Here is a 1,140,000-nt window from a genome sequence, read left to right as displayed (position 1 = left end):
GTAATTGTAGTCCAGAGGAACACCGCATTATTTTACCTTTAGTAGGTTCCTACTCACATTGTGTTGATAAAAGCTTGTGTTTCCTTAGTAGGATTCGGAGTGTTTTGGCCAGTAATTTTATGTCAGACTCGCTGCGCTGGTCAGGTTTGAACATGGTTTCAACTGCAGCCTCTTAAGGTCTCAAGATGGTGCGTCTTGCCACGACGAGGGCCGCCGTGTAATTTATGTCATTCCAAATGCCCAAAAGCTTTGCAGGACGCACTCAGCAGCCAGCCTTCCTTTCGGCGTACCTGTGACAGCTGGTCCCACACCCGGATTGTTTTTCATATGCCTTACGCGTTTCGAGACTTCGTGTCTCTCATCAGAGGCAGCTTCCACAATTGAGTTTGTAAGATGTTCCTTTTAATTGTTCACATTCATGCGTCACAAAAATGTTCACGCCCACTCAGGTTGCGTATATCATGAAATTTGCATGCTGGTAATTGTAGTCCAGAGGAACACCGCATTATTTTACCTTTAGTAGGTTCCTACTCACATTGTGTTGATAAAAGCTTGTGTTTCCTTAGTAGGATTCGGAGTGTTTTGGCCAGTAATTTTATGTCAGACTCGCTGCGCTGGTCAGGTTTGAACATGGTTTCAACTGCAGCCTCTTAAGGTCTCAAGATGGTGCGTCTTGCCACGACGAGGGCCGCCGTGTAATTTATGTCATTCCAAATGCCCAAAAGCTTTGCAGGACGCACTCAGCAGCCAGCCTTCCTTTCGGCGTACCTGTGACAGCTGGTCCCACACCCGGATTGTTTTTCATATGCCTTACGCGTTTCGAGACTTCGTGTCTCTCATCAGAGGCAGCTTCCACAATTGAGTTTGTAAGATGTTCCTTTTAATTGTTCACATTCATGCGTCACAAAAATGTTCACGCCCACTCAGGTTGCGTATATCATGAAATTTGCATGCTGGTAATTGTAGTCCAGAGGAACACCGCATTATTTTACCTTTAGTAGGTTCCTACTCACATTGTGTTGATAAAAGCTTGTGTTTCCTTAGTAGGATTCGGAGTGTTTTGGCCAGTAATTTTATGTCAGACTCGCTGCGCTGGTCAGGTTTGAACATGGTTTCAACTGCAGCCTCTTAAGGTCTCAAGATGGTGCGTCTTGCCACGACGAGGGCCGCCGTGTAATTTATGTCATTCCAAATGCCCAAAAGCTTTGCAGGACGCACTCAGCAGCCAGCCTTCCTTTCGGCGTACCTGTGACAGCTGGTCCCACACCCGGATTGTTTTTCATATGCCTTACGCGTTTCGAGACTTCGTGTCTCTCATCAGAGGCAGCTTCCACAATTGAGTTTGTAAGATGTTCCTTTTAATTGTTCACATTCATGCGTCACAAAAATGTTCACGCCCACTCAGGTTGCGTATATCATGAAATTTGCATGCTGGTAATTGTAGTCCAGAGGAACACCGCATTATTTTACCTTTAGTAGGTTCCTACTCACATTGTGTTGATAAAAGCTTGTGTTTCCTTAGTAGGATTCGGAGTGTTTTGGCCAGTAATTTTATGTCAGACTCGCTGCGCTGGTCAGGTTTGAACATGGTTTCAACTGCAGCCTCTTAAGGTCTCAAGATGGTGCGTCTTGCCACGACGAGGGCCGCCGTGTAATTTATGTCATTCCAAATGCCCAAAAGCTTTGCAGGACGCACTCAGCAGCCAGCCTTCCTTTCGGCGTACCTGTGACAGCTGGTCCCACACCCGGATTGTTTTTCATATGCCTTACGCGTTTCGAGACTTCGTGTCTCTCATCAGAGGCAGCTTCCACAATTGAGTTTGTAAGATGTTCCTTTTAATTGTTCACATTCATGCGTCACAAAAATGTTCACGCCCACTCAGGTTGCGTATATCATGAAATTTGCATGCTGGTAATTGTAGTCCAGAGGAACACCGCATTATTTTACCTTTAGTAGGTTCCTACTCACATTGTGTTGATAAAAGCTTGTGTTTCCTTAGTAGGATTCGGAGTGTTTTGGCCAGTAATTTTATGTCAGACTCGCTGCGCTGGTCAGGTTTGAACATGGTTTCAACTGCAGCCTCTTAAGGTCTCAAGATGGTGCGTCTTGCCACGACGAGGGCCGCCGTGTAATTTATGTCATTCCAAATGCCCAAAAGCTTTGCAGGACGCACTCAGCAGCCAGCCTTCCTTTCGGCGTACCTGTGACAGCTGGTCCCACACCCGGATTGTTTTTCATATGCCTTACGCGTTTCGAGACTTCGTGTCTCTCATTATTTTAATTACTTTTGTAAAGGCCGGTGACGGCACATAGCTAGAGGGCTGCTCGCATCCTTCTTTAAGTAGTCCTGCATGTGTGTTTTATATATTACTGGTCTAAAAAGGCCACATGTTGGGGAGTTATTAGGATTCTTAGAAGAATCGCTCACTACCTGTCCCCCCAGGCTCGGAAACAGACCGTGGTCGCGCTGGTCTCTTCCCGGCTAGATTATTGCAACGCTTTGTATGCAAATATCAACAAGGCCCTTATCCAACGCCTGCAGAGTGTGCAGAGCGCGGCTGCCAGATTTGTTCTGGACATCCCCATTTCTTCTTCTGCCACGCTAGCCAAGAAGGACCTTCAATGGCTTACGATCCAGTTTAGAATTTCGTTCAAAATCCTATGTCTGGTTTTCGGAGCCCTATTGGCGGGCCCCTCGGTAGCCTTAGGCTCCTTGCTAACGTGTTATATTCCCGAGCAGGACCCTTCGCTCCTCCAACATGAATCTTCTGTGCATTCCTCGTATCAGGAAGGTCAGATGGGGAGGAAGGGCATTTGCTACTGTGGCTCCTCGATTGTGGAATTCCTTGCCTGCGGAGATTAACGTGCAACAGTCGCTGTCCCTCTTTAAAAAGGCTTTAAAAACTTGGTATTTTAAAGAGGCCTACTAGTAAGCTTTCACCGGGCATAAGACCGGTATTTGGATTAGGCGCCTTGACGCCCATTGGGCTAAGTAGCGCACTATAAAACGCTTTTCATTCATTCATTCATTCACAGCCTATGAACAGGGCATTAAACTTTAAATAAAAATTACATAATGGCCAACCATCCATCAACATGCGTGCTTGTGCATGTGCACACATGTATGCTCATCTTGAAATGCGTTTGGATGCTGTGCTGGAATTGGAAAATATTTACCCTAGGAACCCATACATTGGCAGATAAAAGTGGTGGAATCAGGTGGGGCAGAGCTTGAAAAATAGAGTCCAACAGTCAACTTATACATTTATTTCTAAAAACATCTGCTGCAAATAAATTACCAACAGAGGACATATGTGGCATTATATATGTTCTAGATTGCTTAAGTGATCACAAAGAGGCTGCATTTTTAAATATCTTACAGGGTTAAGATACCTGCTGCAGAGATCATTATGTGCCCAGCAAATTTGAGGGGATTATATTAACTGTAAAATACCTCTAGTGGTTCACACAGTACCAGCAGAGTTTTGTGTTTTGTCCAGTCACAGTTTTGACCCATAAATGAGCATAGAGGGTAAATGTGCCTGCTGCAAAGCACATTGTGTAACATGCAGATCACCGATTTATATTTATTTAGATAGGTAAGTGGGATACTACTTTTGACACTGAGATCATTTTGTTACTTCCAGTTCAAAAGTTATATAGGACAGTGAGTTACTTACCGGCATCAAGGAGCTGCATGCAAACTGTAAGTCATGGGTTTAGATCCTTATTGTTATTTTCTCAATCTGTTTTTATTCTAAGATTGGGTTCCTTTGGGAAGTAATAAAATCTTGTTAGTACGAACAACCACAATCACTATTTTACATGTTATACCTCTATTTTTTTGCTTCTCCCGACCATTCCCTCTTATCACATAATGTCTACAAGTATGAATTGTATGTGATTCCTACACTATATAACCCTCAGTGTCTTACGTAACATTTCCTGAACATTGATTTACACATATGTATGATTTATTGTGCTTGTGTGTAATGTAAAGTGTTGACATTCTACACTGTGTTGAGCAGTGCTACAAAAGCGAATAAATAGAAAAAATGGTAGATGCCATTTAAATCTATATTTGTATAATTTCTCTTACAGGCAGATACATCTTGTATTCTACAGTGCAAGCACATCTCTTAACTAGGGAGTTGAATAAAGTCCTAAACCTGCCTCCAATAGATTCTGTTCAGCACTTGTGAAGTGGTAACACGCTGTGTGACTTTGTTTCCTTCCATTGCATTGGCGTCTTGGGTGTTAGGCTTCAGATGGCCTCCGGCCAAGATGATACTTGAACTGTAGGAGGGCTAATGGCCCTTTAATTTTAGGTCTGTCTTTTTCTCCCAGCAAAAGAGCGAAAATAATAGAGTTTTTTCTGTAAGATTGCAGTTTGTCTTTCACTGGAGCACAGGAAGGGGCTGTTTTACTTGCTATAAATTGCACATATGTATTATTTGTCTGACGGACATTATCTCCTATCTACTAATAGTAATAATCTCTCAGATTATTTATTGAAAATCAAAGTAATGTTCTTTTTTCAAACGAGTGACTATCTGGAAAGAAAAACAAGTTAACGGGGAGGTTTACAGACATGCTGGTGCCTATGAAAGGCTGAAGCAGGCAGTCAAATGTCAGTCTAACATGGCGTGCACTGCCCCAGGCCTACAGAGTCACCTCAGACCCACGTTAGGTTGTGCCGAGCATTCGATTGACACCGCCTTCGCCCAACCGGAGTTTTAGCGCCCTGGCTCGACTTCTTTCCATTAAAGAGAGGATGTAGCCAGGGCTTTAAGTGGGCCGGGTCTTGCCGGTGTTCAGCAGCAGTTCTTAACAGCAGGTGCCAAAACCGGTTCCTACCGGGCTCTCAATTTTTACCCTTGGGGTGGTAGGAAAAAAAACAACGCTGCAATAGTAGCACCCGTCTCTGCTTTTAATGTAACTTCGAAGTGACCCGTTTTTCAGTTTTATATAAGGCAAACATGAGCACCACATAACTTTTTTAACTGGATGTCAGGCTCGAAAGCCGGTAGCTCTAGCCTTTTGCCACAACCTCGCCTACAAGAACTGGACCATTTGTAATATTATATACAACAAAGTCATAGGTGTTGCTAATTTGTGTGTGTAATGTTACTTGTTTTATTATATATATATATATATATATATGGATGAATGGACAGTAGCAGCAAAATACCAGTTGGGCAGCACACCATGCTCAACACAGATTTTTAGAGTAAGTGCTTTAAGCTACGCGCCTATTGGTGACGCCCCAGTTTTTTCATCCCACTTAAAGTCCTTAATGTAGCCTTATGTCTAGAGCAGCTGACTTTGGAGCTGTGGGACCAGGTTTCAGCCTTGGCATCTGCTCAACATCCTGAGATGCTGGGCAAACCACTTAATTTCCCCGCGCCTACCAAATATTGAATGTGTCCTTGTGTAACATAACTGGTACTCATGTGAAGCACTCTAATACTTTCGGGCCGAGTTCGCTCTATATAAATCTGCAAAAAAAGTCCATAAAATCTAACAGATGCCTGAAAACAACAGATTATAATTCTGATGCTTCGGGTGTACATATTACGCGGAGGGAGCCTTGGGGAGCCCCCCACTTGAAGGGGAAACAGTAGGCAAATTGGCAAAAGAGGGCATGTGGAGGAGATGGCAAATAGTGAGAGGCCAAGAACAGCTTCCTGGTGAGCCGGGCAGATCAAAGCCACCAGTCTGTTACTCCTTGACTTTGTACCTCGTCCTTCAACACTTACCTCCCATCAAAACTTGCATTGAGGTCAAGGAGAGGGAATGTATGGGTGTTACTCGATCACAAACCCACTTTCTCTTTTACAGCTATTCAGGAAAAAGTTAACACTGCTCAATTCGTTTTGTGAAACACACACCACTAACGCCTCATCTGGAGCCAGACCGGAATGTTTGATGGTTCTCTGCTGCCATCTACTGGACGCAATGCACTAAGGCGCAATAGCCTCTGGTTTCCATCAATCCAGCAGGACTTTCTGAAGACGAAGAAGCACAAAACGACAACAATGACCGAGAGTCGAAAGTGTTGTAAATAAGATAAGACGCAGGTCCAGGTTACAGGATTTATTTCCAGAAAGAAGAACAGCTTAACATCCACAGGGAGACCAGCAAAAGCCAACCGGTCTCCTCGTCAACCGCTACCACGAATCTCTCACATTCTCATGACATATGACTATTCTAACATCAACCTTCTATAATCTAGAATACCACACACCTCCCCTCTTTTAAAAATATCCAAAAACAAAACAAAAACAAAAACAACAAAAAAAATGCGTAAAAAGCTAAACAAATAAACCCAAAATAACCCCTAAAAACGAACAAAGTCTTTCATCGCATCGATGCTGATGACGGAACCGCTCCGTCATCAGCCGCGGTGGCGCTGTAATGATAACGGAGCGGTTCCGTCATGGCCCGCCCAACGCGCCTGCGCGGCGCTGATTTCGCACCTGCGCGTCGCGTTCTATTGAGCGGGCGGGGCCATGACGGAACCACTCCGTCAACAGCACAGCTCACGGAGCGGTTCCGTCACCAGCGTGTGAGCGCCGCGCGGCCCCCCGCCCCTTAGCGCTGCAGCGGAATAGCCGCCGCAGCGAAGGGGTTAAGCTTAATAGGAGCATGCCTGACACGTGCTCTTTTCCTAGAGACATCAGTCTCTTGATTGATATTGGAGTCACCAATATTATCAAGACTAGAATTATGACCAGCAGGAACACTTATAAAATCAAAATTCTTTTGAGGTTCCAAATAATCAAAAGCTTCATGAAAACCTGGTAGACCACTTGAGCAAAGATGCAGGACGTGACCTACTCAGTCAAACCAATCTGCCGAAGCTGGACGAGGCGGAAAGGGAATCGCTCGAAGCTGATATCTCGGAGGAAGAGATTGGAATTGCCATAAGCCAACTGAAACGGAACAAGGCGCCAGGACCAGATGGTTACTCGGCGACATTCTATAAAACCTTCAGCGAACACATCAAGACACTGATGGCACAAACATACTCCACATGCATCCAGAAAGGGAGGATGACGGAGTCCATGTGCGAGGCCAACATCACCATAATTCCCAAGGAGGGGAAAGACCCACAATATCCCCAGAACTACAGACCAATATCGCTAATAAACGTCGACTGCAAGATCTACGCAAAAGTCTTAGCCAACAGACTAAACAGGATCCTGCCGAACATCATCCACCCCTCACAAGTGGGATATATAAAGAACAGACTGTCGCAGGACAACACAAGGTTACTGTGCCACCTGATCAACCACACAGCAAGCAGCAACGAGCAGGCAGTCATGATAGCGCTGGATGCGGAGAAGGCGTTTGACAGAGTCTCGTGGCCCTTCCTGGGTAACTGTCTGGGAGCGTTTGGCCTAGGCAGGAAGTACACGGCGATGGTCATGGCCCTCTACAACAAACCGAAGGCGAAAATAGTGGTAAACGGGAGCGCATCCGAAACGCTCACGCTGGGCAGAGGAACCAGACAAGGATGCCCCCTCTCCCCCGGACTATTCCTGCTCGCACTAGAGCCCCTGCTAGCCAGAATCAGGGACAACACCGAGATAACAGGCGTAAAGCTCAAGAGAAAGACCGTCAAACTAGCAGCATACGCCGACGACATCCTAATCACAACAGCGAACCCCTCCACGTCGATAAAAGCTCTGATGGCCACAATAGGTGAATACGCAGAAGCCTCAGGCTACAAACTCAATAAGGAGAAATCGGAGTGTAAGCCAATGAATGTCCATACCACAAGAGAAGTCCTAGGCGACTCCGGCCTAGCATGGCAAACGAAACCTCTGAAATACCTAGGGCTCCACTTTGGGAGAGACCTCACGTCAACCCTGCAACACAACGAGGACCTCACGCTGAAGAAGATAAAGGAGAGACTGGAGTTATGGTCACCAAAGTTCATCAGCTGGTGGGGACGCATTGAAACGATCAAAATGATGATAACACCGGTAATGAACTACACGCTATCAATGCTACCACTTCCAATGACAGAGACATTTCACAAAAAATTGGACCAGCTCATAAACATCTTCCTGTGGAAAAACAAGAAGCCAAGGATAAGCCTACAAAAACTAAGACTGTCAAGAGACCTCGGAGGCCTCAACCTGGCGAACTTCAAGACATACCAGACGGCTTGTCTGGCGAGACAGGGTATCGCCTGGGTAGATGCCACACAAACGTACAGGCCAGTATGGCTGGAGGTCGAACAAGACATCCTAGGAGGACTCAAGCCAATAGCACTCCTAACAGCGAACCGGCACCCACTGAAAACGAGCGCCATACTAAAACACACCAGAGATGCCCTGCTGAAAGTGGACAGGCACATGGCGCAGAAACTGAAGGGCACTGCTTGGGAATCCATCTGGTTCAACACTAAAGTGACCTACCAAGGGGCGACACTGCACAATGATACGTGGATTGGAGAAGGTATCAGCACGCCCAGTCAATTGGAAACAAAGAAAAAACCGCTGACGTTCCAGAACGTGCAGCAGCTACATGACCTCCCGAACCAAGAGTTCTATAACTTCCTAAAAATTAAGACAGCAATAACAAAGGCTAACCTATGCGGAGGAGAGCCGGGGATCATCAAGTATCTGCAACTCATCGACTCAGCAGGTCATCAAACGGCAAAAATCTATAAACTACTCAGCCCATCCAAGATGGCGCAGAACAAAAAAGCAACCAACACATGGGAAATGCGCCTGGGCAGGCAATTAAATGAAAAGGAGCGAGCGATAATGTGGAGTTCAGCGACAACAAACAAAATCACCCCACAACTAGCGCAAACAAAATACTGGCTGCTCCACAACGCATACTGGACGCCATCCAAACTCCACAAGGTCGGCATAGCAGACTCAGACAAATGCTGGAACTGTCTGAAAGAGGAAGGGACCCTCGAACACCTTATCTTCACCTGCGTGAAAGTCAGGAAGTTCTGGGCACAAATCAACACTTTCCTGAACGATATGCTCAAAACACATCTGGAGATCAGCTTCGTCAGCCTGGCGACTGAGCACCTAACAGCGAACCTAAAAAGTAAAGAAGAAAGAGAACTCCTAGACCTACTTCTCACAGCAGCCCTCAAAATGATCCTAACGAACTGGAAAAACACAGCCAAAGCAAGCTTTAAAACATGGATCAACTGGATTACCTTCCTGAGGGGAGCCGACAACATCACAGGCACCTTCTCGAAAGAACACAAAGCCAAGCTGCACATGTGGGACCCGCTTGATGAGCTCCTGAGGACGACCCAATAAAGGACAATCAAAGACAACTACGTGCGCACCCCCCCCCCCCCTCTCTTCTCTTTTCTTCTCCAGTGGAGGGAGAACAGTAGATATATATGACCGTCGTCTGTGTACCTATATCTGTATATATATATTTTTGTACGACCTTCTTTTGTACACCAATAAAAAATTTCTAATAAAAAAAAAAACCTGGTAGACCATTCATATTGTCAAAGGAATAATCAGAAGCAGATTTCGAAAGATTGACTTGAACAGCTTGTAAATTGGAATTAGCAAATGAAGAAATACTTGATGCACGTGAATTACACACCGAGATACGTCTAAAATTCCAAATTTTTCCCCCTTCAACTCTGACTGCCTTGCTAAATAACTGTAATTTTCACAGGATCAGACCATTTAGCCTGCCTTCTATTGACCTGTCCACCAAACTTCACACGAACCAGATCACCCACTCTTAATCTAGAAACATTGGGCTCTTTCTTTTTTTTGCTTTGTATCATTTTCTCATGATACTTTTTAACACGATCCCTAACCTCATCGAAATCAATCTTAGAATCGTAAGAATTCTTGGATTTCAACCACCACGGCATAAACGTAGACCCAGGTTTCCTACCACGCAACATTTCAAAAGGTGAAAGACCAGTAACAGAATTAGGAGAGGTGCGTTATGTTAATAAAGTGGCTTGTAACGCTTTTCTCCATTTCAACCCACTTTTAATAGCCAATTGACAGGATTCTTTCACTACTCTGTTAAACCTTAAAGTTTGGCCATTGGCTTGTGGAAAATAATCAGAAACTCTTTTATGTACAAACTAGCAGCCCGTCCCGACGTATTCCGGGTATGAATTGCTGCCGGCCAGTAGTATATTGTTTTGTAAGATTTCGTTTAGATAGCCTTTCTTATCTGTGACAGGCCTGTGAAACGCTCCGATTCACAGTGCACTGCTGATGCACTTAAGAGTGCGCGTTCAGTAGTGTGTGAACTCGAGTTTCCCTACTTTATTTTTCACTACAATATTATATGGCACGAACTCGACAACATGGCATGAGCACAATTTACATTATAGAAGAACACATTCATTTGTGGTAGGCACGGGGAGACAAAGCGATTTGCCTGGAATCACAGGATGTTGAGCTGATGCCGAGATTCAAACGTAGCTCCCCAGCTCTAAAGTTCGCAATTCTAGAACTTGTGGCGGGAGGTGTGTCTAAAAGTATATGTCGGCGCTGGCCATCAATGAGAGAGACCTGTGCATTTTTCAAATGGGTGGTGAAAAATATGAGTATGTTGCTGGAGTTGTGGGCCGCCGTGCTACCAATGTACTTACCGGGGGAGGGTAAACACCCATTATTCCGCGACTTTCTTTCAGCATACCATCACTCCGCATACTTTCATTACGAAAGTACCATGACTCCGCAATGCCATTATAACGCATGGCATAACATTTTATATGCTTTTACCACGCATACATTTACAACGAAATTCGTTGTAAATGCATGAATGGTAAAGCATGTTTATTTTTAATGTTTGGATAAGGTAAGTATGGGTATAGGGGTATATGTTTTGGGGTACTGAGGTATATGTTTTGGGATGTTTGGGTATTTTAAGGGTTCAGGTATAGTTTTGGGTTATGGGGTACAGGGGTAGTTTTAGGGTTTAGGGATGGTATGGGTTTTGGGGTACAGGGGTATTTTTAGGGTTCAGGGCTAGGTTTGGGTTTTGGGGTATAGTGGAATTTTTAGGGTTCAGGGGTAGGTTTGGGGTGCAGGGGTATTTTAAGGGTTCAGGGCAAGGTTTGGGTTTTGGGGTACAGGGGTATTTTTAGGGTTCAGGGATAGGTTTGGGTTTTGGGGCACAGGGGTATTTTAGGGTTCAGGGGTAGGTTTGGGTTTTGCTGTACAGGGTTATTTTTAGGGTTCAGGGCTAGGTTTGGGTTTTGGGGTACAGGGGTATTTTTAGGGTTCAGGGGTAGGTTTGGGTTTTGGGGTACAGGGGTATTTTAAGGGTTCAGGGCTAGGTTTGGTTGTGGAGTACAGGGGTATTTTAGGGTTCAGGGGTAGGTTTGGGTTTTGGGGTACAGTGGTATTTTTAGGGTTCAGGGCTAGGTTTGGGTTTTGGGGTACAGGAGTATTTTTAGGGTTCAGGGGTAGGTTTGGGTTTTGAGGTACAGGGGTATTTATAGGGTTCAGGGCTAGGTTTGGGTTTTGGGGTACAGGGGTATTTTTAGGGTTTAGGGATAGGTTTGGGTTTTGGGGTACAGGGTATATTTATAGGGTTAAGATGGGTTAGTGTTTAAGGGTGTTGGGGTATTTTAAGGAGTAAGGGTGGGTTATGATTATGGGGTGCAGGGGTATTTAAAGGGAGCAGGGTGGGATTAGCACACGATATGAGACATGGCATGAAGGGCGGAACGTACCACACGCCCCCAGCGTTTGTCACGCCCCATTACACGCCCACAGCACAACGCAGACACGCCCACAAGGGACTACTTTGCTTGCACGGTTCTTTTACCTTTTAAATGTATATGGTGGGCGTCTGCATAGCCTATGTCCTTCTGCTGCAACTGCCCTTTCCAATGCTGTATTGGGTGTTGTGATTGGTGCTGTGGTTCCTGAGATTACCCACCTCAAAGGTTTGGGCACTCTCTTTATTATATTAGTATGGATATTACAACTAGAAATAAAAGATTAAAATTCCTTTCTTATGAATTGTGACCCATTGTCAGAAATAATTTCTTCAGGTAAACCCTCTCTACAGAATACTTCCTCCAAAAATTCAACCACATTCTCTGCACAAACTTTTTCCACGATCTTTAATTCGGGCCATTTAGAAAAATAATCAATCAAAACCAACGCAAATAATTCTTTGCCTTATTGATTATTAAAAGGTCCAATGATATCAATGCCCAACTTCCTCCAAGGCCCTTGGGCAAATTCAATGGGAGTAACTCCAACAGATAGTGCTTTGGCAGATTTATCACTTAAAGAACATAGGGGTATATTATCAACAACTAGCGATAATTTTTGTCTCTAACTTGTTTAGAGACAAAAATTATCGCCGCACATCGGCGATTTTTATCGCAGATAAACCTTGCTATTAGCAAGGTTTATCGCAAATGCGATAAAAAACGCCCGCAATGCATGAATATCGCTGAAAAGTCAGCGATATTCATGCATTATCGAGCAAATGCTCTTAGCCATGTTATCCACCTCCCATTGGATAACATGGCTCAGAACTGCTCAGGGCAGGTGTTAGCTTTTGGAGATATTCGCCCTTAGCGCAAATATCTCCAAAAGTTGGTAATAGGAGATAGCGATGTTAGCGACTGTTTCCAGTCGCTAACATCTTGGCACGCCCACTTTGCATATCATTAGTGATAAATATCACTGACATGCAAAGTGGGGCCCATGATGGTCGCTATCTCCTATTAGCTGTCGCTAACTGGTGTTAGCGACAGCTTGGTAATAGGGAGATAATTTTATCTCCGCTTTCTTGGCTTTTAAAGCCAAAAAAGCGGAGATAAAACCCCTTGATAATATACCCCATAGAGAACCATTCCTGACCCACCTATCCACCATGCCATCTAACCCTGGCCACCAATAGAACTCCCTAATTCTTCTCTTCGTAGTAGACATACTCATATGACCTTCATGGGCAAACTTGCAAATAAGTTCTCTAGGACCTTTAGGAGTAATCATTTTGTCAGATCTCATTAACATACCATGGTTAAGCATAAGCTCATCCTTCACTTTCCAAAATGAAGCCAAATCACCACTCAATTTCCTTTCCTCGGGCCACCCTTTATTTGAAAACACCTGAACTTCTTTTAAAATGCTATCCTGTTCCATCGCTTCGAACCATTTAGATTCAGAAATGTGATTAGAAATCTCCTCTCCAAAAATCAAATTGACATCATCCGTAGTAAATGCTACATCACATTCTTCACTAACAGAAGAACCAACATCTTTCATAATGGGAAAATGTGACATACAGTCTGCATGAACATTGGACCAACCAGGAACATACATCACCTCGCAACGAAACTCTTGCAATTTTGCCGCTAACCTTGCTAAACGTGCTGTGAGTATCCTGCCTCCACCAGCTGACAACATATTGACCAGAGGTTTGTGGTCTGTCCTTAATGAAAATTTGGTATCCCATAGGAATTGGCGAAAATGCTGAGCTGCCCATGTGCATGCAAGTAATTCTTTTTCGATAGTGGAATAATTAAATTCAGAGTCTCGAAGAGATCTAGATGCATAAGACACCACATATTCACCCTCTTTATCTTTTTGCATCAACACAGCCCCAAGCCCAACATTGCTGGCATCCACACAAACTATGCATTCTTTACCCACTTTAAATGGTTTGTAATTTTGTTCTTTAAAATATCAAAAGAAGTGTGTTGGTCTTTACCCCACACAATTTTCAAATTTGTCTTTAACAAACTACGTAGCGGATGCACAATAGTAGAATAATTTTGAACAAATTTACCGTAAAATTCAGTTAGACCTAAGAATGACAAAAGTTGTTCCTTAGAAATAGGAGTAGGTGCCATAGTAATACTTTTTACATGATTGACTTTCGGTTTAATTCCCTCTGAGGATATTTCATGGCCTAAATACTCTACTTTATCTTGTCTAAATTTGCATTTGGTAAGTTTCAGAGTTAAACCTTTCATCTGAATTCTCTGTAAGACCGAATCCAAGTTCTTATCATGTTCCACACAGTCACTACCAAATATCAAGATGTCGTCTTGAAAGGCGATCGCTACTTTGCAATCTTTTAACAACTCTTTCATCAGGCGTTGAAATACTGAGGCTGCACTAGCTAATCCAAATGGCATCCGTGAAAACTGAAACATGCCCTCAGGGGTAGATTTTATATGAACTATGGTTTATAGATCAAATGGTCTAAATTAACTTTGTTTTTGACTTTGACCTCAGGGGTAACAAAAGCAGTGAGTTTTTTAGACTCTTCATGCAATTCCACTTGATGATAAGCACTAGCTAAATCAACAGTAGAGAAAACGTAGCATTGGCCAGAGTGGAAATTAATTCATGGATATTTGGAAGGCGGTGCTTATCTACCCAGATTTCAGTATTCGTGCTGCGGAGGTCCACACACAAGCGAAGCTCTCCAGAGCTTTTGAGAGATAAAACAATGGGGGAAACACCATGGGGGGGATTTAATAGGTTGAATGATTTCTTTGGAAACCAAATCATTTAGCATTTCTTTGAGTTTAGGCCTATAGGTCAACTGAACATTCCTTACTCTGTGTCTAACTGGAATGGCACCATCATTTAGAATAATTTTATGTTGAAAGCCAACATATTTACCTAAAGTATCTGCAAACACTTTGGGGTATTTAGACTTTATGTTAGTGATAAAATAATTCTGGTCACTTTGAGGAAAAACAGTACTTATAGCACCATCCTTTCTGGAAGAACTACAAATGGGACCTACACTGACAGGAACAGATGCGTTTGGGTCAAGTTTTATACCCAGTTCTTGTTGGTGTGGCCAACCAAGAATTGATACGCCTTTAGATGCTACATACACTTTACCATTGACTTTTCTACCCATGAATTCAATGTCCGCCCAAAAATATCCTTCAAGATCTATTCTATGGCCTGAGTACCCTCGCGGATGAACATCAGGAAGATACAACTCACATCCACCCCAAGTCTCTTTAAAAATGTTGTCCCCATTGATGGTGTACCATGAACATGAATCTACCATCAATAGAACTGGTTTACCATTGACGTTAATAACACATGAGGGCAATTTCTTACATTCTGATTCGTTCACAGAAAAAATACAATTTAACCCATGCAACACCTCTTCTTCTTCTTGTGAAATATAATTAACCCTCTGAAAAGAACGGCATACATAACTGGTGATCCTTTTTTTTTACACTTCATGCAAACTTTGACCCATGCAGGACATCCTTTAAAATTACCCACATGGTTGGAACTACCACACCTATAACAAACAATGAAATTCCTTTTGAAAAAGGTCTTATTATCAACATATTTTTTTCCACTTCCTTTTTGAAATAACTCTTCTTGGGATCATTTGTTTGGTTCTTTACCAATAAAACTTCTTGTTCCGTGCTTAATACTTTAGCAGATTGATCCCTTATTCAGACACAAATAATTCAGACTGTTGGATTCCTTTAGCAATATTAATAACTGCACTGAGAGTAGATTCTGTACCCAACCAAAGTCTTTTTACTTTTAGTTTTCATCATTATCTAGTCTCTAATTACTTGTTCATAAGAAATAGTTTCAAAAGCACATGAACAAGCTAGAGAGAGTAATGCCGATACATAGGGGCCCATTAGGATTTCAGGCGGTGGCACCACCGCGGTGGTGGCGGGGCAAAAAAACAGCTTTTTCCGCACACGAGTAGCGGTACTCACGTCCGCCACATTAGGATAGCAAAACATTGGTCATTTCCCGTCTGCCGCGGAGCGCCCCGCACCGCCATCAAAGTGCGCCCGCCACCGCGGCGGCAGCAGCCAATCTAGACTCACCACCGTGCCTAATGACGTCCGCCCCGCTCGACAAATTAGGATGGCCCAAACAAGCAGACGCACCGCAGCGGAGACACCGCCCAGCCTGAGCAGGCGGAAAGTCGACAGCAGAGCACGATCGCCGAGACCCGGTCATGAACGCCATGGACCCAGCCCTCCATATGCATCCAGTGATGTACCTGCTGCAACACTATCGTCAGTTGGGCCACCGCGGACGACGCCTCAGGTACGCAACTACCCAAATGCAACACACGGGCCGACACAGGGTTCAATCAGCACACAGACACCCTGCTGGGGGTCACAACACATCCACAAGGGCACCCACACATGACCCACCTGACAACAAGACACCTCTCTGCATCCAGAACACACATCGTCCACCAACCAGCAGCAACGTCCCGGTCCCGGTCACGTCACCTCTGCGGTCAACACATGCACACTATGCAGAAGGCAGGGCCACTCCAAGTCATGGGCAGGGCACAAACACCATAGGGACACACCACCCCCAACCACACATCAACACACCCCAACAAGTCACAGGCCAGGTGCACATCCCGTGCACCCCCATGCACACCAACAAGCACCATACACACTCTCTGCACCACACAATAGACAACTAGGGAGACTGCCACTGCAGGAGTGGCTGACAAGGAACACACAACACCAGTGCCACACACACTGAAGGCTCACAATCCCTCCCATCACATACACACACAAACAAACACACACCCTGGGTGTAGCCACAAACACAACATACACACAGGGATGCCACAACAGATGCCTGCACAAGAACAACACACAAACACTACAGGAACACATACTGAACTCCAACAGAAACAGACAAACCCTGTCATCCAAACTGGGGAAAAGCAACGGGAGCACAGACACAACAGGAGTACACAACATCATCACTCAGGAACAAAACACACACACCATAACACAAATCACACAAGAAGTGAATCTGGACAAACACACACTGCCACATCAACCCGACCACAGATGCACATGAAACCCTAATCAACAAACACCACAAGGCATCAGGGGATGCACATCAGGCAATGCCAAGGCCACATACACACAGCACTGCATGCTCAACAAGCAGTGTGTGCATAACAAGCACAACAGCCACACACACACATGATTGACACAACCTCATCACACACAACACAAATCAGCAATGCACAAATACAACAGCACACCCAGGAACTGAAGCAATACCACAGCCAACACCCACACATCCAACACAACAACTACACATGCACCACTCTGGGATAGAAGAGCCCAGCCACCTCCACCAGAGCACTGGCCAGCACACACAGCTGAAGTGCACATGACCACCACAGATTGACCAATAGCACAAGGACAGCACACATAAACCATTGGGGCAATGTCCAGAGTGGAATAGCACGTATGGCCCAAGAACTGCACCACAAAGCACAAGCCCACAAATGAAGTGATGTGGAGGCACACACACATGGAAACCAAGGGGACAGCGCACATCAAAGTGAAACAGCCTGCATGTCAGTAGCAGACATGTAAGGGGTGTGCCACACACAAATAGAGGGACGGAACACCCACAATGGCCAGGCACAAGTGGCACACATAGGGAATGGCCTAAAACCACACACACCATTCCATACAGGAGTCGAAAAAGCACCATGTACCTGCAATGCATGACAAAAACAAACACAATGCCAGTGTGGAGCAGCAGGGCCACACAGACTACACAAAAACACCCAGGACACATTGAGGATCAATCAAACACAACACTGATGTGCAACTCACACACTTTGCACACTTCAAAATTACAAAGACAACAAGGAGGAGTCACACACAACACCATGGACATACCAACACACAGCACAGTGCACTATAAACAGCTCACATAGGTGCATACAATCCCCTACACAGGGCAAGACAAAACAAACAACAGGAATGCAACTCCTGGGTGACACATGTGTGTCCCTCACAATACAGGGGCACACATACATCCACTACAAACTGACACCCTTCACACTGCACACCTCTGCTACACCCAAGACCACGCATCTCATGTAGGCCATGGTACAAGGACCAAGGGCCAACACAAGATGACCATGCACATACAAGGCTGGGCACACAGAAAGGAATCCACACACATACTTCATGACATATCCCAGCCAGCTTATAAACATTTGCACAGCATCACACCCTGTGCTGGCAGTGTCTCCCAACCTGACATGTGAACAGTGTAGGCAACAATAGCAAATCACTAACAAGATAACTGCATGGCAGGTAAAATAGCCATCACAGATTACACTATTTGCAGGGTCAGAATGGACTGAAGACCCTGTGACCCCTGTCTAAAAATCTGATGCCTGCAAAGAGCCTTTCAATGTTGACGTGATACATAGAGCATGGTGCACAGGCAATCAAATGCGAACAGAAACAGAACTTTAATCAGCAAGGACACTGACAAAACACACTACAGAAGTAACTGTATTTATTCACATATTGCACAGATGTAGGGGTACAACAATAGTAGACAACATCAAGGCACAAAATGATGTACAAATGCCAGATACCATGCACAGGTGAAACACAAACAGGAAGGCCAGTGTCCATAGCACAGGGGGGAGGCCAACACAGCAGAGCAACAGGGCGAGTGTTCATAGCACAGGGGAGAGGCCAACACAGTAGAGCAACAGGGCCAGTGTCCATAGCACAGGGGAGAGGCCAACACAGCAGAGCAACAGGGCCAGTGTCCATGGCAGGGTGCACAGCAAGTAGACGAGAGGCTGCACAGGGGAGAGTACAGCACAGCAGAGCAACCGGGCCCGTGTCCATAGCACAGGGGAGAGGCCAACACAGCAGAGCAACAGGGCCAGCATCCATAGTACAGGGGAGAGGCCAACACAGCAGAGCAACAGGGCCAGTGTCCATAGCACAGGGGAGAGGCCAACACAGCAGAGCAACAGGGCCAGTGTCCATAGCGCAGGGGAGAGGCCAACACAGCAGAGCAACAGGGCCAGTGTCCATGGCAGGGTGCACAGTAAGTAGACGAGAGGCTGCACAGGGGAGAGTACAGCACAGCAGAGCAACCGGGCCAGTGTCTATAGCACAGGGGAGAGGCCGACACAGCAGAGCAACAGGGCCAGTGTCCATGGCAGGGTGCACAGAGTAGAGGAGAGGCTGCACAGGGGAGAGTACAGCACAGCAGAGCAACCGGGCCAGTGTCCATAGCACAGGGGAGAGGCCAACACAGCAGAGCAACAGTGCCAGTGTCCATAGCACAGGGGAGAGGACAACACAGCAGAACAACAGGGCCAGTGTCCATAGCACAGGGGAGAGGCCAACACAGCAGAGCAACAGGGCCAGTATCCATAGCACAGGGGAGAGGCCAACACAGCAGAGCGGATGTATGACGTTACAACGCATACTTTTACCACGCCTACCATTACCACGCATTTTTTACAACGCAGGATCCATTACAACGCATACCATTACCACGCATGTATTTACAACGCATATACCTTTACAACGCATACAATTACAACGTAAGTATTGGTAAGTATATAATATTTTTTAATATTTAATTTAATTAAAATTAATATAATGTAATTTAATTTAATTTAATTTAATTTAATTTAATTTAATTAATTTAATTTAATTTAATCAATTTAATTTAATGTAATTTAAATTTAATTATATTTAATTTTTACCCTGTACCCTTTTACCCAAAAACCCAAAACTGACCCTGAACCCAAAAAATACCCCTTTTACCCAAAAACCCAAAACTGACCCTGAACCCTAAAAATACCCCTTTACCCAAAAACCCAAAACTGACCCTGAACCCTAAAAATACCCCTTTACCCAAAAACTAAAAACTGACCCTGAACCCCAAAAATACCCCTTTACCCAAAAACTGAAAACTGACCCTGAACCCTAAAAATACCCCTTTACCCAAAAACTGAAAACTGACCCTAAACCCTAAAAATACCCCTTTACCCAAAAACTGAAAACTGACCCTGAACCCTAAAAATACCCCTTTACCCAAAAACTGAAAACTGACCCTGAACCCTAAAAATACCCCTTTACCCAAAAACTGAAAACTGACCCTAAACCCTAAAAATACCCCTTTACCCAAAAACTGAAAACTGACCCTAAACCCTAAAAATACCCCTTTACCCAAAAACTGAAAACTGACCCTAAACCCTAAAAATACCCCTTTACCCAAAAACTGAAAACTGACCCTGAACCCTAAAAATACCCCTTTACCCAAAAACCCAAAACTGACCCTGAACCCTAAAAATACCCCTTTACCAAAAAACCCAAATAATATTTTTAATAAAATAATATACTTACCAATACTTACGTTGTAATGGTATGCGTTGTAAAAGTACCTGCGTTGTAAATACATGCGTGGTAATGGTATGCGTTGTAATGGATCCTGCGTTGTAAAAAATGCGTGGTAATGGTAGGTCGTGGTAAAAGTTGCGTTGTAAAGGTTGTATACCCAGCAGAGCAACAGGGCCAGTGTCCATGGCAGGGTGCACAGAAAGTAGACGAGAGGCTGCACAGGGGAGAGTACAGCACAGCAGAGCAACAGGGCCAGCAACACACCCATGTTCGAAACAATGTTGAGGACTAGCACACCTGTATGAGGCACAGGCGTATGAGGGTGATGTCAACTCACTCCTGGCTGTCATGCGGACTTGTACCTGGTTGTGTGTCGGGGACAGCAGGCCCACTTGACTGTGGTGCCAGAGGCTCAGGTGCTGTGGGGCTAACAGTGGCTTGGCAAGCTGGAGGGCTGTGTGGACCAGGTGGCATAGTGGCACGTGGAGGTGGAGTCATGCGGACCTCTGACACAGTGTGGGTGGGAGAGGTTGGAGGGGTGTCCTTCCACTTTTTGGGAATATGAAATGGCTTCCCTGTTTTGGGGGTGATGGAGAGTGGTGATGACACAACAGGCACACACCCCAACTGTCCCACATCAGGTGCAGACACTGGCACAACCTCTGGAGATGTGCTGGATCCCGCAGAACGCTTGGTCTGGCTACGTCTCTGGACCACCTACCCCTCTTTGCTAGGTGTACCCCCTACCATGCCCTCCTTTGCCTTCTTGACAGGGGTAGTTTCTACAGTGCCCTCCTTTGCCTTCGTGCCAGCGGTGGTCTCTACAGTGCCCTCCTTGCCTTCTTGCCAGGGGTGGTCTCTACAGTGCCCTCCTTTGCCTTCTTGCCAGGGGTGGTCTCTGCAGTGCCCTCCTTTGCCTTCCTGCCAGGGGTGGTCTCTACAGTGCCCTCCTTTGCCTTCATGCCAGGGGTGGTCTCTACAGTGCCCTCCTCCACCTGCATCAATGGACGTGGAATTGGGGTAGATGTTTTGGGTGGATGTGTCCCAGTGCTCTTCCTAGGTGTACCCCTGACATGCAACACCTCCTCAGTGGGCACAGACAATGCATGTGTAGGTTTGTGTGATGTTTTAGTGACAGGAGAGTCTTTTGCTGGTGATTCCTCTGCGGCATGGGAGCCTGATGTCTGTCTGATTGCTCTTCTGGCCTTGCTCTTTCCTGACTGGCTCTTGTCTGTGCATTCTGGGGTGGCCATGCTCTTCAGTGGGGATGGTGTCTGTGGGCGGGAGTGTTTGGCTTGTGTCTGTTGTGTGCTCCTTGTGCTGTACCTTTTCGTTGAGGCAGGTGAACCTTGCACACTGTCATCTGATGTGGTCACTGACTGGGGGGTGGACAAAGGCACCTGAGCTGCAATGGGAGCATGTGCCTGTTGAAGGGCTGACGTGACTGTGGATGACAATGCCTGGACTGTACGGTGTAGCCCACCCCCGTCAGAGTGTATGCCCTCCATGTATGCAACCACCTGGCCTACTATCTTGTCATGGTCGCTGAAGGCATTGAGCAGGGCAGTCTGGCCCACACAAAGCTGGCACAGGAGCTCAACACACGCTGCACTGAGGGCAGCAAGGGGGACAGGTGCAGGGGCAGCGGTGCCAGTTGTGAATGTGACTCGTCCCCTCTTAGTGACACGGATACGGGCAGCACCAGAGGAAGTGGATGGGAGGCTGGGCACTGGCCACTGGGTGGTAGATGATGATGCAGACTCCCCATCCCCTGTGCCTGCCAACATGGATGCATCCCCGCTGGCATCAGATGATGTGGTACTCTGTGTCTCAGCCACGGATTCCTCCTGCATACTTCCGTCCCCCTCAGATGTACTGGTGGGCTCTGTGTCACTGGCGTCCGGTGCTGCTGTAGTGCCACTCTCGCCACCACTGGTTTCTGGATCATGTTCCTCCGTGGTCTCTTGCGAATCTGCATGAGCTAGAGATACAGGGTAGTGTAAGTGTCATCATCTGGTCACACAAATTACAAGCAATGCAGTACAGCAGAGGCCCAAATGTACATGGTAACCACAACACCCTGCAATCACTGTGCAGCAACACACAGCATAGACCACAACAGTGCATGTAACGTAGAAGAAATGCCATGATTGAGCCATGTTGATGCCACACAGCACTACACCCTGCCCGTAGATAGAGTGCCCCCCTCCCCAACTTGCCCTGCCCTAGGGACATGATGTGGGTACAACTCTTATTATCAATGACAGACCTTCAGGGAACAGGAGGGGACAACACACACACCTATTAGGTCATTTCAGTCCAAATGCCAAGTAGTCCATAGCAAGCACCATGTGGTAACCTGGGGCACATTGTTGTCAGATGTGTGTGCCTCAACGATCATGGTGCATGCAAAGTAGGCATACATGAAGTCACACTCAGAAAGTTGACACTGCAGTTCACCCCATTATGCATTCCCCACACTTTCCCAATGAAGAATGACCATGTGGAGCCTAACCCATTTGGCAATGTGAAAGTACAGCAGGGAGTTTCAGTTCAGTAAGGCCAGGGTGGGCCAATGCCTGATACAACCACACATCACAGCAGCCACTCACATTAGACAGCACATCACAGCAACGCACGCACATCACATGGGTCACCAGTGTCACAGGCCCTGTACACATGCATCCACTCCCAGCAAAAGTCACCCTCCCCAGATACTCACCACCCCTGCCTTGCTGCCGATGCTCCCTCAGACCTGCATCCAGGTCTGGATGAGTCACTGCCAAGATGCGGACCATCAGTGGAGTTATGCTGCGCCGTGCCAAACGCCCTGTGCGTGGTCAAATGTCAAATGTCAAAAGCTTTTGTATAGCGCAACAAATCACCAAAAGAGGTCTCAGGGTGCTTGGCAAAAAGAGAGGCAACAACCTTAAGGGATGAGAAAAATGGTCAAGAAACGGGAGAATTAATTAGGAAAGAGCCAAGTTTTCAGACTCCTGCGGAACGCTTGGTAGTTGGAAAGAGACAACAAATGAGAGGTAGCATCCCCAAGGTCATCTCTGCCACTTGCTTTGCCAGCCAGCCGATGTCATTCCACCTCTTGTGACAGTGGGTGCGTCATCTGTTGGAAACCCCCAGGGCTCGCACCTTTTCTGCAATGGCCTTCCACAGGGCCTTACGCTGGTGTACCTTGAGCTGCAGGTATGAGAGTAAAGAAGGGTAAATGTCCAGTTACACAATGTCAGATAACAACATTTATCAGTACCGTAGCATGACACAGACTCAGGACTACTTGTAACCTCCCTCCCTCCAAAACTGGGGGACCCCTCACAAGGGCACTCTGCATGGCCCAAACATATGTGATTGCATGCACACATTGGGGCGTATAGGCTCCATGATATTCTCACGAATGCATGATGCCTCAACACAATATGCATCGACAGAAGTGTGTAAGTCTGAAGTAATCCAGGGCACAGATGGGCATATCTACTATTCAGTGTGAATGAACAGGAGCAAGGAGCATGTAAGTCTGGTGATGTATAATCGTTTGGGTGGGCAGGCACTGAACATACTCTCTGGGTCACACTGACTCAGACTACAGGTGCACACAGAAATATTCACGCATGCAAATACTGTCCTGGCACCTACATGGCTATCAACTGTTGGCTCTGTATGTCTGACAATGTAATACACACCTCTCACACATACAAGACCAGGCATGGAAAAGAGTGACATTGGGAAACACACACACTCCCTTGCCCTGGCGACAGCTTGCCTGTCAGTGTTTCACACAACCCCACACCCTCAGGCATATACTACAGCTGCACAACTACACGTCTGACACCCCCCCTGCCCCACAGCTACCTTCATGGTGACTTACCACTACATTGGGACCACCAAACAGCCTTGGGTACTGTCCCAGCACCTCGTCCACAAGGACATCCAACTCCTGACTTGTGAATGGACTGGCACGGATCTTCTCTGTCCTTGCCATCCCTGTGGACATGGAACACCTGTGGTGATAGTGAGTGGTGAGTGGTCGAAGGCAGCAGGGTCTTCAGGAAGCAGCAGGAGAGGGTCCCAGGCAGCAGCAGGAGAGGGTCCCAGGCAGCAGTAGGAGAGGGTCCCAGGCAGCAGCAGGAGAGGGTCCCAGGCAGCAGCAGGAGAGGGTCCCAGGCAGCAGCAGGAGAGGGTGCCAGGCAGCAGCAGGAGAGGGTCCCAGGCAGCAGCAGGAGAGGGTCCCAGGCAGCAGGTTCTTCAGGCAGCAGCAGGAGAGGGTCCCAGGCAGCAGCAGAAGAGGATCCCAGGCAGCAGGCTCTTCAGGCAGCAGCAGGAGAGGGTCCCAGGTAGCAGCAGGAGAGGGTCCCAGGCAGCAGGCTCTGTGAGCAGTGGAAATGTGAGGCTCATTCCCACAGATTTATAGGCCCCTGGGGTCGTCTGGAAGCTGCAAAGCAGCAACAATTGGTTGTCCAGGTCTGCCTCTTTCAAAACTATCCAGTGACCGCCTCCGCGTTGGCGGAGCACACCTTCCGCGATTTGCAAATCTGCATCATGCCACCGCGATCATCGCTCCCATTGGCTGAAAGCAATGCTCCATGGTGGTGATGCACCGCGGGTGCCCGGGGTGCGCTACCGCGATGGTGCATCATTCAAAAGTATCCAGTGACCACCTCCGCGGTGGAGGAGCATGCCCACTGCCATCTACACATGTCCACATGCCAATGGCTACCGCACTTGTGAAGGGGGTGGTGCTGGTGTCACACTGCCGGGGACAGACGGTAGGTACCGCGATTCATGCGGCGGAGCATGCCCAACGCCGTCTACACATGTCTATATGCCAATGGCTACCGCACTTGTGAAGGGGGTGGTGCTGGTGTCACACCGCCGGGGACAGGTGGTAGGTACCGCCATTTTCGTATCCTGTAATGGCGATGGCAATCGTGAACACTGTATCAGTACCCAGCAGCAACATGGTGAAGGGCACATCATTGTACACACAATGCCATTCTTCCATGTCATCTACAGGTGGACGAACGTTCTGTGTGACACACTTTTGTCTGTGGTCCCTGCCATGTTAGTTATGCATTTGATGGTTGATGAGGCTTGACACTCTAGAGCTGGTGTTAATCATGTTGTAGAAATCAATGTGTTGTGGGCCAGTGCTGACCTTGACAAGGCTTGTGTCACTGTTTGGTGTCGTACCAGACTGGTGCTTTCACAACAGCTCATGCACACAACTGAAAGTTTTCCTGCTACTGTGATCATTGTGTTGATGGATGTGTGCAGACTTTACATGATGCATTGAGGTATGACAGGTACAGCAGATGGGCATGATACAGTCATGGTAATTTCTAAAACATTGGCGGGTGTTGCAGCACCTTGTGTGCACATGTGAATTGTGTGGTTCAGTATGTGTGCATTCACATTCACAGATGTGTTTGTGACACTTGTGTATTGTCAGTGGAGAGGTGTGCCCTCTGTGTGGAGCAAAAGGCCACCCATGTAACCTGTTGTGCCATGCATCTCTCAGGCAGTCTTTGTTTTTCCATGATATCATTGATGGTATGTGCTGTGGCCATCTCATGATAGTTGTCACTGACATTTTCAAATTAACATCTCAATTAGGAGGGGGCCAAATCTCCTACGTCACCTGACAGTGCTGGAGGACATGGAGAATGTTACAATAATTCGGAAATTCCGCCTGGACAGACCAACATTGAAGATCCTGTGTGATCTTTTGGAGCCCCACCTGCAGCCTCGCCTTCACTATCCAACTGCATTCACACCCACATACAAGGTGATGGCAGCACTCCACTTTTTTGCAACAGGCTCCTTCCAGGAGACCGTGGCTAGCGCTGGAGGGATGTCGCAGCCCATGTTCAGCCAGGTGCTGAGGGATGTTCATACAGCCATGATGCTATATAGGAATCGCTATATTCATTTCCCTAGGGGAGCAGAATTGGCCGGTGTGAAGGGTGACTTCTATCCCCTTGGGCGCATCCCACATGTTGTTGGCGCCATCGATTGCACACATGTAGGTCTGGTGCCACCACAGGCAACAGAGCACATTTATAGAAACCGTAAACATTATCATTCTATCAATGTGCAGGTGGTGTGCCTTGCGGACATAACCATTTCCCATGTGTGTGCGAGATATCCTGGCTCTGCACATGATTCGTACATCATGAGGAACAGCATGGTGCCACGGATGATGGAAAATCTGCATCCCAAGCGTGCTTGGATTATGGGTGAGTATGCCTACTGATATGGCGTGCTGTGTGCTACCTGCTGCACTCTGGCTGTGCAACATTGCAATGTGTGTTTGTCATTCACAGGTGACTCTGCATATCCCAGTAGGCCATGGCTGTTGAGCCCGCTAAGGAATCCCAGGACCCCGGCTGACAGCCAGTACAATGAGGCCCATGGCAGGACCCGACGTGTAATCGAGCGGACTTTTGGCGTGCTGAAGTCAAGATTCCGCTGCCTTGACAGGACAGGAGGTGCACTGGCATACTCACCTGGGAAGGTGTGCAAGATAGTTGTGGCATGCTGTATGTTGTATGTTGTTGATCCCCCTGCTCCTGGACGATGGTGAGGAACCAAGGCCACCACCTGCTCAAGGTCCTGAGTCCAGTGATGAGGACAGTGGAGAGGAGGAAGGAGTAGATCTGCACCAGCAGCTCATCAACAGCTACTTCACTTGAAGGTGGGTGATGAGGTACGACGTGTACATTGTCTGGTGTCTGGTGTGGTTGCTGTCGTTGTGCAGGGCTATGCGCGGATGTAACAGACAGGCACACGTTCAGTCACCTGTGTGTGGTAAATGTGACATTGACGTTCCATATGGGGACGTTTGGTGGACCCTATTTGTTCACACCTGCAGCCCATTGTCTTGTATGCCAGTAGTGAATTGTGTATGTTTTGTGTTGTGTTCTGTCTGTGATGCCACAATGACACCAGTGACTGTTGTTCTGTTGTGTCTCCCTAGGTGCTACAGAAGAATCCAGCCCTACATACTTTACATCATTTGGACACATCATGGACATCTTCAACACTGTAAATATTGCACTAAAAACGATTCTGCACAAAATCTGGTGCGTCAGGTATTTTATTTGAAAAGTGGACATGTGATTTGTGCAGGAATATTTACATGAAGGTGGGGAATGAGCAGTGAGTTGACAATCATGGTCGATGAGATGCAAGAGTAGACACCACATGGATGTGGTGACCCAGTCCTACAGACAAGTGCCATTGCCAAGGAAATGTGGGGAAAGACAGTCCAAACAGTCAATGCAGTAGGGAAGAGGGTTGCCATCAGGGATGGCTCCGTGACTGGCGTGTGGCAGGTGCTTTGTCTCCTGAGACTCCCAGGCTCTTCTTTGGATGCCCCCTAGATCTTTTTGGCAGTGGGGGGCCAGCTGAATGGCCAGCGGCGTCAGGGGACTTGCCCCTCTCTGTTGGCGCAGGGGAGGATGGTACACTGTCATCCTGCGGCACAACAGGAGGGGACAGAGGTGGTGGTTGGGACACAGGCCTGTCCCTCGGCAACGCCACTTGCTGACCCATGAGGTCCACCATCTGTCCAAGGCGGTTGTCGATGGACCTCATCAACAGGATGAGCTCCCTTAATAGTTCATCAGACCGGCCACTTTGTCCCTGGACCTCTTGGTATGCCTCCACAACTCTGGTGAAGTGATCCAGGGATGGTGTCCACTTCTCCCGAGGTCTGATGGTGACCCTGGACCTCCCACCTGCCCTGCTGCCACGGACCTGTTGCCTCGCCACTATGGGCCCACGCACACTCTCCCTGCCCTCCACAGTTGTTGCTGTGGGCTGGTAATCCCCTGGGACAGGGAGGGTGCTGCAGGTGGTACTGGTGGTACTGGTGGTACTGGTGATACTGGTGGTACTGGTGGTGGCCGTGGTGGCTGCGGTGGAGGCAGAGGCTGTGACAGCAGAGGTCTGCTGCGCTGTTGTTGCAACAGACGTGGTGGTGGAGAGGATGGGGGCCTGGGACCTCTGGGTCTGTGGCACACCAGATGGGCCGGCATGGAGCTCATCGTCCAAACTGTCCTGGGAGTCCACATCTGTGAATCCATATGCCAGGGGTGAAGACTGGCTCTGCTGGTCGTTGGTGTGGTCCTCAGCAGTGAGTTCTTCATCACCTGTGGAGTAGATGGGGAATGGTCAGTGTTGGGCAGCGTGCAAGTATTGTATCATCTGTGTATCATCGACTGTCTGTATACTACACAATTAATAAGTCTCCAGTAGTACAATTCATGGCAACACTGTGTGTAATTTCATATAGCAGAGGAACAGCATTTACTCATACATGTCAGGTGTCAATGCATTGCATGCAATTGTTGCTGTGTTTAGGGATGTAGGTCTCCCACACACACATCATGAATAGTTAAGATGGCTACCTACCTGTTAGGTGAGGGTGAACAGTGCAATGGCTGACACATGCTCCTGGGTGGAGGGGGCTCTATCCTGCTGGAGTGTGGGACAGGGGGCATGGTGGGAGTGGTAGTGCAAGCCTCCCTACAACAGACAGACATCACAAGCAAGATAGCTACCTACCTGTTAGGTGAGAGTGAACAGTGCAATGGTTGACACATGCTTCTGGGTCGGGAAGGCCTCCATCCTGCTGGAGTGTGGGACAGGGGGCATGGTGGGAGTGGTAGTGCAGGCCTCCCTCCAACAGACAGATATCACAAGCAAGATAGCTACCTACCTTTTAGGTGCGGGTGAACAGTGCAATGGCTGACACATGCTCCTTGGGGGGGGAGGCCTCTATCCTGCTGGAGTGTGGGACAAGGGGCATGGTGGGAGTGGTAGTGCAGGCCTCCCTCCAACAGACAGACATCACAAGCAAGATAGCTACCTACCTGTTAGGTAAGGGTGAACAGTGCAATGGCTGACACATGCTCCTGGGTGGGGGAGGCCTCTATCCTGTTGAACTGTGGGACAGGGGGCATGGTGGGGGTGGTAGTGCAGGCCTCCCTCCAACAGACAGCCATCATAAGCAAGATAGCTACCTACCTGTTAGGTGAGGGTGAACAGTGCAATGGCTGACACATGCTTCTGGGTGGGGGAGGCCTCTATCCTGCTGAGCTGTGGGCCAGGGGCATGCTGGGAGTATTGGTACAGGCCTCCCACCCACAAACAGTGCTCAAATACAAGATGGCTACCTACCTGTTAGGTAAGGGTGAAGAGTGCAATGGCTGACACATGCTTCTGGGTGGTGTTAGGGGGGATCCATCTTGGTAGGCTGTGGTACAGGGGGTATGGTGTGAGTTGTTGTACAGACCTCCCTCCCCCATACAGGCCTCCTAAGCAAGATGGCTAGCTACCTGTTGGGTGAGGGTGGACAGTGTAATGGTGTTTGGGTTGTGCAAAGAAGTACTTCTCTGTGTGTTGTTTGGCATTTGTTTGTACATACCAGCCTCCGCTCCCCGGCTACTCCTGTGAGACTCTCAGGAAGCAGTATGGCAAGCACCTTCTCCTCCCATGGTGTGAATGTTTTTGGTGGGATGGGAGGGCCACTGCCAGTCACGTTCACCAGAGTCTAGTTCTTGCTCCTCCTCTCCTTGACAACCCTCTTGAGATCATGCCACCGCTTCATGATCTCCTTCTTGGACCTTGGGGTGGTCCCTACTGCATTTACCCTTTGGACTATCCTTTCCCACATTTGTGTCCTTGTGGCTAATGGTGTCTGTTGGACCAGGCTACCAAACAGTTGTGACTCTACTCTCACTATCTCATTGACCATGACTGTCAACTCACATGGTGAATTTGGGCATTTTCTGTGATGTCTTGGTGTGTGGTGGGTAAAGTGTTTGTGGGTGCAGGTGTGTGGGTGGCGGTTGTGGTGTTGGTGTGTGAGGTGTGTTGTGTGCTGGGGGATTGTTGGTGCTGGTGTAATGGTGGTAGTGAAGGTGGTGGTGGAAGTGTGTGTGCTGTGCTCTTATGCCTCTCTTGTCAGACGTGGTGTATGGCCTTCTCTTCTGGAGTGTTGCAAAGGATTGTGGTCAGTGAAGGGGGTGGCTTTATACTCAGCTGTGTGGATGTGTCCAAGTGGAATTTGGGTGTCAGGTGTGTTGTGGGAGTTGTCCTGTGCTTTTTTATTTTTATTTGCATTTATTTCCTTTATTTGTATGTGTGTTATGTATTTGGGGGGGCATGGCTAATTTTCTTTGTGCAATGTTTGGCATCACTGCAGAGTTTTGGCTATCGTCCGCCATGTTTTTCATGTCCCGTCCGCTGCGGTGGCTATGCTGCTGCTCTTCCGCTATTTCTCCCATTCACTCCTGTGTGCGACCGCGGTGGTCGGTACCAGCGGTTCCGACCGCGACACCCTCGGGGATATCCTAATTTCCCGTGCGGTGTGTCTGCTTACCTTGCGGCGGGTTGGTGCTTTTGCGCTGCTTTTCTGACTGCCGCGGTCGGTTTTTAGCCATCACCGCCCGCGTCGGACAGTTTTGCTTGGCCCGCTACCGCCGCGGTCGGTCTTTTGTGGTGGTTAATCCTAATGTGGCCGCCGGTGTATCCGCGGTGCAGGCGGGCGGTTGATTTCCGCCTCCATGGCGGTCGGGGTAGTTTTCCGCCCGCTATCCTAATGACCCTCATAGTCTTCAATAGATTCGTCCACTTTTTGGGCACGTGAGTAAAACTTAAACCTTTCCATTACGGTGTTGATTTTTCTTCCAAAACAAATTTTAATTTGTTTTGTGACCTTCTCAAACACATCCATGTCTCCAGCTTCTTCAATTGGAGGTAAGTTATCAAATTCCTTTATGCCTGCACCACCTAAACAATGTCTTAATAAAGCAAATTTCCTTTTGGCTGAACAACCATCTTTTTCTAAAACATCCACATAAGCCAAAAACAAAGGAAACCATAAATCCCATTCTATATTTGGCTCTCCAGCAACTTGTAAAAAATGTGGTGGTGCAGCAATGTTGGACATGGTAAGAATTGTAAGTATTGTAAGCTTGTAAATAAGTCAAGAATATAAACTGAAAATGTAATAATAATAAAACAATACCTTGTATTTTGAATCGCAGAAATGAGTAAAAGAACAGTAATGCTTATAAAGAATGTTCCGGTATGAAAAATATGGAAGAAATAACTAATTTGACAGGTTCTAACACTTTTAGTTATTTTCCAAAACAGAATCGGCAAACCGGTTGAAATTGACTCCAAAGCTGAGAAATCAAAAATGGCCGCACGTAATGCGTGTTGCGTGAGCGACGTAAGGTCAGAGCTACAATCCCAGAAGACACCGCTGCAAAGATTCGCGAGGAGAGAGCTTCAGAAGAACTGGATGGCGCACGCACTAACAATCCAAATAGTGGCGCACGCACAAGAAATTCAAACGATGCCTGCAACGTTTCAACATCGCCCGATAATGCGGTCGAGAGAAACGGTAAAAGTAAGTCTATCTACATGACATGACATTATGTTCCACAGTTATCCAATGTCGAATTAACTCCACACGACGTAAAATAAGTCAGTTTTCTACTTTTAACCGTCAGCGCAAGTGAACGCTGTATTCGAGAAAAATAAATAAATAACTAAATAAATAAATCTGTATCCCAATCGTCGCCAGTATTAGTGTTGTAAATAAGATGAGAAGCAGGTCCAGGTTACAGGATTTATTTCCAGAAATAAGAACAGCTTAACATCCACAGGGAGACCAGCAAAAGTCAACCGGTCTCCTCGTCAACCGCTACCACGAATCCCCCACATTTGACTATTCTAACATCAACCTTCTATAATCTAGAATACCACAGAAAGGAGAGCAGGAGAGCAGGGAATAGCGGAAGAGGTGGTGCTATAATTTAGAAAATCAAAACAAATAAAAGAGCGTGAGAAAAGAATGGCAGGAGAAAATCACGAACCCTGCTATGCACCACGGAATCAAGTGCCTACGGTTATAATACTCATTGAATATCTTAGCACCACCTAAATAACACTTGTACATTTTCCATGCGAAGTGATATTTGTTATTGTCCTGGGGCGATGAAAATTCAAGTCAATCCTGTCTGAGTTTGAAAACCGCGGCCTGCAGGCTGGGCACTGGTCGCAGCAGGAGGCACTAAACCTAGTGAGTTATGGTGTCTAGGATGCTTTCAGTATAGGCACGCAAGCTTAGTAGGCCTCGACTCTATAAAAAAAAGTCCGAATTTTACCCCTTTGAGTGAATTTGCTACAAATGTTTTCTCAATGGGGAAAGTACTTTTACTCATGAAGTAACGCCTCTACATAATCACCAATTTTGTGTTTTCCCCTCACCACTGCCACAGGGTGGAATTGTATTTTTCAAGAGATTGTGGATACTCCCTACAAACCTGCATCTCTGCCCTGGAAAGCCCACATCACGCCCCTTGGATATTTGCCTATCTGCAACATTAGTGCAAGTTCAAGTTTTATGAATAGAAAATGTGAAATGCCACTGCTTAATGAGGGTGCTTGAAGACCTAGAAACTTAAGCTAAACAAAACCTAGAAGAATCTGGCGAGCTAAAGGGTAAAAAGTGAAAATGGCAGGGGATGAAGACTGATCACACTATTTTAAATATTTTCTGCTGATTACATGAATCAGCAGAAAAGATGTTAAATAGTGTGACATGCTCAAACTATGAGGGTGACACGGTGCAGGCATAGCTGCCAAGGTTTCAGATTGGCATGTGTGACATTTTTAAAATGTCAGTGTAATTATGAGTGACATTTCAAAACTATGAGTGACACTTTCTTGTGAACAAAATTCGCCTGGCTCTACCCTGTACACCAGAACGCTATTCCCAATATGAAACAACCTTCCTCAATAAGTGCATTTAAACACTACAAAGTCACTAGAACTAACTCCATTTATATCTACCAGAACCAACCTGTCCCTTCTCAGCCCATCTTAACCCCATTTACATCCGCAGTGTTCAGCTCACCTTTGCCAGGCAAGACTCATGCCAGGTTGAGATGGGGCTAGGGGCCAACTGCGTTTCTTTGCTGATTATTGCAGGACTGGCCTCATATAGTATGGACAGGTGCTCCATTATGGCTACTATATTCAGCCTTTGTATCAGCAGAGATGGGCTGCTGCCTGTGTGTCATGGGGGCTGCACTGCTCTGAGTCCTCAGGTAAGCAGCACTGGGTAGCACTTTGAGTATCCGCTCGCTGTCACCTGGGCCTCATGGTGACCCTGGGGCCAGTGCAGTGTAACTGCCACGTGACTGATGTTGAGTCAAAAACTGAACAAAATTCGGCTAAATAAACCTTGATTGGGGAGCTGCAGAGGAAGTAAAAGGAAGAGAGTCACAAAAGACTGAATTTGAGAGATGGAAAATTAGGGACATTCAAAGAAAAGAGAAAGCAGCAGTAAATGAAAGAGAAGAGGAAACACTAAGAAGAGGAATTAGGCTTGTTCCCAGGCCCAGGAGAGCCCTATGCAGCCCCAAAGGTAGGATCGCACTGCCTCGTCCTCACATGGATGTTGGTTACATGGTCTGCGAAGAATGCCCTGGCTTCTGAAGTCTCCGAAGCAGCCATGGTTGACAACCAAGCTTGTATCTCGTACCCTTCCTGCAATTCTTCCAAATAGTATGATTGCAACCCATATTTTGTGAAGTTTTTAAAGTCAAGACTTTTGTGCCCCTTTTCAAGTGGCTTGAAGAAAATATTCACCATTTTCCATCGGGTTTAAAAGTTGAGGTGTTTACAATGTTAAAGTTAACTGACGAGAAAAGGACACATTCCTTTCCGACACCATGTAGCTCTTGCGAGGTCATATTATTTAGTTTAGGGGAAGAAACTACACTAGTGCATACATTATGTAAGAAAAACTAGAAACACCAAACTGTAAAGTAGCATTAGCTCACAAATGACTATGCTCATTGTAGAGTAGGTTCTGTGTAACACGTTTTACGTTCTGAGGGTGGTTTCTTCATAGCTGTTAACTGTTCCTCTGCTATGTTAGTTGTTGGAACAACCTTATAGGAGAACAAGGCTTTTCTGGAGTTATTGAATAATACAAATGTTGCCACGCACACTATTTAAAACGAGTTGAGAAGAAGGCAAACGAAAGAAATGAGAAGCACTCAGCACTGAAATAATAAAAGGAGAAATGGCGAAAGGGGAACAAACAGTCAAGGTTAGTTAAAGACTTGATGGTCAAACACACCCTGGGGTGCGCCGCACAGCACTTTCTCAGCGACTAGCAGTAAACACAGTCTAGAAAGGCTCTGCAAGTGACTGGGCTGGCTGCACAGGAAAAAGCATTACAGGCGTGATTTGTTTATTTAACCCACACTGGTGTGCCCGGGCTGCTTTACGGCCGGGCCGCCGCCCTCAGACTTAGCAAGCTAAGCTCAGGCCTCTTCAACAGCATGCCATAGTTTTCTGCCAGCATGACCAACTGAAGGCTAGTTGCACTCTGGAGCTCACCTGTTACTTTCACAATACAAGCTGCAGTCCCCCGTGATGACTCACTCCTCTGCACGGACCAGGCTGCTGGGCAGCGGGTGAGGTCCAGGACAAAACAAGGACGATGCCTCAGCCTCTCTGACTCTGTGTGGCGCCGGCCATGCTGAGGACTCACTGGTCGATGCTGCAGCTGGCCTCCCGCCGAGAAACGGGGTATAAATGTATGCGCAGACAGCAGCGCACCTGGACTCTCGACTCTCAGATTCAAGTCCCCCGCTGATTTTTGTTCTAACTAACCTCACTTCCTTCTCCTGTGTTCCAGGACGTGATGGAGGCAGAGGTCACATCCCGAGAATCCCCCCCCATGGTGACAGCCAGTAGTAACCACTGCTGAGGGCAGAGCCCGCCCGGGTTTTGGTAATTCAGCAGTGCCAGTAGTCGGAAGTCAGTGACTGACAGCCGCCGCGGGCGGGAATACGGCCGCATATTTGTAACATTGTACCAGAGCTGAGCTGCACTTGCAGACAAGCTCTTTAACTGTTTATTGACTGAGCCACTACCTGCTGGCAAGTATGAGGGGAGCAGCAGAGCCAGCGCCCACTGGTGTCACAGGTGCCGGTGTGCGCGTTAGCACCCTGGGGAGCTAGGTTCACAGTGGCATAAAAAATGCGTGACAATGCATTTCAGTGCGGTGATGCGGAACACCGCACTGAAATGCGTTAGTGTCACACCTAATGTGTGATACGTGACAGGCCTGTGCAGGGAAAAACACCATGATATAATATCGCAAAGCAACTGGATGTGACAGATGAAAGCTCAGAAAGGGCAACGAGGCTGCATGTTGGTTCTCAAAATTGCATTGTAAACAGGCCTGCTACCCTTTGAATAAATTCCACTTTGTGAGCCGATGAGAAGGCGAAGGAAGGTCTACAAGGGAGCGAGACACGGGGCAAGGGAGTGCCTGAGCAGCTGTGAACTCACACTCCTTACCCAAATATTCATACAAAAGCATCTGTTGCTGCCTCTCACATTCCAGTGAATTTGGAAACCATCTACAAGTCCACGCAGAGAGCACACACCCAAGGTGGAGACCTACTCTGTGTAAAGGCTTCCAGCTCACCTTAGTATTAACCTTGTGCTAAATACTCTTCGGCAATCAGCGTTGTGAATATTGTTAATACCATGTGATGCACAGCACCACCATGAGAGGTCGAAAGCAGGGGCGGATTCTCCATAAGGGCTCAGGGGCTCCGCCCCTCTGAAATTCCTACGAACTTACATGAAAACATATTATATGGATCTATTTATTTAGAGATATGATCGTATTTCTAAATAAATGGATGTATTTAAGTCTGGGCTGTCTGTTTTAGGCTGCCTGCCCCGCCTCGCTCTGAAACAGGAGGTGGAAGTCAGGCAGTAAATCAACTTTCTGTAATGCAAAACGCAGGGCTTTCTGTTTTAAAGCCCTTCATTGCCCTTGTGGTCTATGGTTGTATGCACTCTGTAGGCCAGTGATGTCATCAGTGTCGGATGTCAGAGACTTCATCCCTGCATGACTTCAGATGTCCGTTATTCAAAGGCCAGGATTCCACCCTTTCGTCATACATGAGAGTGGGTGTAAGTACGTCTGATCTGGTGTCTTGTTCTCGGTAATAGTGTTTGCATGCTAATGTTGTGTTGTGTATATTGTGCTGAGACCTCTCATCACGCTGACCTCCTCCATTGTTACACCCCAGGACCCCGCTGTAGATTGCTAGCTCCGTTAGAAGTGGAGCTGCTGTATTTGCTCCCCTGCTAAATGGATCCAAATAACAGCAGGTTTCCTGTTTCAATGCGAAGTTGATCCAAATATCCCAGTCAAGCAAGGCGATTAATATGAGCTTACAGTTCATAGTTATCTGATGTATGACATTAAAACTGGCCTTATCTTCATGCCCCTAAGTTAACACTGATGCCAAAAACATGGATTGACTTGCAAACAATGAACGTTAAAAATGTTACGGGAATTCCTTTCAGCGATTTAGTGCCTCTCTTCTTTCACATGCTTTACTCAATCTTGCATTCCCCAAGAGTTAGCTATTTTATAATGTTGTTTATCTGTATTTTTCTCAGTGCATACTTTAAGGCTTGAGCAGTTGCAGGTGTTTATGAGGGGCTTTGAGTGCTCAGGCACTAAAGCTGGAGCCAAACAAAGTGCCTGTCAGAGGGTTGGCCTCTCTACGGAGCACACAGAACAATAATTATGTTTTCCATTTACAACTGGAATTCTGTGGATATGTATGTGAAGGGGTTACACAGATGTCAAAATATTTGCAAGGCAAAAGTAAGAGAAATTAAAGTGCTTACATTTGAGGGAGTGTAGGGCATGTTTGTGGCTAGTGAACTGACAGAAATGTGAGGAAGGACATTCGGGGAAGAGTGAAAAGAAGGTGCTGTCGAGGAAAGAGAGGTGGTTGAAGATGTGCAGATGGATGAGATGTTCTGAGAAAAAGAGGATACATATCTAACATAAAGAACACATAGCTGAGGGCCAAAACTCCTTCCACAGGCCTCAATGCTATTTAATTCACAGACTCATAGTTTCAAAATTGAAACATTTCCAATGTTAATTATTTATAAGAAATCATTGTTGTTACTCATTTATCTTAAACAACTAACACCAATTGACAAAGCCAATCATACTGACAGGCTTTAGGTGTATGTCAGTTGTTGTGTCATTTATCTTGATCAAACAGGAAATTGGATATAATGTTCAGACCAATGAGCAAGCATGCATTTATGACTAGGACAAACCATAGTGTAAGCACAGGGGCAATGGTGCTAGGAGAAGGAAGGTGTCTCTTTATTTTATTCGCACACAGCTCCAGCTCAGGGCTTGATTAGAGCACACTGCACACAGGAAGGGACAACATTTGAATTGGGGTCACAGGGGAAGTGGGGGCTGCTCTGCCCATCCTTGCCGTTGAACGGCATCCTGCGGCAGGCATGCACGCGCAAGGAGCAGCATTCAGCAAGGGATGCTGGCTGCTCAGAAGGGCACATACAGGGCGCAGTCCAAGGGTATCCAGCGGCAATTCATTACTTGTGCACAAAGAGAAGGCACTATTCCGGGACCGAGGGTCAGCATCTTATGTTGGGGACATGGAGGGCACACTGTGAGTTAAACACTCGCCTCTGGTATGAGTGCGCATGACACACCCTCACACACGGCATGCATTGGCATGTGCTTCGAACACGCATCACACAGACAGCGAGCAGTGAGTAGCATCCTGAGCTGGGCAACACAAGGCACAACCTCCTGTAACTGTATCACAGTGGCCTGTACCAATGAGCCAGCTACCCAAACAGCACTTTAGGTAAATCGAAATCTCCCCCTGTGAGCTTATTTTCAACATACACGTGTGAGTGCAGCGGGCATAGGTGAACACAATGTGCTATGGGTATGTATGTATATTTTTTAAAAACACAGAGTAAAATGAAAAGTGCTTTCCTATACTGTTGGAAGAGAGGTGTGTGCATACCCAGGTCAAACAGGATTACTTTAGAAGGAATAAATGATACCATCCCGCAGTCTTTCACTCCGCAGGTAATCACAACGCGGTCGTTACAACAACTGCGTTGTGATTCCGCATACCATTACTCCGCAAGTCGGAACAACAACTTGCTGAGGGGGGGGCGCTGGATGTTGGAATAGTATAATTTACTATTCCAACTCCAGTCTGTGCGGACAATAGGGAGGGTGTTGGATTTTAAATCCAACACCTCCCTCCGCAAGTCGTCGTTCCGACTTGCGGAGTAATGGTATGCGGAATCACAACGCGGTCGTTGTGACAACCGCGTTGTGATTCCCTGCGGGGAGAAAGATTCGTTGTCAACGGCATTTACCCTTTAGAAGCCATCCCAGTATCATTGGATGATCATCGAACTACTATAGAAGTCATTTCCACGTCATCAGACATCATCAAGCTCTTGAAGTCATCAGCAAAGTTTAGAAACTTGAGCCTGATGATTTCAGGATGACTTTAAAATGACCATTTGATTACTTCACAAGATAAGAATCTTCCTGATGACCGAGAATGATTTGAAACTTAGTTTAGGATTACTTCTTAGGCTTAAGTTCCTGATAACTTTGATGATTTAAAGATGACTATCTGATTACTTCAGAGGGATTAACAAAATTGCATTTTCTGTTTTCTCTTTTGGTTGAATTTTCATCAGCAATGCTGAGCCTTTTGGCTGATTACAGAACACTGAAAACTATTTAGCTCCTACACGAATTGCCTGTAACATCCAAATAAGCAAACAATGTGCCTCAGAAAAATGTGTGATTTTTTATGTTTTTATTAGATTTAGGTAGACCAGGGCGGGAAATAAAATGGATGACTGCAGGCATACTTAACAGTAATAAAAGTTAGTAAATCTTGGTTATTTAGCTGTGTGTATTTCTTGAAATTCTTATTTTCCTTACATTATACAGTAGATTTCACTTGCTGTGGACTAATTAAAGCAGAAAATGCCTTGCAGCATCATCTACCAGCTGCTGCATTCCAAGACCTGGCATCTTTTGGCATGTTTCCAGTCTTTTGCTTTCTGATCTCCTGTTTTGATGGAATGCTGGACTTCGTTTTTTTCTGGTTTGGTGTCTCTGCGAACCTTTTCACTGCTATTCAGTGCTAAAGTACAAGTGTTCCTACTGTAAAATTGTGTTATGATTGATTTTCCATGATTAGCATATTTGTTTTACTAGTAAGTCCCTAGTAAAGTGCACTGTGTGTGGCCAGGGCCTTGATATCAATTGCTACTAGTGGGATTGCAGCACTGGTTGTGCCACCCACACAAGTAGCCTTTCAAAGGTGTCTCAGACCTGCCACTTCAGTGACTGTGCGTAGTTTTTACTGCCATGTCGTCCTGGCAAGTGCACCCTGTTGCCAGGCCTTAACCCTTCCTCTTACTACATGTAAGGTACCCCTACGGTGGGCCCAAGGTACCCCCATGGGCAGGGTGCAGTGTATGTGAAAGGTAGGACATGTGCTGGTGTGTTTTACATGGCCTGATAGTGAAATTCTGCCAATTTAATTTTCACTATTGCACGAACTAGCTCTCTTATAGGCTAACATGGGAGCTGCCTTTCAACATTTATACAAGTGTAACTTTCCTTTAGAACAGCTAGAGATGTGGAGTTTAGGCTCTCTGAACTCAGAATTTAATAACACACCTTTTAGTGTAGGTGTTTTTTTAATTGTGGTTGAAAATTACACATTTAGAAAGTGGATGCCTTCTTGTTTAACCATCCTGTCTGCCTCTGCCTGTTTGTGTATTCACCATCTGGTTTTGGAGTGACAGGAGCTGGGGATGTGCCTTTACTCTAGACAGACACCAATAGAGGTGTGTCCTGCCTTTCCTGGGTGACTCATAGACAGGCTGAATAGACCTTTCTGCATTTAGATTGATGGGAGGAGTTTTCACTAGTACCTGAATAGGCTGTAACTGCTCTGCACAATACTGTCTCCACTTCCTGTAGTGAAGATGGACCAGGGAGGACAGATCTGGTTTTTACTGAGCCAAGAAACTTTCTGCCAAAAAATCTAAGGGAAAAGTGCTATACATTTTGGGGCCCTGACCCCAGAACTTTAGAACACTTTTGGATTAAGGACCTTGCCAAGAAGAAGAGCTGGAAGAACTGTCAGGAGGAGAACTGCCCCTTTGCTGTTTATTGCTTTGTTGGGTTGGCCTGCAGTTGCTGCTTCTGTTTGGGCAGTGAAAGGACTGGCTGGACTTTCTTTGAATCCTGATGTTAAACATTTCTCCAAGGGATTGAAGTAGAGCTTGCCTCCTATTGGAAGTCTCAGGCACACAAAACACTTCACCATCCTTTGGGTACCTGCATCTGGAACTGAATGTTTCCGCTGCCACAGAGGAAATTATCAACCTGATGCCGTCAACAATGCTGCTTTTGGCCCCGTGACCTGTTGGAACCACCTAGAGCACCGCTCCGCTTTGCACCGTAACTCTAGTATCACTGATGACGCCGTCTCCGCCGTTACTGAGCTGCTGCTTGCATTGTGACCTGAGGGCACCGCCCCGCATCACCATCATAGTATCCCTGACATCGATTCCGCTGTCTTCACTGTGGCCTGGGGGCAGCACTCTTAAGTTACACAATGCACTGCACCATCCCACACTGCAGCCTTGGCCCACTGATGTCGGCGCCATCAACTCCAACTACTGAAGACAGCACTTCAGCAACAACACCGCTGCTTGCAGCATGATCTGCCAGTAGCACAACGAGCACCGCCCGCATCACAGCCCTAGTCTCAGTGATGCTGCTGGTTGCTATCCCCAGCCGCTGCCTGCACAGCAACCGGAGGGCACCGCAAGCCTCACCGCTCCACTACACACCACAGCCAGACGCCTGCCAACGCCGGCGCTCCTGACTACAACCTCATGGAGTTTGATTTGCAACACAAGTGATTTCAAGGGCCTGACGACTCCTGCACAGACCTCTGGAACCGACGCCTGCCAACACCGGCTCTTTGGTGCTCATCACAAGGGCCACGATTCCCTGCATTTTTAAGGTATGGTTTGTGGGTCTTCCTGACACCGTAGCTGGCCTGTGACCTCATGGTGGGCCTAAACTCTTAGATTTCTTTGTTCACATGGTAGTCCCTGATGGAGCTATCGACTTCAAGGAACTGTATTTAAAGTCTTTGTTTGCATTTATCATATCTTGATAACTGTATCGTTTTGGTCTTGTTTTACACAGATAAATATTGACTATTTTTATAAAACTGGTGTGGTGCCCTTTTATAGTGTTTTCACTGTATTTCTGTGTGTTATGTGCAAATGCTTCACATACTGCATCTGATATAAGCCTGACTGCTTGTGTCAAGCTACCAAGGGGGTGAGTAGCGGTTATTTTAGAAGTGTAATCCCCTTACCCTAACTAGAAGGAAGAGTCCCTACTTGGACACGGTGGATACCTCTGCCAAATAGAGACCTGCATTTCTAACATGCATGAATTGAGATTGCAATAAAAATAATGTTTCTTGCTCAAAGGGAACCTACAAACATACAGCAGACTTGGTGCATGGAATACCATGGCAAGCAGGCTGGAAAAGCTAGCTAGTCAAGCTTAAAATGCTCATTGCTGTATGCAGATATTAAACAGGTAATAAAGAGGTACAAATATTTTTACAAAATATTAATGACCTCAACGGAATGTCTGGGGAAGGAGTTTCACACTTGCCAACGTTTTATAGCTGGAAAGTGGAATATTTCAGAAGAAGTCGGGAGAATGCGTTTTCCCCATTGACATACATTGAAACAGAGGCAATTTGTAAGTGAGAGGCAGGTGAAATAAAGACATTTTTGCTTCAAAAGTCCGGGGTCTCCCGCCTGAATCTGGTCTGTTGGCTTGTATGGCCCTTGCATGCAATATTACAAAATCTTTTCCTATTTAAAATTTATCAGACCGTTTTCTCTGCCCTCTTGTAATATCAGAGCAGCCACATCCTTGGTGGCATCTTTGTGGCATCTTAAGTGACTGGTGTTAATATACGACTCAATTCTCTGCAACTCGGTTCATTGACATCAGAAGGGTGAAACGCCAAGCTGGCCCTGCTGGGCTTTCCTGCAGTTGGCATAGATATCTCTGCAGCAGATGCAGAAACCCATTGTATCTCATCCTTTTCAAACACCAAAATGTGTATGACAAACGAGCGTGTGTGCTACACATGATAACATACACTGCAAACTCGTCAACCCAGCAACAGCAGCTACATTGCATCTACCAGTAACCAGCTGGGCTGGTAGAGACTTTTTTTTTTCTTTATACTTGCCCTGACATTGCTTTTTGCCCTGGTGCTCCTGCCCCCTCCCACATTGTGTTCCCCAGCAGCCATACACCCCAACCTCTTCTATGTTGCATTTATAAAGTGCAAAATAGGACCAATCGCTTTGGAGCATTTTACATGCGCACCGGATTACAGAAGTTCATATTATTTAATGTATTGCTGATATGGTGCTGCCTGCCCCTCCCACCACCCTCACGTCTCTGTTTTCACCCTGTGTTGCTGCCAGTCCTTCCAACAGAAAAATCATGTTTGTAGTAATATGCAGTTCTTCAGTGGTGAACATAATTAGCCTTGCCGTCCACCTTGGAAATGTTTCTCTTGAAACTGAGCTTCAAGCGAGGCTCAGAATCCTCAGCTTTAGGTGTCTATTATTTGCAATAAGGTCAAATCAGTTCATCATTTTTTGCTTTTTTTCTAAAGGGCTGGAAAATTGGCAGCTATTACCTGACTGGCGGCATATATTATTCTGATGTAAAGCATCTTATATGAAACCGTCTTTGAGCGCGAATCCCCTGCACCGCCACGGGGTAACTAACAGAAAAGGCAATGTGCGAGCGTTGGCCCGGGTCAAACACCTTTTGATAGGAGGTGGCAGTCCTCTCTGGTCAAGCCTCCTCAGCTGTATCACATCCTGCTCTTCCGCCATTACAGTAACAACGCCGACCCCAGGGGGACACTTTTAAAAGAATGATTTTCCCTAACTTGATGAAAGACTAAAACAAGCATAGGCAATGCAAGTAAATCTCACCTATAAGAGAGCTATTAGCTTTGTAAATATTTGTAGCCATGTCAGACAGCAGCATGGCTGAATGAACAAAGAAAAGCCCCATGACACGTCTGTCATTGTGCTTTTTTTTTTTTTTTTTACTTCTATCCTCGTTGCTATACCAGATGGCTTAAAATAATGCCAATAGTTCTCTTGAAGTCGAAACCTGTTAGTTTTGCCAATGCTTGTTCTTTTCTGGCAGCACGATTTGTCATAATTTTAGTGGCTCTGACACTATTTTTAGAACAACATTTAATAAAAGTTAAGAGTTAAACAAGTTTACAAGCAAAAAAAAAGAGATTGTTTAATTCTGGACAGAATTTTTTTTGTGGAAGGGAGATGGATTGCTGAGCATTGTCATATTTGATTATGTTTTTTTTAAAGAGGGAGTTGTGGCTTGCCACCTCCACACTCTGGGTTGTCTCATCTGTGGTTTTGAAGGCGGGAAACTCTCCAGACATGTCGGCCATTGAAAGAGGCGCCTTATTTAAAAGAGGTGATGCAGTACCTCTCATCCTGCATCACATCGCTCCAGTGAAACTGAGAGTGGGCAATTATACATCCAAGTCAAAATCCACACGTCAGGGTAGTACTGGGGAAATGTACTGCTAACCTGACTTTGCACCCTCTCTGTGTCACTGCGGCGGATGTACAAGAATACAAGATATCTGTGGCCTCATTTATGAAAGCCTCACCGCTGCGTCACTTTTTCCCATGTTAAAAGTGACGCAACAGCGGCGCAAGGCCTTCATAAATAAGGCCCCAGGTAAGGAAGGAAATGGGCTGTGAAAGGCGGGCACACAGAAAACGAAGTCTCTTCTGCCATTAAAAACACACATCCCCTTGGAGTTCTGGACTTTTTGGTTCCGTCCAGAGGTGTCAGGGATAACACCCGAAGACCCCGGAGTTCCACCTGTCTCGGTGCACAAATAAACAGAAACACGGGCTTCTCGATGGTGGCGTCAAAGACCAAAGGTTTATTACTGCAGGGACACAGAAGTCACAGAAACTACACATGGGCAGTATCTAGGAGCCTGTTCAATTTGTACAAAGAGGGTTGTTCCTTATATACTAAATATTGGGCTTCAGGCAAATTCTTTACATGTTACCACAGTTCTAAACATTCGTGTCTTAAACAATAAATATTTGGCGTTGCACAGGAATCGTCAACAGTATCTGATGTCAAAACATTACGAATGAGGGGTTCCCACTAGTCCATCATAATCCCATGTCAATTTTTCATTCAAGACCCGGACCGCCTCATCGTAAATTTCGTTACCTCCCCCTAATAAAGGCCCAGAAGGAAAGGAGCAGAGCCAGGTGCAGAAGATAGAAAGACAGGATAAGAAATGTTTGTGGGTCGTAAATGGGCACGGTTACCAGCTTCGGCCGCCTAATCATGATCAGGCCAACGAACGCAAGAACCAGTATAGCAGGACTGGCCTCAGGCTAGGGAGGCAGTTCTTGCCGAGTCATGCTGCTACAGCGTTGCTGGCCTAAGGTGCACGTGTCACTCGCAAGGTGAATCGCCGGTTAAGGCCTACGTGTCCTTAAATAAAAAGAGGTCATTGCGTGTCCATTGACTATGTGAGGGCAAGGAATACAAAATGGCTTCCGTGTTCTAAGATGGATGTCATGGGTAAATCACAAATGTGTTGGTAACAGGAGTGCTCTTGTTCGTAGCATAGCGAAAACACCAGGATATACTAAATGGATCATTTGCGGTCTACTGATACCAAAATTACGTATTTACGACAATGTTATAAACACGAGTAAAATCGTCACGGAACCTCAGACCCTCCTTTTGCCCTTACATAGGCAATTACTTAGTCTATATCAGAGTCAGAGTCTAATTCTATGCCCATTAGGTCAGTGACATGTTGTTGTATCATCATCCTGTCTCGTGCCTTTTCTCCTAATGCAGGTGGTTTTCTGAAACAGGTTGCAGCACAGAGGCTACACAGAGCGGGACCGCATTGGATAATAAGACAGCACGAGAACAGAAATACTAGGATGACACCAATGACCATCAGAACCTTCCATCCCCACGCTGATATCAGAGTCCAAAACCACTCCATGAAGGACCAGTTTCCCTTATCTACGTGTATAGAGTCGGAAATCTTGTGTAACTTAGAGATTGCTTCATAGACTGTTGGAGCATTATTTGGAATAAAGACACAGCAGCTCGATTGGATCATTCTGCATACCCCACCTCGATCTGCAAGTATTACGTCTAGAACCATACGGTTCTGTAACGTCATGAGACGATCCGCCCGAAGCTCAGCTGTTAAGTTACTAAGGGCACCAGCAGTTTCTGTAATAGTAGATTCAACTACCCGTGTTAGTTGACGTAGATTTCTACTATTGGCCATAGGCCCCCAAAACGGAAGGAAACCTTTGAAAAAGTCTCCAGCTTCTTGACCAGCGGTATCTTCCTTGCTGAAGACACCTCTTGCTACTCTGGTTTTGTGATAATCTGAAGAAGCAGTGTATGTCGGGGGTAACAATCGAGCAATATAACATGAACCTGAAAAGTCAGCAGGCAGCCATGTATATGCTCTGTCCTGACAGATGAAGTAGGTACCCCTAGCAGTCAGAAAGGCAGGGGAGGAGTTAGACGGAAATACGTAAGTCTCAACGCACTCACTCCTCCCTAGCTGAGCTCTCAGATTTCTCCCATTTCCTTGCAAACAGACCTGACCTCGGTGAGGCACGACCCAAACTGCAGTGGAGCTTTTACGCTTGTTTTCTCCCAAACTAAGGCGATACTCTGTAGAGTTCCAACTCAAATACACCCGTAATTCATCTCTAGGATAAGATGGAGTATTATCGACGTCTTTAATCATGTCAATAATTCCCTGGACTAAAGCTTTGTTGGCTGAGTTGTATTCAGTGGACCGTGGTGGACGCGGAGGATAGGTCTCAAGGGCATATGAAAAAATGGTCTGAAAGGCCTGAAATGATCCATTGTAGCTAAAAGGCAAGACTAGATAGGGAATGCCTTTATCCATAGTGTGAGGTATCAAGCCACACACCCAGCAGTCTGTAGTATTAACTATCAGTTGGTGTTGATGCAAGAGCTGTACAAATGTATTGTTAATAAATTCTGAGCGTCGAGCTTGTTCGTGTTCAGGAAATGAGTGAAAAGAATGCATAGAAGAAACCGTAGAAGTAGTAGGATCAAGGGGAGGTACTGTAGCTACTGGCATAAAAATCAAATGTACACCAAAGATGATTCCACCCATCAACGTTATCAAAACAATTAAAAATGTAACTGCACATTGCATTAGAAAGCATTTGCTGTGAAGTATCCTGTACAGTCTATTTCTGCGAACATAAATTACATTTTCTCGTTGTAGCTCAGGAAGCTCCATCTTCTACGACCGTTCGCGACCACTGATGATGTGTACGTAGATGAAAATGCCTCTATCAGCCCTGGGAGTTCCCAGAACTAACAGAAAGATCGACCTTGTGTCTGACCCCCGCAGATTCAACTAGGCACACAGCCACGACCCTACGGCTACCCAGACGGCAAGGCAATTTTAAAATAAAAAGAAACAATACAAAGTATTAGCAAACTTCCTGGCTGGAGGCAATGTATAGCAAATTCAAATCTGAAAATAGGCAGTTTCCTGCTTTATTTGTCCATATTGCGAGAACGTAAGTTGTATCTCAGTTTTGCAGGAGCTGTCTGATCTGGAAACAATGTATTTTCAGCTGACGTTGCAATGTTCACGTTCGCAGATGGCAAATGTTCTTTTGGTGCAGATGGCAAATGTTCATTGGGTGTGGATGACAAATGTTCAGGGTTCAAAAGAGCAGTTTCAGGAGGAGAGTCAGAATTTGGTGAATCCGCGATCAGTTCTGCATCGCTGAAAGGTATGAACCTGAGGATTTGTTCCGTTTCAGAGGTACCGATTCCTTTCTTTACCCAGTTGTCGTAAGGAAGTGGCAGAGGCACACGTTTAGCATGTGTCGTATGGATCCAATTTTTCCTTCCGGCCACACGAATAGCAGTTCTCGTTGCTAGCAGGACTTGGAAAGGGCCAATGAATCTGGGCTGAAGATTTTTTGTTCTTGCAAAATTTTTGATGACCACCTGATCACCCGGTTTCAGCTGATGGCCTGGACTCTCCGGTGGCTTTGGCAATGCATCGAAAACCTGTTGGTGAATAAGACTCAATTTAGCAGTCAAGTCGAAAAGGTAATCAATTAACATTGGGTATTCCAGCTGCTTAAATTCTTTCGGTCTAGGTACCCCCCAAACATTTGCAGGACGGCCAAAAACTATTTCGTAAGGACTAAGCCCCACTCTAGAATGTACAGTTGCTCTTGTTGATAGCAAGGCCAAAGGCAATGCGTCTGGCCAGGACAAACCCGTGGATGCTTGTATCTTAGCAAGTTTCAGTTTGAGGGTGCCATTGTAACCCTCGACTAAACCCGCGGACTGAGGATGATTCGCACTATGAAATTTCTGTCTAATCCCCAGGCCGGCACACACACTCTGCATAACTTTCCCTACGAACTCACTTCCGTTGTCTGACCATACAATCCGTGGCATTCCGTATCTGGGGAAGTATTCTTTAAGAAGAATTTTGGCAGTGGATAAGGCAGTATTGTCCTTTAGCGGGTATGCTTCGATCCATCTGGAGAAAGCACAAACTACCACTAGGACGTATTTCAGATTATTGCAACGATCCATGTGAATGAAGTCTAGCTGGATCACCTCAAAGGGGCAGGAAGGAGGAGCGAAGTGACCTGCAGGTGTGGGGATTCCCTTGCCAGGATTATGCATCAAGCATACCATACAATTTCTCACCACTCTCTCTGCACACTTACTAATCCCGTCATTCTTCCAGACCGGAGCCAACATCTTACAAATCCCTTTTGAACTGATGTGCGCTGTTCCATGTGCCATCGTTACTACTGCAAGCACATACGTATCAGGCAACATCCAACGCTGTTGTTCCGACAAGTCAATCCAACACCCACTCGAGTCCAATTTACCCGTGCTCTCTCTCCATGCAAGTTTTTCCTCCTCAGTCGCCTCTTTCTGAATTTCCTTCACGCTTTCCACTGTGTCCTCACACATTCCAGACTCAGAAATCCATCTTGCAGACGTTGCAACATACATTCTACTCATCATATTTCTAGCTGTCTGTTTTGCAATCTCATCAGCAAAAGCATTCCCACGACCAACATCATCCGTGATTGCTTTATGAGCACTGCATTTCACAATCGCAACTTCAGTCGGCCAGGTTAGAGATTCCAACAAGTCATTAACTAGCTGACCATGTTGAATCTTAGTCCCATGGGACGTAATGAAACCTCTTTCTTTCCACAAACGGCCAAAACTATGGGCCACGCCGAACGCGTACTGACTATCTGTGAACACATTCACTCTCTTTCCCTTAGCTAAAACGCACGCTCTTGTTAGCGCGATCAATTCTGCAGCCTGGGCAGAATTCTGACTCACTCTTGCAGTCTCCACAATCGTACTCAAGGTCGTTACTGCATAAGCAGCAGTCACATCACCATTCTCCAATTTGAAGCAAGACCCATCAACATACAACGTGTCATCTGGATCTGACAACGGAGTGTTTTTTAGATCAATTCGTCCTTTTGTTTCTTCCTCAGTTCTGAAACAACAGTCGTGTGGTTCGGAATCACTCGACTCTTGGCTAGTCGGCAACAATGTTGCTGGATTCAATACATTGCATCTTTTGATCTGAATATGACTAGCTAACAGTGTCAGTTCATAACCTGATAATCTAGCACTGCTAAGGTGTTGCGTCTTGGTTCGGTTCATGAGTGTATCCACAGCATGAGGAACCATAACTACTAGCATGTTGTTCATTACTAAACCAGCAGATTGTCGAATGGAAGCTGCAGCTGCGGCTGTAGCTCTCAAGCAACTAGGCAACGCTCTAGCTACTGGATCTAATGTTGATGAAAAATACGCACAAGGGCGTTGTTTATCACCAAATTTCTGCGTCAAAACACTCAATGCACAACCTTCTCTCTCGTGGACATAGAGCGTGAATGGCTTACTGTAGTCGGGTGTACCCAATACAGGTGCTGAACACAGTGCATTTCGTAACTCAGAAAAACTCTGCTGACATTCAGCAGACCATGGTACCGGACTCGGAACACCTTTCCCAGTCAAGGCTACCAATGGTTTTGCTAAAAGAGAAAAATTTGGGATCCATTGCCTACAATATGAGGTAATACCTAAAAAGGCACGTACTTCTCTCTGCGTGCTAGGAACATTCATCTGTGTAATTGCTTTTATTCTCTCTGGGGTCAACTTTCTTCCCTCCTTTGACAAGAGATGACCTAGGTAGGTCACTTCTTGGCAGCAGTATTGCATTTTTGAAGGTGTCACCTTGTGATTCAAATCCGACAAGTGATGCAATAAAGAAATCGTAGCTGTTTTGCAAGTTTCCTTGTCATCGGCAGCCACTAGAAGATCATCGACATACTGTACTAAAGCAGAACCACGAGGAAGTACGAAGGAATCTAACTGGCTTTTTAATGCTTGACTGTAAATGGATGGGCTTTCACAATAGCCTTGTGGAGCGCGTTTAAACCTAAAGCTTCGTCCTCCTAGAGAGAAACCGAAGATATCTCTGCTTTCCTCGGCTATCGGAATGCTGAAAAAGGCATTTTTCAAGTCGACAACCGAAAACCATGCTGCTGTAGCAGGAATCAACGTTAACAATGCAGTAATGTCTGGTACCACAGGAAACTGTGGGATCACAATTTTATTAACCTCTCTAAGATCAATTACGAACCTATATACTGGAGGCTTTGTAGGGTCAGTTCGTTTCAAAATAGGCAGTACAGGACTATTACAGACATTACCTCTAGTTTCTTCTATAACGTCTTTCTTGATCAGGTCTTGTACTATCAGTAGGAGCGCACGCTCACCTTCACTAGAGATTCTGTATTGTGGAATTCGTGGAAGTTTGACATTTGCTTTCAAAGTTACTACATAGGGTGGAATTTCCAATAGACCTACATCATTAGGACCAGTCGCCCAAAGAGTATCAGGGAGTGAACGCAGCTCTGGTGGGAGCGCATCCATCGACAAGTACATCGGAGAGATTATTCTTTTACCCAACGTAAGTTGTACTCCTGCTGGAGAACAGTACAATGTCGCGTACAGGCGTTTTAACAAGTCTAAACCAAGCAGATTTTCGTTACAACCTGTCGTCAAAATCAGGGGTGCTTTCAATTGACGGGGTCCAACAGAAATAGACAAAGGACCAGAAACAGGGTTGTGAACAGGGGCGCCCGAAAAACCTACTGAAACGTTTGTTGAGCCAGACAAAGGTGCGCCAGGGAGTTTCGCATGTATGATAGAACTTTTTGCTGCACCAGTATCCAACAGAAACGGTTCGACTATACCTGATGTTGCTACTGCGACATAAGGCCCACTCTGATCTACTGGAACTGATACTACTCCCTCTCTTTGTCCATGGCTGTCCTAGTACTCGCTTTGCTGACCTTCCTCACTAGCTTCATAATAGTCTTCCACATGATATTGTGGAGACCTATTCTGTTGGGCAGATTGTCCATTTCGCTGGTCGAAATAATTAGAGGGGCGATCACTCGTCTGCGGAGGCATAGCACCTCGTCCTCGACCTCTAGAGTTTTGCATAGAACTACCACGACCTCTCTGAGCTGCCGCAGCATTATTTTGCGTTCGAACTGGACACTCACTTTTGTAATGACCTTCCTTTTTGCAATAAGCACATTGATTCCATTGGTATTGTGGTCTTTGAAAATTATATTCCGTTCTTTGATATGACCCTTGCTGCATATTTGTCTGATTCGTGCGAGGCGGATAAGCTTGCTGTAAAAGTACTTTAGTTTTTAAATCTTTCGTCTTTTTATCTGATTTTTCCTTTTCTTCTTTATCCCTATTTTCATAGTACTGAGCAGTCGCAAGTATTTGCGCAGTCGTAGAGACAGCCCACGCACTTTCAGAATTCTTTAATTTACTACTAAGTTCTGGCAACAGATTGTGCACAAATTTATCAACAAATAATCTCTGACCTCCTTCTGTGCTCATATCCTGACCACTATGATCCACGAAAGTCTCTTCGAATCTTGTGAAAAAGTCGGAGACGCTTTCGTCTTTCTTTTGTTTGCACGCGGACAATTTGTCCCAGTTAACGCGCAATGCTGGCATCAAGGTTTTCATTAAATCGATTATTCTACCAGGCAAATTAGCAATTAGGGGTTCTGGTTTGGAACCACCTATTTGTTGACCATCCGCTGCAATTATAGCTGCCCAGTCATCACCTAGGGCAACCGGATGATTCTCTTTACGAATTTTAGCCCAAATTGGTTGCGGTACTACATTACCAAATAGCAGATCTATGTCAGCAAGATTCAATACACAAGCGTCAACTGTTTGAGCCAACTCTTTGTAGTACCCTGCAGGATTTTTACGCGGGTCTGGCAAGGCCTGTTTTACTGCTAACACTTCAGCTCGCTTCCATGGAATATGTATCCAGACTCTCTGGAATTGGGCCGGAGCGGCTGCAATACCAAGGTTTGCGTTAGCCTGCACAGCTTCACGCCAAATTGGTGGAACCTCTCTCATTGGATATTGACGATTTTGTTTCGTACTACGTTTCTCTAATTCTCTTGGTGAACGAAGGGATGAGTCATTCCTATAACTTAAAATCAGTTCCATCGCTTCTTTTATATTTTGTCCAACTATCATACCTGCAGCAAACTCTTTCTGAACATTAATTAATTCTCCTAGATTTGATTCAGGGTCATCCTCTTCCAATTCCTCACGTAGAAGGAAACACATCTCATCGAACACATATCGTTGTGTCGGTTCGTTCCATTGCATAAATGTATCTAATACATCTTGTACATTATATCTTCCAACTTTCGAAACCCATCTAAGAGCAGTGGAATCTAATATTCCTCTTTCTTCAGTACTGGGAAGCTGACTACGCCTCTGCACAGAGTCAGAGGTAGGAGTCTTAATCAGAGTTTTATAGAAGGGAGATAGAATATTAGAGACAGAATCAGTGATTCTTCGACGAACAGAAAGCGGAGTCATAATATTAGCAGAGGCAGTAAATAGAGTAGCAGTTGGAACAGATAGATTAGGAACAATAGGAGTAGCAGGAAAAATAGCTTGTGAAGTAGCAGGTGTGAGCGACACAGGCATAGGTAAAGAAGCCGGCAACCCTAGAAGAGGGGTTGTCGAAGGAACATTAATATTGACCACAGGAGGTACAGGAACTTGATTCAGGGGAGCGGGAACAGGGACACCAGGTTGTCCAGCAACCGGTAATTGAACATTCGGTATAGGTGGAGCCGTAGCACCCTGTGCATACGGTGGGGGTGATCGTAACAAGTAAGACAACAGGGGATCCTTTTCAGGGTCCTCTACTATCTTAGCCGTACTCGATGGCAAAGCAGGATAGCACTTGTCTATCGCTAAATTACGCTCTCTATCGGCCACCTCCATCGCTTTCTCAGACTCGTTGAGTTGCAGCTGCCTAGCAGACTGTTCTAAAGTCAACTCTTGCTCTTTCTGTTCTTTCTTCAACTTTTTAATTTCTCTCTGTTTAGATTCTTTTCGCCAATAACGGAAAGAATCAAACATTGCCGGCCGGGCTTTCTTCTTAAACAACCTTCTTTCTAGATTATCGAGAACTTCAGGTTCAAAACTACCATGTAGTGGCCAACTAAGGACACCATCTTTCTCTGTGTAATGGATCCATATCTCGTTATAAGAGATAGGGCCCACACCAAACTTGCAATAAAGATCATAAAGGGGAGTTCCAATCGGAGGAACCAAACACGAGTCCTCCAACTGGGAATCACTGTTGCAACTAAAACAAGACAACATACAATTTTTCCGACTTACCATTTTATAATCCGGAACACAAAACAAACAAGACACAAACAGAAAAGATGCGCACTCGAACCAAGAACTTAGGCCTACCAGAACTGACAAATGTATCGATACCTGAACTGAACAGAATGATTATCGTAACCAGAATAACCAGTGATAACCTTACAGAACTGAACTGAACTGAGAACTAAAAGGATTATCCAAATAGGAGCAACCCTCACAAAATACTTAACTGAGGTACTGAAGACGTCACCAAGGAGAAACCCGTCACGTTTCGCCGTACTGAGGACTGCACCTCGGGTCCAAGACAGGGCGACGGTCAAGGCAACGGACCACTGCAGCCGTCTGAACGGGAACCCTCGTGGAAGAGAACGTCGGGGCCACTTTTGCGATATGCCGGGATCGATGAAGTGGGGCGCCTCCCTCTGAAATCTTCACACGAAGCTCCTCGAACTCTTCAGGCTTTTGGACCGGTACCGAATGACGTCGCCCCACGTTGGGCGCCAATTGGAGTTCTGGACTTTTTGGTTCCGTCCAGAGGTGTCAGGGATAACACCCGAAGACCCCGGAGTTCCACCTGTCTCGGTGCACAAATAAACAGAAACACGGGCTTCTCGATGGTGGCGTCAAAGACCAAAGGTTTATTACTGCAGGGACACAGAAGTCACAGAAACTACACATGGGCAGTATCTAGGAGCCTGTTCAATTTGTACAAAGAGGGTTGTTCCTTATATACTAAATATTGGGCTTCAGGCAAATTCTTTACATGTTACCACAGTTCTAAACATTCGTGTCTTAAACAATAAATATTTGGCGTTGCACAGGAATCGTCAACAGTATCTGATGTCAAAACATTACGAATGAGGGGTTCCCACTAGTCCATCATAATCCCATGTCAATTCTTCATTCAAGACCCGGACCGCCTCATCGTAAATTTCGTTACCTCCCCCTAATAAAGGCCCAGAAGGAAAGGAGCAGAGCCAGGTGCAGAAGATAGAAAGACAGGATAAGAAATGTTTGTGGGTCGTAAATGGGCACGGTTACCAGCTTCGGCCGCCTAATCATGATCAGGCCAACGAACGCAAGAACCAGTATAGCAGGACTGGCCTCAGGCTAGGGAGGCAGTTCTTGCCGAGTCATGCTGCTACAGCGTTGCTGGCCTAAGGTGCACGTGTCACTCGCAAGGTGAATCGCCGGTTAAGGCCTACGTGTCCTTAAATAAAAAGAGGTCATTGCGTGTCCATTGACTATGTGAGGGCAAGGAATACAAAATGGCTTCCGTGTTCTAAGATGGATGTCATGGGTAAATCACAAATGTGTTGGTAACAGGAGTGCTCTTGTTCGTAGCATAGCGAAAACACCAGGATATACTAAATGGATCATTTGCGGTCTACTGATACCAAAATTACGTATTTACGACAATGTTATAAACACGAGTAAAATCGTCACGGAACCTCAGCAGGTGCTAACTCGGTAGGGGTAATAGTTCAAGGCCAGTTCTGCTGTAGCAATGTAACAATGGAACCAGTGCAGCGCAGCGCTTGAGTCATTCCTGAGTGAAAACATGAAGTTTACTTCAGAGACATTCACCTTTCCCTTGCTTTTATGGACGAGCTCGCATTTGGGGCCAAAGAGAAAACGGTCATACTTTGAACACATGGAAGGCGCTTACAACAAATGCCGCCTGGTAAGCTTATGCGTGTTTGATGTAAATGATAACATTTTGTAAAAGAACGCCTTTTTCCTGGGTTTAAAGAAAAATAGTTAAATCTGAATAAAATAATAGGCCGCATAAAACACGCCAGGCAGAAAGCTAGTATCATTTTAATGCACGTCATGCTGTAGGCTGCGTATTTCACACTAGTCACCGGCATGTGGGCCGCTCCTGGCGTCTGAAACTTTGTAATGTCCACAGACATTTTTGCCTCTTAGAAGGTCTCCCTTCTGAATACCCTGCGCCACAGTCTTGCCTTTTCCGTATGCCAATATCAATCCCCGCTCTGTCCACATCTTCTCTATTAACCGGTGCCCACACTTTCAATTCCAATCGTGCCACTGTATTAGAACCATGTCGATTTTGTACGCTTAATCCTGTCAAAAAACGGACCAGGACCATTGCCATTAGGAGGCAGAGGAGAAACACATTTGGTGACAGGGTTAACTAAATTATGCGGAAAGAAAAGGCAAATTATGCAGCGGAATGCTGCACATTTTGTGATCATATTACTTCATTGTTTTATAATTAGTTACACATGTTAATACTGTCTGGGCAAACATTTTTCCTGGATGTACGGCTTTACAACGCGTGCTTTTACACCGCGTGCCGTTACAACGTGGTTTTTTCAACGCAAGTCGTTACCACGACTTGCGTTGGAGGGGTGCGGACTTCGGAATTTTTTAATTTACTATTCTAACACCAGCCTACATACAGTAGGGAAGGTGTTGGATAGTAAATTAAAAAATTCCTTGTCCTGCAGCGCCCTCCAGCGGATGTCGTGGTAACGACTTGCGTTGGAAAACCGTGTTGTAACGGCATGGCGGTGTAACAGCCGCGTCGTAAAGGCTGTTCCCCATTTTTCCTCTTTAGTACCAGTTTAAATACTAAATACAGCAACAAGCAATAGAAAAATTACTAGCCAACCTTTGCCAAGTACTTTCCACTGCACAACAACCATGTTGCCACGTTTTTAGTAGTTTGATCTGTTTGAGCAGAGAATACTTTTTTGTTAAACTTTGCAGATTGTGCAGCAGATGATGTACTCCAATCCAAAACATCCTACCCAATCCAGCCCAAAGCAATCTACCCCACTCCAATGCAATGTGCCCCAATCCAAAGCAATCTGCTCCCCATCAATCCAAAGCAATCTTCCCCATCCAAATCAATCTGCCCCACACAATCCAAAACAATCTGCCCCACACCAATCCAAAACAATCTGCCCCACACTGATCCAAAGCAACCTGCCCCACGACGATCCAAAACAATCTGCCCCACACTGATCCAAAGCAACCTGCCCCACGACGATCCAAAGCAATCTGCCCCAAGCCAATCCAAAGCAATCTGCCCCACACTAAGCCAAAGCAATCTGCCCCACACCAGTCCAAAGCAGTCTGCCCCACTCCAGTCCAAAGCATTCTGCCCCACTGAAGTCCAAAACAATCTGCCAGCTCCAATCCTAAACAATCTGCCAGCTCCAATCATAAACAATCTGCCAGCTCCAGTCCTAAGCAATCTGCCCGCTCCAGTCCTAAGCAATCTGGCCCGCTCCAATCTGAAGAAATCTGCCCCAGTCCAGTCCAATCAGCTCCAATCCAGCCCAATCCGCCCCAATTCAATCATCCCCACTCAATCCCAACTCACCCCACTCTAATCCGCCTCACTCCAACCCACCCACACAAATCCATGCCACCACACTCCAACCCGAACCACCCACCCTACTCCAATCCATCACACTCCAATATAATCTACCTTAATCCATCCCCGTCCCATCCAGTCCACCATAATCCACCCCAACCTATCTACCCTGCTCCAAACCTCCTTAATCCACCCCACTCTAATCCAATCATATCCAGTCCAACCCATCCTATTCCAGTCCAAACCAATCCACTCCAATCTAACCCACTCCAGTCATTTCAGTCTAGTCCACTCAAATCCAGTCAACCCCACCTCAATCCAATCTACCCCAATCAATCCAATCTACCCCACTCAATACAATCCCCCTCACTCCAGCCCACCCCACAACAATCTACCCAGTAAAACCCACCCATGCAATCCAGTTCACCCCACTCAATCCAGTGCACCCCATTCACTCCAATCCACTCCATCCCAATCCAATCCACCCCTGTTTAGCCCTCCCCAGTCGGGTCTATCCAACTCCAGTCCACTCTGCCATAGTCCAGTCCAATCGAAACCAGCCCATTTCACTCCAACCCACTCCCAATTCATCCCAATCCACCACACCCTAGTCCAATCACATCAATCCAATGCACCCACTTCAATCTAAACCACTGCGCTCCAATCCACCTCACCACATTTCAGTTCACCCCTCTCCAATCCAGTGCACCCCATTCACTCCAATCCAATCCACTCCACCCCAATCCAATCTCCCCCTGTTCAGCCCACCCCAGTCCAGTCTACCCCAATCCAGTCCATTCCACTATAGTCCAGTCCAAGACACTGACACTCTCACTCACACTGACTCTCTCACTCTCACTGACAGACTTTCCCACTTGACAGACTCTCCCACTCTCTCTCACTGACTGACTCTCCCACTCACTCACTCTCTCTCACTGACATACTCACTCTCTCACTGATAGACTCACTGACACTCTCACTGACAGACTCTCAGTGACAGACTGACTCATTTACTCTCACTGACAGACTCTAACTGACTGACTCTCCCATTCTCTCTCACTGACTGACTCACTCTCACTGACAGACTCTCACTCACTCTCACTGACTGACTCTCCCACTCTCTCTCTGACTGACTCTCATTCACAGACTCTCACTCACAGACTCTCACTGACTCACTCACTCTCAATGACTGACTGACTCTCCCACTTTCTCTCACTGACTGACTCTCTCACTCTCTCTCACTGACTGACTCTCTCACTCTCTCTCACTGACTGACTCCCTCACTCTTTCTCACTGACTGACGCATTCACTTTCACTGACTGACTCTCTCTCACTCTCTCTCACTGACTCACTCACCCACTCTCACTGACTCAATCACTCTCACTGACGGACTCACTCACTCTCACTGACAGACTCTCTCACTAACTGACACTCCCATTCTCTCTCACTGGCTTGCTCTCACTGACAGACTCTCCCACTCTCTCTCACTGACTGACTCTCCCACTCTCTCTCACTGACTGACTCTCCCACTCTCTCTCACTGACAGACTCTCACTGACTCACTCTCACTGACTGACTGACTCTCCCACTCTCTCTCACTGAGTGACTCATTCACTTTCACTGACTGACTCTTCCACTCTCTCTCACTGACTGACTCACTCTCTCTCACTGACTGACTCACTCACTCTCACTGACTGACTCACTCTCACTGACAGACTCTCTCACTGACTGACACTCCCATTCTCTTCTCTCTCACTGACAGACTCTCCCACTCTCTCTCATTGACTGACTCTCCCACTCTCTCTCTCTCACTGACAGACTCTCCCACTCTCTCTCACTCACAGACTCTCACTCACAGACTCTAACTCACTGACTCTCACTCACTGACTCACTCTCACTGACTGACTGACTCTCCCACTCTCTCTCTCTCTGACTGACTCACTCACTCTCTCTCTCTCTCACTGACTGACTCTCTTACTCTTTCTCACTGACTGACTCTCACTCATTCTCAATGACTGACTCATTCACTTCCACTGACTGACTCTCCTACTCTCTCTCACTGACTGACTCTCCAAATCTCTCTCACTGACTGACTGACTCACTCTCACTGACTGACTGACTCTCCCACTCTCTCTCACTGACAGACTCTCACTGACAGACTCTCAATCACAGACTCTCACTGACTGACTTGACTCTCCCACTCTCTCTCACTGACTGACTCTCTCACCCTCTTTCACTGACTGACTGACTCTTACTGACAGACTCACTCTCACTGACTGACTCACTCACTCTCCCTCACTGACTGACTGCCTCTCCCACTCTCTCTCACTGACTGACTACCTCTCTCACTCTCTCACTGACTGACTGACTCTCCCACTCTCTCTCACTGACTGACTGACTCTCCCACCCTCACAGACAGACTCTCACTGACTCACTCTTACTGACTCACTCTCTCTCACTGACTCACTCTCTCTCACTGACTGACTGACTCTCCCACTCTCTCTCACTGACTGACTGACTGACTCTCCCACTCTCACTGACAGACTCTTACTGACAGACTCACTGACTCACTCTCACTGGCTCACTCTCTCTCACTGACTGACTGACTCACTCACTCTCACTGACTGACTCACTCACTCTCACTCACTGACTGACCCTCTCACTCTTTCTCACTGACTGACTCATTCACTTTCACTGACTGACTCTCCCATTCTCTCTCACTGACTGACTCTCCCACTCTCTCTCACTGACTGACTGACTCACTCACTCACTCTCACTGACTGACTCACTCACTCTCACTCACTGACTGACCCTCTCACTCTTTCTCACTGACTGACTCATTCACTTTCACTGACTGACTCTCCCATTCTCTCTCACTGACTGACTCTCCCACCCTCTCTCACTGACTGACTCTCTCTCTCTGTCACTGACTGACTCACTCACTCTCACTGACTGACTGAGTCTACCACTCTCTCACTGACAGACTCTCAATCACAGACTCTCACTGACTCACTCTCACTAACCGACTTGACTCGCCCACTCACTCTCACTGACTGACTCACTCACTCACTCTCACCGACTCACTCTCACTGACAGATTCTCTCACTCTCTCTCACTGACGGACTCTCCCACTCTCTCTCCCTGACTGACTGACTCTCACTGATTGACTCTCTCTCACTGATTGAATCTCTCTCACTGACTGACTCTCTCTCACTGACTCTCACTCTCTCACAGACTGACCCTCACTCTCACTGACTGACTCTCTCACTCTCACTGACTGACTCTCTCACAGGCACCAGGGCCAAAAGTTGTCATAACTCCACTAAACACCAAATATTGCTATATTTTATTACTAAACAGGCAGTCACACGTGCAGTTATCTAGCAAGCACTAGAGCCATGATTTCAATAGTGCAGCAGGTGAAATGGCATCAGGACCAAAAGCTCCAGGCACCCTACTAAACACCAAGTATTGCTATATGTTATTCCTAAAAAGACAACCACAAGTGCAGTTAGCTTGCAGGCAATAGGGTCATCATTTCAATGGTGCAGCAGGTGCAGTGACACCGGGTTCCAAAGCTCTAGGAACCCCTCTACACACCAAATATTGCAATATTTTACTACTAAACAGGCAGTCACAAGTGCAGCTACCTTACCAGCAATAGGGTCATGATTTGAATGGTGCAGCAGGTTCAGTGGCACCGGGGCTAAAAGTTGTCAGAACTCCTCTAACATCAAATATTACTATGCTTAACTACTAAATAAGCAGTCACAAGTGCTGTTACCTTGCAGGCAATCGAGGCATGATTTCAATGTGCAGCAGGTGCAGTGACACTGGGCCCAAAAGTTGTCAGAACTCTACTAAACACATAATATTGCTATTACATCAATTAAATCTATAATTTCCCTCTTCCATTTTGCAAAATTTTGATTTGCTTACCAACACTAAACCACCAGTAACAGCACAATATTTTTCCTTTTTGTACATATCAGAGTCATAACACTTTACCAGACTTTCAGAAACTTATATTGTACAACTACTTGGCAACCTACAACTCACAACAAAAGCAGCCTAATATTGATCACATAGGTGAAACCTAATGCTTTTACCAATGCTTGTTTTTGTTGGAGTAATCCGCTCTGAAAACAAACTAAAAAAAACTGCTGATTTCCTAACTTCCTGTGCATGGCAAAGGTTTACACATTACTATTCCAGATATATGAATAATACATCTGCATATTGAAATATTCATGCTGTAAGTAATACTGCCAGAACCCATCCTAAGGTAATACATCCCCATCATCAAGTCATAAACGATCAGTAGTCCCATTCTAAATATATTTTGGGATCATCCTTGAGTAATACTGCCTCATTCTGAAGTCATCACAAGATCATTCTGTAATAATACAGCCCCATCCTGAAATATTCATAAGGTCATCCTGGAGTAATCCAGCCTAATCCTGAAATCATCATGGTATCATCCTGCAGTAGTACAAGATAATCAAATGTTTTCCACTGAAGTAATCAGGAAGCAATCCTGCAGTAGTTTCTCTGATTACTCCAGGAGTCATCTCATTTGAACATTCCACCCCATAGGCATACTTCAGGATGGCTTGGGATGAGTTCCCCAGATAATTGCAGGAATAGCCTGGGTGAAGTCACCGGATGACTTCAGAAGGACTCCAGGAGGAGCTTCCTCTTTTACTTGGGTAGGCCGCCATCCTGGGTATGTGTTTACCTCACCACTACCGGTATGCAAAGGACAACGTGGCTTGGGCGGGGCCCAGAGAAGCACATCACACGCACATGAGTTCACCGTAACATGCCAAGTGCAACTTCCATTCAGCAAAACTCTGATTCCAATTATCAAGAAAAAGGGTTTTGTGACACAAGAAAAACAAGCGTTTCCTACAGAAAACAGAGTGTTCTTGTAAATATTGCACACCATAAATGCAAGGCAAGTATACACACAATAAAGGCCAGGTGCCATTAGCAGAAAATGTACATGAACGTCCACATGAAATATACCAAAATAAGAAAAACATGAAGAGAGTCCTGGAACGCTTGAGGTGCCCAGGGATCACTAATGGCACATGCAGATAAAAATACACAATCATGTATTATCAGTACGATATTGTATAGACTAGGCACATCGCCCATGTAGCTTCAGAGTGCTATAAAGATGGCAAAGGGCAAGTAGTAAGAAAACAATAATTGTATGGGGGTTAGAGTCCAGCCAAATGTGAGAGAAAGCCGACACCAGGACAGTCTTCAGTTCCTGCCTGCACCGTAAGAGTTTCTAAGTGAATTGCTGCTTGGAAAAGTGACGTTTTCAGGTGTTTTGTGAATTGGAGGATGTTAACCTCAGCTTGGAGCCATGGACTGAGGTAGGTCCAGGGTTTTGCGCTATGGAGTCCTAAGTCTCTTCCTTAGTGTTTCACTCTGTTGAAAGAGCGTTGTTGGATCAGCTGCGACGAGGCCGGCCAGTAGTAAGTTCCCAGCTGGTACATAGCGGCAAGCCAGTCTTTGGACTTAGCCTGGGCCTTTGCCCCATTACGCTTTGTAAATGATTCAAAATGTTTGACATTCTATTCTGGTTCTCATCGGATACCATGGAGTTTTTTGTTTGAAATGATCATTTTCTCCGTAGGCTAAGGCTCTTTCTGGCTTTGCAGACTTTTGGGGAGTCTGGAAGTAACACAATGACACAATTCAGGCATACCGCCACCAGAGCATGAGGCTCGCTCTTTCAGTACTTAGTTAGAAAGAGAATGTAGATTTTCTGGAGGACTGAAGCAATGAAAATGACCCCCCATGTTTCTAGCTTGTTGAGTCAGAAACTTGCTAGTCGGATGGACCTGGCGCATCAATTTTATGAAACAATCGGATGGGCTTGAATGAAGGGCAGACCCTCCCACATATATGTCAATGTTCCAATCAGAGAGGCGAAACTCTCATTCACCCAGGGATTGATTTGATCCTGGCAATTCGTAACATGCACAAGGTACTCTGTGCTGTTCTCAGTCAGAAGTGAACCCGGTTATCATCAGCATACATTTGGAATTGAACCTGCTGTAGATCCATTGATTGTGTCTTGGGGAGCATGCATGTTGGACTTGGGGCTGTCTGCAGGGTCACCCCCAAATGTTTTGCCGTCACCCTTCCTGTTTTCTGAACCTATTTTTGTTGGCTTTTAGGACTATGTGCACTTCACTGCTACTAACCAGAGTGAAAGTGCTTGTTCTCTCTACTTTAAACACGGTGAAATTGGCTTACACCCAATTGGCACATTTCATTTACTTGTCGGTCCCTAGTAAAATGGTACTACAGGTACCCAGGGCTGGTAATTTAAATGCTACTAGTGGGCTTGCAGCACTGATTGTGACACACACTTACGTAGCCCTGTGAAACATGCCTCAGGACTGCCATTGCATGCAGTTTTAAACTGCCATTTTGACCTGGCAAAATACACCGTTAGCCAGACCTAAACTTTTCTTTTTAATACATATAAACCACCAGTATGGCAGGGCCTATACAGCTCACGGGCAGCATGCATTGTATTAAAAAAATGTAACATGTATGTTTAAGTTTTACATATCCTGGTAGTAAATAACTTACTACTGCAAGGTATAACTCTCCCATAGGATAACATTGGATTACCTTATTACTTTTAATAAGTGATAACTTTTGATCGCCAGCAGGTAGGACAGTTATGCTTGGTGTCTGAGAAATTGTAATTTAAAACCTTTTTTATGTTAAAGCCGGATTTAAGTAACAATTCTAAAAATGTCAATTTTAGAAATATGGCATTTTCTTGTTTTAACAATTTGGTGCCTACAGCTTGTTCCTGGGTCATATGATTAGGTGGAATTGCCAGGTTGCCTTATGTATTCCCCCCAGACAGCATCACAATAGAGGGCCTGGGTATTGGCAGGATAGGCCATCCTTACTTAATGGGTGGTGGCGGGGGCGAAGCTGTCACCTACTACACTTGCACTTCACAGACACTGGCCTGCTCACACACAAAGGACTTCACATTAGCCTGCTGCGCCCCCAGGCAGACTGGTAACAGGGCAGATTAGCAGGAAATTCCAGACAACTCTGTAGGGAAAAACTTCATAAGTTTCTCTCACTTTAAAGTGGGCATCAGGTATAAAAAGGGGACCCTCCGACCCACTCTTCTGTACACTCCTGGGCCTGTGGATACTGCAGAAGAAGGCCGCCCTGCTGATCTGCTGCTTGAGGCCTGCCCCGCTTGCTGAGAAGGAAGACTGGACTTTCTCCTTTCATCCCAGGCTAAGTGAGTCAGCTGAGTGACATGTTCTGAGCTACAGGGAAACAACAAGCTCCAGAGGCCTCCCTGCAACTGCCAAGCTGACATGCTGCACTGGACCAACCTGGACCTGCAAGTGGACCTGTGTGAGCTTGGGCCCTGCTGACCTCTACTGCAGGCCTCAGAGTAAGTTCCTGATCCTCAAGTGGTGTTTTCCCAGGTCGTGGACACTTGGCTGGCATCAGAGAGAGCTCCTCCTGGCCTAACGTAAGGTTCCACAAAAACCAGCAAGAAGTGATGCAAAGCCCTGCACAACGTTGCCACACAGCTGCAAGATTCATTGGAACCAACGCCATGTGAAGCAAAGTCCTGCAAAGCTTCGCAGCACAGCTCATAAGAACCAATGCAAGCCACACAAAGCCTCATTGCATAGCTTCATCAGAACCAATGCTGGATGACACAAGCCTCACAAAGCAACAAGGACATACGCTAAAATCCTCAGCTGACCAAACTTGGTCCTATACCCAGCCTGCATGCCATAGTGGTCAGCCTGAACTTGTGACTGTGTCCATATCCAGCATGACCAGATAACCTCAGTTGCCGTTTTGTGCCTTTTAGCACTACTTTTACCTAAATCTTTATAATTGCATATCTCTTGTTCTACTGATGGGACATTAGTCATTTTGGTCTCAATGTATTTCATTTTAATCTATTTTTCTTACTTGCTGTGAGATTTTAACTTGTGTCATGTTTTCACTTTATTATTGTTTGAGTGCTGCTGGGATACCAATTGAGACTTTTCTACTTGCTGCTATTTACAAGGATTTGAGATAACGCCTCGCGGAACCCGCTTCGCGGGTCCCGCTTCGTCGGGATAGTGCTCCTGAGGTTTTGGCCACTGCTGGGTGAGAGACAGGGCTGCGAGCGCGGACCGGGACTCACTTTCCCAAGAGTCCCGGCTTGTCCAAGGCCGAGTCAGCTGGCCCGCTCTCCCTGACCGCCCCGCCCCGCCTAACCTCCTCAAAAGGACCTTTCCTGCTGCTGCTACGTGGGATACCAATTGAGACTTTTCTACTCTCTGCTATTTACAAGGATTTGAGACAACGCCTCGCGGAACCCGCTTCGCGGGTCCCGCTTCGTCGGGATAGTGCTGCTGAGGTTTTGGCCACTGCTGGGTGAGAGACAGGGCTGCGAGCGCGGACCGGGACTCACTTTCCCAAGAGTCCCGGCTTGTCCAAGGCCGAGTCAGCTGGCCCGCGCTCCCTGACCGCCAAGCCCCGCCTAACCTCCTCAAAAGGACCTTCCCTGCTGCTGCTACGTGGGATACCAATTGAGACTTTTCTACTTGCTGCTATTTACAAGGATTTGAGACAACGCCTCGCGGAACCCGCTTCGCGGGTCCCGCTTCGTCGGGATAGTGCTCCTGAGGTTTTGGCCACTGCTGGGTGAGAGACAGGGCTGCGAGCGCGGACCGGGACTCACTTTCCCAGGAGTCCCGGCTTGTCCATGGCTGAGTCAGCTGGCCCGCTCTCCCTGACCGCCCCGCCCCGCCTAACCTCCTCTCCACGCCTATAAGATCCAGCAAAATACGCTGCGCGGGAGCGCCCGGGGCTAAGCCCGGGCAAAGGGCGGGCCCTCTACGGCCCTCCAAGGCCATACAAGACTTGGCTTGGCATACCCTCTAACTCCTACACTCTGATCCCGGTTGTAAATAACTCTTTACTCACGAGCTCATTCAACCAGAAATGTCTACATCGGTAGGTGAGGATCTTTCTTCCAGGGTAGGAGTGTCTATCCTTGGCCCCCTGGATAAATTCTTTTCTAGAGCTATTGCAGATGTCGATAGAGATATTGCATTGGCTGAGCGACGCGCGGCACGCCGCCTCTCTATCGAACTAATAAAAAATACTGCTATCTCAAAGGATACAAATATTTCACATCTAGATAATGCCTCCATGGAAAATACAGATGCTGATTTATTTAATACTGAGAGCATTCCCTTAATTTTTCAAGTTAGCTCGTCTCCAAAAAATACCAACATGTCGATATCCATTTCCACTCAGTCAGACCCACCTCCCCCTGCCAATTTAATTATTGACCTTATTGATCTTAATACTCCTATAGCTCCAAAGGCTTCTGAACATCCTAGACTAAGTCTTTCTGGGGCTCAAATAGGCACGGGGGCTGATCAGCAAGTGCAAATACGAACTTCCCCTTCTGGGGACCCTAAATCATTAACTGATAATAATCCTCCTAAAAATAAACATGGAATCATCCGCCCGCCTCCCAAAAAATGAAGGAAAAGAAGCATGAGTAAAACAGCGAGTCCTGCTTGTAAATTATTGCCTCCTAAAGCCGCTCTGAGAAAAGAACTAGTCGAAATTGTTCAAGGGGTCTCGACTAGTTCATCAAACATAAACTCTTCTCATGTCCCACCATCTTTGAAAGACTTTATTGGTGCGATGGAACACCTTTTAAAAGCTTTGCTACTACCCATAGCAGAGAGAGTTAAGAGACTAGGTGCTCAACTGGATACACTTGTCGAAGGAACCAAACCAAAATCTTTAATAAGAAATGATGTAGTAAAACCAACAAAGGAGGCTGAAAAAGTAACAATTAAGGTTAAAACAACACCCGCAGTAAATATACCTATTGTACATTTGCCTTCTCCCAAAGCTAAATCAACGACTACTAAAGTCCCCACTGTTACTGAAAAGATGCCTCATAAATTACAGTCACAGTCCTCTCAAATAAATGCACTCGTGGAATCAGCAAGATTAGGGAACGAAAAGACCCATTCCCAGCTGAACAAGGATAAAATTAAACCAACCCAATTTCGACGTGAAAGAAACGTGGATTTACCTCCAGATGCATCTAATAATGTCATCGTCTTAACAGGGGTCTCGCCCTTATCACCAGGAACCCTTGAAAATCACACTAGCCTAAAAAATAAAGTCATCTATTGGCTATGTAACAACAGGCCACTGCCACCTCACATAAATGGTATCATAATCACTGTGCGGCGAACAAATTGGGTTGGAGTGCGCCCTAAGGACATTGAGGGCGATGTTGTAATTGTTACCTTTAAAGATAGCAGAGTTATCCCGCATATTAGGGACTGGTTCTCAGATTCAAACAGGGGGTCGATTACTCCAAAAATTCTGAGCTACTTTTATCCTGAATCCTTGATGCCCCGTAAAAACTATCGTACTATGATAACTACTCTTCTCCCCAGCGCCATGGATAATTATACAACCCCCACCCTCCAAGGCCAAGAGTCATGGAAAAACAAATTTCTTCGTTCTTTCCCACATGGTTTCGCCGGTTATGGACAATGTCTCCCACCTATAACTCCCCAGTGGAACATTCCTTGCTACAATCAATATGTGCCTCTTTCCGGCTTGGACGATATTGAATGACTTTCCATCTTAGATACAGATCTGACAAATTGCTGTGAATATCGTTTTAATTATCAACAGCCGAACATTGTGCCCACAAAACACTCAATTAAAAAAACATCTTGGGGAAGCTTAAATGGCGATGAGGGTGTATGGTCCCCTTCTCGTAAAATCAGTACCCGGAACAAAGGAATCTCCCTTGAGTTTTTGGACCCTCAAAAAAATCTTCAACTTTCTATAGTTGGTTCCCAGCTCGATACTAAAGCTCCAGGTAATACTAGGGCCCTATCTAGATTGGAAAGCCATGAGATAGGGAATATCACTTGTACCACTTCTGATGTAGCACCCTTAACTAGTACTTCCCTGGGTATCAACTTAGATGTTAGTGGGACAGTCAGTCGGGTAGATTTATCGGACCCCATAACTATACCATCCATGGCAAATCAGATAAATAATATAGAGGTATCCTACAACCATCCTGAGAATCGAGCCACATTTCCCCAAATTCAGATTCTTAGCTGGAATGTGGCTGGTATTTCCACTAAAATAGGTCTACCATCCTGGCTTGATGTGGTTAATTCTTACTCAGTCTTATGTTTTCAGGAGACGTGGGTGGAAACCCCGGTACATCTTTTGGGTTTCCAGACCTTCCACTCACCGGCGCTACAGTGTAAACAAGGAAGAAATAGCGGGGGGTTGTGTATCTATGTAAATGTGGTTGGAGGTTTGAGTGTTCGTAAACATTTTCTTAGGGAGTCTTATCAAATTATTTCCATCCAAATGGGTAAATCTCTAAACTTGTTAATAATTAATCTTTATAACAACATGCCATCACATGAATTAGAGAAAGTGCTTAATGAATTGACCCATGCTGTGGTGTCCGTCAAAGAGCTGTTTGGGGGTGAATGGGCTATTGCCCTTATGGGTGATTTTAATTGTCACACTTGCCAATTTGCTCTAAGGGGATTATGTGAGTTTATTTCCACCCCTAAAAATGAAATTGATGACATCTCAAACCACTTTAGGCACTCAAAAACAGGGGAGGCATTAAATAACTTCTTAGCACGTTTTAACTTAGCCTTTGCAAATGAGCTATGTTTACCACCGAGATCTTTTGAACCGACTTTTCATGGAAGAGGCTCAAAATCTACTATTGATTTTGTAATCTTTTCTAAGATGCATGCTCCTCTGATATCCTCATGGGATACACTAGACCAGATATATGGTGATCATTACCCCCTAGCCATAACTATTTTATTACCATCTTCTACCATCTGTCCCCATTTCCATCCTATAACCTACGATCAACCAATTACTATAGGGGCGACAAATGGCTATAACCTTAAATGGGAAAAAATGGACCCTCCTAGTCTCTTAAAGAATCTATTAGAGACGAGGCGGGAAGAGGTCTATACCTGTCTGTCCACGACTAAACACCCTCAAAAAATCCTAAAATCTTTTTAAAAAATACAAGAAACTTTAAAAAAGTTAATTACCCGCCAGTTCAAGCCAGGTCCTTTCATACCTAAAGGATGGTTCGATAATAACTGTACAAGAGCTTTAAAGATTTTGAAGAAGGCCTTACATACCATCCCGAAGTCATTACCCGAGATATGCCGGGCTAGATCCAGTTACCGACATGCTATAAAGACTAGGATAAAATCTTTGAAAGCTGAGGCCTGGCAGACACTTTTGTTAACTTGTGAAAGCCGTGATTCATCAGCTTTTTGGAAATTTGTTAATGCCCCACTTTCGTGGATCAAAATGCCTGAGAGGAGGTTAGACCTGGCAATTGATGGAGACACTTGGGCTGCATATTTCCAACAACTGTATAGCAAACCAAGTTCTCCCGGCAAACCAAGTTCTCCTGGCATACCTCCATCGGACCTTACTCCTTTCTCTCATAGTACCACAATGTGCCAGAGAGAGGGCACCCCTAATATTGTTTTTTCCTGTGATGAGGTTATTCTTGCCATTAGGGAGAGCCCAAGTGGTAAGGCCCCCGGTCCAGATGCCATCCCAGTGGATGTCTTCAAGGCCGAAATAGATTTCTGGGCCCCGCTATTAACATCTGTCATGAATTGTGCAAATGTATATGGTCAAATTCCAACTTGGTCAGAGGCAATTGTGGTACCTATATATAAAAAAGGAGATAGGCATTTACCCTCTTGTTACCGTCCCATCTCCTTGCTTGACGCCTTAATGAAGTTTGCGGGACGTATCATTTTAAAACGCATTCATAATTGGACGGAGGAGGCAGATGTTCTATCTAGACTCCAATATGGCTTTAGAACGGGTAGGGGCACAGTCGAACAGAGTTTGAATCTATATTTTTTAATTTCGAAATATGTTGAGGCTAAAAACGGAAATCTATTTGTCACATTTATAGATCTGAGCTCAGCGTTCGACTGTGTCGACCACAACCAGTTATGGTGTGTCCTTGAGCATATGGGATTAAATTTATCTATTTTAAACTTCATTATTGCTTTGTATAGAGACGCGGGGGCTAGGGTGCGGTTTGGTCAGAGAGGGGAATGCTCCCCAAGATTCACCATTGCTAGAGGTGTGAGGCAGGGGTGCATCTTAGCCCCCCTGCTTTTCTCACTATACATAAATGCTGTTGGTGACTATATGCGGAGTTTTGAATGTGACTACCCTAAGGTGGAGGGTCATGCTGTCCCAATCCTGCTGTACGCAGACGATGCGGCCATATTGTCTCAAACAAGGTTGGGGCTGCAAAGGGCTGTCACTAAATTCACTCTCTTCATGCAAGAAAAGGGTTTGAAAGTAAATATTGGTAAGACCTTTTCCTTGGCCTGTAATAAGAGAATTAAGAAAACCCCATGCCCGATATTCATTGAAGGAAAAAGAATAAACACTGTGGAACAATTTCCATACTTGGGCATTTGCTTCCATAGAAAGGTGACCTGGCAGTCCACTGTAAAAGCCAGGAAGCTTGCTTTTATTAGAGCGATTGGTGCACTCCGAGACTTTGCTACCAAAATAGGGGGGAGACCAGTCAAGCAGCTTATTACCATCTATAAAGCAAAGTGTGTGTCAACTGCAATTTATGGGGCTGGTCTCTGGGGGATCGACATCATAACATCCATCCAATAGGATGAAAATCAGTTCCTAAGGTACCTCTTAGGGACGTCGAAGTCAACGTCCACTTATCTGATTCACATAGAGTTGGGGCTACCTTTCATTTCCGACATAATAAAATCTGAGCCCATTCTTCTATGGCATAAGATTTGGACTACTACAGAGACGGCCTTTAATCGAGAAGTAATTGCTGATTCCCAAAAATTGGAGGGGGCTAAACATATAAAATGGATGTCTTTTGTTAAAAGGTTCTGTTTTGAAATTGGTCGCCCGGAGTTTTTTACCGACCCATTAAGTTTGGAGCAAATTTCCAGGAAAGCTTTGAGAAAGCTCTTAATGGATCATTTAGAAGCCAAAAGATGGTCTATTCAAAAGGACAATAAAACTGTGTTGGCTTTTCAAAGAATTACAATGATCCAGGGTTTACAATTATATCTCGCTACTGTTATTTCTTGTTTCTCAAGAATGCTCCTCTCTAGATTCAGATTGGGCTCCTTTTTTCGGTTAATTACTTTTCCTTCCTGTAATGACTGGTCCCGTAACCTGTCCCCTTGCCCTTGTGATGACATTGCATCCCAATCCAATATTCATTCTATACTTTTCTGTAAGTATTATCTAGTACCTAGAAAACTTTTATTGAAACCTCTATTGAAGCCCTGGGGTTTGCGGTCTTGTAAAGACGCTTTTGACCGCTTACAACAACTGGAGAATAGGCACGTGATTCTTATTATGGAAAAGTTTTTGAAATTGCTGCTAAAATTTAGGAACTCTTTATGATGTGACATATGAATTTGTATATTTAGTGATTCCTTTTAGAACCTATTTTAATACGGTTTTTTATGGAAAATGTTAACTCATCTGTCCCTTGTGAAGCTATGTTTTTCTTTTGGTATTTTCTTTTATGACCTATATCTGGATTTTAAATTATAAAATTGATTAATGTAATGTATGCTTTTATGATATCCTTGTGATAATCGAATAAAGCTTATTTGATTTGATTTGAGTGCTGCATAAATACTTTACACATTGCCTCTAAGTTAAGCCTGATTGCATATGTGTCAAGCTACCAGAGGGTTAAGCACAGGTTAATTTAGTGACTGCTTGTGGTTTATCCTGACAAGGATTCTGGCTGTTGCTTGAAAAGGGCTCACACCCCTCTCAACCAAAAGCCTAATTCTTCATTTGAAAGAAATCCAATGCTGTTCACAAAGTTGCTGGGAAATACTCAGTTAATATTCCAATAGTTAATGTTGTAGAACAAACACAGAATGTTTGTAGAAAATACAAAAAATAAAGAATGCAATTGACAAAATCTTTTGTTATTCTTTTCACTGCCTTGAGGTATCCCCTCTTCTGATCGATACAGTTGGTTTTGTCTGCTTCTGACATACAGCATTGCATTTTCCGGTCCAGGTTTCATAATTTTTAGGTCTCGCCTAACGTTGCAGCGCCCATGCGCTGCTCGCTCTGCGAGGCTTCTTGTAATCAAACCAATTTCAGAAGTGGAGTCTAAGCTCCGCCCCTTCTTTCCATTGGCTTGCGTTATCGTGCATGCTAAACCCTGGCTTTCCATTGTGAGTGAGGCTTTTTAGTCCCTCCTTGTTACCGCCCTGTCTCCTTTTGGCCCCGCCCACCAGGACTGGATCTTTTACTCGCAGCGTGACACGGTGTCTTTTAATTAGCCGCTGAGCACTTTTTTCTTGTTTAAATAAACCCTACAGAGCAAACGGTGCATTTGGTGAGCAGATGTTTGAAGGAGAACGGGGCTTTCTCACCCCTAACGTTCCCTTCGGCGCGCAGAGAGCGCAGGCATTTAGCTCTAGGGCATTATTGGCTGTCGGTTGGACGGGGTAGGTGTGAGGAGTAAGGCACCTGACATTTATCGTTTTGATCAGGAGCTGCACAATGGCCCGCCCTGACATATATTATGGGTTTTGATCAAGAGCTGCACAATGGCCCACCCTGACATATATTATGGGTATTTATCTTCACTTTATCTTCACGTGCACTTAATCACATTTTTAATCCCGGTCCTGAAGAAACGCCAATGACCCGTGTGGCTAAAAAAAAGGCGTGAAACATGGTGACCGTCTTATGCTATTCAGGCACAATGTGCCTTTTGGGATTATACCCTATTTTATGGATTTATATTTAGTAAACGGTGTTACCTCTTTGACACTTTTTTGAGGTCACCCCTTACTAGTTTTTATACACTTTGCATGCACTTGGTTACCCTTATTAGGACAAACGAGGAGCAACGCCCGATGATGAAGCATGACACCTTTCGGGGTGTGTGAAGGCAACAGGAGGCAAGACATGTTCTTCCCCCTGACTTATGTGTCTGCTAACCTAGGACCCCTTTTACCCTTAGCTTTTCTTCTTTTTAAACATATGGGTGATGTCATGCACCCTGCTTGTGGAACAGTGTCTTATTTTTTATTTATTTTTATTGAGCGCCTGACCCCAGCTGCATTGTTTTGAAGTGGTGTCAGCGCAAGAGATGTGGGTGACACATTTCCTGTTTGTCCTCACCGAGAAAATCATTGTTGATCGGTTGGAATAAAATATTGTACCCTCTGGAAACACCTTCTGTTAGAGGTTGTTGTGAAGCGCCAGTGCCCTCCCTCTTTTACATGGTGTTTGCTCATGTTTTACGGCTCAGGTGTCACAGAATGCATGCTGCTGGATCAATAGGGCTGGGCTCGGTGTTCACTTCTGGTAAAATGTGCTCTCCGGCATCCTCTGCAGGCTCTGGGCTTTGCAGGGAGTACCGACCAGTGTCAGAGGCGAGGCTACCCGCTCCACCACTGCCCCGGGATGCTGTTGTTTGCAAAGGTTAGCCACGGCTCTTAAATCCCCTGTGTCGAACAGTAAAGTCTGGACACACATAAACCAATGCACTTACTAATAATCAATATTCAGCCAGAGGTTTTGTTTGTAGATAGAACTCAACTTAAAAAAAAAACAGTTTAATAGAACTTTAAACTGAACAACAGAAGTGAAAATCGAAGTGCCTGGAATACTGCAGTGCCATGACTGGGGGGGGGTACTCTCAGCCTGGCCTGCTGTCAATCTCTGCAGCCAACACCCACCGCAAACCAAAACCAAAACCAATAAACCCATAATCCAACGTGAGGGTGTCACCCGCTTACTGTGGTGCCTATGGAGATTGAGACATGACTTTGGCGAGGCCCCCCCCCCCAGCAGTTAAAGTGATTAAAAAAAAGCATTTGCAATGCAAAAGTTCTCACATTTGCGAGAGTATAAGCTATTACAATTGAAAATGACAATGCCTTTTATTTGTTTTAAAAACCAAGACATAAATAAGACATTGTAATTTACAATTCAAATAGCTCAACCTTGCTTAAATGCAAGACCTTTTGCATTGCAAATGCTTGTTTATTCGTATCAGTCATCTTGCTGTACAATTTGATAGCGGATATATTTCTGGGTTAATTTGCCCTTGGGTGGTAGAGGGTCAACTTATCAAGTGTGTTGGCTATTTTGTGGTAAAGGGTGTTAAACAGGATGTGCAGGTCAGATCGATTTGAAGTCATTATGTGTGAGGCATCTTGAACTATGCCGAATTCCTCTTTATTCAAGATGCCCAGTTTCCTGGTTGTGTTTTCTGTTGGATTTAGCTTAGCGTGGAGACAAGGCTAGCACCTAAACAGGAGGATGCTTGTGAGACCATGCTTGGTAAAGCCTAAAATTCACTCTTATGAGTGAATATTAAGTCTGAAGTGTGTCCTGCTTCCTAAGCAAAGTCAGCCCACCACTTGCTTGAATGGCCAAATGTTTTTGATCAACTTTTCAGGAGGTGTTTTGTCAGGCCTGTCAACCATAATATGCCCCATAATAATAATATTTTTCTGGTTGGCGGCGTGAGTTAAGTTCAAGCACATTATCCAGAAAAGCATTGTTGCTGAATAGAGGTTGATAGACAACTGTAATGTTGAACTATTAACACTGCTGATGACAGAATGGATCTATGGACTCAAATGAAGGGAAATATTGGCTTATATTTGCATGTAGGTGAGCTCATTCGCATGTATCAATATGTCTCTCCACTACTCTTAATATCTTAATTCTTGTGGATGATACTGGATCTTCATCGGCACATCAAAAATGGCGTATAAATGGTCCTTCAAACAAGTCTTAATGAGCTCAAGAATAGAGAAATCTCTTTCGACTGAGAGTTATCATCCTTCCAATGCATGCTTGTTTGAACATTGTGTATTTATGAGTCCTAATTTTTACGATGGATTTGGTATCAAGTACGAGATTATGTGGCGTGTGGGATTGACTAAGCAATGGTGTTTCAATGAGGGTTGTTCGGCTGTGCTGTGGATGGACTACATCCTAGAAGGCTCCAATGGCAACGTCTTGGGGCTGCTACATGGGATTCAGGAGACCTCAGGATATGTCTGGAGGGCTGACTGGAAACGGTTGCTGGTGGGTACTTGGGAGGAGGTGTTGTAAGGGCAGCTGTTGGCTAATTCCAATTATTGTTGTAATGTGGTTGTGTTTTTGATGAGCAAGAAGAAGTCAAAGTTAAGCTTATGCAGGCTACTGTGGCATTACGGGACTCTTTAGCTTTGGTCACTGGGTGGAAGATTCCCCCCAAGGGGCTCAGATTCTGTAGTTGGCTTGAGTGAATGTACTCTTCCTGGGTGAGGGGAAATTATCTGAAGCATCACATTTAAGCACCCTATGATTTCCAGATTTTTTGAGATATTGAAGTAGATATGAATGTCTTTTACCAAAATTTAACGAAAGGGTCGAAAAATATGATCTGTTATGATGAAACCAGTTTTCCTATTTATGTAGTGGTGTGTTATGGAGTTCTTTGGGAATTTTTTCAACAAGGCATATTTGAACCAGTGAAAGAGGAGACCAAAGTAAGGTGCAAACAGAAATAAAGTGAAAAAGCCATAATATTAAGGATTTGAAGGAGTAATGTAAGCTAAAGAACTTACTTCAAATATCATAAAAAGTAATCATTTTCACAAGAGGCAAATAACAAAATTGAAGGTGGCCATGAAGAGGTAATGTTCGCTAGGCCATGGTTGAAGCTTGATGAATGAGACACTTTCACCAGACCAAGAAAGATAAGGCCTCAGGGCATTTACCTAGCACCAGATACCAACACATAAGGATCCATTCCACTAGCAGCTCTTCAATAGTGACTAGCAAGCTTTTTCAAGCCAAAGACAGAGGCTGATGGCACCAGCTGCCAGAGTACAGTAGCTGTTGCAACGGTTTGCAAGAGTATCCAAACCTAATATGGCACTGGAGAGGTCAGTGCGTAATTTGTAAAAGGAAGCGTGGCAGTGCCCGAAGCTCTGCTCAGATGCCCACAGCTGGAACAATTAAACGTCATCTCACTGAGTACTAAGGCTGGTAGTCTTAAATCCACCTCATGCCTCTTTAAACCACTACCAGACACTCCCTGCCTCTTTATCTCCCTTTTGCAGGTTCCTGGGGGCATATTATCAAGGGGGTTTATCTCCGCTTCTTTGGCTTTAAAAGCCAAGAAAGCGGAGATAAAATTATCTCCCTATTACCTAGCTGTCGCTAACACCAGTTAGCGACAGCTAGTAGGAGATAGCGACCATCTTGGGCCCCACTTTGCATGTCAGTGATATTTATCACTAATGACATGCAAAGTGGGCGTGCCAAGATATTAGCGACTGGAAACAGTCGCTAACATCGCTATCTCCTATTACCAACTTTTGGAGATATTCGCGCTAAGCGCGAATATCTCCAAAAGCTAACACCTGCCCTCAGCAGTTCTTAGGGTATACACCCGTTACAACGCATCTTTTACTCCGCACTACCATTACAACGCGACTTTTACTCCGCATACCATTACAACGCATAGCGCTGGGGGGCGCTCTAGGATAGGGAATAAGTATAATTTACTATCCAACACCTTCCCTAGGGTCCACGGGGACTGGAGTTAGAATAGTAAATTATACTTACCACTATCCAGCACCCCAAAGCGCTATGCGTTGTTATGGTATGCGTTGTAAAAGTCGCGTTGTAACGGTATGCGGAGTAAAAGTATGCGGAGTAACATGGTACATCCGTTCTTAGCCATGTTATCCAATGAAGGTGGATAACATGGCTAAGAGCATTAGCTCGGTAATGCATGAATATCGCTGACTTTTCAGCGATATTCATGCATTGCGGCCGTTTTTTATCGCATTTGCGATAAACCTTGGTAATACCAAGGTTTATCTGCGATAAAAATTGCCGCAGCTCAGCGGTAGAATTTTGTCTCTAACCAAGCAATAGCGATAATTATCGCTATTGCTTGGTAATATGCCCCTTGGTTTCTCCCGTTGGGATGTTTTTGCTGCCTTTCTCTTCCGTTGTCTTTCGGATCTGCATTTTCCCTCTGTTGTGCTTGGTAAATATCTGATGTCGGAACACAATTGCCGGTCCCAAAAATTAAGTGCCATGGCCCCCACCAGCAATCACCGGCTCAAATTAGGCACTGGGGGAGATTCACATGACCATGTAGCTGCGGTTAGAAGTATCCCTCACAAAATGTGTTTTTGCTGCGCACTCTTGTAGGTTTACAAGCCTGCCTTGGGCATCCTTGAGTGTACAGGGGCCTTGGTGAGGAGAGGAGTTTCATGGGGTTATGGGGGCATAACTGCAATGGAACCCTCCTCAGACGGAATTCCTGGAGCTCGCTGGCTTCACACTCAGGCAACATGAATATGGGACCCCCTCTATACATATATTTTAGGTCAGGGAAAGAGAGGAACACAAATATGACATGCAAGAATATTCCCTCACGACCTAAGCAAATTTGGAAATAACAATTTTTATACTTTGACAATTATTTTGACACAGGGTGACAGCATTAACTCATTTCATATAAAAAAAAAATATTATTTTTTATATACGAAATATTTTCATCTTTTTTACTTTTTTCTTTTTTTACTTTCTAATTATCACAATCATTTGATAAAACATGCAGTACTTCATTAGAACAATAAAAACCATATCCGTACCATGCAGAGAAAGAGACAAGAACCTATTCAAATTTTGTCAAGAAAAACCTAATACCAACTATCTCACACACCCTACATTTACTCCTTATTCTGCGCCTGAGGGATCGCAAATTATAACGCGAAGTTGTTACGCAAGGTCGACGCGTTTCGGTGGTGTAAAAACCACCTTCCTCAGGACCTTCTAGCAGAACACTCAGATGTTCACAAACGAATCATAACCACTGCATGGATGGATATCTGTAATAATAGATAACATACATATGTATCATTAATCTAATTTTTCTATCTGATATTTAAATCGTACATAACATAATCGCTCTTTCTTAAATTACCCTGTGTAAATCAACAACAGATACTTAATCACATTTCTTATTTCATTATTTATGTATTTCATCTGTAATCCAGAAACTAGCAAAACAGCACATGTCATACACTGCTAAAATTGAGAGAAACAGCGTGACGTAAATTTAAATAAAGAATAGGTATAGTGAGAAAGATTGGAAAAAGTTACCAAGAAACTTTATAGAGTTTGTTAACAAGACTAGTTGTCATGTAGCTTGATTTGGAGGGCAAATATTTTGATAGATATCCTATTGATAGTTACTAAAGATGCCACTATTCCTATTTTTAATTATCATAATTGTGGTATGTATTCTTACCCTGGTGTATCTGGTGGCGTAGAATACCGCTTCAATTATAGGTTCATCTCAGAGAATTTGTTGCCTAGGAATGTTCCTAAGTTAGATTAAATCAGGAGTATGCATAAATCAGACACATTTGTGGGCATATTGGTAACATGATTATAATTATATATTCTTGCTGGTCCTGTCGCTTACCAAGAAAATGGTCAACCCGATCATGAAATGATTTGGAGTACGGGGATTGTCCGGAGATGGTAGCCCTTTGTAACAGGTACACTTTACCTAAAAACGATAGCTATCCTTAGTAAATAGGTGAGGGTTCTATACTTTTGTTGATGTAACTTGAATATAAAGTATTCCTACTAACCTTTTTGTTCACTGTGGTAACCATAAGATGCTTTGTGCACTAACGTCGGCTGGGTTCTGTTACACAGTCCATTTGATTTAGATCCCTTATTCAGTGGCAATTGACTGTGACAAAGAAAAAGGGAAAAGAATCATGATGAGGGTCGGGCATCAGATTCCAATCTTAATGTCACTCACAGGTCGCTCCTAAGCCACATGTACATGTGACTTTTAACTAATTCATAATTGCAGGCTTCTGTGCGTTAAAGTTATCTCAGTTGTAACCTATCCAGCTCAGCCCCGCATACGACTGACTATTAAAAGTTGCTTACTCGCTACCTTCGGATTTTCAAAGGTGCTCGAGAGCTGGGCCTATACGGGTGGCTTCACTTACTTTTGTTTAATCTGACGCGCGTCGTAAATCGCTCCATCCGGCACTTCCTCGTACGACCCCGTAGGCTTGAAAGAGTTCTCGTGATATCTTCCCTTAAATACAAACCCTATGGCGCCAAAAAGATTTTGTTCACGTGACTCAAATATACACGGGCGCCATTTCTAAGTGGTGTCGTTTGCGTGTTGTATATGTTAGTGTCTTATCGCATTTTATAATGCAACCGAAACATCTGTGCTATTTCTTACTTGTGGCACCACCCGACTCTCATCGAGTATAGAAAATATTGTGCACTCGTCGATGCAATGGCGATGCAACAGTCACGTCCCTTACAGATCCACGAAAACATTTTTCATATGTAGGGAGCAGTCTCCACCTATTAAAGATAGCATACGTATGTGGAGCGCCAAACAATATCCCGGGGATTTTTGAAAAAACGCAACAGTTTTCAATTCTCATATAGTTTCATGTAAAAAACAGCCTAGAAAAGACTAGTTCTATGAGCGCCATTACTAAGTGGTGTTAATAACTCTGTGCTAACTACACTTAGATGGCCATTGGAATTAACAATTAAGCTGACCGAGGCAAAATTAAAAGAAGTGACAATTAAGCCATAATAGGACCTCCTCTGGCTGGATCTGCGAACTATTTTGAGGCATGTCCCAAGTATGGATTTAAAAAAAGATGGTATGTATTATCCCAACATGACAAAAGATCATATGTAGATAATATCAATATGTACTCTGATTCATATATTTCAATTCAGAGTGTTAAACCCGGAGACTCACTCTCAACCTAATAAGGTTGGGGTAATTAACCTGATATTGTCTACAAAAGTCCGAGTTGAGTAATTAGTATAAGACCAATTATTTTTTGAATAATGTATGTAGGAAAAGTTTATTCTGTCACATACCAAGAAATGTTTTCATTAAGACCTGTCCTAACGCTATCGAAGCGGAAAATCCAATAGCATTCCCGTTTTTTCCTGGTTCTTTCAAGTTGTTCTCCATTTCTGTATTGGACCTTTTCCAGAATGCACCATTTAAGTTCTGATTCTTTATGGTTAAGATCAACACAGTGTTGGGTCAAAGGTGCTGTCATCTTATTGGTCCTTACCGACGATTTATGTTCGCTGAATCTCAGTCTAAACTCTCGTCCCGTTTCGCCTATATATGCTAGTCCGCATGGGCATACAATATAATAGACGACATTTTTACTTCTACAATTCACTCATGCAATCATTACAGTATCCCAGGGGGAATAACAGGGCAACTACAAGTTTCCAGACTCGATAATTAAGAGCCCAGAGACGTAGAACCCGGAATGCGGCACTGCAGGCCGCTGTCCTGCCTGACTCCTGAAGACATCCTTCAGCATGGTGGCAACAGAAGAAGCTCCCCCCAGCTGAAGTAAAAAGAAACGTGTCCTCCCGTGCCCCCTACACTCCTTTCACTTTGCCTGGGTCAAAAGAAAAACCTCTGCTTCTGAACAATACAACAGCTTTCTTTAACAAAACTAACATTAACGATGACACTGTAGTACACTTGTATGAAAAGAGCTATCTTACGTGTATTCCCCATTTAAGAGATCTGCTTCCTCTTCCAGCAGCTACACAAGATTTTATTTTTATTTTATTTTGAAAGTTTTATATAGCGCGAACAAGATCTTTGCAGATATCAGAGCGCTTTACAAAGCAGGGCATACCAACAAGAGAGTGAAACTCAAATCATTAGGGAGTAAAGTAAAACAGGTACATCAATATGCAGATATTACAGATAGATGTGTGCCTATATAGTCAGGTAAGTCAATAATACAGGTAAAACACATTGTCGTAGTGATCAGGCAGAATAATACAGAATGGTGCAGAGTCTATATGGATAACGTTAATAGGTCAAGTGTCAAGTGTATTTGGCCATGAGAATAGCTTTTACTTCTTTCTTAAAAAGTGTGATGGAGGAGATAAGCCTGGTTTCAGGAGGGAGTGAGTTCCAGATCCTGGGTGCCATTCCTGAGAAGGAGCGTTTATAAGTTTTTTCCTTACGGAATCTTCGAGGTTTTAGCAGAAGATTGTTAGTGCCTCTGGTGTTTCTAGAGCCGCCAGAGATTGACAGCTTCTGAGCAAGGTAACCGGGAGAGCTCAGATGTACAGCCTTGTGTGTCATGCAGGCGATTTTCAGGTGAATTCTGGCTTCCAAAGGCAGCCAGTTCAAGGATTTCAAGTCAGGGGAGATATGCAAGTGTTTTTTTGACCCCGTGATGAGTCTCGCTGCAGCGTTTAGAGAAGCTCTTAGGGGTGCAGTAGTGGTTAACGGAAGACCGCAGAGGGCGATGCTACCGTAGTCAATTCGCGGGATTACTAGTACTTGTACTGCAGTTTGGAAGTCTTTGGCTGGCAGGAAGGGTTTAAGTTTCCTCAGGATATTGATTTGGAAGTTTGCTCCCTTAGTAGCCTTGCTGATATGATGCTGCATGTTGAGATTGGAGTCGATAGTTATGCCTAGAGATTTTGCTGAGTCTACTATGGTGGGTTGGACATTGAGTGCAGTTAGCTGTTTCAGCCAGGATTGAGTAGTAGAGATCTTCGCGGGAGGTGAGATCAGAAGGAACTCTGTTTTCAGAGCATTGAGTTTGAGATGATTATCGGCAAGCCAGGACTGGGTGCTTCTGATCGTTGAGTTCAGGAGTAGAATGTCTTTGGGGGATTGTAGTTTGAGATATAGTTGGGTGTCATCTGCGTACATGTGAAAAAGTACATTGGATGCTTGTAGCAAGATAGTGAGAGGTTCCATAACTAGGTTGAACAAAGTTGGTGATAGGGAGGATCCTTGAGGGACGCCTAACGAAACAGGTATTGGCGAGGACATCAGGTTGTTACTCTTGAATTTCTGCGATCTGTTGTGTAAAAAGGAGGTGAACCACTTGAGAACAGTCCCAGATATACCCATCCTTGTGTTCAAAAGTTCGAGTAAATTCCCATGTTTAACAGTGTCGAATGCTGAAGAGAGATCAAGAAGGATGAGGAGGCAGGTATCATTTTGATCTAGGATTTGAAGGGCATCGTCAATTATGTGAGTCATAGCAGTTTCAGTACTGTGTCCTGCTCGGAAGCCTGATTGATGAGCGTTGAGGAGATCAAACTGATTAATGTGTTTAGTCAGTTGTAGTTGCGCGCATTTTTCCAATAGTTTGGCGAGAGTGGGAATATTGGTAATGGGGCGATAGTTGTTTAGGTTGGTTGGGTCGACCGTAGGTTTCTTTAGTAAAGGAGTGACTTGTCCAACTTTGAGGGAGTCAGGGATGGTTCCTTGTTGGAGCGAGCTGTTGATAATTTTGGTCCAGAGTGGAAGTAGCAATGTAGTGAAATCTTTGACAGCATTAGCGGGGAGGGGATCCGTGAGGTGATTGGAGGGTTTCAAGGTACTGAGCAGTTTGCCTATTTCTTCTTCGGTGTAGGTGTCAAAGGAAGACCATGTAGCGTTGTTTTTTGGTTCGGTGTGTGTTATGCAGTTGGGCGTGGCGAAGAGGCTTGCGTCAGTGCGGAGATCACTCTTAATGTTGTCAGTTTTTTGGGTAAAGAAAGCGGCGAAGTCTTCACAGGAGGGTGCTTCGCACGCATTGCTAAGAGGTTGGGGTTGTTCCTTGGCTTGTGTTCTGATTAGCTCAAACAGTTTTCTTGGGCGGTTTTTTGCTTGGTCGAGCTGGAGGCTGAAGAAGTTTGCTTTTGAGCGCTTTATTTTCCTGAAGTAGGCGTTTCTCTTTTTCTTCAGCGTTTTCAGATGCAGTGCAGAGGGAGCAGTTCTCCAGGTGCGCTCTGCCATTCGCATGTCTTGTCTATCTTCATTGAGACTCCCGTCGTACCATGGATTGGAGATTTTAGCGGAGACTCTTTTTAGTTGCAGGGGAGCAGCCTCATTAATTATTGAGGTCATGGCGTTGAGCTAGTGGTCAGTCAAGGATTGGACATCTGTGGCGCCCGTAGGAGGGAGCAGGAGATCGCGGCTGTTCGGGGGTAGGGAGTATGGGTTGAGTTTTTTCAGGTCTCTTTTCCAGACTTTAGGTCTGGAGGATTGCCCAGTGTTGAGTTTGACTTTTCCATTGATGATGAATGTGACAATATGATGGTCTAACCAGTCACCTGGTTGGATAGACTCAAGTTGGATGGCGTCCTCTTTGGCGATGATCAGGTCGAGGGTAGAGCCTTTCTCGTGGGTCGGGCTGTTGCATATTTGAGTGAGGTCTAGGGCGTCGAGGAAGTTTTTAAGACTATTTACCACCGCATCATTGTGATCGTTCCAGTGGAGGTTGAAGTCACCAAGGTATATTTGGGTGAGCTGTCGTCCAGCGTTGGTTGAAATCATGTCCATGATTTGTTAGACGAAGGGGAGGTTGTCTCTGGGTGGGTGGTACATGCCGTGAAGGGAGCATATCGGTTTGCCCTCACTGATAATGTCAAGGCAGATGTATTCGTAAGAGGTTGGGGAGGGTAGGGACGATGCTGAGACTTTCAGCACAGAAAGGTTGTTCCTGTGTATGCATGCGATTCCTCCACCTATCTTGCCGGACCTGTCAAGCCTAATGATGTGGTAGTTGGGGGGAACCAGAATGTCCATTATAGGTGTAGAAGATTCGGTTAGCCAGGTTTCAGTCAAGATGATTAGGTCCAGGTCCAATGTTAGGATTAGATCGGCGATGGCGGAGAAGTGTCTAGAAGCCGATCTGCAGTTTAGGAGAGTGCATTTGAGACGGGGTGTGTCAAGGGAGGTAGAGGGTATTAGAGAGATGGGGACTTTTCTAAGGTTATTCGGGACGGAGATTCTGTTGTTTAGTGAAGAGGGTCTACTGGGATTTGAGTGTATCGTAGGAATGGGGAGGTGCGAGGTTGTTGGGTTGTTTAGGGCAGCTGGGTCGTAGGAGCGGTGCAGGGTGAGAGTGTCGAGATCCGTAAGAGGGTTGCATGTGCGACGGGGGCGGTTGTTGCGATTGTGGGCAGGGATCGCTGTCCAGTGTGGGCGACGGGTGCGGTTGTTGCGATTGTGGGCGTGGATCGCGGTCCTGTGTGATGGATGTAGCCTGGGAGCGTCATCCGGACGGGTGGAGAGCAGGTTGCGAGGGGGGGTGGTGGTGAGTGAGGTGTGTCTGGGGGGTGTGATGAGAAGCTCTTTGATGGTGTGAATGTCTTCTTTGATGGTGTGGATGTCTTCCTTGAGCTGAAGGAGGGAGGACATAATGTTGTCCAGTGTGGGATAGGTGTGAGTGCTGGGGGTGTCAATCGTGGGTGAGTGGTTAACCTGGGGATTATCGTGCGGGAGGGAGGGTGGGTTGGTGTTCACGCAGGGTTCCGTGCTGTCGGCGTATGGGATGGTGTTAGGGAGGAGAGAGGGCATGAGGGCGATGGGAGTGGATGAGGTGCGGGGGGTTTTGGTGGCGTAGAGGGGGGCATTGGTAGCAGGCAGAGAGAGCGGGGTGGAAGTGGGGTGTATGTTGGTGGTGATGGGGGAGCCTGAGGGGTAGTGAGGGCTGAGAGTGGGGGGGAGATGGGGTCGGGGATGGTCCTGTCGTGGGGAGGGGGAGTTATGATAATGGGTGTGGTGTGCCTTGCATGGTTGATTAGCGGATGGTAGTGGGTACTGAGGGTGGGGGGGGACAAAGGGTGGGATTTGTCGTTTTGCGTTTCGTTCTGGTGCTGATCTAGGTTAGAGGAGTTGTGGGTAGGAGTTGATCTGTCAGGGGAGAGAGGAATGGGAGTGGTATGTGTGGGAGTCCAAGGGTTAGTGTTAGTGGGGCGGCTAGTGTATGAGGGGGAGCGATTTGTGACTGTGATTAAGGAGTGTGGGGTGATAACAGCATGTAGGTTATTGTCTAGGGTGCTGGGGGTAGAGGTGAGGTGCGTGTCGTTCTGATGCTGAACTAGGATAGAAGGGTTGTGGGTGGGGGCTGTGACGTCAGGAGTGATAGTGCTGGAGGAGTTATAGGTGGAGGTCCGCAGCTTGGAAAGGTGCTCTTTGAACTTGGGGAACAGGTTGTCTAGTAGTTCCAGGTTCTTGTCTGTGGCTTGAATTAGGACAATCCCGTTATTGTAGATAGTAATGGTGGTTCTGCCAGGGAAGAGTTGGGATGGTGTGATGGAGAGAGTTATGCCATGAGCGGTTTTCCTGGTGGTGGAGACGGTGAGTAGGGTGAGGAACGCTTTTCTCCATTGAGCTCTGCGTGAGGTGTGGAAGATGATATCAATGTTCAGGGCTCCATTGACCGGTGAGAAGTAGGAGTCGGCAAAGGGGGTTTCAGGGTGGGACCTCAGGAAGTTGTGTTTGAAGCGTTTAGCGGCTTTTTTGGTGAGAGTGGATGGGTAGTTGATTCTATAAGTGTGCTTGCCGACGAGATCCATGTTGGGGTGGCTGTATAGCAGGGTATGGGAGGAGGCACGATAGTAATACACATGTGCAAAAACAACTGTCAACCGTAGGTTACATAGCGTAAAAGAGACATTAGTGAGTGGCCAAATAGCCAATATGAGAGGTAGCAATCGGTGCAGTCCGGGAGTAAACAGTGAGTAGATGCAACTTACAGAAATGTGCAGGATATATGAGGTAGCAATCAGTTAAATGGAACCAAAGTGACGCTAGTGAGTGGCCAAAAGTAACCAAAATGTAAGAGGTAGCATCGGTGTAATCCAGTAGTAGAAAGTGAATGGGTGCAGCTTACAACTTAATAAAGTATATGAGGTAGCAATCAGTGCATAATAGGGATAAAAGTGAGATAGGATCAGCTTACAAAATATACAATATGCAAATAGGGATAAAATACTAAATACATACTGGAATAAATACTAAAGATATACTGGAACCAATATAGGTGCAAACATAGGCTACAATAGACAAATATGACTCTAGTGCTCAACCGGTAAAATATGAGAGCAGGTTACACAAAATGTATAAAATACCATTAAATATATAATACTGCAATAAAAGTCAGACACTTAGTCACACGAAGAATTAGATGCAGCGCTATGTAAAGTCTGTGATGGGTGGGATTGGTATAAATGGACAGTTCTTAGGTTATGTTCAAATGGTGGGAATGACTAGTCCATGATGGCCGCCAAAGCGAGAGAGAGACTAGACCAAGATGGCCACCAAATAGGGGAGATCGAGACGGTAGTCCTCTTTTGTTGTTGTTGCTTTTAGAGCAGGGGAGGGCAGTTTCAGTTCCTGTATGAGCAAGCCCAATTCCTAGCTTACTGGGAGGGAGTCTTATCTCTGTTTTTGCAGATTCCTGACCGCGTTGGTAAGAGGCCTCATGGTCAATTGTTAGGCAGGAGGGCGATGTATGGCTCCAGTTTATGGCCCCCAGCCATATTGGCCAATGGTGAGTGAGGAGACCGCAAAGCCCGCGAAAATGCAAAGCCTACAGTGCATTCCGGGCATAAAATGAAAGACCAGCATGAATGTTTGAATTAGTAGTTTTGCTTGTAGAATTCCGGGCAGAAAGTGAGAAACCTGTGTGCATATATGTTAAGATCGTTTTGAGATAGCTTAGCGTTCAATTACCTTCTGGTCTTCAGGCTGCACAAAGCTGCTACAAGTCCGCTACAAGTCAGGCCCCTCCAAAGCAGAGCTGCGCGGTGGCCGCCCAGACACGTAAACAGAGCACACCGGAGACGCTCTAGAAGTCGATTGCTCCGTTTTCAATGATGATCTACTGGGAGGGGGGGGAAGGGCGGCATCCAGCTATCATCCGTGCTGGGTCGGACCGCTTCAACTCCCTTCCGCTAGCCCCCGCTCCGTCGGTTTCAGTGGTGGTGATTGTGGTGGGGTGGTGGGGGCATGAGCTCTCCGTTGCAGCAGGGCGTCACCTCTCCGTGAGCCCCCCCGGGGTGCGATGGATCCAGCCCCCGGACCGAGGATACAACCACCCCAGATCGCCGGGACCCGCAGATCCAGGCACGCCAAGACAGGCACACCGACCGCCGGCACAGCCACCCCGACCTTCCGGAAGACAGACCTCTCTGCCGCGAATCAGCACGGGTCCCCGGGTAGGGCGGGGGTCAGATGCATGCGGCGAACGAAGGCTGGCGGGCAGGCAGGCAGGACACCTCCCCACCCGCGCTGGCAGTGGGCTCCGCAGTCCGTCAGGAGCCTCCCGGGCGTCTCAGGCGTCCACAGCAGTGATCCGGGTCTAGGTTCAGGACCCCCCAGTCGGCGCATGTGACGGTGACCCCAGGCTGGTCGGACACCTCCGGTGGCAGGGAGCAGCCCAATCCCATATACAGGCGGGGAATGCAGGCGGCCAGATGCAGGCGGAGGCGAACGCAGGCAGGCAGATCCTCTCCCCACCCACGCGGGTCTTGGGCTCAGTCGACAGGAGCTTCCCGGGCGTCAGCAGCAGTGATCCGGGCTCAGGTACCTGCCCCCCTAATCAGGTGCAAGCGATGATCACTTCAGGCTGGTTGGAGACTCCGGTGGCAAGGATCAGTTTCCGTACTACTGTGGCAGAGGGGTTTCCATAGTACTTCAGGCGCCAGCAGTGATCCTGGTCCGATTCCACTTCACGGATGTCCCGTAGGCAACCACTGATTCTGCTCGGTCCATCACCTCCACAGCGGGCTCTAGGCAGCAGGCATCCTTATCGTCAGCGGGGAGCCCAGGGTCCGAGGAGGAAGGCGGGAACGGCTCCGTCCTCTCCCGCGAGTCTCTGCCTCCAGGCAAGTCGGGGATCCTCAGCAGTTTTCAGGTGCAGATGCCTCAGCAAGCAGGTAAGCAAATCCAGTTACTTGTTCCAGTTACTTTTGTGTAGCTTTGCACGGTGCCGCTCGGCGCTATCGGGGATAAGACCAAAGAATGGGATCCCCAGCACTGGAGCTCTTACCGAGAGCTCCTACTCGGCGGCCATCTTGATTTATACATTTAACAATAATATATTTAACAAGATGACGATGACATTCCAATGAGCAGTTCCAATATAGCCTGTAGAGCTTATGCACTATTCAAGCTTCAAAGTTTGGGAAGAAGTATTTCTTCAGTACAATCCTCGGGGTCTAACACTGTCCTCATTTACGCCAGCCTGTTTAAGTGAGGTTTGCAGACACCACACACCCATACCTCAAATCACAGCTTAAAGGATGGTGGCCCGCTTATGGTATATTGATGACAATATGTTTGTTCAGAGCCAATCAAAGAATGGTTTATATTTCTCCAAATATCATAGCAATTTAGACTCTCCAGTTGAGCTCAGTACAAGATTCACTGTGAGTAATCTTGATGCCCTTATCCACAAGAAAGAAACAGGATGCCCATTTCAGTTCAGAAGTATAAGTGGATTGGAAGTCCATTTTGCACTGCGGCAAATCCGGTTGCCTCCATGGGCACAAACACTTCAAGACTGAAATGGTGGAAAACAAGGTCAAGAGTTCAAAGGTGAAATCATCATCTTCGCTGGTAGAGTGCTTTTCCATTAAGGGATGTGAAATGACCACCTTCAGCTATCCAGCAGTGAAACATGGTCCAAGGGTCCCCTACAAGGGAGACAAGGAATGATGTCTACTTCAAGAAGAGCACTTAGGATCTGCATCTTGGGTTCCTTAAGGGGGCTTAGTGCTGGCTTTATTAGCAACTTATCGCCCTCTACAAAGAACATCTAAATACCATGAGCACTTATCTAAATATTTCAAAACAATTTCATGTTCTTCCCTTTCCTCCTTTGATTTTATCGCTCAGCGTGTGCTTATGTTGGCTGAGACGTCCCAAGTCTGATGTCGCTGGCACCAATTGGAATGTGACCTTACAGAGCAGCATAAAGGGCGGAGCTTGAAGGTTCTTGAGCTCCACTTTTGTATTATTCAAAAAGAGCAGGTGAAACCTACAGCGCTGGGGTTATTGTACTCTCCGTGGACTTCAAAGGAACAGCAACAGGGAGAGCCATGTCAGAGGGTGACAAGGAGCAGTAGGTCCATAGAGGCACATACGCGAGTAAACACCAGGTAGGCTTCCGGCTGTGGTTCTTAACAGCAGCGACAAATCCTATACTTCAGGGTTATGAGGACAAGAGCCAGACTCAGGAAGCAGAGTTTTATTTCATGTACACTTGGATGACATCTGCCTCTGTACACGTATAGCTCCAGCCCCTTTGGACACACGAATGCTGATTCACTCGTTATTCATTTTCTTCTTTGCTTCAGTTCTGAATCTTTATAAAAGATGCTCTGTTCTTTACTGCCTTCCTTGGAGAGGCGTTTCCAGGAATGAGTTTTTTTTGGAAATATATCTTTCCACTTATCCAGGTTATTCCTCTACCCTGAGTAGGAGCCAAGACATGGCTTCCACGTCCAGCATGCCCCTGGCCATTTTTATGGATTTATCAGTATTGTTGTGATGCTGTGTGATGTTTATAAGAACACTATGTTTCCTGAAAGAATAATTTGCTTTACTGCATCATAAGCAGAACAACCTTTTCTTGTTAATTGGAAACATGGTGTATTTGAAAGAGACATGGGGCTTTTTGTGGTCACAGACCATCTGATTCACCAAAGCACAGACTTTGTGACAGCAAAAGGGCTTTTTACTTGTAACTAACCCCCTTTTGTGATTTGGAGAAGCAATTCTGAATTGCAAATGGGTTTTTTACGACTCATTCAATTGGCAAACAGGAGGTGTGTGAAACGGCCGTTCCCTTGTGTTTGTGATTTACAATGATATATCAATGAGTTGTGACCTCAGTTGGAAAGGCAGACCATTGAAACTCTACCAACACCTCAAAGGAGGTGGTAACTCATTCTCAAAGGGGAAGATAGTCCCTCCAGACAATTTCTCATATTTTATTCTGTCAAGCAGCCTTAGAAGGAGCAGAGAGTAGTCCTTTGGTCGAGATGACCACTGCCTGCTCTCTGGGTGCCTTTCCAAATGGGAACATTTTAGTTCTCAACTAGACAGGGCATGTACTGTCTCTTCGAGACATGTTGTTTACAATCAGTGGACTTACAGGCTGCCCATTGGATACGATTTGTTCGCTTCAACGTCACTCTCATATCCTTCATTCCTGTTCGTCAGGGCATGCGTCATGCCTCCTCTTGTGTTTATTCCTCCCCTTGACCATGGACCAAGTACTTGTGTCCATCCACAGTTCCCATTTTTTATAGCTACTTTTTTATTTGTGTTTAAGCAATCCATGTGAGTGCTCGTGGTTTCAGGCGCTCCCTTCCCCAAAATGTGTGTTGTAAATTATGACCTTAAGCTCTGTAGTACAAAGGGTTGCCCTTTCCATTACACTTACCAGCCACACCTTCCCCTTGCGCTTACTACTGCCCTTCCCCCTCTCTCTTTGTCTTTATTCCCACATCCCAGATACTATTAGACAGTGAAATGCAGGGATGAGATCCCAGATGCCCCTCCCATCTCCCCTCTTCTGCTGAGAACAGCACTGATACCGCTTTCTTTTTGCAATTTTCTATAGCGGAAACTCAACCCAAAGGTATTGGAGCACTTTAAAACCTGACTTGGCTACTTATTATGGTATCCATTATGGGTCTTGATGATGCTTGTCGGAATTTGCAGTAGCTCATATAATAGCTGGAACATCAGATTGTGGGAACTTTTCATCCAACAACTATGGATGGAATACCAAGTCATTGAATCATTAAAATACATTGTTATATACAGTTTGGAGCCCTGAAGAAGTTCCAGGAGTGTATGGAACGAAATGTGTTGGCTTGATTTTAATGTTTATACTGAAGAATAATAATAAAGGAGATAATTTGAAATCTATACTGGAATTGGACTCTTTCCCTGGTGCACCTCGATATATGTTACATCCAAGATACTATTAGACCGTGAAATGCAGGGATAAGATCCAAGATGCCCCTCCCATCTCACCTCTTTCTGCTGAAAGCGGCACTAATACCGCTTTCTTTTTGCAATTTTCAATAGCAGAAACTCAACCCTAAGGTTTTGGAGCACTTTACATGAGCAACAGTTAAATTATGCCAGGATGCATTCATTGTGGGTTTCGGCTACATAGCATATGCACTGTCTCTTCGTCCCTGTGTTGTGTTCCTTTTGCCGGCCCCTTTCTAGATAAAAAGCACTATGACGTGGCCAGCAACGGCCACGCCATAGTCCTTTTTAATGTGTCTTTCAGCCATGCTGAACAGCAGATGTTCTGCTATAGAACATGGCTAAAAGACATTTACATTGACAACACCAATAGCTCTTGCATTGCACAGACCTGTTTGCTTTGCCAATGCTTGTTCATTATAGCAGCAGCTTAAAAAGAAAAGTATTTAGTTTGAGAATCAATGGTAGCTGGCTGTTTGTTGCAGCCCAACATTCATGATTTCATAGCAAATCACAAAGGGATCACAAATAGCGGCATGCCTAATTAACATTCATCAATGATCCAATACGACTGGATATTTTGAGACACACCCTATTAATTTATCGGTCGCAATGCAAAAAGAAATGCAGACGACAAAAAGTAGGTATGCAATATGTACCCACTACTAGTGTCCTACCTGTTACTACATCAGGGTCCTAGTCTATATAAATTAGTAACGAAGGACAGGCCAGAATGAAAGAATTTGTACTTCGAGGAAGGGTGCTACATATTAACAACCTTATGCAGATACTATAAATTTCTCGTAGTATAATACCTTATTTGATTATCATTACCTAGTTGTTATCCTTCATTGTTGCTACGTAGAAAAGTGAAACTTGATTTTTTTTTGTGATTTCACTTCGCAACACTTCCAAATATCATAATTAAGAACGTGAATGCATAAAACAAAAAGAACTCAAGTTGATGAGAAAAAACTGCAAAAACAAAAAAAATACAGAAAGGGCAATTCCAGCCAAGCATTCTATACCACAACATATGTTCATAATCACATACATAGCTCACCACCACATACTATATATATCCTCGTGAAACTCAACTAAAGGCACACATGACCGGTCTCTGAATCGAAAATATTACACTAAAAGCCACCTGTAAAAAAAATTGTGCTGAATAACGGCACATTACTTAGAACGTGTTTGAATACGTTTAGAATGTTCTCTTGTCTCTCAGCAGCTCCATTTAACCTTCCTTTCCATGTTCTTCCTTGGCCCAGATTTTATTCCTCCAAGAACTCTACTTTGAAATTGACCAAAGCAGTCAGGGGTGAGAATGGAATTTTTCATTATATAAACAACTTTTATGGGCCTACTGAAGTTAGAGAAATCTATTCTTAATGACCCAACATGGCAGTATGTTTTTAATATAACAACTTCCCAGTCTTATAAATCTTCCAAGTTAGCTCTTATCAAATCTAATTTTTACAACCCGTTGCTTTCTCGTAAAGCCGCATGGTTCCCAACTGCTCTCTTCAACCTTGCGAAATCTCTCTGGCACCTACATTTGTTGGATGTTCTATCGCGGAGCATGCTGGGAAGTGTGGCGTCAGTGGTCAGCAGCCCCTTTCTAGTTCTCCTTTTCACACATTCCCGACTGCTCCACCGGTCTGAGGGCGGTGAAGGCAACATTTCATATGCCCATATGCCCAATTGCCCACTCCCTTCGCTCTGCAAGTACTGCTCTCTTTCTTCTATGAAGGCCTCGAAGTTATTAGCAGTGGTTTGTACCCACTAAGTAAATCTTGCTTTGGGGAAATTAATAGCTCAAGAGTGGGGCGGTATTCAATATGACAGAAAATAGAGTCACCTCTAAAGAAACCAGGATTCTCCCATGTTTACAGTTTTCATTCTTTAAAAATGTTTATGTAAAAAAATTAATGCTGCATTCTTGTGTGTCATTGGTCAACTAGACAAAATGTGAATACCGGCAACTCAAAACACATTGACTATATTCTCCTCTCAATTATTTTCCAGAAAATTGTGTCAACCCCTCCTTGGCACAAGCCGAACACCTTTGCAGGAACAGTTTTGTTGTTATTTAAGGCAAAGAGGCAATAATGATATGTTTCACAGAGGAGTGATTTACCCCATGCCCCTCAATGGAGGGAAAAAGGTACACACTCTGTAGGAAACTGTGGGGCCAGAAGCGATTTCTAAAGGGTGGATTCTCTACAGATCACTTGATGAACTCATTGGTGCCTTATTATATATATGTATAGGGCTCTAATGCCAAACGTATGGCCTTACAGGGCTCTCTGTCTGAGTTGAGACTTTAATGCTGGAACAGTCATAGCGATAAGGTTTGAGGATTGTCATAGTGGGAATAACAATGATTCAAGGTGCTGTGTGTGTAAGGTGATTACATTTGAGTGGAGTTTTATTAGAGAATATTATGAGACAGAAGTGAAAATTAGTAGAAATGCGAATGAAGCTAGAGAGTTTGAGTTACAATAGGAAACCACAGAGAAGTTCCAAGCTGCATCATAGGCTTACAATTGAACAAGAGAAAGCAGTTGTGTGTAAGATATGTGAGAACGTTGATAATATGGAGTCTTATGAAATGATTGGAAAGAGTGTTTGCAGTTGTAGTTTTATAGTAAGCAATGTTTTCTCGAATGGTGAAGAATCTATCTTCAGAGGATTTATTTTGTGTGTGGTAAAACTGATTATTTTAACCTACCACAAATCTGGGCGAGTAGCTGCTATTTTGCTTTACTGTTCCTAAGAAAGTACCACGTGAATGATATGAATGAAAGCAGTTTCAATAGAGTGCCCTTTTCTTGATATTTTTGGTGAGTTAATTCCTCCTATTGGTTATTGCATTGAATAATGTGAAGATTAGGAAGATGTCGACTTTAGTGGATCGACTTGCGACTAATACTACAGGAGCTCTAACCAAGTGTAAAGGAGGAAATGTTTGCTTCACGCACTGTGGTATTTCAGAATCGTGGGATTTGGATATTTTACTTGCAAAAGAGGGTTGCATCTCGGAATGTGAGCGTAAGACAGTCCTGTGTGTGTAATTATGAAGAGGTTTTATAATGTGGATTTGTATTGATGACTTATTATCAGAGGGGTGGACTGTGGATGTTGAGCTGCTCCAGTTAATAATTCTACATAATTATTCACACTGAAGAGTTGCTAATACATTGTTTGAATGCTACTTTACACAATGACAATGTGTAAATTAGCATGGAATGAGGCTTTAGGACTTGTGTATTTTCAGTTAGTACATTTTTGATGAATGTAGTTTTTCTCACATTGACAAAGCTGTCAACAGCTCTTCTACCCTCTCCGTGTCAGTGCACTGTGGAACTTAAACTCCGACCTTTACTGTTTCTTGAATATACTAGATTCAGCTTGTTGAATGGTCCGCCTAGCACTGTAACATTTATAAAATCTGATGCTTTTCTTCCTGTTGTTCCTGGGCAGGATGGTTTAATAAATGTAAAAAAATTGAAAATAATGTACTTACTTCTTCAGCCGAACGGTGATGTTGTATAATATTTTGAATGTGATATTGCTTTCTGTCTGAAGCATAGTATGGTGTATTCATTGAATAAATATAAATCTAAAATTGACCACATGATGTGTTTTCTATTTACATATAGATTGTGTCAGGTATCTTTCTTTGTCGGACCAAAGTGTCTTCAGCTTAAAAAGGTATACGATCCATCAATTTAGGACCAAGTCAGGTCTTTCTCTGACCCTCTTAGAAAGCAGACTCCATGCCGTACCTAAATAACACTCTGTATTTATAATAAATTCCAGGTCCTCTCCAGCTTTACCGAGGGGTCCTGATGACATATGCTTCTCGATATCTGTTTTAAAATGGTGCTATACCACGATGGAGACTTTTATCACACCATCTGGGCATGCGACAAGTTACAAACTTACTGGACGCTCATATTCACGGAACTGGGGGAGGTCTTGGGGGTCCCGCTCCAACGAGAACCCAAGCTGGCACTACTGGGTATGACTAACGAGGTGGACCTGCCACGCCCACTCCTCACCTTCCTAGTTCTCGCACTAGTAGTAGCGAAAAGGGATATTGCAAAGTACTGGGGGTCACCGGAGCCGCCAGGCCTAGAGGAATGGAGGAGAGGGTTGGACCTTTACATGGCAGCCGAGAGAGTGACGTATAAAGCAAGGGGGTGCCCGAAAAAATTTCGAAGGGTCTGGACCAAATGGCGGCACTACCATGGGTTGGATGGGGGGTTGTGAGGGATGGGAACTTTAAAACTTGGCTATTCCTTCGCTAGAGCACTGACAAGAGGACTTCGGGTGGGAAACTATATGATAATTACACCTTGTATCAGTGGGCGCTGAATTGAGATGTTTCTCACTATGACAGAACTTTGTGGCTTTGAGGTGGGTGGGTGGGTGTGGGAGTAGAGGTATATGTACTGCTGACTTCACAACTGTATTGTTGAGTTTTGATAAAATGCAAATACAAATATTTTAAAATGGTGCTATACCATATTTGGTGCTGTCATTGATTTAGACTAGGGCTCTAATTCTGCTGCCAATGATATTTTGCATTTCGAGTATTTTAATATAAATTAACAAAAGCGTTTTGCCTTCTGTATTGATTAACATACTTAAAAATCCTCCGTGGTTTGTACTTTGAATCCTGTGTTGTGTGGATATTCTTGAGTGGATTAGCTTTGTCCTCTGCGTAAATGTTGTAAACCTATATGGCTCTCATTTGGGAAAGACTCACCACACAGCCCCAATCCATCAATCAGCCCTTTTAAATGCTATAAAGTGCTGACATATTAAAATGTACATATCTATTTTTACCATTTTCTCAATCCTTGACATAATTTCTTCCTTAACTTCATTGCTGATCATTTCTTGATGGCTCTCACCTCTGTACATGAAGGGGGCCCCACAAAAAAGGCCTATTCTCACCAAGGACTGGAGGTATGCAGAACTGACCTTCATCCTGTTTTCACATAGAGCGCCTGCTGTTTGAGTCAATCTATCAGATCAGTCACTCCTGTCCCAGGAGTGGCTACCTCCTGCAAACCTATAGACATCTTGCATGAATGTACAGAGTATTGGGAGGGGAGTGGGGAACGGGAGACATAAAAAATACCAAGGACCAAATAAAAAGCTGTAAAGTCTGGCTCTGTTGGCGCAAGCAAGGAAAGTATGTCTACAGAAACAAAAGGTTGAACTAGGCTTGTGTTCCCTACCTTCCATGGAGTTTCAGACACTTCTAGAGTGAATGTGTTAAATCTAGCCAAGGCGCTCTTTCTTATACAGTCTTGCAACACTTGTGTAACTCAAGAACAATGGGTTCTGGCAAGTCTGGATATTACTAGTGAGGCGTTATTTGCTCTGCCAAGGGGCCTCCCAGCTGTTTTAGAAATTCAGTGTTGCTAGCCACAGCTCTATATTATCTGGTAGGGTAAGGGTTCTGCCATAGAGAGTCAAAGTACATGATTCTCAAAGAGGCTGCAGTCGATGTGTGGGCCCCTGATCTTTAACTGAATTAGAACTTCTAAAGCAAGCTTGTACATATCTGTAGTATTTAGTCCTTAAAGGTACCGCTGTAGGAACAAGGTGTCTTCACAAGCTGATGCTGCAGGGCCGAGCTTTGTCTGAGACATGTTGTATGGTTGAGAATCAATTTTGCAGAATACTGTGTTTCCCAAAAGTATGCCTTAAATCTCCTTGCTACCCGATGCCACTCGAAATGTCTGTGTTGCGAGTTGCAAAATGGCACCCAATGGCACCTAATGTCTGGCTCTCATGGGGCTTTGGATTTTGGCTGCAATCATGGTTTTAAGAATGATCATGTGTCTGGAGGGAAGTTGGCTAAGGAGCCAAAGCATGGTTGCTGACACTCACCTATCTCAAGAAAAGAAGAATAAGAAAAAGAAATTGTTAAGCGCAAGTTCACCTTGGCACTAAGTGCTTCAACAAACCAGGTTCTGAGAAAAGGAGAGAAAACACATTTCATTATTAAAAAGGAGGATTTTAAGAACCTTCCTAAAATGAGATGAAGTAGATTTCTGGCTCACAGATCATGTGTTCCATAGCCGCTGGTCACATACCGAAAGGGACTTTTATCCGAACCTTTATTCTTTAAATTGGGAACTCGAGAAGAGCAATGTGTCTATAAGAGTACTAACAGACCCCTAACTTAAAAGGAAAAAAAGAGGTTCTGTTATTTAACAGAATCCCTTTAGTTTCACCTAAATGCTTTTGTCAATATTTGTATCAGAAACGTCTTGTGTTATATTGCCTTGGTGAAAATTCCAGTTGGTTTCTAATGGAAGCAGTTACCGGCATATAGCTTTTATGGACCTCTAACAAACCACAGCTACACATTCTGGTTGTTTCTAGGTGTGTACTTGAGTTACTTATTGCACTCAGATAATCTCTGCTGGTGTCAGTAACCAGTTCAATATCCTTATTTTTTCCTCGAAACATTTATAGTCCAATATCCAAAAACTCATGCAGTGTAAATCATTTGTAAAGAGGCAACACCATTGTCTACCCAGGTGAAACTTATTTTCACCTTCGAGCTTTCTAGGACATCATTTGGTCAGGTGGCCCATGCCACCAACAAATTTGAGAGCCCTGTAATAAGATAAAGTGTCTGTGAGAGGACATATTTGGTGCGAAACTAAACCCATGAATAAATAATGAAAATAAATAATTAAATAAATAAATGACTTTGGATACTGATTTACCCCAAAGCATAATATGATTTTATAACTTTTAGAGCACAGTAGAGGGTCTGAGATTGCTTTAAGACTGGCCCAGAATTTCAGCTCAGTATAGGCTATGTAGTGTAATATAAGTCACTAAGCACAGTGCTGTTGAATGGTGCCCTAGACCCCCTGACTCATGATCCCAGGTTTTTAATTAACCTGGGTCCAAATCAGATGGGCTTTACCAACTACTTCCTTAATAGTGAGGTCCCATTTTGCCTCCCACACTCCCAGTGGTACTCCCCACTTGGAGAGCATGCCCAACATTACATTCCTCCTAACATATACACATTTTACAACAACTAAAACCAACACAGTTCCACATATCACCATCTCCCACCCTACTGTCCAAAATCTCGGTATCTGGTGGAAGGTGCATGGTCACAAGGAAGCCACCCCACTCTAGTGGGATAATTCTGATCCATCTCTATCTACATTTTGAAGAACGCACCACTTGCCACAGGCAGGGCTCAAATAGAAGTTGAAATTTGCTGCTGGGGTGGCGATCTCACACCAACACTAAATCCCCTTCTTTTGTGTCAGCATTCTTGGCATGCCGATACTGGCTGGCAGCATAATTTTGTTTCTTCTCTTCTGCAGCACTTGCATTGTATCCAGCTGGGTAGTAGTCTAATGGCGAAAGGCACTGTGGATTATTTGACCTATGCGGTCATGGCTCGGGGATCAGCCGGTGGTCACATGGGTGACAAAGGAGTAGATTGCCCACTCTAGGGGTTCAGGGTTGGCATGGGCAAGTTGAATGACTAAAGACAGTGTTCGCATAAACATTCTACCCTTTCTTTGGCTTGCAGCCATCGGGGAGTTATCTTCTCACTTGTGATGCACAGTGACCAGAGATAATCAGTCACTTCTATACATTTGCAGTTAATACGACAGACCACGTGTGGCAATTTTTTTTCTTTTTGTTTAGCAGCAATGCTGTTTACGATCTCTACTTCAGAATATTTTGAGTTGTCATCCACAACGACTAGCATGTACCTGCCATCTGGAAATCTGCCAAAATCGGCACTAGACTACACCCACAGAACACACAGGATATATTTTGTTCCTTCTGACCAACGCTGGAGGACTAGGGTAGCCTGACAAACTTTATACATTTTGACCATTCTCCCCACCTGCTCATCTTGGGAAACCACACGTTGCTCCTAATTCAGCTCCTTGTTTTGCAATTCGCTGGTGTACCTTGTTGGTGAGTTGGATCGCTTGCATGGTGATACATCTCGGGTTTACCAGCCAGTGTCTCAGGAGCAGACAACCTTCTGTGGAATCTGGCAGCTTATGCCTCACATTTTAGAGGGAAGCTAACATTAGCTGTGCCCCCGGCGTTTGGTGTGAGGCTTGTGTCAGGACTGCATCAATTTCAGTACAAACAGCCTGACAGCCGTCTGTAGACAGCCATCTTCCTCTGCTGCTTTTTAGAATCTCTTTTACTGGCTGTGGCTGAGAATTCTCAACCACATATCTGAGCTACTCCTCTGTCTCTCGTGCAGTGTTCTCTTCCGCCTGCATAGCTGTTCTCAATTGCGAAGTCTGGGAATACCTCCTTCGCTGAAAAACGATATCTGAAGAAGATAATAATTTACTGAAAGAATTCACATTCCCTCTGCATTGTGAGGCTGCAGTTTGGAGTAGCACTTTGTATAGACTTGTGTGGTGTCTCATGAATCTCTTTGGCCATTACTTTGATAGAAGCACCAATCTCAATGATGGTAGTCACTGGCTTGTTGCAGACCAGAATTTGGTAGTTTTTGGAAGAGAGTGCCTTGGAACGGAATTGGCTGGCTAAATACACGGAGTGTGCGCCACTTCACGGTCATCACTGTCCAAGTTGTCCTCCACTGGATCACTCATGGGATTTGCCACAGTGTTCACCGTCTTCTTTGGGGCATCTATTGTAGGCGAGCTGACATGCACACCTTTGTGAATTGATTCATTATTCTGCACACAGCACATTTCTTGTTGCTGGCTGGACATTCTCCTGAATAATGAAATGATCATCCACAGTATCTAGATGGGCTTCATGTCTTTTGGCCCCTTCAGCTTTCGGGTTAGTTCTGGATTTAATGATTTGATTTATAGGCTCGCTTTTAATTGGCTTGTTCAATATTCAAGGCTCCTAGTTTTAAAAGTTCTTTTGAGTGCCCTAGGGTCAGTATGTTCTTCAGAGACCTGAAGTATTTGTTACCTCAGCTTTGCCAGACACAGCCTTGAATGAACTGGCACCTAATCTCTTCTGTTTCGTCTCGTACGGTGCACGTGCTGGTAAGCTCTTTGAGCAGGGTGTAAAAAGCATAGATGGACTCCTCGAGGCTTTCTGAGCACGGCAAAATGGAATCCCTCATATTCTGGGGGTGGACATTGGTTCACAATTGCTGTTGAGTGCAGCAGCTATGGCAGCATACGTGAATGGGGGATCTGCTTCAGGGAGGTTACATGACAGCTTCTGGATGTCTTCTCTTACCAGAAGCAGCTGTAAGGGTTGCTTCTGGTTGTCTTCTACAGTGGTGGTGGTGAAATACATCTTCACCCTATCCACCCTAGTTTCTACTTAACTGCATGTACCAATGGTGGCACTGCGTTGATGAAGGAGACAATGGTTGGAATAGTCACTGTTATAATCTAACTAGCAGCCCGTCCCGACGTTGTCCGGGTATGAATTGCTGCCGGCCAGTAGTATATTGTTTTGTAGGATTTCGTTTAGATAGCATTTCTTATCTGTGACAGGCCTGTGAAACGCTCCGATTCACAGTGCACTGCTGATACACTTAAGAGTGCGCGTTCAGTAGTGTGTGAACTCGAGTTTCCCTACTTTGTTTTTCCTTGCAATATTATATAGCGCCAACTCGACAACATGGCATGAGCACAATTTACATTACAGAAGAATACATTCATTTGTGGTAGGCATGGGGAGACAAAGCGATTTGCCTGGAATCACAGGATGTTGAGCTGATGCAGAGATTCGAACGTAGCTCCCCAGCTCTAAAGTTCGCAATTCTAGAACTTGTGGCGGGAGGTGTGTCTAAAAGTGTATGTCGGTGCTGGCCATCAATGAGAGAGAGACCTGTGCATTTTTCAAATGGGTGGTGAAAAAATATGAGTATGTTGCTGGAGATGTGGGCCGCCGTGCCACCAATGTACTTACCGGGGGAGGGTAAACACCCATTATTCCGCAACTTTCTTTCCGCATACCATCACTCCGCATACTTTCATTACGAAAGTACCATGACTCCGCATTGCCATCATAACGCAAGGCATTACATTTTATATGCTTTTACCACGCATACATTTACAACGAAATTCGTTGTAAATGCATGAATGGTAAAAGCATGTTTTTTTTTTTAAATGTTTGGATAAGGTAAGTATGGGTATAGGGGTATATGTTTAGGGGGTACTGAGGTATATGTTTTGGGGTGTTTGGGTATTTTAAGGGTTCAGATATAGCTTTGGGCAATGGGGTACAGGGGTAGTTTTAGGGTTTAGGGATAGGTATGGGTTTTGGGGTACAGGGGTATTTTTAGGGTTCAGGGGTAGGTTTGGGTTTTAGGGTACAGGGGTATTTTAAGGGTTGAGGGCTAGTTTTGGGGTACAGGGGTATTTTTAGGGTTCAGGGCTAGGTTTGGGTTTTGGGGTACAGGGGTATTTTTAGGATTCAGGGGTAGGGTTGGGTTTTGGGGTACAGGGGTATTTTAAGGGTTCAGGGCTAGGTTTGGGTTTTGGGGTACAGGAGTATTTTAGGGTTCAGGGGTAGGTTTGGGTTTTGGGGTACAGTGGTATTTTTAGGGTTCAGGGCTAGGTTTGGGGGACAGGGGTATTTTTAGGGTTCAGGGGTAGGTTTGGGTTTTGAGGTACAGGGGTATTTATAGGGTTCAGGGCTGGGTTTGGGTTTTGGAGTACAGGGGTATTTTTAGGGTTTAGGGATAGGTTTGGATTTTGGGGTACAGGGTATATTTATAGGGTTAAGATGGGTTAGTGTTTAAGGGTGTTGGGATATTTTAAGAAGTAAGGGTGGGTTATGATTATGGGGTGCAGGGGGATTTAAAGGGAGCAGGGTGGGATTAGCACACGATATGAGACATGGCATGAAGGGCGGAACGTACCACATGGCCCCAGCGTTTGTCACGCCCACAGCACAACGCAGACATGCCCACAAGGGACTACTTTCCGGGCATGGTTCTTTTACCTTTTAAATGTATATGGTGGGCGTCTGCATAGCTTATGTCCTTCTGCTCCAACTGCCCTTTCCAACGCTGTATTGGGTGTTGTGATTGGTGCTGTGGTCCCTGAGATTACCCGCCTCAAAGGTTTGAGCTCTCTCTTTATTATATTAGTATGGATAAGTGATTGATGCATCCTCTCTGTTCATACCCTTTGCCTTGCTGCTCAGTCTATGTAATGTCATCAGAATGTTGAGAGTGTTTGGAAGAAGTAATCAGTTGGTGTGGAAGGGCTGAGCGGCAAGGAGGCTGCTCCTGGTGGGGCATTGTATGAGGCCTAGCATGAGACTTAATATGGATCCTACTTGAAGAATAAAGCTGTGATCCTGAACTACACCTCTTTCCTATGTATCATTCTTTTAATTGTAACACTGGAGACGATTTTAAAGAACCTCCGTGCTACTTCAATGGAGATTGGACTTTTCAAACTGAAGAAACTACAACCTGTAGGTTTGAACAAACCTGGCACCCCTAATGCCCCACCAGTGACCATTTCATCGGTCGCCCCCAACCAGTAAGTGTCAGTTTATCTTAGACTTTCCTTTGTTGTTTTAACGCCTTCCTGTCTTTTCTGAACTGTTCCTGTCCTGTAACATGTTGACAGAGAACATCATCTGTGACCTGGACATTTTTTGCCTGTACTAGTGAGTACCGTACATTGGATTTGGGTTGGTTCTTGCTGCACGTTAGATTTTGGGAACATTTTACCAGTGATCTAAGTGCCAGTTCCTACCTGCCTACCTGTCTTGGAGGTAGTGTGCCCTCCTGCTCATTGGGACAGTCCCTGAGTAGCGACCTGCTCTTACCTACTTGTTTGCTGCCTGCCTCTTCTATTGTCCTTGGAGGACTGTTTCTTGTCTACATATCCTGCTACCTGTCAAGAACCCAGTACTGCTACACTAGGAGAGTGTTATCTTGTCCTGTTGCCTGCCTTCAATTTTTAAATGACTTTTGTCATCCTGATGTACTACTACGTTGCAGCAACATGCCAACCAGTGAGCACTACTTCTTGCTGTGTGCTCTCAGCAATATATATATATTTTTTATGGTGCTGCCTGTTGCCTGCCTCTTGTGTTACTGGTTTGTTGACTTTCTGCCTTGAACTAGCACTCGGACTGTTGCAGGGTGTGTATACCTTATGTTTTTGCCCCTGTTTTGCCACTAATTTTACTGCATTTTGCCCGTCTTGGCAGTTGCACCACCACACACTTTTCAAAACCTGTCTCGAGCGCTGCACTGTGCGCTCACTGTCGCGTACCTTACCTTATTTCAGCCATCTGTGACGTGTTTTCAGCTTCAAGACTCTCACTGTATTGACGTCTTGATGCACAGTGACGCCGGGAGCCACCTGGCGTGGCGTCACCGTGCGTGCCGCCATCTTGTGGTTGGCAGCTGCATTGGTATTTATTGGACTTTGCCTAATTTTCTCCATAAGCCAACGAGTGCTCACTGCCAATCACGTTTTTTTCTTTTCACTTCGGTGAACAATAAAGTTCATTACAGCCTCGTCGTTCACCAGTCCTTTCTGCGTCTGCCTCTGTGGTAGTCTCTTTTAGTCGTCTGGTTCCTGTGCCTCCGCCAAGTTATTTCTGCACCACATTCTGGACATATTGAAGAAGTTTACTATGCTAATGTAAGGTACTGCTTCACTCCTTTTTTGACTGTATCCTCAGGCTAAGGGATGACCAGCGGTCCGTGCAGACAATCGGGCTCAGAGGAAGGGGTCATCAAAGGAGAGATATTCATGAAAGGAAGGATCGGTGTGGACAATCGAGCGTAGAGGAAGGGTTTATCAAAAGAGGGTATTCATGGAAGGAAAGGAGGTGTTGGTCAGGCGCGGGGTGTGATTCCCAGAGACAGAGTCATGCGGAAGGGGAGGGTTCATGACTTGTGCATGTGAGAGCGGGGGCAGCCAGGGTGCATGGGGGATGCTTGCAGGCTCAGGGAAGTGCGCTGATGATCGATCGTGAACAGGGAGACCATGGTACCTAAAATGGCTGTCGTGTATGTTCATACGTGAGTCTGAGGAATGGGCAAGATGGCGCAGATGATGTTCAGTTCACGAACTAAAATTCCACAGTCCTCCCTTTTAACATGTCTCGCCAGCTTGTCAATTCGGATCTATCCCCATAAGATCACGTATTTCTATCTCATTATCAGGCTCGGTTCCAAACTTCCTCGGGGCTGTGATGAGAGTCCAAATCCCGGCCCTACCGAACGACCTCAGAGTTCAATAGTTAAAAACCGAACAACTAAGATAGTGCAGCGGGGCGCGGGAAAGGAAGGGAACAGCAGGGAGGGAGATCTGCAACACAAAGAACAAGATATTAGAGCACCCTATCTCCCTAAACTATAACAGTGTACTCTACAGTCCATTAACCCAAAACCTCCCCACGTTTCACCATTCAATACCTGTAAAGAAAAATACACAATGATCAAATCCAATGGAGACAGGGGATTGTTGAGGTTTGAAGAACTGGGCCCAACCAAATACTGCGTTATTTTCTATAAATGGGCGACTTCACAGTTCCCTTTTTTCCAATACCCCTCCTGTCTCCTGTTAGAACGAGATAAGTAAGCAAAAATGAGCACTGCACTCTTCAGAATCACCTCCGTAAGAAACAGTGTGGGGAACCACTTCCCAATGGGTTCTCAGAGTTAAGGCTCACTCTGAAATGGGTTCTTCATATAGCATGCGCCCTATGAAGTTCTGCAAGATAGAACCCTGAGAGGGCTTGAGTAGGCGAGGTTCAATAAATGCTCCAGGTGAGTCCTATCGCCACTGTGCAATCTGACATGTATTTACAATATGTACATTGTTTGTATACCATGGAAGGCTCAGTTTGGTTATGTACAATAAACAGGTCTTTTTCCCTATGACCAAACGTACAGCCACCAGTATCTGTGACTGAACACGAAGTAAAGGAACTTCCGAGTAATACTCCTCCGAGTGCAACTCTACACAAAAGACCAGGTTGTGGGTGAGTTGTTGGGATCGAAACTACCAACGCCACACACCCCAACGAATTTGGGTTACTCACGATTCTGGAGGACTAGGAATCACCAGACACCTCTTACCGCCTCCAAACAAGGACTCTGGAAACGCCACCGCAAAACGGAATTATCGGCGTCTCACCGCCGTTTGAATCTGACCTTTATTTCCTGGCATACGCGCGCAGCTCACGTTTGGTACACGACGTCAGCGCGGCATGCCGGGAACTGTAGTTTCTGATCCCGTTGGCGTCCCATGATCGTTCGGTAGCTTGGAACCTGACAGTACACCCCCCTTCACAAAGGGGCCCCACCACCCCCCGGCTTTCCAGGAAACAAACGGTGAAACCGGGCCACCAACCGGGGTGTCAGAACCCCAAGTTTTCAGATTGGGTTGTTAGCGTGGTCTGGCAGAAAAAGCAAACAGAAGTGTTTTCAGAGAAGTTTGTGGACTCAGTTAGTTCACCAATGGAGTCTACGATTGGCCACTGACGCCCAGCTGGGTCAGCGGTCTAGTTTTTCTCCACAGTAATTATCGAATGCTGGTGAGGCGCGCGAGGACGGGGAACTGCGCACTTCACCAGAGTCCTAGCCCGAGGTAGAGCGTTCTTAGTCTAGAGCCTGAGAGACCCAGAGTTTCCCTGATAAGTTTCCCTATCCTTGTATTTATTTTCCCCTAGCGTTAGTTAGATAGAGTTTCCCTCCTTCCGTTCCATTTTCTTCCCGTTCCGCTTCCCCTTTCCCGACCCTTTAAGAACTCGCCGTTTCTGTCAGTTGGCATTACCAAACTTAGTATTCATTTCCCCTTCCCTTCCCTTACTAACCATTCGTGCCGTGATAGAAGTCGGCAATTCCTTTCCCTGAGCTCCGTCCCGTTTTGTTTTATCGGTGTTTTCGGAACGGTGCCGTTTCAGTCAGTCGGCACAGCTGAGACCTCTAGTGGCGTTGAGGCGACGTCACGTGGGGCTATCTTCACACAGAGATTTCTTGAGCCCAGCAGAAACGAAAAAAAATACGGAAGAAGAAGAGCTAAGTGATTTAACTAAGCTATTGTTGTGGCGAAGCTTTTAGGATTGGTTTAATTAATTCAGTGACAGCCCTAGCACCAGAGACTCTTCGTTTTGATTGAAAAGCTAAAGAGAATTATACAGAGGACAACACAGACCCCAGAAATAAGACTATTTGAGGACAACATTAAGTGAGTTAAATATAAATAAGCTATTAGCTAGTACAGGAGTAGAAGACAGTTAAGGTAAATAATAATAGCAGGATATCTCATTTTAGCATACCAGAAGACATCATTAGAACACAGACAAACAAGCAACACAGTGCACAGAAGAGGAAAGAACACAGAAGGTTCACTAAGTAAGTCGAGGAAAAGACTGGATAGGAAAAGGTCAGAGAAAAACAGGTTCACAATATTAAACGAATTCGTATTTTGCAGAAAGAATCACTAGTGAGCCAGAGGCATACAATTCCTTCTGAAAAAAGGAGTAAACCAGAAGAGAGGCAGAGTTCTGGAATAGACATGGTAGGAAGAACACAAGAGTAAACCAGAGAGATAGAATACACGGTAGAGTGCAGGAGTATATTTTAACGTTGTACATTCTTGCAGGTAACCTTCCAACTGAAATCTGCTGGACAGACTACAAGAGGAATTGCCAGAACTCTCTCTTCTCTCTTTTATTATTTTATCCACTACCCCCTTCCCTTGGGGTAGCATACCAGGAGACTTGTTGGTCCAAGCTCCGGGCTGCTGCTCGAGGGGATTTGGGAACTAGCATCTCTGTTCCTGTGTACTAATACAGTAGTACTTGGAGTTCTGACAGAGTGAAGTGCCCAAGTTGCATTTTACACCCGAACAGAGATGGCAGAGGGGATAGATTTACAGAGTCTTGGAACTATCTTAGATACCATCCAGAAGGAGTTGAGCGCAGTCAGGGAGGAGAACCAAAATCTTAGGTTAGAGGTTGTAAATTCAAGAAAAGAGACTGCAGAGCTAGCTCACCGACTAAGACAACCATTGGGTTCAGGACCGGGTGGGCAAACCTCCAATTTAGAAGGTGCCAATAGAATAACCTCTCAAGTGATTCACTCTTTATCGCCAGTTATTCCTTTAGCTGCACCAGAACGTTTTAGTGGAGACCCCCAGAAGGCGCAAATATTTATCACACAATGCTCACTCCACTTTATGTGCCGCCCTTCGATTTTTCCAGATGCGCAATCTAGGGTTGCTTTTGTATTGTCGTATCTGAGTGGGGATGCAGCGTCTTGGTCTTTACCGTTAATTACTAAGGATGACCGATATTGAAAAATTATGAAAACTTCAAGGAGGAGTTCCTTCGGATTTTTGACAGACGCCGAATTTCTCAAGCAGTGGATAATGAATTACTCGACCTGAAACAAGGAAACCGAGATGTGGTCTCTTATTTAGCCCAATTTAATAAGTTAGTGGTAGAAACAAACTGGCCGGAGAGCAAGAGGGCAGCGGTATTTTATCGTGGACTGAAGGATGAGCTAAAAGATGCGTTGGCTGGAATCCCTAACAGACCTACAGAAGTATCTGCGTTAGTGGATCTGATTTTGGAAATAGACTTTCGGCAAGGTGAAAGGAAGGGTGAAAAAAGAAAAGACTATAGACCAGCGGTTCCTCGATTTGATAAAGTCAGATCGGAAGGAGGCAGAAGTTATGACGGTCAACAGGGAGCCGAACCGATGCAAATAGGAACAATACGTGGTCCGCTCACTAAAGAAGAAAAGGAGAAGAGAAGAACCAATAACTTGTGCATGTATTGTGGATCAGGCGGTCATTTTGTTAGAAACTGTCCAAAAAAGTCCAAAACCATGTACAAGCCGAAGGAAAACTAGAAGCACCACCCGTTGTCGGAGTTGAACGGGTGGATGCAATTCACAAGAAAACTGCCGAAGAACATCGAGTAGCAAACACATTGCAATCGGCAGCCCCTCATTTAATCTTACAGATGGAGGTGAGGTTTCGAGACGTCACCTTGGTTGGAGTATCGGTGATGATAGACTCTGGAGCAACTGGAAATTTTTGCGATATAAGATTTGCAAGTGAAATGGGAATTCAATCAATTAAAAAATCAAAAAGCGAACCAGTTAGAGCTGTGGATGGGACTAATTTGTCATCAGGTCCTATAGTAAGCCACACAGAATTGATCCATTTAATTTCGAATGAGGGACATGGGGAGAGTATCCAGTTTAATTTGATCGATGCTCCCCAATCCCAGTTGATATTAGGACTACCCTGGCTCACAGAGCACAACCCCACGATAAACTGGAGTACCCGGACCATTCGAATGGAGTCCAGTTATTGTCAGGAAAATTGTTTTGGAATACCGGAAAAGAAGTAAGAAACAAATCCTGCCCACTCGTTGTGTCTAGCCGGAGGGTCAATCTGTGTGATCCATGTCCAAGAGATTCCGGAAGAATATCAGGATTATAAGGAGGTCTTCAATGAAGTTGAGGCGGAACAACTCCCTCCACATCGGACCTACGATTGTAAGATCGAGTTCGAACCAGGTTCAAATTTACCCTGCAGTCGAGTGTATGCCCTTACTGAAAAGGAACACCATCATCTTCGGGAATATCTTGACAAGTATTTGGCCAATGGGTTCATCCGACCCTCTCAATCCCCAGTATCTTCCCCTTTGTTCTTTGTACCGAAGAAGGAAGGAGATTTGAGAACTTGTATTGACTATAGAGCCATTAATAAGATCACAAAAAAGAATCGATATCCATTACCACTCATATCAGTATTATTGGATCAACTAAAAGGAGCTAAGATCTACACCAAATTGGACCTGAGAGGGGCGTACCATCTGGTGAGAATGAAGGAGGGCGATGAGTGGAAGACGGCGTTTCGAACTAAATTCGGACTATTTGAATATCAAGTCATGCCCTATGGTCTCTGCAACGCCCAGGCTGCTTTCCAGTATTTCATAAATGATGTTCTAAAAGAGTTTATTGATCAGTGCGCCATCGTGTACATCGATGACATACTTATTTACTCTGAAAACGAAGAGAAGCATCAAGACCAAGTCAGAGGAGTATTACGGAGATTGAAAGAAAACCGATTGTTCGTGAAATTAGAGAAATGCGCGTTTAATGTCAACCAGGTCGAATTCCTGGGTTTTGTCATTTCACCTACAGGAATCCACATGGACCAGAAGAAAATCGAAGCAGTAATGGATTGGAAACCCCCGGAGAGTGTAAAAGAGGTCCAAAGTTTTATTGGATTCGCCAATTTTTACCGAAGGTTCATCAGTGAGTTCTCACATAAAATTCTACCTCTCACCCGATTGTTAAAAAAAGGCCTCAAGTTCGAGTGGACAAGAGACGCAAAACTTGCCTTCCAGTCACTAAAGAAAATCTTTACAACCGCCCCAATCCTACAACATGCAGATCCAGCTGAGCCTTTTTATGTGGAAACGGACGCATCGGATCAGGCTGTGGGAGGAGTCTTGTCTCAGCGAAATAAGTTAACTGGCCAGTTGCACCCGGTAGCCTATAGATCGAGAAAATTAACTTCGGCTGAGGTTAACTACACAATAACAGAGATGGAACTATTGGCTATAAAAGATGCTTTCAAGGAGTGGCGGCACCACCTAATGGGAGCGCAACACCAAGTAACAGTCTTCACCGACCACCGGAATCTGAAGTTCCTGAAAATGGCCAGAACACTCACCCCGAGACAATTACGTTGGTCACTGTACTTTTCTGAATATGATTTTGTGATTACTTATCGACCGGGAGCACAAAACGGAAAGGCAGATGCTTTGTCCAGGTTAGACACCGAAAATCAGAAGACTCCCTTAGAGAAGCAATTAATCATTCCCAGTGAGAGAATAATTGGAGCGGTCACTTCCATCCACCTTGAACAAGGAATACTAGAAGCAATGGATTCAGAGGAAGTACAGAATTGGGTACAAGAAGGAGAAGGCAGGAAGATCCATCATCAGTTGCCCTATTTTCAAGAAAGACTGTATGTGCCCACCAAAGAATTGCAACAACAGGTTATTGAAGAGTGCCATGACACAAAATTGGCAGGTCATAAGGGTGAGGTAAAGACCAAGGAACTGATTAAACGACATTATTGGTGGCCGAATATGTCCAAGGAAATTGAGGAGTACGTAAAAACTTGTGAGATTTGCGCTCAGGGAAAATCAGAACGGCAGGCACCAAAAGGTTTACTCATGCCCTTACCAACACCACCATACCCATGGCATACAGTTACCTTAGACCTTATCACTGATCTACCACTTAGTCAGGGACACAACACAATACTGGTAATGGTTGATTCCTTTAGTAAAATGGCACACTTCTTGGCGCTGAAGGGAGTACCAACGGCTAAGCAGTTGGCTGCTCATTTTAGTAGTCAGGTAGTGAAGATTCACGGAATCCCAAAGGTAGTGATAACCGACAGAGGTCCACAGTTCATTTCTCACTTCTGGAAATCTTTTATGGAAGGGTTAGGGAGTGAAGCTCGGTTTTCCACTAGTTACCACCCAGAGACTGATGGTCAAACCGAGAGGGTGAACCAGGAGCTAGAGCAATATTTGAGGTTGTTCCTTCTCAAGCAGGAAGGGAATTGGTCAGATTACTTATGGGCAGCAGAGTTTGCACACAATAATGCTAAGAATGTCTCCACAGGTTATTCACCTTTCTACATGAACTATGGGAGACATCCGAACTCCACCATTAGACAAACTGATCTTTCAGTCCCAGCTGTTGAGGAGATAGTTACCCATTTAGATCAGGTACACCAAAGTGCTAAAGAAAATTTAGAGTTAGCAAAACAAAAATACTAGAGTTATGCAGATGAGAAAAGGAGAATGGGCCCCCTGTTGGAGATAGGGGATCATGTTTGGTTAAGCACTAAGAATTTGAGATTAAAAGGCAACCGAAAGTTTCAACCAAGGTTCATAGGTCCATACCCAGTGGCAGAAAAAATTAACCCAGTAACTTTTCGAATCACCTTACCACCCAAAATAAAGGTTCACCCAGTTTTTCATATTTCCCTGTTGAAAAAGGCCCCTAAGGAATTACGAGTTAAATTACCTCCTAAACCACTTCAACTAGAAACGGGGGCAGAATTTGAAGTTAAGGAGATATTAGACTCAAAGGTGCAAAAAGGAGAGCTATACTACCTGGTAGACTGGAAGGGTTATGGACCTGAAGAGAGATCATGGGAACACGAGACAGACGTTCACGCCCCAAGATTAGTTAGGGTTTTCCACCAACGTTACCCAGCCAAGCCAGGGGGGAAGAAATCTGCCTTGTTGGGGGGTACTGTCAGAACCCCAAGTTTTCAGATTGGGTTGTTAGCGTGGTCTGGCAGAAAAAGCAAACAGAAGTGTTTTCAGAGACGTTTGTGGACTCAGTTAGTTCACCAATGGAGTCTACGATTGGCCACTGACGCCCAGCTGGGTCAGCGGTCTAGTTTTTCTCCACAGTAATTATCGAATGCTGGTGAGGCGCACGAGGACGGGGAACTGCGCACTTCACCAGAGTCCTAGCCCGAGGTAGAGCGTTCTTAGTCTAGAGCCTGAGAGACCCAGAGTTTCCCTGATAAGTTTCCCTATCCTTGTATTTATTTTCCCCTAGCGTTAGTTAGATAGAGTTTCCCTCCTTCCGTTCCATTTTCTTCCCGTTCCGCTTCCCCTTTCCCGACCCTTTAAGAACTCGCCGTTTCTGTCAGTTGGCATTACCAAACTTAGTATTCATTTCCCCTTCCCTTCCCTTACTAACCATTCGTGCCGTGATAGAAGTCGGCAATTCCTTTCCCTGAGCTCCGTCCCGTTTTGTTTTATCGGTGTTTTCGGAACGGTGCCGTTTCAGTCAGTCGGCACAGCTGAGACCTCTAGTGGCGTTGAGGCGACGTCACGTGGGGCTATCTTCACACAGAGATTTCTTGAGCCCAGCAGAAACGAAAAAAAATACGGAAGAAGAAGAGCTAAGTGATTTAACTAAGCTATTGTTGTGGCGAAGCTTTTAGGATTGGTTTAATTAATTGAGTGACAGCCCTAGCACCAGAGACTCTTCGTTTTGATTGAAAAGCTAAAGAGAATTATACAGAGGACAACACAGACCCTAGAAATAAGACTATTTGAGGACAACATTAAGTGAGTTAAATATAAATAAGCTATTAGCTAGTACAGGAGTAGAAGACAGTTAAGGTAAATAATAATAGCAGGATATCTCATTTTAGCATACCAGAAGACATCATTAGAACACAGACAAACAAGCAACACAGTGCACAGAAGAGGAAAGAACACAGAAGGTTCACTAAGTAAGTCGAGGAAAAGACTGGATAGGAAAAGGTCAGAGAAAAACAGGTTCACAATATTAAACGAATTCGTATTTTGCAGAAAGAATCACTAGTGAGCCAGAGGCATACAATTCCTTCTGAAAAAAGGAGTAAACCAGAAGAGAGGCAGAGTTCTGGAATAGACATGGTAGGAAGAACACAAGAGTAAACCAGAGAGATAGAATACACGGTAGAGTGCAGGAGTATATTTTAACGTTGTACATTCTTGCAGGTAACCTTCCAACTGAAATCTGCTGGACAGACTACAAGAGGAATTGCCAGAACTCTCTCTTCTCTCTTTTATTATTTTATCCACTACCCCCTTCCCTTGGGGTAGCATACCAGGAGACTTGTTGGTCCAAGCTCCGGGCTGCTGCTCGAGGGGATTTGGGAACTAGCATCTCTGTTCCTGTGTACTAATACAGTAGTACTTGGAGTTCTGACACGGGGAGCCCGAACAGCTGTCGCCGGTTCCCAGGAATCCTCCTCCGGACCAAACCCCTTCCAAGAGAGTAGGTATTGCAAGCGACCCCTCACCCATCTAGAGTCCCGGATGCACCGCACCTCATATTCCTTATCCTGCATCACCCAGATAGGCAACGGGGACCTACGAATTGGACATCTGGAGGGTTTCAAGAGGGAAACGTGGAACACAGGATGTATGCGAAGCTGCGCAGGCAAACGCAGACGTACAGCTACTGGATTCACATGCCCCACCACACGGTAAGGACCTATGAACCGAGGGTTAAACACGCTATGCTTCTTGAACTTGACGTGCTTGGTGAATAACCATACTAAATCACCCTTCCGATACACCGGAGTGGGTCTCCGGTGCTTGTCGGCCTGGTGTTTATAACTGGCTTTGGCCTTCACAAGGTTCTTGCGTGTGCTCAAAAGAATTTTGCGCATCCTCAATAACCTTTCCCTCACCTCTGGCAGCTTCACATTATCAGAAGGCAACAGCATGGGGGTGAACCTGGGATGGTGCCCATAGGAGCAAAAGAAAGGCGTGTGTTGAGTGGAGGCATGTTGAGTGCTGTTATAGGCTATTTCCGCCACCCACAACCAATCAACCCATGAATCGCTGCTTGCTTGCACATAGCATCGGAGGTACTGTTTTAAGGATTGGTTCAGTCTCTCCGTCTGTCCGTCCGTCTGCGGATGGAAACTTGTGGACACAGATGAAGTGATGTGTAATGCCTTACACCAAGTTTTCCAAAATCTAGCAGTGAACTGTGCCCCTCGATCGGACACGATGTCACGGGGAATGCCATGCAGTCTAACTATGTTCACTAGGAGTAGCTTGGCCAATTGTCCTGCTGTGGGTACCTGGGCACAAGAAATGAAGTGGCCCATTTTTGTCAAAAAGTCCACTACCACGATTATGGCGCTTTTGCATTGGTCTTTCGGAAGCCCCACGATGAAGTCTACTGAGAACCTCTCCCACGGATACTCCGGAGTGGGCAGAGGCAGTAACAATCCTTGAGGTCTTTGTCTGTCCGTCTTCATTTGACTGCATGTGACACACTCCGCCACCCAACTGCGCACATCAGGTCTGATGGAAGGCCACCAGAATTGCCTCTGGATTTTCTCCAACGTCTTGACAAAACCCATGTGACCAGCACACGGAACCTCGTGGCACCAAGAGAACGCTGTTCTGCGTAAAACTTCTGTGGGCACCAGGACCTGTTTTCCTCTCATTGGAACGCCGTGTTTTGGTTTCCATTCCGGATGATGTCTGAGCCATGTGCGCCACACACAGGTTAGTACTCCCCTCCTGACACGAGACACAAAGTCGTCGGTATGGGTTACTCCTATGACTTTTGCGGGTTCAATGATGGACCGAACTGGTTTCTCCGCTGGCATTAAGAGATTGTCTCTCCTGTAAGCGCATCCGCCTTCCTGTTGTTGGTACCAGGCCGGAAAGTAACCACAAAACGGAACTCTTCGAAGAACATCATCCACCTTAATTGCCTGGGGGACAGGTGTCTCGCGGCCCGTAGGAATTGTAGGTTTCGATGATCTGTATAAACCGTGATCTGGTGTCGAGCCCCCATTAGCCAGTGTCGCCATTCCATAAAGGCATCTCGAATGGCAAGTAGCTCCTTCTCTGCGATGGTGTAGTTGATTTCTGCAGAACTGAGTTTCCTAGACATGTAGGCGATCGGGTGAAGGGTGCCTGTTGATTCTTCTTTTTGAGACAACACTGCCCCTATGGCTATTTCTGAGGCGTCCGCCTCAGCTATGAACGGGAAGTCCAGATTGGCATGTGTCAACACCGGCGTGGAGGAGAACGCTGCCTTGAGCTCATCAAATGCGAGTTGGGCTTCGTCAGTCCACACAAACGGGGTGTTCTTCTTTGTAAGCCGCGTGAGGGGTGACACCATTCCTGAGGAGCCGGCGATGAATCGCCTGTAGAAGTTGGCGAACCCCAACAGGCTCTGGATGTCTTTGACGTTGTTGGGACGCGGCCAATCCACAATCGCTTGGACTTTTCTTTCGGCCATCACTTGCCCTGATGGAGTAAGCATTACACCCAGAAACTCCACCGTCGTGACGTGGAATTCACATTTGGTGATTTTGCAGAAGAGGTGATGTTCCTGGAGTGCTCGCAGCACTGATTTTACGTGTGCGATGTGTTCTTCTGTTGAGTTTGAATATATAAGAATATCGTCTATATAAACGACCACATGACAATCCAGGTATTCGCGAAGGACTTCGTTTAGAAAAAATTGAAAAGCGGCCGGGGCATTGCAGAGCCCAAAGGGCATCACCAAATACTCATAGAGTCCGTACCGCGTCTTAAAGGCCGTTTTCCACTCGTCACCCCGTCTTATGCGAACAAGGTGATAGGCCCCGCGCAGATCCAGTTTTGTATAGATGTGTGCCGCCCGAACCTGTTCCAGCAGCACCGGGATCAAAGGCAGCGGGTATTGATTCTTCACGGTGATGGCGTTTAATGCTCTATAGTCTATGCAGCATCTTTTTTCGCCATTAGCCTTGGGTATAAAGAACAAAGGGGATGCTGCAGGAGATCTAGATGGTCGGATATATCCTAAAGCCAGGTATTTATCCAGATATTCGCGCAGCGTCTCTGTTTCAGGTAGAGTAAGAGCGTAAATCCTTCCGTTGGGGATCTCTGAGCCAGGGATGAGGTCAATGCGGCAGTCATACGTGCGGTGAGGTGGAAGCACCTCGGCCTCTTTATCGCTGAAAACTGTTCCAAACTCAGCGTAACACGAAGGCAGGGTTACGTCTTTTTCCGCTGCTGTGGCTATGGACTGCATAGGCTCTATGATTTGTGCCGGCTTCCTTTTCGTTGGGAAACAGTGTTCGCGGCAATAAGGGGAAAGGTACTGAATCGTTTTGGTAGTCCACCGTATATCAGGATCGTGTTTTTGTAGCCATGGGAGCCCCAGTATGATCCCATATTGCGGGGCTTCAATAATGTTGAAGATCAGGATTTCATGGTGGGAGTCAGAACAAACGACTTCGTACTCCCTCGTATGATAGGTAATCGGACCTGCTTGTAGTTCATGTCCATCAACAGCGTACACTGTTTCGGGTCTTTCTTTGGGGACTAGTGTCACTCCCAATCGACGAGCCATTGAACAGTCCATAAAACACCCTGTAGCCCCAGAATCGATCATCACTGGCACCTCGTGTTTTTTGTTGTTGATGGTTATGGTCATGTTCACAAAGAGGTGGTTCCTCACGTCCACGGGATTCGGGGTGAGTGAAGGGATGATGTGTATGCTTGAGGGGTTCCCTTCGTTCACCATCAAGCCGTGTAGTTTTCCGACTCCTTTGCGGCAACTCCTGCTACGCTCTGTCCTCCCCGCACCCGGTTGCCTTTTGGCTTAACTGGGCACTCACGTAGGAAATGTCCCTTCTTCCCACAATAGAGACACAATCCTTGTTTGCGTCTGTGTTCTCTTTCGCTGGCGGTCAAGGAGGCTCGCACCGCCCCTATCTCCTCAGAAGAAGGAGCCGGCTTGTCACTGCTACCGGCTTGTTCATAAGGCATCACGGCTCTATCCTTCTTCTTATGCTCTCCTTTCCTTTCCTTCATGCGATGGTCTAAGCGCAAGGTAAGGTCTATTAAAGCAGAACAAGTACGGGGCTGGGGGTCTATCTGGGCTAGGACATCCTTCATGTCTTCGTTGAGGCCTTGATAGAACAAGGCTGTTCTTTTTGCTTCAGGCCAATCTGTTTCGGCCACGAGTCTCCTGAAGTTGTTGAGATAAGTGACAAGATCAGCCTCCCCCTGTTTCAATTTCAACAACTCTCTGTCCGCCGTAAGGGTCTCTGCCCTTCTATCAAATGTTTTTTCGAATTCTTCCCTGAAATTGTCCCAGTGGTATAGGAGTGGGTCATCCCTTTTGACTATTGGAACCGCCCACTGTGCAGCTTCCCCCCCTAAGTATGAAATTAGGAAAGCTACCCTTGCTTGGTGTGTGGAAAACATCTTGGGTTTGCACATAAAGTGCATCTGTACCTGTGTCATAAACACTTGAATCTTTTTTATGTCTCCATAGTATCGTTCTGGTGGTGCTAGAGGGATTTGCGCCGGCATTTCCACCACCACGGAAGTGGTAGGAGAAGAGCTACTGGCCCCGGTTGTTGTGGTAGTGGTGGGCAATCTATCCAATCTGGCTCGCAACTGTGCGTTCTCCACCCTTGAAGCCTCTACCTCCCTATTGGATGCCGCCAGCTCTACCTGAACTAAGGCCAAAGCAGCCATGACGTCCTCTAAGGTGGTCATGGCGAACTCTCAACACAGCCGAGAGGAGGAAAAATCCTTGGGCCGATAATTCTATCAGGCTCGGTTCCAAACTTTCTCGGGGCTGTGATGAGAGTCCAAATCCCGGCCCTACCGAACGACCTCAGAGTTCAATAGTTAAAAACCGAACAACTAAGATAGTGCAGCGGGGCGCGGGAAAGGAAGGGAACAGCAGGGAGGGAGATCTGCAACACAAAGAACAAGATATTAGAGCACCCTATCTCCCTAAACTATAACAGTGTACTCTACAGTCCATTAACCCAAAACCTCCCCACGTTTCACCATTCAATACCTGTAAAGAAAAATACACAATGATCAAATCCAATGGAGACAGGGGATTGTTGAGGTTTGAAGAACTGGGCCCAACCAAATACTGCGTTATTTTCTATAAATGGGCGACTTCACAGTTCCCTTTTTTCCAATACCCCTCCTGTCTCCTGTTAGAACGAGATAAGTAAGCAAAAATGAGCACTGCACTCTTCAGAATCACCTCCGTAAGAAACAGTGTGGGGAACCACTTCCCAATGGGTTCTCAGAGTTAAGGCTCACTCTGAAATGGGTTCTTCATATAGCATGCGCCCTATGAAGTTCTGCAAGATAGAACCCTGAGAGGGCTTGAGTAGGCGAGGTTCAATAAATGCTCCAGGTGAGTCCTATCGCCACTGTGCAAGCTGACATGTATTTACAATATGTACATTGTTTGTATACCATGGAAGGCTCAGTTTGGTTATGTACAATAAACAGGTCTTTTTCCCTATGACCAAACGTACAGCCACCAGTATCTGTGACTGAACACGAAGTAAAGGAACTTCCGAGTAATACTCCTCCGAGTGCAACTCTACACAAAAGACCAGGTTGTGGGTGAGTTGTTGGGATCGAAACTACCAACGCCACACACCCCAACGAATTCGGGTTACTCACGATTCTGGAGGACTAGGAATCACCAGACACCTCTTACCGCCTCCAAACAAGGACTCTGGAAACGCCACCGCAAAACGGAATTATCGGCGTCTCACCGCCGTTTGAATCTGACCTTTATTTCCTGGCATGCGCGCGCAGCTCACGTTTGGTACGCGACGTCAGCGCGGCATGCCGGGAACTGTAGTTTCTGATCCCGTTGGCGTCCCATGATCGTTCGGTAGCTTGGAACCTGACACTCATAGAGGGGACTCATGTGCTTAGTTCTAAAGTCCAAAGTCTTAGGGCACATACAGTTAGAAATGAGTGAACACAAAGGTGGCAAACATTGAATACCTAAGCAACACCCACACAGTACCACGACTGGTATCAGTATAAATGTAAACAACCTCCATCCCCAGTCCTTCAAAGTGTCCCAAAACCAGCTTCCAAGCAACCATCCTTCTTGCTCCTGGTGAACCTCTGAGGATAGTCTGTGGAGGTGTTCGATCGCTTTGTAGACTGAAGACGAGTTATCGGGCACGTAGGTGCAACAGCTGGAGCCGATGATGCGGCATGCTCCTCCACGGTCGGCCAGAACCACATCTAGAACAAGGCGGTTTTGAAGAGCCACCAGGCGGACTGCCTGAAGCTCAGCCGTGTTGTTAGCGAGGATGCCAGCCGTGATGTTAATGGTTGTTTCTACTGCCTGAGTCAGGTGTCGGATAGCGCGGCTATTTGCCATTGGGCCCCACAGAGGAACAAGTCCCTTCACCGCATCCAGGAACTGTGCTCCGGTGGAGTCGGCTTGTCCAATGTCTCCGGCGCGCTTTTGCCGGTGATGGTAGGCTGGGGCCACATACGTGGGGGGAAGAATGAAGGCGATGTAGCACGTACCCCTCCAACCTTTCGGGAGCCAAGTGTAAGCTTTGATGCCACAAACAAAGTACATATTCGGCGAAGCAACAAAGGAGGGGGGATCAACTGAGACCAATGTTCTGGTGATGTGGCAGGAACTGTGACCCACCAGCTGCGTTCCCTGGCCTTCGAGGCACACGAGACCTGTGACATTGATGACAGACAGGGCCACAGTCAGAGTGGCAGCCGTTCGCTTCCGCAGGTAGGAGAAGGTGGGTCTAGCTGGATTGTGGAGCACTTGCATTTCAACTCGTTCTTTGGCAGGGATGTTCATATGGAAGGCGGAACCTGAGGTCACAGGACAAAAGGGGGCAGACGTCCTTCCTGTTTTGTTCAGCCAGAACCCATAGTAGAAGTGTGACACTGTTTGACCAGAAGCGGCGTTGTCCTTGTGGCTTTCCTGCAAGAGGATCAACCAGGCGAGGCAGGAGCCGTGAACTGAGAAAGGAGAAGGGATGAAGGGGATGGAGTGTCCAGTGGCATGCGGGAGCAACCCGCAGACCCAGCAGTTCGTGGCATTTGCAGCAAGGTTGTGCTGGTGCAATAGTTGCACGAAGGAATTGTTCCAGAACTCCTTACGCCTTTCTCGGAGCTGAGGCGAAAGGGAGATCAGGTGATGCTCTTTCATGGTGGTTGGCTGTGTAGTGGTCGGCAATATCTGATGAGCGGGTGTGCTTTCCTCCAAGATCCAGAAGGAAGTCATGAGGAGGAGGCAAAGGAGGAAGAGAATGAAGAAGGCGATTGTCTTTGATTTGTGCAAATTGTCAGCCTTTGGGTTCCTGTAGTGGGTATTTCCGGTTGCTTCCATCATCTTTTTATCTGGCGCTTCCATCATCTTCTTATCTGGCGCTTCCATCATCTTCAAGGTGCTCGGTAATGGGCAGAACCACAGACTTTGTTTAGCTTCTCTCCGGGTAACCCTTGGTTGTTTTAGGCCACCGTTCTGAGATTTTAACTTAGTCCGTGGTCTACTTAGCCGAAGCTCCCTCCTTTTTGACGCAGGAAATACCCTTCCCGGGATGGCACAGTGGGATCAGAGAATTTTGCAAGTTCAAGTGCCTCGGTATCAGGATAGCAGTTCAGTGATGGCCGGTCTTTGTTCAGGAGCTCTTCTTGGGTGTCGACGTTTTCTGTCGTGGCCAGGGTCGAGGAGACCTTCTTGCAGTGGTGTGCGTGCAGCCAGTGCCTTTTCCCCTCTACTCGAAGAGCCGTCCGAGTGGTGATCAGTACTTGCCAGGGGCCCGTCCACCGGGGTTCCAGACTCTTTGCCCGTTGAAAATTCCGGACTAAAACATAATCTCCCGGTTGGATATCGTGACCGGGACCCCTGGAAGCATCGGGGATGGCCTGCTGCACCTGTTGATGAATGACAGACAACGTTTTAGTTAATTTGTATAAATAATCTGACAGCAGGACGTCGGGGACGTCGTGAATGGAGGTCGGTTTGGGGGCAGTCCAGAGGTTCATTGGTCGCCCAAACACAACCTCGTAGGGGGTCAAGTGGTGCTTAGTGGGAGTGGAGCGCATCGATAGCAACGCCAGTGGGAGGGCATCTGGCCACTTAAGTCCTGTGGTGGCCACTATTTTTGACAGTTTCAGTTTCAGTGTAGCATTGTGTCGCTCAACTAGGCCAGCGGATTGAGGGTGGAAGACCGCATGAAACCTCTGCTTTACCCCCAGCCCCTTCAAGATTAGTTGGATAACTTCAGCTATGAAGTGGGGGCCATTGTCGCTCCATAAAATTTGACAAAGGCCGTAGCGAGGGAAAAACTCTTTCAGTAGTACTTTGGCAGTAGTCATGGCAGTGTTATCACGGGTTGGATAGGCTTCCACCCATTTGCTGAAGGCGCATACAATGACTAATACGTACTTCTGTGGTTCTGAAAATCTGGACCCTGTTGTTATCCCGATATCGAGGTCCAATACCCGTGTCACAAAATATCAACGTACCATGACGAATTTGGTGTCCACGAACCGATAATGATTAGGACATCATTCCTATACATTTGCGTCATAATCGAGGGTCGCCAACGCCCCTAAATCGTAGTTTCCGTCCCGACCCCTTAGACTCCATTTTGTGAACGACATCCATCTTACGTCTTGCCCTCATGATAAGTCAATTAAAGGTCGAGCTTGATCTAAAAGGACACGTCCACCTTCCCTGACTTCCCCCTGACCTGTCCCAACTGACTCCATTGCCTTTAGCCAAACCTGTTTGGGCAGCCCCTCGCCCAGTGGCCAAATACGATAGCATCAATACATAACATTCCTCAAACCATTCACTACATACAGACCATGCTTTCTACAAACATGCACCTGTCCATACTCCTTGTTTATGGCCAGTTTTATGACTGGGTGGTACCTTCCTTTATTGATGTTTCATCGATAACTGATGGGAGTTCCGGGTCTGGCTGGGTAATCTATCACGAACTGGACATCTATAATGTGGGCTTGCTTACATGACTTCGCTCTTTGTATTATTATAGAAATATGTTTACAGCCGTATCATAAACTCAAGAATTCTTGCTTGCAGCTATTATTTTTGTATATAAGGAGAAGGCTGGTTCTGTAAAAACGAACAGTCTCCTGAGAACACATGACCCGTGCTTGTCGTGCTTCTAGGACACCTGTTACTTGGTAGCTATCAATAAAACTTGATCTCTGACTGCGACTAGAAGACTCCGTGTTTCTGTGGTCTGAAACAAGGGGGAACTCAGAGGTCTTCGGGTGTTATTCCCTGGCACCACCGGGTTCCTAAAAACCCGGCACCTCAGTTGGCGCCCAAGTCGGGGCGGTATCAAGCGGCTACTGTCCAAGCCAGATGTTCGTGAGGAGCTTCGTCTGAAAATTCCGGAGGACGGCCAGCCACTTCAGCGACCCCTGTATGTCGACGTGGTTCCGAAGGTCTTTGCTGCGAGGTTCCCCGCGTCCCGACGGCTACCAAGGACTGCTGCCCTGACTATCCCCTTGTTTTGGACCCAGTGATCCTTGGTAGAGCGAAACGATAGACGAGTCTTCTAGCGACGTCACAGATCTTCAAATACTTCAGTTAAGTATAAGTGGAGCGTCTCCCAGTCCTTAGTTTGTCCTTAGTTTTTGGTATCCTTGAGATACGACTTGATTTGGTACTTGCAAGCCCCAAAGCCGAAGGACTCGTGTTTTCACGAGAAATATCATAATAGATAATCTTTTGAAGTTTGAAGCTAGACTAGTGAGCGAAGATGCCTGTTTTTAGCAGACTTGGAAACTTGTTTTGTCTTGGTTATAGTAAGGACTCCCGATTAGAGGATTCCTGTCCGGTTCCTCCGATTGGAACTCCAACGTATGAGCTCTATGTGAAGCATGGCGTAGGTCCTATCGCATATAATGAAGTGTGGATAAAATACACCCGTAAGGATGGTGTTCTAAAATGGCCCCAATATGGTAGTTTCGACTCAGAAATTTTAGATAATCTAGAGGTCAAATTGTTCAAGAAGAAAGCCCGGCCGGCGATGTTTGACTCTTTCCGTTTGTGGCGTAAAGAGGCCAAACAAAAGGAAATTAAATTAGAAAAGAAAAATAAGAGAGAAAGAGGTATTTCAGTAATGCAAGCTGCGATAAAATTTAAAGACAATGAAGAAGAACAAATAAGTGAGCAGTTGCACAGGCAACGTAAAATGGCAATAGATAAATGCTATCCTGTTTTACAACCTCCTCAGCAAGAAACAATAAAAGAGCGTGAAAAAGATCCATTAATGGCACATCTGCTAAGTTCGCCACCGCCCTATGCACAAAATGCCACAGCACCTCCGCAACCTTTAGTTGCACCTCTGGTAGCTGTTATGCCGGCTCCTTTACAGCACTCACCAGCTGCTCTTCAACTGGCTTCTATTTCTCTGGTGCAGCCTCCTCAAGGCTCACCGATTACATCTATTTCTCCTACTGTTCCTCCTACAACTTCGCCTAGCACACCTTCTATTTCTTCTGATACTCGCTCTACGAATGCTTCTGTTCCTACTTTGCGTGACTCTGTTCTGCCACCAGTTATTCCTCCGCTTTCACCTTTCGTCTGGCATAAAATGGCCAGCATTGCTACTAACATTCCTTCACCACTTTTTCGGTCGCCTAAAACGACCCCTAATACGGGACCAAGACAATTACGAAGCCAAATGCCTGATTATCAAGAGAGGGAATCACTGAATAAGTTAGCACGGAATTGGGCTATGGATACAGCGAGATATGATGTAGAGTCTGTCGTGAACGTCTTCCGTCAATGGGATGAACCGACGCAAAGATATGTTTTTGAACAGATGTGTGTTTTTCTGTGTGAGGATTTGGAAGATAATGGTCAAGAGAGCAACGCTCGAGAGTTGTGCAATGTACGATTTAAATTTGGGGAAGGCATGATCATAGGTCCCGATGTCGAAAAAGCAGTTGGGATATTATTATCATATCGAAGTACGGGTGGTAATTCTGGGTCATCATCTGAATGTGGTACGTCTAGTAGGAAGAGAGCGAGACAGTACCCCATGAGAGAGGTTCCTCCGGTTTGGAGGGAAGGTGATGCGAATGCAGTACCGCCAATTCTGCCCCATTTCCAGCGTGTATGGGTACATGTCCCCTGGAAAAGATCGGAAGTGTTGGCACTCAAGCAGTCACTACCTGACCCTCGTAAAAACCCGACTGGGTATTATAAGGAGTTATCGCAAACTGCAAGCTCATGTATAATGAATTTAGCGGATGTAGACATGTTGTTTGGGAACGTTGTTCCACATCCTTTATGGAGCAAAATCCATCATACGGATCACGATCAGGAACTAGGTGACTCGTGGGCGAACATTGCGACTACAGATGCTAGACAAGTCGGTGGTTTTAAACCTGAGCCGTTAATAGCTGAACTTCCCGGTAGAATTATCGCGTACATGAAAACAATAATGCCTGAAGTGCGCGTAAACTGGGACAAGCTATCCGCATGTAAGCAAAAGAAAGATGAGAATGTGTCTGACTTCTTCACGAGATTTGAGGAAACTTTCACCGATCATAGTGGTCAAGATATGGCTACCGAGGGTGGCCAAAGATTGTTTGTAGACAAGTTCGTACATAATTTGCTTCCTGAACTATGTAACAAACTGAAAGATTCGGAGAGTGCTTGGGCTGTCTCTACGTCGGCGCAGATTTTAGCTACCGCCCAGTACTATGAAAATAGGCGTAAAGACGAGCTAGATAAAGCAGATAAGAAGACGAAAGATTTGAAAACTAAGGTTCTTCTCCAGCAGGCCTATCCGCCTCGCATGGCTAGTCAGCCCAATTATCAACAACAACAGCAGTATTCGAGAAACGCGCAAGGAAACGAGTTTTCTCATCAGCGTCCTACATATGGCCCGAATCAATGTGCGTATTGCAAGGAAGAGGGTCATTTTAAAGGTAATTGTCCGGCCCTTGCGCGACATTTAAATGGTTCTCCAGGTGTAAGGGGAAGAGGTGTTCAGCATGCCCCTAGAGGTAGGGGCCGTGGAAATTTCACCCAGAATACAACTTCCTTTCCGCCTCAGAATTCCATGAACAGCTTTGACCAACAGAATAATGCATCGTCCAAGTCAGCCCAGTACTATGCTGACGACTATTACACCGAACACGAAAATGAGGGTAATGATTGCTAGGACAGCCATGGACAAAGAGAGGGAGTTGTTTCAGTTCCAGTAGATCAGAATGGACCTTATGTCGAGGTGATTACCTCAGGAGTGTCAGAGCCATTTCTGCTGGATACTGGTGCTACAAAAAGTTCTATTATGCACTCAAAACTTCCTGGCGCACCTTTGTCTGGCTAAATGAATGTCTCAGTAGGTTTCTCTGGCGCCCCTGTTAGAAACCCGATCTCTAGTCCTATATCCCTTTCTGTTGGCCCATGCGAATTAGAAGCACCCCTCATTTTGACGACAGGTTGCGGTGAAAACTTGTTAGGTTTGGATTTACTAAAAAGGTTGTATGCGACTTTGTACTGTTTCCCCTTGGGAGTACAACTCACTTTAGGCAAGAAGGTCGTTTCTCAAATGTATTTGTCAAAGGAAAATACTCCAACTGAATTGTTATCACTTCCTGATATACTTTGGGCTAATGGTTCTAATGATGTAGGTCGTTTGGAGATAGCACCGTATGTCATAACTTTGAAAGCCAACGTTAGGTTGCCACGTATTCCCCAATATAAGATATCTGGTGAATGTGAAAGAGCGTTATTGACGATTGTTTATGACCTGATTGATAAAGACGTCATCGAAGAAACAACAGGAAATGTTTGTAACAGTCCATTTTTGAAAAGTAAAACAAAAGATTTCCCAGTGGGATATACTATTTCCTGCTCATAGATCAGGGCTCAACTTCTCAAACACCATTCACACCATTCATTTTTATGGAACGGGAAAGCACTCACCAGAAGGAAAACCACCTAATATAATACAGTAAAAAATATAGTAAAAAATGTACACTTTATTCTAAAATATACAACACTAATCGATAAATCAAAAGATAAAAGAACACTTAAAAAACACAATTGAATACACAGTTAAAAAGCCACCTAATGTGGACGTGGAGAAAATTAATCTAAAGAGACACTTGAATCTGTCATTAGTCCGTCATTTCAGGCCCTCTTTTGTCAACACTACGAGGAAAAATATTCCTTTCGTTCAGTTAGAATGTTGGCAAGCCGAATATGACTTCGGAGTTGGCGTCGACGCGTTTCGGAAGCTTAAGAATTGATAAGGGCTTCCTTCCTCAGGACGATTTGTATACGTTTTCTCCACAAATTGATAGACAACCGGAATGATTGTTATTTTCGTAAAGAGGTCACCCAATGTTTGATGATCCTCAATTTTGCTCCCGTCACAGTCACCTGGCTTTTCTTTCCTGCCCCACCTTCATATTTTGAACGATGTTTTTTATCATGACACTCGTCTTTTTCAAAAAAAGGGGATATTTTTCATCAGGAGGAGGCTTTAAACAATCCTTAACAGTCGCTCAATGCGATCTTTATTTGGAGTTATAGGTCTTATAGAATTTTCAGGTGCTGTTCATTGCCGAATTATGTTGGGTTTCTATCCATAAATGGGACTGTTATCTTGCTGCTGGTTAAAATAATGCACGGGGCCGGAATACGGCACTCCCGTTCTTTAATTGGAGTTCTTGTTCAGCAACCGGGTACTTTAATACGCGTGGCTAGTGGATGCACACGGCTCGCGTTCCCGGTGCTCTGTCTTGTGGCGTTTTTTCAATCACCGCTGTCGTCCTTTTCCTACGACAGCGGTGATTGAAAAAACGCCACAAGACAGAGCACCGGGAACGCGAGCCGTGTGCATCCACTAGCCACGCGTATTAAAGTACCCGGTTGCTGAACAAGAACTCCAATTAAAGAACGGGAGTGCCGTATTCCGGCCCCGTGCATTATTTTAACCAGCAGCAAGATAACAGTCCCATTTATGGATAGAAACCCAACATAATTCGGCAATGAACAGCACCTGAAAATTCTATAAGACCTATAACTCCAAATAAAGATCGCATTGAGCGACTGTTAAGGATTGTTTAAAGCCTCCTCCTGATGAAAAATATCCCCTTTTTTTGAAAAAGACGAGTGTCATGATAAAAAACATCGTTCAAAATATGAAGGTGGGGCAGGAAAGAAAAGCCAGGTGACTGTGACGGGAGCAAAATTGAGGATCATCAAACATTGGGTGACCTCTTTACGAAAATAACAATCATTCCGGTTGTCTATCAATTTGTGGAGAAAACGTATACAAATCGTCCTGAGGAAGGAAGCCCTTATCAATTCTTAAGCTTCCGAAACGCGTCGACGCCAACTCCGAAGTCATATTCGGCTTGCCAACATTCTAACTGAACGAAAGGAATATTTTTCCTCGTAGTGTTGACAAAAGAGGGCCTGAAATGACGGACTAATGACAGATTCAAGTGTCTCTTTAGATTAATTTTCTCCACGTCCACATTAGGTGGCTTTTTAACTGTGTATTCAATTGTGTTTTTTAAGTGTTCTTTTATCTTTTGATTTATCGATTAGTGTTGTATATTTTAGAATAAAGTGTACATTTTTTACTATATTTTTTACTGTATTATATTAGGTGGTTTTCCTTCTGGTGAGTGCTTTCCCGTTCCATAAAAATGAATGGTGTGAATGGTGTTTGAGAAGTTGAGCCCTGATCTATGAGCAGGAAATAGTATATCCCACTGGGAAATCTTTTGTTTTACTTTTCAAGTATATTGGCGCTCCATTTCCCTTTGGGTAATTAAAGCCCCTCTCTTTTTTTCTTACCTAAACAGTCCATTTTTGCCCGTCTTAAAACGTACTGATCCTTCACAACCACCTGTATACAGGTTCGTGATCGACCTCAGAGAAGTGAATAAGGTAGTTATCCCACAGTTTCCAGTTGGCCCCGACATTACTGCTTTATTGACAATGGTTCCAGCTTCAGCAAATTGGTTCTCGGTGATCGACTTGAAGAACGCTTTCTTCAGCATCCCGATTGCCGAGGAGAGTAGAGATCTTTTCGGTTTCAATTTAGGAGGACGAAGCTTCTGCTTCAAGTGCGCTCCTCAAGGCTACTGCGAAAGCCCATCCATATTCAGTCAGGCCCTGAAAACACAACTAGACACCATTGTTCTACCAGGTGGGTCAACTCTGATTCAGTATGTCGACGATCTGCTGATCGCCGCAGACACTGAAGAAATTTGCAAACAAGCTATACTGTCATTGTTGCATCACTTATGTGACATGAAGCACAAAGTCTCTCTTTCCAAACTACAATTTTGCCGACAAGAAGTAACCTACCTAGGTCACATCTTATCGAAGGAGGGAAGGAGACTGACGCCAGAAAGAATACAGGCAATAGCAGAACTGAGTGCCCCAAAGACACAGAGAGAGGTTCGAGCCTTCTTGGGCATTACATCGTACTGTAGACAATGGATACCGAATTTCTCACTACTAGCTAAACCCTTGCTGGCGCTACTCTGTAAAGACACGCCCAATCCTATGCCCTGGTCTGAAGATTGTCAGACGAGTTTCCACGAGTTGCGTGATGTATTGTGTTCGGCTCCTGTGTTGGGAAACCCCAACTACAGTAAGCCTTTTACATTATACGTCCATGAGAAGGAAGGTTGTGCATTATCAGTCTTAACACAACACTTTGGGGACAAACAGCGCCCATGCGCGTATTTTTCGGCAACTCTAGACCCTGTGGCTAAAGCCCTACCAAGTTGTCTGAGGGCTACCGCAGCAGCAGCTGTCTGCATTCGACAGTCTGCTGGATTAGTCATGAATAATACTCTGATCGTTATGGTTCCACATGCAGTAGACATTTTGCTAAACAGGACGAAGACACAACATCTTACTAGCGCTCGACTATCGAGTTACGAACTTACACTGTTAGCAAGTCACATCCACATAAAGAGGTGTGATACACTGAACCCTGCAATGCTATTACCCATCCCGATAGAAACAGACGAGATGGATAAACATGACTGCTGCTTTAGGACAGAAGAAGAGACAAAAGGGAGAGTAGACTTACAGGACACTCCCCTTCTTGAATGCAATGACACTTTATGGGTTGATGGTTCATGTTTCAAGCTGCCGAATGGTAATACGACTGCCGCATATGCCGTAACGACATTACACACAATTATAGAGACCGCGCGCATTTCCCATAATTCTGCACAAGCTGCAGAACTTATTGCACTTACCAGAGCATGTGTGTTAGCAAAAGGAAAGCGAGTGAATGTCTACGCTGACAGCCAGTACGCCTTTGGTGTGGCTCACAGTTTTGGGAGATTGTGGCGAGAACGTGGTTTCCTTACATCACATGGTGCAAAGATACAACATGGTCAGCTAGTTAATGAACTCCTTGAGTCACTGACCTTGCCCCTACAAGTTGCCGTTATGAAATGTAGTGCACACAAAAAGATTCAGGACGATGTTGGCCGCGGGAATGCATTTGCAGACGAGGTTGCGAAAGAGACTGCAAGGAACACAATGAGTCGGATGTATGTTGCGGGTCCCGCTAGATGGATTGCTGATGTGGGAATGTGCGAAGACACCATTGAAAGCGTGAAATCTATACAAGCCGAGGCAACTGAGAAAGAGTTGAATGAGTGGAGAGAAAGTAAGGGTAGACTAGATGCGAACGGTTGTTGGGTCGAATTGTCAGAACACCAGCGATGGCTATTACCTAACGCATATGTACTTGCAGTAGTAACAATGGCTCACGGCATTGCGCACATCAGTTCGAAAGGAATATGTAAACTATTGGCCCCAGTATGGCAGAATAGCAATATTCCGAAATATGCAGAGAATGTGGTCAGAAACTGTATGGTATGTTTAAAGTACAATCCCGGTAGGGGAACCCCAACTCCAGCTGGTCATTTTGCACCTCCAACGTATCCGTTCGAGGTTTTGCAGCTCGATTTCATCCACATGGAGAGGTGCAACAATCTAAAGTATGTGCTCGTTGTTGTTTGCGCCTTTTCCAGGTGGGTGGAAGCGTACCCCCTTAAGGACAATACCGCCTTGACAACTGCCAAAGCCCTTGTCAAAGAGTTCTTCCCTAGATTTGGTATGCCTAGAATTGTCTGGGGTGATAATGGAAGTGAATTCATAGGACGCGTGATGAAGAGAGTGTGTGAGTGTCTAGGCATACACCAGAAGTTCCACGCTGCAAATCACCCCCAATCAGCTGGATTAGTAGAGTGCTACAATGGCACGTTGAAACTCAAGCAAGCCAGTACAGGTCTTAAATGGCCTGACGCCTTGCCCCTAGCACTCTTGTCAACGAGAATGACTGTCCATTCCAGATTAGGACTTAGCCCTCACGAGATAGTGTTTGGCCGCCCAGCCAACGTCTGGGGCGTGCCAAGACCAAAGAAACTCAGCGAAATAGAACATCCCGTACTGCTTGACTATTTGTGCGAATTGCCAGCTAAATTGCGTGTTTTACACCAACAGGTTCACAGTTCCTCTCCGCCAGCCTCTGACGATCCAGGTCATACCATCGAACCCGGCACGTGGGTCCTGGTGCGGAACTTCCAGCGCACAAACAACGGACAGCCGAGGTGGACCGGACCATACCTGGTACTTCTTTCCACGAGGTCCGCTGTTCGGGTGGAAGGCAAAAAGAACTGGGTGCACGGAACCCATTGTAAACGGGTCCCTCTGCCCCTTCCATACGACCGGTGGGTCAATAAAGGACTTGCCGACTCTGAAACAGAATCCATACCTCGTTTCATCCCTTTCAGCGATGCACGTTTAAAAGAGACTGGCGCCGAAAATGAGAGTGATCGTATTTTGCAAGGACTTGTGCCACCGTCTATGCAGTTGGACACTACCGAAACTGAGACATTGTTTGAAGACACTTCCGTACCTGGGAAACGACGGTACAACTTGAGATCTAACCCCAGAGACTAATAAAAGAGCAAACTAATGTGATTTCTTTTCCCCTAAGAACTATTTTTTTGATTTTTCAGCTCTCTCGTCCAAGGGAACTAGCTCATTTTTGATTTTCGAACCGCCATCCGGTTCTGCTGCTAGGGTCGCGGTTGAAGTCTGGGGAGTGCAACTGGGGACGTTTAGGTCAACGGTTCTGGTTGGTCCAAGGGAGTTACCCCGGACTGAACAGAGCGCACTCCCTGGGAGAACCAACCTACCACCGCGGGCAGCAAGTAGAGGATGGAGTTTCCAAGGGTAGAGAGACCTGCCAGATTCACGAACTTTGAAAGACAATTGTGTACAATACTGTCCAGAAGAAGATTTTTAATAATATGTGTTTTAATGCTGTGTAGCATAGTAATGTTCTTGACTGGTTATGCTCTATTCGTATTTCAAGTTTCCTTATTCCAAAATGACACCCGGCCAACGCCTCCTCCCACTCTCTCTCCACACTCCTTTCACCATCTACCTGAACACGAGTCTGCCAGAAGACTCGAATTTGTAAATAACTCATTTATTCAACTCCTACACCAACACCAGTCCATAATGAACACATCAAACTGTTGGATATGCGGACTCATGCCGCACACGACCGATAAGGGTATCCCATACTTCATCCTGCCATTCAGTTATTATGGTTCTCTGTGGGCTTTCCAGACCATGTTCCTGTTCGCCCTAGAACCATACCCAACCGGTTCCATTGAAAGCGATTCTAGCAACAAGGCACTAGTGGCAGGGATAAGAAACATGAGTAGAGAGTTCGACACATATCTAACGATCCCCAAAGATGAACTCACTCCATACACTCGTTGGAACGTAACTAAATATGGGGTTTACCTGAGTAAGAGCCAGACAGCAAAGAAATCCCGCCCAGTTTGGATAGTACCCCACCGAGGTCACTTATGTTTACAAGGTATTGGTAGGGATCCCAAAGCACAATTAGGAAAGAGCATATGCACGGAAACATATGTGTTCGTTTCTCGAACTTCCCCTATACTCTTAGCAGCCAAAGGCACGTATTTAGTCTGCCACGACCAAGCATATACATGGTTGCCCCCTGACTTCTCAGGCACGTGTTTCATCTCATTTCTGCTGCCTCCCACCTACACGGCCCGAGCAGATTACCATCGGACAAGGACAGCTAGAGGTGTCGTGAGTAACGACGACACCGCGGGTCAGGAATTCGCTGACTTCGCAAAGGGTTTTCTGCCATTTTGGGGGCCTATGGTGAAAAGCAGGAATATTCGCCAGTTATCAAGGATAGTCGAATCCGCCGTGATCACAACGGCCGGAGCACTTGGCAATTTGACGACCGAGCTTCAGTCGGATCGACTTATGACCCTTCAGAACCGAGTTGCCCTAGATATCATACTCGCCGATCGTGGTGGTGTGTGTAGAGTGATCCAATCTAGTTGTTGCATTTTCATCCCTGATAACGCACCGACAGTGTACCAAGCCATCTCTAAACTACACGAAATATCTGGTTCCCTTCACGTGTAAAAAGGAGATTGGTCCTTGCTAGGGTGGTTCTGGGGACTGATCACTGCCTGGGGATGGAAAACACTGATCTTCATCGGGATGATCTTAGCACTTCTGTTTATGTTCTGCCTGTGTGTACAGTGCGCTCCTGCACTCTGTGGCCTCTGTGCTACTTCATGTGTACGGAAGCCTGTGTCAAGGGACGAACTGAGCAACAGAATGATGTTACAGCAGCATCTCCACGAATTCCTTCATACAGATTTGGACTCAGATTAACATGAATTATTGCCTTACATAAGGGCAAAAGGAGGGTCTGTGGTTCTGAAAATCTGGACCCTGTTGTTATCCCGATATCGAGGTCCAATACCCGTGTCACAAAATATCAACGTACCATGACGAATTTGGTGTCCACGAACCGATAATGATTAGGACATCATTCCTATACATTTGCGTCATAATCGAGGGTCGCCAACGCCCCTAAATCGTAGTTTCCGTCCCGACCCCTTAGACTCCATTTTGTGAACGACATCCATCTTACGTCTTGCCCTCATGATAAGTCAATTAAAGGTCGAGCTTGATCTAAAAGGACACGTCCACCTTCCCTGACTTCCCCCTGACCTGTCCCAACTGACTCCATTGCCTTTAGCCAAACCTGTTTGGGCAGCCCCTCGCCCAGTGGCCAAATACGATAGCATCAATACATAACATTCCTCAAACCATTCACTACATACAGACCATGCTTTCTACAAACATGCACCTGTCCATACTCCTTGTTTATGGCCAGTTTTATGACTGGGTGGTACCTTCCTTTATTGATGTTTCATCGATATCTGATGGGAGTTCCGGGTCTGGCTGGGTAATCTATCACGAACTGGACATCTATAATGTGGGCTTGCTTACATGACTTCGCTCTTTGTATTATTATAGAAATATGTTTACAGCCGTATCATAAACTCAAGAATTCTTGCTTGCAGCTATTATTTTTGTATATAAGGAGAAGGCTGGTTCTGTAAAAACGAACAGTCTCCTGAGAACACATGACCCGTGCTTGTCGTGCTTCTAGGACACCTGTTACTTGGTAGCTATCAATAAAACTTGATCTCTGACTGCGACTAGAAGACTCCGTGTTTCTGTGGTCCGAAACAAGGGGGAACTCAGAGGTCTTCGGGTGTTATTCCCTGGCACCACCGGGTTCCTAAAAACCCGGCACCTCACTTCAAGCCTTGGCATCTCTCCAGCTGGATGTAATCCATCTGGAGGACCTCAAAGGGGTGGTCGGGGATCCCAAACCCTCCCCGGGGTACCACAGTTCCTTTCCCGGGGTTGTGTTGTAGGCAGATAAGGCACTGCTGGACCAGGCGTTTGGCTGAGTCGGGGATTTTGTTGTTGTGCCGGACTTTGGAAATGAGTTCAATCATGGGGGCAGAACCTATGTGTGCAGAGGAGTGTGCCATAGTCAGTAGGGGAATCAAGTATGAGTCAGGCAGCAACCATTTGTTTGTGTCTTTTGTCCGCCAGCAGCCTTCATCGTCCTTTAGACCCACCCGTGCCCACTCAGTCAGTTCGTGAGGTGTGCTGGCCGACTGGATGTCCCTAATCGTTTCCCTAGCGTCAGTCCATTTTTCTGCTTGTGACCTGGTCACATATATGCGTGTCGTCGTCCTATTCTCAGCTGTGGTTCGGGCAGTGATGTCGGCCAGTGCGTTTCCCTGTCCAACTAAGTCCGTCACCTTCTTGTGTGCCTGGCATTTGATCACTGCTAATCGTTTGGGGAGGAGAACTGCTTCAATCAGGGCGGAGACTAGATCTCCGTGAAGGATGGGCGTGCCGTGGGACGTCAGGAATCCCCTTTCCCTCCACAAGAGCCCAAAATGATGAACCACCCCGAAAGCATACTGGCTGTCCGTGTAAATGTTCGCCGTGGTTCCTGCTGCTATGATACATGCTCGTGTGAGGGCAATTAGCTCTGCCACCTGTGCGGATCGTTGCGTGATGCGGGCTGTTTCAACTACTGTTCGGGCTGTCGTCACCGCATAGGCAGCTGAGGTGGTGCCGTCTGGGAGTTTGATACAAGAGCCGTCTACCCATAATTCTCCATCAGGGTCTGTAAAAGCAATGTCTCGGAGGTCAATTCTACTCCTGGTCTGTTCGTCCGTGAGGGTCACACAGTCGTGTATAGGGGGCACATCGGGGTCATTTTCAGGCAAGGGCAACAGTGTAGCAGGATTCAAAGTTGTGCATCTCTTCAGAGTGATGTGGGGTGCAAGTAGAGTCAATTCGTACCCCGTCAGTCGTGCACTAGTCAGGTGTTGGGTCTTGGTCTGGTTCAAAAGGGTGTCAACTGCGTGGGGTACTAACACCGTGAGAGAGTTCGAAAGTACAATTCCCTCACTCTGATGGATAGAGACAGCAGCGGCGGCTACTGCTCGAAGGCAGGCAGGTAAAGCTCTGGCGACTGGGTCAAGAGTGGCAGAGAAGTAGGCACAAGGGCGTTGTTTGGAGCCGATGGGCTGAGTTAGAACAGACAATGCGCATCCCTCCCTTTCGTGAGTGAAGAGGGAGAAGGGCTTGGAGTAATCTGGTGTTCCTAGGACGGGTGCCGAGCAAAGGGCATCCCGCAACTCCTTAAAGGACGCTTGGCATTCGGGGGTCCAAGGGAGTGGGAAGGGAACATCTTTGGCCAACAGGGAAAGTAGGGGCTTTATAATGAGACTGAAATTTGGTAACCATTGTCGGCAAAAAGAGGTAAGGCCCACCAATGAACGGACTTGCTTCTGTGTTTTTGGGATGGGGGTGTCTAGGATGGTTTGGATTCGGTCGGGCGTAAGTTTCCTCCCTTCTTTGGACAGGAGATGGCCTAGGTATGTCACTTGAGGCTGGCAGAATTGCAGTTTCTTTTTGGAGACTTTGTGGCCATTCTCCGCAAGAAAGTGCAAGAGTTGGATAGTGGCCGTGATTGCAAGTGGAGTGGTGTCGGCCGCCAAAAGGATATCATCGACATATTGGATCAACACCACTCCATCTGGTAGCTGGACGGCGTCCAGCTGTCTTTTGAGGGCCTGGCTGTAAATGCTGGGACTTTCAGTGTAGCCCTGGGGAGCTCTACAAAATCGGTACGAACGGTTTTTTAAGGTGAAGCCGAAGAGATAACGGCTGTCTGGATGGATGGGGATAGAGAAAAATGCATTCTTGAGATCAATAACGGTGAAGGTGGTGGCAGTGGATGGGATGAGGGTCAGAATGGTGGTGATGTCTGAGACTACGGGGTACTGTGGCACCACCACTTTGTTGACTTCTCGCAGGTCGATGATGAAGCGGTACGCTTTCTCATCTCCCTCACCTTGCTTCTTAACAATGGGTAGGATAGGGCTGTTGCAGACATTACTAACCACTTCCTCTACCACTCCTGCATCTACCAGGGACTGAATAATCGCTACCAATGCCTTCTCGCCTTCGGGCGATATCCGGTACTGTGGGAGTTTCGGGAGTATTGCGTCTGGTCGAACAGTTATGTGCACAGGGTCGATCATCATTTGTCCTACATCCGAGTCGTTTCTGGCCCATAGGTACAGGGGTAGGGTGTCGAGCAAGGATGGGTCAGCATCAGTTATAGAGTACATATGTCGTGCGGGGCGGGATCTGGACATGCTCGGGTTGTCGTACAGGATGACTCGGACTCCATCTGGGGAACACCTAATAGTAGCTCGGAAATGTTTTAGTAAATCAATACCCATAATGGCGTCAGGGGAGTTGGAGGAGAGCAGAAATGTTGTGTCAGTGGGGTTGTTTCCTAGGTCAAAGGAGATAGGTACAGACAGGGGATTAGTGGAGGGCGTTCCATCGAAACCTATCGATGTAATGTGTGAGCCAGACAAGGGTGCCCTTGGAATCAGTCGCTTTGATAATACACTACGTGTCGCTCTAGTGTCTACCAAGAATGGAGACTTTGTACCCAGGACCTTAGCGGTGACGTAAGGACCTTGCTGGTCAACACAGAGCTCGACTGGATCCCTCCCTTGCCCCTGGCAGTCCTATGCGAAGTCGGGAGTGTTCTCACTGTCAGATAGTTGGTACTGGTTCTGTCGGGGACGGTCAAATGTGTTCGATCTTCCTGGTCTGTCGCTGTTGGTGTCGTTTGTGTACCCCCGCCCCTGCCCTCTAGTCCTGGGGCCATTCGTCATGTCCCTCATTTCTTTATTTTTAATTAGTTCCAGAAGAACCGGACATTGAGACTTCCAATGCCCGAATCCTTTGCAAAATGCACACTGATTATCTTCTATGTCCCTACGTCCAGAGTAGGGAGTGGGTGTGCGGTCCTTTGGGGGTGGATTTCTAGGGGCGATTGATTGGTAGCTCCCCCTGTGTAGTCCTTTCCCGACTGCCACCCCTTGTATCTGGGCTATCATCACCCTTTCTTTCAAATCTTTCTTCTTTCTCTCGATTGCCCTATCATTCTCATTCTTTTGGTGTTCGTAGTACTGAGCCATTTGGAGGATAGCGGCGGGTTTGGAGGCCCCCCAACTACTCTCGCTCGTTTGTAACTTTTGGGAAACCTCTCGTGACAGACCCTTTACGTAGTTTTGCACAAATAGGTGTTGTCCGGTTGCGGTGGTCATATCTTGGCCACTGTAGTCGGAGAACACCGTTTCAAATCGGGAGAAGTATTCTGATACGTCTTCCTGGGGTTTCTGACGGCAAGCCGTGACTATTGACCAATCTACCTTTTTCTCTGGGATCAAGGTTTTTAGCTTCTGAACTATTTTGTCCGGAAGTTCCAGTATGTCTTTTATCGGTTTCCTTCCGGGCTCTCGTCGTCTATCTAGCTCACTGAGTTGATTCCAGGTATGTCCGAACAGATCTGTGTGATCGGCTTTCCGGATTTGCTTCCACACGTCAGCCGGCAGACATAACCCAAAAAACAAATCAATGTCTGCTAGAGTCATTATCGTTGAGCCCAAGGCTGTGCCTAATTCGGTGTAAAATGCTGTCGGGTTCTTCCTTAAATCAGGCAGGGTTTGCCTAAAGGTTAAAATATCTTGTCGATCCCATGGTTGGTAAACCCAATTGTACACAACCCTCCCTTTTGCATCTGCGTGGTTGATATCGTCGTTTGTTCCCTGACCTCTTGGGGGAACCCAGTAGGGGGCGGCTTCTCTGATAGGCATCATAGTGTTGGCTACTTCTAATGGGGACTCAGCTGTTTCAGGGACTGTAATCTTAACCTCTGGTTTCTGTTCCGTGAGGTGGCGGAAGACTTCAAGCGTTTGCATGAAGAGGTCCGTCACATCGCGCTCAGTCCCTTCTCCAACATCGACCTTTCTATATAGAGCCGTCAGCTTAGCAGGACCCTTATTTTGATACCTATCCTCATATGCGTTCAGGGTGTGGTAGCTGAACCGTAAAATGAAATGCCGTCTGTGGCTACCGGCATGTGAATTGAGCATATCCATCGTATATTCTTCGCTCTCCTTCCGTTCTACCAGTGTCTTTGCTATCTTGTCAATCCCATCCCGCTCGTCTTTGCTCAACCTAGTTGGTCTGGCTGTTGGCTGCTTGCTAGTCTCGAGTTCATCTGATGCTGTTACCAATGTGGCCGGTGCGAAGGCCGTAAGAGCCGGGGCACTAGCGCTAGGGTCACCCTCGCCCGCACTCAGAACTGGTAGGTGCTGTGCTAGAGGCTGGCAGGGGGCATAAGGAGGGGGCATGTAGATAATCGGAGGACCTAGCAGTAACTCACCGTTTGCCCGTTGTTTGGAGGGCATCTCCGGGTAGAGCGTAGAGGGGGTCCTAACAGGGCATTGGCCTGCCGACCCTGATTCTTGCGTTTGTCTAACTTCCTCTCTCCTTCTTATTTCTTCATCTAGTTCCTTAGCGGCCAGGTGGGCTGCCTTTCGTAACTCTTTCCCTATTTTTGCTTCTTCTCTTTTCCTTCGTTGCTCTGCTTCTTTGCGCCACATGCCGATACTATCGAGCATGGTGGGCGTCGCCTTATTTGTTCTAACAGCTGCTTCTAACGTTTTTATTTTATGATCATCAAAGGAACCTATCAGTGGCCACTGACTTTCGGGGTCCTTTTTTGTATATTTATGCCATAACTTACTATAAGCTATAGCGACTAGTCCTTGTTTAGTGAACATGTCCTTATTAGTGGTGCCTTCCAATGGAGCTGGATGGTTCATCTCTAATAAGCGGTCCGGGTTGTACCAACTACCAATCAGTGGGGAGAAGACAGACATGACAGATTACAACGGGGGACAAAGGTCCGCACTACTATCTTTCACTATTTGCAAAGACTAGACAGAATATTGCTATTCTACGTTATTTGCAAGCAGAGAACCTCAAAAGAACTATACTCCAAAACAATCTATGTTCGGACAATCAATCAGTGGGGAGAAAAATAGGTACGTCAGATTACAATGGGGGACAAAAGTCCGCGTTACCTACCCTTCACTATCCGCAAAGGGAGATAGAATATTCCTATTCCTCCCCGTTTGCAGGCAGCGAATATCTCAAAGAGCGACAAAGCAAATACTAGTATTTCAATCAATCAAACAATTAATCAATTCGCAATTCGTCGTGTGTCACGACCTTACCCGGACCGCATGGACAGTTTCTCGTCTTCCGCTTCCAGCGCCCGATCGTCCTCTACTCTCTGTTGCTACCGCGGCCCTCCTGATGGTTCCCAGTCAGGACCGTAGATCACTCGGGAGAGGTCTGCTCGGAACCAGTGAAGTTCGGATGATCGGCTGTCAGACGAGGGTCTATCGGACAGGAGCTCTCCCGATCGTTGCAGTCGTTCACTCTGTCGTCGGGACCTCTCCCACTGGATCCACGTGTCGCTGATGGGCCCCACGCTTGGGACGCCAATTGAGGAAAATCAGAAAAATGGTCAGGCGATTTAGTCGATGTTTCTTAAGTAATTTTGCCCGGCGTTAAACGCCTCTAATACCATACGAAGTTTATCAAATAAAGAGGCAGGCGCTGGAGACAGGAAGACAGGAAACAAGTTTTATTCCGACGGAGCAGAACACATCAGATCGGACAACAAGGTATCGTCTCGAGGTGTTCTCTAACAGCCTCTCTGAGGCCTGGCCTTATATACACTGGTTTACGACATGTGACCGCTCTTCATTACAATAAAGACATTGTGAAGTAATGAAAAAAAAAGACATTCCCGGTACCCCCCAGTTCCGGCTCATTCCAATCACGTGGCTACAGTAGAGGTCCTCACCCCCCCATACAATAGGAGGGGCTATCACGCAGCTGAGTGTTCCGCTGATTCCTTTGGAATGTGTGCGCCTGATCGAATCTCAGGGGGTGGGGAGGTCATGATCAATAGTAGCTCCTTTGAAGAGGGGCGAGTGCATACAGTAGTGGGCAATAAACTGTATCCTCAGGCTAAGGGATGACCAGCGGTCCGTGCAGACAATCGGGCTCAGAGGAAGGGGTCATCAAAGGAGAGATATTCATGAAAGGAAGGATCGGTGTGGACAATCGAGCGTAGAGGAAGGGTTTATCAAAAGAGGGTATTCATGGAAGGAAAGGAGGTGTTGGTCAGGCGCGGGGTGTGATTCCCAGAGACAGAGTCATGCGGAAGGGGAGGGTTCATGACTTGTGCATGTGAGAGCGGGGGCAGCCAGGGTGCATGGGGGATGCTTGCAGGGTCAGGGAAGTGCGCTGATGATCGATCGTGAACAGGGAGACCATGGTACCTAAAATGGCTGTCGTGTATGTTCATACGTGAGTCTGAGGAATGGGCAAGATGGCGCAGATGATGTTCAGTTCACGAACTAAAATTCCACACAGTGACTACCTTCTTTATTTTAGCTTATTGTTTTTTTGGGACACTGCATTTTCCATAATGTTGTCATTTGTGAGTTCAATTTCTGGTGTATTTGAATTTAATGTTTGTATTATATGCTGGAACCTGATACTTAATTTGTATGAAAGAGGGAGAGTGGGTAGTGTTTGTTTGTCTTGCATCTGTATGATTAGAGGGAGATAGAGTATAGTGTCCCTGGTCATATTTGTGTATGCTTTTCTGAATTGATTGTTACCTCGTATGAGGTGCTGGACTGTGCGTTACAGGTGCGCACATGAGAAGACTCCGTCTATTAAAGCTTCTTGGATTTGCCTGTTTGGTTTTACCCTTTGAATTGGTTATTACCTCGTATGAGGTGTTGGACTGTGCGTTACGGGTACGCACATGAGAGGTCTATCTTTCGAGTAGCTTCTCTGACTTGCCTGTTCGGTTTTACCCTTTGAATTTGTATTTATTTTGGGTGAGGTGTTGGACTGTGCGTTACGGGTATGCACATGTGCGTTACGGGTATGCACATGTGTGTTACGGGTATGCACATGAGAGGTCTACCTTTCTAGTAGCTTCTCTGACTTGACTGTTTGGTTTTACCCTTTGAATTGGTTTTTTACCTCATGTAAGGTGTTGGACTGTGCTTCTCTGGATTTACCCTTGTTTTGGAATGATGAGAATGCTCTTTAGCTTCTCTGGATTTACCCTTGTTTGGGAAGAAGATAATGCTTTTTAGTTTCTCTGAATTTACTCTTGTTTTTAGTTGAAGTATTTGTATCATCCTGTGGTTAGGGGTTGCAAAATTACCCTTTAGTGTTACGTCTTTAAAAATTGTGTTATTCTTGAAGCTTGTTGACTTTTTGTATGTGTGTATGTCCACCAACGCACATTTTATTTATATTTGTCAAATTGCATGTATCTACAATGATCTTGCATGCATGTATTTTTAGAATTCTGATGAGGGGGGATGTGTTATAATCTAATAAGTGATTGATGCATCCTCTCTGTTCATGCCCTGTGCCTTGCTGCTCAGTCTATGTGATGTCATCAGAATGTTGAGAGTGTTTGAGTAGAAGAAGTAATCAGTTGGCGTGGAAGGGCTGAGCGGCAAGGAGGCTGCTCCTGGTGGGGCATTGTATGAGGCCTAGCATGAGACTTAATATGGATCCTACTTGAAGAATAAAGCTGTGATCCTGAACTACACCTCTGGCCTACGTATCATTCTTTTAATTGTAACAGTCACCATCACTGTGGCCTGCCCAAATTCTCAAACAACTCTTGCTGTGGCTGTGGAGACCCCTTAATCTTTTGGCGGCTGTGGGGTCAGTGCGATCATTTGGGTTCAGGTCATAACTTACTGCACTGTCTTTGGTAGCAGTGGAGTTTGTTCTGGTAGCTCTTGCCCTCAGAGCAATTGGTCCTGCCACCGTGCCTCTGTTCCATTGTGATTATTCCCTTTTGTGTGTGCCCATAGGGGCCTGCTACCCTCTCAATAATATTCACTGTTTTGTAGGATCTCCTTACTCTCTGCAAGGAAATTCTATGGTGTCTTTGATTTCCTTCGTCTTGTCGCTGTTTTTAATCTCTCTTTCTTTTTTTTCTTTTAGGCCATCATAGGTCTACTACTCACTCGACTGCTAAGCAACAGGAGTCACAGGCATCGAGGCACCAAGGGGAGGTGCAGGCCATACATCCTCATCACCAATTATGGAGTGCTGCAGAGTCAAACCCACACAAACAAATGCCACCACACATAATCCAGTTGCATATGCATTGAACTCCAGGCCCCAGACCTTTATTTGTTTTTGCCAAGTAGTTATTTATAGAGTTTCATCATTTTCATCAAACAACAGTTCACACTGAAAACTTATCAACGATATCTATCCACATTAGTTCGGAATCACCGCTGCGTATAAATGTGCATTCAAAGAACAGTTATCATTTTAGCCCTCATAACTCCCCAGGGATATTAAATAAATCCAATTTGTACACAATAAACACTTCCGAACTTGGGTGTCCAGAACAATCTGATTTACACAAAAAATGTCCCATAACAAGTGGGGTATCACAACTTAAATGTTCGGAGAGAAACGTCTATTATATAAAATGTCATCCATTTGAAGTCATCTCCCGCAAATTCTTCTTACATTATCAAGAGTGAAGAGCACCCAGCGATATCACAGATGGCATCAATGTGGTAAAACAGCACAACAGTTACTCTCCATTTACACTATGGCAGTCTTTCATTTGAATTAACTTCCAGTTTTTTCGGATAGCCATCTCATTTCACATAATGTATACTCCCTCCATTCACATTCTGGAATGTAAACAACATGCCTGTATTTTTTCAAAAATCTCAGACAGTCTTTCACCAATGGTGCAAAAGGAGAAGTCATTGCGATGGTGATACACCTCTTAGGAAGCACCAGGGCTAGGTCAGCAAATCATTAGACATATTTTTTCTTCTTCGTGTGTGTGTTATTAGGTCTCATATACACTGTGATATGCAATCTGCCAGTCATATCGGACAACTGTCAAAACACATTGTTGGCATATCACCAGGCACTGCTCCTGCTCCATATGATAAAAAGTCACAATAGTCGCATAGCTAGAGCTTGTGCTGCCCGGGGCGATCCCTGAGTTTGCCGCCCAGTGACCGCAGATGCAGGTAAGAGTGTGGGGGGGCTGGGGGGTGGAGGCTGCAGACAACGGCAATGTAGAATATTTATTTATGTAGAAAGTTTTCTATAGCGCAAACATGACCATCGAGGGTATCAGAGCGCTCTACAGATTATGCAGCAGGACAGGTACAGTGAAAAAAATACAATCCCATGGGGACACAAACTCTCATATCACATAAATTCAGCCCATATATTAGAAATGGAATTTCGATACTAAATAATGAATTATATAATTCTTCTTTATTTTCTTATTAAAAACATTTCATAAAGTTAAAACCAGTACATTATAAATGCAACAACATACATATTATCACCACATAACATAAAAAAACTGTTTTTTATATTAAAAACCCACAGTTCTTTTCTGGAAGAAATTCCTGGTGCATGGAGAATCATACAGAGGAAAGAAAAAGGAGAGAACAAAAAAGACAATCCTATCTGTCATATGGATACATATCAGGGAACTTTAAATGTAAGAAGGTACTCCAGGACACAAATTAATTTTGGTATCTACGGAGTAAGCTCTGTCCCTTGATTATGTGAAAATAGGCATCGACGCGTTTCGATGGGCTAATTACATTTCACCATCTTTTTCAAGACCGAATAGATATGTCTCTCCTATATCAGGCACTGGATGGTTGCCAATTTTGAGGAATCCCTTATATCATATTCATCTTATTTGTTTCGTTCACTTTTCTATTTTGCATTCCTTTTGTTTTAGGTCATTCACCTAGGATTTATGGAGAGATATTTCCTGTATTAATACCTTCTATTATTCTGAGATTCTTTCACATAGTCATCTCTTTTTTTGCCGCTATTACCTTTTTATTTGTAATTTTCCCTCTAGGATCCTCCTAGATGTTGGTTTCTTTGTCCACTTTTAAAAAAGTCCGGTTTCATGTGCTCTGCACCTTTCTATTTCTCAATTAAAAATTGGAGGTAGGAAAACTCCTCCCTTGTAGTTATAGTCGCCAGTTAATCTGGACCGTTGTTAGTCCGTCTTAGGATGGTCTCTAGTACATGTCAGGCGTTGGCTCCCAAAACCGGTCTCAGTCCTCCCTCGAGGCAAATCTTTCGGCAACGAAACTGGCTGTCAGGACAGGTACATGCAAACAAATATTCAACATAGCGAAAAAGTACATAGTCTTAAAATGTCCAACATTGTCGTGAGCTAGCCTCTGGGCCCCAAAACAGCATCTATAGCCTCAAAGTCAAGTGGGGAAGTCAAACTAAGACAGATATATTTTCATCAAGAGCCCTTTAACTTCCATTTTGAAGAGGACAGTGGAAGGGATCACCCTGACTTTGGGGGGAAGAGAGTTCCAGATCCTTGGCGCTATGTCTGAGAATACTCGATTATAGGTCTTTTTTTTCTTGAATTTTTGTGAGTTGAGTAAGAGGGTGCTGGCACTTCTGGAGGCTCTTGAACTACATGAGAGCTCCAGTTTCTGAGCAAGGTACCTCAGGGTCTTGAAGTGGGCGGCTTTGTGTGCCTGCATGCAATTTTCAGCTGTATACGCGGTATCAAATATTTTTCTCTGTATCCGAGAATAAAATTTAATATAAAGAAAATGTGCCTTGTGCTCGCCGCTCCCCTAGCTACTCCACTGATCCACAACTTTTCAGTCCATCTATGGCTCCAGGATAAATTTTCCCTATTAATTTGGAAGTCAAGTAGGTGTGGTGCAGATATATAAACTGGGTCTAATTCAGTCTAGCATTTCTTGAGCTCTCTTTTACACTGCTCAGGCACTGTACCCAATTTTCATCTGAACACTGCTTCATACTAATCTCCCACCATTCTTTGAGTTGAGCCCAATCCTGCCCAGTGCTTAATTTGTAATAGAATGAGTAGTGGTACCCAAAGCTCTGTTTAGAAGCTTGCAGCCAGTGCTATTTAATGTCAGAGCCCGGAATGTGTGCAGTCTTGATTCCATCTCATGCCTCTAATCCACTTCCAGACACCGCATGTCCCTTTATCCCTCTCTTACATGTTCCTGGTTTCTCCAGATTTGTGATTATTTTTCCTTCTTTCTCTTCCTCCTTCTTTGCCAAGTTTTTCCGTTTTGCACTCTTATGGTCATTGTCTGATGAGAACAAATAAGTGCTGTCCCCAAAAATGAGTGCTGATGGGCTACACTGGCAATCACCAGCTCAAATTAAGCACTGCCTGTCCCCCTGTGTTGTGAAGCAAAACACGCATCTGCCTTCCAATTATTCCTGTGCATCAAAAGGACCAGTAGCAAAAGAGACACCTAAGGCGAATCGTGTTCCTAGGACCAAGCAGTATCCGCCCGTCTTCTGCCAACACTGGTGGGGAAGTGTTCACCACTCTCTCACCAGTAGTGTCATCCCCTGGATCCGTCCCCAAGAGTCGTCAGAGTCCTCGGGGCAGGTCCAGGAGATTAAAATAAAACGATAATAAAACAGAATTAAAACCCATCTTATTATTGTTTTATCTGCTGGTGGCGGCAGAGGGAGGGGCACTCCTCCACTGTAATGGAGAGGCCACTGCGGGTACCAAGTAAGGGTCAATCGGCGTATCAAAGGTCCCAGACCTTATATTAACTATGGTCCAGTAATGTGGAACCGAACTACTCTCACAAAGCGGATTCCCACTCCCATAGTACTCTTCACATGTTACTCAAGCACAATACTTCAGACTCTTCACAGGGTCGCAGCAGATGATATCGGACGAGGCTTAAGGTCACAGCTGCCGACTTCGTAGCTGGGTGTCGTGTTCTGCCAATGACCACGCATAGATCGGTAGGTGATCTTCTTGTTTCTTTATTTCTTGTCCCTAGCCCTGTGCCCACACGCACATCTAATCCCTTGCCCCTAGTCCCCTGGAAGTGCCCGACACACTCCCTGACCGGAAGTGATGTCCGATCCCTGTCCCCTTCCTAAGGTCGTCAGAGTGCAAGGTCCTAGTGCCCCTGGCCCCAGGTCACTACATCTCCCCCTTTGTCACGAAAGAATGCAGGGAGATGGTGATAGATCCCATTGTGTGTCCAGAAAGAACTAGTGATAGAGGGAGAGAAAGAGAAAGAGGGAAAGAGCGAGAGAGCGAGAGAGAGAGAGAGAGAGAGAGAGAGAGAGAGAGAGAGAGAAAATGGAAAAGGGAAGAGGCATGCAATTCTCATCATTGCATTTTTTCAATCAGTCTTTTTGTCTATTTTCTCACTCTTTTCCCTTCTTGTGACTCCTCGTCTTGTCCTTCGCAGTGGTCTGTGCTTTTTCCTCTATTGCCTACTGTTTTGCTTCTCTACTGGGTGCCGATGTTCTCAGTGTCCTCTCCTTTTTCATCAATTGTCTTCTCTCCTTTGAAGTGAGAACTGTTCCGTGTTATTTGATAGAGGCCCAATTCCGCCGTGACCATTGGCCCCTTGACTTCTGTTGTTGTCATTTAGTCTTTTGAGAATGGGCTGTCAGACATTCTCCTCTTCCGCTGACACACCACTACTTGGTCTCCTTGCTCCAGGTGACTCAGAGTGGCATGTCGCCTGGTGTCCGCGTATGCTTTTATCTTCTCCTTGGCCTCATGGTCCTTGAAAGCAATACTGCTGTGTTCTGGTGATTTCTCTTTTTTTTTTTACATTTTTTTTTTATTGTTAGCAAGCTGACAAAAAAAAGACATAAATAAATTCATACATGTATTAAAGGACATCAAAGTAAGTATGTTATATAACAAATAAATTAATATATAGAGACAATGAGAAAATTCCACATTCATAATCCGTCAATAAAAATAGATTTATTTACACGTTCGTAAAAAAAAAGAAAAAAGGAGAAAGTTAACAATTGTACAACATTGAGCAGATTTTTACTCTAGGAAGGTTCCCCAGTTTCTATTAAATTTAATCCGTGAGCGTGTTCCCCTAAGATTTGCTAGGGCTAATTCCATAGCATGTATCTCTGTTGCTAATGCCCACCAGTCCCAAACCGTCGGTGGTTCCGTACAGGTCCAGGCTCTGGCCAGGGTTAATTTGGCACAAGTCATGAGTATAGTAACTAGAGCAGATTGTGGAGATGACAGGGGATTAGAGTCTAATAAGACCGAAGCAGCCGTAAAGGTAGGTAGCGAAATATTCTTTATTCTCATAACATTCTGTATGTCCCCCCAAAAGGTCTTAAGTTTGGGGCATGAGAACAACATGTGTACTAAATTGGCTGCATTGGCTAAACATTTAGGGCATTTAGTGCGATGGCTATAAACGGCGTTAGGGGACCATCTAGAAATTCTTTCAGGGGTATAGTAGAGCATGCAGGTTGTTCTAAATTGTTGGAGCCTAAGGCTGGATGACCGTACAAGTTTATTGATATTAGACAGAGAATGCTCGATTTGTTTCGGGGTAATATTTAAGCCCAATTGAGTGCCCCACTTCGCAGCTAGTTTAGCACCATCATTCACTTTAAGGTTACTGAGTGATTTGTATGCCTCACTTATAACTGATTTGTTCTTGTTTGAGTATAGGCAGGTCCATACATCGCATTCAGTAACATTTTGGATCTTTTTTTTATTAATCAACTAATCGTGTATCTGTAGATGTTTGTATCTTGTGGCTTCCGGTAAGTCATATATCCGTTTGAGCGTATTAAATTCCAAGAGCCCTTGCATGCCATACAAATCCGCCAAAACCCTGATCCCAAGCGCCGCCCAATTGTGAGTGATATTATCCGTAAAGATAGCCGGGAGACTTGGGTTACCCCATAACGGAAGCTTTGGATGAAAAAAAGATGTTTTGCTGAATGTTAGTACATTGCCCCAGATCCTAACAATGTCTCTAGCGGTCTTGAATCTCACCCTCTTGTAGTAATTCGGGTCATTTGCTCTAAGCAAAAACAAAAGTGAATCTTGTTTCAACATGAAAAAGTGAAAAAATAGAGCGTTCTGGTGATTTCTTCGCTTCTAGCTGAGGTAGCCTTGTTTTGCTTGACCTTCTCAGAACTAATTCAGCAGGGCATCGTCCTGTGGAGTTTTTTTTTTTTTTTTTTTTATATACATTTATTAAGCGCTCATACGCCCGGGGGCTTCATGGCGCTATAGAAAGGAACACAGTGCGCCAATTAAAAATAGAAATAAGGTGGCTCAACAAAACGCCTGGGAAAAGAGCCAGGTTTTAAGGGAGTGTCTAAAACTGAGGATATTATCGCTCAGTTTTAATTGTAGGGGAAGAGAATTCCAGAAGGTGGCTGCAAGATGGTCAAAGCAGCAACCTCCGAGACGCTTCCTCTTGTAAGAAGGGACGATCAGAAGGGATTTGTGAATGGACCGGAGATTACGGGAAGGATTGTATCTATTGAATAGATCTCTAATGAATAGAGGGCCAGAGTCATGTAGGGACTTGAATAGAATACACCCTGTTTTAAAAGCTACCCGTTGCTCGACAGGCAGCCAGTGAAGCTGTTTTAACCCTGATCTAACAGATTGCCTTTTTGATATATTCAGAATAAGTCTGGCTGCCTGGTTCTGAACCAGCTGGAGGCGCTTTAGCTCTCCAGCCTGGAGCCCAAGATAGAGGCTGTTGGAAAAGTCTAATCTAGACAGAACCAGGGAGATGACAATCTGTGTGAGGGCCGCCAGGGAGAAAAAACAGGCAATTTTCTTAATTTTCTTCAGTTGGAAAAAGCTAGATGACACGACTGCACCAACCTGCCTTTTCAGGGAGAGATCCTCACTGATAAAGATTCCTAAGCTCTTAACTGAAGATGACTTAGACGGAGGGGCTCCCATGCTGGATGGCCAGAAGCTATGATTCCAGCTAAGTACACTCTGCCCAGGCAAGACCAATTCAGTCTTGCCTGGATTGAGTTTCAAATGACTGCAGCTCATCCAACTCAGGATATGAGACATGGTGTTTTGAAACTCTTCCACTGAGTCCTTGGTGTTTAAAGGGAAGATGAGCTGCAAGTCATCTGCATAGTTGAAGATGGTGACTCTAGCTTTCCTGAGAGAATACAGAAGGGGGCGTAGGTATAAATTAAATAGCAGCGGTGACAAAGATGAGCCCTGAGGCACTCCACAGATGGTAGGTATAGTGGGAGCTGTGAAAGAACCCAGTCTAACAGATTGAGTGCGGCCAGTGATAAATGAGCGAATCCAGCTCAGTGCAGGGCCCCTGAGACCGGCCTGCTCGACACGGTTGACCAGGATGGTATAGTCAACCATGTCGAACGCAGCCGATTGTGGGGAGTATTTCTGTAGTCCCGTAGCACTTGACAGAGCACCTGTCCTATGGAGATCTGCGTTAGCTTTGCTTGTTGTACTGCCTTTTTTTGTTTCCCATGAACCGTTCCACCATACCATTTGCCTGTGGCCATAGAGGCGTCATCTTTCTGTGATGAATGCCTAGATACGCCATTATCTTTTTTAACTCCTCCCATGAGAACGGAGGACCATTGTCTGTCTTTAGTGTCTCTGGTGATCGCCAGGCTGCAAATACCTTGTCCAATATTGGTAGCATCACAGTTGCTGATGTGGAGGAGATGTGGCGCATGATGGGAAACCTCGAATATTCATCTATGATCACAAGCAGATAGTTGCCTGTGTCTAGCGGCCCATAGAAGTCTGCCCCTAATGTTGTCCATACTGTGTTTGGGAGTTCTGACATTTGTAGTGGTTCTGGTCTTGCTGGTTTGCCTGATATATGACAGATGGCAGCTCATAATGGTGTCTTCCAGACCAGGAAACCACACCTTTTCCCGCAGCATCTTCTTTGTTGCAACCATGCCTCGGTGTGACACATGTGCTAAGCTAACAGTCTGTCGACGCAGCCCTTTTGGTATCACTATCCGTGTTTCTTGCATCAGTGTGCCATTCTCAGTCTCTGATATTTCATCTTGTATCTTTTTGAATGCTATCATTTCCTCCTTGTTTACACCGTCTCCCATTGTGCAGTTGTTGTTAATGTGTCTCCATCTCTCCTGTCTTGTTGTTACTTTCGCCGCTTGCATCATGTTGTCCTTTGTTGTCTCTTGCTACATTACCGCCAGTGTTATTTGTGCTGGTGTGTTCTGTCTTAGTACAAAGATAAGGTATTCTTCTGCCATGGAGGTCTTTTCTGGTACTAGTAGTAAGGAGTGCCGAGACATGTAGTAAGCCGGGTTGTGGTCTTTGCCTGGCTTGTGCACTATTTTGAAGTCGTAGTCCATCAGTCTTATGCCCCAGCGTTCAATGCAGGGTGGCATCTTAGTATTTGGATTGCCAAATATTGTCACCAGGGCCTGATGATCAGTTAAGATGGTGAAGGGTTTGCCATAAATAAACATGTGATAGTGCTCACACGCCCATACTACCGCTAAGCTCTCCTTTTCAGGTTGGGAGTATGCTCTTTCATGGTCAGGCAGACTTTTGCTTGCGTACGCAACAATTTTTCTTGGGGAGTCTTTGCCTGGCAGGTGCTGTGCTATGATTGCCCCTAGTCTGACCGGGCTGGCGTCTACGGTCAGCTTGGTGCATAGCAATAGATCAAAGCATGCAAGGTGATCTACAGCCATCACTGCTTGTCTGACGCCTTCAAATGCCCAGCTTCACTCTTGTGACCAGATTAACTACCGACCCTGTTTAGTTAATTCCCACAGTGGTGTGCTCACCGTGGTGAAGTCCTTTATGTAGCGGGCGCAGTAGTTGCAAGACCAAAGAACGACCTCACTTCTGCAACATCTATTGGAGGATTCGCCTTCTGCAGTGTCTCGACCTTGCTGGGGTCCGGCCTCATTCCCTTCTTCGAGAAAATGTGTCAAAAAAACACCAGTTCACTCCTTCCTAGCTCGCATTTTTCGGCATTCAGTGTTAGTCCTGCTTGCGCCAGCTGTCGGCATACCTCATGTAGGGCACGGTCATGCGCTTCATCAGACCGACCAAATACCAGGATATCATCGCTGTAGTTTAGACTGTTTTTTACCGGCCTTATCACTTGTCTTATCATTTCCTGAAATACGCTTGTAGCGGAAGAGGCCCATGTGCATGGAGAACGTGGTAATGTACCTTGACTGCTCTTCGATCTCCAGTTGGTGGTACCCTTTGCACAGGTCTAACTTCGAAAATCGGCATGCCCCAGTGAGACAGCTTATCATGTCATTCAGGTGTGGCCCAGGGTGTCGTTCTCTCTCAATGGCTGTGTTCGGTACCCGCATGTCCAGGCATATGCAGATCTTTGACGTGTTCTTTTTCGGAACTGCCACTATCGGAGACACCCAGGGTGTCGGTCCTTCTGCAGGCTCAATGATGTCTTGTGCCAAAAGACTCTGTATCTCTTCTTCGATCTGAGGCTGCAGATGTATAGGCACTCGTCGGTGATGCTGCGCCACCGGTTTGACTGCCTTGTTAATGTGTAATGTTATTTGTTTCCTTTTAGTTTCCCTGAGCCTTGCAGTATGGCTGGATGCTCTTGTAGAATGTTCCGTTTCTCTGACATGTGGCATGTCATTGCCTGTAGGCCCATTATCTGCACCGTGACATTGCTCAGCAGGTATGGTGCTGGGATGCCTCTCGTAGCACATGTAGCTCTTCTCTGTAAGATCTGTCCTTGTACGTCAGTGTTTCCGTGAATTTCCTCCTGTTTTCCACCGGCTTCTTCGATCCCCAGGTGACAACATCGACAGTAGATGGTGACAGTGGCGGTGTTATCTTCATCTTCTCATACTCCAACGTGCACATGATGTTGCACGTGCCCCACTATCAAGCACGAACCGTGTACTGTGGCCTCCTACCTCAATCTCCACTGTCACTGTTTTTTTGATCTGATGCTTCTCCACACAGTTAATGTGCTCTGTCCTGTGTTCTTCTGTCGGTGCATCTGACATCTGTGGTTCTGAAAATTCTGGACTCGTGTAATAATTCTGGACTCGAGAATAAAACTTCATCGTAACATGACGAATTTAGTATCAAAAGACCGAGAATGACGAGTACACCATGTACAAGCATTTTCATCATATTCGAGTGACGATTTCACCTCAAAATCGTCATTATCGTTCTGAACCCTCGGCTTCCATTTTATGTACGGCAGCCATTTTGTGAGTTGCCCTTTACATAGGCTTATAATCCAGCCAAATTCGATTCCAAAAGGACACGTACACCTTAATTGACTTTCCTCTGACCTGTGCAAGTTGGAACCATTGCCCCAGGCGGAACCTGTTTTGTCAGTTCCTCTCCCAGTGGCCAAACAAGATAGCATCAAGGCTCAACAGGCCATAAACCCTTTTCATCGCACGCACACCCTGCCGAATCTTGCTCACACCTGTCCCTGCTCTTTTCTCTCTCACTTGCTTTATGATGGGGAGGTGCCCGTTTTTAGGTTTCGCCTGGGGCCGGAGCTCCTAGCTCCGCCCAGGAGAAATCTTATGTCCCTACAGTGTACTGCTTAGTCCCGCCTCTGCTTCCATTGGCTAGCTCCATACCTATGACCTATGGCTAGCTCCATACCTATGACCTATTCTAGGACACCCCCGCGCCGCACGGCCACCAGCTGCTGCGTGTGCCTTCCGCCTACCTGCCTCCCTGCTCCGACTGCCGCCGCGTGACCACGCCCCCTGCCATCGAGCGGCGTGGTCTGTGCTCTTTTTCCTGCATTGTACCCCTGTGTTTGTAATAATTGTATTCTGTTGCTAATTGTACTTTTCCCCCGTTTGCCAGTCTGCCTGTAACTTTGTTGGTTGCCCCCGTCTCATCCCTCCCACCTCCCCGCTTCCCGCCACCGCCGCGAAACCCCGCCCCTTTCTTCATTCTGTACCCTCCCCGCTCTCGCCTCCCAGCTGCTCCGCCCCCCCTCGCACTTCGCCATATATGGCGACCGTGCGAACGCGCAGCGGTCACGCGCAGCGGCCGCGCCGACTGTGCGCCAAAGGTAAGCCCGTCTGCGCCCATCCGTGCCTGGACCGCGCCCAGTGCCAGGACCCCTGGCCCCCGCCGACGGAAGACGACCCGACGAACCTACAACGCCGCCGAACTCATCGCACTCAACACCGGCGGCATCCCGGGATGCCACCGAGCCACCCCGAAGAACACCCACGGACCCTTCAGCTGCCACGCCTGCAAGTTCACCTGCATCCGGACCTACCCTGCACCAGCACCCGCCAAGCCGAACACCAGCAGCAACCACCTCAAGTGCATCCTGCTCAACACCCGCTCCGTCCACAGACACGCCATCGAACTCTGGAACCTTCTCGACACCACAGCCCCTGACATCGCCTTCCTCACGGAGACCTGGATGAACGCCTCCTCCGCGCCCGACATCGCCATCGCCATCCCAGAGGGCTACAAGATCACCCGGAGGGACCGCACCGCCAACCAGACGGGAGGAGGCATCGCCATCATCCACAGAGACACCATCCGCATCACGACCAACACCGACGACACCCTGACCACCGCCGAACACCTGCACTTCCAAATCCGCACCGACCCGAAGACCACCCTCAGAGGCACCCTCATCTACCGACCCCCGGGACCACGCACACGATTCAGCGAGGACATCGCCGACTTCATCAGCCCGCATGCCCTCCCCTCCGCCGACTACATCGTCCTGGGGGACCTCAACTTCCACCTGGAGAACAACAGCGACCGTAACACCACCACCCTGCTTGACAACCTCGCCAACCTCGGACTCAAGCAGCTGGTGTCCACCCCCACCCACCTCGCCGGACACACACTCGACGCCGTCTTCTCATCCAGCAAAGACATCGCCTTCAGCCACGCAACAGAACTCCACTGGACGGACCACAGCTGTGTCCACTTCACCTTCAAAAGAACGACGATCCACCACCACCAGCAACAGGTGGCCCGAAGAAGCTGGAACAAGATCACAGCCGACCAGCTCACCCCTCCCTGAGCCAGCACCCTCCTGCCGGCTCAGCGAACCCCAGCCAGGCCGCCGACAACCTCACAAAGTGGATCAGCAACTGCGCGGACGAACTCGCCCCGCTGAGGACCCCGCCCAGCAGACCCGGCAGCAGAAAAGCCCCATGGTTCACCGACGAACTCAAGAGCTCCAGGAAGAATTGCCGAGCCCTCGAGAAAGTATGGAGAAGGGAACCAACAATGGACAACACGAAAACCCTCAAGCTCGCCACCCGGAAACACCACCAACTGATCCGCGCCACCAAGAAAAATGCATACAAGGACCGGCTGGACAACAACGCACACAACTGCAAGGAACTCTTCAACATCGTGAAAGAGCTCTCCAACCCCAACGCCGGAAACAACGACATCACCCCGTCGCAAGACCTCTGCAACTCCCTCGCCTCCTACTTCCACAACAAGATCGCGGACATACACAACAGCTTCAGCATCCAACCGACGCACGCCACAACCGCAGCAACGCCACCCACCACCACCCTCCGCGCCTGGACTCCGATCAGCACCGAAGACACCGTCCGCACAATGAACTCCGTCCACTCCGGATCTCCGACCGACCCCTGCCCTCACCACGTCTTCAACAAGGCCGACGTTGTCATCGCACCCCACCTGCGGGACATTATCAACACCTCCTTCGACACCGCCACCTTCCCGGAGAGCTGGAAACACGCAGAACTCAGCGCTCTACTCAAGAAACCTACAGCGGACCCCACCGAACTCAAGAATTACCGTCCCATCTCGCTCCTCCCGTTCCCGGCCAAAGTCATTGAAAAGACCGTCAACAAACAGCTGCCCGCCTTCCTCGAGACGAATGGATCCCTCGACCCCTCACAGTCTGGCTTCCGAGCCAACCACAGCACCGAGACCGCCCTCATCGCTGCCACCGATGACATCCGAGCCATGATGGACAACGGAGAAACAGCGGCCCTCATCCTCCTGGACCTCTCCGCGGCATTCGATACTGTCTGCCACCGCACCCTAGTGCAGCGCCTCCGCAACATCGGAATCCAGGAGAAGGCACTGGAATGGATCACCTCCTTCCTCGACGGAAGAACACAGAGAGTCCGCCTACCACCGTACAAGTCAGAGGCCACCGAAGTCATCTGCGGCGTCCCTCAAGGATCCTCGTTGAGTCCCACCCTCTTCAACGTCTACATGAGCCCCCTCGCGGCCATCGCACGCCAACACAACCTCAACATAATCTCCTACGCCGACGACACCCAGCTGATCCTCTCCCTGACCAACGACCCCGCCGCCGCCAGAGCCAACCTACACGAAGGGATGAGAGATGTAGCCGAGTGGATGACGACCAGCCGCCTGAAACTGAACTCAGACAAGACGGAGGTCCTCATCCTGGGCTCCGCGCCCTCCGCCTGGGACGACTCCTGGTGGCCCCCCGCCCTGGGCACCGCACCCAAACCGACGGACCACGCACGCAACCTGGGCTTCATCCTGGACTCCTCCCTCTCCATGACCAGACAAGTCAACGCCGTCTCCTCGTCGTGCTTCAACATCCTGCGCATGCTACGGAAGATCTTCTGGTGGATCCCCACCGAGACCAGGAAGACTGTCACCCAGGCCCTCGTCACCAGCCGACTGGACTACGACAACGCCCTCTACGCCGGAACCACCGCCAAGCTCCAGAAGAGACTCCAGCGGATCCAGAACGCCTCAGCCAGACTCATCCTCGACATCCCACGAAACAGCCACATCTCCGGACATCTGAGAGACCTGCACTGGCTCCCCGTCAACAAAAGAATCACCTTCCGTCTCCTCACCCACGCACACAAAGCCCTACACGACCAAGGCCCGAACTACCTCAACAACCGAATCAACTTCTACGCTCCCAAGCGCCACCTCAGATCAACCAGCCACGCCCTCGCCGCCGTCCCCCGCATCCGAAGAGCGACAACAGGAGGTAGGTCCTTCTCCTACCTGGCCGCCAAGACCTGGAACTCCATCCCGACCGACCTGCGCCTGACCCAAGACCACCTCTCCTTCAGGAAGAAGCTCAAGACCTGGCTGTTCGAGCAGTTACGGCACCCCCCCCTCCTAGCGCCTTGAGACCCTACGGGTGAGTAGTGCGCTATACAAATGTCTTGATTGATTGATTGAAATGGAGGCTAGCCATTGGAAGCCGGATCTGTCCTTCAAGGCCGGACCAGATTCGTGGGCGTTCCAGAGATTTTTTCCCTCTCCACCCTTTTCGCATCGTCATCGCGGCCGTGGGCGGGGTTTATTTTTGTTTTTGTCGAGGTTGCTTTTCGTCATTCCGCCGCCGGAGGAGTCCAGGTGAGTGCTTTCTGTGTGTTCCCTGCACCGGCCCCCTCCCGCAGTCCGTCTTCCCGTTCCCGCCCCCCTCCCGCTGTCCGTGTCTCCGGCCTCGGCCCTACAACTTCACAGGTTTTATATATAGATTCTACTACACTTGTGAATGTAAAAGTTAAATGTTGCTGCGCTCTGTATTTACTGATCTACTATGTATAACCTGGCACTGTGCCACCTTGTAACTTCGAAAAGCAAAACCGTTAACGTAAAGAGAAATGTCAGGTATCGTATCCTGCAGTGTTTTTGAAATCTTACCTCCCCGATGCCAGCCTGTTCCAAGAGTGACCGCATAAAGGAGGGCCTTCTTCTGGCCCAGCAGACTGGGTGTGGGCATAACCCTGGAGTGGCAGGAAACTGCAGACATGAACACACGGATTCCCTCCCACTGGAAACCTGGAAAGCAAGTAACGGGTGCCCCAGAGGGCAACTTTGGAGGAAACACCTTTTATTTAGCTTTAGTCGTACTTCTTCATTTCAACCAATGTTGACATGTACTTATACCTCCAAGTTTGTTACCGTGCTCCGCGGTGCGAACAAACCTGGCCTACTTGCAGGTCGGATTGGAAAGGCGGCCACTCGGGCATCTGAGTTGCAGCTGCGGGCAGCTATTTTGGCCAGCGCGGCGGCCGATTTGGGCTGTCTGTTCACATAACGCCAGCGGCCCAGTGGGGGCATGAACGGCCTTTGTGGAGGCAGATGGGCCACTATTACCTCCCTTTAACCCACAGGGCGGAGGTGTCTCTCTCTGGGCGGCCCTTTAATGTATGCAGGTTGAGCGGAGCCAGGGGGTCTGAGCAGCCTTGGCCTCACTTATATTCAGGTGTGGTTCACCATTGTGAACTAAACTTTACACAAAGATTCCTGGCACATTTGCAATTTTTTTATCTCAGTAAAGTTGAGAAAACATGCCTCTTTTAGCGCTTCTCTCCCGCCCCCCCCCCCCCCTTATTTTCATAATACTTAAAACGCTGAAGAAGGTCTTGGGAAAACGGGCAATCCTTAAATATGGGCTACTGTTTTTTTCTGGGGGGGATGATGCCCGAGCCTATTTTTCATCCCATCCAACCCTGCTTACTTGTGAGATCTCTGCTTTGGGTAGTGCTTGTTGCAGCTTCGTCATGTACCCTGCTCGATCGTGTGTGTTGCTTGTCTGGCATCCCTTATATATAGTTTGCTGCTGAGTGAGTTGAAGGAGTTCTGCTGGCGTTATGTTTGTTAGGTAGAGCTCCTGCCTTCCGTCTTTTGTGCGCACAACTCACACAGTAAGCAATCCTAGAGATAGCAGCAGATCGGGTTCTCTTATTAAAACGATGGCATTGTTTGCTGTATTGTAAAAGAGCTGTACCCATTCAAGGGGCTCTATAATAATCGACAACATTAGAAAGGACAGATACAAGAAATCGGTCTTGCGAAGTCTCAGATTAGGGAAGCAGGTCTGGTTCTCGAAACCAGGGCTGGCGGTGGTGCAACCGGTGCCACTGCACCGGGGGCTGACTTCAGGGGGTGTGGTTACTGCTTTTCTAGGAGATATCCTTTTGTTACTTGCAGTTTAGAAGTTTAAATCCTAATACAGAACAGTGAATTATTAACTGTCATCAAAGAACTGCATGTGCACAACAAAGTATAGATTAGAGCATAGACTAATGCTGCCAAATGGGTTTGTTTGGGTAGAAATCGATTCTTATTATTAAATATAACCCCCAACTATGGTGGCCCCTTTTCAATTCTGAGTTTGTGCTTCTCCAGACCAAGCACTCTTAAACTATACTGCCTACCAGTATGGATGCCATGTCACTCCTACACCTTGTAGTCCTCTGGCTTGTGTAACATTTCCTATACTTTGATTTACACACGTGTGATTGTCTCAGTGTAATGTGTGTTTGATGCAAAGTACGCTGACAACCTACACTGGTATGAGTGGCGCTCTATAAATAAATGCATCTGAAAGTGAGTGTTTATGGAGACTTGAGGGGCACTGTTAAAACATAGTGGTGAGGGAATCTGTGGTGGAAGTGGTCACCACCTCGACCATGGATGGGGGAGACCTACAAACATTGTCACACCGGGCGCCACCAGTGCTAAAGCCAGCACCGGAAAGCAATTTTAAAGAATTATATTTTAGGCCACAATTAAAATAAAATTGAACATCTGTAGTTTTGCATGGATAAAAAAACAATATGATTGGAAAATAAATGGGTACTAGTTGCCTTTTGTGATAGAGTTGCTGTAGATTTGAGGTCCGGTGTTTTTTGAATATCCACCATCAAGTGATTTTGATACTGTGTTGACATGTCCTGCTTGGCCACCAGTGTGTCTTCAAGTCAAAGTTCAACATTCCACCCATGTGTGGAATGCTCTTCTGGGAAGCACCTCAATCAGCAGAGGTATGATGTGCGTTTCATACCAGCAGTCCTTCTTGTTACCACGACCAGGTGTAACCCATGTGTCATTTGTTCGTTTACATTGAGTGAAGGGCTTTCTGGCGCCTTATCCTCCACACAATAATGTCATACCAATTGCAGCTTACTCCTGTCAGACCTCGTGTTAACACTGGTATTCGAACAGGATTCTTCTTTTCGCAGTATTCCTGCTTTTCAAACTTTTTAAATTTTACTTTTAAACGGTGCTCAAAGGTATAAACGTACATTGTTTAACTAAGCCATTTGAATGCTTTATAGACAGATATAACATTGAACACTGGCACGTTCAGGTAGACTTGGTTTTCTAGTTTTTTTACCATCAACTGTGTACTAGTGTTCAGTGTTATATTTGTCTGCAATGCATAGAAATGGCTCATTATATTAAATTACTTTTTATAGCGTGGTCCCACAGATGCAGTTATTCCTCCACTGCTGCTGGCTTTATGGGTCCATTGGCCGTTATTCAGAACAGCCCAGCAACCTAGCCGTACCATAATGCTGCAACATAGACTACACAGGCAGTCGTCACTGGAGTTTCACCTTCCTTCATAGCAGGCTCGCATCCATTGGTGTGCTTAACTGAGTGTCGGGGAGTGGTTTTGGAAGTGGTGAGCTGCCAACTGGGAGTGTCTTGTGCAACTGCTTCCTCTACCAGTCTTTAATTGTTAGCCAATACCACTTTGGATTCAGGGAAATAGGTGGGTGGAGCCAGTGGAAGAAATGGGTGGAGCCCGCAGAGGAAGTGGGCGGAGCCAGAGGAGTGGGTGTGGCCTCCTACAAAAATTTGAGCACCTGGACTTAATATTTTACAAATTAAGCACTGGGAGGGAGCTCTGCAGACGGCAAAACAAGCCTTGCTTCTTTGAGCCGAGAGAACGTGTTTTACCAGAAATGCAGGGCAGCCTCGTACTGCCCTGCAGTGAGCACAGAACTTCCGTGCCCTTCTTGAAACAACACAGAGCGCTGGCCTAAAGCTCCCCGTATGAATGCAGTTCAGAATGCCATATGTCTCCACCACTGCACCCCTTTCCTAACTGTGGTTTCCACGCCAACTCTTGTGCTAATATGTAAAGCGCTGGATAGCACAACACCTTTATATTCTGTACTGCTGCTTGTTTACATTTCTTGTCACCTTTGTAATAAACGTTTGTAAAGCGCTTGCATTGCATCTAATACTGCTGCGCTTTCACAGTGCTTTGTTCTGCAGTAGGTTTACCTTTTTGAGGCGCAGAGACAAGCGTATATTTTTCAGATTGTGTAGGTGCCACTGGACACTGCTTAGCTTTTACAGCGCTTTGTTTTCCGGTTGGCAGCTGCAGCATATACAATTGGGGCTCTATGTTCAAGCATGTAATAAATGTTGTGTGCGACAATATATTCACCGAACAGTACAAAAGCTAATGGCAATGTAAATGACAATGCCATTTATTTATCTGTTTTCAAAACCAACACATAAATACAAATTTTGTCATTTACAATGCCAATAGCTCTAACTTTTCCAAAGACGAAACCATTGCATTGTAAATGCTTGTTATTAGGGGTCCACCGATATCTGATGGAAATACTGGGCCTTGCCGGGTAATTTATTGTGGGCTGGACGAAGTGATATATGGGCTTGTCACCATGACTCTGCTTTTTCTTTGTAAACTAAGATATGTGAATATTATACTGTAAATCCAAGAATGTTTGCCTGAAGCTGAATATTTTGTATAAAAAGAGAAGCCTGGCTTTGTGAATTCGAGCAGTCTCCTGAGAATATACTTCCCGTGTGTTGTACTTCTAGGACCTGTTACTTGGTTGCAGCCAATAAAATCGATCCTTGACTTCACCTAGAAGACTCTGAGTTTCTGTGGTCTGAATCAGGAAAGGACTCGAGGTCTTTGGGTGTGTTCCCTGACACCACTGGGTTACCGGTTCGGTACCGGTTCTGAAAAACCCCAGTACCTCACATCAGAAACAGTAGTTCCACTTTGTGACTGTTCCATCAGATTCATCTGGTGAACTGCGATCTGCTGTCGCCATGTGCCTCGCATACCTGCTTGTTACTGCTTGTGTTCTTGTCGGTCTTCCTCGCTCACTCTTGAACTGTCTATTCATGCAAGTGCTCGCAAAATGATTGTCCCTGTTACACTTCCTGCACCTCTGGCCCATTGCATGGCATGCACAGACGTGTGGGAAATCAAGGCCGCATCAGTAGCACGATTTTTCCTGTCTTTTCGTTGGCGGAGACGATATGCTGTCTTTCTTTTTGTTGCATCCCATTACGCGGTTCGCCTGTTCCGCCCTTCTGTCTTTGCCCAGCTCCATCTCTATGGCATGTGCCGTTGCTCTTGCTTCTGCTTGGGCCAGTGCCAGTATCTTCTCCAGCGCCGTTGGTTTCTTTAGGATGCACGCGCGGAACTCCACGGACTGGCTGCCTTCAATGATGCGCATTCGTATCGCTTGTTCATTGTCAAACTTTTCAAATTCGCAATACGTTACTAGCTTACACAGACTTGTCATGAAATTGTCAAGGGACTCCTCCGTTCGTTGACACACGGTGTTCAATGTATACCTCCCGAAGTCGTGGTTTCTTTGCGGGTCGAACTTCTCCGCGAGGCACTGTATCAGTCCCTTGTACGTCGCAGTTTTTTCGCTGGGGAATGTGGCGAGCAGATCTTCCACTTCATCACCTACAAGATTTTAGAAGAGGTCAATGTGTTTTGCTGCTACGATGTCTATGGCACGCATGTATCGTTCGAATTTCCGAATCCAGTGTTCCCACCTGATGCCTGTCTGTGGTTCCGATAGGCTAAATGGTAGTGGTCTGCGAAATATCGCCTATCCGCCATTTTTGTCACTTTTGATGCTCATCTTCCTTGTGTCTTTGTTCTTTTGTATCTTCTTTTGTTATTTCTCTCCTCCGGTTTCCTTTCTCTGTTGTAAAGTCCCTTTAGACCTCTATTTTGCCCTTATCCTATTACGTTTAGTTGATGGATGACTCCAAAATGGCCTCCTGGCCTTCTCCAGCCTCTTCATTGGCTGTCCCGCCTGACTCTAAGATGGCCACCGGGTCTCGCGAGATTTCGGATCCAATCTTAATACGGGCGGCTCGGACTCTCTTCTAGTCATTGGGCAGTTTCTCCACGATCGGTTGCCTTTATTGCTGTTTCCCTCACCTCGCTTTCATGGATGCGTCCGAGGTGGGCTCCCGATGTCGCTGCAGACACTGCACACGGACCAGGGTGGGCTCCTGGCTCCGTTTCCTTTATCGATCGTGGTGGGCTCCCGATTTCACATCCTTTTCCTTTTGGGGATGACGGACCAGGGTAGGCTCCTGGTTTCGTCTTCGCTTCGTTGGGCGTACTCCCAACGTCGTCTCCTTTGCTCAGCAGACCAGGGTGTACTCCTGGCTCCGCATGGCTGTGATGGATGGACAAAAAACGCTTCGATGTTGGCTCCTGATCCCACCTGCCCGTCGCCAGTTGTCGTGTTCTGCAAATGATCACGCATAGACCGGTAGGTGATCTCTTTGTTTCTTTATTTCTTGTCCCTAACCCGTGCCCACACGCACGTCAAATCGCTTGCCCCTAATCCCCTGGAAGTGCCCGCCCCACTCCCTGACCGGAAATGGTGTCCGGTCTCTGTCCCCTCCCTTAGGTCGTCTGAGTGCAAGGTCCTAATGCCCCTGACCCCAGGTCACTACATCGGGGAACCAGGTTTGAGTATGGCATCAGCTCAATATCTTGTGATTTTGGGCAAATCACTTCATCTCCACCGTGCCTACCAAAAATGAATGTGTCCGTCTATAATGTAACTGGTGCACATCAGGGCCGGCTCTAGGGCGGTGCAATCAGTGCCACCGCACCAGGTGCTGACTTGGGGTGGGGCGCCCCGTTTGAAAGCATGTTTTTGTTTTGAAAGCATCTGCTGCCCCATTCCTTGCTTCCAGCAATTGTCAACCATCAATAAAAACGTAAAGATCACTCCAGTGATTAATATTTCTGCTGGAGAGAGATTGTAGGTTTGTCTAGTTGAAGTTTTAACTCATCGTAAGGCAGTGCAGTGGGTTAATGTGCCTATTGCAAAGAATGTGTACCATGCAGATCACAAAGTACATATAATGTAAACAGGTCAGTTGGTTACTGCTTGTGTCCCAAGGATCCTTTGTTACTTTTGTTACATTTTATAAGTTAAAATTCTAATATAGCTTAGTGAGATATTAACTGTCATCAAAGAGCTGCATGTAAACTACAAGATATGTATTAGCTCAATATGCTTTTTTGCCCTGCCTTTCATTATCCTAAACTTGCAAAAAGTGTTCATTTGGGTAGAAGAAATCAATTTTTATTATTAAAGAAACCCCTAACAATGATGTAATTTTTCTAAATTCTGAATAATTGCTTTTCCAGACCAAGCACTCCTAAACTATACTGCCTACCAGTGTAGATGACATGTGACTCCTACACCTTGTAGTCCTCTGTCTTATGTAACCTTTTCTATACACTGATCAACACATGTATGATTGTCTCTGTGCCAATGTGTGTGTGATTTAAAGTGCTCTGACACCCTACACTGGTATGAGTGGCGCTATAAAACTAAATCAGTCTGAGAGAGAGTGGCTATAGAGACTTGAGGAGCACTGTTAAATGGTGGTAGAGAGGGAATCCATTGTAGATGTGGTCATTGGGGGGCGCCAAAAACATTGTAACACAGGGCGCCATCAGTGCTAAAGCCGGCCCTGGTGGGCATGTAAAGCGATCTAATACCTTCGGGTCGAGTTCGCGCCATACAAACAGCAAAAAAAAATTCTCTTCAGTAAATTTCTCTCCAAAACTCTGGCTCCCCTGCAAGAGCCCTTAGAGTAAAAAAAAAAAAAAACAACAAGAAAAATGACCTTTAAAAAGGAATTTACAAACCTTTTCTAAAACGCGTACCTGAGATTCAGAGAGCTCAATTCCCCGTGTGAACTGTTGTCACACCACCCCAGGGGTTCCCACGGCTCCCTAGACGGTTGGTGAGCGCGTGAACCAGTCTGGCAGCAGTGACGCACTCAGCCTCTGTGAGCGCTGACGTGGGCGACCCTGTACTCTCTCCTGTTTACGTTACACGTGACAATCCTCTTACCGACCTTTCTGGGGCACACCTTTCACCCCCCCTAGAAGAGAACAAATCCGATTATGCAGCCAATACCAAAGCGCACCCTCATAATACTAGCTCTTTATATCAATCATATAAACAACGTCATGTGTAGGTGGGGGTTCTTTTTTTTCTGGATACGCTGAACTGTCATCATCATCACACCTACTATTTTTGCGTCCAACACTTCTCCTGGTACCCTGTTCTGAGAGTGATATTTCTCATCCTATAATAATCAAAAATACTATTCCCGGCTTTGAATTTTTCTGAAATTTTCTCGACATTATGGTACATTATTTTAAAAGATAATATTATTTTAGTGACCCCCAGTTAAAGTATGTAATTCTCTGGGGCCCGTGTAGGATAAGACAGGTGCAGAAGTGAACTGGCACAATCTAACACTGAGGGATAAAAAAAACTCACACCAGGTTGTGTCGCGCCTTACTTGTAAGAAGCGACTCAAAGAAACTTATTTTTGGACGTAGCTGAATGTAGACATACAAATGTCAGGCCAGTCCCTGCTAAACTGGAGATTCTTACATATATGGGGCAGTCATTCAGGTGCCTGGCTTGCAACATACTCCCGTGCAGCCCTACTGACCACGGCTAAATGCATACTACACTTTCATTGGCAGGTAACTGAATGCCTGGGTGCCATGCAAGCTTGCCCAAGTGGGTAGGTCACAAGAGGCCTGGAGTAAGAAACGCGGTGAGGCAGATGAGGATGAAGGGCATATGTTCGTAAATTGCCTAGCTCGAGGTCTTTTTGGGATGATGTAAGTAAAATGGCATCAACACTTCTCACCCAAGAAATTGTCCATCCCTCATATCGTTTGGTATTGATTTAGGACAAGTTGGAAATATATACTGTGCTATAGAGAAGCGAAAACTGGTCTTCTATTTAATGCTGATTGCTAGATATGTAGTAACTAAGAGATTGATATTTGCAAATCCACCCCTGGAATCAGAATGGGTAAGGGAAGTGATAAAATGTTGCAGAAGGGATATGCAATGTACATCAAAGATAACGGCATGGATTTGGTTTCTTGAATGCCCATGGTTCAGTAATGAGCGATCCTATCTGCCTCGTGAATAAAAATCCCAAAATGTTTTTTGTCAGACGTGTTGACACGGAAAAGTCCCTTGCCTGTTATTAGACTTATACCCCTGTCCCGAGTGCTCCAGCTACGGTGACATCTGGATCCCGTTTAACAAATTGTGGACATAGGCGAACACGGATCATGCATTTGTGCCATGACCTAAGCCTGTCTCACGGATTGCGGTCTGGTTAGACTGGGAGGGGTGCACAATACACTACCCTCATAGTGGTGAAGGGCTAAAGCCCTTCCCAAGAGCTAAGCAGCTTGCGCATGTTGGTGGCAGCATAACGTTTTGTAATGAGTAATCAGTACCATGGCCAGGGCGGTTTACCCACGACATGGAGGGGGGACTACTGGCTCACTCATTTGAAGCCCCATTGCTGTATGTCTAGCTCACCCTTGGCCTCCCTCAGGATGGATGGCAGGCCAGAAAAGAGTCTGCGTTACAGGGCACAAGGTTATGTAAGTATGCACTTGCCAGACGTGCATGGAGGCCTACATGTGTCTGTGCACGGCGTGCCGTCATGTATTTATGCCCATGGCAGTAGTGCATGGGGGACTACAGGCATGTGTTTTCATGGTGCGCTGTTATGTAGGTGTGTCAGTGGTAGCAGTACATGGAAAGCCTCACGCGGATGCACCAGTGCCTGGGAGTGGCACAGTGCATGAGGCAAAAAGTGAGGAACCTGGGCGTCATCTTTTTTTTTTTCAGAACAATTTTATTATTTATTAGACAATATGATCGCAGATAGACCACAGTACTCCGAACACCGGAGGGGCTGTGAGAAGAAAAGGTGTAATGCAAGAAAATGCAATCAATACAGCAATCAGAATCATCAATTTAGTAAAAAGAAAGGAACCCCCCCACCTCTAGAAAAACCACCCCACCCCGTACCCACCCTAACCCCATGCACGACGACTACTTAGGTCCACAGAACAAGGAGTCCTTTTGATTTGGCAATATACTGCACCCCTGTCCCAGGTATCATAACACAAGTTGATCTTCAACATCCCGCTGTGGCGGCGGCTCAAGCCACAGCCCTCTGTACTCCGCCCACCTTTTCCAAATTTTATAATGTTTTCGGGGGCAGCCCCGGGCTTCGTACACTGGGCGCTCTAGACCCATGCAATAATCCAGTCCTCGTTTCCACATTTCTATCGGGGGGGCCCTGGGGTTCTTCCAGGCACGGGCCACATCTCATTTGGCAACCGTGAGACCTAGGAGCAGCAGATGTCTCTTGTATATGTTCCCACCCACCTGTTCCATGACATGGAGGAGGCCCAGTTGTGATGTGCGCGGAAGTTCCCAGCCTAGGACCTCGTCTAGGCAGTCCCACACTCGCATCCAGAATCTCTCCAGCGCCCCACAGGACCACACAGTGTGCAGGAACGTGCCAACCTCTCGGCCACACCTCAGGCAATCAGGGGAAGCAATCAGTCCGGCCCGCCACAGTCTCTCCCTCGTGAAATAGGCTCTGTGTAAGTATTTAAATTGAATGAAACGCAAGCGCACAGCAATGGCCGCTTCCCTAGGAGCGGCAAGGGCCTCCCTCCAACCCTCCTCATCAATATCTCCTACATCACTCTCCCAGGCGCGCCGAAGCCTGTCCAGAGGGGGGGAACAGTGAGTAACTAGTGACTGGTAGATGCGAGATATTTTCTTATCCTCTAGGTCGCCCATGAATAACTTGGCTTCCAGCGGGCTGAACTCCGGGAGGGAGTCCAGACCCTCCAGAGCAGGGGAAATGGCATGCCTAAACTGCAGGTACTTGAAAAATTGAGTGTGGGGCATTTTATAGTCGTCCTTCAGCTCTTGAAATGACTTAAGGGTCGTGCCTCGCATGACATCGCCCAGCACTGAAATCCCTATCGCGTCCCATCCACTGAATCCCTGCAAGGCCACCAATGCCGGCAGCCGCCCATTCCGCCACAGCGGGGTCTCCCCCGTTCGCTTGTTCCACCATCCCATACGACGGAGCGCTCCGCGCCAGATCATGAAAATTGTCTGAGTAACCTCCGGGAGCCTCTTCCTTTTCCCCGCGGAGTATAGGAGTGTATGGATAGTGTCTGGGTCCATCAGATGTCTCTCTAGGGCGTACGCCGGGTCACTCCGATCCCCATACCACCACTCATTCAGCACCAGCAAGTGGGAAGCTTGGTAGTAGGACTGGATATCTGACGACGCCAGACCGCCACAGTAAGTAGAGAGGAAGCAGGTGCGAAGCGCCACCCGGGCGGTGCCCCCGGCCCAGAGGAAGCGTCCCAGTGCTGAGTTCACCTGGCGGAACCACTGCGGCGAGACAGGGTATGGATGGTTCTGCAGCTGATAGAGCAGGCGGGGGAGGGCCACCATCTTGAAAATGGCCGAGCGGCCGTAAAGATTGAGGGGCATACGGGACCACGTTTTCATGTCTGACTTAACTTGGTCCCATACTGGAACCACATTGCGCTCCCACGAAACTCCCGGTATATCAGTCAAGAAGACTCCAAGGTATTTGATACCCCCGGTAGCCCTCTGCAGGGCCGTGGCCCAGTCTCCCAGGTCCACACCACCTCCCACGGTCCACAAAGTGGATTTTCATACATTAAGTCGGAGCCCCGATACCTCCCCGAAGATGCACATGATGTCAAGTACCCTCGGTCCCGACCTGTTAAGATTAGTAAGAAAAAAGAGCACATCATCCACGTATAGCGCGATCCTATCCGACGGCCCAGCTTCCCATTCAAAGCCTGTCATCTGCGCATCGATGCGTACCCATGCCGCTAGCGGTTCCATGGCGAGGGCGAACAGGTATGGCGACAGGGGGCACCCTTGCCGGGTGCCACGACCGATGCGAAAGGCGCTCGAAACCACGCCGCCACCCTCACGGAAGCCGTTAAATCCGTATAAAGTAGCTGTATGTAGGAAAGGAAGGAAGGGCCCAGGTTTAAACGAGGGAGGAGCGCGCGTAGGTACACCCAGCTCAATTAGTCGAATGCCCTATCTATGTCAGCTAATAATAACGCCGCTGGGGTTCCGGTGGCACGCATCATTTCCAATATCACCTGGGCCCGCCTGATGTTGTGGCGCGTGGCTCGGTGCGGCATAAAGCCAGCCTGGTCCGGGTGTACCAGGTCTGTAATCAACGGGAGAAGACGATTAGCAATGGCCTTAGCCAGTATCTTTGCCTCTATATTCAGCAGCGAAATAGGCCGATAAGATTCAGGGCGGTCGGGTGGCCTCCCCGGCTTGCAGAAGACCACAATCTCCGCGTGGCGCCAGTCCCCTGGTAGGCGACCCAGTCCCCTTGCTGCATCGAGCGCCTTCTGATAGCGCCGCCCTAGTTGGAGGTGGTATTTCCGAAAGAACTCGCACGGGAATCCATTGGGTCCCGGGGCTTTGCCTGTATTCAGTTCGCCGAGAGCCTTATCTAGCTCCTCCGCGGTCAGTGAAAGCTCGAGGCGAGCACGATCATCATCCGAGATCCCTCTTGGCGGGAGATCCGCAAGGAATTTATCAATGTCCTCCGCCGGGAGGAGTTCCTTGGGGGCATACAGTGTCTCATAGTAGTTCGCAAAGCTGGCGGCAATCGCCATCGGGTCCGACATGGATGCACCCGCCGCATCTCGTAGCCCCGGAAGCTGCTGCGCCTGAAATGTACTCTGGCTATACAGCATCGTGCTGGATTTGTCTCCCCACTGGTAAATCCGGCTCTGTGTAGCGAGCCAAACTTGGAGTGACTCCTCCAGGTGCAGAGACGCAGAGTCCTGCTGGGCCTGTAGTAGCCGCCTGACGTCTCCCTCATCTCCCGCCTCGGTACATCGCTCCTCCAGGTCGCGGACCCGAGCCGCCGCACTTTCTAGGCCCTCTCTACGCTTCCTACACGCTGACGCACACCAGGCAATGTCTATTCCATGGAGAGTGGGCTTCATGGCCTCCCAGAGGGTCACATCATCTAATCCCGACGCCTCGTTGTCGGTCCAGTAGTGGGCAATGGCCCTCCGCATATGGGACTGATAGTCGTCCCGTTGGAGGTGCCAAGTCGAGAGGCGCCATCGAAACTGCTGTCGCCTACTATCTAACAGGTAGGTAAGGGCAACGGGGGAGTGGTCAGAGAGCCCGCGCGGCAGTATGGCCGTCGATTCTACCCTCCCTATCCGAGTACCAGGCACAAATATGTAATCCAGTCTGGAGAATGATTTATGGACCGCCGAGACAAATGTGTATTCCCAGCTATATGTGTGTTGGTAGCGCCACGCATCCGTCCAGCCCATGCCTCTCACCATGTCATTCAATCTAGTGGGGGCGGAAATCTGCTGCCCGCCACCCGGTTTGAAATGGTCGATAGTACCATCCATAACATCATTCCAGTCGCCACCGATCACAGCCATCACATCCGGTATCTCCGCCCAAATATTGAACAGTTTCTCCACCAGAGCCCCTTGCAGCGGAGGGGGAGCATACACACTGCCAAATACCACTTGCTCGCCCCCAATCATCCCCTTGATCAACACATACCTACCCTGGACATCCACCCACTGTGTGACGTGCTCATAGGGAACCCTACGGTGAATCAGTATCGCCACCCCCCGGGACCCCCTAGCAAAGCCAGCATGGAACACCTGCTGGTATCCGAATCTCTGCAAACTAAGGGTTTTGGTACCTAGGAGGTGCGTTTCCTGCAGCAGTAGGACATCAGCCTTCTCTCTTTTCCCTTGTCTTAGTACAGCGCCCCGCTTGATCTTGTCCAACATTCCCCTCACATTCCAGCTCACCACGCGCAATACTGCCCTGGGGGGTTGCAAAGTGTGACTCTTAGCCGCCATCAACTGGGTAATTGACTAAATGCCCGGGTGCAGGGGGCTGCATCTGTGTCCATGACTCCAACAGAACCTGGTGTATCGTTGTGCAATAAACAGCCCCCCCCCCCAACAATCCCCAACTTACACGTCCCCCCTCCCTCCAACCCCAACCCCAACTCAGAGCCCCCACAGCCAACCTCCCCCCACCCCTATACCTCAGAAACGTTGAAGTATCTGTCGCGGTGCGGGAGCACCCCGGCCCCCAACGGGGGGTCTGGTGCCACCCACTCCAATGGATCCCCATCAATCACACCCACAACTCCCAGTTAGCCCCTTAAGGGGGCACTAAACACCTATGGAGGACCCCAAGGCAATGTCCACCGTATTGTACATCCCCCCACCCTCCCCCATCCCGCATCCCATATGTAGTCTCAGTGGACGATCGTCCAGTAAGACAGTGTGTCACCATAGTAGCCATCGGCAACAACCGGGCTGGCAATATCACGTACTGGACTCGGACGTAGCATAACAACAAATTAGTAGCAAAAGGGGTTCACCACCATTCACGAGTCCGCCGTCTGAGTGTCCGGAGGATCCGCCGTCTCCACATCACCATTCTCGGCAGGGGACCTCCTGGTTGAGCGAGATCTCCAGTTGCTCCTGCTACGGGAGCATTGGTTGTTCCACCGCGACGCCGTCGAGGAGGACGAGTCTGAGTCCCGGGCCGGCGAGGGCCTCCGCCGAGCCACGGCCGTTTCATCAGTCCATGCGAAGACTTCCTCCGGCGTGTTGAAGAACAAAGTACGCGACTGGTATACCACCCGCAGGCGGGCCGGGTACAGCAGCGCATATTGAATCTTTAGGCCTCTCAGGCGAGCCTTGGCCGCTGTGAAGGACTGTCGCTGCCGCTGCACTAGCCGTGTATAGTCCGGAAAGATCATGATTCGTTGATTCTCATACATGAGGGGTTCTTTCAGGCGGGCTTGCCTCAGGATAACGTCCCGATCATGATAGTTAAGCAGTTTGGCGATCACTGGTCGCGGGCGCTCCCCCACCGGAGGTTTCGGGGCGAGCGCTCTGTGGGCCCGCTCGACAACAAAGCAGCGAGAGAGAGTGTCCGGCGGTAGCCAGCTTTCCAGCCATTGGGTGAGGAAGGATTCCATATTCCCTCGTTCACAATCCTCCGGAAAGCCAACAAAACGTAGATTATTTCGCCGAGCTCGCCCCTCGGCATCCTCCACCCTAAGCGCCAGACCTTTCTGGATACCTTCCATGGCGGCCATCTTCTTCTTCAGGGTTGCCACGTCGTCCTCCACCCCGGTGATCCTGGTCTCTGCTTCTGTGATGCGGGCTACTGCGTTTCGTAGATCTTGGCGTAAAAGGGTTACGTCCGCACCAACCGCCCCAATCTTGGCATCCAGGGTGTCTCTAGATTGGGTGATCGCTGCCAGAAGCGCCGCATTGTCCAGCCCCTGGTGCGGGAGGCCACCAGAGGCCCTGGCCGACCCAGACGGGCCGGTGAATTAGTCAAGGGTACCTTGCTTCGAGGTGGTGCCTCCGCTCCCGCCTCTGGTCATGGTCCGTGATCTATGGTCGGCGAGGCAGAGTATCGGAGAGATCCGCTCGGATACTTCGAGGCTCCACTGCCTCACACGCCCGGCCGGGCTCCGGATCCAGGCGGCCAACTGCTACGGCCGCGCCACGTGGCCTCCCAAACTCCAATCTCCAATGGCGGAACCCCCGAGATCACCGGTTTAGGCTGCTCACGGCCAGCTAGGCAGACGAGAAGAGGGGGTCCCCACGCCACTCGGCTCCGATAGTTAGTGGGCTTATGGATCTGCTTGGTGCCCCAGTGGCCCACCCCCGACCGTCCGCCGCCGGGCCTCGGGTGGAGACTGACCAAAATGGACGTCGTCCTCTGCACTCCTCTCCAAGGCCGGGCGCGGCCCGATGTGGCCGCCGGGCCCTTGGCGGTGTTGTCTCCGCTCTGCCGCTGCCCAGGGTTCCAACCCCGCACCCCCGTGTCGACTCACCGCAGGGTCGCGTCTCCAGAAGCGGGGGCCAGCCGGGTCACTTCTGCCGCCGTCGTTATGTCGGGTCACTGTCCCCGGTCTCGGCGACGACCCGGTCAGCCAGGCCCCTAGGGCGTCGCGCCGGGGCCAACTCTCCATTTCAGTGGGAAACACTCGCCAGTGTTACTCTCCTCCGAGGGGTGGGCGACTCCCGTCACCTCGTCGGACCGCCCGCCGGCGGTTGGCGCGCACCTCCGGATGCTTCCAAACTCGAGGCCCCGGCTCTGTTCTGCTGTGTAGGCCTCACCGCCACCGGGAGCCGCAGCACGGGAACAACCTCTCCGACGCGGCTCAAATTTCTCCAGCGTCCTCTCGGCACCCCCGGCTACCTTCCTCCGTCGCGGAACAGGCTCAGATGGGGGGGGAACAAGGATAATCTGGCGGATAGTCGATCGGCGGGACGGAGCTCACCTAAGCTGCGTCCGCCATGCTGGCTGCCTTGGCCACGCCCCCCTGGGCGTCATCTTTGATGACAAATTGTCCTTTCAACACCAGGTCAACAAAGTTGTATCAATGACATTCCTGACGTTAAAATCCATACGAAAAATACGCACCTTCATTCCTCCAGAAGCAGTGAAAACGCTAGTCACAGTTCTAGCACTGGATAAACTGGACTACGGAAATGCCCTATATTTAGGCATCCAAAAACAGCATCTGGCCAAGCTCCAGCGGGCTCAAAATGCAGCTGCCAGAGTAATACTGAACATCGCTAAATTTCAGCCCATCTCAGAAGGCCTAAAAAAACTCCATTGGGTCACCATGAAAAAGAGAATAGATTTTAAGGCTCTCTGTCTGGCATATAAGGCACTACATGGTCTGGGACCAGCCTTCCTGAAAGAACACCTTACCTGCTACCACCCCTCAAGACATTTTCACTTAGCACAGAGCAACCTTCTTCAGATTTCAAAATACAGGAAAGCCAACTGGGGCGGAAGAAGCTTTGTCTTCGGCACAGCAAAACTATGGAATTCACTTCCAATAAATATCAAGAGCTGTCCAACGTTACTTGGTTTCAGAATGCTGTTAAAGACATGGCTTTTCTCGAACTAACTCACTCAACCTAATTGACCTCCTCCAGGAACTCAGGCCTTTCTCTGCCGCTATGAGCGCCTAGACGCCCTTGGGCATTCGTGCGCTACATAAATCTTTCTCACATCACACATCATATGTGGGGCTAGATTGAAAACCCCAGGGCTGGAAGGAAAAAGTTATGGAGAGAGATCACTCCCCTCAGACAGATTTGTGGATTGCTGCTTTCCTTAAAGCTGGGTGGGACACAGCCAGGCTCATCACTATACTTCAAACGGGAGCTTTTTGATTCTAAAACAGGTCACCGGTCAAAGGGGACCTGGGAACATTTCAGGAAGAAGATGGGGGTGATAAGAAGATTGTAAAGAGTAGAGCCTGAGACCTTTGGTAACCTTTTCATGCACATATCACAGAGGCTGACATCCAAGTGTGGGCCTCTAGTCACTCCCATCACTTTGTGGCTATCAAGATTGAAGACTGTCTTGCTGTGATAGACTGCTCTCTGGAGGAAGAGGACTTCAAAGTGGTTGACCCCCCAGACACAAACTTCAAGGACAGGGAACTAAATCACATTTGTGTCTGGAAATAGATTATAAAAAGAGTAGCTTGAGCTCGCAGCTTGTCAAACTGAAGATGTACATCAGTATGGAGAAGCTCGGCATGAGGAGATCGCCTAAAGAGAAAGTGGTCCAATGTAATCCTGATGAGTGGATCCTGGGAGTGGAGTATGAGATTCAGATCCATCTGGACCTCTGGACCGAATGGGCCATCTGCCATGTGTGCTGTTGTGACTCTTGTATGCCGGGTGGGGGCCACAAAGAAGCATAAGGGTCATCATTCTTGGTGCTATTATGTGACAAGAGAAGGGCCGTTGCACTGTACAGTGCTGTGACCTGAGGAGGCCTGTCACCCTATTGGTACTGCTTGTGGCGCCACTGAGCTAGATGGGTGCTGTGGAGAACATTGAGGGCCAATGCTTTGGTGCACGCTGTGCTTAGAAGAGGGCCATTGCCCTGTCTAGTGCTGTGACCTGAAAGGGACATCGCCATGTGTGCTGCTGTTCGCTCCCAAAGGGTATGTCACGAGAGGGGCTGTGGTAAAGACAAAGGGCTGTCACCCTGAGACAGTGTACAGCAGTGAAAAATGGATTTGGCTGTGACTTGCCGAAGAGCAACAATTCTATTACCCAAATCCAGGGGCACCCAAGAGCTGCCACTAGATTCTGGAAAATGTACTTTGTACATTTGAGGAGCATCGTGGAAGCAGTCACTCCGACTGTTGGACCCAGATTTCTGCTTATCACTGGGCTGCAGCCAAGAACTCGGACACTCCACCCTGGCACTTCTGCGAGAGCCTTGCTTGACTTGTGCGCTGTGGTGGGGGGAACTCCGACTTTTACCAAGCCATTGTGGAACTTCTAAAACTTTAACTCACCAATGCAGCCTAACTTGGATGCCACCTCATTTAACTGAGGAATAGCAATGGGCCTTAAATGGGGAAGTTGGACTTGAGAAGCTGACCCGAGGAACAATAGTGGGTCTGCCTTGACAAGATTGTGTGTATTATTTGTGGTGCGCCGTGTTTACTTTCTGTCCATATATAAACACTACCTTTTATATAAAGCAAGTATTTGACTGGACACTCTTTTGTTGGGGGGATTGCTGGATATTTGTGAGCCTGTGTTCGCCCCTTGAATTTAAACATCCCACCTACCCCCCACAGACGCCTTGGACTGCTCGGCCTACGCTACCACTGAGAGGCGAGTGCTGAAGGAGTACTTGACCCAGTTGTTCAGAGCTCATAGAAATTCGGGCCCCCTTAGCTCCTGCTTGACCCGTGGCCCTCTGGAAGGGATTCTGGCAAGATGTATCTAAGTGACCGGTCCAGGCACACAGAGATACACAAGGAAATTACTTCTGAAGCAGATGAGGACACACAAACAAAAACAGTATGCCTCCCACTCTGTGGCGGACGTTCCAAGATGCCGTGCATACGTGCCGACCCTGCTCTGGGCCTTGCAGTGTGGTCTGCTCTCGGGGCCTAGTTAATCCTGAAAGCCCCCAGCGAGGACTCCACTGCAGGTCCGCGCGCCCGCCCTCCCGGCTGTACACAGCAGTCCCTTCTGCTGTCTGCAACATGTGTCAGGAAGAGCTGGTGGATGTGGGACTTCAAACATTGGATTTCCTGTTTATACAGGCCTACCATATGATGTTTATGTTGTACGAGGCGATGTGGCTGGGGGAGGCGTCCTCGAAAGCATCACTCTGCACACCGTCTGGGATCTGGCTTCACTTTCAGAGAACTTGCAAGGGGGCTGGGGGGTGGGAGTATGATGGCCTTAACAGGCTCCTCTCGGCCCAGGGCAAGTGGGGGTCGCCCGATAGGTGCTGATTCCGGGCAAGATGACTGGCATCAGCATCCAATGAGGCGAGCCCTGTCATTCAAAGTGCCTCTTCCGGACTCCTAGGGTCCGAGGGTCCTAGGCCACGTGACCCGCACTGGTTTCATTATACAGTCTGCGCACAAATCAGTGTATACAACCTCGGCTTTCGCATTGTGCTTTTTACCGTCAAAGGCCCAGGGAGCCGCATGTAGACTAACCTCGGCGTGATACTGACATTTTCTGGGCTTGTTAAATTTGCGACATTTTGGCTCCTTAATCCCTCAGTGACACTTTTGTAATGCAAGCTGAACTTTGGAGCAAAACCGGCGGGGGAAAAAGAATACTCCAGTGTTTTTTGCCATGGAAGTAAAATTGTTTTATATTTTTTTTAAATAAAAGTTATTCACGACCCACAGTCAATTCCTTGCGTCATGTTTCACCCCCTCCTAGAATTTAGACATACTAAAATGTTGTTCAATACTCAGCGGCAATTTTTGGCCTACTTTACCTAGAAAGGGAGGCCGATACCTCGTGATAGTCCATACTAGCAGTTTCTGTGTTACTTTTTGGTGCCCAGTGCAATGGTCGCTACATGATGACTCCAAGTGTCAAACTGTGCAAGCACTTTGGGTTCAGCTCTGATGACGAGGCTGAAGAAGCAACCAGGGCTCCACCTCAGAGTGATTTAACATCAAGTGGGAGGTCTGGACTCAAAGCCGGATTTGTTGGGTTGGAGCAGAGCTCATGCACACTTGGATGTGGTGCTGTTTCTGAGAGACTGCGTGGGTCACTAGGCGCAGGCTATTGGGGACCTAGACCAGGATAGTGTGAAGAGATTTAGAGCTCCACCTAGTAATAGAGAGGTCAAGATGTGGTAGAATCCTCATACTCAAGAGCTGCCTGGAGACCAGTTTATCTTCAACTCGGGTGGGTCAAAATGATTATTTTTTAAACATTTTTTTGCAGATTCATATAGCGCAAACTTGACCCGAAGGTATTGGAGCGCTTTACATGAGCACCAGTTACGTTACACAATGACACATTCATTTTTTTGGGTAGGCCCGGGGGGCGGGGGGGGGTCAAGTGGCTTGCCCAGAATCACAGGATGTGGAGTGGACCCAGAGGTTCGAACCTGGGTTTCCCAGCTCCAAAGTCGGCAGTCTAGCCGTAAAATCACATCCTTTCCCCAAAATAATGGGAATAATGAGTTTAACTGGTTCACCATTCTAAAGTTCTATGGGCTGAACCTTCAGATGGCTGAGATTGCACGTAAGGGCTCACTCACACATGACCATGGCCAGTAGGCAGCGTGTGAAGTCTCACAATAGGTTAGGGGAGAGCAAGGCAGTGGTGTTGTTGATATGCATAGAAAGCTATGTAATGGACAGTGACAATGATTTCCTTGGATACTTCAATGCTTACATAATATTTATCTTTGTCAAGGGTCTCAGATGCCAAGCGGGGTAAAGAGATGCTTTGAGGACCTCGACATGTCACCAGTTGGATCTCAGATGCTTGGCGATGCCAGCCAAGCTACCAGTCAATTGTTCTTGCAGGGACAATGCCGTAAGAGTGGAATTATCTCATTATCTGCAAGTCCAGTAATGTCAGACATAGAAGTGAAAACAGTTTGGCACACAGAATGCCTCGATGGATGCCGCAGCTAAACACAAACATTTCTTGCTGGGTCCTATGCACAAAATCCTCAGAGAAGACCAGATGACACTTCCACTTGGAGGATGTTAGAAATGTACTCCAGGGGAGCCATAAGACCACAAGAAAAGGCATCTTGTCACAGCCTTGCCCGGCTCCCATTCCTAAAAACTGAATCAGCAGTGACTTCAGATATGTACAGAGGTCTCACCCCCTACAGCGTTCACAAGAAAGCCTCCTCAACAATGGAGGTGCGATGGAGAAGAGTGAAGGGATTTAAAAGGTTTCAGTTCCAGCGGGGCTCAAAAATAGTAAAGTGACAAAAATGGCAGGTATAAAGTAAAAATGCTTGGCTGACGTTCCACTCTAAAATCACCAGTGAAGGGAACATGAATTCTCAGGTAACCCAAAGATATCCGCCAGTTTCTAAGACATCTGAATTTTAAGGGTAACAAACAAATCCTGGGCACCTTCTGCTTTAAGGAGGAAATACAACACAAAGGAATATCATTTTTCTATAGTGTACACCAAATCAAATTAAGTGCTGTTCATTGAGAATTGTACCATGTATGCAGACCCTGGATCAAATTAAGGATCCCTTGAACCACCTCATCCCTCACATTGACATTCTACCGCTTCCTGCGCATGATTTGTATCTCACACAGAGAACAGGGGATCCCAAGGCATCTAGCATAACCTAGGTGGTCCTTAAGGCCCCTCTAAGTTTCTTCTGCTCTCCATTCCTACACTCCTTCTCCTTAACATAATTCTTGGAACTACAAGGGGCAGCAGTAATGAAACTATGCATCGACAAAGCAAAAAGGAATCCATGTGAGCTTTTGGCTTTGCCAATTGTTTTTAGCCATGCTGTAAAGCATCTGTGCTGCTGTGCAGTGTGCCTAAAGTTAAAGAAAAAACAAAGGCCTTTGATGCGGCTGACCGCATAATTCTGTGGGCACATGCACCATGCATGCGCACACCTACAAAATGACACTGGCGTGTTTTTTTCTTTTTAGTTACTGGTCCTAGTTAGATCAGAAAATAAAAGCATGTGAAGGTGTTTTTTTAAAGCTGGCAGGTGGGGAGGAGTGGAAGCAACAGGGGAACGGTGGAGGCAAATGGGGAAGCAATACAGGGGATGTTGGGGCAGAAGCAACGCAGTGAGGGGGGGGGACGAAGAGCAAAGCAACACAGGAGGGGATGCTAAAGCAACAGAGGAGGGTGGGAGCAAAAGTAACATTGGGGTTAGGCGAAAGAAACATGAAGGTTGAGATAGAAAATGGGGGAAGAGCACTGGTAAGTGAAAGAGGGAGGATGGCAGGGTAGGAAGGAGGGCAGGGAGAGGAAGGAGGGCGTGGAAGAAGCAGTCGGGCAACAGAGAGCAACAAGTAGTGCAGGGGAAGAGATATATACAAGGGAGATGGCTCTAAAACACACACACACACTCTAATAGAGTGCCTCACACAAAAGAAAGAATTTGTGCTTGAAAAGCAAGCAGTGGAAGAAGCTATGCCAACCAATCAAAGAAATTGTAAAGAGGCAAAGAGAGACAAAGACAAGATTAACAAGCTGGGACATAAACAAGAAGCAGGCAAATGAGTATAACAAGGAAAGCTGTAGTGAGGATACGGTTTTGCCTGCACACATTGCTATGTTAGCATTAGTGAGTTAATTGCTCAAATGCCATTTTGCTGATTTTTCACACAACACTATGTGTCGGTTTTTAAGAAGACAAACTGCTTGCTTTCCATTCACATGAGAAAGGCCTGTTTTTCACATCTCTAGACTCAAACTGCGACCTCAAGTCTGCACAAAGTGTTCAAGGTTAAAATAACAATGTATGCTGTTGATGCAGGTTGATCGGCCCATGCTCTAGACACAACACTAACATAGCTGCTCATTTATGATGATATGATAGGAGATGTTGATACATAAAATGATCCAGCAGGAGCTCGTCAGCTTCTAAATCGCATTGCCTTTTTCGGAGCAAGTCTATCCCAGCAAAAGTTGTCTACATAGTTACTTGCATCTGTTGATGGGATGAGGTAGAATATTGCCCAAATCACTGTTGAAATCATTAGCATTGTGGACTATGTTCGGCATTTCAATGTGGTCAGAATCAGAGCCATAGAGCTCCTCAGGACGACCAAAGTACTAATCACAAAGCAAGGGTCGTAGGGCATTCTAACACCACAACCTGCTGCTCTTATTAATAAGAAAAGACAAAAATGGCCTTTGCCTTTAGAAAATGTGTCGCTTTCTATGAAGGATCCGAAGTTGGTGATGGCATTATTAGGAACTGCATCAGAAGGAAGCAGAGTGGCGTTGCCCAGTTGCCGGTAATGGAACCATTGGCTGAAGCCCGATCAGAGGACCTAAAGGTTCCTTAGGGTCAGAATAGAGCAGAAGATGGCTAGCAGGAACTGTGTGAAAGCCACAATCAAGTGTCAGACATTTCAGAAAAGGATTAGGGGGTTCCAGGCCTGGCTCTGGAGGCAATACAGCATCTCCACAAATACAGGGCCCGACGATAAAGTTGAGATCAGAGTCATGGTACAATGATGCCAAGTTGAAGAACTTCCCCTTCAAGTGGAAGCAATGTTAAGGAGGCAGAATCCCTGTTGTAGTGCTTCTTGTGGGGTGATTTGTTCTCGCCCTTGGAAGCACCCATTTCGAAGACCTATCTTCCAAATGAAGCTAGAGCGAGATCTAGAGCAGACCCCAGGAATAGCAATGGGTCCTGAATTGGTCACAGACCTGTACTATGAAGCGCTTTACCTTCAGCTCTTTGATGTCTTTGGTGTGAATGCAGCTGCATGTTTCACATAACATGGAGTTGAGTTTGAGCATTAGGTACCAGAGACAGACATCCCAAGGGTCCGAGTGTGACAAATGTTTGTAGCAGGCATGACCCCATTTATAGCAAGCAATCTTTGGGGATGAAATACTGCAAACACTCTGCAAAACCACAAATTCTGTTATGAGAGCAATCTGATGAGAGAAACTCCAGAACTACATTGAAGGGCAAGAGCAAAAAGAAATGCCATCAGCGTGCTATGTACAGCTCTGTGAGGTCATGTCCAGCGTGGTTCCTGGGCTCGAGTTGGAGTGCCACTTGGTGAGGAGACCTGTTTCAGCCTGGGCCTGGAAGAGATCCAAAAGCAGAGGAGTCTGCAGCTAGAAGCATCCATCAGAAATATTAAAGTCAGAATTTGATCTCACTCTCCCTATGTTGAGCTCTGGCCAGGGGGACCAGTGCCAGCCTGTGTAGGAACTCTGTACCACTCAGCAGTGTATCAGGAATGTCTCCCAGTTCATGACAAAAGCTATCTGCCAGCTCTAGATGTTGGAGCAGGATTAAGGTGTGCACTTTGGCAATAGATGACGCGAACCAAGATTTGTGGGCATGCTGTAAGATCTCTCTTGGCCACAGATACAAGGGAAAAGTCTGTTAACCTGCAGATTGGAGAGAATGGACTTACCTGCAGGCTATTGCACAGGAAGAGCCCAGTTTTGGGAAAGCACAGAGCTGCCAGAGAATCATGTGGGGTTATTTTAAGGCTACTCCCCCACTTGTGTCTGAAAAATTAAGGAACATAACAATACGGTATCTGTCAACCTTTCATATAGATTACACTACTGTAGTCTAAATTGCAGTATTTATTGCAATGATAAAGAATTGTCAAAGGTGAATAATAAAACAGATATTATAGATACAATTATTAACATCTTATAACACAGTCCAACAGAATCCTGTCTTATTCTCTTCCTTGGTGTAAGAAACACAGCCGACAGAAACACACCACTTGCAGTGCTGACTTCTGTAAGCAGAAGCCTCCACTTTGTTTAACATCGTTGGGCAAAGGATTCTCATGCTTGTTTTTCAAAATGCCCCAATATACATTTAAACTGCACTAATCACAAAAAAGCACCCTTAGCAGTAAGCAAGCATAGCAGCACAGCCTCAGCAGAAGTCTTAATGCTTAGTTACAGCTTGAAGGAGAGGCAAGATGCAGTCGCAGTCCCGGCTCATATTGGTACAGGAGGAACTTTCAGACTTTAGATGCTCAGCCAATCATGTTGGCCGGCAGAACACTGTCTGGGAAATGAACAGGATAAGATTCCTAGCCCACTGTAAAAATGAGAAAAAAACTATTCTTAGTTTGTTCCTTCCACCTGCAAGACATCTTTGCAAGCCTCTGTACAACCTGGAAGATTGACGAGGTAGGACATTTAGTCCATGCTCCTGTAGCTGCTGCCTGCGACTACGTGGAACTAACTTTGTTTGCAGCAATCAAGCACACACCTGGCTACCTAAGAAGTGATCTGGATCCTGTTATCCTGCCTATATCATACCAGTTATAAGGCATGGTTCTACAAAATCCCCATCTTCGAAAAGACTTTCCAGGAGAATATCGTTGGTGCCCTGGTCCCTATGTACTGGATGGCACTGACAATCCATGAAGTTCCAATTGTAGCAAATATTTTAGAGGAAGTTGCCAATTCCACACACATAAAAGAAATGTATAATATGTATAATAGCGTTCTAGCGCTTAAAAGTATCTTTTCTCTCTCTACCCCTCTTTCTTTCCTCTATCCCTTGTTTTATCTTTGAAATATAGGAATATTTGAACAATTTCTCAAAGCAAGAAGTTGCCTTACTACCACGGAAATCAATCCAACAATATATCACACGGTAATACCCGAAAGCGGCTGCATGTATAAGTATAGGAACCCAAAACCACGTAAAGTAATTTAACAGACCGTAATATTGCTTTTTAGAGAGTGAAGTAACATAAGAAACAGAACATGATATGCAGTTCCGGTTTCTCACAGAACGAGTTGTAGTGAATGAATACACGAAGGAACACAGAACTATCCACGAGTGGTATGTTATATAAAGATAGATGGAATACATATTAGAGGATGTGTTACTTTTGTAAAAAAACGCCTTGTGGTAAGAACGCAAGAAATAGGGGGTCCTCTTCTCGATTCTCTATCCTTAATTCTAGGAAAATTTAAAAGAAAAAGAAAAAAACTCCTTAGAAATGTATAGACCCTCTAACAAAATAGTGGTCCTTATGGGTGGGCAGAAACCTTTATCGACAGGGATTACGGTTTAGAATGGGAGAATCATACCATAGTTATCATTCCTTTTGGAATGACTAATAAATTGGCTAGCAGGGAAAGAATTGGCATCAATGATCTCTGTGTTCTATTTTTAGGCTGCACTACAAAATGTATAATGTTAAATGTCTTAGTATACATCTATGGGGCCTAAGTATGGGCCACCGTCTAGGTGACCGACAAGGGAATGTTTGAAAAATTGCACGGCAGAAGTATTGAATAGCTGCTCATATTTTTGCTTCTCAAGCTATCTCTGTTTCTATCTTAATTTGTTTATGCTCTTATGTGTTCGTTTTTATTGTGGTAATTTTTTGTTCAAGTAGTAAGACATAACTGGCTTTATGTAAGAAGAAAAAAAGAAATGAACTATATTTGTACATACACAAGTAAATATGTATTGTAATCATGATTCTTTGAATTATAGATACATGCTGATATTGTCCTGACGAAGACACTCTGGTGTCGAAACGCGTTGGCAGACGGACATCAATTTTTCCAATCAGCTGGGGAACTTATTTCAGCTTATTTCCCCTCACTAACCTCTAGAGAACATAATAATTGAATATGATATTCTCTTTTTATTATCTTGTATATCTTTTATCATTATGAGTGTGTATTTGAATATGCCCATAATTTTTATTAGTATCATTAAATTTTATGATATCATGATTATGTGTTAGTATTTTTTACTTGTGTTTTATGTGATCTATTCTTGCCAGTTGTCTACTTTGTCAATGCCTGGATATATTTAGTTGCTAAAAATTGCTTTGCCCTGATCCAGGATTTTGATCTCACTCAGGGGGTCCTTGTTTTATGCCATAGCCAATTCCACAGCCATAGTCATAGCATCGGGGTCAATCTCTGATCAGTTAGAAGCCCAAAGGAATCTCCTTTTATAAAACAGAGAGGCTCTTGATTTTGATCTGGCTTCCAGGGGTGGATGATGTCCCGTTGTGGGAACCAAATGTGTACCTCATACCAAAATGTCTCAGTGAGTTCACAAGAGCAGATTTATCCCATATGCAATGGCATTAAGGAAAAACACAAAACTATTAATGGCTCTAGTCTTGAAGGATGGAGTATATGGGCTTGTTTGAAAGGCATATTTGGTGGCCTTGGAATGAAGATACTAGATATGGTTTTACCAGTTTTTAATTTTCCTTATCTTGCTCTATATAGTGGGCAGAGTTTGCGTAGGCTGCGTCAACTACTGGACTGAAAGTAAAGTCTTCTGCTTCTTTCATCTCTTGTTGCACAACATTGATTATGATGTAGATGACAAATCTAACTAAGGGTCTCTCAAATATGTTAAATATGCTAATGACGAGGGCATGTCTCATGAAGTAAACATTTTACAATTGTAAAATGACAATTCATTTGGTTTGATTTGACGATTGAATGTGATTAGTGCCAAAGGAAGAGATTGTGAAATGTAGAAGCATTGCCTTAGCATAACTGTAGTAGCGGCAGCCATATTCCTGCTCAATGTTAAATCAATGTTATCAAATTAAGTCAATCTCTAGCGCATAATGCCTCACTCTCATGTCTGGCATTGGAGGCGAGAAATTCTGGAATAACTTGCTCAGCTCTGAAAGTTTACATTTTTATATCTATTCTGGTGTGTACTAGGGGTGGGCGTAATCCACATAATTCCGTTTAGCGTAATCATGCAGAATTACCCCACAATTCGGCAAGATTACAGAGAATTATGAGAGAAGAGTAATTCTGCATACAGAGCTATTTTCTTAGCACAGAAATGTTCCCTTGTGTCTAAAATGGATGCAAGAATGCATTTTGCACTAAAATAGCTCTAAATACAACTGACCATGAATAGCAGCGTGAGCAGCCACTCTCGCTTGCTAAATGTGCCTTTGGGGTAGGGCATGCCCCAAAATACTACCAGCAGATAGGATTCGTTTCTTAACAAAAAAACGCACGTGTACAAAATGCAGATGAATGCATTTTGCGCTGAGAAAATAGCTCTAAATGAAACAGAACATAAACAGGCGAGCGAGCAGCCACTCGCTAAATGTTATGTTATGTTATGTTAATATGTGTCTTGTATAGCGCTCAGCTACTCCGAAGAGTGTTCCGGCGCTTTAGACCCCAAAGAGGACACAGAAGTGGGGGGAGATGGCAAACCTACTGTACAAAAAGCCAAGTCTTAAGGTAAATGTTCTCTTGCTTTAGGTTTTTTCCCTACAAATTACTCTTAATTATACATGCGGTAGTAATTGTGCCATTATCAGTAAATCCGCATCATAGAGTAAAGCAAAATTACAGAATGTACTCCTATTACTCAAGCTTAATTGAATTTTTGCCCAGGCCTAGTGTGTACTAACCCATAGTACAGTTTCTGCACCTGCGTTGCCTTCTGTTTCAGTTTTGTCATATAATCTCAACTAAAGCCCAGTTTATGGAAACATACATTTGTGTTCTATCCACTGCATTCACAGGGTCACTGGGATCCGCTTCTTGCACGATCCTCTGATTCAAAGGCTATTTTTCTTTTGTTGATAAACATTTTCAGACTTCCAAATTCAGCATGAGCGTCTATTACTTTGACAAATGATTGTTCCAAAAAAAAAAAAACCTCTCAGTGTATACGTAAAGGTTCGATCCAAAGTTTTACAAGTGCTGCAAAATCTGGAACTCCACCAAACTAAAAATCACTAATATATGTTAATCTGTGAACTGGTGTCAGTCTAGTTCAGCACAAAGACACATAACAGAAGTGTGTGGTTATGTATGTTTAGTAGCACTTACCCTTAACCTAGCAATAGATTTAGCTCAATGTTGCGGAGTTTCTTATGCGAACAATTTACAAACACTCGATGTGCAGTATATAGCAGACAGGTCTACAAACTGGTCCTGCTCCCTTTTCAAGTGTGGTTATATTTGGTGTAGAGACTTGTTCTGAAAAACTGAAACATGTGAGGACCAGGAGAAAATTCACAGATTCCAACCATCACCGTTACACCAAAAAAAGAGTGCAAGCAGACAAGACTTGTGTTGATACAGGAAAGGATGGATCACCAACACTTCAAAATTATGACATCCTGGTATTGCCATATGAGCCTGAAGTTCATTCCCTGAATTGTAACGAACTGAGGTTTAAGATACTTCTCCTCTTCACTATGAACTGCATATTTTTCTGTTGTAAAGCTCATAGGTGACCAGTGGCTTGGTCTTTATTCTATCAACACTATAAGTAAATAAACAACCAACTGATAAGTTATAGTTCAGGGGACAACACGTTCAGAGATTAGGCGTGATCAGAAAGACTTCATTATTTACCAAATCAGTAAATAACAATGTATTGCTACACAGTTACATGCGATGGGACTGGGGGTAAATAAATAAGAGGAAATCAGAGGGAGGTGATGTGTGGCACTGTACAGTGATGCTAAAGACAGTCCTGACACACACCATATGAGTGATGTGGAGTGTGGTGATCTGGAGTCTGAACTTCCTGAAGGCAGAGGTCACTCTTGAATGGTGTTTTAAAAAAGTAAAGCGAAAACTCCCTTTTCACAGGTCCTGGGGTGGTGATGTTCTAGCCAATCTGCACAAGTCTAGGAAAGAAAATGGAGATATAGGTGGTACAGGGGATTTTTGGAGTTGCCAGGCAGTGTTGGGTTTGTGAACAGGATACGTTGAAACACAGAGGGAGGTTTCAGGCCATGGATAAAATGAAGAATAGAATGAAGAATGCATAGAGGGCCCTGTTTTGCTTGCAAAAAGGCAGGTTTATTAGTTTCTGAAGAAGTAGGTAGGACAGGATCCCAAAAGAATTAAACAGGATGTGGGTGGCGAAGCAATGGTAAGAAGGAACAATTATTGGAGATCAATGACGGAGCTATTACAGTAATCCAACTTGTTGAATACAAATATTTGTATCTGGGACCCTGCCATTAGAATGTGAATTAACATAGAGCCTGCACAATTTGAGCAGATACAGGGGGAAGGGAAAGTTATGAAATTGAAAGAATCTCTCAAGAATCTATCAATGTTCATGCCAAGCGGAAGATATTTTAAGGCAGAAATGAGATTGAAATTAGAAGTTTTTGAGTGCCAAGACTGATGAGTATAAAACATTTCTCTTTAAGACGTGTTTAGTATAAGACACGGTGTGACGAACAGAAGCAAGATAGGAAAGGAAAATAAAGTTCTAGCTGTCGTTAGCCAACAGGAGGGGATAAATAATTTATCACAGAGTGGGGATGTTGAGAAAAATGGATGGATGGGTCCATGACAAAGACCTGTAAGCATGTGATCAGACAGGGCTGGCATTGAGGAGACGGGCAGTACCAGTGATCTGTCGAATATTAAGGGGACCAAGAAAGTGCCCTGTCCCTCAGTAGAAATAGGTTTTAGTAGACAGTTTTGGCAGACGTTATCAAGGCTTGTGGAAGTCGAGGAAGAACACATTAGAGAAAAGAAGATTGTATTGGTGAGTGGTGAGGACATTCAAGGCACAGGTCAGGACTAAGCCAAAATCTGACTGCAAACAGACACAGCAAATGACAGAGAAGAGTGTGGTTCTGAAAATCTGGACCCTATTGTTATCCCAATATCGAGGTCCAATACCCGTGTCACAAAATATCAACGTACCATGACGAATTTAGTGTCCAAGAACCGATAATGATTAGGACATCATTCCTATGTATTTGCGTGACAATCGAGGGTAGCCAACACCCCTAAATCGTAGTTTCCGTCCCAATCCCTTAGACTCCATTTTGTGAACGGCATCCATCTTACGTCTTGCCCTCATGTTAAGTCAATTAAAGGTCGAGCTTGATCCAAAAGGACACGTCCACCTTCCCTGACTTCCCCCTGACCTGTCCAAACTGACTCCATTGCCTTAAGCCAAACCTGTTTGGGCGGCTCCCTGCCCAGTGGCCGAATACGATACTATCGACACATAACATTCCATAAACCATTCACCCCATACAGAACATGCTTTCTACAAACATGCACCTGTCCATACTTCTTCTTTATGGCCAGTTTTATGACTGGGTGGTACCTGCCTTTATTGGTGCTTCATCGATATCTGATGGGAGTCCCGGATCTTGCTGGGTAATCTGTCACGAACTGGACATCTAAAATGTGGGTTTGCTTTCGTGACGCCGCACTTTGTATTATTACAGAAATATGTTTACAGCCATATCATAAACTCAAGAATTCTTGCTTGAAGCCATTATTTCTGTATAAAAGGAGAAGACTGGTTCTGTAAAAACGAACACGTACAGTCTCCTGAGAATACATGACCCGTGTTTGTCATGCTTCTAGGACACGTGTTACTTGGTAGCTACCAATAAAACTTGATCTCTGACTGCGACTGGAAGACTCATTGTTTCTGTGGTCCGGAACAAGGGAGAACTCAGAGGTCATCGGGTGTTATCCCCTGGCACCACCGGGTTCCTAAAAACCCGGCACCTCAATTGGCGCCCAACTCGGGGCGATATCAAGCGGCGACGGTCCAAGCCAGATGTTCGGGAGGAGCTTCGTGTGAAAATTCCGGAGGACGGCCAGCCACTTCAGCGACCCCTGTATGTCGACGTGGTTCCGAAGGTCTTTGCTGCGAGGTTCCCCGCGTCCCGACGGCTACGAAGGACTGCTGCCCTGACTATCGCCTTGTTTTGGACCCAGTGATCCTTGGTAGAGCGAAACGATAGACGAGTCTTCTAGCGACGTCACCGATCTTCAAATACTTCAGTTAAGTATAAGTGGAGCGTCTCCCAGTCCTTAGTTTGTCCTTAGTTTTTGGTATCCTGGAGATACGACTTGATTTGGCACTTGCAAGCCCCAAAGCCGAAGGACTCGTGTTTTCACGAGAAATATCATAATAGATAAACCTTTGAAGTTTGAAGCTAGACTAGTGAGCGAAGATGCCTGGTTTTAGCAGACTTGGAAACTTGTTTTGTCTTGGTTATAATAGGGACTCCCGATTAGAGGATTCGTGTCCGGTTCCTCCAATTGGAACTCCAACGTATGAGCTCTATGTAAAACATGGCGTAGGTCCTATCACATATAATGAAGTGTGGATAAAATACACCCGTAAAGATGGTGTTTTAAAATGGCCCCAATATGGTAGTTTCGACTCAGAAATTCTAGATAACCTAGAGGTCAAACTGTTCAAAAAGAAAGCCCGACCGGCGATGTTTGACTCTTTCCGCTTATGGCGTAAAGAGGCCAAACAAAAGGCAATTAAACTAGAAAAGAAGAATAAGAGGGAAAGGGGTATTTCAGTAATACAAGCCGCGATAAAATTTAAAGACAACGAAGAGGATCGAATAAGTGAGCAGTTGCACAGGCAACGTAAAATGGCAATAGATAAATGCTATCCTGTTCTACCATCTCTTCAGCAAGAGACAGTAAAAGAGCGTGAGAAAGATCCAATAATGGCGCATTTGCTGAGTTCGCCACCACCCTATGCACAAAATGCCACAGCACCTCCGCAACCTTTAGTTGCACCTCTGGTAGCTGTTATACCAGCTCCTCTACAGCACTCACCAGCTACTCTTCAGCTGGCTTCTATTTCTCTAGTGCAGCCTCCTCAAGGCTCACCAGTCACATCTACTTCTCCTACTGTTCCTTCTACAACTTCGCCTAGCGCACCTTCTATTTCTTCCGATACTAGTTCTGCGAACGCTTCTGTTTCTGCTTTGCGTGACTCTGTTCTGACACCAGTTATTCCTCCACTTTCACCTTCCGTCTGGCATAAAACGGGCAGCATTATTACTAACATTCCTTCACCACTTTTTCGGTCGCCTAAAACGACCCCTAATACAGGGACTAAGACAGTTACGAAGCCAAATGCCTGATTATCGAGAGAGGGAATGCCTGAATAAGTTAGCACGGAATTGGGCTCTGGATACAGCCAGATATGATGTAGAGTCCGTCATGAACGTTTTCCGTCAATGGGATGAACCGACGCAAAGATATGTTTTTGAACAGATGTGTGTTTTTCTGTGTGAGGATTTGGAAGATGATGGTCAAGAGAGCAACTCTCGAGATTTGTGTAGTATACGATTTAAATTCGGGGAAGGCATGATTGTAGGTCCCGATGTCGACAAAGCAGTTGAGGTATTATTATCATATCGAAGCACAGGTGGTAACTCTGGGTCATCGTCTGAATGTGGTACGTCTAGTAGGAAAAGAGCGAGACAGTACCCCGTGAGAGAGGTTCCTCCTGTTTGGAGGGAAGGTGATGCGAATGCTAACCCACCAATTCTGCCCCATTTCCAGCGTGTATGGGTACATGTACCATGGAAAAGATCGGAAGTATTAGCACTCAAACAGTCACTACCTGACCCTCGTAAGAACCCAACTGGGTATTATAAGGAGTTATCGCAAACTGCAAGCTGATGTATAATGAATTTAGCAGATGTAGACATGTTATTTGGGAACATTGTTCCACATCCTTTATGGAGCAAGATACGTCATACGGATCACGATCAGGAACTAGGTGACTCATGGGCGAACATTGCGACTACAGATGCTAGACAAGTCGGTGGTTTTAAACCTGAGCCGTTAATAGCTGAACTTCCCGGTAGAATTATAGCGTACATGAAGACAATAATGCCTGAAGTACGCGTAAATTGGGACAAGCTATCAGCATGTAAACAAAAGAAAGATGAGAATGTGTCTGACTTTTTCACAAGATTTGAGGAAACATTCACCGACCACAGTGGTCAAGATATGGCTACCGAGGGTGGCCAAAGATTGTTTGTGGACAAGTTCGTACATAATTTGCTCCCTGAACTATGTAATAAACTAAAAGACTCTGAGAGTGCTTGGGCTGTCTCTACGTCAGCACAGATTTTAGCTACAGCCCAGTACTATGAGAATAGGCGTAAAGACGAGCTAGACAAGGCAGATAAAAAGACGAAAGATTTGAAAACTAAGGTTCTCCTCCAGCAGGCCTATCCGCCTCGCACGGCTAGTCAGCCCGACTATCAACCGCGACAGCAGTATTCGAGGAACGCGCAAGGTAACGAGTTTTCCCACCAGCGTCCTACATATGGCCCGAATCAATGTGCGTATTGCAAAGAAGAGGGTCATTTTAGGGATAATTGCCCGGCTCTTGCGCGACGTTTAAACGGTGGTCAAGGTGTAAGGGGGAGAGGTGTTCAACATGCCCCTAGAGGTAGAGGCCGTGGAAATTTCACTCAAAATACAACTTCTTTTCCGCCTCAGAAGTCCATGAATAGCTTTGACCAACAGAATAATTCATCGTCTAAATCAGCTCAGTACTATGCTGACGACTATTACGCTGAACACGAAAATGAGGGTAACGATTGCTAGAACAGCCATGGACAAAGAGAGGGAGTTGTCTCAGTTCCGGTAGATCAGAATGGACCTTATGTCGAGGTAATAGCCTCAGGAGTGTCAGAGCCATTTCTGCTGGATACTGGTGCCACAAAAAGTTCTATCATGCACTCGAAACTTCCTGGCGCACCTTTGTCTGGCGAAATGAATGTCTCAGTAGGTTTCTCTGGCGCCCCTGTTAGAAACCCGATCTCTAGTCCTATGTCTCTTTCTGTTGGCCCATGCGAATTAGAAGCACCCCTCATTTTGACAACAGGTTGTGGTGAAAATTTGCTAGGTTTGGACTTACTAAAAAGGTTATATGCAACCTTGTACTGTTCTCCCTCGGGAGTACAACTTACTTTAGGCAAGAAGGTCATTTCTTCGATGTATTTATCAAAGGACAATATTCCAACTGATTATTGTCACTTCCTGATATACTCTGGGCTAATGGTTCTAATGATGTAGGTCGTTTGGAGATAACACCATATGTCATAACGTTGAAAGCCGACGTTAGGTTGCCACGTATTCCCCAATACAAAATATCTAGCAAATGCGAAAAAGCGTTGTTGAACATTGTTCACGATTTAATTGATAAAGACGTCATCGAAGAAACGACAGGAAATGTCTGTAACAGTCCGGTTTTGCCCGTCTTAAAACGTACTGATCGTTCATAAACCCCTGTGTATAGGTTCGTGATCGACCTCAGAGAAGTAAACAAGATAGTTATCCCACAGTTTCCAGTCGTCCCCAACATTACTGCTTTATTGACAATGGTTCCAGCTTCAGCAAATTGGTTCTCGGTGATTGACCTGAAGAACGCTTTCTTCAGTATCCCGATTGCCGAGGAGAGTAGAGATATTTTCGGATTTAATTTAGGAGGACGAAGCTTCCGCTTCAAGTGCGCTCCTCAAGGCTACTGCGAAAGCCCATCCATATTCAGTCAGGCCCTGAAAACACAACTAGACACGATTGTTCTACAAAGTGGTTCAACTCTGATTCAGTACGTAGACGATCTGCTGATCGCTGAGGACACTGAAGAAATTTGCAAGAAAGCTACGTTATCATTATTGCATCACTTATGTGACATGAAGCACAAAGTCTCCCTTTCCAAACTACAATTTTGCCGACAAGAAGTAACCTACTTAGGTCACGTCTTGTCGAAGGAGGGAAGGAGACTGACACCAGAAAGAATACAGGCAATTGCAGAACTAAGTGCCCCAAGGACACAGAGAGAAGTTCGAGCTTTTTTGGGCATTACATCGTACTGTGGACAATGGATACCGAATTTCTCACTGCTAGCTAAACCCTTGCTGGCACTACTCCGTAAAGATACGCCCAATCCTATACCCTGGTCTGAAGATTGTCAGACGAGTTTTCACAAGTTGCGTGATGCATTGTGTTCAGCCCCTGTGTTGGGAAACCCCAACTACAGTAAGCCTTTCACATTATATGTCCATGAGAAGGAAGGCTGTGCATTATCAGTCTTAACACAACATTTTGGGAACAGACAGCGCCCATGCGCGTATTTTTCGGCAACTCTGGATCCTGTGGCTAAGGCACTACCAAGTTGTCTGAGGGCTACCGCCGCAGCAGCTGTCTGCATTCGACAATCCGCTGGATTAGTCATGAATAATACTCTGATCGTTATGGTTCCGCACGCAGTAGACATTTTACTAAACAGGACGAAGACACAACACCTTACTAGCGCTCGACTATCCAGTTACGAACTGACGTTGCTAGCAAGCCACATCCACATAAAGAGGTGTGATACACTGAATCCCGCAACGTTATTACCCATTCCGACAGGAACAGACAAGAGTGATAAACATGACTTCTGCTTTAGGACAGAAGATGAGACAAAAGGGAGAGTAGACTTACAGGACACTCCCCTTCCTGAATGCAATGATACTTTATGGGTTGACGGTTCATGTTTCAAGTTACCGAATGGTGATACGACTGCCGCATATGCTGTAACAACATTACACACCATTATAGAGACCGCACGTATTTCCCACAACTCTGCACAAGCTGCGGAAATTATTGCACTTACCAGAGCATACGTGTTAGCAAAAGGAAAGCGAGTGAATGTGTACACGGACAGCCAATACGCCTTTGGCGTGGCTCACAGTTTTGGGAGATTATGGCGTGAACGTGGTTTCCTTACCTCACATGGTGCAAAGATACAACATGGTCAGCTAGTTAATGAGCTCCTTGAGTCACTGACCATGCCACTACAAGTTGCCATTATGAAATGCAGTGCACACAAGAAAATTCAAGACGATATTGGCCGCGGGAATGCATTTGCAGACGAGGTTGCGAAAGAGACCGCAAGGGACACGATGAGTCGAATGTATGTTGCGAGTCCCGCTAGATGTACTGCTGATGTGGGAATGTGTGAGGACACCATTGAAAGCATAAAATGCATACAAGCTGAGGCAACTGAGAATGAGTTGAATGAATGGAGAGAAAGTAAGGGTAGATTGGATGCGAATGGTTGTTGGGTCGAAGTATCGGAACACCAGCGATGGCTACTACCTAATGCATACGTACTTGCAGTAGTAACAATGGCTCACGGCATGGCACACATCAGTTCGAAAGGAATATGTAAGCTATTGGCCCCAGTATGGCAGAATAGCAATATCCCAAAATATGCAGAAAATGTGGTCAGAAACTGTATGATATGCCTAAAACACAATCCCGGTAAAGGAACTCCAACTCCAGATGGTCACTTTGCGCCTCCTACGTATCCATTCGAGGTTTTGCAGCTCGATTTCATTCACATGGAAAGGTGCAACAAACTAAAGTATGTGCTCGTTGTTGTTTGCGCTTTTTCAAGGTGGGTGGAAGCGTACCCCCTTAAAGACAATACTGCTATGACAACTGCCAAAGCCCTTGTCAAAGAGTTCTTCCCGAGATTCGGTATGCCTAGAATTGTCTGGAGTGATAATGGAAGTGAATTCATAGGACGAGTGATGAAGAGAGTGTGTGAGTGTCTAGGCATACACCAGAAATTCCACGCTGAAAATCACCCCCAATCAGCTGGATTAGTAGAGTGCTACAATGGCACTTTGAAACTCAAGCTAGCCAAGATCCAAGCCAGTACAGGTCTTAAATGGCCTGACGCCTTGCCCCTAGCACTCTTGTCAACTAGGATGACCGTCCATTCCAGATTAGGTCTTAGCCCCCACGAGATCGTGTTTGGCCGCCCAGCCAACGTCTGGGGCGTGCCAAGACCGAAGAAACTCCGCGAAATAGAAGACCCCGTACTGCTTGATTATTTGTGCGAATTGACAGCTAAATTGCGTGTTTTACACCAACAGGTTCACAGTTCCTCTCCGCCAGCCTCTGACGATCCAGGTCATACCATCGAACCCGGCTCGTGGGTCCTGGTGCGGAATTTCCAGCGCACCAGCAACGGACAGCCGAGGTGGACCGGACCATACCTGGTACTTCTTTCCACGAGATCAGCGGTTCGGGTGGACGGCAAAAAGAACTGGGTGCATGGGACCCATTGCAAACGGGTCCCTCTGCCCCTTCCATACGACCGGTGGGTCGACAAAGGACTTGCCGACTCTAAGACTGAATCCGTACCTCGTTTCATCCCTTTCAGCGATGCACGTTTAAAAGAGACTGGTACCGAAAAGGAGAGTGATCGTATTTTGCAAGGACGTGTGTCACCATCTATGCAATTGGACACTACTGAACCTGAGACATTGTTTAAAGACCACACCGTACCTGAGAAGCGACGATATGACCTGAGATCCAGCCCCAGAGACTAATAAAACCTTGATCTAATGTGATTTCCCTTTTCCCCCAAGAACTATTTTTTTTATCTTCCAGCTCTCTCGTCCCAGGGAACTAGCTCATTTTTGATTTTCGAACCGCCATCCGGTTCCGCTGCTAGGGTCGCGGTTGAAGTGTAGGGAGTGCAACCAAGGAAGTTTTAGGTCCACGGTTCTGGTTGGTCCGAGGGAGTCACCCCGGACCGAACGGAGCGCGCTCCCTAGCAGAATCAACCTACCACCGCGGGCAGCAAGTAGAGGATGGAGTTTCCAAGGGTAGAGAGGCCTGTCAAGCTTACGAACTTTGAAAAACAATTGTGTACTATACTGTCCAAGAAAAGATTTTTAATAATATGTGTTCTAATGCTGTTTAGCGCTGTGATGCTTTTGATTGGTTATGCTCTATTCGTATTTCGAGTTTCCCTATTCTCAAATGACACTCTGCCAACGTCTTCTCCCACTCTCTCCCCACATCCTTTTCACCCTCTACCTGAACACGAGTCTGCCAGAAGGCTCGAATTTGTAAATAACTCTTTCATCCAACTCCTACACCAACACCAGTCTATAATGAACACATCAAACTGTTGGATATGCGGACTCATGCCGCACACGACGGATAAGGGTATCCCATACTTCATCCTGCCATTTAGTTATTATGGTTCTCTGTGGGCTTTTCAGACCATGTTCCTATTCGCCCTAGAACCATACCCGACCCGTTCCACTGAAAGCGATTCCAGTAACAAGACACTAATAGCAGGGATAAGAAATATGAGTAGAGAGTTCAACACATATCTGACTATCCCCAAAGATGAACTGACTCCACACACTCGTTGGAACGTAACCAAACATGGCGTTTACCTGATCAAGAGCCAGGCAGCAAAGAAATCCCGCCCAGTTTGGATAGTGCCCCACCGAGGTCACCTATGTTTACAAGGTATTGGTAGAGATCCCACTGCACAGTTAGGAAAGAGCATTTGCACAGAAACATATGTGCTCGCCTCCCGAACTTCCCCTATACTCTTAGCAGCCAAAGGCACGTATTTCGTCTGCCACGACCAAGCCTATACATGGTTACCCCCTGACTTCTCAGGCACGTGTTTCAGCTCATTTCTGCTGCCTCCTACCTACACGGCCCGAGCAGATTACCATCGGACAAGGACAGCTAGAGGTGTCATGAGTAAAGACGACACCGCGGGTCAGGAATTCGCTGACTTCGCAAAAGGTTTTCTGCTATTTTGGGGGCCTATGGTGAACAGCAGGAATATTCGCCAGTTAGCAAGGATAGTTGAATCCGCCGTGACTACAACGGCCGGAGTACTTGGCAATTTGACAACCGAGCTTCAGTCGGATCGACTTATGACCCTTCAGAACCGAATTGCCCTTGATATCATACTCGCCGATCGTGGTGGTGTGTGTAGAGTCATCCAATCCAGTTGTTGCATATTCATCCCTGATAATGCACCGACAGTATACCAGGCCATCTCTAAACTACATGAAATATCTGGTTCCCTTCACGTTGACAAAGGGGATTGGTCCTTGCTAGGGTGGTTCTGGGGACTGATCGCTGCCTGGGGATGGAAAACGCTAATCTTCATTGGGATGATCTTAACACTTCTGTTTATGTTCTGCCTATGTGTCCAGTGCGCTCCTGCACTCAGTGGCCTCTGTGCTACTTCATGTGTACGGAAGCCTGCGTCAAGGGACGAACTAAGCAACAGGATGATGTTACAGCAGCATCTCCACGAATTCCTTCATACAGAGTTGGACTCGGATTAACATGAGTTATTGCCTTACATAAGGGCAAAAGGAGGGTCTGTGGTTCTGAAAATCTGGACCCTATTGTTATCCCAATATCGAGGTCCAATACCCGTGTCACAAAATATCAACGTACCATGACGAATTAAGTGTCCAAGAACCGATAATGATTAGGACATCATTCCTATGTATTTGCGTGACAATCGAGGGTAGCCAACACCCCTAAATCGTAGTTTCCGTCCCAATCCCTTAGACTCCATTTTGTGAACGGCATCCATCTTACGTCTTGCCCTCATGTTAAGTCAATTAAAGGTCAAGCTTGATCCAAAAGGACACGTCCACCTTCCCTGACTTCCCCCTGACCTGTCCAAACTGACTCCATTGCCTTAAGCCAAACCTGTTTGGGCGGCTCCCCGCCCAGTGGCCGAATACGATACTAGAGACACGTAACATTCCACAAACCATTCACCCCATACAGAACATGCTTTCTACAAACATGCACCTGTCCATACTTCTTCTTTATGGCCAGTTTTATGACTGGGTGGTACCTGCCTTTATTGGTGCTTCATCGATATCTGATGGGAGTCCCGGATCTTGCTGGGTAATCTGTCACGAACTGGACATCTAAAATGTGGGTTTGCTTTTGTGACACCGCACTTTGTATTATTACAGAAATATGTTTACAGCCATATCATAAACTCAAGAATTCTTGCTTGAAGCCATTATTTCTGTATAAAAGGAGAAGACTGGTTCTGTAAAAACGAACACGTACAGTCTCCTGAGAATACATGACCCGTGTTTGTCATGCTTCTAGGACACATGTTACTTGGTAGCTACCAATAAAACTTGATCTCTGACTGCGACTGGAAGACTCATTGTTTCTGTGGTCCGGAACAAGGGAGAACTCAGAGGTCATCGGGTGTTATCCCCTGGCACCACCGGGTTCCTAAAAACCCGGCACCTCAAGAGCCAGCGGAAGAGCCCGTTGGATATATTTTATGACTGGGACACAAAAGTAATTAGTGCTTGTTCTTTTACCCCCCCCCCCCCCCCCCCATCCAAATACTTACTCAGAGATTGGCTTTCAGTTTCTGTTCTGTACTCTTGTGGCTTCAGCACTCCTTTGAAGATACTGTCAGAGGGCGGCTAGAGCCAATGCACGAGGGAGACACCTATCTGCCCCTATTCACAGCTAAATTAAAGCCAAGTTGACATTTTCTGGTGCTTTTGGTATGGGGCTGCTAGCCTCTGTGCGATGTTTAATTGCTGTAATGTGAGGCAGGGGGTTCCAAAGAAAAGCTCTGGAATGTTGAGTGACTGTGTGTGTTCTCTCCATCACTGGGCCCTGAGGTTGCTAGGCGGTCTTCTCCTCTTTGTTTGCACAAGAGACCATCAAGGTGACCATGAAGTAATTAAGAGGAAGGGTGACTGTGACTGAGCTGTACATTGGCAAGACTAGTGCAGCAACATTTTTCCACCTTTGGGGACCCTCATTGGAACACGGCAATACACGCTATTTGTACGGATCGAGGGAAGGGACAGAGTACCTCGAATTCCACTGAAATGAAGGATGCAAGATGGCCACAGTCTGATACAGCTCCTGATTCCTTATCCTTCTTCTCGAATTCATGTTTTTATTCTTCACACACATTGTCAAGTTCAGCTGGGGGAAGCGGACGGTGATCAGGACCGATATTTTTAGCTAGTACAAGACTTTGGGTCTCAATGTAATTTTTTTTTTAAATGAACCTGTTTTTGAGGTGGGAGGGCACCCAGTGCTGGTTCTTGAGGCTGGGACTCTGCAGTTCTCTCCTGGGTCCTTTGCCTTCCATTTCCTTTGCTGCCTGGGAGCACAGCCTGCATCATTTATTTTAAAGTCGTCTCCGGAGTTAATAAGCATTGGCACTGTGTGATGCTGTCCTTTGTATCTCTTAGTATACGCATGTCACTTAGGATTGCAGGCCAGGATTCCAAACAGTTGAGATTTTCAAAGGAGGCTGCTTGCAAACAGCGGACTGTGCTGTCCTGGACTGGACAAAGGGTTGGAATTATCTTTGTGCCGTTTGGAGTTATTGACACAACGCACTGGCAATAGGGTTGGCATATAATTGACGCCGCCGTCAGTGACAGGTCAAGGCACTCAAAACTCATTATACGAGCAATCTGCAATTCCTTCAACCCACTCATTATGATGCCAAGTGGCCAACAAATAAGTGTCACACCTTCAGCCAACCCAGCCTTTGGATGCAAAGCAGTCTGCATTGCAACACCTGTAGTTGTTCTTTTCCTATTACAAGTATAGGCCAACAACAAATACTCCTTGCTCTAAAGGAAAAAAATGAGTTAACCGAGGGATTAAGTATCCAGGTACTGTTATTCTCAGGTTGAAAATCCTCTCAATGGGTGGCATGCATCATCAATGGGCCACTCCTGGTTGGCACCGGCTTTGGGATCCTGGTGCGAGCTACTAGCTGCATAAGGGAGCTCGTGAAGTGTTTTATGTCACAAGAGATTGTGTCATAATGAGTGCTGTTTGAATTTTGCATTGGTCTCGGAAGAACGTGCTCAGATGTGGAGGGGGTGCGAATTAACATTATCGGTGAGCGGTATGAAATGTTGTTGGGGTCCCATTAGTAGGAATAAAAGAAGAGTGGATTAGATCGACCCATGGAAATAGGTCATTTTGTTCCTGCCCAAATAGCACCCAAAATCGAGGTGCACGGGCATTCTTCAGGCCTTTTTGCCCTCTCTGCTAGCTCAATGTAAATCGAATATAGTCAGAAAATGATTTAAAATAAATTTGAGAAAATGTCAACCTGTGATCTGGAGTTTCAGAGGGTTAAAACAGTCTGTTATGAGAGAGAAAATGAGAATATCAAAGTTGGTCTTTGGAATAGCAAAGCTCATGCAAAAAAGTAGTGCCCAGGCATGTCTCAGGCACTGCATTAGTGAATCCCTAAGCACTGCAAACTCATTACACACTTCACAGTCATTCGTACCCCATATTTATGGTTTTATTATCTCATCCCATTTGAGGATCTGGGTTGCTAAGCAAATACATCCATGAGGTGTAATAAAGAAATTAGAAACCATGTAATAAAGTTATCGGCTAGATAATATTATATAAAAAAGGTTGTAAATTATAGCTGTATTTAAGGTGAATAGTTCATAAGTGAGATAAAAAGGACGAGATGAGCCCTATAAATAGTGGTAGCTTAATAGATGGAAAATAAACTTTTTAGGCATTTAAAATGTTCAATGGAATATGCGTACTGAATCCTGTTTGTGACCCCTGGTGGAGAGAACAATAGGCCATGCAGAATGTAAGGGTCACAAAGAAAGCCACCCCACAGATGTGGGATGAGTGCCACACACTGCAGCTTAATTTCAAGCTCCACTCTATGTTCCGGCCAGTTTCTCCTCAATTGGAGGGGAGCATGCCTGGCTGGGACCCTGGTAGTGAAGTTATTGTGGTTTCCTTTACCGGCTATAAATACAATTATTAAAACTATTTAACACCCTTATCCCTAACCCCTTAGCATTACACTATTAAAAACGTATTTTTAATCCTTTTTCCTTTACCCCTTAACCTTACTTATGTAAATGTAAATGTAGTGTATTTTGTAAAGCGCACAGCTGCCCCAACGGGGCATCCCGGCGCTGTATAACGCTGTGGAACCCTTCCTGGCTCTCCCTGTGAGCCTCTTAACTTAAAACATTTACCTATTAGCCAATGCCTGCTTATCTTAGACCCCTTACTCTTAACGTTAAATCCCAACTCCCTTACCCTGTTAGTTTTACACCTGTAACCCTTTACATGTACCCCTTTCCCCATCCCTTTAACCCATGCCACCTTATCCTTAAATTTAATCTTTTACTCTTAAACCATTATACTTACTCCCTTACCTTAACACCCATAACCGCTTTCCTCTTTGGTCATTACTTTTTAATCCCTTAAACCATTACCCCTAAACCCTTACATGCACTTCTTTACAATTAACCCTTATTCTTATCCCTAAAACCATAACATCATATCTCCTTACCCTTAACCCCATACCCTATCTTTACCACATAGACCTTTTCCCTCAATCCCTACCCTTACATCCTTATCTTTTTACCCATATCTCAATTCTAACCTAAAACATATTACCCATATAATATTGCCTGTATATTTTGTCATGATTTTATTTACAACTAGCTTACCCGTCGCGGCGATCTCCGAAGAAAGGAAAGTCAAGGAAACTCGTTATGATAACATTCAATTTACATTGTGTCATTTTTATTGAAACGTATTCATTTTAATATGGAAAACATTTCAAAGTGTCGTTTTAATTCTTTTTATTTGTTCGAGTGCTTGTGGATACACAATTTTTTGTTTTCCATCTGGTGCGTACATCAATATTCGAAAGATTATGAGGGCCCTGGGGGGCCGATATTTAAAAAAATGTTATGCCAGAAACCTTCGCGGGTGTGTACTCAATAACTTCCCAACGTTTCCTGGCAATCGGATGAATGTTGTTTTAGTTCTATTTATTTATTCGAGTGTTTGTGGATACACGATTTTTTGTTTTTCCGTCTTGTGCGTACATCAGTATTCGAAAGATTATGAGTGCCCTGGGGGGCCGATATTTTAAAAAAATTATGCCAGAAACCTTCGCAGGAGTGTACTCAACAACTTCCCAAAGTTTCATGGCGATCAGATGAATGGTGTTTTAATTCTATTTATTTATTCGAGTGCTTGTGGATACACAATTTGTTGTTTTTCCATCTGGTGCGTACATCAGTATTCGAAAGATTATGAGGGCCCTGGGGGGCCGATATTTAAAAAGAATTCATGCCAGAAACCTTCGCGGGAGTGTACTCAACAACTTCCCAAAGTTTCATGGCGATCGGATGAATGGAGTTTTAATTCTATTTATTTATTCGAGTGCTTGTGGACACACGATTTGTTTTTTTTCCGTCTGGTTAAAAAAAATGTATGCCAGAAACCTTCGCGGGAGTGTACTCAAAAACTTCCCAAAGTGTCATGGCGATCGGATGAACGGTGTTTTAATCCTATTTATTTATTCGAGTGTTGTGGACACACAATTTGTTTTTTTCCGTCTGGTGTGTACATCAGTATTCGAAATATTATGAGGGCCCTGGGGGGGGGGCGATATTTAAAAAAAAATTATGCCAAAAACCTTCGCGGGAGTGTACTCAACAATTCCCAAAGTTTCATGGCGATCGGATGAATGGTGTAGTAATGCATAAAGGACAAACAGACAGACAGACATTCGTTTATATATATATATATAGATATAGATGAAATATTAAGCGATGAGATGGTCTATGATGAAATTATAGTCCACGAGCAAATGGCAGGACAATGAAAAGGTATGCTCCCTCAAGTCCTCCATATTAGTGTTACTTAAACTGTTGGCCACATTTTTAATTGGCATCCATTCTGTCTCTATTAATTCTATTGCTTCTGTTGGGATTGCATATTTTATTTTAAAGGTTTTATATAGTGCTGGCTAGACCCAGAGGTATCAGAGCGCTTTACATGAGTATCAGATCATAGATACAGGTTACATTGTTACAAAGGTTACACAGTTATTAGAGCATGGCAACATAGTTACTTGTAAGGTTGAGATAAACAATAGGCACAAATACATAAGGGGAAAAGCAGGCAAGGGGAGAGATTCAGGGGAGGGGGTGGAAGCAGGGGAAGTAGACAGCTAATGAAGGCGGGAAAGAGGAGGTAAGGGTGAGAGACACAGCATGGAAAGAGGAGGGGAAGAGCGACAGGGACACAAACCAGTAGACGAGTCAAAGCAACGTCCAAATTCCAGTAAGCTGTGATCCCAGGGGAAGTGGTATCACTTCCCTATCTCTGTTGCGAGAGACTCCCTTTACACAGTGGACTCTCTCAGAGGGGTCTCTGAGACTCCAAGGCCTACATACTGGATCCTTCCCCATAAAGGGGAGAGGCAGTGCTTTGGCAAGGGGTGCCATACCATACCTCAGCTGCGAGTGGCTCCCTTGGCGCAGTGGACTCTCTCAGCGGGTTCGCTGAGACTCCAGAGTATAAATATTGGATCTTTCCCCAGCAAGGGGAGAAGGAGTGCTTAGTCGAAGGGCACAAAGGACAGGGGGGCTAGGCAGAGTAGCAGGCAAGGGGAGAGATTCAGGGGAGAGGTGATAGGAGCTAGGGAAGTAGACAAAGAGAGAAAGAGCCCTAAATGGGAACATGATGAAAGAAAGCAGGCTGTGGTCAGTCAAACAGACAACCGCAAAACAGACCAAGAAACACAGTCTTTATGATCCTCACATTGCTTGCATCTAGGACGCTCAGCAGTATTCTCGCGACCCCCTTTCCCTGCTTTGCATAGTTTCATCGGAATAACGATCAGCGCATGATAACAAGCGCAGCCATCACAGTGTCAGGCATCAACCAAGTCTGGGTCAACCCATACATAAAGGGCGCAGTAACGACACCCCTATAATAGCTGGAATCCAGATGGGGTTCTGAGAAGCTAACATAAAAAAAGAAGAAAAGACACGCTATGCAGTTGCAGGCGTAAATGAGGATTGATTTTCACAGAGCGCCTGAGCCGCCACTTTTAAAGTCAGGCAGCATTTGTGAGAAAAAGCTCTGCTTCCGCAAAAGATTTGACTTCACGATGTAAATACCTTGCTGCAGGCAGAACAAGGACCATAGGTATCCATACAGTCTTAATCCCAGAACCTTAGCAGCATACCAGCGCGCTCGGAGGCCTGGTGCGGGGGCACTCGCGATCCGCCATTTTGTGTATTCCTTTACGTTCCGAAACAGGAATGCTTTAAAGATCAAAGCCGAACACGCATTCCAAATTCCCCATCATTTGCGTTCACGGAAAACAGCTGACCCTCATCTTATGATTACTTGCGCTCTGTGTTGGTTTAAAGCGCCATAGCCCTGGAACCACCTCATTTAGGCTCCGTTCGAGTTAGAGAGATGGGATCAACCAGCCATCGGCTCTGCCGCACATCATACCTCAGGGATCCCCCACGGCCGTCAGCAGTTTAGTCGTGGCCAGTCCCAGCATCAGCAGGAGAATGCAGCGTCCCTGCTGCGAGCTGCGCCATTGTCCGAGGTCTTATGTTGGTACAGCACGGCTTGCGCGATTTTTCGGCAATGCAGTTCAATTATTAATGTCCAGTGGCCATGTGATGTATCTATGTACTCTACACCCAATGCCGCGCAGGACAGCCCTGCAGTGTCATACAGCACCATGCACCCTGGGGTACACGGGCATTACCGGTGGCCTGTGAGCGCAAGGATCCGTTCCGCTTGTGCTTTTATTTGTAGGCTGTCTGGCTCTGTACTTTCGTGCTTGCTTAGTGTGTTGTTCTTGTTGCGCTGTGCGCAACACAGCCTTCATTGCCTTGCTGGCTTTAGCATTGAGTCCCTAGTGCTGGGTTGGCACACGCTTATTAATCTGCATATAGGAGTCCTGTTGTTCCTATTTCATGCGCCCTTTCCACAGTTAAGGTCCAAAATGCCGCTGTCAATGTTGTTTTTAATTAGTACAGTTTATTCTTTGTCACATGCCTTTTTTCTCGCGTTTTTACGTGCACCACTTGCCTTCATTTCGTCTATAGAATCCCCCAGTGCGGTCCTATTCAGCAGTGCTGCGGAGTCTTGTCCGGGGTAGGCTCACTCCGTGAGCCGCTCTGGCACCGGAGCTCCTCCGTCACATCTCACCGCCATTTGCCGCCACTATTCGTATGGTGTCTCTTATTTCATGGCTTCGCTCAGCAGCAGAGCAAAAGTCTGCTTCAAAAAGTAACGCTCGGGTGACCTGGACCACGTGGAGCATAAATTTGCCCTTAATGAGAGCAATGTGACCGCTCCAACATTAAATGTTGGAAGCGGTACATCGACGATATCTTCCTAGTTTGGACAGGCAGTGAAACTGATTTTAATAACTTTGTCACATATCTTAACACCGTCCAAATTCATCTCTCATTCACATCTACGGTACATGAATCCAGTATAGCATTTCTAGACTTAAAAATCAACCATGACAGTGGCACACTCTACACCTCCCTCCACAGGAAGACTACTGAAAGAAACACCCTTCTACCATATCAAGATCAACATCCTCATGCCTTAAGAGATGGCTTGCCATTTGGCCAATTTCTGAGGGTGCGTCTTAACTGCACATACAAAGCAGACTATATGCGAGAGGCTGAAATACTAAGAATGAAACTAGTCAAGAGAGGTTATCCAAATAGACTAGTAAATATGTTACTGAAACGGGCCTGGCATTGTCCCAGAGAGGAACTGCTTAAAACAAAAGAGAAACCAAAACTGGAGAAGATTGTATGCGTTACCACCGTTGACACTCACACCAACCAAGTGCATAACCTGATCACAAAAAGTTGGAACATAATCCAAAGTGTTGACCCCACAATAGAAACATCCTTATTTGCATACAAGAGAGGGAAAAATATCAAAGACCATCTTGTCATATCAGCCACGAATATCAAGATTAACAAGACTAATACACTTATCAACGCCTGGGGTCTTCCAAAAATAAAAGGGCATCACAAATGTGGTAATTGTGTCTCTTGAGATCTCACATTTAACACCACCACATTTGAACATGGCAATGTGAAGCATGATCTATTGACCTTCGCCAATTGTAACACAAGAAATGTAGTGTACTGTATTTGGTGTCCTTGTGGACTCCCATACATTGGACAAACGCAACAACCGGTCAAATCACGCATTAGCCAACACCGTAGTTGCATACGCAGATCGGTTTCCAATGCCCCTCTAGTGTCACACTACAATGAGAAAAATCACACTGCAGACGAACTAAGGTGGCAAGTAATTGATATCGCTACTCTGTCAGAGAGGGGGTGTGACATTACACACATACTACCATGCAATGGGTGCCGCTGGATTGACAGGGTCAACTCAATTGATGGTGAACTTAACTCTGCTGAGGAATGGAGGGGGTATGTTACCACCCTCCAATAAGAATGAAATGTTGTTTACTCGTGCACTAACCAAGAACCAAAGGTTAAAAGCCACTTGGGATGAAATAATGAGTCAGTTTCTGCCCAGTGTTTATTGTTTATTATTTTTATCTCTCTTTTATCTCTCACGTTATTCCACATTTGCTAACGATAAGAATCATCTGTATAAAATCACATGTAATGTATTATGAAGCTCTTCTGTTAATTTGACCTTTGGAAATGATGACCAATGAGAAATATTATTGAAACTATGCTTTTGAATATGTTCATGTACCATTCTTGTATCTGCTCCCTTCGCCATAAAGAATGCCTCACAACATTTTATGCTTTACAAATATCACTTGCTTTTAACAGCAGCACAGTAATTCCATGTGTGCCACAAGAACACAGAGGTCTTTTTTTACTGTCTATCCTTCACAGATACCGAACATCGGATTGAACGGTGTTCTCCTCTATCCCCAGTATGGCCTGCCGGTTTGGCATGCTGAAGGCGGGAAATACTGCATATAGTTGCAGTCCTTTGAAGCGATCACTGTCATTGTACCGCCGTTGAAGCTGACTCATGCAGCTTTATGGAAACCCATGCTGTGATTCTTCGCGCACTGAACAGTTATCCGGGTAAGAATAATTATAGCGTATGAGCGTACTACCTCACGCTCTGTCGTGTCTATGAATAATGACAGACAATACTATATATATAATCATATAGGAGCTTTATTGAATACTTCCTTCCCTGTCCCGGTCCCTACTCTAACTGCCCACGAGCCGGTCCCGGCTCCTCCCGTTCCTCTTCCTAGCTCCGCCCTCCCAAGCACTAGACTGCATAGAACAATGTTACATCTCCCCCTTTCTTAACAAAATGAAATAAACTTCTACCAAGTTCGCAATTGTCCACTCAGCCCCATGAGTCGGCAGACAGACTGTTTGGGCCACAGGAAGGTGTCCCCATGCATAAGTTCAGACTCAGTCCGGTCTTCGAGCATCAGTAAGGTCGAATCAGTGATGGGTCCGTCTTTGGTCGATCTTTCTGTTGTCTCACCACAAACATCTTTGACCACGGGAGCGCATTCTTGAAAACGGGAGACATCGTGCGTGAACGGCTTGTTCTCAGATTCCACAGTTGTTACGGTTTCGTTTTGCTGTGTGACTACTGATATCTCGGCGTGGCAGTGGCGGTCTGTTCTCCATTGTGGCACATGTTTTCCTAAGCATCCGCTTGTGAGTTCACTTCCTTTACCCATTCGGTCAGGGGCATCAATGCTCTCGTGCTCACGACCCTGCATGTTGGACAATAGAGCACTGAGTGTCTTGGTTCGGTTTTGGGACTCATATGCAGGTTCTATTGATCCGATCTGCTCCCACTCGCGTTTGTAAATGTTGAACTCTTTGAGGGTGGGGGTATGAGCATGTTCCGTTCTCGTCCCCTCTTGTCTCCACGATGCGGATCCATCTTTGCCAACACACCTTGTCTCCTTGACGGAGTGATGAGACAGTCCTTTCCCACGCCAATGTGTAGTGTCCCATATGGTTGCCCCTTTTCTGAAAACCCTTGGAGTCAGCCTCGCAAACCCCGTCAGGGGTGACGGTACCCTCCTCAAGTCCGGATATGACTGCGACAGACAGGACAAGTTACTTGATGGGGTAATCAAATGTTCCGAGACATCTGCGTGCGATATGTTGTTTTGGATGAGTGGAGTAGTTTCTGAGGTTAAGGTCTGTTCAGGTGATCGGTGCCATGGATGTTGTCGTGAACTTGATTCTGTTGACCTCAGCGATCGTACCGACATGTCTTCCGAATCAGAGAGGTCTCTTGCTGCTTTTCTACGGGACCCTTCTTACACATGTGTTTGGACTGATACACTTCTTGAACTGGTAGGCTGTGACAAACGGCTCTTAGATTTAGAGCTCTCTGTGGGACACTTCTTGGGGTATGTGTCTCGCCATGTCTTCCATGCTGTTTCAGTGAAATGATTATCTGAAAGCCAAGCGTGTATTTCTTTTGTTCGATCCCGAGGCCTTTCGCTGCTGCCCTTCTCGTATGATGTTACTGGTCTCCTCTCAGTTCCCTCATTTTCACGTGTGTCCTGAGTGTACTTGCCTATCACTTTCTGGTGTCGGAGTGAATCACCCAGTTTTGTGAGGTCTCTTTCGTCTTCTGGCTCGCTGGGGGCCCTGGTGCCTGTGTCCTGGGAGTGGTGTTTTCTACGGCTGCATGTTTCTTCTGGCTTGTCTGTGAAGATTGGTGACCCGCGGATTTCTCGGGTGTGTTTGTGTACCGGCTCCCAGAGTTGACATGACTGGTCCGGTATTCTGTAGCTCGCCTTTCCTTCATACTCGTTGAGTAAGCTGACATCGGTTCCATCTCTGTGATATATCCCACTTGACTCTTCTTCAGAATGGTTTGTACCATTTGCTAAGGGACTCCTTGAAGTTGAGTAATTCCCTGAGGTTATGTCTGTGAGGCTGTCATAATCCTGGATCATCCCAGTCTTTTGTCTTCGCGTTGTTGACTCAGCGTCTTTTATGTCACTTTGTCTCTCCCGCTGTCTTGTCTCTAGTCTACCTTCGCCCTTCCTCTTTCTGGTTCCAGTTGCCTCTTGAATGTTATGCTCTGACCTGAAGGAGGTCTCCTTTCGCTTGTCTTCTCTTCTTGCATTGATGTGCAACTCTCTTGACAACTCTCTTGTTTCTGCTCGCTCTCCAGCTTTAGCCCTCCTGATGATTTCCTTTAACGAGAATTGCCTTTGAAGTATCTTGCGCTGTGTATCAGGTTTTGAACTGCTCTCAATCACCCGAAGGCGGATGGCTTCCTCATTTGTGAATGTATTGAATTGACAGTATCGTACCAACTTTTGTAACCGCGTTACGAAGTTTGATAAGGATTCCCCTGGTTCTCGCCGTGCTGCATTGAAAGCGATGTGTTCATGATCGACATCTTCCTTTGTGGTGAAATGAGCATATAACGTCTGTTTGAGTTTTCTATATGTCCCTGTATCCTTTGCTGAAAAGGTTCTGATTAGGTGTAGGCCTTCGTGACCCACCAATTGAAGTAGTAGTAGTAGACGTTTGCTGTCTCTTCGCTCTCCGGTAGCGTCAAGAAATGCATCCAGTGATTCCAGCCACCGGTTCCATTCTGGACCCAGACTCTGGTTGCCGGTCTGTGTCACTGGGGGTGGCACTCCAATGCAGGGGCTAGATGTATGCGTTTCTTCTCTCGCCGACATGATGGTGGAATGTGCTGGCATGACAATGTCACAGGACTGTTCCCTTCTTCCTGTCTTCTTTTATTGACCCTTCCCGGCCGCTCGTCTTTGTTTGGTCGTTTTCTTTGAATTCTGGTAAGGTTCGCCGCTCCCAGGTGACTATTGTATGTTGTCCGCTCCTGGCGCGACTGTCTCTGTACGCTTCAGTGGGTTAAGCTTGGATCTCCTGACGTCAAATGGTCACCATTCAGCTGCACCATGTGTGACTCGTTACTCTGCGATTTTCCACTCTCTTTGGTGTTGCGTGCTAACTGCAGGTGGTCGGTGGAACTGTTGCAACGATATGTGGCAACGTTAACATCTTCTTCTCGCGCTTCCACTTCGTTGATGAGAGAAGGCTTTTTTGATATTTATCTACTCACGCTTCTGTAACATTTGTCTTATTAATCTCTGTTGCTCTTGAATTGTTTGTCTTCACATAGTGCTGAACATGTACTTTGGCACTTGCCTTTGCTCGTGTATGTCGCCTTCTCAGTGCACGCGTTTTCAGTACATTTCTTCAGTGCATCCTTTGCACTTGCCAGTGTTTGCTGTGTTCATTTACATTCAGTTTTACATTCAGTGCGATCTTCACTTCATTCCGGCACTGCCTTCTGCCCTCTTCAGCTTGTGCCACTGTTGTCTTTTGCATTTGCTTATGCTTGTTTCACCACACTTCTTATATTGCTTGTACTTGTTCACTTGTTTGATTCACTTCTTGCATTTGCTTAGGCTTGTTTGTCACCTTGCTCTTGCACTTGCTGGTGCTTGTTTCACATTCCACTTTTGCTTTGGCTCGTGCTTGTTTTCTGTCTTATTCTTGCCTTGACTCGGGTTTGTTTGCCAACTCACACTTGCACTGACTTGTGCTTGTTTGTCCTTGTTCACTCTTGTTTTTACTTGTGCTTGGTGCTTTTCCTTGCACTGCCTGACTTTAAGATGGCCGCTCTCACACTGCACAGGGGTCTGTCCTTATGGCCGCCTGACTTCAAAATGGCCACCGTCTCTGACATCCCAGTTTACACAAGACTTTCTCTCTCTCCATTCAGACCCTGTCTGATTCAAAACAGGACTCACCGGCCGCCGGTCCCAGGGACACCAGCACCTCTCCAGTGCTCCACACCTGTCCACAGCCAGCACGTTCAGGTAAGGTTGGGGTGGGCTCCCACCTTGCTTCTTTATGTTCCGCGCTCACTCGGCGACAGCTTGCCGAGTCTCACACATCGGGGGTGAGATCCTGATGTCGCGCGCCGCTCGAGCTCCGTCTTCTACTACGCTCGACGGCAATGAACAGCAGTCTTTCTTGGGGCAGTACCCTCTGGCAGAGGCAATTCTTTGCTGCTTTGGGTGTCAGGCAGAGTCGGAGTGGGCTCCCGACTTCTGCCTCTTCAGTGCGTGCCAACTTGCACGCATCCGGCGTGAGTCGCGTTTTTGGTGCGAACGAGCTCTTCCTTTCTCGAGCGTCTCGGCGCTTACTCCTCCGGTCCCTCTTGGCCTCCTCACAGTCGCCTGACTGGGGAATAGGGTCACCTGCTGCTGGCCTCTCTCATCAGGTGGCAGCTTCACTTTCCACAGCAGCACTTCTCTTTCTTGACGCTGCTCAGGACGGGACGCTCCAGCAGGGTTCTGTGGGTGGTAGACATACCCATCCCACCCTCGTCGCCAGTTGTCGAGTCTATGAATAATGACAGACAATACTATATATATAATCATATAGGAGCTTTATTGAATACTTCCTTCCCTGTCCCGGTCCCTACTCTAACTGCCCACGAGCCGTTCCCGGCTCCTTCCGTTCCTCTTCCTAGCTCCGCCCTCCCAAGCACTAGACTGCATAGAACAATGTTACACGCTCACCGCTTTTTCTGGAAACCAACCTGCCCCATTATTTCCGCAGATTCATGCAGTGCATTGTCACTGTTTCCAGAACTTACCAGGGATTCACCATATCGCTACGGCTGTAGCGAGTGGATATAAAGAGCCTGCCGACCAAACCACATTCCCATGGGCCAGCCTTTCCTCACATTGAGGTAAGAGCACCATTTTATACAATTTGCATCACATAATGGGCCTACAGTTTACGCCTTCCGTTAACCCCGCTCTACGTCTCTCCCCATTCCACACGACAGAACCCAGACGGGTGCTCACGTGAGTACCACCCCTTCACATCTCATTTGTGGCACTTCACTATTTCACAAGGCTGTGCCTTTAGCAAACCAGGTATCTCTATAATGCCCCTTTTTGGACATTTCTCGTAATAAGTGCCGCTATATGGGCCTTATGCTGTTATTATTTTATTATAGATGTCCCTGCACCTTTAGTCCTGAGGCGACCCCGCATTGAAAGAGGGTCGAAACGTCGTCGACAAGCTGAAAGAGCGAACCACTGCCCAGCGCGTATTATTATAAACAGTTGCTGCCTCATAAGGAAATTATACGAGAATGGTCACCTTCCAAGATTTGTGGAAACCTTGTATATAGATACACACTTTGTCGCTTAAAATTAGGTTCCATTTTTCACTCTGGGACACAATGCACAAATATTTGTTTTTTGTAAATTGAGACAATGTATATAATTTGTTTATTTTTGAGTAATTTATCAAATAAGTTAGAAATGTACCAATGTGTAAGTGGTTCCTTGCCCTCTGACATTACTCCACCCTCTTTTTTTATTGCGATTGCACAAATTGTATTGCTTGTATCAGTTATATTAGTCCACCGGAACCGTTGTTTCCTTTTACATAACTTATTACCTTGGTTCCGGTTGTGAGTAGGGTTCCCCTGTCCGTCTCTTTTGTCTGTTGGGATTGCGGGCATGGTCCATGCTGCGCTTTCATTTTACCTATCAAAATCTTTGTTCTTTTGGTACTCATCGCAATCCTCATCCACAGCTCTCGAGGTGGGTGTCCTCATAGTTCAGTCCTGGATCTGCTACTCTATTCACTGAACTCTTCCTCGCCCGGTGCCATCACATCATTAATCATCTTTTCTTATATGCTCTCTGCCAATGATACCGAAACCTCCTTAAATGCCTTGACAATCACATAGTCTCATTCAATTCTCAAGCTGCATTTTTTCCATGGAACAAAGAATGGCTTTATATTCTACTGTGTTCAACTTTTATTGAAATCATTTAAATTCTCACTTCGAGTCACCCAATATGCTGTCATTGATTGCATCTCAGAAATTCAAGAACAGGATGTTAGTAAAGTCGCTGTCTTAATGGAACAAACATGGAGCTTCTGTTATTAGCTCCCAGAGCTCCTTTGATGCTTCATTTTGAGTAGCTCCCCACCTGTGGTAGTCCATAATACGATGCAGCGCCGTTTGAAATCCTGAGGCCTTCTTAGACTATGAAGAGTTGTTCACCTGGCGAAGAATAATATTACAAAAATGTGCCACACCACCCTTGTCTTGTCAGAGGGACCCTTATATTATTGATTATTTAATACACACCATCAAATTAATTTCATATTTGTTGTGGCTTTATTATACAATGATTAATGCAATGTATTCTAGAAAGCTCACAAAATTATAAAGTCAGATTGGTAGCTAATGATTTGCTTTAAACGATCTAACCATTTCTCTGGTGCATTTATGTTAGTTTACCTGTTGAAAATTAAGTAGAGCTATGAATTGAAAACACTTTGTCTTAAGCACTTTGAAGCACTAATTTAAATTGTTGCTTCCTTATCATCCGACCCCATGTTCACCGTGGCCTCTCAGAACTGTCTCTGCTCCGTTGAGCGACAAAATGGCTAGTGGTGGTACCTGCGTTCACAAAGCTTTACCCTTTCTAACGCCTTATGTTTACCTCTAAGTCTTGTGGAACAAAAGAATATCCAACAGCATCGCAAGACCCTGAAGTCTAGCTAAGCATATGGAACCTTGACCCAATAGAGGTCTCATGCCTTGCCTATTCAATATTGCCATTCCTCTCCACCCACGTCCGGGAGTGCATTGAGGAAGCAGGTTAGCTGCTCTCACTAAAAAGAAAAACAATAAAAAATATATAGTAGACCTCATTTGTCAACTCTTTTACACCTCCACCCTATACAGTCGCTCCTTCTCCTTCCCACGCAAGCAACTGGACTCTAGTTGATGTACTAGCTGTGAAATATCAGAAAGATATGCCAAAACTCCCTTTCAGCAGTGCCAAGTTCCTCATTACCTCTCCAGTGACAAGATTAAATAACTGATAGGAGGGCTTCCATAGCAAACATGCTCATCCATCGATAGTGATTCACTTTGCCTCCCACATACTTCTCTCTCTTCCTCATTTACCTTCCACTTCTCTTCACTGTATAAAGACCGGTTGGTCTCTGCAAGCATCAAAGCTCATTGCAAGTCTGACACGGTGTGCAAGGCTATTCGTGGTTTATCAGCTCACTATGCTAGATCCCCTGTCTCCTACACTCTGACACCTTCATCTTCTAACTCTGCCCAAACTCTTAATATGCAACCCAAATGAAGCATTTTTCTATTTAATTGCAGTTAACACTGCTCCAAGGAACTGGAGCTGTTGTCATCATAGCATGCATGCGCTTGACTTGGCCTCCTCCCCTCTCCCCCACTCAACCACCTTTGTTTATTTTAGATGTACACAGCACCTATAATGCTGGGTGCGGTTTTGTCTGTTCACGCTAATGAATCTGAAGAAAAAGGAACTAGCATCAGCACCCACATACCAATGGGTGTCACTTTAGGGAACAACTGAATGTCCCTACACCACCAATGATAGAAGTGCCTGAGGACTTTTGGACTCGTGCTTCAAGACCTCTACGGAAGACGACCCCTACCTGGACAAACCCGTCCAATGTTGCCTCAACAGCTAGAGGCCCCACAAGCACCGCTGCCACTTCCCATCCAACCGGACCTGGGTACTGTACTTGCTCAGCCTGATGCGTCTTATCCCCAGTCCTCATTGCCTTGGTCTTGACTACATCCGTCCTATGGGTCAAACGATTCATTATCTCAGTCCCCAGAACGTTAATAACAGGGACAGGCTGAGGATATGGGCAGAAATGAGATAATAGAGATTAAAGGGCACTGAGCTGGTAAGATGTGTAAGCAATTCGTCTACTGGCCAAGAAAAGGAAACAAAGCTTTAATAAAGTTTTCACCCAATGTGTGGTTATTACTAGCCCAATACAGGCGGGTCTGCATAGAGGAACCTGGAGTTAGTCTGACACCAATGCTCCCGGCTTCTTCTATTAACAAATGTTCCTTTAATGTTGATGAACTGTTTGCTTTATCGGACTAGGTTAATTATTTGACGCAAGAGGAATCTGGGGCAAACAACTAACGAAGTGCATATCATTTCTACTTATCAGTTTCCTCTAGTGTTTCTGCTACATGCAGTCCAATGAACTTCCTTAAACTGTGGGGTCAAGGCAAGGGACAGAACCATGACGGAAATGGTCACACAGGGGTCCAGCTCTAGTGTTGACACTGACACTTCAGACAGTGGCTCCAACATAAATAAACTGAGACATCAGGAGTCCTAACAATGTTAATTGGAGAATTAGTCATCTAAGATTGCGAGTAAGCAGCTAATTGTTGAATCGAAGTGCATTCTGGGAATTAGCTTAACATTATGTAAACCAAACAGTTCGTTCAGCACATTCCGGCCATCATAATGGGGTCTTCAGTGTTAAACTACCAGGGTATTTTACACTGCACTTCAGGATATTTAAAAACAAAGGGCTGATTCTGGCCTCACACTATCGTACATATTTAAAGGCACAAGCATTAAACTGACAGGATATTGTAATCTGTGTTTATGTTAGTGTTAAATACCATTGTAAGGCCTGAATAGCCCGTGAGAAGCACTTATTCAAGGGAAGCCCGTTTGATGTTGGGCAGCAGAGGTATGAATGGAAAAGGGCTGCCTGGGTTCCATTCGGAGCTATTGCAAAGTGTGAGATAAACCGCCATTAGTTTTCTCTGACTTTGGTAACCTGGCAGTGCCCACAGGGAGAGGGTGGCTCAGTCCTGTGATTTTAAGGGTGGTCAAAACTAAAGTGATGACAACATATCAGTTTATGGCTTGACCGAAAAGCTACAAATGATGCAATAACCATTGAATTTGGTGCAATGCCCTACTGGGAGTCACCAGCCTCTGTGTCTGCTTAATGCGATAGTTGATGCCTTAATAAAAAGTACTAGCAAAGCCGACAGGACTGAGTTGCATTGGGAGCCCTCACAGTCACAGAACCGTTTAAACCCCTGCTGCAGTGAAAAACAAACACAGACGATTGCTTACTGAATGCAATGCATCTACAACAGAAAGCAATGTGTGATATTTCAGTGTACATGCTGAGGCATAGTCCTTCACAGAAAGAAATGCGAGCCCTTCCTATCAGGCACAATGATACACCATACAGCAAACAGCATGATGTGAGAGGGAATCACTCACCTGAGTGGAGCCACAGCCCACTCAATGTACATTTTAAAGCAGAAATAATAACAGGTCAAAGCCAGGTGTCCTGTCAAGCCATAACTAAACACATAAGCCAAGCGGGAAACGTAGGAGCAGTCATTGGAAGCACTTCCTTCGAATGGACAAAGAACAGAAAACATTTCCCAAGAATACTGGTGTGAGGATAGATGACATGTTTAAGGTTAAAAACACACCACGCCAGCTAACTTTGCTCTCACTGCATAAAGCGGGTGATATGCGAAGGATGAGTAGGTTAGTTATACATGAGGTTGCTTGGCAGCTCATATTGATTCCGGTCTGTCCGCCATTTAGCGGTCATCTGCTCTTATGCTGAATTCCTTTTGATTGCTTACAAGTATCGAAAACACGAGTCCTACTACAGCGACACAACTCAAAGCGATGTGCACAGTTATTCTGCTATGTACTAACTCGTCCTGCCCCAACTCCATTTCACAGCAGCTTGCACAATTTCCCATCTTTTTTCCAGAATGTACTTTCATCATATCAGCTCATAATGCTTGTTCAGTGGGCAGACAAGGGATTTGAGCAAAAAATGCTACCTGGAGATGAGGGCAAAAATATCTGCTTTGGGCTAGTAGATCAGGGAATCTCCTGTGAGGGCTTCTTAGCGCTTGACCAACGTATCACGCTGGAGCATTTGGCACTACGTGCAAGAAGGAAGAACAAGGGTTGATCTGCTGCTTCGTGGACTTCAGGTCCGATTTTGATGGAGTCAGTAGGCCCATCCCTGCGGAGCACACCGGTAAGGATAGGCCGGTGGAGTCACACCACGGAGCATGATGGTCGCCTCTCCTTGAGTCTCCGACTAGCCGGGGAGAAAACATGGCCTGTATTTCGCGGTTACTGTTGGCTGGAGATGGTGGGTATCTGTTCCTCAACTGTTGGGGCACATGTGCGAGACCACCTTTGTGCCTTACCGTTGCCCTTTAGTGTCTCTGAAGCTGCCAAACTGAAACGCCGGTGAGCGCCCTTCTCCTTTCCCTCACCCTACCTTGCCTGGAGATGGTGAAGCGACAAAACTGGATCTTCACTGCACTGAAGGTTCAGGGAAGACCTGTAGCGTTACTTTGGGAGGAGAAGTCTACGGTTGCTGGGACCGCCATTTTGCAACTGGACTTCTACTGCATTACCCGCCTATAGGCCACCTCGCCACCTCCTAGTGGCACAGCACCACTTCGCTCCTCAAAGCACGCTCCGTCAGAGAATGCGTACCCACAGCGACACACCAGAAGCCATGGCCGGGACACAGATGCCACACTGGTGAGAGGGGGGCCTGCTGAAGTGTTGGCGTGACCCCCGAGACATTCCAGGGGCCAGGACATGCTCATAACATCATCAGCCCGCTCCTGGCATGTGACCTGCCAGGGTCACCTGCACCGTGGCCTTGCCTCTTCATGAAGTCGCCTGATACTACTTGCGTTACAACAGCCACTACTCAGACTTACCACCTTGGTCGGGAAACCCACTGAACATTGGCCTACGTGCAGTTCTGTCACCTCTGAGGAGTAGGGAGGACTCCAGACTGCCACTGCACGGTGGGAGGTCCCTAATCACAAATCTGACTGAACTTTCTTCACAACCCGTCCCCCACTTCCCCCCGTTGGTCGAGTCTGTTGCAGGTCTGTTTCATGTTTGCCAGCAATTTCTCCTATACCAATCACCGCATATGAGGTACAACTGATGAGGTGACCTCTCCTGTAAGTATACCTACACTTATGTGGCTGCATCTCTCCCCTACTCCGAGCTATCTCACTTCTACCTTGTGTCTGACCACCACCTCACAATGGCATCGGGCACGCCCCCCCCCCCCGACAATTGCTCTTCATGGAGGTAGTTGGATGTGGCAAGTTGGCCTCCGCAGGATGCGACCTATGAATACTATTGCCAGTGAACTCACTCCCATAGAAGGCCAGCTGCTTGCCATTAACTCGAAAATTACCAGCCTCGCCCAGTAAGTGAAAACCATAAAAAAGGACATGGGGTTCTTACACTCCATGGTACAAGCAATAGACCAACGGTTAATTGTGATGGAACAGAAGCTGGAACTACCAGAGACTAAACCTGGAACTCTAGCACATCAAACAAAAATGTATTGACCTGAAAGATTGGCGATGTTGTGAGAACGTTCGATTCCACAGGGTCCCAGAGAAAATGAAAAAATAAAAAAATGAAGAGTACTTTCGCTTAGAGCTTTTACCGCACATCAATGGCCTGTCTTTTACACCTCCCCTTGAAATCCAAAGGATGCATAGAATCCAAACCCAACTCCCATCTAACAAGAAGGTTACCACTCCTCAGTCTCAAATAGCCTGGTTCCTGCTCCATGTTCACACTCATCAAATTCTGCTGTATGAATGTAAGCGTGCTTCATATGAGATTGATGGCAGTCGGATCCACTTTATTGTGGACTTCTCTTTGGAAATCAATGCCAAACAAATTACCTTTCTGGATCTGAGTCCACAACTGACCAAGTGGGATATCAAACATGGGCTCCTAGAACCGGCCACTATGAGGATCACAATGGATGGGCGGTCCAGGGACTCTCACGATCCACTGGACCTGGCCCATTTTCTAGACTTATTGAGCGATTCAAGCATGGATGCCACACTCCCGCCATCCAAGGGGCAGTGCAGGCCCATGACCAATAGAAGGACCCTAATGGACGAGGTTGGCTGCAGGATCACTCTCTTGGAAACAGTTTGAAAGTGAGAGGGAGATAAGATCGGTGGAGGAACTAACTCAAGTAGTCATCAGGGACAAATCACCATCGCCGCTAAAACCTTCCTCTCTTTCCAACAGCGGCTCCGAGTTACCTCCTCGAGCCAACACCTGAACATTGCTGAGCTGTGCCTCCAGCCTTCTAGCCAGATGAGTACCTGGACAGTGGTTGATTTTGAGTCCCCTTCTCCCTGTGCCCCCCCCCCTTAAGTCATCCACATCACCTACCTTGGGGACGCATGCTCTCGGATGAGCTGTAACTATGCCGTATCCTTTAAATGGATGTCGATATTAGTATTTACCACACATGACAATTCGTACTTGTCCTCTCTCTTGCATGTGATCCCCCTCTTTGGATGTCACTGATGTTTACATCAACACTGTCTTCCTATTGCTCCTGCAGACTAAGCACTGATCTTTGTTCCCCATATCCGTCTCTCCATCTGTCGGGATGGGATGGATGGTGCCTCTATAAGAATACTCTTCATTATGCTTGATTATCCCCCGGGAGAGTGCCTCCCTACTGTCATTCCTGACCGCTAGACAATGGGTTCTCGCTACACCTCTCCGGCTAGAAAGCACCCTATAATGTCTCTTGTTGGATCCCTGTTAACCAACACCGACCAGTACTACTTGGGGACTGTCTGGGACATTCACATCCACTCCCAGCACTACAATCTTCTAGTTTTCTCCAGTTCCCCATACAGCTCCCTGCAAACTTGTCTGAGCACTTTGGATGGCGACCCGCCTACCCTCCCACTGACTGTCCCTCTTTTGTCCCCTCCCCCTCTTATTTCCCCAGTTATACAGTCCCTCCCTGCACCAATGGCAACAGTTTTGTATACCCCGCCGATTCCTCCTCTCCTTGTTTCCATTGGACCTCTCTCGTGCTCATTGGCGATTGCTGAACCTTATCTTCTGGCCATTAAGTGTCTTCGAGCAGTCTAGATCTGCCATTGTCAGTCTCGATTGCAGTGCACAACTCACTACTGCCTACAGCTTCAACTTCCCTTTCTTTATCTAGCACCTCCAGCATTTCACTGTACCTGTTAGACACCGACTTACTGCCACTGGGATTGCACATACGATGACCCCAGAGGCCCCCCACCGCCCCAACCTGCACTCCCAATTTTATAATGTTCCCATCCTTGTCCTTGTGGCCTTAGAGTCTTGCGCTATACTACATCTCTGCCACCTTCTCCCACCTCGTTTTGAGAGTTTTACAAGAGGTGCTCCTCCCTCCATCATGGCGCTCCACCCCCCAATAGAATTGTGCTCAATGTGAAGGGACCAACTATGTTAAGCGCAAAAAGATACTGAAATACCTATACTCTAAAAAAGCAGATATTTCCCTCATACAGGAGGCACATCTCTCAGCGAAAGAGAAACTCAAAAGGGGCTGTAAGGCGTAGCCATTTTTATTCACATGGCTGTCCCTTGCTCAGTCCTTTATACCTGGAATGATGTAAAGACCATTATGTGTTCGCTAAACCCCAGTTGGTCCCAGGGTGGTCAGTTTAGGATCCATATATACCCCTTATGGTTCCAAGTCCACTATTTTCTCCCATCTGAAAAGACCCATCACTGAATTACACACATCCCACAAAATAATAGGAGGAGAATGGAACCTGACACCGGATATCATCATGGACTCTCCTGTGGGGTTCCTGCGACGACCAAAGGTTAGTGAATGTTTGATGCCAACTTCACCTCACAAAGAATTTGTTCTTCTTGGCGGTTCATGGTACTCAGTCCTATTTAGACTATTTCCTGGTTTTGCACACAGTCTCCCCAACGATGTTGTACTGTGTGCTTCTTGAGGGCTCCCTGTCAGACTATGACCCAGTCCGATTGGAAATGGGCTGGAATATGCAGAAATCAATACACAAACCCTGGCCTCTTAATATGGTGTGTTATAAAACATCCCATGAGAAGGCACAGCTGAAGTGCCACACGACTACCTACCTAAAAGACAACCAGGGCTCCATACAGTCGACTCAAAACATATGGGTGGCAGCCAAAGCCACCCTCCAAGGCAAACTGATAAGAGATATGGCATTGGCCAATAAGCAATGGGCACACAGACAGGCAGTCTTAAAATCATTAAGCCTTTCATACACGCATACGTTAAGAGGCCCTCTACTGGGAACAGATAAGCCCTGGAGAAGACCAAAATGGACCTCAAATCTCTCTACACCTCCAAGGCTGAGTGCATGGAGAGAAAGTGGGTAGACACTTGGCTGCCCAACTTCGACAACAGGAGGCCCCAATGGCTATCTCAGCCAGTAGAGACAACTACTCAGAGCCATGCAGGGCACAGCGAATGCTTTTGGGCGTATAGCAATAAACTCTATAGCTCCGAAGTATAAGAGGGCGGAGACAGAGAGGAGGCCTTCTTTGCCAATTTGACTCTGCCAAGTCTTAATGACAGCAGAGCACTCCTGGAGGCAGAGGTCCCTAAAGAGGGGGTGGCACAAGCCAATTCGAACATTCCATAAAACAAAACCCTCGGAGAAGATGAATTCCCAGGGGATTTTACCAATGGGTCAAGGGTAGCTTGGTAGACCATCTTCATGCCATTTCTCAGGAGGTAGATCATACAGTGCGCTTATCACTTCTGTCCAATAAGGCTGTGACCACCATCTTACTGAAAATGTGCAAGGAGCCCCTACTCTGTAGCAGCTAACACCCAATCTCTTCTTGAACACGGATTTTAAGATCTTAGCCAGCATTCTTGCTGCACTCCTCAAATTAGTTATACTGAGTCTGCCCCAAACGCTCCTCCTGCAAACATTTACAATCCCTGGCCCACCTCTAGTGGTTATCGAAAGACACACTGGCCAGGCCTCTAGACATCGAAAAGGCATTTGGCTGTATAGAATAGAGCTATATGTTCCAGGTCCGCTACTGAATGGGGCTGGGGGATGACTCCATTGCGAACGCCCGTTGGCTATACACTGCGCCTAGTGCTCAGGTCAACTGTGAAGGCTTTCTGACCGACCCCTTCACAGTGCATACGGGTATAGGACAAGAATACCCCCCTCTGACCACAGCTGTTCCTCTTGATGATGGAGCCTGTGATGGCAGTCATCCAACAATTCCCCAGATAGTAGGCATATCCACCCCCGCTGGTATGGCAAAAACGCTGTTGTATTCAAATAATCAAGATACTTAAACGTATACACTGTAAGGCATTCTGCTACATTAACAAAATCAACTCTCTCTGGACCATGACACCTACAAAACTTGGTATATCCATACCACTCTGCACAAGCAATCGGTCATTGTACATAGTCCCCAGAAACACACAATCGCAGTTGGGAGGACATTCCTTTTCTTTGCTTGGCCCTAAGATAGAGAATACTCTTACGGAATTTCCGATAAATTGCACTTCTCAACATTTTCTGCAAGGATTTAAAACCTAACTACCCTTCCTCATACATAGCGCTGTGAAACCCTTAGGGGTAGCTATGCACTTTATAAAACCTCAATAATAATAATGATGTTCTGCTCACACCCAAAGACCTTGACAAATCGCTCCCAGCATTAATGACTCTTTTATCAGTCTTTTCTGACAACTCGGCCTGTAAAATTAACTGAGGTAAGAGTGAGGCTCTACCCATGTCACACATTACGATGAAGACAACCACTGCAGAGTGCCGTTCTAGTGGAAACAACAGACGTTCAAGTACCTAGGCATTCTTAATAATAGTGGCCTCGAAGGGATGGTCTCAGAAAACCTAGACCCACTAAATGCCAAGATCAATGACGAGTATTTAAAGTAGAAACATAATAATTCATCATTAAGAGGTCTTTCAAAAAGTTTAAAATGATGGTGGCCCCTCGTTTTATCTACCTTCTGGGTGGGAATGTTGACTATCCCAGTCAGGATCCCTACACTGCGCGGTATGGACAAAGGCATTACATCTTTCATCTGAGGTGACACAAAACCCTGAGTGAATTTCTCCAAATTGATCGCCCACAGTAGAAGCAAGCACTAGGGGTCCCTTGGATTGAACACTACTACTACACAGCATTACACCTAGCACAATTGTCCTACAAGTGGCCTAGGGCAGCCAACCTCCCCTTATAGATACTTTTAGAGCACAACATAACTTGCAATGACCCTGGAGTAAGTCTCCTTTATCACTACAATTCACCTTCTGCGTCAACGCTTGATCGAAGCATAGGGAACATGGTGAGAGTTTGGAAGGATTCCCACAAGCTCTTACAGTATCATGCCAGATTGCATCCACAGGCAACTCTTTGGAACAATGCAGCCACCCAGGTGGGAGGGCGACTGATATTCTGGAGGGAGTGGAAAACAGCAGCAATAAAGACCGAAGATAATTTCCTCCTGGTAGGGGACTTAAAAACATCAGACACCCTAAAAGAGGAGTCCTGCTTACCCCAGTCCCAGACCCGTACATATATGCTTGTACGACGTCCTTGGTGATAGACCTGGTCAGGGAACGATTGGACATGCCATGATCTAGCGTCTACATCCCATGCCCAGCATTTATATTCCCGCCCCCTACTGGCCTTATTACGTACAGAGAGAGTAAACGACAAGTGCGGCACACAGACTAGGATTGGAAAGCAGTGATATAAGAACTGGACGCGGGGAAGTCCGAAGGAAATTCTGTCTTTTTAAAATTATCCAGAACTGGTACTGGATGCAAAAGAAACGGGAAGCCTTGGGTCTCCTTCAGGATTTACAATAGTAGAGATATCCCCAGCCTGACTGCGACATGATCCATATCATCTGTGATTGTCCTGCCATCTCACGACTGTGGTCCCAAGCTGGGTCTACACACTGTCTCCTCATGGAGCTGCCCCTGAGAACCCTCATCATGCTACATGACAGGCAAGACCTCCCTGACCTCCCAAATCACGAATGCAGACTACAGACAACAGCTATGAAATAGCCATGACTAAACTATGCATATTGCAACACTTGAAGTCACTGCAATTGCCCACCCATGATGAATGGTTGGCTGAAAAGTACAAGGTGGAATCTTACGAGCAGATCATATAGCGGCTCCAGGATAAATAGACTTCTTTAACATTATATATTCTCCCTTCCTCAGAGCAGATGGAGACGCTTCCTGAAAACTTCTACGCCATGGTACGCTCACCTCATCACACAATATGAAGATTATTGCAATAACTACACCCTTCCCCCTTTACTGGCTTACCTCCCCTTTTCTCCCTCCCACCAATTCATTACCCTTGTTATTTACAAGTAGTACCTCTTTTGCTCGCTGCACACAATGGCATTATGCTGTGCAGTGCTGTGGGGGTAGAAACTGTATAGCATGCATTAGCAACTGGGATCTTAATTTGTTGTTTTCGTTGTTTCTTTCAATGGCTGGACCTACATATTCCTATTTGGCTTCATACTGCTACAAGATTGAACTCGACTTTTACTGATGTCTGATTACTTGCCCGCCTGTGTTGCAGTAAACACAGAGATCTGACCCACTGTAAGGATGTACTGCTGGTTCCATTAACCAATAAAATCACCCCTCACCCCCAAGAAAGTTGCAAATAATTGTGGAGTGGTACCAAGACAAAATTAAACAGGATTCCACACCATCAGTATTAACACTAAAAGCGACAATCTAATGCATGTGGCCTCCTGCTGTTTTCAGTTGGGATTCTGGAGTAAATAAATACCTGTTTTGAAGAACCTCTCTCTACAAACTTATTTCCTTTAATCTTAAGTAAATGGCACTGCAATGATGTTGAGTCCATTCTGATGAATGCCCTTCATGTACAAGAATTCTAGTCACTTTTCTCCAGGATTGCACAGCTTTTTATTAACTTTTATGGGGAACTCTATACCCTCCATCTTTTTCTTCGCTCACTACTCTCTTTGTCAGTTGTTTGTTGAAAGAACTCACACCCCTTCATCATCACATCTTCTACTCTCAAATTGGTTCCTCCTGCTGCTTCCTGGACTATAGTTTCACCCTCATTCTCTAGCTCTACAAATACCCATTACATATAACCTGCCTATACCATAGTACCTCTAACCCCACTCACAGCCTAGTACATCTACCCTAACTTGACCCCAGTAAAGCTACACCCCTAAATGTAACTCAACCTATACCTTAGCCACGCTACACCTTCCAAAGCTTTAATATCTGTAACCTACCTATATTCTAGTACCTCTCTACACCAGTGATACCCATCCACTTCTATGGCCTAATACTACTATCACTAACTTATACCCTAAAATATGTGCCTCTACCTTAGTAACTCTAGCCCTACCTACTCCGGCTTATAGTACTCCTAATTCCGCTTATACTGTAGTATCTCTAACCCCCTCTATACTCTATACACGTTATTTAAATGTAGTAAGTCTACCCCTTCCTACAGCATAGCATGTCTATCTGCTGCCTAAACGTTTCCTTACCCAAGTACCTCTATTCTTGTCTGCACTTGCATAACTCTTCTAATTATCCCAGATTGGATCTACCACTAACCCCACTGTTTTTCTTATGTATATTGACAACTTTCCTTCATGCATTTATTCATTCTGAACATTCTCCAAAGCGGTCTTTTAGCAACCTGCAGTCCGTCTCCCAATCTGGATTTCTCACAAATGGGGTAGAGCACTAGTTTCTTTTTAACAAACTGATTATCTATCCGTTTGCCTGAGAAATCGCCACTTTGAAAGAGTTGTTGGGTGTCTACTGTTCTTGCTCTTGTATCAAGACCATCTGGTCGTCACTCATCAGGGTCTGTCGAGCAGCACAAGTTACTACTTGTGTAACGATATATCTGTAAGAGACATTAGTTAGTGATAGATTCCTTACCTTAGAATATCCCCAGGCGTCAGACTGGATCCGGAAATTTTTGCGTAGCAGTACCCTTGCGCGTCGGTAGGCGTCGTCTGCGGCTCCGCGTCCGTCGTCGGCGTCGTGGGCGCCGTGATGACGTCGTCGGAGTACTTAGACGCCGCCTTCGCGTGCTGACGTCAGTTCTTAGACACAGCTTTTCCGCGCCAGAAGCGCTGAGCCATGCCAAAAACCAACACTGGTGCCATTGAAACTAGGGCCCTGAAAGGGAGTAACCCTAACCCTAGATATCGGTTCGCAGAACGGGGAGGATGGGCGGGTCGGTAAGGAATCTATCACTAACTAATGTCTCTTACAGATATATCGTTACAAATGTAGTAACTTGTGCATCTGAAAGAGACACGTTAGTGATAGATTCCTTACCTTAGAATAGATACCCCAGCAATACCAACCCCGGTGGTGGGTCTGCGAACCAATAATCACACCAGAAAGTCCTGGAGGACAGAACGGCCAAAGAAGCCATCCCCTCCGGACTTGGCTGTCCAGGCAGTAGTGTATTGCAAACGTGTGCAGCGATGCCCACGTAGCTGCCTGACAGATGTCTTGTAAGGGCACTCCCCGGCCCAGGGCAGTTGTAGTCGCCGTGACTCGGGTGGAGTGAGCCCGCAATCCAACAGGGGGCTCCTTTCTAGCCAAGGAGTAGCATGCCTGGATACACAAGATGATCCACCGGGAGATGGTCCTCTTGTGTACCGCTTTCCCCTTCTTAGCGCCCACGTAGCCAACAAAGAGTTGGTCATCCACCCGGAACTGGCGTGTGCGATCCAAGTAGAATGAGAACGCACGTTTTGGGTCCAGATGGTGGAGCCGCTCTTCCTCTTTAGAGGGGTGCGGTGGCAGAAAGAAGGTTGGCAAAGTGATGGACTGCCCGATGTGGAAGGCTGTGACAACCTAGGGCAGGAAAGATGGCTTAGTACGCAACACCACTTTGTCCGGATGGACAGAAAGGAAAGGTGGAGTACAAGAAAGGGCCTGGAGCTCACTCACTCTCCTGGCAGAGGTGATGGCAACCAGGAAAGCAGTCTACAGAGTAAGAAGGCGGAGAGGACAGTTGTGAAGTGGCTCAAAGGGAGCGCACATAAGAAACGTAAGAACAAGGTTCAAGTCCCACTGAGGCATCACAAACGGAACAGGAGGGAATGTGTGTGTGATGCCCTTTAGAAATCTAATTACAATAGGGGACTTGAACAAAGAAGGTTGATCAGGCAGCCTCAGAAAGGCTGAAAGGGCAGAAAGGTAGCCATTGATAGTGCCCAGAGCAGAGCCCTGCTGGGCAAGAGAAAGAAGGAAGAGGAGAACCTCAGAAAGAGGGGCAGAGAGAGGGTCCACAGCCTTTGCTGTGCACCATGCCACAAATCTGTTCCACCTGCAGGCGTATACCGACTTTGTGGAGGGACGCCTGGCTGCCAGAATGCCATTACAGACTTCAGGAGGCAAGTCAAATGGCCTCAACTGTCGCCGCCCAAGCTCCAAGCATGGAGATGGAGGCTGGACAGGTTCGGGTGGAGGACCATCCCCTGCTGCTGCGACAGAAGGTCCTCCCGAAGAGGCAGACGAACCGGGGGATCGACTGACATACTGAGTAGCTCTGGATACCAGTACCTTCGTGCCCAGTCCGGAGCCACAAGGATGACTTGGGCCCGGTCGCGCTTGATCTTCTTCAGCACTCTGGGCAGAAGTGGTATAGGCAGAAAGGTGTACAATAGACCGCAACTCCACTCGCGACGAAAAGCGTCTCCGAGCGAGTGCCGCCTTGGAAATTCCAACGCGCAGAACTGATGACATTGCGCGTTCTCTTCGGTGGCGAATAGATCTAACCAAGGCTCTCCCCATTGCTGAAAGAGTCCTTGCGCCACGTCCGAGCTCAGACGCCATTCGTGATCCATCATGCACCGTCGGCTGAGCTCGTCCGCCCCGGCGTTCAGAGAACCTGCCAGGTGTTGAGCCACCAGGGTCACGCCCTGGCTTTCCAGCCACTGCCAAAGGCACAGAGCCTCCTGGCAAAGGGTCCACAACCCCACCCCACACTGTTTGTTGCAGTACCACATGGCGGTGGTGTTGTCTGTGAACACCTGCACTACACTCCCCCGGACAGAGTGTAGGAATGCCTTCAGTGCTAGACGAATCGCCCGTAACTCCAACAGGTTGATGTGGAGCCAGGCCTCCGCCGGAGACCAGAGGCCTCTGATCTCCGCCTCTCCCATGTGGCCTCCCCAGCCCTGGAGGGACGCGTCCGTCACAACTACGTGCTCCGGTTGGGGAAGGGAGAGGGATCTGCCGCTGACCCAATCGCGGTCCGTGAGCCACCACTGCAGCTGTCTCGCAGTGCTCTCCGAGATCAGGACGTGGTCGGATAGGTTGCCCTGATGCTGGGCCCACTGAAACTTCAGGTCCCACTGCAGAGCCCGCATCCGCCACCTGGCGTGATGCACCAGTAGGATGCAGGAGGCCATCAGCCCCAGAAGCCGCAGCGTCAACCTGACCGAGACCCGGGATAACGGCCGAAAGATGGGAATCAGAGCCTGAATATCCCGGACCCGCTGTTCGGGTGGATAAACCCGGAACCTAGCTGAGTCGAGAACCGCTCCGATGAAGAGGAGCTTTTGAGAGGGGCACAGGTGTGACTTCAGCACATTGATGGAGAACCCCAGCTGGTGCAGGAGATCTGCCGTAGTCTGGAGGTGGCTGGCGACTGTCTGGGGCGAGCCCGCCTTCAACAACCAGTCGTCGAGGTAGGGGAAGACTGAAACCCCTAACCTGCGCAGATGAGCTGCGACCACCGCCATCACCTTTGTGAACACCCGTGGGGCGCTGGTAAGGCCGAAGGGGAGCACGGTATACTGAAAGTGCCCGTGGCCAACCGTGAACCGCAGGTAGCGCCGGTGGGCCGGCAGGACGGGGATGTGGAAATAAGCGTCCAGCAAGTCCAACGCTACCATCCAGTCTCCTGGGTCCAGGGCAGCTAAGACCTGAGCCAGTGTCAGCATTTTGAACTTCTCCATCCGGAGGAAGCCGTTGACGTTCCGTAGGTCCAAGATAGGGCGCAGGCCCCCTTTGCCCTTCTTGGGTACCAGAAATTAGTGGGAGTAGCATCCACACCCTACTTCTACCCAGGAACGCGCTCGATGGCCCCCTTGGCCAAGAGGGCCGTAACTTCCTCCTGCAGAAGTCGCAAATGATCCCCCGATACACGGTGGTTTTGCGGTGGCATGGCTGGAGGAGTCGCCTCGAAGGGGAGGGAGTAGCCCCTTCGGACGATCTGCAGCACCCACCTGTCCGACGTGACAGTGCGCCAATGGAGGTGGTGATGGCGAACCCTGCCCCCCACTGGCGTCACATGGGCCTGAAAGCACGGACTAGGAGGGTTTTGAGGCGGATGCTGCGGGGGAAGGTGTGGACTGACCCCGCCGTTGACCCCGACCGCCACCACGGCAGTTTCCAGGGCCGCCACCGCGTTGGGTATTACCCTGCGGAGCGTGGCTGGAAGCATGTGTGGGTACATCCCATCCGTGGCCACGAAAGGAGTGAAAGGCAGCCAATTGCTGGCGCGGGGCCGAGAGCCCCAAGGACTTGGCCGTAGCCCTGGAGTCCTTAAAGCGCTCAAGCGCATGGTCTGCCTTGTCGCCAAAAAGGCGACGGCCATCAAACGGCATGTCCATCAGCGTGTTTTGGACATCGGCCGAAATGTTGGCGGACCTCAACCAGGCGTGGCGTCTGACCGCCACTGTCGTTGCCATCGCTCTACCTAGTGAGTCGGTGGTATCCAGCCCACACCGGATAGAATATCTGGCTGCATCCCGGCCCTCCACAAGGGCTTGGCCGAGTTTGGCCCGTACCTCCAACGGACACTCTGGCAGCACTTCCGCAACCGTATCCCACAGAGAGTGGGTGTAGCGGCCCAAGAGGCATGCGGTGTTGGAAGACCGCAGTCCCAGACTAAGGGAAGATAAGATCCTTTTACCGTACTGCTCGTACCTCTTGGATTCCCTGTCTGGCGGAGCCGACGGGAATGCGGTCTGGGAATTGGAGGCCTGGATGACCAGGCTCTCGGGGGTGGGGTGGGTGGACAGGAAACATGGGTCGCCCGGAGCCGGGCGGTGGCATCTGGTCATGTTCCTATCTACGGTCGAACCCGTAGCGGGCTTGGACCAAGTGCCCAAAAGAACGTCGGTTAAGACCTTGTTAAACGGCAGCAGAGGCTCGGCTGAGCATGACTGTGGCATAAGGACCTCAGTGAGGAGGTTAGTCCTCACGGCCGCGACGGGGAGCTCAAGGCCCAAGGCCTTGGCCGCCCTCATCAACACTACACTATAGGTTGCCCCCTCCTCCGTAGCCACGGTAGGAGGTGAGACAAAGTCAGTGTCCGGTGAGGTGTCCAGACCACTGGCTTCCCCCAAGTCACCTGTCCAGTCCTCCTGGGACTGACACTCCCGTGTCAGAGGGTCCTCAGACCCCTCCCAATACTCCTCATCACCCATCTCCTGGTACTCAGGGTTAGAAAATGATGGGTCCGGTTCATGGAAAGTAAACTCTCCGAACGGCGTCTGAAGTGGCGGCGCCGGAACCGGGGTCGAGGGAGGCATCGGGGACGGCGCCGGGGGTGACACCTGGGGGGTCGGCACCGGGGAGGTCGTTAAGCCCACCGGCGGCGACCTGGATCCGGAACCGGATCCAGCGGGGTCCTGCGGCGCCGGGCCCGAAGGTGCCGGCGGCGTCGGAGCCGAAGCACCCGACGGTGTCGAAGCCCCCGACCCGCTAGGACCCCCAGATGGGTCCGCTGGGCACAAAGGCGCCGCGGAGCCCGTCGGAGGAGAGAGGGACCTCATGGCCATGAGGAACCGCTCGATCTCCCCCGGCGTCGCGTTGGGCCCAGAGACCGGAGGGTATGAGGCCGGACACGGCGCCTGCGACTCCGACGGAGCCGCGTGGGCGGTGCCACCTGAACCCCAGCCGCGTCGCGCGAGCGTCAGGGGGAGTCGGAAGAGCGATGACGTCTCTTCGACTTCTTGTGCTTACCTGACGACTTCGACCCTGAGGAGTGATGTGGACTCCCGGAGCTATGATGGCTCCGCTCCCGCGACCGGTCCCTCGACCTCCTTCCGGACCGGGACCTCTCTTGGCGCGGGGCCGACTGCCGGTGTTCGAGTCGCTTACCGGACCGCTCCCATCTAGCCTTCGAAGTCAGGGCCCGGACGTCGGAACAGGTCTTGTCGTCGTGGTCGACGCCGAGACACCGACGGTGAGGGTCCGTGACCGACATCAGCCGGTCGCAATCCTCACAGGGCTTAAAACCAGGCATCCCTACCGGCACCGTTTCAGAGTCGAAGACACGAAAAAGGAAGATCAAAAAGTATTAATCAAAAAGAGACTAAGGTACCACCTTTTCCAGATCTGCGTTAGCACGCGGAGGCGGCGTCTAAGTACTCCGACGACGTCATCACGGCACCCACGACGCCGACGACGGACGCGGAGCCGCACACGGCGCCTACCGACGCGCAAGGGTACTGCTACGCAAACATTTCCGGATCCAGTCTGACGCCTGGGGATATTCTAAGGTAAGGCATCTATCACTAATGTGTCTCTTTCAGATACCTAGATACTAGCATAAAAGAAAAAAAAGACTTAACATTAATGAGACAATGTATATGCCAGGGAAAAAAGCAAAGAGTTTGAAACATCATTTTTCAAAATATGGAAATATAATTGAAAAACGTAGACTCTTATTGTTACAGAGTCACATTTAATTAGGTTTTAAAATGGGGTACCTATTGAAACCACGTAAGTGATGGGCATGGACAAAGGACAATTACGACTGCCTGGATTTATACGCAGCAGGGAGGATGCATATGGTCTATTCTATGTATCTATTGACCAATAGTTACCCACCAATTCCTCAAAATACACAAGTAGCCATTTGTGCTGCCCAAGAGGAGTATTCGTTTCTCAACACATGCTGTTGGTTGGTGAATGATTCTTTCTCCTATGGAATGCGTTGCAAGGCACACACGAGGAATTACTTTACATCTCAAAAGTACAATAAATACTCACCCATCTTTTTCTATTAGATGCATTCTACGTGGGAATTTATTTTCCTTTTTTCACTGCAATATGCTTTTAAAAAGGTATTCAGGACTCAACATGATAATCGGACCTATTTGCGTGGCAAATGCTTGTTATTAAAGGGACGCATATCAGAGGCCATCCTGTGCCAGCTCTTACTGAGGATCTCCATTACTTTTAAGCATAATACAGACGAACAAGTTACTTAATTTCGGTAATACTCTAACTGGTAAAGTCTTAAAACGCAGATTCCCCACCTTTTACTATTCCCCAAACATAAGACTGGGTCTAGAAACTTTTCAGTAGTACCTCTGCACACCGGAAGGTGGAGCCTGGTGGCTTCGCAAAGATGCCATTTTGGCCTGGAAAGGACATTCTGCGCACCTTTTTTTAATTTTAGCTTGTCCGGAAGCGGCCACGCACAATCTAGTAATCACCTTCAAGACGGGGAGTACCTTACTAATATGGTGATTAGGAGTTATACATGCTTCATCCCACCTTGATTTTTGCTCATTTGCAGTGCTCACCCCCGGTCTTATTGTCCTAAATTGTTCATGTTTGATATGGTCGCAGTCGATGCCGAGTATCTACGTTACAATACAGTTGTGCCTCCAATATATGGCCCACTGATCAACCTACCTGCAGACTTGATCATATGACTAACTGCTCTGGAATATTATTTCTCTTCGCCCACTTGGACTGTTACCACTTTTATCCATATTGGATGCAATTGTGATTTTCTGCCACCCGACTGACCACGTCTCTTCCAATAGTTAGAAGATTTAGAGGTTTATCTGCCCACAACGTTGATGATTTTTGTGATCTGCGTTTCCTTGGTTACTCCATGGGAGACTGCTAAATAATATAGCCCTGACGAAGTTCCTATGGGAACGAAACGCGTTGGCTGAGGCCTTTTAAAGATTTACAATAATAAAGGAACTTGTTCTAACTACTATACTTGCTGCGAACTTCTTATTTTGGTGCACCATCCATTTGACATACCATTCTGCGCACTGAAGTCAGTTGCTTTTAAGACTGTTCTGGCCCTCAAACACAGAGCCCAATCTGTCCCTAAGACAAGCATATACCGTTTTTGTTGAGGAATGCCTGGCTACCAAGATGACATTGACTACCTCCGGAGGAAGATCAAAGGTGATCAGCTGTCGCTGCTCAATCTCCATGCAAGAAGGTGGCGATTGTGAAGGCTCAGATGCAAAACCTGCCCTGTTGCTGTCACAGCAGGTCCTCCCGGAGGGGAAGCTTGATTGGAGGAAAGATGTTTAAGCCCGGCAGATCTGGATGCCATACTCTCTCATCCGAATTCGGAGCCATTAGGATAACTTGGGCCAGGTCGGCCCTGATCTTCTTGAGGACTCGGGGCACAAGTGGTATCAGGGAAATGCATACAGTGCATACAGAAGTCCTGATTTTCACTTGAGGAGGAATACATCTCCGAGCAAGAGATGCCTTGAAAACTTCAAAGCGCAGAACTGCCGATATTGCGTGCTCTCAGCAGTGGCGAACAGATCCATCCAAGTTTCTCCCCATTCACAGAAGAGGCCTTGCGCCACCATGGACATAGCTACCATTTGTGAACTGTTAGGTGTCGATGGCTGAGCTCATCTACATTGGCATTCAGTGATCCCACCAGGTAGTTCACCACCAGGAAAGTTCGTAGGTGGTCCAGCCATTTCCAGAGGTGCATAGTCCCCTGACACAGGGTCGCGATCCAGTATCCACCACTGCAGATCTTTTGTAGTCTTTTATGAAATCTGAACGTGGTCTATTGATGTAACAAAAGCTTCCGTGGTGTGCCCCCCGAGCTCCAGGTACCCCTCCAGGACTGTGCACAAGAGTTCCTGGCTGGATCCACTGCGTGGGGAGACTCCATGTACTCTGCAGGGGGGGGCACCACAAGTTTTGTTACGCCACTGCCGTGGTTGGAGAGGCCCCCTTGATGCTGGGCCCACTGGGACTTCATATACCACTGCAGAGCCAGCATATGCTACCAGGTGTGCTCGAACCTGCAAGATGCAGGAGACCATCAGTCCCTGCAACCTAAGAGTTGACCAAAAACCTGGATGAGGCTGAAAGATGGGGATCATAGCCTAAATGTGCTGGACTCCCTTTCCCGGGGGATAGGCATGAAACCAAAATGTGTCTAGAATGGCTCCTATCAAGGGGAGCATATGAGAAGGTGTCAGGTGTGACTTCTACAGTTTGATAGTGAACCCCAAAAATGACAGGAAATTTGATGTAGTCTGGATGTGGTTGGAGACTGCCTCGGACAAGCTTGCCTTCAACAGCCAGTCATCGAAGTAGGGGAAGACTAGCACATCTGAATTCAGAAGGTGTGCTGCCACTACTGCCATCACTTTCATGAATACCCAGGGGGCGCTGGTAGGTCCAAAGAGGAGCAGAGCACATTGATAATCCTCCTCTCTCCCCATGAACCATAGGTAACGCTGGTAGGCCAGCAGGAAATCGGCATCCTGAAGGTCCAATGCTACCATCTAGTCTCCTGGGTCGAGGGAAGACAAAACCTGGGCCAGAGACAGGGTGAGCATTTTGCACTTCTTTTCTGGAGGGAGGCATTGAGAGTGCACAAATCTAGAATAGGCCAAAGACCATTGTCCTTCTTGGGCACCTGAAAGTAGCAGGTATAACAACCACGTCCTTTGGCATTGGCACTCTGTCAACCACCCCTTTGGCCAAAAGGGCTTGCCCTTCCTGCCGCAAAATGGAGAGAGGGTCCTCTGTCAGTTGATGTGGGGGAGGTGGAAGGCGTGGCGGATAAGAAAGAATGTATAAGGGGTACCCCTTGCGAACCATATGTAGAACCAACCTGTCCAATGTGATCGCTAGCCAACCTCTTAGGAATCTTTGTATTCTGTCTCCAACTGGGTGGCTGGGTCACACTGACCTTGGCCACCACGGCCTGTAGCACAAAACTGCTGGGGTTCCCTGTGGTAGGGGAGGGGGGAGTTGACTGTAAGGGACAACTAAGCCAAAACCACAAAAGGAACGGTGGAACTGTTGCAGTTGGTAAAGTAAGGAGGAAAGACTCAGAGAGCGAGCATCAGCCTTGCTCTCCTTACGTACAACAGTGGAGTCCGCTTTCTCCCAAGTTCCATCAAAGGGCATCAAGTAGGGCTGGAAGGTGCCCGAGAACCTAGTTGATCGCAGGCACGTATGGCAGCGAATGCCAATGCAAGTGTCTATGGCACCCACCCAAAGAAATTGCTAATGTCCAACCCACAACGAATCGTGAACTTGGCCATGATAACCATCTTGAGTCGCCTAATAGAGTACAGGGCAAAGGTCTTTGGACACACCAGGTAGGATTTGCGCCACTGAATCCCAAAGGGTGTGTGAATAGCATCCCAGCAAACAGCTGGCTTTAATATATCAGAGAGCCAAGTTGGTAGAAAACAAAACATGTTTGCTGAATGTTTTCATTCGCTTAGATTCCCTGTCTGGCAGAGTGGAGGGAAATGTGCTGAGATTAGAGCAGCTGATGGAAGCTTGCACCACTAGGCAAGGGGTGCTGCTAAAGAAATGCCAGGTCACCCGAGGAAGGGCGATTGCACACAGAAAATTGACTGGGTGGTCAGAGCAAGGTTTGACTCAAGCCCCCACGTGGATATTTATCAGTGGTTCGTTAAAGGGAAAAAGGGGCTCGGTAGACATTAGCCCCGGTTGAAGGAATCCTATCCAGACATTAGTTTTCACCTCCAAGGTATGGAGCCGGAGCTCGAGTGCTTCGGCTACATTAATCATCAGCATGGTGAAGGAGGCAGATTCTATTGTGGCTGAAGTGGGGAGGAAGACCATTCTTTGGGGAGGTTTCTTGGTCACAAACCTCCTGTAACTCCTTGTACCTTCTTGGGAGGGCTGAGCAAACTCAAAACTCATCATCCGGGTCATAATCATTATCGGAGTCTGTCCCAAAGAGGGAATGGAGAGAATGATGTCTTGGTTGCTGTAAATCAAAGGTGGTAGCGGCCTCAAGTGGATTCGGACACGACATCGGCCAGGGTCCGATTGTTGTTGAGTCAGAGTTAGAAAGGACAGTCGGGTCGTGTCCTCAGGTGGCGGTGATGTGCGTGGGGTCAGTGCAGGTAGGGGCCCCAGCAGTGGAGTTGAAACAAGAGCTGGAAGCAAGGTAAGAGTGGTGGTTGCAGCTGGTGCGGAGGGTGGATGCACCTGTAGTAGCCCAGGTGGAAGGTCTCTCAGATCAATGGGGCCCCAACATGCACCAGAGGAAGTCAGTAGATATCCAAAGTGCTGGGGCATTCCTGCGCAGAATTTTTTTATCTGGTGTGGTGTGGTTGAAGGCGCCAGAAATTTGTGTTGTGCTGGTACCAGCTGCGAAAAGGGCTCCGTAGTTGTCAAACTTCGGCAACGAGATCGAGAAGGGTGGAGGCGAAGCAGAATTTGGAATGGTTCCGTCACTGAGTCTTATGCTTGGTGATGTAGAGTTTCGCTTCGCGTTCCCTGATTGACTTCTGATTAACTGACGCGCAGTCTGTGCAGACCTTGGAGTCATGACTCGACACCAGGCACCCACTGGCTCACCTGATGGGGATGCCATAGACATTAGTTTCTGACAGTCCCTACAGGGCATAAAGCCTGTTTATTTTGGGGCGACATCTCTTCCACACTGTAGAATTTTAGTTTGATAATTGAGGTTTTAAAAGTCTCTTAGACATGACAGAGTTCCAGATTCGCACCAAGAGGCACTGAAAGAAAGGAACTAATATCAGTGCATCGGAGTGGCACCTATATAGGCCTCCAAGTCATTTTCAGAGCTGAACAGCATCAGTGCAGAGTCACAAGGTGGCACCTTCCGGTGCGCAGAGGTACTACTGAAATGTTTCCGGATCCAGTGTGACATCAGGGGTATATTCAAAAGGTAAGAAAACTGCAGCTAGAACTCTCTATCAGAAATAAGGGTTTTCGAGGGCTCTGACATTCAGCCCTTACTTTATCTATGCTGCTATGTGAGTGGGTTACACCCTATACTCCCATTCTACTTTACTGCCACATGGAAAATGTAAGCCTAACAGAATATTACAAATCCTGCTACACAGAATTATTTTAGGTGATCAGCACACTTCAGCACTATTTCAATGGCTGTGCTCCAAAGGAGCACCACATACAAAATGTAGAAACTGAAGGCACATCTTTCGAAAGAGAATTCTCACTCTATTCAATAAGAGTCTACTATTGCATGACCTCAATGTAAACTATGCTGAATTGTAGCTTTGGGCTCACTCCCTTTATTTAGCACACGCTTGCTTCCCACCTAGGTTAATATTAAATTTAAAAAAGGTGCATACATACATAAAGGAATTAATGTAAGACTTATATTCTTGAAAGTCGACACCCTAACAATAAACAGGGAGCCTGAGCTTGTTTATGGGTGTGTTGCTCTTTCTCTTTGTATGAAATAAGTGAATAATGCAAAATCTCAGAATTTTTTATGGGGATTTAAATGTTTCCTTTGCCTTGCTGTTGCCATTAATGTTTTATTGTAATTATAATTTAAACTGGAGCTTCAATTCTTAAAAGTAGTGCTTTTTATTTGGGGTGTTTGCACACTAAAATGCAAACACTTGATTTACGGGGTTTCTGGTGTTTCCTGGCGCATTTAAAGTTTATTTTATCTTTTTGGATGCGTAATATTTAAAATAGCGTGCGAGTTGATTATTTCTACATGGCCCAATGAAAGTAATAGACCACTCTAGTTCTTTAAGTGCTGCAACTTTGTTAAGTGGAGCAAATTGTACAAAAGGTAGTAGTTACCTTTCCCTTGCACTCCAGTGGCAACTACATAACAGATCGGGTAGTGCACTGTTTGTTTTTACCGCTTCTCCCATAACCTTCATAGAAACATAAACAAACATTTAAAAATGCTCTCGAACATATCTAATGGCTGATGATGCAAAATCAACAACAAGGCAGCTGTTAGGGCTTCTTTGTAAAATCTTCATTTCCAAATTACAAGGAATGTGGGAATGAATGAATGAATAGGAGGCAGAATAATGCTGCTGGTATCTGACGAAGAAAGAAACGTTCCGCTGTATGTAAACAGACAACTTATCTTGTGACTTTTATTAATGGATGTTGTGCAATTTGTACAAATTGTAAGTGTGCCTTATGTGTACCTTTTTAACACCTTAAGGAAAGAGCTTTTTGATGGATTTATAATGATGATTACAGCTTAAGATCGTTATAAATAAGGTTTGCATAACTGTATTTAACAAGCAGTGGCTAAGTCAATAGGTCTAGGTTTAATGTGCAAACTTGCAGAGTGAGCACATTAAAGCGAGACACTCGAGGGGTAGGCTGCAAGAGGACAGAGAGTAGTAAAGTGGTGCCGTATACAGTACAATTCAAGCACTGGAATGGAGGCGTAAGGATACACCAAACGTCAGTACTATTAGGTGAGAGAGGAATACTCCACTAAACTGAGGTACAACATGATAGACAAAGTGTCAAGTCAATGGCTAAAGAGGCGAGTTGAAGAAGCCAATGATTGAAAAGAGCGGCCCTAAGCACACACTCTGTGTAGGTTAGCAACAGGTCTATTTGTCAGAGGAGCTCTCAAAACCTTTTACTTTAAAAGTAAATTGGCTCAAGAGCTAATGTAGTGGTAGGAACATCGTTTAGCACTCAGAACATACTAAAGAACCCTTACCCCCACTTACAGGCGATGAGCCCCTAATGAAACTAGAACTGGTTGCCTGTCCCTGGACAAATCAATGCATGTGTAAATGAAAGAGGACACAGAGAGCTATAAAAGTCTGATAATTGCCACGCCTCGATCATCATTCTCAGTTGACTATGCAAGTTCTTGAAGTGGCAATACCTCATGCGTGACCTCCCCCTTCTCATTTTAAGAGATGTAGCAACACAAAGATGAAATGTTGAAATCCCAAAGACAAATCTAAGAGCAGTAAAGTCTTGTAGGACGAATCAACCTCAAAAACATTTAATTAAATCAAACATAACTCTGTAGTCATTGACAATTCCACACTAACATAGCCTAAGGATGAAACCATAAAACACTAACGTAAACACTGGAAAATACAGTTTTGTTATTTTGTCCTGGACATGTTTGTTCCCCTGGATTTGGTCATACGTTTGCGGAGAACCGCAGATACAGAACAGTACCTCCTAGCACTGCGATTTCTTGTCAAGCGTTCTGAGGGCCTCCACCGATGCCGCGGGTACACCAGATGCTTCTAATCAAGCACAGCACAGCGTTCAAGAGCACGATACCCATCAGTTTGTTGTTTTTTACATTTCTAAAAATATGAGACAACTGACATCCTGAACATTGAAGTCAAACAACCATGACATTGAGAAGTAAACAAGGAAAGAACAAAGAGTGCTCTCCACCCCACTCACTACCCCCACCCACAGTGGACAGTGAGCACCTCCCAGCAGGAAGGATATCACTCCTGGGGGTGGGGAGGGACCCAGAGGACGGTGGCTGTGTTTGGAGCTGGTGAAGGAGGCAGGAAATCACGGCATTGTGCTTTAATGCTGCCGCCAATGGTTGCCATGTGCTTGAAATGAAAGTGAGCAATGGCATGTTTGTTTCTCTTCCTTGCATGTGAGGACAGCAGAGCGGAGATACTCCCACACACATCCATACTGTGCGCACATGTAGCTCTTGCACAGATGCGGCCTCGGGCTCAGTCCATTCTTGTCTGTAGACTCAGTCCCCTGCGTCAAGGAACAACCAACCACCGGCACTTCTGTCCGACCTCAGTGCTGGGCAGGGAGAGGGCGTCACTCTTCAGCCTTCTCTCCTTCCTGAAGCTCATCCAGCAAATCCTTCCCGGAAGGACCGGCTTTGGAGGCAAACCGCAGGACTCCCTGCCGGAAGTTGAGTGCTTTCAGCGTCCTGGCGTAATCGGCATAGACCGCCCGGATCAGTTTATGTAATGCTACGTTAAGGAAAATGGTACATGTACATGATAGGGTTAGTTTACATTTTTCATTTGCTATTTTACTACAATGCTTATGCTGCTGCCCACTTTAAAAAGCTTCACTCTGAGTTCTTGAGGGTAGTGGAGGCATGTGGCTGTGGTTTTAACCAGGGAGGCTCTCCTCAAAGGGTGGAACATGCCACCATCTCCTGGCTCAGGGTAGGGAGGTGATTTATAGGGCGAGGGGACGGCTGCAGATGAACCAAAGATAGAAGAAGACAATACTCTCAAAGCAGGTCGCTTCCCTGACTATTGTAGGTGATTTCACGGCACTGGTGTGGTTTTCCGCTAGCCTGTTGTCACAACCACCCCTGTGAAGATCAAGGACGAATTGCCCCTCAGGAGCTACATTGTGGAAGGCAGAACGTACGTGAACAGGGCTTGGAAAGAAAACAAACGAGCAGGGTAATGGAAAGCATTTACAGTAAAGACATGATCCAGGTAGGGAGCCTCAAGGTCAATCAAAAGAAAAATAAATATGTTTATCAACGAGAAACAAGAACGCATACATTTGAAATGTGCTAGACCAATACATAAACCGAAAGCTTACCTGGAACTTGTTACCTTGAAGTGAATAGGAACAGAACATACTCCGGGTTCAGCTGCAATACTGGACCAGAGAGCTGATATCTAGAAGTGTCCCTAAGCATTGCACACTGTGATGAAGGACACCAACCTACCCTGAAAGGGGCAGCAATGAGCAGCTGAATACTGGTAAAACGCTTCATGAATGAATCGGTCAAGAGTGAGAAGCCATTCAAAAGGACGAAGGAAGGTACATTTGTGTAACAGCCAGTTGACGAGTAGATCTAGTTTTTCCGATTTCTTTTTGGTAGCGCTAAAACAGCAGGGAAGGCTCCAGAGTTCTGCACGTCACAGAGGTGCAGAGGAAGGTCAAGCAAGTTTCAGAGGCTAGGATGCATATACTGAGTGGCAGATGGAGGTATTTGGCATTTTTCTGAACGTCATGCAGTCAGGTTCAAGGCAGGTGATTCTCCAGAAGTACCTGCAGGACGAGCCTTGGTAGAGCAAGGATCCACGCAGAAAACAGGTGTCCTTCGGCCAGCAGAATGCCATCTGGTTCTGGGAAGCTGCCCTTGGGAGTCTATTTGGCTGTTAACGTGGTGTTCTGATGAGGTAGGATGGTATCACGCCATGGAAAATTCAGAGGCGGACATGGGGTCCTGCAATCAGTATGGTTATTGGTAAGGCACCAGAGGAGTTTTTATGGCCTGGGAAAAATGATCAGCTATTTTAAGCCATTAGTGAGGCATGTAGTGTACTTCGGTGACTGATACAGTGTATTCTACATTTTAGCAGAGAGCACGTCATTATTACCATGCCTGCAAGTACCAACACAGTGCTTTAGGGTGCACCGGAAGAGGTGGATCCTGGCAGGAATCTTAGGTTGTCAAGTACAGACTTAGGGCCTCGCTACGAGTGGCAAGCAATCCTATTCATACTTTCTCCACACTGAATTATTGTTAAAGGGGGTGGCAGGTAATTCAGCAAAGAAATTTTGGCATTTATACATTTTTGGAAAATAATATGTGAAAATCAGACTTACCTCTAGTGCTGTAGATCACATGATTAGCATACTCCTGCTATCTAGAATGTGTCTTGAACATTTGCTTGTATCTATTTTTCTTCAAAACAGTCTCTCAAGTTAAGCAGATATGGTGTGACTCCACCTTTCAGGGTATATTGCGCATGGGCACTGACTTCATCTTAGACTGTTTTTCGCACAGCTGGTGAGAGTATGTGTGGAATCATACAATTGAGGTTCCCAGGATGCAGGGGCCTGACCTGATCTAACTCTGTGTGAGAAGGTCCAGAATGAGGGGAAGCCTCTCATGGAGGCTGAATGAAAACTTTAGGGCAGTGGAGTACCAGGGCTCTCTGGACCAGGTTGGAGGCACTAGGCTGAGGGTTATGATGTCTGCCGCCTGAGCTTCCTCATCACAAAGGGAATCCGTAGAAGAGGAAGAAAAATGTAGGCAAATATCGTTGAGCCATTCATCTATAGTGCATTGCCCATGGACTGTAAATAACAGGTGGTGAAGTTTGGGCATCTTGCGTCCTACAGTTGTGGACTTGTTGGCACATCCTGCTAAGCAGGTCCGCAAAGTCATTGTCCACCCACAGGAGATGCTCCACCATGAGGTGATTGTTGTATCGGACTGCCCAGTGCCAGATAATCTGCATTAGGTCAGACAGCTGAGGGGAGTATGTGCTGCCCTGTTTTTGGTTGTGATGCATGGGATTCATATCTTTCCTGATCAGAGCTACATTACCCCTGAATGACCTGTAGGAATGCTTATAGGGATAGAAGAATTACAATTACAATCCATTCCAAGTAATCGATGAAGTGATCTTGGTGCTGAGAGAGCCACATTCCTTGAACTGTGTAGTGGTTGATATGCACACCCCACTCCATGAAGAAGGAGTCTGTGGTAATGATCATCTGCAGGACTGGGTGTGCAGAAGGCCTGCCTTCCACTAGGTTGGCATTACTGCAGAGATCAATCTACTTTGGCTTGTACCAACACTAAATCTTCCTATGGACAATCCACTTGAGAACACTCAGCTGCCAGCCACTCTTGAAAGGGGCGCATGTGCAACCATGCCTGAGGAACAATGGTGATGTCGGAGACCATCCTCCCTAAAAGACGTGAGTGGATGATCAAGCTGGCATAGAGTGCTGAAAGGCTGAGTCTTTTTGCTCTCTAGGCTAAGCTTTGCCTGTGGTCGCATATAAAATGGACCCCTGCAAGAGGTGTATTTGAAGCAGCTGCACACGTGGCTTGGTGGAATTTATGGTGAAGCCCAAGCCCTAGAGCAAGTGACTCTTGCTTCAATGTGCTAGACACAGTAGCTTGCTGCTGCTTTTTATCAGTCAATCGTCGAGGTATATGATTTTTCAGGTGGATAGTCTACCTACATGCAAATTCCTCATGATCCCTTCTTCCTTCCTATCATGAAGGATGATCATAGGCCATTTTAGTAAGGTTCCAAACAGATAGTGACCCTGCAGTAAACTAAACCTACATGTAGTTGATTTCATCCTACACCCTCAAATGTGTAGAATAATTGGATGGGAAACTGACATCAGTACGCTGAGGTGAGCGCTTTATAGCTCTGGTGATGTCATGAGGATGTTGGTCTGGATACACATTAGTGTGGCAGTGCTGTGGAAAAGCTTCAAGATCCAGCCTGGAAAGTTCTTAAGATGAGGAATCTGGAATTATAAGTATCTACTGGAAAATGTGTTACTTGTCCTTTGGAATTAATGGGCCACTCGTAATGACTCAATTAACACATCAGCAGCTAGTCTGCATCAATAATTAATGGCTTATGAAATAAGCAAAAACCAATGCAAGACAGCCTCGTGAATGGTGATGACCCAGGATTCAAGCGCATAAGGTGCATCATCTTAGTCTACAAAGTGCTCAAGCAGAGGTGATCAAATACAATGCGGTGATTCAGAGGGATCCCAGTGTCAAAATGGTAGTGAATCTGGGAGGCCAGCTACAGTTTTGGATAAGGAATATCATTCTGGCAAACATATTCTAGTCCAGTTCAGAAACAACTGGTTTATGTTGATATCTGTAAGCACATCTCAGCATACCAATGTATGTGAACCCCTATTCGGTGTGCAACAGACTTCATCAGACTAAATATCCTGCTTGAAAAATGATGTAGTTGAAATGGTATTTAAATTCTGATGCCCCTCAGTTAACCAGGTTGTTCTATGCAGAATAGCTTCTTTCCCCCTCCTTGGTTCTTCTTGATAGTGGCAAACGCAAGCGCCAACAAAACCTATGGGCATTCTAGCTCTCTTATAAATTCTACTGACATAACATAACATAAGCAACTAAGAAAGTGTTTCTGTAATATTAAATACACTACACGCAAAATGTCACCATATGGCTGGGCACGGTAAAATAGTCACTATTTTTTACCAGCTAGGTATGACTGAAAATCTGTATTTTCTTACACAAAGGCGCATATTATTTCACCCAATGTATAACCAACCTTGATAAAACAAAAGAGGACAATTAACCCTAAAAAATGTATTTCTAGAACTCAGCTGTGCACACAGTACGAAAGTACATACAGTTAGTCACAGAGCTATAAGCCTAGTACAGCTATGTCAACTCTACAAATTCATAGACAGTTAATTCAGCGGCATGTAATCTACTTATTACTGGAAAGAAGGGGAAGACCTCTTTACAAACTGTCACTTAATTACACTGAGAACTGGTGAAAACAAATAAAGCTCTGCTCAACGGTAGCCACGATTCTGAAAAGGAACTCTGTAGAAGATGTAATCCTAGCCATAAAGACCTTGTTCCATCACAGAGGATGTAGCGCCCCTGAGCCGCACAGGTTTTTTGTGAGCCCATAATTAATACATTTATCTTGGATTCTCAAACAGGTAAGGGGAGGCTAGGCACAGGAAGGGCCGTCCACAGTTTAAAAAAAATAGTCCTCAGTAGCAAATAGTTTTATAACCCAACATGTTCCAATATCCACCACCCCGCAATACAAACTGTCAATAAGAATCACAAACACTTCATCAGAGTCAAGTGTTCCTTCGATGGAAGTCTCTTCAGGGAAGAAGACCTCGATAAGGAATGCAGCCATAATCTAGAAGTAAAAAGAGGACAAACAGATGCCATGCCAGTGGAACTACAGGGTATTTGAGTAAGAATTGAGAAGAACTAGGGATAAGTTTGAGGCATGCTTCAGTCTCCACAGAAGCCGACGTTTTCTCTCGACTAATGTCCAAAATGAGCGCAACAGAGGTGCTGAAGAAGCCAATCCTCTCTCTTCACCAGTGTCTTATAAGGCATCTTACTATAACGGTTTCATTTATTCACTTCACAGAAGTCACAGAGGTCAAAAATACATTTAAGAGTGGATCATCCTTGACAACTGTCCCACTGCTCTTTATCCAAGGCTTACACGCAGTTAAAAAAGAAAAGTCAGTAAGTAGCATTCCAAAAAATAAGAAATTCCTCTGAGAATAGAAGGCGATTGGGTAAACAGGTCTACCATCTAAACAAACTACAGAAAACAATACCTGGTAAAAAAAATACAAAGAGCGATTACTTTTGGAAAGTAAGGCCTCTGTGTTCACTGATGAAGAGGAACATTGAACTGCGGGGGTTGGCTGGTTATGGGCATCGCGAGAGCGGCAGGACCGATGGTCTTATAAGTTACCCCGCACAGTACAACGGAAAGACAGTGCCCTGTGAAACACAGATAACATTTCCTATATATATTTTTTTGATTTCCTATTCCTAATTATCATTATTCTTTTTAAGTGTTCACAATCCCACTAAACTCGCAAGCATGTCCTACGAGCTATGAATGATGCGCCGCAATCCATACCAAGGCAGCCTCTTCACGGAGCACCAGAGCAGCCCTACTCCCGCCAACGATGGGGCAGAAAGATCCATTAGACAAGGAACATTGTAGGACTCCCTCAACAGAAAGACAATAACTTTTAAAAGACTAACGCTAAGCAGGGTAATGAAAACGGCAGGTCCCTTCTCTATAGCACTTCAGACGAGATTAAGGGCCCTAATTAGTGTTTGGCGAACATGGCACCGCACCACAGATGACCCTCTCTGCCAGTAGCAGCCGGATTTAGGGGAGAATGTCGGGGGATTCGTTGTGTTTCTGCCAGCAGAGGCTGTGCTGGTTCCTCCAGCAGAAACCTCAGACCGACGTCTCCACGGAGGTTAGGCCATAAGCCTAAATATTCAGACCTTATTTAGGGCAGACATTGTGGCATACTTTGTTTTGCTCAAGACCACCAGGAAAAGTTTGGTGGTCTCAAACAGGAAAACACAAAAATAGTCCCCACATGCTGAGAGATAAACCACAGTATGTCAGGGACCTTCATTTACTTTGCTGTTTAGGGGCACTGAACATGGAACCACCACAGGAAAGCTTCAGTATCCCCTGAGGAGCCGCTGCAAGTTGGCTACTGAAAAGGCTCAGCGACCTCTGCTAGGCAGCCACGTATTTGTGGAAGGGCAGGGGAGCACAACCCTCTGCTGCTCTGCTGTAACGGAGCACATACTGCCTAAATAAGGCCCTGAATCTGGTTTCTAACACATGTTGTACAAATACGATTCCGAGTTCCTGGTTTGTGGGTGTCGAGTATTCTGGGATAGGAGACTTCCTTTTGTGTGACATGGACAAATTATACAGTAAATTATGTGGCAAGAAAAGGCAAATTATGCGTAATAATGCAGACCATTTTGTAATATAATTACTTCTTTCAACTTGGAAAAACTCTCTAAGCATTGGTTTCACCTCATAAGTTCCAGTTTAACATCCAAATATAGCAATAAGCAACAGAAAGGTGTGCCGTCCAGTTTGATAAAAGAGCCTTCCCGTGCGCTGCAAAACGTCATCACATTTTTAGCAACTTTTGAACCATTGGAGCTAGAAATAAATTTGCTATTGTTAAAATCTGTAGAATGATGTGGCAGATGAAGGGTGATGTGGCAAATGAGACAAAGGTATAATTATGAGAAAATCGCCATGGCTGCACAATCGCATAATTCCATTGGTCCTGCTTGTGGGTGAGTATCTCAAACTCAAAACACATATCTTTGTTACAAAAGATTAAGCAGTCACATTGTAAGTGCTTACAATGTAGATTCCATATATAAAACCTAGTTCATGGTTCAGGGACTAACAATGAATGAATGCAACAGTGCTCCAAACCGTTCTCATCTTGTTGTACCAGTATACAGTACTGTAACCTTTCGGTAATAGTATTTTATGAAATTCATGTACCTTGTTAGGGAATTTCTAAAATTCTTTTTGTTATGAAGGTTTAAATACCGTTGTTTGCAATTCTTGAATAATGATTTTAAATAATGTAATAACGATACAAAGGCAGTAATTAAGAGTTGAATACAAAAATGGATATTGGTTTCTTCATTGACTGGGATTGCGCCATACTCCAGACAGGCATCAACAAACAGGGCCGCTCGATCAAAGTACCGCATACTGTGGTAGACAAAACCATGAAGAAGAATTAGAAACTGAAAGAATACATGAACTGGCCCAGTGTGGTCAGGACAAGCAAGGAGCAAATGAACCCATCCTATGTTCCCACGAGAGGCCGGAGGCAAATGAACCCATCCTATGTTCCCACTACGGGCAGGGGGACAAATCAGCACATCCTATGTTCCCACTAGTGGGCAAGGGAGAACTCAAGCCATCTCCTGCTCCCAGCAGACAGGCAGAGAATCAGCCCAGTTCAGCTCACTGAAGAGGGGAGGGGTGTTAGTAAAATACAGTGCCTTCAGAAGAGGCAGTGGAGAACCACAAGGAGCTGACTGCATGTTTTCAGGAGAGGCGATAACAAGTCAACAAACACTGTTCCACAGAGAGGCAGTAAATCAACCAGCCACTGCCTTCAGGAAAGAAAATAGAGAATCACCTGCTGCTTCGAGGAGTAGCAGGTACTAAATCAAATGCTTATCACATGACATGCAGAGCCAACCACCTGCATCTCCCATGAAAATCAGAAGGACTGTGAATCTCAGCTGCTCTCATGATTAGCAGGAAGGCATACGTCCACTGCTCGGATGACATGTATGGCATGCACTCTTAACTGCTGCCCAATGGAGTCTCATGCTGTTCTCATGACAGCCAGAGTTAATTACCTGCTGCCATCATGCCAAGCAGCGAATCAATCACCTGCTGCCCTGACAACACTCATGGACTCAACAATTCACCAGTTGCTTCCATGATAAGTAGAGTCAATCATTCGCATCTTGGTCTCAAGAAATAAAGGGGTTGATCACATGCAGCTCAAGAGATGAGGGGACTCAATCAAACACCCACTAATCTCATTGCATACAGGAAGTCAAATAATAATACACTCCTCTTGGAAAACTCAGAGGGCCAGTGAATCAGATGCTTGCAATACATGCAGTGGGTCAATCAATCACACAGTGCTCTCAGGGAAAGCAGAAAGTCAGTTGTTTGCTGCCATCAGAAGATGGATGAAGCTAATTTATAATCCGCAAACACAAGATGATGGGCGAGCGTTTAAACTTTTCAGACATTTACCCCCAGTCACAGATCTAGGTTGAATCCATCATCGTTCTTTAGCTCACTTTGCCACCCCAGTTTAGACCCAGCTATAAGCAAATCAGTCTTGACCCTGTGCCTCAGGGGAACAGTCCAGCCCGAACTGCCAAGTCAGGTCCTCCCTGGACCAGAAACAAACATTCTGGGACCGGTTTTGGAGTAACACCCCTCATCAGCCAGGCTAGCTTGAATCCAGTGGCAAACTGCGCAAGGGACACACGTCTGGGCATAACCTGCCAACTTAGGGCGAACAAAGCAAATCAGTCTTGACCCTGTGCCTCATGGGAACAGACGTTGGTCCCTTGCTCACTTTGCCAATGGATTCAAACTAGCCTGGCTGATGAGGGGTTTTACACCCACCTCGCCGGACACACACTCGACGCCATCTTCTCATCCAGCAAAGACATCGCCTTCAGCCACGCCACAGAACTCCACTGGACGGACCACAGATGCATCCACTTCACCTTCAGAAGAACGACGATCCACCACCACCAGCAACAGGTTGCCCGAAGAAGCTGGAACAAGATCACAGCCGACCAGATCGCAGCTTCCCTGAGCCAGCACCCTCCGGCCAGCTCAGCGAACCCCAGCCAAGCCGCCGACAACCTCTCGAAGTGGATCAGCAAATGCGCAGACGATCTCGCCCCTCTGAGGATCCCGCCCAGCAGACCCGGCAGTAAGAGAGCCCCATGGTTCACCGACGAACTCAAGAGCTCCAAGAAGAACTGCCGAGCCCTCGAGAAAGCCTGGAGAAAGGAACCCACGCCGGACAACAGGACCACCCTCAAGCTCGCCACCCGGAAACACCACCAACTGATCCGCACCGCCAAGAAAACGGCTTTCAAGAACCGACTGGACAACAACACACACAACTGCAAGGAACTCTTCAACATCGTGAAAGAGCTCTCCAACCCCAACGCCGGAAACGACATCACCCCATCGCAAGACCTCTGCAACTCCCTCGCCTCCTACTTCCACAACAAGATCGCGGACATTCACAACAGCTTCAGCACTCAACCGACGCACGCCACGACCGCAGCAACGCAACCCACCACCACCCTCCGCGCCTGGACCCCGGTCAACACAGAAGACACCGTCCGCATGATGAACTCCGTCCACTCCGGATCTCCGACCGACCCCTGCCCTCACCACGTCTTCAACAAAGCCGACGCCGTCATCGCACCCCACCTGCGGGACATTATCAACACCTCATTCGACACCGCCACCTTCCCCGAGAGCTGGAAGCACGCCGAACTCAGCGCTCTACTCAAGAAACCAACAGCGGACCCCACCGAACTCAAGAATTACCGCCCCATCTCTCTACTCCCGTTTCCAGCCAAAGTCATCGAGAAGACCGTCAACAAACAGCTGGCCGCCTTCCTCGAGACTAATGGATCCCTCGACCCATCGCAGTCCGGCTTCCGTGCCAACCACAGCACCGAGACCGCCCTCATCGCCGCCACCGACGACATCCGCGCCCTGATGGACAACGGAGAAACAGCGGCCCTCATCCTCCTAGACCTCTCCGCGGCTTTCGACACGGTCTGCCACCGCACCCTAGTGCAGCGCCTCAGCAACGTCGGAATCCAGGAGAAGGCACTGGAATGGATCGTCTCCTTCCTCGACGGAAGAACACAGAGAGTCCGCCTACCACCGTACAAGTCAGAGGCCACCGAAGTCATCTGCGGCGTCCCCCAAGGATCCTCGCTGAGCCCTACTCTCTTCAACGTCTACATGAGCCCCCTCGCGGCCATCGCACGCCAACACAACCTCAACATAATCTCCTACGCCGACGACACCCAGCTGATCCTCTCCCTGACCAACGACCCCGCCGCCGCCAGAGCCCACCTGCACGAAGGGATGAAAGAGGTAGCCGAGTGGATGACGACGAGCCGCCTGAAACTGAACTCAGACAAGACGGAGGTCCTCATCCTGGGCTCCTCGCCCTCCGCCTGGGACGACTCCTGGTGGCCCCCCGCCCTGGGCACCGCACCCAAACCGACAGACCACGCACGCAACCTGGGCTTCATCCTAGACTCCTCCCTCTCCATGACCAGGCAAGTCAACGCCGTCTCCTCGTCATGCTTCAACATCCTGCGCATGCTTCGGAAGATCTTCTGGTGGATCCCCACGGAGACCAGGAAGACCGTCACCCAGGCCCTCGTCACCAGCCGACTGGACTACGGCAACGCACTCTACGCCGGAACCACTGCCAAGACCCAGAAGAGACTCCAGCGCATCCAGAACGCCTCAGCCAGACTCATCCTCGACATCCCACGACACAGCCACATCTCCGGACACCTAAGAGACCTGCACTGGCTCCCGGTCAACAAGAGAATCACCTTCCGTCTCCTTACCCACGCACACAAAGCTCTCCACGATCAAGGCCCGAGCTACCTCAACAACCGCATCAACTTCTACGCTCCCAAACGCCACCTCCGATCTGCCAGCCTCGCCCTCGCCGCCGTCCCACGCATCCGTAGAGTCACCACAGGAGGAAGGTCCTTCTCCTACCTGGCCGCCAAGACCTGGAACTCCCTCCCGGCCGACCTGCGCCTGACCCAAGACCACCTCTCCTTCAGGAAGAAGCTCAAGACCTGGCTGTTCGAGCAGTAGCGGCACCCCCCCCTTCCCCCCCAGGCGCCTTGAGACCCTACGGGTAGGTAGTGCGCTCTACAAATTATTTTGATTGATTGATTGACACTGCAAACGATCCCAGGATGCTTGTTTCTCGGTCCAGGGAAAACCTGGCTTGGCAGGTCGGGCTGGACTGTTCCCATGAGGCACAGGGTCAAGACTGGTTTGCCTATAGTTGGGTCTGAACTGAGGTGGTGAAGTCAGCTAAAGAACGATGATGGATTAAACCCAGATCTGTGACTGGGGTGAATGTCTGAAAAGTTTCAGCGCTCCGTCCATCATCTCCTTGTGTTTGCTAAATTTATCATCTGCAGCAGACTGACTGTGCAAGACCAAGAGGGAGAAAGCAGGCATTGCCTTACATAGAATGCAATCTGCCATTTTGGTATCCTGGAAGGAAAGGCAGACTTTCACAGTCATAAAAAAAGTCACCGTGCAAATAGATGCAGGATGGATCAAGCAATTACCAGGCTTCCAATGTCGCCAAACAAGATGAACACATCAAAACCTCTGCTCACCTGTGCAACATCCTCACAACCCGTGTGAAGCAGCCCAGTGACAGAAGCACCAAGATGGCCGCTGACTTCTGATTGACCTGAGGAGAACAGAGGTGATCCACCCAGCGCTTCAGGACCTCCGCACACTCATCCGCACTCAGACGCACCTGGAGAAGAAAGATGCAAGAGCAGAAACAGATTAATCCCTTGGATCCTGCCTTGCTCTGAAACGTGTCCTGTTTACAACACCCATCTGGACATCTCACAAACACATGTCCGAAATATAAAAATAACATCTATTTTGAGAATGAACTAGTGTTTGCTTGGGAGATTACACATACATATTGTAGACAAATTTTGGGCGCATTTTCAGTGAAACAATAACCCAAAAGTGTGCTTCCATGTAAACGTTAATGTATCCGTCATCCCCATTTTCAATGGAATTTGCTAGTTTGCTGGATTTGCTGCAGCCAGATTGCTGTCTCACTCTAATGCGTGTCTCCCTTTTCCTGTTTTTCCTTTGCCTTTCTTTTTCATCCCCGCTCTCTCTGCCTAACCCCTATCAGTCCGTTTTTTTAACGCCAGATTTGTTGACAAATCCTCCTTTTTGATGCCATCCTGTTTTTACTGGATCAGCTGGTTCTGGTGGCTCAGCGGACTAATGCATCCACTGCAGGGACCTGTGTTTGACCTCATGGTCACAGGTTCGAATCCCGGCGGGTCCACTCAGCCGTTCATCCACCTGAGGTCAATAAAATGAGTACCATTGAGTTGGTTAACAAGAAACATCTGTTATTCAGCACCAAGATACCTACGGGTGAACGTGCGCTTTACAAATACACATGTTATGTTATGTTTACTCCATCTTCATGTGTTTCAGTTTACATGGACAAAACTCCACCACTGTATTTGAACATAATTAAAACTAGAGAGGCCCTGTAGTTTTATATAGCGCTTACAAGACCCGGGGGTATCAGAGCGCTTTACAACATACGTGAATAGAAAAGATAAGCAATATACAGTGAGTATCATCAGGGATATTGGGGACCAAAAAGATAGAGGTCATTGGCCAGATGCATAGAGATGGTGGTTGAGGAGAAGTTATTTTAATTGTCTCTTGAAGATCGTGAAGGAGGGATTAGTCCTGATGTGGGTAGGGAGAGAGTTCCAGATTTTTGGGGCATTCCCAGAGAAGGAGCGGGAGCGGGCTTTTTGTTTATGTCTTTTTGGGGGGATTAAAAGGAGTGAGTTGGAACTTCTTAGGTTTCTTGATTGTCCAGCTTTTGTGAGTTTGGCAGCGAGGTATTACGGTTTGCCTGTGTGCAAGGCTTTATGGGTGAGGCAGGCCATTTTGAAGGAACGATACAGAAAAGGGGGTGGTGATGAACAGAGTGTCTGAATTAAGCAGACCACTCTTACCCAGTCCAAAGATCAGGGCTTGATCCATCACCATTATTTATCTCACTGCCCCATCCCAGCTCAGAACCTGGCTATATGCAAATTAGTCTGTCCCTGGCCCAGTGCATCATGGGAACAGGGCAGACCAAACTACCAAGCCAATTCTTCACCAGAAAGGAGACAAGCTACCGGGGACCGGTTTCTGGCATTTCAGCCTCTTCGGCCCGGCTTGCTTGAATCCTGATGGAGCAGTGAGAAAGGGACTCATGTCTGAGTATACCCTGCCACACCTATAGTGGCCAAAAACGATACAGAAAAGGGGGTGGTGATGAACAGAGTGTCTGAATTAAGCAGACCACTCTTACCCAGTCCAAAGATCAGGGCTTGATCCATCACCATTATTTATCTCACTGCCCCATCCCAGCTCAGAACCTGGCTATATGCAAATTAGTCTGTCCCTGGCCCAGTGCATCATGGGAACAGGGCAGACCAAACCAATTCTTCACCAGAAAGGAGACAAGCTACCGGGGACCGGTTTCTGGCATTTCAGCCTCTTAGGCCCGGCTTGCTTGAATCCTGATGGAGCAGTGAGAAAGGGACTCATGTCTGAGTATACCCTGCCACACCTATAGTGGCCAAAAACGATACAGAAAAGGGGGTGGTGATGAACAGAGTGTCTGAATTAAGCAGACCACTCTTACCCAGTCCAAAGATCAGGGCTTGATCCATCACCATTATTTATCTCACTGCCCCATCCCAGCTCAGAACCTGGCTATATGCAAATTAGTCTGTCCCTGGCCCAGTGCATCATGGGAACAGGGCAGACCAAACTACCAAGTCCCCGGAAGCTTGTTTCCTTCCCAGTGTAAGAATTGGCTTTTGTAGTCTGGTCTGCCCTGTTCCCATAATGCACTGGGCCAGGGACAGACTAATTTGCATACAGCCAGGTTCTGAAACTGGGATGGTGCAATGAGCTAAAAAACGGTGTTGGATCTAGCCCTGATCTCTTGACTGGGTGAGAGTGTTCTGCTTAATTCAGAGACTCTGTCCATCACCACCCCTTGTTGCAAATAATTTTGTCCACCCTAAGCGTGGAAGGGTATACTCAGATGTGAGTCCCTTGCTCATTGCACCATCAGGATTCAAGCAAGCCGGGCCGAAGACGGCTGAAATGCCAGAAACCGGTCCCCGGAAGCTTGTTTCCTTCCCAGTGTAAGAATTGGCTTTTGTAGTCTGGTCTGCCCTGTTCCCATGATGCACTGGGCCAGGGACAGACTAATTTGCATACAGCCAGGTTCTGAAACTGGGATGGTGCAATGAGCTAAAAAACGGTGTTGGATCTAGCCCTGATCTCTTGACTGGGTGAGAGTGTTCTGCTTAATTCAGAGACTCTGTCCATCACCACCCCTTGTTGCAAATAATTTTGTCCACCCTAAGCGTGGAAGGGTATACTCAGATGTGAGTCCCTTGCTCATTGCACCATCAGGATTCAAGCAAGCCGGGCCGAAGACGGCTGAAATGCCAGAAACCGGTCCCCGGAAGCTTGTTTCCTTCCCAGTGTAAGAATTGGCTTTTGTAGTCTGGTCTGCCCTGTTCCCATGATGCACTGGGCCAGGGACAGACTAATTTGCATACAGCCAGGTTCTGAAACTGGGATGGTGCAATGAGCTAAAAAACGGTGTTGGATCTAGCCCTGATCTCTTGACTGGGTGAGAGTGTTCTGCTTAATTCAGAGACTCTGTCCATCACCACCCCTTGTTGCAAATAATTTTGTCCACCCTAAGCGTGGAAGGGTATACTCAGATGTGAGTCCCTTGCTCATTGCACCATCAGGATTCAAGCAAGCCGGGCCGAAGACGGCTGAAATGCCAGAAACCGGTCCCCGGAAGCTTGTTTCCTTCCCAGTGTAAGAATTGGCTTTTGTAGTCTGGTCTGCCCTGTTCCCATGATGCACTGGGCCAGGGACAGACTAATTTGCATACAGCCAGGTTCTGAAACTGGGATGGTGCAATGAGCTAAAAAACGGTGTTGGATCTAGCCCTGATCTCTTGACTGGGTGAGAGTGTTCTGCTTAATTCAGAGACTCTGTCCATCACCACCCCTTGTTGCAAATAATTTTGTCCACCCTAAGCGTGGAAGGGTATACTCAGATGTGAGTCCCTTGCTCATTGCACCATCAGGATTCAAGCAAGCCGGGCCGAAGACGGCTGAAATGCCAGAAACCGGTCCCCGGAAGCTTGTTTCCTTCCCAGTGTAAGAATTGGCTTTTGTAGTCTGGTCTGCCCTGTTCCCATGATGCACTGGGCCAGGGACAGACTAATTTGCATACAGCCAGGTTCTGAAACTGGGATGGTGCAATGAGCTAAAAAACGGTGTTGGATCTAGCCCTGATCTCTTGACTGGGTGAGAGTGTTCTGCTTAATTCAGAGACTCTGTCCATCACCACCCCTTGTTGCAAATAATTTTGTCCACCCTAAGCGTGGAAGGGTATACTCAGATGTGAGTCCCTTGCTCATTGCACCATCAGGATTCAAGCAAGCCGGGCCGAAGACGGCTGAAATGCCAGAAACCGGTCCCCGGAAGCTTGTTTCCTTCCCAGTGTAAGAATTGGCTTTTGTAGTCTGGTCTGCCCTGTTCCCATGATGCACTGGGCCAGGGACAGACTAATTTGCATACAGCCAGGTTCTGAAACTGGGATGGTGCAATGAGCTAAAAAACGGTGTTGGATCTAGCCCTGATCTCTTGACTGGGTGAGAGTGTTCTGCTTAATTCAGAGACTCTGTCCATCACCACCCCTTGTTGCAAATAATTTTGTCCACCCTAAGCGTGGAAGGGTATACTCAGATGTGAGTCCCTTGCTCATTGCACCATCAGGATTCAAGCAAGCCGGGCCGAAGACGGCTGAAATGCCAGAAACCGGTCCCCGGAAGCTTGTTTCCTTCCCAGTGTAAGAATTGGCTTTTGTAGTCTGGTCTGCCCTGTTCCCATGATGCACTGGGCCAGGGACAGACTAATTTGCATACAGCCAGGTTCTGAAACTGGGATGGTGCAATGAGCTAAAAAACGGTGTTGGATCTAGCCCTGATCTCTTGACTGGGTGAGAGTGTTCTGCTTAATTCAGAGACTCTGTCCATCACCACCCCTTGTTGCAAATAATTTTGTCCACCCTAAGCGTGGAAGGGTATACTCAGATGTGAGTCCCTTGCTCATTGCACCATCAGGATTCAAGCAAGCCGGGCCGAAGACGGCTGAAATGCCAGAAACCGGTCCCCGGAAGCTTGTTTCCTTCCCAGTGTAAGAATTGGCTTTTGTAGTCTGGTCTGCCCTGTTCCCATGATGCACTGGGCCAGGGACAGACTAATTTGCATACAGCCAGGTTCTGAAACTGGGATGGTGCAATGAGCTAAAAAACAGTGTTGGATCTAGCCCTGATCTCTTGACTGGGTGAGAGTGTTCTGCTTAATTCAGAGACTCTGTCCATCACCACCCCTTGTTGCAAATAATTTTGTCCACCCTAAGCGTGGAAGGGTATACTCAGATGTGAGTCCCTTGCTCATTGCACCATCAGGATTCAAGCAAGCCGGGCCGAAGACGGCTGAAATGCCAGAAACCGGTCCCCGGAAGCTTTTTTCCTTCCCAGTGTAAGAATTGGCTTTTGTAGTCTGGTCTGCCCTGTTCCCATGATGCACTGGGCCAGGGACAGACTAATTTGCATACAGCCAGGTTCTGAAACTGGGATGGTGCAATGAGCTAAAAAACGGTGTTGGATCTAGCCCTGATCTCTTGACTGGGTGAGAGTGTTCTGCTTAATTCAGAGACTCTGTCCATCACCACCCCTTGTTGCAAATAATTTTGTCCACCCTAAGCGTGGAAGGGTATACTCAGATGTGAGTCCCTTGCTCATTGCACCATCAGGATTCAAGCAAGCCGGGCCGAAGACGGCTGAAATGCCAGAAACCGGTCCCCGGAAGCTTGTTTCCTTCCCAGTGTAAGAATTGGCTTTTGTAGTCTGGTCTGCCCTGTTCCCATGATGCACTGGGCCAGGGACAGACTAATTTGCATACAGCCAGGTTCTGAAACTGGGATGGTGCAATGAGCTAAAAAACGGTGTTGGATCTAGCCCTGATCTCTTGACTGGGTGAGAGTGTTCTGCTTAATTCAGAGACTCTGTCCATCACCACCCCTTGTTGCAAATAATTTTGTCCACCCTAAGCGTGGAAGGGTATACTCAGATGTGAGTCCCTTGCTCATTGCACCATCAGGATTCAAGCAAGCCGGGCCGAAGACGGCTGAAATGCCAGAAACCGGTCCCCGGAAGCTTGTTTCCTTCCCAGTGTAAGAATTGGCTTTTGTAGTCTGGTCTGCCCTGTTCCCATGATGCACTGGGCCAGGGACAGACTAATTTGCATACAGCCAGGTTCTGAAACTGGGATGGTGCAATGAGCTAAAAAACGGTGTTGGATCTAGCCCTGATCTCTTGACTGGGTGAGAGTGTTCTGCTTAATTCAGAGACTCTGTCCATCACCACCCCTTGTTGCAAATAATTTTGTCCACCCTAAGCGTGGAAGGGTATACTCAGATGTGAGTCCCTTGCTCATTGCACCATCAGGATTCAAGCAAGCCGGGCCGAAGACGGCTGAAATGCCAGAAACCGGTCCCCGGAAGCTTGTTTCCTTCCCAGTGTAAGAATTGGCTTTTGTAGTCTGGTCTGCCCTGTTCCCATGATGCACTGGGCCAGGGACAGACTAATTTGCATACAGCCAGGTTCTGAAACTGGGATGGCGCAATGAGCTAAAAAACGGTGTTGGATCTAGCCCTGATCTCTTGACTGGGTGAGAGTGTTCTGCTTAATTCAGAGACTCTGTCCATCACCACCCCTTGTTGCAAATAATTTTGTCCACCCTAAGCGTGGAAGGGTATACTCAGATGTGAGTCCCTTGCTCATTGCACCATCAGGATTCAAGCAAGCCGGGCCGAAGACGGCTGAAATGCCAGAAACCGGTCCCCGGAAGCTTGTTTCCTTCCCAGTGTAAGAATTGGCTTTTGTAGTCTGGTCTGCCCTGTTCCCATGATGCACTGGGCCAGGGACAGACTAATTTGCATACAGCCAGGTTCTGAAACTGGGATGGTGCAATGAGCTAAAAAACGGTGTTGGATCTAGCCCTGATCTCTTGACTGGGTGAGAGTGTTCTGCTTAATTCAGAGACTCTGTCCATCACCACCCCTTGTTGCAAATAATTTTGTCCACCCTAAGCGTGGAAGGGTATACTCAGATGTGAGTCCCTTGCTCATTGCACCATCAGGATTCAAGCAAGCCGGGCCGAAGACGGCTGAAATGCCAGAAACCGGTCCCCGGAAGCTTGTTTCCTTCCCAGTGTAAGAATTGGCTTTTGTAGTCTGGTCTGCCCTGTTCCCATGATGCACTGGGCCAGGGACAGACTAATTTGCATACAGCCAGGTTCTGAAACTGGGATGGTGCAATGAGCTAAAAAACGGTGTTGGATCTAGCCCTGATCTCTTGACTGGGTGAGAGTGTTCTGCTTAATTCAGAGACTCTGTCCATCACCACCCCTTGTTGCAAATAATTTTGTCCACCCTAAGCGTGGAAGGGTATACTCAGATGTGAGTCCCTTGCTCATTGCACCATCAGGATTCAAGCAAGCCGGGCCGAAGACGGCTGAAATGCCAGAAACCGGTCCCCGGAAGCTTGTTTCCTTCCCAGTGTAAGAATTGGCTTTTGTAGTCTGGTCTGCCCTGTTCCCATGATGCACTGGGCCAGGGACAGACTAATTTGCATACAGCCAGGTTCTGAAACTGGGATGGTGCAATGAGCTAAAAAACGGTGTTGGATCTAGCCCTGATCTCTTGACTGGGTGAGAGTGTTCTGCTTAATTCAGAGACTCTGTCCATCACCACCCCTTGTTGCAAATAATTTTGTCCACCCTAAGCGTGGAAGGGTATACTCAGATGTGAGTCCCTTGCTCATTGCACCATCAGGATTCAAGCAAGCCGGGCCGAAGACGGCTGAAATGCCAGAAACCGGTCCCCGGAAGCTTGTTTCCTTCCCAGTGTAAGAATTGGCTTTTGTAGTCTGGTCTGCCCTGTTCCCATGATGCACTGGGCCAGGGACAGACTAATTTGCATACAGCCAGGTTCTGAAACTGGGATGGTGCAATGAGCTAAAAAACGGTGTTGGATCTAGCCCTGATCTCTTGACTGGGTGAGAGTGTTCTGCTTAATTCAGAGACTCTGTCCATCACCACCCCTTGTTGCAAATAATTTTGTCCACCCTAAGCGTGGAAGGGTATACTCAGATGTGAGTCCCTTGCTCATTGCACCATCAGGATTCAAGCAAGCCGGGCCGAAGACGGCTGAAATGCCAGAAACCGGTCCCCGGAAGCTTGTTTCCTTCCCAGTGTAAGAATTGGCTTTTGTAGTCTGGTCTGCCCTGTTCCCATGATGCACTGGGCCAGGGACAGACTAATTTGCATACAGCCAGGTTCTGAAACTGGGATGGCGCAATGAGCTAAAAAACGGTGTTGGATCTAGCCCTGATCTCTTGACTGGGTGAGAGTGTTCTGCTTAATTCAGAGACTCTGTCCATCACCACCCCTTGTTGCAAATAATTTTGTCCACCCTAAGCGTGGAAGGGTATACTCAGATGTGAGTCCCTTGCTCATTGCACCATCAGGATTCAAGCAAGCCGGGCCGAAGACGGCTGAAATGCCAGAAACCGGTCCCCGGAAGCTTGTTTCCTTCCCAGTGTAAGAATTGGCTTTTGTAGTCTGGTCTGCCCTGTTCCCATGATGCACTGGGCCAGGGACAGACTAATTTGCATACAGCCAGGTTCTGAAACTGGGATGGTGCAATGAGCTAAAAAACGGTGTTGGATCTAGCCCTGATCTCTTGACTGGGTGAGAGTGTTCTGCTTAATTCAGAGACTCTGTCCATCACCACCCCTTGTTGCAAATAATTTTGTCCACCCTAAGCGTGGAAGGGTATACTCAGATGTGAGTCCCTTGCTCATTGCACCATCAGGATTCAAGCAAGCCGGGCCGAAGACGGCTGAAATGCCAGAAACCGGTCCCCGGAAGCTTGTTTCCTTCCCAGTGTAAGAATTGGCTTTTGTAGTCTGGTCTGCCCTGTTCCCATGATGCACTGGGCCAGGGACAGACTAATTTGCATACAGCCAGGTTCTGAAACTGGGATGGTGCAATGAGCTAAAAAACGGTGTTGGATCTAGCCCTGATCTCTTGACTGGGTGAGAGTGTTCTGCTTAATTCAGAGACTCTGTCCATCACCACCCCTTGTTGCAAATAATTTTGTCCACCCTAAGCGTGGAAGGGTATACTCAGATGTGAGTCCCTTGCTCATTGCACCATCAGGATTCAAGCAAGCCGGGCCGAAGACGGCTGAAATGCCAGAAACCGGTCCCCGGAAGCTTGTTTCCTTCCCAGTGTAAGAATTGGCTTTTGTAGTCTGGTCTGCCCTGTTCCCATGATGCACTGGGCCAGGGACAGACTAATTTGCATACAGCCAGGTTCTGAAACTGGGATGGTGCAATGAGCTAAAAAACGGTGTTGGATCTAGCCCTGATCTCTTGACTGGGTGAGAGTGTTCTGCTTAATTCAGAGACTCTGTCCATCACCACCCCTTGTTGCAAATAATTTTGTCCACCCTAAGCGTGGAAGGGTATACTCAGATGTGAGTCCCTTGCTCATTGCACCATCAGGATTCAAGCAAGCCGGGCCGAAGACGGCTGAAATGCCAGAAACCGGTCCCCGGAAGCTTGTTTCCTTCCCAGTGTAAGAATTGGCTTTTGTAGTCTGGTCTGCCCTGTTCCCATGATGCACTGGGCCAGGGACAGACTAATTTGCATACAGCCAGGTTCTGAAACTGGGATGGTGCAATGAGCTAAAAAACGGTGTTGGATCTAGCCCTGATCTCTTGACTGGGTGAGAGTGTTCTGCTTAATTCAGAGACTCTGTCCATCACCACCCCTTGTTGCAAATAATTTTGTCCACCCTAAGCGTGGAAGGGTATACTCAGATGTGAGTCCCTTGCTCATTGCACCATCAGGATTCAAGCAAGCCGGGCCGAAGACGGCTGAAATGCCAGAAACCGGTCCCCGGAAGCTTGTTTCCTTCCCAGTGTAAGAATTGGCTTTTGTAGTCTGGTCTGCCCTGTTCCCATGATGCACTGGGCCAGGGACAGACTAATTTGCATACAGCCAGGTTCTGAAACTGGGATGGTGCAATGAGCTAAAAAACGGTGTTGGATCTAGCCCTGATCTCTTGACTGGGTGAGAGTGTTCTGCTTAATTCAGAGACTCTGTCCATCACCACCCCTTGTTGCAAATAATTTTGTCCACCCTAAGCGTGGAAGGGTATACTCAGATGTGAGTCCCTTGCTCATTGCACCATCAGGATTCAAGCAAGCCGGGCCGAAGACGGCTGAAATGCCAGAAACCGGTCCCCGGAAGCTTGTTTCCTTCCCAGTGTAAGAATTGGCTTTTGTAGTCTGGTCTGCCCTGTTCCCATGATGCACTGGGCCAGGGACAGACTAATTTGCATACAGCCAGGTTCTGAAACTGGGATGGTGCAATGAGCTAAAAAACGGTGTTGGATCTAGCCCTGATCTCTTGACTGGGTGAGAGTGTTCTGCTTAATTCAGAGACTCTGTCCATCACCACCCCTTGTTGCAAATAATTTTGTCCACCCTAAGCGTGGAAGGGTATACTCAGATGTGAGTCCCTTGCTCATTGCACCATCAGGATTCAAGCAAGCCGGGCCGAAGACGGCTGAAATGCCAGAAACCGGTCCCCGGAAGCTTGTTTCCTTCCCAGTGTAAGAATTGGCTTTTGTAGTCTGGTCTGCCCTGTTCCCATGATGCACTGGGCCAGGGACAGACTAATTTGCATACAGCCAGGTTCTGAAACTGGGATGGTGCAATGAGCTAAAAAACGGTGTTGGATCTAGCCCTGATCTCTTGACTGGGTGAGAGTGTTCTGCTTAATTCAGAGACTCTGTCCATCACCACCCCTTGTTGCAAATAATTTTGTCCACCCTAAGCGTGGAAGGGTATACTCAGATGTGAGTCCCTTGCTCATTGCACCATCAGGATTCAAGCAAGCCGGGCCGAAAGACGGCTGAAATGCCAGAAACCGGTCCCCGGAAGCTTGTTTCCTTCCCAGTGTAAGAATTGGCTTTTGTAGTCTGGTCTGCCCTGTTCCCATGATGCACTGGGCCAGGGACAGACTAATTTGCATACAGCCAGGTTCTGAAACTGGGATGGTGCAATGAGCTAAAAAACGGTGTTGGATCTAGCCCTGATCTCTTGACTGGGTGAGAGTGTTCTGCTTAATTCAGAGACTCTGTCCATCACCACCCCTTGTTGCAAATAATTTTGTCCACCCTAAGCGTGGAAGGGTATACTCAGATGTGAGTCCCTTGCTCATTGCACCATCAGGATTCAAGCAAGCCGGGCCGAAGACGGCTGAAATGCCAGAAACCGGTCCCCGGAAGCTTGTTTCCTTCCCAGTGTAAGAATTGGCTTTTGTAGTCTGGTCTGCCCTGTTCCCATGATGCACTGGGCCAGGGACAGACTAATTTGCATACAGCCAGGTTCTGAAACTGGGATGGTGCAATGAGCTAAAAAACGGTGTTGGATCTAGCCCTGATCTCTTGACTGGGTGAGAGTGTTCTGCTTAATTCAGAGACTCTGTCCATCACCACCCCTTGTTGCAAATAATTTTGTCCACCCTAAGCGTGGAAGGGTATACTCAGATGTGAGTCCCTTGCTCATTGCACCATCAGGATTCAAGCAAGCCGGGCCGAAGACGGCTGAAATGCCAGAAACCGGTCCCCGGAAGCTTGTTTCCTTCCCAGTGTAAGAATTGGCTTTTGTAGTCTGGTCTGCCCTGTTCCCATGATGCACTGGGCCAGGGACAGACTAATTTGCATACAGCCAGGTTCTGAAACTGGGATGGTGCAATGAGCTAAAAAACAGTGTTGGATCTAGCCCTGATCTCTTGACTGGGTGAGAGTGTTCTGCTTAATTCAGAGACTCTGTCCATCACCACCCCTTGTTGCAAATAATTTTGTCCACCCTAAGCGTGGAAGGGTATACTCAGATGTGAGTCCCTTGCTCATTGCACCATCAGGATTCAAGCAAGCCGGGCCGAAGACGGCTGAAATGCCAGAAACCGGTCCCCGGAAGCTTGTTTCCTTCCCAGTGTAAGAATTGGCTTTTGTAGTCTGGTCTGCCCTGTTCCCATGATGCACTGGGCCAGGGACAGACTAATTTGCATACAGCCAGGTTCTGAAACTGGGATGGTGCAATGAGCTAAAAAACGGTGTTGGATCTAGCCCTGATCTCTTGACTGGGTGAGAGTGTTCTGCTTAATTCAGAGACTCTGTCCATCACCACCCCTTGTTGCAAATAATTTTGTCCACCCTAAGCGTGGAAGGGTATACTCAGATGTGAGTCCCTTGCTCATTGCACCATCAGGATTCAAGCAAGCCGGGCCGAAGACGGCTGAAATGCCAGAAACCGGTCCCCGGAAGCTTGTTTCCTTCCCAGTGTAAGAATTGGCTTTTGTAGTCTGGTCTGCCCTGTTCCCATGATGCACTGGGCCAGGGACAGACTAATTTGCATACAGCCAGGTTCTGAAACTGGGATGGTGCAATGAGCTAAAAAACGGTGTTGGATCTAGCCCTGATCTCTTGACTGGGTGAGAGTGTTCTGCTTAATTCAGAGACTCTGTCCATCACCACCCCTTGTTGCAAATAATTTTGTCCACCCTAAGCGTGGAAGGGTATACTCAGATGTGAGTCCCTTGCTCATTGCACCATCAGGATTCAAGCAAGCCGGGCCGAAGACGGCTGAAATGCCAGAAACCGGTCCCCGGAAGCTTGTTTCCTTCCCAGTGTAAGAATTGGCTTTTGTAGTCTGGTCTGCCCTGTTCCCATGATGCACTGGGCCAGGGACAGACTAATTTGCATACAGCCAGGTTCTGAAACTGGGATGGTGCAATGAGCTAAAAAACGGTGTTGGATCTAGCCCTGATCTCTTGACTGGGTGAGAGTGTTCTGCTTAATTCAGAGACTCTGTCCATCACCACCCCTTGTTGCAAATAATTTTGTCCACCCTAAGCGTGGAAGGGTATACTCAGATGTGAGTCCCTTGCTCATTGCACCATCAGGATTCAAGCAAGCCGGGCCGAAGACGGCTGAAATGCCAGAAACCGGTCCCCGGAAGCTTGTTTCCTTCCCAGTGTAAGAATTGGCTTTTGTAGTCTGGTCTGCCCTGTTCCCATGATGCACTGGGCCAGGGACAGACTAATTTGCATACAGCCAGGTTCTGAAACTGGGATGGTGCAATGAGCTAAAAAACGGTGTTGGATCTAGCCCTGATCTCTTGACTGGGTGAGAGTGTTCTGCTTAATTCAGAGACTCTGTCCATCACCACCCCTTGTTGCAAATAATTTTGTCCACCCTAAGCGTGGAAGGGTATACTCAGATGTGAGTCCCTTGCTCATTGCACCATCAGGATTCAAGCAAGCCGGGCCGAAGACGGCTGAAATGCCAGAAACCGGTCCCCGGAAGCTTGTTTCCTTCCCAGTGTATGAATTGGCTTTTGTAGTCTGGTCTGCCCTGTTCCCATGATGCACTGGGCCAGGGACAGACTAATTTGCATACAGCCAGGTTCTGAAACTGGGATGGTGCAATGAGCTAAAAAACGGTGTTGGATCTAGCCCTGATCTCTTGACTGGGTGAGAGTGTTCTGCTTAATTCAGAGACTCTGTCCATCACCACCCCTTGTTGCAAATAATTTTGTCCACCCTAAGCGTGGAAGGGTATACTCAGATGTGAGTCCCTTGCTCATTGCACCATCAGGATTCAAGCAAGCCGGGCCGAAGACGGCTGAAATGCCAGAAACCGGTCCCCGGAAGCTTGTTTCCTTCCCAGTGTAAGAATTGGCTTTTGTAGTCTGGTCTGCCCTGTTCCCATGATGCACTGGGCCAGGGACAGACTAATTTGCATACAGCCAGGTTCTGAAACTGGGATGGTGCAATGAGCTAAAAAACGGTGTTGGATCTAGCCCTGATCTCTTGACTGGGTGAGAGTGTTCTGCTTAATTCAGAGACTCTGTCCATCACCACCCCTTGTTGCAAATAATTTTGTCCACCCTAAGCGTGGAAGGGTATACTCAGATGTGAGTCCCTTGCTCATTGCACCATCAGGATTCAAGCAAGCCGGGCCGAAGACGGCTGAAATGCCAGAAACCGGTCCCCGGAAGCTTGTTTCCTTCCCAGTGTAAGAATTGGCTTTTGTAGTCTGGTCTGCCCTGTTCCCATGATGCACTGGGCCAGGGACAGACTAATTTGCATACAGCCAGGTTCTGAAACTGGGATGGTGCAATGAGCTAAAAAACGGTGTTGGATCTAGCCCTGATCTCTTGACTGGGTGAGAGTGTTCTGCTTAATTCAGAGACTCTGTCCATCACCACCCCTTGTTGCAAATAATTTTGTCCACCCTAAGCGTGGAAGGGTATACTCAGATGTGAGTCCCTTGCTCATTGCACCATCAGGATTCAAGCAAGCCGGGCCGAAGACGGCTGAAATGCCAGAAACCGGTCCCCGGAAGCTTGTTTCCTTCCCAGTGTAAGAATTGGCTTTTGTAGTCTGGTCTGCCCTGTTCCCATGATGCACTGGGCCAGGGACAGACTAATTTGCATACAGCCAGGTTCTGAAACTGGGATGGTGCAATGAGCTAAAAAACGGTGTTGGATCTAGCCCTGATCTCTTGACTGGGTGAGAGTGTTCTGCTTAATTCAGAGACTCTGTCCATCACCACCCCTTGTTGCAAATAATTTTGTCCACCCTAAGCGTGGAAGGGTATACTCAGATGTGAGTCCCTTGCTCATTGCACCATCAGGATTCAAGCAAGCCGGGCCGAAGACGGCTGAAATGCCAGAAACCGTTCCCCGGAAGCTTGTTTCCTTCCCAGTGTAAGAATTGGCTTTTGTAGTCTGGTCTGCCCTGTTCCCATGATGCACTGGGCCAGGGACAGACTAATTTGCATACAGCCAGGTTCTGAAACTGGGATGGTGCAATGAGCTAAAAAACGGTGTTGGATCTAGCCCTGATCTCTTGACTGGGTGAGAGTGTTCTGCTTAACCACTTGGCTGCTAAGGGGTGTGCATGTAGGTCCATTGACTTTCCATTGAAATCAATGGGCCCTACATGACGAGTTACCCTTGTCATTAGCACTGAAGGGGTTAATTCAGAGACTCTGTCCATCACCACCCCTTGTTGCAAATAATGTTGTCCACCCTAAGCGTGGAAGGGTATACTCAGATGTGAGTCCCTTGCTCATTGCACCATCAGGATTCAAGCAAGCCGGGCCGAAGACGGCTGAAATGCCAGAAACCGGTCCCCGGAAGCTTGTTTCCTTCCCAGTGTAAGAATTGGCTTTTGTAGTCTGGTCTGCCCTGTTCCCATGATGCACTGGGCCAGGGACAGACTAATTTGCATACAGCCAGGTTCTGAAACTGGGATGGTGCAATGAGCTAAAAAACGGTGTTGGATCTAGCCCTGATCTCTTGACTGGGTGAGAGTGTTCTGCTTAATTCAGAGACTCTGTCCATCACCACCCCTTGTTGCAAATAATTTTGTCCACCCTAAGCGTGGAAGGGTATACTCAGATGTGAGTCCCTTGCTCATTGCACCATCGGGATTCAAGCAAGCCGGGCCGAAGACGGCTGAAATGCCAGAAACCGGTCCCCGGAAGCTTGTTTCCTTCCCAGTGTAAGAATTGGCTTTTGTAGTCTGGTCTGCCCTGTTCCCATGATGCACTGGGCCAGGGACAGACTAATTTGCATACAGCCAGGTTCTGAAACTGGGATGGTGCAATGAGCTAAAAAACGGTGTTGGATCTAGCCCTGATCTCTTGACTGGGTGAGAGTGTTCTGCTTAATTCAGAGACTCTGTCCATCACCACCCCTTGTTGCAAATCATTTTGAAGGAACAGCGTGCTTCGATAGGTAGCCATTTTAGGGCCTGTAATGCAGGGGTGATGTGGTCGTATTTCTTGGTACCTGAGACCATTCTTGCTGCTGCATTTAGGGTGGCTCTCATGGGGGCTATGTGTGTTCTTGCTGTCCCAGTTAGAGTGGCATTACCATAGTCAAGTCCGGACAGAACTAGAGATTGGGTTGCAGTTTTTAGGTCATTGGGGGGTATGAAAGGTTTGATTTTGTTGAGGAGTTTTAGGTTGTAGAGGGCGCCTTTTGCTGTGCATTTGATGTGGGAGCTCATGTTGAGGCTTGGGTCTAGAGAGATCCCTAGTGATTTGACTGAGTTTGCTGGAGTGAGTTTGCAGTTTAGGGAGTCAAGGTTGTTTATCCATTCTTGGATCTGAGGGGGTTGCTCGTGATTGGAGAAGACAAGGATTTCGTTTTTTTCTTGGTTGAGTTTGAGGTGGTTGAGAGTTAGCCAATTTTCTTCTTTTAAAAGAGTGGAGTTGAGGCGGAGGATGTCATTGAGAGAGGAGTACTCGAGGAACAGCTGGGTGTCGTCAGCATAGAGGTGGTAGGCGATGCTTGCTTGTTTTAGAATGGCAGTGAGTGGTTCCATGTAAATGTTGAAGAATGTGTGGGAGAGGACTGAGCCGATAGGGACACCTCGCTTGAGGGGGAGGTGTCTGACATTGAGTTTTTGATTTTTATGAATTGGGGGCGGTTATGTAGAAATGAGGGGAACCATTTTAGGACATTGCCATCAGCTCCAGCATGTTTTTGTAGGGTGTCTAAGAGTAGGTTGTGATCAACCGTGTCAAAAGCAGCTGATATGTCAAGGAGGACAAGTAGGCAGCATCTGTTGGAGTCAAGGGAGTTGTGAATGTCGTCCGTAATGCTCAGTATAGAGGTTTCTGTGCTGCATCCCTTCCTGAACCCGATAGGTGTAAGTCGAGTAGGTTGTTAGATTTCAGGTGTTGGTTCAGTTGGGAGAGAACACATTTCTCCACGATTTTGGCTAGGAAAGGGACGTTGGTGATGGGCCTAACATCTTTGAGGTCATTTGGGTCAGCATCAGGTTGTTTTAGAAGGGGGGTGACTAGGCCTTGTTTGAGGCAGTCGGGCATAAGTCGGTTGTTCAGTGAGCTGTTGATAATCTTTGTCCACAGTGGGGTTAGGGTAAGTTTGAGGTTCTTAGCTAAGGTGGCGGGTATAGGGTCTGCGTAATAGTTGTGAGTTTGACCCTTGCAGTGTTGGGTAAGCTCATTTGTGGGAAGGAGTTCATTTAGGGACTGTATAACAGTGTAATTTTCATTGTTCATAGGGAGGTTGAAGTCACCTAGGATGATGTTGTCGGAGTTTGCTAGGGAGCACTGAGTTAGTAGGTCCGACAATTGATCACTGAAAGCCGGAGAATTTCCTGGGGGGTGGTAGATGAGATGGCACTTTGTTACTTTGTTGTTTAGGCATGTTATGATGGTGTTTAGGTATTCGAAGGTTGAGAAGGAGTGTGTTTTGAGTTCAACTATGTTGATGATGTTCTTATGGATGATGGCAATGCCGCCACCGCGTTGGTCAATTCTGTCTTTTTTTAATGATGGAGAAGCCAGGGGGGACTAGGAGGTCAAGGAGTGGGTAAGATGTTTCATTGAGCCACGTTTCGGTGAGGAATGCAATGTCAGTGTTGTTACTCAGTATGGCATCAGTCAGCTCTATTGCGTGCTTAGCTGCGGTGGGCCTAGGTTGGTTGTTGTCTCTACCTATACCAGTGATTACTTGGATGTTGGAAGGGGGGGGTTGTGTTTCTCTGGGGTCAAATGTTTTAGCGAGTGCCATTGCCTCTCTCTGAGACATATCAGGGATTGTTCTTTTTGGTCTGAGGGATTGGGTGTTGCGAGGGGAGGAGCACCAGCTGGGCTTCTGGAGATTAGGCTGTTGAGGGGACTCACTGGTTTTTAAGAGAGAGGGGAGTATTAAATGTTTGGAGGGGAAGGAGGGTGCAGTGCTGTTGAGAAGGATTTTGTTGATGACCTGGGTGATAGTGTTGAATTGGCTGTGTAGTAGGGACAGGTTTTCAGTTAAGGTTGAGAGGTGAGTCGGGGTCAGAGGGAGTTGAGTTGTTTTTCTATGCGTGTGAGGCGCTCATTTATTACCTCCATTGTCTCTGGGGTATGGGGCGGAGTGGGTTTGGGAGGCATATCAGACTGGGGCAGTTGGTGGCGACAGGGGCTTTGAGGGTTGTTGGGGGAGGGGAGGGGTTAGGTGTCGGGTTAAGTTGAGGGTGTAGGTTGGGACAGTGGGGTCTGGGGTTGGGAGGGTTAGGGGAAGTGGAGAGGTGTATGTCTTCCGATAGGCAGTGGTGGGGGGATTGTGTAGGGTGTTTCTCGAGGGAGCTGGTGTGGTTTTGTCTGAGGGTCGGGTGTAGGTTAGGCGGGTGCTGAGTTAGTGTGAGTAGGGGGTTTGGGGAGGATGTTTTGAGAGGGCTGAAAGGGTGGGGCAGGGGGCTGGTTTTTGGGGTGGGAAGTGTGGTTGGGGGGATGGAAGTGGGGGGTAGAGGGCAATCTGGCCTATGGGAGGGGGGCGAGTCTGCGGAGTTAGTAAGTAGGTATGCAGCATTCAAGAGGCTCCTTCAGAGTTTGTGGGCCGGCAGACCTGATGTCTGGCTCGTATCCATTAGTCGGGGGCAATGGTTTGAAGTAGGTGGTCAGCGAATCCTACGTAAGAGGTCTACAAAAGTAATACTTCAGTAACATCCTGATTTAAATCGGATTTTAATATTTTCAAGCAGCGCAGGGATTCCATTACAGTCTTCCTACCGAGGCCTCCGGCAAGCATCCATCTGACTTGACTCACTAAAACCTGGGAACGCCAATAAAGGTCAAATTAAAGATCCCGCGGCAGTAAGCTTCCTCATGTTTTGAAATGACCCTCCTCAGAAGCCAAGCAATTTTCTAAGTGGGAGACTACGAGGAGCTTGAATTGAACATCATTAAGTGGCAAGAAGCCAACTATATAAAGGTATTTAATTATATAAAATTATAGATGGGTAGCCGGAAATTTTATGGCAGGTAACGGAGGCTCCTATTATGCTTCTCTTTCTTGCTTTAATTAACATTGCAGAAGTCAAGAACATTGAAAAACCAGTAGTACCCATCCCATGCAATTAGGTGCCTAGAACCCCTATAATACCTATCTTGATGGCAAACAGTCCTCTTTTCTTGCTGCTTGCAGTCAAGATAAGTATTATGTTTATTTATAGTCATTTAAATACAGATATTAATTTATTGTTGACTTTGTTAACCTATATGTTGGTGTTTCAGTTTGAGCGGTATCACTTTATTGCGGCTACACAGTGGCGGCCCATGCAGGTAAGCGCGGTGGCGTGGGGATGGAAGTTGACATTCGATGGGATAGTGAACATAAAATAAATAAAACCACTTAACTTGCGCTTGCCGCATCGCTGAGTCGCCAATGCACCAAGAGCTAGGTAAGTGGTTTTATTTATTTATCATATGTTCCCATCCTGTTGTTTGTCGACTTCCACCCCCCCACCCCTACCCCGCCCCACTGTGCTTACCTGCACGGGCCGCAACTGCCGCTACACAAAGCAGAGTGCACGCGAGGGGTTTCTCCTCACCTTTTTTTTTTTTACTGTTGCCCGCTTGCCACCATTGAGCTTGTACCATTTAGCGAGGTTGGCATGCTCGTCTCCCTCCATCCAGTTTTGGCAATTTCTTTTGGAGCGCGCTTGACACCCTGTGTTTGCTCCCATATGCTTTATTAAGCATTTTGCGCAGCTCCGGTCAGTCTTTCCGATGTCATAGGTCAGGTCGATGCCTCTGGGAGCGGCCTCATTTGAAATCCCTTCTTTTCTCCTCATAGACACTCCCAGTTAGGAAAATGTCTCCTCCTTTCTGAGAGGAGCCTTCCCCTCACTATCTGTCAACCTTTGCATTAACCTCCTAGTAACCACATTTTAATTCTTTAGCTTTCTCCACTGGCTTTATATTCATTTATTTTTCTGTCATGGAGGTTGGCAGTACATCTGTGTTCCATGACAACGATGATCATGATGATGGGGAGGAATTTCGCAACAACTTGAATGGCTTTATTCAGTCATCTGTGGAACAGGCTGTTTCCTCATCTATTACAAAGATACTAAAAACACTAAAAATACTGTCATGAATATTATGTAAAAAAATATTTTGGCCTACTCAGTGGGGAAAGGCAGAAAGTGCAAAGCTACGGCATCTACTCTAACGAAGGACTCTTCATCTTCCCATCAAAAGATTAAAATATGCGCAAATGATTGGAGAGGTTTTCTCACATGTGGTAGAGGACAATGTTACTCCAAGATCTCCCAGCAAGGAGAGGGTAATATCTAATGTGAATAAAAATGCAAAAACTATGATTTCTGATTTACAGGATACTGATGATGACAATGATAATTTTAATGATTGCGAATTGTAGATGGGTACTAAAAGAGGGGTTCTAGCTCCCCAGGGTGATCCTTTTAATTCCAAACCAGTTTTAGATTAAGATGGTCATCCGATGTTTGATTCTAAATGGATTCACCATCCTAACTGTAAGCAATGGCTTCTGTCTGACCATGTTGGGGACTATATTTCCAGTAGGCTACGTTTGACCTTAGACAAAGAAACCAGGGCCAAACTGAAAGTCCAAGACTCTCCTTACCATTCAATATTACTGCGACTCCCTCTATTGACCCAAACATGCTAACTTACTTTTCTAAATACGGGGGGGGGAAAGGGATGGATGAGGCATGGTCAGCATACCAGGATACATTGCTGAACATGGTAGGCCCTCTTTCCCACATTTTTGATTTAAGAAGAAACTGGCAGGTTGGGAAATACACATATTGATGCGAAGGAAGTGCCCAGGTGGACTATTTGCTTGCTGGGGAACCCCAACTTGGCTATTACCCACAAGAGGAGGAAAGGACTTCTTTTGAAGCTAGATCCTAAATTAGCAAAGCTGGCAACTATGGAGCATGGAATTAAGGCGGATGGTTTATTGTTTGGGGACTCTTATTTAAGAGTTAAGAAAATATGACACCACATTTGGGGGCATATGTATGAAACGAATTTTTAGTCTGAAACACTGCGAATTGCAAAAAAGAAGCGTTTGCGACTAAAAATGTGCATAACACAATGTATGAACAAAATCGCATCGCAATAGTAAGGCATCGCAAAATCTGCGATTCCTTAATTTCGCGTAAGCATTTAAGGAATCGCAAATTGCAATTCCTTAAATGATATGCAACAAGCACCCACTTGAAGTTGGTGGTAATTTGCGATTTCTTTCAAAAATGCACTTTTTGGCATTTTTCAAGGTGCCACATGTTCATTTCAGGGGTGCATCAAGGTGTCTTTATGACACTCTTGAAATTATTCTCAGTTTGCAGTTCTCAAATTGTGAATCGCAAATTGAGAATGACTTCCAATTCATTCCTATGGGCCTCCTGGCCCATAGGAATGAATGGGAAGGCATTCCTTAATTTTGATTTCGCAATTTGCTAATCGCAATTAAGGAATACTAAGAAATCGTAAAAAAATTGTGAATTTTTAAATCCATCCAGTTTTGCAATTCTCAAATAGTGATTCTCAAAAAATCGCTAGTTGAGGTTCGCAAAAACGGATTTTAATACATATGCCCCCAGCTTCCTTGGACAAAGCTGAACAATCTCTAAACAAGGATTTCGCTCAACAGGTTTTTGCCTGGGCCAACAGAGGCAGAACTGTTTCAATGAACGAAAGGCAGTGAGAAGGAGTCAGGTGTGACGTTGGCACAGTGATGAAGAACCCCAAATAAGTGAGGAGTTTCACAGTGGTCAGGAGTGTGTCTACGACTGACTGCAGTGATCCCGCCGTAAACAGCCTGTTGTCGAGGTGTGGGAAGACTTTTATTCCCAACCTCTGAGGATGTGCTACCATCACTTTCAAGAACACCTGAGGGGCATTAGTAATGCTGAAAGGGAGCACAGAAAACTGAAAATGCTCATGGCCCGACCTGAAACCACAGGTAACGCCTCCCAGGATGAGGATGTGAATATAGGTATCCTGCACATCCAGCGCTACCACCCAGTCGCCTGGACCCAGGACAGATAGAACTTGGATTAGTCGGAGCTTCTTGAATTTGTCCTTCTCAAGAAAGAAGTTGAGCGGGCGAAGATCTAAAATAGGATGGAGTTCTCTGTCCTCCTTCGGCACCAAGATATACCCGGAATAGCATCCAGTTCCTATTTAAAATGCTAGGACCCTCTCCTTTGGACAAAAGAGGGTGCAATTCCTGCTCAAGAGTGGGCAAACGGTCCCCTGAAAGATGGTCTGTAACAGGAGGTTTATGTGGCGAATCGGCCAAGAATAGTAAGGCATATACTCTTAGGACAATCTAAGCACACACTGATCTGATGTAATGCTTTGCCACCCTTAGAGAAAATGTTGTATCCAGCCTCTAACTATGTGGTCACTTGCCAAGGAGGCAAGTTAAAGCAGTTTTGTGACTGTAGCGGGATGGGTGGGTGACTGAGCAATGCGCTGTCCAAGGAGGACCTGGATGCTGTTGGCTCGATTCCAGAACTTGGTCTCGAAAGGTCTGGGTGCAGCTCTGTTGTGGTGATTCTTGACGTTGCTGTTGGTTAAAATCCCTGTCAAAGCCTCAAAAGGGGCGGAACTGCAGAGGATACTGCCGCACTGGAGCAGAGAGGCTGAGAGAGCATGCAGTCACCATGCATTCCTTAAGCGCTTAAGCTCTGAATACTATCAAATGGCATTTTCATCAGGGATACCTGGGAGTCACCTCAAGAACCCATGGATCTCAGGCATGACACCTAAACACCACACAGGTACAGACTGCCCTGCCCAAGCAGTTGGTAGTGTCCAGTCCTGATTGGATGATGATGTTCACTGCAACCAGCCTATCCTGGATAACTTGTGCTAGGTTTACTCTGTATTCCTTCCTGGACCCTCTGCAAGATCTCACAACCATGTTCCACAATGCATGCAAGAAACGTTCCTGGAGACAGCTGCATTGACCAGACTGGAGGAGAACATCTTTTTCCCAAAAGCAGCCATACATTTGGACTCTCTATCTGGCGGTTTAGTGAGAAATGAGTTTGGGTTACGTCTGCTGGTGGATACCTTGCCCATCAAACTTTCCAGTGTAGGATGCTGTTACAGAAAGGCTGGGCCTTTCAGCGCAGGTCTCGGTCTTCACTTGCCTATTTACCAGCAGACAGAAGAGGGGTTGGCCCACATACCCAGTAATCCATCAATCAGTGTTTCATTAAATAGTAAGAGTAGATCAGAGGAAGTCTGCCCAGGCTGGGGGGCTTCAGTAAGCACATTTATTGAAGATTAAGTTCTAATCGAAGATTAAGAACTTCCACAGCACAGCAGATAACCACAGCAAAGGAAGTTGATTCTTCGGTAGAGGAGCATTCAACCCTGTGCTTGGGTAAGTATACAGCCACCTGGCCTCCTCTTGATCCATATAGAAATTATCATTATAATAAATCTAGTCATCATCTTGATTATCATCAAGACCATGATGGCTATGGTCTGAATCAGAGCCAAAGAGATTGTGAAGTGAAAGGCTGTTCTGAGCCAATGGCACCGGTCTGTTCATGTCTGAAGGAGGCTGTGTCAGTTGAAGAAAAATTGAAGAACAAAACTTTAGCAGAGGCTGTGTCGGCTTTTTCCACCGGCATCAATGCAGGACGGACCGGCATGAGTTATGGCGCTGGAGTTGGACTGGTGTCGGCTGTGGAATTAGACAATGTCGGGGATAGATTCACCAACGGTAACCCATTTGGAGGTCTGCCAGATCCAAGGAGCCCAAAGGTGCACACGAGGGCGCCAATACATTCCCGAAGATATGCAACAAGGATTCCTTGAAGGTTTCCACCAGTTGTGGGGTTGCTTCGACTTTGTATGCTTCTTTTTTTACTTGAACTTACCCAAATACCTGGAGTGGGAAGACAATCTGTGATGGAAACAGCCTTGAGAGTGTGAATGGGACCATGCCCTCAAGACTTGAACGAGGAATGCTTTTTCCTCGCTCCACAAAAAACGAGTTTGGCTTCACATCCCCGGATCACCTTCTGATTCATCTTGGAAAAGCCTTCACAAGAGGTGGAGTTGTATGATGACCCAAGACACCAGAAAAATACCTGGGGATGATCAGACACAGACATTTTTTGTGGCCATCCTTTTTTTCCTTAATGAGTATTTAGTAAAAGGGTTAACGCTGTTTTCAACCCACATGGGATCTTTTTAATGCTCTAAAACTGCAAGTATTTTGATACATATTAAGGCTATTAGTTTGTAACGTTGTCCCATTTTCTCCCTAGGCCTTTTTATTAATAATAAAGTTGAGTGTTGTATTTTTAAATAACATTATTCTATGTACAATTATTGGCGCTTAAAGAGAGATGTTCACCACCGTTTCTTGGTGCTGGACCCCAACATAAGCAGGAAGGTCAAAAGTCAGAGGCAGAGATAGTCAGAGTGCGTGCGTATTCGAGCACTGTAATTTTAGGTTCAGATGTTATTGTCATTTCAGGAGAGAAGTACTAGAAATAGCCAGTTAGTTGCCTACCACACTGTATCACCACACCCAAATTTAGCCGGCACATAACTGGGCCGTGTGTTAACCACTAATGATTCTATGAAAAATGATACGGACAAGAGTTTTTGTAGCTCTAAGTTGCAGGAATATTTTTCTGTATGTGTTCGCAAGGTCATGCTTAGAGGACAGGTAGGAGAATCAGGTCCTAGGCACATGATCAAGCTGGTAAGAAATTACTTCAAGGGTATTTGTCACCGTGAGGTATATGGTGAGGAGATCAAAGATATGCATACCTGGCTCACAATTGAATAAATACATAATTGTTAAATTCTCATTAAAAGGCGCATTTTTATACTCGTGAAAATCTAGGATAAGTGGACCACTGTGAATTCATTTTCTGGCAGGCAGAAGTTTTGTATGAATTTGCTGTTGACCATGGCCAGTGCTTGCATTGAAGCAAGATGTCTTGTACAGAATAGAGGGCCAACTGTTTTGGATCTGCTGATATTTCCTCATTCTGCGAGCTCTAGTGTTTGGGTCAGAAATATGATAAAATATCAATACCATGGTGTGAGGTATTTACTTGGTGCAGCAGTACCACTTACCCATTTAGAGTTCCATGGGATGGAATGAGCAACAAAATGCTGTATCGGGTTTGCATCCCAGATTACAGCATGTATTTACTCTGTCTGGCCATTCTTCCTTGAACACATTTTGCCAGGTTTTTCTCGATGAAATGTGGCCAGGTACATTTGTGTATGTCTGGTAATTATCTCAAAACTTGGTATTGCAAATCAGGCACAAAACTTCAATTTTACGCCTAAATCTAGATTTACATTGCACTTGGAATGAGTGCCTTACTCTTGCAGGTTTTAATAGCGATATTTAGATTGATTTACATCTACGATGACAGTGTAATTCTGTCCTTGATCGGAATTTCTGCAGTTGCTGAAATCGGTACTCCAGCATATGCCCAGTACTATTAGCAGGCTAAAATATGAAATCACAGCACTGGCAATCTCCCAGGATGTATGAATGTGAGCGGGGATGGGAGCAGACAAGATGTTAGAAGCCCAGGAGCAAAGAAAAAAGACACTTTTTCAGAAGTAATGATCAGGTCTAAACCTTGTGCAACCAACCTTTGCGAGCCATGCAGCGCGGTTCCATTCGCCATACGTCTGCAGATAGCGGCATGCGTCAGCAGCTTTGTCTATCAGGCAGAGCAGCTGCACCCCCTCTGCAGAAAAAGGAAAGGTTCATAAGCACAGCAGAAGAACAAGTATGAAAGCCAAGGCTGCATTAATACTGTAACCTATGCAGGGCTCACCTAACACGGAAAACATCAAAACACGCCTCACCTGCCAGCTTGCCATTAGCAATCATGTTGGTGGCGACCAACTTGATGGTGCTTTGCGAAGGACCAGAGGAGGTAACCGTGGTGACCAGGCACGCCTTCAGGGAATCGCAGTAGTAGTGCTGGTTTTCAGCACTTGTCTCCAGCAGCAACTGGACCGCCCGGTCTGTCTGCAAAGACAAGGAAGAAAGGACAAGAGTTGAGGAAGCCTATGACAAGCACACATGCAGCAGCCCTTTTCAGCTCCGGAGATGGAATGAGGGTTACAATTATAAATGATAAACGGTGAGTGGGATGGCCCAGTGAAAAATACGGAAATAATACATTCTAAACATCCCTCTGCTAGTTTCATTTTCAGATTATGCCACCATCTTGGAAAGGCAGGATGTGGAATTTAACATACAACAAGGACCTTAGATTGTGGCATTCTTAAAAAAAAATTTTTAATTTAAATTATTACTACAAATTGAGAGCAAGCTAAATCACATTTAGGTGTGAGAGAATGGTAAAGAGTTATACTGATGGAGCGAAGGGGCGTGAACTTACGAAAGTAGATTTTAACACCTTTCAAAATGTAACAATAGTTAGAAGGCAGAAAAACACTACTGGAGGAGAATTGCACTACTTAGTGCCAACGATCAAAAATCTGAGATTACTTCTCAAGTTCTGTCAAGTTGTGTATTAAGGAAGGGGCCACCAGCAGTCAATGTTCATGTTATATGCTTATGATCACGCAGCTGTGTCTATATTCAGCACTGTAGAGTGAGATAGACCCATCCCCAGCCAGCACAGAAAAACTATGCCCTACAGCGCCTCAGTCAGCAATGCCACAACGTCACCTTCTGGCTTAAATATGTCCCTTATCAAAAGAAATGTGCAGCTAGAGTGTCTAACATGTGAAGGTGTAAAAAGGAAATCTAGAGGCAGAAAGAGAAAATATGCATCACTGAAGCACATGAAGACGATGAGCTACTGAAGGCGGAGTCACCCAAGGCTGTATATTTCCACGATGTGGTAGCGGTCATATGTAGAACAAATGGAAAACACACGAACGTATCAATTAACTCAATAAACCATGAGAAAGCCATTCCTCATTCTCAGAGCACAGATTTGATACCAAGCCATTATGGCCCTGATTACAAGTGCAAGATAAGGGGCCGATCTATCTTCAAAAATTACTGACCAAGTACCATCCCAGGCGCAATCTAAGGTCCCTTGGAAGCATGCTCTTCCAAGTACCTAGAATCTATCGTGCCCGTATGGGTGGTCGCTCCTTTAAATACTTGGCCAGTAAACAATGGAATGCCCTACCTTTTGAGCTCCGCATGGAACCATCGGAGATGAGATTCCGAAAGCAACTTAAAACCCATCACTGTGGAATTTTAGTTCGTGTACTAAACATTATCTACGCCATCTTGCAGACTCACGTATGAGTATACACGACAGCCATTTTAGGTACCATGGTCTCCCTGTTCACGATCGCCCGTCAGCACATTTCCCTGAACCTTGCAAGCCTTCCCCGCGCACCCTGGCTGCCCCCGCACTCACACGCGCAAGTCATGAACCCTCCCCTCCCATGACTCTGTCTCAAGGAATCACACCCCGCGCCTGACCAACACCTCCTTTCCGTCCATGAATACCCCTCCTTTGATGACCCCTTCCTCTGAGCCCGACTGCCTGTACGAACCGCTGGTCATCCTTTAGCCCGAGGATACAGTTTATTGCCCATTACTGTAATTCACTCGCCTTTCCTGAAAGGAGCCACTATTGATCACGACCTCCCCATCCCCTGAGAATCGATCAGGCGCACACATTCCAAAGGAATCGGCAGAACACTCAGCTGCGTGATAGCCCCTTCCAATCATATGAGGGGAAAGGGCCTCTACTGTTGTCATGTGTTGGAATGGGCCGGAACTGGGGGGGTGCCGGTGATGTCGTTCTCATACTTCACAATGTCCCTGTTGTAATAAAGGACGTTCACATGTCTTAAACCAGTGTATAAAAGACCAGGTCTCAGAGAGGTTGAGAGAGCACCTCGAGACGATACCTTGTTGTCCGATCTGATGTGTTCTACTCCGTCGGAATAAAACTTGTTTCCTGTCTTCCTGTCTTCCTGTCTCCAGCGCCTGCCTCTTTATTGAATAACTTCGTATGGTATTAGAGGCGTTTTACGCCGGGCAAATTTAACTTAGGAAACATCTACTGAAATCGCCTGACCATTTGAATTGATATTTAACAATTGGCGTCCCAAACGCGGGGCCCATCAGCGACACGTGGATCCAGTGGGAGAGGTCCCGACGACAGAGTGAACAACTGCAACGATCGGGAGAGCTCCTGTCCGATAGACCCTCGTCTGACAGCCGATCATCTGAACTTCACTGATTCCGAGCAGACCTCTCCCGAGTGATCTACGGTCCTGACTGGGAACCACCAGGAGTGCCGCGATAGCAACAAGAGAATAGAGGACAATCGGGCGCTGGAAGCGGAAGACGAGAAACTGTCCATGCGGTCCGGGTAAGGTCGTGACACACGACAAATTGCGAAATTGATTGATTGATTGTTTGAAAATACTAGTATTACTTATTGATTGTTTCTGAGAAATTCTCTATTTGCAAACAAGCACAGAATCGCCATACTCTGTTTAATCTTTGCAGATAGTGAAGGGTAGGCAACGCAAGCCTTTAACACGTCGTGCCTACTTTTCTCCTCATTGATTGATTGAATCGAGCATTGAATTGTTCGAAGTTGGTTCTCTTAAGGATCTTCTCTGTCTGCAAACGGGGAAGAATAGGAATATTCTCTCTCCCTTTGCCGATAGTGAAGGGTAGGTAACGCAAACCTTTAACACGTCGTACCTATGTCGTTCCTCATTGATTGATTGTTTGCCCGAACATTGACTGTTTTGGGAATTGGTTCTTTTCGGAGGTATTCTCTATTTGCAAATAGCATAGAATAGAATATTCTGTCCAGTCTTTGCAAGTAGTGAAAAGATAGGTAGTGCAGGCTTTTGCCCCCCATTGTAATCCGTCATGCCTATCTTCTCCCCATTGGTTCATAGTTGGGTCAACCCGGACCGCTTATTAGAGATGAACCATCCAGCTCCACTGGAAGGCACCCCTAATAAGGACATGTTTACTAAGCAAGGACTAGTCGCTATAGCTTATAGTAAGTTATGGCATAAATATACAAAAAAGGATCCTAAAAATCAATGGCCACTGATAGGTTCATTTGATAAAAATAAAATAAAAACACTAGAAGCAGCTGTAAAAATAAACAAGGCAACGCCCACTATGCTTGATAGTATTGGTATGTGGTGCAAAGAAGCAGAACATCGCAGGAAAAGAGAGGAAGCGAAAATAGTGAAAGAATTACGAAAAAACACCCATCTGGCCGCAAAAGAACTAGATGAAGAAATAAGAAGAAGAGAGGAAGTTAGACAAACGCAAGAATCAGGACTGGCAGGCCAATGCCCTGTCAGGACCACCTCTGCGCTCTACCCGGAGATAACCTCCAAACAGCGGGCAAATGACGAGTTACTGCTCGGACCTCCTATTATCTACATGCCTCCTCCTTATGCTCCCAGCCAGCCTCTAGCACAACACTCACCAGTTCAAAGTGCAGGTATGGGTGACCCTAGCGCTAGTGCCCCAGCTCTTACGGCCTTCGCACCAGCCGCATTGGTAACAACAGCAGATGAACATGAGACTAGCAGGCACCTAACAGCCAGACCAAATAGGTTGAGCAAAGATGAGCGGGATGGAATCGACAAAATATCAAAAACATTGGTAGAACGGAAGGAGAGCTAAGAATATACGATGAATATGCACAATTCACATGCCGGTAGTCATAGACGGCATTTCATTTTACGGTTCAGCTACCACACCCTGAACGCATATGAGGATAGGTACCAGAATAAGGGTCCAACAAAATTGACGGCTCTATATAGAAGGGTCGATGTTGGAGATGGAACTGAGAGCGATGTGACAGACCTCTTCATGCAAACGCTTGAGGTCTTCCGCCACCTCGCGGAACAGAAACCAGAGGTCAAGATCACAGTCCCTGAAACGATTGAGCCCTCATTAGAAGCAGCCAACACGATGATGCCTATCAGAGAAGCCGCCCCCTATTGGGTTCCCCCAAGAGGTCAGGAAACAAACAATGATATCAACCACGCAGATGCAAAAGGGAGGGTTGTGTACAACTGGGTTTACCAACCATGGGATCGGCAAGATATTTTAACTTTTAGGCAAACCCTGCCCGATTTACGAAAAAACCCTACAGCATTTTATACAGAACTAGGCACAGCCTTGGGCTCAACCATAATGACTCTAGCGGACATTGATTTGTTTTTCGGGTTGTGTCTGCCGGCTGATGTGTGGAAGCAAATCCGGAAAGCCGACCACACAGACCTGTTCGGACACACCTGGAAACAACTCGATGACCTAGATAGGCAGCGAGAGCCCGGAAAGAAACCTGTAAAGGACATACTGGAAGTCCCCGACAAAATAGTGCAGAAGCTAAAGACGTTGATCCCAGAAAAGAAGGTAGACTGGTCGGTAGTCACGGCCTGTCGCCAGAAACCTCAGGAAGATGTATCAGAATACTTCTCACGATTCGAAACAGTGTTCTCCGACTACAGTGGCCAAGATATGACCACCACAACCGGACAACACCTATTCGTACAAAACTACGTAAAGGGGCTATCGCAAGAGGTCTCCCAAAAGTTACAGACTAGCGAGAGTAGTTGGGGAGCCTCTAAACCTGCAGCTATCCTTCAGATGGCTCAGTATTACGAACACCAAAAGAACGAGAACGAAAGGGCAACTGAGAAAAAGAAAAAGGACTTAAAGGAACGAGTAATGATTGCTCAATTACAGGGAGTGACTACAGGAAGGGAACGGTATAGGGGAAATTACCAGTCGAATGCCCCTAGGAATTCGGCCCCTAGGAATTCGGCCCCTAGAGACCGCAACCCCACACCTGGCGCTCCACGAACCGACCTCGATGAGAACCAGTGTGCATTTTGCAAAGAATTTGGGCATTGGAAGTCTCAATGCCTGGCCCTTCGGGAAATGATTAAAAATAAAGAAACCAGGGACATGACAAATGGCCCCAGAACTGGAGGGCAAGGACGAGGGCAGACCCGCGACACCACCAATGACCGATCTGACAGACCAAACACATTTGACCGCCCCCGACAGAATCAGTGCCAACAGTCCGACTGCAACAATGCTCACGACTCTGCATAGGACTGCCAGGGGCAAGGGAGGGATCCAGTCGAGCTCTGTGTTGACCAGCAAGGTCCTTACGTCACTGCTAAGGTCCTGGGTACAAAGTCTCCATTTTTGGTAGACACTGGAGCGACACGTAGTGTATTATCAAAGCGACTGATTCCAAGGGCACCCTTGTCTGGCTCACACATTACCTCGATAGGTTTCGATGGAACGCCCTCCACTAATCCCCTGTCTGTACCTATCTCCTTTGACCTAGGAAACAATCCTACTGACACAACATTTCTGCTCTCCTCCAACTCCCCTGACGCCATTATGGGTATTGATTTACTGAAACATTTCCGAGCTACTATTAGGTGTTCCCCGGATGGAGTCCGAGTCATCCTGTACGACAACCCGAGCATGTCCAGACCCTACCCCGCACGACATATGTACACCATAACAGATGCTGACCTATCCTTGCTCGATACCCTACCCCTGTACCTATGGGCCAGAAACGACTCGGATGTAGGACGAATGATGATCGATCCTGTACACATAACTGTTCGACCAGATGCAATACTCCCGAAACTCCCACAGTACCGGATATCGCCCGAAGGCGAGAAAGCATTGGTAGCGATTATTCAGTCCTTGGTGGACGCAGGAGTGGTAGAGGAAGTGGTTAGTAATGTCTGCAATAGCCCTATCCTACCCATTGTCAAGAAACAAGGTGAGGGAGATGAGAGCGCGTACCGCTTCATCATCGACCTGCGAGAAATCAACAAAGTGGTGGTGCCACAGTACCCCGTAGTCTCAGACATCGCCACCATTTTGACTCTCATCCCGTCCACTGCCACCACCTTCACCGTTATTGATCTTAAAAATGCATTCTTCTCTATCCCCATCCATCCAGACAGCCGTTATCTCTTCGGCTTCACTTTAAAAAAACTTTCATACCGATTTTGTAGAGCTCCCCAGGGCTACACTGAAAGTCCCAGCATTTACAGCCAGGCCCTCAAAAGACAGCTGGACACCGTCCAGCTACCGGATGGAGTGGTATTGATCCAATATGTTGATGATATCCTTTTGGCGGCCGACTCCACTCCACTTGCAATCACAGCCACTATCCAACTCTTGCACTTTCTTGCGGAGAATGGCCACAAAGTCTCCAAAAAGAAACTGCAGTTCTATCAGCCCCAAGTAACATACCTGGGCCACCTCCTGTCCAAAGAAGGGAGAAAACTTACGCCCGACCGAATCCAAACCATCCTGGACACCCCCATTCCAAAAACGCAGAAGCAAGTCCGTTCATTAGTGGGCCTTACTTCTTTCTGCCGACAATGGTTACCAAATTTCAGTCTCATTATAAAACCCCTACTTTCCCTGTTGGCCAAAGATGTTCCGTTCCCACTCCCTTGGACTCCCGAATGCCAAGCATCCTTTAAGGAGTTGCGGGATGCCCTTTGCTCGGCACCCGTTCTAGGAACACCAGATTACTCCAAGCCCTTCTCCCTCTTCACTCACGAAAGGGAGGGATGCGCATTGTCTGTTCTAACTCAGCCCATCGGCGCCAAGCAACGCCCTTGTGCCTACTTCTCTGCCACTCTTGATCCAGTCGCCAGAGCTCTACCTGCCTGCCTTCGAGCAGTAGCCGCTGCTGCTGTCTCTATCCGCCAGAGTGAGGGAATTGTACTTTCAAACTCCCTCACGGTATTAGTGCCCCATGCAGTTGACACCCTTTTGAACCAGACTAAGACTCAACATCTGACTAGCGCACGACTAACAGGGTACGAATTGACTCTACTTGCACCCCACATCACCCTGAAGAGATGCACAACATTGAACCCTGCTACACTGTTACCCTTGCCCGAAAATGACCCCGATGTGCCCCCTATACACGACTGTGTGACCCTCACGGACGAACAGACCAGGAGTAGAGTTGACCTCCGAGACATTGCTTTTACAGATCCTGATGGAGAACTATGGGTAGATGGCTCTTGTATCAAACTCCCAGACGGCACCACTTCTGCTGCCTATGCGGTGACGACAGCTCGAACAGTAGTTGAAACAGCTCGCATCACACAACGATCCGCACAGGCAGCAGAACTAATTGCCCTCACACGAGCATGTATCATAGCAGCGGAAACTACGGCAAACATTTACACGGACAGCCAGTACGCCTTCGGGGTGGTTCATCATTTTGGGCTCCTGTGGAGGGAAAGGGGATTCCTGACGTCCCACGGTACGCCCATCCTCCACGGAGATTTAGTCTCCGCCCTGATTGAAGCAGTTCTTCTCCCCAAACGATTAGCAGTAATCAAATGCCAGGCACACAAGAAGGTAACAGATTTAGTTGGACATGGAAACGCACTAGCCGACATCACTGCTCGAACCACAGCTGAGAATAGGACAACGACACGCATGTATGTGACCAGGTCACAAGCAGAAAAATGGATCGATGCGCTCCACTCCCAATAAGCACCACTTGACCCCCTACGAAGTTGTGTTTGGCCGGCCTATGAACCTCTGGACTGCCCCCAAACCGACCTCCATTCACGACGTCCCCGACGTCCTGCTGTCAGATTATTTATGCAAATTAACTAAAACGTTGCCTGTCATTCATCAACAGGTGCAGCAGGCCATCCCCGATGCTTCCAGGGGTCCCGGTCACGATATCCAACCGGGGGACTACATCCTAATCCGGAACTTTCAACGAGCGAAGAGTCTGGAACCCCGGTGGACGGGCCCCTGGCAAGTGCTGATCACCACTCGGACGGCTCTTCGAGTGGAGGGGAAGAAGAACTGGCTGCATGCACACCACTGCAAGAAGATTTCCTCGACCCTGGCCACGACAGACAACGTCAGCACCCAAGAAGAGCTCCTGAACAAAGACCGACCATCACTGAACTGCTATCCTGATACTGAGGCACTTGAACTTGCAAAACACTCTGATCCCACTGTGCCATCTCGAGAAGGGTATTTCCTGAGTCGAAAGGAGGGAGCTTCGGCTAAGTAGGCCACTGACTAAGTTAAAAATCTCAGAAAGGTGACCCAAAGCAACCAAGGGTTACCCGGAGAGAAGCTAAACAAAGTCTGTGGTTCTGCCCACTACCGAGCACCTTGAAGATGAAGATGATGGAAGCGCCAGATAAGAAGATGATGGAAGCGCCAGATAAGAAGACGTCGGAAGCAACAGGAAATACCCACTACAGGAACCCAAAGACTGACAATTTGCACAAATCAAAGACAATCGCTTTCTTCATTGTCTTTCTCTTTTGCCTCCTCCTCATGACTTCCTTCTGGATCTTGGAGGAAAGCACACCCGCTCACCAGATGTTGCCAACCACTGTCCAGCCAACCACGAAAGAACACCACCTGATCACCCTTCCACCTCAGCTCCGAGAAAGGCGTAGGGAGTTCTGGAACAATTCCTTCGTACAACTGTTGCACCAGCACAACCTTGCAGCAAATGCCACGAACTGCTGGATCTGTGGGTTGCTCCCACATGCTACCGGACACTCCATCCCCTTCATCCCTTCTCCTTTCTCAGTTCACGGCTCCTGCCTCGCCTGGTTGATCCTCATGCAGGAAAGCCACAAGGACAACGCAACTTCTGGTCAAACGGTGTCACACTTCTACTATGGGTTCTGGCTGAACAAAACAGAAAAACCCTTTTGTCCTGCAATTTCAGGTTCAACCTTCCTCACGAACATCCCTGCCAAAGAAAGGGTCGAGATGCAAGTGCTCCACAATCCAGCCAGACCCACCTTCTCCCACCTGCGGAAACAAACGGCTGCCACCCTGACCGTGGCCCTGTCTGTCATCAATGTCACAGGACTTGTATGCCTCGAAGGACAAGGAACGCAGCTGGTGGGTCACAGTTCTTGTCGCATCACCAAAACATTGGTCTCAGCTGACCCCCCCCTCCTTTGTTGCTTCCCCGAATATGTACTTTGTTTGTGGCACCAAAGCTTACACTTGGCTCCCAAGAGGCTGGAGGGGTACGTGCTACATCGCCTTCATTCTTCCTCCCACGTATGTGGCTCCAGCCAACCACCACCGGCAAAAGCGCGCCGGAGATGTTGAACAAGCCGACTCCACCGGAGCACAGTTCCTGGATGCAGCAAAGGGACTTGTTCCTCTGTGGGGACCAATGGCAAATAGCCGCGCTATCCGACACCTGACTCAGGCATTAGAAACAACCATTAACATCACCGCTGGCATCCTCGCCAACAACACGGCTGAGCTTCAGGCCGTCCGCCTGGTGGCTCTTCAAAACCGTCTTGTTCTAGATGTGGTTCTGGCCGACCGCGGAGGTGCATGCCGCATCATCGGCTCCAGCTGTTGCACCTACGTGCCAGATAACTCGCCTTCAGTCTACAAGGCAATCGAACACCTCCACAGACTGTCCTCAGAGGTTCACCAGGAGCAGGAAGGATGGTCGCTTGGAGGCTGGTTCTGGGACACTTTGAAGAACTGGGGATGGAGGTTGTTCACATTTTTATTGATACCAATCATGATACTGTGTGGGTGTTGCTTAGGTATTCAATGTTTACCATCTTTATGTGCACTCATTTCCAACTGTATGTGCCCAAAGACTTTGAACTTTAAAACTGAGCACATGAGTCCCCTATACGAGATAGAGGTGCGTGGTCTCATGGGGATCGATCCGAACTGACAAGCTGGCGAGACATGTTAAAGGGAGGACTGTGGAATTTTAGTTCGTGTACTAAACATTATCTACGCCATCTTGCAGACTCACGTATGAGTATACACGACAGCCATTTTAGGTACCATGGTCTCCCTGTTCACGATCGCCCGTCAGCACACTTCCCTGAACCTTGCAAGCCTTCCCCGCGCACCCTGGCTGCCCCCGCACTCACACGCGCAAGTCATGAACCCTCCCCTCCCATGACTCTGTCTCAAGGAATCACACCCCGCGCCTGACCAACACCTCCTTTCCGTCCATGAATACCCCTCCTTTGATGACCCCTTCCTCTGAGCCCGACTGCCTGTACGAACCTCTGGTCATCCTTTAGCCCGAGGATACAGTTTATTGCCCATTACTGTAATTCACTCGCCTTTCCTGAAAGGAGCCACTATTGATCACGACCTCCCCATCCCCTGAGAATCGATCAGGCGCACACATTCCAAAGGAATCGGCAGAACACTCAGCTGCGTGATAGCCCCTTCCAATCATATGAGGGGAAAGGGCCTCTACTGTTGTCATGTGTTGGAATGGGCCGGAACTGGGGGGGTGCCGGTGATGTCGTTCTCATACTTCACAATGTCCCTGTTGTAATAAAGGACGTTCACATGTCTTAAACCAGTGTATAAAAGACCAGGTCTCAGAGAGGTTGAGAGAGCACCTCGAGACGATACCTTGTTGTCTGATCTGATGTGTTCTACTCCGTCGGAATATAACTTGTTTCCTGTCTTCCTGTCTCCAGCGCCTGCCTCTTTATTGAATAACTTCGTATGGTATTAGAGGCGTTTTACGCCGGGCAAATTTAACTTAGGAAACATCTACTGAAATCGCCTGACCATTTGAATTGATATTTAACATCTCTTCCCGAAATAGAGTGAGAATGCTCGGCGGCCCCTTTGCGATATCTGTTTAAACTGAGCCGGCCCGATCCTCTGTCTGCACAGTGCGGGGATACACTGTTTCCTAGTGTAACCAGGCGCTTTATAAGCTTTTATTATTATTATGTAAATTGCAATCCCTAGGCAAGCAATGTTTTGTGCAGAGACCGCAATTATAAGCGTGTGATGTTCAGGCCCGGTTTCAGGAACTTTTATTTGGGGGGGCCAAGGGGGCATTTGGGTGGGTCCCTGCAGGCCCGATTTGTCGCTTATATGTCTAGCCAGGTCTGCTTCAGAGCCCTCCATTATCTCTTCTTAGTCTTACAAAGCCCAGTAAAATGCACTGTTTTCCAAATCTCTTTCTAAATCTTATCACTCTCAAAAAGTGTTTATTCCATGTAATGTCCCTTTAATGGGAAGAAGAGGTTTCTGCGGTGGGAGCATCAGGCAAGTGAAACTACTCGGGCACCCTCTTTGCGAGCCTTCAGGGAGGATCCCGCTTCATTACTACCGCCACCTGACCCCGGCCTCTGGTGGTCCGCATCACCGCACTGAAATACAAAGTCACGCATTTATAGCACCCTGATCTCCCTGTGGGTGCCAGGCGCGTTCAAGGAGGAGCTTTATTTAAGTGCCTAGTGCAGTGCCAATGAGTGCTCAGCTCTGTACAGTCTGCAGTGCTGCCTGAAACACACTTTCACCTTTACTCACAATGGTAGCCCTCTGGAAGAGCTTGTCTCATGTTACACAGCCCCACAGCCTTTCAGTTACACCCCCCCCCCCCAAGAGCCTTCCCGTCCGTGTTCGTTCAATGTCATGGTTTCTGACCTAAATACGTGTACATGAAGAAAACCTCTGAAATGGAAATTAAAAAATACAAATAACGCAGTAAATCCTTCTAAACATGTTACTCTGAAATGATGAAAATGCCACACATAGCAGTCTGAAACCTTGGCAGCTATCAGGACATGCTGAGGAACCGAGAGACCCGCACAGGTTATGGTTACGAGGTAATCCTGCTCCATCGACCCGCCTGCTAGACCATGTGGTATGACTTTTGTATCCAGGCGTATCACTGTGAGCTACAATAGTAAGTGAGGAGGATACAGCATAGTACAACTTTTGGGGCAGTGGTAATGTTCAGATGTGAATTGAACTATACATGTGGGATAGTTAATTGTTGCAACGTAAGTTTTGTGTTTTCTTTAAAAATAGGGAGGATTGTAATGCTCTACCAGTGAAGAAACTGGTAAACTCGGCAGTGTCCCACGCCTGTGTCAAAAGGGAATTTAAAGTGTCAGCTGCAGCGCAAATTGCAACGCAAATGTGAGGGTGAGGTCCCGCCGTCATTGGGCCGTGATTAATAAACGATGGTGTGAGCAGGTGGGGACAAATAAGACCGAGTTATAATAGCTCTGGGAATTTATTTCACGCCGGCTAGCACATCCGACATTGCTGCATACTCCCGCCAGGGCCGGCTTTAGCCCTAGTGCGACTGGTGCGGCTGCACTGGGCACTGGCCTGTGGAGAAGCCGCCTACCCCAGCAGGGGCCTCTGTGTTTAGCAATAACTTATTATTGAGGAGATAAGGGGCACTTTTGCCCAGTGGTATTGAGAGAATCTGAGGAGGCAGTTATGGGGTGTGTGGGGTCGACAAAAATGATTGTCGCGCCGGGCGCCACCAGCGCTAAAGGCGACCTGGACCTCCGCACCTGCTGGCGCTCCTCGCCACCTGGAGAACCCGGCATCACATGCTGCACGCTGTGTGCGCGTGAGAAAACCGTTCAATGCCAATGTTTGCAGTGTCTGCTTATTGCGGTTATGCATTTTAGGTAAACGAAACATTTTTGTTGGCGAATTTGAATTTTTGGGTCTTTGTGTACGTGAGACGTATTTATCATGCTGCACTGCCCCCTAGCGTGCATCAATACGCTTTATGGGCAATTCTGAAAATAAATTCACTTCAGTGACCATAGGATTTTCATCTGTAATCCATTGGTCAAACAGTGCCACCTCGTGGCCACTATCGGAAACTAACCAAAACGTTTGAAATTTGGGATGTTTTCCTATTCCTGCCCAAGAAAGCAGTTCCAGTAAGTAACACGCAAAAGAATGACGGAGTGACATAAGCCAACTAGTTAAGTACTATCAAAAAAACCTCATGCACTAATACAATTTTTATAACAAAAATGACCTTGGAATCCTCACCACAGAAGACCCTTTTCACTCACGATGTTTAATACAGGAGCCCGCATACATCGATGTATCGGAAATAACAAGCAACATGTAGGCGTGAGGGCTGGATAGCACCTTACTTAAGTTTTACAGTTCTGTCACCAGTAAGCCAGAAATAAATGAACAAGTGTATTTAATGTCTACAGATAGGGTGACCAACTGGCATTGGTGCAAATTCAGGACAGTGAGTGTAAAAATTCAGGACAAAGGGTCAAAATTCAGGACACAAATTCAGGACAGGAGGTCAAAATTCAGGACAAAACTTCAGGACAATAGGTAAGTTTTACAGACACATCAGAGGTCGCGCAATAGTATATAAGTAAGCCCAGCCATTTCCAAACATATTCAACCATTTGTAAACATATCCATCATGTATCCTTCCATCTATCATTTCACTCATCTATCCCTTCATCCATCCTTTCACTCATCCTCCATTATCCATTCATCCATCCACCCTTTCACCCTATCCATCTGTACACTTATCCATCCACTCTTCATCCCATCCATCCATTCACTCATCCATCCAGCCATTTACCCTTTCACCAATCCAGCCATCCTTTCACTTACTAATCCTTCCACCCATCCACTCTTTTAGTCATCCATCCATCCTCCCTTTCGCTCTCCATCGACCCTTTCACTTAGCCATCCTTCCTTCCATCCATCCATCCAACCACCCACCCATCCATCCATCTACTCATCCACTCATGAATCCATTCATTGACCCTATCACTCATCCATCTATCATTTCACTCCTTCACACATCTATTCATCCTTTTGTCCATCTACCCTCCCTTAAACTCACTCATCCATCCTTATATCCACCCTTTCACTCATACGTCCATTCATTCACACTTGCACTTATCAATCCATCCATCATTTCACTCATCAACCCACCCACCCACCCATCATCCACCCATCCATCCATCCATCCACCTACCCACTCATCCATCATTTCACCCACCCACCATCCAATCCACTCATCCATCCTTTTACCCACCCACCATCCACCCACCCACTCATCATCCATCCATCGATCCACCCACCCATCATCCATCCATCCTTCCCCTCATCATCCATCCTTTCCCTCATCATCCATCCATCCTTTCACCCATCCCCTCATCATCCATCCATTCCCTCATCATCCATCCATCCATCCATCCATCCCCTCATCATCCATCCATCCTTTCACCCACCCATCCATCCATCCCCTCATCCATCATTCCCCTCATCCATCCATCCTTCCCCTCATCCATCCTTCCCCTCATCCATCCATCCTCCCCCTCGTCCATCCATCCATCCTCCCCCTCATCCATCCATCCATCCTTCCCCTCATCCATCCATCCTTCCCTCATCCATCCATCCTTCCCTCCCTCATCCATCCATCCATCCCCTCATCCATCCATCCATCCATCCATCCATCCATCCATCCATCCCCTCATCCATCCATCCATCCATCCATCCATCCATCCATCCATCCATCCATCCATCCCTCCCTCCCTCATCCATCCATCCATCCATCCCTCCCTCATCCATCCATCCATCCATCCATCCCCTCATCCATCCATCCCCTCATCCATCCATCCTTCCCCTCATCATCCATCCATCCTTTCATCCATTAATTCTTTCACCCACCCATCCCCTCATCCATCCATCCTTCCCCTCATCCATCCTTCCCCTCATTCATCCTTCCCCTCATTCATCCTTCCATCCATTCATTCATTCATCCATCCATCCATCCTTCCCCTCATCCATCCATCCATCCATCCCCTCATCCATCCCCTCATCCATCCATCCACCCCCTCATCCATCCACTCATCCATCCATCCATCCATCCACTCATCCATCCATCCATCCACTCATCCATCCATCCATCCATCCATCCACTCACCTATCCATCCATCCATCCATCCATCCATCCATCCACCCATCCTTCCCCTCATCCATCCATCCTTACCCTCATCCATCCATCCTTACCCTCATCCATCCATCCATCCATCCTTCCCCTCATCCATCCTTCCCCTCATCCATCCATCCCTTCACCCATCCATCCCCTCATCCATCATCCAGGTACCCTTCCACCCATACATCCAGCTATTTACATTTTCTCTCATCCATCCTTCCCCTCACTCAGCAATCCATCCATCCATCCTCTCTCATTATCCATTTATTCAATCTGTCATTCATCCATTCACCCTTTCACTAATTCATCCAGCCATTCACCCATCCCTTCACTTACTCACTCGCCCACCTTTTCATATTAATTTTGAGCTGAGCCCTTTTGAGAAGAGCTTGCTGCAGGAGCCGTTCCAGGACTGGGACAGAAGCCACCCAGGGCGGAGACAGGATCCACCACAAGGGGGGAAGGGGGGGGGGGGGGGGGACAAGAGTCATCACAGGCGGGGGGTGGACTGGAGCCAACACATGGGGGACAGGAGCCATCACTGAGGGGAGAGCAGGAGCCATCACAGGAGAAGGAACAGGATCCACCAGGGTGGGCACAGGGGTGGGCATGCAGTATTCTAGTATCATCTTGGGCTCCTCGCCCCCTCCTGCACAAGACAACGAGAAGACAGGGTCTCTGTCCAAAATGCCACCCCCCACTGTGATGTACAGTACTTACAGGAGATACTCCCAGAGAACTGATTGTCCTCCACACTTTCTTAATCAGTGTGGGTGCGATTGTGCCATTTCTTTATTTTATTACATTATAGACTGCATGTTTGAAGAACCAAGGTTTGCTTACAATTTAGTGACAGTATTTAAGCTCTGTGACCAGTGTAATCAGGGCCGATTCTAGGATGTTTGGGGCCCTGGGTAGAAATGGAATGTGTGAGCCCCCCTCTAAATTGCAGAGACCGACGCATTCAGGGCTGTCTGCATCTGAATAGATGCCCCTGCTCCTGAAACTGCAGCCCCTCCCTCTCCGTCACCTTCGAAGCACCTCTTAACAGCTCATCAAGGGCTGGAGGTGTGAGGGTTGCCATCCCGCTGTGCCTCTCCAATGCTGCGGGGTATATGAGGAGCTTTGGTACAGCATCGTAGTCCAGAAGGGAGGTGCAAGCTGTGCTGGCGTTAGGGTGGTGGGACCTATGCCCGGTTAAAATTACGGACAAATGGCGTCCGTTAAAGAATCCTTCATGGACAACGGACAGACGGCCGAAATTACGGACTGTCCGTGAAAGTTACGGACGGTTGGTCACCCTATCTACAGAACAGGTCTCCTTCCACACTCTTGACTCGCACGGCGGGACGACGCCAACTATCGAGACACCTCGAGCCAGATTACAATCGCACACAAATCATGGTTACTCAGTGTAGCCAGGGCCGCTGCAATTATGTGGCGATGGAGGATCAAATTATGCGGAACAGCCGACAAAATTATGCTGCAAGAAAAGACACATTAAGTTGCATAATGCAGCATAATCTTACCAGTAATATTGCATTCTTTTTGTAATTTCGATACCTATTAGTACCGTCTGGGTAAAGTTGTATCTCATCATTGGTACCAGTGTAAGACTGAAAATAACAAGCGGCAAAATAAATTATGCAGAAAACACCAGAGACGCATAAATGCATAATCCTAGTGGCCAGAGCATATGAATGGTTTGATGGAGGAGGTCAAACACACAAAAGGTAATGGGAGAGTGCTTTGCAATAAGTCTAATCACAGGCAGACAGTGGCAGTCGCTAGGGGTAGCATTCCAACTCAGTGCTCTTTAGTCGCCTATGAAAAGATTACTATTTGCAAAAAGCATGAATAGCGAAATGTTGTTCTACAGATGTCTGCAAGTGCTGTATGCCACTGCAAGGCCACCTGTGCGCACCTTGCTCTAGTAAAGTGGGCATTAAGACCCAGTGAATCTTGAACATTTTGAATGGCATAGCATTAGCAATACGCAAGACTCTTTATTTGAAAAGGATGCTTTCCACCAAGATACTTTGGTGGTCCAGCCATTTCCAGAGGCGTAAGGTCTTCTGGTACAGGGTCAGTGACCCTACCCCGCCCTGTTTATTGCAGCACCACATAGCAGTGGTGTTTTCTGTTATCATCTGCACCAGCCTCTTCTTGATGGACAACAGGAAAACTATCAGTGCCAATAGGATGGCATTCATCTGAAAATAACTGATATGGAGCCGGGACTCTGCCGTAGACTAGATGCCTCTGATTTCCAACTGTCCCAGGTGGCTGCCCCGTCCCATAATAGACGCCTCGGTCACCACTGTGAGCTCTGGGTGGGACTTCACAAATCCTACTTCCAGGCCCACATATGCCACCTGGCGTGCCCTCATTGAAATCCAGGACAGAGGCTGAAAGATCGGATCAAAGGCTGAATGTCTTGGACTCTCTTTCCCAGGTGGAACGCACAAAACCAAACCATGTCCAGAATGGCCCAGTTCCCAGGGAAAAGACACAAAACCAAACCATGTCCAGAATGGCTCAGATGAAGGGTAGCATCTGAGAATAAGTCAGGGGTGGCTTCGGCATACTGATAGTGAACCCCAAAGATGACACATGGTTCACAGAAGTCTGGAGGTGGTTGACAAATGTTGCCTGCCTTGTGATAAACGAAGTGAAGAACCCTCGGTCGGATTTGGTTGCAAAGGTGGACCGGCGTCGGAGTGGCAGCGAACTCGGCATTGGCATTGATGTGCCTGGGCCTGGCGTGGTTGAGGGTGCCGGGGGATGGCGTCAGGACTGGAGCAGAAGGCCCAGCTGGTGCAGAGGACAAACCTGTCTGCAGTAATTCAGGAGGAGGGCCTCTCGGCTATTTGAAGCCTGAAGGTGTAAAAGAGGGTGTTGTCAGAGATTCGAAGAGCCTGAGCATAGCTGCACTGAACTCTTTGATCTGGCGTGGTGTGGCTGAAGACCCAGGAAACTCAGGTTGTGCCGGAAACAGCTGTAGACTTCAATACAAAAAATGGTACCTTGGTGCACACGGTATGTATAATAATTTGAAATGATAAGGAATAAAAGTAAAATACTCCCTATATTAGTGTTTGTATCACTGTGACAAAACTAAGTATATATATCTCTTTTATATAGTCTCCTATCTCATCTTGACCCACAGACACGTTAGAGGTTATTATCAAATGATTTTTATTTTTTCTTTTTATCAAATAAAAAAAGTTTATATATCTCTCAATTATAATTTCAAACACATATGTATATACAAATACTTTTTACATATATACAACAAAATAGAAGCCCTTCGTTTTGAGTTAGGATGTCTAAACAAAACTTAAAACAGACATTCCTATTGAGATCATGCAGACTCATATGAGGAAAACAATTAGGTCGAAATGATTTAAACCCAATGTCTTAAAGATCCCTCATCACACTATTCAAATTAATCAAAATTATTTATATGTATCTGCCGTCTCTTTATGGTCGACGCGTTTCAGCCAATCAATTCTGGCCTCTTCAGGACTAGGGCTATTTACAATCCATCGTGTATTCTAGTCGGCAACCCTTTACAACTATTCAATTAGCTCTTATATGTGTGTAGACCCTCTCTGCTCGCTTGGGAATCCAGGTCAGGGTAATACTGCAATATCGGTAAACCTCACGACTTCAGCGTTAGGCTCGCGCTCCAAGCGCTTCTTAAAGTATTTATAAATCACGGGTGAAAGCCTCAGTCATGCGCGTTCCTTTTTCCCCCGGGGTGTTTTGTGTTGTCTCTCCTAGTTTTCAAAAAAGGTTGTCTCTCTGTCGTGTTTGAAAGTGTCCGCCTCCACAAATTAACGACACTTAGTAGACTTAGACACTTAGTAGACTTCAATACAAAAAATGGTACCTTGGTGCACACGGTATGTATAATAATTTGAAATGATAAGGAATAAAAGTAAAATACTCCCTATATTAGTGTTTGTATCACTGTGACAAAACTAAGTATATATATCTCTTTTATATAGTCTCCTATCTCATCTTGACCCACAGACACGTTAGAGGTTATTATCAAATGATTTTTATTTTTTCTTTTTATCAAATAAAAAAAGTTTATATATCTCTCAATTATAATTTCAAACACATTTGTATATACAAATACTTTTTACATATATACAACAAAATAGAAGCCCTTCGTTTTGAGTTAGGATGTCTAAACAAAACTTAAAACAGACATTCCTATTGAGATCATGCAGACTCATATGAGGAAAACAATTAGGTCGAAATGATTTAAACCCAATGTCTTAAAGATCCCTCATCACACTATTCAAATTAATCAAAATTATTTATATGTATCTGCCGTCTCTTTATGGTCGACGCGTTTCAGCCAATCAATTCTGGCCTCTTCAGGACTAGGGCTATTTACAATCCATCGTGTATTCTAGTCGGCAACCCTTTACAACTATTCAATTAGCTCTTATATGTGTGTAGACCCTCTCTGCTCGCTTGGGAATCCAGGTCAGGGTAATACTGCAATATCGGTAAACCTCACGACTTCAGCGTTAGGCTCGCGCTCCAAGCGCTTCTTAAAGTATTTATAAATCACGGGTGAAAGCCTCAGTCATGCGCGTTCCTTTTTCCCCCGGGGTGTTTTGTGTTGTCTCTCCTAGTTTTCAAAAAAGGTTGTCTCTCTGTCGTGTTTGAAAGTGTCCGCCTCCACAAATTAACGACACTTAGTGTCACTTTCAAACACGACAGAGAGACAACCTTTTTTGAAAACTAGGAGAGACAACACAAAACACCCCGGGGGAAAAAGGAACGCGCATGACTGAGGCTTTCACCCGTGATTTATAAATACTTTAAGAAGCGCTTGGAGCGCGAGCCTAACGCTGAAGTCGTGAGGTTTACCGATATTGCAGTATTACCCTGACCTGGATTCCCAAGCGAGCAGAGAGGGTCTACACACATATAAGAGCTAATTGAATAGTTGTAAAGGGTTGCCGACTAGAATACACGATGGATTGTAAATAGCCCTAGTCCTGAAGAGGCCAGAATTGATTGGCTGAAACGCGTCGACCATAAAGAGACGGCAGATACATATAAATAATTTTGATTAATTTGAATAGTGTGATGAGGGATCTTTAAGACATTGGGTTTAAATCATTTCGACCTAATTGTTTTCCTCATATGAGTCTGCATGATCTCAATAGGAATGTCTGTTTTAAGTTTTGTTTAGACATCCTAACTCAAAACGAAGGGCTTCTATTTTGTTGTATATATGTAAAAAGTATTTGTATATACAAATGTGTTTGAAATTATAATTGAGAGATATATAAACTTTTTTTATTTGATAAAAAGAAAAAAGAAAAATCATTTGATAATAACCTCTAACGTGTCTGTGGGTCAAGATGAGATAGGAGACTATATAAAAGAGATATATATACTTAGTTTTGTCACAGTGATACAAACACTAATATAGGGAGTATTTTACTTTTATTCCTTATCATTTCAAATTATTATACATACCGTGTGCACCAAGGTACCATTTTTTGTATTGAAGTCTATATTACCCAGGTACCGTTTGGTTTAATGGGTTTCCCCTGTCATACATTGGAAACAGCTGTAGAATCAGCTCTGAAGTTGGCCACCTTAAGAGTGGGAACAGGACTGTTGGTGCCTCCCAAGCACTTCGCCAGGAGAGTGGGACTGCCATGAAGGGGTAGAACTCTGCTTCAACGTAAGTTTTTTGTGCTTACCGGAGGACATGAAGTGCAACAAATAGCAGCCTCTCAAGCAGCTCTCTAACTTCTGACAATGGGACTGGGAATGGGTCTTGGATCAGGACTTGGAGCTGTCCCAGTACTGTGTCTTCTTGTGCTTGGCGACGAGGAGTTTTTACTAGTGTTTCCTGATGGCCTTCGGGTTCATCGATGCACAGTCTGCACAACTTGGAGACATGGCTCGACCTCATACAATTCATCCTTTACCATAGTTATTTTTCCTGGAATAATGACTGCTACATGCAACTTGTTGGCACATCAATGGGAAATTGTGCGGCCCCCAGCTACGCTAACCTTTTCATGCATCGCATGGAACTTGATCACATTCTGAACAACACCAAATGGAAGCAAAAAATCTGTACATTTTGGCGATTCATCGATGACATTTATTTAATCTGGAGTGGCTCACCCGAAGAAATAACCGAGTTCATTACTCATATCAACAATATTGATGATCATATACAGTTCACTCATTCTGTGAGCCACAAGAGTTTACCTTTCCTGGATGTTCAAGTCTCTCTACAGGATAACAAAATCATTACGAACCTGTTCGTTAAGGTCACAGACAGAAACAACGCCTTATTTTACACTAGTTGTCCTCCAACACATTTGAGGAAGCATCTGCCATTATCGCAACCATTAAGGGCCAAAAGGATTTGTTCTGAACCTGACACTTACCAACTCACTGAACATAACATTCTCCAGAAATACAGAAAACGTAGGTACCCGGAATCTACCCTCCAAAGAGCCAGAGAACGAGTTTCCTCTAAGAATCGTCAAGATCTTTTGACTCTCCACACTGACCGGTCCAGCAACCAGAGACCTGTGTTTGTGTCAAAATATTCCACTAGGAGCACCATTATCAAAAACATTATTTTGAAAAATTGGGAAATGATTCAACAAGAACCTGACTTTGGTGGAATTTTTAACCACAAACCACTTTTCGCATACCAAAGATCCAAAAACATCCAAAACATCTTGTAAACTCAACCCATTGAATCTCCTACCCGCTTCACGGGCACTAAACCTTGCCACAATTGCAGTCATTGTCACAACATTATTAAAGGTCACACCATGAATCATCCATCATCTGGGAGAATCATCAAACTCATGACAAATGCTACTTGTGAATCCATGAACGTTGTTTATTTACTCAAATGCCTGTGTGGCTTACCCTACGTGGGAAAAACTGAGCGGAAAATAAAAATCTGCTTAACTGAACATAAGAGTACTATAAGGAATAAGACTGTGAAATCACCTCTGGCCGCACATTTTACTACACACAACCATAACGTCAGCCAATTGAGGTTCCTTGTATTGGAGATTGTACCTACAAGACCGGGCGTTGACAACAGAAAAAGACTTTACAAAGAGAAATGGTTTGGATCAAGAGACTTGATGCGTGCCAACCAAAAGCCCTTAATGACAGAATGGAATACAGTTGTTTTCTTTGATTCTCACTCCCATTTTATCACTTTACTGTTTTCTATAGTTACCCGATTTTTCTCTATTTTCTTACTTCAATTCCTTTTTTTACATTGGTAGTTCTTTCATTATGAGTTTTTAACTTTTGTCTCATTCTACTTCTTTGTTTATGTATGTCAGGGACCCTTATACTGATTAGATCCATATTTTTCTTCTTTGAGCTCCACCTAAGATGGCTACACTAACTGGTCCGTTTTCTACTTTTATTAACATTCTTATTTTTCAACACCTCAGACAGTTCCCATGTTATATTTTTGTTATTCGTTTATTTAATATCTGATTAATTTCTTTGCCGTCCTCAACCTTCCATTATACGGCAATTCAGTTTGTTTTTACACTTTGTGCCGATTTTGTACCAGTCCTTCGTCTACTTCTGACTACGCTGTCAACACACCCATTCAGTTCCGCATTGGTACACGGGATACTAACTTGCATGAAACACCAGTCCTCTGTCTACTTTTAATTACGTATGGCACGCACGCTGCCTGTACACCCATTTACATCCGCATTTCTACGCGGATCACTAACACGTCTGATACATTCAGGACTTCGCTTGAGATACGTGTCCCGTAAGCCCGCATCTGAATTTTTAAACCACGTAAATGCTGATTACTGGGGGTTCACCAAACGGCCTCCTTAGCGGTTAACTAGCACTTTGTTTACACATTTAAAACTTACGTGCATGTCCACATCACCCAGAATGCTATTGAGTTCACGTTTCGAGTTTATTTTCTCTTAACCCCGTGATGCACCATCACCTGTAGTTTTTACTCTCCATCCACGGACGTTTAATTTATATGGAGCGCACATACTTGTCCAGTCACTTTCGTTTTGTTTATTCACCCTCTGTGACTTCTCGTTGCTCCACCACTAACTGTGATCATTAACATCTGGCACCATTCTATTTTTCGCATGACCTAAAGTTACGTCGCTGTTATGTTTAAATGTACTTGCTCTGTGAGGATGTAACCACCACCTGAATACCTGCCACTTCATTTACAGATTGCAACCTGTCCCCTGAGGAAGGGCCACAGTCCCGAAATGCATAGGGACACCGATACTACAATCGGATATGCTTGAATATAAGAAATAATTTGTCTCATGAATGACGAACTATGAACTATGTCGCTATGGATGAAATAAGTGACTAGTCGAATAAAAGCATTAATTTGAACTTTGAGAAAACTCGTATTCTCCTATTTACATCGTTTACAATCTAAAGATTTTCGTTTGAGGATATTTTATCCCACTGGAGTGCCTTTGGAAGGAGTGTCGGTTATCCCTACACTCCCTTCTATTTTTCCGTTCAAATCCTAGTCCACTGGGGCCAGGAGGTACTTATTCCACTGCACCCGAAAAGAACCCTACTGTCACCAGTATTTCGACAAAAACATTGTTTACCCTTTTAAGAAGGAGTGCCGCACATCAAACCTTCTGTGTATCGACCTCATACACCACAGGCAAACCTGGTGGGGATATGTCAGAGACATTTGTTTGTGACAGTCCTTACAGGATATAAAATCTGTTGTTTTAAGGGGTGACATCCTTTGCACACTGTAGATATTTTGAGGAAAAAAAGCAGTCCCTTGAGAGCCGAAAGAAGATTCGGATTCACGCCTTGAAGCATTGATATAAAAGAACTGACGTCAGCATGTGGAACAGAATGGTGTCAGTGTGTCACCACACCGCGTCACCTTCAGACGCATGGCGGTGCTATGGAAAAGTTTCCGGATCCAGTTTGACGCCTGGGAAGTATTCAAAAGGAGAGGAATATGCGGCTAGAAGTCTATCATAAAAATGGGGTTTGGGAATTTACACTATTGGGGGGAGTGCAGAAAAGACACCTACTTAGACTGTCTGATCTTGTAATGTCCATCCTAAGGCTAGCATGAATGTAACATGGTTTAAGGTCAGTTTTCACAGATCCACAGCCAGCTCTAGCAAGTTTCTGTAACAGGAATATTCAGACTTGTCCCGTAATGCACTGGTGAAAAGTTTCTTGCCTGTGTCCCTGCTCTGAGGAGACTGATATGACTGCGAGCATGTGCCCACAATCATAAGGTGGGATTTGAAGACAGACAGACTGGACAACTTGTTCTTCATTCTGATTCAATTTCCTTGACTGCTGGTTACCTGAGAAAAGGGAGGCAGCTGATGGTGGTTTAGGGCAAAAGAAACCCTTGTCCATTAAATACTAGGAAGCCTTTGCAAGACTGGTCAAAGGGAGTTGATCTTGGTAATACCACTCAAAGGCACACATCAATTTAAGTACCTGTGCACATCTTATAAAGCTTCTTCCCATCAAAGACTGAGATGCTTCACCTGAGCCTCTGGCTTAGGATGAGAAGACTTAAGTCATGATAGACTGTACATGGACAGTCAGCGCTCATTGCATTAGTTCTACAATCCCATCAGAGCTTTGAGATCAGCAGGGCACAATCTCGCTAACATCCTGAAATTTCTTCTCAAAAGGAAAGGAGGCAAAACACTAGGTGTTTTGGCCTCTAAGGCCTGGAATTTGATGCCAAATGATCTTAGAATGCAGACCACGGAGGCCGTTTTCAGAAAAGGGCTTAAAACTTGGCTATACAACTTGACAGACACCTATGTACTGACCATCATCTAGTGCCTCCTCACAGTGCTTCTCTACCTTTTCACAGCGCCAGGATGCTCCTTTCGGAGCGACAGTATCGCGCTCTACAAATACTATATAACATTACATTACATTACATCCCAGGAAATCAGGTTTTGTTCTTTTCTAAGGTTGAGCATGAGCTTTTATTCTGTAGGGTATAGACTGGAAGTAAGGGGATGCACCTGGTGAACTTGGACCACGGATGGCTGCCCTCACTTGGCCAAGGATGTCAAGGCAATCCTCAGAGTGCGACCAGTGTACTGATACAGCTTCATTCCTTATGCCTCAAAATATGTAGTCGTCTTGTCCATGTGATAAACCGGAAGGTGGTCATCCTCACAACAGATTGAGCAGGGGGTTCTCAGAGACAAGGACTGGACTGTCTTTGGGAACATGATACTTGTCCAAACCCTTTTAGACAGCAGGCGAGGAGATTGGCTTCTCCCAGATCTCCTGAGTCTGGCTGAAAATATGGGAATCAATGTCCGATGCAGGGTTTGGTGCAGAAGTTGTTGCTGCTACCAGAGCAAAAAGTCTCTAAATCTCTAGCACAGGCATCAGGATCTCAATGTATTGAATTTGGTATTTATAAAGCGCAGTTTCACCCTGACTAGAGTGCTTAAGGCACTAAGAACTAAAACCTAAACATCTAGACAAAGTAACAGAAGGCCAAACTGAACTGTGAAATCAGCAGGAAAGAATCAGGTCTTTAGTGGTTTCCTAAATTTCAGGAAGTCAGATTCCTGGCAATAATGAGGTGGTAAAGATAATTCTAAATGCAGCAGCAGCCGAAAAAGACCTGCCACCTAAGGTCTATCACCAAACATTGGGGATGTCCTAAAATAAACTTCTTCTTAGATCTCAGCATATGGACAGGGCAGGAGTATAGACTGCCTTGTGCGCCACGCACATAGATTTAAAACAGATTCACCTCTTAAGGGGTAGCTAGGGCAAGAAGACTAAAACTGGTGTAATGCGGCCTCTCTGGTGTACGGCAGCTAATCTAGCAGCATCATTTTGAATGAGCTGCAGCTTCTGAATGAAATAGACAGGGAAGCCAAGACAGATTGAATTACAATATTCAAGTTGTGCAGAAACAAATGTGTTCAAGAACTGAACCTAATGTGATGGAGAGAAAAGATGGAGACAGTGTCTCAACGTATACAATTGAAAAAGACAGGATTTTACCACAAAAGAAATCTGATCAGCTAAAGTTCGAGAAGAATATTTACATCAAGATCCTTCACAACTCCTGCGACAGAGACCTTCTGGGTCGTCACCACTGAGTTTTAGAGGGTTTGCGGTCATTGACATGAGGATTTTGATGAGTCAAACATGTAGTTTAGTAGCTGTAAACTGCAGATTTCCCTCTAGATTGACAATCATTTGAGTGTCTGCATCAAGAAATAAAAATTAAACCGGAAAGACTGATTAAGGTAAACTAGAGTAGTCACGTACAGATTAAACAACAATTTATTTTATTTTTGGAGTTTTCTATAGCGCTGGCCAGACCCGAGGGTATCGGAGCGCTTAACAATCGATCTGGAGGGAACAAGTGAGGAATAGTAAAGCACAAAAGGATTCATACAAGATCAGGGATTAACAAACTTCTTTGGCGCGTGAGGGCGGGATTGAGGTAGTGTCTTTGAGGTAGTCTGGGTAGCAGGGTGAGCTGCTGAGGTAGAGTTCGGGAATGCGCGATTGAGGTAGAGGATTTTTAGGCGGCTCTTGAAATCTGGGAAGGAGGGGTTGGTTCTGATGTCCACTGGGATGGAGTTCCAGATTTTTGGGGCGTTGTCAGCAAAAGAGCAGTTTGCAGTTTTTTGTTTCCGTGTTTTCAGGGGGATGAGTAGTATTGAGTTTGAGCTTCTGAGGTTTCTGGATTGACCCGCTTTCTTGAGCTTGGAGGCTAAGTATTCTGGTTTCCCTGTGTGCAAAGCTTTGTGCGTGAGACAGGCCGTTCTGAAACTGGCGCGCATTTCCATTGGGAGTCATTTTAAATCTTTGAGTGCGGGCGATATGTGGTCGAATTTTTTTGCACCTGAGACCATTCTGGCGGCTGCATTGAGAGTGGTTTTCAGTGGCGCAAGGTGGGATAGGGTTGCAATCCCATAGTCCAGTCTGGAGAGCACCAGTGCTTGGGTGGCTTGTTGGAGATCCCTCTGGGGGATGTGTGGTTTGATTTTGTTGAGGAGCTTCAGACCGAAGAAGGCGCTCTTAGCGGAGTTCTTAATGTGGTTCGTCATTGACAGTTTGTGGTCAAGAGTGATTCCGAGTGATTTTACTGAGTTGGTTAGGGTGAGATTTCCTTTGAGAGCGTAGATAGCTTTCACCCATTCGGTGATTTGGGGGTTGTCGTCTTTGTTGGACATGAGTAGGATCTCGGTCTTTCCTTGGTTGAGTTTGAGGTGATTCGTCCCTAGCCAGTCTTGGATTTCTATGAGAGTGTTGTTGAGCCTCAGAATGTCGTTAAAGGAGGTTGTTTCTATGTATATCTGTGTGTCGTCTGCGTAGAGGTGGAAGGGGATGTTGGCTTTCTTCAGTATGATGGTGAGGGGTACCATATATATGTCGAACAGTTGAGGGGAAGGAACGGATCCTTGTGGGACCCCTCTGGTCACGGGGAGAGGGTCGGAAGTGAAGGATTTTATTTTGACTCTTTGGAAACGGTTCTGAAAGAAGGAGTCGAACCATTTCAGGACCACATCGTTTGCACCTACTCGTTCCTTGAGGGCCTTGATGAGTAGCTTGTGGTCAACCGTGTCAAATTCCGCTGACAGGTCTAGGAGGATGAGTAGGCAACACTGATCCGAGTTGAGGGAGTTGCGGATGTCATCTACGATGTTCAGGATTGCGGTTTCGGTGCTGTAGCCTTTTCTGAAGCCTGATTGGTAGTGGTCAAGGAGATTAATGTTGTCGAGCTGGTTGTTAAGTTGGTTTAATACACATTTTTCTAGGATTTTCACTAGGAAGGGCAGACTTGAGACTGGTCTGAAGTTGTTGAGGTCGTTGGGGTCTAAACCTTGTTTCTTCAGAAGGGGAGTAACCTGGCCGACTTTGAGGCAGTCCGGGATGGTGCCAGTTTTTAGGGATCTGTTGATGATTTCACACCAGAGAGGCGCAAGGGTGAATTTGAGGTCTTTGGTCATTTGGGCGGGGATGGGGTCGAGGCTGTGGGAAGAGGGTTTGGAGGATGAGATAAGGTTGAGTATCTCAGCTTCTTGAACGAGGTCGAAGGAGGACCAGGTGATCGAGGCGGGGCCTGTAGAGGTGTTTTCAGTTGCTGTTGGGTCGATGGTGACAGTTGTGTGGGGGCTGACGTCAAGAGATAGTTCGATCTTGGCTGTTTTTTCATTGAAAAATGTGACGAAGTTATCACACAGAGCTTTGGAGGGTTGGGTAAGGGCAATGGATGGTTTGGATGTTTGTTTTTTGATGATGTCAAAGAGTTCTCTAGGTCTGTTCTTTGCCTTGTCAAGCGCATTGCAGAAGAAGTGAGTTTTTTCGTTGTTGATGTGATTTTTGTACCTTCTCCTAGTTGCCCTGAGTTCTTCGCGACGGGTAGAGGAGGGGTTCTTTCTCCAGTGACGTTCTGTGGCTCTGAGAAGCCTCCTTTCCTCATTGATATCTTTGTTAAACCAGGTTCTCGATGGGATGGTTCTCGTTTTTTTTTGTTTCAGGGGTGCCAATTGATTTAGGATGTCGGACATAGTAGTGTTATAGTGTGAGGTGAGTTCAGTAGCTGAGAGTCTTTCTGTGGAGATAGGCAGGGAGGAGGCTATTCTTTCTTCCAGTTCGGTTGTGTTGATTTGTGATAGGTTCCTGGACCATGAGGGGGGGGCTGCGATGGGGGATGAGATTGGATCTGTTGCGAGAGTTGAAATAGAATTAGGTGGTGGTCTGACCAATCTACCGGGAGGATGTGGTCAATAGAGATTGCATCCTGCCGGGCGATGATGGCGTCCAGTGTTGCCCCTTTGTTGTGGGTCTCTTTTGCGCAGTGTTGGGAGAGGTTGTTGGAGTGTAGAAGTTCGTTAAGGGATTTTATAGTGGGATTATTTTCGTTGTTCCAGTGAAGATTGAGATCCCCTAGGATGAGGGTGTTGGCCTCTTTGAGAGAACAGTTGGCGATCAGGTCTGAGAGTTATTCCGTGAATGTTACGTTGTTCCCTGGGGGGTGATATAGTAGGTGGCATTGTATTAGATGTCTGTCAGTGGTTTTGATGTTAGTCGTGAGGCATTCAAAGGAGTTATAGTCAAATGCGGCTGTTTCGGCCACCGAGAGGTCGTTGTTGTGGATGATTGCCACGCCTCTGCCTTTTTTATGGTCCTTCCTATCTTTGTTGATGATGGAATAGCCTGGTGGGACAAGCGTATCTAGAGTCGGTGTGGAGGAGTCGTTTAGCTAGGTCTCAGTGAGGAATGCTATGTCTATGTTGTGGTTGAGGATGGTCTCTGCTAGCTCTGTGGAATGTTTGGTAGCGGATCTGCAGTTTATGAGAATGCAGTTAGTTCGGGGGGGTCTTTTTTTATAGGTTCGGTAGGGATGGTGATGAGGGTGATCGGGGGTCTGGGTGGTTTGTGGGGGGGGGTCTCGTTCCTAAGACTGGTAATTACCTGAATTGAGGATTGAGGGGGGTGGGTATTGGGGCTAGTGTAAGAGGCGGCCAGATTGAGCGCCTCTTCCGCGGTCATGACTTTCGTCGTTCTGTTGGGTTTCCAGGCTTGGGGCGGTGCGGGCTGGGTCTTGGGATTGGGGTTGTGGGAGGTCGGGAGGTTGGAGAGGATAAGTTTTAAGCCTTGTATTATGGTGTTGATTTGGTATTCGATGCGTGTGAGGCGGGAGTGTGACCTCACCTGGGGGGGGGGGGTTGATTTTGGTTGTCTGGTTGGGATGAGACGGTAGCTTGGGACGTGGTCTGGGGAGGGGATGTGCGGTGCTTGGGGTGTGGAGGGCGGTTTATCTTGAGGGAGAGTAGGGGTTGGATGTTTGGGGACTTGGGTCTGTTCTTATTGACCGCTGGGGCTGGAGTGGGGGTGTTCCGCCTCGGGAGTGCTTCTGGCATTCGGGCTTCGGTGGTGGACGGTGCTGTGTCCTTGTATTCGTGGGGGTTGGAGAGGGATGAGGGATGAATAGGGGTGACTGTGCTCATGGGCGGTGGAGTTGGGGGGGTTGATCGTATGGGGTTAGTGGTCTTGGTGGGCGTCAGGAGTGACAGGGTTAGCAAGTAGTGAGGGGAATAGGCGGTCAAAAGTCTCCAGATTGGCGTTATTGGCTTGGATCAGGACTGTGCCATTGGAGTAAATGGTCACTGAGGTGGTTCCGTAGTTGGGCAGGTGATTCGGGGTATAGAAAGAGAGCTTGCAGCTATAGAAAGAGAGCTTGCAGCTATGGATCGTCTTGGTTGTTTTGGTTATTAGGCGCTTTTCTCTCAGGATAGAGATCCAGTGGCTAGGTCTGACTGTGTGGAAGATGAGGTCCATGTTTATTTGACCTTTTGAGGGGCAGTGATAGACATCTGCAAAGAGGGATTCGGGGAATTGCCTGATGAGTTTATGTTTAAGGGATTTTCTAGCATTGGGAGTGAGGTTGGATGGAGGGGAGATGGAGAAGGAGCTGGCACCATGGCATTTTATGAGGGGGGAGGAGAGAGGGTTGGGGTTGGTAGTCATGTTGCAGGGCGGTGGTGGTGGGGAGATCGGAAGTGTAATCCTTGCGGAACTGGGAGGAGACTCTGGTCGTTCGTATTCTATTGGCTGTGTGTGTTATAGCGGAGGTATAGCACTAGGTGTCGGTATTATGCTAGTGGGTGGCTTACCTAAGGTATTGACGGTGTTCGGTCGCAGCTGGGGCCTGTGGGGTCGCTTAGAAGGTCTCTTCAGCGGCTTCCTTGGTCCGTGGCCCGTGTTTATGAAGTGTAGCACTTGTTTTTCCTATAGGTCTCGTGGGGGTTAGTGGTAGTCTCTATTACCCCTTTGATGTTCCGTGGTGGATGGGGTTGTTGGCCAATTCCGGGGCGATGTCCTTATTTGGGCGCCATCTTAGGAGCAGGCTGAAAGGATTGCGACTGGGGACGTGTTTATTTAGCTACCCCTTGTCAATATCGGCTTCCGCAGACTATATTTGTTTATTGGCTCATAACCGTTGGTTCTCTTGTGGATCCGGGGAGGGGTTAGTTGAATGTTCTTACCCCGATATAGCTACGTGGTAATGTAATTATAGTTATTAGGTATTACCGGGACGTTTTCGTGAATTTGGGCGCCATCTTGGGGACAGGCTCGAGGGAGATCGCCTGGGTCCTCTCTTCAGCGGCTTCCTTGGTCCGTAGTCCGAGTTTATTAAAGTGTGGCACTTGTTTTTTTTTTCTATAGGTCCTGTGGGGGATATTGGTAGTCTCTTTTACCCATTTGATGTTCCGTGGCAGATGGGGTTGTTGGCGATTTTAGGGGCGATGTCCTTGCTTGGGCGCCATATTGGAACCAGGCTGAAAGGATGCCGTCTGGGATCGTGTTCTTTTCGTCTACCTCGGTCCAGAGTTGATCATCGGTGTGCCGCGTTTTCTTCTCCTGAAGATCCGGTGGGTGCCCTGGGGTCGAGAGAGGCAGATGGAGGTGCCGATCATCTGTGGTGGCAGCGGGAGTCCGCTGGTGTTAAATGTGGCTTATCTCCATGTCCTCGCAAGAATCAGGCTGTAACCTGCCCGGAGGTCCGGTGAGTTATTTTCTTATTGTGTCGGTGGGTTTGGGGGGTATGGCGGCATGCTGTTTCAGCTTGTTGGTGGGTGCGATCGTTGCGGAGCTCGGTTGTGTAGCTACTTCTCAGTTTGGTAGGTCGTCCTTAGATTGGTGGCGATATCTCCGGATTCCTGGTGGCAGGGGGGGTCAGATTGGTATTATCCTGTAGCTGGTGTCTTCCGATTTAATATCCATGTCTGGGGTGCGGGGAGGCGGCGGTGGGTTGACAGATAGCTGGAAGATAATCTGTCGATGGTGCAGAGCTCAGGGTTCCAGCGGCCATGACATCCACAGGGTCCATATGACAACAATTGTTACAAGATAGCAGTTTGAGGAACACCACATGTGCAAAGTCTTGTAGAAGATACAAAGAGTGGAAGCACAACCTGCAAAGATCTGTTTGAAAGAAAATCTGAAAAGCAGGTTTAGGCAAGATTATTTAATACTTAAGTCGGTGAGCCAGGCCAAAAGTATAGAATAACTCATATAATTAAATGCCGCTGAAAAAGTTAAAAAATCAGAGCAGCTGGAAAATGTAAATAAGTATAAAGTTGTGTGGCATCAAGAGCGGACACAAGTGTAGCCTCAGTACTATGTCCAGGACAAACCACATTTGGGTTGGGAGAAGATGGCAATTGGCGTCTACAAATTCGGACAATTGATGGATGTTAGACCTGTCTGGCCTTTGCGTAGCCCCTCCTATTAATTATTTATTTTGTTCCCCTTTTTGCCCCTCAAACCTTTCTTTTTATCTTTTTGTGCCCACTAGATTTTTATGGTGTTGTCATGGGGGATAGATGCTCTTTTGCCTCATAGATTTTACCTCAGGCCCAGGTGCCTATCTTGACTAGAATTCTCCCAGACTTACAAAATGGTGGCCATCAATTGCCACAACTGCCATCCCCTTAGGGAAATCCCATAGGGTAGCATTGAGGCCTTCTAGAATCTTCTGGATCCTGCTGGAACTTGGGTGGCCAGCCTATAAATAGGGCAGGGACAAGGTAGCCATTTTGTAGTAGAAAGTGACCAGAGGGGGAGCGTGGTGGACAGGGACAGGAGGGAGGCGACTTTGTGAGGAGGACAGCGCATCTGCAGGAATAGACCGACTCGTGGGCCGGCTAACTTCCCAAACTGACGCTGCCCCTTGGGGATTGACCAGCCCCTGTCCTGAGTGTGCCAACACTAAATCCCGGAGGAGCTCTTGCCTCGGCCTTCCCTGAGTCTTGTGAAGGGAGAACTAGAATCCAAGGACTTATCAGCGCTGTAAAGTCATCACTGGGAGGTCGCTATGGTATAGAAAGCAATTCCCCCACATAGAACTGACTGAGGAGAGAGCCCCCTTTATTGACGGAGAGTGCGCAGGCACAGAACTTACTGGTGGATGATGTGAGGCGTCAGCTGACCTCACTTCAGTGAGTTAGTGCCCCTTCGCGACGGGTCAGTGTTCGTCTGTGGAGAAGAGCAAGACGCGGCTGGGCGGAAGCCGCCTGCGAGGAGGTGGAGTCCCGCGGTGACGTCGAGAGCGAAAGGCAGAGAGACGCTGAACGAAGCCAAGCGGAAACCAGGACCTCGCCCAGGAAGTCCCCGTCATCGTCCGGAGAGGTGGAGCCGACACCGGCGGAATCCCAGGATGTGAGGCAACGTGAGCAAGGGGAAGCGGCCCCCGTGATCCTTACAAGGGCCTTCCCATCTCCGGCGGGAAAGTGAGTGACCGGAGCAACGGAGAACCGCAAGCCGAGCCAGTCCCTTCGTAAAAAGTAAGCTGGGAACTGGTGGGGAAGCGGGAAGCGGCACAGCGCCAGACCGGGGACCTGTGAACTGCCAGAGCCCAAAGTCCTGCTATAAGACTTACCGGCCCGGAACTCTGACTGCTAGAAAGAGGGGCTTTTATATAAAATAGCGGCACAGTGATCTGGGTGCACTCGGAAACATCCTTTCTCCCCCCCCCCTCCTCTTCCTTGAGGGAAAGGGGTGTTGGATTGTAGGATTATACTAGAGACCGAAAAGCAGTAGTTTAGATATTCCCCAGGTGGTAGAAGTGTTCCGTGGAGCCAGAGGTTCTCCACTATAAATGAAGCTCAAGTAAAGCCATAAGAATTGAATGAGTAATCTGTGTATCTTCTTTTGATTGTGCAGTGGGCTGGTTCCTTCAGCCGGGAACGTTGCTGGGGGTGGAACATGGTGCAGCTGAAATCAAGCTAACGTGGCCCCTAAGCTCTTGTGGGTAATGTAAATGACTGGTTACATGACAATGAGCCTTAATCTAGTATTGTGAACTAACCAGACTATATTGTTTATGTTAAAAGGAGATGGTCGTTGCTTTGAAAATTGCTGTTTAACCTAAACTGAATGTTGCTGTAATGAAATGAAGTAATTGATGAAAATTTGCCAATTGTTGTTACAACTCGCCAATGAACTCAATGTATGTACTTATCTTCTGAAGGAAAAGAAAAGGTACAAAGAGAAACTTTTATAAAAGGTACTGGTATTTTTCTACAAAACTTTGGTGTAGTGTCCTTTTTGTGTGGAAGTACATTACGTTATTGCTGGGTGGTGAGCAACCTTTACACATGTGCCTCTGATAATTGATTGTCTTGCCCTAGGCCAGGCTACCCTATGTGACCTGACATATTCAGTTCCAAAAATGGAACACTGCTTTTTCCAGTAAATCAGCCAGAAAAAGCAATAGGGAGATGGGCCTGTCGTTTGACAAATTGTCTCAATCCAAAGTAGGTTTTTTTTTTAAGCAAAGGGAGTCATACTCACAGTTTAAGATTTCTGGAACACACCCTTCCAAAAAGGATGCATTTGTTGATTGTTCGAACCCAAATGGGGTCCACATTTTCTGTAATTGTGCAGTTCCAGGTTGCTCAGGAATGCCAGATTTATTTGAAGCTGGACAGCATAGGAGGGGATGAGTCAAAGATAATGGGGATGTGGGGGGTGGGGGGAGAGAGTGTCACATGATATCTTTTGGCGAGGAGGCTCAGTGGATGGATAGAAAAGGCCTCTGTGTGTATGGCCACCCAACACCTGAAGCAGTTTATACATACTTACCTGAACCAGCACAGGGCGCTACCTGTAAACACATACTTGAATCTAGAGGATCTGGTCTAAACAGACTACATGATACATAATAGGACGACCAGGGTTTCATACAATCGCCCCCCATTTACTAGGACATTCGGCTCAATAAACTTCACACTCACCTGACCCAAAAGGAGGAGCTGGTCAGCACATTTCCTTGTGTGATCATAGGTTGACCTCTTTACTTCTTGCAAATAAACTCTCTCCAGCTGAAATTTCTGAAGAAAAAGAAGACAAAATATAAACGAATGACACCCTAATATACGACTTTAAATACCTTCCCTCCCATCACAAAATGCAAGTCTCTAATGATGCTGAAGAACTTGAAGTAAATATGTACAAATCAACCTAGAGAAGACTTGTAAATACTCATATGCATGCACGAAAACCCCATCTTAAATTTCCTGTAGCCAACAAGCACTTCATAAACTCTCTAGATCTTCAAAAGGATGCTATCTATATGTTGAGCCATCCGAACCTTAGAGCCTTGGATTTTAACCAGTGGGTAGGCAACATTTCTTTATCAACACATCCATCCTAGTAACACAGGTGATATCAGACAAGACGTCCAGATTTCATGGATGACTGACTGTGACAAAAAGCATAAGATCAACACTCCACTTGAAAGTTACTTAATTTAACACCTGTCTCAGTCCTGTCATGGTCCAGACAGAGTGACACAGCATCGTGAAAGAACAATTTCACTTAAAGATAATTGTGTTAAGAAAAGAATATTCTGCAAGACTGCCACGATGCACCAGATAAGAAACAGTCATTTAAGAACTTTTAAGATACTTTTGATTATGATAGGATACAGGACCCTGTTAAAGCCTTGTACATTTCCATGGTATATTTATTTACTCACGTTTTGGTAGAACACTGTGCTTTGACAATAGAAACTACAGAGCTGAACTATCATTGATCATGAAAAAGCTCCAAACTGAACTGGAACAGTTCCAGATTGACTCTGTAGCACAAGAATGTTGAGAATGCTGTGAAAATGGAAAAGCCTTGATTGAGAGTGAGTACCCGACAGTAGAGCCTTCTGTGTCCAAAGAGCCTTCTGTGTCCAAAATTAATCCACGAGGTGGCCCAGGCAGCAGTGCCAAAGAAGAAGGGCCTATTTAAGCCTGGGCGTAGTTCGCAGAGTCTGACAACGCAAAACTCCGCGAAGTTACAAAAAACTCTGTGAAGTTCCACAAGTGGCGTAGTGTAGTGCGAACTGCTGTTCGCGCTGGTCTTCCTACCGCTTGGGTAGAAATTATACCCGAGCGGCAGCTCGCGCTTGCAAACTTTCTGTTTGCGAGTGGGGAAAAAAACGCCGCTGTACTACGCGAAGCAGAGTTTTCTGACCTCCGCGAGCTCCGCGGAGTTCAGAAAACTCTGCAAACTCCGCAAACGGAGCAGAGTTCATTGCCCAGGCCTACCTATGATAAAGTATCCAAATAAAAGAAGAGTTAATTTGAGACTGCAATATTAATACAGGCATTATTTCTAAACGGGTTGAAAAAATAAATCATGAAAGCAATGCTTGCAGAATGCCTGAAGAGTTATGAAACTGATACAGGAAACGAGCAACAAACACAAAGGTGGAATTAGCTGGCTTTCTGTTAAATTGGAGTAGAAATGCATACATGGTCTCCATTCTGTGTCTAAATACGGGCAGAAAGAGAGGCTGTGAGCACACAAGATAAACGCACAAACTGCTCACACAAAAAGCCCATCAGACAGTTCCACACGAAAAAGAATTAAGTGGCAATATAGCTCTTCAAATGTTTGTGGCTTTTCCTTTATCCTGAGAGACACAAGTGGGACCAGTTTTATTTACACCGAGTTTTAAGAGCACACAAACATCCAAGACCCATCCTGGCACATAAAGCAGTAGAAAGCCACAACATGCCAGCTGACTGCACCTCACTATTCGGGCGCTTAGCATGTCAGCCCTTTCTTGTATTACTCACACATAAAGGGAAAGACCAGAAACGAGTCTGGGTGCTGCTCAATAGCATTATCAGCATATATTCATCCACAGTGGCGTTAATTAGGAGAGATTCAGGTTCATGTAGGACTCTATCCCATTTGAATCATTGATAAACGCTTCCCCTATCATCCGATCCACACTGGTGTACAGTAGACCATTCTCCATTTGGCCACTTAGACATTTCTGTTCGCCGCCGTATGAGCAATGTCTGGCAATGCTTGGAATTACACTCTTGCCTAAACCAACATTCAGATACATATATTTTGTGGTTAATTTCCTTTTTAGGTTTCGACCTGGCGAGAGCACGCAGTGCTCCGCCCAGGCCAAAATCTTTTGAGTTACAGTATGGATGTTCGTCACGCCTCTGTTTCCCATTGGCTAGCTCCATAAATGGACGCTAGCCATTGGCAAACAGAGGCGTCCGTCATCCTGCGAGGCGACTCGTGAGCGTTTCTGGAGAATTTTTCTAATCCGGCCCCTTTTGTCACGTCAGTGCGGCGGTGGGAGGGGTTTATTTTTTCCGACGTCGAGGTTTCATTTGGTCATTCCACCGCCGGAGGAAGTCAAGGTGAGTGCCTTTCTTGCCGTTCCCTCCCCCCTCCCGCTGTCCGTGTGCCTGCCCGCCCCCCTCCCGCTGTCCGTGTGCCTCCCGCTGTCCCCACAAAAACGAGGCCACATTGTCTCCTCTTCCCTGATACTTATTCCAAATGGAGGCAGCACTAAACGCGATTCAGCACTAATTCGGCGGTAGGCGCGGGTAAACGCATGTATACCCGAAATCCACAGTAAAAATTTAGACCCGGTTAGATTAATTGCCTTTCGTCAGAGGGTCGGCCTGGGGGCTCCTGTTACGGTCATAACAGCAGGGTTTTTGCTCAACCCTACTAGGGATGGGAAGCAGGAGGGTTCGAAGCTGCAGTAGGACCACGGCTAAAATAAACTGTATGTGAATTCTCCTCACACAAAACACTTTCATTTACGTTAACACCCATCCGGTTTGGGCAGGATAAGGAGCCCCCCCCACCCTGTGGATGGCAGTGGATAGGACCAAGCGAGGCGGACGCCATATATACCCAAAAGGCAGGGTGAGGCCGCCGGGAGAAATGACGAGCGGCGAGAGAAAGGGGGTTCGGGCGATAGACCGATGGCAAATGATTCACCCAGCCTGTGATTAGGGGGGGGGGGGTCGGCAATGACGGGATTCGAGCCCCTCAGGCTATTTATGTTACAAATACGGTACCAATTTCACTTTTAAGAAACGTGACTAAACACCAGGCGAGTTTATGCGGATTGGCAGGCCGAAAGGCGTTACTCAGAGTAACCTCCCCTGCCCAACAAGTCATGCATTAAGACATATGCAGCATTTACTTGCAGCGCTCAGAATTTTAAGGTTTCCAGTTTAAACGTTTTCTTGCTCCGTGGTGTTATTAAGCCTTCTGGAAGTCCCATGGAACTGAAACGTAGCATATTATGCCTATGGACTGCGAACTGAAGCCACTGTACCTCCCTGAGAAAAGGGGGGGGGGTGGCTAACAGAATAGGGGACTAGGTCAGAAGAGGCAATAGCTCACACTTCTGAGGCTGCGGTAAAGTGTACTTTTCTTAGGGTCAGTTCCAGGTGGACTAAATCCCTCAAGTCTAGGCTGCCGGTAAGAGAAGTTGTGACCTGCCAAGAGTGCTATCTCTCGAAAAGAGAGGGTTTCCTTTTACGTCAAACATATTCCCGTGCCTGGGAATGCCTTACACTCCCCGTGCAAACAACAAAAGGGGAGACCTTTTCTTAATTTAACTTTCTTGCGTTTTTTTTTTACACAATGCTAGTCCTAAATGAGTTCTGTTGGTAAATCTATAAAGTGCACTATAATAGTATAACGTTAGACGTTTTGTGGTGATTTCATGTTAAGGTCTTCAGTTCTCAGTATGGGAGCTTAGGTACGACAAGGGCAAGACTGGGCGCCCTCTGGGGTAGCGTCACTTAGTCTGTCTTCCGTGTGTACGGGCCTTAGTCTGTGCTCTGAGTTGGAAGTAGCGAGACCAGCACGAGGGGTGGGCCCATGTGTGGGGGGGGGGGCTCCTGTACGGCATCTGATGTAGTGGTGGGCGCTGGATGGAACTCTGACAGCAGCGAGGGCCAGCGGCAGCTCTGATCCCAGCCACCGGAGAAGCAGGCATCACACAGTAGGCAGCTGTGTGGCTGTGGTGCCCCCAGTCGGCTGCAGAGGGACCACCCAGCACACGTAAGAGCCTTCTCACTGTCAGGCAGGTAGGCTGTCTTTTCTGTTCTTCCCTGCACCTCTTCCAATCCATGCTCAGCTTTCATTTTCTTTTCAGAGTTTCGCTTTTCTGTTGCCTGTTTTGTCTGCGAGATCGAAACTCCAGTTTATTCATTGCTTCCTGCTGAGAGATCAAGAACTTCGTTGGTCCCCTAAGGGGTGTGGTGTGCCATCTTAAAAGGGGTACCTCAAACTTCCACGGGTGTATGTTTCTCCGTAGCTGCTGCTTATGTCTGGCATTTCCATAATTTCTATGTAATTATGAGTGACATCCAACGACTATGAGTGACACTTTCTCAAGATCAAAATCAAGCGATGACGAGTGGAAACATATCAGAAATTACACCCATTTGAGCAGCGAGAAACTCAAAAAAGATCTTAAAACTGCTGCAAAGCACCAGGGAACTAAGGACACTGCAGGATGGATAAGTGTGTGTGCCAACCTTGCAACACATCTCACATTAGTGGCCTTTTTCTGTTAACACACTTTTATTAGTAATGTGACTGGTAGCGCACTCTCTTGGTCTTGCATGAAATCATACTCGTAACTGTACACATTCGGTGTTTGACATCATGACGAATAAACCAACTACATGTGTGCGGAAAATAAATTAGCATGACAACCACCACTGCCCCCACCACTAGTGCACGTGCACCACACCTTCAGCATGCTTTACTCAAACCATTCTGATGTACTTAGGAGGCAGCTTTTGATTTGTTAGAGGATGTGTAGAAACTGATTTGTGGAAGAAACGTGAGCTGTCAAAAGTATTATGTTATGGAGACAGTCTGTGACTTGTATGTTTAATGAGTTTCGAATCTGCAGTTTCCAGGGATGTGATTGAAGGGACCAGGTAGAGCACGCTAGGACATGAACAGGCTCTGGTCACTTGTGTACATTTTGTGCCTTTGGGAGGAGTTGTGTGGTGGACATTGGAAGTCGAAACCATCAGCAGCCTGGAAAACAGTCGTTCTCTCCTAGCATTTCTGCTGAGGTAGCCAAAACAATTCCAGGCACTGCTTATTATGTTTATTTTTGGCGATCCTGTGTCCCTTTTACTTCCCACATACACATTATGAAATCATGTAGTCCGACAGCTTATGGTCTGTCTGTGTGAACAAGTAGCTTTCCCAGCGCTCACGGAAGTAGCACAGTTATTACCACATAGTTGAAAGCCCAGATATGATTAAGTGAGCTTAGAGCTAGAATGCTGGTAAATACCTCACACATGTGTTCCTGCTGATGAGATGTTGACGACGTGAGTAAGCGTGTTCTCCACCACTGTATATTCAGGTGGGATGGCGTAGCCAAGAACACACTGACGGTGATAGTCTGGAAACTGCCACTTTAATTAAACAGGTGCACACAACTCAATCTGAAACCTTGGCACGGAGCCTTACATACCTTAATATCAGCTGCCTCTGTATTTCAAAGAGTGATGGAGGGTGTTTTGGTGTGTGTGTGTGTGTGAGACTGCTCCAGTGTGTGTGTGTGTGTGTGTGAGACTGCTCCAGTGGGTGTGTGTATGTGACTGCTCTGGTTGTGTGTGTGGGGGGGCTCTGGGTGTGTGTGTGTGGCTCTGGGTGTGGCTGGCTCTGGGTGTGTGTGGCTGGCTCTGGGTGTGTGTGGCTGGCTGGCTCTGGGTGTGTGTGGCTGGCTGGCTCTGGGTGTGTGTGGCTGGCTGGCTCTGGGTGTGTGTGTGTGTGTGGCTCTGGGTGTGTGTGTGTGGGTGGTAGTAATTGCTGTCTGCTGAGCTCGTCCGTAGGGTACAATAGTTCTCACATTTGCGAGAGATTAAGCTATTGGCAATGTAAATGACAATGCCATTTATTTATCTGTTTTCAAAACCAACACATAAATACAAATTTTGTCATTTACAATGCCAATAGCTCTAACTTCTCCAAAGGCGAAACCGTTGCATTGTAAATGCTTGTTTTCTTTTCTGGTACTTTCACTAGAAGACACAGCCGTAACTAATACACGCCTAAGGCAAACGGTAGGGTTCATGCAGCAAATGTATGAATTGCCTTGGTAGGCCTTACAGACATGCCTCAGAAATGTGCACTGTATTACATATCTAGCCGAGAGTTCCTTGATACTTCTTTCATACATCAAAACAATGCTATCCAGTCATTTGCCCGGGACAGTTTTGCACTTAGTTTTGGCTGTTAATGGTACTATAAGAAATTCTGCGTAGAAAGTATTATACAAATGCAAGTTTTATTCTAAACCCACCCTGTGACTTCTGCAGCTGTCTGAGAAGGTTGGTCGTGTTGTCACAGTATCCCCAAGTTTACTGTAACAGTAATATTAATATATCTAGGGTCTGGGAGTTTTCATGGGTTTCTTCACTGGTATAACTGGAAATACATATAAAGTCTGGGGACCAGCACCACATTGGCTATTGCACCCTTTCTCATAATAGGCGAAGGATGAATATCTCAGTGATTAATGGTCTTGGACAGTTTAGGCTCCAGGGCACATATATCATAGATAAAAACTTTGGAAAAAGACGATTTAACGGTATGGATATTCCAAAGTATACAGAGTTCTTCAAGACACATATTCCTCTTTGTGGCTTGTATGCCAAGTCATACTACAGTTTGTTATTCTGAGCGGTAAACAATGTTAAACTTTTTTAAGTGTGCCATTACAATGGCACACTTTAAATTAACAGGGTGGTGGAGTTTGAAAGAATGAAAGGAGTGTGTGGCTTAGGGAAAGTTACAAGTCAATGCACTGGATCACCCCCAAACTGACTCTGAGTATGAAGGAGAGTTCAGATCCGATTAGGACTCCCAAGTTTCCAACGTTCAGTGCTGTGGATGGAGGTGTTGTCTGACTGGGGAGCGAGGCACTCAAAGAATTTTGAGTTTCATTATTTTCCTTCTATCGGCATGATCTCAGTGTTGGCTCTGTTCAAGCGGAAGGAATATCTCTTTCAAACAGGAAAATATTGGTGTTGGCCTATTTTGGAAGCTTGTTCCCCAGATAGAAGTGGATTTAGGCATTATCACAATATAGGTGGAGGTTTCCCTCATTTTACTCCCAGAATTGTGCCATAGGGCGCACTCAAGTAAGAAGAGCAGACAGGATAGTGAGGACCCCGAAGCACTGCATATCACACCTTGGTAAATCAGGATTTCATTGGTCGAATTCAACTTTGTTGGCTGGTGTTGAAGAGAAAGGATCACTTCCAATCCCAGGCAGATCCAGCAAGTCTAGACCCTTCCTTGAGTCTACTCAGCAGTATTTAGTCATCCATGGTGTCATAAACTAATGAGAGGCTAAGGTGTTCTGATTTCTGGCTTTTATTCAAGAACAGTCAGGACTAATGTTCTTTGCAGGCATGCACTTGGTCAGGTAATTGTGAAGGATATAGTTTAGTGGTTCTTAGCCTTTTGAATTCTAGGATTCAAACCTAAAACCAATACACAACAATACATAAACAAGCATACATCAAAGATATATAAAGGTATGAAACACTTCTATTTGCAAACACCAAACATATACAAAAATTGCAATTTTAATTGTAATGGGAAGGTTAGAGATTCTACAAAATTGGTATTGTTTCTAAAAGACATGGTGACATGTTAGGCTTTAGAATATCACATTGTCTTTTTTTGTTCCTAATGCATGCTGTCTTTTTGTTAGCAGATACCCCAGCTTCAACTGAGGTCACCAATGTCTGCACAATACTTTGTTTTCTGTGCTAATCCCACAAAACAATTTAAGGATACTAACTTAACTTTTAGACGCCAAATCCAAATTTCTTCATATTTACAATGTGCTTTAAAATGTCCAATTTTATATTTTGCTTTTTGTTTTTTAAATCAAGATATATTTTATTAATCAGCTAATAATTATTTTCGAAAACGGTATAAACTGCAAATGATCTGACACAGACTGTGGTTGCACTGACATGTTGACAATTTATATATTATGAGTGAGAAGTAAAGCCAAAGAGTACACCACTATGTGAGTTGGGCCACAAATCGAAGGGCAGCATATTTTCAAGAAAGTCTGAAACCGGTAAGCTGGTTTGGACTATGGTCTGGATCCACAGGATGAAATCACTCATAATCTGTCTATCATCAAGGTGGAGGATTACTTCTTGGATTTTATCCAATACATGTTATATTCAAGGTGGAGGATTACTTATTGGACTTTATCAAAGAAAGTAGGGCTGTGTCTTTGAGGCTTTAAATTACTGCAGAAATGAAAGAAATATTTGGGTTAATTGTGAAGCGAAAGACTACACACCAAAATGAAAATGGATACCAGAAGAACATGTGCAGGTGAGCTCAACACTAATAACTACCTCTCCCCCTCACTATGATTCACTATGCTGGTAGAGATCTTGAAACCTGTAGGAAGGAGTTGTCGAGGATGGCAAGTGATTTTTCATGTGACCATGTTACAGATAGCCCCTCATGTGGCAGTGTATTCAGCTACTTAGGCCGCAAAAGTCCAAAGCATGCTTTTGGGCCAAGTGAATACAGAGGAGGACTGCTGTTATGTGAAAGCAAATCTCCACTGCACAGTTCAGAGTCCAGTAGGGAGCTGAGAGCTGGTGGCATTGGGTTCTGTATCAATGCTACGTATGGTTAAGGATTGCTCGCGTGTATCATAAGAGTTTCTCATGAGAGTGAGACAGGAGGACGGTCAAGGTGGCAACTTTGAACTATGTGATTTCATGCCGATGCATTTACAATCTGAAGGTGTCTGAGGAGGGAGAAGAGGCAAGCGGATTGATGACAAGGGAGTCATGGTAAACTGTGGGTGGTCTGCTATCAGACTATGCTGGCTTACAGGTAGTCTCCAGAAGACACTATTCCTTGATGGTACTTTTGGGTATGAAATAGATTTCTTTAAAGGTAAATAGTTTTTTTTCTTGGCCTAGATCTTGATTGTTTCATTGTCACTTGTAATGTTTTTGACTGAGTTGGAGAAGGACACAGCATTAAATCGTTAAAGCTCCTTCGATGTTCATGGTCTTAGCTGTGGTGAGCTCTTATTGAAATGTTTGCTGCCGAGATGGATTGTTAATGAAGAATGCAAAGTCAGTCTTGGGTATTTAAGTTTTTTAACATATCTATTAGACTAAGAGGAGGGTCTCTGGAAAGGATCGTTTTACCTTCCCTTTGTGGTTTGGATATGTTGGTTGGAGGGCAGGTTATGGAACGGATTTCTTGAGCAGCTTTTCAAAGTTTATCGGCTGGACCCATGGGCTTCTGTCAGAAGGCTATATTGTATAAAGTAGAGAGAGGGACCCCTAAGTCACTCCAAGGAAAATGGGGTATTCTTAACAAGTGAAAACAAAAGTTTCCTTTGGATATCGAAATAACCAGAAGCAAATTATTCACACATTGTACTTTCACACCCAAATCACAGATATGAAAATAAGAGACTAGGAGAATAGAAACCCAAACAATGAACTTAGCAAAGCAGCCACCAATTTGTGTCAATACAAAAAGTACTAAAAATTATACAATAGAAAATAGTTTTACATAAAATCATTTACATAAAGGCATATACAATAAATTAAATATATCTCACAATTAAAAACAATCAATTGCATACACTAGTATGCTACGTCTGTGGATAAAAAAGTGTGGATGCACCAAACCCCCCGAGAGAAAACACTAGATACTAAAAATTTGTCATAGAATTAAACACATTTGTAAAAAGGAAATGTTGACTGGAGCTTGATACCCGTTCCTCAATAAGTATCTATTGAACCAGTAAGACATCGAATTGTGTATAGAGTTGCGTCAACGCGTTTCGATGGCAATAACAAGTTTAAACCATCTTTTTCAAGACTTTGATAATTCTCTCAATGCAATTATTCAACTTTGGGAAGCATATATCCGGTGTGTAGAAAGCACAAACCAGTTTTCCTAAGAAAAGACATGATCATCACATTTACGAATTGTATCAAACAGTTGCCTAACAATGATTTCACTCACCCCCTTCTCTTTCTTAATCCCTCTATTTAGTTCAATCAGGATATCCCTTAGTATATAATGCATAGAGCTTATTGAGTGGCATAAATATAGAAAAGCAGGAAAGTTTATAGAAAAGAGAAATATCAAGTGATGAGTCAAGAGATAAGAACATAAATTACAAGTGGAGTTCAAGCAATACATGGTTAGGAAGCCTTACCTATTATATAGGTTGCTATGACATACCGAATATACATTAGAAGAAAGATATGTCTGCTTCTATAATACCTAAAATATGAATAAAAAAGAAATCAGTGGATGTCTGTTTGTGAAATGCGAGTCCTTGCATTGCTTCAACGCCTCTTGTAATTTATGTTCTTATCTCTTGACTCCTCACTTGATTTTCCTCTTTTCTATAAACTTTCTTGCTTTTCTATGTTTGTGCCCACTCAATAAGCTCTATGCATTATATACTAAGGAATATCCTGATTGAAATAAATAGAGGGATTAACCCCTTCCGTGCTCCCTCCCTGGTGCTGCAAACGACCGTTGGCCGGCGCAGCCCCGCCCACCCTCGGAATTGCCGCTGCAGTTAAGGCGTTAAGAAAGAGAAGGTGGTGAGTAAAATCACTGTTAGGCAACTGTTTGATACAATTCGTAAATGTGGTGATCATGTCTTTTCTTAGGAAAACTGATTTGTGCTTTCTTCACACAGGATATATGCTCCCAAATGTTGAATTACTGCATCGAGAGAATTATCAAAGTCTTGAAAAAGATGATTTAAACTTGTTATTGCCATCGAAACGCGTTGACGCAACACTATACACAATTCAGTGTCTGACTGGTTCAATAGAAACTTATTGAGGAACGGGTATCAAGCTCCAGTCAACATTTCCTTTTTACGAATGTGTTTAATTCTATGACAAATTTTTAATGTCTAGTGTTTTCTCTCGGGGGGGTTTGGTGCATCTACACTTTTTTTATCCACAGAAATAGCAGACTAGTGTATGCAATTGATTGTTTTTTAATTGTGAGATATTTTTTTATTTATTGTACATTGTGCATTTATGCAAATGATATTATGTAAAACTATTTTCTATTGTATCATTTTTAATACATTTTGTATGGACACATATTGGTGGATATTTTGCTGAGATCATTGTTAAAGCTTATATTCTTCTACTCTCTGATTTTCATATCTGTGATTTGGGTGAGAAAGTACAATGTGTGAATTACTTGCTTCTGGTTATTTCGATATCCAAGGGAAAATTTTGTTTTCACCTGAGAAGGCCATATTGTACTGTGGCAATAGGGCGAGGGCTTTGTTAAGTTAGCTGTGGAGAACAAAGATGAAATGGGACTCTGAGCGTAGCATGCCTAGTACGCAGATTTAAAAATTAGAAGTAGGTAAGGGTGGAAACTTGCTAAACTTGAAATCCGCTATGCACAGACCCTTATTTCTTGAGCTGGTGTGAGTGCTTGGGGTATGGATGGCCACAAGTTTGAGGGAGCGATTCTAGGGTGGATTTCGACTTTGGGAGATGCACACTTTTTAGGGTGCACTGATGTTTACACACTCTAACTATGGAAGATGACAGATCTGCTGCAGTTTGGCACATAGCCTACACCTCAGTTAAACTCTAAATCTGACCCACTGAGAGCTGTGCATGATTATAGTGTAGGCGGCTGACCATACATTTTACAGTGAGCACTATGAGAACTGCACACAGAGACCCTGAGAGGCATTTAGAGTTGAGCATAAATACAGAAAGGGAAAGGGAAAGGGAGGGAGAGGGAGAGGGAAAGTGAGAGGGAGAGGGAGAGGGAAAGGGAGAGGGAGAGGGAGAGGGAGAGGGAGAGGGAGAGGTAGAGGTAGAGGTAGAGGTAGAGGTAGAGGTAGAGGTAGAGGGAGAGGGAGAGGGAGAGGGAGAGGGAGAGGTAGAGGGAGAGGGAGAGGGAGAGGTAGAGGTAGAGGTAGAGGTAGAGGTAGAGGTAGAGGTAGAGGTAGAGGGAGAGGGAGAGGGAGAGGGAGAGGTAGAGGGAGAGGTAGAGGGAGAGAGAGAGAGAGGGAGAGAGAGAGAGAGAGAGAGAGAGCAGCTTGTAAAATAAAGAATAGTCCATATTCTGCTATGTCACAAAAAAACATTGTATTTATTTCCCCACAATTGCTAAAGGTTACCTGAAAGTAGGCATTCTCGCACAGTAAATCGTAGCATATGTCCAGGGGGCTGAAACAAGTATCTGGGGGCAATGCGGTGCCTTCGTCTGTGGAGGCTGGAGCAGCGCAGCGAGTTGCCTTGGTCAGGTTATGCAGGTAGTGGGCTGCCAGAGTCCAGAAATGCAGCTCAGATTCATCCCCAAAAAGTCTGTGGAGAGAAAGGAAGTTTACTAATCTGCATCACAGAGATGAATGGGAAAAAAGAGACTAACCATTCAAGGATATGAACCGGCACCAAGACCAACACTTTTCCCTCGGCGAGAAATATGACCTAAAACCTCTGCATTTTGGAACTCAAGGAACACCATGATTATGGCAACAGTGTATTTTACTACTATTTTCTGAAGTAACTTGAGGAGTTTTTAAAAATAATTTACTTCTATTTTTCAGGTTGATGGGCTCTGTATGCTTCCATGCCACAATCGTCAGAGAAATTAATCTCCATCCTGTCTGTCAGAGAGGAAGGGGACTTTCCTCTATTTTTGGCCATTGTTTGAAGTACTCCCTGCTTCAGTCTCATTCCTCATTTCTCTCTTCTTCTTGCCTGCAGAACAGATGAGTTCTTATGCCTGATTCAACAAGCAAAGCAATATGTTGGCGGTTTTAAATTGCTGTCCTTACCTTAGAGAAGGTAATACAACTCTTTTCAGGATAGACAAACATGGCTATGCGAGCTCAAGCAATACGTAATAAGCACAAGCAAACTTCAACCAATGAGGCGGTGGTATTCTGAACTCCACGCTCCCGAGAAGTCAGGATACTTGAATTTTTCTCCTGTATGCAAGGAAATCCTGTAGTGTTTTCAATGCCTTCCACACTTTGAAAGAACCTGCCTGCTTCTGGTAATATGGAAAAGGACTCTGTGCCAAGCAACTCTTGCAGCACAGATAAGCTGTTTACAATCACTTGAGTGTGCAGTTAAAGCCTTTGGTCAGGGTAAGCCGTTCACTGTTTCTGGAATCATTATTTTCCATAAAATCATACATTTCTGTCATAGAATAGAAATTTTTATTTAGACCATGTGCTTCTTGTGAGTTAAAGGTATGCGATGATAAACTCCAGGAGGAAAGCATTTATTGTCATGAGCTGTAAGACAGTGACATTTTGCCAGCCTTTCTAGGAGAAGACTCTGAGGGAGCTTGACAGATCGCTGGTATTGTCTTTGAGAGGTCAATTCCTAAAAGATTTTATATGCATTACACACACACCTGGCCCGGCCACCCAGTTCATGCAAGCCTTCCCTGATTAGATTGCAGAACACGGTCTTACTAAAGCCAGTTTTACAGTATTAGGAAACTTAAATTTACATTTATGGATTCAAATCTGCGAGACTGCGAAAAACCTGTTACTAGACCTGGTGGCGATAAAATGAGTCTCATTCCCCCCTCATAAGTTAGGTCACCTACTAGACCCTATATTCTCAAATATAGTGGAAATGGCCACAGATGACCCTATTGGTATTTACTGGTCTGACCATACGACTATACCTTTTCAACTCTGTGGAACAGGGAGTAAAGTCACCCCACCTCCTCTCACCAACCCAGACTGCGACGTTATTGCTCAAAATTGTACATAGCAGCCTGGGAACGCATACTTACCAACTCCAACCAAAAATGGAGGGGATATTGAAGATAGGTACACTATATTTGAGGCGTGGATGCAAAATGCCCTGGGCAGTTTAGCACCGTTTAGTGGGTCGGATGCCTTTGTGCTTAACAGAACTTAAGGAACTTAAAAAAGAATTCAAAAAAAGGAAAGGGAAAGGAGAAAAAAGTAGGATGACATCGTTAAGGATAATTATTAGAGAGCAGTCAAAAAATATTTTATGCAATCAGGAAAGTTAGAGTTAGCTATATTGTCAGTAAGATTGATAATGCTTCAAATTCATCTAAAGAACTAGTCAAAATCACGCTGTCCTCCTCCGTCAGAGGCTCGATGCAACATGATCGCGAACTCTTTCCTCGAAAAGGCGATCAAAGACGATCGTAGCATAATTCAGCCTTTTCGGACGTAGCATGCCAGCAAAGTTGTGAAAGAAAATATAACAGCCTTTCGGGCTATTAATCTGAAGATCACAGAAGAAATTTGAAAAACTGTTAAATCAGGCTTCCTGCAAGACTCTGCCATTTCTGATATAACGCTAAAAGGTGAAAAAGTAGTGTTATCTACTTTGACAGACATGTTTAGCCACTCATTTACAGTCTGGGGCCGTCCCTCCTGTATGGAAACATGCCATTCTCAAGCCTTCACTGAAAAAACCATCCGCGGACTCCCTAAAATGTCAGAATTACAGACCAATCTCCCTCTCGCCGGGACTGAGCAAAATCTAAGAGAAGTTTGTACACAAAAAGAGTCTCTTCTCTTATTCTGAGACAAATTATGTATTACACCCTTCCCAGACAGGCTTTAGACCAGGAAGTAGTATAGAAATTGCTCTGCTTGCAGCCATGGAATACCTTAGAGCCATCCTTGATCAAGGTGGGTCAGCGGCTCTAATTCTACTGGATCTTAGCGCCCACTTTGATACCGTCTCACATTCTGTTTTAGAGCTAAAACTGCTTACCTCCATCCTTGAAAACATAACTTTTCAAGTGAATGAGGGAGTCATTCTGTCCAAAACCTATCCCCTTAAATGTGGGGTCCCCCAGGGCTCTACACTTAGGGGGTCATTAGGATGGCGGACGGACTTGCGTCCGTCCGCCACCCCTGAGTTTGAGGGACCGTCCGCATGGGCAGCGGCGGTCCCTCCATAGCAAGTAGGATGTGACCGCCACCCTGGCGGTCACATCCTGTATGTTTTACATTGCGGCGGATGCTGCTTGAAGCAGCATCCGCCGCAATGCAAAAAACGAAAGGTGTGCATTTGCATGCACAAAGCGGCAGGCACCGCGTGGTGCCTGCCGCTTCGTGCACGCAAGGGCAGGGGGGTACCATAGGTACCCCCCATGTGCACCCCCCACGCAACCTTCACCCAGGGGGCCCGCAACGGGCCCCCAAAGTGACTGTCCGTATGCTTTTCCACGGCGGAAAAGCCGCCGCGGAAAAGCATGACTCACCCTGCATCCTAATATGGCTGGCGGTGTCTGATAGACACCGCCAGCCATGTTATTGCTTTTCCGCCGTGGTCGCCTTCCGACCACGGTGGAAAAGCGGCGGACGGATTGGGAGACCCACCAGCCATCCTGATTTGGCGGTGGGTCTTTCAGGCCTCCTCGGCGGATTTCCCGCATACTCCGGGCCGGCGGTGGCTTCCGCCGGCCCGGAGTATGCAGGAAATCCGCCATCCTAATGACCCCCTTAGTCCCATTCTGTTTAACCTATATATTCACCCATTGGACGACACTGTGAAGACGTGAAGTTTCTCAATTATACAGATGAAACACAAATTGTCATCTCCCAGGAGGCCCCCACACCAAAAAGACATCATATCAATCCAACAACTGCTTAAAGTTGGTACTAGAAAGGATGTGTGCAAGCAGTTTGAAATTATATGGGGACAAGACGGACCTCTAGTGGTAGGAAATAATCCAGCCCACAGGGTGGAGGTGAATTGGCCAGATTTTCTCAGCACTCAGACCAACTCCAAAAATGAGGTCAAGTGTTTGGGCCTTTGGATCGACAGAAAGCTATTCATGGAGGTGCAGGCCAAGAAACTGGCCTCAAACTGCTTCGGCCTATTCGGGACACTAAGAAAAACTTTAAGATGGCTGCCTGAACCGTCAAATCTGTCATAAAAAGACTCCAGATGATCCACCGCAGCCTGGATTCTTCTAAAAATCCCTCAACATCAATCAGCCTCAGCGGGCCTGGCAGCCTTGCACTGGCTCCCTTTGTTTGAGAAAATTCAAAGCACTCTGTCTTGCGCATTGAGCAATGTACAAGAGTACATTGTCTGTCTGATACGAAGACTGGTAATACCATACAATCGCACAAGAACGCTTCGGTCCACAAACCAGCAATTGTTTGTGAAGTCCTCATGGTTAAAAAATCCAGTGGTGAAGGACGCTCCTTTGCCTTCTTTGATCCTAAACTCTGGAATGCTCTTCCAGGGAATAATAAAGACCGAGTTTGAATTGAGATTTAGAAAACTTTTGAAGACTTTCCTGTTCATCTAAATTTTGCAAAACTACTCTTTCAGCAAACATGTAAGCACAAGGCTATGTTACCAAAACAATGTCTCAGAGTTGGGAGGTCCTTTTGGGTAGCCATCAGCTTTAGAGAACTACATGAATAGAATAGAACAGAATCTTCGACTGCCAGACAGATACAAAAATAAAGATACACAGAGAAATGTGCTAATGGGGAAGAAAGAGTGAAGGCCCTAGGACGACTGTTCTGGGTTTACTCCATGAAATTCCTCTTGATTGCCCCCCCACAACCATTCTACACCCATTCAAGAAAGGCTCAAGCAACTTACAGCTCTCAACTGCGCCCCCCATGTTGTTGACTCCATGAGATCTTTAAGCATAACTCTGGACAAATACTCGAATACGTAAGACTATTGTGGGAGAGGTGTGACGCCGCGGCCAGGGCGACTGACGCTGGAATCTGGGGACCACGGTTCGATCCCCGGCTCCGGCGGCAGGTTTGCCCAGCACCATGCGACTCTGGGCAATAGCTCGCTTAATCTTCCCGACGGCCCCCAGCGCCTAGAGACCCTTACGGGTGATTGTGCACTTTACAAATGTGGACAAAATGTGGACTTTATATCAGTGCAACAACAAGAGGTGCTAACCACCATTCCAAAACACTTAGGAAAATCAAGCCATTCCTGCCTCCTGACGACTTGCAGGTAGCAGTATAATCCTTAGTTATCTCCTGATTGGAATATATGTAATTGAGGCCCTGGCAGGGTTGCCCAACGCTAGACTGGTCACTTTAAGGGCCACCCTGAGATCTGCTGCCAGACTCATCACGGGATCAAGAAAACATGATCACATCACACCAGACATAATTCCACTCAATTAACTATCGCTGGTAGCTAGGATTCGGTTCAAGATAGCCTGCTTGGCGCAGAAAGCTCTTCACTATAAAATTCCCTTTTACCTGGCAAAAAACATGGACTTTCTGGTTTGAATCAGGCCCTAAGAAGCTCTAACACTTTCCTGCTGAAACTTAACAAATTCAAACAGAAAAGAACTTACAAGCGCTCCTTCTCTGCTCTTGCCCCAAGAATATGGAACACTCTTCCTCCCAAAATCAGATCTAACCCTTAGACTTCCTCATTCTAAAAACAAGTCAAATTGTTACTCCTCAACAACCATTCACAAACGTCCACCTGAAGCCACCCTAACTAACTTTTGTTTCTTGTCGACAACATGGGTCTCTCATTCAACTATGAAATTTTTGTTACTTATATGTTCCACATGGTTGGTTTGCTCTTTTTGTACTTGTGAACCAACTACATTTTTAGTATGTACACCTTTATCTGCAAATCGTATTCTGCCTCTCTGTACAGAGTTCTGATACCCTTGTGGGTCTTACTGGCTCTAAATAAAACGTTTTAAGTAAATAAATATTCCCCTCGGGTGACAGAAGAGAACTCAGCATTCTCAGCAATGCTGGATTCTCTCACTTATAATGAGCGATTACAAAGGGACTAGCATTGTATGAGCCATTACACAGACACATGAAAAGCAGTAGCAACAGCGGTACAAACCTCTACGACACAACATGTTCACTGAGGCAGCAGCAGACCAAGCTACCCTTCACACAAAGAGCCGGTGTAGCTGCAGTACATGAGCCCCATACAAATAAAAGTTGTGGTAGTCAGACAACTGCACGTGGGTGTGCGTATACACACCCGATAAAGGGAATTCGATGCACGTGGAAGCAGAGCAGGCTATTCACACAGTCAAAGTCAATTTTCTATAGCAGTGAAGGTAAGGTAGAGCTCTATGAGAATGCACCCTCTAGATGTATTATCTGGGTTTTTCCCAGCCATACTGTATACATGGGTCCTGTTATGCTGGATTAAAAAATGAAGTGGAAGAGATGGTATCGGTATAGTTTACTTTAAGAGTGATACTTGTACAGTTGCGTTCATATTAGGAGCAGATTTCTCTTTGCAAAAGGTTTCAGTGTTCCTAGTGAATGTTACCTTGCAACCAGAAGGCAGCGCTGCAGAAGGGAGAAGTCAGGATCCAGGAACAACCTCTTGATGTCACTGAAAAACACAAGACCAAATAAGATCTGGTTACAAATGTTGCTCAAGAGTGAACTATCCCCGTCTTATTTCAATACCCAAATGTGAGGTACTTCAATGCATTCGCATTTTAAAAACTTAGGTTTTAAACATCATAGTGAACGTTCTGTAGAGGAAAACGTTTGCAAAACTTCCAAACAGCAGATCCTTCAAAACCAGTGCTCTTGAAAGTTCAGGCAGTCAGATATTGCCATAAACTTGAACTAATCCCTCAGATCAGTGAACTGACGTTAGGAGCAGATGGACAGATATTGGCTACTTGAATATTTGAGAGCTCATCAAACAGGCAAATTAAGCAACACGATGAACAGATGGGCCAGTTACTGCCAGTTCGGATTGAGTACTGGTGGCTAATGACTTAGGTCAATTAAAAATGTAGATGGCAGACACTGTAACGGCCACTTGAGCATGTGGGAAATAGTCAAACTGATCAATTACTAAAAGTGAAGTGTCTCCGAGATGGAGTGAGTGCTTCTCAACCTTCTACTGCTAATGAGCAAGTGTGTGGGGCTGTTAAGGGCCTCCGCGCAAACCATGGTGCTGTTTATCGGCTGTAGACGAGCGGACCACTTGCAATAAGGAGGAAACTTGCATAACATTTAAAAGTAATTTAAAGAACAGGGGCTTCGATGCTTTCTTGGACCAAAATGGATCCAAGGCCAATGCTTTCTCCTGAGGGATGACATCTTTCATTTGAACAAATAAATGCTTGTTTCTATAGCTAAGAATCAGCTTTCTGATCACTGTTTTGAAAGCACTGTTTGTAAGGACTAGCAGATTTTCATCATCGCTCTCCCAAACAGCTGCTCTTGAGGCTTGAGACATGCTGCACCATCTCCCCTTCCCATGTATCTCCTTCGCACCTTTCTGTGCGACAGCCAATGTTTTCTACACAAGACTCACATGATTTTGAAGAAAGTCCATTCTGAGGTCTCCTCAGACAGGTGGCAGACATGTGCTGTGGCTGCTCCACTGTAGGGTGGACACTCCACAGCTCTGAGTGCCGTAGGGGCACTTCTCAAGGCATGGAAAGTGCTTTCGCTGCTTAAGAATAAGGTGGTTTCCTGACAGCAAGAAGCGTGTCCAGAGAGGAGAGTAAGTGGCATTAACTGTATGAAATTGCTTTTTAGCCACGTTCTGACACCTTGAATGGGAATTTTGACAATGTGCTTACAGACTGATCCTATATGAAAGGATGATTTATTACTAGATCCCTATAGATTCCATTTCAGTACATTAACACACATCACATTTGCATGAATATTTTTATGACTTCATCTGAATTCTACAACTAAAATAGAAGAAATACTTACCACGGTTTTGTTCAGCAAATACATATTAATTGTTGACTAGGACTATTGCAAAGGCTTTGCTGAACTACTCATTTTTTTAAAACGCCACTTCTATGCATGACCAAATTAATCCAAATTAATCCAGAACACATTCACATCAAGTATCTATACAATAGAATTTCCCAGTGGAGGCTAGTGATACTTCAAAGTGGTAAGGCGTAATACTTGCCACAGGTTCAACTCATTGTTTGAAAAAATTGCCTTAGGTGTCCTTACACACAAATGTACCCATGCACTCACACTTACTGTTTTTGACACACAAATGCACTTGCACACATTCACACATTCACAACTACTGATATTCAGGGGTGCTGATCTGAACTCCTGGGGTACAGGTGTTCTGCTTTAACAGTTCAACAGCTGCACTAGGGACTCTGCTCTGGTGCAACTGCAGCTGCTGCACCAATGATAGATGCACCCCTTACTCACTCCCACTCCCTCATTCTAGCCCACTCTCACTGCTTTACTCACTCCCTCACTTCCCATTATTCCAACTTACTCTCACTGACTCATTGATTCTCACGCTTTTATTCTCATTGACACACTCAAACACAATAAACAAACACACATTCACTCAGTCTCATTCACTATCAATCACTCATAGCACACTGTCACTCACATATGCACAGAGAAACAAGACTGAGTTGTTCTTGTTACTTACCTTTCTTCCTTAGCTGCCAATTCAGAGGCTTCATGGCAGCAGCAGAGCAGGAATCCGGCGCTAAACAATGGAACCAACAAGTCATGATTCCCAACAACAAGCCAGACAGATCAGCAGCGCCAGATTTCAGAGAAAGACCTACCTCGAGCCCTCTCCCAGTTTCTTGATGCACAGCCCCATCAGAAGCTGGGACAGTGCTAGGGGCTCTTCCCCTGCTCCTCTATGTGGCTCCTCCTCCTCCTGTCGTGTCCCAAGAGCCCAATTTTAGCAGATATACTGTGCTGCCTGAGGATTGTGCTTGTGTTAGGGCATCGTAATTGTACTATGCCCCTCACATATGCAATCCAGACATCCATCTACAGAGTGCTGTGTTTTTAAACAACGCTGTCACTGTATCGTCGCTCAGCCCCTTCTTCCCCCTCCTGCCATAAGGAGTCTGGAGGAGATGCCGAGAGGGCTGACATGCGCACTGCAGAGTTCATGTACAAACGAAAGTTGTGTTTGCAGGACCTCCGCTAAAGTGAATTATTACAAGTGTAATAATTTGATTTATCAGTGGCTCTATGGACTCTCAGATGGCAGGGCTACGCTCTAGAGCACCCCAAGAGAAGCTTCCCCAGGAATTACCAAAGGGCTAGAGAGTGTGACCCAATTCAACCTTCATCATCTAAGGCAAAGGACACCAGTAGATACTGTCCAGTGCAGCACACTACAATTTTCACTAAGGAGTGTGGAACAGACAGTTAAATGTTAGTGGCGCATAAACTCAGCTTCCTGTTGGAATTCTTCAACTGCCTTCTACTGAGCAACAGTAAAGAATATGTAGAACTAAAGAACGACATGTGACCCAATTCAAAAAGTGTCCAGGTTATATAATAGCATGAGGGTAGGGCGTCCTAGAATTATGAACACACACACATATAAGGACGCACACAGTCTCGTGCAACTAGCGCAGTTGTATCAAGAGAACACATGCCACCATACATGGCTGGCAATAGAGGAAAGCACTGCCTGGAGCTTAAAAGGTCTGACACTGAATGCATCCATGAGCACCAGTCCATGGTATAGGCAATCTGACCTACAGGAAAACAGACATTTCTACAGGCTTCTGTGGATTAGCCATGTGTCAGGAACACCATGGTATGTTGGATTCTGCCCAGAGAGGATGTGGTCTGGAGGTAGAGGGGGAGGTCATTTCAGGACTTGATAGCTAGGTAGGAGAGGACCATCATCAACTGTTGCTTCTGCGGATGCAAGGGGTGTGAGCAAGGGAGAGGGAGGCTGAACGCAGGTGTCTGGAGAGTTGGTAGAAGTTCAGGCGTGGCTGATGTATGCTGGTCCTTGGTTGTGTAGGGCTTTTAGGTGTGGATCAGCATTTTCAATTGACATCTCTTCTGAATGGCGAGCCAAAGGAGCTTCTTGAGGTGGTGGGGTGATGTGTGTCCACTTAGGGAGCTGAGGATGAGTCTGGCCGCTGAATTCTGTTTGTCGGCAGTCTCTTCAGGAGGCGTAACATGAGTCATATGCAGAGTGCGTTGCCGTAGTCCATTCTGCTGGTGACTAGGGCTTGAGTGACGGTTTGTCAGGTGTTGAAGGGGAGGCATGAGCCACTGATATATCCAATTTTTATATTTTGATTTATAAAGTCTAAAGCCTGGCAAATACCCAGTAAGGCGACCTGACATTAGGGTATGGGCCAGTAATCATCTGAATTGATTTGTAGGTTGCACATAGGCAAGTAGAGTGGGCGCATTATGGGGTGAGTGATGGATTGGTATGAAAATATTTAGGTTAATTTTGAACATTTTACTTATATTTTTCACTTTATTCCAGCTCTTTGCATGCCTCTCCAGGATTCTTATTCCCTTGAATCCTGCATCAGTTCACTGACATAATATCAAAACCATAAATATCGGGCTAGAGAAATAGCATGTCAAAAATATTGATCACAAAAATATTGTTTTTCTATACGTAAAAAGGTAATTAGAAAGATATCGAAAAAATATGGGTTTACACTATCGAACAATATATACAAAAATATTGTTTTCTAACATATATACATAGTTAAAAATAGTAAATTTTAAATAGTTTAACACAACATTAATATAATGTAAATTAAATATATTTAAATATTTATAAATATATACTTATTTAAACAAAAAAACACATATATGGATGTATGAATGTTTAAATACGCATATAATGTAAAGGGTGGAAAGTTAATTATAAATTATATTTTTCATTATTAGTTATTTAATTGATAATTTTGCACATTGTGTAATTAATATGTTTTAAAGCTATATTTCAGGTGCAGGTTAAGTTTGTAGGGGTAAAAAGTGGGAAGTTAATCATGCATAATTAATGAATGATTATTTATTAATTGTTTAATTGATAATTATGTAAATTGTGTAATTATAAAACTCTTTGGAGGCTATCCTTGGCTTGATGCATGGGAGCAGCACACGTACAGTGAACGGAATCTAGCATGGGCGATGGGCGGCCTCAAATTAAGCACTGGCACTATGCGCATTTGGAACAAAAAGACAAGGTGATATGCTAGTGTCTAGCGTCACACTGCGTCTTTGGCGATAAAACCAAACACTGAAACGCTCCAACTTCTTTACAAAAATGAAAATTCCGAATTTTGGGTAATTTTTTGTTTATAAATTAAATAAAATATTGCATACATGTTGAGTTTGCCAGATAAATACATGTTTATATATCTGTGTGCACTGCTCTGAGGTTCAGGCCATAGAAACGCTTAGGCCAGGGTTGCCGGCATCCAATCGTGAGTCAGGGGAGGGCCACAGAAGTCGAAAGGTTAATTAACAACGACTGCTCTAAATATTCTGCAGGAGCCGTGCGTGGGGCTCAGCCCACAGATGCTCCTCTGGAATACGGACCCAACTCCAAAACAAAGTGAGGCATCTGGGCAATAATTACAGACCCTCTCAAATCCTTGGCGTCCTCTGCTCGGGGCAAAGAACACCACGACACCAGACGCGTTCCCGATGGGGTCTACGTGAATTTAATCCATTGACCGCTGTATAACCCCAAAATTATGCAAGACGTGTTATGAGCATCTTTAAAATTACAAAGACTACATTTTGAGACGGCAAAGTCGATAAAACGTTCATTAGAAAAATATAAAAATAAATATTTTTTGCAGGTGCAAAACCAGACGCTGTCACAAGATGGCAATACAATGTTACAATTAAATTATAACCAAAATACGTTTTATCTCCGGGGATGTTTTTGTGAAACATGGACCATACTGCCACCAAATGTGCACTTTCAGTTAGATGATGTCTCGTGAAGGATTTAGGATTTCGTTGTATCTAGATATGGCGTAGCAAAGACTTACTTGCTACAAATCTATATAATACACTTATATACAAGCTTTCAGCCAGACCTCGTCAGCCATTGGTCTGTTGTGTCGTTCTCGTTTTTATTCCATCGATTGCAGCATCCAGCAAGGGGCAATGGGTCAGACCACTTCATCCACGGGCTAATTTCACGGTGAACGACAACATTCTGCGGTTTCACAAGAAGCACATCTACACACAAGAACTACTACTGCAATATATGTTTTTGTAAAGCAAAACATAATTATTCTATTTAACCAATGTCTTTCAATATTGATCAAGGAAGGGCCAGTAGTTCCCCCACCAATAAGACTTTACAAAAAACAAGCACTGGCAAAGCTAAATGCTAGCAGCGAACGCCAGACATACTGGCAATGCTTGTTTATTGGATCTTTTAGGCTGTGCTGCTTTGTAGCTGGACTGGGAGGTAGACTGACACGCCCGAATACGCTTCAACCAAAATCACACCACATATTCTCTAACCCCAGAAACAGACGTCCTAAACTAAATCAATGATGAATCATCCCAAACAACCTCAGAAGAATCAGGCACTCTCGGAACAATGACACCTCCCACAAGCCACACACCAAAGCTGCCCTCTGAAACTATAGGTCTCAGGTCTCCAATGCAACTTCCATACCTGGCCTCGTGAAAGACTCTGCCCCTGGTGCTGTGGCACTCACGGAAGTCGAGCTCTGCTGCCCCTCTGGTCCACTATCATACCACGAAGCATCCTCCACCTCAACAGGACACGACTGGTGCTGGTGACGGGGAGGAGGTGTCATACACCAGGACTGCTTGATGCGTAAACTCATGAACACAATGAACTTCTCATTCCATTACCTCACTGCGGCAATTATAAAGACAGCACCTGAACCACTGAGGATGAGCGTCTTATATTGCCCACTGGGCAACAAAAACAGGTTCACAGTTGGCTTCTTTGACTGTAACACTCATCGACTGATCTTTGCTTGTGGTCATGTTTCCCCTCCCAAATCCTTCCTAGTGGATAAAAACAAAGCGCCTTTCCTAGTGGATAAGAACAAAGAGCCTTTCCTAGTGGATAAGAACAAAGAGCCTTTCCTAGTGGATAAGAACAAAGAGCCTTTCCTAGTGGGTAAGAACAAAGCGCCTTTCCTAGTGGATAAAAACAAAGCGCCTTTCCTAGTGGATAAGAACAAAGCGCCTTTCCCAGTGGATAAAAACAAAGCGCCTTTCCTAGTGGATAAGAACAAAGAGCCTTTCCTAGTGGATAAGAACAAAGCGCCTTTCCTAGTGGATAAGAACAAAGCGCCTTTCCCAGTGGATAAAAACAAAGCGCCTTTCCTAGTGGATAAGAACAAAGAGCCTTTCCTAGTGGATAAGAACAAAGAGCCTTTCCTAGTGGATAAGAACAAAGAGCCTTTCCTAGTGGATAAAAACAAAGCGCCTTTCCTAGTGGATAAAAACAAAGCGCCTTTCCTAGTGGATAAGAACAAAGCGCCTTTCCCAGTGGATAGGAACAAAGCGCCTTTCCTAGTGGATAAGAACAAAGCGCCTTTCCCAGTGGATAGGAACAAAGCGCCTTTCCCAGTGGATAGGAACAAAGCGCCTTTCCTAGTGGATAAGAAAAAAACACCTTTCCTACCCACAATGAAGGCTTCTTCTACCTTGGACCTGATTTGTGTAAAGAAACACCACATACAATCCTCGCACTAGGTCAGATAGGGTGGGATGGACCAACTCATGTTCATCAGAGCAAAATACAGCAAACATCAACCCTTGGTATGGTCTTAATCCTTTGTCATTTTTAGAAAGAATACTCTCAGAGCTCTATTATTTATTTTTATTTTATTTATGAATTTTGTAGAGCGCACGGCTACCCCCAATGGGGGTGTCCCGGCGCTAAAAACTGATTGGCAGAAAAGAGAGAAAGTAGACTACACAGATACAAAAAGCCAAGTCTTCAGGCGTCTACGGAAAATCACTTCAGATGGGGCAAATCTAAGATCAATAGGAAGACTGTTCCAGTATTTGGCTGCAAGGACAGCGAAGGCTCTGCCACCCATTCTTGTGCGACGGAATCTAGGCACACACATTAGGCGCAGATTGTTAGAGCGGAGATCCCTGACCGAGTAAGACAGCCTCAGTCTTTTTCTTAAGTAGTCTGGGCCAGTTCCATTCAACGCTCGAAAGGCAAAAATGAGCGTTTTGAACTTAATTCGGTTAGCTATAGGCAACCAATGAAGCTCTTTGCGAAATGCCGAGATCGAATGTCTATAGGGAATGTTACCAATCAATCTTGCGGCCGCGTTCTGCACCACCTGGAGACGTTCAATTTGGTACAGAGGAGCCCCTGCATAAAGACTGTTCGCGTAATCCAGGTGGGAGGTAATTAAGGCCTGGGTGACAGTTCTACGTGCATCCATAGGTAAAAAAGGGAAAATCTTCCTCATCATTTTTAATTTGCCATAGCAAATCGACGTGACCTTATTGATTTGGGGGCTGCAGGATAGTGTATCATCGAATATGAACCCCAGGTTACGGGCAGAATGAACCGGGGTTGGCGGAGGGTTGAGAATCGTAGGCCACCATAAAGAAGGTGGAATGGTCATTTTTTGATTAAAGAACAAAACCTCCGTTTTATCGGTGTTTAATTGCAGATGGTTAGTGGACATCCAGGAACAAATTTCGCCAAGACAGTGGCGAAAACTGGAGAGGCTGGAGTCAGAGTGATCGCTGAAAGAGAATATAAGCTGAGTATCATCAGCATACGAAATCACTCTGACTCCGCAAGCCTCTATTACCTTAGCCAACGGGGCAAGGTACACATTGAAGAACAGGGGGCTTAACGCTGAGCCCTGTGGGACTCCGCGGACCAGAGGTTTGCATTCTGATTCAAAAGGTCTAAGAAGAACCCTCTGCGATCGCCCTTGGAGGAAGGAACCCAGCCATGATAAGGCAACGCCACTCACTCCAATCTGCTTCATATTGACATTCATATCTTTATTTTTTGTATCAGTTTCTTTTCACAAGTCTGAATGTTACTCCAATAGATGCTATTGAGTGGTGTTGTCGTCATATTACATCACATGGTTTCATATCTTCGAATTGAGTCATTACAATTGTTATAGGCTCTTAAATAAAGCACCATAAGCTGGTATAGCCCACCGCCCTGTCATGGGATATATGTATGGGGAAGTGGGCAGGATCACGGATGGTGAGTGGGGCTTTTGGTAAAAACAGTAGTGTGTTACCTGACATGGTTGATTTTGCTCCACTTTGGTAGATTCGCGAATACCCTTCCCAATAAAGTAGCGTCACACATTATTTTAGATAAACATCTTAGAGAGGTTTTGTAAGAGGGGAGACACTGAGCTTATCGGCAGTATCGTTGACTTCTATTGTCTTCTCTCCCACACAGGCTGCAGGTAATACACAGACGGCCACTCTTGTGGGGACAGGCATGTTCAGTAAAAGCAGGTCTATTGTAGCCCCTGAGCTTTCTGTACTCCTATGCAATAATGGAACTTTCCTGGAGGGAAGTCAGGTATAAGAGGGCTCGACAGAGCCACCAGCCTCTGCCCCAAACAACCTCCTGCCACTAAAACGCATGTCAGTCGTGCTTGCATAACCCCTGCTAATCTGATGCAAGTATTCTATAGTGCAAGCTAAGCATGACACAGGATCACTGAACTAGCCAACCATTCCATTGCATTCAAGTTAAACCAGAGTACGTGCCTCGAAGTGTCCATCTCACGCTTCTCTAGCTGGGAAAAGTGCTCATTCGAATGAACTGAGTAACTGTGTTGTGGCGAAACATCTCAACTCACAAAGCAAAGGAACAGCAGGCCTGCTTACAAAATGCACTGAAGGTCCTGAGAGAGAACCGAGCAGAGGTGAACAGCTTTCCGCCTAGGTTTATAGCTTCATAGACTCCCAGCGCAGCAGTGAGGACGGTGCAATGTCAGGATATATTTTGGCTGAAAACGTCTTAACCATTGAAGCATGAAGTGGGTGATCATAAACCAGAGGTGAAGGATGGCTCCCAGCTGGCTGGTGGTGTACTGGACAAGCTAAAGGAGAGCCTATTTAGAGGGGAGCAAACGGTCATGCTGACTGATCAGAAGGAGCTAGCACCTCAGCCAAGAACATAGCCTTCTCAGAAGAGTGCTAATGTAGGAAAACAGCCTCAGTCGCTTGCATCTATCAAAGTAACTACACTCCTCCAACGGGGGCTCATCACCTTCATGGAATCCTCCTTCAGTGCACTTTGCTAGTTACTAATAAATTCTCCACCTCAGAGTTATCTTCCTCACTTTATCGGAGATCATTCAGAAAATATCAATGAATTTGTGTTCGATCCGACCAGCACCTCCATCTCAAGCTGTTCTTTTGGCCCTGGTTTCCTTTTCTGAACAAGAAATGTTGCTCTTTTCTTAGCGGTGCTGAGTAGAAGGTCGGTCAATGAAATTGGCTTAAGTTCTGGAGCTATACCACATCCCATGCCCTCCAAGATGGCGGATCTTCTAAACCTTGCAGCCTTAAAGCCAGCATGGTGGCTGCACTGCTGAGGAACCGTCATATCTAAGACTTGGGCTGAAGCCACAATGCTGTGGTAAAGGTATGAGGTTGTGCTGACTCCAGGGTGAGTACGAAGCTAGCTGGTCTGCAGGCAAGACAGAGGTCAAGAAAATACATAGGACGGTGGCAACAAAAGCTCAGACTTGGGCCTAACTCGATGGTGTGGAGGGGAAGGACACATCCTTATAATAATAATAATAAGCACGTTTGTAAAGCGTCTGGTTACATTAACTAGTGTGTCCCTGCCCTGCGGCACAGCCCTGTCACAAGAGCTATGGTTGGACTCAGTGTCCCGAAGACCATATATGAGGAAGAGCCAGATTTTCAGCCTCTTCCAAAAGAGTAGGACCGAAGGTTCATTTCGCAGAAAGAGAGGGAGTGCGTTTCAGTGCTTAGAGGCCAGATAGCTAAAAGAGCTAGCTCCCATTCTCGCTCTTTTTGCCCTAGGAATCGTCACCTGACCTGTTCCAGATCTCAGATGTCGGGTCGGAATGTAAGGGGTAAAATGATTGTGTAGGTATTTAGGCCCCTTCCCCTGCAGGATACGGTGACTAATACATAAGGCTTTGAAAAGTATTCTCTCCCTGAGTGGTAGCCAATAGAGGGTGGAGAGGGTATTCCTCAAGAAGGATCTCCTGGGCAGCATCAGAACAAGTCGGGACGCCACGTTCTGAATGCATTGAAGTCTGCGTAGACATTTGTTGCTAACTCCCAGGTATAAAGCATTACCATAATCTAGGTGCGAATCGTCACCTGACCTGTTCCAGATCTCGGGTCGGAATGTAAGGGGTAAAAAGATTGTGCAGGTATTTAAGCCCCTTCCCCTGCAGGATACGGTGACTAATACATAAGGCTTTGAAAAGTATTCTCTCCCTGAGTGGTAGCCAATAGAGGGTGGAGAGGGTATTCCTCAAGGAGGATCTCCTGGGCAGCATCAGAACAAGTCGGGACGCCGCGTTCTGGATGCACTGAAGTCTGCGTAGAGATTTGTTGCTAACTCCCAGGTATGAAGCATTACCATAATCTAGGTGCAAAGTTACCAACGCGTGGGCTAGGGTTTTCATAGCTGCTATGGGGAAGCAAGTCTAAGGTCTTCCGCAGCCCTTTCAAGATTCCAAAGCATTTCCCAGCCACCATTCTAGTATGACTCTCAATGGAGAGCTTTGAGTCAAGCCACATCCCCAAATTCTTAACCTGATTGGTAGGGGCGGGTGTAGGGCCCAGTGTCTGTGGCCACCATGCTGAGGACCAGATGGATGGAGCTTTTTCCACCACTAGGACCTCGGCTTTACTGCCATTTAATTTTAGACAGTTACTTGTCATCCAAGTTGCTAGTTCTTGTAGACAGGTAAAGAAATTGATGGCTGCATCTTCAGAGGATTGTGTCAGTGAAACCACCAGTTGCGTGTCGTCAGCGTATGACAACACTGATACCATACTTTTCAATAATCTCAGCCAATGGGGAGATATAAAGATTAAAGAGAGTGGGACTTGGTATAGATCCCTGTGGGACCCCTTGGGCCAGTGCAATGCTTTTGGAATAGTGCAGAGTTGGGACACCTGAAAGCTCCGGTCTTGTAGAAAGGACCCCAGCCATTCATGGGTCAATTTATCCAACCCGCCTTCCCTAAGGCGTTGTAGGAACAGTGGATGGGACACAATGTCAAAGGCAGCACTGAAGTCTAGGAGGACCAGAGCAGCTGTTTGGCCCTCATATACATGTCTACGAATAGTTTCCGTTGACAGGAGCAGTGCTGACTCTGTAGAATACATGGCCCTAAAACCCGATTGCGTAGGGTGCAGTAAGTTGTGTCGGTTTATATGGGCAGTTAGTTGCATATTGACCACTTTTTCCGCTATTTTAGCAAAATAGGGCAGGAGTAACACCAGTCGGAAGTTCTCCAACTGACTCACACTCACCTCCGGTTTCTTCTTTATGGGAAGAACGACAGCTTTCTTCCATCTCATTGGGGCTAAGCCCGTCTCGAAGGAGAGTTCAAGGAGGTGCCTAATATAAGGGATAAGGATTTCCAGGCTATCTCTCATAACTTTGGGAGTAGTAGGGTGCCTAGGTGAGGCGGATTTAATGCTTAAGGCTATGTCTTTGAGATCTTCACAGGAGGGAGAATCAAATCTAGAGAGGCGGTGTGCCTCCTCTTCGTTGTCCCCCTCCTCCTGCCCGGAGATCCCATTGCGTGCCTCATCCGGAAAGGTAGTGTAAATCCTTGCTATCTTCACCGCAAAGAACTCTGCCATTAGATTACAAGACTCCACAGAAATGCTGTTGAGGGCTATAGTTCTTGCAAGTGATGATATGTCTTTGAAAACTGTAAAAGGTTATCTGGAAGCGTTCACCGCGTGCTCTAACCTATCACTATATTAGGTGGCATGATTTCTTCTTATAAGAGAATGACAGTGTTTTAAACTAGTTTTGTATTCGGCCTTCCTGTTATCATAATGCAATAAGTCCAACACCGGGTACGGCTTGAAGAAAAAGTCAGCTAATGCAAAGCGTGTCTTTGCACAAATTTTCTCTCACCACAGTGGTGCTTGTACAGTGGGAAGGATGATCTAAAATGCTACCTACATTTGGAATTATGGTAGAAGCACTCTTTCCCATTTGGACAGCAACACTTAAAGAGGTGTGGAGAACCTTAGAGGAGACACAGGTCTTGGAACCTTTGCTGATGCAATGTCAAACAAAGCTTAGAATCTGATCTCTCCCATTTTCCTGCCACATAACTTGCATGCATGTTGTGACACAGATCCAAATACCACAACACCCCAAGCATGTCACATACGGGATTGTAGTAGAACAGGCCTTACTTCGGTTTTCCCCGGAATTAAACCTAAAAGACTTGGCAGGGAGCATTAGAAAATTAAAAAGTCAGAAATTAGGGAGACTCATTTAGGCTTGCAACTAAGATCTGTGGCAAGGGGGTTATTGAATTAAAATCCGCTACAAGTATTTACACATCTAACAAGAGAGCACTTACTTGGACAAGGAATTCAACTGTTCCTGAAGACGGAGTTTTAAGTCATCATTCTCTGGATAGTCACTTAAAAGAAAAAAAACAGCGGTGGTTACATTTGGGTTATGCACATAGAAGGAAAGAATGAGAACAACTCAACCCCACACTGTAAATATGTGAATAATTATTTATTCCGCTTTAACATAGTCTCCCAGGCTCACTCGTCTTCTATCTACTCTCCATGGTTGTAAACACCCTGCGCCCCGAATCCGCAGGAGGGAGGATTCCAAGTACTCTTATAAAACTACTGACATCAAACGTCGCACATCAAGACTTGAGATACAAAAGGTTCTAAAGACCATAAAAGCCCAAGCTAACGCAGTCTCTGTCTGGTAAAGCATATTTGTGGCTATAATAAATGAGACATAGCTGCCAACAGTGATGACCTGCAGAAGCAATAAACTCCACGGATACAATCCTGCCGCTAGTTTATTCACCCCTTTCATCCAAGGACTTTTGCTGCTGGTCCCCACACTGCATTTACATCAAATCATTAGAAAGCAAAAATGTACAGTAGAGTTGGTGAATAAGAGATAAGTGCTCAACAAACTGCAGCTGGTTTGAAAGAAGAAGGCCCACAGATCAACCAACTGTCTCAAATGTCTCATCTTACTCCTCTCTTGAGGGCCACACACTGCCACCCAGTGCACCACCCACCCCCCCTTGAGAATAAAGGACTATCCGCATTTACTTATGGATTCAGCTCAATCTACCAGTTTAGACTGGTCAGATCCTTAGCTTAGTCTAACTCAGGGTTTGTCCAATGTGGGATGCATATTTCAGCAGCAGAACCACGAGACAACTAAGAGCTACCCTGTAGAAGGTCCTGTTTCTCAAATTCAGAGGAATTCTCGAATGCACTCTGTTTTTTGAAGGTCCTCAAGCTGGTCTCTATCAGGAGCTTGGGGGACATATGGTCCTAAGCATTTTCTTTTTAAGGTGCCTACTGTTTCTCAGTGCCTGCTGGCCATATGCTCATGCTCTGTTCCCCTCTGTGGGTGATGTCATTTGACGAGCAAGACTATATTGCACACTTCCACTCAATGCCACGGATAGCTCAATTACTATGTATTTTGCATTGCTACATCGTGCAAACTGGGCATCGCGTTTCCTTAAGAATATTATAGACTATTCAACAATACTTTATTTGGAGGCAATGTACCATCCATAAAAGCATTACATAGTGCAGACACACAAAAAATATACAATTCATAGCAAGCACAGATATATATTCAAAAAGGCTATAGACCGTTAGAAACAGCCTGGTTGGATTTAAAATAGCATGGACCTGTGTGCTCGAACAGCAAATTTTAACAAGCATTTGCAATGAAATAGGTCTTGCATTTGCAAGAGTTTAAGCTATTGGCATTGTAAATGACAATGCCTTTTATTTATCTGTTTTGCTAAGTAACACATAAATAAAAGGCATTGTCATTTACAATGCAATAGCTCAAACTCTTGTAAATGTGAGACCTATTGCATTTCAAAGAAGCAGCCGCCATTGTCCCGGGCTGCTCGGAAAGTAAAAGCACGCATAGGGTGCTAAATGTTGCAGGAAAGCATGTCGTATGTGCAGTAGGAGAAACTCATTAGAGAAAATTGTGCTTACAGACTAAATAAAACATACCGTGTAACAACAGAAGTAAAAGGGCCAGTCCTCATGGGTGGTTACAAATGAAGACAAGGCTGTACTGAGGCGGGACTAACAAGCCATTTAACGAATTGGAAGCCTGCATTTACGAAGGGCAATGACACAAGGCAATCAAAAATATAGGCAGAGAGTGGGCGGCGCTTCTATTCCATACTCCAATACAGCATGCCGCAGAGCAGCACATGCGCTGCCCTGGCTCGACCTAAAAAGGGCCCAACGTGCCACACAGCTTCCTCATTGTTTAGTAACAGTAAAAATCTAAAAGCAGGTCTGTATTGGTAAACATTCGCCTCAGTGCCTTTTAAAAAATGGAAATCGAAAGTACCTGGTATACCTTGCATAAAATATACATAAAAACATAAAATGAGGCATTGAATGTCCAGAAACAACATTACAAGGACATGGCTTGATTCCCAGGTTATGTACAAAGCCCAAGGGGAAGCAGAGCAAATATTTCAGTGTCAGATCAAACAAAAGAGCAGAGAACGCTCCCAGCGGGTGCAAACACACCAAATAAGGTCAGTAATATAATCTGATTCGCACAAATTAAGGTATTGAGACACACTAGTCTTCCCCTCCATGTCCCTTAGCAGCCGCAATTCCTTGCAGCTATAAATAGCGCTAGGCCACAGCCTTCTTGTTAACACCGTGACAAGACGGTGGGTCTATAAAAATAGATTGCATCATAATTTGCAGACTTCAGCCTTCACAAACGCAGCCAGGGGATTAATAATCCTTTGTTTAAAGAGAGACAATCCATTTTTATCTCTCTTGATTGGACAGTCTTGGAATTACTCCAAATGGCAAACCATAGTGAGACTGGCCGCACTCTAATCAGATCTGCTACGTGGGGAGCCCAAGTTCTTGGAGGCAAATAAAATGTGAGGCTGATATAGGGACAGATGAAAGCATTCTTCAGAATCTATTTTCTTCACGTGGGATGGCCATACAATTAAAGCTTCCCCACACCTCAGCCCAATACATTGCGATAGACAAACTTTATTCATATATTTGTAGCATGGGGACAAGGGAACCACCCCTGGTGGCGGAAGGCTGCATTAGAGACCCGTTGGCCATTCAAAACGTGGTTGTTCATTGCACATTGTTTGGAGACCATGACTCTTGGGCTGAAAAAATAATGCCTAGATAAGTGGAATTGTTAATACTGCTCAAGCAATCAGTACCAATAGTCATGTTCAAAAGTGGTCTGCACTTGGGGCCGCAAGACATAATATGAGATTTAGTGAAATTACTCTGAAGATCAAGGGAGGACATAAAGTGGACAAAGGCAAGCACTTGACGCGGGACCAGGGCGGGAGTGCATGCTAGTAGCATTGCGTCGTTCGGGTAAAGGTGTATGGGGAGCAGGTTGCCTTTTATGGGTATGTCTGGAGTGGCCCATACTAAGTAGGAATGTAAATTATTAACATATAGGATGAATAAGAGGGGGGCCAGCATGTATCCTTGCCTCATTCCACGATGAATGCTAATGTCACTGGACACTCCCCCGCATACTAATACGGACCCTGGCCCTCATGTCCTTGTGCAGGTAGGCAAGGAAATGAATGAAGACTCTGTCCATGCCTCCTGCAACAAGCAGATGCCACAATTCAGTAAGATTCACACAATGACAGGCTGATGAGAGGTATACAGACGCTCGATAGAGGGGAGGTTGATTCGTCACTGTGTATCTCCCTAGGACCAAATTTAAATTGAGGCACTGTTCAATAGTTCCTACTTTAAGCCTAAACCCATATTGGCATTGCTGTAGTACAGACTCATCGTGCACCCAAGCCATGATCCTATCGTAGAGGATTCTACAGAGAATTTTAGCAGTAGCGTCAATAAGTGAAATTGGCCGGTAACAACATGGAAGGGAGTGATCCCCTTTTAAAAGAAAATAGGGACTATGATGGGTGCACCCCATGTGTCAGGCAAAGGAGAGTAGGTGAGATTGTTGAAAACATTTGTGAGCAAAGTGGCCCATAAGGTGACGTTGCTTTTAATTAAGTCAATGGGAACCAGTCAGGGCCCGGCGCTTTGCCACCATCACTGTGGTTAATAGTGTCCTCGACTTCCATTAAGATTGCATGAAAGCGAGATACTAGGCAGAAATCTCTAGTAAAGATATCGGGTACTGCATATATTTTGCTGAAATGCTGTGGAAAAGTAAATTTTGTCATGTTCTGTGTCCCTACGCGTCATCCATCATATGTTATCTGTGCATGATTAATATGCATATGTATTCCCTATGTTCGATTAAAGACGCAATTACAGTTGTGTCCACCTCTAGTATGCCAGTTTCCAGTTCTCGTGAATACTACGAATATCAGGCCCATGTGAAGTTACGTTGCCACGTTTCTCAGTGTGCACGTTATTCCATTGTAAAGTCCCCGTTTCTAGGCCTCAGAAGGGCCTGGACACCAGATTCAGCTCCTGTCTCCTGTCTCCTGAAGCCTCGCTGAGGAGCGATACAGCCCCCACCTGTATCCTCGACCCTTCACTTACTTCCTGCCTCGCAGTGCCCGGCTCAGCCTGGCTCTGCCTCTGAGTCTGCCAAGAGTATGTTATGATTCCAGTTATCAGTTCAGTCCTCCTTCTCTGCATTCCTAAAGCTACTGAATCGCATCAATAGTTTCCGTCATTGTCTAGCCTTTACGTCTCCACGTTAGAGAAATACTGCATTTTAATGGTCATTTAATATTATTCATCACGCACTACATATAGAATAATGCATGCTCCAGTCTTAGAGTCCGTTAGCCTCTCCCCTCCTGACTCTTAGTTCATATCAACATGTTCTCTAAACATCAGATACTAGATACTGCTTAGGTACATGTCGCCCTGACTCTCCAGACTTCAGTCTCTGCTCCTAGCACAGAGTTCGAAGCCCCCAGCTTCTCCTAGTAACACGTCATCGCCAGTTTGCGCGCACCATTAGGTCAGAGGTCCCGGCTCCTTAGGTAGCCCCCTCCATGTCTCCGCCCCATTCATGACATATTCTGTTACGTTTGCATCACATGTCTATGTATACGCCTCTGTTACACCTACTTTCACCCTTATCTTTCGCGACTGCTATTGACCACACCCACTGCTCCGCCTATCATATGTATTGTAATGCAACTGTTTTAGTATATATGATCATGTCTTGTTATTTAATGTTACGCCGACCCCGATTCTGCCCCAGGCAGCGCTGCCATCCTATTCCTGTGCAGGTTGTCCTGTTCCTGTCCTTTATGCTGTAATAAACCTGCAAACTCCTACTACCTCGAATCTTGACTCTTATTTTATTGAGCTATCTGTTATTCATTTATGCATTCAAAAAGAGAGGTATTATTTATTTATTTACCACATAATGGCGCCCGAACAGGTACTTGCCCTTTCCCCACGCGCCGGTGAAGCCACGCCGGCCCCCTGACCCTCTGCAGCCGTGACGGAACCATACCGTGCACGTGCAGATATTTCTGCTTCAAGTATCCCTCAGGCCCACGGAGGAGACGGAGGAGGCGGTCCAGCATCCAGACGAGGCGGTGGAGGAACGCGGCGAGTCCCGACCAGAGCCCAAGCCGAGAGTCCAAGGTCCGAGGTATCCGGAGGCCCACCCGTAACAGAAGTCCGAAGTTCGTCCGTCCGGCGTCGAAGCAGTCCAGTCCAGTCCGAGGCCTTCCGTTCTTGCTGCCCGGTGAGTACCGTTGCTGGGGTAGTATCTAGACAGGGTCAATCTAATTGACTCTGGTCCGTGGGTTGGTGGTACACAGACCCACAAACGAAGTGTCCACTTCGGTGGATGCGGGTCCTGACGTGTCTCTGTATGAGACCGGTAAGTTTCGTACTGTTTCAGCAGTGCATCTAGTTTCTGTTCCAGTCAGTTCTGTTCTCGAGAAAATTCATGTATTCTGTTTTCCGTATTCCAGGTAGTATTCTGTTCGAACTGTTATTCTGAATGTTATTCATGTATTTTAATGTCGTGGTATGAGTGCGAAGTGATTCTCGTGTTCATTGTGTATTGTATTGTGTCCAGATTATAGTTCAGTCATGCCACTCTTTTCAAAACTGAGTCAGTTAAAAACCAGAAAAAGTCTGCTAGAAGCAGCAGTTCCTGTCCCTCCTAGGGACAGTCCAGGTCATTTTATGTATCAGAAGCATGGCATAAGTGCCATACTATATCTAGATTTATGGGTAGAGTATACCAAACAGTTAGAAGAAAAGTATAGATGGCCCGTATCGGGTACATGGGATGCCGAGTGCATCATGAGAGTAGAAGAAGCATTATGGAAAAAGAAAGCCAGACAGTCACAGAAAGATGCCATCGAGTTACGGCGCAAAGAATCTCATAGAAGAACCGAAAAAGAAATCAGAAAGTCAGAATTAAGTAGAGAATCCTTGGAACGAGCCCAGGAAAGGGAACTAATCGAGATTGGTGAACGAGTTAAAACTGAACAGTCAGACAGACAGAGGCATGCTCTTATTAAGGGTATGTATCCTCTTCTTGCCGAGGGCTTGCCAAAAGCGACCCCGGAGGCATCCAGTAATTTCCCGCCACCATTAGTTCCGACCAAGCTACGTCACAAACCGACCGCAGCTGATATTTTCATTTCGTCCTATTTGGACGACACAGTCCCAGAATATGCAAATCCTGCTCCGCCAGTCCCTGTAAATCAGGCACTTCCCGCTCCTCCAGACACCGGAGTACCTGTTACGGTACCCCCGGTCCAGCCCGCTATACAAGTCCAGCCTGCATTTCCATTTCCTACTCTGCCAGGACGAAGAGCATCAGTAGACGACTCTAGTTTAGGGACCGCAGGGGGAGGTACTCCTCAAACCCCGCCGCCACACAAGCGTTTAACGTTAGCCGAATTACATGCACAAGCATCACAGCGTACGCCCAGGCATCAGTCTGTTGCAGAAATAAGAAAAGCCCTTAATGAATGTGGCTATGATCCAGTCCCAGGCGAGGATAGTATGGTTTTATATTCATTACGCGTAAGAAAGGTGACCGAGTATCTAGTCACCCTACCAGATATGAAAGAAGATCTAGACAGAATATATCGTTTCATCCGTACCGGGAATGATCCAGAAAGTATTAGTGATGTCATGTGCCAAAGAAAAGCTGAAGTCCAGCTCATGCTATTAAAGTTTCTGATTAATTGTCTAATACGAGAACAAGATTATCCGACCAAAGATCAAGCCGAAATGAGAACCCTGACAAAGTGGAGTGATAATATAGCCGAGGGTAAGCACAGAACCATCAGTAGTATAGAGAGTATGTATAAGAAGATTCGTAAAGAAATAATAAGGATACACGAACAACGTAAAGCAGCACAAGTAAGCGAGAAAGAAAGTAACTCTGATACTGAAGAGGTAGAGGACGAGAATCCCGACAGAATAGCGTATGTAGGAAAATCTAGATTTCCAGATCGCCATTTGCGCCTAGAACACAAGTCAATTTTTCACCATCCAGCACCAGAACAAGGTTCTCTAGAACAAGTATTTCAAGCTACCGATCACATTCTGAAATCACGAATCGGTTATAGTGAGTTAAGTACTATGCATGAACAAGAACTGGTCCGATCAGCAGTCCGATGGATTACTGATTCTACCACTTTTCCAGACGAAATAGTGGCACAAATGTTTCTGAAAATGCCCCCAGCCGAGCAACGACTGGCGGGTATGTATATGATCCAGCACCTCATTACATTGTATGAGGGTCAACATTCTGATCCAGGTCCGTTACACGATGTCCTGAATGAGTTACTCCAGTATAAATGGAAAGGTTTAGGTACCGATTTAATTAGTGTCATTCTAGAACAGCGCCACAAATACAGAACGTTTTTGAACCCGCATTTTGTTCATGTCTCACCCCCAGAAAGTAAACCCTTTTACATAGACAGACAGAATCCGTTAAGAGAAGTACATCCAGTTAAGACAGACGGTGGTGAAATGCAACGAGTGTTTGTTTACACCCCGATCACAAAGATGGAACTCTTAGAGATGAAAAAATTAATTCCCTGTCATGATAAAGATCCAGCAGGGTTCCACCGAGAATTAAAAGACATGCTCCGTATGGGAGAATACACGTATCCAGATATCATTAAAATGTTAAAAGTCTTGTTGCCCGCAGGGGTATATGAGAAACTCAAGGAAAAAGAATGGGAGGTGGGAGAGAAAAAGATCGATTGGGCAGTTCTAGAAGCTGAAGACAAGGCACGAGTACCAGGTACCGGTCTTGGAGATAAATGTAAAGAATTACCAGAATTGTTAATACAAGTTTTACCCAGATTATTGACAACTAGAAAGGAAGACTGGGATGCAATCTCAGCCTGTAAACAGAAACAAGACGAAGATATTAGTGATTATTATTCCAGATTTGAGAAATGTTTTACCATAAACAGTGGCCTCAAGACAAGTAGTGAGTCATACCCTCATCTTTTTGTTACTAAATTAGTCGAGAATTCAAGTCCGCAAATTAAAAACCGAGTTTTGAAAGTCGAAAGTACCTGGCAAGCTAATACCCCGTCCCAAATGTTACAGATGCTTCAATATCACCAGAATAGAATCAGAGAAGAACAAGAACACGAAAGGAAACGTATGAAAGACACGAAAATGAAAGTACTAGTTGCACAATCCGTTCCTCAAGACAGTCAGAAGAGGGGTCCGAATCAAGCCAGTCATCCTGCAGCTCCCGTTAAAGGAAACTGCAATTATTGTAAACAGCCAGGTCATTTTATAAACGAGTGTGCAGTTCTGAAACACAACATAGCTACCGGTAAGACTAAAGAAAGACCACGTCCGCCGAGACAAGAACAAGTTTCACAGACTCCTCAGCCACAGAATGCACCACAGACAGTTACAGCACCGCAGCCTATCGCTGCAACGCAGCATGTTACACAGCAGATGTACCAGTATGCACAGTCTGAGTATCCAGAGTATCAGCCATATTCATGAAACAGCCTAGAGAGGGAGGTAGGCTTGCCTCTCATCGAGATACCTGTAGATCAAGAAGGTCCCTATGTTCACAGTCAAGTATTAGGGAAAGACAGAAAGTTTTTGATTGATACAGGGGCAAGTAGGACCACCATCAGTCACGCCGAAGTTCCAGGGGCTCCGCTCTCAGGCTCTAGAAATGTTTCCCTTGGATTTTCAGGAAAACCTATCGTAAATGAGATATCAAAGCCAGTTACTCTAGAAGTAGGTCCATTGTCCCGCACTACTGATCTGTTACTTACTAAGTCATGTCCAGAAAATCTGTTAGGCATTAAAACACTGAAAGAATTAGGTGCAGTTATATGCTGTTCCCCAGAGGGAATACGATTGTTCCTACGTGACTTCAAGGGTCACTATGTATTACGAGATTTTGATCCTAGATTGTCTAATGTTCCGCAGCATCTATGGGCGCAAGGTCCAACTGATGTCGGCTTTATGCAAATCACACCCCATCGTGTGACTCTCAAGCCAGGTGTAGTGTTACCACGAATCAGACAGTACAGATTGCCACCTGAGGCTGTAGCAGCCTTATCCAAAATTATTGACGAGCTCATGGCTCAAGGAGTAGTTGTAGAAACTGACTCCAATGTATGCAATTCTCCGATCATTCCAGTCATGAAACGTACTGATCCGAATACACCTCCAGTATATCGATTAGTGATTGATCTCCGAGAACTTAATAAATGTATTATTCCGCAGTATCCAGTTGTCCCAGATATCTCTTCCCTGTTGACAGCCATTGATTCCGAAGCCTCATTTTTTACAGTCATAGACCTCAAGAACGCATTTTTCAGTGTTCCCATTCATCCAGACAGCCAGTTCCTTTTCGGATTTTGTTTAAATGGAAGGAGCTATATGTTCACACGAGCTCCTCAAGGTTTCACAGAAAGTCCTAGTATTTACAGTCAAGCACTCAAGAGACAACTAGACAACATTCACATGCCAACTGACACTGCCCTGCTCCAGTATGTCGATGATCTACTGATCACAGCCCGTTCTGAATGTGCTTGCGAGCGAGCATCCCTTACGGTCTTGTATTTCCTAGCCGAGATGGGACACAAGGTGTCCCCTTCGAAGCTTCAATTCTGTGTCCAGCAAGTGGTCTACTTAGGACACTTACTGTCCAAGAGGGGTAGGCAGTTGACACCAGACCGTATTCAGTTAATAGCGAGTCTTCCTCAGCCCAAGACCCAGAAGGAGGTACGTGCTTTTATCGGCCTTACTTCTTATTGCAGACAATGGATTCCTCAGTATGCATTTCTAGCTAAACCGCTGATACAGTTAACGACACAGGAGGCAGCCGTATCGACTGTCCTCCCTTGGACATCTGAACATACACTTAGTTTCAATGAGTTAAAGAAAGCCCTATGTCAAGCTCCAGTTCTAGCTACACCGAACTACAGTAAGTCTTTTACACTTTTCGTCACTGAACGCGAAGGTACAGCATTATCTGTCCTCACACAAGATCAAGCAGGACAATACAAGCCCTGTGCTTATTTTTCGAGCACATTAGATCCTGTAGCCCAGGCTCTGCCTGCGTGCCTCAAGTCAGTTGCAGCCACAGCACTAGCTATCAGACAAAGTGATTCCATAGTATTAGGACACTCCCTGACAGTACAGGTTCCACACTCCGTGGAAGTTCTTTTAAACCGAACACAAACTCAGCACTTGACAATTGCACGTTTAACAGGTTATGAATTGACACTATTCCAGCCACACATAGAAATCAGACGCTGCAATATTTTAAATCCTGCTACACTATTACCATCAGTTACTTCGAATTCTGCCACACACGACTGTGTGGAAATAGTTAACATCATGACAAAGCCAAGACAAGATTTGACAGATATTCCATTTCCAGATCCAGACCTGACACTTTATGTGGATGGTTCATGTATGAGAACAAGTACAGGAGAACTAGTCGCCGCGTATGCAGTGACTACTGACACTGAAGTTATTGAAACACACCGCATTGACACCCTGTCTGCTCAAGCAGCGGAGCTAGTTGCTCTGACACAAGCCTGCATACACGCCAAGAACTTGAAAGTTAATATTTACACCGATTCACGTTACGCATTTGGAGTTGTACACGACTTCGGAATGCTCTGGCAAGAGAGAGGTTTCATGACTTCTCATGGAACCAAGATTCAGCATGGTCTCCTTATTCAGGCTCTGTTAGATGCCATACATTTACCGACATCTATCGCTATCATGAAGTGCAAAGCACATACGAAAGTTACTGACATTATTTCCCAGGGTAATGATCTAGCAGATCGCACAGCCAAGCTTACAGCTCAGACACCAGACATTCCAGTAAATAAGACACCGACACACACTCCAGATCCGACTACATGTATGACAGTTAAAGACCCTACTCAAGATGTCATAGATATCCAGTTACATGCTACTCCCGATGAAATCAAGAAATGGTCTGAACAAGGAGGGGTCCAGACAGGTCAGGGATGGGTAACAAAGGGTAGAGCCACATGGTTTCTCCCCGACTCTATGGTTCAAGTCATTATTAATACCGCACATAGTCCAGCACATTTAGGAGAAAAAGCTATGTTAGATAGTATCCAGAACATTTGGTTCAACAAGCATTTACGAGCTGCAGCCAAGCAGAAAGTCCGTACCTGTATGATATGTTGCCAGTTTAATCCAGGTAAAAGTGTCCCGGTGGAACAAGGTGGATTCCAGCCCCCTGACCACCCTTTTGAAGTCCTCCAGATGGATTACATTCAGATGGAGCGATGTCGAGGTTTCAAGTATGTCCTTGTAGTTGTATGCGCTTTGTCCAGGTGGACAGAAGCATATCCAGTCCCAGATTACACAGCCGCGACCACTGCCAAGCAGTTGGTTCGTGAATTCTTCCCCCGTTATGGACTCCCTAGAGTCGTATATTCTGACAACGGCCAGCCATTCTCATCTGAACTCATGAAACATGTGTCCCTTTTGTTAGGGTACCAGTGGAAGTTCCATTGTGTACGCCATCCTGAAGCAGCCGGTCTCGTAGAGAGACATAACCAGACTTTGAAAATCCGTATCGCAAAAGTTTGTCAAGAGAAAGGTGTAGACTGGCTAGTAGCTCTGCCAGTTGCTCTGTTCTACATGCGCATGGTCGCACATTCCAGATCAGGTCTGTCCCCGTATGAGGTCGTATTCGGCCGCCCCCCTAACATGTGGGGTACTTCTAGACCCCGAAGTATTACCGATGTTTCAAGTAATATGCTGACAGATTACCTAGCTTCCTTGATGTCTGCCCTCAACTCTTGTCGTTCACAGGTTGCCGCCGCATTTCCAGACAATACCGAGGTGGCACCGCATGAAATCGTTCCAGGATCCATGGTCCTAGTGCGTAATTTCGACCGCTCAAGTCCACTGGAGCCTCGCTGGAAGGAGCCCCGACAGGTCCTCCTCGCCACCCGTACAGCCGTGAAGTTGGAGGGACGCAAAGGCTGGGTGCATCTTTCGCATATAAAGAAGTTTTATGGATTGAAGCCAGTCTCAAAGAACATTTCCCAGGATTCAAAGGACTGCCAAAGTACTATTCTTAAGGACTGTCCCGCAAAAGACATGGCTACGAACCCTTCCCTGTTAGAGAAAACTCCGCAACAGGAATATAAACTCAAGTTAAGGTCTAGTAAAATAAGTCAGCCAGTTTGATTGTCTAAGTCCTCCCCTAGGTGAAACGGTTAGACTGTTTCTGACATGTATAAAATAGACCCCCATAGTGAGAGAGTTAGTCAAAACTCAATTCGATGTATCGTTTTTCTATGTTTCATATTATTTCTCAGTATTATGATTTCCTGCACCAGTTATGCATTTTACCTGTATTTTCCAGTTTCTCATGTAAATAAGTCTTCCAATGCTACAGTAGAGCACACGTTTAGTGATCTACCTCCTCATGAACTCTCTTACCGCCTCGCTATGCGTAATAACTCTTTCATCCGCATGTTACATTATTCACACCAGACCAGCAATGCCACTAATTGTTGGGTGTGTGGTCGACTCCCCCCTTTCCAGACACCGAAGGGAGTTCTGCCACTCTTTCCTTATCCATTTTCACATAATGGTTCGTGTGGAGCATGGTCCACGTTAACGTCATCCTCAACAGATATGTCTTTTCTTAACAGTACATGTTTTCCAGACAAGCAAGGTCTTCCCCACAGAACAGGGTTAGATCTAGAAAACGAAGTTTACAATTTAGGTAATTATTCTTCGAATTTTATGGTCCTAAATGTTCAGTCTGATTCCACTCCAGACTTACCTGCTATTTCAGTACTACCAGTCAAAGGCGAATTATGTGTCCGAAATAATGGTTCCGTACATGTAGGACATAGCGATTGTACTACTATTGTCAAATATAGTGACAGTGGGAAATCTATTTTCAAAGCTTCACGCCATTCTTATTTTATTTGTGGTCAAACTGCATATGTTCGTCTGCCCCTCGATTGGGAGGGAACCTGTTACATTGCCTTCCTACTGCCACCAGTTTTCCTAGCCCCATCTGATTATCATAGAAATACACATCTAGTACACATTAGACATAAAAGGGAGATCGAGTCCCCCATTGTTGATTATACTGAAACTGCTCTAGAACAGTATACAGATTTCAATAGAGGTTTCTTCTTCTTTATAGGACCTATCCAGAACAGTAAGCTAATCCGTAGGTTAACCAGAACCCTTGAAGCTGTAGTCAATGAGACTGCCTCTGCTCTAGGTAACTTAACCGAAGAGCAATCTGCTATGAGATTTGTCGTTTTACAGAATCGTCTCGTCCTTGACGTCATATTGGCCGATAGGGGCGGGGCCTGTAGAGTCATCGGATCTAGTTGCTGCATTTTCATTCCAAATAACGCGCCGTCTGTTTATTCAGCTATAACCAGACTCCATAAAATTGCCCATCTGTTACACCAAGATCCAGGCACCTGGACGTGGTCCGGTTGGTTCTGGAACATAGTTTCCGCCTGGGGATGGAAAGTCTTGTCCTTTCTAGGTATTGCAGTAGCGATCATATTCAGCTGCTGCCTCTGTATACAATGTGGCCCTGCGATTTGCGGCATTTGTGCTACCTCTTGTATTTCTAGTCCCAAGCCCCGTTCTAAATCCCGTTCCAGGATAATTCGAGACGAGCAAATGATACTGTATGAAATGATAGATGGTATCATGAATATTGATGTTTCCTGATGGAAACGTAGTGACAAGGAGGGAATGTGGAAAAGTAAATTTTGTCATGTTCTGTGTCCCTACGCGTCATCCATCATATGTTATCTGTGCATGATTAATATGCATATGTATTCCCTATGTTCGATTAAAGACGCAATTACAGTTGTGTCCACCTCTAGTATGCCAGTTTCCAGTTCTCGTGAATACTACGAATATCAGGCCCATGTGAAGTTACGTTGCCACGTTTCTCAGTGTGCACGTTATTCCATTGTAAAGTCCCCGTTTCTAGGCCTCAGAAGGGCCTGGACACCAGATTCAGCTCCTGTCTCCTGTCTCCTGAAGCCTCGCTGAGGAGCGATACAGCCCCCACCTGTATCCTCGACCCTTCACTTACTTCCTGCCTCGCAGTGCCCGGCTCAGCCTGGCTCTGCCTCTGAGTCTGCCAAGAGTATGTTATGATTCCAGTTATCAGTTCAGTCCTCCTTCTCTGCATTCCTAAAGCTACTGAATCGCATCAATAGTTTCCGTCATTGTCTAGCCTTTACGTCTCCACGTTAGAGAAATACTGCATTTTAATGGTCATTTAATATTCTTCATCACGCACTACATATAGAATAATGCATGCTCCAGTCTTAGAGTCCGTTAGCCTCTCCCCTCCTGACTCTTAGTTCATATCAACATGTTCTCTAAACATCAGATACTAGATACTGCTTAGGTACATGTCGCCCTGACTCTCCAGACTTCAGTCTCTGCTCCTAGCACAGAGTTCGAAGCCCCCAGCTTCTCCTAGTAACACGTCATCGCCAGTTTGCGCGCACCATTAGGTCAGAGGTCCCGGCTCCTTAGGTAGCCCCCTCCATGTCTCCGCCCCATTCATGACATATTCTGTTACGTTTGCATCACATGTCTATGTATACGCCTCTGTTACACCTACTTTCACCCTTATCTTTCGCGACTGCTATTGACCACACCCACTGCTCCGCCTATCATATGTATTGTAATGCAACTGTTTTAGTATATATGATCATGTCTTGTTATTTAATGTTACGCCGACCCCGATTCTGCCCCAGGCAGCGCTGCCATCCTATTCCTGTGCAGGTTGTCCTGTTCCTGTCCTTTATGCTGTAATAAACCTGCAAACTCCTACTACCTCGAATCTTGACTCTTATTTTATTGAGCTATCTGTTATTCATTTATGCATTCAAAAAGAGAGGTATTATTTATTTATTTACCACAATGCTCATCTCAGATATTGCAATCAATTTGACAGGAAATGGAGCTAGATGGCCTATTATTACGCTTTAATTTGGCTACAGAGATCCAAAACGATTTACTATTGCCCAGCTGCCATGCCAGAGTTAACGCTTCCCATTGTGCCACAACAACCTCCTGCCATCGTTTAGCGATGATTTCTTTGTATTACATATGCTGTAGGGCCACTAGTGAGGGTGTCCCTGGGTTTAGATGGCAAGGTTAAGCCTAGACACGATTTGCTGCTGAGCATTCAAAATAGGACCATCTCGGTGTGTCAGGCGAAGGCCTCCACCACCCGCGAAACATGGGCCTCCACTGTCAGATACAAATTCACCAAGTCCAATTTAGACCCTATTATCATGTTTAAAAAAGCAGGGTCACACAATCTCCATATCAACCTCAAATTATCAGAAGCAGTTGCAAATTGCAGGCCCCAACATCCTGCCTAAACCTTCCCTTAGGACAGAGTGATAGTGTGACTTTGATGGGATTGTGGTAACTACAGCATGATTGATGGACCATGCCATGTAAAAGTAAATCCTCTAAGTTACGAGTAACAAAAATAGAATCTATTATTGATGGGCTGCCATACCCCCAAACAATAGGAACCTCACAACTAGACAAACTAGCAATGACCAATACATTCGCCAAGTCAAGTGAGGCAAGAAATTATATTAATTCGCACTCCGTGGGTCAGTACTAGTAGGGAGACAAATCTCTAATTGCAGGACATAAAAAGTGTTGGTCAGCCCCCCATTAAAGTCCCCAGTCAAGCAGAGAGCGTGTGCCCTGAACGTCTCAAGTCATACGCTATATGAGAGAGATTTAAATAATGGTGGCAATTTAGTGTTTGGTATACCACTGAAGTCATTATTATAAAAATTCACAATGTGCAGCCTATAAAACTGTTAACTACTATCATTTAAAAGCTGCTATCATGGGACTCTATGTGTTTAACGTGCCCCCTATTGAAGTGCTCACCGAGATGGCCAGTCAGCCCCAGTGCGTGCCCGCTACGTGAAGAAATAGCAGGGACACTAAAACAATGGTCCCCATCCACAAATACAGGCACTATGGCACATGTTTCTTGAAAAAGTACAATGTTGTATTAAAATGGAACCATTCCGGTAAGTTGATCTTGGATCTGAGGCCAGACACATTCCAACTAAGTATTTTGAGGGACTCTCTTGCCCTGTAGTTGGCAGATGAGGATCCAACGTTCTACTCTCAGTCTCCACAATGGGGTAGCAATACGAATGCACTCTATAAGAATGCAATTATGGATATGTACCTGGTTGGACATTAATGAACTCCCATAAAGTCAATCTACATTCCCCAGATCGTGGAGTGCCGAAAACATATCAGTGCAGGGGACACCGCAGGGGTTACTTAGGATCTGGGTACGAGAGCCTAAAAAAGGGGTTTGCGGCCTACAGAAAAAACCCAAGGGAAGGGTAACAACCTCAGTTTCAGTTCAACTGTAGGATTCTTTTATACTCAGTATATTGCAGACATATGCAGGACTTCAAAAAGGTATAACAATACAGTCCCCCATAATGTTTTTGTCTTTGATTGACCAATCCAGTCAAGCCTCTTCACCGTCATTATCTCATTGAGCCCCCAGGCATTAAAGTGTTTGCACTTGTATAGGCAACAATGCAGCCTCATTCCTGAGCTGGTCCCATGGCTCCTGTTGACCAGTTCTTAGAGGGGAGACCCCGGCCAGGATCCACACATAAGGATATGTTGAGGGGGAGGCTCAGAATATCTTGAAAAGGGGCAACAGCAGAAGTACCAACAGGCAGGGTGATTGGGTCAGCAGAGGACACGGAATGACAAATTGGATTACACAAAACACCTGTATTGAAATTGTCCACAGTCCGACCCCCAGCCAAGGACATTTCTGACAAATTCAGCTCCATCACACGAGGCGAACAAATCTGTTGTCAAATTCGGAGACCTCCTGACAGGCTGATGCATTTAAAGGCAAGTCGAGTTGGAAAAGAGTCAGCCAGACTTATTTTACAATATCTACCTTGTCCCTGTATCTAGAAAAGACCCTATAATCAGACTGTGGAGAAGATTTGAATCGGGGTGGGCAGGATGGCTCAGTGAGTTGGACGACTGCCAAAGACAAACGTGCTAACAACACGTACTGATCTGAAAATCACAATTTCGAATACCAGCAAGACTTGCCCTTCTCTCCTTCCTAGGCTGGGTATTTTAATATATTAAATTAAGTAATATTAACATATCCAACTCCGGCCCCCAGCTCTGCCAGCAGATCAGCTGTGCCCCAGGCACCCACCTGCTGACGGCGCACAGGCTGCTTTTATACCAGGTCCTTGAACATATACAGGTGAGACCTCAAGAGGTGAGTGCCGAGCATGTGCTTGGAGGGATGAGAGTACATGTAACTACTTCCAAGCGCTTCAGACTGTGGCAAATACAGAGACCAAGGCACAGATAACAATATGCGTGCCCAAGATCACACAAAGAGTGAGGAAGTCGGAATTAGGATTGCAATCTTCCCTTCTATCGATGACATTGTGGCATTAGATCACACCATCCTCAGAAGCGAGCGCTGTTTATTTCTGTTCAGTTATAAGTCTAAATAGTTTTTGAGTCAGTATTAATTTGACATAATACGAGTATTTGCCAAGTAGATATACTGTGTTAACTCTGAAATCATGTTACTGTGGTTTATGTCTGTTGGATGTCTGGTGGTACATATTACATGTTTCTGGCAACAGGCTTTACATTTTCAAATTACGTCCCCTGAGAACCTCAAACTTGAAATCATAGGTTTTAGGCGTTTACATCCTTTGCCACACACCTATCACCTTTCACGCTGACACACTTCCGGCGACGCCCATGCTCGCATCCTTTGTCACGTGCCTGGAGCCCTCATACTATTTTCAATGACAAACTTACAATGACAAGCCATACAAAACCAAATAACGAAAAAAAAAAACAATGAGAAAGCTAAGAGATCGCACACAGGTGTCCTATTGGCTTTGCCAATGCTTGATACCTGATATTGCTTCCTATCATCAGTGGAAGGAAAGGTCTCAGGTCAGTCACTATCAAATGCTAGAAGAGCACCCAAGGTGACTCAGGGGATGGACCCTAAAGGAAAGCCAATCTAGTGGACATCCACGAAGAAGGCTCCCGCCTCACTGTCCATCAGTGATAGTTGACAAGCAAAGCAACAGTGGCTGGAGAGAAGGAGCAGTCGGGCAGACACACATTTCGTGTAAGTACACATTTCCCCCTCTGGTTTGCTCTCTGTGGAGCTCTTGGCTTACTGCTTTTTAGCAGGTTCTGTGTGTTGAAGGACAGTGGGGTACCCGGAGCCTGGTGAAGGAGGATAGCCGCGTTGTGATTGGTCAGGGGAGCCTAGCTGCTTCCTGTTCCATTGCCGACGAGAGGCGAGACGACGGAGAGACCTAGCGGTAAGGTGTTATTTTCTTTTTTTTAATTTATATCCCCTTACCCCTCCTCGCCCCCCGCCCCGCCACGCCCCGACCCGTGCCGGCCGCTACTAGAAACAGGTGCTAGTAAGAGGCTAGAGGCCTGATACAAGTTGCACTGTGCTGGCGGGATGGTAAAGCTGCATATGAATATAACAGTACATGGGGCAACATCACACCAGTACCCTACAGCTACGAGTTAAACACCATGGAATGGAGAATTAACGAGAGGGGCTGGATTTACAAGTCGTAAAACCACACAGAATTTCCAATTAGGGCATATATTTACCACCTGCTCAAATCTGGTGGTACCTGTGGTCTGTGGCCTCTAGGTGGAGTGTTGGTGATGGAAGGGGGCGTGGAGAGTGCTGCGCAAGCAAAAGCTGCATGCCAGTTTCATGTGCATAATACCGTCTGGTAAAATGGGGTAAGGTGCTCCAACGCTGGGGAAATCCAGGTGTGGGAACACTGGCCACTCAGAAGCAGGTGAGGAGGAACTGCAGGAGGTAATTCCGCTTTGCCGGACTCATATTGGGGGCCCAAATGTGTGTGCAAACCGCCATAACATACATGTGGAAGGGGAAAATACGTTTGATGCAAATATTTGCCACTTCACGTATTTTCATGACCGGTCTTCAACCCCAATACACCATCAATTGCTTACCTTCCCGCGCCAGGTATATTTCTAGTGACGTCAAGCAGGGGATGGAGAATTGCCCCACGTGGTTGCCTCGGTGGCACAGTCCATCAAACTTTAAAGCAATAGAGACGAGGAACGAGCAAGGTATGACCTCTATTAACACTCGGAGCACCTTCACAAATCTTAGATGGACAGCAGGTCAGTGCTGAACCTCGCCTCAAAAAACGCATTAAAATGAACCCACACAAATTGTATGGAGAAGATCGGAAGGACAAAAGAGGGTAAATTGTAGGGTAATAGAAAAATCCCCCGAGATGTTCAAAGAGAGTCTGAGAAAAGGAAATGAAGAGACCAGTGATGATTTTGCCGAACCAAGGAAGAGTGTAAAGGAGGCTCATTTTCACTGGAACAGTTCGTACTTGGAGAAAGCATCCATAGAAACAGCAGCTTTCCGCAGTAAAATTGATTTAATAAGGCAAACCGACGCAGAGGCTCACATCGAGGGAGTGGAAAAGTGAAACCTTAAATAAAATCAAGAGTTTCCCCTGAATATCGAAAATAAATCAGGCGAGGAAGTTCGTGGAAGCGTCCCTCGAAGTCCCACCAATCCCACTGTAACAACCAAGGTTAAAAATCCAGGCACTCTTCCATGGTGCATAGGGGAGAGGTGATTGAGTCTAATCTATTTGCAGGTTGGTCTGTCTGAAGAGCAGGAGGGGCACAAAAACAATAAAATAGTTATAAAGATCGCAACTCCAACAGGAGAGCAGCAATCATCCCCCGGAGTGGTAGCAGATCCAGAAGAGTCCAATCAGAACTAGAAGTCCACCCGTCAGTCAAATCAAGTGTCCGATAATAAGGCAAGCTCAAATCCGAAACTGGGATCCCCACTCCTGCAATGGAACTTGTACCCAAGTGCAGGCAGAGGTTGCCAGCTACAACGATGCTGCAGCCCAAGCAGGCATTTCAACTAGAGGGTAGAACCCGGGCGCTGGAAATGTAATATCCTGGAAGGACTACCCTGGCATGGGACATATGAATGAGGAGAGTGGCCAAGGCTTCTGCACTTCCAGGACATGTCCGGGGAACAAGCACTCCAGTGGAAACTGGCTCTCCCGAACCCCAGCCATGAAACCTGTGGTACAGCGGTTTCTGCAGGGCAGCTAGAATATGAAGAAAAGGAGGGAGCAATGGAGGACGGCAACAGCCTGACTTAGAGTAGCCGCGGCCCGTGGAGGGAGTTCCATGGGGCAGGCAGGCGGGGCGGGGGTGGTAAACACCGGAATATGGATGATTGCAGGTAAGTAAACAATCACATTTTAAAAACGAATTTTGTTGCACGCCCTGCATCGCAAAACGCGATGCAGGGCGCGCTACGTAATTCATTTTATTAATTTAATTGCAATCATCCATATTCCGGTGTTTACCGCCCCCTACCCTGCCCCTTCCCCGCCCGCCTGCCCCACGGAACTCCCTCCACGGGCCGCGGCTGACGTAGAGCCCCATGAAGTGGGTTAAGCAGTGCTTTAAATGGGAAAAAATAAGTGCAGGTACTCATTAAAATGAGCTAGAGTTGTGGCAAGTGGACGGGCCTATGGGCGGGGCTTAGGTCAAGACATGATGATACATAATGACTTCTATACCAGTTGCAGCACATATCAAAACACAACAGAAATGCATTTATGTAAACAAAACAAAACAGGTTAAATCATTACACAAAATGACAGCCAAACAGGATAATATGTTAACTTTTCCTTGTTTTTAAAATATGTGCAACTTCTTAATGTCATACCGTTATTTGTTGTTGTTTGGCGCAATGCTATAAATTCTCAAGCGTGCACACACACAAAAAGAAACAAGCAGACACATACACAAAAGCATTCAACACATGCAAAGGAGCCTACGTTGAATAGTCAGCAGTGGCTGAGCTCAGGACTACAGAAAAAAGTGGTAATCCTACTGTCAGCTGTCACCTCATTTTTTTTTTACATTCCTCCCTCCCCCTTCCTTCAGTGTTTCGCTCGTTTTCCCCCCAACCAGATCCAGTTCCTGGCTGGAATGCTGCAGCATTCCCTGCTATTCATTGCTCATTGGACAGGGCTACCTTCAAACTCATGAACCCATTACCCATTGATTGGTCGCTATTAACATGCAAATGGAGCGATTAGTGTTAGAAGGGGCACACAAAGTGAAGCATCTCCTGTGCTGAAAAAAAGCATGAACAGAAAACAGCTGTGGCGAAGGTGTAGGATTGTGATGCCCTGCCACTTGCTTTTAGTACGGCCAGTTCATTACACAAATTGGGACTGGATTACTGACCAGCAAGTGGGGGGGCTAAAGCACTTTCGACTGAATGGTCGTTGAACGCCTAAATAGTGCAGGGTCTGCCTAGACCCTGCACTGTTTATCACAGCGTGACGCAAGCCCTCTCCAACCCCAGAAGTCTGGGGACATTCAAAGGGAGCTGCTAACCTCGCAGCCTTTCCGCAAAAGATCCAGAAGCAGAGCAGCATTTGTTCCGCATTTGCAGAGAGACCTAACTGAACTGCTGTGCCATCAATCACCGTGCCCGGTAGTCTCACTGACTAAAACAAAGTGCCGGTACTGACGGGTGGAACATTTGGAAGTGCAGTTACTCAGTACCGGTGAATAGCGGCCCATTTAAAGCACTGGGGATAAGACGCTAAATGCTGAAACAACTCCACAAAAATACCAGAGGAACAGAGAGTAAAGTAATATATACCCTAACATTCTTAGATTGGGGGAGGGGTCCAAAAAGATTAAAGGATGTTCAATTTAAAAGAAAAGATAGAGCAGCTTAAGAATAACAAATCAATGAGCAAAACCTTAGTTGAAACCCAGGAGAAGAAAAGAGAGCAATTAAGTTTTAAAATGTTACTCTGCATTAACAAATAAAAACGATCCAAGATATGAAAGGACAACTATGGCTGTATGAATGATCTTTAGTGGTGAAGTGATACTTCTGATACCTGAGAAGAGACTGGACTCTGCCTCATGGCGTACGAGGAGGGAAGAGATGGGTATCCAGGTCCAGGGCGCAAGGGAGGCATGCTAATATGGAGGTGCGTCTTGCGTAAGGGAGGCGTGCTAATATGGAGGTGCGTCTTGCGCATGGGAGGCATGCTAATATGGAGGTGCGTCTTGCGCATGGGAGGCATGCTAATATAGAGGTGCGTCTTGCGCAAGGGAGGCGTGCTAATATGGAGGTGCGTCTTGGGCAAGGGAGGCATGCTAATATGGAGGTGCGTCTTGCGCAAGGGAGGTGTGCTAATATGGAGGTGCGTCTTGCGCAAGGGAGGCGTGCTAATATGGAGGTGCGTCTTGGGCAAGGGAGGCATGCTAATATGGAGGTGCGTCTTGCGCAAGGGAGGCATGCTAATATAGAGGTGCGTCTTGCGCAAGGGAGGCATGCTAACATGGAGGTGCGTCTTGCGCATGGGAGGCATGCTAATATGGAGGTGCGTCTTGCGCAAGGGAGGCATGCTAATATGGAGGTGCGTCTTGCGCATGGGAGGCATGCTAATATAGAGGTGCGTCTTGCGCAAGGGAGGCGTGCTAATATGGAGGTGCGTCTTGCGCATGGGAGGCATGCTAATATGGAGGTGCGTCTTGCGTAAGGGAGGCATGCTAATATAGAGGTGCGTCTTGCGCAAGGGAGGCATGCTAATATGGAGGTGCGTCTTGCGCATGGGAGGCATGCTAATATGGAGGTGCGTCTTGCGCATGGGAGCATGCTAATATAGAGGTGCGTCTTGCGCAAGGGAGGCATGCTAATATGGAGGTGCGTCTTGCGCATGGGAGCATGCTAATATGGAGGTGCGTCTTGCGCAAGGGAGGCATGCTAATATGGAGGTGCGTCTTGCGCATGGGAGGCATGCTAATATGGAGGTGCGTCTTGCGCATGGGAGCATGCTAATATAGAGGTGCGTCTTGCGCATGGGAGGCATGCTAATATGGAGGTGCGTCTTGCGCATGGGAGCATGCTAATATAGAGGTGCGTCTTGCGCAAGGGAGGCATGCTAATATGGAGGTGCGTCTTGCGCATGGGAGGCATGCTAATATGGAGGTGCGTCTTGCGCATGGGAGCATGCTAATATAGAGGTGCGTCTTGCGCAAGGGAGGCATGCTAATATGGAGGTGCGTCTTGCGCATGGGAGCATGCTAATATGGAGGTGCGTCTTGCGTAAGGGAGGCGTGCTAATATGGAGGTGCGTCTTGGGCAAGGGAGGCATGCTAATATGGAGGTGCGTCTTGCGTAAGGGAGGCGTGCTAATATGGAGGTGCGTCTTGGGCAAGGGAGGCATGCTAATATGGAGGTGCGTCTTGCGCAAGGGAGGTGTGCTAATATGGAGGTGCGTCTTGCGCAAGGGAGGCGTGCTAATATGGAGGTGCGTCTTGGGCAAGGGAGGCATGCTAATATGGAGGTGCGTCTTGCGCAAGGGAGGCATGCTAATATAGAGGTGCGTCTTGCGCAAGGGAGGCATGCTAACATGGAGGTGCGTCTTGCGCATGGGAGGCATGCTAATATGGAGGTGCGTCTTGCGCAAGGGAGGCATGCTAATATGGAGGTGCGTCTTGCGCATGGGAGGCATGCTAATATAGAGGTGCGTCTTGCGCAAGGGAGGCGTGCTAATATGGAGGTGCGTCTTGCGCATGGGAGGCATGCTAATATGGAGGTGCGTCTTGCGTAAGGGAGGCATGCTAATATAGAGGTGCGTCTTGCGCAAGGGAGGCATGCTAATATGGAGGTGCGTCTTGCGCATGGGAGGCATGCTAATATGGAGGTGCGTCTTGCGCATGGGAGCATGCTAATATAGAGGTGCGTCTTGCGCAAGGGAGGCATGCTAATATGGAGGTGCGTCTTGCGCATGGGAGCATGCTAATATGGAGGTGCGTCTTGCGCAAGGGAGGCATGCTAATATGGAGGTGCGTCTTGCGCATGGGAGGCATGCTAATATGGAGGTGCGTCTTGCGCATGGGAGCATGCTAATATAGAGGTGCGTCTTGCGCATGGGAGGCATGCTAATATGGAGGTGCGTCTTGCGCATGGGAGCATGCTAATATAGAGGTGCGTCTTGCGCAAGGGAGGCATGCTAATATGGAGGTGCGTCTTGCGCATGGGAGGCATGCTAATATGGAGGTGCGTCTTGCGCATGGGAGCATGCTAATATAGAGGTGCGTCTTGCGCAAGGGAGGCATGCTAATATGGAGGTGCGTCTTGCGCATGGGAGCATGCTAATATGGAGGTGCGTCTTGCGCAAGGGAGGCATGCTAATATGGAGGTGCGTCTTGCGCAATGGAGACGTGCTAATATGGAGGTGCGTCTTGCGCAAGGGAGGCGTGCTAATATGGAGGTGCGTCTTGGGCAAGGGAGGCATGCTAATATGGAGGTGCGTCTTGCGCATGGGAGCATGCTAATATAGAGGTGCGTCTTGCGCATGGGAGGCATGCTAATATGGAGGTGCGTCTTGCGCATGGGAGCATGCTAATATAGAGGTGCGTCTTGCGCAAGGGAGGCATGCTAATATGGAGGTGCGTCTTGCGCAAGGGAGGCGTGCTAATATAGAGGTGCGTCTTGCGCATGGGAGGCATGCTAATATGGAGGTGCGTCTTGCGCAAGGGAGGCATGCTAATATGGAGGTGCGTCTTGCGCAAGGGAGGCATGCTAATATGGAGGTGCGTCTTGGGCAAGGGAGGCATGCTAATATGGAGGTGCGTCTTGCGCATGGGAGCATGCTAATATAGAGGTGCGTCTTGCGCATGGGAGGCATGCTAATATGGAGGTGCGTCTTGCGCATGGGAGCATGCTAATATAGAGGTGCGTCTTGCGCATGGGAGGCATGCTAATATGGAGGTGCGTCTTGCGCATGGGAGCATGCTAATATGGAGGTGCGTCTTGCGCAAGGGAGGCATGCTAATATGGAGGTGCGTCTTGCGTAAGGGAGGTGTGCTAATATGGAGGTGCGTCTTGGGCAAGGGAGGCATGCTAATATGGAGGTGCGTCTTGCGCATGGGAGCATGCTAATATAGAGGTGCGTCTTGCGCATGGGAGGCATGCTAATATGGAGGTGCGTCTTGCGCATGGGAGCATGCTAATATAGAGGTGCGTCTTGCGCATGGGAGGCATGCTAATATGGAGGTGCGTCTTGCGCAAGGGAGGCATGCTAATATGGAGGTGCGTCTTGCGCAAGGGAAGCATGCTAATATGGAGGTGCGTCTTGCGCATGGGAGGCATGCTAATATGGAGGTGCGCCTTGCGCAAGGGAGGCATGCTAATATGGAGGTGCGTCTTGCGTAAGGGAGGCATGCTAATATGGAGGTGCGTCTTGCGCATGGGAGCATGCTAATATAGAGGTGCGTCTTGCGCATGGGAGGCATGCTAATATGGAGGTGCGTCTTGCGCATGGGAGCATGCTAATATGGAGGTGCGTCTTGCGCAAGGGAGGCATGCTAATATGGAGGTGCGTCTTGCGCAAGGGAGGCATGCTAATATGGAGGTGCGTCTTGCGCATGGGAGGCATGCTAATATGGAGGTGCGTCTTGCGTAAGGGAGGCGTGCTAATATGGAGGTGCGTCTTGCGCATGGGAGGCATGCTAATATGGAGGTGCGTCTTGCGTAAGGGAGGCGTGCTAATATGGAGGTGCGTCTTGCGCAAGGGAGGCGTGCTAATATGGAGGTGCGTCTTGCGCATGGGAGCATGCTAATATGGAGGTGCGTCTTGCGCAAGGGAGGCATGCTAATATGGAGGTGCGTCTTGCGCATGGGAGGCATGCTAATATGGAGGTGCGTCTTGCGTAAGGGAGGCGTGCTAATATGGAGGTGCGTCTTGCGCATGGGAGGCATGCTAATATGGAGGTGCGTCTTGCGTAAGGGAGGCGTGCTAATATGGAGGTGCGTCTTGCGTAAGGGAGGCGTGCTAATATGGAGGTGCGTCTTGCGCATGGGAGGCATGCTAATATGGAGGTGCGTCTTGCGTAAGGGAGGCGTGCTAATATGGAGGTGCGTCTTGCGCATGGGAGGCATGCTAATATGGAGGTGCGTCTTGCGCAAGGGAGGCATGCTAATATGGAGGTGCGTCTTGCGTAAGGGAGGTGTGCTAATATGGAGGTGCGTCTTGGGCAAGGGAGGCATGCTAATATGGAGGTGCGTCTTGCGCATGGGAGCATGCTAATATAGAGGTGCGTCTTGCGCATGGGAGGCATGCTAATATGGAGGTGCGTTTTGCGCATGGGAGCATGCTAATATAGAGGTGCGTCTTGCGCATGGGAGGCATGCTAATATGGAGGTGCGTCTTGCGCATGGGAGCATGCTAATATGGAGGTGCGTCTTGCGCAAGGGAGGCATGCTAATATGGAGGTGCGTCTTGCGCAAGGGAGGCATGCTAATATGGAGGTGCGTCTTGCGCATGGGAGGCATGCTAATATGGAGGTGCGCCTTGCGCAAGGGAGGCATGCTAATATGGAGGTGCGTCTTGCGTAAGGGAGGCATGCTAATATGGAGGTGCGTCTTGCGCATGGGAGCATGCTAATATAGAGGTGCGTCTTGCGCATGGGAGGCATGCTAATATGGAGGTGCGTCTTGCGCATGGGAGCATGCTAATATGGAGGTGCGTCTTGCGCAAGGGAGGCATGCTAATATGGAGGTGCGTCTTGCGCAAGGGAGGCATGCTAATATGGAGGTGCGTCTTGCGCATGGGAGGCATGCTAATATGGAGGTGCGTCTTGCGTAAGGGAGGCGTGCTAATATGGAGGTGCGTCTTGCGCATGGGAGGCATGCTAATATGGAGGTGCGTCTTGCGTAAGGGAGGCGTGCTAATATGGAGGTGCGTCTTGCGCAAGGGAGGCGTGCTAATATGGAGGTGCGTCTTGCGCATGGGATCATGCTAATATGGAGGTGCGTCTTGCGCAAGGGAGGCATGCTAATATGGAGGTGCGTCTTGCGCATGGGAGGCATGCTAATATGGAGGTGCGTCTTGCGTAAGGGAGGCGTGCTAATATGGAGGTGCGTCTTGCGCATGGGAGGCATGCTAATATGGAGGTGCGTCTTGCGTAAGGGAGGCGTGCTAATATGGAGGTGCGTCTTGCGTAAGGGAGGCGTGCTAATATGGAGGTGCGTCTTGCGCATGGGAGGCATGCTAATATGGAGGTGCGTCTTGCGTAAGGGAGGCGTGCTAATATGGAGGTGCGTCTTGCGCATGATAGGCATGCTAATATGGAGGTGCGTCTTGCGTAAGGGAGGCGTGCTAATATGGAGGTGCGTCTTGCGCAAGGGAGGCGTGCTAATATGGAGGTGCGTCTTGCGCATGGGAGCATGCTAATATGGAGGTGCGTCTTGCGCAAGGGAGGCATGCTAATATGGAGGTGCGTCTTGCGCAAGGGAGGCATGCTAATATGGAGGTGCGTCTTGCGCATGGGAGCATGCTAATATGGAGGTGCGTCTTGCGTAAGGGAGGCGTGCTAATATGGAGGTGCGTCTTGCGCAAGGGAGGCGTGCTAATATGGAGGTGCGTCTTGCGTAAGGGAGGCGTGCTAATATGGAGGTGCGTCTTGCGCATGGGAGGCATGCTAATATGGAGGTGCGTCTTGCGTAAGGGAGGCGTGCTAATATGGAGGTGCGTCTTGCGCAAGGGAGGCGTGCTAATATGGAGGTGCGTCTTGCGCATGGGAGGCATGCTAATATGGAGGTGCGTCTTGCGTAAGGGAGGCGTGCTAATATGGAGGTGCGTCTTGCGCATGGGAGGCATGCTAATATGGAGGTGCGTCTTGCGTAAGGGAGGCGTGCTAATATGGAGGTGCGTCTTGCGCAAGGGAGGCGTGCTAATATGGAGGTGCGTCTTGCGCATGGGAGCATGCTAATATGGAGGTGCGTCTTGCGCAAGGGAGGCATGCTAATATGGAGGTGCGTCTTGCGCAAGGGAGGCATGCTAATATGGAGGTGCGTCTTGCGCATGGGAGGCATGCTAATATGGAGGTGCGTCTTGCGTAAGGGAGGCGTGCTAATATGGAGGTGCGTCTTGCGTAAGGGAGGCATGCTAATATGGAGGTGCGTCTTGCGTAAGGGAGGCGTGCTAATATAGAGGTGCGTCTTGCGCATGGGAGGCATGCTAATATGGAGGTGCGTCTTGCGTAAGGGAGGCGTGCTAATATGGAGGTGCGTCTTGCGTAAGGGAGGCATGCTAATATGGAGGTGCGTCTTGCGTAAGGGAGGCGTTCTAATATGGAGGTGCGTCTTGCGCAAGGGAGGCGTGCTAATATGGAGGTGCGTCTTGCGTAAGGGAGGCGTGCTAATATGGAGGTGCGTCTTGCGCAAGGGAGGCATGCTAATATGGAGGTGCGTCTTGCGTAAGGGAGGCGTGCTAATATGGAGGTGCGTCTTGCGTAAGGGAGGCATGCTAATATGGAGGTGCGTCTTGCGTAAGGGAGGCGTGCTAATATAGAGGTGCGTCTTGCGCATGGGAGGCATGCTAATATGGAGGTGCGTCTTGCGTAAGGGAGGCGTGCTAATATGGAGGTGCGTCTTGCGTAAGGGAGGCATGCTAATATGGAGGTGCGTCTTGCGTAAGGGAGGCATGCTAATATAGAGCTGCGTCTTGCGCAAGGGAGGCATGCTAATATGGAGGTGCGTCTTGCGCAAGGGAGGCATGCTAATATGGAGGTGCGTCTTGCGCATGGGAGGCATGCTAATATGGAGGTGCGTCTTGCGCTAGGGAGGCATGCTAATATGGAGGTGCGTCTTGCGCATGGGAGGCATGCTAATATGGAGGTGCGTCTTGCGTAAGGGAGGCATGCTAATATGGAGGTGCGTCTTGCGTAAGGGAGGCATGCTAATATGGAGGTGCGTCTTGCGTAAGGGAGGCGTGCTAATATGGAGGTGCGTCTTGCGCATGGGAGGCATGCTAATATGGAGGTGCGTCTTGCGCAAGGGAGGCGTGCTAATATGGAGGTGCGTCTTGCGTAAGGGAGGCATGCTAACATGGAGGTGGGTCTTGCGCAAGGGAGGCATGCTAATATGGAGGTGCGTCTTGCGTAAGGGAGGCATGCTAATATGGAGGTGCGTCTTGCGCATGGGAGCATGCTAATATGGAGGTGCGTCTTGCGCAAGGGAGGCGTGCTAATATGGAGGTGCGTCTTGCGCAAGGGAGGCATGCTAATATGGAGGTGCGTCTTGCGCAAGGGAGGCATGCTAATATGGAGGTGCGTCTTGCGTAAGGGAGGCATGCTAATATGGAGGTGCGTCTTGCGTAAGGGAGGCATGCTAATATGGAGGTGCGTCTTGCGTAAGGGAGGCGTGCTAATATGGAGGTGCGTCTTGCGCATGGGAGGCATGCTAATATGGAGGTGCGTCTTGCGTAAGGGAGGCATGCTAATATGGAGGTGCGTCTTGCGTAAGGGAGGCATACTAATATGGAGGTGCGTCTTGCGTAAGGGAGGCGTGCTAATATGGAGGTGCGTCTTGCGTAAGGGAGGCATGCTAATATGGAGGTGCGTCTTGCGCATGGGAGGCATGCTAATATGGAGGTGCGTCTTGCGTAAGGGAGGCATGCTAATATGGAGGTGCGTCTTGCGTAAGGGAGGCATGCTAATATGGAGGTGCGTCTTGCGTAAGGGAGGCGTGCTAATATGGAGGTGCGTCTTGCGCATGGGAGGCATGCTAATATGGAGGTGCGTCTTGCGCAAGGGAGGCGTGCTAATATGGAGGTGCGTCTTGCGTAAGGGAGGCATGCTAACATGGAGGTGCGTCTTGCGCAAGGGAGGCATGCTAATATGGAGGTGCGTCTTGCGCATGGGAGCATGCTAATATAGAGGTGCGTCTTGCGCATGGGAGGCATGCTAATATGGAGGTGCGTCTTGCGCATGGGAGCATGCTAATATGGAGGTGCGTCTTGCGCAAGGGAGGCATGCTAATATGGAGGTGCGTCTTGCGCAAGGGAGGCATGCTAATATGGAGGTGCGTCTTGCGCATGGGAGGCATGCTAATATGGAGGTGCGTCTTGCGCAAGGGAGGCGTGCTAATATGGAGGTGCGTCTTGCGCATGGGAGCATGCTAATATGGAGGTGCGTCTTGCGCAAGGGAGGCATGCTAATATGGAGGTGCGTCTTGCGCATGGGAGGCATGCTAATATGGAGGTGCGTCTTGCGTAAGGGAGGCGTGCTAATATGGAGGTGCGTCTTGCGCATGGGAGGCATGCTAATATGGAGGTGCGTCTTGCGTAAGGGAGGCGTGCTAATATGGAGGTGCGTCTTGCGTAAGGGAGGCGTGCTAATATGGAGGTGCGTCTTGCGCATGGGAGGCATGCTAATATGGAGGTGCGTCTTGCGTAAGGGAGGCGTGCTAATATGGAGGTGCGTCTTGCGCATGGGAGGCATGCTAATATGGAGGTGCGTCTTGCGCAAGGGAGGCATGCTAATATGGAGGTGCGTCTTGCGTAAGGGAGGTGTGCTAATATGGAGGTGCGTCTTGGGCAAGGGAGGCATGCTAATATGGAGGTGCGTCTTGCGCATGGGAGCATGCTAATATAGAGGTGCGTCTTGCGCATGGGAGGCATGCTAATATGGAGGTGCGTCTTGCGCATGGGAGCATGCTAATATGGAGGTGCGTCTTGCGCAAGGGAGGCATGCTAATATGGAGGTGCGTCTTGCGCAAGGGAGGCATGCTAATATGGAGGTGCGTCTTGCGCATGGGAGGCATGCTAATATGGAGGTGCGTCTTGCGTAAGGGAGGCATGCTAATATGGAGGTGCGTCTTGCGCATGGGAGCATGCTAATATAGAGGTGCGTCTTGCGCATGGGAGGCATGCTAATATGGAGGTGCGTCTTGCGCATGGGAGCATGCTAATATGGAGGTGCGTCTTGCGCAAGGGAGGCATGCTAATATGGAGGTGCGTCTTGCGCAAGGGAGGCATGCTAATATGGAGGTGCGTCTTGCGCATGGGAGGCATGCTAATATGGAGGTGCGTCTTGCGTAAGGGAGGCGTGCTAATATGGAGGTGCGTCTTGCGCATGGGAGGCATGCTAATATGGAGGTGCGTCTTGCGTAAGGGAGGCGTGCTAATATGGAGGTGCGTCTTGCGCAAGGGAGGCGTGCTAATATGGAGGTGCGTCTTGCGCATGGGAGCATGCTAATATGGAGGTGCGTCTTGCGCAAGGGAGGCATGCTAATATGGAGGTGCGTCTTGCGCATGGGAGGCATGCTAATATGGAGGTGCGTCTTGCGTAAGGGAGGCGTGCTAATATGGAGGTGCGTCTTGCGCATGGGAGGCATGCTAATATGGAGGTGCGTCTTGCGTAAGGGAGGCGTGCTAATATGGAGGTGCGTCTTGCGTAAGGGAGGCGTGCTAATATGGAGGTGCGTCTTGCGCATGGGAGGCATGCTAATATGGAGGTGCGTCTTGCGTAAGGGAGGCGTGCTAATATGGAGGTGCGTCTTGCGCATGGGAGGCATGCTAATATGGAGGTGCGTCTTGCGCAAGGGAGGCATGCTAATATGGAGGTGCGTCTTGCGTAAGGGAGGTGTGCTAATATGGAGGTGCGTCTTGGGCAAGGGAGGCATGCTAATATGGAGGTGCGTCTTGCGCATGGGAGCATGCTAATATAGAGGTGCGTCTTGCGCATGGGAGGCATGCTAATATGGAGGTGCGTTTTGCGCATGGGAGCATGCTAATATAGAGGTGCGTCTTGCGCATGGGAGGCATGCTAATATGGAGGTGCGTCTTGCGCATGGGAGCATGCTAATATGGAGGTGCGTCTTGCGCAAGGGAGGCATGCTAATATGGAGGTGCGTCTTGCGCAAGGGAGGCATGCTAATATGGAGGTGCGTCTTGCGCATGGGAGGCATGCTAATATGGAGGTGCGCCTTGCGCAAGGGAGGCATGCTAATATGGAGGTGCGTCTTGCGTAAGGGAGGCATGCTAATATGGAGGTGCGTCTTGCGCATGGGAGCATGCTAATATAGAGGTGCGTCTTGCGCATGGGAGGCATGCTAATATGGAGGTGCGTCTTGCGCATGGGAGCATGCTAATATGGAGGTGCGTCTTGCGCAAGGGAGGCATGCTAATATGGAGGTGCGTCTTGCGCAAGGGAGGCATGCTAATATGGAGGTGCGTCTTGCGCATGGGAGGCATGCTAATATGGAGGTGCGTCTTGCGTAAGGGAGGCGTGCTAATATGGAGGTGCGTCTTGCGCATGGGAGGCATGCTAATATGGAGGTGCGTCTTGCGTAAGGGAGGCGTGCTAATATGGAGGTGCGTCTTGCGCAAGGGAGGCGTGCTAATATGGAGGTGCGTCTTGCGCATGGGATCATGCTAATATGGAGGTGCGTCTTGCGCAAGGGAGGCATGCTAATATGGAGGTGCGTCTTGCGCATGGGAGGCATGCTAATATGGAGGTGCGTCTTGCGTAAGGGAGGCGTGCTAATATGGAGGTGCGTCTTGCGCATGGGAGGCATGCTAATATGGAGGTGCGTCTTGCGTAAGGGAGGCGTGCTAATATGGAGGTGCGTCTTGCGTAAGGGAGGCGTGCTAATATGGAGGTGCGTCTTGCGCATGGGAGGCATGCTAATATGGAGGTGCGTCTTGCGTAAGGGAGGCGTGCTAATATGGAGGTGCGTCTTGCGCATGATAGGCATGCTAATATGGAGGTGCGTCTTGCGTAAGGGAGGCGTGCTAATATGGAGGTGCGTCTTGCGCAAGGGAGGCGTGCTAATATGGAGGTGCGTCTTGCGCATGGGAGCATGCTAATATGGAGGTGCGTCTTGCGCAAGGGAGGCATGCTAATATGGAGGTGCGTCTTGCGCAAGGGAGGCATGCTAATATGGAGGTGCGTCTTGCGCATGGGAGCATGCTAATATGGAGGTGCGTCTTGCGTAAGGGAGGCGTGCTAATATGGAGGTGCGTCTTGCGCAAGGGAGGCGTGCTAATATGGAGGTGCGTCTTGCGTAAGGGAGGCGTGCTAATATGGAGGTGCGTCTTGCGCATGGGAGGCATGCTAATATGGAGGTGCGTCTTGCGTAAGGGAGGCGTGCTAATATGGAGGTGCGTCTTGCGCAAGGGAGGCGTGCTAATATGGAGGTGCGTCTTGCGCATGGGAGGCATGCTAATATGGAGGTGCGTCTTGCGTAAGGGAGGCGTGCTAATATGGAGGTGCGTCTTGCGCATGGGAGGCATGCTAATATGGAGGTGCGTCTTGCGTAAGGGAGGCGTGCTAATATGGAGGTGCGTCTTGCGCAAGGGAGGCGTGCTAATATGGAGGTGCGTCTTGCGCATGGGAGCATGCTAATATGGAGGTGCGTCTTGCGCAAGGGAGGCATGCTAATATGGAGGTGCGTCTTGCGCAAGGGAGGCATGCTAATATGGAGGTGCGTCTTGCGCATGGGAGGCATGCTAATATGGAGGTGCGTCTTGCGTAAGGGAGGCGTGCTAATATGGAGGTGCGTCTTGCGTAAGGGAGGCATGCTAATATGGAGGTGCGTCTTGCGTAAGGGAGGTGTGCTAATATAGAGGTGCGTCTTGCGCATGGGAGGCATGCTAATATGGAGGTGCGTCTTGCGTAAGGGAGGCGTGCTAATATGGAGGTGCGTCTTGCGTAAGGGAGGCATGCTAATATGGAGGTGCGTCTTGCGTAAGGGAGGCGTTCTAATATGGAGGTGCGTCTTGCGCAAGGGAGGCGTGCTAATATGGAGGTGCGTCTTGCGTAAGGGAGGCGTGCTAATATGGAGGTGCGTCTTGCGCAAGGGAGGCATGCTAATATGGAGGTGCGTCTTGCGTAAGGGAGGCGTGCTAATATGGAGGTGCGTCTTGCGTAAGGGAGGCATGCTAATATGGAGGTGCGTCTTGCGTAAGGGAGGCGTGCTAATATAGAGGTGCGTCTTGCGCATGGGAGGCATGCTAATATGGAGGTGCGTCTTGCGTAAGGGAGGCGTGCTAATATGGAGGTGCGTCTTGCGTAAGGGAGGCATGCTAATATGGAGGTGCGTCTTGCGTAAGGGAGGCATGCTAATATAGAGCTGCGTCTTGCGCAAGGGAGGCATGCTAATATGGAGGTGCGTCTTGCGCAAGGGAGGCATGCTAATATGGAGGTGCGTCTTGCGCATGGGAGGCATGCTAATATGGAGGTGCGTCTTGCGCTAGGGAGGCATGCTAATATGGAGGTGCGTCTTGCGCATGGGAGGCATGCTAATATGGAGGTGCGTCTTGCGTAAGGGAGGCATGCTAATATGGAGGTGCGTCTTGCGTAAGGGAGGCATGCTAATATGGAGGTGCGTCTTGCGTAAGGGAGGCGTGCTAATATGGAGGTGCGTCTTGCGCATGGGAGGCATGCTAATATGGAGGTGCGTCTTGCGCAAGGGAGGCGTGCTAATATGGAGGTGCGTCTTGCGTAAGGGAGGCATGCTAACATGGAGGTGGGTCTTGCGCAAGGGAGGCATGCTAATATGGAGGTGCGTCTTGCGTAAGGGAGGCATGCTAATATGGAGGTGCGTCTTGCGCATGGGAGCATGCTAATATGGAGGTGCGTCTTGCGCAAGGGAGGCGTGCTAATATGGAGGTGCGTCTTGCGCAAGGGAGGCATGCTAATACGGAGGTGCGTCTTGCGCAAGGGAGGCATGCTAATATGGAGGTGCGTCTTGCGTAAGGGAGGCATGCTAATATGGAGGTGCGTCTTGCGTAAGGGAGGCATGCTAATATGGAGGTGCGTCTTGCGTAAGGGAGGCGTGCTAATATGGAGGTGCGTCTTGCGCATGGGAGGCATGCTAATATGGAGGTGCGTCTTGCGTAAGGGAGGCATGCTAATATGGAGGTGCGTCTTGCGTAAGGGAGGCATACTAATATGGAGGTGCGTCTTGCGTAAGGGAGGCGTGCTAATATGGAGGTGCGTCTTGCGTAAGGGAGGCATGCTAATATGGAGGTGCGTCTTGCGCATGGGAGGCATGCTAATATGGAGGTGCGTCTTGCGTAAGGGAGGCATGCTAATATGGAGGTGCGTCTTGCGTAAGGGAGGCATGCTAATATGGAGGTGCGTCTTGCGTAAGGGAGGCGTGCTAATATGGAGGTGCGTCTTGCGCATGGGAGGCATGCTAATATGGAGGTGCGTCTTGCGCAAGGGAGGCGTGCTAATATGGAGGTGCGTCTTGCGTAAGGGAGGCATGCTAACATGGAGGTGCGTCTTGCGCAAGGGAGGCATGCTAATATGGAGGTGCGTCTTGCGTAAGGGAGGCATGCTAATATGGAGGTGCGTCTTGCGCATGGGAGCATGCTAATATGGAGGTGCGTCTTGCGCAAGGGAGGCGTGCTAATATGGAGGTGCGTCTTGCGCAAGGGAGGCATGCTAATATGGAGGTGCGTCTTGCGCAAGGGAGGCATGCTAATATGGAGGTGCGTCTTGCGTAAGGGAGGCATGCTAATATGGAGGTGCGTCTTGCGTAAGGGAGGCATGCTAATATGGAGGTGCGTCTTGCGTAAGGGAGGCGTGCTAATATGGAGGTGCGTCTTGCGCATGGGAGGCATGCTAATATGGAGGTGCGTCTTGCGTAAGGGAGGCATGCTAATATGGAGGTGCGTCTTGCGTAAGGGAGGCATACTAATATGGAGGTGCGTCTTGCGTAAGGGAGGCGTGCTAATATGGAGGTGCGTCTTGCGCATGGGAGGCATGCTAATATGGAGGTGCGTCTTGCGCAAGGGAGGCGTGCTAATATGGAGGTGCGTCTTGCGTAAGGGAGGCATGCTAACATGGAGGTGTGTCTTGCGCAAGGGAGGCGTGCTAATATGGAGGTGCGTCTTGCACAAGGGAGGCGTGCTAATATGGAGGTGCGTCTTGCGCATGGGAGGCGTGCTAATATGAAGGTGCGTCTTGCGTAAGGGAGGCATGCTAACATGGAGGTGTGTCTTGCGCAAGGGAGGCGTGCTAATATGGAGGTGCGTCTTGCGTAAGGGAGGCATGGTGCGTCTTGCGCATGGGAGGTATGCTAATATGGAGGTGCGTCTTGCGCAAGGGAGGCGTGCTAATATGGAGGTGCGCCTTGCGCAAGGGAGGCGTGCTAATATGGAGGTGCGCCTTGCGCAAGGGAGGCGTGCTAATATGGAGGTGCGTCTTGCGCAAGGGAGGCATGCTAATATGGAGGTGCGTCTTGCGCAAGGGAGGCGTGCTAATATGGAGGTGCGTCTTGCGCATGGGAGGCATGCTAATATGGAGGTGCGTCTTGCGCATGGGAGGTATGCTAATATGGAGGTGCGCCTTGCGCAAGGGAGGCATGCTAATATGGAGGTGCGTCTTGCGCATGGGAGGCATGCTAATATGGAGGTGCGTCTTGCGCAAGGGAGGCGTGCTAATATGGAGGTGCGTCTTGCGTAAGGGAGGCATGCTAACATGGAGGTGTGTCTTGCGCAAGGGAGGCGTGCTCATATGGAGGTGCGTCTTGCGTAAGGGAGGCATGGTGCGTCTTGCGCAAGGGAGGCATGCTAATATGGAGGTGCGTCTTGCGTAAGGGAGGCATGCTAATATGGAGGTGCGTCTTGCGTAAGGGAGGCGTGCTAATATGGAGGTGCGTCTTGCGCATGGGAGGCATGCTAATATGGAGGTGCGTCTTGCGCAAGGGAGGCGTGCTAATATGGAGGTGCGTCTTGCGTAAGGGAGGCATGCTAACATGGAGGTGTGTCTTGCGCAAGGGAGGCGTGCTAATATGGAGGTGCGTCTTGCGTAAGGGAGGCATGGTGCGTCTTGCGCATGGGAGGCCTGCTAATATGGAGGTGCGTCTTGCGTAAGGGAGGCATGCTAATATGGAGGTGCGTCTTGCGTAAGGGAGGCGTGCTAATATGGAGGTGCGTCTTGCGCATGGGAGGCATGCTAATATGGAGGTGCGTCTTGCGCAAGGGAGGCGTGCTAATATGGAGGTGCGTCTTGCGTAAGGGAGGCATGCTAACATGGAGCTGTGTCTTGCGCAAGGGAGGCGTGCTAATATGGAGGTGCGTCTTGCGTAAGGGAGGCATGGTGCGTCTTGCGCATGGGAGGTATGCTAATATGGAGGTGTGCCTTGCGCAAGGGAGGCATGCTAATATGGAGGTGCGTCTTGCGCAAGGGAGGAAAGCAAATATAGAGGTGCGTCTTGCGTAAGGGAGGCATGCTAATATGGAGGTGCGTCTTGCGTAAGGGAGGCGTGCTAATATGGAGGTGCGTCTTGCGCATGGGAGGCATGCTAATATGGAGGTGCGTCTTGCGCAAGGGAGGCGTGCTAATATGGAGGTGCGTCTTGCGTAAGGGAGGTGTGCTAATATGGAGGTGCGTCTTGCGCAAGGGAGGCGTGCTAATATGGAGGTGCGTCTTGCGCAAGGGAGGTGTGCTAATATGGAGGTGCGTCTTGCGCAAGGGCGGCGTGCTAATATGGCGGTGCGTCTTGCGTAAGGGAGGCATGCTAATATGGAGGTGCGTCTTGCGCAAGGGAGGCATGCTAATATGGAGGCGTGTCTTGCGCAAGGGAGGCATGCTAATATGGAGGTGCGTCTTGCGCAAGGGAGGCGTGCTAATATGGAGGTGCGTCTTGCGTAAGGGAGGCATGCTAATATGGAGGCGTGTCTTGCGCAAGGGAGGCATGCTAATATGGAGGCGTGTCTTGCGCAAGGGAGGCATGCTAATATGGAGGTGCGTCTTGTGCAAGGGAGGCATGCTAATATGGAGGCGTGTCTTGCGCAAGGGAGGCATGCTAATATGGAGGTGCGTCTTGCGCAAGGGAGGCGTGCTAATATGGAGGTGCGTCTTGCGTAAGGCTCTTGCGCATGGGAGGCATGCTAATATAGAGGTGCGTCTTGCGTAAGGGAGGCGTGCTAATATGGAGGCATGTCTTGCGCATGGGAGGCATGCTAATATGGAGGTGCGTCTTGCGCATGGGAGGCATGCTAATATGGAGGTGCGTCTTGCGCATGGGAGGCATGCTAATATGGAGGCATGTCTTGCGCAAGGGAGGCATGCTGATATGGAGGTGCGTCTTGCGCATGGGAGGCATGCTAATACGGAGGCATGTCTTGCGCAAGGGAGGCATGCTGATATGGAGGTGCGTCTTGCGCATGGGAGGCATGCTAATATGGAGGTGCGTCTTGCGTAAGGGAGGCGTGCTAATATGGAGGTGCGTCTTGCGCATGGGAGGCATGCTAATATGGAGGTGCGTCTTGCGTAAGGGAGGCGTGCTAATATGGAGGTGCGTCTTGCGCATGGGAGGCATGCTAATATGGAGGCATGTCTTGCGCAAGGGAGGCATGCTAATATGGAGGCGTGTCTTGCGCAAGGGAGGCATGCTAATATGGAGGTGCGTCTTGCACAAGTGAGGCGTGCTAATATGGAGGTGCGTCTTGCGTAAGGGAGGCGTGCTAATATGGAGGCGCGTCTTGCGCAAGTGAGGCGTGCTAATATGGAGGTGCGTCTTGCGCATGGGAGGCATGCTAATATGGAGGTGCCTCTTGCGCAAGGGAGGCGTGCTAATATGGAGGTGCGTCTTGCGTAAGGGAGGCATGGTGCGTCATGCGCATGGGAGGTATGCTAATATGGAGGTGCGCCTTGCGCAATATGGAGGTGCGTCTTGTGCAAGGGAGGCATGCTAATATCGAGGTGCGTCTTGGGCAAGGGAGGCATGCTAATATGGAGGTGTGTCTTGCGCAAGGGAGGCATGCTAATATGGAGGTGCGTCTTGCGCAAGGGAGGCATGCTAATATGGAGGTGCGTCTTGCGCAAGGGAGGCGTGCTAATATGGAGGTGCGTCTTGCGCAAGGGAGGCGTGCTAATATGGAGGTGCGTCTTGCGTAAGGGAGGCGTTCTAATATGGAGGTGCGTCTTGCGCAAGGGAGGCGTGCTAATATGGAGGTGCGTCTTGCGCAAGGGAGGTGTGCTAATATGGAGGTGCGACTTGCGTAAGGGAGGCGTGCTAATATGGAGGTGCGTCTTGCGTAAGGGAGGCGTGCTAATATGGAGGTGCGTCTTGCGCAAGGGAGGCGTGCTAATATAGAGGTGCGTCTTGCGCAAGGGAGGCATGCTAATATGGAGGTGCGTCTTTCGCAAGGGAGGCGTGCTAATATGGAGGTGCCTCTTGCGTAAGGGAGGCGTGCTAATATAGAGGTGCGTCTTGCGTAAGGGAGGCGTGCTAATATGGAGGTGCGTCTTGCGCAAGGAAGACGTGCTAATATAGAGGTGCGTCTTGCGTAAGGGAGGCGTGCTAATATGGAGGGGCGTCTTGCGTAAGGGAGGCATGCTAATATAGAGGTGCGTCTTGCGTAAGGGAGGCATGCTAATATAGAGGTGCGTCTTGCGTAAGGGAGGCATGCAATATGGAGGTGCGTCTTGCGTAAGGGAGGCATGCTAATATGGAGGTGCGTCTTGCGTAAGGGAGTCATGCTAATATAGAGGTGCGTCTTGCGTAAGGGAGGCGTGCTAATATAGAGGTGCGTCTTGCGTAAGGGAGGCGTGCTAATATAGAGGTGCGTCTTGCGTAAGGGAGGCATGCTAATATGGAGCTGCGTCTTGCGCAAGGGAGGCGTGCTAATATAGAGGTGCATCTTGCGAAGGAAGGCGTGCTAATATAGAGGTGCGTCTTGTGTAAGGGAGGCGTGCTAATATAGAGGTGCGTCTTGCGCAAGGGAGGCATGCTAACATGGAGGTGCGTCTTGCGCAAGGGAGGCATGCTAACATGGAGGTGCGTCTTGCGCATGGGAGGCATGCTAATATGGAGGTGCGTCTTACGCATGGGAGGCATGCTAATATGGAGGTGCGTCTTGCGCAAGGGAAGCATGCTAATATGGAGGTGCGCCTTGCGCATGGAAGGCATGCTAATATGGAGGCGCGCCTTACGCATGGGAGGCATGCTAATATGGAGGTGCGTCTTGCGCAAGGGAGGCATGCTAATATGGAGGTGCGCCTTGCGCATGGGAGGCATGCTAATATGGAGGTGCGTCTTGCGCAAGGGAGGCATGCTAATATGGAGGTGCGTCTTGCGCAAGGGAGGCATGCTAATATGGAGGTGAGTCTTGCGCAAGGGAGGCATGCTAATATGGAGGTGCGTCTTGCGCAAGGGAGGCATGCTAATATGGAGGTGCGTCTTGCGCAAGGGAGGCATGCTAATATGGAGGTGCATCTTGCGTAAGGGAGGCATGCTAATATGGAGGTGCGTCTTGCGTAAGGGAGGCATGCTAATATGGAGGTGCATCTTGCGTCAGGGAGGCATGCTGATATAGAGGTGCGTCTTGCGTAAGGGAGGCATGCTGATATGGAGGTGCGTCTTGCGCAAGAGAGGCATGATAATATGGAGGTGCGTCTTGTGTAAGGGAGGCATGCTAATATGGAGGTGCGTCTTGCGTAAGGGAGGCATGCTAATATAGAGGTGTGTCTTGCGCATGGGAGGTATGCTAATATGGAGGTTCGTCTTGCGTAAGGGAGGCATGCTAATATGGAGGTGTGTCTTGCGCAAGGGAGGCGTGCTAATATGGAGGTGCGTCTTGCGTAAGGGAGGCATGGTGCGTCTTGCGCATGGGAGGTATGCTAATATGGAGGTGTGCCTTGCGCAAGGGAGGCATGCTAATATGGAGGTGCGTCTTGCGCAAGGGAGGAAAGCAAATATAGAGGTGCGTCTTGCGCAAGGGAGGCATGCTAATATATGGAGGTGCGTCTTGCATAAAGGAGATATGCTAATATAGAGGTGTGTCTTGGGCAAGGGAGGCATGCTAATATGGAAGTGCGTCTTGCGCAAGGGAGGCATGCTAATATGGAGGTGCGTCTTGCTTAAGTGAGGCATGCTAATATGGAGGTGCGTCTTGCGCAAGGGAGGCATGCTAATATGGAGGTGCATCTTGCGCATGGGAGGAATGCTAATATGGAGGTGCGTCTTGCGCAAGGGAGGCATGCTAATATGGAGGTGCGTCTTGCGCAAGGGAGGCATGCTAATATGGAGGTGCGTCTTGCGTAAGGGAGGCATGCTAATATGGAGCTGCGTCTTGCATAAGGGAGGCATGCTAATATGGAGGTGCGTCTTGCGCAAGAGAGGCATGCTAATAAGGAGGTGCGTCTTGCGCAAGGGAGGCATGCTAATATGGAGGTGTGTCTTGCGTAAGGGAGGCATGCTGATATGAAGGTACGTCTTGCGCAAGGGAGGCATGCTAATATGGAGGTGCGTCTTGCGCAAGGGAGGCATGCTAATATGGCGGTGCGTCTTGCGCAAGGGAGGCATGCTAATATGGAGGTGCGTCTTGCGCAAGGGAGGCATGCTAATATATGGAGGTGCGTCTTGCATAAAGGAGATATGCTAATATAGAGGTGTGTCTTGGGCAAGGGAGGCATGCTAATATGGAGGTGCGTCTTGCGCAAGGGAGGCAGGCTAATATGGAGGTGCATCTTGCGCAAGTGAGGCATGCTAATATGGAGGTGCATCTTGCGCAAGGGAGGCATGCTAATATGGAGGTGCGTCTTGCGCAAGGGAGGCATGCTAATATGGAGGTGCATCTTGCGCATGGGAGGCATGCTAATATGGAGGTGCGTCTTGCGCAAGGGAGGCATGCTAATATGGAGGTGCGTCTTGCGCATGGGAGGCATGCTAATATGGAGCTGCGTCTTGCATAAGGGAGGCATGCTAATATGGAGGTGCGTCTTGCGCAAGAGAGGCATGCTAATAAGGAGGTGCGTCTTGCGCAAGGGAGGCATGCTAATATGGAGGTGCGTCTTGCGTAAGGGAGGCATGCTGATATGAAGGTGCGTCTTGCGCAAGGGAGGCATGCTAATATGGCGGTGCGTCTTGCGCAAGGGAGGCATGCTAATATGGAGGTGCGTCTTGCGCAAGGGAGGCATGCTAATATGGAGGTGCGTCTTGCGCAAGGGAGGCATGCTAATATGGAGGTGCGTCTTGCGCATGGGAGGCCTGCTAATATGGAGGTGCGTCTTGCGTAAGGGAGGCATGCTGATATGGAGGTGCGTCTTGCGCAAGGGAGGCATGCTAATATGGAGGTGCGTCTTGCGCAAGGGAGGCATGCTAATATGGAGGTGCGTCTTGCTTAAGTGAGGCATGCTAATATGGAGGTGCGTCTTGCGCAAGGGAGGCATGCTAATATGGAGGTGCATCTTGCGCATGGGAGGCATGCTAATATGGAGGTGCGTCTTGCGCAAGGGAGGCGTACTAATATCGAGGTGCGTCTTGCGTAAGGGAGGCGTGCTAATATAGAGGTGCGTCTTGCGTAAGGGAGGCATGCTAATATGGAGCTGCGTCTTGCGTAAGGGAGGCGTGCTAATATAGAGGTGCGTCTTGCGTAAGGGAGGCGTGCTAATATAGAGGTGCGTCTTGCGTAAGGGAGGCATGCTAATATGGAGCTGCGTCTTGCGCAAGGGAGGCGTGCTAATATAGAGGTGCATCTTGCGAAGGGAGGCGTGCTAATATAGAGGTGCGTCTTGCGTAAGGGAGGCGTGCTAATATAGAGGTGCGTCTTGCGCAAGGGAGGCATGCTAACATGGAGGTGCGTCTTGCGCAAGGGAGGCATGCTAACATGGAGGTGCGTCTTGCGCATGGGAGGCATGCTAATATGGAGGTGCGTCTTACGCATGGGAGGCATGCTAATATGGAGGTGCGTCTTGCGCAAGGGAAGCATGCTAATATGGAGGTGCGCCTTGCGCATGGAAGGCATGCTAATATGGAGGCGCGCCTTACGCATGGGAGGCATGCTAATATGGAGGTGCGTCTTGCGCAAGGGAGGCATGCTAATATGGAGGTGCGCCTTGCGCATGGGAGGCATGCTAATATGGAGGTGCGTCTTGCGCAAGGGAGGCATGCTAATATGGAGGTGCGTCTTGCGCAAGGGAGGCATGCTAATATGGAGGTGCATCTTGCGCATGGGAGGCATGCTAATATGGAGGTGCGTCTTGCGCATGGGAGGCATGCTAATATGGAGGTGCGTCTTGCGCATGGGAGGCATGCTAATATGGAGGCATGTCTTGCGCAAGGGAGGCATGCTAATATGGAGGTGCGTCTTGCGTAAGGGAGGCATGCTAATATGGAGGTGCGTCTTGCGCAAGGGAGGCATGCTAATATGGAGGTGCATCTTGCGTAAGGGAGGCATGCTGATATGAAGGTGCGTCTTGCGCATGGGAGGCATGCTAATATGGAGGTGCGTCTTGCGTAAGGGAGGCGTGCTAATATGGAGGTGCGTCTTGCGCATGGGAGGCATGCTAATATGGAGGTGCGTCTTGCGTAAGGGAGGCGTGCTAATATGGAGGTGCGTCTTGCGCAAGGGAGGCATGCTAACATGGAGGTGCGTCTTGCGCAAGGGAGGCATGCTAATATGGAGGTGCGTCTTGCGCATGGGAGGCATGCTAATATGGAGGTGCGTCTTGCGCATGGGAGGCATGCTAATATGGAGGCATGTCTTGCGCAAGGGAGGCATGCTAATATGGAGGTGCGTCTTGCGTAAGGGAGGCATGCTAATATGGAGGTGCGTCTTGCGCAAGGGAGGCATGCTAATATGGAGGTGCATCTTGCGTAAGGGAGGCATGCTAATATGGAGGTGCATCTTGCGTAAGGGAGGCATGCTGATATGGAGGTGCGTCTTGCGCAAGGGAGGCATGCTGATATGGAGGTGCGTCTTGCGCAAGGGAGGCATGCTGATATGGAGGTGCGTCTTGCACAAGGGAGGCATGCTGATATGGAGGTGCGTCTTGCGCAAGGGAGGCATGCTGATATGGAGGTGCGTCTTGCGCAAGAGAGGCATGATAATATGGAGGGGCGTCTTGCGCAAGGGAGGCGTACTAATATCGAGGTACGTCTTGCGCAAGGGAGGCATGATAATATGGAGGGGCGTCTTGCGCAAGGGAGGCGTACTAATATCGAGGTACGTCTTGCGCAAGAGAGGCATGATAATATGGAGGGGCGTCTTGCGCAAGGGAGGCGTACTAATATCGAGGTACGTCTTGCGTAAGGGAGGCATGATAATATGGAGGGGCGTCTTGCGCAAGGGAGGCGTACTAATATCGAGGTACGTCTTGCACGCTGCTGGTGTTAGTGGACTGATGTTGGAAGCAGGGTTGAAGAGCCAAAGGACCAAGGCCCTTAGGACGGCGATGGAGGAGGAGAGGGATCACTAAGGAGATGATGGAGTGTGACTACCAGTCTTCCAACATAGGGTATAGAGCATTGGGTGGAGATTGGCTTGGCTGCTGCCGAACCAGCGTCCTACACCCTACATGCAAGTCCTGATCCCCCCGAGATCAAGGCACACTGAAGTGAGGAGACCGCAAGCGGCCGGTTCTGGGAGACTCTTGAGACCCATAGCTATAGCTGTTCCATGAGTGGGTCTCAGAGTATAATCCTGATAAATATTGGGCTTTCCGTTTGTATATCGAGGATATAGGCATACTGAGATACACTGGTCAACCTCCATGTCCGTCGGCCAATATCAAGATCGTCCACCTGGTATTCTTTGGTACAAACTATGTAGGAGCTCAGCACTTTCGTGGGGACCAATCAATGACATCTCTCTCCTTAAAGGGATGAGGCGGAGCATATAACACTGGCAAGGTGATGTTCTGACGGATGTGGAATGGCGTCACAACTTTAGGCATGAAGGGTCCAGTGTCTGAAAAACCAACATGTCTGGGAAGAAGGTGGTATACGGCGGGTTGACATAGAGGGCTTGAGCTCACTCACATATCGCGCCAATGTTATAGCATCAAGCAACACCTTATTAAGGATAGAGAAGCTGCCAGGGACAGCTGTGAAACGGCTCAAAAGGATTGCCCATTAGATTTGCGAGGATCAAATTAAGGTCCCATTGAGGCATGACCAAGTCAGAGGGTGGAAATTTTGTAACCCTTTCAAAAATCGCATAACGGAAGGCAGTTTAAACAAAGAAGGCTGTTCAACCTTAAAAAGGGAGAAAGAGCTAAAAGATACCCTTTAACTGTGCCCAGAAAAGAGTCTTGCCAGACTAGGGATAAAACAAACAACAAAATGTCAGATCCCTTTGCTTGAAATGGGGCGATGTGTTGTGTACCACACAAGCTATAAATTTGTCCCAACAACAGTCGTATAGAGTTTTAGTCAAAGGATGCCTGGCTGCCATTATATGACATCATACACCTCTTGGGGAAGGTCGAATGAGTTCAGCTGTCGCCGCTCAATCTCCAAGCATTAAGGTAGAGACTGTGAAGCCTGTGTGCAGAACCTGCCCTGTTGCTGTGATAGCAAATCATCCCAGAGAGGTCGCCTGATCTGATGACAGATACTCAAGCTCAAGGGTTTTGGATAACATACTCGCCACGCCCAATCCCAAGTAACCGGGAGGACTTGAGCCCACTAAATCCTGATCTTCTAGAGAACTAAAGCAGGAGTGGTATCAGAGGAAAGGCATATAGGAGTCCTGAGTTACAATAGAGGTAGAACAAGTCTCCTAGCGAGAGACTCCCTAGAAATTCCAATATGCAGAAGTGCTGACATTGTACATTCTTGGAAGTCGTAAAAAGGTCGAGCCCAGGTTCTCCCCAAATGCAGAAGAGACCTTGCATGACCTTCTAATGTAGCTGCCACTCGTGATGCGTGGGTGTCAATGCTGCGTTTGTCCGTCCTAGCATTCAACAATCCTGACAGGTGGTTCACAACCAGGAAAGTACCTTCGAGGTACAACCATTTCCAGAGGCACAGATTCTCTACGCACAGGGCCCATGACACCACTTTGCCCTGTTTGTTGCAGTACCACATGGCAGTGGTGTTGCTCCTAAGCACCTATACGAGCCTCAATTTGATGGTCAGAAGGAAGGCTTTCAATGCCAAGCGGATGGCCCTCAGATCAAAAGCTTGATATGGAGCCGCAGACCAGAGACATCTGACCTCCACCTCTCTCTCTCAGATGGCTGCCCCAACCCAGAAGCGATGCATCATTTACCACTGTCATCTCTGGGTGGGGTAGGGAGAGGGGTCTGCAGCTGCTCCAATTGTGGTCCAGCAACCACCCCTGCAGGTCTTTTGCAGGCGCCTCCGAAATCTGGATGTGATTGGAGGTACCCTTGATGTTAGGCCCACTGAGACTTCAGATCCCACAGCAGAGCCAATTTAGGCCACCTGGTGTGTTTGGAAGAATGCAGAAGGCCCATCATTCACAGCAACCTCAGCGTCAACGTCACTGATGTCCAGGACTGAGGCTGAAAGATCAGGATCGTAGCCTGAATGGCCTGGACACTTTTCCAGAGGAAAAGCACAAAACCGAACCATATCCAGAATGGCTCCATTAAAAGGGAGCATCAGAGAAGGAGTCAGGTGTGATTTTGGCATGGCGATAGTGGGCCCAAAAGATGACAAAAGGTTTGTCATAGTCTGCGGGTGGTCTATGACTGCCTGGGACGAGCCCACCTTCAACAACCAGTCAATGAAGCTAGGGAAGACTGGGACTCCCAAACCGCCAGAGGTGTGCTGCCACCACTGCCATCCCTTTGTGAACACCCGTGGGGCACTGGTGGGACCAAAGGGAAGCACAGCAAACAGGAAATTCCCCTGTCCCACCATAATCAGCAGATACCACCGGTGGGCCTGCAGGACAGGTATTTGGAAATAGGCATCCTGTAAATTTAAAGCCACCATCGAGTCTCCAGGGTCGAGCACAGACAAGACATGGGCTAGTGTGAGCATTTTGAATTTGTCCTGGCGAAAGAAGTTGAGATGACACAGGTCTAGAAAATGACTTATGCCTCCTTCCTTTTTGGACACCAGAAAGTAGCAGGAATACCAACCACATCCCACTTCTGGTGCAGGCACTCTCTCAATAGCCCCTTTGGCTAAAAGGGCTTGTACTTCCTGTCGCAAAAGGGACTGATGGTCTTTCATCAATCATTGCTGGGACAGGGGAAGGTGCAGTGGAGAAGAGAGGGTCGGGTAAGGTGTTTTTCTTGGGAACGATCAGCAGGACCCACCTGTCTGAAGTTTAGGCTCACCATTTCAGTAAGAATCGTGAGATTCTGCCTCCCACCGGGTGACTGTGCTCCACAAAGGGTATGCTAAAGGGGTTTTGCAGGTGAGGTTGCAATGGGGCAGTGGATTGGGTGGGCCATTGAGTTCGACTAAGGGGATGCTAGGCTCCTTGCTGAGAAAGGACAGGCTGGCGGGCATGGGGACCAAAGATGCAAATGGAGTGGCAGGGCAGGGTGGATAACTAATACAGAATCAGCTTTGTTCTAAAATTGGTGAATCCCATTAAAGGGCAGATCAATAAGGGAGGACTGGACATTGCCTGAGAATCTGGATGATCGCAGGCACGCATGGCAGTGAATGGCAACAATGGTGCCAATGGATCACCTGATGGAATCCGTGGTGCCCAATCCAGAACAAAAAGGGAACTTGGCTGCATCACAACTGTCTTGAGTGGCCTGGGTAAGGACAGGTTCAGAGTTTATCTGGGACCCCAGGGAGGACTTGAGCCACCGAGACCCAAAGGGCATGGGAATGGCATCCAAGGAGGAAGATGGTATTACTAAACAGGGAGCCAGGCTGGTGGAAGAGAGAACTCGCTTCCTAAATGACCTCCACCTGTTTGGGCTCCCTATTGGGAGGAGTAGTCGAAAAAGTGTTGGCGTTAGATCTTCTGATAGATGCCTGCACCACTAAACTTTCAGGGAAAGGGTGCTGAGACAGGAACAAAGAGTCACCCCAGGCAGGGCGAAGGCATCTTGCTATCTGTCTAACTCTATTGATTGTGGGGCTAGAGGAAGATTTGGCCTAGGCTCCCAACAGGTATCGGTTAATGCCCCATTGAATGGCAGAATGGGCGTAGAAGAGGTTTGCCCCAGCTGGAGGACTTCTGTCACTTTTTACCTCCATAGAAGGGAGGTGGCGGTCAAGAACTTCGGCTGCCCTCAGTATTACCATTCACCAACCCCCCTGTCCCCAACCAAGCCTTCAGTGGCTGGGTGGGGGGTGAAAGAACAACCGTTTCAGGGGAGGTACCAGGCCACTGGCCTCCTGCAAGTCAACATACTAATTGCAATACTCATGATAGGGCTGAGCAAACTCATCACTCTCTTCCTACTCGTTGTCGGAGTCCGTGCCTATGTTTTGGATATGCCTGTACCTATATCTACTGCCAATGCCACTGCTAAATTGTGATATGTTAACTGAAAATCTGAATACATTAAAAAAATGCAGGGCACTGGACCTTGCAACTTAAATCCAACATCAAAGTCAAAATCATCAATGAGAAATGTATCAAATGCATGAGTGTTTTCCATGGTGAGAGCATGCAGATATCCAAACACCAATTGACCTTGAACACAAACAACTAACAAGTGATAATGAAAATGCCACAGTCCAACTATCAGTGAGTAAAACAAAGAAAGGGGTCTACGACAGGAGAGAATGATGCAAATTAGTGAATGGCTCACACAAAATCTATTCTAACCACAAGAGATCTCAGGGTAGTAACAGTTCAAATCCCATTCAAAATCCATGCAGAGAGTAGACTGTCCTAAAAGAATTCTTCAAAGCAGTAGCACCCACTCTAGAATTTTCTGACTCCTACTGAAAAAGAATTGTTATTCCACAGCACAAACAAAATCCTTGGAATCCAGGCAATAATGCTTAGCGAAAGTGTGCAGAGATTCCTACGTCAATGCCTGGCAGATTTCTGTGAAGGAGATGCTGCAGACAAGGACGTAAGCCATAGATTTGGTCCTGATGCCTTGTGGAGGTCTTTCTAGGCCAAAGCATAGCAAGTTTTTTTTAACTTGTTTTTATTGGCATTTATTGTAACTATTGTCTCCACAGTATTACACCGTTTCATTTCAGCTAAAAGACTAATGCCCTCACACTATGTCCATTAGTGCCCTCAACCTAATGCAACGTCGCTGATTTCAAAGCCAGAACATATAATGCGGAGTGCTGAGTAAAAGAGGGGACACAGGAACAAGATCGGGCTCCTATAGGTATGCTCACAGAGTTTTAAAATCAGGAGGCGTCTGCCGAGTTGCCATAGTTCAAAGCGAAATGCAAACCCAGGGTGTTGTGGCCTGTGGGACAAACCTTTTCAGTTTGCTCCTGAGTCTGCTCCTGAGAGTCAAAATTTCAACCTAGAACAATGAGTTCACTGTGGAGAACGACGAGGAGGAGATAGAGAAGGAGCAAGTATGAAAGAAGAGGAGGCGAGAGTCAAGGGAGGGGTGCGGGTGGGTAGATAAGGGTGCTGATGTCACCTGCACTGTGGCGTTCAGAATCATTGATGCACACTAGAATCATGTATGTAGGGGCCTGGATCACCTACTTTAGAGGAGAGGCAGAAGAGTGCTCTGGGTCTGTTGTGCAGGTGCTGCCCGGGGGGGCGGGGGGGTCAAGTGTGCCCATCTGTGGATTTCCAGAGACTATCCTCATCTGGCGAATATACAGCGTCCTCGAAGAAGAGCAGCGCCCGCAATCTCGGGGGCTGAAGTCGAGCGTGCTCCATTCTACAAAGGTAGTACACAACCGGCTGCCACAATTTAGTGCATTTTGTGTCCTGAAAGTGCGCTGTGAGCAATTCCATGGCAATTGTGTGCCATAAGTGGGTGAACCAGACGTTAATCGTGGGTGTTTCAGCTTTTTTCCAATAAAGAGCAATGATTTGCTTAGCAGCCCCAAGCATGTGAAGACAGATGCCAGTCTTGGCGGGTCTTGGCACGCAGGTTCACCGGCCAAAGGCCCAGGACAATCGCAAGTGGGTTTTCAGGCAGTGGGTAGCCTATTACCAGTCGGGTATGACTGAGGACTTCCTTCCAGTAGATGGTCAAGAGTGGGCCTGTCCACCAAATATGCAAAAAATCTCCCGGTGTGCTGGTGCAGCACCTGCATAGAGGGGAGGAGGTGGGAAACATTTTATGCAACCTGTGGGGGGGTATAATACCATTGTTTTATGACCTTGTATGCTAATTCCTGCTGGGGAATGCTACGAAAGACCTTCGGGATGTCTCACCACAAATGTTCCCATTGGGTGTGTGTGATATCGGTGTCTGAAGAGGATTGCCATCGCAGTTGGTAGGCATGAGGAGTGGTGCGCTGTGAGTGTTGGAGAACATGGTATGTGCAGGAGATTAGTCCCCTGGAGTTGTCAAAGGAGCACACTAACCTCTTGAATGCAGTAAAGGGGCGAGTGGCCGCCCCTGTCAAAGAGGACGCATCAACTCATGTAGCAGTTGGATGTATTGGAATCTAGCTCCCTCTCTTAGCTGAAAATCTCGTTTGCACTGCTCGAAGTTTTTGAAGGTGTCTTCTATGAAGAGGTCCCGAATCGTCCTGCACCCCTCCTCCGTCCAGTCTGCGAAGTAGGGCGAGTGAAGAGCAGGCGGGAAGTGAGAGTTGCGTGCGATGGGAGTATGTGTGGATGGGAAGGATGTGAGGCCTCTGCGTACTGCTATTTTGTCCCAAATCTCGAGCACCGTCTTAGTGGGAACCGCAATATAGGCGCTGCGCGATCGAGCATCCCGCGAAAGCCATGCTAGGTCCGAGATGGAGCGGCAAGTCACTGTCCTGTCCATGTAGAACCAGACTTTTTCACTCTCCCAGGCCATCTACTCCGATATGAAGCGCAGGTGTGAAGCCGAATAGTATTCCAACAGGCTGGGGCAGTCCAGTCCTCCCCTATCGCTTGGAAGCATGAGTATTTTATTAGAGAACCGCGGTTTACTCCCTCTCCATATAAATGTGGTGAGGTCGCACTGCAGGCCCTGTATTTGATGTTCCGGAATGGGTGTGGGAAGGGTCTGAACGAGGTAAAGTATCTTTGGGAGGATCAACATTTTGATCGTGTTTAGGTGCCCCAGCCATGATAGCGGAAGGGATTTCCACGCTCTTAAGTCTTCCACAACAGCATTTTTACACTCCTGCCAGTTTGCTTGGGACCACGTGGCAAGGCTTGGAGTTATGTTAATCCCTAGGTACCGAATAGAGTGCAACGCCCATTTATAGAGGAGCAGAGATTGGAGCATGGCGACCTTCTCTGCCGGGATCATGAGGTTAAGAGCCCACGATTTTTCATAGTTAATTTTGAGCCCCGAGACCTGTTCAAATGATTGGAGCACCTTGAGAAGAGGTTAGCGGGCGTGCTAGAGTGAGAAGTAAGTCGTCAGCAAACGGCTATTTTGTGATCTAGCCCCCCCCTAATGGAATGCCATGGAGGTCTGGGGACTCGCGAATCATAAGAGCCAGCGTCTCCACCACAAGAGCAAATAAGAGGGGGATAGGGTACACCCCTGTCGGGTGCCCCTGTGGATAGAGAAGGGCTGTGTAAGCTGCAGTTTACCCGCACCCGAGCCCAGGGGGAAAGATAGGGAGCCATAATCCTCGCAATCATCTGCGGACCCAGCCCTACCTTCTGGAGAACAGCAGGAAGGAAGACCCAATCTACTCGGTCAAATGCTTTCTCAGTATTGATCGATATCAAGCAGGCGGGAATCTTCCAGTGATGCGCCTTCCCAATTAGGTGGGCAACTCGACGCACATTATTCCTGCCGTTGGTGGATAAACCCCACCTGCTCCGGTTCTATAAGTCCAGGGAGGTGAGGGCGAGTCGCTTAGCCAATATTTTAGTATAGAGTTTGAGGTCCGTATGTAGGACAGCTATTGGACGAAAGGAGGAGCAGAGTGTGAGATCCTTCCCCGGTTTTGGGATTACAGCAATTTCAGCCATGGCCATATCTGTAGCGTTTGGATGCAATGGATGATCCATCTCGATAGACTCCATTTCTGCACAGCTTTACCCTTCTTTATACTGCAGTATCGGATGAAGAGCTGGTAATCCAGACATGTGCCCTTGGTGAGCTCCAGATAGAAGTTGACCGCTGGCTAGGAACCATCCGATGCCACCATTACTCCACTTTGAGGGCTGGGGCAAGGAGTAAAAGGTTGGGAGGGTGATAGACTGACCAAGGTGGAAAGGTGTCACCACTTTTGGCAGGAGAGCAGCCCTAGTTTGCACCACCAATTTGTTGGGCTAGAAAAAGGTAAAAGGTGGACAGGAACTGAGAGTTTGCAACCCGCTCACCTGTCTGGCTGACGTGATAGCAATGAAAAGGAATATGCTACTTACCCAGTATGCATCTGTTCTTGGCATGTAGAGCTGTAGAATCTCATGCTTATGCATAGATCACCATCTAGTGTTGGGTCCGGATGTTTGCACTTTGTTTTTCTTTAAAGAAGTCTTCCTAGTCGCAAGGTAGGTGACTCCTCCTTTAGGTAATAGTGCACATGGTCATCAACTCCATCTTCAGATATTTTCCGCAGAGGGTGAGAGAAAGGAGTAGTAGTAAAGAATAGAGATGTCCATGTGTATGTATATGTATATGTATAATGACAAGAGAAATACAGCACTTACAGGTACCCGGGGAGGTGGGTGGGCGCATGAGATTCTACAGCTCTACATGCCAAGAACAGATGCATCCTGGGTAAGTACCATTTTCTGTTCGAGGCATGTGAGCTGTAGATCACATGCTTATACTTAGACTATACAGTAGTCTCCCCTAAGCGGTGGCTAACCTGTAACTGAAGGAGTTGTCTGAAATAGCGTTTTAAGTACTGCTTGGCCCACATTAGTTGGTTGTCTGCCTAACACATCTACACAATAGTGCTTGGGGAATGTGTGTGGTGTGGACCAAGTTGCAGCTTTGCAGATGTCAGTAATAGGGATGTTCCCTAAGAAAGCCTCCTAGCTTGCAAGTGGAATGTGCTCTAGGGGGTACCGTTAAAGTCCTTGTGGCTTTTGCATAGCAAACCTGAATACGTTTAACGATCCACCTAGCAATACCTGATGTGGAGATAGGATTGCCCTTGTGAGGTGGTACAAAAGCAACAAAAAATTGTTTGGACTTACGATAAGATTTTGTTCTTTCGGTATAATACAACAGTGCTCTTCTAACATCTAAGGTGTGTAGAGCTCGTTCTGCAACAGAGTCAAGTTGAGGGAAGAAAACTGGTAACTCAACCAACTAATTTATGTGAAATGCAGATACTACCTTAGGTAGGAATTTGGGATTAGTACGAAGAACCATTTTATCTTTGTGTAGTTGGAAAAAAGGTTCTTCTATGGTTAGTGCCTGAAGTTCACCCACTCTCCTTAACCACTTGGCTGCTAAGGGGTTTTCCCCTCCTGTGCTGCATATTTATGAATCCCATTATACATGACGAGTTGACCTTGTCATGAGCACAGCTCCAGTGTGCCTCATGACGAGTTCACCTTGTCATTAGCATGCAAGTGGTTAATGAAGTGATTGCAATGAGGAAAGCTGTTTTCCAAGTGAGGAATTGTAGTTCACATTTGTGCACGGTTCAAACGCTGAGCCCATTAACCTTGTGAGGTCTGTATTAAGATTCCACACCGGGGCAGGTGGAAGTCTTGGTGGTATAACTCTTTAAAGGCCTTCAATAAATGCTTGGATTACAGGCACTCTAAAGAGCGATAAATGTTGCCTATTTTGAAGATAGGCTGCAATTACAGCTAGATGCAGTCTGATGGATGTATAAGCCAAAGATGACTGCTGCAAATGTAACAGGTAGCAGATAATGTTCTGTATGGAAGCATCAAGAGGATTGATGTTATTGCAATAGATAACAAATCGCTTCCATTTGGGTGCGTAGATAGCTCTTCTGGTAGGTTTTCTGGCCTCCTTAATAATGTTCATACAGTCTGGTGGAACGTTCAGATAACCAAACTCTATGACTTCAGGAGCCAGATCGCGAGGTTCAATTGTTTGGGATCTGGGTGTTGATTTCTCCATGGCTCTGTGTGAGGAGACTGGGAGTTACATGTCATTTTTGATGCAGTACCAGAGAGAGTTCCAACAGGGTTGTGAACCAGTGTTGACGTGCCCATGTTTGAGCTTCCAGGATTAGCTTGAGAGATGTTTGCCTGAGTTTCCGAACCACTGATGGAATGAGTGGGAGAGACGGAAAAGCGTAAGCAAATATCCCTGACCAGTTCATCCATAAAGCATTGCACGGGTGTGGATACCTGGAGGCGAAGCTTTGACATTTTTCGTTTTGGGGTGTTTCAAACAGATCTATGTGAGGGATTCCCCAAGCTTGGAAGTATGGGTGGAGAATTGTGGATGAAGTTCCCATTCATGTATTTGATACCTCTGCCTGCTGAGGAGGTCCGCAATCTGGTTGTTGACTCCTGGGTAGTGCTCCGCTAGGAGATAGATGTTGTGGTGAATGGCCCACCTCCAGATGTCTTGGGCTAAGGGAGACAGTTGGAGATAGTGTGTCCCCCCTGTTACTGTATGTTATACATAGCTGTCATGTTGTTGGTTCGAACCAAGACAGCTTTGTCAGACAGGTGATCTTGAAAGGCTTTGAGAGCTAGAAAGATTGCCATGAGCTCTAAATGATTGATGTGGAGCAACTTTTGTTGGTAGCTCCACATCCCTTGCACGGTGTGGTGTTGAAGATGAGCTCCCCAGCCCCAGTTAGGGACACATCCGCTGTTAATACTGTCTGTGGAACTGGGTCTATAAACAGCCTTCCTTTTGACAAATTTGGGGTGTTCCACCACTGCAGAGAGCGATGAGTACGGCCGCTCACCAACATTAGATCGGCTAATAGACCGTGTGACTGGTTCCACTGACTGGCTAAGCATTCTTGAAGTCGACGCATGTGCAGCCGGCATGGGGAACGATTATGATGCAAGACGCCATCATTCCCAACAGCTGCATAAAAACTTGAGCTGGAAGTGACTGACTGGCTCAAAACTGGAGAATTAATGCCTGAATGTTTCGAATTCTGGTTGCGTTGGGAAACGCCAGAGCCCTTTGAGTATCCCAGTGGCTCCTAGATAGTTCAGAGTTTTGGCTGGCTGAAGATGAGATTTTACCACATTGACTGTAAACCCTAGCTGGTGAAGCAACTGAATGGTTACGGAAGTATGCTTGCGGCATTGTTGATACATGGTGGCTTTGATGAGTCAATCATCCAGTATGGGAAGACATGAATGCTTTGTCTTCTTAGATGCTCAGCTACTACCACCAGACACTTTATGAAAACTCTGGGGGCAGTGGTGACTCCAAATGGGAGCACCTTGAATTGGTAATGTTGACCTCCTACCACAAACCTGAGAAATTTGCAGTGAGTGGGGTGGATTGGAATTTGAAAGTAGGCGTTCTTTAAGTCTAGAGTAGACAGAAAGACGCCCTTTTGCAAAAGAGGTAGTACCTGTTGAAGTGTTACCATGTGGAAATGGTCTGACTATGTTAAAATGTAGTTCTCTGAGATCTAATATCGGTCTGAGAGAGTCGTCCCTTTTGGGATTTAGGAAGTAAAAGGGATACACGCCAGACCCTTGATGTTGTGATGGTACGGGCTCTATAGCTTGGTTTAGTAGTAGAGATTCTACCTTTTGTTTGAGGAGGTGTAGGTGATCCGGTGAAAGCTTGCGCAACTTTGGGGAATGTTTGGAGGAGTGTTGATGAACTCCAGGCTGTAACCAGAATGGATAATTTGTAGAACCAACTTGTCTGTTGTTATTGACTCCCACTTTGGTAGGAATTGTGACAGTCTCCCCCCCCCCCACACAGGTGTTAAGTGGTCGGGGGGGGGGAACTATGGGCAAGTTACTGCTTTGTATTGGAGGGGGAGGTACGTGTGTTGGAAGCTCTACCTCTGCCTTTGCTTCCTCTATAACCCCCTCTGAAGTAAGTTTTGGAAATAAAGGTTGGTTATAGCCCTTATAGGTGGCTGTAGTTTCAGAGGAAGTATTTTTTGACCCTGCCCGATTTAAAGAGCGCCAAAAGGAACCAAGGCATTGTTTAGACTGAAGGGCTCCAATAGATTTAGCCACTTGAGTATCTTTTTTCATATTCTCAAGTGAAGAATCTACCACCAGCCCAAAAATGTGTTATTTATCAAAAGGTGAGTTCAAAATGGAGGTTTGAATCTCAGGTCTGAACCTGATATGCGTAGCCAGGCACATCTTCTTAAAAGGATACTAGTGTTCACTGCTTTGGCAGATGTGTCAGCAGCATCTAGGGAGCACCTAATTTGATTGCTTGAAATTAATTGTCCCTCACGTACCAGGTCTTGCGCTTTAGATTTGTGTTCTTGGGGTAGAAATTGGATGAATTGTTCCATTTTTTCCCAAAGCGCACAGTCATATCTGGCTAGCAATGCCTGTGTGTTAGATATGCGCCAGAAGTTAGCTGCCACCTTTTTCCCTGAAGCATCAAGGAGCTTTGACTCCTTATCTGGGGTGGAGCGTCTCCAGTAGTTTGGGAGTTTGCCCTTTTGCGTGCATTGGAAACGACTAACGAGTCTAAGGGTAATTGTCCTCTTATGTAGACTGGATCAGATGGTGCAGGTTTATATTTTGTATCCACTCTAGGGGTAAGGAAACGTGCCCTGACAGGATCCTTAAATATTTGTTCTACATGCCTGGTCATTCCCTTGAGCATGGGCAACATATGAGTTGATTTTTCGTGTGCTGCTTAATGTTTCAAAAAGGAAATTCTCTTCAAGAGATTCCATATGGAGCTGGACCCTGTGGTAATTGGCAGCCCTGCCTAGCAAATCAATATAGCCTACACTGTCGTCTGGTGGAGAGGGCCTGGTAGGATATTTGTCATGATCATTGTCTGTGGGTGAGTCAGTGTTGTAGTCATGCCACTCATCTGTAGATTCTGGCTGATCATAATCATTATTATCATCCCCATCACCCTGATTGTCAGGCGTATGTGGTAGTGAGTGCTCAAGTGAAGTTGGCACAGGTAAAGACAGAGGCAACGGTGTTGATGGAAGAGGAAGAGGAGGAGGGGAAGGGTTTGTTCCAATATTTCTCTTCTTCAATGGAATATTACATTCCTCTTCGGTATTAGCCCCTCTCTTTAGAGTCACCTTAGTGGTAATGTGTCCAGTTTTTGGATGTATGACCAAACGTTTCTGTATTTGGGTCCGGTTTTATGAGAGGATCACCAAACTATGTTTTTAGGTGACTTTGGTGTTTCAGCCTGTTTCGGCACCAAAGGTTTTGGTGCCGATGTTTCCGGAGTTGTTATTTTCGGATCCGAGTTGGTTTTCGGTGCCGAGTGGCGATGATCGTCGCCGGACTTTGTGTTCGACCCCAAAGGTTTTGGCTCCGTGCCAGACCTGGAATGGGGCTTTTCGGAGCCAGAAGACTTTTTGGTAGGCTCGGGTGACGAGTCAGAAGGTGTGGCGTCGGAAGCGTGGTCTCTGTGCCAACCAGAGCCCTAGGGAGCGAGTTGGTCCGGAGCCTTCTTTTTCGGTTGACTTGGGAGTCGGGGCGAGGTAGGGACTGTACTTACAGTGCATTGTCCATGCGGGATGTCTTCATCCTGGTCGGAGCCATCCTCGGAAAGGGAGATCTGTTCCTCCTTGGCTCCAATAGCGTTGCCGGCTTCTTCATCCGATTCAGGTCCAAAGAGGTCCGGAAGGGAGCCTGTGTGTTGGCTCTGCATGTCGTGTCGCCAAGCCAGACGGTAGCAAAGAGTCTTTTTGGAGCGGAAAGCTCGGCACGTGTCGCAGTCCTGTTCACTGAGTTCCGGTGACAAACACAGGTTACACACTTCATGTGAGTCGGTGCCGTGGTATTTCACGTGGCACCGAGGACAGAATTTAAACGGAGTTTGTTCTAACGACTGCGAGTCGAACAGAGGGCTAGGCCCGACGGCCTTCCACGAGCTCTCCAACCAAAATAGGGTTTTTATCAATAAACACAATACGCGAAGAATGGAGAATGCGATTGGAAACAATACCGTCGAGGGTAAATGTTCTACGCACCGAGAGAAACTGAAGGATCGGTGTTGAACCGGAGCACAGGGAGTAACATCCGAACCCGATGGAGGAAAAAAACAATCTGAAGATGGAGTCAAAAACCGTGCGCACTATCACCTAAAGGAGGAGCCACCGACCTCGTGACTAGGAAGACTTCTTTGAAGACAAACAAAGTGCAAACATCCAGACCCAACACTAGATGGCGATCTATGCATAAGCATTTGATCTACAGCTCACATGCCTCAAACACATAGTTTTCAGAGTCAACATCCTCAAGGGACAACTATGTAGGGGCTCGAACGGAGTCCCCATAAGGAAAGTCAAAACTAAATTAAGAGAAAGAGTTCATATTGCAGGACCTGGGACAGCTTGGCCTGTAAAAGGTCCACATTCTTGTCTGCACATCATGCAACAAAGTTGCCCCATGTGCCCAAGTAAATAGTGTTGGTGGCAGGGCGACGTGCTGATAAGATGGTGTCTACCACCTCTGGTGACAGCTGCAAAGAGCTGAGATTTCCCAGCTCAATCTCCAAGCATGTAGGTGGAGGCCTTAGATATTGAAGTGGAGAACAATTCTTCTCGAATGGGATAGAAGATCTGGCCTGAAGGGAAGGGGAAGCCAGAGACAGATAGAGAAGGTCTGCAAACCATACCTTTCTTGGGCAGACCGGGGCAATGAGAAAAACTCTGGTCCGATCCTCACCAATCTTCCTCAGTACTCAAGGAATTAAGGGTACTAGGGGAGGGAGGTACCCGTGAAGCAGTTGAAAGTTCCACTTAAACTGAAACTCATCCCGCAAGCCTCCCTTCAACAGATACTGGAGATCACATAACTGGGAGCATTGAACATCTTCTTAAGAGGCGAACAAGTCCACCTGAGTGGCGGCCCACTGGGCGAAGATGCCCTGGACTACCTCTGATGGAATGCACCATTTGTGCTCAGCAAGATACTCTCAGCTCATGCTGTTGGCTCTGACATTCAGAGACCCCGCTAGGTGATTGGGGGTGAGCTAGATCCCTTAATGGTGTGCCCAAGACCACAATCTCAATGCTTCCAGGCAAAGGAGGTGAGACCCTACTCTCCCTTGTTTGTTGGTGTACCACATTGCTGTTGTGCTGTCCTAGATCTGGATGGACTGATGTTAGATGGAGGGGAGGAATGCCTTCGGATTCATACTGAAAGTGAAGTCGCAGTGACTAGAACCATGTTCCGAACCCAGCATCAAAGGAAAATAGTATGAGGTGTCAGTAATCGACCTCTGTACCTCACAGTTCCTACAGGGCTTGTAACATAAACACCTGTGTGGAGACATGGTACTGCAAAGAAAAATCTTTTGTGTGAGAAAAAACTCACAACTTTCAGAAGAAAGCATCAAAGGCTCAGAAAAAAGGGAACGGATGTAATTGTGCCGGAGCTGGCACTATATGGCTATATGGCTTTAGGGTCACCTCACGTCCTTCTCAACATCGGCCGAAGCCACTGTCACCCTGACCATGGCCTACGAACTTTGACATTTTCAGACCCAGTCTGACGCCTGGGGTTGTTTTACAGGTGAGGAATCTGCAGGTAGAAGAATCCATCAGAAAGGATTTTTCCATACATTCAGTGAGGTGTAGGTTCCAACAACTGGCATTAGTAAAGTATGATTGGGAGGCACTTGAAGAAGCATTCTAGCTACAGGGAATGACATAACAGAAAAAACAATATGTGAGAAAACTGGGAGTTGGTGCGCGGTTTACACTTGGTCCTCTATGCAGCATTTAAAAAAAAATGATAGATTTACTTGTTATTCACTGCTGTGGTCAGACATTAGTAGTAATCTGCCCCTACTCAAGAAACCATCCACCGACCCCAAACCCATGAACTACCGTCCATCTCGCTGCTGCCCTTTCCCACCAAAGTCCTCGAGAAGGCCATCTACTGTCAACACACAGAACACCCGGAGAACAACAATCTGCTGGATAAATCCCAAACCGGCTTCCACACCTATCACATCACTGAAACTGCCCTAACTGCAGCCACAAACGACATCAGATCCCTCCTCGACCAAGTAAACATAGCAGCACTGATCCTCCTCGACCTCTTAGCAGCTTCGACACAGTATCACACCACACCCTGATCAAAAGGCTTCACAACATCGGGATTCAAGGAGATGCCCTCAAGTGGATCGCCTCCTTCCTCACATGAAAGAACCCAGAGAATCAGCTTTCCTCCCTTCACCTCAGACCCAAGAATACCATCTGCAGTATCAAGGTTGATACCTCAGCCCTAGCCCCTTCAACACCTACATGACACCCTTGGCCAAGGTCGTCAGATCGCAGGGACTGAGCATCATATACTATGCTGACTATACCCAGCTCATTCTCTCTCTATCAGAGGACCCCTCCGCTAAGCTAATCAATTTCCTCAGATGCAAGAAGAACATTGCAGATTGGATGAGAACAACTGCCTACAACTCATCACAGACAAGACAGAAGTGCTGATCTTCGGGAACACCACGTCCCCTTGGAATGAGGCCTGGTGGCCTCCCGAACTAGGACCTTCACCCACTCCCACCTATCATGCCTGCAACCTCAGCATCATGCTGGACAATAATTTCACCATGAAAAGACAGATCAACACAGTATCATTTACCTGCTTCCTCACCCTTTGACTGCTCCGTAAGATTTTCAAGTGGCTATCCATCAACACCAGACACACCATTACACAAGCCCTATGGCTATGGCAATGGCCTCTACGTAGTTATCACCTAACATCTCCTCAAAAGACTGCAAACAATGCAGAACTCAGTGGCCAGAGTCATCCTCGACCCACACCACCCCCCAACATGAAAAAGCTTCACTGGCTCCTTATTCAGAGGAGATGCCAGTTCAAGATGCTGACCCACACCTTCAAAGTCCTTCACAACCAGGGACCAGTGTACATCAACACCGACTGAACTTCCACCTTCCCTTCAGACACATGGGTCCACCTCCCTCACACCCTCAACATCCGCTGCAGCAACAGTTGATGGTTGCTCCTTCTCCTACCTCGCTACGAAGTCCTGGAACAATTTCCCACTCCACCTACTGACCTCAACCTCCATGCTGGAATTCAGAAAAGGAATCAAGACCTGGCAGTTTAGCTGAGCCCCCTGCAACAACACTCTCAGCATCTGGATACCTTCACAGGTGATAAGCTGCGCTATACAAATCTAGTTTGATTGATTGAAGATCACTGAAAGCCCATGCCAAGTAGGGTTACGCTGGGAAGGACTTGAAACAATAGGACATATTTCAGCATTCTCAAGATGAGGCAGATGTACTGCTGCACCTTTAAATGATATGCTGAAAAGGAACTAAGCACTCTCAAGATAAGGCAAGGAAACTGATTCAGATGCATATAAAATGAAACATGCATTTATTAATTCAACACTTTTAAAAGGAAGGCAAAATATATTGGTCAATGCAGATGCCCAAATATCAACTGAAAGGAGTCAAATGTAGATAGCATGTGAAAACATATGAAAGATGTACACGGAGCAAAGAAGCTCATGGAACATATACACATAAAGTAAGTAAAGAATAAAATGAAAATCTGTCAACATTCTGGACAGCACGACGGGGAAGCCCACGACGGTCAGGCAGAAATCTAAATCGAGAACCACCTTAGATTTTTATCCACTCCACAGGCAAGCTTCTGTCTGAGAGTCAAGATCTCCCTCCTTAAATACCTTTTACTCAACCTGAAGAGAAATTTCTAGAAACCTCTCCCCTTTCCATCTGTTAAGAAAACCAAGCTTACCATACTAGTCTGTGTCAGGGTCATCACAGAAGCTGGCTAGGCCTCTGTGCTTGGACTCAGACACAGAGCTGTACATTCTGCTCATTTCTGTAGCAAATATAATCTCTACCCTGTGAAAGGTACCAAGCGCGCATCCCACAACATGTTCCAGCTTATTCTGCATGGTGAGGAGCGAAAACAGGTAAAGAGCAAAAAGATCCCCTCCCCACCCTGCAACTGCGCGAGAGCACAGAAATTAAGTCAGTTATACAAAATGTAGTCGATGCTCAATGTACCATTCCTGGTAGCATCACAAGGAGTGTCAATGAGAAATAGGTATTTTGAAAGTGAAGTCAGTAGGAAAGGAGTTCTCGAGTAAATGGTGTGCCAAAATATTTTGTATAGCATCAAAAGAACTATAAAAAAGTATGGTTCAGGTGTAAAATATTCTGAATGTTAGCTACATGACAGAAGGGAGCCAATTTTGACAACACAGTTCTCTGATCCATTACAAAATTAGAGACATGACATGGGAAAAGATTAGTCTGTAATTTTCCAACAATGTACTTTTCTGGGCTGTGAATGCATGTGCATCCCCAGGGCACGTTGCTGACAAGGCCACCCTCCAAGTTCAGCCATGATGATAGTGTATTAATCCTGAGGACTGATGATAAACTATCCTAACATGTAAGTGCGGCATCACAATACATGGCAATATTCAACGTCAGCCACAAGTTGTGTTTCGTTTTTTTACAAGACTGAGTTTGACTTCCAGATTCAAACACCTCACAAACATACATTCACTGACAACTAACAATCAAACTACCTTTTAATATTACGTCTATATTAATTTACTTCCTCTTCTTTGTTCCTTCTACACAAATTGATGTACTTAATAACACAATATGAATTGATGAATTAAACATGTGAAAGTCATGAGGTATGTATGGTATTTGAGGCAAGACATATGTACAGTAAATACACTTTTTAAAAATGCGTTGTGCCAGTTCTGGACGTTCAGAAGAATACTATCTTCAGAGGGAGGGACAATATGGCTTATTTTCTTCCTCCGTTAAGTGTGTTTTGAGGGCAGCATGACCCTACTGTGGTTGAGAAGACTGGTGGAAAAGGGCCTAACGATTCAAAAACCTTAATTCTCAAAGATACACCAGGGTTGTGATTTGGGACTCAAAGCAGAATGACGTTGGCTGTCCACTGTAGTGTTATGAAGCCTCGTGTGAGTAGTGTGAACTCGGTTTTGAATAGAACACAGGCAGGAAGAGACTGAGTGTGAAGGCAGTCCGAGTGTTTAAGGGTGGTGTTTGATGACTTCTAGATTGGAATAATTGTGCATGACAGACCACAAGCTTGAAGGTGAGGTGTGAATTATGGGAAGCAGAAGAATGTCCGCGAGTTGTCAGTATAAAGATTGTAAAAGAACCAAAAGGAGAAATTAGGTCCCCAAAGTATGTTTTATGAAGGGAGGAGGAGAACCCAGATCCCAGACAACAAAGAGGAAGTTGGGTAGAAACTATCCGCTCTCTATGTTTAAAGATACTTACAAAACGTACAACTTACATGTGCGAAATATCAAGAGAATGTTTCTCGCTCCAGGGCTGGTGTAGAAGGAAGGCCTTCATCGCCAAAGAAGCTCTTGGGACCAGGAGGTATGGGCACCAAACAGGGTCTGTAAAGCAAATAGGAGACATGCTGTAGAGAAAACTGACAACACCGAACTTTCAACAAAATTCTTCTCATTTACCTGTGCAAATCATTTCTCTGTTACAGTTGTCGCTATATTTGCACATGTGTTGAAGGGACATCTGTCATATGTATTGAATTCCATGAACATATTGACGAATAACACCACCTACTATGTATAATGTAGTCTTAATCATGTCCTCCCTGAATGCACTATTTTATCAAACCTGTTCAGTACCTAGTTCATTGAGTATGTACTGCTCTGCACCCGTGCTGCAACTAGGTCCAGGCCCTCCCTAGTGAATATTCTTACGAAAATAATAAAGACAAAATGTTGAATTCCTTGTAATAATACATAAATACCATAGCAATGCCCTTTTCATGTACAGTGTCGGGGGCTCCTATATCACCTGTGATGCAATTGGTCATCATTGGCCCCCAGATCCTAAATGAAAATTATGCGTCTGGAATTGTGAGCAAAGAATGCTGCAGGTAAATGGTGGGGGGAGTTTAATTTAAGAAAAGCATCTGAAGCTGCGTGGAAAATAATGTGAGTATTTCCATCATCTTTATGTCCAGATGTGCATTAAAAATGGTTGGGATCAGCAAAAGACATTTGGTTACTTTGAGATCTGTAGCACATATTTAAACCTCCAATAGTTCACATATGCTAGAGTCTAAAATGCCTTTTCTATTTACATCTTCATATCCTAACCCTGCCCAACTACCACTCCCTCATATCTCTCAGCAGTGAAAAGGATCCCCCACACAGGCTCTTTAGTTGCACCATTGCCTTTTCATGTCCAACCCTGCACCTGCCTCGTGGCACCTACAAGTCATACAAATGTTAGGATAGAACTGCATAGAAAAACTGACATAACTCACACATTTCCTCGATCAGGTAACGACTGAACAAACAAAACACATTCACATGCATTCCTTGTGTTCAATACCCCCACCCGCATCTAACGGGGATAGAAGAGCTGGAGGTAGGCAGAGAACGGAGCCTTAAAAGGGTGGCCCTAATGTGACAGGTCACTCCCCTCCTTTGATGGCATCCAGGGATCCTGACAGGGTCTCCCTGATTTGTGCCGCTGTTACATACCCCCCCCCTCCAACACAGTTGCAGTCGTCCAGCAAAAGATCCTCAGAGGCAAGATCCCACGGGAAACAACCTTTACAACGCAACTTTTACAACGAACTACCATTACAACGAAACTTTTACAACGCACACCATTACAACGCAGGATTTTACAACGCAAGTACCTTTACAACGCATACCATTACAACGTAAGTATTGGTAAGTATATAATTATTTTTAAAATATATGTTTGGGTTTTTGGGTAAAGGGGTATTTTTAGGGTTCAGGGTCAGTTTTCAGTTTTTGGGTAAAGGGGTATTTTTAGGGTTCAGGGTCAGTTTTCAGTTTTTGGGTAAAGGGGTATTTTTAGGGTTCAGTGTCAGTTTTCAGTTTTTGGGTAAAGGGGTATTTTTAGGGTTCAGGGTCAGTTTTCAGTTTTTGGGTAAAGGGGCATTTTAAGGGTTCAGGGTCAGTTTTCAGTTTTTGGGTAAAGGGGTATTTTTAGGGTTCAGGGTCAGTTTTCAGTTTTTGGGTAAAGGGGTATTTTTAGGGTTCAGGGTAAGTTTTCAGTTTTTGGGTAAAGGGGTATTTTTAGGGTTCAGGGTCAGTTTTCAGTTTTTGGGTAAAGGGGTATTTTTAGGGTTCAGGGTCAGTTTTCAGTTTTTGGGTAAAGGGGTATTTTTAGGGTTCAGGGTCAGTTTTCAGTTTTTGGGTAAAGGGGTATTTTTAGGGTTCAGGGTCAGTTTTCAGTTTTTGGGTAAAGGGGTATTTTTAGGGTTCAGGGTCAGTTTTCAGTTTTTGGGTAAAGGGGTATTTTTAGGGTTGAGGGTCAGTTTTGGGTTTTTGGGTAAAGGGGTATTTTTAGGGTTCAGTGACAGTTTTGGGTTTTTGGGGTACAGGGTTAATTTGTAAAAATAAAATAAAATTATATTTAAATTAAATTAATTAAATGTAATTAAATAAAAATTTATTATATTTTAATAATTTAAATAAATTTAAATTAAAAGAAATATTTTTAGGGTTCAGGGTCAGTTTTGGGTTAATTTGTAAAAATAAATTAAAATTATATTTAAATTAAATTAATTAAAATTTAATTATATTTTAATAATTTAAAATAATTTATATTAAAAAAAATATTATATACTTACCAATATTTACGTTGTAATGGTATGCGTTGTAAAGGTACTTGCGTTGTAAAATCTTGCGTTGTAATGGTATGCGTTGTAAAAGTTTTTGCGTTGTAAAAAATTCGTTGTAATGGTAGTCGTTGTAAAAGTATGCGTTGTAACGTCATACATCCGATCCCACCAGTCAGAAGCTGGGAATCCTATTTAACACCCTGGCTCCTGGTTGTAACACCCCCTCCACTTCATACAGCTATTCCAAAACATCCCTCTCTTTTCCCTAAACACAGCAATTCTCAAAACATAATCACTCCACCAACATACATCAATGTTACCAGATTGTCGCAGGTACAAGTGACTGCTACCACACACAAGGTCTTCCAAGGCAGCCAATAACACTGCCCATAATTCCAAGCCGAAAGTGATGCGACACAGGGCCTCGTGCCCAAGTGACGTCACAATGAATGGACTTATGGACCACCACTGGCACGCCAGCCTTCGCAACCATGAAGCTGCCACTAAATACTCAGCTGGTCGAGGTGAAAGTAGGAACGTACACCTCGAAGCTAATGTTCCAGAAATGGGCCGCCCTGGCTTAGAAGAACTAGTTCTTCAAGTGATGAGGGCTATTAAGAAACAATATGATGTTAGGACCCAACATAAATACATATCAGAGTAATCTGTAGGATGGAGGCTGCCAGAAGTGGATGCCCTCCAAATCAGAAAGCATCTGTAAAGGTGCCAAAATGTAACAGTTAGCAAAAAAAACAAAATTACGGATAATGATAGTCACTAGGTAGAATGAATAGTTAGTGATAACAGAAGAGATCGCCTCCGTGTCAAATGAAGGTTTAGAGAAAAAAAACAACAACAGTTGGAGATGTCTGCCCACCAGTCATGGATGCACAGAGCTGGAAACAAGGCATTAGTGTTGTGCTAAAGTGGAATGAAGAATGCAGAGAGCTGGAAGTTTCTGGTCACCCAGAAAGGATGAATGTTTAGTACCAGAAGACGATGCTATACGGGAACGGCAGTTTATCTAGAGGTTACTGGAAGCAAAATATCACCTGAACAGTTTTATTTATTATATATTAACAGGGGACAATATTTGAAAACTGGATCACTAAATTCATTTTCCGTTGTAAACCTGCCTGTGGCTGGATCTTTGCCAAGGCCTATAGGGCGGCGGGATTTACTCGGACTGGGAAAGTAAAGCAGCTAGGATTTAATTTCAAGACCGGAGGCTACCATTATGCATTATAACTTTTAATGCCACTCCACTGCACCACCTTTAAAGAACACTACCAGAAACAATCTAGATTCAGAACTTCCTAGTCCATAAATAAGCCACTCTTCCTTTTTTTAAATGCTGCTATTACTGAGATAAGTAACTTTTTTATTACTATGTTTTGCTGTGTTGTTACAGTGGTGGAATGATATGTAAGGTTTGGTGTATGATGATATATAGTTTAAACTATGTTCTGGGTGGTAGATCGATTGTTTGAAGAAGTTGAGTGATTTAGTTATTGCTTATGGCGAAGTGGCACTTCTAATTTGCAGAAGTGTACCGGCTGCTTTAATTAATTTTAAATCCATTGTGGTGCAGGCCAAGTGATTCACATTTGTAGAATGTTAGTGGATTAGAGAATAAAAACAAAATTAATTTGTTAGCGGTGTGTAGTAACATCCAAGGAAACTCAGAAGTAGATGTGTAGAAATAATATAATTTATTCCAACCACAGGACATGATGTTGTCTCTTCAAGAGCCATGCAGAATCTACCCACAAGGTTCCAATTACAAGACAGGAATGTGGAACAAAGAATGTACAAACTAATACATATTATGTACTACACACTTACCAGTAATACTAACACAATTACTATGCTAACACAAATACTACACATCCTTCCCCTTTAAAATAACAAACAAAAAAAAAACATTATTCACACAAAATCATTAAAACTAGATGGTCTTAATGATCCTGCCACTAGAGGTCTTTAGATCATCAAATGTCGAACAACCCTCGAAAGACTAAGAAGTTTCAATAGGACCAGGTTGAGACAAATCTTGAGGAACACCTGAAAATTAGAAGCAACTCCATCATCAGAAGTAGGTTGACAATTGTCTTGTGCAGCAGTTTAAGTACCTGAAATAAAGTCATTAGAACTTTGTAGAGAAACATGTTTGGCAGATGTTTGAGAACAAGTGGAACTAGAACACAAATTACAATCCAGCTAAACTGTTTTTGAGTAGGCACATCAACTAAATCTAGAGTTACATTTTTACTAATAGCCAAATGGTTCATAAGCCAAAATTCACCATTATCAAGAACTACAGTATTATTGTTTATTTTAATAACTTGGTGAGGTTCACTAAACCTGCTAATCCCTTTAGGAGCTTTTTTAGCAAGCTTAACACTGACCTAGTGACCAAAAGAAAGATCACAAGGTTTGCTGCCATGTTTCATGTCGAAATAAGCCTCATTCTTAGATTGAGACATTTAAATGTGGTGTTTATTATCATCCCAATCAGAATGAACACATTTACTTCTGTTTATCCAACTAGGATTCCCTTTTGAAAACGGAATCCTACCCCACATGATGGAAAAAGGACTGCAACCTAAAGAAGGATGACTAGTCACTCTGTAAGACCAAGTACTTTTCATCAATTCATTTTCCCAAGACAAAATAGACTGGCTAGAGAGTTGAATAATACCTTTGATAGTTCTGTTAATTCTTTCTACAACACTATTTCCATTGGGGTTATAAAGTGCAGTAAATTATTGTTCAATCCCAGTAGAGCGTAAATACTGTACCATTTCATTAGATTTAAATTGGACCCCATTATCAGTGAGGATATACGCAGGAAAACCTTCCCTAAGAAACACAGAATCTAAAAATGTTATAACAGAGGTTGAATTAATACTTTCTTCAAAACTTAACTCAAACCATTTTGAAAATACATCCACTAGAACAATAATGTATTTAGTGGAACCATCCTACCAAGAGATAGGACCCATGACATCTAAAGCAATCTCCTGCCAAGGAGAATTGGACAATGCAAAGGAAAAGAAGGAGGATTAGGAATTTTATGAGATTTGTCTGCAATTTCGCAATTGACACACTCTCTAACAAATCACTTAGCAGCAACATCAGCTCCAGGCCACCAATATTAAGCTTTGAGCCTCTGCTTGGTGCGTGTGATCCTGGAATGACCATCATGACTTAAACTGATAATTTTCTTTCTTGAAGACAAGGGAGGTACTACCTTATCTCCTCTCAACAAAAATTGACCATTAATACTTAATTCATTTCTTACCTCCCAGAATCCTCTGAGTTCCTCTGTAATATTCTTTGTATCGACATCATGCCAACCATTAATAACTCTGAATTTGACATCGAGCTTTTGACCATTCAAATCGCTCAATACAACCTTGAAAAACATCCACATGAGAAACATTGCCACAGAAAATCTATTCCAAGCATTACTATCAACCTCTATTAAAGGTAAGTCCATTCTGCTTAAAAAATCAGCAGTTCTATTTTTAACACCGGGGACATACTTTACAGTGTACAAAAAATCTTGGAGTCTCATTGAAAGTCTAGCAATTCTAGAAGTGGCCTTTGATAAACCATCAGTAGTAAGAAGTTTAGTTAATGGTTTATGATCAGGTCTTAAAATAAAATGCCTGCCCCATAAATATTTTCTAAAGTGTTCTAATGCCCACACGCAGGCTAATGTTTCTCTCTCGATTACGGAGTATTTTTCTTCTGAGGGAGATAAAGACCTAGAAGCAAAGACAATTTACCACCTCTTTATGATCACCATCAATTTGTGTGAGCACAGCACCCAACCCTTTTGAGCTTCCATCAGTAGTGACAAATGTGTCAGCTAACAGGGCAAAACCTTGTAAACATGGGGCTTTGCTGATGGCTTCTTTTATTAAGAGAAAAGCTTGTTGATACTCAGAAGACCATTCAAAACTAACCATATTCTTTAAAAGAAATCTCATAGGATGAGTTTTCTCTGAGAAGTTCTCAACAAACTTTGAGTAGAACTCTGCTACGCCCAAAAATGACCGCAAATCATCCTTGGATTTAGGTGATGGTGCATTCACAATAGCATTGTTAAGTTTAAATTTGGGTTTGATACCTTCAGAACTTACTTCATAGCCTAAATATGTTACACTGCGTTCAGCATACGTGCATTTAGAAATTTCACCAGTTAAACCTTTGGACATCAAGACCTTTAAAACATTTCCTAATCTGTCATCATGTTCAGTTTGGTGATATGCCGCGGAAAGGTCGATCGTAGGAAACCACTTTGAACCTCTGGTCATTGAAAGCATCTCATCTATTCTCAGGAGAGGAAACTGGTCTACAATAATATTGTCATTGAGATTTCTGAGATCAACACATTAGCAAACTTTTCAGTTGGCACGTCTGGCAACCACCAACGGAGAAATTCACTCAGACGCTTCTATGGGCTCAATAATACCTGCGTCATTCAACTTTTTAAACTCAAGTTTAACCTCTTCTCTTGCAATCAATGGTATATTGCGTGCTTTGTAAATTTTTGGTATGGAAAAGGGTGTTAGAACATATACGCGCAATAAAAAATGGAGACAAGCCGTATCCAGGTGCGCGACATTTTCAAAGCCATCATGGCCAAAATGGTTTCCTGTTGAGCTTTTGTGTTTTAGATACTGTCAAAATGAACGAGAGAGGAGGCAATAGAACACAAGATCTTCGATGTCTTGAGTCTAAACTCATTATCCAGTACAGAACTTTGGCACCGATAGGGCACAATTGCGATGAAGAACTGGCAGTGCATTTGGGTTAGAAGAAATGTATTCATGATACATGGTGCTTAATTATATTGTCATGACTTCTTCATTATTTTTAAGAAACAAACATATCTGATGATGAAATTTTATTTAAAATGTAGATGTGAAAAAATTAATGTTGTCCTGCTATTGTGGAAGAACAGCTTGTGGTTTTAAAATGTACGCACTGTGGTAGGATTATATGTTGACACTAATTTTATGTATTTTGTTTTTGTTTCAGAAGATGTACTGGCTGTTACACAGAAGAATGCTAAAGAGCAAAAGTATCTTTTGATTTGGTTTGCCCACAGGGGCATGATTGTACATAGTGATATGTTCGGTGATGTCAATTTTCGGATGAACAGCATGCCCACTTGGGATTAATCAGTTGGTGAACTGCATATCCACTGGGGCTAAATAGCTGTTTAGTTACAGAAAACGTATCGGAAATATGCTTCAATGCTGTATGACAGCGTTAAAATGAATGACTTGATAACGGTGACGATTAATTAAATTTTTCTGTTCATTGCCGACTTATGCGAAATCCATCTGCATAGATCCGATAGGCTACATTTGCCAATAATCAATTGTCACAATATGAAATACATCTATGGCGGTGTGTTAAATCACAACTGATTACATTGTGCTCCTTAAATCAATTTGAGAATTATTTATTAATGCAACAAGCCAACACGATATGTATATAGATGGAGTGAAGTAACTCTGACTATTTGTAGTCTGTTTTAACTGACTTTCAAAAATAGATCACATGTTTATTTAAATGCAAATTAGACGTTACCACAGCACTCGTGAACAAAGGAGTTGGTCCCGAAAAGCGTCGAGTTGGTTGACTTGTCTGCTAAATAAATCACTGTGTTGAAAACATTTAAGAGTCCGTGGCTGCTGTTCACGAAACTGGAATATAACAGCACATATACATATCATTGACATTTTTATGTGTCTGTTTGTGCTTTCGATTAATTACGAGCGTATTCGACACACGCGTATTCGAATCCAACGTTGTGTACATAAAAACACTCGCATATTCAAATGCAACGTTGTGTCAAAATTTCAGCGCAATCGGTGAAGAACTTTCGGAGATTTGAGATTTTGAACAAACGAACAGTATATATATGTAACTGTTCGTTTGTTCAAAATCTCAAATCTCCGAAAGTTCTTCACCGATTGCTCTGAAATTTTGACACAACGTTGCATTTGAATACGCAAGTGTTTTTATATACACAATGTTGGATTCAAATACCCGTGTGTCGAATATGCGCATGTTTTTAATCGAAAGCACAAACAGACACATAAAAATGTCAATGTGCGTTTGATAAAAATCTTAAATCTACGAAAGTTCTTCACCAATTGATTTGAAATTGTAATACAACATTGAATTTGAATAGCGCGTGTTTATATATAAACAACGTTGGATTTGAATACGCGCGTGTCAAATACGTGCGTGTTTTTAATCTAAAGGACGAACAGACCCTATTGATTTGGTTGCTGCGCAACAAATACAAGGGACGCATATAGACAATATACTACATATATTAGGATGGACAGTTGGTGTCAGGATGGCAGACCAGGAAGTGGGTGGAGGGAGGGGGAAGGCGTTGGTTCACTTTGCAACCCGAACAGACCCTATCGATTTGGTTGCTGCGCAACAAATACAAGAGACGCATATAGACAATAGTCTACATATATTAGGATGGACAGTTGGTGTCAGGTTGGCAGACCGGGAACTGGGGGGAGGAGGGGGAGGAGTGGTTTCATTTTGCAACATTAAGAAAGGACGCATAGAGACAATAGTCTAAATAGATTAAGATGGACAGTTGGTGTCAGGATGGCAGACCGGAAAGTGGGTGGAGGGAGGAGTTGGTTCACTTTGCAACATAAGCGCGTCAGACCGGGAAGTGGGTGGAGGGAGGGGGGAGGAGTTGGTTCACTCGGCAACATTAAGAAAGGACGCATAGAAACAATCGTCTACATATATTAGGATGGACAGTTGGTGTCGGGATGGCAGACCGGGAAGTGGGTGGCGAGAGGGGGGGGGGGGAGTTGGTTCACTTTGCAACATTAGCACGTGCTTAATGCTCATGTGTTTTTAATCGAACAGACCCTATCTATTTGGTTGCTGCGCAACAAATACAAGGGACGCATATAGACAATAGTCTACATATATTAGGATGGAGAGTTGGTGTCAGGATGGCAGACCAGGAAGTGGGAGGAGTTGGTTTACTTTGCAACCCGAACAGACCCTATCGATTTGGTTGCTGTGCAACAAATACAAGGGACGCATATAGACAATAGTCTACATATATTAGGATGGACAAAAACATATTGTATACCCACAAGCATTGTTAAATTAAACTTATTAGAAACATGCGCTTACTCTTTTCTTTCTCTTCCATTTAACCAGACTGAGGCACAGCAACGCGAGGTAGGTGTATGTATGTATATATATATATATATATATATATATATATATATATATATATATATATATATATATATATATATATATATATATATATATTCCAAAAATGCAGATTTACAAATTTTGTGAAGAACCCCACGGAAACCTTCTTATTGGCAAAATTCATTTAATGGCAGCATGCTGACAACAAACTTCGGAGAGGCACCACAAATCTGCCAAAGTCAGAGCCAGACGCGTTTCAGGACGGGTGTCCTTTCTTCAGTGGCTTCTTCTGAGGCTATGGGGAAAAAGCGTTATCTGGCACACCTTGCTGTAAATCACCTCCCCGCCCCAGTGGGCGTGGCTCGCAGCATTGTGGGAGATGCAGTCCGTGCCGTCTTACCACAGTGGGTGCTCTTTCCCAAGCGCAAATGTCAAAAATAAAGGCATGCTTCTTCGAGGGTTTGATGTCCTGCTTTGTTGTTACCATCTGCGCGAGCCAAGCACCACTCTGCAAGGTGCTGGCTCGAGTCCGCTCCAAATCACAGCCACACTCCGTGGTGCAGCCTTGGACCCGCTAACTACAGCAGGGTGCTCTTCACACGGCCCGGAACGGCCGTTATAAATTCCAAAAATGCAGATTTCCAAATTTTGTGAAGAACCCCACGGAAACCTTCTTATTGGCAAAATTCATTTAATGGCAGCATGCTGACAACAAACTTCGGAGAGGCACCACAAATCTGCCAAAGTCAGAGCCAGACGCGTTTCAGGACGGGTGTCCTTTCTTCAGTGGCTTCTTCTGAGGCTATGGGGAAAAAGCGTTATCTGGCACACCTTGCTGTAAATCACCTCCCCGCCCCAGTGGGCGTGGCTCGCAGCATTGTGGGAGATGCAGTCCGTGCCGTCTTACCACAGTGGGTGCTCTTTCCCAAGCGCAAATGTCAAAAATAAAGGCATGCTTCTTCGAGGGTTTGATGTCCTGCTTTGTTGTTACCATCTGCGCGAGCCAAGCACCACTCTGCAAGGTGCCGGCTCGAGTCCGCTCCAAATCACAGCCACACTCCGTGGTGCAGCCATGGACCCGCTAACTACAGCAGGGTGCTCTTCACACGGCCCGGAACGGCCGTTATAAATTCCAAAAATGCAGATTTCCAAATTTTGTGAAGAACCCCACGGAAACCTTCTTATTGGCAAAATTCATTTAATGGCAGCATGCTGACAACAAACTTCGGAGAGGCACCACAAATCTGCCAAAGTCAGAGCCAGACACGTTTCAGGACGGGTGTCCTTTCTTCAGTGGCTTCTTCTGAGGCTATGGGGAAAAAGCGTTATCTGGCACACCTTGCTGTAAATCACCTCCCCGCCCCAGTGGGCGTGGCTCGCAGCATTGTGGGAGATGCAGTCCGTGCCGTCTTACCACAGTGGGTGCTCTTTCCCAAGCGCAAATGTCAAAAATAAAGGCATGCTTCTTCGAGGGTTTGATGTCCTGCTTTGTTGTTACCATCTGCGCGAGCCAAGCACCACTCTGCAAGGTGCCGGCTCGAGTCCGCTCCAAATCACAGCCACACTCCGTGGTGCAGCCTTGGACCCGCTAACTACAGCAGGGTGCTCTTCACACGGCCCGGAACGGCCGTTATAAATTCCAAAAATGCAGATTTCCAAATTTTGTGAAGAACCCCACGGAAACCTTCTTATTGGCAAAATTCATTTAATGGCAGCATGCTGACAACAAACTTCGGAGAGGCACCACAAATCTGCCAAAGATGGTAACAACAAAGCAGGACATCAAACCCTCGAAGAAGCATGCCTTTATTTTTGACATTTGCGCTTGGGAAAGAGCACCCACTGTGGTAAGACGGCACGGACTGCATCTCCCACAATGCTGCGAGCCACGCCCACTGGGGCGGGGAGGTGATTTACAGCAAGGTGTGCCAGATAACGCTTTTTCCCCATAGCCTCAGAAGAAGCCACTGAAGAAAGGACACCCGTCCTGAAACGCGTCTGGCTCTGACTTTGGCAGATTTGTGGTGCCTCTCCGAAGTTTGTTGTCAGCATGCTGCCATTAAATGAATTTTGCCAATAAGAAGGTTTCCGTGGGGTTCTTCACAAAATTGGGAAATCTGCATTTTTGGAATTTATAACGGCCGTTCCGGGCCGTGTGAAGAGCACCCTGCTGTAGTTAGCGGGTCCAAGGCTGCACCACGGAGTGTGGCTGTGATTTGGAGCGGACTCGAGCCGGCACCTTGCAGAGTGGTGCTTGGCTCGCGCAGATGGTAACAACAAAGCAGGACATCAAACCCTCGAAGAAGCATGCCTTTATTTTTGACATTTGCGCTTGGGAAAGAGCACCCACTGTGGTAAGATGGCACGGACTGCATCTCCCACAATGCTGCGAGCCACGCCCACTGGGGCGGGGAGGTGATTTACAGCAAGGTGTGCCAGATAACGCTTTTTCCCCATAGCCTCAGAAGAAGCCACTGAAGAAAGGACACCCGTCCTGAAACGCGTCTGGCTCTGACTTTGGCAGATTTGTGGTGCCTCTCCGAAGTTTGTTGTCAGCATGCTGCCATTAAATGAATTTTGCCAATAAGATGGTTTCCGTGGGGTTCTTCACAAAATTGGGAAATCTGCATTTTTGGAATTTATAACGGCCGTTCCGGGCCGTGTGAAGAGCACCCTGCTGTAGTTAGCGGGTCCATGGCTGCACCACGGAGTGTGGCTGTGATTTGGAGCGGACTCGAGCCGGCACCTTGCAGAGTGGTGCTTGGCTCGCGCAGATGGTAACAACAAAGCAGGACATCAAACCCTCGAAGAAGCATGCCTTTATTTTTGACATTTGCGCTTGGGAAAGAGCACCCACTGTGGTAAGACGGCACGGACTGCATCTCCCACAATGCTGCGAGCCATGCCCACTGGGGCGGGGAGGTGATTTACAGCAAGGTGTGCCAGATAACGCTTTCCCCCAGTAGCCTCAGAAGAAGCCTCAGAAGAAAGGACACCCGTCCTGAAACGCGTCTGGCTCTGACAGATTTGTGGTGCCTCTCCGAAGTTTGTTGTCAGCATGCTGCCATTAAATGAATTTTGCCAATAAGAAGGTTTCCGTGGGGTTCTTCACAAAATTTGGAAATCTGCATTTTTGAAAAACACACACACACACACACACACACACACACACACACACACACACAAAAAAAACCCGGCCTCGCGTTGCTGTGCCTCAGTCTGGTTAAATGGAAGAGAAAGAAAAGAGTAAGCGCATGTTTCTAATATGTTTAATTTCACAATGCTTGTGGGTATACAATATGTTTTGTCAATCCTAATATATGTAGACTATATATATATATTTTTTTTTTTTGATGCAATGTGGTCAAAAGGCAGGATCGCTCAACAGCGGGTGCCGGCGTTGGGCCAGACCAGAGGCCAGAATACATTTTTGGACAAAGGACGCCGCACACAGCAACTTGGGTTTAAGGTTTATTCAGTGCCCAGTCTGACACACCAACGCGTTTCAGCCTTGCGGCCTTGCTCACGGTAGGTCCTTTGTCCCCCCAAAAAAAAAAAAAATATATATATATATATGCACAAGCAAGTAATAATAAAACACAAGTTCAAATGCATGAGATAAAACATAAGCAGATAATAATGGTAAAACACATGCAAATAAAAACACGTGTAGGTCAGATAATAATGGAACATTCACAAGTGAAATGCAAGGGAGCAAAACCTAAGCAGATAATAATAATGAACTATTCACAAATAAAATGCAAGAGAGCATAGCATAAGCAGATAATAATAATGGAATACTCATAAATCTAATGCAAGAGAGCAAATCAAATAATAATGAACGTCCATTAATCCTGGAAGATGTACAGTTAGACTATTCCAGTAATGAATACTCAATTAGGTGTCAAAGTCCAAAGTCTTAACTCTTTTTGCCTCAACAAGCGTTACTTTATGCTACTCTGACTAATACTTGTGAAATGTCTCTTAATGAAGTCGTTCTTTCTATAATTCGCTGAAAGGAGGAAACGCTACTTGATAATTTCTAATCTTGCTTCCTTTCCACAAACATTGTCTTTCTGCAATAGTCGCTGTAATCAAACTGAAATTTTTGAGACTTACTTGGAAATGAGTTGTTCAAAGGATATGAGTCTCTGTCACTTCCAGACGTTGCTGCACTCACGAGCTTATGCGGAATTATTCTCACTAGATACACAAGCTCTCTCTCAAAACTCATAGAAATTGCTATTCTGTATTTTGCTCTTCTTCCTGGCACACCTCTCTCGAAAAATGCTGAATTCTCCGAGAACTGAGTGCAGCGAGAACCCAAAAGGCTACTATCTCAAAAAGTCTTCAGTTGAAGTGTGCAGCGCTCAATGAGAGTGAGCACGAGCACAGCTGCGGTTGGAAATCAGCTCCATTACTAGACCGGCAACCTGTTCCACAAAAACGGGCGGCCATCTTGGAATTCCGCAATTGTGGAGAACACAGGCATCAGAGCCATAATGAAACTAACTTGAGTGAAATGGCTCTGCGAAGTCTAGAGTTAAGGTACCTGCATGTTTTACTGTTTCAACAACGATGTCTTGGGAATCTTGGGGTCCTCACCTGGCCAATTCTGACAGCGGTAGCCTGTGCTTCGCTTTCTTTCTTTTTTTAACTTTTTGGCCGGATTCGTGGATCCACCGCAAATCCGGCCGAATTCTTTTTAAAAATGCTTCTTTTAGCCCTGGGGAGTCACTGTGGGACCCCCCTGAGCAGGCCTAGAGGGTCAGGGTGTTTCTAACCTGATTCCTTTTCTTGTTTTTTCACTTTTTTAACCTTTTTTCTTGTGACTTGGTTCAACCGAGTTACACGATGGCTGTCAACACTTCCTGGTTTGAAGTGTTGGCCGCCAATCAGATTGCAGGCACGAGATCGGGAGGGTTCGCGGATCCTCTCGTCCCCAGTTGTGTATCTCAGAAATGTATGACATTTCACAGGAACTACTGAATGGATTTACACAATTTAAAAAAGTGCTTTCTGAACCAAGAGCTACCTTTTTTGCTAAATTTGGTGTAATTCCGTTCAGCAGTTTGGGCTATAGCTGTGTCTTAAGCTTCATATGGAAATTAACATGGAGACAACGCGTTAAGGCACCCTCCCCATTTTCTCGGCCCTCGCTTGACGGAAGCACTTGCTACAGCACGGTCATATGCAAAACAACAGTAGTTAAATGAAGCTCTCCGTTAAAAAAAAACCCAAAAAACAGAGGGGTATTAACAGAGTATGTATTTATTGGCCAAATAAATCCTGCAAAAAATATCATTTTGAACTAGTAGTCTTGTGACTTAACCACATAATATGGTCAAGGCTGTAAATCTGTGCCAGAAAAATGGCGCCCTAAAGCAATAATAAACAGGAAACAGCCTTTACAACATGTACGGGTAGTGTTACATGGTGGTAAGGGTTATTTTAGCATTATGGGGTGGGTAGTGGTAAGGGTAATTTTAGGGTTTAGTGATGGGTAAGGACAGATTATGAATAAGATGTAAAAGAAAAAGGGGGTTTGGGGGATTTCACTCAATAAAAAAATAAGTTAAGATCCTAATTACATTTTTATTATTATATATACAAACACATATATATATTTATATATATATAAATAATATTTACCTTGTGTGGTAAAAGCATGCGCGGAAAAGGCATCTGCATGGTAAAGGCATACAAGCTTATAAACAGGCATAGAGACAAGAGGTAGATGTGACCCTTGAGCTGCTGTTTACAGCAGGCTCCATTTTCAGCAGCCTACAATATGTACTTTTTAGGGCGAGCTGACGTTAGCATTCATGCGAAGCATGAATGCTGTCAGCTCGCCAACTAATGCTATCCGTATTTGGGAGAGTGGACACCAAAGTGTCACGAGCTTTCCCAGTGTCGGATTTCACCTCGGGAGCGCGCGTCTGATTGCTGCGCATGCGCGGTAAAAAGCCCTGGCTCTCACAGACACAGGCAGCCCCCACCCCTCTGCATGCACGCACGCACGCACACACACACAGGCGCACACACACATACACACTGCCGCCCCCCACCCCCACCTGCACCCCCTGCATACACACAGACACGCAAGCACGGAGCCCCACTCACCCGGACTTCTACTCGTCCCGCTCCGGGCTGCTCACTCCGACGTAAACGGGCACAGGGACACAGGCACTCCGCTCCTTGGCTTCCCGGGCGGACGCCGGCTGCACTCAGGGCTCTCCTCTCTATGCACCGGAGCCATGCGCCAGCCACTGCAGCCTGCCTCCTGGGAAGCTCCGGTCGCGTGTCCGGCCCCGCCCCCGTCCCAACAAAGGTTGCCTGGCTTCCTGTTGAAGCCAGGCTGCGGCGGTGAGTTTGCTTGTTCTTTTCTGTGCTCACATTCGCTTCCAGGCATGTCCAGGGACAAGGCGAAATACCTTGGTCGTTTGAAAAAGAAAAAATTATCTTGTACAAACATGTCCCTTGAGCAGCAAGTCAAGGCAAGCACAGTAGCTAAGAGAACGAGAGAAACGAAAGACGCCAAAATGCCGGGCATTTGTGTGGCACAAATTGTTTTACTGCTGGCAGATTTCCCACAGAAATCATGGTTACAGTTACAGTTCTAGCCGTCGGTGCGTTCCTTTCTCCCCTCTGTGCAGAGGGTACCGCATGGCTGCCTGTTTATTTACTCATCCTCGTACCTTCTACCTGCCGGCCGTGGAGGAGGTGAACATCAGGCTGCGCGAGCTCTACCCGGACAGCGAGGAGCTCTTTGATATCGTGCTAATGATGAACAATCACGCCCAGGTCGGGGTGAGACTCATAAACTCCATCAATCACTACGGTAAGTAAAATAAATAGTCTTTTGTGGCTACTCTTAGCTGCCACGGCGATGCGATATATTGCACTTTGCCCCCGTTGGCGCGGCCGTTTTTTTCTCTTTGGATAAACCTTCCTACGGCGGGAATGTTTATTTGCCTGTGTCAGCGCGAGAGCCCACATTTCTTCAGCTTTCAGCAAACTTTTGAAGCCAAGTTCACCCCAGAGCGCGTGGGCTTAACTTGTCAGGGGGGCCTCGCATTCTAATCAAGGCTCCTGAAGGTGTTATTCCCCCCTCCCCCGGCCGCACACAGCAGGATTATGTACAGTGTGCCAGGCCTGTGAGGAGAGATCAAACACCTCGCTTGCCACTCTGACGGGCACCGGGTTGCAGGATTGACTGCACAAACATTTACAGTAGGGAGGGGAAGCTGTCTGGGGTTACCTGAAGGAGGGCCTGGTGGATTCCAGGGTGATGTGCAGACCTGAAGGGGGGGTTGGGGGAGCTGCTGGGTAGTCTTGTATCTGCACACAGAAGACTTCACTCACCCTATGGCTATGTTTAATACACGCTCCTTACCTCGCTGTTTTACTTGCAGCCCACACAAGTGCCTTGTGAAGGTATACAACCTTTACCACGCAACTTTTACCACGACCTACCTTTACCACGCAACTTTTACAACGCAGGAACCTTGACCACGCATACCATTACAACGCTGGTATTTACAACGCAGGTACTTTTACAACGCATACCATTACAACGTAAGTATTGGTAAGTATATAATTTTATTTAAAATATTTTAGGTTTGGGTTTTGGGTAAATGGGTATTTTTAGGGTTCAGGGTCAGTTTTCAGTTTTTGGGTAAAGGGGTATTTTTAGGGTTCAGGGTCAGTTTTCAGTTTTTGGGTAAAGGGGTATTTTTAGGGTTCAGGGTCAGTTTTCAGTTTTTGGGTAAAGGGGTATTTTTAGGGTTCAGGGTCAGTTTTCAGTTTTTGGGTACAGGGGTATTTTTAGGGTTCAGGGTCAGTTTTCAGTTTTTGGGTAAAGGGGTATTTTTAGGGTTCAGGGTCAGCTTTCAGTTTTTGGGTAAAGGGGTATTTTTAGGGTTCAGGGTCAGTTTTCAGTTTTTGGGGTGCAGGGGTATTTTTAGGGTTCAGGGTCAGTTTTCAGTTTTTGGGGTACAGGGGTATTTTTAGGGTTCAGGGTCAGTTTTCAGTTTTTGGGGTACAGGGGTATTTTTAGGGTTCAGGGTCAGTTTTCAGTTTTTGGGGTGCAGGGGTATTTTTAGGGTTCAGGGTCAGTTTTCAGTTTTTGGGGTACAGGGGTATTTTTAGGGTTCAGGGTCAGTTTTCAGTTTTTGGGGTGCAGGGGTATTTTTAGGGTTCAGGGTCAGTTTTCAGTTTTTGGGGTACAGGGGTATTTTTAGGGTTCAGGGCTGGGTTTGGGTTTTGGGGTTCAGGGGTATTTTTAGGTTTTAGGGCTGGGTTTGGGTTTTGGGGTACAGGGGTATTTTTAACATATATATTTAAAAATTAATAATTACATATTAATATAAATAATTAAAATATTAAATATTAAAATAATAATTTATTAATTTAAAAAAATATTATTAATAATTATTTTACCATATTATTTACTTACCTATACTTACGTTGTAATGGTATGCGTTGTAATAGTACCTGCGTTGTAAATACCAGCGTTGTAATGGTATGCGTGGTAAAGGGACCTGCGTTGTAAAAAATGCGTGGTAATGGTCTGCGTGGTAAAAGTCCGCGTTGTAACGTCATATATCCCTTGTGAAATACCATGTGGAAAGACGCCTAGTTTTTACAATATTTGTAGGAGGTTTTTCATTTTTCGCAAATGGATAACTTTCAATCAAATATAACGTGTCGTCTGTCTCACTGACGATACAATAACAACCCACTGACACCCATTATACCCAAGTAAACATAAAATAATAATTCCTCTTTCACCCTAGAACATTTGTCACAGGGCCCTTTCTTTCACGACTGCGAGGTCTTGTGACATCTAAGAGAGACGCAACGACACATTAAAGCCAGCATTTCCACACGTTCCCCCAACTGCCTTATATGCAAAAGTACTTCCCTGGAATTTCTTATATCTTTACGCTTCTTGAAGCCCCCGCCTTACGTCAGGAAGGAAAGATGAAAGTAGTCAGAGACTACAGCGAGGTCTCTTCTTCGTACCATAGACTGACCCTCCGCCTTTAGTGACTTTAGACCTTTTGGTTAATTAAGGGTTACTCTTATTATCAGATGCAGGAAATCACACATTTAAACAGTCGAAGTGTTGGTACATGAGTTATGTAAAGGGGGGTTGCAATCGGTTGCATGTTTTGCAAGCTAAACTGAGAATGTGACAAGAGCTTGAGCAATGAACAACGCCCTCTAGCTGTATGCTGTGAATGAAAAATTGAACTACAAAAAAGTGTGTTTGTATGTGTGAGTGTGTGTGTGTGTGTGTGTGTGTGTGAGAGAGAGTGAGAGTGAGAGAGAGAGAGAGAGAGAGGGAGAGAGAGAGAGGGAGAGTGTGTGTGTTACCAAGTCTTGCGGACTGAACAACACTAAAGAAAATGTCATATATGCTAATTAACTTGCTATTGTTGTTGTCACCTAGTAATCACCATATATATCCCGGGGGTGGATGGGGGGGAAGTATGTAGGGGGGGGGGATTATGTAGGGGGCGGGGCAGCCGCTCACATTTCCACACCTCAGTTTAAGTGGCCATCTCACCTACTCGAAAAGAGGCTTTCTGGCGCTGCAAGCAACCAATTTTTGAGATTAGCTGCATCTGTAGTTACACAAAAGATGTTAATATTTCACTTCTGTTCTTGTCTTTTCTGCTCTCCACACCTCACCCTTTTTTCTCTCTCACCTTCCTCTCTCCCAACTTCACCCTCCTTTCTCCCCACTACAACTTGCTGCCCCACCCACGTCACCCTTCCACCGACTCAATTACAATAACTTTTATTCAAGTATTAATTATTTAAAAAATTAAAAGCCATTGTTATTTGTAATATCAATACATCTAAGTCACAAAAATACAACACATATTGCATTACAAATGCTATAGGTGTCACATTTGCAAAAGTTATAACTATTGGCATTGTCATACACAATGCCAATAACTCAAACTTTAATGCTGCGAGACCTATTGCATTGTAAATGCTTGTTTTATATAGTGTTCCTAATAATCCAATTCACAAGGGGATTTATTAAGACGAACATCGGCATTTGAAAAATAGAAAACGGTCTCCGTTACATGATGGGTACAAAGTCAACAAGGAAAGGTAAAAAAAAAATGTTCCCACAAAATAAAGCACGTGTGTTGAGAAACAGCTACCATTATGGAAACAAAACAATATGCATTTATGTGATTATTATATTAAATGCAGAAGGACAACACTCCGCATATTCAATTGCCAAACAATAAATTAAAGTAACTAATCTAACCAAATTTTGCTATGGTGTTGTTCGTGGAAAGCACATTTTCAGTGCACATTTCAAGTGATCAAAGGAATGCTTGCTCACAGTACATAAGTGTCCAACAGAAAGGTATCCCAATAGAAGGCTAAATAGAACTGTTAACTACTGCAAAGTATCAGAAGAATTACCAAAGAAATAAAAACCGGTGTTAAGGTGCTTTCCTTCGTGATAGAGGACCAGACAGCTGTGGTAGGCTTCGACCTAAAAATAAAAAAGATGATCAAAGAGCAACAAAAATGGTGTCCACTACTCTCACAAAACCAACTGTAGAGAAGCCTCGGAAGACTCCGAAAATATTCTAGAGAGTAAGCAAGCACCTTTCGCATCACATTAACCTTCCTGGTTTGATCCGAAGAAGAAAGCTGAAACAAGAAGATTTTCTAACTAAGGACATTTACATTCCTTGCAGAAGACATTTGAGGCATTGTGTCTTAAGTTGAAACAGCTTCACGGCTTACTGTGCAATATGAAGATAATTAAATCTATTGTATGCTAAGGTGTTAAGGTCGGTTGAACAATTCCTTCTTACAGTTCTAACATGCCAATACTCCGAAAGAGGAGACATACAATTCTCTTTTGTTGCACTTTCATCACGGAAGACACAAATTAGTAAAGTGTCTGTTGACACTGTTAAGGGAATGTAGAAAAAAAGAGACTGAAGACTAATCCTTTTTAAGTGAGTTGCTTTCTGGTTGTTTGCCTTATGGTTTTCATATTATGCAGCTGCTACAGAGCAATGAATTACTTAATGTGCTTTATAAATTAAGTTCAAATATTTTTAAAACAAAGAAAGGAGAACAAGCAAGGAAGACCCTATTGATCCTACATAATCGAATGTTAAAACTAAGACACAGGTTAAAGTGCATAAATGCAAGGCGATGAGGAGGGTGGCAATAATGTGACCGTACTACCAAACGAAGAATTGTACATGGAAACTTATAAAGTGAACTTGTCCTTAAGGCTATTTATGTGATTACAGTTTCAAAATAGCTGGGCCTCTAACATATTCACCCTATTCTGCATGTTACTCCCAGCAGTGGTTTGGCAGGTTCACCCTAAGTCAAAAATGGGGGCACCACCATGTCCAAGTACAGCAACTAACACTTTGATTAAGAGAAGGGTCAAGCAGGATTTCTGTGGATTATTTGCCTGCTGCAGACTCACATCATTTAAGATGATTCATGAAAAAATATTCCATGCAGCGTAAGGCACCAAAAGCTCATGATTTTCCAGACTCTCCTTCAAACTAAAAAATGGTCAACAAATTAGCAAACACGGTCTGATCCATCACACAAGGTCATCCAACATGGTAGCAATTTAGCCAATTTACACATTGTTTTTGTTATGTTAAGGGATATTTATAGAGTGCTGCATACACCCCAAGGTCTCTTGGCACTGAAGCCTTAGACAAAGAGGATGGCGGGAGTATTATGATGAAAAGATAAAGATTGTAAGTCTTTTGCTGAAGGAAGAAGTGAGAAAGTATAAGTCTCAGCTCAGTAAGAAGTTAATTCCAAGGTCTGGAGGCCAGGACAGTACAATATTTGTCACTAGTGAGGGCTTTTCTACATCTAGGGACCAGTAGAAGATCTGCTTGAGAAAAACGAAGATGTTGTGTAGTGTAGGTTTTTACAAATTGAATCTGTTATGAAAGAATTTGGTGCAAAGACAAAACTGCAATTGAGGACAAGACAAAAGATTTGAAGATGATGCTTAAACAAAATAGGTTTGGCTGATGTATTGAGAGGTTTGGACAACTGACTAGCAGCCCGATTCAAAATGGTCTGAAGTGTAGGGTAGTTATTTTTTGTAGATGCCACTGTAAAGTGAATTGCAATAATCGTATCAATAACTGCTGTGACTGCTGTTTTCCTTACATCAGGAGAAAGCACAGGACGAATCTTCTCTAAGCTTACGTAAAAAGTAAACAATAGGTTGAAACAACTGAAGAAATTTGGGTGTTGATTTGGAATTTCGAGTTATGTTTACAGCGGAGATTCTTTACATGAGTTTGAGGCTCAGGGCGAGGGAGTAAAATTGTAGGCTAGGGGAAAACAAGCTAGGGGGCATGGTCAGCAATGCCTGGACAGTAAAGAAACATTAGATGTCTACACTGCCTTACAATCACAACAGTTCAGCAGCACCAAGCATCCTCAAGAGGGCAGCAAAACACATAAAGAGCAGGTTTCTCCCCCCTGAAGCAATCGTTGCTGCATCTATTATCCACACAGATGGATGACTGATTCAAAGAGGAGAATTAGGGACTGTTCGTTGAGAAAGGTAGTTAGAGAAATATCATTTGGAAGGTCAGGAATATGGACTTGAAACTGAGTTTCAAAAAAGAGAGGCACTTTGCTCTATCAAAGTTTGAACAAGTAGCTTTAAGTTTAGGTGTTTTTAGTGGGTCATACCACAGCTAAGGCAGGCTTCAAAGCAGAGAACTGTATTCTGGAGTTGAAACTGCAGCCCGACTAAAATCTACAAAGGAGTTTGTCAAAGGAAGGCTAAGATGCTGCGAAACAGGACAGAGACAACGCCATTTTATTGGTAAAGGCAATTTAGAGAGATCGGAACGCTTAACATATGTAGTTGTTTTTATAATCCAAGAACAGAGACCATGGCTAAGATGGAAGCGTTGGAGTGGGGCTCATAGATCTCTCTGGTGCAATAAAGATAGATGATAAAAGCACATTCAGAACAGGTATACATAGCTTCTCAGCCATAACCGAAGAGTTTCATTTATTTGTTTTACAGCATGGAGTACACCTCAAGGGACAATTTGTACTCAGCATACTTTAGAAGGGCTCATAATAGAGAACAACAGTGTGAAGAATGCAAGTCATTTAAAGATACTGGCCGAATGCTGTAGCTTAACTATGCACGCCAGAAAGAAAAGATTGTAAACTGTCTGTGCATAGAACAGCAGTTCAATTTTAAAGTAAAGAAACCGAGCAAGCCGGCACAATGCTGATCAATGACTATAAAGTGTGCGTTAGAGGCGTTTAAATGGAAGTAGTAATTGATGTGGTCACAGTTCTGGGAGTAATTGTAGCACTTGAACTTGGCTAGAGAGCCCCGAGATACCATACCAAGAGGCGGGGCACCACTGCTAATAGGGATTTCCTTAAGTGAGGAAATAGTTTTATTTTTTTTATTTTTATTTTTTATATTTTTATTGGGATTTTCACATTACAATATGTGACATGATGTACATAAATAATAACATTTCGCGGCTGGTTCCGCCGGGGCACTTGTCTTTCAGTATTGGTTACATGTATTTGTGGGGCAAACGATTGGGCAAATCAGCCTGCGCTTATTTTCCCTTCTGGCTTGTACACATATAACATGTAGGTATTTGCGGATGATCTTGTGTCAAGAAGATACATATAACATAACACAAAATATATAGGTCTTTGGCGGTTGTTTGTGGTTGACTGTCAGCCTCGTGGGGAAGTTTTAATCCACTGACTAACTCATCGCCCTGTCATGCCACTCCACCACTCTGCCTAGCCGAGTAAATTCCTGCTGGTGTAGCCTAATTACGTTGTTCATGGGGGTTTGTATGGTTCTAGGAATTTGTCAAGTGTTGACCACATCCCTCTGTTGGGGTGCTTCCATGGTGTGCTTCTTAGTGCTGTGTTGTCGGCTCCCCTAAGGTATGTCACCCAGTTCAACCACCCCTTGAACGTGACTTTGGTTGTGTCCTTCCATTTGGCTATTACTGTTTGGATTGTTGTGGTAAGGAGGACTATGAAGGATGAGTCTTCGGATCCTTTTTGAGCTGGTTGAAGGTTGGGGCAGTTTTCATGTAGACTGGGTTTTTTGCTTCAGATCCACGGGCATTGATGGAGACGGTCTGTCCTCCGCATTAGTCTAGACAGCATTCTAGATGCTCCTAGAAAAACTGAACTGAAATGTATTCTATTTCATATTAAAAATATCATCAAACCAGGTCAACAACAAGGATCATTGGGTTTAATAGGCTTCATGTTGTGCATACTACGGTTGCCTAAATACAGTGTGTTTGTATCTCAAAGCTAATTGAAAAACAAGAAAAAATAATGGATTTTTTTAGTTCTTTATCTACTACATATATCACCTGCACACTCTCTACTGGCACCATTAGGACTGTGAACAACAGACGTTCTCTATTTTACAACTGTTTTGAATGTGCCCTACCCACAGACACTCAAGAAAGTGGGTTAGTATACAATAATCAAGCCTACTGAAAGATGATCTAACTACCACCTTAATAAAAAGTATTTTCTATCGTGCGCTCACATCCCCTAACCCTCCATAATGCTTTGTAAACGATCGTATCCACTTCAGTGGCCAGTATACACCCACTGTACGAGCTCCATCCACTCCCCCCCCCACCCCACGCTCCTCTGTGGAGGCACACTCCATCTAAACCCTTAGTTCTCTGTTTTTCTGCTTTCCATAAAATCCCAAGTCCTGCGATGGCCTTGAAAAAAAACCACACATATCAATCAATCAATCCGTTTTTGTGCAGCGCTGCTATTCACCCATGACGGTATCCAGGAGTTAGGCTGCTGGGCTCAGTCGAAATGCCAGTCCTTGAGTCCGCCAGAGAGGGTGATGTCCATATGATTATTACTGATGAGCTTCAGCTTTGTAAGGAAAATACGTCTTCACCAATTGCATTTCACAGAGCATCGGTCAGAGGCTCTCCTCAATCTTTGCATGTTTTGTCTGCATTCAGAAAACAATCTATTTGTTGGCCCTAAATATTGAATAGATCACATATTCTTTACTTATTTCAAGTTCATGTATTTGTCTTCATAATTAGAGATAATTACTATTAAAGTTCCTTGAGCTGCATCTGTGCTTCTGGCCAGCTCTGTGACCTCCTTCCATGTTGAAGCAAGGAAGTAATTTCTCTTCCTCACTAATTATGTCAGCCATCTTTCCAGAGACCTATCAATACTGAACTCTGGTTGTTCTCAGGTATACGTCAAGGCATGTTCTGTCTCAGGATCTGAACATAGAAGTCCATTGTATGATCTGGTCTTTATTTTCTGACCCAGTGCTCTTCATCTCACTCACTATAATCAACATTTTACGAGACGCAAACACAAAATACACACACTTCTATTACCATGTATGCAAAAGTTAGAAAGTTATATATTTTTCTGTGTCATAACTTCAGTACTATGCAGACTTGTATAGGTTGCATAAACAGAACGTTTAGATTGGCTAGCCTATGTTCTTTTATTATCTTTAGTCATTATTGCATGTTCCAACATACCGTTTTAAAGCGCACTGTCAGTTGCACTTCTCAGCCCTCTTCTCTGGACATGCGATTACTGTAAATTCTTGACTTTTAAGGCACAAGGTTTCACTGTCCAAGGAATCTTCCCTAACACCTGTGCAGCCTTTAGGCCTTCTACCAGCTTCCAGCACAATGGTGCATACGCCTTCAAATAGGTATGCAGTTGTCAAATTTGAAAGGTTAGTGGCTTCCATGTTTTCCTGTGCTTGGGCTCACCATGCTACTTGGTACACCTCCAAATGACATGCGATCAAGTATCCACTGCTAGACTCTGGAGCTTTTAGACACTGATTCTTTCTCTCCCACTTCCAAGTGCCATGTCAGGATAATGTTGTCACGTTAAGTCCTTTCCATATGACTAGCTCTCTGACCACTCTGTGGCACAGTGACGCAAACCAAGCCCGCTTCTAATACAATCTGTGTGAAAAGATCGTCACTTTCCTGTAGCCCTGTGACCCTGGGTGTAGTGTTTTCACTCGTTAAAGGTAGTGATACCCTGATCCACCTGAGGGCGCAGGAGCTTCACTACCAAAGAACAAGGAAGATCTTTTTTAACTGAACCATGTTATAGAAATAATGGAGTTCAGCCAGGGTAGAGAAACATTAACAGACAATAGACAAGCAGCTCGGATTCAGTCTCCATACCTGTCAGCTCTTGCTCGTCCATTCTGAAGCATGCTGATTTCATGGACATCTCGAGGATTCGGATGCAGCCGTCGTCGCAGGCCAGGATCACTTTGTCGGAGGTGCACCAGTCCACATCCAGGATGCGGAAGTTCACATTTCGACCACTCCGCAAACTGCTCACCATCTGGGTCTTCAAATAAAAGCATTATCAGCTTACAGAAAGGATCTAGTTGTGAATGCAATGATAAGAGTGAGCACCAGTGCCCGCTGAAGTAAGGAGCTACAGTTACTGCCCCCTGTTTTAGTAATAAGCTTACTGATGCACTAATGTAGATATACGGCTCATTAATGGAGAAAGAAATTGTCCAAACCAGGTGTATTTAGTGGTCAGTAAACACGTGATATATGTCACTAGTCTTCTGCTTCTGTGGGGCAGCCTATAAACTGTGGAGTAATACCTATTGTAGAATTAAGTCAACTTAGCTGTAATTCGGGGCGCTAGACACAGCTTCCTTCCAAAAGAAATGACAAATAGCTCCTGCATTGATATTGCAAATGAGAGCATTGTTCCTACCTCTTTTGTGTCCCACACCTCGGCCCCATCGTTGTACATCACAATCAGCTTCTGGTTCCCCTTTCCAGGAGCAAAGCGGATCTTTCTCACCCAGCTGCGGTGTGTGGGGATCCCCCTAGGGAAGACAAACAGCACCCCATGTTTACAATCAAGCTAACTGTACCTTTCCCATTTAAAAAAAAGGCGTGTTCCAGAGTGACACTGATGCACTCTAATGCCCTGATGTCATGAGTTAATGGGAAGGAGCGAGATCTACCAATTACAATGTAGCGGAAAATGTTTGTTGCGAAACCTGAATGATATCTGGCTATGCATTTTAACAGGATTTAAAAAACAGAATTTCTATTTTAATCTCAGTGGGATCTGCGCTGCACCCAAGTTTCCAACAACCATGGCTTGGTCAAAGCAAGATAATTTAAAATGACCTTTCTATGACCGAGGTTACAAACAATGCTATTCATGAAGCATTGGATACAGTGGAAGGTACAATCCATTTTACTGGATCATGTGAAGGTTGCTAAGGTGTTACAAATATGAGCATTCACCGGCACAGGCTACTACTGCAGGGCTAAGAACAATCCAAATCTGTGCAATTCAGAAGCTGGTGTAAAATAACCTCTTTGTAACAGAAGATCAGACAATTCCATCACAAATATTAGAATCAATAACACGTTTTATGGTCCATTTTACTGATTCACTAGCAGGTATACCCAAGGCATAGTGCCTTAGCTGCTTTGACCAGTAGATTGTCACTTTTATCTTAAGCCTCAAAGTAAACAAGAGTGAGGCCTGCTCCTTGGGGCCATTGACTCTGCTTGGTCATCCTTCTTCATAAGTCTGTCCCTGCCTAAAAGAGCAAAAACGGGTAGGCCAATGCAAATCTGAGCCATAAGATAGCAATCAGGTGTGACAAGAAGCCCAGAAAAGTGACTCATAACATACGGAGGCTAATGAAAACCAGCCTATCAGTATGCCTGCCCTAGCTGTTTCTCGATCATCAGAAATGACGTTCAGCTACAGTATTCATCAAGTGCATTCGGGTTCACTACAACACCCAGACCAACAGCATGCTGAAGTGACTTGCTGGCGGCTTCTTTGCCATCTGCAACAAGCGGTACACAGCCTGGACTATATATACTGGATTCTCCAAAGTGCTCCCTTCCCCTAGTCATGATGCAGATGTTTGCACTACAGTCAAATGCAGAACAGTCTCAGATAACCTGCTCTTCCAAAGCACACAGGGTCAAAAATAAAAACATACAACTGATCCAGGAGGCGGTGCAAAGGTTGGTGGGACACTGGGGAAACACTGCCCATCACTGTCAATGCCGCTCGTTTCTTGCCCAGTCTAAGATCTTGTTAGCACTCTGGCTATACAATATTGTCTCTGGCCCCTCTTGCACAGCAGCCACAGCTCCCATTCATAGTTAGGCAGGGGGGGGGGGGGCTTGATAGGCGGGTAGCCCGTCTTTGAATGCAACACAGAGGATCACACGACCTCAATTTCGATTAGGAAAGTCGTTAAAGACTCAATTATTCACCACAGGTTAACGTGGTAGAACAGCAGCAGCAATGACAGAATTATGAATTTATGGCTCTGCACTCTGGCCGCCTACAGCATTAATGATTTATGACTGTCATTGTCGTACACAGTCTTACGATCTTATAATGGAAAGATGAATTGCAGAGAATGCTAACTTATTTACCGTACACCACGGCATGATGCGTAAATGATTTAGATATGTACATATCACATGCTGGTGACACAGTCTCTAATACTGGAAGGACGGATGACTGCAAATGTTACATGCACTCTAACACAATCCAAGGAGTGAGCGAATACAAACGCATTGTTAGTGAATGCAGTTGTAAATTAAGTATAACTGGTGCCTCTTCGCTGAACCAGAACTAATGCAAACTAGAGGCGAAGAGGAAGAAGAAGAAGAAGAAGACGCATGGGAGGAGTGGTGGTCTACTGACTAAAGCTGTCAACCTGAATCAGCCCCGGTCAGTTTCTACAATTCGACAAATTAACACAGACTACCAGTGAAATCTAGACATGCTTCCTACAAACCACTGCCCACTCGCAGACGTTGGAGTTGCTACTGAACATGAGATTGCCTTGTATACTGGTATCCGGGCTACACAGGGCACTAAAACGAGATAGACCCAAGGTTTCACTCCCAAAAAGACGAGGATGGGACAGTGACCTCACCGGCCCACTAGAAGACGGGGGATGGCGTACAGCCTGTACACTAGTGTGGTGAATCTCATGCAATGACACTTTTACGTCTTACATGGTGCCTACTTCGGACCGGTGAGACTGCATAGGATTTACTAGACCAGACCAGAACAGACATCTGCTCATATATGGTGTAGAAGGAGCAGATTTTTTGCTCATGACCTGGAGTTACACGCGGATGGGGGCCTATTGCGAAACCATCATGCGCCGCTTACGCGAGGTGACTGGCATACACATAGTTAATACTGTCAGGCACTGCCTCGTAATCCCTTACCGCAGCCGGAACAAGGTCTACTAAAGGTTTGTGTTGCTGGCTCTTCTATTGGTAAACAGATGGGTAGAGATTAGATGGCCGTTGCGCTCGAGCCCCACATATGTACAATGGAATAAAGACATGGCAGATCTTCATGAGTCTCTCTGACAGGGCTTTGTTAAACAGCAGCAAAGGTTCAGAGGTTGATGGCCCAGGCTTCGGGATTTTTAATCAACAGGCTTTACTCTACACGATGGGCAGCTGCACGTTCAAGACATTGCCGCTCTATGTACCACCACTCTGAGAGAGGCAGTTTCCCATGGTCGAATTCACATTGGTCCCAGCTGAGTGATAAGCCACTGGCATTCTGAAGGTTGACATACAGGCCAACATCATTCTAATGAGGAGGCAGTACGCTGCCCGCCTCTTCATCAATACCCTCACTGTGGGGAGCCAGTTAAATCCCTGGAAGGCATGAAGTCAGACAGATAAATGACCTCTAATCTCCTAATGCTGGTGCGCAGGAGAAGGAGGGGAGTCATTCTTAACCAGAGGTTTGAACGTAGGGATTTCACAGTGCAACAAAGGGCGAGTTCTCACCAAAGCCAGTACCAGATCAACTAGTGGAGTCAGGACAAATTTCAGAACAGGCACCTCTGGAGCTGCGGCTTGCACTGTATTCAGATAATGGGCAGGGAATTGAGCAAGGGTGTTGAGGCACGGCTTGAAGTCAGTAGCGGTCCGAGCTAAGGCTGAGCTGGGTCAGTGAGTGCTGGGAAAGCATGGAAGTCCAACTGGATGCAGTGACTAGTCCATCAGGCTCAGATGCGTAACAGAGGAACTCTCAGCAACTTTAAAAAGAGTTGCAGCACAGGCTAAACCTGTTGTGGAGTTTACAATGGCCTGGGACATTCGGATTCGGGGCACATAAGCTCCAGAGCTGTAATCAGCACCATCCGATGTTGACGCTGGAATCACGCTCTTAGATCACAGACTATGGACTACTCCTGAAAGCAGGAGCGCTGAGGATTCATCCAAACCTGCTGTGACTTTTTATGTTTGCATTTAGACTTGACTTTCATTTTGACCCTGGACTTACACAAGGAAGGCGAATAGGACTTGAAAGAGGAATGACCTTATGAGTTGGACCGGGACCAACCTCTCTTTTAATGTTCAGAGACATAGAGCTTGGCTTGCCACTCCCTGCTTGCCTTTGAATACACCATAGAGCATTTGTTGCAGGGCTTGGCATTATGTTTGGTGCAAAGTCTATCATGTTCAAAGCAGGTGGAGTCCCAATGGCTTCTTTCAGGAGCTCCTCATGAAAGCGCAGTAAACAGCATTTGATCTTCTCTGGTCCCACTGCCTCTGGTACTTGTCCCACCTCCAGGTTTCTTGCACAGTCTTCTTTCACCAGGCCAAGCACTTGGGAAGGCCAGAAACACAATTCTGCAAGAACAGATGCTTTCAACAGCTCTTCACCTATCTACATTTCTTTCATTTGCCTGCAGGTGCTCAGGGAAAGAAGCTGGTTCCTCTTTTGCTCAATGACAACTCAATCCCAACAATATCAGGCTGTTCTTTGATCACATTGTTCAACACAATCATTAAATATTTCATAGTTTATTAGGAGCTTAACTGGCTAGGAAATCCTCAATGAAAAATTAGGTGCTGGTTTCAGGAATGCTCAAAGATTCTCATTACAGCTGACGTGTCGGAGAGATGGTCCAAGTGTGGGCGGGAATGCTTGGAAGCAGCTGCTCAGCGAAAGCGGTACAGGTTGAGTTCTCCCCTCTGCTTTTGGCACATCAAGGCTCAACTCTGCATCTGGCATGTGACATTAAGGAGTAACTGAAGAGATGATGTAGGCGTCACTAGAGTTCAGTATAAGAAGCGGGAAGCAGCACTGATGCCACATAGTATGATGATTAAGGCGAAAGATACCAGGGGTATCTGCAGCCATTGTCGGAAGATTACAGGTGCTGGAACAGTCTACAGCTGTGTGGGCGTATGGCAGTGGGCTAAAGCCACAGTAGAGAGGCAAAGCAAGGCATAGAGAAGCGAGCCGCCACTAAACTCTGAACACTAGAGCCCACATTACGAGGAGCCTCTTGATTGATTAATTGAGTAGCCTCTTAATCTGCTGGCACCATTAACAGCAGCTACCGGCTTTCTCAGAGTTATATGTTCCAGGTGGTCCACACAGAGATTTTTCGTCGGGTGAAACAACAGGGAAAACCCATTTGGGAAAAGGTGTGGATTCCCATGTTATGTTCTCAAAACACCTAATCCCGTAATTGTACCACCACATGAACTACTGGAATCCCCGGTAACAGAAATTCCAAGGTGGGGAAATAATAGGGCCACTCGTAACAAATTCATTTAGAGTTGGTTCGGGGGGTCTTATTGAGAGTCGTAACACTGGCTATAACTCCAAGCACCTGACCATAAATGTTTGCTGGACCCTTATTCACCCTGCCCAGAGAGCCAAAGTTTGATTCCTGCAGTGACCCAGCTTTCCTGCCATAGGCTGAATGCTGCTCATTTAATGTTTTTATAGATATTTCTTTTCAGACGCGGATGTATGACGTAATAACGCATACTTTCAGCACGCATACCTTTACAACGCAATTTTTACAACGCAGGATCTTTTACAACGCAGGATCCATTACAACGAACTACCATTACAACGCATTTTTTTACATCGCAGATGCCATTACAACGCATACCATTACAACGCAAGTATTGGTAAGTATATATTATTTTTTAAAATGTAAATAATTAAAATTAATATAATTTAATTTAATTTTAGTTTCATTTTATTTAAAACCCAAACCTACCCCTGAACCCTAAAATACCCCTGTACCCCAAAACCCAAACCTAGCCCTTAACCCTAAAAATACCCCTGTACCCCAAAACCCAAACCTAGCCCTGAACCCTAAAATACCCCTGTACCCCAAAACCAGCCCTGAACCCTAAAAATACCCCTGTACCCCAAAACCCAAATCTAGCCCTGAACCCTAAAAATACCCCTGTACCCCAAAACCCAAACCTAGCCCTGAACCCTAAAAATACCCCTGTACCCCAAAACCCAAACCTAGCCCTGAACCCTAAAATACCCCTGTACCCCAAAACCCAAACCTAGCCCTGAACCCTAAAAATACCCCTGTACCCCAAAACCCAAACCTAGCCCTGAACCCTAAAATACCCCTGTATCCCAAAACCCAAACCTAGCCCTGAACCCTAAAATACCCCTGTATCCCAAAACCCAAACCTAGCCCTGAACCCTAAAAATACCCCTGTACCCCAAAACCCAAACCTAGACCTGAACCCTAAAAATACCCCTGTACCCCAAAACCCAAACGTAGCCCTGAACCCTAAAAATACCCCTGTACCCCCAAAACCCAAATCTAGCCCAGAACCCTAAAATACCCCTGTATCCCAAAACCCTAAATACATTTTTTTATTTTAATAAATTACCAAATTAGCAAAAATAATTAATTAGAACAAATAATACTCTAGTATTATTTTTAAACCAAAAACAAAAGTTTAATTAATTCCTTTTTTTTAAAATTAACACATTATTTTCAAAAATTACAAAAGTATTTATAATAAATCTAAAATCAAATCATATTTTAAAGTTATTTTACATTTAACATAATTTTTAATATAATGCGTTGTAAAAGTACATGCGTTGTAAAGGTACTTGCGTGGTAAAAATATGCGTGGTAAAAGTATTCGTGGTAAAAGTCTTTACGTTGTAATAGATGCGTGGTAATGGTATTGCGTGGTAAAAAATACGATTCTGATTTTTGTACTGCTAATTTACTTTTGTCTTACTTTAAGGATGAAGTGTAGAGTGGTACATCCTTACAGTCCACAAAAGGCTTTAAGTCGGTCATATTGCATGTAGTGTCCAGTTTATCAGTCACCATACTTTCAGCTGTCAAGAGAAACTTCAATGTGAACTGTGTTTTAAATCCTATTGCCTTCATCCAACCTTATTAAAACTACAGATGTTACTATGAACGTGTTTCTTAGCAGATCTCATTCCCTACTTTTCCTCCCTTTCCTGGCCTGGCGTGTTGTCCTAAATGTCCTTGTGCCAATCATCTGTCCTCACCGCTCATTTTGACAGCTATCTGCCCACGTCCATGCTCAATTTGAGCAAACCATCAGTTCATTCCTTGTTTTTCCTCAGTCTGTGAGCTGCTCCCTGTGTCCTTACGAGTTCATTTCCTATGAATCCCCAAATTTCAAAAAAATGTAAGTGCACCAGATTGAAAAGGACTTGTGGAATGGAATGAGGTTGTCTGTAATACACAGAAATGTATCAACAACATTTGATTAATGTTGACCACTGTTGTCCACTTTGACCACATTGCCTAGCCTACACAATGCTATACTGACCGTTAAAGTTCTTCTTCTGTATTTGCATTCTATGCCATTGAAAGAATTGCTGATTACTGAGCCAGTGGATGGTCCACTTCTGAATTAGTAAATCACTCATTCCTGAGCTGGAGAGCCCTACCCATTTCGAGCATGTAGATCCACGTTTTTTGAGTTTCTCAGCACCGTGAGCCACAATTTCCCGAACAAGAACCTCCCATTGGGGAGCTAGTGAGCCATTTCCTCTGTTTTCTTAATGTCAGAGTATACATCTTTTCTTTCACATGGCTGTGGATTCAAGGTGCTTTTTTTCTGAAATCAATTGAGGCAGGTTAAAATCACACAAGGTTGCTCTAGTCTCAGAAACCCCTTCCCTTTCAAGGTTTTGTCCTCCCAATCTAATTATTCAAGATCTACATTAAATAAGCAACCAATCTGAATGAGATTTACTATATTCAGTCTTCTTATGCACTATAAAAATATTTCTCTAACAAGGAAATGCAATTCATATTCATAACAATACATACACCTACCCAGACACTGCAACCCGGAATAGATTGAAGATGAGAGACAAACAATTCTCCATTTGAAACACATAACAAATACCTATGAAAAAGGCAACAATTGCTTTACAGTTTTAGATATTTCATGCATTTTTGATTTTACCCTTTTTTGCATATCCTAAACATTTAATTTTAAGAGCTAAAACATGTGAAACAAATGTAAGTTTCACAGGCATTTGTTTTTAACTAGAGAGTTGTTTCTCTGTTCTTGTGAATGTGTATCAGGATCCTGAATGTGGATGGGTCTATTCACTGTTAATGAGTTTAATTAAGATATGCTTGATAGAGAACCGGAATTACAAGCAACTTTTTCATATACTTTATCTTCCTTTGGGTTGTTTGTTTTTTTTACATTTCGAGCAACCCTGATGCTCTTTTCTTTTTGGGAAAGTCATATTTGTATGTGATGAAAGTAATAATAGCTCATTCATTCTTATATTATATTCTATACCCTTACTAAAGGTCCTACTCAATGTGTCTGTGCTATTTGGAAGAAGCCTGATAGGTTTTTAGAAAGCTGGAGAACACATACAAGGCCTCTCTTCAGAGAAGGAGAAGTGGGTATTGAGGAACATGGAGCGTTCCTCCCAATTCACTTCTTATTTCCAAATATTTGTACACAAAGCTTGAGTTACAAGGTGTTCAAAGATGAGAATGAGTCTCTTTTACGACACTGTGGTACTCAGAACACTTTAGTGGTGCTGACAACATATAACCAAAATGCAAAAACTGTACCTGGACACTCTGGCTTTCAGATCCCAGAAGTTCAGATTTCCATCAACATCTCCCAGCACCAAGGTGTCTCCCTTCCAAGCAATGCAGGTAATACTGCCCATGCTACCCTACAGGCAAATACAAGTGAGTGGGTGAATGGCTTAAATGTAATGGCACACAAATCTACAGATAGTTTTCATACTAGGAGTCAAGCAGGCACTTTAAACCAGCACTATCATCAACACTAAGGAACAGTGTGATGCCATCAATTTTAGAGCTGATATGAACCAGATATGAATGTGTGGTCTCGATGAACGGCAACTCAACTAGTCAGAATTAAAAACGATGACTGTGAGAAAGTGGATTATTAGTTGGGGTGGATGGTAGTCCACCACAAGCAATTATGTCTCAACCCCTGATAGCTATGGCACAGAGCAGAGAGTAGTCCGGCTTAAATGAGTAAAGCATTTAGAAGTACCAAAAGAGTTAAAAGTTGAAAAAACAACACAATAAAAATCCCACGCTGATTTATAAAAAATAGAGAATTTAAAAAACAAAACTTTTTATTGCATTTTAAGCAATATGCAACGGGGCAACCATGCAGAATCCACTACAGATAAGACTTGTCTCATATAGAACACCAGTACACCCCTCACCCTTCCACTGCCCATGGTACACCAGCATACCTTCCACCCAGTTCAACTGCGGAATGCTATACAATAGAGGCATCAGAAGTTCATCATGCAGTTAAGGCGTTCTGACATCGTCCTTAGCCATCAATTTCTGAAAACACACACATCCCACATTAGGCCACCCCAAAATCTAAAAATAGAGAATATGTTCATGAACAAAATGTCACTACTATCTGTAGGATGGCTGTTTCTGTGCTATGGCCAGGTCTGAAAAACGATTGGTGGATGTTGAATAAACTGAAGTTTGTGATTGATTCAGTTGTTGCTGAACACATTTTTCCAAGACCTTTGCTAGCTTAGGAATGTTGGTTGTTGTCGGAAGTTGTTGGGGTCTGAGGTGTTAGCTGTCGGTTTTTAGGATAGGGGTGACTTGGCCAGTTTTTAGGCAGTCCGGTATGTGACCTTGTGTTAGCGAGGCATTAATGATTTTGGTCCAAAGAGGGGAGATGATATGATAGATATGGGGTAGGCAATTTGCTGGGACTGGGTTATTGAAGGGGTTGTTGAGTTTGGTAGTCGTAAGAATTTTGGTGATGTCATTGAGATCATAAAGTTTGCATTGCCAATTTAGTGGTGGCACAACTTATAGGCCCTATATATACTTTCCTATCATATACGAGGGACTTCTAGGTAAGTTGAGTAAGCCAATATGGGATATAGGCAATTTGACATGTTTGAGGGAAAACAGCACGTGCACTGGGACCAAGTCAGCAGAGCCTCAGTGCGCAGAGTTAGAAAAACATCAGCATAAGTTAAATAAATGGACATGACTATACAAAAAACAGTTTTTTCTTATAGTTAAGATCAAACCTAAAAAGTAATCTCCCAGACAGAAGGAGGAAGGTTGAAAGAGATATTTAGGTTGAATATGTTACCTAGCACACTGTTAAGTTGAAATGGTAACAATACATGTGTATAAGATATTTATGCTGTTCATAAGGCTGTATCTAATTTACCAATAGGAGAAATGATAGAATAAAAGCATGCTCAAGAGAGAACAGAGATCTATACCAGCATCAGGAAGTGGTTTTGAGACCAAAACAGATCTTTCTTTCTGTGAAGCTCTAAAACAATTAACTATATCACTTGGGAGCATATAAAGGCAGTGAATAAAATGGCTGAAGTCATTGTCTGGCTTGCTTCTCTCGCAGGGCCAGTATCCACACATGCCTTAAGAGCAATGAAATACTGTGTACGCTGAAACAATTTTCAATTGATAGTTTATAAAAGAACTTGGAACATACTTTCAATTGATAGTTTATAAAAGAACTTGGAGCACACTTAAATGCCATAAAACATACTGAGTCTACACATGTGACTTTACAAAGCTCACTAAGATGTCACTGCTCGCACAGAATTCTAACAAAGTTTAAAGGGATTTCAAATACATCAATGACATAAAAAATTGCAATGAGGTGTCAAATCCCAAAGGAATTTCAGAAAGCTAAATAAAAATATAAAATAGTACAAACTAGTCATAGTGCAGTGCCAATGAGTCTCTAAATCGTTGCAGAAATTCATGTACCCTATCATACTATTGGACTTGGCCTTCCCTCAAATGTTTTGCCTTCTATCCAGGGCCTGTAAATTAATTACTACTAGTGGACCTGCAGCACTTACTGTGCCACCCACTAAAGTAGCACTTTAAACATGTCCCAGGTTTGCCATTACAGCCTGTAGCGCAATTTTACACAACCACTTCGACCTGGCAAAATAACCCTTTTGACAGGCCTAAACTTACCTTTTTAGTAGATATAAAACATCGCTAAGGTAGACCCTAAACAGCCTATAGGGCAGGGTGCATTGTATTTAAAAAGTAGGACATATGTTTACATGTCCTGGTAGTGAAAAACTCTTAAATTAATTTTTCAACACCGTAGGGGGGCGGAGCTTGCCAGCGCTGATGGCGGACGCCTCATCCCGGGGCTCCGATCCATCGCCACCGAAACCCTTCAATAATCCTGACCCCACGAAGCCTGAAGGGGACAACGAGGTGCTACAACACCACTGCAGCCCACCACTACCGGCCGCACTCAAAAACGACTGCGCGGCACCGCGCGGAGCCGTTCACGGAGAGAGAGCAAGTGCCGACACACAGGGCCGCTCCTCCCCGGCCTGGATTTAGCACGCTGCCCGGCGTGCGTGCCCCGACGTGCGGCGGCCGGATTGACCTTGGCCCGGTGGTACGGAGGTGACTGGGGGAGCGCGAGTAACCGCATTGCGGCGCAGTAAGGAAGCGGACTAGATCACTCTGCCTGTGCAGCTCTCTTTCTTTGCAGGGGGGAGCCTTCTCTTAATGACACACGGGCACTTACTTGACATTGTGTTGGGCAGCCCTTGAGCTTGAGTACCTGGGGCTCCCGCTGTCTCCCCCCTGCTTGGCGGGGACGCGTGGCACCCCCCTCGGCGCTGCAGGACTTGGTGCCCGCACACCGCGGTGCTTGTGTCGGTGCTGTGGCGGCGTGGGACCCTGGCAGCTACTACTCGGACCCCCTGAGACACCTGTGGTTGATTGCAGCCTGGAGAGCCCGCTCTGCCGAGTTATTCTGGCTGCGCAGCTGGAGATAAAGCCCCATTCTACTCCTACGGACGGTGAGAGCGGCCCGCCATAGTAGATACTTAGTGGTGAGCCCCTGCGGTGTCCTGGAGGAACAGGGGGGGGGGCGCATTACATCTTTGCAACTGCGGAGTTGACAGTCCTGGAGGTGTGGGAGGCCCCAGTTGACCTGCTATCTCGGAGATAGTGGAGAGGGCGATCTGCTCAAGGCTGATTACTCGAAGTGAAGACGTCACACCGGCTAGACGTTTTGGCCGATCCCGTCTGGAGCTGCCTTGAGCATCAGCTACAGCATGGGTAAGGGGGACAAAACCCAAACCAATTGACCTTCGAACAACGACGCACTAAGGCCCCAGAAGCGCCAGAAATGGAGTCTGCTCCACAGCCTAGGGGGGCGGAAAGCACTTTTTACGCCGACATTAAAGCCCTGTTGGTGACAATGGAAAAAGGCCTTCAAGACAGCATGGCCTCCCTGAGCTCCAAGATCAATGCGCTCTCCTATCGAATGGATCGCATGTCCGAAAGAGTGGATAAGCATGCGGAGCGCCTGGATATGGCGGAAAGGCGCATAATGGAGGTGGAAGAAGCACAAACGGAACAGGACAAAGTCCATAGCAGCATGATAGAATCCTGCAAGTAATTCAAGAGAAGTCGGAAGACTTGGAGGCCCGCTCCCGCAGATCGAACATGCGCATTACGGGAGTTTCAGAGACCACCCAAACGGGAAAGATGGAGCTGTTCGTCAAGAAGTTGTTGACCCCACTTCTGGGAGCTGACGCATTTTCCCCGATGTTCATAGTGGAGAGAGCGCACCGCTCGCTGGGCCCGCGTCCGAAGCCGGGGGCTCCCCCGAGGCCGATCATAGCCAAGCTACTGAATTACAGAGACAGAGACACAGCCCTGCGGATAGCACGGGAAAAAAAGACGCTGCAATTTGAGGGGTCGAACATCTCCATATATCCGGATTTCACTGCGAAGGTGCAAGAAGAAAGAAGGCACTTTGCTCCTTACAAGAGGCAGCTCAGAGACCTTGGACTGGATTATGCCATGATGTATCCAGCAAAATTGAGAATCATTCGGCAGGGCCATTCACACATCTTCACGGACCCGAAGGACCTCCACAAAGCATTGAAAGTATGGACAAAAGAAAGTAGGGGCAGCCCCAGGAGCCAGAATGACGAGGAGGAAGCCAGTAGCCAGCTGAATAAACAGGACTAAATACTCAACATGTGCTGGGAGCCCTACTCTGCACGGAGGTTCGTCGGCTTGCTAGCTGCCCTGTATTGGACTAGGAGTGTGACCCCACTACACGGCCAGTCTGCGCACCTTCGCGCGTGGAGGCCGAGACACTGCGGAGGGGTCTGTGGGGGCCCGGATGACTTGTCCAGCTGGTGAGACGGTTTTGATTTTTCCTATTGCTGCCACGGATAAGCTGTTTTCGCCTGAAAAGCTGCTGCTGGTAAATTGCAGGGGGCATAGATCGGTTTTTGGACTTGATTTGGAACATTTTTTGCGGTGTGAGCACCAATTTGAAGTTTAGTTGTCAAAATTACCTGATATCCTGACGACTTTCGTTGGGATGCTTACTTTTGGTATTGGTGGCGTGGGGGGAGGCATGCGCAGGGAGTAGGCGTAGGTGGGATCAATACACCTGGCAACCTCGGCCCCTGCGCTGTGAGCACTTTTGATCCCCCTCTGGGATTCCTTGAGTTTCCTGGGGGAGTATTGGGAGGGAGACTGTTACATGCTAGGGGTAGGTCTGCTGTGGGAGGGAGTTGGGGGGGCTCAGGGGGGAGTTAATGGTAGAATTGGGGTTGTTCAGCGAGGGGTGGGGGGGAGGAAGCTAGAGGGAGGGACTCTCCTTGCTTACCCAGTGGGGTTTCACTGGATTCACCGCAACCGCAGATTGCTTTGTTTGAATTGGTAGAAGTTTGTTACAAGCCTTTGGAGGCCTTGGAGGCCTTGCCCAGCACGATCTTTCATTTTATATCCTTTGCCTGCGCTGATACAAAACAGCTACACACATACACTACTGTGCTGCGCGATGGCTGAAACCGATATAGGCGAGGGGGGTGTGCATATGCCTAAACTAACAGCCATCACTTGGAATGTTCGTGGCCTAAATGACCACCGCAAGGTCAGAAAGGTCCTCAGCTACCTGCAACGTCAACACGTAGATATAGCCCTGCTCCAGGAAACACATTTCCCTGCACACAGTCACATGCTTAGAAGTAGGGGGCTAGAGGGTAACATCTCGGTAGCGGGGTACACCACTAGCTCCAGAGGAGTCCTGACATGGGTTAACCCTAAATCCAAACTGCAGATTCAGACCCTGGAATCGGATACTGATGGCAGATTCGTGATATCTAGGTGTCACGGTCCGGCTGTGGAACTCGCAGTGGTAAACACCTACGGTCCGAACTTTGACTTGCCCAAATTTTACAAGACTCTTACCGACAAGATCAAGCGAGTTGACCAGAGGAGCCCGCTACTTTGGGGGGGGGGGCGATCTTAACCTGGTCTTTGACCCGACCCTAGACCGGTCCGCCGGCCCTGCTCGCAGGCCTACAGCCGCTGCGCTAGAACTCCGAAGTGCGATAACTCGCCTGGGGTTGGAGGATTTATGGCGATCACGGAATCCACATCAGGGGGGTTACACGCATTACTCTGCATTTCATAATATCCACACTAGGATTGACAAGGTCTATATCCGAGGCGTCGCAATGTCAAAGCACTCGGGCATCCTTAAATCCATTCGGCGGAGGCTGGCGGACCTTGTGAGACAATTGGAACAGTTGGAGCGCAGGCAATGTAGCCTTGAGGACGACACTGTGGGTGAAGAGATTAAATCCCTGCTTGCGGAATATCATGATGAAGCAGACAGGGAGGTCAAACACATGAGCAAGTACTCCACTGCTAGGGTATATGGCGAGGGGGAGCGGCCAAGTGCAGTACTAGCAAACCTCATGAGGGGAGCGCGACGGCGTCAACACGTCAAAGTAGTTAACACCCCAGAGGGGGAACCGACCACTGACGAAAGGGACATTGCCGAGGTCTTTAAAAAATACTACTCCGACCTGTACTCCTCTAAAAATGGCAATATGGAAGAGGAAATTCAGGACTACCTAGGCCACATTGACCTCCCCGTTCTACCCGACGACTCTGACAGGGAATTCCTCATGCAACCTATAGATAAGGATGAGATTTTAGACGCTCTGGCCAGCATGAAATCGGGTAGCGCTCCAGGGGCAGATGGTCTCACTGCCGTCTTCTATAAAACATTTAAGGACCAACTGATCCCACACCTATCGACACTATTTGATGACATCTGTGTAGAGGGCAGTATGCCGCAATCTATGAGGGAGGCACTTCTGGTTACCATCTTGAAGCCAGGGAAACCGCATGATGAGTGCAGCTCATATCGACCCTTGTCGCTTTTAAATGTCGACGCCAAACTCTTCGCTAAGGTGCTGACCACCCGATTGGCGCTCCTCGCTGGTAGCCTGGTAGCCCCGGACCAGGCAGGATTTATTCCTAGCAGAAACCTGGTCTATAACATAAGAACTGTTTTGGGGGTGATCCAACATGTGCGAACTGACAGAAAGGCACTGGCAGTCTTCCTAGACATGGAGAAGGCCTTCGACTCCGTAGAGTGGACTTTCATGTGCAACGTATTGCAGCGTATGGGCCTGGGGCAGCCGTTCATACAAATGATAGGGGCGCTATATCACGAGCCGAGGGCGCGGCTACGCATGGGAGATCTGGTTACAGACTCCTTTCCCATTAGCAGAGGGACTAGGCAGGGGTGCCCGCTCTCGCCTCTCCTCTATGCTCTGGTGGCAGAACTGCAGGCATGTGCCAGGCGAGAATACCACGCAAACGAGGGCATAGGCTTCCCGCGATACAAGATCATAGTGTCAATGTACGCGGATGATACCCTGTTATATGTACGTGACCTCGATAACAATCTATCATCAGTCCTTAGGGAAGTAGTCCGCTTTGGGGCGCTCTCTGGCTTGCGGGTCAATTGGACTAAGTCGCTTGCCTTTCTACTCACGCCGATTACGCAACCAACGACAATGGAATATCCCCTCCAATGGATCACAGACGTGGTCCGCTATTTGGGGATACAGCTACATACCGTGCAGACATCCTCAGAGCCAACTATGGCACGGCCTTTAGCAAACTGGAGGATGACGTAATAGCTTGGAGCAAGCTCCCGTTGTCCTTAATGGGGCACATATCCATAATGAAAATGGTTGTGCTCCCCCGTTTTTTGTTTTTGTTTACGACCCTGCCAATTGTTCTCCCCAGGACCTTCTTTGCACGGCTGCAACAACAAATGACAAAGCTGGCCTGGGCGGGCGGACAACCTCGTGTCCGCTGGCCGACGCTTACCATGCCGTACTCCATGGAGGGGCTTGGTGCCCCTGACTTGGAGGCATACTACAGAGTAGCCCAGGCGTCACATTTACACACGTGGCTCCATGGAGACCGGGAAATCCCACATGTACGCATGGAGACCCTCTTCGCCGACCCCGATACACTCCAACACACAATTTTTCGCCCTATAGATCGAAGAACGGGTGTACTAGACTCATTGATGGCCACTAACCATGCATGGCACAGTCTCTTCCAGATACAAAATGGTGCGCTGCTCTATTCACCAGTAATGCCGATAAACTGGGCCAGATGGCTGCCCCCGCTTACGGAAAAAGGGGTAGTCGCTGCCTTACATAAACTGAACATACATACGGCGGGTGATCTGTTCACTGACGAAGTGGCTAAAACCTGGAAGCAAGCACTGGGAGCCTGTGGAACGCCCCCTCTACTAACACGATTCCAATTCCACAGAGTGCGCAGTGCTCTGGGCGACCTACTGGGTAGCGACATGGTGGAGCCTCCGGAGGTACCTGAGCTCACGCATGTAATCAAAACCACATCACCCAGGAGGCTACTGTCCAGTCTATACAAGCTAACGCAGACAGACACACGATACCCATACACTAGGGCACGATTGTCATGGCAGACTGACTTAGACACTGTCCTAGACGACGACACGTGGCGATACTGCTACAATATCACCAAGAAAGTTTCACTTAATGGCCGACATCGGCTCATCCACTTCAAATTTTTAAACCGAGTATACTACACTCCAGCTCGACTCTGCAGATATGGGTTGAGGGACTCTGCCCGCTGCGAAAGATGTAATGCCCCAGAAGCTGATTTTTTACACCTTGCCTGGCAGTGTCCTGGTGTTTGGGACTTTTGGGAGAAGATATTCGCAGACATAAGTAGGCTGACGGAGGTCGCCGTTACACCTAACCCTTTAATAGCCTTGCTAGGGTACACTAAACAACTCCCTAGGGCGATTAGACGCCTAGTAGATATGGGCCCCCTGATAGTCTGCCGAGTTCTGGCCTGCTGCTGGATGAAGGGCCCGCTGCCTACTCTGAAACGTTGGGCGCACGACATGCTTTACTGCTGTACACAGTCAGAAAACTACAGTGAACTGCAACCCCCCACTAGTAGGTCCAAGAATTTCTGAGGTTTGTATCACACATTCTTGTCGAGCAAGCAGCGATAGGACTCAGGGGGATCCCTTTTAATTGTGCAGGCTGATATGCGGGATATTTCTCAATGGAAAAATCTTTAATAGCTGTGACGAAACACCGCCTGCCCAACTTTGGGTTGTTGGCTGAATGGCTGTGTAAACCTATCTCTTTAATGAATATGATGAACTGACGCTGTGTATGCGGGAGACAACTGTTTTGGGCGGGGGAGGGGGACTTGTAACTCCATCTTGCTGTTTCTTATTCTAAAATGCAATAAAGACATTTAAAAAAAATTTCAACACTGTAAGGCCTATCTTTCCCATTGGATAACACTGGGTTACCTTATGTCATTTAATAATTGCTAAGGTTTTATTGGGAGCAGGTGGATATGTTATGTTTGGACTCAAATGAATTGCAATTTTAAATCCTCTTGAATGGTAAAGTCCAATTTTAGATTCCATTTTTTAAAATGCCACTTTTTTAAAGTTTGCAAATTCCTGTCAAAAAACTTCTGAGGCCTTCTAGGAGTTTCCAGCTGCTTGGGCCGGTCAATGGCTCTGCCATTTATAATGCATAGTGGGTCCATAAAGTGAACAATAGAGGACTAGCAGGAGGCAGGATAGGCCATGCTGCCAGTATGATTGGGGCGGAGCTGTTCCCTGCCCCACTTACATTTCAAAGGGCTTGACTCCAGAACACACAAAGAAACCTAACACTAGTCTTCTGTGACCCTTGACTTCTTTAAGCCTTGGCAGGGGTAGTGAATAATTTTCTAGAACCAGATGTGGGAGTAGCCTAGACAACCCCCCCCCCCTTTCAAAGGATGACACCAGATATAAATATTGGACATACTGAGCCACAGAGACCTATGGACATTACAGAGGAAGGACTGCCTTGTTCCCCAGAGGTCTGACCTGCTGCTTGAAGATTGCCTTGTTTTCCAGAGGACTGCCTGCTGCTTGAGAGTTGCCGTATTCCCCAGGTGACTGCCTTGCTGCTTGAGGCCTGCCTTTTCCAGTGGACTGCCCTGCAGCTTCAGACTTGCCTTGTTCCCCAGAGGATTGTCCTGCTGCTTGAAGGCTGCCTTGAGGACTGTCCTGTTACTGGAGGCTGGCTTTGTTTCACCGAAGAAAATCCTGCTGCTTGAGGCCTGCCTTGTTTTTCAGAGAACTGCCATGCTGATTGAGGCTTGCCTTGTCCCAAGAGGGCCTCCCTGCTGCTTCAGGTCTGTCCTGCTCTCTGTGAAGGAAAACTAGACCTGCTCCTTCCATCCCAAGCTACCCGAGTGACTCCAAGGGCTAATTGGCTGACCTTCTGTTCTGACCTGCAGGGAGACAACAAGCTCCAGAGGCTCTCTGAAAATACCCAGCTGAACTGCTGCAACTGGACCTGCATTTTGGCCTGTCTGCACCCTGCTGGCCTCTGCTAGAGTGAGTCCCTGATCCCCAAGAGGTGCCTCCCAAGGCCCTGGGCCTTTGGCTGGCATCAGAGTGCACTTCTCTACTAGGAAAGGAGAAATCTGGACGTTCTGGACTCTTCAAGCCGGATTTTGACAGCGTAACTTTTTCAACAGGACTAACCTGGTCCCTGCATCCGGGCCCATGTTTCATCGTGATCAGCCTGAACTTGTGACTTTACCTTGGTCTAGCACGATCAGATGATCGTGACTGGAGCTTTGTGCTTTTAGGTGTTATACCTACCTAAAACTTAAAAATTACATATCTTTGATTCTACTGATTGGATTTTTGTAGTTTTGGTATCATTTAATTTATTAGAATGTATTCAATGTCTCTAAATTTGTGTAGGTTTTTTCTTGTGCTGTGTTTTCACTTTATTGTTGTTTATGTTCTGTTGCCTCAAAGTTAAGTCTTTTGTGCAAAGCTACCAGAGGGTTAAGCGCAGGTTGATTTCGTGTTTGATTGTGGTTCCCCCTGATAATGCTTGTGGTTGTTGCGTGAGAGGGGCTTCCATCCCCCTCAATTAATAACCAGATTTCTTACACATACCTTAGCAAAAACCATCAGTCATCCCTTAAACACATGCATCAGGACTACACCAAATGTAAGAAATTAGTCCAAAGAGTGTGACCAAGGCCAAAACTTCAGTAAACTAAATCAGACTTCATGAAGCTAAATGCACCTGCACCAAGCCTAACTACTTCATCAAGTACTGGATGTATGACGGAACCACACATTCCATTGTTAACACATGCCATTATAACGCGAATGTTATTATCACATAGAACCATTACCACGCAGGATTATACAACAATTATGCCTTTACCACAAATGTTATGTTTAAAGCATGAATGGTAAAGGTATATGTGTGGTAAAGGTTTTACAAGTAAATATAAGTATTTTAAAGGTAAGTATAAATCATATATATATATATATATATATATATATATATATATATATATATATATTCTCTTCCAGTCCTGGCGGCGACGAACAGTCAGGCACAGACTCCGTGAAATACTGGCACAAAGTTTTTAATGATCCAACAAAGGCTAGACGCGTTTCGGCGGCGTACCGCCTTGTCACTACGTCTAGGACACACTAGTTTACAGATTAAATACACTTCACTCATGTCAGCGTTGCTATGGTTACCACACGAGCACCACCATAGACATAGTTGTTTCCTACTACATTACGAGCATGACAGTGCATAAGCAACAAAAAATCGTAGGATATATGCCAGCATTTTCAGTATGAATACACTCATTAACAAAAATAATGTAAACGTATTTAAGGCATAATGTTTACAAAAATTATAGACTTTAAACAGTGTGAGCAATGGGGAGTTCGTATCTGCCCATGTGTGACATCACAGAACTCTGAAGTGTGGAGGTAAAGAAAACATTAACGCGTCCATAAGTCTCCTCTCTGCATGTGAAATTAACTAAATAAAAGAGAGATGAAGGCAAGGGGCTAGTTCCACAAAGTGCCGTCTATCGGACAGTTGCACAAGGTTGCTTTATGTTAAGCTGCTGTTGATGCCGGTGTTAAGCGTGTATTAAATAGAATACCGTTGGTGTGTACCTTGGGTGGAACGTCATAGTTAGCTGTGCCACACGACAATGTATGTGAGGGCTGGGTGCTATGGTCTGTCAAAAGAGGTCAACCTATGTGGTAGATATATATATAAATATATATGTTTATAGATATCTATCTATCTATCCATGACCTTACCCATACTAACCCTTAAAATTACTCTTGCCACCCAAAAACACATACCTACCTTAAAATTGCCCTAGTCATCAAAAACCCATATCCACCCTAAACCCTAAAACGTCCTTTCCCATCCAAAAACCCATTCCCACCCTAAAATTACCCATGCCACCCAAAAACTCTTGCCCATCTTAAACCCTAAATTACCCTTGCCACCCAAAAGACATTACCCACCCGAAACCTTAAAATTCCCTTGCCACCCAAAAACCCATACCCACCCTAAAAATTCAGTTGCCACCGAGAAACCCACACGCACCCTAGACCCTAAAAATTCCCTTGCCACCTAAAAACCCTTACACACCCTAAACCCTAAAAAGTGCCTTGCTACCCAAAAACCTATGCCCACCCTAAACCCTAAAACATCTTTCCTAATGCCTACACATATACACCACACACACACTCTCTCACTCTTAATTCTTAGCAGCAAAATACTTACATTTACTTGTAAAACACATTTACCACACTTATGCCTTTACCATTCATGCCTTTATATCGAAATTAGTTGTAAAGTCATACTCGTAAAATCCTGCGTGGCAAAGGTTATGCGTGGTAACAGTACCTGCGCTGTAACAGCCACGTTGTAATGGTAATGCGTGGTAACAGGTGCGTTGTAATGGTTGTTTCCCTCAAGTCCTATCTGTCATGAAGCCAAATTGTGATTTCAAATCCCGAATGAAAACCTTGGGTTCCAAAGTCCTACATTCATGTTCAATTTGTATAACTTAGTTATTGGTTTTCGAGTTGTTTGTTGACATCTTCCAGAACATCACATTCGGTACTTCAATACAATACAGTCTCAGAATCGGAACCTAGGCAGGACACTTAGGCCTCCTACACAAGTTGGATGGGGATTCCTTTACAGCCAAATCTGTTTCTAGCCGTAACATAATTATAAATTGGTAGGATTTACTTCACCCAGAATTTACAGGTGTAGCAAAATCCAGATACAGTTCGACCTGCTAAAAGTCAGTGGAATTTGTGCCTAGTAATGGAACGGGGATATACATGCGGAATTATATGCAATGATTCCACACCACACACGTTATTTCCCATTCTGGACCAAAATCTCATAGTTACATTGTGATAGAGGATGATTCTGGAGGCAAACAATAATTTCACTTGTGAATATACCACAACACGATTACCGTGCTACTCATGATCAACCCCGTAGGGTTAAACAAGTACCAGACCATCAGAAGTACAAGAACCAAGCAACTCCGAGCCACGTTAGAACAACAGCTAATCAGCCACACTCTGAGTTGCATATATTCGAAATCTATGGAACAGCATTTTGAATTGACTGTTCACAAAGCTTCCATTTACTTTCAGCTGAAGTGCATTTCAAAGCAGTGTTATTTGAAAACTTGCCGCCATGGAGAATCCCTTCTTTAAATGCTTAAAAAACAAAAAAAAGAAAGGACTGGATACCAGCGGGATGGGTATATACCCACCATCCAAGACAAAGAAGTAAAATACAGGATGTCAGAAAATGGAGGCTGGGAAAGGGTTAGATGAAAAGGTCATGCAATTTTATGTGCAAAATGGAACAAAAAGTTAGATTCAATTACTTAAATCTTTAAAATAAAATATGAATTTTTGTCAAGTGGCATATGTCCGGTCAGCTGCCAGAAGAGGCTGGCACTTGCCTGCAAACACAGAACACTAGAAGAATGCAGTCTATAGTTTCGGAAACCCCTTGAGTAAAGTGCACTCTGCATGACCGAGCAATGCTCCCACACACCTTGCCAATTGTCCACATCCAGTTACTATATGTTTTTTTCCCAAACATGCAAGATAATGGCATGGCATATGCCCTGGTCTGTGGCGGACTGGATGTTGGGAAGCAGGGAGAGCGTACTGTAGATTTAAGGGAAGCCCCTTTGGTTGTTGTGGTAGTGGAGCTGTCTTTTGGCCTTGCATGTGGATAATACCATTGAATCCCTAGGCAGAGATACCAGCAGGCAAAGAGACAGAAACCCTGTTTCACCATGCTTGCTTAAATAAAACAGAGCAGCACTATTGTCCATAAGAAATTCAACATATTTCTCCTAGAAAATAGGAAGGATGGATCTAAGGGCCAGGAAAATAGCCTCTTGCTCCACAAGATTGATAAGAAATATCTGTGCGCGAGTGCATGAGTGTGATGGTTTTGACATTGTGTTCCAGAGTTACATTCTGTTCTGATTGATTTGTGGTCTTGTAATCTGAGGAGTATGAAGTCTGCTCTAAAATGCCGGTGAAGAGGGTCAAAAAAGGATTTGATCAAACACAAGACGCTTTGACTGAGTTTCCAGAGACTTATCTCAGTTTCAAGTTACATTGCATCATAGAATTTGAAGCATATCTGGGCCAAGGGAATGACTGAAATGTAGGTTGCTTGAGACCTTTAAGTCTCAGGAACCATCATATCGGCGGGTGAAGGGTAAGTAAAAAAAAAAAGTTACATTGCTGGAGTTAGGAGGGAATTTTCTCTTGAAGTGGAATCACAAACCCAACAATCATTCTATCTCAGCATCTATAAAGTGAAGCCTCTGCCATGGAACCATATGAGCCTTGATATGGTAGAAAGAAAATCCCAGATTAAACATTGTTGCTAACTAAATGAAAGCTCACTCGACTAAACATGGAGACTGAGCTATTACTAGCCAATCTAAGTGGAGGAGAAAAAATATTTACTGAAAGTAAAGATGCACAGGTACTACCGAAAGGCGTCTATTTTCATCGTATTACCATCTGATGGAAAATGTGTTTGTATGGAGACAATGGTGTACCTCGATTAGTATATGAAAGTAAACATCATGGAGATCTACACATTCCATCCGGTCTTCCATATGCATTGCCTCTGCAATTTGAGCTGTAACTGTAATGTGGAATTATTTTTCTAGCGAGAACTGGTTCAGATTGTAAAGATCTGTGATCTGCCCGATACTCCCAATATCCTTAATATAAGGAAGTGACTGAAATTCAATCCCAGTAACATTCTGGTACCAGTTTAATTGCTCCTAGAAGATGTTTAGCAGTACTCCAGAATCTCTAGAGCTACCTTCTGAAATCTAGGAGGCCATGAAGGAGGGACTGAGAAAAGGTTCAACAGATAAAACTCCTTGCTTTTGTTGGGACTCTATTGGTTTTCAGGAACGAGCATCTATTGATTGAGAAAGATAGTCTTCCTGCTATGGGGATGCACGCTCACAGATCACCAGAGTAAGCTCTTCAGCCAGAAGGGAAACTATGACTGGATTATTTGTGGAATCCTTGTGGGTGGCAAGTGAATAAGTGACTGATTTTGATTTCGCTAATTTCTGTTTTTTTGACTTGATGTAAGTTTGGTTTGGACTGCTAGCTGGATTGAGGGTCTTAAAAAACTATTGGAGGTTAGTAATTCCTTTGCTTTTGAGGAGTCACTATAAGAACTCTTTCAGACGCTTACAAGTAACCTTAGTTACAGAAGGACAAATCAAGGTACTGACACCAAGGGGTAACAGTGACCTCATTCTGAGACGTGTGTAAATAGGAGTGCTCAACCTGTATGCTTCTTCATAAACACTGAGGGTTTCACAGTCTTGGTTTTTGTGTTGGCTAGGTTAGCCTTTATTTTCGAATACTGATCCTTTGTATATTGAGTGTCAAAAGGAGAAGTCACTCACCGTTTCATAGAACTCAGAAAACTATCTAATTTACCTTCTGTAAGTCTGTACTCTTATTTCTACTAAGACCATAGCATCTACAGCAGAGTGAGAAATGTAATGTTCCATGACGGCGAATGATTTATGTTAGAGGATATAATAATTTGTGTTCATCTGATAAGAAGTATCTGTCTCTGACACCGTCCCAGTGGTGCTGACATCGTGTTGGTATTGCTCCTCACTCTCATTATAGCAATATGTAATTTGCTTTATTAACAACACAACAGTACTATTTAACCAGATTTTTCCATGCCATCCACACCATGCCAATAAGAAACCTGCCTGGTGGTAACTTCAGCCGGCAACCACTATCCTGCTCTCACTCTCACCACAGCCTCACTATCATATTTACTAAAGTAATCTGTGGCCGGATCCGAAAGAGCTGGTCGCTGTCTGAGAAAGCTGCTTTTAGATGGGAGAATATGCGCCCTGGCAGTGGCTTATGCTCTCTATCGCGAATGATGACCTACACAGAAAAAAAGCGATACAACAGCTATCAATTTAAACACTGTTACTTGAGACAACATTAAGGTTTCAAGCAAGGATTTGGGAACAGAAATTAAATACCTAAAATAACCTTAGTAAATATATACAGATTGGTTGAGAAGACTGGCAATGATCAGAGAAACACACAAACAATTCCCATGTTTCAAATTCTTCACTTTATTAGCCTGATCACCAATTCTGAAAGAGGTCGAACGAAATACATCAAATTTTCTTCCTAGACTAAAATTGTTTACATTGACAAATCTCAACTTCTTTTTTTATTTCAAATAGTTTTAATTTAGTTTTGTATAAGAATGCAGACAAAGGAACAGTTTGCAAAAGCAATTAAGGAAAAGATAGAACGTATCTATTCATAACCACATTTTTGAGTAAACCATTTATAAGGCACCATGTGAATAGGTACATAAGTCGGGGGCGGGGGTGTTAAAGGAAGTGCATAATAATTATGTCAGTAATAGTATACATATACAGAAGTCATATGTGCCAAGCATGGATGAATATATGCTGATTAGATGAGTAACCATTGCATAGAGTCCATAGTTGTCATTTTAGAACACATCTTCGTGGTATCTATACATACAACAATAGTGGTAGGTATCTATATGTAAAACAGAATAAATGGTCAATACTAAGGCTGTAAGTTGAGTAGACGCCAGTGCTGCATGAGTGTCAAATGAGGATCAGAAGGTAGAGTTGATCAACATGGGCACATTTGTGTGTGGATAGATGGGTCAGTCATCTGCAGATAAGCAATTATGTATGTTTGAAGTGGCTTCAAGAAACATCTAATGAATTCCATATTGGTCTATATGATGGGCGCTAGGGGGAGCACTGTAAAGAGATGCAGTCTGCACCTGTAAGAAATGTGAGCACCTCGCGATCTAAGACTAAAAACGAAGAAAAGGCCAGCAGGCCAAGAAATAAAAAAAGACCCTCAAAATGTCAATCTTGTTGTGGAATATATGTTTGTGTACTCTGACATTTAATTTAAAGTGTGCTTGAGGCTGGAATGTCATGCATATACGATTTATAATAATACAATTTGGGGGAGTTAGGTGAATCTCCCCACCTTTTAGAGCACCACAACCACAGGAATAAGTTAGAAATTGTATGGGATCATTAAGTGAGCGCCAGAGCACTATCAAATCACCCATTACGAGACTTTGTAGAAACATCTGAGTTCCATATTGGTCTATATGATGGGCGCCGGGGGGGCACTGTAAAGAGATGTTGTTTGCACCTCTTAGAAATGTGAGCCACTCGCCCCACATGAGTAATGAGACTATGTCGAAGTTCTTCCGGTTAGTGAGGATGAGTTTACAGGCAAGAGTTAACATTAGGTCTAGTAAGTAATCTACTTCTTAATGTTCATAAGTTACTTTTCTTCGCTATAAATCTAACTTCATCCATCTTGCACACCAAGAGAAACTCTACCCCATCCTGGTTTGTGTTATTTTCTTCCGATTATTTATACACTGCAAACAAAACAGAAAGTAAAATGAAAAACTTTACAGCAAAACAAAAAAACGAACAAAAACCTGTTAAGCAAGAGAAATTCAGATGATACTCAACTTGGGCCACAGAAACAGTGGGAATATGTATTGCCAGAGTGAGACACTGGAGAGATCGCAGGAGAGGAGTTAAGCAACCCAAATGGGTGTTTTGACTGTCTGGGGCATTCTGGAGCACTGCGGGCGACTATTTCAGACAGAGGAGTTTGGCTTGTTTCTGGATGCTCAAGAGGTTATCTCTGTGTCACAGTTGTAGTGGATAATAGGAGAGCGAGTAAGACCTAGATAACTCAAAGTTTCTCCTACCCTAAAACACTTCTGGTAGCGTTCTTTGCACAGGGCACAAATGTATATTAACTTTTAAATATAGGTTTTTCAAACACACGGACAGCAGGATTAACCAGGCTTCTACGCATACATAATTTAGCTGATAAACAGAGTGTCTTTCCTGATCAGATTCAAGGCACATGTATTGTACTGTATTCTATTGCAGCATTAATATAGCACTTCATACTCACTGGGGAACCAAAACACTTGTCAGGTGGGTAGCACGCCACACCATGGAGTAATCCATGTTTGGAAGGACACTGTCTAAGTTGAGGGCACATTTGGAAAGAGCTTTGTTGTCATGCTAAGTGTCTGGAGAAGTGCGCATATCTCGTCATATCTCGTCTTGGGATGCAGGGCATGGCTTGTTTATGAAGGGGAAGCGTGAGAGATGACACACAAGCTATGGTTGTATTTTTTGTTTTGCAGGTAGCTATTCCTAGCAATGCAGGGAAAGATTCCACTACTTATCCACCTGCAGGCATTTTCTAAGATGTATTTTCCATTCTCCCTGGTTTATTTAAGGAAATATTCCATAATTCCGCTGATAATTAATAAAGCTATATAGCACAGACCACACATTTATATTTGTTGAACTCCAATAGAATAGGTTAACATTAATTATTTCAAAATTACATAAAATCTGAAGGCTAGCTAAAAAGCTGAGTTGGAAACACTGAACTCCAATTTACCAGTAGATCTCTGTAGCACCTCCTCCAACGAACCAGTTTACCAGCATCTAACAAGAGGGTTAGCTTTTGTTAAGGCTCAGTTTCTGCTAGACTGAAAATGCTCAACTGTGTGACACAAGTGTTAACTTGGGGACCGACCCAAGATCGTTCACGGCCCAGGATGAAGACAACTGTGATGTTTTGCACCCAACATCTATTGATGTGAGCCAAGGACATCTGCTGTCAGTGTAACTGGGTTTGCTGCTGGCAACAGTGAAGTTGTGAATGGTTTGACTGACGTCACAGGTTTCAAACCCGGTGGCTTATGTCCACCACAAGCTAATTGAAGGCAGGGGCAAGCACTTCACCACGATGCTCATCGGAGGCAGGAGCAAGCATTTCACCACGATTCCATCAATGGAACACACCTCAGTGAACTCAGGTACAGTAAGGAGATGCGCTTTCGGCTAAATGACACCATAAATGCTTCATATCGGTTAAAATCTGCATACGCAATGCAGGAATCACACCGTCAGGTCATCAGCACAATTACCGAACAGATCATTATCCCGTGAAATAAAATATGTATTGCAAAGGAGCCTTCCAACAATTAATTTTGTTAGTGCTTCCGAAGAAAAATTCGTGTTTCGTTCATTAAAAAATATGGCATCAACACTGATGCAATTATAGGAAACCAAACATTTGACCCATTTTAAAGACAAGTGCTTATTTGTCGTATTTTTACCCACTAGGCCGTGAAGCTGGGCCCGCAGCATAGACCCCCAGCTAACCCCGCACACCCCTGCCGCGCGCTAGCACAGCTTAAAAGGGCAGCAGTCGAGCTACCAGGCATTTTCTACTCTTCGGACTTGGTTATTGCAGCTCAAACCGTGCCCTTTGCGAACTTCTGATGGAAAATGTGACTGCTTCAGGTTCAATGACTTCAGACTGTTATGCCCCACTCCCTGCGCGTCTCTTAATGTCAGCCCATCGGCGCTCGGAGACTCCGGCATTGCTTCCTCTTCCCACGGGCTCTTGTTCGACAGTGATATTAATAATAATAAGAACAGCAAAGATGCCATCGCCAGGACAGCGATTCGCGCGCGACTCCTGGGGGAATGAAGGGCGGGCTGCGCGGCACTTGATTCCCTAATGCACAGAACGTGATCCGGAGCAAGCGGAGCGCACTCGATGCGGGCGCACAGCCCGCCCGGCTAATGCACGCGATACACTCGGCTAGGTGTGGGGTGGCCCTGCGCGGCATCACTAGGTGCGCGTGGGGGAGGGGGGTCGCCGCTGCGACGAGATCCTATTGGTAGAACTTAAAGAAGGCACTCGGCACTCGGTAGAAGGAAAGCTATGATGGACGAGATTCAATGATTCGTTTCTGTTACTTCCATTGACCGAGGGGCCCGATGTCATTGTGACCTCCCCTCTATGCCCATCTTGAGTTATGCCACACATCACCGACTTTCTTCAGTTTAACCTATGACTGCACCAAGCTATTATGAAAGGTCGAGCCTAGAAAAGGAAGACGGCAGTTTGAAGAGAATACAAGTACTTAAGAGTGCCAGCGATACAACAGAGCGGGATATATCCAATCTGTAATAAATCCGTCTTCTCAGGCGTTGCTCCAACATTTTTTCACAAAACCATTCTAGGCCTTGGCCCAGGACCTAGGCACTGCATTCTGGCCCCAAACTATGACGAGTAGAGTGCCTTGCTGTGCCCTGCCATTGTGAAACGTTAAAAACAGCCTGTTTTCTCTTTCGATACATTCAAATTAGGCATGCCCTTCTAGCAGCGATCCCTCAGGATACTACACCACCAGAATCTACACCACTCGAAGACCGTTTGCTTACAGACTTTATGCAAGAGAAAGCGACCTCATTGACTTACCGAAAACTGCTTAACAACATGTCTGACCCCTTGGAGAAACTGAAAGAGAAGTGGATGGAGGACGTCGGCGATTTCGACGACTCTGAATGGAACGCTGCTATTGCCTCCCCACGGGAGGCTGGAATATCAACTAGGTTCCGCCTGGTTCAGTTGAAAATCCTTCACAGGATATACTACACGAGAACCGTCCTGCATAAGTTGCTGAGGGCGAACCACCCATATTGTTTAAGGGGATGCGGGGAGGAAGGTACCTTTATTCATACACTTTGGAGCTGCACCAGTATCGTTAGTTATTGGCAGCGAGTACTCCGCACCATCGCACAGACACTTAACACCACATTATCAATTGACTCGCGGGTATGCCTGCTTAATGTATGGGGGCCCACTGATTTGACTCTCTACCGGAAACTATGGGTCACGATAGGCCTCATGACTGCCAAGCGGGATATCGCACAGAAATGGGGGACAGCTGAACTCCCCACCATGGCACAGTGGAATAGAAATATGGACATGCTTATGCTGACAGAGAGGGCAGTGTACCAATCAAGAGCCAGCCCGCGTAAATGGAACGGTATCTGGCAGCCCTGGAACACCTACAGGGGAGACATCTGTGACCCTTTGCCGGAGGACGATATCGATAGCTCAGAAGGGGAGGAAGACCTTGAGTAACGATCGGAGGGTGTACATGAGGCTATACACGTAGGGCACAGGCCTTGTCCGATACAATGAGAGCAGCAGGGGTAGGAGGGTGGGAGGAGGTTTTAGCGTTTGTTAACTAATGGGAGGGGCCCAATCTGGAGTAACGCCTTGACCACACAGACAGATGTGAGTTTTATGAGATATAGTTGAGTCACGTTTTAAGGGTTTTATAAGTTGTACGTAGAATACAAAATGCAGGAATTTAGGACACACTTGATTACTGTCTTCGTATGGTTCACACGCAATGCCTATGTATTACTTTGCTGAATGCCTGGGTGGGGCAGACTAAGTAATGAATGATTATATATATGAAGCTTTTACTATGCCGGCCTCAGGGTTGTAGGCACAAAGACAAACATTTTGTGGATGCTGTATATCTGTGTTCTTGCGACAATAAAAAAGAATTAAAAAAAAAAAACAGCCTGTTTTATTTCTGAATTGGCTGTAAATAGTCAACTGTAAGTTGCAATATAAGAATAATCTTAAGTAACGTGGCCCAATTCTTGTAAAAACGTTTAAATACAAAAATGAGCACTCCAAAGCCAGCTACGGTATAACGCCATTGATAAAAGTACGGTAGAAGTTTTTATAATCTGAAAAGGAGTCATGTTTTGAGCACTACAGCACCAGGTATGGGTTGTGCATTCAATCATTTTAATTAACTTGCATATTAGTAGAAAGATGTCGACCCGAACCAAAATCAGAGCACCAATCAAGGGAAAGACGAAATACATGATTAACTTCTCCTTTTCCGTTCCTCGTCCAATTCCTGACTTGGTGGAGTGAATGTGCGCCTTGACTTCCTTTATCCACATCTGTCAAGTTTTTTCTTCCCTTTCCATGAAAGGGTCAAAAGGCAAAGCAAACACAAGGAGATGATGGCCGGAGTGCTGAAACTTTTCAGACACTCACCCCCAGTCACAGATCTGGGTTGAATCCATCATCATTCTTTGGCTCACTTAGCCACCTCAGTTCAGACACAGCTATATGCAGATCTTGACCCTGTGCCCATGGGAACAGTCCAGCCCGAACTGCCAAGCCAGGTTTTCCCTGAACCGGAAAAAAGCATCCTAAGGGCCGGTTTCTGGGTAACACCCTTCATCAGCCAGGCTAGCTTGATTTCTGTGGCAAAGTGAGCAAGGTACCCACGTCTGGGTATACTCTGCCAACTTAGGGTGAACAAAGCAAACACAAGGAGATGATGGACGGAGCGCTGAAACTTTTCAGACACTCACCCTCAGTCACACATCTGGGTTGAATCCATCATCATTCTTTAGCTCACTTCGCCACCTTAGTTAAGACCCAGCTATATGCAAATCAGTCTTGACCCTGTGCCTCATGGGAACAGTCCAGCCCGAACTGCCAAGCCAGGTCTTCCCTGACGTGGAAAAAAGCATCCTAAATGCTAAAGACCCACATCTTCCCTCTGCACTTCCTGTTTTTAGGTCGAGCCTAGGCAGCGCGCATGTGTTGTCTGGAAAATCTGTTGTACTGAATAAAGGTCTCCCTGCTGCTTACCATTGGTTCAGTTCAGTGTCGCTCTTCTTTGCTGCCTCTTAAATGGTTCACGCAGCGATATCTCACTTCAGTTTTTCGCAGAGGAGCCCCGCTCAACTACAGTTGCCTCCCGCTTGTATTCTTCATGTTGTTGAAGAGAACTCCTTTCCTGTAATTGTTGCAGCGCAGCACTCTGCGCTTTATCTTTAAGTATGGCAGTCATGCCTTTCTTTTGTTCTGCACAGCACGGCTCACCCACCTCTATTTCAAGCACCACGTTGCGTAACTGCGGTTTGTGTCTGGGAGACCACTCCGTCAGCCAGAATGTATTCTTGTGAGCAATAAATGTAAGGGTACAACCCTGCATGCCCCCTGCATGTACAGTACACACAACAAGCAGTGCTGACATTGTCCATATTAAGATTTTCTTTCCGTAGCTGGCTTGTGACTGCGGTACGGCACACAGCATTTTATCTTTTTTATATTTTAGTATGGCGGCTGCGCCTTTCTTTTGTTCTGCACGGCGCAGCTTGCCCACCTCTATGTCTAGGACCACGTCGTGTGACTGCGGTATGTGTCTAGGAGACCCCGCAGTCAGCGGGCATGTATTCTTGTGGGCAATGAAAGGGAGGGAACGACGCTGAATCCCCCCTGCATGAACAGCATAAACCGACAAGCAGGGCCGATATTGTCCATATTAAGGTTTTCTTTCCGTAGCTGACTTTCTGCTCCTCTCACATAATCTGGGGCTGGGATTGAGATGTGTGGTGGGCGAAAGGGTTCAATAACAGCCAGGTGAGGATGTGAGCCCAAGCATATGGGACACAGTGGGTCTGAGTGTCTGGCTGAAGTAGGAGCAGTCAGTAGATAGACCGGAGAGATGGGAGGAGATCTCGTACTAATAGTTAAATGTTATTGCATATATGGAAGCCAGAAGTTTTCTTTTACGAAATCGAAACCCTTTAAGCATAAGGCGGTCTTGAGAATTTCAGATCGGGGGTCCAGAGCAATAATAAAAATCAAAGGGGAGAGGGGGCACCCTTGACAAGTGCCTCTGGATACATGGAAGGCGTCTGTGAGTTGATCATTCACTCTTAGACGGGCCGTAGGACCAGCATATAAAAGCATAACGAGGTCACTGAAGACCCGGGGCATTCCCAGTTTGGTCAGGGTCGCCCTCAGGAATGGACATTCCAAGGAATCAAACGCTTTCTCAGTATCAAGGAGAGTAACTGCAGCTAGGAGAGTCAGGGAGATTTGGTATAGGACTGTAAATATAGAACGGTGGTTAATGGCGGTGAAACAGTGTAGCACAAAATCCATCTGTAGGGGGGAGATTATTTGCACTATGAGTACAGCAAGGCACGTCACAATAAGGAGGTATAACGGCCTGTTTGAAGTACATATGTTGGCTGGTTTGCCTGGTTTTAGGAGGGTGATAATAACGGCTTCATGCAGGGAAGGGGGGAGAATGCCTTCCTTAAGGGCCTCTGTATATACTTCTTAGAGGTGTGGGGCTAAAACATGTTTGAATGCTCTATAGAAGTTGCCTGTGAGTCTGTCCAGGTCGGGGCTCTTGGACCCACCAAGACATTGATTGCCTGCGTAATTTCCTCGTGTGTAATGAGGAATGCAAAAAATTGTTGCTGCACATCTGTTGGCCATGCCATAGGCACCTTCTCCAGGTGTCAATTTCCTCAGTCTCACCAGTCAACTGGGTTGTGCATAGTAGGTTAGGATCCTATTGCCCTATTGGTGGTACCTACCACTGCCATGCCCCCCTCTGTGAGAAGACTCAATATATAGGCTTTCTGGTAGTTCGGACTCAAGAGCAGCGCTGGAGTGAGGCCTGGTTTTACTCTCTCCCCACAAAGGTAAGCACAAGCTTATTTACCTAGATAGGCCAGTTCCCAATCAGCCAGGTCTCGAAATTCGTGTAACAGAATAGAGTGCCTATGCAACTGGGCGATTTGCGCACCATCTATTGTTGCAGTGTCTATGGCCCTTAGCTCCCTTTCTACTAAGATCAGGTCACCGCAAATGCACCTCAAAACCCCAGCATGTTAGAATATACAAACACCCCAAATATAGGACTTGAAGGCCTCCCATACTGTGGCATTTTTGGTGACCGTGTCAGAATATAGTTTGACATATTCATTCATGCCATCCAGGAGTTCTGAAACAAATTAAGCCTGGGCGGTGAACTCCGGTCCGCTCGCTGAGTTTGCGGAGTTTTCCGCACTCCGCGTTGCGCGGAGCTCGCGGAGTTCGAAAAACTCCGCTTTGCGCAGCGGAGTGGAGTTTTTTTCCTCGCTCGCGTTCACCAACGTCATGTTGGCGAGCGAGGAAAATCCACCTCTGTGCGCGATTTTCCTTGCTCGCGATCGTTAACATCAAGTTGGCGAGCGCAAGCGCGGAAAATAAACCTACCGGCGAGATTTCTCATAGCCGGGGGGGGGGGTCAGGTTTCTCGTTGCGAGTTGTCGTGTATGCTCGCGACCACTCGCGTTGAGAAACTGCCTGTTCGCGTTGAGCAGCAGAAAAGGATAGAAGGGACCACTTGCGCTGTGCAAGGTGCCATTCGCAATGATTGCACGGTGCGGACAAGCATCCAGCGCTTGGCAATCACCGCAAACAGCATTTTTCTATGGAACGCCGCTGCTTGTGGAGCTCCGCATAGTGCAATAGAGTTTTTTTTTTGCCACTTCGCAGAGTTCCGCGTAGTGCAACTCTGCAAACTCCGCCCTGGGTTAATTTAAATACAACAACGTGTAATGCATTTTCACTGTTGGAGAGTACATTCTAGATAGGGGACATTCATTGTGGACCAAAGAGAGGCATGGTCGGAGAGAGTGCAGGCTATATGAGCCACATCTGGCAGCCAGAGAAGGGAGCCCCAAGATATGAATCACTAATTTATGTGAGTCCAAGTATCATGTTGGGCAGAGTAGAATGTGTAGCCCTTTGAATGGGGATGGCGTGTGCGCTAAGCGTCAGAAAGTTGGTGTCAATAATGTCTTGGAGCACGCACAGAGAGCGAAGTTTTGTAATAGTGGTGGGACCAGTGGAATCCATCAACAGGTGATAAACTATATTAAAATTGCACCCCACCTGACTAAGGTCTGCCTGGATGTGTCCTATCAGAGCGGAGTAGAATTCAGGGAAATCAGTGTTAGGTGTGTAAATGTTTACAAGTAGCACAGCTTTCCCGGCCAAGGTACCGGAGACAAGCAGATATCTGGTATCGCTGTAGGCAATATCATTGCAACATGTGAATGGGAGAGTTTTATGTTTCAGGATGCATATTCCGCAATACTATGGAGTAAATAGGAAAAGAATAGGCTGGTGCCCAAGGTGGACGCAAACATACAATTGTCTTAAGGGGACAGTTTTATGCTGTGTTTGTTTAGATAGGATAACATCTGTTTCCCTTTCTGAGGATTATTCAAGCCTCCGATATTCCAGGTTATGCACATCAAGTCTAGGCCCTGGGTGCCCTTAGGGTGGTGGTCTGCATGTTATGATGAGAAATCTCGTCATGTGTGTGGAGAGTCTGTGTAGTATTATGATGTAGCGCCTAAACAGAGAAGAATACAAACAAAAAAACAACAATAACATTTCACCTAACACCAGTAATACTAGTAACTGGCGAATCCCTTTCAAACATACTGATGTCAACAAAATAAAAACATTATGGTGCACACCTCAGGGGTGGCAACGCTACAGGGGGTGGGGGGTGATGCCACTGTAAACTGTATAAGCACGTTGGCCTGACGATTCGTAGCCAGTTACTCAGACATATAAGGTGTATAATGGTCGATGGGAGTTCCCAACAAATTAAAGAACGGGAGGTGTGCAGCACTCCAAGGAGCAATGAAGCATGGTGTCCATCTCTGTCCGGTAGATCATGCTGGGTCGTGGCGGAGGAAGCAGTGGGCAGGTGATCCATGGTGGTGTGTCGTGAGGAGCCTTTACCCCCGCCTTGTTGTTTACAAAACTGGGCCCCTTCTGCAGGATAGTTGAATATCTGTTGTCGACCATTGACTGCTACACGGAGGCATGCAGAGTATAATATATAGTACCTGAGACCTTGTTTTTGAAGCCAAGTGTAAAGTCTTGGAACAAGGACAGTATCGAGCCCTGGTATTTAAGGGTTGCCCTGTTCACGGGTCAAGTGAAGCACTGTATCCCTGTCCTGTAGTTGAGGAGACTCTCTATAATCGAACGTGGCGGAATCCCGACTGGGGTGAAGGAGGGGGGGTATGGGCCTAATGACCTGTGTGATCTTTCCACCATGAAAGTGTCAGTGAAATCATGTCGGCTGAAGAGCTTGGTAAGTAGTTTCTCAACACAGATGTCCCGGCGCCCCTTGTTGGTGGATTCGCTCACATCTATGATTCATAGATTATTGCGTGTAGATCTTGCTTCCAGACCCTCATTTTTTGCCATTGTGGTTTTGAGGAGTCGTGCTACCTTTTCCAGCCGATTTGCGGTGTTGTTAGCATCGTCTTCCCTTTCAGATTTGCTACGCTCTGCCCCATCTAAACGAGTAGTATGGCGATCTAGGCCTGCCCCCATGCCATCTAGGCAGCTGGTAAAGGTGTCAAATCGAGTGTCAACTGCCTGGAACCCGGCACATAGTTCGGCCGTAATGGCAGAAGTGCCATCAGGAGATATAGTGAAAGAATCAGTATGAGGAGATTCCTCTGTGTCAGAGAGGGACTGTTATTGACTTCTTCCCCTGACTGGATCGAAGCCAGTTTCTTTAGCTTCGGGTTGCTGAGCCCCACCTTGTGCGCCTGTTGGGTAACTGAATGGATGGGACATAAGCACCAGGTGGGTCCTGCCTTCCAGGCCAATAAAAGGGCAATGCCCCTGGGTGGGCCGCGAGGGAGGCTACAGTGTGAGTCAGGAAGTGCATGCTAGAGATATGGGGCAATATGAAGAGTGGTTCAGTCTGTAATGACTCACCAGCACCCACACCCTCAGCTGCATTTATACAGGGCTCCCCAGCAATAACAGACAGCAGATAGCCGGCACCGCAGTCACCTTCTAGAGAAGTAGGTACCCATATGTCTCCGTTGTCAAGATCCACTCGCCCTGATTGGCAGCTCAGTACTGTTTTTAGCGCTGCATGGGTAGCGCGCTTTGCTTTTAATTTCCCGTTTTTCATTTTTGTTTATTTGTGTTTCTATTCCCCCTGTTTTTAGCGGGGAGCTGTCCCCTTACCTCCACATAATTGTACTCTCCACCGCTGTTTGGCGGGTCCGGTTCTGAGGGTTTGGGGGCTCTGCCTCGTTCGTTCTGGGGGCGCCATTTTGGGAGGGGCAGTGACGCTATTGCAGCGCCATATTGAGCGTCCTGGTGGGGCGGTTTTCACCTCACCTGGAGGCACTATTTAAACCTGTCCTCCCCGCGCAGCGGGATCGCGCAGTGGGTTTGCCCTCGCCTTGCCAGAGTCCTGCCCGTCTGCGCCCGTCAGCGTCTCGGAGGCGTCGGGTGGGTCTGGTTCTTTTAGGATTTCGTGTGGGGTCGGTAGGATGGTTTCCTGCGTTTGTCATACAGTCTACCCAGGTCGTTTTAGGGGCTGCGGTTGGACACCAGGCAATGTTCTTGGCACTCAATTGAAGAGGGGAGCGGCCAATGTGAAGCATCTCTGCCTGCTACTAAATACTAGATCTGTGCTCAGACATGCTCAGGAGATCTACGATCTCCTTGTTACGGAAAAACCTCTTTGTCTGATGCTGACAGAGACATGGCTAGGGGATTTGTCTAATCCTGATATCGCCACTGCTATTCCTCCTGATTATAATATTTTCAGGCAAGATAGATTGGAGGGGAGGGGTGGAGGGGTGGCACTTGTAGTGAATAAATCCGCCGCCTGTTTTATTATCCCTATGGATGTTATCACCGGATCGGAATCTCTTGCCTTTTCTATTGCATTGGCCCCCCCATCAAGCTCTTAAAGGGCTGTTGGTCTATAGACCTCCTGGACCGGCTGGATCCTTCTTTGAGGATCTGCAGTCAGCTATTTCGATGCTGGCCTTGAGAACTTAGCACTCTGTGTTGGCTGGAGATTTCAACTTTCATATGGATGAGGGAGAGGACCCTGAGGTGATTAAATTGATCGATATTACAGCTCCCCTCGGCCTTGTCCAGTACCTCTCCGGTCCAACACATGATAGGGGCCATACTTTAGATCAGGTTTTCTCTACGCTCCCCTTAGAGGGGTTAGAACTTTTACCGGTGCTTTGGTCTGACCACAGATTGGTCAAATTCTATGTGCCAGGCTCTGAGAAACCTTCCAGCACTATCTTTAGACAGCTGGGACTAGAATCAAGGGCATTCTATCGGGTGACCCCGGAGATGCTAGCTCAGGCTTCTCTTGATCATCCTTGCCCCCTTTCGGGCGACTTGGAGCAGGACCTAGAGTCTTTACAGGCGTGGCTGACGGACAGGCTAAATGATCTAGCCCCTGTGAGGACACCCCGAGCAACATCGAAGCGGGTTTCGGCCCCTTGGTTTACGGAAGCACTGTCAGCTTCTCGCCGGTAGTGCAAGGTGGCTGAGAGGGCGTGGCGCTCACATTATGATCCGGCGGCTAAGCTCGCTTATAGGTCCACGATTAAAACATACCATCGTGATATCCTCCTTGAGAAAAAGGGTTATTTTGCCAGGAGGATAGAAGCTGCCTCCAATTCCTGCAAGGAGATCTTCACCATTGTGAGGGAGTTTACGACCCCTCGGTCTAATTTAACCCAGGCCGCGCCCACCGAGTCGTGGGTTTCTGCTCTGGCCAACTTTTTTACGGCTAAGATAAAGTTGATTCAGGACTCTTTCCCCTCAAGGATGGTCGAAGCATGCCCCAGCTCTGTGGATGGGCCAGCTCCATCGGCTCCCTCGGAGTCTATTCTGGCCGTCTTCCCCCCTATTTCAGCGGTATCGTCATTGGCACTTATGTCTAATCTTAAATCTGGGTCGCCTCTTGACCCCTGCCCTGCCAAATTTCTGGCGAAAATGGCGGCGGTTGTAAATCCGTTGGCTAATCCACTCCTGAATCTCTCTTTGTGTGAGGGGGTGGTCCCGTTGGCCTGGAAGCAGGCGATGGTGATCCCCCTCCTCAAGAAGCCTGGCCTAGACCCGGAGGCGTTCGCCAATTATAGGCCTATTTCTCTTCTGCCTGCGCTGGCCAAAATTGTAGAGAAGCACGTGCACACCGTGCTCTCTGGCTTTCTAGAGACCAACGATCTGCTCCATCCCACTCAATTGGGCGTCCGCCCCAATCTAAGCACCGAGACAGCGCTTTTGGAGGTGTCTGAAGCCATTAAGGAGGTTCTGGATTCGGGAGGTAAAGCTATGCTTGTCATGGATTGTCAATGGTAAGGCCCCCCTTCCATTGCAGGGACTGCTGACACAATACGAGCCTTCCCGTTCCTTAAGATCTTCCGGCACGGGGCTCCTGTCTATTCCCAAGGTGTCTAAAGCTCGGATGGGAGGAAGATCCTTTAGGTATCTGGCTGCGTCAAGCTGGAATAAACTTCCTGTGGCGCTGCGTCTAGAACCATCAGAACCCACTTCAGAGCCAAGTTAAAAACATTATTATTTACCCGATAACAGGTTCCGCCTAGTACTTCTCCCACACCACTCGCTCCTTAGCGCGGGCACACGCCGTTGTGCGTCACCAAGCGCTCTATTAAACCCCCTATTATTATTATTATTATTATTATTATTATGTTTGATCTGTCGGCGGCCTTTGACACCGTCCCCCACGAGGGTCTCCTCGTCAGACTTCATGAGATCGGTCTAAGGGGGACGGTGCTCAGCTGGTTTAGATCTTTTTTAGCGGGCCGTCGACAAACGGTCTGGGCCTCGCCAAGCTCTGCCATGATGCCGCCTTTGGGAGTCGGAGTCCCGCAGGGCTCTGTGTTGAGCCTGACTCTCTTTAACATCTTTATGACTCCACTGGCGGCACTGGCGGAGTCTTTGGGGGCCCAGATCGTATCCTATGCCGACGATACCCAGCTCCTCTTTACGTGTGGGAAAGGAGAGGATTTTGAAGGAGAGAGTATTCGTGAGTGCCTTGGGGCTGTTTTCAAATGGTTCCGGCTGAACAGCCTCAAGTGCAACTCAGGCAAGTCCGAGGTTCTCTTCTTCGGCTGCACTTCTGACCCTGATTGGCAGGCATGGTGGCCGATTAATATGTTCCCTCCTGCACATTCCTCCCAGCAGGCAAAAAATCTGGGAATTAAGATCGACAATGGTCTGACAATGAGATCTCAGATCCTCGGTCTTACGGGAACATGTTTCGGCCTCCTCAAGATGCTCCGGAAGTTTCTGCCTTTGCTCTCAGAAGAGCACAGGAGGGTCACCGTGCAGGCCTTAATTGGCTCCAGATTGGATTATTCCAACGTCCTATATCTGGGCCTACCGGAGTATCTTTTACAGCGCCTTCAGGTGGTGCAGAACTCGGCTGATCGGGCCATTTTCGGCCTTCACAGGCGAGCCAGAGTGTCCAGCCTCTTGCAGTCGCTTCATTGGCTGCCTGTCCGGAAGCGGATAGCTTTTAAGGCGTTGACACTGGCTCATAAGGCTCTCTACGCCTCGGGTGCGAAATATCTGCAACGGAGGCTTACCTTCTATCGCCCGGCCCGATCCTGGCGATCTGAATCTCTCTTCCTTGCGGTGGTCCCTCGAGTAAAAAGGGCCCGCATAGGGGGTCGCTCCTTTAAGCTGAAGGCATTGCAGCTTTGGAATGCCTTGCCATTGACTCTACGCAGTATCCCTAATCTGCTGGCCTTTAGGAAGGGCCTTAAAACTTGGCTCTTTGCCCTTTAGTTTGTTCCCTCCTTGTATCCCCTGTTTTCTCTTTTTATCCTACTGTGTTATGTTTGTACGCTTACGAGCTGCCAATAAAAGCGCCGGGACACTCCATTGGAGTAGCCGTGCGCTATAGAAATCATAAATAACATAACATAACATAACTGATGCAAGGTCACAGAGAGGAGAAGGCTGCCACAGCAGGGCACAACATATCAAGTAGGGCATCGCAGGTGGGTATCATGCGGGCCAGGCCTGATGGAAGCATGTAGGATGGGTGCATTCACTCACCGCCGGTAGCAGCAAAACTCAGTCCACATTTATGGGAGGGCTCCGCACACATGCAGCAGGGTAACATATGGCCCTCGGGCAGGATGTGGTCACCGGCCCACGTGCAGGGGTGTGGTCGCATCAATAATGCAGGCAAGTGGGTGCCCCGTTTAGCAGGCCTCACAGGCCCGATGATAAAGCTTATGCACACAGACCCAGGAGGTGGATACCAAACTATCGGGATGTGTGGCTTAATTAGTTAAGGTCGGGGGCGGGAACCTGCAATGATAGGTCACCAACTATGTCACTAAGGGTCAGCGCACCCCAGGCCTGGTTCGCCATGTCACTGGAGTGTGGGGGCTTAGGGCTTGGTGTGACTGGAGACAGTATGTAGTATGATGGTGGTTGCTTGTGCAAAGGCGACTGCAGCTTCTCTGTCCTTAAAGGAGCTTGAGGGGTTGTGTCTTTGAAACTGGATATTAGTCTTGTTTCTCTTTAAACCTTATGTTCTGCTCAGAAGCCTATCTGTTAAGAAAGAAATGACTAAAACGGGCTTGATTACTTTAGCAGAAGTGCTCCTAGATCTGCCCAGAAATCACCTACCCCTGCTAAGATTTCTGAAAAGTGTGTGGCTCAAAACACATCACTGTGAGCCTCTGTGGGCTTTCTCTTTAGTGTTGAGCTGGGAGTTGTGTAGTGAAAGAAATGCACTCCCACTACTATTTGGTGTTTGCCCCCTGGCTTGCTTGGAGGAAAACCTGGCACAATGTTTGGTTAGATGTGGCACCCTGCCACTGGTCCAAAAATTAGATAGGAACTGTCCCTGCTGAGCCAGTTTATTCTATTTGCTTTGATGAAGGGTGGACTATAGCCCAGCTCAAAGAAGGCATCTGGCCAAGACAGGGACAACCTGTGCTGCCATTTTAGCCAAATGTTGTGATCATGCCTAGGACCTACAAGAGCTGTGATGCTGTGCTCTGTTAGACATACTGGAGGTGAAGTGCACTGGAATGAACAGATGCCTGACCAACAGCAAAAACAAGACCCGAAACTGAATTGAATCTGGTATGGAGGGTAGTTTAAGTCAAATTGTCTTCTGTCCGTAGCATCTGGTTGTTTAACATGTGAGTGGCTATGTCACTTATGGGTAAAGTGCATGATATAACCATAAAAGACTGCCCGCTGGTGACCATGAAATTGGCTGTGCATCACTCCTTTCCAGGCCAAGTGTTGGTCCCTTTCAGCAAAGGTCCATAGTACCTTTAGTTGCATCTGGTTGCTCTGATTTAGGAAAGATTTGAACCATTTTCCTGAGAGACATGGCTCTTAATTGCTAATTAAGCCTACCAAGAGATAGTTTTAACTCACTAGACACACACATAGCACCCTGCGCTCTTCAATCACACCATTACATAACTAAGGACAATACCCCAAAAAACAAACAAACAAAAAACCTTATGAGAAGGTGCATTTGCAGCTGGAGCTGCAATTGCATCACCTAATGCCACTGGAGAGCAAAAGGATTTACAGGTCTAGTCTGGCTCCTGGGAGGATAGTCAATGATTAGGAATCGGAGTCAAGAAGTACCCACTGTAAAAGGGCACATCTTGTTATGGGCATGTTTTAAAAAAAATTAGCAGAGTTAAACATGTTATGTTATAGTTTTGGTAGAGCGCAAACAGCTGCCCCAGCGAAGAGGCGTCCCGGCGCTCAAGAGCCACAGACCCTAACCAGAGAGTGAAAGGAGTGGGGTTAAAGGTGGCCTAGAGAGAGGGGAACAGGTGCGTCTTAATGGCCTTTCGGAAGGTGGACAGGCTTTCCAAGGAACGGATGTTTAACGGCAGAGCGTTCCAAAGCTTGGCTCCTAGGACCCTGAAGGAGCGGCCGCCAATGCGGCAGAGCTTTGTGCGGGGTACGCTCAGTAGGTGCTGGCTTGAGGAACGCAAGTCGCGCTGGGGTACATAAGGAGTAAGGAGAGGTCGTAACAGTTTTGGACTTCAGAGTTTAAGGATTTTGAAGGTCATAATGAGGGTTTTGAACTGGATTCTAGAGTCGATGGGTAACCAGTGCAATTTACGAATAGTGGCTCTGGAAAAAAAACCAAGTATGGGGCTGAGACTCCTCAGCAGGCCAACACAGGTGGCAGCCACTTTCTTGGTGTGGGTTTGATAGCTGAGTGCGGAGTCGATCCAGACTCCAAGCTTTGTGACCAGGGATTTAGGAGGTGGAATGGTGCCTAGTGACGAGGGCCACCAGTGCTCATTCCAGTGGCTGGTGTTCTTACCGAGGAGCAGCACCTCCGTCTTGCCCGCATTGAGCTGCAGGCAGTTGTTCGTCATCCATTGGGCTACTGCAGCAAGACCATCCCTGAATCTTGAGGCCGAGATGGAAGGGCCTTCCGTGAGAGTGATGGCCAGCTGTGTGTCGTCAGCATACGACACCAGCGTAAGGCCCCACTCTTTAGCCACTACTGCAAGTGGCTGCACGTAGAGATTAAAAAGGGATGGGCTCAGTGCAGAGCCCTGCGGAACTCCCTGTCCAATGGGATGGGGCTTAGATAAAAATGGGGGGCTGACACCCGGAAGGATCTGTCCTTCAGGAAGGAACAGAACCATTTCAGGGCAAGACCGGAGACCCCTACTGTCTCCAGATGATTAAGAAGGATGTTGTGGGATCCCGTGTCAAAGGCTGCGCTGAGGTCAAGAAGAATCAGCGCAGCACTCTGACCGGCATCGAGAATCGTCCGGAGATGTTCAGTCGTGGCCAGTAGAGCAGACTCCGTGCTGTGGCTCGGTCTGAACCCGTTTTGAGATGGGTCCAGGATGTTGTTTTGGTCCATATGTTGGGACAGGACATTGTTTGCATGGGCCTCTGCAAGTTTGGACAGCCATGGGAGCAGTGAGATAGGTCGGAAATTTTCCGGTTTGGATGGGTCAAGAGTGGGTTTCTTGATGATAGGTGAAACCCATGCTTGTTTCCAGGCTATCGGGACACTAGCTGATGAAAAGGAGAGATTCAGTATGGAGGCCAGAGAAGGCAGAAAAAAATTGAGTGATTCCATAAATTGGGTAGGCCTCATGGGGTCTGCAGGGGAGCCTGATTTAACTTTCCTACATAGTTTGGTGAGGTCATCATAAGAAATTTCTGGGATGTGTGTCATGATGGTGGCATTGGTAATGGGATTGGTGGGGTTGGTCGAATTAGGGGAGTGCTGAGGGAAGGATCTGTATATTCTTTGTACTTTTTCTACAAAGAATGTACCGAGGTCTTCACATTGCTGCGCAGAGGAGATGCTGGGAGAAAGAGATCTGCTACTCTGTAGTTCTTGTACCAGTTTGAAGACGATTTTGGCAGGGTTAGAGCTCGAGTTGATTCATTCTGCGTAGAAGGCGGCTCGTGCAGCGCAGATGGCTTTATGGTAAATTTTTTGTTTGGATAGATAGTTAATTTTGTCCCCATTATTGTATTCCCTTCTCCAGAGACGCTCGGCTTTTTTGCAGTCTTTACGCATGGATTTAAGGGTGTCGTTGTACCATGGGTTGGAGGGTGCGCTGCGCCCTTTAGTCCATTTGGCTGGGATGAGAGCATCTAGTCCTCTGGTAATACAGTCGTGGAAGGCGTCATAGGTCCTATTAATGTCCTGGTTGTCCTCACGGTGGAATTCTCCAAGTGTGACGTGTAGGTCACTGGTGGAGAGTTTGTACCATGGTCGCTTTAGACGGCGGGTTGGTTCGGTTTTGTACGATGCGTCATTGACTAGCATGGTCAGTTTAATAAGATAGTGGTCTGTCCAACCCATCGGTTTGGGCACCTCTGTCTTAGCCTCCTGGATGTTTGTAAAAATCGGATCTAGGATATGCCCAGCTGAATGCGTGGGGGCTTGTATTAGAGAGTTGAGTTGTAAGGCAGCAAGGTCGGCCAGAAGGTTTTTGATAGTGGGGTCATTAGGCAGATCAAAGTGGAGATTGAGGTCGCCTAGTATGGTGAAGTTGGCAGACTTCGTCACTAAGGAATTTGCTACCTCGAGGAGAGCTTCGATAAATTTGGAAGCAGGTCCGGGTGGGCGATAGATGTAAAGGCCTGACAGACCAAACTGAGGGCTGGTTGTTATTTTGAAACGGGCACTTTCACAGCCCAGAATTTCTTCCTTGGTGAAGGAGCATGAGAATTGTTTTTTGTGGATGACTGCGATGCCTCCACCTCTCGCGTCTCTATTTAGGGTCATCATTAGGTAGTTGTCTGGTAGCGTGAGGTTAGGTATGGCAGACATGCCGTCGCGTAACCAGGTTTCACATAGGAAGAGGATGTCAGGGTTCTCATCAAGTATGAGGGTGTTAACCTCAAGGTGGTGTTTAGTGAGAGACCTGACGTTAAGTTGGAGGATAGTGAGGGGGGTACGTATAGGCGAGTCTCGCTTCTGCCGAGTAAGACAGGGACTGGGTGTAGTAAAGTGGCAAGACTTACATTGAAGGCACGTGTGACCAAGGTTGCCTGTTGTGGCCATACAGCTCCTTCCCGGGTTCAGAGCAATGAGGAGTTCTCTGTCATAATGAAGGGGTTCCCGTGGAGTTCGACCAGGGGGACTGGCGAGAGGCGATGTCTTGGCGATGACGGGCGTAGACAGGCTTGCCTTAGGCGCGCCCGCTGCGCGTCCGGTGGATGCACATGTTATCAAGGGGGTGAAGAGGGCAGGGGGCGTGGCCTCGAAGTGGGCGTGGCCACGCGGTTCGCCGGCAATGGCGGCGGGAATTGTTTGTTGTTCTCGAGTCCTCAGCAGCGCTAGATCCGCTGCGCGGTGAGTTTAGGATCAGGCTGTAGAGTCCTGAAAGGTGCCAGGAAGATGAGGTAAGTGCTTTTTAAAAATACAACAAATTTTGTGACACACAAGTTTTAAAAATACACATCGCACTCCCGGCTTCCGCCTCAGGAGAGTAAGTGGATCTGAAGCAGACGCTCATGGTCAGCGTCTTTATACAGACTGGGCGGGGGGCGTGGCCTCGAAGTGGGCGTGGCCACGCGGTTCGCCGGCAATGGCGGCGGGAATTGTTTGTTGTTCTCGAGTCCGCAGCAGCGCTAGATCCGCTGCGCGGTGAGTTTAGGATCAGGCTGTAGAGTCCTGAAAGGTGCCAGGAAGATGAAGTAAGTGCTTTTTAAAAATACAACACATTTTGTGACACACAAGTTTTAAAAATACACGTCGCACTCCAGGCTTCCGCCTCAGGCCAAATGACATATCCACAACATCGAAAGACACAGCACTTATAGGTGAAGCCCCGCCCCATCGAAGATGCATGTAGTTTGGACTGATGCACTTTTCTTGCAGGAAACGAACGCTGCCTTTTAGAATAAACCACAGTACCTACGCGTAGACTGTAGAAGGCAGTCACTGGTGTTCAAAAGCCCGGGAAGTTTAAGTGTTCGTTTTGCGCTGCAGACTTGAGATCACAACTTAGGCATACTACTTTGGGTGTCATTTTTTTTCTGACTCTAGAAACGTTACCAAGGTTGTCCCAGCACCCAAGCTTCCATGACAGGATCAAAGCAGGAACAATGGGAGTGGTTAGGTGACGCTCTATAAAAACGAGAGAATACAAGCTTTTCCCATCACAGGGAAGAAAACATATCCCCTAATATGACAGAATGGAGTCTTACACAGGCGATTACTTAGACCCACGGTGCTTTAGATAGGAGAAACTTGCACAAACATTTAAAAGACGTGATATATCAACGGAGATTCTTCTGAATGATGCATGGGAAAGCTCCACTTGGGGGTTAGTGAAGAGCAAAACAAATGCATTTACAGGACATATACATGAAAAGATGCAGAGGTGATGGAGTTTATCACAAATGCAATATGATGTGTAAGAAGAGTCTTGTGTTCTAAAGACAAAATATCAAGAATACTACTGCTAGCGTTTGTGCTAAATGTTGCCATACAACCGAACATCATTTTTATTATTTATTATAAACCACAGTAAAATGACAAGTGCAGTTCTTACAGCACGCAATTGTACCACTAGCCCTGCATGCAAGTATCAATAATACATTTGTCAACAAAGACGCATAGTATTTATGCTGCTATATCGACTACAGCACCTCTCTCATCAGCTATGAGGTCAAATGCCACTCAACCCTCATGAGTCCGTCCGCTAACACACCCCGAGTTCATATAGTAATCATGCTTGTGTACAACTACCACTTATGCACACGAGAGCTTCATCCATCATTGCTGAACATTGCATATTTAGCCAGAAAGCTCAAGTATCATCTCAGCACCCTCAACATTCTCAGCCATCGCCTTAACATATCACATACATTACTTTATCAGCCATCACCCCAACATATGCCACAGCTCCAGTAACTTCCACAGCACCACCCCCGAATAAAACATATCGGTTCTTTGCTAAGAACAAAAAGAAAGAATTAGTCCAAACTTAGCTAACTGACATGACCCTTGACAGCTTCAAACAACAACTTGTACCCATTACCAAGTCACTTTTATTCACCTAGGAGACAAATCTCCCCGTCAAGGAACATACTGCCAAGAAACCAAAGATGGTCTGGTAGCATGGCAGTCTTCTAAAGAAAGTGAAAGAGAATTCCGAAATGCTGTTCAAGTCTTCGCACTCTCGCATTTGAATAGTGGCAATGCTCTGCTCCAGGACGTCCCAGCCTCCACACTGGCCATCCTTAAGGACCACCCCTAAACCTTCTCTAACTCAGGAAAGCGATAAAGACAGACCTCTTTAAAAAAAGAAAAACCGCACCACTGCACAACTTTGCCTGAAGAAATATAACCATATCACCCCCTTCCTGTTGAAACTCCACAGTCTCCTGTGTACGGCCCACACTAGCATCGAAACCAACTGAATCATTTACAAAACTGTGGTCATCAGCACTCCCGCCTCTCTGGCAGATAAGCTTGCCGTCTCCGGTGGCTCCATGGAAATCTGTAGCAAAGAACACCATCAGAGTGGATGTAAATATGTGTAAAAAGTATTTCCCTTTGACTCTGTACAACACTCCTGCTCAGGCTGTGAACTAGGTTTGTGCTATACAAACACCACATATGTTATGTTATGTTATGCGTTTTTATTTGGCGCACAGATGCTCCAGCGAAGGAGCGTCCTGGCGCCCGACAAGGTAGCTGCACAACACAACTAAACAATAAGCAACCAATAAAGAAAAACTAAGGGAATAAAAAAGTTTTCACCGCACGGCGAAAAGAAAACAGATCCCTCATAGCGCGAATCGCCGGGGGCAGGGAGTTCCACAAAACCGCCGCACGCACTCGAAACGAGCGTCCTCCAGCTCGACTCCGCTTGAAGCGCGGCACGACAGCTAGTTCTAGGTCTGCAGATCTTAAGAGTCGAGCTGGGATATAGTGGGCGAGAAGGGCCATAAGGATCGTTGCTGGGGACCCCTTCAGAATTTTATAGGCGACACAGAGGACCTTAAACTGGATCCGCTGGGCCACCGGTAGCCAATGCAATGACCGCAGGGTATTAGAGGTAGGACAGAATCTTGGGAGGCCTACCACCGCTCTTGCAGCGGCGTTCTGAATCCGTTGTAGGCGCCCGATCTCCGCCTGATTCAGACCAACCAGTAAGGAGCTCGCATAATCCAGCCTTGAGATGACTGTGGCTTGGATCATAAGTTGCCTGGTGGGAGCATCGAAGAATTTAAGCACTGGACGGAGCCCGCGCAGGATGCCAAAGCAGCAGGCCGCCGTGCGTTTGGTGTGACACACAAACGTAAGGGAAGGGTCCAACCAGACCCCGAGGTTCTTAAGCTCGGCGACTGGGGTAGGAGCAGGGCCCAATTCCCCCGGCCACCATCTCTCTCCCCACAGATCCGGCTGTCTGCCAAAAACCATGACCTCGGTCTTACTAGCGTTCAGCTGGAGACAGTTGGACGTCATCCAGCTGGCGACCGCCCGCAGTCCTTGTTGAAACCTGGGGGCATCAACTTCGGCATCCCCGCTGATCGTAACCGCTAGCTGGGTGTCATCGGCATATGACACCATCGTCATACCCCATTGCCTGACAACCTCAGCTAGCGGCCTTACGTACAGATTGAACAACGTAGGACTCAGCGAGGAGTATATACATACATGGACCTATGCATGTGTATATGGTAAGGGCTCATAAAGTTCTGCATAAGGATGAAAATGTGGCTGTACCAGGCGGTATGAGTACATACAGAGAACTATTCTAGCAAATTACATCACTGGTAGCAGCCATTTGCACTCAAACACATACACGGACCCTCAAACACACAAAAGGTACAGAGTGAGCAACAGAGTTGCAAGCTTCTCTTCCATTCACACGACTCTAATGGCACAGCAGTACTGGCTCCCTTTCAAGTCCAAGTGTAAATATCTCCTAGAAAGGCAGAAAAGCAGAGGAGGCAGCAGTTCAAGTGTACCTCTTAGTGTAAGTCGATATATGGCCGCGAAATGGAGGATGTATAGACGTGTATAGCTTGTGTGGCTGCTTATTCAAGCATCATGAAGGATGGGTGCAGAGGTAGGGAAAATGTAGAGGTGGGAAGTGAACTAGTGTTAGATGTCAGTGATTCATCCACTGCTTGGTTCATCTTCTATTTCTAAGTGCAGGTTCAGAGGGACTAGAGCGAGAGACATTGTTTCCTCCAGATCTGAGTCAGTGGGGAGGCTGCCAACAGGGGTGGCCGGATCGATGGAGTTTGAAGTGTGAAAGCCTGGTGTTGTAGCATCTTTCTTCATGGGGGCGGTAGGCTTATTTCTGAGGCAGTATGGAAGTTATGGGCAGAACCTGTTCAACTTGATTACACAGATCAGTGATTGGCTCTCCCATGGGACACTTGGCGATTGGGCTTTAATGCTTTCATATTTTTTGTAAGCAGAGGGTGCATTGACAGGAGGATGGAGGCTGAGGTGTTTTCATTATTTGAGAGATGGAACCTAAGGAGGTGAAGATATCTCCAGGGGGTTGTTACCTGCTACCGCATCTTTTCAGTAATGGACTGAAGATCTGGTACGGTAAGCATGCAGAGGGGAGGAAGCACTAGTATAAGTTTGAGCAGCCTGGTGATGGTGCCGGCCAGCTTCATTCTTCTATTAATGTGTACAGAGTGGGTGTAAAGGAGGATGCAGCCTGTAGTCTGATAGTTACAATGTATTGTAGAGTTCGCAAATTATTTCATGTTAGCCGTCAATAGATTACCCCCATCCTATTCATTTTCACTCAATGCATTTTATTTGATTTTTAACGCTGCTATTCTCAATTTGAATACAATTTCTTCTCTTTATAAATTTACTTTATATGCACTTTAAATTATACTCTACATATTGTTGCCACTCCACCCAAAAACACAATACAAGTTGCAAAATAACTGGCTTCGAGAAAGGCTAGTTCACAGATGCAATGGAGCTAATCTTGAACTTAGACAGTTTTTATATAAAAGAAAAAGAGCATTTGAAAAACATACAAGAATGCAGCTACATAAAAAAAGGAGTTAATGTGTAGGAGTTTATTTCAGTGGGTGTGATTACTAGTCTGCAACCTGGTCAACTTTCAAATGCGTGCAGTTAGCTAGCTCAGGATGAAGAATGGCCATTACAGACCTATGCAAGTTGGGGTGCAGCCATCTCACCTGGTCATAATTCCCGTGTCAATACAATGAATCATTAGGCAGACCCGTATCAAAAATATGTATTGTTTAAGCTTCCAGATATAGTTAAGTCTGTAGCGCGTGCGTTACAAATGGTAAAATTACATGATCTTTTCTGTACTTGATCAGGAGTACTAAATCAATAACACAACTAGACTCTTGGAAGAGCCCAATTTCTAGACAATACCCCTGTTAATTTCCACTTGGGACAAGTCCTATAGGATGTGAATGGAGACCATGTGTAATATCCCTTTGCCCGCATGCTCTAGCTTACACCCAACTTACATCTGGCGGGATCCTGGCGCTGTCTTTCACGGTGTTGCCCTCTACAGTCAGATGATATACCTGCCCATCGGCATCAGTGAAAACAAAGTGCTCCCGGGCAGAGATGTTCTGGCTCAGTTCCGATTTGCTCTCAGCTTCCTGCAGCAAGCTGATGGAATGAAAAAGGATGGAGTCACATTTGCATTCTGTCACCATGACTTCAGCTTATTTCTGTTTACTCAGTCAATAATTCTGTTTTGTAAACGGTTTTCGACCTGACAAGCTTGAAGGTATTAGAAAATATGTTGATGTTCTATTTTCTTTTTTGCTGATGTATTACTGCAGAGACGGAATACACTTAATTTATAATGCATGTTACCTTTTCTTCACCTTGTCATATTTGTTCAAACTGAGGTTGAATGGAATTACAACAAATGTGGCAGAAAGTACAATTTTGGTCCAGAAAGCGTGCTTTTTGTGATTTGGTGTAATTCCGTTCAATAGTTTTTGCGTAAATAAGGCTAAAAATGTATAGATATTTCAAGTTGAGGAGGAACCGTGGAGCAAGAGTTGATTGGCTTCTACCACATCAAGAAAAAATGTGATGGCAGCCATCTTAGGACTTAGGGACCAAAAATAGCCATTATTTTTTATCGCTACAGGGAATCCGCAGCGTAAATTGGAAAAAGGAAATACAGCCTTTAATAAAAAAAAAAATAAAAAAAAAAAAACTTTTGAGTTCCTCTTTGCATGTGTGCTGCATTCCACAGCACACAAATGAGGAGTATGCCTCTTGGGGTAATTTTTGTGTAGGACAGTACCTTTTCCAGGGCAAAAAGTATCCTGGCCACATCACAGACACCGTTGTACAATGGTGCATCGATTCCTGCATAGGCTCTAAGCAGCCACAAGTGCGCCAGAGCCGGGAGAGAGATGAACAGTGCCATATCTTAGTAAATATGACACAATTTAACTCTCAACCGTTCATACACCACAGTACAGCAACTTGCCTTGCTGGGTTCCATGAACTGTTAGTAAATCTGGGCCTGAAATTATTTCATGAAACTGCAGTTCCAGTAGTTGTTACTAGACGTCTCTTTTAAGCCAAAAGCACTGAAATTCTTTAAATAACCTTTCTCTGAGGCATGATCTAGTAAAATGTGTTTGATGAATGCCAGTTTTGCATTAAAAACAGAAAAGAAAGCTGCCTAAATGCATCAATGTTCTTGCATTAGTGCAGATTTACGACTTTCAGGAATTCACCACAGTTTATAGTAGGCCTAGAAACTGTATTCATAGAAAACTTGTGCGATATCCATTTTCTCATGAGGAAATATGCACATATATCCATAGAAAACTGCACATTCATGTTCCCTACACCCCTTTCCCCCCCTATGAAAGATGATTTAAACCTGCCTTTCTGAGAAGTAAATTTCCCACCTTTTCCAAGTTGGAAAAGGTGGGAAGAGGAAGTGAAAAGAGGATAGAGAGGAATTGGTGAATACCATAAACATGTACATTTGTGGGCATGCACAGACTCATAGGACATTCTAATACTGGTACAACTACTTCCTGCCTATTTCCCGCTCCTCTATTGCCCAATTACAAGCTGCATGGTACTGGTCGGGTGATAAACCCACACTTGGAAAAACAATTTTTTTTAAATGAGTTGATGGAGCGAGATTTAGAAATAATTTTATTTCAACTCGCAAAGTTAAAACTTCCATAATAAAAAGTAATTATACTTACGTGAATGGATTGAATTTTATTAACCAACCTAGATTAAAACGCACACATTACATAAGGGACTAATATTTGTGCTCATATATGTGCTTTATGTTGCAAAATATATGTTTATGAAAAATAATGAACTAATCTTGTCTATTGTTCTTGTCAGAATTAAATGCGGCTGTTTTATTAATGGCATGTGCTTATTTCTGTGTGCTCATGTTTTGTCTTTTCGTCTTTATGTTGCACAAATCTGTTTGTTGCTTTATTTGCTTCTGCTAGGTAACATAGATTAATGGGTTAATAATTAGCAAAGGTGGGTGGGTAACAGAACAAACTCTATTTCTTTCATTAATCAATGTTTTGTGTTTGTTTATGCATTAGTTTTACGAATGGGCCTGAGAAAATGGCTGGCAGTCCTGCAGCTTGTGAAATCTTGACCAGAGTAAAGTCTTACCCATGCGCAGTCGAAAGAGTCATCTTTTTGCTGAACAAACAACGTTTAATGCAGAGACAAACGTGGTCGAGTTGAATGTGTTCTTGGAGTCTTTGCCAAGGACAGGATGCTGTGGGGCCTGCCAAGATTAGGAAGTGAACGATTCTCCTCGGGAAATGTAACTTTTTGAGGAAGCAAAGAGGATGGTGAAACTAAGAACAATAAGCGCTGTGATGAGCCCCGGACTTGGTCAGCGGAGAATGACCTAATAGTGGACTGACGTGGCTCAGCCAATTGCGAGTTTGGATTTTCGAAAAAACGTCCGATAAAGATACTTTAGCTAGTCAGAAAAGGTATAAAAACTGTCCCCATGGGAGGGAGGGGGCTCTTGCTGCTCATCGTCTCCTGATTCCTGTTAGGCGTGACGTGCTGTTGGACATTTTGGAGCACGTAAGGATCAATAGGGTTAAATGACTTTTACCTTTATTCCTTTAGGTGAAGTGAGTTTTAGACAGGGAAGTTAGGGCTTAGGTGATGGAAAACTGTTTATTCTTCTTTAAATCATGCTATTTCATTTTGCTTGACACTGTTGATTCTAATTGCTAATCTTCAAATAATGCTGCTTTAATAAAAAAGATTCTAATAAAATGCACTTTCCTTGAATAAATAGTTAATAAATAAGATTTTGAAAAGACAAGCTGGCCTTGTTATTTCACAGTCGTTACCATCAGCAGATCCATTTGCCCAAGTGACTTAATTAAAAAGCAAAAGCTTTACAAAAACCATGGTGAAATCATTATTTTGCAGATGTATATAAATGTGTATATAGTTTGTGAATAGGTTTATTAATTAGGTCACATGATTCAGTTGCTCGAAATATGTCACATTGGTTTATGGGCCTTATGAGTGATTTATGATTAATGGGGAGTATTGTGGAGTTGGGTAGCGTTGCTTATGACATATTTTCTATAGGGGCGCTGGATCAATTCTCTGTTAGCAGAGTTACGGTTGCTATGGTAACCAACATGCTACATGGTAGTTACATAGGATCCATGTTTAATACATGTTGAGTTTGCTCACTTGTTACATGTAGTCAAAAGGTTTTTTCCTGCAGTGTGAAAAATCCTAGTTGTGCCGGCATATGAGTGGTGTGACAAGTGAAGTTGCACAGTGCATTTGTTTTGTTTCAAAATAGTGGTATTGTCATATATCACTAGTGTTGTGGACGTACAACACGAATTAGGGATTTTAGGTGTGCTAGGTAGAATGTATAGTGAGGATTGTCTATGAAATCATAGCTTTCGAGTATAGGGACTTAGAGCCTGTTTTGAAAACTCACTGCGAAAAGAGTAGTAGAATTTATCCAAACTTGAGTGAAGGGTAAAGTGACGTTGTTCATTTTTACTGGCAAATGTGGATTTCTATGGTCGGTTAAAGTCCTGCCAGGATTTCATGTACGCATGTTTAGGGAAACTTTCCGTTTGAAAGTGCATAAATGATTTTGGAATTCCGTTCGAGTAAAACTTTGAATTGCTACTTTATGTGCATTCAGAGGGAAACGAGTTCGGTATTGCTTGTTTGAAGGGTAGAGTAGCCATACTTTATCAACGATTGAATATTCTGGGAAAATAGCATAGTCTATTTCACGTAAAGGAATACCTGAATGATTGTATAAACTGTCACTTTATTTTAGCGAAACAGACAAATGGTTTGTTTTTCTGTTGTTATTAATTGAAATTCATTGAAAAAGTGTTTTTAAAATGGCACTGTGAAAATATTTTGTGAAGGAGGGGTGAGCGCTAGGAGTGAGAGACAAGAAGCTGCAGCGGCTGTGTACGTCACAGGGTCCGCGCTGTGATTGGCTAACATACGTCACAGCTAGCGCACTGATTGGCTCACGTGACTCTGACGAGCTGTAAGCTGATTGGCTTTCCCAGAAAGCAGCAATTCTATTGGTTGAGCAAGGTGGTGACATAGCTTAACCTTATTGGCTTGTTGGTGTGTTTTGCGCACGGATTGGCTGGTTTTGCGGAACAACCAGGAAACGTTTACGATCATCTAGAATTAAGCGGATTTGATTAAAAACATGGGTTATTTCTACAAGAAAGAGGAAAAGAAGCTTACATGGCTTCAGAGATTGAAAATGTTTATTAAACCTGACAAGAAAATAGAAACGCGAGTTGGAAAGTTACTTCATAAGTACAAAACACCTGCAGCCTATATGGAAGGGGAATATGGTTATCATACTTGCCTTTGGTTTGATAGTTGGATGAATTATATCAAGGATGATGGTGTTTTGGCATGGCCAGAAGACGGATCGTTTAATATGGGAGTTTTGAAAAATTTGAGAGAAAAAATGATGGCTCTTGTGCCGAAGCCTAGACCTACACAATTTGAAGCTCTAGCTGAGTGGGAAGATGAGATATTTGAACTTGCACGAGAAAACAGTGGTATAATAAGAAGTCCAAAATCAAATTTTAACAGGGAAACTCATGAAGATAGAATGCGTCGTTGGAGAAAGGCAGACATGTGTAATGGTATGTACCCAGTGAGAGTAATGGTTACTGAAATACCAGGTCAAAAGAATACCCAAAAAATAATAATATTGAAGAAAGTGAATTGGAAGATTCTGTTTTAGAAGAAATATACCTTACAAATAAAAGACAGACTCCTTTAAAACCAGCTTGTTCATGGTCTACCCCGATGGTTTCTACAGGAACCACTACAAGTGCACCTCCACTTAATGAGGAGTCACCCAGATTTTACCCGAATAATACAGAAACTCCTGAAAGAGTAGAAACAAGAACTAATTGTAGTGCATATGGTGAAAGTAGAAATTTTCCTGAAACTCCAGTTTCAAGAAATGAGACTCCTTCCAGAGGTCTAATGAGTACTGGAAGAGACGAGGAAACTCCAAGTACTTCAGAATATTTACGATCAAAAGAAGAATTAATTCGGCAACTAACTAAAGGCATGGAAGCAGTAACAGTTCCAGTAATGATTGGTGCTGTTCAGCCAGTTTTCGATCAGGGAGAAATTAGACATCCAGGTTTGACTATTCCATTAAATTCAGAAATTCAGAAAGTGGCTGAAAAGTTTTATTCAGAATTAACTGAGATACATTGAGAGAAAACACGGATGCCTGATTTAACTTTTAATCCAGATTCATTATGCAGAACACCAATGGGTGCAGAGTCAGATACGGAGTTACCAGAAAAAAGTGTTGAGAAAACAGATTCAACCCCAAAGCTTGATGTTGCAAAACTTAAAGCAGATTTGGAGGAATTAATAATTGGCACAATTGGTCCTGACAGTTTAAAGCATTATCAAGATGATGAATTGTTATTCATTTGCAAAAGCATACAATGGAAAACGAAAAATAAATATGAGCAGTTATAAGAATTAGCTGCAGAATTAGAGATTGACCTGAGTAAACAGAAACATTTGGGAAAACATTACAGACTAGAATTTTCTGAAAAAGACATTGGGAATTTTAATGCGATGGGAAGAATTCTGCATATAAAAGATTTGATTGTGTACATTAAAAAATTGGGTGATTTGAGCAAATGGAGAGTGAAGTGGACCAAGAAAAGAGAGGAAGAAAGGAGAGAAAGGGGCATGGTGGCTAATCAGTACCCAATGAGAGAAATAGCAGGAGGTGGTTATGTGCATGTTCCTTGGTCTAGACAGGACATTTTGTTGTTCACAAATGATTTTCCTCGATTGCGAGAGAAGCCTGTGGAATGGTATCGACAGGTGGACAGATTCATAAAGGTCTCGAAAGTTCTGTGGATTGATCTGGATGGATTCTTTGACATTGTCGTCCCATCAGATCTTTGGACAGAATGTAAAGTCTCTGTAAGTTGGCCTAAGGTAGAACCTGCTCGAGATGAAGCAACAGGTGCTCCATCACCAGTTGTTATGGATCTTTATGATAAAGTAATTGTCTGGTTGAAAAATAAAATTGCCCCTAAAGAAGTAGACTGGGTTAAAATTGACAGAACAAATCAGGAGCCAAAAGAATCGGTGCATTCATTCTATGAAAGACTACTGTTGGTATTTAAACAGTACAGTGGCTATGAAAAATGAAGTGAAAAGGACATGAGCCACTTTATATACAGATTTGTTTATGGCCTGAGACCTGAAATTGGTAATATGATCAGGAATGGTATTGTTGGATGGCAATCACTCTCAGTTGACGATATACCGAGAAAAGCAAAATACTGCAGTGATGAAATAGATGCGAAACAGAAAAAGCTTAAGGAAAAGGCAATGTGGGCACAGGTGAAAGTAGCTGAACAGCAGATTGCAAATTTAGAAAATAAAAATGTAAATTTTAATCAGAATCAGGGTCATGGAAAATTTAAAGGCAATTTTAATAAACCAAAATTTAGTGTTAATATTGAAGAGCTAAAACAAAAGCTGCCTTGTTTTAATTGCGGCGAAATTGGACACTGGAAGCGCGAGTGTAAAAATCCGCCCAGAAATTTAAAAAATGCATCATTAAATCCACAGATGCAGAATGATGTAAATCTGCAGCAACAGCTACAGCGACAGTTAAATGAGCTGAATCTGCAGCAACAGCTACAGCGACAGTTAGCGAATCAGCAGAATCAGATTCCACAACCTCCTCTTCCAAACTGTGTGAATGGTCAGAGGTATAATTCGGAAACAGGATTCAGCGGAGGTGATCAGGTAATCAGACCGCAAAGAGTGAATGTGCCAAATGTTTCTCGACAATTTTTGATGACAGAAAATGGAGGAAGTGATTCAGATGATTACTTATGACGGTGCCTGAGAGAGGGGGAAGAGTGTGTGCTTGGAGCCACTCTTGAGGTTGACCAGTCTGGTCCATTTGTAAATGGCAAAGTGAATGATGTAGAAATCACTTTTCTTGTGGACACTGGTGCTACCCGTTCTACTGTTAGATCAGTGGAAATAGAAAACCTTCCTCTCTCCGGTGAGAGCATCCAAGTAGTTGGTGTAGCTAATCAACAAATTAAAACAAATTTGACAGAGCCTGTGAAGGTATAGATTGGCAAATGTAAAGACAAACACAGATTTGTAGTCTGTAACAGCAGTCCTGTAAACTTGCTAGGGAGAGACATTCTCTGCAAGATGAACTGCAAAATATACTGCTCACCGGAGGGTATTGAGCTTCAAACATTAGAGGAAGATGGGCTTTACAGATTAACAATGTTAATGGTTGAAGCAGAGGAAAGTAAATTATTTCCTGTATTTGATAAAGACAATTTACCTGAAGAACTGAAAAAGACAGTCAAAGCTGAAATTTGGGACTGGTCAGGAAATTAGATGGGTTTGATGAAACATGTAGACCCAGTTAAGATTACAGTGAAACAGGGAATAGAATTTCCAAACATTCCTCAGTACAAAATGAAAGCAGAAACAATTGAAGGTGTAATTCCTGTAATTGAAAAATTCATAAAGCAAGGTGTTCTAAAAGAAATTGAAAGCAGTCCTTGTAATTCACCGATTATGGGGATTCAAAAGCCAAACGGAACGTACAAGATAGTTCAAGACCTGAGAAAGGTTAACCAAATAGTTGTTCCATGTTGCCCAGTTGTTCCAAACCCAGCAGTAATTCTTTACCAAATTCTGCATGATGCAGAATGGTATACAGTCATTGATCTTTGCAATGCGTTCTTTACTGTTCCATTGCGTTCAGACAGCCAGCAAATGTTTGCGTTCCGGTTCCAAGGTCGCACATTAGCATGGTGTCGTATTCCTCAAGGGTATACAGAGAGTCCATCTATCTTTAATCAGTTGCTAAAGAAATCATTGGAGAATCTAAATTTACCTGGAAAATCGACATTGGTTCAGTACATTGATGAGCTCCTTGTAGCAGCAAAAACACGAGATAACTGTGTCACAGATACAATTACTCTTTTGAATCATCTGGCAGATGAGGGACATAAAGTGTGACCTGCAAAATTACAGTTTTGTAAACAAGAAGTAAAATACCTTGGTCACAGAATTGCAAAGGGAATTAGACAAGTGACAATTGAGAGAATAAAAATGATTCAGGGAATGCAACCTCCAAAAACACAGAGACAAGTCAGAATGTTTCTAGGGATGGTTGGCTATTGTCGTCAATGGATTAGAGGATTCTCAGTTATTGCAAAACCACTGCAGAGATTAACAAAATCTGATATAAAAGATCCAATTGTACTCACAGAAATTGAAATGGAAGCCTTTGAAAAGTTAAAAAGAAGTTTGTGTGAAGCACCTGCCCTAGGCATGCCAGATTATGAAAAAGATTTTGAGCTGTACTGCAGTGAAAGAGAAGGATGTGCATTGTCTGTTCTAATTCAGAGACATGGAAAACTGAGAAAGCCAATAGCATATTTCTCAGCAGTACTTGATCCTGTTGCAAAAGCATTACCAGGCTGCTTAAAAGCAGTAGCTGCAACAAGTGTGAGCCTTGAGCAAAGTGAGGGAATTATAATGGGATTTCCTGTAAAAGTCTATGTACCCCATTCAGTAGAAATTCTCCTTACTAGAAGCAAAACACAGCATTTAACAAGTAACAGACTTACCAAATACGAGAAAGTTATTCTGGGATCAGATAATGTCTCGATAGCAAGGTGTGTGAATTTAAATCCTTCCTCATTATTGCCTGATGGTATTGTAACAGAGATTAGAAATGAAAATGACATTGACCATGAGTGCTTGGATGTTTTGGAATATTGCACCAAGCCTAGGCAGGACATTAAAGATGTTCCTTCGCCTGAATCAGATTTTGTTTATTTTGTTGATGGTTCTTGTCTGAGAACAGATGAGGGCTTTTTGAGAGCAGCATATTGTGTATGTACAGTAGCTACTGTGATTGAAGCATCATGTCTTGAAGGAATTCGTTCAGCTCAAGTAGCAGAATTGATTGCTTTGATTCATGCATGCGAAAGAGCAAAAGATTTAAAAATAACCATAGTGACTGACAGCCAATATGGATACGGAGTTGTGCATGATTATGGACAGCTCTGGTCTCAAAGAGGTTACTTAACATCTGCAGGGAGTCCCATCAGAAATGCAAAATTGATAAAAAGATTGATCGGTGGCATTCAGTTACCAGAAAAGATTGCTGTCGTAAAATGTGCAGCTCACAAGAAAGGCAAAGATTTTATCACTAAGGGAAATGCCTATGCAGATGAGATTGCAAGGTATTGTGCGAAAAACAACTGTTCAATTAATCGGGAAAAAAATGATGAACATGTTTTGAGCTCACTTATGCTAACATCAGTAGTTGAAACATGGCAGGGAGTAAAAGATTTACAAGATGAGGCAAGTGATGAGGAGAAAAACGCATGGTTAAAAGCAGAATGTAGACAGCGAGAAGAAGATGGAATTTGGACTTACAAAGATGGCAGACCAATTTTACCAAACAGTATGATTGCTGACATGGCTAGGATGTATCATGGTCAGGGACATATAGGAAGAGATTCCATGATTAGGCTTTTTAGACAGACTTGGTTCAATCCAAAGTTTAGAATTATTGCAGAATCCCTTTGCCAAAGATGCTCGATTTGCCAACAAATGAACCCCATCAGAAAAACAGTTGTAAGCATGGGAACCATAGGACGGGAGGGTGGTCCTTTCACCAGGTTACAAATGGATTTCATTGACATGTCACCACAAAAAAAATTACGTTATGTCCTTGTGATAGTGTGTTTGTTTTCAAGATGGATTGAAGCGTTTCCTACACGTCACAATGATTCTGTTACTGTTGGTTGCAAAATTACTTTTAAGGGAGATTATACCTAGGTACGGTTTTCCGGTGACTGTGGAAACTGATCGTGGAACACATTTTGAAAACAGACTATTGCAAATGATTTGTGAAGCTCTACACATAGAACAAAAGCTACATTGTGCATACAGACCACAAGCATCAGGTGTTGTTGAACAAGTGAATGGAACCATTAAGAATAGACTTGCCAAAATGTGCCTAGCTACAGGTATGAAGTGGACTGATATACTTCCACTTGTTTTGATGTCTTTGAGAAGTACACCTGATAAAAAGACAGGTTTAAGCCCACATGACATTCTCACGGGCAGGGTCATGAGACAAGCATTTATACCAGTAGGAAAGTTGATGACTATTAATGATAGCGTCATTTTGGAGTACTGCAGGAACTTATCTGACGTTGTGACTTCTGTGTTCCATCAGGTGGGAACGGAAGTGCAAACAAGAGAAAAAGAGCAAGCACATGATCTGTTACCAGGTGACTGGGTTAGGACAAAAGTTCATCGAAGAAGAAACTGTCTGGTACCCAGGTGGCAAAAAGCAATGCAAGTTATTCTAGTCACAACAAATGCAGTAAAGTGCAAGGGTTTGAAGAGGTGGATTCACGCAAGTCATACTATTCGTGTACCTACACCTGAAAATTCTGATGAAGAAAGTGATACTACTGCGGATTCAGATTCTGAAGAAGAACCTGAGAAAAATTCAGATCCTGTAGCTCAACAGGAAAGTCGACATCTGGAAGGTTCAGATGTGAATCAAGCATTGAATGAAAAAGATTTGGAAATTGTGACACTAGACTCTGAGAATGACGAAAATGTGCTAGAAAAAGAAGCAGAAAAAGAGTCTGATCAAATTGTGATTCAAGACCAGGAGAGTATTGAAAAGCAGAAAAGAAGCCCTGAAAGCAGGAACAGGAAATCTGAAACTGGGAAGTTGAAGGTAATTGAAGAAGAAGAAGATGAGTTACCAAGTACCAGCTATAAGGATAGAGTTCCTAACGGAGTGAAGCTGCCGAGTAAAGAAGTACCTGAGTCCAGAATTAAAATTTCTGACAGCGAAACAGATAACAGTGATGATGAAGAATCTCAAATAAGAAATTTCAGAAAAAGAGCTTGGAGAACAGAGTGTAATGTGACGGAGCCAAAGAAGAAATTAGCGAGAAAAGGTGATAACTGGCCAAGAGAAAATGAAGGCCTGAAATTCGAATTAGCAAACAGATCAAAAGAGCAAATTAATGAAATATCAAGTCAAAAGGATCCTGAAAAGAAAAGTGAAACAGGAAAGAAAATAGAAGACATTAGTAGTAGAGCAAAGAGAGTTTTGAAACCAAACCAGAAATACAAGTCCCCTGAATGGACTTACATAGTTATTCCACCTGTAGTGGAAGTTAAAAGTAGCAGTCAGGAAGAAATAGATGACAATAGTGACAACGATTTAAGTACTTTCTGTAAAAAATGTAGGGTTCTCGTTTTTGGCATAAGGCTGAAGGAATTGTGTTAGGAGACACAAGGTCGAAGAAATCTTGTTAGCTGGAAACCAAATTGTGACGCAAGGTCGAAGAAAAGTTGTTAGAAGGTGGGATTTGTTAAAAAAAAAATATATATATATATATTTAAAATAGGGGGGTATTAGAAGAAAATTTTGACATTTTTAATTTTTGATTTTTGTTTTTGCAAGTTTTTGTTAAAGGAGTAAAAATGCCTTACACTTTTACTAATAGCAATTCAAGGTGTTCCATTTTTAGGAGATGCTGTAAAATGTCTTTGATTTGTGTGGTCCTAATAATCCTGCTTTGGTTAATTCTAGCTGTCCTTTTCCCTTTTGGATATGACAAGGAAATGTATGAGGCTAATATGACGAGCAAAGTTTCAGTTAAACAAGACAAACATAGAGTAACAGGCAAAACTAACAGAATTATTGATCACAAACCAGAGATCCACCGAGATAGATCTGTTGGAGATTTTTCTAGCAATACTTTTTCAAGGCTTTTGGATGAATATGTAAGGGTCATAAAGGTCAAGGATTGTTATATTTGTGTAAAATTGCCTGCTTCTGTTTCGGAGGGAGTTACCTATAATATGCTTCCTCTTACTTATGGCATGACCTGTAGTGTAATAGCTAGCTTATTTTATCAGACTGGTCGCTTGGAGTATTATTATTCTTACCATGACGAGATCTTTGCAAACCTGAAAATAGCTTAAATAAGCACAAGCAAGCCAAACAGATGAGGGAATTTTTCATTGTGACAAATGAACTTACTTACGAGTATGCTTTTAGAAATAATTTGACATGTAAATTGAGAACTGAGGAAAAGTCTTTCCTGAATCTAGTAGAGGAGAGGTGAGCAATTTACAAAAGAAATGAGATGCTTCAACAGACTAAATCTAAATTTTGGCAGTTGGAGGACGAAAAGCTTAATGGTAAATCATTTGAGAATGTTGCTATACACGTAGACAAACCAATTAGTGGTACATTTTGTATTAGGAGAGATAACACTTTGTTCGATAACTATTTTGTGGAAGCGAGTCATTGCGAGGACACTTATCAAATCATGGGGGGGTGGGGATTCAAAGGTGGCAAGGATCCAATTTTTCCTGGAATTTATTTTGTGTGTGGAGACAAACCCTACTATAACCTCCCAGATCACTGGTATGGGACGTGTTTTGTTGGAGTTGTTTTTCCAAAAATATTCCATGTTGACAGAAATGCAGAGGGTTCATTTGAAATTAGTAATCATTTGAATAGATTTAAACGAGAAAGTTTCTCAGAAATTTTGAGAGACATTTTTGAAGCAGTAATACCTTTAGTAGGTATAACCCTGAATGCAGGTAGAATCAGAAAATTGTCCACAATTGTTGACAGGTTGTCAACTGACAGAGCTAGTGGCTTTCAGTTGGTGGACACTGAGCTCATTGCTATACGGTCCATGGTAATGCAGAATCGTCTTGCTTTAGACATCCTGCTAGCAAAAGAGGGAGGAGTTTGTGGCATTTTGCATGTCCAACACTGCTGTACCTACATTCCTGATAAGAGTCAGGGTATTGAGATGTATATCAAAAATATCACTGAGTTGCAATCAGAAATTGTACCCTTAGAAGAGGATGATTTTTCAGAACGCTTAACCAAAAGATTTGCAGCAATCAAAACTTGGTTTCAAGAGATTGGTGGTTCAATTCTTGGCAAAATACTGACACCTTTATTAGTTATAGTCTTTGTAATTTTTTTGTTAAAGATCAGTTGCATGTTACACAAGAGAAAGAAATACCTGAGGGAAAAGAAGAGAATATACAAGCTTAGAAAGGAGCAGGAGAGAGAAATAGAACTGGAAGAGTTTTGTAGAACTCAATACGAAAGTTGCAGACAAACAGCTGAGACAGGACTTTAGAAATACTAACACAGTGAAAACAAAACATGTTCTTCGATGGGATAACATTTTGCTAAATTTTTGGGTGTGGTTTGGTGATTTTGAAATCACCAGATGAGGGAGTTGATGGAGCGAGATTTAGAAATAATTTTATTTCAACTCGCAAAGTTAAAACTTCCATAATAAAAAGTAATTATACTAACGTGAATGGAGTGAATTTTATTAACCAACCTAGATTAAAACGCACACATTACATAAGGGACTAATATTTGTGCTCATATATGTGCTTTATGTTGCAAAATGTATGTTTATGAAAAATAATGAACTAATCTTGTCTATCGTTCTTGTCAGAATTAAATGCGGCTGTTTTATTAATGGCATGTGCTTATTTCTGTGTGCTTATGCTTTGTCTTTTCGTCTTTATGTTGCACAAATCTGTTTGTTGCTTTATTTGCTTCTGCTAGGTAACATAGATTAATGGGTTAATAATTAGCAAAGGTGGGTGGGTAACAGAACAAACTCTATTTCTTTCATTAATCATTGTTTTGTGTTTGTTTATGCATTAGTTTTACGAATGGGCCTGAGAAAATGGCTGGCAGTCCTGCAGCTTGTGAAAACTTGACCAGAGTAAAGTCTTACCCATGCGCAGTCGAAAGAGTCATCTTTTTGCTGAACTAACAACGTTTAATGCAGAGACAAACGTGGTCGAGTTGAATGTGTTCTTGGAGTCTTTGCCAAGGACAGGATGCTGTGGGGCTGGCCAAGATTAGGAAGTGAAAGATTCTCCTCGGGAAATGTAACTGTTTGAGGAAGCAAAGAGGATGGTGAAACTAAGAACAATAAGGGCTATGATGAGGCCCCGGACTTGGTCAGAGGAGAATGACCTAATAGTGGACTGACGTGGCTCAGCCAATTGCGAGTTTGGATTTTCGAAAAAACGTCCGATAAAGATACTTTAGCTAGTCAGAAAAGGTATAAAAACTGTCCCAATGGGAGGGAGGGGGCTCTTGCTGCTCATCGTCTCCAGATTCCTGTTAGGCGTGACGTGCTGTTGGACATTTTGGAGCACGTAAGGATCAATAGGGTTAAATGACTTTTACCTTTATTCTTTTAGGTGAAGTGAGTTTTAGACAGGGAAGTTAGGGCTTAGGTGATGGAAAACTGTTTATTCTTCTTTAAATCATGCTATTTGATTTTGCTTGACACTGTTGATTCTAATTGCTAATCTTCAAATAATGCTGCTTTAATAAAAAAGATTCTAATAAAATGCACTTTCCTTGAATAAATAGTTAATAAATAAGATTTTGAAAAGACAAGCTGGCCTTGTTATTTCACAGTCGTTACCATCAGCAGATCCATTTGCCTAAGTGACTTAATTAAAAAGCAAAAGCTTTACAAAAACCATGGTGAAATCATTATTTTGCAGATGTATATAAATGTGTATATAGTTTGTGAATAGGTTTATTAATTAGGTCACATGATTCAGTTGCTCGAAATATGTCACATTGGTTTATGGGCCTTATGAGTGATTTATGATTAATGGTGAGTATTGTGTAGTTGGGCAGCGTTGCTTATGACATATTTTCTATAGGGGCGCTGGATCAATACAGTGCGGTAACTCCCCATCAGTACAATGAAATTACGAGTTTGTCCAAATGGAATGGGGAATAACTGCACAGACCTAGTTTAACCAGACAGATTCATACATGATATTACCTTTTCTGTGGGGATTATCATTCACATTTACCCTCTACTCTGGGCCGGTATAAACATGAGTGGGGGGTTTCTGTGAGGGGAGGATGAACGATGATGGGAAAGAGCAGGGGAGACTGTAGTCCGGCATGAGATTATTAAATTTTTTGCCTGAGTACCATGGAGGAGGGTTGAGCAGGGAAACAGGTTCGGGATAAAATGCAACTGTTTCCCAAAGCAAATTTATTTGCTGGATTTTCTGGCCAGTAAAATCAGATCTGTTGTTCTCGCACCCTGTAATTCCAAGTGCAGGAACAACGGCCCACTCATGATGGATTCCTCCTACAGGAAGTCCGCTCCACTCAAGTTATAATCGGGTCTATATACATTTACAGAGGGGTGGAAAAATCAGAACCTTGCTAGAATCTGATCCCCGATTGTCAGAGTTTTTACATAGCGAGAATACTGTCACAGTTTGTCACCTCTCTGCATGGCATAAGAAGGGACAAGTGTATTTTATGAGAGGACAAGTAGATTTAGGAAGCATTCAACCCATTGGACAAGCAGGTATTTTATAGAAATTGTACAGCCCTGCATGCGAGTCTAATAATATGTATGGGAAAGGGAAAAATAATATATTACTAACCCTAGTGTATAAGGCATAAAACCTGGGTGAACATATTGAAAAATAACTTGGCAACAGTAAACAAACAGTTTTGATGGGGAACCCATCATAAAACGTTAAGAGAAAATAATAAAATAATAATTCACTATCACAATGGTCCTCGTTACGAGAGGCCAGTGTTTGAGGCAATATGTATCAGACCACATTAAAACCAGCCCAACAGGTTCGGAATTTTGTTGGTCTGATAAACAAAAAAAAAAACAGTTACTAAATTTCCCCCGATAATGTCCCAGTAATTTTGTGGCTTTTTCCCTTCTAAATGTTGACAGGTTTGTCCTGCCAACATGTATTGATTTATTGGGGGAATACCCAGGGAGTGCAGTGTTAGCCACCAAACTCCTATTTAAAATGTGTGTAGTAAAAGGTATTACCGCAAAGTCTCAATTAACTGTGACACACCGTAATGAGGGAAACAAAACCCTAAAATTACAACGAAAGATAATAGTGGTGGTTCAGGAAAACATTAACTTGACAACCCGGGAGAAAGGTATGATTTCCTGACCGATCTCTCTGCTCCTCTTGTGAATGCAGAGTATATCCGCTTCCAGCAGTCCTTTTGTGACTCCCACTGTGGGATAATGAGTCTTTTCGTTTTCCTTATGCCGCTAGTCTACATCATTCCTAAATCCACCTTATCATATAGAAAATGTTGCTATATAGTGGTTCCAAAAGATTCATATCAGTTAACTCTAGAAACAATAATGAGTACAAAGTTTCTCTAGTCCATTATAAACCCCCCAGTCATCTTTTGACTATAACCGTCCAATCTTTGAAAAGGGATTTGTATTTGGTGAAGGCAAAAGGAAGGCTGAGTGAGACATTTTTTCTATGTTGAATCTGCTGGATATATGTATTTGGGATGAGTTACTGGCAAAGCTTGATGTCGATTTAGGTGTTAGTGAATACATTTTTGATGGATCAACACTCTCACAAACCAGTACATTTGCCGCGACCTCTAGGCCTGCCGCCTTAAGAGTGAGTTTCACCTCTTCACACACTGAACTAGGTTAAGATAATCTGTGTCACTCTATTAGTTTAAAGGCCTGGTGATGGGCACCTCTGGAAGGACTCCAGTGTCAGCTCAGCTTTCAGTCCTTCAGTTACTGTACTCTGCACCCTGGCGTGTGCTTTAAGGGCTTTGTTCTCTCTGCAATCATGCTCTCTTCCTTCAAGGGGACTCACCTGAATTATTAAACAATAACATTAGGCACCTGTACAATATCACTCTGAGCAGTGCCTTGCTGTTTCAGAATTATGCAAATGATACCAACATTGTGGCGAATCAAGAAGACTATTCGAGTGAGTTGTGGATTTATAAACCTGTCTCTGTGATATAAATGACTGGATTAAACACAGCTTGCTTCAGAGTAATTGCAAAAAACCGCTATAATGGTGCTGGGTTCACCTAAAATACTAAAGGGACCACCATTCCTCCCCTTCTGGGGAACATGTTACAAGTTCCCTTAGAAATGGGGTTATTGGATTAGGGGGGATTAGCCCTTCTCTAGCAACACCCACAACTCTTTGAAGTGCAAGTGTGGAAGGTGCAGACTCCGCCACTCCAATCTACTGACTATGACCAATCCGGCCAACAGGCAGTCCTCCTGCGAGGAGTACATTGGGGCCAACTGCATCTAGTCATGTGACCCAGAAACAGGAGCTGTATGTTTAGGATAAGAAAATTCCAACTATCTAAAAGTAGCATTTTCAAAATGTTTACTTTTCTTCCTGTTCCCAAACAAACCTCGTTATTTATTAAATGCAATAAGTTAACCCAATGGTATCCTATGGGAGGTAAGACTCACATTAGTGAAAAAACAAATTTGTGAGTTCTTCAATACCAGAACATGTGAAACTTTAAAGTGCATGTCCACATTTTTAAATATAATGCACGCTGCCCTAGGGGGTGTTTAGGGCATACCCCAGGGGTGACATATGTATTAACAAGCATTGGCATAGTCAATAGGTCTCGCCTTTGGGTCTTTATAAGTGTTCAGTTATCCAGCACAATATACTTGGTGCAACAACATCAACTGTTGCAAGGATAAACATTATAAGGTCCCAAAGGCGAGACCTATTGGCTATGCCACTGCTTGTTGAAATTTGATCTGGAGTCCATTTACACCCCTAAGTATTTATAGGAGCTGACCTGGTCGATCCTGTTCCCAGCGCATTGCTAGACGACAAATATCAACAAACCCACAATTCACCCCTACTGATTGCCTCATCGGTGTATTCATTCAAATATTAATTTGACTAATGGGATCATTATTACAACTCCTCTCATTGTCTCGTCCTAGTAGTCACTCAAAGCTCTTCAAATTACACAACCCAGATAAAAAATAGTATAAGCCAAAGATGTACTACGAATCGGGAGCATTCACCTACAGGTATAACACCATGATGAGTGCACCCAGGAGTGACTGATTTATGTTTTGTAGGATCAGCGCTTACCCTTCGAGCATCCGGCTCTAAATTAAAAATCTATACAGTTAGCAATAATCCTGGTAAAGAGCAAAAATTGCGTTTTTAGATGCTCACGAAATTCAAGAAGAATAGTTATGGGTTTGAGTCCTTGGGGTAGAGAGTTCCATGCCTTATCATTAAGCAAATGAAAGGTGTAGCCACTAAGGTGGACTTGTCTTGTCAGTGTGAAGATGCAAGGAGTCCCCAATCATCCAGGACACAACCGTTCCAAAACAATCTTTAAGTCAGTTATATTCATCATAAGTAGTGCAATCTAGACGCATTACCGAGTGTCACCTGCATGTTGGTAAAATGTACTCCAAACATGCATATTATGGCAGCTAAGGGCAGCTAAGGGGTGCTGCATAGACCTTGAACAGTTGAGCTCAATTCCGAGCCTTCTAGGAACCTGATCACGACGAGTCTTTGAATTCTGAAATAAAAAGTGCTGATGGGAGGGAGGAGCTACGTCACCGACTAAGATGGCCGCTTAAGGGCCCGGCTCCGTCGACCTCCGTTTCCAGCTGGATGATCCTGCAACTAATCCTGAAATCATGTCCGACCTCCAGGGAGATGAAGCCTTGCTGAATCGTTTGGTTCAATCCCCAGACCTTTGTCGCCAGAATTGACGGAGTTATGTCGTCTTCTAGATCCTGGCCTAACGCAGCTTGTAAGCCGGGGCCTCGAGTTTGAGCCCAGCCGAGACGTAATTGAACAACATCGGCCAGGTTACTGCGACAGAGTCCGGTCTCAGCAGTGGCAGTCCCCAGATCTGCTTTTGATGGCGATCGACGTAGCTTTCTTGATGTCGTCGGACAATTGACCTGAGCGTCTGTGGAGGTTCTGTGACTCCTGGCCCGGGGACCCGGTTAGACATCGCCGGGGTCTGCTGGGATGGGACCCTCGCCTGCTGTCCGGAGCCACTTTGTCTACAGGACATTTGCCTTTATTTGTTTCTATGGCCCTTTTTCTTCCTTTCCTTTTCTTCCTTTTATTAGTATAGTTGGCGAAACGTTCTGATTGGTATCGTGTATCCGTATCGGGTGCTCTTGCTTCTTTCATTATCCTGATCTATGGGTGGGCGGGCACTGAGGACTGGCACTGGATGTAGACTGTGTATTGTATGATTATATATCCTGTATAGTATGCATTAACGCCAGTGTCTCACTTATTGCTGTTCCTGACCTGCATATCCTGTTGCTCTGCCTAGCCACCGTATCAGTATTTTCGATTGTGTGGCACCCGATGCGTTTATTTAGTTAATTTTAAAAATAAAACCTTTGTCTCATTCTGTAACTTAATTCTGCGTTTAATATGAAATTAATCCTGAATCGCTGCCGGACCTCAGGGATGTCGGCTGAAGAGCTGTGGCATATCGTTGTATACTTGCTCCTATTTTTGATTAGCGGCCGGCCCCTGTGGTTATAGGCCCATGCCTGTAATGTTGCTGAACTGATCAATAAAGGTTTAAAAAAAAAAAGTGCTGATGATATCTCTTGATAGCGTAAAAAAAATGACCCAGTTTAGGATCTTGACACTGGAGTCCATAGAGCAGTGGGTGGTGAGGACCGGAATACCACACGTATCAGCAGTAGGTTTATGTAGTCTTCGCAAATGCATTGGAAGGACGACACACGAATTGCCTCAAGCACCTCAGTGAAGGATTTGTTCGATCCACCAGCATGCAGTGGTGGTGCTAGCTAGGATAAATTGCAGACATTGCAGTTAAACCCAAAGAGAACCACATGAACCTCAGTGGGGCGTCTTTGATTAATTAGAAAGGGAGGGCTCACAAGGAGCGTTGGGTTGCTGTAATAGCTTGAGGCTGACCCTTGCCTCTTGGATGTGTTTTTCCCCGAGAATACATGATGGGGTCGGAGGTGGTTAATGGGACTGAGACATCTAGTTTCTGGGAACGGCTCAGCCATGTCATCGAAAGTGAGCGTAAAACCGCTGGGATTCACCCACTTGCACTAGTTTCTATGAGCTCTATATATCAAGTCTTCTAAACTATCAAGCCCACCAGCGAGTCCTTTGTAAGGAGGTCGGAAGGGAACTATTGGCTGCATGGTATTGCACTGTGCAATAAGCAAGACCTGGTCACTGAACAAATATGCCGTGGCCAGCCTGTATGTATGCCCTTGCTGTTGTATAGTGTTGAGTCTGCCTGCGCTCCTGTTCTGGTATTGGGAGGTCCCACCCATGTTCCTTAAAGACCACCCCCTGGCTGCGTAGCTTCCCTAGTGGTGCATTTCAGTGGACTTCTAGGCTTCTGGCATGCACAGTGAACTTTTTATAAACATACTTCTACCATTCTCCTCCCTTAATGGCATGGCATTACCCAGACCTCCCACCATTTTGGCCTTGTAGCGCACATGGTATGGGCACTACAGCTGTATTATATAGGTATATTAGCGCATGCTTTTTATTGGGTGTACCAAAATATACACGCTGCCCAGCCTCTTTGCCGGATCTTGCAACATTCATTTCAGAGGTTGGTGGCTCCTAGTTCTTAGATCTGTGCTTATGGTTTTGTCTGGTGTGCGTTTGATATATTAACCATATTATCTTATCTTGTGTTACTTGTTTCAAAGTTAGTGTGCTTGAAACGGTGCCTACGGTTATTAACACCAACACTTGCCACAGTGCCCCACATGGTGGGGCTGTTTGACTAGTTTTGAAGTTAGTGCTTCAGTAGAATGTTTAAAAATAAGTGGGTGGGGGGAGTGCGGCCGAGAGCAGGGACGCACAGCTTTTACCTTGCGGGAGCGAGCACGATAATTGCTAACAGATGGTGCCGCTCGCTACCGCAAGGGAATCGTCAAACGTGCACACGTTGCATTGAAAGCAATGGAAAGTGTGCACGTTTTTGGGCAAAAAAGCGAATCTATTTCAAGAGATCCCCTCCTATAGAGCGCATGCGCGCTGCGTAGGCAAGACCTAAAAAGGGAGTATTAGGCTGGCAAAGGTTTACTTTCCCAAGTTGAATTGACAATGTAAAACTGCTCACAGGCTGCAATGGCAAAACGCATTTGTACTTGAACTGTCTACTAGTAGGTTCAAGGCAACCATCAGTACCACATTGTTCTCATAATTTCACTAACCGCACCCACCCCCACTCCAATCCAAGATTTGTTACACTTTTGCATCTTTGTATTCCAGAGGAAGAGCTTTGTAAAGTAATCCCACAGCCTCTTCTCTCGCCTGATGTGATTCCTTGTGCTGACAATCACTAATATTCTATTCCAGACTGTGCATGTTAAACAGCTGCAGGGAGAGATGATTTTAGGTCATTCCACTCTTTCTATCTATTAAAGAAGAATGTGGTGTACCTTATCATGGATGATTCCACACAGCTGAGCTCAGTTTCTGAGGAGACCGTCTGCCTTGCCATGGCTTCACGGGCCGCCAGCTGCTTCTTTCTCAAACTCTTCAGATTATGAGAAGGTGACCACTCCTGGAGAGAAGGAGGTACAAAATAAGCAAAGAGCAACTGGAAGTGGGAGTTAAAGTTACTTACCATCCATAACAGTCATTGTGATGGACATGACAGCTTCCAAAGGTTCACTCTTTTAACGTTATCTCACCTGCCAGATTGGATCTGGAATTTTATTTCTATAGTACTTTTTCAACAGCACCAACTGGCACGGAGGGACGTCAGCTCTGATTTCGGGAAGCGACATGGAGCATGCTAAAAATGGCACCCCTGCAGAATGTGTGGTCAGTTCTGCATTTTTTTCCAAGTCACTCCGAAGCTAAGGGTGTAAAGGGTGGAGTCAATGAAAATACTTTAAATATAGGGAGAGAATGTGGCCTAACTCTAGGGCGGTCGACCTTGGAGCTGGGGAACCGGGTTTGAGTCGCTGCAATGATGTTCAACATTCTGTGATTCAGGGCAAATAACGTAATCTCCCCGTGTCTAACAAAAATGAATGTGTCCGTCTGTAATGTAACTCTTGCTCATGTAAAGCACTCTGATACCGTCGGGTCTTGTTCGTGCTATCTAAAACTACCCCCCTCCCAAAAAAATAATGCTAATCTCAAAAGGAAAGTCTGGAGGGTATTCAGGAGTCTGCCGGGACCATTGGGCCATCAAAACGATGATAACCAAAGTTAATGTGATCATATAATGTATATTAGCTTCCACGGACTGCTTGTAGAGTAACTCATAAATACCACAGAAAGGAGGATGCCTGAGAATACTACTTAGTCATTTCAGGAAACTATGCAGAACAGCTGTAACACATTGAAATTGTGCACGGACTAGCCCACAGTGGCAATAGTGCTGCATAAAGAAATGCAAGGGAGTCCAGGAAGTGGACAGGAATGATTTCCAACAATGCAAAGGTGGTAGATTTTCCCTCACACTGAATGAGCTCAGGAGGGTCCTTCCTGACCAGTTCAGAGCAATGCTAGATGCATGCTTTGTTTGCTTACATATAGCATTTCCCACGAGGGAGTATTTAAAAATAAGCAAAGAGATTCTCATAGAAGTAGAAACCACTTCCTATCACTATTGAGAGCATCAGATTAACGTCTCCTTTAGGAATCTACAAGGTGCGGGTGGATATTTGCTGTGTAACCATTTGAGAAACCTTGCAGTGACTGCATCTACAAGAAACATGAAAGTAAATCTCGATTTGGGGAAGTCAAATGGCACCCAGATAACCAATAACAGGGTCTGCATGCTTTGGAGTGATGCTTTACCTCATATATTAAAAGGGGCATTTCAGGCACCCTGAAACCTACTTGCTACTTTCTGCTGAAGACTGGCAAGAACCCAGAAGAACAAGTTATTTACCTTCAGTAACACTCTCTCTGGTAAAGACAATCGAACTGCATATTCCTCACCTTTATAATATTTCACAGGTTTCAGAATTTGATCCGGAGAATTTTCAGCAGCACCCGTACTTGCCGATAGGTGGAGCCAGCGACTCCACGTTGACGTTGTTCATCACTGAAAGTGGTGTGTGCAGGCCTAGAGAGGCACTACCCATGCGCATTGACCTCTGTTACTTTCCGACTCATCCGCGCCCACAGGCACAGAGGCAAAATCAAATCAATCATGACCACTGTACAGATCTTCACAATGGAACCTTATTATGTGAAAGAGCCCAGAATTTGTGGTAAGATGGTTTCTACCATAAAATGCAATACCGAAGGTAACATTCTCTTTCTGATAGATACTTCTAACTGCAGATTCCTCACTTTTTCAATAGATACCAGAACATTACCTTCTAGTAGATAGGTCAGAGCAACTTCAGGATTGCCACCTGGAGGCACAATGGCGCCCTTGCACCTTCTTGGGAGATCAAGAAAGGTAGGACGGGCCAGAGTCCTGCTTGGACTTCTTACATTTTTTTTCTTGGATTTACCCAAGGATTTAGATTAAGATGATCTGTTGCAGGAGTGGCCTCGGTAGCAGGACAGGAACCTACCTTTTCACCTCAACCGATCTTGACTTGGGATCTTGCAGTTCTTTGCTATGAACAGTTCCACTTCCTGGTCTTGAATGGTCTTGGGGTGATTCAAGGACCAATCACTGAAGGCCTTGGAGTTGTGGTCCGACCCTAGGTGCCACAGGCAAACCACATGTGGGACAACCACTGACTTTTGTTTGCAATTGTTCCCATAGGGTTTCCACCCTGTAGATTTGGAAGGTGACATATTCCCTTACACACTGTAGAAATATTGTCAGAATTTTGTCTCAAAGAGACGAAGGGTAGCTCCTGATCCCTGGCTGTTGGCACAGAAAGAAAAGAACTGAGGACAGTGTTTATGGGTGGCATCTAAGCCCGCCCACATCATGTCTGAAGCGAAACAACATAGGATGCAGGGATGCCACTTGTTGGGACATGACTTACTGCTAAACAAGTTCTGGATTCTGTCTGATGCCTGGGGATTAATCAAAAGGTGTGGAATCTCCAGTTAGTCACCGTCATCTATTGCCATGGGGATCAGAACTACTCACATTTGCCAACCACCCACTATTGAGCTGGAGAGCAGAATTATGTGTTGCAGACAAGTATTGTGTTTGTATAGTCTGTATAATGGTTATAGTTTCTTCTAAAGCCCACAATGGACATATAATAATCCAGCTGCTTTTTCTTTACAGTGTACTGACTATGAGCCATTTGCTAATAAAAATTCTAATGAGTATAAATTGAGGTGAATACAAACTATGTACTTTCTCAATGTCCCTAAGAATCTGAGCTTACCAATAGGGTGTCATTTGAACCACTCCAAAATCTGGATTACCCATTATGTCAGGTAATTGCGAGGAAGTATTTGCATTTTAGAAGGCAGATTAACAATCGGAAGTCAAAAATAGATGGAAATTCAGCAGATAATAGCAAGTGTCATGCATTTTACATTCCCACAATTCTCCTGATTAGAACTGTACCCCACAACTACAGGCAGACCAATCATCCTGGAAGAAAAAGGCAGAAGACGACAACACTATTAAGCCCAAGAAAGAAGTTTGGAATTATGTCAATATTTGGGATGTGGGCATCTGGATTATTTGGGCCTGGGGTCAGCTAGCACCTAGGGATAACAAACGTGCATTTCTGAAAGTCACACATCCAAAGGAGTTTTCGGTGTGTGACTTGCTTGAATGCCACCACTTCTTTCCAACTCAGAATGCCATGCAAAAGTCAAACATTTGTTAAAAAATAGAGAATACCCTCACATTTGTGGGATGGAATATGTGATGAACAACAAAAGTCCCAGAAACCAATGTTACCAAATATCTTCTCATGAAAACAGTACCTCACAAGTGAGGGTGGGCCTACTACAATGGAGAGGTGTAACTGCAACAAACGATGGACGGAATACTGAATGATTCAAACATTCCCCCCCCCCAGTCAAGAGATCTGGGTTAAATCCATCGTTCTTTTGCCCACTACGCCACCCCAGTTTGGACCCAGCCATATGCAAATCAGTCTTGACCGTGTGCCGCATGGGAACAGTCCAGACCGAACTGCCAAGTCAGGTCCTCCCTTGACCGGAAACAAGCATCCTTGGACCGGTTTTGGGGTATGTCACCCCTCATCAGCCAGGCTGGCTTGAATCCAGTGGCACAGTGAGCAAGGGACCCAAGTCTGGGCATACCCATCGCACTTAGGACGAAAAGTGTAACTGCAACAAATGATGGACGGAATGTTGAATGATTCAAACATTCTCCCCCGTCAAGAGATCTGGGTTAATTCTATCGTTCTTTTGCCCACTACGCCACCCCACTTTGGACCCAGCCATATGCAAATCAGTCTTGATCCTGTGCCTGTGGAGAGGAGCAGTCCAAAACTGTAACCTTGTGAAGTCAAATTACAGTGGTTTTCATACAGTTACAGGTTTGGCCTCTTCCTGTCTTGCACTTTAGCCTATGACAAATTTTTGACATTTTTTATCAGAAGTGTTGAAAAGCTGGACAGTAACAGAAAATGTAGAAAATGTGATCTTTCCCCATACTTTGACATATGCAGGGCATTCTGGGCAATCAGATGTACTGTGATTCATACACGCCAAATCAATTTGGATTCCCCTGGATCTCTACTTGTTAGAAATATCTGGGGTTGTTCGCTATCTATCGCTGGGTGCAGGCCAACCCCGGGCCCAAACACTGCAGAAAATAATTTTGGAAGCTCCCACATCAAAAAACATTCCCTGTTGTTTAGTGCGTTGGCACAAACTCACACCCGTTGAAGCAAATGCATGACTGGTACCTTCATACTCCAGAAACCATGGGGAATGCAGATGCCAGTTAAGCCTTGGCAGTGATATGTTCCTCCACAAGGGCGACAGGAGAGAATTAGCATGTTTTGAAAACAAAAACGCTGTGCACCCTATAAAAATCATGATCAGTGGATCTCCTATCTAGTCATCAGAGTGAAGGAGGTATGTCACAAAGCAATAGAAACGTTTCGATGTGTAGATATTAAAAATATATGGTTGTGGTATGTTTCCATACAGTTCAATGGTCTGTTTAAAATTTCCTAAATCCACTGCACACAGTTTACTGCCTGTGGGCACATTGAGCCCACAGAAAGCAACATATGTCTAAAGCCCGATGCTGAGAAGATACAGAGCAACAAAGATTAGGTTCAAGCCTTGGCAGGGCAAGCTGGAAGAGGTAACCAATGGTTTAATTCAGGACTGGGGCCAACTGCTCAGATATGTGTTTCCCCATTCCTAATGATCCTGAGGCTCACAGCAGAGGTTAGGAGACAGATGGTGAAACTGACATGGAGATCACAAACTTGATTTCCAGTTCTTCTGGAATTCTTTTCAGATTCCCCAATCCTACTTCCTCAAACTCCTAACATTCTGAAGGATGTTCTTGGCAACTCACACCCACTGATACTGGGGGGCAAACCCCACCTAATGGTGTGGGTGATTATTGGAGATGCTGGGATATCCCACACCTTTTGGAATAGGCTTCAAACATTATGAAGAAAGCATGGTTGGAGTCTAAAGTCAAGCGATACAATTTGACTTGTCGTAGATGATTCAGTTTGTGTATGGGACAGAACCTGTATCCCATGAGGACTGATATAGTCCATATTGTGAATTTTCTATCAGAATTTGCTGGCCAAACTGAGGTATTCATGTCTGAGGGATGTGAACATGGTCCTTCGATTCTTGGAATAATGGCAGGACAATCGGCTCCTTTCGAGAAAAGAATTATCAGGAAAACTGGCAATGTTACTATGTTGCTTCCTGTAAGCAGGTATCAAAAGTATGAAGATTAGGAATGTCATCTAGGATGATCACACCAGAAGAAATTAAATTTACAGTGTCTAAAAACAGTAAGTCCCATACTAGTGTGGTTCATTACTGAGCATTCCAGAATAATCAAAAATCATGTGCAGTGAGATGCCTTTGGTGTATGAGGCTGTGATGGAGGTGTTCACACCCTCGAGGACAAAACAACTCCAGGCGGTCAATAAAAAATCCAAATAAACCCCTTTCTTCACCCATCTTAGCAATATGGGTCCAATGGGTTTTGCAGGTGGTGAGAATTGATACCTCTACTTTAGGAGCTCATACAGTCAGCGGTAGCAAGGAATGCAAAGCCTTTTCTCTAGGTGGTGCTGAGGGCCAAATTAGGAGTTTGTTGGTGTGGGAGCAGGCCATCATGCCCCACTCCCACACTGCCAAAACGGGCCACCGCCCGCTCACCAGATTACGAGTATTACCGTGGTCTGGCAGGTGGCATGGCGGTCCTGTGGCAGTACAGTTTTAAAGGCTCATATGTGAGCCTTCATCTGCACCACCGCGGGACCGCCATTGTACGTTCCTGCACAGCATGGACTGTGCAGTCCATGCTTTGCAGGAATGGGGTGCATGCACACAGTGGGACACAACATGTGCCCCCCTGCATGCTCCCCCGTGCAAGCCAAGAGGGAGCTGTGTAGGGCCCCCTTTCTTTCCTCACCGCCAGTAGCTTCAGGGATTAAGAACCTCCATGAGACTGCTGGCGGTGATGAAAGTCGTAATATGCGTGGCTGGGCACCACAAAGCATATTGTGGCCCTCAGACCTCCACGCCACCCTGGCGGCTGCAGCAGTCCGACCGCCCAAGCTTGAATCCAGCGGTTGGACCGCTGGTGCAGCAGTGGTCGGACTGCCACTGCTGCACCATCGTGAGTTTGGCGGCCCTGGGACTGCCAAACTCACAATTTGGCCCTGTAGAGGGCATCTTAAAAGCGGCTGACTGGTTTTCAGACCAAACCACTTTTTTATTTTTTTATTTTAAACCAGTGATGGGGGTGGCATCATTGGTGGAGAATAAGCTTTAAAACTGCATATTCTGAATCTTTCTTCCACAAATAGAATGTAAAATTTCCTAGGCACTGGGAAGGAAAGTTTCAGTTCTATAAAGTACACAGAGGTGAGGATTATACCACCCTACGAGATAAAGACTTTGGTTACCCACCCAGGATTACTCCTCCGGCTTCTTCGTTGAGTATAAGTATTGTTTCCAAGTCCTCTTTATGGATGCTGTTGAGGCTTAATTGGTTATGCTACACTGGGAATGGAATTTTGAGCTATTCATTTGTTACAGGGTTGGAAACAAAGGCAAGATTATCAGTAGACGACAAACCGGCATAATCATACGCACGAAGAAAGAATAAGTGCTTTTCCATGTAGATTGTTTTAAACGGAAGCCTTGGATTGTGATTGGTGGACTGTTGATCTCATTTTGGGACTCACTAGATATGTAATTCCAATGCTGTTATATTGTTATAGTGTTCTTTGGAATGGGCTACTGAGCTCAATACAGATGGAAAGACATGCATAATTATCGCATCCATGTCCTTAATAGAATTGAAACTTTCCTTCATGATCACTAAGAAATTTTACACTCTGCCACAATTCAGTGATCTGTGTTAATATTACATAATTTATTGTGCAGACTACCTCCCCTGGGAAAACTCACACATATTTGGTAAAATCCAGATATCCAGGGTAGCGGTGGGCGGAATTTGCGTGGTCGTATTACGCAAAGCTCCGCGAAACGGTAAAAAATGTCCGTGATCACGTAAAAGTTCCGCGAACACGTGGAATTGCTTGTTCCGCCCGTTCGCGATGCTTTTTTCCTGTTTGCGAGCGCTGTTTGCGTGCTCAGGGAGAAAAATACACATTTTGAAAGCGCGAGCAAGCCAAAAATTCCGCGAAGCTGCAGATCGCAGAATTTTGGGCAATTCCGCGTTCTCCGCAGAACGCAAAATTACCCAAATTCCGCGAGCGGAACGGAATTTACAGCCCAGGCCTAATCCAGGTAATATTTCTTTAATTAGCTTTCCGTGATTTATGCAGGTACATCTAAAAAATTCAACAAATATTTGGCCAAATTAGTTTAAAAAATAAAAATTGATAAATATTTTTCATTATATCTTCGTGCTGGAATGAGATATTGCTGCAGGTTTGTACAACCACATAGCCCTGAGTAAAAAGAAAAAAAAACAGTTTGTATGTGTGCACAGAGAGACCAAAGAGCTACATGTACTTCAAGAACCTATGCCTATTATTTTTTAAATGCTCCACACAAAGGTTCGCAAGCACCTCTGCAGTGAAAGGGTTAGGCAGACAAGGTTGTTGTCCAGCATAAATGCTTGAGCTTTATTCCTTACCAATGCAGTCACAGGTGGGAAGCTTTTAGACATTTCTCTGAGCAGCACACAGGTCCTGACGTCCCACAATTCCAGAGGCTTGTCTTTGAAGACCACTGCTAGGTACTGCCTGTAACAGAATCAGAGCATTGATTGTAAAATTAGAGTTTTTGGCGGCCATGTGTCTGGGAAAAGAAGGCAGTGTAGGCGCATCATGAGTTTGAACATCAGCCTGTTTCAAACATTCTAAAATACATATATTAAAAATCACAGGGATTTTGCAGACAGAAGAAGCACAATGACTATTCTACTTTCCACATCACACCTACACCATTCTACAGGATACTAACGCCACAGTCCATTTGGGCAAGAGAGCAATAAAAGAACAGGCCTTTCAGAAACATAAATTAGCGTTTGCGTTAGGTTAACATAGTGGTTGTTCACAAGAAAACTACTATCTTCTTGTCTTTGTGTTCCATTATGTGCCTTTAGCGAGATCAGAACAGACAGCAAATCATAAGCTGCTATACCTGCTACGGAATCTCCTTACTTTTTCTAGGCCTAATTTAGTGCAGAGGGAACAGCGAACGATCCAAAGTTTGCAACTCCCAGTAACAGAACTGAGGACGTAGATTTATCACATTGTTTGTATTAACAATAGTGTTTCTGTTTGTATACTAGCTTAGGCAGTTTTAGTAACTGGATCTGTCTCTTAAGGTCTTCCCACATTTTTCCTGGGAAGAGTTGGTATCAGCTCATTAACGCCTGTCTGTAGTTTTGGTCCATCATGTTTTCAGTCTTCTATTTGTTTGCATTGAGAAAAAATGTAGAAATGAGGCACCGAAGAACAAGTTACTTACCTTCGGTTAACACCATTTCTGATAGAGATTATATGTAACTGCAGATTGCTCACCCAGTGAATTTCACCAGACTGGAACCGGAAGATCCAGTGCGCCTGTAGGTGGTATCATGCAGTTCCCAGTCAGGTCCGTCCTGCCCTAGATGTGACATAAGAGCTTCTATATCCATCCCACCACTGCATGCTGACCCCGTTTCTTCAGATCTCTGTCCACACCGAAGAATACAGAGCCCATAAAAAGCAGAATGCAAAAGTGTAAAGATCTCTAATGTTGGGATCTTATTAACAGACTTTGAGTCCATTCCACAGAACGGGGAGGAGGGTGGGTTGGCGAGGAATCTGTGCTAAGAGAGAGTCTATACCAGAAAAGGTGTTGAAGAAAGTAAGCAACTTTTTCTTCTGACAGAGATTTCTAATGCCAGATTCCTAAACTTGGGAATAGATACCAAAGCAGTACCTCCTCAGGTCGCGGTGGATCGGTGGACGGACTCAGACCAGGAAATCCTGCAGGACAGATCAGGCATAGTGCCCATCCCACTGGACCTTGCAGACAAAGCAATAGATTTTCATGAACGTGTAGATCAATATCATCGTAGCGGCCTGGCAAATGTACAAGACTGGCATACCTCCCACCAGCACAGTTGTAGTACCCTTTGCTCTGGTGGAGTGAGCATCCAAACATTCTGAAGGGTGCTTCCTGGTAGAACAATAGCAGACCTTTATGCACAAGACAATCCATTGGGTTCTTTTGTACAGCATTCCCCTTTTACGCCTCATCAGAGAACCCAAAAAACTGTTAACTGGCCAATTAATATTCTCTGGTCCGATCGATGTAAAAGCTGAGGGCCCTCTTAGGATCAAGACGATGAAGCCATTCTCCTTCCTTGGAGGGATAAGTCGGAGTATAGAAAGATGGCAAGGTGATGGACTGCCCTATGTGGAAGAGCGTGACCAACTGTGGCAAGAAAGATGCCTTTGTTACAAGCACCAGTTCATCCGGGAAAAAAGATGCTTATGGCTGCTGGACGGACCACACCTGGAGTTCATTCACTCCCCGTCAGATGTGATTGCAATGAGAAAACTGTTTTTATGGTGAGCAAGCAGAGAAAAAAGCTGTGCATCGATTCAAAAGGAGTGCAAATCATATACGAGGGCCAAATTAAGGTCCCACTGTAGCATCACAGAAGGCGTTGTCGGGTACATGGAGATCAGCCTTTTTAAAAATCGCATCCCATAAGGTGATTTAAAAAGGGAGGGTGATCGGGCAATCTTAGAAAGTCCAGGAAGGATGAAAGAGGACCCTCAACTGTCGCCACAGCAAGGCCTTGCTTGGTTAGAGAGAAGCACCACAATAAAATGGCAGGCAACTTTGCCTGTAAAGGCTGAATGTTACAGGAATAAAACCAAAATCATACATTTCTGCCAGTGTCCTATATATACAGATTTAGTGGAAGGTTGCCTGGATGCCAAGATGACACCAACCATTTCAAGAAAAAATCAAAAGCCATCAACTGTCGCTGCTCAATCTCCATATATGGAGGAGACAGTTGTGAAGGGCCAGCTGCTGCGACAGGAGGTCCTCCCGAAGGCCAATAGTTCTGGATGCCACACTCTCCTCGCCCATCTCACAGCTATTAAAATTACTTGGGCCTGACCTTTCCTGATGATTTTCAATTCTTTGGTAGAAGAGGTAACGGCAGAAAGGCATATAGGAGTCCCAAGAAGCAATCCAGGCGAAACTCGTCTCCTAGAAAGAATCGACTTGGGAACTCCAACATGCAAAAACTTGAACCCGGAAAAAAGTTATCTGCAGTAGCAAATAGATCGAGCTAGGGCTCTTCCCATTGTTGGAAGACGCCCTGTGCCACCTCAGAGTGTAACCGCCATTCATTATCTGCTAGGCATAGTCAGCTGAGTACATCCACCCTGGCTTTTAAAGATTCTTCCAGGTGCTCGGACACCAGGGAATCACAATGAGCATTCAGCCATTTCCAGAGATGTATAGCCTCCTTGCACATGGCCAATGACCTCATGCCGCCCTGTTTGTTTAACTACTACAGGGTGGTCATGTTGTCTGTGAGCACCGGTACACGTTCGCTTTTGATGGTCAAGAGGAACGCCTTCAGTGCCAAGCGAATCAATGGCAACTCCAGCAAGTTGATAGGGATATGATTTGCCAAATATCAGATTCCTCTAGTCTCTACCTCACCCAGAAGGCATCCCCAACACAACAATAATGCATCAGTCACAACCGTCAATTCGGGATTATGTAGCGAGAGTGGTGTGATGCAGGTACAATTGCAGTCAAGTAACCACCACTGTAGATCTTTTGGAGTCTCCTCCAACACCTGGATGGAATCTAAAAGGTTCCATTGGTGCCGAGCCCACTGACACTTCAGATCCTACTACAGCGCCCACATGTGCCACCTGGCATGGTCTACTAGCAAGATGCAGAAGGCCAAGAGAACCAGAAGTGTCAGAGTTATTCTCACTTAGACCCATGTTAAGGGTTGAAACATCAGGATCATAGCCCGAAGGTCCTGGACTCGTTGCGGTGGGTGGAAGGCTCGGAAAAGCACAGTGCCCAGGATGGCCACGAATAAGGGGATCAGCTACGAAACAGTCAGGTGTGCATTTGGCATATTGATGGAAAAGCACAACGATGTCAACGGGCTCACTGTCATCAGGAGGTAGTCTACAGCTGAGGTGAGTATGACTTCAGCAACCAATCATCGAGGTATAGGAAGACTTGCATTCCCAAACTCCATAGATGAGCTGAAGCCACCACCTTCACCTCTGTGAACACCCAAGGTTCACTGGTACGGCTAAAGGGGAGCACCACAAACCAGGTGATTTTGGAGTTTGCCTCAGAGTATGGAAAAAATGGTTGTGCAGAAGGTGTTATGGTGTGGGAGGCATATCTAGGGAATGTGACCAGAATGGTAAGAGGTAACCATGTTCTACAATCTGATGCACCCATTGATCTATGGTGATGCTCCGAAACCTGGGGAGGTGAAAGGTGATGCGACCTCCTACTGGGCGCTTGTATGCTACTAAGGGTAACCTAGGGTGTTTTTGCGGTAGTTGAAGAGGGGGGTGGTTGTGGTAGATTGTTAGCCCTAGGGGTCTGGACGCTGGCGGCCTGCTTCACTGCCTGTACTTCAAAATGAATGTGAAGCTTGTTGTTATTGAGGTCGTTTCTGTTGATGCTTCTCTTGGTATCCCCTTCCGAAGTTTCAAAATGGGTGAAACTGTTGAGATAAATGCCACATAGGCCAACCAAGCCTAAGAGCAGGTGGAGTGGCTTAGTCATCCTTGAAACGTTCAATGGCTGAATCTACGTTGCTTAAGAAAATGTGGCGTTGTGGCGCCCCAATCCGGCCGCACAGCGTTGCTTGATGCATAACATTAATGCTACAGTTAATCCACTTAGTCGAAAGCTATATTCAAATTTTATCCACAACTTTTAATCAGTTTATCATTGTTCATCCAGTCACATGGTAGACACTTATGGTTACATATTATCCTTAATGCTGTAGATATGCCTCCTGGCCTTATCTTAAAGCATGGAATGTTACATAAGTATTCCTCCATAGATAATCATAGTCACCCAATACATTTCGGGCCTTTTTCGGCCCTTTGTCAGGGGTTATCTACAAATTTAAAACACTTGTGTTAGACTCTATCTTACATTATTCATGCTAATAAACATGTATTCAAAATGAAAAGAATGTGAAAAGTGCATGCCTCAGTTCGCACCGTTCGAAACGTTTTGCACGCTGAATTCAATGCATTTACCACTAAATGAAATGTCCACTCTATCTTCCCCTCAACCTTATCTCGTTTTTTTACCATCACTTTACACACACGTAATGTTTGCTCAAGGTAAGGGTTGGCTTTAGCAGGTCTGACTAAAAGAGATATTTAGATTAACAACAATGTTTTCAAACATGTGAATTGAGTAGCGTGTGTGTAAAGTGAGACCGTTGAGAACGGGGCGAACTGAGGCATGCACTGGACGTCATTCAAGAATCTGATGGATCGATTCTAAGCGTGGCACCTAAGCGCCATGCTGGTCCCAACTGCTCAATCCAGGCAGTCAGCAGTATCCAAGTGATAAAGTACCTTGCCAGGCCTCCGTCATCCTGGATGAGGTGCTGGAGGTTTGGCCTGACATTACTGGCAACCATGGGCAAGATGCCAATCACCATGTCCCATAACGTGTAGGTATATCACCCCAGGAGGCAGCTGATATTGAAGTACTGGAGGTCCAAGCTGGCAAAGGAGAACGTCTGTTTGGCAAAGACTTCCATGCATTTCGACTCACAACCTGGTTGTTAACTCATTTAGGTTCAGATGACTAATGGAGACTTGAACCACCAAGCTTTCAATCAATCAATCAATCAAGGAACTTGTAAAGCGCACTACTTACCAGTGAGGGTCCCAAGGCGCTGAAGGAGGGGAAGGGGGGGTGCCGCTACTGCCAGGTCTTGAGGAGTCTTCTGAAGGTGAGCAGGTCCTGGGTCTGCCGTAGGTGGGTAGGGAGGGTGTTCCAGGTCTTGGCGGCGAGGTAGGAGAAGGATCTGCCGCCGGTGGTGGTCTTTTGTTTGATGCGGGGGACAGCGGCGAGGGCGAGGCTTGCGGAGCGGAGCTGGCGGGTGGGGGTATAGAAGCTGAGTCTGTAGTTCAGGTAGGCTGGTCTAGTGTTGTGTAGCACTTTGTATGCGTGGGTGAGGAGCTTGAAGGTGATCCTTTTGTCGACAGGGAGCCAGTGCAGGTCTTTCAGGTGGGGGGTGATGTGGCTGCGGCGGGATACGTCAAGGATCAGTCGTGCGGAGGCGTTTTGGATGCGTTGTAGTCGACGTAGGTGCTTGGCTGGGATTCCTGCATAGAGTGCGTTGCCGTAGTCAAGCCTGCTGCTGACGAGGGCCTGTGTAACAGTGTTCCTCGTTTCGGGCGGGATCCACTTGTAGATCTTGCGGAGCATGCGGAGGGTGTTGTAGCAGGAGGAGGAGACGGCGTTGATTTGCTTTGACATAGAGAGGGAGGAGTCGAGGACGAATCCTATGTTGCATGCGTGGTCGGTCTGTGTAGGTTCTGTTCCCAACATGGTTGGCCACCACGAATCGTCCCAGGCCGAGGGGATGGGACTGAGGATGAGGACCTCCGTCTTGTCCGAGTTCAGTTTCAGACGGCTGCTCCGCATCCAGTCAGCGACGGCCTTCATTCCTTCTTGGAGGTTGGTTTTGGCAGTGTGCAGGTCCTTGGTGAGGGAGAGGATGAGCTGGGTGTCGTCAGCATAGGAGATGATGTTGAGGTCGTGCTGGCGGGCCACTTGTGCGAAGGGGGCCATGTAGAGGTTGAACAGCATCGGACTGAGGGATGATCCCTGGGGTACGCCGCAGATGATGTTGGTGACTTCGGATTGGAAGGATGGGAGGCTGACTCTCTGGGTTCTGCCGGAGAGGAAGGATGTGGTCCAGTCGAGGTCCTTCTCTAGGATCCCGGCTTCTTGGAGGCGTGTTTTTAGGGTGCGGTGTCAGACCGTGTCGAAGGCGGCTGATAGGTCCAGGAGGATGAGGGCTGACGTTTCGCAGTTGGCACCTGATGTCGTCTGTCGCGGCGATGAGGGCTGGCTGCGTGCTGTGGTTTCGTCTGCACCCGGACTGGGAAGGGTCCAGGATGTTGTTGTTTTCGAGGTGACGGGCAAGTTGCGCGTTGACGATTTTCTCGATGACCTTCGTCGGGAACGGAAGCAGGGAGATGGGCCGGAAGTTCTTGAGGTCCTTGAGGTCCGCTTTGGGCTTCTTGAGGAGGGCGTTGATTTCGGCGTGCTTCCAGATGTCCGGGAATGTAGCTGTCTCGAAGGAGATGTTGATGACCTTCCGTTGTTGGGGTGCGATCGTTGTGTCGGCTTTGTTGACCACGTGGTGTGAGCATGGGTCTGATGGTGATCCTGAGTGGATGGAGTTCATGCCCGTGCGTGTTTCTTCGTCGTTGACATTGGTCCAGGAGGTCAGGTGGTTGGTCCGGGTGGTGTTCGTCAGAGTAGAGTCTGGCGTGGTCGGGGTGGTTGGGATGTTGACGCTGTTGTGGATGTCAACGATCTTCTGGTGGAAGGTTGCCAGAGCGTTGCACAGTTCTTGTATGGGCAGGGTGGCATTGGCGTTGGGGTTGGAGAGTTCCTATACGATGCTGAAGAGCTCTTTGCTGTCGTGTGCATTGTTGTCCAGTCGGTCTTTGAAGGAGGATCTCTTGGCCAGTCTGATGAGGTGGTGGTGTCTACGAGTGGCGTCCTTGTGGGCTGCGTGACTGTCTGGTGTGCATTCGTGGAGCCATTTCTTCTCCAGTTTCCGGCAGGCGCGTTTGGAGGTCAGGAGCTCGTCGGTGAACCAGGTGGCTTTCTTGCTTGCGAGGTTGATGGGGGTTTTCCTGAGTGGTGCGAGGGTGTTGGTGCAGTCGTCGATCCACTGTCTGAGGGTGCGGGCGGCTGTGCCTGGGTCGGTGGAGACTGTTGGTGGGTTCTGGGCGAGGGTGGTGGTCAGCAGGTCTTGGGTGACTTTGCTCCAGCAGAGACGGGGGAGTTGTTGGGTGCGGTGGTGCGTGGTTGGTTTCTTGAAGGTGAAGTGGATGCAGCGGTGGTCGGTCCAGTGGAGTTCAGTGGTGTGGTCGAAGGCGACGTGGGTGCTTGTGGAGAAGATGGGGTCCAGCGTGTGACCGGCAGCGTGGGTGGGTGAGGTGACGAGCTGTCTGAGGCCGAGGTTTGCGAGGTTGTCGATCAGGTGTTGCAGTAGGAAGTCTGGATCCTCTGGGGTAGATCTGTGCTGCCTTGCAATTTGCATATGGACTAGAGAGCAAGATCCTGGTTTTGCACAGGTGCTCAACATAGTGTCCATGAGGGCCTCATTAAATGGTAGTGGTGACTTCATATTTGTATGTACAGGGTGTCAGCACTTCTGGCTGTACACTTGTCTTGACCCTTGCAGTAGGCAAGGTTAAGTCCAAGACTTCAGCTACTCTCTTTATGACGGTGGCAAGAAAGGCAGACTCTTCAGTGGCCACACTAGGAACAGGAGAGTGGAGACCAGCATCAGGGGACCTAACTAATCCACTAGAATTGTGTAAATCTAAAAATAAGTTTTAATCTTTGTAAAAGTGTCTACGAATTCAGGGTGGCGTAGCAGGAGTGACTCAGGGTCGGAATGGTGGGTAATGAGAGATCAGAGCGAAGCAGTGGAAGTCACCCCGGGTTTTCCTCAGAGTACAAAGGGACTATTGGCTCTCCCTCGAGTGTTGATGATGATGTCAACAATCAAGCCTGTGGCGTGGAAAGCAACATTCTAAGGAATCGGTGTGGAGCATAAGCTGGAAGGTAAAATACCACAGTCTTCTCTGTGGGAGGACCAGCCGATGGTAGCCCAACTGTAAGCCATCTCGGATCCCAGGGGCTTGAAGGTACACCAGAGGGATCCAGAGGAGTACCAAAAATGCAGTCCAATGCCTCCCTGAATTCCTTAATTTGTTGAGGTGTGACCCCTGGGCCGGGAAAGTCAGGCTGAATCAGGAGGAAGATCAGAACTGGTTCTGGACTCAGGGACCGAGTTCGTAGCCTTGCAGTACCTGGGACATCGCATGACTCTGAGTGGTTGGAGCAATAGGATGAAGGGGTGCAGTGTTTGTACTTTGCTTGGACGCACCGGAGGTTCTAGACATTGATTGGTCCTGGGAGTCTGAGCGCATCCTTTTACTTAGACCTGAAACACTTTTTTTTTTACTTCCGCCAATGCGCCTCAAAATAGAGTTTTGCTCTGGGACCATAGATGGCCGTAGGATTCATCTTGTCAACTTATCCCATGACGCAGTGTCTTGATTGAAGCCTACACATCAGAAACAGACCATGTGCGGGTCGGTCACAGCCCTCTGTTTGTGGCAATATTTACACAGTAAGTATCTTGTGGTCTTAGGAGGGGACATGTCCATGCACACTGGAAAAATCTGGACAGAAATACTCTGCCAAGTCTAACAGACGTCAGGGAATGAGATCCAGAGCTGTATCTGAAGGCATGGAAAGAAAGGAACTTCAGCGCATGGAGGTGGCATTGATATAGTGGTCCCTAAAGTCACAGCCAGAATGGGATGGACCTGACACAGAGCTGCATGACACCACCTACTGATGTTTTGCCTTTGCTCACATTTGAGGCTTGCTGGCTATTTTTGCACTTAACATGTACGCTGAGAGTCTGTTTTCTTTCACAAAATCTTTAACGTAGATGCAATCAAGCAAAGGAGTCTTTCCTTCATTTACTGACCAAGGCATCTGCTAATGTAATCCCAGCTACCTGGGTTGTTTGGTAGTCACAAACGCGTACACAGCCAATTACAGCTGTCCATTTGAACGATTTTTAAAACCAGCACCAATTTACCTTTCTGCACAGCTGTATTCATTAATTATGCAAGCAAGGAAAGCTCCTTAAACTTATGAATAAAGATATCCAATGATTTCCACCTGTCTGATTACAGTGGGCAATTGATTACTCAATTATTTCTGAAGTGAATATATTTCAGCAATTCTCTTATGGTTTGTGAGCCGCTTCGAGAAGCTCAACCGCATCAAGCATTAACATAAAAGTCAAATATGTTTCAAAGTCTGGGCCTACAAAAAACATCTATGGCTGGGCTCGCCGAACCAGTAAATACCAAAATCCAGTCAAAATTTCAGCACCGACAACAATTATTCAAATAATGTCAGTTTAAGTCATTACAAGCAAAGCATTCGCATTTAAATTTAGGAAGTCCTTCTATACACCGGACTGGATTTTACTATTCGGTGGACTGACGTGAACAGCTTTTATAAAGACCGTGGCAAAATCAGGCCCGAGCAACTGTGTTAAGATGAAGGATGCATTGTGTTCTGATGCATTCACGTATAGCAAATGCTGATGTTAGAGGGAGCTACTCTCCTAAAACGGAGGGGGTTGCGGCTTGCGACTCTAGCTTACTAGAGGATGGGGTCTCTGTCCACTCTCCTTTCATCAATGGACAAAGAACCGCCAAATGTATCCAACAACTAAGTCCACCACCAGCTGCAGGTGGAGAGCCGCAGTACCAGCACCGCCTCCATTCATTTACTCTAAGCCAACACATACAGAAGGACCACGAGGAACATACTAGACACACTAGTGTTTGCAGCACCCTTATATACAACATGCAAACATATTGCACGACCTCCAATGGCTCCAACTCGACAGAACTCCTATCCCACACATACAGCGCCCTTGACAACGATGGACCCGCATACCTGAATCACCGCCTCTTATTCCACGTACCCAACAGACAACTCCACTCTGCCCTGCTTCCCCTGGCTACCGTCCCACGAATCTGCAAGACCAGAGCCAGAAGAATGACCGTCTACCTCGCTTCCAAGACATTGAACGCCCATCCACCGCAGGAAATCACCCTCGCTGACTCAATTCAGGAAGGACCTCATGACCTGGCTCTTCGGATGAACTCAGCTCTTAGTCTGACCTGCTGCCTAAACCCCCCCCCCCCCCTTACAGCGCCTTGAGATCCTAACAGGTGAGTACTTGCGCTTTACAAACCCAGATTGATTGATTGAAACACTTTATTTTATTTACGCCTTATTTATTGTTTTTGTTCAACAACAAGCAAACAGCACACATATCACTGTCTGTGCAACACAGATAACAACAAGATTTCCAGTGTAAGATTACAGGAAATTACATCTCGTCTTTTAAGTGGCATTTGTGACAATTTATTTCTGAGTTTAGTCAGGCGTTTTTATGTTTAGTGTGATTGGTGACCTAGAAAAAAATGTGTCTTCAAGAAAACGGACAGTATAATTACTACACGCACTATTTTACTATCGTGTTCGAATATAACCGCCATCATCCAAGCGCTACATCATGTGCCCATTTTTTCTAACTCACCTCTCACTGCAGCTTGCTTCAGTAAATCAGTTCCACTAACCAAAGACAAGAACTGCAAGCTGGTCAGGGTCTAGACACCATAATGTACAGACAATCCCTGGTCATGTGATGCAGTGCCTTTACATTTTGCTCTTGATCACTTCATAACGTAGCGGAACTTTATTCAGAAGCATTACCAGCCAACCTTCAACAACCTTTCTCATAAAATGTGACACATTTGTCCCTTGCGGCTTGCAGATTCAGAGAGGTCAAATGCGGTACAGCTGGGCTATTCATATTTCAACAAACTTTGGAACAAATGTGCATAAAGTTAAAAAGATCCTTAGGCAAAAAGAAAATCCTCTTCTGGGACCAATTATCATATCGTAAGGGGCAAATATATGATTTCGGCGCTTTTCTTATTGCAAACTTCCTTCCTAGACTTACTTTCGCATTCGGCAGCCTAGTCTAAAACGTGCTGCGACTAGGGTCATAGGCGGGCAGCTCCCTCTGAAACAGGGGCTGAAGGGAAGAATTTAGCAGTCACAGATTGGAATAGGAAAAAAAACTCACTACATCACAGTCCGGGTTGTTCAACAACACTGGCAACATCAGAGGTGGAAACCCCCAATCCCGTTGTGGCATGCCACGGTATGAATTGTACATGCCGAGCTCCACTCCAACCTCATTATCCTGTTTATGCTGCGTGCCAGTGGTTCGGGTCCCCCGGCTCTCAGTGTCTTTAGGCTGAGATACCACTGTGCAACGGTCGTGCCTTTGAATCTAGCCCATCACATTTCTGTTGGACACCCCTCACAGACACAACAAGCTATTCAGAAGCTTTTCCTCTTCATTGTGCTCATAGTGTAGAGGCGTGCTACCCTTTCCTCTTGCAGGCACATGGTGAAGAAATGGTTTCTAGTTGTAACCGAACACTACTCTCATGTGTATGCACACAGTTCGAGCTTGAAACCGAGTACTGATACAATGAACATGCACTGGAAAGGATGTGCGAAGAGACCTCGATACTCGGAAGGGAGCCACAGAAGTGTACAGAGACCTCAGCAGGCACATGGGGGTCCATCCTGGTGACATCCACAGACCTAGCGAAACAAATAAATGATGGCAAAAAGGCTGCAATTAAGCTCATCCAATGGCAATAACTTGGGCCACATTCCGGGCCATATTTTGTGCCTGTTGTGCCACCAAAGGCAGCTACCTGCCATATATAAGTGAGCCCTGGTCCTACACCAACAGGAGCAGTCAAGCTACATTTCCAAAGGCTGGTTCTCTCCGAATAGCACTACATGCGTTTTCTACGCATGCAATTACAATGCAAGTCATTACAACGACGCGTTGTTACATCGCATGCCGGTACAACACAAGTTGTTACAAGGACTTGCTGTGGGTGGGGGGGCAGCGCTGGAGTTTGGAATAGTATAATTTACTATTCCAACTTCAGTGTGTGCAACAGTAGGGAAGGTGTTGTATTGAAAATCCAACAAATTCAACACCTTCTGCCCCCTAGGGCAAGTCGTTGTAACAACTTGCTTTGCAATGGTATGCGATGTATCGCATGCGCTGTAAACACTGTTTCCCGTTCTCTCAAAATGAGGCCACAAGAAACTCAAGACTGGTCTCAGCTTTATTGGTCTTCATCACAGGGCTGAACCTTGAGTCCCGCCGTTTTACACTTCAAATGGCATTCTCTGTCTCCGTGCCACAGGTGCTTCCCCACAAAAGGTGTCCTCTGCCAAAGTGTTTCCGTGTCCTTCATGCTGCGTACTAGAGCATAATCTAGGCACTAGGTGAACAAGCGATAACCAGAAGCCATGCATCCCATCTTACCATCGGGATTGTTGTCATGTTTCTAGGAAGCACATCAATAGTTGTTAGCAACTATCCTGTACCAGGGCCGGACTGGCCATAGCGGGCACTCGGTGCGCCGCACGGGTGGGGCCGGTTTGGTGCCCCGGGGCCGTTTTTGTAACAGGGCAGTTTTTGCAGCGTTGCTGCAAAAACGGCCCTGTACAAAAATCTGCCGGCCGCGGCAAAGAGTTCGGCGGCACCTCCAACCCCCCCGAGTGGGGAGGGGAGGCCGGCCGAGCACTTTGCCAGGGCCGGTTGTAGTTCCCAGTCCGGCCCTGTCCTGTATGCACAAAGGCTGTAGCCTTTCTCAAGTGCTATTCAAGGCACTTGATGTCAAATTGCAGAAGGGTACAACGCTACTGTGCAGAGCTAACCCCTTCAGTTCCCCTTTATTCACATCCTCGCTGCATTTTCCACACATCACCCAACAAGATTATGCCATTTCTACGAAATGCCGACTTAATGTCCATTCTACAGAGGCGGCACTAATCCTGCTTCCATTTAAACCACCATATAAAAGGCGTTTCAAGTAAATTAGCAACGTTATCACATGGTGACATTGCGCTGTGACTCCATTCTGGTGGCAGAACGTGCACTATACAAATGTCAAATAACAATAATTATGCATTCAGAATGGTAAACTGCCCACTGGCAAATTAACAAGGTGTATTCAGCTTCAGCATCAACATGGCACAAACTGGCTATTCACTCACTGGTCTGTGAAATACTAGTATACATTTGCACCAATTTACTACCCACTCAAAGTACCTGCAAAAACTAGACAATGAAAAACATGTCCTGTGACAACCAGGAACCAACATTCGGGATCATGTCTCAGAGAACAGGTCTGGTTGGCAGAGCAAAGAAAGGTCACAGTGGGCAGACATTAATGTAAAGCGATATCAAAGTAAGTCTATACCACGTGGTTGGCAATATGATTCAAGAAAAGTAACATCTTCCTAAAGTTTTTGACCACTGGCTGAAACTTAATCAATCATGTCTGCAGACTTCGTCTTCTACACTCTAACCAACACGTCCCGCGGTCACCCATCCCGTATTGAATCTCTTCACAGTCACCTGTGTTCACCTCAATACCATCACTCTGAATTATGAACTCATTTTAAAGACAGATCTATCCCATTTGCCAGGGCACCAATGTTTTTTCCACTGAAGACAAAGAAAATAATGACAAATGAGGATGGTCAAAGGACCACTTTCACATTTCTTCATTTAGCCAACATCGTTGGGGCATGCCAGATGCGATAAGAAGAGTATTAAGGTCTCTTCCTTAGTGAGAAGGACCAACTCGACATAAAATGCATCAGTTCTCATCAAGGTTGGCAATGTTAACAGTTAATTTGCGTAAAACCACAATCATGAAATTCATATGGAGCAGGAGGCACATCTACACCTTCTGGGTGTGAGGCAGGCAGGAAAAGAGACAATGCCCTTATCTACTTTGAAAACAGCATGTGTGGAAATCTTTACAGTAAATTAAAAGTCCTTTGAACATTTAGTGTTTTGATGATGCTTATTATCCGAAACTCTTCATTTCATCATAGTGGTTGTATATGCAAACTGGGCTACAGAACTTCATTTTTCTAGGAAATTATTAAACTGCTCTATCAGCCCACGCTTAGTCCGTAGGAATGATGCTTAGGGGGCTTCAAACAGAAGACTAATTTGTTGCAAATACTAAGGGCCAGATGTAGGTAGGCAAATACCGGTTGGTAACGGCCGAAATTCGGTAATTTCGGCCGTTACCGACTGGTATTTGGAAAATGAGATGTAGGGCCACCTAAAATACAGATTCGTTAATTTTACAGATTCGGTAAAATTACCGATTCTGTAAAATGACCGAATCTGTATTATGAGATGAAGGTAGCACTGTAATCAGTGCTACAGGGATTTAAGAATTCGTTATTTACCACCAACTAGAAGTTGGTGGTAAATAATGAAAAGCCTTGAAAAAGCATTTTTTTTGCTTTTCAAACGCAGCCATGTTGCAGACATACATGCCCTTAGGGCATGTATGTCTGCAACATGTGCACCCATACACGATTGAGGGGTGCAACAGGGTGTCAAAGTGACACCCTGCCACCCTTCAATGTTTCCCCCAATTACCGAATCGGTATTTACCGATTCGGTAATTGACATTCATTCCTACGGGCCTCCAGGCCCATAGGATTGAATGGCAATTACCGAATCGGTAAATACCGATTCGGTAATTACCGAATCTTACTGATTCGGTAATTTAAAAAGAGAAATTACCTACATCCCATTTACCTACTCTTAAATACCGAATCGGTATGATTCGGTATTTAAGAGTAGGTAAATCGAGATTACCTACATCTGGCCCTAAATGTTGCAAATTAAGGCAGAACCTGAAGTGGTATAAAACCTCAAGCTGCTTTTCGTCACTCATTTAGTGACTTTCCCCACTTTTCTTGAACCTCATTTTCTCATGTGGGCTAGCCGTATTGATGCAACCCAACTACTGGTGTGACCACTCGCTGATGACTGTGGTTTTGGGCCTCTGCACGATTCCACAACATCCTAAAAAGTTTGGGACCCTATATGCTCTGTACAGTAACTTTTCTTTCCAACACCATCAGGGACACTCTCTGAAGCTATCCTAGAGACACTGCACCAGACTCGCGACAAGGATGCCCTGGGCCAGCAGCTGAGGAAACTGAGACCAAGCAACTGTCAACAAGAGGTTCGGCCTACACCTGGCAAACATGGAAAGAAACGGCTATAAAATAGTGTCATTGCAGAAGGACCACATTAGCTGTAGACAATAGTTCAGAATATTCTGAAAGATCACTAAATTGTAATCACCTAAGACTGCCGCAGATGGCACTCATGAGCAGTGTAAAATCTTCAAACTCATATTCACAAAATGTGTAAGATCTAAGCAATGGATTTATGCTATTGCCCACACACCGTAGTTCCGTCCCAGGTAAGCACACATCATACAAACCTCCTTATTCACATTATCCACTGTGTACACACAATACATATGAAGAACATACAGACATGGTGTCAATGCTTTCATGGAGCCATATCCAGTGGCCATGATAGTAAGCATGGGCACCACATCACTGACTTTATTGCAATAGTCAATTTAACTAATAACTCAGCCATGACTTCCATTGATGGAATTCCCACCAGAGCTTTACTCCCAAAGTAGCTATTCGAATGGCGGAAACATATACAATGATAGAGACATATCTGCTGTAATGGCATAACTCTCTTAATGTGATGGTTTTTATTCCACCATATTGGTGTAAGGGAGACATTTTACCACATTGGCGAAATGAACGCCTGCCAACAAAACACGAAATTAGGCCCTAAATGAGGGAAGGGACGACCCTCCAACATTTAATTCTTCTTCTCCACTGCAAGGCTAGAAGTCCACCCTTTCAATTTACTTAGAAAAAAGGTAAGCACACATTCCTGATCAGCCAATCAGTGCTACTGAGATCGTCTCCCTAGGGCGTTTGTTGTTGTGCTCTTTTCATTATAGACTTGAGAGTGTTAATACATGTGGGTGAAATGAGGAGTCCATATATATTAATTTACAGCTACCTTATAATAGACAAACCCTTTTACAATTCTACAAGAGCTAGTCAGCCCAAACGGCCCCACAATCCTTCACCCTTGTCACAAAGAAACCTCTCCATCAGTGAAGGCCTAGCTGTCTCCTGCTGGGCAAGGCCTCAAACCGTGCTCTGAAAGTGAATAGCTATTTAGCCGAGCGCCAAAGTGGCAGACTGCAAGCCCTCATGGTATTGCTAAATAACAGCTCCATTATTAACTTATGCTAGGGGTGGTCAATAAGTGATTAACAGAATAACAGTGCATGTAATGGCCCTGGCAGCTTAATGGGATTCACAAGCTTGTAAATAAAACAAATGTTCCTGCCAAGAAGAGTAAGAGCCTCATTACTCACAGCCATCATGCATAAAGCACTGCAGACTGCAGTGCTGAACATTAACAGGCAAGGAAAAGAGGTATCAGCGAACAGCTACTCTATCCAGAGAGAGAAAAGTAGGGCTTGCATTACTATCATAGGCAAGTTACTACCCAAGCTATCTGCTCAACCGATACAAATCAGACGATAAGAGCACAATAGGTTTCCTTTACGTAAAACTAGACTGAATATCCAATGGGTCAGACGCTGTCAGTCCAGGAGTACAAATCGCGTCGCCGTACCAACGAGCTGAAAAAAACTCAGAGGACACAGCTAAGCAGTGAAATCAGCCTGTTTATTTAAGCCGGACTTTGCACAGCTGGGAGAACTAAGAGGTGCTAGGACAACTCTGGCCCTACTCTAGCCTAGTTCAAAATGGATCAAACAGTATCTTCAACAACATGAAGAAAATGTACAGTTCTACCCCCAAAAAACATCAGCCCTTCAAGATATCTGTACTAACTGCAACCTTTTCTTCCCAAAGGAATACTCCTTGCATCCAACCATTCACACAAAAAAATACTTTGCTCTCGGTTTTACTCTGCTCCAACCTGGTATGATTTCTTTCCTTTACCCACAGCAACCCTGGTCAACCCGAACTTCCTCCATGAAATCTAAACACTACTTTTAACCATTTTCCAACAAAGATGGTCAAGTAGCAGTAAGAAATTAACAGCAAACCTGCTCAAATCTCCTCACTTGGCTATGTCTCCTTCACCAATGCCAAAAAACATGTCCAAGTAATTAATCCATGAAAAAAAAACCAGTCAACCCTAACAGCATCAGTAACTATTGCTCTCTCGTTAGCGTTCTTCTCTTACTGAAGTGCGCATCAATATTCAACTCTAAAGAAATCATATAATTCACATCTTGGCTACGACCAATCCAAACGGTGTCTCTGGTACAGCCCTGTGATGAAAAATGAGATTATATCCTTTACGAAAAACATTAATTAAGAAAAAAAAACGACACACTTTTGTTTAACACAAGAGGCCCAGACATCTTTCTGCTTTCCTAGGATTACCAGCTAGTTTAACCATGAATCTGTCCACCGGAGAGAAAAAACTGTAAATCGGAGATTACCTTTTTTTTAAAATTATATATGGGGTGGGCCGTATTGGCATAGACTCAGACCAATGCACCTCAGTGGCCCAAAAATCACTTCTGCACCCTTAAGAGGTATATTGAGAAGTTTATTCAGAATCTGTCCATCTAGGGCAGCATCTTGGACACTAGACCACCAGTGATTACTTTTTAGTTCTGGCCAATGAAACAGCTTTGGTTGTTGCATCTTTATATCGCTGCTCAAGTGGTTAGTAGTATTTCTATGTATATATGCACAGCGGGAGGAAGGCCGTTGCCACGTGAATGAAAGACTGCTGCCCCAAACTCAAATCGGACAAGATCGAAGACTCATCCTGGTACTCATCCTGGGACTGGCCCCCTCAGCCTGGGATGACTCCTGGTGCTCCGCCGCACTGGGTGCCCCTCTCACCGCCACAGACCACGCACATAACCTCGGCATCTTACAGGCCTCCTCTCTCACAATGACACGCCAGATCAATGCCGTTTCTCATCCTGCTTCCACACGCTCTGCCTGCTTCGAAAGACTTACAGATGGACCCCCACAGAATCCAGAAAGACGTTCACCTACGCACACATCTCCAGCAGACTCAACTGACATCACCCAGAAATAGCTCAGGAAACTTCAAAACGTACAAAAGTCAGACAGACTGGTCCTCGACATCCCCCACCGCAGCCACATAACACAACACCTCCAACAACTCCACTGGCTCCCAGTCAACAAGAGAATCACCTTCAAGCTCCTCACACATGCCTACAAAGCTCTCCACGATGCAGGGCCAGCATATCTGAACCACCGCATCAAATTCCACATACCCGCCAGACAACTTCGCCCAGCTCAACTTGCCCTGACCACCGTCCCACGGATTCACAAGACCAGAACCGGAGGAAGATCCTTCTCCTACCTCGCCGCCAAGACCTGGAGCACCAGGCCCCTCCACCTCAGGCAATCCCCCGTTGCGGACCCAATTCAGGAAGGATCTCAAGAACTGGCTCTTCAACTGAACCTCCACGCCCAGACGGATCAGCAGCCCCCCTACAGCACCTTGAGACCCACACAAGTGAGTAGCCGTGCTCCTGATTGATGTATTTTTATATATATACACACACACACACACACACACACACACACACACACACGCACACACACACACACACACACACACACACACACACACACACACACACGCACACACACACACGCACGCACACGCACACACACGCACACACACACACACACACGCACGCAAAAAAGAAACTGAGAACTCTGTGTAGGAAAGCAGCTCCTTCATAGAGCACCCTACAGCACCAATGACACAAAATGTGCTCACCTCAAATGGCTGTTTTTCTAGCTCCCTTGTGTCCATGGGACATGTTAAACCTGTCTAAAGATCTGTAATGACAGCGAGACATGAGTCAGAGGTGTTTTTACTCATTTCAGATTAGCTTGGATGGTATTTGTTAGAATTGGGGGTCTCTGGTTGGCACAGGTATACACTTGTGACAAACAGGGACCCTCTCCTCTAGTCAGGGCAAGGGACTTACTCTCAGAAATAACCCCTGCTCACCCTCTAGGCGGCGTGATGCGAGCAGACAAGGCTAAACCCCAGAGCGTTTAGAGTTAAGCATTTGTAATACCACACAGTAATCAATTGATACACTACAGATGGACACACGGCTGATTTTTATGTAAAAATATAGTTCTTTATATTCAGGTTTAAGCAGGCTTAATTTACAAGTCCAATAACTTTAAAATGGTTCCAAACTTTTTAGCAATGTACCCCAATACTCATGTAGCAATCAGCTCGTTTTGGCAATGTTCTTCAATGCTGTGCGCGTCGTAGCGCTCTGGTACGATCTGTGCAGTTCGAAATAACAGGCCTTGCCGGGTCTCACGCGCCTCGCGGACACTTCCGTCGGGGGCACGGCGCACAGTGCGGTGCGTACCAGATGCTTTTGTTAACAAAAAGGCGGTGCGAGTCGTAGGCTTCAGTGCGACTCGTACCGTGTTGAATGAAACAGCTTTGCCAAATTGTACGCGCCTCGCGGACACTTCAGTCCAGGGCGCGGCGAACAGTACAGTGCATACAAGGATGCGTTTGTTCTCACAGGTGGTACGAGTCATAGGCTTCAGTGCGACTCGTATGGCGTACAGTTCACAGCGTACAGTACCTGTTTTTTGCAGAGTTCGATGCGGACGATGCAGGGGTCAGGTGTCCTACGTCACGGTGACTTCCTGGTGCGGTGCGAGCTACGGCTCGAGGGCTTGGTAGTCATGTTGCTCTCAGGGCAGCGATGCGTTGTAGGGGCAGCCTTTTGATTGCAGAGTCCGCTCCGATCCTGAAGGGGGGAAGCGGCTGACGGTGATTAAGGGTGCGGTACGATCCCAGGGTACGGGACGGACACCAACCGCACTACGCGCTGCAGCTGCTCACTCACAGCGGCTGGGCGTGCTCAGCAGTACACCACATGGGGGAAGCGAACACGGGCAAACAGTCCATCTTAACGTTGCGAGCTACGGCTAGGGGGCCACAGGATCGCGGTGCTCGGACCAGACGGGTCCTTTATCACGTTGCGAGCTATGGCTCGGAGGGGCGACAGTCACGGTGCTTGGGCCAGGCGGGGCAGGTCCTTACTTTGTAAACTGCGGCGCGACCAGGCAGAAGTCGCGTTGCTCGGCAGGACAGGGGTGCACAGGCTCTTAAGAGTGCGCAATGAAGGGTCACAGCGCACTCAACTTTCCTCGGTTAGCGCTGCAGGGACAGGCAACACCATCAGCAGCTTTTCCTTCAGGGGGGTAGCGCCCATGTTCCTGGAGCACAGTTCAGGGGACAGGCTCACACGCAAGCCCTTGGAGATCTGTTTCAGAGATTGCACAAGTTGAAATCAAAAAATCACTTCAGGCTTCTTCTCCTCTCCTTCTTGCAGCAAGGCACCCACCACAGGCCAGTCTCTCAGGCTAGAGACAGTAGTCCTCCATGCAGCTTTCCCAGATCCTTCTCTTCGGGCAGAGTTTCTTCTTAGCGCAAACAGGATCTGATTTCTTAGGAGCAGGGCTCCTACTTTTATACATGAAATCCTTTGTTCTTTCAGGCCAGGGGGGCCTTTGCCTAATCCGGTTCAGCCCTGGAGCACTTTGTTTTGCAGACTCTGGCTTCTCCTTTCAGTGAGCAGGGCAGGGACATCAGACGCTCCGCAGGAGGTGGAGCCAGCATTGTGGTGACAAGTACAGTCTAGGAGTACTCTGTTGACAGTCTTCCCCTCTCTCTTCACAAGGTGCAGGGCAGAGACATCAGACGCTCCCCAGAGAACGGAGCCAGCATTGAGGTGGCAGAGCACAGCCCTATTCAGAGTAAAGGGGCACTCCCCCACCCATCCTGGTGTAATCCCTCTATTCATCACCTGTCAACCCCAGCCCTGTCACTCACAGAACCAGACAGCAGATACACATCCTTGCAGAGGCGGGCTGAAATGGTTAGGCAAGCAAATACTAGCTTTCTAAAAGTAGTATTTGCAAACACAGGATATTAAAATAAACTTTACTAAAAGATGTATTTTATTATTCTGAGTTCAGGCATACTAAACTTGACTTTCTACCATGTTCCCTGAGCCTGCTGGGATTATAGGGTGTAATAATTCCAGCAGCCCATTCTGGCCTATGAGAACAGGTAGCCTTACAATAGTGAAAAACGGAAATGGCTGTATTTCACTATTAGGACATGCCACACACATCAGAGCTTGTCCTACCTTATGCTTACAATGCACCCTGCCCTTGGGCCTACCATAGGGGTGACTCACATGAAGTAAAGGGAAGGTTTAGGGGCTGGCAAGTGTGTGCACTTGCCCAGCCAGCATGACAGTACCAGACTGCACGCAGGTTCTGCAATGGCAGACCTTATATACATTTTACCAGGCCGCTTCTGTGGGTGGCACAACCAGTGCTGCAAGCCCACCAGCAGCATTTGTATTTACAAGCCCTGGCACTCCTTGTGCACTTTGCTGGGGACTGACAGTAAACCAAATAACCCAATCATGGAAACCAATCAATGTATACACTTTTCATAGGGAGCACTTGCACTGTGGCACTGATTGGCAGTGTGTGGGGATCTTGATTTCATTACATCATTACTCCATATCATAGGAATCTAGAATGGTATCTGTGTATTTCCAGCTTAGTGATTCTCTGTGTTAGTTACTCTGGGACTGCTGCAGCTGTGGCTAATAAATGTTCATCTTGAAGTATACATGTCTGCTGGCATTAACTACAACTTACTTCATTACAATTTGGCGACACTTTAGCCACAGCAAAGAATCCACGCAGCAAAAGAAACTCTACTTTTTATGTTATGTCCGGTTGGCTTAAAGAAAAAACACTACCTCAAAATTTACAGCCCTATTTCAAAATAGCTGATGAGTTGTCCATTGAAGAAAAAGGAATTCTGGTACGGGGAGACAAATTCATCCCACCGGTTTCCTTAAGAGAAATAATTATCACGTATGGTCATGAGGGACATCTGGGTCAAATCATAACTAAGAGGAAAATCAGGGATAGTTATTGGTGGCCTGGAATGGATTCTGCTATTGTGGCTAGTGTCCGCGGATGTGTAGTTTGTGCAACTAGTGACAAAGGTTTAAAAACTGAAGCAGTTTCTTTACAGCCTGTTGAGTTACCAAGCACTCTTTGGTCTAAGCTTCCTATAGATTTTATTGGACCTTTTGGTACTCTCCCAAGGAAGCTTAGATTCGCTATTGTAGTTGTTGATTACTATAGCAAGTGGTGGGAGGTAAAGTTTGTAGAAGAACCCAATACTCTGAGTGTCATCAAGTTCTTAAAAAATGTTTTTCTAAGAGAAGGTTTTCCTAAAGAAATTGTCTCGGACAATGGTGTCCAGTTTGTGTCAAAAGAGATGAAGAGCTTTCTTGACAACAATGCGGTCAAACACAAGTGTGTAGCTTTATATCACCCTCAGGCTAATGGCCTTGTAGAGAAAATGAATCGCACATTAGTTGAGTGTATTCAATGGGGGATTCAAAACAAGTTTGATATTTGTAAATCTGTTGAAGAAATGTTGTGGTCACATAGATGTTGTCCGAATGTTGTTTCTGGTATTTCGCCGTTTGAGGTTTTGCGAGGACGACCACCTGCCTCAAGATTATGTCCTGCCTGGTTAAGAGAGTGTCAACAAAAAATTGATCATATGTTAAATATGGACAAGGTTGTGAGAAGAATTCCAAAGTAAAATGAAAAATCACTATGATGCTCTCCACAGGGTCAAACCAGAAGAAAACAAACTACAGGTAGGTGACTGGGTTCGTATTAAGGATCCTAACCATGTTCCTAAGGGAATGTCGAAATTTAAACCTCCTGTCAGAATTGAGGTGGTGACCAGGAATGCAGTAAGAACTAGCAGAAATGAATGGTGGAATAAGGGAAGAGTAGTTAAGGTGCATACTCATGATGTTCCTTCCTATGATTCTGGTGTTTCACCCAAATCGTCTTTGCATTCTCGTGTTGTTCCTCCTTCATTATCCTTTTCTGATACTCATGTCACTGAACCAAAGTGTAATTTCCATCCTGAATCTGAACGTAGAAACAGCAGACGGATTATTGTCAGACCTTTAAGGTATCGCGATTAATGTTCATTCTTAGTTAGATATAATCACATTCTCCTGTGATTTATGTATCCATGTTTTGTCAATATATCATTGTTAATTTACTTATGCCATTATTCATTTATGTTTGCTTTATTTGCTTTTGTGTAAAGAAGGGAGATATTGTGGTGATCTTGATTTCATTACATCATTACTCCATGTCATAGGAATCTAGAATGGTATCTGTGTATTTCCAGCTTAGTGATTCTATGTGTTACAGTTACTCTGGGACTCCTGCAGCTGTGGCTAATAAATGTTCATCTTGAAGTATACATGTATGCTGGCATTACCTACAACTTACTTCATTACAATTGGCACAGTGCCCTGAGCAGCTAACACCAGAAAAACATATCAGGCACATCAGCAAAAAAAGTGGAAGGGAGACTCACGCCAAGGTGCCAGGTCTAACAGTATTTTACCTATCCAGAGCAGTATTACTGTGCCTGGCGTTGTAAAAGGCTTTTTGTCATTTTACAGCTTGGCATGGATGGCACTAGTTAATCCTACGCCTAAAAACTTTGCTGTATAAATGACAAAAGACTTTGTCCCTTTCTAGCTCAGCGTGGATGGCACTATGCTAATCCTAGGCTTAAAGCACAAGTTACTTACCTTCGGTAACGATATATCTGTAAGAAACAGTAGTTCGTGTTAGATTCCTTACCTTAGAATATCCTCAGGCGTCAGACTGGATCCAGAAAGTTTTCGTTAGCAGAACCCCTGCGCGTCAGTAGGTGTCGTCTGCGGCTCCGCGTCCGGCGTGGTGATCGCCGGGATAACGTCGTCGGAATACTTAGACACCACCCTCACGCGCTGACATCAGTTCTGTACATAGCTTTCGGCGCCAGGAACGTAGAGCCATGACAGAAACCGACACTGGTGCCATGAAACTAGGGCCCTGAAAGGGATGTCCTTAACCCTAGATATCGGTCCGCAGAATGGGGAGGATGGGTGGGGCGGTAAGGAATCTCACACTAAATACTGTTTCTTACAGAAATATTGTTACCTAAGGTAAGTAACTTGTGCATCTGAAAGAAACAGGTTAGTGTTAGATTCCTTACCTTAGAATAGATACCCCAGCAATACCAACCCCGGTGGTGGGTCTGCGAACCAAGATCACACCAGAAGGTCCTGGAGAACGGAACGGCCGAAAAAGCCATCTCTCCGGACTTGGCTGTCCAGACAGTAGTGTCTAGCAAACGTGTGCAGCGAGGCCCACGTAGCTGCCTGACAGATGTCCTGCAAGGGGACTCCCCGACCCAGGGCAGTAGTAGCCACCGTGGCCTGAGTAGAATGGGCGCGCAGCCCAACAAGGGGCTCCTTTTTCGCAAAAAAGTAGCAAACCTTGATGCACAAGACCGTCCCTTCTTAGTGCCCATGTAACCAACAAAGAGCTGGTCGTCCACCCGGAACTGGCGCGTGCAATCTAGATAGAAGGAGAGCGCAAGTTTTGGGTCCAGACGGTGGAGCCTCTCTTCCTCTTTCGAGGGATGCCTAGGCGGAAAGAAGGTGGGCAAGGAGATGAACTGCCCGATGTGAAAGGCTGACTACCTTGGGCAGAAAAGAAGGACGAGTTCTCAGAACAACTTTGTACTGATGGACAGAGTGGAAAGGAGGTTTAGAAGATAGTGCCTGGAGCTCACTCACTCTCCTGGCAGAGGTGATGGCAACCAGGAATGCAGTTTTTAGAGTCAGAAGACGAAGAGGACAGTTATGAAGTGGCTCAAAGGGAGCACACATCAAATATGTTAGAACAAGGTTCAAGTCCCACTGAGGCATCACAAAGAGAACAGGAGGAAACATGTGTGTGATGCCTTTCAAGAATCTATTTACAACAGGGGACTTGAAAAGAGAAGGCTGATCAGGAAGCCTTAAGAAGGCTGAAATGGCCGAGAGGTAGCCCTTGATAGTGCCCAGAGCAGAGCCCTGCTGGCCAAGAGAAAGAAGGAAGAGGAGAACCTCTGAAAGGGGGGCAGAGAGTGGATCCACAGCCTTTGCTGTGCACCATGCCACAAATATGTTCCACCTGCAGGCGTATACCGTTTTTGTGGAGGGACGCCTGGCTGCCAGAATTACATCGCAGACTTCAGGAGGCAAGTCAAATGGCCTCAACTGCCGCTGCTCAATCTCCACGCATGTAGGTGGAGACTGGACAGGTTCGGGTGGAGGACCGTCCCCTGCTGCTGCGACAGAAGGTCCTCCTGAAGAGGCAGACAAATCGAGGGATCGACTGACATGCTGAGTAGCTTGGGATACCAGTATCTTCGTGCCTAGTCTGGAGCCACAAGAATAACTTGGGCCCGGTCTCGTCGGATCTTCTTCAGCACTCTGGGCAGAAGTGGTATAGGCAGAAAGGCGTACAACAGACCGCAACTCCACTCGTGAAGAAAAGCGTAGCCGAGCGAGTGCCGCCTTGGAAATTCCAACGCGCAGAACTGATGACATTGCGCGTTCTCTTCGGTGGCGAATAGATCTAACCAAGGCTCTCCCCACTGCTGAAAGAGACCTTGCTCCACGTCCAAGTTCAGACACCATTCGTGATCCATCAGCACCGGCGGCTGAGTTGGTCCACCCTGGCGTTCAGGGAATCTGCCAGGTGTTGAACCACCAGGGTGACGCCCTGGTGTTCCAGTCATTGCCAGAGGCGCAGAGCCTCCTGACAAAGGGTCCACGACCCCACCCCGCCCTGTTTTTTTGCAGTACCACATGGCGGTGGTGTTGTCTGTGAACACCTGCATTACACTTCCCCGGACAGAGGGAAGGAATGCCTTCAGTGCAAGTCGGATCGCCCGCAGCTCCAGAAGGTTGATATGGAGCCGGGACTCCGCCGGAGACCAGAGGCCTCTGATCTCCCTCTCTCCCATGTGGCCTCCCCATCCCAGGAGGGACGCATTTGTCACAACCACGTGCTCCAGTTGGGGAAGGGAGAGAGACCTGCCACTGACCCAATCGTGGTTCGTGAGCTACAACTGCAACTGACTCGCAGTGCCCTCCGAGACCAGGACGTGGTCGGACAGGTTGCCCTGGAACTGTGCCCACTGAAACTTCAGGTCCCATTGCAGAGCCCGCATCCGCCAGCTGGCGTGATGCACCAGAAGGATGCAGGAGGCCATCAGCCCCAGGAGCCGCAGCGTCAACCTGACCGAGACTCGGGATAAAGGCTGAAAGATCGCAATCAGAGCCTGAATATCCTGAACCCGCTGTTCGGGGGAATAAACCCGAAACTGCGCCAAGTCCAGAACCGCTCCGATGAAAAGGAGCTTCTGAGAGGGGCACAGGTGTGACTTCAGCACGTTGGAGAACCCCAGAGAGTGCAGGATGTCGGCCATTGTCTGGAGGTGGGAGACGACTGTCTGGGGCGAGCCCGCCTTCAACAACCAATCGTCGAGATAGGGGAAGACTGAACCCCTGATCTGCGCAGATGAGCTGCGACCACCGCCATCACTTTCGTGAACACCCGAGGAGCGCTGGTAAGGCTGAAGGGGAGCACGGTAAACTGAAAGTGCTTGTGGCCTACCGTGAACCACAGGTAGCGCCGGTGGGCCGGCAGGACGGGGATTTGGAAATACGCGTCCTCCAAGTCCAACGCTACCATCCAGTCTTCTGGGTCCAGGGCAGCAAGGACCTGAGCCAAAGTCAGCATCTTGAACTCCTCCTTTCGGAGGAAGCCGTTGACGCTCCGTAGGTCCAAGATAGGGCGTAGGCCTCCTTTGCCCTTCTTGTGTACCAGAAAGTAGTGGGAATAGCAACCACGTCCTACTTCTGGCCCAGGAACGCGCTCGATGGCCCCCTTGGTCAAGAGGGCAGTAACTTCCTCCTGCAGAAGGTGCAAGTGATCCCCCGACATGCGGTGGTACAGTGGTGGCATGGCTGGAGGGGTAGCCTCGAAGGGGAGGGAGTAGCCCCTTCGGACGATTTGCAGCACCCACCTGTCCGACGTGATGGTACGCCAGTGGGGGAGGTGATGGTGGACCCTGCCCCCCACTGGCGTCGAATGGACCTGAAATGTCGGACTAGGAAGGCTTAGAGGCACATGCTGCGGGAGCGGATGTTGACTGACCTTGCCGCTGTCCCCCAGCACTGCCACGGCGAAAATCACGTCCGCGACCGCGTTGAGACTGGTTCTGCGGCCTGTGGCTGGCTGGACGTGTGGGGCGCCCCTTCCTTGGCCACGAAAGGGGCGAAAAGCAGAAGCTTGCTGGCGTTGGCCTAGGCCCAAGGACTTGAACGTAGCCCTGGAGTCCTTGAAACGCTCCAGCGCACTGTCCGCTTTGTCGCCAAAAAGGCGACGGCCATCCAAGTGCATGTCCATGAGCGTGGCCTGGACATCCCCAGACAAGTTGGCGGACCTCAGCCAGGCGTGGCGGCGAACCGCCACTGTCGTTGCAATCGCCCCACCCAGCGAGTCCGTGGTGTCAAGTCCACACCGGATCGAGTAGCGTGCTGCATCCCGCCCTTCTGCCAGGGCTTGAGCGAGCCGTGTCCGGGCCTCCGCCGGGCACTGTGGCAGCACCTCCGCAACCGTGTCCCACAGAGAGTGGGTTGTAACAGCCCAAAAGGCAGGCGGTGTTGACAGACCACAGCCCCAGACTCAGGGAGGAGAACAGTTTCTTCCCAAACTGATCATACCTTTTAGATTCCCGATCCGGAGGAGCGGTGGAGAATGCGGTCTGGGACGTAGAGGCCTGGATCACCAGGCTCTCGGGGATGGGGTGAACGGACAGAAAGCAGGGGTCGCCAGGAGCCTGGCGGTGGCGTCAGGCCAGAGGGAGGACTGTGGAGGGTTTGGACCAGGTGCCCATCAGAACGTCGGTGAGGGCTTTGTTAAACAGCAGTAGAGGGTCCGAGGAGCTTGCCTGCGGTTTGAGCACCTCAGTGAGGAGGTTAGTCCTCACGGCCGCGACAGGGAGCTCAAGAGCCAAGGCCTTGGCTACCCTGTTCAACACCACGCTGTAAGCAGCCCTCTCCTCCGAGGCCACGGAGGGAGGAGAGAGGAATCCAGTGTTGGGCGAAGTGTCCAGACCACTGGCCTCCCCCAGCTCATCTGCCCAGTCCTGGCTCAACTGGCACTGCTGCGCCCGAGGGTCCTGAGACCTCTCCCAGTCCTCCTAGTCATCCATCTCCTGATAGATAGGCAAAAATGATGGAGCCGGGTCGTAGGTGAAGGGCTCACCCATTGGCGCCGGAGATGCCACTGGGCGGCGCCGGTCTGACGCCGGACCCGGACTGGGGTTGAACCTGGGGTCGATGTCGTCCGGGGATGGCGCCGGGAGCGACACCCTCAGGGTAGGCGCCAGCGGAGGAGTCGTAAGGTCGACTGGCGACGACCGGGATCCAGGCCTGGATCCTGCGGGGCCCTACGGCGTCGGGACTGGAGTCGACGACAGCACCGGGGCCGAAGCATCCGACGGCGCCGGAGCCGCCGGCCCGCTAGGGCAACCAGTCGGACCCGCGGGGCCCGAAGGCTTCTCAGCAGGTTCCGACAGAGGGAAGTGCGACATCATGGCCGTAAGGAAAGCACTTATCTCCTCCGGTGTCGCGTGCAGCCCAGGGACCGGCGAGTATGGAGCTGGAAGCGGCGCCTGCGGCTCCGACGGAGCCGCGGGGCGGTGTCGCCCGTACCCCCGGCCGCGTCGCGCCAGGGGTATACAAATATTTTGTATTTATGATTACATGGGAATGTTAATAATAGAAATTAATGAGGGTTTAAAAGATAGTCATACTTATTTAAAAGGTATGGAGATAATTTGTGTTAGAAAATTATAAATGTCTTGTTTTTAGGAAAGCGAAATTTTGATCTATTGTGGAAATCGTGTACATTTTATAATTACTGGGGTTAAATTACTTTGAGTTGTGGCTTAATTGTATCGGGAAAGATTACCGTGGATTTGGCAGTTGCTCTGAGCACGGGTGGCGCATAGCGCGAGGCAGGGAGATGCAGAGGCATGGCTCGAGCTTCTTTGACGAGGGAAGGAGGTTAGATGGAGCGCGTACAGAGCTAGCGTGCTGGATTTGGGAATAATTTTGTCTCAGGAAGGACACCATACGCACGTAACGTGCTGCAGCCATTTTGTAAAATTGGGAAAGTGTTTTTGAAGTAAAGGTCTTGTTTGTCGGCCATATTTAGGGATAAGACGGAGTCTGACAGAACGCAAGTCATTTTCCGTCAGACTTCGGTTAGGAATTCATGTGCAGGTCGAATTTCATTACGAGAGGAGAGAGGTTTGACAGTTTGACAGTTTGAAATAAGTTGTTAGTGTTTGGTGAGGAGGAATTTTAATTAGGATAAAGGAAGCTTTAAGCTGAATTGTTGTCCGTTTGTTTAGGAGATTTATTTGATTGTAAGTTATTTTTAGGATTGGTTTTTGAAGGATTAATTTATTTCTGTGGAAAAATGGAAGGTGCAGAGGGAAGTTTTGAGGAAAGAATGAAGAGCTACATGGATAAAATGTTAGGGGCGATATCTGCATCTCTTGATAAAAAAATAGACAATAGTTTGTAAAAAACTATGCAACAAAGACAAAGATCTGGCGAAGATGAGAACTTCTGAACCACTGAGGAAATGGAGGAGGTTCCAGGAGGGTCTAGCCAGAGAAAGAAGAAAACTCAAAAGAGAAAGTATGTTGAAACAGTAAAGAAGGGAAAAGAACGTAAGGAGTTCGGAAGGAGTCCGCTATAAAGGCGAAAGAGAGTGCAATAAAGGTGCATAAAGTAAAACACACAGTGGTGGCTGGTGATTCAAGTTCATCTAGTGGTGATGTTGAACTTACTTGTAGCTCAAGTATAGATGAATCAGATGTGGAGGACGTTCCACTAAAGAGGAGAAAGGAGAGAGAGAAGCAGATTAAAATAGAGGAAAATGATATTGTTGATCCACAAGGGCAAGAGATGTTTGATCCTCTTTTGATATAGCACCCACTCTCTCCGCAATGGGCTCCGGTGGAGCATGTAGCCAAATATGTTAGGTTTTGGATTAGAAGGGAAATACCGAAAGATGTGAGAACTAGAATGTGGAGCGAGTGTCCTAGACCAAGTCTGGATAGTAAGGTTGCTTATACTCCTGAGCTGGACCAGAGAACTATGGCATTAATAAACAAATCTGGAAAAGACCCTAGAAGAGGTCTTGAAAAAGGTTTGGAGGGGTGTCAGGATAGGCTCCTGGACGTATTGGGGCCGCTGACTAAAATTTTTGACATGTGCGAAGAGGCACATTCCAATAATACGGGTACTGATGTAGCAGAAATGTGTCAATGGGTCCAAAGGGCTATATTCCTTCTTGGTAATTCAAACACTGCATTATGCATTGAAAGAAGGTAAAGTATTCTTTTCAAAATAGACCCAAAGTTGGCAAATCTGGCAAGTAAGGAGCCAGGGGAGCGCAGTGATGGATTACTTTTTGGTGACGATTTCGTAAAGAATATGTTCAGATATGTTGGTACTTTTAGCTCATTAGAGAAGGCAGAAAAAGATACAAGGAGAGTTTTTGTTGTGGCCGGGCGTGTGGACAAGGTGTTTCTAGAGGAAACTTTGTAAGAGGATTCAGACCCTATAGAACTGGCTTTGGTTCAAACTTCAACGGATTGAGATGGGGGCAGGGAAGTTTATTCCCACAGAGGCAACGAAGCAGAGCGAGAGGCATGCAATCGGAGAGGCGGTCAAGGGGTGCCTCAGGTAAGCTGTTTTCAAGACCCTATTTCAATGCAAATAAAGTTGTGCGGCAGTCTAGCCCATTTTGTTTCGAGATGGAAAGAAATTACACAGGATCCATGGGTTTTGGCAACGGTGTCAGGTTACAAAATAGATTTTTTACAGACTCCAGTGCAAGCGATACCTCTGAATATGCAGAGGTTCTCAGAGGTGATGGTGGATATGGTAGCGAAAGAAATAGAAGCATTGGAGGCAAAAGCGGCAATAGGACCAGGCAAGGAAAGAGAGAGGAGGTTTCATAAGCAATGTCTTTTTAGTAGATAAGAAGGAAAAAGGTATGGGGCCGGTAATCAATCTGATGGAGTTGAATGATTGGGTTTGTTACATTTGAAGATGGAGGGCATCCATATGTTAAGGGATCTGTTAAGGAAAGGAAATTGGTTGACAAGATTGGATTTGAAGGATGCCTATCTGACTATTCCAATGTGCGAGGAGCAAAGAGATTATCTTCAGTTCAGGTGGAAAGGAAAGTATTGGAGATTCAGGAGTCTCCCGTTTGGGTTGACTTCAGACCCATGATAGTTTACAAAAGTAATGAGGCCGGTGACAGCTTGGTTGAGGTCAAGGGGAATACACTTGATTGTCTATCTGGACGATGTGTTAATCATGGCAGAAGAGAAGGAGCTAGCAAGGGAGCAAACAGAGTTTGCAGTGAGGATACTTGAGGATTTAGGTTTTGTGATGAACAAAGAGAAATCATGTGTGGAGCCACAGCAGGAGATACCGTTTTTAGGTTTTCGGATACTGACGTTGGAATGTGTATTGAAATTGCCTATGGAGAAGGTGAAGAAAATAAGGAAGGAAGTGAAAAGAGTGAGGAATGCAAAATGAATTACTTTGAGACAATTAGCTTGGTTACTGGGTCTGTTATCTGCGTCGATTCAGGTGATTTTGCCAGTTCCTCTTTATTACAGAGCGTTGCAGAGGTGTAAGGGCTAACATTTGAGAAGAGGGGGGGTGGGGGGGAGTATTCACAGAAGGTGATGTTTAATCAGGAATCAAAAGAGGAGTTGAATTGGTAGTTGAGGAGTCTGGATGCCTGGAATGGAAGTGCGATCTTTGGGAAGGTGCCAGAAATAGAGATAGAATCGGATGTGAGTTTACACGGATGGGGAGCACGGTGTGGCAATGTGTCAACAGGGGGACAATGGTCAAAAGAGGAGAAAGTGATACATATAAACTGCCTGGAGCTTCTGGCAGGATCCTTTGCAGTAAAGAGTTTCCTGAAGGATCAGGTGAAATGTTGTGTCCTGTTGAAAATGGATAATTTGTCATCAGTGAGATATGTGAACAAGTTGGGGGGCCCGAAATTGAGGGGTTTGGCGAATTTGGCAAAGGAATTTTGGAAGTTTTGCTTAGAAAAGGAGATTGTGGTTCAGGCTCAGTATATTCCGGGGATGAGCAACGTAGAAGTGGACTGGTATTCAAAGTATCTCAGGGACATGAACAACTAGAGATTGAACAGAGAGGTTTTTATGAGGTTACAGCAGAGATAGGGTCCACTGAGAGTGGATTTTTTTGCGGACAGACTCAATTGTCAGCTGAAGGATTTTTACAGTTGGAGACCAGATCCAGAGGCGAAGGGGATATATGATTTTCTTCAGTATTGGAGAATAGGAAGAAATTAGGCTTTTCCTCCTTTCTCGTTGATTCAGAGGGCATAGATGAAAGTCAGGAGGGAGAAGGCAGAGTTGGTAATGATAACGCCTTTCTGGAGAGCTCACGTGTGGTTTCCGGATATGATGAATCTGGTAGTGGAGGATCTGGTGTTCTTGCCGAGTTTAAGAGAGATAATTCTGGATCCAGAGGGGAATGTTCACGAGTTAGTCATGACAGGTCAGTCAAGGTTGGTGGCATGGCTGATTTCAGGAGAGTGTGGCAGGTGCATGGACTATCAAAAGAGCCTGAGGATCTTATTGCGGAGTCATGGTCTAAGGGAACGACCAATGTTTATCGATCAGCTTGGAGAAGATCTGGTTGGTGTGTTGAAAGCAATTTGGATTCCGTATCAGCACCTGTAGTGGAGGTGGTAAATTATTTATCGGAACTGTATAAGAGTGGTTTGGCTTACAATACTGTGAACATAAGCAGATCTGTGATTTCAGCAGGTCATGTTTTGGTGAGTGGTCTTCCAGTGGGGCAACATGTGTTGGTTAAAAGGTTGGTTAAGAGTGTTAGAGTGGCTTTGCCTCCAAAGGCTAAGTATGGTTTGCTGTGGAATGTATCAATGGTTCTCAAAGAAGTGGATAGTTGGGGTGTTAGTACGTCTTTGGAGCTTAAGTTTTTGTCATGGAAGTTGGCTATGCTTCTCTGTCTGGTTTCTTTTAGAAGAGTTTCTGATATTAGGATTCAAGGTGTTACCAGCCGGAGGGTGTGTGCTTTGAGTTCAGGAAAAGGACAAAGACTATGTCTAGGACAATCTTTCATCCTCATTTGGAGGGACATGATAATTTGTGTGTGGTTCGTTGTCTTTGAGAATATGAAAAAAGGACTGTTGGTTTGAGGCAAGGAGATTGTTTTCAACTTTTGATTTCTTATAGGAAGCCTTTTAGGGCTGTGTCAACTCCTATGCTGGCAAGGTGGGTAAGAGGAGTGATGTTAAAGGCAGGTGTGGATGTGAGTGTTTTTGGGGCTAATTCTGTTAGAGGGGCTGTGGCAAGTAAAGCTTTTATGAGGGGTATTAGTTTAGGTGGAATAATGAAAGTGGCAGATTTGTCTAATGAATCAACATTTAAGAGGTTTTATTTTAAGCCAGTGGAGAATATGTTGGATAGGGTTTTGGATGAACTTTGAACATGCATAATATTGGCCTCCGGGCCTTGTTTTAAAATGTAGATTTTCCATAGTTTTAATGGGTAGAAAATCATGGTTTTAATAAAGGCACGGAGGCTAATATTATCCCTCCCCTGTTCCCACCCAGTTTATTACTTGTTTGTTTTTATTATGCAGGATAAAGAAGAAGAATCGTTTGTTTGGTGCAGTTAATGGAAGATTCAGAATCGATTGGAGTTTGAGTGATGGAACTTTGTTTTTTTTTAAAAGACTCAGTTTGTTTCTCAGCACCTAAAAGAGAAAGATGGCTGTCAGTTCTGTCAGTATATGCATGTTCAACGTTCTAGAAGTAATGTGTATTCTAAATTCTATTATTTGTTGCTGCTGTTTGGGGAGCAGTAAAGGATAATGCATAATATTAGCCTCCGTGCCTTTATTAACCCTTTAAGTGCTGCCGTCGGCCAACGGTCGTCACGGGCACTACCTCCCCAGTGCTGCGTGCGACCGCTGGACGTCCAGTTCAGCACTGGATAATGGACAGCGCAGCACTGGGGAGGTTTATTTACGAAGCTCCTAAGGTGTTAAAAATCATGATTTTCTACCAATTAAAACTGTGGAAAATCTGCATTTTCTCTACAAATTTTACTTCGAAAATGTAAGCCAGTGTGCACAAACACCCTCTGAATCGCAAGACATCATGGATCATCCCAAATTCAGAGTGGTACAAATGACTAATATTCCTGAACTTAAGGCCTTGGTCACATTTAAACATGGACAGTTTTCCTTTGTACCCATTTTTTGTTCAATAGATTTTACAATATAAACCAAAGCATGGTCGAATCACAAAAAAAAGAAAAACATTGTATAAGCTACAGTTCGGTTGATGGCTCTGCGTATCAATAGTTTTTTGGACATCTGATAAACACTGTACCTCTGCAGCAGCAAGCATCTGATAGATGTAACAATATATTTACGTTTATAGATTCGTCAACAGGGCAAAAATTACAGATGTAAATATTGTCACATATTTCTATTTCTTTTTCGTACATACAATCATAATGTTATAATTTATTTAGTAAGACCGTGAGCAAACTATACAAACGAACCGTTGCAGAAATCAGAATTTTATCTCATTTTTTTAAATGCATAGACGTCTGGTTTCACCCATGGAGTGTACAAGTTTTTCCACTTCGTAGTGAAAGTAGTTTGAAACTGCAGAAACAGAAGCTATTCAGCACCACTTAGAAAACTCCAAAAACTGTGGTGAAAAGAAGAATGTGTGTTATTTCTTTTTTTTTACAACTTTCCCTTTTTAAGAAAGCTGGGAAGAGTGTGAACTTAGCAAAGCAACCCATTTATAGATGGCAATTTACAACAAAAACCACACGCTTTTTGGCAGAGCACCTTTTTCCTAATTTAAAAAAAAACAAATAAAAATGTGCCTCAAATTATCTGTCCAAATAATACAAGTCTTATATAAGTCACATTTTTAAATGAAGAGAATATCAGGTCTAGGTATCAGGTCTAGGTTTGGCCTGAAATAAGACTTTTAGCCTCCTTATTGATACCTAATGAGGCCATGCTTTATTTGAAACTCGTGGCCTGGCTGCAAGAAGGGTCTTTTGAAATTCAGGATAACAATGGTCGTAGCTCCCTTAATAGCCACTGCCCCCACAAGATCCAGTATGTTATCAAGGAAAGGTGTGTGGGATGAGGGTGCCTGTACATTAAAACAAAACTGAGAGTGGCATTTAAGTGATCATACTTTGAGCAACCAGCACTTCCTTGACTGCAAGATCCCCAACATCATAACGGGTAATCTTTATGTGGCATTTAAAGATTAACACCACACTCACTCTTTTTTTGTAAACTTTTTGAACACCAATTAAAAGATCTGGTCCCCAAGGCTTTTTGAAGCCATGTCTCTATAAGGAAGTCAGGCGAGCAAAAAGTAAACCTCCCAATTGTGTTTCGCAAGAAAGCCCATATTTAGCAGGGATCCTTTCAGATTATAGCTGGCAGGGACATGGGAAGCCAATTTAAAACAAATCTAATCTCAGTGAGAAACATGGGCAGTATAGATCATTTAAAATCGACCTTTCTGCTCCGAAACTGAATAAGTGGAAAGAAGTGTGCTTGAATTATGTCATGATGGTCTGTCTGGGGGTGGTAACCAGGTTAAGCCAATACACAGTTAAAAAAAAGAATTCCTGCCAGCTGCCATGGAAAGAACACACTATAGACTGAGGAGAGAATTCAAAACACATTGGGGTGAAGTGTGTTACACTGGTCTGTGGGGTTGTGGTGTAGAAGACACCAGCAGGTTTGCCTCTGGTGCACACTAGCACACCTTTTGCATGGGTGAACAGTGGTTGTACTTACATTGATGCCTCCTTCCCAGCACAAGACACAGAGTACTGGAATGCCAACATGTGCTCATCTTGTTCTCATAATGGCAGAGAGACCAAGGAAATTCTACCTAGAAGGGTCATGGAGTGAGGAGATGCAATGTGGAGAAGCCTAAACTCAAAATGGAGCTAAGTAACTGTAAAAATAGATGACACAACCATCATAAAAGTTTCACTAACATTAAAGAGCATTTTAAACCAGCATTAGACACTGCTCCATAAACCAGCACATGGTTCAAGAGTTTTAGGTCATATCTTACCTTACTTTAGATGTGTATAAGACCAAGCTGTGCCATCTGAGACTAAACTGGTATATTAGGGATACCTCCCAGAACCACAGAAGTAAAAAACTTAATTTTGTCCCTCAACTTCTCATGGCTCCCTCTCTCTTTATTTACCCCTTCATACTTACATTTAAGAAATTCAAAACTGGCAACTGAACACAATGTCCCTATTTGACAGTCTGTGAAAATAATCGCATTTGCATTTATTTTTCAAAACAAAGAATTCTAAAATTTGGATGCCCCAAAACCCAAATTGAACACTCCTTGCGCAACTGAAAATGAGAACTCATTTACCGGACAGCTTTTCCATTGTGAATTTTTGTTTGTGGAATCACATGAGAAGCCTAGCAATTTCTCAATCCTTTATCCACTGGCAAATGGGAACTGAAGAGGCTATTTAAAGTTGATCAGAGTATGATCACTGCAATAAATTGGCTGTTTTTCCCATCCCACCAAATTTGCAGTGCCACTATTCTGCAGGTGTCACCAATCTTTTCAGTTAAAAGAACTGCTTTAGATTTAATGGAAATCATCCTGAGTTACTAACATTAGTTTGTAGCATCCAATACGATTATGTTAGTGCCCCCCAAAAAATGGCTTTGTCAGCATGCAATGCCTCTATATGAGTAATACAAAACAGCCGTAGCTGCAATGCCCCTCGCACCCAATTAATTACATTAGTTCTAAGTTACTCCCATGTACAGACCCAAATGCAACACCCTGCCTTGCTGTGGGGACAGAATATCCTCCCAAAGTGGCAGCTTGATCAGAGAACAGATGTTCATGTCCAGTAGCTCCTTGTGCCACACTCACCTGGCCCAATTTGGTGGCAATAGCATGAGTTGGGCCAATCATTCCTGATCTTCTTCAGAACTCAGGGCAGGAGAGGCAGTGGCAGAAGGCATATAGGAGTCCTGAGCACCATTTTGAATACAATGCATCTCCAAGAGAGAGTTGCTTTTGAAACTCCAGTGCGCAGAAGTGCTGACATTGTGTGTTGTTTGGGATATGCTTTAGAAAATACAGGAAATGGTTGCCTTCATTACTCACTATTTGGGCTACACAACAGTTTCTAAAAAACATCTTGATTTATGCCCTGAAGAAGTCCCTATGCCCAGGGACGAAACGTGTTGGCTGTGTAGTTGTCCCAGATTTTAATGAAAGAAAAGAAATAAAAAATATATTTTTGAAAAAGAAAAAAGAATTCAAGGATTTCTATGATGTCTATCTTCTTTGGTGCAGAAACGCTATAACTCTGCTTTATTATATTTATTATATATATTTCTTTCTCACGGGTACTTTCTTCATTTACATAAAGGAAATGTTTATCCTTTTCTTGTTGGACGTATACACGTGTGTGCTGCTCACTTTGTTTTGCATTAGGTTTATTTGGGGTCTTTTGGGGACGATTAGCCCTGTGAGAGAGCACCCAATTGTTAGTGGGAACAATGCAGAGTGCAGTAAAACTAAGTCACAGTCGTTCTGTTAGTATTTGTTCAAAATGGAGGACCCACTTGTTTGCCATGATAGCCTGCCACCTTTGGAGGAAATATCGAATCCTGCCTTCGACAGGATGGCTATGTGGTTTTCCAGCTGCAGCTGTTGGAGGGGCAGAGGACTGAATTGCACATTGTCCCTGCCACAAAACGGTTGAAAGGCTTGCTTGGCTGGAGGAGGAGTTTGGCGCTGACAAAATGGGAAGTCTTTACCATAGTCACACAGAGGGCGGAAATACTGATGTAATTGCTTTGTGGGAGCAGAAAAACCCAAAGCTGGTGCTGTTGCTGTGCTTTCATTTAATTGTTCCTAGGCGAGTCTACTTTGTCATCTAGAAGGCAAGAGCAGTCAAACGGCATATCCATTAATGATGCCTGGCCATTCCTGGAGAAGTCAGTAGAACTCATTTAGATATGGCATCAAAGAGCCATATTAGTACCCATGGTGTGACCCAAAAAATCAGTTGTGTCCAGTCCAGTCCAGACCTGGTTACAATTTTTTCTGCATTGTGGCGGCCTGAATATCATGGGAATAAGATGCCCAAAGATCTTTCAAAACAGCTGGTACAATTTTGCCATCATCAAATGGCACGAGATTAGTGGCAGAATAAACATTTGCCATTTACTGATCTCAGAGCAAGGTTTGTGTAGGACAAAATCAATTTACCAAATGTTTTTATTTGTTTAGATCTACGGGAAGGTGACAGGGTAGGAAAGCATTGGGATTGACGTTGCCTGCGCAACCCGACAATTCGGTCTTGGGTGCTTTCAAAGAAAGGCAGGGTCACCAGATGCAGGGCAATGAGCAATCTATGTGTCTAGCGGGCCGCAGGCAAACGGTCTGGGCCTCGCCAGACTCCGCCGTGATGCCGCCTCTGGGTGTTGGGGTCCCTCAGGGCTCTATTTTGAGCCCGACCCTCTTTAATATCTTCATGACCCTTTTGGCGGCGTTGGCGGAGTCGTTTGGGGCCCGGATAATATCGTATGCAGACGACACCCAGCTCCTCTTCTTGTGTAAGAGAGGAGGAGATTTTGAGGGGGAGAGTATCCGGGATTGCCTTGGGGCTGTGTTTCAATGGTTCCAACTGCACAGCCTCAAGTGCAATTCCGATAAATCTGAGGTACTCTTCTTTGGGTGTGATACGGAGCCAGACTGGCGGGTTTGGTGGCCTACTAACATGTTCCCCCCAATGTCCTCCTCCCAGATGGCTAAGAACTTGGGGGTTAAAATGGACAGGGGATTGTCCATGAAGGCCCAGATCCTGGGGGTGTCGGGAATGTGTTTCGGCCTCCTCAGGATGCTGCGGAGGTTTCTTCCCCTACTATCGGAGGAGCACAGAAAGCTGACTGTGCAGGCCCTGATAGGCTCCAGGTTGGATTATTCCAACATTCTATACCTGGGCCTGCCAGAGTACCTGCTACAGCGGCTCCAAGTTGTGCAGAACGCAGCAGCGCGGGCAATTTATGGATTGAACAGACGGGCCAGCGCCACGGCTTTGCTCCAGACCTTGCACTGGCTTCCAATCCGTAAGCGGATCGCCTTTAAGACCTTAACCCTGACATACAAAGCCCTTCATGCGACGGGAGCTAAGTATCTCCAGAGGAGACTTGCCTTCTATCAACCGGTACGCTCTCTGAGGTCGGAATCTCTATTTTTGGCGACGGTCCCACGAGTGAAGAGAGCGCGTCTGGGAGGCCGCTCCTTTGGACTACTGGCCCCCCAATTATGGAACTCTCTGCCTCTTACTCTTCGGGGAGCCACTAGTTTACTAGCCTTTAGAAAGGATCTTAAAACTTGGCTATTCACCCAGTAGGTTTCCTGTTTTGCTGTCTGTTCTGTTATTATTCGTTATTCTCATCCCCTTTTTAAATGTGTTATGTTTGCAGCCTACCATAAATAAAAGCGCCGGGACACTCTTTTTGAGTAGCCGTGCGCTCTATAAAAACCAATATAACATAACATAACATAACATAGAGATGGGCTTGAACAAGACTTGGACCAAGTGCCTAAAACAGTATCTTTATGGGCGTCATTGGGCCTTGGTAATTGATAATAGAGGCTCTGTGGGAGCATGACCAGGTTGCAAGACTTCAGTCAGTACATTAGTTTTACACCCATGGTTGGTAGCTGTAAATCCAAAACTTCAGCCACTCTTCACATAACCAGAAGAGGATATTTACGCTGTGGCAGGATTGAAGAGGGGGTCAAAAGGCCAGTATCACTTGAATTATCCAGCCCACTGGCATCCTGAAACTCTTCATACCTGTTGTCCTCGTCATATTGGGGAACACAGTCATCCCTATAATTATAGTTATCATTGCCTGAATCCGTGCCAAAAAGATTGTGTAAAGTCTGGGCCCTACCATGTGGTAAGAGAAAGGTATCGGCGTGAGAGGGGTTGCCGAGTGACTGCATTCCGGTCTGCGTCGGGCACAACTGTTCAGGCAGCAGCCGAGGTCATGGTGGCTTCAGCTCTGAGTCACTAGTGCTATGGGACTGCACTGGACATCCTCGATCTGCATCGGCTGCGGCAATGTGAGAGAAACTGGCACAAGGGATGGCATTGGAACAAATGCACTGGAGCTGATGCTAAACCCGCTGCAGGTACAACCAAGGGCAGAACCGCAGGCTGAAGTCTGAATGGAGGGTGTACCACATACTTGGGGCACAAAGGCACGGAAGAGGAAGCAAGTCAAGAATTAAACATACACAGCATGGCCTTACTTGAGGTCTCAACTTGCTGCAACATCGTCAATGTACATGGAAATTAAGGGTTGCTTGGAACCAAGTTTGGAACTGACGCTGATAGAGATCATGAGCCAGACAAGTAAGCACAAATCGGTCCTTGCGCCCTCTCTGGACTTCGAGTGTGGCAGGAAAGACACAATTCTCGATTTGATCTCCTGTGCTTTTCTTTATTTATTTCACAACTTTCAGGATTGGGATCAGGACCGTCCTTTTGACTTCGATCAGAAGCAGTGTGGAGTCTTCTTGTGTTTGCCGACATTGAGTTTGATCTCACAGGCCTGTATGGCCTTCTCGCTTATCTGGGCACAGACGCTGCAGACCCTGGATTCTACTTTGATCCCAGGCCCCACAAACAGACGTTGTGACTGTTAGAAATTGGGTTATTAGTTGAGAGGGCAAGTACCCGCCTCAAGTAATAATCGCAATCCTTGTCAGGGTGAACCCTTAAAGTCACTTAATTAACCTGAGCTCAATCCCCTGGCAACTATGGAACAGAGCAGACAGGTTTAACATACAGACAATGTGTAAAGTATTGCGCAGTACTAAAACTGTAATAACGTCGTAATGCAAAAGAATAAAAAATCCCAAAATGAATTAGAAAAAGAGAGCCAAATTTAGCAAACAAAATGACACCAAAATGAAAAAAAATCAATGAGGTAAACTAGAGATTTGAGTTTTAAAGTTTTAAAGTAGAAAAAGTTCCAAGAAGCTCAAAGTGGCAATGATAGTGAATGGTTGCAGTAAAACAGGGCCTAGGTGTAATTTGATGCTGACCACAATGGAGTGCTGATCAGATACACTAACCAGGTTTGTCATAGTCAAGATTATACCTTCTGATTTTAGTCTTTTAAGTCCCAATCTACCACTGGATACCACTTCGAAAGCTCCATCTGAACCTCAAGGGATGCACTTAAAGACTCACTGAAACAATCAAGATAAAGCAGTCCAGGTCCAGCTGCCATTGGTCAGCCGGGCAGCTGCAAGAAACGCCGCCTGTAGCTTGTTGAATACTGTAGCTTGAAGTGGAGATTAGCCATATGACATTTGGAGTCCACTACTTTGTCCTGGGCACAAAAGGGAGAGCAGGTCCAGTCCTTGAGGGCTCTTTGCAGGTCTCAGACAGCTGGGTCAGTCCTCTTCTGATCTTCCACAGGTCCAGGAATGTTCTGTAGTGGGGGCCTGGAGGAGCCACATTTATGCCTGGCACAAACTTGTGTTTGGAATGACCCCTGGGGATGCTCTAACCAATGGCGTAAATGATCCCCTACCCTGTTGAGCATTTTCAAGATGGCCGAAGAGGATGGCTGAACTCTTCGGTCACACTTAACATCGGCTTTGAGAGCTGAGAAAGGGTATGTGGATTGCACTATGGTAATCCTGGCATCCACCCAAATCCGCCCAAATATTTTAACCATTTTTATTGATTTTGATAGTAACAGACAGATGCATATCAAGTACATAAGTCGTTGATGGACAGTATCATATTACCTGTTCCCAGACATGATGGATATCATGAGCAATTACATCATACTCTAACGGAGGCATTGGTTCAGAACAGTGCATAGAAAAACAAACTTGTAAACAGTCATAATTGGCAGGTCTTATCAAGCACAGTTAATCTTAATAGTAGCAAAATGAAATATATGTACGGCAGCCCATCCTGCCAAATCCCATATAGACTCGATCTAGTCCTAATTAGTGAAGTAAAGACAAAGAGACACGCAAATATAGCCAGATTACAGGCATGCTTTTCTAAAAAGGAAAGTGGACTTGGTAGGGTTACTTTCATAAAGCATAAAGGAGTATGGTGGCCGTCCCGTCTATCAAACAGTCCTGTAACATCAGGACTCCTCTAAAAGGACCTGCAGATCATTGAGGAGTGTGTCCAATTCCCGTGCAATGGGTACTTTGCGCAAGCCCCAAACTTCTTCTCTACGGAGAGCAACCAATTGGGCTTTACCCCATTTTAGGGTGGCCGCGTACTAATACTGCAAGTACTGGCAGGCAAGAGTCCATCAACTTCATTGAGATAGTTCTTGGGGCTATAAGTAATGCCACGTCTATAAAATGATTGGTGGCACTGCGCTCCCTCCTACGCCTGTAGAGCCCCAAAAGGCTAGCTTCCATATTTCACAAGTTCACCCTCCCCGTGATAGTTGCCAAGACATCAGTGACCTCCCTTCACAGCGGCATTGCCACTGGGCAAGTCCAAAACATACTGGCAATGTCGGCGCTTTGAGTACCGCATCTGGTCCAAATTGTTGCAGCGCCATATTGTGTAGGCGCGTGAGGTACGCTCCATGTAGGATGTTATGCTGCATATATTGGAATTTCGGATTGCGGGAAATTTGCATGGGTATAGTAGGATTTTATTCCACTCTTTTTGTGTCAGGGTGTGACCGAAATCGTGCTCCCAATCCTGCCTAATGTGGTAAAATGGGTCTTGTGGGGTGTATGCCAATGCACGGGTGAACTAGGAGATCGTGCGCTGTCTTTTTCCCATAATGTGAAGTGCGCGCACAAGGCGATGTGTATACGGCTGAGTATCCGTGATTTGCCAGTTGCACTGTAGTTCAGCAAATAACGTGTGGTAAGCTAGAAAGTGGCCCATGGGTAAGTTATGATCTGCACATAGTTGCTCACATTGGGTAAGGGCAGCATTTTGGAATAAAGCCCCCAGGGTAATCACCCCCACTGCATCCCAGATCTCTAACCCCTCTCTACACAGAAAGTCCCTGAAAGGACAACTAGAACTGACGCAGATCTCCGGTATCTGCTCGAACCGATGCAAACAGCACAAGGGTCCAGGACAACACAGACTTACTTCTAGTGTCGGTGGCCTGCCTTATCGTCAGGAGCTTATTCGACAGCATCGGGAGATTGCCCTTTGGCAGCAATAACTCACCGATCATTGGACAAGCACGGTCCGGTATGGGTAATCCTAGCTCTTCTAAGTGGCTGCCCACTAACCATGAAGTTGGCCACTGCGGCTGAGCCACCAAATAATAATGTTCAAAATTAGGGGCACCTAGAACCCCCTTATTAACTGGCAGCTGAAGCTTGCTGAGCACTATGCACCTTCTGCCCTTATTCAAAACAAACATTCCTAACATGCAGTGGAGAGTGCAAAATGTGTAGCTAGGAACATGGACTGGGAGATTATGGAAATAATAAAGATGATAAGTAAGTATCACCATCTTGGAAAGCGATACCCGGCCTTGCACTGTAAGTGGAAATGTGCTCCAAAACGCAAGTTGTGGACGAAGGGAAACAATGGCCCGCGCGAGGCTGCCATCTATTAAGTCCTGCATACTGTGAGAAATACGAATACCAAGGTCGTGAAATGTGTGATGCTTCCAGCACAGAGGGTGGGGTTGCACCTTCAGGCGATGCGGCAGGCAATCCGGGCTCAGGGGGAACAGACAGGTCTTCGCCCAGTTCACTCACTCACCCGAAGCAGCCCAGAATTCCTCAAGGGCCGTCTCGATCTCTCCAGATACCCACCTGATATCTCGGATATAGAGGAGCACATCATCCACTTAAAGGGAAACAACATGTAGTTTATTCCCCAGGGGGATACCCCACTCCTCCCCATCGCGTCGCTGATGTTGGGCAAGTGGTTCCTTCCATTACTGAGGCAAAGAGGAGAGGTGATGGGGGCATCTCTGACGTGTACCTCGGCTGATCATTATTGAGGCCGATATTAATTGGTCTATCTTACTGCAGGCAGTAGGATATGTGTTGAAAAGTTATATGAGGCGCATTAGGCATCCAATAATGCCCAACTTCCAGAGTGTCGCGAACAATTAGGCCCAGTTCACGTGTCGAATGCCCTTTCCAAATCTATCAGTAGTAAAGGTGCATATGGCCAGTGCCAGCTCCAGCCTCCCAAGGAACCTTCAGATTTTTAGAGTGGTTTAGCAGTTAGGGATGAAATCATTCTAGTCTGCATGGACCAACTGAGGCATATGTTTTAGGAGGCGGCCCGCAATAACCTTGCTGAGTATTTTGCAATCAGTGCCCAACATGGACAGTGGGATGTCACCTCTAGCGGATCTTTGTCAGGTTTCAGCAATGAGACTATAAGGGATTCTTGAAGTGTCAGAGGTAGACTTCCCTCCTTCATTGCAGTTTGGTATAACTCAAGTAAATTGGGGACCAGCAGATCTACATAGGTCTTATAGAACTCGCCCGGGAGGCCATCCAACCTGGGAGTTTTACATGTAGCCAATCTACGAATGGCAGCCCTCAACCCCTGTTCTGTGATAGGCAAATCCAAGATCCTCACAAGCTATATGATCTACAGTGGGCAGAGTGATATCCTCAAGAAACGTTTGTATGCCAGCAGCTCGATCGAGGGCAGGAGGATCATACAATAATTTATAATAAGCTGTTAATGCACAGTGTATGTCGGACTGACTAGTAACGGTGCAGGTCGTACTGATAAAGTATAGTGATCTGTGTTGTTCGAATCGTGCTACGTCGGAGCGAAGTACATAGATGCTGCCTCATAGGAGCGGTCGGCCATCAAGTTGACCTTCCTCAAAGACGTACCACTCTTCGGGATCAATCTCCGTGACAAGGTACCAAAAGGGAACTGTGGGATGACTACATATTAGTACCCCATGGGCAAACTCTGAACAGGTTGTGCTGTAGCATTGTGCACACCGCTTTTGCAATAGGACATCTTCACCACCCGCAACTTGCGTTTATTAAAGGAACGCTATGGGCATGCTGCGCTGCCCGATATATTGTTGGACAAGGTGTCGCTTGTGAGCTGTCCCCATCCCCTGAACATTCCATGTAATTATCTGTAACTTAGTCATGTCCCTTTGGAGCTTTGGAAGACATACTCAACATGGTACTGGTGTAGAATGTGGTGCATGACCTGCTGAAACTATAAAATATAACTCCCTACTCCCCTCTCAGGGTAACCTCAAGAACAGCATCGATCAGAACGATGACTAGCAGACCCATGGTGTGGGAACTCTAATAGTGGAGTCTCACTGAGGCTAGACCTTAGCCGTTAAGGAGTGTATCTATCCTTCAAGAACAGTGATAGAAAGAAGTAGTTCATGAAGTGTGAGCCCCGTTTAGGTAACATGCCCGAAAACAAATGTAAGGTCACCCTGGTGTAGGCTATGGCTGCCAAAATTGTATCTAGCTTATCGTCTGCGAGGGACTCAGTTCCCCCCTTGCGTAATTCAGGCTCCAGCCGAACGGGAGACGTGCCCCCGGGCTCCCCAGTGAATGAGTCCGGTGTCCTCCTCGCTTTCCCGTGATCTGTGGTTCCGTCACACAAAGGCGCGTCAGGCCGCACTGGCAGTTGGTTGTCGTCTAGCCGGTAGCGTGGAGGAGAAGAGTAACAAGGGTACCCTCCTCCACTCAGGAGATATGCCAGACCTCCTATATGTTCTAGTGAGTTGTCCAAATAAAGCGGCACAGAGAGTCAGTTAAAGCATCGCGGGCAAGGATCACTGTTCCGAGTGCAAATATAAATGTCAATTCAGGGGATCAGAAGGTGACCTCATATCGGATGCTTCACAGGAGCTAGTCTAGAGAAGGCGAGTATAACAGTCTCATCAAGGACCGCCACAGTCGCAGGCCCCATCAGAGTATGGACCCACCACACCTCTCTTAACGTGTGGTAGGAGCTCGAGAAAGGGACATGAGCAGTCTAGGTTTATTTATGTCGTGTGGTAGAGCTCACCATATGCTCTGTCCAGGAGGGTGTCTCAACACAATAGGCCACTGGGAAGTGTAGTGCTGTGTCGCTCTTGCACCAATGGAGGCATGGAGGGTGCACAGTAGTCAGACCTGCCTCATCTCTCCCTGCAATCAATGTGCCATTGGCAGGAAGAGGCAGACGAGCAGTCTCATCCCTCATTCACCTCACGACTAGTGGATATGATGTATGCAGCTCCGGAGATGTCTCAGGCTTTATTTCCCCACGCTCTGGAAAATGGGGTGCATTTAAAAAAAAGTAAGTTTAGGTTTAATTTTTTTAAGAGCATAGGTCATCCGTTGGGCCACTGCCTGCTCTTAAAAAACAATTTTTACATTCTCAAAGCTTCCCATTTGCGAAAGGGTTACCAACAAATTGCAATTGGTGGTAAAGCATTACTGTTTTAAGACTGGAATTAGGTCGCAGAATAATAATACATACCATTCCACATCACTATTTTGAAGGGACACCCTAAACACCCCCCTTCCAAATCCCTGATCGGTATCTATTCTCAATGCTAAACAGTGATTCTGTAAACTATTACCAAATCGTAATTTGGCATTAATACATACCAAAATACCTTTTTGCATTTGCAAACGGCCTGATTCTGGAAGTTTGCAAATGCAAATAGGCTTGATACATCTGACCCATAGTCTCTTCGTAAAGATGTACGCACCTCTACTATTCTATCAGGAAAATACCATTTTCCTTAGAGCTTATTCAGACTCTATATAAGAGAACAACTGACCTGGTCTTACTCCTTGTATGCTATTATCTGGAATGGATTTCTCATTCAAATGTCCTGCTTCACTCTCAAGACTTGTTGTTAGCCAACTCCATAGCAGATGTACTCGAGTTATTACTTCTTATTGCTCAAGTTCGTTCAAATGCACATCCTGTACATTCACCTCTGTGCTTTAAATTAGCTTCCCCTCTTCATTTCAGGAGCGCCAAATTCCACAACTAAGTCTCTGTATAAAGGAGTGCTACTTTGAAACCAAACTGTCACAACCAATACTAGTCTGCTTATTCAACAAGTATATCAATCACTTTCCTCGTATCCAACGTGAACTAAGCACAGAATGTGCTCCTACTTCTACCAATTCTGATTCCTACCCGAGCCTCCTCTCTTTCTATTGTGCACCGTATGAACTGTGATGTTGCAGATATCACTGGTCTGAGCTCCTGCTCATCACTTTTCAGATGATACAAGAGCTTTTGGATTTTCAGGGCTCATTCTCTCTTTACGAACAGTGAACAGTCTTAACTAGCAACACTAGAATTATACTCTTCAGTCCATATACAGAATTCAAGATCACACAAAAATATAAGACCAATCTAGCTATATATATATATGTGTATATATATACATCCACACCTATTTATAGCCATATAAGAGTTCTATTAGTTTATAAGAAATCGAAATTAAATGAACGGTAGGTGGTTTAGCGAACATCAACGTGTATCACAATTGTGGCCATCTGGCAACTGTTCCCATCATGGTGCTTGTGTATTGCTTCATTGTGTTTAGTTCTGTCATTTCAAAATACTGTTGTGGTTTAGATTAATAGTTGTATTGTTTGTTTATATTTTCAGTCTTAAAAAATGCTGTTCAAGGCACAAAACATGTTCTAGCAACACTGAATACTAAAGATATGCACTGAAATAGTGACACTCGACAACAATTATTATTTGCAGCTTGCGATGACAAACGTGAAAGGACTGCGACAAACAGGTCGAGGTACCCAAATAAAAGAAGCCCCATTACTGAATAAGACAGCTAAAGAAGTGGCCCATATTTGCAAATCGGGGCAGTTTTCAGCAGGCAAAGACACTATATATTGGCGATTTGCAAGGTGTGGGAAACTGCTTGCATTTGTGCCTTCTTCATACAATATTTGTGGCAGTATAATGGAAATCAATGGTAAAAACCTGTCAACTGGGCCATAATAGAGGCCCACAAGCAGTCAACATAACAGTCCACACACTGACCAGTTGAACCAGGAGCCCTGGCCCTGCCAGATAGCCCTCCAGGCCAGTCCGACCTTGATACCACTAGCCCTACTTGTCTCCAGTGTGGCAGACAATGTATTAGGACTGCGTATCACAGAATAACAGTGCACACTTATGCAATGTGCCTGCATTAACTGTTTCTTGACACAAACTACTGTGAACTCTAGTCACAATATCACAAGACTCATCCATCACACAGCAAGTGTTATTAATCCAAACATAGTGGGGAATCCTGGGACAAGACTAGCTTTGGGGAACCACAGCAACGCCATGAGCCAAATAGATCAGATGTTCATCATGTCCTTGCGACTGAAGACTACAGGTCAGACAAGGCTGCTGCCACGTGCACTTACTTCAAGTGAGACACTTTAATCATCTCGATGGCCGGCTCATCATTGCCGCGTTCTCCCCGGAATGCAATGCTTCGGCCTGCAACCAAAATGAGATGTGTAATCAAAATCCCGCACAAGAGCAGTGAATCACTTCCCTCAGCCCGCCCCCTTTGCCGCTTCTGTGAATATCACAGATGGAGCGCAGTGTAATTGAACTGTCACACCCCGCGCGCGCCGCTCGTTATTCGTCTGCCCAGGAAGGAAGAAACTGACACCCGGGTAACACGGGCAACTGAGTTCAAGGTGGAGTCAATACAGAGCGATGACGTGTCACAAAGACAAATACTTTGCAGATGTGGGTACTCTGAAGTGGCTCGATAAAATGAAGAAAAAAAAGGCAAATTGTGTTGAGATTACCTGATTGAATTTGGTCCTCAGAGGTTTATTTAGCCACTGATGGTATTCCCAACCTCTATAAAGTTTTAAATGCCTCTCCAACCTAAAGCCTACAGAGCTATCTAGTGAGGATATCTACTTTCTCTTTACTACCACGTGTGGACCATTGGATATGCAGATTGTTTCCCAAATACTCGAGTGTACAGTCTCTGGAAACCCTGCTTGCGAAAGGCTACCTAGTCAAAGACTATTATAAAACTTGAAAAAATGGTACATAGCGTTATCTCTGGTCGCTCCTGTGTTGGTTGGAGATGGACTTTAAGATGAAACTGATAGTGCCCCCAACAATCACAGGACAGGACTAGGGAGTTAGTGGGAATGAGCATTTATTAAGACAAAAGAGAGAGTATGCACTAATAGGGACATGGGGAGAGGGCATTGCAGATTCTTTATGTTCCAAGCAGAAGGAAAGTACACATTTTACTCAAGTGATAGGACACAAGGAGATGCGTGGCAGTGGTCCTGTCTTATTTGTGATCATATAGCCCTCATATAGAAAGTTCCCACCACTTTGAGCTTTCTTAAGATTTTGTTGTATCAGTGTCTTATAGTTTCATGCATTAAAAAATATATTTTTTTCCACTTATCTAAACACAGAATGTTATCCTTTCAAAGGAAAAACATTTTAAATTGTGAATAATTATCAACTGAAAAGTGGACTGATCTCCGCATATCAGTGAGGAACATTTCAGAAATGGGACTCTTGCCTAACAAAGCAGCAGTTTTGAAAAAATGTTCCCCGGGTGATTAAGCGCAAGTCCCTCTAGAAGTAGGCAGCACAGTAATAACACATGACAGGGCAACAGACTAGCCATGTAAAAATGATTTATTTGATTACAGACCGGAGAAATGACATACAAAAAGTTGTTTTGAACTCCTCACATGTTCCCTTTCGTCTAACTATTATCTCAAAGAATTATTAGCATCTAAATGATACATTTATCGTTCTGTGAGGCATGGGGGCTTGCAAATAAAACTGGCAAAATAGTTTTTTGGGTTAGATGATATTATGAGAGTAGGCCAAAAATAAAAAGGGAGTGTCCGGAAGGCAAACTTGTCATTAGAATAAAAAATATGCAGGACACCCGACCTCCAGCCCCACAGATGTTCACGAACTGCAGCAATTACGGTCATGTTACCTTTGGCCCGTTAGTCCATTTCAAACATTTGGGCCACGGATTGCTTTTCCATCAGCCAGAAGACTTAACAGAAAACAGAAAATTCTGCACACAGGAACCACCCAGTTTAAAAAACTCTCCCAAGGAGTCCTTAGCAAGGGGATTGGACAAAAAGGCAACTCTTGTTTGAGACTGTTATGGCCTGGATTGGCTAAGTGAATAGAATGGTGGAAGAGCTTCCTCCTTTTTTCTTTTCTGCATTTTACACATCTGGGAATGAGGGCTTTCCCATAGTGACTTCAGAGCTCAGGAACCATCTAACTTTACTTTACTCAGACCATTAACCATGGAACTTTTCAAAGTCTCACCTTTTCTGTTAGTTTTTTCTTGCTCTCTTCTTTTTTTGGCTGAGTTGTCCCTTCGTACCCTTAGCACAAAGATGTTTTCGGGTGAGTATTGCACTGATAAGTGACTCACTCGTTCACTCATGAACCTTCTATCTGATGCCTCAGACTTATCAGCAGTCACCATGTTCTTCCAGCTGCTATCGCTCTGCCCAAATAATACCATTAGCAAAAGGTATAGGGTTTTATTCGTCTCTTTTTTGTTTTGTACTGTTGTCAAATTTGATACTTTGATGTAATTATGCACTTTATGGGATTACATTATTAAACATCTGTGACTGCACACTCCACTTTATATGAAAATCAGGCAAAAATACAAAATAATGAATGAAGATAGAATACATTCATGTACAAGTATGTGAGGTCAGTAACTGCTCGATTTATTCAAAGTGGAAAAAACAGGTTATGCAGGAACATTTTTAATGCTATTTATTATGTTATTTCCCGTTTCCCGGACCTAAATAGATGTTTTTGAGAGTGTAGGGGTGGGTTGAGTGCTTTTGCTGAGGCAATCGAAACATTACCATTATACACACCGTAAATATTTGAACACCTCACCCTAATGAACCACCCACACATGGATAATTCATGTCCTTCTCAACTATCCTTACAGATACACTTGGCACATATTGCTCAGAAACACTTTGCAGTTATAAAGTCTGAGTGCACTGTTCATCACAGAAAATTGGCTTTCACTTACTACCTTGCACAACTTGGACATCTTCACTTCGTCTTTAGATTATACCTGTTAGACATGGCATCATTGGCGTGAGTCTCCCTTCCATTTTGACGGATAGCCTCCTCTGTTTTGATGTTTTTGCTGGTTTTATGCTTTGGGCTCTGTACCACTGCTAATCAGTGCCACAGTGCAAGTGCTCCCTATGTTAAATTGATGTACTAATTGGTGATTCCTTGATTGGATTTTTTTTTTAAAGTCTTTTTATTGAAGAAAACAAGAGGAGGCATTACAGAAATAGGGTGTCATACTTAAGATACAGTACAGTAGGCGATGGGCGAATACGGCAATGCAGATAAACAAATACACATAAATCTATGAGGTAAACGTATGTAAGCATATAAAGAAGGATAGACAATATGCTAAACAACCCAGTTTGACTTCCGTCTGCAAGACCCATCAACCCAAAATACAGAATAATTAAGGCCGGAGTAGACACCCACATGAATGAGAAAATCAGTTTAGGATAAACAACCCACCTCTCGTAAAAGGAAAGAAAGAAAGAAAAAGGCCATAGAACAAAATAAAATAAAATAAACCCCCCCAAACCCCCCACCCTGCACCCCTGCAATGGCTACGGCCTAACCCCCTGTCGCCCAAGAACTAACCCTACAAGAAGGAAAAGAGCGGAGGAGGAGAAATCAAACATGCTCCCGGACTCCCTTACCCCCCGCCAGAAGCGACCACCCCGAAACATAATCAAGACAGTATGAAGCTATAGTTATAAACCAACCGGGGGAGTTAGCAAAAACCACCCTACTCCCACATCATTATAGGTACAATTCCCTCATCGAATCAAGGTATTTTATCAAACCCAGTCAGTCAAGTTCAACCCTGGCCACTACGGGTTTTTGTGCGAGCCCTTCCCACCCGTACCGCCATCTCAATGGAAGAATCAGAGCGCTCAGAAAAGTCCAGGTCAGTGCAGTAGGATCGAAACCAGGATAATAGTTCTCGATGTCCACAAATCAAACAAGGATAGCTGTCCACCGAAAATGAGTCCCAAGAACATGGTTGAACCAAGAAGGAGGAAAAGGATAATAAAACACTGCAATAGTCACTGAGAAACTTATTACGGCGTATAAAACTGTCCATGTCTATCGTAGGCGGCATCGGGATTGAGCCGGATGAGCCGACGATAGTCCAAGGCTCGCAGGCTGTTATCTGGGAACCGACAAAACACATCAAATCCGGTTTCCGAACGGGGTCCTCAGTCTCTAGCGCACCCTGCACTGCAGGCACCACGGCTTGCTGAAAACATACCGAAGGGTCGTAGTCCGGTCTCAGGCAGAGGTCGTCCACTGTTACAATCATCCTCTGGATGGCGGCAGTGAACTGCGAGTGGAGCGCCCCAATGGCGGCCATTACAGCCGGAAGTTATGGCGGACCGTCCGCCCGCTCCATCCCCTCTCACGAAGCGATAGAGCAGGACTCGAACCCCGGGGGTCGACTACTCCGGGGTAACAGGCACACGTAAAGCCAATGACAACGATGGGCGCTCTCAATCTCGACACCTTCGCCGCAAGCGAGGGCCCAAGCCAGTCGACCCCGGATGGCTAGCAGAGTCTCCGGGTGACGGACCCCCGACCACAGCAACCGGTGCGTCACGCTACTGTATCCTCGGAATCAACCGATCACAGTGTCGCCATCCAAAACAATCAGAATATGCCCCACTTCGGGAGACCGGACGAAGCCCAAGTCCCGCGGCCGATGTTGTTCAACTCCAACCCGGATGGGTCAGAAATCGAGGCCCCGGCTTCCAGGCTGGGTTAGGCCGAGAATGAAAACACGGCGTATCTTCATAATTCGAGAAGGGGGAAATCTCGGGATTGCACCTTTAGATTCAGGAACACCTCATGAACACGGGGGTCCAGTGCGAATTAAAGATCCATATCAGGATATACGAGCTGCTGGCGGAGGTCGGCGGAGCCGGGAGCTTACGCGGCCATCTTGGTTGCTAGCGTAGCTCCTCCCCCCCATCATTGGATTATTTGATTGACCCGTCAGCCCCTAGTACAGTGCACCATGTGTGCCCAGGGCTTGTAAATCAAATGCTTCTGGTGGGCTTGCAGCACTGTTGTGCCACCCACAGAAGCAGCTTGTAAAGTGTCTCTCAGGCCTGCCATTGCAAGGCCTATGTGCAGTCTAGCACTGCCATGTCGACTTGGCCAAGTGCACCCACTTGCCAGTCCCTACACCTTCCCTTTGCTTCATGTTAGACACCCCTATGGTAGGCCCAAGGGCAGGGTGCATTGTAAGTATAAGATAGGACATGCTCTGATATGTGTAGCATGTCCTAGTAATGAATTACAGCCATTTTCGTTTTTCACTATTGAAGGCCACCTGTTCTCCATAGGCCAGAATGGGCAGTTAGATTATTACATTCCTATAATCCTAACGGACTCAGGGAACATGGTAAAAATTCGAATTTAGTATGCCTGTACTCAGAATAATAAAATACAAATTTTAGTAAAGTTGGTTTTAGTATTCTGTGTTTGAAAATACCACTTTTAGAAAGTAGGTATATTCTTGCCTAACTGTCCAGGCCTGCCTCTGCTAAGTTGCGTATTCCTTGTCTGGGTTTGTGAGTGACAGGGCTGGGGGATTCCAGGAAACATGCTGGGGCAGCCCAGTGGTGAATAGAGAGAGCTGCATCTAGATGGGAGGGAGGAGTTGCACCTGGGACCTGAATAGGGCTGGGCCTTGACTCTACAATGCTGGCCCCACCTCCTGTGGCTTGTCTGATGTCTCTGCCCTGCACTGTGAAAGGAGAGTAGGAATCCTGTCAACAAAGTGCTCCAGAGCTGTATCTTTCCTCCCCTGTGCTGGCTCCACCTCCTGTGGGGCGGCTGATGTCTATGCCCTGCACAGTGAAAGGAAGTCATGTAAACACAGTGCTCATGAACTGGTTTGGACTAGGCAGAGGCCTCTCTGCCTTCAGGGAACAAAGGATTTTGGGGTACAAATATTGGGACCCTGATCCCAAGAAATTAGATCAATTCTGGAACAAGAAACCTTTTGCCAAGGGAGCTGCAGGAGTTTTACTGCCCCTCTGCCCGTGTGCTATTTGCTGGGTTGGCCTGCAGTGGTTGCTTCATTGCCAAGGAAAGGAGAAGGAACTTTTTAAGGACTTTCATTATTTACAGAATATTCTCCAAGGGCTTGAACTGTGCTTGCCTCCTGCTGAAGTCTCAGGGACAAAAGACTTCACCTCCAGCTCCCCTCCGAATTTCCTTGCTGGGAATTCTCAACTCCAGACATTTGCGTGTCACTGGAAGCTGGAAGCGCGACACATCGAGAAGAAGCGTGTCGCCGCAGCAGCTGAAATCGTCGCATTGCCGGAGAAGCGAGCCTTCGCTGCATCTCCCTGAAAGCGTGTGTTCATTGAAGCTGCCTGCTGTCGCATCACCGGAGAAGCGTGACGCCAACGAAAGAGTAGCCATCGCATCACCGGAGAAGCGTGTCGCAGGGCCTGTCGCGACTCCAAAGTACAGAGTCGTAGCAAGACTGCCAGAGTGTCTACGCATTGCCATTGCATCACTGCATCAAGGGCGCCATCTTCTCGCATCGCAACTGGATCATCGCATCAGGGCGCCATCTTGCGTACCACATCGGGCCCGCAGGCTGAGAATCTACGCATCACCTCCGCACCGGTAAGGATCACGACGCATCCCCTACTCTGAGCAAGCATTGAGGCACGACGCATCATCTCCCCCGGATCACAAAACCGATGCACCTCCCCTTTTGCGAGCCTTTTGTTTACTTTGCGGTACACATCCAGGTACTTTGTTGAGAACTTTGTTGCATTTATCATCAACTTGAACTAAGCAACGTTTTATCATCTTTAAGCAATCTTAAGTATAGTATTGTGGATTTTTGTCGTTTGTGGTCTTGTGTTAAGTCTATATAAAGAATACTTATTTTTATAAAACCTGTGTTGGGTCCATCTGTAGTGTTTTCACTGTATTACTGTGTATATTCACAAATACTTAACACACTGCCTCTGAGATAAGCCTGTCTGCTCGTGCCAAGCTACCAAGGGGGTGAGCACGGGTTATTAAGGAGTGTAATCCCCTTATCCTGACTTAGAATTAAGGGTCCCTATTTGGACAAAGGTGAATACCATTGCCAATTAGAGACCCCCAGATCTAACATTGGTGGTCCGCTGTGAGGATTTGGACTTTGCATTTGTGTTTCATATACAGTGATTAGTGTACACTACTAGTGAGTGTAGAACAAACGTGACCACATACTTTTTTTTTTTTAAGAATATTTTTCCTTGGACCTGTTATTTTTCCTGAAAACTCCCAATTCCTACTACCAAGATGCAGATGGTCCCCAATGCATACTTCCTAGTTGTTGCCGCTGACAACACAGAGAGCCAGTGCAAAGTGGCTCAAGTTCCCTTTGAGTGGGTGGGGGGGGGGTCTCTGGTACTCTTCAAGTAGCTGGTAGGCCAGCCATGCCTGTGGATTGTCTGTTAGGCAATGATTTAGAAAGCTCCCCTTGGGTTAAGGTGGAGAAGAAGGCGCATTTAGAGATGTTGGGTCTGCCTGAGTGGGCGTGTGTGACCACTCGGTCTATGGCAGCTAATGTTCAGGAGACCCTTGAGCCTGAAAGTATGGCCCAGGGACCTGCCTTAAAGAGAAGAGGTAGGGGGCGCGGGAAACCAGCCCCCATTGTTCCCACGGTCAAGCAGGAGGCAGACCTTGAGGGGGATGCCCTGGAACCTACAGGGGAACAAGTTTCTGAACTGGGGAACCTGCCTGCGCAGACCCATTGGCAGCAAGAAGGGGGTCCTTCCAGGGAGGAATTTTGTGAAGCGCAGCAGAAGTGCCCTTCTCTTGTGGGTTTGAGGCAACAGGCCACAAACCAGGCAGCAGGTGATCAGTCTGGATCACATTGGATCTACTGGCAGAACGGTCTCCTGTATAGCGAGCCTAAGGTTGCTGAGCCTGGGTCAGCCCGTGTGCTGGTGGTACCCCAGCGCTTCAGAGCCTTCCTACTGGGTTTGGCTCATGATGTTCCGTTAGCTGGTCATCTGGGGCAGAACACGACCTTTGAAAGGCTTATCTCCCACTTTTATTGGCCCCAGATGCGGAAGAGTTCAGATACTCATTGTAGGACCTGTCAATCTTGCCAGGCAAGTGGGAAAAGTGGAAGGAGGCACAAGGCCCCTCTCCAACCTTTCCTTGTAGTCAGTACCCCCTTTGCACTGGTGGGCATTGACATTGTGGGGCCACTGGACCCCAAGACAGCCATGGGCAACAGGTTTATCCTGGTCTTGGTGGACCATGCTACCCGGTACCTGGTAGCCATTCAGCTTAGGACAGTGAGGGTCCCCGTGGTGGGACGTGCACTGATGGGGATCATCTCCCGTGTGGGTTTCACCAGAGAAGTGGTGTCTGACCGAGGTACAATCTTCATTTCTAATTATATGAAGTCTCTATGGAAGGAGTGTTGTGTTACCTACAAGTTCACCACTCCTTACCACCCACAAGGTAATGGAAGGTAATGGGCTGGTTGAAAGATTCAACCAGACCCTTAAAGGCATGATCATGGGTCTTGAAGAACCAATGAGGCGTAAGTGGGACGTCCTCTTCAGTTTGCCTACCGTGAGGTGCCACAAAAGTCCCTAGGGTTCGGCCCCTTTGAGCTTGTGTATGGACACCCGGTGAGAGGACCTTTGAGTTTGGTCAAGGAATGCTGGGAGCAATCTCCCAGGAAACCTCCCCAGTATGTATATAGTTACATGCTGGCCTTCAGGAACCAGACTCGGTGTTTCAGAGATCTCGCTCAGGCGAATCTGGAAGCCAGCCAGGAGGAAATGAAGAAGTGGTACGATCAGAATGCCACTCTGATTGAGCTTCAGCCTGGACAGAAAGTTTGGGTCATGGCCCCTGTGGACCCTTGTGCGAGTGATGTCACTTATCTGGTGAACTTGCAGTCTCCCAGGAACCCCTTGCGGGTTCTGCATGTTAACCGCCAAAAGCCCCACTTAGAAAGGCCTGAAGTGGGCTGCTCCTAGCGACAAGTGATGGAATGGAGGAGGAGACAGAGCCTCTTCCTGACCTCCTGTCTGCAACAGAGCAAAATGGGTCAGTGGATGGTGTCAGCCTCTCTGCCCCCTGATCAGCAGCAAGATTGTCGCCAGCTGTTGGGGCAATGCGGCGATCTATTTTCCTTGGTTCCTGGTGTCACAGAGTGGTGCGTCCATGATGTGGACACTGGAGACAGTCCTCCTGTGAAGCACAAAGCTTACAGAGTGACTGACAAGGTCAGAGCTTACATTAAGGAGGAAGTCTCCAAGATAGTTTGCTTTAGGGGTAATTGAGTCATCAAACAGTCCTTGGGCCAGCCTAGTGGTCTGGGTCCCAAAGGATGCCTCGCCAGGTGCCACACCTGAACTCCGGTTCTGTGTGAACTACAGAGGGCTCAATTCAGTCACCAGGACTAATGCACACCCCATCCCCAGAGCTGATGAGCTAATTGATCGGTTAGGGGCTGCACTGTACCTCAGCACGTTTGATTTGACATTTGGGTACTGGCAGATCGCTTTGACTGATGGGACTAAGGAGAGGTCGGCATTCTCCACAATAGATGGGCACTACCAATTCCGGGTTATGCTCTTTGGGATGAAGAATGCCCCTGCCACCTTTCAGAGGATGGTCAACCAGGTGATGGCTGGACTGGAGGATTTCCGCCTACCTGGATGACATTGCAGCGTTCAGCGTTAGTTGGGAGGAACATCTGCACCACCTATGGGAAGTGTTGATGGCACGGCGCAAGGCAGGCCTCACGATCAAGGCGAGTAAGTGCCAGATCGGGCAGGGTTCCATGGTGTACTTGGGTCACCAGGTAGGTAGTGGCCAGGTGGCGCCCCTACAACCCAAGATTGATACCATCCTGGCATGGGAACCCCCAAAGACTCAGGCACAGGTGAGAACCTTTTTAGGACTCACAGGGTACTACAGGAGGTTTGTCAAAGGGTATGGCAACATTGTTGCACCCTTGACTGAGCTGACTTCCAGGAAGCAGCCCAAGAAAGTGAACTGGACTGACACCTGTCAGAAGGCTTTTGACACCCTGAAGACTGTCATGTGCACAGCACCCGTGCTTCATGCACCCAGCTTCTCAAAAGAATTCATTGTACAGACAGACGCTTCAGAGCATGGTGTGGGGGCTGTTCTATCACAGATTACTAAAGAGGGCCTAGACCAACCTGTAGCCTTCATCAGTAAGAGGTTACTTCCACGGGAACAGAGGTGGAGTGCAATTGAGCGAGAGGCATTTGCTGGGGTCTGGGCACTGAAGAAGTTGAGACCATACTTGTTTGGGTCTCACTTCCTGGTGCAGACCGGCCATAGGCTCCTCAGATGGCTAATGCAGATGAGAGGTGAGAACCCAAAGTTGTTGAGGTGGTCTATTTCCCTACAGGGTATGGACTTAACGGTGGAACACCGCCCTGGAACAGGACACGCCAACTCTGATGGTCTGTCCAGATTTTTCCGGCTTAGTGAAGAGAACTCCCAAGGGGAAGGGTAGTTCTCCCCACATTTCAGCTGGAGGGGACACATGTTAGACCTGGCATCATTGGCCTGAGTCTCCCTTCCATTTTGACAGATTGCCTCCTCTGTTTTGATATGTTTTGCTGGTTTTATGCTTTGGGCACTGTGCCATTGCTAATCAGTGCCACAGTTAAAGTGATCCCTATGTTAAATCGATGTACTAATTGGTGATTCCATGATTGGGTTATTTGATTTACCTGACAGCCCCATGTACAGTACACCAGGTGTGCCCAGGGCTTGTAAATCAAATACTGCTGGTGGGCTTGCAGCACTGGTTGTGCCACCCACAGAAGCAGCTTGTAAAGTGTGTTTAAGGCCTGCCATTGCAAGGCCTATATGCAGTCTAGCACTGCCATGTCGACTTGGCCAAGTGCACCCACTTGCCAGTCCCTAAACCTTCCCTTTGCTTCATGTTAGACACCCCTATGGTAGGCCCAAGGGCAGGGTGCATTGTAAGTATAAGGTAGGACATGCTCTGATGTGTGTAGCATGTCCTAATAGTGAATTACAGCCATTTTTGTTTTTCACTATTGGAGGCTACCTGTTCTCCATAGGCCAGAATGGGCAGTTAGATTATTACATTCCTATAATCCTAACTGACACAGGGAACATGGTAGAAATTCGAATTTAGTATGCCTGAACTCAGAATAATAAAATACATATTTTAGTAAAGTTGGTTTTAGTATTCTGTGTTTGAAAATACCACTTTTAGAAAGTAGGTATTTTCTTGCCTAACTGTCCAGGCTTGCCCCTGCTAGGTTGTGTATTCCTGGTTTGTGAGTGGCAGGGCTGGGGATTCCAGGAGACAGACTGGGGCAGCCCAGTGGTGAATAGAGAGATCTGCATCTAGATGGGAGGGAGAAGTTGCACCTGGGACCTGAAAAGGGCTGGGCCTTCCCTCTACAATGCTGGCTCCACCTCCTGTGGCTTGTCTGATGTCTCTGCCCTGCACTGTGAAAGGAGAGAAGGAATCATGTCAACAAAGTGCTCCAGGGCTGTATCTTCCCTCCCCTGTGCTGGCTCCACCTCCTGTGGGGCGGCTGATGTCTCTGCCCTGCACAGTGAAAGGAAGAAGAGTCATGTAAACACAGTGCTCAGGAACTGGTTTGGCTTAGGCAGAGGCCTCTCTGCCTTCAGAGAACTAAGGATTTTGGGGTTTAAATATTTGGACCCTGATCCCAAGAAATTAGATCACTTCTGGAACAAGAAACCTTTTGCCAAGGAGAAGAACCAAGGGAGCTGCAAGAGTTTTACTGCCCCTCTGCCAGTGTGCTGTTTGCTGGGTTGGCCTGCAGTGGTTGCTTCATTGCCAAGGAAAGGAGAAGGAACTTTTTAAGGACTTTCATCATTTACAGAATATTCTCCAAGGGCTTGAACTGTGCTTGCCTCCTGCTGAAGTTTCCGGGACAAAAGACTTCACCTTCAGATCTCCTCGGAATTTCTTTGCTGGGAATTCTCAACTCCAGACATTTGCGTGTCACGGGGAGCTGGAAGCGCGACGCATCGAGAAGCGAGCCTTCGACGCATCTCCCTGGAAGCGTGTATTCATCGAAGCTGCCTGCTGTCACATCACCAGAGAAGCGTGACGCCATCGAGAGAGTCGCCATTGCATCACCGGAGAAGCGTGTCGCAGGGCCTGTCTCAGCTCAAAAGTACAGAGTTGTCGCAAGGCTGCCAGGGCGTCTACGCATCGTCATCGCATCGCCGCATCAAGGGCACCATCTTCTCGCATCGCAACCGGATCATCGCATCGCATCAAGGTGCCATCTTGCGCAACGGGCCTGCAGACCGAGAATCTACGCATCACCTCCGCACCGGTAAGAATCACGGCGCATCCCCTACTCTGCGCAAGCATTGAGGCACAATGCATCATCTCCCCCGGATCACGGAACCGACACATCTCCCCTTTTGCAAACCTTTTGTTTACTTTGCTTTACGCATCCAGGTACTTTGTTGAGAACTTTGTTGCATTTATCATCAGCTGGAACTAAGCAACGTTTTATTATCTTTAAGCAATCTTAAGTATAGTATTGTGGATTTTTGTCGTTTGTGGTCTTGTGTTAAGTCTATATAAAGAATACTTGTTTTTATAAAACCTGAGTTGTGTCCATCTGTAGTGTTTTCACTGTATTACTGTGTATATTCACAAATGCTTAACACACTGCCTCTGAGATAAGCCTGTCTGCTCGTGCCAAGCTACCAAGGGGGTGAGCAGGGGTTATTAAGGAGTGTAATCCCCTTATCCTGACTTAGAAGTAAGGGTCCCTATTTGGGCAAAGGTGAATACCATTGCCAACGAGAGACTCCCACATCTAACAATACCCAACATGTGTATCATCATCCCAAACTGACAGGCGGTCTCACAAGTCATTCATGCACCATGTTGGTTCTGAGGTCTACTGCAAGAATCTCCAATCAATTAAACAATTTGATTACTGAATTGTTTGGTCTCCTAGAGGCAGCTCAGTCATCAGCGCTCAGATCTCTGACATCATGACGACAACTTATTTCTCGTTGACGAGAATTGTTGAGGAGACAGCAGCATCAACACAATAAAATGAACAGTTTCCTGCATTGTGAAAACGGCCTTCATTAGACAAGTCATGACTCTCAACAAAGGCAACATCCTAGACCTGAGGTGCTCTACCAGGCTATTTGTCACGGACACCTTGCAGCGACCCTAGCCTATGCAGGCCATGTTGCCATTTTGTTATTATAATACATGGGATTCTGTAATTTCTGTAAAAATAATAACCCAAAACAACCTCGGGTCTACACTAGCACACAAATCATATGTTTACATCAAAAAATGTGTGTAAAGTGATAAAAGGATGGGAATCTCTCATAATCTCTCACCAATAAATGGGGGATAATCCCTTTAAGGATGAAAACCCTCACTCACCATAGGTGACATGCTTCATCATATGGGTTTCTCCTCCTAGTAGGAAAACCTAGTCCTACTGAGGGCTACAACTTCCTCAGTGTGAGGAAGGAGCTCAGGGATGTTTTAAAGAGATAGTCGCTATCTAATTTGAGATGCTAAAATCCCATATGTGAGTATTAGGTGTAGTGAGAGTGCAGCGCAAGAAAAGGAAAAAAGAAATCAATGGTGGCGAGTTTAAAACTGCCTAATGAATGCTTGCTCTCACTGGCAGGGTTAAAAAGAAGTGCAAGGAGTAGTATTGATTTAAAACTACTCAATAGGTATAGGTATACACGTTTCAGCCTTCCGATCAATATAATGTATCTTTGGCTTTCTTCAGGACCAGAATGATTTAACCCCTTCCATGCTCATGACTCATGACTCCACTATGACTCTTAACGAGCCCAGCTCGTCAAGAGTCATAGTGGAGTTGTGCTCATGACGAGCTGGGCTAGTCATAACGGTCGTGGTCCGCCTACACGCGATTGATTCCCCGCCTGTGCAGGAGAATTAATCAGGAGCTCTACTGTGACTCATGACGAGGCTGGCTCGTTACAAGCACCGCGGCGCCACATCTCCCCCCCCTCCCTCCTGCGCCGTCGGGAATTACCCTCGCGGCGAAGGGGTTAACAAATGCTGCTGCTACATTCAATATATTGAATACATGAAAAGATAATACAACACCAGTAATCCTGTGCGTTGATGTCAGGTATTACTGGGAATATCCATAATAGTAGGATAAGTCACCTGACCTGTACCTGGCGACAGCTCAGGGAAGTGGGCCCGCTCTGTCCATCGGCACCCCATCACGGTACAGAGCTGCAACCGGCTTCCTTTTCTTGCGCTGCACTCTCACTACACCTAACACTCACATATGGGAATTTAGCATCTCAAATTAGATAGCGACTATCTCTTTAAAACATCCCTGAGCTCCTTCCTCACAGTGAGGAAGTTGAAGCACTCAGTAGGACTAGATTTTCCTACTAGGAGGAGAAACCCATATGATAAAGCATGTCACCTATGATGAGTGAGTGTTTTCGTCCTTCAAGGGATTATCCCCCCTTTATTGATGAGAGATTATGAGAGACTCCAATCCTTTTATCACTTTACACACATTTTTGATGTAAACATAGGATTTGTGTGCTAGTGTAGACCCGAGGTTGTTTTGTGTTATTAATTACGATTAGGGGATATTCTCCTCGTTGGTCTTTAAAAAAAATCCCTTGGACCCTCCCCCACCTAGTTTGTTACAATTCCTGTAAAAATGCCAGTTTCTAATTTTGCGACTTGTGACGCACACAGTCGCCGATTATAAAGAAAAGATGTCAGAACTAGACTGCTGCTAGGTATAACAGTCGAGTTCTGACATCACAATGGCTGCTGCTAGACCCAGCAACCGAGGTCAAAGGCAGGTCAGGTCGAGGAGCATAACTGTAGCAGCTGTTTAAAACAATGAAAACTGAATGCTGCATTTTTTTCTTATGCTCTATTTTCCTAGCTTACAATGACAAGCAGAGAGTACATGTTTATTTTTTGCACTCCTTAGATGGTTAGAGAAAAGCTAGAATCTTTCTGCATGTTACTAGGCAATCCAAGCTATTGCAGCTTTGGAAAAAGAAAAAAAAAACAATTACTTTTATTGAACAGTTCAAATATCTGTTTGCAACAAATATCTAACAGGTTTTTGATATGTTTCATTTTGCACTAGAGGTTTCATCTTTATTCTTCATGTATGTAAACATGCTCACTATTTCATATGAAAGAGCTATGCACCAAGGTTTTAGGTGGTTTACGGAAAAGGTGATGGTGTGATCATGTATTATATGGTATAAAGTACCCCCTGGCGTACATGATAAGGATATTGCAAGTCACCTCGGAGTTACAAAACCTTATAAAGGAACTCGGACTTCGGGCCTCATTCCTCTATATGGTTATGGAACTCCTTGGTGACTTGCAATATACCAAGGGGTATTTTATGTGATATATATCGTGAGTGAATCAGACCTTCTCACCCTGGCCAACCACAGTCCCACAAACAGAAATGATGCAGCTTCAGAAATCTCTCCATAAATGCTTTACAGATTGCCTTAACTATTCTGAACACCTTATCAGACTCTTATGCCTAGGTCAATACTCAAACTGTCCTCAGCTACACGCCCAAGTCAACATTGACAGCCACAAACCTGCATCCACTCATTCAACTTATCATAAGTCCTTACTTCTGTTAGTACCAAGTGCACACAGAAAGCAAGCTAGCCATCTTCAGTAAGGAAAAGAAATGGTAAAGATCACACCTCTAGGAAGACACTGTGCAGAACATGAAAAATATACATTTTCACAGCTAAGGCTCCCTACTACACCAACACAATCAACACTGTCTCCAATCAGTCAGTCAATCAATCAATCAGACAGTATTTGTATAGTGCTGCTAATCACACGTGAGGGTATCCAGATGTTAGGTTGATGGGCTCAGTCGAAAAGACAGGTCTAGATTATTTTCCTGAATTCCATCAGCAAGGGTGATGCCCAGAGGTGGAGGCGAGGCCATTCCAAGAATTGGCGGCAAGAAAGGAGAATTAACGTCCCCTGCTGTGGCTTCGGCGGCTGCACAGTGTGTGTGTGAGGCGTAACGAAGGTCTCTGGATGGTTGGTGGAAGTTCAGGCACTGGTTAATGATGTCGGTCCAAAGTCGTGAAGGGCTTTGTAAGCGTGTGTCAATATCTTGAATTGCCATCTTTTCTGGATGGGGAGTGATCCAGCGCTCTCACCAAAATATTGCACAAATGACACTATCTACTACCACAAAACTTACACTACAACACTAGGCCCATAACAACAATAGAGCGCTTGAATCATGAGGCGATAAGATCTAAATATAGTTGTTTAAACCATCTGCAATAATCAAGACCAGCTTGTCATTTTAGAAAGTTTATTTTGACACATCTAGAAAAACTTAGGTTTTGGTATTTTATTAAACAAGCATTAGAAAATGTCATAAAGAAAGATTTATTCAGTATTAATAAAAAGAGCATAAATCAAGAATTATTATTCATTAGCAGGAATAAGTAAAATTAAGCATTTTCCAAAATCCTAACTATCTCTCTGTCTCTACCCTCATCACCTAATAATAAAGTAATTAATAAAAACTCCTGTCCTCACGTGTAAAGTCCATCAGCATAACATCGTCCTCCAGAATTCTCGAGCGTAAGCCAACTATGTGTTCTCTGAACCTATTCTTATACCCTAATTTAAGCTGAGCTAACTATTTTTCACATTCCAGCAGACGAATTCTAGTTCTCCATTGGCTGAGCCACCTCGTACCACAGTAAACTGTGACACCTCCTTCTTACATGCCCGGGCAAATTCACTAGTCCATTGTTCATTTAGAAGTCTTGGCAGTTCTTCCTTAGTCTGCTACATTTTGTAGCGACAGCTTCTTTTTAACCTTGAGCCATTCAGCTCTGAACTCCCGTGGCACGTTAGCAAACGTTAGCAAATTTCTCCAAAAAGTCATCTTTTTAGCAGTTCAATCCAAAACCTTTCAAAATAAAAGCTCAGAGGCCTTTTCCATCCTTCTTGGAATTATTTTCACTTGAGCCATTTTCATCATTAGGCCTCTTTCAGAAAGCGTCAATTTTCTGCGCCACTGTCCCTGCGCCACTTTTAAAAGTGTACTATTTTTCTGCAGTCATCTCTAAGCTTCACTTGTAAAACTATTATATAAACAAACACAAAGAATAATTAATGCAAGAAATACAGTTTGTTCTGTTGCCTCCCATCACTGCTAATAATTAACCCATTAGTCTAAATTACCTAGCAGTAAAGCACAAATAAAGCAGCATTTTATATCTACCAGTCTTCATAAATCCATAAAGCCTTATGTGCACCTAGAATAGTAGAAATGACATCACATAGACAAGGGAAGCAAAATAAGCACATGCCATTATTTCAAAAACAGCTGCTATTAGTTATGACATGACAATAGACAAGATTAATTTATTATTTTCCACATACATGAGAATGCAACATAATGCACATTTATGAGCACACATATTAGTTTCCCGCGTGTTTTGTGAAAATGCAACTTTAAACTAGGTTGAATTATTATACACACAGCACAAATTGTTAGCATTATTAATTTATTTATGGAAGTGTGACTTCACGGGTTTAAACAGATTTCTGTTTTCTATCCCGCTCCATCAACTCCCTCATCTGGTGATTAACAAATCACCACACCACCACCCAATATTTTAGCAAAGATTTTATCTAAGATGAACATGATTCAATTTCACCTGTGTTAGTAGTTCTAAAGACTTATCTCATCAGTTTATCTACAATTCTCATATATATATTTAAGAAACCCCTCTAGTTCTATTTCTTTCTCTTGTGTAACATACAACTAAGCTTCAATAAATGTGTTGCAAAAACTATAACTAATAAATTGTCAGTATCTTGCTTGTCATATTGACCTTAAACTTCTCCTTATTAATTTCTCAAAGAACAATAACAACCTAAATTAACCGAAGCAGAATTATATTTTCATTAAGCTTGCAAAGAAAAATAAAACAAACATTTTAAAAATTTTACCTAAATTTTCTAAAAATTTCTAACACCCCCCTTTTTCAAATTTTATTTTTTTTATTTTTTTTTTATACTCTTTAAACCTTCTAACAGTTTTTCTTCGACCTAATGTCACAAATTAATTTTTCAGCTAACAGTATTTCTTCGACCTTGTGTCATCTAACAAGATTTCTTCAGCCTTATGCCAAAAACAGAAAACCTAAAATTTTTTTAACAGGTATGTACTTCAATCATTGTCACTTTTGTTTTCAATCTTTTCCTGACTGTGACTATTTACCTCCATTACAGGTATCACTTCTATTTTCTTTCCTGCCTCAATCTGTTTCTTTGATCTGTATCTCAATTTGAATTTTAGGCCTTCATTTTCTTCTGGCCAGTTATCACTTTTTCTTAGTAATTTCTTCTTTTGCTTGGTCACTTTACATTCTGTTCTCCAAGCTCCTTTTCTGAATTTTCTCATTTGAGAATCTTCATCACTCTCATCAGTTTCAGTGTCAGACATTTTCATTCTGGACTCAGGTACTTCTTTACTCAGCAGCTTCACTCCATTAGGAACGTCATCTTTGTAGCTGGTACTTGGCAATTCATTTTCTTCTTCAATTACCTTCAACTTCCCAGTTTCAGAATTACTGTTCCTGCTTTCAGAGCTACTTTCCTGCTTTTCAATACTCTCCTGGTCTTGAATCACAATCTGATCACATTCTTCTTCTGCTTCTTTTTCTGGCAGATTTCCATCATTTTCTGAGTCTTCTGTCACAACTTTCAAGTCTTCTTCAATCAAGGCTTGTTTTCTTTTCGTGTTCTCCAGATATCGACCAACTTGTCGACCTTCAAGATCTGGATTCTCTTCAGGCTCTTCTTCAGAATCTGAATCAACAATTGTGACACTATTCTCATCAGGATTTTCAGGTGTAGATACACGAAAAGTATGGCCAGTGTCAATCCACCTCTTCAGTCTTTTGCACTTCTCTGCATTTGTTGTGACAAGACTGACTAGCCTCCTTTTCTGCCACCTTGGCACTAGAGAATTTCTTTTTAGACGAACCTTTTTCCTTATTCTTTTACCTGGTAACAAATCAAGTGCTTGCTCTTTTTCTCTTGTTTGCACTTCAGTTTCATCTTCATCAAACACAGAAATCATTTCATCTGATAAATTCCTGAAATTCTCCAAATTGATGCCATCATTGATAGACATCATTCTTTTCTCTGGTATAAATGTCTGTCTCATGACCTTGTCCATCTTAATCTCACGTGGACTTAAATCTGTCTTTTTATCAGTAGTGTTTCTCAGAAACATCAAAACAAGTGGAAGAATATCTGTCCACTTTGTACCTGCAGCTAGGTTCATTTTTGCATCTCTGACTTTTATAGTAACATTCTCATGTTCCTCAACATCTGACATTTCTGTTCCATCTGTACAATGGAGCAATCTGTTTTCAATATGTCTTTTGCCATCTGATAACTTTGCAACAGTAATTTCATCATCATGTCGCTTCTGAAATGTTTCAAACCATTTTGAAAACAAACAGTAAATCACAAAAATGTAGCACAGTTTGTCATGTAGTGACATCTCACAGAAATTCATTTGTAATCTGGTCAATGAACCACTCTCCTGTAATTCTGTTCCCAATCTCACAATTGTTCTATTAATTGTGTTCACTTGCTGATATGTCAGACACCTCTGGTAAAGAAATTCTACAAATCCATGGTACATTCTGTCCATGTCAGTAATCATGTTATTTAGTAAAACAACTCTACCATCTTTGTGTGACAAAATCTCATCCTCATCTCGCTGTCTAAAATCTATTCTCAACCATGTGTTTCTCAACCATGTGTTTTTCTCCTCATGAGTTGCTTCATCTTGTAAGCCTTTGACTACTTGCCATGTTTCAACTACAGATGTTAGTATTAGTGAACTCAAAGCATGTTCATCATTCATTTTGTGTGCTGTACATATGCCAACAAACCTTTCTGCCAATTGAATATCATCAATTAATCTTTTAATTAAATTTGCATTTCTGAAAAGTGAACCTGCAGAAGTCAATGTTTTAATCTGTTTATCAATTGTGTCCTTTACTTTGATGTCTTCACTCAAAAGAACATTATTTTCATTCCAACATTCTGGAAGTGCATTTAATCCTTTTGGACCGTTTTCTTGTTCTTTAATTAATCCTGTATCTGTTTTCTCTGTCTGTTCATTAACAAAAATTTGCAATGGCAGTGAAGCCATCTCATTCTGCTGAACCATTACCTGTCGCTGTATTTGTAGCTCTTTATTTAGCTCATTTATCTCAATCTCCTTTTCATTTGACCATAATTTTGACTCATCAGGCTGTGTCAATTTAATCAGGTCAGTATCAGACTTCTCACTTACCAGAACTGAAGTCATTTCTGTTTCTTGCTGAGTTTTGATCCCTACCAGTTCAATCTCAAGTACAATAGAATAAACCTTTTCAGTTAATGGGACTTTTAAAATTGCGGAATTAATTTCATCTTTTCCCAGTGTAGGCACTGTCACTGTTTTCATAATTTTCATGGACTCCTTTAAATCATTTGATGAATTTACATGATCAGGAATATTAATTCCAGATGTACCAAGCATCTCATTATGTTTTTCAGTTGCATCATTTTCAGAAGAAGTCTGAGCTGACATTCTATCAATCTGATCTGGCATTTTTGGCGTTACATCAATCTGTTCTGGGGGTCTTATTGAATTCCTGTTCTGATCCATATTTACAATATCAATTTTACATTGATCAATATTTTCTACTCTGACACTTTTATTATTTATTTTCGCTAATTTGGGAATTTTTAATTTACTCTCGCATTTGGCAACAACCTTTTTCATTTTCTTATACAAGGAAGACATTTTATTTAATTAATTTGATAATTGTACTCTCTAAATTTGCCTTGCAGCGTTTGCTGATCAATTAATTAATTAATTTTAACACTATCAGGTGTAGAAAACCTTATAATTTGGTCAATTTAATATTTCTCCTAATTTACCTGTATCACTAATTATAATTAACCTGTAAAGAAAAATATCAATTTGCAAAAACAGTAGCAACGCAAAATTTTTATTTATAACAGTAAATATCAACATATAATCACATGTGTTTTAATTGTATGTATTTTTCACTTACACACCTTCTGCAACGTATACCTGTAAAAAAGAAAACCTACTCTGTTTTGCCTTAAATTTAAATATAATTTCTTGCTGCTACCTTGAACACAGCGCAAACTTCCTAATTACACCAGTAATTACAGTAACTAACAAAATTAATTTAATTACTACTACTTAATATTGCATTAATTAATAATTAATATCCTCACTTTAATCACCTTTGATGCTATTATCCTAATATATCTACTATTTTTATTCACTAATTAACAAAATGTGTTGTTTTAAATTTCAAAAAAAACTATTAATAAAATGAAGCTTAAAATGAAGCTTTGGGCATTTATATTGTGGAAAAACTAAATCTCCAGCAAAAAGTAAACAATGTGCATTTAGCACAAGTGTTTCAGCTAATCAACGTGTTGTTACCCAATGCTCTACTAATCCTAGTGCCTGCCAGAGTTTTAACCAATCCAGTCGCAGCTTTTGTATAATACTACAGTGTTCCTAGCTAATCAAGACACATCAAGCTTGTTCTTAATGAATTTTAGACAAATTAAATTTTTAACCAAGCCAGCAACTCTTAGTCAGACATTAGAAACCCTCAGAGTGTAGCACGATTTGTTTATTATCTCAGATTCAGCACTTGGCAGCAAGTCATTAATGCACGAAGCTCTGACCAATCAGGTCGTAATTCGTAATAGGACACGTCACAGCCAGCTCCAGCGCTGTTGACAAATTACACACAACATAACAGCTCTGCCAATGTGTATGTTGCTGCTACTGCAGTCTCTCTCCCCTCGCGCTTCGCTTTGGGAAGTATTTTTAAATAGCAAGCAATCTCTGGGCATGTAATACGTAAGCCATAGCTTATTTAACAAATAGTAGAGCCTCGCCCAATCAGAGCGGGGCTCACGGAGCCTCGCGGCGTCTAGACCAATCAGGGGGCGGCACTGCTATGACGCTGCGCGTCAATATCCAATGGGTGCGCGGCCTTTTCTGTGACGTGACGGGACTTCCACCAGTCACAGTGCGGTCCCTTCGTAACTACTTTGATATTGAGGGATGCCAGCAGGTCATAGAAACACAGCGTTTTTATACGCAAAGACCTCACCAGTACCTTGCTTAATGAGAGCGCGGCTCTCCTATATAACCCACACTAGACGGCCAGTCCCCATTCAATACACGGAGCTCTGCCCAATCAGAGCGCGGCTCCGTGGATGACGCGTCGGCTTTCTAATCAATGGCAGCGCGGCGGTAGGCGCTGCAGCTATTCCCTTTCACTCGCAATCAGTCTTCTTCCACACACGCTCCCTTTAATGCGTGTAACATTTGATGTCAATACACATCCCGAGGCAACTACAACTATTTAATTTTTGGACATTTGCAATTACTAAACTTCTTACGGAGCCTCGCCCAATCAGAACGGGGCTCACGGAGCCTCACTCTATCAGAGCGCGGCTCTGCCAATGACGCGACGGCCTCTGGACCAAAGGGAGCGCGGCTGTGGCTATGACGCGACGGGACTTCATCCAATGGGAGCGCGGCGGCTGACGCAAGCAGCCGCTGCAGATGGCAGCTCTCCCCTTCGCTCTTTCTCTCGGCAAACAGCCCCTCCCTCACTAAATTTGATTTTTAACAGCGCGCTACACTAAAACGGGGTCTTTTAATTTAAAGACGCTTGTTATGACCAAAATTCTCGTTAAAAGACACTCCAGTCACTTCAATTAATCGGAGTGATATTTCATTGTGACACTTTGGGTGCTAGACAGCTGTTTTTATTCTTAGTACAGCGCGCTTATCACACGCATCAGTTTTTAATTTAGCAGCATTATTAAAACGAAGGGAACAAAAGTGGACGTTTAGCTAGTTACAGCATAACGACACCTCAGCCAATCAGGGGGCAGTTTTTCATTTACAATGCTGACGCTCTAGCCAATCCGAGCGCGGCAATTCTGACGTAAGCAGCTGCTGCAGTTTCTGTCTCTCCTCACACGGTCTCACTCCTAAAACCAGCCCCTCCCTTACAATTTTCGATCGGGGCACATTTTAATGGTTTTAAACTACGGAGAACAGTTTATTATTATATTTAAAGTGTGGAATGTTTATAAAATGAATTCTGATCACTTTTTATTTACTTAAAAATGTTTAACAACGTGTAATACCTTAATTATAGCCTAATTAACACAGAACATTCTAAAATGCTCCTGAATGTTTTAAAATAGCACAGTTCACCTTTTTATACTTTTCAACTATGCTGAACACTTTTGAATTGAATTTTATTAGCGTGCAGAGCTTTTAAATGTATTTAAACACTGCACATACTTTATAAAGTCTTAGAATGGTACAGACTTTATCCTAAACTTTCCTAAGTACCTTAGAATTACTTTTGGTACATTTTAGTGAATACATAAAACGAAACTCATCTGTCTGCTTCTCTAATTAGGATAGTTTACATACATTCAAGTATCCACACTTCGGAATAGTCGGCGCTATTCACACTAAGGATAATTTCCATTTGTCAGTAGAGCAACTCTTACCCTACCCTTCTAACACGTAAGAATATGAACTCATTTTCCTCTGAACGCACCGCGAAGTGACAGTATCTAAGAGTTCCACTTGAACATACCTTACAAAACAATCACGCACTTTCACACTGAAAATTCCCTAACTTCAGTCACACATGAAATCCGTACAGGACTCTCACCTGTTTATAGAAATCATGCACCGTTAGCAAAATAACACCGTTATCCGTACAGGACTCTCACCTGTTTATAGATATAAAACATGTACCCGTACAGGACTCTAACCTGTTTATAGATAATCATGCACCGACATTACCCTACCCTTCACTCAAGCTCGAATATAACTAATACTCTTATCACAGTGAGTTTTATGGAAGGCACTTTGTCCCTATTCTCATGCTGCTCTAATTTCTTAGAAAACCCTCACTATTACAAGATTCACACCTAGCCCTAAAACTGTGTTGCACGGCGACAACACTGTATTGCACGGCGACAATACTTCTGGTACACGGCGATACCAACAGTGATACTCGGCGATATCACAGAAACAGATCAGATATTCTGCATGACTACATTCTCATCACACAGTTTTTGTACCGGTACACACATAGCACAAAATAAAACAAACTCAACATGTGTTAAAACTTAATCCTATGAATTTACCACCATATATGTATCATGCATGTAACATGTATGTCAAAAACAACATATATAAACCGTCCGATGGCTACCAGAAATTGATCCAGCGCTCTCACCAAAATATTGCACAAATGACACTATCTACTACCACAAAACTTACACTACAACACTAGGCCCATAACAACAATAGAGCGCTTGAATCATGAGGCGATAAGATCTAAATATAGTTGTTTAAACCATCTGCAATAATCAAGACCAGCTTGTCATTTTAGAAAGTTTATTTTAACACATCTAGAAAAACTTAGGTTTTGGTATTTTATTAAACAAGCATTAGAAAATGTCATAAAGAAAGATTTATTCAGTATTAATAAAAAGAGCATAAATCAAGAATTATTATTCATTAGCAGGAATAAGTAAAATTAAGCATTTTCCAAAATCCTAACTATCTCTCTGTCTCTACCCTCATCACCTAATAATAAAGTAATTAATAAAAACTCCTGTCCTCACGTGTAAAGTCCATCAGCATAACATCGTCCTCCAGAATTCTCGAGCGTAAGCCAACTATGTGTTCTCTGAACCTATTCTTATACCCTAATTTAAGCTGAGCTAACTATTTTTCACATTCCAGCAGACGAATTCTAGTTCTCCATTGGCTGAGCCACCTCGTACCACAGTAAACTGTGACACCTCCTTCTTACATGCCCGGGCAAATTCACTAGTCCATTGTTCATTTAGAAGTCTTGGCAGTTCTTCCTTAGTCTGCTACATTTTGTAGCGACAGCTTCTTTTTAACCTTGAGCCATTCAGCTCTGAACTCCCGTGGCACGTTAGCAAACGTTAGCAAATTTCTCCAAAAAGTCATCTTTTTAGCAGTTCAATCCAAAACCTTTCAAAATAAAAGCTCAGAGGCCTTTTCCATCCTTCTTGGAATTATTTTCACTTGAGCCATTTTCATCATTAGGCCTCTTTCAGAAAGCGTCAATTTTCTGTGCACTGTCCCTGCGCCACTTTTAAAAGTGTACTATTTTTCTGCAGTCATCTCTAAGCTTCACTTGTAAAACTATTATATAAACAAACACAAAGAATAATTAATGCAAGAAATACAGTTTGTTCTGTTGCCTCCCATCACTGCTAATAATTAACCCATTAGTCTAAATTACCTAGCAGTAAAGCACAAATAAAGCAGCATTTTATATCTACCAGTCTTCATAAATCCATAAAGCCTTATGTGCACCTAGAATAGTAGAAATGACATCACATAGACAAGGGAAGCAAAATAAGCACATGCCATTATTTCAAAAACAGCTGCTATTAGTTATGACATGACAATAGACAAGATTAATTTATTATTTTCCACATACATGAGAATGCAACATAATGCACATTTATGAGCACACATATTAGTTTCCCGCGTGTTTTGTGAAAATGCAACTTTAAACTAGGTTGAATTATTATACACACAGCACAAATTGTTAGCATTATTAATTTATTTATGGAAGTGTGACTTCACGGGTTTAAACAGATTTCTGTTTTCTATCCCGCTCCATCAGGAGCACAGTGAGGTGTGGGGTGATGTGGGTCCTTAAATTGAGGATAAGTCTGGCCGCTGAGTTGTATATTTTCTGTAGTCCCTCATGAGTTCGGTGGAGGTTCCTACATACAGTGCGTTGCCGTAGTTCAGCCGGCTGGTGACTAGGGCTTAAGTGAGGGTTTTTCTTGTACTGATGGGGAGCTGTTCCGAGATTCTTCAGAGCATGCGGGGAGTTTGGAAGCAGGCGGAGGAGACTGTGTCGATCTGTCATTTCATGGTGAGTTTGCTGTCCAGGATGATGCAGAGGTTGCGGGCGTGGTCTGTCAGTGTGGGAGTGGGTCCGAGTTCAGTGGCCCACCATGTGTCATTCCAAGGACTGTGTGGTTGCCAAAGATCAGTACTTCTGTCTTGTCAGTGTTGAGCTTCAGACACTTGGTCTTTATCCAGTCAGTGAAGTTCTTCAAGCAGCTGTAGAAGTTGGTCTTCGTGAGGCCAGGGTGTACCGAGAGTGAGAGGATAAAACAGTGTTCTCCTGGAGGTTGTCAAGTACTGCATCTGCCACACACTGACATTCTTAGTACTGCTAGAAAACGCAGTCGACGAGGGAAATTCAATTCTCAGCTGCTAAAAAGGACATAACTGGCCAAATCAGGAAACAATCATAGACCATGCAGCGAACAAAGTATGTTAAAACAGGAGGTGTATGGTTGCATGGAAACACATCACAGTCAAAAAGCCGAGGACGACCTAAAAAAAAATCAGAGATAGGTAGCCTTTTCCTAATCAAGCCAAACAGATGGAAAACAGATTTTTAAGGGTTGTGGTGGTACAATACCCTACCAGACACTCTATACTTGCATTTAAAATGTATTTAAATTATAAGGTTGCAACAGATCCATCACATTTCAAGAGATATGATAAAACGTAAAAATTCATCTAATTTAACTCTAGATGAGACACAAATTGAGAGTATTCAGAGTCAGAACAGAAATGGACAGCACATAAAATGAGCAGAAAGCAGAAAAACTGCACAATGATTGTAGACTATTTACAATTGATCGATATTTACTACTATTTAGCTTGCTCAACCTTTCTGCCTTTCACCCCTTCTTATAATCACTGTGGCAGAAACAAAGCAGAAAGCGCGCAATATGAATTTGTAGAGTGGATTGGATTTTAATGCAGTTGAAAAGCCAGCACTAACAGCCTCGTACCACTAGTCTTAAATGTAGAAGAAAGAGCGACCAGAGAGAGGTCACTTGTTCAGACCTGTTGGGAGGTCGACCAACTGCAGCTCATTTCGGACCAGTCCCACGTTGTTAGGCGTCGAGGTGGCGAACGAGAGGAAGCTGTTCAGGCTGGCCCATTCAATCCCCCTGTAAAGGAGAAGATACAGAAACTGTAACAGATGTAGCAATGTAATACTTGTGAACTGAGGTATTGCTTCCTGTGCACAATTATGAAGGGCAATAATTAGTAGATGTAGGTTTGTTGTAGATGGCTATCAAAGATAAGAATTTCCACAAGTTTTTTTCTGGATGATGGTAAATGTGTCACACTAAGGTTGATGTGTGTAGACACATCTAAGATAGGTACCGGTTTACTATGGGAAGAAGTGAGTGACGAAGACTTGGATGTCGACTAGTTAAGTACAGGACGGCTAGCTGTGAAGAACAGTGAAGTGTAATATTTAGTTTCTGGTATGTTATAAACATGTTGTCAACATTGGTGATTTGTAATGTGCACTAGTAACTGTACGCAATCTCGTGGGTTGCATAAATTGGCCCAAGAGGATATGCTTTCCAGAGGACAGTCGTAAAAGGCATTGGTTGAAATAAGAAGAAACGTGATGATGTTGCTTAGCAAAAGTTGTGCTCTTCTTTTTCTGTGGAAAGCAGAGCTCCAGACTAACTTTGTTGCCCAAGAGCCGACGGCTCCCAAACCAGGATTTTAGGAACCATTAATTTCAAGAGACTGGAAACGAAAAACTGTACGGATTAAAAAATAAAAGCAAAATAATCCTATTGATGGCATGCCTGTGAAATTAAATGTGGCTCAATTACACAAGATATTAGAACAAATGCAGAAATAAACGCATAGTCACCCATTTATTACTACAATGCAAAGATAATCGGCCTGATTCATGAAAAATGAAATCTGCGACTCTCAATTTGCGATTCACAGCGAATCGGAAATCGAAAGTCGCAGATCGGAATTCATCATAGTTAGCGATAAAATAAAGCGAATCGCACACGGCCGCAAAAATCGATAGCGACAAAAGAAAATCGCTGAAAAATCGCTATTACCCAGATAATCCGTCTCTATTTAGCGCCATCGCAAATCCCCATTAGCGAAATCTCGCTAGTAGCGAGATCGCTAAAACGGGAAGTCGCTTTTCGAGCACAGTGATGACATCACAACCAGGAAGCAGGCAGTTCCCACCCCCATTCAGAACTGTGAGGCTGATCTCGAGGCTGCAGCTGAACAGAGCTCCTTCCAGGACACCTCCAAAGTCGCTAAAGTAACCCATTTGTGACAGCAGCAATGTCAGAGGAGCCTGCACCAGGGCCCAGTGACACCGGGCGCAAGAGGAAGCTCAAGTTCTCTGAGCAGGAGTTGGAGCACCTCATTGAGGGAGTGGTTAAAAACCACTCCAAACTATTTGGGAAGGACTCCAGGAGGGTGCCGGAGATGGAGAGACGTCGAATCTGGCTTGGGATATCTGCAAAAGTGAACGCTGTGGGCGTGACACACAGGTCACTGGACGAGCTCAAAAAGAGGTGGTACGACCTCCGAGGTCGTGCCAAGGAGAGGGTGGCAGAGAGGCTGGGCGAGACATATGCTACTGGGGGCGGAGAACCTACTGTCCCTCCCAATACCCCCATGGAGGACCGCGTGGAGGACACCCTGGAGACAGAGGCGTGCATAGGTGTCATCAACTTGGACACATCCGACCCAGCCAAGACAGCCAAGGTAAGTGGCATGCGACAGCGACCCTGTCCCCTAACAATGGTCATGGCCCTATAGCCTCCCATATACATCCCAAGTCATGCAAACAATGCACATTAGGTCATGCCCAAAAGCATTGTGGGACATGTAGTCTGCCCATAATGTAAAAGAACCCCAATGCAGCCTCACATGTCCCAAAATAAGCAATGCCAAAGCCAGGCAGGGAATGTCAACCAGCATGCATGTAGCAACTGCACGTGTGACAGATACATGCAATTAATGGAAGTCCAATTCCCCTCACAGGTGGCGCCGACAACAGCAGCGACAGTGACATGCTGCTTATTGATGAGTCACAAGAGGATGCCGAGGAGGTGGCAACACCGACACTTCCTGCACCATCAGGCGTAGCACCTCTCCCCGCAGCCAGGGCAACACCAACTGTGCCAGCACCATCAGTCGCAGCACCTCTCCCCGCAGCCAGGGCAAGACCAACAGCGCCAGCACCATCCGGCGCAGCACCTAACCCTGCAGGCAGGGCAAGACCAACAGCGCCAGCACCATCAGGCGCAGCACCTAACCCTGCAGGCAGGGCAAGACCAACAGCGCCAGTACCATCAGGCGCAGCACCTAACCCTGCAGGCAGGGCAAGACCTACAGCGCCAGCACCATCAGTCGCAGAACCTAACCCTGCAGGCAGGGCAAGACCAACAGCGCCAGCACCATCAGGCGCTGAACCTTTGACAACCACAAGTCCACCACCAGCTGAACCATCTACATCTGGTGCAGCTACTGTGGTGACAGTGCACACACCCACTGTGGGCAGCCAGCAGAGCAGGCATGTCAGGGCTCGCCAGAAGAACACATCACGCAGCGGCAGGAGGGGGATGGCTGTGCGCATGCCAGGCCTGAGCGTTGAGCGCCGGATGCTACGCATACACCAACAGCAGGCACGACGGCAAGGGGCCATTCAACTGCAGCTAAACAACATTGGCCGCAATGTGGCCAATGTGGGTGAGAGGATTGAGCGCATGACAACAGCCATGGAGGCCAACACTGCTGCGCTCATATCGCAGCGCAACTCCGCCCGCCGCCGCCACCGGCTGCTTCTTACGCGCCTGACAGCCTACACCCGCTCTAACTATATAATTGGGAATGCCACCTCCCAGCTCTCACGACGGTCCCTGGCGCAGCAGCAGCAGTTGATCCAATGCATTGAGGATGTTGGACGAGTGTTGGAGCAGGTCACCACTGCCGTGCTGGCACTCCATCCTACTGGTACAGGCAATGTGGGGGGGGACGACACCAGTGAGGGCACCTCCAGTGTCAGCAGCCTGTCTGCCTCAGTGGTTGGCGTGTTACGCCGCAGCACCAGGCCCACTACAGGGACACGTGCCGTCCCAGAGGAAGAGCCAGAGAGGCGTTTGGGGGCTGCGCGCCGGAGGCGCAATTGAGTTTCATGTACATTTCCTGGAAAATGCTGCTGAAACAAGCATGTCCAGTGTCTAGTTAGGAGCAGTATGGCGCAATACTGCTGGCATTTGATGAATGTAGACATAACATTATTATTGTGCATTTAACAATAATATTTATTGATGCATCATACATGGGCCTCCTGTCATTATTTACATTGGCATGCAATTGTGATTTGTTGGGTGAGGGGAGTGTGGGCTCTAGAAACTGTTCATAGTGATGTGGTTGCGGCGTCTGTGTCCTTCAGCTGGGTTCTCCCCGCGTGCATGACGCACATGTGCTGGTGGCCGGTCGTCCCCTTCAGACTCACTGCCAGAGATCTCTACAGGTATCCGGCGCTTGGTTGCAATGTTGTGTAATATTGCGCACACAGCCACAATGCGGCAGCACACATCAGGACTGTAGTACATGGCCCCACCTGTCTTGTGCAGTATGCAGAACCGGCTCTTAAGTAGCCCAAAAGTCCGTTCTATACAATTCCTTGTCCGTATGTGAGCAACATTGTACCGCCATTGCTGTGGTGTAGCAGGGTTGAGGTATGGGGTGAGGAGGTATTCCCGGAGGGCGTAGCCACTGTCACCTGAATGAGAGGAGCAGAGGGTGAGTGCCTGTGCTGCGCAGCTACTTCATTGCAATGTGACATTGTTGACAAAGTGTACTTACCTAGTAGGTGTCCTTCCCCGAAGTCTCCCCTGGCCAGTCGTGTGTGGAGGCCGCTGTGCCGGAATATAAATGAGTCATGGGTACTCCCTGGGTACTGGGCCACAATGTCAGTTATGAATGTCTTGGCATTGCAGACCATCTGTATGTTAAGGGAGTGGTAGGACTTGCGATTCCGGTACATGTACTCCGTCGCAGCTGGTGGGCAGATGGCGATGTGGGTGCAGTCTATGCATCCTATCACAGATGGGAAATGGGCCACATTGTAAAATTGTAGCTTTGTCAAGTCCAGTTCCTGTTGGCTGGTGGGAAATTTGATGTGTCGGTGTAGCTGGGTAAGCATTGCGTCAACAAAACTCCTGAGGCAGCGTGACATGGTGGGCTGGGATATCCCCCCAGCAGCCGCTACTATCCCCTGGAAGCTCCCAGAGGCCAGGAGGTGCAGGCTACACAATACCTGTACATGTGTAGGCACAGCATTGGTCCGCCTTGTTGGGTGCTGCATCAGGGGGTCAAGGTCCTGTATTAGCTGGATTATCATTTCCCCATTCAGGCGGTACTTTGCATATATCTGCTCCCTGGTTTGGCCCAGCAGGGTGACCCGCTGGCGGAATATCCTGTCCTGTGTTCTGCGTCTCCTCCGTGCTGCTCGCTGTAGCCTTCGCCGCCTGACCACCATGTACATTCCTGGCATTGTGAGACTCCAACTCCTAGTGCTGAGTCTCCTTATGTGTGTTTGGTCAGGCCTGCACCTGTTCCTGATTGACCAACGGTTTTTCAAAAAAAAATTCTAATGGCTTTTATGGTTACCACCTGCTTTGGGTTGTCCTTAATTTGCGCCTCGCAAATAGAGAATTTGTGTTTTTTCGCTATTAGAGATTTTTCATGAATACCGATTGCGCTTGTATTGCGAATTCGCAAAAAAAAATCTCAGACTCCGTGGTTTGGCGCACTCCTGCCGGGAATCTGAGAATCTATTTGCGAATTCGCTATTTTTTGTTTGCGCTTTGGATATTTTCTTGTTGAATGCCGATTAGGGAAATTGCGCCCGCAATAGCATTTTCGCAGCTATTGCGGGCGCAATTTAGCTTCATGAATCAGGCCGTAAATCTCATGTTTTTACCATAGTAGAGTTGCAACTTCTGGACCAAGATCATACCCTAGACAATCCCTGCAGCACACTAAAGGCATATCCAATGTGATTGTGCTATGGTTTTTCTTAGAACCCCGTGTTGCTAAGCAATTATCACGATAGTACGTCATGGCATAAATCATGTATGCAGACCAGGATTGGGAGAGGCCAAGGTGGCAGGACGCATCCAAGGTTATACCTCTCGTGAGTCATAGCCCCTCTCTACATTAATTAATATTCACACAAAGCCCATTACCCTCTGTTCAGCTGCATATACACACAACCATATAACAGAACACCACAGAAACATAACAGAAATTAGTCTATATTTACTTTCGGTGTAGTGATTTGCAGGTGACAATTCACATTTGCTCCCATCTTCTCACTCTTCGACACCAATCACCTTTTACTGTTTTCTTTCTCGTCATTCATCAGATCCTCTGTTTCCTGACTTACACTCTCACTTTCCGGCATTCACTCTCAAAGGACTCGCCATTTGTACACACATTAAAATAACATACAACTTTACCAGTAAATACGCTTCTAAAATATGGGACTTTGTATTTGTTTGTTTTTTGATTGACCACGTATTGGACCTCGAAGTAGTCAATAAAGAGCTATAAACAGCCCATTAGGGCAAAAGAAAGTGTGTTTCTTTGCTATTTGTTTGGAAAAGTTAATATTAATACATTTACATTGTGCTGCCAAGAAACAGTTTTAGAGTACTACAAGAGGCTTACAATAGATAATTTCACATTGAAAACATTTTTAAGAGTGAATATCACATAGTAGAACTTTGCTGCTGCGGACGGAAACCTGGCTGTTCAGGAAGTTGCGTGAAAGAGAGGTCAGGTTGGAGTTAGTCATGTGACCCGTGAATCTGCTAACATGCCGCTAAATTTGCTTTACTTTGCCGTTCAGACCACCTCGACAAGAATACATTTTTGAGAACCATGAGCAACTAACAGCAAGAACCTTTTACCATCAATAACACTACTCATCCATCAAAGCTTGAAAGCAAAGCAGTCAATCTTTTAAAAAGAATTGCTATTGAAAGAATATAGTCCTCAGGGCAATAAAGTGCATCGTTAGCTATTTACAATTGCTTAAATGTTACATCATAAGGGATCTTTCATACCTTCCCAGCACTCATTTGTCAGCTCCAAATCTGAATAAATAGTCATATGCCACTGGAAGTGGCTGCTTTAACAGCTGCTTCTCGCAAGCCATCTAGCAATCTAACCTTGTTACAACATGCTGGCCTCATTGACAGCCATGACAAAACAATTCCAAGAAAACTCTCAAACTAGCATTTTCATTTGTTAGAAAAAAGTTTAAGAAAATCATATGTAAGAGTCGAGAGGTCAGAAAGTTGGTGGTATTGTGCTAGTTAGCAGTAAATCTATACCATCAATAGATTTCCAGTTTTATTAGCAGTGCCGTTGATTGCTCGGCCATATACTGCACAATCAAATGCAATGCATCCTACACTGATGTGCAGCATCCCGGGATGAAAGGAAACACCCGGTTCTTGGAAGATATCCATTATCTGGCTCCATTGCTGTGGGCCTGTGGAATATAATGCTGTTGACAGAAGACTGAGTGACAACATAAATGAAAACTGCATACTACATCTGGTAGATTCCTAGGGGTTCACAAATCGACCTACCTCATTAATATTAATGAGGAAGGTCGCAATTTGCAACCCATTAGGTATCGCTAAAATCACAGGGATGGTGGCCTGCTGGGGTCAGCAGACCACAATGTCTGCAATTGCTTTTAATAAAGCAATCATTTTTTATTTAATGCAGCTCTTAGTTTTCTGTTCCTTTTTTATGATCAGACAGTGGTAAGTGGGACCACTACTTGCTCTTAAAAAACACTTTCTCCAACATTCACAAACCGGAAGGGGTCCATAGGGAGACCCCTTCCCATTTGCGAAAGGTTTACCATCAGATTGAATTTGAGGGTAAACTGCAAATGTTTTGCGACCGGTATTTGGTCGCAAAACATTCATACTTACAGCTGTGATTCGGTATTTGGAAGGGACGCCCTAAACATGCCCCTTCCAAATACCGAATCGCAAACCCATTTTGCGATTCAGTAGCAGGTTACTGAATCGCAGAATAGAGGTTGGTTCGCTGAAAAAGCCTTTTTTGTGTTTGCAAACAGGCCGATTCTGTGCATCGGCCTGTTTGAGAACGCAAAATAGCTTCATGCCAGTGGCTCATAGTCCTCAAGGCAATAAAGTGCTTAGAATTTCATAAATGTTACATCGTAAGGGAACTTTAATATCTAGTATTACGGATATAGTGGGTGTAGGAACTGGGTTCGTCATGTCCCCGGGGGGGTAGCTTGGACCGAGCCGGCAGGTACCCGAAGCTTAGGTGTAAAGTGACTACACAACACACTCATCCACTGCGACAATAAGTGCACGCAAGGACTGAGTCCACACCAGAATGCTTGATTCAAATAAATAAGTTTTATCTTGAATTATCTTGAATTAGAATAAGAGAAGTCAAAAATCACTCATTGCCGTTCCTTTAAAACACAGGTTTTGCATTTCTCAGCAATAAATATGTAAATAAATAAATATTAAATATTAAATAACGGGAGGCCTGGTAACAGCCTTACTCCTAGTGAGCACCTGCAAAGAATTTCCTTCTCAGACTTTTAAATATCATGTCATTGCTCAGCAGCAGCCACTACTGGAGGGTAAACATTTCCTAGCTGCAAAAATAAGCAATTTATCAGGAAATACAGTGCATTACATCAGGCTGGAATAAAGCAATTCAACACTTAGTTAGGAGCATTTCTTTGGGTCATAATAGGCAGGACATGACTCTCAGGAGCTAAGTATGACAATTCTCTTAACGATCAGGCCACCACAGTAGAACAACCTTTCCCCTGTTAAGGGGTTAACGTTTCTTAGGGCTACTGCCCAGTCCTCAGTATCTCTTGGGGCCAACGGGGCCCAACCATAGTCTCCCGCGGGGAGGGCGGACTTGGAGCCTCCCCGGGGGTTTACCTCACGTCTTCGCCCCTGTTCGGGCCCTTGCGAAGGGTCATCACAAGGTAAGATGACTCCCGGAGGCGCGCTCTTCCTACCGCGCCCTCCGGTAGTGTTGTAGGCTCCCGGGCTACTTTTAAGCCCTCCGGTGAAGTCGGGGCTGCGCCGGGGCTCCGGTAGTCTCTGCGAGCCCCCCCCGCAGGTGTCAGCTCTTGTCCCGGTCCTCGCTCAGAGCCTGCAGGGACCGGGGACCAACAGGAGGCCAGGGTGCGCAGCAACCACCGATTGCAGAGCGGCTCGCGGGGCACAATTTCAGGGACCCAATCACGGCGGGGGCGGAATTACACCGCGCCCCTGTCACGTGACACTAGATCCCGGCTTCAGGCCTAACGAGGCCTACTGCGGCCTGACCAGATTCTACGGCGACCTTCTCTTGGCTCTAGGGGCCGCCGAGGGGGTGCAGAATGCAGCACCGACGTCGCGGAGAAGGCGCCAGGCTGCAACGATGACAGTAAGGCTCAAAGGCTAAAGCAGAAGTGCATAAGCGCTCAACAGAAGTGGGGGGAGGGGGTGGGCAGCTGAGAAGCATTAAGTGGTCATAGCGCTCGGTCCTCGTGGCGCTTTAGGGCAATTCCATCACGCCTCAGGCAGCACTCTCGGGGCCCACACAGGGTCTCTACGCAGTAGCGCTTCTCAAAAGGGGCACAGCGCTTGCCAGTCAGCAGTTCACAGCGCTTCTCAAGGGGGATACAGCGCTTGGCAGTTAGCAGTACACAGCGCTTCTCAAGGGAAATACAGCGCTTGGCAGATAGCAGTTCACAGCGCTTCTCAAGGGAAATACAGCGCTTGGCAGTTAGCAGTTCACAGCGCTTTTCAAGGGAAATACAGCGCTTATACCTGGTTGATTCCCCACCAGTCCTGTGGGTAGTAAGAAGGTCTTCTTGGCGCTATCTGGATCCTGCGCCCTTGGTAGAAGTTACTTGAAGAGAGGGGGGGTGAGTTGAAGGCTTGTCCAGTTTCCTCAGTAAATCACTTCAGATGGTCCCTGGGTTCCCCTCCCGCTGGGCCAGATCAGTGGGCTAGTTCAGTGTTCCTCACACAGCTTGGTGGGCAGCGCCTAAACCCTGTCACCCCCAGTGGCATAGGTTCCTGACTAGGCCATACCGCCTAAGTCTCCTGCGTAGGTTCCCCCAGGTCAGTGATGCCCCAACTACTCTCTCTCTCTCAGGAAAGTTTCCCTCCCTTTCCTTATGTAGCGACAGTTGGCAGTTGGCAGTGGCAGTTGGTGTCACCTCCCCTGTTCTGGAAGGTTCCAGGAGCTTCCCTCATTCTAGCTATGGGCAGGCTAACATTGCAACATTGTTTAAGGGTTCCAGCCAGCTCCTGGCTACTAGAGTGCTCCTAAAAATACCACGCTGCAGAAGCAGGGGTCAGTGGCAGCCATCTTAAGGGAAGAGAGCACCTGCACCTTAGCATTGGTAAGCAATGGGAAGGTGCCCAGAGACCTAAGGCCAACGAAAAGTAGGTGAGAAAAATGAGGCAAAAGCGAAAAAAAATAGGAAAGACCACCCTAAGGCTGACAGGTCTAACATGTGCTCCCCCCAGCTGAAAGTGGGGAGAGCTACCCAACCTCTAGGGTGATCTCGTCACTAAGGCGGAAGAACCGGGAGAGACCGTCAGCATTGGCGTGGTCAACTCCCGGTCGATGTTCCACCCGAAAGTCCATCCCCTGTAGGGAAATGGACCACCTTAGTAACTTGGGGTTTTCGCCTCTCATCTGAATGAGCCAGCGAAGGGGTCGGTGGTCGGTCTGAATCAGGAAGGGAGAGCCAAAGAGGTATGGCCTCAACTTCTTCAAGGCCCAGACCACGGCGAAGGCTTCTCGCTCGATGGTACTCCATCGCCGTTCCCGAGGGAGGAGTCTTCTGGAGATAAAGGCCACGGGTTGGTCTTGGCCATCATTGTTGAGTTGCGAAAGCACAGCGCCTATGCCATGCTCAGAGGCGTCCGTCTGCACGATGAATTCCTTTGTGAAATCGGGTGTTGCAAGCACAGGGGCGGTGCACATCGCGCGCTTCAGTGTCTCGAATGATTCTTGTCAAGCAGCCGTCCAGATCACTTTTCGTGGCTGCTTCTTGGACGTCAACTCCGTCAAGGGGGCTACGATGGTACCATATCCCTTGACGAACCGGCGGTAATAGCCAGTGAGGCCGAGGAAAGCTCGGACCTCAGTCTGAGTTTTGGGGGGCACCCAGGCCAAGATGGGTCAATTTTGCCCTGGAGGGGTTGCACCTTACCTCCGCCCACCAAGTGTCCCAGGTAGACGACAGATCCCTGTCCATTCTGGCACTTGCTAGCCTTGATGGTCAGACCAGCACGTTGCAAAGCCTGCAGCACCTCCTGGAGATGCTGCAGATGGTCCTCCTAGGTGCTACTGAAGACAGCTATGTCATCCAGGTATGCCGCTGAGAAGGACTCCAGGCCAGACAGCACCTGGTTCACCAACCGCTGGAAAGTGGCTGGAGCATTCTTGAGTACGAAGGGCATCACTCTGAATTGGAAGTGGCCCTCGGGGGTGGAGAACGCTGTTTTCTCCTTTGCTCCATCGGCCATGGCAATCTGCCATAACCCTGATGTTAGATCAATGGTGCTGAGGTACCGGGCTGCTCCCAGCCGGTCAATCAGCTCATCTGCTCTTGGGATCGGGTGAGCGTCTGTCTTGGTGACAGAGTTCAATCCCCGATAGTCCACACAGAACCGAAGTTCTGGTGTGGTACCCGGTGGGGCCGCTTTCGGCACCAACACAACCGGACTGGCCCAAGGGCTGCTGGTAGGTTCGATCACCCCCAGCTCCAGCATTTTGGCTACCTCACCCTGGATGCTGTTCTTAACCTTATCGGACAGCCGGTAAGACTTGGCTTTTACAGGCGGACTGTCCCCTGTGTCCACATCATGGGTACACAGATGTGTAATTCCAGGCGTGAGGGAGAACAACAAGGCGTACTGCTCCAACACCTGGCGGCAGTCCCCCTGTTGTTCTGGAGTCAAGGATGGGGAGAGGACAACTCCCTCCACTGAACCATCCTTCTCCTGGGCTGCCAGAAGGTCAGGAAGAGGCTCACTCTCTTCCTCCTCGCTCCCATCCGTCACCATGAGGAGAGCAAGCTCAGATCGCTCATGGTGAGGCTTCAGGCGGTTGACGTGGAGCACCCTATGGGGCTGACGGGGGGTCTTCAAGTCAACGACATAGGTGGTCTGGCCACGACGCTCCACAATTTCGTACGGACCAGTCGACCGGTCCTGGAGGGCACTAAGCTCCCCAGGCTCCATGACCCACATCTTCTGTCCAGCGTCCAACGCCACCGTCCGAGCGTTGCGGTCATACCACTCCTTCATAACGGCTTGGCTAGCCTCCAAGTTGTCTGAGGCTTCCTTCCACAGCTTGGCCATCTGGCTGCGGAACGCCAGCATGTAGCTGACAACTTCACGGGGAAGCTTCGTTGAAGCCTTCTCCCACCCCTCCTTGACAAGGCTGAGGGGCCCCCTAACAGGATGGCCATAGAGCAGTTCGAAGGGGCTGAACCCGACTCCCTTCTGTGGCACCTCGCGGTACGAAAACAGCAGGCAAGGGAGGAGGATGTCCCATTTCCGCCTCAAGTCCTCTGGCAGGCTCCGGATCATCCCCTTCAAGGTCTTGTTGAAGCGCTTTACGAGCCCGTTAGTTTGGGGGTGGTAAGGAGTGGAGAACCGATAGGTCACTCCGCACTCCTTCCACATGGCCTGCATGTAGGCCGACATGAAGTTTGTGCCCCTGTCCGACACCACGACCTTGGGGAATCCCACTCTGGTGAATATCCCCATCAGGACCCGCGCCACCACAGGTGCAGTGACGGTCCTCAGAGGAATAGCCTCCGGGTACCGAGTGGCGTGGTCCACTAACACCAAGATGAACCGGTGTCCCGCAGAGGTCGGAGGGTCCAACGGCCCAACAATGTCAATTCCGACCCGCTCAAAAGGGGTCCCGACCACCGGGAGCGGTTCCAAAGGGACCTTCACTTTAGTCCCAGTCTTGCCACTTGTGCGGGCTGGAGGTCTCTTGCGACACTGGGGATCCCCCTTGTAGTGTCCAGCCTCCCCACATTCGTAGCACCGGACAATTTTTGGCTGCTGACTCTTGTCAGGGTAATGGCTTTGGGGAACTGGAATGAGGCGGGGTACCTACTCCTTTTCCAAACTGTCTAGTTTGTGGGCCTCGTGAGAGCTCCTTTTTATCTCCCCCCTCTTTCTTCTGGGGAACGCCCTGTCCACCTTTCGGACCATCTCCCCCGGGGCTCTTGTGTGACACCCGGGTGCTAACCCAAGTATCCGCCTCCTCCGCAAGCTCACGGGGATCAGTCAGCTTGCGGTCCACCAGATGTTGGCGCAGCTCCGGAAAACATTTATCCATGAGATGCTCTCTCAAAAATAGATTGTACAGGCCCTCATAATCATGCACCTCGCTACCACGCACCCAACCATCCAAAGCCTTACGGGCGTAATCAAAGAAATCCACCCAATTCTGTGTGGACAGCTTATGGCTGCCACAGAACTTTTGGCGATACCTTTCGGGGTTGAGGCTAAACTTCTTAAGGAGTGCCTCCTTCATGGGGGGATAACTGAACTGATCTGCCTTTTCAAGGTACAGTAGGGTGTCCCTAACTTTGGGAGGTATGTAACGATACAGACCACCTCCCAAGTGTTTCTCGGGCACCCTGTGGGCTGTCAAGGCCACTTCATATGCCTCCAACCACTTGGCGATATCATCCCCATGAGTGTAGCTCGCTATCATCTCCTTGGGTAACCAAAACCTAGGCTCTTGTTGAGCCCCTGGTACGCTGCCACCATTGGGACTTGTTAGTGCACTCAATCGTAAGGCTCTCAGCTCCAATTCCTTAAGCAGAAACTCGTGCGCCAACTTCCTTTCTTCCAAAGCTAATCTTTCTCTCTCCCTCTCGTGCTCTAACTTGGCAAGCTCCCACTTCAATTGCCTCTCCCCCCTCCTGTCTTCATACTCCTGCGACGACATACTCCCTCTAGACCCACTACTACTTGCCCTGGAACGTCTTCTTCGCAACACATTTTCAGTAACATCAATACCCAGTAGGTCTAGCTCTTCTTGGGTGGCCGCTTCCCCTGGTGTGCCCTGCCCCTCCTGTCCCCCATCCCCTCGCCCCTCTGGGTGGGCTCCTACTCATGCCCTCAAGGCGGAACGGAGTTCCTCCTTTGCGGCTCTCCGACCAACTGGCACCCCCATCCCCTGACAAAACTCCCTTAACTGCACCACCGTATACTCTTCAAGGTTGGCCAGCTGGAACTCCATTTTGCCAGGTGAGGACCCAGATAAAATAAAGGGAAAGCACTAGGACGTAGGTAACAGTATTGGTTCAAACAGGTCTCTGCACACTCAGGTTACACAGTGGGGGTCAATTGCGTAGGCTTGCATGCACGATGGGTGTCTAGTCTGATTGCAGCGCACTCTGTCCCACTGGAGGGTGCTGTATAGGCACAGGTTCTGTATCCCACCGCTCACCACCAAATGTAGGAACTGGGTTCGCCAGGTCCACGGGGGGTAGCTTGGACCGAGCCGGCAGGCACCCAAAGCTTAGGTGTGATGTGACTACACAACACACTCATCCACTGCGACAATAAGTGCATGCAAGGACTGAGTCCACACCAGAATGCTTGATTCAAATAAATAAGTTTTATCTTGAATTATCTTGAATTAGAATCAGAGCAGTCAAAAATCACAGCGGTATTAACTCATTGTCGTTCCTTTAAAACACAGGTTTTGCATTTCTCAGCAATAAATATGTAAATAAAGAAATATTAAATATTAAATAACGGGAGGCCTGGTAACAGCCTTACTCCTAGTCAGCACCTGCAAAGAATTTCCTTCTCAGACTTTTAAATAACATCTCATTGCTCAGCAGCAGCCACTACTGGAGTGTAAACATTTCCTAGCTTCAAAAATAAGCCATTTATCAGCAAATACAGTGCATTACATCAGGCTGGAATAAAGCAACTCAACACTTAGTTAGGGCATTTCTTTTGGTCGTAATAGGCAGGAAATGACTCTCAGGAGCTAAGTATGACAATTCTCTTAACGATCAGGCCACCACAGTAGAACAACCTTTCCCCTGTTAAGGGGTTAACGTTTCTTAGGGCTACTGCCCAGTCCTCAGTATCTCTTGGGGCCAACGGGGCCCAACTATAGTCTCCTGCGGGGAGGGTGGACTTGGAGCCTCCCCGGGGGTTTACCTCACGTCTTCGGCCCCTGTTCGGGCCCTTGCGAAGGGTCAGGACAAGGTAAGATGACTCCCGGAGGCGCGCTCTTCCTACCGCGCCCTCCGGTAGTGTTGTAGGCTCCCGGGCTCCTTTTAAGTCCTCCGGTGAAGTCGGGGGTGCGCCGGGGCTCCGGTAGTCTCTGCGAGCCCCCCCGCAGGTGTCAGCTCTAGTCCCGGTCCTCCCTCAAAGCCTGCAGGGACCGGGGACCAACAGGAGGCCAGGGTGTGCAGCGACCGCCGATTGCAGAGCGGCTCGCGGGGCACAATTTCAGGGACCCAATCAGGGCACGGCGGGGGCGGAATTACACGTGACGCTAGATCCCGGCTTCAGGCCTAACGAGGCCTACTGCGGCCTGACCAGATTCTACGGCGGCCTTCTCTTGGCTCTGGGGGCCGCCGAGGGGGTGCAGAATGCAGCACCGACGTCGCGGAGAAGGCGCCAAGCTGCAACGATGACAGTAAGACTCAAAGGCTAAAGCAGAAGTGCATAAGCGCTCGATAGAAGTGCGCTTGGGGAGGCCCAGCTGAGAAGAATTAAGTGGTCAAAGCGCGCGGTCCTCGTGGCGCTTTGGGGCAAGTCCATCACGCCTCAGGCAGTACTCTTGGGGCCCACACAGGGTCTCTACGCAGTAGCGCTTCTCAAAAGGGGCACAGCGCTTGCCAGTCAGCAGTTCACAGCGCTTCTCAAGGGGGATACAGCGCTTGGCAGTTAGCAGTTCACAGCGCTTCTCAAGGGAAATACAGCGCTTGGCAGATAGCAGTTCACAGCGCTTCTCAAGGGAAATACAGAGCTTGGCAGTTAGCAGTTCACAGCGCTTCTCAAGGGGAATATAGCGCTTATACCAGGTTGATTCCCCACCAGTCCTGTGGGTAGTAAGAAGGTCTTCTTGGCGCTATCTGGATCCTGCACCCTTGGTAGAAGTTACTTGAAGAGAGGGGGGGGGGTGAGTTGAAGGCTTGTCCAGTTTCCTCAGTAAATCTCTTCAGGTGGTCCTGGGATCCCCTCCCGCTGGGCCAGATCAGTGGGCTAGTTCAGTGTTCCTCACACAGCTTGGTGGGCAGCGCCTCAACACTGTCACCCCCAGTGGCATAGGTTCCTGTCTAGGCCCTACCGCCTAAGTCTCCTGCGTAGTTTCCGCCAGGTCAGTGAGGCCCCAACTACTCTCTCTCTCTCAGGAAAGTTTCCCTCCTTTCCTTATATAGCGACAGTTGGCAGTTGGCAGTGGCAGTTGGTGTCACCTCCCCTGTTATGGAAGGTTCCAGGAGCTTCCCTCATTCTAGCTATGGGCAGGCTGGCATTGCAACATTGTTTAAAGGTTCCAGCCAGCTCCTGGCCACTAGAGTGCGCCTAAAAATGCCACGCTGCAGTAGCAGGGGTCAGTGGCAGCCATCTTAAGGGAAGAGAGCACCTGCACCTTAGCATTGGTAAGCAATGGGAAGGTGCCCAGAGACCTAAGGCCAACGAAAAGTAGGTGAGAAAAATGAGGCAAAAGCGAAAAAAATAGGAAAGACCACCCTAAGGCTGACAGGTCTAATAGTGGGTCTAGTATTTGTTCTCAATACTGAAACTGAGCATGTACATTTGCTAACTTGATCAGCCATCGATTACAGTCCAACTCATCAACATTAAATGTACTGACCTTTCCCTGCATCGCAGTCGATAAAACACAGTCCTCCTTAGGAACCTCAGAAACCAAATATCAACTTTAACAAAGTTCACAAACCTGCAAAAACAACGTTCACAAAAAAGATCTATTTGTCACCCTAATCAACATACACTCTGCATATACCCTATAATAGATCAAATGTGAGACATAACCAAATCGGTCTCAAAACCTACATATATATACCCTACGCTACAATAAAAGAGCGATTCAAAATCTTACTAAAATTCACTAACTAGGAATCTAAACATTGCCAAGACCACAAGGTGTCTTTAAATTGAAAACCCACCCTAACTACACTGCTTACTATCCATCAACAAACTAGTCAGAAAATATTTAAGTTCACAAACTAGGTAAAATCCTGGAAACTGCTAGAAAGCAGACTTGTTACAGAAAATTCACTGCCACACCAGTCCTGGTACATAAAGAATCCATGAAAGCTTCAGTTTTCCACACTCATGTCTGCTTGTCAATGAAAAAGGGAATATTCAACACACAACTGAGAGAAACCCTGCAAACACAAACAATCTAGACCTGGCTTGGCAGTTCTGGCTGGACTGTTCCCATGCGGAACAGGGTCAAGACAGATCTGCATATGGCTGGGTGTGAACCGGGGTTTGCCTAGTGAGCTAAAGAACTATGATGATTTCAACCCAAGCATGTGGCTGGGGGTGAGTGTCTGAAAACGTTCAGCGCTCCATCCATCATCTCCTTGGGTTTGCTTTCTACCATCCGAAATGAGCTCTTCTTCATACAATGTCAAGAAATTCAATATCCCGACACACCACAAGTAGAAAGTCAGGCTTTAAATGGGCCAAATACAGTGGTAGATCATTTGGTCTGGAAGGCCATCAGCTTTGGGCCATACTCACTCCAAACTCAGAGTTGGATTAACTGACTGCTTTACACCCCTGGAAACTGCCTTCTTTAGACACATTTTTGACAACTTGAAGTTGTAACTTAAACTGGGTTTCACAAGTCCAAAATAACTGCCTCTCAATCACCTATTGGTTGTCTTCCTTACAAAATAAGGTGCAAAGTTGCTTGCTTCGTGCATAATGCACATAATTAGTCTAAGCAAACCCTGCAGTGACTACAAATGACATGTTCTGGGCTATGTTATACACATGAAGTATATAAATAGTAGTGGATTCTCATTCGTATTCATAAAATAAGCAATAGCTTAAAGGAACATATTTTTTCTAAGGATGATATGGAATTTAATAAGTACTCCTAGGCTCAGCAGAAACTACATTTGAGCTTATGTTATCACCAGCCGACGCAAAGTGCTCAAGCAGGACATTTAAAAATAGGTCATATATTTTCCATCCTTTTGAGGAATGAACACCATTTAGTGAGGAGAAATGACAAACCCACTCTCCCATTAGCCAGCCGCAGGAGATGAGGACAGACAGTTTGAGTCTCACAGTTGGAGGTCACAGCCCTTCGAAATGTATAACATACAGGAAACATTTCCATGCTCATAATCAACATCTAATGCAGTGCTTATCCACCCACAAACAATTTGCCATTTAAGTGCTGGTGTTGTGGCACACTAGGAGGAAGGCTGCTAGCTCATCAGTGCAACCACTGACTCAAATGTATGGTTCATTTCCAATACAATGCATAGTCTGAAGGGAGGGGTTTGATAAGGATGGAAGCAGTTCGGAAACCAAAGCAAGTTGGAATTTGATCAAAGATGGTTGGAAGTCAGATTCTAAAATTGTCTGAGATCAGACAGAAAGTCTTTCTGACAATTTGTTGATAGGAATTGTCTTTTCTGCGTAGCACATAAGGTGTAGGCCAAAGCGCCCCAGCTCTACCGACATAAAATCAAAAATGCCTGGGTCATCCAGAATTGGGCCATACAATGAGCATAACATAAAGCATCCTGCTTTATACTGACATTCTGACATTGTTTACCTGCCATGTTTGTCTGCAGAGCAACAGCTAAAAATACATTCCTTACTTCTTGTAAGTACAGCAACCTCTCTAGTTTGTATATCCTTGTTATTAAATGTAGACCTATAGTTTACAGCAGATTCCTGCTAGTCCTGTCGATATGGGTTTCCTGAAGGCAATAAATATATGCCTTCAGGGGTTTCAGATCTTCTGCTACTCCCGGCATTCAGGCCACAAATGTTGATAGTGGCTATATGTAAATGAGACATGGTAACAATACCTCCAGTAGACCGCTCTACTGAGGACTGCCCCTAGCATATCCTCAGCTATTCCTAATAGCAAATGTATTCAATGTAGCCATCTCACATCTTTTGTTTATCCCTGCAAATTTCCCACTGGTGAGCTCCAATCTCCTTCCTTTATTCTTAAATTCCAAATCCTCTTCCCCTCCCCCATTTGTCTGGCCCTCCCCCAGTCCCTACCAACCCCCCACCCCCTGCCTCGTCCAGCCCTACCCAAACCCAATCAGACCACCACTGGCCTAGATCATGGCTCCTATAAGCGCCCCCATAGGCTCCACCCCACCTCCTGCTCAAAAATCCCATATATCTCGAAATGTATGAGGAGAACAGGAAGGGAAAGCACGTAGCCCCACCAAGATGAGAGAAGAAAAAAACAAGCATTTGCAATGCAATCGGTCTCGCCTTTGGGACCTTATATGTATTTAGCTATGCAGCACATTAACCTGGGTACTGAAACATCTACTGTTCTTTAACATGTAGAAAAAGTAAGACCAAGCTGCGTGACAAGCCAGGTATGAGAAGACATGGAGAGAAATATTTCCTTTCAGCGGGAAATGGTATAGTCCAAAGCTCTGTTTTTAATATAAAATCAGGGCCTTCAGAGGTCATATCACTGAAAATTCAAGATTTGAAAAAAATATTATTGTCTACGGATGCTTGTGGAAGACAATTTCTATAGACTGGAATTTAGAGAATGCTAAAGTGAGTCTGGTATTTTACTGACCTCTGCTGGTTGTTTTCTGTCAAGAAAGTTAAATAGAGGCAGTTGCCAGAAAAATTAAAAAAAGAAAGGCCCACAGGAGAAAGCAGTTCTGGTATTTTACTGACCTCTACTGGTTGTTTTCTATCAAGACAGTTAAATAGAGGCAGTTGAACAGAAAAAAAAAAGTCATTAAGCGAAAGCAGGCAAGTCCTGGGGATGATCTCCAGAGCCCACAAAGTACATATACACATAAGTATATACTAAAGTGTATAAGTATATACTAAACAAGAGGTCTCGAATGCTCGACCTAAAAAGTGAAACCAAATTACAAATATTACAGAACCATCAACAAGCCCCACTACTGCAATACAATTAAACCACCCCTCTAAATTAAAAAGGTCTAGTGGGGGGCGTGGCCAAGATGGCGGAGTGAACGGACGTGTTCTGCCCGAGCTCCTGCGCCCGCCAAGGCCCTGAGCCCTAATCGCAGCTTCTCTCCCCCCTAGCCGAGCCTGGTGGCCGGGTGTGGGCGAGGAGATCCCCAGGTGCGGCAGAGCGAAGCTCCGGTCCCTTAGAGAGCCGCAGCACAGACGGCGGGGGTCTCGGCCGCTTGAGCACGAAGCGGTGGTGACGAAGCGGCCCGCATTGAGGACCCACCTGAGGCGGTGCCGGCCCGGAGGGCAATGTGACGAACGTCCGAACAGCAGAGAGACGGGCCTGGAGGGGAACGGCCGCGCGTTGGTGGCTTTTGCTGGGCCGGCCCCCGGGATTGGTGGTGCCCGACGCTTGGAGTCGCAGAGGACCCCGGCCCCGCCCCGGAGCTACGCGAGGCCGCGGCTGCGGCCCAGCGAGAGACGAACAGAGGCCCGGAACACCGTCGGAACGAGGTGCAGGAGAGCCAGGCGCTCACGGAAGAGCGGTCGGCGGACCGACACCGGGAGCGCGCAGGACGGCACTCTGGTGAGAAGGAGTGCTCTGGCTCCGTTCCCGCCCCCAAATCTACCTGAGGCCGCGGCTGCGGCCTAGTCGGCGGTGGTCCGGAACCGGGACCGGACAGAGATAGTGCACAGCCCGGAGCGGACTTCTGGGAAATCGGGGCTTGGGCACGGGACAGACGGCTGACTCGGCAGGCCTCGAAGGGGGGCACATGCACGGAGACGGAGCAGGGCCCTGGCTCCCAACCCCCATGGCCGGAAGAGGTGAGGAGGGGACCAGGTGAGCGAGTGTGGGTACCCGGAGGAGTGAAGACTCGTGGTGCGCCACACAGGGGTGATCCTACAATTTTCACGGCGCCTACCCCCTAGGACACGGCTGGAGGGACGGATAGGGGCCCGGAACGCAGTGGCTGGACAGCACTGAGACGCCATTGTTGGGACAGGCGCGAGGGGGGCGCGGAGTGCCCCGGAGCATCGCGGAGTGACTGTGACCGATACCAGGGATTGAGGGGCGGTGGTAAGCCGCGACGCCGGCCAAGAGCGGGGCACCGGTCGAGGGCCCCCCCCCCCTCTACACCAAGGACTCGACACCAGAGGTGAGGAGTGGGCTGGGTGTGTGTATCGAAGCGCCAGGCCCCCGGTGGAGCCCCGGGTTGCCCTGAGGAGTTCGGAAGTCTGAGGCATTTCACACCACAGAGGCAGGGGAACCGAGGCACCGCCTGTTACCAGCTGGGACGGCGGTAGGGCAACCTGGGAAGAGCGCCGAGTGCCATTGGGCTCTTCCTGAGCAGCCGGAAGCCGGGGGCCTGACCGTGGGTCGCTGGACTTGTTGAGGACCGACCCACATAGCGCAGGCTCCCGAGGGTGCAGGCCGAAGGTACGGGCCTACCCAGGTAACGGATTAGCTGGGGACTGCCAGAGCTCCCTCGCGAACAGCGGAACAGGGGAGAAGATGGCCGGGCAGAAAGGCGGCAAAGGAGGCAATCGGACGCTCACAGACATGCTCAGTAAACCAGCCAGCAAAGGGGACAAGCCCTCAACTCAGTCAGGAGGTGCAAGCGGATCGCAAGGAGGGAACAGCGGTGAGCCTCCGGTCACCAGATCCTTTTTGGAGTCCTTGTTTGGGACCTTGCGGGACGACTTTCTGGAGTTGAAAAGGGAAGTGGCCGGTGAAGTACGAGAACTGCGCAGAGAGGTGGATGCTCTTGGGGAGAGGGTGGAAGCGGTTGAGAGCTCCACGCAAAGGCAGGACGATGAGATAACACACTTGCAGCAGGAGGTCCTCCGCCTCAGGGACCAACACATTGACCTCCAACTGCATAACGAGGATCTGGAAAACAGAGCAAGACGGAACAACATACGAATCCGGGGAGTGCCGTCCACGGAAGAGACTTCCGGCATTGTGGTCTATCTGCAAGAACTGTTCCGCACTGTCATTGGCGAGCCTGCGGAATTCCCTATCAGGATTGACAGGGCTCACAGAGTAGGCCCGCGACGACGGGCGAATGGACCTCCGCCGGACGTACTGGCTTTTCTTCCTGACTTCCCGCTAAAAGAGAGGATCATGTGTGAAGCGAGGAAGAAGCAAACGATAGTGTTCAGAGATCACCAAGTGGCACTTTTCCAAGACCTAGCTGCAACTACGCTCCAGAAACGCAGGGCGTTCAAGATTGCAACGGACTTCCTAAGACAGCACGACACGCCCTATTCGTGGGGGCACCCCTTCCGCCTCATTTTCTGTTGGAATGAAGAGTCGCACCAGATCTCTTCAAGATGTCTGCGAGGTCCTAGGGATCACGGCGGAGGAAGAGGAGTCGTCCACGCCCCGACGACGGAGGGCTTCAACTGACGGTGGCTGGCGGAGAGTCTCGAGACACAGGCCGCAGAGAGCCACGCAGAGACCGGACTCGCCGACAGTGAGATCTGGAATGGCGGACGCAATTCGAACTGCTACTGAGACCTCGATGGTCGAGGGAGAAGTAGCGCTGACCGCCTAACAGGACTCCGGGGGGAGATTGACAGTGCATTGTTGATAAAGCGGGCTTGGGGTGGAGGTGGGTGCGGGAATGCGAAGGCAGGGTGCTGGTGGCTGATCGCCCACGAAGGTACCTTACCACAGACCTGTCCGTAAGGGGCAGGCCTGGGACTCTTTGGACTACAAACGGTTGAGAGGGGATGGGTTGGGAGGCTCAAGTTGGGGGAAGGGGGAAGGGGATGCGGGGGTTGGGGAGTTGGAGTTCGGGGGCCTGGGGATCCGGGAGGGGGGAGTTCGGGGCGACTCAGTCCGGTGTCTGTGTTATGTGTGTTCAGCTGAACCGGACCTTACGGGCCGATTCACGGCCGGGATTGGCACTGGCCGCCTTCGCCTGCCTAGTGCTGAAAGGTTACATTGATCTGGTATGGCAGGCTTGAAAGTGGTGACTTTGAATGTGAAAGGCCTAAACAACCCCACGAAGCGAAGGGCAGTTCTCTCCCTGTTAGAAGCCTCGCAGGCGGACATCTGTCTGTTACAGGAAACGCACTTGTTGATGGGTGATTGCCATAGAATGCGGTCCCGTGCCTTCCCCACTCAGTTTTTTTCTTCCCACTCCACTAAAACGGCGGGAGTTGCTATATTGGTATCTAAATCCTTTAGGGGTGAGGCGCTGCACAAATTAGCTGAACAGAAGGGGAGACTGCTGGTGTACAGGTTCAAGCTGGGGCCCCTGCATTTCACGGTGGGGTCGGTTTACTGCCCAAACGAGCGTCAGGAACACTTCCTCCACACCGCGCTGATAGATGTCACTGCATCCCCCGATCGACATCTCATTCTAGGGGGGGACCTCAACATGGTATTAGATTCCTCACTAGACAGATCAGCACAGCGCTTTCCACAGACTGGGGAACTCTCGGACACTATGAAAACACATTTGGCTGAACTCGACCTGCACGACCTTTGGAGAGGGCTTCACCCCACAGATAGGGACTACTCATACTTCTCACACGCGCACAAAACGTATGCACGGCTAGATTACTTGCTGGTCTCAGGCCCGGTTCGGGACATGGCCACTGCCTCGGAGGTCGGGGTCATCTCCCTCTCGGACCACGCTCCGGTCTCGGGTACCTTTCTGCCCCCATCGGTCCCTGTTCAACGCGGAGTCTGGCGCCTGCGGGACGCCCTTTTACACAAAAAACCTGTGGTGCAGCGTGTCACCGAGGCTGTGACTGAATTTCAGTTGCATAACGCTAACTCCGACACCACCCTGGCGACCCAATGGGGGGCTCTTAAGTCGGTCCTACGGGGGGAATTTATATCAATATCGGCAGCCGAAAATAGGGAAAGGAAAATTAAACGGGAAGACCTCACACACAAGGTCAGGGAACTGGAACAGGTGCATCGGCGCACGGGGGCTCCCAGAATTTGGAAACAGCTGAAAGCGGCGAGGAAGCTCCTGTCGTCTCTAGATCTGGACAGGGCTGAGTATGCGGCTCTCCGCTTGAAACACGCTTTTTACACAGGGGGGGATCGCTGTGGCCGGTTATTGGCAGCTAAGCTTAGAGTTGCACACCAATGCCGTCGGGTCAAAGAACTTGCGGTGCCTGATGGGCGCACAGTTACAGACGACGCCGATATAGCTGAGGCTTTCCGGCAGTTCTACTCCAAGCTCTACGCGGAGGACGGGGCGGCTACTGGGGACCCAGATGACTACCTGGACTCGGTGACTCTTCCGTCCCTAGCTCAAATTCAGACTGACTACCTGGACCGAGAGATTAGGATAGAGGAGGTTATCTCGGCGATCGCTAGGCTGAAACTCGGGAAGGCTCCGGGACCGGATGGTTACACCACCCTCTTCTATAAGACGTTTTGCACCGCCCTAGCTCCGATATTGACCAAACTGTTTAACTCCTTTAGCTGTCCCGGCGCTATCCCGTCGGATCTTCTGCATGCCACGGTTTCGGTCATACCCAAACCGGGGAAGGACAGGGCTCAGTGTGGCTCGTACAGACCGATCTCCCTCTTAAACGTGGACCTGAAGATCTACACAGGGATCTTGGCTGCGAGATTGGCGCAATATCTCCCCGGACTGGTTGAAGCGGACCAGTCCGGCTTTATACCCGGCAGGCAAACGGTAGACAATACCAAGCGGTTGGTGCACGTACTGGAAAAGGCCTCCCGGATCCCGGGGGAAAGGATGCTCCTTTCAGTCGACGCCGAGAAAGCGTTTGACCGGGTGCACTGGCCGTATCTAGAACGGGTGATGGCTCGAATGGGCATAGGGGAGAAATTTAGGTGCATGGTCTTTAATTGTTATAAATTCCCGTCGGCGGCAGTACGAGTCAACGGCTGTGGCTCAAGGCGTTTCAAGATCGAACGCGGCACGAGACAGGGGTGCCCGTTGTCCCCTTTACTTTTTGCCCTCTACATGGAGCCCTTTGCCCAGAGAGTGAGACAAAATGCAGATGCTACGGGAGTACGGATGGGGGGTTATACCCACACAGTAAGCTTGTACGCAGACGATGTCATTTTTACGCTAGAGGATCCGCGGAGGGCCTTGCCTGCATGTATGGAAGAGCTCAGGGCTTTTGCGACAACGGCCGGGTTCAGGATGAATATGGGGAAATCCACAGCGTTGGATCTCTCCCTGACACCCGGGACGAGACTCGATTTGCAGAGGCGTTACCCACTGAGGTGGTCACGGGACCATGTGCCTTATCTAGGCATCCTACTGGCCCCCACGCTGTCGGCGACGGTAGCGGTTAATTATGAGGCGTTAGGCAAGAAAGTGAAAGAGGAACTGGGGAGATGGAGCAAGGGGACGATATCGTGGCTAGGCAGGATAGCAGCGCTGAAGATGACCGTGCTACCACAGATCCTATATCTCTTCCGAGCACTTCCGCTACAGCCCCCTAAAGGTTGGATGCGGATGATGCAGACAGCTCTATCCCAATTTGTCTGGCAGGGCCGGGTGCCTCGGATGAAGAGAACACTGACGACCCTGGCGCCGGAGGCGGGTGGACTGGGTGTCCCTGACCTTCACAAGTACTTCCAGGCGTCACAGCTGAGGTACTTGGTGGAGTGGAGCAGATGGGAGTCGGACAAGCACTGGCTCTTCCAAGATCAGGCGGTGGCGGGCCGTCCGCTGCAGGAGATACCATTCCTGCGTAGACAACACAGACCCCCGAACCTTTACGCCTCATGGGTTACTAGGGTCCCGCTGAGGGTGTGGGACGCTACCTGCGAACGGTTCGAGCTAACCACGTTCCCCTCCCCGTTCACCCCTATTGTGGATAACCCAGACTTCACGCCAGGGGTGGAACCGGGTGCTTTTGCGCATTGGCGAGGGAACGGCTGCAGGGCGCTTTTTCATGTGTACGGGGAGGGCGGGGTCCTCCCCTTTGAGGCCCTTAAGGAGAGTTACCAGCTGATCGAGGCGGATAGGATGCGATAGTGGCAGGTTAGACACTGGGCACTGCACCCTCAGGTACGGGATGCGGCAGATAGGAACCTGCTCCCCTATGAGCGTTGGTTGGCGACGCGCACTTCGGACGCGAAACTCATATCGGATCTATACAAAATGCTACAGCCTCCGTCCACACATATCTATAACCCCGGGAGGGAGAGGTGGAACAGGGAACTTGGGAGAACACTAAGCCACAAAGAATGGGAGCAGATCTCATACAGAGCGCGACATTCTGCATATCATGTGGGGCTCACGGAAACCTTCACGAAGGTTTCGACATACTGGTACCGCACTCCTGAACGCTTGCACGAAATGTACAGGCTCGTAGACAATACATGCTGGCGCGCTTGCGGGCACATTGGGACTTTAACACATATCTTATGGGACTGCCCACTGCTACAGGACTATTGGAGGGAGGTGCTCGATGAAATTGATAAATGTTTTGGCATAGAAATACCTCGTTTCCCGGCCTATACCTTACTGGGCCTACCTAATGCCTTAATGTTTCCGTTGAAATCCCGGAGAGGGAGACACATAGCCATTGCCTTGGGCTCTGCCGTGCAGAACATTCTAGTACACTGGCGCACCTCCACGGTCCCCTCGATCACGGGCTGGTTGCACAGGCTGTGGCATGTACTGGGTATGGAGAAAATTTCACTTACACTAGCTGGGGAGGTCGACCAATTCACTGAGCTGTGGCAACCATTCCATACTTTATTAGCTACTGAATTCAGGGAGCTTACGTGCCCCAGGTATCTGAGACTCCTTAGGCTTACACCACCGATTACCTGAATGGACAGGAGGAAGGTAGAGGGATAGGCCAGTGGGTTGGGTACACGAAGAGAGAAGGCTTGTGAGTGTCTGTGAACCTTTCTTGCGCGGCACCGGACTGAGAGTTGGGGGGAGGGGGGAAGGGGCAGGTCGGGGGGGTTGTTGGGGAAGTTTGTTACGTTCTTAGTGAAGTACAGAGAGCTTGGTATTTGCTTCCCGGTCGACGTTCGACCGCAATGCTTGAGGATGCCACCTGTAACCGCTCTCGCTTGATTTAGACTATTGGACCACGACGGTGGCGGTGAGTTCTGAAGACTGTATCGGCAGTTAATTTGCTCTCTGGGAACTGTCTATTATTGCCCGACCTCTTTCATGCTTTACACTGCTATGTCTCTGTACTTCCTCAATAAAAAAATACTTAAACCTAAAAAGGTCTAGTGCATACACCATCTAAATCTTAACATCCTACATCATGCACCTAATCAACAAAGGGGAAAGAATGTACTCCTCAACTAGCTGTACCCTTGCTCAGCCACACTTCGACCAAGGTACTCAGTGCGATCCATGTGGAGGCTTCCTCAGCGCAATGTAGCAAGCATGTTCAAGTTCTCTTTAGCATTGCTCTCCGAGGTGATAGTTTGAATCTTTCCTTTAATAATGTTTTTTAGGACACAAGGGGCTAATAAGAAGGATTTCGCCCCAACCTCTTGGAACGACTTAATACGTTGTCTTAATCGCCACCTCGCTCCACTGAAGTGTGGCAAAAGTTGGGGTGCATAAAAACAACATATCATTATAACACCCCTGGCAATCTGGCAGGTCCCTCTGAATTGTAGCCTGTCTAAGTAAGAAGTTCCCAAAATAGACCAGGATTGCCCTAGGTCAACTTTCAATTGCTCCATCCAAGAGCCTCTGCCTTTGGAGCATTAATGGGAATCTGGGGACTCTCTGTATCTCGGTCTACCAGCTCCAGGTTGAAAGCTCAGGCCTTTTAATGCGATCCAACATATATGCTCTAATGTCAATACCTTCAGCCCCTTTGTTTATCCTAAGGAATTGTAAGTTATACCATCTTTGACGGTTCTCAAAGTCATCTATTTTCTACATGATGTCCATTAGCTGCGCCTTCTGGGATTTTGCACGCGCTTTAAGGATCCCACAATCAGTTTCAACTATCATGATTCTCTCTTCAATAACATTAAGCTTTTCCTGGATCTCAGCACAACATGTAGCTACTTTCTTTAAGGCATCTCGTAGTTGTTTAGTTGCCAGCCAGGCCCTTGTGCTCACAGCCAGAGTTCAGCTTGATGTTCTTTTATTAAGCCGTAAATCAGTTTCAGCAAAGTCTCCTCAGTTTCAGCAAAGTCTCCCCAGCTTCAGTGGCGGTATTTGTCGGGCTAACATCTTTAGGTGACAAAAGGCTCTCTTTTGCTCCTTCTTGATACAGCAGTCACATGGCTGAGCAGTCCCATTTTAGAATTGCTGTTGCTTGGGCTCTATCTCCTTTGCTGCAGAGAAGGCTGTTTTTCACTTTGATCTCGTTTGATGCTTTCACCGCTTAACCGTAGTTCTGGGCGCCATGGAAAAGTTGTTTTCACTGGCCTTAGACATGGAGGCACTGGATTCAGCCTCGCTGGAGCTGGGACTGAAACAGGTGGATTCTGGTCCCTCTCTAAGGGAGTTAAACTTATCCCCGCCTTACGCAAAACGTGCAAGGTTTTGCTTATCTTGGAGCCGTCTCCTCTAGAGTTGATATCCTATGTGCCTCTTGCATCAGGAAAGGTCAATACTCTCTACTGGATTGCAGCGAACCTCCTCCAGCCTGGATAACATGACAGCTGAGTCTAGGCCAAGTGCCCCCCTCAGCCATCTGATTTTGCAGTCTTTAACTTAGTGACTGTTAGATCTGGGGGTATCTAGTTGGCAATGGTTTGCACCTTTGTCCAAAGAGGGACCCTAGCTTCTAGTCAGGGTAAGGGGGCTACACTCCAAAAATAACCCCTGCTCAACTCTGTAGTAGCTTGGCACGAGCAGGTAGGCTTATCTCAGAGGCAGTGTGTAAAGCATTTGTGACCATATACAGTAATAGAGTGAATACAATACAGATGGACACCACACAGGTGTTATAAAATTAAGTATTATTTATATAGACTTAACACAAGACCCAAAAGACAAAAATCCACGATAGAGTATTAGGAAAATTACTTTTAAATGATAAAAATAGCTTAGTTCAAAGTTGATGTTAAATGTGACACGTTTCTCACAGAGTACCTTTGGATGCATAACGCAAGATGAACAAAAGGTTCGCAGGGATATCGATGCTTCATTTCCTTGCTTCCGGGGAAGCGATACGTCGGTTCCTCAATGCTTGCGCAAAGTAGGCGATGTGTCTGTTCCTTACCTGAGAGGAGGTGATGCATCGATCTCGTAGTGCGTTCCGGTTGCGACGATCCGGTGCGATGCGATAAAATGGCGTCTTTGATGCGATGAGACAATGTGAAGGCGGTGCGTGCACACCCGACGGTGACTCTGGAACTTCTAAACCGCGACAGGCCCTGCGACACGCGTGTCCGGTGAGGCGACGGCGACCCTTGCGGCGGCGACACGCTTCTACAGTGATGCGACGACAAATAGCTGCAACGGAGACACGCTTCTCCAGTGATGCGACGGCAACAGCTGCGGCAGCGGCACGCTTCTTCTTGTTGCGTCACGCTTCCAGCTCCAAACAATACGCAGACTTCTGCAAGCAAGGAAATTCAGGGGGGAGCTGGTAGTGAAGTCTTGTATTCCTGAGACTTCCGAAGGAGGGAAGCACAGTTCAAGCCCTTGGAGATTTTTTCTCAAGATGATGAACGTTCAATAAAAGTTCCTTCTCCTTTCCTTGGCAAATATGCGACCACTGCAGGCCAAACCCAGAAAATAGTACACTGGCACAGGGGCAGTCAAATCCTTCAGCTTCTTATGGTTCCTCTCCTTGGCAAAGGTTTGTCTTGATTCCCGGAAGTGATATAAAGTCTTGGGGTCTGGGCCCCAATATTTATACTATTAATTTATTTTTTCTCTGAAGGCAGAGAGTGTCTGTACCTGGCCAAAACCAGTTCTGTCCTCACTTGTGCAGCTTCCTGGCAGGAGGAGGAGACAGCACTGTTGAAAGCAGACCTGGCCTAGGGAGCTGAAAGAAAATCTCCTCCCCCTACTCTATATTCTAAAAGGGCTCAGGGGAGTGAAAGGAAATCTCCACCCCCTACTCTCTATTCAGCCAAGGTCCTATTCAGCCCAGCCCTGACTCAGACTGCTGGAGCCCAAACCTCCTGTCACTCACAAACCAGAAATGCAATACACAACCTAGCAGAGGCAGGCTGGATGGTTAGATAATAAATACCTACTTCCTAAAAGTGGTATTTTCAAACACAGAATGTAAAAATCACCTTCACTAAAACATGTATTTTGATATTCTGAGTTCAGGCATACTAAATTCGTTTTCCCACCATGTTCCCTGGGTCAGTTAGGATTATAAGATGTTATAATCAAACTGCCCATTCTGGCCCATGGGGACAGGTAGTCTTACAATAGTCAAAAACAAAATTGGCTGTAATTCACTATCAGGACATGCCACACACACAAGAGCATGTCGTACCTTTTACTTACAATGCACCATGCCCTTGGGCCCACTTTAGGGGTGGGTAACATGTAGAAAAGGGAAGGTTTGGGACTGGTAAGTGGGTGCACTTACCAAGTCGACATGGCAGTACTAGACTGCACACAGGCTCTGCAATGGCAGGCCTGAAACACACTTTACAAGCTGCTTCTGTGGGTGGCACAATCAGTGCTGCAAGCCCACTAGCAGCATTTGATCTACAGGCTCTGAGCACACATGGTGCACTGCACTAGGGTCTGACAAGTAAATTAAATAAGCCAATCATGGAGTCACTAATCCATTACAACACTTTACAATAGGGAGCACTTGCACAGTGGCACCGAATAGCAGTGGCACAGTGCCCAAAGCATGTAAACCAGCTAAACATATCAAAAACAGAGGAGACAACAGGGAAAAATGGAAGGGAGACTCATGCCAATGGTACCATGTCTAACATGTGTCCCCTCCAGCTGAAATGTGGGGAGAACTACCCATCCTCTTGGGAGTTCTCTTCACTAAGGCGGAGAAATCTGGACAGACCATCAGCGTTGGTGTGTTCTGTACCAGGGCGGTGGCCACCGTTAAGCCCATACCCTGTAGGGAAATGGACCACCACAACAACTTTGGGTTCTCACCCTTCATCTGCATTAGCTATCTGAGGGGCCTGTGGTCGGTCTGAACCAGGAAGTGAGTCCCAAACAAGTATGGTCTCAACTTCCTCAGTGCCCAGACCACAGCAAATGCCTCACGCTCAATTGCACACCACCTCTGTTCCCGTGGAAGTAACCTCCTACTGATGAAGGCTACAGGTTGGTCTAGGCCCTCCTCATTCATCTGTGAAAGAATAGCCCCCACACCATGCTCTGAAGCGTCTGTCTGAACAATGAATGGTTTTGAGAAGTTGGGCTCCTGAAGCACGGGTGCTGTGCACAAGGCAGTCTTCAGGCCGTCAAAAGCTTTCTGACAGGTGTCAGTCCAGTTCACTTTCCTGGGCTGCTTCCTGGAAGTCGTACATATATAAGGGGGTCCCCGTAAGAGAGGAAGGTGTATTGTAGGCAACATACACTGGAATTTTATAAAAACAAATTCGAAAACTGGTTTGCAATTGGTAATTTGATTTATTAACCAATGCTCTGTGATTGCCGATTGACAAAATTAAATCACATCAATTCATAAATAGTAAGGCCCCAAGGGGGAGGAAAGGGAGGGAATTGGTGCTCAGGGAAGTGTTAAATTGAGAAAAAAAGTGACACAGTATCAAAGAAGGTAACCAATGTAATACCAAATTGCAGACATAGGTCAAAACAAATATAATACAAAAGCCAAAATACAAGGCAAAATTCAAAAATTGTTCATGGGAGAAGAATTCGACGGTCACATCTAATTATTAGATAAATCGGGGGTGTGCCGGAATTTCAACAAAAGGGAAACAAGTCGACGTTTCGACCCCTATCAGTAGGCCAATTGAAGTCCTTTCACGGGGTCTTCATCAGGACGTCACAAAGGGAGAAGGGTAGGATGGGGCAATTCTGTGTAAGAAATTTGAGGGAAAATGTGTTTTAGTGTATACCAAGCAAATGACAAGAAAAAGACGAAATTTAGGTCCAAAAATTATTTACCATGGAGTACGGCCCAGCCGGGCTCTGTACATGGAAAAACACGCCACGCTGACTGTCGTGGTCAATCTGATAAAGTGGAAACCTCAAATAAAGAGGAGAACAAATAATCAATAGAGTTCTAATAAATCAAAGAATGAAAACTGGTTTTAAAACCAATTGCATACTACAAATGTTGACACTGCTGTTACCAAATTCTACTCAAGGCTTTACCAAACATAAATGCCAGTAGAAATCGCATCTTGATTGGTCATGGGGGTGTATAAAACCGACATCAGACTACAATGGATTTCAAAATGTACCTTTAGGTCGATATTACTCGAACCGTCTGGGGTCCAAAGGATTTAAAACAGTGCGGCAGAGACAAATTCAGAGACAAATTCTGGTTGTAAAGTTATTCTCCTATGGTAAACAAAGTGGAGAGAAATTGTTTACCAAACAGTGCGTGTGGTGCTCACGTAGGGAATACTGCGCTACATGCTACCGATTACTTACATGGAATGGAGCAAGACCCGCAGTCTACTTAAAACGTTTAGGCAGCCTCAATTGCAGACGTACGCCGGATGAGAGGTTCATAGTCCACCTCAGGGCGGGAATTAGTTCTTGCGCCTGTCCGTCTGTTTTTGTTTTAGGCTGGAAAGAGGGAGGAGGAGAATCGGTTGGTTGTTCGAGGTGCGGGCTTACTGTAAATCACCAGCACCTAAAACTACTTACGGAAGAAGACAAAGCGGGCAGCCAGCGTCTGTGCAATTCCTAACGCGAACTCCGCCGTAACAGCAATGCGGAGTTTGGGGGCGGGGCCAACTAATGTGCCGGAGTGATGAAGAGGGAAAAGTGACTCCCGGTTAGAAAGCAGACTCCGCAAAACCACATGGTTAAAATTGTAATTGACTCTCGTGAGTTTCGAATCAGTGATGGTTTTACAACGACTATTTTTGGAAAAATAATAATAATAAATTTCAAAACTAACATTGGTGCAACTCTCACGCAGGAGGTTGAAAACCAATCTATGGACATTACAAGTTGCTATTTCATAATGGCATCAGTGAAACTATAACTTTCGTTTACACACCCAGTATGAATTATAGATTGTTCATTATTCTTGTAAATAGATGGTTTTTAAAAAAGACAACTACATTTAGAGAATTAGTAACATTGGTGCAACTCTCACGGAGGAGGTTGAAGACCAAGCCACAAGGCATTACAAAATATTAGAAACCTTTATAAACCATCATAGACCGTACGAGTCTTGATATTACTACCATCATCAGTTCATTACAGGGAACTCGTGCACTTCTCCAACATGAGAGTGTAACGAGTGTGTTGGATCATTAATACTGTCCTGCTCATTTGGCAACACTGGGTTAAAATCAACTGTGTATTAATGATGCCATTATGAAATAGACTGGTTTTCAACCTCCTGCGTGAGAGTTGCACCAATGTTAGTTTTGAAATTTATTATTATTATTTTTCCAAAAATAGTCGTTGTAAAACCATCACTGATTCGAAACTCACGAGAGTCAATTACAATTTTAACCATGTGGTTTTGCGGAGTCTGCTTTCTAACCGGGAGTCACTTTTCCCTCTTCATCACTCCGGCACATTAGTTGGCCCCGCCCCCAAACTCCGCGTTGCTGTTACGGCGGAGTTCGCGTTAGGAATTGCACAGACGCTGGCTGCCCGCTTTGTCTTCTTCCGTAAGTAGTTTTAGGTGCTGGTGATTTACAGTAAGCCCCGCACCTCGAACAACCAACCGATTCTCCTCCTCCCTCTTTCCAGCCTAAAACAAAAACAGACGGACAGGCACAAGAACTAATTCCCGCCCTGAGGTGGACTATGAACCTCTCATCCGGCGTACGTCTGCAATTGAGGCTGCCTAAACGTTTTAAGTAGACTGCGGGTCTTGCTCCATTCCATGTAAGTAATCGGTAGCATGTAGCGCAGTATTCCCTACGTGAGCACCACACGCACTGTTTGGTAAACAATTTCTCTCCACTTTGTTTACCATAGGAGAATAACTTTACAACCAGAATTTGTCTCTGAATTTGTCTCTGCCGCACTGTTTTAAATCCTTTGGACCCCAGACGGTTCGAGTAATATCGACCTAAAGGTACATTTTGAAATCCTTTGTAGTCTGATGTCGGTTTTATACACCCCCATGACCAATCAAGATGCGATTTCTACTGGCATTTATGTTTGGTAAAGCCTTGAGTAGAATTTGGTAACAGCAGTGTCAACATTTGTAGTATGCAATTGGTTTTAAAACCAGTTTTCATTCTTTGATTTATTAGAACTCTATTGATTATTTGTTCTCCTCTTTATTTGAGGTTTCCACTTTATCAGATTGACCACGACAGTCAGCGTGGCGTGTTTTTCCATGTACAGAGCCCGGCTGGGCCGTACTCCATGGTAAATAATTTTTGGACCTAAATTTCGTCTTTTTCTTGTCATTTGCTTGGTATACACTAAAACACATTTTCCCTCAAATTTCTTACACAGAATTGCCCCATCCTACCCTTCTCCCTTTGTGACGTCCTGATGAAGACCCCGTGAAAGGACTTCAATTGGCCTACTGATAGGGGTCGAAACGTCGACTTGTTTCCCTTTTGTTGAAATTCCGGCACACCCCCGATTTATCTAATAATTAGATGTGACCGTCGAATTCTTCTCCCATGAACAATTTTTGAATTTTGCCTTGTATTTTGGCTTTTGTATTATATTTGTTTTGACCTATGTCTGCAATTTGGTATTACATTGGTTACCTTCTTTGATACTGTGTCACTTTTTTTCTCAATCTAACACTTCCCTGAGCACCAATTCCCTCCCTTTCCTCCCCCTTGGGGTCTTACTATTTATGAATTGATGTGATTTAATTTTGTCAATCGGCAATCACAGAGCATTGGTTAATAAATCAAATTACCAATTGCAAACCAGTTTTCGAATTTGTTTTTATAAAATTCCAGTGTATGTTGCCTACAATACACCTTCCTCTCTTACGGGGACCCCCTTATATATGTACCACTTAGCACCCAGGTCCCCGTGACCACATGGGTTTAACCCCCCTTTTGTAACGGCTTCCTGGAAGTCAGCTCAGTCAAGGGTGCAAAAATGTTGCCATATCCCTTGACAAACCTCCTGTAGTACCCTGTGAGTCCTAAAAAGGCTCTCGCCTGTGTCTGGGTTTTGGGGGGGTTCCCATGCCAGGATGGTATCGATCTTGGGTTGTAGGGGCGCCACATGGCTGCTTCCTACCTGGTGCCCCAAGTACACCACGGAACCCTGCCCAATCTGGCACTTACTCGCCTTGATCGTGAGGCCTGCTCTCCGCAGCGCCATCAACACTTCCCAGAGGTGGCGCAGATGTTCTTCCCAACTGGCGCTGAACACTGCAATGTCATCCAGGTAGGCGGCACTGAAATCGTCCAGTCCAGCCAACACCTGGTTGACTAACCTGTGAAAGGTGGCAGGGGCATTCTTCATCCCAAAGGGCATAACCCAGAATTGGTAGTGCCCATCTGGTGTGGAGAATGCTGACCTCTCTTTGGCCCCATCAGTTAAGGCGATCTGCCAGAACCCAGACGTCAAATCAAATGTACTGAGGTACCGTGCAGCCCCTAGCTGATCAATGAGCTCATCAGCTCTGGGGATGGGGTGCACGACAGTCTTGGTGACTGAATTGAGTCCTCTGTAGTCCACATAGAACTGGAGTTTGGGTGTGGCACCAGGCTCGGCAGGCTTTGGGACCACGACCACTGGGCTGGCCCAAGGACTGTTAGAGGACTCAATCACCCTAAGGCAACCATCTTGGAGACCTCGTCCTTGATGCAAGCTCTGACCCTGTCAGTCACTCTGTAAGCTTTGTGCTTCAAAGGAGGACTGTCCCCAGTGTCCACATCATGGACGCACCCCTCAGTAACACCAGGGAGAACAGATCAGAGAATTTTCCCAACAGTTGGCGACAGTCATTCTGCTGCTCAGGGGTCAGGTTGGAAGAGAGGTTTAAACCATCCACTGACCCATCTTGCTCTGTTGCAGACAGGAGATCGGCAAGAGGTTCAATTTCCTCTTCCATTCCAGCATCGGTTGCTAGGAGCATGCCCACTTCAGACCTTTCTAAGTGGGGCTTCAGGCGGTTGACATGCAGGACCCGCAAAGGGTTCCTGGGGGACCGCAACTCACCAAGTAGGTGACATCACTCTTGCGCTCCACCACCTCAAATGGTCCGGTCCACTTATCCTGAAGCGCACAGGGCTCCACTGGGGCCATGACCCAAACTTTCTGACCAGGCTGAAGCTCAATCAGAGTGGCATTCTGATCGTACCACCGTTTCATCTCTTCCTAGCTGGCTTCCAGGTTCGCCTGAGGGAGTTGCCTGAAATGCCGGGTTTGGTTTCTGAAGGCCAGCATGTAGCTATATACATCCTGGGGAGATTTCCTGGGAGCTTTCTCACAGGCTTTCTTTACCAAACTCAGAGGTTCTCTTACAGGGTGACCATACAGCAGTTCAAAGGGGCTGAACCCCAAGGACTTTTGCAGCACCTCTCTGTAAGCAAAGAGGAGGCATGGCAAGAGGACGTCCCACTTATGCCTCATGGGTTCTTCAAGACCAAAAATCATGCCTTTGAGGGTCAGGTTGAATCTCTCAACCAGCCCATTAACTTGGGGGTGGTAAGGATTGGTGAACTTATGGGTTACCCCACACACCTGCCACAGGGACTTCATATACTTGGAAATGAAGTGTGTATCATGGTCTGACACCACCTCTCTGGGGAACCCCACACAGGAGAAAATCCCAATCAATGCATGTCCCACCACGGGGGCCGTCACTGCCCTGAGAGGGATGGCTTCCGGGTACCGGGGAGCATGGTCCACCAAGACCAGGATAAACTGGTTGCCCTTGGCTGCCTTGTGGTCCAGTGGCCCCACAATGTCAATGCACACCCGGTCAAACGGGGTACTGACCACGGGGAAAGGTTGGAGACGACCCTTGTGCTTCCTTCCACTTTTACCACTTGCCTGGCAAGTCTGACAAGTCCTGCAATGAGTGGCTGAAATCTTGCGCATCTGGGGCCAATAAAAGTGAGTGACAAGCCTTTCAAAGGTCTTGTCCTGCCCCAAATGTCTAGATGAAGGTACGTCATGAGCCATACCCAGTAGGAAAGCTCTGAAGCGTTGGGGTACCACCAGCACCCGAGCTGACCCAGGCTCAGCAACCTTAGGCTCGCTATACAGGAGACCATCCTCCCAGTAGATCCAATGTGATCCAGACTGAACACCAGCTGCCTGATTTGTGGTATGTTGCCGCAAACCCACAAGAGAGGGGCACTTCTTCTGCTTTTCACCGAATTCCTCCCTGGAGGGTCCTACTTCCTGCTGCCAATGGGCCAGCACAGCAAGGTCCCCCAGTTCGGCCACTTGCTCCCCTGTAGGTTCCAGGGTATCCCCCTCAAGGTCTTCCTCCTCCTGGACCGTGGGAGCTGTGGGGGCTGGTTTCCCGCTTCCCCTACCTCTTCTCCTTAAGGCCTGGGCCATTCTTTCAGGCTCCAGGTCCTGTTGAACTCCCCTACTGGCTGCCATAGACCAAGTGGTCACACACGCCCACTCAGGCAGACCCAACATCTCTAAATGAGACCTTCTCTCCACCTTAGCCCAAGGAGAGCTCTCTAAATCATTGCCCAACAGACACTCCACAGGCATGGCTGGCCTCACAGCTACTTGAAGGGTACCGGAGACCCCCGCCCCCACTCAAAGGGAACCTGAGCCACCTCACACTGACTCTCTGAGTTGTCCACGGCAACTACAGGGAAGAATGCATGGGGGATCACCTGCTCCTAAGACAACAGCCAACAACTGACAGCTGTCACACTGGCCCGGCCTCTCTCAGAGCCTCCACCCTATGGCCACTGATGGTCACCCACTGCCTGTATTTCTTAGTGTTATCAGGCAGCTGGGTCCTAGGGACCACCTCACAATCTCCTAAAGGGACATTTCTGCGGGTCCCCACCTACCATGGGCACCCATCTCCAACCCCTCAGGGCTACACTCGCCATCTCACGAGGTGGTGCATTGGGATCCCTCTGGGGACACTTGGGATGATATCAACAGTGGCCCACTAGACCATACTTAAAACATGTAAGGGGGCCCCTGCGAACAGGTTTACCTGTCGGGCCTCTGCCGTCTTCTCAGGGGGAGGCTGGGAACGCTTCCCTTGGTTCCCTTGGGAATTACTTTGGGGCCCTTTCTGGAACTCCCTCTGTTTACACTTGTCCCCCCCACTCTTCTGCTGGGCCACTCACCTTTGGCGAAGTCTCCCACATGACCCTAGTGGACCTGGGTACTCACTCAGCGGTCCGCCTCCTCAGCAAGCTTCCTAGGGTTAGTTAGCTTGCTATCAATATGGTGATGATGTAGTTCTGGAAAACAGTTACCAGACAAGTGCTCCCATGCAAACAAATCATAGAGCTCCTCAAAAGTATTCACTTTGCTACCGTTCACCCAAACACCCATAGCTCTGCAAAAGAAAGATACATATTCTACCCAGGTAGTTTATTTATTTTATTTATTTTCAAAGTTTTATATAGCGCGAACAAGATCTTTGCAGATATCAGAGCGCTTTACAAGGACATGGGGTGGACAAGGACAAGCATAAAGTAGGTAATAGTTGAGGTAGTTAGATACAATATGCATAGTTACATAGTTACATAAGTAGGTCAAAATAAGAGGTAGGTCATAGTTGAGGTAGTGTAGGTACACGGTGCATAGTCAAACAGGTACGCCAATAATACGAAAGTACATACTACTACTTTTGAAAATCGCATAGAGATGGGCATAGTTGAGGTAGGAGAGTGCAGGGTGCATAGTCAAACAGGAGAATCAGTAGTAAAACAGTAGGTAATATTTGAGGTGGTGTAGGTAAAGGGTGCAAAGTCAGATAGGCACGTCACTAGTATAAAATAAGATATGCAGAGAGGGAACGTATACAGTCAAGTGAGTCGATAATACAAGTAATACAGTAATACAAATAGACCAAGGGGTCAGGAGGTAGTACCACGCGGAGTCCTGGAGGCACCGAATAATAGTTTATGTGTATTTCGCCATGAGGATCGATTTTACTTCTTTCTTAAAAAGTTTGTTGGAGGAGATGAGCCTGGTTTCGGGAGGGAGTGAGTTCCAGATCCTGGGCGCTATTCCTGAGAAGGAGCGTTTATAGGTTTTTACCTTCCGGAATCTTCGAGGCTTCAGCAGAAGATTGTTTGTGCTTCTAGTAGTTCTAGAGCCGCCCGAAATTGTCAGCTTTTGGGAGAGGTAGGCGGGTGAGTTCGTGTGTATAGCTTTGTGTGTCATGCAGGCGATTTTCAGATGAATTCTGGCTTCAAAAGGCAGCCAGTTCAGGGATTTAAAGTCAGTGGAAATATGCGAGTGTTTTTTTGAGCCAGTGATGAGTCTTGCTGCAGCGTTAAGGGACGCTCTTAGAGGTGCCGTTGTTGTTAGGGGGAGCCCACAGAGGGCGACGCTGCCGTATTCTATGTGCAGGATGACTATAGATTGTACTGCCGTTTGAAAGTCTTTGGCTGGAAGGAAGGGTTTGAGTTTTCTCAAGGTATTGATTTGAAAGTTCGCTCCTTTGGTTGCCTTGCTGATGTGCTGCTGCATGTTGAGATTGGCGTCAAGTGTTATGCCTAAAGATTTTGCTGAGTCAACGATGGTCGGATGTACATTGAGAGCCGTTAGGTGCTTGAGCCAAGTTTGAGCGGTAGAGATTTTTGCGGGCGGTGAGATCAAGCGGAACTCAGTCTTCATCGCATTGAGTTTGAGGTGATTCTCTGCCAGCCAGGATTGGGAGTTTCTGATCGTGGTGTTCAGAAGCAAGATGTCCTTGGGGGATTGTATTTTGAGATAAAGTTGGGTGTCGTCGGCATACATGTGAAAGTGGACATTGGATGCTTGTAACAGAGTAGTGAGAGGTTCCATGACTAAGTTGAACAGTGTAGGGGAGAGGGAGGATCCTTGAGGGACACCTAACGATACGGGTACCGAGGAGGACATCAGGTTGTTCCTTTTGAAACGCTGAGACCGGTTGTGTAGAAAGGAAGTGAACCACTTGAGAACAGTTCCAGATATACCCATTCTTGTGTTTAATAGTTCGAGTAGGTTCTCATGTTTAACATTTAGTTGCCTCCAGTTTCTTACAATTCCTGAACCTTTGTCTATAGAGCTCTAGGGTCAACCTGGTCATCAGAGCTTCCTTCATGTGGGCATAAAGCATCCTATTCTCACTGGGCAGGTCTAACAAAGTATCCCTCCCATCACTAACAAAGTGGCCCCACAACCCCACTCCCCAATCCTTCTCAGGGACCCGGTGGGCCAACATTGCCATTTAATAGGCTGCAAACCACTTCTTCCTTCTGCAGGCACAGATGGTGAACTGCCAACAGAGGGATTAATTTCTAAGCTTCTAGCTTTGATCTCCAACTCCCTCAACATTCTCTCATGTTGTAATCTCATTCTCTCTCTTTCCAATGCTAACTTTTTACTTTCAAACTCCAGCTTCTTATCCTCTAGGTCCTTTTGACCCGCCATCTTGAGCTTGGTCAGCTCCATTTTATGCACTTAATTTCTCTCCCTGTCCTCCAGCCATTCTAGGGACAGGCCCTTGGAAGAAACACTGCTGCCTGGCAGGGAAGGTAGGTACTAGTTTCTGATATGCAGGAGCTGTTTCTCCAAGAGCAGAAAGGTCAAAGCAACACGCCACCCCTCAGAATCATAGTGTACTGTCTTTCTAAAGAAAGGGAAGGTTCCTTATGATCCGGGCAGATAGGCCAATAACACTAATAACAAGCATTTACAATGCAATAGGTCTCGCAGCATTAAAGTTTGAGTTATTGGCATTGTGTATGACAATGCCAATAGTTATAACTTTTGCAAATGTGACACCTATAGCATTTGTAATGCAATATGTATTGTATTTACGTGACTTAGATGTATTGATATTACAAATAACAATGGCTTTTATTTTTTTTAAATAATTAATACTTAAATAAAAGTTATTGTAATTGAGTCGGTGGAAGGGTGAAGTGAGTCGTGTCCCCGAGTGATGTGGTGGTGTAAATGACAATGCCTTAACTATGTCTTCACTGGGGCTTAATGCAGCGTGCCTTCACACATAAGAGGCAGTATTTGTTTCCTCAGTAATGAACCATTACCTCAGAAGCTACTGCGGTTTGTGTGCACACCTTAGGGACAGGGAGCTCGAACCAGGGCCTACTGCAGCGTACCCAACTCCTGACAATGGCCCTGCACTTCCTCATTCCCCTCCAGCCACGAACTTCTCTGCCAATTGGGGGACACCAGAGTCGCCGTTCTTTGGCTTCCTGTTTTCAAAGTAGTCAGACAGACTGTCATTATCAAGTAACTCAGTGCGACTGACTAACAGGCCCCAGGATCCTAGTTGTCTCTGTGTTACCTGGTAGGGCCTGGTGAATTTTAACTCATAAATAGCTTTAAAAATGTGGATAAACGCAGGTTGGGGCCATGACACTAGGGTTAACATTGGTAAACGGGGTTATGATCATTAAAACTTTAAGTAGCCAAATATTGCAGTTCCAACTTAGTACTGCAGCATCTTTGTATTTATTTTGTAATGCAAATGCACATGTACATATGTATTTTTCATATAGTGATAGCAATATTTTACAAAATTATCAATTTATTGTGGATACAGGAACTGGTGCACAGGGGGGTAAAGTATGGTAATTTTGTATATTACCATTGCGCAAATGTAGAGCATCAAATTTAGTGTAATCAAATGTGCATGCTAGGGTTATAATCCGGGACTCAGCGTACAAATTTAGCAACTAAACTACTGGTATTCCTACCTCTAGCAGGCTGAAAACACACAAAAGTGCAGGCTAGACACACTAACACCTTTGTCTTCTACAATAGGGTGGAGCCCACAAATACTAGCTAGAGTAGTATACAATTTGCACAGCATAGTAATAGCACAGAAGAACAGAGAAGCATAACGAGAGTAGCATAATATAGCACAGCACTGCATATTATATTGGGCATTCCATAATATAATATACAGCATATCATAACAAAGCACAGCACAACACAGCAGGGCGTGACGTGACATGAGCACAACATACGATGTCTTAAGGTAGCATAATACATAATTGGCCTCGAGACCCCACTCTGCTCAGCTGCCTTTCTCCCCGTGCAGGAGACTGTTATGTGATCCCAGGCGTTAGGCCTTCGACCTGTTGTGTAGTTGCACCAAACACTGCGCCATGGAATATCTTATGACCATAGATCCTATCGACTCAGGGAGCGAATACTGCTTGCGGCTCGCAGTGGCGGAGAAACAGGAGCATGAGCACTTCTAGCAGGTGTTATATCAAGAAGGGAAGACAAAGTATACTACCGGAACGCTCCTCCAGCTTCACCACGCACTACAGAAGATGTTGCCCACCAGCCAGGGGGGAGTTCAGATGCCTAGGGCCTCGTCTACGCCGCCCCGTCTGAATCGGCACTCACGGTCCACACCAAGGCCGGGTCAGGTGAGAGGGAGCCGGTCACCCCTTTGCTGGGACACCTACCCTTTGGTAGCTCGTGTGGGTCAGCAGCAACCACTCGCCGCAGATGGAACCTCCGCACTAGCCACCGAGTAGCTCATTGCACTCTCAGCCTTCACATCGGCATGGACGTCCCCGCGGCACCAGTCCAGGGAGTTCTCAGGGCAGCCACAGGTCACGGAGCGCTGCAGTATCCTGGCGGATCAGGGCGTGCCACTGCTCAGGTTAAAGGTGCCTCGGCCCCCGCACTGCTCAGCGTACGACAGCCCCCTCAGGGAGAACCCCTCCACGCCAGTTCACCGGTCTGAGTACAGCACCCTGGCGGCCATCTTAAGAGACCGCGCGTCGTGCTGCGCCCCAAAAAGGTCACGATCACAGGCTAAGCCTAAGACCACCTCCCAGCCTCATACCGGACACTCCAGCGCACGCCCGTTCCCTCAGATCCGTGACGGTGGGTTCTGTTGGTGAAGAGGACCAGGATTACTGCAGGATTTAGTATCCGGCCAATAGAGCTCGCCCAGTACGCAGCTACCCGGCCATGTTGTTAGCCATGCCCCCCAGCTGTCATCACTTGTGATTCATAATCAAGGTCCTTCTTAGTGTTGGGAATTATACTCCAAGCATTGGATTTTTTTTCATAGTATTCTCCGCTTATAGTATTCTGCTTACCTCCGCAAACCAGAGCCCACCCATGGCATCTATCAGCGCTGCCCAACAGCCCTGCCACCTGCTGGTTTTAAAGATGGAGACAGATACTAGGGCACGTACATAGACGCTGTCCGGGCAGATAAAAGGTTACATCAGATAGTAATAAGACGTGAGCGAAACTTAAACCTTTTGTGGGGCGGGACTTACGTCTTGTGAAGCCCGCGCATGGGCCCACGGAGCCTGGCTAGAGGAGCAGTGGTGACGCGGGGCTCCCATGCCCGAGGGAGAGCCCCGCTGAGGCTACAGAAGTCCGGAGTGGCGGTAAGTGGAGCTTAGTTGTAGGGGGGAAGGGGGGGCTCGGTGCGCTTATATGTGTGTCTGCGCGCATGTGTGTGTGTGTATGTGTGCGGCGGGGGGTGTCTGTATGTGTGCGTGCGTGTATGTGCGCTCGTGTGTGTGTCTCTGTGTTTGCGCATGCGTGCAGGGGGATGTGTGTCTGTGTTGGAGCTTCCCAGGAGACAGGAGATCGCCACAGCGTGCAAGTTCGCGTGGCCCGCTCCGATCGCCTTTTGGAATATGCGCGTGGCCTGCTCCTGTCTCCTGGAAAGCTGAGTCGCTCACTATAGGTCTCTGGCGAGACCGCGCTTTCGCGCGGTTAACGCCACGAGACCTAAAAAGCGGTATAAAGTTATATTCTAAAATACTGGCTACAATACTGGTTCCTCAAAACATCACAGTTTTATCCCAAGTGGGGAACCACTGATCATATTCGCGGGGTGATCACACTTCTTGATGCAACTAATGTAGCAAATGGCAGTGGACCTGTAGATGCAGGAAAGGCATTCAACAGGGTTGCACTGGACTATATATGGAAAATCATGGGCTCGTTCGGACTAGGCACATGCTATAGCGAAGGCAGTCCAGGCAATATATCACAGACCTGTGGTTCAGCTGCAAATGATAGGAGGTCAATCCATATTCAGAGGTGAACTAGGCAGGGATGTCCTTGTTCACCCTTGCTTTTCCCGCTTTACATTGAATGAACCTTTTAATAATAATAATAGTTAAATTTGTAAAGCGCCTGGTTACACTGAGGCCAGTGTGTCCCCGCGCTACAGTATCAGTAAAAAACAGCAACAGTCAGCTAAACAGAACAAATTAGGAGGCAGGAAACAAGTGAGTTTTTAGACCCTTCCCGAAGATCGATTCAGAACACTCCAGCCGGAGTGCCTGAGCGAGCGAGTTCCACAGCTGGACTGCCAAGTAGCAAAACGAACGACCGCCCATTCTGGCTCTCTTGATTTTAGGGACATGCACCTTCCCTTTCCTGCTTGACCTTAACAGTCTAGTCGGAAGATAGGGAGTTAAAAAATCATGCAGGTAGCTGGGTCCCTTTCTCTGTAATATCCGGTGACTCACACACAAGGCCTTTAACTTTACTCTCTCCCTGACGGGGAGCCAGTGTAGAGAGGCCAGGGCACCATATGCTCAAAGCTAATTCAGCCATACTGCCAGTTAGGCGACATGGATGGGGGACAAAAATCTTAGCCTACCCAAACGATATAGCAGTGGTAACTGCAAACCTGGATGTCGCACTGTGCGTAACTGAGGAAGAAGCGGCTAAGTTTGGAAAGTTTGCACGCTATTTGCTGAACGGTAACAAAACGCAACTGGTCGTGAACAGGCAAATTGTAACCCAGTATCCATGGGTGGTTGAGCAGGCAGTTGATTTGGGAGTTAGCATTAGCGCAAAACTAGGCCAGACTGTTAAGATCAACATTGCCCCAATCATTGGGAAACCAAAACAGGATTTTGCTAGGTGGAACAATCTACAACTATCAATTGTGAGTCGGCGGAATATGCTATTCTTGCCAAAGATACTGTATTTTTTCAGTGAAATTCTGCTTCAATTTGAAAACTCCTGGTTTAACATAATGGATGCCATGATCTCCCAATTTATCTGCTCTCATGGTAAAATGAGGAGGGTAAATAGGTATTTGTCTTTACCTAGGATGAAAGGGGGTCGACACTCCCTAACCTTAAGCTGTATCAGCTAGCCGCCGCCTTTCAATACATGCATCCTCCCGTAGAAAGCAATGGTGGGGGGACAAGGATCCAGAGAGTACATACCTTCCATTTATGAGTTTTTAACTGGGAAGGATGCCAAGGGTTATTTATTAAAATGGTTGAACCGAGTTATTATAAAAATGTTTGGTTCAAGACGTTAGTTGCAGCGTTTGAGACAGACTGCAGTATAAACAATCCCCATCTACTTATCATCTGAATTTAAAATCAGCTAGACGTCAATTTATCATTAACCAAATTGATCGTGCCAGTAATGCCCCAAATGCCCTCTTTAATATAGTAAGAGACTTTGTATCCCCTCAAGTTTGTAGAGAATCACCTATGGAAACCCAAGACTTTTGCAACCGGTTAGCTAGCTACTTTCAAGAAAAGATAACTAAAACTTATGCTAACTTTTCAACGACAATTTTGCAAGATCCTGAAGCCACTATCAGACCAGAGCTCTTAGAAAAATTGGCAGGAAGTACCTTAGATTGCTTTGAACGAACTACGCTTGAGGAAGTCTCTAGGGCACTTTCCTCTGCAAAATCTGGCTCACCCCATGATCCTTGTCCTCCAAAGACAATGGCTCTCTTAGCCACCAATTGCGCGACAGCTATTCTTAAAATGTATAATTATTCAATACAATCTGGCATCATCCCAAGAACATGGAAGGAAGCATTTGTGCGCCCAATATTGAAGAAACCGATGGCAGATCCCCGAGAACTTGCCAACTATCGCCCTATTTCCTTACTACCGTTATTGGGCAAGTTGGTAGAAAGTATAATTAATAGGTAACTAAGTCGATACTTGGAGTCAAATGAAATTCTTGATCCATCACAATCCTGTTTTCGTCCCGGTTTCCGTACCGAGACTGCTATTTTTGGCAGTAACGGATTCGCTTAGACAGGAAATAGACAGAGGGGGATCAATTATACTGATCCTACTAGATCTCTCCGCTGCATTTGACACCATCTCACATGCAGTGCTCGCGAAGAGACTAGCCTCATGTGGCATTCAAGGGACTGCCTTGTAATGGCTGCTGAACTTTATGTCAGGCAGAACGCAAACTATCATGCTAGGGCCTTGTCAGAAACAATCAGCTTAGACATAGGTGTACCCCAGGGATCCTGCCTAAGCCCAACCTTATTTAACATTTATATGGCTCAGTTGGCAAAAATAGCAGAACAGCTAGGATTTGAGATCTTCTGGTATGCTGATGATACTCAGCTTATGTTCACTATTGGCCCTGATATAGAAGCAGAGAAAGTATGGTTTTCCAGAGGAATGCTTGCAATCCCTAGCTGGATGACGCAGAATTGTCTCCAGTTGAATCCCGGCAAAACCGAGGTAATGCTAATGGGAAAAGCCACAGCCAGTTGGTCGGATGAATGGTGGCCCACACATCTGGGAGCAACTCCTGTTCCAAAACAGTGTGTTAAAAATCTAGGCTTAAAATTAGATCAGTCATTAACCATGAAAGACCAGATTGCTGCCACTACCAGCTCCTGCTACTATAGTTTGTGTTTGCTTCGCAGAATCCTTCCTTACATGCCCACGAACCATCGCAGAACCCTGGTCCAGGCCATGGTCATCAGCCGCTTGGACTACGGCAATGCCTTGTTGGCAGAAGTGGGTGAGACCCTGCTAAGTAAACTGCAAGTGATTCAGAACACGGTGGCCAGAATGGTACTGAATCGCCCAGCGGGTTCTCCCTCGGCTCCCTTGCTAAGAGAGCGTTATTGGCTTTCGGTAAGAAAGAGATCGTTTTTAAGATCTGCTGTCTCACCTACAATGTGCTTAATGGCAGAGGCCCCCATTATCTTCAAAAGGGACTTGTTAAACATACACCTAACAGAAACCTCAGATCCGGTGCATCTGGTCTTCTGCGAGTGCCGCTTATACGTTTGAGTCGCACCGGAGAAAAAGCATTCTCGTATCTGGCTCCAAGATACTGGAATAAGCTACTGGTTTTCCTACGTAAAATCTCTACATATAGCACGTTTAGGAAACAACTAAAAGCTTTTCTATTTTAACTTTACTCCTGATTTCCAGTTTTCCAGTCTCAGGTTAAAATTTCTAGGCCTCCTTTCAGCAATGGCAAGGGTGTTTTTGTAAAAAAAAAAATTAATCTACAATCTGCACTTTACGACCATAAAGGTAGGAAGACCAGGCAGAAAAATAAGAAAATCTGGGGGCCCCTTTCAGATTGGGTTGATTTCCACTGGCTGGTCCCAGGCTGAACCGTAGGCTGAGCGACACCAGTTAACTCATATGCCAAATATGTGTGTATAGGATAGGGTGATCACTTTGCTCCTGCTTTCAATCCTTCAATACTGCCCTCCCAACTCTTACATGGGACACTTCTCAGGCCATGTTGCCCTACTGTGCTTTAAGTCCAGCTGTTGTCTCCAGGCTCGAAGCAGAATTCTCAGAAAAGCTTCCACTGTCTCTAAAGATCCTGTAAAAATGCATTCATCTTGGTAGACGGCTGGGTCAAGTATCACCCTCATTGTTATTTATTACCTTAGAGGTCATGTTTTCATATGGATGGCTTTTTCTCCTATATTATTGGCTGAAATGTAAGTTCTTAATACTATAGTTTATACCCATGTGTGGTCTGTTAAAATACACATGTTTTGTCAGCCCAATTCCCTTAACTGTGATTCAGTAAGACAGCAGTCATTGCAGAGAATTTTCCATACAGGTGCCAAGAGCAAATATATGGGAATCAATAGTAAATAATTATATTTATTTAGACATTTTTGTCATGGTGCAGAAAAAAATCGCCTGCTATAGAAATGTAAAGTACCCATTACTCTTCTATGCACGTCAGAGTTCAGCAGTATCACAAAGTACATTAGGGGAGGAGGTGACTGAATAAGATCAATTCTCCTGCATTCAGAGAGCAGAAAGAGGTAGAATCCGTTTTGCCTCTACTTTGAAAAAGGCCTTGCCATGGGCTAGCTGGGAGAGTAAACTTCTTTTCAAGAAAGTAATTGGGCGACCAGAACAAAGACCTACAAGGGAGGAACACACAGTTAAGTCAAGTTCCCGGCTATCTCATACGTTAGAATCCTATTTGATGCCAAATTAAATTGAAAACACATGCAGGAGGGGAAGCTAATTGAATTGATCAAAATCGATGGAAGATATTGTAAATTACGCCCACAGATTAGGCACATGGTCACTGGAGGTGATTTTAAAGCTATACCAGTCTTTCTGCATTTCTAATGCTCTGTACGGAAGTGAGGTTTGGTGGTATATGGTGGTTAACAAACTACAGACTGCACAAAATAAATATTTAAGATGGATTTTGAAAGTCCCCCTTGGTACCCCCTCATACTCCGTACATGAAGAACTAGGTATTAAGTACATAACTGATCTGGTGGCTGTCAAGCCTTTGTTGTGCTGAGTGAAGGTCTGGTCAAGTGAAGATGCAGCTTTTAACCGGTCAGTAATCTTGGACTGCCTTTGACTTGAATAAGCATTCAAAATCCCATGACTAATGTATGTCAAGGAGACCCTCGCGGCCTTAGGAAGAGCAGATATTTTCCTAAGACACGAATCAGTGAAGCCTCAGGACAAAAAATTGGTCAAATAATTGTTTTTTTGAAATGCTACGGCCTGCAGTGAGGGTATGGAGCTTAGAACACCTGTGGTAAGAGGGCATGTTTTAGATAAATCTGTACAGGGCATGGAGACTTATTTATCTATTTTAACTAGTGCTTATGACAGATTTTTAATTACTCATTTTAGACTAAATCTGCTCCACCATCAATTGGCATCCTCGGCTGGCTTTGTTTTACATGCGGCAGATAGAGGTCCCTGTGGCTGTGACAATAAGTCTCTACAGGACACCCTACATTTTGTGTTTTTATGTAAATATTTTACTTATCCTAGGTGATTGCTTCTTAAACCTTTTTTAAAGGGCTCATGTAGCCCTATTGTATTTGCAACTCTTGCATAATGTTCGCATGCTTTTTGTTGGAACGAATTTTCTAAGAGCCGTCTTAAGATCAAGAAATTCTAAAAGTGATTGATGGGTATAAGGACTTTTGCAATTTTGCATATATCGTAATATGTTGTTTTACATTAATTTGTTTCTGTTTTTCATTTCTGTTTTTTTTTATGGCTGTGACTACTGCCAAATAAAGATTATTATTATTATTACTATTATTATTATTATTAAGTCCAGCTGTGAATAGCAACCACCAGTCATGTTTTCTGGAACAACATTGAGGCTTTCTACATACCCTGAAAGACACATTGGCAATCCAATTAATAAAGAGAACATTTTTTCTAACAGTATTAACCAAGCTAAAGAGGGATGTGTTTTCACATTCATTGCAATGTCCTTTTGATATACAATTCAGGTTAGGTTTCAACTGGGAAACGTGGGTAATTGAAAGCGCTTAATACAAATTATTCTTATGATGTTAGAGGAGTTTTGAGTGTTCATTAGGTAGGGAGGGGCACTAGACTCCAGCTAGTAGACTTCTCCAATAATGAATATGCACATTCTACAAAAGCTGCTGCAAGTGAGGCACTAGGTAAGAAATAGAATATCTGATTACCATGGTGGAGTGAATGATAAACACCACCTTTTTTTTTTGTAACACAAAGACATTGCCATATAATCTATTATATTGATCGGCTCTATACAGCACATATTTTTCCGGCGAGTGAGTGGTTTTGGCATGCGCACCTGGAGTTACTTCCATTTACAGGAAGACAGTGCTGCAGGCACGGCTGACAGATGCCATTAATTTTGAGAAACGGTCGGCAAAATGTTTCAGACAAGCGCAAGGAAGCAAAACTTCTGCTTCCTGGACGCGAGGAAGGTTTAACTGCTGAGTCTGCATACTTTGTCAGCAATGCAGTGAGAAGCATAGCTGATTTAGAAAGTGGTAAGAAAGACAAAACATCAGTGATATGCAAGGGATGTTAGGGCCTTCTTTCTACCTGCTGAGAACAGCCTAGGGGCATCAAGAGCCTGCATGGGGCCAAAAGACGAACCCCCACGCCAATACTCATGCCTCCAACACTATCACCAACCCAAATCAATCCTACTCAATGTGGGTCTGCCCATCAACCTTGGCCAATCTTCCCCTACCTGTTCACAGCACAGGGGTTAGTTTCTGGAGCCTGTGCTTGCTTGTCAGCCTGGTGCTGCAGCACAAGGATTTCGAACATCACCTTTTCATCTGAATGACTCAAGATTATCACGTCCAGCAGGACTGGGTACATGGACATTTTCAAGCAATCTTACATCGGTATCTTCATCTTGCACCCAGTGTCCAGTTCGAGCCGCATACCTTGCATACCTAGTGTGACCTAATACCATAGATGGGCATGCATGTTAAGCCTCACTTTGGAATAAGACCATGTATTCTATCAGGAAGAGTATCAATCAATCAATCATATAATTTGTAAAGCGCACTACTCACCCGTGAGGGTCTCAAGGCACTGGGGTGGGAAACGCTGCTACTGCTCGAAAAGCCAGGTCTTGAGGAGTTTTCTGAAGGTCAGCAGGTCTTGGGTCTGCCGTAGGTGGATGGGGAGGGTGTTCCAGGTCTTGGCGGTGAGGTGGGAGAACGATCTGCCGCCGGAGGTCGCTCTTCGAAAGCGGGGTACTGTGGTTAGGGCGAGGTCGGCGGAGCGGAGCTGGCGGGTGGGGGTGTAGAAACTGAGTCGCCTGTTGAGGTACGTTGGTCCCGTGTTATGGAGTGCCTTGTGTGCGTTGGTGAGGAGCTTGAAGGTTCCTCTTGTTGACCGGGAGCCAGTGCAGGTCTCTCAGCTGGGGTGTGATGTGGCTGCGGTGAGGGATGTCGAGGATCAGGCGTGCAGAGGCGTTGGAGCCGTCTCAGGAGTTTGGCCGAGGATCCTGCGTAGTGGTAGAGTTAGTAGAGTATCACAAATAGCTGGATACTCGGAGTAGTCAAACTGTTTTCAATGGAAACTCTTGCTACTATGCATACTAGTATATATGATCTTTACCATACCTAATTTTTGGACACACTGTCATCTAATGGCGGGGCAAGAAACCAGTTAAAAAGCTGCTTTATTAAATATAGCCTGTAACAGCAATAACATGCCTGATTAATACGTCTTCTTCGCCTACATTTCAAAACATTCTGACTTGTTTGTCCATCTGCGAGGATAAAGTTTTGTATAGGGAAAAGGAGGAAGCAAACATGACAGCAGATTGAACTAGTTGGAGGTGTGAATGTCCAGGGGAATGTTCTTTCTTTGGGAGCTGAAGGTGGTCATTAGGTGCATTTACTACTATGATGATCAGTTTCGAGGTGGGTACCTGGATACCTAAGTAAGGCCTCTTGCTTGAAATGGGGGGGATGGGGAAGTGTCCACTGTTCCTGCGAGAGAACAGTCACCGGGGACTATGTAATAGGGTTATGTTCCAACAATATCTTCAACAGCAGGGAGGATCAAAAACATCAGTACTTCTCAGTCTGGTGGACCTCTGGGGTAGGGGTAGCATCTGAGCAAGATTGCTAAAGAAGAATAAGTAGAGGATTTGGTAGATCCTTGTTCCTTTGCTCCTTCCTCTATCCAAGTCCTATGCTTTGGAGAGGGAATACGAGTTTGAAACCGAGCTTGTTGCTTTGATTTAGGTGGCCTCTTCCCTTTCAACAACACGGTGCACAGGGTGGAAGTGGGGCTTAACAATTGGAGGAAAAGGAGTGGTCAGATGATGAACTCTAAAAAGCCATTTTTAAAAACTTCAAAGAACTAACATACAACTAACATATGTTAATAATGACACATACATTACCAGAAACTCGACAAATGCCTACTGCACAATTGCAGATCTGGTACTGCTTATTATGTTTCATAGATGATATGATCTTGTAACATAACCTAGATATGGCTTCCTTGAGAGAACCATGGTCAATAATAACTTGCAGAGAATCTGTTTTCCATAGAAAACATCAGCAGTAGGATGAACAGATCCATCCCCATTAGTAAATCACCTAGGCATTTACCCACTCAATATCCCTATGATGCAGATAATGCACACATCACATTACTCTTACCTGGAAGAACAAATAATAGCCTGTACCACATCTCCAAACAAAAACATATTCTTTCATGTCACACACTACCAAAACAAAATAAGAACATGAAAGAAGTAATCAAAGTCTCAAACATAATACCAGTATACCAGTACCACATATCGTATACACAAACAAGGAAGATTCCTGACTTCATAATATATATATCAAATACTGCTTAAAGTGGATTGGTAAGACCATCATCGCCATAGTAAAACCTCTGAAGAAGAAGTTGAAAATCAATTCCTCAAATCTTGCTAATTATAGGCCCATATCTCTATTACCAATTTTAGGCAAAATCACAGAGAAAATAGTGTATAAGGAGCTCTCTAATTATCTAGAGTCAGCACAGATTCTTCATCCCCGTCAATCTGGTTTCCGGCCAAAACACTCAACTGAGTCGGCGTTACTTGAAATATCAGATACCATCAAATTCATTCTGGATGAGGGTAAGAGGGCAGTCTTAATCCTTTTAGACTTGTCAGCAGTGTTTGATTCCATCTCACACAAAATTCTGCTAGTCAGATTGAGATCTTGTGGTATATCAGATTATGCACAGGCATGGATCACATCCTTTTTGGTAAATAGGAAACAAGCGATCTCGCTGGGACCTTTTCGGTCATCAGTACAAGTCATCGCCACGGGTTGCCCCAGGGGGCTTCTTTAAGTCCTCTGTTGTTTAACATATATATGGCCCCTCTTGTCTCACTGATCTCGAACTATGGGATCGAAATCACGTCATACGCCGACGATACTTTTTTTTTATTTTTTATATTTTGATTAGGTTTTTTTACACATTTTTTTTGCCCCCCCTAAACCAGGGGTGAGGAGCAGATCATTATATACAATCAATCCGAATTTCTACATAGAAAACCGTCATTCCAAATTTCTACAGAGAAATCATATACAATACATACAAAGAATAAATGATATCCACGAAAAACTAAAACAAGACATCTGAATTAATACAAGCCTAAAGAAACCTAAATAGCATATCAATATAAAGTCCATCTCCCTAGACCAGCATACTATCTTATACTTCCTCCTTCCAAGTAGTTATTGGCTCCCATATTTTCAATCCCAGCTTCCTCCCCTTTTTCCCTTTTCTGGCATAGATTGTTTTTCCAAATTATATATATTAAGAATCCTAGCTAACCACTGTTGAAATGTCGGTGGTACTTGATCAAGCCACGCCGAAGCGATACATAGTCTAAATACAGCCATTGCTACAAAAATAAAATAGCATCCTTCCCCCTGAGTACCGTCCGGATTCACCCCCAGCACTATTATCGAGGGGGTTAAGTTAACTGTTATTTTTAGTGCCCCTTGCACAAAATTCTGTATTTCTTTCAATAATATGGATAATTGTGGACAAGTTGCAAATACATGTACTATGTCAACCTGAAGACTTCCACATCTTGGGCAATTAATTCCAGTGACCGCCCCCCATTGCGCAATTTTTGCCGGAGTATAGTAAAGCCGATAAAGTGTCTTGTAGTGTTGTGCCTGTAGTGCTGCAGAGCACAGAACATTCTGGCCCAGCTCTAGTGATAATTTAAAGCAATCCACTTCTACCTCCAGCTTTCTTGCCCAACTTTCACCCCACTTATCCATATCATCCTGTTTTGTTTCTATTAATTCATAATAGAACCTCTTAATAGTACAAGTGCCTCCCTCCTGTACCACCTCCAGTATGGCATTTTTCTCAAATCCACTAGGGCCCCCCCCTTTTGTTTGCCAGGAAACTTCTTACTTGAAGATACTTAAAAAAATGCCTGGTTTCTATACCATATTTTGCCTGGATCTCGGAAAACTGCATCATACCCTGGGAATCCATTAAATCTCCAACCCTCGTAATTCCCTTTCTCTCCCATACCGAAAAAACTGCATCAGAAAAAATATCACCGGGAAAAGCTGGGTTATTACTCATTGTTGTATATCTGCTGATTTTGCCCGAGCCATGTCTTTTACTAAAGGCCTTCCAAATATTATATGCTGCCATGATGGTCTTAAATCGAGTCCTCTTGAAATAGGCGGAATCAAAGTGTCTAAGAAGTATATTATTTACCTCCTCCCCCATCAAAAGACCATATATTGCTAATGTTCCAAATTCGTCCTCCCCCTCTGCCTCCGCTCCACCTATTAAACCAACCATATACTGTAAGGCAGCAGCCCAATAATAAAGTTTCAGATCTGGTAATGCCCAGCCTCCTCGTTCTCCTGGGAGTGCCATGAATCTTAATGCTCTCCTAGTTTTTCCTTTAGACCAGATAAACCTATTGGTCATAACTTCTAGCTTCTTAAACCAAGAGTTATCAAACATCAGCGGAATTGCCCTAAATATATACAAGAATTTTGGTAGGACAAGCATCTTAATGATATTTGTCCTGCCAACTATCGAGAGATGGAGATTATGTAGCCTATCTAAATCTCTTCCAACCTTCGTTACAATAGGAGCTATATTTAATTCTACTACCTTATCCAGTTCAGAAGTAATTGTAATTCCAAGGTACACTCCTGTCTGCACCACCCGTTGGTCCTGGCATACTACCTTATCATTTTTAACTATTTGAGTCTTATTAGTATTTAGGGAATACCCTGATACTCTTCCAAATTTCTTTGCCTCCAGTTCCACATGTCTAATAGCCTCTGTGGGTGCTGGTGTTAAAACTGCCACATCATCGGCATATGCAAGTATCTTGCAATCCCCCCTATGCGCAGTCATTGGGACTATGTTCTCGTTCATTTCCATCCTTCGAATCAGTGGGTCCAAATACATGGCAAACAACAGGGGGGAGCACGGGCACCCCTGCCTAGTTCCCCTCTTAATTTGTACTGGTTTAGTTAGTCCTGAATTTACCGTTACAGCAGCCACCGGGTCCCTATATATAGTGCTTTTATTGCACTGACAAAACTCTCCCCAAATCCTGCCCTGATTAAAACACGATTCAGAAAAGGGGGTGGTGATGAACAGAGTGTCTGAATTAAGCAGACCACTCTTACCCAGTCCAAAGATCAGGCCTTGATCCATCACCGTTATTTAGCTCACTGCCCCATCCCAGCTCAGAACCTGGCTATATGCAAATTAGTCTGTCCCTGGCCCAGTGCATCATGGGAACAGGGCAGACCAAACTACCAAGCCAATTCTTCACCAGAAAGGAGACAAGCTTCCGGGGACCGGTTTCTGCCATTTCAGGCGTCGTCGGCCCGGCTTGCTTGAATCCTGATGGAGCAGTGAGCAAGGGACTCATGTCTGAGTATACCCTTCCACGCTTATGGTGGACAAAATGATTCAGAAAAGGGGGTGGTGATGAACAGAGTGTCTGAATTAAGCAGACCACTCTTACCCAGTCCAAAGATCAGGGCTTGATCCATCACCGTTATTTAGCTCACTGCCCCATCCCAGCTCAGAACCTGGCTATATGCAAATTAGTCTGTCCCTGGCCCAGTGCATCATGGGAACAGGGCAGACCAAACTACCAAGCCAATTCTTCACCAGAAAGGAGACAAGCTTCCGGGGACCGGTTTCTGCCATTTCAGGCGTCGTCGGCCCGGCTTGCTTGAATCCTGATGGAGCAGTGAGCAAGGGACTCATGTCTGAGTATACCCTTCCACGCTTATGGTGGACAAAATGATTCAGAAAAGGGGGTGGTGATGAACAGAGTGTCTGAATTAAGCAGACCACTCTTACCCAGTCCAAAGATCAGGGCTTGATCCATCACCGTTATTTAGCTCACTGCCCCATCCCAGCTCAGAACCTGGCTATATGCAAATTAGTCTGTCCCTGGCCCAGTGCATCATGGGAACAGGGCAGACCAAACTACCAAGCCAATTCTTCACCAGAAAGGAGACAAGCTTCCGGGGACCGGTTTCTGCCATTTCAGGCGTCGTCGGCCCGGCTTGCTTGAATCCTGATGGAGCAGTGAGCAAGGGACTCATGTCTGAGTATACCCTTCCACGCTTATGGTGGACAAAATGATTCAGAAAAGGGGGTGGTGATGAACAGAGTGTCTGAATTAAGCAGACCACTCTTACCCAGTCCAAAGATCAGGGCTTGATCCATCACCGTTATTTAGCTCACTGCCCCATCCCAGCTCAGAACCTGGCTATATGCAAATTAGTCTGTCCCTGGCCCAGTGCATCATGGGAACAGGGCAGACTAAACTACCAAGCCAATTCTTCACCAGAAAGGAGACAAGCTTCCGGGGACCGGTTTCTGCCATTTCAGGCGTCGTCGGCCCGGCTTGCTTGAATCCTGATGGAGCAGTGAGCAAGGGACTCATGTCTGAGTATACCCTTCCACGCTTATGGTGGACAAAATGATTCAGAAAAGGGGGTGGTGATGAACAGAGTGTCTGAATTAAGCAGACCACTCTTACCCAGTCCAAAGATCAGGGCTTGATCCATCACCGTTATTTAGCTCACTGCCCCATCCCAGCTCAGAACCTGGCTATATGCAAATTAGTCTGTCCCTGGCCCAGTGCATCATGGGAACAGGGCAGACCAAACTACCAAGCCAATTCTTCACCAGAAAGGAGACAAGCTTCCGGGGACCGGTTTCTGCCATTTCAGGCGTCGTCGGCCCGGCTTGCTTGAATCCTGATGGAGCAGTGAGCAAGGGACTCATGTCTGAGTATACCCTTCCACGCTTATGGTGGACAAAATGATTCAGAAAAGGGGGTGGTGATGAACAGAGTGTCTGAATTAAGCAGACCACTCTTACCCAGTCCAAAGATCAGGGCTTGATCCATCACCGTTATTTAGCTCACTGCCCCATCCCAGCTCAGAACCTGGCTATATGCAAATTAGTCTGTCCCTGGCCCAGTGCATCATGGGAACAGGGCAGACCAAACTACCAAGCCAATTCTTCACCAGAAAGGAGACAAGCTTCCGGGGACCGGTTTCTGCCATTTCAGGCGTCGTCGGCCCGGCTTGCTTGAATCCTGATGGAGCAGTGAGCAAGGGACTCATGTCTGAGTATACCCTTCCACGCTTATGGTGGACAAAATGATTCAGAAAAGGGGGTGGTGATGAACAGAGTGTCTGAATTAAGCAGACCACTCTTACCCAGTCCAAAGATCAGGGCTTGATCCATCACCGTTATTTAGCTCACTGCCCCATCCCAGCTCAGAACCTGGCTATATGCAAATTAGTCTGTCCCTGGCCCAGTGCATCATGGGAACAGGGCAGACCAAACTACCAAGCCAATTCTTCACCAGAAAGGAGACAAGCTTCCGGGGACCGGTTTCTGCCATTTCAGGCGTCGTCGGCCCGGCTTGCTTGAATCCTGATGGAGCAGTGAGCAAGGGACTCATGTCTGAGTATACCCTTCCACGCTTATGGTGGACAAAATGATTCAGAAAAGGGGGTGGTGATGAACAGAGTGTCTGAATTAAGCAGACCACTCTTACCCAGTCCAAAGATCAGGGCTTGATCCATCACCGTTATTTAGCTCACTGCCCCATCCCAGCTCAGAACCTGGCTATATGCAAATTAGTCTGTCCCTGGCCCAGTGCATCATGGGAACAGGGCAGACCAAACTACCAAGCCAATTCTTCACCAGAAAGGAGACAAGCTTCCGGGGACCGGTTTCTGCCATTTCCGGCGTCGTCGGCCCGGCTTGCTTGAATCCTGATGGAGCAGTGAGCAAGGGACTCATGTCTGAGTATACCCTTCCACGCTTATGGTGGACAAAATGATTCAGAAAAGGGGGTGGTGATGAACAGAGTGTCTGAATTAAGCAGACCACTCTTACCCAGTCCAAAGATCAGGGCTTGATCCATCACCGTTATTTAGCTCACTGCCCCATCCCAGCTCAGAACCTGGCTATATGCAAATTAGTCTGTCCCTGGCCCAGTGCATCATGGGAACAGGGCAGACCAAACTACCAAGCCAATTCTTCACCAGAAAGGAGACAAGCTTCCGGGGACCGGTTTCTGCCATTTCAGGCGTCGTCGGCCCGGCTTGCTTGAATCCTGATGGAGCAGTGAGCAAGGGACTCATGTCTGAGTATACCCTTCCACGCTTATGGTGGACAAAATGATTCAGAAAAGGGGGTGGTGATGAACAGAGTGTCTGAATTAAGCAGACCACTCTTACCCAGTCCAAAGATCAGGGCTTGATCCATCACCGTTATTTAGCTCACTGCCCCATCCCAGCTCAGAACCTGGCTATATGCAAATTAGTCTGTCCCTGGCCCAGTGCATCATGGGAACAGGGCAGACCAAACTACCAAGCCAATTCTTCACCAGAAAGGAGACAAGCTTCCGGGGACCGGTTTCTGCCATTTCAGGCGTCGTCGGCCCGGCTTGCTTGAATCCTGATGGAGCAGTGAGCAAGGGACTCATGTCTGAGTATACCCTTCCACGCTTATGGTGGACAAAATGATTCAGAAAAGGGGGTGGTGATGAACAGAGTGTCTGAATTAAGCAGACCACTCTTACCCAGTCCAAAGATCAGGGCTTGATCCATCACCGTTATTTAGCTCACTGCCCCATCCCAGCTCAGAACCTGGCTATATGCAAATTAGTCTGTCCCTGGCCCAGTGCATCATGGGAACAGGGCAGACCAAACTACCAAGCCAATTCTTCACCAGAAAGGAGACAAGCTTCCGGGGACCGGTTTCTGCCATTTCAGGCGTCGTCGGCCCGGCTTGCTTGAATCCTGATGGAGCAGTGAGCAAGGGACTCATGTCTGAGTATACCCTTCCACGCTTATGGTGGACAAAATGATTCAGAAAAGGGGGTGGTGATGAACAGAGTGTCTGAATTAAGCAGACCACTCTTACCCAGTCCAAAGATCAGGGCTTGATCCATCACCGTTATTTAGCTCACTGCCCCATCCCAGCTCAGAACCTGGCTATATGCAAATTAGTCTGTCCCTGGCCCAGTGCATCATGGGAACAGGGCAGACCAAACTACCAAGCCAATTCTTCACCAGAAAGGAGACAAGCTTCCGGGGACCGGTTTCTGCCATTTCAGGCGTCGTCGGCCCGGCTTGCTTGAATCCTGATGGAGCAGTGAGCAAGGGACTCATGTCTGAGTATACCCTTCCACGCTTATGGTGGACAAAATGATTCAGAAAAGGGGGTGGTGATGAACAGAGTGTCTGAATTAAGCAGACCACTCTTACCCAGTCCAAAGATCAGGGCTTGATCCATCACCGTTATTTAGCTCACTGCCCCATCCCAGCTCAGAACCTGGCTATATGCAAATTAGTCTGTCCCTGGCCCAGTGCATCATGGGAACAGGGCAGACCAAACTACCAAGCCAATTCTTCACCAGAAAGGAGACAAGCTTCCGGGGACCGGTTTCTGCCATTTCAGGCGTCGTCGGCCCGGCTTGCTTGAATCCTGATGGAGCAGTGAGCAAGGGACTCATGTCTGAGTATACCCTTCCACGCTTATGGTGGACAAAATGATTCAGAAAAGGGGGTGGTGATGAACAGAGTGTCTGAATTAAGCAGACCACTCTTACCCAGTCCAAAGATCAGGGCTTGATCCATCACCGTTATTTAGCTCACTGCCCCATCCCAGCTCAGAACCTGGCTATATGCAAATTAGTCTGTCCCTGGCCCAGTGCATCATGGGAACAGGGCAGACCAAACTACCAAGCCAATTCTTCACCAGAAAGGAGACAAGCTTCCGGGGACCGGTTTCTGCCATTTCAGGCGTCGTCGGCCCGGCTTGCTTGAATCCTGATGGAGCAGTGAGCAAGGGACTCATGTCTGAGTATACCCTTCCACGCTTATGGTGGACAAAATGATTCAGAAAAGGGGGTGGTGATGAACAGAGTGTCTGAATTAAGCAGACCACTCTTACCCAGTCCAAAGATCAGGGCTTGATCCATCACCGTTATTTAGCTCACTGCCCCATCCCAGCTCAGAACCTGGCTATATGCAAATTAGTCTGTCCCTGGCCCAGTGCATCATGGGAACAGGGCAGACCAAACTACCAAGCCAATTCTTCACCAGAAAGGAGACAAGCTTCCGGGGACCGGTTTCTGCCATTTCAGGCGTCGTCGGCCCGGCTTGCTTGAATCCTGATGGAGCAGTGAGCAAGGGACTCATGTCTGAGTATACCCTTCCACGCTTATGGTGGACAAAATGATTCAGAAAAGGGGGTGGTGATGAACAGAGTGTCTGAATTAAGCAGACCACTCTTACCCAGTCCAAAGATCAGGGCTTGATCCATCACCGTTATTTAGCTCACTGCCCCATCCCAGCTCAGAACCTGGCTATATGCAAATTAGTCTGTCCCTGGCCCAGTGCATCATGGGAACAGGGCAGACCAAACTACCAAGCCAATTCTTCACCAGAAAGGAGACAAGCTTCCGGGGACCGGTTTCTGCCATTTCAGGCGTCGTCGGCCCGGCTTGCTTGAATCCTGATGGAGCAGTGAGCAAGGGACTCATGTCTGAGTATACCCTTCCACGCTTATGGTGGACAAAATGATTCAGAAAAGGGGGTGGTGATGAACAGAGTGTCTGAATTAAGCAGACCACTCTTACCCAGTCCAAAGATCAGGGCTTGATCCATCACCGTTATTTAGCTCACTGCCCCATCCCAGCTCAGAACCTGGCTATATGCAAATTAGTCTGTCCCTGGCCCAGTGCATCATGGGAACAGGGCAGACCAAACGGTGTTGGATCTAGCCCTGATCTCTTGACTGGGTGAGAGTACTCTGCTTAATTCAGAGACTCTGTCCATCACCACCCCTTGTTGTAAATTATTTTGTCCACCCTAAGCGTGGAAGGGTATACTCAGATGTGAGTCCCTTGCTCATTGCACCATCAGGATTCAAGCAAGCCGGGCCGAAGACGCCTGAAATGGCAGAAACCGGTCCCCGGAAGCTTGTTTCCTTCCCAGTGTAAGAATTGGCTTTTGTAGTCTGGTCTGCCCTGTTCCCATGATGCACTGGGCCAGGGACAGATTAATTTGCATACAGCCAGGTTCTGAAACTGGGATGGTGCAATGAGCTAAAAAACGGTGTTGGATCTAGCCCTGATCTCTTGACTGGGTGAGAGTACTCTGCTTAATTCAGAGACTCTGTCCATCACCACCCCTTGTTGTAAATTATTTTGTCCACCCTAAGCGTGGAAGGGTATACTCAGATGTGAGTCCCTTGCTCATTGCACCATCAGGATTCAAGCAAGCCGGGCCGAAGACGCCTGAAATGGCAGAAACCGGTCCCCGGAAGCTTGTTTCCTTCCCAGTGTAAGAATTGGCTTTTGTAGTCTGGTCTGCCCTGTTCCCATGATGCACTGGGCCAGGGACAGATTAATTTGCATACAGCCAGGTTCTGAAACTGGGATGGTGCAATGAGCTAAAAAACGGTGTTGGATCTAGCCCTGATCTCTTGACTGGGTGAGAGTACTCTGCTTAATTCAGAGACTCTGTCCATCACCACCCCTTGTTGTAAATTATTTTGTCCACCCTAAGCGTGGAAGGGTATACTCAGATGTGAGTCCCTTGCTCATTGCACCATCAGGATTCAAGCAAGCCGGGCCGAAGACGCCTGAAATGGCAGAAACCGGTCCCCGGAAGCTTGTTTCCTTCCCAGTGTAAGAATTGGCTTTTGTAGTCTGGTCTGCCCTGTTCCCATGATGCACTGGGCCAGGGACAGATTAATTTGCATACAGCCAGGTTCTGAAACTGGGATGGTGCAATGAGCTAAAAAACGGTGTTGGATCTAGCCCTGATCTCTTGACTGGGTGAGAGTACTCTGCTTAATTCAGAGACTCTGTCCATCACCACCCCTTGTTGTAAATTATTTTGTCCACCCTAAGCGTGGAAGGGTATACTCAGATGTGAGTCCCTTGCTCATTGCACCATCAGGATTCAAGCAAGCCGGGCCGAAGACGCCTGAAATGGCAGAAACCGGTCCCCGGAAGCTTGTTTCCTTCCCAGTGTAAGAATTGGCTTTTGTAGTCTGGTCTGCCCTGTTCCCATGATGCACTGGGCCAGGGACAGATTAATTTGCATACAGCCAGGTTCTGAAACTGGGATGGTGCAATGAGCTAAAAAACGGTGTTGGATCTAGCCCTGATCTCTTGACTGGGTGAGAGTACTCTGCTTAATTCAGAGACTCTGTCCATCACCACCCCTTGTTGTAAATTATTTTGTCCACCCTAAGCGTGGAAGGGTATACTCAGATGTGAGTCCCTTGCTCATTGCACCATCAGGATTCAAGCAAGCCGGGCCGAAGACGCCTGAAATGGCAGAAACCGGTCCCCGGAAGCTTGTTTCCTTCCCAGTGTAAGAATTGGCTTTTGTAGTCTGGTCTGCCCTGTTCCCATGATGCACTGGGCCAGGGACAGATTAATTTGCATACAGCCAGGTTCTGAAACTGGGATGGTGCAATGAGCTAAAAAACGGTTTGGATCTAGCCCTGATCTCTTGACTGGGTGAGAGTACTCTGCTTAATTCAGAGACTCTGTCCATCACCACCCCTTGTTGTAAATTATTTTGTCCACCCTAAGCGTGGAAGGGTATACTCAGATGTGAGTCCCTTGCTCATTGCACCATCAGGATTCAAGCAAGCCGGGCCGAAGACGCCTGAAATGGCAGAAACCGGTCCCCGGAAGCTTGTTTCCTTCCCATTGTAAGAATTGGCTTTTGTAGTCTGGTCTGCCCTGTTCCCATGATGCACTGGGCCAGGGACAGATTAATTTGCATACAGCCAGGTTCTGAAACTGGGATGGTGCAATGAGCTAAAAAACGGTGTTGGATCTAGCCCTGATCTCTTGACTGGGTGAGAGTACTCTGCTTAATTCAGAGACTCTGTCCATCACCACCCCTTGTTGTAAATTATTTTGTCCACCCTAAGCGTGGAAGGGTATACTCAGATGTGAGTCCCTTGCTCATTGCACCATCAGGATTCAAGCAAGCCGGGCCGAAGACGCCTGAAATGGCAGAAACCGGTCCCCGGAAGCTTGTTTCCTTCCCAGTGTAAGAATTGGCTTTTGTAGTCTGGTCTGCCCTGTTCCCATGATGCACTGGGCCAGGGACAGATTAATTTGCATACAGCCAGGTTCTGAAACTGGGATGGTGCAATGAGCTAAAAAACGGTGTTGGATCTAGCCCTGATCTCTTGACTGGGTGAGAGTACTCTGCTTAATTCAGAGACTCTGTCCATCACCACCCCTTGTTGTAAATTATTTTGTCCACCCTAAGCGTGGAAGGGTATACTCAGATGTGAGTCCCTTGCTCATTGCACCATCAGGATTCAAGCAAGCCGGGCCGAAGACGCCTGAAATGGCAGAAACCGGTCCCCGGAAGCTTGTTTCCTTCCCAGTGTAAGAATTGGCTTTTGTAGTCTGGTCTGCCCTGTTCCCATGATGCACTGGGCCAGGGACAGATTAATTTGCATACAGCCAGGTTCTGAAACTGGGATGGTGCAATGAGCTAAAAAACGGTGTTGGATCTAGCCCTGATCTCTTGACTGGGTGAGAGTACTCTGCTTAATTCAGAGACTCTGTCCATCACCACCCCTTGTTGTAAATTATTTTGTCCACCCTAAGCGTGGAAGGGTATACTCAGATGTGAGTCCCTTGCTCATTGCACCATCAGGATTCAAGCAAGCCGGGCCGAAGACGCCTGAAATGGCAGAAACCGGTCCCCGGAAGCTTGTTTCCTTCCCAGTGTAAGAATTGGCTTTTGTAGTCTGGTCTGCCCTGTTCCCATGATGCACTGGGCCAGGGACAGATTAATTTGCATACAGCCAGGTTCTGAAACTGGGATGGTGCAATGAGCTAAAAAACGGTGTTGGATCTAGCCCTGATCTCTTGACTGGGTGAGAGTACTCTGCTTAATTCAGAGACTCTGTCCATCACCACCCCTTGTTGTAAATTATTTTGTCCACCCTAAGCGTGGAAGGGTATACTCAGATGTGAGTCCCTTGCTCATTGCACCATCAGGATTCAAGCAAGCCGGGCCGAAGACGCCTGAAATGGCAGAAACCGGTCCCCAGAAGCTTGTTTCCTTCCCAGTGTAAGAATTGGCTTTTGTAGTCTGGTCTGCCCTGTTCCCATGATGCACTGGGCCAGGGACAGATTAATTTGCATACAGCCAGGTTCTGAAACTGGGATGGTGCAATGAGCTAAAAAACGGTGTTGGATCTAGCCCTGATCTCTTGACTGGGTGAGAGTACTCTGCTTAATTCAGAGACTCTGTCCATCACCACCCCTTGTTGTAAATTATTTTGTCCACCCTAAGCGTGGAAGGGTATACTCAGATGTGAGTCCCTTGCTCATTGCACCATCAGGATTCAAGCAAGCCGGGCCGAAGACGCCTGAAATGGCAGAAACCGGTCCCCGGAAGCTTGTTTCCTTCCCAGTGTAAGAATTGGCTTTTGTAGTCTGGTCTGCCCTGTTCCCATGATGCACTGGGCCAGGGACAGATTAATTTGCATACAGCCAGGTTCTGAAACTGGGATGGTGCAATGAGCTAAAAAACGGTGTTGGATCTAGCCCTGATCTCTTGACTGGGTGAGAGTACTCTGCTTAATTCAGAGACTCTGTCCATCACCACCCCTTGTTGTAAATTATTTTGTCCACCCTAAGCGTGGAAGGGTATACTCAGATGTGAGTCCCTTGCTCATTGCACCATCAGGATTCAAGCAAGCCGGGCCGAAGACGCCTGAAATGGCAGAAACCGGTCCCCGGAAGCTTGTTTCCTTCCCAGTGTAAGAATTGGCTTTTGTAGTCTGGTCTGCCCTGTTCCCATGATGCACTGGGCCAGGGACAGATTAATTTGCATACAGCCAGGTTCTGAAACTGGGATGGTGCAATGAGCTAAAAAACGGTGTTGGATCTAGCCCTGATCTCTTGACTGGGTGAGAGTACTCTGCCTAATTCAGAGACTCTGTCCATCACCACCCCTTGTTGTAAATTATTTTGTCCACCCTAAGCGTGGAAGGGTATACTCAGATGTGAGTCCCTTGCTCATTGCACCATCAGGATTCAAGCAAGCCGGGCCGAAGACGCCTGAAATGGCAGAAACCGGTCCCCGGAAGCTTGTTTCCTTCCCAGTGTAAGAATTGGCTTTTGTAGTCTGGTCTGCCCTGTTCCCATGATGCACTGGGCCAGGGACAGATTAATTTGCATACAGCCAGGTTCTGAAACTGGGATGGTGCAATGAGCTAAAAAACGGTGTTGGATCTAGCCCTGATCTCTTGACTGGGTGAGAGTACTCTGCTTAATTCAGAGACTCTGTCCATCACCACCCCTTGTTGTAAATTATTTTGTCCACCCTAAGCGTGGAAGGGTATACTCAGATGTGAGTCCCTTGCTCATTGCACCATCAGGATTCAAGCAAGCCGGGCCGAAGACGCCTGAAATGGCAGAAACCGGTCCCCGGAAGCTTGTTTCCTTCCCAGTGTAAGAATTGGCTTTTGTAGTCTGGTCTGCCCTGTTCCCATGATGCACTGGGCCAGGGACAGATTAATTTGCATACAGCCAGGTTCTGAAACTGGGATGGTGCAATGAGCTAAAAAACGGTGTTGGATCTAGCCCTGATCTCTTGACTGGGTGAGAGTACTCTGCTTAATTCAGAGACTCTGTCCATCACCACCCCTTGTTGTAAATTATTTTGTCCACCCTAAGCGTGGAAGGGTATACTCAGATGTGAGTCCCTTGCTCATTGCACCATCAGGATTCAAGCAAGCCGGGCCGAAGACGCCTGAAATGGCAGAAACCGGTCCCCGGAAGCTTGTTTCCTTCCCAGTGTAAGAATTGGCTTTTGTAGTCTGGTCTGCCCTGTTCCCATGATGCACTGGGCCAGGGACAGATTAATTTGCATACAGCCAGGTTCTGAAACTGGGATGGTGCAATGAGCTAAAAAACGGTGTTGGATCTAGCCCTGATCTCTTGACTGGGTGAGAGTACTCTGCTTAATTCAGAGACTCTGTCCATCACCACCCCTTGTTGTAAACTGATTAAAACACACCATAGATAGTCCCAGGAGACCCGATCGAATGCCTTCTCGGCGTCTAAAAGCAATGCCGCCATCGGGTCCCCTGTGACTTCCATGGTATCGAATAGAGTAATGAGTTTCCGTGTATGATGGGTGGTTCCACGCCCTGGTATAAATCCATGTTGATTAGTAGTAACTAGTGGTGTTATAATGCTCGCAAATCTTATTGCTAATGCCTTTGAATAAACCTTTGTATTGGCATTCATAAGGGTTATTGGTCTGTAAGACCCAGGGTCCATAGGTGATTTTCCTTTCTTTAAAATGACTACAATTTCTGCACCAGACCATGAGCCCGGTACCGATGCGCCCGTCTGCGTCTGTTGCATAGTATCCACCATATCCTTCCCCTATACTTTCCAAAATACCTTAAAAAACTCTAGCGGTATCTGATCTGGTCCAGATGGTTTTCCAGAAGGGAGACTCATGAGAGCCATTTCAATCTCCTGCAGATCTAGTGGAGTATCTAATCTCCGTCTTTCTTGATCTTCTAGCTCCACCCTTGAAATGTCATTTAGGTATGCTGCTATTTCCCCTAAATCCTTCCCTTGCTGCTCTTCATATAACTTCATATAAAACTGTCTAAAGACTTCTCTAATCTCCTGCGTATCTGTCACCACCTTCCCGGAGCTGTCGTTAATCGCCCTTACTTCTCCTATCGCTATTTTTTGCCTTGCTCGCACTGCTAACGTTCGCCCTACCCTTTCACTAACCTCATTGCATTTCTCCCTGTTTGCCACATAGATTTTTGCTGCCTTAATTGCTATATCTTCCTCTGCCTCCATTCTTATCTTTGCTAATTTAATCAGCGCAACCTCCAATAAATTACCAGTTGCTGCACATTGACTCAACTCTTCCTGGGCCAGAAGTATCTCTCTTCTTAGTGTTTGATTTCTCTGTTGCTCCTGCTTCCTTTTATTTACACTGTAGCTCAGGGTCTCCCCCCGAACCCCCGCCTTGAAGCTATCCCAGACCATACCCTCTGTTGTACTGCCCCTATTTATTGCCAAATATCCCTCAATCCACCGCGTCATATGTTGGATATACATCTCCTCTTCCAAGAGCGCTCTCTCAGAAGTCCCCCCCTTGGAATTGATGACACGGTTAAACTTAAAATCAGGGGATTATGATCAGCCAATAAACGTGGCAGTCTTTCAATCTGTATATTTGAAGAGCAAGTACTACTGGCCAAAAAATAGTCTAGTCTTACACTCACCCTGAGAGGGGCAGAGTAGTACGTATATCCCTTCTCTTTAGGCTTTAGGGCATCCCAGATATCTAATAAGCCGTTATTTCTAGCCAAAGAGCAAACTGCTCGAAAAACTCTTCTCTTCCTTCCTTAGTACCTTGCGCGGGGTCCTAACCCTAATCCCAGCCCCCCTACTCCGTTAATGTTAAAATCTCCTCCGAGCACAATACAGGGTGCCCAAGTAGCCAGCTCTACATCTAAATATTCAAAGATTTCCGGGTCATCCCCTGTAGAGCCATAGATAGAGCCGAGAGTTATCCATTCCTCCCCAACTAAACACTCTACCAAAGCCCACCTCCCCCAAGCATCTTCCAGTTTCTTCCTAGTGGTAATACCCCTCTGTCTTGATAATATTGCCACCCCCTATTCCTAGAACCCTGTCTTGAAAAGGCTAAAACTAAGAACCCCATCTGCTCCAACAAATATACTTCAGATGCCTTAATATGCGTTTCTTGCAGAAGTAAGAAATCCACTCTCATACTTCTTAATAAAGTAGACACCTTCTGCCTCTTCTGCCTGTCATTTAGGCCGCATACATTCCATGTCATTATACGTGTAGCCATCAAAGAACGTCAGGTGGTTGACCAAACCACTTCACACTCTTCAACTGATACACTGTATTGGACAAACGTAAATTCCACACTTGTTTATTATTTGACATCTTCTGATTTCTCTTTGTTTCTCTGTAGTGAATCCTTATATTGTGCCCCTCACCCCCCTACATCCCCTCCCCCTCCCCTGGGATCCCACCCTGACGATCCCACCCCTCCTACTGGCAAATAGGTCCATAAGACCTATATGTGGCAGCTGTGACCTACGCCGACGATACTCAATTGATCCGGTCTTTAGACAAGACTACTACCAATGTTGAGGAAAATTTAAAATCCTGTCTTACAGCAGTATTAAAATGGATGAGGGAGAATCATCTATGCTGAAATACCGATAAAACAGAAATCCTACCAATTGGTAAAAATAATCCTTTTCAACCAAAGGATTGGTGGCCAGATAACACCACAGCGCCTCCATCGACGGTGGAAGTGGCAAAGAATTTAGGCGTGTGGTTTGACTCTGCCCTTTCATTTAAACCCCATGTTCTGAAATGGACCGGGACCTGCTTTGGGCTTATAAAAACGTTGAGAACGTTTTTTATTTTGATCCCCCTGGCCGCCAAGAAGACAGTGGCGGTGGCCCTTATACTATCGAGGCTGGACTACTGTAATAGTCTCCTTGCAGGAATTAACAAAACTATCCTGAGGAGACTACAGGTGGTATAGCACGCAGCAGCCAGGTTGGTTTTAGGATTACTGCTTAGGGCATCGGCATCGGCCGCATTGAAGACTCTTCATTGGCTCCCGGTCCACAAAAGAACCCTGTTCAAACTCTTACTGACAACTTTTAGAGCCCACTGTCACCTGGGCCCAAGATATCTCTCAACAAGATTCAAGCCTCATACAACTGTAAGAACACTGAGGTATACTACTGCTAATCTGCTCAGGGTTCCAGCATTTAAATTAGCCAATAGAGGCGGAAGATCAGCTACCGTTTTGGGAGTAAAAGCCTGGAATAGTATGCCTAAGGAACTCAGAGTTGTTGAACAGGAGGGGCAGTTTAGGAAATGGTTAAAGACGTGGATATTCGGAATATTGGATGCTTGCTGCCTAAAGCTTATCTAGGTTTATTTTACATATCGGATCCGTTGCTACTTACAGCGCCTGGAGACTCCGTTAGGAGTGGCAGTTCGCGCTATAGAAAACTACTTTCCATTTCATTCATTTCATTCATCTTCTTTTTCAATGTGAAATCAAGTGATATCAGAAAACTTAGGAAATTAAAATATTACCTCAAGGTCACTCTAAAAGATGCTTTAAACTATTTACTCCAATGTAAATATGAGTCCGGGAGTACATTTAACAGGGTAGCAATACAACAGAAACATTTTAGAAAAACCCTAACATCTCCATAAATCTCCAATCCATGGTTGTCTGAGGAACTAATCAGAAAGAAGGCTCTAGGAATACTGGAATAAAGATGGAGAACAAACAAGTCACCCAGAACTTTTTAGACGTTAGAGATGCAACAAAAAAAGTATACACATGAATTCATTATATGAATTACAGGACAAGTGACCTTCCCTCATAGAATTATCTAAAGCACACCGAACAAACCAAAGGAAATGTTCCAAATTGTTAACTACACAAACCTCAAAATCAGTAAATGACATTTTTTAAAGAATCCTTCTCAGCCAATTGATGTAACTACGCAACTTTAATAAACAATACTTCAGTTTATTTTCTCCAATTTTACAAGAACAACTATCTAAGATTCTTATTTTTAAAAGCCATTTTTAAATGATAATCTATCTTGATTACCTCTTACCAGTCGTTTTTAATAATTCCCATTTCCAATTTTTCTCCAAAACTTACCAAACACTTCCCTAGAAGAATGTATTTTACCAGGATTTTTTTTTAAACTATACACAACCCAATGTTATTTAAAGCAAACAGCCCAAAACCTCCCTGGGGTCCAATGATAAATCTCCCATAGCTTAGGAAAGTCAATAAAATGTGTGTCACGTTCCAACTTTCAAGCGTCACAGACAATCTGGACTCCAAAATTGGCACATAATTGAAATGGTTGTCACAAAAATGTAAATTCATCTGGTTAGAATATGGAAAAGCTTGCCTCTTTGATCTCTTAGAGGCATTTGATGCAACTGATCATTAAAGGCTCAACCAGACATTTGATCTTCACTTTGGATTTATGGACACAGTTTTGAATTGATACCTTTCAAACCTAACCAACCACAAAAAGATAGTGTCCTTCGACAATACCTGCTCTGACTCTTACACAGTAACATGCAAAGCACAGTATTTTAGCCACAACATTGTTCAACTAATACATGGAACCTCTGCAAGCCATGCCAGAGGAACTAGATGTGTCCATACACCAATCTGTGGCTAACACTGCAATTTACATAAAAATTCACTTATACATTAACGTCTTCACTCTCAACTGCTGCCTAAGAAAATGTATGGCTTAAATTTCCTGCAATTAAACCCAGACAACGCAGAAATCATCCTTACTTAAAGTTTAATACAAATGTGGCTACCTACTGAAAATTGATGGCTTTACTCCTAATCATACCAAGATATTAAATCAAAAACAGTTGTTTTCGGTTTAAAAAAACTCAAACTCTACTACTTACTAAGGCTGATTTTCATGCAATTTTCCAAGTTAATGTTCTGTTGAAAATTGAATATGGAAACAGGATTTTTCTCATTGAGCACCTAAAAACGCACTTGCTGCAATCAAATAATCACAGGTTCGTCTCGAAGGGGGCGACTGTAACATCCAAAAAGATAGACGAAATTCAATGAGCACAGTGCCAAATGGTCCACAGAAAAAAAACTTTCTGGTCCACTGCATCAGTTCTTTTTGGTTCTCGATCCGATGGAGTAGAAAAATTCCCTTCTGGAGCACAAAATGGTTTTGACAATGCTTCCATGACTGTGTCGACCGAAGGCTCTTTAAGTTGCAGCAGAGGCTGTGAAGTGGAAGGTTCATGTCATAAGATATCTGCAAGGAGATTCGTTTTAGTCTCTTCTGTGGGAGTGGCAGTTTCAAAAGGTCAGCTGCCTTGAAGACCACCACTGAAAATGATGCACTTTCCTGAGTAGAGGACTCCAAAGGTGAATGCAGAGTGAATTCAGAAGAGGTTTTTGAGCCACTAACATTTTGTAAGTCTAGGTAGAAACCAGCATCATACAGTGTTGGGGGATCAAATTATCTGCATCATCCTCATTATGCAGAACTAGATGAGGGTCTCAGAGCATTAGAGACTGACTCACAAACAACCTCCGTCCTCCAAATGTCCTGCTGCTAAAATGGAGGAACTGGAGGAGTGTCCTTAAATATGTATGGTTGTGTCTTGGCTATTGTATAACATGATATGGAGCAAGCTCTAGCCGAAGATGGATCCCAAATCGGCACCCGAGTTGAAACCAGATCTGGAACTGGCACAAATGGAGGCTGGAGTTATGCCAAAGTAGTAACTAGTAAGACCTAAAGCGAGGACTAGACACACAGCGTCAGAGGCAGCACAGATTAATTTAATCCAGGGTAAATTGGTGTGACATAAGAGCCTGCTGGTTGAAGTTCTACGGGGGGAAGAGCCAGGTCCGTGGAGCCAAACGGCATGCACAGGGAGCAAGGAAGAATCAGAATATATGAAGCATGGCTTTGTTGAAGGCTGCAAATTGCTGCAGACTTAGCGATGGCAGGGACAACCTGTGGTGCATCAGTTCTAGATTCACTGTCTGGTCCGAGGAAGATGGCAAAGCTAGAGCAAGGTGTCACAAACACCAGCTGTGTGAACTCTGCTTACAGTGGGTACATCTGAACATTGAAGAATCTAGTTTGCTCTGCCTATGTTTCTTCTTTGAATTGCCATTTAAATTCGTCTTCGAGGTACATTATAAAGACTGGGACTTGCCTCCTGATCTTGAGCAGGATCAACCCAGTTTGTTGTACTTGGTGATGAAGAGCTTGGCTTCCCGGTCCCAGATGGATTTAATGTGCATCAAGGCACATGTCTCAAATGAGTCATGATTGGTGCCAAGGCACCATAGGCAGACGTTCTGTGGGTCAATAACCGACATCTGTTTCAGACACATGGGCACAGTTCCTTTTGTTTTGTAAATGTCAAATGCTCTGACATTCAGGCAAAGGTGACAGTTTGGATTGAGTAGCCATTTTCAATATGTAAATAAACATTAGACGAAATAGGTAGGTCATGACTCCAATGGCAAACAACAGAAGGAGGTACACTGAACTCCCTGTGTCAACTGCTGAATATGGTCAACAACAAAGCAGAGAGCTAAAAGCTGGAGCACAGCAGTCAGTATAACCAGTCAATCTGAAAACACGGAAGAGTGGCAGTGAAAACAGCAAAATCTGTTTTGGGCAGCCTAAAAAGAATGGGAACATATGGGCTGGTCCCTCCTCTGAACAGGACTGTGCTTCTGAACTGTGGGCACACCTGGTACCCAACCAACTCTTTATTAGACCACAGAACACAAAGCAAACAGCTAGAGATGAAGTGGCTTCTAAAGTACAGTGTGGCTTGCTGGCTACAGGAGGGGATGACAAAAGACACTGCACAATGATCCTCAAGAAATTTCTTTTATGTTGTGAAATGCAGCTGTACCACCTCCAACTCACTAAATACAGCCCACTGATATCATTGGTGCAAGTAAGCCACACTTGCTGCTAGGACACATGTTGACTAGAAGCTTGGTATGTTCAAACTAGCCACTCTGATACCTCAAGAGATAGCTCACCTAGTTGATATATCTGCAGTGGTATCTCTGAGAAATACCAGTCAGTCTTGGGACAAGTAACTTCGACTTTAACGCATCCTAGCTTTAAGAGCTATTTTGTACATAGCTGACTAACACTCATTTATCGGCTTACAAAGGCATAGATAAATGTATAGTGTATGTGGCTTATTAAATTGGCTCTGTTCAATAAATTGTCCAATACAGCAAAACTTCACCAATGTGTTCTACATGACTTAATACTTTGACCCACACTATTCAACATCTACACGGAGCATTCAGCCTCCATCCTAAAACAGTCAAACATCAAATGTAATTTTTGTACGGATCAAACACAACATATTTATCAATCTCTTCTTCAGAAGATGTAAAGGCGTTGGCTCAAGTTCTCAATGAGATTCAATCCTGGATGTCCTCATATCATCTGAAAGTTAACCAGATAAAAACAGATTTCATCCTCGTCAGACCCCTTACCAGCAACGTTTCAGAAACGTGAAAAGTAAGTTCTCATCACAAACCCAATTATTATTGACTCTGCAAAAAATGTGGACTTCTTATACAAACACCTGATTCTACAAGCACATGTCAATAATATTACAAAAGAAGCAAAATTCCAACTTGAAACATAATTCTCGGCCTCGGTCTATAAAGACTGGATTATGGAAACTCCCTAACTATTGTAAACTTCCTGCTACTATAGTAAGCAGTTGTCATCCCTCATGTCTTATCTAAGCTATACAAACCTGCTAATTAAATAAATAAACAATAATTGACAATTTTCAGTGATATCATCCATCCATTAGCAAACAGCGCATGTGAGCCAAACAGAGCACAATCCCATCAGGAATGAACATTACAATATTTAGGAATCATTAGGATAAGCCAGAATAACAGGACCAGAATGGGAGGTCATGACAGATAAGGAGCAAGTGGGCAAAAAAGAAACATATTGGTTATTAAAGACAGATACATTCAAGTAGGTGTCGCAATGAGGTTCATACTAATTGACCACAAGTACAATCCCACAGGCGATACCTCAAATGGAACAATTCTGTGTTCAGTAGTTGTTCATGGGCGACTGATCCATACAGAAAGGGGGCCAGAGTTTATTCAAGAGAAGTTTTTGTAGAGCTGAGTTTTCATTTCTTTCCAAAACGGGTTAAGAGCTGCGAGGGGGCTCTGTTGGCAATGAATTCTCGATTCCTGGGGCAGCTCCAGAGAAGGAGGCGTTTTCCTCCAAAAGTTCAATTTCTCTAGAGGGAGATCTATTGAGTACAGTTTTGAAAATTCTAAGGAACGTTATGAAGAGACAGATATGAAGACTGGAACGATGTGGTCTCCACTGCTAGAACCCGACAAAAACACGATTGTAACAGACTGAACTGCTTTCATTGCAGCATTTCTTTAACGTATTTAGGCACCAGAGCACAATTCAAATTATGGAAAGTACCTACTTCCATATATCAGTGTGAAGATCAGGGTTTAGAACAAATTCTTTCAGGTTTCTTAGCATTTTTGATGTGCATGTCAAGCATAGGACCAGGGATTTGTCGATGGATACTAGTATGATAGATATGCCTATTGACTTGAGATCTGCTCTTAATGAAGAGAAGATGGAAATTTGGATAGAAGAAGGAATCTGTTTTGGAGATTGAGTTTAAGAATTGGCTCATCTCTAGTAACTGATACATTGTTATTCCTGTCCAGAATAGTTACTTTTGATTTCCAAGTATAGTTCCTAGACCTTTACCTACACTAATTATCTCACTGAAGATCTCATTAGAAAAGCAGTCTTTGGTGGTGTGCCTGCACTAAGTTCAGTCACATGTATTACAAATGCATACTTAAGCAAATTAATGCAGGCCAGAAGCTATAGCCATTACTTTCTCCAAGTACCTCATGCTCAACATAGGTTGGGCCTTCTTAGTGCGAGTAAGTAAGCAGGCATTTTGTTCTTTACCCGACTGAAACATTACTAAGATTAAGCTGACATTTTCCTTTAAATGTGATATAAGTTGAGGCAATTGTTGATGTTTTTTGATTTACATTTTGTTGTGATTTTTGAGGATGACAGCTAAAAACGCCATACAAAACAAAAAAAAATCATCAGGCAGAAGAGAAAATTGTCGTTACAGTGAGGCATTACTATAGCCTTATTGGCTGCTATAGCAGGCTATACTGACCATTAAATGTACACTCCCGCCTTATATTCTGAGCCGAAGGGGACTTTATAAACCATTCTGCCTTAGGTGAGTGGAATGTGCTAATTTAAAACAAAAGCCTCAGGGAGACAAAGGTGTTTTAACCCCCCTCCTCCCCCCCTCCCACCCCTTCAGATCCCACCCACGGCTCTAAAGCTTCTGGGCCTTTATTTTATAGCTTCACCTGTGTATGTTTAACAATTATTTCTACACATAGGGCCTTAGCAGTAACTGTCGAACATGGACAGCAGGAGCTTCATTGGCTCTGACAAACTGCTTTTATTTATTTGGCAGAGCTAATGGAGACAATGGAACAGTGGAGAACCCACCTCCCTCGTTCCGTGGCTTCAGTGATGCAGTGAACCAAGGGCCATGGAAGGGGGGGAGGGGGAGTCACTGTTTTCCATCTTTTACAGCTCCACACCTTTCTAATCTCCCTATGCAATGCACATATCCCAGAACGGCAGGGACAGAAAGACACAGAGGCTGTAAAAGAAACTGAAAAGCAGACAGCAACAGGCCTGTGCCACTGTTTATAGCCTTCTACTTCTCTATTTTGTTAACATTCCAATGTTCTAATATAGCCTTATAGCCCGCTGCAGAGGGCCATACCATTTAAGATCCTGAACCCGAGTCAAAGGCTTGAGACGCAGGCGAGGACCTATAACGAGAGTGAGAGCCTTTCACAACAGGTATAGCCTGATGCATAAGGGCTATTAGTACTACAAGAAATGTATCACATGTTAGAATGCGTTGGATAACATACTGCACAGATGCTATTTCCATAAAACGAAGACAAATATGGACAACAAGCTCACGTTCCAGGAGATTAAAGTAAAACTTGGCTACGGTCTTTCACCTAAAGGCCCTGAATCAGAGGTATATGCCCAAGCTACAGGCGAAGGCCTATAAAGAGGACGAGGGTCTTTAACAAACTGTATAGTCCAAGGCAGAAGGGCTATAAGGCTATTAGAACATTCCACGCACGAAGGGTAGAATGTTCCAAATACAAAAAGGAGAATCAGAAATATAAACATTGTAATGTTGGAGCAGAAGGCTTATACCACCATTAAGAGCCCAGAGCCGCTCACTGTCTTCAATAGAGCTTTCAACATTCAATTGTTCTAATTAAACTGATAAATGTACCAGATGATGAACTGAGGCACATTAAAACAACCAGTGCTTTAAGCATGAGGTTCATTAATTATGAATGACATTTATTTAAAGCATTATAAAATCTTGCAATTTCACAAGCTGATTTATATTTGAGCGCAAAGCTTTTAAAGGGCAATGCAATAAAACACAAAGCACATTTTGAGATACATCCTGACAAACTGAATGGTGAGACAGTGGGATCACTGTGCAGCATGACCACAGATCTTCATTGCAGAACATGCTAATGCCATTTGGCCTAAATGTTGTTTTATTAGAAATGCCTAGTGTCCGAAGCATTGTTGATGAGTTCATGTTTTTCAATGTAAATAAAGCAAGGAGGGAAGGAGCGTTGCCCCAAGGAAAAAATAAAATGATAATAACTTGAGGCTATAATTTAACATTTTATTTCTTCCTGCTGCTGCAGCTTTGCGGGTGGGGTGGGCTGCTCTGCTGACAGAGCAGGGGGGAGAAATGGTGGCACATTGAATGGCCAAGTATTCCTCTGCTGACTTCTAGTGATCTTTTCATGGAAGCCCTGTTCCATTTAGGAGAGACGAACTCTGTGAAGCAAAAGGGTGTATGCCGTGACACATAATGGTGATGTGCAACAAGGATGAAGTAAAAAACACCCATGACTGCCGTCTTCTCAGCTAATGTCTAAAATTTACAAATTGTCCTACGGAGACTCGGCTGACTCTCAATCCAATCAAAAATCACATATAAACTCATTATATGTAAACTTATCGCACAGATATATCCATGCCTTCTATGGAGATACATCCAATACAGCAAAGATACATCCACCTCCAAAGACAACCTGCTCATCAACAGACAGACCTTCCTTCACATAGCTAAGTTATCCAAATCCTCTACAGGGCTGCTATATTTAACCACCTGGGCTGGACCATACAGTACTGCAGCCTCTTTTCACTTTGGATGTTTCGGTCCAAGAGTGGCACTAAGTGAGCCTGCGTTCCCATACAAAAACATATAAATCCCTCACCCATCTAATTCATCACAAAGGTATACCCAATGCAGGAAACATTTTTGTGCCTGTGTTAGGGATGTTATCTAAATACACTTCACCATATTGTTAATGCTTCTCAGAGATGAGATCGCCACATTTCAGCAGTACAAAACAATCTAAATATATTATTATTCCATGCTCCTCACTAAAATACCAATCACAATTGTGTGAGGATAGGTAAACATGTTCATTAGGATCCTCACAGTTATAATGAAGAAGGTATCACTGATTACCATACATGTCAATGTGTCAATATGTTTTTGAGCCTACTAGCTCCCCCAATAGAGTCAAGTGCATTCTTCAGAAAGAATGTCTGGGTAATACACACAAAACAATCAAATTAGTGCAACTGAAAAAAGAATATTTGTTGGGTCACAGATTATTGCTGGCATTCTTCATCGCCAGTTGGGTTCTCTCTTATAGCTGGCATTGTCCTTATGAGTAAGAAAGGGCAGATTGGCAGGTGGTTAAAACTAGTGACCACACAGCTCCCGAAAAAGAAAGTGTTGATACTCTTCCTCTCACACCCCTGTATGCATGTGACTACTACTCTTCAAGAACAATAAGAACAAGTTACTCATCTTCTGTGGTGCCCTTTCTGGTGGATACTGTATCCAACCAAAGATTCCTCATCTTATAATACTCCCCAGACACCAGACTTAATCTAGAAAACATTCACGAACAATGCTCTGATATGCCACTAGAAGCGCCACCCTACACACTGATGTCATTTTCTTGCTTGTCTCTTTCCACGCCCTCGGATGCTGAGCACAAAACAGTTGGTAGTACTGGTGTGCATATTCCTAACTTCAGAGCTTTCAAGGTTTATAACAAGGCCACTCCACACATTGGTGTGGTGGTAAGGCACTAATAAATCTGTGGTTAGATAGAAAGTTACAGAAGGCAAATTACTTGTTCTTCTGATGGATATTTCTAACCGCATATTCATGCAAGAGCAGTGTCTGTGTAGTGGGCTCAGATCAAAAAGTCTTGCAGGACCAAGCGGGCATAATGTCCTTCCAGGTGGACTGGGTTGTCAAGGTAGTAGTGATGGGTGTACGTATGCACCAACACCCATGCCATAGCCTGGTAGAAGTCAAGGACAGACACTCTTTGTGAAATAGAAAGGTCAATGTCAATGCATGAAGCTGTAGCAGCTTTAGCTCTAGTGGAATGGACTCAATCTCAGTGGCTGCTTCTTGGTCAGAGTGTAGCAGATCTTAATGCAGAGGACTATCTACTTCGAAAGGGTCTTGTTTTGTACAGCCTTCCCCTCCAGAGAACTCCACAAAAAATTGATCATCCACACGTTGGCCCCTGGCATGATCAATGTAAAAGCTTAAAGTATTTTTGGGGTCTAGATGATGAAGCTTCTGCTCCTCTTTCGGCGGGGGAAGAGGGACAAAGAATTTAGGAAGGGTAAAAGACTACCAAACGTGAAAAGGAGTTATAACTTCATCCCAAGATCTCAACACCAGTTTGTCTAGAAAAAGGGAGGTGTAAGGTGGCGGCACTGACAAAGCTTGAAGCTCACTCACATGACGAGATGAATTGCAATAAGGAGGACAGCCTTAAAAGTCATGAGACGCAGAATGCAGCTATGCATCAGCTCGCAGGACATGCACATGAGAAAAGTCAAGACCAAATTAAGGTCCCACTGTGGCAACACAAACGGTTTAGGGGGAAATGTATTAAGTCTCATCATAATGGGCGATTTAACAAGGAAGATTGGTCCAGCAAATGTAAGAAGGCCAAATGAATCAAATGAATCAACAAATAATCTTTAATAGTGCCCATTGCAAAGCCTTGCTGAGCGAATGACAAAACAAACAAAAGAACATCACACAGCTTAGATTGTAAAGAGTCAATCTAGTGGTTATCGCACCAACCCACAAACTTGTTCCATCACCTACCATAAATGGACTTTGCGGAAGGGTGTCTGGTGGCGAGGATGACCACCACTTCCAGTGGCAGCTGCCGCTACTCAATCTTCACAAATTGAGGTGTTTACTATGTAGGTTTGGGTGGACCCCGCCCTGTTGATGAGATAGGAGTTCTTCTCAAAGTGGCAGGTTAATTGGAGGATAGGTACTAATGCGTAATCTATCAGCTCAATCCAGAGCCACTAGAATGACTAAGGTCTGGTTGTTCCTGATCAGGTTGTTTCTGAGTTCTAGTCCAGCCGAAACGCATCTCCGAGTGTTCACGCAGAAACTTAAACAAACTTTTTTACACTGCAACTGCAATAGTGGCAAAAATATCTAGCTAGGGATATCCCTACTGCCAGAAAATACCCTACATGATTTCAGGATGTAGTTGCCATTCATGGTCTGCAAGGCGCCAACTGCTGAGCATGTCCACTCTGGCATTCAAAGACTGTGCCAGGTGATTCATGATCAGGAAGATGCCCTGATGCATAAACCAACTCCAAGGACAAGGAGGCTCCTGCACAGTGCACAGTACCCAGAACCCCATTCCACTCAGCTTGTTGTGACATTATATGGCTATGATGCTGTTTGTTAGAACCTGCACCAGCCTCTCTTTGATGGACAGTAGGAAGGACTTTAAAGACAAGTGAAAGGCCAGTAAAGTGGGAACCCTCTCGATAGCTACTTTGGAAAGTAAAACTTGCACCTCTAGCAACAGAATGGACTGCTGTTCTCCTGAGATTCGATCTGATGGGGGAAAGGGTTGGCAGAGCAGAAAGAAAGGGTAGCGCTTAGCCATGCTGAATGATTTGAATAACCCATCTGTCAGACGAGATGGATCACCGTCCTGAGAGAAAATGTTGAAATCTGCCTCCGACAGGATGGTTAAGTGTCACTACTGGCAAGCTAAAAGGCTTGGGGGCTGTTGCCGCTGGGGAATAGTACTGGGGCGACTGATGGCTTTGTAGGCTACATATTGCCTGCCAGATTCAAGCCCCCAGACTCGAAAAGACAGGGGGGACTGCACTATTGGCTTGGGAGACTGACGTTGCCTAAAATACAGAACTCAAAACTATAACTTTGAATTATAGTTATTTCAAGTAACTATAACTCATACACTAAAGAAACTAAAACTCGCACCCTCGCCATGCACTGCTGATTACCCCAAAGATTTATCACACATGACATCTTCTACGACATCATTGATGACAAACTGTGCATGGGGGACTGAGTTATAGTTACCTTAGAACACAAATTATAGTTACTTTAAATAACTATTACCTTAGTTCGCTTTTATGTATATATAAATGTATATATTGTAATACGAGTGCCCATGACCATTTTTTTTTTAACCGCAGAATGGCAGATCCTCTGCGAATCTGAGGTGAAAAAAAAACATGGGTATCAGAGGGAGTCCTCTGAGAACCCCACAACCAGGCCTAAACAGCCAGGATAACCCTGCCCTGTCCCCTTATATCATGTTTGTACCTTTTTTACAGTACTTGGGACGGAGTCCTGAGTCCTAAAATGGGTGTCACCCTGATGTGGTGACAGCCAGTCAGATATCTAGACATCTGCTGAATCTGCGGATCCTCCGCAGAGTGAAATATACACGGTTTTTGAGCCTTAATTGTTCAAAAACTACTGACTGGATGTACACCAAATTAAAAAAGCAAAGATCATTAGAAAACATAGTGTTGTCCCTTTTTCATTTGCGGATGACACGCAGCTTCTGTTTTTGTTTGATAATAACTTGGACGCAACTAAACAGCTGTTTGCAGAGGGTATGCGTGCAATCTCCAACTGGATGACGTAGAACTTCCTCTAGTTGAATGCGAATAAAACCAAAGTCCTCCTGTTTGGTAAAGCTCAACTTCTCTGGTCCCCGCAGTGGGGGCCAGCAGAACTAGGCCCGACACCTATTCCAACTATCAAGGGAAAAAACGTAGACCTTTCTCTATCTAAGAAGGACCAGGTAGCTGTTTTGGTATGTTAAAGCTTATAAATTGCCAGAGGTGGCTCGGTTTAAATGCTATCAGATTAAGGATTATTTATTGAGAAAATTAGAGCTTACCACTGTATCAGATTCTGAAGTTTGGAACTGTATTTATAGAGAAGCAGATAAAGCCCTGATTAGCATGGGGTATAAGATCTTTTCTGGCTATAATACTAACGATATCACAAAATTAGCTGAGAAATGGAGTAGAAAGCTATCAAAGAATGTATCATCAGATCTGATTACTTCGTCTTTTAATAGCTTAAACGTATCTGTTCAATCTTCAAGTCTTAAACTTCAGTTGTTTAAAACCTTATGCCAACTTTATTATACTGCGGAGAGGATTCCTAAATGGGCAACAAATAATAACTTCAGTGATCGTACGAAATGCCCAAAATGTGATTTAAGTGGAGCTGATATTAATCACATGTTCTTTTCCTGCCCGCAACCTTTTGAATTCTGGGATGGAGTAACTAAAGTTGTTTCTGATAGACTTGCTAGTTCTATTGCATTTTCATCAATGGATGTGTTGGTGGGCATATCGGGGGGCAATAGTGCATTATGTGATTTGCTGAACATTTTAGTTACATGTGCAAGATTGGTTATTGCTAGAGTTTGGGTTAAAAAAAAACCACCAACGGTTATGGAGTGGTGGAGCCTTGTTAAGGAAATATATAATATGGAGCAAGCTCTTGCTGTTACAAGGGGTTTACAGATGAAACGGAAATTGGACAGAATGTGGGGATTAATAATGTCTTAATAACAGTCTCTTTTTCCTACTTTTTCTTCCTTTTGTAGTATTTTTGTGGCTGGCCTCTACTTTGTTTTTGATTTATGTATTCTCTTGCTTTGGATATGCTAATTTATTGATTTTGCTTAAATTGTATGTAGACATTTATTGCTTCTTTTTGTTTTTTTGTTCCCCTTGATGCAAATAAAAATATATTAAAAAAAAAAGGTATGTTAAAGCTTCTGTGGAGAGCGTTCAATCTTCTCCTCCTATCGGTCCGCAAGACCCTGCTCCAAGCCCTGGTAGTTAGACGTCTGGACTATTATAATGCACTTCTGGAAGTGACAAATGAGAGGGTGCTAAACAGGTTGCAAGTATTGCAGAACACTGCAGCTCCTTGGCTTTAAATCAACCACCTAGGGCTCCCTCCTGGCCATTACTGAAAAGCCTACATTGGCTTCCCATTTGTGACCTTATCAAGTTTAAAATTTGCTGTTTGATTCACAAAACCATCAATGATAGTGGGCCCAAGTATATCCCCTATCGTCCCAACAGATTTCTGCGCTCAAGTGGAAAGGCTCTGCTAGTAGTGCCTCCGGTCAACAAACTTCGTACGGGGGGGAAATCTTTTGCCTTTGTTGCCCCGCGCCTTTGGAATTTGCTCTCCAGTGTGTTACGTATGTGCCCTGACCTGCTTAAATTCAGAAAACTACTGAAAACAGAACTCTTTTAATAATGATTTCCTTCCACTTTTTATTTCGTGTTACGCTGCTAGCGCGGAGATACCCCGGCGGGGGTGAGTCCAGCGCCTAATAAATCCCCTTATTCATTCATTCATTCATTCGAGCTATTTGCACCAATATCTAGTATTCTGCCTTATTTGGTGTAAATCCATTCAGCAGTTTTTGCGGTATTCATGTTACATTTTTCGATGGAAAAGTTAATGGGTAAAATGTGTTTTGGGACCCTCCCTTCCCCGGCCCCTGCTTGATGGATCACCCTGAAGCTTTCCAGGAAGGACATGAGGTGGATGAGCACTTCTTTTGGAAAGGGTTGTGAAAATTCATCAAACAGCACCAAGGTTATTAGCAAACGAAAAAATGATTTTCCTAGGGAAACACATTCATAACTATAGCTATCCGGAGGCGAAAGCCGCTGGGGGTTCAGGGTGTGTATGCATACAGTCATACCCACACGCTTTCGAGAGCTCAGTACCTGTGGTCTAACTCGCCTACTCCGCTGGCTATAAGACAGCAAACAGTGTTATACAGGCCACCGTTTCCTTTCCGTGAGATGCACAAAGTAGCTGAACCTAGTAGTGCCTCTCTGTGGCGCTTCTGTTCATAAGAAGAGAAAAGGTAAAATGCAGACTCTCTCTTCTCATAAAGCCCCAGTGAGCAGCCAACACTCCGTTTTCTCCAGTGCAAAAGCTGAACGCCCCTTTAAGGTACAGGTCCTTCCAGAGCATGTGTCATTGTGCAAGGAAGCCTTGCAGTCTACGAATGCCAGTCTGAGCGTACAGGAGAAGGAGGACCTCTGACCCTAGTCTCGTGAAAGTTACATGCCCCTCCTGTCAAAGCAAAGGGGCGCAGCTACCATTGGGGCAACAGGTGCAGTGGCACTGGACCAAACACGAAGAGATTGGAGACCAGTGCCCTTGGGAGTCGGGGGAGGTTATTGATCCCTGATAAAAGCTGTATTTTACTTTCCCAATAGTAGGCGCAAGGGGCCTTTTCTTGCTTGCACCAGGGTCCTTGCTATCCTTCCTACGTAGTGCCTACACATCTAAAAGTTTTAAAATGATCATTCTAAGCTGTTTGTGTCTAGAGGCCTCAATCCCTACAGAAATAGGACACACCACGCCAGAGCCCACTTGAGCACCTCATAGTAGACATTACACGATGTGGGACTTTCTTGTCTGCAACCGTGCTGAGCACTGGTGACAGAAAGCCTCAAAGCCCAGACTACATGACAGCATTCCAAGGATGATGCATCTGGCCATGCCCCACATACTGAAATTGCTTGAAAGGAAAGCCATCATCCTCTAGAATGAAACTACACTTGTACACTGATCACAAGTTGACGTCATGAGGTTAAAGGAGAGTAAAACACTGGATTACTTTAGTATATAATGATTCCAGGGTATTTTAGAAATCCAGAGTCTGTCCCTGAAAGCTAAAGTAACACACAGTTTAAATAAAGCAGTGGCGTGCTATTCAACCTTCTCATGTCACTGTGGTTTATTCGTCATGTTCCCCATCTATTTCACTTTAAATCCCCTTTTCACACCACTTACGTAGTGCAGAACGTCTGCTCCATGTCCATGACCAATTCAATTAGTGGACCTCTCCTTCATTATGCAACATTAGTGGTACCAATTTTGTTGCAGCACATTTCTTTGGGTAGACTGGTTTCCATGTGCTACAGTATCATGGCCCCTTTACATTTGCACTCTCTTTGAGTAACCCCTTGTAATAAGCATCCTAACGGAATCCATTACAGAAGTTAGTAATAATGCAGTTTTGTTTGTGAGAGACAATTTGAATCTTTAGATATGGAAGCGAAAGTCAAAATCGATTTTCCATGAGAGTTGGAGTTTACAAGTGAAATATTTTTTTAGTTTTAAAATCAGTATTTTTTTTAGTTGGGAGAAAAAATTAATGAGGTCAAAAGGAGCTTGTTATTTCAAGAGCAGCTGACAGGAAATTTTGAAACAATAATGCATACAATGAAGTAAAATATGCGTTATTCGTAACAATGAGAAAAATAAACCAGAAACCAGAGGAATAAGTTGAAGAAAAAATGGTGCATACAGATGTCTTAATAGAGGGGAAAGCGTAGAGGCTAGTGGGTATTCTAATAACCTGCCTTGAACACAGATGTAGTGTGGAGTCTTGAAAAAAAAATCAAAGACTACCACGTAGCATTCAGTTCTGTATGGATTCCGCTAGCATCAGGACAATAATCAAACAGATAAGAAACACTAAAAAGAAATCTGCTAACCTGTACTTGCAGGCCTGATAGTCCCCACAGGAGATATTTGGCCAGTCCCCGCTTGCACAAACCCATTCACCATCGTCATTCGGTTTCACTGCCTTAGACCAGTGGTTTTGAACCTGTGGCCCACGAAGCCTACTCAGGGGGTCCACAACTGCTTTGAAAATTTTAAAATGTTCTGTGTATGTTAAGGAATTCAGAATTTGAGGCTGAAAATTAAGTTGATATCTACAGATTGGTTTGTGGGAGCAGTTTAAGTACTTCAAACAGAAAATAGTATGGATGAGGAGTAACATAAATTGGATTTAAGAAGCGCTCCATCCTTCCCTTTAAAAGTACATTTTTTATTTGTTTATATCATATGTATTTGTGATTTAAATAAAAGATTTCACCATTTGCATATTTGTTTAATGAATGTTTGTCTGTTTTTTGTGTGTATTGATTTGCAGTCATGAAAAATGCTCAGGACGGGGTCCCCGGCTTCCAGTGTGTCAGTGGCGTTTCCGGGATGCGAAAAATGATTCACTAGGGTCTCTAGTAATGATTAGGGGGGGGGGGGGTCCACAGAAATCAGAAGATTAAAAACCACTGCCCTAGACCACACATGCTGTTTTGTCTGCTCGAAGGCACCACAGAGAGGCATCAAAGTTTTTCAGTAGAGGGCTTACAAAGCATCATGGGCACCGAGCATTGTCAATCCATTTCTGTAAGCCTCACCTAAATTGGCCCTGAAAGAACGAGCCCTTTTCTGCACATCGTCCATCTGCACATCTTCAACCTACTCCCTTTCCTCTTCAGCACCCGCTTTTCATTCATCCCCAAATGCATCTCCCTAACTTCACCACTTCCAAACATACACTGCACTCACTCACACTTGTATTTCCTTTTGCTTGTTGCCCTGTAAATATGTTGCCATCTGTGCATACCCTTCACCCACATTTCCACAGAATTGCAATTATAACTGAAATACATGATCATTGTTCTGAGAGAGGCCAACCCACTGACAAGCACTTTGCTTTGGCTTCAGCATCAGAGCTCTCAATCAAAGCCCCTCATAAATACCTGGCACGGCTCAAAGTATGCAGAGAAAAAAACATACAGAAACACAACATGATCAAATAGCTAACTCTTGAGAAAGCCAAGATTAAGTAAAACGTGAAATAAGAAAGAAGTTAACTGACATGTACTGCCTTTATGTTTTTAACACTCATTGTTCGTAAATCAATCTATATTTTTGGCATTAATATTTTTAAAGGCAAGAAGATAGGGCCAGTTTTATTGTCATGCAGCAGATAACCGTCTATTGTACGCACATATCTCTCGTTTGCGCTCTACTCGAATATTTGGATCAACTTCACAAGGGAACAACAACCCTGGCCTGCTTGTCTTCTGGATCAATTTTGCTGGGGAACAAATACAGCGGATCTACTTCAAACGGGGCCAGCGACGTGCAGCCAGAGCCTCGAGTGTCACAGTGGGAGAGGTTAGCGTGATGAGGGGTCTCATCACAATATACAGAATAGAAGATTAGCATTCTAACACTTACCATTACTGAGAATAATGCACGAAAACACACGTTAGCACCTACTCTTCCTACATGTGACAAATGGGAAAGGGTGTGATCTATGCCTGTGAATGATAGGCGGCTGCTTGTACATGTAGGGACGGAGACTACAGCCCCAGAAACCTTGAAGCTGAAAGCGGCACTAGCCTATAGTGGATACTGCCATGGACTACAATGGTAATGAAGGCTGTAGAATAGTAAACCCTGCGCTGTGTGTCACAGTTCTGAAAGTTGATTTACTGCTTGGCTTCAGTATCCTGCTTCAGAGCGAGGCGGAGCAGGCAGCCTGGAACAGACAGCCCAGACTTAAATACATTGATTTGTTTAGCGATGTTATTGTATCTCTAAATAAATCGATCTATTTAATATTTGTACAGAAATGTATAGGAATTTCAGGGGGGCGCACCCCCAGAGCTGTAAAGGAGAAACCACCCCTGCAATTCACATAAGTTTTTGCATACCTGAACGTTACTTATATTCCTAAAAATAATTTGCTTAATCCTAATTTACTCACAGTTTTTTGACCTACTGGAAACAATGTGGGGGTACATTTTAGGGGTACTAGAAATGTGTAGTTCCTATAAAAATCAACGGAGAAAAGACACAGGAATACATGTTCAAGTTATTCAACCGGGCTTTGTGGATCCGGCCAAGTGACCGTTTTCATGGGCATCCACACAAGAGGAACCTAATGCCTCTCTTGACTCGCTCACCAATGGGTCCAAACATGGAGGATACAGTGACTCGACATAGCTCACAGCACACCCACATACCACAAGAAAAAGAAAAAGAGCCTCAGCCGCGCGTGGCACTCACCTGACCTCACACGAGTGGACATTTAACTCTTTGTGCAGCAGGCCTGTCGTGAGATGGTAGATTAGCACTGACCCGTTGCTTGTACCTGGAACATGTACAATTGTAAAAAATAAATAAAGTTAAAGCACAGCAGAAACCTTTCAAGTCTAGTCAAATGTTATTTCAGATTTTATTTTCAGAACTACACACAAAACGACAACAATACATAATCTACAAAACATTTTTTCAATGTACCTTTCATGTTTATGTGATGATTCAAAGGAAGTACAAGCCAAATAGTAGAAAGATGGTTTGGAAATGCTGATCTGTATGGCTTATGAATGCACTATTAAAGTAGACCTTGCAAAGGCATATGTGCGCCCCTTAATGTTCAAGATCATGGAGCTGGATAAATAAACAAAATGATCACAGCTGTGTGGAGGACAAGCACTTTTTTGTGGAAGCATACAACTCCTGCTCAGTCAAAACATGTACTTCTGTCCCTCAACATGTGGGTGGAGTCAAGACCCTCTCCTGGTGACACTCGCATAATTGTCAGGGGATAGCTGCAATGTTAAACCAGACCATAACAAAGATCTGACCAAACAGGCTGGAATTTTACCCCACAGGCTTACAATCAATCTCAAGCTAATAATTTTGTACTTCTGACTCAGAGCCAAGCCATCAGTTGTTGGCAGAGATTGTCTACCAAATAAGAATATTTACAGATGACACTTTAATGACCCTTTACTCCACTGAAGGAAAAAATAAATCAATACAAGTCTATTTTTTATTTTTATATATGCAAGTAGATTGCATCACTTGTATTTAGCACAAGTAGTTATATGGAATTTGAGTGAGGATTTTTTTTGTGACGGATTGGCATTTTGTGAAAATACCGTAGTCTAGTTTGGAGTGAGAGGCAGGGATTGCCTACTGATGTCAAGCAATCCATCAATCGGGGTTTTGTATAGCGCAGCTACTCACCACAGAGGGGCTCAAGGTGCTGGGGGGACAGTGGGACTGCTGATCCATCTGGTATCAGTTCAAGAGTCAAGTCTTGAGCTGTCAGTGACTCATACCACTGTGACAAGTGCTGATGGAAACTGTCTGTTCACACATAGTACTAAACTGAGTATCTGGAAATGGTTATTTCTTTGTAAAGTAAAAATAGTTTTGCTTTATTATGTTTGTTACTAACCCTTCCTTGTTTGCATCTGGTAGGTCTTCCTTCCATAACTTTGAAGTTCGCTTTACCTTGAATTCATATACATCTCAAACCAAGTAGATATTAACATTGACAGCTCTCGTACAGCTGCACTACTGCTGCAGCACTGTACATTCAGCTTTGTGTAGAAGCTTCCATTATCATTTTGTATCCAGTGCATTGGAAATTAAGGAACACCAGACGTATCGGGACAGCCCACTGTCATGACTACTGCACTATAATGCACAACTCTACTTCAGCTCAGTTTTTACTCATACATTGCAATTACACTACAAAGCACAAAAGACTCAGAAGAAAGGTGTAGTGTGGCAAATGGGGGTAATAATTGAGGCAGACACAAGGTAAGCTTGAGTATTTATTTACTCTGTGAGAGCGCCGGGGAAAAGCTCCAGCTCTCACTCTAACTGGGCTACCAATGGTCGAAGATGGCCACCCGCGCTCACAGCGTCTACCGTCACGTGATGACGGGACCACTAGAGCTTAACACTACAAAAGGGGGGTATGAGGAAGGAAGATGGAGGAGAAGGCGAGTGGATATAAACAAAGGGTATATGTAATCATTGATAATCTTTGTTGGTATTTGATTAATGTCAATTTGTTGTGAACGGGGTTGGCTATTTTATTCTGCAGAGTCGTCGATATGTGCTCTGACGCGAGTATGTAAGGTGACATCATCAGAATTCATGCAGGGTTTGCATAAAAGCTGTGGTAATAAATGGGCTTCTCATATAAAAATGGACATTGAAAACGTATACATACATTTTACTTACAAACAGGATAATTAAAGAAAAGTTATGTTTCCGTCATAAGTTTACATCAAAATAAAACAGGAGATGAAAATAGTTTGCTGATGAGAGCAAATATATGAGTTGATCGCCATGAGATGTCCGATTATAGATTTTTTTATCATTGACCTCTCACGACTTCTTCAGGCAACTTCTAGTCTAATCCGCTCACATACTAGAAGGAAGAGTGGTTTCGCAAAACCTGAAATCTTTTTTTTATATTTTGCATTTAAGATTTTGCCAAATACAGAAAGTAGTGGCATGAAGGTAAAACAGGAGCACAAAACAGCAGGATGAAAAGGGACAAACAAAAACAAAGCTCAAATATACTACACAGTCATGCACTTACTCACCTGACTTCCATACAGTGAAATAATGACTGAGCCAAGCTAACAAAAAAACTCTTCTGGTACTAAAGATCATACAGCAGATGAAAATTCTTCCAAATGACTCTAAATGTGTCAACGAGCCTCTTCATCTGAGTAAAGTTATTTCCAAACAGGCTACTCTGGATCAGTCAGATGCCAATCCTTGACTGTCGGTTTCCTCTTGTCTATCCAAGTGCAAAGAATACGTTTAGCAAAGAGAATCAGGGAATCGTTTTTATCAGGCATTTCATATATAACCATGAAGGACTGTTGTGCAGCTCTCATCTTAGTTAAAAAGTAAGTATTACTAATCCTATAATCTAAGAACAGGCTCAGTCTCTTAAAGACATTTAAAATTCTAGTATTTGCATGGCAATACATTCTCAAGTAGATTCATTATCCTACTTGAGACCCAATCCATACACTGCTGTCAGACGTCAATATGCCATTTAATTCCAGAAATCCTGCTCTAGTGGCATATATGCCTTATTTAACCAGATCAGTCGCAAAAGTGAGATACCTATAGAGTGAATTAAGAATTAAAAATGTTGGTGACATGGTCAGCTGTGCAAAATGGAGTGTGCCATTTGTCAGCAATCTTCCAGACTCAAATCCCACAGCATCCTGCTCTGCAAACGCATCGAACAAGCCGCCAATGCAATATTCCTATTCTTGTGGGGGAGCTAGATGGAAGGAGGGGAAAAGTTGTATGCTGCTGAAAGCCCAGACAGGGAACAAGAATTTAATCAGCAGACCCAGAGGTTCACTTACTCATAAAGAGTAAGCAACTGGGGGAGACTAGCGTGGCAACAGGAGAATCAACCTGTACCAGAAGAAGCTGGGTGAATTGGAGACGGACCCACCACCTCCAAAACATAACGCCCTGACACAAGGGGTTTTTGCAGCCGCCCTTCACCTCTGTCCTGGCACCTCTGTGAAAGAGGAACGGGTCACAGTGGGCGAAAGGAGGCCTAGAGTGAAGTGGACATGTGGGGTGCCACCTGTTGTTTAATCAATGCAGCTCTGGCCAGGAGAGGAGGCGCTTCCTACCCCCTTTCTGGGGGACAAGTGGTGCGAGACAAAGGTGAGAGAACATGCCTGGGAAACACTTCAGGTTGGAAAGGGACATCAGGAGGTTGCTCATGAGTCACCGGGCGAGGCTGGCTGGGGAAGTCAACCGCTTAGCCCCTCACTCGCTTGAGGATTAGTGAGACCTGCCTTTGGAGACAGGGTGTTTCTTTTCAGTGAGCTCCTCCAGAGCATGGTAATAGAGCATTGAAGGCCCTCAGGATCAGGACATGTGGAGCAGAAGCAGGCTGTAACATGGTGTAACAGACTCCTGGGCTGAGGCTAGATACCATGGCCATCCTTGTGGAAATAGCTGTGATAACTGGGCCTGAGGGAGAGATAAAGAGTGAGGTGGTGAGAAACATCGAGCTAGCACAACAAAACCACTCACTGGCAACCACCCAGGAACATCATTGTTCCCAGCTGGCTTAATTTGCCGCTCGCAGAGATGAGGTGGAAGCTGTTGTTACAACATATTAGAAAATACCTACGAGGACAGGGGTCACTGATACCAGACTATGACCAAAACTGATGTAAGGTGACTAGACCTCTTCAGTGCGTATCACACTATAAATCTCTTCAAGGAAAGACCCTTTTAAAAGTATTGTCCTTGGCTTCCACTTCCTTTATAGCGAAGAAAAAACCTAGGCCTGCCTCCAAGTATAGAAAGCTGCATACATTTACCGAGGGAGTGACTCCAGCTACAGCAAGGTCTAGATGTCTCGCTATTACCACATAGCAGGATAGAGAAACAGAAGCAGATTGACACTGCAGTAGCTCATATAAGCTGTCCAGAAACTTAAGATGATATCAAGCGAACTGGAGTAGTGTGCTGAAGATTCAGAGGGGCAATCCAGATGAAATTACCTATGTTTCATAGGATTTCCTGGCAGACAAGAAGGCCCCAATCCTGCAGAGTTTCTGAGGACGTGGATGAGAGGGCTGCTTTCGGGCAACTTGTGTGTCCTCAGAGAAAGAGCCCACTACTCGCTCAGTCCCAAACCTCCACCTCGATCACTATATATGGACTTGGTACTACATGCAGATAGAGGAAAAAAAACAAGACAGGTCATATTTGGGGAACAGTGAATTCTTGTATTACCAGATTACACGGAAAAGGTGCAGAAACAAAACCAATCCTTTGTCAAACAAAAACTTCGATCTATGGGGTTAAAGTACATGCTTTTGTACAAAAATTTGAATCATGCACCAAGAAATAAAAAAACATTTGTTTGTAACCAATGAAAAGGTCATGGAATAAGTAGAGGAACACCACAGCCCACACAGAAGAGGCACTGCATAGAGGGAAATACTGTATCTTCAAACTGTGAAACCCATCCCCATGAAAAACGATCTAGAAGCCGGTGTACGTTAAGAAAACGGCATACAGAGGGGAGAAAATTTCCTACAATTAAAAGTGACCAGGGTATTTCCAATGGAGGCTCATCAGAATCAGAAAAACATGAACACGACCTCCATATACTCTATCAAAAAATGAATCAGACTCAGCACAAAAAAGATGGCGGCAGAGGAGGGAAGACAGCTTGCATCTCATGAAATATTCCCTATACCGATGTATGTGTGGAGGGAAAGTCTTAGGAGAATGGGACTGCCAAATTATGGTATACATCGGGGGAACTGTAGTATTTGATTAGGGACACAAAGCAGGACGTGCATACAGTTAATACCACTTCTGGAGTGTCAGTACCCTAGTATTAGGTTGGCCAACCATGAACAAATCCTCTTCATAGGGAACAACATGCTAAAGAAGTATGTCACTCTGTTTGGTATAAGTAGTACTGTCAGATGACAGTAATAGTTTAATGGGTTAAATACAATCTAAAACAATAAATGTTTGGTAAGTTTTTTTAAATGTATTTTTTTACCCTAAGGACGTGTAAAGGTAGGCAGGGTTGGGTGATACAACCTTTCCAAAGTTAAGGAACCAAGAACATCAAAACTCGCACTGTGGAAATGGGGTTGGGAAAAGGGAATTGGACGTTTCCATTAAGCTTTTGATGAAAGTTCACTTGGGTAAACAGCACATTCAAAGGAATAGTAGACAGCAGCATATTAACTAGGGCTTTCCTATATTGCATAACAACAAAATACCACATAGGCTATAGGAAAAGGTGAGAGACTGCAGATTATTTGGTAGAATGTGAAAGGATAGGGAACAACATGCCAAAGGAAGTGTGTCACCCTGTTTGGTATAAGTAGTACAGTCAGACGGCAGTAACAGTTTAACAGGGAAAGACAATCTAAAACAACATGAGTTCAGTTTGTTTTTTTACTACAAGAAAGTATAAAGGTAGATGGGGGTTGGGTGATACAACAACATTTATAATAAGGCAGAAAAGATAGCCCGTTTGTGACGGAGTGCCTGTACGCCAAACTCTAAATCAGGATCTTAGTCTCACTTCAAGAAACCGACTTATTAGCCAAGCAGAGTCCATTTTTATGTATATTATTATTATTAATTTGTAATGTTATTTGTAGACCACAAAACTGTCATACACACCACACTCTTGAGATCCTTACAATGGCATCTGGCTGCTTGCTGATAATCATTAAAGCAAGGCACCGAAGGATGAGGACGTGGAGTTCTCTTCTTTAAGGGTAATGTGATATCTAGAGCTGTAGTGATCCAGGCCTGGTAATTATCATATGCCTCTGTAAACGAGTTGGTGGATGTAGGAGGGGGAGAAGATAGAAGATGTTGCCCCAATTCGTCAGGTGATAATTTGAACCAAGACCTTGTAGGGCCCAGAGGGGCCGTTTTCCTTCTTTGGTCCCTTGAATTTAACGTTATCAGGCAGTTGTAAATAACATTTTATTAATGAGTGATCAGTCCAAACTTGAGGACATACCCCATTTAGGTTAATCGGGCCTTGAATGGAAAAAAGTTAGATCCAAAGTATGTCCATGGACTTGTGTGGGGCACGTGACCAATTGATGGAGCCCAATAGCTACTAAGCAATTCAGCAGGATTGAAGATACTGAAATGCTGCTCTGGGAGAACCCCATTAATTCAGCCTGTTCAAAGTCCTTCAGTTGTAAAGTTTTTAGTTTGAGATGAGATTTATAAATGATAGCCAATCCATCCCTTCTCTGTGGAAGTTGGGGGAGGTGTACAATCGTGTAGATTTCGGGGCAGGCTATCCCTCAAATCAAAATTGGAGTCAATGACATGATAAACTCCAATTCCGACAGATCAGCAAATTCCGCAACATGCAACTGTTCCATTACACTAAAGCACTGGGACTGACCGACTTATGGAGATTTAAACATCTCTCAGAGAAGCAATATTCATATTTTTGAGGAACATATTTAACTCTTTCAAGAAAGGAACACACATTGGTTCCTACAGAACAGGTCCCTACAATAGTCGAAGCTAAGTATCTGCCAAAAGGGATATTAGATCGCTGACCCGTTAAGTGCCAATGAGTGATGGAAACAGAAAAGGTGTGCCCACATGGAGAATATAAACTCCTTGGAAAACAAGATACTAACAATTGAGGCTACTTTGTCTGACAGCCCTACAAGGGATGAGTGTCTTAGACAAATAGAAATAATGCAAACATAAATAAAGAAAAGCAACAGTATTTGGTAACAGAGCAAAAAGTGTACAAAGTGAGAGACAAGGCGGGACGCCTCTTGGCATGGCTTAGTTTAAGGAAAGAGGAGGCTAGATGGGTAGAGGAAGTGGAAAACGAAAGGAAGAAAAATAACAGTAGACTTGGCAATAGTTAAAACATTTACTAAACATCCTGAAGACATCTACAAAGCCACACATTAGATGCGAGAAGAAGACATTAAAAGCTTCATAGAATACTGGACATCTACACCCTAGGGAAAGATGAGAAGAGGCTACTATAAAGTGACTTATCTTTGGAAGAATTAACAGAACACATTAAGCAAATATGGTGGTAAAATTCCAGGCCTCAAAGGTTTCCCTGCAGAGCTCTACAAAAGGCTCTTTACACTAGTCGGACCTCACTTAATAAATATGTTAAAGGAGGCCTGAGACTTAAAACATGCAACTATTACAGTAATACACAAAAAAGACAAACCAAATGGAGATTGCACTTCAACAATCCAATCTTCTTACAAAGAGGCTCATTACGATTTTGGGCGGAAAGCCTCCGCCCAACACCGTCCCTGACCCGGGACCGACCAATTCGCGGTCGGCGGTTCCAACCGCCGGATTACGATGTGACCGAACATTATTCTGATGGATTCCCATTGTTTCCTATGGGAGCTCGTGTTACGCCCGATAACCGGCCGTAACTCAGGCTCCCATGGGGAAACGGGGTGTGTGTGGAAAACCCTGCACCCTGCCGCAGGCACCCCATGATGCCTGCCTCTCAGTGCAGGGTTTTACAGGGGTGTACCCTAGGTACCCACTCGGCCATCAACCGTAGGCCGCGGCCAAAGTCTCTTTCCAACAGCCCTTCCATGTAGGAAAGGCCGGCGCCGAACGGCTGTTGAAAAGCGACATTGTACTCGCAACAGCGAAAACAATGTCCATGGGGGGTTACGATGCAGTTCCGACACACAAGAATACTCTGTGAGTAGGTTGAAACGGAGTCGGAATGACTGGGCTGTTTACGTTCCGATCGAAAACATCGTAATCGGGCGGCTGGACTGTAAACCGACTGAGGCAGTCAGAAAGCTTCCGACTGTCGGGCGGACGCTTTCCACCCGAGATCATAATGAGCCCCTAAATGTAGAGACCAAGGTGCTGGCTAAAATCCTAGTAACAAGGCCAACAAAAGTAATATCTGCCCTAGTGCAAAAAGACAAGTCTGTATACACTATATTCCACTGGGCTTAGACTCAATAACTAGCTGAAAGATAAAGCAAGCTAAGGAACTTCTCAGCATGTCATCAGATGCTGAAAAAGCGTTTGATTCAATCCACTTTCAAAACCGTTTTCAGACTCTGCAACTCTTCCTATTTGGCCCGAATATCTGTAAATAAGTAGGGCTGCTTAACAAGGGCCAAACAGCCACAGTTAAGAGTTGAGGGTGTGATGGTCTCTTCGTTTGCACTGGAACAAGGCATGCAGCAGGGATGCACACTCTCCTCTTCACATTTTGCCTCTGGTCTGTTGGCATAGATCAAATAGTGACATAGTGGGATTTGCCTTAGAAACCTATGGTTAAAGAGAAAAGATATCACTGTACTCATATGACATACTTCGCTACACTGCTAAGCATATTCTGGGTATAAAATTAATTGGGGAAAATCTATCATATTTAGGAATACTACATGACAAATAGGAAAGTAACAGCACCATGGCATCAAATCGACAGATGTAGGGTTTAATATCCAAGTATATATGCCACATTCAATAAGGAACTATGTTTTGCAAGGAACATAGAACCTCCTGAAAAGGGTTTCAGGCGATGTGCTTAGATGGGTAACATTCCCCCTGACACTACTGGGCAAAGCAGCAACTAAAATGCTTGCTCTGACAACGTTGCTCTACGCCATTTATAATACTTGAAACCTTTTTGGTGCAACTTGACAGGGAATTAGGATTTTCCCTGGAACGGGGTGGCCCTCATGATAGCGTACAAATCATTGTGCAGAACATTGTACATTGGAAGAATACCATTGCCAGTAATGAGCACATACTCCTGGGCTGCTCAGTTTCAAATAATAAATGTTTGCACCTTCGCCCAAGGGACAACCCAGCAACAAGTCTAGATAGACATTTCATAGATACGCACACATATGAATATTATATATATATGGGGGAAGGGAAAGGAGAAAGCTCATGTTAGGGACAGAAGACATTAGCAATCTGGGACAGGGCCAACAATCATTTAGGGCTAAAATATAAAATCACTGTATTATGTGTAAACAGTTTAAAAGAGGTGCTTAAATTGTACGAGATGCTACAGAGGGACCTCTCAAATGATGAGCAGAAATGCACCTGTGTATGGCAGTAATCTACAGAAGAAGAGTTTGCCCTTAGAAGTTCGAAAAGGTGTGAGGAAGTTCAGAAATTAGTATGGTCCAAGAGAGGAAAGACGATGACCAAGGTCAAGCTACAATAGGGAATAAACACTATGGAATGACTAGGAAGAAGGGGGTGATCCTGCAAGACTGGAGACCCAACAGACAGATGGTTGTGTGATGAAAACATACTGTAATGGGAACACAGGATACATGATTTGCCTATGTAACTGTACTGATGACCAATATGGATTTTGGGGCGGGGGTTTTGCAAGTTTCAAAAACAAAATTAATCAGAAGAAAAAAGAATTAAAATTTTTAAGTGATCTGAATTCGAGTCTCTTAAACTCAAACTAAGAAAGATCACAACTGATCTTTGAGCAAGGGCTTTGCTTATTTTATATAATATGGAAGTTGAGGAAATGTTTTCCAACGTCACCTGCCTGCCTTTATTATATACTTTATTTAAACATGTCTAAATCAACCCTGGGCCCACCACACCACTTTTGAGAAAAACAACAGATTCTAGTGACAATCTATTTGTGAATTCCGAAATATATTTCTGGCATATCACAACACAAAGTGGCATCTGAATTCAGTAAGGGATCATTGGGGAACATCATCATAGTGCCCTTCCATACATGAAGGCATTCTCCAACAGATGTATACCTACTTTTCTCATTCTATTGTTTGTGTTTTAGGAGGATGATTTGATGTCAAGAGGATCCGAATGTCTACACTCCATTTGTATACACATAGAGCTGATCAGACAGTTGTTGTAACCTTATGGCTCATTTATATATCCGGTCTCTAAAGACAAATCCACCTTTGCCCTTGGGCCTCTTGAAGGAATTCAAGAAATCTTTTTTTTTTTAATCCATGCCCTATAAAATAACAATGCTTTGTAGATCAGAATCAAATCATTTGATAAGGACAAATGAGAACAACTGAAAACATAACAGCAAACCCTTTTTTGAGGGTTTTAATTCTCTCCTGGTCTTTAAGAAGTTGACACCTAGGGCACATTTTAAGACTTGATGCTTCAGAGGGAATAACCCTGACAGAAACACACCACAGCGGCCTTTCATCACAGACACAAAAAGACATCACTTCCTACTAAGGACAGCACAGTGGAGACAAACAGTTCCCCCCCCCCCCCCCCCCACGCACACCATCCCAGGATTAAAGCTATCAAAGACACACAATGTATTAAAAGTTTGTGTTTGGGTTAGTAAGTATTCTATCTCATCATTAGCTCTCCCGTGCATGCACAGGACAGCAGTGCGAAGTACTCCCACGTTTAATCACACCTGTGACAGCAGTTACACAAAAGCGACACCATATAATAGCATCTCACAAATGCCTTCCTAGCTTTCGTGGGACCTAATATCACCTCTTGCTAAATGCTAGAGTATGCACAAAGTGAAAACACTCCATGCTGAATACTGAAAGTGAGTTGATGTTTTCAATACTTGTCATATCGCAGCTTTCGAAACATTCATTTAGTTCTTTGCTTGACTGTCATGCCACATTCTTTTCTAGGTATAGAAAAAATGATGGGTAGCATCCTACATTAATCTCAGCCACTGGAAATTACTCAGACAGCATCCCAGCCCACCGTTATTGTGCACACCATGCCATCTCAGTTTGCTTGTGTTCCGGCTCAGGGAGGACCTGACCTTGCAGTTCAGGCTGGTTTGTTCTCACTGGAGAAGGGCGATGACTGATTTACATATTGCTGGGTCATGGTCTGCAAAATAACGATAGACTGGGATGCGGCAAGGGTAATTACCAGTGACTGAGATTAATTCAAGCATTCCATCTTTTATGTTTTGCATACTTTAGTATTCAGTTCTAGGGGCATCCGGAAAAAAATAACATGTAATCACCCATGCCCTGGCCTCAACATTTAACACCTTTCAATTGGTTCAATCCCACGAGTATTCTTGCATTTCAGCTAGATATTACAACAGGAACATGAGCAAAGTATATAGGTAAAGAGTTCAGTCATTATAAACATTCTTGATTTCCCAAATACGTTAGTATCTATACTCTATAGTCAGTAGATGATGGCGAATGTCAGTGGGGTGTGGCAGGATAGCATCACAAGATGTTTACTAACACACCACTATTTTGACAATACAAACTATGTAGCCACAAAATCTATCTGAGTAACAATGTCATGTTTTAATACTATCCATAAAACATCATGCTAAACAAACCGGAACCTGTAAACTTATTTTTTATCCACAGGTATAGAAATCCTGACCATATAAAAACAGTATCCTACAGACCACACATTTTCTAGCTAAGCAGATCGTGAGTTCTATTTTTTTCTTTCAGAAGTCCTCTTCAGGGTGCAGAGATACAGGGACCGCATAGTAGCGTCATATTCACACCAACTAAAAAGTTGAAGTTGGTTCTATTACCAAGATTTGTTGGCCACCAGCACAGCATGGTGGGTGCGTTCTTCTGAGGTGACTATGTCCTTCAGCATAGTGTACTGTGTTTACAAATCAGCAACTGACTCCCTACAAATCATCGATTAACTCCCTATGGCACTCAGAAACATGGCCCAAACTATGACCAGGTGCAAAAAGTGGACAGAAATTCATCAACACTCCGTTAACTAATGCGCCTTGCTAGGACTGGTCTATGTAGATTATCCAATAACTTTCCGCTTACCTACCAGTTACTCTCTCTTTTTACAATACTTTCACATGTAGCCTTGCATTCTTCTGCCTTGCAGACTTACCAATAGCCACCAGAGGCTGGTACTGTTTGAGATTCTTTGTGGTTAGTGGAGGGCACATCCGCACAACAAAGTTTGGTAAAGGTAGCCCAGACAGAAGACCAGTTAGAAGAAACTTCAGGTGCACTTCTGGCATGAGAGGAAGTTTCTGGTGCCCATCGCCTGCCTGCATGCTCTGCCCGGCTGTACAAACAGAAGAGGGAACAATTATTTTGAAAGGGTTTACACCATTTGTGACACATATCACTAACTGCCTCTGTTAATATAGAAATTACAATCGTATTACTCCCTTTTTGCTGATTCTAAACGCTCGATCTCTGCAGTAATGGACCTTGTGGGTATATGCAACTTTCTGAGAAAGACAGCAATCTTGACAGACGACTCTTTTTTCACGATAGAAAACCTTCATATTATCTAAGGCAGGGGTCTCCAACGAGTAGCTCTGGAGCTACTGGTAGCTCGCCAGTACCCTCAAAGTAGCTCTCAGAGGTGCAGTCAATCTTGGTATCTCATTCAGAGAGTATATGCAGAGACTCTAAGTATATAAAAAAAGGTAGCACTGCTCAGCTGAAGATCTCTAGCCAACCAGCCTACAGCAGGGACTCATCTTAACAATCAAACACATACTTTGTCTGTCTATTGAGTATGCCATATGGTCACCTTTATCCAGTCTCGGACTAAGTCACAAAGTGATTGGCAATGTGGAAGTCCACTGCATTATCAATTTCACCATGTGTGTGATCAGTGGGCCATAAATGAAGAGTGATAGTGGTAGCCGGAGCAGTAATCAGTGCTGACTCATTAAAGTGGGGAACTGCAGGAGTCAGAGTGAAAATGTTTCAGTTGGGTGCATGAGCAGCCAAAGCCTGAGGAAAGCTGTAATCCTGAGCAGAGAAAATTAAGAGCCACATCTGCATTAATGTATGTGTGCGCCCATTATAAACACTATTGCTTTCTGTAAGCTACACCTGGTGTCAAGAACCACCAAATGGATATGCTCCCCCCAACATATGGGTTTTGTCTGTGGCACAATTGTGTCAGTTCATGGCATAATAGTGCCAATGACATAATTATGGCCATCCTTGACTATTTGGAGTATTCTTGTTCTAGTTATGGTATACTGGCAGCGATCAGTGACATATTAAGAGCATGACTGCACTATATTCAGGTGTCCCTAATATAATTGTGGTTGCCCCTTGCATAACAATGGCCTTGACTAATAATATGGTGGCCATCCTGGTCCTTATGGTGTTCAGCCTTGGCACAATTGTATCCTGGTAAGCATTATTGGCATCATACAGTCGTCCTCTGTGCTATGGTGCCATGGCGTATGACTGTAACAACTGAGCATTCAAAGCAGTCTGTCCATGTGAGGCGTTTGTACAGGTGAGTGCTCAATTAAAATGACAAGCTGGGGTTTGGGGGTTGTGTATTTCCTAAAAATGAAAATGTGTATTTTAAAGGGATTTGTTTTTTGACAAACAAAGGTTTTCTTCGGGAAAATTTAGTTTGTTTGCCCAAAATGGAAAGTGGTGATAGGAAAATCTGTGTATTTTCAGAAATTGATATGCTGATGAAGACAAAAGGTTGCAATTCCAAAACACATTCAAAGTTGATACTTAAAAGATAATTCAAGCTGAATTGATGAGACTTATTGCTGTGGTTATGACCTTTGTGCCACAAGGCATGTGAAGATTTGAATGTTACTTTATCAGTCAGGTGGGGATCTTGATAAATGTTTACTTAGCATTTCTTCTGGTAACATCACCTTGAATACTTGGGTGCCACGTTTTAATCCTGCTTAGGGTGATCATAGAGTAATGTTGACATGTGCAGTCAATATTTTACAGTGATACAATATGCAAGTAGCTCGACAGGACTTTCCTTGAGCTGAAGTAGCTCTCAAAACAGAAAAGGTTGGAGACCCCTGATCTAAGGTAAAGCACTTGTTTGAGCAGCTTCAGAGAAAAAAGAATGCAGCAATAAAGATGTAAATGCGTGGCAAGCTGATAAAAAAGACATATGGTCTAAAACAAGTACATGTACATGTGAAACTCGATGTGCACATTTCTGCAGCAGCCAATCAGACACTATTCCCAGTTCTAGTTGTAGTCATTAGCATAAGTATTTGTATCCTAGGGCTTTGTCATCCTAATTCTGTGGATAATATGTGAGAATCCTGAGAGTAACCTCTGGCTATCTTGTGGTTAACTTATGGGGAATTTGATGGTCTCAACTCATTATTCTGTGAACATAAGTCAAGCATAACTTAAGGATATTCAAAGATAAATTGTGTGTTAACTGTAGGCATCCTGGGTGGATCTTAGTACGTTCCTGTCATTATCATCTGGCTAACCCATTTGCATTTTATGGGTGGGACATGGTATGTCATGCCTAGCATCTGGGTATCATGTTCGTATGTAACAAGTATTAGTGGTTATTCCATGGATATGTAAGCATAGCTTGTGGAGATTTTTGAGTTATCTTGTAGGTACCTGATGGGTTACCAAGTCATCAGCCCGTACCCCATAAACATCCAAGGACTTTTTATTAACCCAGTTCCAACTTTCTGGTGGTAGCAGTGGTGGTGGTAGAACACTTATGAGATGCCACTCTGAGACCAAGCCTCCGGTGCCCTCTTCAAAAGGGCCTCTGGGATGATATTCAAAGAACTGTGCAGCGACAGACAGGATCCATTAATGTAAGTAATTCTCATCTTCTGAGAAATGTCAGCAGCCATTACAAAGTGACTGGGTTCATCCATACCTGCCAGGCTAGGTTTCACGTCAAATTTTGATGATATGATAATGCACAGAACGGCAAATGGTGGGCCCGATTCACAGAACTAACTTAAGAAAAAATCCTAAACTTACTACCATTTTGGTATTCACAGAAGGCACTTACTCATTTTGGTATTCACAGAAGGCACTTACTCATTTCGGTATTCACAGAAGTTAGGACTCCTAACTTTAGGACTCCTAAATGCCTTCTGAGAATACCGAAAGTCTTAAAATTAGGATTTTTCTAAGTTTAGTAGTAGTAAAGTTAAGACTCCTAACTTTAGGACTCCTAAATGCCTTCTGTGAATACCAAAAGTCTTAAAATCAGGATTTTTCTTAGTTTAGGAGTAGTAAAGTTAGCAAGTTAACCACAACTTTTCCATTGTGAATACAATGAGATTTACGTGTACCATGAAAAAAGGACCCCTGGAACCTTTCTGATGTTTTTAAAAAAAAGTTGTTTATTTATTTGGAAGTCTTCTATAGCGCTAGCCAGACCCGAGGGTATTAGGGTGCTTTACAACATGATGAAGAAGAGACAAAATACAGGGCAAAGGCATGGAAGGAAAAATACAGAAAAAGTTCATAGGGAAGCTTTACAGTTCTGCTGAGTGTCAGAGATGAGCCGTTGAGGAAGAAAAAGTTCAAAAAGAAGCTTTACAGTTCTGCTGAGTGTCAGCGATGAGCTGTTGAGTTAGAAAGGTTGAGGGGGCCGAGGCGAAGCTTTGAGGAGGAGGGGTCAGGAGGTAGTCTCAAAATCCTAGGGAAGGCAAGACTAGTGCTGGAAATGTTCTCTTCGTGGTGCCGACCCAGGGGTTGAGAGTTCGGAGATAGGGTAAGAGGTAGGTAGTGGTTGTGCGATGACTGAAGGCTGCCAGTTGGGGGCGCGCTGACGGGTGACAGCCTGGTGGAGGTTAGAGCGTCATGTAATTGCGTTCAGGAAGGAGCGGTTGAGGTATAGGGTTTTTAGGAGGCTTTTGAATTTTGGAAAGGAGGGGGTGGTTCTGATGTTGACTGGGACGGCGTTCCAAATTTTTGGGGCGTTTCCTGCAAAAGAGCGGGCAGCAGTCTTTTGTTTACGCATTTTTAGTGGAATGAGTAGGAGGGAGTTGGAACTCCTGAGGCTTCTTGCGTGTCCGGTTTTCTTGAGTTTGGAGGCTAAGTATTCTGGTTTCGCTGTGTGCAGGGCTGTGTGTGTAGGCAGGCAGTTCTGAAACTGGCCCGCATTTCGACTAGGAGCCATTTTAGATCTCTGAGTGCCAGAGATATGAGGTCAAATTTCTTGATTCCGGTGACCATTCTGGCTGCAGCATTGAGGGTAGTTTTGAGCGGGGCTAGGTGAGAGCGAGCTGTACCTGAGAGAACTGTGTTCCCATAGTTCAGTCTGGACAACACCAGGGATTGGGTGGCTTGCTTGAGGTCGGAGGAGGGGATGTGGGGTTTGATTTTGTTAAGGAGCTTCAGATTGAGGAAGGCGCTCTTGGCGGAGTTCTTGATGTGATTGGACATGGAGAGTTTGTGGTCAAGGGTGATTCCCAGTGATTTGACCGAGGTTGCCAGGGTGAGATTTCCGTTGAGGGCATCAATAGCTTTCAACCATTCAACGATTTGCGGGTTTTCTTCCTTGTTGGAGATGAGGAGGATCTCGGTTTTACCCTGATTGAGTTTGAGGTGGTTCGTCGATAGCCATTCTTGGACTTCATTGAGGGTATTGTTGAGTCTTTGAATGTCGTTAAAGGAGGAGGTTTCCAAGTAGATCTGTCTATCATCTGCATAAAGATGAAAGGGGATATTCGCTTTTTTCAGAATGGAGGTGAGAGGTTCCATATATATATGTTGAACAGTTGAGGGGAGAGAATGGAGCCTTGAGGGACACCTCTGTTTACGGGAAAAAGTTCGGAGGCAAAGGATTTGATTTTTACTCTTTGTGAGCGGTTTTGGAAGAAGGAGGAGAACCACTGGAGGACCACTTAGTCTGCGCCTGCCCGTTCTTTGAGAGCTTTGATGAGAAGACTGTGGTCTACAGTGTCAAAAGAAGCCGACAAGTCTAGGAGGATGAGGAGACAGCAGTGGCCAACGTCGAGGGAGTTGAAGATGTCGTCCATGATGTTGAGGATTGCCGTTTCGGTGCTGTATTCTTTTCTGAAGCCTGATTGGTGTTGGTCAAGCAAATTTATGTTGTCAACATGTTTGTTCAGTTGACGAAGGACACATTTTTCGAGGACTTTGGCAATGAAAGGGAGATTAGAGATGGGTCTGAAATTATTCAGGTCGGTTGCGTCTAGGCCTGGTTTTTTCAGAAGACGAGTGACTTGGCCGACTTTAAGGCAGTCTGGAATGGTGCCAGTTTTTAGAGAACTGTTTATGATTTTGCACCAAAGTGGAGCTAGGGAGAGTTTCAGCTCTTTGACCATTTGAGCGAGAATGGGGCCGAGGTTGTGAGACGATGGCTTGGAGGAGGAGATAAGTTTGAGGATCTCCGATTCTGAGATGGGGTCAAAGGCGGACCAGGTTGTTGCTGGTCTTTTTTTTGTGGTGATTACGCTTGTTGGAGAGCAGTCTTTGTCTGGGAGAAGAAGGTTAAGGTCCAGAGAAAGTTCGATCAAGTTGATTTTTTCGTTGAAGAGGTTGGCGAAGTTGTCACATAAGGTTTTTGAGGGCTGGACGAGGGATGTCGTTGGCTTGGACGTTTGTTTTTTAATGATGTCAAAGAGTTCTCTTGGTCTGTTTTTGGCCTGATCCAGCGCAGAGCAGAAAAAGTTGGATTTTTCGTTGTTGATATGTTGTTTGTACTTTCTTCTTGCTGCTCTGAGTTCCTCGTAATGGCTGGAGGAGGGGTCTTTTCTCCAGAGACGTTCAGAGGCTCTGAGTTGCCTTCTTTCCTCATTTATGTCCTTGTTGAACCAGAATCTGGAGGGAATGTTCAAGGGTTTTTTCAGTTTCAAGGGGGCTAGTTCGTCAAGGATGGAGGACATGGTAACATTGTAGTGGGTTGTGAGTTCTTCAGTGGAGAGGCCTACCGGGGAAATGGGAAGGCGGGAGGATATTTTCTCTTCTAACTCATCTGTGTTGATCTGCGATAAGTTTGTCGACCAAGAGGGGGGGTTTGAGATGGAGGGCAGAGGCAAGGTCTGATGAGGGAGGTGGAATAGGATAAGGTGATGGTCTGACCAGTCGACGGGCAGGATGTGGTCAATGGTGATTGCGTCATGATTGGCGATGATGGCATCCAGGATGTTGTGGGTTTCTTGAGAACAGTGCTGGGTGAGGTTGTTGGTAAGGAGAAGGTCATTTAGGCTTTGAACAGGAGGACTGTTCTTATCATTCCAGTGTAGGATAAGGTCACCTAGAATGATGTTGTTGGAATCTTGGAGCGAGCAATGGGCGATTAGGTCTGATAGGTGTTCTGTGAACGTGAAGGAGTTGCCATAGAATACTTTAAGATAAACTAAGAGAAATGCACCACATACTATTGACGGGCCTCAACACCTACAGGATGATGATGAAAAGCAACCTTTTTGTGGCTCCCACATGAAGTCAGGACTGCAAGTTGGAGGGCTCCCAAACTAAACACAAGAGCAGGGGAGGCATTAAGTCTAAGTATAGTTTGCAATAGTATCCGACTTCAGTCATCAAGTAAAAACTTGTTCTACTGCAAGACAGCATATGCTCTCCTGCACAAACGATAATTGTTGCTGCCAAAGGACAGCCTTCAAGGTCTTAACGTTTCTACTGATCATATGAAATGGGCTATCCCCCGCATAGACAGATGCAATTCCCATATCTGGCGCTCAACATACTGCAGCTAAGTTAATGCAGAAATTCCTTAAAAACAGACTGTCTGCGTGGTAAAACTTGAAGGCGACAGGATGGGGAATTTCTTTCACAGAACAGAAGCAGCTTAATGGCAGCTATTTGGGTTCCCTTCCCAAATGAAGCATGCCTCTCAGAAATGTATTTTCTACTGATGTAACTCTTGTGGTATTCTTAGCCTACCTGATACTAGTTCAATTGTATATATTGTCTGATCTGACTTAAGCAAGGGACAAGAGATCTGAGAATTGTGAAAATGCCCACACTGGTGGTACTTTGGTGGCAAAAGTTACAGTTTCAAGTATCCCACTCCTTATTGCTACCACCCTGGGCTCAAGAATCAATTGGACGGCTGGCACCAGATCGACACCTACATAGATTTATAGTACATTTCCTAGCCTAGAACAGACCAACTGATGCATTTAAGCCCAAGGAGGTTCGAAACATAATTTTGAAAACTGCTTCTTTTGAATATCAGAAACACCCCACTGAGCTCAGGAATCAAATGGATAACTGTCGGTAAACCATTATCTTGACAGATCTAGGACTACATACATTTAAATTGCACCTCCTGGTCTAGCAGAGAGCAACTCAATGGATTTAAGCCCAAAGTGGTTGGAACTATCATCTAGATGGAAGGCAGAACCTTTTCTGTAGTGGGAGCTAAAATGCGGAACAGCCTACTGCAGGAGATTAGGGCAATGAAGAAACTGCTAGCTTTCCAAAAAGCCTTAAGTGTCCAAAAATGTTTGAGCTGGGCGAGAAGTTTCTGTAAGCGATTCTTAGCACCAGGGTGCCTTTTAGGTAAAATCAGCGATCAAGAAATAGCGTATAAATAAAAATTGAAAATACAAATTGATTGCTCAATGTGTTGTTGAATGGAAGAAACAAGATGCAGAAGGTGGAACTCTAGAAAGTTAATGGAGCAGGTCATCAGCCCATGCATAAACAAGCACATATGCACTCACACATACGAGCACCCACATAACCCCACAAATTACCTACACTAAGGGCAAGGCACACACATTATAAGTTAAATGTAAGTCGTACTGAAAACTGTTGAATGTATTAGTCGAATGCTACAAGACACAACTCGCTGTCTGATTCACCCACTAGGAAATGCTTAAAAGTACCATGAGGAGTACCAAAAAATTCTCACTAAAGGTGGCCAGTCTGGAAGATCTGAAGGCCACAGATGGTCAACACAAGGCATGACTTGGGGGAATAGAGCAGTGCCAGGTAAAAACTGAGAAGACTGCTGGAGGCTAAATATAGTTGACTGAGAGTTGAGAGAACTTCAGAAAATGTACCATCTCTGCCATGGCCCGCCTAGGGAAGGAGGCTGAAGTTTGGAACAATTCTACAAAGACCTCACGTCTGTGACTGCTGTAGTTCCTCAGGCTGGAGGACAGCACATATTAGGTAGGTTGTCCAGCATTTTCTGCAGACAGAAGAAAGTGGAAGTGACAATGGACTATGGCTGGAGGTATGAAGGAAATTCCAGTTATCAACAGGTTGATGCGCCGGGGCAACCTTAGACATTGGCACTGTTTCGGTCAAAACCGTATCTCTGTGAAAAGCAAGTTGTCTCTAAGACTCGAGGGCTTCCTTATAAGGTAGACAATGAATATGTTAGCTACCTTTGGCCATCTTGAATTTGTCTCATCACAGGAAGGAATCAAGATGGTGCAGATCTAGACTGTGTTTTCCTTCAGCACTAGAAAATAGAGTAAGTAGCAGGAAATGCCAATTTCTGAAGCCGGGCCTTCTCTATAGCTCCTTTGTCCAAAAGGGCTTGCAATACTTACTGTAAACTAGATGGTCCTCTGTCACTAGACTTTTAGGAGGTGGAAATTGCAACTGGTTGGAAGTAAAGGGTAGAATGTAGCTCCAATAAGCTATTCACTTGATCCACTTGACAGAAGCAATTGCTTGTCACCCAGGGAGAAAATGCTAGATCCTGCCTCAGATCCAGGAGGTTTTGTGTCTGGAAGGGCACACTAAAGTGGTTATGCAGCTGAAGCAGCTGGTGAGGCAGGAGACTAGGCTGCATGCTTCCCCTACTGTCCACATTGTTTGTGTTATCCATGGCCTCAGCCTCGAAATGGCTGTGGAGCCAGCTGGGCAGGTTGCATAAGCTGGAGCCAACAGTATTGATAACCCCTACTATAGCCATGGAAGGGGCAAAACTGTTAGTTGAATTGTGAGGTTGGAGCAGTGCGGCTCAAAGAGTGAGCTGTGGCCCTGCTACCTTTAAATCACATAAGAACTGAAACTGCTTTTTCACCAAAAAGGCAGAGCATTCAAAGGGCATGCCCATGAGAGAAGATTGTATGTCCCAGGTGAATCCCATAGACCTCATTGACTCATGTCGTCTAAGTGGCACACAAGTGCTTAATGTTCAACCTAGATTGCCAGTAGTATCCAGCCTATATTTATTGAGAAATGTTACCTCACTGCCGCCTTCTTGGATGGCCTGTATGAGAGAAAGGGTATGTCTTCAGGAAAAGCAGGCAACAACTGTGCAATGGAGTCCCAAAGCACTTGTGAGAAGCGGTCAAGTAAGCAGCTGGTATTGACCGAGAGCAGGTCAAGGGTAGCGGATGAGAACATGCGCTTGCCAATGGTTTTGTTGCCTTCGGATTCAAGGTCCAGAGGAATAGTGGGGAAATCATTCGATCTATCCTTCTGGGGAATCAATCAATCAATCAATCATTACATTAATATAGCGCGCTACTCACCCGGGAGGGTCTCAAGGCGCTGGGGCAGAGGGGTCCGCTACTGCTCGAAAAGCCAGGTCTTGAGTTGCTTCCTGAAGGAGAGATGGTCCTGGGTTCGCCTGAGGTGGGTGGGGAGGGAGTTCCATGTCTTGGCTGCCAGGTAGGAGAAGGATTTTCCTCCGGCGGTGGTTCTGCGGATGCGTGGAACGGCGGCGAGGGCGAGGCTGGTCGATCGTAGCTGGCGGGTGGGCGTGTAGAAGGTCAGTCGGTCGTTGAGGTATTTGGGGCCCAGGTCGTGGAGAGCCTTGTGTGCGTAGGTGAGGAGTCGGAAAGTGATCCTCTTGCTGATGGGGAGCCAGTGCAGGTCTCTCAGGTGGCCGGAGATGTGGCTGTGTCGGGGGATGTCCAGGATGAGTCGTGCGGAGGCGTTCTGGATGCGTTGGAGTCTTTTCTGAAGTTTGGCTGTGGTACCGGCGTAGAGGGTGTTTCCGTAGTCCAGTCGGCTGGTGACAAGTGCCTGGGTGACCGTCTTCCTGGTTTCGGTCGGGATCCACCGGAAGATCTTACGGAGCATGCGCAGGGTGCCGAAGCATGATGATGAGACGGCGTTGACTTGTCTGGACATCGAGAGGGAGGAGTCCAGGATGAAGCCCAGGTTGCGTGCGTGGTCGGTTGGCTTGGGAGTGGTGCCCAGGGCAGGGGGCCACCAGGAGTCGTCCCAGGCGGAGGGCGAAGATCCCAGGATGAGGACTTCCGTCTAGTCTGAGTTCAGTTTCAGGCGGCTGTACTTCATCCACACGGCGACGTCTCTCATCCCTTCTTGTAGGTTGGTTCTGGCTGTGGCGGGGTCGTTGGTGAGGGAGAGGATCAGCTGGGTGTCGTCGGCGTAGGAGATGATGTTGAGGTTGTGTTGGCGTGCGATGGCTGCGAGGGGGCTCATGTAGACGTTGAAGAGGGTGGGGCTGAGTGACGATCCTTGAGGTACGCCGCAGATGACTCCGGTGGCCTCTGATCTGAACGGGGGGAGACGGACTCTCTGGGTTCTTCCGGTGAGGAACGAGGTGATCCATTCCAGTGCATTCTCTTGGATTCCGACGTTGCTGAGGCGCTGCACTAGGGCGTGGTGGCAGACAGTGTCGAACGCTACGGAGAGGTCCAGGAGGATGAGGGCTGCCGTTTCCCCGTTGTCGAGCAGGGATCTGATGTCGTCAGTGGCTGTGATGAGGGCGGTTTCGGTGCTGTGGTTGGCTCTGAAACCGGACTGTGAGTGGTCGAGGGATCCATTTGTCTCAAGGAAGGCGGCAAGCTGTCTGTTGACGGTCTTCTCGATGACTTTGGCCGGAAAAGGGAGGAGCGAGATGGGGCGGAAGTTCTTGAGGTCGGTGGGGTCCGCTGTTGGTTTTTTCAGGAGGGCGCTGATTTCGGCGTGCTTCCAGCACTCCGGGGAGGTGGTGGTGTTGAAGGAGGTGTTGATGATGTCCCGGAGTTGGGGTGCGATGATCGAGTCGGCTTTGTTGAAGACGTGGTGGAGGCAGGGGTCGGTAGGGGATCCGGAGTGGATGGTGTTCCTCGTGCGGGTGGTGTCTTCGGTGCTGACCGGGGTCCAAGCGCAGAGGGTGATGGTGGGGGGCGTTGGTTCGGTGGTGGGGTGCGTGGTTGGTGCGCCGAAGCTGTTGTGTATTTCGGCGATCTTGCGGTGGAAGAACGAGGCGAGTGAGTCGCAGAGGTCTTGCAAGGGAGTGATGTCGTTGTTTCCGGCGCTGGGGTTGGAGAGCTCTTTGACGATGCGGAAGAGTTCCTTGCTGTTGTGGGCATTGTTGTCCAGACGTTCTTTGAATTCTGTCTTCTTGGTGGTGCGGATCAGCTGGTGGTGTTTGCGGGTGGCGTGCTTGAGGGTAGTCATGTTGTCTGCGGTCTGGTCGCTGCGCCAGGCTTTCTCGAGGGTGCGGCAGTTCTTCTTGGAGTTCTTAAGTTCGTCGGTGAACCAAGAGGTATTCTTGCTGCCGGGTCTGCTGGGAGGGGTCTTCAGTGGTGCGAGGTCGTTTGGACAGTTGGTGATCCACTGTGTGAGGTTGCTGGCTGCTTCGTTGGGGTCCATTGTGCTGGCGGGGGGGTTCTGGCTGAGGGAGGTGGTGAGCTGGTCGGCGGTGATCTTGTTCCAACTCCTGCGAGGGACCTGTTGAGGGTGGTGGTGGGTCGTGGTTCTTTTGAAGCTGAAGTGGACGCAGCTGTGGTCGGTCCAGTGGAGTCCGGAGGAGTAGCCGAAGGAGATATACTTGCTGGAGGAGAAGACTGGGTCAAGCGTGTGGCCGGCATAGTGGGTGGGGGTGTTCACCAGTTGCTTGAGTCTGAGGTTGGCGAGGTTGTCCAGCAGGGTGGTGGTGTTGCTGTCCTTGTTGTTCTCCAGGGGGAAGTTGAGGTCCCCTAGGAGGATGTAGTCGGCGGAGGGGAGGGCGTGTGGGCTGATGAAGTCTGCGATGTCTTCGCTGAATCGTGTGCGTGGTCCCGGGGGTCTGTATATGAGGGTGCCTCTGAGTGTGGTCTTGGGGTCGGTGTGTATCTGGAAGTGGAGGTGTTCGGCGGCGGTGAAGGTGTCGTCGGAGCTGGTCGTGATGCGGATGGTGTTCTTGTGTACGATGGCGATGCCTCCTCCCGTCTGGTTGACGCGGTCCCTTCTGGTGATCTTGTATCCGTACGGGATGGCGATGGCGATGTCGGGCGCTGATGGGCGTTCATCCAGGTTTCCGTGAGGAAGGCGACGTCTGGTGCTGTTGTGTCGAGCAGGTTCCAGAGTTCGACGGCGTGTCTGTGGGCGGAGCGGGTGTTGAGCAGGATGCACTTGAGGTGATTCTTGCTGGTGGTAGGCTTGGCGGGTGCCAGCCCTGGTCGGAGGCATTGTATTTGCAGTCTTGGCAGGTGAAGGGTCCGTGGGTGAATGAGTGAACCACCAGACTTTGTGGCAGATGATGCTGTGTCAAAAAGGTCAGGTCGCTTGGAGAAGGGCGATAGCGGAAAGCTATTTGGCTGTTTACCAGACGAACATGGCTTTGTCCATGCCCCTAGCGAAGTATCAGCTCAGGGACAAATCAAAAGGCAGAAGCCCAGGTTTTTGGATGTCAGTGAAAAAACATTCATTTTCACCTCTATGGTGGGTAGTTGGAGATCAAGTACCTCTGAAACCCTCATCATCATAACAGTAAAGGAGGGACTTTCCTCAGTGACAAGCCCAGGGGGTGAGGCCAAGCCAGCATCGGGAGAAATGTCTAGAGCACTGGTATCTTGTAGTTCCTCATATCAGTTATTGTCACAATAGTGAGGTCTAGGTTGCCCCATAATCCTATTGGCAATTGTCTGAATTCATACCAATAGGTTTGTGAAGAAAATGAGCTCTCCCTTGAGGCAAAGGTAACGAGTCAAAGTCTGATGTTTTGCCAAAAGGTAGCTTCCTGGAAGAGTTGGGGCACGGCCTCAGCTAAGGTAGAAATGAGACTGGAGTGGGAGACCACAATCTATTGTCCTTCCCCTGTTGTCAACGGCGTTGGTATTTGGCATCAATGTAGGGGAATCTAGCAGAGAATGTGGCGCCGGGACTGCATGTGCAAAACCCATAGCAGCTTTGGAGGTTTCCAAAGGAGCCAAGAACAGACCCACTAGTGGGATCCCAGTTGAAGATTCTCACAGTTCCTTGGGAACCAAAGGCATGCCAGAGGGAGTTGGTAGGGTGCCAAAATGATGCACCATTGGCCTGTGAACGCCCTATATCTGCTGCAGAATCTCCAATGAACCCAGAATGTGGGGTGTCTCAGGACAATAGAAGGAATCTGCTCCAAAGGAGATTGACTTCGGAAGTGAGGCTGAGAGGCATGTTTAAGCCCTCGTGCCAAATCAAGAGTTCGAGAGTGGCAGGAAGGGGCTATGTCCCGCTTGGACTTCTTGTGATTTTTTTCTCACCTTACACAATGGTTTCAACAGCAACAAAGACCTGTTGAGGTAACGATTTGAGGATAGAAGAAAGAAGGAACACACTTTCATCTCAAACAGTTACAGCATGGAGTGTTTCCGTGTTTGGCGACATAAAGCTTTGACCCACGCTCCTGTATGGCCTTCTGATTCAACTAGGTGCAGTCACTGCAGGCCCTCGAGTTGCGTTTCGACCCCAAGCACCAAAGACATACCTGATGGGAATCAGCAGACATTAGTGTGCAACACTCCCTACGTGGCCTAAACCCTGTAATAGCAATTCTATTGCGCAAACCTAGCCAAAAGGCAGTGGAGCAGTGTACACGGTGAAATACAAGCTTACAGTCGGCAAGTAATAGAAGAATCCGATTTGTGGACATTAATACATTGTGATGTAGTGTTCTTTAAAGAGGTGAGTCTTCAGTTCTTCCCTAAAGTGGAGCAGCTTTGGGCGGTCCTGATGAGTGTAGCTGCTTGCTGTGAGGACCTGGTGAACTCCCTAAAGGAGCAGTTAGTTATGCCATGGCTAATTTTGTAGGTTCAAAATTTCGTGGCTCCTTCAATTGAAAGGAATCTAAGCTAGAGTCTAGGAGTTATTTCCAATTTATACAACCTTCATTGCCCGCCTCTGACATTAAAGCTACAGCTTGCAGCAGGACTGGCTCAACGAACTAGAACTGGTAAGTGCTAATGTGAGCTCATTTGCCTACAGATTAACCCAGAGCGCTCCGGGCAGACAGTGGCCTCAAAAACAACAGAGAGAGAAGTAACCCCTTCAGACTATGCATGCGCCTTGTGCTGTGAGCGGAGGTAGCCTGAACTAGGCAAACCCTTTCCATTCCAGCTTGAGTGACAGTCGGGGGGGGGGGGGTAGCTAATCAATCCCCTGTGATTAGGAGCTACAGCAATCGTGTGCGGAAATCCACAAACCAGCCTTTCAAATGAGAACAAATGATGTGGGCAACTGAGAAACAACAAAGTGATGAGAATTACATTAGCACAGTCCTCCGGCGGCGTCATTAATTACACTGCTGGCTGGTCCAATAAGTGAGAAGTGGCAGTAACTCCCAGAGGGCGCAGGCCAAAGCCTCGTCTTAACCGTGTGCGGGCAGCCCAGTAGCTATCGAGAACTAAATATTTCAGAGAAAAAGTGCGGTTTAAATCATTTAGGAATTGGACAATCAAATAGCGCGACAAATTAAAATCCAATCGCAGCCAAAGAAAAAGTCAAAACTGGCTCAGTCCTAATCGGGGGTAAAGGTCCTTACTCTACAACTCTCTCAATGAAATGACCGTAAATCCTGCTGATGTACAGCAGCGCGCTGCGACAGGGTGCTGCTGTCACAGCCTTCCCAATACCAAGGGCGAGGCTAGACGAGCCCGCCTTTAGGGCCCGGCCCCCCGGCCCACACCACGCCGCTATTGGCCTTAGGTCCCAGGAGGCTGCCCTATGGGCAGCCAGCCTGGGGAGTACTTCCGGGTCAGGGGGGGGGGGGTGACGCACGTCCGGTGGGGGCGTGGGGCAGAGGCCATGACCTATTTAGGTCTGGGTCACGGGCAACTCGGCCTCTTTCCCCGCCTGCGCCGGACCTGCTCGCCCACTCCCTGTCCGTTAGTTAACTAGCTTCAATCAGCTCCGGGTTCAGCGCCCCCTCCTCCGCCAGTAGCCGTGGCACCGACCTTGGCACCGGCAGTCACGCCTTGGGCCCCTGGGAATAGGGATGAGGGCCCCTTGGGCGAGATCAAGGAACAATTGGCGCTGTTAGTTAGGGCTCAGTCTTTGAACGCCCCTGCTGCACCCTCGGTGGTGGCGGCCCCTGCTAGCGCCCCTAGTACTTCAGGAGGTAAGCCTGAGATGAAGGGCCTGGAGCCCGGTGGGGGGGCGATGGCGGGTGGTGGCCAGGGATATGTCTTGTCTAAACCGGGCCGCCTGGCCACGCACGTATCTCCCGAAATGCGGGAAAAAATTTGGAAGGGTGAATTCGTGGATATATTTGCATTGATTAGGCCCAAGAGAATGGAAGTTGAGAGTAAAGACAAGGAGGGTAAGGATAACTCCTCTAAGGATAGGAGACCTAGGGTGGAAGAATCTATCACAAATTGGCTCTTTGGTTTCCAGGTGTTTATAACAGTAGTCATTGAGAAGAAGCCAGAGTTGGCGGGGCCGCTGGTGTACTATATGCATAGGATTTTGAAGGCGCACACGACGCATGGTGGGACAGCCTGGCTGGATTATGATAGGGATTTCAGGTGGGAGAAAGTGCAGGACCCGGACATGGGTTGGGACCAGGTGGAGGTCAATGTATGGTTAGAAAGTGTGAATGCCAAGGCATGTGGGTCGCAGAACAATAGACAGCCCTTTCGGACATCCCAGGGGGGACCTGGGGAGAAGCGGGGGACATGTTGGCAATTTAATAGGAAGGTGTGCACCTGGCCTGCGGACAAGTGCAAGTTCAAGCACGCATGCTCCTTTTGCGGGCACCCCTCGCATCCCGAATTCAAGTGCATTAAAAAATCCAAAGAACGGGGAGGGGGGGGCAAAGAGGTTAAGCCCTCTCAGCCATAAGCTGCCCACCCCTGTAGACATCGGGAAACTGGTTTTTTGGCTGAATCAGTATCCAGACCGGTCAGCAGCCAAACTCTTGTACTCAGGGTTCTCAGAGGGGTTTCGCATTCCAGCACTGGGGGTCCCCCCCGGTCAGGTTTTGCAATAACCTTTTATCTGCAAGGGCGATGCCTGCGGTGGTTGAGTTGAAGGTAAGGAAGGAGCTTAGTGTGGGGCGTGTAGCGGGCCCGTTTGAGGCCCCCCCACTCCCGGGCTTTGTCTGCTCACCTCTGGGGGTAGTACCGAAGAAGGAACCGGGGCAATTCAGGATGATCCATAACTTATCTGCCCCCAAGGGAGAGTCTGTGAACGATGCTATCGACCCAGCTTTGTGTTCAGTGTCTTACTCGTCCTTCGACGTAGCTTTGAATAAAGTGAGGTCACTAGGACCTGGCGCCATCATGGCCAAGACAGACATAGAATCCGCTTTTCGCCTGTTGCCTGTTCACCCGGATGATTATCACCTGTTGGGATTCCAACTGAACCAACAGTTTTACTATGATAAGTGTATGCCCATGGGTTGCGCTGTTTCCTGCAAGTATTTTGAGACCTTTAGTTGCATGCTCCAATGGTTGTTTTCGCATAAGACAGGGCGCAGGGATGTTGTGCATTATTTGGATGACTTCATGGTCATGGGACCGGCCGCCTCGACAGCTTGTAACCAGGCGTTGGACCAACTGGTGGCCTTGTTCAGGGAATTTAATATTCCGTTGGCTCCGGGCAAGACAGTGGGCCCCGATACATGCATGACTTTCCTGGGAATTGAGATTGACACGGTGGCGGGGGAATGCAGGTTACCGCACGACAAAGTGAAGGCTTTTTCCCAGGCCATTGACGCGGTCTTGGCTTGTACAAAGGTGACCCTGCACCAGCTCCAGGTCGTGGTTGGTCAGCTAAACTTCGCCCTCAGGATCATCCCCATGGGTCGCCCCTTTTCTAGATCTATTGCCAGGGCGATGGTGGGCCTAACTCAGAAGCACCACAGAGTACGCCTGCGGGCTGAGGTGAAGGGAGATTTGAGGGTGTGGCGAGATTTCTTAGCGAATTTCAATGGCACAGTTGTCTGGCCTTCCGCCCCGGTGTCCAACTCAGAGTTGGGATTATTCACGGATGCTGCAGGCAGCGTCGGCTTTGGGGCTATCCTCGGGCCTAAGTGGTGCGGGGCGGAGTGGCCGGAAGAGTGGCACAAAACAGGTTTGACAAGAAATGTAGCCTTTTTGGAGTTGTTTCCCATACTGGTGGCGGTGTCCGTCTGGGCAGAGCACTTCAGGAACAGATCAGTGATATTTTGGTCAGACAACATGTCTGTGGTTGAAGCCATTAACCGACAGGGGGCCACGTGTAAGAATGTGCTGAGATTGTTGAAACAGCTGGTGTTGGCATGTTTGAGGTTGAATTTGATGTTTAAGGCAGCACACATACCAGGGGTCGACAATCATGCTGCTGATGCTTTGTCTCGTTCCAAGCTGCAGGAATTTCGGAGGTTCCATCCTGGAGCGGAGGATCAGAGGACGGTGTTCCCACCATCACTGTGGAGGATTGGAGCCCCGCTTTAGCGGGGCTGGTAGGTGCCTCATTGAGTGACCGCACTCGGAAAACGTATCAGCAGAGTTTTTTGTATTACAGGACATTGGTGCAAGAGGCGGGTTTCTCATGTTGGCATTCTGATCAAGCTATGTTTCACTTCCTTCAGCACATCAGTGATCAGGGCAGGTCACTCTCTTATGCCAGAACACACGTCACTTCTGTGGGATTCTTTGCCAGATTAGCGGGCTTGTATGATCCAGGGATGTCTTATGTAGTCAAGAGAGCATTAACTGGGTGGGCTAGGAGGGAAGGCCCTAAGCGAGACAGTAGACGGCCCTTGGATGTGGGGACTTTGAAGAGTATGCTAGACGCCCTCCCTAGACGGTGCACCTCTGCCTTTGAGAGCGCTTTATTCTCTGCAGTCTTCTCGTTAGCCTTTTATGGGGCGTTTCGTCTAGGGGAGATCGTGGGATCCTCCCGCAATGATCATAATGGGGGGCTGCAGTTCAGAGATCTCATTTTTAGAGCGGGGACCATGGAGGTATTCCTCAGAAAGTCTAAGACCGACCAGCTAGGAAAAGCGGCCTGGATCCAGTTGTGCCCAGCGCCAGATGCGCCTGTGTGCCCGGTAGCCTGTATGCAGGCATACCTGGCCATCCGCCCTGGGGAGAAGAGTCAGGCCTTGTTCATTCATGAGGGGGGGGGAGTGTGTCTCGCAATACCAATTCAAGGCTGTACTTCGGGTGGCCCTGGGTGACCTGGGCCTCGGGGATTCTGGTTATTCGTCCCATTCATTCAGGATAGGCGCTGCCACATTGGCGGCAGGGGCGGGGTTTTCTTCCAAGGCTGTGAAGAAGGTGGGCCGTTGGTCGTCTGACTGCTTTAAACGATATGTGAGGCCCGAATTGCTATGACGTCATGTAATGCCATGCCCATGTCTGACTTTTCTATTTCCTCTCCGATCACTAGTATGCCAGGGAAGGTGGTGTGGGTATTGGGACACTCGTTCGTTCGACGGGCAGCGGTGCGACTGCGGCAGCGGCGAGTGCGGAAGCCACCCGGGCTGGAAGGGACGGAGTTTTTGTGGCATGGTGTGGGAGGAATGCGGATCCGGCACCTGCGGCGACTTGTGGAAGACATCAAGGGGCGCGAGAGGCAGTCTCCCGCATTGGTCATCATCCACTTGGGCGGCAACGACATGGTCGACAGGGGCCGCCTCGCAGTCAAGGAGGCACTACTTACAGAATTTGCTTGGCTGGGGCGAACCTTCCCCCATGCCAGGATAGCATGGTCATGCATGATCCCGCGACAATGGTGGGGCAATGGGATCCGGCCGTACCCGGTGAACGTGTCTGTGAGGCGTCTCAACGGAGAATTGGCAAAGATGTGCTCAGGAAAGGGCTGCTTGCTACATCTCCCGCACAGGATGATCTCGGGATCTGAAATGTTTCACCAGGATGGGGTGCATTTGTCGGACATTGGTATGGATGCTTGGATTCAAGGCATTTGGTCATTTGTGCTGAACTTGGCGGCAGGGGGGAAGGGCGACGGACCTGAGGGCCCTAGTCTCCCTTGTGGCGGAAAAGAGACATTTGAACACTGATAGACTGGAAAAATGGAGTGGAGTCCGCCTTGCGCACTCCCTACGCCAGCACTGAGGGGAGAGAGGGTAAGCTCTCCGCAGGGGGATGGAGACCACCGGCTGGGGAGGCAAGGGCGTTAGGTACGAGCCTCCTAGCAGCATGGTGGATGAGAGGTGGGGCCCTGGAAATGGCGGACAAGGACCCGAGGGCTGGGGCCCATCGCTCGGGGGGCGCAGGTGGGTTGCACCTGGCGCGGGCATCTTTACTTGGGGGATGCGAACCTGAAGGCCCCTTGGTGCTGGGGGAAGCAAGAAGTTATGAGCAAAATAAATGCAAGCTGAAACGTATAATAAAGTTGATGAAGAAGAGTTGATAATAAAGGAGGGACGGTGCTCATAATTTGAGAAATGTATAAATGATTTACATGTCATGTTTATGAAGTGTACTGAAACATGGCCTTTTTAAACCCACCAGTTCCCAAGTTCTTGTTTCGGTGGGGAGGCGGGTGTGGAGCATGCTGGGGGATCCGGGGCCTATACCAAGGGCGAGGCTAGACGAGCCCGCCTTTAGGGCCCGGCCCCCCGGCCCACACCACGCCGCTATTGGCCTTAGGTCCCAGGAGGCTGCCCTATGGGCAGCCAGCCTGGGGAGTACTTCCGGGTCAGGGGGGGGGTGACGCACGTCCGGTGGGGGCGTGGGGCAGAGGCCATGACCTATTTAGGTCTGGGTCACGGGCAACTCGGCCTCTTTCCCCGCCTGCGCCGGACCTGCTCGCCCACTCCCTGTCCGTTAGTTAACTAGCTTCAATCTCCCACCCACCCGTCCCTTAAGGCTGTGATTTGGAGGTGTGCGTTGCGGAAAAGAGACATTTGAACACTGATAGACTGGAAAAATGGAGTGGAGTCCGCCTTGCGCACTCCCTACGCCAGCACTGAGGGGAGAGAGGGTAAGCTCTCGGCAGGGGGATGGAGACCACCGGCTGGGGAGGCAAGGGCGTCAGGTACGAGCCTCCTAGCAGCATGGTGGATGAGAGGTGGGGCCCTGGAAATGGCGGACAAGGACCCGAGGGCTGGGGCCCATCGCTCGGGGGGCGCAGGTGGGTTGCACCTGGCGCGGGCATCTTTACTTGGGGGATGCGAACCTGAAGGCCCCTTGGTGCTGGGGGAAGCAAGAAGTTATGAGCAAAATAAATGCAAGCTGAAACGTATAATAAAGTTGATGAAGAAGAGTTGATAATAAAGGAGGGACGTTGCTCATAATTTGAGAAATGTATAAATGATTTACATGTCATGTTTATGAAGTGTAATTAAACATGGCCTTTTTAAACCCACCAGTTCCCAAGTGCTTGTTTCGGTGGGGAGGCGGGTGTGGAGCATGCTGGGGGATCCGGGGCCTATACCAAGGGCGAGGCTAGACGAGCCCGCCTTTAGGGCCCGGCCCCCCGGCCCACACCACGCCGCTATTGGCCTTAGGTCCCAGGAGGCTGCCCTATGGGCAGCCAGCCTGGGGAGTACTTCCGGGTCAGGGGGGGGGGTGACGCACGTCCGGTGGGGGCGTGGGGCAGAGGCCATGACCTATTTAGGTCTGGGTCACGGGCAACTCGGCCTCTTTCCCCGCCTGCGCCGGACCTGCTCGCCCACTCCCTGTCCGTTAGTTAACTAGCTTCAATCTCCCACCCACCCGTCCCTTAAGGCTGTGATTTGGAGGTGTGCGTTGCGGAAAAGAGACATTTGAACACTGATAGACTGGAAAAATGGAGTGGAGTCCGCCTTGCGCACTCCCTACGCCAGCACTGAGGGGAGAGAGGGTAAGCTCTCCGCAGGGGGATGGAGACCACCGGCTGGGGAGGCAAGGGCGTCAGGTACGAGCCTCCTAGCAGCATGGTGGATGAGAGGTGGGGCCCTGGAAATGGCGGACAAGGACCCGAGGGCTGGGGCCCATCGCTCGGGGGGCGCAGGTGGGTTGCACCTGGCGCGGGCATCTTTACTTGGGGGATGCGAACCTGAAGGCCCCTTGGTGCTGGGGGAAGCAAGAAGTTATGAGCAAAATAAATGCAAGCTGAAACGTATAATAAAGTTGATGAAGAAGAGTTGATAATAAAGGAGGGACGTTGCTCATAATTTGAGAAATGTATAAATGATTTACATGTCATGTTTATGAAGTGTAATTAAACATGGCCTTTTTAAACCCACCAGTTCCCAAGTGCTTGTTTCGGTGGGGAGGCGGGTGTGGAGCATGCTGGGGGATCCGGGGCCTATAATGAGGTACTATGGCTGCTGGCCGTAGAAGACCAATACAATGAGAACATAAATAAATCATCGATTGTCTGAGCTCACTGATGACGCTCTGAGCCATGGGGAGAACAGATATGCGTTCCTCAGGCAGCTGCACACGGGAACTCCAGGAATTCACACTTACTTACTTAATGCGATTTTATATAGAGCGAACATTACCGAAGGTGTCAGAGCGCTTTACATAAGAACCCGTTGCGATACATAAGGATTTAGGATTACATGAGTTACATAAAAGATACAAACAGAAAAACATTGCAAATGTACAAGTGGTAAAGTCACACAAGGAAGAGATACAAGCAGAAAAAATTGCAAATGTACAAGTTGTAACGTCACTCAAGTAAGAGATGCACATGGATAAACTCTAAGAGTCACATAGGAATGGTAGAGAGTACAAAGGTCTACTACATACACTAGTGGTTAGAGTTATCTCTATATACATGTATATACAAATAGTTGAATTTCTCAGGTCAAGACCCAAAACAAACCAGGAGAGCAGAATTACATTAAGGGGGTCAGAGGGGGGACGTGTCACAGCACCAGGGGAGGGTGGGAGGGATACAAGGGTATGGAAAAAAGGCAAATCAGAGGATCATCAAGGGGGAAAAGAGAGACAAAGGTAAAGGACAAGGTAGTGGACAAAGTGGTGGGTCAGGGTCCAGAGAAAAGCAGCCGAGAACAGCAGCAAAATGGCGGGCAGGGGAGAAGTCCATTAGAGTGACCCAGTGAGTTCTGACAAGTAATGACGAGTCCGTCATTGTGTCTATTCACGACCTTCGTCATCAAGCAATTTCTTTCATTAACTACTGCCTACATACGAGACAGAACAGATTTAATTACCAATATTCACGACCTCGCGTTTGATGACACACCTTCCTCGTGACTAAGGATATACAATGGCTAGATATGAATACGTATTCTAATATGTATATAAGGGGACAAGATGCTCACCTCCGTCATTAATCTTTGGCTGCCTCTTAACAAACCCAACAAAGTTAAAAATCTGATTTGCTTTTGAAACTGTAGCAACTTCACGGAGAGCTATCTTTAAATCTTCATGAGTTACGGCACACTGTCTTGGGTGCACTGACTACTAACTTGACTCGGAGGTTTTCAAGCAATGCACCTGCCTGCCAGTAGGTGGCATCACATGGTTCCACTGAAACTCTCTCTGACCCGCCACAGGCGTAATGGAGCAGCGCCAAACAATTGCCACCACTGCACACTGCTCACACTTTCTTTCAGCTTTCTCCTTCTGCGCCCTGGGACCGGACTGAAGATTGGGAAGCCCACTCTACAGAACGGGGAGGGCAGTGAGGAAGCTACAGCTAGAGTACCCACCAGAAATAATTAATAAAGGAAACGTGTTTTTCTGAGGGATATATCTAGCCAGAGATGCCTCACCTTTAAAATAGATACCATAGCAGTAGCTCCTAAAGGTGGAGGTTCTGGGAAAGGACGTACACCAGAAAGTCCTGCAGGACTGAGAGGGCAAAGTGGCCTTCTTGCTAGACCTGACTGGCCAGAGGATTCATCTATGGAGACCGTGATGGTGCTGTTCTACCAAATCCTGCTCTGGGCGGACTCAATCAGTGTGAGCGTGGATTAATTACCAGCTCCACCGAGTTAACTGACTGTCCAGAGGGCATCAACCATGGTTCTACCAGACCCAAGGGTTAGAAGAGTGACATAGCAAGAGAGTTAGAAATGTTGACACCAAAGCATACTATTCACTGTTGGCCTAGAGTAACCTACCATTATACAGATTACCACGTGTTTAGAATATAAACACATACTGAAAGTTGTTGCTTGTGCATACAAATCACTACTTGTTCACTTCCATGTGTTTTTTTTCACATTGGGACACAGTGAATGTAAATGTAAATGTAATGTAAATGTGGGATACTTGTAAAGCGCACTGTTACTCTACCCGAGTGTCCTGGCGCTGTAGACCGCTGGGGAACCCGTCCTGGTTTTCCCTGTGAGATGGTCCCTTTCTGGGTATCTCCAGGGTGAAACCAGGCATCCCCGGCGTCTGTGGGGGGCCGTTGTAGAGAAAGGCAAGCTTAATGCCCAGAGTTACCGAGTGTGTTCCCTGGTTAGAGTAGGCACTGAGGTGAGAATTATCGAGTCTGTTGACCCTGGTCCAACACCCTGCCACGTCGGGAATTGAACCCTGGTCCCGGGCCGTTCTCTGCTTACAGGTCTGCCGCCTCTAACCAGTGAGCCACACCTCTCCACTGCACAATCGTCTCCATGTTTGTCTAGCAATTTGAGGATGATTTGTGTACAGACTGTATGATTTACGAGCAACTACGTTACAATTATGGTTATCTTGTGTCTTAACTAAACCAACCACAAGGATAGAGTGTACCGAGGACTACAATGCATGCTCAGAATAGATGTTTTGCCTATCAATGAAAAATAATTAATGAAATAAGGTGAACCATTGTTCTGATTATATGTCAAATGTCCAGGTTCCCACTTGTGTAAGGGCAGCTCTTGTTATGCATACTAGACCTTACCATACTGTCATAGCAGTAGTATTTCCTACACATGTGCACCAATGACCATGTTGCAGCCTGGCAGATGTCCAGAACAGGTGCCCCTTTGCCAATACAGTCGTGGTACCTTGGCACCGATAGTTCCTTCTTGGACAGTGAGTAGCAGATTGAAATTCAGAGGTCTATCCATCTTGACAGTGTCCTCCTCTTCTGCACTTTCCTTCTTTGCTCTAGAAAACCTTACAAAGAGCTGTCCGTCCACATGGTGGTCCTTTGTGCTGTTGAGATGAATAACCTGCACTCTTAATGCCGAGCCAATGGAGACTCTCCTCCCCAAGGTATGAGGCAGAGTGAAAAACACTGGCAAAGTAATGGATTGGATGACATAAAAATGAAGCGTCAACCTTTGGCAGAAAGGTCATCCAGACACTCAGCATTAAATTATCCGTGAAGGAGGAGGTCTAGGATAGTTGCACCAAAAGCACCTGCAGCTCCCTGACATGGAGCTCTGATATGATATCTATGAGGAACATCGTTTTCATTCTCAAGCGTGTTAGAGAGCACATAATGAATGGCAAAATACAATTAAAATCCCATTGTGGTTTGTCAGGTAAACACAACAATGCAGAACAGGCAGACAAGTAACCTCTCACTGTGCCCACCACAAGGTTTTGCTGCGTTAACATGAGAAATAAAACAAAACGTTTGAAAGTTTGGCTTGCAGAGAATCAGTGTTGTCTGGCACCATACCAGGCTACACATTTCTCCCAGCACCCTTCATAGATGGACTTCGTAGAGGGATGTCTGGTCTGAAGGATAACATCAGCCTCCTTAGTCGACAAGCTGAAAGCTTAATTGCCACCGCTCAATCTCCGCACATAGAGGTGTAGTTATGGTGATTTGGGTACAGGACACAGCCCTATTCCTGAGGTCCTCCCGAACTGACATCTGGATTAGACAGTAATTGTTCAGGAGCTCCGAATACCATATTCTCCAGGCCCAATCTGGAGCAATTAGGATGATTTGAATGCTGTTCATCCTGATTTTCCTCAGAACTGGAGCCAGGAGAGATAGCAGGCGAAACACATATAGGGGCCCTTTATCTCATATTAGTCAGAAATTTGTCTCCTACAAAAAGCAGTGGAGGAAACTCAAACATGTAAAAGTTTTTACACTGCACATTTCTGACGGTGGCGTACAGAGGTAGGTGGGGCCCACCCCATTTGTTAAAGATGCCTTGTGCCACCTTGAGATGAAGACACTACACATGGTCTTCTAGGCAACGTCTATCCATTTTGGATGCTTGCACGTCTGTTGAAAACCGTACTGATCTTATTCAGGCGTGTATTCTAAGCGCAATGCTGGTGGCAATACTTATTCAGTCTGTAGTGTCCAAGCTGACATGATGGACATACTTGGCTGCCTCCGGACTCTTAAATAGTCTGGGCCAATAAGGTCCCAAAGTCTCCAGGGATAATGCTGTTGGCCTACTCCCACAAAGTAGGAGTGTACCTACCTAAAAGACATACTGTGTTGAGAGATCTGAGGGCACAGCTGGTTGGGGAGAATATTATTTTCTTTCTGAATGGCTCAACCATTTTCAACTCTATCTGGAGGATTTGTCAGAAAACGGTTCAGGCTCACCTCACCTGTGGATGCCTGAACTATCAAACATTCTGGTGTACCAGGTCTAGTGAGGAAATTCAAATATTCACGGGTCAGTCTATGTCGCCTAGACACAGGCTGACTATCTGAACGGCCAGAACAAGGCTTAGGGGAGAGGATGTAGCCTTGCGGCTAGAGCGGCCGACCTCGAAGCTGGGGAACCGGGTTCTAGTCTCGGCTACAATGCTAAATATCCTGGAAGTGTGGATACATCAATCAATCGCCCCGTGCCCAACAAAAATGAATATGTCCATCTGTAACGAAACTGGTGCTCATGTAAAGCGCACGGTTACCCGATATCTTTGGGTCTAGTTTGCGCTATAAAAAAACTCCAAAAAATCAAATAAAAAAAAGGCTTAGTCCATGTCACCATCAGGGTGTCAGTTGGGTCTAGTTTGCGCTATATAAAAACTCTAATAAAATAAAAAAAATTAAAAAAAAGGCTTAGTCCATGTCACCATCAGGGTGTCAGTTAGAACTTCAGCAAACAGTAATAGTGGCTGACAGGATGCTGGACCTATCTGGAGAATTTCAGTTGATAAATGCGACTATGTTTGCAAAATGGGTAATTGCAAGTCTAGCACTTTCATACCACTACTGCAAAAGAGGTACTTTCCTCCGTTGGTGGCCCAGGAGGTGAGTCGAATTTGGTTTCAGGGCATGTATTTAGCATACTGGACTTCTTTAAGTCAAAATATGAACCATCATCGATATAGTAATGGGGAGGTAAATTATCCCCCTCCTCGTCATAAGTGTCATGAGGGACATAAGGTATGTCCTGAACTGCATCAGAGTCTGCTCCACAGAGAGCCTCTAGCATTTGGTAGGACTGGCATTGAGGCAGAGGCCTAGGATCAGTGCTAGGCTTAATAATGACTTTGTACCTTTATAATTTAGTAGCACGACATAGGCCTAGAATAGGCCGATATCGGTTCAGTGTCGGGACCAGATCTGGAGCCGGCGGTGCCAACATCAGCTTCAGCATGAAAGAGGATAGCTGAAAATTGGTGCTGGAGTGGAAGTCTTGGCTGTCTAGGTACAGGTCCATGTAGTTGGTCCAGAGGGGCCGATCAGCCTAGGCGGAGGGTCTGCCGGCAGAAGTCTAACTGGACCACAGTAGCTCCATGGGCCCAATGGGGAACCACAGGGAGCCGGAATCACATTGGCAATCCGGAGCATGGCTTCCTTGAAAGGTGCTATTTGCTGTGAAGTTGACAACGGACCAGGGAATTCAGGGCATGTTAGGATCAATGGTGGTACACTTTGGGTGACACATGAGTGGTGGGGGTCTTTAGCTTGACAGCCTCACACTTACTACTTGGACTTTCAGTGGCGGGATAAGTTTAAAGCTTGCTTGGCTTTTTTGCGCTTATGGGCAGTCTTCGAGTGGAACTTGCTGTCAGACTTTGACTGGGAGCTGTACTTTTCCAGGGAACGGCCTCATGACCGGGATCACGAGTGGCCCCTCGACTCGAAGCTGTACTTCTGCCGAACGTGACCTCTTCATTTGTTTGGCTTCCTAGAGCTTTGCCTTCCATTCCAGATTGGTTGTGGGTGCACTAATCACACGTTGTGTCATTATTGGGGGCCAATCACCACAGATGCATGTTGTGCAGGTCTGTGACTGACAACTGCTTCCTGTAGTCTTGTCATAGTTTGAATCCTGTCATTTCTGGAGAGCACATTATCCCTAGCACACTGATGTTGAAGAATTTTGAAGTCGTCGGAATGTGGAAAAGTAAATTTTGCCATGTTCTGTGTCCCTACGCCTCATCCATCATGTGTTATGTGTGCATGATCAATATGCATATGTTATTCCCCATTTCTGATTAAAGACGCAATTACAGTTGTGTCCACCTCTAGTATGTTAGTTTCCAGTCCTCGTGAATACTACGAATATCAGGCCTATGTAAGTGATGTTGCCACGTTTCTCAGTGTGCACGTTATTCAATTATAAAGTCCCCGTTTCCAGGCCTCAAAAAGGGTCCGGACCACAGATTCAGCTCCTGTCTCCTGAAAGCCTCGCTGAGGAGCGATACAGCCCCCACCTGTATCCTCGACCCTTCACTTACTTCCTGCCTCGCAGTGCCCGGTGCACCCCGGCTCTGCCTCTGAGTCTGCCAAAAGTATGTTATAGTTCCTGCTATCAGTTCAGTCCTCCTCCTCTGCATTCCTAAGCTACTGAACTGCATCAATAGTTTCCGTCATTGTCTAGCCTTCTCGTCTCCATGTTGGAAAAATACTGTATTTAATGGTCATTTAGTATTCTTCATCACGCACTACATGTAGAATAATGCATGGTCCAGTCTTAGAGTCAGGTTAGCTTTTCCCCTCATGACTTCTAGTTTATATCAACATGTTCCCTAAACATTAGATACCAGATAGGGTTTAGGTACATGTCGCTCCGACCCTCCAGACTTTAGTCTCTGCTCCTAGCACAGAGTTCGTAGCCCCCAGCTTCTCCTAGTAATACGTCATTGCTAGTTTTCGCGCACCATTAGGTTAGAGGTCCCGGCTCCTTAGGTAGCCCCCTCCAAAGTTTCCGCCCATTCATGACATATTCTGTTACGTTTTGCACCACATGTCTATGTATACACCCAGTTACACCTCTTTTTACTGTTATCTCTCGCGACTGCTACGCGTCACGCCTTCTGCTCCACCCACTGCTACGCCTACTGCAATGTAATGCTATGTGTTTGCGCTATGTATATATGCCTGTGTTTTGTTATTGAATGTTAGCGCGCTCATCCCAGACCCAGCCCCGGCAGCTGCCGGGCCTTATTGTCCTATTCCCATGCAGGTTGTCCTGATCCTGTCCTTATGCTGTAATAAACCTGCAGAAACTCCTACTACCTCGAATCTTGACTCTTATTTATTGAGCTATCTGTTATGCTATAAGTCTAGTCAAAAATAGGGTATTATTTATTTATTTACCACATAATGGCGCCCGAATAGGGACTTGCCCTTTCCCCACGCGTCGGTGAAGCCACGCCGACCCCCTGACCCTCTGCAGTCGTGACGGAACCATACTGGCCAAGTGCAGATATTTCTGCTTCAAAGTATCCCTCAGGCCCACGGAGGAGACGGAGGAGGCGGTCCAGCATCCGAACGAGGCGGTGGAGGAACGCGGCGAGTCCCGACCAGAGCCCAAGCCGAGAGTCCAAGGTCCGAGGTATCCGGAGGCCCACCCGTAACTGATGTCCGAAGTCAGAAGTTCGTCGTCGTAGTCCAGTCCCGTCCGAGGCCTTCCGTTCCGTGCTGCCCGGTGAGTACCATTGCTGGGGTAGTGTCTAGACAGGGTCAGTCTAAATTGACTCCTGGTCCGTGGGTTGGTGGTACCCAAGCCCACAAACGAAGTGTTCACCTAGGTGGATACGGGTCTTGATGCGTTCCTTTATGGGACCGGTATGTTCCGTACTGTTACAGCAGTGCATCCAGTAACTCTAGTCTGTTCCGTTCTCGAGAATTCTGTTCTGTTTTCAGTATTTTCAGGTAGTATTCTGTTCGAACTGTTATTTATAATGTTGTTTAATGTATTTCCAATGTCGTGGTATGCCTGAATTGTTTTCCCAATTGTTATTGTCTTTCGTGTATTGTATTGTGTTCCGATTCAAGTTTAGAATGCCGCTCTTTTCCAAGCTACGTCAGTTAAAAACTAGAAAGGGTCTGCTGGAAGCAGCAGTTCCTGTTCCGCCTAGGGACAGTCCAGGTCACTTTATGTATCAGAAACATGGCATAAGCGCCATATTGTATCTAGATTTATGGGTAGAGTATACCAAACAGTTAGAAGAAAAGTATAGATGGCCCGTATCGGGTACATGGGATGCCGAATGTATCATGCGAGTAGAAGAAGCATTATGGAAAAAGAAAGCCAGACAGTCACAGAAAGATGCCATCGAGTTATGGCGTAAGGAAGCGCATAGAAGAACGGAAAAGGAAGTCAGAAAGTCAGAGTTAAGTAGAGAATCCCAAGAACGAGCCCAAGAAAGAGAATTAATTGAGATAGGTGAACAAGTCAAAACCGAACAGTCAGACAGACAGAGGCATGCCCTCATTAAGGGTATGTATCCTCTTCTTGCCGAAGGCTTGCCAAAAGCGACCCCAGAGGCACCCAGTAATTTCCCACCACCATTAGTTCCGACCAAGCTACGTCACAAACCGACCGCAGCTGATATTTTTATTTCGTCCTATTTGGACGACACAGTTCCAGAATATGCCAATCCTGTTCGCGCTCCGCCTGTCCCTGTAAATCAGGCACTTCCCGTTCCTCCAGACACCGGAGTACCTGCTACGGTACCCCCGGGTCAGCCTGCCATACAAGTTCAGCCCACGTTACAATTACCGACCCTGCAAGCACGAAGAATGTCAGTCGACGATTCTAGTCTAGGGGCCGCAGGAGGAGGTCCTCCTCAAACCCCGCCGCCACACAAGCGTTTGTCAGCACTCGAATTACATGCTCAAGCATCACAGCGTACTCCAAAAAGTAATAGGTCAGTTACAGAAATCAGACAAGCCCTTGCCGAATGCGTCTATGACACAGTCCCAGGCGAATATAATATGGTTTTATATTCAGTACGCGTAAGAAGGGTGACCGAGTATCTAGTCACCTTACCAAATATGAAAGAAGATCTAGACAGAATATATCGTTTCATCCGTACAGGGGATGATCCAGAAAGTATTGGCGAGATTATGTCTCAAAGGAAAGCCGAGATTCAGCTCATGATATTAAAGTTCCTGATCAATTGTCTAATAAGAGAACAAGATTACCCGTCTAAAGATCCCGCCGAAATGAGAATCCTGACAAGGTGGAGTGATAATATAGCCGAGGGTAAGCACAAGACCATTAGTGCCATGGAAAGTATGTACAAGAAAATTCGTAAAGAAATAATAAGGTTACACGAACAGCGTAAAGCAGCACAAGTAAGCGAGAAAGAAAGTATCTCTGATCCTGAAGAGGAAGACGAGAATCCCGCCAGAATAGCGTATGTAGGAAAATCCAGATTTCCAGATCGCCATTTACGTCCAGAACCTAAGTCTATTTTTCATCATCCAGCACCAGAACAAAGCTCTTTAGAACGAGTATTTCAAGCTACCGATCACATCCTGAAATCACGAGTCGGTTATAGCGAATTAAGTACCATGCACGAACAAGAACTAGCCCGATCAGCAGTCCGATGGATTACTGATTCTACCACTTTTCCAGACGAAATAGTGGCACAAATGTTTTTGAAACTGCCCCCAGCCGAGCAACGACTGGTGGGTATGTATATGATCCAGCACCTCATTACCCTGTATGAGGGTCAACATTCTGATCCAGGCCCGTTACATGATATCCTGAACGAGTTACTCCAGTACAGATGGAGAGGTCTAGGTACCGATTTAATAAGTGTCATTCTAGAACAGCGCCACAAGTATAGAACGTTCCTGAACCCGCATTTTGTTCATGTCTCACCCCCAGAAAGTAAACCATTCTACATAGACAGACAGAATCCGCTACGAGAAGTCCACCCAGTCCAAGGGGCGGGTGGCGTAATGCAACGAGTGTTTGTATACACTCCGATATCAAAGATGGAACTTCTTGAAATGAAGAAATTAATCCCCTGTCATGACAAAGATCCAGCAGGGTTCCATAGAGAATTAAAAGACATGCTCCGTATGGGAGAATACACGTACCCAGATATAATTAAAATGTTAAAGGTCCTGTTACCCGCAGGGGTTATGAAAAGTTAAAGGAAAAAGAATGGGAGGTGGGAGAGAAAAAGATCGATTGGGCAGCTCTAGAAGCTGAAGACAAGGCACGAGTACCAGGTACCGGTCTTGGAGATAAATGTAAAGAATTACCAGAATTATTGATTCAAGTTTTACCCAGATTACTGACAACTAGAAAAGAAGACTGGGATGCAATCTCAGCCTGTAAACAGAAACAAGATGAGGATATTAGTGATTTTTATTCTAGATTTGAGAAATGTTTCAGTATTAACAGTGGTCTCAAGACAAGTAGTGAGTCATACCCTCACCTTTTCGTTACCAAATTAGTCGAGAATTCAAGTCCACAAATTAAAAACCGAGTTTTGAAAGTCGAAAGCACCTGGCAAGCAAATACTCCGTCCCAGATGCTCCAGATGCTCCAGTACCACCAGAATAGAATCAGAGAAGAGCAAGAACACGAAAGAAAACGTATGAAAGACACGAAAATGAAAGTGCTAGTTGCACAATCTATTCCTCAGGACAGTCAGAAGAGAGGTCCGAATCAAGCCAGTCATCCTGCGGCTCCCGTTAAAGGGAACTGCAATTATTGTAAACAGCCAGGTCATTTTATAAACGAGTGTGCAGTTCTGAAACACAACATAGCTACTGGTAAGACTAAAGAAAGACCACGTCCGCCGAGACAAGAACAAGTTTCACAGACTCCCCAGCTACAGAATGCACTACAGACAGTTACAGTACCGCAGCCTATTGCTGCAACACAGCACGTTACGTCGCAGATGTACCAGTATGCACAGTCTGAGTATCCAGAGTACCAGTCATATTCATGAAACAGCCTAGAGAGGGAGGTAGGCTTGCCTCTCATCGAGATTCCTGTAGATCAAGAGGGTCCCTATGTTCATAGTCAAGTATTAGGGAAAGACAGAAAGTTTTTGATCGATACAGGGGCAAGTAGGACCACAATTAGTCACGCCGAAGTACCAGGGGCTCCGCTCTCAGGCTCAAGAAATGTTTCCCTTGGATTTTCAGGAAAACCCATAGTTAATGAAATATCTAAGCCAGTTACTCTAGAAGTAGGTCCATTGTCCCGTACTACTGATCTGTTACTTACTAAGTCATGTCCAGAAAATCTATTAGGTATTAAGACACTGAAAGAATTAGGTGCAGTTATTTGCTGTTCCCCAGAGGGAATACGTCTGTTCCTACGTGACTTTAAGGGTCACTATGTATTACGAGATTTTGATTCAAGATTGTCTAATGTTCCGCAGCATCTATGGGCGCAAGGTCCAACTGATGTAGGTTACATGCAAATCACACCCCATCGTGTGACTCTCAAACCAGGTGTAGTGTTACCGCGAATCAGGCAGTACAGATTGCCACCTGAGGCTGTAGCAGCCTTATCCAAAATTATTGACGAGCTCATGACTCAAGGAGTAGTTGTAGAAACTGACTCCAATGTATGTAATTCTCCGATCATTCCAGTCATGAAACGTACTGATCCAAATGCACCCCCAGTATATCGATTAGTGATTGATTTACGAGAGCTTAACAAATGTATTATTCCTCAGTACCCAGTTGTTCCAGACATTTCTTCCCTGTTAACAGCCATTGATTCCGAAGCCATGTTTTTCACTGTTATTGACCTCAAGAATGCATTTTTTAGTGTTCCAATTCATCCAGACAGCCAGTTTCTTTTCGGATTTTGTTTAAATGGAAGGAGCTATATGTTTACACGCGCTCCTCAAGGTTTCACAGAAAGTCCTAGTATTTACAGTCAAGCACTCAAGAGACAACTAGACAATATTCACATGCCAACTGACACTGCCCTACTCCAGTATGTCGATGATCTACTGATCACAGCCCGTTCTGAACGTGACTGCGAGCGTGCATCACTTACAGTTCTGTATTTTCTAGCCGAGATGGGGCACAAGGTGTCACCTTCGAAGCTTCAATTCTGTGTCCAGCAAGTGGTATACTTAGGACACTTGCTGTCCAAGAGGGGTAGGCAGTTGACACCCGACCGTATCCAGTTAATAGCGAGTCTTCCCCAGCCCAGAACCCAGAAGGAGGTACGTGCCTTTATCGGCCTTACTTCTTATTGTAGACAATGGATTCCCCAGTATGCATTCCTAGCCAAGCCACTGATACAGTTAACGACACAGGAGGCAGCCGTATCGACTGTCCTCCCTTGGACATCTGACCATACACTTAGTTTCAACGAGTTAAAGAAAGCCCTATGTCAAGCTCCAGTTCTAGCTACACCGAACTACAGTAAGCCTTTTACACTTTTCGTTACTGAACGCGAAGGTACAGCATTATCTGTCCTCACACAAGATCAAGCAGGTCAATACAAGCCCTGTGCTTATTTTTCGAGCACATTAGATCCAGTCGCCCAGGCGTTGCCTGTGTGCCTCAAGTCAGTTGCAGCCACAGCACTAGCTATCAGACAAAGTGATTCTATAGTTTTAGGACATTCCCTGACAGTACAGGTCCCACATTCAGTAGAAGTTCTTTTAAACCGAACACAAACTCAGCACTTGACAATTGCACGTTTAACAGGTTATGAATTGACACTGTTCCAGCCACACATAAAAATTAGACGCTGCAACGTCCTGAATCCTGCTACACTGTTACCATCAGTTAGTTCAAATCCAGACACACATGATTGTGTGGAAGTAGTTAACATTACGACAAAGCCAAGACAAGACCTGACAGATATTCCGTTACCAGATCCTGACCTGACACTTTATGTGGATGGTTCATGTATGAGAACTAGTACAGGAGAACTAGTCGCCGCATATGCAGTGACTACTGACACTGAAGTTATTGAAACACACCGTATTGATACTCTGTCCGCTCAAGCAGCAGAGCTAGTTGCTCTGACACAAGCCTGTATACATGCCAAGAACCTGAAGGTTAATGTTTACACAGATTCACGTTACGCATTCGGAGTTGTACACGACTTCGGAGTGCTCTGGCAGGAGAGAGGTTTTATGACTTCTCATGGAACCAAGATTCAGCATGGTCTCCTTATTCAAGCCCTGTTAGATGCCATACATTTACCGACATCTATTGCTATCATGAAGTGCAAAGCACATACGAAAGTCACTGACATTATTTCCCAAGGTAATGATTTAGCAGACCGCACAGCCAAGCTTACAGCACAGACTCCAGACATTCCAATTAATCAGACACATATTCCAGATCTGACTACATGCATGACAGTTAAGGACCCTACTCAAGATGTCATAGATATCCAGTCACATGCTACTCCCGATGAAATCAAGAAATGGTCTGTACAAGGAGGGGTCCAGACAGATCAAGGATGGTTAACGAAGGGTAGAGCCACATGGTTTCTCCCCGATTCTATGGTTCAAGTCATTATCAATACCGCACATAGTCCAGCACATTTAGGAGAAAAAGCTATGTTAGATAGTATCCAGAACATTTGGTTCAACAAGCATTTACGAGCTGCAGCCAAGCAGAAAGTCCGTACCTGTATGATATGTTGTCAGTTTAATCCAGGTAAAAGTGTCCCGGTGGAACAAGGTGGTTTCCAGCCCCCTGACCACCCTTTTGAGGTCCTCCAGATGGATTATATTCAAATGGAGCGATGTCGAGGTTTCAAGTATGTTCTTGTAGTTGTATGCGCTTTGTCCAGGTGGACAGAAGCATATCCAGTCCCAGATTACACAGCCGCGACCACTGCCAAGCAGTTGGTTCGTGAATTCTTCCCTAGATATGGACTCCCTAGAGTCGTATATTCTGATAACGGCCAGCCATTCTCATCTGAACTCATGAGACACGTTTCCCTGTTGTTAGGGTACCAGTGGAAGTTCCATTGTGTACGCCATCCAGAAGCAGCTGGACTAGTCGAAAGGCATAATCAGACTCTGAAAATCCGTATAGCAAAAGTCTGTAAAGACAAGGGTGTGGACTGGTTAGTAGCTTTGCCAGTCGCTCTGTTTTACATGCGTATGGTCGCACATTCCAGATCAGGTCTGTCCCCGTATGAGGTCGTTTTCGGCCGCCCCCCCAATATGTGGGGTACTCCTAGACCCCGAAGTATTACCGATGTTTCATGTAATATGCTGACAGATTACCTAGCTTCCTTGATGTCTGCCCTCAACTCATGTCGTTCACAGGTTGCCGCCGCATTTCCAGACAATACCGAGGTGGCACCGCACGAGATCGTTCCAGGATCCCTTGTGATGATCAGAAATTTCGACAGGTCAAGTCCGCTGGAACCACGTTGGAAGGAGCCACGTCAGGTCCTCTTGACCACCCGGACTGCCGTCAAGTTGGAAGGCAGGAAGGGGTGGGTCCACCTTTCTCATGTAAAACTTTTCAAAGGACCGAAACCAGTCTTTAAAAACATTCCCAAGAACATTTCCCAGGATTCGAAGGATTGCCAGAACATTGTTTTAAAGGACTGTCCCGCACAAGACATTGTTACATTCCCTCCCTTGTTAGAGAAAACTCCGCAACAGGAGTATAAGTCAAAGCTCAGGTCTAATAAGTCAGCCAGTTTGATTGTATAAGTCCTCCCCTAGGTGAAACGGTTAGACTGTTTCTGACATGTATAAAATAGACCCCCATAGTGAGAGAGTCAGTCAAAGCTCAATCAAATGTATCGTTTTTCTGAGTTTCATATTATTTCTCAGCATAATGATTTCCTGCATCAGCTACGCACTTTTCCTGTGTTTTCCAGTTCCTCATGTAAATATGTCTGCTCATGCTACAGTAGAACACACGTTTAGTGATCTGCCTCCTCACGAATATTCATACCGCCTCGCAATGCGTAATAACACATTTATCCGTATGTTACATTATTCACACCAGACCAGCAATGCCACTAATTGTTGGGTGTGTGGTCGACTCCCCCCTTTCCAGACACCGAAGGGAGTTCTGCCACTCTTTCCTTACCCATTCTCACACAATGGTTCGTGTGGAGCATGGTCCACGTTAACGTCATCCTCAACAGATATGTCTTTTCTTAACAGTACATGTTTTCCAGACAAGCAAGGTCTTCCCCACAGAACAGGTTTAGATTTAGAAATGAAGTATATAATTTAGGAAATTATTCGTCGAATTTCATGGTCCTGAATGTTCAGTCTGATACTACTCCAGACTCACCCGCTATTTCAGTACTACCAGTCAAAGGCGAATTATGTGTCCGTAGTTATGGTTCTGTACATATAGGTCATAGTGAATGTACTACTGTTATCCAGTATAGTGACAGTGGGAAATCTATTCTCAAAGCTTCACGTCATTCTTATTTTATTTGTGGTCAAACCGCATATGTTCGTCTGCCCCTCGATTGGGAGGGAACCTGTTACATTGCTTTCCTACTGCCACCTGTTTTCCTAGCCCCACCTGACTATCATAGGAATTCTTTCTTAGTACACACTAGACACAAGAGAAATCTCCCGATTGTCGATTATACTGAAACTGCCGCAGAGCAATTCATTGATATAGATAAAGGTGTTTTCCCTTATTTAGGTACAGTTGTAAATAGTAAGCTAATCCGTAGGTTAACAAGAACCCTTGAAGCAGTAGTAGATGAGACTGCCTCCGCTCTAGGTAATTTAACTGAAGAGCAATCCTTTATGAGAATTGTCGTTTTACAGAATCGTCTCGTCCTTGACGTCATACTGGCCGATAGGGGCGGGGCCTGTAGAATTCTCGGATCCAGTTGTTGCATTTTCATTCCAAATAACGCGCCGTCTGTTTATTCAGCTATAACCAGACTCCATAAAATTGCCCATCTGTTACACCAAGATCCAGGCACCTGGACATGGTCCGGTTGGTTCTGGAATGTAATTTCCACCTGGGGATGGAAAGTCCTGTCCTTTCTAGGTATTGCAGTAGCGATTATATTTAGCTGCTGCCTCTGTATACAATGTGGCCCTGCGATTTGCAGCATGTGTGCTACCTCTTGTATTCCTAGTCCCAAGCCCCGTTCTAAATCTCGTTCCAAGGCAATTCGAGACGAGCAAATGGTACTGTATGAAATGATAGACGGTATCATGAATATTGATGTTTCCTGATTGAAACGTAGTGACAAGGAGGGAATGTGGAAAAGTAAATTTTGCCATGTTCTGTGTCCCTACGCCTCATCCATCATGTGTTATGTGTGCATGATCAATATGCATATGTTATTCCCCATTTCTGATTAAAGACGCAATTACAGTTGTGTCCACCTCTAGTATGTTAGTTTCCAGTCCTCGTGAATACTACGAATATCAGGCCTATGTAAGTGATGTTGCCACGTTTCTCAGTGTGCACGTTATTCAATTATAAAGTCCCCGTTTCCAGGCCTCAAAAAGGGTCCGGACCACAGATTCAGCTCCTGTCTCCTGAAAGCCTCGCTGAGGAGCGATACAGCCCCCACCTGTATCCTCGACCCTTCACTTACTTCCTGCCTCGCAGTGCCCGGTGCACCCCGGCTCTGCCTCTGAGTCTGCCAAAAGTATGTTATAGTTCCTGCTATCAGTTCAGTCCTCCTCCTCTGCATTCCTAAGCTACTGAACTGCATCAATAGTTTCCGTCATTGTCTAGCCTTCTCGTCTCCATGTTGGAAAAATACTGTATTTAATGGTCATTTAGTATTCTTCATCACGCACTACATGTAGAATAATGCATGGTCCAGTCTTAGAGTCAGGTTAGCTTTTCCCCTCATGACTTCTAGTTTATATCAACATGTTCCCTAAACATTAGATACCAGATAGGGTTTAGGTACATGTCGCTCCGACCCTCCAGACTTTAGTCTCTGCTCCTAGCACAGAGTTCGTAGCCCCCAGCTTCTCCTAGTAATACGTCATTGCTAGTTTTCGCGCACCATTAGGTTAGAGGTCCCGGCTCCTTAGGTAGCCCCCTCCAAAGTTTCCGCCCATTCATGACATATTCTGTTACGTTTTGCACCACATGTCTATGTATACACCCAGTTACACCTCTTTTTACTGTTATCTCTCGCGACTGCTACGCGTCACGCCTTCTGCTCCACCCACTGCTACGCCTACTGCAATGTAATGCTATGTGTTTGCGCTATGTATATATGCCTGTGTTTTGTTATTGAATGTTAGCGCGCTCATCCCAGACCCAGCCCCGGCAGCTGCCGGGCCTTATTGTCCTATTCCCATGCAGGTTGTCCTGATCCTGTCCTTATGCTGTAATAAACCTGCAGAAACTCCTACTACCTCGAATCTTGACTCTTATTTATTGAGCTATCTGTTGTGCTATAAGTCTAGTCAAAAATAGGGTATTATTTATTTATTTACCACAGGAAGGCAAACAAAGTTGCTAGCAGAGCTCCAGATCAGTGTTGAAGGATGCGGGGGAAAATGGACATGACAGTGACTAAGGCGCAAGGGTGGCGCTTATATGCAGTTCCACTCTGTCACTTCTGAGGTAGTACATGTCACCACACAGCGCAACCTACCATTGTGCAGGAGCACTGCTGAAAAACTTCAGAAACCAGTATGGTTCCTGGGAGTATTCTGAAGGTGAGGAATCTGCAGTTAGCCATTGGATACTACCTAACTAATGCATAGAAAAGACAAATAACCAGGGACAGCTATTACGTTTTTGATTGGTCTATTAGATGCAATCGTATGCTGATGCAGTTAGAATTCCTTAATAGACCCTTTCTGGATGTGTGACTGTGTCATTCAACCAACAGTCAGAATTACCTTCTCACTTTAAAGGAAAGAAAGATGTATGCTGTGTTAACAGAATATAAAGAAGTAAACTGGTGCAGAACAGTAGCGAAAACCTATGATTGTGCGGAGGCAAAGGGACAAAAGCTCCGTAAATAGCCCTTCAATGAATTTGGGTGTTTGGATCCTAGGGTTTAAATGTCAGAAAAGTCTGACAAAAGTGAAGTATATTAAATTTAGGAGTGATATTTCTTGGCAGAAATTGCACAAGATACATAAAAGTTTGTATTCGAAGAAAAGTCTTATTCTGGTAACAACCACTTTTAACTTTAAGGGGGAAGAATAGCTACCTTGTATATAAAATAATTTTGGCAAAAATTGAGACTTTTCTTTTCTTTTTACACATTTAATCTTGGACAGGCAAAAACACAGATTCAGACAAAATCTTTTAACCAGACGCTCGGAAGAATCGTACACAGTCAGATTCTAGAATCAGAGTAGAAAAAACAATACCACCCTATATCGTATGTCTCTGGGAACACTGGGACCATGCTACGACAATATTATAAAACTGATCGATTATACTTGAATACAGCCTAGGTTTATAGTAGATGCCTAGAAGATCACAACTTCACGATTTTATGATTCCCTACCAAAGGGCTTCCAGTGACTGCATGATTGTGTTTCTCAGAGAGACAAACTACTCCAAGATCACAGTTCTCTGACTTCTTAGTTTCCTTCATCAGCATCTGTAAGGTTGCTTCTTTGAAGGAGTGGCCATTTGAAGCGATTGTTATATAGAGGGACTGCCTCTTGGCAGAGAAGCCACCAGGCAGCGAGATCATATGGCACTGTGGTCCTCCGGCATCATGGTCATCTAGGGTCAACGCTTTCTACAGTGTTTCTCTTTCAGTACAAGGTGCTCTGGGGCACTGCTCTCCAATGAGTGGCTGCCGAATGCTGCAGACCCAAATGGGGAAGCAATGTAAAATCAAAGCCTGTAGATGTATGGCATTTAAGCATGGGCGTAAAATCCGCTCCGCTCGCGGATTTTTCGGATTTTCGGCAAATCCGCAATCCGCGAACGCTCGCGAATTTGTCGAAAATCCGTGAATCCGCTCGCGGCGGATTTTTTGCTTGGTTGCGGCGCGCGGCGTGGTGCACGGCGTTCACTTTCCGTCATTTTAGCGTTTGCCGAGTTGTTTTTCTTTGCGAGTGACGCGCCATTTTAGATCTTGCTGCGTGTTCCCGCGGGAGTTTGTCGCCCGCGAATACGTACTCGCGGCTTGCCACCTTGCACAGCACACCTCGCGAGAGTTCGCAATTGCGAACACGTAGTTGCGGCGGAAAGGAACAATCTCGCACTTGCGAAATAGAGATTTTGCAATTTCGCACAAGAAAATCACCAGCAAACAGGATAAACCTTCAGAAAATTATGATTTTTATCAGAATCACTCCTCAGGTTGACATTTGCATGGCTTTTTTTTTTTGCAAGGAGTCCATTTTGGGGGGGGGGGAGGAAGGAAGTGCCCCACAGTCTCCAACTTCCTGTTCCTGTCCAGCAGGCTCCTCCCAGTGCTTTGTCCATCTCCTGGTCACTTTCATTTGGATCTGGAGCTGGAAGGATTACTTTTTGTGGGTGCTGCTGGATATTTGGATTTGAGGCCTTTTTGACTGTCTTTGGATCACTTTTGGATTAGAAATCAACTTTCACAAGTAAGTTTGTTTGGGGCATTACAGTTGCTGCAAGTAAAATTTTGGAACTTTTTCAGAACATTAAATAAATTATATTGTGGGTAGCCACAGTATCCAGTAGGACCAGGGTTGGTTAGGGGTGCATGATACAACTGTTTTGTTGAATTTAAACACCATTGAGGCCATGGATGGGCTGGGATTGTGCTGATTTTTGTCTTTTTTTTGGGACTGCTGGTGGGGCCCTTTGCCCAGGGGTGGTGAGTGTTGCATGGGCCTAGTCTTTCTGTGGGGTGTCTTCTTAAATTTAAACATAATTGAGGCCATGGATGGGCTGGGATTGTGCTTATTTTATTGTTTTTTGTCGTTTTTGGGGGGCTGCTGGTGTGGCCTTTTGCCCAGGGGTGGTGGGTGGTGCATGGACTGAGTGTGCCTGTGGTGTGGTCTCACTCTCTTTAATGTAAACATCATGGATGGCATTGGATTGTGGTGATTTCTGGCTGTTTTTCTGTTTTTTGGGGGTGTACTGTTGATGTGGACTGGTCATGTGGGTGGTGGTGGTGGCCATCTTGAGTGCTGGCTGGTACAGGCAACATGTGCCTGGGGTGTAAGGGGCCATTTTGAGGAGAGGCAGTGTCTGAGGCCTGCACTTATTTTGCCTACTTTTCATCCATTATGCCCAGGGGTAGTGAGTGTTGCATGGGCCTAGTGTTTCTGAGGGGTGTCTTCTTGAATTTAAACACCATTGAGGCCATGGATGGGCTGGGATTGTGCTGATTTTATTGTTTTTTGTCGTTTTTTTGGGCCTGCTGGTGGGGCCCTTTGCCCAGGGGTGGTGAGTGTTGCATGGGCCTAGTCTTTCTGTGGGGTGTCTTCTTGAATTTAAACATAATAGAGGCCATGGATGGGCTGGGATTGTGCTTATTTTATTGTTTTTTGTCGTTTTTGGGGGGCTGCTGGTGTGGCCTTTTGCCCAGGGGTGGTGGGTGGTGCATGGACCGAGTGTGCCTGTGGTGTGGTCTCACTCTCTTTAATGTAAACATCATGGATGGCGTTGGATTGTGGTGATTTCTGGCTGTTTTTCTGTTTTTTGGGGGTGTACTGTTGATGTGGACTGGTCATGTGGGTGGTGGTGGTGGCCATCTTGAGTGCTGGCTGCTACAGGCAATATGTGCTTGGGGTGTAAGGGGCCATTTTGAGGAGAGGCAGTGTCTGAGGCCTGCACTTATTTTGCCTACTTTTCATCCATTATGCCCAGGGGTAGTGAGTGTTGCATGGGCCTAGTGTTTCTGAGGGGTGTCTTCTTGAATTTAAACACCATTGAGGCCATAGATGGGCTGGGATTGTGCTGATTTTATTGTTTTTTGTCGTTTTTTGGGCCTGCTGGTGGGGCCCTTTGCCCAGGGGTGGTGAGTGTTGCATGGGCCTAGTCTTTCTGTGGGGTGTCTTCTTGAATTTAAACATAATAGAGGCCATGGATGGGCTGGGATTGTGCTTATTTTATTGTTTTTTGTCGTTTTTGGGGGGCTGCTGGTGTGGCCTTTTGCCCAGGGGTGGTGGTGCATGGACTGAGTGTGCCTGTGGTGTGGTCTCACTCTCTTTAATGTAAACATCATGGATGGCATTGGATTGTGGTGATTTCTGGCTGTTTTTCTGTTTTTTGGGGGTGTACTGTTGATGTGGACTGGTCATGTGGGTGGTGGTGGTGGCCATCTTGAGTGCTGGCTGGTACAGGCAACATGTGCCTGGGGTGTAAGGGGCCATTTTGAGGAGAGGCAGTGTCTGAGGCCTGCACTTATTTTGCCTACTTTTCATCCATTATGCCCAGGGGTAGTGAGTGTTGCATGGGCCTAGTGTTTCTGAGGGGTGTCTTCTTGAATTTAAACACCATTGAGGCCATGGATGGGCTGGGATTGTGCTTATTTTATTGTTTTTTGTCGTTTTTTTGGGCCTGCTGGTGGGGCCCTTTGCCCAGGGGTGGTGAGTGTTGCATGGGCCTAGTCTTTCTGTGGGGTGTCTTCTTGAATTTAAACATAATAGAGGCCATGGATGGGCTGGGATTGTGCTTATTTTATTGTTTTTTGTCGTTTTTGGGGGGCTGCTGGTGTGGCCTTTTGCCCAGGGGTGGTGGGTGGTGCATGGACTGAGTGTGCCTGTGGTGTGGTCTCACTCTCTTTAATGTAAACATCATGGATGGCGTTGGATTGTGGTGATTTCTGGCTGTTTTTCTGTTTTTTGGGGGTGTACTGTTGATGTGGACTGGTCATGTGGGTGGTGGTGGTGGCCATCTTGAGTGCTGGCTGGTACAGGCAACATGTGCCTGGGGTGTAAGGGGCCATTTTGAGGAGAGGCAGTGTCTGAGGCCTGCACTTATTTTGCCTACTTTTCATCCATTATGCCCAGGGGTAGTGAGTGTTGCATGGGCCTAGTGTTTCTGAGGGGTGTCTTCTTGAATTTAAACACCATTGAGGCCATGGATGGGCTGGGATTGTGCTGATTTTATTGTTTTTTGTCGTTTTTTTGGGCCTGCTGGTGGGGCCCTTTGCCCAGGGGTGGTGAGTGTTGCATGGGCCTAGTCTTTCTGTGGGGTGTCTTCTTGAATTTAAACATAATAGAGGCCATGGATGGGCTGGGATTGTGCTTATTTTATTGTTTTTGTCGTTTTTGGGGGGCTGCTGGTGTGGCCTTTTGCCCAGGGGTGGTGGTGCATGGACTGAGTGTGCCTGTGGTGTGGTCTCACTCTCTTTAATGTAAACATCATGGATGGCGTTGGATTGTGGTGATTTCTGGCTGTTTTTCTGTTTTTTGGGGGTGTACTGTTGATGTGGACTGGTCATGTGGGTGGTGGTGGTGGCCATCTTGAGTGCTGGCTGGTACAGGCAACATGTGCCTGGGGTGTAAGGGGCCATTTTGAGGAGAGGCAGTGTCTGAGGCCTGCACTTATTTTGCCTACTTTTCATCCATTATGCCCAGGGGTAGTGAGTGTTGCATACTTGCATGTCCGTAGTCTTTCTGTGGGGTGTCTTCAATGTAAACATCATGGATGGCATGGGATTGTGCTCATTTTTCTGTGTTTTGTCGATTTTTTGGGGTGTATAACTGAACTGATGTTCCTCTGTCTTCCATTGCTTTTAGGTGCACAAGAAGACTCAAGAGAACCACCAGTGCCAGGAAGAAGTCCTGCAGCGGTGTGTGTGTGCAGCATAACGTCACGCGACGTCACGTCTGGACACAGAACCCTCTGCAACTCGTGCAACTGCTGCCTGCTGACCTGCTCTGAAGAAGATGGCCCCAAAAAAAGTAACCCGTAGCTCCTCTAGCAAGAAAGGTGCCAGTAAGGAGCAGAAGAAGCAAGTTACCAAGGACACTGGTGTGCCGCCCGCCCCTTTTTTTGGGAGTAAAAAAAAAAGTATGCCTGCAGCAGCAGCGGGATCTGCTGGGGACCAAGCTGGCAGCAGCACCCCCGCTCCATTGGGCTCAGTGCCACCACCACCACCACGCCAACTTAAGTCCAAGCCCTTGAGTGCTGCAGAGGCAGCCAGTATAGTTCTTCAATCACCATCGACCAGTGATGTTGGCTCATCGCAAGAAAGCAGCAGCAATGTCCCTCAATCAACACAGGTTGTTGTAGCTCATCTGACGAGTGTTGAACAACCACAGCCGCAACAACAATCACATGTGCAAGTACAAGCCCAAGTACATGTGGAAGGAGAGGCAGCGCAAGGAGATGCGCAAGCAGAGGTGCATGGAGGGTCACAAGTGCCCACAATAGTTGTTCCTCCCGAAGTAGGGGCACATCAGGAAATCGACAATCAAGGCGAGGTATCATTTGAGGAAGCCACTCCTCCTGATGATCCTTCATTGTCTTCCACACCCCTAGCAAGGAAGAGATCAAGGGTGGTGTCTACATCTTCTTCAAGCACACCTCCTTCTGATGATACGGATCAAACTTGGGAACCAGCACCACAGCCGTCTGAGAGTGAGGCACACCATGATCCAACAAAGGTACTTAAGCGTAAAAGGAAGCTCGTCCAAAGTCTCAGACTTATGGAGTGTGATGAGGCTCAACAAGAAGTGGCGGATACTGCTGCTGATGAAGACTCTGCCAACGACGACCCAGTCATCATAAAGGTCACTGCAGCCCCAGCGGGCATGCAGCAAACAGACATTTTGACCCTAGCCCGAAGAGCTGCTGCGCGTGATGATGATGATGATGATGTTGTCGATGAGGAGGCAGTGGAAACACCACAATCATTGGAGTTAAGTAGTACACCAACTCGTCCCGCTTCCATATTTCTTTCTGGCAAGAAGAGACCTGCGTCAACCTCGACCTTAATTAGTGGCGGTGAAAGTGGAAAACGTACAAAAGTTGGCCAATCCAGATCCTCCACTTCATCTGGCATTAGCTTCATGACCACCACCACCAGTATCGCCGCCTCCTCCAGGTCCCACAGACACTTCAAGTCCCCAGTTTGGGACTTCTTTACTGTTTGTCCCAAAAATCCAAAGTTTGCCATTTGTACCCTTTGTAAGCTTGCAGTTAGTCGTGGTAAGCCAGGTAGCAACTATGGTACCGGCGGCCAGAGTGGTCATCTTGAGAGAAAGCACGCTGTCAAATGGTTTGCGCACCTAGCTGCGATCAAGAAAGGCCAAAATCAAGGAAACGTTGATGTTTCATCTGATGTTGACGAGCAGGAAGAAGACGTGTCAAACACTTCCCTTACACCCAGTACCCCTCTCAGCAGCACACCCAATGTGAGGCACACTAAGAGTGTTGGAGCGAGTGAGACACCAACGCACAAAAGTTCACCAGCGAGCAAAATTGGGTCAACGAAGTCATTATCAGCCCGTAAATGCTTGGTCCAGGGCAATATTAGAACAATGCTTACTTCAGAGGTGCCATATGAACGCAACCACCCACTGACGCGTCTGTATAACACTAAGCTGGCTAAAATGTTAGCTGTGGACCTTTTACCTTTTTCTTTTGTAGAAGCGGTAGGTTTTCTTGAATTAGTTGCAACGCTCTGCCCTAAATGGAAGGTTCCGAGCCGGTTCTATTTTGCCAGAGTTGCGGTTCCAGCACTACATGAAGATGTGCTGCAGGCGATTGGGGCAGCTTTGCAGAAGAGTGCTGTTCACACAATACATCTGACAACAGACATGTGGACCAGTGGCCCAGGCGATGATTACATGTGCATCACTGCACACTGGGTCTCTTTTTCAGGTGTTATAGCAAAGCTAAACGCAGGTGTTGACCCGGACCAAGTTTTCAAAGCTGCTCGGAAACATGCAACACTAGCCATGTTTGGCTTGGAGAAAAGTCACACAGCAGAAAACCTTTTGCAAGAGTTTAACAAAAAGGTCTTGACAATGCTATCCCCCCTAAAACGCAAGATTGGTTATGTTTCCACGGATAATGGCGCCAATGTAGTTAAGGCCATGTCGGAGGGTGGCTATGTTAGAGTGCCGTGTTTGGCGCACTGTATCAACCTGGTAGTTCAAAAATTCTTGAGTGATAAAGAGAGTCCAGCGTTCGAGGTAATGGCCACCTGCCGCAAAATGTGCAACCATTTCAGCCATTCTTTTAAGGCCCGGAAGCATCTGCGGAGACTGCTACTTCAACGTGGAATGCCAGTGAAAGCACTCATCCAGGAGGTGGCAACACGTTGGAACTCAACCTTCTACATGCTTGAGCGTCTGCATGAGCAGTATACGGTACTCGATCACTATTTCTTGACAGAGGCTACATCTCAGAAGGAGGACCTGCGGATGAGTAAGGCGCAATGGGCCATAGTTAAAAGCCTGACAGACATGCTTCGTCCTTTTGAGTTCTTCACGCGTGCAGTCAGCCAGGAGGACTGTAATTTGGGAAAAGCTATCCCATTGTTGTGCATACTGGAGCACCAACTGATGGCGGTTTCTTCTGAGTTTGAAAAAGATGAAAAAAAACAAAACCATTTCATTTTGTCTGAGAAATTATTACATCGCCTACGTGGTGATGAACGTCTTAAAAACATCAACTCAGATCAGCATTACATTTGTGCTACTATTCTGGATCCACGCTACAAAAAGGCGCTGGCAGACAACGCATTCTTTCCTTTCGCTGATGCAGATGTTCAAAAGTACAAACATTGGTTAGCCTGGTCAGCCAAGAGGTTTGAAAAAGAACGGCAGGTTATTGAAGGAGAAGCCAGTACATCAGCATCAGCAGGCCATCCGCAGTCACAAGAATCCACTTCTGCACCTGTGGCTGGGGCACAAGTGACCTCTCAGCCGTTAAAGACACCGGCAACTGGATCATCTGCACCACACACAATGACAACACTAACAGTGGCTGGGGAGGAGGATTGGCTAAGTTTGATGGGGTATGGTTCTCGAAAAAATGTCACAGGCACAGCAAAAAGTAAGCAAAGTGGAGGAACAGTTGATGACCTTGAGTCGATGGTGCAGGACTATCTGAATGACTCAACAGTGGTCTTTCTTAATGAGGAGCCATTGCAGTATTGGCATGGCAAAAAACAATTGTGGCCACAGCTCTACAACCTGGCTATAAACTATTTGTCTTGCCCACTCGCAAGTGTGTCTTCTGAACGTGTTTTCAGTGCTGCTGGTGGCATTGTAACTCCCAAACGGAGCCGCCTATCGCCCAAAAATGTGGAGCGGCTGACAATGATCAAGATGAATCAGCACCTCATACCACCAGATTACAAAGTGCGAGAAAGCACGCCACATGAAGACGAGGAGGACAGCAACGTAGATGAGGGGATTTTTTCTCTGTTCGGTGCCACTGACCTCATCCAGCCTGAATTCGCAGAGTATGATGACGAAATCTTGTTCTTATTCCCTGACACCGAGCCCTGAAAATGAGACAATCAATCAAGAACTTTCTTTTTCGTCCTTATTCACTTTTATTCCTGTGTGCTTTGTGTCTCTCTTTCTTTGTTTTGCACAGTTAATTTAATTCAAACTTTAATCACCTAATCCCAAAAACAAGACCATCATCAGAACTGTCTTCACTTGTTTGCTTATTGATTTGAAGGTGCCGCAGTCTACATTCCTCAGGTTCACAAGTTCTGAAGAACATGCTCCTCTATCCTCCTCCTCCAGACTGCGATTTACCTCCAAGCAGAGTGCTGGATTACGCACAATGAAGAAAGACTCAGCACTTGTGGGGGTGTTGTACTTCTTTGCGGGTGAGTTGACGGTTTTGGGCCCATTGCTGTGAAGCTCTAATAATGGACAAAAGTGTTTTGGACCAAATATGAGGTGGAAATTTCTTGCCGTTTTTGCTGACTTGCTTGCCTTTGAGGTGCTCTTTGGCGGGGTTCCGGGGGTTTGTGTGTAATTTTTGGTGTCTGTCGAAGCACTGCTGCGACAGTCTAATCTTGATTGCATTTGCTTTTCAGGAAATTCGTGGTGGAAAACAGGAGTTATGATGATTGATGATGATGATGACCTAGCTGAACAGCGCGGCATTTGGAACGAAGGCCGAGAGATATTGTAACTTGTAAGTATGAGATTTAGCTTTTTCGCTGTTTGGGGGTGTTGTCGGGTGTTTTTTTGCGGGTGGGTTGGCGCCGGCGGGTCTTGCCTGGGGCATTCCTGGGAAGGTCTAATACCGGATACAAGTGTTTTGGACAAAATCCATAAGGAGCAGCCTTTTTTTTGCCATTTCTTCAGACATCTTGCTCAATGTAGCGTTTTGGGGGGCTTCCTGCTGTTCGTGGGTGGGTTGCGGCCGGGGTCTCTGTCGAAGCACTGCTGCGACAGTCTAATCTTGATTGCATTTGCTTTGCAGGAAATCCGTGGTGGAAAACAGGAGTTATGATGATTGATGATGATGACGACCTAGCTGCACAGCGCCGCGTTTGGACCGAAGGCCGAGAGACATTGTAAGTATGAGATTTAGCTTTTTCGCTGTTTGGTGGTGTTGTGTCGGGTGTTTTTTTCCGGGTGGGTTGGCGCCGGCGGGTCTTGCCTGGGGCATTCCTGGGAAGGTCTAATACCGGATACAAGTGTTTTGGACAAAATCCATAAGGAACAGCCTTTTTTTTGCCATTTCTTCAGACATCTTGCTCAATGTAGCGTTTTGGGGGGCTTCCTGCTGTTCGTGGGTGGGTTGCGGCCGGGGTCTCTGTCGAAGCACTGCTGCGACAGTCTAATCTTGATTGCATTTGCTTTGCAGGAAATCCGTGGTGGAAAACAGGAGTTATGATGATTGATGATGATGACGACCTAGCTGCACAGCGCCGCGTTTGGACCGAAGGCCGAGAGACATTGTAAGTATGAGATTTAGCTTTTTCGCTGTTTGGTGGTGTTGTGTCGGGTGTTTTTTTCCGGGTGGGTTGGCGCCGGCGGGTCTTGCCTGGGGCATTCCTGGGAAGGTCTAATACCGGATACAAGTGTTTTGGACAAAATCCATAAGGAACAGCCTTTTTTTTGCCATTTCTTCAGACATCTTGCTCAATGTAGCGTTTTGGGGGGCTTCCTGCTGTTCGTGGGTGGGTTGCGGCCGGGGTCTCTGTCGAAGCACTGCTGCGACAGTCTAATCTTGATTGCATTTGCTTTTCAGGAAATCCGTGGTGGAAAACAGGAGTTATGATGATTGATGATGATGACGACCTAGCTGCACAGCGCCGCGTTTGGACCGAAGGCCGAGAGACATTGTAAGTATGAGATTTAGCTTTTTCGCTGTTTGGTGGTGTTGTGTCGGGTGTTTTTTTGCGGGTGGGTTGGCGGGTCTTGCCTGGGGCATTCCTGGGAAGGTCTAATACCGGCTAGAAGTTAGTTGGACAAAATCCATAAGGAAACACCAGTTTTGGCACTTTTTGTAAGTTAGGGTTCGTTAGGGTTAGCCCTAGCAGCAGGATTGCATGTGTTTAGGGGGGTTCGATTGCAACGCGGTTCTGTTGTTGTAGAGCACTGTTGGAGCGATGCTGGCTATGGATACTTTTGCTTGCAGGCAAGTGGTTTGAATACAATCCACGGTCTGTATTTGGGTCTACTGTTACTTTCAAAGTACGTTTTGTAACCATTTTTCTGCTAGGCATCGTTTTTGGAGATATGATTGGGTTCTTCTACATTTTTGCGACTGGCTTTAGTAAGGGTCTTGGTGGGAGCATTGCTGGGAAGGTCAAATTTTGTTCTAAAACACAGTAGTACACCCACCTTGAGGGGAAAGATCCGCTATAATATTTTGGCCATACTTATTGATCCTTAAAAAGGTGACTCAGACAGAGCACGCAATTTCAAAAATATTGTACTGTCTATTAGGGAAATCAAAGTGTCACTTTTTGAACCACACAGCGTACATACCTTTTATTTATTTATCAGTGGTATTGTAATAGCACTTCCTGTTTTCCGTTCAATAATTACAGGCCGGGTTTCAGTCAACATCCGCCAGGCAGGCAGTGGACAGGGTGTCTCTTCTGTCAGTGGTCACCACCACATTGATGGACGAAGCGTCAGCTGGAATGGAGGAGTGCCGCCAATAAGAGGAATTGTTTGCTGCATGCAACTTACTTACCAATTTCAACAGGACAACTCCAACAACATACGCAATACAGATACAGTATCCATTGTTGTCTTTTATTCTATGAGTGTGACTGCATGTGCTTACCTTTAGTTTGTAACCAAAGATTGTCTGTAAACTCTGTATCTTCAATTATTGTTTGTCCATGCTCTGCTTTTTTTTTCTTCTCTCAACAAAACCTACCCAAAAAGAAACCCCCATTCCCATCCATTTTACAAACCCTAACCCTCTTCCCCCGGGCTGTGTTGTTTTGCTTGATGTCTGACTAAAATGACATCAATAATTCCACACACTTGCTGGGGAGGATAAGGTGATAGCAGCAACAGGCTGGTGAAGGAATACGAGGATATCTTCTAGACTTACTCAGCTTCAGTACTATATCTTCTAGTAGTAGTAGCCAATGTCAAATAAATTCAACGCAAGTACTAGTTATACTTGCAACTTACCATTTGTTAGGCTACATTATGGCACTGTTCTAGTGTACTGTCACCTGCTATTTTCTCGATCGTACCGTAACCGTTGTAATGCTACAGTAAGGAGTACAAACAAGGTTTTGTTTTCTTTTTTTCCATAGGCATGCAACTGCCACTGTGTCACACCACTAGTAACACCGCAATGAGGAAATGTCACCCGCCCAGGAATGACAACGTTAATCCCCATTTCACCTGGAGCCAGCCCTGGGCCTAGCCCTAATTTCTAACACAAATTACAGGTAAGATAAGCGTTTGGTGGGAGGTAGTATAATGGAGTATTATTTCGGAGTAGACAAGAGATTGACGGTTGTACTACTAAAGTCCTACGACTGTTCAGGAAAACAAAGTTACTGTTACACCCCCGCCCCCCACCCACCAGACTGAAAAGCAGTAAAAAACAGGTATGGTCAGATAAAGTTGAAAAATATATTTATTTATCCCTAACAAAATAATCTCCCTCACCCACCCTAACCCCAACGATTGTCTCTGAAACGTCCCAAAACGATCCCAACTCCCAAATCCCACCCCCCAAAAGTCTATAAAAAAAGGGCAAGGGACACTCCACTACTGGAGGGTGCTGGTGCTGGTGCATGATGCGGCATGGGCATCATACTCCTTGCGGAGGGTGGCAAGCTCGGAGCGGAGGCCCTTAACCAAGGTCTTATACCTCAGGACCTCCTGCTCCAGGTTGGACATGCGGACTCGTAGGCGGCGTTGGCGTTCCTTGCAGCTCCTGTGGGGGGCAGCTGGTATTTCGGGTGCTTGGCGGTGGCGGTCGGCTTTCTTAGCCCGGCTCGGTCCCGCTGGTTTAGTCACGGAGGAGGATGCAGTGGTCACAGTCGAAGATGTTGCCCCGCTCGACTGCGTGTCCTCCTCCTCCTCCAGGGCCACCAGCCGCCGATACTCGGCGACTGTGGCCTCCAGCCTCCGTTGCCGGGCCAATCTAGCCTGCTCCCTCCTTGTTGTTGATTTGGAAGGAGCAACTATATGAAGAAAGAAAGACATAGTCTGTAACCAATGCTCCTTATTAATAACACAAAGTGATTGAGCCGAAAGTTGGGTCACAGAGTACAAGTAGCAAATTGAAAGCACAGTACATAACTATTGAGGACAGTATCTATGTAACCTCCCACTTCTGCATCCTTGCTCTAACAGTAGTGGTAGTTTAATGAACTAATTCTACGACCACTATGGACTTCCATTACAGTCGACTATGACAGTACACCAGTCTTATTCTTCTTCTTCTCTCTTGTTTAGGGAAATGGGTACGTTATCTTATGCAAGCCGGCAGAATGACATGGACACAGCACAGTGAAGTTGCACCCGAGAAAAAAAGTTGCACACCATGATGATGGAGACAGACTTGCGTTACTGTACCGGTCCAGTACATGCAGGTGGTGAAGCTATTACTTTTCTATTACGGGTGGCACTGAGAATACTCTGTTACAAGGGCTACTGCTTAATTAATTTACCTTTCACCCTACAGTGCAAATGAGTACTAGAAAAGGAAACTGAAGAAGCTAACTAATTTGATTATCTATCACTTCACATGGGACGTATTTAATGACAGATGAGATGACTTTAGGTGCTTTGCTTAATATTGAGTGAACACAGTGATACACCCACACATGAATGACGTACTACAAGTAAACTAAAGTTATTAAGAGAGGTACGGAGTGTCCACCGTAATAACCAGATATATGCTGTGAATGCAAACGCAATACAAAGTACTGCTACTATTCATGGTAGTATTGGACACATTTACAATTTCTTTTCCTTGCCTTCCCTGCACTGGGACGGACGTGCGGGTGCGGTGGTACATGCTCTTCAAGGTAACACTTACTTCACCTGGCGACCATCTACTCTCTCTAGATACACATTTGCTATGTAAGAGTCAGAGAATACCATGCTCCAGGCATCCATTCATTCAAAGTATACGCACACATACAGTTTCTGTTTCACCCACCCAGGCTGCTGTCCTTCCACCCATCCTTGCTTCATCATTGACCCAGCCATGCACCATACCATATTCTTTCCTTCCCAGCCACCTCTGGGTCCAAGCAAACACATATCGTTCTTCTTTGCCAGCCATCATACAAGTTCGCGTCCCACTTACTTACACCCTTCTTTCGCTTTTCGTTCATCCCATCCATCACGTTCGTCTAAGAACTTATTGGGATTCTTCTCACCAAAAACTTCACAGCTAAGTCGAAGTACATTTCGAGGAGGCTACTACCTGGTTGATTTGTAATTGTAATACACCCGTGCAGAAAGCACACTATGCAGTCTTCAATCTCAATAAGTAAGGAATATATAGCTTACCTGTTTCCGCCACCACCGTTTGATCCCCCACAGGAACGGCCACCAGCTCTTCTAACGCCGCCTCCTCCCCAGAGGCCTCCGAGTCCAAGTCCAACACAGCCACCTCCGCGCTGGCCCCGTCACCAGATGTTACACCTACAAAGTACATTTAAGAAAGTTAGAATACACCACTCACTACTATATAATATTTGGTCTAGGAGAAATGTTAAAAAAACACAATACAATGTAATAATTTGTGACTGTCTACTCCATAGTAAAAATGTCCCATTTTCCAGGGAAGGCTGTTGTCTTGCTGCACTTTTATGCACAACTGATGAATGCTTGCTTTTGATTTTTAACACGCACCACTTTTTCTCCTAACAGACAGAAGCTTGACTCCTGAGTCCTAAGAACACGACCAGGATCAAGTTCAAACTAGGTGAGAGTTCGGCTCGACCACAAGAAATGTGTCCAATTAATCGTCAGCACTAACCACTTTTCCGTTTACAGTTAAATAGTTTTATGACAAAGTAGATTTTAATAAATGTGTTTACTTTTAATAAAGCTTTTACACTTAAATAGACTCTGTGGTTTTTGTTCCTCTAGACTAGAGTGGATGAGCTAAAGGTTTTGGAATTTTTGCAAGCATGAGTGCCTCTGACACTTCTTGACTGTGCTGTGACTCCGTACTACTCTCTTGTCCTGCGTACGATAATCTAGAGATCATTGGGGATCTATAATCGGTGACTTCGGGAGCTGAATGACTCTGCCACACTATCTAGTCAGTAAGGAGACAGTGCATAGAGGTATTGCTGAATATAATGGGAGTCCAATGGAATTGCCAAATGTCCAATCTTAGTTAGCTACACAGACAGACTAATAAGAATAGTCTAGTAATACCACAGGGAGTCATATTCGAGGCAGGATAAGAATTTATATCCAGTCTACAAGAAGATCAAAGACGATTTAGAAAAAATCGAATGAGGAACGCTAGGAAAAAATAGGTACTGTTTAGTAAAATGTAAACTTACTGGGGCCAGCAAAGGAGCCCTCGCCTGCCCGATCCTGGCCTGCATCCTCAGCACCCTCCTCCTGTGTCCTCTTGCCCTTGGGGGGAGCTGATGTACAACATGAAAGAAAGAAAAACCATAAAACATGGATGAGATTTTTCAACCAAATCAAACATTTCAAAAGAACAATAACAACATATTTTGGAAAAATAGCAAATAGATAGACAACTATTCCACGGGATCTATCTCATGTGGTATACTACGTTATTCGTATTGCCTGATTTGCGGAACGTTGACTTAGAAAGTTCCTATGTAACTCAATAAACAGACTACTAAAGAGGTTTGCCTAGGCCTGGCACTGCAGGCAGTAGTGCGCAACACGTGACAGACAAAGTCCATCCTGCTTGCAGATCAGTGAATACTCAAACTATCAATCCACCCGCCACCACCGCCACTATTTCTTCTGATAGCCATGTGACTGTCTAAAGGAAGGACACTGGACTTCAGTCTGTTGGGGCTGATTTATAAGTCCCTTGCGGAAGTTGCGGCTGATTTTCCTCCATTGTTGCGTGCCTTTTCTGACGCAGCGGCAGAACAAAAGACTCGCCATGGTGTTGGTGCGGCGTATATATTAAAAAAAAAAACACATATGGGCATATGGGCGATGCATCACGTTGTAAAGCCCTGCGCCATCAGGGGGCGTTCCGGCGCAAGGGAGGGCGTACCTGCGCAGGAACGAATCCTAAAAGTGGCTGAGGGAAATCTACAAGATGTCAATCAGTCATTTTTAGGACAATGATGCATGACTCAAACCCTGCGCGCTTGAAGCCGACGTACGGCTTGATGCAGCATTGGGGAGATAGGGTACCCCAGAGCATTGCTGGAGCTGCGCCATCGTTGGCACGCAACTCCAGCAATGCGCTGCCTTTACGGCACAGATGCGTAAGGCTTCTGTGACGTTTTGGGCCAATGGGTGGTGGTGGCATGGCACACAATTACTGCCGCATCCCTGCTACTTTGCAGGGATGCGCCGGTAATTGAAAATATGACCCTTACTGTCTAGCATTACGCAGTTCTTTTCTTTACAGTACACTCATACATAATTTCTCAGGCCAATGAAATGCTTCTGAACACAACATACAAAACAAAGAAGCATAGTAGCAAGCAAGGCTACTGAGAAGGAGAGCAGTGCACCTGAAAATGAAATGCATAGAAGATTTTGAAATATAATTTACCTCAATGTAATCGGCAGCATTATTGCTCTTGGTAAAGAACAAAGATTTGCAAATAACAGAGCAGGATAAAACAGAGTAGTAAATGTACTACTACTACTACTCACCAAGCCCGGGGACCTCTACGCCGAGCGCGTCCAGCAAGTCCCGCTCCCGGTCCATGACATCGGTCCAGCGGTGGGTGGCCTGGTTATATGTGCGCCGGACCCCAGAGATCTTGTACATGGCCCGGCACACCTTCTCCCACCGCTGGCGGCGCTCCCGGATGCCATAGCCGGTCGCGATCTTGCCGCCTCCCAGGATAGTCTTGGGGAGGCGGCGCTGGACATGGAAGATCAGTGCCGCCACTTCCTCCGCGCTGAAGATCTCCCTCGGGACCACTTGCTCCCCCCTTAAACGCCCGCACGGGAGCCGGGCACGGGGTGCGGGACCCTTCCCCTTCTCAGGGTGCTTCCCGGCTCCCTTTACCATGGTCTGGGCAGAAATAAACTTAAATGATAAAGAAGAAATAGAATAGTGAAGAAGAAAAGAAAAGAGTTTAAAAAAGTAGTTTAAAAGTAAATAAAAGCTGCAGAAAACACAAAAATATAGAGCTAGAAAAATAGAGGGTTAGATAATAAGTAAAATTAGATCAAAAAAACTTCAAACAAGCAAAGGATGGCAGAGATTGAGAGAGGATACAGAAAGCATGCCCAGAACCATAGCAATGAATGAGAAACAAGATGGCCGCGCCCGTTCACGACCGCGTGGGTAAGTTCGCGCGAGATTTTCCTTGCGAGTACGCGCGAAATTGTACTAGCGAGCAGCACACTTTGCGAGATTACACATAGCGGGCGGAAACGGAATTACGTCACGCCAACAAGATGGCCGCGCCCGTGTACGACCGATAGGGTAACTTGGCAAACGAATAGCTAGAAGCGCCTCGCGAACACGCGCAAGATCACGCGAACATACACGTCGCAACAAAAACAATTTTGTATTCGCACGTATTCGCGGCTTCCGAAATCGATCTCGCACGGATTCGCGCCCCAAATAACGCGCGAAATTGCAAAAAAAACGATTTTAGCTAAAATGAAAGCAATGAGCAGGTGCAAAAGTTCAAACTTAACATTAGTAACATTCAAGGTAGTGCTTCCTGATGGGCCCCTCCAGAGTTTGCAACAATTCTATGACCCTGCTATGACCCAAACAGCAGGCTCATAGAATAGCACCATAAAGGTCCTGTAAAAAAAAAATTTCACTGCAACAAAAAGCAAATTACAGATAAGGAAGGAAGCAGGTGCCAGCCAGACTGGAACTTTCAAAATTACTGACACATTAATGAAACACAAATTAATTGATGGCAGTTGAAGAAGGGCAGGTGTGCTAGCTTTTTTCAACCACCATAATCTACAGTAATAAATAAACCTAATAGGTGCCTGTGAGGATGTACTAGAGGGTGGCATGGGTGTCCCAGAGGGTGGCAGTGGTGAAACAGAGGGTGCTGTGAACCTGTGATGATAAACCAGACGTAGAAACAACATAGTCGCGGCCGTTGCAAGCCGAAAAGTAAGTTCGCAATTGCGAACTTGTCCCAAAATCGGCGCGAACACGCGCCAACACAAAAAACGGAAAAATCCGCTAGAGTTCGCGGATCTTCGCGGATTGCGAATCCGTAAATACGCAAGTTCGCGGATTGCCAATCCGCAAAATCCGCCCATGCTTAATGGCATTATCAACTTGTAGAATCATACCTTAAGTCCGGCCATCTCTAGGAGTTTCCAGCACTCTGGGAACATGGGGGTACTTCTGCCTTGTGTTATAGGCATGTGAGCAGCTGCATTTCAAGCCTCACAGCCTTGAGACTATATCTGCAGTAATCACAGACTGAATCGCCGACATCCAGTGGACCTCACATTATACCATCATGCATGAAGATATCCCTAAATCCCCCATTATGACATTTAAGGCATCCACCGGGCCTTAAAGACTTCCACAGGGGTCAAGTGTCAAAGTTATGTGCCTCTACAACACTGAAGTGCTATTTTGGGAACTAGATGCACATTAAATTGTGGGTGCCTCTCATGAATCTGCAGTTAGAGATCTCAAAGTGGTGGTCAAAAGGACCTTGGACCTTGGCAGAAGCACAAGGGAACAATAGCCGATTTGCTATGCAAGTTCTCAAATCTAGTGAAGACACCAGTCTCACACTGAAGAGCATGCCCTCAAACTGAGGCCCTGCACTGGTACTTAGCACTACTCTTTCTTTTTATTCAAACCGATAGGACAACATTGACTTTCTTTCGAACATAAAAAATACCAAAACATTGGAGAACGTTGTTGAAATTTCCACATTGCCCAGTCTGATCATAATAGGGGCCTGAGGTGTTGAGAAAACAATAAGGAAAAATGGCATTAACTGTAACAAGTATTGAACAGAGGAACAGTAAAATGCCTCAAATGACCAAAATAATTATTTCAAAGGAAAACATTTGTAAAAAAGAGATACTAAAGGCAGAGCTATCAAAAAAGGGATTATTCCTACATCGTGCTAGGGATTATTCCTACATCGTGCTGTTTTTAGGGATTGTTATAAAACACAATAAGGGTAAATTTTGGACTTACTTGATTAGACATTCAACATATTTAGAATAGTTGAGAATCTGTGCTTGGTGTACATACTACTTGAAAAGAGCACAGGGAATCCCAACAGGTTTGGCCCATGACTTTAAGAGCTTTTTTCAATCACTGGTGAGTTTATGCACTGAAAAACACTTTATACATGTTGTCACTCATCCTTACACTCATGCATCCATTCATCAACCCACTAATTTTATTATTCACTTCCTCACCCATGCACACTAAAACACACACACAAATTCAACAAGCATATTAATGGGAGAGGATGTGGCCAAACAGGCTAGGGCTGAGGATCTCAAATCTGGGGAACCGGGTTCAAGGCTCGGCAATGACGCTCAACATCCTGTGATTCTGGGCAAATCACTTAATCTCCCCGTGCCTAACAAAAAGGAATGTGTCCTTGTGTAAGGTAACTGGTGCTCGTGTAAAGCACTTAGATACCTTTGGGTCAAGTTTGCGCTATGTGAAATTAAATGAAATGAAATGTGGTGTTTATAGAGCGCAAACTGTCACTCCCAAAGGAGCCTCCTGACACTATCAGATAACGAAACTCCGGGGAAATAAATGTCAAGATAAATTAAAGAGGAAAAAGTAGAAAAAAAGAAACAATGACACCTAAACGTATTGGGCATATGCTTGACCGAAAAATAAATTAAAAAATTGTACATAGCTATAGGTGGCCATCTTGGCATGGTCCTGTGCACAGGGTATCATTCCTTTAAAGTTCTAACATGGTCAGTGCATTGACAGGAGACGCGCTGGCGAACTTGAAATGATACAATATGGGCATTAATATTACAAGATTGCCACCCACTTTAGAAGCAGTGGGCACATGGGATGACGCACACTGCAGATGAAATGAGTGGCAAGCAAGTGGGCTGGTAGCATTGTCTGAAGAAATCTCGGAACTGCTAGGCACTCTTAAAAATAAAAGAAGAAAGAAAGAACAGAATGGGGAGGAGGGTATTGGAGGAGAGAATGGAAAATTAAATGACTGACCCACCAGCCCTGGCCCTGAGGCACACTCAATTTCAGACAGAAGCAGAATGTGAATGATACTTAAGCAGACCAATAGCTGAATAGTGCTAACTCAAACCCCCTCTTTTTAAGTATATGCATTTTTTACGAATTGTGTTGACTACATCAGCCTGACAGACAACAACAGCGGAAAGCCCAGTTCTAAAAAGTACTGTAATATGCACCCAGCAAACCTACTAAGCATAACAATACAAATATGTATAAAACAGAAGGCAAAATAACATAGAACCTCCCCCCCTTCAAAAAAGTTCTAGCAAGGATTCTCACACTGCAAATCATTGGTCTTGCCTACCAAGGTATTCTGTGAGATTCAATGTGGCCAATCACCTAATTACAGCCTTTTCCACTTGAGTAAAATCCACTCTGAAAGACTCTTTGGTTTGACATTATTTTCATAGTTAAAACATAAGACCTACCTACGTCGCGCACTTTCACTATAAACAGACCAGACTTATGAAAATTGATTTAGCTTTTCGCACTGAACCAATAAGGCCCATAGTCCTTACTATCGGGTTGTCACCATCACAAGCCATCAGGCATTGTCCATATATACATTTTGTGTTGGCAAAACAATATAAAAGGATTCTCAGAGTGCAAATCTTCTACCCCGCAGGGCTTGTGAGAGGGGTAATCAACAGTAATATCCTTGCCTACTTTGTAATCTGTAAGATTTTGTGTAAAACACTATCCATATAAAACCTTAAAGAGAGTGCACGACAATTCTATTGCCTTTGTAATAACCTTTTAAAATAAAAGTACATTTGTGGCATGGGACATACAAACAAACAAACACACACACACACACGAAACACATACACAAAACGCACACACGCACACGCACACACACACACAACCAAACCGCCCCCCCCCCCCCCCCCCGAAAGGCGATTCCAAAACTATGCATTATAGTAAGCAGATTGTGGCATGCACTTACCAATCATGCTATCCAGCGACAGATCTGGGAGTCTGTTTTGCGAGGAGCCAATGGGAATGCCACAAAATGACACCGGAGAAAATAACGGACTTGCACTTGCATTTCTGTTCAGAAAATTAGATAAATACACGCTTTTAAAAGAACATATGTCAACAGTAGATTCAACATCTATACTTAGATCTGTGAAATGATTAAGCAGAAAAATTAACAACAGGCTGTGGGAGCGTTATGTTTTCATTTTATTATTTGGACAAGGTCGCACACACAGAATCAAGAAGATGTGTGCTACGTTATTAAATGCATATAGATATTTATATAAAATGAGTTATACTAGAGAAATAGACTCCAATTATAAACATTGAATTCTGGCCACGTGTAGCAGGCTACCTATCATTTACTCTTCCAACAACATTCTTTTTATTTTTGTACACTTTTTTACAGTGAAACAAAGTAGAAACACTTGGCTACCAAATAACATGTTGATATATATCTTTATGTGCAGCTGACATGCCCAAAAAATAAAGCACTTTTCTGGCTAGAGAGTTGACAGTGGCCGAGCCCAGTCAGTCCTGAAAACCCCGTTATAATTATTGGCTCAATAAGAACGATGCTGGTTTGCCCAGAAGCGGGACATTAGACTGGAGCACATGATATAAAAAAAATAAAACTGGAAATTACATCCAAGGAGGAACATAAAACAGTAAACAACTTTTTTCCAGCAACCCCTCTTTATGAGGTCAGGGAGTCGCTCTGAATTGGGAAGCTACCAAGAAAGTCCCGAGGTGACACTTTCATGTTTAAATATTCAGGTCTACTACTTGCTGTGCCAAATTATTTTGTCCAATTAGGGATTTCACAGCTTTGTTCTTCTGGTGTTTGAAGAATGCATCAATGTCGCATTCACCTACAAACTGCAGGTTCAAGTACCTCATTAGGTTGACCAAATTTGCCATTTAATTTGAATAGGGAAAGAAAGACAAAGACTCTTATTTTGACGATAAATACTAAAGGGTAATCTGATCCCAGATTGCCTCTATTGACTAAACTGTTCTTACTGGTTCAGAGCTTTGTGCCAGAAATGCAGGGAAGCCATCACTTAATGGAAAGTGACTAGGCACCAACACACTTATTGATCGCAGGATCATGGGTTGGAGTGATGAACATGAGTTAGTTTAAAACACAGGGAAATGAGGTAGTCTATTGCTATTTCATCAATGAAGTACTAGTCCATGTCCAGCACAGGCTAGTACACCTCAAGAACCAATCACAGCGCCAATCGGTGCTTTTTAAAACCATCTGCGGGAACCACCAGAAGCTACAACGTACCAAGGCATTACCTCCTCGTCCAGTCTCCCCGTCCCATTCCTTATACGTGAGCAGCTAGTCTGCTCTACAGAACCCCTACCTAGCTGTGCTGTTTGCACTTCCCCCTTATGATGACGTCACCATCACGTGACTATAAAGGGGGAAGTGCATCCACTAAACATCCTGTTCTTTTTTTTCTGCGATCTACGACCGCGTTTCCTGGCTGTAGCTGTTCGGGGGCTGCCTGTGTATCTGGTGAGTTCCCTGCTGTTTATTCCTTTCTAGGTGTGGCGGCGAGCTCTAGCGGCCGCCTTTTTTTCTCGCGCTGCCTTTCCCCCGCGCTGTCTCCTTTTTGGGGGCTCTGCCTTGCACGCGGCTCGCGTTAGCGGCCGTCTCTGTTTGGGGCTCCCTTTCTTCACGCGGCTCGCGTTAGCGGCCGTCTCTGTTTGGGGCTTCCTTTCCTCACGCGGCTCGCGTTAGCGGCCGTTTTTGCTCTTCACACTCGCCGCCACTCACCGGGCTCTGGTTGGCCTGCTCCAGCGGCCGTTCCTGGGTGGTCTCCGGTCCTTTTTCGCCCTGCTTTAGCGGGCAGGGGTTTTTGGTGGTGTTTGTGTTGTGCCTCTCAGATGTGCAATTAGGGGGCGTGTTGGCTGCTGGCTGGGCCTTTTGTACCGGCCGGTTGAATTTCCTGCCACAGGTGTTCGGGTCCTCGACCTGTATATATGAGGTCCTTCTTGGATGTTTTTTTGTCCTTGATTTTGCCTGTTGGTGTGGTGTTTGTTCTTCTGCTTCTGTGATGGATGCTGCGGCTTCGTCTTCTGCGGCCCCTCTAGATGCCTTGCGCCTCCTTGTCAGCGAGGCTGTGTCTGCTGCTTTCCTGGCTAGGGATGCGGCTGCTCCTCCTCCCAAAAGGCCTCGTGTTTCTGTGGTTCCGCAGGCTGACCCTGAGGATGACTTGGGTCCTGAGGAGGATGAGGGTGTGCGTGGCCGTTTTGTTCAGGGTGCTGAGCTCACTGAACTGTTCGCACATGTTCGGTCCAATTTGGGGTTCTCTCCTCCTGCCGCTGATGTTTTGGAGGATGACTTCTTCACGCAATATGTTCAGCCTGTTCCGGATTCTTTGCCTTTGCACAGTGCTATTCGCAAGGTGTTATCCCACGAATGGCGGGAGGTGGATAAGTCTGCTTTTCCTCGTTTCCTGTCTCGGCGTTGCCCTCTGGAGGGTTTTTCTGCTGAGTTCCCTCAGGCTGTGAAGGTGGATAATCTGATGGCTGGCCTCTCTACTCAAGGTTTGGTCGTTTCTGAGGACGCCTTGCCTGCGGACGCTGTGGATAAGCGGATTGAGGGTGCTGTGAAGCGTTCTTATGCTGCTTCCAATTTTTCCGTCCGTGCGACTGCCTATTCCAACTATATGGTTCAGTCGCTCCTTAAGGATTTCCAGTCCCTGTCGGTCTTGCTGCAGGACGGCGAGGATGCCACTCCTCTTTTGTCTTTGATGGAGCAACAGGTTAGGTACCTGTCGGATATTTCCTTTGACAATTTGGGGGCGGCGGCGGCTGCTTCTGATGCTTCCATCGCTGCCCGTCGTCATATTTGGATGCGTTCCTGGAAGGCGGACTCTTCCCAGAAGTCGGTTCTCCTTAAATTGACTTTTGAGGGTTCGAAGGTGTTCGGTCCTCAGCTGGAGGGCATGGTCAAGCAGTCAGCGGAGAACCGCAAGTTGGTGGCCCCGGTCCGTCCTCCTTCTGGGGGGCGTGGATTTGGTTATCGTCGCGCTTTTGGGCCTCCTGCTCGTGGCGCTTCTCAGCCCTTTTCGTGGCAGGGGTCGTGGCCGGGGGGCCCCTGGAAGTGCCAAGCCCCGGGCCGCTGCAGGTGTTGCCGCCCCTGCTTCCGCCTCTTCTCAATGACTGTCTGCCCTTGCCGGTTGGTGGTCGCCTCCAGTCCTTCCGCGCCCAGTGGTTGTCGGTTCCGGATGCCTGGGCGGTTCGGACTGTTTCGGAAGGATGCCGGATCGAGTTTTCCTCTCCTCCTCCTCCGGGTTTTGTTCGGACTCCCCTGCCGCGCCTTCCTTTGCCCAGAGATGCTTTGTTGGCAGGTGTGCAGCTCCTGTTGGCGAAGCGGGCTATTGTGGAGGTTCCTCCGCTGGAGAGGGGCCAGGGTTGCTATTCGATTCTCTTCCTGGTGTCCAAGAAGGACACTTCGGATCTTCGACCTGTTTTGGATCTGAAGAGGGTCAATCGCTTTGTTGTCCATCGTCCGTTCAAGATGGTGACGCTCCAGTCCATCCTTCCTCTGGTCCTGCCGGGGGGTTTCCTGGCGTCACTGGATCTCATGGATGCCTATCTCCACGTTCCTGTGCATCCGGACGACCAGCGTTTTCTCCGATTTGCTGTGGGGACCCTTCACTATCAGTTCCGGGTGCTCCCTTTCGGCCTTTCCTCGGCACCCAGGGTGTTCACCAAGCTCTTGGCCCCTCTGGTGGGTATCCTTCATTCCAGGGGTCTTCTGGTTTTTCCATACCTGGATGACTGGTTGATTGTCTCTCCTTCTTTTTCACAGGCTCTATCGGATGTGGACCAGGTGTGTCTTCTGCTGGGGTCCTTTGGGCTCCTTATCAACCACAGGAAATCCTCCCTGGTGCCCTCCCGGTCCCTGAAGTTCCTGGGGGCTCTCTTCCGCATGGACTTGGACATGGTTTTTCTCTCGCAGGAGCGCCAGTTGACTTTGTTTCGTCACCTCTCCTGGCTTCTGTCCCAGTCCCGGGTGTCTGCCCGTCTCTGGCTGCGGAGTCAGGGGGAGATGGCTTCCACTCTGCATCTCCTTCCTTGGTCCAGGCTCCATCTGTATCCCCTGTTGCATCATGTCCTGTCGCACTGGGATCCTGCCTCCTTGGACTACGAGACTCTGATCCCTGTCACTCCGGGGATTCGGGCGGATCTCCAGTGGTGGTTGTCCCCTCTCTCTCTTTCCCGGGGGTTCGATCTCCTTCCTCCTCGGTCCATGGTCGTTTTTTCCACGGATGCCAGTACTCTGGGGTGGGGTGCCGTTCTGGGTGCCTCCAAGGCTCAGGGTCGGTGGTCCAGCTTCGAGTCCCTCCAGTCGTCGAACTGGAAGGAGTTGAGGGCGGTTTGGTTGGCTCTTCTTTGGTTCGCTCCTCTCCTTCGGGGTCGGGCAGTCTCTGTGCAGACCGACAATCAGGTGGTTCGTGCTTATGTGAATCACCAGGGGGGCATGTGTCGTGCCCTGTTTCTCCTTTCCTGGAAGATCGGCCTGTGGGCCGAGTCGAATCTCTTGTCTCTGACGGCGGTCTATCTTCCGGGGACGGAGAATGGGCCTGCGGACTCTTTGAGCCGGGTGTTCCCGTCCTCGGTGTCCATCTGTCTGTCCCCGGTTCTCTTCGATCTGATTGTCCTCCGGTTCGGCCTTCCTTGGCTGGATCTTTTTGCCTCGGAGGAGTCTGCCCTTCTTCCTCTGTTTTGCAGCATCGTTCCCTTTCCGCTGGCATGGGCCACCGATGCTTTCTCGATTCCTTGGTCGGAGGGTCTGCTGTTTGCCTTCCCTCCGTTTGCCTTAATTCCGAGGGTCCTCCGGAAGATTCGTTGGGATCGGGCGGAGGTTCTCCTGGTTGTTCCGGAATGGTCTCGGCGGTCCTGGTACCCCCTTCTGCTGGCCTTTTCTGTTCGCCCTCATTGGAGGTTTCCACTGTGTCCCTCCCCTCTGCGGGTTCCTATTCTCGGCCTTGCCTCCCTGCGTCGCCTCCGGCTGGGGGTTTGGCACTTGAGAGGTTGAGTTTGCTGGATCTGGGTTGCTCTGTGGAGGTTGCACATTGTCTTCAGCTTTCTCGGCGTCCTTCCACTTTACGATCGTATGCCCGTCACTGGAAGAATTTCTCTTCTTGGTGCCTTGGGAAGGGTCTCTCTTCTGCCTCCTGTGAGGCTGTGCGGGTGTTGGACTTCCTCCGGGATGGTTTCCTCCTGGGTCTTGCTGTTTCTTCCCTGAGGGCTCTGTGGGCTGCCATTCTTGCTTTTCGGGGTTCCTCCGTTACCTCTGTCTCCCCCGTTGGTGGCTCGCCTTCTGCGGAGTTTCTTGCTTCAGCGTCCTGTCTCCCGTTCTCCTGTGCCTCCTTGGGATCTTCCCCTGGTTCTGCGGGCTTTGACGGGTCCTCCTTTCGAGCCTTTGGACTCTGTGGCCCTGAAGTTCCTTTCTGCGAAGGTTATTTTCCTGGTGGCCATTACCTCTGGCCGGCGCGTTGGTGAGATTGGGGCGCTGATGGCTTCCCCGCCCTTCTTGCGCTTTTGTGAGGATAAGGTGATTCTCCGCCCGAGTCAGTTCTTTCTCCCTAAGGTGGTGTCTTCCTTTCACTGTCAGGAGGATATTGTTCTCCCTGTGTTTTTTCCGGCTCCTGCCTCTCCTGAGGAGGTGCTCCTCCATTCTTTGGATGTGCTGAGGGCTCTTCGCATCTACTTGGATCGTTCGGCTGCGTTCCGGAAGGTTGATTCCCTCTTCGTCACCTATGGCCTCTCGGGGATGGGGCTTCGTCCTTCCTTGTCCACCTTGTCTCGGTGGGTACGGGGTGCTGTGGTTACCTCTTACGAGTCTGCCCGCTGTCCTCTGCCTTCCTCTGTTCAGGGTCGGTCGACTCGGGGCGTGTCGTCCTCCTGGGCCATGTTTAAGGGGGCCTCCTTGCGGGACATTTGCAATGCTGCCACTTGGGCTTCTCCCCATACTTTTGTTTCCCATTACCGGCTTCAGTTGGGGATGGCGGCCTCTGCTGCCTTTGGGGCTCTTGTCCTTTCTGCGGTGCATGATGTCTGACATGTACTGTTTTCTGTGAATTAAATGGACCTGTTTACTTTATCGTAACCTGTTTTGGTCTGTTTTTTTCTGTCAATCACCGTGTGCTTGGGTATGGGCTCACGTATAAGGAATGGGACGGGGAGACTGGACGAGGAGGTAATGCCCGGTTACTCACCGGTAATATCCATTACTCCGAGTCCTGGTCTCCCCGTCCCATTCCTGAGCCCTTCCCTCCCTCCCTGGTTTGGGTTTTCTTTGGGTGATTGTCTGTTTTTCGTTCGGGGTTTCTTTGGTATTCTCAGGATGTTTAGTGGATGCACTTCCCCCTTTATAGTCACGTGATGGTGACGTCATCATAAGGGGGAAGTGCAAACAGCTCAGCTAGGTAGGGGTTCTGTAGAGCAGACTAGCTGCTCACGTATAAGGAATGGGACGGGGAGACCAGGACTCGGAGTAATGGATATTACCGGTGAGTAACCGGGCATTCTTCCTTGCAGCCACATGAGCACATTTCTCATGACTATACATGGACATTCAAAGGTCATGATTATAAGCGAGTCTGTGTTTTAGGACCCTTGCACTAACCAGTTTGAGTTGGGTGTTATTTGCCGGTAACTACTGGATATATTAAATAACTCACCCTTCGTTAAATTCTGGCTGGTCAAACCTATCAGAATTTAACTCGTAAGATGCTAGTTTTGGTACCTAGAGTACGAAAATCTGCATGACGCTCTCCAAAAACTCTGGATAGGTACTATTTATTGCATCTAATAAGTTCTGATAAATAGCACCTCGTCCTCCAACACACTCAGAAATAGGGAAAAATGAGGTCTTTCAAGGGCATGTGCGTGTGTAAAATGTGACTTTGAAAAATGCACTTTAGTGCATCTTTTTCAAAGCAATCGCAAATTACCATCACAATAACTGGTGCTGCCAAGCATGGTCTACTTACTAGAGTTATTTGAACAGAAATCATTTAAAAAAGACTGGCTGAGCAGGAGATAAAATAGCTTATACACAACATGTGAGTGACTACCCCAACTCGACCAGTGTTTTATTAACACCCATCTGTCAGAAAATGTCTGTTCCCTTTAGGACATGCATCAGCCTGCCCTTAATTCATGGCATTTTGTCAATCGAACCTAAAGCACATGCTTAACAAACGGAAAGCTGTATTAATGTTCACTTTTAGTTAAACAGATTGTTTTCCTTTAAAAGACCTTGGACTCAATCTTGAGGACCTACTTAATTCCGAGGAGGCCAGTAATGGGAGGTATAATTCCAGTACAACACCGTAGGGCAGATGTTTTCGACTAGGGTGTACCAACTGTTCAAATGAACTTAACCAAATAGCAATCAACTCTTATTTCTATAATGTGCACAATGAAGGCTGTAATCAACTTTTATGGACGAAAAGCATACAATCTGTAATGAATATGCCTTCATTGTGCAAGGTATCTTGCAGGCTCTAAGCAGAACCTATTCCACAGCTTCTAAAGGTGGAACCAGGTATTTAATAATCATACAAGATGTCGGATAGAAACGTGCAAAATACATTTCAGATCCAAAATAGACATAATAGAATTACCCTGTCCGGTTGTTCCGACCCATGATGGAGGACTTCAGCTCCCAAATCATAACCCGTCCATCACTGATCATCAGCGCCACAGAGTTCTCACTCACAGGACAGCAAGCCAAACTGAAAGGGCGCACCGTCTTAGTCACCCTGATGGCATCACACTGGCAGCGAAGATCATAGGTAAGTTCCTGAATGGGATCCGGATCTGCGATATAAAAGAAGATTTAAGGAGCAAGATCACCTTTATTTAATTTCTCTTATCAATAAGTGAACATGAGTGAAGAAAACATTGAAATTTTAGATGGTCCTTGATGTTATTTTAAGTAAAATGACAGGGATGTGGCGTGTCTAATAGACAGCTGAGCTTTCCTCTACGTTTAACTTTTCTCTAATGTACCCAGGCAAAACTGGTTCCTTTTGTGGGTGCATTGTCAAGCTGATGTTGTTTTAATATCTGTGGTCTTCTAAGGTCTGTTGCCTTAGTGACTACCTGAAAAAAATCATCCTACCCCTACTTCTGTGCTACCCAGTACACTGGCACACAATAAAAAAAAGCCCACTCTCCTGTATTCCTGTTGTCTGTTAAAGAATCACTGAGCTGGGCCTGGCTCCTGGTGTCACAAGCTACCTGTGTTTTTATGGCTGTTCTTACACCACAGCAACCCTCATATAGCCCCTCAGCATACTTGTACGCCCTTGCGTTAAGTGTGTCTTTGTATTTTACCTGGACTTTTTAACTTGTCTCTCTCTCTTTAGTGGCCTCACTGCAACTGGCCTCTGTACCAAACATTTGTGTGCTGGTTTGCAAGTCATCCTATTTGGGTATCAGCTGAGCCTTGAATTACATTCACAATTGATGGTGATTGTAAGGATACTGGCTTTTTGTAGTTTCACCCCTCTCCTTTTTGACCCAATGTTGACAGCTAGGTACTGGTGTAATGGCTTTGAAATGCACTGAGCCCTGCTAAACAGGACTCAGCGCATGTGCTCTGACCCTTAAAATTGTGTATATTTTGTAGACTTGTCCCAAATTGGCAGAATCCAACCTAATTGTAAGTCCCGAGCATATGGTACCAGAGGTACCTAGGACCTGTAAGTGGAGGTGCGTCTCGTGGACTGCAGCACTATTGTACGACCACAAGTACAACAAGGTAAAACAGGGTTTCCAGTCTGCCAATGCAGACTGCAGGAAGACTAGTGGCTACTGACAGTCTACTCTGAGGGCACTTTCTGAGCATAAATAGGGCACATCTGGTATCTAGAACTCAACTAGACTGGAAGAAGGACTGCCCTGCTGCACCGTGGAATCGGCAGAGAGGTGCTGCACAGGCATCGACTGTACCTCCTGAACCTGGTTGCTAGCAAAGTAGAGGGACTGTGTCTGCTATGTCCTGCTCAAGGAGGAGTCATCTCTAGAGCCTAGCAAAAGTAAAGAGACAAAGGTCAAGTGGCAGACCTCCTGTTTACAGACTGTTGAGAAGGCAACACTCAAAGTTGCAACAGAGTTTGCTGAACCCAGGAGAGTCCTCAGAGTGAAGTTTGGTCGCCTAGAAGCTACAGTTATGTTATGTTATGTTAATTTATTTCTTCTATAGCGCACGGCAACTCCGAGGAGCATCCCGGCGCTTTGGCGAAGAATATCAGCATAAAAGCAGCCAGCACAACAGAGAAAAGCAGAGAAAAAAAAGCAGAGATCTATTTCGTGAAGAGCCAAGTTTGCAGGTCCTTTCTAAAAGCAAGAAGACAGGGAGCCTGTCTCAGGGACAGTGGTAAATCGTTCCAAGCCTTAGGTGTTAAATGGAGGAAAGACCGGCCTCCCAATCTTGCCCGTCGAATTGCAGGGACTGTCATCATGGACAGACCCGATGACCTCAGGGTCCTGCTCGGTGTATACCGGGAAAGACGCTTCCCAATATACTTGGGGCCAATACCATGTAAGGCCTTGAAGGCCACAGTCAGGCATTTGAAAAGAATTCGCTTGGAGATAGGTAGCCAGTGTAAGGTGTTCAGTAAAACAGAGGCACCAGCTCTCCTCGGGAGTCCAAAGATGGTACGGGCTGCCGAATTCTGGACTACTTGCAGGCGGGTCATAAGATATTTCGGTAGCCCCAGAAAAAGAGCGTTTGCGGAGTCCAGACGTGAACCGACCAATGCCTGAACAACTGTTTTCCTGTGGTTAAGTGATAGAAGAGGAAGAAATTTCCTCAACATCCGTAGAATGCCAAAGCATTTCCCTGAAAGAGACGAGGTGTGAGGCCCAAAAGATAGTTCACAGTCTACTATCACTCCCAAATTCTTGGCCTTGAGAGACACCTTGTCAGGGGGAAACATGTCTTGTGGCCACCAAGATTTCCAATTAGGTTCCGGGGCGCAGCCGAAAAAAAGGAGCTCAGACTTATCTGAGTTACATTTTAGGCCATGACATCTGAACCACTCAAACACCGCACCAAGGCAGTCCCTGATCTGTATGCCATTGAATGACCCGCCCCTATCGCATGTGAACAGGAGCTGGGTGTCATCAGCGTATGACACGATCTGGGCGCCAAATGATTCCGCGACTACCGCCAGAGGGGCCATAAAGATGTTAAACAGCATAGGGCTAAGAATGGAGCCCTGAGGGACTCCCACCTCTAGCGGAGCCATATCAGCGGAAAAAGGAGGCGCCCAGATCGTTTGTCGGCGGCCGGCCAGAAAGGATTTAAGCCAATTCCACACCGTTCCGCGAAGGCCACATTCCCACAGTATCGCCCAGGGAAGGAGTTGGTTGTGACTGTAACTGGACTTATACCAGCATTGAGAGGACTTTGAGGAACGTTGATCCTGTTACCAGGACCAACACACACTCTTCGTGGACCGAGGAGAAGCTGCAGGATGACCCTCGTTGACCGCATCGCATCCACAGCATCCTTCATCCTTTGCATCAGAAGCATTTTCATAGGAAACCACTGCAACTCATAAAAGTGCTGGGAACTGACTGAAGACTGTCACCTGCAGAGGTAACTGTTTCTGAGGACCTTGCTGGTCTCCCCGAATGGCTCACTACTGGAGTTGGTTGCCTAAAGTGCCTCTAGGTTACTGTATTAAAACTAGCCCTACCTTTTAGTGAAAAAATTTCTAAGTGTCAAATTCGTTCAATTTGCCAATGCTGGTTTGCGCATGAGTGAAATGCCTTGACTTGCTATACCTTGTAAATTCTATATATCTATAACCCTCCTGTGTATCTTTTTCCTAGTGGTTTCTAAAAATACATACATTTACAGTCTATTTTTATAAATTGTTGTCGTATTTCTCGAGTGTCTTGCCGATTTTGAAACTCCCATACAATTCGAGTCACCTATATATAGAAAAATGCTAGGGATGCTGCATAAATTAACCCCTGTCAAGTCACCAATGGCCGAGAGATACGCTACGCAAACTCAACTCAATCTTTGGAAGCACACAAGATCACAAGTTTAGTTCTCAAAAAAAAACAAGGTGAACCATATTGTGGTCACTGAGCAGATCGACATTTTCTCCATCAAGGGGGGATAACATGAAGGAGAAGTTTAGTTAGATTACTCTGGGATGTGTACTTATGATAGAACTTTCCCTGGTCACAGTACCAGAAAAAGTTGAGCACTCTGCTGTGCGGTCTTCCTGCTTTGGTTACTGATGGGGAATATGGGATCAAGTAGGCTTTTACTACTCATTAGAAAGCTGTTGTCTAGGACATTTCCGGTGCAGTGTTTGGCCACAATACTCAGTACCTTTACCAAATTATGTAATGCTACTGTAATAGCTTGCACACTGCATTGAACAAAGTTACTAACCTGTAAATACAGTCCTACATTGGTTTGCTTTGAAGCATTTGGCAGGGAGTCTTTTCCACTATTCTCATTGAGAACAGACATCTACAGCAGGTATGATCACAACACAGGATGCTGAGTTCTATTGAAGTGGTAATGTCCTGGGCACACTCTTCAGATCCACATCCTGCTTGGCTACAGAGTCCAGACAAAGCCCACTTCTTAGCAGGAAACTGTCCACTGAGGCACACTTTTGATCTCCCTTCTAACTTACGCACCCTCCTTGGTGATCCAGTTGTTGGCTAATGAATATAATATACATTTGGGGTGAGTCCCCTTAGTGCCAAGGCTTTCACATGGTTTTGATGTTCTATATAGCTTGTGCCCAAACTAATCACAGCAAACCTGCCGGCCTCATGCTGGTGGTTTGGACTAATGAGACACAGGGATATTATAAGTTTTGTTCAGCTTCAAGCAAAAAGCAGGGAAGGGTGGGCTTGGAAAAAATACCACTAACTCACAGGACCTTTGTACAACATTGCTCTGAAAAATGTGCCTGACACATTGGCACTCCGACAGCCCTCAGCACCCCACAGTCTGCTCGTAGGCTTGCTACAGACTTCTGTTCTTAGATAACTTCAGATGAAAAGATTCAGTTGACAGGCCTAATACTACATTGTAATGCCTACTGCCCGCCCCAAACAAATCCGGATCAAAATGTGTGGGAGGCCTTAATAATTCTTATTCACTTGCAAATATGGGCAACTCAGAGTGTGAAATAAATAATTCGCACAGACCTATCATTGATCTTACATCCTTTAGGAAAGATCAACTTTTCTATGTGTGAAGTATGCCGCTATATATTGACATTTACCAACTTAAAATAGGCTTTAACATGTTGAACTGTCCACTGTACAGCCTAGTAAGTGAAGAGCCAGAAGAAAGACAGCCTCTCATAAGTCCCCTCTTGCACACCTTGTGTTGTTTTTTGGCTCAAAGGCATAGTTGCAAGGACAAGCAATACACCAACTTGAAACTCTCTATAACATTCTTTCTGCTTTTACTGCTGGCTATAACCATTCTCCATTCCTCACTAAATCAGCTCTCTAGATTTTCACATCAAATCATCGAAAAAAAGTCAGCTTCAAATACTGAACAACACTTACAGACAAACACCACCTAGTCAAAGACAATCTGAAGTCATATCCAACCATGGACTCAAATGTGAATGAACAGAGGTTTTAGTAGAAATTCTCTGACATTTCCTTGAAACATCTTTGTGGTTGACCAAACTAAAACGGGAATGGTGACCCTCTGAACCAATGTAGAAGTATTTGGACAAAAAGTGAGATGAAATCAACATATATGTCAAAGAAGTGCAATAATGAATCAGTTACAAACCTTCTGTAACGCTCATGGTTATGAATATTATATCAAACTGCAGACTCCTCACTTTCTAAGTACCACAAGTGCCAGTTTGGATCCGGAAACCCTCGCAAGAAGGCTCTGGTGTGCTAGCAGGTTACGCTGTCTCGCCTCTTGATATGAGGACACAGAGAAACATACAGCAGCCATTGCAGTATGCTGAAGACTCTTGTCTTCTATTTATTTTCACACCCTTATATGCGAACTAGATTTTGACTGATGATGTGTAACAGGTAAATGGAAAAAGACAAAAAGAACAATTGATGGACAGAATGCAGAACAATGTCGTACATTCACCCCAGTACAGAGATCTGGGCCAAAATCCATAGTTTTTTTGCTCACCATGCCATTCCAGTTTGGACCCAGCCATATGCAAATCAGTCTTGACCCTGCGCCCAATGGGAACAGTCCAGCCCGAACTGCCAGGCCTGGTCCTCCCTGGACTGGAAACAAGCATCCTAAGACCGGTTTCGGGCTTTCAGCCCTCATCAATCAAGATAGCTTGACTCCAGTGGCATGGAGAGCATGAGACTCACGTCTGAGCATACCCGTCCCACTCGGGGTGACAAATGCAAAAAGAATAATTGATGGACAGAATGCAGAACAATGACGTACATTCGCCCCAGTACGGAGATCTGGGCCTAAATCCATTGTTTTTTTGCTCCCCATGCCATTCCAGTTTGGACAATTGTTTCTTTTGCAACAGTTAAATGGAAACCTTATTACATATTGCATTTGAAAGTGCTCTACAGAGAAAAGGGAAATGGGTGGGCAGTAAGGAATCTGCTGTTATATTATTCACTAAAAGAACGAGTTACTTACTTTCAATAACGATTTTTCTTGTGGATACTCTACTTGCAGATTCCTCAACTGCTGAATATACCCAAGTGCCAAACTGGATCTAGAAACTTTTCCTTAGGTCTATCACTCAGATTGGAAATACAATTTGGATATCTGAAGAGGGCCACAGTGACATCCCAGGAAAGACATAGTGCACCAACGCCAGTTCCCTGCCTAATATTTCCCCGACGTTAAAGGCACAGAGGTGAAAAGACAACTAATGTGAGGAAGTGCAATGCAGTAATCTAAACCAGAACCTTTTAATGCAGCCTAAGGCCATCCTTCAAAACAGGGAAGTGTGCAGTATTAGTATGGAGTCTCAAGGCAGACAGAGTACCCACCAGGAACATTGTTAAAGGTAAGTAACTTTTTCTTCCAATGGATACTTCTACCTGCAAATTCCCCAAGTGTTAAATAGATTCCAAGGCAGTAGCCCCTCCTGAGCAGTGGGTTAGTTTGAATCCTGGAGCTAAACCCATGCACAATGGCCATCCCTCCTCATCACCCACACTAAGCACTAATATTTAGCGGAACAACGTGCGACAAACCTCAGCAGCGGGAATATCCATGGAGAGTGCCGAGAAAGAAGACTTTGCTTTTGTGGCTTGAGCAAAAATTTCCCATAGTAGGTCCTTCTTGGCAAGGGCATAGCATATCTTTATACATAGTATTATACAGTGAGAACATTTATTTTTCTGGACTGCAACGAAGCCTGTTAGTGTTGTTTGGCAGCCTTCAAAGCCATCCCAAACTGATCTCTACTGATGAAGGATATTATCCAGAAACACGAGTTGTGTCTCGTGTCTAGAGATACCTTAATCCAATTACCTACTTGCACCAACTTTGGTGAAATACTTATGAACTTTGTCCTGAATCATACGAACTGCATGTACCAGAATGCAAAGGGGCGATCCGGCTGAGAGGGTAGTGGTGTGCTCCCTCGCTGTTTCCTGTTAAAGGGCTCCCGTGAGCCTCCGTAGCTGACGAGCTATTGGTGATGCACCTGCACGCCAGAGGGGCAACGAAGCCTGTTAGTGTTGTTTGGCAGCCTTCAAAGCCACCCAAAACTGATCTCTACTGATGAAGGATATTATCCAGAAACATGAGTCGCGTCTCGTGTCTAGAGATACCTTATACCAAGTACCTACTTGCACCAACTTTGGTGAAATACTTACGAACTTTGTCCTGAATCATACGAACTGCATGTACCAGAATGCAAAGGGGCGATCCCGCTGAGAGGGTAGTGGTGTGCTCCCTCGCTGTTTCCTGTTAAATGGCTCCCGTGAGCCTCCGTAGCCGACGAGCTATTGGTGATGCACCTGCACGCCCGAGAGGCAAAGAAGCCAGTTAGTGTTGTTTGGCAGCCTTCAAAGCCACCCCAAACTGATCTCTACTGATGAAGGATATTATCCAGAAACACGAGTCGTGTCTCATGTCTAGAGATACCTTATAGCAAGTACCTACTTGCACCAACTTTGGTGAAATACTTAGGAACTTTGTCCTGGATCATACGAACTGCATGTACCAGAATGCAAAGGGGCGACCGGCTGAGAGGGTAGTGCTGTGCTCCCTCGCTGTTTCCTGATAAAGGGCTCCAGTGAGCCTCCGTAGCTGATGAGCTATTGGTGAAGCACCTGCGCACCCGAGAGGCAACGAAGCCTGTTAGTGTTGTTTGGCAGCCTTCAAAGCCACCCCAAACTGATCTCTACTGATGAAGGATATTATCCAGAAACACGAGTCGTTTCTCGTGTCTAGAGATACCTTATACCAAGTACACACTTGCACCAACTTTGGTGAAATACTTACGAACTTTGTCCTGAATCATACGAACTGCATGTACCAGAATGAAAAGGGGCGATCCGGCTGAGAGGGTAGTGGTGTGCTCCCTTGCTGTTTCCTGTTAAAGGGCTCCCGTGAGCCTCCGTAGCGGACGAGCTATTGGTGATGCACCTGCGCGCCCGAGAGGCAACGAAGCCTGTTAGTGTTGTTTGGCAGCCTTCAATGCCACCCCAAACTGATCTCTACTGATGAAGGATATTATCCAGAAACACGAGTCGTTTCTAGTGTCTAGAGATACCTTATACCAAGTACCTACTTGCACCAACTTTGGTGAAATACTTACGAACTTTGTCCTGAATCATAGGAACTGCATGTACCAGAATGCAAAGGGGCAATCCGGCTGAGAGGGTAGTGGTGTGCTCCCTCACTGTTTCCTGTTAAAGGGCTCCCGTGAGCCTCCGTAGCGGACGAGCTATTGGTGATGCACCTGTGCGCCCGAGAGGCAACGTAGCCTGTTAGTGTTGTTTGGCAGCCTTCAAAGCCACCCCAAACTGATCTCTACTGATGAAGGATATTATCCAGAAACACGAGTCGTGTCTCGTGTCTAGAGATACCTTATACGAAGTACCTACTTGCACCAACTTTGGTGAAGTACTTACGAACTTTGTCCTGAATCATACGAACTGCATGTACCAGAATGCAAAGGGGCGATCCGGCTGAGAGGGTAGTGGTGTGCTCCCTCGCTGTTTCCTGCTTTGCCTTTCTTGCTAGCTGCATATTCCATGAAGCGCTAGTTGTCACACCTGATCTCTTTGTTATGGTCAGTGTAATAAATGACTGGCCTTCTGGGGTCCAGCCAATGTAATCTCTCTTCCTCGTTGGGGAAGAAGAGCAGGGTAAAACATGAAAAGGGGTCACCACCGTTGGTAGGAAAGAAACTTTAGTTATGAGACTAACTTGTCTGGGAAGAAATATGTTAAAGGCAGGCGAATGCGTTGTGCTCACAACTCATTGACACACCTCACAGAAGTAACAGTCAGTGGAAAAATTGTCTGGAACATCAACAGGTGCAACTGGCAACTGTGAAGGGGCTCACAAAAGGAGCACCCATGAGAAAAGTCAAAACTAGATTTAAATCCTTTTCGGGCATTACAAAGGGCATCACCGGGAACCCTTCAAAAACACGATCATGATTGGTGATTAGAAAAGGGATGGCTAGCCTGGAAAGCAGAGAAATACCAAGAAGGTGGCAACAAATCCCTCAATGGTACCCACTGCACTGCTCTGCTGGGCCAACGAACGAGCGAAAGGAAGAACCTCTAACAGGTGTGCCTTCGAGGGGTTCACATTCCACTCCCCAGAACAGACTTTGAAGTTGGTTCACCTTCCAGAATAGACCAACTTGGAGGAAGGGCAATGAGCTGACAGCATCTCATCAACCACCTCCCGAGACAGCTTGAAGGAGCTCAGATGACCCCATTCAATCTTGACATGGAGGTGGAGGTTCATGAGGTTGGAGTGCACCACCTGTCACTCTGAATCAGAATTCTCTTTACTGCAAATACCCATAATCTCTCCCTTGGGTGACAGAAGACTCAGCAGAAGCCAACAGACCTGGAGAACTTGGTCCTTCTTTGTGCGAGGTTCGCAGACCCTGTCCCAGACAAGCTGAAAGTGATCCCCAGGGAAGAAAAGGAGCTAGTGCCCACAGTAATAGTTAAGGGTCTCATGTGCTTTGGGCTGCAGGTCATTATAAAATTAGTTAATAAATCCAGCCTGGTCATAAATTTCAGAAAGGAGTGCACACGATGACGTAAGGCTTTAGGGGTGCAGTGATTAACACTTCATCAGCCACATACAATATTGCTGAAAGGGGGGCACAATTCACCATTGGGGCATCTGAAGTACACATACTAAGCTCCCTACTAAGATCGTTAATGTACAAGATAAAAAGAAGTAGAGCTAAAAAGCACCACTGGTAAACCCCCGACCAATACTAAATTCATCAGTGACGTTTTCTTTGTTCTCAAATCTGACTCAAGCCTCAGTATCCGTATGCAAGGAGACCAATAGGTAAACTAGGGATGGATTCATTTGCAGATTAAAAAGGGATTGCCACAACGCAGCCTGATTAACACAGTCAAAGGCCATTGTCAAATCCATAAAGCTTAGACACAGTACAGACTGCTTTGGCCACAGTGTATTTCCCGTTAATTAGGTTTAAGTTGAGGCACTGATCGATCCTCCCTATGCCACTTCGAAATACATATTGGCATTTATTTAACACATTATTTTCACTGACCCAATTTGCTATACAAAATATGATATGAGAAGCAATAGTCTTTTAAAGCCATGAGGACAGGGATATTTAGCCAGGGAGTTCAAGCGCCCCTCATCTGTAGGCATTTGTTATGGGGGAAGTACCTATGTTTATTTTTATCTGGAGCTCCCAACATATTTAGTTTAAATATCGTACATTTCATGCATTGTGAGATGCCCTTCGTGGAAAGAATAGGCGAGATACCAGACGCTGGCTGTGACATGCCCACTTCCGGGGATGTAAACTACTCGGAGTGTAGGTATTCACAGAGTTGGTGCAGGCCATGCGGGGATCTTTTTGGAATCGTGACACGCTGCTACAGAGATATGGTAAGTGCCTTTCAGCACGTAGGATTTTCCTTTGAGGTATAATTTTTTTACTGCGCAAGTAAGAGGGACGCGAGAGGAAATATGCCAGCCATTAATTTAAGTTTAGTACGTACGGCAGTTTCCTTTGACAGCCACCTTAATGAGTCCTTTCTTTAAGGTGCAAGTAAGACGGAACGCGAGAGGACAGATGCGGACTCATTAGTTGAAGTTTTGCACGAAGGACATTTTCCTGGAACAGTCATTCAAATATTCTGTTCCCAGGTCAGAGCAGACATGTGAGCATATGAACAGAGGTGAGGCATCCGTGAGACTAATTGAATTTCCCTAAACGCTGCTTTGGGTGCAATACCCATAGAGACAGCATTACTCTAAGTTGGAAAGTTTAGTTTGGGGGTCAGCACCTCATATTTTTATCGCTTTACAACTTCTCGCAATTTGAGGAAGCACTAACTCATTCATAAATCTTTATTCGATTTTTTTTTTAACAGGTCATAAAAGCACAATTTGATCTATTAAACAATATTATACAACTGTATAAAACATTCATGATCTTAAAAGGCTTGAATACAATTTCATCAGATGGGCCATGATCATTATAAAGTAAAATTATAAAACTGTTTAAAAAAAGAGCACTTAAAATCCTAATGGTCTGTACATAGCTCTTAGGCCTGTATCACATAAATGTGTCCAGTTATAATCATGATTGCCGCAATTTAGGACAACAGACCACAGCTCTTCCTTTTTCTGAAATAAGCCCACAGAAAAGATGCTAAAGAAAAGCAAAGAAAAGCAAAGAAAAGGGTTGGGGAGTGCCTTTCAAAAATACAAAACCACCCTACATTGTTTGAAATTATGGGACCTTTGAATTAGAAAATATAATGCTTTTCTTTCAGTAAAATAGAACTTGCAGAGGGGAAATGGGACGGTGGTTCTTCGGGCTTCCCCATCTCCTTTTTAGGTCTCGCCTGTCAATGCGCTTGCGCATTGAGCTTGCAAGAATAAAGGGGCTTATCCACAGCTTAACCACCGGGCGATTCTATGCAGTGCCCGTGAAAAGCAAGCTCAATGCGCAAGCGCATTGACATAAAAAGTGAGTGCACATCAAAGCCAGCCATCTGTTCCCCAGCTTGGTGCCTCCAGCAGCTCTTCAAAGGGATCCGCTCTGCCCCTTGCTGCATCAAAGGCTTTAATTTCGCGGCCGCCGTTTTTACTTTCATTTCGCGGCCGCGTTTTTTTTTCTGCCCCTGTTGTGCCGCCCGAATTGTTTTTATTTCACCCTCTTTTAACTTGTTTTATTCGCCTGTTGTCCATTTTGCCTTTGGTCCCTCCTTCCCTTCCTCATGCTGTCCGTGTTGTTAATTGCCTGCTGCCGCCCCTTTCCCGTTGTCGTTGTTGACTACCTCCCTCTTCCCATCTGCTCGTGAATGCTGGCATGCTTGCCCAGCCCCTCTCCCAGCGCTCGCCCCTCGTTCCCTCGCTCCCCTGCACCCCCGCCCCCCACCCGACTGGAAAGGAAGCCTCTGTGATTAATTTTGCACGTGAGTGTATTTGTATACATCGGATCTCGATTTCACTACTTAACATATCATTGCGTACGGACACGCTTTTCTTTCGTTCAAAACACTTGCTTTAGGTATGCTATGTCATAATTCCCTAAGTGAGTGCATTTTTTGGCCGCTCTTATTTTCCGTTCAAGGGGAGAGGAAGCATGGGGAGTAAGCACCACCCTAGGGGCTTCACAAAGTTGCACTGCGCCAGAAGACCTCCCAAGTACATATTTAGCACTGTCAGTGTTTCCTGTTTTGGTTGAGCTCATGATCTAATTTAAGAGCAGAACAAACGTAGCTGCGTCTGCCCCTGTTTTACATAAAAAGGGCGTCCTGGGATATGTTAATTCTGCTCTCCCTAGCTGTCTCTGTCCTGGCTTCCGGCTTCGTCTGGATACACAGTCCGTCTCGTGCCGCATTCCACTGGGAGGGAGAAACACCACTTTTCATTGCATTTACAAAAAAAAAAAAAAATGCTGTATGTTTGAAATCCAGAGTCTCCCAAATTCCAGGGTACATCCGTGTTTTTGCAGGTTTTCTTTTCTTTACTTCAGGCTGTCGGAAGGACTTGTTTTAACATGGCCACTGCCAGCTACACACGTACTGTGCGAAGCGCTTTTTAAAAAAAATTGCTGCCACCTAAAAATGCTCCTCCCCCCCAACAATGACCTCCTTTTACAGGAAGAACATTCTCTTAATGGCCTCGTCTGGCCGGGTTACAAGAAACTGCGGTGGTTCGTGGGTGCAATTAAATCTCTTCCCGTTTACCGCCTCCTGCCTCTGAGGGTGACGCAGCTTAAGAGGCAATAGGGTGCATTACCAAGTTGTACCCACGCATAATCTATAGAACTGCCCTTCCATTCTCACACAAATGTTCATGCTCCCTCCCCCCACCCACCCAACGAAGGCCTCTCTAGTCTCTACTCCCACTGACACCTATATCAAAATAACGCACACGTCACAGATTTTAATCACAGCAGGTGTGTACGGTGCGGGTATAGGAATGTATGTTTTCGAGCGCCATGGATATTCTGCACGGCGTCCACTTTTAAAAACATTTATTTAATGGTGCACACAAAACTTGTATATATTCGGGCGCCGCGCTTTATATTTAGCAGATCGCTCACTGTTATGGGCAGTCGCAGGGCAGATTAAGATAAGGCCAGCGGTGTCCAGTCCAGCAGCGAAGCACACACGACTTTGCAGAAGCTGGAAGCTTTGGCCGTCACTTCTTGGCACTGCATATTTTCCCTGCCGTACTGTACCATTCAACATGTCAGGCTGCAGCAACAGGGCATGGGGGCGGTGGTTTAGTGGCTCCCAGACTTGGCTGCTGCTAAATAATAAAAGTGGTACAAAAGGGGGTGGTGATGGACGGAGCATCTGAATCAATCAAACACTCACACCCAGTCAAAAGATCTGGGTTTAATCCATCACCGTTCTTTAGCCCACTCTGCCACCCCAGTTCAGACATGGCTATATGCAAATCAGTCTGACCCTGTGCCACATTGGAACAGTCCAGCCCGAACTGCCAAGCCATGTCTTCCCTGGACCGGAAACAAGCTTCCGAGGACCGGTTTCTGGCATTCCAGCCGTCTTCAGCCCGGCTTGCTTGAATCCAGTGGCAAAGTGAGCAAGGGACTCACGTCTGAGCATACCCTGCCACACTTATGGCGGCCAAAAGTGGTACAAAAGGGGGTGGCGATGGACGGAGCATCTGACCAATCAAGCACTCACACCCAGTCAAAAGATCTGGGTTTAATCCATCACCGTTCTTTAGCCCACTCTGCCACCCCAGTTCAGACATGGCTATATGCAAATCAGTCTGACCCTGTGCCTCATGGGAACAGCCCAGCCCGAACTGCCAAGCCATGCCTTCCCTGGACCGGAAACAAGCTTCCGAGGACCGGTTTCTGGCATTACAGCCGTCTTCAGCCCGGCTTGCTTGAATCCAGTGGCAAAGTGAGCAAGGGACTCACGTCTGAGCATACCCTGCCACACTTATGGCGGCCAAAAGTGGTACAAAAGGGGGTGGCGATGGACGGAGCATCTGAACCAATCAAGCACTCACACCCAGTCAAAAGATCTGGGTTTAATCCATCACCGTTCTTTAGCCCACTCTGCCACCCCAGTTCAGACATGGCTATATGCAAATCAGTCTGACCCTGTGCCTCATGGGAACAGTCCAGCCCGAACTGCCAAGCCATGCCTTACCTGGACTGGAAACAAGTTTCCGAGGACCGGTTTCTGGCATTACAGCCGTCTTCAGCCCGGCTTGCTTGAATCCAGTGGCAAAGTGAGCAAGGGACTCACGTCTGAGCATACCCTGCCACACTTATGGTGGCCAAAAGTGGTACAAAAGGGGGTGGCGATGGACAGAGCATCTGAACCAATCAAGCACTCACACCCAGTCAGTTTTGGCCGCCATAAGTGTGGCAGGGTATGCTCAGACGTGAGTCCCTTGCTCACTTTGCCACTGGATTCAAGCAAGCCGGGCTGAAGACGGCTGGAATGCCAGAAACCGGTCCTCGGAAGCTTGTTTCCGGTCCAGGGAAGGCATGGCTTGGCAGTTCGGGCTGGACTGTTCCCATGAGGCACAGGGTCAGACTGATTTGCATATAGCCATGTCTGAACTGGGGTGGCAGAGTGGACTAAAGAACGGTGATGGATCAAACCCAGATCTTTTGACTGGGTGTGAGTGTTTGATTGGTTCAGATGCTCCGTCCATCACCACCCCCTTTTGTACCGCATTTGGCCGCCATAAGTGTGGCAGGGTATGCTCAGACGTGAGTCCCTTGCTCACTTTGCCACTGGATTCAAGCAAGCCGGGCTGAAGACGGCTGGAATGCCAGAAACCGGTCCTCGGAAGCTTGTTTCCGGTCCAGGGAAGGCATGGCTTGGCAGTTCGGGCTGGACTGTTCCAATGAGGCACAGGGTCAGACTGATTTGCATATAGCCATGTCTGCACTGGGGTGGCAGAGTGGGCTAAAGAACGGTGATGGATCAAACCCAGATCTTTTGACTGGGTGTGAGTGTTTTATGGGTTCAGATGCTCCGTCCATCACTACCCCCTTTTGTACCGCATTTGGCCGCCATAAGTGTGGCAGGGTATGCTCAGACGTGAGTCACTTGCTCACTTTGCCACTGGATTCAAGCAAGCCGGGCAGAAGACGGCTGGAATGCCAGAAACCGGTCCTCGGAAGCTTGTTTCCGGTCCAGGGAAGGCATGGCTTGGCAGTTCGGGCTGGACTGTTCCCATGAGGCACAGGGTCAGACTGATTTGCATATAGCCATGTCTGAACTGGGGTGGCAGAGTGGGCTAAAGAACGGTGATGGATCAAACCCAGATCTTTTGACTGGGTGTGAGTGTTTGATTGGTTCAGATGCTCCGTCCATCACCACCCCCTTTTGTACCGAAATAATAAAAGTGGACATTTTAAGGTAATTCTGTTAGTTTCATTTTCAAAGGAACATGCAGTAACTTTCTCCACATTCGTTTTTATGTGTGATGTAATAATTAGTGAAACCGTTTCAGTTTCTGAATGTTAGCCTTTTTTTCAGGTTAAACATCAATGATGTAGTATGCCACCCTGGAATTACTGGGCGCACTGACGCACTTAACGAGCTCACAGGCCAGAAGGAATTAATGCTAATTTGCAGGCAGCCTGCAGGAAAATTCTTACACAATGACACACACATGGTGCAGGCTACAAATATCTCACAAGTCACTCACGGAGAGCAGAAAACCCCACCTAGGGGGTAGCCCTGGAAACTGTAGCTCCATTTTAACTTTTCAAATTTTTGCTACCAATTATACATTTATTTGACTACTTCATTTCAAACTAACATGAAGCTTTTTGTCCACTTAAAAGAAGAACACACAAGGCTAGACTGGTGGTTAATCTAATTAATTTAGATAAAAGAATAAACAGCCCTGTTATAAAACCTTAACAGTCTAAAATGATTTTATCAAACACGTATGTCTTATACGTAAAAGGTTCAGTTGCAAAAGTCTGATGTTTGAAAAATAAGTTCTAGTCCCTAAAAATGACGGCACTTATAATTGGGGCAGATCACTAAAAAGAAAGCATTTAAAACAATGCAATAGGTCTCGTATTTCAGTTTGCGCTATTGGCATTGTAAATGGCAATGCCTTTTATTCATGTGTTTTGAAAACCTGCAAGCGGTGCATAAAAACGCACTTAGTACTTGCTTACGAGAAGCAAGGCTAGCAATAAAAGAGGTGCAGCTACTGCCAGCCTTGCTTCTCGTAAGCAAGGACTATACGCACAAAGTGCGTGTTTATGCACCGCTTGCAGGTTTTCAAAACAAATGAATAAAATTCATTGTCATTTACAATGCCAATAGCACCAACTCTAGTTGTGCCTTTCTGCCCTCTGCATCACATCACTCAGCGCCACCCCAGCATCACTCAGCGCCACCCCAGTATCACTCAGCGCCACCACAGCATCACTCAGCGCCACCACAACATCACTCAGCGCCACCACAGCATCACTCAGCGCCACCACAGCATCACTCAGCGCCACCACAGCATCACTCAGCGCCACCACAGCATCACTCAGCGCCACCACAGCATCACTCAGCCTCACCACAGCATCACTCAGCGCCACCACAGCATCACTCAGCACCACCACATTATCACTCAGCACCACCACAGCACCACTCAGCATCACTCAGCACCAGGCCGTGTCTCTCGTTTCTCCTCCCCCTTTCGCCCCTTCCCACAGCAATGCCAAGAGCTTGCTTGCAGTCATTGCTTGCAATCATTGATGTAACAGAATGCCCCTGTTTTGAGGAGCATGCATTATTCCGTTATCAATTGTGGGATGTTGTGCTTTCCGAGAGAAATACCATTTATTTATTTGTCCACACATTTGGGGAATAATATATAGAGAGCTCAGAAAAAAAACAATGCGAGAAAACATCCACCCCCTACAACATTGTGCGCATTGGGTTTGAGAGAAGCAGAGGTTATATCATTTTTTTCTAATATCTGCATACAAATCCTCGGCGCAGATGTCCAGTTGTGTGTCTAACACACGCACTAACACAGTATTTTTCATAGGACACCTAGGCCTTTGCATAGAGAGGGCATAGAGATGTAAGGGCACCTGTGTGACTGGCACATATTGTATGCACAAAAGTTATTTACAATAGTTTAAGCTATTGCTATTATAAATTACAAGAACTTTTATTTCAGTATTAATTATTTAAAAAAATTAAAAGCCATTTGTATTTTTTAGATGAATACATCTAAGTCACGTACATACAAAACATGTTGCATTACAAATGCTATAGGTGTCCCATTTGAAAAAGTTTAAAGTATTGGCATTGTAAATGACAAAGCTATTAATTTGGATATTTTCAAGACCAACACATTAAAAAAAATTGTCATTTACAAAACCAATAGCTCCAACTTTTCTAATGCGAGAACTTTTGCATTTCCAATGCTTGTTTGTATATGGGAACTATTACACTCTGATTCCAGGATGGTGTAAGGCCCTCTACCACTATGATGTTAAAAATGTTTGTTAGTAGGGGAACCACCATATCATAATTATCATGGAAAAGATCGATCAGCACCCCATCAGGACCTGGGGCACAAGCCTGCAGTCCACTTCTAACTTCACATAATGAGAATCTCATCTTGCCTTGGGGTAAGGAGTCTGGCTCGGCAGTCAGAGGTGGTAGGGAGGTACTGGAACCGAAGATGTTTTCAAAGTGTCCCACTCATGCGTCCTCATCTACATGTGTGTTCAGGGACTGGTCCTTAAGAGTCTTTAAAGTAGGGAGCATTTATAACGTTCCAGAAATACCTGCTACTGCCTGAGATAGCCGCTTGTTCAAGGTCGTCCTAGGCCTTCTCCCTAAGATCCTTCTCTCTTCTTCTTCTCGCATGCTTAAAATCGCTACGTAGCGATCATATCAAGACACTCTGGATCTCTGGGGTGGACTTTTAAAGCATTAACAAGGGCTTTTTTTAGCTGTGGAGCATAATGAATCAAACCATTAGCAAGCTGGCATAGTGTTTGACGGATTCGAGCAAGTAAGAGCCACTTTTAATTTCATTAGAAGGGCTCTAAACTGGGTGACTAATACCGGAGTGGAAAACCCCTCATCCAGGCAGTGTATGATTTCTTCCCTTACCCAAGCTAATATTTCAGGAAGCACATTCAGCTTCTGAGCCTGTGCCTATGTTAATAGATAGCCATGTTTCTAGTAAGCGTTATGTTATCCACTACCTGTTGATGTTCTTTCGCCTTGCACAAGATAAGTAGGATATCATGATCACTATAACAGGTAAATAGGTTATCTGTGTGGGCCTCTTTCCCAGTTAACGTGGAGGAAAGTAAGATAAAAATCAATTGTTGACTCTTGATTACCCCACCTGAATGTTTTTCCTACCTGGCCTACTTTTAGGTCATTAATTATTCCCAGATTCCACGTATGTAGGAGTCTGTTGAGGGTATCACCATATTTGGTATGCGAAAAATGTGGAAGGGGGTTACCCTGAGGGTCATCCAGGCCACACACCATACCCTCATTGTGCTTACAGAGATGAATGTTGAAATCCCCCACCCAAATGATGTTTACAGGGACCTTCTTTATGTGTACAGTAATTTTACCTAGTTCACTAGCCAGTTTTTCTGCCACTGACTTCATGTTTCTCCCAAATTCGTTGTTATAATAATTAATTAAGAGCCAAGTTTCTTCCTTTCTGTGCTCAAGTTGGAGAAGCTGGAATTGGCTATTTGGAGAGCCAACCTGCCTTACTTGTAGAGGTATAGTATTGGAGGTTAAAGTTATTAATCCCCCCTTCGCTCTTCCTGACGCTGAAGGTACTGCAGGTGAATGGGAAATGCAAAACCCTGGGAAGAAAACTGGGTCCTTGGCCCATGCTTCTTGAAGAGAAATAATCTCCAACGATTACCAGAGATTATGACAATGGACATTGCCTATCTTTGAGGCTATTCCTGCCACATTCCAAGATGCTAGACTATTCCGGTTTTATCGGCTGCACTCAAGGGTACGGGGATTAAGGGGGTCTCCTTCAATCCAGGCACTGGGCTAACTGATATAACTGCTCTCCCTGCAGGTGAAACAGTATATGATGGTAGTCAATCGCAGGATTACAAATTTGAGAGAGCTGTAAATCTGTTGTGCAACCTTATCCCCAGATTAGTATTGGGGTCCTTCATATACCTCGGCAAGGATTGACATGGCATTCTCCTCGCCATGTAATCTGTACCTGTCATTGCACCCTGTTTATAAAAATGCTCCAGTGGTAAAAGGATAATCTGTGAACTCCTAGGAGAGAATCTATGGAGATTGCTTAAGAGAGAGTGTCCCACATAGGTATTATTGACATTTATCACCATGTAATCTCCACTAATAGATTTAATTGAGCTGCCCACCCAACCTACTCTCCTAGCCATGATAATTTTATTGGACAGCTGATAGCTCCTCATTCCTGAGTCCTTAAGGTTATACGAGAGCCAGTGGAGACATTTGTCCATTAACTGTGACGTAGATTCGTCTGGTTTTTCAGAAGAGGAGGAACATTCGCCAAAACCAGTACCAAGGGCGAGGCTGCTGGTGGAAGATGGAAGACTTGTTGCGAGTAATTGCCTGCGACTGCAACGCAGATATCTCGTGTTCCTGCTGTCTGAAAGACCGCTCTGGTTTTCCCTCAAACTGTTGGTACCGGTATAATGCATCCCTTTTACCCGTTCTTTGGGGAATTGGAGCCTCCAGGTGTGTATTAGAGTGGGCGGTGGCTGTTGGAAACACCCTGGGGCCCAGGTGACAGAGATAGAGGGAATGATCGGGGTCAGTGGAGCGGACAGACCCCTATCCTTGCAGAAGTAAACTAAGACTTCTTTGTGGGTGCAAATGCGGAAGGAGCGCTTAAGGACTCCGTAAGGAATGGGACAGGTGGATTCTGTGTCTCTAATCGGGCTAGTCGCTGTTTGATCTATGTCAGCTTGGTTAGGATAGGATCCAATATGATGGCCATTCTTTTACTTACTTCTGCCCATAGTGCATCATCCAGAACTACATGTGATAGCAAAGTATTTACAGTTGATGGCATTGCTGGTGTAGTAGGACTCACTGTAACTGATAAAGATCAATTTACAATGGTCAGGCGATTTCAGTAGTTGCTTCCTAAGTTAAATGTGCCCGGCGTGAAAACGCCTCTAATACCATACGAAGTTATTCAATAAAGAGGCAGGCGCTGGAGACTGGAAGACAGGAAACAAGTTTTATTCCGTCGGAGTAGAACACGTCAGATCGGACAACAAGGTATCGTCTCGAGGTGCTCTCTCAACCTCTCTGAGACCTGGTCTTTTATACACTGGTTTAAGACATGTGAACGTCCTTTATTACAACAGGGACATTGTAGAGCATGAGAATGACATCAGAACGATATCCCCGACACCCCCCAGTTCCAGCCCATTCCAACACATGACAACAGTAGAGACCCTTTCCCCTCATATGATTGGGAGGGGGCTATCACGCAGCCGAGTGTTCTGCCGATCTCTTTGGAATGTGTGCGCCTGATCGAATCTCCGGGGGTGGGGATGTCATGATCAATAGTGGCCTCTTTCAGGAGAGGCGAGCGCATGCAGTAATGGGCAATAAACTGTATCCTCGGGCTAAAGGATGACCAGCAGTCAGTGCTGACGTTCAGGCTCAGAGGAAGGGGTCATCAAAGGAGGGGTATTCATGGACGGAAAGGAGGTGTTGGTCAGGCGCGGGGTGCGATTCCCTGGGACAGAGTCATGGGAGGGGAGGGTTCATGACTTGTGCATGCGAGTGCGGGGGCAGCCAGGGTGCGCGGGGGAAGGCTTGCATGGTCAGGGAAGTGTGCTGACGGGCGATCGTGAACAGGGAGACCATGGTACCTAAAATGGCTGTCGTGTATGCTCGTACGTGGGTCTGTAAGATGGCGTAGATGATGTTCAATACACGAACTAAAATTCCACAGTCCTCCCTTTAACATGTCTCGCCAGCTTGTCAGTTCGGATCGATCCCCATGAGACCACGCACCTCTACCTCGTATAGGGGACTCATGTGCTCAGGTCTAAAGTTCAAAGTCTTCGGGCACATACAGTTGGAAATGAGTGCACATAAAGATGGTAAACATTGAATACCTAAACAACACCCACATAGTATAATGATTGGTATTAGCAAAAACGTGAACAGTCTCCATCCCCAGTTCTTTAAAGTGTCCCAGAACCAGCCTCCAAGCGACCATCCTTCCTGTTCCTGGTGAACCTCCGAGGACAGTCTGTGGAGGTGTTCGATTGCTTTGTAGACCGAAGGTGAGTTATCTGGCACGTAGGTGCAACAGCTGGAGCCGATGATACGGCATGCACCTCCACGGTCAGCCAGAACCACATCTAGAACAAGACGGTTTTGAAGAGCCACCAGGCGGACTGCCTGAAGTTCAGCCGTGTTGTTGGCGAGGATGCCAGCGGTGATATTAATGGTTGTTTCTAATGCCTGAGTTAGGTGTCGGATTGCGCGGCTATTGGCCATTGGTCCCCACAGAGGAACAAGTCCCTTTGCTGCATCCAGGAACTGTGCTCCGGTGGAGTCGGCTTGTTCAACATCTCCAGCGCGCTTTTGCCGGTGGTGGTTGGCTGGAGCCACATACGTGGGAGGAAGAATGAAGGCGATGTAGCACGTACCCTTCCAGCCTTTTGGGAGCCACGTGTAGGCTTTGGTGCCACAAACAAAGTACATATTCGGGGAAGCAACAAAGGAGGGGGGGGTCAGCTGAGGCCAATGTTTTGGTGATGCGGCAAGAACTGTGACCCACCAGCTGCGTTCCTTGTCCTTCGAGGCATAAGAGTCCTGTGACATTGATGACAGACAGGGCCGCAGTCAGGGTGGCAGCCGTTTGTTTCCGCAGGTGGGAGAAGGTGGATCTGGCTGGATTGTGGAGCACCTGCATTTCGGCCCTTTCTTTGGCAGGAATGTTCGTAAGGAAGGTTGAACCTGAAATTGCAGGACAAAAGGGTTTTCCTGTTTTGTTCAGCCAGAACCCATAGTAGAAGTGTGACACTGTCTGACCAGAAGTGGCGTTGTCCTTGTGGCTTTCCTGCATGAGGATCAACCAGGCGAGGCAGGAGCCGTGAACTGAGAAAGGAGAAGGGATGAAGGGGATGGAGTGTCCGGTAGCATGTGGGAGCAACCCACAGATCCAGCAGTTCGTGGCATTTGCAGCAAGGTTGTGCTGGTGCAACAGTTGTACAAAGGAATTGTTCCAGAATTCCCTACGCCTTTCTCGAAGCTGAGGTGAAAGGGTGATCAGGTGGTGCTCTTTCACGGTGGTTGGCTGGACAGTGGTTGGCAACATTTGGCGAGCGGGTGTGTTTTCCTCCAGGATCCAGAAGGAAGTCATGAGGAGGAGGCAAAAGAGGAAGACAATGAAGAAGGAGATTGTCTTTGATTCGTGCAAATTGTCAGTCTTTGGGTTCCTGTAGTGGGTATTTCCTGTTGCTTCCGACGTCTTCTTATCTGGCGCTTCCATCATCTTCTTATCTGGCCCTTCCATCATCTTCATTCTCAAGGTGCTCGGTAGTGGGCAGAACCACAGACTTAGTTTAGCTTCTCTCCAGGTAACCCTTGGTTGCTTTGGGTCACCGTTCTGAGATTTTTAACTTAGTCAGTGGCCTACTTAGCCGAAGCTCCCTCCTTTCGACGCAGGAAATACCCTTCTCAAGATGGCACAGTGGGATCAGAGTGTTTTGCAAGTTCAAGTGCCTCGGTATCAGGATAGCAGTTCAATGATGGTCGGTCTTTGTTCAGGAGCTCTTCCTGGGTGCTGACGTTGTCTGTCGTGGCCAGGGTCGAGGAAATCTTTTTGCAGCGATGGGCGTGCAGCCAGTGCTTCTTCCCCTCCACTCGAAGAGCCGTCCGAGTGGTGATCAGTACTTGCCAGGGGCCCGTCCACCGGGGTTCCAGACTCTTCGCTCGTTGAAAGTTCCGGATCAGGATATAGTCACCCGGTTGGATATCGTGACCGGGACCCCTGGAAGTATCGGGGATGGCCTGCTGCACCTGTTGATGAATGACAGACAATGTCTTAGTTAACTTGTACAAATAATCTGACAGCAGGACGTCGGGGACGTCGTGAATGGAGGTCGGTTTGGGGGCAGTCCAGAGGTTCATAGGCCGTCCAAACACAACTTCGTAGGGGGTCAAGTGGTGCTTAGTGGGGGTGGAGCGCATCGATAGTAATGCCAGTGGAAGGGCATCTGGCCACTTAAGCCCTGTGGTGGCCACTATTTTTGACAGTTTCAGTTTCAGTGTAGCGTTGTGTCGTTCAACCAGGCCAGCGGATTGGGGGTGGAAGACCGCATGGAACCTTTGTTTGACCCCCAACCCCTTCAGGATAAGTTGGATAACTTCAACTATGAAGTGGGGGCCATTGTCGCTCCATAAAATTCGACAAAGGCCGTCGCGAGGGAAAAACTCCTTCAGTAGTACTTTGGCAGTAGTCATGGCAGTGTTATCACGGGTCGGATAGGCTTCCACCCATTTGCTGAAGGCACATACAATGACTAATACGTACTTCAAGCCTTGGCACCTCTCTAATTGGATGTAATCCATCTGGAGGACCTCAAAGGGGTGGTCGGGGATCCCAAACCCTCCCCGGGGTACCACAGTTCCTTTCCCGGGGTTGTGTTGTAAGCAGATAAGGCACTGTTGGACTAGGCATTTGGCTGAGTCGGGGATCTTGCCGTTGTGCCAGACTTTGGAAATGAGTTCAATCATGGGGGCAGAACCTATGTGTGCAGGGGAATGTGCCATTGTCAGTATGGGGATCAAGTATGCATCAGGCAGCAACCATTTGTTTGTGTCCTTTGTCCGCCAGCAGCCTTCATCGTCCCTTAGACCCACCCGTGCCCACTCAGTCAGTTCGTGTGGTGTGCTGGTCGATTGGATATCCCTGATCGTTTCCCTAGCGTTGGTCCATTTTTCTGCTTGTGACCTGGTCACATACATGCGTGTCGTAGCCCTATTCTCAGCTGTGGTTCGGGCAGTGATGTCGGCTAGTGCGTTTCCCTGTCCAACTAAATCTGTCACCTTCTTGTGTGCCTGACATTTGATCACTGCAAATCGTGTGGGGAGAAGGACTGCTTCAATCAGGGCGGAGACTAAATCTCCGTGAAGGATGGGTGTACCATGGGACGTCAGGAATCCCCTTTCCCTCCACAGGATCCCAAAATGATGAACTACCCCGAAGGCGTACTGGCTGTCCGTGTAAATGTTCGCCGTGGTTCCTGCTGCTATGATACATGCTCGTGTGAGGGCAATTAGTTCTGCTGCCTGTGCGGATCGTTGTGTGATGCAAGCAGTTTCAACTACTGTTCGAGCAGTCGTTACCGCATAGGCAGCAGAAGTGGTGCCGTCTGGGAGTTTGATGCAAGAGCCATCTACCCATAGTTCTCCGTCAGGATCTGTGAAAGCAACGTCTCGGAGGTCAATTCTACTCCTAGTCTGCTCGTCTGTGAGAGTCACGCAGTCGTGTATAGGGGGCACATCGGGGTCATTTTCGGGCAAGGGTAACAGTGTAGCAGGATTCAATGTCGTGCATCTCTTCAGAGTGATGTGGGGCGCAAGCAAAGTCAATTCGTATCCTGTCAGTCGTGCACTAGTCAGGTGTTGAGTCTTTGTCTGGTGCAAAAGCGTGTCAACTGTATGGGGTACTAATACTGTGAGAGAGTTCGAAAGTACAATTCCCTCACTCTGTCGGATAGAGACAGCAGCAGCGGCTACTGCTCGAAGGCAGGCAGGTAGAGCTCTGGCGACTGGATCAAGAGTGGCAGAGAAGTAGGCACAAGGGCGCTGTTTGGCGCCGATGGGCTGGGTTAGAACGGACAATGCGCATCCCTCCCTTTCGTGAGTGTAGAGGGAGAAGGGCTTGGAGTAATCTGGTGTTCCTAGAACGGGTGCCGAGCAAAGGGAATCTCGCAACTCCTTAAAGGATGCTTGGCATTCGGGGGTCCACGGGAGTGGGAACGGAACATCTTTGGCCAACAGGGAAAGTAGGGGTTTTATAATGAGACTGAAATTTGGAAGCCATTGTCGGCAGAAAGAAGTAAGGCCTACTAATGAACGGACTTGCTTCTGTGTTTTTGGAATAGGGGTGTCTAGGATGGTTTGGATTCGGTCGGGTGTAAGTTTTCTCCCTTCTTTGGACAGGAGATGACCTAGGTATGTTACTTGGGACTGACAGAACTGCAGTTTCTTTTTGGAGACTTTGTGGCCATTCTCCGCGAGAAAGTGCAAGAGTTGGATAGTGGCTGTGATTGCAAGTGGAGTGGTGTCGGCCGCCAAAAGGATATCATCGACATATTGGATCAACACCACTCCATCTGGTAGCTGGACGGCGTCCAGCTGCCTTTTTAGGGCCTGGCTGTAAATGCTGGGACTTTCAGTGTAGCCCTGGGGAGCTCTACAAAATCGGTATGAACAGTTTTTTAAAGTGAAGCCGAAGAGATAACGGCTGTCTGGATGGATGGGGATAGAGAAAAATGCATTTTTAAGATCTATAACGGTGAAGGTGGTGGCAGTGGACGGGATGAGGGTCAGAATGGTGGCGATGTCTGAGACTACGGGGCACTGTGGCACCACCACTTTGTTGACTTCTCGCAGGTCGATGATGAAGCGGTACGCTTTCTCATCCCCCTCACCTTGCTTCTTAACAATGGGTAGGATAGGACTATTGCAGACATTACTAACCACTTCCTCTACCACTCCTGCATTTACCAAGGACTGAATAATCGCTACCAATGCCTTCTCGCCTTCGGGCGATATCCGGTACTGTGGGAGTTTCGGGAGTATTGCATCTGGTCGAACAGTTATGTGTACAGGATCGATCATCATTCGTCCTACATCCGAGTCGTTTCTGGCCCATAGGTGCAGGGGTAGCGAATCGAGCAAGGATAGGTCAGCATCTGTTAAAGTGTACATATGTCGTGCGGGGTAGGGTCCGGACATGTTCGGGTTGTCGTACAGGACAACTCGGACTCCTTCCGGGGAACACCTAATAGTAGCTCGGAAATGTTTCAGTAAATCAATACCCATAATAGCGTCAGGGGAGTTGGAGGAGAGCAGAAACGTCGTGTCAGTGGGATTGTTTCCTAGGTCAAAGGAGATGGGTACAGACAGGGGATTAGTGGAGGGTGTCCCATCGAAACCTATCGAGGTAATGTGTGAGCCAGACAAGGGTGCCCTTGGAATCAGTCGTTTTGATAACACACTACGTGTCGCTCCAGTGTCTACCAAAAATGGAGACTTTGTACCCAGGACCTTAGCAGTGACATAAGGACCTTGCTGGTCAACACAGAGCTCGACTGGATCCCTCCCTTGCCCCTGGCAGTCCTATGCAGAGTCGTGATCATTGTAGCCATCGGACTGTTGGCACTGATTCTGTCGGGGGCGGTCAAATGTGTTTGGTCTACCAGATCGGTCATGGGTGGTGTCGTGGGTCTGTCCTCGTCCCTGCCCTCCAGTTTTGGGGCCATTTGCCATGTCCCTTGTCTCTTTATTTTTAATCAGTTCCCGAAGGGCTAGGCATTGAGACTTCCAATGTCCAAATTCTTTACAAAATGCACATTGGTTCTCATCAAGGTCGGTTCGTGGAGCGCCAGGGGTGGGGTTGCGGTCTCTAGGGGTCGAATTCCTAGGGGCATTTGACTGGTAGTTTCCCCTATACCGTTCCCTCCCTGTGGTCACTCCCTGTAGTTGTGCAATCATTACTCGTTCCTTTAGGTCCTTTTTCTTTTTCTCAGTTGCCCTTTCGTTCTCGTTCTTTTGGTGTTCGTAATACTGAGCCATCTGAAGGATAGCTGCAGGTTTAGAGGCTCCCCAACTACTTTCGCTAGTCTGTAACTTTTGGGAGACCTCTTGCGATAGCCCCTTTACGTAGTTCTGCACGAATAGGTGTTGTCCGGTTGCAGTGGTCATGTCTTGGCCACTGTAGTCGGAGAACACTGTTTCAAATCGTGAGAAGTATTCTGATACGTCCTCCTGAGGTTTCTGGCGGCAGGCTGTGACTATCGACCAGTCTACCTTCTTTTCTGGGATCAATGTTTTTAGCTTCTGCACTATTTTGTCGGGGAGTTCCAATATGTCTTTTACAGGTTTCTTTCCGGGCTCTCGCTGCCTATCTAGTTCATCGAGTTTTGTCCAGGTGTGTCCGAACAGATCTGTGTGGTCGGCTCTCCGGATTTGCTTCCACACATCAGCCGGCAGACACAACCCGAAAAACAAGTCCATGTCCGCTAGAGTCATTATGGTTGAGCCCAAGGCTGTGCCTAATTCGGTATAGAATGCTGTAGGGTTCTTTCTTAAATCGGGCAGGGTTTGTCTAAAAGTTAAAATATCTTGCCGATCCCATGGTTGGTAAACCCAGTTGTACACAACCCTCCCTTTGGCATCTGCATGGTTGATATCATCGTTTGTTCCCTGACCTCTTGGGGGAACCCAATAGGGGGCGGCTTCTCTGATAGGCATCATGGTGTTGGCTGCTTCTAATGAGGGCTCAATCGTCTCAGGGACTGTGATCTTGACCTCTGGTTTCTGTTCCGCGAGGTGGCGGAAGACCTCAAGCGTTTGCATGAAGAGGTCCGTCACATCGCTTTCAGCCCCATCTCCGACATCAACCCTTCTATATAGAGCCGTCACTTTAGCAGGACCCTTAGTCTGGTACCTATCCTCATACGCGTTCAGGGTGTGGTAGCTGAACCGTAAAATAAAATGCCGTCTGTGACTACCGGCATGCGAGTTGTGCATATTCATCGTATATTCTTCGCTCTCTTTTCGTTCTACCAGGGTTTTTGCTATTTGGTCGATTCCATCCCGCTCATCTTTGCTCAACCTGTTTGGTCTGGCCGTTAGGTGCCTGCTGATCTCATGCTCATCTGCTGTTGTTACCAACGCGGTTGGTGCGAAGGCCGTAAGAGCCGGGGCACTAGCGCTATGGTCACCTATGTCTGCATTTTGAACTGGTGAGTGTTGTGCTAGAGGTTGGCTGGGAGCATAAGGAGGAGGCATGTAGATAATTGGAGGACCGAGCAGTAACTCGTCATTTGCTCGCTGTTTGGAGGGAATCTCCGGGTAGAGCGCAGCGGTGGTCCTGACAGGGCATTGACCAGTCAGTCCTGATTCTTGCGTTTGTTTAACTTTCTCTCTTCTTCTTATTTCTTCATCTAGTTCTTTTGCGGCTAGATGGGCTGCTTTTCGTAATTCTTTCACTGTTTTTACTTCCTCTCTTTTCCTGCGATGGTCTGCTTCTTTGCGCCACATGCCAATACTAACGAGCATAGTGGGCGTTACCTTATTTATTTTTACAGCTGCTTCTAGTGTTTTTATTTTATTTTCATCAAAAGAACCTGTCAGTGGCCACTGGTTTTTAGGATCCCTTTTTGTATATTTATGCCATAACTTACTATAAGCTATAGCGACTAGTCCTTGCTTAGTAAACATGTCCTTATTAGGGGTGCCCTCCAGTGGAGCTGGATGGTTCATCTCTAATAAGCGGTCCGGGTTGACCCAACTATGAGCCAATGGGGAGAAGATAGGCATGACGGATTACAATGGGGGGCAAAAGCCTGCACTACCTATCTTTTCACTATTTGCAAAGACTGGACAGAATATTCTATTCTACGCTGTTTGCAAACAGAGAATACCTCCAGAAAGAACCAATTCCAAACAGTCAATGTTTGGACAAACAATCAATCAATGAGGAACGAAATAGGTACGACGTGTTAAAGGTTTGCGTTACCTACCCTTCACTCTCTGCAAACGGAGAGAGAATATTCCTATATTCCCCGTTTGCAGGCAGAGAAGATTCCTAAGAGAACCAACTTCGAACAATTCAATGCTCGATTCAATCAATCAATCAATGGGGAGAAAAAAAATAGGCACGACGTGTTAAAGTTTTGCGTTGCCTACCCTTCACTATCTGCAAAGACTAAACAGAGTATGGCGATTCTGTGTTTGTTTGCAAATAGAGAATCTCCCAGAAGCAATCAATAGGTAATACTAGTATTTTCAAACAATCAATCAATCAATTTCGCAATTTGTCGTGTGTCACGACCTTACCCGGACCGCATGGACAGTTTCTCGTCTTCCGCCTCCAGCGCCCGATCGTCCTCTATTCTCTGTTGCTATCGCGGCACTCCTGGTGGTTCCCAGTCAGGACCGTAGATCACTCGGGAGAGGTCTGCTCGGAATCAGTGAAGTTCAGATGATCGGCTGTCAGACAAGGGTCTATCGGACAGGAGCTCTTCCGATCGTTGCAGTCGTTCACTCTGTCGTCGGGACCTCTCCCACTGGATCCACGTGTCGCTGATGGGCCCCGCGTTTGGGACGCCAATTGATAAAGATCAATTTACAATGGTCAGGCGATTTCAGTAGTTGCTTCCTAAGTTAAATTTGCCCGGCGTGAAAACGCCTCTAATACCATACGAAGTTATTCAATAAAGAGGCAGGCGCTGGAGACTGGAAGACAGGAAACAAGTTTTATTCCGTCGGAGTAGAACACGTCAGATCGGACAACAAGGTATCGTCTCGAGGTGCTCTCTCAACCTCTCTGAGACCTGGTCTTTTATACACTGGTTTAAGACATGTGAACGTCCTTTATTACAACAGGGACATTTTAGAGCATGAGAATGACATCAGAACGATATCCCCGACACCCCCCAGTTCCAGCCCATTCCAACACATGACAACAGTAGAGACCCTTTCCCCTCATATGATTGGGAGGGGGCTATCACGCAGCTGAGTGTTCTGCCGATCTCTTTGGAATGTGTGCGCCTGATCGAATCTCCGGGGGTGGGGATGTCATGATCAATAGTGGCCTCTTTCAGGAGAGGCGAGCGCATGCAGTAATGGGCAATAAACTGTATCCTCGGGCTAAAGGATGACCAGCAGTCAGTGCTGACGTTCAGGCTCAGAGGAAGGGGTCATCAAAGGAGGGGTATTCATGGACGGAAAGGAGGTGTTGGTCAGGCGCGGGGTGCGATTCCCTGGGACAGAGTCATGGGAGGGGAGGGTTCATGACTTGTGCATGCGAGTGCGGGGGCAGCCAGGGTGCGCGGGGGAAGGCTTGCATGGTCAGGGAAGTGTGCTGACGGGCGATCGTGAACAGGGAGACCATGGTACCTAAAATGGCTGTCGTGTATGCTCGTACGTAGGTCTGTAAGATGGCGTAGATGATGTTCAATACACGAACTAAAATTCCACAGTAACCACCTTGAGTTGTGGGCCTTTGGGTTTGGGAACACAAGTATTTTAGTTTGTTTTCGTTTGAAGTCCCACCAGCCCTGCGTGGCTCTGCTGGGGGGTCACACAAGGCCGGTCCTAGGATTTGTGGGGCTCCGGGCAGGATAGGAAGATGCGAGAGCCCAATAATTTGCATAAGATGTAATGTCACAGGAAGTGACGTCATAGGAAGCGTCAACTGAACATTCATTTTGCGGCACTGTTGAAGTGGCTTTGCAAGAATCTACTTCTCTAATGTGGATATCACTGAGATGGCTACAAATACAAATATTAGCCCTAATACAATAAGCGAGAACATTTTAAAGCTCTATTATGTGGAACTACAACACGTCTAACTAGGTTGAAAAGCGAGGCCTTTATCTCTCCAAAACTGATGTTTCCAGATTAGTGTATGAATAAAATGGTAAAACAGATTGCCTCATAGATATTCAGTGGGTCTTCAGGTGACTCCAGTTACACTAGTGAAGTTCATGGTTAAGGCATTTGGTTTTAACAGGCAGGGGCATCAACACAAAGGTTTACATGCTACCTTCACTGCTCATCTCTCCCCAGCCTCATAACTTTTTTCACTGGTTCTGCCCCATTTACATCTTCTTCCCATTTTCATCCTTCTGAACACTCTAATCTTTTCGCACTGATTTTGCGTCTCTTCCATCACCTATTTCCATTCATACTCTACTCTTATTCTCATCGATTCTTCAAACCATATTTTGTGGATTTTTCCCTCTTAAATCAATATCTCTGCTATCCTCAGCTTTGTTATTTCTCTTTCTCATTATGTCCCTCTTATATCCACCTTTTTAGGGCTCGGACTCCTCCCCACTGAAAGTGGGAGGAGCTTCGAGAACTAATGTTAAAGAAGAAAAAAAAGAAGTATCTCCTAGGGCTTTGGCCGAGAAAAATTCCACACATTCCTTTGCGTGTTCTGTCATCTGGCCAGTGATTCGTCTTCGTTGTGTTGTCGTTTTAATAGGCTTGAAGTGATAGGGTAAATGTAGTTTTGTTCCGCCATCTTGGGCATATTTCGTTCGTGCTCGCGCAAAGAAGTACATTAATTATAATTAGGAGCTGTCAGGGTGGCCGTGTAATGCATTCCAGATGGTGTGCGCGCGTTCACCATCTAGCAGTGTGTTTGTCTGGCGCGCGTCCTCCTCACGTGCACACAGGCATAGACGCCGTGTGCGGCTCCTTCCTGCCGGCCCGGGGAGCTGCTCTGCCGCTCTCTGGCTCACCCCCCGTCTCCCCGCCTGATTTAGTGTGTAGTTTATGGGCACGTGCCAGGAGCAGTAAATGTGCTGCGGTGCTCTCTGCAGTTTATGGGGACGTGCAAGTGGCAGCAGCAGCGCCGCTGTGATCCCGTATGGCCCCCGAGCCCATCCGCACTGGGTAATGGGCACGCGCAGGGCAGCGGCAGCAGAAGCACCGAACTGCGAGGCGCTCTAGTCTGCACCGGTTTGCCAAGCTGAAATTGTAAAGCATCACAATGCGAGGAGCGCCTGTGTAAACACAAAACAGCACACGGATCCAAGCTGTTCGTGATTTGCGCTGCCAAAACTCCATCAATCTTTAAGAAGGTGGGATACAAGGATTATGTATTCTTATAACACAGTATTTCGAGCAGGAACACTCTTATCTTGCCAAAACACGGGCCAAAAGGAGTTCGCGGATTATGTCAAAAAGGCCAGGACATTTCTAGAGGGGATTACAAGGAAAAAATGCTTTAAGTCGGAGCACGTAAATATGCGTTATAGCAGCTCACACCGAGCACCTGTGAAAACTAATAACTACAACAAATCTTTTCACTGAGAAACGCACCAGGCACTATAAACGGATGAAAACTATGGCTCAGATCAGCTAAAAAAACACCAAAGAAATAATGCAAAGCCCATTGGGTTGAGAGTGCTCCAGTTCCCCCCCCTCCTCCCCCCTCAACCCCCCTCCATCCTCCCCCTCCCCCTCCCCCCCTCTCCTGTCACCTGGGGTAGGCCAAGCTGACCGGGCTGCGGCTGCATGAAACACAGAAAACTGGATATTTGCATAATGAACGAGACCAACTATGTTTCTAACGGTGGCGAGATGAAATGCTGATTATCATTAAAGTAGAGTTGGGAAAACTAAAAGACAGACAAAGACCAATAGCATTGACTGCAGATGCAGAACTGGAAAGCCGGACGAAGACCGGATGTAGGTGTTATCGACAAGGATCTTGCACAAGAACATCCCTTCTCCGCACTAGAACAAATATGCAGCGACGAACAAATAACCTGTGAGGTTTGGCGGGGAGAATCACTTTCAACAACAAATGGATAACCAAAATTTGAAAAGCCGGCTAGGCAAGACAATGAGATGGGAGACAATGCTGCAGAATGCAGTGCAGCATGACACAGCACAAGACATACAGTGAGCTACACTGCTGCCTAGGCTAGAACAAACTGTTACACAATGAATGTAGAGGTGACACGCTTCCTTCCAGCGCCTATTCATGGCACGGCAGAACGGACACAAGCAGATCTAGGCACTTGTACGCAGCACATAAAGGACACAGGGCAATAACCCAGGCCCTGGGCCAGGGAGGGGATGTGCACCTGTGCACTTTAGTGCGGGTCAAATGGCAATGGAGGGCTCAGAGGTCATACAGGGCACTGCAGAGCAGAACACTTAAAAACGTAGTTTGAATACAGTAGTTTGTAAGCACTAACATGCATAATGTACAGCAAGATGTCTCACTGAGTTAAACTCTTGCTGCGAACATCGGTTTTGATAGGAAGAACAAGCAAAGCCAACGTAAATGTCCATCCTTCCTATGTATGTAAACTGCGTACCAATTCATTGGTTAACTGTAACATCTTTTGTTGCAGCGCTTTCAAGTCGTAAGTGTTGTGAGATGTGAGATGTGAGTGCAGAGTAGTGTGTAGAGTAGTGAGTAGTGAGTAGAGTAGTGAGTAGAGTAGGGAGTAGAGTAGTGAGTAGAGTAGTGAGTAGAGTAGTAGAGTAGTGAGTAGAGAGTAGAGTAGTGAGTAGTGAGTAGAGTAGTGAGTAGTGAGTGCAGAGTAGTGAGTAGGGTAGTGAGAAGTGAGTAGAGTAGTGAGTAGTGAGTGCAGAGTAGTGACTAGAGTAGTGAGTTGTGAGTGCAGAGTAGTGAGTAGAGTAGTGAGTAGTGAGTAGAGTAGTGACTAGAGTAGTGAGTAGAGTAGTGAGTAGTGAGTAGAGTAGTGAGTAGTGAATAGAGTAGTGTAGTGAGTAGTGAGTGCAGAGTAGTGAGTAGTGAGTAGAGTAGTGAGGTGAGTAGAGTAGTGAGTAAAGTAGTGAGTGCAGAGTAGTGAGTAGTGAGAAGAGAGTAGTGAGTAGTGTAGTGAGGTGAGTAGTGAGTGCAGAGTAGTGAGTAGAGTAGTGAGTTGAGTAGTTAGTAGAGTAGTGAGTAGAGTAGTGAGGTGAGTAGAGTAGAGTAGTGAGTAAAGTAGTGAGTGCAGAGTAATGAGTAGTGAGTAGAGTAGTGAGTAGTGAGTAGAGTAGTGAGTGGAGAGTAGTGAGTAGTGAGTAGTGAGTGCAGAGTAGTGAGTAGTGAGTAGACTAGTGAGTAGAGTAGTGAGTAGAGTAGTGAGTAGAGTAGTGAGTAGAGTAGTGAGTCGTGAGTAGAGTAGTGAGTAGAGTAGTGAGTACAGAGTAGTGACTAGAGTAGTGAGTAGAGTAGTGAGTAGTGAGTGCAGAGTAGTGAGTAGTGAGTGCAGAGTAGTGAGTAGAGTAGAGTAGTGAGTAGTACATCACAGGCAGCAGCTGTGCAAGCATCTTACACTCACAAGGAGACCACAGGCAGCTGAGGTGCAAGCTTCTCCCACTCACAAGAAGGACATCACAAGCAGCAGCGGTGCAAGCTTCTCACACTCACAAGAACGACATCACAGGCAGCAGCAGTGCAAGCTTCTTACACTCACGAGGAGACCACAAGCAGCAGAGGTACAAGCTTCTCACACTCGCAAGAAATACATCACAAGCAGCAGTGGTGCAAGCTTCCCTTACACACTGACAGCAGGTACTGTGCCAAGGCAGCAGCAGCAACAGAGCAAGAGTCCCTTACAAAGAACAGGAACAGCACAGAGATGCACAATGCAATCTTCTCATACTCACAGGCAGCAGCGGTGCAAGTTTCTCACACTCACAAGAAGGACATCACAGGCAGCAGCTGTGCAAGCTTCTTACACTCACAAGGAGACCACAGGCAGCTGAGGTGCAAGCTTCTCCCACTCACAAGAAGGACATCACAAGCAGCAGCGGTGCAAGCTTCTCATACTCACAAGAACGACATCACAGGCAGCAGCAGTGCAAGCTTCTTACACTCACAAGGAGGCCACAGGCAGCAGAGGTGCAAGCTTCTCACACTCGCAAGAACGACATCACAAGCAGCAGTGGTGCAAGCTTCCCTTACACACTCACAGCAGGTACTGTGCCAAGGCAGCAGCAGCAACAGAGCAAGAGTCCCTTACAAAGAACAGGCACAGCACAGAGATGCTCAATGCAATCTTTCTCATACTCACAGGCAGCAGCGGTGCAAGCTTCTCACACTCGCACGAAGGACATCACAGGCAGCAGCTGTGCAAGCTTCTTACACTCACAAGGAGACCACAGGCAGCTGAGGTGCAAGCTTCTCCCACTCACAAGGACATCACAAGCAGCAGTGGTGCAAGCTTCTCACACTCACAAGAACGACATCACAGGCAGCAGCAGTGCAATCTTCTTGCACTCACAAGGAGACCACAGGCAGCAGAGGTGCAAGCTCCTCACACTCACAAGAAGGACATCACAGGCAGTAACGGTGCAATATTCTCACACTCACAAGGAGATCACTGGCAGTACACACCACATGAACCCATTCCATAACACATAGCAACAATACATTGGCATTTACAATGCCATTAGCTCAAACTCAAATAAATCCGAGCCCGATTGCATTTCTAATGCTTGTTCCTCTATGCTGTATGCCTCATCGCTCCCCCTGCCTCTTACTTTTCTCAATGATTCTGGCATTCTACACCCACCTCTCACCATTCCCTCTCTCTTCTCTGTGTAAGGTGTCTTGATTGTTCCGTCTTTCTTACATTTACCTGCCCCATCCATGTACTGCCCTTCACCTCTCATTTCTTCCTCCACCCTCCTAATGCTTTTTTGCTGGTCGGTCCCCTTAATACCCACCTCTCCTCTTTGAACCCCCTGCCTCTTACATTGTCTCACTGTTTCTTCCTCTCTTACATCCGCATCTCCCTTCCATACTCTACACTTCACTTTATCTCTGGTACGGTCTCTTACCTTTCTCACTAATTCTACCTCTATTACACCCACCTCTGCTGCTTACCTTGCTTCACCTTTTGTGCCAGGACACAGTACAGGCCCCTGCAGATCTGTGCCCACAACACTTCGGGGGGCCCCAAACCCATCAGGGGGCTCCCATTCAGCCCAGGGCCAAATGAATATCTGTGAGATGTGGGAGTCTCAGGGCCCCATTGTACATTCTGAAGAGCAGGACCCCATCATTTTGTGTTACACCTCTGCTCGTTTTACTTTACATCATTCTCTCCCCTCCCATCCTCCCACTCTCCCAAAGCATCTTACCTTTAATTTTTGCATGCTATTCCTTGTACCTAACGAAGATTCTTCCCTTCTCCCGTTGATTCTGCCATTCATACACATCACTCCTTTCCCTTATCCCTTTCCTTAAGTGTCTTGTTCTTTATAGCTGCTTTGGCCCTTATGTTCAGCTCTCCCTTCTCTGCTGTATTCTATCATCTCTCCCCCCTCTTCCCTTCTTTTACTTATCTTACTTCTTTTAGATGTGCCTCTCCTTCGATACTTCTATTAAAAGTAAAAGAGAACTCCAGACGTACAGATGCACCCAGGAGCATGAGAATTAGGGGTTTCAGATGCGAACAAACATGATGCCGGGGAGTAGTGCAACCTTTTTAGATGTATAAAACAAGGCATGGTGTGTGGGTGGCTTGAGGGGTTATATAAATTGGGTGCATCTTGGAGGGTTCATTCACTCCACTCCAGGTGGTAAGGATGGATGTGGGTCACCCCTCTGTCCCTCCCACCATCTAAATGTTATCATCTCTATTATTTTACACACACACACAATTGTTCATTCTTCCTTCGTTTCATGTAAATTACACGAAAGTAAAAATCACCAAGCGCTTATTCTCAACTGGAGTTACTACTTATGTTTAACTGTTTTATGTTCCTTTTGAATGCACATGCTTGTTTGGAGAAAAAAAAATACAATAAAACGGAACTGTTAAAAAAAGAAAAATAACCTTTTTCTCCATGTTCTGCTCTTCTCTCTTTCCCTTCATTGAAAATGAGTGGCGCCCATCGTGACGTGAGGTCACTTATTTTTGTGTTGTGAGCCCTGCAGGACTCTCTCTGCTGTGCATTCATGCAGGGGCAGGGCTCACTTCACACCTTAAGCCAGTTCAAGCATCTGCCTAGCCGCTGTTATCATGCAGATGCAAAGATTAGGAAAAGAGAAAGAGGTGCCAGCAAATGACGGCCAGAAACCCAGCCCTGCCCAGTCTGCGGCAGCTGAAAGGGATGCAGGACTCACATTACCCTTTCAGCCCATGGCAGCAGGGCACAGGTGAGGGGTGCCCCGCCTTGGGCCTTGCACGCTGTACGATGGCTGCAAACGCCAAGGGAGGGGACTGTCCATCTGGAATTCATACAATCGCGCATTTTTAATAGGATTATGGACTCGTGGGGGCCCCGTCGCAGTTAGAAGGTCGCGGGCCCGGCAGCTGCCCATACTGCCCATGCCTAGCGCAGGCCCTGTTTGGATATATAATGGAGGGTGCAGGTTCCAGCTCCCTCCTCGTTGTAAATGGTGGGTGGGGCTATAATGGCCGGGAAGAGTTCTCATTGGCCAGGTAGAAGGTCGCAAGGTGTTATCAGTTGTGGTGACTGGATGTGTGGAGCAACCTCATTAACACTCCCTATAGGTGACCCCAGGGGGAAAAGGAAGGGTTCAATTGATAGGCAACTCTCAGTAAGTTCGATTTCGTGAGTGAGGACACTTGCTGCTCTGGACAAAAACACGTCCAATGTTGCTATAGTCCCTCCGCCCATTTTCTCTGTGAGACCCTTACCTTTTACCATATTTGCAGTACAGAAAACAGACAGACAATAACCGTACCTTGAGACAGATGCAGGGCGTAAGAGGGGGGCCCAGCCCAGCCTCCTCCGGGCTCCGACAGGTGTGGATGGGCCGTGCGCATCACTCGCAGCGGGCCGGCATCTTTGTTTTCTGAGTGTTAGGAAGCGCTAAGTATGCTGGGGGTTGTAGTCCCCCTCAGCAGCGTGTTCCGGGTTTGTCTCGGTCTCCCCTCCTGGGGATAGCAGTGGTGGTGAGGCTCGGGAAATGCCAACGTCCAGGCCAGCACGGAGGTAAGGGGAAAAGCACTAATTGAATCGCCTAACATCCACTGGAGACAAATGACTAGTGTGAGAAACAATTTGGGACATTAAGTTTGATTTTTCTTTAAGGAGTTTTATATAGCGCGAACTTGACCCGAAGGTATCAGGTATCACAGCGCTTTACACGAGCACCAGTTGCGTTACATGAGGACACATTCATTTTTGTTAGGCACGGGGAGATTAAGTGATTTGCCCAGAATCACAGATGTTGTGCATCCATGCAGAGACCCGGACCTGGTTCCCCAGCTCCGAGGTCGACCGCCCTAGCCATTAGGCCAACTCCTCTACCCAACACTGGATAATCTCCATAGGTATTATGCTACCTAGGGTTAATAGGTTGCCTTGGCCGTTAAAGGATACTTAGCAGTTTACATTACTGATTCGGCATTATATTATTTTTGCAGCCCTCACTTCTTGCAAGTCTCCAGTTTTTTATATTGTGCTGTGGAGCACTTTTATGAACCTTGCGCTGGTCATCCATTTACTTCTATCCTGTACCTCCTATGGTAGATCAATAGTAGCCAACACATTTGAAGAAGCATTTCAGTTGGATCTGACTGAAGCCACAACACAGAATGGGGCTCCACTCAAAATGAGATATGTTTTAGTAGTGAACACGGGTGCTTTTGTTTGGGACAGAAGGTGGCACCTTAATTTCCCCATACTAAAGGAAAAAATCATGATCAGATGAAGAAATCATTGCATGTGGTGGTTCTCTAGTACACTATGCAGAGGTGCTGTAATTATGAAAATGATTTTATATGTGAGGCTCAGGAGGGATTATATTGTAGTTTTGCAGGTCATGTGTAATAGACAGGGGGCTAGAATTATGGCATTCCTAAGGAAAACGTTCACCGTCAAAAACTTGGGTTGAAAAGAATTAACTTAAGCCACAATAGTAAAGACATTTATTTCTAACCATTGTACAAGCGATGGTAAATAAGCCATGATAGGATGTTAACATTGATGTTTTTTTTATTATATCAGAATCTAGATAAAAGAACAATTGTTAAATGTTGGTACACAGTACAAACATGTTGTAAATGCTCAAGACCTTTGCTATTATAGCTTTGTGATAATGTTTTAGTGGATCCAGGTATAGATGAATAGTGCTATGAAAGCATCAAGGATAGGGTATGAATGTAGATTGAATGTAAGGCTTTAAAACAGTACTGGAAAGTATTTCGTGTTGACCTGAATTGTGAATACAGAAGATAAAGGCCTATGCCGATATGAATCAGTTATACTTACAGAGCAACATTTGCTGAATCACTAAATACATAAAATTATAAATAAAAGATAAAAACATAACCTGTTGAGCCGTACATATATGTGTGGATGTGAGACTAATGAGCTGTGAAAAATAAAATGAGGTTCCAAGGGAATTTTGTGACTAATGAGGTGAAGCGGAGGTCACAGGGAGTTACTCAGAATGTTTGCATACCACCCCCTTCTTGACCAGTCCAGAGTGATTACAATGGGTTGGGCGCAGTCCTCACGAATCTTCTTCAGAACTCGAGGAATCTAGGTTATGAGCAATAAGGAAAAATGAAGTCAAAATGTCCACCTCAAGCAAAAGGTGCCCCCAAGGCTTCCTGCGGCAGATACAGGCGGAAACAGAACTGTGGCAATGGTCATTGTGGTGAGTGACAAAGAAGTCAGCGGTGGGATGTCCTACAAGACAAAAATAATCTGTACTTGCTCCAGGTCGAGATGCCACTAGTGGTCAGCAAGATAACGCCAACTGAGATCGTCAGCCCTGGTGTTCAGAGAGTTGATGCCCACCCAGATCCCATGTTGGTGTGCCAAAGCTAAGAGTTTGAACACTTCTCGACAGAGAAGGTGAGAACCTACTTCTTCCTGCTTCTTGATATGTTGATATGCGAGTCCTCTAGGTCAAGGGACACCATTCAGGCTTCGGCTTCGAGCGCCAACAGGACCCCTGCTCAGTTTACCGCTCTGGAAACAACTCCACTGTACTTTTTGCAGCAGGGCTGCCACCTCCTGCTGCAAGATTCGAAGATGGCATTCTGAATGAAGGGACTTAAGGGGAGGACCTGTGGAGCGGCTTGCTGGAAGGGGAGGGCATAGCTCCTTCCTACAATGTGAAGGACCCATTGGTTTGATGTTATGGCCTTCCACGCCTGTAGAAATGAAGATACCAGTCCTTCCATGGCCTGTACTACTCCTTCATGGGGAACATAAAACAGCTTTCCAGTTGGTGTGTATTAAGAAGAGGAGGAGGAGGGCTGCTGGGCCTGGTGACCCATTACATTGTCTTTTAAGTAGTGAAGCAGCTGATTTTGTGGCTGGGCGGGCTGAGGTTGGCTGAAGAATACACAAAAACTTTGAAACTGTCAGTAGTACCAGATAGGTGATTGCAAATTCAAAGATTATGACGTTTCCCTGCCCACCTTGAATCTCTCCAAGATAGCATCAGCCTTGTCTTAGAAGAGACGCATCCCATCAAAATGCATATCCATAAGTTTGGCTTGCACATCTCAGGAAACCTTCAATGATCTGATCCATGCTTGCCTTTGTAAGGTCACTGGTGAGCCCAGGACTGTGGCCACTGAGGTTTCCATACTGCAGGGCGAGGCCTGTACCACCTGGATATCTGGAGAAGGGTGAACTGACAGAAAAGGTCTTTGGGAGCTGACATTTATCTCCTAGCTATCAGGTGATTCATAGCTAGAGCTAATGTGGGCATCACCCAGGTGACCTTTGCTGGCTCCACCAGTGCCTCACTGAAACACAGCAGGGGCTTCGAAGAGGATGCAGATGGCTGGAAGACTTCTGTCAGAATGTTCAGCCTAGACTCCATTGTTGTAAGGGGCAACTTCAGCATGTCAGCTGTCTTTCTGAGGACAGCATGATTAGAAGACAATTTCGTGGGGGCCACTGGTCATAAGAGACACTCCATTTCGGTTTCAGGGGAGGTGTCCATGCCACTTGTATTCCGTAGGGCTAAGAGTCAGCTGTGTTAGAAAAGGGAGAGTTGGGGGAGGGGAGTCCTCTATAAGCTTCCTTTTTTTTTGCTTTTTTTTGTCCTATGGGGACGTCGATGAAGGACAGGTCCATGACTTACACGGAGACCTCGACTTGGAGGGCAACTGGTCTCGAGTGTGATGCTCATCAGGAGCGTGGACCATAAAAAACTTGGTCTAGCTGTCTTATGTCTTTTGGGCTGAATGAGACCACATGTGCTGCACGACCTTGAGTTGTTCCTCAACTCTAGGGTACTGTGGTACTTTTGGTTGATTGTTGTTTACAAGAGAGTCACCTGCTCACCGCTTGAACCTTGTACTGTACAAATAACTACATATGGGGCCAGCAAGTGGGGACTTCTGGACACATTTTAGCCTGATTCATTGTAATTGCTCTGAGCTTATGCGAAAATGAACTCTAGGCACCACAGACAGACGTCATGGGGGCTCAAAATGTACATTTGCCCATTAGTGTCATGACAGGGCTTAAAACCTGAGGTTTAAACTTGACTTATTGGGAGGTGACCTTCCCCAATCACTGAACTATAAAACACTTTCTAAGAGAAATCTCTGAAAAAATCCCATATATTGAAGGGTGCTGAAACAAAGGGAACAGACATTGGTGCCCTGGGGTGGCCGCTATATAGCTTCACTGATGTCACTGAGGTGTCAAAATAGAGACAGTAGTATCAGCTTTCATCCTGGTGAAATAAGCCCTAAAGACCCCATAAGGATCCTTTTTGACTATTGCATAAGACCCTTTGATGCAGAACACATCCTATAGTAATAAGGTCCGTATTTGGAACACCTTTTCTTTCACCAGCAAACCCAACAAACAGTTGATCAGCAACATGGTAATCCTTAGTCCTATCAATACAGAACTAAAAGGAATGCTGTGAATCCAACAAATGTAGAATGGTTGAGATGGAAAAAAAACACAGAGAATGTGATTGACTACACCATACGAAAAAAGTGTCATCCCTTTCATAAGAAAGGATGCATAAGTCCTAAAGACCAGTATCACCTGAGAGGAAGAGGAGAGCACTTGGAGGTAGCGAGGTCCAGTGGGGAATCCTGAAGAGTGGATCCCTGTAGCGAAGTGTGAGGGAGCGCCTGTTGCACTGATCGGGGCATCGCTCAGGTGCAGACTCAAGTGGGCCACCAGGGCGCCAGAGGGGAGTTGCCATGAAGTTAACCACTGCTGCACTGATCTGGCTATGGCCCGTGTGCAGGTTAAAGTCGGTGACTCCGTATGGCAAAGGAGGCCGCCTTAAACAGTCCATTACTGCAATGCTGATAGGGTCGTAGCCTAAATGCGGAATAAAGTCGGCGACCCCGTTTGCCAAGAAGGCCAGCATGAAGAGTGCTTTACTGTTATGTTGATCGGGCCGCAGCCAGTGTACAGGGAAAGTCGGTGACCTTGTATGACATGGGAGGGCAGCCATGAATAGCAAGGGTCGTCGCCTGGTTTCACTGAATGCGAGAAGAAAGGCCGTCGTCAAGACCTGCGAGTACCTGAGCCCCGACTGAAGCATCGGAACCCAAGAATCCCACTACATGTAAGAAAGATCAGAAGAACATACTGCATCATCGGAGGGAGGGCTGTGGACAACCAACTGCTGCACCTGCAAAACCGAGGGTGCTACTCACCACCGCCAGTCGCTGCAGACTTCTAAGATATCCAAGCATGGAATACTTCCGGGGATTCTGGTAGGTGTCAAAGATCAGCCTAGGCTCCAATGTTAGCAGGGACAACTCTAGCATGTCAGCTGGAGCGGTTAAGACTGATCACAGGGCTGAAGGGCCCAGGCGAACTTGTTCTTCCTCATAGCGCCGTGGGCACTGGAACACTTTGAACTTTAGAAGAGTCGAAGTGAGACTCCTAAAACTCAAACCTCTACTGGAACCTACACTGAATGTTGCCTAACTTGAATGTGGAATAACCACTGCCCACAAGGAGAAGGAAGTGGGACTCATGGACCTGCCTACTTAACACCAGAGTACTGACCTCAGGAGGACACTGTGAATTATTGGTGTATGCCATTTTAAGGTCGAGCCTGGGCAGCTCATGCACTGCTCTGCGAGGTATGCAGTATTCGAGTATGGACTTGAAGCTCAGCCGACTATCCGCCCATATTTTTCATTGGCTTGTGTAATTGTCATTTGTAAATGCTGGCTTCTGATTCGTTAATAGGCTTGATAGTCCCTCCTTAGTACCTCCTTGTCTTCATTTGTAACCTCCTATGAGGACTGGCCCTGTTACTTCTGTTGTTTCATCGTATGTCTTATTTAGTCTGTAAGCACTATTTCCTTTAATGAGTTTCTCCTACTGCAGGCACGACATGCTTTCCTGCAACATTCAGTGCACCATGCGCGCTTTAGTTTTCAAGCAGCCTGGGACAATGGGGGCCACTTCTTTCAAACGAAATAGGTCTCGCATTTACAAGAGTTTTAACTACTGGCATTCTAAATGACAATGCCTTTTATTTATGTCTTAATTATTAAAACAGATCAATAAAAGGCATTGGCATTTACAATGCCAATAACAAACTCTCGCAAATACGAGACCTATTGCATTGCAAATGCTTGTTTACTTTGTGTTCATATATAAAAACTTTATTCATAAAAATAAGTATTTGACTGGAAAATAATTTATTGTTGCTATGAAATTTATTTTGAGTTGAGAGCTTGTGTTCACACCCCGCACCTCTCCCCTCCCGCCCTCCTCCCCCCAAGAAGCCTTGGGCTGGTGGGCCTATGCTACTACTGAGAGTCAATCACTGAAGGGGTACTTGTTCCAGTTGCTCAGGACATATAGCAGATTGGGGCCAGAAACACTGGAAGTAAAAGGCCTCAAACACCTCGGATGGGCCCAGCAGCTCGTGCTTGTCCTATGGCTCTCTAAAAGAGCATCTGGCAAGGTTCCACTGTGTATAATGAAGGGATCAGTGGGACCATGTGTGCACAAAAAGTGCACAAGGGCTGATGATTTGAACAATGAGTGCTGATCAGGCAACCCTTCCATGGGAGTGAAAAGGGATAAAGAACAACCTTTAAGAGGGACGGTTTACATACATGACGGCTGCTTTGTATATGTAAAGTGTAAGTAATTCCAACATATTGCTGTGACAAGAAAATGACCTTTTCACAAAATATTGGCGAGTCTTCATTTAAATAGCCATCAGGAATTTATCATGCACAAAAATGCATTAGGCAGAACTGACGCTTGTAAAAGGCGTTGAGGATTTCTTTATTGATCTGTAACGAGTAATTCAAAAAGAGGATTAACTTGAATGCTGAGACTAACCCTGAAATCTGTAGAGCAAAATCCACAACGCTATTTCAATGTGTCGCACACCACAAGACCATGTTCTCTACCGCTGGAAATTTCACAGCAAGTCACACCTGCTTACAGATGAAAGCTCTGGATTAGGCCCCCGCCGTGAAAATCATCCCATCTCTTGGCTGAGGGCGACAGATATCAGAGCTGCATTTCTGCCCTTTCTGAATGGCGTAAATAGTTTAGGGATTGCTGGCATTAGCTTACCGGGGTCTTCACTGGTAGGTCCCGCCATGCCGCCGCTCGATCTGGAGACACGGAAAGTAATGCAGCCATTCTCGTGCAAGCAGAACATGGCGTCTCGCTGGAAGCATGGCATCACCTGAAGAGAAGAGCGATAAAGAGCCGTCAGGTGTCTCTGGAACACACGCACAACGCAGCAGGAAAGAAAAAGGCGGTCACAGGGCCTCAACCGGTCTCAGGGCCTCACCCGGTCTCAGGGCCTCACCCGGTCCCAGGGCCTCACCCGGTCCCAGGGCCTCACCCGGTCCCAGGGCCTCACCCGGTCCCAGGGCCTCACCCGGTCCCAGGGCCTCACCCGGTCACAGGGCCTCAACCGCTCACAGGGCCTCACCCGGTCACAGGGCCTCACCCGGTCACAGGGCCTCACCCGGTCACAGGGCCTCACCCGGTCACAGGGCCTCACCAGGTCACAGGGCCTCACCAGGTCACAGGGCCTCACCCGGTCACAGTGCCTCCCCCGGTCACAGTGCCTCCCCCGGTCACAGTGCCTCCCCCGGTCACAGTGCCTCCCCCGGTCATAGTGCCTCCCCCGGTCTCACTGCCTCCCCCGGTCTCACTGCCTCCCCCGGTCTCACTGCCTGTCTCAGGGGCTCACCCTGTCTCAGGGCCTCACCCCGTCTCAGGGCCTCACCCCGTCTCAGGGCCTCACCCCGTCTCAGGGCCTCACCCCGTCTCAGGGCCTCACCCCGTCTCAGGGCCTCACCCCGTCTCAGGGCCTCACCCCGTCTCAGGGCCTCACCCCGTCTCAGGGCCTCACCCCGTCTCAGGGCCTCACCCCGTCTCAGGGCCTCACCCCGTCTCAGGGCCTCACCCCGTCTCAGGGCCTCACCCCGTCTCAGTGACTCACCCCGTCTCAGTGACTCACCCCGTCTCAGGGCCTCACCCCGTCTCAGTGACTCACCCCGTCTCAGAGCCTCACCCAGTCTCAGGGCCTCACCCAGTCTCAGAGCCTCACCCAGTCTCAGAGCCTCACCCCGTCTCAGGAGCTCACCCTGTCTCAGGGCCTCACCCTGTCTCAGTGCCTCACCCTGTCTCAGTGCCTCACCTAGTCTCAGTGCCTCACCTAGTCTCAGTGCCTCACCTAGTCTCAGTGCGCGGAGGCAAAGCACATCCTTCATCTCACACTCAGGCACTTTTGTTAAGAGCGCTGCGGCCACAAAAGTACTTCGTCAAGGAGGAGTCCAGGCAACCAATCACAACCGTGGAATGAAGAAGCACCTAGCTACCAAGACCTAAATGGAAATATTCAGACAACAAATGGCGTGAACAGACTGAAGAAAAGAAAACGGAAGGGAGGGGATTTGGTTAGATTGTTTAAAAAGAAACTAAATTAAGACTAGAAACAACCATTGATAAAGCCAATAGATCTCGCCTATGCAAGAGCTATTTGTTTTGCCAATGTCGTTTAGCCAATTTGTACAGCAGCATAGCTAAAAGTCTGTGCTGTGGAGTGGGTTAGAATGGAATGGGTAGGCACAGAGTAGCGTTCAGTGAAGTGGCTTAGAGCGGCATAAAGTACAGTAGAGTAGCATAAAGTGGAATGGCGTGGAGTGGCAGAGTGAAATGGAGTAGGGTAGAGTGGTGTAGGACAGCGTGGAGTGGGTAGAGTGCTGTGGAGTAGAGCGGAGTGGAGTGCTGTGGCATGGCACAGAGTAGAGTGGTGTGGGGTAGAGTGGAGTGTTGTGGAGTGGAGTGTTGTGCAGCGGTCTGGCATCGAGCAGTCTGGCGTCAAGTGGTCTGAGTTGGCTAGCGTAAAGTAGAGTGGCGTGTAATGGTATTGGGTGGTGTTGACTGGAGTGGCATTCTGTGGCGTGGAGTGGCATTGTGTGGTATGGAAATCTGTCCAAGTTGCTGATTAATTGCCCAATAACAATTCAAAGCCTCATCAGGGTAAGTAAGTGCTATAAGAATTCAATTCTAATCCAATACAATAGTTTACCAATTATCTCGACCTACGATCTACATGAGCATCTGATGCCTTTGACCCGATAGTGGAGCTTGTTAGTATGTACAACGCTTCTGCAAGGACTGCTTTACAAATAAATGCGTTTTGGGCAAGTGATCGAGAAAAGCAACATATATTATCTAGTTGGGGATAAAGAAGGAGCAAGGTGGCGGCAGAGAAAGAAATAGTACCTCAGTCACATCACAAGCAGGGGACGCACACTAATTAAATCAAATCAATTTGTGCTTGCTCCGTACATCGCAGAATGAAACTGAAGTGACACAGCATATGCCGGCCAATTAAGAGGCACCATAGTAGAGTGACAATGATGCCAATGAATGGTACGCAATGGGCAGGCTCCAAACCCTTTGCTGTAAACACCACCCTCGCACAGCGCATGCGCTGTGGAGGCGAGACCTACAAATATGTCTATAGATCGGAAGTCCCCTCTGGGTTTGGACCAAAGGGTCCTACCTGGCCCAGCCGAGGTGGACTTTGGTCGCCAGGGCTGTACCACTGTACATACTGTATCTCTATTAGAAGCTGAGCACTTGCGCAGACAATCTGAACAAAATAAATTACCAGTATTTGTACGGTCAGATCACTAATTTTTGCATCACTTGACTAAGCTGATAACTCTCTCAAACATCACTAGAGAGGAGTTTGCTTTTTATGTAATGTAATAATTTTAATTAAACAAGTAAACTATTTAAGAAATACCTGTTCAGAAAGGTATTTGTCATCGCTGTATTCTGTTATATGAAAAGTTGGTTAGCTATACCCCGACAACTCGGGACGGATAAATAGGCCTGGCCTGCTCGAGGTATTCTCAATGCCCCCAGCATCAAATCAGTTAACCTGGCAGTGGAGTGGCAGGCTCAGACTCTACATAAGAAGGTGTAGAGAAAATAAGCATTTCTGGATACCCGGTCCTGCATTGGTAACTATCACCAATAATAGCCATTGTGGCTGGGCAGCAAATAAACTTGGATTTAGAGCAGACCTTCTGGTCTTGTTTCTTCACTACACGATGACGATTCCAGAATTTTCGTTTCTCTGATAATGGCAGATTGCGTTTCGGGAGACGTTGTAAAATTATTCAGTGGATGGCTCCTTTAAAGAAATAACATTCTTGGAGCAGAGGAGATCTTTAAGTGCGATTTGAATTATGGGGGCTGCGATGACAGCGGAAGGAGGCTGCAAGTGCCAGGCTCTGCTTCTACAGTTCATTTCAATTTGTCGTTTTCCTCTTATTACCAAGAAATTGATTAAACACAAAATGTGAACGTCTACATTTCCTATTTTCAGTAGCACTGTTTTGCTGTAACCCCCTAGGGAAAGACTAAAGGCCCGTTTGCTGTTCTCTTTCTGGCCCCCCTCTAGTACAACAGCGCAGTTTTCCCAGATGATAACTGCATTGCTTTTATTGCATCAGTGGCTGGAATTTGTTTTCAGCATACATTTATTGCTGAGTAATTGATTGATGAAGACGGCTTTAGGTCGCATATGGCATCAAACACACCGCAGCCGTGTGGCGGCCAGTCCCAGGCGTCCCTGGGATGTGCAGTGCTCCATCGGAAGAGCGGACCAGGGACCCATTAGTGCCTAAAGAATAAACCGCGCTTCAAGGTCAGATTTCCACACAAGCATTTTAGAGTTTACATTGCTATGTATGGATGTTTTGATACAGTTCCTTAGGGTCAACATCACAAAATATATTGTATGTATATCTACGATGAATCTGTGCAAGAGCAGCTGACCGACGAGGGCGTACGAACTGCGTGGTTTGGAATATGTAAACCTGACTTTTCCAATAGGCCCCCCTCACACAGATTCAGTGCTACTTCCTTCACTGGTGGCAGCATACCATAGGGGTGATATGCACGCTCGAAAACCTGTACAGCATTACAGTCGCATCCTGTAATACCTGGCTCGTCTGCCTTACCCACTGTGGTCTTGTGCTTATCACTCGTGTCTACCGTTAAGTTACTGGACTGGCCAGCAGATCTGTGTTCGAGGCCGATGGGCACAAGGTCACCTTTGAATCAGGGAGGAAGCATGCATTCGTACCAGACCCGGCAGGAATGGATGCTTTTGTCTCTTGTCCAGTGTCCTTCAACAAGTAAATATGCACAGTCTGCTGCTCTGTATATCTTGCGTCATGATATCCAAGTGATAGGACGTGTCTTTTCAATGTGGAGAAGGTCAGGCAAGTTTAAGCCTTGCACAGTTTTAGCTTACACTGTAAATAAGTCAGCCAGTCTAAACTATAGGTTTTAAAGCCTTGCCTGCCCTGACTTAGAATTTTGTGTTTTGAGTGTGAATTGGCGAAATCAGGAAAACAACTTCCTCTTCAGTTACTGTGAGTTGTGTAATTCTGCTGATATAAATTATAAAACAGAGATGTTACATTGTATCTTGGTTCTAAATAGATATTAACTTCTCAGCGCAGCAGTAGGCATTTTATCGACTTCGGGAGGATAAAAGGCCAAGTCGGATTAGGTAGAATTCTAAGCCATGGCCTACATGTTCCACTGAGATCTTTTGCAGTGGGTGCTTCACGCACAGTTATCTTGGGCATATGCATTAGCTCGGTCTTGGCCAGACAGTGATCTGCAGGCCCTGGCCTTTGCTTTGCTGAAAACTGATTTACAAATAAACATGTTTTGCATAAGGAGGGGCTAATAGGCAAGGGAGCAACATGTATCCTAGGGTTAAGGGGAAAGGGGAAAGGGCAAGGTGGCAGCCGTGAAAGAAATAGAATGTTAGTCACATCGTGAGCAGCAGACTCCCACTAATTAAATCAACTCAGTTTGTGCTTGGTCCATGCGCCAAAAAATTACACGGAAGTGGCATCGAGCAAATGATGGTCAGTTAGGATGAGGCACAGAAGAGTGACAACGATGCCAAGGAATGGCAAGCAAAGGCGGGCTCCAAGCCCTGTACGGTAAACAACGCACTCGCAAGCACAGGCGAGACCTAAAAAGAAAGAGGAGTGTCTCCATATAGGAATTGGGTACTAGAAATCCCACTGTGTGGACTTTGTTTCTCAGCATGCCAAGATATAAGGGAGCAACAACATGTACATAATTCAAGGAAAAGCAAACAACCGGCCTTGCACACCTTTGGTGGAATGTAAATGTAAATGTATAGGCATTTATATAGCGCACTACTTACCCGTAGGGTCCCAAGGCGCTTCGACCGCTGCGAAACCCTTCCTGGCTTCCCTGAGAGATGGTCCCTTAATGGGTATCTCCAGGGTGAGACCAGGCATCCCCGGCGGTCTGGTGGGGCCGTTAGTGAAGATGAGGCAAGCTAATGCCCAGAGTTGCCGAGTGTGATCGCTGATCAGAGTGGGCACCGAGGCGAGAGAATTATCGAGTCCGCTGACCCTGGTCCAGAAACCTGCCGCGCCGGGAATCGAACCCTGGTCCCGGGCCGTCCTCTGCTCTCGGGTCTGCCGCCTCTAACCAGTGAGCCACACTACAATGTACTTCAGAGATCTTTGCCTTCCAAATGCTGCAACCCCCAACAGCTAACCCTCTTTAAAAACTCGCCGGACATCAGCACCTACGCGAAGAGAAGGAATGCCACGTTCCACAATGTAACGAGAGAGGGATGTGAAAGGTTTCCTGCAGGGAGGACAGAGTGAGATGTAAAACATCTCAAAGTTAGAAGTGAGGGAGTGGCGAGGTTTCCCTAACCTAGAAAGGGGTGAGCAGGAGGGATCTGAGAGTAAGAGAGGTATCCAGAGCTAAGAAGTGAGGGAGTAGAGCACAGAAAAGAAGGAGGAGGCCACTGCATGCAAAGACCCCTGGCCTTCTTGCAGGGTTTGCAGCCACTGCATGAACGCCCAACAGTCTAAGATGATAGTTCACAAAGTTGTCGTTTCATACTAAACCACAGCTAGTTTGGACGTTCATAGCAAAGAGTGTCATCATCGTGCAGCCCAGTATCCAGTTTAAGATGGCGTGTCATTTGGAGGATTCCTTTCAAAGATAGTATACCAGGAGTAAACCAATCAGCCTACCCACTGGCAAGCAGGAAGTGAATCCTGAGACACACAACAAACCTCATGACAGATTGGTAGCATCCCAAACTGAAGTTTCACCAAAACAAGGCGGAAGATTCAACCGTGCGGCATGCCCCTTTACACCCCTGTACTCTACCTGACAACAGTACCAGAGAAATGCATTGTAGAAAGGAGGAAAGCCAGTACCGCTGACCAAAAACCTTTGGGCCAAAGGGTATGGATGCATGTGGTATTTACATAGCACGAACCGAAGTCCAGCACAAAGCCAACCAGTGGTAGCTGGGTTGTGGACTGTTAATTTGCTTTGTGCAATGTTCTTGAAGGAGGTGAGTCTTCAATTCTTTCCTAAAGCAGAGTGGTGCTGAGGCGCTCCTGATGGCTACCAGGATGTTATTACAGATCCTGGCCTGCTGCTTTGTTTTTAGTTGTTTACACTTCTATTTTCTGCAGTCCGTGGGTGTCCTGGCTTCAGGTGTGCTGAGAACAACCATAGATGGTGAGCTTGTCTGCAAGATAAGCGTGGGCGCTGGTTGTGATGACTTCGTAAAAGAACGGGTCCGGCAGATAATAATCAGGCATGACCAACACATGAGCAACAATAAAAGAAAGCCACCGAAGAGGAAGGAAAGGATTCTTGTCCCTGACCCCAAATACCTAAGAAGGAGCCAAGCAAAAACGAGGTCATCCAAACACAGTCACAGCCTCCAGACACAAAAGTAAGAGCCTTGAAAGGAAACGTGCACACTTCAAGGAAAGTAAGCAAGGTGTTGGAAAATGAGCCATCCGGTACAGCATGTAGAGCCAGCCAACCCCTGAAGAAAGAAAGCTGCACTAAGCCAGATTGACTGCAAACCAAACAGAAAAATAAGAAAACAGCCATCATTTCAGAAAACGGCAAAGGCACCAAGTGAACACATGGCAATAGAATATCGGAAATCCTGACCATCAAGGACAGTGGCAAACAGCCGTCCGCTGAAGTGAAAACAGAGCACAAGAGCACTGAATTTGAAACTACTTTCTCACTGTCGTGCCCAAATAGCCAAATGTAACCCGAATTACGCTTCCATCTCAGAGTGAAGGTAATGTTAGACAGAAGTGAAAAAGCAAAGAAAAAAGGCAAGCAACAAGCTAACATGGGCACCCCCTCACGAATATGCCTCCTTACATCACATGCCTTTTCTGCGCATGCAATTACAACGTAGTCGTTACAACGACCACGTTGTAACAACGCATACCATTACCCCGCAAGTCGTAACATCGACTTGCTCTAGGGAGGGGGGGGCACTGGATGTTGGAATAGTATAATTTACAATTCCAACTTCAGTATGTGGGGAAGGAGTCGGATTTTAAATCCAACACATTCTGTCCTCTCCGCAAGTCGTTGTTATGACTTGCGGTGTAATGGTATGCGTTGTTACAAAGTGGCCGTTGTAACAACCACGTTGTAATTACATGCGTTGAAAAGGATTCATGGTAAGCGCTGTTTACCCCACTCACACACCAATAGGACCTTCTAATTAACTCCAAACAAGAATGGATCATACTTTAAAGGTGTAAGAAATTGAGTTAATAATTGAGGGGGGTGAAACCCTATTCAAGCAGGAACCACAGTCCTTGTCAGGGGGAGGCATAAGCAAACACCAAATTAAGCTGCGCTCAATCCTTTGGTAGCTTGGCACAGAGCAGTCAGGCTTAACTTAGAGGCAATGTGCAAAGCATGTATGCTGCACTTCAAACAGTAAAAATGTGAAAACACAGGACAAGAAAAATCCCACACCAATCTAGAAAAATAGAGTCAGTTTTAATAAATAAATCAAGACCAAAATCTAATCAGTAGAACTGAAAAAAATGCAATTTTAGAGATTTCAGTGAATATAGCGCAAACAAGCACAAAGCTCCAACTGAAGTCATCTGGTTGCACAAGAACGGGACAAAGTGACAAGTTCAGGCCATTCACAATGGAGCGCGAGCAGACTGCAAGGATCCAGCTAGACCCGCTGAACAAGAGTACCTTAAATCCTGGTTGCGAAGAGTTGTAGAGTCCTGCATTGAGGAGGCGTGACACAGAGTCGGTTTTGAAGAAGCTGCAGGGCTTGAGATATGGAGTCCTGCACCATCATCAAAGCGGCCGTCATCAAGAGGGTTGCAATGGAAGGATCTGTGTCAAGGATGGATTGCAAAGCGACAGTTCTGATGAGGCTGCAGGCTGTGATGCAAAGTCCTTGCACCAGGAAAGTACAAGTGGCTGAGACGATGTGTCAGTTCTGCTCACAGTTGCACTGCACAGCAGAGGATATGCGTTGGTTCTGCTGGATCCACAGATGGGCTGGCAGAGCACCTTCAGGCCCACTTCAAAGGGTCTAGGGCTGGGCTGTCACCACTTGGCAGGGAAGGACTCACAGATGACAGAGTCCGTGTTCTGGGTTCAAGGTTTTTGGAGCCTTCTGTCCCTAAGGCTCTAGTCAGGAGGCAAGTCAACTAGCCCCTGGAGTCAATCTAGGGTCCTGGGTTCAACAGTTGCAGGTCCGGTACTGGCCACCAGCCTATTCACAGACAATCACAGAGTTTTGACTAAGTTCCCATTAAAGTATCCTTAAGAGCTTCATTGAACGGAAGCTACGGCTCAAATGTGGCTGGCAAAGCTGGCAAAACCTGAGTTAGGACACTGCTCTTGACTTCAACTGAAAGCAGTTGTGGGTCCAGGACTTCAGTTGCTCATTTAATTATTACAGCAAAGAAAACACTCTCTCACACTGGGGGCCCAAGAGGCAAATTCAACTCTGAATCACGGGAAGCATCAAATCCACTAACCTTCTGTAAATGCATATAAAAGCTTCCATCATCATCCTCATCCTCATCTTTACGTGGTGGCAAGCTCTGATGGGAGTCGGAATCAAGAAGATGGTGAAGCATCTGAGGGCGCCTCTGCAGTAGTGGTAGCATAAGACCAGATTCAAGCAACATGGCAATCAGGTGCGCTCTAATAGGCGCGACCTCCCGCGGGGTTTGGAGATCAAACTTGATGCTGGATTTTCCTCTGGTGTCAGAGTTGAAAGGGTGGAAGTCTGCATCGGAGTCAGTGTTGGAAGAGATCCAAAGATATGCAATATTGCCTTCCTAAAGGCCTTCCCTGCTGGGGCTTCGTCGATGGCCCACACAACTTCTCTTTTGACAGAAAGCAGCGGGATGGGGTCAAGTCTTGCTTCACTTTTCTAAGCTCGCACTTTGCCTTCACTTACCAGAGGATTTTGACCCCCAAGATATCTTAGTGTGGGAGAGGGCTCAAGAGTGCGAGCACGTCTTACACAAGGCACGTGAGTTTGTCCTGTGTTCGATGATGTACAAATTAACTTCTCAGTCCTGGATCGCCTTCGGGTGCCTGAGAACGTACTCATCGCACAACCTTGGAGTTATGGCTGACCCCAAGCACCAAAGACACACCTAATGTGCATCCATGACCAATATGTGCATCCATGACCAATATGTGCATCCATGACCAATATGTTTTCTGCAGTTATGACATAGTTTAAACTTTATAGTTTTAGGAGGGGGATTGTTCTCTTGCATAGCAGACTTCATTTTGGGGTTGTTGAAAATCAAATATAGGTGGGAACGGAGCTCCAGAGCCCTGCTGAAAGGAACAAAGGAATGGACGTCAGAGTGCAGGGTGGCCCTCATATGTGCCTCTGCTCCATCACTTTCGAGGTGGAGAGAAGCCTGGGTAAAACATAGCCTACACAGACCAGAAAGTGTCACCTCGTGGTGAGCGAGAGCACCGATATGAAAAGGTTTGAGATCTAGTCAGGCACCTGAAGATTATTCTGAAGGTGAGGAATCTGTAGTTAGAAGTATCCATCATAAATTAGTTTCAACTTCTATCTTGGGTAGAGGAAAATCTAACACCACCAGAGCGCTGCACAGTCACATTAAGTGAGAACATTTCTTTCTGAGACAGACGTGGGGCCCATTCAATAACAACGTCAGACTACTATCCACAGGCATTAAACGAGGCATGATAGAAATCTCTCCGAGTCTCCTAGGAAGAGAAGGTGCAAAACGCTACATCCTATAATATACTATAATGGAGTGAGTAAAGGATCCAGAAGAGCTTTAAGGAATTTGTGATTACCCCATCAGTACTAACTCCAGAGCCAAGTCTAATAACCAAGCCTGAAACTACAACTTAATACACAATCCTTAGTAGTAGTAACTGACACCAACTACAATGTCAAACCATGCGGAATTCCCTTGTACAGGCAGGTACCTTGTGTTAAGAGGCTCTGAAAGGCTCAGCATGACTGGAGAACACGTTACTTCATTGTGATCTAAGCGGGTGCATGTCAGGCCTCTGTGCACTCTGATACTGTGACACTTGTTGCACATGGTGAACAGAATACATAAAGACTGACGAGGCACACAAACCCGTTACATATGAATAAGAAAAATACTTTTTGCTACCTGTATGAATGGCACGCCTGTCCTCTCGATCGCGACCACGCCCACCGTCTGGTTCACCTCCAGGTCCAGGATGAGGATCTCTCTTGGGTACAGGAGCAGCATGTGGTTTCTCCGGGAGGGCAGGTAGGAGAGCTGGAGGCAGTCATTGAGCGTGACAGACTCTGTGCTGCAAAACAACAATCCAAACATATCTGAGGCTCTAGTGAATTTGGGGAAGATGCTTTCCAATTTCAAGGTCTTAAGCAGGTATTCTTGCAATTATGAAACATAGTTTAAAATTCGTGCACCTCACATTTGAAACTTTTATGTACGATACTGGAATAGTTTTGGCTCATTGGAATAAATCTCACATAAAATGTCAAAAGTTGACTTTAAATGTTGAATGAAATGAACTTGCATCCATATATTGCATCAGAAGTGCTTTCCAATTCATTGAGTTACTCCACCAACAGCCGTGGATTTATATCTCAATGATTTCAAGCCTCAGCAGGTCATTCTTCAGGAGAATAAACATTAGCATTTCAGAATGTCGGTTCAGCAAAACTGTAGCCGATACTTTAAATCTTTAAGCATGGTAAATTAACAAAGCTGCAGCAATGGATACGAAGCGAAACATTTACCACTGGAGCTCCTCCAGCCTTAAACCTGGCATCTCACCTGTCTCAGCGCCCTTCACACATGAGTATCTTGCTGCATTACCTCGCAGTACCCTTTTGGCATTCCGTCTGAATTTATGGGTAGCTGTTCCAGAAACGACTTCCTTAAATGAAAGATTACCTGTCCACTCTATCATAAAGATTATAGGGCAGCAGCATTCCCAAAGTCTGAATCAAATAATTTCCGGAAGAATGTCAAAAGCATCAGCTCTGAATGTTCGCAAATCAGTGCAAATTCATTACCAGCCACAACACAGATAGTAAGTATTACTACAGTCATGTCCGCAATGTCCTACCAATGCCAGCGTGTTCATGGAAGGGAGTGGGTAAATAACATCACCTTCATTGTTACTGGGAAGCCTCTCGAGTGTAACCATCCACAAAAATGAGCCAATCTAATGAGTGGTAAATCATGACAGAGCCTTCCTGCGCGAGTCCCCCCGAGGACGAGTCTGAGGAAATGAAGCTCCTATCACAACTGGAATGACTTCTGGCCACTGCCAGCAGGGGCCATTCTCAGACGAGTGACCCAAAGCTCGACCACCGCTGGATTCTTTTCATCCTGTGGCTTCTGTGCCTCTGAAGCACAAAGGATACCCGAAGCAGGCTAAGAGAAATATCTGTTCAAACTCGAAAATGCCTTGAAAATAAGACTTCCTGTTCGGAAACCGACTGGTGGACTCACTCACTAAACCACACCTCACATGTGGCAGCGTGGTCATTAAGGCTGTACGGATTAACAGCCGTGTAACATTACTTTTCTAACTTTTAATGGCTACTTTAAGAAAAATGTACTACACTGCATGACAGTTTTTTTTGCCAGCGGAGGATGGAGATGCCTGCGGACTAACGAGCTCAACCTGCACTTTAGCAATCACTAACTCGATTGTTCTTTCAACCACAGGAACCAATCAAGGCTGAGAACATTGCATTTGTATTGTAAAGCGCACACTCACACAGAAGGGCCTCTTGGCGCAGAGTAACAGATGGTCATTCTCATCCACCTCATTTTATCGACCTCAGAAGGAGGGACCCGCCGGGATATGAACCTGTGACCTTGAGGTCAAACACAGGCCCCTACAGTGACCGCATTAGTCCATTAAACCACCAGACCCGGCTGAACAAAGCCTGCCCCTTTGCAAGTGTCCGTAAAGGAAGAAGCAGCTCTCCAACCACACCAACATATTATACATATACCAGAAAAGCATTCTGCAGTTTACAAAGCACACTTGTGTGGCACCTTTTCACTCGCTTACACACAGCATGCTCTCTTTACCTGGGCTTCTCGTTGGTGATGAGGATCTTGACCTTGTGCAGGGCCTTCTTGGGCCCGGTGGCCACCACCTGCTTGGTATGAGCCGGGCTGCAGTGTGGGCTGGAGATGTAGACCTTCCTCCCAGAGTTCGCCGGGGCTTTGGACGGAGAGAAGTCGGAGACGAATACGATCCCTTCGCTGGTGAGCACTATATGCAAACAAAAGAAGACATGCTAAGGTTGCTGATTGCACGTATGTCATCAGATCAATTTATTACCAAACTAAACATACACCACCCAGCCCAGAGAATCTCCGCACTGATCAAGATGATAGCCAAGTGTTAGCCCTGTCACCTTGGTATTTGTGAGGGATGAGCCTTGGAGGGGTGTGGTGGGGAGCAAAACACTGTCACCTTGGAGCTGAGTTGGCCTACGAGTCTGGGGTAGCACCAGGGACAAGAAGGCAGAGATGGTTGGGACATCGTCTATTTTGAGGGCCTGGTGCTTTCTGGTGGCATGCCCCACACATACTGGGTATGGCATTGAAAACGGCATCCTGCGTGTGGTGCAGCCATCTCAGAAGTCGAAAGACAACTTCTCTGGCCCAACAATCTTGTTATACGCATTAGCAGCATCTTTTAGGTCTCGCCTACGCAGCATGCAAGCACTGCTTAGGAGAGGACCTTTTGCAATCGCTCAGGACTTTTGCTTAAACGTGTGCATGTTTTGCATTGGTTTCTATTGGCACTCGGGCACGTTTGATGTTTCCCTTGTGGGAGCGAGCAGCGGCACCATCTGTTTTCAATTATCTTGCTCACGCTTTCAAAGCATATGGCGCTGCTGCTCGCTCCCGCAAGGGAAACGCCAAACATGCACAAGTGCCAATAGAAACAAATGGCGCTCGCTACTCCTGTCTGTGGTTTAATGTCGAGCATTTATCAGCAATACGGCACTTTCTGAACACTCTTATTAGAGTGATGTGACCAGAAAGCGCTCACCCGACGCAAACTTTGACAACTGTTTTCTTTTTGCTGGGACTCCGACTCCGTATAGCACCAACAGAGGACCCAGATTGTACAATTGATGTATTTTTATTAGAAATGTAGTTAGACCTGTGTTGCTTTAACCTCACAAATGGGTCAGCTGAGCGTGCCAGTGCTTTAAAGCAATACGGGTAATTTATGAAGGTGACCAAAAGTATGGTCAGAATTAAAAAAAATGTAGATAATATTGGCAAGTACAAAGCCGTGTGGATTAGAGCAGTCCTCCACCGGCCGAGTGTCTTCTCAGCCCTCGTCCTGGCGACCTGCCCCTTTTAATGCTTGTGCTTTTGTCGAGGCGGAGCATGGCCTTGCTCGTATCCGTTTTAGGCGGCGCACCAGTGGCCGCTCGTTTGCTCTGCTGTAGTGCCCAACTCCTGCTGCCTCCGCTGTACCAGGCACTCCAGTAGGTGGGGCGCTGCTTCCTCACTTTGATCAGAAACCAGCCGTGTGGATTCGAGCAGTCCTCCATCGGCCGGTTGCCTTCTCCACACTTGTTCCATTCAGCCACTACCTGCCTCGTTAAATCTGGAGACTACTGATCACGCAGGCATGGCGTGCTTCCTCTCTGGTCCGCGCGCCATGCCCGCTCCTCCACAGCGCTTTGGTGTCTAGGTCCTGCTGCCTCTGCCATATCTTGATGCCACCAGACACTCTCCCTCAGGCCGGCTGAGGCATCCTGCCCGCAGCAGAGCACTTGGGAAAAGTGGAGGGACCTGGCTCTCATAGGCACTGCTCCCTAGAACACTCCCTCCCAGGTTTCCACAGCTCCACACTCCTGCTGGTCAGCTGCGATACCGGGTACTGGCGGTGCACTCTCTGGTATTCATTTCAGACATAACATGCAGATCACTCGACGACCGCCCACAGGTAAATTTAAAAAGTCCTCTCAAAATATTTCAGCACGGGGGCGTGGCCAAGGGCGTTAAGATGGCGGCCGCACTCTAAGAGTGCTCCAGACCCCCCATCCGTCATCCGCCCTGTATCCGCCCGCAACAGCTACCATTTGCGGACAGCCCCGACATCCCTGCACTCTCCTCCCTGTTGTGCACTCACCGGCGGAGTTGGGGGCCTTCCTGGGATCTGGGGGCACCCCCGCGGGCTCAGCTCCTCCTGGCCGCGCGGCCCACAAGATGGCGGCCCCCGGCGGAGAGGATGGAGTGGCCTGACCGTGCGCACCGCCTCCGGAGATTCCTGCCTGCTCGCTGACCCGCGGGCCTCCGACGCTTTTCCCTGCGGCTCCCCTGCCTGCCGCCACCGCGCCGCCCTGCCTGACCTGAGGGTGCGGCGCGGTTCCTGGGTGCGGCGTTGAGTTGGTGGCCCCGGGGGCACCCTGCGAGGACTGTCGGCCTGTGAGACCCTCCCGAGGAAGTGGGCCCCGGACTCCTTGTCTGCGTGCAGCCGGGCCCCCCCCGCAGATTCCCGGATCCTGCAGCCGCTGCCGTTTTTAACGGCGAAACAGTGACCTGTGCAGGCTGTGTGGGGCTCCTCTCGGCCGTGTGCAACACAGGAGGGCTGAGAGGCCTGGGAGCCCCCACGTACGTTCCACGCGGCCCCCCAGAGGCCCTCCGATTGTGCCGCCCGAGCCCTGTGGAGCCCTGGAGGGCTGACCTAGAGGCTGACATCCCACTGCAGCTCCGACGGACCCCGCCTCCCAGCTCCCGGTGACCGGAGCTGCTACACGGAGGTGAGCGGGGGCCTGAGGCGGGGCGTGGGGCTTCCTGGGGGCCTCGCCTACGAACTGCTCGGCTGGGCGCTCTGGATATCTGTGACGAGGGCTTCCCCTGCCCCACCACTGCCTGGTCCCCATCGCCCGCTCGCCTGCTGCACTCCACCCCCGCAGACACTGGCCCACTGCAGCGGCAGACTGAGGGCCCCTCCACCCCCTTGACCCGGCGATCTACGTGCCCCGCTGGCCCTCCCGAGAACGGAACTTTCCTGCCCGGGGACCTAGGGCCGGCCCACCTGCCTTCCGCTGCTGCTCTCGAGCCATCAATGCCCCGTCCCCGGGACTGGGGCGGCGTGTGGGCCTGCGAGGGGCGCTGACTACCGCGGACTGCTCTGTTAGGGCCCCGCCCCGCCTCCCTGGGACTTCCTGGACCTGCGGATTCCTGGTACCCCATCCCTCCGCTACCTAGCCCAAAACTTGGCTCGGCTTTCCTCCCCCGCTGCCCTCCTCCCCCGGGGGCTCTGACCTAGCAGGCGCGATGGACTGGTGGGCCACCGCTCCTCTCAGCCTCGTGTCCCACGGGCCCCCTGGCATCCTACGGACTGTGATCTCCTCCCGGGACCCCGTCCCGTCCTGCTCTCGGCCGCACCGGGATCTGTCAGCTGGAACTGCCTCTGCCTGGGCCGGGCCCGGGGAGCGCCTCGCCCACTTGCTACTGCGGTCCTCACATCATCGCTGCCTCGCCTCTGGGGCTGGGGCGACGGGTGGGCCTATGATGGGCGTTGGAGCCGATGGACTGTTCTACTGCGGCCCAACCCCGCTTCCCTGAGCCTGCCTGAACCTGCGATTACCAGGTCTGCCGTGACGCCGCCAGTTTCCAGTTGCCCGGTTCCTCGGAGACGCCTCGAAGCTCATCCCTCCAGGGAGACCTATCGAAGCGGCAGCACCCTCCTGCGCAGTCCCCCGACTCACTGCGATCATGGGCAGTGGACGGACCATGCAGACCCCGGTCCCCCCGTCCCAGATGCGGTTGGACCAATTCACCAGGTCGGACCACGACTCCAACGCCGCCGCTCCCGCCTTTGCCAGGAGCTGAAGGGGGTTACCTATCTACGATCCTCCAGGCGATCAGCGCCTCCCAGACGTCTGTTGAGAATAAAATTGGGGAGGTGAAGGTGGATGTGGCCCTCGTCCGTCAGGACCTCCGGAACGCTACGGCGCGCATCACCGAAGCAGAGTCTCGTATCTCCACGGCAGAGGATGACCTGACCACCCTGAAGGCTCAGGTGGCCCGCCTCCAGACACTGACATCGGACCTTCATCACCGAGCGGAGGACGCTGAAAACCGGGCTCGCAGGAATAACTTGCGCCTGCTGGGCTTTCCGGAGGTAGTGGAGAGGGGCCCCACCGCCGTCTTCCTTGAAACCTGGATTCGCTCCTGGATGCCGGCGGAGAAGCTTTCCCCCTGGTTCGCGATAGAGCGTGGCCACCGATCCCTGGCGCCCAAGCCGCCCCCCCGGAGCCCCGGCTCGGCCCTTCATCCTGCGTATTTCCAACTCCCGGGACCGCAATGCCATCTTGGGGGCGGCCAAAGGTCTGGGCCCCCTTTTCTTCCAGAACTCTAAAATAATGATTTTTCCGGACTATTCCAGGGAGGTCCAGTCCCAACGCCGATCATACGATGAGGTCAAGCAAAAGCTCAGGGTGCTGGGACTGCGGTAGGGCCTCCTCTTCCCAGCCTGCCTGAAAGTCCTCTTCCAAGACAAATCCTTCTTCTACGATACTCTGCAGGAGGCCTGGACTTGGCTCACAGAGTAACGCCCCCTCCTTCCAGGGCGAACTCTGTCGCCTCTCCGGGGGGACGTGTCCCGCTCCACTACCGAGGTGCCGTACTGGATCCCGAAGGCGAGGCCGCCGCCGGCAGAGGGCCTCCCCCTCGCCGAGGGAGGGGTCCCGGTGGTCCCCCTCCCTACTCCTGGATCGGGGCACCCCCCTCAACTGCGTCCTCCTCCATGGTGGTCATCAATCGAACATCTGATTCGAGAGTGGGCCTGCGTAAGACCAGATCGGACTCAGACTTATCTGGCAGCCCTGTGATCCGGAACACCCCAGAGGCGGTGGAAGCCTAAACCAAAACCACTCGATATCCGCTCATTGTTGCCTGAACCTGGGCGAATGGGCCTGCCTCGACCGAACGTCAGAGCCCCATTTGGTGCCCGGTGGGCTGGAAGCCAGAGGGGGTTCCCTTGGGAGGCGGGGACCCGGGCTGTCTGCGTGTTCTGACTCAGTGCTTTAGCTCTGCCCTTTTTCTTACTCCTGCTATCGTCTCCTTCTGTCATCTGTTGGGCTGTTGCTTGTACCTTGCAATGCACTTACCGGTGCAGCCGTTTTGTTTAAAGCTGTTGGCATTCATCCGGCACTCTGGAGGGGCTTTCCTCCCTAGCAGACTCTTGTTTCGTACCACTGCTCCCAACTAACCGTTTTCAGTTTAGTGCCTTCCCCTAGCGTTTTTTTTTTCTTTGGGTGATTTGACTTTGGGGCGACAGATGCTTACTGTTTCGAAGTGAAGGGTGGGGGAAGTTGGGGGGTGCTTGGGAGGGAGGAGCCCGTTGGCTTTTGTGGGTTTGTTGTTTTTAGCCGCCTACGGGCCGCTTCCTCATGTAACTCTGTTTGGCCGCTCCGCGGCCTATGTTGAAGCCGCCTCCGGGTGGCCTTTTGCAGCTCCTTATCTTGACGAATTGCGGTGGGCAGATTCACTCCAGACATCTACCCCTTACCACCTCATGTCCCTGCGGATTTGGGTGCCTCGGGGCTGCCGCGGGGGGTGGCCGTGGGCAGTTGCCCCCTCCCCCTTGCTCCCTACCTGGACCTCTGGTGCTCCTGCCTCGCTGTCATGCCTCCATGCCCTTCCCCAGCTTTGGCGCGGCGGCGTGCACCCTCTCTCCCCCTGGGTGTGCCCCCCCGTGGGCCCCGCGCTCCCCCGCACCCCCCCGCGCCCCCCCGCACCCCCTCCCCCCTCATGGCGTACACACTGATTAAACCCCTACACGTCCTCTCCTGGAACGTCAACGGTCTTCTCGACCGTATCAAACGCACGGCCGTTCTTCGGGAGGCCCACCGCCACGCGGCAGACATTCTCCTTCTCCAGGAGACCCATCTCTTGGGGAGGCAATGCAACTTCCTGGCCCGGTACGGCTTTGCGACGGTCTGGCACTCCGGGTTTATGCGCGGCTCCAGAGGAGTGGCCATTCTGCTCCGGAGAGGGCTCCCCTGTACCCTGCTTAAGGCTTACACCGATCCCCAGGGGCGTTACGTGGTAATATCTGGCATGGTGGAGGGATGCCCTCTGAACGTCCTGAACCTCTATATCCCGCCCACCCTCCAATCCCTGAAGCTTCGGTGCCTCACTCACGTTATTTCCTCCTTCCAGTGCGGCCTCACGGTGGTGGGTGGGGACTTTAACGCCGTCCTGCAGCCCCAACGGGACACGACGGTTACCCCATCTGCGGCCCGAATCTCGTCTGCCGCGGCCCTAGTGAGCTGGGCCTCTGCTTTAGGGCTCTGCGACGTATGGTGGGTCTGGCACCCCGGCACGGCGCAATACACCCACACGTCAGCCTCCCACCATACCCACTCCCGCATTGACCTTCTCCTGCTCCCAGCTACCGACTGCCATATGGTTTCGGGCGTAACTATCCTGCCCAGGGGTCTGTCTGACTACTCCCCTGTCTCCCTCCGACGCGGCTTCGCCCCGACTGGTCCGCGACCGGTATGGCGTCTCAATGCATGGTTCCTGCAGGACCCCGCACTAGGTGGACACGCTCGAGCAAGAGCTCGCCCAGTATTTTTCCTTCAACGAGGGCTCGGTTCCCTCGCCGGCCACCCTATGGGAGGCCGGCAAGGCTGTTATTCGCGGGTGGACCGGCTGGCCCGACTTGTGGATTTGGAATCCCGAGCTGCCCGACTAGAGGCTGAGCAGGCCCTTGAAGGCCGTGACGACCCCACTCGACAATTGGTGCTGCTTCGGGAGGAGATCGGACAGATCTCACTGGACTCGGCCCAAACGCTGTGGTGTTCGTCGGTGGGGGGGTGTATGGGTGGGGCGACAGGAACGGCAAGCTCCTCCACAACTTGGTCTCCTACCCAACGGTCCACCGCATTATTCCGGAAGTCCGCGCCCTGGATGGCACCCCTCAGGTAACCTCTGCGGCCATAGCTGCCACCTTTGCGGATTTCTACGCTCGCCTCTACGCAGTGCGACCGGCTGACGCATCCTTAACTACCCTCCTGGGTGGGGCTGATGTCCGTCTCCCATCTCTGGCTCCGGAAACCGCAGAGGCCCTGAAGAAGCCCCTCACGCTGGACTAAGTCCGGGAGGCTAACCCCCTCCTCCACTCCGGTAAGACACCTGGCCCAGACGGGTTTCCACAGGAGTACTACGCAACCTTCCGAGACACCCTAGCCCCCGACTACTGGGCCTGTTTCCACATGTAGTGGAGGTTGGCTCCTTCCCCCTGAATCAGACTTGGCCACGATTGTGGTCATCCCGAAGACCCGACCGCCCTCCACGAACTGTGCGGACTTTCGTCCAATATTCCTGATTAATACTGAAATCAAGCTCTTTGCCACGGTATTGGCCCAGAGGCTCAAACCCCATCTACAGGATCTGGTCCTCCTGGACCAATGCGGTTTTATGCCGGCCAGAGGTACTTGCCACTGTATCCGCGGCCTTCATCTGGCCTTAGCCCACCGTGCCCGCCTGTTCCCATATTTGGCCCTCCTCTTCCTCGACTTTGATAAGGCCTTTGACACGGTGGGATGGGCATATTTACAAGACGTGCTCGAGGCGATGGGCTTTGGCCCGCTGTTCCGCCGGTACATAGGGATCCTGTATGTCAACCCTAGGGCCCGGGTGCTGGTCAACGGGGCGCTCTTGGGAGGCATTCCCGATCTGTAGAGGCACGTGCCAGGGGTGTCCCCTTTCCCCACTCCTGTTTGAGCTAGCGATGGAGCCCCTCGGCCACGCTCATTCGACCAGACCCCCTCGTCCGGGGTTGGGCCTGGAACGAAAGTCACGTAGACAAAATAGCCCTCTATGCTGACGACGTGCTACTGTATCTAGCGGACCCGGCGACTTCGGGCCCCAAACGCCTTCACATCCTCATGGAGTTCGAGAGGGTCTCTGGCCTCCACCTTAATGCGGTCAAGTCCACCCTAAATCCACTACATCCTTCCCTGGACTGCTATGATTGGCAGTCGTGAATCCCCCTCAGGCACCACTCGGTTAAATACCTGGGGATATGGGTGGCCCTCCTGCCAGAGCTGGAATGGGCACTGAATATCACCCCCCTGGTGACTCAGATGCGGTCTGACCTTAAAAAATGGCAAACCCTCCCCCTAAACTCCCTGGGGCGCAGCGCGTTATTTAAAATGATGGTCCTCCCCCGCTTTCTGTATATCCTGCAAAACGTCTCCATTTCCCTCCCTCGTTCCTGGTTCCGCGAACTTGACGGGGCTCTGTCCCGCTTCCTTTGGGGTGGCGGCAGACCGCGAATCTCCCTGGCACATAGTCGCATTCCCTCCTTTGACGGGGGTTTAGGGGTGACTTACCTATATCTCTACCACCTTGCCACAAAACTGATAGTTATACACGATTGGTACGCGTGCGGCTGGTCTGACCCAGTGTACCGTGTGGAACTCGAGGAAACTGACTTCTCTCAGATCCAGGCGTTCCTATACGGCAGCCCGGTGCCACGAACAATGGCACCCATCACTAGGACGGTCCTCATGGCCTGGCGAGCCACCCTGAACCACACGGATTGGGACCATAAACTCACTCACTCGCCAGACGCCACTCTGGCACGGCACCTGGCTCCGAGAGGTGTCGTCGCTGACCGGATTTCGTCGGTGGGACCTCATCGGCGTGTCGGTTCTTGGAGACGTCTGGGTGGGGGACCTTATCCGCGCAGATCTCCAACAGCGCCACGCCCTTCCACACGCACAACACTTTAGATACCTACAGCTGCGCCATGCCCACCATACACACCTTCCCTCTCCGACCACCCTCCCAGAATTCAGTCCGCTGGAAGCGCAATTAATGATGGTTAATCTGGGCAGGGGAGGAGTCTCCCGCATATACCGCTCCCTCGTCAATAATGGCCCCGCGTCCCTAGACCAGCTGCGCTCCCGCTGGGAGGGCCTCCTAGAAGAGGCGGATAGGAGAGATGCCCTAATGGCTCTACGCACCCTGACCACGTCCTGCAAGCTGCGTCTAGTGCAGACATATTATCTCCATGTGGCATACCTCACCCCGGAGCGCCTCTACCGTACCCGCTTGCGCCCTTCCCCAGACTGCCCGAGATGGGACTCTCCCCTGCTGATTTTTACCACATGGTGTGGCTGTGCCCGGCCATAGCGAAGTTTTGGAGGGGGGTGGAACGAGAGCTCACGCAGGCCCTGGGCTGGGAGGTCCCTCACGACCCGTTGCAACTGCTGTTGGGGATCTTTGATGGCCTCGATAGGTCACGGATGGATAAACGCCTGCTGGGAACGGCAGTGGCCGTGGCCAAGAGGGACATAGCGCGCCACTGGTCGCGCGCTGTTGCGCCCACTGTGGGGGGGTGGAGGAGGGCGGTGGATTGGTGCGGCACCCAGTAGGAGGCCCTCTTCGAATCCCGGGGCTCCCCAGAGATGTTCCTCAAAATATGGGGGAAGTGGTTGAACACGATTCCGCCATAGGTCTGGTATCACGAAGGTCTTACGTTGTGCTGTTACTGTTGTGTACGATGAATTGTTGCACTGGAGTGATCTGACACCGCTTGTATGCCTTGCTGATTTTGCCCCATTGTCTATCTTGATTTATGAGCTGCTATTAATGAACTCCTTGTTGTTTTATATGCTTAATAAAGTTGATTATCAAAAAATATATATATATTTCAGCACACCGCCTCAGCTCCATTAGTGGAGGCTGTGTATGGCCGGTGGGCATTGAAGTGTTCCCCCACATCTGTGTTGTTCTTGTGTATAGTTACAGTGTGCAAATCAGTGTGCTTTATCCCGGTGCTGGTCTGTTTCAGTTTCCATGTCCTGCTCTCCATGACCACATTATTGTGATGTCCCTGCCTGTTTCAGGACTATAGTGACATTTCAGTGTACAGCTTTCTCTGACCAGCAGCAGTGTGTTCTTTTTCCTAGCTCAATGCCTCTCCTGTGTTCCTGTCCCAGGTTACCTGTTTGTCCAAGTATCAGTGTATTCCCTCTCCTTATGTATGCCTTCCCTCTTCAGATATGTTTGTGTACCCAGTGTATGCATGTCCTTCTGTCTCAGTGTCAGTGAGTCCCTTGTCTCAGTGTCAATGTACTTCCACTCTCAGTATCTTAATTTCATGTCTTGTATTCCTTACCTCGGTGCTGGGGTATTCCTTCTACCAATGTCAGTGTAATTCCTGTCCATGAGCTACTTTATTCCCTATCTATATTCCCTATATAGGTACATTCCCCGACTCACTGTGTTCTCTGTCTGTGTCATTGTCTTCCTCATATTATTGTCTTCCTAGTCTTGGCGTCAGTGTACTCTCTGTCACAGTGCCAATGTATCCCCAGTCTTCGTTTATTTTGTAATTGTCATTGTATTCCCAGTTTCAGTGTGTTCTACATCACTGTATTCCCAGTTTCAGTGTATCCTGTAAGTGTCACTATGTTCCTAGTCTCAATGTATTCAGTGTCACTGTATTCCCCGTCTCAGTGTATTCTGTAAGTGGCAGTGCATTCCAAGTTTTGGTTTTATTCTACGTCACTGTATTCCCAGTCTCAGAGTATCCGGTAAATGTCACTATGTTCCCAGTCTGGGTTAAATCTGTGCAACTGTATTCCCTATAGCGGTGTATTCCCTGTCTGGGCCTCAGTGTGCTCTTTGTCACTTTGTCATTGTATTCCCCGTCTCAGTGTATTCTGTTAACTGCATTGAATTCCCAGTTTCGATGTAGTCTACGTCACTCTTTTGCCAGTCACAGGGTATTCTGTAAGTGTCACTATATTCCCAGCTGCAGTGTATTCTGTGTCATTGTATTCACTGTCTTGGTGTAATTGTTTATCCTGCCTCTGTGTCAGTGTAGTCCGTCTCTCAGTGACACTGTCTTCTCTGCCCCATTGTATTCCCTTTCTCCGTTTATTTCCGCTCTCAGTGCAAGTGTATTCACTGCCTCAGCATCAACGTATTCCTGGTCTTAGCGGTGATATGTCTCCTGTCTCTGTGTTGGCGTGTTCCCTCTCTTTGTCACTTTATTCAGTGTCAGTTTATTCAGTCTCAAGTCGGTGTATTCAGATTGCCATTGTCTGCATTCCCTGTCTCGGTGTATTCCTTGGCTCAGTGCCACTATATTCCCTGACTCCGTGTCAGTGTATTCTCTATCTCGTACTCTCAGTGTCAATGTGTCTCCTGCCTCATTATATTCCCTGTCTCAGTGTAAGTGTTCTCCTTGTCTCAGTGTATCCCTCTCTCATTGTCATTGGTTTTCTTGTCCCTCTATATTCCACTGCATTCCCTGCCTCACTGTGTTCCCTGTGTCAGTGTACCCCCTGTCTCAGTGTCAATGTATTCCATGTCCCACTACATTGTCCTTCAAATTCAATTTGTACCTTGACTTAGTGTCAATGTATTCCTTGTCTTGGTGACAGTGTATCTGCTGTCCCAGTGTCAATGTATTCCCTGGGGCGGTTTATTACCTGTCTCCGGTATTGCCTGACACAGTGTCAGTTTCTTCCTTGTGTCAATGTAATTTGTATTCCAGTGCCAGTGTTTTGCTATTTCCTGTGTCACTGTATTTACTGTCCCAGTGTCACTGCACTCTCTGTTTCATTATCGGTGATCTCTGTGCGCCTTGGTGTTCTCTGTCTCAGTGCCAGTGTATTTCTATCCCATGTGTCACTGAATTCGGTGACCCAGTCTCACTGTCTCCCATGTGCCAGTGTCAATGTGGTCCCTGTGTGTTTTCCACGTCTCAGTGTCAGTGTGTTCCCTGTATCTGTGTTTTCCCTGTCTCAGTGTCAGTCTATTTCTTGTGTCTGTGTATTCCCGGTGTCTGTGGGTTGCCTATCTCAGCATCAGTGGATTCCTATGTCTGTCTGTACCCTGTCTCATTATCAGTATATTCCTTGTGGCTGTGTTCTCGCTGTCTCAGAGTCTGTGCATGCCTTGTGTCTGTGTGTTCCCTGTCTCAGTGTCAGTTTATTCCGTGTGTCTGTGTGTACCCTGTCTCAACGTCAGTGTATTCCTTCTGTCTTTGTTTTCCCTGTCTCAGTGTCAGTGTATTCCTTGTGTTTGTGTTTTCCCTGCCTCAGTGTCAGTGTATTCCCTGTATCTGTGCTGTCACTGTCTCAGTGGCAGTATATCCTCTGTCTTTGTTCTCCCTGTCTTAGTTTCAGTGTATTCTCTGTGGCTGTGCTCTTCCTGTCCCCGTTTTAGTGAATTTGCTGTGTCTGTGCTTTTCCTGTGTCTGTGGCCGTTTTCTCTACCGGTGGGGCCTCTACAGTAACTCATTTATCAGGCTCCTGAAAGGTCACTAAGTCTTGGGCATTCAGACACATGTGATGCCTATGCCTCAGAGAGGCTACCAGATTTAACATCTGTCTAAACACTTATAAGGTCCCAAAGGCGAGACCTATTGGCTATGCCAATGCTTGTTTTCTTTGGGGTAGTGTCGGAGGGGAATTATCACAGATGCACAGTTTAGGACATTGCACTTCACTTGCAGTGTGGCTCAGACAGTACCAGTATAAAAACTTGCAGCTAGGGTTGCTTCTAGCCTGGAAACAGTATGTGGTGGTGGGTCTCCTTTCTCGTCGCATAGTTCGCCCCTGACCGGCCACCATTGCAGCGCCTGCTTTTTGGCAGCTTCTTTGCTTGCTCTTCGCAGTTATTTTGACTACATACATTGCTGTATACTCCTTATCTCCTTCGTCTTTTTATGTGTTCCTTTTCTCAAAGAGCTATAGACCTTTTCTGAGTGTCTTTCCAGAACTGAGTGTTCCAGAAAGTTGAGTCCAGTTGAGTCGAGTCCAGAAAGTTGGATTTTGGTTGGCTTATTATCTATGAATGGAGATAAATATATGAAAATATATGCATATTGAACTGCTTGATATATTTCCTGTTTTTTAGCGTATTGGTGTCATCTGTTCAGCTCCTCTTGGTGCAACAGTCTCTGCGCTTCATTGATTTGTTCACTTGTTTCCCAGGTTCCAATAAAGGGTCAGAGAGCAGAGCCACTTGGCCCCCTTCTATGTTATAGGGGAACGGCCCTGGGGAATGGAGTCCTCACGGCCATTTAAAGGCTCGGAGAGCTGACTCTCCTCCCCTTAAAATAAACTTTGGGCCCTGGAGCAATACTAATTATATTCAGCCCTGGGGGATGAGGTCCCGGTTGCCATAAACAGCGCAGAACAGGGGGTTGCGCTCTCTCCTCCCTGTAAAATATAATTTGGGCCTGGGGGTTGGTCTGGCCGAGGTCTGAGAAAATGTGCCCCCCCCCCCTCAAAAAAATAAAATAGTGTTGTTACCCCGGATCCTGCCCCAACCCAAAGGGTTTAAAAAAAGAAGAGTGGAAGCCTGCACTTCTTTAAAAAAAAGATTTGCTGTGGATTCATGAATCCTCCACAATGTTTTTTGCCCCTGGTGGGGTCTTTCAGGGACCTCAACACCAAGCCTAGAGGGTCACCCCTACCTGTCCCGTTATGTCTGATTTTTAAACTTTTGTTAGGACTTCAGACTGAGTCTCGAGTCCTAAGATGGTTGCCATAACTTCCTGGTTGAGGTAGTACCAGCCAATCAGATGCCGCTTTGAGATCTGACAACTTCATGGATCCTCCGTGTGAAATATACAATGTCTTTTTTACCTTAATTTCTCCACAACTACTGAGCAGATTTGCACCAGAATACAAAAACACTTTTTCTGGACCAAGATCTAGCTTTGTCAAATTTGGTGTAACTCCATTCAGCAGTTCGTGTTGTAGCGGTGTCTAAAGTTCCTGTGGTCGAAATCCTGTTTTGGAACCCCTCCCTGCCCCTTTTCTCTGTCCCGCTTGACGGGTCATCTCAAAACTTTCCATGCCCAAACTAGTCAAAAAGTAGCACATTTTGGGAAAGTTTCATGGAGATTTGTCAAATGGGGTCCAAAGTTATTAGCAACTCAAAAAAATACATTTATTTTGGAAATACAATCCTAACTATAACTATCAAGTGGCGACTACCACTGGGTAATTAACAGTAGCAAACACACACACAAACTCTGGATAGTTCCCAGGAATAGGTGAAGACCAGCTCCTTTATATAGCCGTTTGCCAGCTTGGCATGGATAGCATTAGCTAATACTATGCTTAAAAACTGCTATAAGAATGGCAAAAGGCTTTGTCACTTTCTGGGTAGGTGTGGATGGCACTATGCTTAAAAACTCCACCAGAAAAGCCAACATCTGAGCTGAGCAGATTCAGAGTGTCGGTGGTGCTGAAGGATGCACCATATAAAGAAGCTGGTTGTCACCTAAACTTGGGAACTATACGACCCAGAGTTCCTTTTTTGTATAATTTATGCTGCACTCTAACACCTGAAAAGGTATTGTGTACGTACGTACGTACGTGCGTACGTACACACGCACACACACCTGTTAATATATTAACAAAAGAAAAAAGAAATTAACCCCTTCTCATAACATCCCACTCTGATGATCTCTCTCCAATTGACCTTCTCTAGCATGACAATGACTATATTAGGATCCTTGACTGAGTAGGATCCCCTTTTTGAAAAAACAAGACTCACTTTACCACCTACCACGAGTCTATAAGTCTATACTGTTAGCTATTTTTGTTAATTTGTTTTTGTTCTTGATCTCAAGAGTATTTCATGTGCCCTATAAACAGGATTGACCACAAAAGTGAACCTGACAATTTGAACAAAGACACTGTTTGCATAAATCTCTTTAAAAGTAAATGTCAAGCAGAGAAATGCAAGCAGTTCCATGCCTTTTCCAGCAAGATAGCCTCAGCACAACCTTACAAAATAAAACGCCCAAGTTACGCTTCTCCTCATGTCCTTTTAGCACATCAAATACCAGCTGAAACCTCGTCAGATGGACCTTATTTTATTCAGTCACTCAATTAAGATAAACCGAAAACACCAAACATTAATCCACTAGACACAAAAGGAAAATCATGAAAGCAAATATAATTTTGCTGTCAGCACCATATCAACAAAACGGTCTTCGCAAAGGCCATAGACATAATAAAAAGCTTATGGACAATGGCTGCGCAAACTAGTTACGGAAGAAGCAGGCACCTAGAGAGATTCAGGAAGACCAGCAGTGGTTACATATGAGACATGCAATATTTAAGGTGAAGCTCAAACGCATCTAGGAAAAGGAGTACCAGTAAAGAGGTCAAATGACTGAAACCAGTGGAATGGCACTGAATATCAAAGGGTAGGGAGGCATTGCTGGCTGAGCAAAGCAAGACTGTATAGAATGGTGTTTGGCAGGGAAGGGAAAAGACGGGAAGGGCAAGACCATAAATTAGTTTGAATACAATGGTAGGACGTTAGAACAACCAACGCCAAAGCCAATAGGTCTCGCCTATGCAAGATCTATTGGCTCTGTCAATTTCCTTAAGGCATGTTGCACAGCAGCGTCGGTTACTTTGCAACATGGCTTAAAGAAAATATATTTTTTAAACCTATTACCAGGCCAATGTTAACCACGTCATGGCGCTTATTTTTCTTCACTTTAAGTTGTGTTGCACAGCAGCCTGCTTCTGTGCAATATCTCTGAAAAGCAGGGGGGCAAGCAATATGAGGGAGGTGCGGGGAGGAGGGCGGAAGCAGCAACAGACGATGGCAGGCGAGTGAGGGGGAAGCAATACAAGGGAAGTGCAACAGAGGAGGGAGCAGCAACAGACAGAAGCAGGAGGGTGTGGGCTGGAAGCAAAATGAGGGAGGTACGGTGGAGGAGGGAGAAGGCAGCAACAGACAGGAGGAGGGCATGAGGGCGAAGCAACAAGAGGGAGGTTTTGGGAGGAGGGAGGGAGCAACAACAGACAGCGGGAGATGGGCAGGGGGAAATCAACACAATGGAGGTACAGGGAAGGAGGGAGCAGCAACAGCAATGGGAGGAGGGCGTGAAGGAGCAACACAATTGATGCGGGGAAGCAGAAAAAAGAGCAGCAGGATCACACAGGTCCGTAGCTCCATGGCTCAATGGCTCCAACTCAGTCATCAAGCTATGGACCCGTGTGATCCTGGTAATCCGTGTATCGTCTCTTAAGACCTTAATTCCTGCTTCTTCAATTCCGAGCAGCTTCCACCGAGACTACTGCACTGTGCATCAGCACCCGCCCCTCTTTAACTATTCCGGCCGCCCTAATTGAGGCCCGCTATTGAGCCGTCATCGGCACCACCCCTGTACACTCGTGCATTGACGCAATCCTGGTTCGCAGAGTGCCTCAATAAGTGGCACCAGTCTTCAGGCTTGTATAATACCGTCCTGATGATGATGCTAGTATCTTGTCAATGGATCGAAACGTGGTCGACTTGCTAAAACTGCTGGCACTTTAATCTATTGCGATAAAACAAGTGCCACGACTGTCGCCTTTAAGCTTGTTGCTACTGACTGCATTTTTTACAAGCTATTCCGGTCTCGCCTGAATGTTTTCCTGTATTTGTACATGTTTTGTGATTGTGTAGGACACAGGACTGTGTCCCACTTTATTTTTGTGTGTTTATCATTTGCTTTGATCATTTATTAAATGTACTGCCCGGCTAGACATTAGTAATATAGCACTGATTCTAGTCTATATTTATCATAGTTCTATTCACCGTTTTTAAGGACCACTGTTGACCTAAAATACTGACAAAGGTCCTTAATTACCATGTGGGTTCCCTAGTCTTTTTCTGAAACATGTTATAGAGTACATGGCTCAATGTAAAAAAAAGTACCATCAATAGCGCACGGCCAGTGGAAGGGCACAGGCTGCAAACAGGCTGCTGTACTAGGCCCATGCTCCATGGCAGAAACAGCACTGAAGCCCCACCAGGAAGCAGAAGGCAATGATTAATAAGACGCAAGAAAGCAAGAGTGACTGAAAGTCAACCAAAGGTAAATATTGGCAGGCTCTAACCTTTTTTTTAAAGCCAGTTGTCTCAGGCGAAACCTAAAAAGGTGGGTTTGCACTTAGAATCACCAGATTTGTGCTGTAGGATGCAGAAGTGGCTCTAACGAGGTTGGCTTTCTTGGAGAGTCCAAACATGCACTTAAGGTTACTAAGTTTGTTAGTGTATTGGCTTAAAAGGGCCATGTCTGAGTAAATGAGCTGGTGGGACCTCAGCTTGTCGATATCGAAGCACTGAAACTTAACTAATATGAGCATTTCACTGGTTTGTGGTTACTGCCTGGTAAGAAGACAGAGACTATGTGTGAGGGAACAATTAAAAATACAAAGCAGATAAAGCCTAGCATGGAAGGCTGAGAACAAGAATATTGATGTTAAAAAACTATATGGAAAGAGGAGGTGGGACTGTGATGAACTGAGGTAACCAAGAGTGATTCTTTGCAAAGGGCAGCTTCAGTAAAGTGCCTTAAATGGAAACCAGATTGTAAGAAAATGCTTCTTTTTGTATGATCAGCCCTAATTTTTGGGCTGATGCAGCTGATTTTTCAAGTCTGAAAGTGCACTGAAGCCCGACCTCGATGCCTGTGTCCTGACCTTAAACTGTGCATATTTTATTGGCTTACACTCAATTGGCATAAGCTAACTTACTCTATGTCCCTAGTATATAGTACTCAGGTACCAGCGCCTGTACGTTAGAGGGTCTCCCCAAGGACTGCAACGCAGATTGTGCCACCCTGGGTGTGACAAGAGTAAAATATGACTTTTAGTCTTCCACTGCAGACTGGAAGGGCAATTTTTAACTGCTCAATCAACTCTATCATTTAAAGTCATGGCTAATTCAAGTTTTCTCTTTGTAACATACATAAGTCACCCCCTAAGGCAGGCATAGATAGCCCAAAGGCAGGGTGCTGAATATTCTAAAGTGGAACATGGATTTTAACATGTTCCAACAGTAAAAATCTACAATTGTAATTTTTAACTGCAGAAAAGAATTGTAGCCCCAATGGTGAGTGCAGAGTGACAGGCTAAGCGAACACAAGGAGATGATGGACTGAGTGCTGAAACGTTTCAGACACTCACCCCCAGTCACTATAAGATCTGAGTTGAATCCATCATCATCCTTTAGCTCACTTCACCACCCCAGTTCAGACCCAGCCACAGCATCACTGCTAACTTCGGACTGAGATAACAAAAGTTGATACTGTAAGGTAACAAACAACTAGTTACATTAAGTCCGACTTGATGCCCAAGTCGAATTTAATGTTACTTGTTGCAGTGTGAAACTTTTACAAAGTTGCCACTTTGTAGCCCTTATACCCCTGTGCCCGTCTACGACTGCGCACTGGGTTTCTCCGTGAGACAGCTTTCTTCCCAGTCTGGGGAGACAGTCGAACGATTACCAGGAAAGAGGACTATAGCAGCCAGTGCAAGAGAGTGGTGTTGCTTCTCCCTTGCAGGACACCACAAGGGTGTTGGCTCAAAAGGCAAGCTTCAAAGGTGATGTCGCCTTTGAAGAGCAATGAGGAATACTTGGGAGACATTTAATGCTTTAGCTCTTACTAAAAGCATAAAATATTGAAAAAATAGAGTTTGGAGAGCCGCGCCTTTCGCTGGAGTGGGGAGAGGCGCGTGCTTTGAAAATAAAGGCTTGCGGCCGCCATTGGCTGCTTATGGAGACGAAAAGAAAGGTGCGCAGCCGCTATTGTTAAAGCGAGCCGTGCTGTCAAAAAAATAAAAAACATACTTTATAAATGAAAATGTGCAAGTCAGGCGAGCCGTGCATTTTGAAAATATCACGCACGGCCTCTATTGCTAATAAAAAAGAAAGCACTGGGTAGAAGAAAAATCCCAAAGTGCAAAAATAGGGTGGAACACTCTAGTAAGAAAATAGTGCTGACAGACTGTTAATCAAGCATATAGAGTAGCAACCCATGTAAAAGGGCCAGTCCTCATGGGAGGTAACAAGAGAAGAGAGGGAGGTGTTAAGGAGGGACTAATAAGCCTATTAACAATTCGAAAGGCAACATTTACAAAGGAAAGTGACAGCAGTCAATTAAAAAGATTGGCGGAGGATACGTGGATCCTCAAGTCCATACCTGAATACAGCATGTCTCGAAGAGACCTAAAAAGCCATTTTTTTTAATGCAGCCCGTTTTCCTTAAATGAAAACGGGATGCATTTTAAAAAGAAAAAAATGAAAAGTTTAAGTTTTATTTTTTAAGAGTAAGTAGTGGTCCATGGCACCATTGCCTGCTATTAAAAATATTTGTTTCAACATTCACAAAGGGGAATTGGTCTCATGGGAACCACCACCCTTGAGGTGTCGGTAAAAAGTAAATGTTTTGTGACCAATTTGGTCACAAAACATTCATACATACATTCCACTGACGACATATATAAGGAAGGGTTGCCCTAAATTTGCCACTTCAAAATACCAAATAGCTAAACGCAAATTGCAATTTGGTAACATGTAACCAAATCACAACTTGTGCTCTGCACATATGGAAAACCATTTTCGCGATTGGTAACGGCCCGATTTGACTGCAAAAATGGTTTTGTACACATGCCCCCTAGCTACAATGTCCTAATGACAACAATACGTGTGTATTAGCACTGCTCAGGCTGAATGTTGTCATCAGTGCTTGAAGGTAGGGGGATCACGTCCAATCCCAGTTCAATGAGCTATTTCTGGAGCCAAATATGCTGAATGTGTCCTGGTGTCATTGTCCGACACCACAACATAATTTAGCAGCATTCGGACCTCGTATGCATTCTATTTAATGCAGCAACCTGTAGGCAGCGAGGGGCCTTTCTTATTCTACCTTCCAGCCAGGCACAAAAAAAGGCCTGATTTAAAGGGCCAATAGCCCTTCTTGTGATGAAATATCATCATGGCTGGCAGTCATACACCTATCACCTAGACACCAATGCAATGGAAGAAAAAAAAGGTACTCAACGTATCACTTCACAAGTCCTTTATAGAAATTATGACCTGGAGGCAGGTTTTTTACTGTTCAACCCCCTATGTAAGAGATGTGCATGCAGTGTAAAAATGCAAAATGTGTCTCTGTGTATGAGTAACTAAACTAATAATAATTTAATGCACCTACAATTTTTTTTATATAGTATCACTCATCCCAGCGCAAGGTGTCAAGGTGCTTTACACATCACACACACAGACTCAATAAATCAATGTATAGGAAATATTTTAAGGCAACGAGCGTTATAGGTGTAAGAATCCCATATCGTCCATACTTGTAGACATGACATGTTAACAGTGAACGGTCGGGAAAAACAAAGTCAGGATTAAAAACGAAATGTAGTGAATAAGGTTGTCTGATCTGAAAATACTTGATTAATTGGCAGAGAAGACTTTCTTTGCAATCTTAGAATAACCACAATAAGGCTCTAACCTGTGACTTACAGTTTGCATGCAGCTCCTTGATGCAGGTAAATAGATCACTGTGCGTCGGAGCACCGCCCCACTGCTTTCTGGCAGTGCGAGAAGCAGAAAATAAAATGGTATTTTAAATACCATTTTATTTTCTGCTTCTCGCGCTGCGAGAAAGCAGAAGGCAGAGATATGCCTGGTTTGGGGAGGAGTAGAAGGCAGAGATATGCCTGGTTTGGGGAGGAGTGTCTTGCACCACTCTGAGTCTGAGCCCTGGAGAAGGTCAAAGCAGTCATGCACACTCATTCTCATTTCTCTAGCCTATATAGAGAAAAATGGCGACCCTGCAGGCGCCCGGCTAGGCGCCGTCCGGGACTCCATACCAATCACAACGGGGGACTCAGGGGAGGGGGGAGGGAGCATGCTTGTTCCTGTCCAGGAGCAGTGGCATGTCGGACCTTGCCCAGGAGCAGAGGCGGCGCGTCGCGGGACACTGTCAGGTAAGTTTTAATTTATTTTTTGTTTTAAAAGTCGTATGTGTTTCTCTAATCCACTGCTTGGGTAGGCCTCTCCACCACAAGAGTACTTATGTTCTCTAGTCTAGCCACTCTCTCATTCTTTCGCCCTTTAAACTATCCCACCAACTTATGCTCCGTATAGCTCCCCACATCGGCTCTAATAGGCTATACATATAGCGCGCTGGGTGCCCTTCGAAATGTGTGTGTCCTGTCCAGGCACACCGCCCTGGGGCGGCAGCTCTTGCCTGAAGCCCGGCAGTGGCCACTGCCTGCAGGTCAAGGTCTGGGAAAGCAAAGCAGTCTATCCAGTACAGCCGTCTGTGCCTCGACATGTCTCTGCTGGACTGGTGCTCTTATAATAACCGGAAGTCGCACAGGAAAAGCAATTCTACAATCGGAATTAGCGTGAGATGTAAAGTCGGCATCCAGACACTCTCTAACTTCACGCATCCACACAGAATATTGCCTGTCCTCTGGTTTTTAGTTAAAAGTGTGACCTACATACACATTCACTCAATAAATGTGTCATAACGCCTCAACCAAAGAAATACCGGTGCAAGCTATGGCGACGCAGCGGTAATCAACAAGGTTGAGGGTCGGTGTGTGGTGGCGGAGGTCGGAGATAGATCTGAACCCTTGGAAAAAGTGTTCACTGTCTATATTTATTTATTTCAAAGGTTTTATATAGCGCTACTGGACCCGAGAGTATCAGAGCGCTTTACAAGGATGGTGAACATAATGAGATAAATTTAACAACTAAGCGAAAAAGAGTTACAGTATGACAATGCATTCAACAGGGCTAAGGGGGCAAAGAAACAGCGAGATAACATTAAGTGGAAAGTGAATATTATAAGTTAGGATAGAGAGGGGGTGAAGAGAGGGGGGGTGAGAAAAAATGAATGGATTGAGAGGGGGTGGGAAGAGGAGCGGACAAGGGAAGAGAGAGGAGTGGACATGTTCAGAGTCAGTAACATTAGATACCCCAGTATTTGTTGAGAAGGAGTACTTTGAGTTCCTTTTTGAAGAGAGGGTAAGAGGGGTTGCAGCGAAGATCCTTAGGGAGAGAGTTCCAAATTGTAGGAGCACTACCAGAAAACGCACAGGATTGGGTCTTTTGACATTTGAGTCTGGGTGGGATCAAGACAAGGGAGTTTGTGCTCCTCAGGGACCTGGAGCAACCTGCTTTGTGTAGTTTCGTTGTAAGGTAAGAAGGGGTGTTTTGGTGAAGAGCTTTGTGAGTGATGCAGGCAATCTTGTAGGTGGATCTTCCTTCTATTGGGAGCCAATTGAGATTTTTGAGGACAGGGGAGATGTGATCAAATTTTTTATAATCAGAGATGAGTCTCGCAGCTAGATTGAGGACAGATTTAATCGGAGCAAGATGAGTTTTAGGGGTGCGTTGCCATAGTCAATCCTGGAAAGGACAAGCGATTGGACAACAAGTTTGAAATCGTCTGCTGGAATAAATGGTTTAAGTTTCTTGAAGTGGAGAAGGGTGAAAAGCGCACTTTTGGATGCATTTTTAATGTGGGGGATGAGATTTAGATTCTGGTCGATACTGATGCCTAGGGATTTGACCGAATTAGAGGTGGAGAGTGGGCAGTTAAGAGCTTTGATGTCCTTTATCCAGAGTTGAATGGGAAGGGAGTTGTTTTTGGGGGAGAAAAGGATGATTTCAGTTTTATTTGGGTTCAGTTTGAGATGGTTCCGATGGAACCACGTTTGAATTCTGGTCAAGGTCTCATTGAGGTGGAGAATGTCTTTGTGGGATTTGATCTTGTAATATAATTGGGTGTCATCGGCATAGAGATGGTAATTGATATTAGCGTGTTTGAGGATGAGGGTGAGTGGTTACATGAACAGATTGACTAGGGTTGGGGAGAGGATGGATCCTTGAGGGACGCCGAGTGAGACAGGTTGAGGTTTGGAGAGAAAGTGGCCGAGCTTGATTTGATGTGATCTGTTTTGAAGGAATGAGGAGAACCATTTGAATACATTGCCATCTAATCCAAACCGGTCTTTGAGAGTGTTGAGAAGGGTGGGGTGGTGGACGGTATCAAATGCAGCTGAGAGGTCGAGGAGGATTAGTAATGAGGATTCCCCTTTGTCTAGGGAGCAATGAATGTCGTCAGTGATATTTAGCATAGCAGTTTCTGTACTGCATCCCTTTCTAAAGCCGGATTCAAAAACATCAAGGAGGTTGAAGGAGGCGATATGTTTCTCTAATTGCAATAGGACACATTTTTTGAGGGTTTTAGAGAGGAATGGAAGGTTAGAGATAGGGCGAAGGTTGTTAAGGTCATTGAGGTCAGCAGTGGTGTTTTTGAGAATGGGTGAGATTTGACCAAGCTGAAGGGAGGTGGGGACACAGCCAGTGGAAAGAGAGGAGTTGATGATTTTGGTCCATATAGGGGCAATGATAAATTTAAGTTCTTGAACCAAAAGGGCAGGAAGAGGATCTTTGGAGCGGGAGGAGGGTTTTAGTTTGGCAATGATATTCGTGATCATAGATTCAGATACTGTACTAAAATCATTCCATGAGGCATTATTTTTAGCAGGGGGGCTTATTTTCGGAAAGGTATCTTGTTGGGGGAGAGCAGGGAGGGGATGAGAGGGATCAAGAGATGTGGAAAAAGTGGACGGAGGAGAGTTAGGAGTGTTGGGGAGGGTGTATAGGGTGGGAGTAGGTTGTAGTGAGAGTGGGAGGGAAGAGAAGGATAGTTCGATCTTATTAATTTTGTTCGTGAAGAAATTGGCAATTTCTTCGCATCTGTCAATAGAGGCTAATATTTTAGGAGGGCCAGTGGAGGTTTGCTTTTTAACAATGTTAAAGAGTTCTTTAGGGCGGTTTCTGGCTTGGTCAATTTGTGATCGTAGAAAGGAGGCTTTCTCAATAAAGATATGTTTTTTGTACTGGGCTCTAGCAGTTCTAGGGAGAGCCATATTGTCAACGGTTGGATGATTCCTCCAAACCCGTTCACAATGTCTAAGAGTCCGTCTTTCGTTATTAAGGTCAGAATTTAACTCCGATTTAATGTATTCCACTTGTTAGTTTTTTCACGAAGACACGTGGAAATCCAAAAAATTTAATTTCTTGGACAACTTTTATTTTTAAATGCTTAATCTCGTTTTGCTACATTTTGCAATTACACAAGGTAATATAAATTACAGGCTGGGTGTTTTTGTAAAATATAAACTATACTATAACTAAGTAAATCTCTTAATTTTGATGCAAAAACATATTACGCGTTATTGTTTTTTTCAGGAATTATAAGCGCTACATGTAGCATTCTTTTTCACTTTTCTACAAATAAAAAATTAAACGTTTTCAAAATATATTATGAGAACAATGTTAGCTCTACAACAGTTTTAAGCCCCCAATTTAAGACCAAGTACAGCCCAGAAACATGTCTTTTAATTATTCACAGCGAGCCTGCAGAACAGCTGCATTAAGTAACTGTAATGGATAAAATGTTCCATATAGAGTATTGTCTTCTAGTGTACAGTATCTAATTTCCTCAGATTTTGGGAGAGGGCTGGCAGCAGAGAGAGCTGAACGTGAAAGCCTAGCGCCTTTTACAAATGTATATAAATTATACACCTGAAAGTGATGAGATAAGGTCGCTCTTGATGTTTGTTAAAAAGAGCACTAAAAGCATTTTAATGCAAATAGAAAAAACATCAAGTTTTCCTTAATTAACCTTTTAGACCCCCACTGCGATTTCCTCCGCGCAGCTCTATCAAGTACCACGCATCAGGTGTGAGGCTCACGCATTTCAGTGTGGTGATCCACTTCATCGCACTGAATTGCAAAGTCACGCATATTAGGCATAGCGCCTCGTCAGCTGTCAATCTTCTAGCCCTGCTAATCATGCACCGAATGCTAAACTAAAGTTGGAGTGCCAGCATGCTATGCGCTGCTCCGGCAGGTTTGGGGGAGCTGGCTGAGCTAGTTGCTACAATGTAAGATTCCTTTCAGGCACCGCACGTGACATTTTAGCATCACACTTGGGGTGGAACCAAACGGACGTTTGACAGGTTAGCTGCACCTTGGCGAGAGGCCATTAATGGCTTCATTCGCATTTCAGCGAGCCCCCTGAGCAGCTCGCTGATATGCGGCAGGTTTTGAGGAGGGGCTTTGTTGCTGACCTGTGTGAAGTTCTGCACGGCTCTCAGGGGGCTGGAAACTTTGCACGGAGGAACTTGCCACCGGCAGCTGTTCAAAGCCATTAAGCAATTTACATTTTGCTGCCTCCTCCCCCACCAGCCATGCATGCGCCACGCCAGACATCATTATTTCAATGAAGCCCTAGTAGCTGTCGAAAATATTCACTTAGTTGCAATGGTGATTTTCCAAAGTTTTGCACTGTAAAGGGCATTCAAATACTGGTCATGAAAGTAGAAATCCTGCCAGGTGACAGACAACCCTAGGTGCAGGTAGTGTGTTGGCACCAGGGCCCAAACGTCTACTACACCCTGGCTATGGCAGGGTTTTACTATCGATGAGGGAAGTGTGTGTGTGTGGGTGGTGGGAGTTCATACTTACTGCTTGTGCTGAAAAAGCACAGTTAACTTTTGCGAATGCACAGTCTCTGCCACAAGGTCAGAAAGTCTGTAAACCGTAGGTTCCAGCTGGAATTTGGCATATGGGATTAATGACTGAAGGTGGTCATGTGGAATGTAGGCATCCAGTGAAAAATGAACTGGTCACTCACAGATCATAGTTTAATCACAGACCTATTAGGGGTGAGGGGGCAAATAGAGAGAGGAGAGGAGGCTGTGTCTCTGGCTCTTGCACCTTTATTAAAAGGGCCATCGCAGCAAAGTTGCATACAAGAGCCATTCTGCCAAAATGTTCACTTCTCGTTCAGACTAGCATATTATGCAAATGTGCACAAGCCAAAGTTGAACATTTACAATACTGCACAAATTTTAGGAAATATGACCAGCACCACCACCTAAAAGCCAATTCAATTGGTTGATTTTGAGGCCGGAGCCATGTGTACTCAGCAAAAGAAGTAAACCTGAATTGTAGATCCCCATGTCAGGGTCAACTGTTAGCCCGGTCAACCAATGAATGACCTCTCTATTTTTACAACCTTTACCTGCCTAGACTTAGCTGCTCTGCAGATGTTAATGGCAAGCGTTCCTAAATTCTTCTGCTATGAAGCAAAACACAATGACTGAATGAATGAATTAAACTTTATTGTTCAATTAATTAAATGTGTTACAATATTCTATCAATAAACAAAGGAATATTTAAAATCTCACTCAATTTTACTAAGAATGAAAATACGTTAAAACGATTAAAATAATAAAATAACTATTGCTTGAACTATTATCCTATCTAGCAGTAAGGTGCTGTGCATAGAACGTAGGAGGAGATTTATCTCAATCTCTCTTGCTTGATGGCCGACTGATTACTTTTGTGTCTCAGTTTTCAGTTTCATTGACTTAATGTGTGCTACAGATATCCAAAGAGACAGAAACCAAACCCCCTGCCCAACAAAGAGATCATGTTAAAGAAAAATGATTTTTCATATAAAATGTATTTACCTAAAAATTATTCAAGCATACTGATATGTTAAGGATTTCTTTACTGATTCAGGCGATACAAATTTTCAACTGGAGCCCATAACACCAATTATTTATTTGTAGTTATGGATTATTGCAGGAAAACCAACCATTGGAACATTTAAGCATTTTATGACCCTCTTCTTTTCTAAGGTCTTACTCCCAATAACAGTTTGCTATGTTTTCCCTCACAAGGAAGCATTTGCCAAACAAAGCAGTGTAACGTCCAAAAGACTAGCAAACCCTGCCCACCACAAACCATGCGCTGCCTTTCGTTTCGATTCTACCATGCCTCCCTCAATATACAAAAGAAACACACACACACTTCTGTGTGAGCAGGGCTTTAAATGGAATGGAAAACCTGGGGGGCGGGTCTCTCTTAGGGGCAGCCGATATAATTATGAGTTTGGCTGAGAACGGTTAGGCTAAAAATCTGTACTTAGCATAGTGTGCTGACCCACTGGTATTGTGCTTCTTCTGTCAATGGTTCCAGATACATATATAATACGAGTGACATTAAACCTACAACCAGCCAGGACTATAGGCTTTGTCAATGGTTAGTTGCAGAAGCTAAATAGGAACAAACTGCAGCATTTTCATTATTATATACAATGAAAACATAGGTGGTTCAGAGATGTGTTACAGGTGGGAAACACTTAGAGGGCCTGTTTCCGTTGGTTGTATGTGCTTGGCTTGGCTTGGGGTCGTTTTGCAAGCAGACCAGTTTGAGGATTGGGCACTTTTTTTATTTGATTCTAATGTTTTCTTCACACTTGTGCTTCAAAATGCTATATTTGGATCCCCCTTTTTTCAACAATTTGCAGTAAATACATGGTGTAAAACCCACAATTTGAATCAATTTTTTCTATAATTTTATTACTGGGGGAGAACCACCCGCACCCTACCTTTGCAGTTACATTAGGGGACGACATTGTTTGCCTCACCACTTTAAAAATACAACAGCCACCACGGATTACAAGTATTACAACTAATGAGCTGAAAGTAACAAAATGGTCTCACTGTCAAACAGCAGCCCACTACCTATCTACATAAAACACAAATATGTGATATACATATTACAACTTGTGCTTTGCAGCTGGCACATTGACTTGTTGGGCTATTTTTTGAGTCAAAACTGGGATTGCACAAAACATAGAACATTACTAGAACTGCATTAACCACTAGAGTTTCATTACCGCAATTACAATCCCCTCAAAATTGCTGGTCACACAAAGATCTCTCCAGCAGGTGTCTTAAATCAGTAAAATATCTTAAAATACAGCCTCTTTTTGAACAATTAAGCCAGAACAGATTTACTGTCACATTTGTCCTTATTGCCAATTTATTTGCAGATTAAAAAAAATATATATGTATATGTTGATTGTCAGACCTTGCTTTTCAAGCTTCGCCCCTCATGACACCATCCCCTTTCCTATGTCATACCTTGACCCCCAATCAGTGGCGGCCGTCCCAGATCGTGGTGCTGGGGAGAGGGGGTTGAAAATTAAAGAAAAAAAAATTACCCGATTGTCGGGTCTCTCCTCTGCTGTCCCTCCGTCGTTTCTCCAGGACAGAACAGGAAAGCAGGGTGCACAAGGCTCCCTGTGGTTCTGACATGTTCTCCATGCAGGCTGTAATTCAGCCTGCATGGAGAACATGCAAAGTGTGCATGACTGTTTGGCCAGCCCGAGAGAGCCAGCCAAACATTCATTCGCACATAGAGAGGGCAAACCATTCCTTCCCTGCCCTGCTCTGTAAGCAGAGCAGCCCCGCCTGCCCACAAAGCTGCAGCAGCAGGGAAACATAAAATGATAATAACCACAAGTTATAATTGTATGTTTCCTTCATTTCACTGCTGCATAGCAGTGGGACAAAGCTCCTCCACCTTAGCAGAGGAGCAGCCACTGCCCCCAATATGTGGGTCCCCAAAGTATTTTCATTTCAATTCCAGCACTTATAGTCATGAATTCTCAGAAGAGCCAATTATGTTACGTAAAAACATGAAATTGGACATTTAAAGTATGTGTAACAAAGCCGTTGCATCTATTTAAATGTATTGACACCCACAAAGACAAATGTAGGATAGATGTGTACCTATAGAGAAAACGTATGCAATCACTGCTTCGGGAGTACAATATATGTTCCACTAAAGTTAGAAAAAACATTTACATGACTGCAAGTTCACTGATTTTCACTTTGAGAAGATAGACAATCTTTTCGCCCCCTCTAGGGGATCTGGATGAGCTAAAGTGACAACCACATTAGAAATAAACTTGGCTAAAGTCTGTCTCGTTCCCAAAGGACAGACACTGCATGGGAATGGAGAGCATCATTTTTCATCATTTGTGTCCCCGTCCCTGACCGCTGTCTCACTCCGTAGATGGGACCAATGCCACCGTCCGAGCTGTCTGGGACACGCAGCAGTTAATGTGCAGCTGAAGTATCGACCCGTGTCCGTCCGCCGAGCACAGTAATTGGGCCAGAGGGAGGCTTAAGGCTGCTCACATTCCGCGGAGAGGTACAAAAATAACTGGTCTTGATAGGTTGCTTTGAGTGAATCAAGTATGAAGCCAATGTCCCGCAAGTTACTCACGTCTCATTTCCAGAATACTCTTCAAATCAAAGCTGGCGCCAGCCAGTGGCATAATGTAAAACTATGACTCCCCCCTCCCCCCCCCAATAGGAGCCGCTGAGTCTCCCAAATGTATCTCACATAAATGTATTGACCTTGAAGAGAAATGGGGCCTCCCTGAAGGACTGGGGTGCCCCTGAAGGGTTGGGGCTTCCTTCAGTTTCTGGGTACCGGGGGCCGCAGGGGACTGAGTTATGTTCGTGAGCCCATCCTCCAGCTCCTGAACACTTCTAAGGAGTAAGGCATACCACAGTTCAAAGAAGTAAAGATGTTTATTTAAGTAATCAGTATATGCGAGCCATCCCCGGCAGGCGGAAAAACAACTGTTGATACAGCAAACTCCAGCCCTCACTTTTCAATATAGAACCCCCAGTGTAACCAGGCAACCAGCCTTCTTATACCTTCATACTAAAATGTAAAGCAAAATACAACATATCCCCTTCCTCAACACATTTGCACATTTAGAATATAACAAAGGTAATTAATTTAACCCCAAAAATATATAACATATCTAGTTTAAGCACAACACGAGAACACTAACTTATGTGCATGCAAAAAAAAGGAAATACATATGTCCTATAAGACTATGTACAGACATAGTCATCCAATTTTCCAGGACTCACATCTCTGCCTTTGTCTGCAGGCTTGGACTCATTCACCTTTGAGAAACAGCACTGCTGGATTTTTCTTTAAGGAAACTACAACAGCACCCACCTTTCTGGAGGTCTTGGATACAATTTGTATCCACATCATTGGGTCTAACTCATGTCGCTTCGTAACTTTTCTTATATTCAACCTCTTTCCATCTTCCAAACACATCATACTTTTCATTTGCTGCACATAAACGCTTTGGACCGGACCATCTTGAATCACCCTTCTTATGACTTACTCCCATACTTGTTCTCATCCAATCACTGATCTCAAACTTTTCCCTGACCGTATCATTGTGCCTCCTAACATATCAATCTTGATACTTCTTAACTTTGTCAAGCAGAACCTAGTTGTACACCTTTACAAAAGTGGTTCTTTCCATCCAAGCAGGTACAGCAATTGTGCATGCTGTTCTCCCTCACAGGAGTTTTCCCTGAGTGTGGAGTGGTTCTATAACTCCACAACATGTTTTTTCCTCCTGTTTCCAATTTCATCCACTACTCACAGCAACCTGTATACAGTCACCAAACACACGATTGAACCTCTCTACCAAACCATTCTCATGAGGGTGATAAAAAGCAATTTTGTTGTGTTTAATTCCCTCCTTACTAAGGAAATACTCAAATTCCATGAACACGAATTGTAAGCTGTTATCTGACACCAAAAGGTCTGGACAACCTTCTCTTCTAAAATGTCTTCACAAGGGCTTCATAATCCAATTAAAAGAAGGGCAATCCTGTCCTACTTGGAAAATGCATAGGCAGATATATGCCTCCTACAGGAGACACATCTCCTTCCCAAAGACTGGCACCGCATGCAGTCTAGGGTGTTTCCTCAGCAGTTCTTTTCCTCCAAAAGGGGAGAAGAAGGCAGGGGTGGCCATTCTCATAACGTAACGATGCAAGGGGGAAGTGAAAGAGAAAGCGGCTGAAATAAAAGGGCGATTACTGGCATACACTATACAGTTTGGTACCCAAATCGTGGTGCTGGGTTCCATATATGCTCTGAATTCGGATCAAGAGGGATTTCTTAAAGCAGCTTTAGCAGATACCATGGCCCCACATAATCACATGACATTAGGAGAGGGAGACCTGAATATGGTTATGGACTCGATCAAGGATAGATCAAAGGCTATTTACCAACAAAAGGGGGAGATATCCGGGGACGGGAAGAAATGGCAAAGGGAGTTGGGGCTAGTTGACATCTGGAGGGAGGCTCACCCCACTACGAAACAATACTCATTCTACTCACACGCACATAAATCCAATGCACGCCTAGATTATTTCTTAGGAATGATGGAGGTTAATAGTGCGGTCAAAGAAGTAGATATTGAACCTGCGGCCATTTTGGATCATGACGTAGTGACCATGCAGATACAATTAACACCGTGTCCCCGAAAAACAGGATGCTGGAGACTTAGGGAAACTATGCTCCACAAGAAAACAGTTGAACAGCAAATCACAAAATGTATTAAGGAGTATTTAGCACTCAACGAGTAGCCATTACAACACTGTGGGAAGCAATTAATGCAGTAGTGAGGGGGAAACTAATAGCTATATCGGCAGCAGACAACAGAGAGCGCAAGGAAATACGGACAAACTTATCTGGGCAGGTGCGAAAACTGGAGAGGGTACATTGCCGGACTGGGGCGCCTAGGTTGTGGCGACAACTAAAAGCAGCCAGGGCTCAGTTAGCGGGAGTAGACCTAGACAGAGCGGAATACGCAGCAGTTAGACTAAAGCACTCCTATTACATTGGGGCGACCGTTTGGGCCGCTTATTAGCAAATGGGCTGCGGGCCCAAAGAGAACAGACAAAGGTACTCTTGTTACGAAGGAGCGGGCAGGGGTAGGCCACGGAAGATCAAGAGATAGCTCAAACTTTCAGGGAGTTTTATGAGAAGCTCTATACAGCAGGTACACCATCTGGCTGAGACAAAACAGCTTATCTGCAGTCCGTTAACATGTCCACACTAACACCAGATCAAGCAAAGTCTTTGGACGCCCCCATCTTGATCGAGGAGGTGGTCACAGCGATCTTGCGACTTAAAGCGCTCAAATCTCTGGGCCCAGAAGGGTTCCTGCACTTTTCTATAAAAACTAATTTAACATATTAGCTCCGATACTAACAAGACTATTTAACTCCTTCGGAAGCGCAAACCAATTCCAGTGACAAAGTTAACGGCAGTGATAATGATATTGCCCAAACTGGGAAAAAATAGGCAGGAATGCGGATTGTACCGCCCGGTATCTCTGCTCAATGTAGATTTTAAATTATTCACGGGCATCTTCGCCACAAGACTGGGCCCAAATATGCCAAATTTAATAGAACCAGACCAGGCAGGGTTTATCCAGACTCGACAATGTGGAGACAATACAAAGAGTATACTCCACCTCATAGACAAGGCCCACCAGACGCAAATGGACGCGCTTTTGTTGACGGTCGGCGACGAAAAAGCGTTTGATCAGGTTGATTGGAAATTTTTGGAACAAACTATGTCACGATTTGGGTTGGGCAAGAGATTCCGGGAATGGGTGAGCTGCTGCTATGGAAGGCCTACAACCGCCATTAGAGTCAAAGGCGTCTCTTCACGCCCCTTTGCTATTCAAAGGGGAACTAGGCAGGGCTGCCCGCTGTCCCCACTATTGTTTGCTTTAGACATCGAACCCCTAGCACAGAGAATACAGGACATCCCCAACATTAGAGGGATACCGTTCGAGGAGAAACACACCCAATCAGTGTATATCCGGACAATGTGATTGCAGCATTAACGGTACCAAGGAGCTCAAGTCCCACCTTTTTAGGGGAGCTAGAGACATTTGGTCAGGTCTCGGGCTTCCGGGTTAATGTGGGTAAGTCTCTGATCCTTAACTTAAACCCAACAATGCACACACATTGTCCTAAAGCTCTGGGATAAAGATGGCCGACTCTATTCCTTATTTGGGGCTGGAGCTAGCGGCAACAGTCCATGAAACAGTCAAACTAAACTATGCTAGACTGGCGAGACAGATGAAAAAAGATCTGGGCAACTGGAGTAAACACCACCTTTCGTTATTAGGGAGAGTAGCGGCGGTCAAAATGACCCTTTTACCGAAGGCACTGTATTTGTTCCATACTCTACCAGCGTTACCGCCAGAATGGGTAATTGCCTCACTACAATGCAACATTAACCACTTTGTATGGGCTGCGATATTTAGTGAAATGGGCTAGGCCCGAATCCGAAAAGAGATCGCTCTTCCTAGTCAGAGCACTCACGGGAATCCCTTTATGGAAGGTCCCCTTCCTGAAAAAAACACAGCGACCACGCAGTTTAATGGAATCGCCGATCACCAAATCAGTGATGAAAGTATGGGATGGGGTGACGACTGCCAGGAAACTCACGACATTTCCATCACCATTAACTCCCCTATTGGGAAACAACGAATTCACACCGGGAATGGCAGACACAGCATTTCAGGCTTGGCGGGACACACCCTGCCGCTCGGTGGAACAACTCTTTGACCTGTAAGGAAGAATCTCATTCCCTCAGATAAAAATTGATTATGGGATCCCAGAGACGGAACGACTGCGATATATGCAACAACGACACTGGGTACTTCAAACGGAGATGCGAGCGCAGGCAAGCTGTTGGCTGACATGATACCAAAAATTGGCATATCACTAAACAAACTGATAAAGGGTTGATATCAGAATTGTATGATATGATTAGGTACCTACCGCAAACACACACCACACCCAGTCAAAAGAGATGGGGGAGAGAACAGGGAGGAGACCTAGCACAAAATACTGGGAGGGGATTTATTATAGGGCAAAACACACAGCCCGCAACGTGGCCAGTATCGAAACAGCTATAAAAGTAGCTACATACTGGTACCTTACGCCGGCGCGTCTCCATAGGGGTAACCCGGACAGGAGCCCTACATGCTGGAGAGGATGCGACAATGAGGGAACACTAATACACTTACTATGGGAGTGCCCTATACTTACAAAATACTGGACTAGAATATTAGATTAAGTAGATGAGTTATTCAATACGCAGATTCCGAGGCTTCCAGTGTATGGAGTTCTGGGCCTCCCCAACCCAATCACGTATGCACTCAAGAGCATATGAGGACAACAGATGGGACTGGCATTGGGGGCGGCTTTGCAGAATATACTGACACACTGGGGGTCATCCACCTCTCCCACATACGTAGGGTGGCTACATAGGATATGGCATATCTTGGGGATGGAACATATTTGGGCCTTCTTGAATAGCACCAGAGACTCATTTCAGAGTGTGTAGCCCATTTTTAAAACTTCTCTCAACAGAGTTCAATGAAATCACCCAGCCCAAATATTTGAGAGTGCTGCGACTGTTAGATCTAGAGAGAGAATCAACCGCCCGCAACTGATTAGTACGAGACACCATCGATTCAGGAACGAAAAGTAACATGTATGGCACTAGGAATACCGGGAGGGGAAGGGAGGGGGGAGTTCAAGTTATTGGTTTACTACATAGACTTAAGACATAAAGCGAATCGCACATTGCAGCGGAACTGTTTAATTTGTACATTGTATTAAGACTTCAATTGGATTATATACACCTATGACTATATGCTGAATGCAGAATGCTTCGGACTCTATTGCTTATGCTTTTGTATTGCTTTCCAATAATGATAATACTAATTAACAGATTTAAACATAAAATGTCTTCCCAGAATACAACATTACTCGCTTTAATTTCCCGTAGGAAAGCTACTTTTAGCCACTTAGAAAAAGAATCCATCAACACAATGGCATCCCAGTTCTTTTGACCCAAATGGACACAAAAATCAATAACAATGCGAGTGGGATAGATTGGAGTGGAGTGAGGTAGATTGGGGTAGAGTGGGGTGGAGTGTAGTAGATTGGAGGGGGGGAAAAGGGTAGACTGGGGTGGAGCGGGGCAGATCTGAATAGAGTGAAGTGGAGCAGGCTGGGGAAGATTGGAGTGGGGTAGAGTGGAGTACATTGGGGTACATTGGATTGGAGTGGGGTAGCGTGGAGTGGGAGATACTGGAATGGAATGGAGTGGGGTAGATTGGAGTGGATTGGACTGGGGTAGATTGGAGTTGGGTAGATAAGGGTAGAGTGGAGTAGGGTAGAATTGGAGTGGGGTAGACTGGGGTGGAGTGGGTAAATTGGGGTAGCGTGGACTATGGTAAATTGGAGAATAGTGGGGTGGAGTGTGGCAGATTAGTGAAGAATAGATTGGAGTGGGGTAGACTGGGTGGATTGTTGTGGGGTACATTGTGGTTAATTGAAGTGGAGAGGGTAGATTGGAGTGGAGTGTGGTAAAATGGAGTGATATAGATTGGGGTAGATTGAGTGGAATGGGGTAGATTTAAGTGGAGTAGATTGGGTTAGACTGGAGTGGAGGGGGTAGAGCAGAGGTCTTCAAACTTTTGGGTGCTGAAACCCCTGACAACATTTTCAGTCGTAAGGACCCTCTCCTGACAAACATTTCTGAGGTAGGTGAGGCCAAATTACACGACAGGCTTGACTAAAATGTGTGGGAAGAAAATGTAAATAATGTTATGTGATGCCGCGGTATTTTGGGTTAGAATTGCTTCATTATTTTGACATTGTTTGCACACAGTAACACTGAGGAAAGATTTCACCCCATCAGTACCAGTATATAACCAAAATACAGCATTAACATCAGAAAGATGTCCAGTCAACCTTTGTGATGGGCCGTCCAGTCAACCTTTGTGATGTGCCTTCCACTCCACAGGAATACATGCTGCCACATTAGAAGCTCACCTGGCACTGGCTGGGAGCCCTGGCGGTCTTGTGCAGAGTTAAGCAATTTACCTATGCCGCTTTCCTCTCACCCCTCCCTTCCATCCCTCTCTCCTCTCCCAATCCCGGATTCCTCTCTCACTTTGCAGGCCATTTTCTTTCACCCCTTTTTACAACTTCTGAACTCTCCCCATTCAACTTCTCACTTCACCCTTAAACACCTCTTGCCATTATGTCTTTTCACTGCACTCATCTCTAACAGTCTCTCGCATTTATCTCATGGCCTCTCTGGCCGCGTCACCTCCCGTGCCCATCTGCACTTCTCATTCACCTCAAGTCTCTCCATTCAAATTTTTGTCTATTTGTATCTTACACCTCTCTAGTCCCCCCATTCATCTTTCACATCTCTCCTTTGTTCTTCCACACATTCTTGAACCAATGTCCCTCTCCCCTGTTACCTCAGCATCAGTGCTTAATTTGAGCAGGTGGTTTCCGGTGCTCCGCACTGGCACCTAATTGTGCACACTGGCACTATGAATGTCTGCCACATGGTGGCTCTGTCTCTGTAATTTAGAGATGAGCAGAACAGCTGTTTATTAATTCAATATACATTAAAAACTATAAACTCCTGACATCAATGCCATTCTTATAGCTTTGGGGGCTTGAAATAGTCACACTTGTACAAGTGTTATGGTTGGTAGTTGCATAGGTATTGTCATTGGCCACACAGGCAAGGCAATGGGTAGGTGGTTAAAGTTGCAGTGGCCTACTGGTGAGGTCCCTGGCACATGTTTTATTCCAAATTAATCACTGCTCAGCACCCACCTCAGTACTCACTCTCTTCCCCTATCGATGCTGTCCCTCACCCATGTCGCATCAAATTACTTTTTAGGTCACAGATCATCTCTTAGCAATCTTCTCTCACAGTTTGACAGTAGCCCTCCTCTGTGCCCTCAACTTTCCCTCATACTCACTTCTTGCGTGTCCGCACTTCCTTTCGGCACTTCACATTTCTCCTCATCCCTGACCACTTAAATCAAATTCTCTCACTCCCTTGCTGTCCTTTCTCATCCTCTCATCTCTCCTCACCGAGCACACGGGTTGGACCTGTAGGATCCTCTTGGCTTGTGCCACTCTGCTTATTGTTCCCTAATTCAGGAAGGCACACATTGTTTGTCTTGCTGTGTTGGTGCATGCCACACAGTTATGGAACGTGCACCCTCCTTTGCTTCGCTCCACCAAGAATCTATTATCCTTTAGGAAGATAGAAAAACCTGGCTCTATGCTCTGTAGGTCACCCCATTTAGCTGGTTTTCCTTCCCCTTCTATGTGTTTCTCGTTTGCCTTCATGGCTATTAGCCCCAGGACACCTTTTGGTAAAAGTAGCACACTACAAATGTAAATAATAATAGTAATAGGCAGAAACAGGGGAGCCACTAAATCCAAACTTCGCGGGGGCCTACACTCCCAGGCAGGGCTGGCCCTAGCACTGGTCACACACGGCGCAACTGTCTTTTTTGGTGCCCATATCCCCAGTTTCCTCCTTCTCCATAAAGTCCCTCACTACCACTCACCAACAATGCACCTCATCTCTCTGTGGCAGCTTTCTGACAAACATTTTATTTTTTTTATAGCGCTACTCATAGTTTACTCACACTCAGTTCTGTGATCTGCATAGTACATATTCTTTGTAGCAGGCACATTAACCCCCTGCACTCTGTGGATGACAAGAGTGCCCATGTGACTGCATAGTGAGCGATGCAACAGTGTGAGAGTAGGGAAAGAGGAGTGACTGCAGGGTGAGTGAGGTGACCATATGAATTTGGGTGCGGATGTAAGTGCAGAGTGGGACGAATGAATGCATGGTTAATGATGGGCTTGTTTGAGTTTGTTACAAATTGAGCAGTGAGGGGGCAGTTGAATGAGGTGTCACATGAGTGCAGGATGAGTGCAGAAGAGTAGTGTGACTGCAGGGTGAGGTACAGGGTGAACAACGCAAGTGCATTGTGAGTGCAGAGTGATCACTGTGAATGCAGGGTGAGAGGGTGAATGATGTGAGTGCATGGTGATTGATCAGTGTGAGTGCAATGTGATCGCTGTGAGTGCAGGCTGAGCGTGAAAGTGAAGTGCAAGGATGAGAAGTGAGTTCTCTGAATGCAGGGTGCATTCCCAGACACGAAGTAACTCAGCATATTATTGACGGCGGCGTAGGGTTTAAGATATAGGTTAAACTATTGCTAGTATGGCATTAATCAGGGATCAAGGGTGGACGAAATAAATAATATGCTGATCCTGCAACACACTTCCAGTCCTATGGTTAGGGTTGCCTGCTCATTATTTTGTTGTCCCTGGTGGTATAAAAGTAAGCAGTCATCTAAAACTGTATATTTCAGCACTCATCTGTGCGTACTTGGAACAGCAAATATAAATAGGAAGCACTTTTAATTGTGTTCTAGGGCTGCCGCCATGATCCATGACTGATCATTAAAAGGAACAAAGACAGAAAAGTCACATTATAAATGAATGCATATGATTGTATTTACAATCCTATTTAGTGTCAAGAGGAGGCCTTTGCAGGCTCTTTAAACATCAAATGGCAGGTATTTTTCTTCTGGCAACCATACTTTTTATTTCTTTTCATGAAATGCATTCTCACACTACTGCAGTAAATGTAAAATACAAATGTAAGGAATAGGCAGAGTGGGGGCCAAGGGGGTACTGGAACTAGAAAAAAAACTAAGCCTCAGTAACTAGTTTACAAAAGGTATGTAAATATGCAAATTTCTTTAACGACCTGTGAAAAACTCAGGCATGCCCGGCTGTGCGGAAGATAAGGCTGCAGACACAGCCCAGCAGAGCCCACAGCAGCTTGAGCTGAGACACTACGGGGAGGAAGGGGGCTGAATCCCTTGTAGTCCTATGGGCCTGGGCAGAAGTGTGACTGGGAATGCGCAACCCCCTTTCCATCACTCCACGGCCCCCCTGGGGGTCGCGCCCCACACTTTAAAGACCCCTGGGGTAGAGTGAGATAGATTGGGTTAGAGTGGGGTGGAGTAGATTGGAATGGAGTGGGGTAGACTGGAATGGAGTGGGGTAGACTGGAGTGGGCTAGATTGGGGTAGAGTTGAGAAGGGGGTAAACTGGGATACTGTGGAGTGGAGTAGACAGGGGTGCAGTGGGGTAGATTGTTGGGGGTAGATTGTGGTAGACTGGAGTGGAGGGGGTAGATTTGAGTCGAGTAGATTTAGGTAGATTGGGGTGAGTGAGGTGGAGTGGAGTGAGGTAGACTTCATTTGTACTTTACTACTTCTGATAGATTCTGAAATATTAGTAGTTTGTTTACAGACATTTAAATTCGGTTGTATGCTAGAAAAAAGCAAACACAAGGAGATGATGGATGGAGCACTGAAACTTTGTATGCTAGAAAAAACCTTTCCTTTCATAGCAAGATTGTCACAGAAACTCTCATTGTGAAGTCAGAGAAAGAAAAGTAAACACCAAGCTCCCTCAGAAGGAGGAGCCTAACATCTGACCTCTGTCTTTGAATATATAGCAAATGTGACAAGGTAAGATCAAGATTTAAACGACTCTATATATAAAGCGAGCAGTACGGAAGAAAACAGTAAACAGGGTATGCTGCCCACAGGGGCCTACTCAAGCTGGGCAGCCTAATAGAAATCAAGCAACTGAGTTACAAACCACAAAGCCAATGGTAAGCAATGAGCAGAATGCATTTCCAGGGAAGCTTCAGAACGCTCACAAGTTGTTGTTAGCAAAGGTAGGCTTCGACCTAAAAAGCACACATCTCTGCCAGGACACCTCCTTCTTGAGCATCAGAACAACTCTCCCCAGCTTGTAAATGCAGAAGCGTAACCTAGTGCTGCCCTCGCATCTAAAACTACCCTAAATGCCACATTCTAGCACCGGATATTTTAACACTGGGGTTTTTACAACACCACAGCCCTGACCTGCTGCACCGGCAGCCTGCCACTGTGGCCTACACACAGCTCCAGTACAGAGAACAAACAGTTCAGCCAGTGCACCCTAATCCATCTCGCAGCAGTGAGACCCCACAGCTGCACCCCAATGCTTACCTGCAGCAAACTATCCTTCATCCAGAACAAGATGGGGCTCACTTTGTCAATGCACCCCAATGATGATCTGCAATACTTGTTCTAGTACTTGAACATACACCCAGTTCTGCCAATGCATTCCAATCCTGCCCTCTACCGCTGTCCATTGTAGCACTGATTCCCAACACACTGCTCTACTAGGGCACCCCAAATACATACCTGCTGCAAACCATCCTTCATCCAGTACGGGGGAGCGCATCAACACTTCGTCAATACTGATCATCAGCAATACTTATCCTGGTACTGGGACAAGCACACCCCTGGCTGGAGTGAGTGCACCCCTACTCCTACAGCACTGTTTCCTGTAGCACTGTCTAGCACACTGCTCTGCCAGTGCTTACCTAAGGCAAACCAAGCTCATCCAGTAAAGGACATGCACCCTAATAGTGATCTCCTGCACTGCTTACTCCAGTACTGGATGACACACACAGCTGTGACAGTGCACCCCAGTGCTCACCTGCAGCATCAACCCCTCCTCGTCCAGTACTGAGGGGTATGCACAACTCTGTCTATGCACAGACTGGCAAGTAAAACAATCCGATATTTCACACCCACCGGCTACACAAACGAATAAATCAACCCATCTGCACCTCTTTATTCCAGTACTTAGGCCCGCACGGCTCTGTCAGTTCACCTCAGCCCTACAACAATGCAGCGCCCACTGCTAAGCCGGCCCTCTGCTTTCCTTCATTGAAAGAGGTCTGCAAAACTGCGCGTCTCTCTTCGGCTACTGAACAGCTCTGGCGTGTCTGTGACATACTGCGCAGGTATAGGACGTGGGGAGAGTTTAACCGGATGTGACGTGGGATCTCTGACCGGTGTGGCTCATCGCCGGATAAGATAAAACGGGGCAGCAAGTGTCCCCTAGCAGAGGGATGGCTCAGGTTGGGACAGGGGCAGTTTGTGGTGGTAGGATTCACCGCTATACAAGCTCACACGGGTACCGAAGTCACGCTCCTTTTAAAGGTGGCTCAGTGTATCTGGCTGTGCGAACCATAGCCTCCCACTAATGAGACCGATATCCACGGTGTATAGAAGGTGAAACCCAGTGCTCGTTCACGTCAAAAAGATGCGTGATAGTAAGTGCTCACGTAGGCTCACCTTGCCCGATTTCACTGCCGGTCTGACCTTGACGCCAAACGCCCTCACCTTACAATACGAGGCAGTAAAGGCACGCACCTCAGATTACAATAGTCCCAGAGATGCCAGGGCACATTGTTACACACAGAGCGGTCTCTTTGACATTGTACTGCTCCGTTATCGGGATGGGAGCAGTGCCAAATATCCAGACTGCGCTGGGCCTGGGCCTCCAGGTCTGCAAATCTGTTCTACCGATAAGACCGAGCCATAAACCTTAGAGGCAAGCGGCTGAATGAAGCCGTTATCATCACCTGCATTCACAGGAAATTGGCTCACATAATTCAAACCAAGCAATCCTTCCATCTCACCAACACACTTCTTCACAATTCTGCAAAGACTTCAGAAGTCGATCATGCATGAAACCCAGAGAGAGCCCCATAGGGAGCTAGGTTTCCGTCTGTGGCTGCTAGGTGGAATTCGTAGAGGGCGCGCCATTTACTACCGGTTTCCCATGGCCCCTGGGCCTAATTTGCAGTTGGATAGGAAAAGAAATGCTAAGGGCCTTCATTGGAGTTTGGTGGTCTGATGGCCCACGAAATCCACAGTGGCGGTACAGCTACCGCCGCACCGTTGGTCTGGCCACCCTATTACAAGTTGGGCAGTCATACCACCACGGCATCGCTGCTGCCACCAGGGATTCGCGATCCTTGGCGGACTTGTATCGGTCTGAGGACCCTGATATGCTGGTGGTGCCACTGCACCACTGCCAAGCATATTAGGAGTTTCCTCATACCACAGTTTTAATGGCGGTGATCCCGCCATAAAAAGTGTAGCAGTGAGGAAGCAAAGGGGGCCCTACAGGGCCCCTTGTTACCTCTGTACCAGGGGATGCATGCAGATGGGCACATGGTGTGCTCCCCGTATGCAAACTCCCCCAGTTCCTTCAAGGCAGGGTCTTGACAGGTCGTGCCCTGCAAGTATATGCAATTGTGTTCCTATTGCGGTGCCTTGCTAAGGCTCACGTATGAGTCTTAGCACTGGACCACCGTGGGCCAGCTGCCGAAGGACTGCCCAGACTGGATTCCTGTTGGGATCCGGCAGGCAGTCTCATTATGGGATTGGCGGTGTGGACAAGCGGGGAGCTGGCGATGCGGCCACTCCCACACCGCCATACTCATAAAAAGGATCTAAATGTGACTAAGAATCCACCGGTGGTTGAGTAGGGGAGTAAACTGGGATAGGGTGGAGTGGAATGGGATAGGGTGGGGTGGGGTGGAGTAGGGTAGATTTTTCGGGGGTAGATTGCAGTAGATAGGAGTGGACGGAGGTAGACTGGGGTAGGGATTGTCCTCTCCAATAGGTTAACCTCCAGAATCCCAACATTGGATAGCCAAGTGCTCCTGTTGTATGATGGACTTTCCAACAGTAGCTTGGGCCAGCACTTAAAGCACACTCCAGGAGATAGCAGTAGGTCTGCTATTCAGATAAACAATGGCGTTCGACAAAATCAATCTCTAGTCAGAACTAGAACAACTATGAATGATAGGTCTTTCGTTCCATCGAGGAAAGGTGCAGTGCAGATAAAAGAAGGCTGTGGTCACACCTTCTATACTCTAGATACGGTGCCCAGATGTATTCTGACGCAAAAAATTGTTGTGGTAGACCAAATGTAGAGTAACATTTAAACTACACAGATTGTCATTAGCATGGGCTTAACAGTTCAGTTCGCTGTCCTCTGTAAACATATGGAGTACTGGCAGGTGTATCCCTTACATTCCTGTTAACTAATTCTTACAAAGCATCCTAGGTGCAATATTTTTCTACCCTTCATACTGTTTTGATCTGCAGTTAAGGATTCAAGAGGGATAAGTCATTGGGCTGTGGTCGTCATGCCTACAACCCAATGGCCACCGCCCAAAAGTGAACTGATTCCCAACCCCCTGGCAGCAGAAGCAACTATTTGGTAACAAAACCAGAAAGGTCCCTGGGACTCCAAGCTTCGGTGCTGGCAATAATTGTTTCCTCAAACAGTTACAGGTGCCAGTAAGTTCTCAAAATAGTCCCAGATAGGTTTCAAGGAGCAGAGAGGTTCTGTGAGATGGCTCAAAGCTAGCAGCCAATGGGCATCACAACTTCAGAGGCATACATCTATAATTCCCGGACATTGTCAAGTTTTTTCAATAAAGGAGCACCCAAAGGACTGGTTTTAAGTCAGAGGGGATAGCAAGCAATCATTTTTAGTGTTAAGGTACAACCTGACCTTCTGACCATTCCCTCTGTGTGATTTCTCACTCAATCAGGGTGTGAGGTGGCAAGTACCACTTTATGAATAGTCAGAATAAATACATGATTAGGGTCAGTCTAAAAGACATAGCTCCAACACCACCTGACTCCCAAAAGCAGCCAGATAGTTTAGCCACAATGTAGGAGAGCTGGCCACAAATGGTAAGTCTAGCTTATCATACCCGCGCAACCATCATTCAGGGCCCAAATGAACCAGTTGCTTTGCAACAGCTGTAGGGAGATTGGGCCGTAATTATACCTCCCGCTCTACCAACCAGTACATTTGCGAGAGACGGAAGGGAATTGAAAAATAGGGGAGGTAAGTGAACATTCCTCTGGCAAAAAACGGCATCAGACAAAATGGAAAGGGTAGAAAAAATGGGAAATGAACAAGGAAAAGGGTACATTCAATAAAGCAGATGATAAGTTTTCAGAGAGGAAAAAGATTAAATGGAATATGTAAATAGTACAACAGGGCAGACATAAGGTGTGTGAAGAAGGTAATCACAATTATAGTTACGGAGAGGGAACAAGGAAAGGAGAATTGGCATGACGAAGAAGGATGTCAGAAAGAAGAGTGGGTATTAGCAAAGAAAGTGGATCCGAGTACAGCAAATGTATAATAGTTGGTTGTAGGCAAATTGCCCTCCTTTTTCTATGGTCATCCCCACTTTTCGCTATATTTTATTCCTGGTTTTTAGACTATGAAGTCTGCTGGTAAGTAAACATTCTTGTTGCATGTTTTCACCACTACCTCCTGAGCATGTTGACAGCACTCTGTTCATAGCTACCCGCCAGTACAACGTGCATTAAATGTTTAAAGCTTGGGGTGTTTGGCAGGTGACGTACTATCAATACTAACATGTTAGAAAAGGGTGCGGACGTATCAAAGAGTTTGACACATTCTGTGTCTTAACGTGTAAGTACACATTGGCCAAGATTCTTAAGATCGGGTCATTTCACCAATCAGTGAAAGAATCAAACTCTACCAAAAGAATATATAGAATTTTAATATTCCCAGATTATTTACAGTGTATAATGAAACCAGACCTAAAGCATGTTTCTAAACCCTTAACCTTTAATTCAAGTACACAAAACTGGAAGAAACAAAAGAAAGAAACCATATTTTAGTTAAAGTCCTAAACAACAAAACTCAAGGAGTATAATCTTAGACCAGTTTTTCTTGCTGCGACCTTGTATAAGAAAGGTTCTCTATGTTGCCACCTTCAGAAAGAAATAAACGTGACTTTAACCTAAAACAGGATATATGAAAGAAAGTGTACCAGGACGTTACTACAGGTTAAAACCTAAAACAGGATATATGGTACAAAGTATACCCAGGGCCTGAAAGTTAAATGTCACTAGCAGACTACAGCATATATTGGGCCAACACAAAAGTGACAATGTAAACATGACTGCAAGCCTGACATCAGTAGTATGGCTGCGCAGATTTAAACTGCATATTCAACCTGTCAAAATAATGCCTTTTTTACAGGTCTAAACCCTCCTTTTAAATATTAAAAAGTATCAGAACCCTGTTGAGAGGGTCACAGGGCACGCTGGGTCAACTGGACCCAACCGTGGGAGGTGAGGCCTTTTACTTCTGATGTCTCCAGGCCCAACCTACAATGGATCCTTAACAACTGGGCCAAGTACCACTTCTGCAGTTGACTCTCAGTAGTGACATGATAGAGCAGTCAAAGACTCCCTCGGGGGGGAGGGGGATACAGGGTAGTGAGCGCGGGCTCACAACTAAAACTACACACAGCAGCAGCAATAATCCATTGTTAAACCAAATACTCAATTTTGTGAAAAAAAGGATAAGTATTTTATTTCTACTACTTACTAAATCAACAGAAAAATACGCCATTTGGAAACAACTACACAATCCCCCTGAGGTCAGGGTTCTAGTGTTGTCTTGGTGGTTAGCTGTACCACTTCCTCCTCGCTCTAGCGATAGTGGTTATTCCAATACACTATAGGCAACATCCAGTGTATGCCCCACTAATAGTCCCAGCCTCAAGAGAACACTCCGACTCTGTTCGAAAGTCAAAAGCTTTTTCTAGCCAGCAAGTTTCCCTGGGGCCGACTAGCCCAAATTCAGTCTTACCAGTACCTGCAAGCTTGGAGGGTCTGAAGTTCCTGTGGGCGCCCCCTCTGCGGGCATCGGAAGGGGAGTGGCTAATCTAGGAGAGTTCACTGCATGCAGCCCAGGCAGGCTGTGCTCGCTGATTCTCAATCTCTCCATACACGGTCACATTCCTGCGGCAACTAGAGGTTCCTCATGGCTTCTCATCGTAGGTAGGTCTTTTGGTCTACTCCACGACAGGGGGGGAAATGATGATATGATCCCGGTGCTGATCCCTCATTCAGGGGTGGATGTGTGGGGGGTTCCTGCGCGGCCTACAGAGTTCAGCAAAGTTCACGTGCAGCAGCCCCTCCTGACATAGAAGGTTGGAGATCCCTAGCTTAGACGGGCTCCGGCCCGATCAGCACAGCATTCATCATGGTTCACTCCATGGGGACCCACTCTTGGCATACAGGGGTGGCTGACTTTGCCCTTCACAGAGGCAACAAGCAGATAGGTGGAACAGCAGTTTCCCCACATCTCGCAACAGGAGTCCACTCTACAGGATGCCCCAGTGAACCCTGCTCCCTCCAACGCTATCCTCTTCCTCACAGAGCACATGGGTCTTGGCAAGCAGGGAAGCGGTGGTGCTCCACAGCAGGTGGTGTTGAATTCCCTGGGTGATGTTCCGTCATCTAGCAGGAATTCTAGCATGCTTTGGCCCCTAGTCCTGGCCACAGGCAGAAGTCTTGCAGTGCTTCTCCTTCATACACAGCACATCCAGCTGCTTGGCAGAGGACAATGTTTGGTGTCTCAAACTCCCCTTATTATAGTCCATTTACAGACATCACATGTGATTTAGAGTCCGAGTCTAAATTCCTAAGTCCCCCCTCCAGTATGTTTCCCACCCGGCTTACAGGAATACAGCAATACACAAATCTGTCTGTGACTGGGGTGAGGGGGAGGAGGAGGAGGAGGAGGAGGAGGAGGAGGATACCTCTACCTCCTCTCCTCATGTTTCACTGTGCAGTCTACAAAAATACAATCCAGGGTCCTCTATGTATTGTACCATTCACAGGCACGCATATACCCAATGCATGTATATAGCATAAACACTGTATCTTTCCTGTACTAAACTACTCACAGGCACACATACATCCATCACACACGTTTAACATGCATGCAATGCACAGTACTGCATTATCTTTGTATTGTACCCTTCCCAGACACACACACCGCAGCATTACACACCAAACTAATGTAAGCCAAGAGTGAGTTAAGCACACAGTAGCGGAACTTTAACTGAGTGGGCCTGGAGGCCTCATTCCCGTGGCACAGGTTAAAAAATACCTATTCACTTCTACTGATCCCTACACAATATGCTACCATGTTTATGCTGCTTAATCCTTTCGCTGCTATGCCTTCCTCCTCCCCCCCATGCTAAGCCTTTTTTTTGGCTATTTGGAGTAGTTCACGCTTAGTCCCCTGTAACATTTTGTCCACATAAGGTATCCACATAAAATTTGCTCCCTTTTTTTCCAACACCCTGGGGATTCTAAAGGTAGCCATGGTTTGAGGATTCCCGTGGAGGGGCACCAGGTTCCATTACCCAGAATCCCTTGCAAATCTCAACATTTGTAAAAAAAAACATATTTTCCTCACATTTCTGTGATGAAAAGTTCTGGAATCTGCATGGATCCACAAACTTCTACCCACCCAGCATTCTCCAAACCTTCCCATTAAAAATGGTACCTCACTCGTGTGGGTGGGCCAAGTACCTACGACAGGCAAGGGCCCAAAACATATCGTGGAGACATCAAATGAACTATCACAAAACGACCTGGTTTTGCAACATGGGGCACCAGGGTTTTTGGCCCCGGGCAAGGCGGCCATCTAGGGAAACCTACCAAACCCACACATCTCTGAAAACTAGACACCCGGGGTAGTCTAGGGAGGTATGGCTTGCATGGACCCTCTAATGTTTTCCTACCCAGAATCCCCTGCAAACGTCAAATTTAGCTAAAAAAAAATATCAAAATGTTCTCAAATTTCTGTGTGGGAAGTTGTGGGACCACCATACGACACAAATTTCCTACCACTCAGCGTTCCCCTCAGTCTTCTGATAAAAATGATACCTTACTTGTGTGGATGGGCCAAGTGCCTATGACTGTGGTTCCCAAAGTGTACGCCGCGGCGCCCCGGTGCGCCGTGATTAGAAGCCAGGGGCACCGCGGCGGGGCGCAGCGTGTGGGTCGTGAACATTACAGCTGAAATTCCCCCCCCCCCTCCTTTGTGCTGCCAGGTCACGTGATCCTCTTGAAGTGTTCGCTTGACCAGCTGACGGCCCTCGCATATGACACGCAGGGCTTCCACCGCTCGGTTCCTGAGGGAACAGCACTCTGCTGCAGCTCAACCAAGTATGGGCGTGCACGCTTTCCGGCTGACTGAGCCGATATTTAAGCAGAGTTCCGATCACAATCCTGTGAAACGGAAGTAAGAAAGGTATGTCTATTGTCCCCATCCCGAGGGACCTATGTCTAAGAGACCTGTTTAAGTCTATTTCGCAGTGGTGGGGGTTATTACTAATTCGTCTCCTCGTATTCATTTTTAGATCTCTGGAGCCTTTGATTTTTGCGAGCCCAAGTTTATGAAAATAGGCCAAAGTACTTCTGTGTGATTTAAACTTCTCTCGGGGATCATTAATTCCAGGTCTCCACAGATCCCATTAGGTCCTAGGTGTGTACATGACTCTTGGTAGAATAAAAGACAGTTAAAATGTATGTTTTTACAAGTGTCCTGAGTTTTGACTCGTTGTACAGGGGCACAGGTGGAGGAGCGGGTGGAGAGCCTACTAGTGACATGAGATTTGGCATATTGTACCGAGACACTAACACACTGATGAACGGGTGGAGCGCTACAAGTGGCACGTGTTGTGGCACATGGTACCGGACACTGCACATGTGGAGGAATGGGTGGGGAGCCTACTAATGGCCTGGGTTTTGGCATATTGTACACTACAGGGGCACTAGCACTTGTGAATCATTGGTTGGAGTGCCAAGTCGTGACCTGGACTTTGGCACCTTGTATGCGAGTAGTGATCCTGTGCAGGAATAGGTGAAATGCTTTCAAGTGGCCTGAGTTTTGGCACTTTGTTCATTGGCACTGGCCCATCTGGAGGATGTTTGATATGAACAACTGTATAAGTAAGTGCTCCTTGTTGGGTGGGTACAGGGTCAGAGGCCTGATGGAGAGCGTTGCGAAGGAGGGGGCTGGGTCAGGGTCCTGGTGGAGCGCGTTGGGTGGGTGAGTGGTGGGTCAGGGGCATGGTGGAGAGCGTTGGGCGGGTGCAGGGTCAGGGGCCTGGTGGAGAGCGTTGGGTGGGTGCAGGGTCAGGGGCCTGGTGGGGAGCGTTGGGTGGGCGCCTTATGCCCTGTAGTGATGGCTACTCTCTGAACCCTTCATCAGGTCTAGGCTTGATTCTTCATGTAGACCAGTGGTTCCCTTAAGGTAGCGCCGCGGCACCCGGTCTGCGGGTAAAAAAAATTGGTGGGGAGCCACGGCCAACTGCCAATTAGGTCAAGGGAGCCACGGGTCAAAAAAGTTTGGGAACCACTGGCCTATGACATAGAAGGGCCAAAAATGTGTAAGGATTGAGGGGGGCCCAAAGCTGGTCCAAAAGGGTAGTTTGTTTATACGTTTTTAGGCTGACACTACTTTGGGGCACAAACACAAGTGAAGTATCATTTTCTCAGGAGACCAAGGGGAATGCTGGGTAGCAGGAAATTTGTGCCTGCGCGGTGATCCTACAACTTACCCACAAAGAAATGTGAGGAAAATGTGACTTTGTAAGTAAATTTGAGGTTTGCAGGGGATTCTGGGTAAGAAAAAGCTGGGGATCCATGCAAGCCACACCGCCAGCCAAGAGTCAGTACACACACACCACCATCCAAGCGCCATCCACACACATCACCAGCAAAGCGCTATCCACACACACCGCCAGCCAAGTGCCATCCATGCACACCGACAGCCAACCTCCATCCACGTACACCGCCAGCCAAATGCTAACCATGCACGCAGTCATTCACACAATATCCACGCACACCGCCAGCCAAGCATCACCCACGCACTCCGCCAGCCAAGCGCCATCCCCGTACACCCAAACCATGCAGGGCCGGACTGGGAACAGCAACCAGCCCTGGCAGATTGCTGCCGGACCGGCCCTTGTGTAGGGGGGAGCGTGCTAGGAAAAAGTACCACTTCCGCCTTAGTTGCTGGGGCCGGATATTTCAGCACTGCTGCAAAACCAGCCCCAGTTGACAAAACAACCCCCCATGGCCAGAAAACCAACCCCCACCCCTCCGGCCCACCGGGGAAACGCCCAGTGCCTGCTATGGCCAGTCCAGCCCTGCAACCAAGCACCATCCATGCACACAGCCTGCAAAGCACCAGTCCACGTACACCGCTAGCCAAGTGCCACCCCACGCACACCACCAGGCAAGCGCCAATCAACATACACCATCATCAAGTGCGAGTCCACAAACACCATTAGCCACGTGCAGGTCCACACACACCTCCAGAAAAATGCCAGCCAAAGATCAGTACATGCAGACCAAACTCTAGTTTACACACACACAAACTCTCCCTGGTTTCTAGAGGTTTTCTGCCCCCGCTTGGGAGCAAAAGAGACAAAAAATATCACTGAAATAGCCAAACATGTGTGCCTAAAAAAATGGAGCAACACTTGCCTATGGGGCTTCTCACTGGCATGCCCTTGTCATATCCCTGGTGCCTAGTGTGCTTTCTCCACCCCCCCTCCCCTGGGGGGCAAATAAGGGTCTATTGCCCGATCTGCCATCCGGGGGGGGGGGGGGGGGGGGGGGGTTAGAAAGACTTTTTCGGGGTGGGGCATTAGCATAGCCATTCTCGGCAGTCCCCACCGCTACGTACCAAAAAAAAAAACAATCCCTGGTGCCTAGTAGATATGGGGCTTTTTAGGCCTAACCCTAAAACATAGGAATTTAAAAACCTTTTTATGACGATTGCCTTGAGAACCGACAGAAGACTTAGAAAACCTGGTCAAGGCAATTCAATGATGGTGCATTGCTGCTGGGCCAAAGATTTAAGTTGCTCCCGCTATGAGCTTTTCCACAGCAGCAAATCGTTTCACCAAGATGACGCACAGACGGTACAGGCCATGTGGAGCACTCTACGGATACAGCTTTCAGGCTGGCTCCGCAGGAGGAATCCAAGCTAAAAAAAAAAATTACTAGGTCTAAAAGTAGAAATCTTCCCAGGGCAACGTCGCAAAGAGTATCTGGCTGCCGAAGGACCTTCTCTGGGGAGGAATTTGAATTCCTCCTGCTCGAAGCTTTGCCACCAAAAGTCAACGGCTCTGCTGGGACTTTGTCCAATTACTATCTTGCCTTGTGAAACCCATCTTGGCCACAGCATGATGCCTAGCTACGCTGAGGGATTTTAACTTCCATTTCAGAGATTACGTCAGAATTAAAAATTTCCAACTAGAACAAACCTGCTTTCTGTATCAGACCGTCCCTCCATCGCAGACAACGTTAACTTGAGCCTAGGTACGAGTCAATTGCAACCAGATGGCCGCGGTTGTCACTTATCGCTTTTAGGTGCTATTTTTATTTAAACATTTACATCGCTGGTTCACCTTATTCCTCTTATTGGAGTTTTGATATTTTGGTGTCATTTTGTTAATTAAAATACTCTCTATTTTCATAAATGGGAGAGGGATTTTCATTGAGTTGTGATTTTGACATTTTACCCATTTTGGTACTTCTAAATGCTCCACACATTTACTTACGTTAAATCTGTCTGCTATGTGCCATAACTACCAAGAGTTGAGCTCCGGTTTAAATTACTGAAACCTTTACGGGAACTAACAAGAATAGTTACCTTATTACTTGTGGTTGACTAGCACCAACCCCAATAAATAATTCACTTTCTCACATCGCACCATTGAGCATTTAGATAAGTATGAAATGTTTTCAGAAAGTGGCAAGATGGGAGAAGTGCAACAGAAAAAGAGCAAGAATAGTAGTCGGCACAACAGCAATGGGGTGGATAGCTGAGACGGGCAAAAGGAGGATGATGATGGAACAATAGAACATGGAATGGGGATGTAGCCGAAGGGCAGTACCAAAAGTAGGAGCTTTTTTTTTTAAATTAAAATAAAATTTCTTAAAATATAAATTCCTTTTTAAACTTAATGCCTCAGAATGAAAAACTATCTTTATTAATGTTGGTAACATTCCTGTCATTCTATATCTGGTACCAATGTTTGACAATGTTCCATGAGCTAGACCTTTACCGCTCAACCACTGCTACCAATGGAGAGCCAAGAGGAGATCTAATTTTTTGTCGTCCAGCTGTAGGTAACCTTCCAATACTGCAAAATAATATTACAACCAAGCATAACCAACAGTACACATTTTTCAATCTTGTGGGAATAGCAACATGAATTGTGATATTTACCACCAGTGGTAAATTTTAGTGGTTGGAAACACAGGTGAGAGAAATTCTAATGGTTCTAACTGCATGTGTCCATAGAGTGCAATATTGGGAAAAGCCAAAGATGATAAATTCTGCCCCAAAAATTAGAACACAATTTGCGAAGCCGAAAGAAAGGACTATATATAGCACTGCAGTTAGTACTGAGACTCAATTTATTTAAATAATGACAATAAAAGGGGTACTGAACAGACCAATAGAAGTACAAAATATTTTTTAGTCAGTCACATTCCTCTACAAGATATTGATTAGAAGAGACACTTTCAACCAATATTTCATTTACTCTAATCGGTCTCCTAGTATGCCTTTGCTACTACATTTGGCCCTGCCTTTGTGGAATTTTGTTACCCTTCTGATTTGCATGCCACTAAACATATTCTGGGGGATTTCAACATCGGGATAAAGTTACCAGAACATGTTCAGGTAAATAATCTTTAACATTTTTTTTTATCTTAGAACTATAAAAGGCAGTCTACACATTAGACCCCATCTTTAGAAGTTCTGAGGATATACAGGGGAGACAGGCAATAGCTTTAGAATGATCAGATCATCTTGCCCTTCAGTCTGATCTTTCACATGTATCCAATCTAAAGGCTTTTGGAGAACCGCTGTTACTACAAACAGAGCTTGATCTAAACGTTCCAGCTCAGAATTTAACTGCAAATTATTGGCTAACCCAATATTATCAAACAATGGCTCCAATAGTGCAAACAACTAACAAGTGGATCATAGCTGTGCTTAATTCACTGGTTCTGCCGACGGCGGCAAGCAGTTGGTTCCACCTGCGAGCTCCCTAGTAGAATAACAACATGGCTTATGCTAATCATCGTTGTAAAAATGGTGAACACTGCTGATGGAGTAAGTATAAGCCTGAATGTATGGCGCAGTGGAAAATGGCAGTCAAAACCCAGAAACATGGGGGCGTGGCTAGGCGAGCCAGCATGGCGGACGTGGCTTAGCTGAGCTCCGTCCAGCCCATTATATATCCTTTAAGTATCCTGCCTTCCTTCACTTACCTGCAGCCTAGAGGGGTTGTCCCTACACCAGTAGTCTGTCACGACGATCCGGCGACGATCTGGGCGGTCTGGAGTGGCCGTAGCTCGGAGCTGTGCACCCTGTAGAGTGGGGCCTGGTGCGGCTGGACGAAGCCGGGACGTCGATTTTTGCGTGCCCCGGAGGGCAGAGTGTTGGTGGCGCTGCGGTCTGCCTTTGGTTGGGCGGGTCCCCGAGATAGCGGGACTCGCGGAGGGTACCCGAGGGGCAAGTCGCCCCCCCTGGAGTTCTTGCTGGGTGGCGAGATTGCAGGAGGTGTCTCCCCTCCCTTTCAATTGGGGCTCCCGCGCGGTGAGGCCTAGTGCCGCGCGGTGGAGCCGGGAGGTCGAGTTTGGCGCAGCCCGGAGTGGGCTCCTGACATTGCGCCCGCGGTCTGCGTGGAGGGACTGTGTGGCGGTGGGGCACAGAGGTAGGTGCTCGGGGGGGCATATCGGCCCTCGGGGAGGGGTCCCAGCTACGCAGCGGAGGTGCGGCTAGACCCGAGTGGAGGGCCTTTTCCTTGTGCCTGCTTTCTCCCATGGCTTGGGCTGTGGGCCTGGGAGTGTGATCGGCGTGGCCCCCGACCAGCCAGACATCTGTAGTGGTGTGCCCCACGGGGGGTGCTAGCCCATAAGACGTATTACAGCGGTCGGATCGGGCCGCGGCGGCGAGGAGTGTGGAGTGGAGGCCGAAGTAGTGTCCCGTAGCCCAGCGTGCGTACTGGCGTTCTTCTGGCCTGAAATCTGGTGAGAGGAGTGGGGGGTGCTGGATTAAGCGGCTGGGGGTGCTGGACCCCGAATATTGGTGCCCCTCTTGGGCCCCCTGGTAACGGTCGTCAGGAGGAGGGGCCTTGCGGTGGATGTGGCGGCTGGACTCGTAGGGGGCATTGGGAGTCCGGTAGAGGGGGCCCCCCCGGTGCGGAGCTTGTGGGGGCTGAAGTCTGGTCCCCTCTTGCTGGATTGCAGGCTCTGGCCGAAGGTACCAACTATCCGGTTGGGAGCTGTCCGGGGGAGCTTCTGTGGCTTTGGTGGTGTCCGTGCGGGATCACTTGTGGACAAGGTAACCTGCCCTCCCTTAGGTGGACTCCTACCACTGGTGGCCATGACGCGGGACAAGGGCAGTGGCGGGACCACGAAACATGGGCCTATCGACAGGTTTACTGGACCTGGAGGGGGGCAGGAGCTGTGGGAGGACAACAAGACTCCAGGCCGGACAATGCGGCTTTGATGGCAGCCATCACCCAGTCCCGGTATATGTTGGACTCGAAAACAGGCGCGTAGGCTCGGATGTCATGTTATTGCGCCAGGACTTGCGAAATGCTGTGTCCCGCGTCACGGAGGCGGAGACCCGGATCTTGGGGGTGGAGGACGACGTCGCGGCTCTGAAGCGTAAGGTGGACAGTATGGAGAACACTTAGAAGGGCCTGGCGCTCCGCGCCGAGCATGCGGAAGGGCGGGCCTGGCGGAACAACTTGCGTTTTGTCGGATTCCCGGAGGGCTGTGAGAAAGGCAACATGGATGGCTTCTTGACGAGGTGGCTGGAAAGTTGGCTTCCCCCGGATACCCTCTCTAGATGCTTTGTGATAGAACAGGCTCACAGGGCTCTCATGCAGAAGCCGCCGGAGGGGGCTCGCCCGGGCCTGGCCAGGGCCAAGGAACCCTTAATATACGAGAACCAACACATCCTGATCTTTCCAGATTATACGCGCTTAGTGCAACAGCAGCGGCAGTCATTTATGGATCTTAAGCTCCCCTACGCCTTGCTCTTCCCAGCCCGCCTGCGGATGGTGTTCCAGTCCCGAATCCACTGCTTTGATTCTCCAGAGGAGGTATTTAAATGGACTGACGAAACAGTGAAGGTGAGGGTGCACACACCGCTGGGGCTGGAGTCGGATTCATCTCTGAGCGAGGCACAGGCATGGTCGCAGACTTCCCGAGGGTCGCGCAGGAGGGGGAACTGGCGCTCCAGGTTCCGGCGGCGCTCCGCATCTGGCGATGCATCAGGCAGAGGGAAGGAGGCTCCTGAGCAACGGACAGTGGACTCTTGACTTTTATATCTAGCGGGCAGGAGGGTGCTGGTGTGTATTCTTTGCATGGTTATGTGTTAATGTACGCTGAGGCGAGGTGGAGGGAGTTGCAATATGGGCGGACTCCCCCCTTAGCTTAATGCTTGAAGGGGTTGGGCCTGAGCAACATGGGCTGTTGGTTGGGGATCCATTGGTGTGGGCGGCCTCAGGTCCCTCGTTGGGGACCGAGTGTATCCCCTGCCGCAACAGGTACTTCAACGTTTTTTGAGGTATGGGTTGGGGGGGTGGTCTGTTTGTTCCTGGGGGGGGGTCTTGTTTTGGTTGGGTATGAGTCATACAGTCGCAAGAGGGTCCCCGCATTTGCTGTGTGCACACCTGCATGGCCCAGTGCACGGACTATGGTTCTGGTCGTTCCCTGATGGCGGAGTATGGGGATAAGGCTCTAGGGTCCCGAGGCTCTCTTCGTGTTCTTAGTTGGAATGTGCGGGGAGTCCTAGATAAGATCAAGAGGGGGCAGTGCTATGGCTGGCGAAAAGGGCTAGAGCGGATGTCTTAATGCAGCAAGAAACCCACCTGCTGGGTACCAAGGCTCTGTGTCTGCAGCGATATGGTTACCAACAAGTTTTCCATGCAGGCTTTGCTAGGGGCTTTAGGGGGTGGCCATATTAGTGCATCGTAGAATCCCCTATGTTCATTCGAAACAATGGGTTGGTACACAGAAACGATACTTGTTTATTAAGGGTTTGGTCGGGGAGGAGCCTTTGGTGTTGGGATGTGTGTATGCCCCGCCCCCTCTGCAATGGTCGATGGTTGAGTAGTTTGCTGTAAGGGCAGATATACTCGACGCGTTGGCGGTTGTGGGAGGGGATTGGAATTATGTTATGGATGTGCTCAGAGACAGGTACAGGCCCGGGGGCGGCCCGGCTGTGGGTCACTCCACCAAATTGAGTTATATGATCAGGGGCTTGGATTGGGTGGACACATGGCGGCAATTGCATGGCAACGGGCAGGAATACACATTTCTCACAGCTGTCCACAAATCATTTTCCAGATTGGACTATATCTTTGTCCCTAGAGAGGCAGTTGGTAAGGTAGAGTCGGCGGACATTCTGCTGCGTGGGCTCTCGGATCACTCCCCCATCTTGGTTGATCTCCGTTTGGGCAGGGGGCGGCAGCCGTTTCGCTGGCGCCTCTCAGTGTGGCACATGCAGCAGGAGGACTATCGGAAACATATGGGCGAGGCAATTGCTGAGTACCTGGTCAAGAACGTGGGGTCCGTCGCCAGTGTCGGGACGCTTTGGGAAGCCCTAAAGCCCACGTTACGGGGGGTAGATATAGCAAGGTGTGCTGCTGCCCGGAAAAGGCGCAGGGCAGAAATGGTGCAGGCCGAGGCTGAGATTGAAGCACTGGAACGTCGGGGACACACTGGGGGTGAGCGTCAAGCCGTGGGGCAGCTGCTCCTGGCGAAGCAGTCATATGCATCTCTTCTGATAGATAAGGCGCAGCGAGATATGGCTCGCGAAGCGCAGCAGGATATATCAGTGGGGGGACAAATCAGGTACGAAGTTGCAACGGCTGTGTCAGGGCGCCTTCCAGGCGCAGACCTTGCCAGGGATACTGGACAGAGCGGGTGCCTTGATTACTGACCCGAGGGAGCTGGCAGAGAGCTTCGCTGCATATTATGCAGATCTGTATGCCCCGAAAGAATGCCTACATAAGGATGAGGTGGACAAGTTTATAGCCGACCTGCCACCTCGAGGTGTGTCTGATGAGGTGCGAGAGCGTTTAGAGCTCCCGCAGACAGATGAGGAGCTGGGTACGGCCCTGGGTGAGCTCAACCCGGGAAAGGCTCCCGGACCAAATGGGTTCTCCAGTGAATTTTTCAAGAAATATCACCTACAGCTGGGCTCGCATTATAGAGCGGCGTTGGAAGAGGCCAGAGAACAGGGTTGCCTCCCCCCGGATTGGAGTCATGCTGAAGTGGTGGTGTTCCATAAGCCGGTCCGGCCCCTGCAGCATCACGCTTCCTACCGCCCAATCTCCCTCTTGAACGTGGAGGCCAAGGTTTTGGCCAAAGCGTTAGCAAACCGGCTTCTACCTCATATCTCAGCGCTTGTCCACTCAAATCAGGCCGGCTTTATGCCCCAGAGGGCGACCAGGCACAACATCTGGCGTGCGCATGTGGCCGTGGCGGTGGTTCGGCGTACGGTGGTGCTGGCTGCGCTTTTCCTGGCGGATATGGACAGGGCATTGGATTCGTTGAGCTGGGTCTATCTGTTCGCGCTCCTGCCCAGTCTTAACCTTGGGCCCCGCTTCCTATCCTAATTGCAGCTTCTATACACGGACCTGGCGGCTTCGGTTCGAGTGGCGGGGGCCATCTCTTCCAGATTTCCCATTAGGCGTGGCACCCGGCAGGGCTGCCCTCTCTCGCCATACCTTTTCGCCCTATGGAGCCGCTGGCGGCGTGGGTGCGCAATGATGCGCAATTACGAGGGCTTGAGTGGGCACAGGGACCATCCAACAGGATCGCGCTATATATTGCGGACAATGTCCTGTTCTTCCTTACAGATCTCAATAGGTCTGAGTCGCGTCTCCTGCAAATTATGCAAATATTCGGATAAAAGTCGGGGCTCTATATGAACCCTTGCAAGTCCACCCTATGGGTGTTGGGGGAGCGTTCAGGAGTGGGTGATTGGGCATCTACACTCCAAGTGGCAGTGGGGGGCATTAAATATTTGGGGGTGTTTCTGTCTGAGGTACCCACTGTCTCCTGGGAGCGGAACTTAGCGCTGGTATGGGACCGGGTGCGGGCGGTTCTCAGGACTTGGTCCCGTATGCCACTGACGATTTATGGCAGGTCGGCCATTTTTAAAATGGTGGCTCTACCCCGGCTGTTATACCAACTGCAAAACCACCCATATCCCATCCAGCCCACATGGTTCCGGCAGGTAAACTCTGAATTGGGGCAGTTTCTTTGGGAAAAGGGCGCTGTACGTGTGCTGCTGCCACCTGCTTTCTATTCACATATTGTGGGGGATTGGCGACTTCCAACATACTCTCCTATTACCAGGCCTCTCACCTCCTAAACTTGAACGAGTGGTGGTATTGAGACAGGGGGACCCGGCGTACGCGCTGGAGCGCTACCTTATGGGGTCTCATACGCTGCACACCATTCTTTATATAGCACCGTTGCGGAGGGAACTGCCACCGGCCACGCAGGTGGTGTTTCAAATTTGGAGGCAGGCTCTGCGCCGTATGCGATGGTGGAATACTCTGACTGGTGAAACCCCCCTGTGGCACAAAGGGTGGCTACCTTGGCTCGCGACGCTACAGGGCTTCCGGGGATGGGACAGCATTGGCATCTCGACCTTAGGGGATGTATTATCAGGTACGACACTTAAGTCCTTTCAGGATCTTTGCAAGGAATTTAGCATGCCCCGCTCTCAGTTTTTTAGATACCTTCAGCTCTGTCATGCACTGGCCCCCAGCTTAGAGGTCTGGAGTCCCACACTGAGTTTAGCCCTCTGGAAGCAAAGGTGTCTATGGGGGATTTGAGACGAAGAAGATATCACGCATATACCAGTCACTAGTCACACATTGTTCCCCCACACTGCAGAAGCTCCGGGAGACTTGGGAGGAGGACGTGGGAGAATTGGAGGAGGAAGATTGGAGAGAGGCACTGGCAGCCCCCAGGGGTGCAGCCATAGCGATGTGCCTACGTCTCATCCAATTTAAATATTTACATAGAGTTTACTTCACCAGGGTGCGGCTATGGAGGGCGGGAATGATTGGCTCTCCAGACCGTCTTCGATGTGGTGGGGAGGAGGGGAAGTTTATACATACAGTGTGGAGTTGTGGTTCCCTTGATCGGTTCTGGAGGGGGGTACTGGCCTGTTTGTCTGAGGTGGGAGCTCCCTCGTACGTCGCAATTAGTTTTATTGCATGTGATGGAAGGGGTGGGTGGCAACGTCTACAAGAGGCATTTGCTGCTGGGCCCAACATTGGCAAAAAGAGACGTGGCCAGAGCGTGGAAAGACCTGCGGGCTCCTTCTGTGGCCGCATGGAAAAAGGGGTTTGATTTTTGTATGGGGCTGGAGCAGCCGATTTTTGTAGCCCGAGGATGCCCACGAAAGCATTATAAAATCTGGAAACGCTGAGTTTAGTTTAGGGGCCTGTGGCTTGAGCCTCCGTGGCACTGGAAGACCTCCCGGGAGTGTGATGAGGGGACCTTGATTGCGGGTATGCATGTGCAGTCATCTGGGTGTGTTGTGTGTAGGAGACCTGTGGCGGAACTGATGTGACTCGGGGGGTGGGAGCAGGGGTGGGGGGGGTGGGGGGAGTTGGGGGTGGAGGGGGCGGTGGGGAGGGCTTGTCCAGTGTTGCTTTGTTTATATTAGCTGGTTTTGTTCTAAAAAGAAAAGTTGATTGCATTTCAGTAGATGTCATATTTCTGACCCGCAGATGTCTCTCGTGTGCAGAGCCCTGCGAAATGTGTGCAGTCTGTCAATAAAGTTTGTTTAAAAAAAAAACTCGAAACACATACGTAGAAAAACAAATGTTAGACAGCTAAAGCCAATTAATACTACCATGTTTTATTTTTGGTCCATACCCCATTCAGGCCTAAAGTCACTTCCTTGCTTGGGCTTCTTTCTTTCTTAGATTCGAAACAACTAGTGCTTCCTGACACTGACTTAATTGAGAATATTTTAGATAAAGTTGTTCAGCCAACTTTCTTAACACTTTGACTCCTATTCTGGATGCTTGGGCTGACCATTTTGGCATCTCACTCACCTTTTCTCCACTTCCTAAAATATACCCGGTATAGTAATGGGACACATTACCCATGATTCTCTTTTCCGAAATTATATACATACTCACTACCCCTTCCTCCTACATAATACTATTCTTGTATTCTTAATAAAACAGCTAAGAGCACTTAGGTGATAGGAAGGTCACCCCAGAGTGGCCTTTTTCAAATGCTGCAAGTGGACAAACGATGGCCTACCAGTACTCATGATGACCCTGGAGTCAGACTACAGGGCTGGTGATCAATGACTGGATATGTGGTTAGACAGAAGATCCAGCATGTAGAGTGGAACGGTGGGCAACAGATAGCAACTCCTCCAACACTATCTATACAGAAGAAATCTACCTCTGGGTGCTCCTCCAGCAACTCAGTTGTGTATTTATGGAAGGCTTCATTTAAATAAAATGGGACAAGATTAAAACAGGTGCGACCCATCTGTATAATGTCATTTGGCTGCCACAAGTACATACATTAAAGGGATTCAAGGAATTGGACTACCTAGTCATATCAACCATGGAAAATCTAAACAATTCTAACACAATGAAATCCTTTGAGGGTATGCAAGAAGACTTTCACCTAGAACATTCATAATTATTTAAATACTCACAGTTACAACACACGATGATGCCATACCTAAAGTATGATATTGATGTACTGAAATACAGTCCATTGGAAGCCGAAATATATCCCAATTGCCCTCGCGTGTTTGAATATCAACTAAATATAAATCTCTAATTATCAACGCACCTGAAACATTTCAAAAGTTGAAAGGGAAATGGGACAAAGATGCTGGGCCTATCAAGGATGTGGAATGGAACCTCGTGCTGATGGCACATTTGGATCATAAATATCTACTCCCTAACACACGATTCAATATAAATACTTACATTACATCGATCTTTGTGGCATCTCTGGCATATGAAACGAGCATTGGCATAGCCAATAGGTCTCGCTTTTGGGACCTTATAAGTATTTAGTTATGTAGCACAATATAGTGTTTAACCATGCAACAACATTAACTGTTGCATGGTTAAACACTTATAAGGGCCCAAAGGCGAGACCTCTTGGCTATGCCAATGCTTGTTCAATATTATATACAAGCCGTAGCTGCTGCTTATTTATCTTATGCAACTAACAACCATTGACACAGCCAATAGTCCTAACTTGTAGGTATGATGTGACTTGTTGTATCATACATCTGGATGCAATGACGGAAACAACAAAATACAAGTCGGGCAGCACACTGTGCTTAACACAGATTTTTAGCGTACGTGTTTTTAAGCCACGCCCTTAATTACATTAACCACGCCCCTTTGAGACACCCCCCAGTTTGTTCATCCCACTTAAAGCCCTGGTGTAGAGGATGAAGAGGGCAGGGCGAGGTGGGCAGAGGCAGATAAATGAACACAAGGAAACAGAAGAACAGGAAGAAAGGCAAATGTGGAAAGTGAAATGGACAGAGAGAGAGAAGGGAGGAACATTTAGAAAGACAAGGGTAGAGAAAGATGGCCGGGTGGGTAAGATGGAGGGGGAAAGGTATGTAAATGGGAGCACAATGTAGAAGAAGAAAGGAGAACGGGGGGTGCTGAATCACAAAGAAAGGTCATACATTTGCATCCACCGATCTACTACTAGGGTGCAGTCATTATATGACTTTTGAGAGCTAACAAACAGGTACTGTAGAACAGCTGGTAAACATGCCCATTGCAGCTTTCCACTCCTACCACTAGGAACACCATTTAAGTATCATCTGTTCTGTCCCCTCTGCACAGCTATAAGAAGGATAAACATCTGTTTTGAAGCCTGGTTTTCAAATGCATTTTTTTCTATGGGAAATTATTTTTTTAACATTGGCAAATTCCTTCTGAAACACCCCCACAAAATCTGGGGGTGTTCCATTCCCCTTCTCACCATAGAAGGGAACTTACTTCAGCTCTTTTATGGAGTAAATCCCTAACGATTCCCTGGGTGGGGAGGATTGGAGGGAATTATGTGAGGCGTTCACAAACTCTCAAAACAAACCACACCTTGGTGCGCCCACTACTTGCATGGGTTTACTACTGCATACGTGTACGCATGCCACTCTGACACACACGTGTAGAAGTAAAGCAAATTACTCCCGTCAGGTATCCTATGTGTATTCCTGGCAGGTACAAACGGAGCCAGACGTGGAATGGAGAAGGGGATACAAGGAGTGGAAGTTAGGTAAAGATCGGGGAAAAGAAAAGAAGAGAGAGAGGGGGGGGGAGAGAAAGAGAAAGAGCGAGAGGAAAGAGCGAGAGGAGAGAGAGAGAGAGAGAGAGAGAGAGAGAGAGAGAGAAAGAGAAAGAGAGAGAGGAGAGAGAGAGAGAGAGCGAGAGGAGAGAGAAAGTGAGAGCGAGAGAGAAAGTGAGAGTGAGAGTGAGAGAGAGAGATTAAAAGAGAGAAATAGAGAGATGAAAGCGAGAGAAAGCGAGAGAAAGAGGGAAAAGGAGAGAGCGAGCGAAAGAGATAAAGAGAGATAAAGCGAGCTAAAAGAGAGAGAGCGAGAGAAAGAAAGAAAAAGAAGGGGAAAAATAGAGAGACAGAGAGAGAGCGAGAGAGAGAGAGACAGAGAGAGACAGAGAGAGAGAGAGAGAGAGACAGAGAGCGAGAGAGAGAGGTAAATGGGCATAGTGAGAAAACTGAGCATGGAGGACGAGGGGGCAGAGAGCGGATTATTGGTCAGGAATGTAGGCATACAGAGATGTGCTTAGACAGCGGTGAGAGATGACAGGAAAAGGACAGAGAGACAGACATGCAGAGATAGAGTGACAACTGCTTCAAAAGACAGAAACAGAGAACCTGACAGAACGGGAGGCAAGATCTGGAGAGAAACAGAATGAGAATGACAGGACATAGAGAACAATCGAAAGATAGAGACAAAGAGAACAAGCAGCGAGACACGGAGAGACAGGAAGAGCTTTACATGGACTGATAGACAGTGAGACAGACGAGGAGACGGGAGAGGAAAGCACGAGGAGCGCATGGAGACAGAGTGTGAGAAAGAGAGAGTGACAGAAAAACAGAGAGAGGCTGAGAACGAGAGATGGACACGAACAGAGGCATGGAGGGTGGGAACGAAATGGTGAACAATAGGGGGGGGCAGGGAGAGACAGAAAGAGAGGGAGGCAGAGGGACGGAGAGAAAGAGGTAGAGAGAGAGAAAGATAGGAAGAGGGAGAGAGAGAGGGAGGGAGTGAAAGAGGAGAGGGGAGAGAGAGAAAGAGAGAGAGCGTTGAAAGAGGATGAGAGTGAGAGAGTGAGAGAGAGGAAGAGGGAGGGAGAGGAAGAGGGAGGGAGAGGGAGGGAGTGAAAGAGGAAGAGAGGGAGAGAGAAAGGGAGAGAGGGTTAAAAGAGGAAGAGGGAGAGAGGAAGAGGGAGAGAGGAAGAGAGAGCGAAAGAGAGAGAGAGAAAGAGGAAGAGAGGTGGAGAGAGGGAGAGGTAAATATGGAGAAAAGAATAATGAGAGAGGGCTGAGAAGAAAAGGTCGAGAAAGAAGAATCAACAGAGGGGTTCAAAGAGGTAGGGGCCTGAGCTGGGAAAAGATGAACAGCTCGGGGAGAGTTGATGTCCGGGGGAAGGTGAGCGGAACGAGAGAGCCAGGGATACACTGAGAGAAATTAAACTGGTAGGTAGATGGACAGGCAGCGCGTGGACAGGAAGATGAGCAGATCTTAAAGGGGCAGGAAGCTGGACAGGCAGTATGTGTAAAGGATGATGAACAGAGGTTTAGTGGACAGGTTGTAAGTGGACCCCAAGAGGGTGGGCAGGTCGTAAGTAGACGCAAAGATGGACAATGAGCAGATAGGAAGATGGATAGGCAGCGCGTGGACAGGAAGATGGACAGACCTTAAAGGGGCAGGAGGCTGGACAGGCAGTAAGTGAGAAGGATGGTGGACAGAGAGTAAGTGGACAGGTTGTAAGTGGACTCCAAGAAGGTGAGCAGACAGGAGGTTGGGCAGGTGGTACACAGACAGGGAGATGGAAGAATTGAGAGGGGGCAGTAAGCTGGGCAGGCAGGATGTGGAGGGGATGTGGGGCAGACAGTAAATGGGCAGGCCGTAAGTAGACGAGAAGATGGACAGTGAGCGGATAGGAAGATGGGCAGACAATAAGTGGACATGCAGACGGAGGGTAGACATGCCGAGACAGGGCAGGCACTCGTGGACAGTGTGAAGGGCGGTAGAGTGATTGGACAGGGAGACGGGCATTCACACGTGGACAGTGTGAAGTGCGGTAGAGTGAGTGGACAGGGAGACGGGCAGTAATCGTGGACAGTGTGACGTGCGGAAGTGTGAGTGGACAGGGAGACGGGCAGTAATCGTGGACAGTGTGACGTGCGGAAGTGTGAGTTGTCAAGGAGACGGGCAGTCACACGTAAGCGACAGGCAGGTGGGCAGTCAGCACCTTGGCAGGAAGGCTGCCGGGCAGATGGACAGTCAACACCTGGGTAGGGAGGCTGCCGGGCAGGTAGTGCGTACAGAGTGGTCAGGAGTCTCCCACCACCGGCATCACGCTCACCTGATGTCTGACACCCTCCCATCTTCCGGCAGTACGTGTCACATAAACACAGCGTTTGCTGCCCGGTAAAAGGGCGACAGTCATTGTTTCTGCCCAGACAGCACTTGAGGTCCTGGTGGAAGGTGCAGCCCCGGCCGCGCCTGTCGGGTACCTAGCCGCCCACAGCAGCCCCCCGCATGAGAGGAGGAAAGATACTGTCCTGGCAGGGCCCAGCATCGTACGATGCCCGGCTGCTGAAGAGCAGGTGAAACTGGTCCTCTGTGCCAATGCACCCGGAGCCTGCGGTGCCACCGAAGCCCTGTGTGCCACGCTGGTCACCTCTACCTGCCACGGAGCCCTGCGTGCCACCGCTGGTCACCACCACGTGCCACCAGAGCCCTGCCTCCACCTGCCACTGGACCCTGCGTGCTACCGCTGTTGGAAGCCCTCTGCACGGACACTACCCTCCAAGTGCCACCGCTGGTCACATCCACGTGCCTCCGTTGTTGGAAGCCCTGTCGACGACCAATTCCCTCCACATGACTTCGCTGCGTGCCCCGCTGCTCGTATCTCCTGTGCCAACAGAACAGGACGCCGATGCGGTGCCACCGCTGGTGACCTCCACCGCTGTTAGACCGCCTGTGCCACAGTCGCTAACCCCCATGTGCCATGGTAGTGTTACGTGCAACCGCTGCTGGCCTCGATGTTCGGATCTCCTGTGCCAACACAGTCGGACAAACATTGCCACCACCAGTACTCGCCACTTGCCACCGGAAGCCTGGGCTCAACGCTGCTCGTCTCCTCTGTACCACTGCGACTTTTAGTGCCGGAAAACAGGACCCGTTTCTGCCACCTCTGATGTCCCCCCTCAAGGCATCTCTACTGGACGCCGTGTGCCACTGCTGGACCTCCCTTCTTCCCCGCTGCCGGGCCCCTAGGGTGCGGGTGGCACTGCTTGGCACGATGTCCGACGCAGTACCTTCTATGTTTTTGCGCACTTGTATAGCGCTTGCTGCCGGTGCGCTCTGATCCTTAGCGCTTACTGTCTGGGCGCTCCGATCCTCAGCGCTTACCGCCTGCGTTCGCCAATGCTTATTCCTGCTTCACAAACATTAGCAAACTCCAACAAGACTAAGAATGCAAGCTTGCTTAGGTGGGAATAGCGATCTATAGGTAATAAGTACTCATGGCTGGTGTAAAGGCAAACAGGAGTATTCGCTTACACAAGAAAGTTAAAGCGCGCCGCTTGTGGAATGGGCGCTGCGCTGATAGTTAAAATGCTTATAGCGTGGTGGGAGGGGGCTGTGGGCTAGAGCAGGATCCATGTAAAGGAGACCATGGGGGGAGTGCAACAGGAAGGGCGCTATGAGCGTTTTAGTAACTACAGAGGACATTAGCATACACAAGAAAGTAAAACACAGCGGGCGCTCGTGGAACGAGCACTGCACTGATAGTTGACATGTTTACAGCACGCCATGAGGGGGCAGAGGACGGCGGGCGCGATTGTTGACTGTGCGCCTGTGTTAATGTAAAAACAGGCACCGTGCTGAAACCTAAAGCACGTAGAGAAGGGGCGGCGGGCACCATTATTGCCTGTGCGCCCCTGCTTTTATTCTAAAAGGGTGGGTTTGCAGAGGTCTGCAGGTAATTTAAATAAAGAAAAATGTTTGTCTGCAGAGTGCACAGCAACTGAAAGGCGCTAGTAAACCATGTTATAGATAAAGCTCGCTCTGCAAGAAGAAAAACAAGCATTGGCCGCGTGCGAGGTGGGGAGGGCGAGAAGCGGGAGCTGTGTCCGCGCTCGGCCAATGCTTACAAAAACAAGCATTGCGCACAGGTGCGCGCGAGGGGGGGGTGCGGCCGAGAGCAGGCAGCGTTTCCCTTGCGGGAGCGTGCGACCAAATGGTGCTGTGCGCTCTCGCAAGGGAAACACCAAACGTGCACGCGTTGCCATTGAAGGCAATGCAACGCGTGCATGTTTTTGCCCGAAAAAGCTCATCAATTCCAAAAGGTCTCTTCCTACAGCAACGCATGCGAATTGCGTAGGCGAGACCTTTAAAGGGCCTTTCCATTTTATTTGAGGAGCAAGACAGAAAAGGGAGATTTTATACACATGACATGCACATGTAAAACCATTCATACTTTTTGGAGTACCATAAGAGACACAAATTGCACGGTTCTGAGCCACCATTGTAACTGGACTACAAAAATGGTATTATTGAATTTAGTTGGCAAGGATGGCTTTATAACTGCTAAAAAGATAGCCTTGCGACTGGGTGAACCTATCGGAAAAAAAAGATCGCCCAAAACTGGCGATAGCTTACTCTCCCAGTGGTAAAAAAGGGAAGGACGGCTTAAATACTTGTTGTATACTAGAAAAAACAATGAATGAAGAGAGTGTATAAAAGCCAACTAAGACCTCGGAGAACTGGCTGCAATATAGAGAAGATGCCACAACATAGATAAAGAAGTTCAGAGTTATTAGGGATGGTAATTAGCATTTAAGTATGGGTAATTTCGCAACAGTAGGTTGGTGAAGCATAATAGGGTCTTTCCATGCACCAAACAAATGTGATTTGTATTAATCCAATTAATTCTATAATGGTGTAATCAGTGTTGCTTCTAAAAATGCCAATAAAAAGTTGTTTTTTCTAAAACTCAGTCTTCCTTCACGCACCCATTTGCCATCTGACAAATGTAAAAAGTTGAATATAGTTTTGGTTAATAAGCTAACACGGGGGCATGTGCGAAGGCATGCATCAGAAGAGCAGCTTGGACTCAGTAGAAATTATGGTAGGCTTATTTTGGGCCCTCTGGTCGAACTCCATACAATTAAAGTAAAGCATGCTAAATTATAGGGGGACCAGTGAAAGTTATAGATTTAAGATGCAATCTGAGAAAAGTTGGTATGATTTAGATCTAGTGTCAAGTCAAAGAAATCTTTATTCGGTTAACATGTTAAAACCACAAATGATTACATAAAATAATAGATACAACAAATGTTACAAAGAGAAATTGATAAATCAAATAGCATGCATTGTTTTCGGATCATCTCCGCACTATTAACAAAACTTAATACAGATGAACAAATAGGTTAAGAATGCAAGGATTGAAGATATACAAGAGCCGATCAACACGGTTTAAACTTAAGAACAAAACGTGCTCTGGGTATTTGTAAAATTTACAGAAAAAAACTAAATGTAATGTGCTTTGTGCAGAGACTGCATCGGATGGACGGACTCCATTCCCTATATACCATCTCCCTGGATGACGGTGTCATTATAAAATGAATTTACCAAGAAACGGGCTATAATAGAACAGTGATGACTACTTAAAATATTGGTGCAAATGGATTACTGAGTAGGCTGCTACTGTGGTCTTTGACATTTTTCCTTGCCTTGCAAGCGAGTCCTCTCATTTTAATCTTTAACTCTAGTTTTGTTGATTTTATGGAGGTAGCAAGAATGCTATCTTCAGAGTTACCCAAACCTAATCCTAGAATATGGTGGCTAGTTCTAATAAACTCTAGCAAGGCAATTTTGTAGCAGAAATCAACAGAAAGACAATCGAAAATGAAGGCCCTATTTAAAGTTTTCAAACAGATAGAATGCTAAAGCAACATGGATCTTGATCTGATTATATCCTCAAAATAAGAAATACCCAGTTCATTGTGACATATGAAAGCCGGTGTGACTTGCAAAACAGTTAATATCCTTCTAAGATTTAGTGCCATCAAAGATAATTGTCCTGCTTCTTAATTCTCTTAGATTATGCAAGGGAGAAAGTAGGGTATATATAGATATATATATATATATATATATCATAGGAAAATGGGAATTCATAATTTATGACTTTATTAGGGCAAGATTAGGAGGAGACCGATAGCCCAGACGAAATGCTAAAAAGTATATGTGTTGACAGTTTGCAGCATAGGTATTTTCTATGTTGGCACAGTGTTGTATTGCCTTGGTAGTAGGTTAGAATTAGGAAGCCCTGTTTCCGGGGCGGCTATGTGCTTTATAAGTCTTTATAATATAACAGTAAAAAGCTTCAGGCAAGTCAACTCTATTTGGAAATATATACTACCATAATTGAGAACTGTAAATGAAGTATCATTAAATTAGGTAATAGGAACATCAGTTATTCGCTGAGTTTACAGACAGCAAAGCTGTGTTATTAGGGGCTGTATGAAAAATAAGTTAAACTTATTATAATGAAAAAACGCACCAATAATGAATGCAAAATTAAGAATTCATGACAATATTGGCCCGACTATAACGAGGAACCTGCTATAAAGAATTTCATAATGACAAAAATGACCTCTTAGTTTATCTGTTACTTCAAAAACTTGATTTCATTAAAATTTACAAAATAGAAATAAATATATATTCACTGTTATTTTAGACTTCATTATCTAAAGTAATTCTCTTAATTATAGTTTTGTGATTTAATGCAATGTGATTTTCTTCCTTCTCTCAATCAAGTCTTGGGAACTTAAAAAAAGTAAGTTATGGTACAAGAGATTTTACAATATGTACAGCTCAATATTTTAATTGCTTGCCGCATTCTCAATAAATTAGGTCAATATTTTTAAGCACGCTAGAATAGTGCGCATCCTTGTTAAGGTAGTAAAACAGACATGGGATAATAGCCCCCAAGATAAGTAGCTATGTTGATGTCACAAAATAGTTGAACCTGGTATCAATGTTAAAGGCTTGATAATAGAAGTAAGAAATACAGTGTCACAAGTAAGCAAAGGACCACAATTTGGACTGTGAAGGAGGTTTATCTTTTTTTCTAAAAGTAGAAAAATAGAATCTTTATCAAAATTATCGCTTTTCTTAAACCAATTCAAAAAAAGCTTCAACAGAATTATGTAAAATTAATTATGCTGAATTTTAACTTCGAATATACAGTTATGTGATTTAATATTTTGAAATCAAGAAACTAAATGTGGCTTACTATATAGCATTGCCCAGAAATATTTCATGTGCAAGTGTCCTTACTTTGAAGATTTTAGACTTATATAAATATTTTAGTACAAAATCCTTTAATTTATTGAAATCCCCTTTTTGTTCACTGAGCTCAAGCATAATCTAAATTGTTAAATACAACTGAATGTGCACATTTTTATATCTCAAAAATATTTGTTTGAATTTGTAGGCACCCCGAATAGTTGTATACCACTACCATCTGCATTGATGAGTGCAGGACTTGCATACTTTTAGAGGTCATTTAATATACCAAGTGCAGTCACTCTTCAATCCTTGCTTCCCCTGGTCCTCAATGATGCAGATATAATTCTTTGGTTGTTCCGTGTCTGTGGCACGCATTTCAGTTAGTCAGATACATTCATTCTAAATCTAAATCATGAAAGACAGAAGAAGGCAGGGACTCACGGGTGAGATTGGAGGAGTCAAATGGATCAAAGGAGAAGGAAAGGATGTTCTCCGCATAACTTTTCTTCCACAGTTTCGTGCCTGTGTCTGCATTCCAAAGCACAATGTAGTTTGGAGGGTGGACGGCAAGCAAGAGATCTCGGGAAGCATCCTGATTCCACAGCCAGTGCAAATCTATGAGATGAGAGTAGATAAAAGGCTCATGCCACAATTGTACAAAATACTGCATAAGAAAAATATTGAAGATTTCTTCAATTTTGCATCAAGTCATCGATACCATTTTATGCAAGACAAGCTAAACAATGGTGAAGCCTCAATGCTGTTATTAATGTTAAAAGATTAGTCACATATCTATGCATGGGTTAAGTCAGCAATAACAATTCTGCACCTATGGTCAAAATGCTTTTTTCAATGTAAATACATGTAATGATTCCCTTACATATCTTTGCTCAATTTGACATATCCTCACAATATTTGGCAGGGACTTCGCCTCTCTCTTTAATGTTCGCCTGTTACATTTTTTCCAGACTTGTCAATGGGACAGTGATTGGGGTGATCCTAAAGTAGAAAATCCATTTTTAAGTTTCACAAGAGGTTTTGTTCCCTAATACAGTAAAACCAGCTGAACAGATTTACAACTAATGGGGAATGAACGAAAATTTTTACCCAGAAAAGATGCCTTTCACGTTTGGTGTAAAACAGGTTTTTTATTTTTGGTTTTTTTTAAATATCCGAAATCCAAAAAGGTGTTGGATGGGCTTCGAAGTGATAATGTTAGGTTTGCAAACCGTTCATGGACATAAAACAGCAGCAAGTTTTTGGAACCAAATTTGTTGTTCACCACTGAACACTGTGCTCCGTTCGCCACTTTGTGCTAAGTCAAGAGGCATTGTTTTGGAAATAGTTTTCCAATGGTAGGAGCAGGCAGAGTGATCATCAAAACGATGGAAATTATACTCCTCTCCAATACAAAAGTGGTGACATCAGGCAAAACGTTGCAATATGGACATACATGGAGTGAGATGGTGTTAATCCAGGAGCGAAGAATGCACACTCCGCTGCTTTGCTTCAATTCAAACTAGGTTTCGAATTTGGTGTCACTATTTCCAAAGATATGCATAAACACTTTCTCTTTTATCCTCCTTAATTGTATTTAGGTCTGGCGTTAGCCAAGTCCTTTACATTGTATTAAGAGTTTGTGTATAGCATACCGACATTTAGGGGCTTTCAGCAGGCTCTCTTCTTTCACTGGTATGTTATTGTGCCATTTACATTTTTTCTGCCTACTCCAGCATACAGCATAGTGCAATGAGTTAGCCCACTTTTTTTTTTTTTACTTTTATATAGCGCAAACTAGACCTGAGACATCAGGTATCAGAGCGCTTTACAGGAGTATCAGCTTCATTACAGATGGACACATGCATTTTTGTTAGGCATGGGGAGATTAAGCGATTTGCCCAAAATCACAGGTTATTGTGCGTCATTGTCGAAACTCGAACCCGGTACCCCAGCTTCGAAGTCAACTGCTCTAGCCATAAGGCTACATCCTCTCCCTTCTGTTCCTATGTTGACACCTTGGAACTTTACACTAGAGGAGTCAATAAACTGCACCCTCTCTTACATATTATATATTCAAGAAACAAATACGCTGCCACTAATGTGACACACCCAGACAAAGACACTGTCTTCTTTGAGGGCACACTTGGTGTGCTGCTCCCGATCACAGAACAGGTCTCGGCCTCTGAGCACATGCTAGAATAGTGTGACACCAGGGTAATAAATGTCAGGATACCAGTTTCACATGCAGGTGGTCAATCATGGCAGGAGAACATGTCGGTATACCATGCAGAGGACATCACCGTTCCAAAAGGATGTCACCAAAATAAGGCACTGCAACTGAAGATATATATGCCCTTATTTAAATCTACAGGTGCTAGGAATGGGGGCTGACTGAAAGAAAACGTGTCTCGTTTGGGGGTGCGCGAAATCTGTGCAATTAGCTTTGGTGTAATAAAGCAAAATTTCAGGAACAGTGTTTGAAATTATTTGTAATAATGTGAAAAGCAAATCCATCATTTAGTGCTCAGTTTTAGGGTGAAATACATTCTCATGACAACTCTTCGAACATTTCTCACTAAAAAACGAAACAAAAAAATCCCCACAAAAAACGCAATGGCCAGGAACAACAGCCGCCTGCTTTCTGACATTGCCACTGCTCTACCGTGCTATAATTTTGCAGTGTTTGATGGAGTAATTATGCAAAGTGACATAACTGTGGGAATTTAGATTAAATAGCATAACGTGAAATGCACAAAATCACACCAGCGTAATTAAAATGTTATCAGGGCTTCACATTATTGTACGTAAAAATGAACCCTCTAAAAAGAAATTATTAAATATATGTTTTAGCTTTGAACTCTGAACTGACAATGAGTTGTGTACACATCCTGTTCTCCTCTCATACACACTATCCATCTTCTCCTACAGCTGAAACTTGGGTTGATCAGACCATTAAAGCACTGAAGCGCAGAGAGATAAAACAATGTGGCCAGGACTAAGCATTAGTGTTTGGGGAGTTTGAGATCTAAGTCAGTTTGTCCCTACGATCAGCAGCTTCTATCAACCTAAGCTCTTCCAGAAACATATACTGTGTATTTGCTTTTGTAATTAATACCATGAACAAAGTTTTACAGGTGCACATCAGAAGACATCTGCTAAAGCATTTGAAAAATCTCCTTTATATGCTTTGTATACTCCATATATTCCCTCATGTTGCTATGATCATGAAGGTACGGATTCCTTCAGGTTCAACCTAAAGCTCTCGTTATAATACCTACATATGCGTTCAGATATTACTTAATTTTCCAATCCTTGAGCTAGTTAGCTATCCTTGCTGAAGCAGTGGTCTAGCAGTAGACAGATTGTTCATCCGATTCTAGTATTTATCAAAAATAGATAATAGAGCACTAACTCAAATGCAAATAAATTCCTTCTTTATAGGCCTGGGCGTGAAATTCTGCTCTGCTTTCGTAGTTTGCAGAGCTTTTCCGACTCTACGCTCCAAGTGGAGTTCCGAAAAAGTCAGCGGAGCGGAGTTTTGTTCCTCGCTCATGCTCGCCAATGTTTAACTGGTGAGGGTGAGCAAGGAAAATCTTACTCCAAACCACCTCCTGGCAAGATTTCTCAACGCGGGCAGTCGCGGATGGTCGCTACAGCTTGCACTGAGAAACCTTCCGTTCGCGTTGAGGAAGCTGGTTCTCAAGTAGAATATTTACTCTAGCGGCAGAAAGAAGCAGCACTCTCTTGTGCTGCAGATGGTGCCTTCCGCACTGATGTTACAGCACGGGACAGACACCCAGCACTAAAAATCAGCGCGAACGGCACAACGTAAGGTACTCAGCCGCTTGCGAAACTCTGCATAGCGCAGCTTAGTTTTTTGGTCACATCTCGGAGTACTGCGTAGATAATTGGCAATGTTGAAATGCTGAAAAAGACTACAGCTTGTCATTTTTGTGGGGGAATAGGGCATTAGAAGAGCGAATGTAGACAGAATCCAGAAAGAATGAAAAATAATACACAACAAAATCAGCAGGTGCAGAAAATTAATGCAATGTCAAAAACGCAGAACATGCTAAGTCAGAAAACGTTTCAAATGCCAGTAGCTACAGCTCCAGCGATGCAGTCCACGTTGGGGATCAACAATAAACATATTGTTAATCAGGTTTCAGCAGATGAACCAGTCAAAATAGAACAAATGCAGAATGAACATCAGTTTGTTTTTTTGTGGAGTTTTATATAGCGCGAGCTAGACCCGAAGGTATCAGAGCGCTTTACATAAGCACCAGTTACGTTACAGACGGACACATTTCTTTTTTGTTTTTTTTTAAAAAGAGTTTTATATAGCCCAAACTAGATCCGAAGATATCAGGTATCAGAGTGCTTTACATTAGCCCCAGTTTTGTTACACAAGGACACATTCATTTTGCTAGGCACATGGAGATTAAGTGATTTGCCCAGAATCACAGAATTCAGGATAATATACAACATAATCAGCAGGTGCAGAAAAATAATGCAACAATAAAAATGCAGAACATGCTAAGCCAGAGAACTTTTCAAATGCCAGTAGCTCCAGCTCCAGTGATGCAGTCTACGTTGTAGGGATCAACAATAAACATATTGCTAATCAGGTTTCAGCAGATGAACCAGTCAAAAGAGAACAAACGCAGAATAAACATAATTTTTTTTTGGGGGGGGGGGGGGGAGTTTTATATAGCGCGAACTAGACCCCAAGGTATCGGAGCACTTTACATAAGCACCAGTTACGTTACAGAAGGACACATTTTAATTTTTTTATAGAGTTTTGTATAGCACGAACTAGACACAAAGATATCAGGTATCAGAGCGTTTTACATTAGCAACAGTTTTGTTACACAAGGACTCATCCATTTTGCTAGGCACGGGGAGATTAAGTGATTTCCCAGAATCACAGAATGTTGAGCGAACCTGCCGAGACTCGAACCACGGTTTCCCGGTTTCGAGGTACACCACCCTGGCCATTAGGACACATTGATTTGAGGCCAGTGTACTTGCTTGGAAGAGATCTTCTTCGCAACATGAATTGAGTTCATTACTGCACACCGGATGGTGTTGCAATAGAAACACAAGATGAAGAGATAATCCAGAGTTCAGATGTGGCCAGATTTGACAAAAGAAGACCTCCATCCAGATTTAAGACTCACTGTCCGAGAGGAGCGATGGGAATTTTCAGGTAAAGAAGTTGGATTGGTAAAAACAGCAGAACCAGTTAAAATAAAGGTGAAACCAGATGCAATATCCCCCAACACTAGACATTACAGGTTAACCAAAGAGGCTGAAGAGGGAAAGAAACCAGTGAATGAGAAAATGATTGAACAAAGAATCCTTCAAGAGATTCTTGGCAGTCCATGCAATTTTCCTATAATAGGAATTAGGAAACAGAGTGGGAAATGAAGAACTGTTCAAGAACTCTGAAAGATTAATACAATTACGGTTCCTTGTTGTCCTCTGGTAACAAAGCTGTAATACTGTTCCAAATCCAGGCAGAGGTAGAATGGTACACAGCGATTGACTTGTGCCAACCATTCTTTTTAATAACATTGAATGAGGATTCACAATCCCCTTTTAAATTTCAATTTTTTAATAAAGTTCTTGTGCAGTGTAGAATCCTACAGGGGTATATAGAGAGTCCTTCAATTTTCTTTCAAATTCTTAAAAAGGATTTTGAAAGGGTATGATTACCATATAATTTAGTTCTAGTCCAGTACATTGATGATGATCTCTTGTTAGCAACCAATACGAAAGAAGATTGTCAAATTTACTTTATTGCACTGTTAAATCATTTGACGGAAATGGGCATAAAGTCCCCCAACAAAAATGCTGTACTGTAAGAAGAAAGTACTCTAACCCTGACACCATATTGACAAGGGTGTACGAAACGTCACAAAAGAAAGCATTTCTTCAATACTGAAACTGAATCTCCTACACTCAAAATGAGGTTCGGATGTTTCTGGGAACTGATGGTCACTGTACATGGATTTAACATTTTTCACAGATTGCAAACCCTTTAGTAGGACTGACATGTAATGATGTTCAAGGTCCTGTACCATTTGATGGCAAGTGCTTTGAATCATTTAAGAACCTGAAGAGAGTTTGAGTCATTTGCCTGCACTCAGGATGCTGGACCACAATATGATTTTGTATTTGCTCTGGCATGAAAAAGATGGGCGTGCACTCTCAACACTTGGGCTCAGAAACACGGAGGGCTCATGCTCCCAATTGCTTATCTTTCAGGAGTGTTGGATCCAGTTCCTGTAAGACTTCCAGGAAGTCGAAAGTCGGTTGCAGCAGTTTGTCTGGAAATAGAACAAAGTGAATGAAGGAATTGTGATAGCCATATTTTGTGTATGTTCCATACTCTGTTGAAATTCTTTTAACAAGATTATCAATGTTGAAAAGTTATGAACAAGTGATACTTGGAGAACAAAATATTTCAGTTCGAAGGTGGAATATCCTGAACCCAGCTACACTGCCTCCAATTTCAGAAAAATGTGAAGGCAAAAGAAATATTGTTGATGATAAATTGGAGCTTGACTCCATTGAGGCAACTGAATTATTAAAAACGTCAAGCTCAGATATTAAGGAAATGCCACTCAAGGACTTTTGATGGTTCCTGTCCGAGAGATCCATATGGACGATTAAAAGCTGCTTATGCAGTGTATTCTGTTGCAGAAACATTGGAGGCATCCTCCTTACCAAATGTGACATCAGCACAACCAGTGGAATGAATCCTTAATGAATGCTTGCTACTTGTCAAAGAATTTAAATGCGACAATCTATACAAATAGCCAGTTTTGCATGATTACGACCAACTCTGGTTAAAAAGAGGGTTCATGATATCTTCAGGTTCTTCAATTAAAAATAGTATTCACATATTGGATTTGTTGGACAGAATTCAGAAACCAAAAGAAGTGGCAGTTGTACAGTGTTAAGTCCAATAGGCTAGCAAGGATTTGGTCACATTAAGAAATAAGTATGTTGACCAAATGGCAAGATATTGAGCCTTGCAGAAAGGGACAGTGATTCACCAAAAATTAAGATGAGATTTTCGCAAATGATAATGAGAGTGTTCAAACAATGTAAACTGTTTCTTTGTGGACTCATTACAGACTTCTTTGAGCAAGGTGAGAGATCTACAGGAAGATGCTGTTGCTGATGAAAAGTTAAAATGGATGAAATTGGATGACAAAGAATTATCAGCATTTTCACGTAAATAAAGATCAAAAGGATATTCTATCTGACTCGATGTTACAGCCCATGTGTAAATACTTGCATAATCAAGTTCATGTAGGGACAAATAACCTGATTAGGCTATTGAAAAAGAATTGGGGAAATACAGGATTTCAACATGTTGCAAAGAACGTATGGGGCCACTATCTAGTTTGCCAAATAAGCAATCAAGCTAAAAAGAATGTTACTGTCATGAATCCCATTGGCAAATCAGAGGGCCCATATATGAGATTGCAAGCACACTTTATTTAGATGTCACTTTGCAATGACCCTAAATATATCTTGGTAATGGTCTGCTTGTTCCCTTAATGGGTGGAGGCCTTTCCCACTAAGAGAGCAGATAGCCTTTCAGGAGCCACATTTTTGTAGAGGGAATGGATACCATAAATTGGCCTCCTGACTTTTGTTGAAACTGATCGTGGCACTCACTTAAAAAAATGAGGTGCTACAGATAATATGTACGGAGTGGACATATGGTACTCAAGAACAAACTGGTAAAAAAACACTGTGCCTCAACAGGTCGGAAATGGCCTGATGCATTTTTCTTTGAGTTGATGAATATGGAAAGTCTAAACAGGAAGACAGCCAATAAACAACAAGGGGCCCCCTGAAACAAAACTAATATCGGGCAAACTAGCAGGGAAATAAGGAATTATAGAGAAAAGTGAAAAGAGTGCCCTTTACTCATCTTAGTGGCCCACTAAGGGTCCTAAATTACAAATTGCAGTGAAAAACTCACCAAGACCAGAAGCAAATCAAATGTCCAAAAACGATTCATTATAAAACAAAGTTCATTTTTTATTTAATTTCTTTTATATATAAATATATGTTCTTTTGTGACAAAAAAGAATAATAATATAGATATTAAAACGTACACATGGCAGTCCAAAAGCGGTTATAATATTCACTTTGAACACCCATTCATCCCAGTACACATTCAAAAATACTCACATATCTCCATACATTCCACAGTTATTCAATGCATCCAAAGGCACCGAGTGTTTGTCCTGAAATTTATTCATCGAGTCTCCCATGTGTCTGGGGGTGACTCCCTCAGGACTCAATTCATCACCCTGGATCTGGCAACTGTTTTATGATATGTTGTTGATAAATGATGAGTATATGAGTGTGTTTGAATCTTTTGGACGCATTGAATAACTGTGGAATGTATGGAGATATTTGAGTATTCTTGAATGTGTACTGGGATGAATGGGTGTTCAAAGTGAATATTATAACAGCTTTTGGACTGCCATGTTTTATAATGAATCGTTTTTGGACAGTTTGATTTGCTTCTGGTCTTGGTGAGTTTTGCACTACAATTTGTAATTTAGGACCCTTAGTGGGCCACTAAGATGAGTAAAGGGCACTCTTTTCGCTTTTCTCTATAAACAGGAAGATAGGTTTATCTTTGAATTAAATCATCATGGGCAGTGCAATGAGACTTGCACATGTACCTTGAGCTGCATTTGTTTCAATAACTGATGATGCAGTTCAAGATTATTGAAAAAGGTCTGGCTATTTGTGGTAAAATCTGTCTTTCGCCTGGTAGATGCAGACACAGAAGACTACAGAGATAAGACATGCAACAACCTGAATGCAAGGGACTTGATTTTCATTCACAAACAAGTCTCCAAGAGGTGTTTAGATTAAAGGTGGCGTGAAGATTAACAAGTTATCATGACTACTAATATTGCAGTCAAATGTGTGGGGGGGGGGCTCAATGGACCCACTCTGCTCACACATAGAGAGTTAGAGCAGTTGAAGCAGTGGAAAAGGCAGAAGTTGATGGTCAAGGTCCACAGACTGCTGAAGAAAGGGCCAGTCTGAGTGATAAGTTTGCAGTGTGTATCCGGAGCGTGGAAATGTTTCTTCTGTAACTGGTGACAATCAAGTTAAAAGATAAATCTAAAGCAACCGTTTAAAGTGAGTTAGAATTCAAATGAAGAGCTTGAAACTACGGAAGTCCAGTTACAAAGTGATCAGAGTGAAGGGCTGTTGCCGCGTAAAAGAACAAAGCATGGGTAGCAGCAAGAAGAAGTAGACTGATCAAAATCATAGGCTTGACAAGTTGAAACTGAAAATCACAGTTGAAAATACCTCCTTGGGACGAAGAAAATGTGCTACAGTGAAAGCAGACGAAAGAAAGCCTTGAACAGAATACGAGATCAAGTGAGAGCGAAAGTACTGAAAGAAACTGAGAACTGAAGACTGCCCCACGCTTTTTAACATTTATGTAACACCTTTGGCCAGGCTGGTCAGATCCTTTGGTCTGGATGTCGTATCTTATGCGGACGACACCCAGATCATGGTCTCCATCTGGCAAACCACAGACATCACTGCCCGCAATTTTAGAGCCTGCATGGAAGCAGTTGCGAACTGGATGGCGAGAAACTACCTCAAGCTAAATGGGGAGAAAACGGAGGTGCTCATTTTTGGAGGCAAGCAGGAGACCTGGTCCGTTGACTGGTGGCCTTCCGTTCTAGGTGCCTGCCCCACGCTCTCTCAGTCGGCCCGGAATCTGGGTGTAATTTTTGACTCCTCGCTTCGCTTTGACTTACAGGTTAGCAGGACTGCCTCAACCTGCTGTGGGGTCTTGCGAATTTTAAAGAAAATCGCCCACTATCTTTCGATCGAAGCCGGTAAACAGGTTACGGTGGCCCTCATAACCTCAAGACTAGATTACTGTAATGTACTCTATCTAGGAATTAACAAGCAACTTGCCTAGCGTCTCCAGATTATACAAAACGCAGCCGCAAGGTTCGTTGTTGACGCTCCTAGGGGGCCTTCAGGCTCCTCCATCAGGAAAAACTTGCACTGGCTCCCCATGCAAGCAAGGATTGAATTCAAGGCCTTGTGCCTTACTCACCGCGCCCTGCATGGACTTGGGGCAGAAGGTATCTGTTCTCTGGTGTCCCGTCATATCCCCGGCAGGACCCTTCGTTCAGCGAATAAAAATCTTCTTACCATTCCCAGAAGTTCCAAGGCAAGGTGGGGCAGGAGGGCCTTCTCCTCCCTCGTTGGTAGGATTTGGAATTCCCTTCCTGTAGAGCTTAAGGCTCAATCATCCTATCTCCTTTTCCGGAAGGCCCTGAAGACCTGGCTCTTCAGTGAATTCTATTGCTAGTCGGCACGCCTCCTCCCTTCCACACTGAATTTTTCCATCCTCAGCGCCTTGACGCATACGGGCTAAGTTGCGCTATATAAGGCTCCAATCATCATCATCATCATCATCATCATCAAGATGTAGGGGCTGAAGAAATTCCCTGGAAGATAACTTGCAGGTAAAAACACTGAGCTAGAGACAAGAAGGCAGTCCGCCTCGGATACTAATGAGAGTGAAACATTGATTTGTGAAAGATCAGCCTGAAGCAGAGGTAATTAGATGCATGCTTTGCCAGTTTGTGTGTGTCTCTAGCTAAAATCTCAGATAATGACACAAATGAAAAAGATTACTTATCTTTCAAAAGGTGCAATAACTACGAGACAGATCCAGAACTAGAGACTGATTCAGAAGAACCACTACCTTGAAGGTGAAAAAGAGACTTTGAAATACGTAATTTAGATGAAATTCAAAACATTGCTGATAATTTTGCTCAAAGACTGGAAAAAAAGAAAACGCATACAGACTTCTAAATTTTTTGTGAACTTGACTTTAATTTTGAATTTTTTTCTTTTCCTTTAACAAGAACTGAGAAGTGAATATTATATTATGTTTTCATCAGTTTATAATCACGTTCTGTAAAATGTTAGGCATGGCGTTATTAACTTTAATATAACTAGTGATCCTGCAAATGGAATTAACCATAAGGATTTATGACATAAGTTACCAATACATGAAAAGCCTTCAGTTAGTGGTTTTAGAGACTATGTATAGACAAGTAGAATCAAGGAGAATATTGAGATCATGAAGGTTTAAAATTGGTTAGTGTGTACTTATCTTCCTAAATTGGCTGGAGAAAGGGTAACCTAAGAGCAACTGGAGCTTTCTTACTCACTTTCCTGCAGTGTGTTTGTAGCTATTTTCAATTAAGAGGAATTTCTTTCTCAGATCTGACTGATTTTAATGGGACACTCGAGAATCAGTTAAAATGATAAAGAGAAAAAATATGGTAAATATTTTAAATAGATTATACAAATAAAATCTGAAACTAATATGGATGCTGTTCACTCACGTTCACTAAGTAAGAACATGATTTTATTATCGAATATAATAAGACAGGTATAAAAGTGGTAAGAACTTTCGAATAACATGAGACTGTTTGGAAGAGATTAAAGAAGCAGAATGTAGGTTTTTGGGTTAGCATCCAAAATTGAGATGCCCCTTCCTGCACAAAAACAATCCTGCCTGCAACACAGTCCCCCTTACACCAAGGTGCATGTGTGCCTGCATTGGTGCTAGGCTGCCAAAACGGTACCAGCACAAGGGGAAAGGACAGGAATGTGCCAAATTGGCTAAATAAAGCGCATTCCTGGCCTTTCACTGTGACGCAGGGCAGCAAGCAGACATGCTGCACTGCCCTGCGCCAGTAAAGTCATAAATATGGCAATACATGCATAGTCACACTGGTTCGAAAAGTGTATGACAATGACAATATAACAATACTGAGCAGTATTGGCAAGCATTTGTCTATCACTTATATTTCACAGACTTGAAAAAGCCACAGGCCTGAGTGCCACACATGGGGTGAAACATGTGTTGCCCTAAACAGAAAGAAAAAGAAAGTCTCCTTAAATCCACTGTGAGATGAATAGATGCTGTACTCAATAAAATCATCTTTCCCAACAATAAAGATTTAGGACAAACCACGACAAAACAAGCACTGGCAAAGCTAAAAGGCTGGCGGCCACCACCAGACCTTCTGGCTTTGCCAAAGCATGTTGTTTCTTATTGTAATTAGAATTTTTCTAGTTTTTACCATCTTTTCCTATTCACCAATCAATGTTCTAATCCTAATCTGAGCTTTCTCAAGGCCAATAGAAACAATTCGATAAATTGACAAGTAATAAATGTCTTTGATTTCTGATCCTTATTAATCCTAATGCTGGTAAATTAACCTACAGCCATCACCTCATTTTTAGGTCTTCCCTACGCAGCGCATGCGCTGCATAGGAGGAGACCTCTAGGAATCGATTCGCTTTTTCAGCCAAAAACGTGCACGCTTTGCATTGTTTTCAATGGCAACACATGCACATTTGGTGATTCCCTTGCGGGAGCGAGCTTTGGTGACATCGGTTTGTAATTATCTTGCAAACAGATGGTGCCCCTGCTCCCTCCTGCAAGGCAAATGCTGTGTGTGCTCTCGGCCGCACTCCCCCCACCTCTCACCCCTCGGCGTCTACAGGCGCACAGGGCCATATTTTTTTTTAATTATCTCGCACCGTACCCGCTTTCACTTTCAAAGAAGCAGGCACGCTGTCCCAGACTCACCGGATACCTCGTCTCCCTGCCCCCCACACTAAACAGGAACAGCAGGGCCAGTACCACCCAGTCACAAACGCCGTCTTGGAGAAAGAACAGAGGTTGCCAACAGCAAGGTAACTGGCACGCATCACATGCCCTTGTTTAATTTCCTGAGCCTTGTCTCTTGAATGACTTGTTAGTGATAGGCCGTACAGCCACTGTTGTCATCTCTGGCAGTAATTCCCTGAAGGACATGCTGTGAAAGGACACCAAGCGGAATTGTTTCTGGGTCACAGCTTCATAATCTTGTTCTTGCAAGCAGCAGGGCTTCCTCTTTACGTCACAATTGGTTTAGTGAACTCTCTCACCTTACTGGCATTGGTGCCTGGGCCCGTCAGCTGTTTGCCCCCATGCAGTGTTGAGGATGAGTTAAAGATGACTGTTCTTTTGTGACAATAACGCCTCGCCCGGTCTACTGACTTCATGGAGGACAGGAAAATTAGAAAAAAATCTTACAAAAGTAGCAGCAAAACCAGCCTACCATTACAGAGTTGTAATAACAGACCAGACGGTTGAGAAGTACTTTTCTCTCAAAAGGCCTTTTAGAAATATCCAGCACACTCGAGTTCGGTGGGTATTCGAATTTTGCAATCCAGTCATGCTAAATCACCCCTCCTCTGAATTAAGAAATTCAGCTAGTAGCTCCACATTATTGTACCAAAAGATCCGAAGCTTTGAATGACACTGTACTACCCCTCTGTTTCTATTGTCCCAATTGGCTCCTTAATGTTGAAAGTTCACTACAGCCCTTCTGCTCACTCTTGGACTGCCCAGTATTTCATAGTTTAATATCTAGCCTAGAGACTGCTGTGGCGGTCAATCTAGCCTTATGTTATAAAAAAAAATGCATTAATAAAAACAAACACACATACATACATAGAGGCCATTTGGGCCAGCCCTCTTCACCCATTGGTCTGTTCAACTGTCATTCTTATGTTGCTTCCACCCACTGCAGCATACCTCATGTTGCCGTGGGTTAGCCCACTTCAGCCCTTAACTTTCTTGCACTCTGAGTGATTTTTTAAAAATCTGAACACATGGGTACATCTGCATGAAAAGAAGTGGCAGGGCTTGATGGTCAGTACTTTACTTAGCATTTTTTTCAATTCTTTATCTTTCTCTCTTTTTTGTCATTCTTGTATGTTTAAGTTATGCTTTCAGGAAAAAGCAATTCATATCTAATAGTATATATTTTTTGCACCAATATGTATCTTATTTTCCTGTGGCGTGCATTAAAACTGAAAAGTTGTATGTACCTTTCTAAGTACTCTCCGCTGAACACCTGTATTGTCCCAATAAAATTATATGTGATGGTTGATTATTTTTTTCTTCAATTAAAAGTTTTTTATGACATGCAAGTGACCTGCACATGTAATAGCAGCACAGCATGCTTTTACTTTTTCTTCCTTTTTGCAGCGAATACTTGATTTGAAACATAAAAAATTGTTACCCATTTCCCCAGCTTGCAAGACAAGTACTTTTGACTTTGACAATGCTTGCTATGTTATTGGCTTTTTGTAGAAACGAATAATTTGCGTAGTAGTGCTGTATGGACATTAAACAAGAAGTCCTATTAGGAGGGTTTAAACGATGCATGGAAATATGAAATGCCACTAAACAGGCAGTAGTTACTTTAGAATAATATTAATAATAAAAAAATGTGGGGCCAAAAGTTTTTCTTATGTGCCTGTTGAGAAATCTGCCAAAGGTTAGGATTGCTTAATTAAAACAAAGGATACTTAGTCTTGATTCAATCTCATGCCATTTTCTTTCATCGTCCTGTCTTGATTCAATCTCATGCCATTTTCTTCCATCGTCCTAAATGTTGAGTCTCTTTATATCACCATTGCACATTCTTTTTCTTCCCTCTTTTCTCCATAGCATTGGTTCTCATCTTTCTTTTCCCCTTTATTTCTCAATTTTATGCCTTTCTCTCTTGTTCTGAATCTAAGCCTTATGCTAAAAAAAGGCCCTGTTCCCAGTGCCTACTCCCACCATCTGCACCCTCATCAACAAATTAACCGTGCTTAATAGTTGGTAGCCCATTATCTGTGTTTTAATATTCTCAGTGTGCCTTTGTTGCCCAAATGTATAAATGTGGAAGTTGGACCAGCTTAAGACCAAGTAGAAGTGAAAGGGTTGTTTTGTTTTAGAATTGTTTTGAGCCTCATACAACTTTGAATGAGCCTTAAGCAGGTAGCCACCTGCCATCCTCAGAGTATATGATTTGAGGCCAGCAGTCTCGCACTGACATCCAAGACTCTAAGGTGTCTTTGGCCAAAGAGGTATTATCACAGGACCCTGCCAGAGTACAGCATTCCACCTATGGGTCCCAAATACCCTGATTGCTAAAATATCCCCTCTCCACTGCTTCCTTTTCCATTTCATACATAAACAAGCATTGGCATAGCCAATAGGTCTCGCCTTTGGGACCTTATAAGTGTTTAGCCATGCAACAGTTGATGTTGTTGCACCAAGGATATTGTGCTGCTCCAGTTCTAGGGGGAACTCCAATAGTATGCCTAATGTATGCGGATATTATTTTAATTTTGGACCTTACCCCAAAAGGTTTGAATGACCGCCTATACGCCCTGAATATATACGCTAAGACCCATTTCCTAAAAATAAACATTTCAAAAAGTAAAATAATGTGTTTCCAGGGAAGGAAAAAAATCCAAATATGACAATTACCACTGGATTGTTGGGGGTGAAAGACTAGAAGTAGTAAAATCCTATCCTTTCCTTGGAAAAGTTGTCACGAGTAGTTTAAGTGACACAGCCCACATCGACAACAATAGCAGGAAAGCTCTCGTTCAAGGGAAGAGCCTTGTTTCTATCTATAAGGCGACAGGTAGAAGGCACTTCTCCATATTGCTCGAGGTATTCCGAGCAAAATTCCCCGCATCTCTCACATATGGATTAGAAACAGTGGATATGATAAGTTGGAATTTTTTGGATTCTACTGAAGGAAAAATATTACGCAACCTCACCTCTGTAAGTACTGCGAATTCTACGTCCTCTCTGAGACTGGAATTCGGTTTACGTAGTTCTTGGGCCCAGGCAGTTGCGAGTGTGGTGCGTTGGGTTTTTAACCTAGCCAAAGGAATGCCGGGTACGTTGAGGCATCTCATAAAAAATGAACTATTGGGTACCTTTAATGCTTATTCTTCAATTGTAAGGAATTTTCGACAGGCAGTTGTATTATTACAGTTAGATGAATCAGATCTTTTCTCACTATCCGCAGCCCAATTGAAGTCGATATTAAAGTCGGCTTCTTGGGAGCTAGGCTATAGAGTAGACAGAGGGGCGAGTAAATTGAAGAGGGGAATGTTTCTTACCAGTAGTTTTTGTCAAATGAAAAGACCTCAACTATATATATACTGGAATCTCCCCCATGGAGTCCGGCGATTTACCCTATTGCTAAGGCATAATTTACTTCCTTTGAATTGTCTTCTGTCTAAATGGTATGGCCGCACTGATATTTGTGATTTTTGTAATTTAAATTCCCAGGACGTGTATCATGTCATTTTTGTCTGTCCAGCACTCATGGTTTTTAGACGCAAATGGTTAAGACCTATGTGTCTCCAAATGGGTATCTTTACAGCCTCTGATTTTATTGAAGCAATGTTTAACCCTCCAAATGAAATGTTTTGCTTTAAATTGTTTCATTATTTTAAATGTTTTTTACCGCTATATTGACAAACTGATATCATGCACTTTTTTATGGAATTTATTGCCTTTTACTGTTTGTTAGAATTATTATGTGGACCTCAATCGAGTTCCGTTATCATAAATAAATAAACTTGAAACTTGATATATGTGCTGCATAACTAAATACTTATAAGGTCCCAAAGGCGAGACCTATTGGCTATGCCAATGCTTGTTTTGTGTTATTTTTGTGAGAGGACTTCAGTGCAATGCTGTCACTCTGCCTATTCTTGTTTTACTCAATTCTGTATTATTATTTCATATTTTACATACAGCAAAGCCGAGTTACTAGATGCTATTTAAAAAGAAGTTAACCTTATTATATTGAAAAAATGCACAAATAATTAATAGAAAAATAAGAATTGATGACAATATTTGCATGTACAATTTGCCTGACTATAATGAGGTGCCAGGTTACAAAGCAAAACGCACATGAATACCTGGTTCATATGCTTTCAGTTTAACTTTAGGCCTACTAGATTTCACTGTGTTTAATTCGGTATCTTGACCATTCAGCTTTTATTGACTGAATTTCTGAACAAGTTATTATTAGAGGTCCTCCTGCCTCACTATTCAGTTTAGAGGCCCATCAACAAAACATTTTGATAGAAAACAAAAAAACAGCGGTATTAATGTTGTGTTTTTTGCTTGTGTGGTTCAAGCTGTAACTAATACAAAAATAATTTATACAAATAAAGCAATAAGTAAAACTAGGAAATGTGACAAATGTGCTACCAAATTAATTCTATTTTCATGTGTAACCAATGGTGGGTGCTCCCAGGCAACAGTAGTGGGGCGGGTATGGGGATTACAAAAAAAAAAGAAAAGTTTAAAAAGAAAAAAACCACTGGCCTGCTGGCGCCTCTCCTCCGTCCTCTTCCTTGTGTGAACCGGAAGTAGGAAGGACCCATGCTCCCCTAAGCCAATCATAACGCTGCAGTGCAGCGTTGTGATTGGTCTGGGCGCTGTGGTTCAGCACTCAAGCTTGGAACTGGGAGGCTGGGCATTTTCTTTTCCCAGGCTGTATAATACAGCCAGTGGAGAACATGCAAAGTGTGCATGACTGTTGGCTGGCCCAGACGCCTTCCAAACAGTCATGCGCACTTAAGGTTCAGCCACCACTCCTCCCCCCACAGCCCAGCCCAGCCTAGCCCTGCAAAACTGCCTCAGCACGGAAAAATAAAATGAGTTATTATTTTATGCAGTGCTGAAAAGCAGTGGGGCGACGGTCCTCCGCCTTAGCAGAGGAGCCACCCCTATGTGTAACATGTCACAGCTTTCTTTACTAATACCACAAAATAGGTTGTTAGGTCATTACCATAGTGTGCCATGAAGGGAGTTAAAGTTACACAGTGAACGATAAATGGCAGATTTCAGGGGGGTTTCAGTTTTGGATCGTAATCGAAAGTCCCTTCTAGTAAAAGAACTTTTTTTTTAGATGAGAATGCATACATACAATCATGTGTGTGTGTGTGTGTAAACATATATAACTACATGAAAAAATGAACTTTCAAAGAATAACTTAAAACGTTACCATTGCAGTCACTATCGTCGTCAACTCTAGTATGTGTGTGCGCCTGTCTGTCCGTCTTAGTGTTATACATTCCTACAGGTTGCTGTGACCCAAAGCTCAGTAAAATGCCCATATTAGGCCAAGTTGTCAGCCGAGAAGTCAATCCAGATTCCTCTCCTTTTTAACACATATTCAGCTCGACCTGGCACGGCAGTAGTGGACAAGGGGTATTCTTTCTTTACCTTGGATTGGTTTGGAGTGCTCCTGAATTTCGCAGCGAGCTGTGCCAGTCACCACATCCCAGACGATTATCTTCCCGCTGGCATCGGCCGACGCCAGCCGCAGGGAGTATGGAGAGCCCAAGTTATGGTGGTAGTTCTCTCGCGCCCATTTCACCTGCAGAAGTCCAGAAAATGAGTGAGTTTCTTCACAAGTAAGACATGGCAGCCGCCTGCTCACTGGAGCACAAAGTAAGCATCACAAATCAAAGGAAAAGAAATGCATTCTACTTCGCTGCCCCAACCCGAGCCAGCGTCTGTGTTTTGACAAATTCATTTTAGTTTCAAAGGTCTTAAAATTAAGCACAATAGCAAACTAAGCTAGGGGAGTGAAAACACTCAACACCTACATAGGCAAATGGAAAGCCTTCTGGTGTAGTTCGACTACTTGATAAATTTGCACATAAAGCGATATCGCATCCATATTTGTTTATGCACAGAGTGTGATTGTTTCTCCTAAATTTGTTTGCCCACTCAATGGTCATACAATACTTCTAGGAATTTAATACGTGTACCTTTTATTCAGAAACACAAATAATCCCAAAAATGCCATTATTAGTAGTTGTTTAGCATAAGGGGCCATATGTACAGAATTTAGGGACTGCAAGTTCCTAATTGCTATCCTTTGTGAATCGCAATTAGGAAATTGCACTTCCTAATGAACAAAAATGCACAAGATAGTAATAGCGATTCCTAGCAGCCATTGCAGGGATGGGGCCATGCTGTGGTCAGCAGACCACCATGTCTGTGATTGTTTCTTATAAAGCAGACTTTTTTTTAATGCAGCCAGCTTTCCTCAAACGAAAACGGTGTGTGTTAAAAAAAAAATGTAAACTGCTGCCTGCTCTTAAAAAATATTTGCTTCAACATTCAAAAGTTCCCATTTGCATACAGTTACCACCACCCTTACTGTGTCTAAAAAAAGGAATATTTTGCAACCATAATTAGGACGCAAAACATTCATACATACATCCCACTGCAATTCGGTATTAGGAACCACTGCAATTCGATAATAGGAAGGGTCGCCCTAAATACGCCCCTTTCAAATACCGAATCACAAATGCAAATTATGGTTCGGTAACATGTTACCGAATCGTAATTTGGCTTTTGTACATTTTTTTAATGTTTTTTGCAGTCGCAAATGGCCATATTCTGTGAATTCGCCCCTTTGCGACCTCAAAAAGGTTTTGTACAAATGGCCCCTCATTTTGTATTTGTACATCAGATGTTGTTTGTAAATTAGTAGGCAGCTGTGTGCAGCTGTGTATTCACACCACTGTATATTACAGGAAAAAGGATATATGGAATGCTCATTTAGTCGTATATCCTAAACAAAGTCTGGAGCTCCCGTCGCATATCCTAGACCAAGTCTGGAGCTTCCGTCTCAAGAGATGTGCTGCAAATGTAATTATTTAGGCACACTTCAGCATGAGCATGGAAACGCTTTTAAATGCAAAACAGATTTGGTGCAAAACTGCCGTTGGTGCAACATCATCAGGAGTGTAGAGACAGTTTGAGTTGGGCAAACAAATTTAGGAGAAACAATCACACTCTGTGCATAAACAAATATAGATGCGATATCGCCTTATGTGCAAATTCATCAAGATTGTGACATCCCATTTAGGTACAACATTACCAAATATAGGAGAAAATATATAGTACTAAGATGTGACATAACGTGTATAAGATGAACATGAGTATGCCATCACAAATGGTGCATAACACAGTGAGAGGAAAATCGCCCTTGTTACAACATCAACAATTGTATGGAAAACTTAGGAACACAAATTAAATTTATGTAGAAAACCACTTTTGGTACAAAAATCACTTTAGGTGCAAAATCTCCCTTGATGCATTGCACTAATAAATATTAAAGTCTTGAAATAAATAATTAGAATTTGCAACCAAAAACAAAATTTTAAGAAAGACTTTATGAAAAATTGGTAAAAGGTATCAGAATTTAAATCTTTCAAAGAACAGACAAAAAGCTTCCAGAAGATCTTCAAAAGTCAATTATCCTATAAAGCTGTGCCTTTCAACAAACGTTATGGCAGCCGCTATGCATTCATTTTTAGCACTGAAACAAGTAAAAGGCCCCCAGAGCTTGGTTTTGAAAACAGTTCAATTGTTAGAAAACTATCTTCAGTCCATAAACACTGTGTTGTGTACTTGCCGCATCATAATTTGTATGTGTCCAAGGTCTTTTGAAAGCAAAGATCATGCTTTAGGACCTGGTAGTGAGCAGTTCTGCATTTTAGTGGATGCTCCAAGTGCTCCTAAAAGTTCAGGAACTCTGCTGCAGCCCCCAGATCATGGGTCAAATGGAAGACTGATTTCCCTCTCTTCCAGGACTGCCAACAAATGTTCAGTCTCCATTTTGCAGAATGTGGAATATCTTTCTCCTACTCACTTCCAAAGCTCACAAACAGGTAGGGACAGCTTCTCGGGTACCAGCAAACAAGTAGAAGTAGGAGATAGGATCAACCAGTCACTTCAGCCAGAGCTCCCACACAAGTCCCTGTTTCCCCACATCTACTGGTTCGTATCCGAAGGCGTCCTTCATCTTCATGTAGATGACAGAGGCTAGTGGGGATGGTGATCAAAAAGTTCCTCCAGAGCTCAGGTTCAGTATGTATTTGGTTCCAAACGCAGACAACAGAAAACAAGCAGACTCCTTCACCCTATTCTTGTCTTCTCTTATTTGCAGGTGGTGCCCCACAGGTTCAGCAGTGGTTGGTGGAGCCGGGGCAATGCTCCCATACAAAATATCTCCCAACTTTTCCATAAGTCTTTTGACTTATGAATGAAAATAAAGGACTAGGCTAGGCGTTTGCAAGATGGTATAAGCCTTTCTCGGCTGCTTGAATTGCCCAAGTCTGCCAATGGACTCATCTACTTCAATAAGGTAATTGCGTCTCCAGACCACTAAAAAACCTACTCAAAATGGTCCTGTTCCTTAGGTATCACACCCTGTGCAAGAAGCGCACGTCAAAGGGAATGCCAACTTAAAGCACACTCACAACATATCTACGCTGAACGTAAACAGAAGACATGCTGAAACCTTGGTTTAACCATTTGTGTGTGACTGTCTCAACTTAACTCCCCTCACATTCATCTGATAAGTGAAGCAGATAAGTTTATGGATGCAGGGTGCCCTGTAATGATTGTCTATATGTCCTGCTGATATGAATAGAACAGCACAGCAGCTGTCCAGGAAGTTTTTTCTCCCGAAAGTTCATGATGAGTGTCATGCATATCTATTCTCAGGCAGCTCTCGGTAGGGGTATATTACAGTCACCATGAGAATCATACAGAACGTATTTGGTCACCACTGAGAAAAAATTAGATTGACTTAAGTGGAACGCTGTTGGAAGTGCAACTCTGACAAGAAGAACTTAATGTACACAATAAAGTCTTGTCTAATTGTTAATAAGTTCTGGAAGGAAGATTTACAAAGAACAGATGGGCTAGAACTTACAGCAAAGGTAGATAACAAGCTTCAGATGTACTTAGGAGTTGAACTTCCAGTGGTAATGTTTACCAAGAGAGACAATCTACAGAACTTTAAGTCTATTAAAAGTCCATTGCTTCAGACATGGTTAGAGTAGAAACAGAGTGGAGTAGTGAAGTAGAAACAATAGAAAGCAACTTAAGAGGTTGGTGGTAACTCACACACATTTCCTAAGGCATGGCACACGTTCAATGGTATTTATCAAGCTTACTATCCTTAAATCAATGCGGACATTAATACTGCTGGCCCTCTGAACCTCCCTCTCCACTCACTATAAACGTTTGTCTTTTGATCTTTCCAGCTTATCATTCACTCTCCTTTTAAGCTTTAATAAAGACAATGTATAAACAAGATATTTTACAATATGTTTTGCTTAAGAATCAAACAAAAGACCAACTCAACAAAAAAGTTTTTCATTAAGTAACTAAATTAAGATGTGCAAAACATCGAGACACCCTGCCTGACACCACAGTCAACATAAACCAAAATAGCTTACCTTGACTACATTGGCTTTGTGTCGTTCCAGAACTTGCAGAGTCTGTGCCGATTTGGAATCTACCACCAGGACAAGTGAGTGACAGCCATATGCAACCAATCCCTGCCAACCCCTAACAGAAAAGAGAAATGGGAACATCAGTTTTCAGGCATGCCTCTCATGTAAATACTTGAAGAGCTAACATTTCATGCCCTTCCATATACTCTTCTTTACCCTCGCCTTCCCACCCTGCACCACATCTTACTGTCTTCTGAAAGTGTTTATCATATAATTTTTGGTCTAAACTCGTTCTCAACCTATGCTGTCTACAACACTATACCACCCTCAACCTACGGTCTTACCTAGCACCACAGGTTTGTAATATTTTCATTTACACTGCTCAATCTCGTACTGTTACTGCCTGGTCTTGCTGTCTTGCATTGCTTTGGAATGTTTTGCATTGAACTACGAAGCAATAACTACTGAGGGGGCAAGGGATAGCAAGGGCAGTTGATCCAAACACTAGTCTCTCTCAAAGGTTCTTATTTTTAATAAAGCGTTTAAAAGCCACCTTAGTGTCTCTTCATATTTTTGTCTTTTCATATTTTGTCACACTACATTAAATGTAAGACTGAATTCCTTTACACCTACATCCACTGCCTTCTCAGGCGAACACTGGAACTTGTATTACTCTTCTCTACTTAATTCGCAAACCCTGGCGATGCCCTACTCCCAATAAGGCACTAACATTTCAATCATTCCCCAAAACTGCAACCTTACACCCTACAGTTACTGTCTGAATCATATCATGCCAGCAGAACACTACATCCAACCATTTCCGTTAATGAAATGCTCCTCTTACCTGGGAGTAGCTGAAGGGTGAGCAACACATATCTTTCTCCATGTACATGCATTACATCTCTACTATAGTATTAGACAGAACTAGGACTCAAATTCTTTTGTGATAGTAATTCTTGGTCATCTCCGCTGTGGTGGATACATGCGAAGCTTCAGGTCAAACGATCCCTTGGGTTATTGCAGTGAGACAACATCTATTTACAAATGATCACTGTAGATATTTACCAGCTGCAAAGCAGCGCTTTATAATAGTCAGAGACTCTTTCAAACACAAGGAGCGTCTTATCGCACAAGTCTCCCTGTCGACACAAAATCTGAAATGTGTTGGATGTTCAATGCTTCTCTTCAGTATCAGATAACAATCATCCTGCATCTACGGACTACAAGAGAAGAAGCTACTGGTAGCTGCCTGCGCTGTCACAGATCCAGTTAAAGGCAAAACTGAAGAGCTCCTATAAATAACACTAAGTTTCAGAGGAAGCGGTATCAAGTCAATTCCAATGTTATTGGTTGCTTCAAAACCTCAAACTTAAGTCATAAAACATATACTTAAATATTCATCCATTCCCACGATTAAAATGTAAAAAAAACCGTGTTAGATATAGACAGAAAGGCAACCTTTCAATATGAGTTTAAAAAACGTGTGAAAAGTTAAAAAGACGATCACAAACAACCTCTTGCATTTTTGTAGCTGGGCTGTATGACAAAGCACCTGTAGTGGGACAGATTTTCTTAAAGATGAAGGTAGAGTGAAAAAAGTTACTTTGTGCCATTTTGAAGACCGGAGAATACATTACAGGTGTTAAATCATAGCTTCGTACTTTGCACACTGGGCATACGACATTTGCCTGGCCCTGCCGGACTGCATTCTGACTTTGTTAAACACCTCTCTTGAGACAGGTGTGGTGCCCAACTCCTTTAAGGAGGCTATCTTGGTGACCATGCTGAAAAAACCTGGAGCTGACCCGGAGGACCTTCCCAACTATCGGCCTATTTCCCTCTTGCCCTACCTATCCAAACTTTTGGAGGCACACGTCACCAGCTGCCTCTCTCAATTCATCGAGGGCTCCAACTATCTCGAACCCAATCAAGCCGGTTTTAGACCAGCCCACTCCACCGAGGCTGTGATCCTGGCAGTTATGGATTCTTTAAGGGGTAATGCCGACAAAGGGGCACCTCAGGCGCTCGTCCTACTAGATCTGTCGGTGGCATTCGATACGGTGGACCACAACATCCTTCTCCACCGTGTTGAGCAAGCCGGCATCCGGGGCCTGGCCTCTGCCTGGCTAAAATCTTTCTTGTCGGGCAGAACCCAGGCGGTTCGCTTAGGCCCTTTTACAGCCGCGAAGGTACCATCCACCTGCGGAGTGCCCCAGGGATCATCCTTGTCTCCTCTGCTTTTTAATCTTTATCTTCAACCGCTTATCCATTCCTTGAAGAGGTGGAACATCACCGTCTTAAACTATGCAGACGATCTGCAAATTATCTTTCCGCTCAACATTCCCAACGCAGCTCTCGACTGTCAAGCGGTTATGTTACACATCCAGCAATGGATGAACTCTCACTAGCTCAAGCTGAACCCGGGGGAAACGGAGCTAATTCTTCCAGGCAACAGCCCCACTTACTGGGGTCCACAGTTCTGGCCGGCTGAGCATGGCTCCCTGCCTGCCCCGGCCAAGTCAGCAAAGAGCCTTGGGGTCATAATTGACACGGAGCTCTCCCTCAAGCCTCAGGTGGGTGCTGTTGTGTCATCATGTATGTTACAGCTCAGAAAAATCAGGAAAGTCTCCCACCTCCTTACACCTGAGGCTCTGATACAAGTCTTGATCGCCTTGGTGCTCTCCCGCCTGGATTTTTCAAACTCTCTGTACCATGGCCTACCCAAATCCCTCCTCCACAGGCTCCAAATTGTACAGAACCAGGCGGCGAGACTGGTCTATAAAATCCCGAAGTGGCAGTCTGCGAAACCACTACTTCGCAAACTCCATTGGCTACCGGTTGAACAGAGGGCTGCGTTCAAGATCGGCTGCCTGACATTCAAGGCTGTGTCTGGGACTTCCCCCGCCTTCCTCAAATCCTTGGTCACTCCCTTCTGCCCGGTACGCAACCTTCGGTCCTCCCATTGCCAACTGTTAGTTGTTCCCCCTGTCAAGCTTAAAAAATTTGGCGGCTGTAGATTTGCTCACCGGGCTCCCAATCTTTGGAACCAGCTGTCCCTTCCGCTTAAATCTGCCAACTCTCTTCTGGAATTCAGAAAACTCCTGAAAACCTGCCTTTTCACACAGACTGGCTAGACCCCCGCTCCTACACCTCTCAGCACTCAATCAGCGCCAGGAAACTTACGGTGTCAGAGCGCTATAGAAGATCCCCTTAAGATAAGATAAGATATTGTTCTTGACTTCGACCAGACAGTCTTCCCATTGTAAATGTCAAAGGAACCCCACACGCCCCCGGCACTGCCCCCGTATGTAAAAGAAATAAACAACTTCACATTTTATGTTCGTCTCTGTTTAAATATAATCCGGAGTCGTTTTGAAACTGTAGAGTCTATTATATAGTGCGAGATCTCTACAACGAGCACAATCTGTAACAAAACTACAATAATCCTGGATTGTGGTTCTCGTTTTACCTGCTGACTGGATCCCCATGCTAGACCTGCATTTCATTTGATACTTGAACTCGTAGGAATGATATTAAATTCTGAGTAAACCTAAAACCATTCCAAGAGAATAAGTACAATTTGTTCTTAAGCAACCCTCATAACAAGTTGTTCTTAGCAAACTCTATGTATTATGAGGAGAAGTGTGGCTCAATGGTTAGAGCGGCAGACCTTGATGCAGAACGCTGGCCAGGGACCAGGGTTCGATTCCCGCCTTGGCGGGATCGGGCTTAAATTCCTCTGACCGGATATTCTCGCCTCAGTGCCGAATCTAAGCATGGTCCCCACGCTGCAACTCTGGGCAATAGCTTGCTTAGTCTCCACAACGGCCCCCGATGCACAAGGGATGCCTGGTTTCACCATGGGATGCCCAGGAGTGGACACCTCACAAGGAAAAGCCAGGAGGGGTTCCCTTGTGGTAGGAGTACAAGCGCCGGGATGCCTCCGGGTTACTGTTCGCGCTATACAAATACAACACATTTACATTTACATTTACATTATCCGCACAGGATTATTGCATCTAAAGCTTTATATTAGATATCAGATAAAGTGTCTCTAATGGATATGATTTATTCAAATGACATATACTCTGTAATATTTTCCCTTCGACCCCGTCATGGCAACAGGAAATCAAAATGCTTAGCAAAGCATTCTGCAAATATTTTTATTTTACATATTGTAGAGAGAAAACCATAAGGTCAACGGAGGGCGTTAAATTAGCTACAAAAAGAGTGGACTAACTATTGACACTGTGATACAAGTTGGTACCAAAACCAGAATCACTCAACATTTTAAAAGGTCCAGTTTAATCTTCCTGTACCTTGACAACGAGAGACCAATTTTGAGCAGGGTTTCGTACCACAAGCCACTGATGACCCTGAAGGTTCTCAAAGGAGGCAACAGTCAGACGAACAAGCATACACCGGTCATATCCGATACCCAAGCTGGAATGCAAATCTATTGTGCCATATCAAACCTAAAAGCAAGTGGTAGACCATTAGGTTGGCAGACAAACACTCAGGTCTGCATCTGCTCTTCCAGCCTTGCTCTTATATCTTTCTTAATCTCCATATAATTCTCATTGCAGAAACACTTGTAACGTTTTGCACAAATAAAGTCTCTGTTCAAGAATATTTTATCAAGGGCACAAAGACAAAGTTAACATATGGTTGTTGTTAGGCACCAAGCTTCGGTGATAAAGCTACAATGGGGCCAACTTCCTGGACAAAATGTCAGTAAGTCAAAAATGGCAGCCAAAAAAAACACACAAACACTGCTTGTGGCCACACAGCACAAGTAGCAGAAGAGCTTTCCTTTAAAAAGATAATACCAATGAGGTAATTGTAATGGCCTCTCAGGTAATGCTACCAAAAAACAAATGCACAACGAACCCAGGAGGGAAGTTGGAGCAATGGTGAAACACAGACAACATTGGTAGCCAGGTGAGTCCTCAGACCTCTTTCTAAGGCACGCACTCTCCCCGGCAGCGCAGCGGTGCTCTGCTCCATCTGAAGCCTGCCAGCCCCACTCCGTTGCAGGGTTCAAGACTACCCTGGTTCAGGACTCCCTCAGGCGCCTGTTGTTTGCTCTTTGTAAGTTTTGGTAATTCGTACTGTGTTAGTATCTGGACTATTGTTCTGCTACTGCCTTCTGTTTTGTTGGATTCTGTTCTCTAAACTCGTACTGCTGTTCTATTGGGATATTGTTTTTTCTATTTTCAGCCCTACAGCCCTTGTTGGGGGCTGTTGCTTGCCTTCGTCTCCCCTCCATTTTTCTCCCGCCGCCGCTGACCCCTTCCCCTACCGCCCGCCTCCCGCCTCCCATCTCTTCGTCCCTTGTCCCTCCCCTACATTATGGCGACCACTGCGGGAGAGCGTGTGTGAAGTCCTCAGACGTCGGTCTAAGACACGCACTCTCCCCGGCAGCACCGCGGTGCTCTGCTCTGTCTGAAGCCAGCCAGCCCCTCTCCGTTGCAGGGTTCAAGATGACTCTGGTTCAGGTCTCCCTCAGGCGCATGGTATTTGCTCTTTGTAATGTTTGGTAATTCGTACTATGTTAGTATATGGACTATTGTTCTGCTTCTGTCTTGTCGGATTCTGTTCTCTAAACTAGTACTGCTGTTCTATTGGGCTATTGTTTTTTTCTATTTTCACCCCTACAGCCATTGCTGTGGGCTGTAGCTTACCTTCCCACATCCCATCTCCTCCCCACTCCCCTACATTATGGTGACCGCTGGCGTGCCGAAGGAGCGCCTAAGGCAAGCCGGTCTGCACCCGTCCGCGCCCAGCGCCAGACCCTCTGGCCCCAACTGGCACCACAACACCCGACACCGCTATGACGCCAACATCCTCCACGAACTCAACACCGGCCGATCATCCACCTACTTCCAAGCCACCCGAAGCTCACCCATGGACCCTTCTCCTACCGAAGCTGCAGCTTACCAGCCATCGAGCACCTGCACGCCCTCCCCCCCACAACAGGGTAGGCCGCAACCATGTCAGATGCATACTACTCAACACCCAGTCCATACATAAACCTCCCATTGAACTCTGGGACCTACTCGACTCATCCTCCCAAAACGTCGCTTTCCTGACGGAGACCTGGATGAACCCCCTCCTCAGTGCCCGACACTGTCATAGCCATCCCGGAGGGCTACAAGATCACCTGCAGGGACCGCACCAACAGACCGGGAGGAGGAATAGCCATCGTCCACAGAAATACCCTCAGAATCTTGGCCAGCACCGAAGACACCCACAGCGCTGCCAAACACCTGCACTTCCAGCTCCACACCGATCCCAACACCCCCCTAAGAGGAACCCTCGTCTACAGACCCCCACCGGGACCCCGGGCACTATTCAGCTACGCCATCACCGACATCGTTTGCACGCACGCCCTAGCATCCACAGACTACATCCTTCTCAGAGACCTGAACTTCCACCTCGAGAACGCCAATGACAGCACCTCCACCACCCTGCTCGACAACCTCGGACTCAAACAGCTCGTCACGACACCCACCCACTCCACCGGACACGCGCTCGACCCCATCTTCTCCGCAAGCAACCACATCATCACCTTCATCCACACCACCGAACTCCATTGGACCGACCACTGATGCATCCCCTTCTCCTTCGAGAAACTCACCACGCACAACCACCTGCAACGAATCTCCCACCGCAGCTGCAACAAGGTCACCGAAGACCAGCTAATCACCACCCTTGCCCGAGACCCACCAACACGGCCACCCGCAACTTCAGACAACGGATCGACGACTGCGCCAACACTCTCGGCCCGATCAAGAACCCCTCAAACGGACGCACCGACAGAAGGGCCATCTGGTTCACCACCAAGCTCCAGGCTTCCAAGCAGACATGCCGAAGACTAAAGAAGAAGTGGCGCCACAAACAGACACCAGATAACCATGCAGCCCTCAAAAACGCCAGCCGCAAGCACCAACTAATTTGAACCGCCAAAAGGACCTCCTTCAAAGAACGCATCAAGAACAACGCACACAACAGCAAAGAGCTCTTCAACATCGTGTAGGAACTCGCCAACCCAGCTCCAGCTCCAACGACATCCCACCGTCGCAAGACTCCCTAGCTACCTTCTTTCACCGCAAGATCGCAGACATCCACGACAGCTTCAACACCAAGACTCGCCCGACAGTCGCCGACACCCCTCATTCAACGCCCTCCAGCTACACCGGCCTCCGGCTCTCCTGGGACCACGTCAATGACACCATAAAAATCATGAAGACCATCCACTCTGGCTCACCATCCGACCCCTGCCCTCACCGCGTCTTCAACAAAGCAAGCCCCATCATCGCACCCCCAACTCCAGAAGATCGTCAACATCTCCTTCGACACTGCCACTGGAGTGCTGGAAACAAGCCAAGATTATCGCCCTACTCAAGAAACCCAAGGCAAACCCAAAGGACCTCAAGAAATTCCGGCCCATCTCCCTGCTCCAGTTCCCAGCGAAAGTCATCGAGAAGATTGTCAACAGGCAACTGACCCACTTCCTTGAGGAGAACAACACCCTGGACCCTCCCAATCCGGATTCCGCAGTAACCACAGCACCGAAACGGGCCTTATCGCCGCCACCGACAACATCACGACCCTGCTGGACATTGGCTAAACCACGGCCCTCACCCTCATGGACCACTCGGCCACCTTCGACACCGTCTGCCACCACAACCTACGCACACAGCTCCACGACGGTGCGATCTACGACAAAGCCCTGGACTGGATCACCTCCTTCCTCACCGGCAGAACCCAGAGAGTCCGCCTCCCCAAATTCCGTTCTGAAGCCACCAAGATCACTTGCAACGTACCCCAGGGATCATCCCTCAGCCCGACCCTTTTCAACATCTACATGGCACCATTCGCCAACATTGTCTGATCTCACGACCTCATCATCATCTCATACGCCGACACCTAGCTGATCCTCTACCTTACCAAGGACCCCGCCACCACCAAAACCAACCTCCACACAGGAATGAAGGCCATCGCCTAATGGATGAAGAACAGTCGCCTGAAACTGAACTCTGACAAGACTGAGGTCCTCATCCTTGGCTCCACTCCCTCCACCTGGGACGTCTCCTGGTGGCCGGCCACGCTGGGAGCTGCCCCGACTCCCACCGGCCACGCACGCAACCTGGGGTTCATCACTTTCAATGACCCAGCAAGTCAACGCCGTCGCCTCCTCCTGCTTCAACACCCTCCGCATGCTTCGTAAGATCTACAGATGGATCCCCACTGGAACCAGAAGAACACTCACCCAGGCCCTCGTCAGCAGCAGGCTGGACTACGGCAACGCCCTCTACACAGGAACCACGGCCAAATTACAGAAAATAGTTCAACGAATACAGAACGCCACCGCACGCCTTATCCTCGACATCCCCAGCCACAGCCACATCACTGCCCACCTGAGAGACCTGCCCTGGCTCCCCGTCAAGAGGATCACCTTCAAGCTCCTCACCCACACTCACAAAGCACTCTACAACGCCGGACCAACATACCTCAACAAAAGACTCACCTTCTACACCCCGAACAGCCAGCTTCGCTCGGCTTGCCTCACCCTCCCCGCCATTCCACGCATCCACCGAAAAACCTCCGGCGGAAGATCGTCCTCCCACCTCGCCGTCAAGACATGGAACACCCTCCCCATCAACCTGCGACAAACCCAGGACCTGCTGACCTTCAGGAGACTTCTCAAGACCTGGCTGTTCGAGCAGTAGCAGCGCCTCCCCCCCCCCCCTTCAGCGCCTTGAGACCCTCACGGTTGAGTAGTGTGCTCTACAAATATCTGATTGATTGATTGATTGATTGATAGCACAAAGGCTTACTATCAAACTAAGAACACAAATGAAAAGCTAACAGAGCAACATGCTACAAAAGTGCATGGCTCAAGCCAAAGCAAGCAAGGCTCCATGACTCCATCACCTAAACTTGTAGAGAGCATGATTAATACCAAAGCAAGAAGCAGCTACCAAGCATGGGACTCGAAAACAGGAAGGGGCAACAACACCGTCACAAACTTAAAAAAAACCTCTATCCCATCCTTTCTTTTGTGCCCAGGATTCTTAGCACAATGAAAAAAATTCAAGAGAGACCTAAACCTTTTGTCCTAAACCTTTTGTCCTACATCAGTTAGTTACATGGGATTATGAAGAAGTCTGGTACATTTATGTAAAAAGCAAAAATGAAACCCAACTCATGGTGTGATGACCATTCCTATACTACTATGATCCCGTGTCCCTCATAGCCGTTGCCTGCTCAGAGCACCTTTCTAAAGCACCCTTGAATTCCTACATTTGCCACTCAGCTGCCCACCTCTGAACCTGCCTAGCAACTGCTATTAGCCTATGAAATGACCATTTGGCGTGGTCTGAGCATCCGAGCAGACAAACCAGACAAGTCAAAAAGTTAAAAGTGTGAAAATATAAAAGCTGTGGGGTTCAATCAACTGTAAGCAGCAACATTTACAGCAGACCATAAACTTGGCATGGCATTCACAACTGACATGGTGCAAGCCCCCAAACATGGATGGACCACTGAATCAATTTTACAACGTAAGAGTGCACCCAACAAGAGAAGAGCCAGAAAGAGAAGACACTCTTGTTTTATTAAAAAGAACCCTCACTCACCAACCTAGTTGGTGACATCCTTCATCATTGAGTTCCCACCAGAGAGGCCGAGTGCCTCTCTGGTGGGGCACTCTTTCGTTGTTAAATTGATATAGATATATATATATATACTTTCTTGTGGAGATATATATATATATATATATATATATATATATATATATATATATATATATATATATATATATATATATCCACAAGAAAGTAAAGTGCGTTCTCAGGCGGGAACGGTGAGATGCAAATAAAGATTTATTCCTTCATAAATCTGTACGTACAGATTTATGAAGGAATACATCTTTATTTGCAATCCACCATTCCCGTCTGAGAATGCGCTTTACTTTCTTGTGGATTTACTTTAATTAACGGCTGGCTCCGCCGGTGTGCGCACCACCTCCCGAGGGTCAACAGTTTCCAGCAGGAGCAGATCTACATTTTGATTGATTGCTAGAGAGATATATAGATCTCAAACGTGCTATTCTGCTCACACACCTAACTAACTAATGTGGAAAACTTTGATGCACTGTACAAAGGAGCGAGTTCTGCTAACATACACAGTCAAGGTCCAACAGCTAAATAATACAAAAAGTGTTTAATATGAGCCTGACAGGGATGAAACGATTACGGCAAAATTGGTATTCATAGTGACATACATCACCATTAAAAAAAACTAAGGCCAAATGAAAGAAACTTAGGGGCGACCACAAAACAATAAACAGGGCAAAAAAAGGCTGCTGTTAAAAATTGTGTTTTTGGTTGGCAGAGGTATGCACTCTCTCCAAGCAGGAACCACAGTCACAGTCAGGGTAAGACAAATACACATCCTAAATTAACCTGTGCTCACCCCTGGTAGCCTGGCACAGAGCAGTCAAATTTAACTTAAGAGGCAATGTTGGGTTGGTATTCCTTTTGATGCCGGTACTGCAACTGTTACCTCCTTTCCCTAAAATTTTAAAGCACTCTGATATCCTTCGGGATCATGTTCGCGCTATATAAAACTTTATCAATAAATAAATGTGTAAAGTATTTGTGCAACACTTCAAAGAGTAAAACAGGAAAAACACCACACAAAAAGATACCACACCTGGATAGACAAATAGAGCTTAATTTAATCAACACAATAAGAGCAAAGCAACAAACATCAAATAAGTATAGCCGGAGTTATGAATTTGTAAAGGTTATCTTGAAATATAGTGCTTAAAACCATAAAGCGCCAAGTGGGGGCTATCTGATTGTGCTTGACAGGGACAAAGTCAAAACTTTAAGCCGACCAAGATGGAGAACAGGCCAGCAACAGGGAACAGGTTCAAACCACTGCAAAGTACCTTAGTTGCACTGTCAACAGCGCTGCGGTGCAAGAAGCAAAGAGGCAATGCGTTGTCGTTGAGCTGCAGGCTGTAGGAAATGCAATGTTGTTGAGCTACGCCAGCGAGGGTGAGTTGAGAATGGAGGCAATGCGTGGCGCAGTCGACGAAGGGATGTACTGCATTCTAGCGATGCGTTGGTGTTGAAGGAGATGCTTTTGTTCCAAGCGGCCCAACGTCACTGATTTTGTATGTTGCTGCACTTTATACCCACTTCCAAAGAGCACAGCTCTGGGTTGGCACCACTTGGCAAAGCAAGACTCTCAGATGGCAGAGTCCAGGTGCTGTTTGTGGAGTAGTCAGAAGTCTTTTGTGTCCCTGATCTTCAAACAAAAGACAAGCAGACAAGCCCTTGGAGTCACCCTGGGTTCAGGTGATGAAGGTCCAGTCCTTCTCACCCAGGCAAGGAGGGCAACAGGCAGGTCAGCACAGCAGAAAAGCAGTTCTTCCAGAGCAGCAGTCCAGCAGAGTGGCAGCCCTTCAGCAGCACAGCAGTTCTTTTTCCTGGCAGAGTATCCACAGGTCCAGAAATGTACTGAGTTGGTAGGGTCAAAAGTCCAGTTTTTATACCCAGTGGAGTCTTTGAAGTGGGGGAAAAACCATAACACAAACATCATCTGTGCCATTCAACAATATCGTGAAACCCTGCTATGGTTCACAGTTAGCCATACCGTTGTGAATAAAACCTAGCAATCAACATGTGCCACTATCCTACCTACCCTGCTGAGGACTTCCTTTACCAGCTTCAAACCGTTGAAGAGGACATTGATCACCAATCTTGCCTTAAAAATCATAGCTCCAGATCTACCAGTGGAACCTTGTCTTGGTACTCTCATAAATGTCACATTCCTGCACTTGCTCCTGACATGAGTGTCCTGATACTATCGTCTGTATCAAAGGAGTTGATTCCAAGTCAGTTTAAATAAATAATACTTTCTCAACTCTTGAAAAACCATTGCATCAGAGCTTTCGATTATAATCAATCAGCGATCTATCTACAACCTATTTTAACCTGCAGTGTTCTGCAACAATATATGAAGCTAAAGCTATAGCTCCTCGAAAGACACTAAGGGTTGAGACCAATGAGACGCATAATCCATCTGGGCTAGCATTACAGAGTACATTCCCATCAAACTTCATAAAGACAAGGGGTGATCGGAAAACCCAGCCTTCAGTGTGGCGTTCCGGACAAACTCCGTGAACTACTGTGTGGCGGAGGTTCTCTCACACGTGGCTCGCCAACATTAAGTTTGCAAGCACGAGCGAAAAAAATTGAGCGCCAGGACGAGTCCCAGTGCAATTTCTCAAAGATGGCAGTCACGGCAGCCCACTACCGTACGCATTGAGAAAGTTGCTGCTCAAGTAAAAAAGCCAATTTTTGGTGAGTCGGGAAAGTCGAAGCAATTGATAAAGATCCCTTTAAATTCTGTACTTATCTTGTCAAATTTGCTGTACAAAGACAGAAAGCAATGGCAGGCTATGTCTTCTTACAAATTGAGCTTTATTTTTCTAACATGGAAATTGGTGTTTACAAACTCCTATCACTTTGCAGTCGGAGAAAGAAAAGTAAAGTGAATTAGGTGACAATCTTTCTAGGGGATACGGAGTGTGAAAGTGTAATTTTCTATAACACACGAAAAAATGTAAATACCTGTAAATTAACTGTACACATTCAGTAAATAGCAAAGCAAAAATGAAGCACAATTTTTTGTAATACTGAAAAGTAACGGAAACAAAAATTTCAATAGGACCAAAACAAATCATGGTACTTTACTTGGTGATGCACAAAGAATAAATATTCACTGAAACTCAATTACCACACACTACATTTTGAGTGCAATGTACTGTTATCAGTAAAACAGTATGTCTGTGCAAATTAAGTTACCATTTTAATGGAAAATGTGCTGTCTATAAATGACTGAGCGTTAACACAAGATTCTTTAGCTACAATAAAAAAATCCCCGCCTCATGGCTAGGTGGGGTGAGAACGTTTGTTGTTCTAAAAATTGGTCTGTGGTTCTAAAAAGTTTGGGAAACACTGATCTAGAGTAAATATCATGGAGGTGCCACTGCAATCTTTTTGTCTGATCACAATAGCTAAGTGATCGCATATAAATAATTCAAAAATATTAGCTGTTAACCAATTTTGAGACATGGAACGAACTGTATTTACTTAGGGGGGCTCCCCGTAAATAAAGCTTGCAGACCACTTGCTTATACAAAACCAAATCCAGGACTCGTATATTTTAAGTTGATATCAGTACACTTCTGTTCAGCTCGTCCCCATTCATAGATAAACACCTGGAGACAGCCAGCAAGTTATAAATGTGGGAAATGCCTCCAACACAGACCTCTCAACAGTACCCAAATCAACAGTGTGGTTTCTGGCATCAATATGTTAGTATCCACTCTGCAGGAAATCATCTAACTGTTCCACATTGCACGTCTGAGCTAAAATTAAGACTGCTAATAGAACACCTGGATTACTCTAACGTAATTTATAAAGGGGTTCCAAAGACCATCATATAAGAAGGAACCATACTCGGGATGCGCCTTTACTTGTATAAACAAGATCATATCAAACTAGTCAGGAAAACATGTAAACATTTAAAACTCAAAAGTTGCGACATTCCCATGACAGCTGTTGATTTAGGGTAAAGGCTCCAACACGCATTTGGCCCTCACCCAAAAGCGGAACACAATTACATGCAATTTAATAAACTTATGAAAATAGACTTGTGAGAGAATCATTCAGTCCAAAGCAGTGGTCCAGGGCAGCATATGACAAATAATCTATCCGAGTCTGATCAGAGTGCATTCAGACTTCCCTAAATCTGGATTTTCTTAATGTTTTTCCAACTTAAATAACTGTTTGCAAGTATTCACATGTGGATGAACATGCCGTTACAATGCTTCCAAATAAATAAAGGGAAGAGGAAACTAGTCTTGTTGGGGGCATTGATATTCTAATAACATATTTAATAATAAGCACAGATGGAGCAGTGCAATTTAGTATGTGGGTACACGTCACAAGATGATCAAGAATACAAAATCAGACCGGAAACTACAACGAGGCTATCATAATTTCTACAGTGCTTTACTTTTGTAATGCCTGCCTGTGGTACTTTATGTATTCTATCAACATGACATCTATCCTTAGGGGATCGGGCTTCCAATTTTCCCTTGCCAGAAATGTGTGCGGTCTGTCCCTTCCAGTATAGAGATTATCTTCTACCGCTCTCAAAGTGGTGGAGTCCCATAACATCCTCTTCACAAGATCGGTGACCTCTCCCTTACATTGTCCAGAAAATGCGATACCAACTTTTCTCCTCCCACTGTATTACAACCTCCACAGCAGGGTCCTCTCTCATAGTATCTAAAGGCCACCTAAGACCCCATACACCTGTAGTGTAACCTCTAATGCTTTCAGAAAGTGTCAACGTACAGGCTGTAGATTTTCAGATGACATTGCCGTTTGCTTTTAGACTTTTAATGCGGTACCACTTTACCATTATAGGTATGGCATTGAAACCTACAAATAGATAATGGCTAAAACATCAGGATTTACAGAACCTATCAGAAACGACATGTAGCCACATGGCATGGCAGGTGTGCAATTTTACTTCTCCATAGTGTGTCTGTTACTCCTTTCGCCCTTTCCGAACGTTTGTGATATCATTTCTCATTACCCAGAGGGAGTAATTCCTTACAACTCTCCCCGCAGGGAATGTAACCCTAATTCATATTTCGGACACTACTGAGTGTACAAGCCACCCGGGGGTGGGGAGGGTGCTGGATCCCCCCTATTCTCTTCCCCGGGTAGTCTATCGTTTCCCCATGCATAAGGATAGTACCCGCTCACCAGTCGGCCGCCCCCCGGTTCTGTTGACTGAGGGCTCCGCTCAGAGTTCGCGCGGACAGCTTCACGTTGACAGCATAGGGGAGCTGCATGGTACTTGATACCCGGCACACTGACACCTAGGGTGCTGCGACAGTTCCGGGTTCTACTGCGCACGCATCATCAGCTGTAAGAGAACTGAAAGAACGTCCGTAAATTCGAGCATGCGCACCAAGACTCACGCTCGAAAGCCGCCATCTTTACTGCTGGCGTGCAAGCATTTAGGGTCAAAGTATACGTATGGACGTTACTATTGGCAACTGTTATCACTGGCAATCACTCACTTGGGGATGTTCTGTCATCTTTACCACTAAAGGTTCCCTATTATAGGGAGTGGGTGTTTGACAGTTCTGTCGCACACACGGCGGTGGCCTTTTTGGAAACAAACAGTAGACTCGCTAAACATGATTGAATGAGTCTAACTTCAATTTGCTAGTAAGGATTCAGTTGTGGTCCGTTCCTATTTGTTAATGCCCGTCGTCACCTAATTCATCTCAAATTGTAATTCAGTGCAAGCTGTCAACTTATTTCATGCTTGAGTGGCTCAGACATCGGGGCCAGGGATTTTTGTGTACTTCTGATACTTGTATTGCCAGATGACCAACTTTCTTTTATCACTTTGCATGCCTCTTTGCTCACATCACATGGACACACTTTGTGTATGTGGAAACGTCACAGGTGCTTTCAGAAAACATTAATTGGAACACCCAACACCACACTGTCTGACACTCACACAGTCCTCTAACCACCCACACAACACAGCACACTCGTATGCATGCTCTTCGACACCCGCTCATTCACCAAAAACGCCACAGAGACTTGAGACCTGCTGCATGACAATGATCCCGACCTACTTTTTCTCTCTGAAAAATACCTGAATCCTGCATCGTCACCTGACCGCCACAGCCGCCTCCCACAGGATACAAGGTTGCCAGGCAAGATATACTTTATAAGCTCGGAGGTGGAATCACCATCACCACAAGAATACCCGATGCACCACATCCATGGACACAACACATCATGCAACATGGAACACCTGTCGTTCATGCTCCATGTCTTAGCCAACATCCCCCCAAGCAACACCTGCCTCACCTACACCATCAGAAACTTTGTCGCACCATTTGTCCTCCATGCAAGCAATTGCAGCCTACTTGGAGATCTGAAGACCAAGCCGAGCGAAGACCAAGCCGATCCCAACTCAAGAGCCCTCATTGAAGACCTTGGAAGCCTAGGCCTCACTCAACAAGTAAAGGGACCTACCCACAGACACCTCCTGGACCCTATTTTTACACACTTCGGAAACATCTGATCCATGAATCCACAATAGTTCCTTGGACAGACCATGCCCTTGTCAAGTTCAGCATCCCCATCAAGGTCCAACGCATACACACCACCACCAGACGAGCCCACCAAAAATGGAACAGCATTACTGTGAAGTACACAGATCTCAACTCCTACCAAACAGAACACAGCAGCAGCCTCCCCAAAGCCATCAAGAATTTCAACAAGCATTTGCAATGCAATAGGTCTCGCATTAGGTAAGTTTGAGCTATTGGTATTGTAAATGACAAATTTTGTATTTATGTGTTGGTTTTGAAAATAGCTAAATTAATAGCTTTGTCATTTACAATTCCAATAGTTTTAACTTTCGCAAATGTGACACCTATAGCATTTGTAATGCAATATTTGTTGTATTTACGTGACTTAGATGTATTGATATTACAAATAACAATGGCTTTTAATTTTTTTAAAATAATTAATACTTAAATAAAAGTTATTGTAATTTATAATGGCAATAGCTTAAACTTTTGTAAATAACTTTTGTGAAGATTATGTTCAGTGTATTTTATTGTGAAGAAAATCCAAGAACAGAAATGAAATTTTAACATCTTTTTGTGACATTTGTAATAAAGCTTGAAACATTGAAAGAACATATTTGAACCAGTTGTTGTTGAATGGTTGCACAGATTTATGCTGTGGTGGCGCTGAGTGATGTGGTGGCGACGAGTGATGCTGTGGTGTTCAGTGATGCTGTGGTAGCACATAGTGATGTTGTTGTGCCCCTGAGTGATGCTGTGGTGGTGCTGAGTGATGCTGTGGTTATGCGATAGATAGAGTGAGTGCGATAGATAGATAGAGGGAGGGCGATAGATAGATAGAGGGAGGGTCGATAGATTGATAGATAGAGGGAGGGCGATAGATAGATAGATGGAGGGCGATAGATAGAGGGAGGGAGAGCGATAGATAGAGTGAGGGAGGTCGATAGATAGAGTGAGGGAGGACGATAGATAGATAGAGTGAGGGAGGGCGATAGATAGATAGATAGAGTGAGGGTGATAGATAGAGGGAGGGCGATAGAGTGAGTGAGGGCGATAGAGTGAGTGAGAGCGATAGAGTGAGTGAGGACAATAGAGTGAGTGAGGGTGATAGAGTGAGGGTAGTAGAGTGAAGGCGGTAGAGTGAGGGAGGTAGAGTGGTAGAGTGAGGGCAGTAGAGTGGTAGAGTGAGGGCGGTAGAGTGATAGAGTGAGGGCAGTAGAGTGAGGGGATAGAGTGGTAGAGTGAGGGCCGTTGAGTGAGGGCGGTAGAGTGGTAGAGTGAGGGCGATAGAGTGGTAGAGTGCTGGTGGTCGAGTGATGGCGTGAGGGCGGTAATGTGAGGGCGGTAGAGTGGTAGAGTGAGGGCGGTAGAGTGAGGGTGGTAGAGTGGTAGAGTGAGGGCGGTAGAGTGAGGGTGGTAGAGTGGTAGTGTGGTAGAGTGAGGGTGGTAGTGTGGTAGAGTGAGGGCGGTAGAGTGGTAGAGTGAGGGCGGTAGAGTCAGGGCGGTAGAGTGGTAGAGTGAGGGCGGTAGAGTGGTAGAGTGAGGGCAGTGGAGTGGTAGAGTGAGGGCGGTAGAGTGGTAGAGTGAGGGCGGTAGAGTGGTAGAGTCAGGGCGGTAGAGTCAGGGCGGTAGAGTGGTAGAGTGAGGGCGGTAGAGTGGTAGAGTGAGGGCAGTAGAGTGGTAGAGTGAGGGCGGTAGAGTGGTAGAGTGAGGGCGGTAGAGTGGTAGAGTGAGGGCAGTAGAGTAAAGGTGTGAGGGCGGTAGAGTGATAGAGTGAGGGCAGTAGAGTGGTAGAGTGAGGGTGTTAGAGTGAGGGCGGTAGAGTGAGGGCGGTAGAGTGGTAGAGTGAGAGCGGTAGGGTGAGGGCGGCAGAGTGGTAGAGTGAGGGCGGTAGAGTGAGGGTGGTAGAGTGAGGGCGGTAGAGTGAGGGCATGAGGGCGGTAGAGTGGTAGAGTGAGGGCGGTAGAGCGAGGGCATGAGGGCGGTAGAGTGAGGGCTATAGAGTGAGGGCAGTAGAGTGGTAGAGTGAGGGCGGTAGAGTGGTAGAGTGAGGGCGGTAGAGTGGTAGAGTGGGGGCAGTAGAGTGGTAGAGTGAGGGCAGTAGAGTGAGGGATGTAGAGTGGTAGAGTGAGGGCGGTAGAGCGGTAGAGTGAGGGCGGTAGAGTTGTAGAGTGAGGGCGGTAGAGTGAGGGCGGTAGAGTGGTAGAGTTAGGGCGGTAGAGTGGGGGCGGCAGAGTGGAAGAGTGAGGGCGGTAGAGTGGTAGAGTGTGGGCAGTAGAGTGAGGGCGGTAGAGCGGTAGAGTGAGGGCAGTAGAGTGGTAGAGTGAGGGCGGTAGAGTGAGGGCGTGAGGACGGTAGAGTGGTAGAGTGAGGGTGGTAGAGTGGTATAGTGAGGGCAGTAGAGTGAGGGCAGTAAAGTGGTAGAGTGAGGGCGGCAGAGTGGTAGAGTGAGGGCAGTAGAGTGAGGGCGGTAGAGTGGTAGACGGCGGTAGAGTGAGGGCGGTAGACGGGTAGAATGAGGGTGGTAGAGTGAGGGCGTGAGGCGTGAGGGCGGTAGAGTGAGGGCGGTAGAGTGAGGGCGGCAGAGTGGTAGAGTGAGGGTGGTAGAGTGGTAGTGTGAGGGTGGTACAGCGGTAGAGTAAGGGCGGTAGAGTGGTAGAGTAAGGGCGGTAGAGTGAGGGAGTGAGGACGGTAGAGTGGTAGAGTGAGGCAGTAGAGTGAGGGTGGTAGAGTGGTAGAGTGAGGGCGGTAGAGCTGTAGAGTGAGGGCGGTAGAGTGAGGGTGGTAGAGTAGTAGAGTGAGGGCGGTAGAGTGGTAGAGTGAGGGCGGTAGAGTGAGGGCGGTAGAGTGGTAGAGGGCGGTAGAGTGGTAGAGTGAGGGCGGTAGAGGGGTAGAGTGAGGGCGTGAGGGCGGTAGAGTGGAGGAGTGAGGGCGGTAGAGTGGTAGAGTGACGGCGGTAGAGTGACGGCGGTAGAGTGGTAGAGTGAGGGCGGTAGAGTGAGGGCGGTAGAGTGGTAGAGTGAGGGCGGTAGAATGAAGGCAGTAGAGTGGTAGAGTGAGGGCGGTAGAGTGAGGGCGGTAGAGTGAGGGCGGTAGAGTGGTAGAGGGCGGTAGAGTGGTAGAGTGAGGGCGGTAGAGTGGTAGAGTGAGGGCGTGAGGGCGGTAGAGTGGAGGAGTGAGGGCGGTAGAGTGGTAGAGTGACGGCGGTAGAGTGGTAGAGTGAGGGCGGTAGAGTGAGGGCGGTAGAGTGGTAGAGTGAGGGCGGTAGAATGAAGGCAGTAGAGTGGTAGAGTGAGGGCGGTAGAGTGAGGGCGGTAGAGTTGGTTCTACGAGACCTAAAAACGGGATCACCTCCTGAGTCGACTCTGCAGCACCCCTCAAAGCAGTGGTGTTTACTTCTTTAGGGCAGAGGAACGTCGCCCCGCCTGCTGCGAGCTGCACGCAGCAGCAAATGTAAATGAATAAAATGGTTATTACCATGTTATGATGAAGCACAGTGCATGCGCAGTTTTAGCTTGAGCTCAAGGGCGGAGTCAGGGATGATTCCTGATGATTGGCAGGCTGGCAGCAGAGATGAGCACTAAAATTAAAATGTGGAGTGCTCATACCGGATTGGCCAGCTGTCTTGTGACAGCAAGCCCAAATACACATTCAGACCCCACCAATCTGAGCTGTTTTACAGCCAGACAGACAATAGACACAGGCCCCTAGACTAAAAAGGAGCACTGGGTGAGGCTGCTCCTACCAATCCAGGTGTTTTTCTCATCCTGAAAACAGCATGAGAGCAGATCCAGGACTGGTTAGGTTCATTGGCTTTTCTAAGGAAGTCAGTTGACGCAACATGATCAGGCTCCTGACTGACGATACTTCATGTTGTTTCGGCATCACATTCGCCATCCCCACTTGCTGGAAATCTAAAAGGGAGTCTAAACAAGCCGTCAAAGTTGTTTGCTGTCTGACTGTACGCCCCACCACTTTCAAATGTCACTAGCCACCACATCCTCAAAGACAACAATACAACAAGATCCAGACCCGAGGGAAGATGGTACATGTAGGAACTCAGAAAGATGAAACACCATCTGGAGCAGAAATAGAGAATGAATCAGGAAAATACAGCAGGAGCACATTCAAATCCACCCTGAGACACTGCCACCAAATTATCTAGACCACCAAACGTGCCGGTCTGGTGGCCTGCATGGATGACAAAACCGACAGAAGCAAAGAAATCTTCGCCGTTGTGAAAAATTTTACTTCACCATCGGCCACCTCCAACTCAATCACTCCCTCACAGTATCTCTGTAGCAATCTCTCTTAATTCTCCAGCAATAAATTCACAGCCATTTACATCAACTTGAGCCTACAACCAGACTTGGCCAACCTTTCTAAATGCTTCCCGATCTTACCCAAAGAACCAATGGTAACAGCCTGGCCTATCTTCACTCCAGAAGAAACTGCTGCCACAATAAAGTCCATCCACTCAAGGGATCCATCACACCCCTTCCCTCACCACACCCACTCCAGAGGACTGCAACCTATCAGCGCCATGATCACACCCATTCTGAATGCCTCCACCTCTTCCATGACTTTCAGAGATACTTGGAAACAAGCAACTGTCCTCCTATTGAGGAAGAAACCCCCTGCAGACCCTTCAATGTTCATCAACTACAGTCTGATATGTCTGCTACCATTACCGGCCAAGGTCTCAGAGAAAATCATAAATAGACACCTCACCGAATACCTAAATGACCACCATCTCCTCAACACCACTCAGTCTGTTTTCAAATCCAACCACAGCATAGAAACAGTCCGTGTTACTGCCATGTAAGACCTCTGTATGTCTCTGGACAGAAGGTACACAGCTGCCCTCCTCCTCCTGGACCTGCTTGCAAGTATTTGGCACAGTCTCACATCTCATCCTCATCCAATGCCTACATCACATCAGAATCAAAGGCCACACTTTATTAGATCTGCGCTTCTCCTTTCTAGAAGGACCCAGTCAGTCAGCCTGGCACCATACACCTCGGATGACCGAGATCTCATCTGTGGAGTTCCACAAGGATCCTCCCAGAGCCCGACACTCTTCAATGCATAGATCATCCCTCTAGCCAGCATAATTTTCTCTCACGATATCAGTCCTCTTCTACACTGACGACATGCAACTCATAATTTCCCTCACAGACCAGATGCCCAGTATACCATGATCAAGTTCAATGCCATCATGACTAAAATAGTCCACTGGATGAAGATCTATTGTCTAAAGCTGAACACCGACGAGAACAAAATTGTGATCTTTGGGATGAGCACATCACCATGAGACTCCTCCTGGTGGCAAACAGAGCTAGGATCGACCCACACCACCCATGCCAAGAACCTCAGGATCATCTTTAACAGCAAACTTAACATGACCACCCAAGTCAATGCCGTCACCGCCTCATGTTTCCATACTCTGAAGATGCTGAGGAAGATTTTACAAATGGCTCCTAAATCCATCGTTCATGCCATGGTTACAAGCAATCTGGACTATGTGAACACCCTCTATGCTGGGATCAACAAAAACTCACCAAAAGGCTGCCGACCATTCAGAACTTGGAAGCCAGAAACACTCTAAGCCTCCCATGCCGCACTCATATCACACCATACCAGAAGGAGCTCCACTGGCTCCCCATTCCCAAATGACCTCTCTTCCACACTTTTAAGGCTTTACATAACACTGGTCCAGCATGCCCCAATAATTGCTTTCACAAACCTTACAAACACCTCTGCTTATCTGGACTTCTACTTACACCATTCCCACGCATATGGACAACTAGTTCCAGCGAGCGAACCTTCTGCTACATCGCTCCTAAAGCATGGAATGATCTGCCACTACACATAAGAGCCTTCTCCTCACTTCTTCAATTCCACAAGAAGCTAAAGACCTGGATTTTTGAGTGGTTTCATGAGGCCCTAGGTGTGGCTAGACCCACATCTGTTCAGCGCCAGGATATCCTCCTGGCTAATAGGGCACTCCACAAATCTGCATAACATATGACAGTGGGGACCAGGAGCCACTAGGATGCATTTTGTAGGTTTAATTCCACATTATCCTTCACTAAAACAGGTCCATACACTCTACATAGTAAATATAGTGTTGAACAGACATTGAGTTTCACGCCCTGGCACACCAATTTTCAACCTGTGTCCTCCATGTACAGTACAAAGAAAAAGTCTCACAGTCTCCTGCTTATATTCTCTTAATTTGCAAATATTGGGAGTGTTTATAAGCAGGTTCAACTGAGGAAGTGAGGTCTATTCAAAAACCTTTGATAGGACCGTCATACCCCATAAATTTGGCAATTCAGTGGAGTGGTCACACAGGACCAACTTCATGATTATATATTGTACAGTTGATATATCTTTGCATGAAACTAGTAGATTTATCATCTAACCCTGGATTTTTCCACTGCAGCATAATATTCTGGTAATAAACATTGCATTATAACTCTGGTATGGGTTCCCAATGAAGTGGTAATTTTTAGGTTTTGCCTCGTCGAAAGCTGCGCACCGCGCAGCTTTTCGGCACAGGCGAAAACCTTATGTTAACAGTAGAGTGGCTTGGGAATCCGCCCTCTGTTCCATTGGCTAGCTCCATAAATGGAGGCTAGCCATTGGCACAGAGATCTGTCCGTCAATTGCGGAGCAGATTCGGGGGCGTTCTGGCCATTTTTACTCATCCCGCCCCTTTGTTGCCGTCATTGCAGCGGTGGGTGTAGTCTTATTTTTTTTTCGACAGGATGTTTGTGGCCGCCATTTTTTCAAGGAGCTAGGGCGAGCGGGTGGGTTCACGTAATGCTCCTTTCTCATCAGGAACCTCCTGCAGCCTTTCCCTGCCCTGCCAGAGCTGAGTACACGCAGCCGCGGCATTTCTCCCCGTTCCTTCCACCCCCCCCCCCAGTCCGATGCCTTCTCGCTGATCACGCAGCCGCGGCATTTCTCCCCGTTCCTTCCACCCCCCTCCCATTTGTGTCTTTTATAAAGCGCGCAGCGGCCCCAACGGGGCGTCCCGGCGCTGATAACTCTGACAACAGGAGGGACAAGGTCGGGATACCCGGACTAGGAGGAAAAGAGGAGGGTTTTCAGAGATTTGCGAAATGTAGGTTCTGCTTGGCAGTTACGTAGAGGTAGTGGGAGCTTGTTCCAGTGTTGAGTGGCACAGACCTCGAAGGTTTTTCCGCCTGCCCGGGATCGTTTAAAACGAGGCGTTTCTAGGAGAAGAAGGGAGTTGGAACGAAGTGTCCTGGATTTAACGTAGGGACGTAAGGTGTTTTTCAGGTGGGCCGATCCAGTCCCCTTGGATGCCCGGAAAGCAAGCGTCATTGCTTTAAAGATGCATCTCCTCGCAATTGGTAGCCAGTGCAGTTTACGGAGAAGTGGTGAGATGTGATGTCTGGCAGGAATTCTCTCCACCAGCCGGGCGGCGGCATTTTGGACTGTCTGCAGCTTACGGCATAGGCCGGCTGTGATGCCAAGGTAGAGGGCATTGGCATAATCAAGGTGGGAAATGATTAATGCCTGGATCACAGTCTTACGGCAATCCTCCGGCAGATAATTGATGAGCCGTTTGATTGTTCTGATTTTGGTGAAGCAGGAGGCTGCAACTGTTTGTACCTGGTTGCTAAAGTTGAGCTGGTTGTCCCAGATTTTTTACCGAGTCTTTAGGCGTGGGAGCTGGACACAGGTCCACTGGCCACCAAAGGCTAGGGTCCAAGGGAGAGGGTGAATTGAAAAACAGGATCTCCGTTTTACCTGCATTGAGACGGAGGGAGTTTGCATCCATCCAGTCAGAAATGGCCCTGAGACAGGATTTCAGCGGGTCGAAGGCAGAGGCGGAGGGGGTGTCGAACGTAAAGAGTAGCTGAATGTCATCAGCGTAGGATGTGGATTTGATCCCAGTTTGAGCAATCAGCTTGGCTAGGGGGGTGAAATAGACATTCAACAAAAGCGGGCTTAGGGAGGAGCCCTGTGGGACTCCCCATTTAAGTGGTCGAGCTGGGGAGGTGAAGGGAGGGGTGAAGACCTGCTGTGTGCGTTCAGACAGGTAGGATGCCAACCATTTCAGTACAGAGCCACCTAGCCCCATCTCCTCCAGCCTTCCCAGCAGAATTTTATGAGAGACGGTGTCGAATGCTGCTGAGAGATCCAGCAGCACTAACACCGCCCTCGACCCTCGGTCAAGCGTCCACCTCACGGAGTCGGCCATTTCGATAAGGGCCGACTCCGTGCTGTGCCCCGACCTAAAGCCATGCTGGGAATCATGGAGAAGTCCATTAGACTCGATAAAGTTCGCCAATTGCGAATGGACCAGCTTTTCCAAAATCTTAGCAGGGGCAGGCAGAAGGGAAATGGGCCTATAGTTGCTGGGAAGGTCAGGGTCCAGATTGGGCTTCTTCAGAATGGGAACTAAGGAGGCATGTTTCCATTTGGTGGGGAAGTTTCCTGTTTGGAGGGAATCATTCCAAATGTGATTTAAGTAGGGATTGAGTAAAGGTGCCAGTTTTTTATATTCCTTAGCTGGCCAGGGATCGTTCGGTGAGCCTGATTTACATTTAAGTAGCTCTGCCAATGATTCGGCTTCCGATATCACTGCGAAATCAGACATGAGGGATGGCGGCGGTGTAGAGGGGTTGGGTCGCTCAACCCCTCCTTCACAAATAGGGGGAGGGAAGGAAGAGTAGATGGTCTCAATTTTGTCCTCAAAAAATTGAGAGAGTTTATTACATAGTGCTTGTGAGGCGGGTTGGGATCGAATCAGTGCGGTAGGATCTGTAAAAGATCTGACAATGTTAAAAATCTCCCTAGCGCCATTGCTAGCGAGTTTGATTCTGGAGGCAAGAAAAACTCGTTTATGCTCCTCTATCATCCTCCGATATTGTTTGAGGGCAGTTTTATAAATGGTTTTGCTTTCTGGAGAGTAATTCTGTCTCCAGTGGCGTTCAAGGGTTTTACAGAAGGCCTTTTTCTGCCGAAGTTCGTCGGAGTACCAGGGGGCAGATGGTGCCGCCCTGTGAGTTTTAATCGGTTTAATGGGGGCAAGTGCATCCAAGGCCTGGCCGATCCAGGTATCCAGATGGTTGATGGCTAGATCAGGATCAGATGATGAACAGGGTTGGGAGTTGATGAGGTATTTCTGGAGCGCCTCCAAGGTGATGCGACTCCAGTTTCGACCTGAGATTTTGGGAGTGATAGAGGGTCTGGTGGGATGGGGGATATCTATCTCAAAAGTGATAAAAAAAATGGTCCGACCAGATGACCGGGATAGGAGGGGCCACCCGGATGAAAGGGAGATTGGAGCAGATGAGGTCCAATGTGTGACCCGCTTTATGTGTAGGTAGAGTTATTAATTGGACAAGGTTACATGCTGCTAGCGTGGAAATAAAATGATTGCTATGCGGACAGGAATCATTGTTAACATGAAGATTAAAGTCTCCTAGGGCAGTGAAATTCGCATAGCGGGTGCTAAGCTCAATGATATAGTCCGTCAAAGCCGGTAAATGCGATAAGTTCGACTGGGGGGGGCAATAGATGAGTATTCCCGAGCAGGAGGAGGACGGGGAAGTTTGAATGCTAAAAGGTAAGCCTTCTATGCAGTCAATTTGGTCGAATGGGGGAAAGGTAACCGTCCATATAGATTTATGAATTAGGGCAACACCGCCTCCCGATTTACCGTTAGGTCGATTAGCGCAACTGATAATGTAGCCCTCCGGTAGGGCAAGGGAAATGGCTGGGTTCGTGGTGTCATTTAGCCAGGTTTCCGTAAGGAAAAGCAGATCCCAGTTGTTATCTCGGAGGGACTGCCAGATATCGAGGGCATGTTTGGTCAGTGATCTGCAGTTGACAAGCGCAGATCGTAGGGTTGGGGGGGGTGGGTGCCTAAAGTAGTGGCCGTGGTTAGGGCACAGGTGGGACGAGTTACGGGGCCTGAGGGCGAGAAATTGAAGTGGCAGCGTGGGCAGACATAGTTCCGGCTCTGGGCATCGAGCAGAGAGCATGAATGGGTCGCGCAGAGGGAGGATCTTAGGGACAACAGCTCTCTCTGAGTATATGACGTGATAAAACGGCTGGAGGGTCGAGCAGGGGGACCGGTCCCGGTTGCGTTCTGATCGCGGACGAGCGCAGACGAGCGCAGACGAGCTTGCCTTATGCGCGCCTTCGGCGCGCATTCGTCGCGCCCGCTGCGCTCGTCCGCTGCGCTTCCGGTTCATGCTCCTTTTTGTAGTGGGAGGGCAGTGAGAGGGGGGCGTGGCCTCCGAGTGGGCGTATCCCCGTCAGGACGTGGGGAATGGCGTTGGCAAGCTCGGCGGTTTCGCCCTTGTCAGCGCTCGGTTTTGTTGAAAAATAGGTGCCTGGACTCAGGAGTAGTGCAACCAGGTGAGAGACAAATCGATTTTAAAATGAAGTTTTTTTTCAGGTTTAAAAGACACAGAAAATACAATATGTCAGGGTGCTCCCGGCTAAGCCTCAGGAGTTGTGCAAAGTATGTCGGTGCGCTTGTAGATCAGCACGCCTTTTGTACCACAGGTGGGGGGAGTGGCCTCCGAGTGGGCGTATCCCCGTCAGGACGTGGGGAATGGCGTTGGCAAGCTCGGCGGTTTCGCCCTTTTCAGCGCTCGGTTTTGTTGAAAAATAGGTGCCTGCACTCAGGAGTAGTGCAACCAGGTGAGAGACAAATCGATTTTAAAATGAAGTTTTTTTCAGGTTTAAAAGACAGTCTCCCAGTCCGATGCCTCCCAGTCCGATGCCTTCTCGCTGATCACGCAGCCGCGGCATTTCTCCCCGTTCCTTCCACCCCCCTCCCAGTCCGATGCCTTCTCGCCCATCTTTTGTCATGCAAAAATGTGTACTGCGATTGCCCGTCTTGCCATGAAGGACGAGGAAAAGAGCTGAAGCCGGCGCCGCGCCTGACGGTGGGCGGGCCGGCCGGGACAGAGAGAAGAGCCTTGCAGGCTCCATTTCCGTTTCCCCCGGTTGGGAGGAAGCTATTGGCCAAGAGAAAGTCAGGAAGTCCACGGGAGCCTACCCCGCGCTCCTCCACCACCGGAGTGTAGCCAGCGTCTCTCCCCGAGGCTCCCCCAGCGAGAGGCCGGTGAAGGAAGCAGACCGGCAGCCAGAGAGTCCCGCATGCCGGCAGCAGAGTGACCCGATCAGAGCGGGACCGGAGCAAGGAGAGAGGATTCCCCCCGCCCCCACGGAAGCCGGTGAGTCGAAGCCGACTGGGGGGGGGGGAAGGGAGTGAGCTGGCACTCCGCCGGTGCCTTCACCACGAGCGGCCCCACTTGATAGCGGGCCGCTCCCACTGTTGCGGGGCATTCTTGTTTCTAGAGCCCCGAGAGGCTCAGCGCCGCAGTTGTTTCTTCGGGTCCCCAGGCTCTAGCGCGAGCGTGCCTCCAACGAGCGGAAGCATTTGTGCCGGACCCACAAGGGTCCCGGGGGGCATTTTTATTAACGAGCCCAAGAGGCTCCTGGCCCACATTTGTTGTGAGAGCCCATGAGAGGCTCAAGGGGCATAATTGAGTGAGAGCCTGAGAGGCTCCCAGGGGCATTTCTGATTTAAAACCCACAAGGGCTCCACCTGGGCATGGTTGGTACCGAGTCCCCCGAGGAGGGACTCCCACATCTGGGCATAGTTGCTTTAGAGCCTGCAGGCTCAAACACAAGTAAGGCCCACCTGCACCCTAAGCCAATGAAGACTTTTACACTGGGCATCCTGAGGTTCTTTACTCCTCCCTTCGGTACATAGGTGATGATGATGTTTTAACAGTCATTAACCAGTGATGGTAACTTTAATTGCGACATGGAATATTTTATTTTTAGTATTTTACTTTTAGTTCCCTGCCCCCTCACTGTGCTTGCTTCCCTGCCCCCTCGCTGTGCTTGCTCTCCTGAGTGTGTGTGTGGCTCTGGGTGGGTGTGTGTGGCTCTGGGTGTGTGTGTGGCTCTGGGTGGGTGTGTGTGTGGCTCTGGGTGTGTGTGTGTGTGGCTCTGGGTGTGTGTGTGTGTGTGTGTGTGGCTCTGGGTGGGTGTGTGTGTGGCCCTGGGTGTGTGTGTGTGGCTCTGGGTGTGTGTGTGTGGCTCTTGTGTGTGTGTGTGTGTGTGTGTGTGTGGCTCTGGGTGTGTGTGTGTGTGTGTGTGTGTGTGGCTCTGGGTGTGTGTGTGGGGGGGGGCTCTGGGTGGGTGTGTGTGTGTGTGTGGGGCTCTGGGTGGGTGTGGGTGTGTGGCTCTGGGTGGGTGTGTGTGGCTCTGTGTGTGTGTGTGTGTGGCTCTGGGTGTGTGTGTGGCTCTGGGTGTGTGTGGCTGGCTCTGGGTGTGTGTGTGTGTTGCTCTGGGTGTGTGTGTGTGGCTCTGGGTGTGTGTGTGTGGTAGTAATTGCTGTCTGCTAAGCTCGTCCGTAGGGTACAATAGGTCTCACATTTGCGAGAGATTAAGCTAATGGCAATGTAAATGACAATGCCATTTATTTATCTGTTTTCAAAACCAACACATAAATACAAAATTTGTCATTTACAATGCCAATAGCTATAACTTTTCCAAAGGCGTAACCATTGCATTGTAAATGCTTGTTCTGTAAGGCTGTCGCTGGAGTTTGCAATCAGAATCACTCCAGTTTGGTCTAGTGGGCAAGTTGGAAACTGAAACCAACAGACGTGGTTTTCAATACTGCCTTCCCTACATGATCAAGTTGTGTGCTTTTGAAAAAAATCATGTTTTTATCTTATTCCTCTGCACCCCTTTCTTGGCAAGATGTGTGATATGAAAATTGGTCTCAAATCAAAATATTCTAGTGAGACAGCACTAGTCTCATATTGTACTCACCAAAAGGTACTATGGTGAAAAAATTACAGGCCCTGCAGCCAGAGACGTTTCAAGGTGAGGGCAAAGTGGGTTCTAGCCCCGGGACCCATCTTTCATGGGGGCCCCCTCTCTAGTGATAGAAAAGGCTTACCTTTCATTTAAAAACAATTAACGTCTTGCTTTATATCATTTTATTTGCCTGTGATTCAGCTCATCAGCCAATGCCTCACTTATCCTTGCAAACCTGTACAGCATGGGTTAAAGATGAAATTGTGACTTTAACAGTCATGTCATGGATGGGCTGGGTATGCGCATTAAGCTTCGCCTGAGTATCCGTGCCCAGACCAACCACATTTGCCTGCTCAATGTGAAGACAGCTTAAACAGCTACTAACAGGGAGCACTATTACATTGCTGATTGGTGTCTTGTATGTCCCTCACCATGCCAGTGCAATCACAGTCTCTCAAGTAGTACATACATGTAAGCCCCAAAACATGAGACAGTTCATGGGCAGCAGGCAGGCAGGTACAGGGTTGTCAACTTTCTGCTGTTTTGTCACCATGCACTGGTTGTAGCCATCGTGCAACATTTATTTTTATTGATCCCTCAAACTATTTAAAATAAGGACCAAATGTCAGATTAGAAATATTGAAAAGTGAGCTTCTTATAAACAGTTTAAAAAATATTTTCAAGACATTTAACAAAAATATAAATAGTTTCTCTTGTATTATAAATAAACATCCACTCCAAAGCAGTTGAGAGTGAATGCTGCTTAGCCAGGTGCCCTTTTAGGATTCAATGTTCTCATCCTGCAACCCAAGATTCCCAAACTGAGATGGATTTTATTTTCTGTGTTCAATCTAGGTGGGTGAGTGCAGAGGCGGATGTCGTTAGCTGAAAAAGGTTGCAGTGTGAATGCACCACTCTAAGCCTACTCTGAAGTCATGAAATCCTATGTCCTCTGTGTGTGGTGTCTTAGAGTGCTCTGAAGCATCTATGAGCAGATCTGTTTGGCACTATACAAAACAAACTCGTGATTGGTGTACAGAGTTAACAGGCACTTGACTCTTAATGTTTCCAAGCCACATTAAAGTATGCACTTAGAAGCAGCATTATACACACAGCTGCATGGTGGAGGTTTATTTCTTGAGTGATTGTTATGGCTAGTCTACACCCTCACTGATTCTTGCTTTTGAGTCACTGTTGGGTAATAAAATGTGTGTCTCATTTATTCTGTTCGTATGCCTCTACACTCAACACATATCCTTTTTTCAAATCTCTTTTACAATTTGGGTCAGTCTATTTGAGGTATTCAGGAATATTTCTTCAATTTGGACTTTGAGCGCTGATTTAAAGTCACCTGTATATCAGGCTTTGCTAATATGCAACTACTCACTATTCACCGTTCCTATCAGCTTTTACGGAGAACCAGGTTTGTGGGCAAATCACCTATTGAAGTAAGGCAGCACACCTCTGTAGTTGGTGTTTCCAGCTGTTCACTGGCAACTGCACACAACTTGTCCATCCCACTAACACTCTTGTGCATCAAAGCACTTCTCCATGAACACAGAATAGGAAAAATCATGCAGGACATCAGGTTCTTGGCCTCCTAAAAGCTGATATGAAGGTATAAGATATTAAATGTTTTACTAAAGTAAACCAATGTTTTTCGGAATTTCCCTTTCTAGAGTCACACATTCTCCAGAGAATACCCCAAAACAGATGCGTAAAGAAGTTGCTTGAGGTTTTTTGATGGACTTAACATAAGTATCAGAAATAGATTGCCCAATAAATGAAACAATGTAAACAGGTTTTCTCCTAAATTGGATATGGTTTAGATCCCAAAAATGCCAAAGGTTGACACAGAGATTCATAAATTGAGTAATACAATAAAAAATCAGTAGCAGGTGCTTTTAAGCGGATTCCATTATACAAGCAGAGTGCTGATTCAAAAGCAGTACACATAGGAAAACCCTCCCAGGACTAAGGACATTATGTTAAAAAACTGCATAGCGAGGTTCTTTTACTTTGTTTCGTATGAAAACACTAGCTGGTATAGAACAAACAGCTCTCACACTAAGAGACTCAAAATGACCTGGGGTCTCAGTGAACTAATCTTCACACACCATGAATCCATCTTGGTCACAGGTTCAAATCCTATGAGTCCATTTAGCCTTTGCTCCTTCTGATATTGATGAAATGAACACTATTGAGTTAGGTAGAGATAAACATATATTATTCAGCACCAGGTCATTAATACGTCTTTTATACATATGCAGTATGTTATATAATTATAGCTATAGCACAATATACCTGACACGCTTGTGATCCAACGGTCACTGTGCTTAAGCTCCTGCTGCTAGTGACACCTGTTCTGTGCACTGCTGGAGGCTTTCCCAAGTTCAGCTTGCTCATTCACAAAACAAAGCCTCCAGTGTGGAGATCATTCACACTGATTATGATGTTATGGTATTTTTATGGCTAAACTGGTGTAGTTGATGAATAATGGCAACTTACCACACCAGCTCGAAGAAGCACAATGGCACGCTATTTAGTTTCAAATTCGGTCTTTGCTCTTACATTATGATTATGATTATAATAAAGATGTGCCAAAATATCAAAATTCCAGACACATCCCAGAGTAGTGGAATTGCATTCATTCTTGAAATCCAAAGTAGTATTTTCCTTTTGCCCTGCAGTTACATTTCTGAAATTAATTACTCTGTTTCACATGAAATCTCCCAGATAGACTGTAATTAAGTCAGCCTGCCTCATTAGCTATTGTGGGCTGCATTATAGATTTTGAGGTCTGTTCCCTATTGTTTCATGAACCCTTCACTGCATCTGGTCGTCTCCAAAAGTGAATATTTTTTCTAACCTGTGTTGTGCAGGATGGCTTTTGTGCTGCAGCCACTCCTTCCCAGTCTATCTGTACAGGATCTACGGGCCAGATGTACAAAGCTTTTTTTACTTCACGAACAGCCTGACCGCAAAAAAACATTTTTTAATGTACAAAACCCTATGGTTTGTGATTTGGTATTAGGAAGCGGCATGTTAAGGGTGTATCTTCCTAATATCGATTCACAATGGAATGTGTGAATGTTTTGCGACTGAAATGCGGATGGAAAACATTCGCATTTTACTGCCTAGTTAATGTAAGTGGTAAACCATTCGCAAACGGCAAGGGGTCCCCGACCCCTTCCACTTTGTGAATGTTTGTAAAAAAATTCTTAAGAGCCAGGAGTGGTCCAGTGGACCACTGCCTACCCCTAGAAAATTAAAAGAAAACTTTTAATGTTTCTTTTTTTTTTAAAACGTTGCATTATTTAAAGGCAATTACATATATGGTGGTCTGCTGACACCAGCAGTCCACCATACCGGGTATTTTAGTGATTCCCAATGGGTTGCAAACCAGACCTACCTCATGAATAATAATGGGGTAGGTCTATTTGCGACCCACTGGGAATCGCAAAATGTGTCAAAGACACATTAGTACATGCGTGTTTGCAATCTATGTACATCTGGCCCAAAGAGTCTTAGTGTTTAGTTGTGAAAAAAAGGTTGCCGATGCCTGAAGCTCTTTTCAGAAGATGGAGGCCGGTTTAATTAAACGGCGGTGCACCAAATACTAAGGCTGGTAGTCTACAATCCACTACCAGACACTCCCTGTCAATTTTCCCCTCTCTTGCAGGTCGCTACTTTATCCCTTTGTGACAGTTTTGCCATCTTTCTCACCCTCCTTCTTTCTGCTCTGTGTCTTGCTCCCTCTCAGGCACTCAGTAATATCTGATACCGAAAAATAAGTGCGGGTACCAAAAAATAAGTGCTGCTTGCCCTCGGCAAACACCGGCTCAAACTAAGCACTGCTGATAATCTTTCCAATATGAAAGCTCCTGTAAGAATTAATAGTTTCTCATGCAAGGGTGATCTACTGTGATGTGCTTGTCTGAATGAACATGCTTGATTGCGTTCTTATTAGATATTAGTTCGGCGCTCCTCTATTTAAGTGAATATTTTATATGACTAAAGTACCAAGGTGTAATCAATAGTTTGTTTATTCGAAATGCGTTGGTGTCTCCTGTCCGTACATTAGTCCTGATGATACCCTGCTATTGTGCGAAAGGGTCAAAAAGTCTACAAACAATATATGTGGACTGATTTGAAACTCTGATTGAGGTGTTGTCATTCACAGGAAGAGTGTCATGAACAACACCATAGTATCCCAATCAGTCACCTGTATATATATATATATATATATATATATATATATATATATATATATATATATATATATATATATATATATATATATATATATATATCACTGAAAAAACCATAGGTTATAGACCATATATAGTTAGGAATTAGCATTTACAAAACCTTGAAAATTCACTGAAAAAACCATAGGTTATACACCATATATAGTTAGGAATTAGCATTTAAAAAACCTTATTTTACTCACACAAAACCATTGAAATTCCATATATAGTTAGTTGCACTAACTATATATTGCGCACCCGCAATCCACTGCTGATCATGTCACATATTACATCATTCATGACATGGTCAGTGACATCACTGATGACATCACTGATGACATCTCAAATGACATCACTGATGACATCACCGATGACAACATCCAGTGACTGTATGTTTCTGTAAAGTTAAAATATGTCTTACATATTGAAGAATGAGTGGATGTGTAAGTGTCTGGATGAAGTATTGAGTAGGTGCGTGACTGACTGTATGAGTGAGTGATTAAATGTGTCTCACTGAATGCATGGGTTACTGACTAAACTGTCTTAATTTGTGCATTATTATGTCTGTTGTGATATAAACTGCTGCATGTGTTGATCATTAGCTATACGAGAGGCTATATGTGTTATTGATTGGTTGCCCAAGTATTTGTATGGGAGATTGAGTTTGTGTAGGGGTGGCTGGGAGGTGTGTGACTCTGTGCATAGATGTGTGAGCAGTTGATTCACTAGGTGTATGAGTTCAAGAGTGCATGTGGAAACAGCTACATGGGCAGTTGACTGTGTGCATGAGTGTATTGATGAGTGAATGGATATCTCAATGCTACATGTCATAGTAAGTACATATGTAAAACACAGTACATGTGAGAGTTGGCATATATAAATAACTGTGCATAAGAGCCACTGAATGTGTGAGTGGTTGTATGGATCATTGTGAACTTGTATCAGGGATTGTATAAGAGAGTAAATATGTGTTAGTATATGTTTGAATAAGTAAGGCGTGTATAACTGTATAGTTGAAGAAATGGAGGTGAGATTGTTTCTTTGCATGACTGACTAGGTGTGTGAGTAACTCCATGGATGAGTGACAGTGTGTGAGTGTCTGTATACACGGAGTGTATCTAAGAGGTTTATCGTATTAGCACAAGAATGATGTCAAATGAGATGTCATCATTGATGTCATCAGTGATGTCATTTGAGATGTCATCAGTGATGTCATCAGTGATGTCACTGACCATGTCATGAATGATGTAATATGTGACATGATCAGCAGTGGATTGCGGGTGCGCAATATATAGTTAGTGCAACTAACTATATATGGAATTTCAATGGTTTTGTGTGAGTAAAATAAGGTTTTTTAAATGCTAATTCCTAACTATATATGGTGTATAACCTATGGTTTTTTCAGTGAATTTTCAAGGTTTTGTAAATGCTAATTCCTAACTATATATGGTCTATAACCTATGGTTTTTTCAGTGAATTTCAATGGTTTTTTAATAGCAAATATCATAAACTGTCGAATGTCGAGTACGTGGTAAGTAAAAACATTTTCGTGTTTATGCACACTGATCTGCTTTGAATGCTGCTCCCCACCCCTCATTTCTATTAGGAGTACTCTCTCTTTGCAGATAGTGAAGGTTAGTTAACGCAGGCCTTTGCCCCCGTTGTAATCCGTCGTGCCTGCTTCTCTCTCCATTTGATTGATTGTTCTCTTTGGTTCATTCTCTATTTACAAACAAGCACAGAGTCGCAATACTCTGTTTAGTCTTTGCAGATAGCGAAAAATCGTGTAAAAAAACAAAAGGAATCGAGCAAAATCAGTAGGCCACTAATGGGATCTCTTTTTGACCTCGCTAAAATAGAAACATTAGGAACAACCTGTTGAAAATAGCAATGTGTATGTACATAAGCGGCGTTCATTTGTGTTCACAGTACCCCTTGTTGATTGTTTGAATCGAGCATTGAATTGTTCGAAGTTGGTTCTCTTAAGGATCTTCTCTGCCTGCAAACGAGGAAGAATAGGAATATTCTCTCTCCCTTTGCAGATAGTGAAGGGTAGGTAACGCAAGCCTTTAACACGTCGTACCTATTTCATTCCTCATTGATTGATTGATTGTCCGAACATTGACTGTTTGGGAATTAGTTCTTTTTGGAAGTATTCCCGGTTTGCAAATAAACGTAGGAAAATCTTTGCAAGTAGTGAAAGGGTACGTAATGCGGACCTTTCTCCCCCGTTGTAATCTGTCATGCCTATCTACTCCCCACTGATTGATGCACCTGTTTCACCCGGACCATTTACTAGAGATAGGTCATCTGGCCCGACCAGAGAGCACCCCTAGTGAAAAGGACATATGCAAAAATAACGAAGTGATCACTGTATCCTGTTAACAGAAACTTTAGCGTGAAACAACCTGGAAAGAAAAGAATAGGAAAACGAAAATCAGTAGGCCACTGATGAACATGAACTTTTATTAAACAACAAACAAAGAAACGATAACATAACGTAATGATAAAACCTATTAATGTCCTAGAAACAAGAAAACGTTAAAATATGCCAGTGGTGAGAGACCAGAAAAACAGTCAGAGAAACCAAATCACCCCTCGCTGTCCCAACTCATGCACTTTGAAAGTTCAAAGTTTTGAGGAGTGCTTGTAACATTGTCTGAAGCCTATTTGCAATTGCTTCATCTTCACTATTCTTAAAGTAAGTGGGGGCTGTTGTGATGCGGTGCCACCCTGAACCGCTTGACGGAGGCCCCCGAGGGACGGTGTCATGTCGCGGACTCGGAGGGGGCGCTTGGCTCCGGCCCCCTCCCCAAGTCGTGTTGCCCTGGTGTGGCCTGAGATCGCCCCCGACATAGGTGGCCGGCTCCCGGGGTCAAGCGGAACTTTTTTCCTTTTGGTGACTCTTCCATTCTTCACCTTGTCCCACAATCCGTTTCACCTAAAGACACGCTGTAGTGGGGCACCCCTTTTCCGTTTCAGTTGCCATTCAGCCCGCTTTTGCTACACTGTGCCTCTTCCGCTATTCAGCTGTTTACCGCCCGCTCTTTCGACTACAGCGTCTCGCTCACCATGTACTTGAGTTGCTCCCGCTCTTGCGGTGCAGCGATAGGCGGCTGCCACAGGACTCTCAAAATGGCGGCCATCTCTTCAGATTTGGGCGTGGTCCACTAAAATGGGCCTGCGACACCTTGGAACTCGGACGCTTGTCTGCTAGAGCTTGGGCTCCATTCTCGAAAGCGTCCCCTCATCCTTGAAGATTCTACAAAAGTCTTCGGGCCCCCGACTCCCGCAGGCTTCTGGTGGGGAGCGCCTAGCATGATTGCTCGTGGAATGGCCACGACGGAGCTACGAAATGGTGGTGCTCTCATGCTAACGCCAGCTTCAGTCTGAAACATCCAGAAACACTGTAGACTACCAATTCGATCAGTTCCGGTAGCGCCCCAACGTGACCCGGTAGAGAAGAACTTGCCCTCCCCTCTTTGACTGATGGTTCTTGTTGCCTGTCCCTTCTGTTGTCATTTAACAGAACTATTTAGCCTGCTGAAAGGGGTTGTGTTCCGACCGCTGGTTGGTGGAGACATTTTGACTATATTCTGGACCTGCGTTGTCGCGTAATGCGTCATATGACGCGCCGCGTTAGAAAGTTTAATAAATTATGAAACACAATAAACAATGCTTAAAAAATAAAAAAAAATAAAAAATAATCAACAAAACCAACAATCAATTAACATACAGCATTTGAAAAGTCTATCATTCATTTTTCATTGCAGTACGCTGCCCAGAAAGCTTCCCGGTTCCCGGACCGGGCGCTACCCACGCAAAAAAACAAAAAAAAATTATTATTTTTTTTGCCCCGCGGGGCCCTTTTAAAGCCTCCACATTAAACCTAGGGGGTCAGGGAGGATCTACTATGCCCCCTTATGGTTATTTGCCCCTTTGTTTTGGCCTCCTCTTGTCTCTCGATCCTACCGAGAGACAAGATGGCGGCCGCTACGGACTTTTTGGAATGTTGACAGACGCCAGAGAACCAATCAGCTTCGCTTCACAAAGCTCCGTTGCGCGAAAAGTACGCGTCCTGCGCCGCTGCCCGGTCCGCTGTTACAGATATATATCTTTTTTTAAACGTTAATTTCTCAAAATCCACTGGAGCACATATATTGAGACCTACAAAAGGCACATCGGGCTACCACTCCCTACAATTTTGCCAAGTTTCGTGCAAATCTATTCAGCCGTTCGGGCTAAAAGTGAGGCTAACCGCCCTATGGAAAAATCAATGTTAAAAACACGTTTTGGGACCCCCCTTTTTTCTCGGCCCCCCCTTGACGAAACCCCCCCAAATTTTCAGGGGCTGCTCAGAAACAAAATGTGCCATTTTCCTGAAAATTTCAGCCAATTCCGTCCACAAACGCCAAAGTTATTAGACATAGAATTTTCAAAAAACCCATAGGGAAAAAATCCTAACTATATATACCTACTGGCGACCGCCAGTAGGTAATATATATATATATATATATATATATATATATATATATATATATATATATTTGTGTTTAGCACAAGTGCACTTGTTTTATCACTTGAGTCACTTTCACTTCCCCGTCACCATTTTACAGCATTTTTTTCTTTTTGAAGAATGTAAATATTGTGTCATTATTCTATTGTCATATATAAATGTATTGACTGTTCAAGCTAAGAAAATGTAGTAAAAAAGTTTTCCTTGACAATACTATTGCCGTGTAAGTGCAGGGCTACACTTCCCCGCCCCGGGTTACTCTTTTGTCCCATTCCTTCAGAATATGGCGCTAGGCCCCGTGGCCTCATCATCTCATTAGTGGGCAGATTCCCCAAGGCCACTCATGTCAAGGAGACCATGTTCACCAGGCATGAAGCACAGAAGAGGGAGAAAGGTTGACAGACCCATACTTCATTGGGAAACCTCCAGGGACACCCTAAGGGCTACCAATCCCATGTAAAGGTTGCTGGTCACGGGGGGGGGGGGGGGGGGGGGGGGAGCGAGTTCCATGGGGGCATTCCTTTCTGTAGAAATTGGCCCGCAGCCAATACCGCATACATTTACTTTTGCCAGCTAAATACCATTGATATTTAGGTTACCCTTAGATGGACTCGAGAGGGGGATAGGCAAAATATTTAAACCCCTACTTGCATGACAATGTGTGCATCTCTGCTTACTGTTAGGATATCAATAGGAGGGTTAGGACACTTTTAGGATAATCGGGATTCCGGCAGGTGGAGGTGTCCTTGCAGACAATTGTTAAATGTTAGATGTTGATACCTCATTAATGTCAGTGATCCATTAGGATACGGGGGCCTAAGGATTAGTGTGATTCCGTATGTGTCCTGTGTAAGTGTATGTACCCAGCTCTCCAAAAAGCTATGTAAATGTACAGGAATTTATATAGCGCAAATCACCAAGCGGTTTCTAAGCACTTGCTTAGGGAACCCGTCCTTGTATTCCCCTGTGAGATAACCCCGGCAGGGTATCCGCAAGGTGAAAGCCAGGCATCCCGCCGCGAGGGGCCGTTGTGGAGATTAAGCAAGCTATTGCCCAGAGTCGCAGAGTGTGAACCCGTGAATCGAGTAGGCACTGGAGCGAAAATTGTCGACTCCATGGACATTTTAGGACTCAAGACCCGCCGAGCCGGGAATTGAACCCTGGTCCCGGGCTGACCTCTGCTACCAGGTCTGCCTCCTCTAACCAGTGAGCCACACTTCTCCACTGGGCCTGCACACCAAAATGTGGGTCTTAAACTGTGGCATTCCCTGACCTCCAAATCAGAGCTGAATCAATCTACCTCCGATTCTATAAGCAATCTTAAAGCTGAACTCTTTAAGAAAGCCTGTTCCCCAATCCCTTCCGATTTTCGCAATCAAAGGATGCTGGCTGACAGTTTCCAATCATTCAGATAGGCTGCATTGACCAACTGAACACTCCACATTGTTTCGCCTCACTGATTCTCTGAACAAACAAAAAAATACTTAAAATTAAGACATAAAACGCCTAAATAAATGAACAGATGGATACACTTGGAATTACACCGATTATGTCATGTCCCATTGGCATGCAGGACACTGGACCATATAGCATGCCTTCTCCAGTTCAGGCAGTGACTAGTCCATGTTAGACTTGCATACTGGAGAGCGCCACTCAAGGGGGGAAACAAAGTGGGATTAGTAGGGCAAAACCAATTGCACATGTATAGTATTGATCGTACTGCAGCATTTATGTATCACTTACTTACCCTATATGGGGCACTGAAGCACTTGACTACAAGGGCAGTAAGTTAAGCCATGTAGTATGTAGGTGGAAGGATGTTCTCTTTGTTTCTGATCCTATGTGAGAATTGTTTTTATGTTGTGCATGATAACAACTCAGGTGCTATTACCATGTTATGGGTCACAGTGCTTATCAGTATGGTGTGAGGTGTGAGAAGGACATGCATTTTATTGTTTACAACAGGCTGCAGCTTTGAGCATGTCCCTCCCTTTATGATATTTGCTATGGTTATAGTCTACTTAGCTGGTTACTGCACTTGGTGTTCAACCCCCTATTTTATGAGCTTTTGGTCCTTAGTAGGCATGGTTGGAGAGATAAAAAGTGAAGGAGATCTGCTGGAATGGGCTTGTTACTGTCATCCCATGTCTGTATGTCATTTTGAGATGTAAAGTAGCAGTCATAGTCTGGAGCTAGTTGGGACCTGCAGTGTTGGACTAGATAAGAGCCCTCGGGTTGGCCATCTGTATGTGATAGATCTCTTTAGTTATTCCATGCCTGATGGCTGTTTTATCGCTAATACTGGGTGACGGACAAGGCCCCTCGCATATATCTTGTATGTGAATGTAAGATGTTTAAGCTATAGTTGACTGTCGGCCATTGATTGTTAGTAGTGTTAGTGCTTGCCGGAAAGGTTATATATAACTTGTCAACAAGGTCTTGCCCATTTGCAGGAGTGGATCCAAGCACACAATGTGTTATCCTAGTTCCAGCGGGTTTTAGGAGCAATGTTAGCACCATAGACCAGGTCTTCCGTTTTACCTGTGTTTTTTGGAAGATGTCAGAAATCAGCAAGGGGGATCAGTATGTTGTCTTTGCTGATTTGTGAGCCATCTTTGACCTGCTTCCTAGATCTAAGCTGGCGGTGGGGGTAGAATTCCACCCTTCTAGAGGGACGGACATGTACACCCTGACCTAACCGGTATTAGTTTAAAAGAGCCCTAGCATCACAAAATGGATGCTGCAGCCACAGACACAGGTCTGATCTCCTGCTGCTGGATGAAACTCCAGCAGGGGAGGCCTGGATAATAGGTTTCCTGTCAAAGGGAGGTGTAACCACCTCCCAGACAGACTTTAGTGTATTGGGGCTGAGTGGGGTCACTCAGAGAGTGCTTTTCAGACAGTGCTGGGGCACACTTGGTGTCTCTGTGCATACCCCAGTTCAAACCGGTTACAGGGGCACTCAGCCCCTGCTCTGGTGCGTAAGTGGACAAAGGAAAAGGGGTATTACCACCCCTTTTCCCAGACCCTCCCATAGGTGGGTCCCTAGAGTATGTCCAACCCCTTTCTTTAGTATAAGTAAGGGACCCCTGGCAACAGGACTTTAGATTATACCTGGACGAAACTCTGAAGCTGAATCCTGGATCTTTGACACACTACTAAAGACCAGAGGGCTGAAGAATCTCCCTTAGGGTCAATGAGTGACTCCCCCGCTCAAGCAGGTACCAAAGAAGAATCTTGCAGGTCTGCATTTCTGAAGCTCCCGTGAGACTCCAAAGTATTTGCGACTCAGGACATGGACTTCCAGACCGCTCAGAGGCCAACACAAGATCCCAGCAAAGCTGAGACCCACAGCCCTCACAAGTGACATGGAACCGGAACTCCTTGACACCGTGCATATTTGCTAGTGCATCAACTTCCCGAGCGTTCCCGAAGTTGTGCATTAGGCTACTTGTAGTCCAAGCACCATCTGCACCAAGGATTGTGGGCCTATACTCCAGGAGAGTTCCGTGAGCCCACTTCTAAAATTTCTGCTTGAGGCCCCTTCGCGATCTCTGGTCTGACAACCGCTGGGTCCCCATGAAGGTAACTCTTCTTTTCTTGGGCTTCTGTGGTTGCTCCAGACGTGCCCTAACTCCCCACCACGTGGTGAGTCTCTCAGACCTTGCTGGTCTGCACCGAAGCCAATTTCTGCTTTCTGCGTGGATTGCTGTTGCGAAGGCTTGTTGAGTCCAATCCGGAAAAGACACTGCAGCACTCATCACCCTTTGTGGGGCAGCTTGAATCCAGCACCTGATTGTCGTCGACGCCTCCTGGTCCTTGTGGCTGAAGAGTCAAGCTTCACCTTCTTCACCTGAAATCACCCGACTTCGGTGGGCATCCGCTCATCCCCTTCCTGGTCACTGGCAAGTGACCCAGACTCTGTTTCATCTGCTTTCAGGTTCTTCTCATCCTTGATCCAGGCTTGGATCCCTCCGGACACTTTCCACTTGGACGTCGGCAGCACTTTGCAGCAGATCGCCATTGAAAACGACGATGAAACCCGACACCAAAAGACACCTATGCACCCGGCTTCCCTGGGTGAGGTAACTCGAGTACTCCGGTGCTCCCGTAGGTATTGACTCTAGAGCAGCCTAGTTCTAAAGGGGTTTGCTCCAAGTCCTCTTCTAAGTGTCCTTAATCTTCAAAATACCAACTGCGACTTTCCCCATAAAAGTTAATGGTGATTTGTGGCTGTGTTTAGACACTGCATGTGTCTCTCTTGGGTCCCCTGTGTAACTACCTTGGGTGGTTCCTGGTGGCTCCAGTGGTTCTAAAGGTTCTAGGCCTTGTCTCAATGCGAGTCGTGGTTCTTATACCACTTTCTTAATATATGGTTTGGTACGCCCCTAGGGCTCAACTTATATTGTGCTAATTTACTGTGTGCTAATTAAGTTTACTGAATGTACTTTTGCCTCTAGCCTCATAAAGAGACTAGAGGGATGTGTTTAGAATAAATACATATATTTTATATACATACACCTGGTGTGGTTCTCCTTTCATTTGGTCATTCATGAGATTATAGACTGGTAAAACAAGCTGCTTTACATTCCTTCAAGACTTAGCCTGAAGGCTGCTCTCCACAGCTACCACTAGGATAGCTTTCTATAAAGGTTGCCTTTAAACCTACCATCAATAAGGGTCGTTTGGACTGGTGCAAGGTGCCCACTAGAATAGTGGACAGCATATGCCAGGCCGACTTATCACATTGGTGTGCAGCGTGTGGCATTCCAGCTAGTCATTGTTTTACCAGATAATCTCAAGTGATTGATCATTGGAAAACCACTAAAGGTACCAGAGGTACATATAATACAAGCTTAAATACAGTACATTCTACTGAACTTAGAATTGTGTGTTAAGGGCTTAGCACACCCTTTCTACAACTCAAGAGAGTTTAGTAGGTAACAACTACAGTAGATAGTGCATACACCACACCTTACTATTAATGTCTTCAGGGCCAGGAACCAGTGGGTCCCTGCCAGATACCAGTCAAGTACAGGTATCCAAGTATGACACAATCCCTTTTCGAGAGTTAATGGCTCTGTGTAGTATGAGGAAACTGAAGACAGGCCAAGGAGCCAACACCAAACGCCTCATAGAGGTGTTACTGCTAGATGACCTTAGACAGGCTTTGGAGCCTGAAAGGGTAGGCAGTAGGGTGGGAACATCAGAGGAAGAAGAGCCTAGTGGTCCAAACCACCAGGACTCAGACTCTGATGTTGACCAGGCAGGTGACAATGACCTAGAGCTGGACAATCCAGCTCCTACTGGAGATGAAGAAGGCCAAAGTGACCCTCTCTTTGTACCCCCAGGAAGAGTTGGGGGTATGCCTAGAAGTCCAAGATCTCTTTCTCAGGAATCTAACCATTCTGACACATCTGTATGGACGTCTGTCTCTTCTCATAGGAGGGACACCTCCCAGGAGAAGAGAGAAAGAGAGATGAGACTTGAAGAAGCTCAGCTGAGGATAAGGAGACAAAAAGTAGCCTTAGAAAGGGAGTCCCTAGAGCTTGAAAAAACAAGAAAAAAGATGGGACTAGAGTCCCATGGTGGCAGCAACTTCCCTAGTGGTAGGGAAAGGTCTTATGACTATAGAAATGTAAACAAGATTGTCCCTTCCTACCAGAGTGTGGATGGCATCCACAAATGAATAACTGCACTGGAAAGGACCTGCAAAGTTCAGAAGGTTCCCCCAGGAGCAGTGGGCAGCTATCTTGTGGCTCTCCTTTGCAGACGAAGGTAGAGACAAGCTACTCACTGTAAGAGAAGAGGATACTGATGATTATACAGCCCAGAAGAGTGCTCTGATTGAAGGGTTTGGCCTAACCACTGAGCAGTATAGAATACAGTTCAGAGATACCCAAAAGACTCAGACTCAGGACTGGGTTGACTTTGTTGATTGTGCTACTAAGGCTCTGGAGGGCTGGTTACTGGGCAGTAAAGTGTGTGATTATACAGGATTATACAACTTGATTATGAGGGAGCAGATCCTTAATAACTGTCCGAAACAGCTGTTGCATCAGCATCTGGTAGACTCTGATCTGATCTCTCTCCAAGAATTGGGAAAGAAGGCAGACAAATGGGTCAGAACCAGGGTGAAGCATAAGGTACAGAACCAAGGTGGTTACCCGAAGAAGCAAGATCCTAATAAGGGCGGGGAGAAGAGTAAAGACCAGAAGTCTTCACAAGGCCCCCAAAAATCTTCTAATGGTGGGGATAACGAATCTTCCAAAAAGAAAGGCCAACAAAAACCATGGTTTAAAGTCTGTAAACAGAACAGCCATTGGACAAGTGATTGCACTAGAAGTAAAGACTCAACTCCAGCCACCATTGCCCCTAAGGCAACTGTTCCCCCTAGTTCAGCTCCAGGTGGTGGTACTCAGCAGAAGGTGTAATAGGGTTAACCCTGGGTTCTGAGGTGGACTCTGGCCTAGTCAGAGTTCCAACTCAGGCTGTACTGGCCTGTGATGGAAGCATGGATATGTCCTCCTTTGTGAGTCCCAGTAATTTGGGCAAATACAGACAGCAGCCTTTGATAAATGGAAAATAGGCTATGGCCCACAGGGATATAGGAGCAAGTGTCACCGTGGTGTCACACGACCTTGTGGATCCTGGACAGATCATACTTAATTAACTTTACCAAGTGACCAATGCTAGCAATGGCAGGACCAACTAGTTGTTAATTTCTCCTGGGAGGGGTAACTGGCCTCAAGAAAGTTGTGGTAAGTGCAGACCTCCCTGTAGAATGCTTGCTTGGCAATGATTTAGAGACTTCAGCCTGGTCTGAAGTGGAGTTAAGGACCCATGCAGAAATGTTAGGGATCTCTGCACATGTGTTTGCTGTGACTTGGTCACAGGCCAAAATGTCTAAAACTGAACAGGCCCTGGATTCTGGAACAATGGACCAGGTGCCTTCCAAGAAAAGGAGCAGTAGGATTAAGGCAGTGCCTTCCCCCCTGACTCAGAGTGAAGATCAGTCTCTTGAGGGAGATGATTGTTCTCCTGAAGAAGGACCTGTCCCAGATGAGCTTGAGCCTGATCAGGTTTAGTTATTGGGGACAGGGGGACCTTCCAGGGCAGATCTGAGTCAGGAGCAGCTGAGGTGCCCTTCTCTTGAACCCCTCAGACAGCAGGCTGCTGCTGAGGCTGCTGGGAATGCTAGTGGCACCCATAAAGATTTATTGGGATGATGGACTCCTGTATTCAGAGAGTAGAGACCCCAAGCCTGGTGCAGAAAGGAGGTTGGTTATACCTTTGAAATTCAGGGGCTTCCTATTGACACTGACCCATGATATTCCATTAGCAGGACACCTGGGCCAAAACAAGACTTAGGACAGAATTGTCTCTCACTTTCATTGGCCCCACATGTCTGAAGACACAAAGGAGTTTTGTCGCTCCTGTATCACCTGTCAAGCCAGTTGCAAGGCAGGTTTAGTGATACCACTACCTGTGGTAGGGGTTCCCTTTAAGAGGGTAGGGATTGACATTGTTGGTCCCATTGATCCTCAAACAGCATATGGGCACAGGTTTATCCTAGTGGTGGTGAACCATGCCACTAGGTACCCAGAAGCAATTTCCCTTAGAACCACTACAGCACCTGTGGTGGCAAGAGCCCTCTTGGGAGTGTTCTCAAGAGTGGGTTTCCTCTAAGGAAATAGTATCTGACAGAGGTGCAAACTTTATGTCTAGCTACTTGACTGCAATGTGGAAGGAGTGTGTAGTGAATTACAAATTCACCACACCCTATTAGCCACAATGCAATGGTTTAATTGAAAGATTCAACAAAACCGTGAAGGGTATGATCAAGGGTCTCCCAGAAAAGCTTAGGCGGAGATGGTACATCCTACTACCCTGCCTTTTATTTGCATACAGGGAGGTTCCTCAGAAGGGGGTTAGCTACAGCCCTTATGCACTTCTGTTTGGGCATCCTGTAGGAGGCCCATTGTGTCTGGTGAAGGAGGGATGGGAGTTACCTCTCAAACCTCCTAAACAGGACATTGTGGACTATGTACTTGGTCTCCGTTCCAGGATGTCTGAGTACATGAAAAAGGCAACTAAAAACTTTGAGGCTAGCCAGGAATTACAGATAGCCTGGCATGACCAAAAGGCTGTACTGACTGTTTACCAGCCAGGACAGAAAGTGTAGGTGTTGGAGCCTGTGGCCCCAGCAGCCCTCCAAGACAAGTGGAATGGCCCCCATACCATTGTTGAACAGAAGGGAGAGTTTACCTATTTGGTAGACCTTGGAACTCCCAGGAGCCCCCATAGGGTGCTTCATGTCAACAGACTGAAACCATATGTTGACAGCGCAGACATGGGCTTACTCATGGCTACTGATGAGGGACAGGAGGAAGAGAGTGATCCACTCCCTGACCTGCTCTCACAGAACCCTGATGATGGGTCAGTAGATGTTGTATGCAATAAACTGTATTGATATCAAAAGGATTGATTTTAATGTAAGTATAAAAAATATATATATATATATATATGTGGATGAATTTGATTCAATAAAATACAATGATATGATTTGAATAGACATGAATCATTTAAATAATGTATGGCAAACAAACATATCAATATACATAATACTAAAAATAAAACATTTTGTTCTTAAACATAATTTCTCAGGTACAAGATGTTTCTAAGGCTGTGAGTCTACGCGTTTCGACAAAACATTTGTCTTCCTCAGGACGATTTGATATCAGCCAAATATTCTAAAAGAGATAAAACAAAATCACCAAACATATAACAGTACATTGCAAACACTACTATTAACATATATTTGAAAAAGCAAAACTTGTTTCTTTTTCTATTTTCTCTTTTTTCTTTACAAAGCCAGAATTTCTATGAAAGAACACTTATATTTTTATAGTGTTCAAATCCTTAATAAAAAGTCACATTGAACCAGACATAGGGTAGAACATTCAGGAGGTCATATGATACAGAAAAAATTAATAAATTATAAAGCAAGTAGGGAAATCTAGGAGAATTTAAAGCCCCTGAAAAATCCGAAACAGAAAAAGGCGTAACATTTTTGGTAAACTAATATTACTGGTAAATTCTATAGTTCCAAAGTATTATACCTAATTGATTGCTAGAAATATTCCCTAATTATTAAGACTTCATACGTCAATTTTATGTGTAATATTTTTTAAAAAACAGAGTAGTTTTATTTAGGCTAGAGTAGTTAGTATTAGTCTCTCCTGTAGAGGCTATTGTTCTAATTATATAAATGGCCAGTCATGTTAACGTGAGGAAACTTCAACCATTCATTCACATTTTGGATTAAATTGCTAAAGAACCTTACCTAAATAGCGAAAATATAGAGTATTCGATACGTGGTAGTTTGGGTAGATAAGGCACCTTTCCTTTTTATGGATAGAGACGGTATGTGATAGCTATTTAAATAAAAGAAATACATATATTGGAATATGGTACAGTTTCACTCTAGCTTGATGTATTAATTGCAGTAAATAATATTTTTACCTGTTGAAACAGCAATCACTGCTATCTTCCTATCGATACCCACATGTACTCTTCACAATTTGTTTATTAAAAAGAAAATTAAAAACTCGGAATCCATCGTTGTTTTCAAAATTGTTGGTGTGATATTAAACTAAAGAGAGAAAGAAAATAAACGTTCTTTTAATTTAATGAAAAATGTATAGGCTTACGAGCTAAATTTGAGTAAAAAGAGAACAACAGACTTAGCCTGAGTTTTAAATTTAGACTCCTTAGTGCTGTTAGTTCTAAGAACCGACTCATAATTGTGGTTCATTACCTTTTCGGTCGATGATCTACCAAATGCTGGGAGTAGGGAGCAGTAGTGTATATATCCTTTTCTATACTCTTCAACAGACGCCGGCTTTATCATGTAAAACAGCTACAAGTTATAAAAGAGATCAGTAATTGTCATTGGCAATAATATATCCAAGTGGTCTCAAAAATGCGTAATGCCGCTTTCTAACTATAAATTACCTATTGCATGAAGCTGTTTAGAATATTACAGATAGCGGATGCCGAGCTATGGAAACAGATTCTCTCTGCATCCCTTTCGTTCTTGTTAAAAATAATGGTGGACAGAGTTCGATAATATTCGCCGGTTATGAATAAAAACCTAATAGACGGTGCAAATTCAAAGTTAGTTTCCATCTTTGATGCAACATTACTATTTGGAAAATACAAAAAGTATCCTGCGTTCGCTTTACCTATCTTGTGGCAATCCTTGCTGTCAAGCGAAAAACGGGAAACAGAGTGTTTTTCGGATTCAGTCGGCTTTGACGAGGCGGTTTCAATATAATGGTGGAAAACGCCTGTTTAGACAATACACAACCCCAATTATAAAAAGTTTAGGTACAAAGTCATGAACTTCAAGGTTAATATTAACGATTTACCTGTCTTATAGGGTTTTTTTTAAAACCGGAGATAGGCGGAGAGATGAGAGACTGCATGGGGGCTTCAATAGCCCCGTCAATAGCTAATATATATATGATCTTGTTTGAAAACAAATTTATCTTCAATGAGGTAGCACCTTCTTCGAGTCTGTTTCCCATTGGTACCGTTACATTGACGATATCTTTTTTGTCTGGACCGATGGGAAACAGACTCTGGAAGAATTTTTACTATGGCTGAACTTGGCAGATGAAAATCTGCGGTTCACGGCACACGTCAATGACAGTAAGGTTGAGTTTCTAGACATTAATATTAAAAATAAGGATGGTGCCCTAGAAGTAGACTTATATACAAAGCCTACTGCTCGTAACACCCTTTTACACTTTACGAGCTATCATCCGCGTTGCCAGAAGGACAGTATTCCCTTCTCGCAATTTTTGCGAGTAAGGCGGAATTGTACTAATATTAGGGACTATGATACTCAAGCAGAGTTGATGAAACAAAGGTTCATAGAAAGAGGTTATCCTCGCCGTTTAGTCAGAGGTGCTTATAAGCGAGCAAGATTCTATGATCGCGATACCCTTCTACACTCACAGAAACAAAAAACAGATCCAAAATTAGTGTGTATTACTAAACACTCTACCCTGAACTCTACGATTAGACAGATTATAAATTCAAATTGGCATCTTTTAAACGTCACGGATAACCAGAGCAAGTTAGCAAAACCAATGTTCGCACACAAGCGAAACAAAAATCTGAAAGATTACGTTGTCCACTCACGATATAAGGGTAACACCAAAAATATTCCCTTTATTCAGAAATCTATCGATGGAGCATCTGCCATCAAAGGGACTTCACGCTGTGGTTCATGCCAATCGTGTGAGACCATTCTAACAGGTGAGTCTATGGTTTTTAACAAAGTAAAGATTCAAGCAAGAGAATTTTGGACTTGCAACACAAAAAACGTGGTGTATTTGCTCACGTGTCCTTGCAACCTCGGATATGTGGGTGAGACTTCACGAATGATTAAAACCAGGCTAACCGAACATAGGTCAGCAATCAAAACAAAAAAGGTTTCAGCCCCTTTAGTCAATCATTTTTTAGAATTTAATCACAAACCGGAGGAGTTAAAATGGCGCATTTTGGAAAAAATCCATGTGCAGCAGAATCAAGGGGGCGATGCCATTCGTAGAAAGCGTGAAGTTTTCTGGATCTTTTCCCTTGATACGTTTGCCCATGGATTAAATCAGGATCTGCCTTGGGAAAATGCAATTATATAACATTGCGGCAATTCAAGGTTATCAATAAAATGCCATGAATAATGGTTTAGAACTCCTTATTGTGATCTGATCCTTCTTAATTAGGTAATAATAGCGTTACATTCTTAATGAAAATGATAGCGCTGACATATCTGTTCTGTTTAGTTTAGGATATCTGTATCTGTCTCCTTATAATAATAGGGATCCCACGTTTGTCCATCTCTACCTATCACAAACAAGTAGAAAATATACTACTTGTAAAAAAAGATACTGTCACTTTAAATAAAGGCGCGACACACCTGAAGGTGGAATATCCTCAAAGTATAAAAGGCAATAGAAAACGGACCATAGGAAATCGTTGTTTCCTGCATATACCGCTGAGGAAGACGGAGCTATTTTTGAATCCCGCGTCGTTGATACCGGTAAGATTTTCGCCGGGCACTGCTTGTTGAGAAGCCCATTTGTATAAGCCGACTATTGGGCTCGTAGTGATAGTATACTCGTAGGGAGAACATGCTTATAGTTGCCATCCTTTGAATAGGCACTATTTTAGTACATAACGAAAGCAGGCTTGTAACATTTTTTCGCCCGCTCTGCATTGCTTAAATAGGCGCTTCCATTACGAAGCTGTAACTGCCCGTTTGAACACGATTGATGCCGTCAACCTTGATGCCGCCAGTCTCTCATCTCTCCGCCTATCTCCGGTATCTCCGGTTTTAAAAAAAACCCTATAAGACAGGTAAATCGTTAATATTAACCTTGAAGTTCATGACTTTGTACCTAAACTTTTTATAATTGGGGTTGTGTATTGTCTAAACAGGCGTTTTCCACCATTATATTGAAACCGCCTCGTCAAAGCCGACTGAATCCGAAAAACACTCTGTTTCCCGTTTTTCGCTTGACAGCAAGGATTGCCACAAGATAGGTAAAGCGAACGCAGGATACTTTTTGTATTTTCCAAATAGTAATGTTGCATCAAAGATGGAAACTAACTTTGAATTTGCACCGTCTATTAGGTTTTTATTCATAACCGGCGAATATTATCGAACTCTGTCCACCATTATTTTTAACAAGAACGAAAGGGATGCAGAGAGAATCTGTTTCCATAGCTCGGCATCCGCTATCTGTAATATTCTAAACAGCTTCATGCAATAGGTAATTTATAGTTAGAAAGCGGCATTACGCATTTTTGAGACCACTTGGATATATTATTGCCAATGACAATTACTGATCTCTTTTATAACTTGTAGCTGTTTTACATGATAAAGCCGGCGTCTGTTGAAGAGTATAGAAAAGGATATATACACTACTGCTCCCTACTCCCAGCATTTGGTAGATCATCGACCGAAAAGGTAATGAACCACAATTATGAGTCGGTTCTTAGAACTAACAGCACTAAGGAGTCTAAATTTAAAACTCAGGCTAAGTCTGTTGTTCTCTTTTTACTCAAATTTAGCTCGTAAGCCTATACATTTTTCATTAAATTAAAAGAACGTTTATTTTCTTTCTCTCTTTAGTTTAATATCACACCAACAATTTTGAAAACAACGATGGATTCCGAGTTTTTAATTTTCTTTTTAATAAACAAATTGTGAAGAGTACATGTGGGTATCGATAGGAAGATAGCAGTGATTGCTGTTTCAACAGGTAAAAATATTATTTACTGCAATTAATACATCAAGCTAGAGTGAAACTGTACCATATTCCAATATATGTATTTCTTTTATTTAAATAGCTATCACATACCGTCTCTATCCATAAAAAGGAAAGGTGCCTTATCTACCCAAACTACCACGTATCGAATACTCTATATTTTCGCTATTTAGGTAAGGTTCTTTAGCAATTTAATCCAAAATGTGAATGAATGGTTGAAGTTTCCTCACGTTAACATGACTGGCCATTTATATAATTAGAACAATAGCCTCTACAGGAGAGACTAATACTAACTACTCTAGCCTAAATAAAACTACTCTGTTTTTTAAAAAATATTACACATAAAATTGACGTATGAAGTCTTAATAATTAGGGAATATTTCTAGCAATCAATTAGGTATAATACTTTGGAACTATAGAATTTACCAGTAATATTAGTTTACCAAAAATGTTACGCCTTTTTCTGTTTCGGATTTTTCAGGGGCTTTAAATTCTCCTAGATTTCCCTACTTGCTTTATAATTTATTAATTTTTTCTGTATCATATGACCTCCTGAATGTTCTACCCTATGTCTGGTTCAATGTGACTTTTTATTAAGGATTTGAACACTATAAAAATATAAGTGTTCTTTCATAGAAATTCTGGCTTTGTAAAGAAAAAAGAGAAAATAGAAAAAGAAACAAGTTTTGCTTTTTCAAATATATGTTAATAGTAGTGTTTGCAATGTACTGTTATATGTTTGGTGATTTTGTTTTATCTCTTTTAGAATATTTGGCTGATATCAAATCGTCCTGAGGAAGACAAATGTTTTGTCGAAACGCGTAGACTCACAGCCTTAGAAACATCTTGTACCTGAGAAATTATGTTTAAGAACAAAATGTTTTATTTTTAGTATTATGTATATTGATATGTTTGTTTGCCATACATTATTTAAATGATTCATGTCTATTCAAATCATATCATTGTATTTTATTGAATCAAATTCATCCACATATATATATATTTTTTATACTTACATTAAAATCAATCCTTTTGATATCAATACAGTTTATTGCATTTTTAATGAGTTGTCTATAAATATGTGTCTCTTTCATTAGCCAGTTTTTGTTCCTTTTTGCCTGCCTGGGTTGTTACCTTTGCACAAAAAACTGTTTTCCCTGACCCAGGAGCACAATCCAAATCAGGGGGTCCTTGTTACCTACAAAAAAAAAAAAAAAAAAAAAAAAATCAGTAGATGTTGTAGCCTTAGCAGGCAGCCTCACTGACCAGCAGAAAACTGACTGCAGACAGGTGCTCAATCAGTTCAGAAATATTGTTAGATTTGGGGGTCTCTAGTTGGCACAGGTAGGTACTTGTGACAAATAGGGACCCTTGTCTCTAGTCAGGGTAAGGGGGTACACTCCTAAAATAACCCCTTCTCACCCCCTTGGTAGCTTGGCACGAGCAGACAGGCTTATCTCAGAGGCAGTGTGTAAAGCATTTGTGAACACATACAGTAATCAAGTGACAACACTAGAGATGGACACTACACAAGTTGTATATTAAAAATAAGTATTCTTTATATAGATTTAACACAAGTCCATAAACAACAAAAATCCACAATACTATACTTAAAATGGTAGGTTTAGCTTAGTTCTTAAAATGCAACACTTTGAGCCAATGTACCTTAAGATGCGACACGCAGGGCAACGAAGGTGTTGCAAGATGGAAATGCGGCAAAGATCCAGTGCAAAGAAATAAAGACATCAAGTTCTTCCTGATGCGGCACGCTTCTCCGATGTTGCGTGAAGTCTTGGCTCGATGCTGTGATGTGACGACCACAGCTTCGGCGGCGACACTCTTCTCCGACGTTGTGAGACGCTTCCGCACAATGCGACAACTGCAGGGGCGACACCCTTGTTCTGTGATGCGACGACAGCAGCTCTGACGGCGGCACGCTTCTCTGTGGATGCGAGCCGCTTTTCTTGATGCGGTGTAATACAACAGCTACAGCGGTGATGTCCAAGATGCGACGGCAGCAGCAGCGACGGCCACACGCTTCTCCTTCGTTGCGAGACGCTTCTCTCAATGCGGTGCAGTACGACAGCTACAGCGGCGACATCCAAGATGCAACGGCAGCAGCAGCGACGGCAACACGCTTCCTCTTTGCTGTGCAATGCTTCTCACAATGTGGTGCAATACGACAGCTACAGCGGCGACATCCAAGATGTGATGGCAGCAAAATGTTGGATTTGGGAGTTATTGAACCCTCAGATAGCCCTTGGGCTAGTCCAGTGGTATTGGTACCAAAACCTCACACCCAGGGTGGTAAGAGAGAGATGAGGTTTTGTGTTGACTACAGGGGTCTCAATGCAGTCATTAGGACTGATGTCCATCCAATCCCAAGAGCAGATGAGCTTACAGATATGTTGGCTTCAGCCAAATTTCTGAGCACGTTTGACCTTACAGCTGGCTACTGGCAGATCAGATTAGCTGATGATGCAAAGCCAAAGACAGCATTCTCAACCCCTAGTGGGCACTATCAATTTGTGGTAATGTCCTTTGGTCTGAAGAATGCACCTGCCACTTTTCAGAGGTTGGTGAACAAAGTCCTAACAGGCCTGGAAGACTATAGTGCAGCATATCTAGATGATATTGCTGTCTTTAGCTCCACCTGGGAGAATCACCTGGTCCACCTGAGAAATGTTTCGGAGGCCCTGCAAAAGGCAGGCCTAACTATCAAGGCTACTAAGTGCCAGATAGGGCAGAGTCAGGTTGTGTACCTGGGCCACCTTATAGGTGGAGGCCCGGTTCAACCATTACAGAGCAAAATCCAGACCATCATGGAATGGGTTGCTCCCACTACCCAGAGTCAGGTCAGAGCTTTCTTGGGCCTGACTGGGTACTATAGAAGATTTGTCAAGGGGTATGGTTCCATTGTGACACCTATGAATTACTTAACTTCTAAAAGAATGCCAAAGAAAGTTCAGTGGATAGTTAGCTGTCAAAAGGCATTTGATGACCTGAAGCTGGCCATGTGCACTGCACCAATTCTGCAAAGTCCTAACTACTCCAAAGAATTCATTGTCCAAACAGATGCATCTGAGTTGGGGGTAGGGGCTGTGCTGTCACAACTGAATGATGAAGGTCAGGACCAGCCAGTAGCTTTTATTAGCAGAAGGCTAACCACTGGAGAGAAACCTTGGTCAGCTATTGAGAGGGAGGCCTTTGCTGTGGTTTGGGCTCTGTAGAAGCTGAGGCCATACTTGTTTGGCACTCACTTCACTGTTCAGACTGACCATAAGTCCCTCTTGTGGCTAAAACAGATGAAGGGTGAAAACCCCAAACTTTTGAGGTGGTCCATTTTCCTACAGGGGATGGACTATACAGTGGAACATAGACCTGGGAGTAACCCTGCCAATGCAGATGGATTCTGCAGATATTTCCACTTAGAACATGACGACTCAACTGGTCAAGGTTAGTTTAATGTCCCTGCATTTGGGGGGATGTGTAGGAGAGTAGGATCTGCTTACTATGGTTATTCCCACTTTTTGCTGGTTATAATAGCTAAGCTCTCGCAACCACAAAACAGTGTGAATCCGCAATCAGCCTCAATCAGCCATTGATTGAGGCTGATTGCGGATTCAAATAAACATCCCTTTGAAAATAGAACACGAACACAAAGATCTGCTGTTTTCTGTTACTTGTTTTTGGTCACTTTTATCTTTATTGTCACACTGTTTTGTGGTTGCGAGAGCTTAGCTATTATAAGTTTATGAGAATCCCTGATTGTCTTTGAACGGTTTTAGGGTTTTCCGTTCGCTCTTCACGCACCACGCATCTGAACACTTCTCCTTACAGGTTGTAACGTTTACTTCAGGCAGAGCACCGTTATCTGAAAATTCTCTCAACCCTATTTAGCTGTTTTCCACTTTTTGCTGGTGTTTCACTGTTTCTCGACTTTAGTCTGGGCGGGGCCCTGCTATTCAGGACCCCAGCCTAGCTGCTTCCTCTCTAAAATGATTGCATGTAATTTAGGTACACTCCAGATTGGGTACTGGGTTACCCTTGTGAGTCCCTAGTATATGGTTCCGTAGGTACTAAAGGCATGGGTACCCCAGAGGCCTACCAGGGGTTGCAGCATGTATTATGCCATTCCTGGGAAGCCTTCCAAAATGGCACCACAGGTCTGCTACTGCAGCTTGGGAAAGTGGTGTATGCACCCCTTACTAAGATATAGGTTACCCATATCTACCTTTAATCACTGACACATATAAACCTATCAGTCACTCCTATGGCTGGCCTTATTAATCCTGAAGGCAGAGTGCTAGGTTTTGTGTGAGAGGGTGCCCATGCATGAGCAGGGCCCCTCTGCAGCTTTCGGAGCCTATTCTCTGAGGCTGTTCTGTGATGCAGCCAGACTATATACTCTTAAGTGCATTATAACTTTGCGGTAAATGCTAACTTTGGAATGGCTGCATGGAAACATGTCGTGTTTGGTGTCAAACACTTTGGAATCCCCCCCCCCCCCCCCGCCCCCAGTCCTGGCGGCCGGGGTAGAATTCCACCCTTCTAGAGGGAGAGACATGTACACACTGACCTAACCGGTTATAGTTTAAAAGAATCCTAGCATCACAAAATAGATGCTGCAGCCACAGACACAGGTCTGACCTCCTGCTGCTGGAGGAAACTCCGGCAGGGGAGGCCTGGACAATAGGTTTCCTGTCACAAGGAGGTGTAACCACCTCCCAGACAGGCTTTAGAGTGTTGGGACTGGGTGGAGGGCACTCAGAGAGTACTTTTCAGACAGCGCTGGGGGCACACTTGGTGTCCCTGTGCGTACCCCAGTTCAAACCAGTTGCAGGGGCACGCAGCCCCTGCTCTGGCCCGAAACAGGACAAAGGGAAAGGGGTGTAACCACCCCTGTTTCCAGACCCTCCCATAGGTGGGTCCCCAGAGTATGTCCAACCCCTTTCTTTAGTATAAGTAAGGGACCCCTGGCAAAAGGAATTTAGATTATACCTGGACGAATTTCTAAAGCTGAATCCTGGAACTTTGACACACTACTAAAGACTAGAGGACTGAAGAATCGCCCTTGGGATCAAGGAGTGACTCCCCTGCTCAAGCAGGCACCAAACAAGCATCTTGCCAGTCTGTATTTTCAAAGCTCCCGCTGGACTCCGAAGTATTTGTGACTTAGGACATGGACTTCCAGACTTCTCAGAGGCCAACACAAGATCCCAGCAAAGCTGAGACCCGCAGCCCTCATGAGTGAAGTGGAACCGGAACTCCTGGACACACATTTGCTAGTGCATCAACTTCCCGAGCTTTCCCGAAATTGTGCATTAGGCTACTTGTAGTCCAAGGCCCGAGCACCATCTGCACCAAAGATTATGGGCCTACACTCCACGAGTATTCCCTGAGCCCGCTTCTAGCATTTTTGCTTGAAGCCTCTTCACAATCCCTGGTCCGTCGACTGGTAAGTCCCCACGAAGGTAACTCTTCTTTTCCTTGGGCTTCCCTGGTTGCTCCAGACGTGCCCTGACTCCCCACCATGTGGTGAGTCCCTCAGACCTTGCTGGTCTGCACCGAAGCCAATCTCTGCTTTCTACATGGGTTGCTGTTGCCAAGGCTTGTTGGGTTCAATCCGGAAACCAACACCGCAGCACTCGACATCCTTTGTCGGACAGCTTGAATCCAGCACCTGGTTGTCATCGATGACACCTGGTCCTCGTGGCTGAAGAGTCAAGCTTCACCTTCTTCACCTGAAATAACCCGGCATCTGTGGGCATCCACTCATCGCCTTCCTGGTCACTGGCAAGTGACCCAGACTCTTTCAGGGTTTTCTCATCCTTGATGCAGGCTTGGATCCCTCCGGACACTTTCCACTTGGTCGCCAGCAGCACTTTGCACCAGATCACCAATGAAAACGACGGCGAAACCCAACATCAAAAGACACCTATGCACCCGGCTTCCCTGGGGGAGGTTACTAGAGTACTCTGGTGTTCCCGTAGGTGTTGGCTCTAGAACTGCCTAGTTCTAAAGGGGTTTGCTCCAAGTTCTCTTATAAGTGTCCTTTATCTTTAAAATTCCAACAGCGACTTTCCTCATAGAAAAGAATGGTGATTCACGGCTGTGTTTAGACACTGCAGCGTCCCCCGTGGGTCCCCTGTGTCACTACCTTGGGTGGATCCTGGTGGCTCCAGCGGTTCTAAAGGCTCTAGGCCTTGTCTCTCTGTGTGTTGTGGTTCTTATACCACTTTCTTAATGTATGGTTTGGTCCGCCACTTGGGCTCATCGTATATTGTGCTAATTTACTGTGTGCTAATTAAGTTTACTGAATGTACTTTTGCCTCTAGCCTCATAAAGAGACTAGAGGGATGTGCTTAGAATAAATAGATATATTTTTTATATGTTCCTGGTGTGGTTCTCTTTTCATTTGGTCATTCACAAGATTAAAGACTAGTAAAACAAGCTGCTTTACATTCCTTTAATACTTAGCCTGAAGGCTGCTCTCCACAGCTACCACTAGGATACCTTTCTATAAAGGTTGCCTTTAAACCTACCATCAATAAGGGTCGTTTGGACTGGTGCAAGGTGCCCACTAGAATAGTGGGCAGCATACGCCAGGCCAACTTCTCACAAAGATAGTTTCCGTAGTCCAGTCCGCTGGTAATGAGTGTGTGGGTGACAGTCCTCCTGGAGTTGGGCGATCCATTTGAAGGTCTTGCAAAGTATGCGTAGGGTGTTGAAGCAAGTGGAGGACACAGCGTTGATCTAGCGATTCATGGTGAGTGAGGAGTGGGGTATGATGCTGAGGTTGTGTTTGTTGTCCGTTCGGGTGGGTGGGTTTCTGAGAGCGTAGGTCCACCAAGTGTTGTCCCATGTGGAGGAGGAGGAGCTGAGGATGAGAACTTCTGTTTTCTCTGAGTTGAGCTTCGGGTAGCTGTTGTTCATCCGGGTTGCGACTTCTTTAATCACTTCTTGGAAATTTTGTCTGGTGATGTCCGGTTCCTTGGTGAGTGAGAGGATGAGCTGGGTGTCATCGGTGTATAAGACTATGTTGAGTCTTTGTTTTCTGCAGATGGTTGTGAGGGGGGCCATGTAGACATTGAAGAGGGTGGGGCTGAGGGAGGATCCTTGGGGTACTCCGCATCTGATTTCTGTGGGTTTGGAGAGGTAGAGCAGGAGTTTTATTCTTTGTGTTCTGCCTGAAAAGAAAGATCAAATCCAGTCTAAGGCTGTTCCTTGGATGACGGAGTCGTGGAACCTGGAGGCTAGTGTGCTGTGGGAGACGGTGTCGAAGGCTGCTGAAAGGTCCAGGAGGATGAGGGCTGCCGTGTGGCCTTGGTCGAGGGTGGCGCGGATGTCGCCAGTGGCGGCTATGAGGACTGTCTCGGTGCTTTGGTTGCTGCAGAATCCAGATTGAGAGGTGTCTAGGATGTTGTTGGCTTCTATGAAGTGTACTAGCTGGGTGTTGACGGCTTTCTCGATGGCTGTGGTGGTGAAAGGGAGCAGTGAGATGGGCCTGAAATTCTTGAAATCCGCCGGGGCTGCGGAGGGCTTCTTGAGGAGGGGGCTGACATCGGCACATTTCCAGTTGTGGGGGTCTCAAGGGAGCAGTTGAAAGTTTGGCATAGTTTGGGTGCGGTGGCAGTGGTGGCCCTGTGGAAGATGTGGAGCGGGCAGGGGTCAGTAGGTGCTCCGGAGTGATGCTTTTCATTGTCTTTACGGTGTCTTCTGTGGTGAGAGGGGTCCAGGTGAGGAGGGTCTGTAGGTTGGTGTCGCTGGGGGTGAGTGTTGAGGCGGTGCCATGGTCTTGGTCGTCGAGGTGGAAAATGGAGCTGAGTTTGTTGCAGAGGTCTTGGGAGGGAGGGACATTGGTTGTTTTGCTGTTGGGTCTCATGAATTCTTGTATGGCGGTGAAGAGTTCCTTAGGGTTGTGGGAGTTGGAGAGGATTCTGTCTTGGATGAAGTTTCTCTTTGTTGATTTGATGAGTTGGTGGTGTGCCATGGTGGCTGTTTTGTAGGCTGACCGTGCTTCAGGGCTTTTGCTGTTTCTCCACGTTTTCCCCAGTCATTGGCAAGAGTGCTTGGATTCTTGGAGGTCCATGGTAAACCAGGTGGCTTTCCTGCTGTGTGATCTCATGGTGTTCTGGATGGGGGGGAGAGTGTTGCGATCCATTGGTGGAGGTTGCTCACTGCTTTTTTGCCGTCGTTCGTAGTTGGGGGAGGATTGCGTCTGAGGGCGAAGGTGACTTTGTTCTAGCTTCTACATGTGGTGGGCATGCGCTGGTGTGCAGTGGGTTTTGAGAAGGAGAAATGGATGCAGTGCTGGTCTGTCCAGAGCGGTTCCTTGGTGTGGCTGAAGCGAATGTTGTTTCCTCCGGCAAAGATAGAGTTGAGTGTGTGTCCTGCTGTGTTAGTAGGGGTAGAGAGTAGTTGCTTCAGTCCTATGTTGGTGAGGTTCTCCAGGAGGATGGTGGTGTTGGATCGCTGTGGTTGTATAGGTGGAAGTTCAGGTCTCCGAGCAGTATGTAGTCAGTGGAGGCGAGGACGTCGGAAGTGATGTGGTCAATGATGACATTGGTGAAGGTGGTACGGGGTCCGGGAGGTCTGTAAGCGAGTGTTACCCCGGAGCATCATTCTAGGATTGGGCTGGATCTGGAAGTGGATGTGTTCCATTAGGAGTGAGGCATCATCCGAGTTGGTGGTTCTTAGTCGGAGGGAGCATTTGTGGACGATAGCGAGGCCTCCTCCTCGGTGGTTGGGGCAGTCCTTCCTCAGGATCTAGTGTCCATTGGGGATGGTGGTTGCGATGTCAGGTGCAGAGCTGGCATTGGTCCAGGTTTCTGTGAGGAAGGCGACGTCGGGCGATGAGTGTTGAGGAGGTCCCAGACTTGTACAGCGTGTCTGTGCAGGGAGCACACGTTGAGGAGGATGCAGCCCAGTGGCTTGTGTGCGGTGGCATCCAGCGGGTTTGGGGTGACTGCCTGGGTCCGACGGTGGGTGAAGGTGTGGTGGCAGTGTCAGCAGGAGATTGGGCCCTTGGCGTTGCATGGTGTTGAGAGCTGGCAGTTGTTGCTGTGTCCAGGGTTGAGTGCGTGAAGAGTGCTGACGTTGTAGCGGTGGGTGGTTCGGGGACCAGGGTCCCTGGCACTGGTCACGGACGGGTGCAGATGGGCTTGCCTTTGGCATGCCAGTGGTACAGCCGCACATCAGCGAGCACTAAGTAGGTGTCGGGAGGAGAGTGTGCAGCTGGAGGTGGAATCAGGAACACACGGGGGAGGGGTGAGCCGCAGGGCAGCAGCAGTGGGGAAAAGGCAACCAGAAAGGGCAAACAAGAAAAGGAAAACACAGAAAAAGACAGAACAAGGAAAAACAGAAAAAGGCAAAACAGAAGAAGACAGAAAAAGATAGAAAAGGGCAGACCAGAAAAGGATGACATATACAGGGGGGACTAGCAGAAGAGCCGTCTCTTCCACTAGACCACCAGGGATAAGGTGCAGGCAGAAGCCTGCAGTTGGAGGATGACCTTGAACACCTACCTGAAGCTCAAGTTGGCGCTAAGGCCAGTGGCTTAAGAGTGTAGCTACGTGAGGGGAGAGTAGTGACTCTGACCAGGAGGTCAGAGGTCTTGCTCTCCTTGGCGCGCAGCGTCCACCATTAAGTAGTGGTCGGGGGAGGGTGAGCAGCTGGCAGGCGAGAGTAGGAACATGCCAGGAAGGGGAGGGGCTGCTGGGGCAGCAGCAGCAGGGAACATGCAACCAGAAAGGGCAAACAAGAAAAGGCAAAAACTTAAAAAGACAGAACAAGGCAAAACAGAAAAAGGCAAAACAGAAGAAGACAGAAAAAGGCAGAACAGAAAAGTATGACACACACAGAGCAGATTAGCAGAAGAGCAGGCTCTTCCACTAGACCACCAGGGATGAGGTGCAGGCAGGAGCCTGCGGGTGCAGGAGGGACTCGAACACCTACCTGAAGCTCAAGTTGGTGCTAAGGACAGTGGCTTAACGGTGGAGCTGCATGAGGGGAGAGCAGTGACTCCGACCAGGAGGTCAGAGGTCTTAACAACAGTGGAAAATAATGTATTAGAGCGATGACTCCAATATGCTTAGATCTGGCATAAAGACGAATTTTTCAGAAAGCTGAGTATCATCTGCTGGATATCTCTCACTTTGTACAGATTTCACATAAATTGTATATTTTCTTCTCTTTATGCCTGTTCATAGTGTATGGTACACACCATACACACTGTCAATATTGTAATCTAGGACTCCAAGTGAGACATATGTCATAGCACTTAATTGTTCTTTGTATATTTTCAAAACAGGAGCAGCGACTCTTAATTAAATAAGCTATTGTGCTACAATGACATTAAGGTAGCTCAACAAATGTTAATTTTGATGCCGTTGGTTTTAATCTTAGAATTCTTTTTTTTTTGTTCAAATCTGTTTTTATTGTGAACACAGCGATAAGCCTACAACCCCTCATCGGGGCCGGCCGCGCAGAGAAAAATCGTTAATAGGAGCAGGTAACCAGGGGAGGTGAAGCTTTTAACACAGCGCCCTGCCTACAACCCCTGGGAGGGCCGGCCGCGTGGCTTAAGGGAGCAGAAAGCAAGAAGTAGCCGTGTGCCGGCAATGTGCCACAGTACGGGGGAGGCGCTTATGGAAAGGAGAGCAGTGGTGTCACATTTTCAACGGCCCAACAGGGACCAAACTGCCCCAAAGGGGGGCGGAAGCCAGAGCGGCAAGGCAAGAAGAAAGTGAAAGTCGGAAATGGGGGAGCAGGGGTGGGGTGGAGAGGGGCCAGGGAGGTGTGCCTGCGTTCGTCTACAAGGGGCCTAAGACGCAAACCAGTGCTGGGGGGGAGCGACTATGGGCCTAGCCTGCTCGGGTCGGCAGGGACAAGGGCGTCCTCAAACAGTTGCAGAGCACGGAGCCTGGGAGGCATGTGGCGGGTATAGCTGATGGAGCACAGGTGACGCACAAGAGGTTCCCACACCGCCTTGAAGCGCACCCCCCTTGACTGTATCCGAGCCGTAAGTAGTTCCATGGTCAGGACCTGCCAGAGACGCACGAACCAGGAAGCTATCGGCGGTGGCTCGGCCCTCTTCCAGTACAGGGCAATGAGTTGTTTGGCAGCGCCTAGCATGTGGAGGGTGAGGATCCAGTCGCTGCGCGTGAGTGCTTTAAGTGTGGGGGGTCGTACGCCTAGCAGTAGTGTGCAAACCTCCTCAGGGAGGGGGAAACCCAACACCTCCTTAATGTGACTGAGGACCTCCTTCCAAAAGACAGCCAGGGCAGGGCACGACCACCAGATGTGTATGAAGTCGCCAGTCGCAGCGCCACACCTCCAGCACAGCGGTGAGGAGGCAGGGAACATTTTGCTGAGCCGCAGGGGGGTGTAGTACCATTGTGTTAACATCTTGTATGCGTTCTCCCTTTGCGGGATGCTGCGGTAGGATTTGGGAATGTCGTTCCAGAGTCTAGACCATTGAGACGGCGTGATGTCAGTGCCAGTGGCAGTCTGCCACTGTCTCTGGTAGGGGTGTGCAGGTGGAGCGGCGGGATGCTGCAAGATATTGTAGATTTGGGAGATGAGCCGCTTCAGTCCCCCAAGGGAGCGAGCCAGCTTCTCAAATGGAGTGTGCTCCCTGGAAGCAGCCTGGTACATATCGTCTCCCGTGGTCCAGTGGCGCAGCTGCGCGTACTGCAAGCTGGCGGTGCAAGGGAGGTTGAATTCTTCCCTGCAGTCCGGCCACGATTTAGGCGACCCACCAAGAAAAAGATCTCCTGCAACCCTACAGTCACCCTGGGTCCAGTTCTCGAACGCCCGGGTCCGAGCAGCAGGAGGAAAGTGCGGGTTGCCTGCAATGGGGGTGTGTGGAGAGGGGAACGTGGTCAGACCTTTGGACACTGCCACTTTGTCCCATACCTCAAGAACCGTCCTCGTGGGGACCGCCATGTATGCACTTCTGGAGCGCGCCACCCGCGGCAGCCAGGGCAGGTCCCAGATGGTGCGTCCCGTAACCACTCGGTCCATGTGGAACCAGTGTTTGTCGCTTTCGCGTGCACCCCATTCGATCACGAACCTGAGGTGCGCCGCCCAGTAGTAGTGAAGGAGATTCGGGCAGGCGAGGCCGCCCCTGTCTCGTGGCTCCATGAGGACTTTTTGTGAGAATCGGGGCCGTTTGCCCCCCCATATGAAAGACGTGAGGTCGCGTTGGAGATGCTTAATGCAGTGGACCGGTATTGGGGTGGGGAGACACTGGAAGACATACAGAATGCGGGGGAGGACTGACATCTTGACCGCGTTGAGCCGCCCCAGCCAGGAAACCATCAGGGGCTTCCATTTCCGCAGATCCGCCAGTACTTCCTTTCGGCAGAGAGCCCAATTCCGCGAGGACCACGAGTCGAGGTGGGCAGTGAGGTCCAGACCCAGGTACTTGATGTGGTCGTCCGCCCAGCGGTAGGGCGTGGCCCCCTTCAGGAAGGAGACTTCCTCCTCGGGGATAGTGAGATTGAGCGCCCAAGATTTGGTGTGGTTAATTTTAAGGCCGGATGCCCGCTCGAACAGCGTGAGGGCGTCATGTACCGCAGGGAGAGAGACCCGAGGGTTCGTGAGAGTAAGGATCAGGTCGTCCGCGAAGAGCGCCACCTTGTTGGCACGTCCCCCGTGGGGGATGCCGTGGATGTCAGGAGCACGCCTGAGTAGCTCCGCCAGCGGTTCGACCGCCAGGGCGAACAGGAGCGGCGAGAGCGGGCATCCCTGCCTCGTGCCCCTGTGGATCGAGAGCGGCGGTGTCAGTTGGCCGTTGACCCGGATCCTAGCCTGTGGCCCGATGTAAGGGGCCATGCACCTGGAGATCATGGTGGGGCCAAGACCCAGCTTCTCGAGGACCGCCCTCAAAAAGGTCCAGTCGACCCGGTCAAACGCCTTTTCCGCGTCTAGCGAGAGGAGGCAGGCCGGGATCTTCCAATGATGTGCCTTTCCCACTAGGTGCGCCAACCTGCGAACATTGTCGGCCCCCTGGCGGTCCCGTATGAAGCCCACTTGGTCCGGGTTCACCAAACCCGGCATGTGCGGATCCAGCCGTTTGGCCAGGATCTTGGTGTATATTTTGAGGTCGGTGTTAAGGAGGGCGATGGGACGGTAGGAGGCACACAGATCAGGGTCCTTCCCAGGTTTGGGGATCAAGGCTATTTCCGCCATGCCCATGTCAGGGGATGGGCCAGTGGTGTCAGAAAAGGAGCCGTAGAGGCGCAGCAGATGCGGACGGAGCTGTGTCAGGAACAGGCGATAGAAGGCCAGTGGCAGGCCGTCCGGCCCCGGGGTTTTCCCCACGGGGAGGTCCCCGACCGCCTCTGTCACTTCCTCTTCCCGTAGGGGTTCCTCCAGTGAGGCTGCACATGCCGGGGACAGCGGGGAGCCCCCGAGGTTCGCGAGTACGGCCTCCCGTGCCTCCGCAGAGGTGGGTTCCTCAGCATAAAGAGAGGAGTAGTAATCAACAAACGCAGCTTGCTTGGCCCTTTCAGAAGTGACTCGGGTGCCATCCGGTCGCTTGACATTGGCAATGTGGGCCCTAGCGGCGCGCGCCCGCAGCCTGCCTGCCAGCAGGCGACCTACCTTGTCCCCCCCCTCATAATACCGTTGCTTGAGCGCCAGCAGGGAGAATTCCGCCTTGTTAGTGCGTAGTGCGCGGAGTTGCCCCCTGAGATTGGCAAGGGTTCTCTTCGTCGCCCGATTGGGGGCGTCCCGATCTCAGGCCTCCGCCAGCTTGATCTCACTGGCCAAGTCGGTTTCCAACTTGTACGCCTCCTTCCTCCGCACCGCCGCCAAGGAGGTGATGTGGCCCCGAATGGTGGCCTTAAAGGCATCCCACACCGTGTGAAAGGGCAGGTCAGGGGTGTCATTAACGGTGAAATACGAGTCTATGGCGTCACGGATGCTGGCGACGTCATCTGGGTCGCGAAGAATAGTCGGCGGAAGCACCCACCGACGTTCGCGAGGGGCACGGGTCCGAGGGTCCTGCAATAACAGCTCCACGTGGGCGTGGTCCGACAGAGAGATGTCGGATATAGCGGTAGCCAAGGAGTCTCGGGCTAGTTCAAGGGAGGTAAATAGATAGTCGATACGGGAGTACGTCCGGTGGGAGTGTGAGTAGAAGGAGTAGTCTCGGGTCCCCGGATTGTGATAGCGCCACACGTCTACAAGACCCAGGTCCGTGAGCTGTGTCTTGAGGGTAGAGGACATCGCCCCTGCGCCGTTAAGGGGGCCGCCCGCGCGGTCCAGCTCGGGGTCCCATACAAGGTTGAAGTCGCCGCCCAGGATTGTAGCAGCGTCGCCCATTGGGAAATGTTCCCGCAATAGTGCCTGGAGATATTTGTCCTGCGACTGGTTGGGAGCATACACACATCCCAGAGTGAGCTTTGCACAGCCTATCTGTACCGTGGTTCGGAGGAAGCGCCCGTCAGTGCTTTTGAAGGGCTTCCCGGGTCCCCGCCTAATACCAGCCCCACAGAGAATTGCCACCCCCGCTGTCTTGGTGTCAGAGGATGCCCAGAACTGTGTGGGGTATCTAGGGTGTGCCATGCGCGTGGTGTCCCCTCTGAGGAGGTGTGTCTCCTGGAGGAGTACTATGTCAGGGGAGTGGTGCAGGAGGTAGCGCCATACCTGCCTTCGCTTATTGGGAGAGTTGAGCCCCTTGACGTTGAGGGAGAGGACCTTTAGGGGAGTGGGGAGGTTTGCTGTCATAGCGCTAAGGCAGGTGGAGGTCGCGCAAGTCCCGGCCTAGCGAGTCCTCCCGCAGGCGGGGCAGCAGAAGCGTCAGCACATCGCCCGCGCAGCAACCCCCGCAGGACCCACCATGCCACCCCTTCGCAAGCGCGGGGAAGGAACAGGAAGAGAAGGACGCGCAAGGGGGAAGTAGGAGGAGAGGAGAGGAGGAAAGAAGAAAAGACACAGAATAGAAACAGAATCATAACAGGCCAACGGGCCCAAAGTACAGTGTCCCAGGTACCAGACATCCTCTACCCAAGGGTTTGGACGAACTCAGGAATGTCACTTCCTACGGGACAAAGGGAGGGAGCGGAGATCTGGAAAAGTAGTGTGTAGACAAGTCGTCTCAGAGCCCGTCCACCCCGCTGCCTCAAAGTAGTTCGGGGGGTGCACTGGGCCGTGGGGTCCAGTCAGCCCGAGCAGGCGCCTACAGGGCGCTGAGGCTCAGCAATGTGGTGTTCGGTCAGGAAGGGGCGAAGGGTGCCAGCCATGTGTGGAACAGTGGGGTCAGGCCACCGTGGTAGATGAGGGCGAGGCCAGGCGCCCAGGTGGTGAGCGTGTGTTCAGGGTAGCTCGAGGTATAACAGCAGTGATCAGCGTCCGTCCGGCGTTGAGGGGCGATCCCCACCCTCCGAGCCAGAAGCAAAGGGCTGGGAGGCCAGCTCCTCGCGATCGCCCTCGAGGGAGCGGATGTGTGCTATGATGTCCTGCTTGGTCTGAGAAGTAGAGAGTGCGTCCACCGGGGGGGGCCTCCTGCGGGGGCGCACAGTGGACCAATCCGGGCGTGGAGGGGCCCTCTCCGGGCGGGAGGGGCGAGCCGGGCTGTGGTCCGGGGACTCCGGCATGCATAGCAGGTGTGCCGCCTCACGGTAGGATCGGAGAGTCCTACGCTTGCCCTCCCACTTGAAGATGAGAGCAAAAGGATGGCCCCACTGGTAGGAGACATTGAGGGTCCGGAGTTTCTCGGTGATCGGGCGGAAGACCTTCCTTCTATGGAGCATCGTGGGGGCTAAGTCCTGATAGATCTGGATCCTGTGGCCCTCGTACTGTAAGTCCGGGTTGTCCCTAGCTGCCTTCAGGATGGCCTCCTTCTCGGTAAAGTAGTGGAGTCTAGTGACGATGTCGGGCAGAAGGCCCGCTTTCCCTCCCGCTCCGAAGACCCGGTGTGCACGGTCGAGGCGCGGCGGGGGGGCGTCCTCCTCGCCCCACACCGCCTGCAAGAGCAGGGCCACGTAGGCCATGGTATTAGTCCCTTCTTCTCCAAGTGGCACACCCCGTATGCGGAGGTTGTTGCGTCGCCCCCTGTTTTCCAAATCCTCCTGCTTGATCTGAAGCTGGATGTGTTGTTCCTCAAGAGTCGGCACTCTCTGCCAGATCTGCTCCAGGTATTCGGTGCGGGAGTCGACCGTTTTCTCCAGGCCGTCGACTCGATCGCCGAGGTCAGTGACTTCCCTGCGCAGTTCCTTAACGCAGGTGTGGACCTCCGTTCTGAGGGATCCGATTTCTGTCTTCAGATCAGCCATGAAGGAGGTCATGAAGGCCTGCGTCACCGGTGGAGAGTCGGCTGGCGGCAGGGGCTTACCCCCCGATGCTGCTGGGGGGCCCCCGGAAGGTGATGGGGAGCCCGCTTTGCCCCACATAGAAGCTACTGACGCCCCTCTGGTCGTCGTGGACGGAGGGTCCGATTTGGTCCCCTTGCCGCGAGTCATGGTCCACTCGAGGCGTCGCAGGGCAAGTCCGTTGCGGGGTCCGTCTGCCGGCAGGGCGCGGGGCGCACTCAAGATGGGGGGGTCCTGAACGTTGCAGGGCCGCTGGAGCAGGAGCAGGCAGCGCCACCGGTGAGGCCAGGCAGCGACAAGGCAGGGGAGGCGCGTGGTGCGCAAGGACACAGTTGACCCACGGTAGATCGGGCCTGGGGCCCACAGGTGGTAGCCGCCGGAGATCCCTGGTAAGGCGCAGCCCCTATGTCCCACCAGGGTCAGGGCCAGGTCTCAGCGTAGCGTCCGGTCTGCCCCTTAGCAGCAGCCAGAGGGTGTCCAGGGGGCCCCCCAGGTGTCCCAGCTCCCCAACTGCGGGAGGCCCAGCGCCGGGAAAAGTAGAAGGCCGAGGTTCTCAGGGTTCCCGTGCAGGCGCGGCAGGTGTGCCCGGTCTGCGGCCCACCAGGCTTGGCGGGACCGGGCCTTAGCGAGGGGGCGGCCAGAGGGCACAGCTAGACGATGCGGGGTCCACCAGGAGGCAGGGCCCGCCTGCACGCAGCAACCGGACTGCTCCCCAGGCCGCTGTCAGTATGCGCAGGGTAGACGAGGGCACCCCAGCAAGGTTCCTCCGTGAGTGGGGCAGCCCTCCGCCGAGGGGAGAAGAAGGCGGGAAGGTCAACCGCCAGGCCCCGCAACTGCCGGACCCCCCGGGAAGGCAGCCGGGGAGGGAAAGAGGTCAGCGTGCTGCAGCTCACCGGATGGGTCCAGCGCCGGGCGATGGTGCAGAAGCTCGTGGGCAGGGGCCACCGGCCAGTCCTCGTGTCAGGGCCTACTGGCCTTGTCAAAGCCGGGAGCTCGCGTAGATTCGGCGTCCAGACCGCCGCTGCTCCAACAGCTCCGGCGCGACTCCGCCGGCGACAGGCTGCCCCTGTGCTGTGGCCAGAGAATGTCCAGGGGGGCCCCCCAGGCGTCGTAGCTCCACAACTGCAGGAGGCCCCGGTGCCAGGGAAAGCAGAAGGCAAGGGTCAGCGCGGTCCACCAGGGCTCAGGGTCCGCTTGCACGCAGCGATCAGGCTGTTCCCCAAGTCGCCGCCAGAAAGTTCAGGATAGCCGATGGCGCGGCGCAGCTCGCCGCCAAGGGGAGAAAATGGCGGGAAGGTCAACCGCCAAACCCCGCAATTGCAGCCAGGGAGGGAAGGAGGTCAGCGCGCTGCGGCTCACCGGGTGGGTCCAGCGACGAGTGGTGGTGCAGAGGCTCGTGTGCTTGGGGCACCGGCAGGCCCTCGCGTCCGGGCCTGCGTCCCTCGTGGAAGCCGGGAGCTCGCTTAGGTTCGGTGCCCAGGCCGCCTCTGTGTGCTCCGCTCGGGGCAACCCGGCTCCGTTGGCTACGGCGCCGTTCCGCCGGCGACAGGGCGACTTCGCTGGGGCAGGGAGTCCACAGATGGATTCAGGGGTGTTCCGGTGCCTCGCCCGAGGCGCTGTGCCGGGCCTCACCCCGGGAGCCAGTCGAGACGTGTTGCAGAGGGACCACGAGAAGATGGCGGCCAGCGGCCGACTGTGGGGGTCCCGGATGCCGGAGCCGCTACCTCTGGAAGCTCCACAGCCGCCGTCCGCCGCCCAGAGAAGACACCAGCAGGATCGGTGGCTCACGGGGGGGACCCCAGAAGTGGACGACCCCCCGAAACTACGCTAAAACAGGCCAAAGTAAGCAGCGGGGCGACGGAGCTCAAGCGAGACACGTCCGCTCACATCGCTGTCTCGGCCACGCCCCCCTTAGAATTCTTTTAATACAATTTGCAGCCCATCGCTGATGAAGACCTGTACTTTTCCATGTTGTACTTTGTCTCTTAGTTCCATGATAATGAATTGCTCATGCACTTGCACTTTTATGGTTTCACGTGGAACTCCCCCTTCTCTGTATCTTCACTTACAAATTATGTTATTGTATTTTTTAATATGTATGTCATAATTCAACCCAAAAATCTCTTAGGTTAAGGTTAGTACTGTTTTCTGAATCATTAACAACCATCTAGTTTAGCTGATTACTTGCGACTAGATTGCATAAACTATTGGATCTTAGAACTGTTTAATCATGGAGCGCCTTTCCAAGAAAGTTTGTTGATATAGTACTTGAGTGCGATATTTGGAAAACTTCGCATTATTGGCCTTTGATCTTTTGGTTTTTCTTAATCTGTATAATATTGTGATGATTTTATAATTTGCCTGTACTTTATGATCCTGGAGATCAAAATAAATTTGTAATGATGATGATGACTTGACATTACTGTATAATACGCAGACTAACCATAGGTCAGTCCTTCGTAGATTACCTGGATATAGAAGTAGCATGTTGGTTAGGTTCTTCCATTTCTGTGAGCTGTAAACTGTAGGCTGAACTTAAAGGAGTGATTATCTCTCTGGATTCAATAGCAGTGTTGTGTGATGATGTAGGTATCATGAAAATAACCATATTTTCAACTGTCTTCTGAAGTGTATATTGTTGGAAGTGACCAACTTTTGTGTACTACTCCATTAGACTTTTGCCTTGACTGCTCTTGTTGGTCTTAGAACTCTGCACACTTTACCCCCTGTTAGACAGGGGTTAAGTGCCTGTTTGCCTCCTTCAAACATGATGAAATAGGTATACACCTAATTGGCATATTTACTTACCTATAAGTCCCTAATATATGTTACCAAGTGAACCCAGAGCCTGTAAGTTAAATGTCACCAGTGGGCTTCAGCACTTCTTGTGTCACCCATTTCAGTGACACAGCAAACTCAATTCAAGGTCTAACATTGTAACCAGGCAGTGCAGTATTAAAACTGCCACTTTGACCTGTCAAAATAAACCCTTTTGACATGATTATACTTTCCTTTTAAATATTCGTAAGTCACTTCTTTGGTAGGTCTTAATGCCCATAAGGCAGAGTGCATGGTATTTAAAGGTAGGACATGTAAAGGTTAAATGTTACTGTTGGAAATTTGGCCGTTCTGCAGGGTCACCTGGGATTTATCTTTGCCGAATCCCTGACAGAATATCGACCGTCAAAATATCGACTTGCACAAATATCGAAGTCAAAATATAGAATGACAGAATATCGACTTCCTATCTTCAAACAGGTAAGTACAAAAATATCGACTCCAAAATATCAATAGGAAAAAATATAGACTGTCAAAATATCGATTTTTTAAAAATATCTTTAAAGTAATTTTAAAGTAATATATTAATAAATATAATTAATTTAAACATACTTAAAATACTTAAATAAACTTAAAATTAATAAATAATTAATGTAACTTTAATAAAAAGATAAATGTTAAAACATATATATATATATACATATTATTAACAAAACATATACAATATTTTTTCATTGGATAGCGAGAAGATTACATTTACTATTCACACTCCAGAGAATGCAACAGTAGGGAAAACGTTGGATAGCATAGGGATAAAGATTACTATTCCCACTCCAGAGAGCGCAACAGTAGGGAAAGCGTTGGATAGCGTAAGGTTAAAAATTACTATTCCCACTCCAGTGAGTGCAACAGTAGGGAAAGCGTTGGATAGCGTAGGAGTAAAAATTACTATTCCCACTCCAGAGAGTGCAAAAGTAGGGAAAGCATTGGATAGCGTAGGGGTTTAAATAACTATTCCCACTCCAGAGAGTGCAACAGTAGGGAAAGCGTTGGATAGCGTAGTAGTAAAAATTACTATTCCCACTCCAGTGAGTGCAACAGTAGGGAAATTCTTGGATAGCGTAGGGGTAAAAACTACTATTCCCACTCCAGAGAGTGCAACAGTAGGGAAAGCATTGGATAGCGTAGGGGTTTAAATAACTATTCCCACTCCAGAGAGTGCAACTGTAGGGAAAGTGTTGGACAGCGTAGGAGTAAAAAATTACTATTCCCACTCCAGTGAGTGCAACAGTAGGGAAAGCGTTGGATAGCGTAGGGGTAAAAATTACTATTCTAACTCCAGAGAGTGCAACAGTAGGGAAAACATTGGATAGCGTAGGGATACAAATTACTATTCCCACTCCAGTGAGTGCAACAGTAGGGAAAGCGTTGGATAGCGTAGGGGTAAAAATTACTATTCCAACTCCAGTGAGTGCAACAGTAGGGAAAGCGTTGGATAGCGTCGGGGTAAAAATTACTATTCCCACTCCAGGGAGTGCAATAGTAGGGAAAGCGTTGGATAGCGTAGGGGTAAAAAGTACTATTCCCACTCCATAAAGTGCAACAGTAGGGAAAGCGTTGGATAGCGTAGGGATACAAATTACTATTCCCACTCCAGTGAGTGCAACAGTAGGGAAAGCGTTGGATAGCGTAGGGGTAAAAATTACTATTCCCACTCCAGAGAGTGCAACAGTAGGGAAAGCATTGGATAGCGTAGGGGTTTAAATAACTATTCCCACTCCAGAGAGTGCAACTGTAGGGAAAGTGTTGGACAGCGTAGCAGTAAAAATTACTATTCCCACTCCAGTGAGTGCAACAGTAGGGAAAGCATTGGATAGCGTAGGGGTAAAAATTACTATTCTAACTCCAGAGAGTGCAACAGTAGGGAAAACATTGGATAGCGTAGGGGTAAAAATTACTATTCCAACTCCAGAGAGTGCAACAGTAGGGAAAACATTGGATAGCGTAGGGATACAAATTACTATTCCCACTCCAGTGAGTGCAACAGTAGGGAAAGCGTTGGATAGCGTAGGGGTAAAAATTACTATTCCCACTCCAGAGAGTGCAACAGTAGGGAAAGCATTGGATAGCGTAGGGGTTTAAATAACTATTCCCACTCCAGAGAGTGCAACTGTAGGGAAAGTGTTGGACAGCGTAGCAGTAAAAATTACTATTCCCACTCCAGTGAGTGCAACAGTAGGGAAAGCATTGGATAGCGTAGGGGTAAAAATTACTATTCTAACTCCAGAGAGTGCAACAGTAGGGAAAACATTGGATAGCGTAGGGGTAAAAATTACTATTCCAACTCCAGAGAGTGCAACAGTAGGGAAAGCGTTGGATAGGGTAGGGGTGAAAATTACTATTCCCACTCCAGTGAGTGCAACAGTAGGGAAAGCGTTGGATAGCGTAGGGGTAAAAATTACTATTCCTACTCCTGAGAGTGCAACAGTAGGGAAAGCATTGGATAGCGTAGGGGTAAAAATTCCTATTCCAACTCCAGAGAGTGCAACAGTAGGGAAAACGTTGGATAGCGTAGAGGTAAAAATTACTATTCAAACTCCAGTGAGTGCAACAGTAGGGAAAGCGTTGGATAGCGTAGGGGTAAAAATTACTATTCCCACTCCCGTGAGTGCAATAGTAGGGAAAGTAAATACTTCATATATAAATATAAATAGCAAATATAAATTTCATTTAGAAAATAATTAAATAATTTTTACATTGTATAATATATATTAATTATTCAATTAAAATTACTAATTAATATTAACTAATAATAATAATTACCTACAAATAATAATTATTTACCAATTACCAATAAATTAATTTACAATATAAAAAAATAAAATAATTATACACAAAAAACTATTTAATTAATATAATTACTTACAATCAAATTACTTCCCACCCTATTCCCCTATAAACCCACAACCCGCTACAGAAAATAAATTACTAAAACTAACATATTTATCAATTAATCCATTAAAATTAATTACAATTATATTTTAATTAATTACCAATTAATAATTAATTAACAATTAATTCTAAATAAATAACAAGAAATAAATTAACATATTTAATTAATTATAATTAAATTACTTCCCACCCTATTCCCCTATAAACCCACAACCCGCTACAGAAAATAATATTATTAAAATTAAAATATTTATCAATTAATCACTTAAAATTAATTACCAATTTTATTTTAATTAATTACCAATTAATAATTAATTAACAATTAATTTTAAATAAATAACAATAAATAAATTACCATATTTAATTAATTATAATTAAATTACTCCTCACCCTATTCCCCTATAAACCCACAACCCGCTACAGAAAATAAATTACTACGATTAACATATTTATCAATTAATCAATAAAAATTAATTACCAATTATATTTTAATTAATTACCAATTAATAATTAATTATCAATTAATTCTAAATAAATAACAATAAATATATTAACATATTTAATTAATTATAATTAAATTACTTCCCACCCTATTCCCCTACAAACCCACAACCCGCTACAGAAAATAAATTACTAAAATTAACATATTTATCAATTAATCAATTTAAATTAACTACCAATTAAATTTTAATTAATTACCAATTAATAATTAATTAACAATTAATTCTAAATAAATAACAATAAATAAATTAACATATTTAATTAATTATAAATAAATTACTTCCCACCCTATTCCCCTATAAACCCACAACCCGCTACAGAATTATATTACACAAAAAATAATAAATAATATTAACTTACCTTAAATTCAATATTTTTGTTGTCTATATTATGTCTAGTCGATTATATGTCCATTCTATATTTTTGCTTCGATATTATGTCCATTCTATTTGATATTAAAATTTTCTAGTCGATTTTTTGTTGTCTATATTATGTCTAGTCGATATTATGTCCATTCGATATTTTTTACTCGATTTTGTGTATAGTCGATAAAAAAAACTCGATATTTTGACGGTATACCATATTTGCCTTTTTACTGAACTTTATTTTTGTTGGTTCTAGATTTTGCACACTTTACTCCTGCTGAGCAGAAGTAAAGTGCTTGTGCTCTCCATTTTAAAAATATTAAATCGGTAGCCCCCAGACTGACACATCTGATTTACTTGTAAATCCCTAGTATATGGAGCTACCTGTACCCAGGGCCTGTAAATTAAATGCTACAGTGGGCATAAATCCCTAGTATATGGAGCTACCTGTACCCAGGGCCTGTAAATTAAATGCTACAGTGGGCTGCAACACTCACTAAGCCATATGCTAAAGTAGCACTAAAACATTTCTCTACTGCTGTGAAAGTGTGCAGTATTAAGCTGTTTTTTGACTTGGCAGAATAAACCTTTTGTCAGGCCTACACCTTCCATTTTATTACTTATGTCATCACCAAGATCGACCTTAAATGCACATAGGGTAGGGTGCATGGTAGTTAAAAATAGGACATATATATTTAACCCTTTACTTGTTCTGGTAGTGACAAACCTTCACATTTATTATTCCATGTGGCATGGCTGGCACTCCTATAAATTAACACTGGGTTTATTACGCTACTATTTAATAAAATTCAAAAATCAGTTTAGGAATAGCTAGGAAAATATTTAAAGGGCTCATTTTAATAGTAATTTAAAATCCAACCGCCGGGTGGAGAAAAGGCAGAAGAGGCAGAAGCTCCCTGTGCCTAAGCGAGTATAAGAGCAGCTCGCTCAGGCCTATCCCGGCGCTTCTCTCATGCTAACTATAGCATGAGAGCAGTGTCTGGATTGGGTGGGGAGCCTTTGTGGTCCATGGACTGTCGGGATGATAGGAGCACTGAGGCGGCAGGCAGCGTCAGCATGAGCAGCAGGTAAGCCTATTTATTTTATTTTTATTCCCTAACCCCTCCTCCCCCCCACTTCGCGCTACCACTTTACATTTGCGGCAGCCAACACTGCTTTTCTGCACACTCTGTTGCTTGTTTCGGAAAGGATTTCAGAAAAGAAAAGGCAACTTTAACATGAACTTTTTCTGATTTCAGAGTGACACGGGTGGGACCCGCCTGATTTCAGACACGGGTGGGATTTTTCTGATTTCAGACACGGGTGGGATTTTTCTGATTTCAGACACGGGTGGGATTTTTCTGATTTAAGACACAGGTGAGACCCGCCCTCCCCCCACCCGCCCCTTCCACTTCTGTTTATGTGCCATGAACCTCTTTTCTACGGGGCACTTCTTCAGCAGTAATTGGCATGCACAATCAACAGCGACCATGTTGTGGTCAGGCGGGGAGAGTAATGATTCCTTTTTCACACTTTGCTTGCAAAGTTGAATTAAATGTTTCATCTGACCAAGATGGTCTCTGCGTGAGTGCTTGCACCTGTTTTAGGAATTTGGGCATGCACGTCTGGATATTAGTTATCCTGAGGGGGGAGGGTGGGGGCTGTTTAAAGGAGATGAGCGGCTCACATCTGCCTAGGATCACAAAGTTCAGCGCACATCTGGGCAGTAGCAGGCACTGCACATGGGGTCGCCCACTCTGTATTAACTATGAACAGCAGACACCTTGGTCCCACTGCACAACGCATTGCAGCCCATGTGTGTGAGTATATAATTGCGTTTGCAAATAGATGCACATAAGAATTGCATCTGGTTCTTTTCCACAGATTAATGTATATTGTCGTGGTTTACTGTCTTTTCGTTGGTGTACAGTCTTAATATCGAGTCATTTATTTCGACTGGACATAATATCGACTAGAGAATATCGAGATGGCATTAATATCGAGGTAAGTAATATCGATTTTTTTATTATCGATTGTTATGTATGTAAAAAATATCGACATAAAAAATATCGAGTAAGTAATATCGTCAGTAAAAAATATCGATATGTTTATTAGTTTAAAAATATCGAAAGTTGTGTTATCGACTGTCACAATATCGACTCTCATGATATCGAATTTTAATATGTATATATATAATATGTAATAGTTCAATGTACATTGTTTTAATGTTTTATAATAGCATTTTGTGTTAAAATGTATTAATTTTATTTATTTATTTATATAGAATTAATGTTAAAAATAATTAATAAATTAAAAAAAAATTATATTACTATAATAATTTCTAGGAGCGGGTAGTGGGTTTTTAGGGGAATAGGGTGGGAAGTATTTTAAATATAATTAATTAATTATGTAAATATATTAATTGGTATTAATTAATTAAATATGTAAATATATTAATTGGTATTAATTAATTAAATATGTAAATATATTAATTGGTATTAATTAATTAAATATGTAAATATAATTATTGGTATTAATATGTAATTAATTGTTAAATTACTATTTAATTAAATATATAATATGTAATTGGTAAATATGTTATTTTAATAGCTTATTTGAGAATTATGCTTATTTAAATCATTTTTTTCATGTAGCGGGTTGTGGGATTATAGGGGATTAGGGTGGGAAGTAATTTAATAGTAAGTAATTAAATCTGTTAATTAATTAATTGGTAAGAATAAGTAAATAATTGTTATTTATCTAAAATATGTTAATTATATATAATTTAATTGTTAATTTATTTAAATAAATGGAATTATTGTTGAATATGTAAAATCTAACTTTTTTAGGATATGTAGTGGGTTGTGGGATTATAGGGGAATAGGGTGGTAAGTAATTTAATTGTAAGTAATTAATTATGTTAATTAATTAATTGTTATGAATAATTAAATATTTGTAAAATAAATTAAATTTGTTAATTATATTTTATGTAATTTTAAATTTATTAACATTAATGCTATTATAGTAAATTATGTTACATCTCACATTTTTATGTTATGTAGTGGGTTGTGTGTTAATAGGGGTATAGGGTGGGAAGTAATTTAATTATAAGTAATGACATATGTTAATTAATTAATTGGTATTCATAATGAAATAATTGTTAAATAATTAAAATATGTTAATTATATAGATATAAATAGATATAACTAATATTATAATAATTAAATATAAAAAATATATATATGAAATATAATTGTCTAATTACATTTAATTACATATATATAATATATTTATAATTAGATATATAAAGATATATATAACATATATATATATAATTATAGATATTCTCATATATATATTATTTTGTATTTGGGGAAAGAGGTTGGTTTAGTCTTCTGGGTTAGTTTTCTGTTTGGTTATTAAGGGGTATATGTTGTGTGCAGAGTCAGTTGTCAGTTTTTTGGTAAAGGTGTATTTGTAGGGGTCAGGGTCAGTTTTCATTTAGTGGGTAAAGGGGTATTTTTAGGGGTCAGGGTCAGTTTTCAGTTAGTGGGTAAAGGGGTATTTGTAGGGTTCAGGGTCAGTTTTCAGTATTTGGGTAAAGGGTAATTTTTTTCTTTCAGAGTCAGTTTTCAGTTTGTGGATAAAGGTGTTTTTAGGGGTCAAGGTCAGTTTTCAGTTTTTGGGTAAAGGGGTATTTGTAGGGGTGAGGGTCAGTTTTCAGTTAGTGGGTAAAGGGGTATTTGTAGGGTTCAGGGTCAGTTTTCAGTATTTGGGTAAAGGGTAATTTTTTTCTTTCAGAGTCAGTTTTCAGTTTGTGGATAAAGGTGTTTTTAGGGGTCAAGGTCAGTTTTCAGTTTTTGGGTAAAGGGGTATTTGTAGGGGTGAGGGTCAGTTTTCAGTTAGTGGGTAAAGGGGTATTTGTAGGGGTCAGGGTCAGTTTTCAGTTAGTGGGTAAAGGGGTATTTTTAGGGGTCAGGGTCAGTTTTCAGTTAGTGGGTAAAGGGGTATTTTTAGGGTTAAGGGTCAGTTTTCAGTATTTGGGTAAAGGGTATTTTTTTGGTTGCAGGGTCAGTTTTCAGTTTGTGGGTAAAGGGGTATCTTTAGAGGTCAGGGTCAGTTTTCAGTTTTTGGGTAAAGGGGTATTTTTAGGGGTCAGGGTCAGTTTTCAGTTAGTGGGTAAAGGGGTATTAGTAGGGGTCAGTGTCAGTTTTCAGTTAGTGGGTAAAGGGGTATTTTTAGGGGTTAGGGTCAGTTTTCAGTTAGTGGGTAAAGGGGTATTTTTAGGGTTAAGGGTCAGTTTTCAGTATTTGGGTAAAGGGTCTTTTTTTGGTTGCAGGGTTAGTTTTCAGTTTGTGGGTAAAGGGGTATTTTTAGAGGTCAGGGTCAGTTTTCAGTTTTTGGGTAAAGGGGTATTTTTAGGGGTCAGGGTCAGTTTTCAGTTAGTGGGTAAAGGGGTATTTGTAGGGGTCAGGGTCAGTTTTCAGTTAGTGGGTAAAGGGGTATTTTTAGGGGTCAGGGTCAGTTTTCAGTTAGTGGGTAAAGGGGTATTTTTAGGGTTAAGGGTCAGTTTTCAGTATTTGGGTAAAGGGTATTTTTTTGGTTGCAGGGTTAGTTTTCAGTTTGTGGGTAAAGGGGTATTTTTAGAGGTCAGGGTCAGTTTTCAGTTTTTGGGTAAAGGGGTATTTTTAGGGGTCAGGGTCAGTTTTCAGTTAGTGGGTAAAGGGGTATTTTTAGGGGTCAGGGTCAGTTTTCAGTTAGTGGGTAAAGGGTTATTGTTAGGGGTCAGGGTCAGTTTTCAGTTAGTGGGTAAAGGGGTATTTTGTGGGTTCTGGGTCAGTTTTTAGTTTGTGGGTAAAGGGGTGTTTTTAGGGCTTTGGGTCAGTTTGGGGTTTTAGGTTAGAGGGATACAGGGTAAAAATATGGTCAATTTAAATGTCTATTAAATTAGTTACTTTGTCATATATTTTATATAAAATATTTCTATTAATATACATTAAAACAATTATTGGTATTGTAGGACTTTAAATATTAATACATTTTTAAACATATTTAAATGTATAAGGTATTTTTTAATAGATTATTTAATATGCAAATAATATTTATATACAATAATAAAGAAGGAAACATAGACAGGGTTAAATGCCATAAATGAAAAATTGTTTATTCACATATAAAAATTTATTTGTAAGTAGAGAATCATTTTTTATTTATAATCAACATTTTTCATTCAATGTTTTTATTAACATAACAAAAATATGAAGTACATATATATGTTTTTAACACATAAATTATATTAACATAATTTTTTTATATTTTACATATATTAACATTTAAATAGTTTCTGAAACAAATTGGTAATATGTACTTTTTATTTAATAACAAAATATTTATTCAGATACACATTGAGTTTATTGTGATTGAAAATTATGTACATTTTTTTGTAATTGTAACATTTTTGTTTATTACCAAGTCATGTTATATTTTTGGAAATAATTATTATGAATATTGAACATATTTATAATATTCATTTTTAAATACATAAACACCAAAAACATTTATTATATACATACATAATGTTTTACATAATATTTCCAAATTTAAAAAAAACATTTCTTGTAACAAACTTATATATGCAATTTATTTTTACATAAACATTATTTACTAAATGTATTTATAAATCAAAAATTAATTTTTTAACTATAACATAACAGTTGAATAATTATTTCAAACTTATGAATTTTTATGAAATAATTTTATACACTTTAAATAAATATTTACACTTAATATAATACTCTGTGTATTTTTTAAAGTGTTGGAATATAGAAATTAAATAGCATTTAGCTGTATACAGGGACTACTTTTTAACCGCGTAATGTTACTTAGGCGTATTTGGTGCTTCAACAGATCGCGGTTGGGTGCTGCTTCGCGTTAGACAGGGTAAGTTTGTTTTAATTGTGTTTTATACGTTTCTGAACTTATTGCTAGTGTATGTGTGCTGTGTTTATGTTTATGTAGGTAGAGTTAATTAGAGAAGATTGTGTGTTCGGTGTTAGGTAGAGTGTACGATATTGGATTTTTACCGCGTTTTTGTTGTAGGTGTGTGAGGTGAGGTAATATGTTTAAATGTTACTAAGATAATATGTTTGATGTAGAAATATGTGTTTTTATATATGTATGGGTGTTTTTATGTGGGTGGGTATGTTATTTATTTTTTCTAGGTTATCGTCGCGTTTCGCTGTTTTGGAGGACTCCCTTCTTTTTTGATCACAGCTGTGTAACGAGTATTATATACTCTTATTTTTGCACACTATTTTTTGGGTTTTTACATTTTATTGGAGCGTTTATTTTTCGCCATTACGGATTTTTGGGTTTTCTATGGTATCTGGTGTCTACTGAAGTGGAAAGGAGTCGCTATGGATTTGCTTGTATTTTTGCATTTTTTTTTGGGCTTTCATGGATTGTATGGGTTTTTGGAATGGTGTCCTATGGATTGCTTGGAATTGGATTACGTTTGAAGCTGCATCAGAAATGTAAGTATTTTCTGGATTTTTAATGGGTGGGAAAACTGTTTTTAATTTTGCTTTACTTACGTTGTATGTAACATTTTGTAAATACATTATCTAAATACATTTTATATATGTTAATATTATGTATTTGATAATTTAATTGCAATTTGTTACATATTATAATGAAGAATTTTAGGAAAAATATGTTTAGTTTTACGTGTATAGTTATGTAATGTTTTAAAGAATAGTTTTGGCAATCATTGATAGATATTCTAGTCCTTTGCTAGTTGGATAGAGGGTAACTTGACTTTGGAGTGTGTTATACATTTTTTTAGTTTCTTTGGTGAGTTTAGGTCCAATCAAAGTTACTGATTGCTCCATTCGGAGCTCCTGGTAACTTTGTTCTTTTTGTAAGGATTGTATTAATTTGTGAAGGGTAGGCGTTCCTCGGCCTGTAGTTGCTTGGAAGGCATTGTGCCATCCTTCAACTGCATTGTTTGTTTTTGCTTCCTTATTTAGTGTGCTAAGGTAGACATTCCACCAAGCTATTTGGTATTTGGGTTGTCTTCTATGGCCTGATCTGTGTAGCCTTCCTACCCATGTGTCTTCGAAGTAGTCAAGCATAGGGCTTAGTTTATCTTCGTTTCTTTTATAGTAGGGGCTGTCTATTAATAAGTTATAGTGCTCAGTTACATCTGTTAGTGGAACGTAGGCTAGGGCGATGAGTTTTTTGATTTGATAAGCAAATGTGCTATCAGTGGCGTATTGGATACTCAAGGTTGATTTTTGTAGATGTCGCCAGATACATTGATTAAAGTGGTAATAGCAACCTTGTATTGCTGTGTGTGGGTATGTTTTAAGGATGCTGTTTATCATAGCTTTTTCAAAGTCAATGATAATTTTTTGCGGAAAATAGTTGTTAGTATGTTGCTTGACTTCAGTTAGTATTTCTTGATAGGTAGTTTGCTGTTTGTTTGGTAGAAGGGCATAAAGGAATGGAATATTTGCATTTTGGAAATGACCATGGATGGTGTATAATTGATAAAAAGGTTTGGGGCATACAGAAAAAGTACCGTCCATCATCCAAGTTTGGCATTGGGTAAGTTTTGTCATGTTGTTTGCTGTGGCAAACAGTATAATTCTTTTATCTTTAGATTTGTTGTCATAGAGTATAAAATTTTCTTTATTGTGAGTTACAGAGAGTTCAGGGGGAATTTGGACTTCTTCTAAAGTTTTTGGTGTGGGAGGAGTAGTGCATGTTGCTCTTTTTTGTCTAGCTACTGTTCTTTTAAGGGATTCTATAGATGGTAATTGGCTAGAAGCATGTTGGGGAAGTACACTTAAATGGTGTTTCAGAATAGCAGTTGTTGGTTGATCAGTGCTAGTACTAGCTTCTTTAAGGGAATCTAGCATTTGTCTAATCTCTATTTCTGTTACATTGGGTGGGTGATTATGTTCTTTAGTATAAGTAACAGTAGTTTCCTGAGTTATAGCTCTACCATAACATTTGTTGGCATAATATTTCGTACACTTCCAAAACACTTTCAAATCTTTTTGTTTCTCTTGAGTGTAGACATATCCCATGTAACAAAGAAGCATTTTCCCTTTTTGTGAATAAATGAATTTAGCTCCTTCAGTCATGATAGTATTGTAGTGCTAGGAGGTAATTAAAAGAGAATGTAAATATTTTTTAAGGAAAAAAAATGTTCTAATCACATTATACAGTTTCACACATTTGTATTTTACCTGTAAATGTTTTGATGCTTTCAAGTCGTTATTTTCAGCTGTTGATGTTCTTCAAACTGTTATTTTCTGTGTATATCTTTTTGTACCTGTGGAAGTTGAGAAAATGTGTAGAAATATTTTATTACTATTTATGATAATTTGTTCGACGTTTTTTGCTAGTTTAGATTTAGTTACCTATCTATTAATTCTCGATTTTACATTTCTAATATATACTTACTTTTTTATATGTAACTTTTGATGTCCAGGTGTTGTGTAGGTCTTCTGTTTTTTTTTTCATCTGTAGGATGAGTGCTAAAAAAAAAAGATATATTTGATGTATTTTGCTTTAAAATATAGGTGTGAGCTTTGAGAGTTACATTTTCGCTGACTAATAATGTAGTAGTACTTACTTTAGATATGTGTAGGTCTCTTTCTGTTGAAGTCCATCAGTTTTCTTCCAGAAATCCAGCAGAGTTTCGTCTTCCTTTACTTAGGAGATGTATACTGCGTTTTTAGTTACTTATTATTTCATTTATATAGTATTAGGTTAATTGTTTCAGAAATAGGATTGGTTGTTTAAATGGATAGTCTGTTTTTATTTGTTGATTTGAATTTTTTTTTCTGTTATGCTAATTGCTTTCCTTATATGGGTGACGCCAATTAACGTTTATTGAATGTGTAAGGATTTATTTTGTATAGGTAATGTTCTAGGTAATGTTATTTTGATATTTGTAAAGTGGAGGAATATATATAATTAGTTGCAAAAAATGTGTAGAAGGTCAAAACATTGTTTATGTATTATAAAATGTATGTTAGTATATATTGTGTGTTGTAAATGTTATGAAAATATATAATATATGTCATCTATTTATATTAACTAAATCTGGTTTTTAATGATCAGTATGACTTAATTATTAAATAATAAAGTCATTTATTCTAGGATCTATTAATGGCGATTTTTTTACAATCGATAAATTTGCTATCTATGTTTGTGTAATCGATATTTTGACTGTTGTTATATAAATATTTAATAATCGGTGTTTTAGAAATCGATAATGTTGTGAGTCGATATTGTTGTAGTCGTTGTTTTTAGTAGTCGATATTGTGTAGTCGATATTTTTGATGTTTGTTGTGTAAGTATAGTAAATCGATAATTTTGTTGTCGATAATTAGTCATCGATATTTTGTCCAGTCGATATTCGGTCTGTCGAGGTTATGTCAGTGATCCCTTTTCGTTTTTGGAAAATTGGTTTCTCATATGCATTTCCAATTTGATTTCACACCGGCTCGCTATTAGACCCAGCATGGCCTTCATTTTGCTTTCTGATGTTCGCCAACATTAAATCTCGGGCCTTGTTTGCTGCGTGGAGCGCTGGGGGACCAGTTTCTCCTCCGGACTCATACAATGGAAGATGAATATCCAGGACAGGTACAGCAAGAAATAATAGAAAAATGTGACGGTCTGTATTATTCCTTACCCAATCCATGGCACTAGTCCCTTTGTATTATGACCTGGCTCTAAAGCGGATTGGATAGCTGCTCTGAGATCTCTGATGCACTGGGTTAGGCAATGATCATGTCATATAGGCAAGGCCTTTAAGATATTATCCTTTTGGATAAGGACACAATTGTTCCTTGGCTAGCTCACATTACAAAATGGCTCCTCAAGCTGAGTTTGAAGTCCTTTGGACCAATTCCTCTGTTCAACTCCTCAAAAAAAGGTCTACTGAAGAAAATATTTTGGGGGCACATAAAAAGTGAGTGCACAATGAAAGCTGATAGTGATAGCCTGACTGGGAGGAGTTTGTCTATAAAATCCTCTCCTCAGTTAGAAACTTATCTTGGTGGGGTTGTTCTGCAGTGGGTGAAGAAGCTTTTTATCAAATTCAGGGTTGCCACTGACTGACTAGATCCCCCGAGGGAGCTACAACGCTGCTGAGGCGCGGCGCAACTCTACTTTTAAAACCACGAGACTTTTTAAAACCTACCTTGCCTTCATCTTGCAGGGGCTGCGCTCTGGACATCGCGCACCCCCTGACGCCTCCTGACTTCCCTGCCGGCCGCCGTCAGAGCGCCCCACGCTGCTCGTTCCCTCTCCCTGTGACGGGCAGGTCACGAGGGCGGAGACGGGCGTGCCCACCATCTCGGGCTGCTCTGTGGTTGGCGGGGCTGCTCCTCTGTCCCTCCCCCCCTGGCAATCTATCTCAGCTGGGCGAGTTCAGGCCCTGATACTGACTAGATCCCCCGAGGGAGCTACAACGCTGCTGAGGCGCGGCGCAACTCTACTTTTAAAACCACGAGACTTTTTAAAACCTACCTTGCATTCATCTTGCAGGGGCTGCGCTCTGGACATTGCGCACCCCCTGACGCCTCCTGACTTCCCTGCCGGCCGCCGTCAGAGCGCCCCACGCTGCTCGTTCCCTCACCCTGTGACGGGCAGGTCACGAGGGCGGAGACGGGCGTGCCCACCATCTCGGGCTGCTCTGTGGTTGGCGGGGCTGCTCCTCTGTCCCTCCCCCCCTGGCAATCTATCTCAGCTGGGCGAGTTCAGGCCCTGATACTGACTAGATCCCCGAGGGAGCTACAACGCTGCTGAGGCGCGGCGCAACTCTACTTTTAAAACCACGAGACGTTTTAAAACCTACCTTGCCTTCATCTTGCAGGGGCTGCGCTCTGGACATCGCGCACCCCCTGACGCCTCCTGACTTCTTTGCCGGCCGCCGTCAGAGCGCCCCACGCTGCTCGTTCCCTCACCCTGTGATGGGCAGGTCACGAGGGCGGAGACGGGCGTGCCCACCATCTCGGGCTGCTCTGTGGTTGGCGGGGCTGCTCCTCTGTCCCTCCACCCCCTGCCACGCCCCCCTTTAGTCCCCTTCCCATGTGTCCCTATATTACAACTTCCCCTCACAGATGGCGCAGCGGGCGGGCGCAGCGGGCGCGACGAAGGCGCGCCGAAGTTGCGCCTAAGTTAAGCCCGTCTGCGCCCGTCCGCGGCCGACCGGGGCTAGGGGCACGTTACTCCGCCCCGCTTATCACCTATACCCCGGCTCAACTTCGTCACCTCCAGGGACCCTGGCCCATCGCAGCTTCCATTTGTTCTCACATTTCCTCTCTTGGTCTATCCCATGAGGTTCCCCTGCACGTCCCCTTTCCTACGGTTGGCCCTTCTCTCTCACCCCCATGCACCACTCACCCTACAACCTCCAAACCTTTAACAGTTTTCTATCTTAACACTCGGTCCGCTGTTGCTCATACGCACGAACTCTCGGTCCTGCTGGACCTTCATACCCCTGATCTTCTTTTTTTAACGGAGACCTGGTTCGGCGATGACTCCCTCCCTGCCCTATTGGCCACCTTACCGGCTACTTACTATGCCCTTCGGGCAGATCGCCCTTCTGGCAGAGCTGGGGGCGGCGTGGCGGTCATCGCACGCACCGATCTCCCTTTTCAAACTTTGTCATTGCCTGACATTGCAACCACTGAATACCTGGTTGTCCGCACCACCACTACCTCTCCCCCTTTGACCTGTTTTCTTACCTATCGCCCTCCTCAATCTCCCCTACAGTTTCTTTCTGATTTCTTGGAAGTCCTGGCTACCATTACAGTCAATAATTCCTCTATTTTACTCCTTGGTGATTTTAATTTTTGGCCCTCCGACCCAGCTGAATGCTCATCTTCAAAGGAATTTTCTGAAACCCTTCAATCCCTCAATTTCACTTCCTTTGTTCACTCCCCCACCCACATCAAAGGTCATATGCTTGACCAGATCTGGTCCCTGAATTGTCCCGTGGAATCCCTTTCTATTTCGCCTTGCACATGGTCCGATCACCATTTGATTTCATTCTCTCTGCCCACTCACCCCCCAGCCAAGCCCTCTCGCCCCAAGAACATCTGGGTCCGAGCTTGGGGCCGAGCCAACCTGGAAGAACTTTCTACCCTTCTTACCACTTCCCTTCCTTCCCTGCAGGGTCTTTCCACCCTTTCCCAGGTCGAGGCTATAGATAAGTGGCTTTCCGCTGGTAGTGATTCTGCTGCCCCGCTTAAATGTATTACCTCCAAGCGCGACAAGGATGCCAATCGGTGGTTCAATGTAGAGCTTAAGGCCACCAAACTCACAGTACGCCACGCGGAGCGGGCTTGGAGGAGAAGTTATTGCCCCATTCTACGACTGGAGTATACCAACATCCTTACCCAGTATAAAAAAAAATCTTGGAGGCCAAAACCACCTACTTCTCCTCTAAAATCCTTGCCGCTGCTAACCAGTCTAAGGAGATATTTACGATTGTTCAGAACCTGGCGCTCTCAGACAGAACAACCCTTAAGCCCGCCCCGTCCGAAGAACTCTGCCAATCCCTCAATAACTATTTTATCCACAAAATCATTACCATTAAAGCCAACATCCCGCCCCCTTCTCCCTCCTTTGTTGACCCCCAACGCCCCTCTCCCAAGGGAAAATTCACTATTTTCCCTCCCATATCTAAGGAAGTTTTTACCTCCATAGTACCCTTGGTCAAATCTGGCTCTCCACTTGACCCCTGTCCGGCTCATATCCTTCGTCATATTTTTGTTACCTGCCCAGATCCCCCCCTTCATCTTCTCAACAGCTCCCTGGCCCAAGGTGTAGTACCCAACCCCTTGAAGTCAGCGGTTATTGTGCCAATTCTTAAAAAACCAGGGGCAGACCCCTCTGTCCCTGCCAATTTCCGCCCCATCTCCCTTTTGCCATTCCTGGCAAAGGTGCTCGAGCGCTATGTCACCTGTGCTCTGAGCTCCTTTGTGGAGATGCACGGAGCGCTTGCTCCTCGCCAGGCTGGTTTTCGCCCCGCACACTCTACGGAGTCCGTTGTCATCTCGGTCTTGGACAACCTCAGGGAGGGTATGGATACCAACCAGCGCCAGGCCCTTGTGCTTCTCGACCTCTCAGCCGCCTTTGACACGGTGGATCATACCATCTTACTTTCCCGTGTCGAGGCGGCGGGGATCGGGGGCACTGCTCTGGTTTGGTTATCCTCCTTCCTGAGTGACCGCACCCAGGCCGTTCGCCTGGGTGATTTCACAGCGGACGTCCGGAAAGTTCAGTGCGGGGTCCCCCAGGGTTCCTCCCTTTCCCCCCTCCTGTTTAATCTTTATGTTGCCCCTCTTATTTTCTCTCTTCAACAAATGGAGGTCGCCGTATTTAATTATGCGGATGACCTCCAGCTTGTTTTCAATCTGTCCTCTTCCCCTTCTTCTCTTCTCAATTTCCAAACTATTATGCTTCACATCCGGGACTGGATGAACCACAATCATTTGAAACTCAACCCCGATAAGACCGAGCTGGTGTTGACGGGTGGTTCATCCAGCCCCTGGTCCTCTCTCTTCTGGCCCCCTGCACTGGGCCCCTCTCCCGTACCCACTACCTCTGTTAAAACTCTTGGCATAAAACTTAATTCTCAACTCACCCTCCATTCTCAGGTCAGCTCCGTGGTATCTTCTTCTTTCCTCTCACTGCGCACTATTCGCAGGGTGTCCCGTTTTTTTACTTTCTCTGCTCTCAAACTTATCATCTTGGCCATGGTGGTGTCCCGCCTGGATTACAGCAACGCCCTATATGCAGGTATCCCTGCATATAGTTTACGGCGTTTGCAGCAGATACAAAACCAGGCGGCCCGCCTTGTCTTCAATCTTCCGAAATTTCACCATTCCTCCCCCCTCTTGAAATCTTTACACTGGCTTCCTGTGCGAGCTCGGGTCCAATTCAAACTCGCCTCCATCACCTTCTTGGCTCGACAGGGCTTGGCACCCGCATTTATCTCTTCTGAGATCACCCCCTACGTTCCCACCCGGGAACTACGTTCTTCCTCTCAGTCCCTCCTCACTGTCCCTCGTTATCGGAGAAAGAAGTGGGGAGGTTCGAAATTTGCCACCCTTGCCCCGATTTTGTGGAATTCCCTCCCCCTTGAACTCCGTTCCCTCACCTTGTACCCACAATTTCGCAAACACCTTAAGGCTCACCTATTCACTAAGGCCTTCGACTAAATTCTCATTAGCTTCCCTTGTTTTCTACTCTCGGATCTTATCAGTTGTAGCGCCAAGAAACCGCTGGTGTATGTGCGCTGTACAAGTAATTTTAAACTCAAACTCAAACTCAAACACTCTAGCGGTGAACAGTTACACACATAGATGTAACATGACGAGCCTTGAGACGAGTGACAAGCAATCATGCTATACGTCATGGCAGGGTAAAAACCATAGAACATGTCTTGTTTTGCTGTCCACTGTATTCAGCATCACGGGGTAAAATGGTTGAAACCCTACTGTCAGAGTGTGGGGTTCTGGCATTCTCTACTTGATTTTCAAATTTCGCGCTCGCCACGAGTAGACTGACTGTTTTCTGTGTAAGCAGGATCCTACTGGCAGTGGCTGTGATCAGGAAGTGACTTGGCCTTCCACTTTAACACTAGAGCTTTGCATCATAGTTATCCTGGCAGCGGGAGGGATCAGGATGCCACTAGGCCTATCGCCTGAGTAACAGAGCACTTGCACTTTATCTAATGCGATTTCCCCATGGGACTGTGCATGGTTCCCATCCGTATCATTGTCGCTATCCGCCAGCTTATGTTTTGAGTATGTATTTATATTATAGCTCCACGATATATGATGTTTTGCCCTTGCACGTTATTTCCTTTTCCTGTCAACTGTTTACTGGTCTGAGATCGCTCTTAGCTTAAGCTACTACTCATATTATGAAACGCATGAACCCTACTCTTGGGCATGGGCGGACCATTTAGGTTTTTATCTATGGCTGGTGCTTGAGGATTATCTTTTGGGCAATTAGGTCGACTGTGGAATATTCTTATGCAATATTTGAATGCTATTTGTTGTATTCTTTGTGAAATCAATGTATTGTGTTTTTAATTGATTTATTGTACTGGTTTAATGGCCCACAGCCGAATAAAGTATTGTACTACTAAAATAGAAAAATGTGAAGTGTTTGTTCCAGATATGTTGTTTTCATAAAATGTCAACTGTTAATGTATACAGATTTAGACATGACTCAATAATCATGCAACACGCACATGGATTTTGTATTCCCACCTTCGAAGGGCCATACCGTCATGGTCAAGCAGCCCAGCTTTACTCTGAGTGTTAAAAAAAATATTTTTTTATATTGTTCGCATTTGCAATTTGGCAAACTGCCCACTGCATTCTGCAAATGACTGCAGGTCTTTGTCCCACTCTCTTCTCCCACAGCTCAAGGTCTGCTGTTGAAAGGATAAGGTAAACAATTCAGGGCTGATACTAAACCATCTCAGCTACGTACGGGTCGCATGGCTTTGCAAATGTTTGTCGAAACTGCAAGCTAGGCTTCGGGTTTGTTATGAACTGACACCAGCTAACATGAGCTTTCAAGCATCTGTGAGGCACTTTTGCAAGGCCACTAATGTCTAAACAAAGCTGGACAAGGTCTTTCATCCTTTCAAAGTGTTTATTCGCGTGATGTTGTTGGTTGGGGTAGAGACCTGCCCACACAAAAAACTCCAGAAACATACATTTAAATCTGTGCACATGTACCTGTTTCCATTCTTAAATAAACAAGCATTTGCAATGCAATAGGTCTTGCATTTACGCGAGTTTAAGGTATTGGCATTGTAAATGACAATGCCTATTTTCTTATTTTTTTTTAAACGTAAATAAAAAGCATTGTCTTTTACAATGCCAATACCTTAAACTTCCGTTAATGCGAGACCTATTGTGTTGTAAATACTTGTTTAAGTGTAAAACTGAGATCGGCGATGCTTCAAGGACTTCGCGCTCAGTTTCTTTTTTTTTTTTAAACTTTAACACTGAGCTCGTTATATTAAGACTAACCCATAATATTACCTCTCCCCTGACCTCCATGCTAAATAAACCATTACAACCAGTTGCTTCTTACACTTTTATACACAATTGTTTTTAGTATTTTTATTTTGACTATTTTAACACTCAAATTCTCCCACTACAGGTAGCAGTAGGTTTACTTTGCAGGTTACAATAGTACTCTATGCTAGACTGCTGGTGTCACCAATTACAGTCTGAAATAGGCAGGAACCAGACGATTAGAAGATTCACACAGCTTAATAGGGGATCCTACCAGTTGTACATAAAAAACAGACCACCACCTTTTCATCCTCATTTCCTCCTGTCTTTCTTTTTGTCATCCACTTATTTATCAATTAAAAAATAGATCTACTTTTTGTTTTCGAACTAAATGTAAATGTACTTGTATAGCGCACGACTACCCGGAAGCCTCTCGGTGCTTGTACAAATACCACTGAGGAACCCTTCCTGGCCTTCCCCTGTGAAGTGCCCACTCCTGTGCACCCCGGCATCCTAGCGTTGTTTGGGCCGTTGTGGAGATTAAGCAAGATATTGCCCAGAGTTGCACTCATGATTAGAATAGGCACAGAGGCGAGAATTATCAGGTCCGAGGAAATTGAGGCCAAGACCCGCAGAGGCAGGAATTGAACCCTGGTCCCGGGCCAGACTTCTGCATCAGGGTCTGTCACTCTAACCATTGAGCCACACTTCGCTACTACTATGATACTACATTTATTTGATTACCTAAAGCCTAGGCAACTTTGTCAATACATCACCTTTTCTTTCTGTAGCCCACCAAGCCCTTGAAACTTAAAGGTCATTGTTAGCTGTACAACTCTCCCCTGAAAACAAAATAAATCATCCACTAATCCAAGTACAATTTAAAGTATAAATAGAAAAGACAAAAGCTCATCCGTGGGTCCAGTCTAAACATTTATATGAAAAAGAAGGTTTTCTTCAAATACTCAAGCAACTGAATTGCTTGCTATAAATTTAATCTCAAATTGACGTTTAGTTCATTAATACAAGTGATCAATCTTTTTGCAGTAATCTTTGTTAGCAGTCTCTTGCAATTTTGCTTAGTACAAAAGCCGGGTTATGATGTCAAAGTTAAGTTATCGCTTCAGCTATGGTTACTTTAGAACATCCAAACAAGATAGGAAGACAGGAGTGCCTCCACCTACTGGGAAACAAAACATGATTGTTAATGTTCACACCGATATACTAGGGGCTAATTGGCAGGTGCTCTGTTAATGGCAGTTTTTTTCTTGGCCTCATCTGCGTTTCTTTGTAGCACATCTTCTGAAATGCAAGCTAGCCTGTCAGTGTGTTTTTTAACTGAATCTTTGTTTGCCAGCTACGATACCTCAAGATAAATAAAAAACTAAGCTGTGAAGTTAAGAAAGTGCAAAGATTTGTTTTTTTTTACAAAATCATTTTTATTGGCATTTTCTTTGATTAAGTACATCACATCAGCATTGGTGACATTAATAAAAAAAAAGATGTATTACATTCATTTTACACCAGAACATGAAATTGGATAGCATTGTGTCGTATGGCCCCCTGGACAATCTCCAACAATTGGTGATGTTGCTGTGGGACGAGTGGTGAGGCGATATCAGCATTCATGCAAGGTAGTCTGTGTTTTGTACTGGGATGTGATGTTTACTCTCATTACTAGCCGTATGTGTTAGGGGCTGTTATGGGCCAGTAATGACAGAAACTGCAGTGAATGGGGGAGGTAGAACTGTGTCGTACTTTGCTCCGCTGGGTGTTAGCCGCCTGAGTATTGCATTATGGCATGGTGTCTAGCTAGGGATGCGCAGGTGGGGGGGAGAGTTTGGAGGGGCGAGCATTAAGTATAGCTTCTATGGCCCACTCACGGTTGTCAGTCGTGACTCAAAAAGCTCCTAACCCCTCTAAGAATTACCCTGAGTTGTCGCAGGGGTTGTGTGCACCATCGGGGAACAGGTAGGTCTTGCATTTACGCGAGTTTAAGGTATTGGCATTGTAAATGACAATGCCTATTTTCTTATTTTTTTAAACGTAAATAAAAAGCATTGCCTTTACAATCCAATACCTTAAACGTCCGTTAATGCGAGACCTATTGCGTTGCAAATACTTGTTTAAGTGTAAAACTGAGCTCGGCGACGCTTCAAGGACTTCGCGCTCAGTTTCTTTTTTTTTTTGTTTAAACTTTAACACTGAGCTCGATATATTAAAACTAACCCATAATATTACCTCTCCCCTGACCTCCATGCTAAATAAACCATTACAACCAGTTGCTTCTTACACTTTCCTACACAATTGTTTTTAGTACTTTTATTTTGACTATTTCAACACTCAAATTCTCCCACTACAGGTAGCAGTAGGTTTACTTTGCAGGTTACAACAGTACTCTATGCTAGACTGCTGGTGTCACCAATTACAGTCTGAAATAGGCAGGAACCAGACAATTAGAAGATTCACACAGCTTAATAGGGGATCCTACCCGTTGTACATATAAAGCAGACCACCACCTTTTCATCCTCATTTTCTCCTGTCTTTTCTCATCAGCACAGAGGCCGTCTTTTCGCAACACAATGGGGTTAAAACTGTCTCAGGCCCAGGCACTGTCCAGCGAGGCTCTTACCACCTCTAAATCAGATAATTTAATAAAATCTAGCATAACTCCTTCCGGCGCCGTTGATGTTTCCTATACGAAGGAATGAAGTAGCATGGCCCATGACATAGATATAGGATGTTTACGGGCTCCTTTAACGTCTTCTGATCGGAGTACCTCTTCCTCTGCTGCGCACCATTTCTTGACCGATTCCACCCATGCCGCTAGAGGGGGATCCCCCGGTGCCTTCCAGTGCATAGTTATGCACGGCTTAAAGCTGTGAAGTTAAGGAAGTGCAAAGATTGACTTTATCGTGGATCACCGTTTGTCAAACTTGTAGAGGCTGTCTCCGGATATTGCACTGCTTGTCCACTTGACAACTCCATTTAAATAAAAAGAGTAGCTGAAAAATTGAGGAGCAGTTAAATGTTCCATACAACAAGGATGTTTACTCTGATATAGTTAGCTGTTTCAAACATCCTTATCTCTAAATCTAACAGCAGACTTTGAGGGTTGTTACTTTATACTTTTACTGTAGTTAGGCATTCTCCCGAGTAAAAACAGAACGAGATGATATGAGACAGACCACCGACAGTAGTGCTGAAAGTATGACGCCCCTCTCCTATCAAACTCCACATGAAACTACCAGCCCCATTAGCCCTTGGCCATTTCCCTACAAAAACAATTTGATGCGAGTGCTTGGCAGACACACTGTACATGAAGTCCCACCTAGGCAGTTTACTAACGATGACAGTGCCATATATCGTCCACTTTTTTAAATTAGATCCTTCCGTTGGGGTGGATTAGCCAAAGTTAAACACTTGTTGAAATTCTTTCCTAATACACTGCACAATGTGGCATCACAGAAACCAGAAGGGACCATGAAACAAGCATTGGTGTTTAGAAGGGCCCGTGAAAAAAAAGTTATGGCTCCTGAGAACCTATATAATTCCAGCACAACATATTAATAAACACTAAGCAGTGATATGTATTTTCCAAGGCGAATACAGTTGGGACAAAGCACTAATGCACTGTAACAAAGTTATCAAAATCAAGGTGTAAAGTTCCCGAAGAGTAGGCTGCACTTCAAAGGTCTTTCATACACGCATACTCCTGAGGCGAATGCCGGGAGGATTTTAAAATTGCCTTTTTTACTTGTTCTTGTTATTATTGATCTTAAATACTTACCACACGCTCGCAAAACGCCAGGGCACTCACATTGAGCACAGTGAGCAGCGGATCTATCGCTCGCTCGCAGGCCACATTTTTCCTCTGTAAACGCCAAAGCCGGCGAGGACTGAGGCCACGCCCCCTGCAGGCCACGCCCCCTGACGCATTATTTAAAGCGCTGACAACAAGCGCTCTGGTCAGTTACACGCATACTCCTGAGGCGAATGCCGGGAGGATTTTAAAATTGCCTTTTTTACTTGTTCTTGTTATTATTGATCTTAAATACTTACCACACGCTCGCAAAACGCCAGGGCACTCACATTGAGCACAGTGAGCAGCGGATCTATCGCTCGCTCGCAGGCCACATTTTTCCTCTGTAAACGCCAAAGCCGGCGAGGACTGAGGCCACGCCCCCTGCAGGCCACGCCCCCTGACGCATTATTTAAAGCGCTGACAACAAGCGCTCTGGTCAGTTACACGCATACTCCTGAGGCGAAAGCCGGGAGGATTTTAAAATTGCCTTTTTTACTTGTTCTTGTTATTATTGATCTTAAATACTTACCACACGCTCGCAAAACGCCAGGGCACTCACATTGAGCACAGTGAGCAGCGGATCTATCGCTCGCTCGCAGGCCACATTTATCCTCTGTAAATGCCAAAGCCGGCGAGGACTGAGGCCACGCCCCCCTGCAGGCCACGCCCCCTGACGCATTATTTAAAGCGCTGACAACAAGCGCTCTGGTCAGTTACACGCATACTCCTGAGGCGAATGCCGGGAGGATTTTAAAATTGCCTTTTTTACTTGTTCTTGTTATTATTGATCTTAAATACTTACCACACGCTCGCAAAACGCCAGGGCACTCACATTGAGCACAGTGAGCAGCGGATCTATCGCTCGCTCGCAGGCCACATTTTTCCTCTGTAAATGCCAAAGCCGGCGAGGACTGAGGCCACGCCCCCTGCAGGCCACGCCCCCTGACGCATTATTTAAAGCGCTGACAACAAGCGCTCTGGTCAGTTACACGCATACTCCTGAGGCGAATGCCGGGAGGATTTTAAAATTGCCTTTTTTACTTGTTCTTGTTATTATTGATCTTAAATACTTACCACACGCTCGCAAAACGCCAGGGCACTCACATTGAGCACAGTGAGCAGCGGATCTATCGCTCGCTCGCAGGCCACATTTTTCCTCTGTAAACGCCAAAGCCGGCGAGGACTGAGGCCACGCCCCCTGCAGGCCACACCCCCTTCCCCCTACATTATGTGCTGCCAACGGAAGCGCAGCGGACGAGCGCAGCGGGAGCGCCGTTTGCGCGCCGAAGGCGCGCCTAAGGCAAGCCCGTCTGCGCCCGTCCGCGGCAGTCCGGGGCTCGGGGTCAGAACCCCTGGTCAAACCTACTCCTATTCCTCCTCTGACTTGCTGCAACTCAGACCTCCTGACAGCTCGGACCAGCCCTATTTGCGCACGTACTTAAGCGCGCTGCAACTTATGGAATTCTGAACCCCAAATATACGGTTAATAAATCCACGTACCCTAACCCCGTATCTTCTTCTTTTCCCTCACCTGACCCAGAGATTACTCTCAAATGTTATTATCTAAACACCAGATCCATGGTCAAACATCACATGGACATATTTCTCCTACTTCAGGCCGAGCAACCCGACCTCTTACTCCTCACTGAGACCTGGCTCAATGCAGACTCCATACCTTATATTTTGGCCGCAGTTCCTTCTGACTATTATATTCTTAATGTTAACAGACCTGCTGACAAAAGGGGTGGGGGTGTTGCAGCAATTATTCACAATACTCACAAATTTTCTCTTTTACCGTCTTTTGATCTTACTGGATCTGAGGATATGATCTTCAAAATGGACACCAATAGCGGATCACTTCTTATGATCCTCATCTACCGTCCCCCTCAAAACATGCCCACATTTGTGGCATCCTTAGTAGAACATCTAGCTCCTTTAATAATTAATCATAAAAAAATCGTGCTGCTGGGCGATTTCAATCTCTGGCTGAACTCCACTGAGTTGGATACTCAGGCCGCTGCACTGAAAGAGTCCCTTTTGGATATGAATCTGACCCAACAAATACACCTACCCACTCATGACAAAGGGCATAGCCTTGACCAAATTTGGTCACAGAACATTCCTTTGGCTATTAATTCCATCACCCCTTGTATTTGGTCGGACCACTTCCTGATTCATTTTACTATCATAATTGCAAAAAATCAAAAACAGCCTTTTCAAAAAGGAGGGAAAGTTAGGATATGGAAAAACGTTGACATTCCCGCCTTTATTGACACACTTACCGCATCCCTCCCCCCATTGGATCAGAATATTGATGGGACTGAAGAAGCCTTTTCCAACTGGCTACTTCAGGCTGCTGAGTTACACGCTCCTTGCTCTAATTTTCCTCGCTCCCGCCCCAATGATGCTCACAGGTGGTTTACACCCCACCTCAAAGCCTTAAAACTTGAAGTTCGTCAAAAGGAGCGGAAATGGCGAACAGCATACTCTGAATTAGACAAAGCCAATTACTGTAGGGCCCGAAAGGAATATCAGAAAACTATCCAAAAACATAAAACTGATTACTTCTCGGCAAAAATCCTTAATTCCCGCAATAAATCAAAAGAACTGTTTAACATCGTGGAAAGTCTCAGTGGCAGTGACAGGACTTCTCAACCTGTGGCCCCTACCCAGGATCTCTGCAATTCCCTGAATTCTTTTTTCTTTAACAAAATTCGTACCATAAAACAAAGCATCCTCATCACTCCGTCTCCCTCTCCTTTGGCGGATATCTATCACAACCCATCTATCCTGGAATCTTTTCCCCTTATTGATGGTGCCATCTTATCTAAACTCTTTGCCAGGGTTAAATCAGGTTCACCTGACGATATCTGCCCCCCTCACATTTTGAGGGAGGTGGGAACTACCATTCCTGAAGGTATGCTTTCCATGCTGAATGGATCCCTCTCACAGGGTAAAGTCCCGAACAACCTTAAAAAAGCTCTCCTCATTCCCTTACTAAAAAAAGTCGGAGCTGATCCGTTGGACCCTCTTAACTATAGGCCTATATCATTGCTGCCTTACTGTGCCAAACTTCTGGAAGCTCACGTCTGTGACAGTATCTCCAAATTTGTTGAAGACTCAGAGTACCTTGCACCCAATCAGGCGGGTTTCCGCCCTTGTCACTCCACCGAGGCGGTCATCCTCGCGGTGCAGAATACCCTGAGGCGGAATGCTGATAGGGGGACCCATCAGGCTCTGGTACTACTGGACCTTTCGGCGGCGTTCGACACGGTTGACTATGCCATCTTGGTCAACCGTGTCGAACAAGCGGGTCTCAGGGGCCCTGCATTGAGCTGGATTCGCTCTTTCATTACAGGCCGCACTCAATCTGTCAGATTGGGTTCTTTCACAGCTCCCACTATACCTACCATCTGTGGAGTGCCTCAGGGCTCGTCACTATCACCTTTGCTTTTTAATTTATACCTACGCCCTCTTCTGTATTCTCTCAGGGAAGCTAACGTTACCATCTTCAATTACGCAGATGATTTGCAGCTCATCTTTCCTTTAGACACCAAGGACTCAGTGATAGATTTTCAAAACACCATGTCTCACATCCTGAGTTGGATGAGCTGCAATCATTTGAAACTTAACCCAGGCAAGACTGAATTGGTCTTGCCTGGGAAGAGTGCACTTAGCTGGAACCCTAGTTTCTGGCCATCTAGCATGGGAGCTCCTCCGCCCAAGTCATCTTCAGTTAAGAGCTTGGGGATTTTTATCAGTGAGGATCTCTCCCTGAAAAGACAGGTAGGCGCAGTTGTGTCATCCTGCTTTTTTCAACTGAAGAAAATTAAGAAAATTGCCTGTTTTTTCTCCTCGGCTGCCCTTACTCAGATTGTCATTTCTCTGGTCCTGTCCAGACTAGATTTTTCTAATAGCCTCTATCTCGGGCTCCCAGCTGGAGAGCTAAAACGCCTCCAGTTGGTTCAAAACCAAGCAGCTAGACTTATTCTGAACCTATCTAAAAGCCAGTCTGTCAGATTAGGGCTAAAACAGCTACATTGGCTGCCCATTGAGCAACGAGTAGCCTTCAAAACTGGGTGTATTCTTTTTAAATCTTTGCATGACTCTGGCCCTCAGTTTATCAGAGATCTATTCAACAGATATAACCCTTCCCGTAATCTTCGATCTGCTTACAAATCCCTTTTGACCATTCCCTCTTATAAGAGGAAGCGTCTTGGAGGCTGCTGCTTTGACCTCCTGGCAGCCACCTTCTGGAACTCCCTTCCCCACCAATTAAAACTGAGCGACAACATCTTGAGTTTCAGACGCTCCCTTAAAACCTGGCTTTTTTCCCAGGCTTATTGATGAGCCGCCCTATTTCTGTCTCTAACCGGTGTGCTGTGTTTCTTCTATAGCGCCATGAAGCCCCTGGGCGTGCGAGCGCTTAATAAATTTATATTAACATAACATTAACATAAGATTCTGAGTGTGTCTATGCCCTGTTCGATAACCCAAGAATACTCAAGCCTGTTGTTGTTGTCAACATGGGGTGAGGGAAGAGATGAGGAGCAGGGCTACTCCATGGAAAGGTGGGTGCGGTGGCTGGGACAGCATAGTCCATCACAGCGAAAAGAGAGCAAATTGAACCTTCAAACGCCCACTTATAACCCTCATGGTGGCCTCGGTGGCGGCGCTGGCCTGAGGTGGGTTGTAGAAGTAGATCAGTCAGCCTGGACACAGAAGTGGTACTATCCAGCGATGGCGGTGGGCTGGACCTAGCCCGGAGCAGGGGGTGCTCGGAAGGCTGTAACTGAGGAGGACGCAGGAGGTGACGCGATGATGACGCACTTAAAAGCCGCGTAGCTCTCGGCGATGGATAGCCGCACATATGCCAGCGATGAGTTGAAGTCCTGCTGTTACACTAAAGTCGTGGAAGAATTTTCTCATCAGCACAGAGGCTGTCTTTTCGCAACACAATGGGGTTAAAACTGTCTCAGGCCCAGGCACTGTCCAGCGAGGCTCTTACTACCTCTAAATCAAATAATTTAATAAAATCTAGCATAACTCCCTTCATAAGAAACCAAAAAAGGTATATCCTACCAAAAGAAGCCCATCCATGAAAACAATAAAAAGACAGCGAATATTTAAGCAGCATTTGCAATGCCATAAGACTCGCATTTACGCAAGACCTATTGCATTGCAAACGGGCGGTTGGTGGCCGGGGGCACAAAGGCACAAACAACAGGGTTGCTGGGAGGGGCGAGAAGGCACGGACTGCGGGAGGAGGGGAGAAGGCATGGGGAGAAAATAGTACGCAAAGTAAAGGGGCCAGTAGCCATGTAAGGAAACAAATGATGACATTTCGTCATAGGGAGGGACTAACATGCCTATCAACCAATGGAAACCTGCATTTAGTAAAGGTAAAGAACAAAGACACAAGCCAATGAAAACGATGGGCGGGAAAGTGGGCATGGCTTCTCTCCCACACTCAACTACCCCAGATAAATCCCAGAGCAGCGCTTGCACCCTGGCTCAGGGCTCGAACTAAAAACACAAGCAGTTCCTGCTCTTCACTCTTAACCATTTTTCACTTTCATGAGACCTGAGTTTGGGTAGCTAGTAAATAGTCTAATTTTGCGGATTTTTTAAAATCTATTTGCGAATTACATATATTTTTCTCTTAAAGCAAAATCTTACAACTACTAACATGTTTATATACAAATCAGTTTGATACCTAAAACACAGTGGGAAAGCCTATAGCTCTTCTTTAGGCAAGACCTATCGGCTTGTTAGATAGGGAGTGCTACAATACATCCACTTCTGTCTTCCTGCTACCTTTTACAGAATACCAGATCCATCACTTCTCTCAGAGTTGGAGGATGGAACCTTTCATCTATTTGCTTTTTTTTCTGTGCATGTATGGCATCTGAAAAATTCATGGATCAAATATCGGTGTGGACTCATGTACAGTGGGTGATTTTGTTCATTGGTGTCGTGCATTTGCCTCCTGTCTATCCCCCTTCTGCTTTATTTAGACTGAGTTGTGTACATTACTTCTACATTTCTGTACTGCTGATTTGTACACAGAAAACATTTAGTGAATCTTATTCCAGAGGTGTTGTATTTATGCATGGTTTAAGTTTTCTTATAACATGACAGAGGTGAATACCAGTATGGCAAGGAGAATTTCCCAAAGGCAGCCTGTTGCACTACCTGGGTCTGCTATGTAGCTTGAGCTTTACATCTTGCTTAAGGGACCTACAAAACCTACAAATCTGCAGGAGAATTCAGATCCACCTTCAGTTTAGGTGGTGGCGGCGGCAGGGGCAAGCAACTGAGAAAGGGAAGAAGTACGTGAGCAACCATCCTCTGCCATTTAGTGTGTCTCAATGTCATTGCCCCACCTGTTTGTTCATTTGCCTTAGCCAGTCTTTTACTCTTTACTTACATCGAGGCAATTTGGGACAGTTTAGCTACTATGCCCACAATCAACTGCTACCAGGATTCAAGCTAATTTGAGCCATCACACACTAAAACACAGAAAGCCGAATTTCTTGAGGATGTTCCAGACTCAGCTCAGAACAAAGATTTTTAAGGCAAAGGCCAAGTCAGGCTCCCAGTTAAGGTCAAGGTAGTGCATAGAACACTTTTAAAGTGCTTCTGTAGACAAGTAATGGCATTTAAGGACATGGTAGGCACTGAATACTTCCACAAAGCTGTAGGGTGTAACTATTCCCTTTTATATACACCTCCTGCTTGTGTTACTTGTGTTCTTGACAGTGATAAGACTATAAACACAATCGACAACTGCATGGAAGAACCTTTGAGCTCTGTGCTATCCCGGCAGATGATGTAGGATACTTTGAAGACTCAGAGAAGACATTTTTGCAGGCATGTCACAGCGAAGTGAACAGAGTAAAAATATTTACATGTTTCACAAAGGAAAAAAGAGAGCAATAATGAAAAAACAATTGCCAAAAAAACCTTTCAGAAAAGTCAGTGGTATTAGAAGAGATTTGGGCTCTAAATATACAGACTTTTACAAAGCAATCTCCTCACAGCGTCACACAGCCCGTGTCCAAAGGATCGCTTGGGAAAGCGCTCCAGGAAAATAAAAGATCATCATGCAGGTACATATGCACAACCTAATTGGCAGAGGGCTTGCCTTTGACAAACAATAGAGGAGGACTCAGCAACAAATTAACTGGAAAAAGAACAAGGGAAATGTCCCCAGTGACAATAGAGAAAAGGATAAGGAACAAATCGAATCCAGCAATGAGTCAAGGAAATTGTAACATAGAGGTGAACATTGCAAAACGCAAAGAGAACAGACCCAATAAAACCACTGACAATCTTCACTATATATATTTGAAAGATACGGAAACCTGGAAAAACACACAATCACTTCCAGAAAAAAGCAGCCAACTGAATGTATGATAGATATAGAGCCTGCATAACTACGAAACTAGCTTTATAGAGTCCACAGTTTTAGATCAGCTGGTGAATTTACAGCCCAGGGAACAAATTGGCTCAGATGCTCATGAGGCATGACATAAACAAGATCACAATGACCTTTTAAAATTTACCCTGAATTTAATGACAGTCCTATTGATTTACAACTGTAGTGTTACTCAGTTTCCAGATCTTGAAAACAGAGAATCAAATCAAAATCTTATTAAATATTGCAATCCAACTGAAAACAATAGATAAAAAGCTTTCCATGCCCGATGTTTGAGTTCTGATATGAGGAAAGCTATCAAACCACTGTGGAAATATAATAGTGACAATTGGACCCCACCTCACCATCCCCCTGCCCTACCACCCCCGATCCGTGGCAGCCACCGCTGCAAAGCCTGCTGGAAAATTAGCCAGCAATTAATGTTTTCAGAGGGGGTAGCCATATCAACATCTTCCAACCTTAAATATAAAGCACAACAGTTGTCAATTGACTCCAAGTACATCTTGGCATTGGAATTAGAAATCTCGTCACCAACAAATACTAGGACACTTATAATGTATAATTTTCATATTCCTCCAGACAACATATACAAAATACTGATTCAAAAACTCTATTAAGACACATAAAGAAACAACTATCAAATGAAGATATTCTCACTTTAATAGTGACAGGTGACCCTAATGATTTACTGGATTCAAGAAGTGTTACCCCAGATCTGTTAGAATTATTCCATGCTGCATGGGAGATTCCTGAAATGAGCTCACCTTTCATCAACAGAAGGTAAGCAATTATTGGATTTTAATCAATATTGTCCTCAATTCCATTAATAAATTAAATAACAGAATAACCCCTGCCATTTCAGCACAAGATTCACATTATTTGGGATCCAAAGAAAATCGTTTGGATTACATGTTGGTGACACTTTCTTTATTAGAACAAATAAGCACTTTTAACATCATTAAGAGATCAGTGATGTCATTTGAGATGTCATCAGTGATGTCACTGACCATGTCATGAATGATCTAATATGTGACATCATCAGCAGTGGATTGCGGGTGCGCGAAATATAGTTAGTACAACTAACTATATAGGAGCAATTTCATTGGTTTTGTATGAGTAAAATGTCCAGCTAACTATAACACCACTAAAACTTATAGTTTTTTGATTGAATTTCAAAGGTTTTTTAAAAACTAATTCCTAACTATATAACTCCTGAAACCTATGTTTTTTTCAGTGAATTTCAAAGGTTTTTTTAAATGCTAATTCCTAACTATATAAGGCCTGAAACCTATGGTTTTTTCAGTGAATTTCAAAGGTTTTTTAAATGCTGATTCCTAACTATATAAGGCCTGAAACCTACTGTTTTTTCAATGAATTTCAAAGGTTTTTTAAATGCTAATTCCTAACTATAACTGGTGTGTAACCTATGGTTTTTTCAATGAATATATATATATATATATAACATTTCTATGGCAAAATGAAACCCCTCATTTTGTTACTTTTCAAATTAAATGTATTAAGTGTTACCACTTTATTCCAATCAAGATGACTTCAGGTGTGCCATACTTTTGTCATAAGTAAGACTGTTAGCGTTTTAGTTGTTCTTTAGAACACTCTGGGACATTCTGTCATTGGGCTATAGTTGGGCTACATCTGGCTGATATTCGGGCTACATTTGGGCTCTTTTGTCTCTGGTGGCCATCTTGGGAGACTCCATATCAGAATTTTTTTAATGAAATATAAGAGGATTTGAGAAGTCACTCAAAATGTGCCCTAATTTTTCTTTCTTCAGCACTAATCATAATTTCTATGGCAAAATGAACCCCCTCATTTTGTTCCTTTGCAAATTAAATGTTTTAAGTGTTAACACTTTATTCCAATCAAGATGACTTCAGGTGTGCCATACTTTTGTCATAAGTAAGACTGTTAGCGTTTTAGTTGTTCTTTAGAACACTCTGGGACATTCTGTCATTGGGCTATAGTTGGGCTACATCTGGCTGATATTTGGGCTACATTGTTTTTTTTTGTCTCTGGTGGCCATCTTTGGGCTACATTGGGCTACATTGGCTACATTTGGGCTCTAACATATATATAGCCCAATGTAGCCCAATATATATTTTTTCAAAGTTAATTTTCGTAAAAACCACTGGAGCACATATCTTGAGACATAGCAAAGGCACATCGGGCTACCAGTCCCTACAATTTTGCCAAGTCTTGTGGAAAACCATTCAGCTGTTCGGGCTAAAAGTGAGTCCAACTGCCCTATGGAAATTAACATGGGGAAAACACGTTTTGGGACCCCCCTTTTATCTCGGCCCCCGCTTGACGAATCCCCCCCAAACTTTCAGAGAAGGAGCGGAGCGCCGTGAGGCAAAGTTAAGGAAAATATCAGGAAGATTCCTCAACCGGCGCCAAAGTTATTCCCAATAGAATGTTGCGATTTCCCTATGGAAAACAATCCTAACTATATATACCTACTGGCTATCGCCAGTAGGTAATATATATATATATATACATATATATATATATATATATATATATATATATATATATATATATATATATATATATATATATATATATATATATATATATATATATATATATATATATATATATATATATATATATAGTGGTTTAAATGGGCTAAAACTGCTCTTGGCCAGTATGCATGGTGAAAGAAATACGCTGAGATCTTCACAGCCCAAAGGCAATACAAGAACGAATGCTGGAAGGCAAAAAAATAATCTTCAAACAAAAAGAGGGAAACATATGAAAAATACACAGCTCAAAGAACTTGTGGTACCTTACACCAATATTGTGCAATGCTGACAGTAACAAGAATATCAATGCAATTTAAGCTATTTGCCACAGTTCTTTTATAGAGGAGTTAGAGTTAGGGGCAAGCTAGGCAAATGTTTTATTTATTTTCTAGAAAGGTTTTAGAAGAGGAGCAATGGTCATGGATAATAGGATAATATTATGAGAACAAACCTGCTGACATGGCAAGCTGTATAAGAGGGTACACGGATTTATGCCTGCTATTTTGATTACGGAATGGCCTTTGATCAAGTTAATCAAGATCTGCTCTAGTCAAAACTCAAAATGTGAGGGATCCTTCTTGCACTTTAAAGGCAATTCAGCTCCCACATAAAAAACTTTGGTGAGGACCAAAATTAGTACTGGAGCATCAAAAAAGTTCCAATGAATTGTAATGGTACACAAGGATGTTTTTGGCGCCTTACACAAGAATGCTTTTTAGAACCTCTCTTTTCTAATCTGTATATATCCAACCTGAAGTTAAGCTTTAAAACAGCTAGGTTCTTTCCGCTAAAACCACTTCAACTACACATTCAATTTTCATAATATGCCGTTGATACAGTTCTACTGGACTACACTCCCATAGGTCTTCAACGATCACTCGAGGCCCTACATGAGTAAAATGACAAAAATAACTTGGTGTTGAATATTGCCATGACTAAAATATTATCTATTAATAAAGTAAACAAAAAGTATAGGTGGAGCATTGATTGGGGGACAAATGATTGAACAAGCAACATCATATAAATAAATACCTTAGAGTGTGGCAACATAGCATTATGTTAGACATCTTAAAGCAGTCAAAAATAAACTTAAATATTATGATATCATTTCAGGAGACTGTACGTCCAATTATTCAAATCTTTTTGGCAAATTTCATTCCAGCAGTGACCTATGTGGCAATTTACCTTTGAAAACAGACTAAGTGAAAGCTCAGAGAAAGTCATGAGCTCCACATCAAAATGTATCTTCCCATCCTCGGCCCCAGTAAGGCAAATAAAACTAGAGTTTGGGCTAGTAAATAACTCCTATGAACTTGATCAGCAATATATAAATTATTGTAAATGATTATGTAGTTCTGAAAAGAATTCCCTTCAATCAATTATATGGAAGGCAATTAAAAATCTAGATCCACAAAATGCCTTTTATGTGTTAAACAACATGAAAATAATTCTAAATAAACTGAACAGACATTTTGGAACATACAGTATATTATTTTAGACATTTTGGAATACACAATTGAAATTGCTGATAAGAGAAAAAAGTAAACCATTGTCATTCAGTGAAAATATAAATCGCCTATTGACGCTGAAAAGGGAAAACACCTGATTGCTACATACACATCTCCAAGCTCTCAACCCTCTCTTGAAAACAACCTCAATTAAAGCGAATGTTCTGGAAGATATATGTGACTTAGCTTTCATTTACTGCCAATTGTTAAAATTGGGTCAGACTGGAAAAACAATAAGCTGCTTGAGCATAGGAGCTGTAAATTGTGCAGATATAAACTAGAATCAATGCCGCATTTAATGTGCGGTTGCCCCAGATTGATCCAACTAGGAATATCCCTTTAACGTCCGTGACGGAATGGGAGGTAAATGCCATGAGAATGCTTCCAGGGAGAAGATTTGCAATTGATTAGGTGCTTGTTCAGATAGCTAGATCAAACCCCCCATGAGCTAGAAAATAAACACGTGGCCCAAAAAGGAAAACTAGTAGGCAGGAAAACGTTTTAGATCATTTTAAATGAATGGCTAAATTATGAAATATAGAATCACAGTTTTTAATAACTTTGCTACTCGAAATATTAAGCTTTTTTTTACAAAATGAGGTTTCATATTTTTTGTGACGGTGTTTATTAATCTCTAAGAAAATTGGAATATAAATCTGCTGACCTAGGTGTACAAATTGCTTAACAAGGATCACTGGACCCCGATATGCAGGAGCCATGTTGGTAAAACATTGGCTGATTAAACAGTTCTGCAATGAAGCCTTTGTAAGGGTTTCCTCTTGCAACCAGCCCAGTGTTCTGGACTTCATGCACATAGTGCACTTTGAACATAGGCTGGGAGAAAGCAAATATTCAGATTCAGACTTATTCCACCAGGTCTTGGGAATGTTCGCATATGCAGATTGGTGCCATTAATGGAGATTATATAGTCCAACGGGGACCCTGACAGGACAGGTCCATTTTAACTCCATTAATCTTCAAAAGCTGTTCTCACATTCAATCTGCAATCATAAGACGGCTTCTTAGCGCTTCTCCCTATGAAGCATTGACATGCAGCTATTAGTTTAAGAGGAAAATAATGAATAGTGGAGATGAGTAAGGTGTGGGGGACCTCTGATGCACCCCTCAGTCCATCGCGACTGAAGAAGAAACAAATAGACCCAGCCCCACTTGTTGGTCCTGTCCTGATAGGTGAAACCTAAACCACTCACAAGCAATGGGCCACACACAGACAACCATTCACAGAAGGCATAAGAAAATGATGTACATCATGGAATTTTTGCTAGTCGTTAAGTGAATTATATATGACTATGCACAAATTATTAATGAGAGACTACCAAAAGCTCAATGTATAACCAAAACAGTTGCTCCTGCGGACTGTGGAGTTAAGCTTTTTTAATATGTTTGTAGTATCACATGTAAACAAGAATGATTATTTTCTGTACTGCTTTGCAGAAGCTGCAAATTTGTCGTCCAAAGTGGTTTGCATCTTCAAAGGAATGGCTACTGCTATCCAGAACTGACTCATTCTCCACCTAGCCAGGTTTAAACCCCTTGACACCAGATGCCTTCATGTTGACGGATTGACACTCTGGAATGACCTACCAACAAACCTTCTACCTGACAGAGGCCTCCTATAATTCTGATGCAGCTGATACGCCCATATGATCCTCTCTGCCCAAGCATTTTGGACTGATAACCATCTTCTGCAGCCTCCTTTCACTGAAGCCACTAAGGCCACCTCACTGTCAGCTACCAGCCATTACTAGAAAGACGCCAGTGGTCTATCACTTCAGTGGGTTCCAGGACTTCAACTACTGTGGCAATCCTATTGAGTAGGATCATGCTCAATCAGGCTCCATCCATGCACAAAATGACTTTTCCCATCTATTGCAACTGATTGCCCTTTTGTAGGGTCACACCTAGTCCTGTTTCCTGTAGTCAGTAATCCGAGGCAACCATACGTAATATGTAGAACCCCTGAAAAACCATAAACATGAATAAATACAAATACATAAAAAATTATATTCACAAACTTTCTTCCTACCATTTCATAATTTGTAAACTCTTGCCTAAGGCAGTTAAAGCACTTTGTAAGACATTTTGTTATCTTACAGTGGGCTTAGAACCCACACTTGCTTACCATTGATTTGTTTTACTGTCACTCTCATTTGCTTGCGTGTTATTCTTCAGCTTCCGTATGCTTTCCTTCCACTTCTTGTGTTTGTCCTCCACTGGAGCATGGATGCATTACTTGTGCCCTTCCTGTGTACATTTTTCAGGCGCTACTTTTTTCTTTTTGTTTACGCACTGAAAAGAGCAAGTTTTTCCAACTGTCTCCCTTATGTTCTTCTCCCTCCTCTGTGTTCCCCTTTATTGCCCTCCCTCAGTTGCCGGTTCCTGCTTCCTTCTGGCCCACCTTCCCTTGAAGTTCTTTCTTCCCCACATGTGCTTGCCCAGCACCTCCCCCCCACCCTCTATTGTCTGTTTGCATTGCCAGCACTCCACGCCCAATGTCCGGTCTCCGTTGCTGCCTGCAGTTGTTAGCTTGCTTCCCACCCCCTCCTGTCAACCCTCCATTGTCAACTTGCTGTCCTTTCCCCTCACACTCACCGCCATTGTCAGCTTCCTGCACCACCCCTTTCACTCCCCTTGTCAGCTTTGTGCTCCACTTCCGCACCTATCCCCACCTACCCTTGATTGTTAGTATGCTGCCCCAGCCATTTTCGCCTGCCTTCTGTTGTCAGCTTGCACCCCAGACACTCCTGCCCTTCCTCCGTTGTCAACTTGCAATTCCAGCAACTCCAGCCCATCCTACATTCTCAGCTTGCTTCCTCATATCTCTCAATCCACCCTCCATTGTCAGCTTGCTTACCCAGGCCCTTTTGCTCATCCTCCATTGTCTGCTTCTTCCAGCCCCTCTTGCCTACTTCTGTTATGCATTTGATTTCCTAGCCCTTCCCCATCGCCTGTGTTGTCTGTTTTCTTCCCTAGGTTCCTCGCCTGTCCTCTGTTGTCAACTTGCTGGCTCAGTCACTCCATCCTGCCCTCTGCTGTCAGCTTTTTGCCCCATCCTTACCCTCTATCTGCCCTCTGTTATCAGCCTGCTGTCTATGACCCTCCCACTCATCATCCATTGTCGGTTTACTTCCCCAACCCCTTCCGTCTTGAGAAACCAGAATCAAATCGGGCCTAGTAAAACCCATATTAGCTATTATTAATTAGCGTGATGTACCTATTAGTTTGGTAAACGGCATCAGAACATCGGTAAACTCACACACGTAGAGGAATATAGTTTGGTGTAAGCTTTATGTAGTTATTTGTCCGCTCACACGCATTATAGATTAACATGACCAGCGCCATTTTGGTGGCCCAGTCTGCTCACGATATTAGTGGAAACCTACCATCTCATCTAGCAGGAGCCATTCTCCCTGTCAAGGTTGTAGGTGGGGGTAGGCTGGATAAGCACATTCCACAAGGTACTGTGCGGACTCTCCTAGGGCTGGCAGAAGGAAGTCACCCCCTCGACCTTGCTATAACGAGCTGAGCTAAACTGAGAGAGGCTTTGTGTTCCATATATGGTCTTTCCTTTGCACCAACCTGTACCAACTTGTATTTTTCCTTCTTAGGTAACGGTTTTGAAACGTAACAGTATATATGTGATCTGTTGATAAGGTGCCAGCAGTCTTCTCGGCGGACCTGTAAGGGTTGGGTCACGAGAGGCTCCTCTGGCAGAGTTGTTTGTGTAATAAACGATTGAACCTTCTACACTGCCAACTGACTGGTCATTGGTAATTGGTATTAGGGCTATTTGTAAGTATAGCTCTATTGGGTTGTAATTATTTTTCGGTACTTCAGTTGGCGACTCCGCCGGGACTCCGCGTTGGGGTCATCCCTCTGTAATCAGAAAGGAACGGGACATTGGGAGGGGTGCTCTTGTTCGGGGGGGGAAGGACTGACCGAAAGCACAAAGGGTTGCCCCGCTCTCTCGATCGAGAGAGCCCCAGCTGCTAGTGACCTCACGCCGGAGTCCTACGGGTGTAACCCGGAAAACAGACCGCGTTGGTCTACAGGAGTTGGCAGTGGAGAAGCTTGCAATCAAACCTGAGTGCACCAGGTGAGTGATTTGTCTGTCTTGTGTTGGATATCCTTTGGATTTGAATTTGGAATTTGGTGGTTTGCACCACGGAGAACTCGAAAAGGGGGTCTGACGGGGCAGTATTGAGACTGCACGGGCGGACGCTCCTGTTTGGATTGACTTGGGGAATAATAGATATAAGGACCAGACGCATTGGTGTAACTTATGGAAGAAGTTTACACCCGGCCGGAATGCTCTCGGAAATGCTGACAGCTGAGATTGGGTAGCACTCGGACAGATCTGGAACGGCGCTCGAAAGAGAGGGCTAAGCCAGCATAGTCCGGGAGGTGAACCAGGAAGGCTGTCGGAAGGTCTGTAGGTCGGTCTGTGGTTTGAAAAACTTGTGTGTCTATCTCTAGGCAGTCTGAGGAGACTGTTTGGTTCTAATGTTCTGATTTTGGATCTGTTGGGAATTTTGGAAAATACGTGAGTTCTCCATAGGCGGGAGTCGACGGGCTCCGCCTTTTTGTTTGCAATAGGTTTGTTTGTCCTTTATGTTGATGTACGAGGTTGTTGTTGATTTATTTGTGTATATATGTACTTGATTGTGAACATGGCCATGCGTATGAGAGTACTGTGAATAATATTTTTTCCTTTTCAGCAAGAAGTAGTTAGATCATAGAAAGGGGGCAATGCCGTGATTTAGTAAACTGTGCTTCGGCTGTATTTCCCGGAGGGGTACAGGATTGGATGAAAGCCAACCGGCCCCTCCGGAGGGAAGCCCTAGTCATGACATGTATTGTAAGCATGGGATTGGTCCGATCCTATTCAATACCTTATGGCATAAATACACCAAGGACAACGTAGAGTTACAATGGCCGTTGACGGGCTCCTTCGATGAGAATAAGATCCAGTATTTGCAAGACCGTCTGTTTGCTAAATGCAGCAGACAGGCCATGTTTGACACCCTCAATAAATGGCAGAAAGAAGCAAAAAGGAGACGTATCAGGGCAAAGAAATTAGTGAAGGTCAAACAAGGACAGACTATAACTCAGAAAGCCATTGCGCATGATAAACATCAGACTGAACAAAATATTGAATGTTCAGATAGACAGTTTAGACTACAGGTGGACAAAAGTTATGTGACTCGAAATGAAGCGGAAGATGAAATAGACTGGATGTTCAACCTCCCTGCCATATGCGCCACAACGCATATATCCCGCTGTACCTTTACACACGGCTACGGCACCCCCCGTCTCCGCTCCGGAGGCGGACGTGTCTCTCACCCCTTTGAGTGCTACACATACCACGACTACCTCAATGAGAGACACGGCTACCCTTATCCCCGATACACGGCAGCCCCCAGGTATTTCCCTAGTCGTTCTGGCAGCACCAAGTCCCATATGGACATCTCAATCAGCTGGTATGACCCCTGAGGATAGGAATCGTACTCCATTGGGGGATCCAGGTGGGATGAATGCTAGGCGACTATTTACGAGAGCTTCACTGGGTTATGGTGAGAAAGAGGCTATAGCAGAACAGGCAGTGAAATGGATGCGGAAAGATGTGTATACAGTGGCCGACTTGTGGAGTACCATAAGGGACCTTGAGCCGATCATGCAGCAACATGCTTTGCATCAAATGTCTCGGTATCTTATTGATGCATGGGAACAATGTTTCCAAGACGGTTGAGCCCCCCAAATATTGTATGACATCTTGGACCGGGCTCATAAGTTTGACCTCAGTCCGGTAGAAGAGTATAAAAATGTAGAGACCCTGGTGAAATATCGAGGTAGAATGTTTGTAAAAAGTCCCAACTGGAATTTTCAACATCCCATGAGGGAAGTGCATCTTATTTTCCATCCTAAGGTCCCTGAAATATGTGATAATGCTAACCAAATTACGAGAGCCCGAGAGGATGCACGGTTTCAGGAGCAGTGGGTATATATGCCATGGAAGCAAAGCGAGGTCCTTGCACTAAAATCGCAGCTGCCTGACCCTCGTAAAAATACCATCGCTTACTATAAGGAGTTAACTGAAGCCGCAGCGTCAGCTGTAATGACTTTAGCAGATGTCGAATTGTTTTTCGGGCTGTTGGTCCCTGTAGATATATGGCGACAGATTCATGACACCGATCATGGGGCAGAATTAGGGGAGACCTGGAATCAGTTAAAAGACTGGGATCGGGACCGCAAGCCTGGAGACAAGCCCAGAGAGGAAATTACTTCCCTCCCAGCAAAAATCATTGCCTACATGCACACGCTAATTCCCCCACGTAAAGTAGACTGGGATAAATTAACTGCTTGCAAACAGAAGAAAGACGAAAGTGTTTCTGATTTCTTCACCAGGTTTGAGGGTACTTTCATCGATTTCAGCGGACAGGACCTTGCCACGGAAGGTGGAGTCCGGTTGTTCGTGAACCGTTTTGTGACAAATTTGATACCTGAAGTCTCCGCTCGGCTGCAAGTTGTGGAAAGTACCTGGCCTACCTCTACTCCTTCCGTAATACTAAGTATGGCCCAGTATTATGAGCACAGGGAAATAGAGAGTAAAGATAAGGTAGAGAAAAAGGCTAGATCTTAAAACACGAGTATTATTACAGCAAGTTATTCGAGGACAAGGAAGAGGGAGAGGAGTCCGAGGGCCAGAGTCGAGAGGGGCGGGGACAGGAAGAAGTGCAGGCCCAGCCCCGTCATTAGGACTAAATCAGTGTGCTTATTGTAAACAGGAAGGACATTGGAAAGCTCAGTGTCTGTTACTGCTTGCCCAAACCGGAGCAGTTCGTGGACGGGGACTTGGTCGAGGTGGCCCAGATCGGAGTGATATGCGTAGGGAGGAGATTCCTCACAGTAAGTCTGAACGGAACCATTTCAATAACCCTCAGGGTAGGCAATATTATAATGAGGATTATGCATTTGGGGATCAGGGTGGGTATGCTCACCCATAGGACAGCCAAGGACAGAATAGGGGTCAAGTGTCGATCCCAGTCAATCAACAAGGACCTTATGTGAAAGGGGAATTGATGGGAACCTCCGAAAATTTTTTAGTTGACACTGGAGCGATGAACAGTACTGTTGCTCGATCATTGGTCCCCGGGGCGGCTCTGTCCGGGCAAAATAATGTATCAGTGGGATTTTCAGGAGTTCCGGTGGTAAGCCCCATCTTTAAACCACTCCCGTTCACCATTGGTCCTGCTACTATTGACTCCCCCTTTTTGTTAACTTCCAATTGTGGTGAAAACTTATTAGGTTTGGATATGTTGAAGAAATTGAATGCGAAAATCTATTGTTCCCCCGATGGTGTCTACTTAACGATACAGCCCCACGCTGACAGTATGAAACAATGTTTCGCTAAAAATGAACCTCTTCCCCCTGAATTCGATGGCATCCCTACTACATTATGGGCAGCTGGGGATGCGGATGTCGGTAAATTGGACATCCCTCCCGTCCATATTACGCTAAAACCCTGTGCGAGATTGCTGCGTATACCTCAGTATAACATTTCGCCAGCTGGCGAGCGAGCTTTACTTTCAATTATTCAGGATTTAATTGATAAAGGTGTGGTTGAAGAAACGACTGCCAATGTTTGTAACAGCCCTATTCTCCCGAATTTAAAGAAATCCTCTGAATCAGGACCCTCCGAGAATATTGATGCATATTGTTTTGTAATAGACCTGAGGGAGGTTAACAAGACTGTAGTACCTCAGTACCCTGTGGTGACTGACATCACCACTATACTTACAATGATTCCGCCGACTGTACAATATTTTTCGGTTATTGATCTGAAGAATGCTTTCTTCAGTATGCTTTCTTCAGTATCCCAATCCACCCGGATAGCAGGCAGATATTCGGCTTCTCGTTCTCTGGCCGAAGCTTTAGATTCTGTCGTGCACCTCAAGGCTATACTGAGAGTCCGAGTATCTATAGCCAGGCCCTCAAGGCCATTTTGGATGATCTAGTTTTACCTAAAGGTAATGTGCTCTTGCAATATGGGGATGACTTGTTGATAGCATCTGACACCGAAGAGGGTTGTAAGGACGCCACTGTTAAATTATTGCAACATCTAGCGGTGAAAGGAAATAAAGTGTCCCTGTCTAAGTTTCAATATTGTCGACTGAAGGTGACCTACCTCGGTTATCTGCTGTCGAAGGAGGGTAGGCGTTTGACTCCTGAACGAATTACTACTATCTCTAACATGTCTGTCCCTTGCACCCAGCGTGAAGTTCGTGCTTTTTTGGCATCACTTCCTACTGTCGCCAATGGATACCTAATTTTTCTCTTCTAGCTAAACCTTTGTTACATTTAACCACTAAAGATGTGCATGAACCTCTTCCTTGGACTGATAAATGTCAGCATTCTTTTGATTCTTTGAAAACTGCTCTTTGTTCTTCACCCGTCTTGGGTACTCCTGACTACCGTAAACCTTTTGTACTATATGTGCATGAGGTCGACGGTTGCTCGCTTTCAGTGTTAACGAAAGGATTTGGTGGTAAACAGAGACCTTGCGCTTACTTTTCGGCCACATTAGATAATGTGGCCAGAGCACTTCCTAGCTGTCTGCGGGCCACTGCAGCTGTTGCGGTGGCCATCCGGCAGTCGGAAGGGCTCGTCCTAAATTCCAGTTTAACGGTGATGGTGCCACATGCTGTGGATGCATTGCTAAACAAAACAAAAACACAGCATCTCACCAGTGCTCGCCTCACCGGTTACGAATTGACAGTGTTTGCTCCCCATATTACAATTATGCGATGTGCCACGTTAAATCCTGCCACATTGTTACCTCTCCCTTCGAATGGAATTGCAAATGATGTACATGACTGTATATTTAGAACTGAAGAAGAAACGAAGGGGAGGATTGACCTCACCGACATTCTTCTATCTGACCCCCAAGGGGAATTGTACGTGGATGGGTCTTGTTTCAAGTTAACAGATAGTACAACGACAGCTGCATATGCAATCACTACACTGAAAACGGTAGTTGAAACTTCTCAAGTTCCCTATCGATCAGCTGAAGCTGCTGAACTAGTGGCATTATTACGAGCCTGTGAATTAAGTGAGGTGCTCGAGGTCAACATTTACACAGACAGCCAATATGCCTTCGGCGTGGCCCATAGCTTTGAGTGTCTGTGGAGTGAGAGGGGTTTCCTTAGCACTCATGGTCAGAAAATACAGAATGGCCCTTTGGTGTTATGGTTACTTGCTGCCCTCACCTTACCCAGGAAACTAGCCATAGTAAAATGCAGCGCCCATAAGGCAGTGGTGGATGAAGTGGGGGAGGGGAATGCTTTTGCTGATCAAGTCGCTAAACAGACAGCTCAGTCTACACTATCAACTATGTTTGTGACGTCCTCTGCAAGATGTGTGGAGGAATCTGATTTGTTCAATAATAATATAGAAAGCGTAAAGGAAATACAGAAGGAGGCCACTCCAGAGGAATTAGAGCGATGGGAGCAGGAAGTGGGGAGGTTGGATGAAAATAACTGTTGGGTTGACCTGACGGAAAAACAAAGATGGTTGTTGCCTAATGCTCTTGTACAGGCAGTTGTAACTATGGCCCACGGTCCAGCTCATATTGGGGCTAAGGGTATTTGTGCTCTGTTGGACCCGGTATGGAATAACCCCAACATTCAAAGGACTGCTGTTCATTTAGTCCAATATTGTATGGTCTGTTTACAACACAATCCAGGGAAGGGAGAAAGTGTTTTGAGTGGACATTTCGCACCTCCAACTTTGCCATTTGAAGTACTCCAGATGGATTACATCCACATGGAGCGCGTCAACAACCTGAAATATGTTTTGGTAGTGGTTTGTGCCTTTAGCAAATGGGTTGAGGCGTACCCAACCAAAGATAACACTGCACTGGCTACAGCCAAAGCCCTTATCAAGGAGTTTATCCCTAGATTTGGATTGCCCCGTTTGATTTGGACAGACAATGGGGGGCATTTCCATGGGGCCTTTGTTAAGCGCATTTGTAATGGACTACAGATACGACAAAAATTTCATGCAGCTCGACACCCTCAGTCAGCAGGATTAGTGGAAAAGTACAATGGGATTCTAAAATTGAAAATGGCTAAAATTCAGGAGAGTACTGGCTTAAAGTGGCCAGATACTTTACCCCTTGCCCTTATGTCATTGCGGGTTACCCCCCATTCACGTTCAGGACTCTCTCCCTATGAAGTCATTTTTGGGTGTCCTGCTAATATATGGGGAGTGCCGAGACCGAGGTCATTTACTGATGTTGAATATCCTATGTTGATCGATTACCTGTATGCTTTGACTAAAGATCTGCATTCTATTCATCAGCAGGTAGCAGCCGTATTGCAGCCCCTGCCAGAGGGTCCCGGACATCGATTGGAACCCGGCCGGTGGCTATTGGTCAAGAAATACGAACGAGACACCTGCCTGGCCCCGAGGTGGTCGAAACCTTTCCAAATCCTCCTGGCCACGCGGACAGCCATAAAGGTGGATGGGAGAAAGCATTGGATACATGTCTCCCATCTGAAGCGGCTGCCACTCCCGCTTCCATATGATCAGCAGCACCCCGAGGGAATTTTGACCCAGGAGAGCGAGAGAGCCACTGCATTTGTCCCTTTTTCCGACGCCTGTGAAATAGAGCAAAGGCAAGAAGAAGGAGTGACAGGATCGGGCGGAACTACCCCAGTTGAATCTGCAATTGCCCCTAATTCTGTCACTAGTACCTCAGCGAGCAGGGTCTCTGATGAAGGAAACATACCTTCCCAGTGCTTTTTTCTGATAAGGAAGTTCCGGGTCATGTGCGTTACACCCTACGGCCAAGAAAACATCACGGTACCCCAGACACCAGAGTTAGGAGATAAGGAAAGACTTGAGTAAATAAGGTTTGCTAGATTTGTGTCTGAGGTACTGAGCAAGACACTGGACTGAACTCTTTGAGAGTTGGAACTTTGGTATTGTGCTCTGTTCAGAAAGAAAGACTATCACTTTAAAAAGGCCGGGTTGTACATCAGATTTCACTGACAACGTTTTGCTTTCTTGAGATGAACTATAGGAGTCTGCCTGTGAGACTCTAGAAGGACACAGGGAGAAGAACCCTCTGGCAGGACGGACTGCTTTGCCCGAATTTAGTTTTGGACTTTTAGTTAGGAATGTACCCTTTTGGTCGTATTATACTCGAAGAAGAACGCCCTTTTGCGCAACGATATTTGCCGTTTTATGAGCCAATGTTTTCTGCTTGGACCATGCGTGATAAAATAGCCTTTGTGTTAGTAATAACAGTTATATTAGCCATTTTTATGAGTATATATGTGTATTTGGAATACAAGCACGCCATGCAAGCAATGTTGCCCTCTACCGTCGCCCCACCTGAGCACCTGATGTTTACTTTAGCCCCCCACAAAGAAAGACATCGCCAGACTTATGCTAAGAATGTATTTGTAGAAATGCTCCACCAGACCCATAGCACCACCAATATAACGGACTGTTGGGTTTGTGGACTCCTGCCATCAGTTATGCATAAACATGATCTGTTTCTCTCTTTGCCTTTATCAAATCTGGGGAGTTGTGAAGGCTGGTTCCAAATGTTTTCAGCTATGTATAACCATTATGTGGAAAACCCCAAACAATATTCGGAGAAAGACTACAATATGATTTTAGCCTATATTGAAACCCATCAGGGATTTGATCCAGCAGGAAACGGGGGGGAGGGTTCATTGGACCCAGATGCCTGTATGAATTTATACACTGCTAGTGAAAATAGTACTTGGTTGAAGGATGAACTTTATGACTTTGCCAATTTTAACCATTCGCAATATTTCCAGCAGTTTGTTACCCGAAATGTCACTAGTGAACGTATTATGCCCATCCCTATTCTGAATACTTCCTCTGATTTCTGTATACAAGGTCTTGGACATGTGCAAGTGGGAAATAGTATTTACAATTATACATATAGAATGAAAATATTTAGTAGCCCTCCGCTATTGACACCACCGAATGTGTATTTTGTATGCGGGGAAAATGCTTACACTTGGTTGCCTCGAGGACGGGCAGGAAAATGTTACTTGTCTTTTCTGTACCCACCTGTATACATAGCACCTTCAGACTACCATAAAACCCATCAGCTTCACAAGTCAACAGTGGTTTCCAATAGACAGCGAAGGCAGCTTGGAATGACCGAGGTAGATCAGACCGACATCTCTTTACAACAGTTTACTGATTTTTCTAAAGGGTTGGTCCCTTTCTGGGGACCGATCTTCAATAGTAGGGAGATCAGACGATTGTCCAGGGTAGTGGAGAATGTCATTAATATCACTACTGAGATTATGACAAACATAACTGAGGAGCTTCAGGTGACGAGACTCGTTTCGCTCCAAAACCGAATGGTTTTGGACGTTATCTTGGCTGATCGAGGAGGAGCATGCCGCGTGATCGGAAGCTCCTGTTGTGTTTACATTCCAGACTCCGCCCCCACGGTTCATTTAGCTATTCAAAAGCTGCATCGCATAGCTGCAGAAATGCACGCTGAAAATGGATCCTGGTCACTCTCCAGCTGGTTTTGGGGTCTGTTATCTACGTGGGGTAGGAAATTGTTGATGATAGTGGCCGGAGCTGCGGGCATTCTCTTCACTTGCTGTCTCTGTATGCAATGTGGTCCCGCCTGTTGCTCCTATTGTGCTACCAAACTGACTGCCATGATGGTTCCTTCCTCTACCCCTACCAAGTCTCAAATGCTCCAACAGGAGATTTGTGAGCTAATGGCCATTGATGACGAAGTTTTTCGAGATTAGTATTTCTCTTAGTTAGCTACATCACGCGCTAAAAGGAGGGTTTGAGGAACCAGAATCAAATCGGGCCTAGTAAAACCCATATTAACTATTAGTAATTAGCGTGATGTACCTATTAGTTTGGTAAACGGCATCAGAACATCAATAACCTCACACACGTAGAGGAATAGAGTTTGGTGTAAGCTTTATGTAGTTATTTGTCCGCTCACACGCATTATAGATTAACATGACCAGCGCCATTTTGGTGGCCCAGTCTACTCACGCTATTAGTGGAAACCTACCATTGCATCTAGCAGGAGCCATTCTCCCAAGAAATGGTCTGATAAATGTTGCAAACTGCTGCTTCTGCCCATTAGGCCTGTCAAGGTTGTAGGTGAGGGTAGGCTGGATAAGCACATTCCACAAGGTACTATGCAGACTCTCCTAGGGCTGGCAGAAGGGAGTCACCCCATCGACCTTGCTATAATGAGCTGAGCTAAACTGAGAGAGGCTTTGTGTTCCATATATGGTCTTTCCTTTGCACCAACCTGTACCAACTTGTATTTTTCCTTCTTAGGTAACGGTTTCGAAACGTAACAGTATATATGTGATCTGTTGATAAGGTGCCAGCAGTCTTCTCGGCGGACCTGTAAGGGTTGGGTCACAAGAGGCTCCTCTGGCAGAGTTGTTTGTGTAATAAACGATTGAACCTTCTACACTGCTAACTGACTGGTTATTGGTAATTGGTATTAGGGCTATTTGTAAGTATAGCTCTATTGGGTTGCAATTATTTTTCGGTACTTCGGTCTGCCTTGCTCTGTCTGGTTGCTTCCCGGTCCTTCCTACAAGCCATCTATTGTCAACTTGGTGCCACAGCTCCTGCCTTCCATCCTTTGTTGGTAAGTTGTCTTAAAAACCTTGACAGCTCTTATTTAACCCCTTCCATGCTGCCGTCGGCCATTGGCCGACGGCAGCACTACTTTGCTGGTGCTGCCGTCGGCCAATGGCCGACGCGGCCCGCCCGTTTTGCGGAAGTGCCGCACTTCCGCAAAATCGCGGCCGCATGGATGGTGTTAAACAGTCTTTCTTTTGAACTCTTTTTATTAATTAAGCCAATACACAGTTGGTTCATATGGTTCCACAGGATAACATTTAATTTACAAAATAACATCAGGTCGTATATTTGCGAGTAATTGTCATGGATTTATCCTACTTATTTCCCATATTCCCCCTTTTTGACCTGTCTCCTCCGGAGTGAACTGTTTACTGACATTGTTGGGGTGCACACTTGTCCCCTATATGTGTTCCACCTATTCCAGATTTGATCCCATTTTTGGGGGCAACCTCTGTTCTCGTAAATGTTTTTTTCTGCAAGCATCGACCAATCCATGTCTTTTTCCCATTCCGACACTGTAGGGGGATCGCTTGTGCCCCATTTCCCAGCTGTATTTCATTTAGCAATTACAAAGCCTAGTGTAACCCATATTTGTTATTTCCTTTTTAGGTCAGTTTGGCCCCATATATTTAGGTGGCATGATCGGGGTGTGTGTGGAAAGTTCCTCCCTGTGACTATGTGACTATTTGTGTTCGAGTTATCACCTCCCCCCAGAATTTTTGAATTGTCGGACATTCCCAAATTATATGAAAATGGTTCTCTATTGTGTACAATGGCTATTGCACCTGGAGTCTTCTTACCTTTTAATTTTTTCAAATGTGGCACAGGAGAGATATGCTCTGTGGAAGACTTTGAGTTGGATTAATCTTAGTCTAGAAGATATAGCCACTTCCTTGAGGGATGCTAATGCTTCTAGCCTTTCTTCTTCTTCTTGCTCCCCTATATTATTCTGCCATTTCTCTTGCTGTTTCTGTAAGGTGTAGGGCATATTGTTAAGTAATTGTTTGTGTGTCAAGGAGATCACTTTGCTGACTATACGTTCGGTTAGTAATCTATCCTCCAGGGGTGTTGATTCTGGAGGGTCGATCCCCTGGGGAATGATCGCTCTCATGGCGTTTTTAATCTGTAGGTATCTGTCTTTTTTGTGATCTGCCATTTCGTATTCTTTTATAAGGTCGGTGAGCGGTAGTACCTTGCCCTTTGACCATAGGTCCCCCACCCTTGAGATGCCAATTGTATCCCATTTGTCAAACCCTGGGCATTTGATTAGGGTGCCTAGTTGTTCAGTGCCCCATAATGGCATGGCTTGGGTTATTTTGTTCTGCCATCCTAGCCTTTTGGTCACTGTGGGGGAGTAGCCATCGCAACTAGAATTCTGCTGATAGTGGATACTTTGGACTCCTGTTCCATGCCATCACTGGAAATGATAATCTTTCAGTTGAGGGCATCAACTGATCAAATTTGGAAGGGAGCACTGATTTATCACCCTCACGAGAGATGGAAAGACTTCAGTACAAAGCTCATGGAACGGCTAGCACCATATATCTTAACATCAGATAACTTTCTGCTCTTGGGGGGTTTTAATTACCATATAGATAATCAATCTGACACTGATACCATGCGCCTGATATCAGACATGAAATCACTAGGCTTACATCAAATGGTAACAGGTCCCACCCACATAGCAGGGCATACCCTTGACCTAATATTTACAAATGCCAACAACTTAGTAGTAGACACGCCTGCTCTGCTAGTATGGACCGATCACCTATCTGCAAACTTCGACATATACACTCAGATAAATAAGGAAATTGCAGTCAGAGCTCTAATTTACGAGATCTAGGATGAAGGTAGTTCCTTCTGCCCTTCTCCCAGTCTTCAGTCCCCCTGCTGTTACAGATTATGAAGACATCAATTTCGCCCTCAAAGCTTTTGAAGTCTCTCTTACAAAGCCTTTAGATATTGTTACCCGCTAAAAAGGTCTTAAATCAAAAATGGAAAATCCTCCCGCTCCCTGGTATTTAGAATTTTTAAAGAAGAAGAAATCCACAGCAAGGAAATTTGAAAGCAAATTGAGGAAATCTAAATCAGAAGAAGGAAGACACGCCTATAAGATAGCTCTTAGGACCTATGTAAAACAGTGTAACTCTGCAAAAAGATCTCACATAGTCTAGAGAATTAACTCTGCAAAAAACTCCTCCAAAGAGCTCTTTAAAATTCTCAAAGACCTAACAAATCCGAGTAGTTGTAATCTTACTATACCTATCTTGCAATCTTATTGCGATAATCTCGCGGCACATTTTGAACATAAGATTAACAACATATACAACTCTTTTGCAAACAATCTGACACCCAATATACAAGATCCTCAAGGTCCCCTCCTCCCCAGTTCACTACACTGGATTCTCTCTCCCTTGTCGCAGAGGATCAAATACAGATCCCCATTAGATTTCGTCCCCCCTTATGTGATTACCACCATGACCTCTATTCTGATTACCTTCATTACAGATCTATGTAATCTCTCCTTACAGTCAGCTACTATTCCTTCCAAATGGAAGACAGCATGCATTAAGCCTCTTCTTAAAAAGGCTACTGCAGACCCTCTAGATCTGGTAAATTACAGACCCATATCCTTACTTCCTTTTATACCCAAAATACTAGAGTCTTTAGTTAATCATCGATTGGTGTCCTACCTCAAGGGCCTGAGTGACGATGCATCTGTTGGAGTCTGAGAGCCAAATTATGCACAGTGTGAGGAGGCAGGCAGAGGAGACTGCCTTGATCTGGTTCTTCATGGTGAGTTTGATGTCCAAGATGATGCAGAGGTTCAGGGTGTGGTCCCTGGGGGTGAGAGAGGGCTTCCATTTCAGTAGGCCAACAAGAGCCATTCCATGGGGAGGTGCTGTTCCCGGAGATCAGTACTTCTGTCTTATCTGTGTTGAGCTTGAGGCAAATTGTTTGGATCCAGTCAGAGATGCTGGTCATGCACTGGTGAAAGTTGGACCTTGTGGTGGATGGATCTTCAAATAGAGAGAGGATGCTCTGCGTGCTGTCTGCATGGAGATGATGTTCCGTCCTTGGTTTCTGATAATGTTGGCTAAGGGGTCATGTAGGCCGTTGAACAGAGTGGATCTGAGGGAAGAACCTTGAGGGACATCACAGATTATGTTCTTGGGCTCTGAGGTGAACAGTGGAAACGGGTTCTTTGTGTTCTTCTGGTGAGGAAGGATGCAATCCATTTGAGGGTATGCTCTAGGATTCTGATCTGATGGAGCTTTTTGATCAGGGTGTGGTGGGACACAGTGTCGCAGGCAGCTGGGAGGTGGAGGAGGGTCAGCGCTGCTGTTGTCCCCGGTCCAAGAGCGATCTGATGTAATCAGTGGCTGCAATCACGGCGTGCAAAATCTAGATTCGGATGCATCCTGATGATCGTTGAGGACTTTTTTGAGGACCTTGGTGGGAAAGGGGATCAAGGAGAAGGGTCAGTAGCTATTGAACTCGTTAGGGGTCGGCGGATGTATTCTTGAGAAGGGGTTTGACTTTTGCGTGTTTCCAGTCATCTGGGAAGGTGGCAGAGGTGATGGATGTGTTGGCGATGATCCTGTTGCTAAGGTTGACATGTAGTGGGGACAGATATCTGTGGGTGCTCTTGAGTGGATGAGGTGCATGTTGTCTGTGGTGCTCTGCATAGTCAGCTGGTCCCACGCGGTGATCCGGTGGTCAGAGATTGCGACGTGGGAGCGAGGAGGCTGAGGATGTTGGCAGCGGCGGACTAGGGTTCGAAGTGTTTGTGGATGGTGGAGATCTTGTCATGAAAGAAGTTCACCGGGGGGTCACAGAGATCTTGGGAGGGGGTGATGATGTTTTCAGTTCCTGAGGGGTTGGAGAACTCTTGATGATGCTGAAGAGTTCTTTGCTATGGTTGGAGCTGGCTTTGATGCGGTCAGCTAGGGCATTTCTTCTCGTCTCTTTCAGGAGTTTCTGGTATTGGTTGAGTGATGTCTGGAAGGTGGTCTGTTTGGTGGGCTCATTTCTGGTGCGCAATTTCCTTTCCAGTTGCTTGCAGTTGCGTTTTGTGGTTATCCATTCAAAGGTGTACCAACTGGCATGTTTGGTGGGATTGATGGAGTGACTCTGTTGCTCAGTTGGGGATCTAAGTGGGGAAGTTCTTGACAGCCTGTTCAAGGTTGGTGGTGGTGTCAGGGTGGGAGGTGTTCATGGCGTTGGTCCTTTAGATATTCAAATACTTTGTTCTAGCTGCAGTGTGAGGTGCTTGGAATTCTTGTGGCAGTGTTGGGGGATGTGGTAAGGTGAAGTGTACGATTGAGTGGTCTGTTGAGGTGAGTTTGGTAACATGGCAGTACTTGACTCTGTTGTTGGCTGTGAAGATAGGGTCCAGCATGTGCCCCGCGATGTGTGTGGGATCAATGACTAGTTGGGTGAGGCCGATGTTGTTCATGCTTTTGAGAAGTTTGTCTGTGTTGGCATCGTTGAGGACATTAAGGTGAAAGTTGAGGTCTCAGAGGAAGATGAAGTGTTTAGTGTCAATGACTCGAGGAGCACTGAATTAAAGGATGGCATCGTAGAAGCTGGGGCATGGTCCTGGAAACCTGTAGGCGAGGGTGCCTCTGAGGGTGGTATTGATGTCTGTTCTGAGTTAGAAGTTGAGGGGTTCTATGATTGGAGTGGTGTCATCCATGGCTGAGGTGTAGTGGATGGATTCTTTGTGGCTGATGGCGATCCCGGCTCTGTGTTTGTGGATGCAGTCCCGATGTGCAATCTTGTACCAGATGGGTGTGGCCATGGCAATGTCTGGTGCGGATACAGGGTGCTGAACCAGGTCTTGGTGAAGAAGATGATGTCGGGGTGAGGGAGGTGATGGTGTCCCAGATCTTGGTGGTGTGTTTGCAGAGCGATTGGGCATTGAGCAGGAGGCAGTAGAGCTGTCCAGACACAGTTGTGGTCGACATGGGGGTGGTGGTATATGCAGGTGGTCCGGTGTTGCAAGAGAGAAGGCAGTGGTGGCATGCAAAAGGTCCCACTATTGATTGCGGAGAGTTGTGGCAGCAGCTGTTGTTGCAGAGTCTGGGGTCCAGGGCTCTAAGATCAGCACCAGTGTAGATGTGGGTGATGGAAGAACCAGAGTTCCTGGTGCTGGGCACAGTCCATGTGCAAACTGGTGCAGATGGGCTTGCCCTTGGTGTGCCTTTGGTGCGACAGTGCAGAAGCTGTGCTGCAGCCTCAAAAGTAGGCCCTGGGAAGAGGAAGGGGCAATGGGAGGTGGTGGGTGGGGCTCGTAAGCGGGTGGGAAGGAGCAGGAACAAAAATGGTGGTAAAAGAAAGTAGACAGTGGGAGACGTTGGAAAACACAACGATCGCAGATTACAGAGTTCTTACTAAGGTGGAAACAAAAGAATGAGCAGTATAGACAAAGACAAATGAGCACTAAGCAGGTTAAGCAGTGATAGTGGCAAATTTACAGCAGCAGCAGTGACAAGAATAACCAGGGTAAAACACAGTTGGTGAGTCTATACAGGGAAGACAATGGAAAGGCACGTCTCTAGGACGCATGCCACTGTAGCAGCAATGTGGAGCTGGCAATAGGATCTGCTCCTATTGTTAAAGTAATTGTTCTTTGGCTTTGGGTGCTGGTGCTTCTGTAGTGGGCTTTACCAAACTCTCTTTGGGTTTGATTTCACTCTGTCCAATGCTGTGACTTGAATTATCAAATGCCTGTATATTGAATTTGCATTAGGAAATCTGGAAAATTAACCCATGCTGATCTAATAAATGCAAAACACTTTCAGGTTTGTTATTGTGCTCCTCCTGGTTGGAACTAAACATTAAAATGTCATCCTGAATGGCTACTGCTCCAGGTAACCCTTCCAAAGTCTTCTTTGTCTATCAATAAAATACTAAATCTGCACTAGCCAACCAAACAGCATCCTGCAAAATTGAAACACACCTTCAGGAGTTATAAAAGCTGTTTGGTTCTTCGATTCATCTGCTGAAAGCACTTGATGATACATACTGGTCTAAAGTTGAAAAAACTTGAGCACCAGCTAGTGTTGAGACCGTTTCATGTAAATATGGGAGAAGGTGTGAATCGACCCAAATACAGTCATTAAAACTTCTCAAATGGATATGGAGCCTTAACTCCAAAGGCTTTTCAATGAAATAACAACTGGAGACAAACACGCAAATGATTCTATAGACTCAATAATTTTTTTGGCATAAGTACTTCAACATTTCTTTACGTTTTTCTGATTAATTTACAGGAACATTCCTGACTTAATGCTTCAGTGGAAGTGGTTTCTGTTTTAAAAATGATACAGTGCTTAAAACATTTTACTTTCCAAGAACTTCCAAAAAGACATTCTGGAAAGACTTCTTCAGATTCTCAGTAAAATGCGCAATACTTTCTCGATTGTCTAAACATGCAGTGTAATTTACAGTAAAAACAGACTGATTGGCACTAGGATGAAGTTTGATTTTTAAATTGTACTAGTGTAGCCACCCTAACAAGGCTACACCTTTGTTAAATACATACACTTTACCCAGAGTGCATCTTCCTTCAAATTCTAAAGATGCCCTTATTTCTAAGCCCCGTATATCCACTTGGTGCCACATTAGGAGCGGGCGAGTCATAGCCTTTCCTACAATTGTCTACCATGCTCAAGAATCTTTCATCGTGTTTATGGCCACTCTCGCAAACATAACTAAAATGCTCTTTTTCCTAACATTTCAAACAGCTCTTATCCTTTAGCAGAACAACCCTTAAAATTGACCAAGTGTGCTGAACTTCTACAATGGAAACAATTCATATTATATTTTTTGTTCTTGCAAAATTGCCCTTAAGCTTCTTATTTGCCAATTTTCGCTCATCTGAATTCTTCCTCATCACACTCACAAAGACAGAATTGGTTGAACTATCTCGTCTTGTCTCTTGGACAAAATGTTGGGATTGTTCAGTTCCTTTGGCAATCTCAATTGTGCCATTTCAAGTCAAATTCTCATCCACCCAAACTCTTTCTCTTGGAATCAGTGCGCTCAGCAGATTACATGTTATGTGCACAAAAGCGTAGGCTGCCACCAACATTCTTAAAACTGCTTCTTATCCCTTATGTTTTCCTCTTTCCCTTGCTTCCTAGAATAGAATTTAAACCTTTCCCTAACTGTGTTGACCATTTCTCTGTATCTTATGTCAACTTGCTTTACTGCATAGGCAAAAAGTCAAAACTCTTACAAAAGCAGGTAACATTTTGAAATTATTACGCCCCTGGCCCCCCAATTAACATTTTAGAAGTGATAATTTGCATCGCACAAAACAGTCCTTACCTTCGAGTATTTCTACATAAGATAAAAACACATTCAGCCATGTATCCCAATCCATGGGTCGTTCGCGGGCAATTAAAAAAATGTGGGTGGAGGAACAATGCTTGACATTTTTATAAACTTGATATAAAATTAAATTAAATTATTGTTTCCATGTCGGACAATCTGCCACTGGTAGCATATACGTTTTGAACAGTGTATGAACGGCATTACCGTTTGGATGAAGGATAACCGTTTGAATTTGAATGCTGAAAAAACAGAGAACCTGGTTTATAGGGCTCCGCACTCGGTGGGGTCCAAGGTTTGGTGGCTGGAAGCATGTGGTCCTTTACCATCTCCTTTTGAATCTGCAAAAGGAGTTTTTGATAAACTATTTAACTTTGACTATTAGGTCATTCAGACTGTCAGCTCCTGTTTCTTCATCATCAGGACCTTGAAGAAAAATGTCTCTTTAATCCCTCCTGAACTCCGAGTTGCAGTGGTCATCGCCTTGATAGATAACATCTATCTTAGACTATTTCAATGCTTTATATCTGAAAGTCAACAAGTCCTCACTGAGTAGGCTTCATGTTATTAAGAATGCGGAAGCCCACCTTGTTTTAAATGACCCTGAACTTCTCTCGGTGAGGGATGGCTTTCGCTCCCTACACTGGCTGCCAGTAAGACCCAGGAGCGGCCCGTGCAAGTGAGAGTGGTGGGGAGGGTTGGGGAGGTACACGACAGACGACAACGAGGAAAAATTAATTCTTAGTTTAATTTTCCCTCGTTGTCTGTTGAGTCCCTCCCCACATCGCCCCACCGCTCTTACCTACACGGGACGCTCCTGGTAAGAGTGCAGGTAGTATATAAATCCCCCTGCATGGTCTTATTTTCGACTCCACCATCAAAACCTGCACCCCTCACAACATCCTTCTAGTGGTATACGCCTAAAGACTGCTCAAATCATCCGCTCACAGGAAGGTAATTGCCCCTGATTCTGCAAAACTAGATTGGGTGATCGCTCATTCCCTGGTGTGGCAGCTAAATTGTGTAATACTTTACCTGTGCAGATTGCTATTGGCTGTTCTCCAGTGTGCACTAGTGCATTGATACCCACAGGTTTAGTGCGCTTTATACATTTCATTTCATATACAAAACTAATATCATACTGAGAGTATGTCAAAACACATACAATCTAAATAGCGCAGATAGTTCAACCTAAATATCTATGAGTAACATTCATCATGAAAATATCGGTTATATAATATAAATTGCAACATCTGGATAATATGTTGTACCATTTCCAAGCACAGCATTAAAATATATGATACCACAACTTACTTACTCACAGTGTTTACTAATTGTATTATGATTTTCAGTATGCAATTGATAAATAGTTTGCAAGTCTGTATAAGTAGGGATGTGCCTATGAATGTGAAAACTCAAGTAGATGCTAATGTTTTCTTCAGAAATACCCGCAAATTGGCAGAAGTACTGGAGTGAATAGTGAGCTTTTCACTATGAAAGCTCTATAAGATCTTTGACTCAGAAACAACATAGCAAATCACAGATCAAGAAACGGGGCTGAACTGGGAACACAAAGTAGTCCTGGCGAATTCCATCAGACCAGCTCCTGTACGGTACATAGTGAGCGCAGCGGGCGCGGCTGACCACTAGAAGGGGTGCTTGGAGGAGTTCTGCCCCCTCCCCCCTGAAAATATGGGGGAAATGGTGCATGCTACAACACATTTTCCATTATATATTAAATTGCATTGCATAGTTAATGATGACCTTACATTGCAGAAAGTATAGGACAATCTTTTTGGGGCTCTTCGATGACTCCCTCACTATCAACCTCCAACAGTGCCTCTCATCTCTCCATAGACTCTCTCTTACATGTGTTTCATTTATTTATTGCACCTCTCATACCAGTGTAGGGTGCTAGAGCACTTTACATCACACACATACAGAGCATGCATGTGTATATCAGTGAATAGAGAATGATATATAAGACAAAGGGGACCACGCGTTGTAGGAGTCACATGTCATCCATATTGGTAGGCATTTTTAAGAGTGCTTTATCTGGAGAGGCACATACTCAGGATTCAGAATGAAAAACAGTGGTCAGGTTTGTGTTTATGAATAATAATGTATTTCTTCCCAAACAAACCCTTTTTACCAACTTTAGGATAGTGAAATGCTGAGAAAAAACATAACATTATAACCTGTATCATTCAGTTTGCATGCAGCTCTTTGGTGGCTGTTCATGGCTCACTGTTAGATTACGAATGAACCTTATGAACTGCACAGTAACAATAGGATCTCTGTGACAAAAGCAGTAACCCACTGAGCTATGCACGGAATATACTGTTTCTGTGATCTCCATGGTACACATTCTTTGCAGCAGCCATATTACGCTACCATTAGATGAGTCAAAACTGCCACTAGACAAAACTCAATCTCTCTTCAGCAGGTACATTAACCAGTTGACCGCGGTGCAAATTCCGGTGCGGGCGTGGTGTGGACAGCCCCCGGCCATCCTCCGCACACGCCCACTGTGACGTCGGATGGCCGGGGGTCGTCCGATGCATCAAAAGAGTTAATCACCAGAGTTACCTTGACACTTTTATTGTTGCCTGAAAACTGCTGGATATACAAGAAGCTCTGCAGCAGATGATTTCAAAACTTTCACCGCTACAAAACCGGCACTCAGTAACAAAATTGGCCACCCTCTCCTTCATCTTCACGGGGAAATGGCCAATGCCCAGTCCAGCTAGTTCGGCCTTGTCCACAACCTCCTTTAAGGCTACCAATAGCTTCTGATGTGCAGAAATCATGCTTGTTCTTTTACATTTGCCAGATTCAACCAATAGAATATGGCTTCCACAGTGAAAACTAAGTTGTTGCTAATATGATAGAATCTACTACATTCATTTTTGTTAGGGTTGAGCCTGCGAGAGCATGCACTAGCACAAGCATCATGCTTGCTAGACACTTATACACAAAAAAGGCTTGGAGCCTGTCCATTGCTTACTATGTGTTGGGTACAGTGAACCTCTTCTTTGCAGCTTTGTTAATTGGCATGTGCATGGCAAATTCTCATTCTGATCATTTATGTGGAGCAGAGACCAAGCACAGATTAATTCAACATAACCAGTGCCTGTTCACTGCTCCTGACCTGATTGTGGTAATATTTCCTACTCCTCCCTCCCCTTCCACCATGCCTGCTGCACCGTCAATAGTGCTATTTTCCCTTGTTTTTGTTGCTGTTGTTTTTTACAACTCGTTACAAGCCTCACAACTTTCAGAAACGAAAGTTAACAACATAACTTCCAGTTAATTAGATATCACTGCACACATAGGTCTTAATCATATTCATACTTTTAAAAAACTAATCACCGAACCAGCATAGCTGGCACATCACGGGCTGCATGAAGTTTTGAAATTCATACATTTAGCAGCTCACTAAAAGTATCTGTTTTTGAGAATCTCATGTTTATTATTGGGCAGTTTGTGAGATTTCCACTAGCACACTCTGGCAGGCCGAATAGGACTTTTTAATTTGCTATTGTACGGTAGATCAGTCAACTCGGAGAAAATGATTTCAGTCATGAAAAGAAAGGGAAAACGTTCTGGATGAAATTATTGTTAATACTTTTTCATGCTGTGCTCTGGTAACTTCATTTTACTGCTGAGGGCATAACTCACTGCATGCTGTGCTGGAGATGGGGCCCTCTTTCCTGGGGTCCAGAGTGCACTCAACGTGTGAACAACAAACAAAAAATAAGTGGGAGCCACAAAACCACTTCATTTCAGAAGATTTTACTTCTGAATTTAAGTTGCGTTTTTTGTGGTACGTATTATTTGTTTTTTTCTTTTTCTTAAGATGACGCATCACACTCATCTGTTTGGAGGTAATTTCATGAAATTCAACTTAACAATTGAAAAACTTGTTCCGTCCTCCTGTCCCAGAGTGTACTCTTGTATTGTTTGTGATTACTTTGAATTGCCCCATTTTCTTCTATGGTCCCTGTTTTTGCTTTTATATTTATGATATTTACATCAGCTGCTGAAATGTTGCGGTGTGTATCAATGTCCCTTTTTAAAAATAAATAACTTACTGATTTTTAAAAACAAGAAATGTATGTTAAACATGGCAAAAAGCCATTGGTAAAGGCAATAATTCTCCCATGTTTGCAAAGTTCTGCAAATATCCAAAATGACAGCCGTATAGCACATGCTGCTTAAAAAACGTAATAGCTGACAGTGACTGTTCATTTTAAATCATCGATAGCAGCAAGCATTCAATATGTGTACACCATGAAGACGCTGCCTGGAGAACTAAGATTCAACACTTAGTGGGTGTAGTTTCTTCAGTTCTGAAGTCAGTCGGTGATGCAAATCAAGCATGTGGCAAACAAAATAAGACACTGCCAGGCACCGACAAAGAAATCTGAAATAAAGTTACCTTTGAACCAGCAACTAGTGGCATTGCCTGATGTATCCGACACTTGACTTTATCATTGGAAACCATAAGTTCGCTGGATCCTTCTGTCCACCAATCACAGCTTGTTCCGGTACAAAAACTGAGAAAAAATCTTGAACTCCAGGACTGGACCTTGCTTCAGACCAAAAATCAAAAATGATAACACATGGTGATCAATGCAGGTAACGTTTATTCCAGAGATAAGTAGGTTCTTACCAAAAGTGCTGCCAGTGCCTACTCCATCTTCATATTTCAATCTCCCCCTCCTCTCCCAAACCACCAGCAACAAAATTCATATTCTAATCACACACAACCATTCCCTGGACTCTTACTCATTTATATGCACGCTCGCCGACAGACAATACCACAAGATGGCATCATGTTATGTATTCAAAGGTCTCCCTTATGTGCCTGAATTATTCATCATATATTCTTGCCTTTACCTGGTTATCCAATCAACACATTCTAGGTTCCCTTCTGCCTGTGAATACTCTCACTCAAAACAGTTTTGAGTGATTATCACAAACATCAGAGGGTACCCTGGCACATGGTGGCATCATGTGCCATCTGCTCTCTATAGGACAGGCTGATCCAATCTATATAGGATGCACACCATAGTTCACCCGGAAAGAAGGGTCTCATTATATAAATAACTAAATACACTCAGGTCTTTTACAGATTTTATTCTTACGTTTAATTATCAAGGCACTGAGGCGACCTTTGAGTGTCTCTCACCTTCCCTCTGGGTAGCGAACAAATAGATGTAAGGTTAATTGTGACATGTGAGCTGGGGTAAGGGCCCTTCCCCCTAAAGTCCCTCAGGGTCTACAGACTGTGTGGCTAGTGTAGTCTCAGGAGAGGGGTGCCACCTGGTTCCATAAATCACCCATCGAAGTGGCAGCCCTGTCATACTTGGCCCATAGTGCACCTGCCCACTTGTTGCATCCAGCACTCCTGCAACTCCGAGTGGCCGCCACAGCTCAGTGCCTCCTCAAGGTGATCGACAGGTCAAAGTGGTACAGGAGTATCTGGCACCATCCCAGGTGACTGATGCCTAGCCTGCAGTTACCTCTTCTAGCCTGGGGATGCACGAGAGAGCCCTGCCCTATTACAGGAGAGACCTGTCCAGGCTTGGGATTTCCCAGAGGAAATCTTTCCACCTACTTTCCATGCTGGGTCGCAGCAGGGCTGTTAATAGCAGGGCTGCCATGTTAGTAACTAAGTGCAGATGTTAGAACTAGCTCTCAGAATAGGGCAAATGTAAATTTCTACCACGTTCAACTCATTCTCAGTGTCACTTCCCTGCAGGTAGACCTACCGTCAAAGCGATACAGAAAGACAGACAGTCACACCTCTACAGGAAGACATGCAGTCACACCTCTAGAGAAAGACATACAGTACCACCTCTACAAGAAGACAGACACGCACACCTCTACAAGAAGACAGACACGCACACCTCTACAAGAAAACAGACATACAGTCACACCTCTACAAGAAGACAGACACGCACACCTCTACAAGAAGACAGACACGCACACCTCTACAAGAAAACAGACATACAGTCACACCTCTACAAGAAGACAGACACGCACACCTCTACAAGAAGACAGACATACAGTCACACCTCTACAGGAAGACATGCAGTCACACCACTACAAGAAGACATACAGTAACACCTCTAGAGAAAGACATACAGTTACACGTTTACAAGAAGACATACAGTCACACCCCTACAAGAAGACATACAGTCACACCTCTACAGTAAGACATGCAGTCACACCTCTACAAGAAGACATGCAGTCAAACCTCTACAGAAAGACATACAGTAACACCTCTACAAGAAGACATGCATTCACACCTCTACAAGATGACATGTAGCCACACCTCTACAGGAAGATCTGCAGTCACACCTCTACAAGAAGACATACAGTCACACCTCTACAGTAAGACATGCAGTCACACCTCTACAAGAAGACATGCAGTCACAACTCTACAGGAAGACATACAGTCACACCTCTACAAGAAGACATACAGTCACACCTCTACAAGAAGACATGCATTCACACCTCAACAAGAAGATATGCAGTCACACCTCTACAAGAAGACATACAGTCACACCTCTACAGTAAGACATGCAGTCACACCTCTACAAGAAGACATGCAGTCACAACTCTACAGGAAGACATACAGTCACACCTCTACAAGAAGACATACAGTCACACCTCTACAAGAAGACATGCATTCACACCTCAACAAGAAGATATGCAGTCACACCTCTACAAGAAGACATGCAATAACATCCTCTACAAGAAGATATACAGTCACACCTCTGCGGAAAGGCATGCACTCACGCCTCTACAGGAAAACATGCAGTCACACCTCGAAGAAAGGTATACAGTCACACTTCCGCAGGAAGACATACAGTCACACCTCTACAAGAAGACATACAGTTACACCTAGGCAGAAAGACAGACAGTCACTCCTCTACAGGAAGACATGCAGTCACACCTCTGCGGAAAGGCATGCAGTCACGCCTCTACAAGAAGACATACAGTCACTCCTCTACAGGAAGACATGCAGTCACATCTCTACAAGAAGACTCGCAGTCACACCTCCACAGGAAAACATGCAATCACACCTCCGAAGAAAGGTATAATGTCACACTTCTGCAGAAAGACATACAGTCACACCTCTACAAGAAGACATACAGTCACACCTAGGCAGAAAGACATACAGTTACACCTCTACAGAAAGGCATGAGGTCACACCTCAACAGAAAGGCATGCAATCACACCTAGGCAGAAATACACTCAGTCACACCTCTACAGGAAGACATACTGTCACACCCCTGTGGAAAGGCATGAAGTCACATCTCTACAGGAAGACATACAGTCACTCCTCTAGAGGAAGACTTACAGTCACTCCTCTACAGGAAGACATACAGTCACACCTCTGCGCAAAGGCATGCAGTCACACCTCTACAGGAAGGATCACAGTCACATCTCCACAGGAAAACATGCAGTCACACCTCCGAAGAAAGGTATATAGTCACACTTCCGCAGGAAGACACACAGTCACACCTCTACGAGAAGACATACAGTCACACCTCTGCAGAAAAACAGACAGTTACACCTCTGCAGAAAAACAGACAGTTACACCTCAACAGAAAGGCATGAGGTCACACCTCAACAGAAAGGCATACTGTCACACCTAGGCAAAAAGACATGCAGTCACGCCTCTACAAGAAGACATGCAGTAACACCTCTACAAGAAGACATACAGTCACACCTCTACACGATGACATGCAGTCACACCTCTACAAGAAGACATATAGTCACACCTCTACAAGATGACATGCAGTCACACCTCTGCAGAAAGACATACAGTCACACCTCTACAGGAACACATTCAGTCACACGTCCGAAGAAAGGTATACAGTCATACCTCTGCAGAAAGACATACAGTTACACCTCTACAGAAAGGCATGAGGTCACACCTCAACAGAAAGGCATCCAATCACACCTAGGCAGAAAGACATTTAGTCACACCTCTATAGGAAGACATACAGTCACTCCTCTACAGGAATACATAAAGTCACTCCTCTACAGGAAGACATGCAGTCACACCTCTGCGGAAAGGCATGCAGTCACACCTCTATAGGAAAGATCGCAGTGACATCTCCACAGGAAAACATGCAGTCACACCTCCGAAGAAAGGTATATAGTCACACTTCCGCAGGAAGACATACAGTCACACCTCTACAAGAAGACATACAGTCACACCTCTTCAAGATGGCATACAGTCACAACTCTGCAGAAAGACATTCTGTCACACCTCCACAGGAAGACATGCAGTTAAACCTCAGTAGGAAGACAGACAGTCGCGTCTCTGCAGGAAGGCATACAGTCGCACCTCCGCAGGAAGACATACAGTTGCACCTCTGCAGTAAGACTTGCAGTCACACCTCAGCAGGAAGACATTGAAACCCACTTCCGCAGGAAGACATGCAGTCGCACCTCTGCAGGAAGACTTGCTGTCTCGCCTCCACATGAAGACATGCAGTTGTGCCTCCACAGGAAGACATATGGTTGCGCCTCCGCAGGAAGACATACAGTCACAGCACCACAGGAAGACATGCTGTCGCACCTCTGCAAGAAGAGATGCAGTCACACCTCTGCATAAAGACAGAAAGTCACAACTCTACAGGAAGACATTTAGTCACATCTCAACAAGAAGACATACAGTCACACCTCTACAAGAAGACATACGTTCACACCTCTACAAGAAGACATGCAGTCACACCTCAGCAGAAAGACAGAAAGTCACAACTCTACAGGAAGACATGCTGTCACATCTCAACAAGAAGACATACAGTCACACCTCTACAAGAAGACATACAGTCACACCTCTACATGAAGACATTCAGTCACTCCTCTACAGAAAGACATACAGTCACTCCTCTACAGGAAGACATGCAGTCACACCTCTGCGGAAAGACATGCAGTCACACCTCTACAGGAAGACATATAGTCAGCCTCTACAAGAATACATACAGTCACACCTCTACAAGAAGACATTCAGTCACACCTCTACAAGAAGACATATAGTAACACCTCTACAGGAAGACATACAGTCACTCCTCTACAGGAGACATACAGTCACTTCTCTACAGGAAGACATGCAGTCACACCTCTACAGGAAGACATACAATCACACCTCTGCAAGAAGACATGCAGCCACACCTCTACAAGAAGACATACAGTCACACCTCTACAAGAAGACATGCATTCACACCTCAACAAGAAGATATGCAGTCACACCTCTACAAGAAGACATACAGTTACTCCTCTACAGGAAGACATGCACTAACACCTCTACAGGAAGACATACAGTCACTCCTCTACAGGAGACATACAGTCACTCCTCTACAGGAAGACATGCAGTCACACCTCTACAGGAAGACATACAATCACACCTCTGCAAGAAGACATGCAGCCACACCTCTACAAGAAGACATACAGTCACACCTCCACAAGAAGACATGCATTCACACCTCAACAAGAAGATATGCAGTCACACCTCTACAAGAAGACATACAGTTACTCCTCTACAGGAAGACATGCAGTAACACCTCTACAGGAAGACATACAGTCACTCCTCTACAGGAGACATACAGTCACTCCTCCACAGGAAGACATGCAATCACACCTGTACAGGAAGACATACAATCACACCTCTACTAGAAGACATACAGTCACACCTCTCCAAGAAGACATGCATTCACACCTCAACAAGAAGATATGCAGTCACACCTCTACAAGAAGACATATAGTAACACCTCTACAGGAAGACATGCAGTCACACCTCTACAGGAAGACATACAATCACACCTCTGCAAGAAGACATACAGTCACACCTCTACACGAATACATACAGTCGCACCTATACATGAAGACATGCAGTCACACCTCACAGGAAGACATACAGTCACACCTCTACAAGCAGATATGCAGTCACACCTCTACAGAAAGACAGACAGTCACACCTCCACAGGAAGACATACAGTCACACCTCTGCAAGAAGACATACAGTCACAACACTACAGGAAGACATGCAGTCACACCTCTACAGGAAGACATGCAGTCACACCTCTGCGGAAAGGCATGCAGTCATGCCTCTACAGGAAGACTCGCAGTCACACCTCCGCAGGAAAACATGCAGTCACACCTCCGAAGAAAAGTATACAGCCACACTTCCGCAGGAAGACATACAGTCACACCTCTACAAGAAGACATACAGTCACACCTAGGCAGAAAGACAGACAGTCACACCTCTGCGGAAAGGCATGCAGTCACACTTCTACAGGAAGACATACAGTCACGCCTCTAGAAGAAGACATACAGTCACGCCTCTACAAGAAGACATGCAGTCACACCTCTACAAGAAGACATACAGTTGCATCTCTGCAGTAAGACTTGCAGACTCGCCACCACATGCAGACATGCAGTTGTGCCTCCACAGGAAGACATACAGTCACACCACCGCAGGAAGGCATGCAGTCGCACCTCTGCAGGAAGAGATGCAGTCACACCTCTATAGATAGACATGCAGTTGCACCTCTACAAGAAGGCATGCAATCTCACCTCTGCAGGAAGACATGCGGTGGCATCTCCCCAGGAAGACATGCAGACGCACCTCTGCAGGAAGACATAGAGAGTAATAGATAGATAGATAGATAGATAGATAGATAGATAGATAGATAGATAGATAGATAGATAGATAGATAGATAAATAGAGTTGCAGGGCAAAATCGGCCCTGCAACAAAATCAGCCGAAAACCGGCCCTAGCAAAGCGCTCGGCAGCACCTTTACCCCCCCCCCCCCGAGTGGTGAGGGGGGGCCGGTTGGATAGATAGATAGATAGATAGATAGATAGATAGATAGATAGATAGATAGATAGATAGATAGATAGATAGATAGATAGATAGATAGATAGATAGATAGATAGATAGATAGATAGATAGATAGATAGATAGATAGATAGATAGATAGATAGATAGCAGAAGGGGACATCTGGCCACTGGCACTCTTTTTTGGGGAACAGGTATTATTTCTAATAATCAAACTTTGACCTGCAACAAGAGAAAGAAAAGCAACACAGGGGAGAAAAGACAGAGGAAGAGAAAGACGGAAAAGCAATGCAAAGGGACAATTTAAATAGGCCTAGCTATGACCCAGAAAATATACCACAAATCGATTAAGGAAGCCCCAAAAAATTGTATTACCACCCAAGTGGAACAAGCCACTTTTGACCCAATTTCTGTTTTTTCAGACTTTCAAGTCTGTTTTGCAGCCTAAAGCTTTATCAAGGGATATTCTACCTTCACAGGCCTTGTGTGACAGGTTGACTACTTTCTTCAAAGAAAAAAATCTTTAAAATTCAACATGGCTTTGATGCCTCTTGTCCCGAGTTACGACAGACACATGGAGAGGCACTGAATACCTCACAATCTCATTTTGCCCTATTCACCTTCCAGTCAATTTGCTTGCTGCAATCCTCTCCTGTAAGTCCGTCTCTCCTCGGGACCCATGCCCGCCTGTCATCCTACACTGGGCTATTGATGTTGTGGACCCGGTAATAACCCAGAAACTAAATACTTCCCTCTCTATGGCAGATGTCCCAGGACCTTAAAAAGTGGCAGTGTCAAATGACTCTTAAAAAAACTTTTGGCGGACCCCTGGATTTTGGCTAATTTTAGGACTATATTTTTGCTTTCTGTTACAGTTAAAATCTTGGAGAAGATTGTGAATGCTCAACTGGCCTCATATTTGGTAAATTCTAAGGCATTACATTTCTGTCAATCTGTCTTTAAACCTAGACACTCTACGTGGTATGCCTTGTTTGAAGTCTCTGAGACTATCAAGATGACACTGGATATCAATAATAATGTTATTATGATCCTTTTGGATCTACCAGCAGTGTTTGATACGATTTCTCATCCCATACTTCTTTGCCTCTTCTTGATATTGGCATCACCGTTAAGGCCTGGACTTGGTTCAGATCTTTCTTGGTTGACAGGAAACCATCTGTGTCCATCGGACAGTATTCATTGGAAGAGAGATCTTTAGCATTTGGTGTTCCACGTGGCTCATCACATAGTACTTCTCTATTTAACATTTATATGGCCCCTTTGATATAATTGATTACCACCAATGCAATTTCAACCACTTCTTATGCAGATGACACACAATGTATTCTATCCCTGGATAAGACTTCCTGTGAGTCTGAACTTAATTTTAATAACTGTTTTGCAAGCATTTGAATCATTTCAAATGCTACACCGACAAAATTGAAATTTCTTTTGTTTGGGAAGTCGAATCTGTTTGAATTCTGAGACTCCACAATTAAAGTGGCAAAGACTCTACGAGTCAGAACACACTGGCCTTTGCTCTTATAACTTCGAGGCTGGATTATTGCAACAACCTTATATGCAGGGAGTTCAAAGCAACTGCTCCATAAATTCCAGATGGTTTAAAATTCAGCGGCCCGACGGGTGCTAAACTCCCTAGATATAGACCTGCATCTAAAGCACTCAGGGAGGTGCATTGGCTGCCGATTCGTATGAGTGTCTTATTTAAGATTCTAGTTCTGGTCTTCAGAGCTTGTCATGCTACAGGCCCTAGATACCTATCTCATAGGTTCTGCCATTACATGACTCCGAAGTTTCTCAGATCTTCTAAAGGCAATCAGTTAAAACTTCCTTCTTTAAGGCTTAAAACCGTCGGAGGCAAATCATTTATGGTCCTAGCATCAAAAACCTGCAACCAACTTCCAGGAGTGCTACGGTTAATTGAGAACTAAGCCAGCTCTAAGAAGAGTTTGAAGACTCTGCTTTTACTTTCTCTGGATACTCTGTGCCACTCTTTAATTTAGTTGGTACAGGCCTTCATAGTTCTTTCATTCCTTCTTGTATCCCCCTTTTCGTCTGTTCTGTTTGTTTTGTACTTTTTTGTTGAGGAATGGTGTTTGAGTTATCCCCGGGATGCTCTTGTTTGAGTGATTTAGCGCTTTTAAAAGTACCATATTCATTCATTCAGAAATAATACATAAACAGGACCCACGAGAGTGCAATATAGGGACAGGTAGAGAAAATTGGTGGACGAAAGAGGCAAAAGGTGGAATAGATCAGAAAGCCTTGGCATTGGACCACCCTGACACTCAGCAGCGGCGGCGATGCGCACTCGGACAGACAGGTAGAGGCATCCAAAGCGCGAGACTGTTCACAATCACGTCTCCGACACACAAAAGCTCCTGACAATCCAGAGCAGAGCGGATGCTGATTGCATTTAAAATGCGCGCTTGGAGAGGAGGCTGATGGAATCCAATCAGTGTCCATTGATTCTCACTGATGTCTTCTTAAAGCTCGTGCCTTCCCCATCCTCCAGTGACACAAAGGTATTATCAAACAAGAAAAAAGAGGGAGATCCCCTATATGCCAATATGGGACAGGGTAGATTAATGTTAAAACACCAAAAAGTCCCTAGTTGTCAGGAAATACCCTCTGTCACAGCCCCTTGTTCCCAAAGGACCTAGCGTGGCTTCAACACAATTGTTGTGTCACACCTAGTCCTGTTATTCAACCTGGACCCTAATAACCATGTGAGAAACAATTTTAACTACTCGAGGTCAGCTAAACATCATAAACTAAAACAAAACAGATATAATTCCTGTGGCATTCAAAAAAAGGATCTAACTGTATTTGGGTAAATTAAAAACAATGATTTATTAAAATTTCATCACATTACAGTACATCACAAGTTGCATCATTATACAAAAACATTACAATAAAAACCAAAGAGTCGACGCAGCGTTTCGGTGTCTTGACCAGTGTGTCACACCTTCTTCAGGACGGGTTTTTAAAATCACTTGGAAATCAAATGAGACAGATTCGTAATATACTGTCTAGGTTTACCCTCTATTTCTCAATCTCATAGGGGTATGTTCTCCATATCATAAAAAGATATGTTACCTTAATCCAGGAATACATATGTTGAATAGGTTTGCTGCACCAGGAATGACCACCGTTCTGATAGGTTATATAAACTTCTTTCATTATGTAGTTTGAGGTCCCCTCATGGGGTCTGGAGGAGTTTAAATCACTTCCTTCTATTTCCGATTTTGATAATCGCTTTTGAACTTCTTTTTTTCTTTCTTTTAGGTTCAAGTTGTCTTATTAAAAATCAGCGGCCTCCCTGTCGTTTCGCTCCCGGTGCAGTACCGCTGATGCTGCACCGGGAGCGAAACGACAGGGAGGCCGCTGATTTTTAATAAGACAACTTGAACCTAAAAGAAAGAAAAAAAGAAGTTCAAAAGCGATTATCAAAATCGGAAATAGAAGGAAGTGATTTAAACTCCTCCAGACCCCATGAGGGGACCTCAAACTACATAACGAAAGAAGTTTATATAACCTATCAGAACGGTGGTCATTCCTGGTGCAGCAAACCTATTCAACATATGTATTCCTGGATTAAGGTAACATATCTTTTTATGATATGGAGAACATACCCCTATGAGATTGAGAAATAGAGGGTAAACCTAGACAGTATATTACGAATCTGTCTCATTTGATTTCCAAGTGATTTTAAAAACCCGTCCTGAAGAAGGTGTGACACACTGGTCAAGACACCGAAACGCTGCGTCGACTCTTTGGTTTTTATTGTAATGTTTTTGTATAATGATGCAACTTGTGATGTACTGTAATGTGATGAAATTTTAATAAATCATTGTTTTTAATTTACCCAAATACAGTTAGATCCTTTTTTTGAATGCCACAGGAATTATATCTGTTTTGTTTTAGTTTATGATGTTTAGCTGACCTCGAGTAGTTAAAATTGTTTCTCACATGGTTATTAGGGTCCAGGTTGAATAACAGGACTAGGTGTGACACAACAATTGTGTTGAAGCCACGCTAGGTCCTTTGGGAACAAGGGGCTGTGACAGAGGGTATTTCCTGACAACTAGGGACTTTTTGGTGTTTTAACAAAGGTATTATCGGCAGCTCATTCTTTGCTCGTGATTTAGATGAACGCGCATTCTACATTAATCTGGAGCAGGCCATCTGTCTCTAGGACCCTCCCTCACTGACCCGGAAATCAAGTGCTTGTTCCTGTCCGCGTGCAGTTATGGGGCGCACAGAGCGGACAGTGTAGGATTGTCCATCAGTAAAGTATTACTTATGAGGTGTGAGTCATGACCCTAGACCAGTGGTCCTTACATTTTATTAATGCAGCACCCCTCCCCAGTTGAAAAAAAAGCATCTGGGCCTCTCTCAGGATTTTTCACAATTATTCTGTTAAATTGTCAATGTTTAAATGTGTCTAGATGTATCACTAGCGAAATGAAACTTGAGGGGGTCTCCCTGCAAGGCACGTGGAGGTCCCCCCCACCCCAGCTCATTCAGGAGTTCGGCAGTCAGATTGCTGTGCTGAGGGGCTCCCCTGGAGCTTCGGGCTCCTTCGCACTGGGGCGCCTGCGGGGCCTGTGTTGAGCCCCTGAGACGTTGCAGACGCAGTTAAGTCCTGCTGCCGTTTTAAAAATGTCATCACAGATATGATTGGCAAACATTCTATTCTGGTCATGCAGGCCCTACTAGCATGTAAAAGTATCCACAGTGTGATTATTAGGCATGGAGATGGGGGTTTTGAAGAATATTTGGAGCCCCTTCCCTTTTGACAGATACTCCCAGGTAGGATATAAATGACAAAAGATGTTAGTGGTGGCTCATTACAGAACGGCTTACTTAGGCCCGTTTTTTTCAGCTTAAAGCAAAGCACTGTTATCAGAATATGCTTCTTTTGGCCAGAGCCTGGTGCATCCCTGGGCTCACTTGCAGCCCCTCTAGGGGGCAGACCCCTAGCATACACTGAGAGGCGTCAATGCTAGCATTCAGGACACACTTCTGACAATCATTCAACATACTTAAGACAACACATCTCTTTATCCTTTCACACACAGCATGGTCGTCTGCATTGTACATGCAAAGTGAGAGCAGGAAAAGAAGACCAGACCTCTACATTAAGCCAGGGCATATATTAATGATAATGAAGATAAATCACATAAAAAAAGACACGTTGCCCACCTGACAAAGGTATTCTTCAAAGCTGCCAAATATGGACCGGCCAGCCCTTCTAGTCTAACGATTTTACAGGTTGCCTATTGTACGCCTATTAAAACAAGCATTGGCAAAGCCAATATGTCTCGCATTTGGGACTTATGGTTTTGCCAATGATTTTTAGCGATTCTGTACAGCATTCGGATGCTGTGCAGCAGTATAGGTTTCTTTTTTTTCTTTTTTAGAGGGTAAAGGAACGCAACTTTTGGGGAGCAGAAACGATATATTGGGCTGTGTGGGAGGAGCAGAAGCAACTCAGCACCGCAGAAGGGTAAAAGCAACATGGGATCCGTGGATGAGAGACACAGAAAAAGCAAATGGGTGAAAGACCGCAATGTGGAACACGGGGAGAAAAGCAAACAGATGAGCAGGAGCAAAGTAGACCTGGGGCGATGAGCACGTGGGCGAGAAAGGAATGCGGGGGGGGCAAAAAAAGCAAAAAGAGGAGAGCATCATGGGGTAGGGTAGAAGCACAGGGGTGAAAGAGAGTAACATGGAGCACAGTGAAGGAGAATCACACTACTGAGACAGCTGGAAAACACATTTGTTCACTTTGAGAGCTTAAGACAAAAGATACAACTAGTTCCCTAAAAGTGAGTTGCGGAAGGGCACAAGTAAATTGGATCTGCTGCAGAGGACGCAGGATGGACAACAGAAACTATCAAATAAGAAGGAGGCAAATGAGAATGATAGTAAAGCCAACCAATGGTAAGCGAAGGGCGGGCTACAAGCCCCCGTATGTTCTTTGTGAGGTTTTTCGCAACCAGACTGCTGTGCTGTCCCTTATGCTCACACTAAACATGTCTCTAAACGCCACATCATGAAGCAGCCACAAACAGATGCTTGCTGGAATGAAGTTACAGTTGCAGCAAACCCTCACATAATGTTGACAAAGACCTTGTACTAAAAGGTTTAAAGGACCATTTACACCCACGAAGTGTGTAAGTGTGCAGGTGTCTGTTGTTTAGTGTGTCACTTGGCTACCCTGCATGCTCATAGGTGGTAAAGGTATGCAGGAATAATCCAGGATTGGGAGATTAAGAGACAGCCCGGAGTTGAGTGGGATCACAGACAGAAATAAAGTTCACACCTTGGAGAAACCGGGGAAACAGCATCGGAGCTGGCACCTGGACAGGCAAAAGCTGGGTCCAGGAGCTCAGCCGAGACTGGGTGCCCCGGCCTCAGCCAGGCCTCAACCCCCATCCAGGAAGTTGTGCCCACTGCAGCTGTGGCGATTCACAGAACACACCTGTTTGAACCCTAATGTGATAGGTGTTAGTGTTGCCCAACAAATGGACCCATATGGATGAAAGGAGGATCTGAACCTGCCCTTGACATAATTTTTAATGAAGATCTCTGCAGGAGGGGCATCGACCAACGGTACGTTTTTTCCCCACCTACATTAACACCCTGAGGTACCTTTCCCGGATTGGAAGCGAGTGGATCTCTGCAGTTGATACATTAATGCACCCAGTTATTTTACAGGCACAGGAACCAGTGACGTACTGATTTCGCTGATCTCTGCATTACGGCAAATCCACACACAATCAGCTGCAGAGAATGTTTTAATCTTGTACTTTTTTCATTGCAGGCGGAGTTACAGGGCGATCTTGAAGCAAATGGGTACAGAAGGGTACCTCTGCACGGCACGTAGGGGTGCCAGAGCCCAGGAGCCTCATGGGAGGTTCCTGGAAACCGTGTCGGCGCCCCGTTAGTCCTTCGGGTGGTTGTGAGCCTGAACAACTGGGGGCTTGCCTTGCTACGCTCCGCCCTGAAAGGGGAGTGAGTAATAAGGAACCAGGTGTCACGTGATCCGGGAGGAGGATCACCAGAAGGGGCAGCACAGATGGGGTTCACCCCAGTGCTGCTCGGCTCATCAGGCGAGCAGGTTGCGAGAATACTGCCTGCCCTTGGATCGCCTGTAAGATAACCCACCATATTACATAACATTGTATGTAATAAACCTGCAGCATTTTTCCCAATACAAAATCTGTGTGGTGTGTACTTATTTGCATGCATGCTTTGTGTTTGGGGGTGGGGGTGGGGGAGATTTGCCACGATGGTACTATCTGTGATAAGTGTATTAACATTCTGAACCATTTTACTGGCATCATTGACTTGGAGATTACACATAGAGCTCTGCAACAGGCACAATAACCTCCTCAGCTATTTTACATTTTGACCTGCTTATTGCTCAAAGATGTCTGCAAGAGGCGTATTAATGGATTGATCCGTATTACATATATGGTATCAGGCTACACATATCTGCAGAGGGGCAGTAACCACAGATCTATGTAGCCCAAATCGAGGCTTACTACCTGTAGGTAACAAACATGCATCCCTCCAGGAACTGCACAAACAGTCAAACCTTTTTTACATAGGTTGGGCCAGTGTTTTACAGGCTCATGCAGTTCTGCTGGAGGAGCAGTGAATGCAGAGCTGTCTGATGAGCACTGGCACTTTTGAAATGCAGTTTGCACACGTTATCCAGAGCTGGATTGCTTGGATTGGAACTTGTGACTTACTCCAGGTCACATACGAGTACTGCAGAGCTGTCTGGCTGGGGTTTGTACTTATGACCTATTGCAGGACAGAGTTCCCATTCTGCTCAGCAGGCCCAGTTACAGCCTGAACTGGATTGGAACAGATTAAATAGTGTAGTTTGCATACGAATCTGCAGTAGGACCAGCGAATACAAAGTTGTTGTCCTCGGATTGGCGCACGTTATATGCAAGTAGGCCGATGCATTAACAGTCTAAGCTGTCTTGCCCAGATTGCAACTGGTAGCTTCCTGGCCACATACAGATCTGAAGTAGGATCACCGACCACAGTTATTTTCCTTAGTCTGGTACATGTGACCTGCTGATTATACACACACACGCCCCAGCAGGCATGTTAACAGCCTGAGTTGTCTTGTGTGGACCAACAGCGGCGACTTGTCGGACGGGCGGGGACCCTTCCCCCGCAGGAATATTAAGCCATTTCTCCTTCTGCTCACCAGCCCCTGGATACCGTGCGGGGTCTTCCTCACACACTATAAGGGCCGAGCTAGTGGTGGGTGCCTCCTCATAGTGGCCAGCCTATGCTGGTGAGGAGCTGCTCTCACTGCAGACCCCCCAGGATGGGGATCACGCACCCCAGGAGCTGAAGGCACGGCAATGCAGAGCGGGCCTCTGCCAAGGATCACACCTTGAGAGAGCACCATGCGCTCATGGGAATTAGTATGTACCACTGGCCTTGAGCTATGCTTGAGATATATATTCGTGGTAAGTGTTCTTTCAGACATTTTTATTGAACTTTAGCAAACCACTCCAACTACAAATAGAGGGATGGATATACAAGGCTTCCAAAAACAAAAACAAGATGTCATCCCTTTAATTACCATTTTAAAACATTGCTAAAGGTAAAAAATAATTTTTGGGGAATGTAGTGTGTAAATGTCAGTCACTCAGTCACTCTATGCAGCCATTAGCTGGGGCGGGGAGGGCAGAGACAAAAATACCATCAACCAGGGAGTGGTGCATCTTAGGATGGTTTACACTCAGCTAAAATCAATTCACTTCATTAAAGCCAGCTAAGCACCACATACTGAAATCACAAAGCATCCATGATGAGACCAAAAGGAACACAGATAAAAAAAAACGAAGTGGCTCGTGAAATCAAGTCATGCCAACAAGGCTCGAGCTGCGAGAGCCTGGCGGCAGGCAGAGCTTGAGCTGCTTCGTATAATGACAAAACCTCAGCCGCTAGTCCTTTCTCCACTTCCATAGCCCACAGGGCTGAGGTCAAACGTGTCTGATCGCTACATCGTCCACCTCAAGCAGCAGCAACAGTGTGAGACGAGTCGTATCACCTTTGTGTGTCACTCAGTTACAAGCGACGGTACTCACTAACTTAATACAAAATTCTGCAATGGCAGGGCTGTCTGCACTGTCAGATAGCAGCTGATCCCCCTGTAACTGGTTGATGGCATAGCGAAAAAAACAAGAAAAAAACACAAGACTGGTAAAGGAGCAGAGGAAAGCGTGTGGGCATAGCTGAGCTCTACTTAAAGTTCTTATTTATGGCCCCACTGGGGCCTCGGAAAACAGCGCACAAATGTGAAGAGAAAAGAACAATATTTACAGGCCTCTTTACACCATTATCCAATTACCTATTTGGGGCTGGAGGGAGAAAGGCGGCAGGAGGGAGATGAGGGATGGGGCAAATACTTTCACTTTGGGGTCAGAGAAAATACATTTTTCTGTCATTCTTTGTGAGGGTATAAGAACTAGAATTACTACCCTGTTTACATAACTCTTAGCTCAGAGCCACTGAATGCATCAAGTAATCTTGTGTAATGCTCTTAAAGACAGGGGAAAGTAATCCCTAAAAAGATGCTAATTTTGAGACAAATGGAAGGCTACAAGAAATGGGGCCTTACTCCATGAGAGTGAACTAACCATGAAAAGGAGGAAAAAATAAGAAAGATCAACCACTTGGAAGCAAGAATTTTTTAAGGACACTTTAATAAACAAATGAAAAGCAATTGCGGACTTCAAGCCCACATACTATATACAACAGGTCTTGAAGCTTTATCTAAAAACTTTACCAGCTCTATCCAGGACCCACAGTGGACTAGTTCCTGTGTTTCTTCCATGGAGCTTTAATTTTTCTACTAAATTAGCTCTCAAGTCCTGTTGATAGGTGGCACCATACAATGGGCTGCTAGTAGATTAAGAACGCTGCAGGAAGAAACACAGATGGCCACAGGAGGAAGCCAGGATGCCATAAACTGCTTCAAAAAGACATTGTTGCTGGAGACGGAGAGTGCCCTACCAGCAAAATGTAATTATGCCTGTTGCTCCGAAAGCTTTTGCATTAATGCTGCCTACACATTTCCCACTGTTTCTAACACAAATTTCTCATATGACCAATTTGCAAAATATTTCGTGAAATCATGTATTCTTTCTGTGCCTCAGGTCCTTTATCTGCCAAATGTAGGAGGACTTAGGAACAGAAAAACAGGATACCTCTCTCCACGCACAGCGGACACGCTTGAGGTGAGACAAACCTCCATACTGCTGGGACCAGGCTGGTAAAGGGCTCTTCAACCTACACTGCACTTCTTTTTAAAATCGCTGTTGTTTTTAAATCAAAGCTTTAAAGTATACTGATTGTCACCTTATTGGACTATTGCTGCCAGCACTCATCTCTTATTCACGCATTCCCCTGTCCACCGCCGATTTTCGGTTTGAGTGGAGGGAATAAAAAAAAGGGCACACAGACAGTGACTACGACTTCCGGGTAGATTGGCAAGTCAGCTGACCAGCAGCTGATCTTTCCCCTCTCTTCACGTGCAGCGGACATGCACAGCGGGTGCGCCGCCGGCATGCCAAAGGCAAGCCTGTCTGCGCCTGGACCAGGCCCAGGGCCACTTCCCCTGTTCGTTCTAAACCAACTTCACACAACAACCCCATAACCTACTCCAGTTAACAACTAAAAGACATATCAGCCGCTTTCAATGACAAACAGACATGTCCTCATCTTAACTTGGAAACCTTATACACCCAAGTCCTCACACAGTACCCTAAATGTCCTTTCACCCTAAACATTATACAAAAGCGTCCACCCACCTGGGGCCATCCGTCCCCCATCAATCACACAACAATCAGCTCAGCGCTTATAAACGCTCGTTCCCTATCCAACCATAAATATGAAATACTAAATCTCCTAGAAAACCGTAAACTTGACGTCCTATTTATAACAGAAACAGGGGGAGATCTATCCTCAGGACCAGACTTCTCCACAGTAACGCCGGACGGCTTCTGTGTCAGTAGATTCAACAGATCCAACAAAAAGGGTGGCGGACTGGCGCTTATTTATTGATACACTTACTCAATAAGGACAGAGGTAATACCTATTAAAACCTGCGAAGCCTTTACCTTTACAATACCACTCATATACTCTTACTCCTTCAAAGGCATCCTTCTCTACCGTCCACGAGGACCTTGAGCCGAATTCCTTTCAACCATTGGGCACCTCCTAAAACCCTTAGTCAGAGAAACCAGCTTCACCATACTAGGGGACTTCAATTTTCAAATGGAAGACCACAACGACCTTGACACTTCTACCCTATTAGCTGAACTCGAAGCAACAGGACTCATCCAACTAGTAACAACACCCACCTACTCAGCCGGTCACATTTTGGACATACTGTTCACTAACAATAAGCAAATCACTCTAGAAAACATCCTCCCCCTGTTGTATGGCGTTTTAGGATCTGAAGTGAATTTTCCCGATTCATGCCCTTATATAGGTACAATTCACATTGCCCTAATATAGGCACAGAAATCATTCCCTTATTTAGACATAGCCCATGCAGTCCAACTACAGGCATGGCTACTTCCACCCATACCAAAACGTCACAACGATTTCTTGGAAAATAGGCTTAAGCAGTCAGGGACCTCCCCTTGCTTGAATATTGATTTGTCCAAGAACTCATGTACTTTACAAAGAACTACTATTCCCTTGGGGTTCTTTACTGACGTTATTATGCCCGACTTTACGTCAAACTAGGCACCTTCAAGGTATAAATATGCCTTCACTTGCTCTAGCAAGACACAGTGGTTCGGAGCAGTTTGACTATCTACTTGCCCCACGCAGCTCGCTACAGCAAGTACTGAAGGAAGCTGACCCTCCAGCTGACGCACTGATCAAGAGGCTGCATTTCTCTCGGCGAGTATCCAGCTCCAGTGTTTCCAAGCTCCCCTTGCGGGGTGTTGGGAAATCGAGTCCCGAGACAGAGATACCAGACCTCCTTCATTCTAAAACCAAGGGATGGAGCTGATTAGAACCTAAGAGAAATCTTGGATAGATTCTTGGCAAAGAAAAACGAAACCTATGCTACACCATACTTACTTCTTCCTGCGTACTAGACTTAGGTTAGGTACATTGGGGTAAGCGTATTTTAGAAGCACCAGTTGAGTACTTTTAGCCATTGTTATTTTTTTATGTATTTTTATATGGTGTAGAAACCATACAATGCTCTTATAGTATTATTTTATAGTATTGTTCTTGCTGTACGCATTATACTTTGCAGACTGCATTACGATTGGAGCAGTTCACTTTACTTGCATGAGAAAGAAGACTGTTCAATAAAACCTTTTATTGAAAACGCCCGTCTCTCTATTTCTCTGCAACTCTGTTGAAACAAAGTATGCACGATTGACTGAGTGAAATACTTATCTATTGTTTCCGCGACTCTAGAGATACATCTCTTATTCTTGGGAAACAAAGTTGTCATGTGTATGCGGTTGTCAGAAACGAATCCCTTCTTGTGATTTCGAGAAAGTTTCTAGTGACCTCTGAGCTAACTGGCACTCACTATTAAGTTTAATATATTCGATAGAGACCCAGTCGACCTCAGTCCTACGTCTAATCTATAGGATACATTATTCCAATGCGCAGAGCCTATTGGGAATATAGGAACTACACTACATGGCGCCCAACGTTTGGTAAAGTACTAATTTAACGCTAGATACTAAAGTAACTCAGTCGTGCTTTTCTCAGGGACCCCTTTTTCCGTAAAATACTCCAATAGACATCTGGAGTTGGTGAAGTGATAAAAATCCGCCATAAACTGAGTAGGACGAAAAATCCTATGTATTAGTTTTTGGTTTATTCAACGTTGAAGGATACAGTGTTCCAAAATATTGTGCACCTTATCTTTGTTTCCTTGAAACTTGCTCTGCAAACTCTCATTAAACAATGTCGAATAACAACAACAATAACGCAACCGGTGGGGCTGCAGCAGCTGCAACCCAGCCAGGCTTAGACGTTACAGGTTTCCAACAAGACAACCCATATGCTATAATCATCCCAGAAAACTTAAGGAAAACCATCACTATAAACTTATAACAAATGGCCTATCATCAAGAGGTGGCAGGGTAATTTTTGTGATTGAGGCACACGAATATCTGCAGACAGAGATATTCTTTTCATGGATTATCTTCCCTGAAGCAAATCCAATATCACATGTGTTTCACTTCTACAAAGTAGAGAAACATCCAACAGAATACGTTACTTTCAAGGATATTGATATTCTACTAAGTTACCAAGAGCATGCGCTCTGGTTTAAAGGCGCCCTACACCATCAAAATTACATTAACAGGCTTGGTCCACTAGGTAGACCAGGAGCAACATGGCCGGTATTAGCCAGCTATACACCACATCCTGACATTGAAGAAATGTCAAGTGAAGAACTATTAGTTCAACTAAAACAACTAATCAAAATACATAGACAATTGGTTCAATATGTCATGCGGACTCTAACTGTCCAACCTCCTATAAGGATTCCACAACACACCCCTTACCAGGGGAACACAAATAAAATCACACCACAGACTATACAATCAGTCATTGGTAAACTACCAGCAAAAAGGGAACACATTCCATTCTGGATAGCTAAAACAATTACTCAAATAGAGGCAGTATTTCCTGATACTAACCCTCATGAGAAACACAGGATTTTAACAATCTGTTTACCAATGGGGATCGCACCACACCTGGAGGACTGCGACACTTGGGGTACAGTCTTTGCTGCAAGCTACACAAAAACACATGGTGTTCCGTCTATGGCGGTAATAACAGACGTCCTGAAACAGATTAAAAATGAATACGGGACAGAGCCTGCTTTAAATCTAGGTATGAAATTACTGAAAGATTTCAAACAGGTCTCAACAATAATATTAGCTAATATTAAAGGGTAAAGCAGCATCTGTGGCGATCCGCCAAAAACGAAGAGAATGTGATGTAACTGAGCAACCATATGAACTGGCCAGAATTATAGAAAAGTCCTATGGAGAACTAGGTAGAGACAGTTTGGGTGGTAAACCAGTAAAACCCCAGCTGACAGAAAGTAAGTCCTGAAAAGGTCTTTATTAAAAACACTCTCACTGTTCCTAAAAAGAAGTGGGAGAACACTAAACAAACTTCTAAAGAGAAGCCTTCTCAATCCCGACGTAGGTCTCCTCAAAAGGAGTCCTCTGAAAGGAGGTATAACCTTAGGAATAGGGATAATTTGAGAAAACCTGATAGGTATCAAGATACTGATATACCTTCCTCTCGTACCTTTCAGACTTGATCACAGAAATCCGAAAGAAGAGGACGGTCAGAACAGAAAGAAGAACGTGTGAAGTCCAAAGATGATCAATACCTTCCAAAAAATAAGAAATCCCAATTCATCAAAAAGAAGGTAGCAGGTCTAAAAATCAGACATGCCGAGGATCTTGAGGGCACAACTCAAGAACGGGCAGTGGGGTCAGACAATGTTGGATAGCGCAGCAGAAGTCACCATAGCTTGCAAGATCTTGAAGGATCATCTGGAGACAGTGGACTTCAATGAATACATCCAAGTTGAAACTGCTGATACCAGGTTAGTGTCCCACACAAGTTTTATGAAGTAACACTCCGGATGGAAGGGGACATTACTAGGAAAATAAGAGGACTCTTTTAGGAGAAGCTCTCTAAGGGTTATGACATTCTTCTAGCTGAACAAGACTGGCCACCTGAATTTGTCAGGGTGTGCCCACATGGCGAAGACATCATTATGCCAGCCTTCTCCAACCATATTCCAATTCATAAAAAATACACCTATGCCAGGAATTGGGCAGTTGCCCAGGCACCTGTATTATATCAAAATCATGTGGCATGGGATGAGGATTCTCCTCAACATAAAATACAGTTAATGACACAACTAACTGTACAAAGGCAGTATCCTGCTAAGCAAGAAGCTAAAAAGCAAGTCAGGGAGATCTTAGATCAACTTGAATACCAAGGGGTGACTAAAACATGCACCTCGTCTATGAACAATCCTTTGTTTCCTGTATCCAAACCAGACAATACATATCGTGTATTTTTCGATTACCGACATTTAAACGCCTGTTGCAAAACATTTGCAGTACAAAATGCACACAGTGCAGCACTCGTGAATAATATAGTACGTAAAAAATATAAAACTACATTAGATATTTCTAACGGTTTCTTCTGTCAAAACATTACACCAGAAAGCAAGTATTTGACTGCTTTTTTAATTATGGGGATACAGGGTCAATTCTGTCGTCTCCCCCAGGGATTCAAGAATAGTCCAGGGTTATTTTCAGCCAGAGTAACAGAGTTACTGCAAACCTTTGATGATGAGGCATGATCATATGTCGATGACATCCATCTAACGGATGATGACTTGGATAGGCACTTGAACAGGGTGAACACCATAATACTTGGCTTCGCATCTGAAGGGTACAAATTCAATTTTAAGAAATCACGAATTGCCCATTTAAACGTCCTTTTTCTGGGATACGAATTATCAAGTGAAGGCAAAAGCCTGGTAGCAAACTTTCTAGAGAAATGTGCGCTGCTCCAACCTCCAAAAACGCTGAAAAACTTAGTCAGTTCTAGGTTTCCTACATTTCAGAAGAAAATACATTCTAAACTACGCAGAAAGGGTTAAAACTCTCTACGAATTAGTCAAACCTGATTTTAAAACAGTTAATTGGACTCAAAAACACACAGAAATTTTGCATTCAGCGTAAACGTACGCAACCTTGTAATCCGAATCATTCAAGGAAGATGCGGATTCACGTACTTAACCTTTAATGAAGGAGAAAAAGTACCAATAGCTTATAAATCACACTTGTATGCACACGCTGAAATGAAATTCACTTCTACAGAAACAATTCTGACAGCGGTTTAAACTGCAGTAGCAAAAGAGAGAGACCTCGCACAGGGAAAACGCATTATGGTCGTTACTCCTGTACCTGCCTTAGAAGCAGTGACAAAAGCGAGCATTCCGAATGCAAAATCTTTGCATCCGAGATGGATACAGTGGGTTAATTCTCTTGCTGCAACAGACGTTGAATACATTTTTGACCCCTATCTGAAAACACAAGAATTTCTACAATAGGAACAAGAATGTCCTCTGCCCACTGAGATTCTGCCTCTAGAACAGTATGAATGTATTATTTATACTGACGGATCAGCTCCACACGCAATTGGGGGTAAACAAGCTTATAGTGCTGTGTGCACGATCGCTAAAGGTCGCAGGCGCGATGGTAAATTCTGCCCTAAGGTCACAAAAACAAGCTGAACTACAGGCATTCAAGATGGGGCTCGAAAATACAGATTGCGTATTCCCCACACTTTTAGTGTGCGATTCCTATTATTGCGTTCAATCTTATCATAAATACTTGCAGAACTGGATTGAAAACGGTTTCAAAGATGCGAAAGGTGGCACAATCAAGCATAAATTGCTTTGGGAACAAGTAGTTCAGTTACGAAAAGAACTAAAAAAGGCTCACGTGATCCATACACTGAGTCATCAACGTGATGGCGTTCACGTTGCACAGAATTCATTGGCTGATGAAGCCGCGAAGGGAGCTGTGCAAATGGCTTCCGTAGCTGCAATCACTCGTTCAAAAACGAAAATAGACAGCGAAATAATGTGAGCTGTCAATGCTTCAAGCAAAGATAGTGATAAAACATTACCAAAAGGCTTTCCACTCAAATACTCATATACAACTGATGCAAATAATGTTCCGTTTGCTCGAATCCCTGGAGTGGGGGATAGAGTAATTCCAAACATGGAACATAGATTAGGACTAATCTTAGCGGCACACAAAGGGCTCGCCTCTGCACACACAGGTGTTTCCGCCACAGTGTCATTATTAAAACAGCGATACTGGTGGCCGCGCATGAGGAACAAACCAGAAACTATGTTTTGGAATGTGAAATCTGCCAAAAGATGAAAGTCCCTACAGTGAAATGCCTGGCGCAGACGCCCCTGTTAATTTCAGATAACCCATTAGCTTGCGTTTACCTGGATCACTGCCATCCCTTACAGAGGCATAGCAACTATAAATATATCATGGTCGCACTGGATTTGTGCTCGCGATTTATTTGGATGTGGCCCCAGCGCTCGGCTGACGCCCAAACTTTATCGGCATATATGCAGTCGGCAGGCTACATTCTGACCAGGGTCCTGCGTTTAGCTCAAAGGCTTACAGGGAGGCCATGGCCAATCTGGGTGTTGCATTGCGGTATTCTAGTCCATTCCATCCTAAGGGAAATTCGGTTGTGCAGAGATAAAAACGAGACATCTATAACAGCTAGGGTACTAGGCTCAGGTGACAGGTGGGTCAAACATCTAATAAGTGTCCAAACTAGTTTTAACAATCTGCCAAGAAGTTCTCTAGGGGGTATCACTCCATATGAAATCCTTTTTGGAACTAGAATGATTGTCCAGGACCTTTATCATCATACTTCAGTGGTAGATCAAAAACCTTTTGATATCAAAGACCGCTTGGCTGTTTTGCAGGACTTAAATGAAACAAGAAAAAGTCAAAGCAACACATTGCAGAAGCCAACAACCACTGAAGAAAAAACACCCGTCCCAGCAAGGCCTGTCTGGATTCCAAAGATTGGGGATCTAGTCAGAAAAAAGATCGCGGACAAGAAGGAATTTGGGCCTTCTTACAGACAACTAGTACCTGTGCTAGCAATCCACGAATCAAGAACAATGTTACTACAATGAACAATGTTTCTCTTGCGAGAAATGCGCATGCACGGGCGCCCGCGCATTCGCATTTGTGAGGAAGAAGTTGGCGAGGTACCAGGAAGGGGGAGCCCGGGACGCCGCATCTCAGGTAAGTCGTTTTCTAGTTTTAGAATGTTTTAAATGATATTAAGGGCATTTAGAAGACGGCGGGAAGGAGGCGAGTGGCGCTTAGTGGGGCTAGGCGAAGTGTGTGAGTGTGCGTAGATTCCCCCCCACTTCGTGGTGCTTCGCGTAGCCCCACTACGCCCACTGCGCCCAGGGTTAATCTTAAACATGTCTGATACGAGTGGTGTTGTACATGTATTTAAGATTATTTTTTCGGGACTGTTAGCACCTTTTGAAGCAGTCCTAGGCATATTTCCAAACTTTGTGCACTCTGTGTTTGGCGGCCTGCCTCTCGTTTTTGGACTCATAGCAAGGATCCAATTTTTTCTCCTTCTGCTCCGATATGGCAAGTCAAGTCACCATCGACACCCAGATCACCTTGCAGAACACTCCCCTGCCAATGAAGTGTCGTGAGCACATGATACAGATTCTGGGACTTAATCATTTAAGAGATATAAATACCACATGGTTTCTATCATACTGACCAATCTGGCAAGATTGCATCTTACCTGTTCTACGATGCCTGCTATGTGGAGAAGAATGCGTGCTAGACATCTGTCTTACACTCCCATCAGTCCTGCCAACGGCTGTTGATACTTTGCTCGGACCAGTAACGGCTCATGCACTGTGTTGTCCCCAGCGGCTACCAATCCTGATGACGGCATTCATTGAGATCTCACAGAGGCAAACTGCAGACGGTGAGATACGTGGAGCAACTGGCACACAGGTACCATCTACTTCGAACATTGTTAATGCGACTAATGCTGACGGCGATGCTCTCATCTTTGTGCAATCGATCTACTTAACGAAGTAGTCCAAATTTCACCTACAGTAGTAGACATATTCTTTAACAGCTTAGACGATTTGATGTTTTTTCCAAACAATAACACTGACTTTTGATTTGGCACACAGTGTTCTGAGAGACTCTGAATTCGGCCTTCGTTTTTCAAAACAAGCTTCTAACTTTGGAACTCTATTTTTTTTTCTTCTCCAAATTTGTATTTTTCATTTTTTTTTAGGCACTAAGTAATCTGCTTAAAGTAGAACTATTCCTATTGCTGGCAGCATAAACCTTCTGAAATTGATCATTTGGATCAGAATAACTCCTCAGATTGACATTTGGCTGCACTTTTTTGTGCAAGGAGTGCATTTTTGGGGGTTTGGGAGGAAAGAAGTGCCCCAGAGTCTCCAATTTCCTGCTCCTGTCCAGCAGGCTTCTCCCAGTGCTTTGTCCATGTCCTGGTCACTTTTCATTTGGATCTGGAGCTGGAAGCATTACTCTTTGTGGCTGCTGTTGGATATTTGTATTTGAGTACTTTTTGTTTGGATCACTTTTAGAGTTGAGATTTTCCAAGTAAGTTGGTGTTGTTTGTTTGGGGCATTGCAGTTGCTGCAACTACAATTTATAAACTGTTTCACAACTTTAAAAAAAATAATTAAAATATATTGTGGGTAGCCACAGTATCTAGTAGGCCCAGAGTTAGTCATGGGTGCATGATACAACTGTTTCTGTGAGTTTGGTTGAACTTAAATATCATTTACCGCATGGATGGCATGAAATTGAATAGCTCATTGTTATTATATCTATGTGGATGTTTTTGGTAATTTTGGGGTGCGTGTTAAAGCCACACTAGCCAGTAGGCCCAGGGGTAGTCAGTGGTGCATGGGCCATGTCTTTCTGTGGGGTCCCTTGAATTTAAACATCATTTAGGGCAAGGATGCCATTGGTTTGGGGTGATTTTGTGTGTATTTCGATTTTAGTCATTTAGTCACACCTCAATGAAAACCACACAGCCGGGGGGAAGAGGGTTAGGGTTTGAAAATTGGATGGGAATGGTTTTTTTTGGGAAAGTTTTGTGGAGAGAGGGGAAAAAAACACAGCATGAACAAACAACAAATGAAGAAAAACAAATCTTTGGATACGAAGATATCCATAAATCTTTTAAGGGACATAATGGAAGTGCACTGCATGCATGAAGTTGTTTGCTAAATGGATGGTTAGGTTACTGAAAAGTACTACTTACTACAACTTACTAACTATGAAGAAACAATTTGACAGTACAGGGCTGCAGTAATTACGCAATTTCACTTGCCTATCTGCCCTCAGAGAGAATAAACACTTTCTAGTACATTAAATTAGTTTTAAAAATAGCAAAGAAACTTATCAAATAGCTGTAGGGATGAATTTGAAGCATAGAGCAAATGCACAGAGTCTCACTTATAGAAGTTCACAACAATAACATTATTTAAAAGATAGGGAGACGTGAAGAGGATACTGTAACTATATGTTGTAGTTGTCCTGGTCAATTTGGGAAGTTGCATGCATCCAGACATTCCTCTTATTCGCGGTACTCCTCCATTTCATCTGACGCTCCGTCGATCAATCTTGGTGACCAGAGACACTGTCCACTGCCTGCCTGGCGGATGCAGAATTGCGGATTGCTAATAGTAAGCCTGACTTAATGTTTTTCCTATCACACATGGTAAAAGCCGGCCTGTAAATGTTGATGGAAAAACAGGAAGGGATATTAAAACAACACGGAGAAAAATATAAGGTACGGTGTGTAGTGCAAAAATAACACTTTCACTTTCAGAGGCCAGCACCCTGCTCGACAACCTCGCCAATCTTGGACTCAAGCAGCTGGTGTCCACCCCCACCCACCTCGCCGGACACACACTCGACGCAGTCTTCTCCTCCAGCACAGACATCGACTTCAGCCACGCCACAGAGCTGCAATGGACGGACCACAGCTGCGTCCACTTCACCTTCAAGAGAACAACAACCCACCACCACCAGCAACAGGCAGCCCGCAGAAGCTGGAACAAGATCACAGCAGACCAGCTCGCCACCTCCCTGAGCCAGCACCCTCCTGCCAGCTCAGCGAACCCCAGCCAGGCCGCCGACAACCTCACGAAGTGGATCAGCATCTGCGCGGACGAGCTCGCCCCGATGAGGACCCCGCCCAGCAGACCCGGCAGCAAGAAAGCCCCGTGGTTCACCGACGAACTCAAGAGCTCCAAGAAGAACTGCCGAGCCCTCGAGAAAGTCTGGAAAAGGGATCCTACACCAGACAACAGGACCACCTTCAAGCTGGCCACCCGGAAGCACCACCAGCTGATCCGCGCCGCCAAGAAAACTGCATTCAAGGACCGGCTGGACAACAACTCACACAACTGCAAGGAACTCTTCAACATCGTGAAAGAGCTATCCAACCCCAGCGCAGGAAACAACGACATCACCCCATCGCAAGACCTCTGCAACTCCCTCGCTTCATACTTCCACAACAAGATCAAGGACATACACAACAGCTTCAACACCCAAACAACGCACACCAAGACCGAACAACCACCCCCCACCACCACCCTTCACGCCTGGACCCCGATCAGCACCGAAGACACCATCCGCACGATGAACTCCATCCACTCCGGATCACCGACCGACCCCTGCCCCCACCACGTCTTCAACAAGGCCGACGCCGTCATCGCACCCCACCTGCGAGACATCATCAACACATCCTTCGACACCGCCACCTTCCCCGAGAGCTGGAAGCACGCCGAACTCACCGCTCTACTCAAGAAACCCACAGCGGACCCCACCGAACTCAAGAATTACCGCCCCATCTCGCTCCTCCCGTTTCCCGCCAAAGTCATCAAGAAGACCGTCAACAAGCAGATGACCGCCTTCCTCGAGACGAATGGATCCCTCGACCCCTCACAGTCCGGCTTCCGAGCCAATCACAGCACCGAGACCGCCCTCCTCGCCGCCACCGATGACATCCGAGCCCTGATGGACAACGGAGAAACAGCGGCCCTCATCCTCCTAGACCTCTCCGCAGCATTCGACACTGTCTGCCACCGCACCCTAGTGCAACGCCTCAGGAACGTCGGAATCCAGGAGAAGGCACTGGAATGGATCATCTCCTTCCTCGCTGGAAGAACACAGAGAGTCCGCCTACCACCGTACAAGTCAGAGGCCTCCGAAGTCATCTGCGGCGTCCCCCAAGGATCCTCGCTGAGCCCCACCCTCTTCAACGTCTACATGAGCCCCCTCGCGGCCATAGCACGCCAACACAACCTCAGCATAATCTCCTACGCCGACGACACCCAGCTGATCCTCTCCCTGACCAACGACCCCGCCGCCGCCAGAGCCAACCTGCACGAAGGGATGAAAGAAGTAGCCGAGAGGATGACGACCAGCCGCCTGAAACTGAACTCTGACAAGACGGAGGTCCTCATCCTGGGCTCTTCACCCTCCGCCTGGGACGACTCCTGGTGGCCTCCCGCCCTGGGCACCGCACCCAAACCGACAGACCATGCACGCAACCTGGGCTTCATCCTGGACTCCTCCCTCTCCATGACCAGACAAGTCAACAACGTCTCCTCGGCTTGCTTCAACATCCTACGCATGCTACGGAAGATCTTCTGGTGGATCCCCACCGAGACCAGGAAGACCGTCACCCAGGCCCTCGTCACCAGCCGACTGGACTACGGCAACGCCCTCTACGCCGGTACCACCGCCAAGCTCCAGAAGAGACTCCAGCGGATCCAGAACGCCTCAGCCAGACTCATCCTCGACATCCCACGAACCAGCCACATCTCCGGACACCTGAGAGACCTTCACTGGCTCCCCGTCAACAAAAGAATCACCTTCCGCCTCCTCACCCACGCACACAAAGCCCTACACGACCAAGGCCCGAGCTACCTCAACAACCGGATCAACTTCTACGCTCCCAAACGCCACCTCCGATCAGCCAACCACGCCCTCGCCGCCGTCCCCCGCATCCGAAGAGCGACTACAGGAGGAAGGTCCTTCTCCTACCTGGCCGCCAAGACCTGGAACTCCCTCCCGACCGACCTGCGCCTGACCCGAGACCACCTCTCCTTCAGGAAGAAGCTGAAGACCTGGCTGTTCGAGCAGTAGCGGCACCCCCCCTCCCCCAGCGCCTTGAGACCCTACGGGTATGTAGCGCGCTATATAAATGTCATTGATTGATTGATTGATTGAGTATTACATACAAAGCGGTACAAAAGGGGGTGGTGATTAACGGAGCATCTGAACCAATCAAACACTCACACCCAGTCAACAGATCTGGGTTTAATCCATCACCGTTCTTTAGCCCACTCTGCCACCCCAGTTCAGATATGGCCATATGCAAATCAGTCTGACCCCGTGCCTCATGGGAACAGTCCAGCCCGAACTGCCACGCCATGCCTTCCCTGGACCGGAAACAAGCTCCCTAGGACCGGTTTCTGGCATTTCAACCATCTTCAGCCAGGCTTGCTTGAATCCAGTGGCATAGTGAGCAAGGGACTCACGTCTGAGCATACCCTGCCAACTTATGGTGAACAAAGCGGTACAAAAGGGGGTGGTGATTAACGGAGCACCTGAACCACTCAAACACTCACACCCAGTCAACAGATCTGGGTTTAATCCATCACCGTTCTTTAGCCCCATTTGTACCACTTTGTTCAAAGTAAAAACAGAGTAGACTTGAGTTACATTTAGTGTGTAAAAGATTAAATAATAACAGAACACATATGATTCATTTCCTGCACAACAAACAAACAGCAATTGCTTTCATCAGAGCCAGACAGCCAGTGTTGTCCACTGCATCCCATCTCATTATTCATTACCTGTTCCACTTTTTATCCGCATCTTATTGTTCTTAAAGTGAAGGCCCACAGGGCAGCCTCTCGTGTCAATTTCAGAAGTAACAGTCAGCAATCAGCATATAGTCAGTAATTCCAGTCCCACTTCTTTTGAGGGGACTCGTCTACGAAGCGACAGTTTCTTGATTCTGCGTAATCCAGCCATCTGCCTTGAGGGAAATGGATAGGTGGAGTCTGGAGGAGGAGGATATGACTGAGTTGTGAACATGTGAACCTCCGGAATGCAGACAGCGGCACCTTCAATAAGGAAATAAGAGGAAGACAGTGCTGCCGATGGATTTGTTGTGATTTGAGTTTTGTTGTGGTAAAAGTTGCAAAACAAAGAAAGACACACAGGAATAAAACTGAATAAGGACAAAAAAAAAGGAAGTCAGTATTTCAGGCCTAGGTGTCAGGGAAGTAGAGCTCGTCCTTAAACTCTGTGAATTGAAACGGGAGTAGGTCAGCTAACAGAGAAGAACTTCCGTCACCTAAGTCGGTGTCCTCTTCTTCCTGCGTGTATTCACATATTTTGTAATCTGGTGGTATGAGGTGCTGATTCATCTTGATCATTGTTAACCTCTCTACATTTTTGGGCGAGAGGCGGGTCCTTTTTGAAATGACAATGGCACCAGCATCACTGAAAATACGTTCAGAAGACACGCTTGCGAGTGGGCAAGACAAATAATGTAGAGCCAGCTTGGTGATCAGTGGCCATTGTCCCCTTTTCCCATACCAATACAGCAATGGGTTGTGATCAATGAAGACCTCTGTTGGATCATCCAGATATGCCTGCACCATCCACTCAAGTTCATCAAGGGGTGCTCCACTTTGCGTACCATCTGTGGCCTTTGCATCAACACTGGTACAAGCAAACCCTTGATGAGTTATCCAATCCACTTCCGACAATATTATGGCTGGGCCTGGTGCAGGTGAAGATGATGATGATACGGTTGATGGTGTCGGTAACGGCTCTGAGGGAAAGTGACTACCTTCGGCCACAGAAGTGGACCTTGACGCCGGATGGCCTGCTGATTCAGTAGTACTTCTGCCGGTTCCTTCAATTTCCTGCCGCTATTTTTCGAACCGAGTGGCTGACAGAGCTAGCCAATGTTTGTACTTTGAAACATCTGCTTCATTAAAAGGAATTAATGTATTGCTGGCCAGTGCCTTTTTGTACCGTGGATCCAGAATAGTGGCACAAATGTAATGTTGTTCACAATGTATTCCTTTAAGCCTTGCATTGTCAAGTAGGCGGGTTAATAAGCTCTCTGCCAACTGATATGTGTCTTGCTTGTCAGTATCATCTTTGAACGTTGAAGACACCGCCTTCAGTTGGTGCTCTAGCATGCGCAACAATGGGATAGATTAACCCAAAGTACAGTCCTCCCTGCTGACTTCATGCGTGAAGGCCTCAAAAGGACGAAGCATGTCTGTCAGGCTTTTAACTAGGTCCCATTCCTCCACCTTTAGCCTCATGTCTATCATAGAAGAACCCCGTGTGTTAAAGACATACTCATTGATTACCAAGCACTGCTCAAACAGACGCTCAAGCATGTAGAAGGTTGAGTTCGAATGTGTTGCCACCTCCTGGATGAGTCCTCTGACTGGCACTCTGCCGACACGTTGAATGATCCTCAGCTGCTTTCGGGCCTTAAAAGAATGGCTGAAATGTGTGCAGATGCTTCGGCAGGTGGTCAGTAACTTGCTGACTTTGTTTTCTTTTTTCAAGAAATCTTGAACAACAATGTTAATACTGTGCGCCAAACACGGTACTCTGAAATAGCCACCATCATTCATGGCCCTAACTCTATTACTGCCATTATCCGTGGAAACATAACCAATCATGCGCTTTCGTGGATGCAGCAATTTAAAGAAGTTACTGTTAAACTCCTCCAAAATGTTTACTGCAGTATGAGATTTCTCCGTGGCAAACATGGCTACTGTTGCATGTTTCCGACTAGCCTGAAAAATTGTGGCACTGTCAACACCTGCAGATATCTTGTCTCTAACCCCCGCAAAAGAGACCCAGTGTGCAGTGATGCACATGTAATCAACGGCTTGGCAACTGGTCCACATGTCTGTTGTCAGGTGGATAGTGTGAACAGCACTCTTCTGCAAAGCTGCCCCAATCACCTCCAGCACATCTTGATGTAGTGCTGGAACCGCAACGCTGGCAAAATAGGACCGGCTTGGAACCTTCCATTTAGGGAAGACTGTTGCCACAAATTCTAGAAAACCCACCCCTTCCACGAAAGAAAAAGGGAGAAGGTCCAGCGCTAACATTTAAGCCATCATTGCATTATAAAGACGTGCCATTGGGTGGTTGCGTTCAAATGGCGCCTCCGACCAAAACATGCTTTTAATGGTGGTCTGGACCGTTTTCATATGTGATGAGGAGGATCCAGACCTCTTCAACCCAGTTAGGCTCATTGATGTACTTTTTCGCATTGGTGTCTCTACCAGACTACTGTGCCTCCTTGATGTTGTTGGGGTAGAGGAGGGTGTGGGCCCTACCACTGCAGTGCTGCTGCCAGGGGTACTGTGTGTACCAGAAAAAATGTCTCTCGGTTGTTCACCTCCCCCTACACGATCAGCTCCTCCTCGTCATCAGATGCAATATCAATGTCTACATTTGGATTTGTACTTTTGGCTTTCCGGATGTTACTTAGGTGCACCTCCCACTGGATAATGTGGTATTTTTTGAGATGACATCTCTGGCCTCCGGTACCATAGTTGGTACCAAGCTTACCTCGACTAACTACTTGTTTACAAATCGAACAAATGACTAGGTTTTCTGCCTTTTTGCTAATACTAAAGAAGTCCCAAACTGGGGCCTGGAGATTTCTGGTGGTGGTGGAGGTGCTACTTTCAATGCCAGCTGAAGTGGAGGATGGGCGTAGCTGAATTTTACTCTGTTGTGCACTTACAGCAGCATTACTTGTGGTAATGGAGGTCGAGCTGGATGGAGGTCCCTGCCGGCCCTTCTGACGAGAAAATATGGAAGCTGTAGGTCGTGTTGGTGTAGTAGTTACCTGTGTTGGTGGTGGTACCAGTGCCACGCCACCCACATCCTGCACAGCAGCATTTTGGGATAGGGTAAAAATATCTGTCTGCTGCATGCCCACTGGGGCTGGAGTGACGACTGTGATGACTGTGTCGTCATCGTCAGACTGTTCATCAGCAGCAGAATACAACACTTCTACTTCTTGTTCGTCATCATCACCCATAAGTGAAAGCCTTGTGGGAACCTTCCTTTCAGCTACCTTTGTCGGCTCATGGCGTGCCTCCCTCTCAGACTGCATTGGTCGGTTCCAACCAAGATCTAGATCATCAGAAGGAAGGGGGCTTGAAGAAGAACTTGTTCTAGCCCTCCTTGACCTTTTTCTTGCTGGGGATCTGGAAGACAATGGATCATCAGGGGGAGTGGCTTGTTTGGATGATACCTTTGCTTGAATCTCGATTTCCTGATGTGCCCCTACTTCTGGAGGAATAAGCATTGTGGGCAGTTGTGCCTCTCCATGCGCCTCTCCATGCGCCTCTACTTGCGCCTCTCCATGCGCCTCTACTTGCGCCTCTACTTGAGCCACTCCTTGCGCCACTCCTTGCGCCGCTCCTTGCGCCACTCCTTGCGCCACTCCTTGCGCCTCTCCTTGTGCATCTCCTTGTTGCACCTGTGGTTGTCGTTGCGGCTGTGGTTGAACACTCGTCAGATGAGTTACACCCTGCGTTGATTGGATGCTACTTTGCGATGAGTCAACACCAACATCACAGGTCGATGGTGAAAGAGCAATTAAAGAGGCTGCCTCTGCGGCACTCATGGACTTGGGCCTAACGTGGCGTGGTGGCACTGAGACCAATGAAGCGGAGGTGCTGCTCCCCGCTTGGTCCCCGGCGGACACCACTGCTGCAGGCGTAGGTTTTTTTTCCCCCAAAAAAGTGTCTGTCGGCACACCAGTCTCATTGGTAAGTGGCGCCACTTGCTTCTTCTGCTCCTTCTTACTGGCAGTGGCATGGGCAACTTTCTTGGTAGAGGAGCTACGGCCACCTTTCTTTGGGCCCATCTTCTTCAGATGTTAGAACAGCAGTACGCTGTTGCACGAGTTGCAGGGTTGTCTGTGGCCACCACACGTGACGTCACGTGATGTTGTGCACACACCGCAACAGGACTTCTTCCTGACACTACAACAAGTGATGATGATGAGGATGATTTTGTCAGTCTTTGTGAACCTAAAGCAAAGGAAGCCAGAGGAGCATCAGTTAAATAAATGTTACATATGTTGTGCTTTAATTAATATTTGCAACTAGACATTTATTATTATTAACACAACACACCCAAAAATGGAAAGACCGAAAATAAAAACTGCAATTCTAATCCAAAATGGATGCTTAAATTAATAGAAGAGAGAGAGACCACACAGAGAGAGTTGTTTCATGTACCACTGAGTACCCCTGGGCATAATGGATGAAAGCAAGGCAGACTGGTTGCAGGCCTATGGCACAAAGCACACTGCCTGGCTTCAGAATGGCCCCTAGACCCCCACCCACATGGCCAGGCCCTGGATCAGGCCTCAAAATGGCCCCCTCCCACATGGCCAGGCCCTGGACCAGGCCCCAACAACACCCAAAAAATTGAAATACACACAAAAATCACCTCAATCCAATGTCATCCATGCCCTAAATGATGTTTAAAATCAAGAGAACACAAAGAAAGACTTGGCCCATGCACCACTGACTACCCCTGGGCATAATGGATGAAAGCAAGGCAGACTAGTTGCAGGCCTATGGCAAAAAGCACATCACCTGGCTTCAAAATGGCCCCTAGACCACCACCCACATGGCCAGGCCCTGGACCAGGCATCAAAAAGGCCCCCACCCACATGGCCAGTCCCTGGACCAGGCCCCAACAACACCCAAAAAATAGAAATACACACAAAAATCACCCCAATCCAATGCCATCCATGCCCTAAATCAGTGGTTCCCAAACTTTTCACGCCTGAGGACCCCATTGAGTCATTACTGGAAGCTGGGGACCCCCAAGCAATTTGTATGATTTAAATATCAAACATTAAAACTGTCATTCAAAAAAATTAACACACATGTGCACATCAAACAAAGACTAGACTTACTAATTATTTTAGTATTTTTATAATAAAAATATTTGCAAAAATCGAAAAATCGAAAAATCTTAATTGGAAGGTTGTTGCTGCATCTTGCGACTAACTTATCATTGTTTGGTTTTATTTCGCTGCCCGAGGCTCCTGCTCCTGCCAATGGCTGGACTGGAAATACAAAGCATCCCTGGCAAATGTTGTCACACCAGTCCCTGTACAGTGCACACCAAGTGCAGTGAGTGTGCCTGTCCACTACAAAGGGGGTTTTGAGGGGCTCTCCCCAGAGAACATTTGGGGGAAAATGGTGTATTTTACAACACATTTGTCATTATATATTGAATTGTTAAAGGATAGTAAATAATGACCTGACAATGCTCCAGGATACAACAATCTCTTGGCAATCTTCAAAGATTCCCTCACTACTACCCTCTAACAGTGCCTCTCATCTCCCCATAGCCCCACTGTCACATGTATTTAATTTATTTTATAGCACCTCTTATACCACTGTAGCGTGTCAGAGCACTTTACATCACACACATGCAGAGACAATGAATCATACTTGTGTAATTCAGTGAATAAAATGTTTTACATAAGTCAAAGGGGACTACAATGTGTAGGATTCACGTCATCCATATGGGTAGGCATTTTATAAGAGTGCCTAGTCTGGAGAAGCACAAACTCAGGATTCAGAACATAACACCGGGGTTGGCGTTGACTTTAATAATAAGGATTTATTTCTAAACAAACAAACTTTTTTAGCAGCATTGGGATAATAAAAGACCGGATTAAAGCATAACTTACTAACTTGTATCATGCAGTTTGCATGCAGCTTTTTGATGGTAATTCGTAGTTCACTGTGCTAGATTACGATTGGAACTTGTGAACTGCACAATAACAAAAGTATCTCTATGGCAAAAGCCGGAACCCTCTGAGCTATGCACAATACAAAATACTGCTTTTTAAAAAAATGCATAGTAGACATTTTCGCAGCAGGCTTATTAACCATTGCACTTCCTTAGATGAATCAAAGCTGCCACTGGACAAAACCCCATCTCTCTTCAGCTAATCACCAGAGTTATCTTGACACTTTTATGGCTGGCCAAAAACTGCTGATTATACAAGGAACTTTGCAGTGCTTTTAAAACTGCTGGCTGCGGACCCCCTGGGAATGTGTCACGGACCCCTGGGGGTCCGCCGACCCCAGTTTGGGAACCACTGCCCTAAATGATGTTTAAATTCAAGAGACCCCACAGAAAGACTTGGCCCATGCACCACTGACTACCCCTGGGCCTACTGGCTAGTGTGGCTTTAACACGCACACTAAAATTTTAAAAATCTTCCACATAGATATAACAGTGAGCTATTCAATTCCATGACATCCATGACGTGAATGATATTTAAGTTCAACAAAACTCACAAAAACAGTTGTATCATGCACCCATGACTAACCCTGGGCCTACTGGATACTGTGGCTACCTACAATATATATTTTTTAAAGTTGTGAAAAAGTTTATAAATTGTAGTTGCAGCAACTTCAATGCCCCAAACAAACAACACCAACTTACTTGTAAAATCTCACCTCCAAAAGTGATCCAAACAAAAAGTCCTCAAATACAAATATCCAGCAGCAGCCACAAAGAGTAATCCTTCCAGCTCCAGATCCAAATGAAAAGTGACCAGGACATGGACAAAAAAACTGTGAGGAGCCTGCTGGACAGTACCAGGAAGTTGGAGACTCTGGGGCACTTCTTTCCTCCCAACCCCCCAAAAATGCACTCCTTACATAAAAAAGTGCAGCCAAATGTCAATCTGAGGAGTTATTCTGACCCAAATCATCATTTTCAGAAGGTTTATGCTGCCAGCGATAGATTTCTTGTGCAGAATTGCAATTTTTGCGATTTCGGGAAAGCAAGCTGCTCAAATCTCCCGCCGGATGTCAGCTGCGCGTCGCATCTACGTAAACGCTATTGTTTACTCTCACGATACGTGTTCGCGGGCCCTTATGACGTATTCACGTTCTGAAAGTCTTGCATTGCAAGATGGCGGGACTCCATGACGTACTCGCGGTCGAATAGTCTTGCGCGATCATGCCATGACGTACTCGGGGTCGAAAAGTCTTGCGCGATCACGCAGCAAGATCGAAAATGGCGCAGCGCACGCAAACCTGGAGGAAAACAACTCCGCAAACTCAGAATCACGGTAAGTCAACGCCGCACGCGCGAGATTGTATTTTTGAAGCGCGACCAAGCAAAAAAAGTCCGCCAACTCCCGAATTGCGAATTCTTTGACAATTTTGCGCGATTCACGGACCGCGAAATTGCCAAAAATTCGCAAATTCCGCAAGAAGAACGGATTTTCAGCCCCTGCTTATTTAATAGCTGCATGGCCAGATGTGCAGATGGACCGGAAGTAGTGGGTATAGTGTGTGGAGAAAGAGGAAGCAGTGCAGGGGTGTAACTAGACCCAAACTTCGGATGGCTAAAACTTCAAACATTAAAGGTGGAGCAACTTTCAAAATCAGAAAAAATATGAATTTTGGGGCTCCTTCCACCATTATGGTGCACTGCATAATAAGAGAAACATTTTTGGGTCTCACCTACAGCACTTGTGCTGCAGGATGGTCTGCTGTATGTACTTTGTGGTCTCTTGAGTATTGCCGCAGGACTTGTCTGCTCTTGCTTTTTTAGTTTCTAGTTAGAGACTTTTATTTCTTTTTACCAACTGCTCTTCACATCTGCGAACGCTTGTTTAGCTTTCTGCTCACAAACTATAAACAGCTCTTCACACAGCACGGGCTGGTATCATGGCGGCTGAGCTTCCTCTGCTGTTTGCTGACCTGATCGCTCTTGGGCTCCCTGGTTACCTCTTGTTATGTGTCCTGTGTGAGAATGCTTGGTTTTATATAGGTTCCGTTTTGCACACTATTTTTCTTCTTGTTTGCCTCAGCTTGTGTATTATCACAGCGTCCACTTCTCGGACGCTGTGCTTCATGTATCGGTCAGCATTTGTATCACAGGTTTAATTATTGTTTTACTTTGGAGGCCATTCGCCTTGAAATGGCATGCCCACTTTTGTTTTCACTGTTGCTTCTTGTTTTCTGTTTGTGGCAATCTGCTCGCCCTGTGCGGTCTCTTCCTTAACCCCGCCCCCACCACCCCTCCGGGATCGCTGCTTGCATTTTAAGTGATTTGTCCAAAATCATAGAATGTTGGGCTGACTCTGAGACTCGAACTCCTGAGTCGGCAGCTCTGACAGCCAGGGTTGGATTGGGATTAGAATTCGGCCCGGGCACGCTAAGAAAAAGTGTCCCACATTTGCATATTGCCTTTGCAAAACACTGCTTTGGCGAAGTTTTATTTTTTTTAAAAAGGGGGTGGTAAAAAAATGCACCGATTAGCTTACACTGGTGAAACACACCTTAATACAAGTGAGGCCACTTTAGCTCCGGTCCCCTGCCCTCGCTCAATATGCATATGTTAATGGGCCGGCCCCAGCGAGGGTAAGGGAATGACACCTCTGCCCTTTGATAAAAGGGAGGTAGTGGAGGCCCATCTGCCTCAAGAAAGGCCACTCAAGCACCCACTCGACCGCTGGAGGCATCCAACACCGCAGAAACCGCCAAATCGCCCCCCAGACTGCTTAAAAAAGCAGCCCACATCTGGAACTGGACAATGGCCCCTCAGGCATTGCCCGAGTGCCAGCGTTACCAATCCAACGCTGCTGATAGCATGCCCTTCACAGCATGTTTGATGCTGTTTCATTGCTGTATTTTAAATGTTTCCAGATGGAGTCATTTATAAGCTCAAATGCTGTGCATGTCACATTGCAGGCCATCTCTCCCCACCCCCTCACCACTTTAATTTTCACCATCACGTCTTGTTTCCTGCTCGTCCTGTGCCATCTCTTACTACTCCTTCACACCGCACCTACCACCCCTTCGCGATGGCTGCTTGTATTTTAAGTGATTTGCCCAAAATCACAGGGCACCGCTTTCATTTTCACATTGCCTCGTGTTTCCTGCTTGTGTCAGCCGGCTCGCCCTGTGCCATTGTTCCCTACTCCTTCACACCGCCCTGACCACCACTCCGAGATCGCTGCTTGTATTTTAAGTGATTTGCCCAAAATCACAGGGCACCGCTTTCATTTTCACACATACGTCTTCTTTCCTGCTCATGGCAGCCTGCTCACCATGTACCATTTTAAAATTAATTGTAACCTAGATTGAACACTTATGCCCTTGACAGTTTCTCAGCTGCTCTGGTTTTCATGTTTGGAAGACACCCTCTGGAGTCTGTGATTGAAAATGGTGTTGCTTGTAGTAAGACTTGTATAGGAGGTGTGTGAGGTTTGGAAATGTCCTTTAGACATGGTGAGACAGCAACGTTGTTCATGAGAGATTCTTGCTCATCAGTGACTCAGTACCCTGAAACTCTTGGGCCGCACAATATGCTGCAATACTAAATCCTTATAAGGTCTCAAAGGCGAGACCTATTGAATTGCAAATGCTTATTCTGAATAGCATGTGACTAATTGTGGAACCCACTAACATTGGTGTGGGCTTACCACTCTTTACCAGAGGCAAGAGTTCTCTTCAAGCAGTTTTAACAGATTTAATGGGACATTATGCATTTGCATATATATTGGGGCGGTAGACCTAATAGATGTAAAATTTTGGGCTCTAATTTCAGGGTCAATCAGTGGCAAAAGGTGTATCTCAAAACACACTCTGCATTGGTCTTTTACAAGTTATCTGGGTGTTCTCTTTTTAAATGGGGTTTGAGAAATTAGTACTAAATTGTGCAGCATAGGCGCATTTTTTTAGTTATAGATCGGTTCGTGCTGCATTTCCCAACAAACACACACAATACCTTTCATCCTTTATACCAAGGCATTAAAACAGACAAGAGGTTGAAGCAGAACTACAAAGTACTTATTAATTCCATGTCCCTGCGACTGTTTATGGATTTCATAAATTGGGGGAACTCCCATGTACTGAAATGCACCTCACGTTGGTGCAGATATTGGCAGTATAAGCGCGTGAATCACATAAATTGAGCAAATATTGTGATTATCTATGATGCCTTCACAGTATACACAGTGGTTAATTTGTAAAAAAAAACATAAGTGTCAGGGGTCAAGAACTTCACAGGAATCCACTGCTTATGGCTCTACCAATAGCTCCTGCCACTGCTGCTGAATGCCAGTGTCAGCACTACCTATTTGCTAGATTTATCATTTTTAAATAAATGCTTCACTGATGAATTTTGATGAGAAATAGACGCACACCACCATTATGTGGTGTAATCCCATACATTTGTGCTGGTCTTTGAAATAATTTCCGGTGCTGAGATCCAGCAAACACAGGTACAAATTAAGCACTGACATGGATGCCACGTGTAGAGCAGTGGTAGGAGAAGCTACATCGGCATGTCATTTGATAACCCTGACACTGCCCTTGTTACCTCTGACCTCTGAGTGCATAAAGGCTGTTGTGGTATTGAAAATCAAAAACAACTCTGTGATGAAGGGTGGGTCAAGGGATCAACAATATGATGAAACAATACCAATCCTGGACCATGCCCATGGGTACTAGTACAGAAGAATGTTAAGTAATAGTACCCTCAGTGAAAATATTTGACAAGACAATCGTGGATCAAGACATACAGGCAACTGTGCAGAACAATGACATGTTTTTAAAGATAATTTTGCAGATATTGAATATATGTCTAAGTATAAATCCTGTGGGAGGTGAAGTGATCAAGAAATAGGAAATTTTCTAGGCAGCGCTCAGAAGTTTATTACAAAGTAATTTAAAAAAGCATAACAAAGAAAGGAAAGTTCTTCTAACAAGAGGGCTACATCGGAAATAGTGAAAAAATGAATTAGATAAACTGCAGTAACCATTGTGTGAGAAAAAGGGTGAGCTGTTGACATACTGTCTATTGTATTGCAGGGTTTTATAGATAGGCCTTGCAGACCTAATCCCAACCTCGGTTGATTTAGAGGTAGAGATCTGGCTCCTCTGAGCAGGAAGCAGTTTATGGACAATATTAAATGGCAATACTTAGCATTGCCCATTTGAAGAGTTGCGCCTTCTGCTAACCAAGCATTCTCCGTCCCACCCAAACCAAACACAGCTGAGGATCTTGTGTCTATCACTGATGGTCTCTGTCCTCCAGAATCCCTGCTCTTCTTCCTTTCTTCCCTTTGAGCGGTGAGCACATACATAACTTAGGGGCAGATTTACAAACCCCTTGCGCCACATTTGCGTCACTTTTAACACGGGAAAAGTGATGCAAAAGTGGCGCAAGGGGCTTGTAAATCTGCCCCTTAGTTGCTAGAGGGAAGCAGCTCATGAGAGGTCTAGTTTTGGACAATGACCAGCAGCTCTGCAGTCTTCCGCCTCCATTTGGCTCTTTCTGACCCCCCTTAGTTACTTTTTAACAGTGTACCATGGTTTCCACTCTCTTATCTACTGATTCTTCTCACTCTCACAACAAAACCTCATTTTCTCTCCTGACCTCCTCTGCCGACCATCATTTCTCCTTTTCCTCTCCACCCTACCTGTTGGTCATATACCGAAGGTTAGTTGTCCATAAAGTACTGTTGCTATATTCAGTGATGCCTTAGGGAATACTACATCTATCTGCAATGCTCCTTATTCATTCCCTCTGCTTTGTGTCTTTCCTTCTGCTCTGCTGGTCTCTGTTTTCTCTCACTCCTTCCAAACTTTGAAGCGATCCATGGCATGAAATTGAGACTCTCAGCCACACCCTTGCATAACAAAATCAGCAATTCCCAAATTTCCTGCACTAAACCCTTCAAAATCGAAGGGCATATTATCAAGGGCTTTATCTCCGCTTTTTTGGCTTTAAAAGCCAAGAAAGCGGAGATAAAATTATCTCCCTATTACCAAGCTGTCGCTAACACCAGTTAGCGACAGCTAATAGGAGATAGTGACCATCTTGGGCCCCGCTTTGCATGTCAGTGATATTTATCACTAATGACATGCAAAGTGGGCGTGCCAAGATGTTAGCGACTGGAAACAGTTGCTAACATCGCTATCTCCTATTACCAACTTTTGGAGATATTCGCGCTAAGCGCGAATATCTCCAAAAGCTAACACCTGCCCAGGAGCAGTTCTTAGCCATGTTATCCAATGGGAGGTGGATAACATGGCTAAGAGCATTTGCTCGATAATGCATGAATATCGCTGACTTTTCAGCGATATTCAAGCATTGCGGCCGTTTTTTATCGCATTTGCGATAAACCTTGCTAATAGCAAGGTTTATCTGCGATAAAAATCGCCGATGTGCGGCGATAATGTTTGTCTCTAAACAAGTTAGAGACAAAAATTATCTCTATTGGTTGGTAATATGCCCCCGAGTTCTTTGACAAACTTAACTGAGGCCGCTTCTTCCTGTCCTTGGCTTCGTCAGTAAAATCACTTGTTGACTATCGACCCTTCATTATTGTTCGTCCAAAACATTAACATGGTAGCCAAATCAGCTAGCTTCCATCTTTGCCACCTTAAGAAAGTCGAAAATCTTCTCCTCCCATCCCAGCTAAAAGCTGCTCCACATGCCCTTATTCTCACTCGCTTGAGCTCAGAACATTCCGCTCTGACAGGCATCGCAGAGTCCTAACCGGCTACCAACAGAGCAGTACTTCACTTAGCGTCCACATCCTCCTGTCTTGCATCTGTATACTGGACCATATCACAGCCATCGTAAAAGAATTCCACTGGCTTTGCAGGGATGTGAAGATAACGTTCAAAATGTGATACCTCGCCTACAAAGTGGTCCATCTATGTCACCGCGCATATCTACATCCCTGGATGTCAAAGAGGTCTCAATTCCTTTTAATGTACAAAATGTTTGATCGATGGCCTCTGTGTGCTTTAATGGCTGCTCAACAAACTTTTCATTTTCTAACATATATATAGTTAAAAGTAGCAAATCTTAAATATTTTAACATATAACATTAATATAATATAAATTAAATATGTTTAAGTATTATTTAAAAAAATATATAAATATACTAATTTAAACAAACACATACATAGTCTGTGTGCATGTTTATATCCACATGTATATATATTTTCTTTTAATTTACTTATATAACATATATAATAAATTGACAATATTTTAGATATTTTTGTCGATTATTAGTTATATTTTTACATTTTTTGCATGTGTGTATATATATATATACACACATACAAAAAATAATGTAACTAATAAACTGCAAAAACATTCAAAATATTGCCAATTTAATTATACATAAAAATTAAACAATAAACAAAATACGATTTACTAAAACTATCTTAAAAAATGCATAAATATATTTCTATATATATAGAGAGAATATAAAATTGAATGCACAAGCACATAATACTTATATATATTTAAACAATTTGAAAAAAACTATTAAACTGTAGAAATAATAAATAAATTATTACCACTCCAATGCATACAACTGTAGGGAAAGCATTAAACTCAGGTGGGGTAAACATTTCTAATCCCACTCCAGTCTTTGGCACAGTAGGGAGTGCATCAGACTTTGAAGAGGTAAAATGTACTATTCCCACTTCAGGCTGTGCAACAGTAGGGAAAGCGTTGGACATCTGAGGGGTAACATTTATTAGTCCCACTCCAGTCTATTCAACAGTATGAAAAGCGTGGTAAATTTTACTATTCACACCCCAGTCTGTGCAACAGTAGGGAGAGAGTAGTTCACCTCAAACAAATAACATATTTCAACAATTCTATAAAATAATAAAAAATATGAAATTCTAAATATAAAAATGATATGTCTAAATCTTAGCAAGGGACCTACTGGGGCTCAATCGACGGACAACTTAAAGTCTGTCCGTCTCTATAAGCAGGTGCACAGGGGGTTTGACAGACAGGGTACTCTGTCAAACTTGTGATGGAGGACCCTGCCCACAAAACTCTAAATTGGGGGCTCACCCTTTGAAAAGTCTTGGTAAGAATCCCAGTAACAGACCCCAAGTAACAGATCCCTACAACTATTTCACTATACACCTGCCAGATGACTCTATTTAAATGAAGTTCCTTCAAATTATCAACAAGACCTCTTGGATACAATCTTGATTGGAGGGTCATCCTTGGACAGGGAAATAAATCTAGTTGTAGAAATAAAGTTATTGTTCAGAAATTCCTAAAGGACAGTTGTCTCTGTTTTAGATTGCTGTGTTCTACGACCTTTTTTTTGGTAACATATAATAATGGACTTTACGTACCATCCAAGAAGAACACACATAAGTGCTATCAATGTATATCTGACATGGCTTATGTATGCGTTGTATATGGTGACAGACACTACAGTAGTTTGGCTGGTGTGATGTATGATATTGAGTCAGATCAGGTATTGGCTTTCTCTGATACATCTAGAATCATAGATTTGATGCATTGCTTGCTATATGGCACACCCATTTTCGTTTCATGGCACTAACGATTGAAAATGGGTAAAACTGATTCCTCTGTAGTGGGTACCTTTGATCATTAACTGGTAGTGATTTAAGGGTGAAGTAGTGTGATGGTTTGAGTATTACTGATAAGATCTTTCAACATAGTGGCCCTTTAGTCAAGTTTGCAGACTAGTGTTCGTGTTGTGAGTGAAGCACCTTGACTTTATCTAAGGGGCAACATCCTCCTGTGCTTAATGTTTGGATGGAAGGAGGGATGGTAATCTAGTGACCGCAAACAATTTGATTTGTGTTGGAATAACTTTGTAATTAGTGGCAGACCTCCATTGACCCAACACTGTGAAGCGCTGATTGTCTCCTGAGGAGCACTCTATACTGATACAGTTTTATAGTAGATAATAGTGATAAATAATGTCAATTTGAATAATGCACTCATGAGGCCATAGCTTTTATATAAATTATGAATACATTAAATGTGGTTACCATGGACACTTATTGATCCAGTAGATGGAGACCGCTTTCTGCAGATTTTTAGAGACTCTGGTTGAGGGCATCTTTATCTGGATTACAGACATTGATTATTTTATGTATTAAGATGTGGTTTGTCATATGCCCTGTTGAGCAATGTGAGTTTCACAAGTGTTCTTAGCGCTCAGTATTATGGCGGTTTGTGCAACATTTATTTCAGCACTTATTATTGTAAAGGGATTCGTTGTCCACTTGAAGTTGTTGCAAGGAGTATTCCTATTCACACGATTTGCATCACAGATGATTTACGTAGGTGTACCATATGAAGACAACTATATTTTCCTTTTGTGAGCTGAGGGTCATACAGCACTAAGGACCTTCCTTACTCTCCTAGTGCATAGACAGATAGTAATTGTCCTGATGGAACCTGCAAAACACTGCGGGGTGAAACATCAACACCACACCCTTGGTTGAATTGGATTTATTCTTAGGAGTATCATGGACACTTTTGTTGACTGGATTCTCTGTTTGCTATAATGAAAAATACTAACATTGGACAAAATCAGTGCATTTAGATAATGATGTATATAATATCACACTTTAGAGCACAGCTCTGTCTGTACTATACTATTCACAGTACAGCACTTATTTTGACAAAAATATATATTTATTAGAAGAAAATAGAAGGGTTGAATGTATTTATCTGTTTGTTTATGTAAAAAAATGAGCTATTAGCAAGAGGGGTGATGACCCACTTTAAGTAATAAACAAAAATGCTTGGCAGGGTGAATTTTCCAAAAGTTACTTTTTCTTAATATTTATTAAAAATATGACTTCTCATTAAACTGGATTTTTCATAACTATTAAAAATAGTTGTTTAATATTTTCCTAGCTATTTTTATTTCTGAGATGCAGTAATAGAATTTTAATCCACGCTCTGATATTCTAAATAACACAACTAGGTCTGTCAGAGTGAAAAATTGCTGTGGTCAGTCCAAGGGTGAAGTTCCACCATGAAGCACATACTGTGGAGGAAGATGGCCCACCTCAAATGTTTAAGATTTTAACCCTGCATTTCTATCAGCCATCTAAGGATTTTGTGCTCCGTCTGAACCCAGAAATGAGTTCCAAATAGATTTGGTCGCAGGTTCTTTAGTGTGCAGACCACTGCAAATGCCTCCCTTTCAATTTCACTCCACCTCTGCTCTGTGAGTGGTAGTTACCTACTAATGAGGGCTATAGTTTGGTCTAGGCCCTCCTCACTCAGCTGTGATGGAACAGCCCCAATGCCATGCTCTGAAGCATCTGTCTTAACATGGAATTATTTTCTGAAGTCAGGTGCCTTGAGACAGGGGCTGAGCACATGGCTTCCGTCAGGGAATCAAACGCCCTTTGACACACCTCCATTCAGATCACCTTCTCTGGCTGCTTCTTGGAAGTCAGCTATGTCAGGGGGCAACAAAGGTGCCATACCCCTTCAAGGCCCTCTTGTAGTATGCAATGAGGCCTGAACATGCCCTCACCGGGTTCTGTGTTCTGGAAGGTTGTATGTGTCCTCTGCAAATTGGTGGCCCAAGTACACTACAGACCCTGCCCTATCTGGTGCTTACTGGCCTTGATATTCAGGACTGCCTGCTGCAGGACCTGAAGCGCTTCCCTCAGGTTGCCCAGGTTGCCTTCACAGTTGGATTTGGGGAATGTAATGGTGCCTAGATAAGGGGCACATAATTCTTCCAAACCTGCCAGGACTTGGTTGACCAACCTTTGAATGGTGGCAGGGGATTCTTCAACCCAAAGGACATGTTCTGGAACTGGAAACACCATTCCAGTGTGGATAATGTGGACCTCTCCTTGGCTTCCTCAGTGAGGACAATCCACACATTCCATAATGCCAAGTCAAAGGTACTGAGTAATTTGGCTGCCCCTAACCTGTCATTGAGCTCGGGGTATGGGGTGGGCGTCAGCCTTGGTGACTGATTACAGGACCCTGTAGTCTACACAAGTGGTAGATTTTCCCATTAGGCCTCCAGGGCTCACCTCCCTTGATATACATAGAAACATAGAGAGAATGAACAATATTTACTTACCTGTAATCTGTGGTTCTCCAGTATTGGTGTCTTTCATAGATTCACATGCCTGAATCATTCCCCGTCGTCGGAGTAGGAGTCCCACGGTATATAAAAAAGCAGTAATAAGCCATTTGTACATAGCAAATAACAGTTATAATAAACCAGGAAGTGAAGTAGCCTCAGCTACCAATGAAAAAACTTCCACATTAGTGACCATCCAAGTCATTATGTTAGACCAAACTGCAGCCAATCAGGCCACAGCTCCCACCTAGGTATTCTCCCCAGAGACCCAGGCTGTCAGATTTTTGTAGCACTGGAGTGTACCAGAGTATATACAGCTATATCATAACAGTCTGGGTGAGACTCTGAGGGGAGGTGGGTGGGTGCATGTGAATCTATGAAAGACACCAATACTGGAGAACCACAGATTACAGGTAAGTAACTATTGTTCTTCTCCAGTATTTGGGGTGTCTTTCATAGATTCACATGCCTGAATCCGAGTAGTTAGCAGTAATACAATATCTCGCTCTTATACGCCAAAAACATAGTTATCATGCATAAAAAGAAAGCAATGCAACATCATAAGAAAGCGTAAAGAGTGCAAAGGAGGTGGGAGAGATCACCAGAGGCTCACCTTACTGAAACAGATTTCGCAGGACTGCTCTCCCCACCGAGGCATCGGTGTCGCTTGAAGAATCCAGACAGTAATGCCTCGTGAATGTGTGTCTGCTGGACCATGTTGCTGCTCTGCAAATATGCGGGAGAGGCACACCAGCAAACAACGCAGTTGAAGAGGAGACTGCTCTTGTAGAATGGGCTCTAGGTAAGGTCTGTAAGGGTTTACCTGCTTGTTGATGGCAGAGCCCTATCGTGGATGAGACCCACCTGGCGATAGTCTGTTTAGTAACAGCACAGCCTTGTCTTGGTCTGCCATATGCCACAAATAGCTGATCCGTCTTCCTGATGGCAGCTGTTCTTGAGAGATAAAATTTAAGGCATCTCTTAATGTCTAATGTGTGTAAAGTCCGCTCAGCTGGTGACTGCGGATTGGGAAAAAATGTCTTAAGTATCACAGGCTCATTGAGATGAAAATCCGATGGCACTTTGGGCATGTAATTCGGGTTGGTGCGTAGTATCACAGAGTCAGGTGTGAATTGCAAGAATGGTGGCTTAATGGTGAATGCTTGCATGTCACTCACTCGTCTGGCTGATGTTAGTGCCAGCAGTAATGCAACCTTCCAAGTGATGAACTTGAGATCGACCTTATGGATAGGCTCAAAGGGATGGCGAAGAAGCTGTGCTAGGACTATATTCAAATGCCAAGATGGAGGTGGCCGGCGTACAGGTGGAAACATGCGAAATAAACCTTTAAAGAATTGTTGTATTATCCTTGAGGAGTATAGAGAAGTCTTACCGTCCTGACGGTATCGTGATATGGCGGCTAAGAACACTTTAAGTGTTGAGTGCGCCAAACCTGATTTAGCGAGCTGCAAAAAGAAGGGCAATATCGCTTCTGGCTCCGCAGTCATTGGATGCAAATTCATAGTTTGGCACCAAACACAGAAACGTTTCCACTTTAGTTTGTAAGTTTTGTTTGTGGAAGGCGCCCTAGCATTGGCCAGGACTTCCTGACAGTCTTGTGGAATGTTCAAGTGCGCAAACTCATGGTGTTGAGGAGCCAAGCCGATAATTTCAGAGATTGAGGGTCTGGATGAAACACCTTGCCTTCTTGGATTGTTAGAAGGTGTGGAATTTGGGGCAGTTGAATTGGCTCGCACTCTGATAGAAGGAGAAGCTGCGTGAACCAATATTGTCGTGGCCACCGTGGAGCAATCAGGATAATTCGACACGGTTGCTTTCTCATTTTCTTGATGACTTTGGGTATTAACGGAATTGGCGGGAAGGCGTAGGCAAAGATCCGTTCCCAATTGAGCGATAGAGCGTCCCCGCAAGAGTCCCTGTGGGGAATCCAGCTCGCAAAGTGAGTACATTTCTTGTTCTGATAAGTTGCAAACAGGTCCAGATCGGGGAGACCCCACCTCTGGAAGATCCGATCCAGCCCTGGCTGATGCAGTTCCCATTCGTGAGTGCTGTTCTTGGATCTGCTCAGCGAATCTGCCAGTACATTGGCTACTCCCGGAACATGCACTGCTGACAAGTTGATGTCGTGATCCAGAGCCCAAGTCCAGATCTCTTGAGCCTGTTGAGACAACCGGGCTGATCTTGTGCCCCCCTGCTTGTTCAGGTAATGCATGCTCGTTGTGTTGTCTGTTCGAATCAACACTGTGGAGCCTTGTAGGATTGCCAGAAAGGATTTTAGGGCGAGGAAAATGGCTCGTAACTCCAGCAGATTGATGTGCCATTTCTTCTGTTGAGCGTCCCATTTGCCGCTGATCGTCATCCCTTGAAGGTGAGCGCCCCAACCTTCTAGGGAGGCATCCGTGGTTAATATGAATCTTGGGACTTCTGCGAGGAAGGCACAGCCGATTTGTAGGTGGCGTGTCTGACTCCACCACAGGATTGTGTCCTTCATTCGAGGCGTCAGTGAAATGATATCCTCGAAGGACCCCGATATCTGCACCCATTGGTGACTGAGTTCCTCTTGTAATGGTCTCATCCTTAGACGACAGTTTGGAGTGAGAGGGATGCACGAAGAGATCATCCCTAGGAAAGATTTGAATCTCCGAACAGAAACGTACTCTTTTCTGAGGAGTGTGGATGCCATCGTTCTGATCTTTTTCTGCCTTTCGTTTGAAATGAAGACCTGGGCGAGCTTGGAATCCAGCGTTGCTCCTAAGAAGGACTTTCTTTGAGATGGAATTAGATCTGATTTCTCGAAGTTCACTGAAAACCCCAGGCTTTGAAACAGGCAAAGGCATTTTTGGACATGGTCGTTTGCTGTGGCGTAGGAATTGGCCTTGATAAGGCAATCGTCCAGATAAGGGTATATTTGAATTCCCTGCAATCGTAGGTGCGCCGCTACGGGTGCTAGCATTTTCGTGAATACCCTCGGGGCTGAACGTAGTCCAAAGGGAAGCACCTTGAATTGGAAATCCCTGCCAGCCACTCTGAACCTTAGGAACTTCCTGTGTCTGGGGAAGATAGGGACGTGGAAGTAGGCATCCTGAAGGTCGAGTGTTGCCAAGTGGTCCCCTTCTGCCAAAAACTGTAGGATCTCCTGGAGTGTTAACATTCTGAACGTCAATTTTTTGATGAATTTGTTCAGGGCACGCAAATCGAGGATTGGGCGCCATTCCCCTGATTTTTTGCGTATCAAGAAAAAACGAGAGTAAAAACCTGTCCCTCTCTGGTGTCGAGGTACTCTCTCGATTGCCCCTTTTCGAATCATGGAATTGATTTGGATGAAGAGCTCCTTGAGATGTGCTGGGGGCGGCCCTTTTGGAGGAGAATTTGGAGGGGTTTTTCAAATTCTAAAATGTGTCCCTTGGATACCACATCCAGCCCCCATTTGTCTGTAGTAATCTTGGACCATTTTGAGTAATGTAGGGATATTCTTCCTCCAATTCGTTTTTGGCGGGGACACTTTGGCGGCAGGAAGTGAACCTCACTTCTTGTTGGTGTTATCTCTCCCGCGATATGTTGCTTTTCCTCGGGGCTGTGTGTAAGAGTTACGTCTTTGGCCATAAGGCTGTTGCTTATATGGCTGGTACCTCTGTGTGTTTTGAGAAGTGGTGTAGTTGCGCTGTTGGTAATATCCTCCCCTATTGGAGAAATTTCCCCTTCCTCTTGCGCCACGAAAGGAAGATTTTCGAAACTGCAGAGTGCCCAAAGATCATGCAGTTTCAGTATCCTTTTTTATGGCCTGCAAAGCCTCATCCACGTGCGAGCCGAATAGGAACTCGCCATCATAAGCCATATTTAAGACCTTGGACTGTACTTCATGTCTAAAGGATGTAGATTTCAACCACCCTTCTCTCCGAAGGACTGCGGCTCCTGCCAATTGTCTGAAGCCTGTAGCTGCTACATCCACTGCAGCGTCAATGATCTCTGACGACGCACACTCCCCTTCTTGTAGAATTTTGATAGCCTCAGACCGGTCCGGTTCAGGCAATTTCTTAATATAAGGCGAAATGTCAGACCACATTTGCCTATCGTATCGGCCAAGAATCGCCATAGAATTAGCAACCCTTACTGTGGTTGCTGCAATCGTGGAAACTTTTTTGCCAATGGTATCGAGTCGTCTTCCGTCTCTGTCTGTAGGCGTGGAGATTTGAGATGATGGGTTTTTCGCTCTTTTTTGAGCTGCTTGTGCAATGACCGAGTCTGTCTTGGCCTGTCCAATCAGGCAAGCCGGTGAAGAAGCAGGCGCTCTGTACTTTTTATCCACTCGTGGCAAAACTGGAGGTAAAGAGTTTGGAGTGGCCATGATCTTTAGACCTTCTTTCCAAATAAACTCTATGATCGGTATCGACCAACTCTGTCTTTGGGACAGATTTTTGAAATCATACAGGAAACAATCATCCTGTTTTGTCTCCATGGTAATGAGAAAACGTTTGGTAGCGTTATCCATAATCCTATGGAAATTTGCAATATCCACCGGTGGTGATTCAGCCTTCGGCTGTTCATCTGGAGCAGGGGAGTCAGCCTGATAATCCTCATACTCCGACGAATCCGAGTCATCCAATTCTCCTTCTTCCTGAGCTTCTTCTTCAGAATTTTCATCCACCGGTTGATCAGATGGTACCGGCATGGATGGGGCATGTACCGATTCTTCCATGTTAGGAGGGACTGAATGCGGAGTTCCTCTAGGCGGGGGGGAAGTGATGTGTGATTCGCCCGATTCCGAGGGCGGAAAACGTTGATAGTAATCATCCAACATGGACATTAAATTTCTAAATAATTCCATGGGCATTTGTGTCCCTGATGGTGGTGCAGGATCCAACCCTGTCTGTTGCGTCACCTGCTCCTCTTCCTCCTGTTCCTTAACGTGTATGAGCAAGTCAGATGGACTCGTAGCTGCCGGAAATAAGTCTCCACCAGAGTCCTCGTCTGAATCCAAGAGCCTGTCTGGCATCGTGAGTGGTGACATACATGCAGACTGTGATGGGCGTTGTAGAAGCGCCGCAGTGGTGGCTGGAGAAGGCAACGATATGGGGTTGCTCTTTGCAGACCATACTTGAAGATCTGTGCAAGTTGACAGTTTCGGTGTCATTGGATTCCCTTGGGCCACCGGGAAGTCCTGTGGCATTGATTTTGCTGTGAGGGACGAACTCGCCGTCGTCGACGACTGTGGCTGGAGAGGTCTCGTCGACGATCCGTTTTTCGATGTCGACGACGTCGTCGACGGAACACCTTTCGTCGTCGACGGAACATTTTTCTTCGTCGACGGGGCCGTCGACGGGGCCGTCGACGGGGCCGTCGACGGCGTTATCTTCTTCTTCGACGAGGCTGTCGTCGACGACTTCGTCGACGGGGCCGTCGACGGTGTCTTCTTCGTCGACGGTAGGATCGTCGACGTCGACGGAGTCTTCCTCGTCGACGATGAGTCCGTCGACGGGTGCTTCGTCGACGGTGAAGCCGTCGACGGCAAGGCTTTCTTCGTCGACGGGAAGGGATTTTTCGACGCTGAGGAGGGCTTCGTCGACGGAGGCTCGTCGACGGTAGGTGAAACTTTCTTCGTCGACGAATTTGAACATGCACATAAGTAGGTGAGGACACTGAGGACACCACCAAAGAGGGTTTTGGTGAGGAATAGGTCACAGTAGAAGTCACTGTAGTGGCAATCTGACAGGAAACCGGCAGAGAAGCTGCTGCCTTGGTTGTAGGCCTCTGAGGTGACAATAAAGGGACAGTCTTTTTAATGACAGGCGGCTTCACAGATTTTTGACAGGCTTTCTTCACTTTAGAAGTCGAAGGTTCCTCAGCAGCGAGCGTGTGCTGGGCCTGTTTCGCCACCTTAGCCTTAGGGGTAGTTACTGTACCCTCAGCCATTCTCTTCCTAGATCCCATAGAAGACATAGAGGCCAAACTTCCTACCTCAGAGAGTGGCAAGTCCTTGTCCTTATTCCGTTGTATCCATAGTAGGAGGCGACCCTCTCTGTCCCTGAGGGTTTTTGTTGGAAAAGTGCGACAAATCTTGCACTCCTTAGCCTGATGGTCTGGATACAAGCAGTATATGCAGAGAGAATGAGGGTCTTCCTTGAAGAGCCTTGCCTTGCCACAAGAGTCACAAGCCCTGAAAAGGGACTTAGATGTGGACATGTTGGAAAGAAAGAAACTTTCAAACTTTCAAAGTGAAGAATAAACTGAGCAGAGCTCAGAGAGACTCCCTATCACACGACGTGCGGTAAAAAATCTGACAGCCTGGGTCTCTGGGGAGAATACCTAGGTGGGAGCTGTGGCCTGATTGGCTGCAGTTTGGTCTAACATAATGACTTGGATGGTCACTAATGTGGAAGTTTTTTCATTGGTAGCTGAGGCTACTTCACTTCCTGGTTTATTATAACTGTTATTTGCTATGTACAAATGGCTTATTACAAAATTCAAAATCCTGTCGAGCAATCTAATTTCTATTGCTATATTTGTCAGCAACAGCAATGCAATAATATGAACCTAATCACATTAACTACAAAAAGATTTTTCATATGAATAAGCAATTTCTCAACTGATCAATAGTCAATCACTGGGATCAAAAAAAGTAACATAGGAAATTTAAGTCCAAAGTTCTTTGCTGTTTGACGAGTTCTTTATTCACTCGAGTTTTCCAAAGTTCCACGTATTTCAAAAGATCAATTCAAAATTCAGATTTCACAACTTCATTATACATCAGCACCAGCCAACACGTGTTTCGTTGGGCAATTATCAATGCCAATCAACTTCATCAGGTCAATATCTCTCTCCAGTATTCTAGAATACTGGAGAGAGATATTGACCCTGTGCGCTGATACCGTGTTCACCTCCATCTGCGTAACAAGAATGCGGGATACTGATCGAGAGGAACTTTAGATTTTGTGCATTGATATCGTGGTTACCTCCGCAGCGTATTAAGAATGCGGGACACTGAACAAGAGAAATATTAGACTGACTAAAACGCCAATAAAACTTCCAAAGCATAAATATTGGAGTGAGTGAAAAACGGAGAAAGCCCTGATGAAGTTGATTGGCATTGATAATTGCCCAACGAAACACGTGTTGGCTGGTGCTGATGTATAATGAAGTTGTGAAATCTGAATTTTGAATTGATCTTTTGAAATACGTGGAACTTTGGAAAACTCGAGTGAATAAAGAACTCGTCAAACAGCAAAGAACTTTGGACTTAAATTTCCTATGTTACTTTTTTTGATCCCAGTGATTGACTATTGATCAGTTGAGAAATTGCTTATTCATATGAAAAATCTTTTTGTAGTTAATGTGATTAGGTTCATATTATTGCATTGCTGTTGCTGACAAATATAGCAATAGAAATTAGATTGCTCGACAGGATTTTGAATTTTGTAATATATCTTGGTGTTTTCCGAGATTACTTGAGGAAGTTTGGCAACCCTCCTCCCAGTCTCGTAGCAATCCTTATAAAATTACGTTTAAATTACAACTTTGCCATACTCACAGCTGAGCGCCCTTAGTCCTAGTTGCCTTTTTGTAGTTACAAATGGCTTATTACTGCTTTTTTATATACCGTGGGACTCCTACTCCGACGACGGGGAATGATTCAGGCATGTGAATCTATGAAAGACACCCCAAATACTGGAGAAAATATTTTTTTCACTCTTGGTACAATAAAGAAATTGCCATTCAATAACAACCTAAGGGCCTTATTATGAGTTTTTGTCAGTGCTGGACTGGGACCATGCCCCATCGCCAAACCCACGGTTGAACTGCCAGCCAGATTTGAAGTTTCCTCCTGCCTGGTATGCAGTTGTTTGACGTTCCCACGGCGGTGCCTATGAAATAGGTGCCTCAATGGGAACGTCAAAATCAGTACCTGCACGGCATGGGCTGCTGCAGTCCATGCTGTGCAGGTACTGGGGTCCATGCTTGCAGGTGGGTACAACTAGGGGACCCCCCTTGCATGCACCCCATGGTGCAGAAGTAAGTGTGGGTGAATTTTGCGACTCCGCGGTCCGCGAATTCGCGCAAAATGGCAAAAAAATCCGTGAGTCGCGGATTTTCCAGCGAACTCGCAGATTTTTTTGCCATTTTGCACAAATGTCACCACGGGTATCTGTAACTTTGCCACCGCGCCGAAAGGTGCCGAGGTCCCTCGAGTGAACTGTCCATCATAGTGAGGAAAGGGTGGGAAGACGTTGCATACCCTAGTGTGTGTGTGGCGGGGCTTCTATGCGAGTTCACATGCCTCTTGTTTATAAAGGGTCAGAGAGACCGATCAGAGCACCAAATGAGGAGAGAGCAGCCTCCTGTTCACAGGAAGTACACGGGGATTGCGCTCGAGAAACTCGTGGATGCAAAGACCTCCATCAAGCATTACATCTAATTGTAGGCGGTAGATATGGGGAGGAAGCACACCTGCCTATCCTAGACCGTGCTCACTAGTTGTTTGGGCTGATTATTTGAGGTTTAACTCGGGAATGTGCAAAGAATTTTTCGGCAATTTCGCGAGATTCGCAGATCGCGAAATTGCCGAAAATTCGCAAATGTCGCGAGCGGAATGGATTTTGCGCCCATACTTATGCAGAAGCACAAGGGGACACTATAGGGCCTCCTTTGTTTTTTCATTACCCCGCCAAGCATATTGCAGGCTCAAGACTGCTGCTTCACCGACAAGGATCTTTGATCCCTGGCAGACTGCTCTGGTCATAGTGGGGCGGTCGAAAGGCCATCACCACTGCGGCCCTGCGAGTCTGGCAGTCTATGGACCGCCAGACTCATGATAAGGTCATAAGACAGCTCAGCTAGTTAGAATGTCTGATATCCGACACACGGGGACTAAGGTCATCAGAGCTAATCCAGGGCTGATGAAAACCCCAGCTATAGCCTCAGGCTTTCGGCATGCCTCAGTGCCTCCCAATCTGTGATGTGGTAAAGCATCACAGCTAAAGGTAGCCAACGGTGTTGCAGTCTTCAGCCCTGCAGTGTCTGTTACTACACATCAGTCAACCAGTCACCCCATTATTTCCCAACTCGTTACAGAATCAGGAAAGGGTGGGGTGAATGAGCAGAGATTAAAACATCAAATGTGTGAATGGGTAGGTTTGAGGTTTTACTTTCAAGTGTGTGAAGCATAAAGAAGCCGCAGGTGTCTAAACAGGACCTGCATAAGCAGAAAGGTAAGTAAATAATGCTTTTAAAATACATTGTATGTGTGTGTGAGAGTGTGTGTCCTTGAGATAGTGTGTGTATATGTGAGCATTTATGTGTGGCTATGTGTGTGGAAAAGTGAGTGACATTGAGTGTTAGGAAGAGTGAGTACAAGTTGGAATGAATGAATGTGGGAGAATAATAATCAGTATAACCGAAGGTTTATGTGTGTAAGACCGAGTGAGTCAAGTCTAAGTGAGTCTTAGTGAGTTAGAGAAAGAGTGAGGGCAACGTGAGTCAGTGTGAGAGAGAGTGGGACTGATTGAGACAGCCTGAATGCGAATGATTGAGTCTGAGTGAGTCACAGTGAGACTAGGTGAGATTGAGTGAGAACATGTGTAAATGACTGAGTCTGAGTGAGGCAGAATTATATTGAGTGAATCAGAAGGAGGATGACTGAGCAAATCAGTGTGAATAAGTGAGAGTGAGAGAGAATACGGAGGCTGACTGTGAATAAGTGAGACTGAATCACAGTGAAACTGAGTGAATCAAAATGAGTGGGACTGAGGGAATCCAGGAAAATGAGTGAGTTATAGGGAGACTCAAGGAAATTAGATGTAATAAGTTAGACTGAGGAGACTGAGTGAGTCTGAGTGAGACGGAGTGAAACTGAGTGAGATTAAGTGATACTGAGTGAGTCAGAGTGAGACTAAGTAAAGGCCTGTGGAGGGAGTTCTGTGGGGTGGTGAGGCGGGGTGGGGGAGGGGCAGGGTGGGGGGGTAGTACTCCGTTCATCCATATTCCGGTGTGTACTACCCCTTCCCCGCCCCGCCACACCAGTCAACGGAACTCCCTCCATGGTCAGCTACTGGTGAGACTGTGAGTCAGAATGAGTGACACTGAGTGAGACTAAGTAAGACTGAGTGGGACTGATCAGAATGAGTGAGTCACAGTGAAATTGAGTGAATCGGAATGAGTAGTACTGAGTGAATCAGGGTGAATGAGTGATTCATGGGGAGACTCAGAAAAACTAGGAGAGAATAAGAAAGACTGAGCAGGAATGAGTGAGTCAGAGTGAGACTGAGTGGGAATGAGTGAGTCAGGGTGAAACTGAGTGAGACTAAGTGAGAGTGAGAGAGCAACAGTGAGATTGAGTCAATCAGAAGCACTGAGATGAGTAGGACTAAGTGAGAGTAGTTGAGAATAAGTAAGAGTGAGAACAGTGAGACTTCATGAGTCTGCAAGACTGAGTCAGAGTACGTAAAAGTGATTGCATTTGTGATTGAGAATAAGCGACTAAGAATGAGTGAGAATGAATTAGGGATTAAGACTAAGTGCAAGTGAGTGTGAGCGACTCCCCCAACCCCTGCAAGTAGGTGAGTCCATCTCTCTCACTGAAATTCAAGCCAAGGATTATGCCCCACCACTTTTAATAGTCACCAGCTGTCACTGGTCCACACAGAGTCACAGATCCTTGGTGCTGCCCGGGGGATACTGTGGAGGGCAGCCTTTGATACCAATAACACTGGCAGGACCAGGGGTACCTGGATGGCTAATCACCTCCAGCTCCAGCTCCAGCATCTTAGGACACCTAACCCTTGATACTGACTTTCACTTTATAAGACAGCCTGTATATGTTGTTTATGACAGGCATGCTGTCCCCTTTGTAAATAGCATGGGTAAACCATTTGATGAGCCCTGGAGGTAGTGAGGATATAGAGGCAACCTGGCCAAGAAACTTGGGACATCCCATATGCTGAACTTCTGTTAAAGAGGGGGATAGGCCTCCTGCCCCCATTGACTAATCTTGCTCCTTGTACATCTATAATGGAATGTCTGGATGGGGTTCACTTTCCTCCTGCTCTCCACCATATGTCATCATGAGCACATTGATTTCAGATCTCTCATAGTGTGGCTTCAATCTGTTGACATACTAGACAATTATAGGATTTCTAGATATCTTGAGGTCAAACAAGTAGATAACCTCATTATTTTTCTCCTTGATTTTCATAGCTTCTGGTTCAACAACCCTAGAGGGCTCGAGGCTCCATGGGCTCCATGACCCACACTCTCTGGCCAGGTTGCTACTCTGTCTGAGTAACCTGCTGCTGTTGCTTTTGCCATTGTTTGATAGTTTTCTGGCTCGCATCTAATTTCTCAGTTTCCTCTTTCATGTAGCACCTCACCTTGGCTCTGAGGGTTAACATATAATCAACAACTGCTTAGGAAGATTTCTTGGGAGATTTCTCCCTCCCCTTCCTAACAAGACTGAGAGTATTCACACTGGGTGCCCAAACAGAAGTGCATAGGGACTGAATCCTGCTGCCTGTTTGTGAACAAGAGGCATGGCATCAAGATGTTCCATTAATATCTTAAGGGATCAGAGCAGCCCATGATCATGCCCTTGAGGGTCTTAGTGAAACTCTCAACAAGCCCATTAGTCTAGGGATGGTATGGCATGGGAAACATAAATATCCCCACACTCATCCCACATGGCCTTCATGTGTGATGACATGAAGTTGGGTGCCTGTCAGATATTACACCCTTAGGAAACCCCACTCGGGTAAATATCCCCATTATTGCCCTGGGCACCACAAGCGCAATCACTGTTCTTAGAAGTACTGACTCAGGGTACTGGGTGGCATGGTCCATCAACAGCAAGTTAAACCTCTTCCCTTAGGCTGTCTTTGTGTCCAGAGGCCCAGACATGTCTACACCCACCACAAGGAAATTCAGGAGGGAAGCCTTGTGCGTCTAACCTAACTTGCTACTAGCCTGACAAGTCATTCAGGGTCTGCAAAATGATCTGACTTGATACTTATCTGGGGCCAATAAAATGAGTGACCAGGTGGTTTTGCCCTGACCCAGATGTCCTACTGAGGCAATATCATTAGCCAGCTCCAGTAGGAAGGCCCTATAGCACTGGGGAACCATCAACACTCTGGTTGACCCAGGCTGAGGAACCTTAAGCTAAAAATACAGGATGCCATTCTCCCAGTAAATGAGGTGTTCACCACAGGTGTAGCAATTGTTCTGGGCCTTGGTCTGTCACTGAACGCCCTCGAGAGTGGGGCACTCCTTCTGATCTTTTTAGAACTCTACCTGTGATAGCACCCACTCAGGCAATCCCGCCATTTCAAGGTGTAACCTGAGCTCTACCTCCTTTCAGATAGTTTGCTTCAGGTCATTCCCTGGCAGACAGTCAACAGGCATAGCTGGACTCATGGTTATCTTCAGTAAGCCAGAGTGCTCACTCCACTCCAGGGGAATCATGGCAATGGGGTATCTGTTCGCTTGGTTATTAGCAGTTACAATCTATGGATTACATCAGGGACAACCTGTCCTGCAGACACCAGATACCATCTGATAGTAGTCATATTGGCTCCTGTGTCTTGCAGAGTCGCAGAGCCTCCATCCTCTGCCTATTGATGGTAAGCCACTGTCTGTACTTCTTACTGTTGTCAGACATGTGAGCTCTGGATGCCATCTCTTTGTCACCCAAGGACACTAGGGTTATCTATACAATGCTGTAAACTCTAGACAATCTCATCCACTAGCACTACACTGGTAAAACTTGCCATGGGCCATCATTAGGAGGCTTCTCCTTGGGACAAATGGTTTCTCCCTTCCTGTGCCCTATCTTGAGATATCTATAGCACCAGGGCTGGTAAGGTCCCATGTGTCTCTTCCTACTAATATTTCTCCTCCTATGATGAAAAGAGTAACAAGATTCCCTTCCCTAGAAACTCTTTTCGGGGCTTTAAAAACCTCCTTATGGTCATCTTTGCTCCCACTTCCCTTTGCTGATGAGGACTCGGTCCACCTTTTCCCACCTATCCACCGGCTGGAATTGGTGGAGCACCTGTTGCAGTGGCTGCAAATGTACCATATGCTGAAAATCAATGATCTATGCCATTCCTTACCACATAAAGAGGCACCAGGTCTTTGGAGACATGGACTTGGTGTTTACCTCTCCTGGGCACTTCTGTGTTGCTACCACCATCATCATTGGAAACGGGCTCTGCAGGACCCAAATTCCATCTTGCACTGACTCTTCTCATGAGCCAGCAGAGCCTTTTTTCACCTCCAATGCCAGGGGTAACAAGTTTCCTCTAGTGCCATCTCTTCTGCTGCCTTTTTCTCCTCAGCTGCCAGGGCTTGCCCTTTTCTCCTCAGCTGCACTCATATGCCAGGGCTGCCTTATTTTCTTCTCCAGCTACCCTCCTATCCTCAAGGGTATGGCTTGCAAGTTATAGCTTCAGAGCCCCTTCTGCCAGTCTGTCCTCTAGCTCTGACAAACTGCGGGCTGACACACTGCTCCCTGCCATGGTCAAGAGAGGAGATGCTGCTCCTTTCAAAGCACAACCATCTATCATGTACTCTTCCTATTCATTCTTGCTGAGCCTAGGCAGATTAGTGAACAGCTAACTTCTTCTGGATCTGAATTGCATAATGGAATACAAGGGAAACAGTCTGCATCCAAGTTGGGTAGAAACAGTACCCCAGCCTAAAATTGTACCTCCCTCCCCCGTCCTACAATCCATATTGCAATGCAGGGTCTGTTCGACCGCCTTTTATGTAAATACAAATGTAAGAGGATTGTGATCCATTCTGAGAGTGAAAGATATCCCCATAAGAAACATTTAAACGTCTAATCACCCATTCGAAGGTTTGTGCTTTAATATCCATCGCTGAAACTTACAGGGTTTGCGATGTGGTCATCAATAGTCCCTTTTCCTTGTGCTTCTTGGATTAATAGGGGCCCCTATACCCTTGGTGCTAGCATTGACACCTTGGTCAATTAACTTATTCAATTCCTCCCTTAAAGGGATTTTCACAAGATGTGCTTCCTTGTGCACAACATGTATTGCATTGGCTTGCAATGTAATTTTGTGCTTGAAAGTGGTGAGATGGTCTAATTTCTCAGTAAGACACGTAGGACACTCCCTACATGCCTCTGTCCTACTAAGGGACTTCTCCACTAGAAGGGCATGCTCCTCATTATTGGGATTACGTTTTGTACTCAGTTCCTTCTAGCACCTCCACCCCATCAGGTTTGATCCTCTCTTTGGTATGTATCCTTTTCCTTGTGCAGATCACATCCTCATTGCCAATGTAGTAATGGCAAGAGTCACAAACTAGTAAAATGAAGTGCGACTGACATGAATCTTTACCACGCCTCCAAGGCTAGTTTAGTTTTTCCTCTCCGTCATGACAATCTCAATGCACCACCTTCCCAGCAGAAGAAAGCTATACTGGGAGCTCGACACTACGCTGGAAAGGATCTCTCTTCTTTCAATGGAGCTGCCGCGGCAGCAGTTCTATGGAAGGTAGAACAGCTTTGCTGAACAGCTACCATGTTTGATGCACCAATTTGGCAACATTTAATTTTAATAAACTCTTAAAATGGGTGTTTAGTCTTCAAAACTAAAAACTTCAATCACTCTGTTTTGCATTGAGTTTAGTTCCTAATTGAGGGCCATTCAGTACTTTACCTGCCCGGAACAGATACACCTCACTTGGCAGTTCCTAGTCAGGGAAATCATGTGATGGTTGCCCGGCTCTAACTATGACAGAACAAAAATCACAATAACCACACAACTCTCTGGCAGGCAGACCATCAGGGCAGCGGTTTCTTGTAGCAGCCAGAGAAGGCTCCCATGATGGAAACCCAGAGCTTCCCCTGACTCCACATAGAGTGAGGAAAGCACAGGACTGTCAGTGTGGGAGCACCACCAATTTACCACAGGCCTCCCACTCTGCCAAACTCTGAAATATCCCCTTAGCATGTAGTAGGCAAACCATGCAAAAGGTCATGACGCCCTGGATTCGACAACAAGCAGAAGACCTATTCATTAAGGCAGGTTTTTCACATGGGATGGATATTATGGATCATTTCTGCTTTAGTCAGTTTGCTCTGATTATAAAATATGCCTCACTTGTCAAGGCCCTTTCTCTTTGCCATTTCCATATTTAAGAAATTGATTGTAACAAATTGCTTCAAATGCCCTGGATTGCAGGCCAGTGAGTATTCTAATCAAGTGGAAATGTTGAATTTGATGAATGTTAATAATCCATTATGAGTCCATTCTGATCTAAAGGAATTAGTTTATCTACATTATCACTTTTCTTCCAGGATGTTTGCGACAGGATGCAAGGTATGATATTCAAAGATAGATGATACTGTTGTGTAGTTCCTATAAACCTATATAGAATCTGCACGTTTAGACAACATACACTGTAGGATTGGTGTTAGACTAATTCAAGGCACCCCTACTGAGGTGCCGGGTTTTTAGGAACCCGGTGGTGCCAGGGGATAACACCCGAAGACCTCTGAGTTCTCCCTTGTTCCGGACCACAGAAACAATGAGTCTTCTAGTCGCAGTCAGAGATCAAGTTTTATTGGTAGCTACCAAGTAACACGTGTCCTAGAAGCACGACAAACACGGGTCATGTATTCTCAGGAGACTGTACGTGTTCGTTTTTACAGAACCAGCCTTCTCCTTTTATACAGAAATAATGGCTCCAAGCAAGAATTCTTGAGTTTATGATATGGCTGTAAACATATTTCTGCAATAATACAAAGTGCGGAGTCACGTAAGCAAGCCCACATTTTAGATGTCCAGTTCGTGACAGATTACCCAGCAAGATCCGGGACTCCCATCAGATATCGATGAAACACCAATAAAGGCAGGTACCACCCAGTCATAAAACTGGCCATAAACAAGAAATATGGACAGGTGCATGTTTGTAGAAAGCATGTTCTGTATGGGGTGAATGGTTTGTGGAATGTTATGTGTCGATGTTATCGTATTCGGCCACTGGGCGAGGAGCTGCCCAAACAGGTTTGGCTTAAGGCAATGGAGTCAGTTCGGACAGGTCAGGGGGAAGTCAGGGAAGGTGGACGTGTCCCTTTGGATCAAGCTCGACATTTAATTGACTTAACATGAGGGCAAGACGTAAGATGGATGCCGTTCACAAAATGGAGTCTAAGGGATTGGGATGGAAACTACGATTTAGGGGTGTTGGCAACCCTCGATTGTCACGCAAATACATAGGAATGATGTCCTAATCATTATCGGTTCATGGACACTAAATTCGTCATGGTACGTTGATATTTTGTGACACGGGTATTGGACCTCGATATTGGGAAAACAAATGGGTCCAGATTTTCAGAACCACAGACCCTCCTTTTGCCCTTATGTAAGGCAATAACTCATGTTAATCCGAGTCCAAATCTGTATGAAGGAATTCGTGGAGATGCTACTGTAACATCATTCTGTTGCTCAGTTCGTCCCTTGACGCAGGCTTCCGTACACATGAAGTAGCACAGAGGCCACAGAGTGCAGGAGCGCACTGGACACATAGGCAGAACATAAACAGAAGTGTTAAGATCATCCCAATGAAGATTAGTGCTTTCCATCCCCAGGCAGCGATCAGTCCCCAGAACCACCCTAGCAAGGATGAATCCCCTTTCTCAACGTGAAGGGAACCAGATATTTCATGTAGTTTAGAGATGGCCTGGTATACTGTCGGTGCATTATCAGGGATGAATATGCAACAACTGGATTGGATGACTCTACACACACCACCACGATCGGCGAGTATGATATCAAGGGCAATTCGGTTCTGAAGGGTCATAAGTCGATCCGACTGAAGCTCGGTTGTCAAATTGCCAAGTGCTCCGGCCGTTGTAGTCACGGCGGATTCAACTATCCTTGCTAACTGGCGAATATTCCTGCTGTTCACCATAGGCCCCCAAAATGGCAGAAAACCTTTTGCGAAGTCAGCGAATTCCTGACCCGCGGTGTCGTCTTTACTCACGACACCTCTAGCTGTCCTTGTCCGATGGTAATCTGCTCGGGCCGTGTAGCTGGGAGGCAGCAGAAATGAGATGAAGCACGTGCCTGAGAAGTCAGAGGGTAACCATGTATAGGCTTGGTCGTGGCAGACGAAATACGTGCCTTTGGCTGCTAAGAGTATAGGGGAAGTTCGGGAGGCGAACACATATGTTTCTGTGCAAATGCTCTTTCCTAACTGTGCGGTGGGATCCCTACCAATACCTTGTAAACATAGGTGACCTCGGTGGGGCACTATCCAAACTGGGCGGGATTTCTTTGCTGCTTGGCTCTTGATCAGGTAAACGCCATGTTTGGTTACGTTCCAACGAGTGTATGGAGTCAGTTCATCTTTGGGGATAGTCAGATATGTGTCGATATCCCTACTCATATTTCTTATCCCTGCTATTAGTGCCTTGTTACTGGAATCGCTTTCAGTGGAACGGGTCGGGTATGGTTCTAGGGCGAATAGGAACATGGTCTGAAAAGCCCACAGAGAACCATAATAACTAAATGGCAGGATGAAGTATGAGATACCCTTATCAGTCGTGTGCGGCATGAGTCCGCATATCCAACAGTTTGATGTGTTCATTATAGACTGGTGTTGGTGTAGGAGTTGGATGAAAGAGTTATTTACAAATTCGAGCCTTCTGGCAGACTCGTGTTCAGGTAGAGGGTGAAAAGAGTGTGGGGAGAGAGTGGGAGGAGGCGTTGGCAGAGTGTCATTTGAGAATAGGGAAACTCGAAATACGAATAGAGCATAACCAATCAAAAGCATCACAGTGCTACACAGCATTAGAACACATATTATTAAAAATCTTCTCTTGGACAGTATAGTACACAATTGTTTTTCAAAGTTCGTAAGTTTGACAGGTCTCTCTACCCTTGGAAACTCCATCCTCTACTTGCTGCCCGCGGTGGTAGGTTGATTCTGCCAGGGAGTGCGCTCCGTTCGGTCCGGGGTGACTCCCTCGGACCAACCAGAACCGTGGACCTAAAACTTCCTTGGTTGCACTCCCTACACTTCAACCGCGACCCTAGCAGCGGAACCGGATGGTGGTTCGAAAATCAAAAATGAGCTAGTTCCCTGGGACGAGAGAGCTGGAAGATCAAAAATAGTTCTTGGGGGAAAAAGGGAAATCACATTAGATCAAGTTTTTATTAGTCTCTGGGGCTGGATCTCAGGTCGTATCGTCGCTTCTCAGGTACGGTGTGGTCTTTAAACAATGTCTCAGGTTCGGTAGTGTCCAACTGCATAGACGGTGACACAAGTCCTTGCAAAATACGATCACTCTCCTTTTCGGTACCAGTCTCTTTTAAACGTGCATCGCTGAAAGGGATGAAACGAGGTACGGATTCAGTCTCAGAGTCGGCAAGTCCTTTATCGACCCACCGGTCGTGTGGAAGGGGCAGAGGGACCCGTTTGCAATGGGTCCCATGTACCCAGTTCTTTTTGCCGTCCACCCGAACGGCTGACCTCGTAGAAAGAAGCACCAAATACGGTCCGATCCATCTCGGCTGTCCGTTGCTGGTGCGCTGGAAGTTCCGCACCAAGACCCACGTGCCGGGTTTGATTGTATGACCTGGATCGTCAGAGGCTGGCGGAGAGGAACTGTGAACCTGTTGGTGTAAAACACGCAATTTAGCTGTCAATTCGCACAAATAATCAAGCAGTACGGGGTGTTCTATTTCACGGAGTTTCTTTGGTCTCGGCACGCCCCAGACGTTGGCTGGGCGGCCAAACACTATCTCGTGAGGGCTAAGACCTAATCTGGAATGGACAGTCATCCTAGTTGACAAGAGTGCTAGGGGCAAGGCGTCAGGCCATTTAAGACCTGTACTGGCTTGGATCTTGGCTAGCTGGAGTTTCAATGTGCCATTGTAGCACTCTACTAATCCAGCTGATTGGGGGTGATTTGCAGCGTGGAATTTCTGGTGTATGCCTAGACACTCACACACTCTCTTCATCACTCGTCCTATGAATTCACTTCCATTATCACTCCAGACAATTCTAGGCATACCGAATCTCGGGAAGAACTCTTTGACAAGAGCTTTGGCAGTTGTCAAAGTGGTATTGTCTTTAAGGGGGTACGCTTCCACCCACCTTGAAAAGGCGCAAACAACAACGAGCACATACTTTAGATTGTTGCACCTCTCCATGTGGATGAAATCGAGCTGCAAAACCTCGAACGGATACGTAGGAGGCGCAAAATGACCAGCTGGAGTTGGAGTTCCTTTACCGGGATTGTGTTTTAGGCATATCATACAGTTTCTGACCACATTTTCTGCATATTTTGGGATATTGCTATTCTGCCATACTGGGGCCAATAGCTTACATATTCCTTTCGAACTGATGTGTGCCATGCCGTGAGCCATTGTTACTACTGCAAGTACGTATGCATTAGGTAGTAGCCATCGCTGGTGTTCCGATAATTCGACCCAACAACCATTCGCATCCAATCTACCCTTACTTTCTCTCCACTCATTCAACTCATTCTCAGTTGCCTCAGCTTGTATACATTTCACGCTTTCAATGGTGTCCTCACACATTCCCACATCAGCAATACATCTAGCGGGACCCGCAACATACATTCGACTCATCGTGTCCCTTGCGGTCTCTTTCGCAACCTCGTCTGCAAATGCATTCCCGCGGCCAATATCGTCTTGAATTTTCTTGTGTGCACTGCATTTCATAATGGCAACTTGTAGTGGCATGGTCAGTGACTCAAGGAGCTCATTAACTAGCTGACCATGTTGTATCTTTGCACCATGTGATGTAAGGAAACCACGTTCACGCCATAATCTCCCAAAACTGTGAGCCACGCCAAAGGCGTATTGGCTGTCCGTGTACACATTCACTCGCTTTCCTTTTGCTAACACGCATGCTCTGGTAAGTGCAATAATTTCCGCAGCTTGTGCAGAGTTGTGGGAAATACGTGCGGTCTCTATAATGGTGTGTAATGTTGTTACGGCATATGCGGCAGTCGTATCACCATTCGGTAACTTGAAACATGAACCATCAACCCATAAAGTATCATTGCATTCAGGAAGGGGAGTGTCCTGTAAGTCTACTCTCCCTTTTGTCTCTTCTTCTGTCCTAAAGCAGCAGTCATGTTTATCAATCTTGTCTGTTCCTGTCGGAATGGGTAATAACGTTGCGGGATTCAGTGTATCGCACCTCTTTATGTGGATGTGACTTGCTAGCAACGTAAGTTCATAACTGGATAGTCGAGCGCTAGTAAGGTGTTGTGTCTTCGTCCTGTTTAGTAAAATGTCTACTGCATGCGGAACCATAACGATCAGAGTATTATTCATGACTAATCCAGCGGACTGTCGGATGCAGACAGCTGCTGCGGCGGTGGCTCTCAGACAACTTGGTTGTGCCTTAGCCACAGGATCTAGAGTTGCCGAAAAATACGCGCATGGGCGCTGTCTGTCCCCAAAATGTTGTGTTAAGACTGATAATGCACAGCCTTCCTTCTCATGGACATATAATGTGAAAGGCTTACTGTAGTTGGGGTTTTCCAACACAGGGGCTGAACACAATGCATCACGCAACTTGTGAAAACTCGTCTGACAATCTTCAGACCAGGGCATAGGATTGGGCGTATCTTTACGGAGTAGTGCCAGCAAGGGTTTAGCTAGTAGTGAGAAATTCGGTATCCATTGTCTACAGTACGATGTAATGCCCAAAAAGGCTCGAACTTCTCTCTGTGTCCTTGGGGCACTTAGTACTGCAATTGCCTGTATTCTTTCTGGTGTCAGTCTCCTTCCCTCCTTCGACAAGATGTGACCTAAGTAGGTTACTTCTTGTCGGCAAAATTGTAGTTTGGAAAGAGATACTTTGTGCTTCATGTCACATAAGTGACGTAATAATGACAATGTAGCTCGCTTGCAAATTTCCTTAGTGTCTGCGGCGATCAGCAGATCGTCGACATACTGAATCAGAGTCGAACCATCTGGTAGAATAATCGTGTCCAGTTGTGTTTTCAGGGCCTGACTGAATATTGATGGGCTTTCGCAGTAGCCTTGAGGAGCGCACTTGAAGCGGAAGCTTCGTCCTCCTAAATTGAAGCCGAAAATGTCTCTACTCTCCTCGGCAATCGGGATGCTGAAGAAAGCGTTCTTCAGGTCAATCACCGAGAACTAATTTGCTGAAGCTGGAACCATTGTCAATAAAGCAGTAATGTCGGGGACGACTGGAAACTGTGGGATAACTATCTTGTTTACTTCTCTGAGGTCGATCACGAACCTATACACAGGTGGTTGTGAATGATCAGTGCGTTTGAAGACGGGCAAAACCGGACTGTTACAGACATTTCCTGTCGTTTCTTCGATGACGTCTTTATCAATCAAATCATAAACAATTTTCAACAATGCTTTTTCGCATTCGCTAGATATTTTGTATTGGGGAATACGTGGCAACCTAACGTCGGCTTTCAAGGTTATGACATATGGTGTTATCTCCAAACGACCTACATCATTAGAACCATTAGCCCAAAGTATATCAGGAAGTGACAATAATTCAGTTGGAATATTTTCCTTTGATAAATACATCGAAGAAATGACCTTCTTGCCTAAAGTAAGTTGTACTCCCGAGGGAGAACAGTACACGGTCGCATATAACCTTTTTAGTAAATCCAAACCTAACAAATTTTTACCACAACCTGTTGTCAAAATGAGGGGTGCTTCTAATTCGCATGGGCCAACAGAAAGCGATATAGGACTAGAGATCGGGTTTCTAACAGGGGCGCCAGAGAAACCTACTGAGACATTCATTTCGCCAGACAAAGGTGCGCCAGGAAGTTTCGAGTGCATAATAGAACTTTTTGTAGCACCAGTATCCAGCAGAAATGGCTCTGACACTCCTGAGGTAATCACCTCGACATAAGGTCCATTCTGATCTACCGGAACTGAGACAACTCCCTCTCTTTGTCCATGGCTGTCCTAGCAATCATTACCCTCATTTTCGTGTTCGGCGTAATAGTCGTCAGCATAGTACTGAGCTGACTGAGACGATGAATTATTCTGTTGGTCAAAGCTATTCATGGACTTCTGAGGCGGAAAAGAAGTTGTATTCTGGGTGAAATTTCCACGGCCTCTACCTCTAGGGGCATGCTGTACACCTCTTCCCCTTACACCTTGAGCACCGTTTAAACGTCGTGCAAGAGCCGGACAATTATCTTTAAAATGACCCTCTTCCTTGCAATACGCACATTGATTCGGGCCATATGTAGGACGCTGATGGGAAAACTTGTTACCTTGCGCGTTCCTCGAATACTGCTGTCGTGGTTGACAGTCGGGCTGACTAGCCGTGCGAGGCGGATAGGCCTGCTGGAGGAGAACCTTAGTTTTCAAATCTTTCGTCTTTTTATCTGCCTTGTCTAGCTCGTCTTTACGCCTATTTTCATAGTACTGGGCTGTAGCTAAAATCTGTGCTGACGTAGAGACAGCCCAAGCACTCTCAGAGTCTTTTAGTTTATTACATAGTTCAGGGAGCAAATTATGTACGAACTTGTCCACAAACAATCTTTGGCCACCCTCGGTAGCCATATCTTGACCACTGTGGTCGGTGAATGTTTCCACAAATCTCGTGAAAAAGTCAAACACATTCTCATCTTTCTTTTGTTTACATGCTGATAGCTTGTCCCAATTTACGCGTACTTCAGGCATTATTGTCTTCATGTACGCTATAATTCGACTGGGAAGTTCAGCTATTAACGGCTCAGGTTTAAAACCACCGACTTGTCTAGCATCTGTAGTCGCAATGTTCGCCCATGAGTCACCTAGTTCCTGATCGTGATCCGTATGACGTATCTTGCTCCATAAAGGATGTGGAACAACGTTCCCAAATAACATGTCTACATCCGCTAAATTCATTATACATGAGCTTGCAGTTTGCGATAACTCCTTATAATACCCAGTTGGGTTTTTACGAGGGTCAGGTAGTGACTGCTTGAGTGCTAATACTTCCGATCTTTTCCATGGGACATGTACCCATACACGCTGGAAATGGGGCAGAATTGGTGGATTAGCATTCGCATCACCTTCCCTCCAAACTGGAGGAACCTCTCTCATGGGGTACTGTCTCGCTCTTTTCCCACTAGACGTACCACATTCAGACGATGACCCAGAGTTACCACCTGTACTTCGATATGATAATAATACCTCAACTGCTTTGTCGACATCGGGACCTACAATCATGCCTTCCCCAAATTTAAATCGTACATTACACAACTCTCGAGCGTTGCTCTCTTGACCATTATCTTCCAAATCCTCACACAGAAAAACACACATCTGTTCAAAAACATATCTTTGCGTCGGTTCATCCCATTGACGGAAAACATTCATGACGGACTCTACATCATATCTGGCTGTATCCAGAGCCCAATTCCGTGCTAACTTATTCAGGGATTCCCTCTCTTGATAATCAGGCATTTGGCTTCGTAACTGTCTTGGTCCCGTATTAGGGGTCGTTTTAGGCGACCGAAAAAGTGGTGAAGGAATGTTAGTAACAATGCTGGCCGTTTTATGCCAGACGGAAGGTGAAAGTGGAGGAATAACTGGTGGCAGAATAGAGTCACGCAAAGCAGAAACAGAAGCGTTCGCAGAACTAGTATCAGAAGAAATAGAAGGTGCGCTAGGCGAAGTTGTAGAAGGAACAGTAGGAGAAGTAGATGTGACTGGTGAGCCTTGAGGAGGCTGCACTAGAGAAATAGAAGCCAGCTGAAGAGTAGCTGGTGAGTGCTGTAGAGGAGCTGGTATAACAGCTACCAGAGGTGCAACTAAAGGTTGCGGAGGTGCTGTGGCATTTTGCGCATAGGGTGGTGGCGAACTCAGCAAATGCGCCATTAATGGATCTTTCTCACGCTCTTTTACTGTCTCTTGTTGAAGAGATGGTAAAACAGGATAGCATTTATCTATTGCCATTTTACGTTGCCTGTGCAACTGCTCACTTATTCGATCCTCTTCGTTGTCTTTAAATTTTATCGCGGCTTGCATTACTGAAATACCTCTTTCCCTCTTATTCTTCTTTTCTAATTTAATTTCCTTTTGTTTGGCCTCTTTACGCCATAAGCGGAAAGAGTCAAACATCGCCGGTCGGGCTTTCTTTTTGAACAGTTTGACCTCTAGGTTATCTAGAATTTCTGAGTCGAAACTACCATATTGGGGCCATTTTAAAACACCATCCTTACGGGTGTATTTTATCCACACTTCATTATATGTGATAGGACCTACGCCATGTTTTACATAGAGCTCATACGTTGGAGTTCCAATTGGAGGAACCGGACACGAATCCTCTAATCGGGAGTCCTTATTATAACCAAGACAAAACAAGTTTCCAAGTCTGCTAAAACCAGGCATCTTCGCTCACTAGTCTAGCTTCAAACTTCAAAGGTTTATCTATTACGATATTTCTCGTGAAAACACGAGTCCTTCGGCTTTGGGGCTTGCAAGTGCCAAATCAAGTCGTATCTCAAGGATACCAAAAACTAAGGACAAACTAAGGACTGGGAGACGCTCCACTTATACTTAACTGAAGTATTTGAAGATCGGTGACGTCGCTTGAAGACTCGTCTATCGTTTCGCTCTACCAAGGATCACTGGGTCCAAAACAAGGCGATAGTCAGGGCAGCAGTCCTTCGTAGCCGTCGGGACGCGGGGAACCTCGCAGCAAAGACCTTCGGAACCACGTCGACATACAGGGGTCGCTGAAGTGGCTGGCCGTCCTCCGGAATTTTCACACGAAGCTCCTCACGAACATCTGGCTTGGACCGTCGCCGCTTGATATCGCCCCGAGTTGGGCGCCAACTGAGGTGCCGGGTTTTTAGGAACCCGGTGGTGCCAGGGGATAACACCCGAAGACCTCTGAGTTCTCCCTTGTTCCGGACCACAGAAACAATGAGTCTTCTAGTCGCAGTCAGAGATCAAGTTTTATTGGTAGCTACCAAGTAACACGTGTCCTAGAAGCACGACAAACACGGGTCATGTATTCTCAGGAGACTGTTCGTGTTCGTTTTTACAGAACCAGCCTTCTCCTTTTATACAGAAATAATGGCTCCAAGCAAGAATTCTTGACTTTATGATATGGCTGTAAACATATTTCTGCAATAATACAAAGTGCGGAGTCACGTAAGCAAGCCCACATTTTAGATGTCCAGTTCATGACAGATTACCCAGCAAGATCCGGGACTCCCATCAGATATCGATGAAACACCAATAAAGGCAGGTACCACCCAGTCATAAAACTGGCCATAAACAAGAAATATGGACAGGTGCATGTTTGTAGAAAGCATGTTCTGTATGGGGTGAATGGTTTGTGGAATGTTATGTGTCGATGTTATCGTATTCGGCCACTGGGCGAGGAGCTGCCCAAACAGGTTTGGCTTATGGCAATGGAGTCAGTTCGGACAGGTCAGGGGGAAGTCAGGGAAGGTGGATGTGTCCCTTTGGATCAAGCTCGACCTTTAATTGACTTAACATGAGGGCAAGACGTAAGATGGATGCCGTTCACAAAATGGAGTCTAAGGGATTGGGATGGAAACTACGATTTAGGGGTGTTGGCAACCCTCGATTGTCACGCAAATACATAGGAATGATGTCCTAATCATTATCGGTTCATGGACACTAAATTCGTCATGGTACGTTGATATTTTGTGACACGGGTATTGGACCTCGATATTGGGAAAACAATAGGGTCCAGATTTTCAGAACCACACTACCGTGCATGTTAGCCTGTATACCAGCTAGCTCACAGTGCCATGAGAAACCCCTCTTACCAAGGAGAGAATAGTTCTTGGCAACTATCAAACATGACAACCCTGATCCCTCAGATCGTGGAACAGTACAATACGTTTCGCTCATTCACTAGTGCTCACTTCATCTCAGAGAGATACACAGAATAAACGATGGGGATATTTATCAACAAGCATTTATTGAACCAGCGTCATTCTAGTGTAAAATAGGTGTGGTGAAACAACCATTAGACAGAAACAGATATAAATGATTATAAGCACTAACAGAGTAAAAGGATGGTAGATTTCTACCATTGTGCTAAAACAATGAATACAGGCAAGTATATAAAATACATGACAGTAAAATGCGTACTCCTACGATGTGACCCTAACTAGATGTACCTAAGTGTACCTAGCATGTATGTGGGTGTAAAGCCAAGAATCCCTCTAGGATAAAGTCAACCCCATTACCTGAAGTGAGAGACTGTGGGACCCCGTCTTGGTCTCGAGATGGACACACCACAAGGGATGCCAGACCACTGCGAGCTGGGGTGTCTGCGTGCAGGAACCTCAGCGTCTCGCGTCATTGTGTCGGCATGGAAGTCCTTTTCTCCTCTGACTACCTAAGCAAGATATGGTGTATATATACCCAAAGTGGTTTCCCCTGGGGATGTACCTTGCTGTGTCATGTCGGACTAGGATGATGGAAGGAATGACCCTTATACATAGTTATCATGCAGGAGATGGTAGACTTGCTGTCCTGCTGTGATTCCAAGAATCCTCATGCATAATGAATGAGGCTTAAGCTTTTCGGAGAAAACCCAATGTCATCTTTGGACATTACCGCAACTAGGTAAAAGGTCAGTACTAAGAACTGTTATGTAGTGTAATATCAGGGGAATGTAGGGGAAAGGTGCATTCACTACCTGAGCCGATATTGGGGTACCTATGTGGAACATAACAATACATTACTGAATGTCTGACTACTTTGAAGATAACATTTCCTACAAATGGAGGTGCAACTATCAAAATGCAAAAAAGACAACATGCTGAAAGTACCTCTTATACTGGTCCTTCATCAATTCATTTTTGAGGCAGTATATTCTCAGCGCTCATTGTAACGTATTGAGCCAAGCGATTATCTATATGACTCAAAGCTCTGGGGAATCACTACTGAAGCTAGCTTGTCGTAGGCACAGGAAGCTTAAAGCATACTCCGTGGAACAAATTGATGTGCTGCTACAACCCCAGTTAATCGGGTGTACCTCATCTACCACCTCAGATATTCACATATTCAACATTATGCTCAACAATAAATTTAGTCAAGATAAGGCTGATTCCGCTGTCTTGCATTTACACATCAAGACTTTGCTCATTGCTTTCCACTGTTCCTGAAACATCCTACTGGAATTTATCTAAAATGGCCGATTAATAGAACTATGATCTATTCTGACTAATAATAGAGCTGTGGCAAAGGGGAACTTTTGAATACTGCTTTTTAACCTTTATTAAGTTCTTTCTATGCAAATTTAGGTGGGATATACCACTTCTGAACACTGCTCTAGAAAAGTGAACTCTGAAGGATCTGACTGGGAATGTGTTTCTCTAACTCATTTTCTTAATCCAGATTATGTTTTATTTTATTTTCTTTTGCCCTATTACAATGGTCTTGTTTCTTTAACAGAGCGGCATAATATCCATACCAAGTGGGCTGCATTATAGCCTGTGCACATTTCGTCAATCCAATGTGAAGGTGCAAGATATTGCCCACCAAGTTTGGCTAAAACATCAAATACCATATCAAAAATAATGCAATGTGCCTGTCCCATGTAGTAGAATAAAACGCAACACGCTTGGAAAAATAGGGAGCAACATAGCAAATAATTAACAGACAATTGCCATTTCAACTGACCCGAACTCTCAGCCGAAATGACCAGTAGGACTATAGAGTGATAATGTTCACGCAAAATTGAACAGTTTATATGCATGTTTTCTCTCCATGCAAATCTATGACCGGCAAACAGGTATCAGAAACTTGTCACTTTAATTGAAACTTATTTAATGGGCAGGTGGCAAGTTATTCTCACAGAGAAAATGTGAGACGTCCTTGAAGCAAAGATAAAGGGGCAGATTTACAATTACTGGCGCATCCCTGCATATCAGCAGGGATGCGCCAGTAATTGTGCACCCCAGCTCCGCCACCCATGATGCGCCGCATTTACAATGCGGCGCACCATTGGGCAAAAACGATGCGTGACGCATCTGTGCCGTAAAGGTGACGCATTGCTGGAGTTGCGTCGCAAGCGCGACGCAGCTCCAGTAATGCTCGGGGGTGCCCTATTCTTCCAATGCTGCGTCAAGCCTTACGCCTGCTTCAAGCAGGCGCAGGGTTTTGAGGCAGCATTGGCCTAAATGTAACTGAGTGAAATCTTGTAGATTTCACTCAGCCACTTTTAGGAGGCGTTCCTGCGCCGGAACGCCCCCCCTGTGCAGGAACGCCTATTTGTGGCGCAAGGCTTTACAACGTGACGCATCTGGGAGATGCGTCACGTTCTAAATACCCCGAACCATGGTGCATCTTTTGCGCCGCCACTGCGTCACAAAAGTGACACAACGGCGGCGTAAAAGCGGCGCAAGGGGCTTGTAAATCTGCCCCAAAATGTATGAATACATTGCTGACTTTTTTTAAAATTGCGCTTCATGTTACCATATTGAAAGCGAGACTACGCCTTACTGTGAGATGAAGGAAACGCGCATTTACGACCTCTAATAAAATGGCTTCTACCCCTGCGAGAGTCGTGAAGCTTGAACAATGAAACAAGAGAACGACATTCATATTTGATTATAAAACACATTAGTGCACTGTGTGATACACTGTGGAGAGATAATGACATTAAACAATAGAAATACAAGATGATGTTTTCACACATGTAACTGATGCTTTATTTTTGTTGCAATTCAGGAGTTTTGTTGCAATTCATGAGGTTTCATTGGGATTAATGTGTTTGCATCAAAGGAATTATTGTGTTTGCATCAAAGGGATTATTGTGTTTGCGTCAATGGGAAAAAACAACCACATCTTCAATTTATTAGGATGTTTGTGTTTTGTGAATTTTTGATTAAATGCATTTGTTCTGCAACAGGAACATGATATTTTGCTTTCTTTGGTGTTCTGACAAATGAACTTGTTATTGGAATACATGTCTTTTTAAATACTCTCCAAACTTCTATTCTGAGCCTAATTCATACAGTCAGTATGGGTTTCCCAAGTGTCTAAGGAAAGGTGCCCTACCGCCTGGGTGATGCAGTGTAGCATGCCTTGATGGCGGTACTTGTACACAGATGAGCTCAAAGCAGTAATCGAGAGCAGATGCTTTCCTGTCGTGAAGAGCAGGTTCATTGTTTTTACCTATAACGCAGTGCAATGCCATTAAGTATTACAGTTGTTGTTTATTACTATTACAACATGTTTATTGGATTTATGAAACAGCCATAATAAAAATAATTATGCATATCATACATATTAATTCCGGCATTTAGCTTACTTATTCATGTGTTCCTTTATCAAATATGACAGTTGCAATCAAATTCGTGACTAGTATCATTAAAACATGTTACATGCATGAATACTTTAAGACCTATCAATTTCACCTACTTCATCATGATTTGTTAACCTAGCACACCTGTGAAGAGCAATTCTGCATCCATCTTTGCACTGGCCACCAAAACATAAATGTGTGACAGTTTCTCACCCTTCATAACATATTCAAGATTCCTATTGTTTTGCGGTATAGTGTTCCAAATATTAAATGCTTCAGTTGAAGTTCCGTAGGAATTCTTTCTCGTGCCTGCAGTTTCTCATTCAACCCAGGATAGTTTCTAGAGCTCTTGGAGGTGCTAAGGGGTTGACTCTTGGGTTTTCGTTAGACTAAATCCCAAGGTAATTAAGGAATGCTTTCCCCCAATATCAAACAACTCTAGGGCGGGTTGACTAGATTGTCTCTCCAAAGTGATGGGAAACTCTGGATCTCTCCAATTACCTCTTCGCAGTTGGCCCAACCGCTTTTTCTTACCAAACTTTTCTCTTGCCCAACGGGACCCACTCTACTCTCCATCCTCTGACCAGAATTCATGTTGGGAACCACAGAGGTAAGACCATGGGGCTTATTTACAAGCCCCTTGCGCCACTTTTGAGTCACTTTTCCCATGTTAAAAGTGACGCAAAAGTGGCGCAAGGGGCTTGTAAATCTGCCGCCATGTTTTTGTTTTAATTAATCTGTGTGCCAAGTGGACCACTCATCACACATAGGAAATCAAAGCAAATGTCCTTCACATAGAAATTAAGCACTCCTGGTTGCACGTGCTATTTCACAGTCAACAAAAAACCAACCACCAGACGTAAATATATAAATTTAGGACACAAACAAGCCTTGTAAAGATGGCCAATAGATAGATGTTTCTAACGAGAGAACAAGAGGTCTGAGATTTCCTATTTTCTGATGGTGATTGAGCTGTTCACATTTTTTTGAGGACCTCAAGGTACCATTTCCTGTGTTTTATTTTCGGTCACAAGTAACTTGGGGGTCTATTATGATGTCGGGTGGATTGCCCCCGCCAGGCTGGCGGTAGCCACCGCCAGCCTGGTGGGGGCAATCCGCCCAACATCCACACTCGTTTCCCCCCCCCGCCATATTAGTATGGCGGGGGGACATCGGCAGACGGAAAGACCGTCCGCCGCTTTTCCACCCCGGTCGCCTTGCAGCCGGGGCGGAAAAGGAATAATATGGTGGCGGTGTTTATCAGACACCGCCAGCCATATTATGATGGGTGTTCTTAGGTGCCTTTCCGCGGCGGCATGCGGTCTTCACTCTGGGGGGCCCCTGCGGGCTCCCAGAGTGATGTATAGGTGGGGGGTGCACACGGGGGGTACCTGTGGTACCCCCCTTCATTTGCATTAATAAAGCGAAGGCACCGCGCGGGGCCTGCCGCTTTGTTTATGAAATGCTGATATGCATTTTTAGCATTGTGGCCGGCGGTGCAGAGACACCGCCCGCCACAATGCTAAAAATGCAGGATGTGCCCGCCACTGTGGCGGGCACATCCTAATACCCCCCCACGGGACCCCCGCCCTTATGGCGGGCGGTCCCGAATTTCGACAGGATGGCGGGAGTACAAAGTCCGCCCGTCATCCTAATGAGTCCCTTGGTTTTGAACACATTCTGTTTTCAGAACATAACTTCAACAGTTTACTTCTGTGGTTATTTCAGTGTATTTTACCTGCTACATAATAGAGCTGGCTGCAGGCCGCCTTGTGACAGCTACGCATCTGTAGCCTAGATGGATTTTTGTCTTCCGCTGTATTCAACTTTTTGTAGCATAGCAAAAGGTTTCTGTCTATTTTCTTAATGCGTGCTAATTCAAGTATGAACTATTTCTTGCTTCCTTTGGTTTCAATTTAGGGCTTCTTCAGTTGGGCAATTTTGCCAAGGGCTCTTAAAATGTGTGAGTGCTTCAGCTGGCATTCAGTGAATGCTGCACTCCAGAGGAAACATTCTGAAGCAGCATTCCACTAGAACATTACACATTCCTTTCTTTAATTGTTACAACTTATAAAAAGATGAAGGATGCTCTACAGATTTAAAAAAATGCGGCTAGAATAACAATAACAATACATTGGACAACATTTGTTACAGAGAACAATTTTCGTACACAGAAACAGCATGGGCCGAAAAGCTACATATACTAGACAAGAAGAACTAGTTAGGAGTATAACTTACTATTGATCCAGTGGAAACGGCATACATTTTGTAATCATTCACTTTATCCTTTTTATTATAATAATAAACTTTTCTATAATGAAGAGGTTTGTGCCCATGGAAACTCACTAACCACCTACATATATCAGGTCCTCCGATAGATCTTTGGTAGAGCTAATAGGGACTTGATAATAAGAGACAGATGCCATTTCCCTCATGAGGACCTTTAATGAAGGAAAAGCCTGTCCAACAACAGTAATCATAATATCCATATGTCTAGAAATTCATTAATAATGACAAAACTATGAGTATTTATCAAGTTACCTTTATCTAAATACTTTCAAAATATGAATGGTCAAAACATAAGTACATAACAATCATATTCTGTGTTATTTCAATAGTACAGGTAAATTCACAACAAAGAAGTACAGTTCATTGACAAATACATCATATAGTCAATAACAGCAGGAGAGGGAAGAGAGAGATAGAAAAACAAAGAATAAATCATTGCAATTCAACATGCAATTCAGAATTACATACAAACCTAGTTCAGAGAATTTTAATGCACAGCGTGCAATAGTCAGAATTAGCTAACCCATCAGCCAAAAAGGTATAGTTTAAGTACAGCAGCAAAGTCTCTCTTCTCATAGACACAGCTATTGCCAAATTCTTTTCTCACTGTAATAATTATACCCCAAATGCTAAAAAGTTCAATCCCTCTAAAGTTGCAATTTCACAGTTCCACACTATTCCATTGGTCAAACTTATGAGGTGATCATCGTCTCAGTCAGTTTGTCCAGAAATCTCTATTAAAGTTCTTTGTTAAAAATCAATGCCATCATCATTCTTCGGAAGCAGGAAAGAAATTATGATAACTCCATGTCCTTGCGCTCACTTCCATATCAGCTTGCAACATAGTTGACACATTATTCATAGAAAGAATTACTCTAACCGTAGGAAGGAAATCCTGGTGATATGCTAAGCACAACTAAACAAATAAATCATTTTCTTTAGAAACATTGAAGGACAAAATACATTCTTCTGTGGCCTATGTTGCGAAGAGAAAATGAACTCCAGCAGGATTTGAGGCCTTCGTAGAAAAAGCATAAATTGTTATTTTTCTGTGGAATAAAACACATGCATTACTATTTAAGAAAATGAGGAAACACATAAAGGAACCAGGAATTAAAGATTCATTATTCTCATTAAATCCATAGGCATAATGTAAGTATTTCATTAATAAAAAGTATTAATAATATTTGTTTTTCTTTTGTTAAGAAGATAGAATAAATATTTCACGAAACTTTTTCTGTAAGAGTTTTCTCTATTATTACTATTTCATATTTCTACGTGCAAGTTTATTCAAATCCCTCATCATATTTTAGTTCATATACAAACACTTCATAATGTCTCCATGCATTGCAGCTTCTGTTTTACTAAACATATACGGCCACATGCATCAATGTTGCCATTTGCGAATCCTTAATTGCGAAAATTAAGGAATCGCAATTAAGAATTCGCAAACGGCAATGCATGAATAATTCGCAATTTTGTTAGCGATTTCTTATTTGTCCTTAATTGCGATTCACAATTTGCGAATCACAATTAAAGAAAACCCTTCCCATTGATTCCTATGGGCCAAGAGGCCCATAGGAATCAATGGGAAGGCATTTACAATTTGCGATTTTCAATTTGCGAATCGCAAATTGAAAATGCAATTTTAAGGGTGATGGGGGGGGTCCAGAGAACCCCTCCATGAACCCCTGAAATTAAACTTAAGTGCAATTTACACACACACATGTCCCAAGGACATGTGTGTGTGTAAATTGCAACTTTCAAAAATGCATTTTTGTGCATGTTTGAAGGTTTTTGGTAAATTAGCACGAGGTTCAACCTCATGCTAATTTACCACTTCCAAATTGCTAATTCGTAATTTAAAAATGATCATGCATTGCATTTCAGAAATCTGAAATGGCGATTTCTGAAATGCAATCGCAATTTTAGAAATCGCAACATGATTGCGATTCCTAAAATTGCGAAATACATGATGCATTCCAATTTTGATAATTGCATTTGCAAACGGCCAAAAATTGCGATTCGCACCGTTTGCGAATGCAATTATCATTGATGCATGTGCCCGCTGGTGCCTTTCTTTCTTTTTTTTTATTTTTTTTTATTAAACCTTTATTTATTGCATTAGACAGAGATACAAGACATTCGCATCATTTCCAACCATACAGCACGGTACATTTACGGAACATCAATAGAGCATCGTACAGTCACTTGGGCTAGAGCATCTCATCATGTTTAAAAAGTACGGTAATGAACATCAATCATTAGGGTGGATACATCGTCAGTAGAGCACCTCGTATAGTACAGTGAGAAATGCAAGCAACGGGAAAGATCCACTTCTCCAGCAGGCCAAATCAGCCATAACCCAGCCAGGTACAGGCACTGCATCAGGGAGGACGAGTGGTAGACTACACGGGGACTTCTATACATATACACCCTACCAGGTGACAGTTAGCGGCTCAATTGGTAGCAGTGTGCCTTTCGTGCAACAACCAAAATGTCCCCCCCTCTCTTACCAATGAGCGCAACAAATGTATGTGCACTGAACAATGTGTGACGTGAAGTGATGTATGGTTCCCAAACCCCAGGGGTACTTCTACAGGTGTCTAGTCCCCGCCCTTTGTGTGCAAGGGAAGTCCCAACCCGATCACAGCGTACATGTACCAGGGGGGCCATGTCATGTGCCTCGCGAATACCCGTACCCAAGCCCCAGGTGTCTCATAGCCTTCCATCTCGTCTCAATAATGAGCAGCACGCCATTTCACCAGCAGATGGAGGGTGTCTCCACCAGCCAGGGTTTTGTATTTGTATCAGGGCGCCGCACGACAGTAAGTCGCCCATCAGTCAGTCAGCTGTCCCTCATCCGCACAGCTGTCGTGTTGAGGTACCTGGGCCATCCAGTAGAGCTGCAGCGGGGACCAAGTATCCTTGGGCCTGCATCGAGCAGGCATTAAGTCTGCATAGACGCCATGTTGGTCTTGGCAGTATGTAAGATCAACCAGCCAGTCTTTGAATTTTGGAGCCCTGCCCCTACCCCACTTGCAAGCTACTCTCCTTTTCGCGAGGAGCAGTGCAATATCTACAAATCGTCGGTGCATTTTGGGTATATCTTTGGTATACCCCAACAGCATCAGCACCGGGTCTAGTGGAAGAGGGCCTGCAATCATGACCTGGAGCGCCGCATGTATCTGCGTCCAGTATTCCTGTATCACTCCACACTCCCATGCCAAATGAAGGAAGCCTGCGCCCTCCGAGCGGCACCTCGCGCATCTATCGTCCTCAGACAGATGAAATCGCAACTTCCTGACTGGCGTGTAATAAAACCTCTGAAGAAATTTGTAATGGATGATTTTCAAACGGCAGCTGGACGAGATATTCGCCATGGACGAGCAGCAATAGTTCCATTGCTCTTCAGTGATTACAGCGTCCAGGTCGGCGTTCCAATCGTCTCGCGCTTTGGAACTAACAGGCGGACGTTGCGTTCAGATGTTATTATATAACTTAGAAACCATGTGCCTACCGTCCGACACCAGTAGTACGTGCAATGGCAGTACCACACCTGGTTCATCCGGAAAGTTGGGGAGTATGTCACGCATGCCCTGACGCAGTCTAATATAGTAAAACACCTCCATCGGTGTCGGAGGACCCGTCTGGAATATCTGATCTTTGGTACGAAATAACCCGTCCTTGAACAAATCCCCCCAAGTATGAATGTGAATGCGCTTGCACATAGCCCGAAATCCATTTTCTAGCAGCAATGACAATCTCGGGTGGTATGTTAGGGGGAGTGCAGGTGAATAGAGCATGGGAGCATCGAGCATAGTAGCCACTCTTCTCCAGGCGTCGATAGTACATGTGACTGTGGTGGCGGGGGTATCAATATCTCCTACCACACCCATCAGCATACCGTTAAGCGGGAGCGGATGAGCAATCCAGTCTTCTACCGCAGTCTGTGGCATAAAGGGTGCGGGATTAACCCAGTGGTATGCGTATTGCGCCTGAGCACTAAGATAGTACGCGGCAAAATCCGGCACATCAAACCCACCTTTCTCGTACGGTTGTGTCAAGATCGCCCAGCTAATCCGTGGTTGTTTGCCTCCCCAAAATAATCGAAGAAGTTCAGTCCGCAGCCTCTTAAAGAAATAGGGGCCCGGGTAGTAGGGGATATTCTGAAACAGGTACAGGAACCTTGGGAGGATAACCATTTTGATCAGGGAGGCCATTCCCGCCATCGAGAGCGGCAGGGCCAACCATCGAGTAACATTGTCTGACAATTGCGAGATCGCCACACCATAGTTCAGCCGAATAGTATCTTCTTTATTGAGCGATATCTCAATACCCAGATATCTGAGTTCCGAACTACACCACTCCAGAGGGTAGTCCAATTGGAAACGGTCAACCGAGGCCGTGAGGGGGAAGAATTGAGATTTCTTCCAGTTAATGTGCACTCCGGACATGCCGCCAAAAACAATAAATTCCCTCAGGAGTGGGTTAAGGTTCTGCTGTGGGTAACGTACGTACAAGGTAACGTCGTCCGCGTATAAAGAAATCCCTATCTGCCGTTGGTGGCAGTTGAAGGCACTGGCCTTGTGTAATTGCCGTATCCTGCAAGCCAGTGGCTCTATTGCCAGGGCAAAAAGCAGGGGCGATAGGGGGCAGCCTTGCCTGGTACCCCTCGTGATCGGCATTTGTGCAGAAAGCACCCCATTGATGACGACCCTGGCAACCGGGGCAGTGTATAGTAGCTTCACCCAGGAGATGAAAACCCGAGGGAAACCCATCCTGACCAAAATAGCCATGAGGTAGTTCCATTCCACAGAATCGAACGCCTTAGTGGCGTCCAGGAACACGGCGGCAACAGGCAGCTCAGGCGCGATGGTGGGAATAAGGGAGAATAGCGTGCGAAGGTTATGCGACGTCGCTCGTCCTGGCACAAATCCAGACTGATCCGGCAACACCAGGGTAGTCATAAGTAGGGACAGTCTAGTCGCCAAAACTTTGGCAAGGATTTTTGCGTCACAGTTCAGAAGCGAAAGGGGTCTATAAGAGTCGGTGTCCAACGGATCCTTCCCTGGCTTCAGGAGTGAGGTAATCGCCACCTCTCTCATTGAGCCCGGCAGTATCCCCACCTCAAGTGACTCTGTAAAGACTTCCCTCAGTACCGGTGCCATGATGTCAATGTAGCACTTGTAAAATTCAGCTGGGAGGCCGTCCAGCCCTGCAGCTTTGCCGTTACTAAGGGACATGATGGCTGCTCTAATCTCGTCTAGCTCAAAAGGAGCCCCAAGAAAGGCCCTGTGACTGTCGCCAAGCCAGCACAGCGCTATGTCATCAAGGAAATTACCAAATTCCACGTCGCCTTCCTGCTGCGTGGAGTACAATCGTTTGTAGTGCTGTAGGAAGGTATCTTGTATACGCTTCGTGTCCTGATAGGTCCCTCCCGCGCCATCAGCGATCTCCAATATATGGGTAGCAAAGCGCTGGTGTCGCGTGAGCGCCGCGAGTACCTTCCCCGGGCGATCCCCCTCACAGAACCTCCTAGCCGTCCAATACTTGCCCCGAAACTTCACCTCCCTGGCAGCCTCTTCCTCAAAGGATGAAAGCTTAGACCTGAATTCCTGCGCTAGCTCAGGGTTAGGGTTGTGGACCATCTCCGTCTCAAGGGCTTTAAGTTCCGATTCAAGTTTATTCAGCGTACGCACTAAAGGGCCGATTATGATGGCGGACGGACCTGAGTCCATCCGCCACCATAGAGAAGGAGGGACCGTCCGCAGGGGCAGCGGCGGTCCCTCCGTGCAAATTAGGATGTGACCGCCACCCTGGCGGTCACATCCTGTATTTTTATCATTGCGGCGGGTGCTGCTTGAAGCAGCACCCGCCGCAATGATAAAAAAGTAAGTTGTGCATTTGCATGCACAAAGCGGCAGGCACCTCGCGGTGCCTGCCGCTTTGTGCAGGCAAATGCAGGGGGGTACCACAGGTACCCCCCATGTGCACCCCCACCCCCCCCCCCTTCACCCCTGGGGGCCCGCAACGGGCCCCCAAACACAAATCCGTATGCCTTTACACGGCGGAAATGCCGCCGTGTAAAGGCATCTTTCCGCAGACATCCTAATATGGCTGGCGGTGTCTGATAGACACCGCCAGCCATGTTAATGCTTTTCCGCCGCGGGCGGAATCCGCCCGCGGCGGAAAAGCGGCGGACAGATAGTAAGACCCACCAGCCATCCTAATATGGCGGTGGGTCTTTCAAGGCTCCCCGGCGGATTTCCCGCATCCTCCGGGCCGGCGGTGGCCTCCGCCGGCCCGGTGGATGCGGGAAATTCGCAATCGTAATAGGCCCCTAAGTCTTTTAGTATCCCGCAGCTCTTAGCAATCGTGATACCCCTGATAGTCACCTTGAAAGCTTCCCAAATCGTCTCTACGCTTTCGACTGACCCCTTATTTCCAGGGAAGAAAGCCTCTATCTCCTCGCCAAGTTCAAGTTTAAAAACAGGGTCTAGTAGTGAAGAGGGGAATAGTCGCCAAGGTGGCCGCAAGTTGCGCAGTCCAGGCATCTCAACCACAACCAAGACCGGACAGTGGTCAGAGTAGGTACGAGGCAAGTGTTTAACTGTAATGACACCATTGGCCAGGCCCCGTGATATGAAGCAGTAATCAAGTCTCGCCCATGCACGTGTGTATGCCGTGAAGTGTGTGCCCTCCCTAGCCACTGGGTGCGTGAATCTCCAGCTATCAATGAGCTGTGCCTCAGTTAGTATACCTTGCAGTGTGTCACGAGCCTTAATGTTGTATTGGCCACTCCCATCCGACCTGTCCGCCACAGGCATCAGCGACAGGTTGAAGTCTCCCCCCCAGACAACGTTCGCAGCCTCAACCTCCAGCACATGACCCCACAATGTCAGGAAGAAATCAGGTGTGTCAACATTAGGCGCATAACAATTCACAAACATGACCACATCCGTGCCCAATCTGCCCCATAACAGCACATATCTCCCCTCCGCATCTGCCCTCGTTCCCAATTTTTGGAAGGGCAGCGCTCTGTTGATCAAGATGGTCGTACCTCTGGAGTATGTGGCATATGAAGCGAATTCTCTCACATGTGCCCATCTACTCGCAAATTTAGGGTCTCTTCGCGGGTCCAAGTGGGTTTCCTGAATCAGCGCTATCTGCACATGATGTCTATCTAAGTATGCAAGTACATTTCTACATTTCCTGGGATCATTAAGGCCTCGCACATTCCAGGATACAATTGAGATGTTATCTAATGCTTCTTTACCCATTGCAACCATTATGCTCCCGAAACAGAAACGTGCTCAAATTAGCAGCCCTCATATGACCTGTACCAATTGCATATCTCCTCTTTGCATGAAACATTCGCAACTCCCATTCCGTACCGCTGTCAGTCACACTAGTCTCAACGTCTGTACTCATGTCATTGATAGTTCCCGAACCAATGTCTATAGCTACAACATCCCAGCCCTCAACTAACACAAACCCCCCCTCCCCCCGTATGCAGCAAACCAACGCACACACTCCCAATCCCCCCCTCCCACTGAAGCAACCCAATCTTGCCAGTACCCCATCCCCACCCCCCTCCCCAAAACCCTCTCTCAACACCCATCAAACAACTGTATGGGGAATCCCTTTCCGGGGGCATCAGAGGAACGCACCAATCCACCCCAATAATCTCCTCCCGCCCCGCTCGTTCCATGCGAGACCAGGCAGAGATAGGGGGGGGTGGTGCCTGGCATACATTACCCCTGCAGAATAGTTCCTGTCCAACATGCCAGCATCTCTCATGGCGTCAGCCCTGTGTGGGGAAAACATCAGAGTAGTCGAGTGAGAGTGTCCCCCTGTCAGCTGCAGCTCATATCTCCTCCAGTTGTGCCACCAGTCTGTGCGCTCCAACAAAGTCCCAACCATTGGACCACAGTACGATATGCCTCAACTCAGTCACAGCACGGGTGCGTGGCTCCGGATCAGCTCCTCCATCCCATTTCAAAGGTAGCCCAACAGGGACTCGGACAAGTTCAGGGGGACAAATCAAGGTTCAGATCATTGGCGCAAGATCCATCAGTGTATAGCGGAGAGGCACCGTCAGTCACCAGCATTCTCCAAAGGCTCTCCGTCTTCACCCTCATCCTCTGCGTTTCGGCTGCGTCCTCTAGCAGCGCGGATTTTTTTAATACAGTCCTCCACCTGCTGCGGAGTAGTGAAAAAATATTGCTTGGCCTGATGGGTTACTCTGAGACGCGCAGGGTATAAGAGTGCATAGTCCACTTGCATTTCTCTAAGCTTTTTCTTCACATCTAAGAACTTTTTCCGTTGTTCCTGTACCATAGGGGTGAAGTCCGGGTACACTGAGAAATTCACACCATCACACGACAGGTTTTGGTTCATCCGCGCCGCTCTTAGTGCCGCGTCGCGGTCGCGATAATTGAGCAACCGGGCGATGATAGGCCGCGGCGGTCTCCCTGGTTCAGGCCTTGGACCAAGAGAGCGGTGTGCTCTCTCGACGATAAATTGACCGGAGAAGGCTTCCCTGCCCACCGCAGTCGTAAGGATTCGTTCCACATATTCTTCCATACGTCCCGTGTTGGTGGATTCCGGAACTCCAACGACGCGTATGTTGTTGCGTCTACTCCTCGCCTCCAACTCCTCATTCTTTGCCGCTATCACGCGCAATATGTTGTCCATTCTGGATAGGCGGGTATCATGGGACGTCGACGTGTCCTCCGCGGCCGATATGCGTCGCTCTGCCTCTGTCAGACGTTCCTCATGGACCTCTAGTTTCTGTGCAACCCCGTCCATCCTCGAGGACAGCCGATCCACTTTGTCCACTATTGTGGCGAACCCCTGCCTCATCTCCTCAATCATCATGCGCATCTCAGGGGTCATGGACGTGGAGGGGGCCTCAGCGCCCGCCGGTCCGCGGGCACCGCCGGAGTCCGCCGTGTCTCGCAGCTATTTTCTAGTGGCCGCAGGCTCGAAAGTGAGTTTAGACTGTTTATTGTCGTTCTTCCCCATTGTGCTTCTCTTGTAGGGGCTAGAGGCGCTCGGAGATGTTCGATTAGCGCGGTCCTCACCGCCCGCCTACGACCTGCTTTGCATCCGTATCATCCGACAGTGGTCACTCAGATGGTTGCCCCCCTCGCGCAAGAGGCCGTCCAGCAATCCGCAAGCATGCACCTCCAGATAGGGTGACCTCCACTCCAGCAATCGAGGTCACCCGCAGTCACTCACGAGGGGGGTCAGAGGTCCCAATCAGCCCTTGTCCTCACCGCAATATGGAGGAGAAGTATGCACCCCTGTGGGCCCCAGACACGTGGCCCCTCCCCAGCACTGCAATACTCAAGCGCCTGTGGGCGCCTTATGGTGTCTGTAGGTGACGTGGATTGTAGTAAGTGCCGAGTACACTTGAGCTGTACCCCTGCCTCGTAGGGACGCACTCCGGGTCTTGCTGAAAAGTCTCAGGGGGGAAGTGTTCCCGTGCTTGTGGCGGGCGACATCCAGCGAAGGGGCCAAGCCAGTGACCCCCAGCAGGCTCCTGGCGCACCTCAATCCGCCGCTAGCAGCAGCAGCGATCTCCCGGAGGAAGGGCTGGCTCCACCGGGCAGCAGTAGAGAAAGTCCGGGGCCCCAGTCAGTTACCTCCCGGTGCAGGCGGCAGGCATCCACCTCTCACGCAGTACCAGCGAGTCCCTGCATCTCCGCTGAATGTCTCTGACCTGGACAGCTGCCGGCGGATGGGGAAGACTCACCGCCACAACGGGGCCGTTGAGCAGCAGCAGGGTCCGTACTCTTCGGGCGGGCCGCCCCGAATCTAAGGCCTGTCCGCCTCGTGGTGATCCCCGGCCTCTCGTGATCACGCCCCCAAGCTGGCGCGCCGCCCGTTCGCAGCAGCGCACCTCGGTCAGCCGTCCCACACGACGAAGTCCGGTATACGATGTCGGATCGCCGCCAAACTCGGTCAGGATCTGCAGGGCACCCAACCCAACACTCGTTGCGATTTTCAGGCGATTATCTGCAGGATAGAAGGATATATGCAGGATAGTCCTGACCAGGCAGCCAGAGCCTCACTAAAGTGCGGCCATTAGCTCGTGCGCCCTCTAGCGCCCCCCCCGCTGGTGCCTTTCTTGCACATTTTCACATTGTGGTTTTGAATATCCCCATGTAATAGTATTAAACATTTTCACACCGTTAGTCATTTGTAGCTTAGAATCTTGGACTTAAAAAAGGCCAGTCTTTACCTATGTTTATTATGTTTATTATCTTTATCATCAATCAATCAATCAGGTTTCTTGAATAGTGCAACTACTTACCCATGGCACTGAGAGGGGAGGGGAATCTGCAGTTCAGTCGAAGAGCCAAGTCTTGAGATTCTTCCAGAATTGCGGCAGCATGGTGATTGCCTGAGGTGCAGAGTTCAAGGTCTTCACAGCGAGGTAGGAGAGAAATCTTCCTTCAGCTGTGGTCTTGCGAATCTGTGGGATGGTGGCCATGGCCAGTTGGGCGGAGCGGAGATGTCTGTTTAGAGTATAGAAGGTTCGGCATGTTGTAGCTACTAGTAGTAGCTGTTTCAAAATGATGCATCTGTTGAAGAAAACTTTTTCTTATCATCCACTTTTTGTCAGGAAAACCCTTGTTCAGGCTTTGATTATTAGCAAATTAGACTACAGCAATGCTCTACTTGTATCATCAAATGAGACTTTAATGTCCAAAATGCAAGTCGTCCAAAATATAGCAGCATGACTTGTGTGCAATCTCCCTTCTGGCTCTTTGTCTGAACCGCTGCTGAGATCCCTACAGTGGCTGCCAATTAAGAACAAGTCAATCTTTAAAATCTGCTATCTCACACACAAGTCATTAGTAGGCAATGGTCACAGTTATCTACTTCAGAAACTCGAATACTATTGTCCAGTTAGGAATTTGAGTTCCAAGGATAAAGCCTTGCTTACCGCTCCTCATGTTCGACTGACAAGAAGTGGCGGTAGATCTTTTACTTACTTGGCTGAGATCAATCGGATTAACTTGCCTTATTATATCCACATCTGTTCTGATTATGTTAAATTCAGGAAACTGTTCAAGACAATTTTATCTAATCTTCAGAATTTTGTCTTGCCTGTGTTTATCATCAGGGCCAAGAAACCTCTTCGGGGGTGATTTGTGCACTATAGTAAGTTATATTAACATAACACAACATCAGTCCCTGTGGTCCTATCTGTATCATGTCCCAGAGTGGAATGGGTTGTGCTGTTTTACAGATATCAATTTAGGATCCATTTTGTTCCTGTTTTTTTGGACAATGCCTGTGCTCACTTGCTAGACTGAGTTTAGATTATTTCCCTCCTTCAGAGCAGGTAAGTCACAGAATGTTAAGTTGGTAGAAGGAGAAAGTGATATCCTGTGAGATTTCAAGCAATGAAACATTAAGTCAAAGACTGCTAGGTTTTTATCCCAGGATCGACCATAAAATTATAGTTGTTATCGAATATAGTGATTGGTAGAAGGAGAAAGTGATATCCTGTGAGATTTCAAGCAATGAAACATTAAGTCAAAGACTGCTAGGTTTTTATCCCTGGATCGACCATAAAATTATAGTTGTTATCGAATATAGTGACGGGAAGGTCCTTTTTAATATGGATTTTAGCCTATCATGATAAACCTCAAGGACGTTAGGATTTGGGATATAGATGCAATTCTAATGAAGGCTGTGAAAGTTCTTTTTCATGCTTAAATATCAGCCATGTAGAACAATACATTTGTTCTGTTCTTTTACCTTCTACTGGTTTCCCCTCCAAGCGCTGTTCAATGAGGCATTGTCTTTGAAGATATTATATTGCTTGCCCAGATTACCATTTTTTTAACCATTGACTCACTTTGTTATAGCCTGGTGAAGGCAGATTTCAGAAAACACCAATGGTGTGCAAATAGAATAAGTTCCTCTAGATAGTATTTAGTACAAACTAGAAATTGTGAGGGACAACCCATGATTCCTCAACTAGTCAGTGCAGTCGGAATCATGTAACAGACATCAATACAAAAGACAGTCGCTGTTGCAAAATACCTTTTCCTGTTTGCATGCCACTTCTGCCCATACCAAAACAGCGTTAGGGTCAGCGGACTCGATAATTTTCGCCTCGGTGCCTACTCTAACCAGGGATCACACTCGGCAACTCTGGGCATTAGCTTGCCTCATCTCTACAACGGCCCCCACATTTGGCGGGGATGCATGGTTTCACCTTGGAGATACCCAGTAGGGACCATCTCACAGGGACAGCCAGGACGGGTTCCCCAGCGGTCTACAGCGCCACGACGCCTCAGGGCAGCAGTGCGCTTTACAAGACACATACATTTACAAGTCCTCAACCTGTCCCTCACCACGCGATAGTACTATCAAGCTGGAAAATCGCTATGGTGAAAGCACTTCTCAAAAAGCCAGACCTAAACCCAGAAATCTGGAGTAACTACCGGCCAGTATCTCTGCTCCCCCTGGTCAGCAAGATCCTGGAGAAACATGTTAATACCTATATCTCAAACCACCTTGAAACACAACATATTTTGGATACTTCCCAAACTGGGTTTCGCCCCAAACACGGCACTGAAACAGCCCTAATAACAGTAACCGAATAATCTAGGAAAATCCTCGATATGGGGGGATCAGTGGCATTCATCCTATTGGATTTGAGTGCCACATTTGACACAGTATATCACGGCACCCTACTAGAGAGACTCAAGGAGGTGGGAGTGACGGGTAAAGCATTCTCCTGGATCAAATCTTTCCTAACAAACAGAACATTTCAAGTATTTGAAGGAGAGTATACCTCCAGGAGGATCCCACTCTCCTGTGGGGTGCCTCATGGGTCTTCACTTAGCCCCACCCTATTTAACGTATATGTAAGACCACTTGCTGCTGTAGTTACCCCATTTGGAGCTAGTATAGTAACATATGCCGATGATACGCAACTTGTGGTAGCCCTCAACCACCCCGACGGCAGCATAAACGACCTGGAAGAGTGTCTGACGAATGTGGCCAGCTGGATGGATCAGTCTTACCTGAAGCTCAACGGGGACAATACCGAACTTATGATCCTCGGAAAGACAACCAGTGGCCCCATAGATCTAAGATGACCAGCATGCCTCGGACCAACACCTGAGCCCAAGGAAAAAATAAAGAGCCTTGGAATATGGCTGGACAAGCCACTAAAATTTGACCACCAAGCTGTTCAAGTCGCAGCAACATGCATTTTAAGACAGCTTAGGAAAATCCTTCCACTTCTCCCATTTACCGCATGAAGAAATATGGTACAAGCATTGATACTCCCTCGGTTCGACTACTGCAACGCACTATACCTAGGCACCCCTAACGCTGTAATAAGAAAACTTCAAGTGGTACAAAACTGCACAGCTAGACTATTATACAAACTCCCCAGGAAACAATCAGCCAAGCAAGCTCTGAGAACATTGCATTGGCCACCCATATCCGAGCGCGTTAGGTTCAAATCACTCTGCATCATGCAAAAGACCCTCTGGGACACAGGCCCAAAAATCCTTTCAAACATGACCTCGTTTCAGTGCCCCCGTCGCAATCTGAGGTCAGCCAATCTGTTTCTAGCCAAGGTACCAAAGATTAGGAGGTCAAGAGCGGGGGTCGTATGTTTTCACACAATGCAGCCACTTTGTGGAACACACTTCCCCTCCAACTTAGATCCACAACACAGCACCTCCCATTCAGAAAACAACTAAAAACTTGGCTCTTCCAGAAACTGCAGTAGAAAGGAATGTGTTGATTCCAGGAACTAGCGCTGGGATGCCTGAGGGAAGCCATGCGCTTTACCAAAAATCGATTTAATAATATTAATAATAATACTAATAATAATAATGCCACGCTCCGTGTGTAGAATGGTCATTGACGGCTACCCAGGCTGGGGAAGATGCTACAAATGGCAACAAGATAGTCCCAGAGAGTTTGCTGTGATTCAAGAAAACTGCTTGTGTGTGCCACATGTGTCGCTGTCGACGAACGAAATCAAAGCTTCATGCATGTTGAGTCAAAGTGGAACTCCAGCCGCTGTAAAGGAAGTGAAGACAACGAAGCGTTGCAAAGAATCAACATGTTGATTGTTGAGGACCTGCTGGTCAAGCCATACATAAAGATACCATGCTGCCACGCAAGCTAAAGTTCTACATTATATGGAGTATTAACGCTGAAAGTGGATTCAACCTGGTTGATGAAGCGCAGCCACTGATATTCATAACTTGCAAAATAACGCTGCGAACAGAAGCGCTGCAAAGCGGAGATCAACTGGATGTTAGTAAATGCAAATTGACATTTAGAAGAAATAAATGGCTTACTGGATTCACTAAAGAGAGTAATTATACTACAGCAGTCAGTGAAGTTGGCTCAAGGAGAAGTGTTCTGGGTTGTGCTTACGGAGCCCTCCATACCTAAAGCGGTTCATTGACAAAGTTCCAGAGTATGGCTCAGAACACCTTCTCAGGTCTTTGGAAATTAAGGAAGCGAAAGCGATTCTCGGAATAGTGAAATTGTTCTTATGGCTGAGAAGAAAGTCACTTTTCTAGCTATCATTAAAGATGAGCCAGAGGCAAGCACGTTCCAAGTTCTCACCGATGAGTTGCCTAAACCAAGTCACAGAGATCCACCAGCAGTGTCATTAAGTTCCACTCTGGCCTACAATGCTGCTGGGATCCTGACACCACTACCACCTTTTGATACTGCCAAAAGCTAAATATTGGTGATAGATGAACTGCTTGGACAGAGACATTTAATGATTTTATTGATGCACTTGTAGAGACTGATAACAAAAAGATTATCTAGTATCTCAAAAATCTTGCTGGTGATGGTGTGAAAGAAGACATAAAGAAAATGCGGCAAACTGACAAAGAAACTACATATTGCTAGTATTGTTAGATTAAAGGAACACTGAATCTTAAATTCAATCTGGTACCAAATGTTGATTACAAAAGATACATTTTCAGTCAAGAATGCCAAAAAGTTGGTGAAACCATTGATGAATTTGTGGGAAAGACTCAATAAGCTCATTACACACTGTTGAATGAATTTAGTGATGAGGAAGCTACGCAACTTTGAGTTATGGATGGATGCTTGTCCGATACATTTAGACAACGAATGCTGGGAGAAACTCTTAGAATGAAGCAAGTGTTGATGGCTGCCAGAGCTGAGGAGCATGCTGAAAGACAAGCTACTGACATGAAGGCTGGAGGTGCCCAGAGTGAATCAGTCAGGAGTATATAAAGTAACCCAAAGCAAAAGATTGAAGGACACAAATTGATGTCTATACATAAAAGGAAGTTATGTTTCAGATGTGGATTTTTTTTCCCACTCAAAGGTAAATGTCCCGCTATTGGAAAGATATGTAAAGGCTGTGTAAAAAAGGGAACCATTTTGTGATGGTTTATTAAGCGAAGGAAAAAGGAAGTGTGTCATGGCACGTAGACAAAATGGGCACCCTAACATTCCAGAAACATCGTTCAGTGCACACCCAAAGGCCAAGCAGCGATATCAATTGAGGCAAATTGATACTGAGCAAGGTTGATCATCATCTAAATCATCGTCAAACATTTGGTCTGTCTCAATATCAAGTGAAAGTGAGGAAGATGCTTGCACCATGCCGATGTTTACCTCAGAGAAACGTGCGCACATCGGATTGGCTGCATGTGAGGATAAATGTCAGTCAAAGAAAAGTCGACACGCCTAAGCAAAAAAGCCATACATACATTGTCCGAATATAACATCGAAAATAAATGATTGCTCAATACCTTTCATCATTGACAGTGGTGCATTAATTTACACCATTGCCTCATCTTACGCCATCGAAAACCAAAGCACCTGGGCTGCATCGATGCTCATAAAAAGTCAAGGTTCATTTGTAGCGACACTGAAACACATGAAAACAAAGGTGGTTGAAGGTAAGGTGACTGTCTGCTCAGCTTCAGTGTCGCTGCTGATTTGGGACTAATTTCTGTGAATTACATCACGAATGCTCACCACAAAATCGTGCGTTAATTTTCTTTGCAGTTTCATGGTTTGGGAAAGTTTAAGACTAGGAAGTAAAGTTACATATTAATGAAGATGTCCGTCCTTTTGCTCAGAGACATAGAAAAAAAGCTGTTGAAAAGGAACTTGAATCATTACTTAAGCATGACATTATTGAGCGTACAACTGGTACAACTCCATGGGTTTGCCCAAAAAGAACAGTGAAGGAGCAATATTCATATGCATTGATATGTGTCAAGCAAACAAGGAAATTGAGCAAGAACAACATCCAGGTCTACACATTGCAGACACAATAACGCAACTACATGGGGCAAAGGTCTTCTCTCCCCTTGAGTAAAATAAAGGTTATCATCAGTTGGAACTCGAAGGAGATTGCAGGTATATTAAAAACCTTTTCTACACATGGTAATCTATTTTGATATAAGAGACTCAGTTTTTGTATGCTATCAGCTGCAGAACATTTCCAAGATGTCATTCAATGTGTCATACAGCCTGTTATAGCCTTCTAGTGATGACAGATTGATTTCTGGAGCTACACAGAAGGAGCATGATAAAGCTCTCACCCAAGTATGTCATTTGCTGACTGATGCATTCCTGACTTTGTATGCTGACAAGTGTGAGTTCCACAAGACAAAGTTAAAAATCTTTGCCCATATCTTTTATGGTAGGGGTTTGACACCTGATCCTGCCACAGTACAAGCCCGGTCAAATGCTAATCACCCACAAGAAGTTTCTATTATATGTTTATTTTTCAGAATGGCCAGTTACTGTTCCAGATACATACAAGACGGTGCTACTATAAGTGCCCTTTTACAAGAGTTAATGAAGAAAAATGTTTCATTCAAGTGGTCACAAGAATGTGAGAGAAGTTTCAAGAAAACTCACCAAGCCATTGAAACCGCTGCTGAAATGGCCTATTTCAAGCCAAAGCTTCATACAGACGTTGTTGGTGATGCTAGCCCAGTCAGGTTAGATGCTATTCTTGCACAGCACAGCGGACAACCCCATGTACGAATGCATATTGTGGCATATGCCAGTCAAAGTTTGTCCCAAACAGAACGTGATTACTCACATCTTGAGAAAGACAGTTTAGCCGTGGTCTGAGCTTGTGAACACAAATGTTTTCCTGTATAGAAAGCCTTTTACACTAGTAACTGATCATTAAGTTTTACTAACTATCTTTGGCAATCCAAAAGCTAAGATGCCTCCTCGCATTGAACGGTGGGGACTACAATTACAGGAGTACACATATATCATTGTGCATCATCCAGGGAAGGAAAAAAAAACCTGCTGACTACTTTTCCAGCGTGCCTATACAAGGTCCAGGCACTCTATGCAAAACGGCTTAAGCCTACATTAATTTCATTGTAAAATCAAACACCCCAGATGCCTTATCGTTAGCCCAGATCGTCATTGCCACGAGCCATAATAGTGACATGCTGAAGTTGAAAGATATAATTACACATCAGTCATGGAACCAACACACTCGACCTTTCACAAATGAGGGTGAGTACCAAAAGAACAAAAATGTTAAAGATGAACCATCTTTAAATCAAGAAGGAGTTATACTGTGAGGGTCAAGAATTCTAATTCCGGAGAGTTTGAGACAGCAAGTAATTCAAGTGGCTCCCAAAGGACATCGTGGTATTGTTACCACCCAAAGAGTTCTCTAAGATCAAGTTTGTTTTCCATATTTAGATGAGAGGGGTGAAAAGGAACTCCAGCCCTGCCATCTATGTATATGCCTTTCTACAAACATTACTCAACATACCCTTACCATGTCAGAACTTCCTAAGCATACATTGGAGAGAATAGCCATCGATTGGACATCATTTATTGGTAATCATGGATCAGTACTCACATTTTCCATTAATAGAGGATCTCTTATCCACAACTCTTGAGCGAGTCATTGAGAGACTAGACGGTATCTTTGCAACATGAGGTGTTCCAGCGATTTTGAAGACTGGTAATGGCCCACCGTTTAACAGTCGAGAATTCAAGGATTTCCTGGAGCATCTGAACATAAAGCATCAGAAGAGTACTCCTATGTGGTCGCAGGCCAATTGACTCATTGAGTGTTTCATGAGGACACTAAACAAGCAGTACAGCAAGCAACTCTTGGAAGGCTCAGTTTAAAAACTGTTCTGAATTCTACCCTACGAGCATATCGTTCATCACCTCACAGGCAAGAGTCCTGTGACTTTGATATTCGGGAGAGAGCAATGACAACCAAGTTACCTCAATAGACAAACCAAAGAGAAGAAAATCAGAATACAACACGTATGAAGAACTTGGCTAACAAGAAAAAAATGAAAGCCTATGCCAACCAGAGGCATCATGCAAAGAACATTAAGTTTAAGACAGGCAATCGCCTGACAAATGCGAAGGAGGAAACCTGAAGCTCCATATGATGTTGAATCTTTCCACGTTGTGTTCACCAATGGACATATGGTAATTGCCCAGCGTCCTGGATAGTCAGTTGCCAGGGACTATTCTCACTTCCAGCATTTGAGTCATGGGTCTTCTGATTGAGATGATGAAGGAAAGGTTGAACCTGAAAATTCAATGCGATATTTTATGACAGAACCCTTTTGGCTCCTGATGGGCTCCGTAGAGCTGTGACGTATGTGTCAAAGCACATTGCCATGAAAGTTTGCTTTAGAATGTGGGGTTCACAGTTGCAGGCAGCAGCGCAAAGACGTGCAATATTACACTCCATGTGTAGTGTGATCATTGGCGGGTACCCAGGACGGGAAAGATGCTACAACATTGAGCTACTGAATATACTGAGAGCCAGAATTGACCCTGAGTCATGATATATACTGATAACCATTAATCACACTGAGCACAATCACACTCAGCCCCTGAATGTACTGAGACCACTCAATGACACATAATTGATGATATTGAGGGTTCAACGATAATTAGGGCCTTATTTAAAATTTGGTGGAAGTGTACTCCGAGACAAACTAGACAGATATCTCATCCACCTTATCACAAGTGCCATAAAATATATGGCACTTGTAATAAGGCAGATGGGATATCAGTGACATTTGCGATGGAGTAACCTGTTCGCCAAACTCTAAAACAGGCCCTTAGTCATTAATGATAATGAAACCACTGATGACAATGGGATACTGTCAACCATAATAAAACATTTAAACTAATGACTAAATATGATACTCCAATATTGATAGCATTATGTGCTATTAGATGGAGTCACCCTTACTTCTGAGCAACTTTTAATACACATCATGCTTGGAAAAATGTACTACTATTTTGCTAGTAATTTTGGACTAATGGTAACAATCATTGAACATGAGAAATGTATGCTATGAGACTACTGATAATACAAGGCAAATGCGAGGCACTGGAATTGTAGAGCTACTTGTCATACTGAGCTACTTATTATGCTGATCCACTGGTGATACTGAGCTACCGGTGGGCATCAAACTAAGGCAGTGACCATGTAGAATGTCTAACTTTAATCTGTGCCACTAATTAGAAAGATGTAGGATCTTCTAACTGGGGATCAGTTAAAATACCTTAATCTCTGGTCGTACACTTGCACTTTCACCACGACCCTGCTACAGCCCTCCTCATCCTGGTCAGCAGAGCTGTGTGTTATCACAGGCCGGGATACTTGTTTCCATCCAGCAGGAAGTTCCAAACACAGACAGGTAAGAGAGGCTGGGTTTGGGGGGGGTGTTAGGGGTGGTACGGTTTTAGGGGGCCGGGGTTAGGGTTTAGGATTGGTACCATTGCCAATGAAAGGGGCACAGAGATCACAACTGGTCTTCATACAGAAATCGTCACCAGGGCAAGGTGCATGTAACTGATTTTGCAAGGAGATTCAATGTGCCAGATTAACAAAGCATAGAAAACCTGCTAATTGTGGGTTAAGGGGTATATACTACATTCCAATCGTCCGTTGTAGGCATGGCAGGGATTAGCCGAAACATGCAAAATAGCACATTTTCTCTTCGCGGATTGCAAAACTGCTCACTATTTGTCGTCCCTAATATTTCTGTTTGTGACTGTCCAGCCCGTCTGTGTGTCTCTCACATGACAACTTTGTTTACAGGTCTGACACTTTGTAACACAGTTTTGCTATAATGCTGCTGTGCCTTTGGTACTAACACTCATGACATTTTCCTGGTATTTCGCACACTTGTCTCATCATGGGTCCCTCCTGTTTATGCCACTCTGTGCTTTAACAGTACAGATTCTCTGTTTTTTGTGCATTTGTGACTGTCAGCTCAATCCCACAAGTTTGCACCTGCACATAGATAACGGAAACCAATTTGTAGAAATCTAGACCAGGGCTAAAAACGTGTGCTTTCAGCAGTCTAATTATCTGTGTGTTGCTGCTCTTCACGATAGTGAACGCTTAGACAATCACAATTGGTATGAGTAAGCATGACTTGAATAAACACAAACACAATCATAATGCTCCTGACTGTTGCATTCAGACCTTTGGGGCATGGTCCATATCCTATAGCCATTTCCCTATGCTGGATCCTGGGCAGCCGCTGCCTAATCACCACATTCTGCAGCCTTAGGAGTTGCAAACCTGCTTTGGCGCCCCTCTCCTTCCCCGCCCCCTGGCCTGGACAACACCCTCTTCAGCCTCAGGAGTTGAAGAGCTGCTCCTTTGACTCCCTCTGGCCTAGTTATCACAACTTGGAGCTTTATTAGGTGTAGATATGCTACGTCACAGCCCCTCACGTCCCTACCCTGGCCACCACATCCAGCAGCCTCAGGAGGCTTAGGTCTGCTGCATTTTAGCCCCCCCCCCAGCCTTGTCACCACATTCTGCAATCTGAGGAGGTATAGCTGAGAAATGGCCTTTACAAGGCAGGCTGAGTTAGATGTGCAGTTTCCCTGCAAGCAGAACAACGCTTGCCTGAAACACGCATCTGCCTATACGTGGTTAAGGCTGATGGTGGTCTAGATGTCCGGATGGGTGTGGAGAGGGACAGGAAGCGCAGGGCATGAAGCTCCAGACACGGACAGGTAAGAGGCGCTGGGGCCGCGTTGGGGGTTTAGTTTTTAGGGGTCAGGCGGTTATAGGGGTCGGTGTTTGGGGTAGTTTTTAGGGCTTAGGGTTGGTGTGGGCTAGGGTTCCAGGAGTTTAGGGCTCAGGGCACGTGTTTGTTTTGTGTACATAGGTGTTTGCATGGTTTGGCTGTGATTTGGTGTGTTTTGGAGCTTTTTTGGGTCAATTTGGCATGTTTTTTTGAATGGGCACGGGTCAGGGGTGTTTGGAGTAAGAGTCATACTCGTTCCCGTGATCAGATCGGGATGCGGCTTTATGAGGTAGTCACCACAACCAGCAGCCTCAGCAAGTGTAGACCTCCTCTTTCGCCCCTCTCCTACCCTGTTCCATGTAAGGTGAGCGTCTGCGCGCCCCCGCACCCTACTGTTTGGAGGTGCGCAGGGCCTCTCCTGGAGTGCGCACAAAGAGAAAGACTTCCCGAGCTTTTAAAATCATTAACGCTGAAGGAAGCTTTAACTTGGTGCAGGCTGTCATAGAAGCAAAACACCTGCTCTTCCATAGCTTTTCTGATGGGGGGCCCAGGGGCGTAACAAACACCCCCGCAGGGCCGGCGGTTCTGTAGAGAGCTGTGAGAGGCTCTAAAGCAGCTGCAGGACGGAAGAGAAACAAAGTAACAAATGATATTGTTTCTCTTCAGTGAGAGCCAAGAGCCAGGCCCAAAAAAACGATGGGGGTGGGGCCCCAGAAACAGCATACACCACACGGCTCTGTTCCTCTGAGGCAGCACAGAGCTGATTAGGGCCAGAGAAAGTTTGCAGCTCCAGAAACAAGATCTGCTGGGACGCATTGGAAGGTAAACAAGCATGTGCAATGCAATTGGTGTCGCATTTGTTAGAGCTATTGATGTGAAGTGAATGTGTGCGGTGTCAAGTGGACATATATGGTCTGGATTGGAATTTTTAGTTGTGGAATTGCGTTGCGTGCATTAAATCTGTGTAGTGAAATAATGTGGCACGGTGTGCAGTGTAATTATGTGGTATTGAGTGGAGTGGGATTGTGTGTCATGGAGTTGGATTGTGTATCTTGGAGTGAGATTATCTGGAATGGTATTTTGTGTTGTGGAGTGGTATGTAGTGGTGTTTACTTATGTGGTGTGCTGTTAAATATTGTAGCATGATGTGGAATTTTGTGGTGTAGATTGGATGTATGTGGTGTATTGTGCATTTGTGTTGTTAGTTTGAATGGTGTAGTTTGTTGTGAATTATGTGGTGTCAAATGGAAATGTGTAGAGGTGAATTGTGTGACGTGGAAGTTGCGGTGTTGAGTGAAATTATGTTGAATGGTATTATGAGGCATGGTGTGAAGTGTAGCTATGTGGAGTGTTGCTACGTGGCATAGGCTGGATTTATGTGGAAGTATGTATGCAATATGGAGTACAGAATAATTATGTGGAGGTTAATTATGTGGTGCTGAGAGGTATTATGTTGAGTGCAATTATGCTGTGTGATAAATTGTGGGGATGAATTGTGGAATTGTGTGACATGTGGAATTATGTGGCATGGTTTGGTGTATAATTGTGCGCAGTGGAATTATGCAGCATGTTGCAGAGTTTATTTTGTGGAGGGTAATTATGTGTTTTGGAGTTGAGTGTAAATATGTTGTCTGAAGTGTAATTATATAGGTTGAAGTGGAATTATGTGTAGGTGAGTTGTGTTGTGTGGAGTGCAATTATGTGGTTTGGAGTGGTATTAAGTTGTGTGGAATGTTATTATGTGATGTGGAATTGTGTGGTATGGAGTGAAGTGGAAATATATGTTTTTGAATTTTTAGGATTGTAATTATGTGGTCTGGAACATTAGAGGGATAAATTATTTATAGTTGAATTGTGTGGCATGGAATTATAAGCAGGACATCACACAGGCCCCCGCGCTCCAGGGGCCCCCTCACTCAGTGAAGCAAGCAAGCCCCTTAGTTCATGAATTAAATGGTGTGCACGGCCATGGTGTGCAGGCACGGCCTCCTCACTAATTAAATGGTGCGCGCCTGGCCAGGGGTGTAACATGAATTAAATGGTCCGGCCTCTTAATTAATTAAATGGAGCCCATGCCCGCCAGGCCCCGGGTGGGCCACTGGGGCTCTTTATTATTTATGGTGCGTGGCGCGCAGATTTCTCCGCGCCTGAGTAAGTGCACGTCTACAGGGTGGGGTATAGAGTGGGGCTGGTGACCATACCATGGTCATGTGCATTGCGCAGAAGCGCAATTAAAAGTGCGCGTGAGCATGACAAGTGCAGTGAGGCATCCCACTCAGGACCCAGCCAGAGTCACTACTGAGAAAGACCATTACCATGCAGCGCCCCGGCCACAATTTAATTATTACTAGCCTCTGCCTGGCTAGCCTTGCCCTTGCCCTCTTCTGCTGCCCACTTGCGCCTCCCACTGAAGCTGCAGGCCAGGCCTCAGGTTGTCTGTCTGACCCGGGACAGGAATGGTCCTTAGTGCTGAGGAGTCTCAGTGGGTGAGTGGTGTGGGACGAGATCATATTTTGGATCAGGGAGGGCATCATGGTGGGGCCTGGCTGAGAAATCGGTAATAAAAGTAAAACATAATATGCAGCCCGGTGCAGGGCGTAATTGACACCCGCAGAGGTAAATGACTGGACGCTTGCCCTGGTTGCAGAAACCTCTCTAAAAGGCTGGCTTTGGGGAATGTCACTACAGATACTATCTGTAGGTAGAGGAAGGAATACACAGACTGCAGGGGTGGCTGGTATTAAGGGGCATAGGGGGCGTTGCCCCGCCTACCAGCATCGGTGAAAACTAAAGGGAGAGAATGAACACCAATTGAGCAGGTTAAAGAAGTGCTCACTGCTTGGTGCTCCCCCGTGAAACTTGAAAGTTAAACTATGTAAAATATATATATTTTTTTACTTACTTTGTCTCAGAGTCTTCCTGCGCAATGTGCGCATGTGCAAAGCTGGGTGAGAACTATTCCTTGCCCTCGAGGCACAAGCGAGCAGCGAGGAGGCCGGTGACATCCGATGATGAAGCATGACACCAAGGGTCCTTTTGGTGTGTGAGGGATATTAAAAGAACACTGAGTGCTTTCCACCACCGTGGGGACTACTCTAGAAACATCCAGGTGTGGATTCTTTCTGTTTATGAAATTGTGTTTGGGGAGACCGAATCCACCCCATTTAATCTCTCCTCTATCCTCTTTGTTGTATTTAAAGTGTACTATATGGCAGTGTTTTGTACCTCTAATTATAATTCTCTGGTTTGTGTGTTATAGTGCTGTGTTCACGTAGCTCTCTTTGACTGTGTTTACTTTCTGGGTCTCCACATTTACTGCTTTGCTCCTGTGCTGTCAAACTCTGCTTTGCACATTGAAAGAATTTAGAGTAGGGGACCTAACACAGGGCATTGGAGCACGACGACACCTGAGCACATGCAAAGGAATATAAATACATACAGCTAAAGCTATGTCCTGACGTTTTGCCCATAATATGGGCTGAACTGTTGGAATATAGTCTGTGGGAACGTGGGGTTCTAGTGGAACTTTTGTCTAAGGGACAATTTCTGCTCTTTACAAGGCTCGGAACAACAACATGTCTGGCTGCCTCCATAGGCTTACAACCTCATGGGAAAGAGATCTGGGCCCCCTCATGGGCACTGCCTGGATACGGCCCTCTTGCCAAACAATTTGAACAGTGTCACTCATATTTTGGATCTTTCCACAGGAAAGCATACTTAGAGCAGGACAATCTGTCAGCCCTCTTTATCAATTATTTTGTTGAAAGCTTCATTTACATTTCTAAATGCCAGTCATCATGACTGACTGCAGTTTTAATCTTTACTTCTCTGAATTCGCTTGCTTTTGCTTTAGGGGCTTTTGAGGGGATGCTGAGCAGCTCCCTCGAGGGTGCGGGTTATCGGGCCATCCCCCTGAGCAGCAGCTGAATTTGCAAGGAAGAAAAGTAGACTTTTTCCATATGATTTGGGTGTGTAGTGCTAATCATATCTAGTGGAGAACTACAGCCAGTGAACTCTCAGTAAATGTGAGAAAAGGGTCCTCTGACATCACTATGCATAATTTTAGGTATTAAACGATGTGAACTTGGCTAGAGCTAGACTTGCTCGTTGCTTCTTTGGGCCTTATGGAAGAGAAGAGGGATGTAGTTAGAGCATGGGTACTCACAAATACTTTCACAGGGGCCACAAAGTACAGTCTGTGGTGTCACTGAGTACCACACTGATGCCAGCAGGGTGGCGGTCAGGTGATATGGGGTTTGTAAGGTGGGTGTAGAGGAAGCGAAGCATGTACAAAAAGTGGCTGATTTGCACAATGCGAAACCAGAAAACCTGTTATCAATCCCGCCTTCCCCACTTGACCAAACTGTGTCATCCAAGGCAATTGTTTTTTTCCACTTTGCCTCCTTTTTCTTTTCGTGTGTTTAATTTAATAAACTATGAGGTAGTCCATTTATAATAGCAGCCCAGGCCACCCAGAGGGTGCGCATGACAATTGACTTGCCTCTTAGTGCACCATTGACATTGTTGTCATGGTCGATGGAAGCATGAATGTTTCTACATTCATGCTTGAAAAGTATTCTATTAAAAATACCTCTCAAAGCAGTGATATCATCAGATATACTGTGGAGAAAAGGCTCTACAGGTTAATGAAAAAGGCATTTTGGAATTTTGAAGAGACTTTATCATATTTTTACATGTTTACTGTAAGATGTCTTTAAGAAATGAAGGTGTTTCTAAAGTGTTGCAGGACGTCTTAGTTAATTCCATTCTGAATGTTACTGATGAATTAAGTAAACAGCAGACTAGTGCTGCTGTTCACTAAGGAGTCACATGCAAAGGTCAGGAGAGCCGCAAGAAGCCCCTGGGCCGTACTTTGAATATCACTGGGTTAGAGGGTGGAGAAGTCCTGTGTGCCTGACTAGAGCTGAGTGGTGCATGGGTATGGACAAATGCATAAAGTCTGAAAAGGTCACTTATGTTAGTAGAGGGTGACCACAAATATTCTAAACATTTGGCAGCCAAGGCAGAGCTACTATGGGCAGTGGCGGCTGCTAGGGAACAGTATCGGTGAGGCGGGTGAGGTAGAAAAAAAGAGAAGACGACTTACTTGCCAGCCGTCGCCTCTCCTCTGTCCTCTTCTGTTCTTCCCGGCCTCACACAGGCTCTCAGACTCCCCTAAGTCAATCACGATGCTGCTATCACCAGCATTACAGCAGAGTCGTGATTGATCTGAGCAGCTTAGTTTGCAGCTCAGACAATGACTAGGCGCCCACCATGGATAGCGGTGGGGCACCCTTAGTCACACCAAGTGAAGGAGCCTAAAAGCGGGAGTCCCTCATCGGTTTCTGGATAAGAAGAGGGTCGCTGGCTGGTGACGTCATCAGGGGGCGCCCGGAGGCTTATAAGGCATCGCAAGAGGGGAGACCGACTCTTTTTCTCTCCACCGTGCACCAGCCTGAAGTGGGTGGAGAAATGCTAATGTGCATGCCTTTTTGGCCGGGCCTAAGACGGCAAGCCAAACCGGCATGCACACTTACGGTGCAGCAACCACTCCTCCTCCCTCTGAGGACAGCCAAGCCCCGCCCTAACCTGACTCTGTACTAAAAATATAATGATAATAACATTGTTTTATTATAATTTTTTTTCCTTTTGCACTGCTCAGAGAGCAGTGGGGCGATGCTTCTCCGCCTTAGTGGAGGAGCGCACTCAGGGTTAGAAGAGACAGAAGATGGAGAGGTTTCCCAGCAACCCCCGTGGATGACAGAGGAAAGGTTCACCGAGGTGTGGCAGAGGGAGGGGTTAAGATTAAAAATGTCTGAAGGGAGATAACTCCCTTGTCAGTGAAATTGCAGAACTACTTTGTGATGTTGTCATTCTGTATAAATGGTTACCTTTGCACATTTTGGAAAAAGAATAATAAATAAAAATTGTAAATAAAAAAAATATATCACTGGAGGGAAGAGAAGACGAAAGGAAAACGAGAAGGAGGAGAAATGGAAATAAAGCAGGGAAGAGAACAGAGAGGAACAAAGCAGCATAATTTTACCTTGATTGCTCACATGGCGCTTCGCCACTTCCCCGCCTTAGGCCGCTTTAATTTAGAAAGAAGGGAAGGAAAACCAAAGAGAGGGAGGAAGTAAGAGAAATGGAAGGAAGCGACGCAGTGTCAAACGCTGCTGCTTGATTACACGGTGCATAGGCTGTCTCTAGGCCCCATTAAAGAGCACATAGAGACAGACGAGAGGTGGAGGGGGCATGAAAGGGGAGAGGTGTTCATCTCTGGATAATGAATTAGTAGACATTTCAAAACCAAAACTGAAGAAAAGTATAAGGACAGCTAGGGATATGGGGTACTTTTTCCAAATAAAAGGCAGAAGTGTCCTCTTTCAGGTTAAAAAAGGTGGTGCTTGGATAAGACCTGTGGGCTACTGGGCTTTGTTAGAATGGCATTCCGTGCTTAATTTGAGCCGGTGGGGGCACTGGCACTTATCTTTGTGGACCGGCACCGTTCCGAGCGCAAGAGAGGAGAAACACAAAGAACAGAAAGCAGCCAACTTCAAGAGAGAGGAAAAGGGGCAGGGAGTCCATAAAAGACTGTTGTTTTTGGTCTTTGGTGCACCCATGTTTAATTGCATGGCCGCCAGCTTCTGAGCAGAGCTTCGGGCATCGGCATTCTTGCGTTCACAAATTAAGCACTGATGATGTTGAGCCAATTTTCGTATATCAGAAACACATGATTATCTGTCTACCAGAGCATGTAAACCAGGGGTGCCCAAACCAGTCCTGGCGGGCCGTATCCATGCCAGATTTTTGGGATATCCCCATCTGGGGATCACGGTTCGATCCCCGGCACCGGCGGCAGATTAGCCCAGCACCAGGTGACTCTGGGAAATAGCTGGCGCCGCGGCTAGGGCGGCTGACTCCGGAATCTGGAGATTTTTTTATTTAAGGTTTTTGTAGAGCGCGTAGTAACCCTCGAGCATCCCAGAGATCAGGGTTCGATCCCCGGCACCGGCCGCAGATTAGCCCAGCACCACGTGACTCTGGGAAATAGCTGGCGCCGCGGCTAGGGAGGCTGACTCCGGAATCTGGAGATCACGGTTCGATCCCCGGCACCGGCGGCAGATTAGCCCAGCACCAGGTGACTCTGGGAAATAGCTGGCGCCGCGGCTAGGGCGGCTGACTCCGGAATCTGGAGATTTTTTTATTTAAGGTTTTTGTAGAGCGCGTAGTAACCCTCGAGCATCCCAGAGATCAGGGTTCGATCCCCGGCACCGGCCGCAGATTAGCCCAGCACCATTTGACTCTGGGCAATAGCTTGCTTAATCTTCCCAACGGCCCCTAGCGCCTAGAGACCCTTACGGGTGATTGTGCGCCTTACAAATGTGGATTATTATTATTATTATTATTATTTGGGCCGATTCCGATCCGGTTCGTAAAAGCACATCTGCCCGAATCTGTCGGACAACCACGTACGCCCGGGAGAGGACTGCCCGGGACCCGTGGAGCCCGTCCTGGTCACTCTGACCTGCCATCGGCCTGGAGAAGGGAGCGCCGGACGCCCGGGGGGAGGACTGCCCGGGACCCGTGGAGCCCGTCCTGGGCACTCTGACCTGCCGTCTGCCCGGGGAAGGGAGCCCCGGACGCCCGGGGGGAGGACTGCCCGGGACCCATGGAGCCCGTCCTGGGCACTCTGACCTGCCGACGGCCCGGGGAAGGGAGCCCCGGACGCCCGGGGGAGGACTGCCCGGGACCCGTGGAACTCGTCCTGGGCACTCTGACTTTCTGCTGACCCGGGGAAGGGAACCCCGGACGCCCGGGAGCCGTGGAGCCCGTCCTGGGCACTCTGACAAGCCGTCGGACCGGGGAAGGGAGCCCCGGACGCCCGGGACCCGTGGAGCCTGTCCTGGGAACTCCGGCATGCCGTTGGCCCAGGGAAGGGAGTCCCAGATACCCGGGACCCGTGGAGCCCGTCATGGGCACTCTGACAAGCCGGTGTCCCGGGGAAGGGAGCCCCGGACGCCGGGGACTCGTGGAGCCCGTCCTGGGCACTCTGGCATGCCGTTGGCACGGGGAAGGGAGCCCCAGATGCCCGGGACCCGTGGAGCCCGTCCTGGGCACTCTGACAAGCCGTTGTCCCGGGGAAGGGAGCCCCGGACGCCGGGGACTCGTGGAGCCCGTCCTGGGCACTCTGGCATGCCGTTGGCCCGGGGAAGGGAGCCCAAGATGCCCGGGACCCGTGGAGCCCGTCCTGGGCACTCTGACAAGCCGTTGTCCCAGGGAAGGGAGCCCCGGACGCCCGGGACTCGTGGAGCCCGTCCTGGGCATTCTGGCATGCCGTTGGCCCGGGGAAGGGAGCCCCGGACGTCCGGGGCCCGTGGAGCCCATCCTGGGCACTCTGACAAGCCGTTGGCCCGGGGAAGGGAGAGCCGGACACCCAGCGGAGGAATGCCCGGGACCCATGGAGCCCGTCCTGGGCAATCTGACCTGCCGTCGGCCCGGAGAAGGGAGCGACGGACGCCCGGGGGGAGGAATGCCCGGGACGCATGGAGCCCATCCTGGGCACTTTGACATGCCATCGGCCTTGAGACCCGGGGGACGACTGCCCGGGAAGCATGGAGCCCGACCTGGGCACTCGCTCATGCCGTTGGCCTGGAGACCCGGGGGACGACTGCCCGGGGCGCATGGAGCCCGACCTGGGCACTCGCTCATGCCGTTGGCCTGGAGACCCGGGGGACGACTGCCCGGGACGCATGGAGCCCGTCCTGGGCACTTTGACATGCCGTTGGCCTGGAGGAGGGAAGCCCCGGGTGTTGTTACCCAGGCATAGCCCATCTGGTCCCCCTGGCAGAGAACCACCAGCCTTCCAGGGGTGTCCGGGCATACCCTTACCCCTAGTAATCCGGAGGAAAATTACCCCCCTTTCTTGTAATCTGTGCACACGAGTTGACAGAGGGGACCCAAGGCGTAAAAGTACCCGACCTCCTGGAGCCCTCGCTGGGATCGGGGAGGCAAATGGCACCTCATAGGGACTTCCAGGGAGGTTTGGCCATCTGGTCGCCCTTTTGGATAGCATTGCGTGCGACCAGATGGCCGAGGGGAAAGGTGCAACCAGGTGGCCGGGAACGAAAGGACTCCCTGCTTCCCACCCCGAGCCTTCGTGGTAGGGCTGCTGCCTGCCCACGCCGGGCAGGGCTCGGGGACCCCGGCTGGGCCTCAGGCACGGTGAGGACCACCGGAGCTCCCAGGCCCGGACGCCCGGGACGACGACTGCCCGGGACGCATGGAGCCCGTCCTGGGCACTTTGACATGCCGTCGGCCTGGAGACCCGGGGGACGACTGCCTGGGACGCATGGAGCCCGTCCTGGACATTTTGACATGCCGTCGGCCTGGAGACCCGGGGGACGACTGCCCGGGACGCATGGAGCCCGTCCTGGGCACTTTGACATGCCGTCGGCCTGGAGACCCGGGGGACGACTGCCTGGGACGCATGGAGCCCGTCCTGGACATTTTGACATGCCGTCGGCCTGGAGACCCGGGGGACGACTGCCCGGGACGCATGGAGCCCGTCCTGGGCACTTTGACATGCCGTCGGCCTGGAGACCCGGGGGACGACTGCCCGGGACGCATGGAGCCCGTCCTGGGCACTTTGACATGCCGTCGGCCCGGAGAAGGGAGCGCCGGACACCCAGGGAAGGACTGCCCGGGACCCATGGAGCCCGTCCTGGGCAATCTGACCTGCCGTCGGCCCAGGGAAGGGAGCGGCGGATGCCCGGGGGGAGGAATGCCCGGGACGCATGGAGCCCGTCCTGGGCACTTTGACATGCCGTCGGCCCGGAGACCCGTGGGACGACTGCCCGGGACGCATGGAGCCCGTCCTGGGCACTTTGACATGCCGTCGGCCTGGAGACCCGGGGGACGACTGCCCGGGACGCATGGAGCCCGTCCTGGGCACTTTGACATGCCGTCGGCCTGGAGATCCGGGGGACGACTGCCCGGGACGCATGGAGCCCGTCCTGGGCACTTTGACATGCCATCGGCCTGGAGACCCGGGGGACGACTGCCCAAGAGCCATGGAGCCCGTCCTGGGCAATTTGACAAGCCGTTGGCCTGGAGGAAGGAAGCCCCGGGTGGCCTAGGGAGGTGTTACCCAGGCATAGCCCATCTGGTCCCCCTAGCAGAGAACCACCAGCCTTGGAGGGGTGTCCGGGCATACCCTGCCCCCTAGTAATCCGGAGGGAAATTACCTGACTTTCTTGCAATCTGTGCACACAAGGTGACAGAGGGGACCCAAGGCGCGAAAGTACCCGACCTCCTGGAGCCCTCGCTGGGATCCGGGAGGCGAATGGCACCTCATCATGACTTCCAGGGCGACCAGATGGCCGGGACCAAAAGGACGCCAATCTGCCTGCCCCGGAGCTGCAGGGCTCTGGGGCTGCAGGGTTCCGGGGGCTGCAGAGCTGCAGGTCTCTGGGGCTGCAGGGCTCCGGGGCTTCAGGCCTCCCCGGGCCCTGATGGACCCTCCGTCCCGGGTACCTCCGACCCCCGGCCGGCTTGCAGGACGGAGGGGGGATTCCCGCACCACTGGGCCCTGCCGGACGGGGCTCAAGCCCCGGGCCCGGTCCCCGGCCCCAGTCCCGGCTTTCCAAACCCTATGCCGGGCCGGGGAGAGCCTCCCCTGGGCCCCCGGTGGACCCTCCGTCCCGGGCGCCCCGGACCCCCGGCCGGATTGCTGGACGGAGGGGTACCAGCACCCTCGGGGCCTGGCCAGATGGAGTTCAAGCCCCGGGTCCGGTCCCACCTTCCGAACCCTAGCCAGGCTGGGGAGAGCCTCCCCGGGAACCGGTGGAGCCCCGTCCCCAGCGCACGGACCCACTGGTGGCCTGCGGGACAGGGGGCTCCAGCACCCTCGGGGCCTGGCCAGATGGAATTCAAGCCCCGGGTCCGGTCCCACCTTCCGAACCCTAGCCAGGCTGGGGAGAGCCTCCCCGGGAACCGGTGGAGCCCCGTCCCCAGCGCACGGACCCACTGGTGGCCTGCGGGACAGGG

At 46.1% G+C, this 1,140,000-nt stretch overlaps 1 protein-coding gene across 2 annotated transcripts; it reads right to left on the bottom strand.

Moving 5' to 3' along the window:
- Nucleotides 1-235,856: 235,856 nt before the first annotated feature.
- Nucleotides 235,857-913,220, bottom strand: WDR11 (WD repeat domain 11). Of its 2 annotated transcripts, XM_078643932.1 has the most exons (30): nt 913,045-913,202; nt 898,184-898,295; nt 894,141-894,294; nt 876,392-876,565; nt 807,147-807,333; nt 805,215-805,380; nt 794,743-794,857; nt 750,408-750,603; nt 742,718-742,821; nt 683,078-683,257; nt 670,928-671,012; nt 584,353-584,459; nt 557,506-557,581; nt 508,658-508,766; nt 500,856-500,980; nt 479,415-479,562; nt 453,630-453,743; nt 437,579-437,685; nt 429,397-429,511; nt 428,841-429,012; nt 403,000-403,108; nt 339,712-339,774; nt 326,670-326,735; nt 320,531-320,717; nt 308,274-308,369; nt 273,518-273,683; nt 273,299-273,396; nt 248,175-248,320; nt 243,848-243,927; nt 235,857-236,844 (listed from the first exon to the last, which is right to left on the bottom strand). In XM_078643932.1, exons 1-30 carry the CDS (start codon nt 913,131-913,133, stop codon nt 236,693-236,695), a joined length of 3,798 nt encoding a protein of 1,265 aa, XP_078500058.1. In that variant the 5' UTR covers nt 913,134-913,202; the 3' UTR covers nt 235,857-236,692. The 2 variants fall into 2 exon arrangements, with proteins under 2 accessions (XP_078500058.1, XP_078500059.1); XM_078643933.1 differs by lacking the exon at nt 453,630-453,743 and having other exon boundaries at nt 913,045-913,220.
- Nucleotides 913,221-1,140,000: the final 226,780 nt, after the last annotated feature.

The sequence above is a fragment of the Lissotriton helveticus genome, chromosome 5_1 (assembly GCF_964261635.1).
Source record: "Lissotriton helveticus chromosome 5_1, aLisHel1.1, whole genome shotgun sequence".
Classification (NCBI taxonomy): Eukaryota; Metazoa; Chordata; class Amphibia; order Caudata; family Salamandridae; genus Lissotriton; species Lissotriton helveticus.
Note: the sequence above shows the minus strand (reverse complement) of the source record. Positions and strands in the feature narration are given on the sequence as shown.

What these genes read in the sequence shown, in the direction of transcription:
- WDR11 (XM_078643932.1), bottom strand. Translation starts at nt 913,133, where the DNA reads ATGCAGCTCCCCTATGCTGTCAACGTGAAGCTGTCCGCGCGAACTCTG. An exon ending in CCAGCCTCTGGTGGCTATTG is followed by an intron (nt 671,013 to 683,077) that starts GTAAGTCTGCAA and finishes TACATGTTCCAG; the next exon opens with GTACAAGCAACGGGTCAGTG. An exon ending in GGACGAGCAAGAGCTGACAG is followed by an intron (nt 403,109 to 428,840) that starts GTATGGAGACTG and finishes TTTGCTTTACAG; the next exon opens with ACCCTGTTTGGTGCCCATAC.